The sequence below is a fragment of the Macaca nemestrina genome, chromosome 4, assembly GCF_043159975.1.
Source record: "Macaca nemestrina isolate mMacNem1 chromosome 4, mMacNem.hap1, whole genome shotgun sequence".
NCBI lineage: Eukaryota > Metazoa > Chordata > Mammalia > Primates > Cercopithecidae > Macaca > Macaca nemestrina.
Window position 1 is genome coordinate 110495980 of NC_092128.1, and position 1153433 is coordinate 111649412.

Consider the following 1153433-nt stretch of genomic DNA (forward strand, 5'->3'; position numbering starts at 1 on the left):
TCTTGTGGACTGGCTGGCTCTTTTAGAACTCTGTGCAAAAAGTGCATGGAATATAACTTGTAAAGCCCCCCACAACTGACAGTATCTGTGTGTGTGTGTTTAAACCCAACCTCAAAAGCTTACAATAGAGCTGTATAGTAGTTGTATTAAAGAATCACAGTTGTGGCCGGGCGCGGTGGCTCAAGCCTGTAATCCCAGCACTTTGGGAGGCCGAGACGGGTGGATCACGAAGTCAGGAGATCGAGACCATCCTGGCTAACACGGTGAAACCCCGTCTCTACTAAAAAATACAAAAAACTAGCTGGGCGAGGTGGCGGGCGCCTGTAGTCCCAGCTACTCGGGAGGCTGAGGCAGGAGAATGGCGGGAACCCGGGAGGCGGAGCTTGCAGTGAGCCGAGATCTGGTCACTGCGCTCCAGCCTGGGCGACAGAGCAAGACTCAAAAAAAAAAGAATCACAGTTTTAAACACGAGAATAACTGATGGATTCTAGTTTAGTTCTTTTGTAATTGCATAATTATATTTTTGCTGCTGTTACATTAGAATAATTTTTAAATGTTATCTTGAAATAGAAATATGTATTTTGGTTGGGCACTGTGGCTCATACCTGAAATCCTAGCACTTTGGGAGGCCAAGGCGGGCGGATTACCTGAGCTCAGGAGTTTGAGACTGCCCTGGGCAACATGGTGAAACCCTGTCTCTACCAAAAATACAAAAAATTAGTCCCAGCTACTCAGGAGGCTGAGGCATGAGAATTGCTTGAACCCGAAAAGTGGAGGTTGCAGTGAGCCTACATCGTGCCACTGCATTCCAGCCTGGGTGACAGAATGAGACTCTGTCTCAAAAAAAAAAAAAAAAAAAAAAAAAGGAAAGGAAGAGATGTGTATTTTAAGAGCTCATGCAAAAATAAATGAACACTATTAAAATGTGTATGTTGCTTATTTTCTCCATAAAAACTGTAAACACTAAACAAATTACCTATAATGGAATTAATGACTTATAAGCAAACTGGTTTGGCCAGAAAGTATACAGAATTTTTTTTGTTTGTTTTTTAGTTTCACTCTGTCTCCCAGGTTGGAGTGCAGTGGCACAATCTCGGCTCAATGCAACCTCCACCTCCCAGGTTCAAGTGATTCTCCTACCTCAGCCTCCACAGTAGCTGGGATCAGAGGTGCCCGGCACCATGCCCCGCTATTTTTTGTATTTTTTAGTAGAGATGGGTTTCACCATTTTGGCCAGGCTGGTCTCAAATTCCTGACCTCAGGTGATCTGCCTGCCTTGGCCTCCCAAAGTGCTGGGATTATAGGCGTGAGTCACCGTGCCCTGCACACAAACTTTTATATACTATGGAATGCTATTATACTTGTGAAATTCTCTTGTCTAACCTGAATTTACATTCCATGGTGATAACATGGTATATGTACTGTTATGAAAGTGACCATGTCCATAAATAGAAAGAAATCCCATAACTCCTGCTACATCACTTCTACCTTTTGCAACCATTTCCATTACACTAACTTCTGTCCTGCTGCTATGGAAAAGCTATCTGGACTCCTAAAAAATCCCTGCTTGCCAAACAAAGAACACACCAGCTCACCGCTCTCTCCTGCCTCATTTTTTCCCTCATATAAGGTTCATGAGGGCCATAGTTTTGTTTGTTTTGATTTTCTCTGCTTCTAGCATCAAGTACTGTGCCTGGCACACTATACAAGCTTAGTCTTTAATGAAAAAATACAAATTAAATCTGTATATGGGCTGAGTGTGGTGGTTCATGCCTGTAATTCCAGCACTTTGGGAGGCCAAGGCGGGCTTATCACTTGAGTTTGAGACCAGCCTGGCCAACGTGGTGAAATCCCAATGTGGTGAAATCCCATCTCAAAAACAGAAAAAAAACAGTCCGGGCACAGTGGCTCATGTTTGTAATCCCAGCACTTTGGGAGGCCAAGGTGAGAGGATCACCTGAGGTCAGGAGTTCAAGACCAGCCTGGCCAACATGGCGAAACACTGTCTCTACTAAAAATACAAAAAAAAAAAAAAAAAAAAAAATAGCCGGCACGGCGGTGGGTGCCTGTAATCCCAGCTACTCGGGAGGCTGAGGCATGAAAATCACTTGAACCTGGGAGGTGGAGGTTGCAATGAGCTGAGTTCGCACCACTGCATTCCAGTCTGGGTGATACAGCAAGACTCTGTCCCCTCCCCAAAAAAGAAAAATAGTTCACTTTGCTGCCAAGATCGCGAGTTTTTGCTATTTCTTTCAATTAGGGGATGTTATACGTGTATGATGTCAACCAGTGACCACTGTATGTTTTCATTTCTCTCCTTTCCTAAGGGAAGTTTCTTTCTTTGTCTTTTCTTTTTTTCCAATTGTGGTTACCATGGTTTTGTTTTTTGTTTTTTCAGTTTGAGATGGAGTCTCGTTCTGTTGCCCAGGCTGGAGTGCAGTGGCGCGATCTCAGCTCACTGAAACCTCTGCCTCCTGAGTTCAAGCAATTCTCCTGCCTTGGCCTTCCGAGTAGCTGGGACTACAGGAGCACACCACCACACCTGGCTAATTTTTGTATCTTTAGTAAAGACGGGGTTTCACCATGTTGGCCAAGCTGGTCTTGAACTCCTGACCTCGTGATCCTCCCACCTCAGCCTCCCAAAGTTCTGGGATTACAGGCGTGAGCCACTGTGCCCGGCCACTATGTTTTATTTTTACCATTGCATGTTGACTGAGCTGGAGTCAGTTAAGTGTAATTTGGCAATCATTTGCCATGAGAAGTTGTATTATATCTAGACCTGAAAAGAAATACAAATCATCCATGCATTTTTGACCCTCAATGGGAATGAATAATGAGACTTTCAGCTATCTCCCTGAGGAGGTGTGTTTTATCATGTAGGTTAGACAGTTACATTAGCTCGGGTGTGACTATTTTTAAGAAAGTATACAGATGCTAAATGCAGTGTGGAATCCTGGATTGGATCTTGGAACAGAAAAGGATAATTATTGGAAAAAGCAATGAAAGCCAGATGAAGTCTGTAATTTGTTTAGTATTCTTAGTTTTAACACATGTTCTATGATTATGTAAGATGTTAGCACCAGGGAAACTTGTGTGAAGGCTATATGAGAACTCTGTACTATCTTTGCAACTTTTCTATAAATTTAACAGTCAACATGTAATATAAAAACAAAACAAAACTACAAGGCTGGGCCTGGTGGCTCATGCCTGTAATCCCAGCACACTGGGAGGCCAAGGCAGGAGGATGGCTTGAAACCAGGAGTTCGAGACCAGTCTGAGCAACACAGTGAGATAGTGTCTCTACAAAAAATAATACAGCAAAAATTTAGTCAGGCATGGTGGTGCACGCCTATAGACCCAGCTACTCAGGAGGCTGAGATGGAAGGATCACTTGAGCCCAGGAGGTCAAGGCTGCAGTGAGCCATGATGGTGCCACTGCACTCCAGGCTGGGTGAGAGCAAGACCCTGTTTTCAAAATAAGAAGAAAAAAAGAAAACCATACAAACGAAAACCAAATAGTGTATGTATAGCAAAAGGTTTGTGTATGGAAACTGGGCTGTCAGGACACACAGAATGTCTTTTCTGGCCAGGTGTGGTGGCTCATGCCTGTAATCACAGCACTGTGGGAGGCCGAGGCGGGCGGATCATGAGGTCAAGAGATTGAGACCGTCCTGGCCAACATGGTGAAACCCAATCTCTACTAAAAATGCAAAAATTAGCTGGGCAAGGCGGCGTGCGCCTGTAGTCCCAGCTACAAGGGGGGCTGAGGCAGGAGAATTGCTTTAACCCGGGAGGCAGAGGTTGCAGTGAGCCGAGATCATGCCATTGCACTCCAGCCTGGCGACAGAGCAAGACTCTGTCTCAACAAAAAAAAAAAAAAAAAAAAAAGAAAGAATGTCTTGTCTTACTCAGTATTGACTTTTTTTTTCTCAACAACATTCTATTTTCTACTGGGAAACTGTGCATTCCCTTATTCTCAGTCTTTGTGATTTAGAGGGACACTAATTCCACCTCTGCTTCTATGGATAGCAACTGACCTAGACTTGACCTGCTGAGCAACATCACATCTTCCTGGTCACAGTTACAGATTCAGGGATGGACACGTGATTTAATCAGAGCAAATAAGGTGCAATTACAAGACTCTTGTGAAATTGTTAAGAAGCCTGCCAGGTTGAGGCTGCAGTGAGCTATGATTGCGCTACTGTACCCCAGCCTGAGCCACACAGTAAGACCCTGCTTGAAAAAAAAAAGCCAGAATCTCTCCCTTCCACTGGGGGGTTGATAAGAAGAGTTGTATTAATCTTATTGCCATCACAAGGTGAGAGGCTGCTGCAAAACGGGACCAAGACAGGAAAGAGTAGAACAAAAGAGCACAGCCAAGGACTGACAGCATTACTTACACTCCTTTACCCAGCCAGGCCCTGGACTTTTAAAATAAAGTATGTTTGTTCTATGAGGCCATTTAAGTCTGAATCTTACAACTTGACGGAATCCAGACTAAGACATAAATCGCTAACTATAGTGAGGGAATGCAAAACCGTGAATTAGTATGAAACCATCAAAAAAAAGTATTTGTTAGTGCATATAAAAATCTTTGGAGGCAGGGTGCAGTGGCTCACACCTGTAATCCTAGTACTTTGGGAGGCTGAGGCAGGCGAATTACTTCATGTCGGGAGTTTGAGACCAGCCTGGGCAACATGGGGAAACCCCCGTCTCTACTAAAAATACAAAAATTAGCTGGGTATGGTCGTGCACACTTGTAATCCCAACTATAAGGCGGGAGGATCGTTTGATCTGAGAGGCAGAGATTGCAGTGAGCCAAGATCCCACCACTGCACTCCAGCCTGGGCGACAGAGCAAGACTCCATCTCAAAAAAACAAACAACAACAACAACAACAACAACAACAAACTTTGGAAAGACTAATCAGTTAACTGGATTGGGATTACAAGAGATTTTCACATTCTGCTCTACACATTTCTGAATTATTTGAATTTTTTAATAGGAGCATATATTACTCCTGTTACCAGAAATAGCAAACATCAAGCTGAACTGCAGTTAAGGAAGTGTCTGTGATAAAGTGTCTGATTCTTAAACAAAAAAAATTGAAGCCCAAGTTCTTTTAATTAGCCTTGTTCAATTAGTTACTTAACTTTATGAACTCAATTCATACACTGAGACCCTAAAGTTGTTTTTGTTTAGAATAAATGCCATATAGCTGAAAGTCACAAACACTTTGCTCATGGCAGTATACAGAAATTATCAGGGAAGATTAAAAGGCATGAAAACAGCCGGGTGTGGTGGCTCACGCCTGTAATCCCAGCACTTTGGCAGACCAATGCGGGCGGATCACGTGAGGTCAGGAGTTCGAGACCAGAAGACCAACATAGCGAAACCCCATCTCTACTAAAACTACAAAAAGGCAGGTGTAGTGGCGGGTGCCTGTAATCCCAGCTACTCGGGAGGCTAAGATAATCGCTTAAACCTTGGAGGAGGAGGCTGCAGTGAGCCTAGATCGCGCCACTGCACTCCAGCCTGGGTGACAAGAGTGAGACTCTTTCTCAAAAATAAAAAATAAAAAAAAAGACATGAAAACATGACTCTTGATAGACAATTCCAGCAATATACAAACTGTTTTTACTTTGTTTCCCGAGAATCTTGAATTTGTTGTCCACCTCATTTTCTGGTTATGAATTTTAAATTACAGCATAGAACCAATGTCTGAGATGTAATCTGTTATTGGTTTAAATTCAGGATTCTTAATATAATATTATGACTCCACAGGAGTCTGCTCACATATTCCATGGGCTCATGTAGTGATCTTAATTATGTTTCAGAAAAAAAGCATCATGGTCACCCATTCCCAATAAACACAGTTGAATTACAAAACTAGTTTTAATATGTAGAATGCCAGTCAACAATTAGAATTCCTTTATATCTATACATTATGAGAATATTTAGGTAAGTTACTTAATAAATCCTGATCCCAACTTAAAAAGCAACTTTTGCTGAGGTAGATGGATCAATTGAGCTCAGGAGTTTGACACCAGCCTGGACAACATAGGGAAACCGTCTCTATGAAAAAAAAAAAAAAAAAAAAGCAAAAACCTAAAAACCACCACCAACTAAAACCTAGTCAGGCATGATGGTGCACGACTGTGGTCCCAGCTACTCTGGAAAGTGAGGTACGAGGATTTCTTGGACTGGGGAGGTCAAGGCTATAGTGAACTATGTGATTGTGCCACTGCACTCCAGCCTGGGTGACAGAGCAAGATCATCTCAAAAATATATATAGAATAACAACTTTGCCACTCTAGAAAGATCCCGGTTCAACGAGTTTATTAAAAAATAAAATGGCTGGGCACGGTGGCTCATGCCTGTAATCTCAGCACTTTGGGAGGCCAAGGCGGGTGGATCAGGAGATTGAGACCACCCTGGCCAACATGGTGAAACCTTGTCTCTACTAAAAATACAAAAAAAAAAATTAGCTGAGCGTGGTGGCTCGTGCCTGTAATCCCAGGTACTCGGGGGGCTGAGGCAGGAGAGTCACTTGAACCAGGGAGTCGGAGGTTGCAGTGAGCTGAGATCGTGTCACTGCACTCCAGCCTGGTGACAGAGTGAGACTCCATCTCAAAAAGGAAAAAAACCAAACAAAAAGCATTGGGCTGAGCACAGTGGCTTACACCTGTAATCCCAGCACTCTGGGGGCTGAGATGGGAGACTTGCTTGAGGCCAGGAGTTTGAGACCAATAACAAGATCCTGTCTCTATAAACACAATTTTTAAAAAATCAGCCAGGTGTGGGGACATGCACCTGTAGTTCCAGCTACTGTGGAGTCTGAGGAAGGAGGACTGCTTGAGCCCAGGAGTTTGAGGCTGCAGTGAGCTATGATGACACACACCACTCAACCGCTGCCTGGGTGACAGAATGAGATTGTCTCTAAAAAAAATAAAATAGGCTGGGTGCCATGGCTCACGCCTGTAATCCCAGCACTTTGGGAGGTCGAGGCTGGTTGGGCGGAACACCTGAGGTTGGGAGTTTGACACCAGCCTGACCAACATGGAGAAACCCCATCTCTACTAAAAATACAAAAAAATGAGCTGTGTGTGGTGGCGCATGCCTGTAATCCCAGCTACTCGAGAGGCTGAGGCAGGAGAACCGCTTGAACCCCAGGAAGCAGAGTTGCAGTGAGCAGATATCATGCCATTGCACTCCAGACTGCACAATAAGAGTGAAACTCCGTCTCAAGGAAAAAAAAAAAAAAAAGATAAAAACCAATGTGTGCACAATTCTGTTAATCATTTACAACAAACGTCATAAACTGGTGATCTGGGGTTGGGATTCAGCTGATATGTGGTTTTGACGTACATTGTTTAAACAGTAACAAAAAATTAGTTAAAAATTGGGAGATTTTGAGTAAAAAAGCCCAAATTTTGGGGTGTTTTGAAAAACTGAAAAATCTGGTGACATTACACTTCCACATTGGGTTTTAATTTTATTTTTGTGAGACAGAGTCTCACTCTGTCACCCAGGCGAGAGTACAGGGGCTTGATCATGGCTCACTGCAGCTTCGACCTACCAGGCTCAAACAATCTTCCTGCCTCAGCCTTCCGAGTAGCTGGGACCAACGCGTGCACCACTACACCTGGCTAATTTTTGTATTTTTTTGTAGAGATGAAGTCTCACTTTGTTACCCAGGTTGGTCTTGGGCTCCTGGGCTCAAGCGATCTGCCTGCCTCGACTTCCCAAAGTGCTGGAATTAACAGGTGTGAGCCACCATGCTTGGTCTACAAGCTCTGACTTGTTAAGTGGAAGCTAAATAATGGGTGCGGACATAAAGTGTGGAATAATAGACACTGGAGAGTAGGAAGGGTGGGAGGGTGCTGAGGAATAAGAAATTACTTAGTGGATATGATGTATGTTATTCAGGTGCTAAAAGCCTAGACTTCACCACTACGTAATATCCATGTAATAAAATTGCTCTTGTGGCCCTTAAATTTATACAAAAACAAAATTAAAAAAGTCATAGCCAAACCCAAGTTCACAAAGGTTTTTTCCTGCTGTCTTCTTTTATAGCTCTGTGTTTTACATTTAGGTCTATGATCCATTTGATGGTTTCTGTGAAAGATGTACGATCTGTGTCTTGATTCACTTTTTGCATATGGATGTCCAGTAGTTCCAGCACTATTTGTTGAAAAGACAATCCTTTCTCCGTTGAATTGCCTTTGCTCCTTGATCAAAAATCAATGGATCTTTGACTATGATCAATTTGTAATTGTGGGAGTCACACAATTGTATTTGTGTGGGTCTATTTCTGGTCTCTTTATTCTGTTCCATTGATCTAGTTGTCTTTTCTTTTGCCAATACCACATTGTCTTGGTTACTGTAGCTTTATAATAAATATTGAAGTCTGGTAGTGTCAGTCCCTCAACTCTGTACTCAATCAACACTGTGTTGCCTATTCTAAGTCCTTTACCTTTACAATTAAACTTTAGATCAATTTGTCTATACCCACAAAATAACTTGCTGGGATTTTGACTGGGAGTGAGCTGAGTCTACAAACCCAGTTGAGAAGAACTGACATCTTGACAATATTGAATCTTCCTACCCATGTGCATGGAATACATTAAATTTCTTAGATTTTCTTTCTTTCACCAGTTCTGTAGTTTTCCTTATATAAGTCTTACACATATTTTCTTAGATTTATACTTAAGCATTTCTTATTTTTTGGTGCTGAGGTAAATGGTATTAGGTTAATTTCAAATTCCAGTTGTTTATGATTGGTATGTAGGAAAGCAATTTACTTTTGTGTATTAGTCTTGTATCCTGCAACCTTGCTGTGATCACTAATTAGTTCCAGAAGTTTTTTCCGTTTCTGATTATCTGTGATTTTCTGCATAGACAATCATGTTATTATTGGGGAGTAGTTTTATTTCTTCCCTCCCAATTTCTATACTCTTTATTTCCTTGTCTTATTGCATTAGCGAGCATCTCAGTACAATATTGATAGGAGTGGTGAGAGGACATCTGACATTTTTCCTGATCTTAGTGGGAAGAATCTAATTTCTTACCAGTAAGAATGATGTTAGTTGTAGAATTTTGTAAATTAAAAAAAAAATCAAGTTGAAAAAGTTCCCTCCTGTTCCTAGCTTGCTGAGAGTTTTTGTCATGAATGGGTACTGAATTTTGTCAAGTGCTTTCTTGTGGCTGGGCACCGTGGCTCACACTTGTAACATCATCGCTTTGGGAAGTTGAGGTGGGTGGATCACTTGAGTCCAGGAGTTTGAGACAAGCCTGGGTGACATGGCCAAGTCCCATCTCTATAAAAAATACTAAAATTACTCAGGCGTGGTGACGTGCAACTATAGTCTCAGTTGATCTGGAGGCTGAGGTGGGAGGATTGCCGTGAGCTAAAACCATGTCACTGCACTCCAGCCTGGGCAACAGAGTGAGACTCTGTCTCAAATTTTTTTTTAAAAAAAGCTTTTTCGTCATCTATTCATACGATAATGAGATTTCTCTTTTTTAGTCTATTGATGTGATGGATTACTTTGATTTCTGGATGTTGACTAAGCCTTAAATATCTACAGTAAATACCACTTGGTCATGGTATATATTTTTATCTGACAGGGCCTTGCTCTGTCCCCAGGGTGGAGTGCAGTTGCGTGAACACTGCTCACTGCAGCCTTGACCTCCTGGGCTCAAGCTATCCTGCCTCAGCCTCGCATGTGGTCCTATCCAGCTGGGACCACAGGCGTGGACCACCATGCCTTGTTAATTTTTTGATTTTTTTTGGTAGAGACAAGGTCTCACTTTGTTGCCCAGGCTGGTCTCCATCTCCTGGGCTCAAGTGATTCTCCTACCTTAGCTTCCGAAAGTGCTGGGATTATAGCTGTGAGCCACCGTACCTGGCCAATACAATTCTATTTATTGTTAGATTCTATTTGGTAACACTTTATTGAGAACTTTTGCATCTATGGTCATGAGATATTGGTACGTATTTTTCCTTTCTTGTAATGTTTTTGTCTGACTTTGGTATTTGGGTGATGCTGGCATCACAGTATGAATTAGGAGGTCACAATAAATTTTTTATTGTAAAATATTTCAAAGAAGAGAAAATAAATACATGTGTATTCCATGGCAAGGTTTAATACATTTTAACATTTTCCCAATTTGGTTGACTTGAAATACATACCTACTCACACATCCAAGTCCATCTGAAGCTTGTATCTCCCCAAACCCACCCCAAAATAATTACTACCCCAAAATAATTACTGTATCTAAAGTATTTGTTACCTTCATTTGTATTTATAGTATGACCTTATATTTACCATCTATAGAGAGTACAGCATATTGTTTTGCAGACTTTTAAATTTTATGTAAAGAATGTAAGTTTTGCTTTGGCTTTTGTTTGTACACGATTTTAGATTTATTCATGTTGTATCAAATGGCTCTAATTTAATCAACTATCTTGTTTTTTTTTTTTTTTTGAGACGGAGTCTCACGCTGTTGCCCAGGCTGGAGTGCAGTGGCGCGATCTCGGCTCACTGCAAGCTCCGCCTCCTGGGTTCACGCCATTCTCCTGCCTCAGCCTCCTGAGTAGGGCTGAGTAGCCCGCCACCGCGCCCGGCTAATTTTTTGTATTTTTAGTAGAGACGGGGTTTCACTGTGGTCTCGATCTCCTGACCTTGTGATCCGCCCGCCTCGGCCTCCCAAAGTGCCGGGATTACAGGCTTGAGCCACCGCGCCCGGCCTAACTATCTTGTTATACTGTGCAAATATGCAACTTATTTATCCTTTCTCCTATTGATGGTCATTTAGATTGTTGCCAATCTTTTAATTGTAAAACTTTTTTTCTTTTTTGAGACAGGATCTCCCTGTGTTGCCCAGGTTGGAGTGCAGTGGTGAGATCTTGGCTCACTGCAAACTTCACTTCCTGGGCTCAAGCAGTTCTCCTGCCTCAGCCTCCCAAGTAGCTGGGATACAGGCATGTGCCACCATGCCTGTCTAATTTTTGTATTTTTAGTAGAGACGGGGTTTTACCACATTGGGCAGGCTGGTCTCAAACTCCTGACCTCATGATCTGCCCGCCTCAGCCTCCCAAAATGCTGGGATTACAGGTGTGAGCCACTGCGCCCAGCCTCAATTATCGTTTTTTTTTTTTTTTTTTGAGACGGAGTCTGGCTCTGTGGCCCAGGCTGGAGTGCAGTGGCCGGATCACAGCTCACTGCAAGCTCCGCCTCCTGGGTTCACGCCATTCTCCTGCCTCAGCCCCCCAAGTAGCTGGGACTACAGGCGCCTGCCATCTCGCCCGGCTAGTTTTTTGTATTTTTTTAGTAGAGACGGGGTTTCACCGAGTTAGCCAGGATGGTCTCGATCTCCTGACCTCGTGATCCGCCCGTCTTGGCCTCCCAAAGTGCTGGGATTACAGGCTTGAGCCACCGCGCCCGGCCTTCAATTATCGTTTTTAATGAATTTGAACAAATATAAATAGCTCAGAAGAGTTAACCCTAATTAAATAAAGCTGATTTTCAAATGTATTGTCCTACACTACTTTTTGGAGACATTTACTTCTCTATACCTATCTATATCTAAGTATATATTCTGCTTTTAAGAGTACTGTAGGCCAGGAACGGTGGCTCATGCCTGTAAACTCAGCACTTTGGGAGGTCAAGGTGGGCAGATCACAAGGTCAGGAGTTCGAGACCAGCCTTGCCAATATGGTGAAACCCCGTCTCTACCAAATACAAAAAATTATCTGGGCGCAGTGGTGCGCGCCTGTTGTCCCAGTTACCTGGGAGGCTGAGGCAGGAGAATCGTTTGAACCCGGGAAGTGGAGGTTGCAGTGAGATGAGATCGTACCACTGCACTGCAGCCTGGGTGACAGGGCAAGACTCTGTCTCAAAAAAACAAACAAATAAAAAACAGTATTGTATATGAGCTGGGTGTAGTGTCACACACATGTAATCCCAGCTACTTGGGAGGCTGAGGCAGGAGTTGGAGACCAGCCTGGGCAACATAGCAGGACCGGTCTCAAAAAAACCGTATTGTACGGTATTTTATCAAATTAAGACATATATTTAACATCTCTGAAATTAAGATGTATCTTATAATCAATGACATGTCACTGCTTAACTGTCAGTATTTTTACTAAGTGGCATATAAAATAATAGTGAATTTTAAGGCATCTTAAATTAGATGATAAATTATGGAAATTATGAGCAAAATAAAAGAGATAATTCAGGCTGGGTGTACTGGCTAACCTGTGTAAGCCCAGCACTTTGGGAGGCTGAGGCGGGCGGATCACCTGAGGTCAGGCGTTCAAAACCAGCCTGGCCAACATGGCGGAACTCCATCTCTACTAAAAATATAAAAATTAGCTAGGCGTGGTGGCTTGCACCTGTAATCCCATCTACTTGGGAGGCTAAGGCAGGAGAACTGCTTGAACCCAGGAGGTGGAGGTTGCAGTGAGCTGAGATCACACCACTGCACTCCAGCCTGGGCAACACAGCAAGACTCTGTCTCAAAAAACAAAAAACAACAAAAAAAAAAAAGGTCATTACGAAGTTCAGGGTTTATATAAGGTGTGCTGATGACTACTATGTATTTTTTTTTTTTTCAGACTAGTCAAGCGCAGCAGTGAGAAGTGGGGGGAATAGAACAAGGAGTTTGATCTGTGACTGTGAACAATCAATTGAGATAACTCACTACCTTCCGACCAGCCTATTATGTGTTTTATTTACAGTAAAAACTACAACATATTTCTGTTAACTTAAACCTAAGTATATGGTAGGAATGAATGAAACAGAGAAATGGTTGAGTGACAATAGCAGGAGACTTTGGCCTACGTAAAACAACTAATATGGATTTATAGAACCTAAGAAGAAATGTACTGGCAAGGGTTAATGTTTCTCTTAAGATTCTGAAAATGTTTCAGAAAATATACATTCATGAACTTACTTCTAAAATATGTTTTTAACTTGAAGATGTAATGTTAGTATGTCAGAAGTAAACATGAAACTTTTAACTTCCTCCTCCTTGAAATCATGCAAACTACGCTACTGAGACAGGAATTGAGATATCTTCATCAGGCTGTTTATCATTATCAAGAATGGTGGAGGGCCGGGCGCAGTGGCTCACGCCTGTAATCCCAGCACTTTGGGAGGCCGAGGCTGGGCAGATCATGAGGTCAGGAGGTCGAGACCATCCTGGCTAACACAGTGAAACCCCGTATCTACTAAAAATACAAAAAATTAGCCGGGTGTGGTGGCACACACCTGTAGTCCCAGCTACTTGGGAGGCTGAGGCAGGAGAATCGCTTGAACTTGGGAGTCAGAGGTTGCAGTGAGCTGAGATCGTGCCACTGTACGCCAGCCTGGGCGGCAGAACAAGACTCCATCTCAAAAAACAAACAAACAAACAAACAAAGAATGGTGGAAATACAGAGCTTGCTTCACAGGTGATTCACCAAAACTAACCATGTTTTTACACTAATCTTGAATATTTTAATTCTTAGATAGATGAGGCAAAGCGCCTTACCATTTGCCTTTTGTCTAAAAATAAGGTATCTTTTCCTTCATGTTAAACTCATGCTCTTTGCTTTCCTTTCATACAATGCACCCACAGAAGAAATGATTTTTTTAATAGTCCAGAAACAAAAAGGCAAGGTAACTGAACACTTTCATCATTATTTCCCAACTTGATAATACATCTGAATTCTGAACATCTCCACCTAGGCCAATATGACTTATTTTTTTTTTTTTTTGAGATGGAGTCTCACTGTCACCCAGGCTGGAGTGCAGTGGCACTATCTCGGCTCACTGCAACCTCCGCCTCATGAGTTCAAGTGATTTTCCTGCCTCAGCCTCCCTAGTAGCTGGGATTACAGGTGCGCGCCACCATGCCCAGCTTATTTTTGTATTTTTAGTACAGACGAGGCTTTACCATATTGGCCAAGCTGGTCTCGAACTCCTAACCTCAAGTGATCTGCCCACCTGGGCTCCCAAAGTGCTGGGATTGCAGGTGTGAGCCATGGTGCCTGGCCTGTAACTCATTTTTAACACCACACTTCACCCACAATGAAAATACATTAACTTCCAACATATTCTCTTAATTATGGCAGTCAGAAATCGGCTAAGGGGCTGGGCGTGGTGGCTCACACCTCTAATTCCAACACTTTGGGAGGCCGAGCCTGGAGGACCCCTTAAGCCTAAGAGTTAGAGACCTGCCTGGGTAATACAGGGAGGCCCCTATAGGGAGACCGCCTAACTCCTCCTAAGTCTGTTAATGTTCAAAGGGAAGGGACATAACTCCACATCTTGATAAGGGTAGTGCCAACATTCTAGAAGGGTATGAGACTTTAAATATTGTTGGGGTAGTTTTTGGAAAACACAACTTGCCACAGGCTTCTTTTGTAAAATGGGAGAACAGTGATTACCAAAAGGCAGAAGGGAAAAAGAACGGGCATGATCTCTTGATCATGGATATGTTTTTATGTAGGTCAATTTTCATAAAGAATTTACATGGGCACTGGGATCTGAACTTACATTCCCTTACAGCTATTTATGCCTGCATATCCCTTAGAAAGTTTAATATTCCCAAGAGTATGTGGACCCTTGTTTGAAGACTCTACTATAGACTACACTCCCATCCTTTAAGCATCTGAATGTTTAAAGATGTATACTTACTTGTAAGTTTTTCTAAAAAGTTATTCAGCATTTTTATGGAGGTAAAATGTGTATCCTAGAACAATAAAAAACAATCCCTTTCATTTTAAAGAATGATCAATTCCTTTTACTCAGCTAAATAAAAATAGCGTAACAGTAACAAACCAAATGACCAATGCCACAAGAATTTTGATAACTGAATACACTACTTATAGTGTATGCACCTTTCGTGAGGACAAAATTTTTTCTCTTAGAAAACTCAGGCCAGGTCTCTGGAAGTAGATGTTGGTAAGCTTTAGCAAGAAATTTTACCTTTGTTTTATGTTACACTTACAGTGAAAGAAAATGTACCTAGACCATTAGAAGAGTTACAGTTTGAAGGTCTTCCAAATATGATATAAATACGCTGGCACAAAATTCTTCCTAACTTCTGTTTTCGTCTTTACTAATAACCCAATGATCTAAGAGATGCTTCAGTACATTATTTCCAAATGTCATTTCCTAAAGACAACATTTCTTACCTATAAAGTTCAATAAAGTATTTTAATTTCCATTATACATCATGACCTCGACATATCTGGAAAGACATAATATTGGGAATAAGGACTTTTTCTTTAAAATACTGGGGAAAAATTACTAAGTTATCCCTTTATATAGAGAGTGTAGGTAGAACAATATAGTAGTTACAATCAGAATTTCTATATCCATTCATTACTAAAGTACCTACTATCTTGCAGACACTATTCTAAAAACTGAGGAAATGGGGGTAAATGAGAAAGAAAGTAACAGCTACCATTTATTGAGTGCTTACTATGTGCCAGGCTCTGGCTTAAGAGTTTCATACATAAATTCACTTAATCTTCCAACACAACACCTCTATGACACAGGCACTATTAATTTCCTCATCTTACATATGAGAAAAACGAGGCATAGAGAAGTGAACTCATCCAGCTAGTAACTTGTAGAAACAGAATTTCCAAAATCTTGGATTTCATGGAGCTTTTATTAATCTAAAAGCCTTCCATTCTTATTTTCTTGTCTCTGTGAAATATCTAATGAACAAATAGAAGTGGGTATGGGTCAAATAGGAGGTGTGACTGTTTTGTTTTTACATGTTTCTTTCTGGAATGTTGAAACAAAAGTTTTAATAGCTCTATCTTCCTATTTTGTAACTTCAAAATGTCTAGAGTCTGTATTACACATTAGAACACTTGATTTTGGCCGGGCACGGTGGCTCACGCCTGTAAACCTAGCACTTTGGGAGGCTGAGATGGGTGGATCACTTGAGGTCAGGAGTTCGAGACCAGCCTGGTCAACATGGTGAAACTAAAAACACTAAAAATACATGTTCTCGGCCGGGCGCGGGAGCTCATGCCTCAAATCCCAGCACTTTGGGAAGCCAAGGTGGGGGATCACTTGAGACCAGGAGTTTGATCGAGACCAGTCTGGCCAACATGGTGAAACTCCATCTCTACTAAAAACACAAAAATTAGCCGGGCACGCGCCTGTACTCCCATCTACTCAGGAAGTTGGGGCGGGAGAATTGCTTGAACCTGGGAGGCGGAGGCTGCAGTGAGACAATATCGCGCCACTGCACTCCAGCCTGGGTGACAGAGTGAGACCCTGTCTCAAAACAAAACAAACAAAATAAAACAAAACATGGTCTCTACTAAATATACAAAACTTAGCCAGGCATGGTGATGTGCGCCTGTAGTTCCAGCTACTCAAGAGCCAGAGGTTGCAGTGAGCCAAGATTGCACCACTGCACTCCAGCCTGGGCGACAGAGACACTGTCTCAAAAAACAAAAACTACTTGATTTTAAAAAAATAGTTGGGGTAACAATTCTTCCATATTTTTCTCTCCAGAACTATAGTTATATATACATAGTATCCCTTAATTTGGAATACCACTTCTCTACTCCAGGTAGGCCCAGTGGTGCTCAAGGTCACAGAACCCTGTGTCATTATGGTGATGTGTCCATGATTCAAGCTAATCAGATCTCACTGTGGCCTTGGCCACAGTTAATTGGTTCAATAATACAGAAACATGATCTAAGTATGGCAAATTTGTCTTCTCTTGGATTGATGGAGATGAGAGATGTTCTTTTTGCAATGGAAGTGAATTGAAACTGCTGGTAGCTATCTTCTTTGGCCTCAAGAGAAAATAACTCCATAAAGCTAAGAGGTATAGAGAAGTTCAGATAGAACACTTTGATTTAGCTATGCATGGTCTATTCTTGCCTTTTCCAGTTAAATGAGTATAAAGTTATGCTTAAGTGGGTTTCTGGGGCTTCAAGTTTTAATGCATTTTAACAGAAGCATTAGATAAAATGAGTATGAACAGAACTCTGTTATTCTCATCCTCGTTATTTATGAACAAATACAGAGCTGTCTACAGCTCAAAGGATGGTTTATCTATTTCATTTTCAAAAATAATTTGCAAAATATTTACCTACAAACGCTAAGTGATTACAAAGCATTACTGTAATAAGTCTACTTCTTTATCATACCACAAAACCACAATAGCTAGAAGACAAAATGTTTTATTTTAAAACATTGAAAAAACATTAAAAGACAAATGTCCATTATATAACCAGGAATGTTAAATATATGGAAACTGTAAATCTCTAAAATGTGGTAGGTACTTGCAGAGCTAAATGTTGCAAATTATCCTACTTTTTTTCTGTAATATCAACAATACCTGATACGATGAAAAATAACAAAAAGACCTTACTAATCATCCAATCAAAGTCATCATCTTTGGGTAAATTTATATCAACACAAGTTAAAGTTTTGTCCAAGATGTTCCTGACACATGAAGCTTCCAGTTGAATTTCAGAAATGTTAACAAAAGTATCTTCCTTTTTTGCCTGTGAATGTTTGAGTATTGCTGTATTGTTGGCTTATATCCACTACAGATACTGGTTCTAGGCCAGCCCAAGGATCTTCAAGCATTGAAGGCTTGAAATAATTTTCCAACTCATTAGACATTCTTTTTTCTCTAACACGCCCTGATCCAAATGGTGTAGATGTCCTTGGAGAACCCTTTAGAAAAAAAATCAGTTAAAAAAACACTTAGTAAAGATAATTGGTACTTCTTCCTTTAGCTCAAGGTTAGTGGGAATCACATTGCTGCTTAAAAGTTGTGACTTGAACCTAAACATGTTCGATTACAAAGTCCATGTTTCCTTTAATCAAGTGTTCCTTTTTTTTTTTTTTTTAAAAGTACTTAAAGCAACTTGTTATTCTCACTTATTTATAATTCCATGACCACTGTCACCTCAAATACTTTTGTGTCTAATGTAGTAGCTCTGCAGTAATACAAGCAGTGATGAAATAATTATATTCACTTTTCCCTCGAAATTTTCATTTTTTTCAGGATAAAACAATACTATAGTTTTAAAATTTCTACAACCTTTCTAGCTCATGAACATTTTCTTTACTCCTTAGCTCCATTCTCAAAGGGGTAGGGAGGGGGTTGGTGTAGAATACACCAAGTTGGAAAACCACGTAGTTGCAAGTTGTAAACCACAGAAATCCTAGACATGCTAGAGATACTTCTCTGTCTTTTGTATTTACTCTCACTAAAGGAATGGAAAACTTCCCCTACCACCGATTTTCTCTCCAGGGAAGCTGGAGCAGAAGCCAGTGTAGCTGGAAACAAAGATTAAAAAAAAAGAAAAAGAACGATTTCCTGAAACAAACTGGCAAGGCCCTTGGCAAACAAGAGGAAATGGAGAATTAGGGAAATCTGTGTATGGGTGGCAGTGTACTGGTTAAAAGCACGAGGGCTCGAAAACAGAACGTACGGCTCTGCCACTCTTTAGGGTAATCTTCCGAAAGTTACTCAACTTCTCTAAGCCTCAGTTCACTCATCTGCAAAATAGGGGTAACAATAGTACCTCAGAGAGGATTAGACAAAATAATCCACGTAAAGGGAATATTAGTACCATGCCTGCCATACAGTAAGAGCTCGGCAAACGCTGGCTATTATTACCTGGGGGTGGGTCTGCTGCTGCCCTGGGGAGTAGCCGAATTGCTGCTGGGACCCCGCGGGGGACCTGGAGTAGGAGCCAGGGTAGCCGCCAGGGGACGGAGACCCGAACCGGCCCCCCGGGAAGCTGCCGCCGTGTCGCGGAGAATGACTGCTCCCGTAAGGCCTAGACCGGGGCCCGTACGGCGGCGTGTGGTGCGGACTCCCGTAACCGTCTCGAGGGGAGGGCGGCCGTGGTCCGCCCCCGCCCGGGGTACCCCGGAAGCTGCTTCCGCTACCCCAACCTCCTCCACCCGAACCAGGGTAAGGAGGAGTCGGGGGCCGAAAATTTTGTCGCTGCATATCAGGAGCCAAAGCCGAAAACCTCGCAGCGGCGTTCTCCCACCGGAACTGTATCGACCGGCCCTCCACAGAGAACTGCTAGTCCTTTACCAAAACAGTCCTCCGACCGCAGCCACCTTACGGCACATCGGTTCCCGCGTCACAAAGGTTCCGCCAGGGGCGGCGGGATGACCTAAATTACTGACTCGGCGAGAGACTCAGTGGATTTAAGTGAAAGGAGGAAGAAAAGGACACAGGAAAGGATGGACACCCGAACCCAGCAAGAACCTTTCCAGTCTGGGTGACCTTGGTCTGACAGACGAGACGCTATCTCGGCGGGCGACTGGTACTGGGAGTGCTCCACCCCACCCGGCGGGGGCGGGGTCTGCGGCGTCCGTGGGCGCCCCCCAGTGGCAGCGGGTGGCGCCGCACGGAGTTCGCGGCTTGGACCGGGACCGATGCCATCTGAGACGCACGCGATGCTGGCGACGCTGGCGAGGGTGGCAGCTCTGCGCAGAACCTGCCTCTTCTCCGGCCGGGGCGGCGGGAGGGGGCTGTGGACTGGCCGCCCGCAGTCAGGTACCCTCCGAGATTCGGTCTGGGCGGCTAAAGGGACCCCTGCCCCAGCTTGCCCCCTGGGGCGCCCTGAGGAGAGCGATCGGGGTCTGAAGTCTCTGCTGACCCCGCAGCCCATCCGGTGGCTTTGCTCGCCTCCCTGCAACCCAGCTCTGTGGGCCTGCGGCCGGCCTGCCCCGCTCTGGCCGCCCAGGGTCGCCTCTGCCCCGCGCGTTGCTGTGACCGAGGGCTCGGTGTGCGGCGGGGTCCGGCTCCTGCGCGTCACGCGGCTCGCGTTTGAGGCCTCTTTACTCCTATCCTTTCGTCCGCCAAGTTTAAGTAACTTCGAAAATGCACACCCAGCCACATTTCAGAAAAGACTTTAGCCCGCTGTTTTGCATAACTTGACACTTCATGTACAATAAAAGACGCCTTTGTACAGTTACCTGTCGCAGAATTTTATTTAGAGGATGAAATTTAGCTTTACTACAGTGTTATAGAACTTTCTTTACTCCTTCTGAATTTGGGAATGGTAATCCACTATGAAGCTTTTTTTTTTTTCCTTTTCTTTTTTGAGACGGAGTCTCGCTCTGTCGCCCAGGCTGGAGGTTGCAGCTGCCACCTTTTTTGAGACGGAGTCTCTTAAAAAAAAAAAAAAAAAAAAGGAGTCTCGATCCGTCGCCCAGGCTGGAGTGCAGTGGCGCCATCTTGACTGACCACAGCCTCTCCTCCCGGGTTCAAGCGATTCTCCTGCCTCAGCTTCCCAGAGTAGCTGAGATTACAGGCATGCGCCGCATGCCCGGCTAATTTTTTTGTATTTTTAGTATAGACGGGTGTCACCTTTTTGGCCAGTCTGGTCTGGAATTCCTGGGCTCAAGTGATCCGCCCACCTCGGCCTCCCGAAGTGCTGGGCCTCCCGAAGTGCTGGGATTTCATGCGTGAGCCACCGCGCCCGGCCTAGGATACACAATCTTAAAGAGCTTTAGGACTCATTTAAATCATAGCCTAATGGGTAGCCTGGACCTGTGATTTCCATTCACCCTCTTGTAGCTGCTACTCCTCGCTGTCTCTGACATGTTCTGTGACATCCCGAGCTGACGAGTGTGGTATCTTCTCAGCTTCTATCCTCCTTGATGAATGGAGACACACACACAGAGTTTGTTTGTTTGTTCTGTGGAAATTCAATTCACTGCATTTCGTTTCTTCTGTAGATACAAGTCGCAGAGTTAATCAAGGTAGCATATTGCTATTAAGGCTTAGTGATAAAATTAAGGCCTGAGGATGCCAGCCTATCCACTTTATTATATACAGTAGTTCTGTCCTGGCCAAAAATTCACCTTTCTGGACATTATCTTTAGTTTTTAACTTAATGCTTGGAAATTGCTCATTTGAATATTTATTGAATAAAATGACCTAGGCGGGACGATTGCTTGAGCCCAGGAGTTGAAGACCAGTCTGGGCAACATGGTGAAGCCCTGTTTCTACCAAAAATACAAAAAACTTAGCCGGGCTTGGTGGCGTGCGTCTGTAGTCCCAGCTGCTTGGGAGGCTGAGGTGGGAGGATGGCTTGAGTCCCAGGAGGCTGAGGCTGCAGTGATCCGCTACTGTGCCACTGCACTCCAGCCTGGGTAACAAAGTGAGACCCTATCATACCCCCCCACCCCACTGAGAAAAAAAAAAGGTTCACATACATCACATAGGTAATTTTCACCTTTTAGATCGTCAGTCTACTCAGGGGAGGGGACAGAAAAGTGAGGGTGGTGGGGACCAAAATTAACTTTATTTTATATATATATATATATATTTTTTTTTTTTTTTTTTTTTTTTTTTGAGACAGAGTCTTGCTCTGTCGCCCAGGCTGGAGTGCAGTGGCGTGATCTTGGCTCACTGCAAGCTCCACCTCCCGGGCTCACGCCATTCTCCTGCCTCAGCCTCCGGAGTAGCTGGGACTATAGGCGCCCGCCACCACGCCTGGTTAATTTTTTGTAATTTTTAGTAGAGACGGGGTTTCACCGTGTTAACCAGGATGGTCTCGATCTCCTGACCTCGTGATCCACCCACCTCAGCCTCCCAAAGTGCTGGGATTACAGGGGTGAGCCACCGCGCCCGGCACTTTATTATTACTATTATGGAGATGGAGGGTCTCACTCTGTCACCGAGGCTGGAGTGCGGTGGTGAGATCACAGATCACTGCATCTTCGACCTCCTGGGCTCAAGTGATTTTCCCACGTCAGTCTCCCAAGTAGCTAAGACTACAGGCTCATGCTACCATGCCTGGCTAATTTTTATTTATTTATTTATTTTTTGTAGAGACAGGGTCTTGCTATGTTTCCCAGAACTCCCGACCTCAAGCATTCCCCTCTCCTGCCTTGGCCTCCCAAAACTCTGCGATTAAATGGTGTGGTGAGCCACCATGCCCAACCAACAAATTAATTTAATAGTAAACAGTTTAACTGATGGCCGCATAATGAGTATATAGATCTTTATTCCACCAATGCATTTATCTGTATAACTTCAATCTAACTAAATTTCACTAAAATTTATTAAAATTCAAAAGCCATGCTCTTTTTAAGCTTTCAGTAGTACATTTTGTAGCAAGATGATTAAACTGACAATAAAAAAGTTTGAGTTGTGTCTTTTTGTCTTATAGCAGTGTACTCTCTCTCTATATATATTTTGTATTTATTTAAGTATTGAGACATGTCTTGCTCTTTCATACAGGCTAGAGTGCAGTGGCACAATCCCAGTTCACTGCAACCTCCGCCTCCCTGGGCTCAAGCGATCCTTCCACCTCAGCCTCCCAAGTAGCTGAAACCAGAGGTGTGTGCCACCATGCCTGGCTAATTTTTGTATTTTTTGTAGATATGAGGTTTTGCCATGTTGCCCACGCTAGTCTTGAACTCCTGGGCTCACACAATCCAGCCACCTGGGCCTCTCAAAGTGCTGGGATTACAGGCATGAGCCCCCTGTGCCCCAGCCAGTTATGATTGTTTTTTGGCATCTATTCATGGGGGTACAAGTGCAGTTTTGCTACACTGATACATTGTATTGGGGTGAAGTCAGGGCCTTCAGGGCATCCATCACTGGCACAACACACATTGTACCCAGCAAGCAACCTCCTGTAGTCCATCCCCTTCCCTCTACATTCCCAACCCTCCAAGTCTCCATTGCCCATCACTCCACACTCTGCTTCCATATGTACACATTATTTAGCACCACCTTATAAGGGAGAATAGGCAATATTTGTTTTTCTGTGCTGAGTGGTTTCACTTAAGATAATGGCCTCCAGTTCCATCCATGTTGCTGCAAAAAGCAGTTTCATTCTTTTTTATGACTGAATAGTATTCCATTTTGTATATATGCCACATTTTGTTTATTTAGTGCTTCATTGATGGGCACTTAGGTTGATTTCATATCTTTGCCTTTATGAATAGTGCTGTGATAAACATGAGTGCAGGTGTCTTTTTGATATAATGATTTATTTTCCTTTGGGTAGATGCAAGGTAGTGGGATTGCTGGATCTTATGGCAGTTCTATTTTTAGTTCTGTGAGAAATCTCCATACTGTTTTCCATAGAAGTTGCACTGATTTACATTCCCACCAACAGTGTATAAGAGTTCCCTTTTCTCAGCTTCCTCACCAACATCCTGTGAGTTTTTTGTCTTTTTAATAGCCATTCTGATGCGTGTAAGATGATATCTCATTGTGGTTTTAATTTGTATTTCTCTGATGATTGGTGATGTTGAACATTTTTTAAAAATTTTACTCATGGCAGTACACAGAAATTTTCAGGGAAGATTAAAAGCATGAAAACATGACTCTTAATAGACAATTCTAGCAATATACAAACTCTTTTTACTTTGTTTCCCTAGAGTCTTGAATTTTGTGTTCAACTAATGTTCTGGTTATGAATTTAAAATGATTACAGCATACTGCCAATGTTTGAGAAGAAATCTGTTATTGGATTAAGTTTGGGAATCAGGCTGGGCATGGTGGCTCATGTCTGTAATCCTACCACTTTAGGAGGCTGAAGTGGGTGGATCACCTGAGGTCAGGAGTGAGCCGAGATCACGCCATTGCACTCCAGCCTTGGCAACAACAGCAAAACTCTGGCTCAAAAAATAAAATAAAATAAATAAAATAAAAAAGATTAAATAAATTCAGGATTCATAATACTGTTCATTAATTAATTTTTGAGACAGTCTTGTTCTGTCACCCAGGCTGGAGTTTGGTGACAAGATCTCAGCCCACTGCAACCTCCACCTCCCGGGTTCAAGGATTGTTCTGCATCAGCCTTCAGAGTAGTTGGGACTACAGGCGTGCGCCACCACACCTGGCTAATTTTTGTATTTTTAGTAGAGACGGGTTTCACCACGTTGGCCAGGCTTGTCTTGAACTCCTGACCTCAGCTGATCCACTCACCTCAGCCTCGGAAAGTGCTGGGATTACAGGCGTGAGCCACCGTGCCCGGCTGATGGTGAACGTTTTTGATATGCTTGTTTGTCTTTTGAAAAATGCCTACTCGTGTCCTTAGCCCGTTTGTTAATGGGATTATTTGTTTTTTGTGGTTGAGTTGTTTGAGTTGCTTGCAAATTCTGGATAGTAGTCCCCTGTTGGATGTGTAGTTTGCAGATATTTTCTTCCATTTCTCAGGTTATCTGTTCACTCTGTTGATTATTTCTTTTGCTATGCAGAAACTTTTTAGTTTAATTAAATTCCACTTGCCTTCTTTTGTTTTTGTTGCCTGTGCTTTTGAGGTCTCAGTCATGAATCTCTTCTAGATCAATGTCTAGAAGAGTTTCCCCTAGGTTTTCTTCAGTATTTTTATAGTTTCATCCTTACATTCAAGTCTTTAATCCATCTTGAGTTGATTTTTTTCTTTCTTTTTTTTTCCTGAGATGGAGTTTTGCTCTTGTTGCCCAGGCTGGAGTGCAATGGTGCGATCTCGGCTCACCGCAGCCTCTGCCTCCCGGGTTCAAGCAATTCTCCTACCTCATCCTCCCAGGTAGCTGGGATTACAGGTATGCGCCACCATACCCGGGGAATTTTTTGTTTGTTTAGTAGAGACGGAGTTTCTCCATGTTGGTCAGGCTGGTCTCAAACTCTCGACCTCAGGTGATCCGCCCGCCTAGGCCTCCCAAAGTGCTGGGATTATAGGTGTGAGCCACCGTGCCTGGCCAAATTGACTTTTTTATATGGTGAGATACAGGGATCCAGTTTCATTTTTCTGCATATGGCAATCCAATTTTCCCAGCACCTTTTACTGAAAAAGGGTATCCTTTCCCCAGTATATGTTGTCGACTTTGTCAAAAATCAGTTGGCTGTAAGTATGTGAGTTTATTTCTGGGTTCTCTATGCTGTTCTATGGATCTATGTGTCTATTTATTTTTTTATTGAGGTGGAGCCTTGCTCTTTTGCCCAGGCTGGAGTGCAGTGGCACGATCTTGGCTCACTGCAACTTCCACCCTCACAGTTTCAAGTGATTCTCCTGCCTCAGCCTCCTGAGTAGCTGGGATTACAGGCACACGCCACCACACTCGGCTAATTTTTGTATTTTTAGTAGAGATGGGGTTTCACCATGTTGCTCAAGCTGGTCTTGAACTCCTGACCTCATGATCTGCCTGCCTTGGCCTCTCAAAGTGCTGGGATTGCAGGCATGAACCACCGCACGTGGCTCTATGTGTCTGTTTTTATAGACACTATGAGTATAATGCTATTTGGGCTACTATAGCCTTGTAGTATATTTTGAGGTCAGAAAATGTGATATTACCAGCTTTGTTCTTTTTGCTTGGGATATTTTTGGTATTCGTGCTCATTTTTAGTATGAACTTTAGAATTGTTTTTCTAATTCTGTGAAAAAATAATGTTGATAGAAATTGCATTGAACCTGCAGATTGCTTTGGGCATTATGGTCATTTTAACCATATTAATTCTTTCAACCTACATGCATGCGGTGTTTTTCCATTTATTTGTTTCATCTATAGTTTCTTTCATCAGTGTTTTGTAGTTTTCTTTGTAGATTTCTTTCACCTTCTTGGTTAAATATATTCCTAGGTGTTTTATTTTTTTGTAGCTATCGTAAATGGGACTGCCTTCTTGGTTTCGTCTTCGGGTAGAACCTTATTGGTGAACAGAAATCCTAGGGATTTCTTTTCCTTTTTTTTTTTTCTTTTTGAGACAGTCTTCCTCTACTACCATGGCGCAATATAGGCTCATTGCAAAGGCCTCCCAAAGTGCTGGGATTACAGGCATGAGCCACTGTGCCCATATGATTTATAAATTTTTGACAGATTATGCATGAAAGTGTGCTTCTCAGGCCAGGTGCGGTGGCTCATGCCTGCAATCCCAGCACTTTGGGAGGCCAAGGCAGGTGGATCACGAGGTGAGGAGTTTGAGACCAGCCTGGCCAACATAGTGAAACCCCATCTGTACTAAAAATACAAAAAAATAGCCGGGCATGGTGGTGGGCGCCTGTAATACCAGCTACTTGGGAGGCTGAGGCAGGAGAATCGCTTGAACCCGGGAGTGGGAGGCTGCAGTGAGCTGAGATCATGCCATTGCACTCCAGCCCAGGCGACAGACAGTGCAAGACTCTGTCTCAAAAAAAAAAAAAAGTGTGCTTCTCATCACACTTACAGGTAATATATGAAGATTGAGGCAGAGGGAATTCTTTTTTTTTTTATTATTATACTTTAAGTTCTAGGGTACATGTGCACAACGTGCAGGTTTGTTACATATGTATACATGCGCCATGTTGGTGTGCTGCACCCATTAACTTGTCATTTACATTAGGTATATCTCCTAATGCTATCCCTCCCCCCTTCCCCACCCCACGACAGGCCCCGGTGTGTGATGTTCCCCTTCCTGTGTCCAGGTGTTCTCATTGTTCAGCGGAATTTTTTTTTTTTTTTGGAGACAGGGTTTGACTCCAGTAGCCCATGTTGTAAGTAAAGTTTTGGTGCAACAAAAGAAATAGCACTTGAATATAAAATTTTCTTTTTAATTCTCAGCAAGGCAATGTACTTCTATAGAAGAGTGTCCCCTTACAGATGGAGCAATGGTGAGCGCACACTTGGACAAGGGTGGGGAAGGGGTTCTCATCCTTGATGCATGTGGCCCCTGCTGCTGTGTCGTTCCCCTATATATATAGGGCGGGGTAGGTTTAGACCGCACAGGCTAAACTAATTCTGATTGGCTAATTTAAAGAGAGTGACGGGCCGGGCGCGGTGGCTCAAGCCTGTAATCCCAGCACTTTGGGAGGCCGAGATGGGTGGATCACAAGGTAAGGAGATCGAGACCATCCTGGCTAACATGGTGAAACCCCATCTCTACTAAAAAATACAAAAAACTAGCCGGGTGAGGTGACGGGCGCCTGTAGTCCCAGCTACTCGGGAGGCTGAGGCAGGAGAATGGCGTGAACCCGGGAGGCGGAGCTTGCAGTGAGCTGAGATCCGGCCACTGCACTCCAGCCTGGGCGACAGAGCAAGACTCCGTCTCAAAAAAAAAAAAAAAAAAAAAAAAAAAAAAAAAAAAAAAGAGAGTGAAGGGGTGAGTGGTTTGGCAGGAGAAATGGTTATGGCACAGCAGGAAATTGGAATGAGTCAGGGTGGAGAATGAGCAGCTAATCGGAATGAGTTAGAGTGGAATAGGTAACTGGAATGAGTCATGGTGGAGCATAATAGGAATGAATCAGGGTGAAGCAGGTAATCAGAATGAGTAAGGGTGGAGCAGGTAGTTGGAATGAGTCAGTGTGGAGCAGGTCATTGAAAAAGGTTGCTTTATGAGGAAGTTAAGTTTAAAAGTAGAAAGCAAAGAATTGAACATACTGACATACCGATTCTTTGAAGAGGAATTTAGAACTCATATCTAACATTCCCTCCTCTTGCATTTCCTTACAGCTCTTTCTCTTCAAACTTCTTTAATATGTCTTGGCTTACTTGTTTTGCTTAATTTTTCCAAAAGAAAAAGCTTCTCTGGATAAGGCAGAGGAATAGTTAAGGGAGGTTTTAGTAAGTGCTGTTTTTATGAACTTCTGCACCAACCCATGGATGCATGGTGTGACACAGCACCCGACAAGAATAAGTACACCCATTAGGGCTCGGGGGAAATAAGAATTGAGGCTATTCTTCTTTTCCATTTACTGAACCACTTTTCTAGCCATCGTGTAAAGGGGTCATTTACCTCTGAGTTGTTGGCTAACTCATTGGACACAGCAGTCAGACTTTGCAATGCTTTTGTTATACTTCCATCAGGGACAGTGTTGTTTTGGATGAAGGTACAACACTGAGTTTTAATCATGACGCAAACTCCTCCTCTTTCTGCTAATATCATGTCTAGGGCTATCCTATTTTCCCAAGCCATCTGGCTAGTAGCCCCAATTGCTCAGCTGTTCCTTTAACAGCATCTCTAGTGTAGTTAATAAATTGCTGTTGGTTGTAATAGATGCAGTTTATCTAATCTACATTTTTATTAATTGTCACCCACCAAAATATTGACTCAAATCCTGCAGCTATTTGATTTCAGGGTTTAAATTGATCTGGTATTCCCTGTGGGACTCCAGTTGCATTTAAATAGACATGAGAGTCGAAAGACCCATAAGAGGCTTCTCTTGCTTTATGATGTGTGGTTTTTCCTTCCTCTGGTAGATGAAAGGCCAGAGTAAAAGGGATAGTCAATTGGACTAGAGCATAAGTACTGCTCTAATTATTTGGCAGAGTGTCCAGTACAGGTCCTCCACAATCCCACCATACATCCGCTCAGGGATGAATAAGGGCAGACTGATGGGTCAGCTCTTGGAAGTGCAAGACTTCACTGAATCCTGTTAAGTCTCCAAGGAATGCCTAATATTTCCCCTTGTCGTTGGAGACACAAGGTAAAATTGGTTTTGGAAGATGGAGGCTGGATGGCCCTCGGGGGCTGACCTGCAGCATGACGGACTTTGGGATATAGCAGAGAGAGAGCGTGGCACAGCTTGTTACTCCAGGCTGTAGAATCCTGGAAAAGAGCTACCAGGGAGCCCATGCCCGGTTGACTGGACGACCACCCTAATGGAAAGGGGACGGTCTGGGGCTCTGGCTTGCCATGCGCACAAGCATAACAATTGCTTTTGTTTAACGTGCAGATGGAATACTTGATCCATTCTAACCAGGCGTTTGCATCTTGGTATCCTTTCTTAATTGCCAAAGTTTGTTTTAAATCTTTACCTTCTACGATAGCTATCTTGGTCTTATCGTTAGATGGAGGAGGGGCAATTGTTCAGTTGTGAGAGGTTTTGGAAGAAGGCTTAGAGGAAGGTATAGGCGGTGGGGGATCAAAGAAACGTATTTCAAAGAATCCCATAGGGTCTGTCCTGAAACCTCAGCCCCCATACCTTAAAACTGGCTTAAAGAAGGGAACCAGCTTAGAAAAGGGGAAGAACTTTGAGGGTTTGAGATAATAACCTGTATTGGATTGCAGTGGTTTAGCTGATCCCCAGTTGGGGGTTGGCTGTCCCTATAGTAAAATGAATGTATGGTTTTAGGAAATTACAAAAACCTGTTGGAGCAGTCCATCCTTGCTCTTTAGTGGTCCATAGAATGTTGGAGAAACTACAGTGCAAAAGCTCTATGTCGCGGGACAAGACTCCTGGTTGACACTGGGGTCTTTATCGAAATCTCCCCGGATTGAATGGTCCCAATTCACTAATGTCTAGTCTCAGGAGAGTCAGGAGGGACAGAGGTACTTTTCTGAAGTAGAGAGCTGTCTTTGACTTGGCAAGTCCCCACAGGGTATAACAAGGCGTGCATCAAATGCAGTAGTTTGAAGAGAAATTGACTTGGTTATATTAATAACTAGGTAGTCAGCAATAGAGTGAGGAAAGATGAAAGAGTAATAGAATAGATGAAAGAGAGTTAAATTTTTCTTTGCTTTAGTTTGGTAGGGTTTTCCCCCGGGACTATGACCCATGACTCTGGAGGGGGCGGTGCTTTTGGTGTGATGACTCCATCCCCTTTCCATTGTACAAATAGCAGTCTCAGTGGTTAGCAGCAGAAGGTAGGGTCCTTCCCAGACTGGCTGGAGTTTTCCTTTGATGAGAAGGTGATCCTTAGGCTGGTGCTAGTTTAACGGAAATTCTAGGCATGGTACCTGTGCTAGAAGACTTTTAGTTTTGAGGGAAAGGAAATTGGAAGGTAAACCAAGTATATAATTTCTAAGAAATTGATCTTTTGTTTTTTAATGTGGGGACATCAGCAGTGGACTTTATAGTCCTTGGTGTCTTCTTACTGAGAAATTTCCTTTAGCACCTATTTTTATTAGTTTTTAGACCAAAGAAAGCCAGACACTGTTTTTTATTTGACAATGCTTCCTGTATGATTTTTATACCAGATAAGCTAAATTTCACCTTTAAATTAGTGTGCTATTAATGATAAACTTAATTTTAATAAAACCTTGTAGTCACATTTATCCAATTTTTAATGTCTGACCATAAAGTAAGATTTTTATACTCTTTTTAACCTTGTATAATTTTTGTTAAAGAGCAGATTCGTGCTTTAAGAAAAACCTGTTGTGCTTTAATTTTAATGTCCAGTTCACAGAAAAACTGATGATACCCCTTTAACTTTAGCCAATATGTTTACACACAGAATTTCCTTTAAAATTAATGTTTCGAAACTTGCTTAAACCTTTTAAACAAAAAAAAATTTTTAACCTTTTAATGTAGGTAAAAATCCACATTGTTATGCCTCATTATAATCCTTTTATCAAGTATATTTACTTTCCTTACACACCTTGCACATAAACTGTTTCTTCAATAGTTTTACATTCAGGAGGCCTAATTACTTTTAAATTATACAACATTTCTTGCATAAATTTCCTTTTATAACTTTTTTTCACAACTTTCATACACAATTCTTAGATATGCCTCAGTTGCAAACTTTTAGCAAACTTTACTTTTGTTGAAAACCTTGTAAGTTTGGGCTTTCAATTATTCTTCCTTTAAACAACCAGTTAATTTATTTTAGGACAAGCATTTACCATATAGCATTCCTTTTTACATAAATTCTTCCCCCTACTTTTTTCTTTTTTTTTCTCAAAGATGATAACCATTCTTTTCCAAAGCAACTTCCTTCATGTCTGTGGACTAGACTGCCTAAGGCCAGAAGATTAGAAGTTAGGATACTACATGTGACACTGTTAACTTTCAGCAAACTTTAGTTTTGTTGAAAACCTTGTAAGTTTGGGATTTCAATTATTCTTTGCTATTAATAAGACCCAGTTCAGTCCATATTAACTTACAATTGGTATAGATGGTTCCTTCCTGATTCTATAAGTACTTTAAGGCTTGGCTGAGTGCAAACAGCTCGCATGTTTGAGCAGACCAATTATTAGACAATTTTCCTAACTCTGCTTCTACTAGAGTTTCCTTATCACTTACTGAATACCCATTGTGTCTTTTTCCCTCAATCACTGTGGGGAGGAACCATCTATCCTCCTGTCCTGAAGGGAGTTCCTCCTAGGTCTGGTCGGACCTTTGTATTCTAATTAAGATTTAGATTCCCTGTTAGGAAACCTGCTGGGTTAAGGGAATTTTCGGTGGTTGATGTTAAATCATCTTTTTCTAACAGAACAGCCTCATACTTTAAGGTTCTTGAGTCAGTAAGCTACCTTTTTTGCTTTTTTTTTTTTTTGGACTTAGTATATTTCTGACCTGATGAGGTGTGCTCACAATGAGGTTTCCTCTGAAAGTTATTTTTCTATTTTCTTCTGCTAGCAAAGCAGTTGCCGCTACAGATTGAATGCATTTGGGCCATCCGCATTTTACTGGGTTAAGGATTTTTGATTAGGAAGGCTAATCAGTGGCCTCAGGTTGTCAGTGGCCTTAGTGCTTTCAGGCTACGCCCTTATTTACACTGACAACTGCTGAGACCAGCTGGGTCTTGGAGACCCTAACCCAGTGGCACTAGAGGAAGTAAAGACACACACATAGAAATATAGAGTGTGGAGTGGGAAATCAAGGGTGTCACAGCCTTCAGCGCTGAGAGCCTTGAACAGAGATTTATCCACATATTTATTGACAGCAAGTCACTTATAAGATTTCCAAAAAGTATTCCTTATGGGAAACAAAGGGTGGCCAGGTGTTCCTTGCACTCATTGCGGTAAACCGACAACCTTCCAGCGTGGGCGTCAAGGCCATCATGAGCATGTCAGTGTTGCAGCGATTTTATTTATGGCTAGTTTTGCGGCCAGTTCATGGCCAGATTTTGGGGCCTGTTCCCAACAGACAACAAGGTGGTATTGGAGTGTTACAGGGTCACAGAGAAGACCTTCAATTATAGGTTTTAAATTTACCTTGGCTTTTAAAGGAATAAGGTACACTATTTTTACTACTTCTATCTCTCTCTTTCTTTCTTCCTCTCTTTGACTTTCTCTTTCTCTCTCTGTCTCTTCCTCTCTCTCTCTGTGACTATTTTTCTGTCTCTTCCTCTCTCTCTCTGCTTCTCTCTCTCTTTCCTCTTTCTCGCTCTCTCTCTCTCTTCCTGTTTCCTCTGCCAGCCATGCTGATGTTCTCCCCCTCTTCCCCTTCCACTAGGGGAGGGACCAGCAGGAGTGGAGCCACTCTTTCTTCCCCAGAGAAGAAAGGAGGGGGGGGTTCTGAATATTTTTGTTACTACTGGAGGTTTGTGTGAGGTTCAATCCCCCGCATGGGGATTTCTCACCTCTTTTTGAGGTTCAACCCCCCCATCGTGGGGATTTCTCATTTCCTTCTGAGGTTGAGCCACCACCTCAATGAGGATTTCTCACCTCTTTTTAACCTCCAAGACATCTCTACTAAGGAATACTAAACCACATCCCACGGCTTTCTTTCCCTAGTCCCAACTAAGGAATGCTTTACTGTCCCTGTGATTTCTCTCTCCTTGGTATGTCCTAACCAAGGAATGCTTTACCACCCTGCAGCTTTTTCCTTAGTTCCAACCACCAAGGAAATACTTTACCAGCTCCTGCGGCTTCTTCTTCCTTGGTCTTTACACAGAGACATCGCCACAGTATGTGAGGATCCTTTCAGCTAGGTTACTGGCCAGTTTCTGTCAGCGTTGCTGAGAAATTCGTCGCACCGGGTGGGTCCTGATTTCTCACCTTGAGGCCACCACAAGGGGGCAGGGTGGACCTCCTCATGAGGGAGAACCAGAGACCGCCCCCGGAGGGGAATGTAATCAAGGGAGAGCCCCCAAATTGTTATAAATAAAGTTTCGGTGCCGCAAAAGAAATAGCACTCAAATATAAAATTTTCTTTTTAATTCTCAGCAAGGCAATGTACTTCTATAGAATGGTGTGCCCTTTCAGATGGAGCAATGGTGAGCACACACTTGGACAAGGGAGGGGAAGGGGTTCTTATTCCTGATGCACATGGCCCCTGCTGCTGTGTCATTCCCCTATTGGCTAGGGTTAGACCACACAGGCTAAACTAACTCTGATTGGCTAATTTAAAGAGAGTGACAGCGTGAGTGGTTTGGTGGGAAAAATGATTATGAGAGAGCAGGAAATTGGAGTCAGGGTAGATTAGGTAATCAGGTAATCGGAATGAGTCAGGGTGGAGAAGATAATCGAAAAATGTTGCTTTATGAAGAAGTTAAGTTTAAAAGTAGAAGGCAAAGAATTGAACATACTTGTAAAGGTAAACTGAGGCTGGAGCCGAACCAGGAACGAAGACACAAGGCAAATGGCAGTGAGAATAGCTTTTATTGGGGCTTGCGGGTGAGGTTCCTCGGTCCAAAGGTGTGGGCTGAGGAAGTCGCGCTGAGGGAGGAGGGTAGGGGCTTCTTATAGCCTGGGAGGTAGGGAAGCTGGTTGTGCAAACAGGGCCTGGGGGGTCTTGAAACTACTAGGGTAGGAGTTGAGTAAGGGTCATGAGGATGGGGTCTTTGGAAACTCAGCCGAAACTGCTGTTTAGGAACTTGTGGAATGCAGGTGAGCTGCAGGTCATGGGGGAGTGTGACTGCCCAGCCAGAACTCTGACGCATATAAGTCTGCGGGTGTGTACAAGGGTGAAGGGAGTCTTTAACAAAAGGCCTGCTACTCCGGGTAAGCTGCCATGTTGGGTCTAGATTCCTGCCTAACATTCCGACCTCTTTCCAATAAGAAAATGGGGCGACGTGTTCATCTGGCTGCTTCCTGCTGGTATGGGTCGTCGTGGGGTTCTTTGGAGGTCGGAACTCGGGTATAGGGGTGGAGCAGCATCTGATTGAAAGTGACCTGGGAGACTTATTTCATGCGGTCCTGTATGAAGCAGAGGACACAGGGAGCTATGAGTAGCAAGAAGCCAGTGATTAGTAAGGGCCTTAGAAAGGGTAGGACTTAACCGGCCACAGACGACTGCCACCACCTAAGTGAGGGCCTTGATCTGAGGTTTTTCTGGTGGAGTCTTTCCTGAATCTTTTCTAGAGTGAGGAGATTGGTTTCTACTAGTCCTGACTTATTGATGTAGTGTTCGGCCAGGAAGGGGAAAGGAGGCGGTTAGGTTAGAGGAGTTAAAAGGTCTGGGTAAAGGTACCACAACCAGTGGGGGCTTATTCAAGGCTACACACAAGAAACAACGAGAGATGTTGTGTACCTCGGCCGTGTGTACCACTTGAGCCCCTTCCCTGACTAAGGTTAGCCAGGAGAAAGGTTGCTGCTGTCCTGGGGCTTGCTGCCTGGGTTAGAGCTGAGATGGCTTCCTCCTGTTGTCTGATGTCAGAGGCCAGGCTGAGAGGCTGCTTATGACCTTGATGTAGGCCTTAAAGATCCTGAATCGGGCCACGGGATAAGGCTCACTGTGCCCACCAGTCCTAGGAAGGACAAGATCTCTTCCGCATCCTGAGGAGGCTGGAGAGTTTCAATGAGGCTTATTCTATCTGCTGTGAGGCTTTTTGTAGTGAGTGTGAGGAGTATGCCTAGGTAGGTGACAGAAGGGGTGCAAAGTTGAGCCTTACCTGGGGTAACCTGGTAACCTTGGTCACCTAGAAAATTTAGAAGTGTAGCAGTGTCTGTAAGGGAGCACTCCCAGGAAGGACGACATAGTAATAGATCATCTACATATTGTAGAAGGGTGCTATGGGTTAGGGGGCAGAGGAGGATGTCCTGTGCCAGTGCCTGTCCGAAAAAATGGGGGCTATCTCAAAACCCTTGAGGCAAGACAGTCCAGGTCAACTGGGAAGAAACATGAGTGTCTGGGTCTTCCCATGTGAAGGCAAACAGAAAGTGGCAGTCTGGGTGTAGAGGGATGGTAAAGAAGGCATCCTTCAGGTCAAGGACAGTGAAATGGGTGGTGTCAGGGGGAACGCGCAAGAGGAGCGTATATGGATTAGGAACAACTGGAAAGGTAGGGACTACTGCCTCATTGATGAGGTGTAGGTCCTGCAAAAGACGATAGGCCCCAGAGCTTTTCCGTACAGGCAGGATAGGAGTTTTGCATGGTGAGTTGGCTGGAACTAGCATGTGCTGTTGGAGCAGGCGTGTAATGATAGGTTTTAATCCCTGTCGACGTTCAAGGGAGATAGGGAACTGGGATCTAGAATGGAACTTGGAAGGGTCTTTTAGCTGGATGCGGACCGGAGTGTGGTGCTGGGCAATGATCGGGGTGGAGGTGTCCCACACCTTAGGGTTAATGGGGACTGGAAACGGGAGTGGGAGGTCAGCTTGGTGGGGTTTGTCAGGTGAGAGAAGGGGGAAGAGGAACGCGAGGTGTGGGGAGGGGTTGGGTCGGAAGTGAACTGAGGCCCCTAGCTTGGAGAGGAGATCTCGTCCTAACAAGGGGACTGGGCACGAAAGAATGATAAGAAATGAGTGCGAGAAGAGGGAGACATCCAGGCGGCAAGACAGAGGAGGAGTCTGGCGGTAGGTGGAGGGAGTGCCGTCAATTCCCATGACTGTGACAGCAGAGGGGTGGCTGGGGCCACTGAAGGAAGGCAAAACAGAGTAGGTAGCCTCCGTGTCCATAAGGAAGGATATGGACTTACCCGCTACCTGGAGCATAACCCTGGGCTCGTGAGAGTGAGAGGGGTCCCTGAGTCTGGGCCTCTTCAATCTTCGTCAGTGTCGAGGAGCTGGAAGGCGCCTCCAACACCTGGAGGAGGGTCGTCACTTGGAGGCGCAGCGACCGTCCTTAGGTCGGGGCAGTCTGACTTCCAGTGGCCCATCTGCCGACAGTTCGGACAGGGGTGGGTTGGCTCCTTTGGGTTGGGGCACTGCTTGGCCCAGTGGCCGTCGTTGCCGCACTTGAAGCAGGCACCAGGTGGTGCTTGGGTAGTACCTCTTTTCTGGGAGCTCCTGGAGCCGGCCGGTCTCAGGGCTGCTACCAAGGCCTGGGTTTGGAGTTGTACCTTCTGTTTTAGCCTGGCCTGTTGTTGGGCCTCAGCTGCTTCCTCCCTGGAGTTGTAGACCTTGAAGGCCAGTTTGACTAGTCCTGGATGGGAGTTTGAGGGCCGTCCTCTGCCTTTTTAAACTTTTTTTGGATATTGGGGGCCGACTGAGAAATAAAGTATGAAGCTAAGATGGCTCCTCCTGCAGAGGAGGCAGGGTCAAGGCGGGTATACTGAATAAGTGCCTCTGTCAGTCGGTTAAGAAAACAGCCGGATTTTCATCGGCGCCTTGGACTACCTCCTTTAGTTTGTTAAAGTTGACTGATTTGTTAGAGGCTGCCTGCATGCCGGCAAGAAGGCACTGAACCATCATGTCTCAGCGACAGCGGCCTGCCTGCCCTACCTGGTAGTCCCAGTTGGGCTCAGCCGAGGGCACTGCCTCGGTGCCGACTGGCATGGCAGGGTCAGTTAAATGAACCTGGTTAGCATGCTGCCTGGCTGCTGCTAGGATGTGTTCCTGCTCCTCAGGAGACAGGGTTGAGGTCATAACGACATGAAGGTCGTGCCAGGTGAGATCATATGCCTGGCATAGATACCTAAACTCTTTGATATAACGAGTAGGATTGGCCGAAAAGGAGCCTTCACGCTCCTCAACCTTAGACAAGTCTGCCAATGAAAACGGCACATGGACCTGGACTACTCCTTCGGCGCCTGCCACCTCTCGTAAGGGACACAGGAGGTCGGTCCTGGACCGAGTATGGGCTGAGACAGGCGAGGAAGGGGAGGAGGTGGAGGTAGGGGAGACAGAATCTGTCGGGTTTGGTAAGGGCACAGGAGGGGGGGAAGGGTGGGGAGGCATTGACGAGGACGGGGATAACGGTGGGTCAGGTTAAGGAGGAGGTTGGGCAGGAGACCGGAGGGGTGGCCGGGATAGGGTGTCAGGAGGCTCAGAAAAAGAGGAGGAATCATCTCTCTCCTTGCTCAAGGGAAGAGACTTTGCGAGCAGAACTTGAGCTAATGAGCATTGGGCACAGAGATCTGGGCGAGAACGCAAGTCCCAAAAGGCCTGAACATAGGGTATCTCAGACCATTTGCCTAGTCTCTTGCAGAAGTTGGTCAGATCTGTGAGAATGTTAAAGTCTAGAGTGCCTTCTGCAGGCCACTGAGACTGATTATCCAAATTATATTGCGGCCATGCTATTGTGCAGAAGAAATGAGCCGCTTTCGTTTTATGTCTTGGCTGAGACTTAAAGTCTGGAGATTCACCAAGAGGCACCCCAGAGGAGATTTTTGGTTTGGTTTGGACTGGGTAGTTCCCATGGTCTCAAGGCGGGCAGTCTGGAGGCAATGGGAGCGTCCTCCCACTGCCACGCGGAGTGCGGGGTATGGTGGCTTCCGGGGAGGTTGGACGTCTCCTAGTCCCCGGTGCCGAGGTCACAGCTGACCAGAGAGAGCCCCTGACGCGGCCCCGCATTTTGGACAGGGACTCCTGGAGGGAGCCTTCAGGACGGGGGGAAACTTACCCAGCAGTGATCGAATTGAGTCAAATTTGGTGAGAGGGCTCCAGGCTTGAGGAGGGGATCCCGGCTCAGGGAGAGGAGAGCCTGCCCAACCCGGCAGGTGTCTGGAGAGGGGATCTCCTCCCAGGTTTTGGCACCAAATGTAAAGGTAAACTGAGGCTGCAGCCGAACTGGGAACAAAGACACAAGGCAAATGGCAGTGAGAATAGCTTTTATTAGGGCTTGCGGGCAAGGTTCCTCGGTCTAAAGGTGTGAGCTGAGGAAGTTGCGCTGAGGGAGGAGGGTAGGGGCTTCTTATAGCCCGAGAGGTAGGGAAGCTGGTTGTGCAAACAGGGCCTAGGGGGTCTTGAAACTACTAGGGCAGGAGTTGAGTAAGGGTCATGAGGATGGGGTCTTTGGAAACTGTCAACCGAAACTGCTGTTTAGGAACTTGTGGAATGCAGGTGAGCTGCAGGTCATGGGGGAGTGTGCCCAGCCAGAACTCTGACACATGTAAGTCTGCAGGTGTGTACGAGGGTGAAGGGAGTCTTTAACAAAAGGCCTGCTACTCCGGGTAAGCCGCCATGTTGGGTCTAGATTCCTGCCTAACAATACTGACATAGTAATTCTTTGAAAAGAAATTTAGAACTCCTATCTAACACAGGCAACTATGTTTCCCAAGAAATGTGAATTGACTATCAGCTGTGGAAAGGTAAGACCTGGCTGGGCACGGTGGCTCATGTTTGTAATCCCAGCACCTGGGGAGGCTGAGGTGGGTGGATGACCAGAGGTCGGGAGTTCAAGACCAGCCTGACCAACCCCATCTCTAGAGAAGCCCCATCTCTACTAAAAATACAAAATTAGCCGGGTGTGCTGGCACATGCCTGTAATCGCAGCTACTCAGGAGGCTGAGGCAGGAAAATCACTTGAACCCGGGAGGCCGAGATTGCTGTGAGCTGAGATGGCGCCATTGCACTACAGCCTAGGCAACAAGAGCAAAACTTCGCCTAAAAAAAAAAGAATGAAGACGCATCCCCATGATGAGGTTTAAGAGCTCCTACACCACACCATCTTGAGGTTACAGAAAGAATAGGGGATTGGATTCTGATGAAAGAGGTTATGGGAACGGTGAGAGAAGAGGAACTCTGTTGGGGGAAATAAAGGATTGCTAGGGAGAATGAATGGATGAGGAGAGCGATTAACTCGTTCTCTTTAGAATTAACTAGTTCTCTTTAGAATTTGAATGAGTCTGAGAGACAGGCTTTATCTTCTGAAAGGGGCTGTTCAGGTCTGATTACATTCTTGGTCTTCCAGGGAGGGGAAGAAAAACCAGTTGTTCTTTGGTGGGTGACCCTGGAGTTTAGGCAGATAAAAATATTAAACTTCTTTAGAAGCAATGGTAGGGGTGGGGAACCTTGGAGAGTCCTTGAGGTTTCTCCTTCAGTTCAGCATGTCAATATGCCGAATTTTGGGGTCTCAGTTTTTGAATCCCAACACAGTCCGTTCTTTGAAAAGTGCAACAGATTAATAAGCATGTAGCTTATTTTAGATTTAAAGATTTGGAGATATAACCTTAAATACTGGATTTTTATAAATGTAGCTAGGGTCTTCCTGAAACTGCCTTTGCAAAATTGTGACTGAGACAGTGAAAGAGATCTAACCTTACTGACTCCATCTTGCTTCTTGCCTCCAAGCTGTCCTTGTTCATTCCTGGGCGTAGGCTGAACTAACTTTAGGAGAAACTTAGTTTATAGCTTATAGTTTAAACAAAGACTGTAACAGCCCTTTCCCAAAGCAGACCTCCTTCTTGTCTGGGGACTAGATTGCCTTTGTAGGACTAGCATTAGCCACAAGATTAGAAATTATGGCTTAGGGCCGGGCGCAGTGGCTCATGCGCATAATCCCAGCACTTTGGGAGGCGAGTGGATCACTTGAGACCAGGATTTCAAGACCAGCCTGGCCAACATAATGAAACCCTGTCTCTACTAAAAATATAAAAATTGGCCAGACGTGGTAGCTCACGCCTGTAATCTTAGCATTTTGGGAGGCCGAGGCAGGTGGATCACCTGAGGTCAGGAGTTTGTGACCAACCCGGCCATCATGGTGAAACCCTATCTCTACTAAAAATACAAAAAATTAGCCAGGCATGGTGGCAGGCACCTGTAATCCTAGGTGCTCAGGAGGCTGAGGCAGGAGAATTGCTTGAACTCAGGAGTTGGAGGTTGCAGTGAGCTGAGATCGCGCCAGTGCACTCCAGCCTGGGCAACAAGAGAGAAACTCCATCTCAAAACAAACAAACAAACAAATACAAAAATTAGCAGGGTGTGCTGGTTCATGCCTGTACTCCCAGCTACTCGGGAGGTTGAGGTGGGAGAACGGCTTGAACCCAAGAGGTGGAGGTTGCAGTGAGCCAAGATCGTGCTGCTGCACTCCAACCTGGGCGACAGATTGAGACCCTGCCTCATAAAAATAATTATGGTTTAGGAGTCATGCGGCTGGAGGCTGCAAGATTCTGACACTCCCAGAACTGCTCCTAAGATCAGTGCTTAAGATATTTTGCAGACCCTACACTTGATGGATCAGGTGGCCTCACCCAGATTAATAAACTGGTTCATCTGATCTTATGGCCCCCATCCAGGAACTGACTGATCAAGAAGACAGCTCTGACTCCCTAGGACTTCATTCTGACCAATCAGCACTCCTGGCTCACTGGCTCCCCCGATCCTCATCAAGTTATCCTTAAAACCTCTGCTTGCTGGGCCAGGCAAGGTGGCTCCTGCCTGTAATCCCAGCACTTTGGGAGACTGAGGCAGGTGGATCACTTGAGGCCGGGAGTTTAAGACCAGCCTGGCCACCATAGTGAAACCACATCTCTACTAAAAATACAAAAACATTAGCTGGGCGAGGTGGTGGGCGCCTGTTATCCCAGCTACTCGGGAGGCCAAGGCAGGAGAATCGCTTGAACCCAGGTTGTGAACGTTGCATTGAGTCGCGATCAGCCATTGCACTCCAGCCTAGGGAACAAAAGCGAAACTACTCACACACACACACACACAAACAAACAAAAACAACGACAAAACTCTGCTCTCTGAATGCTGGGGAGACTGATTTGAGTAATAATAAAACTCTGGTCTTCATTCAGCTCTGCGTGAATTACTCTTTCTGGATTGCAATTCCCCTGTCTTGATGATTGGCTCTATCTAGGCAGTGGGCAAGGGGAACCCCTTGGGCAGTTACATTCCTAGGCCTTAGCCAGGGAATTACCATTTATATGATGATGAGTTCAGGGAAAAAGAGATGAAGAGACAGGGAGAAAGTTTTATCTTGGGCCGGGCACAGTGGTTTACGCCTGTAATTCCAGCACTTTGGGAGGCTGAGGTAGGCAGATTGCAAGGTCAGGAGATCGAGACCATCCTGGCCAACATGGTGAAACCCTGTCTCTACCAAATTACACACACACAAAAATAGCTGGGCGTTGTGGCGCACACCTGTAGTCCCAGCTACTCGGGAGGCTGAGGCAGAAGAATCACTTGAACCCGGGAGGCAGAGGTTGCAGTGAGCTGTTATCGCACCCCTGCACTCCAGCCAGGCGATAGAGTGAGACTCCGTCTCAAAAACCAAAGCAAAACAAAACAAAACAAAAAAAAGTTTTATCTTGGATTACCTAGAGGTAGAAAAGTTAAGAACTGGAGGTGGCTTCCAGTCATGTGACCTGAGCACATGAGGCCAGTGGAATGCTGGCGCTGAAAGCATCTATGTGGCAGCTGGACATGTCCTTTTCACTGGCTTCAGCTGCCTTTTTTAGATGAAGATTGTATTCACAGTGACTGTGAGCTCCTTAGGTGCAGAAACTGAATTAGTGTTAAACACTGTTGTGTATGCCTGGCATGGCATGAGGACAGTATAGGTATTTCCAAGATCTCTCTTCAAGGCCATCCTTGGATCCCAGAGCCTGAGACAGTGTTAGGGATCTTGGAAGCACTGCCAACATGTCTGACATTCAAGAAGCCACTAACAGCTCCTAATTGTAAACCTGCATGAGAACCAGAGGTCTGCACAAGTGACAGAAAGTGACCTCAGAGGTGAGTCTCAGCTTCCTCAAGTCACTATGTAACTGCCCAGTTATTCATTGTGCTCAGTGACCCAGATACCGTTTAATTCATGCATAGCCAGCTGTATAAGAGACTGGGGATTTATTACTCCAATCAGTCTCCCCGAAAATTTGGAGACTGAAGTTTCTAAGGATAACTTGGCAGGTTGGGGGCCAGAGGATAGGCAGTGCTGATTGGATGGGTCAGAGATGAAGTCACAGGGGTCAAAGTGGGTTTTTCTAGCTGTCTTTTGTTTCTGGGTGGGATCACAGAACAGATTGAGCCAGATTATTGGCCTGGGTGGCACCAGCTGGTGCATCAGAACACAGGGTCTAGGAAATATCTTCAGCACCAATGTTAGGTTTTACAATAGTGATGTTATCCCTAGGAGCAACTGGGAAGGTTCGGAATCTTGCACCCTGTGGGTGCGTGACTCCTAAACCATAATTTCTAATCTTGTGGTTAATTTGTTAGTTTTACAATGGCAGTCTTGTCCCCAGGAAAGTAAGGGATTTGATTTGGGAAAGGACTTTTACTGGCTTTGTTTCAAAGTTCCACTTTAAACTACGTTCTACCCAAAGATAGTTCATCCTATGCCCAGGAATAAACAAGGGCAGCCTGGAGGTTAGAACCAAGATGGAGTCAGTTAGGGCATATCCCTTTCACTGTTGTAACTTTCTCACTGTTTTAGTTTTTGTAAAGGTGATTTCAACTATTGGAGCCAGCTTTGACCAAGCAGCTGTGGATGGAAGTGAGAGACAAATTGGGGTCACCATACAATCAGCAGAGACCAATGCAAGATATATTTTGTCATTTCAGTGAAAATTTGGCTCAGGTTTATTGTCCGAGATCAGTTGATAACTTGTGGTTGTTCAGGAGTTTCAAGATTACTAGTTTAGAAAAACAAAGAAATTCTAAAGGATTTTGAAGACTTGGCTGGAAAACTCCCATGGTCAAACACTTTAATTATAAGGAAAATTAATGCTGATTTTTTTTTTTTTTGAGATGGAGTCTTGCTCTGTTGGCCAGGTTGGAGTGCAGTGGTGTGATCTTGGCTCGCTGTGCAACCTCCACCTCCCTGGTTCAAGTGATTCGCCTGCCTCAGCCTCCTGAGTAGCTGGGACTACAAGCACCCACCACCACACCCGGCTAATTTTTGTATTTGTATTTTTAGTAGAGATGGGGTTTCACCATATTGTCCAGGCTGGTCTCGAACTCCTGACCTTGTGATCTGCCCGTCTCAGTCTCCCAAACTGCTGGGATTACAGGTGTGAGCCATTGCGCCCAGCCAATTAATGTTGATTTTAAGGGAAAAAAGAAAAAAAAAAAAAGCTCAAAAAGATAATTCAGAATTCAAGTAAAAGTAAGGTTGATGATGGATAAGAAGTCCAAACAGATGAAAGAGATGTTAAAAAAAGAGTTCATTCACTACAATGTTTTAGATTCACACATCTTAGATTATTGTGAAAATCCAGCCATCAAAGGAGATAGCAACATTAGTAGGTGATGATTTGGCATCTTGCAAAGATGAGACTGATGAAAGCAAAAAAGAAGAAACAGCATCAAGTGTCAAGTTTAGAGTCATGTGCAACAGAGTAGGAGAGAAACCTTGCTTTCCCTCAAATGAGGCTGGAAGAGATTCTGGGGGTGATGTTTAAGGCTATTTTAAGTGGAAGGCCGACATGACCAACTTTGATGTTGCGATTCTTTTGACTATCCATGATATAATTGTGGGCATGGCATCGACTAAAGCGAGTCTCCATTGAAGACATATCACACATTTTGGACCTATGACTCTTTTGTACCTATCAGTATTTTGGACCTATGGGCACATTTTGGACCTATCAACTCTTGCCCCTGGGATATCCAGCCTCTGTGGTCTGCTACCTTATGTTATAATAGTCAATCCAATGTGTGGAACAGGGGCAATACCAATAGAGGGGACTACTGAATGTTTTCACATTATATTCTGGTGATAATAATCCCCTGGTTGTGAATAGAGCAGCAAGCAATGTCACATCTTTATTGATCAAGAGCCAAATTAAAGAAGGCTAACCATCCAGAAGCTTGCCCATAGATGCTGTTCAATGGGATATCTGCAATCTGCCATTGAGAACTGGCTCTGTGGATATTGTTGTAGCAGATTTGCCATTTGGAAAAAGGATGGTATCCAAGAAGAGAAACTGGAACCTTCATCCAGCTTGCCTACGGGAGATGAGTTGTGTCTGTGTACACCTACAACAGGCCAAGCTGTACGATGTACTCAGGATGCGAAATGCTTTACCAAAGCATTATCTGGCATGTGACGTGTATGGTGAAAAGTGGATACAGTTCGGGTGAACACTGGGGGTCCTTGTGCTGCAGTTTATATTTTGAAGTGTACACCTCAAGCTTTTGTTCATCCTTCAGAACAAGATGGAGAAACAGGAACTCTGGTAATGCAAAGATTGAAGATGACTAATAATACTCGTATTTCCCAACACTGGAAATGTCAGCATGAAGAACTTGCTTTAAGAGCAAAACAGTATTAACAAAAGTGCAGTCTGCACTCTTTAAACCTGTTCAAAGCTCTTCACCCTAGTTGGCAAAAGATGTGAATGTAATGTAATGAGATTGAAAGAGTCTTATGAGAAAGCAGAGCTTTTCCTTAGCACTGTTTTGTATTTTGGGCAATTAGTATTTTGCTTACAATGCTTTTAAAGATGCCTAGTGAAATGCCTAGTAAAACGCTGTGAGATTTGGGTGTAGAACATTTTATTTTCAGGCTTAAAACTTTTTTTTTTAAAAAAGTATAGTTTTTTGTAGAGATAGGGGTCTCACCATGTTGCCCAGGCTGGTCTTGAACTCCTGGACTCAAGCAATCCTCCCAAAGTTTTGGGATTACAGGTGTGAACCATGGCACCTGACCTATTTTCAGGCTTTACAAGCTGTTTTCTGTTGTGCCAAGTGCAAAGCTACTCTGGCCTAAAGGAAAGGCAGAGAACATAATTACATCTTAGGCCACATTTCATTGCCTACGTATCTGTGCTATTCAGTTGTTCAAATTCTTTAACTCTAGAAGTGAAGTATTGCATTTTGTGAACAATGTTTGCCCCATAAGATGAAATCTCACAAGTCCTATAGAAAAGTTTACCATCTGCCTTAAAAATTAAAATGCATATCTGTTATTCAGGTTAATATGCATCTGTTATTCAGAACTAAAATAGAGGATTAGGATTTATCAAAGGGATTGCAAAAATACTGTTGTTAGTAGTAGCATAGAGCATTACTATTTGTAAATAGCAGAGGCAGGGCGCGGTGGCTCATGCCTGTAATCCCATCAGTTTGGGAGGCCGAGGCGGGTGGATCACCTGAGGTCAGGAATTGGAGACCAGCCTGGTCAACATGGTGAAACCCTGTCTCTACTAAAAATAAAAAAATTAGCTGGGTGTAGTGGTGCACGCCTGTAATTCCGGCTACTTGGGAGGCTGAGACAGGGGAATTGCTTGAACCCAGGAGGTGGAGGTTGCAGTGAGCCAAGATTGCACCACTGCACTCCAGCCTGGGCAACAGGGCGAGACCCCGTCTCAAAAAAAAAAATTAAAAAAATAACAAAAAATAACAGACACGTTGGTATTTGAGGCCAACAAAGCAAATTAAAAGAAATTTTTTCTTCCAGTTTAAAAAAAAAAAAAAAAGGACAAATGAAGAACTGGGATGATGCATGTGAGCTTATAGTGGCTGTCCTGTGAGCTAAGGGGAAAGGACCCTGCTCGTTTTTGTGAGCAACGTAGGTATGGTTCCCACAAAAAGACCCTTGCAGCACTGTTGAGGGAAGCCCAACATTAGAAGACAAGATCCTAGATAAGGCAGTGCTTTTATGAAATATGCTTCCAGTGGCTAGGGGCTATCTTCAAGTGACATTGTATGCAGAAGACATCACCAGACCAAAAAAAAACATCAAGGAACATTTGAGCACCCAAGCCTCTTGGGGAGCCCCATAAATACTTGGTTATTATTGTTAATAACTGGTTATTAATAATGTGGTGGTGTGTGTTTGGAAGTTCTGCTTTAATGCAAGTAAGGGTAACAAGTCAAGGAAATTTAAGTCTAAATGTAAATGGGACCTTGTCTAGTTCTATAAGGCTGAGGAGTTTTACTTAGGATACCTAAGATTTTTTTCTTTCTTCTTTCTTTTTTTTTTTTTGTTTTGGCGATAGAGTCTCTCTCTGTAGCCCAGGCTGGAGTGCAGCATGTAATCCTGGCTCACAGCAACCTCTATCTCCTGGGTTCAAGCGATTCTCCTGCCTCAGCCTCTGAGTATCTGGGATTACAGGCGTGCGCCATCATGCCTGGCTAATTTTTGTGTTTTTTGTAGGGATGGGGTTTCACCATTTGGCCAGGCTGGTCTCGAACTCCTAACCTGAAGTGATCCACCTGCCTCAGCCTCCGAAAGTGTTGGGATTACAGGCGTGAACCACCGTGCCTGGCCTAGGATACCTAAGAGTTTTAGTGCCGACTGGGCGCGGTGGCTCATGCCTGTAATCCCAGCACTTTGGGAGGCCGAGGTGGGCAGATCACGAGGTCAGATCGAGACCATCCTGGCTAACACAGTGAAACCCCCTCTCTACTAAAAATACAAAAAATTATCCTGGTGTGGTGGCGGGCGCCTGTAGTCCCAGCTACTGGGGGGGCTGAGGCAGGAGAATGGCATGAACCCTGAAGGCAGAGCTTGCAGTGAGCCGAGATCGTGCCACTGCACTCCAGCCTGGGCAACAGTGAGACTCCGCCTCAAAATAAAAGAAGAATATTTTTAGTGCCTTGTCTTAAAAAAAAAAAAAAAAAACTACACTTGGGAGCCCAATATGTAAGAGCAAATGGGCTATATTCAAAGGAGGAATTGGAGTCCCAGAGACCTGCTCACTCTGTACTCCTATTTTAACTACCCCCCTACCCCCTCACCACCTCTGAGGTGGTGGCTTCTGGTGGCACCTCTGAGGAATTCCCAAGGCTCTGCAGAAAGGGTTTGAAAGCCACTATTTTTTCTTTGGTTACTTTTACTATGTATTATTAAGAAGTAAATATTGGACAGGCGTGGTTGTTCACTTGAGGACAGGAGTTCGATACCAGCTTGGACAACGTGGTGAAACTTCCATCTCTACTAAAAATACAAAAATTAGCCGTGCGTGTTGGCACACATCTGTAATCCCAGCTACTTGGAGGCTGAGGTACAAGAATCACTTCAACTCGGGAGGCAGAGGTTGCAGTGAGCCAAGATGGCACCACTGCACTTCAGCCTGGGTGACAGAGCAAGACTGTCTCAAAAAAAAAGGGTACATATTTTCATGTTTCTGCATGGTCAGGGCTTTCTGAGCGTAGAAAAGTAGAACCTGGGTTAAAAGACAAGCCTTGGGAGTTAAAAGATGACTTAAGGGATATAAAACCCAGAGCGCTGGAGGCATTCCCAAGATTATAAACCCAGTAACATTTATCTTACCTTCTCCTGGAGACATTTATTTATGTTCCAAAGGGTAAGATCCCGGGGAATCTTCCCCTTTTCTTCCCAAGGAGAATTTGCTTACTGTAGGTAGATTAGCTTTCTTTCACTTTCTTAGGCGAAGGCGGCAGCTGGGCAGTTATCCTGTACAAACTTACAGATTCAAAATTTTGGGATTCTTCTCCTGTAGTTCAACCCTTACCTATAAATGGGTTTTCATTGCATTGTCTATGGGGTATTAGGTATGGGAAAATTATGTATTTCTTGACTTAAGTAATAATAACTCTGATCTCTGCTCCAGAAACTTTGTGTTTACTTTCAGGTTACAAGAATGAATAAATATAGAGATTAAAAACTTAAATATTTTTATGTAAAACACTTCTTAGGAGAATATACTTAATAATGTATCTGTACAGAAATGATTGTATGTATACTTCAGGTTTAAGCTTTACCTTAGTATCCCTGAAACTTTTCAGATTATCTCAGTTTTCCTTATAGAGGTGCTTATTATTAGCTGTTTCATGTTAAAGACTACTAATAGTGGAAAAGTAAATGCTTCTATAGGATGTGATTAGCTCACTCATTGATAGGGTTAGACCTGCACTGAGCACAGTAGATTACTTAACTGTCACTTAAATAATGATCTCATTGATAAAGGGAGAATTAGAAGTGGCTTGTTTTCAAGGGTTTCTGAGAGCCGGATTCTACTGCTTCATTAAAATGTGATATTTTGGGGCCAGGCATAGTTGCTCACGCCTGTAATCCCAGCACTTTGGGAGGCCGAGGCAGGCAGATCATGAGGTCAAGAGTTCAAGACCAGCCTGGCCAACATGGTGGAACCCCGTCTCTACTAAAAATGCAAAAATTAGCCAGGTGTGGTTGTGCATGTCTGTAATCCCTGCTACTCGGGAGGTTGAGGCAGGAAAATCGCTTGAACCTGGGAGGTGGAGGTTGCAGTGAGCCGAGAGGGCACCACTGCACTCCAGCCTAGGTGACAGAGCAAGACTCCATATCAAAAAAAAAAAAAAAAAAAAAAAGTGGTATTTTCATTTCCAATTATGCAAGGTAGTCAAGCACAAGAGAAATGTTTTATACATATTTACTTCTTTGTAGACTAATATTCCTCACCCAAGTGTAACACAGGTATTAATGCATTAACTTATGCTTATAAACATTTTCACTGAAAATAATAACATTACTGACAGATTATTTCTATATGAAGAAAAACAGAGTATGAATATTGTTTTCCAGATACAAAGACTAAAAGTTTATTTAAAAATGAGTAAATATGGCTGAGTGTGGTGGCTCACGCCTGCAATCCCAGCACTTTGGGAGGCCAAGGCAGGCAGATCATCTGAGGTCAGAAGTTCGAGACCAGCCTGACCAATATGGTGAAACCCATCTCTACTAAAAATACAAAAATTAGCTGGGCGTGTTTGGCATGCGCCTGTAGGCCATACTACTCGGGAGGCTAAGACAGGAGAATTGCTCGACTGGAGGCTCAGAGGTTGCAGTGAGCTGAGATGGTGCCACTGCACTCCAGCCTGGGTGACAGAGTAAGATTCTGTCTCAAATAAATAAATAAATAAATAAATAAGTAAAATAAATAAATAAAATGCGTAAATAAATTTTTTATGTCCCTAGCATTTACATATTTGTATTTTTTTCAATTGTTAAAATGATGGATACATTTTGCAGAAAATGTGAAATATTTAGGAAAATAGAAAGCAAGGAAAAATACAGATCTCTTTTTAAATTTGTATTTCTTGAGACAGGGTCTGGCTCTATTGCCTATGATGAAGTGTAGTGGCATGATCACAGCTCATTGTAGCTTTGACCTCACTGGCCCAAGTGATCCTCCTACCTCAGCCTGCTTTTGTATTTTTTTTTTTTTTTTTTGCGATGGAGTCTCGCTCTGTCGCCCAGGCTGGAGTGCAGTGGCACGATCTGGGCTCACTGCAAGCTCCGCCTCCCGGGTTCAGGCCATTCTCCTGCCTCAGTCTCCCGAGTAGCTGGGACTACAGGCGCCCGCTACCACACCCGGCTAATTTTTTGTATTTTTAGTAGAGACGGGGTTTCACCATGTTAGCCAGGATGGTCTCGATCTCCTGACCTCGTGAACCGCCCGCCTCGGCCTCCCAAAGTGCTGGGATTACAGGCGTGAGCCACCGAGCCCGGCCTGTATTTTTTTAATAGAGACAGGATTTACTCATATTGCTCAGACTGGTTTCCAGTTCCTGGGCTCAAGTGATTTGCCTGCCTTGGCCTCCCAAAGTGCTGAGATTATAGGTGTGAGCCACCACGTCTGGTCAGATAATTTCTTTATGGCCGGTTTTTACACAGATATGGCAGAGAGACAATTGGAGTAGTATTTTTAAGTTTTGTGGCTGGCATTGGGGAAAAGAGGTCTGGTTTTTGTGACCCTTGTTGGGGAAGAAGTTGTTTTTTGTTGTTTTTTGTTGTTTTTTTCGTTGTTGTTTGTTTGTTTGTTTCTGAGACTGAGTCTCGCTCTGTTGCCAGGCTGGAGTGCAGTGGCGTGATCTCGGCTCACTGCACTCTGCCTCCTGGGTTCGAGCGATTGCCCTGCCTCAGCCTCCCGAGTACAGGTGCACACCACCACGCACAGCTAATTTGTTTGTATTTTAGTAGAGAGGAGGATTCACCATGTTGGCCAGGGTGGTCTCATTTCCTGACCTTGTTATCTGCCCACCTTGGCCTCCCAAAGTGCTGGAATTACAGGTGTGAGCCACCGCTCCTGGCTGAATTCTAGTTTTTATAGCTATCCTCAGAGGAGAATGGGATTGAGAGATAGGAAGGCAGGAGGTCAGAGAAAAACTTTGGCTTCTGAGGCTGCTGTGATGCCTACATTTTAGGGTATGGTTTCTATGCTTCAACAATGGTAAACACCTACCTTTCTTCTGGGAGGGAGTCTGGAATTGTGGTACATGGTATGCAGACAGTGCCTATGTAAATAGTGTTCATTGAAAACCGAGGTTCTGAGTCTCTAATAGATTTCCCTGGGCACAAACTTTGCATGTTTCTATATCTATTTTTTGTTGTTGCCGGAGAAAGAAGCATACCTGATGTGGCCTTCCATGAGAGCAAAAGAACATAAGCAGCCTTTGCATGGCATGAATTTTTTCCATCTCTACCTGTGTCTTTTCCTCTTGTTGGTCCTGTCATATGTCATTTTGCTGTAGTAAACCTTAGCTCTGTATACAACCAGATGATTAGGTCCTGTGGATCCTCCTAGCAAATCACTGAAAATATGGGTGGTCTTGGGAATCCCTGAAACAATACCAAAGGCAGAAACCATAAAATAATTTTCTTTTTTTTAAAGATGGAGACCCGCTCTGTCGCCCAGGATGGAGTGCAGTGGCGCAATCTCGGCTCACTGCAACCTCTTGCTCCCAGGTTCAAGCGATTCTTCTGCTTCAGCCTCCCAGATAGCTGGGATTACAGGCGTGTGCCCCCACACCTGGCTAGTTTTTGTATTTTTAGTAGAGATGGGGTTTCACCCTGTTGGCCAGGCTGGTCTCGAACTCCTGACCTCAGGTAATCCACCCTCCTTGGCTTCCCAGAGTGCTGGGATTACAGGTGTGAGCCACCATGCCCAGCTAATTTTTGTATTTTAGTAGAGACGGGGTTTCACTATGTTGGCCAGGATGGTCTTGAAGTCTCCTGGCCTCAGGTGATCTGTCCACCTCGGGCCCCACAAAGTCCTGGGATTACAGGTGTGAGCCACCATGCCTGACCCTTGAATTTTTTTTTTCTTTTTTTTTTTTTTAAAGACGGAGACTGCTCTGTCATGCAGACTGGAGTGCAGTGGCGCAATCTTGGCTTGCTCACTGCAACCTTCTCCTCCTGGGTTCAAGTGATTCTCCTGCCTCAGCCTCCCAAGTAGCAGGGACTACAGGCACCTGCCACCACGCCTGGCTAATTTTTTTGTATTTTTAGTAGAGACAAGGTTTCATCATATTGGCCAAACTGGTCTCGAACTACTGACCTTGTGATCCGCCTGCCTCGGCCTCCCAAAGTGCTGGGATTACAGACGTGAGCCACCGCGCCTGGTCTGAATTGTTTATGTAAAGAGAAAATATGGAAATTAATTGCAAAAGTTGAGGATTTGGCCAGGCACGGTGGCTCACTCCTGTAATCCCAGCACTTTGTGAGGCCAAGGCGGGCGGATCACGAGGTCAGGAAATCAAGACCACGGTGAAACCCCGTTTCTACTAAAAATACAAAAAATTAGCCGGGCGAGGTGGCGGGTGCCTGTAGTCCCAGCTAGTTGGGAGGTTGAGGCAGAAGAATGGCATGGACCCGGGAGGCAGAGCTTGCAGTGAGCCGAGATCGCGCCACTGCACTCCAACCTGGGGGACAGAGTGAGGCTCCATCTCAAAAAAAAAAAAAAAAAAAAAAAAAAGTTGAGGATTTTTTTTTTCTGTTTTTATTGTGTCTCTTTTATTTACTTTATTAATGTAACAGAGGCTTCAGAAAATTAATATTAATTAGTTGTATTGGAAGGTGAATTCCTATTTTATTTTTTATTATGCATAAACATTTGATGCTGAAAATTCATGTCCCCTCTGCCTCCAGAGATTTCAGAAAAAGAAATCTAATTAAAAATTATCATCTCGATGTGATTCTTTTGTGAGTGATTGTGTTAAAGAGGAATAAAGTGGATGATGATGAGACAATAATTAATCTGTAATTATGTCAATACATACTCATGAATTTCCATGATGAACAGAACTGAAGCCTCCTTGAGTCCATGAAGATCTTTTACTCTCCTTTTCCACGAACCTCGTTTCTTATTTCCCATGAACCTAGAAATTGAAAACAATTATTGCCTGGTGACTCCCAAATTATAATTTCCCTGGAATGTCTTCCAGTGGATACTAATTTTCCAGGTACCATCAACTCCTAAAATTTCCTGTCAAACTAGGTTGTTAGGAACAGAGCTTCTTCCATGACTTTGGACACATGCTGGAAAGGAAACATCATGCTGTTACAGATAAAGCTTCAGCAGATTAAGAGAGCATGCTTTGAAGCGAGGCCCATTTTCTGCCTCTTCGTGCATAAGGTCTGGTGGTTAAGTTCTCTGTGAATCATCAAATTAAAAAATTATTTTGGTGTATATCAAAGGTTTCTGTTTCATATTGCTGTTTGAGCAGTTTGTTTTGTGACTTGGCCTTTAAAAAAGTTTTTTAATCTCAGTAGTTGGCTAGTACGGGTGGGAAGAGATGCCATGATTCCTGTCACACAGATGAGCCACTTGTGTGGGCATCTGTCAATTATCCCTGCTCTGGTGTTGCTCAAGTTTATTTGTGTCGTCTAAACCCCAGGGCCAAGTACCAGGGGAGTCCTACCAAGCAGCTTTGGCAAGCATAGAATTGATGGCAGCTTCATTATAATTATACTTCTTTGCATGGTTGACCAGCTGTATCATCATAATAGCTTTCCATACTAGAGGCCAAAAAGACAGAGAGATATACAAGCTGCTCAATATATTTCAACAAATTACATTACAATTTATGCCTTTTCCAACTGTTTTATGCCTTGTAATCATCCCCTACTCCCACCCAGCCCATCAGTTCTTTCACAAATAGGCAAAATTTGACTGTAGATATCCTTTTTAAGTATAGTGCATTAAGAAATGATTTTTTTCTTGTTCCTTAGAATAATCATACTAAGATTATTGTTTTCAAACAAGAAGTTATTTGCTGTAATAGATCATGTGACTGTATAATACATATATAGTAATGATGATAGTAATAACAATTGCAGGCCAGGTGTGGTGGTTCATGCCTATAACCCCAGAGCTTTGGGAGGCTGAGGCTGGCGGATCACTTAAGATCAGGAATTCAAGACCAGCCTGGCCAACATGGGGAAACCCCGTCTCTACAAAAAATATTTTAAAATTTGCTGGATGTGGTAGCACGCACTTGTAATCCCAGCTACTCGGGAGGCTGAGGCAGGAGAATCACTTGAACCCAGGAGGTGGAGGTTGCAAGGAGCCGAGATTGTGCCTCTGCACTCCAGCCTGGGTGACAGAGCTAGACTCCGTCTTTAAAAAAATAAAAATAACAATTGCAACTTTTAGTAGCATTTACTTTATGCCAGGGAGTGTACTAAACACTTTATATACAACATTTCATTTAAAACTTGCAAACTCAATGAGACAGGTGCTTCAGATGAGGAAAGGGAAGCTTTGATAAGTGGAGTTACCTCATGCAATGTCACTGAGCTTGTATATAGTAGAGCAGGGAGTTGAATCCAGGCAGTCTGCTCTTAATGATTTAAAACTCACTCATTGATTTTGACTTAAATATGCTCTAGAAGTCCTTTCTGAGTGTCTTATCAGATAATAAAAGTAAAATTCCATTGCCTGATATTAAATGAATTCGGTTTAAAAGTTTTTGCTTCATTAAATGGCCAACTATTACATGAAACGATATTCAACATCATTAGTCATCAGTGAGATGCAAATTAAAACCACAACAAGAAACCTTTATATGCCCATTCGAACAGCTAACATTAAAAAATGAACAATTCCATGGCTGGGCGTGGTGGCTCACATCTGTAATCCCAGCATTTTGGGAGGCTGAGGCAGGTGGATCACCTGAGGTCAGGAGTTTGAGACCAGCCTCGCCAACATGATGAAACCCTGTCTCTACTAAAACTACAAAAATTAGTCAGGCATGGTGGTGGGTGCCTGTAATTCCAGCTACTTGGGAGGCTGAGGCAGGAGAATTGCTTGAACCCAGGAGGTGGAGGTTGCAGTGATCCAAGTTTACGCCACTGCACTCCAGCCTGGGTGACAGAGTGAGACTCTACCTCAAAAAAAAAAAAAAAAAAAGAACAATTCCTATATTTCAAAGATGTGGAACATATGTAACTCTTACACAATGTGGTACAAGCATTTTAGAAATCTGTTTAGGCTGTTTCTTAAAAAGCTGTACATGCACTTACCATATAACTCAGCCATTCCACTAAGTATTTACACAAGAGAAATGAAGACATGTTCTCACAAAGATCTGTACACAAATGTTCATAGCATCTTGATTCACTGTAGCCTAAAAACCAATTCAGTGTCCATCAACAGCTGAATGTATAAACAAATGTAGTATATCCGTACAGTAGAGTATACTCATAAAAATGCAACAACGTGATGAAACTCAGAATCATTATGCTTAAGGAGAGAAGCCAGACACAAAAGTACATACGTTTTTCATTTATATAAAATTCTAGATCATGAAAATTAAATTATAGTGACAGCAGACCAGTGGATGTCTGAAGCTGGAAATTGAGGAAGAGGTAGTTTGCAAAGGGCAAGTGGAAAGTTTTAGGTGCTGGAAAGTTCTCTTTCTTGATTGTGGAGGTGATTTTGTTACAGGCGGGTCTTTATTCTTAGAGCTCCCAAGATGGTGGCGGCCGTTCCCAAGATGGCAGCAAGCCTTTTGTTCTCTGACCTGGGGTTCATGGCCTCACTGATTCCAAGGAATGGAACCTTGGGCCATGCGGTGAGTGTTACAGCTCTATTAAAAGGCGTGGGTCACAGAAGAGAACCATGGAACCCAGTGACTAGTGTTCAGCTCGATTAGGACAAACCCGGGCACTTAGCAATGCAGGAATAATGGCAAAGCTTTAGCCTGATCAAGAGTGGCAGTGGGCACCTCACTGGATCAGAAACACAGCGGACACCCTGCGGGATCTGGAGGGGTGAAAGTCAGTGGTGGGTCTGTGAAGGCAGCAAACAGCGGTGATGGACAGTGAGTGAAAGCTCAGCTCGAGCTGTAAAAAACACAGACCAGAAAAAGAATGTGCAGTTGCAAGACTTAATAGAGTGAAAACAGAGCTTCCATACAATGGGAGGGGACCCAAAGGTGGTTGCCCACTCCCGGCTCAAATGCCTAGGGTTTATATCCCAATCATTGTCCCTTCCCCTGTGCTCTCAGGTGATATATGATTTGACTACTTCTTTACCTCCTGCTTTTAGCCTAATTTGTATTTTAGTGAGCCCTCTTTACTACCTGATTGGTTGGATGTGAGCTGAGTTAGAAGCCCCATGTTTAAAGGTGGGTGCGGTCACCTTCCAAGCTAGGCTTAGGAATTCTTAGTTGGCCTAGGAAATCCAGCTAGTCCTGTCTCTCAGTCCCACCTCTCAACAGGAAAACCCAAGTGCTATTGGGGAAGTTGGCTGACGACTGCTCTAACTGCTTCCTGCTGAATTGGGGCATAGTAGGGGTCATGCAGTTGAGATTTCTTCGGGAGGGGTGCCTTGGATGTCATTAACATCAGAGCATGGGCTAGCAGGCTGGTCCAGGGGTCCGTGGTAGATCTTAGTCATGGACTGCATCTGGGGCTCCATTTGAAGAACGATTTGTAGTTTAATAGCTTCAATTCTGGAAGACAACTTAACGAGGAGGTTAAAGATACAGGGATTGAAATGTATGGCCTGAAGTGCAGGGGATTCTTTCTTTGGCACACTTCACAGGCCCTGACTATCTGATTGATAGTTTTTAAAAGGCCTGGTCCAGTAAATGATTTGGCCATCTGATGCGTGCTATCAATGCCTAAGTGAAAGGTTTGGTGAAGGGTTTTAAGTAATTTCCATTGGTTAGCTGCAGGCAAAAGTATTTTTCCTTCTTCCATGGCTAGCCATCCTGGGGGGAGGAAACTATGTTCTTGTGAGGTTCCCCATTCTATTTCTTCTGCTGAGTACTGGGACTTGGTTTCCCAGAGGGGATTACCTCATACTAGGGGACCTTCTATAAGCATTTTTAATGGAGGGTCTCGCCTTGCGGCTCTTTTGGCTTCAATATCTGCTTGGCGGTTCCCTTCTATTTCCCTTTCCTTTCCTTTCTGATGACCCCAGCAGTGTAAGACTGATACCTCTTTAGGTTTCTGTACAGCCAATAATAATCTCCTAATGGCTTCCTGATGTTTGATAGGTGTTCCCTCAGAAGTTAGGAATTCCCTTTCTCTCCATACTGCTGCGTGGGCATGGAGGACTAGGTAAGCATACTTAGAGTCTGTATATATATTTACCCTTTTTCCTTCTCCTAATTATAGTGTACAATGGCCCCTGCTTTTGCTAGGATGTCTGTCCCTGACAAAGGAGTGGGGCTTTCAGGCATAATTAGAAAGGCACGTGAAAAGAGTAAAGTTCCCCAGTCACAACTTACTGGCTGGGAGAAGTATCTAGTGACTGCCTGCCTTAGGACCCCTAGGATAGTGACAGATCTGGAGGACAGTTGTCCGGCACAGGAGACTAAGACTGAGAAGGCCGCACAAGTGTCCAGGAGACAGTTAACTTCCTGGCCCTCAATGGTCAAGCATACCTGGGGCTCTGTGAGGGTGATGGCATAAGCTGGCACTTGCCCCGGGCACCCTCAGTCCTGCTGCTGGATCATCTGGTTAGTGGTTTCTGGGGCAGTGGGCCTTCCAGTGATTCCCTTGACATAAGGGGCATGGATGAGGAGGAAGCTTATTTCTATTCAGACAATCTTTTTTAAAGTGTCCTTGTAGACCGCACTGGAAGCAAGCCCTATTAGGCATTAGATTTGCCTAGCCTTTCCCTTTTCCAGAGCCTCCAAAGTCCGCTTGCCTGAGGGCCACAACTAAAGTGGTGGCCTTTTTTTTTAAAATCCCATTTGCCCTGTTCTGCCTGCTCCTCCCGTTCTCTATTATAAAAAACCGAGGCTGCCAAGTTCAATAGGGTTTCTAAGTTTTGCTCTGGGCCTAAGGTGGACTTTTGAAATTTTTTTCTAATGTCTGCAACTGACTGAGTAATAAACTTACCCTTTAAGATTAGTTGTCCTTCAATAGAGTCAGGTGACAGAGAGCTATGCTTCCTCAATGCCTCTCTTAGTTTCTCCAGAAAGGCAGTCTCTCTTCCTTTCCCTGTGTTGTGATGGACATCATTGAATAATTCATAGACTTCTTCCTAGTTTTCCTTAGTCCTTCTAGCATGCAAGTTAGCAAATGTCGTGGCAACAATCTCCATGTTCTGATTCTGTGTCCCAGTGAGGGTCTACACTGGGAACTGCCTGCTAACCTGTGGGGAATTGTTCTCTTTCCTCTGTTGTCATCCTATCATTGACCTGACTGAGATACCAGAGATCGCTAAACTCTCGGGCTGCAGTTATGGCAGCACTTCTCTCATTTGGGATTAGTGTCTGATCTAGCAATAACATTATATCTCTCCATGTCAGATCAAAGGATTGTCCTAACCCTTGTAAAACATCAATATAGCCATCAGGGTTATCTGAGAATTTACCTAGGTCTATTTTAATTTGCTTCAAGTCTGACAGGGAAAAAAGGTACATACACTGACTGGGCCGAATTCTCCAGAATACATCTTAGGGGCGTTTTTGCCTTAGGGGAACTTTTCCCATCTGAAAAAAGAACACAGTGATGCCAGCACCTCTAGTCATTTTCTGATGAGCATTAGTCCTAAGGTGTCCTCTGTGGTCCTAATGCTTATTCCTTTCCAGGGTGTGTAACCACCCATGAACCTCTGCTTATCGGATTAGTTAGGCTCACTGAGGTAGCAAACCTGCACCTGTTTTCCCGCCTTTCTTGACCACAAAGAAAGGGGTCTGGGTTGCTGGATTCTAGTGATCCTTTACCAGTGTGTTCAACATTGCCTTTGTGCTCAGAGGTGAGTTCGTTTCCAGGGTGCGTAGCCACCCATGGACCTCTGCTTATCGGATTAGTTATGCTCACTGATGTAGCAGTCTTGCACCTCTTTTCCTGCCTCTCTTGACCACAAAGAAAGGGGTTCGGGCTGCTGGATTCTAGTGATCCTTTACCAGCGTGCCCGACACTGCCTTTGCGCTCAGGGGTGAGTTCTAGAGCTGGGCTGGGTTCCTGAGTATTTCATAACTGTCTTAATTTAATACTTAATTTAATACTTAATTTAGGAGAGCTAAATAATTAAACATGAGGCCAAAGTACATAAGAAAGCGGCAGTCTTTTATTGCAAATATGCACACACTCTCGGGCGAGGTTTTCCAGTCCTCAGGTATGGGGCCAGGGAAGTCGCACCAGCGCTCTCGGGTGAGGTTCTCCGGTCCACAAATAGGAGGGGCCGAAGAAGTCACGCCGGCACCTGCCAGCAGCGGACTTTTATGCATTGGTACTGGAAGGGGGAGGGCAGTGGGCGGGATAAGGGCGTGATAGGGGCATCTCCATAGGTGTGGCTGGGTAAGTTTCGATCTCTTCGGATTGATGTCACCTGGCGCATGCTCGGTTGATCTGCATCTTCCTGGGCGCGGGCTGCATTTTCCCGTGCGTGGGAAAGTTGGTGAGGAAGAACCTGGAAGCAACATGGATTGTGCCTTCTTGTTCACCTTCCTCCATCTTGTCCTTTCTCCCTCACCCAAACAATAACATCCCAGCTGCCCCATCAAGATGCATTCCCATAAACAACAGTTCTTATGCAACTTCGTTTCAGAGAGGGTGTAGGTAACCTTTTGAGTCAGGATTGAGATAGAGTTTTTGCCCACTAGGGCCTTTGTCCTTCTTTCCTTTGTAGGAATATGCTTTAATTATCAACCTTAAACTTTTTGTTGCCCCAGATTAAGTCCTTTTGGGTACAAGATATGAGAGATGAATCCTGTTTATCCTCTGTGCCTTTTTCCTACGAGGAGGGCAAGGAGAAAAAGATGGGTTTGCTTTTTTGCGAGTACTTTAAGGCTTGGCTGAGTGCAAACAGCTCTGCATGTTTGAGCAGACCAATTATTAGGCAGTTTTCCTAACTCTGCTTTTACAAGTGTTTCCCTATCAATTACTGAATACCCATTGTGTTTTTTCCCTCAATCACCTTGGAGGAACCATCTATCGTCTTGTCCTAAAGGGAGTTCCTCCTAGTTCTGGTCAGACCTTTGTATGGTAATTAAGATTTAAATCCCCTGTTAGGAAATCTGCTGGGTTAAGGGAATTTTCAGTGGTTAGTGTTAAATCACCTTTTTCTAACAGAATAGCCCTATACTTTTAGATTTTTTTAGTTAGTAAGCTGCATTTTGCTTTTCTTGACTTAGGATAATTCTGAACTGGTGAGGTGTGCTCACAATGAGGTTTCCTCTAAACGTTTTACTTTTCTACTTTCTTCTGCTAGCAAAGCAGTTGCTGCTACCGATTGAAAGCATTTGGGCCATCCGTGGGTTACTGGGTTAAGGATTTTTGATAGGAAGGCTATGGGTTGTCAGTGGTCTCAGTGTTTTCAGGCTACGCCCTTGTTTACACTGACAACAAGGTAGTATTGGAGTATTATAAGGTCAGGAGAAGACCTTCAATTATCAGTTACAGGTTTTAAATGTACCCTGGCTTTTAAAGGAACAGGGTACACTATTTTTTATTTAACTGCTTGTATATCTTTCTCTTTATCTCTTTTCCTCTCTCTTTCCCCTCTCTCTCTCTTCCCTTTTCTCTTTCTCTTTCCCCTCTGTCTCTCGCGGTAGATGGATTTTGGGAACACAGTAGAAGGACGTTTGCTTGTTGCCCCCATTTGTCACTATAGGAATATGTGCCTCCCTTTAATTTACTCAATTCGCTTTCATCCTCATCTATTATGTTGTCGTAGACCCAGTTCCAGTTGTTAAAGTACTGGGTCATCAGTTATAAGGCCCTGACCAAGGAGCCGAGGCTTGGAGATTGTATTGCAGTGGGGGAAGCTGGGTAGAAATTGGGGGAGGAGAGCATCTCACACAATGGGAGAGGAATCCTAGCCATTTACAAACTTGGGATCCTGGCAAGGGTGGTGGGAAACAGGTCTCACATAACTGCCCAAGTCAAGAGCTGTATATTGGGAGGGGCATCAGGGACAAGACTCCCTGGGTTCATAGCCTAGATGCCTAAGGACACAGTGTAGAGCTTCCTTAGATCCCTTTGGAGATGCAACCTGCTCTAATACTTGGGAGGGGAAGTGAAAGTCTGAAGCATTAGTACATAGGAGGCAGGGGTGGGAGGAACTAGATGCAGAGGTAAGGAGAATTTTGAGGCTACACTTTAAAAAAGTCGTGGTTGGGACCCAGGAGGTATAGGTCAGAAGGAGAGGTAGGGGCACACGCATGGGCAACTGTTTGAGTAGAGACTTCTGGCTGCACCATGATTTTGACCGGCCAATGCCAGGAGTTTGGGATGACAGCTTTCTGTCTCTAGTTGGCCCTCGGCTTCCCCAGGAAAACTGTGAAAGTGGAAGCTGGTTCCAGGCAGACCACTGCTCCCAACCCGGAAGGGCTGGGGGTTTTAGAAAGCCTTTTCCCTTCTTAAGTCCGGCGGTCATGGTAATTTTTTTTAACTGGCCGACAGGTGCCTGGTATTTCCTCCTATTCTAAGGAAGGATAGGACAGAATAGCAAGTGAAAGTGGTCCAATATTACTCACTGCTTTGGAGAATCCCCAGACGAGGCCACCAAATGTTACTGGTGGGTCTTCGTTTTTAGAGCTCCCATGATGGTGGTGGGCCACTTACAAGATGGGGTGGGCCACTCCCAAGATGGCGGCAAGCCTTTTGTTCTCTGACCTGGGGTTCTTGGCCTCACGGATTCCAAGGAATGGAACCTTGGGCCATGCAGTGAGTGTTATAGCTCTATTAGAAGTCGTGGGTCATGGAAGAGAACCATGGAACCCAGGATTAATGTTCAGCTCGATTAGGACAAACCCAGGCACTTAGCCATGCAGGAACAATGGCGAGCCTTTAGCGTGATCGAGAGCAGCAATGGGCATGTCGCAGGATCAGGAACACCGTGGACACACTGCCAGATCCAGAGGGGTGGAAGTCAGTGGCAGGTCTGCGATGGTGGCAAACAGCAGTGGCGTACAGTGAGCAAAAGCTCAGCTTGAGGCATAACAAACATGGACCAGAAGAGTGTGCAGTTGCAAGATTTAATAGAGTGAAAACAGAGCTCCCATACGATGGGAGGGGACCCAAAGGGGGTTGCCCATTCCCAGCTGAAATGCCTAGGGTTTATATCCTATTGTCCCTTCCCCTGTGCTCTCAGGTGATATATGATTTGACTATTTCTTTACCTCCTGCTTTTAGCCTAATTTGTATTTTAGTGAGCCCTCTTTACTGCCTGATTTGTTGGATGTGAGCTGAGTTAGAAGCCCCATGTTTAAAGGTGGGTGTGGTCACCTTCCCAGCTAGGTTTAGGAATTCTTAGTCGGCCTGGGAAATCCAGCTAGTCCTGTCTCTCAATTTCACAGGTGTATACATCTGTCAAAATTTATTTAATTGTACAGTTTAATGTATTTATAGAAATAATATATAGCGTATCATAAATCATATATAATGTATTATATATAGTTATTTGCATAAGCTAATTTATTTATATAATGTATATACTGTGTGTGTGTGCATTTTTCTTAGAAACAGGGTCTTGCTCTGTTGCTTAAGCTAGAATGCAGTGGCGTGATCATGGCTCACTGTATTGTTTTTGTTTTTGTTTTGTTTTTTGAGATGGAGTCTCACTTTGTCCCCCAGGCTGGAGTGCAGTGGCGCGATCTTGGCTCACTGCAACCTCTGCCTCCTGAGTTGGAGCAATTCTCCTGCCTCAGCCTCCCGAGTAGCTGGGATTACAGGTGTGCGCCACCATGCCTGGCTAATTTTTGTATTTTTAATAGAAACGGGGTTTTGCCATGTTGGCCAGGCTGGGCTTGAACTCCCGACCTCAGGTGATCCACTCACCTCAGCCTCTCAGAGTGCTGGGACTACAGGAGTGAGCCACCACGCCTGGCCCATCATGGCTGTCTGTAACCTTGAACTCCTGGGCTCAAGTTATTTCCCCATCTCAGCTTCTCAAGTAGGTAGGGCCACAGGCATGCCACCACACCTGGCTAAGAATATTATAATTTATTATATATATAATTATTATATGTAAGTCATTCTTCAATAAAGTTAATTAGGTGCTGGATGCAGTGGTTCATGCCTATAGCCTCAGCTACTTAGCAGGCTCAGGTGAGAGGATTGCTTGAGCCCAGAAGGTCGAGTTTACAGTGAACTATGTATGTTTCTGCCACTGCACTCTAGCCTGGGCAACAAAACCCAGACCTTGTCTCTAAAAAAATCAATAAATGAATAAAGTTGATTATAAAACATCTAAAGTACAGCAGAAAATCAAAACAAATTTTCTGCCATGAATATTTTTATACCTATGTCTCAGCATATTTGTAGAAGATTTCTGTGAATTAAATTCTGCCAACAGGAAAACTTAATTAAAGCCTATTAAGATTTTAAAATACAGAAAGTGTCAATTGCTCTCCTAAAAGATTGTTTCTGATTGACATTACACAATGTATGAAAGTGTCTATTTCACCCCACCTTTGCGAGTATTGAATAATTATCTTTTAAATGTTTTCCAATCTGGTGAGAAAAAAATTTTTTTGTGATAATATTCATCTTTTTGATTGTAAGTGGAATGGCTATGAATATCTTTTGCTATGATACTGGAGATTTTTATTTATTTGTGAGTTGATTGTTCTTTTCCCACTTTTCCATCAGACTGTGTTTCTTTCTTACTGATATGTGAGAGTTCTTTATACCTAGAAACCTCTCTTCTTTATTTTTTAGCCTTTCAGGCTGTCATTTATCTTCTAATTGTAGTCATGCTATCTTTCACTCTACTGTGTTTAATTTTTTTTTTTTTTTCTGAGACAGAGTCTCAATCTGTCTCCGAGGCTGGAGTGTAGTGGTGCAATCTCGGCTCACTGCACCCTCTGCCTCCCGGGTTCAAGCAATTCTCCTGCCTCAGCCTCCCTAGTAGCTGGGATTACAGGTATGCACCAACATGCCCGGCAACTTTTTGTATTTTCAGTAGAGACAGGGTTTTGCCATGCTGGCCAGGCTGGTCTCTAACTCCTGACCTTAAGTGATCCACCTGCCTCCTCCTCCCAAAGTGCTGGGATTACAGGTGTGAATCACTGCACTTGACCTGTATTTCTTTTTAAAGACAACTTATTGATTCCATTAACACCCTGTTGATTCATTAACATTGAACTCTTGATCTACAGCACTATAACTCATGCCTGAATGAAGCTTACCTAACAACGTATTTTCTCTATAAGGCATATCACGGCCTTCTTATGCTATGCTTCTGGGCCATAAACTGCGAGATCACCAACATAAAGCACAGAAATGTTAAAAACGCAACATTAAATATACTGGAAGAGGACACTTGTTTATAATATGAGAAGTGAAACAAGTATCACGTTGTTCAACCTCAGCTGGGAACATGCACAATGACCTACTCAAATTTTTCTGCATTCTGTGCATGTCTGGGAATGACCGTGAAAGCTCCACATGTACTGATTCTGGGGTTACAAATAAATTTTAGTGAGTAGGCTGGGCGTGGTGGCTGGCTCATGCCTGTATTGCCAGCACTGTGGGAGGCTGAGGCAGATGGATCACCTGAGGTGAGGCGTTTGAGATCAGCCTGGCCAACATGGTAAAACCTCGTCTCTACTAAAAATACAAAAAATACCGGGACATGGTGGCACATGCCTGTAATCCCAGCTACTTGGGAGGCTGAGGCAGGAGAATCACTTGAACCTGGGAGGTGGAGGTTGCAGTGAGCTGAGATCATACTATTGCACTCCAGCCTGGGCGACAGAGCAAGACTCCATCTCAAAAAAAAAAAAAAAAAAAAAAAATTAGTGAGTAGTCAAATTCCCAAATACAGAATCTGAGTATTAACTGTAATCCCTCTGTGATGATGCTGCTATGTGTACAATGAGTCAGTAAAAGCTTCAGAGTAGAAATATTTATCAGGCTGGGCGTGGTGGCTCAAGCCTATAATCCCAGCACTTTGGGAGGCCAAGGTGGGTGGATCACGAGGTCAGGAGGTCGAGCCCATCCTGGCTAACATGGTGAAACCCCATCTCTACTAAAAATACAAAAAACTAGCCTGGCGTGGTGGCGGGCGCCTGTAGTCCCAGCTACTCGGGAGGCTGAGGCGGGAGAATGGCGTGAACCCGGGAGGCGGAGCTTGCAGTGAGCTGAGATTGCGCCACTGCTCTCCAGCCTGGGCGACACAGCAAGCTCCGTCTCAAAAAAAAAAAAAAAAAAAAAGAAAGAAATATTTATCAAAGCATTGCAGGGGGCTGTATAGCAGAAGATACACAGAATGATGCGTCACCCTGTTGTTCACGAATGTAATATAATTTATAATTTATTTTTTAATTTTTAAAATCAAAGTTTTAGGTATACTTGGTTTTAAAACTTCAGAAGTTCTACGGTGTTAATTGTGTAAAAGAGTAACCCCTTATGCCTTTCTGCCCCTTCCCTTTGCCCAGAGACAACAAATTTCAATTCTTTTTGCCTTTTTTTCTCCTGCCAAATTGCTAAATAACTTGATTATAATGTTATTGATTCTTTTGTTTTGTTTTTAGGCACTATCGATAGTGATAAAGACTAGCTTTCAGGCCAGGCACGGTGCCTCACACCTGTAATCCCAGCACTTTGGGAGGTCAAGACAGGTGGATCACCTGAGGTCAGAAGTTCGAGACCAGCCTGACCAACATAGTGAAACCCTGTCTCTACTAAAAATACAAAAATTACCTGGGCCTGGTGGCAGGTGCCTGTAATCCCAGCTACTTGGGAGGCTGAGGCAGGAGAATCACTTGAACCTGGGAAGCGGAGATTGCAGTGAGCCAAGATCGCAAACCTGGGAGACAGAATGAGACTCTGTCTCCAAAAAAAAAAAAAAACAAACAGAGGCTAGCTTTCTTTCACTACCATTTGAACAAATATTCATGCACTTTCCATCCTTTCAAATTATAAATTTTGTTAGATCACTATTCAGTATTTAGATTGTTATTATACTGTTTCATCAAACTAAAATCTGGCCTAAGAAAGCCTCCATACTCACATACTTGAGTTTTTACCTACAACCCACAACCTAATTTAGTAGGTAAGCAAACTGAAAACCTAACTTAGGGGTATGCTTCAATAACAGTTGCTGACTCTCAGCCAGTCCCAGGAGCTGGACCTCAAAGACTTATAGCCACCAGCTGTTCAGATTGTGTTCTAAGGCACTAGCTGTTTCTATACCTTGCTTCTGCTCCCTGCACATCACTTTCCTTTTTGTATGCATAAATTCTCTCCCACTATGCCCACTATACAGCAGCGCCGGAGACCCTCTAAATCTGCTGTGACTTGGGGGAGGGTGGGAAGGGGTTGTCCGATTTCACAAATCATTTTTTCCTTGCTAAATTAAACTGCTAAATTATGTTTGTTTAAAAAATTGTTTTAAACAGTACAATTATTATTCATACTCTGATTATACTGCTGCTCATGTATACCTTTTTATTTCTCTTTGTTAATATTTGTCCGGTTTCTTTATTTGCCTTCTCAATATCTAGCCTCCATTTATCCCATACTGCGATGCAAGTGCAAACCTCTCAGCTATTGTGTTGGTATCTTCCTTGTTGTCATCCTGAGCTTTCACTTCACCCCTCAGCTTTATTTTTATTCTTTTTGTATTTTATTTTATTTTTAATTTAATTTAATTTAATTTTATTTTATTTTTGAGATGGAGTCTCCCTGTGTTGCCCAGGCTGGAGTGCAGTGCTGTAATCTCGGCTCACTGCAACCTCTGCCTCCTGGGTTCAAGAGATTATCCTGTCTCAACCTCCTGAGTAGCTGGGACTACTGGCGCTCGTCGCCACACCTAGCTAAATTTTTGTATTTTTGTAGAGGTGGGGTTTCACCAAGTTGACCAGGCTGGTCTCGAATTCCTGACCTTAAGTGATCCGCCCGCCTTGGCCTCCCAAAGTGCTGGGATTACAGGCATGAGCCACCTTGCCTACCGTTATCTGATTTTTAATAGTTTGTTTGAATCAGGCTCTAAGTAAGGCGCATATGCTGTGGTTGGTTGACAATTAAGTCTCATTTAATTGGGGTATCCTTCTACATCTTGCATTTTTCTTGCCTTTTTATTTGTTAAAGAAATAAATATTTCCATTTCCTGCAGTGTTTTGGGCATTCTGGATTTTTCTGCCTGCTTCCGTATTGTGTCCTTGACATGGTCCTCTGTCTCCTATAGCTCCTGTCACTTGTAAGTTGGATCTAGAGTCTTCCTTATATTCAGGTGGGGAGGAATGATTTTCTTATAAAGTAATTTTCTAAATTTCTAGATTACTTTTGAAAGTAATTTTTCCAAGAAAGGATGCATGACAGGTAGTTTTTGAAAACCTGCGTGACTAAAAATATTTTTTTTCTATCCTCACACTTGACTTGTGTTTTAATTGGGTTTAGAATTTTAGGGAGAAAGAATTTCTCCCCTCAGAATTTTAAGGGTTTTTTTTTTGTTTTGCTCCAGTTTTTTGTTTTGTCTTGCAGCATTGTTGAGAAATTCAATGTCCTCCTGATAACCAATCCTTTATATCTGACCTGCTTTTTTCTCCCTAGAAATGTTTAAGATCTTTTGTCAGAGAAGTCAGTACTCCAGATTTTCACAGTGATGTCTTGATGTGCTTGCTGTGTGTCTTTTTAAAATCCATTATGCTGGGCCAGTAGAGGGACCTTCCAATCTGGAAATTTATGCCTTTCAGTTCCAGGCAATTTTTTCTGAATTATTTCTTTGGTAATACTCTCTTTTCTGTTTTTGCTGTTCACTCTTTAAGAAGCTCATATTATTGGGTTTCCTGGACTGATGTTTTATTTTTGTTACCTTTTCTCCATTTTCCACTTTTATTTTTTTGTTCTGCTCTGTAGGTGATTTTCTTATCTCGATCTTTCTGCCTTTCTATAATATTTTTCCTTCTATCATATTTTTAAGTGTCAAGGGCCAGAACAAGCAGGATTTTGTGAGCTGTGGAAAGAAGTTGGATTTCATTCTAAGTTTAGTAGGAAACCATAGAGGATTTTGAGCAGGGAAGGATGTTTTACGTATACAAGGATCATTCTCACTACCATAACAGGTTATCTCTGCTGTAAGCCATTGTATTAATCTATTGCCATATAACAAACCACTCCAAAACTTAGTGCCTTAAAACAAGGCTTTATTTTTTTCTCAGAGTTCTGTGGGTTGATTGGGCAATTCTTTCTTTCTTTCTTTTTTAAAGACAGAATTTGCTTTTGTTGCCCAGGCTTGAGTGGTGCCATCTCAGATTACTGCAACCTCTACCTCCTGGGTTCAAGCGATTCTCCAGCCTCAGACTCCAGAGTAGCTGGGATTACAGGCGTGTGCCACCATACCCGGCTAATTTTGCATTTTTAGTAGAGACGGGTTGGCCAGGCTGGTCTGGAACTCCTGACCTCAGGTGATCTGCCTGCCTCAGCCTCCCAAAGTGCTGGGATTACAAGCGTGAGCCACCGTGCCCAGCCAGTTGGGCAGTTCTTTTGCTGGATTCACCTGGGTTTATTCATGTGTCTGCAAATAGCTAGTGGCTTGGCTCGGCCTGGGTGTTCCAAGATGGCGTCATCCAGATGTCTGGGCCTCAGCAGGGACTGCTGCAATGACAGTCTCAGCTGAACTTCTCTCCATGTGTTCTTTCATCTTGTGCTTCTTCGCATGAAGATTGAAGTGGTCCAAAAAATCAAGCCCCAATGTATAAGCACTTATCCTGCCTCTGCTGGCATCAACTTTCCTAATATCCTATTGGTGAAAACAAGGCAGATGTCCAAGCCCAGTGCCAACGTGGGAGGAGAATGTATAAGGTTGGAGGTGTGATTTTTGGGGAAATAGCTGTAACAATTTACCACATTAAACATGGTTTTAGCTACTTTCCTTTTTCTGATGCTTTGCCTATCAGTTTACCTTCTGATTATAATTTGGTTTTCCATATAAGTATGCTGTCAAGAAAATAATGCACCAATCCATGCACTTCAAATATTTGCTATTGCTGTGATTGTGATAGTAATTTTTTTTCTTTTTCTTTTTCTTTTTTTTTTGAAGTGGTGTCTTGCTCTGTTGCTCAGGCTGGAGTGCAGTGGCTCCATCTTGGCCCACTACAGCCTCCGCCTCCTGGGTTCAAAGGATCCTCCTGCCTCAGCGAGTAGCTAGAATTACATGCACACACCACGGTGCCTGGCTATTTTTTGTATTTTTAGTACAGATGGGATTTCACCATGTTGGCCAGGCTGGTCTCGAATTCCTGATCTCAGGTGATCTGCCTGCCTCGGCCTCCAAAAGTGCTGGGATACAGGCATGAGTCCCCGTGCCTGGCTCAGCTTCCCATATTCTTTACTAGAGCCTTGTGGTCTGTGGACTCCCTTGCTAAGAATCACTGTAGTCCTTGTGATCTATCTCAAGTTTATAATGGTGTATGTGAAAATGTAAGAAAATTAATAATCAATTATCTTGAAATGTTTTCTCTGTTTTGCCAGATATGAACAATATAAAGCCATTGGAAGGGGTAAAAATTCTGGATCTAACAAGGTTTGTATTGGTTTATCTACATTTGGGTTTTTTTTTTGGGATTTGGTTTTTCCCTTTCCTCAAAAACATTTAATTTTTTGAATTAAAAGAAGATTCTTATATGCTTATGTTGAGATTTTAGAGAAGAAAATAAGAAAAGAAAAATTCCTGTAATATCATCATTCTATGAGACAATTAGTGTAGTATTTATGCCTTTTCCCAATGTGTATTTATATATAATCTTAAAAAACTAAAATTGGAACCATATTGAAATTACAGTTTTACCCACATTTTAAACACAATGTTATATTTTAGATATTTTCCTATGTTATTCAAAATTCAACAAAAAGTAAGAGAGTAATTAATATATCGATGTCACATAATTACTTAATCATCCTCTAATCTTTCACAATTATAAATTAGGCTTCCTTGTACACAAATATTTCCCTCAGTTTTGATTTCTTCCTCAGGATAAAATTCTAGATAAAGAATTATAGGGGCCGGGCGCAGTGGCTGACGCCTGTAATCCCAGCACTTTGGGAGGCCGTGGCGGGCGGATCACCAGATCAGGAGATCGAGACCATCCTGGCTAACACAGTGAAACCCCGTCTCTACTAAAAATACAAAAAAATTAGCCGGGCATGGTGGCAGGCACCTGTAGTCCCAGCTACTCAGGAGGCTGAGGCAGGAGAATGGCGTGAACCCGAGAGGTGGAGCTTGCAGTGAGCTGAGATGGTGCCACTGTACTCCAGTCTGGGTGACAGAGCGAGACTCTGTCTCAAAAAAATAGAAAAAGAAAAAGAAAGGGGGTATATATTTTTAAAGCTCTTATTACATATGGCCAAATTACAGTTTTAACTGTTTTGATTCTTACTAGCATTATATGAGCTTGTCTGTGTTGATGGGTCTTTAAGAAAATAATTAATATAAAAATTTTCCAGATGGTAATTAATTTATTTATCATTTTTAACATTGTAGAATCCTGGCGGGACCTTTTGCTACTATGAATTTAGGAGACCTTGGAGCAGAAGTTATAAAAGTGGAGAGACCAGGTAAAGCTATTAATCTCTTTAAAATATAGAAACAAGCTAATAAATATATTTAAATAATTCTCTAAATACCCATGTTTAGTGTACCTGTAAGTGGGATAAGGAGAGAATTAAAATGAAATGATTGTCTTTTTCTTCTCCATTTCTTGTTTTCCTGTGAACTAACACTAATGGTATCTTTTTACTCCTTATGTGTGCTCAGTGCTCAGGCTCAAGCCAGTTTCTTCTTTGCACCTGAAGGCTTTTGTTAGAAGCTGAGGCTGGCCACAGTGGTTGACGCCTGTAATCCCAGCACTTTGGGAAGCCGAGGAGGGCAGATCACTTGAGGTCAGGACTTCAAGACCAGCCTGGCCAACATGGTGAAACTTCATTTCTACAAAAAATACAAAAAAAAAAGTAGCCAGGCATGGACCTGTAATCCCAGCTACTTGGGAGGCTGAGGCAGGAGAATCACTTGAACCCGGGAGGTGGAGGTTGCTGTGAGCCTAGGTCATGCCACTGCACTCCAGCCTGGGCAACAGAGCAAGACTCTGCTTCAAAAAAAACAAAGAAGCTGAGATGCAGTGTATAACAATGATGATAAGGACACCTACAGTGCCGGGCAAAGTTCTCAATGCTTTGCCTGTGCTTATTTAATCTTTACAACAACCCTATGGGCTGATGTTATTATTCATAGTTTATAAAGGAGAAAATGGAGACACAGAGATGTTAAGCAACTTACTTAGGGGCACACAGGTAATAAGGAATATCCAGACCTTCAGCCATGATTCTGGCCTTCCTTAGCCCCAGCCTAGCTTTAGCGTTGAGACTGAGATTACAGTGGGCCTGGCCACCCTCCCTCACTGTGGAATAAAGGGAAGGCCAGGAGAAAGGAAGATAAAAGTGAAGAAATAGGGTAAAGAAGAAGGAGAGAAGGAAAAGGAATCAAAGTCCCTCAAAAAACAACCCAAGGCTGGGCATGGTGACTCACGCCTGCAATCCCAGTATTTTGGGAGGCTGAGGCAGGTGGATCACCTGAGGTTGGCAGTTCGAGACCAGCCTGGCCAACACGGTGAAATCCCGTCTCCACTAAAAATACAAAAATGAGCCATGCATAGTGGCAGACACCTGTGGTTCCAGCTACGTGGGAGGCTGAGGCGAAAGAATCTCTTGAACTTGGGAGGTGGAGGTTTCAGTGAGCCAAGATCGTGCCACTGCATTCCAGCCTGGGTGACAGAGTGAGACCCTGTCTCAAAAACAAACAGACAAACAAACAAACGGAAAACCTCAAATACTCCAACCTAAGTCATTCTTTTCTATTTCCTTTTTCTTTTTATTTTTTAGAGACGGCATTTCCCTCTGTCATCCAGGCTGGAGTGCAGTGGTGTGATCATAGCTCACTATAGCCTCCAACTGCTGGGCTTGAGCAATTCCCCTGCCTCAGCCTTCTGAATGGGTGGGACTACAGGCATGTGCCACCATGCCCAGCTATAATAATACAATTTTTTTTGTGTGTGTATGTAGAGACAGAGTCTTGTTATATTGCTTGTTCTGGTCTTGAGCTCCTGTCTCAGCCTTTCAGAATGTTGGGATTACAGGTGTGACCTACTACTCCTGGCCATTTTTTTCTATTCCCAATAAAAGAAACATTTCCCCATTTTATAATTTTAAAGGTTTTGAAGGAGGAAACACCTAAGCTTAGATCAGTTTTTTGCTTTTATGTTTTCATCTGACATCTTTCCTGTTCTTTCTTCCTCCTTTGTTCACCAAATAAATACATTCTGTGTACACATTTCTCACTTTTATTTGGTATCATCTTAGCAGTTTGGTGTTTAGTTCAAGCTGTTATTGATAAAGTTTCTTAGAAAAGCATCATTATTGGCCGGGCATAGTGGTTCACACCTGTAATCACATTTTGGGAGACTGAGGTGGGCGGATCACCTGAGGTCAGGCATTCAAGACCAACCTGGCCAATGTGGTGAAACCCCCTTCTCTACTAAAAGAACAAAAATTAGTGGTGCATGATGGCGGATGCCTGTAATCTCTACTTGGGAGACTGAGGCACGAGAATTGCTTGAACCTGGGAGATGGAGGCTGTAGTGAGCTGAGACCATGCCATTGCACCCCAGCCTAGGCAACAAAAGCCACACTCCATCTCAAAAAGGAACGTGTCATTGTTTTGTGCCCTTTCTCTCCAATAAGCACTTAAAGGGCACAGTCCATGTTTTTTAATGTCTGCTATATCATCATATAAACAGCTTGTTTTATTTTATTTTATTTTTGAGACAGATGTCACTCTGTCATCCAGGCTTGACTGCCATCGTGTAATCATGGCTTACTGTGGCCTCGACCTCCTGGGCTCAAGCAATCCTCCTACCTTAGCTGGAACCATAGTTGTGCGCGACCGTGCCTGGCTACTTTTTTTTTTTTGAGATGCAATCTCGCTCTATGAGCCACCGCACCCGGCCTTATTTAAAATATATAAATAATATATATATAGTTTTTGGTAAAAACAGGGTCTTCCTATATTGCCAAGACTGGTTTTGAACTCTGGGCTCAAACGATCCTTCGACCTCAGCCTCCCAAAGTGCTGACATTACAGGTGTGGGTGAGCCACCACACCTGGCCTATGCAGCTTGTTTTAGAAGTTTTCAAAAATTAGCATTATTATTTATGTTTCAAGATCTGATCCTATGGGTCTTAAACAGAATCCCCAAATCAGTGAGACTGGTCTAGTGGTGAATAATGTGTATGTATCTCTAAGACTCACAGGAGAATGATTTATAATTACGTCAACTTAGTAATTGACCGTAAGTGATAACCATATAAAGTAGAATATCTTTTTGTTTGTTTCCTTCTTTTTAAAAATTTTTTAAATTTTATTTTGTCTTTACAGACAGTAGAATACTTGATCTGGAAGATTCAATTTCTTGTTAAGTAGATATTCTTAAGAGGCCAAGGCAGTTAGCAGAAGATTCTCTGATGAGCATGAGGAATATCATGTATTAGTATATTTTATTACTCTTTATTATCCCTGCCAGTCTCAGGCGGTAGAAGTGCTCGGCAAGTCCTGCTCCCAGAGATGATGCTTTGTTTATTCATTCAATGATGTTCATCGCTTTTAGTCAGTGTTGGATACATGCGGAAGAATGTTTATTTTCTAGCTCAACATTTGTTTTTTTTCTTTAAAGCTTCTAATTTCCATATTGCTATCTGATTTCAACACCACAGCACTTACAACCATTGGTTTTCTTGCATTTTCCATTCCTATAACACATAGAACATTCAATGTGTTAATAATTTCTCTTGCTATTTCAGTTGGCCACCAGGGTAACATTTGTATTTCTATTAATTTTATAAATTGTTGTTCCCTATATAGTGAGGCCTATTTCTCCTTTGTACTTTTTAGTTTCCACCATGGAAACTAAACCACAACAGATCTTTCTTTGTCTAGGCCTTTATTATGTCTCATCGCCATACACTTGGTATCGGGCTTTGTTCCTAGCAGGTGTTTATTGTCCTTTTTTTTTTTTTTTTTTTTTTTTTTGTGACAGAGTTTTCACTCTTGTTGCCCAGGCTAGAGTGCAATGGCATGATTTCAGCTCACTGCAACCTCTACCTCCCAGGTTCAAATAATTCTCCTGCCTCAGCCTCCTGAGTAGCGGGGATTACAGGCATGTGCCATCACGCCCAGCTAATTTTTTTATTTTTAGTAGAGACAGGGTTTCACCATGTTGACCAGGCTGGTGTCAAACTCCTGACCTCAGGTGATCCACACACCTCGGCCTCCCAAAGTGCTGGGGTTACAGGGGTGAGCCACTGCATCTAGCCTATTGTCCTTTTTTTGACCGGTTACTATGACTACTTCTCTTCACCCTCCCAATTAATACATTTTAATATTCATATTATATATTTAATTGTTTTGGGTTTTTGAGATAGTTATTCAACACCGATATGAGAAAAAGTGATTTTCATTAAAAGCAGCTTTGTGGTATTTTCACATTTCAGTAGAAAACTAGTTTCATTTTATATCCACTCTACAGTTCCTCAATTAAATAAAATTTGGTTGTAGTTTTCAGTTCCCTTCCCTTCCCTTCCCTTCCCTTCCCTTCCCTTCCCTTCCCTTCCCTTCCCTTCCCTTCCCTCCCCTCCCCTCCCTCCCTCCCCTCTCTCCCCTCCCTTCCCTTCCCTTCCCTTTCTTTCTCTCTCTCTCTCTCTTTCTTTCTTTCGCCCTGCCCTGCCCTCCTTCTCTATTTCTTTTCTTTTCTCTTTTCTTTTTTTCCCTCCCTTCCCTTCTCCTCCCCTTTCCTCCTCTTCTCTTCTCTTCTTTTTCTTTTCTTTTCACAGGATCTTGCTCTGTCCCCCAGGCTGGAATACAGTGGCACACTCCTGGCTCAGTGCAGCATTGACCTCCTGAGCTCAAGCGATTGCCCCATCTCAGTGTCCTAAGTAGCTGGGAATACAGGCATGTGCTACCACACCTGGCTAATTTTTTCACTGTTTGTAGAGACATGGTTTCACCATGTTGCCTAGGCTGTTCTCAAACTCCTGGCCTCAAGTGATCCACCCGCCTTGGCCTCCCAAAGTGTTGGGATTACCAGCATGAGCCACCACATCTGGCCTGGTTGTAGTTTTCTGATTTAGTATTAGATTAGATTATTTTTATTTGTGTAACCAAAGAGCATATTACATTTATGTATACTCCTCTTTTTGTAGAGTTAGCCAGTCAGTGGATGTATCTGTGTGCCTGCAGGGCCAGGCAGGGAACCTAAGTGAGGAAAGTGAGCAGGGAAGTGAGCAAGGATGCAGCTGAAATTTCAGCATCGTCTCCACTAGGGCACACGAGGCCAGGGCTGTTGGTCTTTTGTTCACTGCTGTGTCTGCTCTGCACAGAGCAGTGTCTGTGACATAGTTGGTGCTCAATAAATATTTGTTGAATGAATGAATGTGTCAGAAGGTCATCTAAGAAAGGCAGTGTGAAGTTTTAAAGATTTCCAGATTTTGAAATCATGGCAGCTAGTTAAAAACTTTAAGAATTGTGTGGGTCAAATAAAACATGTCTCCCAAGCTGCAGGTTTTTCCAGATATGTCCTTTAACCCATTCATTTCCTGTCATGTGCCATGGACACAGAGCTTTCTGAAACCCCAGTTAAATGAGGAAAGCCTTGTAGGCCTCCAGTTTAGACTCCTGACATTATCTCCACCTGAGAAATGAGTGCAAATGTCTAAAATAAACTACTGGCCTGGTGCAGTGGGATCACTTTGGGAGGCCTAGGCGGCTGGGTCACTTGAGGTCAGGAGTTCAAGACTAGCCTGGCCAATATTGTGAAACTCTGTCTCTACTAAAAATAAAAAATTAGCCAGGCATGGTGGTGCACACCTGTGTAATCCCAGTTACTACGGAGGGTGATGCAGGAGATGTCATTGGTTTAGCTCCAGTTAGAACTAATGCTTCTTGGCTGGGTGTGGTGACTCACACCTGTAATCCCAGCACTTTGGGAGGCTGAGGCGGGCGGATCATCTGAAGTCAGGAGTTCGAGATGGGCTTGCCAATGTGGTGAAACCCTGTCTCTAGTAAAAATACAAAAATTAGCAGGGCATGCTGGCGGGTGCCTGTAATCCTAGCTGGTTTTAGCAATTGATAGTACAATTAAATTATAGTTCTAGAAATTGATAGTACTATTTTTATTTTTTTTTCACAGTCACTTAGAAACTACTTTAAATGACTGGGTATAGTGGCTCACGCCTGTAATCCCAGCACTTTGGGAAGCCGAAGTGGGTGGATCACCTGAGGCCAGGAGTTTGAGACCAGCCTGGCCAACGTGGTGAAACCCTGTCTCTACTAAAAACACAAAAATTAGCCAGGTATGGTGGTGCACATCTGTAATCCCAGCTACTCGGGTAGCTGAGGCAGGAGAATTACCTGAACCCAGGAGGTGGAAGTTGCAGTGAGCAGAGATTGTTCCTCTGTACTCCAGTCTGGGCAACAGAGTGAGACTCCATGACTCCATCTCCAAAAAAAAAAAAACAAAAAAAACAAAACCCAAAGATTAATAGCTCATGTTATTATTTTCAGGAGTTGGAGATGATACACGGACTTGGGGGCCACCTTTTGTTGGGACAGAAAGTACATATTATCTCAGTGTTAACCGAAATAAAAAAGTAAGAATATCATCCCTTTTTGGCTTTTTGTGTGTAATTCTCTTGTAATAGCAAAAATGTTGATATCATTGTGGCTTTTTTTTTTTGTTCCTTAAAGAAATTAAGATGTAATTAATATTTCAAATAAATTAAACTTCTGTTCATTTACCATTCACTAAGTAGAAACAATGGAGCTTTTTACTACTCTTTCTTACCTACTAAGTAACTTAGACCATTTCATAAGAATTTATAATGGAAATAATTTTATGAAATAGAAAAATCATTTGATTCCTTACATTTGTTATTATTAGGGAATAATTGCCTAACACTTGGTATTATACTTTAAAAACATCTCCTATCATCCTTGTTAGCATATTAATATATCCTCATGGTATATAGAATCAGTAAAGATGATTTAAATATTTCTTCATGCATAAAATAAATTTAAGAGGATGATCTATGATATGAATGGCTTTCTTGTTCAGCAATAAGAAGAACTTTCATAACTGGGCACAGTGGCTCACGCCTGTAATCCCAGCACTTTGGGAGGCCGAGGTGGGCGGATCATGAGGTCAGGAGATTGAGACCATCCTGGCCAATAAGGCAAAACCCCATCTCTACTAAAAATACAAAAATTAGCTGGGCATGGTGGCGTGTGCCTGTAGTCCCAGCTACTTGGGAGGCTGAGGCATGTGAATCGCTTGAACCCGGGACACAGAGGTTGCAGTGAGCCGAGATCGCACCACTGCACTCCAGACTGGGTGACAGAGCAAGACTGGTCTCAAAAAGTGAAAAAAGAAAAAAAGAAAAACTTTTATGATAGTATTTTAATATACATGCTTTTTTTTTTTTTTTTTTACTTTTTATTTTGGATTCAGGGGATACATCATTGCATGTTTGTTATGTGGGTATATTGCATAATGGTAGGGATTGGGGCTTGTATTTTGGTCATCGAAATAATATATATATATATTTTTAATTTTTAGAGTATTGCTGTTAATATCAAGGATCCAAAAGGGGTGAAAATCATCAAAGAGGTACAGTATGCTGTATAGAAGGCATCCTACCACCTAGATTATAATTAGGGATTGAAATATCAGAGCAAAAGTGTTTTAAAACTCAGTTTTATGGGTGATCTTTACATTTGCAACAAATACCTTTTAAGTATTTACCTTGATTTGTATACTTCTTTGTAAGTGTAATGTGCTTTAAATTTTTTGTATATTGTGTATCATTATGGTGCTAGCTACTATTGACTGACCACCAACTCTGTAGCAAATCCTGGGCTTGGGCACTTTGCTCACGTTATCTTCTCTAATCCTCAGATTTTACCTTGTAAATGAAGTATTGAAATCTCATTTACATAAAAGGGAATTGAATTTCCTGGTGCCTAAGTGATGCTCCAAGATTACCTAGCTAGTATGGGGAAAGCTGACATTTGGATCTGAGTCACATCACTGGAGAGTCCAAACTTTCTCTAACCCTTACTCAGATGATCAGTATATCCAGACCTGATCTCAGCATCTTTCTTAGAGGAGCTGGAAGGCACAGTGGTTAAATTAAGGATGGATACCTTTGCATGGGATTTGAATCCTGCCTTCTGTGCTTACTGGCTATATGACTTCAGACAGGTTATATAACTTCTTTGTGCCTCAGTTTCTTCATTAGTAAACTGGGTAATAATAGTACCTACTTTCTTTCTTTTTTTTGAAACAGAGTGTTGCTTTTTTGCCTAGGCTGGAGGGCAGTGGCATGATCTCGGCTCACTGCAACTTCCACCTCTTGCGTTCAAGCAATTCTCTTGCCACAGCCTCCAGAGTAGCTGGGATTACAGGTGTGCACCAGCACACCTGGCTAATTTTTGTAATTTTAGTAATGATGGGGTTTCACCATATTGGCCAGGCTGGTCTTGAACTCCTGACCTCAAGTGATCTGCCTACCTTGGCCTCCCAAAGAGCTGGGATTTACATGTGTGAACCACTGTGCCCAGCCCAATAGTACCTACTCTCTAGGGTTGTTGTTAGAATTGAGTTAGTCTGTGCAAAATGTGTAGATGAGTGCTTGCCACATAGTCAGCACTCATGAGTTATTAGCTGTTATTATTTCCTATGTTCCTGATGTTGGATTCATCATGTGGGATAAACCTTGTTTGCCATCTTTGCTAAGGTTTATAGGTGAATCTAATGGATGTACAGTATTCTTCTGTATTTGGGGGACTGATTCTACTAGAACCTCAACATATACCAAAATCTGTGAATACTTAAGTCCTGCAGTACAGGACTTGTGGAACCTGCTTATATAAAAAATTGGCTCTCAGTGTACATGGGTTTTGCATCCAGTGCATACTGTATTTTCCATCCACGTTTGGTTGAAAAGAATCCACCTAGGGGTGGACTTGCACAGTTCAAACCCCTGTTGTTCAAGGGCCAACTGTACTTAGGGCTATTTGGTTAGAGAACCAAGTCTTAAACTTATTTATTTATTTAGAGACAGAGTCTTGCTGTGTCACCCAGGCTGGAGTGCAGTGGCGCGATCTCGGCTCACTGCAACCTCCGCCTCCTGGTTTCAAGCAATTCTCTTGTCTCAGCCTGTGGAGTAGCTGGGTCCACAGGCACGTGCCTCCATGCCCGGCTAATTTTTATATTTTTAGTAGAGATGGGGTTTCACCATATTGGTCAGGCTAGTCTCAAACTCCTGACCCCAGGTGATCCACCTGCCTCGGCCTCTCAAAGTGCTGGGATTACAGGCATGAACCACTGCGCCTGGCCTCAAACTTTATTTTTTACCCAAACATGAACTTAGCTTCAATTGCTCTTCTGCTGCTTTATGTTCTCTATCTCGATCATTGAAAGATAATCTTTAATTATTAAGATCAGAATCAGGGACCATCCTTTTTGGTTCGCTGGATCAATGCAGCCAATTTAGAATTTTCATTAACTAGATGTATTTTGAACCCAAAGCTTGAAAATCATCCTGATCTTACCACCCTGCCTTCCCATATCTTTCCTGTAGCATAACTTAGGTTTGTTTGTTTTTGTTTTTCTTTTGAAACTTGTTTTGATTTTTCTAAATTGTTCTCCTGGCCTCAAGCAATCTGCATACCTCAGCCACCCAAAATGCTGGGATTACAGGTGTGAACCACCATGGCCAGTCAATTGCTTTTAAGTAGTTATACAATTCATAAGTTATGTATCTTACTTTCTAAAGGAAAAATTATTGTTTCTCTAGTCTTTCTTATTTCTGGTATAGATTTCTCTTCTGGCCTTAAGAGTAGCAAAAAAGGCCAGGCATGGTGGCTCACACCTGTAATCCCAGCACTTTGGGAGGCCAAGGTGGGGCGGATCGTGAGGTCAGGAGTTCGAGACCAGCCTGGCCAACATGGTGAAACCCTGTCTGTACTATAAATGCAAAAATTAGCCAGGCGTGGTGATGTGTGCCTGTAGTCCCAGCTACTTGGGAGGCTGAGTCAGGAGAATCACTTGAACCCGGGAGGTGGAGGTTGCAGTGAGCCAAGATCGCACCACTGCACTCCAGCCTGGGTGACAGAGTGAGACTCCATCTCAAAAAAAAAAAAAAAAAAAAAAAAAAAAAAAAAAAGGGATTGCTAATATAATGGGTCTAGTTTATAGAAACAGTTCCAAAGTATTATACAAGTCAATCAGCTGGATACATGAGAGCTTCAAAAAGTATGACTCCTTTGTCAACTAGGCTAACCAAAAACAGGTTGTGTAAAAACTGAAACTCTGCTTAGAAAACCTATATGGAACTTAGTATTATTGTGGCGATATGATTTGATAACTTTTGATCATGTGTTATCCAATATTTCAGACAATTTTCTATGTTAATTAGTTGACAGTCACAATATCATTATTACGGGTGTGTGTTATGGTCAGCATAGCAATGCATGAGTTTTATTTTCCTATGACATTTTGTTATGAAAAATTAAAACATTCAGAAAAGTTGAAAGAATAGTGAACTCTCATTTATCCTATGCCTAGATGAAACAATATTAGGCCGAGCGCGGTGGCTCAAGCCTGTAATCCCAGCACTTTGGGAGGCCGAGACGGGCGGATCACGAGGTCAGGAGATCGAGACCATCCTGGCTAACACGGTGAAACCCTGTCTCTACTAAAAAATACAAAAAACTAGCCGGGTGAGGTGGCGGGCGCCTGTAGTCCCAGCTACTCAGGAGGCTGAGGCAGGAGAATGGCGTGAACCCGGGAGGCGGAGCTTGCAGTGAGCAGAGATCCGGCCACAGCACTCCAGCCTGGGTGACAGAGCGAGACTCCGTCTCAAAAAAAAAAAAAAAAACAAAACAAACAAACAAAAAAAACAATATTAGAATTTTGCTATATAGCATGCAGTTTATTTTCTTTTTCTTCCTTTTTTGTTTTTTGAGGTGGAGTTTCGCTCTTGTTTCCCAGGCTGGAGTGCAATGGTGTGATCTCGGCTCATTCCACCCTCTGCCTTCCGTGTTCAAGCAATTCTCCTGTCTCAGCTTTCCAAGTAGCTGGGACTACAGGTGCCCACCACCACGCCTGGCTAATTTTTGTATTTTTTAGTAGAGACAGGGTTTCACCATGTTGGCCAGGCTGGTCCTGAACTCCTGACCTCATGTAATCTACCTGCCTTGGCCTCCCAAAGTGCTGGGATTGCAGGTGTGAGCTACTGCACCTGGCTAGCCTGCAGTTTATTTTCTTTAGTGCTTGTAGGAGTGCATGTTTTGTTTTTTTTTTTGAGACAGTCCCACTCTGTTGCCCAGGCTGGAGTTCAGTAGCAAGAACTTGCTCACTGCAGCCTCCACCTTCTGGGCTCAAGCAGTCCTCCTGCTTCATCCTTTTGTGTAGCTGGGACTACAGGCATGTGACACCATGCCTGGCTAATGTTTAAATTTTCTGTAGAGATGAGGCCTTGCTATGTTGCCCAGGCTTGTCTCAAACTCCTGACCTCAAGTGATCCACCCCCTCAGCCTCAAAAAGTGTTGGGATTACAGGCGTGAGCTATTGGGCCCAGCCAATTACTGTGATTTTTTTTTTTTTTTTGAGATGGAATCTTGCTTTGTTTCCCCAGCCTGGAGTGCAGTGGCACTATCTTGGCTCACTGCAACCTCCACCTCCTGGGTTCAAGTGATTCTTCTGCCTCAGCCTCCTGAGTAGCTGAGACTACAGGCGTGTACCACCATGCCCAGTTAATTTTTGTAGTTTTAGTAGAGACAGGGTTTCGCCATATTGGCCAGGCTGGTCTCGAACGCCTAACCTCAAGTGATCTGCTTACCTTGGCCCCCCAAAGTGCTGGGATTTACAGGTGTGAGTCACTGTGCCGAGCCAATAAAAAAAAATATATATAAAATATTATTTATATATATATATATATATATATTTTTTTTTTGAAACAGGGTCTCACTCTGTCACCCAGGCTGGAGTGCAGTGGTGCGATCTCAGCTCACTGTGACCTCTGTCTCCTGGGTTCAAGTGATTTCTTGTGCCTCAGCCTCCCGAGTAGCTGGGATTGCAGGCATGTGCCACCACACCTGGCTCATTTTTTTGTAATTTTAGTAGACAGGGTTTCACCATGTTGACCAGGCTGGTCTTGAACTTCTGACCTCAAATGGTCTGCCTTACTTGGCCTCCCAAAGTGCTGAGACTATAGGTGTGAGCCACTGCACCTGGCCCTTTACAAACATTTTTAAAAGTAGTCACAATTGAAATTTTGGGAAAAAAATTAAAATTAAGGTTTACAGTGCTGCATTGTCCTCTAATTCCTGTAACAGTGGTCTGGGCATCACAATCTGGAATTTGTTCCTGACAGTTCCTGGTTTACTGGGCTATAGTTTAGTGGCCTGAAGAAAAAAAACTTCGGTGGTTCATTAAATACATTTAAAACTCTTTGGGAAGAATGCATCTGAAAGGTGTGAAAACATTTCAGAATCCTGTTTACATGCGTTAAGTGCATGTTATAATGAGGAATATTATGTAACAATAGGGATGCTGAGTAGTAAAGACTTTGTATTTAGGTCTGTTTTTGGAGACAAGGTCTAATAGTCTCCCAGGCTGGAGTGCAGTGGCACCATTGCAGCTCACTGCAACCTCAACTTGCTGGCTCAAGAGATCCTCCCACCTGAGCCTCCTGAGTAGCTGGGACCATAGGTGTGCACCACCTTGTCTGGCTAATTTTTGTAGAGATGGGATTTTGCCATGTTGCCCAGGCTGGTCTTGAACTCCTGATCTTGAACTCCTGGGCTCAAGCAATCCACCTGCCTTGGCCTCCCAAAGTGCTGAGATTAGAGAAGTGAGCAACCAGACATGACCTATTTAGTTTTCTTGTAAATGTTTTAAAAGGTGTTTTTCATAGATTTAATGTACTTACATTCTAATTTTTCTACCTAATCTTTTGAGAATCTATTTGGACAGACCATGTAGTCTAGATATTTATTACATTTAAAGGATGCAGAATCCATTCAATACCATGTACTTACAAAAACTTTAAAAGCCATTATTTTACTGACAGTAATGCTTTAAGTAGTTGACCAGAACTTCTATGTTTATCTAATTTGCTTCATCGGTCCTGTGATTTTTCTGAGCTATTAGAAAGGGAGAATCAATTGTGTAGAATTTAAAATTCTATCATGTGAGGATTTGTTGAGGGGAAGTCTGACTCATGTTCACCTCTTCCATCAGCTCGCAGCTGTTTGTGATGTGTTTGTGGAAAACTATGTCCCTGGCAAACTGTCTGCAATGGGCCTGGGATATGAAGATATAGACAAGATTGCTCCTCACATCATCTATTGTTCCATCACAGGTATTTCAACCCCACATCCTTGTCAGTTAAAAGGTTTTCCAGTTTCTGCGTTTTCTTATTGCTGTAAGAAACTTCTTGCTGGCTTTTTTTTTTTTTTGGAAGTTATTCTGCTTTCTTTTTTCCCAGGCCATTTAGGTTGCTGAACATTAATTTTTTCTTTTTTGTTTTTTCTTTTTTTTGAGACAAAGTCTCGCTCTGTTGCCAGGCTGGAGTGTAGTGGCGCGATCTCGGCTCACTGCAACCTCCGACTCCCTGGTTCAAGCGATTCTCCTGCCTTAGCCTCCTGAGTAGCTGGAATTACCAGGCACGTGCCACCATGCCTAGCTAATTTTTGTATTTTTAGTAGAGATGGGGTTTCACCATGTTGGCCAGGATGATCTCGGTCTCCTGACCTCGTGATCCACTCTCCTCAGCCTCCCAAAGTGCTGGGATTACAGGTGTGAGCCACCGCATCCGGCCTTGGATGCTGAACATTATTAAGGAACATTAATCTAAATGAAAATTTTCATAAATTTATTGGCTATTCATATTTTTTCTTTGAATTATCTGCCTATAGTTTTGCTAATTTTTATGTTGATGTTTTACAAATGTTTACAAAGTACTGTTATTAACTCTTACAATTTTTTTTTTCTTTTTTGAGACAGAGTCTCACTCCGTCGCCCAGGCTGGAGTTCAGTGGCGTGATCTCGGCTCACTGCAACCTCTGCCTCCTAAGTTCAAAGGTTTCTCCTGCCTCAGCCTCCTGAGTAGCTGGGATTACAGGTGCATACCACCACGCCTGGCTGATTTTTGTATTTTTAGTAGAGATGGTTTCACCATATTGGTGAGGCTGGTCTCTAAATCCTAACCTCAAGTGATCCACTAACCTTGGCCTTCCAAAGTGCTAGCATTATAGGCATGAGCCATCACTCCCGGCCCAGAGTTGAAATGTTAATTGACTTTAAGGTAATAACATAGGAGCCCAAGGTATCCCTTCAATATATTCAGAAGCACTAAGCCAAGAGAAGGAAAAGAGTGGCATAAAGTCTTCCGATTATTCAGCCCTTGCCAGTGAACTGCTTATATATGCATGTATTTGTATGTTTAGGCTAAAGGGAAAAAGTCACAGTGTTACTTAGTTTTCTATATAAGTACTTAACTCTTAATTAGGGATGCAATAGAGAAAAGTGACTCATAACATAAAATGTTATATTAATAGTTTGCATCAGAAAAATTCCTAGTATTATAAGTTTTTACTCAGTCATCCACCAAATATTTACTGCAAACCTATGATCTTCCAGGCAGTAGACTCCGATTCTGGAATATAGGAGTGATAAAAATCCATCTGCGCTCTCTAGAGCATTTGTATTCTAGGTTAGGGTGATAGATAGTAAATAAATAAGCACTTTTATTTTTGTTTTTGATAATTGAGTCTGGTAGTTGGCAAGGGGGTGGGGTGAGGATAAGTTATTTCATACTGGTAGGTGAGAGAATGCTCTACCCATATGGTGACATTTGAGTAGAGACCTGCATCAGGTAAAGGAGTAATTTTTTTGTGTTTTTCATAGAGATGGGGTTTTGCCATGTTGGCCTGGCTGTTCTTGAACTCCTGGCCTTATGTGATTGGCCTACCTCAGCTTCCGAAAGTATTGAGATTATAGGCGTGAGCTACCATGCCTGGCCAGAAGTGTTTATTTTCATAGACAATTTATACTTAAAAACATAGATCATTTAAGCAGAAAGGCATATAGCATATGTAGGTTGGAATTACTTGCATTTCTTTTTTTTTTTTTTTTTTTTGATACTGAGTCTCACTTTGTCCCCCAGACTGGAGTGCAGTGGCACCATCTTGGCTCACTGCAATCTCTGCCTCCCCAATTCAAGCGATTCTCCTGCCACAGCCTCCTGAGTAGCTGTGATTACAGGTGCGCACCACCACGCCTGGCTAATTTTTGTATTTTTAGTAGAAATGCAGTTTCACCATGTTGGTCAGGCTGGTCTCGAACTCCTGACCTCATGATCCACCTGCCTTGGCCTCCCAAAGTGCTGGGATTATAGGCATGAGCCACCATGCCCGGCCTTTATTTTATTTTTTTGAGGCAGAGTCTTGCTCTGTCACCCAGGCTGGAGTGCACTGGGGCAATCTCAGCTCAGTGCAACCTCTGCCTCCCAGGTTCAAGCAATTCTTATGCCTCAGCCTCCAGAGTAGCTGGGGTTACAGGTGTGCACCACCTTGCCCGGCTAATTTTTGTATTTTGGGTAGAGAGGGGATTTCACCATATTGGCCAGCTGGTCTCTAACTCTTGACCTCAAGTGATTCACCTGGCTCGGCCTCCCAAAGTGCTGGGATTACTGGCATGAGCCACCGCACTTGACCTCTATGTCGTTTTTTACTTCCTCTTTACTTGCCAGTTTCCCTCACGCCATTGAAGGTTGTTATTCTATTCCCAGTTCCACATGTAATGCAGAGCACATGATAGGGGTTCTACAGCCAACAGCAATTTTTTTTTTTTGAGACAGAGTCTCACCCTTTTACTCAGGCTGGAGTGCAGTGGGGTGATCTCCACTCACTGCAACCTCTGCCTCCCGCGTTCAAGCGATTCTCCAGCCTCAGCCTCTTGAGTAGCTGGATTACAGGCGCCCGCCACCACGCCTGGCTAATTTTTTGTATTTTTAGTAGAGACGGGGTTTCACTATGTTGGCCAGGCTGGTCTTGAACTCCTGACCTCATGATCCATCCGCCTTGGCCTCCCAAAGTGCTGGGATTACAGACGTGAGCCACCACACCTGGCTAATTTTTTTTTGTTTTTTTTTGAGATGGAGTGTCACTCTGTTGCCCAGCTGGAGTGCAGTGGTGCAGTCTTGGCTCACTGCAACCTCCACCCCCTAGGTTCAAGCGATTCTTCTGCCTCAGCCTCCCGAGTAGCTGGGATTCTAGGCACCCACCACTATGCCCAGCTAATTTTTGCATTTTTAGTAGAGACAGGGTTTCTCCATGTTGGCCAGGCTGGTCAACAGCAGTTTTTGAACTAGTGAATGAGTAATCAGAACTTGACTAAAGAGTTTAATAGTTGCAATTTTTCCTGCATTCTACTTTTCAGAGATAGGGATAAGTACTAAATAGTATGCTTATATTTTCCAAAGAAACTTTCAAAGAATAGCCGGGGGTTAGTACATACTTAGCTTTATCTGTGATTTCTTCTATAGCTTATCCATGGCACTACATAATGATCATTGCTTTAAGATACCAAAAGAGCCTATACCATGAAGCAAATATTCTATTATTGTCATAGATCACTATGCCTTAGGTCTTTTCCTAAGCTAGGAAAAGGAACTGGTGCACTTAGAGATTTTAAAAAGGAACTAAGCAAAAGCTTTACTCCTTATTATTCAGTAAGTTTATCTTAAAATAGATATCTGAAAATATTTTTTTACTGTAGAAAGCTTCAAAATATTTTGGTTTTTTTTCTTTGAGATGAGGTCTTATTCTGTCACCCAGGCTGGAGTGCAGTGTCATGATCATAGCTCACTGCAGCTTCTAACTTGTGGACTCAAGCAGTTATTCTGCTTCTGCCTTCCAAGTAGCTGGGACTACAGGTGTGTACCCCCACGCCTGGCTAAATTTTTAATTAGAAAAGTTTTTTTTTGTAGAGATGGGGTTTTGCCATGTTGCTCAGTCTGGTCTAGAACTCCTGGGCTCAAGTGATCCTCCTGCCTCAGCCTCCCAAAGTGCTGGCATTATAGGTGTGAGCCACCATGCCCGACCTATTATCTGTTGTTTTAAAAAATATTCATAAAAAATAAAATACTGTAATTTCTATGGATTCAGGTTAGTGGAGTTATTATAATAATTTGCTTTTCACAGTGTAATTATCAATATGGTGATATTGTAATTGCCCAATGGATTCACCTTGCCTCGTGCCTCAACAGAGCTGATTTATCAAGACAGGGTACTTGCAATAGAGGAAGAGTTAATTCACGCAGAGCGAGCTGTGTGGGAGACTGGAATTTTATTATTACTCAGGTCAGTCTCCCGAGCATTCAGGGATCAGAGTTTTTAAGGATAATTTGGTGGGTAGGGGAAGGCCGGTGAGTCGAGAGTGCTGATTGGTTGGGTCAGAGATGAGATCATAGGGAGTTGACGCTGTCCTCTTGTAAGGAGTCAGATCTGGGTGGGGGCCATAGATCACATGAGCCAGTTTATCAATCTGGGTGGTGCCAGCTGATTCATCAAGTGCAGGGTCTGCAAAATATCTCAAGCACTGATCTTAGGAGCAGTTTAAGGAGGGTCAGAATCTTGTAGCCTCCAGCCGCATGACTCTTAAACCATAATTTCTAATTGTGTAGCTAATTTGTTAGTCCTATAAAGGCAGCCTAGTCCCCAGGCAAGAAGGAGGTTTGTTTTGGGAAAGGGCTATTACCGTCTTTGTTTTATTTTATTTTATTTTATTTTTGAGACGGAGTTTTGCTCTTGTTGCCAAGGCTAGAGTGCAACGGCGCAATCTCGGCTCATTGCAATCTCTGCCTCCCGGGTTCACGTGATTCTCTTGCCTCAGCTTCCTGAGTAGTTGGGATTACAGGCATGCACCCCCATGCCTGGCTAATTTTTTTGTATTTTTAGTAGCGACGGGGTTTCTCCATGTTGGTCAGGCTGGTCTGGAACTCCTGAACTCAGGTGGTCCACCCACCTCCGCCTCCCAAATTGTTGGGATTACAGGTGTGAGCCACCGTGCCCAGCCTTTGTTTTAAACTATAAACCATAAACTAAATTCCTCCCAAAGTTAGTTCAGCTTATGCCCAGGAATGTACAAGGGCAGCTTGGAGGTGTGTTAAGAAGCAAGATAGAGCTGGTTGGGTCAGATCTCTTTCACCATCTCAGTTACAGTTTTTCAATGGCGGTTTCAGTATCTTCATATAAAGTAAGCTGCAGGCTGGGCGCAGTGGCTCACGCCTGTAATCCCAACACTTTGGGAGGCCGAGGTGGGTGGATTACCTATGGTCAGGAGTTCGAGATCAGCCTGACCAATATGGTGAAACCCTGTCTCTACTAAAAATACAAAAATTAGCCTGGTTTGGTGGCATGTGCCTGTAGTGCCAGCTACTCAGGAGGCTGAGACGGGAGAATTGCTTCAGCCTGGGAGGCAGAGGTTGCAGTGAGCCAAGATGGCATCGCTGCACTCCAGCCTGGGCGACAGAGTGAGAGTCCGTCTCAAAAAAAAAAAAAAAAAAAAAATTAAAGAAGTAAAGTAAGCTGCAATGTTAGGCTGGTTGTCATTTTAGATGGGAAAAAGAGCTGTAGTGATTGATTGATTGATTGATTGATTGATTGGAGGCAGGGTCTCCCTGTGTTCCTCAGGTTGGAATGCTTTGGTACAATCTCCGCTCACTGCAATCTCCACCTCCTAGGTTCAGGTGAGTCTCCTGCCTCAGCCACCCGAGTAGATGGGATTACAGGCATGCACCACCATGCCTGGCTAATTTTTGTATTTTTAGTAGAGACAGGGTTTCACCATGTTGGCCAGTCCGGTCTGGAACTCCTGACCTCAAGTGATCCATCCACCTCGGCCTCCTAAAGTGTTGGGATTACACGTGTGAGCCACTGTGCCCAGCCCTGATGATTAACGTCTGTACTGAATGACAGATTCTATACATGGTAGATGATTCTTGGCCACTAGATCTCACTTTTTAAAATGTGCTGTTTAATAGATCCATAATCATATTTTTATTTTTCTGTCTAAACAATAATATTTATATGTGTGACAGAGTGAGGGAGATATTTTTTTCCATTAGAATCCTGTAATCTAATGGAAATGTTGAGGTTTAAAATGTTAATACAGGTAAATTATTTTCTGAATGATCATATTACCACAAAAGTGCTGCATAACCAACAAATGCAAAATGCTATATGACAATAAGCATTTATTTTTGTTTCCCATGTCTGTGGTTGGCTGGGATTCAGTTGATACAGACTGGTTAGGTTTGGCTCCAAGTGTGGGTTGGGGGACTGGTTTGCTCTGCATGTCTGTTATCCTCCTTGGACCAGTGGCCACCAAATGCATCTCCCCTTATAGGGAAAGGTGGAGTGCAAGAGAACAAGCCCATTTTCATCAGTGTGTTTAAAGCTTCTGCTCCCAGTGCATCTGCTAACAAATGGAATATTTGTCAAAGCAAGTCACATGGCCAAGTCCAATACCAATGGGTGGTGAAATACATTCTGTTTCAGAGGGAGGAACTACAAAGTCGCATGGCATAGGGCGTGGGTTTCGAGCAGGATGACAGTTGAGAATAATAATGCATTTTATCACATCATCGAGTCAAATAAAATTCTAGTCTACTTGGGAAGCCCACACTTCCTAATGATTCACATTCATAACCAACTGGTTAGGGTCAAAAGTTCTTCTGGGCCTTGACTTAATGATTGGATAGTGTCTAAGTTTTCTTACAGTTCTCAAATTCTGTATTAACGTTTTAGTATGGCTAATGGCATTGGAGATAGATTATATAATTCAGTAGTTCTCAGATAAGGAAGAATGGTTCTATCATGTGCTTTTTAGTGATATAATGGAGGAATGAGAGGGGGATAGGCAGATAGTCCGAAAACATACCTCTCATTATTCTATAATCTCCTCATTCTCACCTCCTGACAATTATTGGAATAACATCTATATACTCAGTTCTTCTTTATTTCCTGATAATGAAACAGATCCAGAACTAAGGTCACACAGCTATTTAATAGCAGATGGGTTTAAAACAGGTTTCTTGACTTAGTAGTAAGTGCCTTTATGCTTTTCAAGACATATCAATAAGTAATGACATAGATTTTGTAATTAGGCGACACTGAACAGCGCTACTTGAGAATAATATATTTTTGCCATTTTCCTTTTCTTTGTTTTTTGAGATGGAGTCTCGCTCTGTCGCCCAGGCTGGAGTGCAGTGGCGTGATCTTAGCTCACTGCAAGCTCTGCCTCTCGGGTTCACGCCATTCTCTTGCCTCAGCCTCCCGAGTAGCTGGACTACAGGCGCCTGCCACCACGCCTGGCTAATGTTTTGCATTTTTACTAGAGACGGGGTTTCACCGTGTTAGCCAGGATGGTCTTGATCTCCTGACCTTGTGATCCACCCGCCTGGGCCTCCCAAAGTGCTGGTATTACAGGCGTGAGCCACAGCGCCTGGCCTATTTTTACCATTTTCTTTCACTTGTTGCTAATTTTATTGGCAATGATGGAAGTCATGAACAAATTTATTAGTCAGGGAGTCTAAATTTCAACAGATTCTTCCGGAAGCCAAAGCCATTCGTGAGTCGTGAGTTTGTGTGCATAAACAGCAAGGTTCATCTCTTTTTTTAAAATCTGATTTTCTTGGCCGGGTGCGGTGACTCACGCCTGTAATCCCAGCACTTTGGGAGGCCAAGGCGGGCAGATCACAGAGGTAAGGAGTTCGAAACCAGCCTGACCAACATGATGAAACCCCGTCTCTACTAAAAATACAAAAATTAGCTGGGTATGGTGGTGGGTGACTATAATCCCAGCTACTTGGGAGGCTGAGGCAGGAGAATTGCATGAACCTGGAGGCGGAGGTTACAGTGAGCCGAAATCATGCCATTGCATTCCAGCCTGGGTGACAGAGTGAGACTTCATCTCAGAAAAAAAAAAAAGGTTTGATTTTCTTGGTAATCAGTGTGTCTGTCTGTGTGTGTGTGTGTGTGTGTTTTTTTATAAGACTGATTACGTCAGTCTAAAGTTGCACATGTTATGATTGAGATCCTAGACTTTCCTGATGTTTCCCAGTGGTATTGCTGTCTTGTCAGTGCTGTCCAAGCCCAAATAGTTTGTTCTCACTCAGATGTTGGCCTTACTGCTGATGACAGTAATCTTAGAATGGCTGGGAGATTGACTTTAATGCACTCTGACAGTTGTGTGGTTGAAATTGCCTCAGTCTGTGAAATCTGGTCTGCAGGACAAAAATGCTAGAGTGATCACAAGGGAGGAAGGACCTGATTATTTTTATTAGCACGGTCCTCTTATCATTTCAGAGGGAGCTGAGTATGCACATTAGGGGGCAGTGTTTAAACAGCTATTATTCACTAGGAGTTATTTTTGTAAAAGGGCAGTGTTTCCTGTGTACCTCTGGGTAGGAAGACTCTCTGAAGGACATATTTATATTTGTGAAGTGACCACTCTATATTTCTCTATACTTTTAGAAGTACAATGGTATTTCCCCTAACAATTTAAGTTGTACCTTCTTTCATTTGTATCTTCTGAACATGTTATTAATTATGAAAATTTAGCAGTAGGAATCCTCTCCACTACATTTTAAAATGTTATTTCTTCTCTTCTTGTTAACTTCATTACTCTTTCTTTCTGGAAGGATAAACATTTCATTATATTATTGACTAGACTGAGTTTGTAGTGGGAACACTGTATATGTCATTTAATGAAGTTTCCTTTTTTTTTTTTTTTTTTTAAAGGAAGAGGGTTTGAAAAGTGCCTTTTTGATTTTTGTGAATTCCTCAGGGACATTTCCTTAATCTCCATTTATATAGCATTACATAGAGGTAAAATCATACAAAATATGTGTGTTTAAAATATGAAGACATACAAGGTAATGAATAGTACAAAATTCAAGAGAATGATTAACTCTGGGGAATGGGGAGGGAGGATGTGGGACAGGGAAGAGAGACACAGAATTTCACTTATATTCGCAAAATAAGCTGACTGGCTGGTACATGAGTATTTGTCGTTCTGTATTTTATGATTAAGTAAGAATAAAAGATTCAGAAATGCCCACATAGCTCCCCTCCTTTTTTCTTTCCTTTCTTCCCTTCCCTACCCCAAAACAGCTATTTCTTGAGCTTCTATATACTCCTGGCTGTGTTGAGTGTTCGGGGCAAACAATGTAGACATTGTCCTTGCATTTTTAAGGAGCTGACAGCCTAGGTCAGAGACATTCTATAAACAAGTTAAAACATATAATAAATACAACATGTATTAGCAAACTATACTATTATGAAAGAATGAAATAGTACTGTGGTGGAGATTAATAGAGGAGGGGTGGCATGCTGTAAATGGGCTTGTCAGGGAAGACTTTTTTGGGGATGTAACATTTAAGAGACCCAAAGGATGACAAGGAGCCAGCCATGTAATGAGCAAGGGGAGAAGTGATTCAGGCAGAGAGAATACCATGTGCAAAGTCTCCGTGGCAGGAAAGATCTAGATGCCTTTAAGGGTCTAAGAGAAAGCCAATATGTTTGGAACACTATAAACTGGAGCAGTATGCTTGAGAAGATACTGCAGAGGTGTGCAGGGGCTGTGGCATGCTAGGAGGGATCTGAGCAGTGGAGGGGTAGGATCATAATCTTTAAAAGAGGTAGGATTTTTCAGTAGAATGCAGATTAAAAAAAAAGAGGTAGAATTCAATTCCTGGTTGACTGACTTCATTATAGGCACTGGAGATGGACATGGGGCTCATGTTTCACAGAGTAGCTATAAAGATAATTTTTTAAGGATTATTAAAGGCCCTCATAGTGTTTCAGAGGCAATAGCAGAGAATGGTGAGCCCAAATGGATGAGGCAAATTATTTAGCAACTGCATTCTACATTCATATCACAGCAACGAGAATACAAAACAAAACACTGCTGCAGTTGGATTCTTACGGCATGAGTTAGTCTGTGTGTGTGTGTTCTTATTTTCGGCATATTCACCACATAACCATAGCTTTAAAAAAAGATAGAATAATTAGAATAGGATCTGCAAATCCATACTGCAAATTCATAGCTGTTTTGAAGGTGAGAAAAGACATTAAGACTAGAGAGAGGGAAAAGAAGGAAGGAAGGAAGAGGGAATGAAGGAAAAAGGAATGAGGGAATGAAGAAAGGAAGAAGAGAAGGAAGAATAAAATAAGAGAGGCAGAGTGGAGTAAAATGGGATAACAATCAGCAAGATTTTAAAAAAATTTCTAAAGACAGTAGTCTAGATTAGTTCATCTGGTGATATTCACATGGCATGAAGCATCATTTGTAGTCTGAATAAATAATCAATATGGAGATGATAGTTCTTGACATTAAAGGAACTCTCATAGTCAAAACAATTGAAAACTACTGGTCTAAATTATGAGTGTCTCTGTTGCACTCTCTTACATCAGGAAATATTTTTTCAACAGAATTTCAGGATATCGTGGCCATATGTCCAACTTTATAGCCAGTGATCTTTAGTGAAAGTGTGGTTTGACATATTTACCATTTCATATTAAGCTCATTATTTAAAGAAATAATGACACCATCTCTGCAGGGGAAGAGAAACTTAGCATATAAATGTAGGGTTTCTTTCTTTTTTTTTTTTTGGAGACAGAGTCTCCCTCTGTCGCCCAGGCTGGAGTGCAGTGGCCGGATCTCAGTTCACTGCAAGCTCCGCCTCCTGGATTTACGCCATTCTCCTGCCTCAGCCTCCTGAGTAGCTGGGACTATAGGCGCCCGCCACCACGCCCGGCTAGTTTTTTGTATTTTTTTAGTAGAGACGGGGTTTCACTGTGTTAGCCAGGATGGTCTCGATCTCCTGACCTCGTGATCCACCCGTCTCGGTCTCCCAAAATGCTGGGATTATAGGCTTGAGCCACTGCGCCCAACCAATGTAGGGTTTCAAAACACAGCCCTTGGAGCTAAGAACTCAGGTTATATTTTGTCTGTAGACATGGACTGATTCCAAAAAATGACTTTATGCCTTCATTTTATTCCCCAACGGCATAACCTTTTATCTTTAAATACTTCTTTTTACCCATACACGTATAGCAGATGTGTTACACGATTGGACTTACTGGAGTACAAGCAGACGCTTTCTTCTCTCCCAGCCCACCTCTGCAAACCTGCGCTATCCACTTATTCTCTTTGCTCATAGATGAAATCCCAAGCAAGTCTTATAGATTTTTTCTCCCCAGTTATTTCTTTCTTTTTTTTTTCTTTTTTCTTTTCTTTTTTTTTTTTTTTGAGACGGTCTGGCTGTGTTGCCCAGTCTGTAGTGCAGTGGTGCAATCTTGGCTCACTGCAACCTCTGCCTCCTGGGCCCAAATCATCCTCGTCCTCAGCCTCCTGAGAAGCTGGGACTACAGGCACATGCCACCACGCCCGGATAGTTTTTGTATTTTTGGTAGACATGGGGTTTCGGCATATTGCCCAGGCTGGTTTTGAACTCCTGGGCTCAAGTGATCTTCCTGCATGGGAATCCCAAAGTGTTGGGATCATAGACATGAATCACCATGCCTGGCAGTTATTTCGTTTAAAGTATTAAAATGTTCAGTCCAATCTAATATCAAAACCTTAGGCTCTTGTCCAGTTTATGACGTCTCCTTTTCCCCCACTTCAGGCTACTTTCTTGGGAATGTGAAGAGTATGTGTGTGTGTTTGTATTACAGGTGCACATATGTTGCATGTGTGTGTGTTTGTATTATGTATGCACGTGCATGCATGTGTGTGCATGTCTATGTGTTTTGGAAGAGCCTAGTCAGTTTCTTCATTATCCATCTTTTCCTATTGCTAGCTGCTATTTGTGGTTTCTTCAGAATCAGGCCCTCCTAGGGAAGGGAAGCGAGTTAAAGGGTGCAAAAAGGCTATTACTTGACTGCTGTAGTTGTAACCTGCAGTGGAGCCTTCTGTGTGCCTGAAGCTCTGTAGGTGGCTCTCTTTTATGGGGAGCTTTGTAGTCTCCTCAGAGACCTCAGACTGTAGTTCTCCCACTTCAGTCCCTGTTTTTTTGTTGTTATCTATACACAGAGTCTATCTGTTATGATCACCTTGTCCTATAGGCAGCCCTCATGGGTAGAATTCCTTTTCACATAAACTCCTTCTGCTTTCCTCATGGTGAACTTGGCCCATGGGGAAAAACCCTCCTTCCTTCTTGTCACCATTGGCAGGTGTACAGTTTATTCCCAACTCTTAGCTCTGTTGCCTTTAACTGATGTAACCATAATTCCTTGCCTTTGGTATTCTTTTAGACACATGCCACAGGTGCTTAGGTAATTCAAAATTCGCAGAATTCCCAAATTCCCTTGGCATGTGCCAAGGTCTCTGATGCTGTTTTGGAAGTCTCTCTTGTGTGGCTTAAGTTAAGGTGAAAACAGCTTGCTCCTCTCTTATGACAGAATTAGATGCCTAGCATATAATAACAACTCTTTCCAAGGAAATTCGACTGAAGGTTTTATTTAATTTTCCACCTTTTCTCACATATCCTCAAATGGATGATAAGCTAATGGCAGCAAAACTAGTTTCATAATCTTTTAGTGTTATCTGTGCTAGTATTCTGGCACTTAGGACATTTCTTGGGGGTTTGAAGCCTCAGATGAAATAGAGAAGGAGTATCTTTGGCACATTCTTTAAAGCAAATTTTGCTGAAGAAATATGTTTTTCAGGTAGTAAGGAATAACGTTAAGTCGAGTGAACATGAGATAGCTGTCTTCAAAAGTTTTTAAGTATGGAAATAGAATATTTATTTAAGCCGGGTGCAGTGACTCATGCCTGTAATTCCAGCACTTTGGGAGGCTGAAGCGGGCAGATTGCTTGAGGTCAGGAGTTCGAGACCAGCCTGGCTAACAGGGTGAAACCCCATCTCTACTGAAAATACAAAAATTAGCCGCTTGTGGTGGTGCACGCCTGTATTCCCAGCTATTCGGGAGGCCGAGGCATGAGAATCGCTTGAACCTGGGAGGCGGAAGTTGCAGTGAGGTGAGATCACACCATTGCACTCCAGCCTGGGCATCAGAGTGAGACTCCATCTCAAAAAAAAAAAATAAAAAAATAAAAAAAAGAAGAAAAGAAAAAAAAGAATATCTATTTAATAAGATAAAAATATTTAGGCTAATGTTGTAGATATTTTCAACTATTTAAACTCAAGTGAAAAGGTTAACTTTTTCTGTATATATAATTTTAAAATATATTTTCTTGCTATGAAAAATCAATTTAAAGTTGATACTGAGTTGTTACTGGGTATAAGAAACATTATGACAGTTTTCCTCGGGAATTTTTTTTTTTTTTTTTTTTGAGACAAAGTCTCATTTTGTTACCCAGGCTGGAGTGCAGTGGCATGATCATAGCTCACTACAGCTTTGACTTCCCAGGCTCACGTGATCCTCCCACTTCAGTCTCCCGTGTAGCTGGGATCACAGTCATGCACCACCACACCTGGCTAATTTTTTGATTTTTTTGGCAGAGATGTGGTCTCACTATGTTGCCCAGGCTAGTCTCAAACTCCTGGCCTCAAGTGATCCTCCTGCCTTGGTCCCCTGAAGTACTGAGATTACAGGCGTGAGTCAGCCACTGTGCCCAGCCTACTTGGGAATTATTTATGAAACTGTGGGATTAAGAAAATCTTGGAGCCGGGTACGTTCACTCATGTGTGTAATCCTGGCACTTTGGGAGGCCAAGATGAGAGCATTGCATGAGGGTCAGGAGTTTGAGGCCAGCTGGGGTGACATAGTGAGACTTTGTCTCTACAAAAAATAAACAAACAAAAAAATTAGCCAGGCATGATGCTGCAAGTCTGTAGTTCCAGCTACTCAGGAGGTAGAGGTGGGAGGATCACTTAAGCCCAGGAGTTGGAGGCTGCAGTGAGCTCTGCACCACTGCACTCCAACTTGGGTGACAGAGTGAGAACTGATCTCTTAAAAATAAAAAGAGAAGGGCCCAGTGCAATGGCTCATGCCTGTATTCCCAGCACTTTGGGAGACTGAAGCAGGTGGATCACCTGAGGTCAGGCGTTCGAGACCAGCCTGGTCAACATAGTGAAACCTTGTCTCTACTAAAAATACACAAATTAGCCAGGCGTGGTGGCACATGCCTGTACTCCCAACTACTTGGGGAGGCTGAGGCAGGAGAATCGCTTGAACCCAGGAGGTGGAGGTTGCAGTGAGCCGAGATTGCGCCACTGCGCTCCAACCTGGGCGACAGAGCAAGACTCCATCTCAAAAAAACAACAAAACAAAAATAAAAAGAAAAAAGGAAAAAGAAAAATGTATTGGATTGGAACATGGATAAAGTGATTTCCCATTCTATTAAAAGTGACAAAATTGGCCGGGCACGGTGACTCACTCCTGTAAATCCAAGCACTTTGGAAGGCCGAGGCAGGCAGGTCATCTGAGGTCAGGAGTTTGAGACCAGCCTGGCCAACATGGTGAAACCCCATCTCTACTAAAAATACAAAACTAGCTGGGCGTAGTGGTGCATGCCTGTAATGCCAGCTACTCGGGAGGCTGAGGCAGGAGAATCACTTGAAACCCGGAGGCGGAGATTGCAGCGAGCCGAGATCGCGCCATTGTACTCCAGCCTGGGCGACAGAGCAAAACTCCATTTCAAAAAAAAAAAAAAAAAGTGACAAAATTGTTTATCTTAGAAGAGCTCTGCTGGGTGTAATTATGGATATGCAAGTACCTTCTCATGACACAACTTTGTACATAAATGTATGTGGTCTTCCTCAATTCCCAGATATTTCTATTTTTCTGATACTATTGATTTAAAAAAAAGAAACCCAAAACTTTAACAGGAGACTGAGCTGTTTTTCTACATACTTTAAAATTCCAGAAGCAAAGAGATCGCCTGGGCCTAGAAATATGGTATCAATTTAGTATAGATCATTACCCACCAGAATCAATTGATTTCATCTTTGGTCTCTAACTTCTGATATATGGTTAAAATAGTTTCCAATTTAAAGAATCTCTTGGAGACTAGGGACCAGCAAAAGGAAAAAGATGACAATACTAGTTAATGTCACAGCAGTAGTTATTTCAAAACTTTCACAAATTGAATGTTTTATGGATCGTGCCAGATAAACATGCCAGGACTTAGCCACCATCCAAAAACCCTGTCATCAAAACTGAATTGTTTCCCCTTATGGTAATAGGCCTGGGAAATAAATCCATAAATTTAAAGAAGCAATGTTAGATAAGAAAAAATTTTATACTTAAAAGGATAAAAACATACATGTTAGACAGTGTTTAGATAGCATTTATCTCACTAATTATTTTTTTCATTCTGTGGATGTTTCTTCAAGCCAGCATTAGTGCAATACCACAACTTTCAGCCTTTTATTTGAACCTCAGTGTATTTAATGACAATGGTTAAATATATGTGGAATAGGTAATAGTCATGAATCTGGAAACATCAGGGATTTTGATGGAATGCCATATTGTGGAATCAGTGAAATCCAATTTGTAAAGAACATATTATGCACAAAGGTTTTTCAAGCGAAAAATATCAAAGTTTAAGAAATTTGGCAAATGTACAGTTAAGTTTATGTGAGGGATTAGTTCCAGGACCGTCTGTGGATGTTCAGGTCTCTGTTATGATTGGCATAGTGTTTGCATATAACTTATGCACATCCTCCTGTATCCTTTAAATCATTTTTAGATTACTTGTAATATATAAAGTAAATGCTGTGTAAATAGTTGTTATACCTATTGTTTAGGAAATAATGACAAGAAAAGAAAATGTACATCTTCAGCACAGATGCAAGTTTTTTCCTAATATTTTCCATTTGTGGATTGGTTGAATCCATGGATGTGAAACCCATGGATACACAGGGCAGATTGTATTTGATTATAAGAAAGACTAGTCTGGTCAAGTGGGTGGCTCATGGCTGTAATCCCAGCACTTTTGGAGGCTGAGGCAGGAGGACTGCTTGAGCCTAGGGGATAGAGACCAGCCTGGGCAACATAGTGAGACTCTGACTCTACAAAAAATAAAAAAATTAGCCAAGTGTGGTGGTGTGCACCTGTGGTCCCATCTCCTTGGAAGGCTGACATAGGAGGATTGCTTGAACCTGGAAGGTTGAGACTGCAGTGAGCTATGTTGCACCACCGCACTCCAGCTTGGGTGACAGAGCAAAGATCAGTCTCAAAAAAGAAAAAAGAAAGACTAATCTAACAAGCCACCAATTAGGAAATGGGCAAAGGACTTGAATATACACTGCTTCAAATAAGATATACAGATGGCCAATAAGCATATGAAAAATACTCAACATCATTAGCCATTAGGGAGATGCACACCAAAACCACAATGAGATACCTACCATCTCACCCCCATTAAGATAGATACTATCGAAAAACTGGGAAACAACAAGTGTGGCTGAGGATGTGGAGAAATTGGTACCACTGTGCACTGTTGGTGGGAATGTAAAATGGTTCAGCCACTCTGGAAAACAGTATGGACATTCCTCAACAAAATTAAACACAGAAACTGGGTGTAGTGGCTCACACCTGTAATCCCAGAACTTTGGGAGGCTGAGGCGGGTGGATCACTAGAGGCCAGAAGTTCAAGACCAGCGTGGACAACATGGTGAAACCCTGTCTCTACCAAAAATACAAAAATTAGCCGAGCGTGTTAGCAGGCACCTGTAATCCCAGCTACCCCAGAGGCTGAGGCAGGAGAATCGCTTGAAACCCAGAGGCGGAGACTGCAGTGAGCTGAGATTGTGCCAGAGTGAGACTCTGTCTCAAAAAAAAAAAAAAAAATTTTGAACAGAATTAGCATATGATTCAGCAATTTTATTTCTAGGTATATAGCGAAAGAATTGAAAGCAGGACCTTGAAGAAGTATTTGTACACTCATTTTCATAGCAGCATTATTCACAGTAGCTAAAACATCAAAGCAACCCAAGTATCCATTGACAGGTGAATAAATAAGGAGTAATGATGGAATATTATTTAGCCTTAAAAAGATGGGGAATTCTTACACATGCTACAAGGATGAACCTTGAAGACATTTTGTCAAGTGAAATAAACTAGTCAGAAAAGGTCAAATACTGTTTGATTCTACTTATATGAGGTTCCTAGAGCAGTCAAATTCATAGAGACAGGAAGTAAAATGGTAGTTGCTAGAGGTTGGGAGGAAGGAAAGACTGGGGAGTTAGTGTTTAATGGGTATAGGGTTTCTGCTTTCCAAGATGAAGAAGTTCTGGAGATGCATGGTGGTGATAGTTATACAACTATGTGGATATATTTAATGCCACTGCACTGTACACTTAAAAATGGTTAAAACAGTAAATTTTTTGTTATGTATATTTTGCCACAATTTTAAAAAGTAGAAAAAAAAAAGGAAAGAACAGTCTAAACTGTAAGGTATTCTATGGAAGAAATTCAGATTACTATGTCACAACTAGTAGAAAATGTTTTAATATGTCTTGGATCATGGTCTACAAATACAAGTAAATATTTGACAATTAGGTATTGAATATGTAAAATATTCTCTTGTTCAAGAATAAATTGATTCTTTTTTTTTTTTTTCTTGCTCTGTCGCCCAGGCTGGAGTGCAGTGGCACGATCTTGGCTCACTGCAACCTCTGCCTCCCAAGTTCAGGTTCAAGCAATTCTCCTGCCTCAGCCTCCCGAGTACCTGGGACTACAGGCACACACCACCATTCCCAGCCAATTTTTTTGTATTTTAGTAGAGACGGGGTTTCACCGTGTTGTCCAGGCCGGCCTCGAACTCCTGAGCTCAGGCAATTCACCCGCCTCCGATTCCCAAAGTGCTAGGATTACAGGTGTGAGCCACCGTGTCTGGCCTACTTTTCTTTCTTTACCATACGTTGGTTTTTGCCTCCTACACACCCTCAGTTGTGTTTCAAACCCACATATTGATACAATGATTCCATTAAGCTGTTTGTACATATATATATTTTTTTGTTATATATAAAGTTTCGGTGCTGGAAAAGAAATAGCACTCGAATATAAAATTTTCTTTTTAATTCTCAGCACGGCAAGATACTTCTATATAGAAGGGTGCACCCTTACAGATGGAACAATGGTGAGCGCACACCTGGACAAGGAAGGGGAAGGGTTTCTTATCCCTGACGCATGTGGCCCCTGCTGCTGTGTCGTTCCCCTGTTGACTAGGGTTAGACCGCACAGGCTAAACTAATTCTGACTGGCTAATTTAAAGATAATGGTGGGGTGAGTGCTTTGGTGCGAGTCAGGGCAGAGCAGGTAGCAGATAATTGTAATGAGTTAGGGTGGAGCAGGTGATCAGAATGAGTCAGGGTGGTGTAGGTAATCCAAAAAGCTTGCTTTACGAGGAAGTTTAAAAGTAGAAGGTAAAGAATTGAACATACTAACATATTAATTCCTTGAAAAGAAATTTAGAACTCATATCTAACAGTCTGTCACCCAGGCTGGAGGGCAGTGGCATGATCTCGGCTCACTGCAACCTCTATCTCCCGGATTCAAGAGATTCTTGTGCCTGTCTTCCGAGTAGCTGGCATTACAGGCACCTACCACCAGCCCAGCTAATTTTTGTATTTTTAGTAGAGATGGGGTTTTGCCATATTGCCCAGGCTGATCTCAAACTCCTTTACTGATTGATTGATTGATTGATTGAGAGTGAGTCTTGTTCTGTCGCCCAGGCTGGAGTGCAATGGCATGATCTTGACTCACTGCGACCTCCACCTCCTGAGGTTCAAATGATTCTCCTGCGTTGGCCTCCTGAGTAGCTGGGATTACAGGTGCCCACCATCATGTCTGGTTAATTTTTGTATTTTTTAGTAGAGATGGCGTTTCCCCACGTTGGCTAGGCTAATCTCGAACTCTTGGCCTCAAGTGATCTCCCTGCCTCAGCCTCCAAAGTAGCGGGATTACAGGCATGAGCCACCTTGCCGGCCTTAGACTTGAATTATTTATAACATACACGAGGCATGGAGCTTATTGGATATAGGCTTTTGATCCATCATTATTACCACCTTGAGACCTGTAGTATCTAAGACAAAAGCTAATGTGGAAGGCATAGAACACTGGATGTGCGGCCCAGACACGTCTCAGGTGAAGATGGTGGAGAGAAAGAGGGACAACGCCCAGGTGGAATCTGGGCTTGTGAGTGACATGAGTGGAGCTTAATATGTTTTATTCTCATGCCCCACCTCTCACACCACCACATTCCCAGCATTTCTTTGGATTCTTTGCGGTTCCCAAATTTACTTATCTAGAGCAGGGACCTGGAAGAATTATTTCCATTCTTGGGAATGTGGGCACAAGACTCACATTCTTGGCCTTTACATCATAGTGCATTTTCTATCCTAAGTATCCTCAGGGCCTAGATTTTTGAAGCTCAAAAGGGAACAAATAATGTACCTTTTTTCTCTACATCCTGTGGTGTTATCCCTGCCTTTAAGCCATGAATACCAAATACTCTAGATCTGGGGCCTGCAGAGTTTTTCAGTAAAGTGCTAGAGAGTAATTCTGTTTTTTTTTTTTTTTTTTTTTTTTAAGACAGGGTCTCACTCTATTGCCCGGGCTGGAGTGCAGTGTCATGATCACAGCTCACTGCAGCCATGACCCTCTGGGCTCAAGTGATCCTTCTACCATGATCTCCCAAGTTTGTCAATTCTAAAGAACCTGGGCAACTAGTGAGACCCCGTCTCCAGAAAAAAAAAAAAAAGAAAAAAAAAAAGAAATTAGCTGGGAATAGTGGCACATGCCTTTAGTCTTAGTTATTTGGGAAGCTGAGGCAAGAGGATTGCTTGTGCAAGGAGTTTGAGGCTGCAGTGAGCTATGATCAAGCCACTGCACTCCAGCCTAGGTGACAGAGCAAGACCCTGTCTCAAAAACCAAAAATAAGATATATGCCCCAAATAGTATGGCCACATTATATATAAAACAAAAAATGATAAAACTATAAGGAGGAATATGTAAATTGATGATTATAGTTCAATATACATATATTTTTTGTTTGTTTGAGACAGAGTCTTACTCTGTTGGCCAGGCTGGAGTACAGTGGTGTGATCTCGGCTCACTGCAATCTCTGCCTTCCGGGTTAAAGCGATTCTTCTGCCTCAGCTTCCCAAGTAGCTGGGACTACAGGCGTGCAACACCACGTCCAGCTAATTTTTGTATTTTTACTGGAGACAGGGTTTCACCATGTTGGCTAGGATGGTCTAATCTCTTGACCTCGTGATTCACCCACCTTGGCCTTCCAAAGTGCTGGGATTACAGGCGTGAGCCACCATGCCCAGCCTACAGTTGAAGATTTTAATGCGTCTTTCTCAGTGATTGATAAGAGAACAAAAATAGTAACTGTGAGGTGATGGTACATTTTTTTTTTTTTTTTTGAGACGGAGTCTCGCTCTGTCGCCCAGGCTGGAGTGCAGTGGCGCGATCTCGGCTCACTGCAAGCTCCGCCTCCCGGGTTCACGCCATTCTCCTGCCTCAGCCTCCCGAGTAACTGGGACTACAGGCGCCCACAACCGCGCCCGGCTAATTTTTTGTATTTTTAGTAGAGACGGGGTTTCACCGTGGTCTCGATCTCCTGACCTTGTGATCCGCCCGCCTCGGCCTCCCAAAGTGCTGGGATTACAGGCGTGAGCCACCGTGCCCGGCCGATGGTACATTAATTAACTTGATGATGGTAATTATTTCACAATGTATATAAGAACATATCATATATCATAAATGTATACAATTTTTGTCAATTATACTTCAACAAAGCCAGAAAAAATTTAAAACTAAATAAAAATTTTGAAGGTTTTCTTTCTATAGGTCAAGATTATTAATTATACTATACAAGTCTTTCGTATCTTTAATTTTTTTGTGTGTTGTCTTACCAATTATCAATTATCTTATCAATTACTGAGAAAGATGCATTAAAATATTTACTATTCAAATTTGACCAACTTTTCCACTTAATATCCTTTTCTGTCCCAGGATCCAATCCAGCATGTGGTACTGCATTTAATGATTATACCTCCTTCGATTTCTCCAATATGTAACAGTTTCTTAGTCTTTCCTTGTTTTTTTGATCTTGACAGTTGTCAGAGACTTGTCAGATATTTTGTAGATGTCCTTCAAGTTGGGTTTGTCTGATGGTTTCTTGGGAACTGAGCTGATGGCTTTTGGGAAGACTATTACAGAGGTGAAGTGCCCTTCTCTTTGCATCATGTCAGGGACTATCTGATGTCACCATGACATCACTGATGACGTTAACTTCGATCTCTTCGTTAGGATGGTATCTGCCAGGTTTCTCCAGTATAAATTTACTACCCTTCCTTTTCCATATGATAGTCTTGGAACTCAAGTTCAGCCTCCTCTCTGCTGAAGGAGAATGAAGCTTCATCTCCTGAGAAAGGGGAGTATCTCTATTATTTGTAACTATTCTGAAAGCAACATTTGTTCTTTCCCAGTTGTTTATTCAGTGATTTGTTTATGTCAGTATTGACTTATGTATATTGGTTTTATTCTTCAAGTTGTAGTCCAATACTATTGTTTTTTTGTTTTGTTACTAAAATTTCTCAGCTTTGGCCAAGGGTTGCTGTTTCAGGTTGGCTTTTGTGTCTTTCTGACATGCCACTATCCTTTTAAGATTTTTTTTTCTTCTCTCTCCTCCTTCTCTCCTTCCTCCTCCTTGCATCAGCCCTACAACTCAGTGCTTGTTTTGACAAATTATCTCATGAAATCCTCAAGATAGCCTTGCAAGGTAGATAGATATTATTATCTCCATTTTTAGATTTTGAAACTGAAGTCACATAGTGCTTGGCATAGTCAGACCATGAACTTAGCGGTTTGAACCACACTATTATCAACTGCTAAGCTATGTACTCTCTCCTTTTTCTGACAAGTTCATATTCAAAGAGAGAGGTTAGTTGAGGAGGTTCTTACTGATAGAGTTTAAAATTTTCGTATAACCGTTGCCCTGCCTTCTAGACTCTTCTGTCGCTAAGAATTCAAAATGAACAAAACAAAAAAATTCCTGTCCTTAAGAAGTCCATGTTGTAGTTGGATAATGGTAACAATGACTGAATACTTATTAAATGTTAGTCACTGTTCATCACTTTACATGTATTACTTGACATAATATTTATAATATATTACATAATATTTACAGTAGCCCCATGGGGTAGCTTCAATTATCATTTTAAAGTGAGAGAACTGAGGCACAAAGAGGTTATGTCACTTGTCTAGGATTACTCTGCCACTAAACTAAGATAGGGTTGTGATTTGCACCTCTGTGTGTGTCAGAACTTAGGGACTGGGAGCAGAGAGTTGTAGTTGTGGTGATGTTCTTTATGAGCAGTATTGTGGGTCTAAACTGAAATTCAGTCAAAGTAGAAAGTATGGGCTGGGCACGGTGGCTCATGCCTGTAATCCCAGCACTTTGGGAGACCGAGGGCGGGGGGAGGCGGATCATGAGGTCAGGAGTTCGAGACCAGCCTGGACAATATGGTGAAACCCTGTCTCTACTAAAAATATGAAAATTATCTGGGTGTGGTGGCACATGCCTGTAGTCCCAGCTACTCTGGAGGCTGAGGCAGGAGAATCATTTGAACCCGGGAGGCAGAGGTTGCAGTGAGCCAAGATTGTACCACTACACTCCAGCCTGGGCAACACAGCGAGATTCTGTCAAGAAAGAAAGAAGAAAGAAAGAATGAAAGAGAGAGAGAGAGAGAGAGGGAGGGAGGAAGGAAGGAAGGAAGGAGAAAGAGTATGTGTATATGAATAGAGGAGAGAATATGTATGTCTACGTGAGATCAGTCACATAGGCATTCCCTCCATGGGGAATGAGAGAAATAACTAAGAAAGATCCCCAGAGTTTCTAGCATGGTAGATACATTAGGCTCTATCAAAATTAAAGGTGTCTCTGTTTTTCTGGGCCACATTATACTTTGAATACTTTTTTTTTTTTTTTTTTTTGAGGCAAAGTCTCATTCTGTTGCCCAGGATGGAGTGCAGTGGAGCGATTACGACTCACTGCAACCTTGAGCTCCTGGGTTCAAATGCTCCTTCCACCTCGGCCTCCCAAGTAGCTGGGACTACAGGCATGTGCCACCATGCCCAGAGAATATTTGTGTGTGTGTGTGTGTGTGTGTGTGTGTGTGTGTATATATATATATATATATATATATATATTTTTTTTTTTTTTTTGTAGAGACAGGATTTTGCCATGTTGCCTAGGCTCAAGCGGCCCGCCCGCCTTGGCCTCCCAAAGTACTGGGATTAATAGGTGTGAACCACCCACTCTCCTCTTAAACATTTTCATTATGGTAGTGCAGAACTTTGAGGATACTAGCAAACAATGGCTAGTCAGTGAGTTTCATGTATCATTTACTTCTTATCAAATACAATTAATGTTAAGAGAGAGATTAATATTAAGAGATGAGGCCGGCCGAGGTGGCTCACGCCTGTAATCCCAGAACTTTGGGAGGCCGAGGTGGGCGGATCATGAGGTCAGGAGATCAAGACCATCCTGGCTAACACGGTGAAACCCTGTCTCTACCAAAAATAAAAAAAATTAGCTGGGCGAGGTGGCGAGCACCTGTAGTCCCAGCCACTCGGGAGGCTGAGGCAGGAGAATGGCATGAACTTGGGAGGCGGAGCTTGCAGTGAGCCGAGATCATGCCACTGCACTCCACCCTGGGCTACGGAGCGAGACTCCGTCTCAAAAAAAAAAAGAAAAATTAAGAGATTAGGCTATTAAGCTCATTAGTATTAAGAGATTAAGGTTTGGAACTTCTATAGCATGAATGGTTTGGAATTTTGGAATTGATGTTTCTCTGTTGGTAAGTAGAGGTAGATGACTATATCCTGCAGCCCAGATGTTTTAGTAAATATCTGAGCTATTATTACCTTGTATAGAACAGAAATTATTGATATGAAATGCAATTTACTTACAGCTCTCATCCAAAGAGAAAGGCTTTTTTAAATATTTTATTATTATTATTATTATTATTATTACTTATTTTGGGAAATAAAAGGCGCTTTAAAAAAAGAATTTTCTTCATTTTGTCTTTTGGCAGTTTCACAAATAGCTTACAAGAAAGCAAGATGGGACTGGGTGTGGTGGCTCACACCTGTAATCCCAGCACTTTGGGAGGCTGAGGTGGGCCAATCACCTGAGGTCAGGAGTTCAAGACCAGCCTAGCCAACATGGTGAAAACCCATCTCTACAAAAATACAAAAATTAGCTGGCATAATGGTGGGTGCCTAGTAATCCTAGCTACTTGGGAGGCCGAGGTGGGAGAATCCCTTGAACCCAGGAGGAGGAGATTGTAGTGAGCCAAGATCGTGCCACTACATTCCGGCCTGGGCCAAGAGCAAGACTCCATCTCAAAAAACAAAAACAAAAACAAAAAACCAGAAAGCATAATAGGACATGGTTGCCTAAGTTTGCTTAAGAAGGGTGTTGGCCGGACGCGGCAGCTCACACATGTAATCTCAGCACTTTTGGAAGCCAAGGTGGGTGGATCACCTGAGGTCGGGAGTTCCAGATCAGCCTGGCCAACATGGTGAAACCCCACGTCTATTAAAAATACAAAAATTAACCAGGTGTGGTGGTGCACGCCTGTAATCCCAGCTACTCATTTTGGGGGCTGAGGCAGGAGAATCGCTTGAACCTGGGAGGGAGAGGTTGCAGTGAGCTGAGATTGCGCCATTGTACTCCAGCCTAGGTGACAGTACGAAACTCCATCTAAAAAAAAAAAAAAAAAAAGAAAAGTGTTGTAATTTATTAATAACCTCTCCATGTAAGAAAGAATAAAAATCATTACAGGCAGTCAGGACGTTCAGAGCATGTCTAAGGATTTTCTTTGTTGTATTCTTTTTACTCTATTCATTTGGATGCTGGCATTTGCCCCCTCTCAGTCTTAGATTGAATGGCAAATTGTTTACGGAGTCTGTATCTGAATTTAGCAAGAGTTTACTGCACTGAGGTTTATAGTCTCTTGTCTTAACTGCCTGATACTGTGATTAAACTAGGGCCACAGATACCATTTGATGTTTACCCTTCTCCCTTGCCCACCAACCTGTCTTGAATTGATTCCAGAATTATTATTTTTCTTTTTTTTAAGACAGGGTCTCACTCTGTCACCTGGGCTGGAGTGTCATGGCACCATCTCAGGCTGGCTGAGACCTCTGCCTCTGGGACTCAAGTGATCTTCCCACCTCAGCTTCCCAAGTGGCTCGGACTACAGGCTCATGCCACTACACCAGGCTAATTTTTGTAATTTTTTTATAGAGAAGGGGTTTTCCCTTGTTGCCCAGGCTGGTCTTGATCTCCTAACCTCAAGCAATCTGCCGGCCCTGGTCTCCCAAAGTGCTGGGATTACAGGCATGAGCCACCGCACCTGGCCAACTTCCAAAATTATTGTTGTCTCCACACCTGCTTACAGTGCTTTTCCTCAGGTATCAAAGCATCCCAGCATGTTGTGCCCTTCTCCCCATCCTCCTATACTTTCTCCTCTGTTGTATACTGGTAACTTGGAATCTCTGAATGGTTGTAGAAACAGAAAAGTGGATGGGACTGATGGAAGACCCAAATTTGGGTTTCAGAAAGCTATCTGTTGTTTCACATGCAGTTTAGAATTAATGACTATACCAGGATACCCTTGGAACATCTTGCATTTGTGGGCTGAAACATTTGGCTACTTGCCACGGGGTTATCCTGAAAAAAGATGGGCTTGAAAAACTGTCACTAGTGTCACTTGAATTGGTCATCCATGGTTGGGGAGTTCCATTCCAAGAAGATAATTTACACAACTTAAAATAAAAGGGGCCGGGGGTGGTGGCTCACTCCTGTAATCCTAGCACTTTGGGAGGCCGAGGAGGTGGATCCCCTGAGGTCAGGAGTTTGAGATCAGCCTGATCAACATGGTGAAACCCTGTCTCTACTAAAAATACAAAAATGATCTGGGCATGGTAGCATGCACCAGTAATCCCAGTTTTTGGGAGGCTAAGGCAGGAGAATCATTTGAACCCGGGAGGCGGAGGCTGCAGTGAGCTGACATTGTGTCACAGTGCTGCAGCCTGGGCGACAGAGCTAGACTCTGTCTTAAAAAAATAAAAAGTAAGTAGAATAAAGGGAGTGAAAAAGCAAGAGGTGCTCTTTAAAATTATTATTCGCTCTTTGGAGAAATACACACATGTACTACTTTGTAGTAGTAACATTTTTATTAAACAATAGAAGCCTGGCTCCCACTTCTCCAAATGAAGGGGTGGGGGCGAAAGCGTTGTAATTGGATGTCATGATCAGTCATCTCAGTTATAAAAGTTAGGTGACATTGTCTCTTTGGGACGTTGTGCCCAGGCCATGTGAATGGAGATTGTTGAAGGATAGGTCTCTCTCCACCAGGTATGTCAATCATGGTGGTAGGGGTGGTGACTTCTGTTTGGATGTTTAAAATGTACATTAAACAGACACAATAAAATACAAACTTAAAAAAACTAAAAAACTTATTACCAAAGGGCAGAAAAAACTTGTGCAGATAATACCTTAAATTAAAATTAAGAAATTAAAAGACAACTTGTTAATTAAAAATCTTTTTGATCCAACTTTCTTCCTTAGAATTCTAAATCTTTTGTTCACTCCCTTATAACAAGTGTCAATTAATTAATTAGAACCTGGTAAAAATAAGGAAGTTTACCCTAATTGCTGGCTGGTTTTTTTTTTAGTATAGGAGCATGTGAAGAAATAAAACTTTTTTCCCAACTCATTTGAAGGCAGTGTGTACTGTTTTGATTCAGAATAGGAGACACATGATTTATCATTTAAGAATGTGCTTCTTAATCCTTTGCACCAATGATGCTTTTTGTGGAAATTCTCTACTAAACATGGTAGGTGATGTTATCTTCCCTTTAAAGTGTTTTTTCCCAACTTTGGACAGTTTTGATGTTTATCATATCTCTCTATAAGTATTTTGATGAGATGTTGAGAGGCGTACTGGTATGGCTGTCTGCTGCCATGCTGACCCAGAAATAGGAACTACTTCTGATGCATTCCCTGATATTCCATCTGGCTGTAATGATATTCCCAGAGTGTTCTAGATATTTATATGCATCTGGTACAAAGTTATTATTAATTAAAAACATAAACCTGGCTTTGCAACTTGACTATATCAAGTGGAAAGTTGTTATTGTTCATGACTTTTTGATAAGTCTGTTACCAAGTATTTTTAAGCCATTAGGCCATCAAGCCAAGTGATAGTCCCTGAGTGACAATGGAGGAAGCACCACTTAATCTAAGTTGCATGTGGACATGACAAAATCTGAGAGCCTTTAATGATTTCATCCACCCCATTTAACTTAGGGCTACAAGGGAAAGTACTCTTTATGCAATAGTTTCTCATTTAATGTGTGAAATTTTCTCTTCTTGGCACAATTCCACAAATACATAGATATATTCATTTTCGAGAAAATAATGCCAGCCTCACCTTAAGTTTCTTATTTTAGCATTGCAAATTCTAAATTATTTTTGGAGTAGCCACAGAAAAATTTTGAACCTGAGCTGACTCACCCAACACAGAATGTTTTGACATTATCTTCCTTGTTTGGATTGTTGAAAGAGAATGTAAATTTATCTTACTATTAGCTTAGCTCAAACAATGAGGAAGTTAAGTTAATTGATATGAAGTCACCTTTTCTGTATTGAAGATGCATTCACAGGACAATTTTTGTTTTAGCTTTTTAGAGTCAGTGTCTTTATCACTGGAGATACAAAATATATGAATATGGTTAGATCCCCTCTTGATATTTGTCATGCACTTACCAAAAATAGCCCAAAAAACAAAAGGCAGTTTTCATTTATATTCATTTTGAAAATACACTTTTAAATTATTATTATCAGAAATCTAATTATAGCCTGTAATCCCAGCACTTTGGGAGGCCGGGGCAGGCAGATCACCTGAGGTTAGGAGTTTAAGACCAGCCTGGCTAACACACTGAAACCCCATCTCTACTAAAAATACAAAAATTAGCCGGGCATGGTGGTGCATGCCTGTAATCCTAGCTACTTGGGAGGGTGAGGTACAAGACTTGCTTGAACCTGGGAGGAGGAGGCTGCAGTGGGCCGAGGTCATGCCACTGCATTCCAGCTTGGGTGACACAGCAAGACCCTGTCTCAAAAAAAAAAAAAGCTAATTATAGAATAAATCATGTTTTCATTATCTATTTTTTAATTTAGAAAGCTATTGCTCTTTTTTTTTTTTTTTTTTTTTTTTTTTTTTTTTTTTTTTTTTTTTTTTTTTGGCAGTGTTTCGCTCTGTTGCCCAGGCTGGAGTGCAGTGGCGCAAACTTGGCTTACTGCAACCTCCGCCTCCCGGGTTCAAGTGATACTTGTGCCTCAACCTCCCGAGTAGCTGGGATTACAGGTGTGCACCACCATGCCTGGCTAATTTTTGTATGTTGGCCAGGCTGGTCTTGAACTCCTGACCTCAGGTAGTCTGCCCGCCTTGGCCTCCCAAAAAGCTGGGATTACAGGCCTGAGACACTGCATTTGACCCCATAATCATTTTTAATTAATAAATGTTAATTGAATGTTCATAGTTTCAGAAGGAACAGTTCTATAAAATTTATAATCTGATGGCAAAAGAAAGGGGCTTCACTGGGACCTCTGGAAGATTTTTGTTTCCTGAGCTTGGTGGATGAGTGGATTTATACATGATTCACGCCTGAGATATTTAGAGACTAAGAGGATGTCTGGAGGGCTGCGGTTTGGGATGCCACTGCACTTCTGCAAATATTTCCTGTGGAATGGGGTAAGAGAGAACATTGTGTGCTGGTTTTAGAGGCTGTGCAAGTGGGCAGAAGGAAGCTGGTGGTGTGCTGATGGTGCCTGGGGCTGAGGAGGGACTTAGAAGTGACCAGGTGGAAAACAGATAGATTCATCAATGTAAAAAATTCTGGCAGTGAGAGATCCCCAGTAATGGAGTGGAAGAGATCTTGGAAGAACCTATTACAATGCCCCATGTTACAATAAGTAGGCTTTAAATTCCTGTCAATCCCAGGGAGCGGCAATGCTGGGTCACCAGAGTGGTACAATTAAATAAGACCTTCACTACTGCCTGTACCTCTTCTCCGTGTTCTCCAGTCCTTCAACCTTATGTCCAGCCGTGGAGGCATTAGAGGCTAGGTTTTGCAAAATGAGGTGCTACATGGATTTGCGTCTGTCACTGTTGAACACCGATGGTTTTTCTTAAGTGCTTCTGATTTTTTTGGAAGTACTGTCTGCACATGGTAGCTACTCAGATATTTGTCAAATCAAAATTAGTAGAATGGACTGGGTGCAGTAGCTCACGCCTGTAATCCCAGCACTTTGGGAAGCTGAGATGGGCAGATAACCTGAGGTCAGGAGTTCGAGACCAGCCTGGCTAACATGACGAAACTCTATCTTTACTAAAAATACAAAAATTAGCTGGCTGTGGTGTGCGTGCCTGTAGTCCCTGCTACTTGAGAGGCTGAGGCAGGAGAATTGCTTGAACTCAGGAGGTGGAGGCTCCTCCATGCCCAGCTACTTTTTATATTTTTAGTAGAGATGGGGTTTCACCATGTTAGGCCAGGATGATCTCAATCTCTTGACCTCGTGATCCACCTGCCTTGGCCTCCCTAAGTGCTGGGATTACAGACGTGAGCCACCATGCCCGGCCAGCACTTTCTTAATTAAGTCCTTCCTTCCTTCCTTCCTTCCTTCCTTCCTTCCTTCCTTCCTTCCTTCCTTCCTTCCTTCCTTCCTTCCCTCCCTCCCTCCCTCCCTCCCTCCCTCCCTCCTTCCCTCCTTCCTTCCTTCCTTCCTTCCTTCCTTCCTTCCTTCCTTCCTTCCTTCCTTCCTTCCTTCCTTCCTTCCTTCCTTCCTTCCTTCCTTCCTTCCTTCCTTCCTCCTCTTTCTTTCTTTTTGAGGTAGTCTTTCTCTGTTGTGCAGGCTAGAGTGCAGTGGCATGATCTCGGCTCACTGCAACCACCACCTCCCAGGTTCAAGCGATTCTCCTGGCTTAGCCTCCCAAGTAGCAGGGGCTACAGGTATCCACCACTACACCTGGCTAATTTTTGTATTTTTAATAGAGACGGGGTTTCACCATATTGGTCAAATGGGTCTCGAATTCGTGACCTCAGGTGATCCACCCGCCTTGGCCTCCCAAAGTGCTGGGATTACAGGTGTAAGCCACCGCACCCAGCCTATTTTTATTTCTTGCCCCAGTTGTGGAATCAACCGTTTATCCAAGAAGCCCTGGTTCCATTGAGTGACAAAGGGTATTTAAAAACCAAGATCTGAGAACTAGATGTGCTTATAACTGCAAACTTTTTAAACTACCCATTAGTTATTCTATAAATGATCATTTTCACCAGGGCCATCACATGTTATACATGCCATTACATGCTCTTTCTCCTGATTTCACATTCTTTTCTGCCTGGGATTTGCAGTCACTGTGTATGTTTGCCTATTTAGGAAGCATTGCTTGCCCTGAAGTCTGCACTTTTGAAAAGACTTTAATTGCTCTCACTTTGGGCAGTTCAAAGGTTACTGGATTTTATTTACTATCTTACTTACTTTAGTTACTTTTATTCTGTTCTTTCATTTATCTCTATTAAATAAAGATGTAGACTGTACTTAATTGTGTTTTCCTCTTGGCGATGGAACAAGGCTGAAGGTGATTCTTGTTAATTTATTACTCATTTGGGTTATCCATTTATCTGGATTTGATTTGAGATGTTGTTTAGTCTTGGTTTGTAAAGAGATCTGTACTGAACATTTCTGTGTTCTTTGCCTAAAATGTCCTTTCACAGGCTGACGTAGTGCTGCTATTTGGAGTGTGGGAATCCAGCTATAGGGAATTGGTTTTATGTGAGAGTCTGGCTGAGTCTTTATTTTCTTTTCTAGTAAAAGATTATGTTTTATATTCCTGTCATTTGAAATTTGATTTTGCTCCTGACAATGAAAAATACCTAACAATGGTAATTCTCTTCATTCTTTAATGATTCTATGTTCCATCTGCCAGAATGTGAGCTGCATTCATTTTGTAAAAAATGTTTGATCTTTGGGACATAGATCTAATTGCTGATGTAGTTTCTTTAGATTCCATGAAAATATATTTAAATTCTTAATTTGAAGACAAATTTTGCAATTTATTTTCATTTAGTCTGTGTGGTTTATAATAGTTTTTTCCCCCTCCTTATCTGAATAAATGTTCTAGGATTTAGGATGATCTGTGCGTGTGTGTGTGTGCATGTGCATGTGTATAAGTGTGTGTATGTGATTGTGAATTTAGTTAAGGTCACTTTTAGCAAGATACATTGACATGGTCATCAGAGCCTTTGAAATTGTAGACTCCATTTGAATAATAGTTTTGAAGACTTTTTTTTTCCTTTAAAAACAGTGTATATTTTAGGCAAGATAGTATCTTGATACTTAGCTCCTGTCAATCTTCTGAAAACATTTATTTTGATAGTTTACGTGAAAAACATCACAGGCATGCATGGGATACTGTAAAAGGTGAAAATATGCACCAGTTAGGTGAAAAGTGTTTATTAAATTCCTGCTATACTACTGTTTCCTGTGTCCCAGTGTTCCCGCTATTCAGATCAGACCGGACCACTTTTCATCTGTATGGATGTTGATGTTTCAAGTAGGGAGGAATTGTGACTCTGCCTTTTGTGTTGGCCTGAATTTGGGGAATGCTCCTCCTGTGGGTTGCAATCATTCTCAATTGTTCTAGGAAGGCTGTCTATAGGTGCATCCACACTACATTCCTGTGGGAGAAGCCCCGCTGTGTCTACAGTGGGGTACCATGGGGGAACAAGACCTTTTGGTATCACAGAGGCTGCCTGCCTGTTGGGGTAGAAGGTGCTATCTAGTTGAGGAAAATGAAACATATGTGTGTGAAACAATTGCCAGACAAAACATACCTTTATATATTAGCATTCTCAAGTTGGATATAGTAAAACAAAGTGGGAATTCTGTAATAAAGACAAATATCAGTGTAAACTTTTTTCTTTTTTTGTTCAGTATGCTTTTGCTGCATCACAGGATACTGCTTAACTTACCAATTTATTTACCTTTGGTGACTAGGGACATATGCTGCTTGTTATTACATTTCAGAAGTTTTAGGTGCTGTGTAATTATCCAGTTTTGCTGCCTTTCTGTGGTAGAGATTGAGGGGTCCAATTTCAAAGGTGATTGAGGTAGTAAACCATATTAATCAGATTTTTGGTCTTTGAATAATGTATGAATTTTTTTTTTTTTTTTTTTTTTTTTGAGATGGGGAGTCCCATTCTGTCGCCCAGGCTGTAGTAAGTGGCTTGATCTTGGCTCACTGCAACCTCTGCCTGCCGGGTATAAGCAATTCTCCTGCCTCACCCTCCAAGTAGCTGGGATTACAGGCACGTGCCACCATGCCCAGCTAGTTTTTGTATTTTTAGTAGACATAGGGTTTCACTGTGTTGGCCAGGCTGGTCTTGAACTCCTGACCTCAATTAATCTGCCTGCCTCAGCCTCCCAAAGTGCTGGGATTACAGGTGTGAGCCACTGTGCCTGGCTAAGGTTGATGAATTGTTGATACTCATGGAAATATTTTGTAAAATATTACTCATAGTAATGAGTGTTTACAGTTCAATAATTATAGAATCAGAGAGAGTAGCTTTGTATCTTTGGGTAAGGCACTCAGTTTTTCAGAACCTCGTATTTTCTCAATAATAATTAAACTAGGGCAATAAAATTTACTTTGTATAGTTCTTGTGAGACTTAAATGAGATGACATATGAAGCACCAACACAGTCTATAGAATACAGAAGTGCTCTGTACATGTTGACTATTATTATTATAACCCTAAATTACTGCTATTAGTTGACTTTATGGAGTCTTTGGGTTATATGTTAATTTAGATTGGCTAGCAGGTATATTGGGAGGTCTCTTGCTGTATTGAAATTTACACAAATCTTATTGGTATCCTGCTGAGGTTGGTTTTGGAATCTTGCATGTAGAAAAGTGACTATCTGTAGGTTGGAGATGCTGTATCTGTACCCTGAGGGCAAAAGAGAAAAGGAAATAAAGCAAAATGAGGTACAACTGTGTGAATCTACATTATCATACACATGACAGAAGGATAAACTACTAAATTGACAGTATGGTTGTGGCAAAACTTCTTTCAAAGTGATGGGAAGGTTTTTCACCAGGTCAATAGAAAAAATGAAGTGAAATCCTGTAAGACTGTACAACTTTGGACCATTTGCTGACCACGTCTCATTTAGTTCTCACAAGGGAACTGTCTGCAAAACAAAAACACACAAAGACCAAAAACACTAGAGAACTGACTCTAGGTTTTGGTTCTGAATTAACTCCATAAAAGTAAAAAGTGGCTAAGGAGAATCTTCTGAATAGAAAACTAACTCTTTTTTTTTCAGGTGTAGGGTATCCAGTGTGGAAAACTGAAATGAGCATTAGTTCTAGTTTTGTTATTGCTTGGCTTCATGACTTTGGCCAAGTCACTTAACCTACCTGGTCTTCAAGTTTTTTTCATCTGTAAAATAAGAATTTTTGCCCCATACCCATTTAGCTCTAAAATTCCTTGGTCTACTTTTAGACATACAAAATGAAATTTGCATATCACTTAAAAATTTATTGGCCAGGAGCAGTGGCTTATGCTTGCAGTGAGCTGAGGTCCTGCCATTGCACTCCAGCCTGGGCAACAAAAGCAAAACTCTTGTCTCAAACAAACAAAAAATCTATTAAATAAAAAAGTTAATTATTAATAATTAAATAAAAAATAAATAATTTTTAAAACATCTTATTGTGGAAAAATTTAAAGTTACCTAAAGTAGAGAGAATAGTATAATAGGTCTTTTTTTTTTTGGTGACAGAGTCTCACTTGATCTCCCAGGCTGGAGTGCAATGGTGCTATATCGGCTCACTGCAACCTCCGCCTTCTGGGTTCAAGTGATTCTCCTGTCTCAGCCTCCCAAGTAGCTGGGACTACAGGCACCCACCACCACGCCTAGCTAATTTTTTTGTATTTTTAGTAGGGGTGGGATTTCACGATGTTGGCCAGGCTGGTCTGGAATTCCTGACCTCAAGTGATCCACCCCCCCCGCACCCCCCGCCAGCCTCCCAAAGTGCTGGGATTACAGATGTGAGTCACTAAGCTTGGCCAGTATAATAGATCTTAAGATCTTAAGATCCCAGCCCAGTAATGATAATTCATGGCCAGTCTTACTTTGGTGATGGGATCACAACTCACTGCAGCCTCCTTGACCTCCTGGGTTCAAGGGATCCCCTTACCTCAGCCTCCCCAGTAGCTAGGACTACATGTATGTGCTACCATATCTGGCTAATTTTAAAATTTTTTGTAGAGATGGGGTCCTGGGCTCGAGAGATCCTCTTGCCTTGGCTTCCCAATGCCAACATTATTTTATCAAAAAAATTTTAAATTGATATATAATAGTTGAATAATCCTTGATTATTTTAAAGCAAACCTCAGACTTCATCATTTCATTTTTAAATATTTCAGGATGTATCTAGTAGGAAAGGACTCTTCTTTTAACACATAAACATCCAGGCCAGGTGCTGTGGCTGACGTCTGTAATCCCAGCACTTTTGGAGGCCAATGCCATTATCACACATAAGTAAAAATAATCATAATTCCTTTATTTATTTTTTGAGATGGAGTTTCACTCTTGTTGCCCAGGCTGGAGTGCAATGGCACGATCTCGGCTCACTGCAATCTCTGCCTCCCGGGTTCAAGCTATTGTCCTGCCTCAGCCTCCCAAATAGCTGGGATTACAGGCATGTGCTACCATGCCTGGCTGATTTTGTATCTTTAGTAGAGATGGGGTTTCGCCATGTTGGTCAGGCTGTTTTGGAAGTCCTGACCTCAAGTGATCCATCCGGCCTCCACCTCCCAAGGTGCTGGATTACAGTTGTGAGCCACCGTACCTGGCCTTTTCTTTTCTTTTCTTTTCTTTTCTTTTCTTTTCTTTTCTTTTCTTTTCTTTTCTTTTCTTTTCTCCTTCCTTCCTTCCTTCCTTCCTTCCTTCCTTCCTTCCTTCCTTCCTTCCTTCCTTCCTTCCTTCCTTCCTTCCTTCCTTCCTTCCTTCCTTCCTTCCTTCCTTCCTTCCTTCCTTCCTTCCTTTCTTTCTTTCTTTCTTTCTTTCTTTCTTTCTTTCTTTCTTTCTTTCTTTCTTTCTTGTCATTATTCCTTAATGTCATTAAATATACAGTTGTCTTTCAGATTTTTCCCAATTCTCTCTCTCTCTTTTTTAGTTGGTAATTTGAATTGGGATCCAAATAAGGTAATTATGGCAGTTGAGTTATGTATTTCTTAAGACTTTACATTTATAGTTCCTTCTCAGTCTTTTTTCTTGAAATTTATTTGTTTAAAAAACCAGTTAATTTGTCCTGTTGTATTTTTTGATTTTGCTACATTCCTATGATGTTAATTTTTTTTTTGTTCTTTATAAATTGATTATAACTTGCTCAGATTTGTGGGTTTTTTTTTTTTTTTTTTTTTTTTTTTGGCCAAAAATACTTCACAGAAGGTGGTGTGCAGTTCTACTAAGAGGCATATAAATGGCTGGACATTACTTACTCTGTGATGTTGGCAGGCATTGATGATGATTTCCTAGGTCTGTGAATTTATTAGGAATTACAAAATGTGCTATTCTAGTTCTATCATTCCTTCCTCATATATTAGTTGGGAAACTTCAGTAAGGGGACTCTTTCTCTCATCAGCTTTTTGATTACCCTGAGGTATAGGCAGGAGGGATACACATTCCCTTTATTTACCAATTGTCATAATAATGAATTTTCCCCTAGGCTTTACCAGTAGTGGCTATTTTTTTTTTTTTGTAATATCATTATGAACCCACGGTATTGAGCATATTTGATGTGCTTCAAGTTTTTGCAATTATTATCCTTCTTGATGCTCACATTCTCAGGCCAGTAAAGGCCTTTCCGGGTTGACTTCTGCATCTTTATGACATGACCAATAATTTTTGATAGCTTCCTTGATTTCTGTTACAACAAGATATTCCAGGAACATTTTGTACATTTCCTGCCCCATCCTGGAATCAGCCATTTCTTCAAGGACTGTTAGTTCCTCTTAGTAGGAAGTTGTATTTACATACCACTGTCTGATAGTAGGAATCTCAGTGATACTGGGTTAGTCTTTGATTCTAGGCCTTTTTAGTGGATGGATAAGAAAATAAATATTAAAAAAAAAATATGCGCTGGGTGTGTTGGCTCTCGCCTGTAATCCCAGCAGTTTGAGAGGCCAAGGCGGGTGGACCACCTGAGGTCAGGAATCCAAGAGCAGTCTGGCCAACATGGTGAAACCCTGTCTGTACTAAAAATACAAAAATTAACCAGGCATGGTGGCATGCAGCTGTAGTCCCAGCTACTCGGGAGGCTGAGGCAGGAGGATGGCTTCAACCTGGGAAGTGGAGGTTGCAGTGAGCCAAGATTGCCTCACTGCACTGCAGCCTGGGCAGTAGAGTGAGACTCTATCTCAAAAAAAAAAAAAAAAAAAAAAAAAAAGTCCAGGTGCGGTGGCTCACGCCTGTAATCCCAGCACTTTGGGAGGCCGAGGCGGGTGGATCATGAGGTCAGGAGATATCAAGACCATCCTGGCCAACATAGTGAAACCTCGTCTCTACTAAAAATACAAAAATTAACTGGGCTTGGTGGTGCGTGCCTGTAGTCCCAGCTACTTGGGAGGCTGAGGCAGGAAAATCACTTGAACCTGGGAGGTGGAGGCTGCAGTGAGCTGAGATGATGCCACTGCACTCCAACCTAGTGACGTGACAGAGCAAGATTCTGTCTCAAAAAAAAAAAAAAAAAAAAGCATCAGGAGTTTATACCTCATCATTTTAATTCAGAAACATCCTACACTAGAAAATGAGTAGAGAAACAGAATCCAGATATATATATATACATTTTGAGGAATTACATTGCTTACTATGAAACATTTTATTGCATTTTGTTTTCCTTTCAGGTAAACAGTCTGTTGTTGGAGTTTCTGTAGTTGCTAGAATATTAATCTTAACCTTCTAGCTAATAATAATGGTATTACTTTTAAATATATACCTGTTTTTGAACTCATTACCAGGATAGGTCTTAGTCCTCTTTGAAACCTGCTTCTTTCTTGTCCCTAGTAACCTATCATTGACCAGGTCTATATCTTAAAGAGTGCTAGGTTTGAGCTGTCCTTGAACTGACAAATAATGGAGATGAGGATCACAAGTGAAATGTCATGTATAGAGGCTCAGAGGAGTTAAAGAGTTTGCATATCTGAAGAATGGCTATTCTAAGTATGCATGTCAAGGGGTGGCCAGAGATAAGATATAGGGAGTGAGTGGGGGCTAGGTCACAAACAATGCAGTATGTCTTGCTAAGGAACCGTTATTTTTATCCTACAGGTGATTTCCTAAGAATTTCAATAAGGAAATGTCTTGATTAGAATTACAAATTTGAGGCCGGGCACGGTGGCTCAAGCCTGTAATCCCAGCACTTTGGGAGGCCGAGATGGGCGGATCACAAGGTCAGGAGATCGAGACCATCCTGGTTAACATGGTGAAACCCCCGTCTCTACTAAAAAATACAAAAAACTAGCCAGGCGAGGTGGCGGACGCCTGTAATCCCAGCTACTCGGGAGGCTGAGGCAGGAGAATGGCGTGAACCCGGGAGACGGAGCTTGCAGTGAGCTGAGATCCGGCCACTGCACTCCAGCCTGGGTGACAGCGCGAGACTCCGTCTCAAAAAAAAAAAAAAAAAAAAAAGAATTACAAATTCGAAAGGCTTTTGTAGTCACATAAAGAATAAACTGAGACGGGGAAGCAGTAAGCAGGCTATCGCAGGACATGAGAGGCTGGGTGGATTTGGGAATTATTTGGCAGGTCAAAAAATTAGGAATTAGTGATCCATTGGATATAGGCAGTAAGTAAAAGAATAGAGTCCAGGATGGCCCTTAGGTTTCCTTCAGTTTGAATTAGTGAATGTAGAAGGAGCAGTCTGGGTTGGTGGCATATGAGTGTGACTTAAGTGGGATAACTTCTGCTTAGGGGTTGTCAGCTTGCATTACCTTGGACTTTCTGGTGGAGACGTCCATACATGCATAAATATATATAAACATCTTTTTATTTAAGGACCCAGATTTGGGTTCAAATCCAAGCTCTGTTACTTCCTATTTGCGTGACCTTGAGTAGATTAGTTAACCTTTCCATGTCTCAGTTGTAAAAAGGGGATAATTCATAGAGTTGTTTTGTGAATTAAACAATCTAATTGACAGAAGTCTAACAGAGTGTCTAATATACAATAACTTGATAAATGTTGTCATTGTTATTGTAGATATGGGGATTGCCAGTATCTTGTTTAGAGCCACAGAAGGGATGAGATTTATTAGAGAGATGAGAATGAGAAGAGAGGGGACCAAATATGGACTGCTGGGGAATCTCAACAGTTGAACTTCAGAACTCAGTTGCCGGGAGTCCTCTACCCTCAGTAGGTTATTTCAGACATCACTGGAGGAAGTAGAGGTTTATCTCTGTCCTATAGCCAGTTGTAACAAGTGTTGTTTTTATTCCCAGACTTATATATTCACAGTCACTCATTTATTCAACATGCTTTTGTATCCACTGGTGATAAGTACTTTAGAGAGAATGAAAATATCATAAAATGCTAGAGAATTCCTAGGAGTCTATGTTAGATTGTGTGGCAGAGAAAGCTTCTCTGAGGAGGATGTAGTAGCAAGCCATGTGAAGACTGGAGAGAAGTACATCCTAGGTAGTGCAAAGGCCCCACCATGGGAATAAACTGTGGAGAACACAAAAAAGAACATCAGGACCCAAGATAAGGCATTGGGAAAACAGATAAGCTGAGGCCAAAGAGTAGGTAACCAAGCCACATGGGGCCCTCTAAGCCAGGATAAAGAGTGGAAGTTTATTTTAAGTGACTTGGAAAGCCCTTAAAAAGCTTTAGGCAGGAAAGTAGTGCACTGATTTACCTTTTCAAAAGGTCACTGTATGGTTGAGCATGGTGGCTCATGCCTGTAATCCTCGTACTTTGGGAAGCTGAGATGGGAAGATTGCTTGAGCCCAGGAGTTCAAGACTAGCCTGGGCAACAAAGCAACACCACATCTCTACAAACAATTTTAAAAATTAGCCGGATGTGGTGGTGCATGCCTGTGCTCACAGTTACTTGGGACGCTGAGGTGGGTGGATTGCTTCAGCCCAGGAGATTGAGGCTTCAGTGAGCTAAGATCACACCACTGCACTCCAGCCTGGGTAATAGATCAAGACCCTGTCACAATCAATCAATTAGTCAATCACTGTGATCACAAGAGTCCAGAATGAGGTAGGGAGAGCAGAAACAGGTGGCTAATGAAATAGTATAGATGAGAGATACTTTATTTTGTTCTCTCTTTTCCTTTTATTAGAAAGTGAAAGCCTCATCCTGAGTCTCTTGGTTGCTTGGAAGTCTCAAAGCTGTCCTTGAACAGATCCCTGGTGGGAGAATTGTTTTGATAATTGAAGTGCTCCGGGCCTGGAGCAGTGATGACCTACTGAAGGTCCTTAGCCTGACTCTTAACCCAGGGCAACAGGGGTTAATGAATGGGGTTCTAAGAGTATGAGCATGTGTTCAATTACTTTCTTCTGAGGTGAATTCATAGCTTCTTACCAGTTTGTCAAAGGTACCTGTGACTTCCAAAAGGGTAACGGTTGACAGACAGTGTGTTGAGCACTGATGGGAGGTGTCACAGGAATTACAGAAAACAAGAGCACCAATGGTAGCTCCTGCTTTCTAAGGCAGAAGTTAAGGAGAGAGGGAAAATATAAAGTTAGACATAATTAAGAGGAAAAATGGGGTAGGCAGGCCAGATCATATGGCACTCAGGGAAAACATTAAGAGATAGTAAATCTTTTCCCCTTAGCATCCTCCCTGTACATTTTTACCTAGTGTAGAAATTCACATTTTGCTTTCAGTGTCCATAAATGCCACAAGATGGCGAGGTTGCTCCTTAAAATGAATGTGAATTACTAAGTGGAAGAGAGGGAGGGAGAAAGAGAAAGAAAATGTGTGTTGGGTGTTCCTCTCTGATTTTCCATAACTTCCCTGATTTTTCTTAGCTCTTTACTTGAATATAAAATAGAATTGACATGCCTACATTTTTGCTCTTTAATTTATATTTTAATTATAGTTGTTTTTGGAATTGTAAAGCTAAAAATAAAATTTAAAAGAACTATCTGGATCCCAGGCTTAACATTTTTTTCTACCTCTTCATTAAATTATTAATGAATAATTTCATTCTGCACAACACCAACAGAGTAATCTTAGTAAAATACCATTCTGATGTCCATTCTCTGCTTTAAAATTTTGTTTATTTATTCTCATAAATATTTGTTGATATACTGGTAGTCAGTATTTAAATAGTTATAAGTATAAGGTGAAAAAGTGGAATAATTTTTGACTCCTATTATGGAATATATATGTTTATTGTTATTATTATTATTATTGAGACGGAGTCTCGCCCTGTTGCCTAGGCTGGAGTGCAATGGCACAGTCTCAGCTCACTGCAACCTCTGCCTCCCAGTTTCAAGTGATTCTCCTGCCTCAGTGTCCCAAGTAGCTGGGATTACAGGCATGAGCCACCACGCCTGGCTAATTTTTTGTATCTTTAGTAGAGACAGGATTATACCATGTTGGCCAGGCTTATCTCGAACTCCTGACCTAGTGATCTACCCGCCTCGGCCTCCCAAACTGCTGGGATTACAGGCGTGAGCCACTGCACCCAGCCATGTTTATTATTATTGTCAGCTTCTTTGCTATTATGAACAAGTGCAAGGTTCCAAGTACAAAATATCTTAATTTTCATGGTTTATTAAATAACATAATGTCAATGCTTAGATGTCTCTTGTCATCATTTGACATACCTCAGGGTAGTTTTCTTTTTGTTATTCCCAACATTTTGTAGAAAAGGTAAGCTAATATATTAATATATTGATTAATGCATCTTTAGTAACTGTGTATATTTAGCTCTCAATGTAAAATTCATTTTGCTTGTGTTATCTAATTGAATTAAATCCTCATAAGAAATCTGTGAGATAAATGTGAATATTGCCGTTTTACAGATGAAGACATTGAGGCTTAGGAAGATTGAATGAATTGTCAAAGATTTAATAGTTGGCAGAGCTATAATTTGAATCCAGATTTTTTTTTAATCCAAAAACTCCCCTTTTCCCCTATACCTTACTGCTTCCAATGAGAGCAACTATTCCTTTTCTCTTTAATAGAAATACTTACAAGTTGTAATTTAAAGTAATTGGGGTATTTGTGTCTCTCCCTTGTTCTAAGCTGAACAAAAAGAGAATTTTTCCTGCAGGCCTTTATTTAGAAGAGTCCGTTTAGAGTTGCACTGATGGTGAGGGACCTGGGTTTGTCCCATTTGAAGGATTTGGGCTCCTGGCCAGAAGCACCTGATTTTCCGAACCTAGAGTTAACTGAAACTTAATTCCTTTTGTTGACTTCCTGCTGAGATAACAGGTGGTTCACGTGCACAGGCCTTCCTGCTGATGGTGGTAGCTTCTCTCTGTTTCTGGAGACTTGTTTTATGCTGAGGACTACCTGTGGTTTGAAAACCATTGCTTTGAAGGCTGGAATCCCGGGCCAGGGTGCCCTTTACAGCAGCACATGGCCTACCCTGGAACTTGTTCTGTAAAACTTGGCGTTAATTTATTTCTGCACAGAGAATGTTGACTTATAGTTTATTTCTCTTTATTTGCTTCATATCCCGTTTTTGTTTTTCTAAAGCCTGAGAAAGTAATAGTTAGGAATTTATAAGTTTTGTTATTGATATTGGGAGACAAAACTGTAATTTACCTGAATCAAGATGTTTGGGTTTTTTTCAGTATGGTTTTGTGTGGCAAGGCGTCGTAGTTCATGCCTGTAATCCCAGCGCTTTGGGAGACTGAGGCAGGTGGATTGCTTGAGCTCAGGAGTTCAAAACCAGCCTGGGCAACATAGTGAAATCCCATCCCTACCCAAAATGCAAAAATCAGCTGGGCATAGTGGTGTGTGCCTGTAGTTCCAGCTACTCGGGAGGCCGAGGTGGGAGAATTGCTGGAACACAGTCAGTCGAGGTTGCAGTGTGCCCCGACGGTGCCACTACACTATGGTCTGGGTGACAGAGTAAGACCCAGTGTCCAAAAAAAAAAGAAAAGGAGAATGGTTTTGTTTTTTTCTTCATGTCATAGTTCTGATTGAAAAATAGGCATAGTGGAAATAAGATTGACCATGAATAATTATTGAAGTTGACTCATGAGTTTATTATATATTCTATCTATTTTTATTTGATAATTTCCAGGATAAAGCATAAGCAGAGACATGTTTTAACACTGTTTTTAAATCATCAATAATTATAAGTATAATCTTGAATTATTTTAATTCCTTAATATTAAGTGATAATTTTGTCTGTGGAGTTTGTTTTACATACGCTTATTTGTGAGAAAGATCATTTCTGGTGGTGAATACATCTGGGTAGATTAATTGGTGATTATCACTTTTGTAGTTTTCTTTATTTACTTTTTATAGATTATTTGTTTTGGAAAAAAATTATTAATGTTGTTATTATTATTTTTATTCTTTGAGACAGACTCTCACTCTGTTGCCCAGGCTGGAGTGCAGTGGCACAAACTTGGCTAACTGCCACCTCCACCTCCTGGGTTCAAGCGATTCTCCTGTCTTAGCCTCCCAAGTAGCTGGGACTACGGGCGTGCACCACCACGCTTGGGTAATTTTTGTAATTTTAGTAGAGATGGGGTTTCACCATGTTGGCCAGGCTGTTCTCAAACTCCTGACCTCAAGTGATCTGCCTGCCGTGATCTCTCAAAGTGCTGGGACTATAGGCGTGAGCCACCACATCCGGCCAAAAAATTATTTTTATATAAAATATTTTTGCACTCATTCATTCCTTCAATAAATGTTATTGAACACTGTTCTAGAGGCTGGGGATATGCAGTGAATGAAACAGAAAAACATTCTGGAGTATACACTTTAGTAGGGAGGAGACAAAATAAATCTAACAAATAATGGTATTGTGTTTATTGTGATAAGCGCTGTGGCAACATATATAACAAGGGTGCTCTTTTACACAAGGTTGAGGGAGAGTCTTTCAGGTGGCTGGAGAAACAAGGCTTGCAGGCAACCCTGTCATGGCCTTCCTAAAGCAGCATATGCAGGGAATATCAGCAAGTAACTGATGTGTATGGAAAGCTCTATATTGGGCCACTCTGCTTGATAGGTAGGATTTGGAGACAGATTTATGTAGCTTCTGATACAGCCTGTATTTATTTTTATTTTTATTATTATATTTTGAGACAGAGTTTTGCTCTGTTGCCCAGGGTATGGTGTGGTGGTACAATCTCGGCTAACTGCAACCTCTGCCTCCCGGGTTTAAGCAATTCTCTTGCCTCAGCCTCCCCAGTAGCTGGGATTACAGGCACTCACCACCACATACAGCTAATTTCTGTGTTTTTAGTAGAGACTGGGTTTCATTGTGTTGGCCAGGCTGGTCTCGAACTCTTGACCTTAGGTGATCCTTCTGCCTCATCCTCCCTGAGTCCTGGGATTACAGGCGTGAGCCACCGTGCCTGGCCTGATAAAACCGTCATGATGTAGCAATGAGCACCAGGACTGAGGGGAGTAGGAGAAAATCTTTCCTGTGTTCTGTTAATTCTTGCTGGTGGCAAAAAAAAAAAGAAAAAAATGTGACACCTTTTCTACCTTCTCTTTGTAATCTTAAAAATTGATGTAAAAGTTGATGTAATTGTTTTATTTATGTCCAAATTTTAAAATTATTTAGGTTTTCTTTGCTTGCTTGAGAAAATACATAAATAGAACTCAGGGAGATACTGTTTTGCTTAACTTTGTATATTACTGTGTACAAAACAAGGGTAGCAAATACCTGTTGGAGTCAGGGAAGTAACTGAAACCTGGCTGAGGTGTATGGGAGTAGAGTGGTGGACCCTGTGACAAATCAGAGGTTTATGCCCTATGTAGAGGGGAGAGGCAGTACTGAACTCTAATTGATTATTGCATGTGAGAATGTGAGTCTGGTTTTGAATTATTTCCTTTTTTTTTCTTTCTTTCTTTTTTTTTTTTTTTTAAAGGGAGTCTCCCTCTGTTGCCCAGGCTGGAGTGCAGTGGTGCAGTCTCAGCTCAATGCAACCTCCACCTCCTGGTTCAGGCGATTCTTGTGCCTCAGCCTCCCCAGTAGCTGGGATTACAGGCGCATACCACCACACCCAGCTAATTTTTGTATTTTTAGTAGAGACGAGATTTCACCATGTTGACCAGGCTGGTCTTGAACTCCTGACCTCAAGTGATCCGCCCACCTCAGCCTCCCAAAGTGCTAGGATTACAGGCTTGAGCCACCGCATCCAGCCTCTGATTTTTTTAAAGAATAGCCAGGCACGGTGGCTCACGCCTGTAATCCTAGCATTTTGGGAGGCTGAGGCAGGTGTATCACTTCACGTCAGGAGTTTGAGACTAGCCTTGCCAACATGGTGAAACCTTGTCTTTACTAAAAATACAAAAATTAGCTGGATGTGGTGGCGCACACCTGTTATCCTAGCTACTTGGGAGGCTGAAGAAAGAGAATCACTTGAACCTGGGAGGTGGAGGTTGCAGTGAGCCGAGATCGAACCACTACACTCCACCCTGCTTGAAGGGAGTGAGACCCTGTCTCAAAACAAAACAAAACAAAACAAAAAAACAAAAAACAAAAAATAGAATAGCCAGGGCGAGCACTATAATGAATTCTTACTGCCTTCTTCAAGGAATAGTATAGATCTAATAGTCTCGAAATGCTGCAGGATTTCTGGATACAAATGTTTTTAACACACTATATTGTACAGTGGTTTTAGCACACCCTGTGTGGTGCTGAATATGTTTATTTTTGTTGTTTTAGGGTATGGTCAGACAGGTCCAATTTCTCAGCGAGCTGGTTATGATGCTGTTGCCTCAGCTGTTTCTGGTCTGATGCACATCACAGGGCCTGAGGTAGGTATCATTCCTTAGAATATTCATAATTTCATCCCTTACATATTCCAAAAGGATTTTACTCTGCACTAACCCATAGGATTAAACGAGTCATTAGGTTGGGGAAAAGGTAGTTGCTGTTTTTGCCATTGAAAGTAATAATTTTAGAAAGAAACCAGGGAAAGCGAATGCTTATGAATGTAAAATGGGAAGCGTTCATTGCAAATGTATTCAGGCTAAACATCAATTTGGCCACATGGAAAAGAGCAGTGTTTTTAGCAAGAAGCCATAGATCAGATGGTGAACACACTTTCCACATTTATTATGTTATTCAAGCTTAATATAGGCACCTTTATGTGATTTAGGAATATTTCTTCTTTGAAATAAAACAGTTGACTAGACTAGACTACAGATGTCCATTTCACTAGAGTGCCTTCATCTGCCATGTATACATAGCAGAGGGTCTCTTTTTCCTTCTGGAACATTATAGGTAGTTATGTATTTGAAAATTTGTTGCTTAAAGCCTCCCTCAGGTTTAAATGTATCTGATTTGTCATGTGCATGAGATTCTGACAGTGAAATAATTATTTATAATAATTCCTCTCCATTGATATTTGGTCGGGAAGCTCCTAACAAGTATTTAGATGGCCAAAATGTGGTTGGTTAGATTAAAAAAAGACTCTTGGGGAAAACAATATGAATGACGTTAAACAAAGTGAAAAAAAAGTGCTAAAACACACCCCATTTCAAAACAAATTAGATTGATGGCCTTAAAAAACTTGTTTCAGTGGGTATTCATTCCCCAAATCACTTCTTCTAGTTAATTCTTCAGGAAATTTTGCTTGCTGTAGTGTTGGAATAAACTGAGGCAGAGTGACCTCAAGTCTTTTGCAGTCTTCTTTTTATTTAGTTTTACTTATTAATTAATCATTTCTCTTTGCCTCTATTTCCTCATGATGAGATTTACTTTTTATTAATTTCAAAGCAACTGTTGGGGTTTTAATTTCTTGAAATATAAAGTTATTGTCACAACTTTCATTTTAGTTTCATTTTCACAAGTCTTAGGAAAAAAATGTGTGGCCTTTGCTTTTTTTTTTTTTTTCTCTCTTTAAAGACAGTCTTGCTCTGTCGCCCAGGCTAGAGTGTGCAATGGCACGATCTCAGCTCACTGCAGCCTCCACCTCCTAAGTTCAAAGGATTCTCCTGCCTCAGCCTCCCAAGTAGCTGGGATTACAGGTGCCAGCTACCGTGACCAATTAATTTTTGTATTTTTAGTAGAGACGGGGTTTCACCATCTTGACCAGGCTGGTCTCGAACTCCTTACCTTGTGATCCAGTCCCAGTGCTGGGATTATAGGCATGAACCTCCACACCCAGCCTGTTTTGTTTTCTTTGAGACAGGGTCTCACTCCAGGCTGGAGTGCAGCCTCCATGGCACACTGCAGCCTCCTGGGCTCAATAGATTCTCCAACCTCAGCCTCCCACATAGCTTGGACTACAGGTGTGTGGCACCAAACCTGACTAATTTTTAAATTTTTTGCAGAGATGGTGTCCCGTTATGTTGCCCAGGCTGGTCTTGAACTCCTGGACTCAAGCCATCTTGGCCTCCCAAAGTGATGGGATTACAGGTGTGAGCCACTGTACCCTGCTGGCCTTTCCTTAAAATATTCAAGAGCACCAGTTTTCTTTCCATCCATTGAGAGAATAGAGCATGGACATTTCTCTCATTGCTGAATTCCATAGACTCTCATATGGCCAAGACATTCTTTATTGTGAATGCCTTTATTTAAGGGTGTTGAACTCAATTAGGAATATGTGAAAAGATCTGGGATTTAAACATTTGTATATTCAAATGGTAAAATGAATTAAATGAAAAACTTGAGATGGGGTATTACTGTAGTTCCTTTAGTACATTGCACTGTAGTCTAACAGGGATAACTACACAGTATATGCTTAACCTTAATTTCTCAGTCAGTAACAGCTTTTATCTCTTGTGTTACCCTACTCAGATGATTTTTGTTCTAGGTGAGCAAATAACATTTATTAAGTGCTTGGTATGTGCCAAACATTGCTTTATATACTTTCCATGTATTACATTAAGTAAACTTAACTCTCATACTGTATTTCTTTCACATGGACACATCTTTCATTCCTTAATTAAATTACACATTAACCTAGTAAGTAGTTACTGCATCTGTTTCCTACCGTACTGTGGGAATGGTGGTAGGCGCTGGAGATTAAGCAGGCTACAGGACAATCACAGTCCTTATCTTCCTATAGCTGTTAAGTGGGGAAAACAAACAGCAGAAAATATTTATTACATGCAAATAAAAAGAACTCCGAAGAAGAGTACAGGGTACTGTGAACATATATAAATAACAGGTGCCTTGGGCCATTATTATGCTTCTAAAGATCTCTATAAAGTGTAGTTTGACAGCTAAAGATAAAAGCTGATTGAAATCAGAATCAGGCCAGCCGGGCACAGTGGCTCATGCCTGTAATCCCAGCGCTTTGGGAGGCTGAGGCGGGCGGATCACCCCAGGTTGGTAGTTCGAGACCAGCCTGACCAACATGCAGAAACCCCTTCTGTACTAAAAATACAAAATTAGCCGGATGTGTTGTTGCATTCCTGTAATCCCAGCTACTCAGGAGACTGAGGCAGGAGAATCGCTTGAACCTGGGAGGTGGAGGTTGCAGTAAGCTGAGATCGCGCCATTGCACTCCAGCCTGGGTGACAAGAGTGAAACTCCGTCTCCACAAAAAAAAAAAAAAAAAAAAAAAAAAAAGAATCAGAAGAATCAGGCCATGCTGGGAGTCCCCCTTAAGAGAGTTATTTTCTCTTATGTTATCAGCAATATATTAACAATTCCCTAAGCCTCTCAGCAGAGATTGTACAGGAAAGCACTTCTGAAAGCCTTGGCTAATATTTTTAACCAGCCGATGCACACACACTATTGGCAATTATATCCATTGTGTATGAACTTTTCTCTAACTGCATAGCCATGTATCTGTGCTGTAGCGTAACTCCATGTTGTCAGATGAGTGATTGGAACCCAGGCTTCTCTGACATCAGGAAGCTTCTCCACATCACCCTACACGGTGGAGCCCAAGTTTATCAGGGCTTTCGGTCAGGGAAGGCATCTCTGAGGGCCACATATTTAGGGTAGGATCCTGTTAAACATTAGCCGATTAGCATTAGAGAGTAGTGCATGGTATTGCATGTCTTGATGCTGGAGAGTCTGGTAGTTTTGAAGAGCCCAAAGAAGGGCAGTGTCACTGGATTATTGTGAACTAATAAAGAAGTCGGGCCAAATGTGGTTGGGGAGGTAAGGAACAGTGGCTGAACTTATTGCATGTGGATTTATTACATTACTTAATAGTTTAATGAGAAAATATACTATTATATACAAATATATTTTTAGTGATAGTCTCATATATTTCTATCTGGAAATCGAGTGATATTCCAAAGATATAGACTATAGTATTATAATAAAAAAACTCAAAATGTATGTTTTTTTCCTCTAATGTTATAATAATGTCATTTTTATCCAAAAGGGGGCATATCTAAATGTATAGTATATGGACTGGGCATGGTGGCTCATGCCTGTAATCCCGGCACTTTGGGAGGCTGAGGCGGGTGGATCACTTGAGGTCAGGAATTCAAGACCAGCTTGGCCAACATGGTGAAACCCTGTCTGTACTAAAAATACAAAAATTAGCTGGGCATCATGGCACATGCATGTAATCCCAGCCACCCGGGAGGCTGAGGCAAGAGAATTGGTTGAACCCGGGAGGCGGAGGTTACAGTGGCCCAAGATTGCACCACTGCACTCCAGCCTGGGTGTCAAAGAGAGACTCTGTCTCAAAAAAAAAAAAGTATACTGTAGGGAAAATTTTATGAAAGAAGTCTTTATGGCTGGGCGCAGTGGCTTACGCCTGTAATCCCAGCACTTTGGGAGGCCGAGGCAGGCAGATCACGAGGTCAAGAGATTGAGACCATCCTGGCCAACATGCTGAAACCCCGTCTCTACTAAAAATACAAAAATTAGCTGGGCGTGGTGGCATGCATCATCTGTAGTCCCAGCTACTCGGGAGGCTGAGGCAGGAAAATCACTTGAACCTAGGATGTGGAGGTTGCGGTGAGCTGAGATCACGCCACTGCACTCCAGCCTGGTGACAGAGTAAGACTCTGTATCAAAAAAAAAAAAAAAAAGCAGTCTTTATCATGTGATTTTGGGTAAACTAGTTACTGTTGACCTTTACTAAATCTAAAATCCAGCCTTCTACATATGCTGTGGTGTTGTCAGATTAGATTATATTTGATTATGGACAAAGAGAGAATCTATTTTGAATTCTTACACTATGCCAGACAGATGATAGACGTTTTACATATGTCTTTTGATTCTCACATTGATACTTCCAGGTATGTATTGATAAACTCTTTTTTTTCTTTTCTTTTCTTTCTTTTCTTTTTTTTTTTTTGAGATTGAGTCTCACTTTTGTCGCCCAGGCTGGAGTGCGGTGGCATGATCTCGGCTCACTGCAGCCTCCGCCTCCCAGGTTCAAGTTATTCTCCTGCCTTAGCCTCCCCAGTAGCTGGGATTATAGGCAGGTGCCACCACGCCTAGCTAATTCTTTTTTTGTATTTTTAGTAGAGTCGGGGTTTTGCCATGTTGAGTGGTCTCTAACTTCTGACCTCAAGCGATTCGCCACTTCGGCCTACCAAAGTGCTGGGATTACAGGCGTGAGCCACTGTGCCCGGCCTCATATTGGTAAATTTTATAACTGAAGCTTAGAGGCTTACATAACTTGATATGTAAAGGGCTAAAGCCAAACTTTGAACCCAGGTTTGCTTTATTTCTGTAGCCTTTATTTTTTCCACTCCCCATGATACCTGCAGAATGATCCTGATGTCTGTTGTATTTGCATCTTGCTTCTGCATGCTGCTTGATATATGTTACGATGTGGTAAATAGACCATTTGAAAGAGTGGGAAAGCACTCAAATAAAGAGTTTGGGGTTCTGGCTCTAATTCACTGCTGTCTGTTCACTAACTGCCTAAAATGGGCCTCAGTAAGATGTAAGCCTCATAGGAAAGACCGTGGTCCTTGATTTGGTCACTACTTTATGCATAGAACAGACCCTTAGTAAACAATTATGTTGAGTAAACAAGTAAATGAATATCTGGTATTGTGCTATGTGATTATCTATCTATCTATGTATCTATCTATCTATCTATCTATCTACCTACCTTCCTACCTACGTATCTATCTATATTTTTTTTAGACAAGATCTCACTCTGTTGCCCAGGCTGGAGTGCAGTAGTGTAATCATGGCTTACAGCAGCCTCAACATCCCTGGACTCAGGTGATCCTCCCCACTCAGCCTCCTGAGTAGCTGGGACCAAAGGCACATGCAACCATGCATATCTCTATCTATCTGTCTATCTGTCTATCTATCTATCTATCTATCTATCTATCTATCTATCTATCTATCAATCATCTATTTATCTCTCTATCATCTTTTTTAAATACATAAAGAATTGAGAGATTGGGAATGAAATCAATAAGTGTGAGAGATTCTGGAAAGTAAATGACTCAGACATATGTGATATGTGTTCTGACTAATAATTCATCCATAAATCTTGGCACACTTAAACATCAAGAAGAATTATACTGAGCACTCAAATGAACAAAGACATATTGACCATACGTGTAGTGTTGTATTAGGTACCATAATAGGTTACTCTATAAGGAATGATTTCCTTCCCTAGATTAGATGTATATGTATGGAAAAATTAGAAAATAAAAATAACAGAAAACTGAATAAAATTAAGTGGTATGTTTTGTTGCAGATAATACATCAGATTGGAAGATAAAGTATCCTTAATTTTTTCTTGAGGATTAACAACATTGGAACACTCATGATTTGGATGATCCTAGAGGCTTGGGACTTGGGAATGTGTGTTTGTCTGTGTGTGTTTGTGTGTGTATATGTCTATATATGTGATGCTGACAATGAAGGCAGTTCTTTGCAAGCAGCTGAGAGTGGCAGATATATGAGGGCAAGGTGATATGATGGCAGTTATTAGATGTTTCTTTGAGAACTTCCATGGTAGGGATAGCCTCTTATTCAACTCTGTGTCCTAGTTTCCAGTACAATAAATGCTCTTCATAATTTTAAAAAACTTAATTAATAACATCTTCAGAATCTATTTATGGCTTACACTGAATCTGTTGGAGAGAAATTTTTATTGCAACTTGATGATGTAATGTATAGGCTGAGTGCAGTGGCTCATGCCTGTAATTCCAGCAGAATCTTTGGGAGGCTGAGGCAGGTGGATCACTTTAGGTTAGGATTTCGAGACCATCCTAGCCAACATGGTGAAGCCCTGTGTCTACCAAAAATACAAAAATTAGCCAGGTGCGGTGGCAGGTTCCTGTAATCCCAGCTATTTGGGAGGCTGAGGCAAGAGAATCACTTGAACCTGGGAGGCGGAGGTTGCTGTGAGCCCAGATCGCGCCACTACACTCCAGCCTGGGCGACTGAGTGGGACTCTGTCTCAAAACAAAACAAAACAAAACAAAATTAAAATATGTAAAGTATAAATGTGGTTCAGGGTAGGAATTCAAGGAAGCAGTAGGACTTGAGTGGCATGGTGTCTGGAAAGGTAGATAGAATGTGGATGGATTAAGACATTACTAGACATTCCCAGGGGAGATCACACAGTGAGAAACAAATACAAAGAAGCAGGAAGGAATCAGGCAGACTTAGGGAAAATAATCAGCCAGTCACAGAGGCGCTGAGAGTTAAGGTTTCAGAACATAAGGGGAAGGTTGTTTTAGGCCTTACTTTGGCAAGTCTTCAAGGTCAAGTAAGGAAGTTGGGAGGTTGTTTGCTCAAAGTGAAGTTCAGAAAATGTTTCAGAAGGGGAGTGATATGATGAAAGCTGTGCTTCGTAAGATTAGTTTGGCCCAAGTGTGCAGGATGGATTAAATCAAGTTTACAAGCATTGCTCCTTAGATATTTATCTCCTCCTTTAAAAACTAAGAAAAAACAAAATTACACAAAGAGAAATTGCTCTTACATTGCTGTCAAAAGGCATCGTATTATGCTTACTTTATATTTTATTTATTTTTTGAAGAGGTAATACATTCACATAATACTAAATCCACAAGATATATAAGTAGGTGGGCCGTATAATTCATCATATAAACCAGGACACTTTTGAGAGAGAGAGAGCAGGAACGTCCTCTGTATGATTACATTGGGACATAAACTGGGTCTTTTTCCTTGAGTGTCTAACAGTCCACAATACAAATCTCCTTTCCTCTATGCCCATCCCACCTTATTCTCTTCCTCCGAAGAAATCCACATTACCAGTTCTTTTTTGTACCTTTCCAGAGATACTCTATTCAAAACCAAGCAAAATAGTCTTCCTCTTTAAACTTTTTTGTTGTTGTTATTGAGACAGAGTCTCACTCTTGTTGCCTAGGCTGGAGTGCAATCGTATGATCTTGTCTCACTACAACCTTCACCTCCCAGATTCAAGCAATTCTCCTGCCTCAGCCTCCCAAGTAGCTGGCATTACAGGCACCTGCCACCACGCCCGGCTAATTTTTTTTTGGTATTTTTAGTAGAGATGGGGTTTCACCATGTTGGCCAGGCTGGTTTCAAACTCCTGACCTCAAGTGATCTGCCTGCCTTGGCCTCCCAAAGTGCTAGGATTATAGGTGTGAGCCACCGCGCCTGGCCATGAACTTTTTTTTTTAATTTTAAATTTTTGTAGATACATAGTAACACACACACACACACACACACACACACACACATATATATATACATATTTTTTTTTCGAAACGGAGTCTCGCTCTGTCGCCTAGGCTGAAGTGCAGTGGCGCGATCTCGGCTCACTGCAAGCCCCGCCTCTCGGGTTCACACCATTCTCCTGTCTCAGTCTCCCGCATAGCTGGAACTACAGGCGTCCGCCCTCAGGCCCGGCTAATTTTTTGTATTTTTGGTAGAGATGGGGTTTCATTGTATTAGCCAGGATGGTCTCGATCTCCTGACCTCATGATCCGCCCGCCTGGGCCTCCCAGCGTCTGGCATAGTAGATATATATTTATGGGGTATGTAAGATCTTTTGATAGAGGCATACAGTATATAATATTCATATCAGGATAAATGGGGTATCCATCACCTTAAGCATTTATCATTTCTTTGCATTACAAACATTACAAGTCTTGCTCTGTCGCCCAGGCTGAAATGCAGTGGTGCGATCACGGCTCACTGCAGTCAGGGCTCAATCGATCCTCCCATGTCAGCCTCCTGAATAGCTGGAACTACAAGCACATGCCATCATGCTCAACTAATTTTTGTAGTTTTTGTAGAGGTGGGGTCTCTCCATGATGCCCAGACTTGGTTCGATGATTTTTTTTTTTAAAAAGATATACACCTGGATAGATGCTACTCAGTTTAAGATATAGTATATTTCCATCACTCCGGAAAGTTTCTTTTTTTATTCCCAAACAATACTACCTCCTCCAGAGATAACCACTATTTTTGACTGCTAATACTCTATGCTAGCTTAACTTCTCTAAGTAGGTTCTTTTTTTTTTCTCTTTGAGATGGAGTCTTGCTTTGTCATCCAGGCTGGAGTGTAGTAGCGCAACCTTGGCTCACTGCAACCTCCAGCTCCAGGGTTCAAGTGATTCTTGTGCCTCAACCTCCTGAGTAGCTGGGATTACAGGTGCTTGCCATGACACCTGGCTGATTTTTGTATTTTTGGTAGAGACCAGGTTTCACCATGTTGACTGGGGTGATCTTGAACTCCTGGGCTCAAGTGATCTGCCTGCCTTGGCCTCCCAAAGTGCTGGGATTACAGAAGTGAGCCACCTCACCTGGCCTAGTATGTTCTGATTTATGCCTGATTTCTTTTGCTTAATTGAAGACTTTCTTTTTTTTTTTTTTTTTTTTTTTTTTGAGATGGAGTCTTGCTCTGTTGCCTAGACTGGAGTGCAGTGGTGCGATCTCAGCTCACTGCAACCTCTGCCTCCAATGTTCAAGTGATTCTCATGCCTGAGCTTCCCGAGTAGCGGGGATGATTACAGGCACTCATCACCATGCCTGTCTATTTTTTTTGTATTTTTGGTAGAGACGGGGTTTTGCCATGTTGGCCAGGCTTGTCTTGAACTCCTGGTCTCTAGCAATCCGTGCACCTCAGCCTCCCAAATTGCTGGGATTATAGGTGTGAGCAAATTGCTGGGATTACAGGTGTGAGCCACCGTGCTTGTACTAATTGAAGGCTTGTAATGTTCATTCAATTTTGTGTGTATCAGTGGTGTGTTTTTACTGTGTGTATTGTATTACATTTTATGAATACACCACAGAGTATTCACATTGCTATTGATCAACACTTGAGTTGTTTTTAGTTTTTGCCTTTTGTGAATAAAACTGAACTTTCTTTTGAATGCCTTTTGTTTGACATGCATATTGATTTCTTTTGGTATATACCTACAAGTGAAAAACTAATGGGTCACAGGGTAGATGTATATTTAACTTTAGTAAGCTGCTGGTTTTTTAGAATGGTACCAGTTTATACTCTAGTAGCAATGTTTGAGAGTTTTAATTATCTGCACCAACTCTTCATAATGCAAACTTTTTTTTTTTTTTTGAGAGAGTCTTGCTCTGTTGCCCAGGCTGGAGTGCAGTGGCATGATCTGAGCTCACTGCAACCTCTGCCTCTTGGGTTCAAGCAATTCTCCTGCCTTAGCTTGCTGAGTAGCTGGGATCACAGGCACCCAACCACCGTGATGACCAGCTAATTTTTTTGTATTTTATTAGGGATCATGTTTCACCATGTTGGCCAGGCTGGTTTTGAACTCCGAACCTCAAGTGATCCACCTGCCTGGACCTCCCAAAGTCCTGGGGTTACAGGTAGGAGTCACTGTGCCTGGCCAGTCTTTTAAATTTTAGCCATTTTGGTGAGTATGTAGTAGAATCTCATTGTGATTTGAATTTGCAATTCCCTGATGAGTTAAGATGTGTTTTTTAATGCTTAGTGGTCGTTTAGGTATCTATGTGAACTATAGGTTCCGGCCTTTCCATTGTTTTTATTGGAGTGTTAGTCTTCTCCTCAGTGATTTAAAGGATTTCTTTGTATATTCTAGATACAAATATTTGTGAGATGTATACATTGCTGATATTTTCTCCCAGTCCGTGACTTGCCATTTTATTATCATAATGCTATCTTTTGATAAGTGTTTTTAAGTTTTATTTAAGTCAAATTAGTCAATTTATTTTCTTTATGGTTAGTGTCTTTTATGTCCTCTTTATGAAATCTTTGCATACCCTTAGTTTTGAAGATTTTCTTCTAGAAGATTTATAGTTTTGATTCTTGTGATTTTTTTTTTTTTTACTTTTTTTTGAGACTGAGTGTCACTCTTCTTGCCCAGGCTGGAATGCAGTAGCATGATCTCGGCTCACCGTAACCTCTGCCTCCTGGGTTCAAGCGATTCTCCTGCCTCAGCCTCCCAAGTAGCTGGGATTACAGGCATGCGCCACCATGCCTGGCTAATTTTGTATTTTTAGCAGAGACAGGGTTTCTCCATGTTGGTCAGGCTGGTCTCCCGACCTCAGGTGATCTGCCCATCTAAGCCTCCCAAAGTGATGGGATTACAGGCATGAGACACCACGCCCGGCCTATAGTTTTGATTCTTACTTTTAGGGTTACCTAAACTGAATGTTCTGCATTGTATTTTATTTTAAATCATATTTCATAGAGATTATCTTATTGTCAATGCACTTGCTTTTATTGTGTCTATACCTGTGGATGTACCATAGTTTATTTAACCTCCTCTTGCTGGGCAGTTAGTTTCTTTCCATTATTTTACTAATACTGTAACACTACAGGGAACATCCTTGCATGTATAATTTTCTACATGTGCAGTTATTATTATTATATTTTTTTGACATGGAGTCTCGCTCTGTTGCCCAGGCTAGAGTGCAGTGGTGAGATCTTGGCTTCAGGCATAAGCCATCGCATCTGGCCCCACATGTACAATTATATCTTTAGGAAAAATCCCTAGAAGGAGGCTGTGGTGTCAACAGTTTAGTTCATTTGTATTTTTGATAGGTATTTGTATTTTGTAAGATTGAACCAATTTATACTCCTATCAGCAAAGTTTGAGAATAAAAATGTGTTTTAAGTTAGAAATATCTATGCAAATAAACAAGTAGAGATGTGGCCCCTTCCAACACACACACACACACACACACACACACACACACACACATACTCTCTCTCTCTCTCTCTCTCTCTCACTCTCTCTGTCTCTCTCTGAAAAATTCAACTGTATTTGCTATGGGTTAAAATATATGTTCCCTGGACTGGACATGGTGGCTTATGCCTGTAATCCTAGCACTTTGGGTGGCCAAGGTGGGAGGATTGCTTGAGCCTAGGAGTTTGAGACCAGTCTGGACAACATAGGAAGACCCTGTCTCTAGTAAAAATTTTAAAAATTTGCCAGGTGTTGTGGCGTGAACCTGCAGTCCCAGCTACTCAGGCAGCTGAGGTGGGAGGATTACTTGAGCCCAGGAGATAGAGGCTGCAGTGAGCCGTGATCTTGCCACTGCACTCCAGCCTGGACAACTGAGACCTTGTCTAAAAAAAAAACCACCAAAAAACTATATATATACACAAAATATTATATACAAATATTACATATAATATAATAAAGTATATAATATATAAAAAATTATATAATATATTCTGCAAGAAAGGTGTCATGTATTTCTACATCTTCAGTGCCTAGGAAAGAACTTCACGCTTAATAAATATTATAGGAATAATGGGTTCTTACGCATATAAAATATATTTCTTATTTTATGACTTAGGATATTTCCTTGATTTTAATCTTAACCATTATAAGTATTAGTTCACTAACAAAAGAGGTTAGTCTAGGTTAAGTAATGAAGTTTTTCTTAATTCATGCACCTTTCTAACATGGCACTTCTTAAACATATCTGACCATTGATTACAGTCAGAATTAGGGTCAGTGTTAATGGTGGAATAACTTAACTGCTCAGTTTTATTTATACTTTATTTTAATTGACTTTCTGTGTGTGTGTGACAGAATCTCACTTTGTCACCCAGTCTGGAGTGCAGTGGTGCAATCTTGGCTCACAGCAACCTCTGCCTCCTGGGTTCATGAGATTCTCCTGCCTCAACCTCTTGAGTAGCTGGGACTACAGGCGTGCACTACCATGCCCAGATAATTTTTGTATTTTTAGTTGAGATGGGATTTCACTATGTTCGCTAGGTTGATCTCGAACTCCTGACCTCAGGTGATCAGCCTGCCTTGGCCTCCCGAAGTGCTGGGATTATAGGTGTGAGCCACTGCACCCGGCTTAATTGACTTTTAAAAGTAATTATTCTTGGGCCAGACACGGTGACTCATGCCTGTAATCCTGGCACTTTGGAAGGTTGATGCACGAGGATTGCTTGAGTTCAGGAGTTCAAGACCAGCCTGGGCAACGTGGCAAAACCCCATGACTACAAAAATTACAAAAAAATTAGCAGGACGTGGAGGTGCCTGCCTGTAGTCCCAACTACTCTGGAGGCTAAGGTGGGAGGATTTCTTGAGCCCAGGAGATAGAGGTTGCAGTGAACCAAGATAGTGCTACTGCCCTCCAGCCTGGGGAACAGAGCAAGATCTTGTCTTTTTTTTTTTTTTTAAGTAATTATTCTTATATATAATACGTATTTATTATAAAACTGAGACAATGTCAAAAATAATGGAGAAGAAAGTCGCAAATTATCCTCATCAGTCAGAAGTTCCCAGTGTTAATAGTTGGTAAGCATCAATCTCGACATATGTTTATGCTTATACGTTGGCATATTCATAGCATATGATGAACATAAATTATAAGGATGAGATCATAACATTCTTGCTAATTTAAAGTAAATAAGTATACAATTTAATTGAATTTAACAGAGGAACAATTAATTGAAGTGAAATAGAGGGTATTGCTCCAATTTGGCTAAAGTTTCTTCTTTACAAAAGTAATCATTACTAAAAGATCCTGTGGAGGTTGAGAGATTATGAAAACCCTTAAGACGATGGGCTCATTTCATGCTTCTTCTTCTTTTTTTCTTTTTTTTTTTTTTGAGGCGGGGTCTCACTCTGTTGCCCAGGCTGGAGTGCAGTGGTGTGATCTTGGCTCATTGCAACCTCTGTCCCCCAGGTTCAAGTGATACTCCTGTCTCAGCCTCCCGAGGCCCCTGCCACTGTGCCTAGCTATTTTTGGTTTTAGTGGAGACGGGGGTTTCACCATCTTGACCAGGCTGGTCTTGAACTCCTGACCTTGTGATCCATCTGCCCTGGCCTCCCAAAGTGCTGGGATTACAGGTGTGAGCCACCGTGTCTGGCCTCATTTCATTCTTCTTTAAGTATTGCCTGCATGTTCCATCATGTATTGATTTCATGCTCTGAGAAATGATTAGCATTCGAACATTCGTTCCTTCCATCTTCCCTCTCTTCACTTCCCAATTACTGCTGATTAACTACTTGTACTTAGTCAAAGTTTACTTCACCTTTATACTTAAATACTTTTACTTAGTAAGTGCTGTCAAGTACTTTTACTTACTTTGCATACCCTAACTCTAGTCAAGTTCCCTAACATTTAGATTCTATACTGCAACAATAAATCCACTAATTGGCAGTTGACTGAGGTAAGGCATAGAAGTGGGATGAAGTTGAAGAGAATGTACCATAGGAGGCCAAGCCTTGCGGGGCTGAGTGCTGTCCTTATAGGGTTCAGGGGTCAGCCCTCTTCCCAAGACCCCAGCCAATTCCCTATGCTAGGCATCCTCCACCCTGGCAAGGGTGTGTCCCACTCCCACATGAAGGTACGTGGCAAATCCTAGCAACACCTTTGGTCTTGGTTCTGGGCCTGAGACTTTCTCCTTTGAGGGTATTTTTGTTGACTTTTCCCAGTGTTAATTTATTATTTCATTGTATTTTCCCCCTCTTAGAGATTTTTAGTAGGATAATTTAGATTCAGTCTACTGGCCTTTCTTCCCTTCAGTATTGGCTTGGTAAGGAAGGAGCAATGAGGCACTCTCCACACAGGCAGCACTTCAATCTTTTGCTTGGCTTTATCCTTTCAAGTCCATAACATGAGTTTTTTCTCCTTTCTTTGATTGTTAATAGGACCAATTTGTATGACCTAGGAAACATAAAAAAAACAAAGAAAGAAATAAGTAGAGATGTTTTTGAGAAAAAATGTGTTGGTAGAATTCTGCCTTAATGTGTTTGTTCACCACCAGAAAACTGAAGAGATTTTCAGTATTACTTCTATATGAATGAAATGATGTACTTAACATATTATTTGTTAAAATTATACTTCTATAGATCATATAAAGATTTCAAGATAAAAAAATCTTAAGATAAACTATGAGTTGATAAACTATAGTGTTTTTTTTTTTTGAGACAGGATCTCATTCTGTTGCCCAGGTTGGAGTACAGTGGCACAGTCACTGCAGCGTTGACCTCCTGGGTTGAAGTGATCCTCCCACCTCAGCCTCCCAGGTAGCTGGGGTATAGGCACGCCCCATCATGCCTGGCTAATTTTTTGTTAGCTAGGAGTTTTTTGTTACCTAGGCTGCTCTCTAACTCCTGGGCTCAAGCGATCTGCCTGCCTCAGCCTTCCAAAGTGCTGGGATTACAGGCATGAGCCACTGTGCCTGGCCCAAAAAACTCTGGTTTTTATTGTGATAAATGTTTTGGTGTACCTTTCAAACAATGTAAGATATTTTGTGAAACAGAACAAATTTTACTAAGAATTTTCACATACAACTATTTCAGAAATGATAGTCATCCTGAAAGTACTACATTTCAAGAATTAATATTAATAACTTACAATTCTTTTTATTTTCTATCAACTCTCAGGAATATGGTATATAATAGGGATTTGGTTTATAAAAACTTGTTTTATTTTTTGAAACAGGGTCTTGCTGTGTCACCCAGGCTGGAGTGCAATAGTGCAGTCATGGCTCACTGTGGCCTCGAACTCCGGGGCTCAAAGGATCCTCCCACCTCAGCCTCCTAACTAGCTGGGACTATACACACTTGCCACCAGGCCTGGCTAATTTTTTTCAGTTTTTATAGAGATGGAGATCTACTATGTTGCCCAGAGTGGTCTTGAACCCCCGGGCTCAAATGTTCCTCCACCTCAGCCTCCCAAAGTGCTGGGATTACAGGTGCGAGCCACCATGAAAGGCTAAAATTTATTAAAGCTAATGAATAATATAACTGTGGAAATATAACTTTGGAAATAGTGAGGTCATTTTGATTTTTATCAGCGATTGTGTGATACAGTGCAAAGAACATGGGGTTTGGAGTTACATAGCATTTGAATGCAGGCTCTGCCATTTATTATCTGTGCAAATTTAGACAAGCTATTTAGACAAATTACTGTGAACCTCCCTTTTTTCATCTGTGAAATGGGGATAACATACCTATTTCTCATGGTTGTTGTGAAGATGATACCTATTAACATCTCTGAATAACAGTATGTGGTCAATAAATGGAATACTTGATTTAGTGTACTACTAATTGAGGTTCAGTCCTGAAAGGGTGACATCCCTTTTAGGTTGTCCGCCCATCCTCACAATGTTTCCAGTTACTCTCCAGCTCCTTATCTTCCTTTAGTTTTCTTCATAGCCGTCATCTTCATGTATGAAATTATATTTCATTCTTACTAGTTACTTTCTTTATCTACCTTTAAGATGTAAGCTTTATGAAGGCAGGGACTGGCTGTACCGTGCCCCCCAAATCTAGAACAATGCCTGGAACATAATTGGCACTCACATATTGTTTGATCGAATGTGTAAATATATTTACTTTTTTTTTTTTTTTTTTTTTTTTTTGAGGTGGAGTCTTGCTCCATCACCCAGGCTGGAGTGCATTGGCTCCATCTGGGCTCACTGCAACCTCCGCGTCCTGGTGGCTGTACAGAGCCACCACACACGGCTGATTTTTCTATTTTTGGTAGAGAGGGGGTTTCGCCGTTTTGGACAGGCTGGTCTGGAACTCCTGACCTCAGGTGATCTGCCCACCTCGGCCTCCAAAAGTGCTGGGATTACAGGCATGAGCCACCACACCCGGCCTACATGTTTTAAAATAACTAGATTCTTAGTTAGTTCAGGGAACCTGCAAATAAAGATAGAGAAAATAAACAAGCATGTTTTTCTACCTTTATGTAACTTATTTGTAGGTTGACTGAATTGACTGCTCAATTTAGTTTAGTTTAGTTCGTTCAGCTAGAATTGGATTTGTAGACTCAATCCCAGTGACTGACATTAACACTGTGGATATTTGTTATTGAAGCTCATATGATATTTCAGTTGTTATTTCATAAAAGTTATATCACTAGGTAGTTCTACTTTGTTTTTCTTATATTTGGCCCCTAAATGGAAGGAAAGCCAAGACAAGAGTTATCTGTGAAATTTACATTGGAAAGCAAAATCTTGAAATTCCTCTAAAACCTCTTTTCTAAAACAGATTGCTAGTGAAAGATTTCACACACACACACACATACACCCATACAATTAATCCTGTTTTTTCAAGAAATAATTTTTATATCTTTTGGGGAAAAGGGACTCCCTTATTTGAGATAAGTTTCTTTTTTTCATAGAAAGTATTTCATTTTAGAAGGATTATGTCTTATTCTGAAATATCTAATGCTTGTTAAAAGTTTATTTATTTATTTATTTACTTATTTATTTTTTTGTGGCAGAGTCTCGTTCTGTCATCTAGGCTGGAGTTCAGTAGTGCGATCTCGGCTCACAGCAACCTCTGCCACCTGAGTTCAAGTGATTCTTGTGCCTCATCCTCCTGAGTAGCTGGGATTACAGGTGCTCACCACCACGCCCAGCTAAGTTTTATATTTTTTAGTAGAGACGGGGTTTCACCATGTTGGCCAGGCTGGTCTCGAACTCCTGACCTCAGGTGATCCGCCTGCCTCAGCCTCCCAAAGTGCTGGAATTACAGGTATAAACCACCGCGCCTGGCCAAAAATTTATTTATTTTGTAAAAGGTCATGCAATCTTCTGTAAATGTCAGGTTTTACTTCTGTTGTATTTCTCTTTCTATAATCCAAATGCCTTTTAAGTAAAATGTACTTGTTCTTTTTTTATAGAAAAAAGTTATTTTTCAATAATTTAGCACATTTATGGTAATGATCATTTAGTTTTTAAATGACCCAAACAAAATATTTGCTTTAAAGTTTGAAAAAGAATAGTAATGAAAGGATATGTCTTCACTTTGAACTTGTCTACAAATTGCAAGAGAAGAGAATACTGTTAGAAGGATTAGGTAAGAGATGGTTTATTTTTGCCTGGCTCAACAAAAGCTTTGAAAATAACACGCTGAGCCTGGGCACAGTGGCTCATGTGTGTCATCCTAGCACCTAGGGAGGCCGGGGCCAGCAGATCACCTGAGTTCAGGAGTTCAGGACCTGCCTGGCCAACATGGATAAACCCCGTCTCTACAAAAATACAAAAATTAGCCGGGCATGATGGCGGGTGCCTGTAATCCCAGTTATTCGGGAGGCTGAGGTGGGAGAATCACTTGAATCCGGGAGGTGGAGGTTGTAGTGAGCTGAGATCACGTCACTGTACTCCAGCCTGGGTGACAGGGCAAGACTATGTCTCAAAAAAAAAAAAAAAAAAAAAAAAAAAGGAAATTTAAGTATACATAAACAATATAGAAATCTATAGTATAGATTGGGATAATGGTTTTAAGCTATTCTCAATTGGAAGATGCTCGTTCCTGGCTACTCCACTTTCTGCAAACACTGAACCAGGGATGGTGTCCCAGGCTTCTTGCTGTCTACCTTGACATCTAGTCATGGTTCCACAACCTATGCCAACATCCACTCTACTTCCAAAATCTAGGCACATACTCTCTTTCCCACCGTCATAGATAACAAACATCCTGGCCTTTTCTCTCCTCTGCCATGTTATCTGAGAACCTTGACTCTTACAGTTTTCTTCTTAAGTTCATGTCCTTTCATTAACTTTGAGCAGTTTTAGCATTTTCATTGAAGACCTATTTAACATCTTTATTGAACAGTCATAGGAATCAGAAAACCTGGGTTTGAATTTTCATTCCATCATTTGGTGTAACATTAGACAAATTCCCTAACTTCAGTTTTTCCATCTGTAAAATAGGGAAAATATGTTTTTGATTTTTTTTTTTTTTTGAGATGGAGTCTCACTCTGTCGCCCAGGGTAGAGTGCAATGGCACGATCTTGGCTCATTGCAACCTCCACCTCCTGGGTTCAAGCAATTATCCTGCCTCAGCCTCCTGAGTAGCTGGGGTTACAGGAGCATGCAACCACGCCCGGCTAATTTTTGTGTTTTTAGTACAGATGGAGTTTCACCTTGTTGGTCAGGCTGGTCTCGAACTCCTGACCTCGTGATCCACTCACCTCTGCCTCCCAAAGTGCTGGGATTACAGGCATTGAGCAACCATGCCTGGTCGGGAAAATATGTTTCTTAACTGGTAATTGTAAAGTTGTAAAGTGATGGCTGTTAGTGGCTGTGTAAATTAATGTGGCCATTATGGAAAGCAGTATGGAGGTTCTTCAAAAAATTAAAAGTAGAACAACTATATGATCCAGCAGCCCCACCACTGGGCATGTACACAAGCGAAATGAAATCAGTAATGTGGAAGAAATATATGCACTCCTATGTTCATTACAACGTCAACTTAAGTGTCCACAAATGAATGAATAAATGGATAAAGAAACATGGTATATGTACGCAATGGAATACTATTCAACCTTAGAAAAAACAAGGAATTCTTGTCACATGTTACAACGTAAGTGAACCTGAAGGACATTATTCTAAGCGAAATAAGCCAGGCACAGAAGATAAACACCACATGACCTCACTTATATATGGCATCTGAAAATGTCTAACTTATAGATGTAAAGAGTAGAATGGTGGTTACCAGAGTCCTGGGGAGGAGGGCAGGTTAAGGAGATGTTGGTCAAAGGATATAAAAATTTAACTAGGAGGAATAAGTTCAAGAGATCTATTGTACAATATAGTTACTATATTTAATGTACAGTTGACCCTTGAATAACATAAATTTGAACTGTGCGGGCCCACTTGCATGTGGAGTTTTTTCAGTCAAATGCAGATTGAGGGATACGTATATACTGAGGGTCAATTTTGTATTTATTTGTGTTCTGCAGGGCCAACTGTGGATATGCAGATTTCTGCATATACCACGGGATGGCTGTATTATAATCCTGAAAATCTCTAAGAGAGCAGATTTTTAAGTGTTATCATAATAAAATAAAAGTATATGAAGTAATGCATTTGTTAATTAGCTTGATGAGGCCATTTTACAATGTGCATATGTTTCAAACTATGTTGTACACAGTACATATATATAATAAAAGAACAAATACATGGTTGTAAAGTGATGGTGCAGCATCACATGAGGTATATGTGAAACCATGCTGTAATTTGTAGTCTTTTTTTTTTTTTACTTTTTCACCCCAAATTTTTAAAGGATATTTATTTTTTTATTTTTTATTTATTTATTTATTATTATTTTTTATTATACTTTAAGTTCTAGGGTACATGTGCATAACGTGCAGGTTTGTTACATATGTATACTTGTGCCATGTTGGTGTGCTGCACCCATCAACTCGTCAGCATCCATCAACTCGTCATTTACATCAGGTATAACTCCCAATGCAATCCCTCCCCCCTCCCCCCCCCGTGATAGGCCCCGGTGTGTGATATTCCCCTTCCCAAGTCCAAGTGATCTCATTGTTCAGTTCCCACCTATAAGTGAGAACATGCGGTGTTTGGTTTTCTGTTCTTGCGATAGTTTGCTGAGAATGATGGTTTCCAGCTGCATCCATGTCCCTACAAAGGACACAAACTCATCCTTTTTTTTATGGCTGCATAGTATTCCATGGTGTATATGTGCCACATTTTCTTAATCCAGTCTGTCACTGATGGACATTTGGGTTGATTCCAAGTCTTTGCTATTGTGAATAGTGCTGCAATAAACATACATGTGCATGTGTCTTTATAGCAGCATGATTTATAATCCTTTGGGTATATACCTAGTAATGGGATGGCTAGGTCATATGGTACTTCTAGTTCTAGATCCTTGAGGAATCGCCATACTGTTTTCCATAATGGTTGAAATAGTTTACAATCCCACCAACAGTGTAAAAGTTTTCCTATTTCTCCACATCCTCTCCAGCACCTGTTGTTTCCTGACTCTTTAATGATTGCCATTCTAACTGGTGTGAGATGGTATCTCATTGTGGTTTTGATTTGCATTTCTCTGATGGCGAGTGATGATGAGCATTTTTTCATGTGTCTGTTGGCTGTATGAATGTCCTCTTTTGAGAAATGTCTGTTCATATCCTTTGCCCACTTTTTGATGGGGTTGTTTGTTTTCTTCTTGTAAATTTGTTTGAGTTCTTTGTAGGTTCTGGATATTAGCCCTTTGTCTGATGAGTAGGTTGCAAAAATTTTCTCCCATTCTGTGGGTTGCCTGTTCACTCAGATGGTAGTTTCTTTTGCTGTGCAGAAGTTCTTTAGTTTAATGAGATCCCATTTGTCAATTTTGGCTTTTGTTGCCGTTGCTTTTGGTGTTTTAGACATGAAGTCCTTGCCCATGCCTATGTCCTGAATGGTATTACCTAGGTTTTCTTCTAGGGTTTTTATGGTATTAGGTCTAACATTTAAGTCTCTAATCCATCTTGAATTAATTTTCGTATAAGGAGTAAGGAAAGGATCCAGTTTCAGCTTTCTACTTACGGCTAGCCAATTTTCCCAGCACCATGTATTAAATAGGGAATCCTTTCCCCATTTCTTATTTTTGTCAGGTTTGTCAAAGATCAGATGGCTGTAGATGTGTGGTATTATTTCTGAGGGCTCTGTTCTGTTCCATTGGTCTACATCTCTGTTTTGGTACCAGTATCATGCTGTTGGTTACTGTAGCCCTGTAGTATAGTCAGGTAGCGTGATGCCTCCAGCTTTGTTCTTTTGACTTAGGATTGTCTTGGAGATGCGGGCTCTTTTTTGGTTCCATATGAACTTTAAAGCAGTTTTTTCCAATTCTGTGAAGAAACTCATTGGTAGCTTGATAGGGATGGCATTGAATCTATAAATTACCTTGGGCAATATGGCCATTTTCACGATATTGATTCTTCCTATCCATGAGCATGGTATGTTCTTCCATTTGTTTATGTCCTCTTTTATTTTACTGAACAGTGGTTTGTAGTTCTCCTTGAAGAGGTCCTTTACATCCCTTGTAAGTTGGATTCCTAGGTATTTTATTCTCTTTGAAGCAATTGTGAATGGAAGTTCATTCCTGATTTGGCTCTCTGTTTGTCTGTTACTGGTGTATAAGAATGCTTGTGATTTTTGCACATTAATTTTGTATCCTGAGACTTTGCTGAAGTTGCTTATCAGCTTAAGGAGATTTTGGGCTGAGACAATGGGGTTTTCTAAATATACAATCATGTCATCTGCAAACAGGGACAATTTGACTTCTTCTTTTCCTAACTGAATACCCTTGATTTCTTTCTCTTGCCTGATTGCCCTAGCCAGAACTTCCAACACTATGTTGAATAGAAGTGGTGAGAGAGGGCATCCCTGTCTTGTGCCAGTTTTCAAAGGGAATTTTTCCAGTTTTTGCCCATTCAGTATGATATTGGCTGTGGGTTTGTCATAAATAGCTCTTATGATTTTGAGATACGTTCCATCAATACCAAATTTATTGAGAGTTTTTAGCATGAAGGGCTGTTGAATTTTGTCAAAGGCCTTTTCTGCATCTATTGAGATAATCATGTGGTTTTTGTCTTTGGTTCTGTTTATATGCTGGATTACGTTTATTGATTTGCGTAGGTTGAACCAGCCTTGCATCCCAGGGATGAAGCCCACTTGATCATGGTGGATAAGCTTTTTGATGTGCTGCTGGATCCGGTTTGCCAGTATTTTATTGAGGATTTTTGCATCGATGTTCATCAGGGATATTGGTCTAAAATTCTCTTTTTTTGTTGTGTCTCTGCCAGGCTTTGGTATCAGGATGATGTTGGCCTCATAAAATGAGTTAGGGAGGATTCCCTCTTTTTCTATCGATTGGAATAGTTTCAGAAGGAATGGTACCAGCTCCTCCTTGTACCTCTGGTAGAATTCAGCTGTGAATCCATCTGGTCCTGGACTTCTTTTGGTTGGTAGGCTATCAATTATTGCCTCAATTTCAGAGCCTGCTATTGGTGTATTCAGGGATTCAGCTTCTTCCTGGTTTAGTCTTGGGAGAGTGTAAGTGTCCAGGAAATTATCCATTTCTTCTAGATTTTCTAGTTTATTTGCGTAGAAGTGTTTATAGTATTCTCTGATGGTAGTTTGTATTTCTGTGGGGTCGGTGGTGATATCCCCTTTGTCATTTTTTATTGCGTCTATTTGATTCTTCTCTCTTTTCTTCTTTATTAGTCTTGCTAGTGGTCTATCAATTTTGTTGATCTTTTCAAAAAACCAACTCCTGGATTCATTGGTTTTTTTTGGAGGGTTTTTTGTCTCTATCTCCTTCAGCTCTGCTCTGATCTTAGTTATTTCTTGCCTTCTGCTAGCTTTTGAATGTGTTTGCTCTTGCTTCTCTAGTTCTTTTAATTGTGATGTTAGAGTGTCAATTTTAGATCTTTCCTGCTTTCTCTTGTGGGCATTTAGTGCTATAAATTTCCCTCTACACACTGCTTTAAATGTGTCCCAGAGATTCTGGTATGTTGTATCTTTGTTCTCATTGGTTTCAAAGAACATCTTTATTTCTGCCTTCATTTCGTTGTGTACCCAGTAGTCATTCAGGAGCAGGTTATTCAGTTTCCATGTAGTTGAGTGGTTTTGTTTGAGTTTCTTAGTACTGAGTTCTAGTTTGATTGCACTGTGGTCTGAGAGACAGTTTGTTATAATTTCTGTTCTTGTACATTTGCTGAGGAGTGCTTTACTTCCAATTATGTGGTCTATTTTGGAATAAGTGTGATGTGGTGCTGAGAAGAATGTATATTCTGTTGATTTGGTGTGGAGAGTTCTGTAGATGTCTATTAGGTCTGCTTGCTGCAGAGATGAGTTCAATTCCTGGATATCCTTGTTAACTTTCTGTCTCGTTGATCTGTCTAATGTTGACCGTGGGGTGTTGAAGTCTCCCATTATTATCGTATGGGAGTCTAAGTCTCTTTGTAAGTCTCTAAGGACTTGCTTTATGAATCTGGGTGCTCCTGTATTGGGTGCATATATATTTAGGACAGTTAGCTCTTCCTGTTGAATTGATCCCTTTACCATTATGTAATGGCCTTCTTTGTCTCTTTTGATCTTTGATGGTTTAAAGTCTGTTTTATCAGAGACTAGTCTTGCAACCCCTGCTTTTTTTTGTTCTCCATTTGCTTGATAGATCTTCCTCCATCCCTTTATTTTGAGCCTATATATGTCTCTGCATGTGAGATGGGTCTCCTGAATACAGCAGACTGATGGGTCTTGACTCTTTATCCAGTTTGCCAGTCTGTGTCTTTTAATTGGAGCATTTAGTCCATTTACATTTAAGGTTAAGATTGTTATGTATGAACTTGATCCTGCCATTATGATATTAACTGGTTATTTTGCTCGTTAGTTGATGCAGTTTCTTCCTAGCCTCGATGGTCTTTACATTTTGGCATGTTTTTGCAATGGCTAGTACTGGTTGTTCCTTTCCATGTTTAGTGCTTCCTTCAGGGTCTCTTGTAAGGCAGGCCTGGTGGTGACAAAATCTCTAAGCATTTGCTTATCTGTAAAGGATTTTATTTCTCCTTCACTTATGATGAAACTTAGTTTGGCTGGATATGAAATTCTGCGTTAAAAATTATTTTCTTTAAGAATGTTGAATATTGGCCCCCACTCTCTTCTGGCTTGTAGAGTTTCTGCCGAGAGGTCTGCTGTTAGTCTGATGGGCTTCCCTTTGTGGGTAACCCAACCTTTCTCTCTGGCTGCCCTTAAGATTTTTTCCTTCATTTCAAGTTTGGTGAATCTGGCAATTATGTGTCTTGGAGTTGCTCTTCTCGAGGAGTATCTTTGTGGCGTTCTCTGTATTTCCTGAATTTGAATGTTGGCCTGCCCTACTAGGTTGGGGAAGTTCTCCTGGATGATATCCTGAAGAGTGTTTTCCAACTTGGTTCCATTTTCCCCCTCACTTTCAGGCACCCCAATCAGACGTAGATTTGGTCTTTTTACATAATCCCATACTTCTTGCAGGCTTTGTTCATTTCTTTTTCTTCTTTTTTCTTTTGGTTTCTCTTCTCGCTTCATTTCATTCATTTGATCCTCAATCGCAGATACTCTTTCTTCCAGTTGATCGAGTCGGTTACTGAAGCTTGTGCATTTGTCACGTATTTCTCGTGTCATGGTTTTCATCTCTGTCCGTTCATTCATGGCCTTCTCTGCATTAATTATTCTGGTTATCAATTCTTCTACCCTTTTTTCAAGATTTTTAGTTTCTTTGCGCTAGGTATGTAATTCCTCCTTTAGCTCTGAGAAGTTTGATGGACTGAAGCCTTCTTCTCTCATCTCATCAAAGTCATTCTCCGTCCAGCTTTGATCCGTTGCTGGCGATAAGCTGCGTTCCTTTGGAGGGGGAGATGCGCTCTTATTTTTTGAATTTCCAGCTTTTCTGCCCTGCTTTTTCCCCATCTTTGTGGTTTTATCTGCCTCTGGTCTTTGATGATGGGGTTTTGGTGTGGGTGTCCTTTCTGTTTGTTAGTTTTCCTTCTAACAGTCAGGACCCTCAGCTGTAGGTCTGTTGGAGATTGCTTGAGGTCCACTCCAGATCCTGTTTGCCTGGGTTTCAATACTGCTGAACAGCAAGTGTACCTGTCTGATTCTTGCTTTGGAAGCTTCCTCTCAGGGATGTACTCCACTGCGTGAGGTGTGGGGTGTTGGTCTGCCCCTAGTGGAGGATGTCTCCCAGTTAGGCTACTCAGGGGTCAGGGACCCACTTGAGCAGGCAGTCTGTCCGTTCTCAGATCTCAACCTCCGTGTTGGGAGCTCCACCGCTCTCTTCAAAGCTGTCAGACAGAGTCGCTTGCGTCTGCAGAGGTTTCTGCTGCTTTTTGTTGTTGTTGTTGTTGTTGTTGTTGAGCTGTGCCCTGTCCCCAGAGGTAGAGTCTACAGAGACTGGCAGGCCTCCTTGAGCTGCTGTGAGCTCCACCCAGTTCGATCTTCTCAGGTCTTTGTTTACCTACTTAAGCCTCAGCAATGGCGGGTGCCCCTCCCCCAGCCTGGCTGCTGCCTTGCGGTTAGATGGCAGACTGCTGTGCTAACAATGAGGAAGGCTCCGTGGGCGTGGGACCCTCCCGGCCAGGTGTGGGATATAATCTCCTGGTGTGCCCATTTGCTTAAAGCGCAGTATTGGGGTGGGTGTTACCCGATTTTCCAGGTGTTTCGTGTCTCAGTTCCCCTGGCTAGGAAAAGGGATTCCCTTCCCCCTTGCGCTTCCCAGGTGAGGGGATGCCTCGCCCTGCTTCAGCTCTGGCTGATCGGCTGCAACAGCTGACCAGCACCGATTGTCTGGCACTCCCCAGTGAGATGAACCCAGTACCTCAGTTGATAATGCAGAAATCACCTGTCTTCTGTGTCGCCCGCGCTAGGAGCTGGAGACTGGAGCTGTTCCTATTTGGCCATCTTGCTCCGCCTCTCTGTAGTCTTATTTAGATGCCAGTTGTATGGTTATGTTTACTTACCAACATTCATTTGCTCAACCCACTCATATATCCACATTTTGTATTTTGCGTTATTTGTGAAGATTCTATTTTTGGTTTTATTCTCTAATTGCATCTTTTATATCACAAATTTCTTGACCTTATTAGGTCTTTTGACATTTTAAACACTTTCACTCATTTATTTAGTCATTGAACTCCTAGCTTCACTTTCCCTGCTACTGTTCATAATTAAGAAGCAATAGGATAGTGGGTCTGGTCACTATGTCAGTTCTGAGCTTGAAGTATCCTAGGCTCTAGCAATGGTTTTCATTTGGAGATAGTAAAACTCTAGGGAAATTTTAAAATGATATGTGGGATATTTCATTTGTTATTGACACTAGTGCTTGGGTATGAATTAAACATCCTTAATGTATGGGACAGGCCCATGAATCTAAATTTTTCTTGCAAAATGCCAATAGTGCTTCTACTGAGAGCACTACTAGGTGTGCAGGATTTCTCTCCATCCTTTATGACATGGTTCTTAACTCTGTTAGATTTGTTTTACCCTTTTTTTCCTCTGTGCTTCTGTATGTTTGTACTTATGCTGCTAATATATATCTGTTTGTCTTCCTCTTTAGAATATTAGTGGCTGAATTGAGAGAAAGTCTTTGGGACATTCCTTTTGTATATCTAGAATATAACACAGACCCACCATGGAGTTGGTGCTTATTGATTATTTGCCATATATGAATTTGGAATCTTTAATTGTTCTAGGAAACATTCCGCTTCAGTTTGATTATAAGAAGCTGCTACATGGTAGCCATAGCTATGGCACTTGATTCCGTCTAGAGTTCTTTAAGCTACATGCTTAAAAGGAGAGCCTTTCTTTTTAGGTAAAACCTTGTACTCAGATAATGTGAACCGAGAATTTCTGGGTTGTGAATATTTGGAAAAAATATGGTACAGATGTTGGGAAAAAATATTCAGCTTTGAGGTAGGGATTAAAAAACTTTTTTGTTTTGTTTCATTTTGTTTTGTTTTAAGATGGTGTCTCACTCTGTTGCCCAGGCTGGAGTGCAATGGAGTGATCTCGGCTTACTGCAACCTCTGCCTTCTGGGTTCAATAAATTCTCGTGCCTCAGCCTCCCAAGTAGCTGGGACTACAGGTGCGTGCCACCACGCATGGCTTATTTTTGTATTTTCAGTTCGCCAGGCTGGTCTTGAATTCCTGACCTCAGGTGATCCACTCACCTTGGCCTCCCAAAGTGCTGGGATTACAGGTGTGAGCCACCATGTCTGACCTGTTTTTACTTTCTGAATTTTATTAAAGAAAGGAACCCCACCCCAACTTTATTTTTTGTCCTTCTATCTTTGTTACTTTTCAGAGTGTTGTGTTCATTTGAGTCATAATGCTTTGAAAAAGTTGTTATAATTGGAGAAGAAAAAAGTCCAAAATTATTTCAGGGATATAAAGTAGATTTTCTCCAGTGAAAGTCTATAGGGACTGGAGTTGTTTGCCTTGGATAAGGCAAATAGATGATTTGATGTCTGTTTTAATCTATTTTTATGGGGAAGATGTGGAGCAGTTATTGTTGTTATTCATAGAATGTTGAATAAGAGAATATTAGCTCATATCAGAGAAGAGGTTTTAGTTACCTAATGAAGAACTGTGACCACTAGGGTAATGAATCTTGCAATAGATAAATAAATAGGTTCAGGTCACGCAGTTTCTATTAGCATGATGGAGTAGCAAGATCTTGGGCCTTCAGACAGTCCTGGCTTGGAATCTTAGTCCCAGTTAACATCTCTCAGCCTCGTTATTTTTTTCACTTGTGAAAATGAGAATACTAACAAGTATTCTGAAACATGTACTAAGATTCAATGAGATAATGTGTAGACAAACACGGAGGAAACAATGTTAGCTCCTTTCACCCTTGTAGTGCTTGCCTGGCGTGTAACAGACACTCAGTAACCATTCTTGGTTCTCTGGAGATATTTAAAGAGAGAGATGAGCATCTCTCCTAGATGACTTAGAAATTTACCTACCTAAAGTCAGGGAGTTAGACCAAATATCTCTTTAAAAGTTTTTTACAGACTGAGTTCAGAGGATGCCTATTCAATGCAGGATTTTTTATACGCAGATCTTAGTGGATATAAATGTTGTTTTGTTTCAGAAGTTGGAGCCATTGACTTTTACATTTGTTCTTTCTACCCTCTGATCCATCAGTGCAGAAAGCTGTGGCACAGGAACTATAACTAAGAAACTTTTTCTTGAAGAGCAGCATGGAAAGATGTAAAACAATTTTTGAAATTATTTCTTAGTCTATTCCTTAAAATATCATAATTTTCCAACCTTACATTTCATTTTCTCCCAGTCTTACTCTATTTAAACTCATGAGGACAGCCAGACTAGATGATATTTTGGGCATCTCACTGTGGGAGCTTGGTAAAAATGATTGAGATGGTTTTCAGTCACTAGACAAGAATATAGTGTGATTGGAGTATTAAGGCATTTTTGGAAATTCGTGGGTTTGTGTATTTTTCAATGTAGGCTGCCAGTGAATTGACTCTTTCAATTATTTTTTGAAAAAAGTTTTGGTTCACATTATTCAGATGGTAAAAGCATCTATGGCCATACCTCCCTGAACGTGCCCATCCTGCCTGATCTCTGAGTGATAAAAGTATGTTTCTCTGTAGGTGCATTAGATTGTTTGCAGTTCACTTGAGTTGCAAAGAACAAGCCATACCACATTAGGGCCAATCATTTCTTGACTGCAGTTGTAGAAATGACAAATTAACTCACACATTTACAATTTTTCCTCTTTAGTGATTGTCTGAAAAGGAAAGATGAGGAATATTGATGTATAATAAAACAATATATGGAGAAAAGATGGTAGCAAAAAGAACAGAAGCTTTTGGATCAGAATTCCTGAGTTCTGCTTGTATCATTTACTCTCTGTGACTTTGGCAAGTTAATTTATTGTCTAAATATTTCTTTGTTTTGAGACAGAGTCTTGCTCTGTCATCCAGCCTGAAGTGCAGTGGTGCCATCTCAGCTCACTGCAAACTCCGCCTCCTGGTTTCAGGCAATTCTGCTGCCTCAGCCTCCCCAGTAGCTGAAATCACAGGTGCGTGCCACCATATCTGTCTAATTTTTGTATTTTTAGAAGAGATGGGGTTTCACCATGTTGGCTAGGCTTGTCCTGAACTCCTGACTTTAAGTGATGCGCCCACCTTGGCCTCCCAAAATGTTGGGATTCCAGGCATGAGCCACGGTGCCCAGCCTAAATATTTTTTTCATGAATTGTAAAATGGTGATAATACTGGTAGTTATAAAATTATCTTTTAGTGTTAAACGTGACATCATGTGTTAAAGCACTTTGAAAAACATGATGTTGGAAGCATATACGTTACAGATGTGAAAGAGATCCGAATACAGCTTCTTACTAGTTTACTAAATACAAAATATTTAATCCAAACCGATCATGAAGCCTTGAGGAAGGCATTTGAATCCAGCAATGTGGTATAGACAGCAGTTTTTGGATCAGTTGATCTGGGGTCTCATCTTGACTTTGCTACTTAACATCTCACAGTATTTACTTAAATTGACTCTTCCTTAGCTCCTCATCTGTAACAAGGATTGCTTGCTTGTAAGCCTTGTGTAGAGTAAATTAGATGCTGCTTTTAAAACTTGACTATATGATGTTATGATCTATAAGTTCAGTACCTCCAAGTTATACTTTTCATGTTTGGAATGGCAGAAAATTTTAGTATAGTATCACAAAGACATTAATAATATTAGGTAATCAGGCACTTACAAGGGATCCAGAGAATGACACAAATCGCTTTGTTACATTTTCCCTTGAGTTGCCTGGCTAATATGGTGAGTCCACCTGCGATGAAGATCAGAGAGAATTTTTGCTTTCTTTTTTTTTTTTTATTTTTTTTTTATTTTATTTTTTTGAGACGGAGTCTCGCTTTGTCGCCCAGGCTGGAGTGCAGTGGCCGGATCTCAGCTCACTGCAAGCTCCGCCTCCCGGGTTTACGCCATTCTCCTGCCTCAGCCTCCCTAGTAGCTGGGACTACAGGCACCCACCACCTCGCCCGGCTAGTTTTTTGTATTTTTAGTAGAGACGGGGTTTCACCATATTAGCCAGGATGGTCTCGATCTCCTGACCTCGTGATCCGCCCGTCTCGGCCTCCCAAAGTGCTGGGATTACAGGCTTGAGCCACCGCGCCCGGCCAAATTTTTGCTTTCTTCTTTCCCTTTCCTCTCAGTCTTTCTTTTTTCTTCCTTTCTTCTGGGGTCTCAATTTGTCATTTTTTTTTTCTTTCTGGCTTGTGGTTTGTTGAGGTTTAGCTGGAGGTGTATGGGTGAGGAGTGAGCTGGGAGCTTCAAGTCTTTCAGGGTGTAATGAAGAAAAATGATCTGCCTATTCTAGTCTGCAATGTAAAGACCTTTCTCTTGTTGGGATTATTCACCACTTATAGCCTAAATTTACTGCCTTGTAGTGTTAAGACTCTTTTCTCTGTCTTATTAGGGCTCTGTTGGTCAGTAATTAGTAGATGCTGATCTCTAAACAACTCGTGTAGTTTCCTGTTTGTTTACCTTTACTGATAAGAGGATTGAACTACAGGATCCTTTCAAGTTCTAAAATAGTGTGATTTAGACTGGAGGACTCCATAGTGTTACTGAGGTACATAAGTAACAGACTTTGTTATGCCTATTTATAGATGAGGCAGTGAAAGGAGTGGAGTTCAGTGTTTTGAGTTAGTAAATGGAATTTCCTTCAAGTAGGGGAATGTTAGTTTGTGGAAATTTGTATGTGAATGTCTGTAAGCGTATTTTTAGTATCAATTAGTGGTTCAAGTAGAGTGTGTGTTTAGAACAGAAGGTTCAGATGCTGTGTAGTTGCAGAGTCTGTGCCCATGAAGTGTGAATGCAGTGACTGTGAGGACTTGTGTTCTATGTGCACGGAAACCTTCATTTGATCTGAATATTCCGTTCTTTGTTCTCTATGCTTGCAATTCCACTAAAGACCGTTTTCCACTCGTTAGGGCTACAAGTCTTGAGAATGGTGGTTTTAACAATGAAAATACTACCTTCATATTAAGAAACTTAATTTCCTGTTGATTGTTTCCCCAAATTTATTTTATTTTTTACTCTTCCCAACTGATCAATAATCAAAGTCTCTGAATTCAAGTTTCTAAGTATCTCTTGAATCCATGACCTCCACTTGTCCTTGATTGAGATTCTCATCTCATCTCTCTGCCCTGCACTATTGCGAAGTCATTCTGACGGGTGTCCCGTCATCACACCAAGTATCTTATAAAAAGTCTCATTTGTGCAGCCTTTTACCTTCATAAAGTGCTTTTATACACCTTTTCTTACTTAATTCTCATACCAAATGCTGAAGTAGGTTTTGTCATTACTCATATTTGACAACTGAGAAAAAAACTAAGAAAGGCCAAGAACTTCTCCAAAGGTTATGTGGTTAGTAAATGGTAGAAAAATTTATATTTTGGAAAGTAGTTTATTAAAAAATTTGTGTGCCCCAGGACATAAAAAAAATTTCTGTAGATTACATTAGTATAATGAATGACTCAGTATGAAATAAAGATATGACATAGGGACACAGATACATTTAAGAATGATTTTTTATTTTAGAAATGAAGCCAACTACTTAAAAAAATTTTAACACTTTTGTTGTTTTATGAAGTAATTAGGTTCAGTAATGTAACAAGAGAAAAATGCTTGGCGACTTTTCAAATTCATGCTTCTTTATTGAACATATGCCCAAATTGATTTACAGCTTCGATGTACTTTTTAACAAAACAAGATTTTAGAAACTTAGAAAAACACATGATTTTTTTTCATGCTGTCCCTCCCTCCCCCTCCTTCTTTTCTTCCTTCTCTAATTTCTTTCCTTTTTCTTTCCCTATTTCATTTGACAAGCTCTGAATGTAGTGAGAAGAGCATAGAGAAATGAGTAAAAATGTTAAAAAATTCTTAAATTGTGTGTGAAAGTAATTTTTAAAAATACTTAATTTTGTGATTTAAGAGATCGGGATGTAAAGGAAACAACAACAAAAAAACCTTTGGCTGGGAGCAGTGACTCAGGCCTGTAATGCCACCACTTTGGGAAGTTGAGACGGGCCAAGCATGGTGGCTCACATCTGTTATCCCAATACTTTGGGAGGGCAAGGTGGCTGGATCACTTGAAGCCATGAGTTTGAGACCAGGCCAACATGATGAAACTCTGTCTCTACTAAAAATATAAAAATTAGCAGGGCATGGTGGCATGTACCTGTAATCCCAGATACTTGCGAGACTGAGGCCAGAGAGTCGCTTGAACCTAGGAGGTGGAGGCTGCAATGAGCTGAGATCATGCCCCTGCACTGCAGCTTGAGCAACAGAGCAAGACTCTGAAAACCCGCCAAAAAAAACAAAAAACAACACAAAACACAAAAAACAAAAACCTTCACAGGTAGTGGTGTGGTTTTCCCCCTTAAATCTCTAGATTGCATAATCAAAATAAATAAATAAATAAATAAATAAATAAATAAATAAATACCACTAAACCATTTCTGCCATTTCAAAATTATCATTTTTTAAAGAAAGAATTTCAGGTTTTACTTTTTGACTTTTTAATTTTGAAATAGTTTCTTTTTTTCTTTCTTTCTTTTTTTAAGGTGGAGTTTTGCTCTTGTTTCCCAGGCTGGAGTGCAATGGCACGACCTTGGCTCACTGCAACCTCCACCTCCCGGATTCAAGTGATTCTCCTGCTTCAGCCTCCTGAGTAGCTGGGATTACAGGCGCTCGCTACCATGCCCAGCTAATTTTGTACTTTTATTAGAGACGGAGTTTCTCTATGTTGGTCAAGCTGGTCTCGAGCTCCCAACCTCAGGTGATCCGCCCACCTCAGCCTCCCAAAGTGCTGGGATTACAGGCGTGAGCACTGCACCTGGCCTGAAATAGTTTTATACCTATCAAAAAAATTGCACAAATAATAGAGTGCCTATATTCTTCACCCCCTTTCCTTTAATGTTAATGTTTTCAAAACTGTAGAGCTATGATCAAAACTAAGAAATTATCACTGATACAATTCTTTTATCTAAACTGTGCCTTATTCGCATTTGACTGGTTTTTCCACTATTGGTCAACTTCTACTTTTAGTGAGTTTTTGAATACATGAATGAATGGGGGATGACAAAGTATAAGAAAATAACCCATTGGGGGCTGGGCATGATGACTCACGCCTGTAATCCCAGCACTTTGGGAGGCCAAGGCGGTCAGATCACGAGGTCAGGAGTTTGAGACCAGCCTGGCTGATATGGTGAAAGCCCACCTCTACTAAAAATACAAAAATTAGCCAAGCATGGTGGCATGCATCTGTAGTCCCAGCTACTCAGGAGGCTGATACAGACGAATTGCTTGAACCCAGGAGGTGGAGGTTGCAGGGAGCTGAGATCGTGTTACTGCACTCCAGTCTGGGAGACAGAGCAAGACTCCATCTAAAAAAAAAAAAGAAGAAGAAGAAAAGAAAATAACATTGGGAATAGTGAAAACAGAGAAATACATGAACACATATGGAAAGTGAATAATCAGAAGACTTTTAATATTTTTATTTAATACTTTGTCCTCCCACTATAATTGCATGTCTGAAGTGTTAACTAGATACTCTTCCCTTTCTTGTCTTTATTGATAACAGGCATATCTGTTACTTTTACACGAAAATTATCATAAATCTCTCTGACAAAAGGGTTACGTTAATTCATTAAAAAAGCTAAATACATGTAAAGCTGTTTCTAAGAGACCATGAACAAAATAAAAATTGTACTATCAATTTCTAAAGCTATAATTTAACAAAATAAAATATTACTTGATGTTTAAAAGTCTATATAGGAGTTTAAGTCCACTTCTAATAAATTATGGTGAGATTCTCAGGCATATTGCTTAACAAAGTTTGTTAATTACCCATTTTTTTCAATATATTTTTAATAAAGATGTTGAGTAACGAATCCCTTTACCCATGATAGAGAAAATACCACCCCATTCATCCCAGAGTTAAGGAAAAGGGAGACGTTGTTTTGTACTGTCGTAGCAGCAGGGCTCTGTGGAGTTCCAGATGTGGAATGGGGTTGTACCTTGTAGATTACACAGCTTCTTCTCTGATTTTGTCTTATTGCACCTGGGAATACTTAGGCACTTCACAGCCACAGTGTTGTTCTCTGTGGGGATTTCTACTCACTAAATGGTAATTTATTTTTACTTCCTTATTTCTCTGGCATTTTGACAACTTTTCAATGACAGGAATATATTTATAAGATATTTTCACAGTATGAGCATAGCCACCTCAGAATTGTACTAAGGAGTGAATGGTACCCCTTCTTTAGTTATTGTTACCCTTGAATGAAATAAAACTTCATTGAAATAAATAAGTGAAATAAAACAATAGCCTTGAATGAAAGAAAACTTATAGAATTTTTACTAAATACATGATTTTAAGCAGGACTTTAAAGAGTTTTTTTTAAACTTTATTTTTTCTGCTTCATTTAATTATCAGAATTATGGAGTTTAAAAATATAACAGCTTTATGGAGATATAATTCATATACTATACAACTCACCCATTTAAAGCATACAATTCAGTGGCTTTTTGTATACTTCAACAGGTTTTGCAACCTTACTACGGTCAATTTTAGAACATTTTCATCACCCCATAAAGAAACCTTTTATGTATTTGTGGTCATTCCCTATTCCTGCCTCCTCCCAGCCCCTGGCTAATCTACTTTCTATCTCTATGGATTTGTCTGTTCTAGATAGTTCACATAAATGGAATTATATAATATGCAGCCTTTCTCTCATTTAGCATAATATTTGTTAAAGTGCTTTTGTGTATTAGTATAATAGTTTATTTCTTTTTTGTTGCCTAAAATATCTCACCGTATGGCTAGTCCACACTTTATTTATCTGTTATAATTTGATGGACATTTGGGTTATTTCTATTCTTAGGCTATTGTGAATAATGCTGCTGTAAAAATTTGTGTCTTAGCTTTTTGTGAGGACACATGCTTTAATTTAAAAAAAAATTTTTTTTTCTTCCCCAAGTTGGAGTCTTGCTCTGTCCCCTAGGTTGGAGTGCAGTGGTGCAGTCTTGGCCCACTGCAACCTCTGTCTCCCAGGTTCGAGCTTCAGCCTCCTGAGTAGTTAGGATTACAGGTATGCACCACCACACCCGGCTAATTTTTGTAATTTTAGGGGGGATGGAGTTTCACCATGTTGGTCAGACTGGTCTCCAACTCCTGACCTCGTGATCCACCTGCCTCAGCCTCCCAAAGTGCTGGGATTACAGGCATGAGCCAATGCTTCCGGCCCATGCTTTCATTTTCTTGGGTACATACCTACTAGTGAAATTGCTGGGTCATATGCTAACTCTATATTTAACTTTTTGAGGAACTGCCAGACTGTTTATCACAGTGACTACCGCATTTCACGGTCCCACCAACAGTACATGATGGCTCTAGTTCTTCACATCCTTGTTGACACTTGTTATTATCTCTCTTTTTTTATGGTAGTCATATAGTCATCCTTGTGAGTGTGAAGTAGTGTTTCATTGTGGTTTTAATTTACATTTTTCTGACAACTAATGATGTTGAATATCTTTTCATGTGCCCATTCATCATTTTGTATCTATGTTCTTTGGAGAAATGTGTCCTTAAAACCTCTGCCCATTTAACTTCAATTTTTAATTTTTTTTTTTTTTTTTGAGACAGAGTCTTGCTCTGTTACCTAGGCTGGAGTGCAGTAGTGAAATCTCAGCTCACTGCAACATCCACCTCCCGGGTTCAAGCAATCCTTTTGCCTCAGTGTCCCTAGTAGCTGGGACCACAGGTGTGCACCACTATGTCTGGCTAATTTTTGTATTTATTGTAGAGACGCAGACTTGCTTTTTTTTTGCCTAGGCTGGTTTCAAACTCCTGAGCTCTAGGAATCTTCCAGCTTTGGCCTCCCAAAGTGCTGGGATTGCAGGTGTGCACCATTGCACCTGACCTACCCATTTAAAAAAAAATGGATTATTTGTCTTTTTATTGTTGAGTTGTAAACTCATTGTGTTTTCATTTGCATTTCTCTGGTGTCTAATGATGTTAAGCATCTTTACATGTGTTTAGTGACCATTTGTATATTTTCTTTGGAGAAATGTCTATTGAGATCTTTTGCCCATATTTAAAGTAGGTCACTTTTCTTGTTATTTTTGCATTGTAAGTGTTCTTTAAAAATTCCAGGCTGGGTGTGATCGCTCATGCCTTTAATCCCAGCACTTTAGGAGGCCCAGGCCAGTGGATCACTTGAGTCCAGGAGTTAAAGACCAGCTTGGGCAATGTGGCGAGACCTTGTCTCTACAAAAATTAACTGGTTGTGGTGGTGTGTGCCTGTGGTCCCGTTACATGGGAGGCTGAGATAGGAGAATTGCATGAGTGCAGGAGGTGGAAGTTGCAGTGAGCCGAGATTACACCATTGGATTTCGGCCTGGGTGAGGGAGCAAGACTCTCAAAAAAAAAAAAAAAAAAGGAAATTTTGTACAAATTTCTTATCAAGTACATAATTTGCTAAAGTTTCTCTTATTCTGTGGGTTGTCTTTTCACTTTCTTGGTAGTGTCCTTTGAAACACATGGTTTTAATTTCAATTATGTCCCATTTATCTATTTTTTCTTTTGTTGCTACTGTTTTTGATGTCATATCAAAGAAATTATTGCCAAATCCAAGATCGTAAAGATTTACGTGTATATTTTCTTCTGTTACATAGTTGTAGCTCTTATTGTTACAATTTTTGATCCATTTAGAGTCAATTTTTGTATGTACTACAAGGAGGGGATCCAACTTTATTATTTTCACCATTTTTTGTAAAGGATCTTACAACTGAATTGTGTTGGCATACTTGTCAAAAAGTAATTGGATGTAAATGTGAGAATTTTTATTGTTTATATGTCTGCCTTCCAACAGTACCATGCTGCCTTTACTACAGTAGCTTTGTAATAAGTTTTGAAATTAGAAGTTATGAGTCTTCTAACTTTGTCTTTTTCTATATTGGCTATTCTTTGTTTATGGTATTTCCATATGATTTTTAGGATCAGATTTTATTTCTGCAAAAAAGGCATCTAGGATTTTGGTAGGTAGAATTGCCTTGAACATGCAGAGGAGTTTGGGAAGCATTGCCATATTAACAATATTAAATCTTCTGCTCCATGACTTTTGGTTTATTTTTGTCTTAATTTCTTTCAACAATATTTTATTATTTTAAAAGTATAAATTTGTACTTCTTTTGTTAAATTTATTTCTAAGTGTTTTATTCTTTTTGATTCTATTATAAATTGAATTGTTTTATTTCATTTTTTGTTTGTTTATTGCTACTGTATAGAATACAGCTGATGTTTGTTTATTGGCTTTTATCTTGCAATCTTGCTTAACTCGATTACTAGTTCTAAGAGTGTTTTAGTGGATTCCTTAGGACTTTTGATACGTAAGACTGGGTCATCTGCAAATTGAGATAGTTTTACTTCTTTCTTTGCAATCTAAATTCATTTTATTTCTTTTTGTACCCTAACTGCACTGGCTAAAACCTCCAGTGTAATGTTGAATTGAAGCAGTTAGAGTGGACATCCTTGTCTTATTCCATTAAAAAAGTGATTAGTTAAAAAATTTTTTTCTTTTGTAAAATATATAGGTGGGGGTCTCACTATGTTGTGCAGTCTGGGCTTTAACTCCTGAGCTTAAGTGATCTTCCCTTCAGTCTCCCAAAGTGTGGGATTACAGGAATGAGCCATCGTGCCTGGCCTCTTACCTTGTTCTTGATTTTAGGGGAAAGCATTCAGTTCTTTACCTTCAAGTGTGATCTGGGTTATGATTTTTTAATAGATGCCCTTTATCAGGTTGAGAAGCTTCATTTTTTTTTTTAAGCTTTTTAAAAAATCGATACATAGTAGGTGTACATGTTTTCAGGGTTCATGTGATCATTCCATACATTAATATAATCAGATCAGGGCTGTTGATATACCCATCATCACCTTAAATATTTACCATTTCTCTATTCTAGGAACATTCAAATGATTCCCTGTGAACTGTTTTGAAATGTACAGCCTTTTGATGTTAGCTATAGTCACCCTACTGATCTACTGAATAACAATTCTTATTTCTTCCATCTAAGTGTATGTTTGTTCCCACTAATCAACCTCTCTTCATCTCTCCTCCCCCTACCCTTCCCAGTCTCTAGTAACCACTAGTCTGCTGTCTATCTTCATGAGATCTACTTTGTTAGCTTCCACATCCGAGTCAGAATATGTGATATTTGTCTTTCTGTGCTTGGCTTCTTTCACTTAACATAATGTCCTCCAGTTACATCCATATTGTTGCAAATGACAGGAATTTATTCTTTGCCCAGCTAATTTTTTATGGCTGAATAATATTTCTATCTATCTATCTATCTATCTATCTATCTATCTATCTATCTATCTATCTCATTGCAGTTGTTTTTGAAACAGGGTCTCAGTCTTTTGCCCAGACTGGAGTGCAGTGGCATGATCATAGCTCATTCCAGCCTGGAACTCCTGCACTCAAGTGATCTTTGCACCTCAGACTCCCAAGTAGCTGGTACGAGAAGTGTGTGTCACCATGCCCAACTAATTTTTGTGTTTTTTGGTAGAGACAGCATCTTACTCTGTCACCCAGGCTGATCTTGAACTCGTAGCCTCAAGTGATCCTCCTGCTTGGCCTCCAAAGTATTGGGATTTATAGGCATGAGCCACTGTACATGAACACATTTTCTTTATCCATTCATCCACTGATGGACATTTGGGTTGATTCCATATTTCCGCTGTTGTCAGTAGTGCTGCAATAAACATGGGAATGCACTTACCTGTTCGTTATTGATTTTCTTCTTTCTTGGATATCTACCCAGTTGTGGAATTGCTGGGTCATATGGTAGTATTATTATTATTATTTTTTGAGATGGAGTCTCGCTCTGTTACCTATGCTGGAGTGCAGTGGTGCGATCTCAGCTCACTGCAGCCTCCGCCTCCTGGGTTCAAGCAATTCTCCTGCCTCAGCCTCGTGAGTAGCTGGGATTACATGTATGTGCCACCACACCTGGCTAATTTTTGTATTTTCAGTAGAAATGGGGTTTCACCGTATTGGACAGGCTGTTCTCGAACTCCTGACCTCAGGCAATCCACCCGCCATGGCCTCCCAAAGTGATGAGATTACAGGTGTGAGCCACCGTGCCCAGCCTTTAGTGTAGCTTTTATTGAAAAAAAAAAAAAATCCATATATGAGTGGATCCAGGCAGTTCAGAACTTTGTTGTTCAAGGGTCTACGTAACTTTGAACTTGTCTCTCGCTTTTAAGACATTAAATAATTTTAAATTCTAATGACAAATTTAATTTTAAATATATTGATTTAAGGCATTACATTACAACTTTTGACAATAATGGTAATAGTAAACTGCCAGACATTTCCAAGTTTCATGGCAATATCGTCCTTGAAATTGTATTGAAAAGCAGGGAAAAAATAAGTTTAGCTACTCTACAGTCTCAGTTACTTGCTTTAAACATAATTTTGGAAAACAATACTTTTCAAAACAATTAACATGGTTTATGATGGGATACAGAAAAAGGACAAATTAACTTCTGAAAATGACTCAACGGAAGCTAGAATTAATTAATAAGGAGGTAATTGAATGACTGCATCAACCAGATGAAATGTGAAATGTGAGTTTTTTTAGGTATTCTGTGCCATTTAAGGCTTATCAGAATTAAAGGTAGTGACAAGTAGAAACTGTCTGATATATCAATGGTTAATAATAATGTTGATGATAATTTTGATAGGTGATTTTTATTTTATGTCAAGTACTGTTCTAACATGTTTACATATGGGCCAAGAATTGGATTATCAAATCAGACTGACGTGAAGTGGAGATGTTAATCAATGTTAAGCTTTCCTTATAATTTCAAGAATACAAGCAATCAAAAGGTTCAGGAAAAGCAGAGACAGGTCCAGGACATTGAGAGAGGCCCCCAGATCCTTTCTTACTGCAATAGACAAAACTCTGCGGCCCAGAGCAGTAGATGAAGTCCTTAATGAAATATATGAGTTATTAGCAGGCAGTGTTACAGGCTGTGAAACATCTCCATTTTATACCCAGATAGTTGCAAAGCTCATGTCCTGTGCCCCGTGCTCCATGTCCCATAAATCTGTAGATTCTCAGTTTATCATAGTAATCCTAATCCAGGGGCAGTCTGCTGAAAGCTTTTTATGGGTAAGTAGTCTTTTTTAAAATTATTATGCAAACACCGTTAGTATTTTTGCCAGCTATTGGCATGCTTATAAGGAGGTTTGATCAGATTTTTTACTTTCTTTTTTTTTTTTTTTTTTTTTTTGTGAGAGAGCCTCTCACCCAATAGGAGAAAAACACTGCTTTAACTCTTTCTCCCCAATAAATTAACCCATTTAAATTCAATTAATTTTTTTTAGTATAAACAAGATAAAATATATCAAGAAAGAATTTAAAACATTTGAAACATCAGATCGGTTTCTAAAAAATCTTTTATTTTTAGTTTGGGTTAGTTAGGTTAGTAGGCATGGCGGAGAGAAATACACTGAGAATTATATAGCAAATATAAATATTTTCCTATTACCAACAGATACTCACAATAGCAATTTATTTTATTAACTTTTTTGTGTGTGTCTGCACATTTCATAGACAATTCTTTTTTCTATTTCACATTAGAAGATTTGAGAAATCATATAGTTCTTTTAATGTTTAATTATTTCTTCTTTCTCAACCCAACCTTCAAATCAGGATGGAGGTCCAGTTCGCCCAGGAGTAGCCATGACTGATCTTGCCACTGGCCTGTATGCATATGGAGCTATTATGGCTGGATTGATACAAAAATACAAAACCGGAAAAGGACTGTTCATTGATTGTAACCTACTGTCATCCCAGGTAACAATCCAAATAATATTTCAGATAATGTTATAAAAACTGTGTCTGGGTTATACCTTTTCAGATCAAATTCTGTGGTCACATGTACAAAAACAATACAAAAACCAACACAACAACAACAAAAACTGTTTTGTTTTGATATACTTTCTCTCTCTCTCTCTCTCTCTCTCTCTCTCTCTCTCTCTCTGTGTCTTTCTTTCTTTCTTTTTGACGGAATTTCACTCTTATTGCCCAGGCTAGAGTGCAATGGCGCGATCTCGGCTCACTGCAACCTCCACCTCCTGGGTTCAAGCAATTCTCCTGCCTCAGCCTCCTGAGTACCTGGGGTTAAGGCATGTGCCACCACGCTCAGCTAATTTCATATTTTTAGTAGAGATGGGGTTTCTCCATGTTGGTCAGGCTGGTCTCGAATTCCTGACCTCATGTGATTCGCCCACCTTGGCCTCCCAAAGTGCTGGGATTACAGGCATGAGCCACTGCGCCCGGCTCATGTACTTGTTTTCATATTAAAATACACGGACCATGAAGATTTTGTTGTAATGTAGACATCATTGTTGAACTCAAATTTTCCAGGCTGTTTTTACTAGAATGTGTCTGTTGCTTCTTGTAAGACAAGAGATATAGTTGCTTCATATGTACCCTATAACTTCTTTTGACTTGTTTCTTCACCTTTTATGTGCCATGAACCCCTTTGGTAGTCTGGTGAAGTCTGGACTTTTCCTTGCAATTGTGTTTTTGAACACATAAAATGAGGTACTTAGGATTACAAAAGAAGCCAGTTATGTTGAAATATATTCAATGGAAAAATCAATTTTCTATTATTAAAAATATAATTTTTTCTAACACATTAAGTCACAATATCTAATAGTGGGTATAACACTATTACAATTTTGAAGTCGTGTTGAAGATAAATGGTATTTCATGGTATCTGTAGTAATTGTAATATGATACAATTGTAATATGATAATATTTATTCGTGATCAAGTCATAGGTACTCTTGTGGTTTGTCACCTACATTTATAATAGAAGAAAATGCTAAATTTTAGTTAGAGGTTGATGAAAATAAAGATATACTTTTTTTTTCACTCGAGTTGATGAACTCCCAGAAATCTGTTTATAGACCCCAGATAAAGAATTCCTGGTTTCCATACTTATCAGTTATGTTGTGCTAAATACTAAACTAGGGGAATAAAAGGGTTAACTCACTGTCAAAATGACATTTTGCCTTCTTTTCACTGGATCAGACCCAGATGCTGTACCATATGTGGAAGTTGATTCTGAATAGATAATTTTTCCGTGATAGAAAAAGAAAATATCTGATTTGTGCATGGAGACATTTTACTGTGGGAAAAACTACTTTCTAGACATAGAGACCCCAGTTGGGAATTTCAGATTTAAAAGGCATACATGGGAAAATAGTAAACTTGGAACACTGCTTTGGATATTTTTTCCTCTTAGGCAAAATTAAGGAGGTATATAGAAATAAAAAACATCAATATAGTTGAAAATGAAATACTACGTATGGGTTTTTACATAACAGTAGCTTCAAGTCACAGTCAGAATTTTAATGTTTCTATAAAAAGGTGAAAGAACTCTGTTCAAATGAATGGTTTCACTCCTTAATAAAGAACTACAGATGTTAGTTATGGGAGGGTGCAGAAAGTCTTTTCTTCCCCTAATTCTAAGCTGTAAGGAACCTGAGGTAGGGTAAGCAATGAATAAAAGTTGCACATCCAATAAGTTTGGAAGCCATGAAGGTTTCATGGGTGTGTAACCTGTGCAGTCATGGGTAGCCCTGGGCTTAGTTCAATGTTCTGCTGTCACTGTCTTGAATTTGTTAATAACTTCCACAGGAGGCCCTACAGTTTTTTTTTACATCAGGACTCACAGATCATGTAGCAGGTCATGGAGTTGGGACTCTACTTAAGTCTCCTAATTTTTACCTAGACTACTTTACTCTAATGTGTAAAGAGTATTGTATTGTTTAGATGAGTATCGTAGAGTTTAATTCGCTTCTAGCATGTAACTAGTGGTTCACCATGTGAAGGTGTGTATTTCCCTGGGAGTAAGGGTGGGGAAGGTGGAATCACCGCAGGGCCCCTTCAAAGTGAGGGCACAGTGAGGGCAAACTCATGCATATACATACAGGTATATAGTCAGTCATTTTTGGGGTGTGTGTATGTGTGTGCGTGTCTGTGTCTATTTTTATTGTCCATGTTTCTCCCTGAGACGGTAAATTCTATGATGGCTGGGACAATGTTTTTGCTTACAATGGTATCCTCAATGCCCAGCCCAGCCTTTGTCAAAAATTGGTTTTTCCAATTCTTTGAGATCAATGTGAGAACTACTGTTACCAATGGGAATGTCTCGTAACCCTTAGGTTTGCCAGAGAAGATGAGAAAAGATGGTAAACCATTAGAATTACGATAAGTACTCAATAAACAGCTAATGATGAGATTATTTGCTTTTGGCAAACACAGTAGCAGTGATTTGGCCTATTGTACTACAATTAACTCAGATTGCTAAAATTAGTGTATTTCAGTCACATTAACTATCTTTTTTTCTTTTTCTGTAAGCTAAGCTGGAGTGCAGTGACGTGATCTCAGCTCACTGCAACCTACGACTCCCAGGTTCAAGCGCTTCTTGTGCCTTAGCCTCCTGAGTAACGGGGACTACAGGCGTGTGTCAAAACTCCTGGCTAATTTTTTTTTTTTTTTTGTATTTTTTGGTAGAGACGGTGTTTCACCATGTTGGCCAGGCTGGTCTTGAACTCCTGACCTCATCACCTGCCTTGGCTTTCCAAAATGCTGGGATTATAGGTGTGAGCCACTGCACCCGGCCAGGGCCACTGTGCTGAGCAAGAGTTCTGTTTCTTTATCCATAAATTCTAATAGGTGAGATGGTCTTTTAAGGCAAAGAATATGTCTCTTCATAGACTTGCTACAGCTGCGCCATTCAGAATAGCTTCTGGACTGTGAGTAGTGGTTAGAGAACTTCAAAAGGCAGTTGTAACAGATAATTTATTCTATAGCTTACCTGAAGTGCAAGGCAATGCGTGGTAAGAACTTTTTCACTCTCTGGATTCACTGCATCCTGAGCTCTGTTTTTCTCTGTTTGCCTCTGCTTTATTCCTTGTCTCTGTCCTCCCTTTCTTCTCATGTGCCCTTCTCTAGTTTGGGCATCTCTTTTCTCTTCTTTGTCTCTCTCGTCTATCTTTACTTTCCTGTTTTCCTTTCTCCTCTATGCTGTCGACCTTCTTCCCTCTCCCTCCTTTTTATCCCTCCTTCCTTATGTGGAACTAAGGTTGTAGCCATTTTGGTTTCAGATCTTGCATTTTTTTTTTTTTTTTTAAGGAGATACGGTCTCGTGCTTTTGTCTAGGTTGGTATGCAGTGGTGCGATGATAGCTCACTGCAACCTCGAACTCCTGGACTCAAACAATCCTCCTTCCTCAGCCTCCGTAGTAGTTGGGACTACAGGTGTATGGCATTATGCCTGGCTAATTTATATATATATATATATATATTTAGAGATCAGGGGGTCTGACTGTGTTGTCCAGGCTAGTCTCGAACTCTTAGCCTTAAGGGATCTTCCTGCCTTGGCCTCCCAACATGCTGGTATTACAGGTGTGAGTCACTGCATCCAGCCAGATCTTACATTCTTACACCATATTATTCCGAAAAGTTTCAGAATCTTAGAGTAGTTCCTATGAGAGAAAAAGGAAGTTCCCTTTTCCTAGAAGTTCCAGAAAGCAAGAACATAATTTCACTGGTTTAAGTGACCATTCCTAAACTGATAAATGGGGCCTGAAAGATAGAACACACTGAGCGGCTTAAGCGATTCCTGGTACTAGAGATGGGGTTAACTCCACCCAAACCGTATGGCTGAGACTGGGGGACAGGTGATTCCTCCAAAGAATGGTATGGTTATTTTTTGGCCAGAAGAGAGGGAAATGGATGCTGGGGAAGCAATCCACAAATATTTACTCTCCTAATGTAGAGGGTTGTTTTTAGGATCTAATGCAATAAAGGATGTGAAAAATACTTTGTAAATCAGAAAATATGATGATGACAAGCATTAATTTTATTCGGTTATTGAAAAAATAATTCACTGTTAGTAATGTGTTGAGATTAAAAAGTTGACTAACAACATAATTATTTTATCATAATTATTATAACTTTTCATAATAGATAAACCTTGACTGACTTCAATTTGTCTTTCAATTTAAGATAACACTTATAAATTCTAGATCCAAAAACCAACCACAACATGGTTAAAATCTACTTTATGTAAATAAGGAGTGCTATTTCTAGGTACTTTTTAAAAAGCATAACAGGAAACTTCACCTTTTTTTAAATTTAAAAAAAAATTCTTTTTTTGGATATAAATGTTCACCTGCATTAAGCAGATAACATTTGAACTTAATTTCAGCTGCCTGGAAAATGAATACAATTTCATGCAGTAGTAAAAAACATACTTTTCTACTCATTTTGATTATATTATATGGAATGACGAATGATTATAACATTGAACATTAGTTGCTAAAAATTAAATTGTTATAATCCTCTTAAAAGTGATCTAGTGTAAAAAAGACAATTTACACCCGATTGGAATAGTAGCTGATTATTAACTCAGAAACGATTGCCTCAGCCACAACAAAACCATTTCAAGTAGTTCATTATAGAGACATGACAATTGCCAGGATGTGGTTTGTAGTGGGCACTACATTTTTTATAGTTTTAAGGCTATAACTTTTAACCCTTTTCAAAAATTCTTTTGATTTTTTTTTTTAGTCTGAATATGATTTAAATTTGTCCAGTCAAGACAACTAACATCAGCATCTAAACAGTGTTCTTTAGATGACATTGGTAAATAACAAGGAAGTGGGTTTGGATGTGGTTCTACTTATTCTGTTGCTCTGTTCTTCTGTTGTGGCTTACAGAAATATCTTTTGGAAGTTTTAATATCCTTCCTGTACTTAATTGCAACCAGGCTCCCTTAATTACTACTACAATGAGTTAGTTTTTTTAGCACCGTAATTATTTTCACATACAGAATGTTTTGTCACTTTTGATGTCACTATCCTTTACTCACATATGTACATTGATCATATTATATGAACATATTCAAGTAGATACAATTTTAATTCTTATCGTTTTGACTGATAAACTTTTGAATCTCAAACAAGTATAGTAATCTAAAATTCATTGTTTTGTGTCCTTAGATATACCTGTGTTTCTAGCTTTTTAAAACAACTCTATATCTTTTTTTAAATAATTTTATTGAGGTATATATTACATATCATAAATATTATAACTTAATGATTTTAGTAAGTTTAGTGAGTTACGTAACCATCACTATTAATCAGGTTTTGATAAGTACCCGTATTGTTACTTCTGGTGCAGGTCTTGCCTATGAGGCTAGAATGGACAAGTTTTGACTGGGGAGAGATCTGGGACTAGGCTGACTTAGAAGAAGGGGCCCATTATGACTTCTGTGGGCCCTGGGAACTTTTGCCTTTGTGGGTCCTTTCCTTCATAAAAATATTAAAAATTATATTCTATAACTGCATTGGTATAACGATGAAGGTAATTCATTATTCTACGTTTATTATTATTACACTTTTTTTTTCTGATTTTAAATGAAATGAAAATTGCAACATTTTGTGTATCCTTAAAGTATTTTGGGTCTTAAGCATTGTGCCTACTGTGCCTAATTGATAGATCAGCTCTAGAAGAATTTCCTTGAGAAAAGCCCGTGAATGTACAAATCTGTGAGGAAAGCAATTGTGTATTCAGGAAGGAAGTAGAGCTAAAAGCTGAGATTGTGTTGAAGCATGAGTATAGGAGGAAAAAGTAGAGAGGCAGCACAGTCTATGACTAAGGAAATTAAGAGAACTCTTCAAAGGGAGTTTTGTTTTTTCTTCCTTTGAGGGAGAAGGAAAAATAGAAGGTTATAGCAGAAAGTTGGGTATGATACTAACTGTGGGCTTGTAATATGTAGTTTTTATTTTGTTGAGGTACATTCCTTCTATACCTAATTTATTGTAAGTTTTTATCATGAGAAGATGTTGAATATTGCTAAATGCTTTTTCTGTATTCCCTGAGACAATCCTATAATTTTTATCCTTCATTCTGTTAATGAATCCAAAGCAGTCTCAAGTAAAAAACACAAAGCTGGAGGTGTCATACTTCTTGATTTCAAAATATAATACAAAGCTATTGTAATCAAAACGGCATGCTGTTGGCATAAAGACAGACGTGTAGACCAAAGGAACAGCACAGAAAGCTCAGAAATAAATACACACAGTTACAGTCAATTGATTTTTTGTTTGTTTGTTTTTGTTGTTTTTTGCAGACAGGGTCTCAATCTGTCACCTAGGCTGTCCAGTTTAGCAGCACAATCTCACTGCAACCTCTGCCTCCCAGGTTCAAATGACTCTGCTGCCTCAGCCTCCCAAGTAGCTGGGATTATAGGCACGAACCGCTATGCCCAGCTACTTTTCGTATTTTTAGTAGAGACAGGGTTTCACCATGCTGGCCAGGCTGTTCTTGAACTCCTGACCTCAAGAGTGCTGGGATTACAGGCACGAGCCACCCCACCCAGCCTGAATATCCAGTTTTACCAATACAATTTATTGGCGAGGCTGTACTTTCCCTATTGTATATTGTGGCACCTTTGTCAAAGATCAATTGACTGGCCAGGCGCACTGGCTCATGCATGTAATCCCAGCACTTTGGGAGGCTAAGGTGGGGGAATCATTTGAGGTCAGAAGTTTGAGAGCAGCCTGGCCAACCTAGTGAAACTCCATCTCTACTAAAAATAAAAAAATTAGCCGGGCGTGGTGGCATGTGCCTATAGTCCCAGCTACTTGGGAGACTGAGGCAGAAGAATCTCTTGAACCCAGGATGTGGAGGTTGCAGTGAGCCGAGGTTGTGCCAGTGCACTCCAGCCTGGGTGACAGAGCTAGACTCTCTCAAAAATACCAAAACAAACAAACAAAAAACCAAACAAACAAAAAAACAAACTGGATATTCAGATGCAGAAGAATGAGGTTGGACCGTTATCTTACACTATACGCAAAAATCAACTTAAAATGGATTAAAAGGGCCAGTGCAGTGGCCTGTAATCCCAGTATGCAGGAGTATCACTTGAGGCCAGGAGTTTGGGACCAGCCTGGCCAATAATAATGAGACCCTGTCTGTACAAAAAAAATATAAAAATTACCCGGGCATGGTTGTGAGCACCTGCAATCCCACCTACTTGGGAGGCTGAGGTAGGAGAATTGCTTGAGCCCAGGAATTAGAGGTTACATAGAATTATGAGCGTGCCACTGAACTCCAGCCTGGGTGACAAAGCGAGACCCTGTCTCTAAATGTAAATACATAGATAATATGGATTAGAGACTGAAACATAAGACCTAAACTGTTAGACTACGAGAATAAAACATAGGGAAATAGCTTCTTGACATTTTTTTTTGGTGAAGGTATTTGGATATGAGCCCAAAAAGCACAGGCAATGAAAGCAAAACTAGACAAATGAGATTGCATCAAACTAAACAGTTTCTGCACAGCAAAGAAAACAATCAACAGAGTGAAGAGACAACTTAAAGAATGGGAGAAAATTTTTGCAAAGCATATATCTGATAAGGGATTATTATCCAAAATATATAAGGAACCCAAACAGTTCAATAACAAGGAAAACAAATAACCCCATTAAAAATTGGGCAAACGACCTAAATAGACATTTCTTTCTTTCTTTTTTTTTTTGAGATGGAGTCTTGCTCTGTCACCCAGGCCGGTGTGCAGTGGTGCCATCTCAGCTCACTGCAACCTCCGCCTCCCGGGTTCAAGAAATTCTTCTGCCTCAGCCTCCAAAGTAGCTGGGATTAGAGCTGCGGGCCACCATGCCCAGTTAATTTTTGTATTTTTGGTAGAGATGGGGTTTCACCATGTTGACCAGGCTGGTTTTAAACTCCTGAGCTCAGGTGATCCACCCGCCTTGGCCTCCCAAAATGCTGGGATTGTAGGTGTGAGCCACCGCCCCTGGCCAGACATTTCTTGAAACAGGACATACAAGTGGCCAACAAGTATTTGAAAAAATGTCCAACACCATGAAACATCAGGGAAAATGCAAATTAAAACCACAACCTCAAACTTGTTAGAATTGCTATTATCAGCAAGACAGATAATAAGTGTTGGCGAGAGTGTGGAGAAAAAGGAACACTTACACACTATTAGTGGGAATGTAAATGAGTATAGCCATTATGGAAAGCAGTATGGGGGTTCCTTAAAAGAATTAAAAGTAGAACTACCATATGATCTAACAATCCCACTTCTGAGAATATATCAAAGGTGAGAAAATCAGTGTGTTGAATAAATATATGCATTCCCATGTTCACTGCAGCATTGGAATCAATCTAAACGTAAATCATCAGATGAATAGATAAAGAAATGTGTTATATATACACAATGTAATATGGTTTAGTCTTAAAAATGAAGAAAATCCTATCATTTGCAACAAGGCATATGAACCTGCAGCACTAAGTGATATAAGTTAGGCACAGAAAGAAAAATATCACATGGTCTTGTATATATGTGGAATCTGAAAAAGTTGAAGTCCTAGAGGCAGAGACTAGAATGGTGGTTGCCAGGGGCTGGGGGTTGGAGGTGGGGGCAGGGGGAGATGATGGTCAAAGAGGGCAAAGTTTCAGTTAGATGAGATAAATAAGTTCTGGAGATCTATTGTACAGCAAGGTGACTAGAGTTAATAATAATGTATGCTTTAAATTTCCTAAGAGATTAGATCTTAAATGTTCTTATCATAAAAACACAAATATATGAGGTGATGAAGGACAGACATGGTGGCTTATGCCTGTAATCCTAATGCTTTGGGAGGCTGAGGAGGATGGATCACTTGAGGTCAGGAGTTCGAGACCAGCCTGGCCAACATGGTGAAACCCCATCTCTACTAAAAATACAAAAATTAGCCAGTTGTGGTGGCGGGCACCTGTAATCCCACCTACTCTGGAGGCTGAGGCAGGAGAATTGCTTGAACCCGGGAGACAGCAGTTGCATTAGCCGAGATTGCACCACTGTACTCCAGCCTAGATAATAGAGCAAGACTCCATCTCCAAAAAAAAAAAAAAAAAAAAAAGAGATGTGTATGTTAACTAGCTTGATTTAATCATCTCGCAGTGTATTCATAGATCAAAACATTATATGTACTATCAATATTTATAATTTTATTTTCAATTAAATCAAAAATCATCAATTTAAAATATTGAAAAAAAGGATCTGTTATTAAGATGAGTAATTAGGAAGTTAAACCAAAAAAGGAAAAATCAGATTATTTACAAAGAAAGCTCTAAAGAATTTTTGATACTCTATCATTTTATGTTGCTGTAATGCTATTGGTTAGGTTAAATGCAAATTGACTTCAATACAAAATATGGTTTGTTGTCTTCTTGAGGAAAACTGAGTGAAATGTAAGTGAATTGGGAACATGCTCTGGTTTTGTATACTGAAGTCATTAGTTATATTCATGGGCATTGCATATTTTTATATGATATGAACTAAAAAGGAAAGTCAGGTCTTCAACTTGTAATAATTGATAATTACTAGTGGGAGGGTACCCCAAAGGAAAAAATAATACAATGGGGAGACATATTTTATGGTGATGTAGCTTAATTTTCTTATTAGATACTTAAAAACACTTTGGAGCTTTCAAATGTTGTAAAACAATAGAAAAATAGTTGAGTTCAAGATATAAAAGAAATAGGAATAGAAAGATCTATTGATGTTAACATGTATTTCCTGAATTTAGATTTTGTCCTTGCAGAACCTAGTAGAATCATGAATTTAATGGACTATTCCTAAAGCTGTGCTTAATGATATCAGAATCATCTTTGTTGTCTACTTTTAGAGTTAGAACAATTTGTTTTTGTTACTAATTAATTTCACCTTTATCTTTGCATTTTCTCAGGTCAGGGAATTTTTTATTTTATTTACTTATTTATTTATTTTCTTGTTTTTTTTTTTTTTTCTTTTTTTTGTAGGGGGCAGGAATTTTATTTAGAATGAAATGTTGCCATCATGTCCTTGTTTGTTGGCTAATCAATGGTGACTATTTACCCATCTTAATTTATGGACCATGTCTGTAAACTAGATCATGTCTCTTTGGTCCCAACTATTATGGCATCATTGTAGCTAAATGATAAATAAACCACCTGCATCAAGCGTCATGGTTTCATTAGGCCCACGTGGATAATCCAGGATAATCTCCCATCTCAAGATATTTAATTTAATCACATCTATGATGTTCCCCTTACCATATAAGGTGGCATATTCATAGGTTCTGGGGATAAGGACGTTGACATCTTTTGGAGACTATTTTCAGCCAACCACGGGTGGTAATATGGAAGGAGGAAAGAGTAGACATAGTAGTGGTTAAACATTGTAGAACATGTCAAGCTTTCTCCTGCTTCAGGCCGTTGCATTTATTGTTTGGTGTGACTGACTGAAAGCCTTCTCCTAGCAGTTGTGATTGGTACTAAATCTGGCCATTTCTTCATACTCCTGTGAAGAATAAACATCGGGTGTGACATTTCAAATAATAACCCTATGTCCTATATAGTTAGTAGGTCCATTCAAAGTAAAGAGTCAGTAACAGGCTGTTTTTTGTTTGCTTGTTTGTTTGGCTGGGAAAGAAGGACTTTCTTGGCAGGACATTGGGCCAAGCCTGTAGAGCAGGAGTTGACTACTAGTGCTGTTTTGGTGGAATGGTAGTAGAAGCAACACAAGACTGCAGACAGCTTTAATCTTTCTGTCACTTGGACCTGGACTGGAGGGTGGTATTGAGAAGGTTGACATGACTTCTGGAAAAGAGTGCTGTGATTATTATCCTTGTCTGCCAAGGTACAACACTCACTGGGAGGGTGCTATAAGTTTGCTGATCTTGGCATAGGTGCTGCATTACATAGGCTGTTTATATTCTCTAAAGTTGAATTATTGTGATCAGCATTGAGCAATAGAACTTAATGTGATGATCATATATTTAATTTTTTTTAATCTTACAACCTTGCTGGGCTCATTATTTAGTTCTAAGAGTATTTTAGTGGATTCCGTAGGATTTTTCCAGTGTGAGATTACATCATCTGCAAAATAAGATAGTTTTGCTTTTTTCCTTTCCAATCTGAGTGCACTGTATTTCTTTTTCTTGCCTAACTGCCCTGGACAGAATTCCAGTACAATGTTGAATGGAAGTGGCAAGAGCAGGCATCCTTTTCTTGTTCTTGATCTCAAGGCAAAACATTTCAGTCTTTCACCATTATGTATGATGTTAGCTGTGTTTTTTTCTGTGATACTCTTTTTTTTTTTTTTTTTTTTTTTAAGTCAAGGTCTCTCTCTGGCACCCAGGCTGGAATGCAGTGGCATGATCATGGCTCACTGCAGTCTTGAACTCCCAGGCTCAAGCATTCCCCCACCTCAGCCCGCTGAGTATCTGGGACTACAGGCATATGCCATCATGCTTAGCTAAATTTTTTTGAATTTTAGTAGAGATGAGCTCTCACTATGTTGCCCATGCTGGTCTCAAACTCCTGAGCTCAAGTGATCCTCCTATCTTGGCCTTCCAACGTGCTGGGATTACAGACATGAGCCATAGTGCCTGGCCTTCCTTGTTATGCTTTAACAGGTCAAGGAAGTACCCTCTGTTCCTAGTTTACTGACTGTTTTTATCATGAAAGAGTGTTGAATTTTGGCAAATGCTATTTCTGTGACTACTGACATGATGATTTGTTTTGTGTCACTTATCCCATTTATATGTTATTTGGTTATTGATTGATTAACAGTTGACATTGATTTTTGTATATTGAACCAATCTTTCAACCCTTGGAAAATTTTCAGTTGGTAAAGTTGTATGATCCTTTGTATGTATTGCTGTACTCAGTATGCTAGTATGTTGCTGAGGATTCTTAGGTTTATATTCATAAGGGATATTGGTTTTTATGGTCTGTAGTTTTCTGATGATGTTTTTGTTAGTTTTTGGTGCCTGAGTAACATTTGCTTCATAGAAAGAGTTGAAAAGTATTCCTTCCTCTCCTGGCTTTTGGAAGAGTTTGTGAAGAATTAGTACTAATTTTTCTTTTATTGTTTGGTAGAATTCATCAGTGAAGCTGGAAAAAAAAAAAAAAAAAAAAAAAGAAAAGAAAGCCTGGGTTTTCCCCCACTAAACTTTAAACTCATTCTGCTGTCTTTTGTGGTTGCCAGGCTGCTAGTATTTCGTTTCTGATGAGGCTGTTGGTTCTCAAGCCTGGTAGAAGTGGATGATAATATGGCAAGTTAAGATGTCACAAAGCTTGCTGGTCTTATTAAAATTCAGGTGTTTTTTTTTTTCCTTGGATAAAAACTCATCAGTTATTGCAAGGCTTTAGTTAATTTCCAGAGTTTTCAAAAATTTGATTTTGAGAATTTTTGCCAGTGTTCTTGTTGCTTTTATGGCAGAAGACTTTATTTCATCTTTTTTGAGTGTGCTTATTCCCCACATCTGTAATTTAAAATTCCCTATTAGCCCTGTTAAAAAAATAAAGAGTAACAGATGAGATTAATTTTGATTATATATTTTATTCAACCAAATATGTCCAAAATATTTTCCTTTCAAAATGTAAAATTTGTTTAAAATTAATCATTAGACATTTTACTTTTTTCTTATATGATGTCTTTCAAGTTTTATATGTAGTTGTACATTTACAGCACATCTTAATTTGGAATATTGCCATCAAAGTCTCAATAGCCACATGTGGGCAGTAGCTATTGTAATGGTTAGAATAGTCTTAGAACACAGAAGAATGGGCTGATGCTTTGAAATTTGGGTCTTTTCTTTCTTCCTTCCCCACTCATGTTGAAAGTGAAAAATAATGTTTAACCGCTACTATGTCTACTCTTTCCTCCTTCCGTATTACCACCTGTGGTGAACTGAAAGTAGTCTCCGAAGATGTCCACGTCCTTATCCCCAGAACCTATGAATATGTCACCTTACATGGTAAAGGGAACATCATAGATGTGATTAAATTAAAGATCTTGAGGTGGGAGATTATCCTGAATTATCCATGTGGGCCTAATGAAACTAAAAAAAAAAGGGTTCTTGTAAGAGAGAGGCGAGAGTATCAGAGTCATTACAATAGTCTCTCCTTACCTGTGGGGGATACATTTTAAGATCCCCAGTGGATGCGTGAAACCATGGTTAGTACCAAGCCCTATAAATACTGTGTTTTTTTCCTCTACATGCATAACTATGAATAAATTAGGCACCATAAGAGATGAACAATATGGCAAAATAGAGCAATCGTAATAATATACTGTAATAAAAGTTATGTGAATGTGGTCTGTCCCAATATATCATTACAATATGTACTGTACTCAACTATTTCTAGATTGCAGTTGAAAGTGGAAAGTGAAACCACAAAGTAGAGGGGACTACTATAGTTTGAGGTGTGATAATGGTAGCAAGAAGTTGAAGTGATTTGGTGAATGAGATCACACATCTAACAAATGCACTCAGACTCTAGAAGCTTAAAGAGGCAAGGAAACAGATTCTCACTTGAGAGCCTCCAGAAGGAACCAGCTTTGTCGACACCTTCACATTAGCCCATGTGGAGTGGTTTCAGACTTCTGACCTCCAGGATTATAAAATATTAAATTTGTCTTATTAGAAGCCACTAAGTTTAGGGGCAATTTGTTACAGCAACAATGGGAAACCAGTTCACCACCTTAGCAGGTGGAGGTGGCTACAGACAGTTTTGGTTTTATATACCATTGTGTTGTTACTATTAAAGAACATACATTCTGTACAAATGAAGGTCTGTATCAGTTCTGATTCAAGCTTTCATTGCTGATGGAGTGGTATTCATTTTTAATGTCAGCGATTTTATATTTTAGGTGGATTTTCATAGGGACAGGGGATTAACACATTGTTGAGACAATTGTAAGAAATTTCAGCCTAGCTCTATAGTCTGTATTTTTTAAATTTCCAGGAACACTGTCTTCTTGGTGGGATAGTTATTTTCAGTTCAATCAGTTCTTCCTGAAACTGAACCACACTTATAGGATAGACGATAATTCAGATGCATTTTGAGGTTTTCTTTAAAGTAAGCTGTAGACACTTAAAGCATGATTTGAAATCATGTAAGTCATTGAGTCCTTTATGAAATGATGATTTCCTTTCCACCAGACAGCTCTGCAATTCTTTTATATCTTTGATTCTGTTGAATTCAAGCCAGGTCACAATAGTAAAATGAGTACATTCTCCTTTTGCCTTCTGCTAAGTCTATAGGCCCAGTTTGATTTTGAAATTTGTACTTCATTAAGTAAAGACATGCTTTTAAAATTCTGTGACTGTAGTTTCTGGTGCAGTATAGTCAGATATGTTTTGTCAGGTTTAGTAATGCACTATCTTATCTTGTAAGCCCCTGAGGGAAAATCAGGGTGCATCCATCTTTCAGTCTTTTAACTACAGAAGCTCTTGACTTGAGATATCAGCTCAATGAATCTGAAATTTAGTTTATTCTGATACACATTCTACTTCTGTATTTTCTAACTGTCCTCAAGCTGTTGCAGATTGATATGTAACAGCATGAAAAAAAAGCATATTGGTCACTTCATCATATTATTTAATGAAACCGATTTAGAAGATAGGTTCAGAGCTGTATTTAGAGCATAAGTTTTCTTTCAATGGAGGCTGGAATTAATGAGTCACATTTTTGTTTGTTTAAAAGTGTTGAAAACTTTTTTTTTAATTGTATGTAGTCATATTTGGTAATGAGAATTTTTCTGTGTTTAAACCATACTTAAGATTTTTATGGCAGCTTGTTAGGTCTTGTTGTCACTGTGAAAAAGTGAGTATTAACCATTTTGTCGTTGTTGTTACTGCTAAAAGTCTCAAGTTGAGTGTGCTTTGACACTCAGGAGGACTCAATTTGGTATCTAAGCTGTACCTTGGTCCTTTACAACACCAGTGCTTAAAGTTGGCTGCCCACTGAAATCACCTGTGGAGTTTTCAGAACTTCTGCTGCCTCTTTCCCATCCCCAGAGATTCTAATTTAACTGGTATAGGGCATGGCCTGTGTACTGAGGTTTTAAAAATCTCTCCAGATGATTCTGATGTGCAGCAAAATTTGAAAACTGCTGTCCCACAGAATACTTAATGAACTTACGATATATAAAAGTACCAGTGAGCTTTTTGAAAAAACGATTCCTGGGCCTCACACGCAAGCATTGAAATCCACTCAGTCTGGGGCAGGATTCAGGAATCTGCATTTTGGAGCAGCACCCCAGATAACTCTGATGCAGTAGACCTGGGGGTTACAATTTAAAAAGAAAGTGTGTTTTAGGGTAAACCTGCAAGGTGTGTCTCTTATATAGAGAGGCTTCTTGGATGGTCCCACTAATATTATCATTTGATACTCCTAAAATTAAATGGCATCTTAGTTCCCCAAATAATTTTTAATCAAAACTGAAGTTGTAGCAACTTTCTTGACTGGTCTGGGGGATAGTTCTATACTTAATGTCTTTGCTCTACAGGCTACCTCAGGACAGGGGACTAAAAGAACATACAGTGATTTAGAAAGAACTTTTTTTGTTTTTTTGAGATGGAGTCTCACTCGGTCACTCAGACGGAAGTGCAATGGCGCAATCTTGGTTCACTGCAACCTCCGCCTCCCGGGTGCAAGCAATTCTCCTGCCTCAGCCTTTGTACCTGGGATTACAGGCACATACTATGGCACCTGGCTATTTTTTGTATTTTTAGTAAAGATGGGGTTTCACCATGCGGGCCAGGCTGGTCTTGCCTACTCCTGACCTCAGGTGATCCGCCTGCATCAGCCTCCCAAAGGGCTGGGATTACAGGCGTGAGCCACTGCATCCGCCCTGGACAGAACTTTAAGACTTGATGACTGTGTGGACACAATGACCACAACTGAGGCAACAAGGATATGGACTAAGTGCATGACAGCAGCTTTGCACTTTTGTAACTGGTAGTTACAAAATACCTTTGTAACTGGTAGTCTTTAGGAGTGTTTAGGAGCTCTTCATGTGAAGCACTTGTCCTGAAGGGAAGCAACAGCAGAGAGGGACATTCCAGTGGCCATAGACATGAACCTCAAGTTCGACTCCACTGGTCACAGTTTACATACCAGTCTTTTAAATCATATTCACTTCCCATAAATGCATAATTATGATGATGATGATGATGATTTGAGATGGAGTTTCGCTCTGTCACCCAGGCTGGAGTGCAGTGGTGTGATCTTGGCTCACCACAACCTCTGCTTCCCAGGTTCAAGCGATTCTCCTGCCTCTGCCTCCCAAGTAGCTGGGATCACAGGCACCCACCACCATGCCCGGCCAGTTTTTGTATTTTTAGTAGAGACAGGGTTTCACCATGTTGGTCAGGCTGGTCTCAGACTCCTGACCTCAGGTGATCCACACACCTCAGCCTCCCGAAGTACTAGGATTACAGGCGTGAGCCACCATGCCTGGCCCTGTTGATGCATTGTTAATCACGGCACTTTAAAAAATGAAAATTTAAAAGTTAACTTAGCTGTCAGTTGGAAAATATGCTGTGCAAAATGCTTAGATTCTGAAGTAGTTCTGTGGTGAAGGACATTTGTTAAATTAACCAGAAGCTGTGTTTTATTAGTGTATGTGCAAATCATTTACACAAATGATTGAAATGTGTAAGAGATATGTAGAAAATAGAGACAAAGTCTTATCTTTCAGTGTTTCTTCGTTATGACTGTAAAAGTATGGTGCATAGTACTTTTTTCACATCTTTAACAAAAGAAATTCATATTAGAAAAAAATGCCAAAATGATACAAATGTATGATTTAATAAGTAAATTGTTTTTTGCAATTCCACTCCTTAGTGATAACTACTATTAAAAGTTTAGGGGGCGTGCACCCAAGATGGCCGAATAGGAATAACTCCAGCCTCCAGCTCCCAGAGTGAACGACACAGAAGATGGGTGATTTCTGCATTTTCAACTGAGGTACTGGGTTCATCTCACTGGGGCATGTCGGACAGTTGGCGCTGGTCCATGGGTGCAGCCCGACCAGCGAGAGCTGAAGCAGGCTGGGGCATCGCCTCACCTGGGAAGTGCAAGGGGGAAGGGAATTCCTTTTCGTAGCCAAAGGAAATTGAGACACACAACACCTGGAAAATCGGGTAACTCCCACCCTAATACTGCGTTTTACCAAGGGTCTTAGCAAACAGCACACCAGGAGATTATATCCCACACTTGGCCCAGAGGGTCCCACACCCACGGAGCCTCCCTCATTGCTAGCACAGCAGTCTGAGATCTAACTGCAAGGCAGCAGTGAGGCTGGGGGAGGGGCACCCACCATTGCTGAGGCTTAAGTAGGTAAACAAAGCTGCCCGGAAGCTCAAATTGGGTGGAGCTCACCACAGCTCAAGGAGGCTGGTCTGCTTCTGTAGACTCCTCCTCTGGGGACAGGGCATAGCTAAACAAAAAGCAGCAGAAACCTCGGCAGAGGTAAATGCCCCTGTCTGACAGCTTGGAAGAGAGCAGTGGATCTGCCAGCATGGAGGTTGAGATGGGAGAATGGACAGATTGCCTGCTCAAGTGGGTCCCTGACCCCTGAGTAGCCTAACTGGGAGACATCCCCCCACTAGGTGCAGACTGACACCTCACACCTCACAGGGCGGGGTACACCCCTGAGACAAAGCTTCCAGAGCAAGAATCAGACAGCAACACTAGCTGTTCAGCAATATTCTATCTTCTGCAGCCTCCGTTGCTGATACCCAGGCAAACAGGGTCTGGACTGAACCTCAAGCAAACTCCAACAAACCTACAGCTGAGGGTCCTGACTGTTAGAAGGAAAACTAACAAACAGAAAGGACACCCACACCAAAACCCCATCAGTACATCACCATCATCAAAGACCAGAGGCAGATAAAACCACAAAGATGGGGAAAAGCAGTTCAGAAAAGCTGGAAATTCAAAAAATAAGAGCGCATCTCCCCCTCCAAAGGAACACAGCTCATCGCCAGCAATGGAACAAAGCTGGACGGAGAATGACTTTGACGAGTTGAGAGAAGAAGGCTTCAGTTGATCAAACTTCTCAGAGCTAAAGGAGGAACTATGTAATCAGTACAAAGAAACTAAAAACCTTAAAAAAAGAATGGATGAATGGATAACTAGAATAATCAATGCAGAGAAGACCTTAAAAGAACTGATAGAGATGAAAACCATAACACGAGAACTATGTGACAAATGCACAAGCTTCAGTAACTGACTCGATCATCTGGAAGAAAGAGTATCAGCGATTGAAGATCAAATGAATGAAATGAAGCGAGAAGAGAAGTGTAGAGAAAAAAGAGTAAAAAGAAATGAACAAAGCCTCCAAGAAATATGGGATTATGTGAAAAGACCAAATCTACGTCTGATTGGTGTGCCTGAAAGTGACGGAGAGAATGGAACCTAGTTGGAAAACACTCTGCAGGATATCATCCAGGAGAACTTCCCCAACCTAGTAAGGCAGGCCAACATTCAAATTCAGGAAATACAGAGAATGCCACAAAGATACTCCTCGAGAAGAGCAACTCCAAGACACGTAATTGTCAGATTCACCAAAGTTGAAATGAAGGAAAAAATGTTAAGGGCAGCCAGAGAGAAAGGTCGAGTTACACACAAAGGGAAGCCCATCAGACTAACAGCAGATTTCTTGACAGAAGCTCTCCAAGCCAGAAGAGAGTGGGGGCCAATATTCAACATTCTTAAAGAAAAGAATTTTCAACCCAGAATTTCATATCCAGCCAAACTAAGTTTCATAAGTGAAGGAGAAATAAAATCCTTTACAAATGCTTAGAGATTTTGTCACCACCAGGCCTGCCCTACAAGAGATCCTGAAGGAAGCACTAAACATGGAAAGGAACAACAGGTACCAGCCATTGCAAAAACATGTCAAAATGTAAAGTCCATCGATGATAGGAAGAAACTGCATCAACTAACGAGCAAAATAACCAGCTTATATCATAATGACAGGATCAAGTTCACACATAACAATATTAACCTTAAATGTAAATGGACTAAATGGTCCAATTAAATGACACAGACTGGCAAATTGGATAAAGAGTCAAGACCCATCAGTTTGCTGCATTTAGGAGACGCATCTCACATGCAGAGACGCACATAGGCTCAAAATAAAGGGATGGAGGAAGATCTACCAAGCAAATGGAAAACAAAAAAGCAGGGGTTGCAATCCTAGTCTCTGATAAAACAGACTTTAAACCATCAAAGATCAAAAGAGACACAGAAGGCCATTACATAATGGTAAAGGGATCAGTTCATCAGGAGGAGCTAATTATCCCAAATATACATGCACTCAATACAGGAGCACCCAGATTCATAAAGCAAGTCCTTAGAGACTTACAAAAAAACTTAGACAATAATAATGGGAGACTTTAACACCCCACTGTCAACATTAGACAGATCAAGGAGACAGGAGGTTAACAAGGATATCCAGGAATTGAACTCAACTCTGCACCAAGCGAACCTAATAGACATCTACAGAACTCTCCACCCCAAATCAAAAGAATATACATTCTTCTCAGCACCACATCACACTAATTCCAAAATTGACCACATAGTTGGAAGTAAAGCACTCTTCAGCAAATGTAAAAGAACAGAAATTATAAGAAACTGTCTCTCAGACCACAGTGCAATCAAACTAGAACTCAGTACTAAGAAACTAAATCAACTATATGGAAACTGAACAACATACTCCTGAATGACTACTGAGTACATAATGAAATGAAGGCAGAAATAAAGATGTTCTTTGAAATCAATGAGAACAAAGATACAACATACCAGAATCTCTGGGACACATTTAAAGCAGTGTGTAGAGGGAAATTTATAGCACTAAATGCCCACAAGAGAAAGCTGGAAAGATCTAAAATTGACACTCTAACATCACAATTAAAAGAACTAGAGAAGCAAGAGCAAACACATTCAAAAGCTAGCAGAAGGCAAGAAATAACTAAGATCAGAGCAGAACTGAAGGAGATAGAGACACAAAAAGCCCTCCAAAAAATCAGTGAATCCAGGAGCTGGTTTTTTGAAAAGATCAACAAAATTGATGAACTGCTAGCAAGTCTAATAAAGAAGAAAAGAGAGAAGAATCAAATAGATGCAATAAAAAATGATAAAGGGGATATCACCACCGACCCCACAGAAATACAAACTACCATCAGAGAATACTATAAACACCTCTATGCAAATAAACTAGAAAACCTAGAATAAATGGATAATTTCCTGGACACTTACACTCTCCCAGGACTAAACCAGGAAGAAGCTGAATCCCTGAATAGACCAATAGCAGGCTCTGAAATTGAGGCAATAATTGATAGCCTACCAACGAAAAAAAGTCCAGGACCAGATGGATTCACAGCTGAATTCTACCAGAGGTACAAGGAGGAGCTGGTACCATTCCTTCTGAAACTATTCCAATCGATAGAAAAAGAGGGAATCCTCCCTAACTCATTTTATGAGGCCAACATCATCCTGATACCAAAGCCTGGCAGAGACACAACAAAAAAAGAGAATTTTAGACCAATATCCCTGATGAACATCGATGCAAAAATCCTCAATAAAATACTGGCAAACCAGATCCAGCAGCACATCAAAAAGCTTATCCACCATGATCAAGTGGGCTTCATCCCTGGGATGCAAGGCTGGTTCAACCTACGCAAATCAATAAACGTAATCCAGCATATAAACAGAACCAAAGACAAAAACCACATGATTATCTCAATAGATGCAGAAAAGGCCTTTGACAAAATTCAACAGCCCTTCATGCTAAAAACTCTCAGTAAATTTGGTATTGATGGATCGTATCTCAAAATCATAAGAGCTATTTATGACAAACCCACAGCCAATATCATACTGAATGGGCAAAAACTGGAAAAATTCCCTTTGAAAACTGGCACAAGACAGGGATGCCCTCTCTCACCACTTCTATTCAACATAGTGTTGGAAGTTCTGGCTAGGGCAATCAGGCAAGAGAAAGAAATCAAGGGTATTCAGTTAGGAAAAGAAGAAGTCAAATTGTCCCTGTTTGCAGATGACATGACTGTATATTTAGAAAACCCCATCGCCTCAGCCCAAAATCTCCTTAAGCTGATAAGCAACTTCAGCAAAATCTCAGGATACAAAATCAATGTGCAAAAATCACAAGCATTCTTATACACCAGTAACAGACAAACAGAGAGCCAAATCATGAATCAACTCCCATTCACAATAGCTTCAAAGAGAATAAAATACCTAGGAATCTAACTTATAAGGGATGTAAAGGACCTCTTCAAGGAGAACTACAAACCACTGCTCAGTGAAATAAAAGAGGGCACAAACAAATGGAAGAACATACCATGCTCATGGATAGGAAGAATAAATATTGTGAAAATGGCCATACTGCCCAAGGTAATTTATAGATTCAATGCCATCCCCTTTAAGGTACCAATGACTTTCTTCACAGAATTGGAAAAAACTGCTTTAAAGTTTATATGGAACCAAAAAAGACCCCACATTGCCAAGACAATCCTAAGCCAAAAGAACAAAGCTGGAGGCATCATGCTACCTGACTTCAAACTATACTACAAAGCTATAGTAACCAAAACAGCATGGTACTGGTACCAAAACAGAGATATAGACCAATGGAACAGAACAGAGCCCTCAGAAATAATACCACACATCTACAGCCATCTGATCTTTGACAAACCTGACTAAAACTAGAAATGGGGAAAGGATTCCCTATTTAATATATGGTGCTGGGAAAATTGGCTAGCCATAAGTAGAAAGCTGAAACTGGATCCTTTCCTTACTCCTTATACAAAAATTAATTCAAGATGGATTAGAGACTTAAATGTTAGACCTAACACCATAAAAACCCTAGAAGAAAACCTAGGTAATACCTTTCAGGACATAGGCATGGGCAAGGACTTCATGTCTAAAACACCAAAAGCACCAGCAACAAAAGCCAAAATTAACAAATGGGATCTAATTAAACTAAAGGGCTTCTGCACAGCAAAAGAAACTACCATCAGAGTGAACAGGCAACCTACAGAATGGGAGAAAATTTTTGCAATCTACTTGTCTGACAAAGGGCTAATATCCAGAACCTATAAATAACTCAATCAAATTTACAAGAAGAAAACAAACAACCCCATCAACAAGTGGGCAAAGGATATGAACAGACACTTCTCAAAAGAAGACATTCATACAGCCGACAGACACATGAAAAAATGCTCATCATCACTGGCCATCAGAGAAATGCAAATCAAAACCACAATGAGATACCATCTCACACCAGTTAGAATGGCAATCATTAAAAAGTCAGGAAACAACAGGTGCTGGAGAGGATGTGGAGAAATAGGAACACTTTTACAATGTTGATGGGATTGTAAACTAGTTCAACCATTGTGGAAAATAGTGTGGCGATTCCTCAAGGATCTAGAACTAGAAATACCATTTGACCCAGCCATTCCATTACTGGGGATATACCCAAAGGATTATAAGTCACGCTGCTGTAAAGACACATGCACATGTATGTTTATTGCGGCACTATTCACAATAGCAAAGACTTGGAATCAACCCAAATGTCCATCAGTGACAGACTGGATTAAGAAAATGTGGCACATATACACCATGGAATACTATGCAGCCATAAAAAAGGATGAGTTTGTGTCCTTTATAGGGACATGGATGCAGCTGGAAACCATCATTCTCAGCAAACTGTTGCAAGAACAGAAAACCAAATACCACATGTTCTCACTCATAGGTAGGAATTGAACAATGAGATCACTTGGACACAGGAAGGGGAACATCACACACTGGGTCCTATTGTTGGGGGTGGGGAGGGATAGCATTAGGAAATATACCTAATGTGAATGACGGGTTGATGGGTGCAGTACACCAACATGGCACAAGTATACATATGTAACAAACCTGCACATTGTGCACATGTACCCTAGAACTTAAAGTACCATAATAATAAAAAAAAAAGTTTGGTAAGTGTTTTAGAAAAGAAATTATATTTAAGGAACTCATGGGCTGGGTGTGGTGGCTCATGCCTGTAATCCCAAGACTTTGGGAGGTCAGGGCGGGTGGATCACCTGAGGTCAGGAGTTCGAGACCAGCCTGGCCAGCATGGTGAAACCCTATCTCTACTAAAAATACAAAAAGTAGCTGAGCATGGTGGCACACGCCTGTAATCCCAGCTACTGGGGAAGCTGAGGCAGGCAAATCACTTGAACCGGGGAGATGGAGTTTGCAGTGAACTGAGATTGTGCCACTGCACTCCAGCCTGGGTGATAAAGCAAGACTCTGTCTCCAAAAATAAACAAATAAGTAAATTAAAGAAAAAAATTCACTAATGAATGTTTCTTAAATTTCTTCCAGGGACATAAATAAATATTTTCTCTTAGTGGTAAAATCAGCCATAACGTTGTGGCTTCGGATGAAAACTAAACTTTAGAATTTAGTTACATCATTATGTAAACCTTGTCTGTATGAGAGTTTTGTAAAAATAATTGCCTATTTAGGTGCATAGATAAATTTTACATTGTTTGATGCTTGCCCAGTTCCTCTCCGTATCTCTCCTTGTCTCTCCTTTACCATATGCTTAATTGCTGCATCCGTTTCTTTTTGGAGGTTCTGTAGTGTGGGTGCTGCTGAAGGCAGAACTAGCCATAATTTACTTTGCCATGTATAGGGCAGGTGCATTCAGCCTTAATCACTGACTGCTTTTGAACTCTGCAAAATACACTAACTGAAAAGTCATGTTAGGTAGGATCGAAGTACCCTATATGATGATAATATATCCTTGTTGGGTGACTGAGATGCTGTTAATAGTTTGAATGATTTCTTGAGGAAAATGAAGTACTCTATTAAATTATCCGCGACTCCTCTTAACTCTCAAGTTAATAGTTTGAGTTGGTCTTGTCTGAATTTATACACTTAATTAAGAAATAGTGGAGAATTTAAATGTAAGGTAATTTGGCACAAGTCATAGAAAAATAAAAGATACGTTATTACTTATGCTAGTTTCCATTTTTTATCTGAAAATTCTGAATTGCTTATTGAAAAGACTAAGGTTTAATATTCGATTCCCTTGCAGAAGAGGATACATGCGTGCTTCACCTACTTTATCGCTGGATGGCACTGTGTGTTCTTGGGCTGCCCTACGAATGGGATCTCTTTCGTGGTTAAAGTGTTATGTACTCATGTTTCTGGAGAAGGCTTTTTGTATTCTTTTCTAATGTTTGTAATAGCACGTGTTACTTGTTGCCAAGTACATATTACATTTTATGTTGTACTTATTAGTAGGAGAATATGTTAATTTCAATGCAATGCAAATTTTTTTTTTCCCCTTATAAGGGAAAATCTCAGAGAGGGGGAAGGGAGAGAGACAGAGTGACTCGTGTGTGTGTGTGTGTGTGTGTGTGTGTGTGTGTGTGTAATTAATTTTAAGCTTATTGTTGAATTAAATTCTCTCTCCATTTGGTAACCTTCCTGTATAGGCCTCTAGGGTAGTGGTTAGGAAACCCTCAGTCTCTCTCTCGTGTGTGTGTGTTTGTGTGTGTGTAGTTGATTTCAAGCTTATTGTTGAACCCACTTTCCATTTGGTAACCATCCTATATAGGCCTCTAGTGTAGTGGTTAGGAGCATGGACTCTGGAGCCAAACTACATTGATTTAAATCCTCAATATACTACTAAATAGCTGTTACCCTCAAGCCGGTCATGAAATGCTCTATGCTTTAGTTTCCTCATTCACTAAATGGGAATTAAAATAGTGTTTGCCTCCAAGGATTGCTGAGAATTAAAATGAATTAATTTTTGTTAAGTGCTTATGGCAGTGCCCATTACATAGTAAGCACTAAATAAGTGTTAGCTTTATGACTATATTATTATTACCAATACCTTAGTTTCTCCTTTTTGTTCTCTTTCCTTCAATCCCTCTTCTGTCCATTTTCAACTTATTACTACTTTCCTTAGCTATGCACGTCCTGCCCTAGGAGCCCATTGGTTGCAGCAAAGACTGATTTTTACCTAAAGCGTTTACTTTTTGATAGTCTTGCAATTATGATGTCTTCCATTATGAAGTAAGAGTCTTACTTTGCTACTGCTTTTTTTTTTTTTTTTAAATTTCAATTAGGGTAATGTGCATGTTAAAATACTTCAACCAAAATTAAATGAAACATGCTGATGGCATATTTCTTATTGTAAACATCCACGTGAAGCTTCTGGATTCTGGCTGGTTCTTAGACTAGGCAGAGAAGTGAGATAACTTGAACGTTCAGGAATGACCTCTCTGGTAGTCAGCTGTGATGCAAATCTGATCATTTTGAGGAAAAGTACTCCAGTGCACATTGACCTCTTTCACTAAAAGAGATCTTGAGGTAACTGAGGTCTAGACCTTTAGCATTAAATTGGTGAAAATCAGTACAGTGAAACAAAGCTCAATATGAATTAGTATAGCCAGCACATATTACTCACTACAGGTAAAACTGTTATTCTCTTTTTTTGTGTCTTGTTTTGTTTTTGGTTCTATCAACAAACTCCTCTTGACTCTAAACTGCATCATTTCCTGAACTTTCCAATGTACTCTCAAGCATGTCCTACATACATGAAGGATGTCAAAACTCAGAGACAAAATTTTTTTCAAGGTGATTCATAACAATGGCATTTGACTTTTGTCCCTGCACAAAATTTATATTAACAACAATGTAAGAAGACACATGACATTGTTTTCCTCCTTCTGTTTTTTAAACATATCCCTTTTTTTTTTTTTTTTTGCCTCATGTAACCTCAAAACATGTTCATGTTCTTCCTTTCCTTTCCCTTCCTTCCCTTACCATCCTCCCTCTCTTCCTTGCCTCCTTTGTGTTTCCTTAACTTTCTTTTTTTCTTGAAGTTAGCTGTAAGCCATGCATGGCTAAGTAATGTTGACCTTATAATTTGGGGACTAGGATAGAATTCCAGATACTTGTTATTTTTGAGTATCTTGATAAAAAAAAAAAGATCAGTCACCTTGCTAAAGCAGGCCTGAGGCTGAAAGTGAGGTTAGTGAGGGGAAAGGAAGGAAGATAGATTTTTTAAAGTAGTGCATTGGGATAGAGACTTCTCGTAGTTGCTCATATTGCATAGTTGTAATGGTGGAAGTGATTACTGTTAGGAGAGTGTCAAGAAATACAAAACCCATTGATGGGAACTGTTTTAGGAACTTCCATTGGTCTTTGTTCTTTCCTCAATTTTGTCCTCTGTATTTTTTCTTAGGACCTTGGAAGTGGTTTTTGAACAATGATTTTCTTTTAGTGGGTAGTTCATGCCCCAGGGGAAGAGACTGATACATGCAATCATTACTGTCGTGGGAAACACAGATCTATGTATTAGAACAGGATACACTGCAGTCATTTGTGTAGGAATCCACTTAATGTGACTTGAAAGGGAACTTTCCTGACCACTATCATGTCTGGCTTCATGTTCAGACATTCTTACTGAAATACTCATTTAATCAGAGGTTTCTCTTGTGAAGGAATTTTTTTTTGTCCAGGTTTTCAAGAGTTCCGTCAAATATCTGTGTAAGGTTTTTAAACAAATGAAGGAAGCCTGCTTTTGAGAAGCAATGATGGCTTTTTCACTAGAAATAAAAAATTCCAGGTTTTATAGTTTGTTTCTTAAAAATATATGGTTAAATAATTATCTTCTCTTTAAAAACTTTTTTTTTTTTTTGCTGACTTCTTACTTTGTGACTTGAAATGTATGTTACAGTCTTCTTTGGTGCTTAAATAACAATGGTTTGAAAAGGAACAAAAAGGAATCTAAAGATGATATTTCAATTTGTCCAACAGTGTTCAATTTAAGCCTTTTATTTTTTAAAATTTCAAATAAGCCCAGTGACTTGATTTTTTTTCCCCTATGTTATCGTCTAAGAGTGTGTTTTGAATGTGTGTTTTGACCGTAAACCAGGAGTTGCAAAGTCAAATGCTTAACTATGCTAGACGGGTAATTAAAATAAGTGAACTGAGTCAGACGAAAAACAATAGGAAATGGTGATGGATATGGACTAAAGAGCCCACATCCTGTCTGAGGAAGGAGTCACTACTCTCGCCAGCCTGTGCTACCATGTGACATTGTGATCCCAGTGCAGAGGTGTGCTGGTAAATGTTTAACAACTGGTTCATTAAAACAAGAACAACAACAACAAACTGTGACATGTTGCATTTGCCAATTCTCATGGCGTAAACACTCCCAGATAGCTAATTTCAAGCCTCTACTATGATTGTCACTGAACATGTTTAGAAGGAATACTAATAATTGGCTCAATGAGCAAGTACAAGCTAGCTCCAGCACACTGCTAGCCCCGGTGTAGCCAGGTTTGCAATTTTTGAAGAAAACTAATTTTCTTATATAAAATCTCTTGGGTTTTAAAATACTATGTAGGCCAAAAAAAAAAAAAAATTAATGAACTGAATCATGCTTATCAGTTGCCAATTTATAATCTCTGACAGTAAATGGATAATACTTTTGGAAATCTTATTAGAGGCTGAGGCCGGAGAATGGCGTGAACCCGGGAGGCGGAGCTTGCAGTGAGCTGAGATCCGGCCACTGCACTCCAGCCTGGGCTACAGAGCGAGACTCCGTCTCAAAAAAAAAAAAAAAAAAAAGAAATCAATTTTGCTATTTTATAGTCAAACTGCAGATGTCTAATCAATGGTTCCACTGGTATTTTTTTGAATCAACAATTTTTTTATTTTTATTTTTTTACACATGAAAATGTACAGCTATCAACGGTGTTCTAATGTATGTTTAATATTGGTATAAGGTAAAAATTAGCAATTCAGAAATTATTCTTTGATTAATTAGAACAGCCAGTATACTTGGAATTTCTAAAACTGACTAAACCTGGCTTGCCATCTGGGGGAGTTGTTTTTCCTAGATTCATTATTTGTATTAGTAAAAGATGGAAAATATCAGTCTAATTTATTGAAATTACAAAATTGTCATATAGCAAAACCCTAAGTAAGCTGTTTGTGTGTATTCCCTTGGGTGATGTTTTTTAAAATTATGTTTTGCAATTCTTCTTACTTTTGAGTATTTTTGAAGCACTTTTTACAATGTTACCCTGAAGTCATACAGACAAGCCTGTGAGGAGGTTAGTGCTATTTTGTAAACTTGACTCAGGGTACAGGACTTTGCTGTCCAAGGGAGTATAATGAGGGCTGAGCTGAGACTGGGTCTCAGGCCTGTTGAATCAGGGTCCAAATTCCTTTTCACTAGACTGCTGAGGATGTAAAAAAGATTAAAAAATTCTGCCCTCTTCAGAACTGTCTAGCCCTTCAATTGTGGTTAAAGGGTGAATGGAGGATATGGCTAAGATAACGATCGTTGTTGGATGAATATAAGAATTGACACAACAAAGCAGTGGCTCCTTAAAGGTTTTATCATATTACAGTCTTCTCACATATAAAACATAGTTGTGGGTATGTTAGAATGCAGATCATATGCAAATCTGCTGAATTAGGGACATATGAGTATATGGATATATGATATACTATGTCATCAAAGGCTGATTGTGTTAGTGTACCTTTGAGGTCTCTTAGGGGTGATGTTGAAAAGTCCAAACATGTCTACAGCTTGCAGCTTAGATCTTAAAAGCCATCCAGTTTGTGCCATGTGGTCTGTTGATGAGGAGTTCTGACTGTGATGTAAGTTAGTGAATTTCTGAAATCAGTTTCCTTGATTTTATTCTCTGGTGAGATGCATTAGTAAGAACAGAGGAACGATTATCCAGGTGTTAGTTGTGTGTCGTGGGATATTCTCAGTGTTCCTGTTCCTGTGAAATGATGGCCATAAAATGGCAGTTATATTTAACAAAAGCATTTTATATGAGTTTGGGGAGGGGGCAAGGAGGTGTGAAAATAACACAATTGTCATGCAAACTCATGTTTGAAGTAAGTCTTCTAGGCCTGTTTTCAATCAGACTGTGTCTCTCAACTCCTCATGTCACTGGGTATTATTATTATAATCTTAGCACATCATCCCTCTAAGTCACTGGGTTTTATAGTGTTTAGTGTGTGTCTTTTACACCAGACTGTTTTTCCACGAGGACAGAAAATTCATTTCTTTTCACCATTCTATCTCAGCACCTAGCATGGTGCCTGAATGAAGTAACAAGTATTTGCTGAATGAAACCAATGAAATGTGCATACGAGATTTTTAAAACTTTCAAATAAAACAGCATTAATATATGAGAATATAAAATGTGTTTTCTCTCACTTGCTATTCTTCAGGTTGTTTTTTAAATCACTGGGTTTGTTTAATTAATACAGCAATCCTTGGCATTATGTACCTGTATTCTTTGCATGAATTTTTGCTTGAAGTGTAAACACATAACATGTATTTTACCTGCTGGATCATTTGGTCAATGAGATCCTGCATTTCTTGTCCTATTCCGTGCTTGGCTTTGCACCTTTCCCTGGAACTCCCATGAGATAGATCACTTTAAGAAGAATCATCACTAAAGAACTTTGTCATGTGCTGTGTAGTCTAGTGAGTCTCCCCTGTTATTTTGGGAACCATTCCACAGAAGCTCAAGAGAGCAGTGCAGTACGACATGTCCAGAGAAGGACTGTGCCAGCTGTGCAGTGGATCATACAAGTAATTATCAGATTCACCATTACATTCTTGGATTTTGGTTAATCAGAATGATCAGATGTAGGGAGAGTGTCTAAGTTAATTTATTTTGTTTTCATGCTGGGGCTTGGTTCATGAGCTTGTCATATGTGGGGTAGCTCTGTTACTTAATAGTTCTAAGAAAATGCCTGAAATTCCACCAAGAGAGCTTCATTCCTTTAGCTGTAGGGAAAGCTTTTGAACCTTTATTAATTTTTTATTAAAGTCTGGGTAGCCCTGGAAAGGGTAACATCATGAATAACCTTTACTTGATTCCATTTTTGGTGATGTGGCTGTACATTCCCACTGTTGTTCTATTTCTTTCCTCTTTCAGTGCCAAACTTCATATGTTATTAGTATTTGAGGTTTCTGCTTCCTACCCACTAATTATTTTCTTAATGCTTTGCATTAGATTGTACTCCCATCCTGCTACTGATAATACCTTTGATATACATTCAACACTCTTCCTTCTAACACTCTCCTCCTTTGGCCTTTAGACACCACACCACCTGTTATTCTTCTCACCTGTTTTTTTGTCCCCTCCTTGGTTGACTCCAGTGGTCTGCCCTTGTCCTGTGCTTTCCCTCCAATTATCCAGGCTAGTCATCCACTTCAGTGGCTTCACCCTTGTGTTAGTTTTCTATTGCTGCATAACAGATTATCAGAAATGCAATATGAAAAGTGCCTTCTAACAACACAAAGTATGATTTTATAGTTTCTATGTGTCTGTTGTCTGATAATGGCTTAGATGGAGTCTCTGCTCAGGTCTTAAAAGGCTGCCATCCAGGTATCTGCTGGACTGAATTCCTCAGCAGGACCTCAGAGGTCTTTTCCAAGCTCATTTAGATTGTTGGCAGAATACAGTTCCTGTGGCTCTAGAGCTCATGGAGGTTGTGGTTTTCGAGGCCAGCAGGAGCATGACTCTCTGAGCTTCACCTTCTTTTAAAGGTTAGACCAGGCCCACTCAAGATAATCTCTTTTTTGATGAATTCATTATTAACTGATTACAGACCTAATTATGGGAGTGACATTGCATTGTACAGGATGTATATGCCAGAGGATGGGACTCTTAGTGGCCATCTTAGAATCCTGCCTCCCCCAAACCTCAGTGTAGATGGCCACTAAGTATTCATGACTATCTCTCATCATTATTCAGGGCTCCAGTGGCTGGATGGCAACTACTCATGGGCGTCTTCAGCTGGACATTCCATCGACACCTTTAAATAAATACCCCTTCCCTAAACAAACAATCCCACTCTAACCTAGCATATTTCTTCACCAAGAAAGCCATTTTTTTTCTTTTTCTTTTTTTTGAGATGGAGTCTTGCCCTGTCACCCAGGCTGGAGTACAGTGGTACAATCTCAGCTCACTGCAACCTCCGCCTCCTTGCAACCTCCACCGTATTCTCCTGCCTCAGCCTCCCGAGTAGCTGGGATTACAGGCGCCTGCCACCTTGCCCAACTAATTTTTGTGTTTTTAGTAGAGATGGGGTTTCACCATGTTGACCAGGCTGGTCTTGGACTCCTGACCTCAGGTGATCTGCCCGCCTCAGCCTCCCAAAGTGCTAGGATTGCAGGCGTGAGCCACCTTGCCTGCCCAAAAAAGCCATTTCTATAAAGTAAATTCACATTTCTTATAACTTCTGGGCTAAAAACATTGGAACCCTCTTTGTGACTTCTTGTTTATTCCCTGTAGTCTGTTCCCAGGACTTGTGATTCCATCCTTTAAATGTCTCTCAGATTTGCCATTTCTTCTTCTTCTTTTTTTTTTTTTTTTGAGACGGTGTCTTGCTCTGTTGCCCAGGCTGGAGTGCAGTGGCGCCATCTAAACTCACTGCAGCCTTCGCCTCCCAGGTTCAAGGGATCCTCCTGCCTCAGCCTCCTGAGTAGCTGGGATTACAGGTGTGAGCCACTGTGCCTGGCCCATTTCTTCTCTTTCATACTATCCGTACCTTACAAAGACCTGTGCAAGTTAGCTTACTACCTGTGAGAAGGGGCAACAGTCTAAGGAATGCCTACATGCACTATATTCCATACTTCCATAGTTTTGTGCCACCTTTCTCCCCGTTTTGAAGGGGAAAATACATTATTGAATGATATTACAGGCGGCTCATGCCTGTAATCTTAGCACTTTGGGAGGCTGACGCTGGTGGATCACTTGAGGTCAGGAGTTTGAACATGGGAGGTGGAGGTTGCAGTAAATTGAGATTGTGCCATTGCACTCCAGCCTTGGCAATGGAGTAGTACTGAAAAAAAAAAGAATGATGTTGAAGAAACAGTAACAAAAGAGCACCAGGACATAAAGGCAATGGTAGTCAGAACTGGAGGAAAATGTGACAAATAGAGAATTGGAGAAGGTACTAGAATAACTAAACAAAGCATGTGAAGCTCTTCCCAGAATGAATCACTCCTGTGGAAGAAACAGCCACTTGGGCTGCATGAAACAATGAAATAAATCTACTGAAGTTAGAGGGAAGTAGCCTTTATTCAACTTGTTTGCTTTTGACGTGCTTAGTGCTATCTCATGGAACCCATTGGTCACCCCAGTTACAACAGACTCACCCCACTCCCTATTCCTAGGCCAATTCTTTTTTTAAATTTAAATTTTAAATTTTTCATATTTAAATTTTTTATTTTTTTATTTCAATAGGTTTTGGGGGAACAGATGTGTTTGGTTATATGAATAAGTTCTTCAGTAGTGATTTCTGAGATTTTGGTGCACCCATCACCTGAGCACTGTACACTGTACCAACATGTAATATTTTATCCCTCACTACCCCCCATCCTTTCCTGCAAGTCCCCAAAGTCCGAAGTATCATTCTTATGTCTTTGCATCCTCATAGCTTAACTCCCACATATGAGTGAGAACATAGGATATTTGGTTTTCCATTCCTGAGTTACTTCACTTAGAATAATAATAATAATAACAATCATCATCATCATCATCATCATCATCCAGGTTGCTATTAATACCATTATTTCATTCTTTTTTATGGCTGAGTAGTACACCACATAAACAGAATTAAAAACAAAAATCACATGATTGCCTCAATAGGCACAGAAAAAGCATTTGACAAAATCCAGCATCCCTTTATAATTATGATTAAAACCCCAAGCCAATTCTGACGTCAGGGAAGGTTTGCTATTTCTTTTCTCTACCCATCCGTGGGTCTTTAGCATCACCATGCACTCAATTTTAGCCCCACAGGGTCTTGCTCCTTGAAGATTCCCTCATTGTTCCCTAAGCCACCTTTCCTCCTTTCTTCACCCTGAATATGGGGCCTCAGTGCCTGACATTGTTTCCTAACCCAACCTCTATGTTTATCCATCTGGTATGTGGGGAAGGAACAAGTGGACTTGGGCTTTGTCACTTCAGTGGGCAGAGCCACTAAACGAGGCAAATTTCAGCCTGACCTTCTCATTCTGTGGAGATGCTTTTCTACTATTGTAGCTTTCTGTGGGAATTGTACCTAACTTTCCTCCTTTTCTCTTAAAGCATTTCTTCTTTAAATTCTTCAAATGAGAGGAAAGGGATGTTATTCATTCATTTATTTTTGAGTTTAACTAATAGTTACTGATTGCCTACAGTGTGTTTTGGGAGTGTTCCTGTTGTGGAGAGAGAGCAGGAAACAAATCCTTTGCTTCCTGAAGCTTGCATTCTAGCAGACAGAGAGATTCAGAAGACAAAATGACCCATCTGAGTGAATGAGGGAAGAGTTGACTGAGAGATGACATTTCAAACCATAAACCCTCCTCTTCTACTTTTTTTCTCATTGTCTCCATCATGCTTAGAACTCCACATCTTCAATTATTCTTTTCTCTTGTATATATAGATGAACTCCAGTTATTTTTTTATTTTTATTTTTTTGAGACAGAGTCTTGCTCTGTGTCCTAGGCTGGAGTGCAGTGGCATGATCATAGTTCTTTGCAGCCTCAATATTCTGGCCTCAAACAGTCCTCCCTTCTCAATCTCCTAAGTAGCTGCTTCTCCAGGTGCACACCACCACGTCCAGTTAAATTTTTTCTTTTTTTCCTTAGCCGAGAAGAGGTCTTACTATATTGCCCTGACTGATCTTGAACTCCTGAGCTCAAACGGTCCTCCTGCCTTGGCCTCCCAAAATGATGGGATTATAGGCATGAGCCACTGTGCCTGGTCAGTTATTTTATTTTATTTTTTTACATCCTCAAAAATAAAACCTTTATTTTTTCTGCTCACCAACGTAAGCTATGGTCCAGTATCTCTCCTCTCCTTTTTACATGAGCCTCTGAGATACCCCTGTGGCTCTCATATTGTTTTCATTCATTCCTTTGCCCCTGTTAATCTGGATTTTGTCCTTGCTGCTTTGTTGACACTGCATTTTAAGAATCATCTATGATCTCCTGGTCATTAAATTTAATGGCTTGTCTCAGTTTTTATTCTCAATGCTTTTCCAAACATGTGACTGTGACCACGATATTTTCTTACTGGGAAGGCCCTTTCCCTTGTTTTTGCCTGACTAAATTCTCTTTATCAAAAAATGTTAGCTTGAATGCCACTTTTTATCCCTTCTTAATTTTTTAAAAACGTCTCTTGTAGCATTGATCATTTCTATTCTGAATTATAAATAACAAATTAACCTTTCTGAGAGATGAAATTGTTTTATTGATTTTGGGATCTCCCACTACACTTAACAGATTGCCTTGCATATAATAATTATTTATTAAATAACTGTTAAATGCATGAAGAAAGTAATAAACACAAGTAAGTTTCATGTCATTTTTAGAACTTTCAAAACTAGAGTTGTAGAATAATGTAATATTTTATATTTATATAATATATTTATATATTATATTTTATATCTGTTATCTAAAATGTAAAAGAGTATTTGAAGAAGACACTTGAAACTGAAGACTTGCTATCACAGGAATAAATAAGCACACCCTGTCATTAAATGTTGTTTTTCTACATTTCCACTTACTCATCACATTTTGTTTAGTTGTTCATAACTGCTCTTTGAGTCATGTGATTGACTGGGTCAGTGGTTCATGGTAAGAAATATGTTTGATGTATTATTCTCAACACGCTTTTGAAATTCTGTCTCTCTTTGCTGTCTGGTCTTACCTCTGGCATTTGATACCCAGTTTCCTCATATGTCTGATTTTGATTCATATGGATTGGGAAAATTATTCTCAGTATAATATGATCTGTTTTTCTTTTGAGTTCATAAGTAATATACATATCAATATGATTTGACTGTTGTTAATGACAATTCAGAGGAATGGGTAATAGTTATGTTCCTTTCATTAAGTTAAGAAATGACTATGAAGAGAGTAATTCCATTATGTGTTTTTTCTCTGGTAAGTAAATAAAAGTAGAGATTTTAAAATTATGTAACAACTCTACTGGTTTTCAATGTTTACAGGTAAAATATTTATGGTTTGAAGTTTATTTCTAATTACATTGCAGTAGAAGCCAAACCATATTTGCAGCAAAGCAGAAAACTTTGAATAAGTACTGCATCATGTATTATGTAATAATTAAGGTCAAATTTATCTGTAGAGGTTCACCTAATTGGAAAGGATGCTCAATCACTATTTTTTCTTTACCAAGTAGTAAATTCCAACTAAACTTTTCCAGGATCAGGGCCACTCAGAAATTTTGAGAAGTCTGATTCTGTATCTAATTTAGTATAGAATGCCAGAAACCAGGCTAGGTGAGTTCAGATCCTGGCTTGTCCACTTACTAGGCATATAACCTTGAGCAGATTATCAGACTACTCAGTGCTTCAGTTTTCTCATCTCTAAAATGGGGTTATCATAGTACCTCTCCCATAAAGTTATGAGGATTAAATGAGATAATTCATGTAAAATGCTTAGAACAGTGTACAGTAAGTGTTAGCTCTGATCAGTCATCAATACTAGAAACAATGATAAATGTGGCACCGATGGGTAGAATACTGATTCTCTTTTTAACATGGCATGGCCAATATACCTTGTGTACTCTGGGGTCTTTTTTCCTTCTCGACCCTAGTTATTCTGAACAAATTTGTTCACCTTAAGGTGTGAGGGACTAAGTGAAGCAAGTTAAATTGCAAAGGGAGTTTGACATGTAAAGTAACAGTATTAGGTTAAAAAGGGAGATGCCAGAAACTCGAAATCTCTTCCTCAGGCGAGGTCCAATTTTTCTTCTTGAAAGTTATGTTTTCTACGAATGCTAGCCCCTTCATTTCTCTTTTAGCAATTTTTTCCCCGTAAGACATTTTATAGTTAGTAGATGAGTGAGGTTGAGCAGAAGGATGTGAGAATTTATTGGTTTAGTTAACAGTGTGTTTTCTAAGTACAGGGGACAGTAGAGGACTTCCAGTCCATTCCATTGATATAGGGGGACTTGCCTGGAATATAAAATGTGAAGCCAAGGATACAACCAAAGATACAAAGGTAAAGCTACTCACTACCTGGGTGAAAGGGGCAGGGAGAAGAAAGGCTGAACAGAGAGGAGGTAGTGGCTTAGGGATGGTGTACAGAGTACAGTGACCTGGGTTTGGGTCAGGATTTTTCCGTTGTCAACTGTGAGACCTAGACAGCATATTTAATCTCCTTGGTCTTTAGTTTTTTCTTACAAAATGGGAGTTGTAATGTGACTTAATTTGCTTTCATTCATTGCCTGTGCATACGCCATAGTGACCAGGTGATTTAATTATAGAAATCAATGCCTTCCTATTACACTTGGAATAATATCTGAGATCCTTACCCAGGCCTGCAAGGACCCATATGATATGGCCCTTGTATACTTTCCTGACCCCTTCTTGTACTACTGTCTCTTTTACTTAGTGAGTTCCAACTACAATGGCCCTCTTTCTGTTCTTCACTGTATGTAAGCTTTTTAGCATATTAAAGTCTTCTACCTAGTTGATCTCACTGCCTAGAAAGATTTTTTCTAGGCCAGGCACAGTGGCTCATGCATGTAATGCCAGCATTTGGGAGGCCCAAGCAGGCAGATCATTTGAGGTCAGGAGTTCGAGACCAGCCTGGCCAACCTGGTGAAACCGTGTCTCTACTAAAAATGCAAAAATTAGCTGGGCATGGTGTTGTGCACCTGTAATCCCAGCTACTTGGGAGGTTGAGTCAGAAGAATTGCTTGAACTTCGTAGGTGGAGGTCAATGAGCTGAGATTGTGCCACTGTACTCCAGCCTGGCCAACAGAGTGAGACTCTGTCTCAAACCAAAGGAAAAATTTCTCCCAGGTTTTAGCATGCCTTCTCCAGGCCTTAAATTAAATATAACATCTTCAAAGAGGCCTCTACTAAACCCATTAGTTTAAAAGAGCACTCTCTGTGATTCTGTTGCATTTTTTTCATAGCATGAATCATTTCTTGGTATTTTTCTGTATGTTTATGTCTGAATGTAGCTTACCCTAGAATGTAAGCTTCATGAGAGTAGGACTATGTCTTTCTCCTTCTCTGCTGTATCCCAGTATCTAGAGCAATTCCTGGCACATAGTAGGTGTGATGTCAGTGTTTTTTTTTTTTGAGACGGAGTCTCACTCTGTTGCTCAGAGTGTAGTGCAATGGCTCTATCTCGGCTCACTGCAACCTCCGCCTCAAGTGATTCTCCTACCTCAGCCTCCCATGTAGCTGGGATTATAGGCACCCACCGCCACACCCAGCTAATTTTTGTATTTTTAGTAGAGATGGGGTTTCATCATGTTGGCCAGGCTATTCTTGAACTCCTGACCTCAAGTGATCCACCTGCCTTGGCCTCCCAAAGTGCTGGGATTACAGGCATGAGCCACTGCACCTGGCTTATGTCAGCGTTTTTTCAATAAAGTATGGAATGAATAAGGTGCTGATTGACACTGAAATAAATATTTGCTCTTTACCCTAAAACTCCTATTCTCTTTATGCTTTCCTATAAGACTGGGAAAGGAAATAGGAAGGTGAGCCCAGAGCATCTTATATTGTCACAAAGTAAGGGAGTACTAAAAACAAAGTGCTAAAACGACGTGTGGTATGTGAAAGGGACACAGGTACCCATGGAGAGAGGTCCCAGTGGCCAAAACTGGAATAATTTGATCAAAAACAAAAAAGTGGTATTGAATTATAACCAAAAAAGTATTTTTTTAAAAAAAACCGCATGACCATGCTGATTTAAATAAATGATTGAATAAATAAATAAAGGGAGACAAATGTGTGCCAAATTCTAAATAATTATGTAGATACTCCACCCTCCAGAAGCAGGACCATCACTTTCTATTTCTTAAGTATAGGCTGCATGTAGTGACATTCTTCCAAAGAATACAGTATGGAAAGGGGGAGGAAAAAAGAATAATCTTACAGCAGAGAAAACTAATAAACACTACCTCAGCCAGGTGATCAAGATTGATTGTTGACACTGTATATCTTTGATATGATATGTTGAAAATGGTGCTTTTCTTTTATGGTCTTTCTTTTAAAACCTCATAACTCCAGTATAATTATGAGTAAAACATCACAAAAATCCCAGTCGAGAAAAATTCTACAAAATACCTGATCAGTTTCATCAAAACTTTCAGTGCATAAAAAATAAGGAATGTATGAGGAACTGTCAGAGCGAAGAGAAGCCAGGATGACTAAATACGGACATAGAATGACTAAATACAATATGGTATCCTGGGTAGGATCTTGGAATAGGAAAAGTATATGAAGTGAAAAGTCAGGAAATCCGAGTGTATGGGTTTTAGTTAATAATAAGTGTCAATATTGGCTCTGTAATTGTTAAGAAGGCACTCCACTAATGTAGGATGGTAATAACAGGGATACTGGATATGGAATAGATGGGAATTCTCTGTACTATCTTGGTTTTTCTATAAATTGAACACTGTTCTGAACTAAAAAGTTTGTTTCAGATAAAATTCAAACAAAATGTTATGAATATTTTTTCACATGATGCTATATTGTTTTGTTGTGTCATTTAAGTGCCTATTCATCTTCTATTGTTATATACAGATGTCATAGCTTATTTAAAACACCCATTCTTGGGCATTTAAATTGGTTCTAGTAGTTTGTACCTACATCTTTGATCATCCCTTTGGTGATAGAGGAAGGACTGTTTTTGCATGGAAACTTTATCTTCTCTTGTTTGGGATTATTTCCGATTTCTTCTCTTATTTTATCTCTGTTTCCCCCTGGGTTAGAACTTTAAATACTTTCTATATGCTAATGAGTCCTGCCTAATTGATTATATCACAGGCATCTCAAATTCAACACATTCAGAGATGGGCTTTTATTTTCTTTCCCCTTCAATTAACTTCTCTCTCTGATTTCCCTTTTTCTGTTAATGCTGTCATAGTTTACCCAGATATTCAGCAGGACTGTGGGAGTTAAGTTTGGTTTCTCCTCTCTGTCACCATTCTATCTGCATCCTCTGCCCATACAGTCTTTCACATGCTCTGCCTGTTAAATGTATCTTAAACCCAGGATTTCCCATGTCCACTGCTACCAACCTTCTCTGAGCTATCTATCATCAAATTATGCCTGGACCTTTATAATATCCTTAACAATCCCCTTTCTGTCTTGCCTCTTTTTAGTTCACTCTTTGAATATAATTACAAATGTCGGGGGATCCCTATGGGTTTTAAATAGAAGAATGACGATACAATTTGTGATTGTTCTGAAATGATCATTCTGCAAGATGTGCAAAGAATGGTTCCTTGCCATTACTACAATGACTGACCTCTGTCTGCCTTTCTCTTTCATTTCATTTCAGTCTCTTTCTCACCATGGTTTAGTTATATTGGTCTTCTTTCAGTTTTGTTCTTTCAACCCGTTTCCTGCCTTTGAGCTTTCACACATGTTACTCTTTGTTTTCCAGTTTTGTCTTCCATCCTCTTTCCCCATGGCAGGTCCTATAATTCTTTATTTAGTTATTTTCTCCACTATTTCAAAGAAGGCAAAACTATATCTTTTTCATTTCCTTATGTATACTCAGTACCTAGCATAAAGCCTTACACATAGCAACACTCAGGAGTTGCTGAATAATTAAACAAGTAGTAATTACCATTTTCATTCATTTGTTAAAAATAGTGTTCAGGATCTGTGTTAAGTGCTATGGAAACATACAAAGGGTTTAAAATAAATAAGTCTTACCTTGAAAGAGCTCCTAATTTAAAAGGAGGGATAGGAGAATATATAAATAATATTGTAGCATGGAGGAAGGCAGTGTTGTTGGAGTAAAGTTCTGTTACTAACCAGCTGTATGTCCTCACATAAGTTTGTTTTTTGTTTTTTTTTTTTTTTTTGAGACAGACTTTTGGTCTTGTTGCCCAGGCTGGAGTGCAATAGCATGATCCATCTCGGCTCACTGCAACCTCCACCTCCTGGGTTCAAGTGATTCTCCTGCCTCAGCCTCCCGAGTAGCTGGAATTACAGGCATGCCCCACCACGCCCGGCTAATTTTTTATATTTTTAGTAGAGACGGAGTTTCTCCATGTTGGGTAGGTTGGTCTCAAACTCCCGACCTCAGGTGATCCACCTGCCTCGGCCTCCCAAAGTGTTGGGATTACAGGCATGAGCCACCGTACCTGGCCAAGTTATTTTTCTTCTATGTTCCTTTATGTGTCCGTTTGGATATTAAGGAGTTTGACTAGACTCTTGTAAGGCTTTGCTTCTCAACTCTGGTGTGCCATTAATACTACACTGGTGAAATTATTTTTTTTCAGGTTTCCATCCCTGAAAAACCTGATTCATTTGTTATGGGGTGGGTTCTAGGAATCCCATAGGTGATTGGGATGCGTGGGTAGGTTAAGGAAGTAGTGACCTAACTCCTTCCAGTTTTGACATCTTATATTCTAGTTGTAGTACAAGGAAGACTGTGAAAGTGCAGCAGAAATCAGATAAATTAAGTGTTGTATTCATTCAGGGACAGGGAATATAATCTCTTGCTTGCTGGCTGGGATTGGGGCTTAATGGAAAAGATGATGTTGAAATGGACTTTGAGGAATAGGTGGAAATGTGGGCAGGTGGATGATTGCATTGTTGGTGTTGAGTTCAACTTAGCTGTAGGCCAGAAGACACACAAGGGAAGCGGGGGGAAATGACCTGTTTTGATGCAATGGACCATGGTTCTAGTCTTGTTTTTCTCATTTTACCTGTCACACTTGGTTGTCCTTTTGAATTTGAAAGATTGTATTATTGCAGCTTGATCCTCATTCGGTGGAAGTGGAGCATGTGGTGACAGACACCATGGGACTGCTTTGGGAAATATTTGGGCATATTCTTCCTCAAGCCTTTTGGGGCTGTGCTCTTTGAGATCCATTTTGACCCCCCGATTGGTTTTCTGGTTAGAAACAAAGAATATCAGGACCCACTCTGTTATCTAAAATAATAGTTTGCTGTCAGAATGATTATTATTAAACCAAAGTTGGCTTTTTTGTTTAGATGAAACCATAAAAAGGCAACATTCTGAGTAAATTACATAGCGTCCACTTGATGAAATAATAAGCCTAAGTTTAGGGAATGAAAGTAATGATCTAATGCAGTATTTAGAATGGGTATACAGTATATAGTTATTAACCAAAAAGTCACATCCTGCATTCTTTTAATTTGTGCAAAATTTGTCATTAATTGCCCAGGAAACCTCTGATTTTTTTCATACATAATCACATCATAGCTATTGACTTTCTCTCCCTTCTCCTGCCTTAAAATACATCCCTGTAAATAGTAGATTACTTTCAGATTGGTAATACCGCCTTTAAACATTGAGTTGCTAAGTTTAGCCATGTTGCTCTCTTTCTTAAAATATAGAATTCTTTTTTCCCCAACTTTGCCTTTGAGTTGTTGCTGACAAATCACATTTTGTGTTTTTTTGTTTGTTTTTTGGTTTTGTTTTTTTTTTGAGACTCTGTTGCTGAGGCTGGAGTGCAGTGGTGTGATCACCGCTCACTGCAGCCTTGACCTCCCCAGGCTCAGGTGATCCTCCCACCTTTTTTTTGTTTGTTTGTTTTGTATTTTTAGTAGAGACAGGATTTTGCTATGTTGCCCAGGCAGGTCTCAAACTCCTGGGCTCAAGCGATCCACCTGCCTCAGCCTCCCAAAGTGCTAGGATTGCAGGCATGAGCCACCACGCCTGGCCCACAGTTTGTTTTTTCATGGCAATTGGCTTAAAATTTTATTTAATCCTTCTGCCCAACGTGAGCTGCTAATTCTGAAATGCTTTTTGTTTTCATTAACTACCACTGTATGGAGGAGGCAATGTATATAGTATTCTACTTGCAAACAGTTTGAGAGATGGGTTTTGATTCTTCATTCAAACTCATTCTAAATGGGGCAGGGTCAGAAACACAGAAGTCAAAAATTGAAAAGAAAGAATAAGATAGTGGGTAAGGAATGGGGCAGCCAAGCTGATATCCAGCTAGGAATCCGGTCCTTCCCTATCCCTGGCAACTATCTTAGATCAATTTAGGATTTATAAGTTGGCCTGTGATCATCCAGCCACCTCACCACCTCGTGCAGCCCTTGATGATGTTGATCTATTGACTTTGAAATTAGAGAAGTAGAAATAACAAGCCTTTTGTGATTGACTACTTGCACAGAATAACCTTTACTAATTTAAATTCTTGGCCTTTGGTAGCAACAGAGCCCCTTAGAGAGTGACATTCACCATGATTTATTTGAATGAAAAAATAAATAAAAAGAATAATAACATAGCTAGATCTGAAAAGAGACCTCAAAATTCAGAAAATGTCTCCAATTTCAGGAAGGGGTGTCATGGGAAAATAACTGCTATTGCATCCCTTGTGTCTTTTTTTTTTTTAAGACAGAGTTTTGCTCTTGTTGCCCAGGCTGGAGTGCAATGGTGTGATCTCAGCTCACTGCAACCTCTGCCTCCTGGGTTCAAGCAATTCTCCTGTCTCAGCCTCCCAAGTAGCTGGGATTACAGACATGTGCCACCATGCCTGGCTAATTTTGTATTTTTAGTAGAGATGGAGTTTCTCCATGTTGGTCAGGCTGGTCTCGAACTCCCAATCTCAGGTGATCCACCTGCCTCGGCCTCCCAAAGTGCTGGGATTACAGGTGTGAGCCACTGCTCCCGGCCCCTCGTGTCTTTTTATCTGCCAGATTGTTAAGAGGAATGATAGAGCCCGAAGTGTACACCAAATTTGCCTTGTAAGCACATTGAAGATTACTTACTATTTTGCAAATTGTGTTTTGTGTTCATGCTGCTTGGGTGGTGGTGCAGGACTGCTTCTGCTTCATCCAGAGCACTTGAAATATTATCTGTTTACATATTTATATATTAGGATTTCATGTATTATTTAGTTGAATACAAGAGTTCTGCTTTTAAAAAAATTTGAAAACCTTTGGTTTAGCTGAAATGCCCAAGACTTTATAGAGAATGTATCAGAAGATCAAAGAAGTAAATTATATACCCACAGTCATGGAACTATTTAGAGGTCGACAGAGAGAAACCATCCAGGTTTCAACTGTCCATGTCTGGACTTCCTATCCAGGGCATTTTTGCTACAAAATGTTGATTTGATTTTCCATTTTGAAAGACACAGAAGTGATCTGTGAAATGGTGATTAGCACTAGGCGGCCCCAGGCAGCCCTGGAATGCTCCATGGTTCAAATGCCCAAGACCAGATGGAAGTCCAGAAGTGGATGACTCAAAGTTTATTAGTTTTGCCACCTGGGCTGTACAGCCAAACCAGCTGCCACAAGGCAGTTCTAATTTTGACAGAGCAGTAAATGAACATAAAAGTGAGTTTAAGTCCCAAGAATAAAGTAAAGGAGAATGGCTGCAGCAGTAAGGAGATTCATCCAGGCTGAGTCGTATTGATATTTCTTGTAGGAAGCACAGCTGCTGTGCTAGGTAGGGGGCAAGAAAAGGCCTGAAAAATCATGCCTTGAGTTGTTCCAGGAGCCAATCTCAATTTGGGGTATGTTTTAATGACTGGCTTGCTAGGTTTTCCAGTTGCATCTGACGATCTAGAAAGGGAAAAGCAAGCTGATGCATGATGATGATGTTGTGTGGCCAGAACCACTTTTTATTCTTTTCTGGAATCCATGGAAAATCGTTTGATCACCTCCTTTCCATAGTTCTGTGGTGGTGGAGCCATACGTATTCATTGGAACATAAGATCCTTGTGGCAGATCACCAGGAATCAATTCATTATCCTCATATTATCGTCATATTGAGTTGAACTATTGTAGATTTGTCAAGATCTGTCCATGAAATACCACAGTAGTCAGAAATTGACTGTAAGATTTTTGATGACCCCTTTAATCTGCAGTTCTCAAAAACTGAATTGAGTATGACAATGAGCACGCGGGACTAGGAACAGATTGGGAGAGGTATAGTCATGTTTCTTTAAATGAGGATGATCCACTAATTAATTTTAAAAAGTCAAATAATCTTGATCTTTTGTGTCAGAATGCTTTGGGCAGAAAGTAACAGAAAACCTGGCTAAACTGACTTAAATATAATGGAGGTTTATTATTACTGCTTTTTTAGGCCATCGGAAATGTAGAGGAATGTGGCTCCTGGCTTTGGTTCATCTACTCAGTGATGACACAGGTTCTTTTTGTGTTATCTTGGTGCAAAATAAAAGGAGACACATGCAGAGGGGAAAAAAAATGTACGAGTTGCTGATGTATATTGCTGTGGGTTTGGTGATAAAGGCTGGACCACAGTTTCATCTGCTTGGTCAACCTCTGCTTTTAGATAATCTTTTTAGGGGTTGAACGTTTATGTATTTGTATTTCTCAGTTGACTGTTATTTAGTCTCATGCAATAATGTAATACCGTTCTTCATTTGTGTGATAAAAGTACAAATGCCTGTATATTTTCTAACTTGATGGACAGTTTTTTTTTTCTTCTACAATGAGATGAAGTGAAATTACTTTCATAATACAACATTCTCTTTATGAGTATAGATAAACTAGCTGTTCTATTTTATTTATTTACTTTTTTTCCTGGTAGGTGGCGTGTTTGTCCCACATAGCTGCAAATTATCTTATTGTTCGAAAGGAAGCAAAACGTTGGGGTACAGCTCATGGCAGTATTGTTCCTTACCAGGTAAGACTACAGCAGTCTAGGGTTGGGCTATTGCAATTTGCAGTTTCATATGATGTGTTTTTGGAAAATGATTTCTTTCTATACACAAATCCTTAAGGTTTTTTTTTTTTTTTGTAATGTATCTGTGTCTGGCTATAACAAGGTTCTGTCGTTCACATTAAGTTCTGTTGTGCATATTTCTTCATCAAAAAGAGATTAGTAACAGGACCCCTAAACAGATCAAAGGAACTCATTGAAAATAAGTGACTTTTGGGCTCAGATGATGGTTTTCTTTTTTTTTTTTTCCCCACCTAAAAGAGGCACTGACTATAGCCATTTTATAAAGCATGATTTGTTAACCATGTCAGTTATAAAACAAATGTTACCTACCCCATCTGACAATAATATTCTCTCAGGATTGAAGTAAAATGAAAATTTGCGTGTGATGGTTCTTCATTTTTGGAACAAAGCAGATGGCTCAGGAGCTGCTGTTCTTTATTAAGTGTCTAAACTTGTCCTTAGGAATTCTTGACTTTGGCTAGTGTAAATGAATATGTGAAGTAACTGTGGTCTTTCAAAAATAAAATTTAAAACAAAACCTAGCTCTTCTTCCAATCCCTAACCTTTGCTTGGTCCAGTTGCACCGTATGTTGTTCTATTTATTAATGTATCTGCATATCTTCTGTACTCTATTGCAAGCTCTTAAGAGTAGAGGTGACTTTTTCTTCATTGTATGTCTTCTCACAATCAATGGAAGCACATGTTAGGTACTGTATACATATCTGTGGAGTGAATGAGTGAATTTTACTGGAGTCATTTCAATGCTAGTGCTCTTGGGAGAAAACAAAAACGTCAGCATTTTTCATTTGCCAGGAAATTAATCAACCCTGCTAATCATCCTTTTAGCTTTAAGACATTATTTCCTTAGGCAAAACTAGTTTTCTTTCAATTTTTTAAAATCAGAATTTGAGGAAAGCAGTGACCCAATATGAACCTAGGATTATTTCCTCTCTGTTTATATTCATGGCCCCTTACTTGAGGCGTTACTATGATTTCACTGTAGAATTGCTTTTCAACACATTGAGTTGATGTTTAGGTGTAATTACAATTGTGGAGGTGTTTTCTCCACTTCTTCCCCTTTGTCTCCACCATTGGTTTTATGACCACCATTAATGACATTTTGCTTCCCCACTTCCTAGCCCTTTGTGACTGACCCTATACTTCTAACCAGACTTGCTTCATTTCACAGAAGTTATTACATTTTTGAATTGGTTAGAGATCACCAGATTTAGTCTTCGTGTTTTTCAGATAAGAAATCTGATACCTAGATTGGGCAGATGGACTCCAACTGTGGTCCCCTGCCTCCTTGTTGAATATTCTTTCAGATACTGCTACCTTTGACGAGAAAAGGTGATTTCAATTCCCTTCATCAACTCTACCCCTATCAAGGGTCTCCATCAAACTTGCTTCTAGGTCAAGGGTCTGATCAGCTAAATTTATACTCATCATTGATAATGGAGGTCTTTCTCAAGGGTATTTTAACAGAGAACAATGTTGGAATCTATGTGAAATCATCTCAAATAATGGAAATCTGGCCTTCAGTCATTTATTTATTTAGAGATGGAATCTTTCTCTGTTGCCTAGGTGGGAGTGCAGTGGCACGATCTCAGCTCACTGCAACCTCCACCTCCCAGGTTCAAGTGATTCTTCTCTCTCAGCCTCCTGAGTAACTGAGACTACCAGCGTGTGCCACCACGCCTGGCTAATTTTTGTATTTTTAGTAGAGACAGGATTTCACCATGTTGGCTAGGCTGGCCTCGAACTCCTGACCTCAAGTGATCCACCTGCCTTGTCCTCCCAAAGTTCTGGGATTACAGGCATGAGCCACCATGCCTGGCCTGGCCTTCAGCCTGTGATGTATGTGAAGAAAGCATTCCTGAGTTGAAAGGTTCTCTAGTGTAATTCCAAATCCTATCACATAGGTAGGTGTTCACTACATTCAAGCATAAAGTTTATAGTTTATTTTTTGCTCATTTAAAAGATGGAGTGTCATTTTAAAAAGCTTTATATAGACCTCAGCTGTCCCTTCTGGGCATGTGCACCTAGAGTTCTGGCACCCCGGGTATGCCCTCAATTATTTCACTATGTGGTGAAAAGAAATTCAGAATCTTGGCTTTTATTTTGGAAAGTAAAAGACACAGGATTTTTTTTTTTTCTCTCTCTCTCTGTGTGTCTGTGTCTGTGTTTGTCTGTTCTTCAATGATAGAAATGTACTTTTCCTGTTGAATTGTGCCATTCACATAAAATGGATAGTATGCTTATTTGATTTTAGTTGATTGCAGCTTTATTATCTGTAAGAAATAAGAAATCTACCAAGGTATTTCCTCAAGAGCCCAGAATTAATTTGTTTCCTCTTCCCAAAAACTAGTTCAGCACTGTGATTAAGGAATAAATGCAAATTTAGCTGAAATGAAACTAGCATACCAAGATGGGTCCTAGATATGCTTAGAGACTCCGGTCTGTTTTCAATTTTAAAAATAGATTGGGGGAATATTTTTGTGGGTGAATGCCAGGATAATTATAATTCAGTTTTCTGTAATAATTACAGCTTTGCATCTAAGTTGAGTTGTCTGACTTTTGGGTTGCCTCTCTATAATGGAAAACTCTGATGGTCACAGGAGTTACTTAAGGTGCCTAGCTCACTCTCTTCCATTCTTGTTGAACCCTATCTGAAAGATTATATACCTCCAATGCATGGAATGTAAATTTCAGAAAAGTAGTGATCCTTGTTTGTGTGTTATTTTATAAGCATGCAGTTCTTAACTTCTCAGATTGATTATCCACTCACGCCCTTTTCTTCCCTATTCTTTGGCTGCCAGCTTTTTTAAGATTAAGTAAGTTATACAAACATAGACAGAGCTGAGATAATCATTTTGCTACTTGTTGAACATATTGGTGGATGCTTTTCTGATAATTCAGTTATTTGTTTATTTAAGAAACTGGTTCTCACTTTGTCGTCCAGGCTGGAGTGCAGTGGTGTGATCATAGCTTACTGCAGCTTTAACCCGCTGGGCTCAGGTGTTCCTAGTAGCTGGGATCCTGAGTAGCGGAGACTACAGACACGAACCTCAGTGTCTGGCAGGTTTCAGATTTTTAAAAAGAAGTATTAGATTTCACTGCTTCTTTTGTTCCCATTTCTAGTGGACCCTGCCACAGAGAAGCACTTAGCTTAAGGGATTAATAGTTACATAATATTTGTTAATTATTTATTTATTTTTTTGAGGTAGAGTCTTGTTCTGTCACCCAGGCTGGAGTGCAGTGGCACGATCTTGGCTTACTGCAACCTCCGCCTCCTAGGTTCAAGCCATTCTCCTGCCTCAGTCTCCTGAGTAGCTGGGATTATAGGCATAAGCCAACAGGCACCGCTAGTTTTTGTATTTTTAGTAGAGATGGGGTTTCTCCATGTTGGCCAGGATAGTCTCCAATGCCTGACCTCAAGTGATACGGCTGCCTCGGCCTCCCAAAGTGCTGGGATTACAGGTATGAGCCTGTAATATTTTTAATGCATAGGTATGTTTCCCAGTCCTTAAACAATTATACTTAAAGACAGTAGGCTTCTAGAGATGGGAGAGGAGGGTGCAGAGAAAGCAGATAGCTGGTCTTCAAAAAGAATATATTTTATTATGTAACATAGTTGTCAGTTGGGCCACTGTCCTTTAGATACCTGCCTAACACAGTAATTCTCTTAATTTCATCGCCTGCATCTATCTAAAACTCTTGCCCAAATTTCTTCAACCTTCTAGGAAACTTCATTTGCATGTCCTCCTTTGCTTGTGACCCACACTGACCTCTACCTGTCTCCAATATCATGGAAGATCCATTCATGAATACACTCACAAGGACGGGCAATACTGAATATAGTGGAAAAAAAAATGGAGTTTTTATTTACCTCTTTTAAAATTAGATTTTAGAGCATACAAGTGCAAGTTTGTTACATGGAAATATTATGTAGTGGTGAAGCCTGGGCTTTTAGTGCAGTCATCACCTAAATAGTGTATGTCATATCTAATAAGTACTTTCTCCTCTCTTACTCCCCTCCCACCTCCCACGTTTTCGAGTCTCCAGTGTCTATTATTCCACTCTCTATGTCCATGGGTACATGTTATTTAGCTGCCACTTATAAGTGAGAACATGTGGTATTTCACTTGCTGTTTCTTTTTTCTTTCTTTTTTTTTTTTTTTGAGGTGGAGTCTCACTCTGTCGCCCAGGCTGGAGTGCAGTGGTGCGATCTCGGCTCACTGCAACCTCTGCCTCCCTGGTTCAAGTGATTCCCCACCTCGGCCTCCTGAGTAGCTGGAATTACAGGCAAACACCACCATGCCTGGCTAATTTTTTTGTATTTTTAGTAGAGACAGGGTTTCGCCATGTTGACCAGGCTGGTCTCGGACTCCTAACCTCAAGTGATCCACCCACTTTGGCCTCCCAAAGTGCTGGGATTATGGGCATGAGCCATCGTGCCCAGCCATTTTTTTTTTGACAGAGTCTTGCTCTATTGCCCAGGCTGGAGTGCAGTGGTGCTATCTCAGCTCACTGCAACCTCTGCCTACTGAGTTCAAGTGATTGTCCTGCCTCAGCCTCCTGAGTAGCTGGGACTATAGACCTGTGCCACCATGCCTGGATAATTTTTGTATTTTTAGTAGAGATGGGGTTTTGCCATGTTAGCCAGGCTGGTGTCGAACGCCTGACCTCAGGTGATCCATCCACCTCAGCCTCCCAAAGTGCTGGGATTCCAGGTGAGAGCCACCACGCCCAGCCTGACTTGTTGTTTCTGAGTTATTTCACGTAAGATCGTGGCCTCCAATTCCATCCATGTTGCTGCAGACAATATGATTTTACTCTTGTTTTATGTCTGAGTAGTATTCCATGGTATAGATATACCACATTTTCTTTATCCAGTCCATTGTTGACAGGCACTTAGGTTTATTCCATCATTTTGTTATTGTGAGTAGTGCTGTGGTAAACATATGAATGCAAGTGTCTTTTTGATATCATAATTTTTTTTCCCTTTGGGCAGGTATCCAGTGGTGGGATTGCTGGATTGAATGGTTGTTCTATTTTTTAGTTCTTTGAGAAATCTCTATACTGTTTTCCATAGAAGTCGTACTAATTTACATTCACACCAGCAGGGTATAAGCACTCTCTTTTCTCCATGTCCTCACCATCTGTTCTTACATTTTAAGAGCAGTATTTTTTTTATAGATGAAATGTACCCAGTCTTACAACAGGAGACCTCACCTTTCTAACGACATCCTTTGATTGTTACCAGGGAGTTTCACTGTCCTGAATAGCATAAGAATCTCCCCATCTTCTGTCTCTCTCTCTCTCTCTCTCTCTCCCCCTTCTCCTTTCTGCCTTCAGAGGTCCCTTGTCTCTCTCTTCTTCTTTTCAAGAGCAATGAATTTCTCTAGTCTTCTATGAGTTTTTATGCTCTCTAGTGCAGGCACAGTCTTTGTGCCCACAGAGCTTTGGGTAGCTACCACTATACTAAGTGCTTAATTATTTAGTTTTGATATACAGTGAATCCCTTCCCAAGGGGCAAGCTGATGTGAGGATCTAATAGAAGCCCACCAGACTGTGTTTCTGACGAGAAACACAGTCCGCCAGCTCATTCCTTCTGCAGCAGGAATTGAAGGAGCTCACAGTTTATTCTGCTCCTGGTAAAACCACAGCTCCTTCAGCTATAGTGTTGCCCTCATGACAGGGTGAATTGCCTGAGAGGCCAGTCTTGAGAATAAGACTATAACCTTTCCTTAAAAAGACTACCAGAGCCAGTCGTGGTGGCTCACACCTGTAATCCCAGCACTACTTATGCATGAGGATTGTTTGAACTCAGGAGTTTGAGACCAGTCTGGGCAACATAGTGAGACCCTGTCTTTCAAATTAAAAAGAAGAAGAAACCAGGTGTGATGGCACAAGTCTGTGGTTCCAGCTACTCTGGAGGCTGAGGTGGGAGGATTGCTTGAGCCTCCCACCTGACTTGGGAAGTTGAGGCTACAGTGAGCTGTGATGGCACCACTGTACTCTAGTCTGAATGACAGAGTGAGACCCTGTCTCAAATAAAATAAAATAAAATAAAATAAAATAAAATAAAATAAAATAAATAAAATAGAGTACTACCAGAATGAGTCCCATCACTCCTTATACCCATTTGCCTCAATTATGACCAGGACTCCAAGCCTTTTGGCCATCTGTTATCAATTTTCCCATATGGCTCTGTTAATCTCTCTTCTTTTGACCCAGTCATTTCTCCTGTCACCAGTCTTGGTGTCTGTAAAATCCATATAGAGGACCCTTGCAACAGTCCACCCTCTCCTTTCTTTAACCTCTCCTCTCTTGTAATGATCCTTTTCTGTTCTCACTTGGCTCCCACTCCCATTCAGTTGGTATTTCTCAAAGTTTAAAGTGCATGTGAATCATTTGGATGTCTTGTTAAGATACAGATTCTGTTTCATGGTGATGTTGATGCTGTTAGTAGGGGCACTCAGTTTCCAGATCTAGAATGTATTATTATCATTATTTTTTTAGAGACAGAGTTTCTCTCTGTTGTCCAGGCTGGAGTAGTGGTGTGATCATAGCTCACTGCAGCCTCAAACTCAAGTGAACCTCCCATCTCAGCCTCCCGAGTAATAGCTGGGACCACAGGCACACACCACCATGCCTAGCTATTTTTAAATTTTTTTTAGAGACAGGGTCTCATAATCTTGCCCAGGCTGGTCTTGAACTCCTGGACTCAAGTGATTCTCCCACCTTGACCTCCCAAAGTGCTGAGATTACAGCTGTGAGCCATTGCTTCCGGTCTTAGACTATTATTATCAATGACTACACCTTTATCTTTATGCTTAACTGGCAAAATCCCAGTGCAGATAGACTTAATAGTTTATCTATTCCTGGCCTGCAGTCAAGTGGTGGATATGGCCAGAAGAAAATATACTACTATGCTGATGATCTCCCTCCCAATGGCCATCTCTCTCAAGTGGCCTCTCAGGCTTACCCAGAAATCCTGCCACCTTCACCTAGGTAATTTATTTTCTCCCCCTCTGAGATAACTACCTCATGTCTTGTCTTCTCTAAGATCTTTCCATCTCTCCTCATCCTTAAAGACTTTGTTTCTTATTCCACTTAAAAGTAATGCAACCAGAAGAGAACTACCTTATCTTTTCTCTACTGTACCTCCCAAACTCTTGCATTTGAACCTATGTATAGATCACTACATTCCTTCCTGTCACAAGAGAGAAAGTGTCCCTTTCCATATTTTGCCTAAGGGCATTGCATCTGCATTTTATGTCCTCTATCACCTGTATTATACTTCATAGGATAAGCAGACGATTTTATATATATATGTGTAAGACATATACATATTTTGTTTTTGAGACAGAGTCTTGCTCTGTTGCCCATGCTGGAGTGCAGTGGCGTGATCTTGGCTCACTTCAACCTCCATCTCCCAGGTTCAAGCAATTCTTGTGCCTCAGCCTCCCAAGTAGCTGGGATTACAGATGTACGCCACCACGTTCGGCTAATTTTTGTATTTTTAATAGAGATGGCGTTTCACCATGTTGGCCGGGCTGGTCTTGAACTCCTGACCTCAGGTGATCCACCTGCCTCAGCCTCCCAAAGTGCTGGGATTACAGGCATGAGCCACCGCACCCAGCCAGATCATAGTTTTTACCTTAAAAAGCCCACCAACCTTTCTTTGATTCCCAAGCAATGTCTTTTTCAAATACTATCCTATTTCTGTATGTGCTACTATACAGGACTCTTCCAAAAAAATTTGGGTGATGTTTGCTGGATGGAAGCCCTCTGCTGTCTATTCTATGATGTGGTCTGTGCTTTGCAGACCAATGGGAGACCCCAGGAGTTCAGGTGGTATGCAATAGCTCGGGGTAGTTGACTTTCTGAGTAGTTCATTAATGAGAATTCTTTTTTTATGCTCTTTCATGAGCCTTTCAATGGGAATTTTCCTTTAAATGGCCTGATAATTCACATGATAATTTCTTCTAAACTTTTCTTCTGAAGTAGCTTCTAACTCAAGAGGTTGAAGGAAACAATTATTTATATGATTAAATAAAATAACATCTTCCTTGTTCCAGTTTGGGCTTATTCAACCAAGGAGTAGAGCAGGAAGCTGTGCTATGTTATTTCTGGTAGGGACATTATACTGTATATTTAATTTGGCAGAAGCAGAGACTCAGACAGGCAGTAAATTCCAAGTTTGAAGATATGCAGTACTTTGCTATCATTCCTTAGAAAAATGTCAAAGTGCTGTTAAATCATGGCATATTAGGTAACATTGGGAATCTTTTTCTTTTTTTTTCCTTAAACCCATGTCAAGGATTTTTTTTAAAAAAGTCAAAATGTAAATGATATATATCTGTCTCTTCTTGTGTGACTTTGTATTTATTTATTTTACCATAGTCACACTAAAGCACTAAAATGTGAAGGTGTAAACAGGCATATGATTCTATCACATGCTTAATATAATTGTTGTATTAGTAATAACAGTAATAATAATCATGCTGGACACGTACTATGTAACTGGGAGATATATGTATACATACATGTATATATGTATTTATAAAATTTTTGCTTATTCTTCTTTTAGTTTGATGAAAAGGAAGCCTAGAGACATTAAGCAGTTATGTTCTAGAATAAATAGGAACCATGGATTTAAGGTTTTAAAACTTGTTTCTGTTTGTGACCAGCCTGGCCAACCTGGTGAAACCCCATCTCTACTAAAAAATACAAAAATTAACTGGGCGTGGTGGTGCGTGCCTGTATTCCCAGCTACTGGGGGGGGCTGAGGCAGGAGAATCGCTTGAAACTGGGAGGTGGTGGTTGGAGTGAGCCAGGATTGCACATTGCACTCCAGCCTGGGCAACAAGAGCAAAACTCTGTCTCAAAACAAAACAAAACAAAACAAACAACAACAAAAAACTGAAACAAACATTTCTTTTCTGACTGTATCCAAACTAAGCTGGATACGTCGTGGATGTGTGTCTTTTTTTTTTTTTTTTTTTTTTGGCAGATTCTAGAATTCTTCTAATCTGTTTCCATTATCTCTTTAACAAATGTCAAGTTTGCTATTATTCTGGTGGGTACCAAACCTAATAGCTGGCCTTGCTTCAGAAGTATTTTTGAATTATGAGCTGTAGGGCAAGTGTAGGTTTCCCCCTACCATGGTTTCAGTCCATTGCTTTCAAATGAATCTTGACAAACCAATTAAAAAATAATTAATTGAGTCCCCTGTGGGGTAGGCAGTGTTTTAGTCCTGAAAGCCTCCAGATGAGGAAGAACTGGCCCTTGATTTCAAGGGACTCAAAGGCAATATAGCAGGCAAATTTGGGAGAACTTGAGCTTTGGGGTCAGACAGACCTGGAGAATTAAAAGAGATCATTGTACTAAGTGTTTCGTGCAGTATCTGACTCTAGTAAGCCCTCAATAAAAGGTGGCTCCTGTTATTATTGGTGTGTTGAACAAATAGTTATAGCTTTTGTGAATAATAGTTTCTATGAAAATATGAAATAGTCTCTATGAAAACTACCCATAGAAGCTTAGGGGCAGAGTAAATAAATAAACAGAGCTGAATTTCTTTCTTAAACTTTATGGGATTTTTAGCTTAATTTCTTTCCATTTTTTAGAGAGGAAAAGAGGGCAACATGCTGTGGTAATTTTGTTTTAAAAAAACTCTTCTTAGAACTTTTTCGGAAATTGTAGCCTTCAGCTCATTATCTAAATATAGCATTATTAAAATTAATAGAGTTTGAGGAGAATCTTGTATGGCAACATCACTCAGTTGTTAAAGGGAGTATAAGGCTTCTAGTTTATTGAATGGTTTAATTAATTGAGATTGGGTATAGATTCATATTTAACAAAAGGAACAATGACAAAAATGATTTTCAGGAGTAATCTCTGAGAAGCCCACAAAATGGGAGCCTACCTTTATAAAAATATGTATACTCACCCTTGTAAGAGCAAAAAATTGTGGAGATTTCTCTTTTGGTTTTAAAAAGTAAAGGAAATAGAATATTTTAAATGCTTGTTTTTATAACCTTAAAATTGCAAAGAATGTTGATAATGCTTACCCATTAAAAAATGCTTGGAGATTTATTGGGAACGAAAGAGTAGGTGATAGCAAATACATTAGATTACATTTCAGAGGCTTCTACAAACTTTTGATTAATTAGCACTGACAAGCTAGAATATTGAAAAGTTGGTATTCTGGTAAATTAAGGCATGGATTGTATGAACCCCCAGCCCCTTTAGTTCTAAAGTTTTTGGCTAGGTAGCTTTTGAATATTTGCCTTAATGCTTGTGTATGCCTTGATCCTTACGGATTTGGGGTTCTTGTTAAAGCAAAACAAAATTTTTGTTTGAAGATCCTGGTTACTTTGGAACCAGTTGGCCAGGAGGTTGCCACAGTCTGAAGAATATAGGTCACTGGGCAGTCCAAGAGCAGATAAAATTAAGGCAGATGTGCCAGCTACTGGCGTAATAGCTGCCATCCTCTGGGCCACTTCTTAGAAAAGATTTGGCAGTCTTTGATTTAAAACAAAATTTCTAAAGTTAACATAAATAAGGTAACATAATGTCCAAGGGTAACTATTGCACAAAGAATAAAAGCACTTAGAACTGTTCAAAGACTATTAATGATTTTTTAAACTCAGAATTCCCTCTAATTGACATATAGTGTTTTAAATGTATTTCGCTAAGAGGTAAAATAGAAGGTGGTGCAAAGAAAGTAAAAGTAATAAATCTCTAGTTCCTTTAGGATCTTTTCAGCTTTTCTTGTATTCTTAATATATGTGCAGAACTAATGTGTTTTTATATTTTCTATGCCTATCATATTTGGCTAAAATTGTCTAAAAGAATCAAAGGCCATTTTGAATATTCAGTCATTAGTCCTAGTAATACTATCTTAATCATTATAATAATTATCAGATGTAACATTTATGAATGATTACTATGTTTTTAAATACCTTACATATATTAAATATTTACAACAGCCCTTACAATAGTTATTGCTATTATCTCCACTTTCAGGTGTGGAAACTGAGGCATAGAGGTTTAGAGAACTGTGCAAGGTCACAAGTCTGTGGTGTAAGTGGGATTCTAACAGAGGCAGGGGGACTCGAGCCCATTGTACTGTATAGGCAGATGATACAATGCTGCATGTTTAGTTTCATTTTCTATCTTCATCCTACTTTTGAGAAATAATTATGTGACCTTTTCTTCTACATAATTTCCCCTTTAGGACTTCCAAGAGCAACTGAAGAGGTATAAACAATTCTGTTGTTTACTTATCATAGGGATCCTTAATTATGCTTAAAAGCAAATTTCCTTCAGGAAATCAGATTGTACATCTTTCGAATAAATCCTTTGGTCGCATATGCTAAAATTGCATTAGGATCATAAGTAAGTGATGGTATAGTGAAGCAACTCTACTTATTAATAGTTCCATCTATTTAATGAGAACAGTACTGTCCTTGAGCAATATAGGAGTTGGGGATCGTTTTAGCTGTTGTGAGACTCATCGTTTCTGGTTTCAAAACTGTATTTCTGTGAGGTTGGTAGGGTGGGGACAGAGCTGGGGTGGGAAGGAATATTTGGGACATGAGGAGGAGTATTCCAGGGCCTAGGTGGAGGATAGCCTGGGTAGAAACCAGTTATACAGTTTTCTAAGTATTCCCACCCCATTTCAACCAGAACAATTCCACCTTCTGGTAGTTTTTTGAAACAGAGGTTCCACTGCTTAAAACTTGTTACTGGTCCTAGATCGATCATCTTGTATTGAAGGACTTTATTGAACTAGAAAGTGGGTTTTGTATGTGTGTGTGTGTGCGTGTGTGTGTGTATGTGTATGTGTTTTGGAGAAAAGAGACTGATTTCCTTCAGTGCTGGAAATCATTGTTGTAGTTCCTAGAACCGTGGACATAAAACCAAAGAACGGGTTCAAATTGACCCAAGATGGAGGCCTTGGTTGGAGGAGTTTGGGTGAGGCCTGGCATAGCTCCTCTTTGAAGGGGCACAGACATTACCTCACAGCTAAGAGTCTAGCCTGGTGGCTCTGTGTGGAGGTCAGGGCTCTTCAGCTCAAATAAATCACACAGGACTAGATTCTGGAAACAGTTGGATTCGGATGTAGTTACATGTCCTGGTTTGTTCCTAGTGGGGTCCAGTGCAAATCTTGTTGAAATTCTGAGTAGCTGTGCTTAGCACCAAAACAGTACCCTGATAGATCTCAGTTCAGGTGCAGACTGCCTCGGGGGAAAGTAACTGAGTTCTGATATGGTACCAGTTACTATTATAATATAATTTAGTATTAGGCAAATAATATAACAATGGGAGAAAGCCTGTAAGATGTTAAGTACTGAAGTGAATCTGTACTGGAGACTTGAACAAATCATATTCATGTATAAGTATGGCTGTGAAGTAGGCTGTTTCCTTCTTAAGTTTGCTTCTGGCATTTAGGAAAAGGACTACTGCTTCAGGGACCCTGCCCAGACAGGAGATAGTACATGTGCATGCTGAGTGGGGCTAGTGAAATAGGAACATTATACAAAATTATATTAATAATCCATTTGGCCTATTTTTCAACTAGAAATTATTCTCAAGTGCCCCTTCCTCCTTCTCTCCTGAGGGTTAAAGCAGGTGCAAAATGCTCTAAGTCCTAGTGACTCTGAGTGGTCTATGGAGTGGCAGCATTGGCATCACCTGGACGTTGGAAGTAATAAATTCATTCTAATGAACCAGAATCTGCATTTTAACAAGATGTGTGTGCAGGTGATTTGTTTTCGTTAGACCCTTGTTGTCATTCTAATATGAGTCCACTAGATGTCACTCTTGGAACCTGGTAATGGGACAGGATTTTTCAATGGGGATTTGCAAGAATCCCTGAATGTGATCATATTATTATTAGATGATTTCCTCCCCATCCTTAGAGTTACTGATATACACATTGATTATTTAAGGTAAAACTATCTTTCTCTGTGGTTCAAAGTCCTGGAGAGAGATTCCTGGGAATAATTTCCATTTTGTTGGATTGGCACTCCTGCCTACTGTCTTCCCTGTTGCATGGATTAGTCTGTCATTATATAACCTCAGCAGAGAATATGCTGCAGATGCTGTGACAGGCTCACTGAGAGAACAGCATCCTGGGCTTCTGAGCACAGCAACACAGAATAAACATACAGATTTGATCTCTGTAGAAATTACTGAGAACAGAAAGGAAGCAAGGCTGTATCCTGAAATTAGCATCAGCCTCTAAGATGTGATTGTTGGAGGAAGTGCTGATCTTTCTGAGTGTTTAAGGTGTCTCAAGGGTAGTTTTATAAAGAAGATTGAGTCTGCTTACAAAATAATGTCCCAAATGTAATCTTGTGGGGAGTTAGTTTCAGCCATGAAGATGAATATGGGGACATTTACAGGTAAAGTAATATCCTGAGGGAGAAGATATACATTTAGAGATGTATGAGGTTACTAGGAAAGGTCCTGTTAACAACTGGTTAGGTCTGCATTTTAGGAAAGAAGGGTGAAGAGGGTAAGGACTATGCTTGAGAAGATTCGATTTTTATTTTTATTTATTTGCCGGATGCTTAGCTTGAGAAAAGTTAGTTCTTGAAAGAAATTACCTACTTGCAAAACGCTCCTCCCACTAAGTCCGATGTGGTTTTTCTGCTGTTTCAGTTAACAAGGGTAGCAAACAAGTCATAAAGTAGCAGGTGTTTGTGTGTGCTTGAGTGTATTTTGTGAGTGTGTGTATTTCCTCTTCTGGATGGGGGGGGGGCATTTACTTTATGTCACTAAATGTATGGCATATACTTGGTTTGGGTAATTTCAGCCAAGGAAATGCTTTTATTGATGTAAAAACAATACACTTTTAGCTTATATATAATTTTCTTTTGTTCAAATAATTAAGGTCACCATAGTAATTACTTCTAAGCTTTAGGGTCCTTTTTCTAATGTCATTTATTCTGATGTGTTTCCTTATGACCAGAAACAGAATTAATTTTGAAGCGTTTTAGTGAAAATCATTTTTATTTTTCTAAAGCATTATCTAAAATTTAGATAATTTTTTGACTTCCCTGCACCACATTGAATGAAGAAGAATTGTCTTGGGCCACACATAAAATACAGCAACACCAATGATAGCTGATGAGCTAAACAAGAAAATCAGAAAAAAATCTCATAATATTGTAAGAAAATTCATGAATTTATATTGGGCATTCAAAGTGTCCTGGGCCGCATGCGGCTTGGGGGCTACGGGTTGGACAAGCTTGATCTAAATCATGGGAAACAAGCCTAAAATGCCCATTCCTATTCTTTTTTTTTTTTTTTTTTTTTTTTTGAGACGGAGTCTCGCTCTGTCGCCCAGACTGGAGTGCAGTGGCCGGATCTCAGCTCACTGCAAGCTCCGCCTCCCGGGTTTACGCTATTCTCCTGCCTCAGCCTCCCGAGTAGCTGGGAATACAGGCGCCAGCCACCTCGCCCGGCTAGTTTTTTGTATTTTTTAGTAGAGACGGGGTTTCACAGTGTTAGCCAGGATGGTCTCGATCTCCTGACCTCGTGATCCGCCCGTCTCGGCCTCCCAAAGTGCTGGGATTACAGGCTTGAGCCACCGCGCCCGGCCGCCCATTCCTATTCTTAGGCACAATCTAAACATCTACTTCTTCAGTGATAGTATTTTACACACGCATCTCCTTTATGATGAATTTTTTTTCCCTTTTTCTTTTCATTTATTGCTGCCCTGCCGAGACTCAAGTTGCTAGAGATTGCAGCACATTTAGGTGTAGTGTTTAAAAGCATGTCTGAGCTTTAGAGTCAGACAGACCTTGGCACATTGCTTCATTTCACTGATCTTTAATTTCTTCATGTATAAAATAGGTATAATGCTACCTGGTGACAAGTCACAAGACAGTGCATTTAAAATATGTGGCATAGAGTCTGGCACATAACTTATGTTCAGTAGCCGGTAGCTGTGACTGCCAGTGGTACACGAGCTCAGAGACCGCAGACCTGCTGCTGTTCTCTTTATTTCCCAGCTGATAACCCAGTTCATCAACTGCCAGGAGTCCTTGTTTCTACAGGTTTTGTCCACCAGAGGAGAGCTCCAGGTCATGGAGAAGTCTTCCTTCTCCTCTGCCTGGCCAATGTATTCATGACAAGGGCGTGGGTGAGTGACTGGTAGTCTGATAGAGGGGCAGGGAAACATGTGGATCCTAGAACAGGAACTGGGAGAGAAGTTCCACACTGAGATTCTCAATGAAAATTTCCCTCAGTGTTATAAATGGTGATCAAACTCAACAGAATTGTTAGCACCATTAGTATTGTTAGTATAGCCATCTTACAGGCTGGGCCATTTAAACTGTAAATGGCATAGTCACCGATTTAAGCTTTATTTCTAAAGAGAAACAAACTGAGAAGCAAACTGCCAAATTCTAATTGAATGTTTGCCACATAAATTCCAGATTGTCTGCTATTTATTATCTTTATTGCTTTGGAATGACCATTTTTGGTTCAGAGAGGACCTCTAGGCTTTGAATAGCTATGACTCATACCTTGGGGTCATCAGAACATTACTTGGTTAGCAACAGCCTTAGAAAATTACTTCAAGGAAGTCTGAAGAGATCTCTCATCCTGAAAACATGCTAGTAAGAATCTTTGCACTTCCATCGTAAACAGCCCCATGGTTTCATTTGATAATATCCCATTGATGAAGAATGATCTAGATTCTGATGTGACATCACCTGTATTAGTGTGCTGTCTCAAATAGAAGAATACAATATTAAAGAATTAAGAGCATTATGTGTCTTAAAAATAAACTCATCTTTCTTGTTAGACTTTTGGAATCCAGCATTGGATTATTTTTTGTTTTGTTTTTTTACATAGTTAAATTTAAGATCTATTTTTGGTCATTGTTTAAAATGCATCTCAAAAACTTTAGAAGGGGTGTGGATTGTTCTTTTTTCCCTACCATGTCATTCCTGTTTCCATTGTAGGAATCAAATCAGTAAGTTCAGTCCTAGTTCAAAGAAGCTGGGGGGTGTGGAATAAAACTTATAATGGTGTTACTGTGTAGACTGCAAAAGAATCTGAGGTTTGTTCAGCAAACATAATGGTGCATTGAGGTGTTGCGTTAATGTGGGGGGCCAGAAAATGAGCTCTGTGTGTAGTGAATCTGTTAAGTGGCAGTTTAGGGTTTAACCTAAAAACTGGGAGAAAGTTGATAAGTACAGAGGAAGCATGAGACCCAATTTGACACAGACCTTGGTAGGGTTATGGTGGCAGGCAGTGGAGGGAGTAGTGACAGGAGAAGAGGATTTAATGGTGTACTGGATGAAGATGGTGTGTTGGGCATGGCCAAATCATCCATTCCTCTAGAGTGAAATTAACAGTTTTGCAGAAAAGTGTTATAAATATAAATATTTATATGCATATTAGATATATAAATGCTAAAAGCATAAAAACAGAATGGATAGAATGATTGGTGGCAAGTAAGTATCCTGATTCCATTTTCCTTTCATAGTCTTGGTAGAAGGAGTAAATTAGTAGAAACTAATGGAAACTGCTACTGTTGGATTAGGAAATCTTTAGGAGCATCAGGGATGGATGAAATGGTGGGATTATAACATTTTATATACAGAATGATGAAAACAGATTAAGTATAATGAAAACAGTAAACAAAATGTATAAATTGATACTGGACAAGTATATTCTCTGTGAATGAGGTAACACATGGTCAGTATGTAATAATATATTTAGTGGCCGGGTGTGGTGGCTCACACCTGTCATTCCAGCACTTTGGGAGGCCGAGGCAGGTGGATCACTTGAGGTCAGGAGTTCGAGACCAGCCTGGCCAACATGACGAAGCCACATCTCTACTAAAATTAAGAAAATTAGCCCAGTGTGGTGGCATGGATCTGTAACCCCAGTTACTTGGGAGGGTGAGGCAGGAGAATCGCTTGATCCTGGGAGGTGGAGGTTGCAGTGAGCCAAGATCACGCCACTGCACTCCAGCCTTGGTGACAGGGTGAGACTCACCACAAAAAAAAAAGAAAAGACATATATATGTATATTTTCATAGTCTTTTCATAGTCTTCATCAGTTCCTCAAAAGAAGTACAGGCAACAAGAAAGTTTAAGAGACACTGATCGATGCTGTCACTAAATTGTATATATACACACACACACACACCCGTGTGTGTGTCACAATTTAGTGACAGCATCGATCAGTGGCTCTTAAACTTTCTTGTTGCCTGTAATTCTTTTGAGGAACTGATGAAGACTATGAAAGCCTTTCTTAGAGAAGTACACATACTTAGAGATATACATGCATGTACATCTTTTACAGATATACATGCATGATTTTGCCTATACATGCATGATTTTTCCTGTGATATCAGGAGCTTCTCAGACTTCCTAGAACTCATTCCTGGACCCTAGGTTAAGATTATCTTCCAGAGACCAACTGAATAGGGTAAGGATAGTGAAATTACATTAAGAACACTGGAAAATTAGACTAAATAGTAGTAAGTAGTATGAGAGAAATCACACTATGCGACTGAAAGAAGATCGCACACAAGTATCTGCCACATAGGGCAAGAAGTGTTAGAATTACATAAGGAATAGAATTATACTGGACTTGGGCTTAGGACTGTACAGGGATTGGTACAGGAAATAATCTGTGACTATCGTAATAATGCTTACAACTCAATTACATTTAACCTTCTAAAGGGAAATAAAGGCCAAAACAAAACAAAAACCCCATCACATTATTACTCAATTTTAGAGAATGGAACTATGATCAAATCAACGTGTGCATTAAGTTAAAAAATGAAAGTAATATTTTTAAAAGTGTGTAACTTGTAAGAAATCTGGAAATGCTTTAAATACATTAATAGAAGGGCAGGGAAATATGTCATATCAAAGATTAGGAGCTCATATAAAGACTTTTGCATCCATTTCATAAAGTAAGAGAAGCAAAAGTAAGGGGGAAAAGTAGGCAAAAGATTGTTCAAGTGAGAACAGGGAAGACCTCAAAGTGTGACAGGTCAGGTGTAAATAAGGAGCCAGTCAGGCTATAAAGGAATTCAAGACACAGCACAAAAAGGACTGCAATTCAGAAATAAAAGTGTTTTTATACATGAAAGGCAGAAGGTCGACTGGAGAATCAATGAGACTGCTTGATGATCAGGGCGCTCACGGGAAAGAAAGGAGATCTGGAAACTCAATGAATTCTTTGCTTTGGTCTTTGTTGAAATGTAGAACTTTCCACTGTCATCATGTCTTTTGAAGCAAGGAGGTGAGATATGTAGTATTAGATCAAATAGTGAGAAGGGAACAGGATGTTCTGCCTGATTGGCCTGATGGATATAAGTACATTGCTGAAACTTTATGACATCCATTATGAGGGTCTGAAGAAACTCAAGGGAATAAATGGATCTAAATGTGAAATAAGTTATTGCACTCACTCTTCAGTATTAGTGAATTCTTGTTTACATTCTAATGAAACCTACTGAGGAGACCCTACAATCTGTTGACTGTTGAATCTCATTCGTATTAGTAAACTCCAGAAATTGTAGGATCATTGACCACTTTGTATAATGAATGGAGAAAAGCACCCTGGTTTTTATAATATGCTTGAGCTATTTGAAAGGGTAAACAAACACCAGGAAAAAGGCAAGAAACAATTTATTTACACTTTCAAGGAGTCAGAAAGTTTCACAGTGCTATTCCAAATTGTGTTACCATGGTATTAGGGGGAAACTTTCACCACAGGTAGGTATTAATAGAGAAAAAAAATGTAGCATGTATGAGCCTGCTGTTGATGGAGATGTGTAAACAATGAGGTCCCTCTAGGGATTTCTGCTGGGCCTGTTTATTAAACATGTTTATAGATAATCTGAAAGGGCAGGCACACAATGAAATTTCTAAAGGTATGGGACTTAAGCTCTTTTGGCCAGTAAAATTATAAATCAACTGGAATAAGCTTTTGAAAGATGGCATAAGTGGACAAGAAAGTGGCAGGGAGAATCCAGTATTGTGAGAAGTGCTACCTATTTAGAGAAAAAGAAACCAGACTAAACTTGTAAAGTTGTGGGCTGTGAATTAGTTAGAAACCTGGTTTCATTTAGGAACTAGGAAAGGAGTTCAGGGGCATTGTAGATGCATCCTTCTGAGTAGGCCAGCAGAATACTGGAAGGTTCTGAAAACAAAAGTACAGTTGAAGCAAAACCATTGTGCCTGTGCATTCTTTTGATTTTGATGGGCAAAAAAAAAGAATGGGGTATGAGAAGGACCTGGTTTCAGATCCTGACTCAGTCCTCAAAGTGATATTCTGAGGACCAAATTAATGCACATGAATGTGCCTGCACATGTGGTGCAGTGGTACACAGCAAGTCTTGAATGCAGCATCTCAGAATGGCCATGATGAAGTTATCCTCCTCGTTGGAGGAAATTAATCAATCTCTTACCTGGCACTGGAAGCCCCCGAGAAAGTCTATGGCAGATGCTGATCCATCTTCTCTCCAACTCAGCTACAAGGAGTTCACCTCTAAAAAAGGGAGACAACTTGATTTTTGAACCTCTCTAATTGTCATTAGTGACTTAGTAGAAAGCTAACTTTTTGTAATTCATAGAACAACAGAATACAGGGACGAAAGGGGACTTGAGAGATTACTCAGAAACCTTGTTCTTATGGATGAGTATGATCAATATATAGGTAAAATCAAAGCTCAGAAAAGCAAATGAGAGACAAATTACTGATTTGTGAACTCTGATCTTTCAACAAAGTAATCAACCATAATGTTTCCTCCAGACAAAGCTACACACCCCTGTTTAGTTCATATTATTAAATATTGGTTAATTCAGAGTAGGGGACTCTGTGGAAAGTACATAGAATACTTGGTATTTCATTTTTGAGTCTTTAAGGAAATACCTGTTATCAATATTGACATTTTCCATTTCCAGCATATTAGAAGTTAATTGAATCTCCAATATCCTAAAATTACTGTGTCAAATTTCTAAATGTGTACTTTTTTTTTGAGACAGAGTCATGCTCTGTTGCCTAGGCTGGAATGCAGCAATTGCATAATCTTGGCTTACTGCAACCTCTGTCTCCCAGGTTCAAGAGACTGTCCTGTCTCAGCCTCCCAAGTAGCTGGGATTACAGGCACCTGCCACCACACCTGGCTAATTTTTGTATTTTCAGTAGAGGCGGAGTTTCGCGGAGTTGGCCAGGCATGTCTTGAACTCATGACCTCAAGTGATCTGCTTGCCTTGGTCTCCCAAAGTGCTGGGATTACAGGCATGGGCTGCTGCGTCTGGCTTGTCTCCAATATCTTAGAAGTTGGTCTTCCTCAGCCTGAAATAAATCTGGTCTGGAATATTTTTCTGTTTTTAGGCACATGGCATATGAGAAGGTTTCTATGTGAAGTAATGACTGTTGGCAAACTTTGCGTGACGTTTAAAAAAAAAAAATTAATCTGAACGCTATGCTATGGAGGAAGTTCCATAGTCATACTCTAATACACACGTCTCTATCAGCCTTCCACCCTCAGCTTTATCTTAAAATGTCATCCTAATTTATCTGTTTATTCCTGGGGTTATTATTGTTAGAGTTATTAGAAATTATTAACTCATTAACTCAAAACTATTATAATTACTTATATGATGTAAATCAAATGCCATCCTAATAGTTTCTGATATTTATTTGTAAATAATTACCAGCATACCACCTCATAGCATATACTGGCCAAGTTTATAGAGCAAATTAATCAGACTTGGAACTTGCACCCAGGTCTTTTTAAGGCTCAGGAGATAGAAATCCCATTGAAACTGTATCTGGTGTTTCAGTTATGGACTGTTTTAGTAAAAAATAAGAAAAAGGAACTCTAGATATCTCGATAGATGTTATTTCCTCAAAACTCCACCAAGAACAGAATCCCTTTGGCCGATCTCCAAACTTGAAAACAATTATTTTTTCATTCTCACCCCTGTACCCCTTCTCTTCCTTTGAACATTTTTATTAGTTGAAACTCTTTTTTTAAATTTTTATTTCATTTTATTTTTGAGATGGAGTCTTGCTCTGTTGCCCAGGCTGGAGTGCTGTGGCGTGATCTCGGCTCACTGCAAGCTCTGCCTCCCCGGCTTCACGCCATTCTCCTGCCTCAGCCTCCCGAGTAGCTGGGACTACAGGCACCCGCCACCACGCCCGGCTAATTTTTTGAAATTTTAGTAGAGGCAGAGTTTCACCTTGTTAGCCAGAATGGTCTCGATCTCCTGACCTCGTGATCTGCCTACCTTGGCCCAAAGTGCTGGGATTACAGACGTGAGCCACTGTATTAGTTGAAACTCTTACCTCCTTTTCCTCACTGCCTTCCATGCAAACCTTAGGCCTGTTTCCAAGAGGTAGAGTATTGGACATTCAACATACTTTAGTATCCCCTAGGTAACTGTGTTGGCTCCAGATGGTGAGGTACATTCTGGGTTCCGTGGTGCCATTTTATTCTATTTCTTCCTCCCTCAAACTTGTGAAATTATGGATTTAAACTGTTAGCTCAGGATGTGTTTCCAACCACATGAGTTCATAGAATGATGCCTTATTAATATTTTTGTTTGCATTATTTATTAGTATGTTTATTTTATCTTGGTATTTTTAAGTCTCTTAACATCCAGACCCATCTTGACCTTGCATTGTGTAGCATTCATTTGAGCTTTTAGTACCAATCCTGTCCTTGGGCTTATTTATTTCATTTTCGATATTGCAGAGGAGGGCAAACTAGAGCCCATGGATCTGTGATGATTTTATGTGACCCATGAGCTAAGAATAGTTTTCCCACTTTTAAATGGCTGAAAAAAATGAAATGAAGAATAAAAGTTTTTGACATGTGAAATTCAAATTTAAAAGTCCATAAATAAAGTTTTATTTAACCACAGCCATGCTCATTTGATTATATATTGTCTAGCTGCTTTTGTGCTAAAATAACGGAGTTGAGCAGTTGCAACAGAGATTGTATGACCTGCAAAGCTGAACGTATTTATCATGAACTGTTTACAGAAAACGTTTGCTGACCCATGCTTTAGAGTATCTTCAAAGACCCAAAAAACATCACTCTATATCCCTTCTTGGGCTTTTTCCTCCTCAGAGGTTTTGCTTGAATTCTACTTCTTTTATGATTTTGAGAAATTTCCCTTTCCTCTTTATCTAACACATACTAGCATTCGATTGATTGTATAGTTCTCTAATAGTTTTATGTATATTAAATTTTGTGATTAAAAAAATGTAATATTTTTGAAAGCAGGAACCATATAAAGTGTTTAGCAACCCAGCACTCAGCCAAGGATTAGGCACATAGTATTTGATTCTCACTAGGTACTTGCTGAATTTAATGGAATTCCTTTATGTGGGGTTTCCCAGAGTTCATTTAAGGAGCCACAATCAAGAACAGAATATTACCATATACAAATAATTAGCTGCCTTAATTGTGGTTTGTACAGAGAACTCTGGGAGCCCAGATGAGCATAGGAAGTGAAATTTGATCTAAATCTTGAAGGGAGAATAAAAGTTTGAGAGAAAAAAGGGGAGAAGGGAAAGAGGGTTTGAGCATTCCAGTCAAAGCGGGTTTGAGTGTACAAGGTATGGAGGGAATAATGTATCTGGGTGACCTCTTAGTCACTTTCCTCCCCTGTGGAGGGATAAACACTGTCCTAAATCTGGTGTTGTCAATATCACAAATACTTTTATTCTTATATTACATATGTGTGTATCTTTAAACAATACATGATATCATTTTATATGTTTTTAAACTTGACTTACATAGTACCATACTGAAACATCAGTCTGAAAAATGCCTTTATTTCTTTCAATCTCATTTTTATGAGTTTTATGTATATTTATATATATAGTTCTAATACATTCTTTGTTATGTCTCACATTATTCCATTCATTCAGTATTGCACCATTTGTTTGCCATTCACCTGTTGAACAATTTTTAGGTTGTTTCCCAATTTTTATTTCTGTAAGGTTGCTATGCACATTTTTGTATGTGTTTTTTTAATTCATTTGTCTTAAATGATCAGAAATCTATATCTGAGAGTAGAATTGCTGCATCATAGGTATGTATATATTCAATTTTGCCTGATATTGATAGAAAGTAAATTATATCACTAGATCTTCTAATATTACATTGTTCTTCCATTCCAAGGATTATGTATTGTTCCAAGTTATAATGTATTGTTTTTACATGTTTGTAGATTCATTTTTTCCTATTATTTTATATAGGACTTTTACATCTACTTTCAAAAAGAAACTGGCTCAGATCTTTCTTTTCCTATATTGTTCCTGTGTTTTTTTTTTAATTAATTAATTTTTTGTACATGTAAAGTTCTTTAGTGTTGATTTCTGAGAGTTTGGTGCACCCGAAGACTTAAACTCTGCTTTTCATGTTAGTTTAGTTTTATAAAATGAGATGGAGAATAACCATCCCTTTTCTATTCTCTAGAAGATTGAAATTATCTGTATATCAAAAGCTTGATAGAGATAATCTGTTAAACCATATAGGCATGGTGGGTTTTGAATGGATAGGTTTTAAATTATAGGTCTATTTATTTTCAAGTTTAAAAATTATACAGGCTTTCCATTTCTAAGTCAATTTTATTGATTGTTGTTCTAGAAATTTGCCCACTTAATCTATGAACGTATTTATGTATTTAAATTTATCATAAAGTAGTTTTTTTCTTTTTCATAAAGTTAAGTATCCTTCCATAACTAAAAAAAACTCTGTTATATTCATTATTGTTTTCGTTTCATTCCTAACAGAGAGAAAATTACAGCAGGATAGGGAATATAGGTACAGACTCTGTAGCCACGTTATCTGGGTTTGAATCTAGCCTTCACAGTTTTCTGGTTGTGTGATCTTGAGAAAGTTACATAACTTTTCTGTGCCTTAGGTCCTCAATTGTTAAAATGACAATAAAATAACATCTACCTTATTGGCTGAACTTAGAATTTTATAAACATAAATATATGTATAAAGACATACACACACACTGTTGTTACGGACTATATGTGTCCCCCAAAATTCACATACTGTAGCCTGTATTTGGAGATGGGTTTCTAAGGAAGTAATTATGGTTAAATGATACCATAAGGGTGGAGCCCTAATCTGATAGGATTAGTGTTCTTTCAAGAAGAGACACTCAGAGAGTTCTATCTTTCTCCTTGTACATTTACTGAGGAAAGACCATGTGGGGACAGTGAGATGGCAGCCATCTGCAAACCTGGAAAAGTGCCCTCACCATTTGCCAATCAACTGGAACCTGATTCTTGGACTTCTAACCTTCAGAACTATGAGAAATAAATTTCTGTTTTGAAAAGCACCCAGCCTATGGTATTTTGTTACAGCAGCCCAAGTACACTAACACAGATTATGATACTGAGAAGCAGAGTGTTGCTGTAACAAATACCTAAGCATCTAGAAGTGGCTTTGGAACTGGTTGATGGGTAGAGGCTGGAAGAGTTTGAGGTGCATGAAAGAAAAAGCCAAGATTGCCATGAAACAATTGTTGGTAGAAGTATGGATATTAAAGACACTTCTGCTGAAGGCTCAGAAAGAATGAGGAGAGCTGGAGATTATGCCTTCATTTTCTTAGAGAATACATACATAATCCTGAACTGAATGTTGGTGGAATGTAAAATCCATTGTGATGAGGCCTCACAAGTAAATGAGGAACAGGTTGTTGGCAATTGGAGAAAAGGCAACCCTTCTTGTAAAGTGGCAGAGAACTTGGCTGGGTTGTCTTCTAGTGTTTTTGTTTGTTTGTTTGTTTTTAAGACAGAACTTGCAAGACATGAAACTGGTTATTTAGCTGGAGAGATGTCAAAACAAAATGTTCAAAGTGTGGCCCATGTCCTCCTGAATGCTTATAGTAAAATGGGAGACAAGAGAGATGAATTGAAGAAAAATTGTTAAGCACAAAGATAACTAGAGTTAGAGATTTGAAAAATTCTCAGTCTGTCCCTATTCCAAAAAATGAGAAAGCACGTTCAGAAGAGGCTAGCGTTATTGTGACTTATTTCCAACCTCTAGTTTATCTGCCATCTTTCCGTTAATCAACATAGTTGAGTTATAGCTGTTGATCCCACTGTGAATCCATTTGCTAACTTTATTAATCAACTTACACACCCTATATATTGCACTGCAGGATATTGCAATAGACATATACAAACACCTCTTGAAAATCTGTTCAGATCATTTATGATACTTCCTTGTTCTAGTTACTCATGTTGTTACTTGCATTCCATAAATTAGTATGTAATTTACTAGAGTGAATGTAAAAATTATGTCTGCCTAGCATTCTTTTCTAGGGAGGTACTTTTCCCTCCTCCATTTTATAACCATATCACTTGGTACATGTGTTTCAAGGGATGGGAATGACCCTACCCATTGTAAGGTTTTGAGGGGAAGGGAAGGGTAAAAGAAAGAGAGAGTTGGTGGCTCAACAGCAACACAGGTTTATTGAACAAAGACCTGCAGTGGCGTAGCGGGGAGATACCAGCTAGCGCTGGAGCCCAACCCCACTTACAGACTGGGGTAATTATAGGTCCAGGCGGGAGAGGTCTGGGCTTTTTGGGAACTGGGTTGTGTGGTGTGGTTAGCTGCTGATAAAGGAGGAATTTCTTGCAGTCAGGTGGTTAGGCCTGGCACTTGTCTGGCAGGATATTTCTCATGGCCGGAGCTCTAGTGGAATTTTCTGCTCTGACCAGGGTCTGTGAAATGGTAAGGTTTACAAAATGGCACAGGTTGGGCTAACACCGCTGACTTTCTATGCCAAGCAGGTCTTGTGAATGAGTCTCATTAGAATCCAGTCCTTCCTAGGGTCAGATGATTGGTGTGGGCATAGGCATATGATCTCAGCTGATTGTCTGGATCCATCCGTGACGGGAGCTGGAATACCTTTGAACTCATCAAGTCTGTGAGCCAGTGCACTTGACTCACAAGTGTATTGTAAGCCTCTCCACTTCCCCACCTTTTTTGTTTGGGTTAGTTTGAGTTAGGCATCTTTATTTTAGGTCTCTGTCTGTCCTTTCATCCTTTCATATTTATTATGCCTCATCAATTTTATTTTTGCTCCTTTTCTTCTTCTTCATTCTGGAAGAAGTTTTCAGATTTGTCCTGTATATAACTTACCCCATTTTCTTTAATGCTGAATTTTTCTCTTTTACCCTTGAAATCCATAGTATTCTTATCTATCTCTATTGTAATTTCTTTTGACTTCTCAGTTAGTGCTGTTGTTTCATAATCTCATGTTTGATTTCATATTTAAGGAAGACTATATTTCCCTGAGTTGTTTTGAGTGGATAAGCAGACACTTTTTAAAATTGGCTTCTTTCCCTACATAGATGGTTTTGAAATTCTTGTTTTTTTGCTGCACCTGGAGAACTCTGTTCTCTTTCTTTTATATTGTGAGATATTTCTATAGGTCTTTTCCATCCCACTTCTGTATATCCTCACTGAATGAATTCTCACGTATATTGGCTGGTGTTTGCTGGCAAACAACGGTAGGTAATAATAGCTTTGCTTCTCTTTAATACTCATCACTATTTGGTTGCGTTCAAAGTGCTTCTCTTAAATCTTAATGTGAAATACTCATTGACACAAATTTAGATTCAGAAAGGTTTACAGGAGTGTGCAGGCTCATCAGGGGAACTATGTCTCTTGATGTTTCCTTCCCTTTTGATACATTTGATTTGGCCATTGCTTCAGTGACTAACTTACTTTCTTTTTTTTTTTCTTCTCTTTTGTTGTGACAGAGTCTTGACTCTGTTGCCCAGGCTGGAGTGCAGTGGCACAATCTCAGCTCAACTTCAGTGACTAAATTTCTATACTTGACACTATAATAGTCCTTATTTCCTAGTACAAACTTGTCTTCTGTCTGAAATAGTTGAGTCTCGTCTTTGTCATTCTGTTTCCTACTTGGTGTTGTCAGTGCACAAATTCTGGGGCTCTCTCTAAGATCCCTGTGTTCAACTACTCATTCTCAGTTACAAAATAGAGGCTTTGCTGCTTGCTCCTCACCTGGTGTACCATCACTCATTCCTCTAAGAAGTTCTTCTTATATGGTTTTTTTTGGAGGCAGAGTTTCACTCTGTTGCCCAGGCTGTAGTGCAGTGGCACGATCTTGGCTCACAGCAATCTCTATCTCTCGGGCTTAAGCGATCCTTTTACTTCCGCCTCCTGAGTAGCCAGGACTAAAGGCATGCCACCACACCCAGGTGATTTGTTTTTATTTATATTTTTAGTAGAGATGAGGGTGCTCTATTAATGCTACATGTTCAGTCTGGTCTTGAACTTCTGAGTTCAAACAATCCTCCTGCCTTGGCTTCCCAAAGTGCTGGGATTTACAGGCGTGAGCCACTGCACCTGGCCTTTCCTATGTTTTTGTCAACATAGATTTTTTACTTGTGTGAGTTATCAGTGGACCTCTGGTGATTTCATTTATTTTGGTTCAGTTAGAATATATCTAGCAGAAAATCTTCAGCATTTCTAATATCCTTTATTCTAATATTGTTCTTTTTGAAGTAATTTCATATATATAATTTATATGTCAATTTTAATGGAGATCTATGAAGAATAACAGATAATACTTTTTATGTCATCTGTGTACTTATTACAAATTGATTTTTAAAACTTTTCCTGTTTTGTAAGTGAATCATACTCATTACTATGTCTTATTTATTTATTTATTTATTTATTTATTTATTTATTTATAAGAGAGTCTGTGTTGCCCAGGCAGCAGTGCGGTGGCATGATCTCAGTTCATTGCAGCCTCTGCCTCCTGGGTTCAAGCGATTTTTCTGCCTCAGCCTCCCAAGTAGCTGGAACTACAGGTGCCTACTGCCATACCTGGCTATTTTTTTTTTTTTTTTAGTAGAGTCAGGGTTTCACCATGTTGACCAGGCTGGTCTCGAACTCTTGACTTTAAGTGATCCACCCACCTTGGCCCCACAAAATGCTGGGATTACAGGCATGAGCCACTGTGCCTGGCCTATTATATTTAGATTTTTTTAAAATTATACTTTAAGTTCTGAGGTACATGTGCAGAATGTGCAGGTTTGTTACATAGGTATACAGGTACCATGGCGGTTTGCTGCACCCATCAACCCATCATCTACATTATTTCTCCTAATGTTATCGCTCCTCCACAACCCCCCTGACAGGCCCTGGTATGTGATGTTCCCCTCCCTGTGTTCATGTGTTCTCATTGTTCAACTCTAATGTATGAGTGAGAATGTGTGGTGTTTGTTTTTCTGTTCTTGTGATAGTTTGCTGAGAATGATGGGTTCCAGCTTCATCCATGTCCCAGCAAAGGACATGAACTCATCCTTTTTTATGGCTGCATAGTATTCCATGGTGTATATGTGCCATATTTTCTTTATCCAGTCTATCTTTGATGGGCATTTGGGTTGGTTCTTAATGGTTTTGAATGTTTGTTCTAATTTCTTAAATATTTGTATATAGTGAGTTGTATATATGTTCTTTATGGCTGTGTGAGCCATCTTAAGAGTTCTTTGTAGATTGATAACATTATGCCCAACTTATATTTGTTTTGACTAGTCTTTCTCTGTGTTTTAATTTTGTTTTTACTGTGTCAAATATTATGTTTAAGTATCAAAATTAATAATTTTTCTTTCATGACCTCTTTTGTTGTGTTTCTGCTTTAAAAGTATTTGCCATCCTAAAATCTAAAAATGGATCTCTTTTGGATGAATTTTTATGATTTCACATTAAATTATTTTATATTTTTATTTCTCCTCTTTTTAATAAAACAAATTATGTTCCTAATTCCTTGAGTGGATTATTTATTTAGGAATTTAGCAAAATATACTTATAAGAGTGTGATTGTATTGTTTTCACTACTCTTTTAAGATTTTCAAAGCCTTTATAAGCATTATCCCATTAATTCACATAATAACTTTTTGGGTTAGGTAATAATTGTGATCAGGGTTCCACATAATGTTTTTAGAAAATCTCTAGAATGAATAAAGCTTAATTTTGTCAATAAAACATTTATAAGCACTCTTTAATGACTAGCTGACATCACATTTAGAGTTTGGTTAAAAACAGTTGTATTTAATGGCAACTTTGCCAACTTATCTATGGTTTTTTTTTTTTTTTTTTTTTGAGACTGAGTCTGGCTCTGTCGCCCAGGCTGGAGTGCAGTGGCCGGATCTCAGCTCACTGCAAGCTCCGCCTCCCGGGTTTACGCCATTCTCCTGCCTCAGCCTCCAGAGTAGCTGGGACCACAGGCGCCCGCCACCTCGCCCGGCTAGTTTTTTGTATTTTTTAGTAGAGACGGGGTTTCACCGTGTTAGCCAGGATGGTCTCGATCTCCTGACCTTGTGATCCGCCCGTCTCAGCCTCCCAAAGTGCTGGGATTACAGGCTTGAGCCACCGTGCCCGGCTTTATCTATGGTTTTGTCTTCATTTTTTAATCTGTGGAAAATTTGCTACTTTTCTATGGCTTTCTCAATGATATGGGTGGATTATTATTGGAGAAACAGAGAAGAGTTTAAATTTTAGATTAGTGGTTCTCAACCCTAGCTGCACATTAGAATTACCTGAGAAGCTTTTAATGCAAAGTTAATGTTCAAGTTTCACCTCCAGAAATTAATATTTAACTGTTCTTTGGTGTCGCTGGGCATTAAGAGTTTTGAAAAAGCTTCATTATGCACCTGTGGTAGAAAGCTATTATTTTGCATCAATGGTTTTCGAAGTGTGATCCCCAGATTTGCTGCATCACATGAGAACTTGAGATGTAATGAAATGTAAATTATCAGACAACGTCTCAATCTGTCTGCTTTTTTTCATAAGAATTTTTTGTTCAGAGATAATTGTGGATTCACATGCAATTGGAAGAAATAATACAGAGATCCATTTTCACCAGTTTTGCATGCACTTGTGTGTTTGTGTGTATATTTACTTATATACAGTCTTTTTCTTTTTTTTAGTATATGTGCTGCCAAAGTGAGCACTACAATCTTTTTTTTTTTTTTAATGTTTTATTTTAGATTCAGCAGTACATGTGCAGGTTTGTTATATAGGTAAGTTGTGTGTCACTGGGGTTTGGAGTACAGAGTATTTCGCCACCCAGGTACCCAATAGGTATTTTTTCAGTCCTCTCCCTCCTCCTTCCCTCTACTCTCAAGTGTGCCCTGGTGTCTTTTGTTCCCTTTCTTGTATCCATATGTACTCAATGTTTAGCTCCCACATATAAGTGAGAACATGGCGGTGTTTGGTTTTCTGTTTCTGTGTTAGTTTGCTTCGGATGATGGTCTGTAGTTCCGTAAGTACATGATTCATTCTTTTTTATGGCTGTGAAATATTCCATGCTTTATCCAGTCTATCATTGATGGGCATTTAGGTTGATTCCATGTCTTTGTTATTGTGAGTAATGTGATGAACATATACGTGCATGTGTCTTTATGGTAGAATGACATATGTATTCCTTTGGGTGTATACCTAATAGTGTGATCGGTGGGTTGAATGGTATTTCTGTTTTGTGTTCTTTGAGAAATTGCCAAACTGCTTTCCACACTGGCTGAACTAACTTGCATTCTCATAAACAGTGTATAAGTGTTCCCTTTTCTCTACAACTTTGTCAGCATCTGTTAGTTTTTGACTTTTTAATAATAGCCATTCTGACTGGTGTGAGATGGTAACTCATTGTGGTTTTGATTTGCATTTCTCTAATGATTAGTGTTGTTTAGCACTTTTTCATATGCTTATTGGCCACACATATGTCTTCTTTTGAAAAGTGTCTGTGTCCTTTGCCCACTTTTTAATGGAGTTGTTTTCAGATGTCTACTATCACTAAAGTCAAGATACGGGATACAACAACAATCTGTGTTTCACCAAGTTTTCAGGTGACTGGTATGGCTAAGGTTTGAGAACTATTTAAAAAATAAGACTAGAAGAGCAGGAACAGACTTTTTTCCCCCAAAAGGGTTAGTCTAAATACGCAAAGGGTACTCATAGACTAGCAGCATAGATCTCATCCAGGAGCTTCATATTACCATAGAAACTTAGGTCCCATCTTGGACCTAATGAATGAGAATTCACATTTTAACAGTATCCTCAGATAATGTGTGTGCATATTGAAGTTGAAGGGTACCTGACTAAGGGTTAAAAAAAAAGCAAGCAAACAAAAACAACTAAATCAGTTTTCCAAAATTGGGTTCAAATATTTATTCTCACAGTAAATACCTTTCATAGTGAAGATAATTTGTCTTTTAATAAAGATAATTTTAGTGTTTAAGCAAAACTAATATCATTTTCTGTGGTTTACATCTCATTTTAGGGTCATTATGCTGTGATTTTTTGCTGATGGAGTTGGATTCTTAAAGAAACCATATAGATATGCAAGTTGATATTTTCTATCAATTAGTATTAATATTACACCATCTTAAGTACCGAAAATATGACAAGTATCATCAGTTTCATCAACATCAAACTTAAATGTGTCTGAATTTTTTCCTCAACTTTTTTTTCCACTTGTCACTTACTTCTGATGAAATTGGATATACTGGGTTTCAGGTTGCTGTTGTAGTTCATTTGGTAACTATCATTATTTTCTGCTTTCATTTTTACGGCATTTGGTTTGAGAGTCTGAGAAAGAATTTTAAAGAAAAAGTGCAACATTGAGAAAAACAGACAAGAGACAAGGAAGTAGCCTTTTTAATAGATAGATGTATTAGTTTCGGCTATTTTCCAATTCTGTTTTGCCTCCCCCAGGCCAACGAGTAATAAATGAACACATTTATAATTCTTTATCTTCTTCCCTCCCTTCTTTTCACACTGAGTAAGGTCAATGGAGTTTCTGGTTTACCCAGGGGAAGAGTATTGTTAAATAAGGCTTCAAAGAGGTGCAGAAGGCTAAATAAGAATTTGTGAGGTGGATTTATTGGTTGCAGGGCAGTAGAATACAGAATTCAGTGCCGATAGTTCAAATTGAGGTTATTACGTACAACAGTGTGGGCAGAGGGCAAAGAAGGGATGGATGGAAAGGTGGGAAAAGCAGGGATCTATTACGTTGCCATAGAGCCAAAGGGACAAGAAGGAAATGTACTTCCTGGAGCCCAGTAAGGGAACTGTGGAGGAGAGGCCACCTGGTTAAAGCTATAGTCATGGAGGAACCTACCTGACTGCTTCTTGAGATACCGTGCCTACATGAGAGGGAGCCACAAATAAATTCTTCTATCTCTTTTTCTTCCCAGAGGTGAAATCTAATGAAAAGTTGGCTGAGTGTTGCAGTTTGTGCGGTCACTGTCAAGAGCACTGAACAGACTAGAGAAGGCTGAAGATGGATGGAGTTTGGGGGTATAAAATGAAATAACCAGGAGATCAGAGTGGAATGCAATTCTGAAGAGAATGAATATTATGTGTATGCACAGAAATGCCAAAGAGTGGTAGCTGTGGGAATAATGAGGAATATAGGAAGGGGAAATGTGAAAGCAAAGTAGTAGCAGGAGATGAGGCTGGATACATGATAATAATAATAGTTAATGCTTTGGTGCCAAGCACTTGGCTAAATAGTTTACATAATTTCAGTCTACACATTATTATGAGGTTGGCCCTATCATGTAGCAATTATGACTTTTGTCCACAAATGCATATGCAATTTTTTTTTCTTACATTGACTCTCATGTCATTCTGAGCCTTTACCTCATATTGGGAAATTGTACCTCAGTCATTGGTTTGGCTCCTGCCGTCTCCATAGAGTTCTGTAAAACTCCAGATTTGCAGGGTGACCAGATAAACAGGGAAGGACTCTAATCCCTAGGCCACCAGATTCTGCCTACCTCTTCTTCGTTACTGATTGGTCACTTGAAATTCCTGGATTCTTGAGCCATGGGAAGGACATTGGAGTATTTTCGAAGGCTGTGAGCCCCAGTGGGTTAGGTGTCCACTCCCTTTGTACGTTTTGGTTTATCATTCCTAATGTCATAAACTTGTCAGAATCTTTTCATAATTTACTTAGGAAGTTTATAATATCTCATTAATCTTTCAGACATTTATGTCAATCACAACCTATGACAATTTCTTACTATTATGTTTTGTAACCTATTCTACTTTTGGGCAATATTAACCATGTGTGCTCCTTAGAGATTGTGAGATGTTCCCTTTTACAATCAACCCTTTTGAGCAGGAGTTGGCAAACTTTTTTGGTAAGCAGCCATATAGTCAAGAATTTAGGCTTTGCAGGCCAAGAGGCAAAACTGAAGATATTATGCAAATATTTAAGCAATAAGGGAGGAAAACATCTCACAAAATTTTAAGTGATTAAATTAAAAAATATAAAAATAATAAAACAGATTTACTAATGAGAAGAATGGAATTCTTTTTTGGGGAGGATTATATTTCACTTCATTCAGGTGTAAAATTAGTGTTCCCTGTAATTAGAATTGATTTCAAATGTTTATCTCTTAATGCTGATCTGTAATAAGAATTTACATATTTCATCTTTGAAAATGTCTTTTCACACAGAAAGGTGCTGCCAAGTAGTGATATCAATCCACAGCATATGATTTAAATTAAGCATATTCATTGCCTGGAAGGCATTTCTAGAATTTATTAGACTTTTCTCTTGATATTTTCCTTTTACATGTCATTACATTGCAGATTAATCACTTCCAATTGAAAATTAGGTGGAAATTCCTCAATTGCTCCATTAAATGGATTTTGAAATATGGAAATTTCCTTTGCGCTTGCATCAAGGTCTGAAGAACACTGTTGTAGCTTGAGCTCAGAAAATATATCCGCTCCAGATTCATGTGGGAATGGAAATCTCACTTTTTGTTTTATCTTCTGACAGCACAGGAAGTATATAAAACAGCTTGGCATAACTTGTGATTGAAACAACATTAGTTGTCATCAAAATGACTTTACCGTCATAAAAGTTTTGCATGTAAATGCTGTTTTGCCTTGAAATTTTAGATTGAATTCATTAAACATATTGTCAAATCCACAGGAAAATCTAATTTCCAAAGCTATTTAGTGCTCAGTGATAGTGGTTGAGGATGGATTTTTTTACTCAGAAAAATTTCATTCTTGATCCTGAGCTCAAACACCACACCTAAGTTTATCCCTATTACAGGCATGAAAGTGCTGTGTGGTGGAGTGAGTCAGAATATTAAACTTCTATTTCTGAGAAAACTTCTGGGACTAACTAGCTAAGCCTATCAGAGCAAAAAATATTTTCTGAAAAGTACCTGCTGATGAATAATACGATGAATAACGATAGGCTTTGAACACCTTCCTCTGTAAATTTGTCCAAGTCACTCTCTGCTCCACACATAACTTTTTGCCACTCTAAATTGTAACACATTTTAGTAGATTCCACTTAAGTTGTTTTGAATTAGTGTTTCCTTAGTTTCTTTGAAAATACTTGTTTGTAGTTGTTCTGTGCAGTCTATTCATAGAAACTAATTCTTCAGCCTCTTCAAAGTCGGTACCGACTCCTTGAAAGAACAACTGAGCAGTACCCATCACATCTGTTAGCTTATCAAAAGCCGAGGAAAACCACACAAAATCATTTGCCTTAGTTTCAAATTGACTATTGATATTGCTCCCAATGTCTTCAACTCTTTGAACAACTGTTTTTACCGAAAGATTAATACTTCTAAACAAATTTATTTTCTCTGGACACATTTCTTTAGCTGCTGTCATCAGACACAATTTAAAATAACTCATCACTGGTAAATGGTTTTGTTTGCTTGGCTCAGAAATGAGGCACTCAGAAACTCACTTTCGTTGCAGTCTCGTTTTTATTTTTTAATTTTTGTGATTAAATTCTGCTGTTTTAAGATACTCTATTTTAAATTTTATAATTTTTCTGACTATTGCTTTCCTATGAGTTGGGAATATTTTTATCAGTACCCAATTTGGCAGTTACTGTCTCCCTTTAGCACAGCTATAATGTCATTACATAATAACCAAAATGGTTTGTCATCTAATTTAATCTAAAAAAATTCATTTTCCAACATATGCCAAAATCTGGCATGATGGAGTCCATTTGTCTTCCCTTTTCTTCTTTTGACATGATTGGTATATATTGGGAAGATTAAAAAAATGTGACCCGACAACATGGGTGACACTGTCGATTTTGTTGAGTTATGATTGTGTCACTGTGATTTGTGGTACACCAAAAAGATGCGCAAAGCAATGAGCATGAGAATGCGACATGTGGTCTCGGTCACAACTACTCACTTCTGCTGATGTGTAGGGCAAAAGTAGCCATAGATGTAAACAGATGAATGTGGCTGTGTTTCAATAAAACTTTATTTATGGACACTGACATTTCAATTGCATGTAATTTTCGTGTATCATGAGATATTTTTCTTTTGATTTTTAAAAATTTTTCTTTTTCCATTTTTCCTTTTTCTTCTTTGTCTTTTTAAAATCTTTTTTTTAAATCTTCTTTTGATTTTTTTAATCATTTAAACATGTAAAGAACATTCTTAGCTTATGGGTCATCCAAAAATGGGCAGCAGGCTGAATTTGGCCAACAGGGCATTGTTTGCTGACCCCTACTGTTGAGAATCATTGATCTATGATCAGCAGAATGTCAAAGACACCCAAAAATAGGTCCTGCTTTAAGACTTGGCACATAAGAATAGGAGACTTGGCTATCTTGTTTCCCATTAAATCCTTAGCACATAGATGCCCAATAAGTAGTTTTGAATAAGGCCAGTTATAGAAAAGTTCTGGCACATAATAAAACTAAAAGATCTGTTCTGTGAATGAAATGAATGAATGATTTGCTGTCTGTCCTACACAATACATGAGAGCTTAAAGATGATGGGTTAAAAATAAATTGTTTAATCTGAGAGAGTTCAAAAATAGGGAGAGGTTATCCCTGGAAAGCATGAAGTGTTTAGTAGCTGGGAATCATTATGGCCAGGTTATTAAATAATAATAGCTGGAGAGCACATTATTTTGGGTAATTAAGATGTGAGAGGAGTATAGAGACAAACACAACCCTCTGTAGGCTATTTCTATGAGGCTCTTTGTAACTAAATTACTTTGAAAAGTTATTCAGAGGGCCGGGTGCAGTGGCTCACACCTGTAATGCCAACACTTTGGGAGGCCGAGGTGGGTGGATCACCTGAGGTCAGGAGTTCAAGACTAGCCTGGCCAACATGGTGAAACGCCGTCTCTACTAAAAATACAAAAAATTAGTCGGGTGTGGTGGCACACGCCTGTAATCCCAGCTACTTGGGAGGTTGAGGCAGGAGAATTGCTTGAACCTGAGAGGCGGAGGTTGCAGTGAGCCAAGATTGTGCCACTGCACTCCAACCTGGGCAACAATAGTAAAATTCCATCTCCAAACAAACAAATAAGAAAAACACACACCAAAAACAAACAAACAAAAAAACAAAAAAAAAACCCAAAAAACCAAAACCCAACAAGGCTATTCATAGAAAATGACAGGGTTTTCAACAAAGAAATAACTTAAAGCCAAAGAAGCTAGTAGCCAATTGCATTTTCCAGGAGGGTGAACTCCATGTTAGGGTATTTTAACTATTTAACAGGCTAGACTGTTTATACAACATCCCCCAAGTTATGTATACTTCCAGGCATGTGTTATATCTCTCAGGTATAGGTAACTGTGGGAAATATGATTGTTAGCCAAAGATACATTTTACACTATGTTTATAAACTCACTTAGATTGCATACAAATAAAGAATTTGGCAAGCTTTTAGTCATCACTTTTGGCATGGGGCTGTTCCCTGGATATGCACTGTTTTATCAACTCAGAGGCATTTCTTATTCCAGCAGCCTTAATTTCCTGTTCTGTCATTTATGTATGTATGTATGTATGTATGTGTGTATGTTTTTGAGACAGAGTTTTATTCTTGTTGCCCAGGCTGGAGTGCAATGGTGCTATCTCACCTCACTACAACCTCTGTCTCCTGGGTTCAAGCCATTCTCCTGTCTAAGCCCCCGAGTAGCTGGGTTTACAGACAGGTGCTGCCACGCCTGGCTAATTTTTATATTTTTAGTACAGATGGGGTTTCATCATGTTGGTCAGGCTGGTCTCAAACTCCTGACCTCAGGTGATCTGTCCACCTCGGCCTCCCAAAGTGCTGGGATTACAGGCGTAAGCCACCGCGCCCAGCCTGTTCTGTCATTTAGTAGAGTAAGGTTGGACCTGACATGGCAATATCAGTACAAGTCTCATGATAACTCTTGTTTTCCCCCAGGATGTAAGAGTAGAGGTACACCCACCCAAAGGAAGGGTATAAAGAGAATGATTGTCAAACTGCCTTTCTCATGTCCTAACTGTGTTGTTGTAGGCAAGGTGTTTACCCTTCTGAACCTTCATTTCTTCCCCTGAAAAGTTGTAATATGATTTACTTTAGAGCTAGATTGTGGAGATTAAATGAGACAACATGTGTCAACTGCTTAGTACAGTGTTGGAGAATGGAAATGGTAGCTATTATTTACATTAAAATGACATATTTTATACTTTAATATTTAAAAATTTAAAATGATGAGATGACTGTTGTCTCTGCATAATACAATTTCATTATGGGCAGTTTTATTGGTAACTACTTACAAATGTTAGAGAGATGACCTGCAGCCTTTTATGACCCACTGCATAGCCCATGAGTCTGCTGTGCATGTGTGTGCAAGATTTTTTTTTTTTTTTTTGAGACAGTCTCTGTCGTCCAGGCTGGAGTGCGGTGGCACGATCTCAGCTCACTGCAACCTCTGCCTGCCAGGTTCAAGTGATTCTCCTGCCTCAGTCTGCCAAGTAGCTGGGATTACAGGCACCCACCACCATACCTGGCTAATTTTTGTATTTTCAGTAGAGACAGGGTTTCGCCATGTTGCCCAGGCTGGTCTAGAACTCCTGATTTCATGTGAACCGCCCTCCTTGGCCTCCTAGAGTGTTGGGATAACAGGCATGAGCCACTGCACCAGGCCTAAGTTTTTTTTGAAAGTACCATTTTTCTTCTATTCTGCCTTTGTTTGAAGAGGGTTAATGCAAATTTCGTTGAGATTTGTGAGAAGGAATACAATTCATTCATTGATTTATTGATTCATGATTTCAACAAATGCTGAGCACCAACAGTGTGCCAAGCGGTGGGTCCACAGTGAAGAACAAGAAATTGCCTCTGTCCCTAAGCAGCTCATGTGCACCTAGGGAGAAAGTGAAGGTGGTGATGGATGCAGTAACAGAGTAAGTGCACTGTGATATGGCCATGCATGGAAGGCACTCCTAACCCCGTTTTGGGAGACTTGAGATTTCTTAGAAGTAAAATCTCCTTTGAAAGCAGGTGAGGCAGAGATGAAGGGATTGGACTAGCATGAGAGGGAGCAGTGAATGTAACTGGAGAGGTTTCTAAGGGCTTTGTAAACCATGTTATGAAATGCAAACACTATCCTAAGGGCAGGAGAGAGCCTCTGAAATGTTTTAGGTACTCAAAGACATTTGTGTTTAGAAATATTAATAAAAATTTGACAATAGTGTGGAACAAGCAAAGATTGTGGGCCAGGAGACCAGTTAAGGGGCTGTTACAGTACTCCAGGTGCAAGGAAATGGTGGTTATGGGGATGAAGAGACAGCAAACAGGTTCAAGATCTGTTAAGGAGTTAGAATTGATATTGCTTGGTCAATAATTATTAGTGTGAATGTTGAAGGAGTAGACGATGATTCTCAGGTGTTTTACCTCAGCCGCTGGGGGAGATGTTATTAGGAAAGACTAGAGGAGGAGTAGGTTGTGTCTGGAGAAATGAGGGAATGATGACTTGACTTGTAGACTTTGATTTTTCTAGTGCTATGGGCGCTTCAAATGGAGATCCTCTTAAATGTCTGCAGTTTAGGAAAGGTGTTCTTGTATGAGTTCAGTTTCCCAGTCAGCAGTCTGCCCTTTAGGATACCAACAAAACACAGGCAGCTCAGTCCTCAAAAAGAGAGAAAATTCGGCCGGGTGCGGTGGCTCACCCCGGTAATCTCAGCGCTTTGGGAGGCCAAGGTGGGTAGATCATGAGATCAGGAGATTGAGACCATCCTGGCTAACACTGTGAAACCCCGTCTCTACTAAAAATATAAAAAATTAGCTGGGCGTGGTGGCGGGCACCTGTAGTCCCAGCTACTCGGGAGGCTGAGGCAGGAGAATAGAGTGAACCCAGGAGGCGGAACTTGCAGTGAGCAGAGATTGTGCGGCTGCACTCCAGCCCGGGTGACAGAGCGAGACTCCGTCTCAAAAAAAAAAAAAAAGAAAAAGAAAAAGAAAAATCAAACACTCTAGGAAGAAGTGATTCAAATTTCAACAAAATTTTCGTGTTGTTTTAATTTAAAAAGTAACATTTTGTGGTTTACTGTATTGTTTTGGTATTTGGATTTTTGAATGATAAAGGCAGTGGTAACTGGAGATATAGACTTGGGAGTCACTGGCATAAAGATAACAATTGAAGTGATTGAGTGAGATCTCAGGCAGGGATCAAAGAGCAGTCATGTTTTTTTCTTTTTCTTTTTCTTTTTCTTTTTTCCTGACGGCACACTGGAATCACATGGGGATCTTATGAAATATCCTGATACCTGAGCCCCGTCCCCAGAGATTCTGATTTAATTGCTTTAGGGTAGCCTGGGGCAAAGTTTGAGAAGCACTGGCTTAGAGCGAGAAGAAATTACAGGAAAGAATGTGGGGGGATCACAATATTTAAGTGTCAATCCAGAGAGGAATGTAATACAGGTAGGCTGCCAAGGAGTTCGAGGAAAGAAAACTCTTTAGAACATCAGGTGTAGCTGCATGTTCTTGATTCAGATAATTAAGAAGTTCAACCATGCCTGGCGCAGTGGCTATTGTCTGTAATCCCAGCACTTTGAGAGGCCGAGGTGGGCGGATGACCTGAGGTCAGGAGTTTGAGACCAGTCTGACCAACGTGACAAAACCCTGTTTCTACTAAAAATACAAAAATTAGCTAGGTGTGGTGGCACATGCCTGTAGTCTTAGCTACTCAGGAGGCTGAGATAGGAGAATCACTTGAACCCAGGAGGCAGAAGTTGCAGTGAGCCGAGATGGTGCCCCTGCACTCCAACCTGGGTGACAGAGCGAGACTCCATCCCCGCTCAAAAAAAAAAAAAAAAAAAAGGTAGTTCAACCAGCCAACCAACCAATCAATATAATCCTTCAGTGTCTCCAGCACCATCAGCTTGCTGTGATTAAAGGTTCTGGTGTAAGTCTGCATGCTAGAGAAGGAGGTTTGGGTAAAGATATAGGTATACATAGTTATTTTTCTCTTTGACAGTACTATATAGCTGTAAATATTAATAATGATTATATCCAACATAGAAGGAAAGTTGAAATTGGAAGTGTAAGTTTGGAAACAATAATATAATTTTAAAAATTGAAATAAAATGATACAATTTATATATTATAAAAATTAGTCCTTTGAAATGTACAACTCAGTGGTTTTTTGTAAATTCACAAGTTTGTACCGCTATCTCTACTATCTAATTTTGGAAAAAAATGTAGTCTTGATCTATATGGTATTATTAGAATGTGGCTTTTAGCCGTTTTATTTGTAAAGTGCAATTTTGTCTCACAGTATATGACATGATCTAATTTTAAAAATCAGAAGGAAAAATGCTAACAGAAAAATCCCTCAATACCAAAACCCCAAATAACAACCCATTTTTAAAATGGCTGGCACTGAGATATTCACTAAAAGTATATGAACTTACTAAACAACACCCTGTCCCCCTCAAAAAACACTTATTTTTTTTTCTAAAAAAAGAAATGTTATTTTACTTCTTAAAATAATTTTACTACTTAGAGGAAAACCAGCACCACTTGCCATAAATAGTAGGTAAGAGCAAAAAGAAATATAATAGAAATTAATGCGATATTTAACTAAGGCAAACACATCTGTCCTCATCTCTCTTTTTCTTTTTTTTTTTTTTTTTTGTGAGACGGAGTCTCCCTCTGTAACCCAGGCTGGAGTGCGGTGGCCGGATCTCTGCTCACTGCAAGCTCCGCCTCCCGGGTTTACGCCATTCTCCTGCCTCAGCCTCCCGAGTAGCTGGGACTACAGGCGCTCGCCACCTCGCCCAGCTGGTTTTTTGTATTTTTTTAGTAGAGACGGGGTTTCACCGTGTTAGCCAGGATGGTCTCGATCTCCTGACCTCGTGATCCGCCCGTCTCGGCCTCCCAAAGTGCTGGGATTATAGGCTTGAGCCACCGCGCCCGGCCTCATCTCTCAAATCTCTCTTTTTATTTCCTCTTTTTTCCATCTCTGCTGCCCGACCACGTTCTGTTATCTAGAGAATACTGCAGACTCTCATTCTTTCTCTCTGCTTCCACTCTTGCCTCTCAAGCGTCATGTCACCCAAATGATTCAAGAATGAAGACCCAGTCCTTAACCTGGCCTTCCTGGCCCTTGCCATCTGTCCTCACAGCCTCTCCATCCCTGCCTCCCACCATTCTCCTCCTCCTTCATGGCACTCCAGGCAAACCACCTGCTTTCATTTCCTAAATGAGTCACTCCTCTTCTAGCCCCTAAGCCTTTGCTCCTGCCACATTTCCATCTCCCTAGAGCACTTCCAGCACCCCTTCACCTAGGCAACACCTACTTATCCTCCAGATTTTGTCTCTATTGTCACCTCCGAAAATCTTCCTTGACCTCATACTTCCTGCTTTTCCCTCCTAAGTCAGATCTCACATTATAACCTTTTAGTCTATACTTATTTTTTTGTGTTTGATTGTTTATTGTTCTTTTTCTTTCTTTCTTTTTTTTTTTTTTTGAGATAGAATCTTGCACTATTGCCTGGGCTGGAGCACAGTAGCCAGTCTTGGCTCACTGCAACCTCTGCCTCCCAGGTTCACATGATTCTCCTTCTTCAGCCTCCCTAGTAGCTAGGATTACAGGTGCATACAACCACACCCGGCTAATTTTTTGTATCTTTTGTAGATACATGGTTTCACTATGTTGGCCAGACTGGTCTCGAAGTTTTGACCTTGTGATTCCTCCGCCTTGCCCTCCCAAAGTGCTAGGATTACAGGCATGAGCCACTGCACCCCGACTATTGTTCATTATTAATATCTGAAAGTTCTTCTCTTACACAGAGGCTGATATGATCACTGCATAGACTTGGAATCTTTTGTCTGCGGTTGCCTCAAGCTCAGATTTCAAGTACAAAGCATCTTCATTGAACGTATACCTAGGTTTGAAACTAGTTTTGACTCTAAGTCACCACTACTCTGAACTAGGAGTGAAACCTCATGAAATGAAAGGAAGTCCATGTTCCTAGGATGTACTGATTTTCAAATTTGGCTGATTTTCAGAGTCATCTGGAGGCCCTTTCAACATGCAAATTCCTAGGCTTTAGGCTTATTCAATTACAACTTTTGGCCAGGGGTGGTGGATGACACCTGTAATTCCAGCACTTTGGGAGGCCGAGCAGGGTGAATCACCTGAGGTCAGGAGTTCGAGACCAGCCTGGCCAACATGGCAAAACCGCATCTCTACTAAAAATAAAAAAAATAGCTGGGCATGGTGGCGGGTGCCTGTAATCCCAGCTACTCGGGAGGCTGACGCAGAAGAATCGCTTGAACACAGGAGACGGAGGTTGCAGTGAGCTGAGATCACACCATTGCACTCCAGCCTGGGTAACAGAGCGAGACTCTTATCTTCCTCCACCCTCAAAAAATTATAACTTTTGAGTGGGGATCGAGTGTATTTTTAATTAGTTTTCCAGGTGGTTCACATGTAGTGAGATTAGTACTAAATAGATGGCAGAGAGGCATTTGGGAACGAATACTTCAACAAATTTGGCAAAATTCTTGTAACTGTCTTCCCTCTGCTTTGGAAGTGGAGTGGAAGTTGGCAATGAAGTAGACTATTATTATAGATTTTTCTGGCTTTTCTGGGAAGAAGATGGCTTCTAAATTGAGTTTTTCTTGAAGAAACGGACTCCTAGTTATGTCTACCATTGTTTTTCTATCATTTTTTCCTTTTCACACATCAAATATTCTATTCTACTTCTGACTTCCCACACCCATGACTGCAGGAGCTTGATGTATAACAGCTTAAAACATATACATTTATGTCTGGCCCCTTATGGAATATTATAATGGGCTGTTGCAAGAAGGAAGGAAGTTGAGTACAACAGTGATTCTGCCCCAGCTCTGGTTCCTAAGAAGGGGGAGGGTGCAGGCATCAGTCCCAATTATACCACTTAAGAGGCATATAAAGGTTAAATCCAATTGGGATTAAGATTAATATCAGAGATTCCAGTTGACATGGGCAGGAAATGGCAGTAGAATTATTGGATGGAAGCCACAGAGAATAAAGTGGGCCTGTGGATTAGGAGTCCAAGCAAAGTTTATTCAGTTGCAATAGATCCTAGGCCCCTACTGAATGTGTGAGTGAGTATTTTGATAGGTCATGGAAAGGAGAAAAGAAACTGGTAGCATCTAGCAGCATTTCGGGGCTCTGGCAAGATTAGTGAGGTTTATGGTCAGGCTGTAGTGCTGGTGGGGAATGGGAGTATGATGCTGGAGAGAAGACTTCCAGTTCGAGGTCTCATGGTTCATGCCATAGATGGTATTGCAGTTACTTTGTATTAGAGAAAAATGAGACACTCTGGGTATGTTGGATCCTTGGTTTAGGGCAGTATGTAAATATCCAAGTTTACCCACTAGTGGGAATGTGCATTTTGATCTACTGCCAGGGTCAGTTCTCACTGTCAATCCATGACCGAAGCATAACTTTCTACTAAAGTTGTCTCATCATATCTGTGTTCCTTTTCTCTCAGTTTAATTAGTAAAGAACTCCTAGAAAAGGGAGGCAAAAAAGAAGGAAGAAAATAAAAAGTTTTGCTAAAGCCAGGGAAGGATCAGTTTTGAGGGAGAATGAGTCTTCACGGGAGATCTGTGGGGCCCTGCGCTGTAGCTGCTCCTCTCTACACTTGTATTTTCTTAACTGCCGAACCTGGAGGATCAGGAGTGATTTCCCCCAAAAGGTGTAATTGCTGATCCCCTCATATGAAGTTGGTTGCTTTGTGTGTAACTGAGGCTATAGAAGGAAAAACATACCTAGAGATCCTCACTTGCAGAGGTTCTTTTCACAATGTTTAGGATGGGTTTGGAGGGCAAAGGAGAGAGAGAGAGTGGGGAAGAGAGAGAATGGGGAACAGAGAGAGAGAGATGGAGGCAGAGAGACATTTAAATGTTAAATCTGGTATCTCTTGGTTTTAAGATTTGGAAGGATTTCCTCTTTTTTTTTTGCTTTACAGGGTTTTCTAAATATTTCTATATTTTTTATGTATTACTTCTTAGTAAGAGAAAAGTATTTTTATAAAGCACTTTAACTGCTATTTGCATTTGTGGAAAAATATGAGTGCTATGTGCTTTAAACTAATAACAATAGGTTTAGTGTTCATTTATTGAGTACCTATGGTGTCTCAAGCCCTTCATCTTAGTTAACTCTCAGTACTGTTGTGCAGGATATATAGCTGGAGGAACTAATGCTCAGGGATATTACATGACCTGGCTAGACTCATGTAACTAATGGCCCAGAGCTAGATAGTCCCAATTCCAAAGACCATAAGTGTTTCTTTCATGCTAAATGTTTTTACTCATATGAACATTCAGAAAAAAATGCCAGAAAGGAAGAGTCCATTTTGACCAGTTCTCATCTGTTTCTAAACCACTTTTCTTTCACTTTCTCTCTTTTTTCTTAGTTATTGAAAAGAGTTTTTTTTGGCCGTATAAATGCTCAGATTGGTTGCTTTCCGTGACTACAAAAGTTACATAGAGTACAGGATGAGCCAGAAACAATAATAATAATAATAATAAAAGCTTTGTGTTTGTGTTTTGTTTGTTTGATTTCTCATTTTTATTACTCCTATAGCTGGTGAACACATGGTAATTGGTGGTGTCAGGTGAGGGAAGAGTTGGAAAGATTGACTGTGCAATAGAAAATTGGTTACTAACCACTGGGAAATGCAGCTGTGAAGTCCGGTTAAGGCAACACATTCTTTTTTGTACACGTCAAGTTCCTAAAAATATTTTTAAATAACAGAGAAAACAAATTCATTACATTGTGGTTTTTATACTGCTACTAACTGAACAGATTTGGGAGCTTTCAAAAATATATATTGTGTAAAAATATTACAAAGAAATCTTAGCTTTGCACCAGAGATTCATTAAATTTAGCATTTTTAGAAGATATTTTCAGTCATTAAAGACTTTTGGTATTATTTCGTTATTGTCTTAATTGTCACTGTTCAATTACAGTTAACATCAATATTGTTCTGATCTTCGAAAAGATTACAGAGAAACTTTCACTTCATTTCCTGATATAGGAAGGAGAGAATCTTCTGATTTTCTCCTGTCTAATTTAAAAATTATGTTCACAGGAAATTCTTCCTAATCCTTTTAAGTAAACAAAAGGTATAATTATTGCTTTGGATGTATGTATATACATCTTGAGTACACACACACGTGTAAAAATAGTCTAGACTGGGGAGGACAGTGTGTTTTCTAAAAAATCAGGATTACGAAACACATACTCCAAATGAGAGCCAGGGTTGTCTGTGTGTTTTTGACATGTTTTGTCATTGTTTGAGACTTGTTTGAAGTTTATTTATTTTTTATTTTATTATTATTTTTTTGAGATGGAGTCTCGCTCTGTCCCCCAGACTGGAGTGCAGTGGCGCCATCTCGGCTCACTGCAAGCTCCACCTCCCAGGTTCATGCCATTCTCCTGCTTCAGCCTCCCAAGTAGCTGGGACTACAGGCGCCCGCCACCTCGCCTGGCTAGTTTTTTGTATTTTCCCTAGAGACGGGGTTTCACCGTGTTAGCCAGGATGGTCTCCATCTTCTGACCTCGTGATCTGCCCGCCTCGGCCTCCGAAAGTGCTGGGATTACAGGCGTGAGCCACCGCTCCCGGCCAAGGTTTATTTTTTTTAAGGTTTGTTTTTGTATTATATATTTTTTGACGCTCTTCCTCTTTTCTTCCAAGTCCAGTAATGGAATAAGAGTTGAAAAGCTGAAAATTTCATATGGAGATGACCTCTGTGACTTCATCTGTCAGGTGTCTGTGTCTTTATTAGTCATCTAGAATTCTGAAGACTGATTGAGGCCATTACAAAATGTACTGCAGCTCTTAGACCCTACAGCTTTAATTAACTACTGTTAGCAAAGCACTTTGCAATCGATGAGTGAAACTAGTTGTAAAAATGTACTGAATGGTTTGCTCTCTTTTATTTTTCTATTTTCACACCAAATACCTTAATTTGATTTTTAAAAATTGTGCTGTGGATACCCCTAAGCACTTTTTTCTTTTGAGCTGTTTGTTATTTACATATAGTTGACAGAGAAATATCTTCTGTAGTTTTGCCTCTGATTTTACTGGGAAATATATACTCCTGTAGGCTATAAATTAATTTCTCAACTGAAAAACACCATCCCAACGTTGTGTTAGTTATTAATAGGATTAATCTTTTATGTCAGTGGAAAAATGTCTAAAATTTTGCAGGCAAATAAATCATACATTGATAGAAACTTTGAAAAGAGGAACGTAAAGATCACAGAGAATGTTCTCTAAGAGAATGGACTATTCCAAGATAATGCTTTCTAACAAGCAAAGGTAAATTTTATCTAAAACAAATATGACTGAGGAGTAGGTGCATTCTTGCTCAAATAATGGAAAAAATTCAATGCAAATAACCACACATTTTGTCCTCTAATAATTTACAATTCAAATCCATATTGATTTGTCATAAAAAAGAAATTGTAAGACAAATATATACAGACAGAAGATTATTAGGTTTCAAGAGCCAACTCTAAGTATTAAGATTTGTGCTATATGTAAAAATTATATAATATGGCTTGTGTATCATAGTAGTAATTATTACTAAACAATTTTTGGGAATTCATAGGTGAATATTGTTGCTAGTGAAGTCACAGGAAGTAACACTATCATACTAAAATTCCTAGAATATGTGATTTAAAGTTCAAGTTAGAAAGTTAAATTTCTCTTCTTTTACTATGAAGAAGTTAAGTGGTTCTAGAAATAATGCCTATTTAATTCTCTGGGTTTTCCACTTAGCTATAATAATATATAGAATTTAGAATCTATAGATTCTAGAATATTTAGAATCTATAATTAATGTATAGAATTTAGATCAGTGAAAAGTATCCTAAAACTTTATAAATTTTATTTTTGAACAGCATTATAAGATTTAGAAAAGTGAATTCCAAAGTAATAGTGCCCTCATAATTTGAGGGTACTCATTTTGACATGTGAGTATGTTCAATCTGAGACTATATACTCCTGAAGAAGAAATACAGTTCAAAGAAGTCCTCAAATTCATATTAGGACAATGCTACGTGTCTGTGGACTTCATTCGGTTCCCAAGTGCATATTTTTGATTGTCCTTGATATTACTGGAAGTCACATGCAAGTTTATTTTGGTAAGAAACAACAAGATGAACAGGTGACTTATGTATGATTGACTCATTATGTTTGTGCCAAATTTATTTTGCACCGTACTTTCAGGAGTTTTGACAAGATAACTGTTTTAATATAAATGAATCAATAACAGGAGTGATAGAAATCTGTAAGAATGTTTCAAATGCTTTATAGTAAAAAAATGCAAGTTGAATTTATTATCATAAAGAGTTACATAATGCCTATATTAATTTTCTTTTGTCCCCAGTTTACTTTGGCGTCAGTTACTAGAACCCCTATCATATCTGGTTAAGTGGAAAAATACTCTGGTTAATTTTTGTTGTTGTTGTTGTTTTGTTTGGCTGTGAAACAAGACTTGAAGTTTTCAGTGAATCTACTGAGTTACATGGCACCTTATTTAAAGTTGCACAATACTAACTATATGAACCCATAAGGCAAAATATTAACATGTTTCAGCAACTTTGCTGGGCACATGCATATATAGGGTTGAGGAAGGAGGAATATTAATATAACCTTGAGCAATAGCTATTTCTGGAATGAAGATTTAAAAAATCCACAATTGCAGTTTGAATTAATATTTGTATGTTGGTTTTTGCACATGCTTTCTGTTTTGATCTTCAAAATGACCCTATGAGATAAGTGGCATCATCCTCATTTTACAGATGAGGAAGCTGAGGTTCAGAAATATTAATTCCCTTAAGTCATAAGTAAATAAGTGGATTTAACCTGAGCGTTCAAGCTCCACTTCCATGTTTTCCCTTTCCATCAAGTGGAGACACAGGCAAGATATTAATCCAAATTAAGGGTATCAGCACAAATTTTCTGGGAGGAATCGTTCTTGCAAGACAGAGGAAAGGTAAAATCTAGACATATATGGAACTAGGGCTGTCTCAAACTGAACGGTTCATGGACTGAATTCATCCTGCCTATGAGTTAGGTATAACTAGCTCTGCGTTTCCAAAGGGTATGAATTTGAGTGCCTTAGGTCTAAAAAGATTTTCCTTTTTTTCTCAGTGTTCACCACTCTGCTGTTCTCAGCTGACTCATTTATATCATCTTCTTGTGTTCTGATGTTGTATGAACATGTAATCCTGGGCTGACTGAATCACTCAAACAAGAACGTGGTGAGACATATGTGGGTGTTAGTGCAGAGAGCAATTTTTTTTTCACATAATTTTTTTTTATTATACTTTATGTTCTACGGTACACGTGGACAACGTGCAGGTTTGTTACATATGTATACATGTGCCATGTTGGTGTGCTGCATCCATTAACTCATCATTTGCATTAGGTGTATCTCCTAATGCTATCCCTCCCCCCTCCCCCCACCCCACTACAGGCCCCGGTGTGTGATGTTCCCCTTCCTGTGTCCTAGCGTTCTCATTTTCAGTTCCCACTGGTGAGTGAGAACTTGCAATGTTTGGTTTTCTTTTCTTGTGATATTTTGCTGAGAATGATGGTTTCCAACTGCATCCATGTCCCTACCAAGGACATGAACTCATCCTTTTTTATGGCTGCATAGCATTCCATGGTGTATATGTGCCATATTTTCTTAATCCAGTCTGTCATTGATGGACATTTGGGTTGGTTCCAAGTCTTTGCTATTGTGAATAGTGCCACAATAAACATATGTGTGCATGTGTCTTTATAGCAGCATGATTTATAATCCTTTGGGTATATACCCAGTAATGGGATGGCTGGGTCAAATGGTATTTTTAGTTCTGATCCTTGAGGAATCGTCACACTGTCTTCCACAATGGTTGAACTAGTTTACAGTTCCACCAACAATATAAAAGTGTTCCTATTTCTGCACATCCTCTCCAGCATCTGCTGTTTCCTGACTTTGTAATGATCGCCATTCTAACTGGTGTGAGATGGTATCTCATTGTGGTTTTGATTTTCATTTCTCTGATGGTGAGTGATGATGAGCATTTTTTCATGTATCTGTTGGCTGCATAAATGTTTTCTTTTGAGAAGTGTCTGTTCATATCCTTTGCCCACTTTTTGATGGGGTTGTTTGTTTTTTCCTTGTAAATTTGTTTGAGTTCTTTGTAGGTTCTGGATATTAGCTCTTTGTCAGATGAGTAGATTGTAAAAATTTCCTCTCATTCTGTAGGTTGCCTCTTCACTCTGATGGTAGTTTCTTTTGCTGTGCAGAAGCTCTTTAGTTTAATGAGATCCCATTTGTCAATTTTGGCTTTTGTTGCCGTTGCCTTAGGTGTTTTAGACATGAAGTCCTTGCCCATGCCTATGTCCTGAATAGTATTGCCTAGGTTTTCTTTTAGGGTTTTTATGGTTTTAGGTCTAACATTTAAGTCAGAGAGCATTTTTATCTGGCCTGAGCCGAGGTTTTCATGAAGGGGACTCTGGTGGAAAGTTGTTAGAGACCAGATTATGGATGCTATCTGGCCCTCTTTGTTCCCCAACTCCACTACTTCTTTCATGAACTCCGTATTAGTTGAATTTGCCAACGTACAAGTGAATAGGAATAAAGGTTGTCATGTGTGGGCTAGTCTTCAGAAAGGAGGTCCTGAAACTTTGACCATAAATGATATATGTCCAATTCTGTGGGAAACCATTAGTACAGACAGTGTCACAAAGCTACATGTTCTGAGCTGGGAGAAGGAATCATCGTGCAGTTGCGGTTAAGTGAGGAAACGTACTGAGTATTGCTGTGAATACTGGCTAATATTAGTAGTACACTTTTGAGGGTCAGTGGAAGAATGATGTTTTATCAATAACAAAATTTTAAGGGTCAGGCAAGTTTAGAAAGATACAATCAAGTTTCTTTGTGTATGTAGAAGATTCTTTTGTGAGACATCTAATTAAGGCAAGTCCCTTTGTTTGGAAACTTTGAGTGGGAGGACTTGTCTAAGTCCAGTGGACCTTTGAGTCTTTGGATGATTTGGAGGAGAAATAAGGTTATAAAAAATTATCATATCAAGATTTGAAATTATGGGTTTCTCTCCTACTCCCCATCTCATGGCCTTGGCACATGCTTTATTTCCTTCATGGAATGTTCTTCCCCAACTGTCAGTGGAGCTGATTCTTTCTTACCTTTTAGACTCTTTACCTATTAGCACAACTATCCCTCCTTTGAGAGATTGTCCCAGACAACCCTATCTAAAAAGAAGTTCCTTCTACCTGTATTCTGTTCTTTAGTCCTGTATTAATTTTTACCACAATATTTATCAATATATAATTATTTTGTCTTAAATAGATAAATTATGGACATATAAATAGATATATAAATTATGTTTTTTCTTCTTTTTTTATTATTATTGTTATACTTTAAGTTCTAGGGTACATGTGCATAACGTGCAGGTTTGTTACATATGTATACTTGTGCCATGTTGCTGTGCTGCACCCATCAACTCGTCAGCACCCATCAACTCATCATTTACATCAGATATAACTCCCAGTGCCATCCATCCCCCCTCCCCCTCCCTGTGATAGGCCCCGGTGTGTGATATTCCCCTTCCCGAGTCCAAGTGATCTCATTGTTCAGTTCCTACCTATGAGTGAGAACATGCGGTGTTTGGTTTTCTGTTCTTGTGATAGTTTGCTAAAAATGATGGTTTCCAGCTGCATCCATGTCCCTACAAAGGACACAAACTCATCCTTTTTTATGGCTGCATAGTATTCCATGGTGTATATGTGCCACATTTTCTTAATCCAGTCTGTCACTGATGGACATTTGGGTTGATTCCAAGTCTTTGCTATTGTGAATAGTGCCCCAATAAACATACGTGTGCATGTGGCTTTATAGCAGCATGATTTATAATCCCTTGGGTATATACCCAGTAATGGGATGGCTGGGTCATATGGTACATCTAGTTCTAGATCCTTGAGGAATCGCCATACTGTTTTCCATAATGGTTGAACTAGTTTACAATCCCACCAACAGTGTAAAAGTGTTCCTATTTCTCCACATCCTCTCCAGCACCTGTTGTTTCCTGACTTTTTAATGATCACCATTCTAACTGGTGTGAGATGGTATCTCATTGTGGTTTTGATTTGCATTTCTCTGATGGCCAGTGATGATGAGCATTTTTTTCATGTGTCTGTTGGCTGTATGAATGTCTTCTTTTGAGAAATGTCTGTTCATATCCTTTGCCCACTTTTTGATGGGGTTGTTTGTTTTTTTCTTGTAAATTTGTTTGTGTTCTTTGTAGGTTCTGGATATTAGCCCTTTGTCAGATGAGTAGATTGCAAAAATTTTCTCCCATTCTGTAGGTTGCCTGTTCACTCTGATGGTAGTTTCTTTTGCTGTGCAGAAGCTCTTTAGTTTAATTAGATCCTATTTGTCAATTTTGGCTTTTGCTGCTGTTGCTTTTGGTGTTTTAGACGTGAAGTCTTTGCCCATGCCTATGTCCTGAATGGTACTACCTAGGTTTTCCTCTAGGATTTTTATGGTATTAGGTCTAACATTTAAGTCTCTAATCCATCTTGAATTAATTTTCGTATAAGGAGTAAGGAAAGGATCCAGTTTCAGCTTTCTACTTATGGCTAACCAATTTTCCCAGCACCATGTATTAAATAGGGAATCCTTTCCCCATTTCTTGTTTCTCTTAGGTTTGTCAAAGATCAGATGGCTGCAGATGTGTGGTATTATTTCTGAGGACTCCGTTCTGTTCCATTGGTCTATATCTCTGTTTTGGTACCAGTACCATGCTGTTTTGGTTACTGTAGCCTTGTAGTAGAGTTTGAAGTCAGGTAGCGTGATGCCTCCAGCTTTGTTCTTTTGACTTAGGATTGTCTTGGCAATGCGGGCTCTTTTTTGGTTCCATATGAACTTTAAAGCAGTTTTTTCCAATTCTGTGAAGAAACTCATTGGTAGCTTGATGGGGATGGCATTGAATCTATAAATAACCTTGGGTAGTATGGCCATTTTCACGATATTGATTCTTCCTATCCATGAGCATGGTATGTTCTTCCATTTGTTGGTGTCCTCTTTTATTTCACTGAGCAGTGGTTTGTAGTTCTCCTTGAAGAGGTCCTTTACATCCCTTGTAAGTTGGATTCCTAGGTATTTTATTCTCTTTGAAGCAATTGTGAATGGAAGTTCATTCATGATTTGGCTCTCTGTTTGTCTGTTACGTATACGAATGCTTGTGATTTTTGCACATTAATTTTGTATCCTGAGACTTTGCTGAAGTTGCTTATCAGCTTAAGGAGATTTTGGGCTGAGACAATGGGATTTTCTAAATATACAATCATGTCATCTGAAAACAGGGACAATTTGACTTCTTCTTTTCCTAACTGAATACCCTTGATTTCTTTCTCTTGCCTGATTGCCCTAGCCAGAATTTCCAACACTATGTTGAATAGGAGTGGTGAGAGAGGGCATCCCTGTCTTGTGCCAGTTTTCAAAGGGAAGTTTTCCAGTTTTTGCCCATTCAGTATGATATTGGCTGTGGGTTTGTCATAAATAGCTCTTATGATTTTGAGGTACGTTCCATCAATACCGAATTTATTGAGCGTTTTTAGCATGAAGGGCTGTTGAATTTTGTCAAAAGCCTTTTCTGCATCTATTGAGATAATCATGTGGTTCTTGTCTTTGGTTCTGTTTATATGCTGGATTATGTTTATTGATTTGCGAATGTTGGACCAGCCTTGCATCCCAGGGATGAAGCCCACTTGATCATGGTGGATAAGCTTTTTGATGTGCTGCTGAATCCGGTTTGCCAGTATTTTATTGAGGATTTTTGCATTGATGTTCATCAGGGATATTGGTCTAAAATTCTCTTTTTTTGTTGTGTCTCTACCAGGCTTTGGTATCAGGATGATGTTGGCCTCATAAAATGAGTTAGGGAGGATTCCCTCTTTTTCTATTGATTGGAATAGTTTCAGAAGGAATGGTACCAGCTCCTCCTTGTACCTCTGGTAGAATTCAGCTGTGAATCCATCTGGTCCTGGACTTTTTTTCGTTGGTAGGCTATTAATTATTGCCTCAATTTCAGAGCCTGCTATTGGTCTATTCAGGGATTCAACTTCTTCCTGGTTTAGTCTTGGAAGAGTGTAAGTGTCCAGGAAATTATCCATTTCTTCTAGATTTTCTAGTTTGTTTGCGTAGAAGTGTTTATAGTATTCTCTGATGGTAGTTTGTATTTCTGTGGGGTCGGTCGTGATATCCCCTTTATCATTTTTTATTGCGTCTATTTGATTCTTCTCTCTTTTCTTCTTTATTAGTATTGCTAGCGGTCTGTCAATTTTGTTGATCTTTTCAAAAAACCAACTCCTGGATTCATTGATTTTTTGGAGGGTTTTTTGTGTCTCTATCTCCTTCAGTTCTGCTCTGATCTTAGTTATTTCTTGCCTTCTGCTAGCTTTTGAATGTGTTTGCTCTTGCTTCTCTAGTTCTTTTAATTGTGATGTTAGAGTGTCAATTTTAGATCTTTCCAGCTTTCTCTTGTGGGCATTTAGTGCTATAAATTTCCCTCTACACACTGCTTTAAATGTGTCCCAGAGATTCTGGTATGTTGTATCTTTGTTCTCATTGGTTTCAAAGAACATCTTTATTTCTGCCTTCATTTCGTTATGTACCCAGTAGTCATTCAGGAGCAGGTTGTTCAGTTTCCATGTAGTTGAGCGGTTTTGATTGAGTTTCTTAGTACTGAGTTCTAGTTTGATTGCACTGTGGTCTGAGAGACAGTTTGTTATAATTTCTGTTCTTGTACATTTTCTGAGGAGTGCTTTACTTCCAATTATGTGGTCAATTTTGGAATAAGTGCTATGTGGTGCTGAGAAGAATGTATATTCTGTTGATTTGGGGTGGAGAGTTCTATAGATGTCTATTAGGTCTGCTTGCTGCAGAGATGAGTTCAATTCCTGGATATCCTTGTTAACTTTCTGTCTCGTTGATCTGTCTAATGTTGACAGTGGAGTGTTGAAGTCTCCCATTATTATTGTATGGGAGTCTAAGTCTCTTTGTAAGTCTCTAAGGACTTGCTTTATGAATCTGGGTGCTCCTGTATTGGGTGCATATATATTTAGGATAGTTAGCTCTTCCTGTTGAATTGATCCTTTTACCATTATGTAATGGCCTTCTTTGTCTCTTTTGATCTTTGATGGTTTAAAGTCTGTTTTATCAGAGACTAGTCTTGCAACCCTTGCTTTCTTTTGTTCTCCATTTGCTTGGTAAATCTTCCTCCATCCCTTTATTTTGAGCCTATGTATGTCTCTGCGTGTGAGATGGGTCTCCTGAATACAGCAGACTGATGGGTCTTGACTCTTTATCCAGTTTGCCAGTCTGTGTCTTTTAATTGGAGCATTTAGTCCATTTACATTTAAGGTTATTATTGTTATGTGTGAACTTGATCCTGCCATTATGATATTAACTGGTTATTTTGCTCGTTAGTTGATGCAGTTTCTTCCTAGCCTAAATGGTCTTTACATTTGGCATGTTTTTGCAATGGCTGGTACCGGTTGTTCCTTTCCATGTTTAGTGCTTCCTTCAGGGTCTCTTGTAAGGCAGGCCTAGTGGTGACAAAATCTCTAAGCATTTGCTTATCTGTAAAGGATTTTATTTCTCCTTCACTGATGAAACTTAGTTTGGCTGGATATGAAATTCTGGGTTGAAATTCTTTTCTTTAAGAATGTTGAATATTGGCCCCCACTCTCTTCTGGCTTGTAGAGTTTCTGCTGAGAGATCTACTGTTAGTGTGATGGGCTTCCCTTTGTGGGTAACCCAACCTTTCTCTCTGGCTGCCCTTAAGATTTTTTCCTTCATTTCAACTTTGGTGAATCTGGCAATTCTGCGTCTTGGAGTTGCTCTTCTCGAGGAGTATCTTTGTGACGTTCTCTGTATTTCCTCGATTTGAATGTTGGCCTGCCCTAGTAGGTTGGGGAAGTTCTCCTGGATGATATCCTGAAGAGTGTTTTCCAACTTGGTTCCATTTTCCCCCTCACTTTCAGGCACCCCAATCAGACGTAGATTTGGTCTTTTTACATAATCCCATACTTCTTGCAGGCTTTGTTCATTTCTTTTTCTTCTTTTTTCTTTTGGTTTCTCTTCTCGCATCATTTCATTCATTTGATCCTCAGTCGCTGATACTCTTTCTTCCAGTTGATCGAGTCGGTTACTGAAGCTTGTGCATTTGTCATGTATTTCTCGTGTCATGGTTTTCATCTCTTTCATTTCATTTATGACCTTCTCTGCATTAATTACTCTAGCCATCAATTCTTCCACTTTTTTTTTCAAGATTTTTAGTTTCTTTGCGCTGGGTACCTAAGTCCTCCTTGACCTCTGAGAAGTTTGATGGACTGAAGCCTTCTTCTCTCATCTCGTCAAAGTCATTCTCCATCCAGCTTTGATCTGTTGCTGGCGATGAGCTGCGCTCCTTTGCCGGGGGAGATGCGCTCTTATTTTTTGAATTTCCAGCTTTTCTGCCCTGCTTTTTCCCCATCTTTGTGGTTTTATCTGCCTCTGGTCTTTGATGATGATGGTGACGTACTGATGGGGTTTTGTTGTAGGTGTCCTTCCTGTTTGATAGTTTTCCTTCTAACAGTAAGGACCCTCAGCTGTAGGGCTGTTAGAGATTGCTTGAGGTCCACTCCAGACCCTGTTTGCCTGGGTGTCAGCAGCAGAGACTGCAGAAGATAGAATATTGCTGAACAGCGAGTGTACCTGTCTGATTCTTGCTTTGGAAGCTTCCTCTCAGGGGTATACTCCACCCTGTGAGGTGTGGGTTGTCAGACTGCCCTAGTGGGGGATGTCTCCCAGTTAGGCTACTCAGGGGTCAGGGACCCACTTGAGCAGGCAGTCTGTCCCTTCTCACATCTCAACCTCCGTGTTGGGAGATCCACTGCACTCTTCAAAGCTGTCAGACAGAGTCGTTTGCGTCTGCAGAGGTTTCTGCTGCTTTTGTTGTTTACTGCGCCTTGTCCCCAGAGGTGGAGTCTACAGAGACAGGCAGGTTTCCTTGAGCTGCTGTGAGCTCCTCCCAGTTCAAGCTTCCCAGAGGCTTTGTTTACCTACTTAAGCCTCAGCAATGGCGGGCGTCCCTCCCCCAGCCTTGCTGCTGCCTTGCTGCGAGATCGCAGACTGCTGTGCTAGCAATGAGGGAGGCTCCGTGGGCGTGGGACCCTCCCAGCCAGGTGTGGGATATAATCTCCTGGTGTGCCCGTTTGCTTAAAGCGCAGTATTGGGGTGGGAGTTACCCGATTTTCCAGGTGTTGTGTGTCTCAGTTCCCCTGGTTAGGAAAAGGGATTCCCTTCCACCTTGCGCTTCCCAGGTAAGGCGATGCCTCGCCCTGCTTCCGCTCTGTCTGGTCGGGCTGCAGCAGCTGACCAGCACCGATTGTCTGGCACTCCCTAGTGAGATGAACCCAGTACCTCAGTTGAAAATCCAGAAATCACGGGTCTTCTGTGTCGCTCGCGCTGGGATTTGGAGACTGGAGCTCTTCCTATTCGTCCATCTTGCTCCGCCCCCCTAAATTATGTTTACAGTAACATACCCTCATAATAATGTGCCCCATAGTACCCTCAGGGAATGTACATTTCATAGGGCAGGGAGTTTGAATTCAGAGTCTTGTTTCATGCCAGAATGGATGCTCTGTGTTTGTGAATGAATGGAGGAATGGTTAGAATATAGCTGAAAAGAAAAATACCGTGGGTATTCATGAGAAAGTGTACCATAGATACTTGTTTCAGATGGAGGATGTAGCATATGCTTTTCTAATGTGTGTTATAACAGTAATTCAGTATGTAATAGCAACAGGGGACCTTATATGTATAGGTATGAAAATTTCATAATGCTAAATTAGAACATTGATTCATTCTTTTAAAAAGTTATAGGATTGGTATATTCTGGATGTAAAAGTTTAAATGACAGAAAAAGCTATGAAGGGAAGGTAAAATTTGTCCTTTTTTCAATTCCTTTCACTAATCACTATTAATACTGTCTTACATGTCTTTTTGCAAATTTTATGTATATATGTATATAGCATTAATTTATTTATCTTTCTGTAATTAAATAGTTATCTACTTATTATTTAAACCATTGTGATCACAAAATTAATATAGTTTCGCTATTTGCAACTTTCATCTAATGTATCTTTTTTTTTTGAGATAGACTCTTGCTCTGTCACCCAGGCTGGAGTGCAGTGGCATATGATCTCCACTCACTGCAACCTCTGCCTTCCGGTTTTAAGCGATTCTCCTGCCTCAGCCTCCTTAGTAGCTGGGACTACAGTTGCGTGCCACCACGCCCGGTTAATTTTTCTATATGCAGTAGAGACAGGGTTTCACCATGTTGGCCAGGCTGGTCTGAAACTCCTGACCTCAGGTTATCCACCTTCCTGGGCCTCCCAAAGTGCTGGGATTACAGATATGAGCTACTGTGCCTGGCCTATCTAATATATCTTGAATGTCTTCTGTCAACACATAAAGATATAATCACTGTTTTTTTATTTTGTTTATTTTTGTTTGTTTGTTTTAACAGTTGCATACTACCCTGTTGAAGTTTCCTTCTGTTATCATTTTCCTTCTGTATGAAAACTTCCATTCTTTTAGAACAGGTTCGCTGCTACAAATTCCTTAGTTTTCATTCATCTGAAAATGTCATTATTTTATTTGCATTTCTGAAGGGTATTTTCACTGCATATAGAACTCCAGTTTATAGTTTTTTTTCCCCCCAGCATGTTAACTTGGGAAGGAAATTTTCAGCCATTCTTTCTTTTTCTTTTTCTTTTTTTTTTTGAGATATAGTCTCACTCTGTTGCCCAGGCTGGAGTGCAGTAGTGGCGTGATCTCGGCTCACTGCAACCTCCACCTCCCGGGTTCAAGTGATTCTTGTGCCTCAGCCTCCTGAGTAGCTGGGATTACAGGCATGAGCCACCACACTCAGCTAATTTTTGTATTTTTAATAGAGATGGGGTTTCACCATGCTGGTCAGGCTGGTCTCAATCTCCTCACCTCAGGTGATCCACCTGCCTTGGCCTCCCAAAGTGCTGGAATTACAGATGTGAGCTACCACGCCCGGCCTTCAGCCTTTCTTTGAAAAGTTTTTTCATCAGTGATCCTTTTCCTTTTAATTCTGAAACTCTTGACAATACAAATGTTAGACCTTTTGTTACTGTCCAACATGTTCCTGTTAATTTTTTCTTCAATGTTTTTCTGTCTTTTGTTCAGATGGATAATTTCTATTGATCTATATTCAAATTCACTGACTCCTTCCTCTGTCATCTACATTCTGCTATGGAGTCCATCAGTGAATTATTTTGGTTATTACATTTTTCAGCCCTAAAATTTCTATTTTATTCTTTTTTATACGTTTTAAAAAATACTTTTCTTCTTTCTATTTCAATATTGTTTCGAGAGTGTTTATTATTATTTAAGTATTTTTATAATAGCTGCTTTATAGACTGTCAGATAATTCTGACTTGTTTTATTTCATACTTGGTGTATGTTGACCATCTTCCTGATGTTTTCATAGCTCTTCAGGTACTGAGAAATTTTGGATTATATCCTTGATGTCTTGAATATAATGTTATGAGACTTTGTATCTTATTTATATCAAATGGAGAATGTTGATGTTTTCACTTTAGCAGACACTTCAGCCCGTTAGGGTCAGCCTTTAAGTTCACACTGCCTTCTGTTGGCTTTTGTTCTAATGTCACTTCAATTTCAAAGTCTTGGCCATGCTACTCAAATCTATCCTGGGCTGAGGTCCCTGTTAGGTCAGTTTTCAAAATCTTTGATATACTAAAGAATGTCAGATCCTCACAGGTGTAGGTAGACGGTGAGCCCAGGAGTTCATAAACAATTTTATGGAGGCACTTTGCAGACTTCTTTCCTCTTACTTACCTTCCCAGTTCTTTCTGGTTCCTGGGCTCCTCTTTATGGTCTTCAGGCCATAAACTTCTCACTTCTCTAGTTGCACTGCCTCTGGGGCCAAGTGGTGGGAAGCCAAGCAAACCAAATAGAGAGAAAGGGTCCCCTTCTGTATAGTTTTGGCTTCTACTTTCATGTTGCTGTTTGCCTTCACTCCAACCCTCTCCTCTGCTCCTTCGTAGATTGTCTCATGACTAGGGTATGAACAACTCCACCCACCCAATCCCGCCAAATAAGAAGAGAAAGGATACCTAGGGAAATTTTTCTTACTCTCTGAGCTTTTAGGATTTCTCTTTTCTGCTCCTTGAGTCAGAAGTAGAGGTTTACTCCTGGATCTCTATTTGTCCGCACCACAGCATTTACTTTTAGGTTTTAGGCTGTATTGGGTTCAGACCAGATGGTATTAGAGGAAAACACAATTGCAAACTCATAGTCAGTTTTGTGTACCTTACATTCTAGTTTTCTTTGAGGAACCACCTGGTTCTATTTACTTTTCAGTCAAATAGCTTCACCATGGATAGCATTCACAGGGAGAGAAAATTGGCTTGTGTTTATTTCATCTTAACTGGAGCTGTAACTCCATCCTGTTCTTCATTGATAGTATCTATTAACTATGTACTTTTTACTCTCAATTTATTGCTTAGTCCTTCTTTTCTCCCTTATCATTTTGTTTAGCTTTCTTATTCTATCTCTGATCTTGTTTTAAAGGTTTTACTTCTCTTTACTTTGTTCAAGAAAGTATAGGAAAATTTCTTATGGTACATCTTCTTCCAGAATGGATTCTTCGTCTTTCTTTACCTACCATGTTCTTTTCTAACTTGCTTTTTTTTAAGCACCATTTTTATATCAGTGCCATATAATTTTTAAAATTTTATATAATTTTAACATGAGATATTAGTTATCAGCTATTTTCTCAAATATAGTGTGAATAAATTCCCATCAACTTCTTTTTTTCACTTTACATGGGCCCTGATAGTGTCTTTTTGTCATTGTTAATGTTTAAGGATGAAATATTAATTACTTATCTTCTATTTGTTCTTCTTTTTCCTGTGGGCTGAGTAGAGAGGGGAGAAAGTGATATAACAGAAAGGGTAATAACTAGGCCGGGTGCGGTGGCTCATGCCTGTAATCCCAGCACTTTGGGAGGCCGAGGCAGGCAGATCACCTGAGGTCCAGAGTTTGAGACCAGCCTGACCAACATGGTGAAACCCTGTCTCTACTAAACACACAAAACTTCGCTGGGCATATTGCCAGGCACCTGTAATCTCAGCTACTCAAGAGGCTGAGGCAGGAGAATCGTTTGAACCTGGGAGGCGGAGGTTGCAGCGAGCCAAGATCGTGCCATTGCACTCCAGCCTGGGCGACAGAGTGAGACTCTGTCTCAAAAAAAAAAAAAAAAAAAAGAGTAATGACTTTGGAGGTGTGAATTGGCACAGCTGATGAATTTAGTGTCTGCTGTTTTGTTTTTTTCTTTTTGCTAAATTCCCTGGATGTCTATGGAGCCTATGGAATTCCTAAGGTATTTAATAGGATAATTTATTGAGGGCACCTTCAAGATTTTTTATTCCCCTGCCCCTTTATTTTGTATAGAGAAAATCAGCTGTACATTTTTATTTCCTAAAATCCCCTATTTTACCTAACAGCTGTTTCTAGACCTTTCCATCTCAGGGGAGAAAAGATGTTTCCTAAACATATAACTTTTGTTAAGTATATATTTTCTTGTGTATCAGTTTAATCCCTTATTTGTTTCATGGTGGTTGCTCTGGGGATTATAATTAATATTTTAATGTTCGACAATCTAATTCAAGTTAATATCAACTTAATTTCAATGTTATACAAAAACTTTGTTTCTGCAACTTCATTTCACTCCCTTTGTGCTGTGGTTATCATACAAATCATATTTGTATATGTGAATGTCCATTCATGTAGTCTTAAAATCATTGCTTTATGCAGTTATTTTTAAAATGAGATTGGAGGACAAAAGAGTTACAAACCAAAATACATTTTGGTTGTCTTTTATATTTACCTATGCAGTTATCCTACAAGTATTCTTTATTTATTTATGTGGATTTGAGTTACTATATAGTGCCCTTTCATTTCAGTCTTAGGGATTCTCTTTAATGTCACTTGTAGTGCAGGTTTGCTTGCAATTAATTATTTTATAATTTTAATTTGTCCTTTATTTATGAAGAATAGTTTTGTCAATGTAGAATTCTTGGCATATGTTTTTGTTTGTGTTTTCTGTTTCAGCACTTTAGATATAATATGCCATTCCACTGTCTTCTGGCCTCCATGGTTTCTAATCAGAAATCAGTGGTTAATCTTATTGATGGTCTGTTGTATGTAATGAATTGCTTTTCTCCTGCTGCTTTCAGGATTCTCTCTTTGTCTTTTGATTGTTTGGTTTAGGTGTTTGTGTAGGTTTTGATTGTTTGTCTCAGTATGGATCCACCTTGGAGTTAATTGAGCTTCTTTGATGTGTAGGATTTTTTTTTTCCAACAAAGATGAGACATTTGTCTGTTACCTTAAATATTCTTTCTGCCCCCACTTCTCAATCACCTGTCCTCCTCTTCTCCTCTTTCTCTCTTCTCCTCTTTTTTTTGGGACTCCTGTTGTGCACATGTTAGTACTTTTGATTATGTCCCACAACTCTCTGAGGATCTGTCAGTTTTTCTCTATCCTTTTTTCTTTCTACTATTCAGACTGGATAATCCCAGTTGACCTACCTTCAAAGTTACTGATTCTTCTGCCACTGCAAATCTGCTGTTGAGCCTTTCTCGTGATTTTAACATTTCTGTTATTGTACTTTTCAACTCCAGATATTCTTTTTACTGAGGCATCTTTCTCGTACCTTTTTTTTTCTTTTAAGATGGAGTCTTGCTTTGTCACCTAGGCAGGAGTGCTGTGGCACTGTCTCAGCTCACTACAACTCCTACCTCCCAGGTTCAAGCGATCCTCCCACCTCAGCCTCCAGAGTAGCTGGGACTACAGGCATGTGCCACCATGCCCAGCTAATTTTTCTATTTTTAGTAGAGATGGGGTTTTGCCACATTGGCCAGGCTGTTCTGGAACTCCTGACCTCAGGTGATCTGCCTGCCTCAGCCTCCCAAAATGCTGGGATTACAGATATGAACCACCATGCCTGACCTTTCTCATACTTTTCTTTAGTTCTTTAGGACATGCTTTTCTTTAATTATCTGAACATATTTTACATAGCTGATTGAAAGTGTGTATTGGGCTGAAGGTTGGCCCCTAAGATATGTCCATGTCCTTATCATTGGAGCCTGGCTTATATGAGAAAAGCGTAACTATTATCACATATGTAAAGATGTGATTAAGTTAAGGATATTGAGAGGTGGACGTTATCCTGGATTATCTTGGTGGGCCCTGAATGTAATTACATACGTTCTTACCAGAGAGAGGCAGAGGATGTCTTGAGACATACAGAAAAGGAGAAGGCATTGTGCAGAAAGATTAGAGTAATGAAGCCTTGAGGCAAGGAATGCTGGAAGCTACCAGAAGGTAGAAAGAGCAAGGAACTGAATCTGTCCTATAGCTTTTAGAGGGATGCATGCTGCTGCGCACACCTTGTGTTTAAACTTCTGATCTCCAAAACTGTGAGAGGATAAATTCCTGTTATTGTAAGCCACCTAGTTAGTCTGTGATTATTTGTTATGGCAACCTTACAAAACGAATGCAGTCTAGTCTAGTCTTTGTCTAATAAGTCTAACATCTGGCCCGCCTCAGGGACAATTTCTATTGACTGCTTACTTTTTCGAGTCCTATAAGTTTTTAATATTTTTGCATGCCTTGTATTTTTGTTGTTGCTGAATATTAAACATTTTAAATAAAATTAGTGACAATTCTGGAAATCATATGCTGGCTCTTTTTCAGGATTTGTTGTTTTCCTAGTCAGTTTTCTGAACTAAACGTAAAATTTATATTCTTTGTTGTGTGTGACTACTGAGTGTCTACTCAGTTAGCTTAGTAGTCAGCTAATGATTTGGCAGAGATTTCCTGTCTTCAAATATTTGCCGAAGGGCTCTGTCTTTGCTGAGTCTTGCCCTTCGTGCTCAGCCAGGCCATTGACAATTCAGCCTCAGTCTTTACCTCTTTATTGCACAGAGCCTCAAGGTTAGTAAGAAGTGAAAATGTAGGCCCTTTTCAGGTTATTCCTGAGCTGTGCACAGCCCTGGGCATGCAAATGTTTCATGTGTTCATGGGTCTTGTAGGTTACCAGGAATATGGTGGGAGCTTCTCAAAGCTCCTTATGAATATTCTTTCCTCAGATGTTCCTTGATACATTTTTTGCTTAGTCTATTGTTTACCCCAACTATTATCCACTGTCTCAGGCAGCTGAGATGTTAGACAATTGGCAAATGCCCATAAGGAGATGGTTGTTAACAGTGGGTGAGCCCTGAGTCAGGTCAAATGAAGGGAAGCCTTGAAAATGAGGTATTTTTCCATAGGTCAAATAATGACAATTCTGTGTTAATGGTGATTCCAAGGAGTTCCAACCCAGTTCAGTGTCTTCTAGTGGCTGTTAGCTGCTGGTTTTCACTGTGATTGCAACTTACTATTTTTCAAGGCTAGTGTGTGGCTGGGGATAGGGAGATGGAAATAGGACAAGCTAAAATGCCATAAATTCAACTGTTTTTACCATGATTCAGCTGTTTTTTAAACACATGCTCCTTGGATTGCTACAAGCCATTACTTAATTCTCATAGTTCTGAAAAAGTTTTTATTAACTATTTTTGCTCATCTTTTCATTGTTTTGTGGAGGAGAGGATTTTCAGAGGTCTTTTTTTTTTTTTTTTTTTTTTTTGAGAGGGAGTCTCCCTCTGTCCCCCAGGCTGGAGTGCAGTGGCGCGATCTCAGCTCACTGCAAGCTCCGCCTCCCGGATTCCCACCATTCTCCTGCCTCAGCCTCCCGAGTAGCTGGGACTACAGGCGCCCACAACCGCGCCCGGCTAATTTTTTGTATTTTTGGTAGAGACGGGGTTTCACTGTGGTCTCGATCTCCTGACCTTGTGATCCGCCCGCCTCGGCCTCCCAAAGTGCTGGGATTACAGGCGTGAGCCACCGCGCCCGGCGGAGGTCTGTATCCTGACATTCATGCTGATGTCACTCCAGCATATGGCTTTTGAACTCTGTGCAGCTTGCGTCCTCTGAGTTGCTGTTTACTGTATTTATGGCTTATTCTGCTTTGAAGCAGCATTCTTTGCTTTTCTTTTGGGTTGCATCGCATCCCCTAGATTCTACTTCCATCCGAATTGGGGGATTTCACCAAGAATTATCAGAATTTTCTGGATTCAGTTTCTTTCATCTCTGTAATACGTATTGATAGTCATGAGAGGAACTGAAAGTTGATGTTGGAAATTCTTACTCTCTTGTCTCTGAATGGCATTTGTCAAAATGTGTGGTATAGTTTGCTAACTTTCTTAATTTGATTGCTGCCTGTGTATTTTCCTTTCTGTATTTATTTTGTTAGGTTTTGGGGGTTAGAGCCTGCATAATTATGTATTTTCTGTTTGTTGTCTTTTTTTGAAATCATATAGGATTATTCACTGTGAAATCAAATGAAAACTTTGATTTGAAAAATGAAATGTGTAGCTTTTTCTTTGTGGCTATAATTAGTAAGGCTAGTTTCTGTCTGTGACCATATCTAGTTTGTAATACTGAAATAATACCATCATTTGTCGTATTATTAATATCTATTTTCAATAGGTGGAGAGCAGTAAAAAGTGTTGAGAAGAATGAGAGAATCCATTTTGTTTTCTCTCTTTAAATTCCTCAGTAGTGATTTGATTCTTTAAGACTCAACTTGATTCTCATAGTAGTGTTATGGTACAGATAAGTATTACCCTGAATATGGCTGACGACATAATATATAAGTAATAGAAAAATTAGTAGTAGTAGTAATAGCAGGAGTGATAAGAGCAGTAACAATAATACATTTTTAATAATAAGAAAATTATATTTTTAGCTCACTTTTACAGGACTATTACAAGACACTGGTATTTTTTAAATTTTCTTTACCCACATCTCACAGTACTTTGTTCTTTTGTTTGAAGAACAAAAGTATTTCAAAGAAAAAAAGTATTTTGTAAATAGTAAAAAGTATTATGAAACTGTTTTGTAAATAGTAAAAAGTATTATGAAACTTCTATAATTTTATGTTCTTTAAAACTCCAATCTTAAAACTGTCTTCAGAGCATTACTGTTTTTGTTTCGTAACAACAGCAAAAAACCCTAAATCTGTTGACTTGTGGTTCCAGAAAAAACTGTAAAATTCAGTAACCTCCTCATCATAGTGAAAAGAGTTTTTCCTTGTCTCAGGAGACAACCTAGATTCAATCATGTTGTAGTAGTGTGGATGTAATGAAACTCACTACATTACTAAGGAATATGTTGGCAGTTCATATCATATCATTTCCCAACTCCTCCTTATCTCTCTCATTGTACCAGAAACCTAGGCATTAAAAAAATCACAAACACACACCTACAAACCTGTGAAACCAAATAACTATATACCATTTGGCAAAGTGTTAGTTTGGGATACATGAGCAAATGATTAGTATTTTTTTATTTTAATCATTTTCTGTTTATTTCATATATGTTTTTTCTACTGGACAATTACTTCAAATGGAGTTGATACATTTCACTTCATTCAGTGCACCATGCCAGTGCTGATGACACAGATCTGGAGTAAATGTGATTCCTACCATCAAAGGACGTGTGTGTGTGTGTAACTCTAGGAATTTCTTGAGTGTGGTATATGGACTTTTACTAAACAGAGCTGTTTTTGTTTTTCAAAAAACACCTATATTTAAAAATATAGTCATTGCTCTTTAGTACATTCATTTTCATGTGTCCCTGTGTAGCCTCTTTTAAGAGTTTTATGGACATGTGGCTTTTCTGATAGACTAATAGGTTTTTCAAAATCTTGCATAATCTAGTGACTGTCACAATTATGTTGTCAGGAGTACAATTTTATTGCTTGTAGGTTTACTTTTCACACATTTATACCTGTGACTAAATAAGGGGAAAGCTATTTTAAATTGGAAGTGAGCTTAGCTCATCTTATGTAGTCCCTTGAGAGCACATGAGTCTCAGGATTTGGCACTTCCACTCCACTTTATTGGATAGGAAGAGGTCATGGGTCACTAGTCTTATTTAGTATCTCCTTTTTATGAAAGCAAATACTCCCCAAGGGTACAGAAAGGAGGACGTGAAAGAAGATTGAAGTCTTTCGCTTTGTGGTGTAAGCTCTTACCTTTAACTCATAATTACAGTGCTAACTATAATGTCTTATGTTTAGGAAGGAGTTGGTGATGAATAAAATGGAACAGCTTATTAAAGCAAATATATTTGTGTTAAATAGCAAGGAACTGACCTAAAACAAAAAAGAAAACTTAATTTGTATTGCACACTTATAAATAAGTCTATTTGAGATAATATTCATTGAATATATACATTTTGGTGAAATGACAATTTAGATGCTTTGAAAACTTCGTAAACTCTTTGAAGTTGTGAGATGATGTACTCATATCCATTATCTTTAGAAAGTATTTAGTGTGGAAACGTGATAATATTACATAGAGAACTAATAAAAATGTGTCTGCTTTGCAAGATTTCATATTTAAGACAGATTACATTCATTAATTCATTTTTATTGAATGTATGATAAGAAGCTTCTATAGACATAAATTAAATTGTCAGAAATAAATAGAAATTATAAGTATGACACACCCTGCAAAGTGGAGATTTATGGCGCTATAAGAGCATTACATGAAGGGATTTGATGTAGTCACGGCCCTCTGGGAAAGTTCTCTGTGGAAGTGATGAAGAGTTGAGTTCTGAAGATAGACTAAGAGTTACTGAGCAAGGGGTATGGGGACTTGTGTTTCCTCTGTTTGAAATTATATACATATATTATGCTATACACTACATCTATGTATTAGTAATGGCCTGAGAGATTTGCTCTAATTCATGTTCCTTTTCAGATGAAGAAACTAGAATCCATTAATTTTAAGTAACTTGCCTGTTTCATAGCTAGCCTGTGATAAAAATTGAAGTAGCACTGTGTTTTATGATTCATCCCATTTCTATTAGGATGGGTTCAAGATGTAGGAACATCTGAACAGAAAGGGACTTAACTCTTTATTCAGTCATTTATTTATTAGTCTTAAATTTCAAAGTACTTACTATATAGAAAGGACTATGCTACTTGATGTGAAAGATGAGGAAGTAAATGATATGCGGCGTTTGCTTTCAGAGAACTTCCCGTCTATTGGGAAATATAAAGCATAATCTGAATTTAGAGAGTAACATGATAGATGTCAATAGAAAAATATTAGATAAAATGTGGGAATTCTGATAAGGAAGATATTATGTCCATTGGGACTAAGTTTGGGGTGGCTTCCTGGAGGAAATGATAATTGAGCTGGGTTTAAGCATGAAAATGAAAGGCATTTGGTACAGAGTGGACTGTATGATCAAAGCAAGAAGTTTGTCAGGGCATCAGCAGGTAGCTCTTTTAGATGGCACTAAAATGTGTGAAGGCAGAGATAGTGGGAAATAGATTTGAAATGTATATTTACACATGATTGTGGGTAAATACTTTAGATAAGGGGTAGCCCTTAATTTTCTTTTAAAAAGGAGAACAAAGTACTGCAGTTGTTGTTCAATGGTAAGAGCATTGGGTGGCGGATAAAGAAAGGTTGAATGTGAAGTTGCTCTATGGGGTGTTGGGGATGCGAAGTTGAATATGTGTAAGTATGATGCTCAAAACATGATGAAAATCTGGTGTGAGACAAATCATGCCCAGCGTGTAAGAAAGTGAAGCAATTAGTTCTCCTGTGAAGAGTTTTGAGAGCCTTCATGGATACGTGGGCCTTTAGTTACTTTTAATGTCTTCATGTTTTGTCTTCTTAGATCACAGGTTCCCTATGGTTTGTTATCATCCAGTAGTTGACAAGGAGGTCTTGCTGCTAGGTGCCAACACATACCCTGACTCCCTTAGTCAATATATATATATATATATTTTGAGACAGTCTTGCTCTGTTTCCCATGCTGGAGTGCAGTGGCATGATCTTGGCTCACTGCAACCTCTGCCTTCAAGTGATTCTCCTGCCTTAGCCTCCCAAGTAGCTGGGATTACAGGTGATTGCTACTACACCTGGCTAATTTTTTTGTATTTTTGGTAGAGACGGGGTTTCAGCATGTTGGCCAGGCTGGTTTTGAATGCCTGACCTTAAGTGATCCACCCACCTTGGCCTCCCAAAGTGCTAAGATTACAGGTGTGAGCCACCGTGCCTGGCTCCCTCAGTCATTCATTCAATAAAGGCGTATTGAGAGCCTACTATGTGTCAGTCACTGTGCTAGGTTCTGAGTCTTGTGGTAAACAAATATAGGCTCTTTTCTTGTCCTCAAGGGCCTTGTAGTCTGGGAGGCAAGGCACATTAAGTAATTAAAATAAAATGTTATTAGTATTAATGATAGAGTAGTATGGAAGATAAAGGCAGAACGATTGTCAATGATCATAACATTCTAGGAAATTGAAAATAGTCTTATTCGTTCATATTTTAATTTGGCACTGTCAGAATCGATGATGGCCACTAGGAAAGATTCATATTCTAAAATTAATGAAATCATACCACGTGAGGGGTGAAGAGAAAAGGAGGATTCATGGGTTAGGATCACGGGCTTTGGAGTTCATGGTTGGAGTCAGGGACAGTTCTAGCTGAAATTCTGTCAGTACGTGTTGGCTAGGTGATCTTGTACAAGCAAGTTAATGTCACTGCTCTCGGCTTCTTCCACTGTAAAATGGGGAAAATTATATTTACCTATCAGGGTTATAGTAAGATTTAAGTGAGATGAGTGCTTTAAGTATAGTGCCTGGTATATAGTAAGTATCCAGTGAGTACTATTTTCTAAAAAAGGTATAATTGTTCGTAAGAGAATGGATTTAGTGTCCTAGTCTTTATGTAGGATTTTGACGTGATCTTCACTGATCCCTGTCCTCAGGCAAGAAATCTGAATTCCTTGTGTTGCTTCCCCCATATGCAAAAGGACAATGTTTCTCCTTTTTTCTTTTTAGAAAAGAAGTATAAAGATTAATTACATCACAGAATGGTCTTTTCATTTTTAGGGAAAGGTGGTACATAGATGTGTTTCATTCCTTTCCTCAAATCTATTTTTGTGCTAAAGTTGAAAATGCTTCAAGTCTCTTTCTATTTTTTAAATGCATATTGCTGTTTAGTTAGCTTTTAAGGTGATGTGTGGACATTTCTTATAAAACCAATAATTTGTGTCACTTTATATAGCATTGCAAAAGTCCTTTCTTGCCAATTTTGTTGTGACATGTAACAATTGTTAGGGGGAATGGATGCATATCCAGATGCTTAAGCAGATTTTATTGATTATAAATAAAATAGCTTAAAAATAAAGCTTTAAAAATATAATTACTGCTGCCATTTTTACACACAAAGAAGTAAGAGTAAAGAAATACGTGGTGTTGTCTTGGGGACAGAAGGATGGCCTGGTTTTGTCTTCATTGTACTAGGACACAGATGCAATCCGGAAAGCCATCTCAGAACTGTTACTGTAGAAAAGGCTGGTGCATCCCCAGGAGTGCACAGAAGATAGAACAAGAGCTTTGCATATTTTCAGAAAGCCCCGACACTCAGCTGTTAATCTGAAATATCTAGAAAGCACATCTTCTCAATAAGCCTTGTTGTGCAAGAAATGTCTCTACATGTATTTCTTTTAAATCAACTAAATCCAACACTGAACCCTCATTCCACCATCTTGATGGGAATCTCAGTTATAATGGGGCTCCCTCACTCACAAAGTTATGGGGCTGAGGTCCTGTGATGGTGCATAGAACAAAGTATTCAGGTGAGACCCTTGAGTTTTTAGTTCAAATTAGTTTGTTAATTTCCTAATTGGTTAGCTAATTAGTTTCTCTCAACAGAGGCGTACTGGAGTTTTGGGATAGTTCTTGTGGTGTGGGCATTGCAGGATGTTTTTAGCATCCATGGCTTTGATTCATTGTGACAACTGAGAAAAAGCCTTTTCTACCTTTCCAAAGCTCCTTACTTGAGTACCATAATATACCTACTTTTATCCCCCTAGCCGATCCCTTGGACTGTGATGGGGTTGGGACTGTTGTGTCACCCAGCGGGTGAGAAAGTAGTGGGCCCAGGTGCTCTGAATGGAGCCTTGTGTGGCCACTTTACTTTTTTTCCCATGGGGATCCAACCTCTTTCCTGGAGCTCTGCAGGAGGAAGCTTTTGGATGCATTTACTTGTAGGTGCCACAGACCAGCCCTTCCTCAAGCTTGGGGTAATCTTTTTCTTTCTCTTGCTGCTTGTGCCAGACCTGTCCCCCGCATCATCCCTCACTCTCACACCAATGCAGTGGCTTCTTTTTGTGTCCATAGTACTGAGCTTTTGGAAAACAACAGCCAGTAAAGTAAATTCTCTTAGGCCACTTCTGTGGTAGCTGGGCTACCCTGTGGTGAGGAAGCGTACAAGACCTGGCTCTTTTCTCAGGAGATAGGGTGAGGTATCAAAAGGCAAAATAGGGAATGCAGATTACTAAATGTGATTTCAATCTTTTGGGTTATTCCATGGCAACAAAACTACGAAGCTCATTAATATCTTAGTAACTTACCTTGCACCCAAACGTAGGTATTATTCATCTTCCCTTCAAAAATGAGTGATCTTGCCCTATCTCTACGGTCTGATTTCTTTACCATGGGGAACTAGAGCTCTGTAACTTGGGCAGATCCGGTATGTGGCCCACATGTAAGGCTGACGCAAAGGCAGGTAATCTATGGACAGGGTTCAGTGCTGTACTTACTTTCTATTTGGGTTTTTGAACTGAACAACAGAACACAGGAAACTATCTGAGTCACTATTTTTCTCATTTCTCTTGTGGATGCTACCTTCTAGTTTAATAGGAAAGAAGTTAGATTGTTACATGGAATGGTTATCTCAGGGCATTCGGGTTTATTTTTCTTGCTGAACCCTTTGGAGTGATTAGTGCTAATCCTTGTTTTTCTGGTCCTGTTATCCTGTGAAATAATCAGAAGTGTGGTGTACAAATGAGTTCTCCTCTGTTAAAGGAGGATGATAATAGTACCTACCATGTAGGTACTATCAAAGGGATTACTAATGTCTGTAAAGTGCTTAGTACGCTGCCTGGCCCTCAGTGAGTGCTATGTAAGGGAATAATGTTAATGGGTCCAGCCACTATGCTTAAGTACTTTACATCTTGGTGTTTTCTCATTTCATGCTCCTCTAACTGTTCCTGAGATAAATACTATTATTCCCATTTCACAGCTGAGGAATAGGAGGCTTAGAGAGTTTGTTACTTGCCTGAGGAAACACAGCCTGTAAGCAGATGAGTTAGAATCGGATGCAAGTTTGGAAGGAAGTATCCTCTCCCCAATGTGGGGCAGAGAGATGCTTGGGCTCACCTAATTGTTAAAGCCTCAGTCAGTGTTATGCTGAATTTGTCCCTTACATGTCTGCACACTACTTTTAATTGAAAGTAGAAAAATGAAATAAAGATCTAATAAACATTACCACAATGTTAAGACTGAAAATGAATCTTTGTCTAAATCTGTTGAGTACAGAGCCTACACCTGGAACATATTTCTTTGATCCCCTTCATAAACTGCTAAAAAAATATGCTGTAATTACAGGCATTTAATGAAGCAAGCTACTGGGCACTTTTGTAATAGGTTGCATTTTCTTTTCCTTAAGATAATGAACAGACTTATAACATAATGAGGAAATTTCGACTTCCTCACCTTAACTTAGTTTTAATACAAGTCATTGAAAGCAACTGATATCAGAGCATTTTATTTATTTATTTATTTTTAGAGACAGAGTCTCGCTTTGTAACCTAGGCTGGAGTGCAGTGGTGCGATCTTGGCTCACTGCAACCTCCACCACCCAAATTCAAGTGATTCTACTGCCTCAGCCTCCCAAGTAGCTGAGATTACAGGCGTGTGCCAACATGCCTGATTCATTTTTGCATTTTTAGTAGAGATGGGTTTCACCATGTTGCTCAGGCTGGTCTTGAACTCCTGACTTAAAGTGATCTGCCTGCCGTGGCTTCCCAAAGTGCCAAGACTACAGGCATGAGCCACTACGCCCGGGCAGAACATTTAACATTTAAAATATTAGCAGATGTTCTTGTGAACTTAATGTTTTATATTTTCACATGATCATGCTCTGAAGTAAAATAAAAGCACAATCTCCTATTATTTTGGATTTGGGTAATTCATAATAATTTAGATAAAAGGGATCTTGTTTTTTTCTCAGAAAGAGTCATCCATGGTTCATAGTATTCATGTTTTACCACTTAAGAACTTAAAAAAAGTTTGAGATATTCATTTATTGTGAGAAAACTTTCTGCTCTTCTTTCCATTGGCAAGTCATTGTCAAAATTTGCTTGTTATTGTTTTAATATGTATCAAGATTATTTCTGTTTGTAAGAAAGAGGTATTTGTTTGTAAGCACTAAAAAGACTAACTCAGATAAACTATAAGAATGTTTTGCAAAGATTTCTTTGCCAAAGTAAGACATTTAAAGAATTACTGAGGCCGGATGGGGTGGCTGATGCCTGTAATTCTAGCATTTTGGGAGGCCAAGGCAGGTGGATTGCTTAAGCTTAGGAGTTTGAGACCAGCCTGGGCAATCTGGAGAAACCCCATCTTTACAAGAATACAAAAATGAGCTGGGCATGGTGGCACACACCTGTAGTCCCAGCTACTCGGAAGACTGAGGTGGGAGAATCAATTGAGCCCAGGAGGCAGAGGTTGCAATGAGCTGTGACTGCACCACTATACTCCAGCCTGGGTGCCCCTGTCTCAAAAAAAAAAAAAAAGAAGAAGAAAGAAGAAAGAAGAAAGAAAGAAGGAGAAGGAAAATAAGGAAGAAGGAAGAAGGAAGAAGGAAGAAGGAGAAGAAGAAGAAGAAGAAGAAGAGGAAGAGGAAGAGGAAGAGGAAGAAGAAGAAGAAGAAGAAGAAGAAAGAAGAAGAAGAAGAAGAAGAAGAAGAAGAAGAAGAAGAAGAAGAAGAAGAAGAAGAAGAAGAAGAAGAAGAAGAAGAAGAAGAAGAAGGAGTTACCAAACATATACATTACTGTTTTGTGTTCTGACTTCAAAGTCAGCAACAAACATAAATAACAACTACAATTCTAACGTATTGGGTTCTTACCCAGTGTCAGTTTATATCCTAAGCACTTTATCTCATTGTCAATGACAAAGCAATAAGGTGAATATTATTTCTATTTCGCATATAAAGGAACTAAGGAATTAGAGAAGTTACGATTTTCCCAATTAAGAGAGTTGATAAATAGTGGCAAAGGAATTTCAATCCAGTTCTCTGTGATTATGCACTGCTCCTAACTACTGCACTCTGATATGGATAATATGGAAATGCACAGGCTATTATGGACATAGAGAGGTGGACAGGTAGCCAAGCCTGGGAGTCATGAGTCTTAAAGTATATGGATTAGCCAAAGATATAGAGGCAGGTAGAGGGAATGGATGGGGAGAAGAAATGAATTCCAGGTAGAGGGTTCGGAAAGTAGCACATCTTATTATTGTTACTTGTTACTATGAATATCAAGTGAGGTTTGCATGATGCAGCAAAGGTGAGGTCCAAATTTTTGAGTATCTGTGTTAAAAAGCTTGGGCATAATCTTGTATGATACAGAGATACTGATAGGTTTCATGCATATCAATGACATTGTAATATTTGTGTTTTAGATAAATTAGTCTTGAATGGATGAGGAGATGGTTTTAGGAGAGACAAAACTGGAGGCAGGGAAGCCAGATTTAATCTTCCATGTGAAAAATGAGTAAGACTTTGGGTTAAGTCAGTGGTAACAAGGGATCTATTTGAGATGTAAGTTTGAAAAATAAATTTGCAGGACCTAATGATGCTTAGCTTTGAGTGGTGAAGCAGAGAGGGGTTAAAAAAAAAGTGCCAGGCTTAAGCCTGTAAAACTGGGTGGATTGTAGAGTCACCAATTAAGACAGTGAAATGCAGGAAGAGGGTCAGGCAGAAGATATAGTGAGTTTGGTTTGGGGCACATTGTGTTTGGTATAGTCAAATGGTGATAGTCAACAGAAATTGACCATATGAGTCTGACCTTGTGGGCAGAGATTTGGGGTGGAAACAGTTGAGGAATTGTTATTATCTGTGGTAGGTGCCATTATTATAGTAACTGAGTCATGGTGCATGTGGGAATAGTGGGTTGTAGATGGATTACTGGGGTACCTAGGTTCATTGAAGAATGGAAAACCTGCAGAAGACACAGAACAGGAATAATCAGATGTATGATGAGAACCAGCGGTATGTGGTATCAGAGAAACAGACACAATTTCAGGAAAATGTTCAACAGTGTGCAGTGCTATGTAGAGGTCTTATGAGATAAGGGTTGAAAAATGTCCACTAAATTAGGCAATGGAGACAACTGGTGACTTTTGCAAGAAGAGATTTGATAGAATGATCTTGACAGAAGTCATGACATATTGGGTTTAGAAGTAAATGTTGGATTGGGACTTGAGGCAGCAAGTAGGGAATCCTCTTTCACATATTGTGGATGATAAAGGGAGAAGATTAAGAGGTAGATACAGGTGGAGTTTTTTTGGGGGGTTGAGATGGTAGAATTTAGCAGGTTTCTAGGTTGTGGGAAAGAAGGCTATTGAGAGGGAGGTGCAGAAGATAGAAGAGGGAGTATGACCAATGCATAGGTCCCCAGTGAGTCCAAAGTCTGGAATAAAGAGCTAAGTAGAGGGTGGGCTTTGCACGGGTCTACAGAACCATTTCTTTCCTGAAGGAAAGGAATGAAGATGGTTGTACTTTTAGAGCATGTGTGGATCATATGTTTAGACAGTCCAGTGATTACACAGCTGGTTTCAGCCATCTGGAGGAAGAAGGAAGCAGTGACAACTCTTGAAAATGAATGTGGTGAGACACAAAAGAGAGTAGTGAAAAATTATACTGGTTTGAGTTGCTAGAATTAAAAACAACAACAACAAAAGCAACCAAAGAATTGTTCTAGGGATTGTGTCTTAGCCTGTAGTGACAAAAATGTAGAGGTTGTGCAGAAATAATCTATGAATAGTTGAAGACCTGAACTTTATTCTTTGACTTTGGTGACTTTGTCTATAGTTGCTGAGACATGGGTAGGATGAGAATATTTCCTTTAGACCAGTGGTTTTGAAACTTGACTTCTCACAGGTGTTATTTGTTGAACTTTTTAAAAAAATGATGCCAAAGTCACTCCCAGAAATTCTGCATCATCAATATTTTTAAAATCTCCCCAGGTGATTTGACTATGTAACCATGAGTAAGTACCACTGCTGTAGACCAGTGGTTAGCAAATGGTTTTTATTTTTTTGTAGAAGACCAGATAGTAAATATTTTAGGCTTTGTGGTCTATACAGTCCCTGTTGCAACTACTTAACTCACACTGCAAAAGGAACAGAGATAATAAATAAATATGCCCGTCTTCCAGTAAAATTTTCTTTGACATTTTATTATGACTTATTTAATTGACAAATATAAATTATATAGATTTATGCTATGCAACATGTTATGAAATATGTTTACATTGTAGAATGGCCAAGTCAGTTAACCTATGCATTACCTCACATGCAATGTTAACTGTAGTCACCATGTTCTACAATAGATCTCTTGATCTTATTCCTTCTAACTAAAATTTTGTATCTTTTGACCAACATTTTCCCAGTGCTTCCTCCGCTTCCTCCACCAGCTCCTGGTAACCACCATTCTATCTTCTGCTTCTATGAGTTTGACTTTTTCACATTTATATATAAGTGAGGTGATGCAGTTATTTCTATTTTATTTTTTATGCCTGGCTTATTTTACTTAACACACCGTCCTCCAGATTCATCCCTGCTGTTGCACATAACAGGATTTCCTTCTTTTTAAGGCTGAATAATATTCCGTTGTTTATACATATAACACATTTTCTTTATGGACACTTAAGTTGATTCTATATCTTGGCTATTTCAAATAATGCAAGAAAGCTTTTATTTATGGACATAAATTTGAATTCCTTATAATTTTTAAATGTTGTGAAATATTATTATTCTTTTAATTTTACTCCCAACCATTAGAAAATGCAAAAACCATTTTTATCTCATAGGCCAAGTAGACCTAGGGTGCAGTTTGCTCTGAATCCTTGGCTGCTACTCAGCGTGGTCCTGAACTCACAGGATAGGCATGACCTGGGAGCTAATTAAAAATTCAATTTTGAGGTCAGGTGAGGTGACTCATACCTGTAATCCCAGCACTTTGGGAGGCCGAGGCAGGTGGATCGCCTGAGGTCAGGAGTTTGAGACTAGCCTGGCCAACATGGTGAAACACCGTCTCTACTAAAAATACAAAAATTAGCTGGGTATGGTGTCTGGTGCCTGTAATCCCAGCTACTTGGGAGGCTGAGGCACGAGAATTGCTTGAACCCAGGAGGCGGAGGTTGCAATGAGCCGAGATCTTGCCATTGCACTCCAGCTTGGGGTACAAAAGTGAAACTCTGTCTCAAAAAAAAAAAAAAAAATTCAATGTTGAGCCTCACCCCTGCTGTACTGAGTCAGAATCTACATTTTAACAAGATTAACGTGATTTATATGCAGATTCAAGTGTGAGAATTACTTATCTGCTCTAAGGCATATTCCCCCATTCCCACTCAGCTCAGAAAATATGGGAGCCTCATCATTTCTTCTGTTGTCTCACGGACCTTTTAATGGAGGCATGAGAGCTTTGAAGGAAAACTGTGGCAACAGGCTGTCATCCAGGTGTTCTGAGTTGCTTAACCATTTGGATAGTCTTGCTTTTGGTTCTAGAAATCCAAGTGGAAAGTTATCGTTCTCCTAAAAAAATGAAGAGTTTAATTTATATTCTGGCAACTATAGACTGTTCCTTTTACAGAATGGGCATACTAAGATTCTTACAGGGAGAACCAAACTTTCCTTTAAGAGACACCTTGAATTTATTCAAAAGCCTCTATAAGGACTTTTTTTGAGACTCCTGAGAACTAAAGCCAAGAGAATGTAAGAGGTAGTTTTAGCTTTGCTCTCTGATAGGATACCATAGAAGAATATTAAATATATAACAACTAGCATGGATACTCAGAGTGAGACTTAGTGAAATAAGTGTCCCCATTTTTTGCATTTTTGAGATTCAAAAAGTGAATTATTTAGGAAATAAGGTAACTTATTTTAGATAAATTGGAAGAAAGTGGTATTTAAAATGCCTTAATACAACTCTGACATGGGGAAGTCAAACTTTTTTTGAACCTTAGTTTTATCATCTGTAAAATGCAGATAATGTTTTTGGACTAATTTTTTTGAGAATTATGAATATTAAATATATGATAATTTGCTCTGAAAAGTACTCATGTATGTTCAGAAGTAGAATAAGCCATGCTTCTGTGTGTTTAAAAGAGTTTGACTAAGACTGTGCATTTGTGGGCTGACAAAACAACCTTTAGGATTGTCTAAAACAGTCCTCAGGTTGAACTGAAGTACTCGTCCTGTAAGAAAGAAACAATTTCCTTCTAGCTTCAGTTATTACATTTTTGCCGATTTACTTCCCATTTGACTCTGGTAAGAGTAAGATTAATAATGGGACTGCAGCAAGAGTAAAATGTTAATCCCCCAGGATGTGTAGAGAAACCACATGCATACAAATGTGTTTAACATTGATTTCCCACGTTATTTATTTTGGCTAATTTCCTTTAAATTCGCATATATATGTGGATTCAGGCACCTGTTGAAGAGTGTATTAAGCATTGACTTATTTTGTTTATTCATCTTTTTTTAATTACCTCATTCTCCCTCTTTTGTAAAATACAAACCATCACTTCTTTCTTTAAGCGGTCACTGGACAAAGCAAGACAAAAGATCATGGGCTCTTAAACTTTTACTCTATCTTTATATGACCAAGAGGGAATGACCCCCTTTTGAATTCCTACATTCCATTTTAACAAGTTTGATCTTGTAGAAAATTTAAAATATGAATACTATACTGGTCTTTAGAAATAATATATATTGGATAGACCTTACCACCAGAGGCATTAATGTCATGCCACTTTTAAGAGTTGAAAACTCTGATGATAGATTACTGAAATGGTTAAAAATGCAGGCAGAGTGGTCCTTTCCAGCGATACCTCCCAGGATACTTCTGTGATGTGTACATTATGCTCCAGCCAAAGCAGACTGTATCTCAAAGGAGCATGCATTTTTCTGTGGTTGGAACTTTGCTTATAATATTCTCTATATTTAGAAAGCCCTCTAGCCACCTTTTACTGACAAAATTCCATCCATCCTTCAAAGCTCAGCTCTCAAGCCTCTTCATTCACATATCCTTCCTGATCCTGCCAACTGGATGTGATATTTATCTCCTTTGAGCCCTCAAAGCACTTTGTATTTACCTCCCTTATGGCACTTAGCTTATTTTGCCTTATGTTTTAGTTATTTGTGACTTCGACTTCTGGACAGCAGGGACTTTATTCTTGAAACTCTTGAAAGTTAATGCTCCTATTTCCTCACGAAGATCACTGTGGAGGAGAGTAAAGACAGACTGGTTAGAGAAGGGACATTGTATCCAGTCTAAGTTGCTTTTGTCTTTTGGATAGTATTCATCAAAGGAGAATCTATTATATTTAATAAGGGGATTGTACCTATGTTCAAGTATGTAATACAATATGTTAAGTAGGTGAATGAAAATGTATATAGAGACTGCAGAGAAATCCATGAGGTAATGTGGAGGCGAAAGAGCTTGCTGGTATTCTTGTGTTCATGAAGATGAGGTGACTTGCAAGCTGTTTTGGGCAGTGTAACTGATGCTGTTGATGGTCCATTCCATATCCTTTCCGTCCCCTCTGAGTTTTCCTTCTTTCCTTCTGAGATAGCCCTGTACTCACTGATGACTGCCCACTTCAAATATCTGTCTCTCCTCAATCTCTGACTGAGGTCTTGCTTTCATATCACAGGTTCTAGCTTACCTAACACAGGGAAGTTCTGAAATGCCAGAGTTTTTATGTCTCCATGGGCAACCATCAACCAGTGAGGTGTGGGGGTCAGAGGGTTGAATATTCCACGTTATCTATTTCTTTCTTTCTTTCTTTCTTTCTTTCTTTCTTTCTTTCTTTCTTTCTTTCTTTCTTTCTTTCTTTCTTTCTTTCTTTCTTTCTTTTTCCTTCCTTCCTTTCTTTCTTTCTTTCTTTCTTTCTTTCTTTCTTTCTTTCTTTCTTTCTTTCTTTCTTTCTTTCTTTCTTTCTTTCTTTCTTTCTTCTTTTTTTTTTTGAGACAGGGTCTGGCTCTGTCATCAAGCTGGAGTGCAGTGGCATGATCTCGGCTCACTGCAACCTCCACCTCCTGGATTCAAGCAATTCTTCTGCCTCAGCCTCCTGAGTAGCTGGGATTACAGGCACATGCCACCATGACCAGCTAATTTTTGTATTTTTAGTAGAGACGGGGTTTTGCCATGTTGGCCAGGCTGGTCTTGAACTCCTGACCTCAAGTGATCCACCTGCCTGGACCTTCCAAAGTGCTGGGATTACAGGTGTGAACCACCATGCCTGGCCCCACATTCTCTATTTCTTAATAAGACAATTCCGAGCTATATCATACATCATTCATCAGAAAGCCCCGGTAGGATTGCATCTCAGTTGGCCAGATCAGTAACCTCATCAGTAACACTTTATTGGCTTTTCTTTTTTTCTAATTTTCTTGTTATATTTCTCTAAATTATGCTTGCAAGGATCATGTATCAAATAGGGTCTTGTTTTGGATCAGCTCATTCTAGTACATTCTAATCAAGTGTAGCTGAAGACTTGGCAAAAAATAAATTAGTCCTGTTATAAGGCCCATTCTTTTGTTAGTGATGTCATAATCACAACAGCTAGAGGTAAAAGAACCACAGAGTAATGAGAGTGAGAAAAATATAATTTATTTAGCATGATTTTGGAGAAGAATTTTTGGAGGGGTCTGGAAGGGATTTGTGCGGTGAACAAAGGATGGAATTATACGAAGGATGACCTTGGGAAGTAGATAAAAGTGATTGCATTGAGCTGCCATGCTTGAAAATCAAATGTGTACTACATACTTCTCATATCTCCTGTTGACTTTGTCCATTATCAGTATAAATAAAATCAACATGTTTTATAACTTCACTCCACACATCTGACATGTCTGATTGCTGTTTCACTGCCACTGCAATGTGGAAAGTGAATCTAGAAGTAGTATAATAGATGAATATACATTATCACCCTCCTGCACTAGTGAAGAGATTTACAAAAGACTGATTTTGATTCATCAATCAGGAAATTTTTTTTAAAAAACAAAATTTAATGTGTGGCAGGATGGTATTTACACTAATTTCTTATTAGAAAGCAAAGGAAAAAAATGTCAGAAGGAAAGAAATTTAAAAGTCTAACCCCTGAGAGGATTAAGATATTAAAAATATGAGGAAGAAATTAAGACTCTTAGGTGATAAGGGACAAAAAATCTAACCCAAATTGGCTTCAGCCAAAAAGAGAATTTATTATTTTATGTAACTAGAAGGTCCAGGCATAGAACTACTCTCAGACCAGCTTGATTCATGGTTCAGTGTCACTAGGATCATTTTTAGACCCAGCTTCTAATAGAGCAGGGTGGTCACCAGGAGATTGAGAGTTTCCTCACCACAATAAAAGATACAACAGGAAAGAGAGTTTGTACCAAAATTTAGGAATTGTTTCTCCTTGGGTCTTATTAGCCTGATTTGGCTCATGTGTCTGTCTCCAAACAAAGGGCTGGATAATGAAATGAGCATATTAGCTTATTTTACTTTTTGCTTTCCAATCTGTATGTCATTAATTTCTTTTTCTGGCTTCATTGCACTGGCTAGTACCCCTAGTACAATACTGAACAGAAAGGGTAAGAGCACATCACTATATTACTCTTGATATTAGAGAAAAATGGTTTAGTGTTTCACCATTATAGTGGTAGTTGTAGGGTTTTTTTTTTTTTTTTTTTTTTTTAAAGATTTTTCTACAAAAATTAGCTGGGTGTGGTGGTGTGGGGCTGTAATCCCAGCTACTTGGGAGGCTGAGGCATGAGAATTGCTTGAACCCAGGGGGCAGAGGTTGCAGTGAGCCAAGATTGTGCCACTGCACTCCAGCCTGGCGACACAGCAAAACTCCATCTCAAAAAATAATCATAATAAAAATAAAAATAAATAGATTTTATCTATCAGACTGAGAAAGTCTTCTATTTCCAGTTCGCTAAGTTTTTTTTCTTAATTCATAAATTGGGTTGAATTTTGTTAAATGCTTTTTCTCATCAATTGAGATGATAATATGGATTTTCTTCTTTATTCCTGTTAGTATGGTGAATTTATTAGTCTGTTTGCATTGCTATAAAGGAATAAGTGAGGCTAGGAATTATATAAAGAAGATAGGTTTGTTTGGATTATGATTCTCCAAGCTGTACAAGAAGCATGACAACAGCATCTGCTTCTAGTGAGGGAAGCTTACAGTCCTGACTGAAGGCAAAGGAGGAGCAGGCAGGTCACATGGTGAGAACATGCAAGTGCATGTATCTTTTTAATATAATGATTTCTTTCCCTTGGGGTAGATACTCATTAATGGCTTTGCTGGATTGAGTGATAGTTCTATTTTTAGTTAAGAGGATACATACTCTTCATGAAGAGTATATCTTCATGAGAGCCAACTTCTGTCTCCATCTCAGCATCATTTATTAATGTGTCTCCTGTGACGAGAACTTCTGTGACAGGAGCAGTGCATAAACTGCTCTTCTAACTGGCATTTGGTGAGGATCTAACCACCTACCAGAGTATTTCTATTGACTTTTTGCTGATGTGTTGGATTTCTGTGCTTACGCATTTTGCTTACTTTGTATCTTAAGTAATGAGACTCCACTTTCAGGGTCCTTCAATAGTTATAGCTCATCTCAGGCCAGTCGCCAGAGATAAAGAATATGAGCCTGTACCCTAAAGGAGTGATGGAGATGTGGGTGGAGAAAAGCTTTTGCACCCTTACTTGAATGTTTTTGAACAGGGCCAGATGGAACTTTCCAATACATGTAATCATCAAGAAGGCATCCCAATACAACCCTTGGAAGTTGCTAAAATGCTTTTGTTTTATATCCTTCTTTCATCTTCATGTTATTCTTTAGTTGTAATTTACTCCTTTTTTGTCAATCATGAATTGTTCTTAACTTCTGAGATTAAGGAAGGATAACTGGTTTGATTCTTTTTTTTCTTGTGGAATAGCCTGTATCTCATAAAGCCTCAGATATATTTATAAAAATTACAGTGTCTGGTCTTAAGAAGGAACATTTTCTGTCATTACAAGCTGACCAAAAATTTCCTTGGACTCTTATTACACCAAACCTGAGAAATAATTGTATTTTTTCAAGTTACAGTAGTACCTTGTACAATTACCTTAGACTTTAAGAGGTCTGCTATGCACCAGGTCCAATAGGGCTAGACCTTGAAATGATTCAGAGAAGGGTTCTGCCCTCTGTGTGCTCTACAACTCTGTTAAGTAGAAGTGTCAGGCTCTGTGGACTAGACAAGGAAACATGGAAGTGGAATAGCAGGTTAAGAAGCTACTAATTTATTTACATAGGCAAGACACTGGAGGGCCCAAGCAGAGAATACTCCATTAAATGTAAGCATTCAGGAAAGGTAGGTTAAGGACTCTGTATTCTCTGAGGTTTGCACTTCCAACTTTGCAGTCTGGGAACTGACCATTCATTTAATCTGAAGAGTGATTAAGCCCTAGGGAAAATGCACTCACAATGACCAAATTCTGGTTTTAGTTAGAAACTAGTTTAATAATCTAAAATAGGAAATACGTCTTCCTACAAGGGAAGTTTACATAAGACCAGAAATAACAAGAGCTATAAATCAAGACAAGAAGGCAACTTGGTGAATATTTAGTATTTGAACAAAGAAGGATCCCCAAGGAAAAGCCTTTTCCAATTTTTGGATAGTCTTATTTAGATAGGGGTCCTCTCCTCTTAACCATGATTCTGTTTCTTGCTTTCTGATAGCCTTTCAAAATGCTCCCGATTTCTTCTTTAATATTTTGGGTTTCAACAACTTTTTTTTTTTTTTTGCACCAAACATTCCAGATTGTTTCATTAAAACACATTTATTAAACACTCGTAACAATAATAGCCAATATTTCTTGAGCATTTATGTGCCAGGTACTATTCTAAATGCCTTTACCTCTTACATGCACTCTGTAAAATAGGTATTTTTATCCTCTTTTTTTCAAATGAATGAGACACATGGAAACTAGATATCTTACCCAAGGTTACACAATTAGGAAAGATCATTCTAGAACATGTGCTATTAAGCATTCTGTAATTCTGTCCCCGTCTTTCTTTTGAGTTGCTGGAGACATTAAAGGTGATTTGATATAATCTATTTTCATTGTCAAGATGAGCGAACAGGGAAAGTTATCCAAACTTAGTTTATGGCTGACATAAAAATCAAGCTGTCTTCTGTTACTGTGCTATCTGACATCCTATGGCCTGGAAAACAACTGCCTCAATTAAGAAAGTCAACTTATGTTATAAGAGGAAAAGATTTTCTTTTTCTTTTCATAAACTTCTATGGGGGAAAATTTATGATTAGTAAGAAAAATAAATCTCCTTAACAATATGCAATACAAAGTCAGTGAAATTTCCAGATACTGTTTATTTGTACCTGTTTTTTTTTTTTTTTTTCTGTTCTTTCTTAAAAATCTACTTTTAAAAATACATCTAGGTTTTCTCTTTTTGGCTTAAATGTGTTGGAATGGGAATCCATATATGCATTTTAATAAGAGCTATATTAAATGGTTCTGGAAATAAAATGTCTTTCTCTCTCTCAGCTTTTAGAAAGTCCACTCTCATTGCTTCATCCTGATCGGGCAGGATTCATCCTTTTTAGGGTGAGAGGAAGTTCAGTCTCCAAAAAGCTTAAGTTTCTGGACTCTCCAGAGCAAGCACTGCCAACTTTCTGATTTATGTGTGGTTTTAGTGATGAGGACTACTGTCTTCCATGGATTTAGGTGAGAACACAAGAGACTTTTTACGGAAACCTCACGTTGAACTTCACTTAATTTCCAATAGGTTAGAGGCAGCCCACGGCATGATTATGTGCACGGGGGCATTGTCTGGTCTCAATATCTGTGTTACTTATTATATTTTAGACTGTACCCTTATTCCTCATGTCCTATCTTTATTCTTATTCTTATTTATTTTTCCATTTTCCTTGTTTTGCCTTTGGGGAGTAGATGACTGTAAACTGTATGTTAAACACAGTTTTGCTGTTATTTTCCATGATTTTATTAGGTTTTGTACAAAATTGCAAGTGCTTTTGTTGCTTACCTGGCACAAAAATAAGGAAGTAGGTAAGCTTAGCAACATTACAATCTGTCAGTAAATAGAGAGTTCCAGGCAAGCTTTATTCACAGATACATAACATAAGACTTGTCATGAGGAATGAAAGCTGAGTAGTATTTTATCCAAAACACATTTGACTAGGGTACAATTTCTTTATCTCACTGTATTAAAAACAGTGGTAACACTTGCAGGGACACTGAATTTGCTAGAGAGAGTGTAAGCCTAAAGGGGCAGGGGAGCAACATTTGTAAAGCGGGAATAACGAGAATAAGAACTATCTTTTTAACTGTCAGTATGTTGGGTAAAAAGAGAAAAGTTACAACAGACATAAAATAGGACGGGCTATTTGAAAATTCAGGAGAATGTTCACATAACCCAAACCTGTCAAATGGCAAGCACGTTTTCGTGTTTTCTTTGTCTATATGGCAAACAGGTTGAGTTTACAGTGCAAACGTGCCCTTTTAATCTCTTTGAGGATTAGTTTTGGAAGCAGCATCTGCTCCTGGGATTCTTTTTGACTGGCTTGGTGGCTGATGCAATGTAATCAATCTAGATGAAATTGTGCATTACATTCTTGGGCACTTGTATTCTTTGTTTGATTTCCTTTTCCACGTTGTAGTCACATAGGAAAAGATATAAGGAAGGGATCAGGAAAAGGAACACACTGGCTACACCAAGGCACTGAATGCAAAATGACTGATACAGGTCACTTAGGAATGGAAGGAGCTGGACGAGCACTGCGATGTGCAGGAAAAGGGCCTCTGCCAGGATCTCAGGAAACTCCACTTCTGGGTGACCTTGAGCAAGTTGCCCAGTTTTCCTGGGCTTGAGTTTACTCATCAGAGAGAAAAAAAATTAGAGCCGACGAAGTTTCTTACAGTTACCATTGCACAATTCTAAGCAAAAGATGGAAGATTATATTGGTTTTACTCATTAGGCAAGGCTCCTGCTATCTTGTAGGTGTTGGTACCAAGACAATGACATCTCTAGTCTTTCTTTATTTGTCTTCCTTGGTCTGAGAAAAACATACTTTCAGAGAAGGATCCACTTGATTTTTTTTTTTTTTTTTTTTTGAGGTGGAGTCTCACTCTCTCTCCCAGGCTGGAGTGCAGTGGTGCAATCTCGGTTCACTGCAATCTCTGCCTCCTGGGCTCAAGTGATTCTCCTGCCTCAGCCTCCCTAGTAGCTGGGATTACAGGCACGTGCCACCACGCCCAGCTGATTTTTGTATTTTTAGTAGAGACGGGGTTTTACCATGTTGACCAGGCTGATCTTGAACCCCTGACCTCAAGTGATCCGCCCACCTTGGCCTCCCAAAGTGCTGGGTTTACAGGCATGAGCCATCATGCCCAGACTCCACTTGAATTTGTTGCTATCTCTTTGCCCCTAGAGGAGATTTTCATCCACGTTTTGATAGCATAACTTCTTGTAGAGAAAAATGCTTCTCAGGTCAACAAAGGCTGTTCAGTATGATTCCATCCTCTGACAGGTTCTTAATGTTTACAGAGAGATGTGCCCTAGCAGTGCTGGAAATAGTGGTTTCTATTCCTAATTCTGGTATCTTTATAGAATTAGCTGGGCTTTATGTTGAAACACAATACCAAAGCTCTCTGGTATGCTGAGCCAGGGAATGTTTTCCAATTTCTAGGCCTCTTTATTACCTGAAACCCAAACCTAAACCTTATCACTGTTCTGTAAGCTGCATGGCAAATCAAAGAGATGAGAGCCTCACCTGGCAGATCCCCCTCAACAGCAGAAGTGTTTAAATAGCCAGGCCTTCTCCTGAGCTGTTTTGGCAAGGCTAAGGTGTCAGTTTAGTGATGGCTGGAAGAAGTAAGAGAGACCAAATCACATGTATACAGTGACCTTAGCCATAGGAAATTCAGTGTTTTATGCTCTTTCAAAATGATGTAAGGTATGTATTATAGGATATGTTATATAAATATCTACCACAGTTTCTCCATTTGTATAATGGGGATAATGTCTTTTCTATTTTTCTTTTTCTTTACTGCTAAGATAATATTTCCTTCTTTAAAATTAGCATTTGAACATGTTTTAATTATTGCAAAGAACATTTACTTTGCTTCTTATAATATCAGCTACTTACTATAGAAAATATTTTACAAAACTAATGTTTTTAACAGTGAGGAGCTGGGCGTGGTGGCTTATGCCTGTTATCGCAGCACTTTGGGAGGCCAAGGCAGGTGGATCACTTGAGGCCAGGAGTTCAAGACCAGCCTGGCCAACATGGCAAAACCCTGTCTCTACTAAAAATGCAAAAATTGGGGGGCGGAGCAAGATGGCCGAATAGAAACAGCTCCAGTCTCCAACTCCCAGCGCGAGCGACACAGAAGACCGGTGATTTCTGCATTTTCAACTGAGGTACTGGGTTCATCTCACTGGGGAGTGCCGGACGATCGGTGCTGGTCAGCTGCTGCAGCCCGACCAGTGAGAGCTGAAGCAGGGCGAGGCATCGCCTCACCTGGGAAGCGCAAGGGGGAAGGGAATCCCTTTTCCTAACCAGGGGAACTGAGACACACAACACCTGGAAAATCGGGTAACTCCCACCCCAATACTGCGCTTTAAGCAAACAGGCACACCAGGAGATCATATCCCACACCTGGCCGGGAGGGTCCCACACCCACGGAGCCTCCCTCATTGCTAGCACAGCAGTCTGTGATCTACCGGCAAGGCAGCAGCGAGGCTGGGGGAGGGGCGCCCGCCATTGCTGAGGCTTAAGTAGGTAAACAAAGCTGCTGGGAAGCTCGAACTGGGTGGAGCTCACAGCAGCTCAAGGAAACCTGCCTGTCTCTGTAGACTCCACCTCTGGGGACAGGGCAATAACAAACGCAGCAGAAACCTCTGCAGATGCAAACGACTCTGTCTGACAGCTTTGAAGAGAGCAGTGGATCTCCCAACACGGAGGTTGAGATGTGAGAAGGGACAGACTCCCTGCTCAAGTGGGTCCCTGACCCCTGAGTAGCCTAACTGGGAGACATCCCCCACTAGGGGCAGTCTGACACCCCACACCTCACAGGGTGGAGTACACCCCTGAGAGGAAGCTTCCAAAGCAAGAATCAGACAGGTACGCTCGCTGTTCAGAAATATTCTATCTTCTGCAGCCTCTGCTGCTAATACCCAGGCAAACAGGGTCTGGAGTGGACCTCAAGCAATCTCCAACAGACCTACAGCTGAGGGTCCTGACTGTTAGAAGGAAAACTATCAAACAGGAAGGACACCTACACCAAAACCCCATCAGTACATCACCATCATCAAAGACCAGAGGCAGATAAAACCACAAAGATGGGGAAAAAGCAGGGCAGAAAAGCTGGAAATTCAAAAAATAAGAGCGCATCTCCCCCGGCAAAGGAGCGCAGCTCATCGCCAGCAACGGATCAAAGCTGGACGGAGAATGACTTTGACGAGATGAGAGAAGAAGGCTTCAGTCCATCAAATTTCTCAGAGCTAAAGGAGGAATTACGTACCCAGTGCAAAGAAACTAAAAATCTTGAAAAAAAAGTGGAAGAATTGATGGCTAGAGTAATTAATGCAGAGAAGGTCATAAACGAAATGAAAGAGATGAAAACCATGACACGAGAAATACGTGACAAATGCACAAGCTTCAGTAACCGACTCGATCAACTGGAAGAAAGAGTATCTGCGATTGAGGATCAAATGAATGAAATGAAGCGAGAAGAGAAACCAAAAGAAAAAAGAAGAAAAAGAAATGAACAAAGCCTGCAAGAAGTATGGGATTATGTAAAAAGACCAAATCTACATCTGATTGGGGTGCCTGAAAGTGAGGGGGAAAATGGAACCAAGTCGGAAAACACTCTTCAGGATATCATCCAGGAGAACTTCCCCAACCTACTAGGGCAGGCCAACATTCAAATCCAGGAAATACAGAGAACGCCACAAAGATACTCCTCGAGAAGGGCAACTCCAAGACACATAATTGCCAGATTCACCAAAGTTGAAATGAAGGAAAAAATCTTAAGGGCAGCCAGAGAGAAAGGTCGGGTTACCCACAAAGGGAAGCCCATCACACTAACAGCAGATCTCTCGGCAGAAACTCTCCAAGCCAGAAGAGAGTGGGGGCCAATATTCAACATTCTTAAAGAAAAGAATTTTAAACCCAGAATTTCATATCCAGCCAAACTAAGTTTCATCAGTGAAGGAGAAATAAAATCCTTTACAGATAAGCAAATGCTTAGAGATTTTGTCACCACTAGGCCTGCCTTACAGGAGACCCTGAAGGAAGCACTCAACATGGAAAGGAACAACCGGTACCAGCCACTGCAAAAACATGCCAAAATGTAAAGACCATCGAGGCTAGGAAGAAACTGCATCAACTAACGAGCAAAATAACCAGTTAATATCATAATGGCAGGATCAAGTTCACACATAACAATCTTAACCTTAAATGTAAATGGACTAAATGCTCCAATTAAAAGGCACAGACTGGCAAACTGGATAAAGAGTCAAGACCCATCAGTCTGCTGTATTCAGGAGACCCATCTCACACGCAGAGACATACATAGGCTCAAAATAAAGGGATGGAGGAAGATTTACCAAGCAAATGGAGAACAAAAAAAAAGCGGGGGTTGCAAGACTAGTCTCTGATAAAACAGACTTTAAACCATCAAAGATCAAAAGAGACAAAGAAGGCCATTACATAATGGTAAAGGGATCAATTCAACAGGAAGAGCTAACTATCCTAAATATATATGCACCCAATACAGGAGCACCCAGATTCATAAAGCAAGTCCTTAGAGACTTACAAAGAGACTTAGACTCCCATACAATAATAATGGGAGACTTCAACACTCCACTGTCAACATTAGACAGATCAACGAGACAGAAAGTTAACAAGGATATCCAGGAATTGAACTCATCTCTGCAGCAAGCAGACCTAATAGACATCTATAGAACTCTCCACCCCAAATCAAAAGAATATACATTCTTCTCAGCACCACATGGTACTTACTCCAAAATCGACCACGTAATTGGAAGTAAAGCACTCCTCAGCAAATGTACAAGAACAGAAATTATAACAAACTGTCTCTCAGACCACAGTGCAATCAAACTACAACTCAGTACTAAGAAACTCAATCAAAACCGCTCAACTACATGGAAACTGAACAACCTGCTCCTGAATGACTACTGGGTACATAACGAAATGAAGGCAGAAATAAAGATGTTCTTTGAAACCAATGAGAACAAAGATACAACATACCAGAATCTCTGGGACACATTTAAAGCAGTGTGTAGAGGGAAATTTATAGCACTAAATGCCCACAAGAGAAAGCAGGAAAGATCTAAAACTGACACTCTAACATCGCAATTAAAAGAACTAGAGAAGCAAGAGCAAACACATTCGAAAGCTAGCAGAAGGCAAGAAATAACTAAGATCAGAGCAGAACTGAAGGAGATAGAGACACAAAAAACTCTCCAAAAAATCAATGAATCCAGGAGTTGGTTTTTTGAAAAGATCAACCAAATTGACAGACCACTAGCAAGACTAATAAAGAAGAAAAGAGAGAGGAATCAAATCGACGCAATAAAAAATGATAAAGGGGATATCACCACCGACCCCACAGAAATACAAACTACCATCAGAGAATACTATAAACACCTCTACGCAAATAAACTGGAAAATCTAGAAGAAATGGATAATTTCCTGGACACTTACACTCTTCCAAGACTAAACGAGGAAGAAGTTGAATCCCTGAATAGACCAATAGCAGGCTCTGAAATCGAGGCAATAATTAATAGCCTACCAACGAAAAAAAGTCCAGGACCAGATGGATTCACAGCTGAATTCTACCAGAGGTACAAGGAGGAGTTGGTACCATTCCTTCTGAAACTATTCCAATCAATAGAAAAAGAGGGAATCCTCCCTAACTCATTTTATGAGGCCAACATCATCCTGATACCAAAGCCTGGCAGAGACACAACAAAAAAAGAGAATTTTAGACCAATATCCCTGATGAACATCGATGCAAAAATCCTCAATAAAATACTGGCAAACCGGATTCAGCAACACATCAAAAAGCTTATCCACCATGATCAAGTGGGCTTCATCCCTGGGATGCAAGGCTGGTCCAATATTCGCAAATCAATACACATAATCCAGCATATAAACAGAACCAAAGACAAGAACCACATGATTATCTCAATAGATGCAGAAAAGGCTTTTGACAAAATTCAACAGCCCTTCATGCTAAAAATGCTCAATAAATTCGGTATTGATGGAACGTACCTCAAAATCATAAGAGCTATTTATGACAAACCCACAGCCAATATCATACTGAATGGGCAAAAACTGGAAAAATTCCCTTTGAAAACTGGCATAAGACAGGGATGCCCTCTCTCACCACTCCTATTCAACATAGTGTTGGAAGTTCTGGCTAGGGCAATCAGGCAAGAGAAAGAAATCAAGGGTATTCAGTTAGGAAAAGAAGAAGTCAAATTGTCCCTGTTTGCAGATGACATGATTGTATATTTAGAAAACCCCATTGTCTCAGCCCAAATTCTCCTTAAGCTGATAAGCAACTTCAGCAAAGTCTCAGGATACAAAATTAATGTGCAAAAATCACAAGCATTCGTATACACCAGTAACAGACAAACAGAGAGCCAAATCATGAATGAACTTCCATTCACAATTGCTTCAAAGAGAATAAAATACCTAGGAATCCAACTTACAAGGGATGTAAAGGACCTCTTCAAGGAGAACTACAAACCACTGCTCAGTGAAATAAAAGAGGACACAAACAAATGGAAGAATATACCATGCTCATGGATAGGAAGAATCAATATCGTGAACATGGCCATACTGCCCAAGGTAATTTATAGATTCAATGCCATCCCCATCAAGCTACCAATGAGTTTCTTCACAGAATTGGAAAAAACTGCTTTAAAGTTCATATGGAACCAAAAAAGAGCCCGCATCTCCAAGACAATCCTAAGTCAAAAGAGCAAAGCTGGAGGCATCATGCTACCTGACTTCAAACTCTACTACAAGGCTACAGTAACCAAAACAGCATGGTACTGGTACCAAAACAGAGATATAGACCAACGGAACAGAACGGAGTCCTCAGAAATAATACCACACATCTACAGCCATCTGAACTTTGACAAACCTGACAAAAACAAGAAATGGGGAAAGGATTCCCTATTTAATAAATGGTGCTGGGAAAATTGGCTAGCCATAAGTAGAAAGCTGAAACTGGATCCTTTCCTTACTCCTTATACGAAAATTAATTCAAGATGGATTAGAGATTTAAATGTTAGACCTAATACCATAAAAATCCTAGAGGAAAACCTAGGTAGTACCATTCAGGACATAGGCATGGGCAAAGACTTCATGTCTAAAACACCAAAAGCAACGGCAGCAAAAGCCAAAATTGACAAATGGGATCTCATTAAACTAAAGAGCTTCTGCACAGCAAAAGAAACTACCATCAGAGTGAACAGGCAACCTACAGAATGGGAGAGAATTTTTGCAATCTACTCATCTGACAAAGGGCTAATATCCAGAACCTACAAAGAACTCAAACAAATTTACAAGAAAAAAACAAACAACCCCATCAAAAAGTGGACAAAGAATATGGACAGACATTTCTCAAAAGAAGACATTCATACAGCCAACAGACACATGAAAAAATGCTCATCATCACTGGCCATTAGAGAAATGCAAATCAAAACCACAATGAGATACCATCTCACACCATTTAGAATGGCGATCATTAAAAAGTCAGGAAACAACAGGTGCTGGAGAGGATGTGGAGAAATAGGAACACTTTTACACTGTTGGTGGGATTGTAAACTAGTTCAACCATTATGGAAAACAGTATGGCGATTCCTCAAGGATCTAGAACTAGATGTACCATATGACCCAGCCATCCCATTACTGGGTATATACCCAAAGGATTATAAATTATGCTGCTATAAAGACACATGCACACGTATGTTTATTGCAGTACTATTCACAATAGCAAAGACTTGGAATCAACCCAAATGTCCATCAGTGACAGATTGGATTAAGAAAATGTGGCACATATACACCATGGAATACTATGCAGCCATCAAAAAGGATGAGTTTGTGTCCTTTGTAGGGACATGGATGCAGCTGGAAACCATCATTCTTAGCAAACTATCACAAGAACAGAAAACCAAACACTGCATGTTCTCACTCATAGGTGGGAACTGAACAATGAGATCACTTGGACTCAGGAAGGGGAACATCACACACCGGGGCCTATCATGGGGAGGGGGGAGGGGGGAGGGATTGCATTGGGAGTTATACCTGATGTAAATGACGAGTTGATGGGTGCAGCACACCAACATGGCACAAGTATACATATGTAACAAACCTGCACGTTATGCACATGTACCCTACAACTTAAAGTATAATAATAATAAATAAATTAAAAAATAAAAAATAAAAAAAAATAAAAATGCAAAAATTAGCCTGGCATGATGACAGGTGCCTGTAGTCCCAGCTACCGAGGCAGGAGAATCACTTGAACCTGGGAGGGAGAGGTTGCAGTGAGTGGAGATCGTGCCACTGTACTCCAACTTGGGTGACAGAGCGAGACTCTGTCTAAGAAAAAAAGAAAAGAAAGAAAAACCAATGAGGAAATGTTATATTCAATTTATGAAATCGTATAATGCAGATTTTCATGGTGATGCCATTGGTGTGACCACACAGTGCATTCTTCTTGTTTGCTGCCCAGATAGTGCCAATTTATCAACGTGGGAATTTCAATAGAGTTTAATATTCATAGAGCTGGCTAAATGGAAGACAGGATTTTTATCATTCCTTAAACCAGCCTCCCTGAAAATTTGGAGCATAGGGTTTTTCAAAAGTAGTTTGATAGGCAGGAGGCTAGGGAATGGGGGATGCTGATTGGTGGGGTGGAGGATAAAATCATAGGGAGCTGAAGCTGTCTTCCTGCTGAGTCAGTTCTTACAGACCAGATGATCCAGTGTACTGGTCTGGATGGCACCAGCTGGTTCATCAGAATGCAGGGTCTGAGAAATACCTCCAATACCAATCTTAGGTTTGACAATGGTAATATATATAGGAGCAATTGGGGAGATTAGGAATCTTGTGGCCTTTGGCTGTGTGACTTGTGAGCCATAATTTCTAATCTTGTGGCTGATTTGTTAGTTTCACAAAGACAGTCTGGTCCCCAAGCAAGGATGGGTTCATTTTGGGGAGTGACAGTTATCATCTTTGTTTCAAAGTTAAACTAAGTAAATTCCTCTCAAGTTTGGCCTACATAGAGGAATGAATGAGGGCAACTTGGAGGTTAGAAGTGATATGAAGACAGGTCAGATTTCTTTCACTTTCAGAGTTTTCTCACTGTCATAATTTTTTCAAAGGTCTTTTCATTAGGCAAGGAAATTGATTTATTTAGGTTAACTAGAGAGTTAACCTGATTAGGGTTTGTTCAATTGTGAGTTAATGTACACTATTCTCTTTATTCAAAAAGTTGTAATTTAATCATAAGAATGTATCTCAGGGATAAGTATTCCAAAAATCTGTCCTAGACTTTTGAGAAATTTTTAAAAGAGTAAATAATATTGCAAAGTATACTGGTTTTTTAGGTGCTCATTCATATTCAATGACAGCTAAGAGAATTCTGAATTTTTACAATGATCATTTGGTGTGGGACTAGAATCAAAGGATCCCTCAGCTGTTTTTGCTGAGCTTTAAATTATACATATGGACAGAAAACTGGGAAATATGATGATAGTCTAAGTTGTTGGTTGAAAACAAGTTTCGAAATAAAGTCTACCTTACAAAAATAAAAACTTAAATACATTTTTTTTGTTGTAAAAGATAAAACAAAGAACAAAGAGCTTGAAGACCTTTGAAGACTGCAACAAAGAAAACAAAATATGAATGAATATAAGAATTCAAATGCACATACTTACACAAAAATGCTTGCAGTTCACCTTATTGTTATCAGATAAATTTTGCCGTTGACATATCTTTGTTGAGTCAAGACAAATTTTACGCTGATTTACTTGGCTCTATGAGTAGAAATATAATAAATGTAGCCGTGTGATATTCCAAAAGCTGGATGAAATGGCTTTTAGTATTTAAGCATAATTCCATATATTTTGTCTTAATAAAACAATGAAAGTTAGCATTTGTCAGGATATTATCTGAAATTAATGTAAATATTCAATTATTTATATATCTTTAAAGTTGATGAAAATATAAAATATTATGTATATTAAAACTGGCAAAAATTAAAAAAAGAAGTATGTCATCATTTATGGTCCTCTTTAAGTCTTAAGAAGATAGAAATAGTGAGCTTCAGTACTAAGAAGAAGATCATGCCAAAAAAAAGAATATTGTTCTGTTCAGTGTGTAAGTATTGAAAAACAAACAGCATTGACAATAACTTTGCTTTTGATCTTCCCTCATTCTATTTTGGCAGTCCTCTGCAAAAGGATTTGGCAGATCTGAGCTTTTAGAAAGCTTTTCTTAGGAATGAATTAAGAATACCCCCCTCCCCCAATTTACGAATTGGCAACATAGACTAGAAGAAAATCTTCATTGATATTTCCTCTAAACAAGACTGCCTTAGCGTAAAACAGGGCACATTCTCTGAAATAAGAGCCATCCAGTTCATTCCCTAGTGATGCTGGAATAGTTTTCGATTACCATAAACTATCTTACCTCTGAGTTCAGATGTTTTATTTAGTTCTGTTTTACCTATTTTCCTTGAAAGGATATTAATGGTTTATTGATTTTGATGCCACCAAGCTTCTCCAAGTCATTCAGATTAAATGTACTTTTCTGTAGTCTTTTGGTAGTCAGTATGTAAAAAAATTTAGAAGGCAAATTGAAGATGATACCTTTTTTATTTAAAAGAGTATTGCTACAGCATTTCTTAAACTTGAAAGCAACATTAATTACAGTTACCTCCTTTTTTTTAAATGACAGATGCTCTTGGTTAATGTATAATGTATATACTTGCATATTCTATTTATCATATATATTGGAGCTACTATTGAGAAAATATTCTTTAGTTACTTTTCTAGAGATACTCATCTATATTACTAGTAATTTAGGAAACCTAGTCCTTATCATTTGAACACTTTTATTTCTGAAACCGTTAAAAACTGACTTCTGTAAACTGAAGGATTTACTCGATTATTTTTATCCCACCCTAGAATGCCTCCCGCTTCCTACTTACTTAGACAGTGACCTCGTGGAACTCCTCATGAAGTCTTAATTTTCCAAGTCAATATCCAACTAAGAATATTTTTCAGGCATTTTCTTTTTCATAGTTTACCTGGGTTATAGTTTATTACCAAATCAATTTTTTCCCACAGTTGCATCATTGTGAAGGAAATCTCAGATTTATAGAATTTTTAAAAACATTTTTTCTTTTCTAATTACAACTTGAATTGAACCCATACTATTAAAATAACATTTATGAGCTTTTTCTCATTATGAAATGGAAGCATTCTCATTGTTGAAAATTCGGAGAGCTCAGGAAAATACCAAAATGACAGGGAAACACAAAACAAACAGAAGGAAAATGAAGCCATTTGCCTAAAGATAAGTAGTTTATATTTTTGTGTAGCCCCTTCAAATAGTTATTCCATTAACCTTTAACCATGTATATTAATAATACCTCAGTGATTTGTACTTATTTTATGACCAGATACACAAAGGCCCACATGGTTCTAGCCTTTATATTCTGTTCTGTCTCTCTCTCTGCTTTTTGTTTCTTTTGTTTGTTTTGTTGAGACAGCATCTTGCTCTGTCACCTAGGCTAGAAGCTGTGGTGCAGTCATGGCTCACTTTCAGACTCTACCTCTGAGGCTCAAGTGATCCTCCCACCCCAGCCTCCTGAGTAGCTGAGACTATAGGCACAAGCCACTGCACCTGGCCAAGTTTTGTATTTTTTGTTTATCTGGGGTTTTACCATGATGCCCAGACTGGTCTTAAGTTTATGAACTCAAGCCATCTGACCACCTTGGCCTCTCCAAAGTGCTGGGATTACAGGTATGAGCCACCATGCTGAGCTGTCTCTCTTTTTTATTTTTTAGACAGGGTCTTGCTCTGTTGCCCAGGCTGTATTGCAGTGGTGCAATCATGGCTCACAGCAGCCTCGACTTCCTGGGCCCAAGTGATCCTCCTACCTCAGCCTCCAAGTGGGGACTACAGGTATGCACCACCACACTTGGCTAAATTTTTTATTTTTTGTAGAGTTGGGGTCTCACTCTGCTGTCCAGTCTGGTCCTGAGTTCCTGAGCTCAAGCAACCCTCCTGCCTTGGCCTTCCAAAGTGCTGGAATTACAGGTGTGAGCCACCATATCTGGCCCCTGTTGTCTCTTACTATCTCAGTTCAATTCTATTGTCATTGTTTTGGCTTTGTAGCAAGTTTAGACATCTATTTTCATAAATCCTATAGTATTCTTCATTTGCAGTATTTTTTTGCTCATTGTTTTCTGCGTATTATTTTGGAGAATTTTTCTTTTCTTTTGAGACAGAGTTTTGCTCTTGTTGCCCAGGGTGGAGTTCAGGGGCGGGATCTCAGCTCACTGCAACCTTTGGAGAAAATTTTGAGAGAAAATGTCAAGTTAACAACAGTTAACTTATCAGATTTTGATTGGCATTGATTTAAATATAAAAATTAAATTGATTAGAGCTGATCTGTTCATCACAATTGAGTCTTCCCTTCCAAGAGCATAGCACTAGTCAACTCTCATAATAGCAAGTTTTGTAGATTTCTTCTTATACATTGTATACCTGTCTTGGTAAGCATGGTAGTTGCTTGTATTAGATATGCAATTACCATGCTTATATTGTATTGCCATGCTTATATTACCATGCTTATATTATATATGTCTCGTAACTGGCCACATCACCAAAATCATTTATTACTTCTGGGTAGTTTGAATTCACATGTCTTGAGCTGCTGTGTTATATAATCTTCTTTAATTTTATTTAGAGTTTTCAATTATTACTTTAAATCCAGTTAATATTTTTTGTCTTGAATACTACAATATTTGTTTATTTGATATTACTTTAGTTCTTTGTACAAGTTTGACCATAAATGAAGGCAACAGGGAGACACTATTTGTTCCTTCTACTTTTTTCTTCCTTCAGCTTCCAGATTTGTTTATATATTTGATTTTTTTTTATCTCAGTTACTACCTCAGCCATTATTATTTTTAACTCATATATCTTTTCTTTCAATAATTATTATACCATTTTATTTTATTTTATATATTATGGCTATTTTGGATATAATTCTGAGATTGAGTAGTAGCAATATTTATTCCCATTTCTTTCATGGCACTTGCATATTTATGAGTTTTTTATCTTACCTAACTTTTTTATGGTAGGAATATGCCTCCAACCTTTTATTATTTCTCCAGCAGGCATAGGTGGCATATTTTGTAAGTCCTTACATATCTGAAGATATCATTCTGTTGTGTTTACAAGTGAATGAAAATTTGTCTGGATATAAAATTCTTGGTAAGCATCTTTCCCCATAGAAAAGCTATAATTTTATTCCATACACAATATTGTGAAGTGATCTAGGCCAATCTGACTTTTAAGTCTTTTTTAAGGACTATGTCTTTATCTTCAAAAAATATTCATCAGGATTGTCTAGGTTTAATGAATTGCACCTTATGTAAGGTGAATCTTTTTGGTCAGCACAAAAAAGGTTAGATTTGGTTAGATTTTTATTCAGCTCGGCTATTTTGTTACAGAAAAAGTCTAATTAAGCCAAAAAGTATAGAGTGGGAAAAATGACTTTTCTCACTTTTCTCTAACACACTGTTATAAGCCAATGAATTGGCTGGGTGCGGTGGCTCATGCCTGTAATCCCAGAACTTTAGGAGGCTGAGGCGGGTGGATCACTTGAGGTCAGGAGTTCTAGACCAACCTGGCCAACATGGTGAAACCCCATCCCTACTAAAAATCCAAAAATTAGCTGGGCATGGTGGCACACACCTGTAATCCCAGCTACTCAGGAGGCTGAGACAAGCGCATCACTTGAGCCTGGGCAGCGGAGTTTGCAGTGAGCTGAGATCGTGCCACTATACTCCAGCCTGGGCAATAGAGCAAGACTCTGTCTCAAAACAAACAAACAAAAGGCGAATGAATTATGCATTTGAGGAAAGAACAAATTAAAAAGTCCTGTTATTTGCTGCAGCATAGGTGGAACTGGAGGTCATTATGCTAAATGAAATAAGCCAAATAGAGAAAGACAAGTAGTGGATGTCCTCATTGACATGCGACAGTTAAAAAATTGCATCTTAGGAAGAAAAAAGTAGATTGGTGGTTGCCAGAGGCCAGAAAGGGTAGTGGGGATAGGGGGGAATAAACAAAGATTTATTAATGGGTACAAATATACAGTTAGAGAGAAGTTAAGGCCTGATTTCCAACAGATCTGTTGGGTGATTATAGTTAACAATAATCTATTGTACATTTCAAAATAGCTAGACAGGATTAATTAGAATGATCCTACCATACAATAGGTACATATTTAAGGTGATGGATATCCCAGTTACCCTGATTTGATCTTTATACATTGCATGAATGTATCAGATTTACACATGCAGCCCCAAATACATACATCTATTATGACTCAATAGAAAAAAGTAAATTTTTCAAAAAAGGAAAAGAACATAATTTTTTGATGGTGGCAGACAAAATCGAGGCAGGGCATTTTTTCCTGCCTCCTTTAGACCCACCCCATCCACTTTTCCCACCCCCCTTTAAGCGCTCAAATGTTCTTTCTCCGGCTGGGCATTCTTGATGGCAAATATGATGTAAATGACTTCTTGTTCAAAGGTGGAAGTCAGAGGTTGCCAGGGTGGTTTTCTATTCAATCACGCCTTGTGTAGTGTTCCCAATCCACAAAATCTTGTCCATTAGACCAGAGACTGTGCTGCTTGTCCACGTCCTCACACTGGTCACTTCAGATGCCTCTCACTGTTCATGCACTTCTTTTCTCATAACTCTCACTCACAAATAGACTGCTTGTTTCTTACTGGTGCATCTCCTTAACTTGTTAGGAAAACAAACTTTAACTAGGAACTAACATTTTTTGGTGGCCAAAATGTGCTGTCCAATACAAATTCCTCTTATTGCTTGGAGGAATTACGGTTTGCAAAATTAGCTGATGCTTTTTCTCCTTTCTTTATCTTTTCAAGATAAGATAAACAACTACTACAAGGTACAGCTTTAAGGAAAGTTTCTTATGCAATATTTTATGTTTTGTCGAATTTGTTTAGATGTCTTCTTTATTAAAATACATTATTTATATGTTGAATCTCCATTTTATGTCTCCCATAATTCTTATCAGTTTTGGGGGCCATTTTAATATATTCATCCCATTTTTCATCAATCTTGCCTGTATTGATTTTCTGCAATGTTGATTCTGATCTTTATAAGTTTTATTGCAATTTTAGACTGTGTTAAGGCATTCTTCTCTCCTTACTTTAATGATTCTGCTAAGTTTCTTTTTGTTTAAGTGTTTTTTCTTAGCTCATCTTTACTTTCTTTGTTTGGAGGGTCCAGAGAGTTTTCTTTAATATATGAGAGGATAAATAAATGCTTTCTAAAATTTACCTGTTTTCTGCCATATTTATGTTAAAAGTATGCTCTTTACGTCTTAAATTTTATAGTTATTTCCTTTTGTAGGGCATAATATCTTCATGGATATTATTGTATCTTCTTGTCTTTTTCATTCTTAAATGAAAAAGATTTATTCTGATCTTGTATTTGCCCAAAAATAGCATGGATTTTTTTTTTTCTGTATCTCTTCAATATTCTCTTGTACAGTAGTATTCTCCCTTCACATCTAACATTGAATGGCTGATTAGTGTAAATTTACATTAGTGACCAAGCAATCTGGAGAAGGTGGACACACAGGACATCTAAGCAGGGAGATTTCCTCTCTGGTTGGTTTACTGTCTGTATATGGGGAAACTGCTGTTCCATGGGCCAGCTTTCCACAGCTAGTTTCTTTTCCTCCTGGCATCTCCTCAAGAATACTGCTTGGCTGTGTCTGGCCTCCTTCCTGGAGCTCCTGCCTGCTGTTTCAGGCAAGAACCCTACTTCAATGGGGAAAGTCAGATTCCTAAGTCACTTCATCCACCAAAATAAACTCCAGATGGATGAAAGATTTAAATGTTAAAAAAATAAAACTTTGCATGTACTTTAAGAAAACAGGGGAAAACATTTATATACTCTTTGGGCAGGAATGTACATTTTAAATCCAATACAAGGGAAGATTAAATTACTGATAGGTTTAACTATTTCTCACAACATCTGTATGTGAGAAAGCTCACTCCACATACAGTATTATACAGTAAATAGAAATATTTATAATGTAATTTGTTGGTCAAAGATTGAGTCTTTATGTACAATGGATTTTTACAAATTAATGAGGGAAACATGAAAATCCTAATTGTAAAACAAGCAACATTGACATAATCCATAAAGAGAATGCACAAATGGCTAATAACATAAAAAAACTTTCAATCTCATTAGTAATCAAATAAATGTAAATAAAAGTAATGAATTACAGTTTTCTTTATTACATTGATAAATGGGAAGAAAAGATAATAATGCTAATTCAGGACTTGGGAAAGTGTCTTTCCAAGACTGCATTCTTTTTTTTTATAGCTGCATACTATTTCATGGGTTGGATGTAACTTGGTTAATTTCCCTATTGGTGGACAATATATTGTTTCTCTGTTATTTACTATTACTATAAATACTGCACTAAACATTATTTTATATGTGAATAACATATGGCTTTTAAATCTACAAAATAGATTATCAGGAATGAGATTGCTATCACTAAGGAAATAAAGAACTACAGTAGTCCCCACTTATCTGCAGTTTTGCTTTCCATGGTTTTACATACGCATCATCAACTGTGGTCTGAATATACTAAATGGAAAATTCATTAGATTTAAATTGCATGTTTTTGTGAGTAGCAAATCTTGTGATATTCTCCTTCTTCCCACCCAGGATGTGAATTATTCCTTTCTCCAACATATCCACACTGTATATGCTACCCAATTGCAATAGCCGTCTAGGTTTTCAGGTCAAATAAACATAGTATATATAGGGCTCAGTGCTATTTGCGGTTTCAGGCATTCACTGGGGGTCTTGGAACATGTCCTAAGCAAATGAAGGGGACTACTCTGATTACTAGATTTATTTCCAAAAAGATAGCAGTCATTCACATTTTTAACAACAATGTATGAAAGTGCCCCTGCCCTACCTCTAATTTTTTATAATAATGGATATTGTCACATTAAAAAAAAAATTGGCCATGTTGGCTGGGCATGGTGGTTCATGCCTGTAATCTCAGCACTTTGGGAGGCCAGGGCGGGTGGATCGCTTGAGATCAGGAGTTCGAGACCAGCCTGGTCAACATGGTGAAACCTTGTCTCTACCAAAAAGTATAAAAATGGGCTGGGCGTGGTGGCTCATGCCTGTAATTCGAGCACTTTGGGAAGCTGAGGCGGGTGGATCACCTGAGGTCAAGAGTTGGAGACCAGCCTGGCCAACATGGTGAAACCCCGTCTCTACTACAAATACAAAAAAAATAGCCAGTAGTGGTGGCAGTCGCCTGTAATCCCGGCTACTCGGGAGGCTGAGGTAGGAGAATTGCTAGAACCCTGGGGGCAGAGTTTGCACTGAGCCGAGGTCACGCCACTGCACTCCAACCTGGGCGACAGAGCTACACTCTGTCTCCAAAAAAAAAAAAAAAGTGTATATATTTATATATATATATATATGTATATGTATATAAAATTAGCCGGGCATGGTGGCAGCCCCTGTAATCCCAGCTACTCGGGAGGCTGAGGCAGGAGAATCGCTTGAGCTCAGGAGGCAGAGGTTGCAGTGAGCCACAATGGTGCTACTGCACTCCAGCCTGGGTGACAGAATGACGCTCCATCTCAAAAAAAAAAAAAAAAAAAAAGAAATAAAAGTTTGGCCACATAATGTGTAAAAAAACATGCGTAGCAATGCTATTTTAGTATTGTCTCCTCTGATTCAGATTGAGTTTGACTCTCTTTATGTTTATTGGACATTTGCATTTCCTATTCTTTTTTGGTTGCTTATACTTTTTTTTTTTTTTACTAATATGTGGAAACTTTTATGTTAATATTTTTCCCAATCCTTTATTCATCTTTGACTCTATTTTTTTAAATTTTTTATCTAATCAAATACTTCTAATTTTTCTTCTAGAATTTTTGGGTTTTCTACCTTCGGTTATAAAAACCTTGAGTAAAAAGTCTCCCCCAAAATTTATTCTCCTAAATTTTATTCTATTTTTACTTATTTTCACATTTGTGTCTTTACTCTACTCATATGAAATATGATGTGAAATAATGACTTAATTTACTTACAGATAGATAGCTAGTTTTGACAGCGTTTTGAATAAATACTTTTTTTCTTACTAAAATAGAATTCTACATGGAATATATTAATTGTATATATTGGGACCTACTACTGGATGCTATTCCAATCACTCAATTATTTGCTTATTTCTTATTTGTTTAAGATGCTGTTATAGTAAGTTTTAATAGATGGGAGTCTTTGACTTACTATTGTTTTTATGTTTTTTAGTCTTCTTAGCTATTTATACTTCCATATGAACATTCACATTTTAACTGATTTCAAAATGGTTGTGATTCTAACTAGATTGCTTAAAAGTATACTTAGAAGCATATACTTTTTGGGGGATTTTTGTTTATAATATTTTGGCATGAAGTCTTCTTTTCCAAGGACATTGGTTGCCTATCTACTTGTTCAAATCTTATTTTGTATTTAACAATAAAATTTTACAACAACATGAAGGGTTTTTTTGTTTGTTTGTTTAACCATTGTGAATAGCAGTTGTTTTCTGTTTTAATTTCTTGTTTTTGTTAGATATAAAATATTGGTTTTGCATATAGTGTACGTAGTCACCTTATGCAGTTCCCTTATGAATTTTAGTAACTTTATTACTATTAAGCCAATTATTTTATTTTCTTATCCTTGTTTACCAGAACCTCAGAGCCCAATTTTGAATAATAATGGTAATAAAGGGTCATTCTGATTTTAATGATGTTTTTCTTTATATATAAATACTATATTTATTTTATTCCATTCTGACTTGGAATTCTTATTAGAAAATATGGCTGCATTTTATCAAATTACTTTTAGTACCATTTATGAAATCATAGATATATAGAGCTATATAGAGATGTTTCTTTAAGGTTTCAATGTAATGAATTTGTCATTATGTTTATTGGTCATCTTTGGCTTTCTGAAATAAACCATACCTGATGACAATGCATTACTCTTTGGAAATCTTGCAAATATTTATTTAATTTGATAGTATTTTATTGACATCATCTGCACATATATTTATCAGTGAAACTGGACTGTAATTTTCTGTTTTTGAACGTTATTACATCTGGCTAGTTTAAAATTTAAAAATCAAATTAGGAGGCTTTCTATTTTTAAATATAATCCGGAATAATTTAAATTTCATTGAAATTATGCATTTTTCAAAAGTTGGATAATTCATCTGTAAGTCTCTCTGGAACTAGTGCCTTTAAAAAACAAGGCTTTAATTGCCTTGATAATCTACATTATTAGTGGTTTGTATATTCATTTTCTCTATTTTTATCAGTTTTGGTAATTTGTATTTTTCTAGAGAATTATCCACTAATGCTAGGCTTTCAAATATGTCATCACAGAGTTGCAGATAATATTTTCATAAAATTTTCTAACTCTCTATCTGGTATATCTGTTTTTATTTTCTGCTTGCCTTTCTTATTCTTTCTCTTTTCTCCTTATCAGACTTGTGATAATTTTTGCTTTTTATTCATCCTCGCAGAGTGAATTTTTGAATTCGTAGATCATACATTTCAGCTTTTTTCTTTGTTAATTTCTACATTCTGTTTTCTTTTGGTTTAATTTGTAGCTTATCTTTAAAATTTTAAAAATGTTTACTTGGTTCCATTCAGTTTTTCTTTTTTAATAATGATTTTTCAGGGTATACACTTTTCTATAAGCAAGACTTTATCCTAATGGTTGGGGTATGAAGTAGTCTCTTTTTTATTGTCTTGTAGATCCTTAGTAATAGCAGTTTTCTTTTATTTTCAGACCTAAGGATTATTTAGGAAAATATTTAGCAATTCCCAAATAGTTAGCTTTATGTTTGTGAACATTTTATTGTGCTTCTAAAATTTATTGGTTTATCAGAAGATGTGATCCATATGATTTTCCATGTGTTGAATTTAAGCATATTTTTTGTTCAAGTGCATGATTTAATTAAAAAATGTTCTATGGACCTGAATAAAATATTTGCTCTCATTTCATAATAGGTGTAATTATATTTATGTATCTATATAAAATCTTGTTTCTGACTGTATTATTCATGTTTTCTATTAATTATATTATTAAATTTTTTCATGTGCTTACATATTTTTAATGTTCTAGCTATATGGTATTTTTTGAAACATGGGTATGAATCTCTTTGTCAATGATTGTTTTGTTAATTTCTCATTACATTTTTATTAGTTTTTGCTGTATTTATTACACTTACATTTAATTTCTGTTATTTTGCTTTAACATTATTTAACTTTTATATTATATGTTATGCAGCATAGAAAAACAATACATGTGATAAATATATCCTTCACATGAGTGGAAGCTTCATGTGATGTCAACTGTCTTCAGACAGATGTGTATGATTTTTTGAATACAGCCCTAACTTTTTACACATCTTTTGATATTCAAACAGGATAAGTTCTTTTTTTGTTAGGTTTTTGAATTTTACATCTCTGTGAAATAGTTTCTTTTTATTAGCTTTAAAAGAGCTGCGCTAATTGTTCAATAGACACTACGTCAGCAGTTATTGTGTTTCTGATTGTTTGATTGCAAGGAGCAAGAGTCCCTCAGTAAAAGGAGGTTTACTGTAAGGATTCAGATGGGAAATCTCAGGAACGATGTCTTTTCTAGGAAAGGGTCTCCCTGCCATCTGCTTCTCCTTGGTTGGGCGATGTAATCTGCGTTTAGCAGCTACTCAGTGAAGTTTTTGTCCCTTCATTATTTTGGGTTGCATGGATTGTTGGCTTGCCATGTTCCTGATTCACCCTCACTGCACATTTTTATTACCAGCTTTACATTAAATGGCTGAGTCTTTCCTTTTCCCAACACCAACTATTTGGGAGAATAATGAATTTGTACCAGCTCAAATATTAGTCAGGCACAGGCTAACTGGCTGGCCTGCAGATGAGCAGACATTGATCAGGTCCCTCTGTCTTAGCTCCTACCAACTGCAACAAGAGGGAGTCATGTGATAGAGGAGTAAGGCACTTGGGCTGCAAGGGTTCTCAGCAGGCCCATTACAAGTGGGGTGTGGCCTGGACAGCCAGTGACAGCTTCTCCCCTGTAATCCACTGGTTACTAAGAAGGTCTTTAAATGAAGAGAATCACCTTTTCAGGTTTTCTCATTTGCAAAACAGAGGAAATGACATTTTTCCTCTGCCCTGTCAGTGTTGGGCAGCTTAATTCTAGGATAGAGAAAATAAGTAAAAATGCCATATTAAACACCATAATTCATAAACCATAACGTGTTTGTAACCAGCATTTCAGTATTCATCAAGGTTTTGAAATGATGCGTTCTTCTTTTCTTTACTCTCTGCCTACAGTAGAGTGCTGTACATGTATTTGGAAATTGTGATGGCATTAAATATAGCTTTAAAGAAGAAATTTGCTATAAAGTATGTTACATGAGTTTTTTGTTGTAATGAGATGCAGCAGAATCATAAAAATATGTGCTCATTTATGAGGCAGTGAATTCCTGTTGCATGGAACAAAAGGCAAAGTTCATGTTTACATATTGTAAATGGATCTTGTAAATGGATAGTTCTTCATGGGTTTCATTGATTGAATTTCTTCGGCTGATGACAGAGTTACCAAAAACCAGTGCAATGAGAGATCTGATACTAGGAATTCAATTATTTTCTTGTTCTTAATTAACCACATCCACTTCTATATATTACTGGCCAACTCTAAGCCTAGACAAAATCCCCAGTATACTCATGAATCACTTGATTCATTACTGAAAAGGGGAAAAATAATTTTGGTTTGAATTAGAAGGAAATGAAGGAGAGTTCTAATTATTACTCAGTAAAAAGCTACTTTCCTCATTTATTTATTTCTTTATTTTTTTCTGGCTACAAAGCTATACAAAGTTCAGTCTGCAGTTTGGGTAGCTCCCTCTCCATATTTTCTTCTTCTTTGGTATCTGTGGGAGGAAAGAATGAATTCATTCAAGAGTGTGCTCATCTCTGTGAAGCTGTAGCTTAGGTCCACTGTTGAGGTCCACTGCTAAGAGGCATTGTTTGGAGGGAAGAGGGAATAAGATCCTGGAGATGGTGGGGGAAAGCCTGGTTCTATTCATTGACTTGGAGTGTATCTCTGACACATAGCCTAACTGCTTCTTTGTTTTGTCTGCAACATCACAATAATGGTTAATCAAAAGAAAAAACTTTATTGTTCAGCGCTTCTGTCATGTGAAGCACTGTGCTAAGCAGCTTGCATGTATTGTCTCCTATGCATTTTGCAGAAGTGCTGTGAGGTACCATGGATGATATGCAGCTGGCAAGTTACAGAAACAGGAACCTGGGCTCCAAACCATGTGCTTTTTCTCCCTGTGACTGGTTATAGTTTCAGGAGGGAAAACAGAAAATCTGAATCAGCACTTACTGTATGGTAAGTGTTGGAGCTGAGATACTGCAGGCTGCTGTGTGAGTACACGGGTGAGAGAGAAGAGGAGAACATTAGGAATACCAGCAGCTGGGTGATTTTTGAAGTGTGAGAATGAGTTGATAAAGGAAAAAATTGTCAAAGGCACGTTGGAGTATGTTGCTGTTACTAGTTGCAGTGAAAGTGTCTTGAGAGTGGCAATGGGAAAGGAAGGTATGCGAAATAGATCATATTATGCAAGTTGCTTTTAAGGAAGAGTATGTAGTTGTCTTTTTTGTTTTTTTGAGACAGAATCTTACTCTGTTTCCCAGGCTAGATAGAGTGCATTGGTGTGATTTGGGCTCACTGCAACCTCTGTCTCCTGGGTTCAAGCGATCCTCCTGCTTCATCCTCCCGAGTAGCTGGGATTACAGGTGCCCACCACCATGCCCGGCTAAGTTTTGTATTTTTAGTAGAGACGAGATTTCACCATGTTGGCCAGTCAGGCCTCAAACTCCTGACCTCAAGTGATTCACCTGCCTCGGCCTCCCAAAATGCTGGGATTACAGGCGTGAGCCACCGTGCCTGGCCAGGAAGAGTGTGTGTTTTAAGGAAGACTAAGTGCTATGGGAGATTGTCTTGCTGGCTCTTTGTGCTGCTGTGGTTTATATCTCCATTTCCATGGACACATGATCCTACCTTATTTTCACTTGTCTGGACTACTATACAAGCTGCACCCCAGGATACCACACACACACACACACACACACATACACACACACATACACACTCTTGAAGCTGGAAGTAGGGCATTGATAAGGTCTCTTCTCTGCTCACCAAGTTTGTAGAGCCTTTCTATCATTTATTGATTAAAGCCCACCTTCTTTATCATGGATGCTATTAAGGTTCCACCCCACTTTTCCAACTGTGTTTCCAATATTTCCCTTGACCTACCCTGTATTTTTATCCAATCCACTTGTTCCTGTTCCCACCCTGTGCCTTTATTTATGTAGTTCTCTCATGGAATTCCTGGGGTTCTTTACCTTGCCACATATTTGGATCTGCAAAATCTGCCTTGTCAGGCCTGGTGAGAACTGTGACGGCTGCTTCTTAACCTACTACTGAGACCACTGGCCCCCTTCAGAGGTCTTGAACTACTGCTTTTTCAGTTCTGGGGACTTTCCTAGCCTCTACCTTCTACTTCCACTTTTACTCATCTAGTTTTCCAAGTCTCCATGTTGTTGTCAAGTTCCTGGAAATCTGTTACTGGGGTTTGCATTGTTTTCTCCTCAATACCCCACCTCTTGCCTCATTAGCATTTGCACTGAGAGGCCTCAGGACCAGTGGCTCCTGACTTCTGCGTCCTGGACAGCCTCCTGGATACTTTATTATAATCCAAGCTCAGCACCCCTTTTGACTTCCAATTTGCAAGGATGATTGGTCTGAATTCCATGAGCTTCTTGATTTATTTTGCCATTTATCCCTTCAACAAATGTTTATTAATTACCTACTTTGTGTCAGACTCTGGAGGCACAGTGGTGAGTCATACAGTGGGCCTGGCCCCTGCTGTTTGTTAAACATGCTGTCTACGGAAAGAGACCAATTTGCAACCAATCTAAGTAAGTGTAAGACTGGTAGAGAGTGTGAGGCCATGACTGCTTACCAGTGGGAGATGGAACCTAACTAAGGTGGTAAAAAAATGCTTCCTTGAGAAGTCTCCAGTGCTGATACTTGTAATCACTCTTAGGACTGTGCACTCACTGATACTTATCACCTGGTAAGACTGTGCATTAGCTCTGAGCTGTGGTTCATCCACAGCAGGTCCTTCTGAACAGTTCTCAGCGATCTGTGACCTTCTAGCTTTGGGCCATTTACCTTGCCCCAACTCTTTCCCTTAGGTGTTAAGACATTAGTGATGTTTTGGTGATTCGGTGTCTAACATTTTCCCTCTGATATCTACTCCTTAATGTCATTTGTCCCCAGATCAAGTCCAGGCCTACGTGTTTCAAGGGACTGTTTGTACCTTTTTTTTTTTTTTTTATCTCCAAAATCTTGTGGAACACAATTAAGATGGATTTAAAGGCTTCTAAATCAGTCTTAAATTTATAATGTAGCCGGGCGCGGTGGCTCACGCCTGTAATCCCAGCACTTTGGGAGGCCGAGGCGGGCGGATCACAAGGTCAGGAGATCGAGACCACGGTGAAACCCCGTCTCTACTAAAAATACAAAAAATTAGCCGGGCGCGGTTGTGGGCGCCTGTAGTCCCAGCTACTCGGGAGGCTGAGGCAGGAGAATGGCGTGAACCTGGGAGGCGGAGCTTGCAGTGAGCCGAGATCGCGCCACTGCACTCCAGCCTGGGCGACAGAGCGAGACTCCGTCTCAAAAAAAAAAAAAAAAAAAAAAATTTATAATGTAAGCTAAGTGCAATGTGGTGGGGGTGGGGTGGGGTTGAATTCTGTTGTGTGGTCCTGTGTTTATATGTTGGCAGTATTTTGTCAGTATTTAGAATAGGGTGTAATTAAATTTTTAACAAAGCAATTATTTATTGACTAGCATTTTTGAGTTGTTGGTAGTGAGGCAATCACTACTAAAAGTTACCATTCATATTATTTCATTTAATCCTATGGAAAATCTCAATGTATCTTCCATGGAATCTTGTATAAAAATTTTCTTGGTCGTTTTACAATTTGGCCAATGCCTTCTCATCCAGCCTCATTTCCCACTATCTTTCAATCCTTTTGTCTGGCATTGTATATGCCACATTTGCAAATGTTTTTTTCCTTTACTTAGAATGCATTCTTTTATCTTCACATCAGAATCCTAAACTTGTAGTTTTTACCCTTTCCAGGACATTTCAGGCAGTCTGTATACAATGTAGCCTTTGTATAAATAAAGTAGGCCCTCAATGAATATTTGTTGAATTAAACATCAGGTGTGTTGGGTAGATTTGCTAATTTATCACATTTAAACTAAGCAGATGTTTTGTAATAGCCACATAATTACTGTGATTTGATTTGCTACTCTTTATCCTTGCCATTTTAGAGAATTAACCAGTTGTCCAAAAACAAAAAACAAAAAACAAAAACATATAGTCACTAAGAATCTCTACTACTTCATTTTGAGAAATGTTTCATGATATAATAATACTTATCTTTAAATAAAGCAAGTTTCAGAAAAACTAATTTAAGTGCTACTTGCTCATAGATGCTGAGTGTTATGAATGAATGGATCCTATGAGATAGGTTCTATATAATTTTATTATCAGTTTCAAAATGAGATGCCTGAGGCACAGAGAAGTTAAATAGCTTGCCTGGGTGACGGAAGCTATCAGTTGGCAGAACTGACACCTTGACCTATGTGGCTTCAACTTCTGGCCTATATTCCCATCTCTGCTAACAGTTATCAGAGGTATAATTTTAAATGGAGTCTCATTTCATATTTAATTTCATTATTAATTTTAGGACCCCACCCTTTTAGGAATAGCTGGACTCCCAAATACTGTGTTTAGTGTCTGTTACTGCTGATGCGTGTCGTATTCACTAAGAAAGTACATGTCAAACTGTCTGAAATCATAGACTATTTTATAGGAAGAGATGTGACTAAATTTATTTGGCAGCAAATCCCAAAACATATTTATCAATTTAAGTAACCAAAAGCTATTATATAACTTTGCTTTACAGTACCTGTTCCTCAAAATAATTTTTAAAAATCTTCTTCCAAATGGTCAGCCATTGCTTTCCATTTCTTTTCACTTAAAAAAAAAATGTTACTAAGAACACATTTGCCAGATTTCACTTAATTGCATTTTTATGGTCCAGTCATTAACCTACTGAAAAAAAAAAAAAGCAGCTTAAATGGAAACATTGACATAAACCTCATTACACTGGCTCCAATGTGTTGCTATCATAAACTATCCATCTTCTATATGTGTATGTTTTCATAGGATACTATTGAAAAGGTAATGGAAAATTAATGTTGCAATGGAGAATTTGATTCTGTGTATAAATTTTTTAACACACCAACACAGTGTATGTTTACAGCATCAAGGGGTTTATTTGGAATTAAGGTTTATCGTAAACTTTATGATATTTAAAACACGTTACAACTGGCCATATATTATTTCTGGTCCCCATTTTCAAGTTTTTCTCATTTTTTGACAAACTATTTGTTATGTGTCTCTCTTTGGACTGATAACAGACAACTGATAATCATTTTCAATAAGAAAAAAAGAGTTTTAGGATCTCAAAGTGGTCAATCTATCATACTTTCCCCTGTAAATTATTTTTTTGGCATTTACATTTTAAGGCATGCTCTGCCATGGTTGGATAGTTCCTCAAATGTTAGAAACAGTTGAGTCCAAGATAATCATTTAAAATCATTTAAATAAGCCCTATTCTTATTATTAGATTCACTGTTTTCAGCACAGATACTTACTTATGTAGTTTTCATAAAGCAAGGGTATAGGGAAGTGAAGAATTGAGATGGTGACAGAAGTATTGGAATATGTCAGTGCCTAGAAGGCCATTTCTTTTTGCACACACTTGATATATGTGTAGGTGTGTGGAAAGCAGAAGAATTTCATGATTTATTTGAAATTCTATAAGCACTGCCTGAATAATCTAAGAATCCTAGATATCTATTTGTGAAACATGAGAATAAATGATTACTTTTCTTCTGGATCTTGAGCTTCTACCTGATTTTAGGTGATTTGGAGGTAGGGGTTTGTGAGCATTGATCTTTTTAAGCTGTGTAACTCTAGGCAAGTCACTTAACTTCTATGTGTTTCAGTTTCCATACCTATAAAATAATTCCTAGCCGATGAAGTTGCCACGAGGCTCGAATGGGTTATCAGGTAATAATGATTTAATAAATTTCACTATTATTATTATTTAAATAGTGAGTAGATTTACTTTAAGTTGTTTTGGAGGCAAAATGGCAGAGCAGAGTTTGACAGACTTAGGTTCTCATCCTGGTTTCTTATTTAACAGTTGTTTAGGTAAGCTACCATTCTCTCTGAAGATTGGTTTTTTTATGAGGAAAGTGTGATAATTATACATATTTTGCAGACTTGTTGAAGAATAAGATTATGTATGTAAATTGCCAAGCATAGAGTCAGATCCAATGATAGGTACTCAATGAATGGGAGCTATTGTAATTATTTACAAAAAAACACAGTAATAGAGTGGGTACCTAAGGACCCCATGTCTTTATAAAATAGCATTACTTTACCCAATAACATAAAGAAAAAAGTCAGTGTTTTCAGAAACTCATGTAGTTGAACATTTCTCTCAGCCAAAAGAAATATATTACAGTGTAAGTGGTTGTAAATGCTGTGTTCTATTTATACATGATGAAGGTGTTGTGAACTGTGGAGCCACATTTTAAATATCATGTGTGTGTGAGGGCCTTCTTGTTTCTTACCTTATAAAATGTCCTCATTTTAAATGTCTCTAAGAGCATGTAAACATGGCCCCAAACACTCATAATAAAATAAGCAAGATCTTCTATTCCAGACCATTTTCTTTCTTTTTTTACTGTTTTATTACAATCCTCCTATCAGGATCTCATGTTTGATCTTGAAATCCCAGAATTTTATAGCTGGAAGGGACTTGTCTAACACCTTAAATTTATGGATTAAAAAAACTGCCACCTAACCAATTTAAGTGATTTGTTCAAGGCCGTATAGTAAGTTAATGTCGGAATCCTGATTTCTTGTCTTCAAGTTCATAACATTTTGGGAAGAGAAATGAAAACCTGTTTCAGACACAATTAAGCTTTTTTGTTTTTTTTTTTAAAACTAATTGGAGGTGGTGCTGGGGTCCTACAAAGTGACTCTCAGCATTCTGCTGAAAGGAAAGATTGGTGGGGAACCTTAGTTGTGGGGATCCTTACCTGGTAACAGAGACTGCCCTTGTGGAATTACCTAGATGGAGCCATACACCATTGATAATGCATATTGTGATCTCAGGTATGTTCAGATAACAATTATCCAAGGATATCAGGTTAAACCAGAAAGACAGCATCTGGTGGGGTTCCAAGTAGTGGGAAAGCAGATTCAAAGTCAGATAAGCAATAGCACCTTCGTTCCAGGGAAGCCTTGTTAATGAATGAATGCTTGGGGAAGTTGCTTATCTTTCAGCGCTTCTGTTTCCTCAACAGTACATTTATAATAATACATATATTTTATGGTTGTGCTGATGATCATGCAAAGTAATTGATAAAATGAATTTGTTATGGTGTCTGGCACATATTTTAGTCACTTAATAACTTAAAGCTACCGCTATAATTCCAGGTGATCAGTCTCTTCACAGTAAGAGACTTGTTACGGGAGATAAGCTCTATTCCTTGAGAAAGGACTGAGAGAAGTTACTCGGTATTCAGAGTCCGAGCTCAGTCATCCACAATTTAGGATAACATTTTAGTCCAAACAACTCTTGGGGGTACTTACTGGTGAAACTGAGGCAGAAACCTCTCCCATGAAGGAGCCAACAAGGTGGATAATTGGTTTGATTGTAGCACAGAGACTATTATGATTTATGGTGTGTGCATGTCGGCTGGATATATCTCAGACTTACCAGGCTCCAAGACAAATTTCAGTGACCCTATCCTGATTAGATTCAACATTCACCAGTGGCCTTTCATTCTGGAATCTTTTAGAGAGATGACTTATTCTCTATGTTCTCAAGTAATTAAAAACTACTTCCAGGAAGAGAAGCTAGATAGAGGCTGATTTTAATTTAAAATAAAGCACCTCTTCAGATGAGCAGAAATATCTGTTTAAGAACTTGGTTACTTTGGATGATATTGACTTTTACATTACTGAAAGTGTTTCCATAGATGGAGGACAGCCATACTGTGGGGATTCTGGAATTGGATCTCAGGCCCTTAAGGTTTTATAACACTATAGAATCTCTGGGTTTATGATAAGTGAAAGTTAATGGAAATAGTTGGGGATAAAGTATGAGTAGAAGGTATAGAAGTAGAAAAGAATATATATATTTTAGGAATGGCACATTTAATTTATTATCTTTTAATTTTTATTTATTTTTTTTAAGAGACAGGGTCTTGCTCTGTCACCCAAGCCGTAGTGCAGTGTTGCAATCATAAGTTACTGTAACCTCAAAGTGCTGGACTCTAGCAATCATCCTGCCTCATCCTTCTGACTTGTTAACTTGTTAGAATTACAAGCATGCAGCTAATTTTTAAACATTTTTTTTAAGAGACAAAGTCTCTACCCTATTGCCCAGGCTGGTCTTGAACTACTGACCTCAATTGATCCTCCTTCCTCAGCCTCCTAAAGCATTGAGATTACAGACATGAGCCATACAACCCAGCCAAGAATAGCACATTTTTAATTTTGATTGAGACATATATGTCTAGGCATTTTAAGCAGTGAGATTGGACAGGCTAATCAGGATTAAACTGTGGGGAGTTCCAAATGTCTGGTTAAGGGATTTGGGTTTATTTTATGAAAACAAGTGATAATAATTATGATCCTCTATGGATAATTATCACAAAGTTCTATAAGATGGTCACTATTTATATATTATGGAAGACATAACTAAAGTTCCGTGACTCGTCTAGGGTCACACTGCTAAGTAAGTGGCAATACTGTGATTCAGACTCAGCTCTGTCCGATTTCAAAGTCAATGTCATTTCTCCCTTAACATAGTGTGGACATTGTATATTCTGTTTATTTTTCAGTGATTACTTTAAAAAACTTTAACTGTTAAATAGTTAAGTCTTTATGTTCCTTTCAAACATTATGAGCAATGTGAACACTCATTCCTCGGTTTGCATATTGTTGTTTTTCAGTATTTAATTCCACCTTGGTTTTTATTTTAACCTCATAACTAGTCATTGTAGTGGTTTGGGTTCTCCGAGAAGCAGAAGACGCCAAGGCTGAATTACCCGTGCCGGGGGCTCACTGGGAGGAATTTCTGTGGAGCAGGAATAGGCAGAGAGGCCTTCCAATTGTAATGCAGGATATGACATCTGGGAAGGGAGAGACAAAGAAGGAAGATGGAGAGTGATATGGTTTGGATATTTTGTTTCGTGACCTAACATAATCTGGAGAATATTCCAGTGGTGCTTGAGAAGAATGCGTATTCTGATGCAGGGTAGGAGGCTCTCTCTATATATGCCTGTGAGGTACATTTATTCCATAGTATTCTTCAAGTCTTGTTTCCTCTTATCTGTCTGAATGTTCTATTCGAGATTGAAAACAGGTTATTGAAATCTGGTATTATTGTGGTGTCCTCTTTATCTTCCTTTTACTCCATCAGTGCTTGTTTCATATATTTTCATAATTGCTATATCTTCCTGATAAATTGACCCTTTGTCTCTTGTGACAGTTTCTGACTTAACATCTATTTTGCTGATGTAAGTATGGCTACCTCTGCCCTCTTTTAGTTGACATTTGCGTGAAATTCCTTTTTTCATCCATTTGCGTGAAATTCCTTTTTTCATCCATTCACTTCCAGCCTATGTGTGTCCTTAAATTTAAAATGAGTCTGTTGTAGATGGCATATAGCTGGATTTTTGAAAACTGGAATTCAGGCACTTTTATGTCTTTTGATTGAGGAGTTCAATTCATTGACGTTTAAAGTCATTACTGATAGGGAAGGACTTACTATTATCACTTTTAAATTGTTTTCTGCCTGGCTTGTAGCTTATCCCCATGTTTTCCGGTCTTGTTATATTCCTTTGTGTTTAATTGATTTCTGTAGTGACATGTTCAGTTTCTCTCTCTCTCTCTTTCTCTCTGCTCTGTGTGTGTGTGTGTGTGTGTGTGTGTGTGTGTGTGTGTGTGTGTGTGTGTATCTTCTATGGGCCTTATGTAAAACATAATACATTTTAAGCTGATAACAACTTTAACTGCATACTGAAACTATATTGTCTCCACCCATTTATGTGATTGATGTCACACGTTACACCTATTTTATATTGTGTATCCATTAACCTATTTTTATAGTCATAGTTGTTTTTTATGCTTATAGCTTTTTACTTCTTTACCAGCATTAAAAGGTTTACATACCAATGTTATAGTATTACAGTATTCTTTGTCTATATGTTTGTCAGTGAGCTTTATACTTTCACACTGTTTCATATTACTATCTAATGTCCTTTCCTTTTACCTTGGTGGACTCCATTTAAGGCAGATTTTAAAGTGGTACCTCTTGTAAGGCAGGTCTAGTAGTAAAGAATTCCCTCAGCTTTTATCTGGGACAGTTCTTATTTCTCCTCCTTTTTTTCTTTTTAAAATAAAAATTTTAATTGTGTATATTTAAGGTATGCAGCATGATGTTATGGGATACATATAGAGAATAAAATGGTTACTATAGTGAAGCAAGTTAACATATCCATCATCTCACATAATTACCGATTTTTTTGTTATTGTGGCAAGAGCTGCTAAAATCTACACATTTAGCATGAATCTCATATACAGTACAATTTTATTATCTATAGTATTTATGTTATACATTAGATCTCTAAACTTGTTAATCCTATATATCTGCGACTTTATATCCTCTGAATTGCATCTCTGTATTGCTTTCCCTTCTTCCCATGCTTGGTGTATTAGTCAGGGTTCTCTAGAGGGACAGAACTAATAGGATAGATGTATATATAAAGGGGAGTTTATTAATGAGTATTGACTCACATGATCACAAGGTGAAGTCCCACTATAGGCTGTCTGTAAGCTGAGGAGCCAGGAAGCCAGTTCAAGTCCCAAAACCTCAAAAGTAGGGAAGCTGACAGTGCAGCCTTCAGTCTGTGATCAAAAAGTTCAAGAGTACAAAAGCTGAAGAACTTGGAGTCCAGTGTTCAAAGACAGGCAGCATCCATCACGGGAGAAAGATGGAGGCCAGGAGACTCAGCCAGTCTAGTCCTTCCATATTCCTCTGCCTGCTTTTATCCTAGCCGCACTGGCAGCTGATTAGATGGTGCACACCATTGAGGGTGGGTCTGCCTCTCCTAGCCCACTGACTCAAATGTTAATCTCCTTTGGCAATACCCGCGCAGACACACCCAGGAACAATATTTTGCATCATTCAATCTAATCAAGTTGACACTCAATATTTACCTTCACACATAGTACCCTCTCTTTTGTTCTATATCTCTGTATATAATTGGATTTTTAAAAATTTAGATCCCATGTATTGAGATGATGCAATATTTTTCTTTCTGTGTCTGACTTATTTCACTTAGCATGATATCCTCCAGGCTCATCTAAGTTGTGGCATTTGGCAAGTTCTTGTTCTTTTTTAAAAGCTGAACAATATAATATTTTGTGTAGGTACTACCATTTCTTTATCTATTTGCTTATCAATGAACATTAGATTGTTTCCATATTTGGCTATTGTGACTAATGCTGCAATGAACATGGGAGTGTAGATATCATTACAAGATGGTGATTTCATTTCCTTTGGGTATATGCTCAGAAGAGGGATTACTGGGTCATATGCTAGTTCTATTTTTAATTTTTGAAGAAATGTCCATACTGCTTTTCATAACAGCTGTACCAATCTATATTTTCACCAGTGGTATACAAGAGTTCTCCTTCGTCCATACTCTTACCAACATTTGTTTTCTTTTGACATTTTGATAGTAGCTATCTCAGTGGGTGTAAGGCAGTATCTCATAGTGGTTTCAATTTGCATTTTCCTGATGATTAATGATTTTGAACACCTTTTAATGTACATGTTGGCTATTTTTATGTCTTTGGAGAAATATCTGTTCAAGCCTTTTGTCTTCTAAAAATCAGGTTGTTTTCCATTATTCAGTTGTGTGAGCTCTTTATAAATTTTAGATCTTAACTCCTTATCAGATATATGGTTTGCATAGATTGTTTTCTCAATCTGTAAGTTGCTGGTCTGTTTTGTTTACTGTTTCCTTTGCTATGCAGAATCTTTTAAGTTTGATGTAGTCTAATTTATTTATTTTTGCTTTTGGGGCCTTAGTTTTTGGTGTGATATCAAACAAATTACTGCCTATGTTCTCTTCTAGGAGTTTTAGAGTTTCTGGTCTTATATTTAGGTCTTATACCGATTTTCAGTTTATTTTTTTGAGGGATAAGATAATGGCCTGTGGGCCGGGCACTGTGGCTAATGCCTGTAATCCCAGCACTTTGGAAGGCTGAGGTGGGCGGATCACTGGAGGTCAGAAGTTTGAGACCAGCCTGTCCAACATAGTGAAACCCTATAAAATAAATACAAAAATTAGCCGGGTGTGGTGGCACATGCCCATAAATCCCAGCTACTTAGGAGACTGAGGCATGAGAATCTCTTGAACCCAGGAGACGTAGGTTACAGTGAGCCAAGATCACGGCACTACATTCCAGCCTGAGCAACAGGGTGAGACTTTGTCTCAAAAAAGATAATGGCCCGTGGATACTGAATTACCTGACACTATTTATTGAAGAGACTATCCTTTCCCCATTTTGTCTTCTCTGTGCCCTTGGGAAAAATTAGTTGAAAGCATATGTTTGGTATTATTCAGTATTTCTGAGCTGTCTATATTTTCCACTGGTCTGTGTGTCTGTTTTTAAGGAAGTATCCTAGTGTTTTGATTACTATAGATTAGTAATATAATTTTAAATCAGGAAGCGTGATGCTTCCAACTTTGTTTTCCTTCTCAGAATTGTTTTGGCTATTTGGGGTCTTTTATGGTTCCATATGAATTTTAGTATTTTTTTTTTTTTTCTATTTCTGTGAAGAATGTCATTGGGATTTTGATAGGAATTTAATTGAATCTATAGATTGCTTTGGGCAGCATGTACATTTTAACAATATTCATTATTCTATCCATGAGCATAGGCTATATTTTCTTTTATTCTGTTTTCAATTTCTTTAAGCAGCATTTTACAATTTTCAGTGTAGCGTTCTTTCACTGCCTTTGTTAAATTGATTCCTAAATATTTTGTTGTTTTTCGTGCTATTGTAAATTTGTAAATTATTGTAAATTGTAAACTCTTTAAAGGTCAGTTTGTATTTTATTGGCATTCTCAGCATTGGTGCTATTTAGATATTTTATTTTTTATGCTGTCATAAATGGGATTTTTTAAAATTTCTTTTTAATTTGTTATTTGTGTATAAAATGCTGATAGTTTTTGTTTGTTGATTTTATATCCTACAGTTTTACTGAATTTGTGTATTAGTTGTAATAGTTTCTTTTTTTATTTTTATTTTATTTTATTTTTCTTATTATTATACTTTAAGTTCTAGGGTACATGTGCATAACGTGCAGGTTTGTTACATATGTATACTTGTGCCATGTTGCTGTGCTGCACCCATCAACTCGTCAGCACCCAACAACTCGTCATTTACATCAGGTATAACTCCCAATGCAATCCCTCCCCCCTCCCCCCTCCCCATGATAGGCCCCGGTGTGTGATGTCCCCCTTCCCGAGTCCAAGTGATCTCATTGTTCAGTTCCCACCTATGAGTGAGAACATGCGGTGTTTGGTTTTCTGTTCTTGTGATAGTTTGCTAAGAATGATGGTTTCCAGCTGCATCCATGTCCCTACAAAGGACACAAACTCATCCTTTTTGATGGCTGCATAGTATTCCATGGTGTATATGTGCCACATTTTCTTAATCCAATCTGTCACTGATGGACATTTGGGTTGATTCCAAGTCTTTGCTATTGTGAATAGTGCCGCAATGAACATACGTGTGCATGTGGCTTTATAGCAGCATGATTTATAATCCTTTGGGGATATACCCAGTAATGGGATGGCTGGGTCATATGGTACATCTAGCTCTAGATCCTTGAGGAATCGCCATACTGTTTTCCATAATGGTTGAACTAGTTTACAATCCCACCAACAGTGTAAAAGTGTTCCTATTTCTCCACATCCTCTCCAGCACCTGTTGTTTCCTGACTTTTTAATGATTGCCATTCTAACTGGTGTGAGATGGTATCTCATTGTGGTTTTGATTTGCATTTCTCTGATGGCCAGTGATGATGAGCATTTTTTCATGTGTCTGTTGGCTGTATGAATGTCTTCTTTTGAGAAATGTCTGTTCATATCCTTTGCCCACTTTTTGATGGGGCTGTTTGTTTTTTTCTTGTAAATTTGTTTGAGTTCTTTGTAGGTTCTGGATATTAGCCCTTTGTCAGATGAGTAGATTGCAAAAATTTTCTCCCATTCTGTAGGTTGCCTGTTCACTCTGATGGTGGTTTCTTTTGCTGTGCAGAAGCTCTTTAGTTTAATGAGATCCCATTTGTCAATTTTGGCTTCTGTTGCCATTGCTTTTGGTGTTTTAGACATGAAGTCTTTGCCCATGCCTATGTCCTGAATGGTATTACCTAGGTTTTCCTCTAGGGTTTTTATGATATTAGGTCTAACATTTAAGTCTCTAATCCATCTTGAATTAATTTTCGTATAAGGAGTAAGGAAAGGATCCAGTTTCAGCTTTCTACTTATGGCTAGCCAATTTTCCCAGCACCATTTATTAAATAGGGAATCCTTTCCCCATTTCTTGTTTTTGTCAGGTTTGTCAAAGTTCAGATGGCTGTAGATGTGTGGTATTATTTCTGAGGACTCTGTTCTGTTCCATTGGTCTATATCTCTGTTTTGGTACCAGTACCATGCTGTTTTGGTTACTGTAGCCTTGTAGTAGAGTTTGAAGTCAGGTAGCGTGATGCCTCCAGCTTTGTTCTTTTGACTTAGGATTGTCTTGGAGATGCGGGCTCTTTTTTGGTTCCATATGAACTTTAAAGCAGTTTTTTCCAATTCTGTGAAGAAACTCATTGGTAGCTTGATGGGGATGGCATTGAATCTATAAATAACCTTGGGCAGTATGGCCATTTTCACGATATTGATTCTTCCTATCCATAAGCATGGTATGTTCTTCCATTTGTTGGTGTCCTCTTTTATTTCACTGAGCAGTGGTTTGTAGTTCTCCTTGAAGAGGTCCTTTACATCCCTTGTAAGTTGGATTCCTAGGTATTTTATTCTCTTTGAAGCAATTGTGAATGGAAGTTCATTCATGATTTGGCTCTCTGTTTGTCTGTTACTGGTGTATAAGAATGCTTGTGATTTTTGCACATTAATTTTGTATCCTGAGACTTTGCTGAAGTTGCTTATCAGCTTAAGGAGAATTTGGGCTGAGACAATGGGGTTTTCTAAATATACAATCATGTCATCTGCAAACAGGGACAATTTGACTTCTTCTTTTCCTAACTGAATACCCTTGATTTCTTTCTCTTGCCTGATTGCCCTAGCCAGAACTTCCAACACTATGTTGAATAGAAGTGGTGAGAGAGGGCATCCCTGTCTTGTGCCAGTTTTCAAAGGGAATTTTTCCAGTTTTTGCCCATTCAGTATGATATTGGCTGTGGGTTTGTCATAAATAGCTCTTATGATTTTGAGGTACGTTCCATCAATACCCAATTTATTGAGCGTTTTTAGCATGAAGGGCTGTTGAATTTTGTCAAAAGCCTTTTCTGCATCTATTGAGATAATCATGTGGTTCTTGTCTTTGGTTCTGTTTATATGCTGGATTATGTTTATTGATTTACGAATGTTGAACCAGCCTTGCATCCCAGGGATGAAGCCCACTTGATCATGGTGGATAAGCTTTTTGATGTGTTGCTGAATCCGGTTTGCCAGTATTTTATTGAGGATTTTTGCATCGATGTTCATCAGGGATATTGGTCTAAAATTCTCTTTTTTTGTTGTGTCTCTGCCAGGCTTTGGTATCAGGATGATGTTGGCCTCATAAAATGAGTTAGGGAGGATTCCCTCTTTTTCTATTGATTGGAATAGTTTCAGAAGGAATGGTACCAGCTCCTCCTTGTACCTCTGGTAGAATTCAGCTGTGAATCCATCTGGCCCTGGACTTTTTTTGGTTGGTAGGCTATTAATTATTGCCTCAATTTCAGAGCCTGCTATTGGTCTATTCAGGGATTCAACTTCTTCCTCGTTTAGTCTTGGAAGAGTGTAAGTGTCCAGGAAATTATCCATTTCTTCTAGATTTTCTAGTTTATTTGCATAGAGGTGTTTATAGTATTCTCTGATGGTAGTTTGTATTTCTGTGGGGTCGGTGGTGATATCCCCTTTATCATTTTTTATTGCGTCGATTTGATTCTTCTCTCTTTTCTTCTTTATTAGTTTTGCTAGCGGTCTGTCAATTTTGTTGATCTTTTCAAAAAACCAACTCCTGGATTCATTGATTTTTTGGAGGGTGTTTCGTGTCTCTATCTCCTTCAGTTCTGCTCTGATCTTAGTTATTTCTTGCCTTCTGCTAGCTTTTGAATGTGTTTGCTCTTGCTTCTCTAGTTCTTTTAATTGTGATGTTAGAGTGTCAGTTTTAGATCTTTCCTGCTTTCTCTTGTGGGCATTTAGTGCTATAAATTTCCCTCTACACACTGCTTTAAATGTGTCCCAGAGATTCTGGTATGTTGTATCTTTGTTCTCATTGGTTTCAAAGAACATCTTTATTTCTGCCTTCCTTTCGTTATGTATCCAGTAGTCATTCAGGAGCAGGTTGTTCAGTTTCCATGTAGTTGAGCAGTTTTGATTGAGTTTCTTAGTACTAAGTTCTAGTTTGATTGCACTGTGGTCTGAGAGTCAGTTTGTTATAATTTCTGTTCTTGTATATTTTCTGAGGAGTGCTTTACTTCCAATTATGTGGTCAATTTTGGAATAAGTGCGATGTGGTGCTGAGAAGAATGTATATTCTGTTGATTTGGGGTGGAGAGTTCTATAGATGTCTGTTAGGTCTGCTTGCTGCAGAGATGAGTTCAATTCCTGGATATCCTTGTTAACTTTCTGTCTCGTTGATCTGTCTAATGTTGACAGTGGAGTGTTGAAGTCTCCCATTATTATTGTATGGGAGTCTAAGTCTCTTTGTAAGTCTCTAAGGACTTGCTTTATGAATCTGGGTGCTCCTGTATTGGGTGCATATATATTTAGAATAGTTAGCTCTTCCTGTTGAATAGATCCTTTTACCATTATGTAATGGCCTTCTTTGTCTCTTTTGATCTTTGATGGTTTAAAGTCTGTTTTATCAGAGACTAGTCTTGCAACCCCTGCTTTCTTTTGTTCTCCATTTGCTTGGTAAATCTTCCTCCATCCCTTTATTTTGAGCCTATGTATGTCTCTGCGTGTGAGATGGGTCTCCTGAATACAGCAGACTGATGGGTCTTGACTCTTTATCCAGTTTGCCAGTCTGTGTCTTTTAATTGGAGCATTTAGTCCATTTACATTTAAGGTTAAGATTGTTATGTGTGAACTTGATCCTGCCATTATGATATTAACTGGTTATTTTGCTCGTTAGTTGATGCAGTTTCTTCCTAGCCTCGATGGTCTTTACATTTTGGCATGTTTTTGCAGTGGCTGGTACCGGTTGTTCCTTTCCATGTTGAGTGCTTCCTTCAGGGTCTCTTGTAAGGCAGGCCTAGTGGTGACAAAATCTCTAAGCATTTGCTTATCTGTAAAGGATTTTATTTCTCCTTCACTTATGAAACTTAGTTTGGCTGGATATGAAATTCTGGGTTTAAAATTCTTTTCTTTAAGAATGTTGAATATTGGCCCCCACTCTCTTCTGGCTTGGAGAGTTTCTGCCGAGAGATCTGCTGTTAGTGTGATGGGCTTCCCTTTGTGGGTAACCCGACCTTTCTCTCTGGCTGCCCTTAAGATTTTTTCCTTCATTTCATCTTTGGTGAATCTGGCAATTATGTGTCTTGGAGTTGCCCTTCTCGAGGAGTATCTTTGTGGCGTTCTCTGTATTTCCTGGATTTGAATGTTGGCCTGCCCTAGTAGGTTGGGGAAGTTCTCCTGGATGATATCCTGCAGAGTGTTTTCCGACTTGGTTCCATTTTCCCCCTCACTTTCAGGCACCCCAATCAGACGTAGATTTGGTCTTTTTACATAATCCCATACTTCTTGCAGGCTTTGTTCATTTCTTTTTCTTCTTTTTTCTTTTGGTTTCTCTTCTCGCTTCATTTCGTTCATTCGATCCTCAATCGCTGAAACTCTTTCTTCCAGTTGATCGAGTCGGTTACTGAAGCTTGTGCATTTGTCACGTATTTCTCGTGTCATGGTTTTCATCTCTTTCATTCCATTTATGACCTTCTCTGCGTTAATTACTCTAGCCATCAAATCTTCCACTTTTTTTTCAAGATTTTTAGTTTCTTTGCGCTGGGTACGTAATTCCTCCTTTAGCTCTGAGAAGTTTGATGGACTGAAGCCTTCTTCTCTCATCTCGTCAAAGTAATTCTCCGTCAAGCTTTGATCTGTTGCTGGCAATGAGCTGCGCTCCTTTGCCGGGGGAGATGCGCTTTTATTTTTTGAATTTCCAGCTTTTCTGCCCTGCTTTTTCCCCATCTTTGTGGTTTTATCTGCCTCTGGTCTTTGATGATGGTGACGTACTGATGGGGTTTTGGTGTAGGTGTCCTTCCTGTTTGATAGTTTTCCTTCTAACAGTCAGGACCCTCAGCTATAGGTCTGTTGGAGATTGCTTGAGGTCCACTCCAGACCCTGTTTTCCTGGGTGTCAGCAGCAGAGCCTGCAGAAGATAGAATATTGCTGAACAGCGAGTGTCCCTGTCTGATTCTTGCTTTGGAGGCTTCCTCTCAGGGGTGTACTCCACCCTGTGAGGTGTGGGGTGTCAGACTGCCCCTAGTGGGGGATGTCTCCCAGTTAGGCTACTCAGGGTCAGGGACCCACTTGAGCAGGCAGTCTGTCCCTTCTCAGATCTCAACCTCCGTGTTGGGAGATCCACTGCTCTCTTCAAAGCTGTCAGACAGAGTCGCTTGCGTCTGCAGAGGTTTCTGCTGGTTTTGTTGTTATCTGTGCCCTGTCCCCAGAGGTGGAGTCTACAGAGACAGGCAGGTTTCCTTGAGCTGCTGTGAGCTCCACCCAGTTCGAGCTTCCCAGCAGCTTTGTTTACCTACTTAAGCCTCAGCAATGGCGGGCGCCCCTCCCCCAGCCTCGCTGCTGCCTTGCGGTTAGATCGCAGACTGCTGTGCTAGCAATGAGGGAGGCTCCGCCAGGTGTGGGATATAATCTCCTGCTGTGCCTGTTTGCTTAATGCGCAGTATTGGGGTGGGAGTTACCCGATTTTCCAGGTGTTGTGTGTCTCAGTTCCCCTGGCTAGGAAAAGGGATTCCCTTTCCCCTTGTGCTTCCCAGGTGAGGCGATGCCTCGCCCTGCTTCAGCTCTCGCTGGTCGGGCTGCAGCAGCTGACCAGCACCCATTGTCCGGCACTCCCTAGTGTGATGAACCCAGTACCTCAGTTGAAAATGCAGAAATCACCAGTCTTCTGTGTCGCTTGCGCTGGGAGTTGGAGACTGGAGCTGTTCCTATTCGGCCATCTTGCTCCGCCCCTCAGTTGTAATAGTTTCTTTTAAGTGGAATCATTGTTGTTTTTTCTTCTCCCATATAGGATTATGTTATCTGCAGATAGAGCTATTTTTACTTCCTCTGTTGTGATGTGGATGTCTTTTATTTCTTTTTCTTGTCTGTTTTTTCTAGTGCTTTCAGTACTATGTTGAATAGAAGTGATGAGATTGGGCATCCTTGCCTTGTTTTTGATCTTAGTGGAAAACATCCAGTTTTTCCCAATTGATTATAATTTTACCTATGAGTTTTTCAAAAGGGAAGTGACTTTTATTATGTTGAGGAACTTTCCTTCTGTAGATTTCCTCATTTTTGAAGGACATTTTTGCTGACATAGTATTCTTGGTTAGAATTTTTCTTTCAGCACTTTCAATACATTATCCTATTCCCTTGTGATCTGTGAGGTTCCTGCTGAACAAACCCACTGATAGTCTTATAGAGACTCTGTTGTACATAATGAGTCAATTTTATCCTGCTGCTTTCAAAATTCTCCTTGGCCGGGTGCAGTGGCTTTCACCTGTAATCCCAGGACTTTGGGAGGCCGAGGTGGGCAGATCACGAGGTCAGGAGTTCAAGACCAGGATGACCAACATGGTGAAACCTTGTCTCTACTAAAAACACAAAAATTAGCTGGGTGTGGTGGTGGACACCTGTAATCCCAGCTACTCGGGAGACCAAGGCAGGAGAATTGCTAGAACCCGGGAGATGGATGTTGCAGTGAGCCGAGATCGTGCCACTGCACTCCAGCCTGGGTGACAGAGTGAGACTCCCTCTCAGAAAAATCAAAATTCTCCTTTTGTCTTGTCCTTTCTCCTCTTGTGTTGTCTTGTCTCCTTTTGTACAATTTGATTTCAATGTATTCCAGTGTAGATTGCTTTGTGTTTATTTTAGTTCATGAGTTTTGGGCTTCTTGAATCTGGATGTCTATTTCCTTCCCTGAATTTGGGAAGTTTTTAACCATTATTTCTTCAAATAAGTACTTTATCCTTTCTCTCTCTCTCTCTCCTTCTTCTTTGTGAACTTCTATAATGTGCATATGGATCCACTTGATGGTATTCTATAAGTCCCTAGGCTTTATTCTCTTTTTCCATTCTTTTTTCTTTTTGCTCCCTCGATGGAATAATTTACAATGACCCATCTTTGAGTTTGCTGAATCTTTCTTATGCTTGATCAAGTCTGCTATTGACTCTCTGTAGTCAATTTTCCAATTCAGGGATTGTTTTCTTCAGGTCCAAAATGTCTGGTTCTTCATTATGTGTTCTGTTTCCTTGTGGAGCTTCTCACTTTGTTTATGTATCATTTTCCTGAGGCCATTGAACATCCTTATGATGATTATTTTGAATTATTTGTCAGGTAATTGATATGCCTCTGTTTCTTTAGGGTGGTTTGTTGAAATTTATTCTGGTCCTTTGATTGGGTCATGTTTTCTTGTTTTTTTTTTTTTTTTTTGTCTTACAACTTCTTGTTGATATCCACATTTCGAAAAGTATGTGACATACAATTGAGATTCACAAGAGGTAAGATGCCATTAGGAATGAGGCAGTTCCTTAGTCCATATCTCTATTTCTATTTTGTAGTCTGGTCTGAGTTTTAGTCTTTGTTAGTCTTTTAGACTTTACTTATTAAGTTGAATATGGCCATCTCATCTCCACCTTCCTGTTTCCTTTTAAATCTTCAAGCTGATGCAGTTGATTTGTGCCAAGTAAACCTACTGGCTGGCATGGAAATGATGCTCACACTATTCTATTCAACCAGGGAAGAGGAATGCTCAGTTGCATGATGTATAGAGCTGCTTCTTTAAGATGTTTGGGGTGGAATAGAAATTAAACATATCTAATGTAATTGGGATGAAGAATTATAGTATTTGGGGAGGCATGCAAAGATAAATTATTTTCAGCACATTCTGTTATTGTGCATAAAAATATTTACATATTTTCCACCTTTATTTATAGAATAGGAATCCCAGAGAAACTGAAATATAACAATTACTCACACAGACAAATGAACTCTAAAATAAAACAGAATTTCTTGGCTACCTTGATCTTTTAACTGTTATAACCTGTTATAATAACTTTGGGGTGGGCATATGCATACCACATATGTAATCATAAGTGGTTTTAGAGATCTGGAAATAATTATTGCTTTCTTCACCTTGTGACCTACTAGGATGACTTACTAAATTTTTTTTCGTGTTGTTTTGGAGGAATGTTCCCATTTGTTCTGCTGTTAACTTACTTTGGAAGGGATAACTTCCTAATTGGTCTAAATTTTGTTGCAAACCTTACATAACACTCTCATGACCTTAGTCATGGTAGATGTGCCCATGTGAGTCCAATTCTTTTGAGTAACTAATGATTGAAAGGTATGTACAGAATACTATTCAGATAGTATCTTGTTTTTTCTTGTGTTTCATAGAGTTAAGTGGTTGAGGTACATTTGGAGACCTTAATCTTCTCACAATTTATCATGGTTCCTTCTGTTGAATAAGCCTGGCCCTATTTTTTTCTCCTCTTACAGTCACACACAGAATGGTCTAATGTTTTTTTCACTGGCAGATTTAGGCTGAACTTCATATCCAGATTCATGGGGACTTGAGAAGGAAGAACTTAAACCATGCTTGTGTCTGTGATCTTTTACCTTCTAATTATTAGTTTCTCAAGAAGAGAATTAGTCATATAGTCTTTAAGTATTGTGGCTTATAATATAGTTCTTTCTAATCACATAGTAGTAATTTATCCTTGTGGTATCTATCTTAATCTCATATGCATTTTAGATGCCTTGAGTTAGGCTTCCAGGTCTGATCATCCAGTACAAGAAGTGAGTCCTATAAAGAACAAGTCCAGACCCTGGAATATGGCAGTCTCATCAAGGTCCTGCCTGGTGCTTGTTGCCTGCTACCTTTTCCGTTACATTTTTCAGTTATAAATGTCTGTACATTTATCAGATAGAGCCTTCCCCTGTGCTTTTTCTGACCCTGGAGTTGACTTGTTTTAATACTTGGTTACTCCATGAGAATTTCACCTGCTGCTCTGGGTCAGCAGGACCCTCCCATAAGGACTCATTTTCTGCTGAATGAGCCGAGTAGCCATTCACACTTCCCATAGTTTGCCAAGCCAAAAGATGTTTTGAGAGTCTGTATACTTTAGATTCCAACCCTCTCTACAGGAACCCAAATTTGGATGGCAGATAGATTTTATTATCAGTGTATATCCCATTACTTGGTAGTAGCTATGTGAAAAGGGTACAAAGGCTGACCCTGTATACTTCAAGGCCAACTTTTGGGCGTGGTAAGAAGAATGAGAGGTACCTAATAAGAAGGACTGAGGTCCTTGTTGTTCCTGCTATAGGACATACCTATAAATCCTGATAGAAGTATATTCAGCATCTCACTTTAACTAATATTCACCCTTAAACTTGGGTGATCGTCTGTGAGGAAGAGGAAGGAAGTTTGTTTGGGGAATCTATTCTTAGCATGCTTGCCTTTTTCAGTTGGTCCTTATCTTTGATTCCCTGAAACTCTCCTCTATTTTATGCTTACAGTTTTGCCACCAAGCCTTATAATGTCTCGTATTTCCTGAATTGCCTAGATTGCTGTGACACATTGACATTGATTTAAAAAATTTATTGGGTTCTAATATCCCAGACACTGTCTTAGACGCTTAACTAACTAGCACCTTGAACTAGCATTTAAGTTGCTCTTATCAGACATTCAGCCACCTGCCCTCCCCAGAGATCACTCTCCATGCTTGCCCTGCCTTTGTTCAATGGCTTGGGCTTCTGCTTTTGCCTATATTCTCTGAGTTTCTCATTGCATTAACTGTCTGGTTCCTGTCCCTCCACCCTTTGCCTTGCTATCACAATTCCTTATATGAGAATTTGGTGCTGAGTTTCTGAGCCTCATCCTCATAGCTGGGATCCTGCAGCCTGTGACTCTCTATATGTCTTTTGGGCCATTTAACTACTGTGAGTTTCAAGATTTTGCTATCAAAATTTTTCATCTCCCATACGCCATACTTTGTCTTGCTGACTGCATTCCTTCCTTCCTTCCTTCCTTCCTTCCTTCCTTCCTTCCTTCCTTCCTTCCTTCCTTCCTTCCTTCCTTCCTTCCTTTCTTTTTTTGTTTTTTTTTGTTTTTTTTTGAAATGGAGTCTTGCTCTGTTACCCAGTCTGGAGTGCAGTGGTACAATCTCAGCTCACTGGAAACTTTGCCTCCTGGGTTCAAGCAATTCTCCTGCCTCAGCCTCCCGAGTAGCTGGACTACAGGTTCATGCCACCACACCCAGCTAATTTTTGTATTTTTAGTAGAGACAGGGTTTTGTCATGCTGGCCAGGCTGGTCTCAAACTCCTGAGCTCAGGTGTTCCTCCCACCTCTACCTCCCAAAGTGCTGGGATTACAGGCTTGAGACACCATACTCAGCCATGACTGCTTCCTAGTACCACACTTGTTCAAATTTTACATACTCTGGGATGAAACTCTGCTGTCACCTGGGCCTGTACTCTAATGCCACTTCAGGTCTAGTGGGCAGGCCTACTTTCAGGGCCTTCCCCAATCTCTGTCTCACTATGTATGCCCTGTGTTTTGTCATTGATAAATCCAGAGATATGATGAACAGATATGCTTGGGAAACATTATTGGCAATACACTATATAAGCTGATTTAGAATATTTTTGTTGTAACTATAGTTACTATTTTTTTCTAGCTTGATTCTTTGCTTGTAGGTAGTGAAATGTGGTGACAGCTTGACTAAAGCTCTGTTCTATAAATGCCTTTAGTCTGAGGTAAATGTAGGCTTTGTCAGAAATGATATTTTCATATATGGTACATAGATGGTACAGAATTGTGATTGTTGTAACATGTTTGAGATACAACAAAGAGTACTTAAAAATATTTCATATGCTCAAGGAATTTTTACCTTGGGTTGTTCCTGAAAAATCAATATGGTCCCTTGTCTAGCATTTTTTTGTGTAGTTTCTGTAAAGCAGTAGCTGCTTTTGGTAAGCTATTCAAAATAATCTGGCTTAGCACTTTTTGGAATTTTTACCTTTGGGTGTTCCTGAAAAATCAATATGGTCTCTTGTCTAGCATTTTTTGCATAGTTTCTATGCAGCAGTAGCTGCTTTTGGTAGGCTATTCAAAATAATCTGGTTTAGCATTCTTTTTAATACAGTTAGTTCAGTGTTCTTAAAATCAGTTTTTGGCCTATATTCCTCCGGAAGAAAAACTCTATGTGTCATTTTACCTTGTGCCCAAGATACATGATAACTGCCTTCTTGAATAACAGCAGGCTTTCTTCATAAAAAGTTTTCTTTATAAGAAAAATAATATCCGTTGACAACATGTAAACAATAGAAAGTATTTGAGGCAGTTGCCCATTTCCCTCCTTGTCATTACCTCCACACCTAGTATCAGAAATGGAGTGATTGAAAATCCTAGATATGTTGGGTTGGAAGTAAAATTTAATTTGTTTGAGGAACCTCAAGGATATATGTGAGCATTCCAACTTCCTATTATGGAATTAGCAAAACCTAGCCTGGATCTGGGGCAGGAAATCATCAGTATTTAATGTTGCTTTCAAGGCTACTCTAGAATTACGTAATTCAAAGCAAGGGCTTATATTTAGCAATAAGCTCTCAACATGGTTTGTTCCATGTAAAAATTGTCCTGCCAATGCCAAATTGGTAGTAGGTGAAGTTGGAGACTCCAGAGCTCATCTACCATTTGTGGCATTGTTCCATCCATAGATGACACTGTTCTTGATTTGTAAGCAGTCTGTGCCTCGTTGCCATCTGGCTCAGCCCAGTTCCAGTGCCATAAGGTGAACTGAACTGTCAGCGGTAGGAAATACTGCTCTATGTTTGTCATGATGTACTAGCACAGACCCAGAAGTCAATAACTGCTTGGCATTCCAGAAAACATTCTCATGGCAGTGAGTTAAACTTCATGGAATGTCTTTTTCCAGTGGATGATGAAGTCATTTAGCAATGGTTACCTTTTGTGGAAGAAAATCTTGTTAAAAAGTAAGTAGCCTTAGGAAGGCTTGAAGTTTATGCTCTTGTTTTGAAGTAGACATACTACTAATTTTTTGTATTTTATTTAGGACAGGGAAAATACTAGATGCACTGATAAAATAACTTAAGAAGATAACACAGGAACTTCTAGTTGTACATTTTTTCTTTTCCCACTTGATTATATGATATATTGTGTTGACATGGGCTTCTGAAACCCCTATGTTTTCATCTTTAGTCAGCTTTATAATTAGGATGTCATCAAATGAGGCTAACATGCCTGAAAGCCTGGAAAGCAAAGTCCCTGGGAAGGAGTAGAAACTTCCAGGAGCAGCAGCAGAAATTCTCAGCTGACCTTCTCAATTCGCCGCCTTCACATCTGCTCCACAGTCTGCACTTCTGTATCTTATGTCTCAGGGGTGGTCACATCTTCTGTGTGGAGCTGCTCTAAATAGAGAAACTACACACCGAACCTCCATTCGCTTCTCCTTTTGTATCTCCTAGTTTGATCATGAAGTTCTTTAGTTTTGTTGTGTCATCAAATTCCTTGACCCATCATTATTTTCTCAGTCTTGAAAAAGATCTCCCTCTCCAGGACAGGAGGTTTACCATGATGAGCATATGATGAAATTGTGCATTTGTGTTTGGTTTCCCTATCAGTGAATCTTGTTGTGCCTGAATGTACACAGCTCCTAGTGAGAAGGATGTCTTTCTTCAGGAGTAATACAATCTGGTCTCCTGTGAGGCAAGGCTTGGTTTTGGCCTTGTCCTTTAAAAATTCTAGACACTTGCCCTTGCTGCTGTCTCCCCACATCATTTTGTTCAGAAGCAATTGTTTCTTTCCTTCTGAGGCTTGAATTTCTTACAGGAGACATACTTCAGTCCTGACTGTTCACAGCCCAATTTGCTGCTTATGGTTTGAGCTCTCCCTGTGATAAAAAATCTGCTAGTGGTGTGTGTGCACCACATGTTATCACTTGGTTTTCTTTCTTTTAGGCAACCAACAGAATGAAGAGAAGAGAAGGAGGAGTGATTTGCAGGGTCAGTGAGGGCCTGGGAGTCAGGACCTAAGGGCTTAGAATTCACTGAAGAGTTCCTTTCTTGTGGGACCAAGTATAGTAGTAACTATATCATAATTATAATATACTATAATATACTACTGTATATACATAGAAAGTATATATATAGAAATTGTGTATACACACACACACACACACACACACATATATATATAGCGAGAGAGAGAGAGAGAGAGAGAGAGAGAGTGTTGCTGCTGTCTCATAGTAGCAACTATTTTATGTACTTCACACTGGATCTCTAGGCATAACCTGCACCCGCCTCACTTCTGTAATCACTGATTGAAGCATTTTACATTCTAACCATCCATCGTCTCTTGTTCTTTCACCTTACTTATTCAATTACTCCCGTCTTGACTACTCCTAGACCTCATCAGGACTTCTGACTCACTGACACACCTCCCCATGCCTAGTCATAATCTCCTCCTATCTTTACCACTTTCTCCCTTATACAGCTAGTCCGTGGCTCATTGCTCAGTAATATTCTGGCTAACTTTCCTACACATATATCTTTTTGTCATATCCATCTGGCAACACCCTAAAGCTAGTGAATGTAAATATACTTTAGTCTATGTCTGGATAACTGAGAGATGATGGAGAAAGTCACTCGGTTGGGCTCTCAGAATGTCAGTATCCCAGTTGTGTTCACTGGTCCCGGTGCTCTGCCACTGTCTTCAGTGATACGTCAGAACTTCTCTACTCTTTTTTAGTCTTTCATTCTCCTATCTCCCCAATCTTCTCTCAGTTAAAAAGAAGGTAGAAGCATCCAGTGGGAACTTCCTGAGTCCTCCTCGACATGGGACCTCCATCTGCAGCCATGCTCACGCTGTGCTTTCAGTCCGTGCTTATCCCTGTGCTTCACAGCCAGACTGCTCAGACACATGTCTGCATGTGCTCGCTCCCTTTCCTTAACAGTTATGGAGTCCGTGATTCACTCCAAACTGCATTCTGTTCTCATGATGACACCAGACACCTCTTGCTGATGTAATGGAAGTCTACTTTGTAGGCATTCTTCAGTCCTCATCTTACTCTCTGAGTACTTCTCTTCGGCCTGGATTTCAAATGGGAGAGGCCTTCAGACTCCTCACTTAACTCCCTTTTTTTCCTACTCGGCAGTGTGAACTTTCTTCCTAAATGATTTGGTCCATGTGATGACTTCAATTATAGATAATAAGCAAATGAGTCAAGTTTTTTGTTGTTGTTGTTTTTTGTTTTTTTTAAGACAGATTCTTGCTCTGTTGCCCAGGCTGGAGTATAGTGACCTGATCTCAGTTTACTGCAACCTCTGCCTCCTGGGTTGAAGCAATTCTTCTGCCTCAGCCTCCCGAGTAGCTGGGACTACAGGCATGCACCACTACGCCCGGCTAATTTTTGGATTTTTAGTAGAGATGGGGTTTCGCTAATGTTGGCCAGGCTGGTCTCAAACTCCTGGACTTAAGTGATCCACCTGCCTTGGCCTCCCAAAGTGCCAGGATTACAGGAATGAGCAATTGCACCCAGCCAAGTTTTTATCCACAGTTCAGACTTTCACCTGGTACCCAAGTCTTACTCATGTGAACTTGTCACTGGACTATCCCAAAAGTTCCTTAGAAACTTAAGCATCATCCGTGACACCTTTTTCTCCCTTAGATTTCAACACTCAACCATGATATTCAAGCCATTACCAAGTCAGCAAATTTTACCATCTCAATCTTTTTCTAGGGACTTTTCTAGGATCACTTTTCTAGGGACTCTTTCCTGGCTTCACAGCTCCCAACCAAGACAACATTAGGTCCACCTACCCTAAGATCTCATTGTTTGGGGGCCTGAGATTGGAGGATTGCTTGAAGCCAGGATTTTGAGATCAGCCTGTGCAACACAACGAGACTCCATTTGAGTAGTCCTAGCTACTCAGGAGGCTGTGTGAGGAGGATCTGTTAAGCCCAGCAGTTTGAGACTGCAGTGAGCTAGGATTATACCAGTTAGTGACAGAGAGAGACCCTGTCTCTTAAAAAAACAAAGAAACAAACAAAAATACCTCATTGGGTTTTGTACTTTTCTTTTCCAGTGCCTGTCACTGTTTATAATTACTTATGTGAACGTTTGAGTAGTGTCTGGTACTTTATTAGAATGTATGTCTCACTTGTCTTGTCATTTTCTACCCATTCTACCCAGAGCCTAGCACATATTAAGTTATAACAACAAATATTTGCCAAATACATGAATCAATGTACTTTATGAACTTAGTCAAAATAATTTTAAAGGTAATTACTGATCATTCCTATTTTAGAGATGTCAAAACTGAGACTCTTAAATTATGTAAGTTGTCTAATATCACACAGGTTAATTATTAATAAATGTCTTGGGTGGGATTCATTTTTCTATTTTATCTTCCAGGCCTTACTGGGGTAAGGTTGGCTTTTTAAGGATCTTAGTTGGACCAGACATTTTCTTCAGAGTTTCAATATGAAATAGGGCTTGATTTGAATACAAAACAAACTAAAAAAAAAAAACAAAAAAAAACCCTCCAGTTTAAATGAACTTAGAATGTTGAAGCAAATTTTGAAAGTGATATTTTGTGTCATTAAAAACAATGCTATTTAAAAATGCTTGTGATAGGATATTAAATGAAAAAAAATGCAGTCTAGAAATTAATGTATAGTAACATATTCATGTAATTGCCTGACCAGTTCTTCTTGCCCATTGCAGAGATGGAGCCAATTTGCTGAAACAAGTGTTACAGTAGAGACAGAGTTCAATAATCACAGGGCCAGAAAGTATGGGAAGTATGGGAGTATGGGAGTTTGGAAGTATGGGAGACATTTCTCAAGTCGGCCTCCCAAACAGCTTGGAGTTTAGTGATTTAAAGAGTAATTTGGCAGGCTAAGGGAGAGGGATTGGGTGCTACTGATTGGTTGGGGATGAAATCTTAGCAGTGTCCAAATTATCTTAGTACTCTGAGTGAGTTTCTGGGTGGGGGTCTCAGGACTGGTTGTATTAGATCCTTCCTATGACTCACGGGTCTGGGTAGAGTTAAGTCATTCACCAGAATGCCAAAGTCTGAAAAATATCTCAATTACCAATCTTAGGAGGTTTTGACGATAGTGATGTTATCTGTAGGAGCAATTAGGAAGTCACACACCTTTTGACTTCTGAAATAGTAAATCCTTATAGAAAGGTAAGCAAGGGAACAATGCTGGTTATCATTTAACTAAGCCATGTCTTAGCAGAATTCAAGTCCCTCCTATAATGCTAATGTTGTATCCTTTCATTAGTCTTAAAAGGCAGTTTTGATCCCTGAGCAAGGAGGGCTTCTGGAAGAGACTGCAAAGTTAAAGAAGTCAGTTAGCTTGTGAAATTAGAAACAAGATGGACTCAGTTAGGTTAGATTTCACTCACTGATAATTTTTCTGTCATATTTCTCTCAAAGGTAGTTTCCTTAATAAGGTAAAAGTACATACAAAGAAACTAGAAAGAAGAATACTACTTAATAGTTGCTTCTTCTGCGTGATGATATCATGCAGTTTTTTTCCCATCTTATATTTTTCTGTACTTCCCCAATTTTCTATAGTGATAACATATTATTTTTTATTTTTTTTGTCTTTATATAGGACCATTTAGTGCCTTCTTTACTAGAAAAGTTGTTGATGGTAATCTAGCTCATAGACTTTACCTGGGAGTTGAGACTTGCAAAATGGCTTAATTTGGTAGTTTCCAAACCTTGTTAAAAAGCTTAAAAAGTCCCAAATTCTTATAAGAAGCTCATTTTTTAAAAAATTATACTTTAAATTCTAGGGCACATGTTCACAATGTGCAGGTTTGTTACATATGTATACATGTGCCATGTTGGTGTACTGCACCCATTAACTGTCATTTACATTAGGTATATCTCCTAATGCTATCCCTCCCCCTTCCCCCCATCCCATGACAGGCCTTGGTGTATGATGTTCCCCACCCTGTGTCCAAGTGTTCTCATTGTTCAATTTCCACCTATGAGTGAGAACATGCGGTGTTTGGTTTTCTGTCCTTGCAATACTTTGCTCAGAATGATGGTTTCCAGCTTCACCCATGTCCCTACAAAGGACATGAACTCATCCTTTTTTTATGGCTGCATAGTATTCTATGGTGTATATGTGTGGCATTTTCTTAATCCAGTCTATCATTGATGGACATTTGGGTTGGTTCCAAGTCTTTGCTATTGTGAATAGTGCCACAATAAACATATGTGTGCATGTGTCTTTATAGTAGCATGGTTTATAATCCTTTGGGTATATACCTGGTAATGGAATGGCTGGGTCAAATTGTTTTTCTAGTTCTAGATCCTTGAGGAATCACCACACTGTCTTCCACAATGATTGAACTAGCTTACAGTCCCACCAACAGTGTAAAAGTGTTCCTATTTCTCCACATCCTCTCCAGCACCTGTTGTTTCCTGACTTTGTAATGATTGCCATTCTAACCTGTGTGAGATGGTATCTCATTGTAGTTTTGATTTGCATTTCTCTGATGGCCAGTGATGATAAGCATTTATTCATGTGTCTGTTGGCTGCATAAATGTCTTCTTTTGAGAAGTGTCTGTTCATATCCTTCTTCCACTTTTTGATGGGGTCGTTTGATTTTTTCTTGTAAATTTGTTTAAGTTCTTTGTAGATTCTGGATATTCGCCCTTTGTCAGATGAGTAGATTGTAAAAATTTTCTCCCATTCTGTAGGTTGCCTGTTCACTCTGATGGTAGTTTCTTTTGCTGTACAGAAGCTCTTTAGTTTAATTAGATCCCATTTGTCAATTTTGGCTTCTGTTGCCATTGCTTTTGGTGTTTTAGACATGAAGTCCTTGCCCATGCCCATGTCCTGAATGGTATTGCTTAGTTTTTCTTCCAGGGTTTTCATGATTTCAGGTCTAACATTGAAGTCTTTAATCCATCTTGAATTAATTTTTGTATAAGATGTAAGGAAGGGATCCTGTTTCAGCTTTCTACATATGGCTAGGCAGTTTTCTCAGCACCATTTATTAAATAGGGAATCCTTTCCCCATTTCTTGTTTTTATCAGGTTTGTCAAAGATCAGATGGTTGTAGATGTGTGGTATTATTTCTGAGGGTTCTGTTCTGTTCCATTGGTCTATATCTCTGTTTTGGTTCCAGTACCTTGCTGTTTTGGTTACTATAGCCTTGTAATATAGTTTGAAGTCAGGTAGCATGATGCCTCCAGCTTTGTTCTTTTGGGTTAGGAATGTCTTGTCAATGCAGGTTCTTTTGTGGTTCCATATGAACTTTAAAGTAGTTTTTCCAATTCTGTGAAGAAAGTCATTGGTAGCTTGATGGGGATGGCATTGAATCTATAAATTACCTTGGGTAGTATGGCCATTTTCATGATATTGATTCTTCCTCTCCATGAGCACAGATTGTTCTTCCATTTGTTTGTGTCCTCTTTTATTTTGTTGAGCAGTGGTTTGTAGTTCTCCCTGAAGAGGTCCTTCACATCCCTTGTAAGTTGGATTCCTAGTTATTTGATTCTCTTTGAAGCAATTGTGAATGGGAGTTCACTCATGATTTGACCCTCTTTTTGTCTGTTATTGGTGTATAGGAATACTTGTGATTTTTGCACATTGATTTTGTATCCTGAGACTTTGCTGAAGTTGCTTATCAGCTTAAGGAGATTTTGGGCTGAGACAATGGGGTTTTCTAAATATACAGTCCTGTCATCTGGAAACAGGTACGATTTGACTTTGTTTTCCTGATTGAATACCCTTTATCTCTTTCTCTTGCCTGATTGCCCTGGCCAGAACTTCCAACACTATGTTGAATAGGAGTAGTGAGAGAGGGCACCCCTGTCTTGTGCCAGTTTTCAAAGGGAATGCTTCCAGTTTTTGTCCTTTCAGTATGATATTGGCTGTGGGTTTGTCATAAATAGCTCTTATTATTTTGAGATACGTCCCGTCAATACCGAATTTATTGAGAGTTTTTAGCATGAAGGGCTGTTGAATTTTGTCGAAGGCCTTTTCTGCATCTATTGAGATAATCATGTGGTTTTTGTCTTTGGTTCTGTTTATATGATGGATTACGTTTATTGATTTGTGTCTGTTGAACCAGCCTTGCATCCCAGGGATGAAGCCCTCTTGATCATGGTGGATAAGCTTTCTGATATGCTGCTGGATTTGGTGCAGAAGGCAAGAAATAACTAAGATCAGAGCAGAACTGAAGGAGATAGAGACACAAAAACCCTTCAAAAAATCAATGAATTCAGGAGCTGGTTTTTTGAAAAGATCAACAAAATTGATAGACCGCTAGCAAGACTAATAAAGAAGAAAAGAGAGAAGAATCAAATAGGTGCAATAAAAAATGATAAAGGGGATATCATCACCAATCCCACAGAAATACAAACTACCAACAGAGAATACTATAAACACTCTATGCAAATAAACTAGAAAGTCTAGAAGAAATGGATAAATTCCTGGACACTTACACCCTCCCAAGACTAAACGAGGAAGAAGTTGAATCCCTGAATAGACCAATAACAGGCTCTGAAATTGAGGCAATAATTAATAGCCCACCAAAAAAGTCCAGGACCAGATGGATTCACAGCCGAATTCTACCAGAGGTACAAAGAGGAGCTGGTACCATTCCTTCTGATGCTATTCCAATCAATTGAAAAAGAGGGAATCCTCCCTAACTCGTTTTATGAGGTCACCATCATCCTGATACCAAAGCCTGGCAGAGACACAACAAAAAAAGAGAATTTTTGACCAATATCCCTGATGAACATTGATGCAGAAGTCCTCAATAACATATTATTTTTTAAAGTTCTTATTTAAAATATGTTTATTAAATAAATACTGTAGCAGTAACAAGGAATAGATAATTATCAAAAAGAACTCCTAATCTTACCTGAATCTTTATAAAATCTATTTGATGATCTTTAGGCTGGCTGATTGTATTCTGAGACTCAGCTGCCATGAGTTCTTCACTTTTCAATGATCATTGACTAGTTACCTTTGCTTAAAACTATTGTGCTTGCTGGTTTATTATAAAGGATATTAACAAGTGTCCACATGAAGACATGTGTAGGGTAAGATATAGGGAGGGGTATGCACCTTCCATTCCCTCCCAGGGCATGCCATCCTTTAGGAACCTCTGCATGTTCAGCTATCTAGAAGCTTCTTAAACATTTTAAACTTTTATATTGATAAAATATATATTTAAATATATTTTGGAGGCTGCAGGGAAACATTTGCATTTCTTTACTTATGAAAAGGAAATGAACACCCCAGAAAATATAAACTTACTGGACATGTCACTGATCCAAAATTTGTAAAGCCTTTCTTCACGTTATACGTTCCAACACAGATTGTTACTTCACATTTACTTATTCACCCCCCACCTCACCCTTCTCCACAAAAAAGGAAGCAAACAACCTGTATAACTTCACAGTTGTCAATGGTTCCTTGCAATACTTCAGCTCTAAATCCTTTGTACCTCACCCACAGCTTTGTTGCAGATTTTCTTTCTGTAGTCTGAGAAACACTAATGCATTGTCTATGACACTAACTTTACTTTTGCCCTCATGGACAAGAGAGAATGTTTAAAAGAGTTTATGTGATATCTCCTTAATAGCATTCCTTACCAAACCAAGCAACAATGTAAATAGAATAAAACCTTGTTATAATGTATTACTTGACATCTATTTTAGCTACCATTGTGCTATCTGGAAGCAATCATTTGGTTGATTCATTAGCATTTACCTACTATTTATTAATTGCCTGACATTCTTCAGATATCATGTTAGGATGATGAAGACTGAAATGAAGACATGACCAATACAATCTCTCAGTTCCACTCAATCAGCACTGTATAAAAGAACTTTGTGATGATGGAAATACTCTCTGTCTGTGCTGGCTAATACAATAGCCACTATCCACATGTGGCTATTGAATGCTTGACATTTAGCTAGTGTGACTAGGGATCTGAATTGTTAATTGTTAATAACAGCTTTATTGGAATGTACTTCACATACCATATAATTCACCCATTTATAGTGCACAATCCAGTGATTTTTAGTGTATTCAGAGTTGTGCAAGCATCAGTCAATTTTAGAACATTTTCATTGCCCTGAAAAGAAACCCAGTATTCATTAACAATCACTCCCCATCTTCCCCCAGCTTCCACTGCTTTATGCAGCCACTAGTGTTTTTTTCTGTCTTGATGGGTTTGCCTATTTTAGTCATTTCATATAAATAGAATCACAATATTTGACCTTTAGTGACTGGCTAATTTAATTTCAATTTATTTAAATTTAATGATCACATGTGGCTAGTGGCTACTATAATAAGCAAGTGAAGTGAAAGATCAAAGACAGATGCTTAAGAAATGCTGAAGGCTCAGGAGAAGAAAATCCTGCAGAATACTACAAGATATAGTATTTTATTTTGTACATTATAATGAATTTTCTTTTTTTTTTTGAATCACTCTTTTTTATTTTTTTTGACAAATGTTGTAACAGCGGAAGAGCTAGGAAATGCTTAGAACGATCTAAATGAAACCAACTATCCATATATAAAAGAAAAAGGGCCAGGCACGGTGGCTAATGCCTGTAATCCCAGCACTTTGGGAAGCCGACGTGGGCAGATCTTGAGCCCAGGAGTTTAAGACCAGCCTGGGCAACATATTGAGACCCCATCTCTACAAAAAGGACAAAATTAGCTGGGCATGGTGCCATGCACCTGTAGTCCCAGATACCCAGGAGGCTGAAGCAGGAGGATTGCTTAAACCTGGGAGGTGGAACAGTAAGCTGAGATCATGCCATTGTACTCCATCCTGGGAGCCTGGGTGACAGAGCCAGACCCTTTCATCAAATATATATATATATGCACACACACATACACACACACACAGACACACACACACACATATACATACATACGTGTGTACATATATGTGTGTGTTTGTATATAGATACATATATATTGAGAGAGAGTGAGATCTATTCTGTGATGATGGAAATATTCTGTCTGTGCTGGCTAATACAATAGCCACTAGTCACATGTGGCTATTGAATGTTTGACATTTAGCCAGTGTGTATATATGTAGTATATCTTTTGCGGAAGATATACTATATATATACATATATGAAAAAGATACAAATTAATTGTTATTGAATTAATAACATTGCTTTAGAACAAGCTTTCTATATAGATATTTTAGAAATTAAAGTAAACTTTTGTGGTCTTGTCAACATATAAATAATATTTCCCATGTATTTATTTCTTTTAGGCTTTTAAAACCAAGGATGGCTATATCGTAGTTGGAGCAGGAAATAACCAGCAGTTTGCCACTGTGTGCAAGGTAATCTATAATTATTGGGATTGGTCTATGATCTTGTACAAAGCCAGGGAAAATTTAGTTTTGCCCAGGTCATAACCAACTTAGGCCCCCTGTGTTAGCACCTAAAAGTATAGGATTTTTATGCTTATAAAGGATAAGGCAGAGTCCAAATTAGCATTCTGTGTTTTTTTGTGGTATCTGACTGCATTTTAAAATGAAGAATCGTAGTAGCTTAAATTGTCCTAAAACTTGACCTGCCTACCAGTCCAAACAAAATGGGTGAAAAAAAATCATTTTTAAAGGGACTTTTAACACTGGTATTTTTTTCTTTTTTCCCCTCCCTCCTTCCCTTCCTGCCTTCCTTTCTTCCTTTCGTTCTCTACCTTCTTCTTTTACTATATCAGGTTAATTGGACCCATATATAGTTAAGCTACTCCCATATTTATTTTATTTACTACTGGAAATTTTGAAACTGTTTTTCAACTTAACTTTTATTTAATGAGTACCTTTCTGAAGAATTTATGTTTCAAGGTTTTAGGAATTAAGATTATATTAAAATTGTTCCTTCTCAACAAGGCCTTAAAATAAAGGCCTTGGAATCATTTTAAATAATTTATTCTTAGGGATATTCTAAACTTGTAGCATTTATTAGACTTAGCGATCTCGGAACACTGCAACCTCCACCTCCTTGCTTCAAGCGATTCTCCTGCCTCAGCCTCCAGAGGAGCTGGGATTACAGGTGCACGTCACCATGCCTGGCTATTTTTGTGTTTTTAGTAGAGATGAGGTTTCACCATGCTGGCCAGGCTGGTCTCAAACTCCTGACCTCAATCGATCTGCCCACCTCAGCCTCCCAAAGTTCTAGGATTACATGTGGAACCACTGCACCTGGCCTACTAGACTTTTTTTTTTTTTTTTTTTTTTTACTTGATGTTTATATGAGTTACCAAGACTTTGGTGTTTTAATTTTAGAACTTAGGTATCTGTTCATTTTTTCTAGTTTTAATCCAGGGAATGTTTATTTTTATTTTTCTTAAATATATCCAAAGGCCTTGCCTGTTAAGGATTTTTTTCTTTCTTTTCTTTTTATTTTTTGAGAGACAATCAGTTTTTATACTAAATTTTACCATGAGCTTTTGGTGTTATTAAAGATGACTATGAGGGCCGGGTGCGGTGGCTCACGCCTGCAATCCCAGCACTTTGACAGACCGAGAGGTGGGCAGATTGCCTGAGCTCAGGAGTTCGTGACCAGCCTGAGCAACATGGTGAAACCCAGTCTCTACTAAAATACAAACAGCCGGGCATTGTGGCCATGCGCCTGTAGTCCCAGCTACTCAGGAAGCTGAGGTAGGAGAATTGCTTGAATCCAGGAGTCAGAGGTTGCAGTGAGCTGAGATTGCACCATGGCACTGGAACCTAGGGACAGAGGGAGACTCTGTCTCAAAAAAAAAACAAAAAAACAACAAAAAAAAGATGCCTATGAAATCCTGAATCTCATTTACTGTAGTTAACTTATTATGTACAAAAATTATTTATTACTGTGCCTCTTTTGTATGAGAAGTTAGGGAGCAGAGCTAAAAACCACAGCAAAGGGGTGGGAAGGACCATGGAGAAGGTGACAAATGGAGACAGTTCTGATTGCAGGAAGGGCTGAAACATCTGAGGTGGGAAAGAGGGGAGCCTTTTAAATGGTGACTCTGAGTAAATGTAGGGAAAATCGATTCAAACATTTGATCTGGGATCAAAGAATCTTTATTATAAACGGTCAATGTTAAAAATATGAAACATACGGAAGCTGTTGCCTGTGAAGTCATTTGCGTACTCTAACTGCAGAGATGTAAAAGCCAGTTCATTCCTAAAAACGAGTACAGATTTTCTTCCTGGGCCATATGTTTTGGAGTTTTCTTTCTCCAGAAAGTGGTGGGGTTGGGGGTGGGAGGACCTGGCAGCGAAAATTACTGCTTGACATACTCTTTAGTTTTCAAAATAACTGTACTGAATTCTTTGTATTTTTGATTCATTACTGCTGATCAAGTTAACACTTTTGAACTTCCTCATAAATATCCATAAGAACAGTTTTCAACAAAGGTTCTTATTTCAAAGCAGACTGTCAGAAGTTTTAGTATTGGAATATGACTTATTGTTATGGTGTGTTATAAAACATTGCTTATAAAGGAGACTATTGGAGGGCCTTAGGAATGGCACACTTGACCTTGATTTTCCCATATGAGAGTTAGGAATGATAATCCCTGATATGAGCCATTAATCCAATGTCTATAAAACTCTTTGAGATTCTCAGAAGATTTATGTGTACAGGATTCTTGAGTTATTTACATTATTAGCTAGGCATCCTGTGTGAATGTTGCAATCTGATTGACTTTTTCAAATCTTTGTAATTACACCCTTACATGTAAACTTGTCCTAAACACCTTCTTACCTAAGAAAAATCATCTGTTCCTTCATTCTGATGCAAAGTTTTCTTCCTTCCCAGTTATGTGTAGTGTGTGGATTTCTTCTAAGCTGTTTTTTTAACTCATATTTATTTATTACTGAGGGCCTTGTTATTCAAACCGGGCTTATAGAAGATGGGGTTCCCAGTTCTTCACAGTGAGCCCCTCAAAACTGTTTTTTTGTCAAGTATACTCCATCAGGAAAGATGGGACAGCTTTACTTCCTGGGGAGAAATGTGGCAGTACTGTCTGTGACAAATGAATGGAATTGACTTATGCTTAGTCTCTTTCCAAAATAGAATTCATATAGTGATTGATTGATAATTCTTGGGGAGGAGCTGTATTAGCGAGCTTTCATTGTAAGGAGTTGGATGAGAGTAAGAATGTTGGGTTCCAGTGTGAGGTTCCAGAAAATCTTGTGTATAAAGTGAATCTTGTTCATAACAAGTCCTACTTAATGTTCCTTACCATGATATGGCAAAGTAAGAAAGTGAGCATATGTAAGCTATTTTAAGCCGATGGATGCCACCCCTAATGGGTATTCCTATATGAAATATTGAATATTGATATCCTTTTGAAAGTAATGTAGATCAAAGGCTTCTTTTGTTGGAGAGACTATACATTGGTTCTCAATGTAGTATGCATAGGAATGTTATTTAACACTATTCCCAAAGATTTTACTTTAGTATGTCTGGGGTGAGATAGAGGAAACTTCAGTTTTAAGAAGGACTGTAGGTGATTTTGAAGCAGGTTTTTAAACCGCCTGCTCCAAAATATAATATATCCAAGGTATAATGTTTAAGGCCTACTATAAGTCTTGTTAGTAGGTAGGTGAACGCCGTCAAGGTCCTTCATCTTTTCTAAGCATCTGTTCTCCTATGTATAAAATGAAGATTATAATATGTAATTATACTTATATACAACTTAGGGGTTTGGAAAATGTTAGAGAAGTGAAGCACTTAGAATAGGCCTTGCTCATATGTACTTAATAAATGACATCTATGAAAATTAGATGTGAAGATTCTGGTTCTGAGGAGGATAGAGTAAATACACTTTTCCCACTTACCCTGAGCACGGTGATCATACCTGGACAGAATTACATGAGTCCATGAAGCATGTATTAAAAGACTTTGAAAAGTAAATAGTAAGAGATTTAGGGGAGAACACCCAAATTTGAAGTACCTCTAACCGGCAGTCAACTTAACCAGCTTTTCCCTCCAGTTATTCCTTCACTCGAGTATAGTTGAACCTGAAACCTGGAAGTGAGCACCAGGCAACGCAGCAGATATCCAGGAAATGCTCTTTATTCCTGGGGCAAAGAACATGAAAAAGTGAGCTGTAATGTCAGAGAGAGTATGGATATAGTTTGTTTTCCCTTCCTTTCCATTTTCTTATGCCCCAGACCCCAAGTAATCCTGTATTGGAAACAGCAGATGAGCAGGAGCCAACTTTGCGAAAGAAGAACTTTCTTCATTGATCCCAAAGAAAGGAGTGATTCCTTGTTGCTTTTTTCCCCTTCATCCTCCCATTGCATGGCCTCTGCCCTGAAACCATGCTGGGGAGTGGGATAACTAAAGCAGGAGCCCCAGGCAACTGGAAAATGCTAGAGAGATTGCCAAGAGAAGATCTTGACGCTATCCTTTATGTTGTTTATGAACTCTTGGGATCACCCCTTACTTGCATATGCACTAATTTGATCCTAATCAGCATACCAAAGATGATAGGAACTGTATTGATAAATAGACAACTGCCCAGGTTGTCGTATGACCATTAGGTTTGGCATATACTAGTCAGATTCAAATAACACTGCAAAGGCTTTGAAAACTTAATCAACATGAGAATCAGAGCACACAGAAGTTGGGTTAGAACTGGCAGCTTGGATGTAACCAGGTCAATTGTCTGCTAAATCAGCAAGAGTGAAAATTCTCCTTATAATTTAAACAAGACTCAGTGGCTCATAATATAATGTTCAAAATGTCCAGGATACAATCTATTATTACTCAGCATATGAAGAACCAGAACTTGCATGAGAAAAGGCCATCAATGCCAATGCAAAGATGATGCAGATGTTGGAATTAACTTACAAAGATGTTCACATAGTTATTATAACAATGTTCTAAAAAGCATCACAAATACCATTTAAATAAATGGGATATAGAAATATTCAGCAAAGAAATACAAGATATGAAGAAGAACCAAAGGGAAAATTAAAAACTTAAAAGTATAATAACCAAGAAAAAAATTACACCTCACCGGTTGAGCTCAATAGTGCAATGAAGATGACAAGGAACTTAAAGATAGATCAATAGAAATTATTCAATGTGAACAATAGAGAGAACAAAAGATAGCTCCTTCCTACTCAAAACAAGAAATAACAGATCCTCAGGAACCTGTGCAACAATAACAAAAAGCCCAATATTTATGTCATTGTAGTCCCAGAATGAGGGGAGAAAGTGTACATGCTGGAAAATATTTGAAGAAATAACAATTGTATATATACCAAATTTGGTAACAGTTAAATGCCCATAGATTTAATAATTTTGGCAAACCATAAATGGGATAAACTGAAACAAATCTATGCATGAAAACATAATGTGTCCCTTAACAACAGGTATATGTCCTGAGAAATGTGTCAGTTGGTGGTGGCGTGTGAATATCGGAGTGTACTTACACAAACCTAGATGGTATAGCCTGCTACACACTTAGGCTATATGGGATAGCCTGTTCCTCCTAGGCTATAAATCTGTACAGCATGTACATGTTACTGTACTCAATACTATAGGCAGTTGTAACACAATGGATACACAAAAATCATCCAGAAAAACACTCAGAGGACAAAAAGAATGTATTATCTATGAGGGATCAGTGACTCAATTAACTGCATATTTTTTTTGTCAGAAATTAATGCTAGGGAAGAAGTGGCACAACATGTTTAAAAGGCTGAATGGAAAGAAATGCCAACCTAGATTTCAATATCCAGTAGAAATATCCTTAAGAAATGAAGGTTAAATAAAGACATTCTGTATAAAGGAAAACCAAGCTGACTTGCTCTAAAATAATTTTTCAAGGAATTTTTTCATTTACAGAAGATAAATGTTGTCAGAAGGGAACTGGAAACATGAGAAATGAAGGAAAAGCAACATAAATAGTAAATATCTGGGTGAATACAATGGTCTGTTCTTTTCCTAGTGAATTCTTTGAAATATTTGATGGGTGAAAGCAAACATTAAGATACTGTCTGATGGGATTTTCGGTGTATGTAGATCTAACGTACAGATAAATACAACATAAAATGGGGAGAGTAAAGGGACTATATTGCAGTAAGTTTGCTATATTCCACTTGAAGTGGTAAAATTTTGATTCTAACTACACTGTGAAAAGTATATGCATTATGATCCCCTAAGCAATAAACATCTATCATTAAACATCTATGCAGAAATATAGCCAAAATCAAAATAGGTAAATGTAATAGTAACAACTCTAAAGAATACCAGAAAGCAAAACACGAATAAACGGAAAAAAGAATAAACTGATAGATCTAATTCATTCAAAAATATGAATAACATTAAATGTGAATGATCTTAATATTATGAATTAAAACAAGTTGTCAGAAAAAAATGACCCAACTCTATGCAGTCCAATGCATATTTGAAATTCACATCAAATATAATGATACTGTCAAGTTAAAGTAAGAGGATGGAAAAATATACAAACACAAACAAAAGGTGCAAACGCTAATGAAAAGAAAGCTGGAGTGGGGCTATATTAATTATGGACCAATTTTTGTCATCTCAGAAAACTTGTTTGCAACAAATTCTTGTGCAAATACTTATTTAACATTTATACCGGCAGAGGGAAGATCAGATGATCTGAATTTGTTGAGAAATTGTGAAACCTCACATTTCACGAGAGAGATGTTGCCTTTTCCTTTATCTAAAAACTAGATTCCAGTAGTTCTTATGCTGCAAGTGATTCTCTGTTTCTGCACCTTCCTGCATATGCAAAGATCTTTTATTTCAGTACTGAGTTATATTTTCTATTATACTGGATGCCATTTTAAATGGCAATTAAACTTAACATGTGTTGTATCAGTAATGCACATAAAGTGATGGCGGTGTATATGAACATTATGACTTACAGTCAATGACAACTCTTCATAATTTTCTCCTGACAAACAACTCTTTCAAGAGACCATATAGCTTTTAAGAAGCACCTATATATTTTATTTATTTATTTTTATTTATGAGATGGAGTCTCACACTGTTGCCCAGGCTGGAGTGCAGTGGTGTGATCTTGGCTCACAGCAACCTCCGCCTCCTGGGTTCAAATGATTCTTGTGCCTCAGCCCCCTGAGTAGCTGGGATTACAGGCACCCACTGTCATGCCCGGCTAATTGTTGTATTTGTAGTAGAGATGCAGTTTCACCATGTTGGCCAGGTTGGTCTCCAACTCCTGACCTCAGGTGATCCACCCGCTTCGGCCTCCCAAAAGTGCTGGGATTATAGGCATGAGCCACCGTGCCTGGCTGCAGCTAAAAAGTGATTTTAGACACAATGGAATAAGGTATATGCAAAAAATAATGTCTGAAATATCATACACCTGGAAGTGTTCACATTGTTTATCTGTGAGCTTGTCAGTTGAAGAATGTGTTGTCAGCATTTGGGCTATACCAGTGAACAAAACATTTAAAATATTTTGACTTTGTGAAGCTTACATTTTAGCAGGGCAGACAGATATGGAGTAATAAACATGATAAATATGTTAGGTGATAAATATTATGGGAAAAAATGGGCAAGGGAAGAGGGAATCAGGGGAGTCAGTGTTGAGTGGGGTGGGGTGGCCTGTGGTGGGGGTAGGGTAATCAGGGTAGTTGCATTAAGAAGTTGAATTTGAGTCAACTCAACAAAGGAAAGGAGGAGCTAGTCGACTAGATGTCTGGTGGAAGATGTTCCAAGCAAAGGAATAGCTATTTTAAAACTCCTGAGGCTGAAGTGGAATAGACATGTTCCTAGTCCAGCAAGAAGATGAAATGGCTGCAGCAATGAGCAAGGGAGGAGAGCATGGTAAGAGGTGATGTTAGAGAGGTAATAGCACCATATCGTGTAGAACTTTTCAGACTATCTTAAGGATTTTGGTTTTTGCTATAAGGGGGGCTTTAGATGACAGGCATGTTAAAACACTTGCAGTTTTTATTATCATGGGTCTTCATTATTTTTTCTCTCTTTTCCCCTTTTTAGAAAATGTTTGTCACTCAGTTTATGGTGTTTTGTTATTTTCTTTCTTTTTGTTTTTGCCAATGTCTCTTCATTTTTTTTTTTTGCGGAACCCTCCCTCCTTTCTTGTTTGAACCAATATATGCTTTTTAAAAATTTCTGGCCAGACTCTGTGGTTCATGCCTGTAATCCTAGCATTTTGGGATGCTGAAGTGGGTGGGTTGTTTGATGTCAGGAGTTCAAGACAAGCCTGACCAACATGGTGAAAACCTGTCTCTACTAAAAATCCAAAAAATTAGTCGGGCATGATGGCATGCATGCCTGTAATCCCAGCTACTCAGGAGACTGAGGCAGGAGAATCCGTTGAATCTGGGAGGCGGAGGTTGCAGTGAGCTGAGATCGTGCCACTGCACTCCAGCCTGGGCAACAGTGTGAGACTCTGTCTCAAAAAAAAAAAATTCTTTTGGGGGAAACAGTACCTAGTTGGAATACTTCACATTTATTTACTGCTTAATATGTCAAGCATTTTCATGTACATTGTTTTGTTTTATTCCAGGCAGCACTCTTTTTAAATTTAAGCTCCAAAATAATAGTTATGATCACAGTCCTTGAAGCTGTCTCTCTAGAAACATTTTGAATGTTAGCTGGCATAGTTGAAGATGGAAGGATTATTACTTTGGCCAACAATTTCACACCATCTTTGAAACAGAAAAGAGTCCCATTAAGTCAAATACAGTGGACACATGGGCATTCCAGTTACCCTTAAGTGTGGTCACTGTGTAATTTTTTGTTGCTGATGGTGCTTTTTGGGTAAGGCCAAGTTTGTAAATTTAACCTGTGACTTAGTGAAGACACTTGCTTTTTTTTTTGGAATGACTTATTCACTCTTAGGGAGGGAGGGTGTCTAACTGCTAGACAAGGCTTGAGGCCAATTCTTGGATCAGGTGTTGTGACAGGGAGATTTCTAGAAAGGGTGCTGTATGTGGTGTTGGTTTTTAAAATCTGGGAGATTAATGCTGTCTTTATTATTCCTAAAGGAAATAACTGAAACATGTGAAAGAAATTACACCACTGAGATGGTCTCTTTACTCAGGGGAATCTTCTTCACTTCTCTCTCCTTTGCAAATACATTAATAAAGACAATGAAGCTTTCTGTAGGCCGCATGGCCTGCCCCCAGGCTGTAAATGCTCCTTGTAACTTTCCAACACAACTGCCAAGCACTGCCTCTACACAGTCTTTGTAAAACTTTTCCATTCCAAATCCACTTGGTACTTTCATTATAGTCTTGTTAACATTGAACGTTGTCCAAAGGGACTTGCAAGATAGATTTTCCCCTTATTGAGGAGGAGCAAAAGGAAATCTATAAAAGCATTTCTAATTGGTATTACTTCAGGGAGATATATTAATAAAAAATAGTGATACTTCTATAAGAAGAAGATCTTTTAATTTGCTATTGTTTAAATGGTGAGAATTTGGGCAAACGTATTTGCTTTTACTTTATTTTAGCAGCTTTTAGAACATTTTGCTTAGGACAACCTGGGAAGATCACAGTATTTTATTTACATGTGGAATAAATAAGTGAATATATCTACAAGGTGCATGTTGACTGTATACAAGATACATGTAGGTATGCACTTATGATATTGGTTTTTAAAATTTGGTCTGTTTTACCCAGTTTAGCATCTCTCTCCCTATTTCCTCTAAACAAGATTTTTTTTCTATGGTAATCTGATAACATGTTTCCTATATTCTCATATTTGGCATAAGACTTATGGGGATCTTTTGCTGTTCTCCTATATGGAAGAATATTTGCTTAAATGTAGTAAAAGCCTCTTATGAATGACAAACCCTTTCACCAGCATGATCCATCCTAACTGTGTGCTTGTTCCCTCCATATGTCCTTGTTGAGGGGCATAAAGACCAGCAAGGAATGTTCTTGAGAAGGGAGAGACAAGACCTGAACACTGGCACCCAGAGGCAGGTACAAGAACAATCTACTTCTTATACTTGAAAATTATTTTTCCCTTTTAGATCTTGGATTTGCCTGAGTTGATTGATGACTCCAAGTATAAAACTAACCACCTTCGGGTACAGAATAGAAAAGAGCTTATTAAAATATTATCTGAACGGTAAGTTTGGATCTTGTATTCATCCATTTAAGAATTAATATATGATAAGCATTTATCTGGTGTTTTGTGGGTTTTTTTCTTGGCTTATTTGAGATCAATTTGTAATTCTCTTCCATTTTACAAAACTGGCTAGTGGAGAGATTTTAAAGCTGCGGGTTTTTTTTGTTTGTTTGTTTAGAAGCACTTGAACACATTTTATATGCTTTGTTAAGTACTGAGTCATAACAATGATATAAATAAGAAAGTCACCATGACTTGAATTAGGTTGTTTCTCTGTGTCCTGTAGCTGTTTGGGTTTAGTTTTTCATAAATACAACAACAACAATAATAATTTAACATTATTTCATACTTTCACTGTGTTAAATGCTTTAGATACATTATCTCATTTAATTCTCATAATCATCCTGTGAGGTAAGTTCTGTTATTTCCATTTTACATGTAAGGAAAACAAGGCAAAGAGAGGTGAAACCAAGAGTTGGTTTGCATTTCTGAGCCACTCCTGTGAATCATGATGTTATTTCTGGATCTTTGCAAATGCCAAATTTTTCCATTAATGTCAGGTTATTTATTTGTAATACCTGTACCAATTTTTCAAGTTTGTCTGAAAAAAAGTAATTATTCTTACTGTTCCATGTCAGTTTCACTTTTTGTTTGCCTTTACATGTCTTCTGAATCTGTACAAATAGGCTTTGTGGCTTTTGTGGATCGAAATGCCCACATAAATTTTTCTTCTATTGAAAATTTGCTCTCATCATGCCAATAGATTAGGTAATTTTGTTTAAATACCATATCCAGTCTTTTGAAAAGGCTCATGTGTTTCTATGTAGTATACATCAAAGTTATAAGAACTAAAATTCTGCTGTTGTTTTTATTTTTGTTGTCTTTGTATTTGGGGATGTCTGTAGGAATATCTGAATCAACATTCATCTATCTATTTTCTATTTCCTGGATTTGAAATACTTTTGTAACTTTAAACACTTTTGTGATTTTAAACACTGCGTGTATCTTTTCCATGTGCCAAATGCTGTTCACATCAATAGAGGGACTGTGTGTTGTGGGACTGATAGACACAGAATGGGGGAAGGAGAACTGGGTGTCCCTAGTTAAATATAACTCCGATTCTACCGCGAAGCCCCAGAGCCCTCAATGACTAACTTTTCTCCACAAGAGAATTGCCCATTTATTTCTTCTTTTTGCCTCTATGCCTCTCAATCATTTGTAATTAATATAGTTAATTGATAAAACTTTTTCCTTTCACACTATGGTTACCAAGTTTCAATAATAACCACTTGTGAAAACCTTATCAGAAGCTCTTTGATAATCTGAATAAATCATGACCATGCTGCAAGAAGAGTAGATCCCAAGGAAAATATGATACCTAGATTGGTTTCCTATGTTTTAAAACTTTTATTCCTTGTTAAATTCTGTAATGGAGTTCAACTGTGGAATGACTTTTAGTAGCATCTGTAACATACTCATTTCCATTTTCCCTCTTTGGTGTGAGTTAAATAATCTGCAACCTTCTTCTTTCTGTTCTTTTATATACAGAAGTAGAAGTTTCAGCATTTTGGTATTCATAAGATTGTTATATTTTTGTTCAGACTTAACAATAAGTAAGGAATCAATGTGCAAGGAAGAGACTGGATTGGGGGAGGGGGTAGTCCTAGGAGAGGAAATTTCATAAGGAGGTCACATCATCATTTGTACTGCTGTTAAAACACAGACCACAGATAGAGCCCTTGGCTGCTTGGAGGCTAGCTTTTGTGCTCTCTTCTGCTAGTGCGCTGACATTTTTTGGTACTTTCTTATGGGTTGCAATTCTCCAAGTCTTTTCTAGCATGTCTCTTCTCCTCCAAGGTAGTTCAAATAGTGATGATCTGGGAAGATTAGAATTAGAATATTGATTCATTCCAGTTTATAAGCTTATCATTTATTTTTCCAAACAAATAGCACTGGGATCATTAGTATTGTTTAGTGCTTGGCTTTGAGAAGTCTCTACAGGTTCTTTAAAATTTGTCATTTTCATTATATGATTCTGTTTTTCCAGTATTCAAAAATATTAGTGGTGCTTCATAAATTACATGATTAGACATAGCCTCCAGCCTGGCATGCAGGGTCTTCCATAATCTGACATCACCTTTCCTGTCCACTCTTCTTCTAACATGTTTCCAAAGGACATCCCTGCTATAGTCACCCTCCCTATTGGTTTAGTTTCCTCTCTGAAATGCTTCTCAGGATTACTACTATTCTGAAACTTAGTCATGTTTCAAGGCCAGTTCTAGAAGCCTCTGTTCCCAGTCAGATGATGGCACCTTTAGAAAAGAAGGTTGTCCTTTTTGTGCTTTGTCCCTTGTCAAACGGAAGTACAATCAATGTTGGTTGTCATTATGAATGATACTGCTCCAGGGCCTTCTCAACATTCTTGTCTTGCTCAGCACACACATTGCACAGTCACCTCAGAACTTGCAGGCATTTTATTTCCTAACAAAAGTGTTACATTAGCTCACAGCCACAAAAAAGGAGCCAGGGAGAAAGGAAGGGGTGGAACCAGTCTTTGGTGGCTGCCAAGTACATGCCAAATAAGTGTTACTATTCCCACTTGATATGAAAATTCTGACATTTAGGGAGGTGGTCTCCAGGTCAGGCACATAGTGAATAGTTAGAAATGGGATTCAAAATGTAACACCTTTTTCATCTCTCATATTGCCTCCCTGAAGTGGCACATAAAATATGACTGTGTCCTTGTTTGTTTATGCACTCAAGAAATATTTATTGAGCACTAACTGTGTAGTAGGCACTGTTGCAAGCGTTGGGGATAGAGAAGTGAATGAAACAGACCAAGTGTATCCATGAAAAATAATGCAGGCCAGGACAAGGAAGAATGCCAGAAGTTAAGTGTGAAGCTGGGTTTTTCATTTAGCCTGGTCACAGAGGGCTTTTCAGTGAAAGTGACATTTGAGCAGAATCCTGCAAGAAATGAGAGAAAATGTCTGAAGGAGGCTGGCAGGCATCTGGGAGAAGCATTCCAGGCAGAGTTTATGGAGTAACTCAGAGGACAGTGTGCTTGGATCTGGGGGAGCAAGAGAAGAGGGGTGTTAGGTTGGTTCAGAGAGAGTGGGAGCCCATGGCAGGCAGATCGTGTCATGAAATAATGAAAGCCTTTATGACAAAGTAGTTTATTAAACTTGTGAAATAAAGGATTTTTTTTGTGGGGGGGTGCATAAAATGGATTTGCTTATTAGCAACTTTTTTCTCTTTAACTTGAAGAGAGAGCATCAAGGGAGGGAGTGCTCTACCTAGTAGAGGAGAGGTCAAAGCATTTCAGCAACATGGAGTCAGGAAGACCCTGTTTCTTACCTGGAGAGACCAGAGGGCTAGGTTGAAATGGTCTATGCTTCTCCTCCATTTATTCAGTCTCTCACGTATTCAACAAGCATTTATCGAACACCTACTGTGTGCCATGAACTGTTCTGAGCACTAGTAATATAGCAGTAAAATACAGTAAAGAATCCTTGCCCTCCTGAATTTTCATTTGGTAACCATTGCAGACTTTCTAGAAGACATTGTAGTGGTTATTTTTGAACTATTCCTTAACACATTTGTTTCAGTGAGCCTAAGAAGTTAGTTTTCCATATTTTTCATAATAACCACTTTTTAAAAATTTCTATTTTGCAAAAGTATTGCAGTTACAGACTGTGCCTGTTACTCATTTATTGTATTTTTTCAACATGTTGATATACATGCTCCAATTTTTTAAATGCGGTTTGCCAGTCATTTCCATAGTAAAAACATAGTTTTAGTAACTGTAGCCACTCACAGATAATCGACTTTACCATGTGAGTCTATCGTGTTTTTGCCTGTTGTCTTCTATTAAACCTTACATCACAAGCACTTTCCTTTAATACTTATAGATACTTTCCTTGCCTGATATTTTTATTTTAGAAAATCTTTAAAACATGTAAAAATATGGAGGGATTCATGAGAGTGAATTTGCACAGCAGATAAGTTTAAAAACAAACTCTAGGAATGATGAACTCACTGTATTTGTTTTAAAAAGGTTTCTCCTCCTTTGTACCCAATTTGAAGACAGTGAAAACAGAAGCATTCATGGATTTTTACAAAGTTGGCGCTTGTAAATATACACGTGAATTTCCTATTGTGTCTCAAAATCTTCCTTCCAAAGTATTTTCCCTGAGCAATTTTTGAGTACTCCCCTCCCTGTCCCTTGCAAGCCTTCATTTATGTTTTTTAGAATCAGGTGATTCTCCTATGAAAAGTGCAGGCTTTTTTGGAAGTACCTACCAGAGTTGTCAGTCACTTACCTCACTTGTCTGTTATTCTTGCTAAGTACAGTTTGAAGCTACTCTCTGAGGGCGGTCAGCCTCGCTCAGGACGGCAGCTGCCTGTTTTGGTCATCAGCTGCGTTTTCCACAGCCAGCACACACAATTCCCCTCAAATGTTCTCAGGTGTTACTATTCCCCAGCCAGGGCTGTGAGCAAGTCTTTTTTATTAATCTAAAGGTAGAAGACTTTCCCCTGGAGTTTGCCATTTTATCCAGGGTGTTGCAGAAAGTATGTTTACCCAGCTGCTAACATTGAAAACTAGGTAAAACTCAATCATGTTAAAAATCCCTAGCTAAAACAGAAGAGGAGATATAATGGAGACTAATCCAGCGCCAGATAAAACAATCCTCTTCTTTGCAATGCTAAGGAGCAACAAACTGTGAAACCTGTGCTACTCACACACCAGATCAGCATTTTTGCAATAGTTAGGACCCCAAGAGAGATATTGCAAGTTGTGAATTGAAACTAGGAAGAGAAGGATAAAGATGATGTATTAGTGTTTGGAGAGAAGTAATAGGAAGACATGACATGAGGATGAAGGAGAAGAGAATTGATGGAGAAAATAGACATAAAATTTATTTTATTCCCTCTCTCTTCCTCTCTTCACCAACATTTATTGGCCACTGACTGTGTACCCTTGTCCTGCAGATGCAGAGCTGAAAGATGAAGCCTGGGCTTTTAAGGAGTTCATAGTCTAATTAGGAAAATAAACTATTTCCAGAATGCATTGATTTAAGTAGAGTGTGGAAATTACCCAGGTAATCATATGCACAGTGGATTGGGGAGCCCAGAAACGGAGCAACTCCTTTAATCTGGGAAATCAGGGAAGGCTTCCTGAAGATGGTGCCATCTAAGATAAATCTTGAAGGATAAACAGAATTAGGCAGGTGAAGGAAAATTTGAAAGAAGGAAATATTGATGTGAGTGTACTTTTGTAGCATGAAAATAAAATCATGGGAGAAGAAAAGAAGAACAGATGGTCCCCAGCTTACAATTCTATTTGACTTACAATTTTTTTAATTTGCCATGTGGTGAAGTGATACACATTCATTAGAAACTGTACTGTGAGCCTGGACAACACAGCAAGACCCTATGTCGCTACAAAAATTAAAATAAAAAATTTAACTGGCCCTGGTGGCATGTGCCTATAGTCCCAGCTACTTTGGGAAAGAAACCATGCTGTGAATTTGGATATTTTTCCAGGGTAGCCATATATGCAGCAAAATACTCTGTTGTGATGCTGTGTGGCGGCAGTGAGCTGCAGCTCTCAGTTTGGTAGGTTAGGTGTATTAAATGCATTTTTGACTTATGATATTTACAATTTAATGATAGTTTTATTGGGACATAACACCTTCATAAGTTAAGGACTATCTGTAGTTTGGAGAGATGCAGATGACAATTTTTAAACTGCTTTTGGAAAAATGTTACACATGTAAAGCAAGTATATGTCAATTTAGTCCTAGTGAAGACATTTGTAAAAAGTTGTTTACATTATGTCATCATAAATAAAACTAACAGCATTAAATAAGTTCACCTTTTAAAATACCATGGCCGGCCGGGCGCGGTGGCTCAAGCCTGTAATCCCAGCACTTTGGGAGGCCGAGGCGGGTGGATCACGAGGTCAGGAGATCGAGACTATCCTGGCTAACATGGTGAAACCCCGTCTCTACTAAAAATACAAAAAAAAAAAAACTAGCCGGGCGTGGTAGCGGGCGCCTGTAGTCCCAGCTACTCGGGAGGCTGAGGCGGGAGAATGGCGTGAACCCGGGGGGCGGAGCTTGCAGTGAGCCGAGATCGCGCCACTGCACTCCAGCCTGGGAGACACAGCGAGACTCCATCTCAAAAAAAATAAAAAAAATAAATAAATAAATAAATAAAATACCATGGCAATTCCTTTAGTAAAATAAATATTTTTGGTTTTGAATGATTCAGTTTTTTTCTTAAATTAAGTTTTTGATTGTTAATTGTCTGTTTACTTATTTTCAGTTTACTGCATTGTGGAGTTAAATGCCCTATATCAGCCAAACAAGTATTTGTTGAATTGAATCAAGCGTTTAGGCTGGGTGCAGTGGCTGGTTGGGCACAGTGGTTCACACCTGTAATCCTAGCACTCTGGGAGGCTGAGGCAGGCAGATCACTTGAGGTCAGGAGTTCGAGACCAGGCTGGCCAACATGGTGAAACCCTATCTCTACTAAAAATACAAAAATTAGCTGGGTGTGGTGGCAGGTGCCTGTAGCTACTTAAGAGGCTGAGGAAGGAGAATCGCTTCAACCCAGGAGGTGGAGGTTGCAGTGAGCCAAGATCACGCCACCACACTCCAGCCTGGGTGACAGAGCAAGACTCTGTCTCACAAAAAAAAAAAAAAAAAAAAAAAAAAAGTTTTTTAGTTACTTTTCTCTAATTTGATCATTTTCAAAATTTGGTATCAAATTATTTTGAATAGATTTATACAAAATATTGGAGAATTGGACCTGGAACATTTCTTGGCTCTTGATGGAGCAATTGTAACTTCAAAGGTCCCTATACTGAATGTCAATGTAAAAAAACTGACATCTTGGCACTCTTAAGCCAATATGACCATTTCACTGCCCTGGCTAGGTCCTTCTGGGGCTCTCTACACCTTTCAAAAATATTACTTTTTTTTGAGACAAGGTCTCACTCTGTCACCCAGACTAGAGTGCAGTAGTGTGATCGTAGTTCACTTTAGCCTTTTCCTAGGCTCAAGTAATCCTCCTGCTTCAGTCTCCCACGTAGCTAAGATTACAGGTGCAAGCCACCATGCCTGCCTAATTTAAAATATAAATTTTTTAGAAAGATGGTTGGTGGGGTGGGGGAGTGGGGTTTCCCTATGTTGCTTTGGCTGTTCTTGAACTCCTGGCTTCAGATAATCCTCCAGCTCTGGCCTCCCGAAGTGCTGGGATTACAGGGCTGAGTCACCATGCCTTGTTTCTATAGCTTGAAAGATAAAGTTCAAACCATTTTACCTGAACACATGCACCTCCCACCGTGTCAGCCTTGCCTGGGTCACACAGAGCCCAGTGCTACTACTTTTAATGTGGTCTGGTCTTTCAGTCCTCCATGTTTCCCCACATGCTCATTATTTGGCACTCAAATGATGGAACTTCTTTGTCTCACTACCCGCTATCAGTCCTTTAAAATAAGCACAAGTTTTAGGAGCTTTTCCGGTCTCACTAGTCTATTTCGAGCAGCCCCTCCTGTGTCGCTGCATCACAGCATTTACCCCACCTGGCTGTCATCAGTCATTTACTTCTCTTCCTCCTTGACAAGACAGTGAATTTCTTATGGCAGAGAATATATCTTTTGGATTTTTATTTCTAGCACCTATTGGCACTCAATAAGTGTTCTCTCAGTTAGTGAACATGTGAAGCAATGATGGGCAAGTGAACATGTGAAGCAATGATGGGCAAGTTATCCAAGTATGGCAGAACTGGCCAAAGGGAGAAAACAAGAATCCATGATGACAGGTTCTACAAAACAGAAAAGAGCAGTGGTAGCTGAGGACTTTGAATGAACTAGAGAACCTGTCTCATGGTCAGAGAATATCAGAAGATCTGAATTTGAGATCCTAGTCTTTCAGTGATCAGCCTTGAGCTTCAGGTTCTCATATATTATACACGTAAAAATACCTACATCACAAAGAGGATTAAAAAACAGAACAGACGGGCCGGGCACGGTGGCTCATGCCTGTAATCCCAGCACTTTGGGAGGCCGAGGCAGGTGGATCACAAGGTCAGGAGATCAATACCATCCTGCCTAACACGGTGAAACCCCATCTCTACTAAAATACAAAAAAATAGTGCACATCTGTAGTCCCAGCAACTTGGGAGGCCGAGGTAGGGGAGTCGCTTGAACCTGGGAGGCGGAGGTTGCAGTGAGCCAAGATCGTGCCACTGCACTCCAGCCTGGAGACAGAGTGAGACGCTAAGAAAAACAAACAAACAAACAACAACAACAAACACAGAACAGGCATGAAAACAGCCAGCACAGTTTGACCGTGCAGCAGTACTCAGCCTATTTGAGGAAAATCTTTTTTTAAAAAAGTTTTAATTTTAGGAGTACATAGTGTACATCTATAAATTTATGGGTAGCATGAGATATTTTGATACAGGCATGCAATGTGTAATAATCATATCATGGTAGATAGGGGTATCCATCAGCCCACACATTTATCCTTTGTGTCTCAACAATCTAGTTATACTCTTTTAGTTATTTAGAAGTGTACAATGAAATTATATTTTACTGTAGCTACTCTGTTGTGCTAGCAAATACTAGGTCTTATTCATTCTTTCCATTTTTGGGATCCATCTAAGGAAGATCTTAATCCTGGAAAATCATAAACTTTAGTTCCCCAATTGTTTGCTTTAGCAAGTTATGTATTAGTTTTAAATTCATGAACCTTATTTCTAAGATTTTTTTTCTGCCAAACTGTAATTATTATAAGACTCAACTTTCACAATTTGTGTTTAGGAAAGTTATTTTTAACTGCCAATCAGACATCCTAATAAGGATGATATGACTAGTATTATAGTAGCAATTTACTTCTACCAAAAGCAAAGCATGACATTTTCATTAGCCTGCGTGGCCTTGTTGTAGGTGGATAAATAATTTATTCAACTTTTTGAAAAAATAGAAATAGCTCATAGGACTTAGGGATACATTTTATTTTGTACTAATTTCCTAATTAAGACTATTAATAGTGCTCATTTTCTTTCTTCTTTTTTTTTTTTAACTGAAAGAGTACCTTAATAGCCCCTATTCTATTCCCTTTCAAGAGATACTTTTTTGCATTGCGGGTAATGAATTTAGAATTTGTGAACACTCCACTTGAGTTATTCCTTGCATTTGTGTCTATACTTTCATAACTAATGAAACACTTTTTGTGTGTTCCTTAATTGCTATCCTGTCTTAATAGTCTCCATGAAAAGCTTCAGCCTGTATCTTTAAGTACTTTAGTCAAATACACCCATGACTTCCCTGTGCCATTTTTATGTGTACGTTTTTCACTGTTTTATTTGGTATCTCTAGCCTTCCTGAAAACTGTTGACTTTTAAGTTAAGTACTATCTGTAATTTCCTCATTTTTTATTTTCTCGTGTTTAATTTCTAACATCTGTGTCATCTTCCTTGGCCTTTCCCCCTTTCCTAAATCCTCAATTTTATTCCTCCCTCCTTCCTTTTCTGGTCTACCCCATCTTTCTGCCTCTACTCTGCTTTTCACACTTTGAACTGTTTTAAAATTAAACAATAAATGGGTATGATGTATTACAGTCCTAGTTGGATTTCACTTACTTGCATGAAGGCTTTATTGAGCACAAGGTTTCTTAGAGAACAGGGAGGATTTTTATCAGTGGTTACCTATATAATACAATTTAGAAGGCATGGAAGGAACTTTATTCCATGGAATTTAATTCTTCCTTACACATAGTTTGCTGATTTCAAAGGTTTTACAGTTAAAGATTTTGTGTGGGAGTGGGGGTGGGTTAAAAGTCTTTATACTCTTAAGTTTCAAACAGCACAGGGAGGGTTAAAGCTTGAACTCTGATTCCTTCGTGTAAATATATTTTCCCAGATCTTTGCCTCAGTTTAGATTTCAATGTGGAGAAAACAGAGAAATCATCCAAATACTGGCTGCTTAAGGTGAGTGAAGAGGGACGAAATGAGAAGCTGAGAGCAGTCAGGAGTCCCAGAGATGAAGATCCCCTTCCTGACACATTTGCCCAGGGCTGGGAGGTTATGGAAGTGTCTTTTAAATCCGATGAATTCCACGTTTCTCTCCACCTGGCAACCCTCCACTCTCCCATATCTACACGTTTTTAATATACATAGAGAAACTTATTGTTTTCGCCCTCTGAAACTTTTTGTGTTGGTCTAATATTCTTTTTTCCATACGATCACATTTTAAAATCTCTTCTGCCAACTTTTTTTTTCTGACTTCTATTAACATCTTATGAGGCTGCATTTCATAAGCTTTATATGTATCCTCAACTTACATATTTAGTTTATTGTAACCTCCTCCCAACCCCTCATAATTCTTTGAATCATATCATGGCATTCACTGCAGAGGGGCTAATTTGGATAAATGGATCTGACGTTTGGTGAGGGTCACATTTGTTTTCTTATGCATTCCTTGGCAGTGCTGCCATTATCAGCTAATAGATGGTCCCTTGTAAAATGTCTATATTTTATGTGGTACATTTTCTGAATGTTGGTTATTTGGAGATAGATTTAAGTGGCTGTGTTTTGTTACTATAAAATCAGCCTGGAGGGTAAAAGAAAGAAAGAAACACAACTCTGGAAAGCATCCCTTTGGCTTAGAGAATGCAAAGGGAACCACTGCAACTCCAGGCAATCTCCTCGTGACCAAGGCTTTTTCCACCCTGTTAGGAGAATTCTTTGTGACTGAGAATCAAATGATGTCTTTAAGTGAGTCAGGATGGAATGGAATGTCATCTCAGTTTTTTTTTTGTTTTTGTTTTTTGGTTTTTTTTTTCCAAGAGGGCTATAAACCATTCCACACTACCTTTTAGGAGGAAGAATTAGGTGGTGGTTGTGGGATATTTATATGTTTGTATATGGAGGGGATGATGGTGGTGGGAGGGAGTCCAGTAAACTCTGTTTCCCTGGATAAAACATTTAATACCCTCGTTTCTCCATTGGAACTTAATGTGTATTTTTAGATTTATAGAATGTTAGAGTCCTAAACACTTGGGGAGCTGGATAGAAGTTTGGATATCATCAAATTTAACCCCTTCCTAAGTGTAAGAACTTAGAATTAATAGAATCATAGGCCAAAGATCCCTTGAAAAGTGGTGGAAGACTCCACAAGTCAATGCTAAAGGCCTTCTTTTTTGGGAGGGGGAAGGTACAGTTCTCCAGACTTTTCTGGCTGACCTTGTTTCGCTCTTGACTTTGGAATTGGATGGAGAATCTGGAGTTTGACTCAGTCAAATCTGGTTTGCTCCTCGGACTCCCTGACTCATTCCTGTCCTGCCCAATTTCCTGCTTGCCTTTGGGTCAGACTGAGTTCTGCTCTGTACTTTGCCCACTTGGGTTCTATTCTTATCTCCTCTTAGCTTTGGCTCTCCAGCATGGACCTTCCTTGAGTCTTTGATTTTGCATCAACTGATGTTTCTAGTAAGGGCTGACTCCACCTCTCTCCCAGTGCTGACAGCTGACATCCCTGCTGAGTCCTGATTTCCACCAGCTGTTTAGCATTCTGGATCATTCCTTGTTGACCAGCTGCTTCTGGCCATCCTCACCTGGACAATCCGCAGTAGTTTTGGCATGTTGCTCACTGCTTCCATCGCCTGACGGTACCTACCTTAGTTCTAGTTTAACATGTTTTCCCCAGTTCACATAGCTCATTGATGAGGCTCAGATTGGAATCTTCTGATTATCAATGTCTTTTCCATAGCTCTCACAGAATAATTGCTTATTCTCCTTTTCTCTAACTTCACATTTTATGTTTACAATATTCCTGGCTAGGAAAAGAAACTAAGTGAACAGTCTCTGTCTCTGTCTCTGTCTCTGTCTCTGTCTCTCTCTCTCTCTCTCTCTCTCTCTCTCTCTCTCTCTTTCTCTCTCTCTTTCTGTCTTTCTCTCTCTGTCACACACAGAATCATATGTACACAACTTAAATCTCTAAATTTATAAATTTACATTTTCCTTTTTAAATGATTTTTCTTTCCTCTATTGTGAATTGTTTTTCTTTTCTCATTTGCTAACTTTGGAAAGAGAAAAAATCCAGACATTGGAATGTCTGAGTTTATTTAAGTCTCAGTACTCTGTTCAATTTAATGAACGGAAACAAAAAAGGAAAATCAAAATGCTGGCCTGGATCTTCGTGGCTCCAGGATTGGCCCTTTTTGGTGGCCGTTGATAGATAATGTATTTGAAAAATAGGAGTAATTGTTGGTTTCAACTTACTTTTTAAACACATCAAAGTATACAAACATGCTCTAAAACACAGAAATTTGGAATTATGAGAAAGTGAGAGAGAAATTGTGAAAAACATAATTGTATATAATTTAACATTCTGTTATCTAAAATAGAGGATAAAATGGGTCTCTGAATGCACACTAACAAGTACACGTTGTTTACTTAAATGGTTATATTTCTTAGACTAAAAAAAGTACTAAAATACTAAATATAATATTAAAATAATAATATTTAAAATAAAATTTTAAACTCTATACAAGTTATAGAGTTAAGCATCTGACCAAATATGAAATCAGTGTACTTGCCTATATAATTGAAAATATAATGGAGAAGAGATTCTATGCATAGTTAACAGCAGCATGAAATATAATGTGTCTAGGGATAACAGTAACAAGATGTGTATGGGGCTTACATACACAAAACCTATACAACTTTCTTGGCTAGGAAGACTCAATATCATAGTGAAGATGTACAATTTTCTCATATTAACTTTCACAGAATTCAGAACACCATTTCAACAGGATTATCTTCAGAATTTAACAAATTCTAAAGTTTATCTTCAAGTATACATGAAATTGTTTTTTAAGTACTGGAGACAACAATCCCTGCTATATAGTAGAACAACTCTAATGTTAAAGCAACATAAATAAATTGAAAATATAAGGTGGGGAATATATTTCCAAGAATAACTACTGGTAATAGTAGTTATTTTACAAAGAGACTATTAAAATAGGTCAGTAAAAAATTATAACAACTTCAATGTATTAACTTGAAATACTTCACAAAAGCTGAAAACATAAGGTCAAATTCATGTATGAAAAATATTGTCTTACTAGAAATTGAATATAACCAAATAAAATGGCTGAAACATGTTTTTCTCTTTTTAATCACTCAAATACTTATAAAAATGAATAATAATTAGTGTTGCCTAAGGCATAGTAAGACATACAGGTTCATTCCCTGCTGTGCAAAAAGCAATTGCTCAATAGGCATATAGAGCCTTAAAGTGTCATTCTTAGTGACTCGATAATTCTATTTTGAAATATTCATTCTTGGAGTCCTGGGTAAATGTCTTTAGAGGAATCAAGATAAAGACAATGATAAGTACACAATTGCAGAGTTGTTCACAATCATGAAATAGCACAAAGCACATACACATCTGGCATTAGAGAAACAAGTAAAAACTTATTTTGGAATATTCTGTATTCACTAAAAATTAAATTTGCCACATATTTTTCATTGTGTGGGGAATGCTTATTATATCATACTAATTTAAAGGCACAGTTATAAACTATTCTAGCAATCACATAAAGGAATAGCACCAAAGAAGGAAGTAAAGCTAATATTAACCATGGTTGTCTCTCCATAGAATTATAGGTAATTGTTTCACACCTTTATGTTTCTAACTGTTTTTCACGTTTTTAATGTGAACATCTCAGTAATCAATAAATTGATGAAGCTAACAAATATCTTTGGAATATACATCCATTTTTAAGAGAGCAAACCACATATTGCCTATAATAATAATAATAATAATAAACTCAGGGATCTGACATAGCTGATGAGCACTATCAGCAATTTTAATAATAATAATAAACTCAGGGATCTGACATAACTGATGAGCACTATCAGCAATTTTATTTGTAGCCTTTAGTCATTGAGAGCCCATAATGGCACAGAATATAGAGGTCAAAATATAAGTAAGAAATAAATACTATTTATGGAAATGACTTCTGTTACTAATTCATGTTCTTGACTTTCACTTGTGTGAATATCAGTGTCACATGTGTCTGAGTATTTTCTAGCTTTTATGTTACTCAGGAGAAATGGCTAAATTCTTATAATAATGTGTTATACAATTGACTTATTTTCAGTTGTAGTTTTCTTCCTTACAAATGCACTGAAAAATTTGTATATTTTTCTTTCTTTGATTTTTCTATGGGAAGGAAAGTATAAACTCAGTAAGAGGGAAAAGAACCATGTTTCTTGTTTGTATATTACAAAATGTTTCATTTTTCAGTGGGAGAGTGAATGTTCTGATGAGACACAGTCCACCAATGACTTCTGCCATAAGTAGCCGAATCCACTAACAATTTATGCATGCTTTTTGTGGTTGTTTACTGTATTGTTCAATAAATCTTACATACTTATTTTAACAGTAACCATATGAAGCATCTTAAAGCAACATGCACATGCAAAAGCTGTACATTTGAGAAATGTCAATCATTTTATGATAGCTGATTACATTATTTTTACTAAATATATCACTTTATCCCAATAGCAATAGTAGTTGAATGTAATATTTGATTGAAATATTATTTTTCAGTGCCTTAAAGTTAAAAGTTAAGATTGCATTTAGTATACTCTCTTAAGTAGCGTTTATTTTTCCCACTCCATGTTTCTAAGCCTAAGGTGTGTCTGAGTCTGAAATGTTCCTTCTATAGGTAAGTAGCACCCCTGCATGACTGAGTTACTGATAGTAGTTTTGACCCCCTCCCAAAAGTCCTCTTAAAGTTAGAAGAGTGTGACTGTGATCCACAAATGCAGTAAGAGGATTTTGAAAAAAATGGTGGCATGATTTAACCAAGGATGAGTAATTGTTTTCTAATTTGCCAGCTCAGTTTGAGTTACATGTTTGAATGCAAGTAACCCCCTTGGGGCATATCCAAAAAGAAATTAATTTAGGAACTCACTCAGAATTTATTGCAAATGGTCTAGTTTTATAATTTGGTGCCTGGAGTCCAAGGGTGGCTGATCGGGTGGGTAAGAGTCCTTGGGTGGCTGACAGGGTAGGTAAAAACCTAACTTTTACTTGAGTAAAAGTTTACTCCTGTGTTTCAGAGTTTTTTCATCTGTAAATTGGGGATAATGGGCATATAATAGTAATTCCTATCTTTAAAATTGTCGAGAGAATTAAATGTGTGAATACAGTAGAGTGCCTGGCACATAGCAAGCACTTGATAAGTACTACATGTTGTAGGGGTCTGCCAGGGCAGCAGCACAGTGTGATGTTAGTTAACTTGTCTTGAGTAACAGTTCCCTTAATGAAGTTTTAAGTTTTCACTCTTTTTGGAAGCTGTGTGCCACGTTGATTTGCATTAGGTGCCCACCACTAAATCACCTTTTAAAGAAAACCCTGACAGTTCCTGAACCTCATTTCTCCTGTGCCTTCATTATAAAGTAAATTTTTTATTCACTCTGTTTAAAATAAAATCATCTTTGTTTAAACCAACATGATTGTGGTCTCCGCTAGCTTCTTGTTTTTCACAAATCTGACCAACATGACATCATCCAAGTCCTTGTTTGGGTTCAGCAATAGACACCATTCTCACTACCTGAGATTGAAACTGAAATCTCTGGTTGTATTATTTGACTGCCTTCAAATTCACACATTTGTGTCATTATGCAAACTACATTTCTCCATCTTATTCACAAAGATATTTTGAATAACCTTGTTAGTACCTTTGGTGAAATCCAGGAATACTTTGTCCATAGTGTATCCCTCATATACCTGTTTAAAACCAAGCAAAAAAGAAAATGAGATTGGCTTGGCATTATTTGCTTTAAGGAAACCATATTGGTGACTAATTCTTACTATTTCCTTTTCTAAATTTCAAAAGAGTACTTTACAATCTTTCTTTCAACGAGTATATATTGAGCTTGAACTCTGCGAGGCATCATTTCGAATCCCAGGATTTTTCCAGGAATTAACATCAAATTTACAAAATCCAGTTTCCACATCTTCAAAACAAGGCAATATGAGGCATATTACAGGATTGTTACTATGATTCAGTAAGAAATATGTGAAAGCACCTAGCAGAGTGTCAGAGCAGAGAGGTGCTCACTACTAAGTCAGTTTCCTTTCTCAGTTTCAGAGAGAGTGAACCCAAATAATTGATCTATAAATCAGTCTATCAAAATATCTATCAATCCATCAATTGGTTGTTTCATTCATCCATCCATCCATCCTAAAATTCATCCACCCTTTATTGCTCACCTCCTCTTTTATTGAGGTGGTATAGCAGGGTGGGTTGGGGTGGTAAGAGCATGGATTCTGGGGCTCATACTGTCTCAGTTTTAATCCTGGCTCTTGCTGACTCTGTCATGTTGGTAAATCATTTAAACGCCTCTGTGCTTCAGGCCCCTTGTATATAAAATGGGGATGATAATAGTACTTATGTTATAGGGATTAAATGTCTATGTGTATGTCTGTGTCTATGTCTGTCTATGTGTTTGTCTATGTCTATGTCTGTCTATGTCTATGACTATGTCTATGTAAAGTACTTAAAACAGTGCCTGACACATAGTATATGCCATAAAAATATCAGCTGTCAAATGTCAGGCTCTGTTCTGGTGCAAGGCTATGTGGAACAGGGAACAACTGAGGCTGTTTCCTGCCCCACAGTGCTTACAGTTAGTGGAATGCCGCATACTCTCTATCAAGCCATGAGACTGCTTTAATCATCTGCCATTTTTTTAAAGGATTTGGAAACTGTTGAGGAAAAAAATATATGATGATGAGGTAAAAAATTTCTTTACAAATTGTTTTTGGAGTATGTATATGCATAGTTAGATATAATCATATGCACATACAATTGTGAATTCTGTTTTTGCATTTGCTTAACATTCTTTGTGTATATGGTATCAAGTATTTTGTGTACATTGGCTATATTTTTTACTTTAATTGGCTCATATACTATCCGGTTGTATAAATATTTCATAGTATACTAAGGGATTTTGGTTTTTCTTTTTTGGCATTTAGGGCATTAAAAATTTTTATTATTAGAATGTTATTGTCATGAGAATATTATTATATTGAATATTACTGTGCAAATGGAATGATTCAATCAAACTGAATTAAAAGATTTATAGTTCTAATTCTTTTTTTTTTTTTTTTTTTTTGAGAGAGTCTCGCTCTGTTGGCAGGGCTGGAGTGCAGTGGCACAATCTTGCCTCACTCCAACCTCCACCTCCCAGGTTCAAGAGATTCTCCTGCCTCGGCCTCCTGAGTAGTCCCTGTACTTGGAGTCCTCCTGGGACTACAAGCACATGATACCACGCCCAGATAATTTTTGTATTTTTAGTAGAGATGGGGTTCCTCCATGTTGGCCAGGCTGGTCTCAAACTCCTGGCCTCAAGTGATCTGCCCTCCTCGCCCTCCCAAAGTGCTGGGATTATAGGTGTGAGCCACCGCGTCCAGCCAAATGTCGATTTTTAATATCGCAAACAACATTCAAACTAATTTTTGCAAATGAGAGCAATCATCTTAGCCTTAATGTGTTTATTCTTCAATTAATATAGGGAAACAGTATTTGAGATAAATTACTTCCACATTTCTCATAATAATGCTATATGTATAGGAAAGATAACATCCTCAAGTCCAATTTTATTGGATTTTATTATCATATTGTATTATAGATTAATATTTATAACATATTTGAATTGAGTGATAGTTTTGTAAATAGAGATATCATCTTTAGGAGTTATTTAAAGAAAATGAGTAATTTAACTGAAACAACACTAGTCTGGGTGGGGTTAGGGAGGATGGACAGAGAGCAGCAAGCCTGGGGAGCTGGAGTCTTATTTAGAGATTTCCAAAAGTGACTTCCTTCTGAACATAGTAGTATTTCCTGGAAGAGCACTTCCTGTGCTGTATACATGCAGAAGAGGGTTGCATTACCTCTCTTCTGGGTTCCTCGGGTGGAATGACATTGTCGGTAAAATTTATTCTACCTTTGGAATCTTTTGGAATAAAAAATAACGTTTACTATCTTATGCCTCTCTTCTGTATTATGTACAGTTAGAAAATAATGTTTCCATTCGTAAGACTAATTTATGCATGGAAGGCAGCAAATGAGAAAATGGGTAAATGTAAAGCAGTAAATTTTTATGCTTCATTTGAAAATTTCTTTATTTTAATAAGTTTAAATTAAATTCAGTGGGGACATATTAAAAATAGGGTTTCAAAACAGAAAAATCAAAGAGAAGTAGGCTTGTATATTCTGGCATGTTGCTTTCCATTACCATATACTTGAATTTAGATTATGTTTGATAATATTGCTTAGAGTCTGAATGTGCAGTTGAAGTGACTTTAGCTTCATTATTAATCTTTCCAGTATGTCAATAGAGAACAAATAGATTTTAGGGCAAGAAATCTGACAATGGCATCCCCAACAAATTATTTTTGGGCTTTTTTTTTCCCCCTTTAGGAGAGAGGTTCCTGCTGTGTTGCCCAGGTTGGTGGGCAGAGGTTGCAATCATAGCTCAATACAGCTTCAAACTCTTGGGCTCAAGGGATCTTCCTGCCCAAGCCTACTGAGTAATTGGGACTACAGGCATTACAGGTATATGCCACCATGCCTGGCTGATTTTTTACAATTTTTTTTTCTGAAGACAGGGTCTTGCTTTGTTGCCTAGCCTTGTCTCGAACTCCTGGCCTCAAGTGATCCTCCCTCCTCAGCCCCCCAAAGCACTGGAATTATGGGCATGAGCCACCATGTCTGGCCTCCTAATTTCTATCTAGTACTTACTACCATGTGCCAGGCACAAAAATAAGACTTTAATTTACATCACATCTATTTTACTTAACCTTCATGAAACTTGTGCGAGATAGGAATCATCATTATGTGCTTTTTATTGATGATGAAACTAAGGCTTAAAGACTTAAAATACTGTGTGATCATGATGGAGACAAATGCTGGCTCACCTATTTAAAGATGCATTGCTGGTTTTTTTTAAAGATGTATTTAACAAATATTGTATATACTTAAGGTGTGCAGTGTGATGATTTGATGTACATATGCATTTTGAAGTAATCACCACAATCAAGCTAATTTACACATTTTTCACTGCAGCTGGTTAGCACTGTTTTTGTGTGTGTAGTAACTGAAGATCTAAGCTTTTGGCAAATTTCAAGTACAGAATAAAGTATCGTTAACTGCAGTCACATTGTTTACTACATCTCCAGAACGTATTTGTCCTATAACGGAAACTTTGTACCCCTTGACCAACATATCCCCCTCCCATAATCAAATCTAATATTAATCTAATCCATGTTAATATACTATATAATGTCAAAATCTATTCGATATATATGGAGTTCCACATATATATGAGGTCATATAGTATTTGTCTTTCTGTGTCTAGCTTATTTAACTTTATATATTGTCCTCTGGGTTCATCTGTGTTTCAGCAAATGTCAGAATTTCTTTATTTTTTATGACTGAATGATAGTCCACTGTGTGTGTGTATGTGTACATATATACTCACACACACTTGTATGAATGTCCACCTTATTTTCTTTATCTGTTTATCCACTGATGGACAGTTGCTTAGGTTGTTTTCATATCTTGGATTTTGTTAAGCATGCTGAAATGAACATGGGAGTGAAGATATCTCTCTGAGCTACTGGTTCATATATTTTGGGTATATAGTCATGTACCACATAACAACGTTTCAATCAATGACAGTCTGAATGTAGCATAGCGGTCTCATAAGAGTATAAGAATGAATTTTTATTGTTTCTTTTCTTTGTTTAGATATGTTTAGACATACAGTATTCATACAATAACATGCTGTACCGGTTTGTAGCCTAGCAGCAATAGACTATAGCTTATAACCTAGGTGTGTGGTAGGCTGTTCCATCTAGGTTTGCGTAAGTACACTCTATGTACTTGTTCTTATATGATGAATTACTTAGCAGTGCATTTCTGTGTTAAGTGATGTATGACTGTATACCTAGAATTGAGGTGGCTGAATGACAAAGTAGTTCTATTTCTAATTTTTGAGCAGCTTCCCTGTTTGTCAAAATGGCTGTGCCAATTTACATTTCCACCAACAGTGAGAAGAATTCCCTTTTCTCTATGTCCCTACCACACTTGTTATTTTTTTCTGATAGCAGTCATTATAAGAGATTTGAGGTGATAGCTCCCTGTGAGTATGATTAATATTTCCCTGGTAATAGCGAAGTTGAACACCTTTTTATATATCTGTTGGTCATTTGTATGTCTTCTTTTATGAAATGCTAATTCAAGTCATTTGCTTATTTTCACATTGGGTTATTTATTTATATTTGCTATGGAGATGTATTAGTTCCTTATATATTTTGGAAGACTATCCCTTAAATATATGGTTTGTAAATATTTTCTCTCATTCTGTACATCATCTCTTCACTCAATTGATCATTTTCTTTGTTGTACAGAGACTTTTTAGTTTGATATAATCTCATTTGTCTATTTTTGCTTTTGTTGTCAGGCTTTTATGGCCATAATCTAAAAAATTGTTTCCCAGGCCAATATTAAGAAATTTCCCCCCATTTTTTTTCTATTAGTTATACGGTTTTATGTGTTATGTTTTAATCTTTAATCCATTGTGAGTTGATTTTTGTATACAGTGTCAGATACAGGTCAAATTTCTTTCTTCTGCTTGTGGATATATAGTTTTCTCACCACCATTTATTGAAGAGATTGTCTCTTCCCTATTCTATGTTCATGGCATCCCTGTGATGATCATTTCACTGTAGATGCATGGATTTATTTCTGGACTCTCTATTCTGTTCCATTGATTTGTTCTGATTATTGTAGTTTTGTGATCTATTTTGAAATTGGGAAGTGAGATGCCTCCAGTTTTGCTTTTCCTGCTCAAGTTTGCTTTGGCTATAGTCTTTCATAGTTCCATATAAGCACAGTAAAGAATGCTGTTGACATTTTGATAGGGTTTATATCGCAGATTACTTTGGATAAAATACACATTTTAGTGATATTAGTTCTTCTAATCCATGAACATAGGGTGTATTTCTGTGTCTTCTTTAATATTCTACATTAATGTTTTCTAATTTTTAGTGTACAAGTCTTTTAATTTCCTGGTTGATTTTTTTCCCCAATTGTTTAATTTTATTTTTTGTTACTACTGTTCATATAACCGAGTAATCTATTGGAGAATAAGCTTCAGACCACAAAAGTGCCTGAAGAGATAGCGATCTATAGATTGGTGGTGTGTTTACTTGATACGCACATACATATACCCAGAGACACACACTCAAGAATGGCTAAATAAGAGTCAAAGAGTAAGAACAGAATATGCAGTGAGCACATGCTTTATGTAGACACATAGATATAATATGACCATTAAATATGAGGGCAACATAATCAACATTTTTTAAAAAATCAAGTCTGGTGCTGTGGCCCATGCCTGTAATCCCAGCACTTTGGAAGGTTGGGGTGGGAGGATTGCTTGAAGCCAGGAAGGAGTTTGAGACTAGCCTAGGCAACATGACAAAACCCTGTCTTTACAAAAAATAGAAAAATTAACTAGGCATGATGGCGTGCACCTGTAGTCCCACCTGTTTGAGAGGCTGAGCTCTGAGGGTCACTTGACCCCAGGTGTTTCAGGCTGCAGTGAGCTATGATTGCACAATTGCACTGCAGCCTAGGTGACAGAGTGAGACCCTGCCTCAAGAAAAAAAATATATAATGTTTTCTATATGTGGTAGGATAAAGATATTTATTATGTAATTATTATGTATATGATGTAGAATAAAGCAAATGAGAAATTGTGAGATACTCTAATTTTATCGTTACCTGTGTCCTTGAGAGCCAGAAGTATTCTAGAAGTTCTGCACATTAAAAACCACCATCAATAAAAACTTAAGGTAAATACAAAGTTGTTCTAACATACTTAATATAAAAATCATCTACACATTTGTAAGAAAAAATAATAACCCAATAGAAAATTGTCAAAAAGATATAACCAGGCATTTTGTAAAATAAGATGTGTAAATAACCGTAAGCATTAGTAATCAGTGAGATGCCCCCTTTTTCCCTATCACACTGGAAAGAAAATCAGATCAATGATAAAAATGAAAATACCAAATTTTGTTGAGAGAAACTGCATATATAATGTATTTGACACTTACTCTTCTCATTGAGACCTTCTTAAGTTACCCTGTTAAAAAGTGCAACTCTTCCCAAAGGGCTTTATTTTTCTCCTTGATTTTCTCCATTGCAATGCTACAAATAATACAGATTTTATTCATTTATCTCTCCTTTTGGCCATCTTGGAGATGAGGATTTTTGTCTATTTTGTTCACTGCTGTAACCCTACACGATGCCTTGCGTTTAGTAGGAACTCAATAAAACTTATTCAATGAATAAATAAAATGTTTTAAAATTATACACATTTAAAAGATTTCCCTTTCCGAGAATGGATCGTAGTGAAATAAGATCATGTATAGAGCTTTATATGCAGTGATGTTTATTGAAGAAGTACTCAGAAATTTTAGGAAAATAAAACATAAATATCACAGGTTAGCTCAAGTAACTTACGATAGACCCTTATAATTAATATTCTTCAGCCATAGTAGGTAACTATTTCTAGACCAGAACATATGACTGCTAAGTTTAAAATGGTTACAAAACATAATGATCACTTCTTAATTTTATAAATATACATTTGTTACAGAATCATGGTATGGAGAAAAGAATAAAAAGTAAACATTCACATTTATAGAAAAAAGCTAAAATTATGCATAAACCAAAATTATTTCTATGTGGTAAGGTTATAGTTGATTTTATTTCTTCTTTTGTCTCTGTTGATATTTACATTTTTTTTCTTTAATCATTTGGTATTACTTTACCAGTAGTTCTTCACAAAGAGATCCTAATTGAAAAGACCTATTTTTTAGTATAAGCAGTCTCTGGTGTGAGGTGTGACCAGACCTCGGTAATATGGGTAACTTTCCTATATCACGTTTCCATTGACATAGCTTAGGTTGTGTGGACGGTCATAGTAATTCTCGTCAGGCCAAACCATTGTAAAATATGATCCACATTTTATTCAAAATCTGTACAAAAAACAGTTTACGTCTGAACTGTGAATGATAATTAGTATCGACAAGAATTGTTAATGTGTTCGTAATAACTGTGAATCTTAATACATTAACCTATATAACTGTTGTCTTTACGAGCAAGTTGTATGTAATGTACTGAGCCATCTTGAGATTGAAAGCTGTGCTTAGATTCCTTGTTGGACTCTTACTCCATCTTTTGTGTGGCCTGCAAATTGACATGCAGACAATGGAGAGCTCATAAATGCTAGGGGGAGAAAAGATAACTTTAACCATAATTTATCAGTAATATGTAGAGATAATTCCTAAGAGGAAATAAGATCTGAGGAAATTACAGGAAATATTAAATCTGTGATTCTGTTTACGGTAGAAATGCCGACCAACAAATTCCAGCTGTTTCTCTGTGGGTTACAGAAGTGTCACAGGCCTGTTTATAGTTACTGAACTGTAGACTTGAGACTGGATCTTATGGAGCCTTGTTGGTTTGATTTGGATTTACTCAGATTTGTCCAAAGGGACATTTCCTATAGGTAATGCATGTATGGAATGCACCCTGTACCAAGATTTTGTTTCTAAAAACTTCTCTAGTGTCTTCCCCTTTCCTGCCAACAGTGTGCCTCCCCACAAATGTTAGTGTAGTTTTGTTTATTTAACACTTATATAGCACTTACTCGTACCGTGCACTGTTCTGAGCACTTTCAAAGTGTTAATTCATGTAACTTATCGTAATAAGTTTATGAGGCAGGTACTATTTTTTAAACCAACACAAAAGTAAAAACCTTGAAGGACAAGAATAATAATTTGTGGAATTAAAATAGCTTCTATATGAAAAAGGTAATTAAAAGAGAATCTATAGTCGAGGAGAAGAAATTTGAAATTTGTGTAACTGATAAAGGATTTGTTTCTAGACTAGTACAAAATTTCCTGTTTCACCGAAAAAAAAAAAAAAAAAAAAAAACCAAGACAACCCTCAACATCTGATGACCTTTAGTCCCATGAAAAGATACTTAATATCTCCAATTGTGGGAACTATAAATAACCATGAGCTATACTATTCTCCCTCTATCAGACAATAACAAAAGTTGGTGAGAATATGGAGCACGGTATAAGTAGTGAATGGCATCAATTATTTTAAAGTGCAATTGGGCAAAATCTAATATAGCTGAAAATGTGTCTTGTTTCTGACTGAGAGGCTCCGCTTCTTTCTCTGTCTACTCTTAGGAAATCACTGATAAGTAAATGATATTTACTGTTACTATGCACTGTGCTAAGCAATTTACAACCATTATAATTTCCTTAGAACAAATGAGAAAATTGGAGCTCAGAGAAGTTAAGCAACTTGCCCCATGGTCACAAAACTAGATTATGGTTAAATGTCAGGCTTATGTTCTCAATGAATTTTATTTATTGATTTACTGATTATCTTCCATACAAAGCAGCAGTGTGTAGTGAGATGGGCTATGGGCCTGGAATGTAAAGACCTGAATGTGAGTATCTTAGTCCTTCAATTTTTCATATTCCAAATAGGAAGCATTTGTCTTTTCTCATAGCATTCTTGAAAGAATCAGTTCATAAAATCGTTGCCAATATTATGAGGCATTTTGGAACTATTGGGTGGATCAGTGGTTAGTCGGGAAGAAGTCAGGAATGGGTAGAGCCTAGGCAATACTTCCAGTGCTCCCAAGTGGCCTTGGGGGCAGACAGTAGCTCAATTGCCAGTGGCCTAAGGGTGTTCCTATATGTTAGAGTTTGTTTGCATTTTTGTTAATATCTAGTGAGTCTACCCTACTGAATAAACCTAGAGAAATACCAGTTCAAGATCTCATCCTCAGCTAAGAGATTTGAGCCTTCAGGTCCAGACATTGCCTTATCTACCTCTCTAAGCCTCAGTTTCATCAATCATGAAGATCATAAAACTCATGTCATAGGAGGACTAGAAATAGTATTTCTTGTGGTGCCTGGTACATAAAAGGCTTCAGTTAATGTAGCACTAAGATGCTGTATTTTATATACCTACTCCCTTTTTAAGCCCTCTATGGGACTGGTCTTTAGCAGCACATCACTCACAGAGCTTTGTGTGGTCTACTCTCATGAACTTCACCACCAGAAGTCAAGCAGTAGAAAGTGGTGATTAACACATGAGCATTGGACCCAAGATAGAATTTCTGCTTGGTGCATAATGTTTACATGAATTTAAAAGGTTACTTATACTTTCTAAACCTTGATTTGCTTATCTTTAAAGTGAATGTAATGATGGTATTCATACTTACCCCATAGGATGTTGGAAGAATTAAATGAAATAATGTGTACTAGTAAAATGTGCTTAGCACAGAACCTTGCACCTACTAAATGCTTAATAAATGGTTCATTTGAAAAAATGTTAATCTTAATTAGTGAAGATTTTTATGAAGATCCTATTGATAATCGAGCTTGTTACTTTAACCCAAATCTATTCAAAGCTCATGTGTATTGTAGCACACTTCCTATGTTTGTTTGAAGACTTCCGGTAACCTGACTGCCTGTGAGTTTCCTATTACTAGTAATATTTTAAATATGCATTAGACAATTACTTTGAAGGAATGTAGAAAACAATGGAATTTTATATTTTTTTTTTCAAATATATGTCTCTGTCTATATATCTAGATATATAGGTATATATATCTATATACATTTTTATTTTTATTAATTTTTTTTTTCCTGAAACACGGTCTTGTTCTTTCACCCAGGCTGGAATGCAGTGGCATGATCATGGCTCATTGCAGCCTCAACCTCCGAGGCTCAAGTGATGCTCTCACTTCAGCCTCCCATGTAGCTGGACCAGCAGGCATTCACCACCATGCCTACCTAATTTTTTTGCCGGGCTAGCCTCAAACTCCTAAGCTCAAGGGATCCTCCTGCCTTGGCCTCCCAAAGTGCCAGAATTACAGGCATGAGCCACTGTGCCTGGTCTCATGTATACCTAATTTGTGGAGGGTTTTTTAAATCATGAAGGGATTTTGAGTTTTGTCAAATTTTGTCAAATGCTTTTTCTGCATCAAGTGAAATGATTATTCTGTTAGTGTGATATATCAGGTTTATTGACATACATAGGTTGAACCATCTTTGTATCCCTGGGATGTTCGTTTTAGTATACTGTTGAACTCCATTTGCTAGTATTTTGTTGAGGACTTTTGCATCTATGGTCATCAGGGATATTGGCCTGTAATTTTCTTTTACTGTTGTGTTTTTGTCTGGTTTTGGTATCAGAGTAATGCTGACCTTGTAAAATGAGTTTGAAAATATTCTTTCCTCTTCAGTTTTTGGAAGAGTTTGAGAATAATTAGTGTTTGCTCTTTAACTGTTTCATAGAATTCAGCTGTAAAACCATCAGGTCCTGGGCTCTTCTTTGATGGGAAACTTTTTTTACTGATATTGTTTCATTATAATTCAATTGTGGTTGGTTGAGTATATTTAGGAATGTATCTGTTTCTTCTAGGTTATCCAATATGCTGGCACATGATTGTTCACAATAATCTCTCACGATCATTTGTATTTTGTGATATCAGTTGTAATGTCTTTTTAAATGTTTTTGGATTATATTTATTTGAGTCTTCTTCTTTAAAAAACTTCTACCCCTCAATGATTTGTTGAGTTTATCTTTTCAAAAATCAATTCTTTGTTTTGTTCCTTTAAAAATTTTTTTTTGTAGTTCCTATTCATTTATTTCTGCTCTGCTCTGATTTTTAATATTTCCATTGATTTATAATTTTGGGGTAGTCCGTTTTTGCTTTCTTAGTTCCATGAGGTGTATTATTAGATTGTTTATTGTTAATCTTTTTACTTTTTGATGTAGACACTTACTGCTATAAAGTTCCCTCTTAATACTGCTTTTGCTGTGTTTCATAGGTTTTGGTATGTTGTGTATCCATTTATATTCATGTCAAGAATTTTTTTTTTTTTTTTTGAGACGGAGTCTCGCTCTGTCGCCCAGGCTGGAGTGCAGTGGCTGGATCTCAGCTCACTGCAAGCTCCGCCTCCTGGGTTCACGCCATTCTCCCGCCTCAGCCTCCCGAGTAGCTGGGACCACAGGCGCCCGCCACCTCGCCCAGCTAATTTTTTGTATTTTTTTTTAGTAGAGACGGGGTTTCACCGTGTTAGCCAGCATGGTCTCGATCTCCTGACCTCGTGATCCGCCCATCTCGGCCTCCCAAAGTGCTGGGATTACAGGCTTGAGCCACCGCGCCCGGCCTTTTTATAATTTTTCTTTTATTTTCTTCCTTCCTTTTTTTTTTTTTTTTTTTGTTTCAGTAGAGATGAGGTCTTGCACTGTTGCCCAGGCTAGAATGCAGTGGTATAATCATAGCTTACTATAACCTCAAACTCCTGGGCTAAAGCTATCCTCTTGCCCCAGCCTCCTTGTACTATAAGCAAATTCTACAAATTCTACCACACCTGTCTAACTTTTTTTTTTTTTCCTGTAGAAATAGGGTCTCACTATGTTTCCCAGACTGGTCTTAACTCTTGCCCTCAAGTGGTTCTTCTACCTTGGCCTCGCAAAGTGCTGCTTTTAAAGAGTGAGCCACTATACCCAGCCCTAAAATTTTTCTTTTACTTTCTTCATTACCTGATTTATTGTTCAGGAGCATGTTATTTTATTTCCATTTGTGAATTTTCTGAAGTTCCTGCTATTACTGATATCTATTTTTATACTATTTTGATCAGAAAAGATAGTTCATATGATTTCAATATATATATATGTTTTGACACAGAGTTTCACTGCTGTTGCCCAGGCTGTAGTGCAATGTCATGATCTCAGCTCTCTGCAATCTCCACCACCCGGGTTCAAGTGATTCTTCTACCTCAGCCTTCCAGGTAGCTGGGATTACAGGCATATGCCACCATACCCAGCTATTTTTTTAAATTTATTTTCTTTTTTAGTAGAGAAGGGGTTTCACCATGTTGGCCAGGCTGGTCTTGAACTCCTGACCGCATGTGATCCACCTGCCTCAGCCTCCCAAAGTGCTGGGATTACAGGTGTGAGCCACCATGCCTGGCTCAATCTTAAATTTTTTGAGACTTGTTTTGTAGGCTAATGTAGGATCCGTCCTAGAGAATATTTTACTTGTAGTAGAGAAGAATGTGTTGGATGGAATGTTCTACATATATATATATATTTCCATTTGGCCTAGATCATTATTAAGTCTAATGTTTCCTTTTTGATTTTCTGTCTAGATGATATGTTTATTTTTTTTAATGGCATATTAAAGTCTTTTACTACTATCGTATTGCCGTTAATCTCTCCTTTTAGAACTATTCATATTTACTTTATATATTTAGGTGTTCTGATTTGGGTACATATGTATTTATGATTGTCATGTCCTCTTGCTGAAGTGACTCCATTATTATTATATAATGTCTTTCTCTAGTGTCTTTACAATTTTTGCATTAAAGCCTTTTTTTTTCTGAGCCTAGAAGCTCTTGCTTTCTTTTGGTTTTCAGTTGAGTGCAATATATTTTTCCATTCCTTCACTTTCAGTCTATGGGTATCCTTAAAGATGAAGGGAGTCTCTTGTAGTCAGCATACTACAAGAGAAAGAAAAGCAAAGCAACTGGTTTTTCTTTTTTAAAATTTTTATTTATTTATTTATTTTTCATTCATTCAACTACTCTGCTCTTTTTTATTTTGGAAGAATTTAATCCAACAAATTCAGTGTACTATATATAGGTAGGGAGTTAATACTGCCATTTCATTCATTGTTTTGTAGTTGTTTTGGAAATACTTTTTCTTTTCTTTCTCTCTTGCTGTCTGCCTTTGTGGTTAATTGATTTTCTTTTCTAGTAGGATGTTTTAATTTCTTGTTTTCTACTTTATGTGTATTTTTTGTTTGTGAGTACCATGAAGTTTACAAGAACTTATGATTTTTGTAATAGCTGTAGCACATAACAATAGTTATAGCACATTATTTTAATTAATAACAATTTTTGATTGCAACAACAAAAAACTCTACATTTTCACTTCACTCCCTCTTCTCCACATGTTGAATTTTTGATGTCACAACATTCATCACATTACATTGCATATTTTTTAACAAATTATTATAGTTGTTATTGTTTTTAATAGTTTTATCTTTTAACCTTCATTCTAAAGATATAAGTAATTTACACACCATCATTACCATATGAGTATATTCTGAATTTGATTGTGTACTTACTTTTATCAGTGAGTTTTATACTTTCAGATTTTTTGTATTGCTCACTCATGTCCTTTTTGTTCAGCTCAAAGAACGGTCTTTAGCATTTCTGGTAAGGCAGGATGGATTTCCTTAGCTTTTACGTGTCTAGAAAAGTCTTTATTTCTCCTTTATTTCTGAAGGATAACATGCTGAGTACAGTATTCCTGGTTGACAGTTATTTTCCTTCAATGTGTTAAATATATCATCTCACTCTCTTCTGACCTATAAATGTTTCGTTGAGAAATCTTCTGCCAGATGTATTGAAACTTGCTTATATGTTAATTGCTTCTTTTCTCTTGTTGCTTTCAGTATCCTCTTTATGGTTTTGATATTTGGCAGTTTGATTATAATATATATCTGGTTAGCCTGATTTTGATGAAATCTGTTTGGAGGTCTTTGATTTTTCTATACACAAATATTTATATCTTTCTCCAGGCTTGGGAGGTTTCTTGCTGTTATTTCTTTAAATGTGGTTGTACCCCTTTACCTTTCTCCACTCTCTTGAATGCCAATAACTGCTCTTTTAATGTGGTCTCATACATCCATTAAGCATTCTTCATTTTTTTTTCTTTTTTATCCACTGCCCATATATTTTCAAATAATTTGACTTTGAATTCACAGATGTTTCTTCTACTTGATTAATTCTGCTTTTAATGTTCTCTATTGCAGTTTTTTTTGGGGGGAGTGTTCACATCATTTTCAGCTCCAGGATTTGGGGTTTTTAAAAAATATTTTAATTTCTCTGTTATGTTTCTCTGATATTTGTTTCTGTGTATTTTCTTTAAGTTCACTGAGCTTCCTTAAAACTGCTATTTTGGGCCAGACGTGGTGACTCATGCCTGTAATCCCAGCACTTTGGGAGGCTGAGGCAGGAGGATCACCTGAGGTCAAGAAATAGAGACCATCCTGGCCAATATGGTGAAATCCCGTCTATACTAAAAATACAAAAATTACCTGCGTGTGGTGATGCACTCCTGTAGTCCCAGCTACTCAGGAGGCTGAGGCAAGAAAATCACTTGAAACCAGGAGGTCGAGGCTGCAGTGAGCCAAGATCACAGCACTACACTCCAGCCTGGTGAGAGAGCGAGACTCCGTCTCAAAAAAAACCAAACAAAAAAACCAAACAAAAAACAAACAAACAAACAAAACACACACACACACACACACACACACACACACACACACACACACACAAACTGCTATTTTGAATACTTTGTCATTTCTATCTCTTCTAGATCAGTCCCCAACACATTATTTTGTCCATTTGGTAATGCCATGTTTCCTTGATTGTTTTTGATCCTTGTGGTTGTGTTGTGATGCCTGTGAATTGAAGGAGATATTTGTTACAGTCCTCACCATCTGGTTATGTCTAGTAATGTTACTCAACAGTAAGCCTGTCCAGAAATCCTGAGCAGACCCTCTGTAGTGGTCCCAAAGCCTATAATCACTATAGCTATTGCAGCACTAGAAGGAGCTCTAAGCCCAGGACAACCATGGCCAGTGCTAACCAGGCTTGAGTTCCTTGACTTATACCGTTGGTACAGAAGCTGTCTGGAATCAATATGGGGAAGACTCAATGAGAGCAACAGCTTTGTTTGGAAGCTGGTCATGGGTTCAAGCCTGGGAGACCTGTGGTCTGTGTTTCCTGCAGCATAATGTTGTTGGCTAGTTTCTCTTGTGTGGTACCTTCATTGGCCAGAATGTAGAGCAACCACCAAGGTTTGTATATTTGTTGCTATAAGCCCCAACCCTGTGCTTTGTTTCTCACTGAGCCTAGGTGGTCTAGCCCTACTGGTACTCCCAAAATTTTTCATGAGTTTTTGGAATGGTGGGGAACCTGAATGTCTGCTTTGAGCTCCACTTTTCCCACTGCAGAAATTGTGAATGTAGGGCAGTTTGCTCTCTGTGGTACTGTTTGGCTGGGGAGAGAAGTGACATGGTCAGAGAATTGTTCTTCTTACCATTTTATTATAGTTTTTCTCAGTTTTGTGGTGCAATGGGGTGTCTCAGCCTCCCAAGTCCTTGAATATTCAGACTGGTCCTTTTGCCTGATGATAGTTACTGGTTGGATTTCTTTGTGGAGGAGTTAAGCTATAGAATGCCTATTCCTTCATCTTGCTGCTGTCAGTCTAAAAGAATGGGTTTTTAAGGTCATTTGAATTCCTGAGATCTTATGACTCTGGAAAGTATAGGAAGTCCCTAAATTGAAACATGATGTTTGAAGCATTTATATGTTAGTCAGTTTTGAAATGTGATTTTTTTTTCCCTAAGACATACTGCAAGATTTTCTGCAAGACATACAGAATTTAGGGACTAGTCTTAAAGAAAATTTAAGAGGAGATGCTGTGCTATTCCATTTTAATCTAAGGGTCTCAAATTGTCTTCCTTCTCTCAATGTCTGGGTCTGATTAAACATAGTCTTTACAAGGTTTTAGGAGACAATTATGTACCACATTAATTCAAACTAATGTGACTGAGAGTCTCTTATTCTTTCCAAATCATCATATATTCAGTCATTCAGCAAATATTGAGTACCAATTATCTTCTACTTACTGTGTAAATAGCAGTCAAGAAACAGTCTGTTTTAGTGTGAGAGAAGATAGTGGTACTGGGGAAGGAGACAGTCAAACAGACTTGAGATACACCTAACATCGGTGACTTTTTGGAAGGAGGAATATTGGAGGCAGTATGTTTTTAACCAGGTATTGCTATAGTCTGGGTGTGCGAAATCAAGGGCCAGGACTGTGATAGTTACAGTGTGAATGGAGGAGTAGTTGATTCTATAAGGCAATTGTATCTAAGTTATAAGAAATGAATGAAAAGGAAGGCGTTCCAGGTTTAGCCAAGGGTGTGAGTTCTGGCAAGTGAGGAATCCTAAGTTTATGAAGGAAATGGAAATCATAAAATCTTCCATGGTCATGATATCATGGGGATGCTAATGCATCTGAGTGGAATTATCCTATGGTATATAGAAAAAGGGAACTAGGGAAAGAAAGGTCTGGGCTGGTAATATGGATTTAGGTGTCATCTGCATAGAGATGACAAGATGGCTTAGGTGAGTAAAAGGGAACGAAGAATATTGCACAAATGTCCAATAGAATAAAGCACAAATGTCCAAAGAATAAAAGCACAAATGTCCAAAGATGTTTTAGAGAACCAAGGGAGGGCCGGGTGTGGTAGCTCATGCCTGTAATCCCAGCACTTTCGGAGGCCGAGGCAGGACGATCACTTGAGGTCAGGAGTTTGAGACCAGCCTGGCAAACATGGTGAAACCCAATCTCTACTAAAAATACAAAAATTAGCCAGGTGTGGTGGCAGGCACCTGTAATCCCAGCTATTTGGGAGGCTGAGGCTGGAGAATCGCTTGAACCTGGGAGGCCGAGGTTGCAGTGATTTGAGATTGCATCACTGAACTCCAGCCTGGGTGATAGAGCAAAACTCTGTCTAAAAAAAAAAAAAAAAAAAAAATCTAGGAAACCAAGGGAGAATGGTGTCACAAGACCTCCAGGTAGAATAGTTAACATCATCAAATACTGCATAGGGATGTAGTATGACAACCATGAAAAGAATATTGGATTTTACAAATGATAGCTGGAGACCTTTAGAGACTGGGTAAGAAAAGGCATTCATGACCAAACCAGATTTCAGAGGCTCGGGATTGATGGTGAATTGAAAACAGATAAATAAGAGTAATTAAAAGGATTGGAAATTTCTAGAAAACAATCTTTTTTTTTCAGATGGGAACTTGTTTGTTATTGATAATAATATGGAAGATACTACTGATCGGCAGATTTGGGATGCATCAGAGGCAAAGCGTATGTTGCCTCCTGTCAAGTTTCTCATCTACATCAGCCGTACATCTCTAGTCTCATCTACATCAGTCCATTGTCTGCATTAGTGCTGAGTAGGTCAGTCCTCTGCCTAAAGACCTCTCTGAGTTCCTTGTTGCAAGAAGAAATCCAATATTCTTAGCATAGCAGACAAGTTTCTTTGCATTTTGGTTCTAAACTCTCTGTCACATTTCATCTTCTGCCACTTGGGGCACAGGAGATTTCAGATTGTTTCCAAGTTAGATCTTTGTACATATTGCTCTCTCTACCTGGAAGAGCCTTTCTCCCATCTTTCACATGTCTGATTCTAACTTGTCTTTCAATACTCGGCTCAAATATCGCCTTGTTTTTGAACCCTTTCCTGCATCCATGGTTCCAGTGCAAGTCTCCCTCTTTGTTGAATAAACAACCATAAGTTGTTTCTTCGTATCTTCGTTTCAGCATCCTGCATTGTAATTCCTCTCTTTTCATAGCTGTGTTCTCCATTAGACTATATGAACTCTTAACACAGGGACTCTCTTTTTTATTGCAATCTCCATGGCAGAGGCAAAACAAACTCTTGCTAAAAGCATCGGGAATGAATGTGTATTAATGTAATAATATATACTGAGGTATATAAGATAGAAGTGAAGAAGCATATTATTAGTACAAAAAATGAACAGTTTCACCTCTGCTCCTTCAGTTTTTAGCTGTGACCATATATAATGAATAAAATATGTGAAGCTATGCATTCCGAATGTATTCTGCTACAGTCATTATGTGTTAGAACGTGGTTTTGGAATTAAGCAATCTCAGCTTTAAACATGACATCTGACTCTAAGACTCTAAAACCTGTATGAATTTGAGCAAGTCAATTTCTCTGAACCTGAGTTTCCTATTGGTCAAATGAGAATAATACCGTATAGCGTGGCTGTGAAGATAAAATTGACAAAATATAGATTAAACTCTTTAATAACCAGCATTTAGATGTCACTAATGTCACAATTATTTCCAACTCTCACCTTCATGGCTGAGATCTCTTATTAGTTTCTTTCTGGTCTTGTATTTGTCTCATTTACAACTTTAATTCATTTTATAAAGAGAAGAATGTTTCATTTCTTAAGTGGAATTTTGATGTTAGGAAATTTAACATCAGCTGTGCTTCACCTATCTAAATGATGCCATTTGATTCATAATACTCATTCCCAACATTAAGTGAATTTACAAAAATCTAGAATGAAATATATGTGTTGATTTAGTAAGTTGCCAATTACATTTGAATTGTTCATGAGTCTCCAAATAATTTTCCAGTGAAGGCCCTAACTTCACTTGCTAAGCTGGATCTGAGGACACCCTTTTTGTCTTATCTTCTGGAATCTATTGCCCTCAGTGATTTATATCAGCTTTTAAAATTTTTTTAGCAGAATTTTTGTGGTTAATAAAAACATGTGCTTACAGCTTTTTGCATAAAGGATTCCACATCCGATTTAGATCAAGAGATAGATTTTTAGAAAAAAATGATGGATATGTCCTCTGAGAGCAGTGGAATGCAACGATGTTCTGTCTCTCTCTGATTGAGTTCATGGCATTTCAGAACCCTTCCACACCCACACCCACGCAAAGACACAAACAGTGGTCACAACTGCAGCTCCCGCAGTCTCATTTCCAGAGTGCATCCGTTGTTTTCCATAGCATGAAATAAATCCCTCTTTTTTGCCCAGTGGTGAAAAGCTTATATAAATACTAAAACTTCAACTATTCCCCTGAGTTTTCTGTTGGCTAACCTGCAGCCATGGGTTGTTTGGATATTGACATGCATTTGCTGTGTAGATCTTTCAGGCCACTTTGGTGAGTCCAGTGGTGATAAATTCTGTTGTTTTGAAAATTTATCAGGCTAACTGTTTTAATGCTCCATCTATGAAAACTTAAGTAATTGACTCCCTCATCGAAAAGGCTCCAGGTTCAAAGTATCTCTTGTTCTTTCAGCATATATCATTCTGATGATATACATCTATATATATTTCAGGAAGCCTTGGCCAGGAGTTGACTGTAACAGTCATTGAAAAGAAAGTAAGAATGTGATGAATTGATGAACCAAACATTTAACCTTGCATTGTTATTCCTATGAAAGATTTTTTAAAACTATATTCAGAAGTGAAGTATTTTATTGTGTACTAAATAGGGGTAGTTAACATTACTGGACTGAAATTAAAATGTATAATAAAAAATCCTTATCCATAGAATTGGAGAGAAAATGGAAGGCATATATTTAAAAACAAAATCAATACTTGGTGTATAGTGGGTAATCAGTAAATGAATGTGTGGATAGGATTGATTAGCTTCCTAGTGAAATGTAATACTACCTTTATAAAAAATATTTATTATATCCTTAAATAAAAACTTACATGATTGAACATCATTGTTTATATAGTAGCCTTATTTTGGAACATATATTTATTCCATTTTTTCTTTTTATTTCTTGTTTTTCATTTCTTCTCTTACGTAGCAATCAATTAAGTGTCCTTCAGTATTGAAACTATTCTTTTTTTTTTTTTTTTTTTTTTTTTTGAGATGGAGTTTCGCTCTTGTTGCCCAGTCCTGGAGTGCGATTGGTGCGACCTCGCTCACTGCAATGTCTGCCTCCCGGGTTCAAGGGATTCTCCTGTTTCAGCGTCCCAAGTAGCTGGGATTACAGGCACCGGCCACCATGCCTGGCTAAATTTTTGTATTTTTAGTAGAGACAGGGTTTTACCATTTTGGTCAGGCTGGTCTGGATCTCCTGACCTCAGGTGGTCCACCCGCCTTTGCCTCCCAAAGTGCTGAGATTACAGGCGTGAGCCACCGCGCCTGGCTGAAGCTATTCCTATATATATGTATTTTTTTTTTAATGGTGAAAGAAGTAAATTTATCTAATACAGTTTCCTCCGGAGTCTGCAGATTTGAAGTTAATTTTAGCTATGTACAGGAGAACCGAAGGGAAGTCCATGAATATTCTACTATTGTTTCACTAACCCTTCCATATTAGTAAAACATTTTAGTCTACGTTGGCTAATATTTTAAAAATGTCTCTTTGGTTGCCTAGATTATTAATTAGAACAGGTTTGACATTTTAATAATCAATAATTCTGAAAGTCTTCATTCATTAGAAACTAATTGTGTTGGGGTGTCCCTATAGATCCAAGATTTTATTTCTGTGTTCACTGTTTTTACAGAGAAGAAATATCAAACAATAAATCTCATAAATGTGTTAGCTTCCCTTCCTTAAGACCTATTAGGGAAAATAAAGAAAATCCATATGCTTTTCTGTCTGTGAAGTCCAATTTTAAATTATAGTAGAAATAAAACAGACAAAGGATTTGGATAAATTTGAGTTTTGTTGGCTGAACTGAAATATCACTCTTTGCATGTCTTCAGTTGTGCTGGTTAGTAAATCACAGTGTAAAGGTTGTTTGTAGGCCAATGGTTGTGACCATTAATTTTTGCATACTTTTCCCAAAGCTTTCTTAAAACAGTTATGTTAGTTTTTTTTTTTTGTTTTGAAGAATAATATATCAGTGCCTATCCTAACCTGATTTCCACTACCTGAGACCTAAAAGACATATTGCCCAATGACTTCACGCTCAAAGTACAATGATATTATTATTATTAAATTCACAAATTGCTCAGAGAATTCATAGCAATAGAAATAGGAAGAATTACATCTGTAAATGATGGATTTTTAAACACTAGCACCTGGGTGGCTGCTCTTATCCGTACAGGGCCACTCAAGTCATTTCATACAGACAGCCTTCTCTCAAATGAGGTGTAAAGAAAGACTAGGAAACATATTTTTGTCACTATTGCTTGCTTTGAAGGAGGGCCACGTGATAGAAGAGGCTGTGTTATGTTCCTTCCTATGTAAAAAAATTTATCCTTGTTTGTCTTAGGTTTGAAGAAGAACTGACCAGCAAGTGGTTACATCTTTTTGAAGGCAGTGGAGTCCCATATGGCCCAATCAACAACATGAAGAATGTATTTGCAGAACCTCAGGTTTGTTTTTGAAGTTTAACAACACAAGCATTTGCCTCTCTTTTCTGTCCAGATTGACTTATATCAAGGTACCTTTGCCATTGATTTCAAGCTTAAGTCACACAATGTGATTTTTCACCATTATATTAAAATTGTTTGTGGGTCTGAGATAAAAAGACCCAGAACTTAGAAGTGGCTGTCCATAAGCATACTTATGTCTGTGTTAGATTTAATATACTGTATTTCTTCATTAGCCACTACATGAAGTTTCTGTGGCCAGGGTATTTAATTTTCCTGAAAAACAGAAATATACACAATTGAGATATCGGGGTCGGGTACTCAGAGACTATTCTTTGTAGGAAGAAATATGAGAACTTTCATAGTTACAGTCTACCTCTGATCATATGATTATCTTAAAATGTACAGAGCAAGTCATATTTAATTCTGCAAATGAGAGGACTTTGTTTGCTTTGATGAATATGTGTTATTTGTGAGGCATAAATTTTACACAGATAGATATTTATGCTCTACATTGCTTATCAGGCTCCTTTTTGGGGTCCAGGAACAGGGTCACCTGAAAATATATTTACTTTATAACGTTGTTTAAGTGATTATTTTTAGATGATGTGAAAATAATGTTTTGATTTTATTACTTCAATCAGTATAACTACACGCAGTTTACCGTTTCTCAGATTCATCCGTTAATCCCCAAAAGTAGAGGAACTCCATTTTAAAGCTTTCATTGTGATTATTCAACTGTCTTGTCAGTTTCCAACATTCAAAACTATGGGGTATATTTTCCTGGGTTCTTTATATTTACATAGTGGCAGGTTTTTCTTAGAAATAAATTACTGAACATAGAATACACCTTTTGAGGGAGACCTTTGTTGGAAAACCTTTGGTGCCTTTTATCTTACATGAGTATCTGCTTAAAAGAAAATTGAAATATTTTAAATTTAATGGTTACTACATTTACTGGAGAAAAAAAGTGAACAAATTCAGGGATTCTGCTTGTGCTATTTTTCTGCCAAGATTGTGAGTATGGCAATGCTTTGTTCATGTTAAAACATTGGTCAATAATGGTCAATAAGTATCTGAGATAAAGGGGCCCATTTGGTGTGTACTATGTGAATTCATCTGAAGGGGACCCCACACCATCAGTGGGTGAATGCCTGGTGATTCTTTACAAGGAGGTAGCATTGTGCACACTCTGAATGTAGTAGACCAGGGGACTGATTTTCTCACTTCATAACTTTAAGTGAGGCCAAGCCATCATTTGAAGCTGTCATGTATTGAGGTGTGTGTAGAACTTCATGTTTACCTCAGTTTGAGGGTACATTCCTCTGGAGATATTTCCTAAGAGTTTCTCCATCATCATTTCTATTGCTCCATCTGTGTTTTATCAGAGATGAAGACACCAAAGCAAAGAATTATTTTAAATAATTACATTATTTAAAAATATATTAAGTATATTCTAACACTACCTATTTTTTAGGCTTTGATAAACAAAGATTTATAATCCCACCCACTATCTTAAAATAATTCACTTTATTGGCTAGTTCAAAGTGAATATAGGATAATTAGAATTTTTATACCTAATTTTCTCTTGTGGTTCAATGTAAGTACTTTAATCTTTGCATGTCAATTCTTTTGGAACTACAAAAATTTGTTATTGGTCTATGGCATATTTTCAGTCATTAGCCTACTTTCCAAAATGGAGAACATTTATATTACCTAAGTCAACATACTAGCTTTTCGTACTATTACAAATGTCTCTACTGCCCTTTGTGTACATTTGTGTAAAACAGATTATTTTTGAAAACCCTCAAAATGACATCTAACTGTGATGACTTAGTTCATTCATTTATTCAACACACTTATGATATATCCAGTGCTTGTGACTTAGCAGAAATTCAGTACACAATGTGTACCTGCTATTTAAGTCCATTTTGAATGTATTTATCAGAAAGGTACTAGTTAATGAGTTGGTTAACTCTGGAATGTGCAAGTTTTCCAAATAATCAAGTTGCTCCTCTGCAGTCCCCCCTCCCCTTTTTAAAATCCTCCCCACCATAACTATCATCTTGTGTACTCCTGAGTGAGGCTGACAAGCTGTATCTTCAGGGCTGGTTGGAAAACCCTTGGTGATCTGAGGGAACTCAGTGTAACGTAATGGTTAAGACCATGGAGTCAAAATTGGTGGGCAGTTTATTATAAACTTCTAGACTTTAGTTTTCTTAAGTGTAAAATGGTGAAATGGCATCTGAGATACTGTTTATGAAGGGAACAGCACAGGGATTGTGAGATGGTAAACAGCCAATGTCTAGTAGTAGCTGTGGTTATGATGGTGCCCTTTAAGGTTATATTCTTGTTTAACTTCTTTTACTTGTCTTTGTATAGTGGATAGAGGAAAATCCAGTGTAGCCTTGGGGATGGGGATCATTAAGTTAAGCTTGCACTCTGCTATCCTTTTATAAAAATATATCTGCAAACCCTATGCCAAGAAGAGAACTTCCCTTCCTCATTTCTGATGATTGAAAATCCTTTTATTTTTCATTTTCCGTAAAAGTTTTTTCTAAGTATGATTTCCGTTTAAGGTATCCTCCCTTGTTTTGCCTCTGATGAGCTGTAGAGTTTCTTGGCCCTGGGTGCATGGAAACGGCCACTTCTGTTCAGATGTGGGAACACACCGCTGGCGCATGTGGCCCACTCTCCGTGTGCGCTGTGCCAGCACAGCTGCTAGTTCAACTGAAAATTGCTTTGGGTGAAGTACAAGGCCTGGAACATGGCGTAGGAATGGAGACTTTGATAAAGTGAAAAGGGGTATGTCTAACAACCACAACAAAAGCCAGGATTGGGAGACTCAAGTAACGGCAGAAAAATTTGAGTGCCTACTTCTTAAGTAGACCATTAACAGCATTTCATCTGTGGTTTGAACTTGGAGACAACAAAAATGTACTTGATGGTAGAAACTATTTCTAGCCTAACAATTTCATCATAGTCTCATGGATTGAGGTAACTTGATTTTTCGATTCAACCAAAACAGCAGATGATTTTTTTTTCTGGGATAAATGAGAGATTGTCTACCTTTTATCCTCCGATTATATGTGACAGACCTTTGCACAGTTAAAGTGATCCTACAGGCATCCACTGTTAAGTCAATCAAGAATACTGCAGGCTGGGTGTAGGGGGATTGGTCTGCATTTACTGAAAGTTCTGAGGAGTTTTTATTCAGAACCCTTAGAGTGGGAGTTTTATTGTCTTTCTCTCTCAATGACAAATTATCTGTGGAAAGTTCTGTGCATTATAGATGTATAATATAGATTATCTGCATATAGATTTTAATAGGCAGTCATTTTTCCAAGTGCTTTCTTAAAATATCTTCTTTTAATCAAGCCAAGATTGTGCAGTACATTAAAGGAATTCTTAAAAAGTTTCAAAAACTTACTAGATGACCTCAGTATGGTCCTATTTAACATACCCTCGGGAACATGTGCATGAAATACATTGTGGTTTGAGGGTTTCCAACCCAAACAAACTTAAAAGAAAATGCAGCTTTTAATAGAAACTATTCAAATTCCTGCAAACATAGGTATATATCTTACCACTGAGAGGGATTAAAAGCATCACTGTCTACACTGAGAATCAAAAGGGAATGTGCCATTCTGCTTTTAGGCTTTGCTTAAGACTATATTTGGTGATTCTAGCATATCACCATCTTTGATTAAACTGCTCAATTAAAAACTATGAGTGATTGAAGCCTCTGATTAGTGTTTTTCTTTGTCATTGATGCCATGACCTGAGGGTAGGGAAGAGAGGGCAAAGAGTGTCACAAAACTGGTGTTATTTAATAGAGTCTTCACATTTGTACCACACAAGTTGAATGTATCAGGTGTAAGACATCACCCTGAAGCATCACTTCTGAGAACTATTGGGAGGAAAATATCAGAACTATTGAAATATCACAGCTGGCCCTGATTTTAACTAGTGCCAAACACCTGCAGGCTCTAAAAGGATACCAAAACAAAACCCCACCCCGTGGCAGCAAGCCATTCCTTAACAACCCTTTCTTAACTTTGCATCACCATCAAAATTAATTTAACATTTTTCTCCAGAAACCTTATTCTTCCTGTCCCAGAAGGCCATTACAACCCCTTTAGCAAATCTTTCGTATGGGATGAATATGTCATAGAAACAGAGTGAAGTCTTGAAATATTTGATGGCTGAAAATTATCTGTTTTCATTTCATTATTTGTATAAGCTTTTGCAATTGGAGGGTTTATTAATCTCTAGACTAGCTCATATTATCTGAGTGACTTTGTTTTAGCACATTTTGGCAAAATATCTGAGCATCTTATTTTTTAAAAAAGGCCAATAGTCATATAGTAAACATCAGAAGCACCCCCAAAATACAGAGTTAGTTTTCAAGACCTTTCTACCACACAGACGTGCATGTGCGCGCACGCACACACACACATCCACACTCACTTCTGATGCATTTTAAAGATCACCTTTCAAATGACATTAGTTAATATTTCTTTAAATGCAGTTTCATAGCCCTCAGAGGGTTGTACAAGTCAAGCAAAATTATATTCTTGTTTCTAATACTGATGGGAAATACATATATACAGTGGTCTTTGCAACTGGAAAACTGTTGATAAAGATCTGATGTAAAATAGTAGGTCTGGAAATAATTCCTAGCAGGCAAGGAGATAAAAACATAAATTTTATGTGTGTCTGCGAATATACATAACACATTTAACTGATGTACAAATTTAGATACACCATACTTGTGTGTTTGTTTTATCATCCCTGTAATATTTTAAATATTTGAAGAAATAATATATTTCTGATGTAGGTGATTAAATGAAATAAAAATGGAGAGTTTAAGCTCCCAGTTTTATATTAATATATAAAGTATAAGGCAATTGTGTACAGTTTTATCTTGTTGATTTGAGAAAATTATCCTATTGCAAAAAACTTCCAGTGTTATTATTTAAGAGGAAATGTTAAAATGTCGAGTAAGAATCAAAGACTTAGTACAACATTACTGGCATTTTATGTTCTTTTTCTTCTACATACCTATGAAATTTGGACACTTTTTTATGGACATAATGTCTTTAAGCTATAACACACAGAGGCAAAAGAGATCATAATCATTTTTTCATTCACTCATCCCTTCCTTCATTCAGTAAATCATCGTTGACATCTGCTATGTGTATGGTCTTGTGTTTGGTATTTGGCAAGGAGTGGTATGATGGTAGAAAGTGAATCAAGAGGACAAAGCTGTCAAAATTTCAAGGACTTTGCAGTTTAGGTTAAAGTAGAAAGTGTTCAGTGTCACAGAAGAGTTACACATAAATGCTCTGAGCATTTCTAATAGCAAGAAATAACAGGCATAAAACTTGGGGTTTTCTTGTTTAATGATGTAACAAAGGTTTAAAATCTGACAAAAATTTTTAAAACGTCTTAAGCATATTTGCCCCAGAACTCTTTATCCTTTCAAATGCCTTTTGTAATTAGTTTATTCTATTATTAATAAATTTCTCCTCAATGACTAAGAAGAAGATAATGGAGGGTTTCAACTTTTGCTATTGAGTAATTTTGAAATTATTTGTGACCTTGATACATAAAATATATTTTGATGTCTTATAACGTTATTCTTTCTCTGCTCGCTCTCTTTCTCTCGCATGTCCTATAGTTTATTCATCAAGCTCCACATATGTACTTCATATTTTCTGAACACTTTTATAATATTTCAGAGTGGAAACATATAGTACAATAATTGACTTTTACTAAACTTTGAACTTGCAAGCCAAAGACATAATTGTTTTAATGTGTAAAAAATTAAAATCAAGAAAACTGAATTAACACTATTTGGGGGCATTTTGCAACCCAGAATAAAGAGTAATTAGTACCAGCTAATTTCTGAAAACAGTTTAGCACAGTGCTGTACAATAAAAATATAATGCAAACCATATTTATAATTTAAATTGTGTAGTGGGCAAATTTTTAAAATAAAATAGCAAAATTAATTTAATATTAATAGCAAAATGTATAATTTTAATTATATATTTTATTTAACTTAAAATATTCAAAATATTAATGCAATTAAAATTAAAGGACAACATTAATGAAACATTTTAAATATTGTGCTAAGTCTTTGAAATCTGTTGTGCATTTTATGCTTATAGCACTTATTGCAGACTAGCCTAATTTCAAGTACTCAGTAGCCACATGTGGCTAGTGGCTGCAGTGTTGGCAGGATCAAACTAGCCAATTATAAAAATATGTGGGAGTTTGTTCTTCACTTTATTCTCCAGCTTTGCTCACTTTTTAGTTATTTTAATTTTCATTTGTTAGCCTCCAACTAAACTTAACATATAATTTTAGACTTAATATCATCATAGTATTTGCTTTGAAGGCATAATAATTTCATCTTTTAAAAGTCCTATATGGAGTACGTAATTAGCATGCATTCTACTACCCATTTCTTTTTGGCAACCTCCTGCATTTGTGTTGGAAGGAAAAGCTTTTACTCAAACAAATGATTCCTATAGTAACAAAATGAAAACATGTAATAAGTTAGCAACTATCTTTTCTCATACATATAATGTCAGATTTTAAGGCTTTCAGGCTTGGTTTTTTTGAGGGAGTTGAAAAGAAAAATCCAAGGCCTAGATACAGAAAACTGTTAATATTAACCTTGATTGAGAGACATAAAAAGTTTGAATATATGTGGAGACATAGTCATTCATGGCTGCAAACACCGAATATTATTAAGGTATCAGTTATCCCCAGATTACTTATTGCTTTAATATAATTGCAAGCAAAGTCCTGTTAGAATATTTTTCTGAATTTTTTTAGCAAGTGGTTTTTCAAGTCTACCTGAAAAAAACATGTGGACAAGAATAGCAAATATTTTGTATGTTTAAACATAAGTAATGAGAAGGAAGCAAGCATTATCATACATAATTAAATATATTCCAAAACCACAATAATGGGGCTAGCAGAAAATAAAGAAATAGATCAATGAAACGTAAAGAAAAACTTTAAAACATGCATAGAGATTTGGTATATGATAAAAATAGCATGACAAATAAGAGGAGATAGGGAGACATTTTCTGTTTGAAGTAAAGGAAATTAACTGTTACTTTTCTCTTAAAATTATATCTATGCTTTCTGCCCAGATAACAGAGGTTTCAGAGTTTACTGTAGACTAATTTTAATTGAAAGAAAGTATTCATGAAAATCAGTTAGATTTTAAGAAAAGGAAAGGTTTTCTAAGCATCAATGCGCAGTAGAAGATGTCAGAAAGAAAAGAAATTGATAAATTTGGTTAGTAAAAGTGAAAACCTGTAAAGCACATATCGTTATGATAAAAATACAGAGTTTAGTTACAGAGCAATATAAAGTTATTGCAATGAATATGACCAAATGCTGTTATAACCTAAATATCTTAAGAGCTCTTAGAAACAATAGAAAACACTAAAATTTCCAAGAGAATAATGGGCAAAAGACATAAGATACCACTTTGTACAAACTCAGAAAATCCAAAGAGTCAATAAACATATAAAATGAAGGTCAACTTTGCTAACCATAAATAGAAAGATACGTTGGTCAAAGAGTACAAACTTTCAAAGATAAAACCTTTCATTTATAAAGGTACTTATAACATGAGTAAGTTCTGGAGACTTAAAGTACAGTATAGTGACTGTAGTTAAAGGAAAATGTATTTTCTACTTCAAATTTGTTGGGAGAATAGATCTTCTTTTTTTCAAACAACAACAACAACAAGGTTTTGCTGTGTCTCCCAGGCTGTAGTGCATGGATAATTTTGTTTATTTTTTATTTTTTGTAGAAATGAGATCTCACTATGGTGCCCAGGCTAGTTTCAGCCTCTGGCCTCTGCCTGTACTCCTGCCTCAGCCTTCCAAAGTGCTGGGCTTATGTACCTGGCCAAGAATAGATTTTTTTTTTTCTTTGAACAGTGCCCTGGTTTGTTGTCCTGGCTGGAGTGCACTGACAGTCTCGGCTCACTGCAACCTCTGCCTCCCATGCTCAGGCAACTCTCATGCCTCAGCCTCCCCAGTAGCTGGGATTAGAAAGGCACACCACCACACCCGCTAATTTTTGTATTTTTAGCAGAGATGGGTTTTCGCCATGTTGGCCAGGCTGGTCTCGAACTCCTGGCCTCAAGTGATCCATGCACCTTAGCCTCCCAGAGTGCTGGGGTAACAGGCATGAGCCACCGTGCCCGGCCTAGATCCAGTTGTCTCAGTACCATTGTTGAAAAGACTTTTTTTCTAGTGAATTTTCATGTCAATTAACCTTGCTCAAAAGTAATTCACCATTAATATAAACAGATTATTTTTTCTTGATTATTTAGGAATGTCTTGTTTAGTATCCACTCTTTTGTATTTCCGAAACTTTCTAATGCTAATTTCTAATATCACTTGTTGTGTTTGAAAACATACTTTGTGTGATTTCAGCTCTTTTATATTCATTGAGTCCTGTTATGTCCTAGCATATAATCCATTTTGTAGAATATTTCATGCATTTTTGGAAGAATGTGTATTCTGTTGGAATATTTTATAGATGTCTATTAGGTCCCTTTGTCTGTCTTATCAGTATGAAGGTCTCTCTAATTCTAGTAACATTTTTGTTTTAATATCTATTTTCTGATATTAGTGTAGCCATTCTATTCTCTTTCATGGTGATTGATTATATTATACATCCTTTTATTTTCAGCCTGTTTGTGGCTTTGATTCTAAAGTATGTCTCATGCAGATGGTAGATAGATGGATCCTGTTTTTTTCTTTAATTCAATGTGAAAATATCTACCTTTTGATTAGGTTATGAAAGTATTCATAATGTTTTGATTGATAGGATGGATTTACATCTGCCATTTTGCTTTCTGTTTTCTATGTGTCTTATGTCTTTTTTACCCCTCTGCTCCCACTTTATTGCCTTCTTTTGTACTAAGCAGGTATTTTCTAGCATACCATTTTAATCCCCTTAAGAATTTTTAAAGTATATTTTTGAGTTATTTTCTTATTGCTTTATCTAAGCCTTGTAATATGCATCTCAGTTTATCAAAATTGACTTCAGTTTTGTACTGATTTAATTATAACATGCTATATACTAAACAAGTGCTACACACTTCCTTTTTGTACGTGTGTGCGTATATACATATAAAACACATCTATGTATATTAAAAACTCAACAATGTACTCATAGTATTAGATGTATTTAATGTTATATCTTATGTAATGCTGTATCTTTTTTGGAAGCTGGTGAAAGAAATAAGAGCAAGTCTATATTGATATTTGTTATAGTAATCTTTTTGTTAACCCTATCTTATTCTTACTTTCTTGCTATTGATTTGAGTTATTAAATGGTATCTTTCTCTTAATTGCTCCCCAGAAAGACCTGTATTTCTTTTAACAATATATTTCAGTATAGCTTTTTGCTCTTACTCACAGTGATTGTGTAATTGTTGTCAAATATATTACATTTATATATGTTAAAAGCCTAACAGTACACTTATGTACATATTGTTTATTGAAATTGCTTTTGAAATCAATCAAGAGAAGAAATATTCAACTGTATTGTTTTGTGAAATTGCATACATGATTACTTTTACTGGTGCTCTCTCTTTTTTTATGTGTGTGTGGATTCAATGTGTTGATGATATTAGTTACTTTCACCCTAAAAGATTTTTTTTTTGGTGTTCACTTTAACGTAAGTCTACTAACAGCAAGAATTTTTTTTTTCACGTTTTTGTTGATCTGAGATTGTCTTTAGTTTGCCATCTTTTTTGAAAAATATTTTGCTGGATATGATTCTTATTTGACAGTTTCTTCCTTTGAGCACTTCGAATATGTCATTCCACTGCCTTCTGACTTCCATTGTGTTTGATAATAAGTAATGTGTTAATCTGACTAGATTCGCTTGAGTGTAATGTATCGTTTTTATTTTGCTCCTTTGTTCAAGGACAAAAGATTCCCTCTGTCTTCGGACATTTTTAGTATGATATGTCTGGATGTTTGTGGTTCTATTAACAGTTAATCTACTTTGAGTTCATTCAGCTTCTTGGATGTATTGATTATACAATTGATGTATTTGAGTTCGTTGAGGTTCTTGGATGTTTTTCATAAAATCTGAATAGTTTTCAGCCATTTTTTTCTTTGATTTTTAAAAATTCTTTTTTCTTCTAGTACTTCCATTATACATATATTCTTCTATTTTTTTATGTTTCATATTTCTCTAAGGCTCTGTTTATTTTTCTCCAATCTTTTTTGTCTGTGTTCTGCAGATTGCTTATCTCTATTAATCTATCTTTAAGTTTGCTGATTCTTCCTCCTGCCAGTTCAAATTTATGGTTGAACTCCTGAAGCACATTTTTCATTTCAGTTATTGTACTTTTGGACTCCAGAATTTCTATTTGGTTCCTTTTAAAAACTTGAATAATTTCTACCTCTTTATTGATATTATCTCCTTTAGGAGACAGTGTCAACATACTTTCCTTTACTTCTTTAAGCATGGTTTTTTTTTGTTCTTTAAGCATATTTATAACAGCTGATTTGAAGTTTTTTTTTTCTCCTAAGTCTACCATCAGGATCTCTTCAAAGGAAGTTTCTGTTGCCAGCTTTCTTCTTTCTGTATATTGGTCACACTTTACTGTGCTTTGCATGTCTCATAATTTTTTGTTGATAACTGAACACTTTAGATCTCCCCTCCCCCACCTCTAAGGTTATTTTGTTTATTGCTTGCTAGGTCAAATGACATTAACTTTGCTCAATCAATTCTGTGAAATGTTCTTCCCCACCCACATTTTCTGCAGTGCATAGCTTTTGATGTCCCAGCTCTGACTCTTTCTGATTGTTTTAATCTTCCACCTTGGGGTAGGAGATTTTAATCTTGACCCAGGGGTCACTCTTCATATGTTATAAGCTACTAATTGATCAAAGGTTGTTCTTAGCCAGTTATATTTTTTATCCTTGGATGTGTGTGCTTGACTTAGAGACTGCTATCACAGTTAAGGTAGTTTACTCACACCCTTACCCCTGCTACCCATCCACATGCAGCCAGGGACTGGTAATGTGAAGATTCCTTCTGCAATTGCTTCTGAGAGGACCCAGCCTTTGAATATGCACATAGTTGCCCAGACTTCAATGGATGAGTGTGATTTTGAAGCCTAGCTTTCTAGGCATTGCCCCTGGGTTAGAACAGCTTACTGTTCACTCAGTGTTCGGTTAGAGTTTAAGTACCTCATGCCAGTGAGGCTACTGCCTTTTGGATGGGTCAGGAAGCAACTTGATGAATACTTTCAGGTCTGGCCCCAAATCCTGCTTTGATTACCCCTTCTTGGTACAGCTGAACATATGTGTACATCCTTTCTTGCATACAGAGTTGCCTGTGATCTCAGAAGGGCTCATTTTGACTGTCTCTTTTCTTGATTCTATTAAACTGGCTTGTCTGCTGTTTTGCTAGTATCGTGAAGCTGACATCTTTCTCTTAATTGCTCCCCAGAAAGACCTGTATTTCTTTTAACAATGCCCTTAGACTTAGAATTCTCCACTCTCTCTTCCACATAAGGATAGCCTCCTCAGGCAGAGCTGGAGAACTCTTCATCCTTATGACCTACCTTTCTGCCAGACCAAAACCTTGTTGCCACTGTACCAGACTTCTGGGGTAAGTTCCACTTTTCCTGAGTAACATTCCTGCTCTAAGAGTGAGAACTAGAAGTGGTGGTGGTGAGTGCCCTTGGTCTTTTTGACTTGGTCCTTCTGCAGTGGATCATTTTACCTACAATTAAGCTGTAACAGGGGCAACAAGAACCCCCTTTCCTTGGCCTTCTATGCCTAAGGTAGAGCTTCCACCCTATGTGTGGGGATGGGATGGGGGAAGGCAGACCATGTCATTTTTGCTATGTCTGCCTAGAATGTATCTTCTGCAGAACGGGCTATGAGAAGTGAAAAACACAGCCACCTGCTCCTCATGGGTTAAAGCCATAGTCCTAGAGCAGAAGGTGGGTAGAGAGGAAGCCCTCCTTATCTTGGCTGCACCTGCCTGGAGTAGAGTGCCTTGGTTAAAGCTTTTGTAATGCAGAGGTGTAGAGCTTGATGGTGATGGTGGAGGTTAATGGAATAAGCCATGGCTCAAATGCCATGGACCCTCACCATTCTTACTAAGATTGAGTTGATTTTCTTGAATGAATGTTTTTTTCATTTGCTGTATGACCTTACAATAATTTCCAGAGAATTTCAATTTTTAAAAAAAAATAATTTTCACCAGGAATATTGCTGTTTTGCTAAGAAGACTGTTCATTTCAAAAGTGCTGTCCTGCACGCTTTACCCTGCCTCTTTCCAAGATAACCCAAATGTATCTTTACCCTATCAGAATAAATGTGCTAAATTTATTTTACTTTGGGGTTGGTGCTTATTCTCTTTCTAGTTCTTTCCTACACCCTCAAGAATGTCTGACTGTGCCCTGCCGTGGTGTTCAGCCTCCTTGTCCTGACCTTGCTAGCTGTGATCTCCCATCTCACTTTTTTTTTTTCTTTAAAGACAAATGTGAACGTTTTACATTAGTGTGTTTGGAGTAATCTCCCAAAGAACACCTGGGCCAGAATCATCTTGGAGCTTTGTTAAAATTTATATTTCTGGACCTAACAAAGTCCAGTGATTTCTAGTATCTTTCATAGGGTTTAGGAATTGGCATAAGTAGGTTGCCAGGAATTATTCTGGTATAAACTATGTGATTCTTAAGCAACTTTATATAGTCATATTCTCAAGTTTTTCTCTCATGATCTCCCTGGTTATTTCCAGTTTTTTGGGGGCACCTTTTTTGATCCTTTGGCCAAAATACTATGACTTTTGTTACCCTAATCTACTGTGCACTTGCGCAACCACACTGTCTTTGGGGCTAGGTGGCAGGAGATCACAAAGGGAAAAAGACCAATGATATTTGGCTATACCTTTTGGAAACTGTCATTTCTTTAAACCTAGAGGAATGTTTCCTTTCTTAGGGTTTTGTCTTCTGTTCACTCCCTTTCCCTCTTTTGTCACTGCTGCTGTTACCACCGTCAGCAGAGGATTGCCTGAAGTCCAGTGGGTAGGCAAATGAACAAAATAATTTTTTTTTTTTAAATGAGGGTTTTTTTTACATTCTCTCTGAGTGTTTTGCATTCCTTTTCCCATAAGCCAGAACTGAAAGGCTTCTCCTGGGCTTTTTCTTTCCATCTGCTTTTCAGGGCTCACCTCTTTGTTTGTTGTGTGTTGAGTTCAGATCAGACCAGGGGATACAGGTTGTAAAAAAGTTAGTCATGTTACCACTTGTCTGCTGGTATTTGAATTCTGTTCTTCTTCCTCAGTCCATCTGCTGCTATTTACTTTTGAATCCTCAAATAGCTGCTCCTTGTAGTCTGTCCAGGATTTAGAGCTGTGTTCAGTGGGAGAGATGGTGTAGAGTTATTGCTCCATTGTACCCGCAACCTGAATGTTCCAACTTTAAAGCAACATTTTCTTACTGTTTTTGAAAAAAGTGTTTTGATCATTTGCTTGAAAAGAATCCTGACATAGTTGTTAAGTTGAAGTACTCTAAAAGTTTAGATATTTTGTAAGTACTTATTCATGGGAATTAGAATTTTCATAATATATATAACTCAAGGCTATAGAAATATATTATATGAAATAATAAATAACTGGAATTATTATAAAACATTATTATATTGATTATAAGGTAAGCAAATGTTATAATTTTGGACATGTATGTAGATATATTTATAATAATACTGTATTGCTTTTTAATTACTTATATGTATTAGAATTCTGTTTTTTTATTAAAATAAAATGATTTTGTTGAAAAGACAGAGAGAAAATCTGATATAGAGGAATGAATGGTTAGCTTGTTCTTAAACTCCTTTCCTTAAATATCATTTTCCTATGTAAGGCATTTGATAGTTACCTAGCACTTATTCAGTGTTCTCTGGTAAACACAGTATTTTGGAGTGTGAGGGAAACCAGATTTTTCAGAAAGAGAGATAAAGTATCAGAGTCTGCAGTAGTTGGGGTGAGTGAGGAAAAAGAAATCTTGTTTTTTGGTATCTGAGTAGTACTAAATAATCTGTCCCATACTTTACCTCAAATATAATATAATGCTGGAACATCTTGTGGTTCTATTAAGTAAGGAAGTTTTCACAAAATGATAGGAACATGGCAGAAATACAAAGAGGCAACGTTAAGAGTTTTCAACAACCACTTTGGGACAATTTTTGTTACAAAATTATATGAATGGATTATACTTTTCAGAATAAAATAAGTATTCATGAGGTCATACAAAAATAAGTCATTGGTTGAATAAATAAATAAATAAATGTGAAATGTAGAATTTTGATTAATAAACTTAGAAGACAGAAGAGAAATAGAAAATTACCCTTAGGTAAACACCCCAGTAATAATTGTTGTGGGAAAAAGGACCATTGGTGGATGCCTCAGAGTCACCTGGGAAACTTTTCCAATATACAGATCCCAGAGCTCCAGGAAGAGCAAACACAGGTTTAGGATGGAGTTAGGGATATCTGAATTTTTAAAAGATTCTGCAAGGATTTCATTCTAGAACTGCAGAATATTTTAGATACAGTGCTGTTGCTGCATACATAGTTTTCACAGTTAGACATAGTATATTTCCATCATCATCATTAAAAAGGAAAAAGTAATAACCTTACCGTGGAGGAATCTTATAGACATCAGCTTAACCAAGTCATCACACATCCCAAGAGCAAACTTCCACATCATGTACCCCTTGGTATCATGTATAACCTTAATTTCTTGCCCGAAATGCATGACTTCAATATAATTGTGGGAAAACGTCTGGCCAACTCAAACATAGGGACCATTGTCCCTAAGCTAACCAGTATTCTTCAGAAGCATCAAGGTTATGGAAGACAAAGCCTGAGGAACAGTTTCAGGTTGGAGAAGGCTAAATGACATGACACTTGAATGCCGTGTGGAATCCTAGATTGCCTCCTAATCCAGAGAAACGAACATTATTTAGGCCACTTGCCAAAATTCAAACAAAGTCTGTAGATTAGTTAAGAGCCCTGTATCCATTTTAATTCTTTGATTTTGATAATTTTACCATGATTAGGTAAGATGTTAATAGTAGAAGTTGAGATGGGAGTGTGTGAAAACTTCATTTTGCAACTTTTTTGCGAGTCTAAATTTATTTTAAATAAAAAGCAAAAATAACACAAAACAAATTTCATTTCAAATATCTCGCATTACATAAATGCAAAGACAAAGAGCCTTGAATTTTTTGAAAATGTTAAAGCATATAGTGGCAAAGGGGGAGCCCTATATATGCCATGGTTTTCATTTTTGTCTCATTTCACACTTATTGATTACAATAATCCTCCTTTTGTTGTTCCAAAAACATGAAAGAGTGAGTAGTATAAAGCCTGAAATATTATTAATATTTCTTCATCATACTTGAGATTTTATTTTTGATGCCTGAGGACCACTAAGACAGCTACACACTCAATCAAATGTTCAAATCAAATCTATTCTCCACACAATTGTAGTTGATCCCTTGTCAAGAATTTAAATGAAAGATAATTTAAATTCATTTTTCTTTACAAAACAGATTTTTGCTAATTTACAAAATGTAATTAAATGTTACCAGAATGCAGTTACTCCTGGAAGTACTTCTCTACAGATTCTCAGTTTTGCAAAATAGACATGTCTCATTTAACTTTTTTGAAAAATGGTATATCACCAAAATTGGTTTCAGATGCTATCCAATTCCTAGTGGTACACTGAAGTGTCAATAGTTGTTCTAAGACCTTCTATATCATGAGGTGGTGGTTCTCAGATACATTGTGCCTCAGAGTCACCTGGGGAACTTTCCCAATACACAGATCACAGAGCTCCAGCAAGAGGAAACACAAGTTTAAGATGGAGTTACGGATATCTGAATTTTTAAAAGATTCTGCAAGGATTCCATTCTAGAACCATAGAATATTTTACATAGAGTGCTGTGGCTGTGTACATGTTTTTCACAGTTAGACAGACCTGGCTTTTTCTTTGGGCTCTGTCACTTACTCAGTGGGTGACTTTGGGCATTACTCAACTTCTATATGCCTCAGTTTTCTGTAAATATTTATTTAGTTCAATGATTTATGCTTCATTTATTTAATATACCAGTTAGATAGTACAGGCATAAAGAACTTTAAAATGAAGGAATTTTTTTTTTTTTTAAGATGGTAAGATGTTTGCTGGAAAATGTGGTGAAGGGGTAGGTACTTCAGGCAGAAGTAATAACTGGCATATAAATGGTAAGTGTGAAACTGCTGCGGAAATATGAGAAACTCAGGTAGTGTGCATGGCCAGAGCATAAAGTGCACATGAGAGATGGTGAGATGAAAATGGGGAATATAAGAGTCAGTTTGGGAATGCCTGTATGCCATGTTGGGGAGTTTGATCTATATTCAAATTGTAGCACCATATACTATGATGCCAGCTACTGGAAGTGGAGCAGATGGACTTATACCAGCAGGAGAGGATTCTGCTGATCCTGAGTACCAATATTCTTCTGGGCAATGGAGCCCAACATGATCCAGGATGTAGATACGCCTGTGTACATCTACAGTTGACAAATGTAGGGGAGATCAGTCCCATGGTAGAGCTTTAGTTTAGAAGAAGTCTTCGGGTCCAAGCCACATTTAACACAACCTACTAAAAATCATACATCGTGTGATTTTTGGGGATCTTGCCCACCATAACTGATCAACCTTTGTTTTATACCCTGTTAGTCAGAACTCTGGGCCTCAGCTTCAGATAAACTCAAATTCTGATAATAATCAAGGTATGGATGACCAATGAATGAGCACTGTAAAAGCTATACTGTGCTTCAGGTTGCCAGAAATCAGCTACTTCAGTATATGGATGTGTGTGGGCATTTTGGGGAACTATATTGAACTACAACTGGGCTAAGGTAACCTGCTCTAAGCTCTGTTTTTGGCCATTTGGGATCATAAAATTTGTTTTAAAGAGCTTTTCTGGGATAAGATTCAGTTCCTATTTCCCGAGAGCTCCATTTCACTTATTCTCAAATTGTCATTAAAGTAGGGAGAAGCCAGGACCTAACCTCAGGGATACTCTTGTACAGGAGCAAACACAGTAAGATAAGATGCTTTTTTATACTCTACCATCCCCTTACACAGGCACTCAGTGATGGCATGGCTTTGAAAAAGTGACCTTCCTCCTGAAAATATTTATGAGTTATAATTAGGACTTATTTAAATTAGGGGATTCTCCTAGAGATAGTGCTGACTGTGTGATCTTTAAGCTCAGGGAAGTTTTTTTTTTTTTTGAGACAGAGCTCGCTCTGTTGCCCAGGCTGAAGTGCAGTGGCGCGATCTCGGCTCACTGCAAGCTCTGTCTCCCGGGTTTACACCATTCTTCTGCCTCAGCCTCCCGAGTAGCTGGGGCTACAGGAACCTGCCACCACGTCCAGGTAATTTTTTTGTATTTTTAGTAGAGGCGGGGTTTCACCGTGTTAGCCAGGATGGTTTCCATCTCCTGACCTCGTGATCCGCCTGCCTTGGCCTCCCAAAGTGCTAGGATTATAGGTGTGAGCCACCGCACCCGGCATCAGGGAAGTATTTTTATACAAACTTTAGTACAAGTACAATTAAATATCGACTTTTTTTTTTCAGCGACTCAGAAACTTATGCATAGAAAAGAAGATGCCTTAAATTGACATTGATGTTTCCTTTAGGCTGAGCTTCACAGGCCTGATGTAGAGTCACCACAGCTCAGTTTGTTTTCTGAGACCTGAAGATTCAGACTTCATTTATTATCAAATATTTCGTGAGTGCCAGCTATGCAAGGCAATATGCTAAGCACCAGGGATAAAGAATCACAATTTAACTTATTCTTTTACAGAAAAATGCAAGATTTGTTAACAAAAACGCCAAGCTAAGGCCAGGCACAGGAGCTCATGCCTATAATCCCAGCACTTTGTGCGGCCAAGGAGGGTGGATCACCTGAGGTCAGGAGTTCGAGACCAACCTGACCAACATGGTGAAATCCCATCTCTATTAAAAATACAAAAAATTAGGCATGTGTGGTGGCACATGCCTATAGTCTTGGCTACTTTGGAGGCTGAGGCAGGAGAATGGCTTGAACCCGCGAGGTGGAGGTTGCAGTGAGCCAAGATTGCGCCATTGTACTGCGGCCTGGGCAACGAGAGTGAAACTCTGTCTCAAAAAAAAAAAAAAAAAAAAGGCAAGGTATGTTTTTGCAATGAGAGATTTGCTTCAAAGCCAGCGACACGTGATATCTATTTGCCAGGGCATACTTTTCAGGTATTAAGGAACTCATGGGGAGCCAAATTAATAATCAGGATATTGATGATAAAGATGAGATTTAAAGACCATGGAAGTTATTTTTAAAAACGTGTTTTTATTTTTAAATATGAAATAATTTGATTCACAGAATATCCTGAAGGTGGTTAGAGAGGTCTCGTGGACTCCTCACTTGGTTTCCCTCAGTAATTACATGTTATATAATTATAGTATAACAGCAAAACAGGAATCTGACATAGTTGCAATGTGTGTATATATAGAGTTGTATGTCATTTTAATACATGTGTAGATTTTTGTAACCATGACCACCATCAAAACACGGAGCTGTTCCATCAGCTCAAAGATCTCCTTCATGCTACCCCTTGAGAGTCACACCCACACCCGCCCTCATTCCTGATCCATGGCCATCATTAATTTGTCTTCCAGCTTTATAATTTTATCAATTCAAGGATGTTGTATGAATGGAATCATACACTATGTGACCTTTTTACAAAAACAGCTTTATTGGGATATTCACATACTGTAAAATTACCTTTTTATTAAAGTATATAATCCACGGATTTTAGCACATTCACAAAATTGTGTAACCATCACCACCATCTAATTTCAGGACATTTTCATAACTGTTAAAAGAACACCATTGACAGTCACACCCTTCTTCCCTCCCCTTTTCCCTAGTAACCTAATCGACTTTTTGTTTTTATGAATCTGCCTCTTCTGAACATTTTATATAAACAGTTATTGAAAACGTGTACTTTTATGAGTGTCTTCTTTGACTTAGAACAATGTTTTCAGTGTTCTTCCATGTTGTAGTATGTATCAGTACTTCATTCCTTTATATGGCTGAATAATATTCTGTTGTGTGGTTATACCACATTTTACTCAGCCATTTATCTGTTATAGGCATTTGTATTGTATCCAAATTTGGGCTACTATGAATAGTATGTCTATGTAAATTCATGTAGTCTTTTATATGGGCATATGGTTTTCCAGTCTTCTGAGTATGTACCTAAGAGTGGAATTGCAGGGTCATATGATAACTCTATGTTGAACATTTTAAACAATGGCTGAAATATTTTCCAATGTGGCGGCGCCATTTTCCAAACCCACCAGCAATGTGTGAGGCTATGAATTTCTCCGTATCTTTACCAACACTTCTTTATTTTTTTCATCCCTCTCTCCCTTCCTTCCTTCCTTCCTTCCTTCCTTCCTTCCTTCCTTCCTTCCTTCCTTCCTTCCTTCCTTCCTTCCTTCCTTCCTTCCTTCCTTCCTATACTGGTGTACATGAAGTTGTATCTCATTGTAGTTTTTATTTGCATTACACTAATGACAATAATGTTGAAAATCTTTTAAGGTATTATTGGCTCTTTGTCTGCTTTGAAAAAAAGTATATTCAAATCTTTTGTCCTTTTAAAAATTTGGTTATTTGTCTATTATTATTGAGTTATAAAAGTTCTTGAGAGCATCTGGAAAAGTTCCTAATCAAATATATGTCTTGAAAATATTCTCTTCCATTCTGTAGGTTTTCTTTTCATTTTCTTGATTGTATTCTTTGACATACAAAAGTTTTTAGTTTTGATGAAGCACTAATTACCCATTTTTAAAAACATTATTACTTGTGCTTTTGGTATCATATCCCAGAAACTATTACCTAATTTGAAGACATGAAGATTTAGGAATATGTTTTATTCTAATAATTTAATGGTTTTACCATTTACATTCAAGTTTCTAGTCCATTTTGAGTCATTTTTTGTATAGGGTATGAGGTAAGAGTCTAATTTCATTCTTTTGCATGTGAGTAACCGGTTGGCACAGCACCAGTTATTACAAAGACTGCTCTTTCCCCATTGAATTGTTCTGGACCCTTGTTGAAAATCAGTTCATTATAAATGTGAGGGTGTATTTTGTTTCATTAATTTATATATCTATCCTTTTGCCCATACCACTCTGTCTTGATTACTGTAGCTCTGTTGTTAAATTTTGAAATGAAGAAGTATCATTTCAAATTTTTGTTCTTCTTTTTCAAGATTGTTTTGTTTTTTCTAGGCCCCTTCCATTTCCACATGAATTTTAGGAATACCTTGGAAATTTCTTGTAAGAATCCAGTTGGGATTTTGTTAGGAATTGTATTGAATCTGCAATTTTAGTTCATACTGATGTCTTGTCAATATTAATTAAGTCTTCTGATTGATGAAGGTGATATAATTTTCCATTTATTTATGTCTTCTTTAATTGCTTCCAAAAATGTTTTGCAATTTTTAGTAAGTCTTTCACTTCTTTAGTTAAATTTATACCTGAGTAATTTTTTTTCTTTTTGATACTATTGTAAATGAAATTTATTTCTTAATTTCACTTTTGAATTTTTTATTTTAATTGCTGTTACATATAAATTAAATTAATTTTGTATGTTAATCTCGTATCTTTCTATCATGCTAAACTCACTTATTAGTTCCTGTAGCATTTTTTTTTTTTTGATGTGAATTCCTTCGGATTTTTAAAACGCAAGATCACGTTATCTTCCTATCCAATCTGGATGCCTTTCTTTTCTTGTCTTTTTTTCTTTTCTTTTCTTTCCCTTTTCTTTCATTGTATTTTTCTTTCTCGATCTCCCTGGATAGGACCTCTAGTAGAATGTTAAATAGCAGTGGTGAAAGCAAATATCCTTGTCTTGTTTCTGATTTAAGAAACAAAGCATTCAATCTTTCACCATTAAGAATAAAGTTTACTGTGTTCTTTTCATGGGTACCTTTTATCAGGATTAGAAGGTTCCTCTGTATTTTGAGTTGTTGAGTGTTTTTATCATAAAAGGATATTGGTTTCCTTTAGTTGTCTGAACATATTTATAATGACTGTTTTGAAGATTTTATCTGTTAAGTTTGACATTTGGGCCTAGTATCGATGTTCTTATTGAAATTTAGCAGATTTTACTTCTCTAAGTATTTCTTTCTTTGCTGTATGCTCTGAGGATGATTTATAGAAGTGTTCCATGTTGTTTTTAATAATGATTTTCACCACCTATGGTTGATTTGCTGTAGAGTAGTTGGTCCATGAAAGTCCTCATGCTGTTGTCTGGAAGTTGCCACCCCTTCTACCTATCCTGGTAGATCTTAAATCTATATTGCTGTATGAAAGAAGCCAGCCACAAACAGATGCATATTATATAATTCCATTAGTACACCATTATCTGAAAGGAAAAACTATAGAGTCAGAAAACAGAATAGTGGTTGCTGATGCTTGAGAATGGAGGTAGGCGGTGATTACAGAAGGGTAGCACAAGAGAATTTGGCAGGAGATTGAACTCTTCTATATGGTACTGTGGTGGTGCACGCAGAACTTTATGCATTTATCAAAATTCATTCAAGCCTACAGTATAAATAGTATATGTATATGAAGAAAAAATCAACCGGGATATCAAGAGAACCCAAGATGGAATCCAGAATGTGACAAATGAATGACCCCACTGAAATGGGTAGGGAAGAAAAGAGCTGATTGAAGTAGCCTTGAAACCAGTTATTTTGAGGAGAGCCTTTAAGGCCAAGCACAATGATGACTACATCTAAACAATGTCTTCCAACTGGTAAATTTGTTTTTCAAATGGGCATGGGCTAACAATTATGAAACTGTTTTATCTGTATACTAGGTTTGAACACATAAGCAAATATATTTTAGATAATGAAAGCCAGATTACTTATGTTGTAGAAAGATGTCGTTAATAAACCAAGTGGGAGTAATAGAATGAACCAATGTCAACTCAGGTGTTGTTTTTAAAATGCAAACAGATACTTAGATGCAGAAATGAATATAGTTATGTATGCATGCATTAATTAGTATTCATATATATGATGTTCTAGAAGCAGTTGTATCCCAGATGTCAGGAACTTATTTAGCTCCCAGATCTTGCTTTCCAAACATCTTTTCCTATTTAAAAGTATCAGAGCTTCTTGGAGTAGTGGTTGATTCCAGGGCGGGTACAGGAAACCATCTAAAATATGTCTGAAAGTCTAGTGGTGCCAGAAAAGTAAAAAAGATATAGGATCTAACCAAAAAGAACTCCCAATGGCCAAAGTTAGAACAAACTTCACAAAAGATAATCCAAATAACAATAAATAGACCAGAATTCTTTGAGTGACAACTCAAAGAATAAAATAAATAGTCATGATACAATAAATGCTTAAATAAATAAATTAGGGAATAAGGGAATATAATATGTTTTCTTTATAAAAGTTTTCCAGTTAACAAATGCACCTTAACTCTTTGTGCTTGGTAACTTAGACACCAATATCATGTACTCCTGGATATAATTTGCAGAAGAAGGGCACACCACTTTTGCAATAGTATCTCCAAAAGTCCATAACCTCAATCTAATAGTGAGAGAACATCGCACAAACACAAATTGAAGTGCATTCCATGAAATATCTGGTCACAAATGCCATCTCCATGAATGACAAGGAAAGCCTGAGTAACTGTCCTAGAATGAAGAAGACAAGGCAACTAAATTCTAAGTGTGACCCTGAGTTAGATCCTGGTACAGGATAAGGACATTAGTGAAACAAGGTAGACTCTGAATAAAGTCTTTAGTTTAGTTAATAGAATTTTGCCAATATGAGATTCTTGGTTTCGGCAGTTGTGCCATGGTTATGTGAGATGCTTGCGTTAGGGGAAGCTAGCTAGAGTACATAGGAACCCTTTGTAGTATTTTTTCAACTCTTCTGTATGTCTGCAATTATTTCTAAATAAGTAATTTTAATAAATAAAATATTCAGTGAAACAACACTGCATAAGAGATGGCACAAAATGCTGTATGTTCGGTAGACACAGAAAATTCTTAGAGCCAAGAAGAGAAAGGATTGAGAAAATTTTGACATTATATGTCTGAATTAAATCTCTGAAATAAATTGCCAGGAGAATAGAAAGTATAATAAATATTTTTAATGGGCCAATTTATAAAAGATACGACAAGCTGTTGATACATTAGCTCATAGTTACAAACAAAGAAATCTTATATTAAGTTAGAAATTAATAAAAATTACTTTTCCTTCCAGTAGGAGAAACCTATATTGCAAAGACAGATTCAGTGTGAAACTCTGATGGAGAATTAGGATAATTCAGATAGGTAATAAATAGATAATTTAGAAAGGTGTCCAACAGACTCCAAATTTGTTGAAGCACTCATTTCAACTGCTCATTTATTCCAGATACTGAGTAAATGATAGAGTTACCAATAGTATGTGGTTCTGTTATACCATATTATGCTTTGGAATTTGGACTATTTTAAAAAGAAGGTGGATAGCTTCTAAATTCAAAGTTTGAAAGACTATGGAAATAGACAATGGGGAACTGGCTTTACTTATTACAGACAGAAAGAAAACTCTGACTTAAGAGTTGACAGTCAATTCATATTTAGGATATACTAATACCAAGTTTCTTAAGACATATGGAATAAAAACAAAACACTAAAAGGACACATGGTATCCTTACAGTACTAGAATTTTGATAGTTTTTCAACAAGTAGCATTGAATATAATTAGAAAAGCTAAAGATGGGACAGGTTAAATAAATTCTAGTGTCTATTAAACTTTGGAGGGGTTTTTTTGGTTTCTAAGAGTTTCGGTCAGAAAATCTGGCTTTTAGTACTGTAATCTAGAGAAAGTCTGCCCCTGTGAAGCTCAGCTTCATGGTTTATGAAGTGGTGCAAACATCTGTCTCCCAAGGCTATCTTAACATCTAGTGAAATAATGGATATAAAAGAACTTTGTTAATGTATTAGTTATTATATTTTAAGGGAAACTTCTACCTTCAGAGGAGCCCACAGAATGCTACAACGGTGCTGTTCTCATGATAGTGAGTGAGTTCTCAGAAGATGTGTTTTTTGTTTTATTTTTTTTGTTTGTTTTATTTTTTAAGCGTGTAGTACAGTACTTTCCCTGCCTATCTTTCTTGCTCCTGCTCCAGCCATGTGAAGTGCTGGCTCTGCCTTCACCTTCCGACATGATTGTAATTTTCCTTTCCTAATGGAAAATTGGGCTACACAAGGGAGGTAGGGCATTCTCTTGGAAGTCTCTTGGTACTTCCATTTAGATAGTAGTAAGAATTCAGACATTTCAAGAAAGAAGGCATAGGTTACTGACCAGTGAAGTCTTGGCTGATGTTAGGAGAAACAGGGAATAGTGAAAGAAGGAAGTTATAAACAGTAGTGACAGCCTCATGAACAGTTGCATAAATAAAGACTGTAGCAGCTGTGCATATTTTATTCTTTTATATCTCTTCTTTTTTTTTCTTATTTTAGTTTTTTTAGAGATTAATTTTTCATGTAGTGCTAGGTAAGAAAATTCAAATGAGACTGTGTCTGAAATTGGGGAATAATGTAGTATAGGAATGAATACTATGATTGTTGGCATTTCGTGTCTACTCGCTTTGAAGAGAGAGTGTCTGCATTTGCACTAATAATAGTTGCATCTTTGTTAAGTGGAAACAGAGATTGGTGGTGTTGTTATTGTATGAAAGAATATATTTAGATGTTAAGTTCACCAAAGCTATATCAACTACTAAGTTGTTTCTCAGCAGGATATTTACCTTTCTATATTCTGTTTTGTGATGTTGGACCTGGAATTCTATAAACCACATTTCTGCTTTGCAACCTGACTTCCTGTTTGAATTTTACACAGAAGAGACATTAGAGGGAATTGACAAGGTAGGAAGAGGATGAAAAGACTTTCCCTTTTCTGTTTTTCTGCTTTCTGCTCATGGACTTCATTTTGTCTATGGTTCTAATAGTCATCACCCTAGTAACACTTGTTTACTTTGGCAGCAGCAGTTCTTTCATGTACCAGCAGCTAATTCAAACTTGTAGTTTCTCTAACACTTGCAAATTAATTTCAAAATGTACTGTCTCAGAGAAACCAACTCTAACTGGGCAGCCTGTCCTCCTTAGAGAGGTCTGAGTTTTAACTTCAAAAGCCCTTTCTCTAAGTTTCTAAGTTATTAATTTTAATGTTTTCCATTGTTTAATAACCTGCCACAGGGGTGATAACTACTTAAACTAGTTGCTACCATTGTTATATCTTAGAGTTCTCTTTTTATCCTTACAGTTACCTAGTTAACAACTTAATGTTTTTACTAAATTAATCTTTCTATCACACTATCCCTGAAAGGAGAAATGGTGTGATTTCTGTCTCCTCCCTCAACCCATCCTGATACTGAATGTGCAAGAAAAAAATGTTAATTTGGAGAAAAACTTCTGTAGGAAATATGTAATGTACAACAAAGGAAAACATCTCATAAATATTTTAGATTTTCCATCCAGGCAGTAACTAGACTGAGTTCTTCTTTTTCCTCTTAGTTTTAACAGTTGAGTAGACCTGTTTGCAGTTGCTATACGAATAAACCAAAAATTGCAGATGTAATACAAAATGTTTGTCCCATGTGCATATTAACAAGTCATTGTTGACCTCTCTTGTTGAAGTTTTCACACTGCTATTATAGGCGAAGCTCTTAAGAAAATTCAACTGACAAACATTTTGCTAACTTTCTAAAAATTTTAGAATTCAGTCTGTTACAAAAATGCATTTTATGCATAAAAGCTTAATAATATGTAATTAATGTTTGCCAGATTATTGAATGAAGCTGACAAAATATAGTAAGTGATTATCCCTTTTGATTCCTATTTTATTAGCAAATAATTTTACAATAGTGTCAATGGAATTAAGAAAGCCATGAAGAAAGTCCTTATAGCAAAGACTGAGATATTTAGGGAAAGAGGTAAGTCCCTTTCAACCAATAATATTGGTGGATATTATTCTTTCTTATATGATATTATTGGATATTAGTGGGTATTATTATTTCTTATATCAAAATCCCCCAAATAAATTTTATCTAACATGCAGGCATTTATGATATCTAAAGATTTATGAAGTCAGACTATCAGCAGATATAATGAAATTATGTTTAATTCAAATAATTAGAAAGTCTTATGGCTTGACATTTAATACCTATCTTAAGAATTTTGATATACAAATGTACCTGTTTTCTCCATGGAGGAGACTGTGATGTCAAAAGCAGAGGATATCTTAGTATTTTTATAACCTGATGAGTGTGTGATTGTATTAGTTTTCTATGATTGCTAGAAAAAACTTCCACATAGTGCCTTAAACTAACACAAATTTATTCTAGTTCTGGATATCTCAAGTCTAAAATAGGTCTCACTGGGCTAAAATCATGGTGTTGACAATGTTAAGGTCCCATTGAAGGTTCTAGGGGAGGATCTACTTCTTTGCCTTTTCCAGCTTCTAAAAACTGCCCACATTCCTTGGCTTATGGCCTAGTTGAAAAGGAGCTCTGAGAATCCTAGTAAAGGAGAAAATCATTATCAAGATAAATCCCATGTATGCATGGATTGTTTGCTGGACTTTTTAATCTGTTTACTGCCTAGTCTATATATTCCTGGATTAATTTCCTGCTAGTTTTTTTTTTTTTTTTTAATTTAAAAAAAAATTTTTTTTTTGAGACGGAGTCTTGCTCTGTCGCCCAGGCTGGAGTGCAGTGGCCGGATCTCAGCTCACTGCAGGCTCCGCCTCCTGGGTTTACGCCATTCTCCTGCCTCAGCCTCCCGAGTAGCTGGGAGTACAGGCGCCCACCACCGCGCCCGGCTAATTTTTTGTATTTTTTTAGTAGAGACGGGGTTTCACCGTGTTAGCCAGGATGGTCTCGATCTCCTGACCTCGTGATCCGCCCGTCTCGGCCTCCCAAAGTGCTGGAATTACAGGCTTGAGCCACTGCGCCCGGCCTTCTTGCTAGTTTTTAACTACTGTGGCTACATAGTACAGTAGTAGGCCAAATTTTCTCTCAATTTTTTTTCTTTTAAAACAAATGTTCTTGCTGATTTCATGGATCTATTGTATGTAGATTTTAGAATTAAATGAGAGGATTTCATCTAATTCATAGACTAATTTGGGGGCAAATTTATAGTTTCATAATATTGAATCTTTCAATAGTAGCATGGTATTTCTCTAGGATTTAAGTCTTCTTATGTCCATGGTTAGGTTGGCAGTTAAAAAATATGTTTTGCACATTTACTTTACCCTTGTTCTTAGTTTATGAGTATTATTTGTTTTCCAAATGAGATCTTTAAGAGTTTCATTTTCTAATTTGTGATTGCTAGCTACTGATTTTATATGTTGACATTGTTTCCAACTGGCTTAGTAAACTCATATTTATTTTAATAATTTTCCAGATTTTTGCTGGACATCAGATTGTTGGCAAAGAATGCCTGTTTTTTAAATATGCTATATTTCTGATGTCTTTTTGCTAGGACATGTTGTGTTTGCTAGGACCTACTTTAGTCCTAAGTGATTTCTTATGATCTTCCAAATCATTAATTGAATCTTTATTCATATCCATCTTGCTAATTTGCTCATGTATTTATTTTTAAAAACATTTGACCACAATGCTTTTAATTTACAGAAATGCTAATTATTTCTCTCCCTCCAGTTCTTTCTGTTCTTCCTCCTCTTATTCTTCTTTGCTTTTTTCTGAACATTGTTTTTAAGGGAATGCTGTATTTCTTCAGTTTTATTGATTATAATAATAATAATTCTCTTAAAATTTCTTTGTTTCTTTCAGAAATTCTATGGGATTAGTTCTATTTGTAGGATGTTGTCACATTATTGGCTTCCGTAGTTTTTTAATAGTTATATTTGAAGGATTCAATTGGGAAGCTTTGGTAGTTGGAGGGTTGTTTCATAAATACAAAGAGGAATTCCTATTCTTTCAGCAATGATTTGTGGCTGTGTCCCAGGAAGGGTGACCAAGGTGATGATGTGGTAGAGAGTGGAGGGGCATGTCTACTTCACCCCTACAATGTGAGCCTCTGGGGCAGAAGCCTTTTTCCTTCATAAATATGTTTATGTTTGGCTTCTGGAATAGCACTAGCTCAGTATTTAATTCAAATGCTTCTATATAGGTTAAGCAAAGACCTTTGTTAAACTGTTAAACTTTCATTATTTTGTCCTAACAGTTGTAAATTCAATATAACAGAATAATGAAATTAGAGGCACTGATCTATAATTAAATCCTGGAGAGTAAGCAAGCTTTAATTTATTCTCTGCTTTAATGCCTATTCTCACGTTGGCATTTTGCATCAATCACTGTTTGTCCAAAGATTTGGAGAAGGATGAAGAAGAGTTACTGGAACGAACATTCGTGACATGTTTTTAAGATAGTGAATATAGAACTGTGATTGGAGTGTAGGGTTCACATAAGGAAAGAGCCAGAGATAAAGTTGTAGCCAAGCTGTGAAGATGTTTATATTTATGTCTTAGGAGTTTGGACCCTGTCAGTAATGAAGTATTGATGGGTTTTGTGCAAGAAAGCATTGTGGGGAAAGTGTCTGTATTTGACAGTGGTGTCATGAGAAGTATAAAGGAAAAGGATTAAGAGATTGTTCAGTGATCTAGGATGAGATGGTGAGGGCCTGAGATAGTGTGAAGGAAGTTGGAATGGAAAGAAAGTGACATTTAGAAGAATCTGAACATAATAACTTTAGGATCTGGTAATTTCTTGGATGAGAGAGAGAGAAAATACGAATACTTAACAAGCATAAAGGTTTTAAGCCAGGATTACTGAAAAAAAGGTGATAGAGTTATAGAACTAAATAAAGGGATCAAAAAGAAGTGCTTGATACTGATTTTCTGGTTTAGCTGTCATTTAAATACTTAGACACAATCATGTTTTATATCTTGAACTCCTTTATGCTTTCTGTGCACTGACATCAAGAATATCCGTTAATTACATAAGGGAGCAGAGGCGCAGAAGACGGTGTTTGCGTTATGTGCTGGTCAGACTTGGGGACAATCTGGCTGCACTATCTGCCATCCGTCTTGTCTCCGAGGCTATTAAGTGCCTCTGCCTCACTGGACTCAGTCCAGCTCCCAAGAATGGAACTAATTCAGAAGTTGACTCATGAATATACTAGACTGTTACCTGTCAGTCTTTCAGGAGAAGTTTTATGAAGATTTTTACTGTTAAAAGTTGCTTTGAGGGTATGCAAAAATCCTCTTTTGAGGCCTCCTAGGGTTTTTGCCTCTGTTGCTGTTGATAGATGTGCATTCAGGAAACTCACTCTTTTCATAATAACATTGTTTTTTCTTTGTTATTTCTTTTCATTGTGCCCTGTCAAACTAATGAGTTGCATTGACTTGGTACATATAGGGTTGCCATAAGGATTAAGTAGGAGAATATAAGTAATATGCCATGAAGAATGCTTTGCTTAGTTAGCCCTCAATAGCTGTTAACTGTTTTCACCATCAGGATTCACAGTTTCTCTACTTGTTATTGATCGTGTTGTGACATTTAAGGCAATGTACTTCATACTTTAGTATGCATTAAAATAATCTTTAGGGTTTATTAAAACAGATTATTGGGCCTCACTCTCAGAGTTTCTTACCCAGTTGGTCTTGGTTGGGGCCTGAGAATGTATATCTCTAAAAGTTCCCCAATGACACTGATGCTGCTGTTTAGGGATCAAACGTTGAGAACCAGTGGTTTGGGAGAGATTGGATGGGGGAAAATTTTTGTTTATAATGGAGTCAATCACTTTACAGTTAAGAATCTGCTCTTCTGTCTGTATATTCTGAACCTAGTCTGCTGTGCTCTTTGTTTTTGGAAGCAGCAGAAACCAGTCAGCAGGTGACAAATTTCATTACTCTACTTACTTTGAATTTTCCCAGAGTACTAAGTATACCACTGTTAGTGCTGGCACTTTTCTGTTATTTTAAGGATTTGTTGGTTTTTCCAAGGTGGTTTTCCCTTGATGCCAGAAGATGTGAATAAAAACATTATGATGATGTTCGGGTCTATCTTGCTATTTGATATACGGTAGAATTTTTCACTTAATATTAATTTTTTAAGCGTAGTTTTCTTTCTTACTTTTTTTTTCAGTTCTCATTTAATTAGAGTTACAAATGGCATTGCTTATAAACATACTTATTGTAAGCACAGCAATGTGGCTTTCAGTATCTTTGTAATGAAAGTTTAAACTACTTGGAACTCTAGCTTACATTCCTTTAAGTCTTTATGATCTAAATATTCTTTTCCATGATGCCAAAAGGGTTCTGTGTGATCATCTAAAGTTTGAAATTCTTTTTCAAATCAAAGGCACTGCCAAACTCAGAAGCAACTGTGTGAAGAAAATGTGTGGAAACACCACTCATTACAGGTTGGTTTATAAAAAGAGTTGCAGATTGATAGGTCTTTGAAAAATGTTTGGTGACACAAAACTCTTTCAATCAGTTCCAAATCTGGCAACCCTCTTGTTGCATTAGATTTTTTTCCCCTCACTTTTCTTCTCTTTCTAACAGAGACGACACATCCCTTTTCCTGTGTCCCATTTTAGATGACTGATGGAAAAGTAAACACCAAATATGAGCATGTGGGGATGGTTTATTTCTTTTTACATTGACTAGAAGGCAGTGTTGAAAGGGAGACACTGCTGTCATTTCACAATGTAGGAAATTTAGAAAAGGTGTTAGAGCTGTTTTAAATAATTTCTATTTTTGGATTATGCCATTCATGAGGGTATGTAGTCTTTCCTTTATAGAAGAAATTTGTTTAAAGTATATCTGAGATCTCTTGGTGACAAATAAACAGTGTGTTCAAAAGAAACCCTGTAATTTTTTCATTAGATGATTCATGCTTAAAAATGTCAAATGATCAGAAATGAAAGACCCAATGATCCGGTCATTAGAAACATATGGTTCTGGGAATTATTACGCATGCCAACTCTAAATATGGAATCTCAGTCCGTTCTTTTGTCCTTACAAAGATAGCAGGGGCTTTTGTGCCTAGTTTTTTTCTTTTTACATTTTAAACTCAGTGCCCTTGGATTTCCTTTACCTATGAGCTAGTACAGCATAGTGGATAGATATAAGTACAACAGGATGAGTTTGCCTGGGTTCAAATTCTGAATGTACTAATGCGTGGAGTGATGTTGAGAAAGCAGCTTAGCCTTTCTGTGCCTTCATTTCCTATACTTACCTTGAAAGACTGCAGTGAAGATTGAATGAAATCATACCTCCAATGCCCTTAGAACAATTCTTGGTACATAATAGGTGCTCAATCAGTGGTGGCTTTTATTATTTACTTTGACTAGAGACTTCTTAGTTTGACTTGTTATTCCCCCTAGAGAGGAAAGATTACAACAACCTCAATGTAAATTGCTGTTTAGGATGCCTTTGGGAATAGATCTGACTTGAAATGGCTTAAATATTATACTTTTAGACCATCATCTTTTTGAACATTGAATATGTGATATTTTGGTCATGGGTTTAAAGAGATACACTTCTACTATTAGAAACCATTCTTTATTATAATAATTTCTCCACACATTAAGAATGGAAAATTCTGTTTTAGATCAGTAGATTTAGGGAGAAAGACTCTATGATCTTTATTTCTGTCTTATTTTCTCAACAGCAATGGAAAGGTTGTGCCAAAAAAGGATAATTTGTTAATGATATTGAAACTCTTAAGAATGACCTAAGTAAAATATACTTTTATGAAAATCTTTTCTTCTGAACTGTATGTTTGGATTTGATATGGATATTTCAAGATATACATTTTAGAAATACTAAAATAATGTGTCTAGATTCCTGGTAATGCCAAGTTCCTACTTGTTCCTTGATTCCCCCAACTCATTAAATCAATAGCATTCATTGCTTCTTGCACAGGATCGACCCAGATGAGAATAAACAATAGAGTCATCATTTGGCTTTGATCTTTCAAACATGTATAGCAAGATGGTAGTCTCCAAGCAAGCACCTTTTGTTTGCAAAAACCATGCTTTTTTGAGGTAGAAAAAAGGAGGAGATGTATATTATGGTATTCTTACAAGTTAGAACTCGATGTGGGGATCTTGGAGTAGAATAAAATAGAGAGGAACAAAGGACAGAACACATGGGAAATTCCCACAACATAGGAATGAGCAAATCTCCCCTGTACTGGGGAAGATCACTGAAGGGGAAGAATATCAAGAAATTTGGCAGAACACTTTTCCTTCTCCATCCGGTCACCATTAGGTGAGATCTTGAAACTAGGAGTGTACAAGTAAAAGTTTAATTGATTGTTCCAAATTCCAGAACCTGGGGCAGGTTGTAGACCCTCTTTATAGTGAAATGTCCAATATGACATTGGGGTGGCTAATGGGAGAGGCTAAGGTTACCTTGAACGAGTCTTGCACACCACAGAGTCAACAGTGGAGGGCTTCCTCTCCACCTCCTCTCCAGTGTTCAGATTCTGTGAGGACCAGTGGACCAAGGAGCTGAGTAGTGGAGGATGCAGAATGCAGAGAACTCACCACCAGGTACAATGGCAATTCCATGATCATCAAGTGTGGGTACCGTTAATAAACCAGGGCAGACAAATCACTGTTACCAGGAGAGGATTGCCAGCAGACTGGGCAAATCGCAGGACATTTCAGCAAAAGTCCCGAGAACTCAGAGGACAGAGGAACTAGATGTTCCTTTTCATTCAGGAACACCCTCTTGGGAAGAAGGAGGAGAATGAAGAAAATGTTCCTTTTAATTGTAAAGTTAAAGGATATTTTTTTTCCGTCTGTAAGAAGACCTGTATGGAAAACCATATCAGTGATAAAAAGTAAAGTTATAAGTTTGGTGCAAAAGTAATTGCGGTTTTTGCCTTAGGAAGTAATGATTAAAAACTGCAATTACCATGCACCAACCTAATAAATGAATTGTAGAATATAAACTTTACACCCACCAGCTAAGCTATTCATTCTGTGCTCGAAAGTACAAGGAAAGTTGACTTTTTTGAGGGCCGGAAATGTAGCAGTATAAACAGCTTATTTAGCCCAGTGTGGACCATAGCTCTAGAGTGTGAGTACCTGAAGATTTTTTACGTAATTGCCCACCTCTTTCCAATTTTTTTGCCTTTAAATTCTATCATGCATTTTGCTGCTCATGTAGTCATCTGCTTGAAGTCTGCCTCTCTGTGTCACGCAATTCCCTAACTCAAGTACCTCAGTAATGCATTTCTTTATACCAGGAAGAGCTGTAATTCACTCTTAGGATTTGTTTCTTGTTTTATTGCTATTTTCTGTTCCTTTTGAACAATTTTAATTATAACTTATAGCAAGTTGAGTATAGTTTGTTCTATAATTTTTAGCTACAGAAAATGACTATTTAGAATCATTTTTTCCATGCCTTCACTGTTATTCTAAACATAATATATAGCTTAGACTACGACAATATAATTGTTTTAATAAAAATTCATACTGACCAACAGCAGGAAGTATATATAAGCCTTCAAATACTACTGCTAACCAATTGAGTTCAGTGACCACATTGAAACTTGAGAAAAGCATGCTTACAATTTAGCTTTGTGGTATATTGGAGTCTTGTGTGTCAGTATGCATGTTTCGTGGGATTTGTAAGCTGAAAGACCTTGATGCTAACCTAATACAAACAAGACAAAATATTCTTAACAGAGTGTGCTGACCATATGTGAGAATCATTTGATGATGTTTTTCATTTTCTTTATAAAACACATCTCAGGACCACTAGCCATTATTGTTCTGAAACTTAAATGACACAAATGAAGTCATATCATTGTGATCAGTGAAACCATCTCTAATGGTTTAAATTTTAGATTCAGCTAATCTAAACTAAATCCCCTCTGTATCACAGACAATAAGCCCACTGCTTTGTGTATGTCATGCATTCATTTAAGCATTGATTTTTTTTTTGTTTTTTCGATCATGGGTTAGGCATGCGCTAAGTGCACATGAGACGGAAGAGATGGAAGGCATAGTTTAGGGTCTCAAAGAACATATAGTGTCAAGGAGTTGGAATAATAAACAAGTAAATACAAGAGTAAAATTTGTATAAGTTTATCTTGGAGCCTAGAGAATAGACTGATCTTCTCATGTGGTCATGGAAGATTTCCTTAAGTCTTGATGAATTGGTCCCTATTACCCAAGTAAATAGAGGAAGAACGTGTTGAAAGCCAAGGGCATGAATGAAGCTGATACCATTTGAGAACGTCGAGGCGTTTGATTTGAACAGAACATAAGATGCACATGGAGAAAGTGCCTAGATATAAAGGCTGAAAAGTACAATTTAGGGGAGATCATGCATTATCTAAACCTCACAAGAACTCTGCAAAGTAGCTAGTGTTATGCTTATTTTACACATGAGGAAACAGCCTTGGGGCACTTAAACAACTAGCTGATAGAGGAGTTATTGGATTTTTTTGTCTCTTCATGGTGCTTTTTATTTCTACCTGTAGTATCTGTCATTAATGGGAAGAAAATTTTGAGTTGGAATTGCCTTATGGTAGAGAACAATGCTACTCCAAAATTCATTAATAATAATAAATCATAGCTCTTACTCTTAAGATTATAAGAAGTAAGAAGTTCCTATCTATCTTCACAGCCGTGTGTTTAAAGTTTGTATTGAATATGAGACAAATATATTTTAAAATATATTTTTTTATTCATTTAAAAAATATGTTTCTGCCACATGTATAGGCAGGCCTTTCATTTTGTCCTTCTGAGTAACCATTTGTTCAGAAGCCTGGGAAGGAAACTAGCCTAAGGGATGAGGCCGACTGCAAGGTTGGTCTTATACCGATGTTCATCTGGGGTTGGCTAAAATTGTTTTGAGATTTCTTCTTCAGAAATAAGGATCCAATGCTAATGAATGGTTTGATGTCTTCGAGTGACTCAAAGCATCAGAAATATTTTAAGTATTTAGTTTGGAACCATTAAAATGAAAGAAATGAAAATTTAGACATGGCTTATGCTCCTTGAGGGACCATCAGGAAGAAAATAATCATTCTTCTCCTCCTCAGCCTCCCAAGTAGCTGGAATTACAGGCACGTGCTGCCGTGCCCAGTAGCTGGGTTTATAGGCATGTGCTGCTGTGCCCAGCTGATTTTTGTATTTTTAGTTGAGACGGGGTTTCAGCACGTTGGCCAGGCTGGTCTTGAACTCCTGACCTTAGGTGATCCACCCACCTTGGCCTCCCAAAGTGCTGGGATTACAGGTGTGAGCCACTACGCCTGGCCTAAAATTTCTTTATCTTTCATTCTGGTTTCCAGTAATTTCCAAATAACCTTTAGTAAAATTTGAAAAATTACTTATGCCATTATAATGGTAAACATGCTTTCAAGAAATAAAATGTTTTCAACTATAAGTTTTGCCTACTCTATTTGTCTTAACATATATTTATAGCTTATTAGTGACAGGTGATCACAAAGAGATTTTCCCCAAAACTGAAATGATTTCAAATATATTTATTTATATGATTTTTTAATGTTTTTAATGTTTGGTGAGTGACTCTTCTCTATAGATTAACATTTTCATGGCAGAACAAATTTGCATTTAATTAAATATAATCTCTTTATTATCATTTATCTAAATATAAAGATGCAATAAAACATAGTCCATCTCAAAATTTTTATAATTTGGAGATAAATTTTTATATATAATATCACTTTTAAAAAATTTTTCTTCCTCCAACTTTTAGATTCCATGGGTATATGTGCTGGTTTGTTACCCAGGCATACTGTGTGATACTGAGGTTTGGGTTACAAATGATTCCATCAGTCAGGTGCTGAGCATGGTACTCAATAGTTAGTTTGTCAACCCTTTTTCCTCTTTCTCTACCCGCTGGTAGACCCCAGTTTCTATTGCTGCTGTCTTTATGTCCATGTATAGATATTATTACCTCCCACTTATAAGGAGAACATGCAGTATTTGGTTTTCTGTTCCTTCATTAATTGACATAGAATATGGGAAAGTAAATTGGTTCAGCCACTGTGAAAAGGAGTTGAGAGATTTCTGAAAGAACATAGAACTGCCATTCAGCCCAGCAATCCTATTAGTGAGTATATATCCAAGAAGACACATGCAACTACATGTTCATTGCAGCCCTTTTCCCAATAGCAAAGACACTGAATCAATCTATGTGCCAATCAGGGTTGGACTAAAAGTGTGGTACATATATACTATGGAATACTATGCAGCCATAAGAAAGAATGAAATCATGTTCTTTGAAGCAACATGAATACAATAGGAGTCCATATCCTGGTCAGGCTGGCCTCAAACTCCTGACCTCAGGTGATCCACCCGCCTTGACCTCCCAAAGTTCTGGGATTACAGATATCAGCCACTGTGTCTGGCCTTTTGACTTTTTATTAATAGCAGTTGACTAGTGTGAGATGGTATCTCATTGTGGTTTTGATTTGGCATTTCTCTGATGATTAATGATGTGGAGAATATTTTGCATATGTTTGTTGGCCACTTATATTTTCTTTGGGGAAGTGTCTCTTCATAACTTTTGCGCATTTTTTGATGAGGTTGTTTTTTGCTTGTTATTAAAATTTCATATAGATTCTGGATATTAGACCTTTGTCGAATGCATGGTTTGCAAATATTTTCTTCCATTATATAGGTTCTGGTTACTCTGTTGTTAGTTTTAGTTTGGTGGACAGAGGCTTTTTGGTTTAATTAGACCCCACACATCAATTTCTGGTTTTGTCGGAATTGCTTTTGAGGGAGGAAGACATTTCATTTTTTTAGAGAAAGAAGGAAGATAACAAATGGAATAAGATCTTGAACTTGGTGTAAATGGGAAAGTATACATTCTGAACGTTGGAGAGAGGGATACCTTATGCTCTGAGACTGACAGGGAGAAGGGGTCGGGGGTTGCTGGTGTCTGAAGATACAGGGACAGGAAATAGAATGAATTCATGCCTTGTTTATTTTGTCAATTAAGTAGGAGGCAAAATCATTTGTGAATCATAAAAAAGGAAGGCAAGGTAATTTGTTTCAAGGGGTTTGAGAATGGGAAGTTTTGGGCCGGGCGCGGTGGCTCAAGCCTGTAATCCCAGCACTTTGGGAGGCCGAGACGGGCGGATCACGAGGTCAGGAGATCGAGACCATCCTGGCTAACACGGTGAAACCCCGTCTCTACTAAAAAATACAAAAAACTAGCCGGGCGAGGTGGCGGGCGCCTGTAGTCCCAGCTACTCGGGAGGCTGAGGCAGGAGAATGGTCTAAACCCGGGAGGCAGAGCTTGCAGTGAGCTGAGATCCGGCCACTGCACCCCAGCCTGGGCGACAGAGCAAGACTCTGTCTCAAAAAAAAAAAAAAAAAAAAAAAAAAAAAAAAAAAAAAAAAAAAAAAAGAGAATGGGAAGTTTTGGAAGGGCTGTTTACAATTGGATGTGAGATAGCCAAGTAGGGCCAGGCAAGTAGTTAGCTGTGTGGTGTTGAGTCCCAATAATTTAACAAGCATTCCTGAATTCTTGCTACACGTCAAGTACTTGGCTAGGCTCTGGAAATACAGAGATGAAAGATCTGGTCCTGGTCCTTGGGAGTTTACAGACATGTCAATCACTAGTTACCCTGTGGGTGCTGCTATGGCAGCTGAGAAGGGGAAAGTCTTTCTCAGCTTAGGTAGGGGACAGAAATGGATACATTTTCCTTGAAGGAGAGCTTCTTAAGCTCTCTTATGTGCTACAAGATCATTTTATTTTCAAGCAAGTTAACAACAAAATATTCTTAAGGTCTAAGTTATGCACTGAATGGCATCTGACAGTACAGTAGGAAATTAAACAACACCACCTAAAAATAATGAACACCGAAATATTAGGCAGTCTTTCAGTTGTTAGTGACGAAGATCCAAAGTAAATTAAAGAGGGAAAAAAATTTGAAATTGTTGATTCACACCATTGCAACAATCTGGAAATCGCTTTTGGTTTCAGAAATGGCTATATTTAGTGGTTTAAATAATATCAGTGTGTCTTGATCTTTCTATAACTTTGAGAAAGGAGCCTCCTCTATACTCAGCAGTTTCATATTGTACACCTATGAGCCTGTTCATTCCCCTTTGAGAAGGAAAACTTTCCCTTTTGCTATAGCTGTGTGGCAGAACTGTGAGTTCCAGGTTCAGGAAAGCTGTGTTTGCTGTCCAATCTGCCCACCGAATCTGATGAGAACATTTTGCCTTACCATTATAGTTTTAAAAAATGCTATTTTTTATATATTTAAAAATTGTAGGGTAAAATTATCAAGTCTACGATTGAAACTTCATCTTTATTAACAAAATAGCCACTAATTACTTGAACATAATTCTGAATACGTACCATGCTCAATTCTAGTGTTGATAGTTAATAATTTAAACAGAAGAATAAAAAAAAGTGCATTAGAATCTTAAATGCAGATGTAGGCAAAGTCACATGTGCTTGTTTGAGAACATTTTTCTGTTGTATAACTTGGAATAGATAAAGCATTATAAAACCTTCAGTGCAGGGTCCTCCTTAACATTCAGATGTGCTGGCCTGTTAACAGAGATCGTAAAGATTTTTAATGAAATGTAATCCAAATAACTATTAAATACATTTTCTAGTTTTGTTTAATATTTTCAGGAAACTATCTGATCATGAAAATGTAATGTTCCTGAAGCAATTTTTTTAATAAGTCCAAACATAGTCACATGAGGCTAATCTTAGACGATTTAACTACATTATGAGCAAGAGAATTGATGTTTCAGGAAGTTGAGAAAATAAATGTATATATGTTTTATATAATCACTAAGAATCATTTCAGTGTACCCTATTGCATATATCTAATTTCTGTATTCCTTTTTTTTTTTTGTTGTTAGAATAATGAACACGATAGCTATAAAACACTGTTTCCTTTACCTGGTTTATTTAGACTCTGTTATGTCCTCATTTGCATTTATCTGTAGGTGAGCAATTAATATTATTATTTGTGTTGCTCTTAAGTCATAAATATTATACCATAAACTGTGCTTTAGGTAGTCCAGTTTTATTACTATGATTAATAACTGTGATAATTATTATTATTTTTACATCATTTAACATTTTGTCATAGGAAATCATCGCTACAATAAAGGTAATGAAGCATTACCTTTAATAATGTTTAATGCTTGGATTTTGAAATTATGTTAGAGAGCAGTTTGAAGGATAAAAACATCAAGATTGTCACACGAATAGGAAATAAATGTCCTGGTATGGAAGAAACGAAATAATATAAAAAGTTTAAAGTAGCTGCACAACCCAGAGTTAAAAATGAAGGCTTATGACTCAGTCTTTGCAGTCAAAATACCTCCTTTCCTCCTTCCTAAAGTGGTCTCAATTACATAAGGTTACCATTGTGGTCACCACATTTTTTGTAAGAGCGGGGCATTCTGCCCTCTTAAGTTTCTGGTCAGAGGTTGAAGCAATGTAAAACAAAATAAGCACCATTGTTACGTAAGTACTGCATGTAGATAAGGTATATTCAGCTTTGTAGGTAGTTCGGAATACTAAAGATTAGAATATGAAGGCTAAGAGTCTGGGGAAATTTTTTTCAAGAACTGTTTCTGAACAAAAACCACAGCAAAGATTAAGGATTGGTGCTTACAATACAAAGAATGATAAGCAACATGCATTAAAATTTTACTGAAGACATTTTCTTAGTAACGACTGTACATGGAAGACCCCAAGGCTCTCTAAAGTGGTATGCAGGTGAAGAAAGACTGTCTAGGATGCCTTGGTTGTTCAGGGCAGAAGGAAGACATGGAGACAAAAGATTGCTGACCTATGAATGACTCTAAATGGAAGTCCAAAACTTACTTTTCCCTGACTCGTCATTGAGATTGTGCTTTTTATTCATAGTTTAACCTTCTTTACTCAAGATGATAAAAGAGCAATAGGAAAATCTGGGGAAAGGAAAAAATGGGTAGGAAAAAAAAAATGTATCTATGAATGAGATGAGGACATAGAATTCATGCTGTGTCATCCAGCACATTCAGAAGTGACCTCAAATTTGGTTCTGAGATTTCTAGCAGCAAGCAAAAAGAAAGAAGGCAAATCAGTTACAAGTGTCATGCATTTCATAAGATCAAAAATAAACAGTCATTCTAGAGAAGCAAAACTCTTCACTGGCACTAAAGGGAGACATTTCTTCTCTCAGTTGTTTTGTAGTTAAGGAAATGGTGGCTCCTCTTCCTTGGACTCCACTGTTAGCGAGAATCTTCTGATTCCTAGAATATTGAATAAAAGGTAAAAATCTCTTAATGATATTGTAAAAGGTAAAAAAATTTTGACAACATCATTTTATCCCTAGAAAAATGCTTTTGACATTTGGAATTATGTTAAGAATATGTTATTTTTTCCAATACTAACTAAATACCAGTAGTAACCAAGGTGCTATCAAACTATGGATATCAGTGATATTTAACACGTTTCATGCTATTTTGCAGGTCTTGAAGTGCATTCACATTTATAATCACATCGAATTTTTATAGTATCTCTGGGCAATAGATAACATTATCCCTATATACAGTGGTTTTCCTACTGGTTTGAGGTCAAGAGACTTGCTTACACTCACACAGAAATAAGTGGTATAGTTGAGACTAAAACATAGAACCAAATTTTTAAAATGTTTTTCTCACTACAGAAACTACAGTTCAATTTTGCAAGGAAAATCTTTCACTTACTCATTTATCATAGGTATAGGCATGTCTTTTCAATACTGATTTTATATATTAGCAGCATCCTTTTATTTATTGCTGTAATCTTGATAATATGGAATAGGTTGGAGAATAACGGGCATAATAAAATAACTACCTTTTATCAAGTACTATATCTTTTCATTTAGTTATTACAATAGCTCTGTAAGGTAAGTACCATTGTACACATTTTGCAGATGAGGAAACTGATGTGAAGAGAAACAAAATAGTAACATAGCTGGTATGTTGCAGAGCCCAAATTCTAAACAGGTCTGCCCAAGTCCAAAACCCTTATTTCTAATTAGCATGCTGTGTGACTTGACAGCTTTTATGATATATGTCAAGGAAGTTTCCATGATGGTAGAGTTAATTAGGTGTAAGACCATTGTTGCTTTGTCCTTACCAGGAAAGTTACAGAAAATATAGCTTCCTGTACTGGCTGCTGGGTAAATGCCTACTTACTCTCTCGGGTATATTAATGTTGGCAAACAGGGCAGTTTTCTTACACCAGGCTGTGTATCTGTATTGAAGAGCAGAGCTTTGGAAGTTGGCAAGGCAAAACTGCCAGCCTGACTTCCATTTGGTCCATAAACATGAACAGTAAAGTGAGTGTCCCTGCATATGGGACCAAGGAGACTGATTGTGTATGTCGCAGTAGAACTTTAGAATTCTGTGCATTAACACCTTCTTCCTTTCCTTCTTTATGGCATTTGAGATATTAAATGGATGCTGCTATTTTCAGTTCAGCTGGCTAAGGGAAGTCATGGGTTAGCAAGAAAAGAGTAGTAAGAGCAACATGTAACTATTCTCATCCACTTATACTTCCATTCCTTTCATTTATTTTTGTGTTCATGTTTTATTTGTTGTTTCAGGTGCCATGGTAGGTGTTACAGTGAGTGCAAAAATGAGGGGAAAAATACCCTGTACCTTAAAGGAATTTATAATTTGGCAGTGGGTGAAGAGGAAAGATAAGCATTTTAATTTAAAAATGCCCTCCAGGCTCTATAAGCTGAATGACCAAGAAAAATAGACCTATTAGTAAGGAGAGAGATACAAATGAAAGCAATAATAAGATGTCACTAAAGTGACAATAAATAAAGTGGGAAGAGTTAGAAAAGCAGAGAGAGCCAAGTAATGGCAGAAATGTAGAGATGTGGGGGCAAACACGGACTGCTATTTATATTGCATAATTTCACAGACATTCTAAAGAACGGTTTGTCATTACTTAGGCAATAAGGTCACCTATTCCTATGACCCTTCAATTCTTCTCTTTGACATATAGATTAAGAAAATTCTCAAACAGGTCAGTAGTGGTCAGATATGAACATATTCATTTCTGGTGAGCAGTAGTTGATTGTCAAAAGTGTGGGCAGTAAGCATTATGCAATAATTAGAAGTTCTTGTGGAATCTTGGAAGGGTTGTAAAAACCAGCATGGTACAAGCAAGAAAGGAGCATGAGCTCTATCACAGAATCCAGTTACATAAATGAGAATGAATGTATAAAACAGTACATATTCTGCAAAAGTTATGTGAAATATTTTAGAATAGTTTCCTATGGGAAGAAGAGTCTAGAGATTAGATTGGGATTACAAAAGAATGTAAATATAATGGAGGGACTATTCATAAACCAATAATTATAATGTTCCATTAAATAAGAAGTATGCTAAATTCAAACCTCTAAACTAGAAAAAACAAAAACCTGGAGATTCAATGGGATAAGAGGTCACAACTTGAAGAATTCAGGATATATTTCATGGAGGAAGTGGCATTTGAGGTGTATCTTGAAGAATGAGTAAAATTTTAAACAGATATTGGGGAGGACAGGGAGCTGTCACAGGTAGGAGATAGTGGAATAATGAAGAAAGCCTTCCACCAGGGAGGAGGGTCAGGGCCAGCGAGTGCTTGGCAGTACAGTGGCAAGGGGCAAGGATTCATTTAAAAGAGAGGAGTTCACTTTGGTTGGAGCAGAGGGTATATATGAAGCAAAGTAAAGATAGTGATCATTTATGTGTCAGGCATTGACCTCAATACTTTATGCATCATATCTAATTAATCCTCACAAAGGCCATATGACATAGAAAATATAATCGTAACCATCGTCATCATCATCATCATCATCATCATCATCATCCACCTCACAGATGAGTAAACCATGTCTCAAAGAGGTAAATAACTTTTTGGCCACACGTCCTGCAAATCCTAGAGTCATGAGGAACAGCCAGGTATAGCTCTTCCTCTACTATGACTCCCTTTCTCCAGGGATACCTCACACTTTTGAAAAACAGGGCTGTTCTCTGTATCTCTGTCAATGTAGATGCAGAGGGGCTTGGCAGTGAAGTGGTTAAAGTAGTGAAAACTCAGCCTTACACTAGGTATGGGTTTAATTATCCCATAGTACTGATTAGTTTGATAGCAAAAAAAAGGATATTTGAGAAGGAAGCTGCCCATGTTATAAAGGCCTGCCTATATAGTAAAGGCCTTTTTGCTCATATGTGTCTCATTGAAATGATGGAGGGGCTCTGCCAACATCAAGCTAAATAAGGAGAAAACATTTATAAGCACCCTTTTAACTCTGTTAGAGCTATGTATTCTGAGATCCCTTCAAGTAACAAATGGGTAAGAACAAAAGGGGCAGAATTGGCCTTTCAAGTACAAAGACTGAGGCTCAAGCTTTAGGGAACCCTGTTTATGATACTAATTGGATATAGTTAAACTCCAAGTTTCTATGCAGTTAAACATGGGGGAAATGGCCATATCTATAAGGTAGGATTATGAGTCTCAAGCATTCTGAAAAGGAATGTCAGACTTGTCATTCTGGTCAATGAAGGAATAGAATTTGCTTCATCAGCTAGGTGAACATTTAGGCCAATTGCTATGGCTGTGTCTTAGAAAGTGACATTTGTGACACGAGAAACAGCTAAGTATAGAAGCCCACCAGTGAACAGCAAAAGCCAAAATGTCCATGTGAACTAATGTTTCGACACGTCTGTTTTTAATTTATGCCTTCCTCTTTCTGGCATCTCTACCCATTTCTCAAATTTTTCCCTTGCTATTTACACTTCAAAACATCTGGGATTGGGCTTCCAGCACCTGCTATAGGAAGCAGAGATCATCCTGTTGAAAATATGATTTTACATGTTAAAATTTAAATTAACATTCCTTATTTAGTTCAAAAACAATATGTTTTAAAATCTAGTTCTTCTAAAATATATGCAGTTCAAAAAATGATAACCACCACAAAATTTTCACAAATGAAATGTGCAAACCTGAAGATCTTGATAAAATAATTAAAGAAATGAAGGCTACAACACATAGACTGAAAACAGGCTCTTCATAGTTTAGGGTTGGAAGACTCTGCTGTACATCTGTTTAACATCTTGCAGTTTGAAGAACCCTGCCTTGCAAAACCTTCTGTACCAATGACACACAAGATGAAAGGTTATATTATGACTTTCAGATGGAAACCTGCAAAAGTTTATCTGGTGGACTGGACCATTAACTCATGCTACTTTTGATTCTAACTGTTAAAAGGATTTTTCATGTGCAAATTATAATGAACTTTTAGGTTTATGTCAGAAAACACCAGAAAGAATTCTTACTTGGAGAGAGTGAACATGCTGTGGAATGAATAGAATGTTTTAGTTGTGATGTTCAAATGGAACTAAAATTCCCCCAGTAGGGAATTTGTAGAGTGTATTTTAATAATGAGTATATATGCCTATGTATTTAGTTGGGAACAAAAGCACCACATTTGAAATATGAAAATATTCCAAACTTCCATCACTGCCAACATTTATTGAGAGTTTAGCTGAGAGAACAAAAGCCTGTTTTCAGGTATGGCTTCACAAAAATGCCCATATATTGATGTGGCAAAAATCATACTTGGTAAGGAGGCACGCTAGTTTGGAATAATGTAATATAAAAATTAGAAATCCCTTTTGAGGTCAGTTGGCTACCAGAATTGCATTGTCTTTGCTTACAACTTACTTGGCTTGGGTGAAGGTGGGAGGTTTTTTTTTTTTAAGGGCTGTTTCTAAACACACCCGGTCTCCTGTGTTAAGCTGTCATGTGGATGTGGATTTTCTTAATTTGTAAAAAGGAGATACTTCCTTTTTCCTCCACAACTCAGGGGGCTTCACTGCCAGCCTCTGGCCCCTGTGTCTCCAGCGTCCAGGCCACAGATCCCATATATGCGTGGAAAGCTCACTGTGCCGCAAGTGGGTGTGTGAGCAAAGGAGAGGTAGCATTTCCTTTAGAGACATCCACACCCTCTGACCCAGACGAAGGAAGAATCTGCTCTGCAGCGGGCTTACTGCAAGGGACTTTCCATGTGCATTTTATCATGCCGAAGCTGATGGTGGTGACAAGTTCCACATTAAATAGCTATCTGTCTTTTCTGAAATTTCACATTCTCTTCTTTTTGTAGGGAAAGTGTTGTAATACTCTTTCGTTTGTGTAAACAGTATCATTTAATTAGAGGGTGTCAATTTTCCCTTGTGTACCATGAAAGCTGCCTGGCCCCCACTCTGGGGTTGTTGTAGACTTTGGTTATGCAGTGATTTCCTAAGCTTTGGGGGGCAGTGGGGTGTACATACTGACATTGGTAGTAGCCAGCAGTTTTCACTAGGGAAATCAATTTAGTATACTGTTATTAATTTGGTTTAGAAAATAACTGCAGAGTGCACAGATGAATAAGACATAGCAGAACATATGGTGTTCGTTATTCAATAACTATTCTTCTGCAAAGGAAGCATGGTCTATTTCCCATTTGAGAAGGAGCTTACAAAAACTAGTAAATATGGAAAGAGGGCGTGTACTATAATTTTATAGAATAGTTCTCCTCATGCACTTATACAGCCCTCTCGTCTCCCCCACACCCTCCAATCACATTCCCACAACATGTCCACATAGAATGTATTCGCAGCTGGTATTAGCATAATCATTACCACATTATAAACAAGCTGGTGGAAAAATAGCCTGAAAGACTTAGATCGTTTGTTTTATAAATGAAGGTGGGGGTGGAAAACCAGATATTTTTGGAACAAATTCCTCTCTCTTTAGAAATGATAGCTCAACTCTCATAAACCTCAATTGATAGCATGGACTGAAGAGGTGGAGTTGAAGAAAGTCATGACATATTGGGTATTCTTCGGTGAAGGTCAATGAAAGGTCTTCTATGGAGCCTCCCTGCTGGAAGAAGTCCTCATGATAGAAATGTTGAGCCTTCCTTTCTTTTTTCTTACTGGAGCACACATGGAATACCTTTTTTTTTTTTTTTTCCTGGTTTAATATAGTTCCTGTTGGTCAAGGTCTCTGGCTGTTTCTCCTTTCTCTATGGTATTTTTCCTGGAATTGACGAGATGAGAAATCCTGACTTAATGGCTAATTCCAAGTTTACTGCCAAGAACAGAAATCAAATATGATGTAAAATATGACCTTACCTGAAAGCTTCCGGACATTAAATGCTGTTAGATCCAGTTTTCATTGTAAAAAAGAACCCAAGACAAAGGAAGGAAAAGAATGTTATGAAAGTAAGAGTTGGTTTGTGTGTCCAGGTTCTAAGAGATAGACAACAGACTGAAAAGAGATTTAGTGTGCCATCTTTTTTTCTTCCTTTCTTTTTCTGTTTGATTCTTGCAGTTATACAGAGAATAACTAAGTGTGCTTGCCACAGAAGAATCATGGGTATGTTCTTTTAAACATCTGACTTTGGAAATACCCAGAGAACTGTGTGATGGGGATGAAGATGGCATTAATGAATGTGATTCAGACAATGCACTCTCTGTGGGCTTATTGCATCTGTGACCTGCTGATTTGTTTGTAAGATTACCTTAATTTGATCAGATAGGCTCAGTCATGTGTATCTATAAAATCAGAATCGTATATCATGTGGATCACATGAAGTTCAATATCCAGGAAGTTAATCTTCAAGCCCAGTACTCAAATGTCTTTCACCTTTGACATGGGATTTCTATTTGGAATAAATTTAGCAAGACTCTTTCCTCCTGCCCTAGCTCAGACTTAGACCTAGGGCATCATTACATGTAGCAGACCAATGGGAGTAGAATTCACACATATCACACTGGCATGGCTGTTTGGAATACTGGAACCTCACTTTAACCCCTGGACACTGTCCTCAAATTACATCAAGTGCTGTGGTTATTTAATGTTTCATTATCAATAAATCATTTGATATGAAATAATTATACTCATAAATTGGCTTTTTTCCTTAAGAAAGGTAATTAGATTAAGACAGACCTATTTCAAAGTAATGTGCCCATTTTTCCATTATATGTTTGCAAAGTTAATAAAGTAATTGATATTGTAAAGCATTTGCCAAAAGTCAGGGCAGTTCCAGGCCTTAAAATTAAAGCCTGATGTCCAAAAGAGCTTGCTTAATGTATTATTTATTGAGCACTGATGGAATATTCAGTGTAAGACAACAAAATTAAGCCAGTGTATTCACAGTTTGAATAAAAGCCTCTAAATATTTTTTCCTGTTGACAGCAGAATCTTAGACTCATAGAATGGAAAAGGACCCCGGAAGATTTATGATCTATCATATTCACATTATAGATGAAGAATCAAAGGCTTAGGCGAGGGCAGTGACTTACCCCAGGGCATAGTAACCCAGCTGAAGTTAGAACTCAGTCCTATTGATTTCCTGAGACTGACAATCTGCCCTTTTTCACGGATTCCACCCCAGGCCATCCACTCATCCTTTTTGCTCACTTTCTGCAGTCTCTTTCTGGCTCGATATTTAGCCTCTGGCCTTCCCCAACTCCACTCTGCATGCCATTATAAGATTAACCTTCTTCAAGCATAATTTTAATCATTAATCTTTTATGTATTAGAGTTCTCCAGGGACACAGAAGCAATAGGAGATTTAATGTAATAAGAGATATATCTCCTATTGCTTTTGTTTCTCTGGAGAACCCTGACAACTACAGAAGAGACTAGTCATATGTATATGACTTATGAGTAATTGAATCATGTGATCAGTCCCAAGATCTACAGTTGACAAGCAGGAGAGCCAGGAAAGCTGGTGATGTGGTTCCACTTTGAGGACCGGAGAAGACCAATGTCCCAATTCAAACAGCCAGGCAGGCAAAGTTCCCTCGTAGCCTTTATGTCCACATTAATGTCTTCGGTTGATTGGTTGAGAGCTACTGTACTTAGTTTGCTGATTCACAAGTTAATCTCGTCCAACAACAGACTCACAGGCATACTTGGAATAATGTTTGACCAAATATCTGGGCACCCTGTGGCCCTGTCAAGTTTATGCATAAAATTAACCATCATACCTTCCTTAAAAACTTATAATGGCTATGTCTTTTTTGTTATTATTACTTTAAGTGGAACGTTTTATTTATTTCAAAACTTTTTTATGGACTTAGTCTTATACCAAATTTTGGATTCAGAGAGAAAAGGAGGGAATGCCAACATTGAGTTCCAGATTGTTCTCAGATACTAAGATTATCTTTCAGCTCTTATTTTAATTATGAAAAATAAATACATACTATAAAAATGCAGATAATAGAGATAAAAGAAGGAAATAAATGTTTTCTTTAATTCAAGGATTAGAGGTTACTTCTCTTTATAGCTTTTTAAAATTTTGTGTATGTGTAGTTTTATAAAATACTAGAAATAATATTCTGATATATTATCTTTTTTATTCACATACATATACCTATGAAAGGATTATTTTTAATCATTTTGGTGTATTTGCTTTATGGATATTTTATAATTTATTTAACTAATCCAGTGTGGAATATCAAGATTGTTTGTAATTTATGCTGAGATATAGCTTCATACATAGAGCTTTGCACATGTCTAATTACTCTTTTAAAACAAATTCTGACAAGTGGAATTTTTATTTTCCTTATCATGTCAACTCTTAACTACTTTGTCTCCTTTTAGCCTTATAATCTTAGATATATTTTCTACAACATTTTAACACAAGTCTTTCATTTAGTGACCTGAGTTTTATACTGTTTTTCAAGCTATAAACTTTTTTTTTTTTTAAGTGATTAGGTCTCGTTTTATTGCCCAAGCTGGAGTGTCGGAGTGTAGCGGTGCAATCATAGCTCAATGCAGCTTCAAACTCATGGGCTCAAATGGTCCTCCCGCCTAAACTCCCTGAATAGCTGGAACTACAGGCACACCCCATGGTGCCCTGCTCATTTTAAAAAATTTTTAACATTTTTGTAAGACAGGTCTTGCCTGGTTGCTTAGGTGGGTCTTGACGTCCTGGCTTCAAGCAATCCTCCTGCCTCAGCCTTTTTAATTGCTGGGATTTCATGCATGAACTATGGCGCCCAACTTTTTCTTTTTTTAGTAGACTATTTTTTAGAGAAGTTTTAGGTTCACAGAAAAATTGAGCAGCAGGTACAGAATTTCTCATATATACCCTGTACCCATGTATCCATAGTGTCCCCATCATCAACATTCCCCCACCCCCAGAGTAGTGCATTTGCAATAATCCGTGAACCTACATTGACCCATTCTTATCATCCCAAACTCCATTGTTTACATTAGAACTCACTCTTTGTGTTGAACATGCTATGGAATTAAAACACTGTATAATGACATGTTTCATATCCATCAGTGTATTATCATATAAAATAGTTTGATTCCCCTAAAAACCCGCTGACTCTTCCTATTCATCCTTTCCTATCTTCGGACACCCAATCCATGTCTTTTTATCTGTTTATTGAAGGGAAGTATCATATTTTATATTTTTGTGTTGAATTTTTAAGTAAACATGCAATAATTGACTTGAGTGTACTGCCTAATAACCACCTTGTTACTCAGAGGCCCTCACTGAGCTCTTTTCTTGGGCCCTCTATATTCAGGTGGGCATACTCTTTGCCCACAGTTTCTCCTCGGATCTTCTCCTGATGGCCCTCTTGGAACACTTGTGATTGTATGGATTACAACCTTCTTGTTCTCCTATTTCCCACCCTATTCTTTGGTTAAATCCTTAGTGAGGGTTTTAGCCTTTGCATTGAAAAGCTGATTTCTGGTATAAGAGGCTTAACTATGTTTCTGCTGAATATAAAATTCTGTCTCTTTCAAGGGAGACTTTTATGTGTCATTAGGTCTGATAATACACTTTTTGTAGACTTAGCTAATGAATTATGAATAGAAAATATTAAAAATAAAACTGTTTTGTAATGACTAGGAATAAACAATTAGTCCTGGAATAATGACTAAATTTAGTTGAATGTCAAATTAGAGGTAGTCTTAAAGAAATGCAAGCATTTGGCTGAAACTGTCTAGGAGGAAAACAGAGATGGAAAAGACAGTGTACCTCTGCCTTAGGAGTTTATTATCTAGTGTGAAATTTGGAAAAACATAACTCTGTAATATGTCAATTTTCAATGGTGATGCACTCGGGCATTAGCATAATGTGGTTGGAATGTAAGGGCAAGAACAGTTATTGTGACTAATTGGTCCAAGGAAAGATTCATTGAGAAAAAGACAGTTGAGCAGGGCTTTGAATGATAAATATGATTTAGGTGTGTGAGTTGTGGAAAGTAGGTTATAAATGTGGAAATATTATGAGGAGGTAGTATAGACATTTGAATATACATAATTGTTTCTGAGTTGTTGAAGAGTCTTGTGTAGCAGAAGAAAAAGATGAGTGCAGTGGAACGTGGAAGATAAAACTGGCAGAGTAGCTCGGGGTCAGATTCTGAGGAATATTCAGTGCTGTCCTAGAACAATTGAGAATTCATTTCATAGGCAGTGGAATGCAACTAGGAGAGGATTGTAAGGAGGAGATAGCATGTTTGGGTTTATCTCAAGATAATTACTCTGATCTTGTCACAAAAGATAGATTGCAAGGGCTAGACACTGGAAGCTGAGAGAAGGGTTGGGAGACTTTACAATCAGTGGTTCAGGATATCAACAATCATCAGTTGCTATCTATGCTGGTGGCTCTACCACCTGATTCAGAAATTTCATCAAATTTAAATCCTCTTGGGTCTTATCTGTGACTTTGGTCCTTTTCCTTTTATGGGATATGAATGCCTTCTCTTCTGCTATTGGTTGTATCTCTTCGCATGGGGAAGGATTATTTGTATTGTGTTCAGTGTTGCTAGTGGTACTAAGTATTCCTGCTAGCTAACAATGCAGAATTGTTCTTCCCCAGAATTGTTCTTCCCTGGAAAAGTCTTTCATGAAGTTGCATTTGCTTTCTGACACCAATTCTGCTCTATCTTACCTTTTCTCTTCTTGTACAAGAAAGCAGGAGTAGAGGCAGATTCCATCAAGGACTGTTTATGCCTGCTTGGGTAGAGGAGAGCAACCACACATTGAAGCATTTGTTATACATACAATATCCTTTCAGGGCTCTTATCTTGAGACTTATAACCAAAAGCATTTATTTCAGAACCATGTAATCATATGCAATGACCAAAGCATTAACTGAATGTACTAAATAATTATTTAAACATTTGAAACAAATATGGATATACTTCCCTTTGTCCGCCAGTTTCAATTCACTTAGCAAGTTCTTCTGAGCCAGAATAGCCATTGTTCTGTTCCTTTTCCATTTTACTATCATTGTCCCTTTTGAGGTGTTGCAAGGGGCTCTAGATGTTTTTCAGAGTTCATATACATTTCACCTTTGTTCTTCAGGATCCATTTACTGTAGTACTAGAGTTCTCCTCTTCTGGCTACAAAATCTTACTGCAGCACTTTCCTTTATTCTTGCCTTCTGTTTTACTCATTTTACCTGTTTCCTTTTCTTTTCTTTTGTCTTGTCAGGCGCCTGTGGCAGCCTTCTCCCTGCCTGCCCTCAGGCAGCAGTGTGGCATATGTCTGCAATGCCTTGTTGCTTGGAGGCCCTCATTGAGCTCTTTTCTCAGGCCCTCTGTGTTCAAGTGGGCATGCTCTTTGCCCAGCAAGTTCTCCTAGGATGTCTCCTCTTGGAACACTTGTGATTTTATGGATTACAAACTTCTTGTTCTCCTATGTCCCACTGCACCCTTTGGTGAAATCCTTAGTGACGGTTTTGGCCTTTGCTTTGAAAACTTGATTTCTGGTATAAGAGGTTTAACTACATTTCTGCTGAATATAATGTTCTATTTATTTTCCTTAGGGATATTCTGTGTCTTCTGAGGGAGAGAATTGACTTCCAGGCTGAATGCTACCAGGAATACAATCCTCTGTAAACATACTCAACCTATACTCACATATAACTTTAAAACATCTTTAAGCTGTCTTTGAAAGTTTGTAAACAGAGAAATGGCTTAGTTAAATCACAGGGAAGTATACAATGTAAAATAGACAGAAAGAGAAATAAATATATATGTTGTGCTCAGTCATAATAAACATTGACAGTTCAGGCTGAAGTATATCCATCATTCACTCCACATACACCCATGGGCACCATAAGTGATCACTTCTATGCATGGAAGGCAGTAGAAGGCATACATCTTGTCCACAAGAAGGGACCGTTCAGTTGGAGAGACAAACATAAACATGATGACTGATTACAATGTGGTAGGATAAGTGTCACAATACAGCCATGTAAAAATAATTTTGAAGACATAGATAAGAAAGTGAATTATTCTGACTAGCACAGGAAGCTGGTCTGAGGCAGGGGTGCTGAGTCAGCCAGCCTGAGGAAGACAGTCAGAGTGAAATAAAGGAGCCTTCACAGGTCAGCACTGTACTTGACTTGCAAACTGTGAGAGGCTCCCTTCAGCTCAATTACAGAGCCTATCAGACTCATCAAACTTGAGCTACACCATATTGGAATGCTTTATCAAACTTTAAGGATCCCGATTTTCTAGAGAACAAAAGCATCTATGAGGTGCTAGAGAATTGTCTTGAGAGTTCATAGGTCACATTCCTCACATCACAGGACACTTTCCCTCAACATTGTGAGGAAGGCAGCAATATCTGTTTCCATGTGACTACACTGTGATACAATGAAAGGGACAGACGGGGGTTTAGTGCAGCCTGCGACTTGTGAGGAATTTCATATGGAGAGAATTCTACTCTGTGGTTCTGAAATTAGGAAAAAGAGGAAGTTGCTTTTATTACTGTGGCATGAGAGGCCCCTCTGCCCTCCATACCTCTTTTTCTAATTTGTAACCATTTCCTGACTGCCGTTCCTGTTGCATGCTTTTTTTCATAAGTTACTCCATGGCTTACATCAGTTAATGGCTGGGGCTGCACTCTCTGAGCCTGGAGCGGAGTCCCTGCACCTGGGCTCACCCTACTAATAGATCACCTAGGGCCTGGTGATGGCCTGTGAGGACAGCTGGAATGGCTCAACTCCCACACTCATCTGTCATGATTACCACGCGTTGGGGGTTTGCCTGGCTTTTTCCACTCATTTCCTTTGTCAGCATGACTGAGATCAAAGTGCAAGCAGGATACATAAATGATAACCTAGAACTTTGCCCAACACATAGGCTGCGATCTGGATGACATCTTCCATCACACTTTCCCCACAGGCACGGAAGGAAAAGGGCAAATTATGTTTAAGTATAGCCTTTTTGCCCAGCCACTTCCAGCCCCCCATCCCCACCCCCACTGCCCTGACTGTTTCCTGAACCCATGGTAGTTGTATTAATCAATTGGTTCAGGGATTTGAGATTTCCTGACATAATCACAGGATTGGGGAAATCCTGATTTCTGTTTATATGAAACTGTGGCTGTGATTGCAGACCTTGTACCTAGCTGAGCTTGCATCTTTCATTCCCCATTCAGAGTTTGAGATGGTTCTGGCCATTTTCCTAAAGAATGGGAGTGAATGATCTTTGCATGTCTGTCGAGCAGAAGATAATTTACTTGCAGAATGTATTTTGTTTAAAATAATACTGACAAAAAGTGTTCAAAATGGTAACAATAGTTTATGTAAATATTTGGGCAGGTAATAATTACTTTTGGATTTGTGTTGCCGATTCAAAAACAAAATACCTTGCAGTGTTTGTTTCTGAGTTTACTTTTGTCATGCTGTATACGTTCTCTCTTCAAAATGAATACTGATGCGTTAAAGAAAGAATGAGATGAATTTGAGGTATGGGTGCAAGTTAGGGAACTACTAGGAATTAACTAAGGGTTATTCTTTCAGAAAATAACATTCAGATAACGCAAAGGGTTTTTAATTAGGAAAATGTACATGATCTCTGGATTGATGTTGTCTTTGAGAGTTGCATCATACAGAACAGACATGGAAAGTTGACCTTGAATGATGTAGCCCTTGGTCAATGCCATTGCACTTGCATGTTTTCTCCATCGAGATAATTTTTTTTTATTTTTTATAATAATATATGAGAATTTCTCCATGGATTTACAGAAATCACAGCTAATCCATGAGATTTCTTTCTAAATATAGACATCTATGTATTTATCTATATCTATATATGTCCACCCTCTACACACAGACTGGTAATCATTAATTGATAGTAAAAAGCTAAAAATGTAGACATTTTCCACACCATCTACCTCCTTTACTAAGCTGCCACATTATGTGTGTATGTGTGTGTGTGTGTGTGCATGTGCACGAGCTGGGCTATGTTTCAAATGTTCTGTTTCCTTTCTCAGAAACCATTGGTGTGTTTTGGAAATATTGAGGATGCCCCCAGTGTGAGTATCCCCCATATCAGATAGTGGGCAACCCTGCCCTGAGAACTTAGATGACTCAGATCAGATCTTCCCAGTGGGCTAACCTGGCACCTAACTTCTTCATGTTTCATGTTCCTCACCTGTAAAATGATGATAAAAATGACTATCTCAAACAATGACTGTTAGGAGGATTAAATTAAAAGAGCTAATGTGTGAAGAAAAGTTGCTTAGTGCATTGAACTCTGGCTCTGGGGTCTGCAGACCTGGATTTGAATCCTGGCTTTTCTATTTAAAAGCTGTGTAACCTTGGTGATGTATTTAATTCTTTGTGCTCAGCAATAAATGTTGTAAGGCATGTAAGTGGCATAGTGCCCGACACATTATGAGCACTCAATAAATACTTGATATTAATGTTAAATTGTAAATCTGTGCAGAAGATAACTTTTTTTGATGAGCTGATAATAAGACAATGCCTAACTCTGATGGTGGATGGTTTCCCTAAATGTAACAACAGATCTGGAGAGTTTAGTGGCATGTAGATTATCATTCTGTTCATTCATAATCTGCCAACTTGTTAGGGAATGAGTGTTTTTGTAGGTTTAAGCTAAAAGTGTGATTGCATGCATTTGTCTTAAAGACACCTGGAATCATTTAGCTCGTCCATGTTTTAGAAAACTTCTATGGTAAATGTGAGAGTTAAACAGCATTGTATAGTTGTAGCTTCTCTGTACTATGTTTTATTGTGTGGATAATTTTAATGACCAATGTCTTGAGGGTAAGAATGACTTTGGTGGTTCAGCTAAAAAGCTGACTTTTACAGAAGAGGTGTATTGTATTTATTGATGTCTACAGTCTGCATAAAAATGTTCCCTTGACTTCCCGTAGACATATGTTTGTCATATACATAATTTATGTCATATATGTCAGAGTTTCTCATATATTTTCCTCCTATCAACAGTTGTACTTCTGAGCCTAACAGATTTTTCCTCTTCCAGCGTCTCTCCTTTCTAATCCATTTTACAAAACTTGACAATCATTTACCTAAAACATGATTTCTGTTTATTTCACTCCTCTGCCTAATGGTTCCTCATCCTGACCTTAATGCCTGTCTCCACTATCATATGTTCATTTTACCATTCTGTGTATCCTGGCCCATGAAACTGCTATTTCTTCATAAACTATACTATATGACTCAGCAGTTTTTTCTGTAGGAAATATCTGGTGTTCTATATAGTATTTGACATATGATCTCAAAGTAGTGCAGCCTGCCCTCATCCTCTTTTGACCAGTCATTTTCTGAGGCAATGTGGGTATTTATGAGCCCCCAGAACTGGACCAGTTCTCAAAGAAAATGGAAGATCAAGAACTCCGAGAACTTCCAGGAAATGGATGGGAGGATGGCCAGCTTGCGATGGTCCAGGATGCACTCTCTGATCAATGAAACCCTTCCTCTTTGTCATTTTTTTTTTCTCACTGATTAGTCCTCATGGAATTCTGAGCCTCAAGCTTGTTGTTCACAAAAGGCTGCTCTTTGGATGACTGTCCCTTCATCTAGCCTGAACTCACTTTTCAGTCCTGGGTGGTTTTCATTCCAGACCAGGAGTGTGTGAGTGTGATGCTGGGCAGGCAGCATGGTCCCAGGTGGCCTGGTGTCTAGCACTTGGTTGAGCTTTCACGGGCCCATGATCTTGGGTGTGATAGAACAGTATCTCTCCAACTTAAGCAGGCATCAGAGTCTCCTGCAGGGACTCTGCTGGACATAGTCTGCTGGACCCCACTTCTGAGTGTCTGATTCAGTAGGTCTGGTGTGGGGCCTGACAGTGTTTATTTCTAGTACTTTTTGGAGAACTCATGACAAATTCCAATATTCCAGCAGTATTGTAAGGAAGTGCAATATTGCTGGGTGGTATGATTATGAAAGTGCTCGATACCTTCATATCTCGGTGTGGCTGCTCATGTTTGAATGGTCTTGTAGGCTTTCCCCAAGTCTTTCCATATACAACACCTAGATCAAATGCTACATCTTTAATGATGTTTTTTGTGACTCCTTTAACCAGGGGATAAAACATTTGCTGTTACTCTTCTAACTTCTTAGCAATGTGTTTGCCCCTCTTATAATATTTATCACCATGTACCCTACATAAAGTATGCCTGTCTTTCTACCAACACATAATCTCTTTGAAGGTGAGTGTGTTGGTCTCATTCATCTTGCTGCTTCTAATGCTTGGTACAAGTGCCTTAGATGCAATACATATTATTGGCCCTGTGCCCAGATACCTTTGAGTCCACTTTTTTACCTCTGTTAAGTCTATCTTCCACCTTTAGCACACTTTGTTCCTAACAACTTGAACTTGTAACATTTTCTGGAGGACTGATCTTGAATTACTGGAGGCATTTCACTCAGACATATGGTAAGCTGGGATTGTCTAGAAGTTTATCTCCACAGCAGTGTTATGCTGCAGAGTGGTGCAGCAGTATGAAGGCCCTGCTTCTTGCCTTGAGGTGGACACACTACAGCTCTCTGCAGGATCAGGCTGAGGCAGCCCCTTCAAACCCTTGTTTGGATTCTTCCCCTTCTCTGTCCTGCTTTCCTTATTCCTTTGACTGATTTCTCCTGGGAGCACTTCCCTAATGAATCATTTGCACACAAACTCTTGTCTCATGGCCTGCTTCAGGAGAACTAGCAGGTGTTGTGTGAATATTTTAGAATGAATGAATGCTTGAAAACGAGTGTAGCATAATAGGAGTGTGGACTCTGTAGCCAGACTGCCCGGGTTTGAATCCCAGTTCTACCACTTAGCAGCCATGTGACTGAACAAAAAACCTTTTTGTGTTTCAGCTTTTTTATTCATATACTGAAGCTAAAACAGTACTTTATACGGGGTTGTTATGAGAATTAAGTAAATTAATACTTTTAAAGCACGTGGAACAGTTTCTGGCACATAATAAGTGGTAGTTAAGTGTTTATAAGAATAAATTTTAAAAATTGCATTGAATAACATTAAAATACACACAAGTAAATGGAAAGACACCTTGTGATTATGAACTGAAAGACTATATTATTCAGATAATTATACTACTCAAAGTGATCTCCAGATTTAATTCACCTTCTATCAAAATCCCACTAGCGTTTTTTACAGAAATAGAAAACCTGTCTTAAAGTGACCTCAAATAACCAAAACAATCTTGTAAAAGAACAAAGGTGGAAGACTCACACTTCCAAATTGAAAAATTTATTTCAAAGCTATAGGAATCAAGACAGTATGATCTGCATACGGACAGGTATATATAGACTAATGTAATAGAATTGAGAGCCTGGAAATAAACCCACCACACATGTGGGGTAAGGTGAATTTTAAGCTAGGTGCCAAGACTATTCAATGAGGAAAGGAAACTCTTTTCAACAAAAGTACCAGGAAAACTGGATCTCCACGCATGAAATGGTATCCTTACCTTAAGATATAAAGCTATAAAACTCTTAGAAGAAAATATAGGGGAAAATCTTCATGACATTGGATTTGGCAATGATTTCCTGGATATGACACCAAAAGCACAGGCAACAAAAGAAAAAAATAGATGGCCGGGTGTGGTGGCTCAAGCCTGTAATCCCAGCACTTTGGGAGGCTGAGACGGGCAGATCATGAGGTCAGGAGATGGAGACCATCCTGGCTAACACGGTGAAACCCTGTCTCTACTAAAAAATACAAAAAACTAGCCGGGTGAGGTGGTGGGCGCCTGTAGTCCCAGCTACTCGGGAGGCTGAGGCAGGAGAATGGCGTGAACACGGGAGGCGGAGCTTGCAGTGAGCTGAGACCCGGCCACTGCACTCCAGCCTGGGCGACCTAGAGAGACTCTGTCTCAAAAAAAAAAAAAAAATAGACAAAATGTGCTTCATCAAAATTAAAAAGTTTTGTACATCAAAAGACACTATCAAGGCTAGGTGTGGTGGCTCACGCCTATAATCCCAGCATTTTGGGATGCCACGGTGGGCGGATCACCTGAAGTCAGGAGTTCGAGACCACCCTGGCCAACATAGTGAAACCTCATTTCTACTAAAAATACAAAAATTAGCTGGGTGTGGTGGCGCATGCCTGTAGTCCCAGCTACTCAGGAGTCTGAGGCAAGAGAATCACTTGAACCCAGGAAGCAGAGGTTGCAGTGAGCCGAGATCACGCCACTGCACTCCAGTCTCGGTGACAAAGTGAGACTCCATCTCAAAAAAAAGAAAAAAAGACAGTATCTTGCAAAAGGACAACCCACAGAATGGGAGAAAATATTTGTAAGTTATACATCTGATAAGGGATTAAGAACCAGAATATTTAAAGAACCTCTATCGTCAAACAACAAACAACCCAGTTAAAAATTGGTGAAAGGTCCTGGAGAGACATTTTTACAAAGAAGATAAACAGATGAAAACAGATCAATAAGCAGATGAAAAGATGCTCAACATCATTAGTCATTAGGGAAATGCAAGTCAAAACACAATGAAATATTACTTCACACTCATTGGGATGGCTATTGAAAACAAAAAAGCAAACCAGAAAATAAATTTTGATGCAGGTATAGAGAAATTGGAACCCTTGTGCAGTGTAGGAATGTAAAATGGTGCAACCTCTGTGAAAAACAGCTTAGTAGTTTCTCCAGAAGTTAAACATAAAGTTATTGTGAGATCTATTAATTCCACTCCTGGGAATTACTTCCAGAAGAATTGAAAGCTAAGAATTGAAAGCTGGGACTGAGATACTTGCATACCAGTGAGCATAGCAATGTTAGTCACAATAGCCCAAAGGTGAAAACAACTTAAGTGTCTGTCAATGGATGATCGGATAAACAAAATGTAGTATACAATAGAATATTAGTTATAAAAAAGGAATGGAATTCTGATATATTTTACAGTGTATGGATGAACTTTGAAACATTATACTAAGTAAAATAAGTAGGGACGAAGGACGGATATCATTAGGATTCCACATATGTGAGGTTCATAGAATCGGCAAATTCATAGAGATTGGAAATAAACTAGATGTTACCAGGCTTCGGATGGTGGGGTGGGGAGCAGAGCAAGGAGTTATTGTTTAATAGTAAAGAGTTTCTGATAGGGATGAGTAAAAGTTCAGGAAATAGTGGTGATAATTGCACAACATTGAGAATGTACTTAGTGCAATTGAATTGCATACTTTACATGTTAAAATGGCAGGTTTTATGTTATGTATACTTTATCACAGTTTTATAAAAACATTAATTCTAGTCTTGCATTTTGTTATTCTTGCTCTGCCTCTGGGTTGTGGATATATGCATCACTAATACTGCTTTTCTCTCTCATGAGGGAAATTCCTGTGAATTGTCTATGAGCATTTAAATAGTGAGCTTGGATAGCTGTGAATTTTTAAACATCTAATTAAGAACAGAGAAAAAAAAATCACTATATGTAAACATGAATAAATAAAGGAGTAATTAGATTATTTGAAAATTCTTTAGGTTTACTCAGAATTTGCCACAATCTTGTGAATGCAGTGAGTCCAGTTTAATTATTTATACCATAAAGCAGTCTGAACCTAGAGTTTTCTTCAGCTTTATTGCTTATGATTTTGTAAAAGCTCTCCACATGGGTCCACTTGGTTTGGGCTTATAGGCAAATTGGTCTCCGGCCAGATGCTCCATCTCCTTATGTGTCACACCTCTCCACAGGGCTGAAATGTTTCCCTGAAGAGAAACTTTTTAAAAGCCCACAAACTCCAATTTAGCTTTGGCAATCACTGCGCTGTGGTGTTTAAGTGTTTTAGACTTAGCAATAAATAATGTTTTAAAACTTCCAATGTCTTATTTGTCATGCTGTTTATATCTATAGGTGACAGCCCTGGATACACAGTATATGAAATGTGATAAAGTCATTCAGTGGTTACAATTGTCCTACTTGCCCCATAGCCTCACATTTTTCTCATTTTTATCATAAATGGTGAAATGAAATGAAGAAAAAAGGGGGTGAGAATGTGTATTTGTTTATGAGATTGTGTACCTCAAGGAATTAGTTGATAAGTTTGACTAATATCTATAACATTTACTCTGACACACTTTTGCATCTTTGTTTTTTATACTTATACATTACTATGTTAAAAACTTTTTGGTTTTCATCTGGGGAGCCCAGTACTGTGGATACATGGGATGGAGAACTGACCTTTTTAAGTATATGTCATTTATATGAAATTTCATCAAAGAGAATGCAATAGCAACAAAAGGCCAAATTCGTTTAACAAGAACTTTTGAAACTTTCGCCACTGTCACACTTATTTCAAACAAAACCACTCTAAATCTGTTCTGGAATAAGACAGTGCCTAAAGAGATAATACAGTATGTTAAACTAATGCAAAAGTTTTGGTATCTGGATATGTAATGATATGTTTTAACCTTTTCTATTTTGGATTCAGATCAGGTCTTCTGTTGTGGATCAATGGTTCTTAGGCAAAAGGGTAGTTTGCTATGAATTATCCTATTAAAAATATCTTGTTACTAGTCATTCTGTTCTTGAAGAGTGTAAATACATCTCCCCACCTCCTGTGCTTGGAGTTAACTGTGACAAGAAATGAGTGGCCCTAAGCATATAACTAGCTTTATCACATGAGTATTTAGTCAATGCCCACTGGTTGAAAATCTGATCATTTGGAAAGTGACACACACACATGTGCATGCATGCATGCACATATATATACATGCACACATCATCTACACATGCATACATGTTTTCCCTTTACTTTTTGGGTGGAGGGCCTTGCAGAAAATAAAATGTCCAATAGACAGAGAGACAGAAGAAAGAATGCCCGTGGAACAAAAGGCAGCGCGGAGATATAAAACTAGTTTCTCACTGTTACTTGCTTTTTCCACGCAAGACAGAATCATTCTTGCCTAAACACAGAACTCCTGGAACATCTTTTAGGAATGATGTATTTTAAGGTGAAATCCGATACTCCAAGGGTCTTAGAGTCCTGAGTAGAGATTATACTGATAGAGACAAATTGGTTATTTCCACCCAACCCTCCAAACTTCACTGTTTGGCTTTGTATTGAAAATTGAAAGTTTGTCTTTATTTATTTACTTTCAGTGTAAAACTTGCATGGTAAAAGTTTGTTGATATGCAGTGTATCCCTAGTTGGAAATTACTAGAACTAAGAAGACTAGGAATATTTGTTTTCAAATAGATTTTTAAATTGACCTTGATAGTTTTCAATGTTTCTTAATTAGTGTTTGCAAATCTGCTGATTTTACGAAAAATCTGTTTCTTGCAGTATTAGAGTATAGCATCACAACAAAATTAGCATTCCATATGTTGTTTTGTTAAACATCCTTAGTGACTTTCTTTAAAATCCTTTGGGAAATGTTTTGAAATTTGTTGAAACAAATATGCAACACTTGAAAATAAATGGCGATTATCACCACATTGTTCTTTCTTAAAAGTATTGCCTGTGTTTGGACTTGGTAGAAATGCTATCACTGAACACATATCCTTCAGAAATTCCTAACGAGTGGGTAAGGCCTAATAGAAGCCTTTTTACACAGACTAGGAAAAGCAACTTGCTACAGAATTCTAGCAATGCCATGATGCTATGTGAGGTAGATAGATTTTACCAAAGGCTGGAGTGGGGAGACCCATGTATAAAACCCTTTACTGGATTTTTTCCCTCTCTAATTGGAATGAGCAAATTCAACTTCCTTTTCCTAAAATCTTGTTCAGTTCTCATAAGTAGGAACAGAGGAATATATTTCATCCGAAATTGGAGAACTGGGTTGCATCTCATGGTAGTACCACTCATTTTTAACCACTTACTGAAATTGAGAGTCCTATCTGTGTCTTCATTTTAGATTTAAGATTTAGTCAACAGATATACTGAACATCTATTATGTGCCAGGCATTGTGCTTGAGGCTAAAGTTACCAACAGGAATAAGACAAACACAGTGGATTCAATAACCCTACATTGAGGGCATCATAACTCAACAGGGGAGATAACTTGAAGCACAACAGAGCTGTGGGGAGGGGTTCACGGATGATTCACCAGAGGTGGAGATGCTTAAGCTGAGTCTTTTTTTTTTATTATTATTATTTTTGGGACAGAGTCTCACTCTGTCGCCCAGGATGGAGTATAGTGGCGTGATCCAGGCTCACTGCAACCTCTGCCTCCTGGGTTCAAGCGATTCTCCTGCCTCAGCCGCTCGAGTAGCTGGGATTACAGGTGCATGCCACCACGCCTGGTTAATTTTTGTATTTTTAGTACAGACGGGGTTTCACCATGTTAATCAGGCTGGTCTTGAACTCCTGACCTCGTGATCGGCCGACCTCGGCCTCCCAAAGTGCTGGGATTACAGGCATGAGCCACCGCACCCGGCCTAAACTGAGTCTTAAAAGCTGAATGCCAGGCCGGGAGCAGTGACTCAAGCCTGTAATCCCAGCACTCTGGGAGGCCGAGATGGGTGGATCACGAGGTCAGGAGATCGAGACCATCCTGGCTAACACGGTGAAACCCTGTCTCTACTAAAAATACAAAAAATTACCCGGGCATGATGGCGGGTGCCTGTAGTCCCAGCCACTCGGGAGGCTGAGGCAGGAGAATGGCGGGAACCCGGGAGGCGGAGCTTGCAGTGAGTTGAGATCCTGCGACTGCATTCCAGCCTGGGCAGCCGAGCGAGACTCTGTCTCAGAAAAAAAAAAAAGGTGAATGCCAGTTTATCTGGTAGAAAATGCAGGATGGGTCATTCCATGCTGAGTGACTGAGGTGTAGAGACTGAGGCGCTAAGGTGTAAAATGGTGTAGGATGCTGGTGTGATGGCAATTTCTTCAGTGGGGTTCAGGATGGGCCATAATGTGTAGATCTAATGTATTTGTAAAGGTATACGGGGTGTTTTCTGCTGCGCGAGGAGATTGAACTTCAATTTGTAGGACTGAGAGACTGAAGAATTTTGATAAGGGACAGAAATTGATCAATGTGGGAAAGGTGGAGAGACTGAAGACAAAGGTATTAATTAGGAAACTGTTATACTAGCTTGGGAGATGATGGTAAGGGCCTGACCTAAATCATAACAGTGGGATTTAAAAGGTTCTCCTGTTTAGGTCTGAGAGATACGAAGAAGGACCAATTTCATGCTAAGGAAAGCAGGGTCAGACAGAAGGAATGATGATGAACTCCAAGGTTTGTGCTATGCAAATTGGGTGCATGGCCACAGCATCCATTGTTAAGAGCAACAGTAGAGATTTTAAGAGGAAGAAAATGAGTTCTGTTTTGGACATTTTTAATTTGAGGTTACAGTGAAACAGATGGGAAGTATGGATCTTGTTCTTGGCTCTGATAGTTGAAACATTTTATTTCTCTCTCTCAGTGGCTTAAGACTTCTACTTCATATGAGGGAGGGGTCCAAGGGGTCCAAGGAAGGGAGCGGGGTTGAACTCCTGCCCCTCTTCCTGTGTAACAGTGGATCATCACGCACATGCACATGCCCCTGAAGTGCTCTCTCCATGTCCCGTCCTTCTCCCGTGCTTTCTCATTAACAGGGAGTGGTTGCCCAAAGAGAGGAGCTTGTTGGAGACTCCCCTTTTATCTGTGACTCCAGTTATTCTGTCATGTTGTTCCATCCTCATACTTTAAAATTTGTAAAAATTTTAGCTATTTTCTTCTTGCCTGCTTTTATGGTAGCTGCCTCTTCTTCCCATGTTCTACCAAAGGTGAAATAGTTCATTCACATACTGTCTGTTCTTAGAAGGGTTTGACAGTTCTTCGGTATTTGGTTTACATAGTTGCCTTCTAGGAAATGCTAAGGAAAAGTCATTATTTGGGCTGGGTGTGGTGGCTCATGCCTGTAATCCCAGCACTTTGGGAGGTTGAGGCAGGAGGATTGCTTGAGCCCATGAGTTTGAGACCAGCCTGGACAACATAGTGAGACCTTGTCTTTACAAAAATAAAAAGAAAAAAGAAAAAAAATAACCAGGCACGGTGGTGTGCCCCTATATTCCCAACTACTTGGAAGGCTGAGGTGGGAGGATCACTTGAGCCTGGGAGATCAAGGCTGCAATGAACCATGATTGTGCCACTACATTCCAGTCTGAGTGACAGAGCAATACTGTCTCAAATAATAATGATAATGATAATAATAATAATAATGATGAAAAGGGGGCGAGAGCCTATTATGGCTTTCTGCAATCCAAGTGAAAGCAATATTCTGTGAATGAATTTTTATAATTAAACACTAGCAATTATTTTAGAATATGATCTGAAAGGCCTACTTGTGTATAGCTGCTGACAAGTAGAGCATACAAAAAGTAATCCCCCAGAGATGCCAAGGAGACAAACACAGATATCGGTCCTTAAAAGTCCACAGCACAATGAGTGGGATATGTATATAGAGAAAAAAAAATCTAGAAGTAAATGTACCAAAATGTTTCTTATCTTTGGGTTGTTGAATTGTAGGTGACTTATTTGATAAAAATATGCAACATCTTGGCCAGGCGTGGTGGCTCATGCCTGTAATCCCAGCACTTTGGGAGGCCGAAGCAGGCAGATCATGAGGTCAGGAGATCGAACCGTCCTGGCTAACACAGTGAAACCCCGCCTCTACTAAAAGAAAAATACAAAAAAAATTAGCCGGGCGTGGTAGCAGACATCTGTAGTCTCAGCTACTTGGGAGGCTGAGGCAGGAGAATGGCGTGAACCCGGGAGGCACAGTTTGCTGTGAGCCAAGATCGCGCCACTGCACTCCAGCCTGGGCAACAGAGCAAGTCTCCATCTCAAAAAAAAAAAAAAAAAAAAAAAAATGCAACATCTCAAACAATAAACCTATCAACTTTTATAATCCAACCACAGTCATTTCATAATAAAATAATAATTATATGTGTAGGGTAGAGGAAAGGAATGTACTTGAAATTGCTCTTTGTAAGAGTTAATTTCAATTTATTCTGCTTACTTGCCCTGTCATAAGTCAGAATCTCTATTTCTTTTCCTACTGGAGATATGTGTGTCCTTTAGATCACCATTGGATACCTTGACAATGAAGAAAATTGTATAACCTAGAAAGGGCTGAATATTACGGAGCCATGGGACCCAGGTCAATGATAGTCGTAATGTGACTGTCTTTTAGGAGGGGCTTGGCCTAACTTCTTGTACCCGCTGATAGAAGGAATCAGACCTCCCTAATGGCAACTTTCCCTTTCTGCTAGTGAACTGGGTACTCTAAGAGATGTATTTATTACTTCAGAGCAGGCTTTTGTATACTGAGAACGAAGACAATTTTTTTCTGTCTACAAAATGCCCAATATTATCCTGGTCTAGGTAAAAAGCACTTGCTAAACATGTTCTCATGTAAGTAGCTCCAGATCCAATTTCCTGTACCCCAGGAAGAATGGTAATCCAGGACTGATAACCACATCCTTCAACTAGAGAAACTGGATTCCGAAGAAGTACTGTAGATACTAAAAATATGTTGTGGATGTGGGCAGTTGTTATTACCAGGATTGGATTTAAGGGACAGTTGAAAAATAGGCAGAATTCAGCATTATTTTCTTCTCATTTTAGTAGCATTCTCTCAATTTTTTACCATTACCCATGCCTTCTTGAGAATCAGATGGAAAACTTACCCCCTAGGTCTCTTTTTGTCCAGACACTTAAGAAACCCCCTTTCTGTTGATAGTTAAATTGGCCAGATCTGTTAGTCAACTAATTTATGGAACACACTGATGACTTGAAGTGGCTAAATTATTATACTGGTCGGGTATGTTCTGCAAAGTAAAGGGAATATGGCTTTGATTAATGGAATAAAGGTCTAATGGTAGATAAGTTTCTGCTCGGGCATAGGCTATCACCATCATTTCTTATATTAATTCATCTTTTCTTTCATTCAACAAATCTTTATTGCACATCATTTATGTACAGGTACTGTTTTCAGCATTGTGCTTTACTTTAGATGGAAACTCTATTCATTGGACTACCCTAGTCATTGAACACCATGATCACCATGACCCTATTCTGCTCAAATCCTCTGATGTCTTTCCATCACGATCAGCATGAATTCTAGGGCTGGAATGATCTGGTCCCATTTACCTCTATTGTCTTATTTCCTATCTCTATCCAACCTTCTTTTTCTGCTTCAGCCCCACTGACCCCTTTGATGTTCTCTAGCACACTAAGCAAGCTCACACTTTGGCATTCTAGTATTTCCTGTTATATCTGTATGGAATATTCTTTTTACAGACATCCTTGGGGCTTACTGCCTCATTTTATGTAGGACTCTGCTCAAACGTCACCTCAACAGAGAGGTTTCTCTTGATCACTCTCTTTCCTTGCTTAATTTTCTTCTTAGTGATCAACACCTGGCATATCACACACACATACACACACACACACACGAATATAAACTTCATAAAGTCAGGTGTTCCTGGCCATAATATACACTCAGTGAATGTGTGTGTTTGTTGAATGACTCTGCTTCTCATGGAGCATCTACAATGTTGTCTTCTTAATCTTGAGTTCTTATGTTCTCCCCAGCATATAACCGAGTAAATAGAGACAAAATATCATTACCACACCAAAAATAATAATTAAAGAGATTCAATCATATGTTCCAAGTGCTTAACACAGATACAATTAATATTATATCTACACATTCCTTCCCTAGGATGGGCCCTGTTTTCAGGACATTTGGCCGTCGTGACTCTGGTATGGCTCTGCTGTTATTTTTACATGGTGTTAATGTGTTCCTGACATATTTCAGAGACCAGGCCTGTCATTTACTTTGAGGGGTCCCATGAATTTCTCTCTTACACTTTTCAAATGAAATTTCAGAATTGAGTCAAATTTATTGTTTCAATCAAAATGGATTTGAATTACAGATGTCTGATCCCTTAAAAACAGAGCTAAAAAAAGAAAGCTTCCATCAACTTCAGTTCTTCTTTGCTTGTCTGCTACAAACCAGAACCAAGGACTTTCTATGAGACTTTAAAAATCTTTATTATGTTAAAAACATCATGCATATTAAGCTAAATGCATTCTATTTGCTTATATTTTAAGGTTTGCTTCATCGAGGAAGTGGCATAACCCATGAGCAGATTGTGGATGCTTTCTCAAAATGTGATTATTGCTCATAAAAGCTGTTTTAATTGAAAATTTTATTCCATGGAAAGCCTATAGCAATCTTAGATGCACATACCTATATTTATATCTATAATTTATTTTTAAAGATTCCCTATACAACACTATTTTGAAATTACTAAAGGGGTTTTCCTTCCTTTTTGTTATTCATCTGGGTAACTTAAAAAAATATTGCTGTTATGTTCAACTGTTGGCACTGTTGCAGGCAACTAAAAGCTTAAGAAAATTATTCCCTCACTTGTCCCCCACAAAGCCACATCTAAAAAGGTCACGAAAGGAAACACACAATTCAAATAATCTCCATGCTGTATCTGAGATTAACTTGGACACAGATGTTTTAACTTACAGTTTGATCTGGCGTAATATATACATTTAACAAAATCCTGTTTTGTATTGCTTCTATAAACACTGACGTTTGATAAAAGTGTATTGATTTTTCTGCTATTTAAGAGCTTTTGAACCAGTGCTTAAAGCAGGTTTTCTCCAAGGCCTAAATTAACTCTTTCAGCCTTTGACTATGGTTTCCATGTAGGGATTTGTGTGTGCATTAAAAGTATGTGTTTGTTTATACTGGAAATGCATTCGAATGGCAAACCATTTTGTGGTCTGCAGTATTTTACTCAGTAGGGATAATCATTAGACTTTGTTCTTGATTTTTTTCTTAGGAGTTTAAATGATTCAACACTATTCATTACCACTCATTTTGGGCACACTGTAATCATTATAGGCCTAGATATTATCTGAAAAGTTACTGAATAGGGGATTTCTCCTAGCACTCTGGGCATTTCAATGTGGACATCATCCTTCCTCCTCTCTGTCCTCTGGTCTTTTCTCCAACTTTAATGTGAGGGCTCTTGAGAAAGTGGGAACATCCATCCAGTTTAAGTCTGTCTTGCTTTCAGAGTTGTTCTCACACTCTCTTCTTTGTTGGCCAACATTCTAACATGTCACAAGTTTCTTTTCTTACTTTGTGTGGGAGCACAGAGCCACACAATTGCAAGTAGACTTCTCTAAGTAAACCGTGTCTTCAGACTAGGTAACTCCTGGGGAAAAATGTCCAAATTTAAAATAGCAAAAGAAATTTCAAATTCAGCAACACCACAACCTTTGAAGCTACAGAAGGTTGCTGTTATGTAGAATCTCTTATGATGGCATACAAAGAAAGACTATAAGTTATGTAAGACACTAGCTTATATGAGGGCTTATTAGACTTCGTCATTTTCAAAAGTCTTCAAATGAATGATTCCATTTGAGTCTCAGTATAACTTGGGTATTTTATTAGGTATTTCCATTTTGCAAATGATGACCTCATATGTGAGAAAGGATAAGTGGTAGAGGCAAGAACCTAAATTCTGCATTTCTTTTCTTTTACCAGCCAGAAAGATCATGTCTCTCTGGATATAATGGAGAAGTAAAAAATTTGATTCAGTGGAAAGTTAGTCAAACGGCTATTTTGTGATGCTGTACCACATTTCTTAATTTTTAAATTCATCATTCAGGTACATAGTAAGCATAACCTATAACATTGATAAGAATATTTCTTTATCAGTGATAAACACACACACTCCCCTCAAGAACAGGGGACAAAAACAGATGGAAAACTCCAAACTAGAAACCTATAAGGTTTTATACAAAGGACTGTTACCTTAAAGATCTTTCTCAAACAAAACTTTAGAAAATGAAAACTGTTTGAGTGATTGCAATAAAAAACAACTTTCAGAGGAGTTTGCTCCTCAGCTCCCAGATTTTTCCTCTTTCCTGAGACAGAGCTTCCAAATATAAATGGGCACCATTGTCGTCATTGGTGGTGACATGGCCTGTGCAGAGCATGGACATGAAGCATGGCTTGTCCAGACATCTTGCTGGAAAATGACATTGTAATGATGCTATGGCTCTTGGGAAACCCAGGACATAGCTCAAGTAAAGTTAATATTTATTATTAGAAAGAATGATGGAGATGCTTTACGTATTTTTGTAGAGATTTTATTTAATTTACATTTTATAAAAGAAAAATATCTTCCTTTCGCCGAAAGCAGTTAATAAGTTCCTTCGTGAGAATTAGGAGCAACAATGAAGCTAAGAGAGCAGCCTCCCTCTAAAGGATTTGGATTTGAATCCTGGCTCTGCTATTTCCTAGCTGTGTGACCTTGGGGAAGTTCATTGTCCTTTTTGAGCTTTGGTTTTCTCATCTGCAAATCATAAATAATAACACCTACCTTTAAGGATTGTTTCAAAGGTTGTAGATAATACATGCATTGGCCCAAGGTAACTTTTTAAAAATCAGGTACTCAGTTCATGTGAGGAATGGGACTTTGGATCATTAAGAGCCTCATTGCACATATATTCTGCCAAGGACTTGTAAGTCCATTGCTTGAAATACGAATTAAGGGGGATGAGATAGAGGGGGCAGGGATTTTAGATCTTAAGAAGATGAATCTAAATGTAGGATGTAGGTGATCCCAGGGACACACTTAAGTCTCTCCTTTCCCTCCAGTGGTTACCGAACCCTTGGCCAAGGCACTGCTTCCCTGATCGGTAATGTGTGAAATGTCATCCTTTCACTCAATATCTCTTCCCGTGTGTCTTTGAGTTATATCTACTCATTTTACCCACCAAACTTGCTTTTACTATCTTCATCTTTGTAGAGCCAGCACATCTCTGCAGGAACTAGCTGAATCTGATTCTGCTTCTCACATCCCTGACAAAACTGTCAGCTTCATTTCCATCACAAAATCTTGGTAGCTCTTAAGGGTGTCAGAACTCAATGTTTCCCATTCCAGGTTGAATTGGCACAGCTGGGGCAAAGAGGCACTTCCTTAAGACTTGAGAAGTGAGCAACTTGGACTGACAGATCATTGAGAAATACAAATGTGGGTTTAAATTTCTACTGTAAAATAGGAATTGTCTCAATGTGGAAGGATTATAAAAAAAATAAACTTTGACTTAACTCATTGATTGTTGAGAGTCACAGTATAAAAAGCAATTAGACTGACTGTTCCCTTTGACCTGTGGTCTATTCTGATGATAATCATTGCATTAAAAACCTTTTAATTTTGTTAAGCCTTCGATTCTGACCTAAATGATAAAGTTGATTTTTTTAACTTAACTGATTGGAAAAATTGTTAGGCAAAAATTTATGTGATTATTCTTTCACCAATCATGAAGTATGGCATCCAAAGTTGATGATATGTAGCTTGCTACCATAAAAATGAAGGCTGCATTGGCCACATTGTTATAAAATCTTGCCTTCAAATAAAAGAAAATGAGAGTTTCAAGAGAAATTACTATGTTAGGGAAGTAGCTCAGTGGTGATTGCATTATATTTTCAAAAATAAGAACTTTTTTAGTTACCTGAAGTTGCTACTCTTATTTTTTCTTAAGACAGACTTATTTTAAACATTTTTGGTGGACATATTATAAGCCTTTTTCTCTTTGCTTGTTAGTGAGAACATACTAAAGATTACTTTTCCTGAAGGACACAGGGTTAACGTATTTTTTCATTTATTTATTCAACTAATATTTGCTGAGTGCCCATACCCTAATAGTTACAGTATAAAGGGAGTCTTAAAGAAAGAAGGCCCAGCCATGTCAAGAATGGGGAGAATGGAGTTCCCAGCAGGGAGAACAGCATGAGCTGTCCCTGTGGTGGGAAAGCACTTGGCAAGTTTTGTGGAACTGAAGAACAGTGTGGTTAGAGCTTAGTGTGAGAGAAGGAGAATGGAACAAGAAGAGACTGGAATGCAGTTAAACGTGGAGGGACTGTTAACATGCATGGAGCGATTGCCCTTAAGTTTAACATCACCAGGCTGCTGCACATTTTCTGATACACGTGGTGTATTTATTTTGTGATGCTTCTGATGTCTTTTCCTTCATTGTTGTTGATTCTTTGACTTTGCAGCAATTGTAAAATCTGAGTTTAGTGGTGTTTCCTTTTTTTCTTTCTAAAAGTCTTCTGTTGGGCTGGAGAATCGGATAACTAGCCTTATTAGGATTATGTCTAAACTAAGAGTAAAACAGCAATGAGTTTGCAACAGATACACTCTCCTCTGGGCAAAAGCTTAAGGCTTTTTTTTTCTTTTTTTTTTGAGATGGAGCTTCGCTCTATCGCCCAGGCTGCAGTGCAGTGGCACGATCTTGGCTTACTGCAACCTCTGCCTCCCTGATTCAAGCGATTCTCCTGCCTCAGCCTCCCGAGTAGCTGGGATTACAGGCGCCTGCCACAATGCCAGGCTAAAAAGCTATAGGCTTTTATAAATGTACCACTTTCTTTCTGGGCCTCAGTTTCCTTATCTGTAAAAGCAGGCTACTGATCAAAATACCACATAAAGGCCCTTTCAATTTGTAATTTGACTTACAATAAAAGATCTTTAAAATATATTACATTTTATTATGCTTTGCATAGCTAAGCTTGCCCTTGCCACATTTTAATTATCTGCAAGGATTAACTGCTTTTTAAAATAACAGCATCCCCAAGGAATTAATATTGACCAAAATAAAGTAAAAAATTAAAGTGTTGAGAATTACTGTATAAATGAAATTAATAGTTAATTATAGATCACTTATTCTGTTACATTTTTTTCTTTATTTGACTGTGAAATTTATTGTGAGAAAATGTGAACTCAAGTGCAAATTAGTTTTAAGTTCCATGTCTAATCATTTCTAAATTTGGTAAATGCATGTCATTATTTTCCTATTTCAAAATTTCAAATTCTATAGTTTCTGTACACAGGAGTGTTACAATTGTTCATGCACACACAAATATCTCTTAAGGGAGAAGCTGTTGCTTCTGTTTTCATGTCAACTACAGCATTTGACATAGTATTTTGAGCAAAATAAATGCTCAATAAAATGTTTTTTGAATGAACACATCAATGAAAAATATTCATTGGCTTGAATCTGTCTTAAATATTTGCTAAATGGATCAAGCACCACCACCAAGCTACTTTTCTGTCTTCAGAAAAGCTTTTATCAGGCACCAGTTACTTAAAAATAAAGTGTGAATCTGTGGTATTTTTAAATTCTTTGGGATTATGTAGGAATGTGTAAAATGATGTTCAAGTGTCTCTGGAGAAAAGGGTTAGTAAGCAACACTTACACAGAAATTAAATTGTTTCAGACAGTGGTCAACTTCAGCAAAGTATTTGCAAAATAGCAATCAAGTGACTGCTGTCATTTGCTTTGGGGGTCAGAAGCTGTCCACTTACCTCCAAACCTCATTCCTCACTAATTGTAGGGATGAACGAGTGGAAGGCAGGGCGTTGAATGAGTGCTGACAGCTGTCCCGAATGTGGCATCTTGTTTCCTGCGGGCCCAGGTCTGCTTAGCATTACACAGTGCTTAGCTTCGTTCAGGATGTGGTCAGTGTTTGCTGGGAGGTGTATGAGACACTGGCTTTCCAGGAGGAAAGCTCCTGGAAATTTACACCAGCCATGCAAATTTCAGTGTAGAAAATTGACTGTAAAAATTCAGGGGGGAGAAAGAAAATTTATTGGTGTGGCAGCAAGGAAAATATTTCTTTTGCCTCCCCAAGAAAAAGAAATTCCGCAGGGCTTAGAGTTTGTATTTGAAAAGAGATAAATTCATTCCTAGAAATATTTTGGTATCACTGGCTCTCAGGTGGCTCAAGTTCCATTCATTGGTGGTCAGAGCTTTCTGGGATCTAAGGAAGGAGAGGTGAGGAGTTGGAGGGGAGGACCTTACATGTAAGGAGAGCACGTGCCGTGTGATATAACAATCCCTGAGCCCCCCAGCAAGTAGTGGAAATTATGTATTAGATTAATCTGTGTCTAACTTTAATGAGGATTGTCTTCAGTTTAAAAAGCAAAGGTGGAAAAAAGCATCTGGGGAAAATCCTTCATGCCTCTGGAATAAATTTATGATGTTAATCTCATATTATCCTAATGTTTAAAGTATTACACTTTTTCTTAGGAATAAGCAGCTAAATTGATGGTGCCTCGGGTCGCTGCTGGCTTTCAATTTCAGGGATGCTGTGATGAACGAAGACTGAAGGGTGTGTCTGAGAAACACTTGGGCTTATCTGCTTATTTCCAAATCAAACGGTGTCATTGGTAGCATCCACTGTGGCATCAAACTTCTGCGAAAGAAGACAATATATATGCGCGGAGGCACGTGATTCATCTTGACGTCGTCTGTCCTTTGCGTTATTTGGAGAGTGGACTGAGAAACCCTGGGACTGAAGACGTAGGGTAGAGTAACAAAAATGCACCCTATCACAATGTCTAAACACAAATGTTCACTTTTTGTTTCAGCTTGAGCTGTGACCCCTCAAAACTGCTTGCTCAGCCTTTCTTAATACCAGAGCAACTTAAAAACAAATCCCATCTCCTACCAAAACTGCTTTAGGAAGCAGCTCCTCTGGGCCCCTGGCTTTGACAGGATTCATTCTGAAATGGTCCTGTATCATCCAACCAATACAGCAAATCTGTTACTTTTATAACAGAAGAATCTGACAGGATTTTCCAGAGGCCAGCTGTGGATCTTTAGATTGTCGTCATGTTACTCAGAACAGAACAACTGTTTGAATCAAAGCCAAAGATGTCCTTGAATCATTTGGTATCAGGGCACTAATGAGCTCTGCAGACATTTCAAATTCCTTTTCCTTCCCATCCCTCCCTCCCCGTCCACGTTACCCAGGTGTGACTTAATCCAGTCTATTTTTTCCCCTAGTAATAAGCTGTAACACACATACACTCATGCACACACACACACATCCATACATACAAATAGACATAAAATTTATAGGTGTATAATCTGTTTTGTGTGGTGAAGTAAGGTTTCAAAACAGTGATTTTTCAAAAGAAGCAGCAGATTCTTTACTGATCTCTTTTAATTAATAGATATGTAGAAGTAGAGCTTTGATTTTCATTGTGTCCTATGGTTTTTAGAAATAGCAGATGCTTTAATGATCTGCTAAGCCAACTCTGAGTTTTTGGAGATGAGAAAACTGAGGCTCAGAGTTTGAGGAGATTTGTCCAAGATCCCCCAGGTAGCATCTGGTAGAGCTGGACTTGAGCAGGTTGTTGACCTCCTGGCTCTCTTTCCTCTGTAGCACACAATTTGAGAGCTTTATTCATGTTTCTTATTTTCTTCTGATTAAAACTGCCTGTTATAAATGGGCAAGTTTTATTCACCTATGATGTTTCTTTTACTTGTTTTTCATGGCAAATTGATGAAATTGTGTTATTCTGAAGTCATATGTTATATAAGCACATATAATTTCAGTCTGGTATGCTCACTGTTCCCTGCCCCCTACCCCACTACATCTGTGTGACGAATTCCACTTATAACCAGGGCTCAAGTCCTCTGTGAGTCTCTGTGCAAAGCAAAACCTCCCCTGGATACTCACCTCCCCTCACCCTTGGCAGCTGCTCCTCTCTCTACTCCAGCAAGCCTTTGTATATGGAAACATGAGCACTCCTACATTCTATTGTATTTATTTATTCATTCATTTATCTTTTTTTATCCCCAGTTCTCCAATATAGCAAATGAAATTCTTTATAGAACAAACCCCTACATAACTTAAGACTGTTTTAACCTTTATTTCCAATTTCATTTGTGAAGATATATGATGTCATCCTGAATGTGGGCCTGTTAGTTTTGTTGTTGTTGTTGTTGTTTGTTTTGTTGTTGTTGTTGTTGTTTTGAGCCAGAGTCTTGCTCTTTTGCCCAGGCTGGAGTGCAGTGGTGTGATCTCGGCTCACTGCAAACTGCGCCTCCCCAGGTCAAGAGATTTCTTGCCTCAGCCTCCCGAGTAGCTGGGATTACAGGTGCATGCCACCACACCCTGCTAATTTTTGTATTTTTAGTAGAGACAGGGTTTCATCATATTAGCCAGGCTGGTCTCGAACTCCTGACCTCAGGCAATCTGCGTGCCTTGACCTCCCAAAGTGTTGGGATTACAGACGTGAGCCACCATGCCTGGTTGTGCCTGTTAATTTAATCTTCCAAAAGATTATGAATCAGCTTCCTACTTTTTAACCGATATTTACTGAGCATCAAGTACTGTGTTACAAATAACCATAAGACTTGCTTCTGTGGACCTTATGCCATGAAATCTTCACAACAATCCTGGAGAGTTAAGTTGGCTTCACTGATACATAGATACAGAAACAGAGCAGAAAGAGGGCACATCTTTTCTAAAGTCTACTGAGCGGCTAAATCTGAGATTCAAACTTGACCATTTGAACCAGTGTTTAAGATCTCCACCCCTCCATCCTGCTGCCTCTGCATCCCTCCTTAACTCATTAATCAGATTTTTTCAATATGCCTATACTTCAGCAAGAGAGAAGCAGGATGGTGGGCGGGGAGGCAGGAGGGGTGGGGTTGGGAGAAGTTTTGGAGTACATTCTTTGGATTGTCTGCCTCAAACATACCCCTCCAAAAGTCATCACTACCAATATGGAAGTTTAAACTGTTATACTTTTTAAAGAAGAGGACTTAGGCCCCCTCAGCTCTCTGTTATTGTTGCCTTATTTTCTGTTTATCACTTATCTGATTTAATTTCTTACCGTTACTTAAAAAAAAAAAAAAAAAAACTAACCACTGAAAGGTAGTTCCTAATTATCCCAGGATAGTGAAGAAGAGGGGGATGGCATATTCACATTACTAGTTGATTCAAAATGTGGAAGAAGTTGATGCCTAGTAGCTTCCTCCTACCAAATTGTCAGAACTTCTATATAATAGCAAACATACATTGCATCTGCTTCCCCCCACCCCACATCTTTTAATCTCAGAAGTCCAATTGATTCATTAAGTGGCAATATTTAAATGGTAAAAAAAAAAAAAAAAAAAAAAAAGCTAAAAATGTCTTAGGTTTCCATCACTTGTACCTGAAGAGTTAAGAGTTTTATGAGGCTGGGTGTGGTGGCTCATGCCTGTAATCCCAGCACTTTGGGAGGCTGAGGCAGGTGAATCACCTGATGTCAGGAGTTTGAGACCAGCCTGGCCAACATAGTGAAACCCTGTCTCTACTAAAAATACAAAAATTAGCCAGGCATGGTGGTGCCCTCAGCAGGCTGAGGCAGGAGAATTGCTTGAACCAGGAGGGAGAGGTTGCAGTGAGCCGAGATTGTGCCACTACACTCTAGCCTGGGTGACAGAGTGAGACTCTCTCTCAAAAAAAAAAAAAAAAAAAAAAAAGAAAGAGTTATATGTAACTGTGTAATGCTTCTCCCATGTTGTGAAAACTAGACAGTGTCACTGAGTTGTGACAATCAGTCCTTTATAATTCACTGTTGCTCATGTTTTGCCTCTATCAGTACTGAAAAGTAAAAGGCAGGCCCTTTCATTTACATAAAATAAAAAAGACCCAGGAAACTTTTTAGCTTTTTGAATAACTCAGCTCTAGAGGCAGAGCAGGAATGTGTTTAAAAGAATTAAAAGTGATGAGAAGTGTTTATCTGTTGATAGAACAGCAGCAGCCTGAAGGTTGATCCTGCCTGAAGCTTTGAACTGTTTGATGACTATTTGTCTTCTCCCTTGCAGTTGTCAAACAAGGGAAGCAGGTTTTGAAGGGGCAACAGTGAAAGAAGAAAGGGAAAAAGGTCTGCCCTCACCAGAGGAAAATGTTCATAATGTAGCTACTGATCCGTGTAGTCCAGCTGGAAACCCTACCAGAGGCAAGGATTGTCTTTGATTTGTATAGGCCACAGCTTGGCTGAGTTTTGTTAGAGCCATTGTTTTCAAATATTTTTCTTACTATCTGAACTCTTTTATCAAATAAAATATCAATATATGAAACAGATAGTAGCAGAGTTGCTCTGGTTGCAGTAGGGGAGAAGGCCTGGTCCCTGCTTCCTAGGCTTCACCTTCCCTCTAATAGCAGATGCTCAAATGTCAGATTTCCCCCAGGAAATAATTCAGAAAACAAACAAGGAAAAGTGATTGGTGAGATCCCTTACCATCCTATTGTCCTGGGGCCAAGGGGAGTGATGCTTATACCAGTGGTTCTCAAAGGGTAGCCCAGACTGGAAGCATCAGGATTACCTGGGAACTTGTTAGACATACAAATTCAGAATCCAGATCTCTCACCTGGAGCCCAGCAACTGTGTTTTAATAAGACCTGTGTGTCAAGACCACCAAAGTTTGAGAACCATTACTAGAGCAGTAGTTCATATTTTAAGCTTTCCCATATCAGTTGTGTAACTGGATCCTCAGAGAGGCAGGTACCACTTGCAAGAATGTTAATAGAGGAAACACCTGTGAGAGAAAGTGAGGCCAGGAGCTGGAAAAGACTGAGAGAGCTGCTGAAACTCACACATGTCTACTCTGAGTGGAGGAGAGAGGGAAGGAAGATTGGGTGGAAGCATCCCAAGACGTTAGTACTAATATCTGGGTATCTTGTAATTGGTCTCCATTATTTGTCATTTCTCTTGCAAATCTCATATTTTCCTGGATATTTTGTGTGTGTGTGTGGGGGGGCATGTTGGGAGCAGTTGAGTAAATTTAGTAAATGTTTTCTAGTCATGAATGATCTCTTGTGGAGACTCTGTATTTTGATATACTCCCCTGAAGAGTGCTGTTTTTAAAAAATAGTCACTTGATTTTGCTGGACCCAAACTGTAAACTCTTTCACCTCAAATCTTGGGTTAGTTCTTGTTAGCTTTAGCTGTCAGTGCTATATGCACATCACAGGGGTCAGCCACAGTTGGAACAAAGTTTATAGACTCTGCATTTTGGACTCTCTCCTTTCTGGAATTTTCCCTTTGCTTTCCAGTACACTTGGTTTTTTTTAAACTGTAAGTGGTTTTCTTTTAGCATCATATTATCAAGGTACTCTATTCTAAGGAGTTTCACAGCAGTTTGAGCCTTATGCTGATTTTCTTTTGCTTTTGATTGTTTAAAAACTCTAAACATTTGTTTTATTGCTTGAGCAAAATATGCCTTTCTACTGGCTTATACATTCATAAAATCAAAGACTTTAATATTCATCCCACTGTTTAGACATTATCAACATATATTTCCTGATGAGTGAATTGATTTATTCATTAATTCTTCAAACCATTGCCCCCTTCTCTGTCTATACTGTAGACATAGATTTCTCCATTACTCTGCCATATTGGTTCTCAAACCTTAGTCTACATCAAAATCATGTAGAGGGGCTGTTATGACACAGATTGTGGGGCCTCACCCCAGCGTTTCTGATGCCATAGGACCATTCTTTGAGAATGACTTGTCTAGTCTTGGTGACAAATTATCCTTGTTTGCCAGAGACAGCTCCAGTGTTTGCACTGAAATTTTCATGTTCCTGAAAATTCCTTAGTCCTGGGAAAACCAGGACTAGATCTGGTCACTTGATAGTACATTGAAAACTCCTGAGTACTTTTCGAAACTACTGCTGCTTCCCACTCCTCACTCCTCTTGGCCCCACCTCCACCCCTTGCCTTCTATTTAACGGGTTTGGGGTGTGGTGTGGGCATTTGGATGTTTAAAAGCTGTCTAGATGATTACAATTAGAGGTTTGTCAACCACAGCTCTAATCGCAAGCCTCACCCCTCATTGGAAGAGTTTTGGAAGAGTTTGGTACTAGCTATTCCTTCGCCTGGAACATTTTTCCTCTTCAGTGGTTCTCAGTCCTGATTATTAGCATCAGCTGGGGAACATTTAGAAAATACCAATATGCAGGCCCCCACCTCCCAAACCCAGTGAAAAGAATCTCTGAGAATGTAGCCAAGGCCTTGATAGTCCTCAACTCCTCAGGCGATCCTCTTAGGCACTCAAGAATGGGAAGTCTTGTGATCTTCTCATAGCTAGCTCCAGTCATGCAATGAAAAAGGCCTGTCCTTCCTATCCATGCCATTTAAATTCACCGCCACCTGCTTTCCCTGATACTTGTCAGTTTCTGATATTTTCTTTTTCATTTAATTCTATTTATTTTTTCCTTTCCCAAATAGAATGTGAGCTCCATGAAAGCAAGAGCTTTGTCTTATTTATCACAGTATTACCAGTTCTCAGAAGTGTCTAGAACATGTAAGCACCCAATAAATGTTAATTCATGCCTGCAATGTGTTGAGTACCGTGCTTGGCTCCAGGAACAGTACAATAATGAACAACAACAATAATGACAACAACAGACAAAATAGTAGTCCTTTCTGACCTCATAGAGCTCACCATCTAGTGGATTACTTCTTTTTTTTAAAATAACTTTTTGTGATCTGCCATTAGAACCTCAGAAAAGTAAATGGTGAAATCAGTCGAGGGGACACATTTCACCACTTGAAGACCGTCACTGGCATCTCACCTTTTCTTGGCAGTTACCAGCATCACATTTCCATGGTTAAATGAACTTAGTGATCTGTAGAAACTGAAGTAACATTTCACCCCTGCCTTATGACAACCTGAGCCCTGGTTTCTGGGCTTTGTGAATTTCTTCTGTTTTCACTGGCAACTTGGGGGCCGTTGAGAAGCTGGGAGACAATGCAGCTTTCACCCCCACACATCAGGCCCACACTGGGATCCCCCTGGTGGTCCAAGGATAGAGCCGAGTCTTCCTGTTGTGGTTGGGTTGCAGGAAATACTCTGCAGTCCTTCACTTTAGCCAGACAGACACATGAAAGGACACAGAGAAAACATGTAAACAAGTGGACATCTATTTTTATGGAAACAGACATAAATGGTGTGGGGGTGCTGTAGCACGTGGGTGTTTAGATTCCAGAGGGTTTTAGTCAGGAGACAGTGTAATGCTCAACAGCAGATATTTAAATGAAGCGGGAACTTTGTTGGAGAGGTCAGGACTAGAGCATTGCAGTCCACGTGAATGACACTGCAGAGTCTTGAGGACCTTAGCTGACACACCCAATGTGAGGTCAAAGCACAGTCCCTGTACTGTTCTTAAGGAGCCCTACCTGGAGCAGAGTAGGATGGTTTAGGGATTAGGCAGAGTCAGCATTTCTTCCTCCTGCCTTTCCTTCTGAAATAGTTCACCTATCAGGTCAGGTTTATTCTAAGATTAAAGAGATAATTGTAAAGTAACTTATCCAATGATATGAAACAATCTGCATAGCCAAATAGACACTGTGAGGAAAGAAACCTCAACTTTTGCCTAGATTATCTAGTTTTATTATGTCTCTAATGATTAAGTCACTGGAAATGTTTCATCTAGAGCTTTGTTTTTGCAATGCACAATTATAAAGAGAAATCCATTAGTTGAGCGAAACATGAGCGTGAACAAGGTATATTTTTCAATATGCAATACATAGAATATGTACATAGTATGTAATATTGTGTATATATAGTACATAAATATCGTACATATATACATTTATCTATCTCTTGATCAATTAGTCTGTCTCTTTCATATGAAATGATAGTTTGCTGAAAGGTAGAGACCATTCTATAATACTTAGAAAATATATTTAAAATATGTCCTATTAGCATTTAAACTATTTGTGTTATTAGTGAAGGAAGTTTAAGAACAGTGCTAGAAGACTTGTAGCTTGCTTAGGTGTATCTACCTAGCTGTATTGTCTTTTGAATTGCTTTCATTTTATCACACATATTTAACATCGCATCTCCCAAAACCCAGGCCATGCCGTGAAAGGTCAAACCAGAACTTCAGAATATCCCAGGTGGTATATTTGGCCTTACCTTGCATTTTGTTTGGAGCCTCAGTAAGAAATTTGACCATCATGACTTCACAAAGCAGAGACATTGTGGTGGATTAAGAGAAAGGCACAGGACATTTCTTGATTAGGGCAGTCATGTGCCATGTATGATGTTTTGGTCAATGACAGACCACATGGACAGTGGTTCCATGAGATTACAACTAAATTTTTACTGTACTTTTTTATGTTTAGATACACAAATACCATTTTGTTACAATCGCCTACAGTATTCAGCACAGTGATATGTATAGGTTTGTAGCCTAAGAACAGGCTGTACCATATAGCCTAGGTGTATAGTAGGCTATGTCATCTATTAATAGATTTGTGTAAGTACAGTCTATAATGTTTGCAAAATGATGAAATGCCTAATAACACATTTTTCAGAAAGAATTCCTGTTGTTAAGCAACACATGACTGTAATTTTAGATTAGTGTGAAGATGTACTAGCGAGACATTATGACACTGTATTTTACTTCATTAAGCAGTAAAAATCCCTGTTGTCTGCTTCACTATTTATTTAATCATTAATTCAATACATATTTATTGAGTGTGTATTATGTGCCAGGTACTGTGATAGGCACTGGGTATAATGGTTAAAATAAAATTTAAGAAAAACAGTTTACAATTAACTTGTGGAGGTAGGAAATTAAAAATTCTATAATTGCAGGTATGGTCATACAAGAATGAAAATGGTGCTATGAGAGACTGATGTGAGGAACATAATTTAGATGAGGAAATGTAGCACCTAAGTGAAATTTAAGCCAGGAGGTAGTTAGCCAGCTAAGGAGTACGTTCCATTTCAGGATTTCCAGAAAATCTGCAAACTTGACATACCTTGATTTACTTTTAAAACTAAAGGCAGAAGAGGTAAAGTAACTTGTTTTTCTAGTTTTTATTGTTTTCCTGGGGAAAGATATGGAAATTAATTTTTCCCTAAAATATATTCATCATGAAGGAAGCCACATGGATTAATTGTGGAGGGTTACTTTATTTTTCTTTCAAGATCATGATTTTATCATGCATATTTAACACTCTATCTTCCAAATGATGTGTGTGTGTGTGTATATTTTTCCCCTGATATCTATCAAAGACCATTTGCAGAGGAAGTAAGAAATAGGAACACCCATAGGCTAGAATATTTAAATAATTTCTGCAAGATGTAGTACAAATAGTGCCTAATTTATGGAGGCTCTGCTCATTTTGCCATTTACAGCCGGGAAAGAAAAGTCCACCTGGAAAGTGACCAGAGAGAATCTCAAGGAGTCCAAGTCACTTCTTTATTTGTAATAACTGGCCTAAGAAATTAAATAGAAGAGACCATTGGGCACAGAAATAAATGTCCCTGCTCCTGCATGACTAATTTGAGGAAATAAAACAGAGAAAGGAAACATAAAATAAAACAAGGAAGGAAATGCAATCTTTCTTCTTTCCACTTTGGTACTGAAAGTATTGAACAGGGACATGCACAGTCTCACCCAGAACTTACTGTAAATTACAGTTCTGGACAAACAGACATCGCTCTCTATAACAAAAATAAAGAAAAGTCACCATGAGAGATTGCTTTCAGAAACAATAAACAAACACAAAACCATTCCATTTTCTGTAAGGTCATCACAGATTACAAGCTAAAATAGAGTCTGAATGTGGAGTCCATCCCCTTCAAAATGGTGTTACTTGCAGTATTGTGAAGTACATACTTTGTTGGTATAATCTGTACGTGATTTCCTGAGGCCATATTAATAAATTGCGTACTGGTTTTAGTGTCTCTCAACAATGAGATATTTGAATGCCATTATTATTTCACAGGCAGAACTGAAATTAGTCAATATTTTGCCACTAAACTATTATAATTGAGGCACAGGGTCTTGAGTTGAATGTTTTTCATAAATAAAAGTGCCATAAACGTAATTCATAATTTGGGTATTTGATAATCCTCTATTTATAGACACTATTTTTACCTGTTCTGAAGGCAAGCCTGTGGCCTAAACTTGAAAATGGAGTTCCTTTCTTCATATGCTAGAGCAGAAGTCCTGCTCATCCTCTGTTAATTGCAGCTGCAAACACCCTCATCGTTAGGTTGCTGGTGCAGAGTAAGTGCTCTGGAGTAGATAACTTCAGCTTTCTCTAATGACTTTGCTTCAACTTCCTCATCTATACGTTGAGGAAACTCATTGTAGCTTCCTTAATGGGTGGACCCTTAACTCCATGGCTGTCACAGGGCACATACTCAGGATACATTAGTTCTGTATCCAAAAAGTTTAGAAAAGTGGTTTAATAATGTCAATACAGGGCATTTTCTGTAATAGTAATGCTGATATTATTAGTATATCCTAAATATTGTCATTTATTTTCATAAGGAATTTTGGATCAGCTGTATTTTATATATAAGTAAACATTTCTTAAAAACTAAATCAACGTAATAACAAAAAAACTGACTGTGAAAATACAGAACACAAAAACTAGCAGCTCAATAATTTGCCTTGCAGCATAGTACCCTTAAATAACAACTAGCTGGTATTGGAAGCTTTTGAAATCAACAAATGAATTGAATGGGGTGGTACATCCATAAAGGAAAATATACTTTAAAGTATTTAAACTCAAGTAAAGAGCAAAGGTGAGAAAACAGCCTTTGAAATCCTGTCATAAGGCAATATAAAAGTCAGAATCTTCATTGTTAATTTCAAGTAATTGAAAGTTTTTTCTTGAGTATACAGGGAGATAAATTTCCCAATTTTTTTTTTTTTTTCAATTTTAGAAACTCTTCTTTCCTATATGGGTTGATCTTTCCTTGGCTTTTCTAATGAATACTTTTTAGTATTATACCTTTATCATAAAGTGATCATTGAAAATCACATACCCTTGCCGTTGGTAGTTTAAATATGTCTTCCCTGGAATTGTCTGATGATATTTAGTGTCATCAAGTCAATTATTTTACCTTCACTTCCAGATAGTTACATTTAAAATGAATTCTTAAACATTCAGAAGTGAAAAGAATGCCTCCACATTAAACCAATGGCTCTTTTGGTATCTACTACATGCGTTAATTTTTACCACATATGCATAAATTGGCAAAGTATCTTGTGGATTATAATAATCCTGATGGCTTGGAATTAATGTATTGCCTTCATAGAGAAGTCCTGAGCCCATCTACTCTGAATCTTTGGATAAAGACAAAACTCCATCCTGCCATGCACCTGGTCAGTTGTGCAATGCTGACCAATACACAGCTGCTAACAATAAGGTTATTGTGCTTATGTAACGCAGTTCAGGATCTGATGGTGAGTCTCTCGATACATGCTGAAACATGAGGGAATTTTTACTTGCCAGGATGCCTGCTTCATGGAAAATATTGTGTCTGTGTTGAAGCATACACTTACATTTCTCTATATAAGTTGGTGGGCTTGAATTCTACCAGATTACCTTAGCTTTAAGGCAGTTTTGATGGGGTTAAGGCTCTCTCAGTCAAGAAGAGGTCATACAGTGTGGCATCGAATGTAATTTTAGGAATTGTTTTTTGAGCACTTGTTTTACCAAGTTAACAAAAGTCTGTGTTATGTTTCTTCTCATTGATGTGGGTGTGTCCTTGTGTGTGTATTATTCGAGAGAGGCTTCCATTTGTTGAGTGATCTTCATGCAAACATCTTGGAGTGCTTTACAAAAGAATTTAAAAAATCAAACCAAACAGGATATTAAACTGTGCTGCCAAACAAGTAAGTCTTTAGGCATGATTTTAATTTAGTTAATGACATAAAGAGCTAAATCTGTGAAAGGAAGCAAGTTCCTTGGATCAGAAAAAAAGCAGAAAACAGATACTCATATTTTGTCTAAGTCTTCATTTGAGTAGCTCCAAAAATGTTCTTTTAGAAGTGAAGTTGGAAAATCCCAGGCTAAGTGAACTCCAAGGAGCAGTGTTTTAGGCGAAAAGACCAGATAATAGTTCCCATGTGCATAGTGATCTACAGATTGCAAAGTGTTTTCCCAGCCATTATTTCATTTGACCATCACAACACTCCATCAAAGTAATTAAGGACAGTGTTACCCCAGTTTACAGATGAATAAACTGATGACAGGAGAAATTAAGGAATTAAATGAGGGTCACCCAGCTAGACGGTGATAGAACTGGGATTGGCATATGGATATTGCCCTAAATCCCATGTTGTGTATATAGTAACGTAAGGCTCCACTGTGGCAAACTATTTACACTGGATACTTTTCTCCTGCCATTATAGCTGCCTTGGGAGTGATAGTAATGACTCTGACTTCCCAGGGTATCTTAACATTCTGCTTCCTCTCAGGAGGATCTCGTGACATTCTTGTGTAAATGGAAAAGTAGAAAACCAGGATCTTCTAAGGCAAGTGCATTGTAAATGATAATTTCATGCCTTAATCTTTTCAAAACATTTAAACTGGCTTTGATGATTCACCTTTAAACTTACCCTTCAGTGGTTCTCAGAATCCTCCTTGAGAAGATGAAACTGGAATAATCCCATCAGCTCTGGCAGTTGTAGGTGGCTTCTCATGGTAAGGGACTGTAGTGGGGAAAATGGGGAATTCTTAATGAGCTCTCTTTCCATTGCTAAATTGAACCAAATGTAGTTACCCTTGAACATTTGAGGATTCTATAAGCATTGTGGTTTCAGACAGTGAGTCATGACCTTGTGCCAGAGGGGTGGGTGATGTAGTGTATGGATTGATTCATGAGACATATAGTGACTTTTTAAGGTATATTCTGAAATGAGTCTTCCAGCAGTCAAATTTAACTGTTGTTGTCTTTGCTTTGCCTTCTTCTCTGAAAACACAATGATTTTCTCATTCAAGGTTTGGACTTTAAAAGCTTACCTTTTCCTTGAGACACCTTTAGCTTGAGACAAATCTAGGCAGAACATTGTGTTGTGATTCCGTAGATCTTTTGACAAAGTGGATCCTCCTGCTTTACCCTCCCTGCCAATTACTTTTTCGTAGAGGCAAGATCTTGGTATGTTTCCCAGGCTGGTGATGAACTCCTAGGCTCAACCCATCTTACCCCAATTGGCCTCCCAAAGTGTTGGGATTTTAGGTGTGAGCCACCACACATGCCTCTAAACTTTTTTGTTTTGTTTCTTGAGACAGGATCTCACTGTGGCACCCAGGCTGGAGTGTTTTGGTGCAATTGTGTCTCACTGTGGCCTCGACCTCCCAGGTTCTGGTGATCCTCTCACCTCAGCCTTTCAAGTACCCGGGGTTACAGGTGTGCACCACCACACCTGGCTAATTTTTGTATTTTTTATAGAGATGAGGGTTTTGTCATGTTGCCTAGGCTGGTCTCGAACTCCTGGGTTCAAGCAATCCATCCGTCTTGGCCTCCAATGTACTAGGGTTACAGGTAAGAGCCACTGTGCTTGGCCAACTTCTAAATTTTAATGACTTTTTTTTTTCTTTCACCTGCCAGACCTTGGTAATCATTTCTTCTTTTAAATTTATTTTATATAATTGTCCAGGTGGTTCAAGTTCCCCTGAAAGATGCTGTATCATTGCTTAAGGTAAAATGTCTTGCACAGAATAGGAGCTCAGTCAATGTCTGCTGATTATTAGTTTTTTCCGTTCTATATAGAATTATATAGTTTTAAGTGTTAGGCAGTGTTTTTAACTTAGAACTTAAAATGGGAATCGCTGTGATGATTAAAATATTCAACATCCTCATTGCCCAATATGGCAGCCACTAGCCATTTTGCTGTTGAGCACTTGAAATGTGGCTCTTGTGACTGAGGAACTGGATTTAAATTTTATTTAACTAAATAAAATTTAAGTGTTTAAAGCCACATGTGAGTAGTGGCTACCAGACTGGATGATGCCTGCTATAAGAATGTGCAGAATGGCAATCTCAATGTGAACTGTGAGTTAGAGAAGTCCTCCTGGAGCAAGAGGAACTTGGGTCTTGCAGGAGGCAAGCAGAGAGAAGGGGTGGGCTGTTTTAAGTGACGAATATAGCAAAAGCTCTAAGGTGATAGATAGTGTTAAATTTGGGATTAGTTTCAAGACTGGAAGTAGAGCAGAGTTTGAGCACTAGGGACAGTAGTAATAATAACAGCAGACACTTATCAATTTACAGGCCACATACTAGTTTAATCTTCACAACAATACTGTAACTCCAAGAATATAAGTAATTTGCTCAAAGGTACAAGTTGACATTGGACCTGAGATTGGAACTCATATCTGTCTAGCCCAAAAACCTAAGCTTTTAACCACAATACTATGCTGCCTTATGATCTGCCATGTTAAGAAAGACTTACAAGTAGGAAATAACCTCAGTGCCTTTCAACTGCTAAATGAGTAAACAAATAATGGAATACATCCAATCAATGGAATGCCACTTAGCAATATGAAAAGTAACAGAACTACAGATATATGTAACAACATGGATGAATCACAGATGCATTATGCTAAGTGAAAGAAGCCGAGGTGAAGGGCTATATACTGTATATTCCATTTGTATAACATTCTAGAAAAGGCAAAATTTATAGAGACAGAAAACAGGCTCAGGAGTTGCCAGGAGCTGGCAGTGAAAGGCAGGGATTAACTATAAAGAGACACAACAGATTTTTTTGCGGGGGATGATGAAAATAGTGTATATCTTGATGGTAATAGTGGTTACATGACTATTCATTTGTCAAAACTCACAAATCTGTGAACAAAAAGGGGTGAATTTTACTGTATATAAATTGTACATCAATAAAGTTGAATGATAAACAAAGACAGACTTACAAGTAGATCCAAGTTTATTTTCTCAATATATTTAGTTATTGTAACCAGGCTATTTTGAAAAATAAATAATTCTAAAATTTGTGTGTCTAAACATGTCTTCATATTTATGATATATATATATACACAATACATATAATAGAAAAATGATGTAGAAATTAAAAATTCATGAAAGTGATACGTGTGTGTATGTGTACCTAAAGCAGTTAAATTTGTATTTAACATGAGTTGACACATTAAATGTTTATTCAATTTAGTGTTTATTTGTCATTGCCATAGCAAAGCAGTTGGAGGTGAAAGAGGAAGAGATGTTTTAATTAAACATGATTGGTAAGATGTCATATGACTTATCCCATTTTCCTTTTATTGTGTTTAAACAAAAATAGCTACCATATGAAATCATCAATCCTTTTAAAGCTTGCTTTAAAATTTTTCAATACATAATGAAATTTTCCTTTTCACTCATATTTCACTTATATAAACCACTTGTATGAGACAACAGTATAATGGATATCTTTTAAACATAGATATATTTATATCCTTCCTTCCCTCCCTCCCTCTCTCTCTCTTTTCTTTCTTTCCCTTCCTTCCTTCCTTCCTTCCTTCCTTCCTTCCTTCCTTCCTTCCTTCCTTCCTTCCTTCCTTCCTTCCTTCTCTCTCTCTCTCTCTCTCTTTCTTTCTTTCTTTCTTTCTTTCTTTCTTTCTTTCTTTCTTTCTTTCTTTCTTTCTTTCTTTCTTTCTTTCTTTCTTTCTTCTTTCTTTCTTTCTTTCTTTCTTTCTTTCTTTCTTTCTTTCTTTCTTTCTTTCTTTCTTTCTTTCTCTTTCTCTTTCTCTCTTTCTCTCTTTCTTTCTTTCCTCTCTCTCTCTCTCTCTCTCTCCCCTCCCCTCCCCTCCCACCCCCTCCCCTCCCCTCCCCCTCCTGTCCTCTTTTCTTTCTTCACAGTCTCGCTCTGCCACCCAGACTGGAGTGCAATGGTGCAATCTCGGCTCACGGCAACCTCCTGCCTCCTGCCTCAGGCTTCCGAGTTGCTGGGATTACAGGTGTGTGCCACCACACCTGGCTAATTTTTGTATTTTTAGTAGAGACAGAGTTTCACCATACTGGCCAGGCTGGTCTCGAACTCCTGACCACAAATGATCTGTCCGCCTTGGCCTCCCAAAGTGCTGAGATTACAGGCATGAGCCACCGCGCCTGGCCCTCCTTTTATATTTCTAAAAGAATTCTCATGCGAAATAAACTTCCTGAAGGTCTTACATCACTTTGTGGTCACTAGTTTTGTAATGTATTCATAAAACTATAGATTAATATAATTTTTAGGCAGAGAGGACCTCAAAGTGTTAACTCTCCTTGTCCATTATCTACAGCAGGTAAGGGGTTATCCCGGTTTTTAATTGAAGAGGTGACATACAGAATTCCAACTTTCCCATGGTCATATTTCTAATGATTAGAGTTTTAGGTTTAAAGAGTGATTAATCTTAATAAAGAACTATAAACAATATTAATTAATGGTTATGATTTAAGCATTTCATTTGATTCTTTGCTTTAAGCATTTCTCTAGGTCCAAGGTTTAATACCATCATATGTAATAATACTGCAATCATCCTGGTTAATCTTAAAATAGTTTCATGAGGGAATGTGTAATTTATAGGCTATATTTTTCTTTGAATGAATCTCATCTACTCTTGTGGAATTTGAGGTAATGAATCTGAAAACAGTTTGAAGGCTATAAAGCACTTAACAAATGTTATATTTTTCTTCTTTGTTTTCATCTTTCTGTCATTTCCTTGCCATTTTCCTTAGAATCTGGAGTAATATTCATGCATACATTTGCAGAGAAAACTCATATCTGATATTTTTGCTTGCTAGGAAATAGTTCTGTTTTGTACAAATAAATATATAATTAAACATGCATCAACATGTAGCATATTTTCAAAGTATGATCTAATTAAAATAATCTAAATAAAAATTTTTTTTTCTGAACTGATACAAAACCAGTGATTCATATCATAGCAACTTGTCACTGTTTAGTAATCTTGTAGCATTGTTTAAATATGTACATATATGTGTGTGTATATGTGTGCTTGTGTGTGTATCCTTAAGACTGTGAGCCAAGACAATATTTTCTTATGTACCTCCTTTTTCTTCTTATAATTTCACTTTAAAATATTATCTTAATCCATTTTCCGATACTATAACAATACATGAGGCTGGGTAATTTTTAAAGAACAGAAATTTATTCTCTCGCAGTCTGGAGGCTGAGAAGTCAAAGATTAAGGCACCAGCATCTGAGGGCCAGTTTCTCTGCTTCCAAGATGCTGCCTTGATCAGCCTTCCAAGATGCTCCCTGCCATTCTAGAGGGTAGGAATGCCATGTCCTCACATGATAAAGGACCAGAAGAGAGCAAATGCATTCCAAAAGCCCTTTTTATAGTGACATTAACCCATTAATTAGGGCAGAGCCCTCAATATGTAAATACATCCCATTAGGCCCCACCTCCCAATGCTGTTGCATTGGTGATTAAATTAAATCTCCATCACATTAATTTTGGGGAACACATTCAGGCCATAACAGATATATAGAGAGAGCAAAAGTAGACATAAGTAAGGCCAGATAATTTACTAACTCTTAATTGTGTTATGGTAATGTTAATATCTCCATAAATATATTTAAGTTAGTGAAAACTTAAACCAAATAACAAAATGGTAAATTTGTTAATGTTACGTGCATTTTAGATCCTCTAATGTATTTCAGGCATTTTGGATATATTATTTTGACCTTTGCTCATTTCTAACTATAAGACGTGTCTCATTTCATTGTACTTCACTTAATTACAGTGTGCAGATACTGCTTTTTTAACACATTGAAGTTTTGTGGCAGCCCTGTGTTGAGCAAATCTACTGCTGCCAATTTTTGAACATATGCTCACTTTGTGTCTCTGTGTCACATTTTGGTAATTATCCCGATATTTCAAACTTTTTCATCATTAGTATATCTGTTATGGTGATTCATGTTTAGTGATGTTTGATGTTACTGTAGTAATTGTTCTGAGGTGCCATGAACTGCGCTCCTAGAAGATGCTGAACTTAATAAATCTGTGTTCTGACAGCTCTAGTGATCAGCTGTTCCCCATCACTCTCCCTCTCATTGGGCCTTCCTCTTTCCTGAAAGACAATAATATTAACATTTGGTTAATTAATAACCCTACATTGACCTTGAAGTATTCATGTGAAAGGAAGAGCCATACATTTTTCACTTTAAATCAAAAGTGAGAAATGATTGAGCTTGGGGAACAAAGCATGTAGAAAGCCAGTATGGGCTCAAACCGAGGCCTCTTATGCCAAACAGCCAAACTGTGAATGTAAAGGAAGGAAGTAAAGGAAAGAAGCCATCTTCATAACATAAAAGTGCAAAATGAAGTAGCAAGTGCTGATGTAGAAGCTGCAGCAAGTTATCCAGAAGATCTAGCTAAGATAATTTATGAAGGTAGCTACACTAAACAACAGATTGTTAATGTATTCAAAGTAGCCTTCTATTGGAAGAAGATACCATCTGGATTGTCAAAGCTGGAGAGAAGTCAGTTCTGGGCTTCAAAGCTCAAAGGACAGGCTGACTCCCTTGTAAGGGGCTAATGTAGCTGGTTACTGTAAGGTGGAGCCAATGCTCCTTGACCATTCTGAAAATCTTAGGGCCCTTAGGAATTATGTCAAATCTACTCTGCGTGTACTCCATACAGGGAAAAACAAAGCCTGGATGACACTGCATCTGTTTATAGCATGGTTTACTGAATATTTTAAGACCACTGTTGAGACCTAGTGCTCAGAAAAAAAAAAATTCTTTAAAAATATGATTTCTCCTTGACAATGCACCCCATTACCCAAGAGCACTGATGGAGATGTGTAGGGAAATTAATATTGCTTTCATCCCGGCTGACACAGCATCCATTGTGCAGCCCATGGATCAAGGAGCAATTTTTATACATTTCTTTTTTGTTGTTGTTACACTTTAAGTTCTAGGGTACATGTGCACAACGTGCAGGTTTGTTACATATGTATATATGTGCCATGTTGGTGTGCTGCACCCATTAACTCGACATTTACATTAGGTATATCTCCTAATGCTATCCCTCCCCCCGCCCCTCCCCACAATAGGAACTGGTGTGTGATGATCCCCTTCCTGTGTCCAAGTGATCTCATTGTTCAGTTCCCTCCTATGAGTGAGAACATGCGGTATTTGGTTTTTTGTTCTTGCAATAGTTTGCAGAGAATGATGTTTTCCAGCTGCATCCATGTCCCTACAAAGGACACGAACTCATCATTTTTATGGCTGCGTAGTATTCCATGGTGTATATGTGCCACATTTTCTTAATCCAGTCTGTCACTGATGGACATTTGGGTTAATTCCAAGTCTTTGCTATTGTGAATAGTGCCGCAATAAACATACGTGTGCATGTGTCTTTATAGCAGCATGACTTATAATCCTTTGGGTATATCCCCAGTAATGGGATGGCTGGGTCAAATGGTATTTCTAGTTCTAGATCCTTGAGGAATCGCCATACTGTTTTCCACAATGGTTGAACTAGTTTACAATCCCACCAACAGTGTAAAAGTGTTCCTATTTCTCCACATCCTCTCCAGCACCTGTTGTTTCCTGATTTTTTAATGATTGCCATTCTAACTGATGTGAGATGGTATCTCATTGTGGTTTTGATTTGCATTTCTCTGATGGCGAGTGATGATGAGCATTTTTTCATGTGTCTGTTGGTTGTATGAATGTCTTCTTTTGAGAAGTGTCTGTTCATATCCTTTGCCCACTTTTTGATGGGGTTGTTTGTTTTTTTCTTGTAAATTTGATTGAGTTCTTTATAGGTTCTGGATATTAGCCCTTTGTCAGATGAATAGATTGCAAAAATTTTCTCCCATTCTGTGGGTTGCCTGTTCACTCTGATGGTAGTTTCTTTTGCTGTGCAGAAGCTCTTTAGTTTAATTAGATCCCATTTGTCAATTTTGGCTTTTGTTGCCGTTGCTTTTGGTGTTTTAGACATGAAGTCCTTGCCCATGCCTATGTCCTGAATGGTATTACCTAGGCTTTCTTCTAGGGTTTTTATGGTTTTAGGTCTAACTTTAAGTCTCTAATCCATCTTGAATTAATTTTTGTATAAGGAGTAAGGAAAGGATCCAGTTTCAGCTTTCTACTTACGGCTGGCCAATTTTCCCAGCACCATTTATTAAATAGGGAATCCTTTCCCCATTTCTTGTTTTTGTCAGGTTTGTCAAAGATCGGATGGCTGTAGATGTGTGGTATTATTTCTGATGGCTCTGTTCTGTTCCATTGGTCTATATCTCTGTTTTGGTACCAGTAACATGCTGTTTTGGTTACCGTCGCCTTGTAGTATAGTTTGAAGTCAGGTAGCATGATGCCTCCAGCTTTATTCTTTTATTCTTTTATTCTTAGGATTGTCTTGGCAAGGCGGGGTCTTTTTTGGTTCCACATGAACTTTAAAGCAGTTTTTTCCAATTCTGTGAAGAAAGTCATTGGTAGCTTAATGGGGATGGCATTGAATCTGTAAATTACCTTGGGCAATATGGCCATTTTCACAATATTGATTCTTCCCATCCATGAGCATGGTATGTTCTTCCATTTGTTTGTGTCCTCTTTTATTTCACTGAGCAGTGATTTGTGGTTCTCCTTGAAGAGGTCCTTTACATCCCTTGTAAGTTGGATTCCTAGGTATTTTATTCTCTTTGAAGCTATTGTGAATGGGAGTTCATTCCTGATTTGGCTCTCTGTTTGTCTGTTACTGGTGTATAAGAATGCTTGTGATTTATGCACACTGATTTTGTATCCTGAGATTTTGCTGAAGTTGCTTATCAGCGTAAGGAGATTTTGGGCTGAGACAATGGGGTGTTCTAAATATACAATCATGTCATCTGCAAACAAGGACAATTTGACTTCTTCTTTTCCTAACTGAATACCCTGGATTTCTTTCTCTTGCCTGATTGCCCTTGCCAGAACTTCCAACACTATGTTGAATAGGAGTGGTGAGAGAGGGCATCCCTGTCTTGTGCCAGTTTTCAAAGGGAATGCTTCCAGTTTTTGCCCATTCACTATGATATTGGCTGTGGGTTTGTTATAAATAGCTCTTATGATTTTGAGATACGTTCCATCAATACCAAATTTATTGAGAGTTTTTAGCATGAAGAGCTGTTGAATTTTGTCAAAGGCCTTTTCTGCATCTATTGAGATAATCATGTGGTTTTTGTCTTTGGTTCTGTTTATATGCTGGATTATGTTTATTGATTTGCATATGTTGAACCAGCCTTGCATCCCAGGGATGAAGCCCACTTGATTATGGTGGATAAGCTTTTTGATGTGCTGCTGGATTCGGTTTACCAGTATTTTACTGAGGATTTTTGCATCGATGTTCATCAGGGATATTGGTCTAAAATTCTCTTTTTTTGTTGTATCTCTGTCAGGCTTTGGTATCAGGATGATGTTGGCTTCGTAAAATGAGTTAGGGAGGATTCCCTCTTTTTCTATTGATTGGAATAGTTTAAGAAGGAATGGTACCAGCTCCTCCTTGTACCTCTGGTAGAATTTGGCTGTGAATCCGTCTGGTCCTGGACTTTTTTTGGTTGGTAGGCTATTAATTAGTGCCTCAATTTCAGAGCCTGCTATTGGTCTATTCACGGATTCAGCTTCTTCCTGGTTTAGTCTTGGGAGAGTGTAAGTGTCCAGGAAATTATCCATTTCTTCTAGGTTTTCTAGTTTATTTGCGTAGAGGTGTTTACAGTATTCTCTGATAGTAGTTTGTATTTCTGTGGGATCGGTGGTGATATCCCCTTTATCATTTTTTACTGCGTCTATTTGATTCTTCTCTCTTTTCTTCTTTATTAGTCTTGCTAGGAGTCTATCAATTTTGTTGATCTTTTCAAAAAACCAACTCCTGGATTCATTTATTTTTTGGAGGGTGTTTTGTGTCTCTATCTCCTTTAGTTCTGCTCTGATTTTAGTTATTTCTTGCCTTCTGCTAGCTTTTGAATGTGTTTGCTCTTGCTTCTCTAGTTCTTTTAATTGTGATGTTAGGGTGTCATTTTTAGATCTTTCCTGCTTTCTCTTGTGGGTATTTAGTGCTATAAATTTCTCTCTACACACCGCTTTAAATGTGTCCCAGAGATTCTGGTATGTTGTATCTTTGTTCTCATTGGTTTCAAAGAACATCTTTATTTCTGACTTCATTTTGTTATGTACCCAGTCATCATTCAGGAGCATGTTGTTCAGTTTCCATGTAGTTGAGCGGTTTCGATTGAGTTTCTTAGTCCTGAGTTCTAGTTTGATTGCACTGTGGTCTGAGAGACAGTTTGTTATAATTTCTGTTCTTGTACATTTTCTGAGGAGTGCTTTACTTCCAACTATGTGGTCAATTTTGGAATAAGTGTGATGTGGTGCTGAGAAGAATGTATATTCTTTTGATTTGGGGTGGAAAGTTCTGTAGATGTCTATTAGGTCCGCTTGGTGCAGAGTTGAGTTCAATTCCTGGATATCCTTCTTAAGTTTCTGTCTCGCTGATCTGTCTAATGTTGACAGTGGGATGTTAAAGTCTCCCATTATTATTGTATGGGAGTCTAAGTCTCTTTGTATGTCTCTAAGGACTTGCTTTATGAATCTGGGTGCTCCTGTATTGGGTGCACATATATTTGGGATAGTTAGTTCTTCCTGATGAATTGATCCCTTTACCATTATGTAATGGCCTTCTTTGTCTCTTTTGATCTTTGATGGTTTAAAGTCTGCTTTATCAGAGACCAGGATTGCAACCCCTGCTTTTTTTTGTTTTCCATTTGCATGGTAGATCTTCCTCCATCCCTTTATTTTGAGCCTATGTGTGTCTCTGCATGTGAGACTGGTCTCCTGAATACAGCACACTGATGGGTCTTGACTCTTTATCCAATTTGCCAGTCTGTGTCATTTAACTGGACCATTTAGTCTATTTACATTTAAGGTTAATATTGTTATGTGTGAAATTGATCCTGTCATTATGATATTAGCTGGTTATTTTGCTCACTAGTTGATGCAGTTTCTTCCTAGCATTGATGGACTTTACATTTTGACATGTTTTTGCAATGGCTGGTACCTTTTGTTCCTTTTCATGTTTAGTGCTTCCTTCAAGATCTCTTGTAGGGCAGGCCTGGTGGTGACAAAATCTCTAAGCATTTGCTTGTCTGTAAAGGATTTTATTTCTCCTTCACTTATGAAACTTAGTTTGGCTGGATATGAAATTCTGGGTTGAAAATTCTTTTCTTTAAGAATGTTGAATATTGGCCCCCACTCTCTTCTGGCTTGGAGAGTTTCTGCCGAGAGGTCTGCTGTTAGTCTCATGGGCTTCCCTTTGTGTGTAACCCGACCCTTCTCTCTGGCTGCCCTTAATATTTTTTCCTTCATTTCAACTTTGTTGAATCTGACAATTATGTGTCTTGGATTTGCTCTGCTCGAGGAGTATCTTTGTGGCGTTCTCTGTATTTCCTGAATTTGAATGTTGGCCTGCCTTACTAGGTTGGGGAAGTTCTCCTGGATGATATCCTCCAGAGTGTTTTCCAACTTGGTTCTATTTTCCCCGTCACTTTCAGGCACACCAATCAGACGTAGATTTGGTCTTTTCACATAATCCCATATTTCTTGGAGGCTTTCTTTATTTCTTTTTACTCTTTTTTCTCTACAGTTCTCTTCTTACTTTATTTCATTCATTTGATCTTCAATTGCTGATACTCTTTCTTCCAGTTGATCGAGTCGGTTACTGAAGCTTTTGCAATTTTCTCGTAGTTCTGGTGTTATGGTTTTCATCTCTATCCATTCTTTTAAGGTCTTCTCTGCATTGATTATTCTAGTTATCCATTCATCCATTCCTTTTTCAAGGTTTTTAGTTTCTTTTCGCTGGTTTTGTAGTTCCTCCTTTAGCTCTGAGAAGTTTGATCAACTGAAGCCATCTTCTCTCAACTCGTCAAAGTCATTCTCCATCCAGCTTTGCTCCGTTGCTGGCGATGAGCTGTGCTCCTTTGGAGGGGGAGATGTGCTCTGATTTTTTGAATTTCTAGCTTTTCTGCACTGCTTTTTCCCCATCTTTGTGGTTTTATCTGCCTTTGGTCTTTGATGATGGTGATGTACTGATTGGGTTTTGGTATGTGTGTCCTTTCTGTTTGTTAGTTTTCCTTCTAACAGTCAGGACCCTCAGCTGTAGGTCTGTTGGAGTTTGCTTGAGGTCCACTCCAGAGCCTGTTTGCCTGGATATCAGCAGCGGAGGCTGCAGAAGATAGAATATTGCTGAACAGCAAGTGTTGCTGTTTGATTCTTGCTCTGGAAGCTTCATCTCAGGAGTGTACCCTGCCATGTGAGGTGTGAGGTGTCGGTCTGCAACTAGTGGGGGGATATCTCCCAGTTAGTCTACTCAGGGGTCAGGGACCCACTTGAGCAGGCAGTCTGTCAGTTCTCAGATCTCAACCTCCATGCTGAGAGATCCACTGCTCTCTTCAAAGCTGTGAGACAGGGGTAATTATCTCTGCCAAGGTTCCTGCTGCTTTTTGTTTAGCTATGCCCTGTCCCCAGAGGAGGAGTCTACAGAGGCAGGCTGTCCTCCTTGAGCTGTGGTGGGCTCCACCCAATTCGAGCTTCCCAGCATCTTTGTTTACCTACTTAAGCCTCAGTAATGGTGGGCGCCTCTCCCCCATCCTCGCTGCCACCTTGCAGTTAGATCTCAGACTGCTGTGCTAGCTATGAGGGAGGCTCCGTAGGCATGGGACCCTCCGGGCCAGGTGTGGGATATAATCTCCTAGTGTGCCTATTGCTAAGACCCTTGGTAAAGCGTAGTATTAGGGTGGGAGTTACCCGATTTTCCAGGTGTTGTGTGTTTCAATTTCCTTTGGCTAGGAAAAGGAATTCCCTTCCCCCTTGTGCTTCCCAGGTGTGGCGATGCCTCACCCTGCTTCAGTTCTCGCTGGCAGGGCTGCACCTGCAGACCAGTGCCAACTGTCCAACATGCCCCAGTGAGATGAACCTGGTACCTCAGTTGAAAATGCAGAAATCACCCGTCTTCTGTGTCACTCACGCTGGGAGTTGGAGGTTGGAGCTGTTCCTATTCAGCCATCTTGGGCGCGCCCCCCGACAATTCTTTTTATACATTTCATAAGGATGTACCTCCCATAGATAGTGATTCTTCTGATGGATCTAGGAAAAAGTAATTAAATACTCTCTGGAGAGGATTCACCATTCTACATGCCATTAAGGACATTCGTGATTCACAGGAGGAGGCTGAAATACCAACATTAATCAGGGTTTGGAATAATTTGATTCCAGCATTCACAGATGACTTTGAGGGGGCTCAAGACCTCAGCAGAGGAAGTAACTGCAGATGTGGTGGAAATAACAGAGGATTAAAATCAGAAGTGGAGCCTAAAGATGTCACTGAATTTCTGCAATCTTATGATCAAACGTGAATGGATGAAAAGTTGCTTCTTATAGATGAACCAAAAAAGTAATTTATTGAGATGGAATCTACTCCTGGTGAAGATCTTGTGAACATTGTTGAATTGACAACAAAGGATTTAAAATATTTCATATATTTAGTTAATAGAGAAGTGTCAAAATTTGAGGGAATTCACTCCAGTTTTGAAAATTCTACTGTGGGTAAAAAGCTATCAAAGAGCATTGCATGCTACAGAGAAATTTTTGTGAAAGGAAGAGTTAATCAATGCAGGAAAGTTCATTGTTCTCTTATTTGATGAAATTGCCACAGCCACTCCAATTTTCAGCAGCCACCACTTTGATCAATCAGCAGCCATCAACATCAAGGCAAGACCCTCCACCAGTAAAACGGTTATGATGTACTGAAGGAACAGATGATTGTTAGCGTTTTTTAGCAATAAAATATTTTTAAATTAAGATGTATTTTTTAGACGTAATGCTGTTGCACACTTAATAACTTTCAGTATAGTATAAACATAACTTATATGCGCTGGAAACCACAAAATTCATATGACTTGTTTTATTTTGATATTCACTTTATTACAATACTTGTTTATTGTGATATTTGCTTTTTTGCAGTGGTCTGAGCCAAGTTTGTAATATCTCTAAGGTATGCCTGTATTTCTTTGCACAAAATATAGCGAAACTTTGCAAAAAGACAGAAGTTTTTACTGTAGAAAGTATCAAATTTACATTAGAAGACAAATCTTTGGTAATATTAAACAACAGGTTTAAATATTAGTTGAAATGTTGGTTTAGATTTTCTTTAAGATCACTTTCACCCTTGTGAATTGCTAATCACCATAATTATGGGCTGTCCAATTTAGCTATTGCTAACTGAGGGCCCATAGGATAGGGATCAGGTCCCGTTGTCTTTGTGGCAGAGATTCAAATAAAATAATGGTGACTGCTGCTCCTGGATTTGCAGACCACAAGATGAGGCATCCTAAGAGCACTGGTTGGTTGTCTGGAAGAGACGTACATCCTCTCTGGTTGACTGTCTGGATCTGCACACCTTGAGCAGAGGGATTGTGGGTAGAGAGCATGCAGGGAAGAGCTAGAGGAATGATGAAGGTGAATAAAGGAGGTTGGAAACTTCATATCCTATAAATTGCAAGATTGCTAATCTAGGGACATGCATATGGAATGGAGGACTGTGTGATATTTGGAGAATGTGTAGTAAACTTAGAAGTAAAGTAGTGCCAGGGGCTTTCTGATTTGTTTTTAGATTCCGTATTTGGGTTTTGCTGAGGAGGTGCTTACCCTGAGCCAGGCAATATTTTGAATATGGTTTTGACTGAGATATTTTGTTGTGTATCAAAACAAAAAAAGGGGTAGTAGCAATTCTATGTTTTGTTTTGTTTCCCTGTGATCAAGGACGTAAAGAGAGATCTTCATCCCATTGCTGTTTCTCATCTCTAGGTCTTGGGTATGGTCCCTGGAGGTCAGGGATATCAGTTGTATGCAGTTATCAGTGATAAATAGTGATTTTTACATTTTGACACTTTTCATCAAAAGGCTCTCTAAAGAACTAAGTGAAATATCCTGCTTAGGATTAAGGGCACAAGTAAGTGCCAGGTGATCCAACCAGACTAGGGCCTAGGAGAAAAGCATAGCTTTGGGTCAGATTCTGAGCAGCTGGTAGGACACAAAGGGGAAGAAGTCAACGATTATGAAGGATATGGCCAGGTAAGAAGGTGGAGGCCAGTAGAACTTAAGAGTTCAGAGTCACAGAAGCTGACTTGGCCTTGGAATCCAGAGCAGGGGAGGAGCTGAACACCCAGCTCTGTCCTTGGCCTAGAGTCCATGGGATTCTAGTGGGAACCCCTCTCCCTTTTCTACTGGATTAATAATTTCTCTCCATTGCCTCCCCAAACCCACACCTTCCCACATGCCCAGCAACCAATGCCAGAGAGGTAGGCATGGTCAGACTGTATTATCCTTGGTTGGTGGTTTTAGGGGAAGTAAATGGATATTGTTGGCAATTAGAAAATGGGCATTGGCAAAGGACAATGCACAATTGTTGCCTTCAAGAGTGGCCTGAGTGTTTCATATATAAGAAAGTTTGAGAACACTCTAATAAAACAGTAATAAACAGTGTCAAAAAAAGATTTTTGAGTTGAAATATCTCAGTATGGGCCAGGCATGGTGGCTCACGCCTGTAACCCAAAACTTTGGGAGGCTGAGGAGGGTGGATCACTTGAGGTCAGGAATTTGAGAATAGCCTGGTCAACATGGCGAAATCCGTCTCTACTAAAAATACAAAAATTAGCCGGTGCGGTGGTACACTCCTGTAATCCCAGCTACTTGGGAGGCTGAGGCAGGAGAATTGCTTGAGCCTGGGAGGTGGAGGTTGCAGTGAGCTGAGATTGTGTCACTGCACTCCAGCCTGGGTGACAGACTAAGTGAGACTCTGTCCCACAAACAACAACAACAACCTCTCACTATGATTTTCCAGATAAAATATGATGTACCATCCCAATATATTATCCGTTGTACCCAAGTCACCTCTACCATAATTATGAAATGTGATCACCCTTCCTTTTTGTACCCAATTATTATGACAGGAACCTCCACTTACCAAGTTGCTAGGAATTTGCCCATGTCAACATGCTCTTAAATGATTTAATTAGCTCACTTAGGCAAGTTAATTAACCTCCCCATGCCTCAGTTTTCTCCTCTATAAAATGGAGAGTCTGACTCAAACTATGGCCCCAGATTTACCTGGGAATCTCTTGTTGTGAACTTCTTCCAGGATTATTCACAGTTAGAACAACTGGGGATACCCCTCCTCTCTTCACAGGATTTTAGTCAGGTCCTGTGTGGCACCAACAAGACAGTAAAAAAGCAGGACATCATTGGTGAATTTCCCAAATCCCACATGTATGCATGGTCAATGTAAAACAGAACACAGTGCGACTGCTTTGGTTAAAGTAGGGAGAGAAACTCAAAGCCCCATCCGCTCGGCTTCCCTGCTCACCTTAACAGCCCTTCAAGCCACTCTGCTAAGCTTAGAATGAAGATGGGATCCTCAAAGCATCATTTCTTTAATAGTTTAGGAGTAGTTTATTGGCAAGGTCTCATTTTTTCTGTCATCAATGAATCATTTTACTTTAGGGTAGCCATTGGCCCTGAATATGAAAAAAGAGGTTGCCTAAGACATCAGAAAAGAAATAATTCTCTGTATATTTAATATTCTAAGTAAGAAACCAAAAAATTTAAAGCTTACCATGTGCTGGGTGCTTCAAAATATATTATCTTTATACTATCTGCCACAACTCTGTGACAAACTATTGTCCTCCATGTTATAGTTGATGAAAATGCCCCCAACTCCGTCGGCAAAAGTGAAGTAATTTGACCGAGGTCATAATGCTCTTAAGTGATGGATTTGTATGACACTGAAGGCCACATTCTTTCCATCCCCTCCTTCTCATTTGTGGAGCCTTCAGGAAATGTATTGTGCTTCTTTAATTTTTGTTGTAATTTATCATGATTCAGTATTGTCATGAGCAGAGAAGAGAGTCGAGTTGAGTCAGTGAACATTGAAAAGCATTGCGTACAAAGTTGGGAGCATTTAATTGACATGTTGTCACTGATAAAACTGGCATCACCTTAGAGGCAGAGGACAAATCCTCACATTGTTTCTGGGACAAGGGCGTGGAAGAAGAGAAGCTTTCACTAACTCCCTTTATGTTGTGTATCTCAATGGCTACTAAATACACCTCTCTCCTTTCTTTTTTCTTTTCTTTTTCATGCCTCCCCAAAAAAAGAGTATGGTAAATTTTTAGGAACTAGTTACAGTTATAACTAGTTACACCACTCCCATCTTCAAAATCATTTAGCTGTCCCAACTCATTAAAGGTCAAATGTGGTAACCAGAATATGGAGATGATCTTTGCTAATAAGGTTCAAACCTAACATGGACTCTTTACACTGTGAGCTGGGGTGGATTTAGATTTCGTATCAGTGGTTGATAGCCTATGATCTTAAGTTTAGTAGCTTAAGCAATTTATATTCACCAAAGTTACTTGTACCTTTTCCCTCTGCAGCTGATGGAAAACACGTCCTATTTAATTGGAAGGAAAAGCATCTTAAAATAACACTGAATCTTGGACATGTTGAAGAACAAATAGTTTCATTTCCATGTAGTGCGAAATCCTCATTTTATTTGGGACATGGCTGACATGTTTATAAGCTAAGTTTCTTTTCAAACTAGAGAATCCCACAGATGTCTCATCTGGGAGGACTTATGAGCTGTGTGACTTACTTTATTGTTATTGTTAATAATAAAACAAACTGTTCAATTTAGAAATCATTTCTTATCCTTTTCATTGCTTTTTGCACATTTCCTTTGTAGTTATAAAAGGATTCTTTGTGTTTTAATGGTTTATTCACTCATTCCAATGAAAATAGCTAAAAAATAAAATTACAATAGGCACTGGGAGTACATCATGTCCTTGGAAATCATATTGGTACTACTGATATTAAAAGGACCAGACAGTCACAGATAAAATTCTACCACTGCTTTTCTAAATGTATAGAGATCACTTTGGTAACATTGAATATTGCTGCTGCAATGTAAATTTTCATTTAGGAAATGGGATTCTTTAAACATGCACAAATTGTTTCAAGTTGAATACCTAGGAAGTCAAAGGAGAGCTTAAGGCCCTATCAGCTATCCAAGAAAATATGACTTCCCCTCCATGAATGGGCCACACACTATTTGACAGGTTTGGCTTTATATATCTTTGGAAACTTGGACATGTGTTTCATTGAACACTGGGGTTCTGGTAGATGCAGATGGATGGAGATCTTCTTTCAGATCTTCTTTCAGCTAATATATGAGGTGTTAAAGTTTACATTTGCCTCTTGTATTCATTGCCTTCCTGTCACTTGTCTTCCCTATTACCTCCTTTTAAGGACTCATACTGGTGCATTGAACAGATTAGTGACAGTCTTGGTAATTTTTATACTATGGACATTTATTCCTGTATTAACACATTCTATTATTTAGAATCAAATGGTTTTTATAACTAGTAGCAAGCAGATTAGAAGATCCGTGAGATCAAGTATCGTGCATCTTCCCCCTTAATCGCTGTATTACCAATGCAACCTAGTGGCTGCATCCAGTGGATGCAGAATGACTGTTTGATAATTGAATGAAATAATGTTGTCTATTTCTGGATAGAAATATTGAAGCACAGGGATTCAAAGTTATACAGTGAGTAGGTAAGAAGATAGGAACTAGATCTTATATATTTTTGTTATTCTAATGAATCTCTGTTTTCCATCAGATGCTGTTTCTCCAAAAGAAAATCCTTGACCTATAAAAATCAGATTGTTAATAAGTAGGTTAATTTTTCCCAAATTATTTATCAAACAAGGAATTGTTCTGGCCTAGCTTCCTTAGCAAAACATCTTGGAGATAGAACTGTGCAATTGTTGTACAACTTCAGGTTCAGATAAGTTGTTTTTTTCCTAGAATCTTTCAGACTGGACATGAAAACATCTATGAGCAATATGCATCTGATTCATTTAAACTAAGTTAACAGGAAAACCTGTTTCAGTAAAATATAATTCAATTTATTGTAACAAGTGTGATCTACTTTACAAGCTTGAGGTACAAATAAGGTCATGTGGTAGTCATCAGTGCTGTTTACCAAATATTTCCAGCTTTCTGACTTTTGGCAATGTGGCAGGATTCACTTTCTGGCTTTCTTATAGTAGGGTGGAATGAAGACTAGGTCTGGCCATGGTGCCACAAACAGAGGGTTGTATGTCATTTCCAGGCCAGAGCATTCCGTATCCTGCCTGAGACCCGGAAGAGCTCTCAATCTCCTTGGCATGGTGGACTGGTAAATGCTTGATACAGTGACTTCTTTGTCAGCTTGGGTTCCTCAATGATTAAAAGGAACAGAGTCCACTATTGACCCACAGTTGAAATATAGCATGGAAGAGAAATGAACCTTTGTTGTTTTAAGCCACTGAGATTTGGGGTTGCTGTTCCTGTAACATAATTCAGCCTATTCTGACAAATATAGGTACTATTTTTTATTTTTCCAGCTAATCTTTGAGCCCTTCAGATATCATCTGCCTCCTCTATTAGTTTCTCCAAAAAAAAAAAAAAATCCAATGTATTATTTTACCCAAAAAGGTCCGGAAAAGACTGAAAAGTCTTATTAGCATGCTACTGCCTTTTCTTCATCTCCGTCAAATAGTGTACCCATGGTTTCTCACAGACAAGTGGATTCTCATCTGCTGGAGTGATAATATCCTTGCAAGTCCAGATTTCTGCATAGGTAGTGCCACATGCCAAGATATCAGCTGTTTAAATTCACACCCTTAGCTGTTGCTTAAAGCGCAACAGTGCAAAAGGGTAACTGGACCACAGCACTCAATATACTGGAACCATGCCTTTCTCTTGAGTTCTGGACCATGGTAGGCCCCTCTTTGCCAGTAGACTATAGTTAGAGTGATGATTCAGCCAAGAGATTCTAATTATCTTCACTACCAAAAGGACGAAATCAACGTCTTGAACCTTGTTCAGGGAGCTGGACACATAAACAATTAATTCATGTATGTCAGCATGCCAGGTCATTACTATAGAGGCAGATGCTCTTTAGAAAGGTGAGTGGAGGGAGGATTCATAGAGGTGATAATTGTTTTGGGCATTCATGTATATGAATTTCTTTTTCCTAGCAGAGAACTAGAGAAAGTCACTACAAGAAGAGGTACTGTTCACGTAGACATGAAATCCAGAGTGGGAACGAGCATGCAGGGGTCAAACATCTGTTTGATGGGACATCAACATCTGTTAATGGGACAAACATCCGTTTGGATGCATGGGATGTGAGCCACACCTGTAGGATATTATTTCAGAAAACCAGGTGGTCAAGAAGGTGACAGAAGATGCTACCTTTGACCAGGGGATGACAGCTACCATCCCAAACACAGGATCTGTGTAGATAGTGTGCAAATTTTCAAACCACACATGTGTGATACATGACTCTCAGAATGGAGAGGGTTGACATTTGAGAGAGAGAGAATATTAGACCTTCAAAATACTGACAAGGGGATAATGATTCTTAATAAGAGCATTTCTCTCATCTCCAAGACCATCTTCTTTTCTGTCCACGATTCTAAACTTAATGGTGACTGGAGAGTTGGAATTGTAAGGGGAACCTAAACGGGGCCTACCTTTCTCTCCACTTCCTTCTAAATGAAATACTGTCTCTTATTGCTACTGCCAACTTCCGATGCCACAGGAAGCAGGTCTGTTTTGTGGTCAGATGAGAGAGGGAGGTTGAAACCGACACTTTTTTAAGGGAAGCCTCAGAAGCTGGTGCTCGAGATTTGCTTGCTAACCAATATTACCCTTGCCACAGGATACCATAGGGTTGGGAGAGGGTTTCTCAGAAGTTTGTGGGTAGCGCATGTATTCTCATTAATTAGGAAATTAGATTGTTGGCTGTAAATTGAAGGGTAAGGAATGTTTTTATTTAAAATTGAGGAAATGAAGTGTGGGAGGGTAGATGATAGCCATGCTTTTTACACCAAATTGCAGTGGTTTACTTGCTTTTGCTTTGAGGGTCATATTAACTTCAGCACCAAAGCTGGTCCCTTGGAATGCCTTTCAGTCCTCTGAAGAATGGATTCATTTTATAAGATTTCCCGTATGAGCATGATTCTGGGTAATATAAGTCACCTTAGTGATTATAAGTTTTCATTCTCTTCCACCAAATTGCCCATCTGAATTTCTTTAATATTCTCTCTTACTCCTTCTAGAAACAAACTTAAAACCCAATTGCTTTTGATTTCCAAGCTAAGTTTCCCCAGGCTTACCAGCTTGTGGATAATACATAATAAACCGTAATATCGCTTTCTGTTCACTGGTGTAACTCCAGGCCTCTAGCTATACTTTCAAGCAGTCCTTTCTTATTTTCTCACTCTAGCTCCCATTACTGGAGTCCAAATCCCAGGAAGTCAGGTAGGGGTAGTGCCTGAGTGGGAGTGCTATATGGATACTGGTGTCAGCGTCCAAAGACCCGACACCGTGCACTCTGGAAGCTCTTCCAAAGTGCCCATAGGGTGCCGGGATCCCTGCGTTTCTCACTGTGAGGAGGCTGCACCAGGTCACATGTGAGGAGATTGCTTCTCTTCCTCTTTGCAGTTATATTTTGTCTGTTGGGCTCTGAAGCAACATTTCTTGTGCCTGTCAGCAGTTCTTTCTATGAGACTGGAACACAGAAAGAACATACAACCCATTCCTGAAGCTGAAAGCAGTCTGTTCTGCCAGTCACAGCCTCTTCCTGGATGTGTCTGCAAAACCATTTCATTATTCTTTTTTCAGGAACCTTCCACCAAACAAACAAATAATAGCAAAAATTTCCAACAACATAAGAATAAAAGCCAGAGTTCCTGTTCACTCATTTCTTATGTGTGTGTGAATCCCAGTGTAGACTCAAGCTGGATTTCTGTGCATCTAAGAAAGTTACTTCATGCAAGTCTCCCATTAGCCCAACCAACAAAGTTGTGCTGAAAACACTTTCACCCAAATCCTAGGCATCATTGTGGCTAGATGAATGGGTTACCAGGGCTGACTGATAACACATGGTTTGCAGAATGTCATCTAAGCTATTCATTTTGTTAATGTTGCAAGGTTTATTAGAGAACCTCTGTGCATCTGGGTAATCTCCAGGGCTTTCAAATCAGTTTGGGGGATACAATTGTAACAAGTTCTGTTCATTTTTCTTTGATGAGAGACATGGAGACTTGGTACTTAACTTCCTAATTGATTTGAAAATTCAAGCCTCAAATACCTTTGGGAAGTAGAAATCATGAAAACCAGAGCAAACCACTTTTCTTTTTTTCTTGGTCAAGGGGACATACAAATTCAGAATTTCTGAAGAATCAAGGTAGAAGGGTTTTTCTTTTTCTTTTCTTTTCTTTTTTTAAAATAAGCCTTGTGGATTGGATTCAAATGAATAAGCATTCATTTCATATAAAGGGAGTAGATATGTCTGTGGCATGAGGATGATGCTCAGAATTGTCTAGTTAGAGACAGTTTTGTTTTGTTTTTAAGCTCTCTTTACTTTGATATGGGGGGCAGTTAAGTACTTTTTAAGGTACTCATACTCAACACTATGTTCCAATATTTTGTAGTCAAAACATGAAATGTACCACTGTCATTCTAATATAGCAACATAAATGGAATACTATAAATCTGAAGCCAGTTCTAGAAAGAAAGAGGAGAAGGGAATATTTTTTAAGTCCTGTATTTATATGAAATTCAAAACTGCTTATGGTAGTAGACAAATAGAATTTCTTCAGTTTATCTATGTACCCTTTGAATGGCCAGATGTATTAGTAGCAAATAGTTTAGTATTTGCTATTTGGATGTCTTAGGAAATAGCTTCCAAGGTAGGAATTGCATAAGGTGGGAATCTGTAGAGTTTGACATCAGGGTGTACAATCTAAAAACTTCTTGTTATTCTAGTTTACCTTTTGTTTTGTGTTGACCTGAAGCTCTTAGCTCATTTGATTGGCAAAGGGAGAGATCTGGGATCTGCAGACACCAGGTTTCCCTGTGGACTGTAACCATCAAGAACATATGTCCTAGCCACAAATCTTTGAGGTACTCATGTAATGGATTTCTGAGTGATAAAATAATACTGCTTAGAAACATTTTCTGAAGGTTTTCAGTCTGATGTGGAAATACTTACATGAACCACAAAGTACCCTGGCTTTATGCTGTGGTTCATTACCATGAAATTCCATGATGTGGAGTATCACAGGAACCTTATGCTTCGTCTTCTAGTATTTGACAACAGCAGTTCTGCAGGAGAAAGCCTAAGCCTCTAAGACAAGCTTGTCCAACCTGTGGCCTGCAGACTGTATGCAGCCTAGATGGCTCTGAATGTGGCCCAACACAAATTTGTAAACTTTATTAAAAAGTGAGGGTTTTTTTGTTTATTTGTTTGTTTGTTTTTGCTCATCAGCTATCGTTAGTGTTAGTATATTTTATGTCTGGCCCAAGATACTTCTTCAAATGTGGCCCAGGGAAGCCAAAAGATTGGACACCATTTTTCTAAGATCTAACCCTTCAAATAAGATCTAACCCTTCAAATGGCCAAATTCAAAGTATATCTAACAATCCAGGATTGCCCTTTGCCTGAAAGTTCTCATTTCAAAGCACTCAACATTTTCATTTAGAAATAGTTTCTTTGGCCTTTTATAGACATACTCTTTCAATTTTTACCATGGAGACCTCTTCATATAACAATACTTAGAATTTTAAACATGGTTTCACTTTAAGTAACTTCAGCCCAACTCTGCTGAGTGAAATAGATTTCTTTCCTCTCTCAATTGTGTCTGCTGTAATGTAGGATCAGATTATAGGTCAGCCCTCAAACCATGGTTATATACTTAAGCCATGGGAAAAACCAACCAACCAACCAACCAACCCCCAAATCTGTGTTACTGAGGCAGTTGGATGCTGCATTTTGCCACAGTTACCATGGGACTGAACGATGGGGTAGGAAAGCAGAAATGAAAACTTAAAACAAAAGAAACTGTTTCAAAGAATGGATCTGGGGGGAAGAAGAGGGTTCCCTGCTTCTAGTGAGCAAAGGCAGCAACCCTGAGCCTCTACAGCCCTTCCTATTTATTGGGTAGAAAGAGCAGGGAGGAGGAGTTAACGACTGGTCAGCTGCTTGATTGATCACAGGTTCACGTTATTGCTAACAGGCTTCAGATGTGTCTAATCACAAGAAACACTTGTGCCTGGGTTGTGACTGCCCTCAGCATTCCTTCTGGATGGTAGACTCAGTTTGTCAGTTTGCCAACATCCTGCTTTCATGAGAACAGTTTGCTGTTTACTCATATAGCCTCCAGTGGTATATGGAGTTGATCACGACTCTCACTCTTTTGGCTTGCAACAGTAGGAAGTCATAGTGTCCTCATGAAAACCTACTAGAACTGTTTCCTTCCCTTTTGGGATCTTCTGTTCTTTTTGTCATCCATTGTAATCATTTCTAGGTATACTATCTCTCCCTTCCATGGGATTAGCAATCCCATCCTAGACATTATTCATGGTAGTGGCAGCATTCTCCAACAGGATGACACTCTTAGGATATTCCCACTTGCTTCTAGAAATGGTAGAAATTTCCCAAACAGTCTCGGGTGGCTGCTTTTCAGAACTGCAATACTGATGGGATGTTGGAGCAATGAACTGGTGTGGTAATTTTGAGCATAAATACGACTGAAGGGAGCAGAACTCTCATGTGAACTTCTAGGGAACTTAAATTCTAGGATGAATTAAATATATTCTTCATCCTATTATTTTTTATGGTTATTCTCTAGTTGGTGCTGATGTGTTTTTAAGAATATCTAACCTCTATTTTTGAAGGAAATGCAACCTAAGAGTATAGAAAATACGTTGATTTAAATTTGATTTTCCTAAGTTCAGACTCTATATTTATGCTTGCATAACTGGACATTAGAGACTAAAAAGGTTTAGATATATAGGAATATTTATTACAAATGCATAATGATAACGAAAGTGCTTTCATTGGTATTCTTGTGTGCCCAAGGTTACCTATAAACCAAATAAAAAACAAGTGATTTCCTCTACTTGATTTGAAGTAGTCTCTGAATTTCTAAAGACAAAGATTACATTTTATTGATCTCAGAGTTCCCAAAAGAGTCTAGTACAATGGATTAAATATAGTAGCTGTTCCATAAGTTTTTTTGTGTAATTAAGTTCCTGTATAATGAATAATACTTTTATGATTGGAAAGTAAGATAGTAGTGATAAAATCTCAAATCACTTGAGATTTTATTCTGGATTTAGATGGTTCTTGGCCTTGTGGTCTGCATGAATAGTAGCCCTTAGCATTGTTCAAGGCATGAGGCCCTGGGTTTAGGGTATAAGTCAAGTGGACTAGAAATGAGAAAAATTCTCCTTCTTATTTGGTATGTCCTGCTTTTCAAAAATAAGTTAATGATCTTGCCATGCCCTATCATAATTAGTAAGCATGAAATTTAATTTGACATTTCATGTTTGATATGCATAAGCTTGCCCCACTATTTTCTATTTCTAGAATGATCTACCCAACATGCAAATCTGCTCATGTCATTCCCCTGTTTAAAATTCCTCAGTGGCTTCTCGTGAGTTTGATATAGATCATACCCTTAGCGCTATTTACAGTGAGTTACACCAACCTTCATCTTTCATTAACCCCAGTCCCCATTTTGTCCTTTAGCCCATCCTGAGGTGGCCACTATTTTTCAGTAACCATGTTCCCTCCTGCTTCTAGACCTTTGCATAGGAGTGGGGGAGGTTCCTTAATGTGGGGGTAAAATTCCGGGCAGGCTTCTCATTTCTGTGCTTGAGGCATATTTTGAAGGAGGAAAAAAGTATTTTGTGACATCTTTCTGAGTGTTCGCCCGAGGCCCTTGCTATCTCCTCCCTTTTAACAGGTTTAATGATTAACAGAGCAGACAAGCAATCTCCCTGCAAGGCCTATGATGTTCCCTTGTTTTTCCCAGAAAAAGCGTGGGAACTTAAAGGTTTCCTTGAATGTTACATGACTCTGCTTCGTTTATTTTATATGTTTAATTTTTTCTTTCTAGATCACTGGCCCTTCTTACATTGATCAACAGAAGCATCTGTTTTTAGAATGTGAGAGGATGTCATGTTTTCTCTCCTCTTCTACAAGCTCATTAAGTATTAGTAATGTACTTAGGTGAAGGACTTTATGCCATTGAGCCTTTTAATAGAGTAGTGATCTTAGCATTACACTTCTGATGCCTAAAATATCTAAACCAAATTAGTAAGAATAGAAAGTCATTTTCATTCAGTTTGGGGACAGGGGCCTATTGAAAACCCCTACCTTGATCGTCCTATATTCACTTACAGAAGGAAAGAATTAGAATGTAGGCTACAGCCAGTTTAGGGTGCTTTCTGTCGCTGTAAGGCCAAGTAGGAGTGAGTTAAAGCTTCCTTTTCCAAGAAATCATCACACTCCTGAGTGAAGAGCCTCACCTTTGCCCTCTCCCTATTTGCTCCCAAACTGATTTGCCTGAGAGCTGGAGGTTCACTAACACCTCATTGTGAGGGGAAAAACAGAACAGAATGCCAAGGAGCAGGCAAGGACAGGAGGTCAGCACGCTGACCCGGATTCAAAGGCTTGGGTTTGTTGAACAACCTCACCCAGTCCCGCCAGCCCGCTTTGTTGGCCGGCGTTGCACGGTATTGGGGGCTGTGCGCCCTCTGCTGGGCAGAGCAGCACACGTGTCCGCCTCTCAGCGCCTGGCCTAATGAATTTCAAGCTTTTGCTAACACGGGGGCAGATTTTCCTCTCAGGGGTGATGCTCTACCAGCATAAGACAATGGCCATGGAAATACAGCCTTGAGTTATTTTGGGAAATTTTAAGCCAAAGAAACAAATGATAACTTACTTTACGTTCTACTCCAGTCAACTTCAGAACCACCAATTTCCTTTCATTGTGGAATGGGGCTTTAAATTTGCTCTGATGACATTCAATTCAGTGGCACAATACACCAAAGTGAACATCTTTATGTTCACAGACACAAATGGACCCACACAAAGAATTACCTAATAACTCTTTCCACTCAAGATATTCCGTGTTTTTTTTGGAGAATACAAGATTTGACATATTTTTGTGGCTTTCCTTATGTTTAACATAGCAGTTTCTAAAATCAAAGCCTTAAAATCTATTTGGATTTCATTCATTCATTTATTTTTCAGTCACTGAACAGACATGAATGGGCACCCACTATGTATCTGCCATTGTGTAGGGCTGTATAGAGCAGAAATGGAGGAGAAAAGAGAATATCTACAATCTTGAGAAACTCCGTCCTGAGGAGAACTTAAAGAGCATACTAATAAAGGAAGATATTAATTGTGAGGGAAACACAGAGATGGTAATAACAACACTATGAAGGGGCAGGAATTAGGATCTGCTTTGCAGGCTGGCGAGAGGTAAGTATTAAAAGATATTTGTATGCTTGAAAGATATTTGTATGTTTGCCAGTAAGACAAGGTCGGGCGTGGCAGATACTAGATGGTAGAAGAAATGGTGTGTGTGTGTCTCACAGGGCCTTTTGAGAGGCTGGAGTCCAAGGAGTGGAGCCTGGTGAGAGGTGAGCTAGAGTGGTAGGTTACAACTACTTTGTGCAGTGCCTTGTCTAGCATGCTGAGCAGATTGCATCGTATTCAGTCGGAGAAGGCAAGTCGTTGAAGGACTGTCACTAGGAGAGTGTGAGGACTGCTTTTCATTTTAGAAACATCTCTCAGTAAGGTAGTGGATGGATAGAGGGTAGAGGAATGTCAAAAACAGCAACAGGAAGCTGTCTACCTTCTGTTGGATCAGAAAAGACAAAAGAAGAAAGGCAAAGAGAGTGGGGCTCCTGGAGAAAGGATTAACTGGAAAGCTTTCTGAGAGGCAGAAAGTTGATTGAAGGTGGAGGATGAGGGTGAAGGAAGCATTGAGGAAGACTGAAAGTGTGGATGATGCTGATACCAGGATGGGCCGAAAAAGGTTTTGTGCTGCAGTTGTGAGTTTCACTTTGGGCATATGGAAACTGAAGCGACCATGTGTGAGGATACCCACTACACAGATGGAAACAGGGTCTTCAGCTCAGAGAGAGAACATGCCAAAGGGTGAGAGCATCCAGGAAGCATCTTTGTGTGGAAGATACGGGGATAGAGGCAAATGGAGGCTTTCCTTGTTTCCTGCTTCCCTTTTACTTAGGAGATTAAAGTGACAGTTTCATTAACTGCTTTTACCACATTAAACATTGTTGAGGATTTGGATTTGGGTAACATTTTGTCTTAATAAGAAACCTACTGAAAAGTAAGTTTTTCAAAAAATGTTTTACTCTTACATGATCAAGTCTTTATCATGGAACCTGTCAGCGTTAACATCTAGGATTTAATGTCAACCAACGTAAGCTTTTAAAAAGGCATATTAAATCAGAAGTGACTTAAAAATAAACTCTAGATGAACTTGATCTATTTAAGTTAAAGGATTAAGTTATATACACGATGGAGCATCAGAGATTGAGTTCTTTTTGGGTGGGCCTTGGAAAGGGAAAATGCAGAAAGATCTAATTGGTTTTGCTTTCGAAGAAGAATCATCATTTTTATGTATATATGTATTCATAAGCATAATTTGATCGGAAAAATGCTTGATATTCTAACCTTTTAATTAGGAGGGAGGAATTTAGGGATCATGTTGTAAAATTGTTTTCCAGGTGAGGAATCTGTGCAATAAATTTGGGAAACACTGAAGTCTTTATTGTATGCTTTTTCTGGAGATTTTTTTTTTTTTTTTTTTTGAGCCAGAATGTTTTTTTTTTTTTTGTCAGCCAGACTGGAGTGCAGTGATGCAATTATAGCTCACTACAGCCTCATCCTCTGGGCTCAAGTTATCCTCTCACCTCAGCTCTCCAAGTAGGTGGAACTACAGGAATGCACCACCACACTCAGCTAATTTTTAAATTTTTTGTAGAGACAGAGTCTCAACTGTATTGCCCAGGCTGGTCTCAAACTCCTGGGCTTAAGTGCTTCTGTCACCTAGGCCTCCCAAGTGCTGGGATCATCACAACTGGCTGAGATTTATAATTCACATTGTGACATTGAAGACTCTGAGAAGTTCTGCAGGAACCTCGCATTTCCCAGTCTTATTTGATGGCCAACCCAGCATTTCCCAGAGTTTGGATGATGTTACTTTAAAAGTTTCCTTTATAATTAAGTAGAGCAATGTAAGTGTTCAAGCTTTTAGCCACAGAGCTCAGTTCAATTAGTAAACATGCATTGAGCTCTTTTATGATAGTTACCAGGTTAAGTCCCCAAATCACAAAGATTATTCATAAAACAATAATAATGACAATAATAATAGTAGCTAAGACTTGTTGAGTGCATACTAGGTGCCAGGAAATTTACTAAATATTTTGCATACACCACCTCATTTAATCCTCACAACTTTGGGAGAAAAGTATCCATTTTAGAAATGAGGAAATTAAGACCCAGAGAGGGGAAGTGCTTTTCCTAAGGCCATAGACCTAGTGAATTACAGAACTGGGTTTTAGATGTGTTTCTACCTGATACTGCTGTTCACATTCTTAACTACCATAGCCCTGTCTATGGAGAATTTATGGCCTCAATAATATCCATGAATATTTCCAAGATGGGCTTCAGGTATTTTGACTTGAGGATCTTCAACCTGTGAGTTCTATTATTAGTTTCTGATATTCTGCATTACACTGAAACGTCTTCCTAATTTAGAACCAAGGCAGCTCGCTTTCTCTCTGAATCTGAAGCTCTTTGTATCAAACAGCCTTTTGCTGGGATGTAGTATCTCGTTTCTTCCACATTACGTAATGCAACATACATGAAGTAGATCAGGATGTAGCTAATTTACAACTTTCCTGCATGGTTCCTGAATGTTCCTTTTTCATTTTTTTAAGTGGGAAAAATGAACACTATATTTTAAATCTTCCTTATACACTCTAGGCAATACTTAAACATTTAACTCTTAGCGATTTGTGTTTTTAGTGGAATAGAGTAACTATTTGGGTCATTTTCATAGAGTAACTTTGGTTGTCCAAACATACTCTGAAATACGTTGGGGATTATGGCTTCAACACATGTAAGCCTAAGGCCAAAGTATGAGTAACACATGATATTTTGTTACATTTCATGAACAAACCACTGTTTTGTGGTATAATACAAAACATAGCTAAGTAGTTTAGATTACTATCAGGCATTACAAGGTTAGGTTTTCAATTTATGGGATTACTCAAAGCTCATTAGAAGTATATTCTCTAGCTCTAGGGAATGCAGCCTAGAAAATAGTGGTTTCCCTTGTGAAAGTGGTATGTTTTTAGTCCATTTATTATATTTTTTAGTTTATCTCAATTATGTCCTTTGGTACTTTAGTACAATAGTTGATTTCACAAATAAGCTTACAAAGTCTGTTTTACCAATGAGCCAAAAATGGTAAAAAGAGGGAAAACACATTGTTGTTATTTATTAACTTAAACTCTGTCTTCAGAATGTCACAGACACTCTGTCAATGACACTTTTCAGAGCAAACCAGCTGTGATTGGTAGAAAAGCTCTGAGTTGTAGTTTTGTCTCTAGCATACACTGCAATGGCAGTTTGTCTTTCTGATATTTTTTTGGTTTCCTCATTTAGAAAAATGGGCCTAGTATCCTGTATTCTGCTATGTGAATGTTCTTTCGAGGTATGCTAGGAATAATACGAGCTTTGCAATTACATATAAATGGGCTCCTATTCTCTTGCTGTATGTATCTGTGATCTCGAGCACATTATTTAACCTCTTTGAGCCCTAGTGTCCTTATCTGTAAAACAATGATAATGGTAGAGTGTACATGATCGTATTATTGTGAAGATTAACTTAGGTACATGTAAGTACCAGAGACCAGGATGGATGCAGGGTAGCTTCTCACTGCATGGGAAGTTCTTTTCATTCTTCCTTACAATAGAAATATGATTATCCCAGCCCTTTGGGAGGCCGAGGCAGGCGGATCACGAGGTCAGGAGATCGAGACCATCCTGGCTAACATGGCGAAACCCCATCTCTACTAAAAATACAAAAAATTAGCAGGCGTGGTGGCGGGCGCCTATAGTCCCAGCTATTTGGGAGGCTGAGGCAGGAGAATGGCCTGAACCTGGGAGGCGGAGCTTGCAGTAAGCAGATCGCGCCACTGCACTCCAGCCTGGGCGACAGAGCAAGACTCCATCTCAAAAAAAAAAAAGACAAAATAAAGAAAAAAATATGATTATCATTTTATTCTTTCACACACTGTTTCTTAACTTTTGTTTATATATCGGTACTTCAAAATTGCACTGAAAACTCTTAAAAAAATAACAGCAAAACAACAAATGGATTGTGGCTATATATCTGATACCTGAAGAATTGGCCGAATCTGATCCAGCATATGTTTACTGACCTTTTGCTTTGCATAATGCATTAGAGTGACAAAGGAGAGCTGATCTCTTTCTGAGTTCTTGGTAAGTCCACATTTCAAAATGCTGTTTTTGTTTTTTGATTTTTTTTAAGCCAAATCAGAATGCATTATAGGCCATTACTTTAAAAGTTTCCTTTGTAATTAAGTAGAGCAATGTAAGTGTTCAAACTATTAGCCACAAAGCTCAATTTAATTAGTTAACATTTATTGAGCTCTTGGTATTAGAGGTACCATGTTAGTTTCCCAAATTACAAAGTTTATTCATAAAATAATAATAATAACAATTATTTCTTTTGGTATAAAAGGGAAACATGACCCTATTTTAAAAACGGAAGTATTGTCTCGTCTGCAGGACACCCCTTCCTTCTGGAGTGGCTTGGGGCCTAAGGGAAAGGGCAGCAGCCATTGCTCTGGAAGGGATGTGTGAAGGAAAACCTTCATGCAGCATCCACATGTGAGTCTTAAATAGACCCACATTAACTGAAATATTTATACATGTAATTTTTGAATAATCATTTACATCTGGGTCTCTATCTGCAATCATTTTAACTTAATTCTTGCAAACCTTTTCTCTTCTTGCTTTGACTACCAGGAAGCTTAAAACAGAATCTGTGACCCAATTATATTAACTTTGTGATAATTTTTTAGTTTGGGTCATGTTTTTCTTGGTCCTGATTTTTGTGATGTGTCTTTTATTTTGTTGTCTATTAGTGAGTGATAAAATTTGTCGAGTAGGGAAGAGCATTAATATAATACGTAAATCAGGAAAAAAATTCTAGGAAAAAATTTTGCTAGAAGAAAGCTAGTTCTCAAATGATTCAGAGATTCTACTTGTAATGGGTAATGATTCAACTTACACCTCATCTGCTTCCCCTTGGAAACTGCATTTGTTTTGGCAAAGCCAAAATTAAGTGTTTAGAAATGGAGTGTTCTGAGAAGAAACCAGCAAATCCTAGTGATTCTGGACTGCCCTTGGGATCCCAGTGCTGGTTTGAACAATAATCCTGATTTTTAACAGCTTATTATGTGTGGCTCCACTTTGGGCCAAGGGGATTTAGGTGTGTTTAAGACTTTGAATTCCATCATGAACTTTGGGCTTGCCTCATATCAGTTTAAGATTAATTATGGTAATTCTCAAAGCAACTGAGTATGTGTCAGAATTTCTATCTGGATCAGCACTCCTCCTCTGATCCAGAACCCACGTCTGGGGAGGCTGGGTAAGTAAGTGGAATTAGGAGAAAGGCATGCATTTTAGACATCTCCCCTGAGTGTGCTTGGTTCTGACACCAGGACTTGCCTGCCTGCTGTTGACGGTACCTTCTTGTACATTCGCTGTACATTTCCTGGCTCACTCATACAGTTTTTTAGTCTGGGTGCATCAAATTTAGTAATATGTCTCCAGAATAACCATATACTTTGAGGTATATTTCATTTTCCAATACTGAAAATGAAAGAGCCATTAGGCTATGAATCGGTAAACAATCAGTCATTCCCTGTGTAAAGTAAAATGAATTAGCATAATTTATTAGCAAATTCAATTTTCTTTAAAGTGTTCTTTGTATTTCTAGGCTGTATCATACTGGTTAGTAATGCCTCATTTAAAACAATAACCTAGGAAGTCTTCCATTTTGGATTCTTAATGGTGGGACATGATTGAAAGAGGAAGAAAACATACTGAATGTCCTTTCACAAACTTCAGGAAATAGGGTTACTGGATCTTCATGTGGAGTGTTGCTTTTTTTTTAAATCAGATGTGATCTCTACACCATGTGCCCATTTCTTCTCTTGGGGCAATAATTCTCTAACAAAATAGACTGAGTCAGGTAGTAAAATTGCATAGTAGTAGTAGTAGTAGTAGTAACAATAGTACTCCTAATAATAGCTAACTCTTTTTGGGTATCTGCCAAGCTTTCTTCAAAGTACATTACATATATTAGCTCACTTAAAACTCTTTATCCTGTAAGTCAAATGTTCTTATTATCTCCATTTTATAATCCTTTTAAGGCAGGCATTTTTATTATCCTTATTTTATAGGTAAAGAAACTGAGATACAGACAGGTTAAAGAAGTTACCCAGGGTCACACAGCCATGGAGTAATATAGCTGGTATGATCTGTGTAGCCTGTGTGCAGAGCTGCTGCTGTAACCACAATCGCAGAACTGCCTTCTAGTCATTTTTTATTGTTAATATTTTATAAACTTATGTCTCATTAAAGCACTGTTAAAAACTTTGATTTCCCCCCCTTTTTTTTTTTTACAACACATCACTGATTAGTAACAACATTCTTAGATTACAATAATGATCCTCATAATGTGTTGTGCAGTTTATGTGTATGTTCATGTCTCTTGTGGCTAGCATTTATGGATAGGCCAGTGTTCAAAATTCCTTATATGTATTAAAACCTTTAATCTTACTATTATTTAGGTAATATTAGATAACAGTGTCTTCTTCATAGGTGTTTTTGAGAATTAAATATGTTATCTGTGTAAAGTGCTGTGGAATGTGTGGCTCATAATAAGTGCCCTGGAATGCTGATCATTATGATCCATATGTTACAGCTGGTGAGGCTGAGACTTTAGTGAGGTTGAATACCTGCTCGCAGGCCCTTACTCGCTTAGAGAAAGAGCAAAGCTTTGAACTCGGACACTTGCCCTTTAGAGCCCACACTCAGCCACCACACAAACAAGAAATATCAGGACCTTGTCTTTGTTTATTTTGGTAAACCAAAGCTTTTGTTTAGCTTACAAGAAGCAGCATGGTATCAAGATTAAGAGAACAGGGTCTGGAGTCAGCCTTCCTAGATTGGAATAGCATCACCCTCCTCCCTTGATAGCTGGGAAATTTACCTCAACTCTCTGTGCCTTGTTTTTCTCATCTGTATAATGGGAATAATTACAGCTTGTATCTCACAGGGTAGCTATGATGATTAAATGAGAAAAACCTGCAAAACTTAGTACAGTGTCTGGCATATGATAGCATTCAAATAAGATTAGCTAACATGATTACTAGAATTGTATTTGCATTTCTTAAATGTATTTTGAATTTTAAAGTCACCGCTTAAATCCTTGGAGCCACCAAATGTGGTGGCTCATGCCTGTAATCCCAGCACTTTGGGAGGCCAAGGCTGGTGGATCACTTGAGGTTAGGAGTTCGAGAACAGCCTGGACAACACGGTGAAACCCCGTCTCTACTAAAAATACAAAAATTAACTGGGCATGGTGGGGGATGCCTGTAATCCCAGTTACTAGGGAGGCTGAGGCAGGAGAATCACTTGAACCCGGGAGGCGGAGGTTGCAGTGAGCCGACATCGTGCTACTGCACTCCAGCCTGGGCAATGAGCAAGACTCTATCTAAAAAAAAGAAAAAATCCTTGGAGCCAAATTCAACGATACTCTTATATGCCAGACTCCCCCTGAGAGTCTGTATGTGTGAAGCCTCTTACTTGGAAAGACTGCGGGGGCTGTCATAGTAGGGTTTTGGCGGGGGCAGTCACCATGAGGCTGCTTTCACAGCTGGAGTCACTGAAAGGGGCACTAAATGAAGATACCCTAATGATCTGCATGGCCACATTTGTTTTGGGCACTCAGAAACTGTGTTTAGACTGTTTATTCTCTGATTATGTGTGGAGTTAGACTTCACTTAGCTCCATCATGACTTTATTTTCCCCAGCTGGGATAGATGGAGGAGAGAGAGAAAGAGCATAGGCAGTGGCTTCTTGATATTATGTTTTCCTCATTAGGATTCTTTTATTCTGGAAAGATGAGCTCAATGGTGTAGTCTTCTTGCAACAACTGACACACACATTTGCTTTTCCTTCCCAGTCTTATCCTACACCCAATTTTTTTTTTTTTGAGCTGGAGTCTTGCTCTGTCACCCAGGCTAGAGTGCAATGGCGCGATCTCAGTTCACCGAAACCTCCGCCTCCTGGGTTCAAGCAATTCTCCTGCCCCAGCTTCCCAAGTAGCTGGGATTACAGGCGCCTGCCGCCATGCCTGGCTAATTTTGTATTTTTAGTAGACACGGTGTTTCTCCATGTTGGTCAGGCTGGTCTCCATGTTGGTCTGGTTGATCCGCCTGCCTTGGCCTCCCAAAGTGCTGTGATTACAGGCATGAGCCACCGAGCCCGGCCTGCACCCAATATTTCTAACTATATAGTGGTGCATGCTATGGGTTACAGTTTGGATTTTATTTTCAAGTTATTTCTGTCATGTTTTGAATGTCATATCTGTGCTAATTCATATGTCTATGGTTTTTAGTCTCCACTCTCTGAAAGCCTACCATTTAATTCAGGGAATTACCCTGAGGTCGGGGTAAAAGATAAGCCAAAAATCATAAACAACCCCAAGGCTGTTTTTTTTTTTTTTTTAACTACTTCATTTTCTAATTTACTTTGAAGAATGTTTCTTCATTTTTCTTGCTTTCCCTAAATTTTGTTGAGTTCTGCATTTGAGAAGAGGACACATTCTTGTGTGTCTATAGCCAATTTCCCCAGTCTGTTCTATATAAGGCAAGTCAAAAGATGTTAATATGCTCTGCTAAATACATGTACTGCTTTATGTTAGTTTGGGAACCACTAGCACATACAATATAAGCAGGCTTCTTTTCTGCTGTACTTTGAGAATCCTTTACTAATCCAGTGTAGGTGTCTGTCTCCAAGAGGAGACAATCATATGCTGACATCTTTATTTCTTGCAGCATCTCACAAAGTCAGTGTCAGAGGACCATGCTTTGGGAAATGTTAGTTTATGCGGCAGTCATTGCTATAGATGGAAATAGGGAAAGGTGCGCCAGCTTAATGGTAGTTGTGCTGTTATTTTTTTTAAAGATTAAATGAGGCCATACCACAGTTTATTAAAAACAAACACAAAATTATTGAAATCAGAATTTAGTAAAGTGTTTTTTTCGTATATTGAAAATAAAGAGGAAAATGATAAAGGCCATGCACCATGGCTCAAGCCTGTAATCTCAGCACTTTGGGAGGCCAGTGTGAGCAAATCACCTGAGGTCAGGAGTTTGAGACCAGCCTGGCTAACATGGTGAAACCCCATCTCTACTAAAAATACAAAAAATAGCCAGGCGTGGTAGCGGGTGCCTTTAATCCCAGCTACTTGGGGGGCTGAGGTGAGAGAATCGCTTGAACTTGGGAGGCAGAGGTTGCAGTAAGCCAGGATCACACCATTGCACTCCAGCCTGAGCAACAAAACCAAAACTCTATCTCAAAAGAAAAATAAAAAAGAAAGAAAAAAAGAAAATGATAAAAATTTAAAAATAATATTTACAAACACACTGCTAATTCTATATGGAATGCTGAATCTACCACAAATTTAATCTAATAACACACAGATTCCATCTATAGTCGGATTGATGAAAGAAAACTACAAGCTCCTCAGTATTCAAAGATTTTTTTTTCTTTAAACAAATGTCACAATACAATAAACATAGATTAACAGGCAACTTTTTTTTTTTTTTAAACACAGATTTAAAAAATGTTTTCTGGACATTCCCACCTACCCAGAAAACCATTTTTCCAGAATCTCTTGGTCCCAGTAAATAAAATTATTTATTGTGGTGGTATGTTAACTCATGCCCTTTAATTCTCAAGTGAGAAAAAAATTTATTTTTTGCTATCAAGATAGGAACCTAGAAGGATCCTGAGCAGAAAGTCAGAAGGCCTTGGTGACCTTGTTAAATACAGATCCCAGTGGGCACCATGCCTCTTACAGAATGGGTACCCAACACATTGCTGTAGAATGGACTTTTTCTGCCTGAGCTCATCTGCTGTTCAGTGGAGAAGTTGGGCAGAATACATGACCTCCTAGGTTCTTTCAGGCATGGAAAGGTGGATTCCATGGTATATTGTGGTTATTCAATTGGTTAGCGAACATGCAAGGATCATTCAGGAGCAAATAAAATTTTCATCTTTCTATGTAAGTCCAGGGATAAGCTTTAATTTTAAGAAATGGGGCTTCCCACCTTCTTCAGCTTCATACTCCTTGTTGTGTGTGCCATGCGTTCTTATGTGTCCCCTTCACTGCATGGAAAGTAAAGCAAGTGATCAAGAAGAGTTTGCTCTCCATTTTGAATGACACCCATACCATTTAATATGTTTAATAATATTAGGGTTTAATTAATGCACTTACCTCTTGGAAGTATCACCTGTTTCTTTTCCCTCAGTGGTCTCTATATTTTTTATTTCAGGATCACACCTAATGTGAAAAACAGTATAAATATATGACTGGAAAATGTGGTTAATAATTATTGAATGACTATTATGTGCCAGATGCTGCACAATATATTTACATGTGTTTTCTTCCATATTCTTTTAAGAAACCAGGGAACTAGGTATGTTAAAGTAGTGGGGTTTTTTTCTTTTTTCTTTTTTTGTCTTTTTGAGATGGGGTCTTACTCTGCGGCCCAGGCCAGAGTTTAGTGGCACGATCTTGGCTCACTGTAACCTCTACCTCCTGGGCTCCAGCCATTCTCGTGCCTGAGCCTCCCAAGTAGCTGGGATTACGGTTGTGAACCACCACGCCCAGCTAATTTTTGTGTTTTTAGTAGAGAAGGGGTTTTGCCATGTTGGCCAGGCTGACCTCAAGCAATCCACCCACCTCAGCCTCCCAAAGTGCTAGGATTACAGGCATGAGCCACGACACCAGACATTAAATTAGTTTTATACATGAGAAAATCAAAGCGAAATAAAGCTAAAGTGATTTGCCCAGGATCCATATGCTAGTAAGTGATACAATAGGAATGCAAACCTAGTTATCCTCAGAGACAAAGAAAACTATTTTGGGGAGTAAGTAGTCCACTTGAAGTGTATGGTGGATTGTGGACCGTAGAATGAGTGAAACAGGGAAAGACTCTGAAGGTGGCCATAAGGACTGTTGTCCCTCGCTCAGGGAGAAGTCCTGCTGGGGAACAGTCTTCAATAGAACTGGGGTTCAGTTCCCTTCCCACCTTGCCCTCCAAGGGGAGCGGAAGCCTCGAGTAGCATTTCAGTCTGAATGGTGGGGTCCTAGAGACAACATATTTAACAGCATCTTTCTATTTGATTAACATTGGTTGTCCTGAAAAAGTCTGTATTTTCCCATTTGCATGTAAAAGAAACCAGATATCCAAAAAAAATGTTCCATTTCAAATTTGAAAAAGCTGTTTTTAGTGGATTAAAGGTCAGGCATAATTACGACTTTTTTCATACTATGCCACAAGGCAATAAACCTACACTTTATTTATTAATCTTTTTCTTCTTGTTTAATATTTGGAAAAAAAATCCAAAGACTTTTGCCGCTATTTCCCACTATTTTGGAGAAATGAATTCTAAAGACTGGAATTATGTCTTTGAAAAATGGACGAACACTATTTTAATGTCTAGCTGAAAACCTTTGTCATAAGGGGGCTTAATGAATACTTTTAGATGATCAAGGTTAGATGAAAGCTTTGAGGGGTCATCCAGTCCTAGGCTTTGAATAATATCTCCTCCAAAGTTTCTGTCAAGCTTGAAGCTTTATACTTTCATGCTATCTGAAGTGTACCCATGAAATGTCTCCTTTTGACATATTTTTGAAGAAGAACTTTGACTCACAGTACAAGAGCTCAGATGTCCAGTAAAATTCTGATTCAACTGGTTAGATTTATGTGTGTGTGTGTGTGTGTGTGTGTGTGTGTGTGTGTTTTCTTACTCGTTGACCTGCTCTTCTAGGAGAAAAGAAATTTAGCTACTTGAAAAAAAAGGCACTTGACTTTTATGAATGCCATTATAGAAATAACTTACTGAATTAAAAAGGGAAATTCTAAAATCTGAGAAGACTTAGAATGTCTTCGAAATTCTATAACTTTTAGATTTTGTCTATAAATTGATTCTAAATACTGAAAACCAATAACTACATACTTTTTTTTTTCCAATGGAGAACTGTGACTATAATTTTTTCTCAAAGCTTTCAGTGACATAACTCTTGTGCTACTCATAAAAAGCTGAAGAGATTGTTTTTTCTTACATTGTACTGATTGTTCAACATCATGTCTTCCTTCAGTTTTTTCATATTAATGTCATCAACTCTGAAGTACTATTTTTCTTCTTGTTTTAATTGCCTTCTACATAATTGAGAGAAAAAAGTATTTTTACTTCACTATAATCCTGTTGCTTAGTCATTCTGTATATCCATTTCATTCTTTCTCTAGAAGACATTCTTGGAGCCTTTTTGAATTTTGAGTGATTGTTTTCTAGGCCTGTTACATGGCTAATGTTCTGAGAATTATTTTCAAAGAATTCTTTAGTTGGTTTTGACATTCTTTATTACTGCTATCTTTCTTTTATGATCCTGAGTATTACTTGATATCTCTACATGGATGTCCCGTAAACATCTCAAATTTTTCTGCTAGTCTTGCTGTACCCACTGTCTTCTTCATCTTTATTTATGGCAATTCCATCTTTCCCATTGCTCAGGACACAAATCTTGAAACTACAGTCGACTCTCTCACAGTCCGCATCTCACTCAACAGGAACTGCTATAGCTTTACTGCCAAAATAAATCCAAACCTAACCAGACTTCTACTGAAGCCATGAGCAGCATCAAAGTGGTACTCATACTACTGTCCTAGAGTTGCACATGACCAAGTAACTTTGTTATCATGACAAAACTGGGACTCTAGAGGAGATATTCATGCTAGTAGCATGTCTTCATATATTCTATGTTGAATATGAAATTTTCCCTCTTCAAAGATCCTTGATGACATTTGGTAGCTATTTTCAAATAATTTAGGGACTGTCAGAAGTAATTTTTGGAGTTGACATGATTTGTTATTTATTTGTATAGAAACTTAGTTCATAAAGCACTATACATGATTGTCTCATTTGACTTTTATAATGTTTGTAGGTATCTATTTTATCACTGTTTTGCAGGTGAAGAAACTGAGGCTCAGATACTACATCATTTGAGCTGATCTTGTTAATGGTGATGTCTTCAGAATTTAAATCTGATTTTTCTGTTTCTAAATTTTATTTTCTTTCTGTCATTTCTGCCCTCTAGGAGACATAATTAGGAAACAATTATACGTTTGAACTTATAGAGGATCCTGTTGAACAAAGATGGACATTCCTTTATTAGAGTGATCCGATGTTAAGACATGGTGAAAACCCACCATCTTTGAGGCACATTCTAACATTCAACACCCCCTACCTGTACCTCCTATTACACTCTGGCCAGGAATACTATGGGAGTTCCCCTTTGGCTAGCTGATATAATCCATATTTTCTTTCAGAGATGAGATTCTGTTATTTACAAAGGCCCATGGGCATGTCTGCTTCTGTAAGAACCACTACATCAGAAATATAACCAGGCTTCTTGCAATCCCATTTTAATAGAACTATTTTTAATTAAATAATTGGAACATCTACATTACTAGTCATGAGTACTTCTGCCATGTTTGTTAATTCTTTAATATTTGTATTATTGTCTTCCATCCTATAGTAGGCCAGGATATTTAAAATGAAAGCTAAAGAAATTTTCTGATAAATAATTGGAAAATATGTTGTTTATTTTACATTGCCAAATGGTATACATCTATTGATTTTGTTTTTTTCCTTCATCTAGAATACTCACAATTTTTATATTAAAATCTAAATGAAGCAAATAATTTCTGCCCATTTTATGATTGACTGTTTTTGTTTGACAGTTTTTATATATTAATAATGCATGACCTTTCCATCAGCTTTACGATTTTTGTTTGGGATTTTTTAATATGTGGGAGAATGTATTTTCATTATATAGCTTTTAAAATCTGATACAGGAATAAAATTCACTTTAGTTTTATGAATATACATAAAATAATTCCTATCTTTTATCTCAAAGTTTTTTCAACCCAGCAAAGCCATTTAAAACTTTTTTCCCCTCAGATTCATTTGTGATGTCATTTGTTATATCAGCCCCATGTTAAAAGAGGGCTGACCGTTTCCATTAGTAGGCTTATCATACTTTGTATAATGTTTCCTTGCCATATTACTTTCAATTCAGTTTTCAAAGTTATCTACAAAGAGTTTTCATTTTGACTCTGACTTCGCATAGCAACAGGATAACTTAGTGGCTTTCTTCTATATTTTACCTTTACAATGAGTGAAAATAGCTGATAGTTAGAAATTGTTTGATACTGCCAGGAAGAAAACATATCCAGTATCCAATTTCCTTACTCACACTTACATTCTCAAGAATGTGGCAGTGAAGGAATATTCTCCTTTTAGAATTAAGCTGGTCTGTATTCAAGCCATGATGTGCATGATGTCAGGGATGTACCTTACCTGACAATTGTGATCATGCACACATGCACTCCATGCTCAGTGACATCACCTTGGTATGTAGAAATACCCCCTTGTTGTGGGTATTTACACCTTGGAGCCAACAAATACTAAGGACCAGGACTCTCCTATCACCTCAAAGAGCCATTTGTTAAACATTTACCAGCACAACACTTGTTCAAGCACATTGAATTTATGTGACTTTGCTCAAGATATTTAACCTCAAGATGTTTAGCCTTATTTTATATCTCTATAAAATAGAGAGAAGCTAGTACTCTACCTACATCACTCATTTTTCAATTTGGATAACTTGCTTTTTTTTTTTGAGAAAAAGTCTCACTCTGTTGCCTAGGCTGGAATACAACAGTGATCTCTGCTCACTGCAATCTCAGCCTCCTGGGTTCAAGCAATTCTCCTTGCCTCAGCCTCCTGAGTAGCTGGAATTACAGGCGCCCGCCACCGTCCCCAGCTAATGTTCATATTTTTAGTAGAGACAGGGTTTCACTATGTTAGCCAGGCTGGTCTCGAGCTCCTGACCTCAGGTGATCCGTCCACCTCGTCCTCCCAAAGTGCTGGGATTACAAGGGTAAGCCACCGTGTCTGGCCGATAACTCTTAATATAGTATGGTATTTAGGATTTGGTGAATGACTATAATAATAATGAGACTGATAAAAATTATCATTTCAAACACAAATAGATTGTTAATGTTTTTTAATTTATAGGACTGCTTTCCTCACTGTTAGCTAAATAGCAAGAGGAACAAGTTTGCAAAACACTAGGGGAAACTTCATCTATCTTTAGGTGGAAATAGTCTTGGTGAGTTTTAACTTATTTTGGTTTAATTCAGCATCCATTTTTCATATTTATCATAAGGCAAACCACCATGATAAATGGAGGAGTATGTTTTGCATGTAGCCTGTCTTGTTTTGTTTCTTCTCAAACAGTAAAACAGTTCTAGAAGTAAGCATCAATGATTTTTTAGCCTGTATTTTTATTCCTTCTATCATCAAAGGCTTATTTACTTGTATACAGAATATAAATATTTATATATACATATATGTATTATAAGTATTGTATTTATTATTGTGGCAGGTTGAGGAATAAATGGGAAGTGAGAAATTGAAGATACACAAGGAAGTCAGCAATTCTAGCCCAACGAACACGGCAGCAAGAACACTGTTTCCCTGAACACTGGGGAGCTTTTTTATGTGTGTTATTTTGATTTCTCCTGTCTTTCTCCTTGTAATGATCAGTGATGGAAATGAGCCAGTGTGGATATTCTTAGAGCTGAGATGCTGAGCTGCTTTTCATTCCCTGGCTTGAGGCTTGAACGCACAAAGTCTCCGGGGAAGAGTGGGTGGGAGTAGCTACCTAAGGAGAAGGAATAGGTTAAATCTCTGGGGCCTTTGGCTATAAAGCAAAGGAGAACAGAGTAGACTGGTGTCAGTCGGCATATCAGCCCTGGTGCTGATCAGAAGGGGCTCTGGTGAGGTTTTCTGACATATGGAGCAGTTGGAGAAATCCGGTGATAAAGGAAGAAGGGTGTTTCAATAACTTGAGGAGAAGGTAACAGGCAAGAGAAAATCAAGGATGCAGGATGTGAAATCAAATGATGGAACTTTCTGGCTTAATGTAGACCATCTGGCTATCTTATCTTTAAACCAGTGATTTCTCAGACATTTTTCATCTTATATCTACAATGACCATATGTCCCGGAGTTTTTAGGATAGGCCAGATTTCAAATATTTCTGCCATTGTTAGGCTCTTGGTCCCAAATTGAGATTGGAAAATATGATCATTAGTCTTACATCCCCTCCCCCAACTTCTGTTACCTTTATCACAGGCATTTGAGGAAACCCTGTGGAAGCCTCCAACTAGTTAACAGCATCATTAGGCAGCTGTCCACAGCAGTAGGTCGCAAACCTGACCATGTATCAGAATCATCTGGTGACATTAGTTAAAATACTGCTTTCTGTAGCACCTGCCTCATCCCTGTAGCCCCAGAAATTTGGATTCATTTGGATGTGAGAAATCTTCAGATTATTTGTATTTTTAGCAGGTGTCCCATGTGCTCATGAGACATCTGTCCTTTGTGGTAGGTTTTTGGAAGTCAATGTGCCAATCAATGCCTTTCACATCTTTATCTGAGCATTCAAAGCTTCTTACAACAGGGCTTCTCATACTTGGGCTTTGACTTACGGTGATCTTTGAACTTCTGAAACTTGATGATAAATTTGTGAGTATGGGTTCATAAGCAGTTCCTGGGAGAGGACCTCAGTTTTCATCAAGCTCTCACTGGTGGTAATGCCCCAAACAGTTACAAACCCGAGGCTGCACGGTCAGCAATACGAAGATCATCCAAAATGTGGAAGGTACTTTTTTCATTGAGCTCAGACTTAACTGTCCTCATGTTTGTTGTTGTGGTTGTTTTGTTTTTTATTCATTTTCTGAGAACAATTTCTGGCTAAAATTCACACACACATATGTACACCGCTATACCCACCCACTAGTGACTTATTCTGAAAATAATGACTTCTTTCAGACCAGTATTTTCAATTTTATCAGCCAGTAACATTTAATAGGATGTGTGTGTGTGTGTGTGTGTGTGTGTGCATGTGTGTGTGTCTTTGAAGGGTTGCTGACTGTCAGGGTGGGAAGATCTAATTAGGCCTCCCTATTTTCTCAACCATCCTCTCTTCCCTCTCTCCCTGGCTTTCCCCATGCATCCCCCAAAACAGGTTCTGGGTCTGTGATCCCATGAAACCTCATCTGGTTTAAACCTTAGGGTAATATTCTGCAGCTGTGTTGCCTCAGCTGTAGGGAGACTTTTTCCTTGACAAGCATTGTGGTTTAGGGAGCCAAACAATTGATTGGAAACTTCAGGGCTATGAGTTCTAACTCTTGGTGTGCTCTGACACAGTGTGTGACCTTGGGCGATTCATTTGATCTCTGTCCAAACTCTCTGATGCTTGATAACAGGATTTTCTAGAAATCTCCCTGCCAATAAAGACACATGGAAACACTCCTTGGTTCCACAAGGGAAGGCTACACTTCATTATCTCTCAGGCTTTTAACTCTCTTTCTCCATTTGCCCATCTCTCCATGCCAGGGACTCCATAGTTTTTCTAAGTCTTAGAAACACGTTCCTACTTTTCCTTCCCAAAATACATCAGCAATGCTACTCTATTTCAGTCGTCCCCAGGATTTTAGACTTTGTCCGTAAATATTTATCCCACAATACTAAATTACCCAGACTGCTTTGGAACAGTGAATTGTGCAGAACCGGACTCTGCCCTAAATTTCACATGGCTACTGTAAATAGGAGAGCTAAATTTCTCTCTCATTTTTCTGCATTCTGCAAGTACAATTTATTGTTTTATGAGCCTCCACAAATCATTTTATACTCCCTCTTCTTTTTAACATCTCCTTTTATAGAAAATTATTAAGTTAATAAATTTTAGTAAAAGCAATACAATTCCAAGAATTTTTTTGTAGAAAATATGTACTATTTTAGCTTTTGGACTTTGTTAGAAGATTATTTACTCAGATAATAATGTTAAACTTGCCTTTTAAGTTTTAGGAATGATCACACACGTGCACGCACATGTGCTCATACACACACACACATCTCAGTGTGTAATCGAGAATTTTTTGGGATGGCATAGGAGAAAATTATATTTTATAAGGGGCTTTTATCATGACTGGTTCCTCATTTTAGAACAAGGCTGAAGAAATAGAGTTGTAAATATTTCTTTCTTACTAATATTTTCTTCTACTTTCTGTCTCAAGGTTCTGTGTCTCTCTGGGATACTGGATTTTGATATTTTAATCACTTTATTTCTGTTAATGTTAATTAAGCGTTCTTGGGCCAAAATACCAAGAAGGGTCAGTGTGTGTTTCATAATAAATCAATCAAATGGACATGCATTAAACAGGTCATGGACTAATTTCTGTTACATGTCATATATCAGTCAGTCTCTGGCTTGGAGTGATTTACTGGTTACTCTTTCTGGAAGGAGAACGTTCCTTCCCTGGCACTTCCCTCCATCTCCTCCCATTCCACATGGGGCTGGCACAGAGCACCCACCTCAGGCCTCTTCCCCCAGTATCTTCCTCTTGCTCTAGGTTATCCTCACCTCTCTCGCCACCAGGACCTTTTTTAGGTAATTGCCAAACTGGAAATGGTTTGATAAACTTATATCTGTATGTTATTATTTCTGTGCAAAGGAAGAGGAATATTAAAGTAACAGTAATAGTTAACACTTATTTTTAACTCTGTGCTAGTCCTTTTTACAGTGCTTAGCATGTAATTTTACATTTAATCATCACAATAACCATGTGAAGATGTGCATGCTTATATACCTACTATATGTTAATAGATGAATAATAAAAAAGCATTAAGGCAGTTTTCCTAGAATCACAGGATGAGTGAAGGCAATCTGATTTGAGACCTTGTGTGCTTAATTAACTAATGTGCTGATAAGCTGCCTTTTTGAGAAATAGCCAAATGCACCTCTATATGTGGTGGTTTTAAACTGCGATGGTTAGACTCCTATCACAAGTAGAACTGCTCTTTGGGTAAGAGGAAAGTTGGGAGTGAGGAAATCAAGTAGATAGGGCCCTGACTTCCCTCCTCTGTCTCTGTAAAACGTTTCTGTGCAAACACACACAGACACACACACACACACACACACACCCCACAAACACGCTAAGCTGAGCAGACCTTATCTGTTTTCACACTGGACTTCTAAGTAATGTTTCATTTGAAGAGTTTCTCCATAAAAAACAAACACACTTTGAAAATGACTGCCTGCCACAACCCCACTTATCATAGTGCATTCTTATCTTTCCCCCCATTGGAAATGCTAATGTAACTCAGATGTTAGCTGAGGTCATCCTTGTCTCTGAGGTCACCCTGGCCTTTGAGATTGAAATAAAATTGCCTCAATCCCCCATTTCATATCTCCTAAAAGGTTCCAATGCCATCCCCCAGATTTCTACACATTCTTGGACCTATTCTCATGGGTAGTTCTTCCTGGCGAACTCTTGACCTGACTGCATATTACCTTCTCTGGCTGCATTTTTCTCTGTGCTCCATACTGACCTAGATGTGGAACTCAATCCTTTTTCCCTAACATACAACCCCCTTCATCCCCACTTCACTCCCACAGAGAACTGTTCATGAAGATTTGCAGGACAATAGGTGAGGGTTTATATCCCAGCAAAGCATTTAAATAGGATATCAGGATCCATGTTCTTAAATATTCTGAAGCCACTCTGTCACTGGAAGGCTCTTCTTGACTGCATTCTTGTGCCTCACCAGGTTGGGCCCCCCTTACTCCCTCACCTGCTCTTCCTCCTGTTCTTTCTCCTCTCCTTTCTCTTTCTTCTTGTCATCCATCAGTTCAAAATTCCTCTTCATTTCTTCAGTGAGGTGTTGATTGCTGCTTCCTTCTTACCAATGCCTCCTTGAGCCTCACCTCTTTTACCTCAGGCAACTCATTAGGGTATTTTTCTAAACGAAGACAGTTTTCTCTCCAGGAGAAACTCTGGTGCAAACTATTAAAATAAATTTATTAAGATGAATTCCCCTCAGCCCCTGCAACATTAACACAGTATAGCGGATTGGCAGGGTTTAAGCAGGCTGATTAGCAAGCCCCATCAGAAGCTAACTTAAACCCTCACTGTAGAATGGTCAGGGTCCATGTGCAGGACAAGTGGATGATTGCTTTTTCCATGAACAATTTATTAAGAGTGATTTAAAAAAATTACTAAGCAATTGCTCAGCGTCAAGCATGGTCCAAGGCACTTCGCATTCTTTAATTGAAATTCACACCCTGTGAAGTACATATTTGTATTTTCTTTTAACTAATGATAAAAATTAAGCAATTTACCCAAAAGTCACAGCATTAGAAAGTAGTACAGCCTTTGATGGGCCCTGCACTGACCCTCCTTGTTCTTAACTACCATACCATGCTATTCAACCACCTTGTGGCCAAAAGGACCACATTTTCTAAATGTTCCATTCTGCCTTCCAGCACTCCTTGGTCTCCTGAGGAAGCTTCCCCAAGACACTGTGTTATCTTCCTGTCTTTAAAGAGACTTTCTTTTTTTTTTTTTTTTTTTTGAAATGGAGTCTCACTCTGTCGCCCAGGCTGGAGTGCAGTTGCATGATCTCAGCTCACTGCAACCTCCGCCTCCTGGGTTCAAGCGATTCTCCTGCCTCAGCCTCCCAAGCAGCTGGGACTAAAGACCCGTGCCACCACGCCCAGCTAATTTTTTTCTGTATTTTTAGTAGAGTTGGGGTTTCACTGTGTTAGCCAGGATGGTCTCAATCTCCTGACCTCATGATCCACCCACCTCGGCCTCTCAAGGTGCTGGGATTATAGATGTGAACCACCACGCCCGGCCCATAGAATTTTAGGAGTATAGCTATTTTCAACTTTCTTCTGGGAATGTGTGCTTTCTGCAGGATTCAGGAAAGAATGAAATGTGCTAAGTAAACATTTTTATAAACAATAATGAGAAAACTTATGGGGAATGGGTTCTTGGAGTTAGACAAACACGGGTCCAAATCCTAGTTCTGTGTCTTACTCTGTGTCCTATGCTAAGTTGCTTATCTTTCCTGAGCTTCCATTTCTGTATAACATGCACAATCATACCTGCTTCTCTAGCTCCGTTCTTGGCACATGGAAAATGCTCAATAAATACTAGTGTCTTTCTCTGTTCATGTCTAGTTGAAGTTTTTCGTATCAGCATATTTACTGAGTATTTTTTCAAAACATCAAGTGGTTTCAACACTGGAAGTTGAAGGAAGGCAATATGATGAAAATGTTCTATTTTTCCAGTTTTCCTTATATTTTTATGTGCATTGCAAAAGTATTGCAAAGTGCCAACAAGGGGAGGCCTGTTATCCCACTCCTACTTTTGGTGAAGGTTGAAAGGCATGTAGACAAAGAAGAGGATGTGGAGTCAAGACCCATTGTTACTGCTGGAAGGTGTCCAGATTCTTGTTGTTTTGAACAAAGAATTAGACAAAACGTACAAATAAAGCAAGGAAAGAATGAAGCAACAAAGCAGAGATGTATTGAAAATGAAAGTTTGCTCCACAGTGTGGGAGTGGTCCTGAGCAGTCATTCAAGGGCCACGGATACAGAATCTTCTTGGGTCCAAATACCTGCTAGAGGTTTCCCATTGGCCATTTGGTGTTCATCCCATGTAAAGTGGTGGCCCACAATCAGTCTGATTGGTTGTGGAAAGCAATCAATCAGAGGCTGAAGTGAAGTTACAAAGGTCACACTCCTATGCAAACATCTGATTGGTTGTGGAAAGCAAAGGCTAAAATGGTTAGCCAATCAGAGGCTAAAATGAAGTTACAAAGTTGCACTTCTATGCAAACAAAGACTTGATCCGTGATCAGTCTGAATGGTTGAAGACAGCAGGCTGAAGTGAAGTTTCAAAGTTACATTCCTCTGCAAATATCTGATTGGTTGCAAAAAGCAACCAATCAGAAGTACTTTCAATTTCCCATCTGCCTTTCAGAAAAGGTAGGGGTTTGCAAAGGGAGTAGCCTCTGGTCCTTTTGTTACTTAGGCATGGAAAATTAGGGTTTTTCTTTCAGTTTAGTTCTGGGAAGTCAGTATGAAATGGCCTTAGGTTCCCTGCCTCCAGACACTATTCCCCACCTCACCCGTGACATGAAACTCCTCTCTAGGGCTAGATGGCAGGAGGGCTCTCTAAATGTGTCTGACAGGAATTGAGTATGGCATTGACATCCTCAAATTGAAACATGTGACCTGTATTTATTTATTTGAATATAACAGTATATTGCCTTTTGGAGTTTGGGTTTCATGTTATCAATGCTTACTATATTGAGTGATTTTATATCCAAATTTATTGTGCAGTAGGGTCCCCCCTTTTCTGTGGTTTTGCTTTCTGTAATTTTGGTTGCTGAAGTCAAGTCTAACTGGAAAATATTACATACAATAAGATATTTTGAGAGAGAGAGAGACCATATCCACATAACTTTCATTATAGTGTATTGTTATAATTGTTCTATTTTTATAAATTAAACTTTCCACTGGAGTTTTGGGACATATCCCCCTGGATAAAGGGGACTACTGTAAATGTGTTGTTGTTTAAATAGGCTTATTGAAATGCAAGGTGCTCACCACAGGTATGCTAGGTGGTTGGATCATTTAGCACCAATCTAGTGATTTGTCACATCTTTCCCTCAATAACCATACTCACAAAACATCTACACTATTCTTGTTTAGGACCACTGGTTTTGTAGCTGTGATTCAGTAATCAGAGTATGCTGTTTAAATTGGGGGTTCCTGTCAGGTGGGACATCTAGATCAGGCCCTCTGGCCAGGTGAGAGCACACTCAGGAACGCCTGCCATCTTGAATGGAAAGATCTCACCTGACATTGAATCCTGCTCTTTTCTTCTTAACACCAACAACTGCAAGTTTAAATGAAGTGTGTGTACAAGATAAAATAATCTTCCTCCTTTCAGATTTTTAATTATCTCTGAAAGTGGATAGCATTCAACACTTTAGAATTTACTCAGTTTTGGGGTGTGTGTGTTTTGGTTTTTTTTGTGTGTGTTTCTTTGTTTGTTTGTTTGTTTTTTGAGATGGAGTCTCACTCTGTCACCCAGGCTGGGGTGCAGTGGCACATTCTCGGCTCACTGCAACCTCCGCCTCCTGGGTTCAAGCGATTCTGCTGCCTAGGTCTCCCTAGTAGCTGGGATTATAGGCATGCACCACCACACCCAGCTAATTTGTTGTATTTTTAGTAGAGATGGGGTTTCACTATGTTGGCCAGCCTGGTCTCAAACTCCTGACCTCAGGTGATAGGATTTACTCTGTTTCAACATCCTCATTGTACAGCATTGTTTCCCAAACCTTGCTGTCCATCATGCCTGCCAGACTCTTAGGTCTCTCCTCATAGGTTCTGACTGAGTTAACTTGGGATGGAATGCAGGAACCCTGGCCTTTCTAAAGCTCCTTCTTGAGTATTTCAGCACAGTTCATGCATATCTTTCAAATAGTTACACACAGCCTGACACTTACTAAGCATAATTTATGTGGTTAGAAACAATGAATGATGTATTTATCCAGAAAGAGAAAAACCCATGTACCACTCTTCAGGGCATGTCAGATCTAAATAATTTAGCCAGTCATTTGACATGAAAGAATCTGTCACACAGAGTAAGTAATAAACCAAAAGTGAGGGTAGATGCTCTCCCTGAGGGTTGTCAGAGGGTCAGGGAGAGACTCTCAGATGAAGAGCTTTGAGGAAAGCCTTGAGAGTAGACTCTGAGTTTGCCACACAGACAAGAGGCAGAGGACTTTTAGGATATAGCAATGAAAATAATGTGTGTGGATCTCAAATAATCCTATGTGGCAGGAATAGGGAGTTGGATAACGGCAGGAGGAGGTGGTCAATTTTGAAGGCCATTGTACAGGAAGAATATGTTACTCAAGGTCATATCATCTGTCAGTAACTGAGATGGGAATAAAGTTAATTTATTTGAGAAGGGGCCAGGGAAAGTTATTGTTCAGAATTAGTGATGAGAGTTAATGACTGCCTCCTCTGTCAGATTTATGTATTAAGAAATACTAGTTTTTAAATCTATATGTTCGATCCATATGTAAATTACATGTAAGTTTTTGCATATGGATAAATTTTTTGTCACATGTAAAATTACCCTGGAAGGATAATGTTCATGACCTTTGACAAGATCCGTTGATCCACAAGAGGAGCTCATTTTGTGACCTGCAGAGCTGGAGTGAGAAGCTACAGGGTTTGAGAAGAGACATTCTAAATTTTTGAGGCCAATTTCATTGGAGAAATAAAAGCATAGCACTTCAGGAGAGAACGGTTTTGGGGATAACCTGCCTGTATTGCCCGTGACTCCTGACTTCTTGCTTCATGATTTTAAATGTATACTAAGGCGTGGAACACACCTCACTTCCTCCTCAACCAGCCAGAGCGGTCCCATGCTTTGCGCCTGCCATCACTTCCTCCGCCCTGTTCCTTTATGCTACAGGGAAACCTGTCTCCTGTGAGCTGCTTTCTCATTTCATCTACTATTTCTCCTTCAGTGCTGTTCCTTAGCACAAATCCAAAGTCCTCTAATACCAGCTACATATGAAGTCACAACACAGAGGGAAGCCCCTGCCCTGCTCCCTGTTGACCCTCTGGAAGTGGGGAACTGGGTCCTTTTCTTCTTCATCCATGGCTTGTTTAGTTGACATTATAAAATACCTGCTATCTGTTCACAGCTGCCTGACCCAATGGAGAACGGAGATGCTATTTTAAAAGAAAGAGTGACCAACAAAAAGGATAAGTGAAAACTAAAAAATAGTAGGACCTCTTTTTGTAATATTGTTTTTGGTTAAAAAAAAAAAGATTTTGCTTGTGCACGATAGAATATTGGAACATGGGTGCTATCCTATCTCAGTAAATGGAGAAGAGGACTCTTAGAATGTGAGTATAGTGAATGTTAAAAAAACAAAAACACAAAGTAACTTCTTCTGACTAACTGTATGCCAATAACTTTCTGAATCCTCATGACAGAGGGATAATATGATACATCTTCTGTCCCCCAAAGGGCTCTCAGTCTAATAGAGAAGGTAAATTTATAGAAAATACTTTAAAAGTTGTATAATAAAGTACACACAAGATTCTGAGCTAGCAGAGTGGGGATTTATAAACTGGTCTTTGTGTCTCCGTGTCTTTGTGTTTGTGTGTGTAGATGTGTATGAGACCCACATGCAGGGTCGGGGCGGGGGCGGGGGTGGGAGACTCATTAATTTCATACAAAAATCTTATGATATGGGTATCAGTATCTCTGTTTATAGATTAGAAAATTGAGGCTCAGAGTGGCTGTGTGATTTGACCACATCATCTAGGACGTGGTTACTTGACATTCTTACCCAAATCTTTCTGACTGTAAAGTCCAAAGTTCTTTTATTTTGCCCCACTGCTTCCTGTCTCCCTAACCCTGTGTTCTAGAATGATAGGAAAGAACAAACATATGAAAACAGGAGAGAGTATTTGTTTTCATGAGCACTCTATTGTGGCATAAATATATTGCACAGCTTTACTTTCAGTGATTCTGTGTTGTTGTTTTTTTTGTTGTTGTTGTTGTTTTTCAGTATTATTTCCATGTAACAAGAAATCATTTAGCTTTCAACATAGACTCCTGATTTGATTTATGCTTAATAACACCCTTTCTTCCTCAGCTTGGCTGTGTATAGATGATTATGGGTTTTGGATGTAAAATGCATCCTGAACAGGAGTAAAGATTACCACGTGACATTTGTTTTTCCTGCCACGAGCTGTTTAGATTTGGTTTTACAATTCAACAAATTCAACATTTGATGGTTTTTACTCATCAAAGAACTAAATCAGCAGTTTCCCTACAAATTGGCAAAAGCTAGTCCTTTCATGATCTGAAATCCTGTGCCTGGATTGGATCTGGATAAACATAGAGGGGAAGAAGTGATCCATGTTTAGACCTTGCTGTTTGAAATCAATAAGGTAATGCCACAGGTTTCTTAGATCAGATTCTGCCTGCAGATGTCCATCTCTCCTGAGACATAAGAGCAGTTCCATCTCAAAAGCCTGGGTAGGGTTTGACAGAGGTAGCTAGAAGACCACTGAGTTAAGATTCCCTTGATCATATACAGGCTCCTGTCTTCTCCTAGGACATAGCTAGAAGGCTAGAAGACCACTGAGTTGATATTTCTCTGATCATGGACAGGCTCCTATCTTTTCTTCTAGGAAAATACAGATTTACCTCATTGTTACATGGATTTGAACTTTTACTTTTGAGAATCCGGGGTCATCCCCAACTTGAGTTTTGAAGTTACTGAGGTCTTTCTTTGGACTCTGACCTTAATCCCTGCAGATGTTCCCAAGCCAGAGCCCACTGTAACTCTTCTCCTGGAATGCTAGCTCCCCAGGAGCAGGACCTCATTTTCCGCAGGATCTCCAGGACCTGGAAATGGTGCTTTGTACATACTATGTCCACCATAAATATGTGTGGGATGCATTGGCACAGGTGGACACTCAGGATGAACCATTCTTGTTTGACATTGTCTCCCTCATGGGATGGAAGTCCTTATTCATTCCTGCCCTGTGTCAGCATCATTCTGAAGCCTTGATAAGCTCCTGTGCTGGCCTTTTGCTGGAAAGTAAGAATTATGGTTTTAGACAGTGGGCCTGGCATGTAGTGTATAACTAGTAAATGCCAAACCTGCTTCTCTGAATCTTATGCCTCTGAGTCTCCTTAGATGGTCTGTGACTGCCATGGGTGGTGGTGTTCAGGCATCTGTTCCTCTGTACTTTATTTATTTGTTTTGTTTTTCTTTTTTTAGTCCATTTTCATCATCTGTACTTTATTTTCCATTTCCTAGTCACTCAGCATGAAGACATACTAGATAGACACGAAAAAGGAATTTGGAGTTACCCCACCAGTTTCTTTCTTCTGACTGTCTTTCTTGCTGTTCTATGACTGAGCAAGAAGAAAAACAATGTTATGTATCTGTTTCCATACAGATAGTGTAAAACCATATTCATTCATTCATTCAAAAAAGATTTGAATGTCAAGTATATGTCAGTCACACAAGTAGTTGAAAATATGATTTATTTTTCACTGCATCTTCAAAATAGAGATTTAAAGTCTTCCATTTAGAACTTTTAAGCAAAAGAGACTAGTATGCAAGTTCACTTGAAATTGAAGTGCATGAGTATTCTTAAATGTCACTAAGGTTGCCTAAATGTAGTGATCTGTACATTTCGTGAGTCTGGATACAGACCGTATTATAAAGAGGTTTCTCTTTAGCTAATTAAAAATAAAAGTAGGCCGGGCGTGGTGGCTCACGCCTGTAATCCCAGCACTTTGGGAGGCCGAGGTGGGCGGATCACAAGGTCAGGAGATCGAGACCATGGTGAAACCCCGTCTCTACTAAAAATAGAAAAAATTAGCCGGGCGCAGGGGCGGGCGCCTGTAGTCCCAGCTACTCGGGAGGCTGAGGCAGGAGAATGGCGTGAACCCGGGAGGCGGAGCTTGCAGTGAGCCGAGATTGCGCCACTGCACTCCAGCCTGGGTGACAGAGCGAGACTCCGTCTCAAAAAAATAAAAAAAAATAAATAAATAAAAATAAAAGTCAAGCCATGTTGGTTCATCTTGAGTTTCTAGTGGTGCCACATTCATTATACACATATTTATGGGAACACAATATGTACAAGGCACTATCCCTAGGAGGATAGCTTCAAAAACTATGGCAGAGAGAGAGAAGAGAATCGACTGATTTATAAGAGATTCATCTCATAGCATAAGATAAGTATATTATAAAATTGGCTAGAGGAGGAATTGTGTATATCTTACTCATCCTTTTTATCACCTGGTGAAGACGCTCAGGAATTTTGCCTCTGAGTTCCTGTGCAGACACTTTTAAATAATATCGAAACCGAAAGTGTCTCTGTCATTTTCTCTTTTAAATCTATTGAATACTTAGTATTGAGGATCAAAAGAACATTTCTCGTTCTTTTTTTAAGTAAAATAAACATTCAATGATATATCCCATATGCCAAAACAAATTTCTTTGCAGAAAGATGGGCCTACACTGAAATTGGCTGACTTGGCTCAGGATTTTGAACATATTAAAGTTTGTTCACGATAACTGACATGTAAACAAGTATTTATATGAAGTCTCTTGTCAGTCAGTGCATATGTCAAATCACCTGCACTTTTAGCCAGGAAAGTGATACTTTTAGCAGGTGCTTGGTACAAAATCAAACAATCAGGACTTGTCTTTGAAAATTATAACCAAAGAGCCAGTCCTCACCTGGCCAGAAAGTTGTTTATGCTATGAATCTCAAGCAAAACCCACCAATTCCAAAGATTTAAAGGCCCCTAAAGGTATAGTTTAGGGAGATCTGTGAAAGGTTCATGTCCTATGTGAGGAATACAATGTGTGTGATTTTCTACATATCTTCTGGTTTTGCATAAATATACATGCATATATATTTAAAAGTAAGGACTGAATCAAATATTTATCAGACCTTTGCATTACCTATAATACTTGCATCATAATATTATTTTTAGTTCTTTATTAGAGCAAATATATCATTTTATGCAATGATAGACTTGTTTTACTTTCTTCTGTCCGTCATGATAAATATGAAATTTTATCTGTGAAAATATAGGGATCTTCATGCTAACTCGAGGAAACATAAAGAGTTACTTTTATTCTGATTCTTGCCTCTATGGTCAAAATGGCAGAGTGACTACACATGGGGTACAAGGCAGGGAGTGCCTCTCCATCTACTTGGAACACAGAGAGTTGGGGCCCCCCCAAAACAACAACAACAACAACAAAAAAAAAACGAAAAAAAATAGAGTTTCACTTATAAAGCAGAATTTAACATGAAAATTTCTGCCAAACAAAAACACAGTGAAAAAAAGAAATGGTGAGCTGGCGCTGAAGTGCCCGGAGCACTGACTGAGACTAGAAAGAGGGAGCTAATCTAACCCCTGTCATCCAAACCCCATGAAACACTAAATGCAACCTACCGCAGTGCGTCTCAAGGGCTGCTGCTCTGTATGATGTCAAGGGCTGTGGTAGAAACGACGTGGCCCAGAGAGGAATCCGTTTCTTGCTCATTCCAGTGGATTTTCCAATGGTGCCTCCATGTGATCCCACAGGAACTGGAACTATGATTTCCTACTGGCAAGATCCCAGACTTCTAGTATGAGACCTGGTTCTGTGCTGTAGACTGTGGTGTCAGGGCTGAGGCAATTATGAAATTACCCACTATGAGTTTAGAAAGAGATAAAAACAATGAAGCAAAACAAAATTTACTAGGCAAGAAGAGCTTACAAGCCCAAATTTTAAAACACAAGGGAATTTAAGGCAGATAGCCAGTGCACCCAACAAATGGGAAGCGTTAACACCTAAGGAACTAGACATTATCATGCATTGCTCAAGTTATTTAAAAATTATTTTATACATCTTTGAAAAGATAAAAAAGGAACTGGTATCCAAATTAAATAGTAAAAAGAGATTGTCAAGAAAAATCAAATTTTTTGAAACATATGAATGAATACAGCCAATAACTCATTACAAATCTTGTAAATAAAATTTTCATACAATTTAAATGTTCAAAAAAGACTCTAATTAGGAGAATAAATAATAGGTCAAACACAGTTGAAGTGACAGTTAATGAAAATGGGACTGAGGCTGAGTGCGGTGACTCACCCCAGCAATCCCAGCACTTTGGGAGGCCAAGGTGGGTGGATCACTTAAGGCCAGGAGTTCAAGATCAGCCTGGCCAACATGGTAAAACCCTGTCCCTACTAAAAATTCAAAAATTAGCTGGGCATGGTGGCCAGTGCCTGTAGTCCCAGCTACTTGGGAGGCTAAGTCATGAGACTCACTTCAACCCAGGAGGCAGAGGTTGCAGTGAGCCAAAATTGCACTACTACACTCCAGCCTGGGTGACAGAGCAAGACTCTGTCTCCAAAAAAAAAAAAAAAAAAAACACACACACACGTAGGGATTGAGTCAACTATATAAAATATTGCAGAAAGAAAGACTTGGATATACTATGAAGGAGAAGAGCCTCAGGGGATGAACTGAGACATGAAATACAGGAATTTCAGAAGAGTGAAGAAAAGACAATATACAACAGATGACAACAGCTAAGAATTTTCTAGAACTAAAGAAAGCCATTAGTTATCAGCCAGAAAAAACATTGAGTGCTCATCAAATTAAATTAACATAAAATAGCAATAAGAATCTCTATATAAACATATTGTATAGAAGCTCCAAATAAGGAAATATTTTGAAACATTTATTTCTTTCAGTCCTGTTGTTGCCAGAACAGAATCTGTCTGTATTATTGTCTCTTTTTCTGCCACTGAAATCTCCTATTAATCTGTTTTTATTGCCAGTATTTACTAAATGAAGGGGCAAGTTATCAAAATAGCTAAAAGCTTAATTTTGTTTTCTCCCAATGCATGAATGTTAATCACTATTGTGCAGATACTCAGGTATCACTAGATGATTCAAGGCTGTTGATTCCTTCCTACCTTAACTTTGGATTTAAGTTACTGTGGACTTAATTGACTTAAATATTCCACAGCCATATTGTCTCCAGGATTCCCTGGAGTTGGCTTGTGAATTTTTGGCTTGGTGTATTCTATGGGATACGTGGAACACAGATATTCAACTGATACATACGTATTGATGTACTGGCCAGCATTCACCATGACTGGTTGGTATTCCATATCTCACCTGCTGCATAACAAACTACCCCCACATTTTGTGACACGAATTATAACATTTATTTTGCTTATGAATCTGACATTTGGGTAGGGCTGGATGAGGTCAGCTTGTCTCTGTTTCACATGGCATTGGCTGAGGTGGCTCTAAACCTGGGGACTAGAATTAACTAAAGGCTCCCTCACATGACTAGTGGTTGATGCTGGCTGTTGACTGGGTCTTCAGCTGAGGCTGTGGCCAGAACCCCCTTGACCTCTACATGTGGTTGCTTGGATTTCTTGGAGTATGGAGGCTGGCTTCCCGGGAGAGGTGGGGAGCAAGTCAAGTGGAAGCTGTATTGCCTCTGTCTGAGCCTCCAATTTACCCAGTGCCGCTTCTACCTCATTCTGTTCATTAGGGGTGTATCACTAAGGTAGGCCCACGGTCAAGCGAAGGGAAATTCTTTGATGTACAGGAGTGACAAAGAGTCTTCAGACATTAAAAATACTGTAGTCGTTATACAAGGGGCCTAGGCAAATTCTTAAAGACACAGTAAACTAGAGGCTGCCAGGGACTAGGGCAGGGTGAACAGGGAGCTCGTGTTTTATGGGTACAGAGTTTCTATTTGGGATGATGAAAAAATTCTGGCAATGAAGAGTGGTGATGGTTATACAACATTGTGAATGTATTTTGTATGCTTAAAATGCTTAAAAGGATACATTTTATGTTATATATAGTTTACCACAATTTAAAAAGCCACATTATCTGCATCCATTCTAATTAATCATGCCTGACTATTTTGGTCTTAAAATTTTTCAGATGGTCCTTTTGGATACATGTATGTCCCCAAAATATTCAGAAAGGTATCCCCAACCCCTCCTTTCCTGGCAAGAATTTCACAAAGGCAGAAGGAAATATTACTAGTGAAAGGAGTGGTGACTTTTGCTGTGTGCTCCTGGGGCTAAAAGATCTAGAAAAGTTTGGCAATAAGCTATTACCAATTTTATTTCGTGAGCAACCCAAAAGGGGAGCTACTTTTAATATGAGGGGATGACTGATGAAGCTCATGTTTCCCATTTATGTTTGATGAACTCATAATTTTGTTTCCCTCCAGGGAAAACCCACTAAAATATCTAAAAGGGAAATCATAATGGAGATTTTCAACGTCTCAGTTCAGCTTCATCTTTCTGTTTGCTGGGAATGGGAAAAGCCAGATATCCTCATGGCTCACAGAGTTACACTGGGACTTGGTGAGAATGTGCTAAAACTGACCACCTAGTGAATAGAAGGTCCTTTGGTGTCTTGCCACACAAGGCAGCCTCCCCTGAAACACTGAAATCTAATATGTTGCATCAAGGAGAGTGTGGCTGAGGCAAAGGAACCAGGATCTCTGAAGGAAGAAAGAAGTGTTTGATAGGAAACAAGGAGGATCTCTTGACCCCAGGATCATTTTGTATAGTGCCAGACGCCAGGGTAGTTCATTGAGTTAAAACATCTTTTTGTTATTTGTTAATTCTTTAACATCAGACCCTAGTCAGCAAACTACCAGAACACATGGCTCTCTAGACTGAGAAAACTGGCTGTCCCCACTTCAGTGTGATGGTCCTCCAGTAGGAACACCAGAGCTTAGTCTCTCCATGTTTTGCTTCTAACTGAGAACCTGGACAGATGCTGTCATGTAGTTACCTCTCTTGTTTCTTAGTTTTATAAAAGTGATCATACTCACACATTAACTAATTGATTTTTGTAGTAACAGCATGAAATGTACTTCTTTGAGACTGTAATATGGTGGTTGGAAGATTTTTTAAAACGAAAGGTTTAGAAGGCATAACATTTCTATACAATTAGCCAATGTGGAAGGAAAGCTTTGGCCTCAGTAACACAGTGTTTCTTCTAATGACTTGTACAGAGTATTTGTAAGTACTTGATTGCATTATTATCTGTCCTGATACTGCTTGAAATTTTTAGAAGAGGCTATAGGGTACATATTTGAGCATATGTGGTGCATTTTATCAGAACTGCTTATGACCTCAGCTAATTTGCCACAAAAGAGCTCCTGTCAGTCCCTATTTCTGTAGCTTACCTCTGTTAAACAGTAAGTTGCCTTTAGAGTGCAGGGTTACTAGCCACTGCCTTCAAATATCCGGCACTTGTTTTGGTGGCAGGTTTGTAATCACAGTGCCTTGGCTGTGAGGTGTGTTGTAAAACATAGGCAATTAATTACTACTAGTTAAGTGAATTTGAGTGGTTTATTTTTTTAAAAAATAAAACAGATTCAGATTTTTGCTTTAATAATATTACTCTCATTTGCATTATGAAATAATTCCTTGATGAAAGACAGTAGCTGAAGCTCTGGCTGGATCACTTTCATGAGAGTGTATTCTGCAGGCAGAGGTCATCTACCCTATGCATATTAAAGAATTCTGGTTAATCTCAGCATTTTGTGTTCATCTTGGCACGTGACTTGTATCTGCTTTTGAAAAATCTGAAGACAGAAATGACCAAACACATGTTCCAAGGTGATAAAGCTTGATTAGAATGCTGCCAGAAACATTCTGACTTTTCTGCTTAGTATGAGGAGAAGACCGAGTACCCAAGAATAATATGAATTGGTCCTTTCTGCCATTGGGGAGTTGCTCAGTCCTTGTGTGCAAAGTGCTATAGGGGCCAGTAAGGGAGGAAGGGAGCAGGGTGTACATTAGGAAAATGATGTAGTAGGGATGTGATGCCTGTGGTGTCAGATTGCCTTCAGGAGGTGTGATGGGGATAAACAGGTCATGACTGGTTGAAGGAGAGGGAGTAATAGGCAACTTCAGACATGATGTAGGTGGGACATGTGCTGCAAGACAAGGGCACTAGAAAGGCTTGAAATCCAAGGAAAGCAATTTAAGAAGAACCCATCCAGGACCTCTCATCTAATTATTCTACCTGGCCCTGCTGAAATCACAGAAACCAAAGAAAACTGACTGGATAACATTTTATTTAAATAGAAATATCACACTATTGAGATTGAATTGAGTGAACAGTGGGATGACTTGAAGTTTAGGGGATGAAGGTGATTTCTCAGCAAGTAGTTTTCTGTGGCATCTTTTGCAGAATGCAGAATTTATACCATTTGGCCAGGTTCCCCTCTTGTCCCCTTGTATGCTATACTGTTTGTTTATAACCCAAATTTTACCTGTTGCTACTCCTTGTAGGTTTGTCTCCCGGGCTAGATTGTAAACTGTGATGGCAGGACCACATCTGCCTAATTTACCGCTACATTACCAGTATAACGCCCAGCAAAAAAATCAGTGCTAACTAAATACTGGCAAAAGAGGAAGTGTAAGACAGAAGAAAGACCACAATATCTCAAAGCAGATGAACTTGGGTTTAAATTCCAGTTTTATTACCAGATAAGAATTGACTATATCTAACTTGAGACAGTCACATCAATTACTGTGATTTTCAATTTCTTTGCTTATAAAAGGAAGGTAATAATATATGCTTTTTCATAATTTTTTTTTTTTTTTTTTTGAGAAGAAGTCACACTCTTTTCACCCAGGCTGGAATACAGTGGCACGATCTTGGCTCACTGCAACCTCCACCTCACGGGTTCAAGCAATTCTCCTGCCTCACCCTCCTGAGTAGCTGGGATTACAGGATTACCATGCCTGGCTAATTTTTAAATTTTCTTTCTGTAGAGACGGGGTTTTGCCACATTGGCCAGTCTGGTCTCGAACTCCTGACCTCAGATGATCCGCCCACCTTGGCCTCCCAAAGTGCTGGGATTACAGGCATCAGCCACTGCGCTCGGCCTGCTATTTCATGATGTTGTAAGAATTAAACTCACTGTCTGTAAAGGATGTCATTCAGTTTCCGGTTCTTAGCTGATACTCAATACATGATTTTTATTATTGACAGTAATAATTTTTAAGTCATCTTTCTCTGTCTCTTGATTGATTGGTTAGAGAAGACTAATGCAATTAGAAAGTTGTGAAGATTCAGCATCACGGTGTTTGAATAGTAGGCAAGAAAGTGTAAACTATCCTTAAGGCACTTGCTAGAACTCATTTCAGAAAGATATAAAACAATGATTGTACCTTCTTAATGAATCCTTCCCTCAAACTTCTGGTGGCTGCCTTTTTCTATTAAACCCAGCAAGTCAGAAAAATCAAACAATGAAACCAAAAAAGTTAAATCTAACCATGGGAAGTGAAATAAATATTTACACATGGCTTCCATAAGCATGATATATGTTTATACCTTTAGTATGTTTTGATTTGTGTATCTTACCACCTCAAGATGTAAGCATCTAGCAGCTGGGAACCTTATCCTGGATATATTTTGTATTGTACTTTATTGTATCTAATGACTGTCAGAGTCTACCAATAAATATACTAGACTTAGCGTAGATACATGCATGGCTAATTCAGCAAGCATTCTTATCTAACATTTAGTGTTTTTACTTGGCTGCTGTATTGGTAGACTTGAAGACTCAGCCACAGCTGTCCTGAGAGGCTATCTATAAAAGTGCAGGTGTTCAGCATTAGCAAATATTTCTTATTATATGGATTGACTTTTGGCAGCTAGTAACGATGTTTCCTGAGATTGAAAAATGATTTTCTACCTTAAACAGTGGTTTCACATTACTGGAATGCTGAATTAAAAAACACATACACACACACACCCCCCATAAGATTCTTCTCATCAAGTAGTACCGAAACTGTTTTTGTTAGTTGTATACATTTCATGATTTGTGTATTTTATAGTAGAATGCAAGCCTTTCTTTTTAACTGTTGTGGTTAGGTTTAGGCCCTTTGCCAAATGAAGCAGACTATGAAGAATTAGGAAGCGTAATGCATCCTGGGGTTTTGTTCCTGGTAAAGGGGACCTGGACCTAGCTAGAAGCCAAGGAAGGACCTGGGGCTGGAGATATTTTCAAGACTTTAAAACTATCAGGACATTTTGTTGTTCTGCTATTGGTGACTTGTTTGCATCCTCAGATATTAACAAATAGCCTTTTATCCCTGTTTACAATTCAAATACCCTTTGTGATATCTCTCTTCCCCTTCTTAACCTTAAAGTCACAAGTGGGCAGAGTCTGAGGACCTTGTTTTAAATGATTTATGGGAAGTTGAGAAATCCATCCTTCTGCAGTCCCTCCATTTCCTATACACACACCAAATAATAAAACCAAAGGATAAGATATTTGGCTTGGTATCTGTTAATTTCTACATTAAATCTAGAAATTATAGTTTTTCTATATTCTATAAAGCAAAAGACTAAAAATTGAAAGTAGAGGGCAGAGACATTTTCCTTTTGGAATGTTATCGAAAAAAATATGAAGATCATTTGCAGTGGGTTAATGAAGCTTGCATTGAATACCCGAGCTCTTCACTGCTTGCCTGAGAGTTTGCCAAACCAACGGAGAAATTAGTTTGGCTAAATAAATAAATGACAAGAGGGCGCTCTTGGGTGCGGTGGGGTTGGATAATTGAATCCAACTTAAGTACAGCTGATTCTGTTACACTAATAATTTTCCTGACTTTGGCAACACATTGCTGATGTTTTGGAATCTTTACAAGGCAGGTAAGCCTTGATACCGAGGAAAACCAAACAAACCAATGTCAATTATTTGAGCTAAGCTCTACTTTCACACACTTGAGTTATGGCCCATGGCAGGAAAATTCAAAAATGTTCCATGCGTAAAGGTTTCCCCTTTATCATCTTACCTTCTCTGTCCTTCAGGTCTTCGCAGGAGAGTGCATTTCAGGTTTTTGTTCAACTTATGAAAGGCTCAATTTCAAAGGCTTGGGTTTTCACATCCATGTCAATATCACAGATTGAAATGTGACACGGGTACCTGGCTGCATACTTTCTTTAAACCTGAGCCAGTTATACCACAAAACATTAGGGGAGGCACTCTTTCATCTCACACTTTAAAGTGAGGTTTGTTGATGTAACCCAATTTCCAGTCTGTGGAGGTCACTCTGTAATGTAGTGCGATGATGATAAACCCATCAATCCTGTTTGATGTTTGAATTTCCCTTCCCGTGGTTTTTACCTCCACTTTGTTTTGTAAAGTAAGTTTGGTAATAGTGATATTCTGGCTTGCCAGTGTGTGGTGATATGAATTCCCCTGACACTCACTGGCTTTTTAAAGCATGCACATGCTTTTGCAGAGATTATGCCGTGGATATAATTATGAAGGGGATAATAGAAATAAATATTTTTATATACTTTTGATGATGTTCTTAGGAAGAATGAGTGATCAAATGCAGAGATATTAACCCTGATTCCTGGCCCTCCTGTGACATCTGAAAGTAGTGACAGTTCTTCTATATTCTGTAAAGTGTTTGGCAGGTGGTTTGAAATTAGTTGGTGGTCTCAGCAGTCTCTGTATGATTGTGGGTGTGTGGGCATGAACTGAGGGTAAGGAGAAGGAAGGAAATGGATAAAAACCAGTATTACCAGGAGGAAGGGCATGACATAACTCCTGTGACATGCTCAGGAGTCCTTGGTTGAACACAGAGAACCTTAAGTAGAAGACTGCACTATATTTTTTGGCGCCTGTCCCTAGTTAAGAGGTAGAATCAGGAATGATCAAGGAACTAAAGCCTGTTATTTGGAATATTGGAAGGTCAAAGTCCGTTGAGAACCAGGCCAGTGAAATACAGGTTGAAACATACAAAAGTGCCAGTATTTGGCCATTTATGATTTATAAAACATGTGATTCAGTGTTTTCATTTCATTTGATTTCATGTGATTCAGCCTAATTCTGCATGCAATAGCCAAATTGTTTTTTTTCTGTTTGTTTAGAAACACCACCCTCATCACCTCCTTGCTCATGGAAAACCAGGGTTATAGTGAGGGCAATATGGTCGAATTCACAGCTGCCCATTGTGACAAACGTTAGTTGTTTTTGTTGACTGGTCCCTTCTGGCAAGGGGCAGCAAAAAAACAAAAACAAAACCAGAAAAAGACACCTTGTCCAAATTATTGTGTTGGAGGTGATGGGAAGCTCCATTAGCTCATCACTTTTCCTCCTGTTAAACTATCTGGATTATAATTACTTGCCACTTTGCAAAGATCGGTATTACTGGCAATGGCACAACTCTTTCTAGTGATATTTTTCAGTGTGAACTTCCTGGCTAGGTACAGCCTCCTCTAAGACCTATGGGCATTAGCAGGTGAGGTATATTGCAAGATAAGAAGAAATTAGACTAGTATTAATAATGTAAATCCCTTTAAAGTGAGTTGGAGCTCTCTGTGTTGATTTTAAGACCTTGTCAAGATGAGCCAAACCATGATGGATCCTAGTAGCATACCTCCGCCATTGATTCAGCTGTGCAATTTGGGCAGTCACGTAAATTCTCTGCTTAACATTTTTCCAGTGCAGTAGAACCATTTCAGAGGTCTGGAAACTATAGTGTGAAGTGCCAGGTTCCTCTGAGTTGCTTTTGGGTGGTGCTGGGGAAGGGAGGGGAGTCCTCTTGGTTAAGCCTGGGCTTCCACATCTCTTAACGTTTTTGTCCCATTCAACAAGAACAGCTCTGTCTTTATATTTGAAGAGAGAGTTCAATGCTAAAAGGAAAACATTTGAAAACAAGTGGATCAAAAAAAAAAAATCTCTAGGCCTTCTACTAGCTCATTTGAATTTTTCTTCTCTAAATATCAGAATGTACAATCTGACGATATATGCCAGTACAATGGAAGGAGGCTAATTTTCTTCCTTTCCAGGCATCCCTACTGAGGCCCGTAAAATGGAAACATCTGTCCTTCTGGAAATACTAGGAAGGGAGGAAGCTTTCACCCTTCCTGCCAGCCCCCTCCTAAAGGAAAGGGGGGACTTATCTGATTGCCTAACTGGGGAAAGTAGCTGACTTTCTGTGGCTCAGCCCCCTGGGGCTTTCTTTCTGTCAGCCCAGTTTGCCTGTGGGCAGGACATATTCTTCTTTCCTCCTTGTGCTAATCTTACTGGGCAAGCTGTGTGTCTGCCTTGGGAAAACCTGTCGTTTGGGATGGGTGTGGGAAGGTAGGAAGTCTGATTGTGACCTGAGATACTAGCCACATTCTCTGGTCCAGCTTTACTAGTAATAAAGATGATAGATTGATCCCTAACTAACTCCTACATCAGCTTCTCTGTAAGTTCTGAAACTATAGGAGTGAGGAAAGATGGCGGAAGTTTCTTGAGAGAAACTCCGACAAATAAATTCTTATTCCTTGGCAGTTCATTATTGATTTCCCCCATAGACTGAACAGCCTGTCTCCTGATCTTGATCTGTCTTAAAGTGCCTTCCATGTCCAGATTAAGATCCTATCCCCTTGAATGTTCTTTCTCCTTACTGCCTGTCTGGTTCTGGTCTGTGCCCACAGCTACCCCTCAATCACTGCTTTCTGGATTATGGAGCCACTCCCTACTGATTATGCTTTTGCTTTTCCTCATATTGGCTCTGCATTTCAGCTTTGATTCACAACCCTGTGGGCCACCATAGGTGGATCTATGTTTCACAAGAAAGGTGTCAATTTTTTAAACTTCCTACAGCTGTGTTTGTTGATCCCAGGACACCATGCAGGGTGTTCAGCCCAGGTTAATGAGCAGTCGGCTCACCCACAAGCACTCTCTGCTCAGGGATGCTAAGCCCTTTCATCTCTGGATTTCATCACTCTTAGAACTGTCAGGCGGTTGCCAGCTATTAGGGAGCCATGCTATTAAGGAGTTTGGCAGCTCCTGGAATTCCATGTGCAGGAGGAAGCTCCTTTCATTCCTTGTCTCCTCATTTCCTTTGTGGGCAGACTCTGTGTGACGCTTGCCGTCACCAAAACTTGCCCTCCTCAGACTGGCTCATGGGGTCTACCCAAGTTGCTTTGTGAGCCCATCCTCCTCTCCACACCTGGGTCCACGGGCAAGGCGGATCTTGCACCTTCCCTCAACCGCACTGTGGCTATGTTTCTGCATCAGCTGTTCTCCAGGGCTTAGAGTGTGATACATGTCAACATGCTTCCCCTGCTGGTCCCTTCTTTCTGCCCACTGCAGGCCTTTTAATCCTGTGAATCAACCTCACTCTGCAGAGCAGGTGCTGCTGTTCTGTACCCCTATCTGCTATGTCCTGCTCCTTTTCCTCTGTTAGTCAGCACCTACCTTGTGGGGAGAGACACTGCACTGCTGGTGGCTGTTACATGGGCTGCATCTCAACTCCACGCCTTCCATCCTTTTGGCTACTCTGCCTAAAATGTCCTCATCACTCTTAGGGAGTTGGACAAGGAGATCAGAGCCCCATTGTTCTAGAGAGCAAGTGAGAGGACAGTCCTAGAAGAACACCAGAGCCTGGTGCTGTGGGCTGTGGCTCTCTCCTGCCTCCCGGACTGGAGTGTGGTGTGGGAGGGCCCACCATGTACAAAGGACCGGGGACTAAGTGGACATGAAATAAATGTATAAGGGCTTGCCTCTCTTGTATACTCAGTTCACACCACATGAGCAATATCTATTCAATTGCCTGCAAAGAATGCCATCTATCCCAAGATTTTTCCTACCCCACTTCCCTGAGGCACTGTGGATTCATCTCCTCAGAAAGACACTGCCTTTCTGCTAATATTTAAATACGTGCTCACAGTAGAGCACAGTCACCTGGTCCAGTATAGACTGGATTCAGATTGGAGGAGGCACACCTTTGGTATAGAAGCCTGGCAGGGAATCTCTAGGTCATATCAGTCTTGTTATCAAACACCTGGGGTCCAGTGGGATCCGAGGGTAGATCTGGGTCTACTACACAGTGAAGAGGAACAGGTGGGAGGTCAGCCTCTCTGCCAATCAAGCTGGGGTTCAGGCCCAGGCTCTATTCACAGTGGGAACTGTCACAAGGTCTCACAAGGCAGTCCCAATTACAACTTCCACATTTTCATCCTGAGCTTAGACCGCATGTCTCAGTTCCAGACATGGATATCTAACTGCCTCTTTTCATCTCCACTAGGATACTGGATGCGCAGGTATTTCAGTTACCACATTTTCAAGAATGAACTGTAGTCCCCCTTTTCATCTTCACCACTACCAGACACCCCCAATAAGATTTTCTCAAGTCTATCCTTATCTCAATGAATGACCCCACCAGAATGGTGCTTGAGCACCATTCTTGCTCAAGCGAGAATCCTAGCAATGGCCCTTAGTTCCTTCTTCTTCCCCACACATAATATAACTCTATTATGGCTTTCCCAACATGAAGCTCAAATGCCTCCAATTCTCTGTGGCCACACTAGTTCAAGGCCCCGTTATGCTTCACTTGGAACTCCTTATAGCCTCCTTATTAGTCTTTCTATTTCTACCCTTTTCTATTTTCTATTTTTCAGAAAGCAGCCACTTTCATAAAAATGCAATTTAAATAGCTGTTTTTTTTTTCTCTTTGCTTAAAACCCATTGATGCCCTCTCAGTGAAATTAAAACAGAATCAAAATGCACTTCTTCCTGTGTCCTACAAGACCAAGTGCTGCAAGGTCTGGTCTGTGTTTAGCTAACTCATATCTTTCCTCCCTTCTCTGCACCACTCACTGGCTTCATTTCTATCATTTTTACTGGTCTAGTGCTTTCCTGTTCAGGACCTTCATACCTGTAGAATGTATTTCCTTTCCAGGGCCACTCTTCCCCACTCTTTGCATGGCAGGTTACTTTCATCCTTGAAGTTTTTAATTTATTGTCACCTCCACAAACAGGCCTTCCCTGACTACCCAATCTAACCAGGTCACCTCTTCCTCTTGTTCTCTTTGTACCATATCATTTTTCTTCTTGGTGTTTATCACAATGTATCATTCTGTATTTGTTTAGTACTTTAATTCACTAAACTCGAGGAGGCAGGTGCAATTTTGTTCAGCATCTAGTAAGTACAGGGCCTCCCACTCAATGAATAGCTGTCGCATGAATGAATCAGGGTGAGCAGGATGCTGCTGCTGATTCAGAAAGTGGGCACACCTGCCAGCGGAATTAGTGTGGTGGGCAAATCCCAGACCACTCTGCTCTGAACACACTGGCTAGAGTTCAACGAAGCTGGGCTGGGTACGCCTGAGTGTCACAGTCCTTCAGTACATGCAGCTTGACAGGGCAAAGCAGGAACAGATAATATCAGGGCCCTCAGCACCTGTGGCCATTTTTTACTGGGAGCTGGACAAGTAACTGAAAGTCTCTAACTTTAAATCATTATTAGATCAAGGCACTTGAAGGATATCAAAGAATATCAGGAAATATATGAAACTTACCTGTGTATTTGGTAGGGGAGAGATGAACACAAATATCTAAGGGTCACTTTCAGACTACTATGCCTTGTTTGTCATTGAAGTCATCATACCGCATTTCAGGAGAATGTACTCAATCAGAATATATTAGGTTGGTGCAAAAGTACTACTGATACTATCAGATACTCCATATGAAATTACTGGTCAAATTATAGGTGAAAAGCAGTTGACTTATTATTCTTATTAAATATATGAGCAAAACCTTGTCTAAAATGATGTTCTGAGAAAAGCCCTATCATATATTCAGCTTACATGTTAGGACACTGAGACACATAGAAGTTAGGCCCCTCAGCCAGGTACAGTGGCTCACGCCTGTACTCCCAGCACTTTGGGAGGCCAAGGTGGGCGGATCAACCAAGGTCAGGAGTTTGAGACTAGCCTGGCTGAGACCAGATGGTGAAACCCCATCTCTACTAAAACTACAAAAATCAGCCAGGCATTGGGGCGGGCACCTGTAATCCCAGCCACTCGGGAGGCTGAGGCAGGAGAATCGCTTGAGCCCAGGAGGCGGAGGTTGCAGTGAGCAGAGATCGAGCCACTGCACTCCAGCCTATACAAAAAAGTAAAAAAAGTTAGGCCGCTTGCCCAAGTTCACATAGCCACCAAGTAGGAGATCCTGACTGGAAATCCAGGTCATTGGAGTGTAATCTTCATTATTACATTATGAATAAACCCACAGCTATCCTACATCACATACATTCCTTGAACATTGATTCAATCCCTTCAAAAAGCACAGATGCATATTCACAACTATCAGAAGATGGGTGTAAAAAATATACTTTTACTGCTGTAATGCAAAGACTACGAAAGTCTAGAAAAGCATTTTAACTGTAATAAAATAGTTAAAGTATATAACATTATGAAGATGAAACTAAAAATCACCTCTTGTCCTACCAACAATGTCAATGATGATTAATATTTCAGTGTACTTTCCCTAAGATTTTTCTGTATATATACGTACATAATTAGCAGTAATTGTATCTTTTTGCATATTTAAGCATCTTTATATTTTAATATTTTTGGTTTACACCATATCACTGATATTTTTATGTATTGGTCTTCCACAAAGTTTTAGTAGATTTTAAATATTCGATTATATAGATGCAATGCTAATTTGTCTGTTTCCTAGTTGTCACATATTTAAATTGCTTCCATTTGTTTTCAGTTGTATACCTTTTGAACACAGTATGTCGTTGTGGGTTGAACTGTGTGTTCCCCAAAAGATACATTGAAGTCCTAACCCCTGGGACCTGTATCTGGTACCTGTGATTGTGAGCTCACTTGGAAATAGAGTGTTTGCAGATGTAATTGAGTTTACATGAGGTCATACTTGATTAGGGTTGGTCCCAAATCCAATGACTGGTGTCCTCACAAGAAGAGCATTTTTGTCCTTACAAGGAAACATAGCCACACACTGTGTGGAAGATGGCCCTATGAAGGTGAAGGCAGGAATCAGAGTGTTATTGCTACTTTCTTTCATTTCAGCTACAAGTATGCCAAGGATGGCCACAACTACCAGGGGCTAGAAAGAGACCAGGCAGGATTTTTCTTCAGAGCCTTCAGAGGGAGCACAGGTCTCCTAGCACCTTGATTTTGTACTTCTAGAACTGTGGGAGAATTCATTTTTGTTGTTTTAAGTCAACTAGTTTGTGGCAATTTGTTACAGCAGCTCTAGGAAACTAATATAATGATAATATTTTGTTCTTTGAACAAATTTATGAAACTTTTTTCTTAAAAACTTAAGAGAGCTATTCTTATTTGTTATTATTGCTAATATAATTGATCTAAAACTTCTTTCACTAATTTGTTGTTTTTTATATGGTTACTTATGTTTCCTTTTTTGAGCTTTTTATTTGCTTATATTTTCTCTGGTGTTTTGAAATCTGTGTATTTTATTATCTTTCCATTTTTCAAAATAATTTTTTTACCTATGTTTTTCAGAATTAAGATTCAAACAGCAGTATTTGAGATGCCTGTGCTTGAGATCAGAAGTCAAGCAAATTTAATTTTTTCCTCCTTTGTCAGTTTTTACCTCTTACAGTGTAATAATAGTATGTCACATTTACTGAGCAGGTACCATGCCCCCATGATAGTCTTCACATGTGACAACTCTGCTTTACAGATGCAGGGGGAGGCATTGAGAGATGATGTAATTTGCCCAAAGTTACTAGATAGCCTTTGCATAGCCACTGCTACTGTGATCTCTAGCACTATGCTGTCAGGACTTCCCAGTAAATTCTGGGGTGGTAGACCTAATTATTTAGGACATTTTCTACATTAATTATAGCCTCTATTTTCAGATTTCTTTTGGACATTTTATTTTGGTATTAAAGATAGATTGATGTTGGTTTAATTGGTTGAATAGCTGATTTCTAAATCTGTGTAGTATATAGAGACATAATGGTATTAGTACGTATATGAGACTCTTGCTCAAACTGAAGGTGTCTTCCTTCCCAAGACCAAGAGTAATTATCAGTTATTCAAAAATTGTCCATATGGTAGAAATTTCAGAATGCTAAGAGACGGAGAGATCAAAGAGTCACTTGCTATTTTCTTACTCTTAACTTTATTCATTATTAACCTGTAATATATTGATTGTTTATTGCTGCATAACAAATTATCCCAAAATGTAATGGCTTAAAACAAACATTTATTATCTCCTAGTTTTTGTGTCAGGAACCTGAGCATGGCTTAGTTGGATGCCTCTGCCTAAGGCCTTTCAGAAGACTGCAGTTGACATGCTGGCCTAGGCTGCTTTCCCATGTGAAGGTTCAACTGGGGGGAATTTGCAATCAGGGTTCATTTCCTCATAAGATGTTGAACTGAGGGCCTCAGTTCTGCACAGGCTGTTGGATGGAGGTCTCTCTCAGTTCCTTGCCATATGGGTATCTCAGTTTTGCAGGTGACAGCATGACAGCAGGAGTCCCCTGCAAGGAAGAGAAAGAGAGGGCTGAGAGAGAAGCCAATCTTCATCTTGGAAGTGACATTCTGCTACCTCTACCACATTCTATTCATTAGAAGGGGATAACTAAATTCAATCCGTACTCAAGGAGAGGGATTACACAGTAGTGTGTACCAGGACATGTGGACTATTGGAGGCCGTCTTAGAGGCCGCCTATCACGTGTTGGTTTCAGCTCTCTGCTCATGAGATAACGTTTTAAAATGTAGCTTCTAAGCAGGTTTGAATACTCTGAGATGGTTTAGAGGAATCCAACGCTAAAGGTTAGGTCCGCTCCCTATGTATATGTTTTGTAGGGTGCATTTTACCTCCTCTTATAATCTCTTAGGCAGAAATAATTGGCAGTGATCACATGAACATGTTTTAGCCAACTTTCAGCAATAAATCGATACTCCTCCATTTTCCTTTGGTATTTAATGTTGCAAAGGATATTGCCAAGAATAATCAAAATTTATTGCTTCATATTGCAGAATTTGATGACATTTTCACTCAACTTTGTACTTTTTAATTTTTATTTTTATTTTAAGTTCTAGGGTACATGTGCAGGATGTGCAAGTTTGTTACATAGGTAAATGTGTGCCATGATGATTTGCTGCATCTATCAACCCATCACCTAGGTATTAAGTCAGCATGCATTAGCTATTTTTCCTAATGCTCTCCCTCCCCCTCCCCTAACCCTCAATAGGCGTCAGTGTGTGTTGTTCCCCTCCCTGTGTCCATGTGTTCTCATTGCTCAGCTTCCCTGTGTCCATGTGTTCTCATTGCTCAGCTTCCACTTATAAGCAAGAACATATGGTTTTTGGTTTTCTCTTCCTGCATTAGTTTGCTGAGGATGATGGCTTCCAGCTCCACCCATGTCCCTGCAAAGGACATGATCTCATTCCTTTTTATGGCTGCATAGTATTCCGTGGTGTATATGTACCACATTTTCTTTATCCAGTCTGTCATTGATGGGCATTTGGGTTGGTTTCATGTCTTTGCTATTGTGTGTGCATGTATGTTTGTTCTCATTCCTACCAATAGTGTAAAAGCATTCCTATCTCTCTACACCTCACCAGCATCTGTTGTTTCTTGACTTTTAATAATTGCCATTCCAACTGGTGTAAAATTGTATCTCATTGTGGTTTTGATTTGCATTTCTCTAATGATCAGTGATGTTGAGTTTTTTTTCCTGTTTGTTGGGCACATGAATGTCTTCTTTTGAGATGTGTCTGTTCATGTCCTTTGCCCACTTTTTAATGGTTTTTTTCTTGTGAATTTGTTTAAATTCCTTGTAGATTTTGGATATTAAACCTTTGTCAGATGGATAGATTGCAAAACCTTTGTACTCTTTAAATGTTATAATCATGTGCCAAGGCATGCATTTTTTTCACTAGTTTTCCTGTGAACCACTAAGCTGTGAACCATTGAAACTGCTTACACATGACTTTCTTCATCTCATAGACCTTTTTTTATCTTTTATCTTTGATTGTTGCTACTTTCTTTAATTTCATTCTTCAGGAGCATCATTCAACCTCAACTTGGCTTTATGGGATTTATTGTCTGTAGCTCTCATTTCCTTCTTCCTGCTTAGTTTTTTCCTTTGCGTTCTAAGGAAACTTCTACGCTTACCACCACATTTTCATTTGAGTTTATGCATCAGTGATTCTGCCCTTCCTTCAATGCATATTTTAATTCTAATAATGTGGTTTTAATGCCATTGCAATTATTTTTTCATTTTGTCATCACCCATTTTATTTCATCCTTGTATCTTTTTAACTCCACCTGTTCTTTCCTTAAGATTATTTGATCCCATTCTAGATCCTTGACTTTTTGTCCTCATTGAAGAAACCAGATGTTTTCATGAAAGTTCTACTCAGTCCTGAAATAAATGAATGTTATGAAGTGTTTTATTCTTCTCTATTTTCTGGATGCATTTCTTGTTCCTTTTTATGCAAATCATTTTTTCCATGTTGGCTTTCTTTTTACTTGTCTTCAAACAAGTGTCCAGTTTCAGTATTTTTCAGTAAATAAGGAAGCTAAACTGTTCTTATACCCTGAAGTTGAATCACTTTCTTAGTTGTGCATGTGGAGGGCAGATTCATTTATTCACCCATTTTCTAACAGGCATAAATTTTAGTACACCTCTATTCCATCAACAGAACAACTTGCTCCTGCCCTGCCTCCTTATTTCTCTGGTTTGATGAACTGATTGAATACATGAAAAAACACATTTGTGATATCAAGGTTATGTCTATCTCCATCTTCAAAGCTGTACTATTCTACCTCTAGGATCTCCCCCCACCTTCATTTTTGCTACTCAGTAGAAAGTAGGCTTTCTGGTTTTTGGTCTGTGTCTGCAAATAGAATGGTACAGAGACAGATGCATCTCAGCCTAGCTCCAATTATCTAATAGCTATTGCACATTTTCCTAAATTCAGACATAGTCTGTTGATATTAGTTTTAGGTTTATTTTAGTATTTTTGTGTCTTCATGGATATTTGAACAAGAAGTTGGGGGAATTGCACTGGTGGCTTCCACCCAACATTATTTTGAAAGAAAAATCTGTATTGCTATAATAATACTTTCCCTCTCTGATCTGTTAGCTACAGTGCTGCCTAAAGATCTTTGAAAAGGACATAGATTGTGTCCCCTCCATCTTAAAGCACCTTAATGTCCTTCTTATCCAAACTCCCTTCTTGTGGAATATTTGATCTTCAGAACCTCATGTCTGTTTCATTCTGGAGATCTGCCTCTTTCCTCACACTCTGTTCTAACTCTCAGGCTTTGACCACTGGCTTTTTCCTTACCTATGATATCCTTTCCTCCCAGTTTGTCTTGAAAATGCCTGCTCACTTTTTAGGACTCAGCTTCAGCTTCATCTCTACCATGAAGAGGAGACTTAATGATTTCATCTTTGTGTCTCTGTTGGGCACCATGGGTAAGTAGTCTCAGCACCTCTATCTCCTTATTACTTTTACTTGACCATGGCTGGACAAAGGAAGTTTCTAGTGATTCCCCAGATCCTGGTCTAGCGCCTGGCACATATTAAGTGCATTTTAAAATGATGGACTATTCAAAGAACACTTGGTTGTGTAACTACATTTCTTCTTTCTTCTAGTAAAATGAAAAAGGGTTGAATGTGGGATTAGTTCTTCTCTTTAGTTCTTCTTGTCTCTTAAGGATTTAATACCCAATTCTTGAGCTTTTTTTTTTTTTCCAAAATAAAAACTTCTTTCCGTTGAAAATTTATAACATGCATTATGACTTTATTGTCCATTACCTCTAGTCTGTGACAGTTGTATACATCAACCCACCTATCAAGAAAAATGGCTTAGTAAGCTAGCTGACTCTTGAATGGACATTCCCAGGTGTATTTAAAAAGCTGAATTCATTGTCCGCATCTCCTTTTCCCTCCCTTTCAGTTTCTTCTCTCCTCTCTTCTGGAATTGTTCTGATTGCCTGGGAGCTGCCTGGTCAGCTGCAGGAGGTCCTAATCCTCACCCAGATAGGCTGCGAATCTCTGAGGGAACCACTTGCACCTTTGGGTGTCTTACTTTTAACCCCTGAAAAACATATTGACTTTATTCATTGTATTTTTTCACATGAAATCCATCTATTAAGCAGCAGAAAAGTAGTATTGTTTTTCTCTTCTTGAAAGCTAAATTTAGTTTCTGTGGAAATGATTTTGTTGCCGCTAACAGTATTGCGGACTCCTGTGTGACACAGTAGCAAGTACATATCAGCTGTTAAGAAACAAAGATCTTGCTTTCCTACTGGAGACATATGGTTAAAACCACAACAACAACAATTTAAAAAAAAGGATACCAAAAGGATATTTTGCATACATAGAAAGAAGTCAAGAGAATTAGTTTTAAGTAATATAGCACTTACTTTCCCATAAGGTATCAATATCTCACAAACACTGAATAGCATTGATCCAATTTTTAAAATTTTGATGTTAAATTAAGATGCTAGTTACTTTAGCAACAGGGAGATGGATAGAGTACATTAGAGAGTGAGAACTAGTCTTTTGCTGTTGACACTTATGAGAATGAAAAGGATAAGAAGAGCTCAGGCAAAAAAAAAAAAAAAAATTCATTTCTAATTGCAGTGCAACCCACAAGCTTGCACATCCTATAACGAGAAAGCTCCTTGTTAGCTGCCAAAATCTGCCATCCAATCTGTCTAGTAGTTGATTTCGTTATTACATTTTGATGTGCCCTTGACAAGCTTTAGCACACAAAAACTCAACACCTCCTCCTAAGCAACTCCGGTACCAGAAAGATCATGAAGGGATGACAAAGGCCTGTGCTTGGCTTTTTATTATTCACATAGCTAGAATGTTTATAAACAGAACAGAGTGTAACGAGAGCAAATGCTCAACCACATCAAGTGGTTCCTGTGTCTTGCATGTCATTTAAATATCGATTTAATCTCGTCCTGCACTATGTGCTTCACACACACAAAGACCCAAACCAAGTGCCTGAAAACTGTCCTTAGGGGCTTTCAAAATGTGGACAAACAACTCTCTTCTCTTTGGATAATTGTGATGCCTTGTTCCACCACTTTGGTTCTACAGCATCTGGTGTTTCTGAAATCATCTTTAGATGTCACTGTGATCTCTTTGGTCAGCACTGGTCCACTATCTGTCCCCTAACTCATCCTTACAGATGTACTTCTGCACACAGATTCAAGTGGGGGAAAATAGACAATAAAATTAGAGGGAATTCAATTAAATTATTAATTTCTTGAAATATATTATAAGCCTTAGAACAACTTAGGCAAAAGGCAGTTAAAACAACCAATGCCTTGATGCCTTAACAAATGTAATTATAGGCTAGGTGGCTATAATTATAGGCAACATCACTTTTGGAGGCTGAGACAGGAGCATCATTTGAGCTCTGAAGTTCAAGACCAGCCTGGACAGCATAGCAAGACCTCGTTTCTACAAAAAATCAAAAAATTAGCTGAGTGTGGTGGCATGTGCCTTTAGTCCCAGCTCCTCAGGAGGCTGAGGCGGGAGAATCACTTGAACCCATGAGGTCATACCTGCAGCGAGCCATAATTGTGCCAATGTACTCTAGTTTGGATTATAGAGGGAGACCCTGTCTCAAAAAAAAAATTAAAAATTAAAAAAATTTGTATAATTATATCCTCTTGCCCTCTCTCTCTTTTCCATTCACTAGTGTTAATGTGCTATAAATGTTCTGGCTGGGTTTCACGGAAAAGGTTATAACCTGCTCCTTGGGAGTAAAATATTGCTTTCAGCATTATTCTTAGCTACACTAAACTTCATAGGAAAGCAGAATTCTCTCCCCTGAGAGAATACTTTTAAATCCATATATATGCTTAATTTCTTGTATTCTGTGCCATACTACTGATGTTTTAGGTTGTAGGCTATATCAAGCTTCCTGTCTCATTATATTTGCCAAAAATATATTGCCTTTGGAAAAATAAGTTGTTAAATAATAGAGGGAAGGAGCCGGGAGGGGCAAGAGAATTAACAATTATTGACTACCTTCTGTAGCCAGATAGTCCCATAATTGTTTGTTGTTTTACATATGCTATACAATTTAATATCATAATCATAATATAGATCTCTTTAAGATAAGAATGATCCGTATTTCCAAGATAAGGAAAAGATAAAGCAAGATTAAGTCACACAGCTAGTATTTTAAAATCTTGGTCAGTCTTAAGCCAAAATCATGCTTATTCTCATAGCATCTTTTTTTTTTTTTTTAATAGTCAAGATGTCTGAACACCTAGATTTGACCCTAACACACTAATACTCCCAGGAAAAATGTGTACCTCAAAGGGACATTCCAAAGTTTGCCCTACTTAAGCAACAACTGATTGAAACTATTTGTGGATATAGTACTAATAATTCTGGTAGAAATATTATGAGAAGCAAATAGATCTACTAGCTAGAGGTAGCCAGTTTGCATTTGAGATTAGCTGGCATTCGTAGGTTGTTCTTTCTTGTTTAAAAAAGTGTAATTAAACCAACTGTCCTAAGAAAACTCTTCCTCTGTTCCACATGTAACCAATTCCAGATGTGAAACTGATTCCCTACAATAATTGGTTAGTGTTTTACTTTCTTAAAACCTACTCCTTGACCTTTCTTAAAACCTACTCCTCTCTCAAACTCATTTAGATGCTAGTTTCCAGACTGAAATCAAATTTGGGCCCTAAGATGAGGAATGTCTGCAAACTGAGAATTCCAATTTAATTTGCACTATTCTCGAAACATTAGAAGTTGAAGGGAAGGAAAGAATGATGATCTCCCAAGGGCCAGAGATCCAACCCCACTCTTTGGTGTGTTCCTGTGGCTTAGCCCCTCTTCCAGGCAAGACCCTCAGCTTTCTTGGCTTGGAGTCATTTTGCTGCAGTTAACATTTAGTTCACACATCATTAGGTGAAGCCCTGGTTACAGAGATACACTGCTCTTGTCATAGCAGAAGTATGCTGCATGCACCTGCAGTTTGAAGTTTTTGTTGAGGGAATAGACTGAAATGAATGAAAAGATTGAAACCGTTTACTCTTTTGTGACTCCACCTGCTGTGGTATATTTTTGTTGGACAGAATAACTGGAGGTGTGTTTATAGCTTCAGGGAAAGGATACATTAGGGGTTACATGATTTTAAGGTGATTTTTTTTCTTTAAAGCTATAAATCAAATTTCCATGAAAACAGTTATATATATATAACTGCTATAGAATTTGTGGATAGATATATATATCTATTATGCTTTTTTCCCCCCTTGGTGAGTAAGAAAGGATAATTTCCTTTGTTGTTGTCATCCCAGAAATAATTTTTCCATGGTAGTGGTATGTCAGTACCATATCTGTGCTGTATTTGAGATTGACAATAATGTCAATCAATGCTAGCCTATCATATCTACAAACTTATAATTATTAGCTTCTGTTTTACGTGTCTTTCAGAACCCACATTCTGTATCAAATGCTCAGTCAGGACCCGTAACATTTAATTAGTAATCTCATGAGATAGATGATTTTTTTCTTTTTTTTTTGAGACGGAGTCCTACTCTGTCGCCCAGGCTGGAGTGCAATGGTGCAATCTCTATCACCCGGGCTGGGGTGCAATGGCACAATCTCGGCTCACTGCAGCCTCCGCCTCTCTGGTTCAAGTGATTCTCCTGTCTCAGCCTCCCAAGTAGCTGGGAATACAGGCACCCGCCACTAGGCCCAGCTAATTTTTTTGTATTTTTAGTAGAGACGGGGTTTCACCATGTTGGCCAGGCTGTTCTTGATCTCCTGACCTCATGATGCGCCCGCCTCAGCCTCCCAAAGTGCTGGAATTACAGGCCTAAGCCACCGCACCCGGCCGTGAGGTAGATTTTATAATCCCCATTTTCTAGATGAAAGACCTAACGTCAAAGAAGATAAATGTCTGGGTGAAGCTTTTGCAGCTCTTCAGTGATGGAGTTGGGATGAGAACCTCAGTGAGACACCAAATCCGGTGATCCATGGCACAACAGTACCAAGGAAAACTCTAAAGCCTCTAACGACAGTGAAACACATTGTTTCTTTATTAGAATGTATCATGTCTTCAATTAAGCCGTTTTTGTCCATGAATTCTAGGCCTCCCATCTATTGGCATTTGTATTGTTAATCTCTGAATATTTACAAGTCAGCATGAATATATGATGTATAACCTCTTTATTGAGGAGTCTCAGCTCTTTGAGATAGAGGCATGAAATGGTCTTGGATTTTTCCAATTACTGTTTCAATTCTGTTATGTTGAACCCCTCCCCGCTTTCCCGTCTCTTAATTTCCTATTGAGATGACTCCATAAGTTTCCAGTTATTTTAATATGAGACCTAATATTATTATAATCCCAAACTCAACTTAAAGTCCTCTCTTTTTCCCATTTAAGGGGCAGATCTGTCCTGGCTCTGATTTCCCTTCTCCCCATCCTCACCAAGACTTATATCCTTATCTGCGGGTCAGGGAACTAGCAAAGGCAGATATTCTCTTGTGTTACTCTGGTTACAGGTAGTAGGAGAAGTGTCCCTGGCTGTACTCTGATTTGGTCTAGTTCTGTCTGATGCTATGGACACTTCATTTAAGGTGAATGTGTTTCGAGTGATGAATTGTCTTGGGATAGGCTTACAATTATTTGAATCCCCTTTGTTGTGAGTGCTTTCTCACAGAGAGGCTGTTTAGTTTTCCTTTGGCATTTCCAGCCATAAAATCCCACACCCCTCACTGGGTGGGGTAGCCTCATGCTTGGCCTGGTGGCTTCTTGTGTAACCCCATGGCTTTTGCCTGGCTCTTCTTCTCCATGCGTCATTACATAAGCCAAGAAAGCTACAGAAAATTTCTTCTGTTCTTTGAGGGCCCTGGGAAACTGGAGTGGTGTGAAGTTTGACTCATCTCATTCCTAGGAACACTACTCCATTTGTCCCTACAAGACCTATTGGCATGGCTGCTCCAGTGAGGCTCTCATATCTGGAAGTTTCTAGTCTGGGAGCAGTCACTAGTCTCTGCTTATGAATGCACTCACACTTCTGGGAATGGATTAGGAAGCTTTCTCTTATTATACAGCGATCTAATATGCAGGACAGATCAACTCCCAAAATTATGCTTAACCCAACAATGATACTTTATTATCCCATAGTTTCTCTGGGTCAGAAATTCTAAAGAAACTTGACTGGGCAGTTCTATCTCAGGGTGTCTCGTGAGGTCACAGTTAGATGTCATGTGGAGTTGCAGTCATCTGAAGGCTTTATTGGTGCCGGAGGATCTACTTCCAAGGTAGCTCACTTCCGTGGCTGGCATCCTGGGGCTCACTATGGGCAGAAAGTCTCAGCTCCTCTCCATGCGTGCCTATTGAGTGTCCTCATGACATGATGCTGGCTTCCTCTCAGAATATGTGAGCCAAGAGACCAAGGCAAAAGCTGCATGATTTTGTGACCTCAGCTCATAAGTCATATACTGTCACTTCTGTACTGTTCTAGTATTCACATAGTGTAGTCCTAATTCGGTGTGAAAATGGACTACACAGACATATGAATACCAACAGGATTCTTATGGGTCATATTGCAGGCTGGTTACCACAGTGGACCTTCAGATTTCTGAAACTTAACTAAATGAAAAACAAAACAGCAGGAAAGAGAAGCCAATCCACCCTCCTTGCATGCAATCCCAATTTCTAACCAGTGACTCACTGAGAGCCCTCCAATTTACTTGGCTTGGGGTGGCAGACACCATCACTTTCTCCTCCTTAGATATACTCTACTACTCTACTATACCACAGTATACAGTGTACTACAGTACACTGTGAGTGACAGCCAATAACTCATTTCTCTTCTCTTCTTCTTCCTCTCCTTATTAAACTAGAGAGGAAATGTGGGGTTATGGTTGGTGTGTGAGGCCTCTACATCTAAGTAATTTTTGTGAAGAGGTCTCCAGCTTCCATTATAAGACACGTGATGGATGTAATATTGATTACAGTGATAGCTGCTGTAACAAATTAACACCAAAATTTGAATGGCATATTCATCTTCAGTTTATATGTTTCTCATGTAAAGTTTTCTAACTGGGAGGAATGCTCTATATAGTCATTGAGGCTGAGAGAGGCTCTCCCATATTCAATATGAGATCTGCAATGTCTCCTTGACCTTGACATACAGCCAGTTAAATGGGGTAAGACAGAGAGTATGGGAAGTTTGTTGTTGTTTGAGATGGAGTCTTGCTCTGTCACCCAGACTGGAGTGCAATGGCACGATCTTGGCTCACTGCAACCTCTGCCTCCCAGATTGAAACGATTCTCCTGCCTCAGCCTCCCAAGTAACTGGGATTACAGGCACCCGCCACTACATCTCGCTAATTTTTGTATTTTTAGTAGGGATGGGGTTTCACCATGTTGGTCAGGCTGGTCTTGAACTCTTGATCTCGTGATCTCCCCGCCTTGGCCTCCCAAATTGCTGGGATTACAGGCATGAGCCACCGTGCCCAGCCAGGAAGTTTTTGTAATAAGCTTGGCCTGAACTTGCACTCATCAGTTCTCAGACCTCTTTGACTTTGATGATCTGTCTTCCTCTCTGCTACTACCTGTTGGAAACTCATTCAGGTGGGCATACCTTAGATGTTGTAATCACTGACAACATCACAAGAGAGTTGTGCCATCTCAGAAAACTTTGATTAAAAACAACCCAGTCTCTGACTTCCTCTGTTGACCTCCCTTACTCTGGTTCTGCCTTTCCAAGAACTCTCCCACTAATCTACAAGTGTACGTGTTTTCAGTTCCTCCTCATTCTCCTTGTGCCCTCACCTCTCTGTCTACTGGCCTGGATTCCTGTCCCAGCATTATAACTTTCCGGCCACCCCGGTCCTTTCATGGTACATGACTGGGAACCTCCTGAGGCTGGTTAAAACCAACTGTCTACTTGCGCCACACCTTTATTTGTGCTCTCGAACATTGTCAGTGAAAAAACATGCAACTTTACTCACTGGACTCACTCCACATTTACAACCACAACTATGAAATGGGTGCTCCACACTGCCTATATGGACTAGAGGACTCACTTTCTTATTGTCTAAGATGTTCATTTCACACCTTCTCCATTCTCTTCTCCTTCAAATATTTTTAGCTAATGACCTCAATCTATAATTTGTAGAGATAATTGATGAAATCAGTAAATAACTAACTACTTTAACTTCCCATTGCTCATCATGTTACAGTGGAAAGTGATTCCTGCCCCTAAAACCAACCCCTTCAGTGTTTTTCTTAGATCCTGTCTTTTGTACCTTCTGAAAGATTTAGTTACCATTTTCCCCTTTCTGTCTTACTTTGTCAACTTTTTCCTCTCTGCCAGATCATCCCCACTGGCTAACAAACATACTGTAATATCATTCGTCTTAAAATGAAAACCAAATCCCTTTAATTTGGTCCTTCTTTCAAGTGCCACCCCATTTCTTGGCTATTTTTCACAGAAAAACTCCTTGAAAACATTCTTCAAATTCACTGTCCCTAAGTTTTCCCCTCATTGCTTTTTCAGTCTACTGAAATTGGAATTTGACTCCTACAACTCTACTAAAATCGCTTTCAACAAGATCCCCAGTGATGTATGTCTTGTCAGTGCCAATAGTCAAGCCCCTCCTATGCTCAGCCTCTCAGCAGCCACCCTGGTTACATGTTTCTTCTTAAACACCATCTTTTCTGGCTTTCTTGGACTTCCTTCTTCTTGGTCTTCTTTGCTGGCTTCTTTTTCTCTACCATGTTTTACATGTTAGTGCTTCAGCCATACCCTCTCGCTTGATGACCTCCTCCAGTTTGAGGTTTTTAAATCACTGATACACAGATATCTCTAAATTGTTCTCTCCAGCTCAGTCTGCAGCTAAGGTCCAGACTTTTAAATCTAACTGCCAAATTGGTATCTCTACTAGAACTCGTAACTCTAAACTGACATGCAAAACAGAGCTGTTTCTTTTTGTCAAACATATCTCCCTCTTGCCCCAAAGCAAGCTTTTCTCTTTTCAGCAAATGGTGCCATCAAAGGCCTGGTTTCTTAAGCTAATATCCTAGGAATGTCTTTGAGGTTTGTGAGTTTTTAATTTTTTTGTCCATTGACAAGTCCCTGTTGGTTCAACCTCCAAAATATAGTCCTAATTCAACTCTTTCCCACCAGCTCTGTTGCTGAAACCGAGCCTGCACTGCGTCACGAGTTTGGTCTACTTCAAGAACCACCTCACTCGTCTCCTCACATCCTCTGTTCTCCTCATATAGCCCATCCTCCCCACATAGAATTCAGACTGCTATTTTAAAGGGAAGATCTTGTGATTTCTCTGCTTAGAATCATCCAATCGCTTTTATTATCATAGGCTTCAAGGCCTACCTGACCAAACCCTGCCTAGTCCTCTAACCCCAGGCCCCTCCTCTCTCCCTCCTTGTTCACTGTGCTTCTGCCACATTGGCCTTCCTTTCGGGACCTTGGACCTGCCAAGCTCATCCCCATCACAGAAACATTGCACATACTATTTTTTTTGATCTGGAATGTTCTTTCTCCAGGGACTTGTGTGGCATTCTCCTGCTCTTTCAGGTCTCATTTCATATACTGCCTCCTCAAGAAATCTTCCATGACCATAGAAGCTAAAGAACTTCCACGTTGCATCACAGCACTCTATTTAATTTTCTTTCTAGCCGTACTGGGACCTGAAATTATCTCACCATATTTTATATTTTCATGTTACCTTTTTAAAAAATTTTCATGTTACCTTTTTAATACTTGTAATCATACTCTAATACTTAAGCTCCTTGAAGACAAATCCTTTTTCATTTGCTTCTTGTGATATATCTAGTGCCAAGAATGGAGCTTCCCTCAGAGTCGCTGCTAATAAATATTTGCTGAATGAATGACTAACTCTCATAATTTCAGACATTTCAATTATAACTCAGAATTCAATGTGATAGTCATTATTATAGCAGCAATCTTGTCTTCTATATGTAGAAAACAGGCAGGTTTAGTACTTTAAATGACATTATTGAAAACATTAGCACACTGTCCAGCTAATGGCAACACATTAGTAAACTATTTTATCTTCATACTGCAATGAAGAATTATTGCCCTTTTTCATGAAGATATATAAGGAACTGATCAGTCATGGATTTTGTTTAATTTTTAATTAAGGATAATTCTTTTTAAATAACTATTTTAACTTTTTCTTGCTTATTAATGTAATACATGTATATTTCAAAAAAATTTGGGAAGTCTGGGAAAAATAGTTATGTGAATATATTATACACTCTTTTTTTTTTTTTTTTTTTCTGAGATGGAGTCTCGCTCTGTCACCCAGGCTGGCATGCAGTGGCGCAGTCTCGGCTCACTGCAAGCTCCGCCTCCTGGGTTCACGCCATTCTCCTGCCTCAGCCTCCTGAGTAGCTGGGACTGCAGGTGCCCACCACCACACCCGGCTAATTTTTGTATTTTTAGTAGAGATGGAGTTTCACCATGTTAGCCAGGATGGTCTCGATCTCCTGACCTTGCAGTATTTTGTTATAGCAGTCCTGGCAAACCAATGTAACACTGCAAAGCTATGAATTGAAATCTGTAGTTTAAGAAAATCTCCAGGTGATTTTTATGCATGTTAAGGTTTGGAAACATGGAGCTAGAATGCTTTACAGAGCAAGTCAGGGAAACCTAACTCAAATAGTCATTAACAATAAACAGAATTTATTGTACTGGCTCAATCTCGATGCATGCTAGGGTCACCTGGGGAGCTTTTAAAAATCATAATGCCAGGAGCATAACCCAGATCACTTAAGAAAGAACCTCTGGAAATGGGTCCTAGGTATCAGTGAGCTTCCCTGAAGAACTGAGCAAACAGAGATGAGAACTACTGATTTATTGATGTATGTAACTGAAAAAAAGTCCTCCACTGAAGAACTGGAAACAAGCATCTTCTCTTATTTAACAGTAGATTATGCTAAATGTGCAATGATGCTTATAATCTTTTAAATTTAATTAAAATATTTTTCTGGGGCCGGCGCAGTGGCTCACGCCTGTAATCCCAGCACTTTGGGAGGCCCAGGCGGGCGGATCACGAGGTCAGGAGATCGAGACCATCCTGGCTAACACGGTGAAACCCTGTCTCTACTAAAAATACAAAAAATTAGCTGGGCATGATGGCGGGCACCTGTAGTCCCAGTGCTCCAGAGGCTGAGGCAGGAGAATGACATGAACCCGGGAGACAGAGCTTGCAGTGAGCCGAGATTGCACCACTGCACTGCAGCCTGGGTGACAGTGAGAGACTCTATCTCAAAAAAGAAAAAAAACACAACTTTTTGTGTCATTTTTATGGCGATCTAATTTTTTCTTATATGTCCACTGTAATTATTTTACTGATACTGTATTATTGAACACCCTGGGGAATATAGATACATAAGGCTGGGCCAAGAAAGTGAACTTTACAAAGCAAATTTAAAAGTACTGGCCAGGCTGGGCACCCGGTGGCTCAGGCCTGTAATCCCAGCATTCTGGGAGGCTGAGGCAGGCGGATCACCTGAGGTCAGTAGTTTGAGACCACCCTGGCTAACATGGCGAAACCCCGTCGCTACTAAAAATACAGAAAGAATTAGCCAGGCATTGTGGCGTGTGCCTGCAATCCCAGCTACTCGGGAGACTGAGGCAGGAGAATTGCTTGAACCCAGGAGGCGGAGGTTGCAGTGAGACAAGATTCTAGCCTGGGTGACAAGAGTGAAACTCTGTCTCAATGAATGAATGAATGAATGAATGAATGAATAAATAAATAAATAAAGTACTGGTCCAAGAGAGAAGAGAAAAACCAGGAAAATCCAGCATGAGTGAAGCCAAGTGAAAACACTGTTTTAAGAAGGCGGCAGTTTTCAAGGGTGGTGAGAGCTAAAGAGAGGTGAAGTAAGGGAAGGGAATAAAAGTTTCCACTAGTTTGAGCATTCCAAAAGTCACTGTAGGGAAAGAATTACTCTCTATAGAGTGGGGACCAAAACCATTTTGCAGCAGGTTGAGGAGTGGGGATTGGGGAACGGGGAGGCAGCGAGTGAAGACAAGTCTTTTAAGAGTCTAGGTAGGATAGAGAGAAGATAAGGTAGGAGCACAGGATGTGACAGCAAGGTTCTTATTGATTTTGAAATTTAAGTATTTTATTTTTTAATAGGTATGCCAATAAGTATAAATGCTGAGATTGATAATTCAGATAATGAGAAGAAATAACTGGTGGATATAAGCCTCTGTATAGGGTAAAGAGAATAGGATTTGATCCACAATTTGAGGAAAAGAGCCTTGAATGGGAGAAATGCCTCTTGTGGCTGGAAGGAAAGAAGAAAGAAGGGAGGGCCACGTGCGGTGGCTCACGCCTGTAATCCCAGCACTTTGGGAGGCTGAGGTGGGTGAATCAAGGGCCAGGAGATCGAGACCATCCAGGCCAACATGGTGAAACCCTGTCTCTACTAAAAATACAAAAATTAGCTGGGTGTGGTGGCACATGCCTGTGGCACAGCTACTCGGGAGGCTGAGGCAAGAGTATCGCCTTTACCTGGGAGACAGAGGTTGCAGTGAGCCAAGATCATGCCTTGTACTCCAGCCTGGTGACAGAGCAAGACTCTGTCTCAAAAAGACAAAAAAAAAAAAAAAAAAAAAAAAGAAAGAAAAAAAAGAATGGGTAGGGATATAGGTTAGGTTTTTTTGGTGGGTGGACAGGATATTTAGGGATTTTCTGCTTCATGTTTTCCATTTTTCCCAAGGACTGGTAAACAAGAATGTTTTCCAAGAATGAAGAAGGAAGTAGTGGGCGAATAGTGGGAAGACCAATGATTTGAAGAAGCTACTGTGTGGAATAGAAAAAAAGAAAGCCAGCCAGGGAAACCAAGAGTGTGTTCTGCTAAGTGCTGAAGATCTAGTGACTTCAGATATAATACATTTATGTTCTGTGTGTTTGTATGATTTCCCCCAACACTGCATAGGAAAAGACAAGTCTGATAATTAGATTAGTTCAAAGTCATAGGTTTACTTGACGGGTACAACATAAGTAAAGAAGTGTATACAGCAGATTAATGTCAAGAAAGATGTTAAAGTGATGGATCATGGACTTGCAACTCGAAAGATAAAAAAGTGCTGATGGGGACGCTTTGGTAGGCTGAGTATGAGGATTGCTTGAGCCCAGAAGTTTGAGACCAGCCTTGGCAACATAGTGAGACCTCATCTCTACTAAAATTAGACGTGGTGGTGCACGCCTGTGACTACTTGGGAGGCTGAGGTACGGGGATCATTTAAGCCTGGGAGGTCAAGGCTGTATGGTTGTGCCACAGCACTCCAGTCTAGATGACACAGCTAGATCCTATCTCAAAAAAAGAAAAAAAAAAAATGCTCATTGGGACACCAAAATGGATGGAGGGACTGATGATTTTTAATGAGATAGAAAACATTTTGTGTGTCGGCCGGGCGCGGTGGCTCAAGCCTGTAATCCCAGCACTTTGGGAGGCCGAGACGGGCGGATCACGAGGTCAGGAGATCGAGACCATCCTGGCTAACACGGTGAAACCCCGTCTCTACTAAAAAAAATACAAAAAACTAGCTGGGCGAGGTGGTGGGCGCCTGTAGTCCCAGCTACTCGGGAGGCTGAGGCAGGAGAATGGCGTAAACCCAGGTGGCGGAGCTTGCAATGAGCTGAGATCCGGCCACTGCACTCCAGCCTGGGCGACAGAGCGAGACTCCGTCTCAAAAAAAAAAAAAAAAAAAAAAAAAGAAAACATTTTGTGTGTCTATTTAGTTGATTGTATGGTTTTTGTTTTCAATTCTGTTAATGTAATTAATTAAATTTACTGATTTGCATATGTTAAGCCAATCTTGCATCCTAGGAATAAAGCCTACCTGATCATGGTGTATTAACTTTTTGATGTACCGGATTTGGTTTGCCAATATTTTGCTGAGGATCTTTGTGCCTGTGTTCATCAGGGGTGTTGGCCTGTAGTTTTCTTTGTCTGTTGTGTTTTTGCCAGTGTTTGGTATCAAGATGATACTGGCTTCATAGAGAGAGTTAGGGAGGAGTCTCTCAGTTTTTTTGAATAGTTTCAGTAGAATTAGTGCTATCTCTTCTTTGTATGTCTGGGAGAATTTGATTATGAATCTACATCTGGCCCAGGGCTTTCTTTTTCTTTCTTTCTTTTTTTTTTTTTTTGGTAGGTTTTTAATTACAAATTTAATTTCAGAACTTATATTGGTCTGTTTAGGGTTTCACTTTCTTCCTGGTTCAATCTGGGGAGATTGCGTATTTCCGGGAATTTATTCATTTCCTCTAGATTTTTTAGTTTGTATTCATAGAGATGTTCATAATAGCCACTGAGGATCTTTTGTATTTCTGCGGGATCAGTTGTAATGTCACCTTTGTTGTTTCTGATTGTGTCTATTTGGATGTTTTCTTTGTAATCTAGCCAGTGGTCTACTGATCTTGTTTATCCTTTCAAAGAACCATTATTTTTTGTTTAGTCAACCCTTTGTACAGATTTGTGGGTCTCAATTTTTTTCAGAAAGCAGCTGAGAAAAAATTATAAGGATATTATGTTTGATACCAAGAAACCTGATATTCATAAAATTAGAACATTATATAATCATAATTAAAGCAATTATTTAATCACGGTTCCAGTGCTCATTGTTAATCTTCTTAAAACTGAGATTTCATACTTGAGTTAATTTGCATTTGTCAGAATATAAATGATACACCTTTAAATTATTTTACAGTATGATATATTGGTGAATGGTATTGGCTGAGTCCTTTCACATCTTAGAATGTTTTTGTGCTGTCTTCACATATGAAGTGTTGTTTGTCTGAGTTCAGAATTTTAAAATTATTTCTATTTTCAAACAACTCCGAGGTATTTAATGGTTTTCTGCCATTCATTGCTTCATTCATCTTTATTTTTATTTTATTCCTTTGTAGATAATCTTCTAATTTATATATGAATAGTTGTAGATTCATTATATGTAACTGAAGTATTTACCAAAATATTTTTATCTTGGGGATCTTTTCATTGATTCATTCTCTAAAACAGAAAATTTTCTTTAAAAAAAAAAAGTCAACTTTGGAGACTTCTGCTTCCAGAAAAGCAGAATAAATGTTTGTACTTTTCTCTATTCCTTCTGCTAAGTAAAACTGAAAACCCTAGATATTATATATTAAACAAACATAAGAAGACTCTAAAAAGCAAAGAGAAAAAGGCAGACTGGTTAGGCATCTCAAGACCCAAGAAACAATATGATGGTCAGTTCTTTTGTACTTATACATTCCAGAGTTAGAGCTAAAGAAAGTGGCAACCTAGAAACATGAATAGGCCATGGACAGTGAAAACTCCAAGAACAGCCAAAAGACAAGGAAGGGGGCAGCCCCACAAGACAAAAATCTTTTAGACAATAACTGCTTTACTCTAGCCAAACACCACTGAAAAATTGTGACCTCACCCCCAATCACTCTAAAGCCAAGGTGGGAGCCTAGACTTCTACCCTTGTCAGAGTGTAATGAGACACTCCAACCCCCGTGACAGGGTGTTCAGAGAAGGCCAAATAAAGAACCAGGACTTTCATCTCTGCCAGGCTGAGACCACACAGGGAGGCTGAAATTTCACCTCTACTCAGTAGTAGCAAGGCCCCCTTCTGTGATGTCGGTGCCACATGAGGAATAGGACAAAGATTTTTTGCCCCTTCCATTCAGGGCAGTTTTAAGTGGAGACCTACTGGGGAGCCAGAACTCCCGCTCCTACCTAGTAATGAGTGGTTTCTTCCTCTCCAGAAGGTCTAACATAGGCCAAATGGGGAACCTAGACTTCTACTCTAACTTGGCAGTACAGAGGTGACTGTATTGAAGCAGAATTAGATGAAGCCAGCTAAAACAGAAGGTTTAAATAAGGTCCAGAGTCACATAACATAATACCCAAATTGTGTAAGTTTCAAAAAAAAAAAAAAAATCACTCATCCAACCAAGAACTAGGAATATCTCAAATTCAATGAAAACAGACACTCAATAGATGCCAACAGAGATGCTAGAATTATATGACAAATATTTTAAAGCAGCCATAATTAAAATACTTCAAGCAATTATAAATATGCCTGAAAGAAATGAAAATATAGAAAATCTCGGCAAAGAAATAGAAAGTCTCAGCAAAGAAATAGAAGATCTAAAAAAGAATCAAATGGACATTTTAGAACTGAAAAATACAATAACCAAAAAAAAACACTCCAAAACAAAAAAACCCACAACTCAGTGGTGGATTTAACAGCAGAATGAAAGGAACCAAGAAAAGAATCAGTGAACTTGAAGATAAAACAAAAGAAATCACCCTTAATGGACAACAGATAGAAACTAGACTAGAAAAAAAGAAATAAGCCAGGCTTCGGGGACCTGTGGGATCTAACAGCCCTGTTACCGGAGGCCAGGAAGGATAGAAGAAAAAGAGTAGCGTGGAAAAAGTACTAGAAAAAATTTGACGAAAAGCTCACCAAATTTGTTGAGAGACATAGTTGTAGAGATTCAAGAAGCGGAGCACACCCTAAACAACAACCTAAAGAAATTCATCCCAAAATGCATCATAATAATGAAAACTAAAAACTAAAGACATAGAAAAAAATATTGAAGACAACTAAAGAAAAATAACACCTTCCCTACAGAGGAAATACAATTTGAATGCCTGTAGCTTTCTCATCAGACATCATGGAAGCTACGAGGAAACTGCACTCCAGCCTGGGTGACACAGTAAACTCCATCTCAAAAAAAAAAAAAAAAAAGAGAAGAAGAAAAGTCTTATATCAATAATCTAAGCTCTTTCTTACCTCAAGAACCTAGAAAAGCACAGCAACATAAAACAGAAAGAGAAGGAAGGTATTAATAAAGGTAAAAGCAGAAATCAATGAAATTCAAAGCAGAAAGCCAAGAAAGAAAATCAATGAAATGAAGGGCTGGTTTTATGAAAAGACTGATAAAATTGACAAACCTTTTCAAAGACTGCCAAAGTTAAAAAGGAGGAAGACAGAATGTACTAATATAGGAAATTAAACAGGATATTACTACAAACCTTGCAGATAACAAAAGGATAATAAAGATATACTATGAACAACGGTACACACATAAATCTGATGACTTATTTTTACATTAAAAAATTTTTTTTAGAGATATTGTCCTGCCATGTTGGTCAAGCTGTTCTCAAACTCCTGAGCTTGACCAGTCCTTTTGCCTCAGCCTCTTTAGTAGCTGTGCCTGGCTTAAATTTGACAACTTATATGGAATTGGCCTTCTTTCAAAAATACAAAATACTGTAATTCACTCAATATTAAACACATAATATAAATAGCCTTTCAATTATTAATAAAATTGAGGTCAAAATTTTAAAACTCCCCCAAAAGAAACCTTCAAGCCCAGATGATGGCAAGGGAAAATTCTACCAATGTTAAAAAGAAAAAATTAACACCAATTTTACACAAACTTCTAGGAATTAAAAGAGGACAGAGCACTTCCAGTTCATTTTATGAACAGACAAGGAAGTACTCAAAAGAAAGCCACAGACCATTATCCATCATGAATATAGAAGCAAAACTACTTAAAATATTAGCAGATGGAATTTGGCCATATATAAAAATAATGATATACCATGACTAAATGGGGTTTATTCCAGGGTACAAGTTACAATTCTTGAAAACAAAATGTTGTCTGTGTCTTGCTCAGATTTTGATAGGAATTGTGTGAAACCTGTAAATCAATTTGGAGAGAATTAACATTTTTCCTCTGTTGAGTCTTCCAATCTGTGGGACACCATGGATCCATCATATTAATAGGCTAAAGATGAACAACCACATAATCATGTCAGTCAATGAAGAAAAAGCATTTGACAAAAATGAAACACTCATTCATTATAAGACTCTCAGAAAAGTATAAACAAAGGAAAACTTTATCAGCGTGATAAAGAGCATCTACAAAGTTCTGGAAGTTCTAGCCACCACAACAAGGCAGGGAAAGGAAATAAAAGATACATGAATTGGAAAGGTAGAAAATAAATGGTCTTTATTTACAAATGACATAATTTACTATGCTGAATACTTCTAGAACTAATAATTGAGTTCAGCAAGTTAGGGGGTGCATATTAAACACATCAAAATCAATTGTATGTCTATATACTAGCAGTGTACATGTGGACACCAAAATTAAATATACAGTACCATTTACATTCTCTCAAGGATAAAAATGAAATAGATGTAAACCTAACAAAACATATATAGCACTTGTATGTTACAAACTACAAATGAATGAAATCAAATATACTTTTCAAGTGGAGATATACTTGAAGACAACATAGGAAAGATGTCATGTCTCCAAGTTGATATATAAGTTTCATGGAATTCCTATAAAAATCCAAGCAAAACATAAACAAGCTTATTCTAAATTTTTTATTTAGAGGCAAAGGATCTAGTCTAGCTTAAACAATTTTGAAAATGAAGATTAGGAAAGTAAGAATTAGTCTACTTGGTTTCAAGACTTATTTTATAGCTACAGTAAACAAGATGGTGTACAGAGAACAGATAGACACGTAGATCAGTGAACAGAAGAGAGAACCCAGAAATAGATCCCCACAAATATACCCAATTGATTTTTGACAAAGGTGCAAAAGCAATTCAGTAGGGAGAGAGAGCCTTTTTAACAAATGATGTTGGAGAAACTGGACATCCATTGGCAATACAAAACACAAAACAAAAAACCTAACCTAAGTTTCACATCCTATACAAAAATTTACTCAAAATGCATCACATATTTTAAGGAGAAATATCTTTAGGATCTGGGTTAGGCAGAGAGATCTTAGAGCTGACATCAGAACACCGTCCATAAAAGGAAAAAATGGTGAATTGAATTTCATCAAAATTAAGAGCTTTCCTCTGTGAGATACTTTATTAAGAGATGAAAAGACAAGTTACAGAATGTAATAAGAAGAAACAAACTATTGATACGTGCAGTGACTTGTATGGATCACCAGGGAATCATGCCCAGAGATAAAGACAATCCCAGTAAGTTACATATGGTAAGATTCCTTTTATATGTACATTCTTGAAATAACAAAATTATAGAAATGGAAACTAGATGAGTGGTTGCTAGGATTTAAGGAGAAGGTGGGGCCAGAAAGGAAGTGGATGTGGGTGTCAAAGGGCAACGTAAAGGATCCCTGTGGTTATGAGACTGTGGTGATGGAATATATCTTTACTCTATCAATGTCAACATCCTCACTGTGAGATTGAACAATAGTTTTACAAGATGTTACTGTTGAAGGAAACTGCGTAAAGGTTATGTGGGAGCTCTGTATTATTTCTTACAACTGCATATGAATCTATAATCATCTCAAAATAAAAATTTCAATAATATTAATTTCATGTAGGTGTAGTTTACATACAATAAAATGTCTCCTTTCTGTGTGTACAATTTGATAAGTTTTGATAAATGTATAAATGATAAATGTGGTGGTGTATATCCACCACCACAATCCCCCAAACAGGCTCCCTCATATCCTTTTGTAGGTGATCTTCCCCCATCCCAGACCTTGGCAACCTGTAATATGCCACTATAAATTAGTTTGTGTTTTCCAGAATTTCAGTATTTACTTTTAAACCACAATATTTAGATCTCTATCAATATCAGTAACATTTTCTTCAATAAATTGTAACTAGTTTTGTTCCATTTGTTTCTTATTTGGAAAATTCTATTTTGTTTAGATTAAAACTTGGAATCTCCATCCTCCACGTCTGTTACCTTCTTTCTCATGTTGTTTTCATTTCTTTGTTTCTTTCTTCCTGTATCAGGAGAACATCTCGTCTTTGCCCCTTAATCACTGATTGGATTTTCTGTAGAGTGATGTGTCTGTTACTTTCACCAACATGGATTCTAATGCTGCTCTGTGCTAAGTATTTCTTATAAACCACCTGTGGGCTCTGCTCCTCTCTTTGCTGCTCTGACTCTAACTTCCCATGGCCTTTCATCATTTAGTTTCTTCTTCTGTGGATGCTATTTCATCTCTTTGCCAAAACTCCCTCTGAACCACTGAGTCACTTCCTTTATTTAAATCTTGCCTTAAAGCCTTCTTTTCCTTTTTTATTTATTTATGAATGAAACTCTCTGTGAGGAGTTTTGTGGTTCTATTTAAGGGAGCTATGTAAAGCTGAAGAGTATTATATAACCATCCATAAAATGTCTCTGACTGAAGTACAACATACAAATGGAGGCTGTACAATTCATAAACTTCTTTTATAGTCACCTATCACTTAATAAATATGAGGGGACTAACTGCATTACATTTTTTTCGTGAACAAAAACCAATCTTTGAAACAAAATTGCCTATGCTTTGGAGCCGATTCTATCTTTCATGGTCTAAAATTTATGCATTGTGACATTATACTGTTGGAGATAATAATTCTTCCCTCAATTATACAAAGGGTTTTGCCACTTTAAAAGATATTCCAGATATCTAGAAACCTTTTCTACGACCCAAACTCATTTCCTGTCAAAGCCATTTAAAACAATAACAAAGAGCCACTACAACAATAACAACAATGAAAACTAGCCACAGATTTTACACTTTTAAATGTTCTATTAAAATGAGGGTTGATCCGATTAAAGATTAAGCATATTATGAAAGAAAAAAAATGTAAAAGGCTTCAACTAGGAGACCATTCTTTGTTTTTTTGAAAGAACAGGTTTGTTATTGTTAAAGTACCAAATACTATTTCTTCCTGGAAAGAATAAATTTTATAAAAGGAGTGGCTACATAAAATGGAGACTTTTACTATAGGATATATAGTCTGTGGAAAGTTTCATTACCTTGTAGTGCAAACTCCCTGTTGCAGTTTATTGCCAAATCTGATGCTTCACTTCAGAGAAATAGAGTTGGTTAGTGCCACTTATGGTGGAAGAATAAGTCCTTTAAGGATGGGCAGGGATTTCAATTCAAAATGGCATCATATTCACATTTTATGAAATGTCCTTCCCTGGCTCTCTACTGAAATACTAATGAAGACATTTAAAAAGGCAGAACAGTTACAAAAACCAAAGACAGTTGTGAACCGTTTGACAGCTACAGAGGAATTCTCACCAACCACAGCAGGAAAGAACCTGGGTGGGGACCAAAAATTGTGGCCCCAGCATGCATGCCTCCACTTCCAAAGAATAGCCTCATCCAAGAAAAATAAAACAGTAAAATAAATAAAAATAAATTGGGAAATGTATAAAAATGGCTCTAGTTAACAAATAGAAATGAAGAAATCCAGACAGACTGGTTTTGTTGTTGTTGTTGTTGTTGTTGTTGTTTTAGGGGAAAGGTTGATATAGAAATAGTTTTCTGTTGAAGTACATAGCAATATTAGAATGTATATCAAAAATGATAGTAAAGAACTATAGAAAATCAAGTCAGTGATTTAGGAGACAAAGATGAGAAGTTCTGCTGTCCATAAAGCAGAAGGTGGAGGTGGGTGCTGTATATTAGGAAAGTAGTTTTTGATTGAACCTAGTGTACTTAGAAGGTGGAGTAAGGTCATAAGAATATAAATTAGAGTATGACTCTAGAGTTGAAAAGAGAATCTCTCCTCCTGTTAGATAATTATATGTAATATTATGTATGTATTTCTAAAATCTTTTTTTTTTTGAGACAGAGTTTCACTCTGCTGCCCGGAGTGGAGTGTTGTGGTGTGATCCCGGCTCACTGCAACCTCTGCCTCTTGGGTTCAAGCAATTCTTCTGCCTCAGCTCCCCGAGTAGCTGGGATTACAGGCACGTGCCACCATGCCCAGCCTATTTTTGTATTTTTAGTAGAGACGGGGTTTCCGTGTTGGCCAATCTGGTCTCAAACTCCTGACCTCAGGTGATCTGCCCGCCTCGGCCTCCCGAAGTGCAGGGGTTACAGGCGTGAGCCACCGCACCTGGCCAGTTTCTCAAATCTTCTAATGTGTAATCACATACGTATAAAATATACATTGCCTATATGCATATATATTTGTATGTGTAGAAAATGTGGTGTGTTTTAGAAGGAGAATGAGTAGTTAACTGTGCAAGTTTAGTTACGCTAGGCTCAGAGAGAGAAAAAGGCACAACAGTGAGGCCTGGATTAATAGAAGCACATGGTGCTAAAAGAAACATCTAGTGAGGCCACTTAACCTACAGTTGGGGGTCAGAAGTGATGTCTAAGATGAAGGAGGTTTGGGAGTTGGGCAAAAAGAGTCAGGGAAATTGCTCCATGCAGAGGCGCTTTCGGCTGCAGACACCTGGAGCTGGAAAAGTATAAGGAACTGGGAGACATCCAATATGGACCAAACACAGAATAAGCAGTAAGAGTTCGGAGAGAGGTGTCAGAATGGAGAGGACTGCTGGGAGATGAGGCTGGAAAGCAAGGAAGGGGTAAGTGATACAATTCAGAAGTGTCCTGTCAAGGAGTTTTGACCTAATTCTTTGAACAACGGTGGAGAAATATGAACAAGTATAGACAAGAAAGATGTCTGTGGCTGCAGTCAGATTGGAGAGGACTCAGGGAGACCAGTGAGGTGGCTGAGGCTAGTCACATCTGGAAAGCCGACAAAAGCGAGTAATATCAAATATATAATTAACAGTAGCTGGTAATTGATTTAGATTTGGATGGGGTTGGGGAGATGTGGGAGCCGGAAACAGGAGGCATTGAGACATAATGATATGAGCAAAAGCTCTGAACTCAACAGTGCTGGGCTTACTTTGTAAGCATCATCAGTCTTCTCATCTGGCAAAGGGACTGATAAAAAAAACTTACTTCATGGAGTTATTGTTAAATATAGATAAAATAGCATATAGAGTATGCTTAGAAACAGTATAGAATTGAAATATGGCTACTATTACTTTTCTAACAATTATTACTTTATCATCAGGGCAACAAGTGAAATATGTTTTATGAGATCTTGTGTCTAGATCTTTTGCCAATGTAGATTTTCAATTCATGGGCTAAATAGGAGAAGTATATACCAGATCCTGCGTAATGCTTACTTGGGTGTTACTCATCAAAGCAGAGAAACACCAAGAAGAAAAATCCCTTGTGGTTTTTTTTGTGCGTGTGTGATGGAGCCTCACTCTGCCCCCCGGGCTGGAGTGCAGTGGCTCAATCTTGGCTCACTGCAACCTTTACCTCCCAGGTTCAAGCGATTCTCCTGCCTCAGCCTCCTGAGTAACTGGGATTACAGCGTGCACTACCATGCCGGGCTAATTTTTGTATTTTTAGTAGAGATGCAGTTTCACCATGTTGGCCAGACTGGTCTCGAACTCCTGACCTCAGGGGATCCTCCCACCTCAGCCTCCCAAAGTGCTGGGGTTTCAGGCATCAGCCACCATGCCCGGCTTATTCCCTTGTGTTTTGAAGTTACCTATTTTGTTTCTTCACACAAAAATTGTTATAAAAACCAAACATACAAACCCAAAGCTTTCAGAATGACTGTGTGTGTGTGTGTGTGTGTGTGTGTGTGTGTATGTGGTGTATAAAGGGTCATACTCTTTAACATGCCATGCTGTGAAGTGCTCACAGAAGTCATTCACCTCCCATGTGAGTTTTCCAAATGTTCCAAAATGTATGATGTATGTATGGAAAAATAAGCTTGCCCAACCAGTGTTTTTACATTTACCTCTAACGCTAGAGCTTTTATCATTGTGCAGCCTGCATGCAACAGGCAACAGTTACAACCAATGTGTCACCACTGCATAGTAAAGGTGATCCTGTTTCCAAACAGAAAGGGTTGGAACCTAACAGCCAGATGTCCTATCTCTTTCATTCGGCCAACTCTGCATTTGAGGACCTGTTCTCTAAAGCACCCCTTCTTGGTTCAAAAAAGGAGGAGTTCTGTGAGCCGCAAGTGATAGAATACTTAGCTAATAGTGGTATAAAAACAGGGTTTATTTTAATCACTCACCAAGGTGGTAGGAAGTTGCCAACATTCATTTATTTACCCAACAGTGTTATAAGGGACCTGAGCTGTGTACTTGTTTTCACTCCACAATCCTCTGCTGTCAGCTTTTTACCCTCATGCATGTTACATCCCTGCTATAAGATAGCTACGTCAGCCCCAGACATCATGTGCGTAGCAGAAACTGGGAGGAAGGTGCTGTGTGATGAACTCTCCTTCTACCTGCTCCTTTTATAAGACAGCTTCTTCAGTCAACTCCTGTTTATGTCTTATTGGTCAGAATGAGTTCCATGCCCACTTCTGGCTACAAGGGGGGCTAATAAGAACGTTCATATCTTGCTTTTAAAAAATCTCCATAGCAGGAGTCAGTCAAAAGAGAATAGGGTTGGAAATCATGTTGAGTTAGTAGCTGTATCTATTGCTACATAATATGCCCCCAAATGTAGTGGCTTTAACCAAAATAAGTGTTTCTTATTTTTCAGTTACTGTGGGTCTGAAATTCAGAAGCAATCTTGGTTGATCTTGACTGTCACATGTTGGCCTGGGCTGCACTCATCTGAAGGTTTGACTGGGGTTGCAGGTGCTGCTTCCAAAGTGGCCCACTGACCTGGCTGGCCAGCTCGACCTGGCTATTAGTGGTCAGCTTCAGTTTCTCCCCAGTAAACCTCTCCACAGGGCACAGTCTTTGGCTTCCTCCAGAGCAAATGATTCAAGATATCAAAGCAGAAGCTGCAATACCTTTTATGACCTGTTCTCAGAGGTCAGACATCCTTACTTCTGCAGTATTTGATTGAACACAGAGGTCATCCCTGTTCAGTATGGGGGACACCAAACAAAGGCGTGGCTAGTAGGAAGCAAGGATCATTGGTTGCCATCGTGGAGACTGGCTACCATAGCAGCAAAATCTAAGGTGCTGCCCCTATTTTATCTCTTCTCTCACTCGGCATTGGTTTTTTGCACTCATAGTAACATTTTTACAGCTTTTCATGCTTCCTGTCCATAAGCAGCAATGAGTGAATATGTGATGAAGGAAAAAGAGACTTGATCTAAAACTATTTCTAGTTGTCAAAAAACAATTTCCCATACTTCCCTATTTCACCAGAAGAATCCCTCTGAACTACCAGCCACCAAAAGAAAGAAAACAGTACACAGTGGGGTGTGAATGGCAATTCCTACTTTCCCTTCCTGGGCAAATTTGCTGGAACCAAAAAAATAAAAAAGAAAAAAAAGCCCGCCATCACTGAGTGATTTTTAACAAAATTCCACTATAATAACATCGAGTGAATGGTGTGAATTGTTTTTCCAGTAGTGAACTGTTCATATAGTATATCTAGATGAGACATAAGGACAAGGAACTGTAACATTTTGAATACAGTTTTGTGCTTTAGGGCAGATATTTTTTCCTACATGAAGAAAACATAGGTAATTCGATTCAGTGAATCTCACACTGTAACCAATTTGGTTTGTTTGTCCTGGGTTTTTAGAACAGTCCTTTCACTACTATTGCAAAGTGTTATTAAAAGCAAACAACAAATAAACCCGTGACAAATAAATAAATAAATAAATAAATAAATAAATAAATAAATAAATAGAAAACGTAACCACTTCAGCTCATAATTTTGAAGTTCCTTCTGGTTGACTTTGGTAGCCACCTAGATAGTGATGACCAAGAATTATTCAAATCAGAGACTAGACATAAGAGGACTTCGGAGAGCCCAGGCCACCCTTCTAAAGGGTTCAGGCCGTTGGGCTTCCCATATTCTTATGTTTCATTCTCATTTATGTGAAGGTATAAACGTCTCTGTAGTATGTCTACCCAGTTCATGTATCTTGATATTACATTCACTGAGAAAGGAGCATTTCTAATATCCATTATGCTAAAGAACAAAGCCCCTGGTGTTTATCAATCTTGAAGATAGTTGAAACCTATCTTGTGAAAACTGTATCTGGTGTTCGCCTTTTGTTTAAGATTTTTTCCATGCTAGCCCACCATTCCTGGAGTGTGTATGCCTGATAAGAACAGATGACCAGCTCAAAGGTGTACCTTAAAATGAACACTTGCAGATACATTACTGATCTATGCTAGAGTATGTTAAAGAAGGCTAACAGCTTCTCTCTGACTAGACAAGCTTGCATTCTACCACAAACAACTGCCCTCATTTATGCCAGTCTCTTGAATGAAGTCAAGAGCCTCTATTTACAATGAATAGTACTCTAGACAACCTTTCCCAGTTTGCTGCTGTTCTGCTGGCTGGATGCAGAGAACACCTTTTCTGGCATGGACAATAGAAGAGAGCTAGTTGACAAAATAGTGATAATCCATTAACTTTGGAAAATTTATGATTAAAAAAGCCCACATGTAGAAGGCAGAATCCTGAGTCCAAGGCCAAATTGCTCAGGAACTAAAATTTAGTTTGTCTTCGTTAAAATCCTCCTCCCTTTTCCCAATCTCATTTGTTGTCCTGTGATTGATCCTCTTATTCACATCAGTATTCTGTCATGATGAGAATTTCACATCCAGTCTACACAATACTTAACTGAAAGCTACTTACATACTGCAGCATTTTGTGTTATGATACAGAAAGATATGCTATTTGATTTTTTTAAGGCATTGTTGCTAATGCGTGGCCCTCCATCCTAAATTAAATGGTTAGATGAAAGAAAATGTAATGTCATATTTTGGACCCTTCAGCTTTTTAAGGAACAAGTCCACATTAGGTCATATCTTAATCTTCACAGAAAGTTTATTTTGCAGAGAAATGCAATCCTTTTTCTCAGGCAGAATAGAGAGGAAGGATTTACTATCAGAATCACCTAAATAAATAGAGCTTGTTTTTAAGTTTTTGGTTTGGTAATAGATGGATTTGTTTCTTTTAAAAAATCAAAGTCAATTGTTTAACATCTGCAAAGGATTCAGGATATATTATGTTCAATAAGTGTTAACTTTTTAAAAGGGGCAAAAATTCAGCAAACAGAAACAAAAAAAATCTCAATAAAATAAATGTTAGCATCTGAGAATCTCTCTTTGACTTATTCATGAGTGTTACTTAGAAGTCTGTCTGAGGCTCATTAGGCCATTTAAAATCACAGGTCTATCCATATGTAGACCAAATGTTTAAGAAAGGATTACACACCCACAAAAGAAGTAAAAGAAAAATAAAAGGCCTGAAGACTGTGCCTTGAAAGTCCCAGGGTGTGTTCTCTTCTCAAGAGGTAATTATACTCTACTCCCCTCCCCACCCAAGGATGTAACTACTTGTTCCATTAAGTTTTACAGGAGGAAAAAAATCTCATATTTTACATTGGTACAATCCCAGTCTGGAGGGAATTTTGAAATTTCTAACTTGGAATCACATATCCCCTATTCTGCATTTTCTGTGCTCCCTTCGATTTTGGTGACCATCGTTACCATATACAAATCAGGCATGTGTGGCCAGTGTAGTCATGATCATTCAACGTGGGGTTGGCAATCTTCTAAAGTAGTAGTACAGTAGGTGAGGCGCTAGGGGCAGTCATAAGTAATGAGATGAAGCACCATGTCCACATTTAAAATTAGGAAAATTCATGCACTTTGAACTTGAGCAAAATTGTAAGTGCGAGCATGTTTTCACTAGCAATGGACAACTGAAGACTTGCTCTGGGATATTAACTTCAAAACATCCGGATCCTCATTTATAATACACATCAGATACTGGGAACCATGGGGTTTGTGATATCGTGAAATATATAGGACATTTAGTCTTTCTCTAAAGAAAGCACCTAAAAGCCTTGGAATCTCCAGAGTGATTAGTGTGTCTTTTGTATGCTAATGAGACAGCGTGACTCATTAGATAGTAGTGATTGGCAGCCCCTATACAATTTAGAATGAGTTTGGTTACCAGAAAAACCAAAGCCTAATTAGAGGGTTGGAATTTTCAGCCCCACCTCCCCAAGCTCTAGGGAGGGTAGAGGCGCTGAAGGTTGAGCTAATCACCAGTGCCCAATGATTTAATCAATTATGTTCATGTAATGAAGCCTCCATAAAAACCCAAAACAAGGTTCAGATGAGTTTTCAGATAGCTTAATGGGTAGAGGTTCCAGAAGAGTGGCACACTTTGTAATAGAACCCAACTGGGGCTCACTTTCTCAGTACAGTAAGACCAGATAACACACCAAGGTTTTGCAGGAGTAGAAAGGAAGGCATTTATTGGCACAGTGCTAAGCAAGGCAAATCAGGCAGCCGATGCTTCTTTCTCACTTGAACTCCTCAATGGCTTGCAGGTAAGGGTTTTTTAAGGCACGCATAAATTTCAGGAAAGCAGAAGTTACCGGCAAAGTCATAAATCAAAACATGGACCATACACATTGGTTTGACCTCAAAAGGCAGGACCTCTTGAAGTAGGGGACCCACAGGTCAGAGGTGGATTCAAAGCTTTTCTCATTTGTGGCTGGTTCAGGACATGAAGCTTTGTTTAAAATTAGGGATCAGCAAAAAAGAATATTAGCTCTAGCTCACGGACATGACTTCCTCCAGGCCCTCAGGAAGAAATTTGGAATAGAGAACAGTGGTCAGAGTTCAGCCCTCAGTTTTTCGTGCAGGCAGATCTGTTTGGTGGGGGTCTGGGTTTCTGAAAAACAAGTCAGGGGTGCATGTGAAGATATCTTGAGTTTCTATAGAGAACCAAACATTCTTGTGACTAACTTCCTTAGCAATTGTTTTAGGCTACTATTACCTTGTTGCTTATCAAATTGCTTATTTACTTCTCAAGGTTAGCTAGGTGCCTGGAATTTCCCTTGAAGGAACTCAGGATTTTCCTTTATTTCCATGCTTCAGGGTCCCCCGCAGGCCCCTAAAAGAGGGATCCCTGCTCCATCTCAGCCTGGAAAGGGCATGGAAGCTCTGTGTCCCTTCTCCCATTCCCCACCCTGTGCATCTCTTTCATCTGGCTGCTCATTTGTATCCTTTGTAGCATCCTTTGTAATAAAAAGTAAATGCAAGCAGCATTTACCAGACTTCTCTGAGCTGCTCAAGCAAATTAATCAAACCCAAGAAGGGGGACCAGAAACCTTTTATAGCCCGCCAGTTAGAAGCACAGGTCATAACCTAGGGCTTGTGACTGGCATCTGAAGTGGGAGGCAGTTTTGTGGGACTGAGCTTTAATCTGTGTGATCTCTTGTTGTCTCCAGGTAGATAATATCAGCACTGAGTAGAATTACAGAGCACTCAGTTGATGTCCACTGGAGAACTCATTGCTTGGTGTATGGGAAGAAATCCCCACACATCTGGAGTCAGAAGTATTGTATTTACTGATGTGTGAGAATAAGAAAAACGCTTTATTTTTTTCTATGTCTATTAAGGTTTCATAGAAAACTGACTCCCTCCCATGCCCTCCCCACTCCCCCCCAAAAATTCACCTACTTTCTGTGGGAAGAAGAAGAGTTAATTTTTTGTTTGATTTACATAGCTTGAACAGAATCATTATTCTTTTTCTGTTTTGTGAATGTGGACCTAAGTTATATTTATCTCATTTCTTCTACATTTTTGGTGTCTCCCAAAGGAAAAGATCTGTTTGAAATGAAATGTCAGTGTGTATTGTTAAAATGGAAAAGGTTACTTCCATTTTTGTTATTGTTCTTCTTTCAACAGTTTTTGGAACTTGTGCCCTGTCAGTAGTGAAATAGGATTCCTTTGCATTTTTTAAATTTGTCAATTTACTTTACTCACTTTATATCAGTAAATTATCCTTTTAAAATTTACTTTAGATGACTTTTCTGCTTAAAAAAAAAGTAACCCTTGACTTTTTCTGAAAATAGAAATTTTAATAAAGACAATTTCTCAGTCATTCTTTATTAATTCCAAGAGGCTTTTATGTTCTAGTTAAGAAAGTGATCAGGGCGATTTTCCTGATTTGCTGGTTGTCAGGTTGAAGTGAAGGACAACATCTTTTGTTAAAGCCTATATAGCCCTGAAACTTCTACAAATGTCGCTTCTCAGAGGGCTGTGAGAAAAGGTTAGTTTTTCCACCTGTGCTCAAGACCACCCCCTTCCTTTCTTCAGGGCAGACTTCTGAAGTCTGAGCTTGTGCTTTTTTATCTTGGGTGCTTATAAATGTTTAATTTCCATCATAAACACATCCCACTGGCTTGGATGCATTTGAGAAATGGCTCTAGTGGAAGAATGCGGAAGAAATTTGGTTGTTAGAAGTTCCCTTTCCCACTGTGGGAACCTTCAGACATCTTGGCTGTGCTAAAAACTACTGATCAGCCTGTGGTGGGGAGATGGATACTCCATTGCTTGACTCTCAGTTGACCCTTGTCAATTACGTTGAGAAGATGAGACAATCTCTGTAGTGAATTTTAAGTTCATGTGTTTATTGAGCATATCAAGTGTCAACATTCACTCTCAGACATTGTCACTTAAGTAGGTAACTGCGTGAAATGGCTTGGGATTTGGCAGTCTGTATTAGTTTTCTGTTATTGCCATCACAAAGTTCCAGAAGTGTCGTGGCTTTAAACAAAACAAATGTATTATCTAACAGTTTTGTAGGTCAGAAGTCTCACATAGGTCTCACCAGGCTAAAATCAAGATGCTGGCAGATGTATTCCTTTTTGGAGGCTTTGGGGGGGAAAAGCCATTTCCTTGATCATGTGTGTTATTGGCAGATTTCAAATCCTTGTGGTTGTATGACCAAGGTCCCTGTTTTCTTTGCTGATTGTCAATAGAAGGTTGTCTCTGGCTTCTAAAGCCTGTTGCATTCCTTGGCTCATGGCGCCTTCCTTCATCTTCAAGGAGCAGCAAGGGTGAGTTGAGCCCTTCTCTTATTGCATCTCACTTCCTGCAGCCAGGAAAGGATAATCCAGGATAATTTCTCCATATCAAGGTTTGAGACCTTAATTACATCCATCCTTGTTCATTTACATCCCAGGTTTCAGGTATTAGGACATAGCATCTTTAGGGAGCCATTATTCTCTCTGCCATAGTCATGGTGTTGTTTAATGGACAGAGATGCAAAGAGGCATTCCATTTTACTTAGATTCCATTTCGGAGACTCTACCCCACTCTTTAAAAAGCCTTTCTTGTAATTTTTAAAAACATTTTTATCAAAGTAATTCATACCTATGGTTTGAAGAAACAAGTAGTATGGATAGATTTATAATGAAAAACAGCATAACCTTGTGCCACCTCTCCTCTTCAGATTCTTGTCTCTGGAAAACTCTGGAAGTTATTTATTCTGCTAATTATATCTATATTTCTAAATAATAAAATTAATACTATTTCCTAATATTTTTTGAATTTTAGACATTTATTCTGTTCCATGGACAGTAAGGATTTAGCTCTTTTGTTCCATTTTCTACACAACTCACAACCTGCTTCTCTCTCTCCCTTCCCAGTATAATCTTATATCACTATTTTGGTTAAATAAGTAGCTAACTAATATTTACATTACTATGAGTATATAAATGTTTCTCATAGTTGAGACACGTAGTGTTTTATGAGTTTTCATGGTTGTTGTTGTTGTTGAGACAGAATCCTGCTCTGTTGCCCAGGCTGGAGTGTAGTGGTGTGATCTTGGCTCACTGCAACCTCCGCCTCCTGAGTTCAAGCAGTTCTCCCCCGTCAGCCTCCCAAGTAGCTGGGACTACAGGCATGTGCCATTGTGCCTGGCTAATTTTTGTGTGTGTAATTTTTTTTTTTTTTTTTTTTTTTAGTAGAGATGGGGTTTTACCATGTTGGCCAGGCTGGTCTCAAACTCCTGACCTTAAGTGGTCCACCTGCCTCTGCCTTCCAAAGTGCTGGGATTACAGGTGTGAGCCAACATACCCAGCCTTTATGAGTATTTTCCTGAATTTAACAATTTGACCTCATTCATATACTGCTTAATTTTCTGTTTGTTCTAGTAATTCAGACCTAAATTCTCTACTAGAGATGTAAAACTACGTGATACAATTTTTAAAAATCAAGAAATTTACAAATTATAATTTACCTAAAGACATCTCTCTTGAAGCCCTCTATCCTGTCACTCTAATGTGGATTAATTCTCTATAGACATTGCTGTTCGACTGTCTTCCTGAATTGTCCTCTCACCATCAACTTAGGACCATTTTCTAGAACCCTGTTTTCCTACTGGAAAAAGATACATATGATATAATTTTGTGGAGATTTGCATGCATCTTTATCCCATCTTTACCTTTGATTGGTAATCGGCCAGATGCCAGTCCTCTTCTACCTTCAGAGTTGCTGTTGCATGCCTCATCCCATTCTAATTCTTCATCTTTTGATTGTGGATTTTTTTCCCTTCTAGAAACTTTAAAAATAATCTTTTAATATCTGGTGACTATTTCTCAGTAATATATTTTAGTGTAGATCTTTTGTCAAACCTTGTGCTAGTTGGGTATTCTTTGACTCATTTACTCATAAGTTTTAGGCCTCACGCATGGCTCATGCCTGTAATCTCAGCACTTTGTGCGACCAAGGTTGGAGGATCCCTTGAGGTCAGAAGTTTGAGACCAGCCTGGCCAATGTAGCAAGACCTCATCTCTACTGAAAAAAATTCAAGCAATTTGGAAGTTTTCTTATATTAATTCTTTGAGAATTTCACACCACAGCTCAATCTGTTGTTACTTTCTAGATAGATCATTCTAGTTTTCTATCTCTTTTAGTTCTGTAATTCTATTTTATAGCTCATCTATCCAATTGTCTGCATTCATACTCTCGTTCTCTGAATGAAAGAGCATCCTGTTTTTATTTTTTTATGATTATAATGTTTTACCTGAGTAACTGTGGTATAGTTGGTTATACTTTTCTTCTGGTTCCTGGTTTCCTGTTCCATTGTTTCCCTTTTTTGCTTCATTTTGTCTCTGTTGTCATGTTTGAGGCAGTAAGATGTACAGGTTAGAAGCATGAGCTCTAGATAAAAACTGAAAGACTGTGAAACTAGCCATACTACTTAGTAGCTTGTGACCTTGAGCAAGTTACTTTTATGTACTTTACTTTCCTGACTGAAAAATGAGAATAGTAATGGTACTTACTTCTAAAACTGGTATAAAGTAGTAATTAAGTTTATATGTATATATGAAAAACATTAATATATATACATAAAGAAATTAATTTGCATAAAAATTAAAACGTGCTTAGAATGGTGCTTGATACACAGAAAGGCAACATGACTATTGATATTTCAGAGTGTGGCACTGATAAGCTGACTGGGAGCTTTGTATGTGTGAGCAGGATTTGACGACTAGCAGCTTCTTGAGTGGAAGCAGATAAGATGGAAAGCTGGCTTTTTCATTGAAGGACCCCAAATAAGAGGATCTACACATCCATTCTCTTGGTCTGTTCAGTTCTCTAGAGGGAAATTCTACACATCTCTGCCTGTGGGATTTAAACCTAATTGTCTTTGTTCTAGGAGCCCAGTCGGGGAAGGAGGATAGGGAATGTCATATTTGGCATGTGAATTTTCAGTTAGTTGTCTTGGTTTTCTGCATGGAAAATCATTTTTGTTAACAGCTGTGGATGGTGTTACAAAACCTATAGCTTCTATGTTCAAAACCGCTAGAAAGCAGGGGGGAGGGGCAATCACCTATTTACAAACTTTGAGCCAATGCTCCTGTTTTCAGTGTTACCCTGCACACCCACCTTCCTCAGGTTACTCCGGTCCTAGGATTCACATGTTTGAACTGGCTTCTTTCTCACTGCCCCCACCCCCAACCCACAGTTTCATTTTTTCCCATCTTCTAAGTTGATTACCGCTTATCCACTGCATTTTCAACCTATAAAATGTTGTTACCATCTATCATCATCTGTTATTTCTACTCCTCTTCTCTTTGCCCTTCTAGGTTTGTTCTTGACAAAAAAAATCTCTACTGTCATTTTGGTGGAGAATTATGACGGAAGAATAATAAACACTGTGTTCAACCTACCACGTCTAATGGTCGCTCTTCAAGCAAGGGCTAGCTCCATTGGCAGAAGGGGACATGGAGAAAGCAGACATTTAAGCAGAAATTCTTGTTTTGAGTTTTGTCTCCTTTTCTCTGACACTGGTGGACTCTCTTGATGTAGTAGTTGTAATTTCTTGAGAAGACTTTCAGTTTTACTCCAGCTCCCTCCCAGGGAGTGGCAGATTAATTATTTTTTAGCTGCATCAATAGTTGATGGTCTAGTCCCTTCTACCTTTTCTGGTGGCTATTTGGTGGCCCCACAGCACCCATATCCCCTCTAACCTCTGTGTTCCTTTATAAGGAGCTGAGGAACCGCTGAGTTCTTTCCACCCTCAAAGTTTCGTAGAGAACTGGAATGGGTATACCCACAATTTTGCTTCCCACAAACACCATACTGTTATAGCCCCTTTGTGTCCTATTGGCATGAGCTGATCCAACAGATCTCAGTTCCTCAGTCATCTCTAGATGAGAAGCAAGCACTAGCCTCTATTTTTAATTTGTGCCACCTACACCCATACATACTTCAGAAGACTTATGGCAAGCTTCTTAGGAACTCCTTCCCCAGGCTTCTCTAAAGGCTTTCAGGTTCTATGAGTGAGCAAGCTTGAAGCAGAGAGGCGGTGGCTATACTTGGAAATGGTGGAGATAATTTATTTTTGTTCATTTCTTTTGTGTGTATTTGGAATTACAGGGTCCCCCAATTTTTTTAGCCACCAGTTTATTTGCCATCAAATTACCAAGCAGTTTGGTAATTTGGAACTATTCATTCTTCTGCAGTTTTTATTGAACATTCAAGATGTTAAGACTTAATTTGGATACTCTTATAAAAATCTATAATCTCAATAGTATTCTTAATGCAATGGTCAGTAATTATTAGTCCTTTGATAAGCAAAGACCTTGGGACTCCTGTGGCACAATCAGTCTTGGCCCAACAGGTTCAACTTTCTTCCACGTGTCAACGTTGCAATCGATGCCGTTAGAGACCCAGTCTTTCTCTGTTACACAGATTCCTGGATCAGTAGGGTCAGAAAAGGGTCTCTCTGTTACCAGAGATTTATAGTGATATGTTTCATGATAGGAATTTTGCTTCTGAGTTCACATTTGCCCTAAGAAATTACAATCCAAGTCTTGTACCCAGTCACTGGAATAGTTGCCCTGGGACTTCCATTTGTCTTGAAATTATATTTGTCCCTAAGATATCATGTAATAGTAAAAATTTAAAAACAATTCCCAAAGCCTCTAAGCAGTTGTATCTGAATTACAGATTGTCATCAGACTGCTAAAAAATATATATATAATATTTAAAAGAAAATAAGTTACAAAATTTCTAGCACATGTTGGTCACTATATTAAAGACAATATGAAAAATAAAAAATTTCAAAGGAAATACACTCAAGTCTTAACACTAATGGTGTTTGGGAATGAGATTGTGATATAAAAGTTAGGGCTAACTTTCCCCTTTTAAAAAACGTATCTCTGCATGTTACAAATTTCCTATGTTGAAATTGTATCTTTTTGAGTTAGAAAAAATAATTTACACAAGCACATGATAGAAATTACCAAATTAAATTAAAAGTAGCATATTTGTAGGGAAAATTAGTATTTAAATTCTCTGTTTATATTTTTAAAAAATTTTTGGAGAGAGTAAAGATTCTAAATCTTTACCCCATCACGCTACTGAATTCTGAAAAGAAATGGATTTATGTAAAGGCTAACTTAAAGGACTATGGAGTGTAGCAAATGTGGTAGTTTTTACATTGACTATTGCTGGTTCAGTTTATCAAGGAAGGAAGGAAAGGGAGAGACTTATTTTTCTGAGGCAAAGATCCAACTTAAAGTTTCTTTAAAAACTTCTTGTAGGTTAAGACATGTTCAGAAAGCTGCAAACCAATACAGGTTCCAATTCACATTGCCCTTCATTTTTGCCTGTGTGTTTACTAATTTTTAGCCTGTCAAGTAATAGAAAAGGTAGCCTTGGGTGGAGCAGATATCTCGTTGTTCTAGAGAAGGCTTACATGTCCAGTGGATAGCAAACAATGAGCCCCCAAGTTCTGGGGAAAATAAAAATATCACGAAGGCAATCTTTTTTACCTCTTCTATGTCTAAATTTTTTAAGAAAATCATAGATTTCTAAGCAAAGCAGAAAGACCATAGTTTGTTTAGAATGTCACTTTCAGAAGAAAGAGGATTATCATGAGTAATTTTCCAATGACAATATTTAGCAGCTTTAATGGAACATAATCCTCTCAGATTTCAGACAGAGGCTTTCTACTCCTGCTGATCTTCCGTAAGGACAAAATTCTTTCCTGACTTCTACTTCCTTCACACTGTATGAAGGGCATCACATAGCCAACGCAGAGAATCTTCTAGTGGAATCCTGGTGCAAATGAGATGAAACCATGGCAAAAGGCCCACTTCTTATAAACAGACTACATCTGCTCCAACTCATATTCTTGTAGCAGCCAAACTGGCTGGGCAGTTTCACTTAATTGAGTGGGAGGGGTGGGGTGGCTGGATTGAAGGATGGGGGGATTGGGGGGAAGGATACTGAGTGAGTCATAAGGATTAGCTGTGCATATTATTTTACTCAGGGTACTCTCTTCCTTAATTCCTATGACTTACCCCTATGGATTTTCCACATTTAAGCAATAAGTAGCCACTGTAAATTACCACTTAATAGGATCAGTTCCCCATGTCAGAAACCTAAAGTACTTCCACAGAGTGGGAAATGAGTATTTGTCTTTTGCTTTCTGAGAATCCGTGCATATGGTCACCATACTACAAAGAATTTCAAATTCATATTTAGATAAATGGATTTGTTCTCTTTGCATTTGTAATAGTAACATAAAGGAGGCTTCATAGTTGAGCCCTTATTGTTGAGTCCAAAAAGGATGCTGAAAACATGTGGAGCTTGGGATATGGGCCAAGATGGTAAACATAATGGTTACAATTTGGTTGTCTGGGACTGTTGCCTTAAAGTTGTTGTATTCACAATATCATTATATGTATGAACAAGAATATTTTTGTGACATGAGTAGACTTCTGCTAAAAAAACAGTTTATAAAACGTTTTAGAACCTTAAGTAGACTTTCTAGCTACCTTTAGATGTACTCTATAAATCGAATATTACCTTTTTTAAGCACTTAACTTCTTCCCCATGCCTAATTATGTTAATTATTGCCCAATACATTAATTATATTAATAGGTATATTATGCTTACTATGTTAATTATTTAAAAACTACTTTCTCGTTATTCTTGCTGTAAGTCATATTAATTGAATAGCAACATATAGAGAGATTAATTCATCCCTATAATTTTTTATTTTGAGACAAGGTGAAACTCTGTTGCTCAGGCTGGAGTGCAGTGGCTTGATCTCAGCGCACTGCAACCTCTGACCTCCTCGGCTTAGGTGATCTTCCCACCTCAGCCTCCTGAGTAGCTGGGACTACAGGCACGTGCCAAGATGCCTAACTGCCTAACTAATTTTTGTATTTTTTTATAGAAATGGGGTTTCACCGTGTTGTCCAGGCTGATCTTGAATTCCTGGGCTCAAGCAATCCACCCTCCTCAGCCTCCCAAAGTGCTGAGATTATAGGCAGCAGCCAGCACACCTGGCCATCCGTATAAACATTTGAGCTGAAATCTTAGGAAGACCTAAAAATTGTAACTAGAAGTCACTGACAGGCACCCTCAAGGTCTGGTTCTTTTCCAGAGGAAAAGGCAAGAGCCCATCTGGACCAAATATACTTGGGTCTTTTGCACTTGGCTGTCTGATTTTCCTCTGGAATAGAAAAGGAAGACTCAGGAAAAACTGATATTGGGGCTTCCTACTGTTGGAGAACTAAGAATCTCAAAGAATGAAGACGGATTCTATAGAAACAGGAAACAAATGGAGCTACATGAAATCCTGGAATGACCCGGCCCTCTACTTGAAGATGCAAGAATGGTTTTTGGGCTCAAGGTCAATCAATATTTTCTCTTATGAACCTACAGTGTGTATAAGACTGTGGTAGACTCCTGAAAACTACTTGATTAATTTATGTGAGAAACTTTTTTTTTTTCTTGCCTTTAGTACTGATATAAGACAGAACTTTTTCTCCTCACCACTGGATCACACCCAGAAGCCATGTTTCTTACTGATCACGAGCTATCATAGCCATTGGGGTTTAGAAAGAATTGAAATCAGCATGATCAATAATTCTTCCCAGAAGTCAGACCCAGTTTTCTGGTGAGTGTGGAATCAGATATAAACTTTTGATATATGTTAGATATACACTAGATATATCAAAAGTTTAATGGAGCCCCAAACCGAGACAGCCTACTATATCCACTCAGTGATGGCAGCCAGAAATTATTAAAGTCTTGGCTTAAGAATCCTATCTTTATCTTCACACTAGAACCTTTCTTGACATTAGATTTATAGTATTCAAGTCGAGTGGATAGCTTTCTTTCTTAGAGTCTGTTTGGATGAACTCTCCTAAAATTTGTCATTAGAATTCTCTTTTATCTAAACTTTTAACAACCACCTTCCTCTTTTCTAGGGAGAGGAAATGGCATGGAGTTTGGGGAAGGAGGAATATAAAGAGAAGAAAATGTGGGCAGATTTCAAGAGACACAAAAATTTGTTAAGTGCTCACCATGTAGCAAAAATATTTACAACCCTTTCTCATTGAATTCTTTTAATGAAATGATCTATTTCATAGATAAACAGAGGTTTGTAGAGGTCTTGCCATATGAGGTGATAAAGCCAGAATTTGAACGTAGATGTCTCTAATACCAAATATTAGGCTCTTTAATCGCTGTATCACCTCTGCCTCACCTATCCTAGTCACTCGTTAATAATGTCTCAGTAAACCCTATTCAGTGTCTGTTATGTCTCAAGACTATGCTAGCTGCTGAGCAGAGAAAGGGCTTGATACATTGCCTTAAGTGGCATGGTAGTGGTACTTAGAGGGGATCACGAACAACTGAGGGGTGCAGACAAGGTAACAATTCTGTTTTGCAGGGAACACAGATATTCAGTTCTATGAAAACTACAGTGAAGGTGGGACATTTAAGTCTTCCCCTGAGAGTAAGGGTATGACTTTAGGCATTGGGGGATAGAATAGGGAAATGAAGAAGCTGCTTCAGGTTCAGGAAGTAAGAACAACAGAAGCAACATTTGAAAGCTTGCCAGTCCTGATTTTTTGGACTTCCATGGTACAGCCAGTGAAGATGCAAAGGGTCTCGTACTGTGTATTAAGAGAATGGGAGCCTTTCTGGAGGTGAAACTGGATGAGAAAATTAGAGCTGTAGAATTTAATGATGGAGTAGAATATACTACTGCAGCACACACTTTGGCTAACCCAAGAACAGTTCATAGAGCCTGGCTTCCTGGAACACAGGGATGGTTGTACTGGAGAGAGGATTCCAGAAGCAAAATAGTTACAGAAAGGGCTCAGGCACCAACTCTAAACTTCATTTAAAAACTCAGAAGAACCTGCTAGGCCTCCTTTCCTTCACCTAGAAGCCAGCTGAAATGGGCTCATGGTCTCATTCTACCAGTGAGACACACAGTTGTGATGAGAGAGACACATTCTTGAGAATTGGTTGAGTAAGGGGAAGAAGAATTGCTTGAGATATTCCTGCTTTGTGCTAAGTGTCAGGAAAGTGACCTGTTTAAGGGAAGTTTAGTTTGACTGAGCTAGTAGGGGTCATCTTTGAAATCATATTACTTCATCTCTACTATATGGACTTTGGAGAGAGGAAAGAAGTTGTGAATGTCTCCTGGAGGGTCATCAGAAGCTACTTCTTAAACGAAGAATGTTCCTTATTTCCGCCCTAGTAGCCATTGTTTCCTGCAGTACAATAGACCAACTCTTCACAGTCATTTCCTCAAATACATTATTTTGTGAGTGATTATGAGCTTGGGCTTTAACTCATGATAGAAGTTTTTCAAGTACTGGTTCCACCACTTATGAGCTGTGTGAACTTGGACAAGTTAATTGACCTAGCAAAGCCTCCCTTTCCTTATTCGTGAGATGAGAATGATGGATGGTACTTAACTCACAGGGCCTTTGTGCAGATGAGATGAGACCTAGAATTGAGAGCACACTTTCAGGCGCTTTTCCAAATGCTTTACATGCATTCATGCATTGAATTTTTGAAACTGTAACCATATAAGGTAGTGCCATCATTATCCCCACTTAACAGATGAAGAAACTGAGGGCCAGAGAGGTTAAGTAAGTTTCCTAAAGTCACATGACTAGTTTCAGAGCTGAGATTTGAACCCAGGCTTTTGGGCTTCAGAGATAACAGTATTTGGCTACTGTGCTATACTGCCTCTGAAGAAGCATGAATCACCTGGACACATTTGCTATCAGATATAATCATGAAATAAATATCAGCCGGTCAAGAAAGCCTGACTTTTTATTTCAACCTGATGTTCAGTGTATTCCTTAGTATTAGAATTTTGGAAGCTCACCTTTACCTCATTGGTGCATTAGCTGATATTTATTTCTTCCCTAATCCAGTTACATGAACACCATTAAAATGTTTGCTATTTTCATGACCTGGGAAAGTTCTAAGGAAAGACACTTCTTTCAATCACTAATTTAAAACAATTTCATTTCAACCTCACAAAACAGTGTCCTGCGCTCACAAAAAAACATTGTCCTGTTGTGTTCTCACCTTTCTTTTTGAAAACATTCCCACAGCTCAAACAAATTAAAGATGTCAGGATCCACTGCATAGCCAATGTGTATCTAGATATTTCTTGTAGTGCATTTTCACTTAAGTTCAAGTTTATTTCTGGTTTTATCAGCTATTGTCCTTAAAAGGGATATCCAGATGTTGTAAAACTTGAGATCTTGATTTTGACTGGCTTCTATTTTCGTTTTCCATTTTGAAAGTTTCTGTCAAAGGCCTCAAGTGTGAATGAGGAAGATTGCCTTTAGTCCTAAACCTACCAACTTGTTTCCATCCTGCGAAAAGCTGATGTGGAGAAAGTTCAGCAAGGATGTCAGGTCTGCCCTAACATATCTGTGATGGTTTGCAACGCATGTGAGCAGGCTCCTGGCAAAACCCTGAGGAGAGGAACTTCTCCAGCTGTGGCTCTGGGCTGCCATCCCTTTCTTGAACTTGGCACTTAATGAATTGGCCCTTTGCTTGTTTGCATCTCAGAATCAGCTTGGAATAAGCTTCATTCTCAATGTCAGGCTTTTCAATTTTGTCTCTAGTATTTCCTTTGCAGTAGAAATTTTTATTAACTTTCATAAATAACGTTTTCCACATACTGTCATCTATCTCTCTTCCACCTAACTTATCCCAGATTTTCTGGGGATTGTCTGAAAGTGATTCACGTTGTTAGTGAACAATTTCTACATTGTTCTTGCTGGTTGCTAAATAGAGCCTTGCCCTTGGTGAAGTCAATGAGAAAGATACAGATTTGTCCTCTTTCCAACAGTTTGTTTCCTGTTAAGCAAACTGAAGAAGATATAAAACAATTCTTGCCATCAGTAGTCAGATCCCTCTTTTAAAAAGACATCATGGCTAGGAAATGGCTCTGAACTTTCTGAGATGAAATGGCTACCTTTGTTCTAGAAGTACTGAAAGAATTTGCACCAAGTGGCTAGAGATGTTTTGGGGGATTGGATAGACCAGTATCACTTGGTCACGGGCTCAGTTATAGTCACTTTGGCTTGAAGAGCAGACACATTTGTGCTGACTATCCCCTTTGTTTTATGATGTAAATCTTGTTTTCAGGATGAATGCTTATGGGGCATTGTTGAGGGGTATTACAATTGCCATCTGCACCAAAATAGCCCAGATACTGAATTGCCTTAAGATGCCTTAGACTTTCGCCATTTTAATCATTTATTTCATTTATGTTATCTACCTAAACCCTTATTTTTATTTTTATTTATTTTTTTGAGATAGGGTCTCACTCTGTCACTCATGCCGGAGTGCTGTGGTGCGATCATAGCTCACTGCAGCTTTAACTCCCTGGGCTCAAGCAATCCCCGCACCTCAGCCTCCTGCATAGCTGGGACCACAGGCACATGCCACCTGCCTGGCTAATTTTTTTATTTTTTGTAGAGATGAGGTTTTGCCATGTTGCCCAGGCTGGTCTTGAACTTATGGGCTCAAGTGATCTGCCTGCCTCGGCCCCCTAAAGTGTTGGGATTACAGACATGAGTCTGTGCCCAGCCCAAACCCTTATTAAAATACAAACATGTTTCTTGGAGAATTTAATATTCAATCCTTAGAAGTATATTGTAATTTTAATGTGAGTTCTTTTTCAGGATGCGATAATGTAATGGCAACGATCATAACTAAAATAGCAAATATTATTGAGAGCTACAAAGGCTTTTTTTTCAGACGGGTACAATTATTAGTATTCCATTAAGACATAATTTTTTAGCCTTTGATATTTTGGGTTAAGAATAGTTGTTATGGGGGCTGTCTTGTGCACTATAGCATGTTTATCAGTATCCCTGTCCTCTACCCACTAGATGCCAGTAGGAACCCCTTCACTCCAGTTTGTGACAATCAGAATGTCTCCAGTCTTATCAAATGTCCCTGGAGGAGGGAACTGCATGCAGTTAAGGACTATTGTGTTAAGGAGATGATGAAACTGAGGTCTGGAGAGGTTGAGTAGGTCCTAAGGTCCTAAATGGCAGAGTTTGTTCTACAAGGCTTTTCTGACTAGAAAATGCTTGTCTACTTACTACTGTATGCCACCAACCCATCCAACAATTCTTTTCCTGTTTCTGTCTAATAGCATATGTCTAGTGGGTATTTGCCATGTATACTGTGTGTACATACCTGTATGCACTCATGTCCAGCACTATCTGTTAATATTTCAAAGCACTCTTAAACTGATTTTACATTAATCCTCAGTCACCCATTTTCACGAATTGTAGAAGAGGAAACTGATACCTGTGCCATTATCCTAGCCATTTCTGAGCCAAGAGATGCATTTGAATGGAGATCTGAGGTCAGAGACTTGGCATAAAAGTTCAGATTAGGAAACCCCACTGCAAGCAAACTTTCATTTCCTAATGGAGCTGTGCAGCCTGCAACTCCAGTCATCACTACCCTGGCCCTATCTTATGTTTGGGGTGAGTAGATTATGCCAGTCTCCAAGGGGTAAATAAATAATATGAAAAAGCTCCAAAATGCTTCTCACCCCTGTGCTGTCAAGAAATGGAAATGACACCCAAAGCCAAAACTAGCCAAGTTTCTATCTTTGTTTTCCTGCCCATCCTGTAGTCATTATCAAAACCTCCAAACTCCAAGTTTCAGCCTCTTCCATCCAAAGCAGTTGAGCCACTAGGAATGTGCGAGAATGTGAGTAGATTTTAACTCTGTGTCTTTCTCTCCTGACTGTTAACATTAACCCTTTCATGCTCAGCGACATTTTCTTCATTACTTCATAAATACACAAGTATTTATTACCATGGGGGAAAGCACACTACAGTTTACAATGACTGCAGCTGGAGAAAGTAATAATTAACACGAGAGATTTCCAGGACTCAGGAGAGTAAGCAGCCTACGGAAGGCAAACTAGGGTCTGTGGAATATGAAAACAACCGTCACCCAGAAACAACCAAAATGGTAAAGACCTGCCAAAGGACATTGTGTTGGCAGAAAATAACCAAGATAAATTTTAGATTATACTGTGTAATTAGTGTGTAATTAGCATTTGCATAAATATTAGCACTGCGGTACTTTGTATGGCAGTAGCAGATACTACCACTACACACACACTCATATGCACACACACACATAACACACACACAGCCAAAAGGCTCAAAAAAGTGTGTATTCATTTACTTATTCAAAATCTTACTTGAAACTCAACTCCCTATTTAAATCTTCCCCATCTTGCCTACAAAAAGTACTTGGCATTTTATTCCGACCTCTATGACTCTTTTCTATTTATAAGTCTGTTATTTCTTTAGATGCTAGACTCTTGGCTTACCTGGTTTATTGCTTTCACAGTACCCAGTGAAATGCAGGTATGTAATAAATGCTCAGTAATTGATGGCTGGGTCAGATGCAGTGGCTCACCCTATAATCCCGGCACTTTGGGAGGCTGAAGCGGGTGGATCACTTGAAGTCAGGAGTTCGAGACCAGCCTGGCCAACATGGTGAAACCCTGTCTCTACTAAAAAATATTACAAAAATTAGCTGAGTGTCGTGGCAGGAGCCTGTAATTCCAGCTACTCAAGAGGCTGAGGCAGGAGACTCACTTGAACCCGGGAGGCAGAGGTTGCAGTGAGCCGAGATCACGCCACTGCACTCCAGCCTGGGTGACAGAAGGAGACTGCATCTCAAAAAAATCGATGGCTGAATGAATAAAGATGGTCAAGATGAGAATTGTATGGTTCAGTTTCATTTAACTACCTGGTAACATGCCCCAAGCAGGCAGTGTGTTAGCTACTGGAGAACAGGGACATCTCAAGGATTTGTGGCCTTTCCTTCACCGTGGTCTGAGATGATGGCTCATACTGCATCTTATTGCTCAATCATTCAGCTAGTCAGACAGCCAACAAGCCTTTTCCCTCAGTGCTCACAATGTGCCAGCCATGTGCAGGGCCTCTGAGAATACCCAGCAGAGAAGTTAACAGACATTCCAATTTGATGTCATACATGCTGTGCTTGATATGTGCTCAAGAGTTTTTGAAAACAGACAGGAAGATATTCTGACTGGTAGAGACAGTCAAGACTTTCCAGGTTAATGAGCTGAATCTTGAAGGATGAGTGGGATGCTCAGATGGGCACTGAAGGTGAAGTACAGCATGAGCAAGTCCTGAAGATGGAGGAGAGATGGTAAGATGGCAGCCTGCGAGTGGCTGGCATGGCCGGATGACAACAATGTGAAGGCCTTTGGAGAGGTAAAGGTAGTATCTATGTAATCTGCAAAATTCAGGTGAATGTCTCAGGTGGCCTCAGTCCAGGCTCTTAGAGGGGTTAGGGAGGGTGAGGCCAGAAGAGGTAGGCAGGGCCAGACTTAGTGGCCCAAAGTGTAATTCAAAAAGATGGGGGCTGGTAGGGACAGGGGGCTCACCCTGACTTGCAGGACTCTTCAAGGGTGGAATGCAGAGTCCTCACCCTGTGTAACTGGAATGCAAGCTCAGGGCAGAGAGCAAGTTCAGGATGCTGTCTCCATTAGGGTTGGACCTCCTCTTGTGGTCAGCATCCAAGAGGAAGAAGCGACCACACCCTGTCATTTGCTGTGGAGACTACACAGATGCTTCAAGTTGCACATATCAGGCTATCAACACAGTCTGTTGAAATAGCTTACTTTTTTTCTTTTGGTCATTTACTTTGATTTCAAAGTCAACCTTGTCTAATTGGTTGCTAAGATTGGGCTTTGTATCCAGTTAGGGTTGAAGCATTACATTTTACTATCCACATAATTCGTGAGTTAAAAATGCTTCCAACAGTTTATGACTCATACTTTTCAACTCATAGATGAGAAGTGAGGTGGGTGACTGTGGATGCCTGTGATTTTGGTATAGGCTCAAGGGCCAATGGGTTCTAAATGTGATTTCTGGTCTGCTGAAAAGGCCCTGACATTCCCAAATCATTCCAAGACTTTCAGGCTATGCCAGAAATTAGAGCCACATCCATTTAGATTCAAGTTTATTACCTACTGTGATGAGTAACATTTTAAGTTTCTATCAATCACACAGCCTTTTGTGTGTTTGAAAGATCTGGGAGTAGGTTTTGATAGGTGGGAGTCAGGGTTGAGAACAAGAGGTTACAGGGTGGGGGAGGCACAGAATTCACCTGGTTTGCAATTTCATATGAGATTAATGCAGTTTGGTTCAATGTGCCAAATTTTTATGGAGCACATACTGCATTCAAGACAGGGCAACATGTCCTCAGGCTATCAAAGATGGGGCTCCTGTGCTCCTTGCCCTCAGTGAGGTTTCTAGCCTTTGGGGACACTGAGAAATATATCAATAACTGGGATGCAGCTCACAGTATGATGAAACAAGCTGCTAAGGGGCACAGAGGTGGAGAGCGAGGAAGTTTGTGTGTGCAGATGGGAAGAGGTCGGGCATGAGAAGAAAAGGAGCTCAGGCTGCATGGCAGTGGATACTGAGTGAGAAGGCTGCCAGGTTATACAGACCCACCCTAGAGTTGGCTTGCTCATTTGTAAACTAGGGGTGACAAGTCTCCCCGTGTCCTGCAGAGGTATGTTGTAAAGGTCAAATGAATTGCATAATGTGAATGAATTGCATAATGTTAATGAATTTGAACTATATAAAGGGCGTTTAAATGCTGTTAAGGCCCCTCACAGTGGTTTACGCCTGTAATCCCAGCACTTTGGGAGGCTGAGGTGGGCAGATTGCTTGAGGTCAAGAGTTCAAGACCAGCCTGGTCAACATGGTGAAACCTCATCTCTACTAAAAACACAAAAATGGGCCACGCCTGGTGGTGCACATCTGTAATCCCAGCTACTTGGGAGGCTGAGGCATGAGGATTGCTCAAACCCGGGAGGTGGAGGCTGCAGTGAGCCAAGATCATGCCACTGCACTCCAGCCTGGGTGACAGAGCGAGACTCCATCTCAAAATAATAATAATAATAATAATAATAAGTTTTAAAAAATGCCATTAATTATTTCATTGTTGGCAGCATCAGAATCAGAACCCAGGCTATTTGGTTTAACTTAATCTCTGTGAGCCTTTCTGAAACTTTTTTCCCCTTTTAAGTGGAATTTGCTTTATTGGAGAAATCTTTTGGTTGCTGTAGGCAGCTGCATGTGTCTCTTGATTTATAGAGGAGGGTGGAACAAGGACAAGGAGGAAGATGACATTGATAAGTGTGGGTGGAGAATTCTAAATTTCATGAGTCAAATACAATTTCTGGGACTCTTAAGATGCTTGGAACCTCTTTGAAAAACTGCCTTACACCCTGTGTTTTAAATTGTGCAGGGGAGCATACATTAGCTGAGTGGGTCTGCCCTTACATCTCCAGTCCCATCTTAGGACTGGAGATTCCTCAAGCATTCAAGAGAACTTAGCTTCTCCCTAAGACATGGGTCTGTCCAGGCCTTGCTTGCATGAAATCTTACATTGTAAGATTTAATTGATCATGAAATGAGAAATCTAAGCATTGAATTTACTCATGGACTCTATAGTGGGAAACCTCCCCAATACACTCTTGTTTGAGTAACTTGGAAAGCAGAAAGAAATAAAGCGACAATGCTGTCTGAGTATTTTGAACAACATTTCATTTGCTCTGCTTTCAAATCAATTATTTGTATTTTTGTTGTGACTGAAAATTGACAAATGTCAGAGGAGATGCTCCATGACTTTCCCCTGTCCTGGAAAATGAAGAAACATATTTATTGACCATGTAGGTGGTTTTATATCTAAGTATCAGCTGCTGTTCAAATCTGTTCTTTTCCTAATTTCTAACAGCACGAGTTCAGATGGCAAGGGATACTTTCTGAGCAGGTAGTGTATTTTGTTAGAGGCCACTAGGCGGTGTGCGGTGCAAAAAGCAGCCACTGATTCTTGTTTGACTTCTTAAATGTATCTATTGTGGGAGTATGAGGAGACTAGATACAAATGACTAGATATGACCCACAGTCACTCACTGAGGAGAAAAGAGCCACTGCAGAAACAAAACCAAACCTCACCTCTCTTGTAAGTAGCTTCCCGTAGCCAATCCATTCTGAAAATTACAAGCAGGGGTTGGGGTTGAGAGGGGATCTTCTTCCTTCTACTCTTTATTTAGGTTGGTAGTGGTCCTGCTGAAACCCTGACTCCTTTTATCATTCTTTCCTTTTATAGTTTCTTCAGGAAAGCCCCAGGCCTCTGATGCTGGCTTCCTCCCCCTCCAGTGATTTTAAATGTGAAGACAGGAAACGTTTGTTGGGCTTCGTCATTTTATGACACCGATGCCCACTCCCCCTCCCACACACTCTCATTCGATGCCTCCTAAAAAGTTCTGCCAACATTAAGCAACCATCTTTTAATGTGGCTTTGGCTGAACTTGTCCTCTAGGAAGTGTGTGTGGCAGGGCACTCCTATCTCAGCCACGGCAGCCACTTCAGAGAGCTGAGCTCATCCGCCATTCCAGTGTTCAGAGGCCCTGTGGGCGTCAGCCTTGCTCATACAGCACTGGGAGGCCTGAGGACCAAAGCTACCTCTGCAGGGCCATCTGGCTGCTTCCAGCACCAGCCCTGTCCTTTCAGAGGTAGCTGCTAGGTGTCCCAACAAATGATGATACGCTGGGTATATGCATAGTATTTTCCAGGCAATCCCTTGGGAAATGGCAGAGTTTGTGTGGGAACTAGAGAAATACATAGTAGTTAAAGGAATTGTTCATCCACAGCCATTTGGGCACTGATAGAAGGTGAATTTCCAATTCTCCTTTCTACCAAATTTTGTTTAATTAGCTAGTGTATTTTCACTGTTGAATCTCTAGAGCAGTTCTAAAATTGTAACATGCTCTGCCATCCCCATTTGCTAAACTTCACTGGAAAGCTCTGTGAAGTAGGTATGTGGGGGCTTCCTCCTACTTTCAGCTAAGGAAACTGAGTTGGGGAAGAAGTTCTTATGTGGCCTGGAGCCAGACAGTGAGTGAAGGAGAGATAGGCTCTAAAAACTTAGCCTCAGGTTAGGAGACCCTGGTTTGCCCCAAGGCCATGGTTCTGTCCCTTTGCTGTCACGCATATGCCAAAGGAAAGCTGTAGAAAGGCATAAGAAATTCACAGATTACTGCGCAATCCACCTGGGTTACATCAACACAGGATTCAACTCTCACTTTGTCGTTAGCCTTTTCTGTAAGCCCCGCCAAAGATTAGCTTCCTAAAATAACCCTCAAAGCCACCAAAAACCTGAGCTCTGCCTGAGGCAGGGTGTTTGAAGGCAGCCAGACCTTCCTCAGATTATCTAAGTGATAATAGAGAGATAGTTACCAATGATCAGACTTCTTCTACATCTCACAATTTGTACTGGATAGGCAGGCCAGCTGCTAGAACAAGTTTAGAAGAAATTTAAAATCTAGTTTCTAACCTCTCACTGTGTCAAGGTATTTCTCCTAATGTGGAAGAAACTTGGCACTATTCCAGATGAGGGAAATAATAGAGTGAAAAATACACATTTTCATGTGACTTTTTCTGTAAAAAATATCAAAGTCAAGAAAACCAAGTTAAATCATTATTCATTACCTCTAAGAGCCACAAATTACCTTCTCAGCTTATTGGACTATGGGCATCTGTCTGCCTTTTCCTCCCTCGTGTGCTCAGCAATGATGTTTTGAGCATATGGTATTGGTACATTAGATTTATGTGTATTTTAAAGGCATTGAGTCCACTTCACTTTAAGCTTCTCTGCTTTAGAGGTCAGCCTACTGTAAAGCTACTTTCAGTTTCATAGTGATCCATCAGTATGAGTCTGCTCCATGTTTTTGGGGGTTGAGAGAACTATGTAACAAGGTGTTCTTTTAATGTCCTGCAAGCATCAGTATGGGATTTCCAGCTCAATGAAAGATCACTGAAATGCATTTCCTGGGCTAGTTTCTTATCCCATGGGCCCCTCACCTATAACCAGAACTACAGCCTAAAACTATGGAACTCTCAGATCAGCCCACAAAGTGTGCGAGAATATTTTGGTTCTGTTTTTATGTGTGACAGAGCTGTTATACCAGTCCTACCTCACCTCTGTTGTTCCAAGGAAAAGCATCTAAATGCTATCTACATGGACTGTTATAACAGGAGAAATTTGCATTCTGTGTCTATATGTGTTTCAGCCTATCCTCTTGTTTTGAGATGGAGTTTTGCTCTTGTTGCCCAGGCTGGAGTGCCATGGCACGATCTCGGAACACCACAACTTCCGGCTCCCATGTTTAAGTGATTCTCCTGCCTCAGCCTCCCAAGTAGCTGGGATCACAGGCATGCACCACCATGCCCAGCTAATTTTGTATTTTTAGTAGAGATGGGGTTTCTCCATGTTGGTCAGTCTGGTCTCGACAGCCTGTCCTCTTTATAGGTGGTGGTCAGTGGTCCTTGCCAGGGTCCAGTTGACCATGGTTTTTTTGAACAGAGTTTTCCTGGAGATCTCAGCACAGGTGAAGCTCTGCATTAACCCACAGCGTCCCCACAGAATGTGATTCTTGAGTCCTTTGAGAAGGTCACTTCCTCTGACCTCTCTCTATATATACATACTCAAAGTTCTTTGGAGACTGGAAGGATTGGAGGTACTATCTTTTAGAGTAGTTTTGTTGAAAAGTGATAAACTCCTTTCACAGTATGGGAAAAGAGATCCAGTAAAGCTTAATCACTTGCCCAAGTTCACAGTGAATAGTGATTTTTAAGAGCTAACAACAAGAGCTAGCAATAAATCAAATACATTTCCTGATATTGATACTCAAGTTTCTATACTTATAATTCCAGATGGTCAAAGATGGGCATATATACAAGACCTTTTCAAACAGAAATATGGGCAGTCTCTGCCTTCTTCATGCAGTGTTTCAAGTTTGGGAGCCAAGGATTCACTGTTACAGACCACTATGTTAATTGTTATGAGTGAATACCAAATAATGGCAACTTGTGGTCCCCGTGTTCTATGAGCCTCCAGTCTATTTGAGGAGAAAGAACTCTAAAGCCACTAAAGGTCTGACAAAAGCAATGTGTTCTCATGCCTAGCGTGGTCTAACTATAGGAGCAGCTGACCTGCCCAGAGGAGACTTGTACGGTGGGTCCTCCTTTCTGGGACGCTGACGAGAGTCAAGAGTAGAAAAGTAAAACCTGTCCTGACAACAAGGTGTCCAAAAGCTCCCTCTGGAGCCCTAGATATTCTTTTTGGGAGTCTCTTAGTTTAGATGATGCCCATAATGTGGGAGTTTCTCATCACTCTGGAAACTTCCAGCCTTGGCTTTTAATTCAGAAAAACTGGCTTTGAGAATAGGAACTACTTCTTGCTGGCTGTGTGATCTTGGGAAAGTCACTGACTTTACTGAGTTCGCTTCTCTTCATCTGTAAGTGGAGATACCTACCCACAAGGATTTTGTGAGGATTATCAGCAGTGATCTGTGGGAGTATGCAGATACAACACCAGATGCTGTCACAAGGGGGCTCTTACAAGCATGCCATTACCTAACCAAGTGGACAATAAGACCCATATTAGAAGGGAGGTGGGGGTGAGTAGTCAGGGAGGTAGGGGTATTGGAAAGAGCAAGGAGTTCCAGCTAACAGGTGACCACAAGGGTAGAGGTCACATAACATAACATGGATAATCAGCTGTCAGGGTAAATGGCCAGGCCTGACCCAGCATGAGGGTGTCATTATGTTACAGCTTGGTGAAGGGTAATCTGTCCAAGGATGAGTTTTCCCCAGCCAGTTTCCGCGTACCTGAGCCTGATGTTAGGGAAGGTTTGTCGTTTTTGTATTGAATTGTAATAAGAATAACAACGATGACAACAACTAACCCAACTAACACTGTTTTCCAGATACTTTTCTAAGGACTTGACATTACATCATATTAACTTATTTACCCACAGAACAATTTATTGAAGAAGGTACTGCTGTCCTCGTTTCACAGATGGTAAAGCTGAAACTAGGTGAGGAAACTTTCTCAAAGGCATGTAGCTATCAAGTAGTGGAGTCAGGATTTTTGGTCAAGCTGTCTGTTCACACTTTCAACAGCTATGTAAATGACATATTAAGACTTCTGACTCCTCATTTGTCAGATATGCTGAAAAATCTTAATATTTGCCTTTTAATTTTATATTTTTGTACATTCAGAAATTTTCAATTTTTATAGTTAAGTTTATCAATTCTTTTTTTAAAAAAGGATTCTTCCTCCCCCACACCACGTTCAGCTAGTTTTTACTTCATTCTGTTTCTTTTATGCTTTTATTTAAAATTTATTTTGAGTTTTTATTTTTGAGATAGTTATAGGCTTGCAGGAAGTTGCAAAAATTATATGGAGAGGTCCTGTGTACCCTTCCTCCCCTTCCCCCAATGGTAATGTCTTACATAATTATAGTGCAATATCAAAATCCAGAAATTGACATTGATATAATGTATATGTATTGTTTCATGCCATTTCATCCCAGGTAGATTTAGATAATGAACACCACAATCGAGAGGTAAAACTGTTCCATTACCACAAAGATCTTTATGCTTTCATTTTTATTCACAATGTTTTGGTTCATCTGAAATTTATTTTGGTGTTATTGAGAAGTAGTGAATCTGTTTTCTAATTTCCAATTTTCTCAGCACCATTTGTTTTACAAATCTCCATTTTGACACTGACTAGAAATTTCACTCTTTTATCCCAGCATAACACTATTACAAATCCTGTATCTTTCAGACCCCAGAGCCATTGCTCCTTCTGATCCACTACATTTCATCCTAAAATTTGGGTCATACCAGAAGTAATATTTAATTTTTATGCCATCAGAAGCAATAGAGCTTGAAGCAAGGCCTCAGACCACTTAACTGCTGCTGGTGCCAAATTGTTGCCTTTTTCCTTGACATTTATCCCTGGATTTTACTGGGACAACAGGGCAAATAGCACCATCTTTTGCACCCTGGTGGCTCCTTTCCATGATGGCATATCTCAGAAACTCAGAGGGGACTGGTGTGCTACAAAGGGCACGAGTTCAGAGCTATAAAACCAGGTTTCCTCACTTTTCTTAATTTCCTTAATTTTTCTTTGGCCTTAGTGTCCATCATCTATAAAATGAGAAAAATTGTATCTACTTCAGAGGCATGTGATTTTTATGAAGATAACATGATATCATACCTTTAAATGTATGGCCTAGGAAGGGCTCAATATTGTCTAGTATTTATATGATCATTAATATTTCTAATAATACAGCATTTCCTTTATTCTATGGTAAATATATTTTACTTTAGATTTGAAGACACATTTATATCAGTATGTGTCTTCAATCATGATGGGGATTCTTATCCTTCTGGAAAAGTCATTATGGAGTGGCTGGGCGCTGTGGCTCATGCCTGTAATCCCAGCACTTTGGGAGGCTGAGGCAGGCAGATCACTTGAGGCCAGGAGTTTGAGACCAGCCTGGCCAACATGGCTAAACCCTGTCTCTACTAAAAATACAAAAATTAGCCGAGAGTTGTGGTGCACACCTGTAGTCTCATCTACTTGGGAGGCTAGGCAGGAGAATCGCTTGAACCTGGGAGGCAGAGGTTGCAGTGAGCCAAGATTGTGCCACTGCACTCCAGCCTGGGTGACAGAGCGAGACTCTGTCTCAAAAAAAAAGAAGAGAAAAGTCAGCATGATAAGAGTCTTTGAATTTAGGAAATGTGGTCATTGTGAGGTTAGAGCACGGACTTGATTATAATAAGTGGAAACATTCTCCTTCCTCTCTGAGTGATATTTCTCATGGCAGTGGCTTCTTTGGTTGGCAGTAACATCCATTCAGCAACTTTCTAGAGGCTGCTCTGGCATGGGGACAGCCAGCCTTGTTCCCAGCACCACTTCCAGCGAGTAGCTATCTCTAGAGACCTTGCTGAGTCTGGATCCAGAAGAAACCACAGCATTGCCAAAAAATTTTGAGATAGCTTTGTGTGCTGGCTTTGCATTTAGGAGGCTAGGTTATATAGCATAGCTGCCTCTTTTTTTCTTTTCTTCTGAGCACAGTCCCCAGACTCTCACTTTGCTCAGGATGAGCAGTCCTGCTCCTTGAAAGAGTCTTCACAAAGATTGCAGTCATGACGCAGTTCACCTAAGTAGAGAACTACCCACCCTCATCGTCCACCCTCACTCTTGGAACAAGAGCATCTCTGCGTTAGCATGTCCCAGCAGCTGCCTCAGATACCTGGATATCCTATAATTTTCAAGGTAGAACTGTTTGGACTGAACTTGAATAGTGACTCAGATTACATGAATTTCCTAACACTAAAAGAAGAACCTGCCTTTAAATGAGGGGTATAGATATGAATTTTCAGTATAAGCTAAGAAAATGCTGCAAAATCTACCTTTAAAAAAAAAAAAAAGGCAGAACTGTTTGGGCAAAGAGAACGTTTTCTTCATCTCCTTTCTTTGCTTCATTCTCATTTGTTTTGGAAGGTGTTTTGAATGAATGTATATGCATGTTTTTCTTCTAAGTTGTCGTCATATAACACAAGAATGATGCTGTGATTATCATTTCCTAAAGAGGCACTCCTACAGGAAATTGGGCTGCAAGAGAGGAAAAGTGTGTGTTTCCCTGAAGGAAGTGCTTGTAGAAAGCTAAATCTGGGAAACAAATCATGGAGAATGTATAAATAGACTTCTGGCCCTTTGCATTTGAATGGTGAGGTAGTACCTTTGGTCCCATGGAACGCAAATGTTTTTTGGATATAATCCTTAAGGCATGTGAAAGATTCAGGTTTAATTTTAAAACCAGCACCTACAATCTTCCAATAGCCCACTTTCCCTAAACCACTTGACCACAGGCGTATATACCACAACCGTCAACATCAGGAAACTTACAAATGGGAAAATTGAATTTCATTTAGGAAAGGAATCTCCATGGATTTAAGCCTTAAATATTGTTTCTAAGTAGGTCTGGTGGATTTTTATTTCTTACCAAAGAATTGACTTCTTTTGTTAAAACTTGCTTGTAATATAAATCATAATTGAAGTATTTTTTCTGTGCATTTAGAAAATACATAAAATTTTAGCAATGAATAGGAGCTTTTATTGGGAGAAAAAATGAATTACAGATTTTTAGCTGTTAGCATAAATGATATAAAATATTTCTTTGTGGTATTATTTGATAATATTTATATACTTTGAATAAAATGAAATAGAGATAAGTTATTCCCTACTTTTCAGCTTCAGAGAATAGAATGTGATCTCAAGGATACTTCCCAACTCTCCACAGCACCATTTAAAGTGACAGGAAGCAGAGAGATATATTAGTACTATTGAATTATTGCAGTACTAATGTCAACATTGGGTACAAGGACTGAAACACTTCCTGGGTATTCTGTGCTTCAATAGTGTCCTGTACGTACCTCAGTCTGGATGTCTGAGACTTGATGCCCTCATAAACCCCTCTTTCCCATTCCAGGTTGTGATAAAGCAAAAAGGAAAGGAGAATTGCATTGAGTATGTAGAATGTGTGCATCCTGCAGGGCCTGTCAGAGCTCTTAGTGAATGAAGGAAGTATAGGAATAGGTCAATAAACTTTTCTGGAAGCCGTTAGTGTTTGTTTCATTCTCACCTAGCCTGCTGCTCTATCCTTTTATCTGTGGTCCCTGATTCTCTTGCCCTATCTACGTTAGCTCAATCATGCCACCACCTGCTCAGAGCCCTTGGAGGCCTTCCGATCACACCATGTTCTTCCTGTGAATATGGGACCTACAAGCCCCTGTGTGATCAGGGGCCTGGCTACGTCCTGAACTCATCTCCTGCCACTGACTCCCTTGCTAAGCAAGCAAGCCCCTGCCTCAGGTCTTACACTTGCTGTTGCTTCCACCTGAGCACTCTAGATATCCTCATAGCTTTTCTTACTGCAGTCACTGCTTGCTCAAATATCACCCCTTCAATGCACTCTCCAACCCCCACCCCCAGTTATCACACTGTATCGCCTTCTGCTTCTTTCTTTTGGTCCATAGGATTTCTCACCTCTCTATATCAGATTACATGTATTCATCTGTTTATTGCCAGTCTCTCTGATCAAGATGGAAGCTCCTTGAGGGTAGAGGCTTTGCCTGTAGAGTTTACCATAGAGGTCCCAGTGCCTAGAACATAGAGGAGCAGTAAACATTTGTTCAATGAATTATTTTGTTAGTAAATATGAGTACTTGCCCTTCTTGGAACTTCCTGTCACAAAATTGTACCATAAGTATCTCTTATTCACTGTCAGGAATTATGATGACATAAATTTTAGAAAAGTCAATAGAGATCATGTGATCCACCAGTTTTCAACCTTTATTTTTGCAGTGCCAGAGTACACAATGTTGTATGATGCATTTTTGATGACTCCTATGGGTATTCCCTCATTTGTTAACTCTTCCCCACCAAACGATAACTAGTCCCATCCATTATCACCCTAAGAAAAGTTTCGTAAGTAATTACACAACAATTAGTCATATCTTAGTCTATTTCCCTAGAAGCAGACTTGAGAAGTGGATTCATGTGCACAGGATTTAATGAGGAAGCAGTCTTCAGGGAAATCCTGTAAGAGAGTGAGGAGAGCAAGATAGAGAAGGAGGAGGATCTACAAGGATATGGTCTTAGGCAAAGTCTAGCCTTGGCCTGGTTCCCAGGCTCACAGGGCTGTATTGCCCTGCAGAGAGTTCAGGCTTAAGTACCTTATGTCATTGCCAACCCAGGGTTGTGGGTAGTTGGCTTCCCAGGCATCTCTCCTTGTTCTGCCAACCATGGAGAAGTAACAGGAGAAGGACACAGGTGTAAACCCTCAGCTGTATTCCTCCAAGCAGCCAGAGTACAAGTGCATTGGCTGGTCAGGAAGATCTGAATCGGTGGTACCAATAGCCTCTACTACAGATGGTTTCTCTGTAATGGTTACTCACTATAGGTGATAGCTGCAGTTCTCAAACTTCAGTGTGCATGAGAATCACTTGGAGGGTGACTTAAACTACATATATATTGTGGGGCTTCACTGCCAGAATTTCTAACAGATCTGGGGTGAAGCTCAAAGATTAATTTCAACAAATTCCCAGGTGCTGCTGCTGCTAGTCAGGGGTTAGGAACCAACTTCGAGAACCACTGGTTATAGCATTCTGAAGATTGCCTTGAAGAGATTCTCAGACAAAAGAAACACAAATTTTACCCTAAACAGCATTGGAAGCAACATAGGTCTTTATTGAAATTTTCTTGAGGAAAGGACAGGGCTGTACATAAACTAGGGACAGCACCCAGCTAACTTCCTAAAGAAGAATTCCTAGATATTACTCCTCGCTTCAAAGTTCCCACTCTTCACTGTACTGACCGCATCTCTCTCTGGGTTATGAAACATTCTCTGCATGTTAACTATATGGCGGACCACCTCTTTCTTTCTCATTCCAGAAAATGCTGTAGAATGGAAGACAGAGGAGATACATTTTTACAGACATAACCTTGAAGTTGCTTTTACTTACTGAGAAACAAGCCATTTGTAAATTTTTATTCTACAGGTATTAGGAACAAATTATTTGTGATCCATTTCAGTTTATGGAAATAATATAGATATAACCCCAGCCTCTGTTTTATAGATGGTGAGTCAGGGGCACTGAGGGACGTAAAGCTGTTAATATTTTACCCCAGAGAACTTATCTTTGGAATTCCTCATCCACTTCCTCCTCCTTCATTCTCACTCCTCTAGATCTTCATAAAAAGGGTAGTTTTATTTTCATTATTTTGTTGTTGTTGTTGAGATGGAGTCTTGCTCTGTTGCCCAGGCTGGAGTGCAGTGGCGTGATCTCAGCTCACTGCAAGTCCCGCCGCCCGGGTTCACGCCATTCTCCTGCCTCAGCCTCCCGAGTAGGCCACCACGCCTGGCTAATTTTGTTTAGTATTTTTAGTCGAGACGGGGTTTCACCATGTTAGCCAGGATGGTCTCGATCTCTTGACCTCGTGATCCGCCCGCCTCCACCTCCCAAAGTGCTGGGATTACAGATGTGAGCCAAGGCACTGGCTAAAAAGGGTAGTTTTAAAGATGTGTGTGTCTGTATGTGTGCAATCAAGTGTGAGAGAGATTTCTAAAATCATACCTAAAGAAAAACAAATGAGAAAAACTTTATAATCACATTATTAACTAGTCTAGGAAAAAAAAGAGATGCTGCAACTAGATAATTTTATTTGAGTGGAGAGCCCAGCAAATAATTATCCACTTATTGAAAGATCAACCCCAGGGCTCATCAGAGGTTTTATTATTGGTTAATTTATTTTTTCCCATGAGATCTTAATTTAAGAAAATTACCTTGGGGAGTTTTTATTTGAAAAGATGCCATCTAAAATAAACTCAAGGTTTGCCTGTAGTTTCTCTGCGTTTAGAGTGTGAAATGCAGGCGTTAAGGTGTTACAGGATAAGTTGCTGCCAGTGGACTGGGGTAAAGGAAGGAATCAGGAGTACAGTGTGGTTGCCTGAGTAGGTTGATGTTCACTTAAGTCTGGAGCACTGTTTACCAAGGTTAGTGAAACTTCTAAATCAGAGACGAGCAATCCCACATGCCTACCAGGGCTGGGCAGGGAAGAGCAGAAAGTGAAGGCCAACAGGTGTGAGAAACTCAAGAGAAGCGACCACTGCGCTGCCCTAGAGAGGACAACTTTTCTTCAGACAGCAACTCTGACCCAGCCCCTGGGGTTAAAGGAAAAGCTGAAGGCCAGACGCGGTGGCTCACACCTGTAATCCCCAGCACTTTGGGAGGCCAAGGCGGGTGGATCACAAGGTCAAGAGTTTGAGATCAACCTGGCCAATGTGGTGAAACCCCCGTCTCTACTAAAAATACAAAAATTAGCTGGGCATGGTGGCGCGCACCTGTAGTCCCAGCTGCTTGGGGGGCTGAGGCAGGAGAATCGTTTGAACCCGGGAGGCGGAGGTTGCAGTGAGCCGAGATGGCACCACTGTGCTCCAGCCTGGCAACAGAGCAACACTCCATCTCTAAAAAAAGAAGAAAAGAAAGAAAAGAAAAGCTGGAAATCAGGATTTTGTTGTGAAATTTGATAATGGAGCTGTTAGTTTGCAACCTCTGTATTAAAAACTGCCATACCCGTTTCTCTTTCCTATCCAATCCTCCCCATAGACCTCTATTCCTCCATCCTTTTGAAACTTCAGCACTGCTGCCCACGGAGTTCGCTGCCCTCTGTGGAACCTTATCACTAACTATTGGAATCACTCATTGAATTTATACTGTTTTGTGAATTCTGTTTATATTTGAACCTTGAAATCATTGTTAAAATGTTTCTGTGTATCCTCAACTAGATTTTAGGTTTGTAAACTCTGAGCACAGTATCCAGTCTCATGGGTCTTTGGGTTCCCTGGATGGCTCATGCCTTGACATGTACAGAACAGGATGGCTGGCCCGCACTTAGGTAGTACTTACAGCGTGGCAGAGGCATTCACATCCTCACTCTCACTCAGTTCTTCCCATGGCTCTGGAAGTGAGGTCCACATCAAAGATGAGGAAACTGCGGCTCTGGAAGCCTAGTTGACTTAGAAGGCGGCCCAACCATAACAGCTGGCACTTGAAACTGACTTTGACTTTGTTGCTCTCTGTGGTATGTAGACTACAGCTTCTTTGCTTAGTAAATAGGGGTTTTGAATGATGGATCCATGTTTGAATATTCAAATTGTTTGTATGGATTACTAAACATTCATCTTGTAAATTTTAGGAATGGTATTTGTTAAAGGAGCAATGCTAACAGTGAAGTCGATAGGTGAGATCTGATAGAAAAATATAACCTACCTCCTCTTAACCACAAGTAATTTTATAGGAACAGATTCAGCTGTATTTTCTAGCCAAATAAAGCATATTGTGTTGCATCAGGCAGAGCTGGAAAGCAGCATATATCTCACATTATATGTTTCACATGAAAGTTGATTTTTCACCATAATTTGTTATAGGATGTTGTGCAAACCTCCTGGAGCATAATGCAATATGGAAGGAAAACTACCAATTGCCTCTGTAGAGAAAAAGAGTTTAGGATTATATAAAATCTGTCTTGAGTATGCAGCTTTTACTTGAAATGCTGGCCAAAAAAAAAAAAAAAAAAAAGGAAATGTATTTGTTTCTTTTGAAGTATTTATTAGAACTACCAGTTAATTGCTGTCTTTCCAGAAAGGGATGTCGAATCCAACATTTCAACATTCAGCCTCTGAATATACCTCAGAGGAGGATGGAGTCTCTTACTTGAGGCCACAGGGGGCCCTTGCCATATGCAGGCCTCACATCTCCATAGAGTTAAACTTAAGGAGCAGAATTCAGAGTGCGCTGCCATTATTTTATTCTTTTGAAACCTTTAGATTTTCCTGCCTCTCGATGTTGGGCCCATCCCAGAACTTTTTCAGTGACTTGATAGTAGAACGTCTTCCACATCCCTTTCGGTCACAAGACTTGTCTAAAATGTAATTCTTACGTTAATATGGTGGAATAGCAAAATCTCTGAACTACTTTAGAATGAAAGCTTCTATTTTTTTCCATCAGTGGCCCACTTCAATTCAGAAGTCCGTAGTGGAGGGAGGAGGAGGGGATGCGGTTGGCTTCTGTTCCATTTCCTCACTTGTCACTTGTCCTGCACCCCTGGTCCCAATTACCTGTCAGGAGAGGGACACAGCAGAGTAGATGCAAGGACAGGAGAAGCCTCCCCTGACTGGAGCTATGTAGTCTGGTGCAGGCCTTCTCTGGGGTGGAGACTGCTGCAGGCCGACCCTCTCCTAGATAGGGCAGTTTTGTTCTTCTTCCACTCAGAAAGTCCTCCTGCAGGGCTCTGGGCTCAGACAGCGCCTCTCCTGTGCCTGGCCTCCTAGCATTTCCTCAGCCCCCTCTAAGTCCTGTAGATACGATAACCCTCCCATCTTTTCTTGATTATCTTCTGCAGGCCTCTTTGATTAAACTTGAGGGCAGGAAGAAAGCAGTTCCTTTGTACATCCCTGGTCAGGGGTGTTATCACAAGAAATGCCACTGTATTCCAATAACTTTTTACCCATGAGGTAGGTGTTGGGTTAAGGGTTACAAAACCAGTTTTCACCACTGCCTTGCAAGTCCTACCAAGGCATTCTAGAATCACAGACACCTGTTAATTTGTGTTTAACCTTTGGACCTTAACCACAACAGAGGTGGATGTAATGTCATCTTAATATTCTGTAGCATGTGCTAATCCTGCTCGGCACTTAGACATCTAGCTGTGGTCAATTTGAGTGTTTGTCTGGGAATTACCAGTTGTGTAGAAAATTGTTTGGATGATTCCTTCTGTTTCTCTCCAGTCCCTACCCTCTCCTGTCCCTCCCACAATGCTCCCCACCAGATCATGCATTAAACTTTGCTTCATATTCTCTTACCCCTTTTGGAAAAGAGGCATTTTTACCACATTAGGGGATATCATTTGGTATCTAACTTCCATTTGCCATGTAGAAAACAATCTGAAGTTATTAAATTAAGAAACATTTTAAACTTTATGTCAGTTTCCATGAGAACATTAGCTAATATTAATCATTGAAAACAAGGCTGGGTGCAGTAGCTCATGCCTGTAATCCCAGCACTTTGGGAGGCCAAGGCAGGAGGATCACTTGAGGTCAGGAGCTTGAGACCAGCCTTCCCAACATGGTGAAACCCCCTCTCTACTAAAAATACAAAAATTAACCAGGTATGTTGGTGAGCGCCTGTAATCTCAGCTACTTGGGAGGCTGAGGCAGGAGAATTGCTTGAACCCAGGAGGTGGGTTGCATTGAGCAGAGATTGTGCCTCTGCATTCCAGCCTGGGGAACGGAACAGAGCCAGACTTTGTCTCAAAAAACAAACAAAAAAAGAAAACAAAACAAAAAAATAGAAACAAAAGGAACATAACTACTCACCCCCTACCCAAATTAAAAAGATTCTCTGAGATTTGTCATATACTTATTTAAGCGTCCCTAAAAACAGAGAGCTATGGTTCTGCTCGTTTCTGTTTAAATCTCCTAGTTTTGCCTTAAGCCATGAAGTTAACCTCAGAGCAGAGCGTCTCTCCAGCCCCTGCTCCCCAAATGAAAACCATGTGCTTGTGTGGGTTTTCTTTGTTTTTCTTTTTAAAGATCTTCTCCATTATTTAAGGAAATTATTACATAATACATAGGTCTTCAATAATAGAGTTCACACTGGCTTTTATCAATTAAGTCACAAATAGTTGTTCTCAGAAGCAAATTTAACTCTAGACATTTTTAAAGCTGATTGTAACACCCTGGAAAAACTAGAAACTTCTTGCGTGTTAGCCAAGTCAAACTGTACAAGACAATACGTGGAAATATGTGGATGAAACACTTAATAATACTTGCACAGTTCTTAGCCATACTTTTCTCCTTCCGTGAAGGCAATTAATCAGTCTGAACTCCCACGCTGGGTAGTGCCACTTCTGACCCTGGTGTAAATGTAGAAATATGTAATTCATACTGAAGTTCTATCATGTTCCTAAAACTCAGCTGCAAATCACAGGTCAGTACACAGAGTGAATGTGGTTTCTCTGCCCTCCACTTGCCAGGAGTTAAGGTTGTATACGGGAAAAAAAAAAAAAATTGTAAGGGTGTGACTTGGATTATAAAAATCACACTTTTAATTCTACTGAAACATTATTTAAAAAAATAAACTCTCTCCTTTGCTCTTAAAATAGACCAAATTTGTACAGATAGGGCATTATTGAACGATCTATTCATTTCAGTTACACAACAGGGAATGAGCAGTTATGGTCAGTGCAGCAAACACAGTAAAGGTATTGATGCGGGGTGGGATGGGAAGTTTTGCTTCTGTGACCTCATCTGTACAATTGCAGAAGAACATCTAGCCTGCCTCTGCTACCTTCTTAAAGTCCCCTCTCCTGTTCCCTGGCATCCCATCTCCCTTCCTTGAGGAACACAGTGTCTTCCACTACAGGACGGAAGGAATGTCACCCAAAGTATGCTCCATCCATCAGTTGCCCTCGTTTTCCATAAAACAAACGTACAAACAAAAGAGCTCAATGTGTCTAAAACTGAGTTTACCTTTGCCCCTCCTCCTGTGGTTTCTATCTCAGTAGATGGGCACAAGCATCTACCAAGCATAAAAGCTACAAAAAGAAGAATCATCCCAGACTTCTCCCTGTCTTTACCTGCATATTCAGTCAGTTGCTGAGTCCTAATTCCACCTCCTCTTCCTATCTTCTGACTCCTTTTCTGTTTTCCCAGACTTGTCTTTTGACATCCTCCCTCACATCTCCTGCCATATGCTTGTTAAGCTGTTCCCAGTCCCTGTACCCCCAACTCTGTATCAGCCAAGTGATTGTTCACGTACCACTTTCCTGTGGTTTTTCGCCCCCCGCCCCGTTTCCTCTTGGACCATAGTTTTCTTTGTTCTCCTATTGCACCCTCCCCTCCATCAGGAAAGTAAGGATTGGATTTTGTAGCACTGGTTATTGACTTATCTTTCTTCCTCACTAGCTGGCGTTCTGAAGTCAGAGACATCTTCCTATTTCTCTGCCTGTCTTTAGTGCTGAGCACAGACAAGCTGCTTATTAAGTGGTAGGTGAGTGCATTGCTGGACCTGGGCATTATAAAAGAGGAACTTGTGAAGTCAGTTGATGAGCTGGGTGGGGAACATGTTCCTGACTTTAACATATTGCTTGACCCTGGTGGGCTGCCAGTAAATTCCTGTGGAATTCTGTTGAATACTGGAGCAGGAAGGCTTTCCCGCCCTGCACAGTCCTCCTTCCTCCCTGATTCCATCAGGTCAGAAGAGTGGTCATCATTAGTGAAGATATACTAGGTTTCAGTTTGTTGGGTCCTGTTACATATAACGTGACTGAGCAGTAATAAGTCAGGGAGCCCAAATGGCTGGTTGACGTTTAACCTGTTCAACTGTCATCTCTGCAGAAGGTCCAAACAGTTACTTCAAAACTTTAACTCATTCCAAAGTCTACTTCTGTTTAACAAATTCAATTACTGAATCTATGGTTATCTATTAAATGCTTGTTGTGTTTAAAGGGATTAGTAATATTTAAACAGAATAAGCTTTAAATATGTGACACAAAATAACTATTCAATAAATATCACTAGGGTAATTGGCTAATCATTTGTGAAAAGAGTAATTTTTGAGTATTTCAATGTAATACATAACAAGGAGAAAACTAAGGTAAGTGTTTATCACAGAAAATCAGAGAAATCATGGACATGAAGCCAATGAAGAAAGTAGCTCACTAGGTAAATACTAAAACTTCTCTGTATCTACTAAACACAACCACTGTATATAAATGCAGATAATATATTTTGTAGATTTCAGATATTGATTCAATGATACAACATTATAAGTATCAATGATAAAGAAAAAAATGCCACTAGTCTAACTATGGTATACCATAAATTGTAATATATAACTAGATTTTAAAGATGTTAAAATGTGAAAGAAAAATGTGCCTCTTGGAATCAACAAAGTATAGTAGCAAACTAGAAGAAAAAATATGATAGAAAAATTTCATCTGCTCACCTGTACTGGGAATGTACTTTTGTACAATATTTTAGCAGTTATATACCAAAAAGTTTAAAATATGCACCCTTTTGACACAAAATTTTATTTCTTGAATTTATGCTGAGGAAATAATCAAGAATGCATAGAAGATTAAGCTACATATTTGTTCACTGCCATAATATTGTTGCTGAACTTTCTCCTTAGTTCAGCTAAAAGCAGGCTCTTGTTACACACGACCAGGAAAGATTAGGCTCGCGGACAGATAGAAGGGTGAGGAAAATGGAATTTATTGGGCGAAGAGGAAAAAGGAAAATGAACTCTTAGCAAAGCAAGAAAGGGTCCTGCTAGCAGGTTTTCTGCCTCACAGATTGAATCCCAGGTCACCATACAGCTGAATAGAGCAAGCTCCTCCCCTGCATAAGGTATGAACTCCCCATGGCCCCACCCATTTCCCCCAGGGCACATGTCGGGCTCCAGTACACTGTGGGCATGCCCAGACAAGCCCTGGGCAGGTTCCCTCGTTTGCACGAAAGCTTCTGATGTAAACTCTTGTGGGGGCAGGTTGCAGATTCTCTGGGGACCCCTTTTTATCTGTATAGGCATTTAACTGTCTCAATATTTATAAAACTGAAATATTGGGAACAAAATATTAACAGAAATCAGTGATTAGTTGAATAAATTATAGCATATCTATGTCAGGGCACTATCCTTGATATTTAAAAATAATGCTGTAGATGAAGAGTAATTGGCATGGGAAGATCTTCACTGCATGTTTTGGTTCCAGGATTTTTTCTAAGAAAATATCCATAGACATAGTTATATAGATATGAATACATAGAAAAAAATATTGGAACTAAATTTATATTAGAGGTAGTTACTGAGAATGGTACATAATGAGAAGTATATTCTCTTCTTTTTCTTTATTCACATATTTTAGTTTTTAAAAATTATCGCCTATAATAGCACAATAATGAAAAATTATTTTCTATTTAAATGAAAGATGTGTCTTTAATAAACTGATAAGATTGACACGGTAAAGGGAGAATACAAATGAAAATGTTTTTGGAATAACAATAGAAACTGTTCTCTTGATTTTGGTCATTTGTATAAAATCATATTTCATGCAAAGCAGTATCTCCCATTTTATTGCTGTGTTGATTAGTAACAAATCAATTTTCTATTTGTGTCTCATATGTGTATTAAGACTGTAACCTCTGCAAGCAAATCCAACAAAATCTTGTGAAAAATTTCAGAAACAATGTTTGAGAAGAAACCCGGAACTTAAAAATGAACAAGTATGCAGTGTAAGCTGACCTTGAGTGTCACATTTTAACATCTGTTTTTCATGTTGTGATACTTATTTGAGATTTGGTATTATTAAGTAACGAGGAAAATATCTTACTGTTTCCATAGGTAACAGGGCAGTAACTTGAGGCTGATGGATTGGCATGCTTTGTCTGTATAATGTAATTCAAATAAAGTCATAACATTTTGGCTATGGCTCATGTGTCAAGCATTTATACATTTTTTTTTTTTTTTTGTCTGATAAATGAACTGCTAGGCTTTCTGACTGGTTAATAATAGTCCAATAAAAAGGGAGAAAAATAGCTTTTGACCTTCCATTTAATATTACTACCAGCAGTTTGGAGATTTAGGTGTATATGTAAACATTTAAAAATGATTTTGCATTGACTTTTTTTCAGAAAAAGAACTTTTAATATTTTAAATAATACTTATTGAAATGGATTTCACATACTTGTGTCTGAGCCAGTGTCCACACTATTGCCACAAACTCTGGGAACAAATTCTTATATATCAGATACTATACAAATATTTATTTATAATCTTTTCCCACAGACTATATGATATAAAAATTTAAAAGCCAATATTAAAGTAGACCACTTAAAAAAGGTAACTGAATATAGTCCCCTAAGGAATTAAGGCCAATTTGGAAATTTCATATGTGACATTCCTAAAATACAAATTTCATCATGTTATTCTACGTCTAAACTTTTTAGTATCTCTTCATTGTCCTTAAGATAAAGCCCGATGCCCTGACATAGCTTATGAAGCCATATGTGATCTAGCACCTGCCATTCTCCCTGGGCTCATCTTTTCTATGAAACCCCTTTGATCCTTCGGGGCATTGACTGTGTCCTGCTTTCTGGTATATAGAACTTTGCACATGCTGTTCTTTCTGAAACTGTCTGGCCATTCTTTTCCTTTCCCTGTTCCTCAGTCCGCTATATTCCAATCTTTTTCACATTCTGTTCCAGTCTCTAATCATCTCTAATTTATTGCGATTATTCTTTAAGTTTCCTGCTTTCCTAGCTGCTGGTGTGTGCATCACATCAGCTTTCCACCCCTGACCATCGTCTCCCTCAGGGACTTTCAGTTGAGCTTGTTGTTCCCACATTGGATTCTTTGGCATTATACCCAGCTGGAGCCAGCCCCGGAGAGCCACATGCCAGGGGGCCTTAAAACCTGTGGGACTTCTACAAGCCACCAACTCAAGAAGAGCAAAACTGAAAACCAGGAAAAAGATTTTCAAAACTGAAAACCAGGCAAAAGCCCACAACAGAAAAATTGAAAGCAGAATGAGGTTGAGAAGTGGGTCCACACAGAGAGAGAACTGGGATGAAGATGAGAATCTGATGGGCAAGATGAGGTGAGAGGCAACGAAGCTGCTGAAATAAAGGTGCATAAGGGAAAAGACAGGATTACGGAGAGCTCAGGTGAGACGTCACTTAGTAGTAGGCAGAACACATGCAGTTCTGTTTTGTTTTGTTTTTGAGACAGAGTCTCACTTTGTCACCAGGCTGGTGTGCAGTGGCACGATCTCAGTTCACTGCAACCTCCGCCTCCTGGGTTCAAGCGATTTTCCTGTCTCAGCCTCCTGAGTCGCTGGGATTACAGGTGTCTGCCACTATGCCCAACTAGTTTTTGTATTTTTAGTAGAGATCATGTTGGCCAGGCTGGTCTCGATCTCCTCACCTCAAGTGATCCACCTGCCTCGGCCTCCCAAAGTGCTGGGATTACAGGAGTGAGCCAGCACACCAGGCTGGGAGCACATGCAATTCGGTACAACAGTCAGAAACCTAGATTCTAGTCCCCCCACTGCCAGACCTTGGGTAAGTCACTTAATCTCATGTGATTTTAGAGTCACATGACCTTAAGTCACAAACTCCTTGGTTCTGAGTAATCTTATCTATTAACCGAGGAATTTGTGTTAGATCTGTATTTGTCAGAAGGCACATACATGTTAAGAGGTACAAGGGGAAATGGAGGGGTTCACAAAGTTATGGCATAAAAATGCCGCATCTTGGATTACTTTTATATAATGGAACAATTTTAAACACTTTAATCCACAGAATAATGGAGATGCTATGTATCAAATGCAAAATTTGAACAGTTTTAGGAAGAAGCATGAGAATACAAAGAAATTTTATTCATGGTGAGGCCTTTGTAGACTTTTCTGCAAAATGTGTATAGAATCTTCGTTTGCTCCTTTCTACTATTTGGGGCCCTTCAGTGGACATGTATGAGAAAGAATGTCTACAGTATTAGACTCTTTCCAGCTTAAACAAGAAATTTAAAAAAATAAGTTTAGCATAATATGTTAAATATGAAGTTTACTAATAACAGTGTTCTGTCTCTTTGAAATAAGTAAAATGATAACCTTTAGATGGCCAGATGCCACTCTGTGTCATGTTTTGCTCCTTGAGTGTATGTATTTTGTAATAAAATGCATCGCTTACTTATCATCTTTGAATGAGACTAAAAGATGCATGGTGTTTTGACAACATGAAGAAAGCTTTACAGCATGTTACGTAGAAGATTTTAAAACACTGAGCTGTGTTTTCTCTGTGTATTTCTAGGTTCTATCTGGATTTGTAAGATTCAGGTTATTTTTCCTGGTCTTTAAGAAACTTATCTTCCAAAAGCACATAAGGTTAATTTTTTGAAATACTCAAACATTGAGGAAACAAGATTCTGGTCACGGCAATTGGAACTTTTGATGTGCCCACTCCAGTGACCTGTTCATGCAAGAGCCTTAAGTAAGCAGGTTCTGGAGCCAGTCTGTAGCAGCTCTTTTCACTTTGAGAATGTGTTGATGGATTAAAGCAGAACCTGAAGAGTCCACTATCTGCCTGTTGCTGTGTAAATGAGAACCTCCTTGATTTTTTTTCCTTATTTTTGAAGGAGGGGAGGATGTAAATCTCAATGCTGGGAGGTAACCAGATTAGCATGAAACAGAGCTCCCATTTTATACTATGCCTCATTCAAGCGACAGTCATTTGAGTTGCATTGTTTTTTTTCATCTCCTGAGAGTTATTATGAACTTTCTTTACTGAGTGTTATATTTAAGCCCTTTGAATAGTTTGCTGTCTGCAACAGTGGCGGCAGATAAGCAATGCTCTCAGAGGATCTCACTGTGAGACATAATGGTGAAATGCTGCAATGCATGGAATTTTATTTGAGACTACAATTTAATAAATGATGGACTATCTCTAGGTCAAATCTCGTCCAGATCAGTCACTACCATCTGTCACCAAGCTACAGCCAACTGGCAGCTGGTTGGTGGCCATTATGAAATCCATTAGAAATTTCAGTTCATTTCTTAATTAATGGACATACTTATGCACAGAACATTCCATAATTGACCATTTTCTTAAGTGGCTTCATTCTGTTCCTGTTTTAGGATGAGCATTCTTTGCCTCTGAGGAATATGTCTTCTAGTTTGCAGTTGCTACAGTGGAGATGAAGTTTCTTCTATCTCTGTTTATGCATATGTGTACAATCTGTGAAGGGATGGTAGCTTTGCAACTTCATTTTTCATAGCTTGAAGTTGAAAATATGATTCCCAATGAGACTTTTAGAGTTGGACACATTTCAAGAATGTCCTTTCATGGGAGATTTTAGTATTGCATCCATATCTTCTGGTCCCAGATGAAAGAAGGTCTTATAGAAACCTTCAACCAAAGGAAGAAAACCTATCCATTTAAATATGAGGAAAGCTGGCCTGTGTTTGGACCATTCTCCCAGTAAGTTTTTTTTCTTTTAACAGTTTTGAATGATTTCATCCACCACAAATTGACAGGGTAGAGGACTTCCTCTTTTGGAGTTGCCAACAAGCACATTTTGCTACCAGTCAATTCTCCTAAATAATAAGTATGATGAATAACAACCAATTGGGGAAAAATTTTCAGCATGAAAAAAGGCTGACAGCTGTGAAAACAAAGCAAGCATGCAGCTCTGCAATTTAAAGAAATCCTTGCTCACGCTTATACTATAACGTAGGGGAGTCTCTTGGCAGAGTCATATTTTGCTCTATTTTTACATAATAAATACACATATAATCAAGTGAAAATAGACCTTGGTGCAGTGCTCAGCCATTCTCATGCTGTGGCGATATAGTTCATTTAACCGCTCCTTGGGAATGTTGGCTCATTCAATGAGAAAACAGTCAGTTTTAGACCAAATATAGTCAACTCCAAAAAGCAGTTAAGCCAGTTGCATGAAAATGGACTTTTTTGCTTTTCCACTGGCTGTTTTCAAATCACATTAGCTCAGACAAAAAATGGAGTGAGCCTTCTAAAACTTCATGGTTTGTCCACTATAGCTTTATTTTATTTTACTATTTTTTACTGATATATAATAGTTATACATATTTTGGGAAATACATTTTAATATAATGTTCAATACTTATCTGTTTCTTCTCTAAGCTGAATTACCATATTGCTACTTCTGTTGTCTTATCATATCCTTTCAAACTGCCCCTTTGAGGTGAAGTATTTTTTTTTTTTCTTGGTCAATAAAATGTCTGTGTGACACATTGAAGCGATATACTTCAATCTGATAACATTATTTATAAACCCTATAAATCATAAACAACATCTGTACTCTCAAGTTATGTTTGCCATCTGAAATGAATCTACCAATAGTGCTGTGTAAGTGATTTGCTTCCGAGATCAGCTAGCTTGGAGTCCAAATACAGAAAGCAAACTGGCAGAGTTTTCATGAACTTTTTTTACAGGACTATTGAAACTTCTACTTAACTAAAATGACAAAGTGCTTCCAAAGCTTTGTGCTTTGTAAAACTGGAGGTCATACTGCTTCATAAGCACACCAGATGCCTTTATATGAGGCTGGACCTTAGGCACTCAGCTGGCTCTGTATACACAATCTCTAATTTTAGCGGGAGATAAATGTGAACTAGAATCTTGGTCCCACCATTTCTTTGTGACCTTTGAAAGTGACTTGACTTCTCCGATCTGAGTTTCCTCAGCAGTTGACACAAGTTTGAAAGGAGAGGATGGCTGTGGGAGTGGCTGCTTCTGTACCCACTCTAGTGGTGTTTAGCAGTGTTCTTCTCTTTCTCCATATCTTTCCCCTTTCCAGCGGGTGTAGCGGCTGTGGCTTTTTCTTTCCTTTTTGCATCTATTTGCAGAAATATACAAAATGCACGAATTCCTCCACAAATAATGGAGCAGATGACTGCTTAGCCTCTGGAATATTCTGTCTCTTTGAAGTCCCAGTTCTCTAAAGAAGAATGAGGTTGACTTTGACTTAACTGGAACAGCTTCTGCTACTAATTTCTTCTAATGGACTTCTACTTGTGATTCTGACTTTGAATTAAATCACGAAACCACAGGAAATTTCTAATTTGTTTTTAAGACTAACTTTTTGGTGAAAAAAACAAAAGTATGACTTTCCAGAAAACACTAGAGTTACTTATTTTTCATACTACATCCCATTAATTCAGACACATATTGAAGATATTCAGCCCTTAACCACTGTACACCACAATTGTCTGCTTACTGTCTGCATCTTCATAATATGGGATCTTGTTCACCTCTATCACCACTTCCTACCACCTAACAGGCCCTTGGAAACTGCTGGTTGAATCAACAAATGGATCAATATTTATGTATTTCCTGTCTATTTCTCAAAAGGATTCAAGGCAGTTTATAAGAAACACATGTGAAACAGAACAATACAATTAAGATCAGAAAAAATGAGACTAGACACCATGTGAAGAAAATGAAAAGATATTTATGCTAAGGACCAAGGTCTGGTATGAGATCATTTGAGAACTGGACTTAACTCTAAATTAAGGCAAAAAAAAAAAAAAAATGAACACATGATTGCCTATACTGTTCCCTTAATCGGAGAAAATAAGACATACAAGGGGAATTTCTTCACATGGGGGAGCTATCAAGTAGGAGGACATTGCAAATGACCATTGCCACATCTGACCCTATTTGTGCCTATGTGGCATTTCCATCTCTTATCAAGAAGGTCTGGGGGTCTGGGGTGAAATGTAATGTCCTAGAACCTGAGATCTAAGCACAGTTAGTGGTTTACTATTCTCTCTTCTGAATTTAGTACAGTGCAATTTGGATATGTATTATATGTAAGTGTTTATATATAATATATATTTTAAATATATATATACACACATATAAGTTACATATGTATATTTATGTCATGTATGAAAACTAAATTTCTATGGGAACCAACTCTATATCCTTTATTTTTTAAAAAGTCAAATTAGAAACAGATAAAACTTTGACAAACATTGCTATTTAAGGTTTGAGGAAACAAAAAGGAAATTCCTTTTAAACATCTATTCTGCCACTGTAGAAGGGGCCTTTGATGCATTTGCCAGTAGCCCATTTTTATGGCCATGTAAAAACTCTAGGAGTACTCAAAACAGTTGAGAGTTAGAAATGCTGGACAAGAGGAGTGCTTGCTGAGACAGGAGCTGTCGTGGAGCTCCTTTCAGATCCTGTTCCCCACTCCTCATTGAGGCCTGGCCTTGCTTTCTCTTCCCAGGACTTACACATATGGTAGTGTTCTCAAGTGGTTATAGAATGTAGAATTTTGCTACTCAAAATGAGTTCTGGAAGCATCAGCATCACCTGTAGTCTGAGGAATGCAGAACTCCTAAGCCAATTCTCTAGAGGATTTTTATACATTGCTAGTGTGCCAAGCAGTAATATAGAGGACTCTTCATTTTGAATGAATAAATGAAAAATGCTTGACCTTCTTTCTTTAGAGTATACTTTTATGGTATGCATTATCTGAAACTATCTTCTTTGAATCCTAATATCCAAATGACACAATGCATTTTCCATGAACCTTTGCCCACTTTTAATCTTTTGAGTTTCTGTGTGTTCATATTTCCTTTTAAGTTTCTCCTTCTAGATGAAATTCTACCTATTACATAGGTGGCCAACATAACACATTGAGAGTCATAATAGACATTGAGCAGTAGTGACCTCTATTTTCCTTTTTTTTTTTTTCTTTTTACTCTCTTTTCACTATTCAAACTCACCAGTACGTTTGTCTCCTATGAGGAAGCTCATATGCTTCCTCCTAATGGTAATATCTTGAAACCCTGTAATTAATTGTTTGTACCTACCTTAAAATCCCATTTCTCAGCAGAGTTAATACAAATCTGTAGTTCCCAGAATCACTGTGTTCTTGATGAAAATCCTAGACTCTTTTCATGGAGAAATCGGATTTTGCCTATTTATCTTGCCTCAAACCCTTTTATAGCCTTGATTTTTAAGGATATCTATTTTTTAGACAGACACACCAGAAAGAGTAAGAGAGTAAAGAACTTTGTAGAGAGTGACAAGAAGGAGCTCCTAGGGAAGTATTAGAGAATCTTGCAATCAGGAAGGCAGTCATTAGAAGATAATATAAAATGAGCATCAAGAGTTTTGGCCCTGGCACCAGGCAGCCCCAAGTCAGGAAATGATCCATATAAAATCTTGGCACATAATAAATACTCACTTAATATTAGCAATTACAGTTAACTCTTGAACAATGTGGGGATTAGGTTCCTATGCGGGAATGGTGTCAGGACACCCACATTGTATTACTTGAACTCCCCAAATATTACTAGCCTACTGTTGACTGGAAGCCTTACCAATAAGAAACAATCACTAACATATATTTTATGTATTATATACTGTATTCTTATTATTAATATAAAGTAAGCTAGAGGAAAAAATGTTATTAAGAAAATCCCAAGGGAGATAAAATATATTTACTATTCCTTAAGTGGAAGTGGATTATCATAAAGGTCTTCATTTTCAGCATCTTCACATTGAATAGGCTGAGGGAGAGGAGAAAGAAGGGGTTGGTCTTGCTGTCTCGGAGTGGCAGAGGCGGGAGAACCCATGCATAAGTGGACCCGTGCAGCTCAAACCTGTGTTGTCCAAGGGTCAACTCTATTACCTAATATGCACTAACCTGCATACTTTAGACACTTACCAGTTTCTTAGGTGTTCATAAAGGCCAATATCTTATATTTCAGTATAATCACACATGAAGAGATACTACATTCGGAGTGGGGTGAAGGAAAAGCTGAGGCTCCACAACCGAATTGCCAGGTCTGTTTTGGGAGGGCATCGACAATGGGTTGGCTTACCGCCACTGTAAGGACACACGCTGTACCTGACTGCAGAGGTGCTGCTTGGAATAAGAATTTTCACGGGAGGAACAGTGGGATCATCAGGGAAGGGGTTAGGACCCACAGCCAAAGGACTATGCACTAAGACCGCAAAGAATGATATATAAACAAGGCATAACACTTGCATGGCAGGAGAAAGATGAATGAGGTACTTAAGCAAAGCTCTCGAGACAGAGTAGTGTGTGACTGAAAAGGCTAAAATGACTACGTATATTGTGTTTGGAGAAACAGGTGAGGCCCTATGGGCTGTCAAATAATGAATAATATATTAGTAGTCACGGTATCGTGTTATTATTAGTGACTCCTTTGCTCACTGTTAGCTAAGGCAGTTACTTTTTCTCTATACAAGGATTTCTTGACCTGTGAGATTTCCTTTTTTTTGCCTTTCACAGTACACTTTTCAATGCTATATACAAAGGTGTCATGATTTGTTTGGCAGGAAATCTATTATTATAGTCCCCTGGAAGTTATTTTTCAGCTTATCCAAGGTATACAAATTAACTTTTGCATTTCTAAGTCACAGTTGTTGATTCCCTAGTCTCGGTTGATATAAAGCTGTAGCATTTTGGAAACTGTTTGCCAAGCATCTTTCTTCATTTTCACCTGTGGAATCTAGCCCATTGGACCATTCTCCTCTCTTGTAAGCAATTTTTATTTAGTCAAGTTCCAAGGCCCTTATAGTTTTTTTATGATACACCTTTATTGACAAATGAAGACTATTCCACCTAAAACTTAGTTGTGTACTTCATGTCTGATATCTGTGCTGAGGCTCAGCAAGAAATAACTATATCTCACTATATAGCCATCCAGTTCAGATTAGAACCGAGTTTTTCAAACTTTGATCATTGATAAACAATGTACCTGTCGATTTAATGTAACCTTTGTCTAATTCTGAATGCATACGTCATAAAGTTGAAATGTTTAGTTACTATGTGCAGAAAGAGAATTTTGCAAACCTAGGAATATGCTGTAGTTCTAGTGCCTATTAAGAAAGAAGTGTTAATTTCCTTTCAGTTTTTCCCTCTTAACATTGGGGATTAGTTTATTAACACAAAATTACATTATGCATTTTTGCTTAGTAACTTTCTCATGTTGTTAAACAATTTTGTGAACATAATTTTACTATTTCCTCAATGTTCTAGCATATATCTGTGTTATTATTATTCTAGTTTTAGACAGGTTCTTACCAATTAGATAATACTACAAGTATTCTGAGATGAGCATTTTTACACATAAGGTTTTTTTCTTTGTTAAAATTATCTCCTTAAAAAAGATGAAGAATATTAGGATTGTTTAGTCAAAGAGTATTTATAAATTTTTTTGTATATATATTGACTAAACCCATTATATAAATTTACACCTTTACCTTCAAGGTAAAAATTATATGTCTTCTTTCACCATTGAAAGTTATGTCCTTATTAAAGATATATGTATTTAGGCCAGATACAGTGGCTCATGCCTGTAATTCTATCACTTTGGGAGGCTGAGGCGGGTGGATCAACTGAGGTCAGGAGTTCGAGACTAGCCTGGCCAACATGGTGAAACACCGTCTCTACTGAAAATACAAAAATTAGCCGGGCGTGGTGGTGGGTGCCTATAATTCCAGCTACTTGGGAGGCTGAGGCAGGAGAATCACTTGAACTGGGAAAGCAGAGGTTGCAGTGAGCCGAGATCGCACCTTTCACTCCAGCCTGGGCGACAGAGAGAGACTGTCTCAAGAAAAGAAATGAAAAAAAACAAAGAATATACATATTTATATGTTATAGATAGATGGTATTTTATTGTGGTTTTAGAATAGCTTTTCTTCAATTACATATATTTATATAGGACGAAATTGGAACTGAACAAAAGGAGGAGTTTCTTCAAATACCTATCTATGAGAAATGAAGGCTTTATGACTTGTCTGAATATATATAAATATTTTACCATATGTAAGTGATACAGAAGACCTCTGAATATAGCTTTCTCACTACAGTGCTGTTCTATGGGTCCAGTCTGTGGAGTGGCTACATAAGGGAGAGTTCTTGATGAAGAAGGCTTTATATAACAAAACAATAACCATAATGATAATTGCAATAACAATAATATCAGCTAAATTTGTTTAATGCTGTGTGCCAAATGCTCCTCAGTATTTTGTAAGTCATATAATCATCTCAATATCCTTGGAAGCAGGTTAAAATTCCTATTTACAGATAATTAAAGCATTTTGACAAGTAGCTGGGCTAGAATTGTAATCAGTACAGTCTGACTCTAGAGCCTACAGTCAGACGCTACACTATGATGCTATTACTTTCTCTTTTGATTGGATCCAAAATGAAATTCATTAATATTTAATTCTAGTCTGTGATACCTAATATTATTTACTCCAAGTCAAACCAAATTTATTAGTACTTGCTGCGTGCTAAGTAGTGGATAAGTACTCCATTTTTGTTTGTTTTAGCCATCAGTTATTAACACCTGTATATATCAGGTACTGTGCTAGAGGCTAGGGATATAAAGGTCAGTGAGCATGGCCCCTTTTCTCAGGGACTATGTGTCCACAGATTATTGGAAACCAACATCATAAATTCTGTAATATGTGTAGCATTAGAAGAGGAAGCACAGAAGTTGTTCTGAGCTGACCAAATAAAGCTTTGCTAAAGTAGTGCCATTTAAGTAGAGTCTTGCAAGACACATGTTTGCAAAGAAGATAACATTGGAGGTGTGGTGGAGGTGGTGGCAAGTGGAAGCATATTAAAACTCAATGAGATTTTTTGAAAGAGTATGTTGTTCAGGAATCTACAGGTGTTTGATGTTGCATTTGGATGAGATGAGAAAAGTAGTCCAGGGTAGGAATCTGAGGGCCTTTGGTCCATGCTAAATTTTGGACTTTATCTCGTAGACCAAAAGTTACAGTTCAGATACCATCAGATGCTAGGCAAATGAAATCAGTGAGTGAATCATACGGGGTAACCAGCAGTGAGAGTGGTGGGTACTGTGGAAAGCAGGAAAACACATGCCACTGCTAAAGAGAAGAGCTGCCTCTCAGCTCATGTAGGTTATATCTAAGGGTCTGGTTGCATCCAGACCCTTTTATTTTTCATGGAAATTCATAAATCCGGGTTTGTATGTGAAATCTCCAAATTTTCAATCTTGGCAATTAAGATGGAAAATGATTATGAAACATTGTGCAAGCCAAGGAAAATATAAAATGGTGCCCTTGGGCTGCTTGGCTGGGTCCTGCTAATACAGAGGGTCCAGGGAAGAACATGAAGCAGGGGAATGACATGGTTGGATTTGAACGCTGGAGAGTTCATTCAGATGGTATTGTTTTCTTGTTTTGTTTTATTTTTGTTTTTGAGACAGAGTCTTGCTCTGTTGCCCAGGCTGGAGTGCAGTCGCATGATCTTGGCTCATTGCAAGCTCCACCTCTCAGGTTCAAGTGATCCTCCTGCCTCAGCCTCCTGAGTAGCTGAGATTACAGGTGTGCACCACAGGCCCAGCTAATTTTTGTACTTTTAGTAGAGACAGGGTTTCATCATGTTGACCAGACTGGTCTCAAACTCCTGACCTCAAGTGATCCACCTGCCTCAGCTTCCCAAAGTGCTGGGATTATAGGTGTGAGCCACCACGCCCAGTCTATTTTTATTTTTTAATGACAAATAATAATTATATATGTTTCTCACATATGCTCTGATATTTTAAAATATGCATAAATTGTGTAATGACTCAGTTGAGCTAATTAATATCTACATTACCTCACATACTTATTTTTTGGGGGGTGAGAACACTTAAAATCTACTCTCCAGTGTGTTTCAAAATGCAATACATTGTTATTAACTATAATCACCATGTTGTACAATAGATCTCTTGAATTTATTCCTCCTAACTGAAATTTTGTGTCCTTTCACCAATATCTCTCCACCACCCTCTCCCTCTGCTCCTGGCAACCACCATTCCACTCTATATTTCTGTGAGTTTGACTTTTTTAGATCTCACACATGAGTGTAATCATGTGATACTTGTCTTTCTATGCCTGGCTTATTTTACTTAGCATAATGTCCTCCAGATTCATCCATGTTGTTGCAAATGACAGAATCACCTTCTCTTTTAAGACTGAATATTATTCGATTGTATACACACCTATCAATTTTTTTAAAAGCCATGCATCCACCAATGGACACCTAATATTTATTTCATATCTTGGTATTGTGAATAATGCTTCAATGAATGGACAAGTAATAGACTTGGTAAGGAATTTAACTTGACTGAAGGACAAAAGTGGCAAGTTGTTAGAAAGGACAAAGTCAAGGAGATTTCCCAGGTGTGAGACATGGGAAACTGAGTGAATGGGAGTGCTAGTGGTCAGTAGGGAATTTGGTAGGAGCAGGTGTGAGGAAGGGTGACAATGAGTTTTGGGTGGCCCTATTGACCTTGACAGTTTCTCAAGGGTGTTTAGGTGAAAGTATTTCAATTCATCTAATTATCTTAACAAGGCTACATGGTCAATCATAATAGTGCAGTTTTTAAAAATGCAGAGACAGAAGTCCAGAGAAGTTACAAGAATTTTACTCAACCCCTCTCATCTGATTAGTGCCAGAACCAAAATTGGTAGGTGTTCCCTCTACTAGTCCACAATTATTTTAGATAAGATCAGGATTCTTTGAAATACCTGTTCCTAATCTCCTTATTTTGGTTTTGGAATATTCTTATTTATAGGAAAAAATAACGTTATCAATTATCCTTTATACTTGAAAGAAAAACTTGAGAAAGTCAATTTCAGGAATCCTCAGAAAATAATTATGTCTTAGAAATGAATCAAAAGAGTGAGGATAGCATGAATCTGCATTTACATGGTGCACACCACCCCCACCCCTACTCGCCCCACCCTAGGAATCACCAACCTGTGCCTGAGTTCAGGTCATTTGCATAAACACATCGCTAAAGTGGAAGAAATGTAAATTTGGTGTGAAAACAGTATTTGGTTTTAGGTTTTTCCAAGTTATTGAGAGTGACAAAGTTAGTACCAAAAGGGTGAAACATAGGATAAAAACAATAATATTTCTTTATGAAAATAGTTGCAATAGAATACCATCTAGTTGACTTCATCGTGATTATGTGCTGCTCGAAATATTCCTTTCTGCATTATGTAGCAAGTCAGTCTCTTTTGGACTGATTCGGGTCTTTGTTTGTTTTTTAAATGGAGGGGTTATTTGTTTAGATAGGGGTACATGAATTAAACAGAATTCTAGCTCCTGATAATCTATGTGGGTATATCTCGGGAGCTAGGATACAGTTTGTTTTAGGGCTGCTGTAACAAGTTACTACAAACCAGACGGCTTAAAGGGACAGATATTTATTCTCTCACAGTTCTGGAGGCCAAAAATTCAAAATGAAGGTGTTGGCAGCATTGCACTCTCTGAAGGCTTTAGGGGAGAATCTTTACTTTCTCTTCCAGCTTCTGAGGCTATAGGCGTCCCTTGGCTTGTGGCAGCATCACTCCATTCCCTATCTGGCTGGTCATGTTGCTGCTTCCCCTTCTGTGTAGCTGCGACATCTCCCCTTGCCTCTCTTATGAGAACACTTGGTGATGGCATTTGGGGCTCACTCCCATAATCCAGGGTAATTGCACCATTTTAAAATCCTTCACTTAATCCCATCTGAAAAGACTCTTTTTCTAAATGAGGTAACATAATCTAGGAGTGGGACTTGAGATCTTTGGATGACCATTATTCAACCTGTTATGGGCAGTGTAAGGTTGGATTCAAGGACTAGGCAAAGTGAGGTGGGCATTGGACATAGGTTCAACCTCAAGGAAAGTCTTTATTGTGAGCAAAAGCAAAATGTCCAAACCAGAGTGGCAGTGTCAAGTGTCAGGCCCAAAAGATAAAGCCTAGATCTGAATAAGAAGACACACCACACAGCTGGAACTCTGAAGGCAGCACTCTCCCTGATACTCAAGCAGGGCAGAGGCAGGAACCACTTTTCTGGTTGGGTGTTGAGATGTGATAGTGTGATATCCATGCTGAAACAGTGTGTCTGTAAGGCAGGTTGATGACACTTGATTGAAATTGTGAGCCAGCACGCCTGTAACCCCAGCACTTTGGGAGGCCAAGGTGGGTGGATCACTTGAGGTCAGGAGTTTGAGACCAGCCTGGCCAGCATGGTGCAACCCCCACTCTACTAAAAATACAAAATTATCCAGGGATAGTGGCGCGTGTCTGTAATCCCAGCTATTTGGGAGGCTGAGGCAGGAGAATCACTTGAGCCCAGGAGGCAGAGGTGAGCTGAAATTGCGCTGCTGCACTCCAGCCTGGGCAACAGAGCAAGACTTCATCTCATAAAAACAAACAAAAAAGAAATTGTGAGCCAAGTCAGCTGGGAACACAAATGTGTCTGAGAGAAGTTCAGGCTTGACTCCTGACTGGACTCATGTCCCTTCGTTTTAGTTTCTATGTATTTCCATCTCTACCCCTCTGCCCCACACTCCAACTAGTGTAAGCCAGAATTACATATACATGACTCAACCCTTTCTCCCTGATAACATCTCTTGGCACATCCAAAGGGTCACTTGCCCACAAAGTTATCAGTGACTGAGCTCTGACTTATCAATATTATCTCCCCCAGGCCTGGTCACATAGGCTCCTTCCTAAAATAGTTCTCCTTATCGCCTGGCCTAGAGCAAACATGCATCTATCTGCCTGCAACAAGCAAAGTATTTCCCCATCCACACAAATTCCCAGGAAAAGCAAACCAAAATGTAAAATGAAAACACTGAGTTTATTGAATTTTAGGACCATCACCTTAGTGTTTTTAAGTCTTAGAAACGTGTTAATTATCATAATGGTTCTGGCCTTTTTGAGCCTGAGCAAATTTTTGGCATAATGAATCAGGCACCAGGAGGATGCCATGTGCAGTGTCCGTGTCTTTCTGTAGCCACAGGACTGTCACTTGATTGCCCCCTGTGGTGTTATGGTTCTCTAGAATGGCTGACATAAAGCAAACAAATGATATTGCTTCCTCATGGCAGAGGACTGAGTAATCTGCACATTTATCAACCGCTGCTCGGCCTTGTGGCTGTTCAGATATTGTATGTGCCACGACATCGTTTCCTTTGTGGCTTCCTGATGCTGAAAACCTTTCCTGGTTAAACTTCTATCATACTGTATCAAGAGTGATAATGAGTCGTAAACATATTTGGCATGTATGAGTTTATTAAGAAAATTTGTTAAGGAAGCAGATGTTAGTGTTTTGTTACATCCTTCATATTCCTGTGAACTTACTAAGGGAAAGCTTTGCTACATCAAATAAGGAGATGCCTTGTTTCAATTCGATCCCAAAGGAGATTTAATTTCAGTAGAGTTTACAATACACTACCCTCAAGGAGACAGAGAGGAAGGTCTCCATAAAAGATTACTTACATCTTACTATACCTGATTTTCTCAGGCAGCACTTGGACCAGCAGAAGAAATGACAAATTGCTAATGGCAATCATTTGGAATATTCTGTGTCTCCAGTGACTCTTTCTTCTTATGTCCGTGTTGCACCCAGATCAGCAATACTAGAATCTTATTATAGTGGAAAGTTGTACTGGACACTTTTGAGACAGACACAAGTGTGGTAGAAAGATCATAGGCTCTGCTGTCAGATGGACACATTTTACTTTAACTTACATTATTACATTTTACCTCCTCAAATGTATGTCTTCATATATAAAATAGAGCTAATAATGAAAAATCTATTTCACTGTGTCTTGGTGCATGCAAATTGCCACCTCGGTATTAGGCAAGCGTCAAGTATGGTCCTCTCACACTCACTCTGTCCTTGCTTTACATTCGTGCTGGTTGGACTGTCCAACCCTGACAAGTCACACAGAAAACTCTGCCCATTCAGAGAATCCATGTGCATTTTTTGTTTTGTTTTGTTATGCCATATTTTTGTCCAACTGACTTTTTTTCCTCCTTACTCTCTTTTGTTACTTTGGTCCCTGCAAAAAAAATAGAATGGTTGGCAGACATTTAAGTGATGAGTTTTTGATCAACCAATGTAAAATAGTAAGAAAAATGTTTGCCTTAATGACTTCTGAAGAGGATGAAGCATCATTTCATTAATAAAATAGATAGCTTCTGCCTCTTAGACTGGACTCCCAAATTCTTGCCTAGAATCTTCAGTCTCTGGGGAAGAGAGAACTGAATCCAGTCAGAAATATAATATGTATACAACCTCCTGACCTGTTCTTAGGACTAATCAAAACTCACAGGTTTTCCAATGGGCAACTAGAAAATTCCTAAGAATGAAGGAGTTATTTGGTTCTTGCTAAGTGAAGACAGCGCACACAAAATTACCCTGCTGACCACCACTTGGAATGGTTCCCTTCACAGGGCTTTGCAGACTCCTGTGCTGGAGGGGAAAGAATGCTTTCTTAACTTGTAGTTTGGTTCTGGGATAACTTAATTAAAGACCCCACTGCCAAGAAGGATAGAATTAAAGATGTAAGTCTGGACTTCGAATATCTTGACTTTACAGTTCATAAATCACCTTTGTATTTCACTGGATTCTATTGTATTTCCTCTTTTATTTAATAGTTGTTATTTTTCTTATTTTCTGGGCTACTTAGCCTTGGGAAAGGTTGGAACACCAAATTAAGACTTCAAATGTAGCTTAAAGAGGATGCAGTGACATCTGGAGGACCTCTGTTTCTGACAATATGGGGGACTATATGACCAGAGAAATCCTGGCAGTAGAAAAATGATTAGAAAACATGCATGCAGAGAAGCAGGCACTAGAACCCTCATTTGCTAATACTCTTTGACTTAGACCTGAACTTTATGGGCCATAAGAAATGAGGATATAACAAGAATCCTGAAGTCCACACTAGATGGGAGATAGAATAGAAACTTCAAAATAAAGATTGGACATCTAAAAGTCAGCAATGTCAGTGGATGAACTAGGTAAAAAACAAAACAAAAAAGAAAGCAAAAAAATTTTAAGACCTGCCACTGAAGACTGAAGAAGGAAATAGTAGATATTCTAACCTGTTTGACTATGGCTCTTGAAGGAAATACATAAAAAGAAAATCTCTCATTTTTCTGGGGCGAGGAGGTGAGCTAGCTACAAATCTATTGTTCTGTATATAGGAGAGTAATTAATTTTACTTGGTGGCCCAAAACCACCAAACAGAAAGTTAAGTTTAATTTGGTTCTATTTCAGAGGTGCCCTTAAGCACTTAGAAAAATAAAATGCAAATCATCTCTGGATTAAGAACAACTGCACAGCAATGGTAGATTTGATAGAAGATTGAATTCATGATGGGATACGTAGATCTGAATAAATTAATTACAACTCAACCCAGAGAGACACACACACACAGAGGAAAAACAAGAGAGGCAGAGACTAATATAGAGTGATCACATCTAATATATAGCTAAAATTTTCATTAATTTTATATATGTAATTTATTATAATATATATTCTAATGTTTATATAATATATTATATCTTATATATATACATCTATAATGCAGTTCCAGGGGAAGCTAGAGAGAGTAGGCAGAGGCAATACTTTACCATGCTTAAGAATTTTCCAAAACTTTCGAAGACATAATTTTTCAGACTTAGAAAGTCCTAAAGACTACATGGATTAAGTAAAAATTAAATAGATTAAATAAAAAGGTATTCAGGTTTAGACTGATGGTGGTTAAACTGTAGAAAACAGAAGACATAGAGAAGATCTTTAAATCACCCAGAGAAAAAAATACAGATTACCTACAAAGCAATGACAATTAGAATCATGGCCGACTTCTTGAAAACAATAGTGAAACTCGGAAGACAATGGAATAATATCATCAGTATGCCAACAGAAGATAACTGTCAGCTTAGAAATGTACAACCAATACAACTCTTTTAGATTGAAAGCAAAGTAACTTCTGGGAAAATAAAACCAACTTACTATGGAACTTACTCTGAACAGATGAGTAAGGAGACTCTAAAGAACATTCTACAGGAAGAGAGAATATGGCCGCTAAAGGAAAGTCTAAAATAAAAAATTAAAAAAAAATGAGGATCAAATATTAGGATAAACATACAGTAAGCTAAAATCATTGATTTTGAAAAACAGTATTGATAATAATGATTTCCAGATTTAAAAAACAGAAAAATCAAAATGCTGAACCCAATTGCAGGTGGCTGTGGTTCTCAAACTATGTACTGAGGCACTCATGACATCCTAGTGAATGCACAGGGGCACTGCAGGATGTTTATAATTTCTAGAGAAACAGGGCAATGTATGTTGGACACAGCACGGAGTGTGTTCAAGTTCACAGCTTCGATATTGAATCACTCTACATTCCTTTGATAAACATATTTGATCAAACTCGGTTTTTGGATGGATGTAGCTATGAAAAAAATGCAAGTACCAAGAGAAAATCAATATAAAACAAGAAATATGGATGGAGATATCTGATTCAATTCCAAGATTGAAGTTTTGCTGTGCCTAACAGGTGTATATATACTATTAGAAAGTAATAGTGGCTAAGAATCAAATAAAGATTTTTTTTTATTACAATTTATGTCTATTATTTTTCCAAATGACTACTCAGTTATTAGGATATGAATACATACTGTTTTTAATTACTTAATAAACAAAACAATACTACTTAATACACAAAACAGTATTCCTTTTTGCCTAAGGACATTATGAAAAATGTACAGAGACAAAAAATATGGGGAACCAAGACAATTTGAAAACATCTGGCATATAAATTGGTAGGGAGATAATTGGATCCTGGCATATAATTGGTATGGGGATAACTGGTATTGATTAAATTTTTATTTTGTTAAGTTAAATATCCATGTTAAGACTTCTGAAGGAAAAAAAGTTTCATCTTGATACAAAAATTAGCCAGGGGTGGTGGCGGGCACCTGTAATCCCAGCTACTTGGGAGGCTGAGTCAGGAGAATCACTATAACCCGGGAGGTGGAGGTTGCAGTGAGCCAAGATCGTGCCACTGCACTCCAGCCTGGGCAACAAGAGCAAAACTCCATCTCCAAAAAAAAAAAAAAAAAAAAAAAAAAAGGGCCAGGCGCAGTTGCTCATGCCTATAATCACACAGATCACGAGGTCAGGAGATCAAGACCATCCTGGCCAACATGGTGAAACCCTATCTCTACTAAAAATACAAAAATTAGCCAGGTGTGGTGGCACGCACCTGTAATCCCAGCTACTCAGGAGGCTGAGGCAGGAGAATTGCTTGAACTCTGGAAGCAGAGGTTGCAGTGAGCTGAGATGGCAGCACGGCACTCCAGCCTGGGCAACAGAGCAAGACTCCATCTTAAAAAAAAAAAAAAAAAAAAAAAAGAATATCCTTTTGATAAAGTATATATCTTCAAACTAGTAAATGTGAGGAAACAATCTCAATCAATCTCAAACAAGGCAAAATGGGAATTTTTCTTATAGGAGGCCAAAAATAGGCACTAAGTAAGGTTCTAAAATGAATTCCCGTCTCAAAAAAAAAAAAAAATGAATTCAAACATATCAAAAATGTCAATTCAAGTAAATGCAGTAAACTTTTCAGTTAAAAAGCAAAGATAGAATAAATCCTGCTGTTTTTTTTTTTTTTTTTTGAGACGGAGTCTTGCTCAGTCTCCCAGGCTGGAGTGCAGTGGCGGGATCTCAGCTCACTGCAAGCTCCGCCTCCCAGATTTACGCTATTCTCCTGCCTCAGCCTCCCGAGCAACTGGGACTACAGGCACCTGCCACCTCGTCCGGCTAGTTTTTTTTTTTTTGTATTTTTTAGTAGAGCCAGGGTTTCATCGTGTTAGCCAGGATGGTCTCGATCTCCCGACCTCGTGATCCTCCCGTCTCAGCCTAATCCTGCTATTTTCTATTTTCAAGAGATACACCTAAAACTAAAAACTTAGAAAGGTTGCATATTATAGGTTAAAAAATGATGTATGAAGAACATACAAACCAAAATGAAGCCAGTGTAGCTTTAGTAATGTTAGATGCTACTGACTTTAAAACAAAATGCATTACTGTTCAAGTCACCTCATGTCAATAAAAATTTGAATTCACCTGAAAGAGGTAATTATTCTAAAATTGTACAAGTTTAAGACAATAAATTTGATCACTTACTGCAGTTGTAAGTGATCAGATTAATGGAGAAAAATTATATGATCCTCCCAGTAGATGGATTAAAAGCCATTTGCTCTAAGTAAACATCTATAATAAAATTTCTCATCAAACTAGGAATAGATTCTATAACTTGATAAAGTATGCCCATTATCCCTTGTCACAAACATACTCAGTGATGAGGCATTAAGTACATTTCCTTTAAAATTAGGAACAAGATAAAAATGTTTTCTACTAAAACTCTATTCATCAATATATTTCTAGCTGAGAAAATAAAATTGAGTCCCCTCTTACATTATCCCCCAGGAGACCATAATTTTAAAAAAGCTTTTTATTTTGAGATAATTATAGATTGACATGCACTTACAAGAAATAATACAGAGAGATCCCATGTAGCCCTGTTCCCCAATGGTAACTTCTTGCAAAACTATACTACAGTATCACATTGAGGGCATTGACATTGATATAGTCAAGATAGAGAAGAGTTCCATCACCATGAAAATCTCTCCTGCTGCCCTTTTATAGCCACATGCACCTCCCTTCCCTCCATTCCCATCTCTCTTCTAGCTTCTGGAGACCACCAATCTGTTCTCTATTTCTAGAATGTTGTCATTTCAAGAATGCTATGTTCAATGAAATCATATACTATGTAATCTTTTGGATTCGCGTTTTTCACTCAGCACAATTCCTTTAGGATTGATGCAGGTTGTTGTGTGAATCAATAGTTTGTTCCTTTTCATTGCTAAGGAGTATTTCATAATATGGATGTACCATGGTTTTTCCTATTTTATTATTTAAATATTTATATAAATATTTTCCTGTTTATTTTCCTAAATTTTATAGTTATCCATTTTCCATTTAAGTCTATGATCCATCTTGAATTAATTTTTTACAGTGTGAGCTTTATGTTGAGATTCTTTTTCCCCCCAGTTCCAATACACATGTTTCAGTGCTATTTGTCGAAAAGGCTGTATTACTTCCTCTATTGCATTTGTACCTTTGTCAAAAATTATTTGGATGTATTTGTGTGGATCTATTTTTGAGTTCTCTGTTGTTCTATTCATTTATGTGTCTGTCTCTCTGCCAATGTGATATTCTCCTAGTACCTACTTAGTGTTTAGCAGTTATATAGTATATCTTAATATCAGATAGAGTAATTATCTCTTACTTTATTATTTTTATGATTGTCTAAGCCATTCTGAGGCTGTTATCTTTCCATATACATTTTAAAATAAACTTTTTAAAAAGTTTACAAAAAAACTTTCCTAGGACTTTGGTAATAATTGCTCCTTGCCCACCACTCACCTCCTGCTGTTCGGGTCGCTTCCTAACAGGCCATGGAGCAATACTGGTTTGTGGACCCCTGATACCATGGACCATGGTACCGGTTTGCAGACCCCTGATCTAAGTAAAGTTAGGGATTTTCATGTCAATTTGTTTTCATGAATTTATGTTGTTTTTACATTTTTTGAGGGCACAGTTTTCAGAAGTAGTTGAATTAGCTTTTTAATATATTCATGGTAAGTTTTGCCTTCAGTTGTATAACCTTTCAACTATTATTCCAAGGTTGTTTTCCTATTATGCTAAAGGAATGACTAAATTGCTAAAATGGGAAATAAAGAATATTACTCCAGTGTTTTTTGCTTAGTAAAATATTGTGTGTTTTAGAAATGGTTTTCTGAGTATTCCTAATGAAGAATTCTGTAATTGTTTTCTTCAAGTTGAGCAGATTAATTTCATTCACATGTATAAATGTGCATGCCCATGTTTCTTGGCTTTCCTTTACTGATAATGACCATTGTCCATGCAGAGCTTCTCAGCATGGCTTCTGGAGTGTCTTAAAATATACAGTGTATATGGCAGATTCAAGATCAGCTGGAAGCTGCTTTAGAAAACTGCAGAAATTTCAAGGCAACACTGGAACTTGATATCTAGGTTCCTAAAAATGACTGTATTTTGGAAATTCAGTAAAACAGTTTTGTGTCTAGAGAACTCTAGGCATTCATTAAAAGCTTAAAACAAGAGCACTCCTCCTTACTTCTGTAAAATAAAGAAACCAAAAGGAACTACCTGCAACTTACTCAGTTAATTCAATTCAATTTTAAAAAATTCAGTAAATGTTTATTGAGCATCTACCAGATAGTGCCAGATAACATTCATGGCACTGGGCATATAGCAGGGGACGAAACAGATAATATTATGTAACAATAACAGACCAGTGGTTTCTGCTTAATTAGAAAGTTTCCCTTAAAAGGCAGTAAGCTTCTTGAGGGCATGACCTTGAGTTTTCTGTGACCCAGTTTTTCCTCAGCACTTAACAATGCCTAGCACATTAATATGTATTTAATGCTTATTGTTAATTATCATTCATTACTGTTAGTACATTTAATATGTGTTCAATGAATGTACCCAAAGCCACACATCTTGAACTTGATGGAGCCAGAGTTTGAACCCCTCTATTGGTAACAGGAAAAACAGTTGCCACTTCTTGTGAGCACACTCTGCACCAGGGCCTATGCTCAGGGCTTTATACTCATCATCTCACTTCTTCCCTTAGAAAGAGATATTATTATCCTCTTTTTACTGATATTCTTTTTTTTCTTTAATTTTCTATTTTTTTAATTTTTAAAATTTTTTTTTTGAAATGGAGTCTTTCTCTGTCACCCAGGCTGGAGTGTAGTAGCACAATCTTGACTCACTGCAACCTCAGTCACCTGGGTTCAAGCAATTCTCCTGTCTCAGCCTCCTGAGTACCTGAGATTACAGGTGCACACCACCATGCACACACTACTGTGCCTGGCTAATTTTTTTTTTTTTTTTTTTTTTTTAGTAGACGTGGGGTTTTGCCATATTGGCCAGGCTGGTCTTGAACTCCTGAACTCAGGCAATCCACCTGCCTCGGCTCCCAAAGTGCTGGGATTAAAGGTGTGAGCCACCACGCCTGGCCACCGATGAGGGTTTTGAGCCTTAGAGTACCTAAGTGCCTTGCCCAATATCACCCTCTGGGTCCATTCCCTTCAAATCCTTCCAATTTTCACAGCCAGAGTATCCTTGGCTACTTGCAATGGTGCAGGTCAGTTTATTAACTAATAGGACCACATGGTGACATGTAATCTGTTTGACTGATTTTCTTTCCCCACTGAAGTGACTAATTTGTTTTACAGAATTGACCACATCAACTAGTTATTTTAATGGTAAATCAAATAATGCTTTTCCATTTTTTTTTTCCCTCCAACTGCCAGGAACCTGGCTAAATTAGACACACCTAAATTATAATCCAAGATCAGCCACTTAATAATCACGAAATCTTGGACAAATAGCTCCTCTAAGTTTCTAACACCTCATCAGTAGAGATGAAGATAATACTTCCTACCTAGTCTGGTTAATGAGAGGATTAAACAAACAAAGCTTTAGCTCCTAACACAATGCCTGACCCTTAAGGAGTTTTGTAGAGCAGCATCTGCTGTTATTACGTTTATCATTGTTGTTTTTAACCTTAACATCTAATTTCAATATTACCTTTGTTCTCTGGTATTTACTAACCTCCCTGACCTAAGTCATATTATCTTAATCTAACAAATCATCAACTTCTTTCAAGATAAGCAGAGTTACTTACTTGCTCCTCATTGGATTTGTTCCTTTGTTATGGAGCTTAAACTGTGTTATAACAATTTATATGACTGTGCTATAAAAAAGCTCTCTTATTCTGTACCCTCTCTTCTAATTACATACATTTTTAATGCAGGTTCATTCATCTTTTTACTGCCAGCTTCTTCATTTTGCCTAGCATATGAGTGCTATGGTGTTTGTTGAATTGAATGAATAGGTCATATCATTATTCACTGTGAATAGATAGGTCAGTTCTCTTTTGTGCATTATTGCTAATACCATTGATGGTATTACTTTGATTTTGATATGTGTAAGGACAGTGTAGTGTTTACAAATATCATTTGTGTATGTAATTTCATGTCTTTTCGTTTGAATATTCCTCTCTCATTTTCCATAAATAGTTTCACTGTCTATAGAAAGGGTATCGATGTTTATTTTTTGCATTTTTTGTCTTGCTAGTGCTATATTACAAATTTTTTTCTTCTGCCATTTCTGCCATAGGACTTTATAAAAAGACTTTCTTACTTTCACTTAAACTTTTATTTCCCACGTTACTTTAAGGTATACATTTTACTCTTTCCCCCCATCATTAATACATTACCATTTGACTCTGTCATTAGGCTGTCAATCTGTAAAATGCTTGAGAAAGAAAGAGAGACCTTATTTAAATAGGCCTGATACTTTGCTAAAGAGGTTGGCGCACTGTCTACAATTCTATTCTTGTCAAGAATAGGCTTTTGAAATTTCAAGGAGAAGAAATGGAATTTAGAAGAGCTACTAAACCATGAAAGACCTAGGAAGGATAAAATAAGTAAAATGAAGGAGAAAACAGTAAAATCCAAAGACATTGCCAAATGGACAAAATTCACTACAAAATTCTAGAGAAATTCCCTGCCTTATAGTGAAACAACTCAATGTGCAACAAAGAATGCCCCGAATGGCCAGACCTAGCACCAAGGCATGAAACTCTCTTCAAGCCTTGAACATCTTAAGGGAAATTGTAGCAGTTAATTGTTACTGGTCAGAAAACGAAGCGTTTTTAAATTGAATTTCTAGGTTAAGGTGGTAGAGGTCCGGGTGTTGGGGCCAGATGAGAAAAGAACAAGGAAACGTTTAGTAACCATTCTCCAAAAAATGTTACGCAAATAGTGGTAACAGGTAGTTCCTTCATTTCCAGTAAAGTTTAGAGGAGACAAATTTAATCATGTAGCAAAGTTAAGTGTCAAACATGAAAGGGAGTTGAAGGGTAAAACGTGAAAGGGTAATGAAGCAGGAGAGATTTATGTTAGAATTCAGACAGACTTCCTGGGTTCTGAAATCCTCTAGTATGTTACTAAGCAGAGCAGGATTCGCCCCACAAACAAGGCTGGAGAGTTTTCCAAGATTCCAAGTCATTAGGCAGGGTTTCCAGGGACAGCACTGCCACAGACCGCATTGTTCTGTGGGATATTCTGACCTGATTCGCGAAGAAAGCCTATGGAATCGTATGGACTTCACACTTTATATAAAAAGGTGGGTGGCAACCAAGCAGGGGAATACATCCGTTCCTTCTGAACATGGGGCTCACACCAGCCTGTTTGCCTCATAATTGCATGCATGCTACAGCAAATAAGAAACTGCAGTTAGCTTCCTCTGCCGAACGTAAGAAGAATTTAAATTTTTGCTTAAAACGGAATGGTTTTCAATGCAAAGGCATTGATAAGGTTAAAGTTTCATACTGAAAATATCCTATATAGACAGCAATCGGCGTAGGGGTGGAGAAAGTACACTCTTTAAACTGCTTCCGTGGAAAATTTCAATCAACTGCTAGCTTTTGCTTCACAAAACTTTGACATATGTCCCTTGACCTTTACCAACTACCCTTTCACGTTTGACACTTAACGTTTGCTACATGATTAAAATTCAGCGTTAATTAATTTCAACACTATCAGTTAAGTTATATTTAGCTAAGAACACTCACTTTTGTCTTTCGTGAGTAGCACTGCAGTGTTATTACAAAGAGGTAGTCAGGAGGGCAACAGAGATACGAGGAGAGAAGAATGATTCAGTGTGCAGATAATTGTTTTGAGTGAAATTTAGCTCGGTATTTTTGTTCCTGTCCTCAGTAGAACTGAGATTTAGCACCTCCCGTTGGCATTTAGCCCCCACCCCCACATAGGAGGAAGCTGTGCTGGGCGGGTGCTGAGAACGAGCCACACCAGAATTAAATTATAGCACAATTCTAACACTGGCGAGAATTTTATCTGGCCAGCTCTTGAGTACAAACCTGGTGATCCCAAAAGAAAGAATCTCTGTGTGATGTGTTATCATCCTCAATGAGGGAGGTTGACATCGTTGTCTAAAGAGCATCACCCAAAAAGTGGTAACCATTTCCAAAGGAACCAGGCGCAGCCAGAATATTTAGCCATAGCAAAACTGTATTTCTACACTTAAAAAGTCACCCATGAAGTTGTCTTATTGATGATTTATTTTATGATGTGACCAAAAACTCACTAGAAATGAATAAAACCCAAGAAATTTAAGCTCTTTCTCTGAGCTTAGCAAAGTGAGAAAACATTTTATTAGTTTCTTTATTCCATGCTCTTTTACTCTGCGAACAGATTATGGTAAGAAGGTAGATAGGCAAATCTTACTTTTACCTGAAGCTCAAAATGCTGTAGAACCATTATAACAGCCACTCTTTGGGATGCTGGCATGAAATTGTGGTCTGTAAGATTACTGTGCCACTGAAATACTTCTGTCCTTTAGATGCACGTACAGGACAGGAAGAGAGAGGCTCTCTGATTGGTAGATAGTGCAGGTGAAACACAATTTATAGGTAAGATATCCATAAATGTCTTACTGAGGTTCCAGTAATAGATGTTGGATTCTTTGAGACGGTATAACCAGGTAGCCTCCAATTGTTTTTTTTTGTTGTTGTTGTTTTAAAAAAAGAAAAAAAAAGTAGCATTTCTATTTGTGTATCACGGAACATTATGCCTCTAATAATTCAACACTTATGTTCCAGAATTTGGTTCCATGCCCTCAGCTCATCCACCACTTATAGTTGGAGGGCACTGCAGATTTTGTCTTTTTGCCTACCCCCGGGAAACATTCCAGCCTTCATTTGCCAGGGATTTAAGTTGCTTCATTTCAGCAGTCAAGTGATTCAGCATCAAGTATATTTCTCTTGTCAGGCACTGGCAGAATGTCCCTGCACTAGTAACTGGCCTTAGATCTTAATCCCAAGCCAAGGCTACCTTATGTTCTTGATGGGACACTAGATACCTATCTCGGTCCCATTGTTGTGCGATTAGGAGGATTAGAGAGAGATTCTGGGGTATATAAAGGAGGGTATTTTTTATTATTGAATGTGTTTAGATTTAGTAGATTTAGTGTTTAAAGATTGGGTTTAGAATAAAGATAGCATTTGATTTTTACATATATTTTATAAAAGGGGGTGGGTTAGTTTGAAGTAAGTTTATAGTGTGTGAAAGTAGGGATATAGAGGCAGGATAAAGATAGTTAATTAAATTAAAATAGGTTTATAATTTAGGATTGTATATGATTGTTGTTAAGTAATTTAGATGTTTATTATTTAGGTTTTGTTTTAAAGAGTTTTGTATTGGTTTATTTTATAATTTTTATTATGGTGTTTAGATAGTTGTAGTTTTAGGTTTGTTTAGGTTTTTTATGATTTTATTGTATTTTTTAGGTAAAATAGAATATTTGAAGTTATTATAGAGAATAAAAATTTATAAAAATATACTTATTGTTGTCTTTGAAATAAATTAATTTAATATGGAAAAAATTATTTTATTTTATTATTATTTTTTAAATTTCCTGCCTCACCATTGCATGAGAACCTAATCAGCCCTCTGGGATGAAGTCTCTGGCTTTTTTACTTCAGTATCCTGGAATCCTGTTTCTGAACTCTAGTCTTTTGCTTAAGGTCTTGACCACCATTGAAAACGTTCCTGGTTCAGCTTCCCTGTGCACGCCTCTGACCTGGGTCTCCTCTGGATTTGCTGTCTGCTGCTCATTTGCTTGTCACAGCAGCCCTGAATCTTTCCACCTCCAGCAGTCACCGAGCCTTCTGGATACTCTGATTTATTCTTCAAATGGACTGACTCCCCATACCTTCTGCTGCACAGTTTTCCAGGAGCATGTGTACCACCCCAGTGTGCTGCTCTGTTCGAGGTCCTATTTCTTGTCCTTGGCCGAGTCCTGCCATAAGGTTATGCAGGAAAGGGCTGAGCTTTAATATTAGGGGAGCATCCATAGATGAAAGAGAGGAAATCATCTGCTATATTTAGGGGCAAATAAAAATTTTAAGAGTGGGAAGGTCTTATTGAAATGTTTTCTAGTCCATGAATCCTCTAGTCTTTTTTGGCTTCATTTGGTGTATTATAAGATGAAACATTATTTTTATGTCAAGTATTTACTTTCAAATTAAAATTTTAAACATCTCTGTGTTTTGCCATATCTTTCTTTGATGTTGACTGAATAGATGACTGTCCATGCCTTGTAATTGAAGATGGTTTTATTTTGTAAGTTATTTTTCTCTCTGTTTTTGCCTTTTCAGGTATTACACAACAGCCTTATTATGGAGATGGAGCATCCAACTGTGGGGAAGATTTCCGTCCCAGGTCTGAAAAGTTTTGGTATTTTCTCTAACACCTTTCTTTATTAATTGTCCCATATGCTGTTTACTACAGGTAGCTTATGAGCTCCCAAACAACTTTCCAAGACATTATACAAATTTATAACTTTGGGTAAAAGGGGAATCCTAGGACTGCACTCACAGAAATGTATGATGAGACTACGGCATTGTGTCTTAGTTCTAAGGAGTGTCAGATTGCCACAATGACAAAAAAATGCTTGCATTTCTTAATTTCATTTTGTGTAATCACATGCTCACGAAAATGCATCATGTAATTATCAACAGGTTGATAGTAATAGGTATGGCCAATAACAAGAAATAGAGTGTGGTTCATATGAGAATTGGAAAAAAAGCCAGGCAAGATATAATTGGAGTCCAAGGAAGGCTACTGACTGCCCAGGCTCGGCCTTTTTCTTTCATAACTGTGGTTTAAGGTATGGATCTTGGCTTTACAGATCAAGAAACTAAATGTTTTCAGTACACCCAGAATAGATTGAATTTTTGTAAGTTGACTCATACTAAACCAACTCATCAGAGACCGCTGCCTAAGCCGAAATGCCAGCTTCTTCACTTGCAGAGGGAGCTCTCATTTCAGCAGCCAGTAGCCTCATGCCGACTCTCAAAGCATCCTCTTAGGTGGTGCATTTAAACAATAGTGAGAGCTTGTGACCAATACATTTCCCTCCCACAGCCTTCATTTCTCTGATAATCGTAATATTACCTTTATCAGATATTGTGTTTCTCTATTCCAGGCATTGCTAGAAAAATCCACATTCCAACAATGGAGTTCCACATTATTTGTTCATTGTGTCCATATTTTCTAGGCTATCTACAAACCAAGCACTTATTTTTTTTTTCTTTTCTTCTGACGGAGGTCAATTAAATTAGCTAGGATATACTTTTTGTTATTGTTTTTTCCTAAAATCATTTCCTGGTCATCTTACTTGAAATTTAGGTATTTGCCAAACTCCTCCGTCACCTCAGTCGGGTGCATAGAGTATTTACTTCTATAGGTATCTGGTCTTATTTATTGAAGGACTATTCTTGTTAATTTTATCCTAAATAGAATCTAATTCTAAGATTTGGGATCAGCTTTATAATAATCTCCCACAACCTACCAGATAGTGACCACTCGCACATGAAAAGAGTAAGAAGAGGGAAGTATGATGAATAAGAAAGTTGAAGAGAAAATTCTAATGTTCAAGAACATAAGGAACATTATGCATGGTTTAAGGAAGGTAACTAAGAGAGCAGGTATAAGCAAATGAAAGACTGAGATCACGTTCTAGGGAAATGTTATATGATATAGAAAAGTGGTAGAAAAAAATGTTGACAAAAGCTAAGAAGTTCATTAGTTCATGCACTCATCTATATTATTGCATATATACTATGTGCCAGGTACTGCTTTGGGTCCTAAAAATACAAAAATAAACCAGACAACTTCAGCCCAGTCCACCTGGAGCTGATACTTAATAGGAAGTTGAATAATATAACAACCAACAAATGTTTCCATAACTGTAAGTCATAAGTGCAAAGAAAGAAAGAAGAATGTGCTGTCATAGAGAATGATAGGGGTCAGGTGGGGCCTTCTGTAGTTTAGGTGATTGAAGAAAGTCTCTGAGAGGCCGACTTGTAACATGACACTGAAGGCAAAAAGAATAGAGGACAAGCATTTCCAGCAGAGGGAACAGCATGGGAGAAAACCCCAAGGTGATGAAGAGTGGGGCGTGTTCTAAGCCAGGATGAAAGGTGGGGAAGTGGGGCAGGAAATGAGACTGGAGCAATAGGGAGAGCCTGGGGGCCCCGTTAAAGTTGGGTTTTCTCTCATTTTAAGTAGGGGAATAAAATGACACAATTTACAGCTTAAAGCAGAGTGTCAGGTTAGGAAGTGATACAGGAGTTTAGGTGATAGTGTCTTAAATTAGGGTCATGGGAATAGAAATAAAGAGAAGGGAGTGGTCAAAATAAAAACGTAATCATAGGGCTTTGAGTATTAGAAGACTTTAGAAAACATCTGGTCTAGTAGTTTTTGATATTTAAATAGTAAAACTGATTTTCCACATGAAGAATTCATAGCTAACACAGATGGAAGCAGAGTTATGCTGATTGATAGGTTAGTACTCCTATTGTTTAGCTTTCCTCCTCTGCCCACCATGCTGTGGTCTTCCATACATCTCTCCTTGGAAGTCTGCGACCTGAAGAACCAGTGATCACTTAACCCCACAAGTTTACAGATGAGGTCATACAGGGGTTGGTATCCCCAACACATTAGAGAAAGGGTAAGCATTTGAAAGTCAATATGATTGTCAGCATGATAATGAGGAAAAAAGTAAGTCAGTGGCCAACCTAGAATGAACTCATTGGAGGTAACACTCTTTCAATCAGGCATGAATTTGCTGACTTTCATTGTAAATAAATGAAAGCTAAATCTCAGGAGGAAGGAAATATTCTTTACAGATTACTAGAAGGGAAGAATATTTCTTTTGCCCACTTTAATTTATAAATGTATCAGGTAGCCATTGTAACAAGAATGCTGTGTAAGAAATAACTTCAAGCTCTTAATGGGTTTCAAACATAAGCATTTGTTTATCCCATGCATGTGGATTAACTTGGAAGTTTCATATAGCTTGGACTCAGCTGGGTAGCTTTGCTTCTAGTTCCAGGTCTGGCCAGGTTTAGCTTCTGCCGGTGCTTGGAGTCATTTCCAATCTATGTGTCTCTCCTGCTCTTCTGATTGTCACGGCTGCAGAACACTGGGGCAAGCAGAAACTACAGTGCTACATAAGATGTTGGTATACAGCTGGCAAATGCTTCTGCCTGCATCTCATTAGTCCAAGCAAGTTTTATTTTTTTAATTAATTTGTTTTGAGACAGTCTCACTCTGTCACCCAGGCTGGAGTGAAGTGGCACAATATCAGCTCACTGCAACCTCCACCTACCAGGTTCTAGCGATTCCGCTGCCTCAGCCTCCGGAGTAGCTGGGATTACAGGGATGTACCACCACGCCAAGCTAATTTCTGTATTTTTAGTAGAGACAGGATTTCACCATGTTGGTCAGGCTGGTCTCAAACTCCTGACCTCAGGTGATCCACCTGCCTCAGCCTCCCAAAGTGCTGGGATTACAGATGTCAGGCACTGTGCCCGGCCAAAACAAGTTTTAGGCTGTATCCTAAAGGGTGGGGAAATACATGTGACTCTTTCTGAGAGAAATTTCAGTGTTATATGGTGAGGAGCATGGGCACAGGGAGAAGTAAATAATTGGAGTAAAAAATTCACTTGACTACAATAGAGTTCTCAGATCCACAGCAATTTCTTTCTCCTTTTTTTGTTTTAACCTCCCTTTGGAAAATTCTATTTTTGTTTAATGTTTATAGGGCTTAGTCATCTTTTTGGTATGTCTATCCTGTTATCTTGTATTCTTTCTATAGAATTATCAATACAGGAATTCCCAGATTTGAGATGAAATGCATGAGTCTAGTTTATGTTTGGAATTAGAATCTGAGTGTCTTTTGAGTGCAGCACATATGAATTCCTCATGAGAGGGGAATGACAATTCTGCTTATAGATGTCAGATAAAAAGAGGCTATTGTATCTCGTAATTCATTGTATCCCAATAAGAGGCCACACAGACAGGACAAGAGTTATTAAATGCAAAGGGAATTTATCAGTAATTAAATTTACAGTTTGTCTGTGGATTCCACCTGTCCTTGATTTTATTTACCTATGATAGTTCTGCCTTTCTTTGTTGGGGATGTCCCCATTGGAGAACTCATAAATGCTATAGACATAACTCAGATTTCCTCAGAATGTCTCCATGTGATATGTCTGCCAAAACAAGAAACACAGGCTACAGTTAGAGGTGACTTTGCTACACTGTTTTCTGGTTAACTAGTGGAGACACATTTTGAATTTGTTAAACATAGTTCTATAGATTTACACATACATATCCACATCTTCACGTTTACAGTAACAATCCTTATTAGGATTGTTATTAGCATTATTAGCATTACCATCTTATTACCATTCTAAATTATTCTAGTTATTTATATTTCCTGCCTTATTAATGAACTTCTTGCAACCAGTACTGAATTTTCTGTATGTCGCACTAATTTACCTGAAGCACTTTCTATCTTAGTCATTACCAGAAACTTGTCGCTTAAAAACAGCAGTAAATCATGTGATATTTATAGAGCCGCCTTTAGAGTTGTATAAATCCACATAACATTCCTTCAGATGAGAGTTTATTGATTAATATGTTAAAGGCACTGGTCAGCCCAGGTTTAATATACTTTGGACAAGGATGGGAAATTATTTACCTCTTAAAAATCCCTCTTGGCTACTTGAAGAAAATAATTATTTCAGCCATTTAGTACATTGTTTCAATCTTTGTAATCATTCCCATTATTAAAATACAATAAGTAGTATCATCTAAACGATTTCCTTTATTATATCTATTGCAAACACTCCCTTTCGTATAATTCTCTATCATCTTCAAACTCTAATAAAGAATTAGGAAAGAAATGTAATTTGTGTTTTCAGATGATCTAGTTAAAGCATGCAAACTAGTTAAGCCCATGAATTATCTCTAAGTGTGAGTTTTAGTTATGCTAATGCTATTGTTCTTTATTTAGTATATTATTCATTCAAGTACGCTCTCATCTAAGCTTTAAAGCCTATTATACAGTTAAAAGTGAAGAGAGACAAAGAAAAATGAACTATCAATGGGCGTATAAGTGAGAACAGGTATCATGTGTCTCTTTGCCAGCCTCCAACATTCTGGTGTTCTAAGAGCCCTCAGTGAGGGAAGTGGTTGTTAGTTTGAGGTCACCATTAGCTTAGTGATAGAAGTGTCAGCATGGTAGGCACAATGTACTAATTTGCTCCTAATTAATATAACCTATATTGGGTGATAAAACCTCAAACGTTACCTCCCCTTTCCCCCACAACTAACCTAACTAAACTTACTGTGTCCGGTACACTACGTAAGCTCTGGGGAGAAAGCTGGATAGGAGCAGTCCCTCATGGAGCTTATGCTTTGCCAGGGGAAACAGGCGTGAACAATGAACATGGAAAAGTAGGTTGAATGTTTCCTTGGAGAATCAAGGGCAACAGCTCAAGGCTCTGGGTGCCCATACCAGGGAGACCTCACCTAGTGTGTGGGCTGAGGAAAGGTTTCTCTGAAAAGTGAAATGTATGCTTCACCTTCAGTGTGTAACCAAGTACAAAAACAGTATCAATGTTGAATCTGTGAGTGGTTTTCCATTTACTGTGATGTGCTACTGTAAATATACCTCTTTAATTACTTCAGGTCTCTTTGATGACCTATTTACATTTGTATACATTATTGTACATAGAATAAAATGTTTTCATGTTCTTATGAGAAAATTTGAACAAATAGCTTTTTAATAGACGTAATGATCCTATGATGCATCAACGATGCCAAGGATTCTTCAATTAAATTATATAATGTAAAAAAAATGCAAACAGATACATGAACAATGTGAGTGCATGGCACCCTGGAGGAGCAGAGAAAGCACTCCGGTGGAGAAATAGGGAGGGGGCAGGCTCACAGGGACCCTGAAGAGGGAGCCAGAGGCCAGATGAATAAGTTCTAAAATAGAGCTAATAATCACATTCAATACGCATCCAAAAAATTCAAAGGTATCTATGCCGGGGTCCCTGAGATTCCTACTGTCTGAGGAATGAAGGTAGGATTTGGAAGTGGAGCTTGGATAGAAACCACTGGTTTAGCAGATGTTCTCATGGATTGATTTTAGGGGTAATTTCTATCTCTGTTGAAGACTTTTGTAAAACTTACAGTGTCCTAAATTTTACACTGTGAAATTGATAGAAATTTCTATTTGTTAATTACAGAAATTAAAAAAGCACATTCAAGTTTACACCACAGCATTTCTACAACAGGAGATGGGCCATTACATAAATTTCACCTTATTTGTGACTTTAGTGGGAAGATCTTGCATAAGTTATCACATTCCAAAGGTTGGCCAATTTCCTGTAAGCCATTCACCATTCGCATCTTCTTGCAATCACACCAGCCTTTGGCCTTTGAGCCAGAGTGGAGCATGCTGTCCTTGCATGTACTGTGGAGGTGCCAAGTTAGCATTGGTGCTGAGCACCAAACTTCAAAGGATGTCATTGGAATAGAGTTTGATGTGTAGCTCTGCAGTTTCTCACCATAACCTTTTTCAGATACTTCCTGTGAATGTGCATTGCAGTCATTTGATTCTAGTTGCACTTCTGGGAAGTGTGTCAGTGGTGAGTGTGTCTGAGCTGTGAAGGGGAAGCAGTCTTCTATACATGCAAAAGGATTCAAAATTGAGTTACTTCTGCCTGCTGATCCCCTGATCTGTGTTTTTCAGAAAGCAGCTCCAAGTTCTTCAATATATTTTCTCCATAGTATTTTAATACTCACATTTGGAACTTGCAGCAATTTTTAACTAGTGGGTGTTGGATTCAGAGACAGTAGTCACCACCATGCATGAGTGTAGTTTCAATCAAATTGTTAGAATATTGATATTTGGATTTTAAGGTGAATTTTTATAAAGTTGAATGTACTCCTCTGTTGTATGATTGGACACATTGTATTTCTGAATGTTTTGCAAGATGTTTTGTAAATAATTATCTAAAACACTTCTCTGGGTTTGAGACAGTATACCTTCATAAGCTCCTGGAGGGCAAAAATGTCATGATTTGAAGTCTAACCAGCACCCTCTATGCCAACTAGGAACTTAAGAACATTTTCTGGATGATGATTACAATGAAAAACTACTAATCCAAAACATGGTTTATGATCCATTTATTCAGTAGGCATTTTTTATTAATGGACTGGCTACCCGCAGATGCTCTCTGATAACAGTTTATTTTACTTATTTAGTTAGTTTTCAGTTTGAAGCCCATACATTAAATGGAGTAACTGCCTTGTATTTTCCATGCATTACAACTCTGCCTTTTCTATGCTACACAAGACTTTGCCTTCCCCTGTTACTTTTAGCTTTTTTTCTTCCCTTTAGGTAGAAAATTAGATCATGTTTCTGAAATCACATGTCCTCAAAGTGCAGTTAAATTTCTATAATGGATAACAGCAATGGGGAAAGCTGTCACAAATCTCACTGGGGAAAAAGAAAAATTAAGAGGAACCAAAGTTTCATCATATATCTCTCCATAAAGTTTAAGTATGTTGGTGCTCACAAGGAATTCTGTGTAAAACCAATGTGAGAATGAAAGGTGAGATAAGTTATTTCTTCCAGGTAGAAAGGCCCTTCAGATGACAACAGGAAAAGTGTGTAAAGTTTTCATGTTGTGCGTAGTGCATAATCTATCTTCTAGAAAGAGCATACTCCTTTAGGGACCAGGTTAAGCTGCAAAAAGAGGAAAGAGATGAAAGGAAGTTTCTATAGTCTGTCAACAAAATGAGAGAAAGCTGGCAGGAAAGTGAATTTTCAAATAGACTAGCTAGGGTACTTCCCAAAGTCCTCAATTATTTTTTACCATTATTAAATCCTTAACCCATGGCAGGATACTGAGAGTGAAATCAATCAGTGTATTCTCAGGTGACTTGCCATTGAGTGCCTGGAGTCTTCTCTGGAAGTCCCTATAACAATAAGGTGGGATAGTAGACATTGTTACTGTTCTGTGAGAAATGAATGGCACAGTAATTTTCCTTCCTAGGAGAGCAGGGAGGAAACAAAGGAGGCGTGAATTACGTCCCCAGGTATGTCTTTCCATCAGGCACCAGAGAAGCTCTGAGAGCCAAGTTACTGTCGCTGATACAACTCAGGGATCTCCATCAACTATGCTTATCTGTGGCATGAGGAAGAAATATTTTGTGAGACCTGGGCTTTCATGCTCTGGGAATTCTTGTTTCTGTTAGTTGGGACTTGGAAAGCTGCCAAGAACTCAGTTGTTCCTTTGCAACATATCCTCATCAACCTAGACCCTAGTGGGTTGGTTTCCTGATAAGTGAATATGTCTAACAGACAAGAAACTCTTATTGCAAATCAACCCTAAGTTATCAATGAATTCCTGGGGTGTAGAGTAAGTTTTCACTACTAGGAAGTGATAGTTATGCTCAAGAATTTTCCTGGGGGAATATTTAATTGGACTTATACATTCTTTGGTATTTTTTCCAGTATTTCTATGCAGAATGAGCCTTGAGATTAGAGGTATGTTTTAAATAATCCAAGTGGACCATTGAATGTTAACCTGAATATAGAAATCAAAAGAAAAATAAAAAGCCACAGGAAGAGTGAAAGGCTAAATGATGGTATACCATTTTTGTTATTGTGTCAGAAGATGTATCAGAAATTTTCATCGGTTCTTGATTGCGTTCCTGGTGTATTAGCTGCAGCAAACCTTCACTGAGTACACAAAGAAGTCTTTCTGGATCAACTTTAAGTACTGACTTTATGATAAGCCTTTAGGGAATAAATTAAATTAATCAAATTTAATTAGACATGTAATCTGATTAGAGAAGTAAAACCAAATACCTTACGATCGCTAAATACAAAAGTTTTAAAATGATCTTCCAGTTTGGACTTCAGTGTCATGGCGTTAACTTGAAGAATCAAGAAGTGCCATTATCTTTGCCTCCAAGTGTCTTCAGCTAGGAGTGAGTTGCTTGGCTTTATTGCTCAGTTTATTCCTGGTTGGACAGGGAGTCATTTTATTCCTTTCTCAAAGAGGAGTGGCTTTGTTTTCCTTCAGCATTACCAAGAAGGGACTCCTTGGTGCATGAAGAGCTAAATGGGGCTGAATTTCATGGATTTTTTTTTTTTTTTTTAAATATCAGTCTTTAAGATGTCAAGAAGTATTCTGATTAAGAAGACTTAGATAAAATATTTATCTGACTAAGCCAGATGGAGCAAGCCATCTTTTTATGTAAAAGGATCGTAGTTTAATTTTGACTAAGCACATAATGTTATGTTAATATTAATAAGATGTTGGTGGAGATAAAGAAATTGTAGTAAAGGGGTTAAAGAAGAACCTCCAGATACCTTACTATAATCAATAGGAAATGTATCATATCTCATTTTTCATATCATCCCCAAACCTTCAGGATTTGGGGTACTGAGCTAGGTCTGTGGACCTTATTGCTTCTCTCTTCAGCTAGACCGAATCTTATTTGTCCTGTATGTATCAGCTTTTATGAAACCATATCTTCTTGGCATATCTTTATCTGGGTATGGCATTAACAGTCAGCGTGTCTCTGAGTTCTTCCTTTGAGTAAGATGTTCTAACACCACATAGGAAGGGGGACCTGAGGGACCTTGAAATGCTTCCCTAATTTGCCCTTTATCTGAACATTGTATAAGTCAGAATGGGTTGTGTGCCTATTGGAGTGGGTTGCCAAATAGTCTAACCTACTTACAACCCTTATGTCTGTTTGAAATGTTCCTAAGAGCTCTAAATCCCAGGTTATTTCAAGAAGCCATAAGCTTTTCAAGCAGTTAAGCAAAAACCAAATTTTAATCAAATTAAAAATGAAAAAAGTTAATAACAGGACATTTTGGGCATTTGAGGCGGGGATATGGTCAAATAAAAGTACCAAGAAGATGCTGCAGCCACAAAAAGCCAGAGAAGCACTAACTACCCTCCGCAGGATTAAAGAATATCTGCAACAAAGACTAATTCTGCTTTCTCTTTGTTGCTGGGCCTTCAAGTTCATGTGTGACCTTAAATAACTGACTTCAGCTTCTAGTGCCCTGTTTTCTTGTTCTAATGGGATTAGTCTTTTCATCCTTTTAATTTACCAGAAAAATGCAATTCACTATGCTGCACATAACTATATTTTGTGAATAGGTTTTAATGGCATAATTGCTGTGGAGCATTCAAATTTGAGAGGAGGGAATGTAAGTAAATAAACATCTGCTTAATACTTATCTATATATGGTATATATACGAATACTTTTTATATACCATTTGTTTCTTCGCCAGGACAATTCAGTAAGCCATATTACTATGTCCACTTTACAGATAAGAAAATAGAGATTTGTTGAATGTTGCTACAGCAACCAATGTTAGTGTTGCAATTCAAACCCAGCTCTGGGTGTATCTTTAATCTATCCTCTTTTCTCTATTTACTATTATCTCCTAAAATTGAGCCAAAAAAGGAAGTTGAACCAACTATTGCAGTTTTTTTTTTAACCTATCTTACATCAGTCTCTAATTTAAAGGCTGCTGGATATATTTTAAATTTGAAGCTCAGTTGACATTTATTTAAATAATATTTACATTTTAAGAATTAAAAGTTAGATTCAGCCTATCTATTTTAGGATTACCTATCTCTTTTGGGATTACCTATTTTGGGATTACATGGATTTTTGTGGTTGTTGTTTTTGTTTTTTACAAAGCCTGTAATTGTGTTTCTATTAAAAAAAAAAAAAGCAGCAGCCATCGGAAAATGTATTGTTAGGCTATTTTGATATTCTCAAGAGCATATAAGTGTAAATGCACCAAAACATGTGGACTACATTTCCCCCTAGTTGTACTGTTTTCACACATTAACAGAGATGCTGTTTGGAAGGGGAATAAAGGAGACATGTTTGGGATACATATGCAGATTTCAATAATCAAAAGAGCCAAGATATTAAGCTGCCTCCTGGAATCACCCAGAATTTTTGTCTTTCCAGTCATCTCTGTGGCCATGGTGCTGTGTGGGCAAATTTCCTCTTGCTGACCTGGGGCTGGTATTATTTCAAAGTTAGAGCCCGATTCCTTAGAGCAGCATTAATGAAACTGCAAACAATGTTGTGTTGGTATAATAGAGTTAAGATGATTTTTCTTCCCCAAGCATGTGGTTGATACTATAGCCAGAAAAGTTTAAAAATAAATTAGTGACAAATACTGTGTGATTCCATATAAGGTTCCTAGAGTAGTCAAGGTCATAGACACAGAAAATAGAATAGTGGTTGTCAGGGGCTAGAGGGAGAGGGGTATGGCAAGTTAGTGTTTACAGAATACAGAGTTTCACTTTGGGAAGATGACAAAGTTCTGGAGATGGATGGCATAACAGTTGCACAACAATGTGAATGTACTTAGAGCCGCTAAATTGTACACTTAAAAATGGTCAAAATGGTAAATTTCATGCTATATACATTTTCAGCTACAATAAAAATATGATTCATAAAAATATTAATTAACTTCTTTGATGTTTTCATGTGTACATGTAGGATGTATGTGTGGTGTGCATACAAAATAGGCTAGAATGGAGAGCATGTAGGCTTAGTCACCGAGACCTGAGCTCAAAGCCTGGTTTTGCAATTTATGCTTGGAGATCATTGACAGCCTGTCTCACGTATTTCAGTGGAAGCTTCCTTATCTGTGACAGGAAGACCAAATACTCACTGCAACTTATAATAATTAAATAATAATAAATCTCCAGTGCTCATCACATAGAAGGATTAAGTGGGAACACAGCATAGATAATTAGTAAACTCGTACCTTCATCTACAGTAACAAGTAGTCTTGGGGAAAAATAAAACTAGCTACATGATTAATTTTTCAACCATTAAACCTTGAAACAATCACTCATGTTTCTCTAAGAAATACACTAAAACAAATCATTCTTTTGTTTAACAAATGTTTATCTAGTGTTTACTCTGTGCCAAGTCCTGGCTGTCAAGAAGCACTGTGTAATGGGACATATGACAGTGACCAATCAAATAAGACACAGTGAGGACTAGGAGATCCTGGGACTGTAACTGCCAGATGTGTGCAAGGCCAAACTGGCCCTTTTGTCTGTTTTCCAAGTAGGAGCTCTTGGATAAATATTTTGTGTATAAAGTCAGTGGAGACCATGCAGTGTGAAAGCCTCCTCCAAAACCATCATTCTCAGACAGTTCATGCAGGTGAAAATAATGCAGCGGTCATAGCTAACACTGTAACAGCTTGTTTAGGAGAAATTAGAGAGGGACCCATGATAGAGCACAGCATTTCCTAAATGTTCCCTGCCTGAAGGACCCTAGTTTTCTAAAATAGTCATAGTTGTGCTACCACAAAATGACCCCTTTGTCAAATAACTTTGGGAAACCTGCATTAAGCAAAGGTCAGTGAATTTTCTTTACTTTGACATTTCTCGGAAGCATTGATAGTCTAAAATGTGTTTGCCTCTCTAAGAGGGAGATATTGAAGACCATCTTTCCCAAAGTTCTTTGGTAGCAGAGCCCTTTTTCCCCCAGAGCGCTTATTAAGATCCTGTGGAAAAGTGATTTTTGGGTCACCCCACTAGGAACATGTGTCCCTTGGAGCCACATGAGACAAGTTGTAATGGTCATTTAATGGAGAAATTGGCTGGATTATGCTAACAAAGGGAGAGGAAACCAAATAAGAAAACCGACCATCCTCCGAGGGTCAGGATTTTCTTTTGTTTTTTAGCTCAAGGGTCCAATGTTCCTAAGGAGTGTCAAAGTGGGTTCTTTCTGCTATGAGAGCTGAATATCCATGAACACTGCCCAGGAGAGGGTTGGCTGGGAGCACGCCCCGGGGAGCCTGTGTGGTAAGAGACCTCCAGAGGGGGGCAGTGATTTCACTCCTAGTGGGCTCAGCCCCCACCAGAGAGCTTCATTTGACAAGGAAAGGCATTAATAATGGAAATGGATTGAAGGTAACACTGGCGTGCAGATCAGGAATAGCTCACACGGTGATGCTCTTGCACTAGAAGCAGAAACTATCCTGGGATCTAAAGAAATCACTTAAGAAGAAAACATTTGCTCTTCATTGAGCCTCAGTAAAGCTGCATGAGGAGAATTCTGCACAATTGTTCGTACTCTAGCTTAGAAAATGGAGTTGATTAAGTGGAAGGAAACTTTAAAAATGTGACAAAGATGATGAGGTGATTAAGGGGTAGGTTTTAAGTAGCAAGATGTGGGGAATTGAAGATGTATGACTAGTAGCGGTGACAGTGAGGTTTATGATAGCTGCCTATAAATACCCAATTAATTGCCTAATGTGGCAAATGAGAAGAAACAGGCTTTTACCACCAAAAGGGAAACTTGAAGTGTATTAGGGAAACAGTATTTAACAGTAGGGGTGATTTGGCTGCCATGATATGGAGAAATCAGTTGTGTTATTTAGATAAAGACTCAGAAAGGTACTTTTCTTCCTGATAAAATCCTGATGTCAACAGATTGTTTTTCTTTAAAAAGGATGCATATGTTTTCCTATTTCTTAGGAGCAGAGATTGAAAAATAGAGAAAACTATTTAATTTGCTATAATTCAGGTTGCCTCAAGCCTCCAAACATGTATTCCCTCAAGCTGAATTATAGTAATACCTTTGATGGTAAGAAGCATAAAACAACTCTTTTTTTTTTTTTTTTTTTTTTTTTTTTTGAGACGGAGTCTCACTCTGTTGCCCAGGCTAGAGTGCATTGCAGTGGCGTGATCTCAACTCACTGCAACTTCTCCCTCACAGGTTCAAGTGATTCTTCCACCTCAGCCTCCTGAGTAGCTGAGATTACAGGTGCCCACCATCATGCCCAGCTAATTTTTGTATATATTTTTTTTTTTTTTGGTAGAGATGGGGTTTCACCATGTTGGCCAGGCTGGTCTTGAACTCCTGAACTCAGGTGATCCTCCCACCTCTGCCTCCTAAAGTGCTGGGATTACAGGCATGAGCCACCCCTCCCGGCCAGCATAAAACAATTTTATGCATTGTATTATACTGTATGTGGAGCTACACCTGATAGTGTAAGCCACAATAAGGCTAGTTGTAGGGCACACCTGATAACACTCACTAACACTTAGTGAGCCTGAATATGAATTATGTGCTTTATACAGGAGTATGTAATCAGCACATAGACTCTCTGGGTGTGGCATTAGAATCCCCATTTCACAGGTGAGCAAACTGAGCTTCAGATAAATAGCCTGAGGAAGGTTACATAAGTAGAAAGTCACAGAGGTAGAATTTGCATTCACTTCTGAGTTACTCAGAAATCCATGCCCTTTTATTGCGATGCTCTACTGCCTCCTGAAGGCATTTTTTGCTTATCACTTTTATAAACTTTAGGCTTAGTTTATATGAAGCACTCCTGAGAGTGAAATGGTTTGCTCCTGTTTGAGAGTGGGTGGTCACCAAGGGTGTTACTCACGCTTGACACAGATAATCCTGTGGCATGACTTCAGCAAACAGCTTGCCCAAGGTTGCACAGAGAATGAGATAGGCCAGGCTAGAAGGAAGGGCAGTTGGCTGCAGCTCACCGGGCATTCATATGGTATATGGAGGAGCACTGGCAGATCTCAGAAACAGCATCCAGATTTGATTATAAGTTCTCTTTGTGGTCTTTGAAGCTTTGTGTTACTTCTTCCCTTCACTCGTAGAGTTCGGATCTATTTTCACATAAACAGAAATGATTCCTCCTTTCTGAGCACTTCATTGTTGGTGGCATTGTGGAATGTCCCAGGAAGGGGGGAATGGGGCCAATTAGAAAGGAGAAATTCTTCTTCTTCTCGCATGTTTATATGAAAATGCCAAAGCCACCAGCTGTTGCAACAGCAGGCCTAGGGTAAAGTCCTTCTCCAACTGTCCTGCAGCATATATACCGCAGAGGGAGGTCTTTTCAATAGGCTCAGTTCGAAAGTGGAAAAGAAAAGCACCCTCCACCAAAAAAAAGTGTGGTCCTGTGTTCACGAGTTGTACAGCAAACTTTGTAAATAAGCACTTAAGTATACTTTTTATTTCTGCAAGAAGTTCCCAAATATGAGCATAGAAATGACAACTCAAATTCCAACCATTCCCTATTAAATGCCTTACCTCAGCTCACCACTGAGGAGTTTGTTCCTTGAGTAGAGAGAATGTAGATTGAAAAAAATTAATTTCACATTTCTATTTATGGGACATTTGAGACAAACAGCCCATCAGTGTTACTGTTACCTCATTCGCCTTTTTTAGCCATCAGGACTGACTGCTTATGTCTTTTACATTCATGGGACACATTTCAAATATGAGGAATTCAGTTCCATAGCAGGACTTTAGCAGAGATGATATATATCATCTTATTTGGCTATCTTTATAAGGCTTTCTTCTTTTCTTCAAAAAATAAAAATAAAATAAAATAAATGGTATATTAGTACTGATGGAAAAAACAGACCTGACAGGAAGGTTTAAAAAAAGTGACTTAAACAATTAAACTGGAATCAATTCAAGAGAGTAGGGTGGAGTAGAGTCTGAAACCAAACAATATAATCCCAAAGATTATGTTTGTTAAATGAAGCTTAATTGGGGCTGTTTTACTGCATTGAACTAGCTAAGGTGTTTTCCCTGTCAACCTTCCTGATAGAGGTAGTTCCAATCCTATTTCATCCGTCTGCTCCCTTGTGTACAAGGTGAGCTGTCAATTTGTTGGAGAGGAGTAAGATCACAGCTGGGACTTACACACAGTTCTTCAAAGCATGCCACAGGTTGGGGCTGCAGTGTTCTTTCTGTGGTGTGGAGGCTCCTCTTTCTCTAGTGTTCCAATCCTAGAGGTTCTTTGTGCTTATGGTATCTCAAGTTATAATCAGAATGATATAGTGGGGTTTCATAATCTCCTTTGCCAGCTTATAGCAATAGAGTCCCTACATTCTCAGAATGTGTAAGTGACAGCTTATTTCGTATTTAGCATTTTAGATTCAGTGAGATTTAACAACAGTTTTTATTAGTTAATTTCTCTTCATTTTTAATGAATTACAGATAATTTTCTTTCTGATCCTTTTTTTCTAAATCTTTAGTTGTGAAATTTTCCCATAAGACAAATACAAACAGCTGTCATGTAAATATATTTGGTCTTAAATCACATTGGAACTGTGGACTCTCCAAACCAGAGGTTCTCATTCCAGTTGAAATACCAAGATATTTTCTATGGAAATGGATTCTCTTCATTTCAAAAAACTAAACTATATAAACCAAAAAAATGGTTTGAAAATGCTTATTCATACTCCTTCCTGGAATCTAAAGAGCCTGATACAAATGCTTTCAGGGACATGCCATTAAATAAAAAACAAAAACAAAACAAACAAACAAAATCCCAAAACCATGTTTTTCTCCTGAAATAAAAAATAACCAACTATTATAAAGTCATCTATTTGACTTTAACGATTTGGGTATTCATGGAGCTGAAAGAAAAATTAGCTGCTTAGAGTAAGAGGTTTCTAAACCAATAGAAATTGCCAATTATGTTCTTCTTTATCTTTTAAGTTTCCTTTGCCCTTATGTAAAGGGTTTAGGAGGTAATAATAAAGAAGACTGAGAGAAGGCCCATACAGGGGGAAGAAACTGGAATTCATGAGTTAAAAAACAGTAGAGGAGATACTCATATTTGAGCAGTTTCTGAAGTAGTCTAAATCTTTCACCCAGTCAACCAGGGCGCCTTCTCTCGGATGCAGGGAAACCCTCTGACCACATGGCTGCTTCCTGTTCTTTTCTTGAATATCAAGCATCACCCGCTAAGTTTTCAGCCATGTATTTTCTTTGGACTACTCTTTTTTACCTTTATGAAATGCTTCACATATATGAAAGGAAATGTCAACATTCCACCTTTTGTGTGAGGTGGGAAAAGGCAAAAGTTTATTTCGGTGCTCTCCTATTTAAATACAGCGGAACTCTGTTGTAATATAATTTTTTATTCTTGAATTCCAATATAATGTAGCTGAAACCATGAAACCCTCACAAGTGTAGAAAAAGTGATATATATAATCTACATATAAATCCTGTTGTCAGTCCTGGTATAACTAAATTCAACCTTTAATCTTTATTTATTTATTTATTTATTTAGAGACAGGGTCTCATACTGTTGTCCAAGCTGGAGTGCAGTGGCGTGATCTCTGCTCACTGGAACCTCTGCCTCCCGGGTTCAAGCAATTATCCTGCCTCAGCCTCCCGAGTAGCTGGGATTACAGGCACATGCCACCACACCCAGCTAATTTTGTATTTTTAGTAGAGACGAGGTACACCATGTTGACCATGCTGGTCGCGAACTCCTGACCTCAGGTGATCCACCTGCCTCAGCCTCCCAAAGTGCTGGGAAAATCTTTATTTAATAGATGGATATTCCTGTTGTTTTTTTCTTTGTTCCTGCAAATCTAAATTCCTGCAAATCCTGTCAATTTAGTTTTTTTCCTAATAGAAATTGTAAACTTCAATATGTTACTAAGAATTAAGCTTTGAAGCAAATATTCTTTTCCTGCCATACTCTTTTAGGGTATGTATAGAGAACTGCTGGAGTATTTGAAAATTAACCAGTTGCCAGTTTTAGATTTTAGCAAATAACACATATTTTTTGTATAAGCAATCCAATCCTATCCTCCTGGCCTGTATATGCAATTTGAGGTGGATATGTGTTCATGTGACATATTTTGAAATTCCAAGTCAAATAATTTAAGTGTTATACAAATGTAAGTTACTGGCATTATTATTGTGTTTCTGACATTTAATTTGCACCATGGGGAATTTAACAATATTGGATGAAGGTGATAGCTTGGATATAGTAGTATAGGCATGAAAACTGGTGCCCACACTTAAGGAGGCCTTACATTGATGATGATGACTACGTAACAGCAATATCTCTACATTTAACATAAGAAATGTTTAGATTTGTACTGTCTGGATTATTTATTTATTACATGCTTTTGAAAATGTTCCAGTAACTTAAAGACTTTTAAATCTATCTTTTGCAAAGAAAGAGAAAAGTCTACTTAAACCACAAAACTAAAAACAAGTTGCCTTATAGGAATTGACCCCCTGCATTGAAGAAAAACAAAAACAAAAACAAAAAAAAATAGGTGATGTCTTCACAGAATTTTTCTCAAAAGGGTGTAATATTAATTCCTATAACTTAAAAAAGCCATCCATATAAAGTTTTGTACCCAAAATATATGCCCATGGAATATAAATCATGTGATATAAAAGAAAACTATATGGTATTCCTAAGCCTTAACTTTCCCAAACCTGTCTGAATGGGGCATTTTTCAAAATGCTATTGGTCCAAAGGGTCTCTCATGGGACCCAGATCTGATATGAAACCATGGAGGAGAGTGTCAGTGTTAGTTGCCCAGGTAGGATGGAGCAGCTCATGGATGTGAGAACTTGGAATTGGGCAGGCCGAGTGGTGTGGGTCAGAGTGGCGGCAGAGGATGGCCTACCTGCGGGCAATGGAAAGAATGCTGACCCATCAGATGGGGCACGGTAACTGGTAAATATGGTGTCAGAAGATTTAGCAAGAGATGAAAAGGTGCCCTGAGAGGCAGTGGACAAAACACACAGAGATCGTAGGTTCAAGAAACATCACAGAATCCTAGCAAATAGGTAAGACAGAGACTTCAGGTAAATCCTTCTGGATAGCAAGGCCTGAGCCACAGGGCCAGTATTCAAAAGCAGAATTCAATTCCTGACATTTAAGAAAGAAAAAGCCAAGAACAAGATGGAATCATTGATTTTCCCATATGCTGGAAGGACGCAGTTACCAGAATGGTTTTAAGGGTGGAACTAAGACCAAGGGAAGAAGGGAGACTTTTCAAAACTTGAACAAAAGGTAGGAATTCATTTCAGGACACATTTGAGCACCACGACTGCATCTGAAGACATAGTGAGGACTGGCCATGGGTCATCTGAGCTTGGACCAAGAGCGTCCCATACTCCCTCAGGGTCCCAGGCTCTGTAGAAATTGGGGAGGAGAATTAAAGGGCAGAAAACCAAGCGGAATATTATCCAGATAAGATTTTCAGCTCAGTCTTGGACTCCTTCTTCTCCATTCAGCAGGTAAGATTCCACAGTCAGGGGCCTCACACTGCTTCACTACCTATTTCTTAGAACTCTGCACAGCTTTAGTGGAAGAGGCAGTGGCTGCTCAAGGAGAGTTCACAGCAGCAATCTGCAGGAAGCTTCGGCTGCTTCCTGTGTCCCTGGAAAAGTTCTCAGGAGTTTCCCAGAGTCCTCAGTGGCACCATGGACTCTTGTTTTCCGAAGGATATTAAGAATGATGTTTCATCTCGCCTAGGCCAGTTTGTGGGAGGCACCTTTTGACCAGGAGGCAAGGTCACCCAGGAATCTGTTCAGTATGTTTAATGCCAACAAGCCCTAAATGTTTTAAATAGCACTGAGACCCACTCTATCTTTCTATGACCATTTCTACGTAGAAGTATGTTCAACATGAACAGTACCAAACGTTGCTTCATAAAAGAATACTTGCTATGGAGAACAGGCTGGATGCTTAAAAACTGGGTCCTATAGGCAGTTCATTTTCTTTCAAATAATGTCATGTTTGCCATATTGCAACCCAAATGTCTTCGTATTATGGTTGATACTGTTGGTGTCACATTTATGAAACACTTAATTTGTTTATGCCATTACTTTTTCTTGCAAATACCTAATCAGACCTCCAAACATCAGCACCTTGTATTGGAAGGTAGGTGCCCACTGAAGTTTGATGGGGAGGCACATGTGAGTGCCACATTGTTCTTTAGGGAGAGTGCAGCTTGCAGGGCGAGGCAGCTTGAAATCGTGTCCTGTGATGAGTGTGCCTGTTAGGAGAAGTCTTGACTACAGTGGTTAATGTAGAGTGATATTCCTTGAGAGGGCAGAACTAGGACTAATAATTAGATGTTAGAGGGAAAGGATTTGAGCTCAAGGCATAGACAAGTTTTCTTACGTGGGGAGCAGTAAAGAAAAACAAGGGGGAGAGTACTGACCTTCCTGGCAAGGTAGCAAACATAGCAGTAATAGTAGAGTTAAAAGAAGAGAGTGAATGAGCACTTAGCAGGAATTTTATATTTACGTGTAGAGTATAGAATTAACTTAAGTGGCTTTTAACGTCAGTGACTGAGTTAGAAGCAAAAGTCGAATTTCTCATTTCCTTATCTGGGATTTTTACCCAATTCCTTGAATTGGTGGCTGAACAATGCCCTCTAAATATGTCATGTCTTAATCCCTGGAACTTGTGAATGCTATCATATATGACAAAAGGGACTTTGCATATGTGATTAATTCAAGGATGTTGACTTAATTATCCAGGAAGGCCTCATGTAATCACCATCCTTTTATAAGCGGGACCCAGAAGTAGTCAGAATCAGAGGAGAATACAATGCAATGATGGAAGCAGAGAGAGGAGTGATAAGCTTTGAAGATGGAGGAAGGGGCCACAAGCCAATAAATGCAGGCCATCACTAGAAACTGAAAAAGGCAAGGAAATGGATTGTCCCCTAGAGCTTCCAAAAGGACTGTAGTTCTGCCAGTGCTTTAGCTTTAGCCCAATGAAAAGCATTTCAAACTTCTGACCTTCAGAGCTCCACAGAAACAAATGCATGTTGTTTTAAGCCACCAACTTTGTGATGATTTGTTACAATGGCAACAGGAAATGAATACACCTGCCTTTCTCTCAACTCTATCTTAAATTTTATTTGAGCCCTAAACAAGGTGGCCAAGGCCCCAAATATACACACCAACGCAGGAAGCATAGCTGTCTGACTTCCTCCCTTCAACACTTAGTTGTTGATTCTTGGATTGAGCCTGTATATTAAGTCACTCATTTCTTATAACATTATTTCTCCTTTATTTAAATATGCATTTTGACTTTTATGTGTTTCTAATTAAATCTTATTTTATTTGCATGACCTGCAGCTTGCTACTTTTCCATCTACCTCCTCCCTGAACCCCTGTCATACTGAACTTGTTAAGTTTCTTGAAAACACCATGCAGTTTTGTCTCTGTTATTTTGCATACATTGTTTCCTCTGTGGTGACTGGCTTTTATATTATGTTTTGCCTAGATAACTTCTATTCTGCTGCATCAGGATTATGTTTAGCTTTAACAGAGACTCCCAAATAGCACAGATTGAAGATAGGTTAATCCTCTCTCCCATGATAGTCTGGAGGCGGGCAGTTCAGCACTGGTATGACATCTCTGCCCTGGGATGTCCTCAGGAAATCAGGCTCCTTTTAGCTCATTGCTCCACCTTCCCTGGAGTGTGGTCCTTGTCTTTATAGTACAAGACGGCATTTCAAGCTCGGGTCATCACATCTATGTTCCAGACAAGGGTTAGAGGAAAGCACTAAGAGGAAAAGGAACAAAGAGTATACCCCAGCTATTTTGGGAGAAGGTTCTTGGAAGCTGTCAAATTATACCTCTACTCACGTATATTAACAAGTACCTAGTCACCTGCACAGAGGCTGGGAAGTGTAGTTTTTATCCTGGGGATGAAGAGTGGCATTTGCCCTACTGGAAAACAGATGCCCTATTTCTATGGAAGAAGAGAAGGGATATTAATGGACAACAAACCATATCTGTCACATCTTCATGTAACTCAGCTTATATAATTCCTGCTCTGGGAAGTCTTTTTCCTAATCCCCAATGCATTGGTGTCCCTCCTGTGTGCTCCCCACATCCTGTGAATACCTTCACTTACTGTGTCAAATGCCTTGATAACCTTAGAGACAAATTGCTCACTGGATTATGAGCAATTTGAGGCAAGAGCTCTGTGATCACGTTATCGCCCAGCACAGTAGCTATTAAAATGTATTTATAGTGAATGAATAAACTAATTAACCCTGAAAAGTTTCCAGATGCCAATGTCTCTAAAATATTGAAATATGAGCAGATATTTTAATTTCACGTATACTATATTTTGTGCTCTTAAAAGTTTTTTAGAAATTCCCAGGAAGTTAAGATTGTATATCCAAAAGCATAACAAATATGTGTGTATGTTTTATGTTTCAAAAGTTATAATTCTACACATAGAAAAACATACTTAGGTTTCCCCCCCTCAACACTCACCCATATCTTTCTCTGTAAATATAGTTTAGAAAGGTGTAATCAAGGGAAGGTTATGTTAGTTTAATCTATTAAAATACAGCAGATTGTGTGTGGATCACACTCTGTATCAATGTAACAAAATTATATCAGTAACTGTAACACTATAGTTTTCAAGTAGACTGATAGTCAAATTGAATCATAAAATCTATCAAGTAACACGATACACAATTTATTTTCTAGCAATTTTTTTTCTAATGTGCCCCTTTCCTGTAATGTATCTTAACAGCGCCATGAGGTTGTCAATGCTAGAAAGGTAAATACTGTGGTTCAGAGCAATCCAGGATCTTATAGCACTCTCTAAGTTCAAGTGACTAATTTTATTCTCATAAGATTAATTCAAGGTTTGATGGGGGAATAAAAGTGTAATTATTATTCATATTATTTTCAATTTGTAGGTCTTCCATTTTTCTTACAGGTACTATTTTGATTGTTAACAGATATTTATCATCTACTGAAGAAGTGAAATAAATGAGACTTGAAAGGAAATGTAATTTTAAAAGACATTCTGGCTCTTGAAAATGTGTAATCTAATAGGAAAGAGAGATTGTATTGGAAATTGTAATGTATTACAGTAGCTATTCACTGAGACTAACTGAATGAATGATTGAGCACATAAATTGGGGAAGCTATTTCTTCAGGGTATTCTATGGAATCTTTTTGTGAATTACTCCTTTATATTTTCCCACTGTCCTCTACCTCAAGAATTGTTAGAGGATAGTTAATTATCATAGTATTTTTCATCTTGCTCCTTAAAACTAGGGTGACCATATGTTCCATTTGCCTAGAACCGTCTTGGTGTATGCCTGTTGTCCAAGCATAATTATTAATAGTGCCCCCTCAGACTCCCTGAAGGAGTAAGCCGGCTTGCAGCCTGCTCCTCCATCCTCAGCAGGATGAACTTTCCCCTCCCCTTCCCTCTTCTTGACTTTTCACACCAAAAGTCTGTAGGAGTAGGGGAGAGAGTAACAATCTCATTGAAAGCTCAGTTTCTGGCTTTGGTTCCCATATTCCTGTTACCACCTGCTGAATATCAGCCCATACATAAGTCTTGCAATTGTTTCAAGTTCCTGTGGTTACAGACAAAAGCCTTTATTCTTTGGAGGAAAACATGCTTCTGGTTAAAAAAAAAATAAAAATACATAGTTCCATATTTGAGCTCACAAGCAATTATTTAAATAACTATGGGATTATCCAGCATTCATCATGATAGATGCTAGATCTCCAGAGCGTATCCTTATGTGCCAATCCTTTTGAAATATCTGTCATCTGTCTCTGTCTGTCTATCTATCTATCTATCTATCTATCTATCTATCTATCTATCTATCATTTACTTTTGAGACAGGGTCTCACTCTATTGCCCAGGCTGGAGTGCAGCAGTGCAATCATGGCTAACTGCAGCCTCGACCTCCCTGGGCTCAAGTGATCCTCCCACCTCAGCCCCCTTAGTAGCTGGGACTACCGGTGTACACCACCACACCCAGCTGATTTTTTTGGTAGAGGCAGAGTTTCCCCATGTAGCCCAGGCGGGTCTCAAACTCCCGGGCTCAAGCAATCTGCCTGCCTCAGCCTCCCACAGTGCTAAGATTACAGGTGTAAGCCACTGCATCAGCCTGAAATATTTTGTATTCCATTTAATTCTTTATAAAATTACTTTATAAAACAACTTCCTCACTTTCTTAACTAATGTGAATTGAATAAAATGAAAACTTTTGTTTTTATAATCATTATTAATATTAATTTTTATAGTAAGTGATTCCTTATGGACTACAGAGGCACTTGGAGTCATTTGACCTTTTTATTAATAGTTTTTGAATTAGTATCTTTCTTTTTTTGAGATGGAGTTTTGCTCTTTTCGCCCGGGCTGCGTGATCTCGGCTCACTGCAACCTCTACCTCCTGGGTTCAAGCGATTTTCCTGCCTCAGCCTCCCAAGTAGCTGGGATTACAGGCACCTGCCACCACGCCCATCTAATTTTTGTATACTTAGTAGAAATGGGGTTTCACCATGTTGGCCAGGCTGGTCTCAAACTCTTGACCTTAGGTGACCAGCCCACCTTGGCCTCCCAAAATGCTGTGATTACAGGCTTGAGCCACTGTGCCCAGCTGTATCTTTTTATATCATATTATTTTGAGTGTATTGCCTCTATTAGTCTCTCTTTCTCACATACGATTTGTTTCCTCTTATCTGCTCTAGGCTCAAAAACATCATCTTAGTGATGGGAATTGTGAATAAAATCAATGTACATTTGCTTCAAATAATGAGCAGCTCTCCGATGGGGAAAATCTATGCGATTTGATGACATCACTTTGCCTGCAGAGATACTTTTTTTGCTTGCTTTTTGTCTGAGTTCCAAGTAGCTGAGTTTGACCTCAAGATAAGTAAAGTGTTTTTGTCATTCCATTTGAAAATTAGTGTGGAAAATTAAGGTGTGCACCCCCATGGAGATAGTTGAGGTCAAGCAATTCATTCCCGAAGCTGTGCAGTCATAAAGATTCACATGCCGAGCTCAGAACTAGTATTAACCAATCAAATTGCTCCCAGAGGGGTGCTCACTTCCTAGGTCAACTCTTAAAACACTCCACATAGCCATTTTAGGCTTCTAAATACTTGTTGGTGAATGGACAGAGAAACAGGAAATCAGAGTGAAAATGGATGCTATAAATCTATTTTCTACAGAAATGTGTTATGAGGGCAAATATACTACATCAAATTTTAGAATCTCACAATACTTCCAAATTCAACCCAAATCTTTCCTTTGTTACATTTCGTTCTTTCCCTAATTTAAGATTCACCAAGATTGTGTAAAGCTTATGATTATTTCCAAGTTTTGGAAATCAGCCTTCTTTCCCTTTTAAAAGATACCGAATAGCCTTCCCTCTGAAAGTCACAGGGAAGATAGGAAATCTATAAAGTAGATTTAAGGTATCTCATGAAAGCCCAGAAGTTATTCTTGCCAAAAGAATGTCTTCAGAAGTAGCAGGCAAAATGAAAACTAAAATATTTGCTGTAATTTACGTAAGTGCTCTCTTTTATGTAATTACAGCAAATAAGTATAATGAAATATATGTGTCTGTTGCTTTCTCTTTAGAATAGATGTTATTAATTAATCTTGAAAAGTTCCCAATGTCCCATGAAATTGATCTGTAATGTTCTCATTACTCATTGTGGAGATGGGGAGATTGCTGATTGTGTTAATTTTTGCTACATTTTGATTTTTAGATGGTCAAGTAGAATCTGTAGGCCAAAGACACTGTGTCTTGGCGGAATGCAGTTATAATTTCATATAACAGAGTTATATATATATATATATATATATATATATCATATATATTTATATATATTCATGTAACAGAGTTATATAATTTCAAATAACAGAGTTATTTCTGTTGTTGATACTTGTCTGCAGATTATAAAGCCTTACAAAGACTTACAGATTTTGATTATATGTTGGCTTTTTCCATAAGTTTCATATTTTCAATTTACCCCAAATACTGTAACTGTGAAATATAATGACTAAGGCATTTTGGCAAATAAAAAAAAAAAAAACCCACAAATTTGGTCTGAACATCAAGAAATAATGGGTCTTGAGTTTTCATGGCCATGTGTACTGTCCCATTAGTAACATTTAGTTGGTAATAAAAAGAGAAAAAAGTTAAGTAAAATGATTCACATCTTTTTAATTGTGAAACAGCAATGACCAAAAAAACCTCTAAATGAGACTGCAATTCTTGTTATTGGAAAATGTATTTATTTCATAGTAGCAATTTATACTTATTTTTGGAACTGCTTACCATACCATGGAATTTCAACTGTGGTGTTATTGGGTTTCTGCACAGAAGAGATGCCAAATAACAAATGCAAATACTTTTATTTGAGAGCCATTCAGAGTTACTTGAACATCTCTGAAGGTTTTGAAAGATAAATCTGCTTTGCCATCTGTAAACATATAATGTGGCTTGCACCAGAAGGAGGTGGCCTGAAGGGCCCATGCACACTAATGAGCTGTGCTCAAAATGAGTGCGATATCCTTTTTCCAATTACGTACCCTGACTTACAAGCAAATGTATTTTACTTCTGCTCTCAACCACTGGCTTATACATACATGAGGTCTTTGGCAGGACATAGAGTCCCAGTTTCTCTACTGGAAAGGCAAATAGCTACAAGCATTCTCAGTTAACAATGCTAAGAGGTGTATCTGCAAACTAATAGTTAATATGCATTGAGTGCTAACTCTGTCAGATAAGATGCCTAACATACACTGTTTTAGAAACATTCTTTCATCTTGGCAGGTAGATACTATTTTCTCTGGTTTACAGATTAGAAAATTAAGGTACAGGTCAATTAAAGACATGGTTATGGCCACACAGCTGGTGAGAGTCATGGCCACACTGGGCCACTCTTTAGCTTTACTTCTCCATGGGAGAAAATTTGGCCTGGTTTTAGATGGATATACCTTATGCCTTTTAGAGCACAAACCCAAGATACTAAACTGTCTCTGGATTTAAGTGTAAGGTGAGTGGATTATTTCTGCACCTTATCTCCTTCCGTGGAAGTATAAGTAAGTCAATGTAGGTGCAATCTTCGAAATTCCTATTAAGCAGCAGCCACATGGGTGTGAGATGGAGGAGCTCCATGTAGGTTTTGAACACAGATAAGGCTTTCAGAATGGTTCTGCCTCTGGAATTGTTACTTTAGTTCTTTTCCTTTTTCCAAAGTTTGTGTTCTAAAGAAGCTAGTCTGTTAAGGTATGTTGTCCTTCAATGTCAGATGACCTCCTAGCCACTCACCTGAGCCCTTCTCCATCGTGCCTGCCACTTTTATACACCTTGGCCAAGTTCCTGCTGAGCCATATTGCAGTTTGCAGTGAGGTGCCCAGCGGTTGTCCCCATCCTGCCACTGTGAAAGTCAGCCAGGGAATCCACATGTCTGAGAACTAAAACAAGTCAACTCCAAATCAACTCTTATTTCTAAACCCAGAATCTGCTGTTGATTCACACTGGGGCCTTTGAATTAGTTTTCTCTTTCCCAAGCTGCCTCAGTTTCTCAATTATCAAAATAGGAAAAGGAACACAAAAGCACATGTGTTCAGAAGGGAGATTCCAGCCTTATTTAGATTGAAAGCTTTTTTAAGTTTTGTGGGGTTTTGTTGGTGTCTTTTTTTGTTTGTATTTTAGGACATAAGCCCAAACTGATTACATCACTATTTGTATTCATTTTAATGGTTGTTTCTGTTTGATTGACATCATATGGTCCTTTTGCATCATGAGAAAAACCCTACTTCTTGGATTTGAGTTTTCATATTCTTCTGGAAGTTCCATAGTTATTAATTAGTTGCTCTTACTTTTTCTGAACCTAGAGGCTATAAGTTTCATCAATGTTACTTTCTGTATATGATTTCAGTTTTAAATGTCAACACCTCTGTCTCAAAGAGGTATCTGAAGCTGAATCTCTTTGTGCTCTAGGCTCCCAAATGCAGTCCTCTAAATCAAACACTCGCTTGCACATTAAAGGTGTAAACTAAAGCTGGCTGGTACCTAGCATTCTGGCTCTTTTCCCTCCCACACCTGTGACCAACATTGCTCATCAATCCCAGGCTCTTTTCCACCAAGTCTAGAGTGCAGTTGGCTTTGGAGAACCCTTACTGGGACAGGGCTCTAACCGCATTTGGAGTTAGCAAGTAGGATGAAATCCATTTGCCATCTATAGAACAATGCCCCATGCAGTAAATACCAAGCCAAAGGTTGATTTTTCTCCTCAGGGAGCTGTTTGAAACGTTAATGCAGTAGAGTGGTGAAGCATGAGAAGGTGTTGACAATCTTAGAAGCCCTATTATGGTGTAACGGGGATCTCATCTATGAAGTTTTGAACTCAAAATCCTACTACCAGGGGTAGAGATTAGACAGAATTTTCTTCTCTTCTCTAAATAGCCTCTTATCTATCTTCATACATAGTGGTTGTTCAGATTCATGTTGACCAAACACTAATGAAATGCATATTCTTCTTCCTAGACCCAGATATTAGTCTCTAGGTTTTGATTGTACTTGGTTTTTTTCTGCTTAACTTGAACAGAAAGCCATGTGATGGAGGTATGCATCAGACTGGGTCCTCTTACCTTTTCCATGGGCATCAGGATCAACTAATGGAGAAGTCATGGGTTTCTATTGTAGTAGGGTAAAAAGACATCAGAGCCACATTCTGATGTGAATGGCCACATCCCTATTTATGTTCCCATGCTGGCGTTTTTTTTTTTTTTTTAATCAGTTCACTTTTTTGGGTCATCTTTTAATCTGAATGTTATTAGTATTAAATTTCAGTGATACTTCATATTGATTTTGGAGGAAGAATGACCAAATTGCTTGAAGTACTCTCATGAACCGGGAGCTACACTAGGAGCCACCCTCTTCTGGGAGTCCTGGCATTGCTGTGGGTCTGGGGAAAGCTGAGTCTTCCTGGTACTGGGGAGAGCCATGGTTGGACTACCCCAGAAGATCTTTAATCGTTTCCTTTGGGGGCCTTCTTTTCTTCTCAAGGCATTCTTGGTTACCAGAAACAGACATGTACTTAAGTTGCCTCCTGTGAAGGAGGATTGATTGAAAGTTTGTGCCTGGGAGAAGCCAAACGACCAGCTGCAGCAAGGGCAGGGGCTGCACTGTGCCACCCTCACATCCTTGTTTGAATCACAGTTCCTCTGCCTGACTCTTCCCTTTTTTTCCCAGCTGGCTTCCTCTGTGTATTCATAGTCACTCCCCTCCTCAGCATATGCTTAGCCTAGCCCACAGTGGCCACCCCAGCAACGCCTCCCACCACCTTTCCACTCCAGTGGCCCCTGCTGTCTAGCTCAGCGACTTAGCTTGCCAGTTCTCAATTCCACAGAGAGGACTGGGACACAGCGTCTCTGATAATAGTGTCACATAGACTGAAATCCAGTGGTTAACCACTTTTGAGTCAAGACCCTATTGCTTTACTCAGCTCTGGCCAGAGGTTGTAGAATCGTACTTTACAAATCACAGCTGCCTTCTACAGACTCTTTAGTATACTTTTAGCACCCTTGGGGTGTGAGAATGTAATGATGATGCCTAGATTAGAATCGTGACAATCTACTTGATTTACCTGGGGAATATCGTAATAGTACAGGAGCCATTTCCAAAGCTAGCTCCAGAGAGCTCACAATAGGATTAAAGTTATGTTTAGAAATTAAATATGATATTTAGCTCATTTAAAATTTACATTTGTCTACCCATTTATTTTTTTCTGGCAGAAGTAAAATTATTTCAGAAGCACTCATTTTTTTCTGTAATTATTGCCATTGGATTATTTCATAATTTAATGATCTAAGAACCCTCCACGTCACCCAGTGGTGAGGTGAGGCTACAAAGAAAGGACCCTTGGCATCCTGCCCTGCACCCATAAGTGATCAGAAAATAATCAAAGTGGATCACAGGCCTGGAGGCCAAGGAAGCTGGTTTGATATGAGTGACCTGCTTGGAGTAAAACTTATACCTTTCTTACCCCAACCTCCCCACTTAATGAAATGTGATCTTACTAGTAACTTGGGATTCGACTTGAGAGCCTTTTGTAGAAACATATTTCTGTGGTAGGTGAGATGAAGCTGAGAGTCTTTTGGATAAGGAGATTTTCCACTCCATTATTTTCTGTATGGCTTTTACCAAGTACAAATCAAACCAATATTAGAGTCCATTTCTCCAGCCCTTTCGGCTCCCTTTCAGCCACCTCAGGAACGTTAGCATGGACATTGACCAAAACACCCTAGCCTTTTGCAGAGGATGCAGGTAGTGTTCTGAGCAGAGACCCTGGGGAAACAGATCAGGCAGAATGGCTCAGGAGTCTGGGGTCTGAGATTCTGCACTGGGTGGTGCTGGTTCTGTCTCCGTTGATGTCTTTGCCCTAGAGAAATTCACCCAGCTTCTTTTCAGGTCTCAGTTTCCTCATCTGCAAAATGGGAATCAATTCCCCTCAATGACCTCTAAGGACCATTAAGGAGTTTGCTTATTAATGATGCTAAGAATGCTTGGGACTTTCCTAAGCAGAGCTGATATCTTTCCTCTTGCTATAAGATTGGAGGAGGTATGCAGCATCTCTTCTGTTCATCTGTAATGTAGTCAGCTTGTGTACATACTGCATTGCATTAAACGCTGAACTCTGATCCTAGTGTTTAAACATATTAAATACAAAATATGAGTAGTATAAATTGTATGAAACACTTTTGTCTCCTACTTGGAGGCTTAACAAGATTTTGATGCAAGGTCAGCACAAACATTATACAGACACTGCTAAGAGTAAGTGGAAGTCTTGTAGACAGTGGTTGGAAAATAGTCTTACAGCAAAAGTAGTAGAAGCCCATCACTGGGGGATTTATAAGTAGGCCAAGGGAAATTGAGGGTGGGCGAGGATTTGAGGTATTTGTTTATTTTATTTGACCATTAACTTTTGTAATACTGTTTCTCTAAAGAGCACAAGAAAGCTTCACAGATAACAGACTTCAAGTTTTAAACTCTTCATTCCCACAACAGCTTTGCTGGGGTTTGCTGCCATAATTAATCAAAAGGAACATCACCTATGTCTCCCTTTAGAAAAATTAAGCTTCAGGACAAGGCAGTTTTCTATTAGTGGCTTGGGGATAGAGGACACCACCACATGTCTTTTATTTCTGAGATCTGGCTTCTGGGTGTTCATTAATAAACATACAAAGGGTTTTACCTGATGGCTCTGTAAGGTACAGTGTTGCCAACAAACTGCGTGGAAGCCATTGATGATCATCATACTCTCCTGTTGTTTCATTGAAACTCTAATGGTTTTATTTACCTAAGGATTCTTTAAATTATGGAGTTTTCTTTCTTCCTCTTTCTAGAAGTGGTCATCTGTTACCCTCCTTTGCTTTTGTCTTTGGCTGGTGATTTGTAGCCTCTACATCCGTACAAGTGTAGTTCTCTAAAGCCACCCTGGATGGGAATCCGGTGCTGGGTAAAGGTTTATGTCCTAAAAGAAATGTGGAGATCTTTAACTATTTCCTTTTCATAATCATGCTGTTTTCTGTTTTTGCCCTGACTTGCGTTTTTAAATTTTACTATAATACCCTGAGGTCTTTAATATTTTCCTCTGGGACAAAGTCTGAGAAGAAAAGAAACTCTCTAAAGAGTGATAGAAACTATTGACAAGAAAAGTTTGCAAATAACCATGTTTTATTTCAGTTTTGAAAAACTATAAGCAGACACACAAAATCCCAGCAGTTAACCACATCTGCTGATCCCTCTGTCCTCTAAGAAGAAGGAAGAGATTTATGGAATCCACAGGGGCTAGGGCCACATAACCCAGTTTGAGCTTAGAAGGCACTAGCTCCTTAATGCCAAGTAAATTTTGGAAATGATTCTCCTTTGCTGACAGTACCCTCATTACTGATTGTGTAGAGTAATTTATCAGGCATTTCTTAAAATAAACCGTTCATTTATACTAATAGGACTTGGCAGGAAGAAAAAATTGGCAGGACTTGGAGTTCCTAGTGTGGGTTTTTTTTTTCTTTTTCTTTCTTCTTCTTCTTCTTCTTTTTTTTTTATTTTGTTGCCTTTAAAATTTAAAAACACCAGCATTGAAAAGTTTTAAATATTTTGAGGAAACAGTTTTCAGAGGCCAGCATGAAGTTCATTAAGGCATAAAGAATGGCTTTATAAATCTGCAAAATGGAAGAAAGGAAATATTTCCAATGACAAAGTTTACCAAAAGAAAAATTAAGTACAATGTATCCGATTTTATCTTTCTGCATTCTTCAGGCATTGGGTTCCTCATGTGGATAACTTTGTTACCTCTTTTTGGTGTCACATGGGCTTTTGAAGAATGCTCATTTCCCTTTTTCTTCTCCATGTACAGTTACAATCTCCTTCTCCTTGGAGTCTGTATCAGCTAGCTGCTTCTCCTTAGTTATGCATGTAATGTATCAGTGTTGTTTATATATACCCAAGATAGTTATTCTGAAGGCTTTCTTATTATCTCTGTATTCTTAGCCTTGGGCCTCTGACAATAAATTTCCATCTTACATTCCCTTGGAATTAAAAGGACATCACCAGGATTGATAACCTTTTCTCCTGAATAAAATGATAGCGATGGAAATCTTAATAAAAGATAGGTAACAATCGAATCTGCAGTCTCAGGAAAACTGCATTAGCCCTCTGCCAGCACTGGGAATGAGGCTGGCCTCAGAGCCAAACTCAGATAAAATGCTGCAGTACAGGGAAGATACACACACACACACACACACACACACACACACACACACACACAGACACACACACACACTTGTAACCACACACCGCTTTATATTAGATATATTTTTTAAATAATGAAGCTATATAAGTTACAGCCTGTGTTGAGATTCAGATTTGCTAGTAGGTTGTGTGAATTCAGACCAAAACAGAAAGAATAAATGTTTTCTGAGAATGAATAGAGTTTTTAAAAAGTTCAGGGGTCTACGGATGGTTGAGTCACACTAAAAAGGGATAACATGGGCTAAGTGAACTTACAGGAAAAAATTGGCAAGTGTTTTCATATCACTGAATTAGCAGACTCTACCAGTTTCTTAGGCAACTTCTTTAACTGATTTTTTAACATCAAATGGTTAGCCCTGTTTTCATCTTCTTTCCTATCTGCACCTTAGAGCTTGTTATTTGTCTAAAATTCAACTCTTAGATTGTTTTGTAATATTCAAGCTTTTGCATAATTGATAGTATGAGGTGTATGCCTCCCCCACCAAAAAAATGCCTAGAAGGAAACTTATCAAAATGTTAAAGACAATGTTATGATATTAATAATAATTCTTCCTGGGTGATAACATTTTGGGTAATTTTTATCTTCTTTATCTTTCTTCAGTATTTTTAAATAATATACTCTAATATTTAGAAAAATATTAACAGAAAAATGGGAAAAAGGCATAAACCTTATTTTTTAGAAGTATAGTGTTATTAATAGAATATTGTTTTTTCTAGAAAGTTAGTATTGTGTCCATTATTTCTTTCTCCATGTGCATTGAGAATTAAGGCTCTACACAGTCATATTCTGTTTATCCTTATTTTTATTACATATCTATGATTTTTAAATCTGCCTGACCAATTCATCAGTAACTTTTAGTTCTCTAGTTTTCTTATACTTTTCTTGCCATTATAAGTAGTTTTCCTTTGTTTTCTTTCTTTTCATTTTTCAGGCTGTCTATTAATACAAGCATATGCCAGTTCATTTCTATTAATATCTGTGGTCTACAATATAAGGAAGTTAGGTAGTAAACACTTGGGCTTTGTAAGTTTCTTCTGCTCCTAACCAAAGATTTCTAGCAAAATCATTAGCAGAAGTGTTCTTGCAGCCACCACATTTAGGTCATTGCTTTTAATTTCAAACCAAAAGATTGTCTAGAAAAGTTTGAGGGCAGTGTGTATTTAGATTGGCATATGCGTCCTTTGAGCCTAAATATAATAAGAGAATCCAGAGAAATATTATCATTCCTGTCAAGGAAAAAAGTGGTATAAAGGGGCCTCATTCCTTACTCCTTTTCAGATTGAATTCATCTCATGAAATTGTTATGTTCTTGGTTAGCAAAAACAACAGGAGCATAGAGGAACATGGTTATTTCATAATAAAGATCCTTTTTATCACAGTATCTTGGGATGTCCAGTAGATTCTAGTCTTTTCACTATGGTCCTTTCACCCTTCTAACCACTGGTTGTCTTTTCCTGTGTTACTATGATTTTCTGCAAAGGGGACTCAGTTAACAGGAATGAGTGAGAGAAAAACTTTCATGTGACTCTGTGTCTGTGGGCACTTTGGTTATGATGTGGTGGGAAGATATTGGAGTCCAGTTGATTCTGTGCTGAGGAAGGCTGACTTTGAGCATAAGCTTCTTCCTGGCATCAATGACTAGTGAGACACCCAGCCAGAAATGGCAATGAAATCTGTCTTTTGTGACAAACTCTGGTGGTCACAACATCCAAAAGCTTGCCCTGTGGAGACCAACTGATGCTAGCCAGAGGACACTGGGCTACCTTTTCCTCTTGCTAGGAATTATTTTAATCCTGGAACTGAGAGGGTGGCCACCTCTTTTTCAGGGAATCCCATATAGAATGAGATAGAACTTTCAGGCCCTACAGGCAAATTAGCTTTGATAGGTTCAGAAAGCTTTTCTTAATTAGTTTGCCTATGTGTGTAGCATTCTTATTTCCCCTTTGTTCTCCTTTAATATTTAGTAAAAGAAACTTTTCTGAACATTTCAACCAATTTCAGTGAAAACTAATAAGTAAAACTAATTTTGTTCCTGTTTATTTTAGAGCACTAACGGAGGGGTGGTAAGAGACCCATAGGAGAAGGCATAAGAATCAGAGAGAAGGTGAACAGGTAGGCGAAGCCCAGGTGGAGAGCCTGGGGGTTGGTTCAGACACCCCTTTCCAGCCATTGATTTGCTGTCCAATGCTAAATTCTGAAGTTCCCTATGTTTTATTAAAGGAAATAGTGCCATTGATGAATTACTGAGAAAATGTACCAATGTTGATGTGCTTACAACTTCATGCAGGTTTATTTAGGCTGGGATCCTAGATTTGCTCTCACCTCTAAACTTTAGAAATTTCTCAGTTATTTGACCTGAATTGCTATGATTTACTCTTCCATTAGGTTGCAGGCCCTGATGAAATTGGTTTTTCCCCTTTAAACTCACTCATGAAACTAATTTGCACCAAAAAGCCAGTTGAATTCTGAGCTCCTAAAGGGCAATGGTGTCTATCGTTTTAGATTCTTCAGTGCTAAACATGAGTGTATGACTCACTCAATCACTTGCTGAATGAGTACGTATTAAATTTTTTGTGGGAAAAGCCTTTTACAGTTTCTGGATCTTTCTATTTCTGAGTATGATACCTTCTTCTTCTCAATAAGAACCTAATGTGGCACATTGATATTCACAAGATGGTTTGAGCATGGCTTCCGGGCAAAAAGAAGCAGGTAGTTTGGAGCCATTTTGTGTGTGTTGGAGGTGAGGGGGGGTGGTGAGTTTCACAGCTTTATCAAAAATTGGTTCTGCTCCACTCACCAACATGCCTTTATCATCATCTGAAACTTAAGCTCCTGTGATGGTGTCTCCCTTGGACAGGGCTAAGAGCATTCTTTTCATTCTCATTTTCAGTGTTTCAAGTGGGCCACTCAGAACTGCTTAGGTCATCCTCTTCTCATAGAGATTTCTAACACTTTTATGTCATTAAAATTCTACATTACTGGGGATTACATTCAGAGGATGAGATTCGCTTGCTTCTGGGAGGAACTCTTGTAGACTAATCCCTTATTCATACACGTGAATTCTTGACCTCTTGGGCCAGAGAATGTCCCCTTTGATCTCTTTCCAGTTCATCTTTTCTGTAGCAGGGACTGGGGAAGAAATAACTTTAAAACAGTTATAAGTACAATGCTAAAATTACTCTAACATGCCTTGAGGATGTTAAACAATGTTATCTGATGTGATTATAGTAGATGCAGGTACTACCTGGACTGTGGAGAACTGGAAAGAGTAAATACTGAACAAAGAGTTAGAATCTGGCTTTCGTCCTTATATGTTTTGTTACCTGTAGCAAGTCACTTAATCACGCTGAGTCTCTGTGTCTTCACTTTAAAATAAATAACTTTACCTACTGTCTGAAATTAATAATATTAACATATACATCTATAGGAGCCCATAAATGCAAGGTAATATTGCATGTGATAGATGGATAGCAAAAAAATTTTTGAAGAAACTTACCTTCTAAGCAGGCTCAATAATTAGTTTTAGCTGGTCAAAACCATCACAGCCTCTGCCACCATCATTTCCCCCTACACCCCTCCAACATTTATACATTTCACATTTTTTACATAAATTTTATCAATGGAAAACAGCCTCTCAAAGTGAACTAGAATATATACAAAATTGATATCAACCATTTCTTCTATTAGGGAGAATAAGCTGCTGGATTGTCCACTCCTGGAGAAGATGGCTATTCTCAGATTAACTTGGTTTGCCTACCTGTATTTTTACTCATTCTTTAGGGATAAGAACCATGACTAAATTAGCTCAGTGAAGTGAATTTGACAGTTTGGCAGTCTTCAGTCTTCAGTAACCCAATCCTTACAGTATCTTCAAAGATAAGTATGTCTCATAAATCCTAGTAAAGAAAGCTTAGTCCCAGTTAGAGAATGTACATTTGATATTGAGATTTCTTTGGACCAAATTAGTAACCAGGAACTTAAGGTAAATCCAGGAAAAGCCTCCAAGGCTTGGTCACAATCACTGGGAAATATGAATACATCTATAAGCACTGTTTCTTTTTCTTTTTCTGGGGGCAGCAAGAGACGGTGGCTCACAGCTGGCATTCTTGCCCCTCCCTTTTCTTTTATTTGCAGCACACGGTTCCATTTTCAATGTAGCATATAAAGAAAAAAAGTTAATGTATTAAAAATGCATGTAATGTCTTCTAAATTGGTGGATTTCAGAGTGAAGAATTGTAGTTGTATTACAGTTAGGCAAAATCATTAATTAGGCTTCTGTTTGTAATTTGGTTTAAAGAAAAATAATTTTAGGGCCAGGCATGGTGGCTCATGACAGTAATCCAAGCATTTTGGAAGGCCAAAGTGGGAGGATCACTTGAGCCCAGGAGTTCAAGACCAGCCTGGGCAACGTAGTGAGACCCTGTCACCAAAAAAAATAAAAAATTAAAAAATTAAAAAATTTAATTAGCTAATGGTGGTAGTGCATATCTGTAGTCCTAGCTACTCAGGAAATTGAGGCAAGAGGATTGCTTGAACCCAGGGATATGAGGCTGCAGTGAGCTATGATTGCCCTACTGCACTTTAGCCTGGGCAACCGAAGGAGACACTGTCTCCAAAGAAGAAGAAAAAAGAAAGAAAAAACCTTAGCTTGCATAATGCCTTGAATTTTCCTATGGAAGATCAGTAAGTGAAATATTGATTAAGGCTTGTGAAATTTGAGCATATGATTTCAGACATGTGTATTGACAATAATACACTGATACCACAGTTCAAGAAGAAAATGATTCGGGGGTAAAGGAAGAATAAAGATGGCCACTATTAACTAATTTGCTAATGATTATTTTCCATAAGATATGTGCTATAGGATGTTCTTAGTTTCACATATTCAATGTAACACTTTTGATTAGCAAGAATTACTTATTATCTCAGCTGTGAGGTTGGTCTTACCATAAGTTATTTGGCTTAAACTGGCAATTATATCTGATTTCAATTACATTAATGAAAAGTAAAGATATTCGTAGACTAGAAATTAAGAGTATACTAGCAGAAACAATTCCAAATATTTTTGCTAATTATATTGTTGCATATTATTCAAATAAATAAAGAGTCATATTAAGCAATTATCTGTGGAAATAACCAAAAGAAAAATATAATTAATTTCTATAATAAATGAAAAATAAACAAGCTGAGATAAGTATACAGGAGTGGTGTTCAAAATACCTTAACAATAGTTAATCATACCCCCTCACTAAAAATAATAGTGTGTTGGCCAGGGCATTGGAATGGTGTCACTGAGGTTGCATCCTGAGCTGGGTGTTTGCCTTAATGTTTTGGATCATTAAGAATTCCACTGAGATCCCAGGTTGGGCACAGGTGATGCATGACAGGAGTTACTTACTAATTAATATGAAATAGATCGGTATTCTAGTAACCAGTATGAATGTACCAGTGCACACAAACTTAATATCAGCCCTGGTGAAAACCTAATAATTCGTTAGTAACCATTTGATTCATTTTTTATTAAACTTTACAAATGCAGTCTGTCTTGACTCTCAGGCCTCCGCTGTCAGAATTGAATTATAAGTCCTGAGCAGATACGAAGGAAGAGAATACTCGTTGTGATATTGTATACAAATCCTAAGGAGGTATCTGAGAGTTTCATTTCTGATAAAGAAGACCAGTTTGTAGCACAACAGTAAGAACAGTAACCCTTCCAGCAAGAGCAGTAAGAAAAACTGGATAAGTTTTCAAAAATCTATTCAAAATCACCGGGGAACTACCAAGAGAGTTAGGGCTTCAGGGCCGATATCCCAAAGAGAAAGGAAACACGCCGGAGTAAGCCCTATGTACTCTTTCCCTTTCCCCACTTAGAGCATTACCATTTCTTCATGCATGGCAGAAAGACCTACTAGAAATGGTGGCTTAAAGCTTGCACCAGTTTTGCTGGGTATGGGTTTAGGGACACTAAAGTAGTCAACACGTTTGGGGCCAAGATCTCAGAGAAAAGTAGATATTGGAGATAAATGTAAGACTGAAAAGCAGAGAGAAGAGGCAAACCAGCTAGCAATCTTGGGATCTAAGGATCAACATGACAATAAGATTCTGGGATTTCTTTTTGCTTCATATATCTCAGACTGGGTGTTGGAGAAACTGGTAACCAAAGAAATTTTGACCAAAAAAAGCAAAACAAAACTCAAGAAATGCCTGCTCTCTCTAGCCGAAGAACCAGGAAAGGGGCAGGCTAGCATGACAGAAAACATTTAGACAGTAACCTCCCTACTTCAGCCAAACACCACAGGAAAAAATGGCAGCCCCACTTCCACCTCTGTCAGCAAAGGCAGAGGCAGAGTGAGAAGCCTAGACTTTCATTCCTACCTGGCAGTAATGATGCCCATGCCCGCATCAAAAGTGGAGACCCATGGGGAGAAAGCACTTCCTCCCCCACCTAGTAGTAACAGTCATGCCTGCCCATCTCTGCTGGTGAGGTGTTAGAGACCAAGGGGAAAAGCCTGGACTGTTATCTTCCAGCAGTACAAACCACCCACTCCACCACCTGCTGTATCCATGAAAGCCACATGGGTAGGAGCAAGAAGGTCTCTGATATCACCAGAGACCCAGGGGGACCCTGAAGCTCCACCCCTGCCCAGTAGTATTGAGGAATCATTCCCCCCGCAGCAGGGTGTCAGTGGAGACCAAATGGGGGCCTGGGCTTCTACCTGCAGCTTGCTATAATGAGGCAGGACCCCTTCCCCAGCCAGCATGCAGTCAGAGGAGGCTTCCTAAGACAGAAGACTGAAATGAGATCCAGTCTCCTAATACCCAAAATGTCCAGTAATACAATTGAAAATCAGTCTTCGTATCAAGAAAATCCACCCAAATCTCATTTTGAATTAATTGTAGTTCCCATAATCCCCATGTGTCTTGGGAGGGACCCAGTGGGAGGTAATCGAATCATGGGGGCGGTTACCCCCATGCTGCTGTTCTCATGCTAATGAGTGAGTTCTCATGAGATATGAATTTTTTATAAGGGGATTTTCCCCATTTTGCTTGGCACTTGCTGCTCCATGTGAAGAAGGACATGTTTGCCTCCCCTTCCGCCATGATTATAAGTTTCCTGAGGCCTCCCGAGCCCTGTGGAACTGTGAGTCACTTAAACCTTTTTCCTTATTAAATTACCCAGTCTCGGGTATTTCTTCATAGCAGTGTGAGAATGGACTGATACAGCTTTTAGTGTATTCTAAATACTTAGTGAGCCATGATACAGAGGAGAGTTTTCTTAAAATGTCTTTTCTCTGAAGGCCTAACTCAGATCAAAGAAATAATTTCAACAGGTAATAGAATAAATAATAATATGGACTACAGAAATTATTTGCAGACAAATAACATTAATTTAAATACAATCTTCAAATAATTCAAATATATTAAGGCATCACGTTTACTTACATGCACATGATAATTTAAATTCTGATAACTTTATCTTGAGAAAATAAACATTTGAGATATTACCAATGATTTTTTAGAAACTCTTTAACTTATAAAGTGATGAATAAATATTTGAGTGTTATCTGTTTTAGTATTGTACTCTGTCTTTAGACACTGACTGGTGTGCATTGTTGTCATCTGTAAGCAATGAACTAAATTACTTTTTTGATGCAGTCCTTTTATTTTCTAGTCAAAGAATATTGCAAATGATTGAAAGGATTTATAAAATGAGGTGGCTGAGATTTGTTCTTATTTGCTTGCAGCTGAAAGCATAATACACTTAATACTTCCAGGATATGGAGGAGCTAACAGATGTCAAAAGAGCAGAGAGAGCTATTTTGCAAAGATTGTTCAAAAAGCAAACAAAAATCCTCTATTGTACAAAATTCATAAACTTTCTCTATCAGACATTAATTATCTTTGACAGAAAATGCATTTGCTGTTTATATAGAATGTATCTTTTCCCTTTTCAATTAAAAAAATTAAAGTTGTTATGATAAAGGTAAGACCACTGGATTAAAATTAGTACAACATAAATTTGTCTTCATCAAAAGAACCATTACCATAAGCTCTATCTTTGTAACACTTTACTGTCAATGCAATATAGACAAATAATTTTGCTCAAAAATAGCAACAAAATAATTTAAAATCAAAGAATGTTTTCAGTTGCCATTTTGCCTAAACAGCTTTCTAACTGATTTGCATTTCTGGGAACTGCCATTTAATACTAGAGATTTTATTCAGCAAATTCGGAGGCTATGGATGTATTCTAGTGATCAGAGGTCTGTAGGGCTACCTAGGTAGGTCAGCTTGATATGATTGAAATAATAATAATAATGTTGCACATTAGAATTTTAGGAGAAAAATGATAGTTTGAGGAATAAATTGCTTAATGCTGTTTCCATAGGTCCCATGTAAACAAATAGTAGAATGCTGGCAAGTTTTCACAATCAAGGCCAATGTTTAATAAAGACAGGAAGGAATAAAAAATGGAAATATTTCTGGATTTACTTATTTTAAGTAAATAAGTAAATAAGATAAAAATAATTTTATCTTATTTCAGTCCAAATTTCTAATGCTAAAACAATCCAAAAATATACTGAAGCTCTCACCTGGGCTGCAACCGTGCTCTTATAAACATGTTACTTAAATGAATTGGTTTGTTTGTGACACAAGCTCCCTTTGGAATTAATCAGGAATACTACAAATATAGTAACTATTTGGCCTTACACATCTTATTTCCCTCTTTTGTTGGTCTAGCCCCTCTTTCTTCTGGTGTAACTTCTCCCACACACATGGAGATCATGAGCAAAGATTTTAATCCTGTCCTCTGACCACACGTGATTTGTCAAGGGTTGGCCTAAGATGAGTAAACACGAAGCATTGCCGGAGAAAATTTGCAGTTATAATGGAAGAAACGATTTTTTACGCTCTGATGGGCAAAACTGCATTGATTTAATAAAAACAAAGTCACATTAAATCTATATATTTGTCTTAAGATATATCTGGACTTTAGAAATATGAACACGCACCTGTGTCATAGAACAGGAAGGAAGAGTGTATATTTTTAAAGTATTACTCTAAAGCAGGGTACAGCAGTTAATTAAGGAGTTTTATGAGAGCAGTGCACATCCCAATCTTGTTCACATACTCAGAGTTCCATTATCAGGAGGATACTAAGGTAGATTACATTGTTCACAGGGTTATTGTCAAAAGCCCTACATATTCTGGTCTTGTGTTAAAAACAATTCCTTTGATGAGAAGGATATTTCAAGGGATCTTCAATTTGTCTCATTCCCTTGTTCTGATTCCGTATTGACCAGCAACCTATTAATTGCCACGAAGAAAATATGCTGATGCAATATGCTGGACTTGTAGCTGTCTGGTCCATGTGACAATGGTTTCTGATGCAAACAAAGTCTCTTCTTGAAATAATGCTTCCATGTAGTTGACTGTAGGTGGAGAATGGGCCAATCATGGGAACATGAATAGCAGTGCTTCATATGACAGCTATATACATTAAGGAGTGGCAATTTGGTGCCCATATGAGTTTTAAAGACAGTTTGATTTTGAGTATGTCAGCTTTCATGGGACTGAGAACTAATAAGAATCAGGTACTGGGCCTTTGGAGCACAAGGCTAGATCTAGCTGGAATTCCCTTAGACAAGTGGTTCCCAAATTTTTCCATGTATCAGAATTGCTTAGGGAGGCTTTTAAAAGTACAGATTCCTGTGCTGGAGATTCTATTCAGTAGATCAGGCACAGTCCAGCTATTTGTATTATTTAAGAACACTCCTTAGATAGTTCTAATGCATATTTAGGACGCACTGTCTTAGACTATCTTCATACAATCTTCGTATGTGCCTTCTTTTAGCTGATTTTTAAAGCCATAATTAGATTTCATGAGTTACTGGATTTGCCTGCATTATACTTATAAATTTGACTCTAGATGGAATTTCTGGTTGATTATCTAAGGTACACATCTCTGGGTTTGCAGAAGAGGTGGAATGGAGGGTTGGCAACAAAAATTGGAATTTGCATCTTTGATGTGGTAAACAGGCAGCCTAGCTCACTACTCCTGTCCCTAGAGACTGCACTTCAGAAATGATTAGTGATTACCCTTAATTTTAATGACATTCTTTCTCTAGTTGATCATTTCATTGGTCAGCTTCTGATACTTTTTACTTTGTTTTCATAATTATAGGATATTATACAAAACTATTTGCATTGAGTAGTAACGTCTGTGCTTCTGGCTTCATTCCTGCTGTTGAGAAGTCAGCTTTCTATCTAAGTGTTGTTACTTCATAGGTGATCTTTTCTCTTTCTCCTTCGACTTTTAAATTTAAATTTTTGTCTTGGACTTTATTTTTTGTTGTTGTTGTTTGCTTGTTAGTTTTGTTTTTGCAGTTTTACTAAAAATGTAAGATGTATCTATGTATGAATTTATATTTGTATTATCTTGTTTATAATTTGTTTGACTTTTTGAATCTGAGAAGTCTTGTCTGTCAACAGTTCTGAAAGATTCTTCAATGTTGATAGTCTCTTTTCTCTTTCTAGAACTCCAATTAGCTGCGTGTTAACCCTGATTACTTTACCTTTCATGTCTTTTAACTTTCGTGTTTTTTAAGTCTGATTATTATCTTCAGTTCTGTTTCACAGTTCGCTAAATGTCTCTTCAGCTGTATCTAATCTGCTGTTTGCAATTTGCTAAATGTCTCTTCTTCTATATCTATACTGATGTTTAACCTTTCCATTGAGTTTTTAATGATTTACTTTTTACTTCTAAAAGTTATGTTTTCACGTATTATTCTTATAGACTGATTTTTTTCTTATAACTTTGATTCTTCCATTGTAAAACGTTTATATGTTGGATCTGATAATCTAATAGCTGAACTCTTTAAGGATCTGTTTCTTTCATTTATTTGTTTTGCTTTCTGCAGTTTTTGGTAATTTATTTCCAGGTATGTTTAATATGTTATGTTACTTGGAACTTTACCTGTCAGAATTCTTTGAGGTCCAGATCGAGAGCATATTCCTTTGTGTTTGTTTCTGATAGACACCCATGATACTTCAAATTAACAACTTTTTAAGCTACATTTCACCTTATAGTGTTTGTTACTCTCAGAGTGGTGTGAATTCAGGCTGTAAACCTGTATGAGGTCTGACTTATGGTTAAATTCTCAAGGAAATTATTTTATCACCCTCCATGCAGCGTCAGCATTCTTGCCATTGTTCCATGAGATGTATTTATTTATAGTTCACCATTTCACTGAGGTTATAACATTTTGGGAAGCCCAGCTTTATGGAGGGATCACAAATATGACTCCTCATCTTGTACAACCCTTAAGCTATGTTTTCTGTTCTTCCTGTGGTCATTTATACCACAGCTATAAGTCAGAAAGTATTGACAGATGCTCCTGGGGAAGCTGCTAGCTTCAGAACTCACTTAATATTTTGCCAAATGCTGTGTGTACTGGATCCTCCCTACCCTCCTCCTGCCTTCTGGGAAGATTTTTTTGTTTTTTATTTTATCAATGTAGCCATACGTTTAAAATATTTTAAATCTGTATCCTAACATTTTTTTAATGTCCTGGGTCAAGAAGATTTTTTCAGGATAGTTAATCCACCATATTTCCATAAATAGAAGTTTCACGTTCTTTTTAAAACTTAAGAAAAATAACTTCATTCTTCAATTTTTATTTCATTCCACAGACATTTTGAGCAGTCAAATAATGCAAGAATTTATGGGAATTTTAATAAACATCTCTTCCAATATGCTAATATATTTGTGGTGAGTAAACATACACCTAGAATAGCACTTCCCAAAGTAAATGTTCCATAGAACACTAATTGTAGTTACATGGTAAAATAAGCTTGAGAAACACTGGGTTAAGCAAACTTACAGATTTCCTTCTGGAAGAAATTGCGTGATGTATAATACACCAGTAGGCTCAAGCATCTTTGAGAGTAGAATAACTTATACCCCTGTCTTCCCAGAGGTGCACTGGAAGAAAGCTGGCTTAGACATAAAAATGACTTCCCCAAAGCCATAGAGGTAGTTAGCAGAGAGCCAAGACTAGAACCCAGTTCTCCTCATACTCCCTTTCTCTTTATTACCACAGTGAAACATTTTGTAAATAGCTACTTGCAAAACTATTTCCAGTAGGACCCCATCCTCAAATTGAAATGTGTTTAAAGCCCATCTTCTTTCACTAAATAAATTAAAGTTGGCTTCTCTCCTAAGAGCAGTTAAATAGGAATGTTCCAGAAGTTCTTCAAGAGAAATAAAATCTTAAGTAGAAAAGCAGGGGTTCCACATCTTGAACTGAAGTCAAAAATTGATGCTTTCGTGGGGCTTCAACCCACATCGACACAGAGTTATAATAATCCTGTCTGATTGTTAAGAGGGTCTGTATTCTCTTGAAAATCATAGTTTTTAGTTGGCAAGGAGCAAACTCCCAAGAACAAGTTGTGACAGAAAACTTTAAAAAAAAACTACATTTGGATTTCAACCAGCAGAATGTGCATAGTTTCTGACTGTTAGTGTATTCTTCCCCCTATTACGGAAAATGGACTATGGGAAGTTGGGAAGGTGAAGTGCAATGTTATTTACATTTTTGTGCCAAAACATTATGAAGTGAAATGGTCAAACATGCTGAGTGAATGCAGCGTATGAAAATTAATAGGAACATTTTGAATATGTGATCTTGTACTTGAAATAATATAAATGAAAAGGGTTCTGTGGAGGTACTTTCTTGACCTCTTTTAAATGTTTCTTTTTCTTTCTTTCTTTTTAAACGCTCTCAGTTGTTTATAATAACCCATTTGGATCCTAGACTTCAAAGTTCTTTCCTTTCAGAATTTCCTTTTCTCTGTTTGTCTGTGTACAACAAATACCTTTCAGGAAAACAAAACAAAGCAAAACAAAAAAAAGCAATGTGTTGCGCCCACTAAATAGTCAGTAAAAGATGTCTAATAGCATCTAGAAGTAGGAAAGGAGATGAGTATTGGATTGTGGATCTGAGTGTTGTTGTCCCGTTTAGTCATCAATCTGTGAAAACAAGTGATTATATGCAAAAGTATTCAAAAGGGATGAGAACACTGATATGGTAAGGAGAGAACTTCCGACTGTAAGCTAGAGAGTGACCTGGACATTTCTGAGAAGGTGCTTTGAAGGATGGCAACTTGGTAGACTTCGTACTAACAAGAAGCATATTAGAGAATTAACAATGATGAGGAAAAGGAGAAGGAAGAGAAGTAGGAGAAATATTGAGCTTTTATTCTCTGTTACATACCAGGTTAAGCACTGACCATATCCGATTGTATTATCACATCGGTACCTTGAAAGCTAGGAGGCAGCTTCCATCATCATTCCTGTTTTATAAGTGAGACTTAGAGAGCTAAAGTAACTTGTTTGAGATTTTATATCATACATAGCAGACCAGAGATTTGAACCTAATTTTTTCTGATACCACACCCTGGTCTTCATCAGTAAGCTGTATTGCCTTCTATATTAAGTGTGGCTACAGGTTGCATCTTTTTTTTGTCTTAGATATTGTGGAGAAAAGATTTGACTTTATGCTATGAATCTAGACCAATGAAATTTCGGAGCCAACTGATAGCACCAGAAGTTTGGCCCTGAGGCAGTGCCCAAAAGAGAGGATGACAATGAGTGAAGGTCAGCCTGAGATAAGACAAGGCAGCTCCCTGAGGAGAAGCCAGGCACAACCTGAAAGATGAATGTCCAAAGAGCAAGGCAGGGTAAGGCCAGGGTTGACTGGGATACGAACAAAGTATGAAGTGGGTCAGGGCAATTCTGACAAAGGATTTTCTAGTGGTCATGACCAAGTTTCCTCAGTCTACAGCATGCATTGCATACTGAGGGGCTCAGTAAGTCTTGGGATAAATTCGTATTTGTTCAATAGGATAGAGAAAAGATGAGATAATGCAAAGTTTCATTCCATGAATATTAAACTGACCTTCAATATCAGTATTTAACTTAAAGTACACAGCGTTTCATAGTTATAGCAATAGCTCCAAGTTGAAATACCTGCCTTATTTTCTCACAAAAACTGCATATTGGGATGTCCTTATAAAACAGTGTTTTTTATTTGGAAAACATGATCACTCTCTTTATAAGTCATTTCAATTTCTTAACTTATGGCTTCTGAAACTACACTGTTTTTCTATTCTCTGAAGTCCGTTCCTCCTGTTGTATTCACCGTCTGGATTATTGGTCCCATTAGTCACGGTAGTTGGAAACGACAATCATCCTAGGCTGCTTCTGCTCTTATTCCCCACATCCATCTAGTCAACAGAACTCTCAGTTCCATGTCATGTATCTCTCTTAGATTTATCCCTTCCTCTCCGTTCCTACATTTTCCATCCCGTGTACCTTACAGGCCAATGGGCTTTCTCATGTCCAACCTTTGGGCCAGCCACTGATTCTCAGCCCACTTTATTGTTATCAAACTTACAGGGTCACATGATGAAAAGCATGGACCCCCAAATAAATGGTGGGCTACTTTGCTTAGAAGAGGTGATGCAAGTTGTAGGTACTTTTAGGATTTAGGGCTTCACAGTATTAGGTACATACTCTGCATGCCCTTTGCTTATAGGTCAGAATTCATATTCTATAGCCTGGAATACAAGGACTTCTTTACCAGGACCCCATACACCTTCCCCGCCTGTCTTGCCCTATGGCCAAACTCATGCTGTATTGATTAGTCACTCAGATATATTGGCACCTTTATACAGTTGCATGACCTATGTTATTTCCTGTGCTTGAAACATGCATCTCCTTATATAATGCCCACCAGGAGATCTCCAATCCCTCCTTTAGAATTTCAGCAACTCTGATTGAATCCTCAACCACACACAGATTCCCCAACCTGCCTTTGTGCATTTCTCCAATGCATATGTGCATTTCCTAGCATTTATCAAACTGTATTGCAGTAATAATTTGATATTATGTCTTTTCCCTCCCCAGTGATCTTCTTGACTATAGACTCATATTTATCTTTTATCCTCAGCCCTTTGCAAAAACTTGGTTCAATAAATGCACTTGTTGAATAAATGATTGTGCTAAGATTGATTGATTATGACAAAAGAATAACTCCAGCTCCTTTGATACAAATTCTGTTGGTTCTATGGTGCACTCCTTTTCGTGAGATTCTTTGAGAACTGTACAGATGAATAATTTTTAAGAGGGAAAATATGTGTTTTGAATTGCTGAGGTAGAACATCAATATATTGAGAAATTTTTGTAGGAATTTTTTTTGTTGACAGTGTGAAAGAAAAAGTCAGAAGCTTTAGTCAAAATAAGTGAATTTTAACTCATTTTAGCAAATAATACATCCTGGTGCTAGTGAGTAATATTTCAAAGCACATCGGTGTCTTGGGTTTAAATAAATCTTGTTTTCTTTATTGCCATAAGATTCAAATACCACCACTTATTTTGTCTGTTTCCTTTTTGCTTTGTGCATGCTACTTAACTTTTTGAGCATTATAATCCCTACTGTAAGTGCAGAAAATGATATCTACCTCTCAGAACTATCATAAGAATCCAAGGAGGCAAAATACCTAAGTTACTGAAATAGTAGCTGACTTAGCACTTAATAGTACATTTTTTTCTTTCTTTTTTATATTTTTAAAAATCATTTTTGTTAGATGGACTGTACCCCAAAGTGTTAGGTTCACAAATGCATTATAACTTGTCATTTCTCATTACAAGCTAAACTACCCCAGCGCCACTGCAAATCCCTGCAGATTTTTGCTTTAGGAAGATTGCTGTAGACTTAATGGGTGAATCACTGTTCTGCTGGATGGTAGCCCACAGCCACCTTGAACAAAGGAACTCTTAGGAGACAGGATGGACTCTGGGCCCAAACACATTTCCAATCAGATCAAGAATGACCTGAAAGGCCACCAGAGCTACCTCTTCCATGAAGAGATCCTGGAGCTGATGCCTCCTTTTTGTGCACCAGGAGGCTCTTCAGTTCCCTAGAATTGGTGCTTTTATTTATCCAAACACTCAAACCAGACTTTCTTTTTCTTTTTCTTTTTTAACTAATATCAAGGTTATTGGAAAATTTTGATAGCTTTTATGTAGTATATTTTGCTTGGGAATAGCATACTCCTTTTGAAACCTTCTAAAGAGAGCATATAAAAATATCCTGTGCATTTTGTGTGAAAGACTGACAAAAGTATGTTTTCCTAAAGAAAGTTACCCAAACAACCAGAAGAAAAGCGAGGCAGAGTAAAAGGATAGACAAGGGTTGGTTGATGGTTGACATGTGAAACGCTTTACCATTCATAAAATATTTAGGTTATTTGAGCTAAGGAGGAAATTGCTAAGGATTAGGTTTATAGCACTTGACCATGTCTCAGAAGTGCTACTCTGTAGAACTTGTCAAAGAGGAAAAAAGAAAAAGAAAAGAAAGCAATCCCATTAGGCAACCTGGACTTTGCATCCTGTCATTTATTAAATTTGTCAGTTGAGGCAGTTAGGATTATGGCAGTAGATTTATTAATTTTTCCGAAAACCTGGCATAGAAAAGCCTTATCCTTGGCACTAGCCTGGAAAACGCAGAGAAGAAAGTTTGTGAAACAAGCAGAATGCTGAATACCTGCAGTGAAAAAGTCATTACTATAGCAAACCTGTCCCAGATGAAGCCAGGTAACAGATTTTGGAAGGGCTAGATTCCTGAAAAACAGCGAGATTTTATTCAGAATCTTTCTGTAGAAAGGAAAATCCTTTCTTAGCACAAGTGCTATGGTGGCTCCACTCACTGTGGGCCTGGAAAATGACATTGTGCTCCAAGCAGACATTTGTTTTCATTTCTGACATTCAAAAGTCATTGTCATCAGTGTCTAAAGATTTATTCTTGCGTATCCAGCCAAAAAGCAGGACTTACTCCTTTCCCTTTACATAACATCGGGGGCTGCAGCACTCTGAGGTCATCTTGCCTTGGATGATGGGTGTGGCCTTGTTTGAGAGTGGCTGTAGTCTGAGGCAGGGGTGGGGGGCAGGGTGGGGATGTTGTATTCATGACTCTTTTTTTTTTGAGACAAAGTTTCACTCTTGTCACCCAGGCTAGAGTGCAATGGCGCAATCTCAACTCACTGCAACCTCTGCCTCCTTGGTTCAAGTGATTCTCCTGCCTCAGCCTCTCGAGTAGCTGGGATTACAGGCACCCATCATCACACCTGGCTATTTTTTTTTGTATTTTTTGGTAGAGACAGGGTTTCACCATGTTGACCAGGCTGGTCTCAAACTCCTGACCTCAGGTCATCCACCTGCCTCGGCCTCCCAAAGTGCTGGGATTACAGGCGTGAGCCACTGCGCCCGGCCCTCATGGCCTTTTAAGGTCTTTGTTATTCATTCTGGATACCACGGAAAGAAAGTTCCCATTATTTTCTGCTACTGCTTACTGTAGACTCAAGTTGCTTTGTTTGTTTGTTTTCTACCCAGGAAGGTGTACAGGGCATACAGAAGGTTCTATATTGTATACAGAAGTTGAAGCTATAGTCTTCTTGATTTAATAATAATAATCATAAAGTGTTTACTATGCTTCAGGCATTATTTTAAACACTTTTTACACATATTAATTAACTTAATCACACAATTTGTATCCTAGCCCTATGAGGTAGTTGCTATTATTACTGCCATTTCAGAGATATATAAATTGAGACAGACACAGTTAAGTGTCTTGGCTGAGGTCACAGAGCCAGGAAGTGCCACTGCCAGGGTTTGTGTTCCCAGGTACATCCTGACACTGATCTCAAGCAATCATGCCATGGTGGCAGACAATGTGTTTAATGTGAACCAGATCAACTTATTCACACAGAGCAATAGTTCCATTGTGAGTACTAATAGGTAGAAAGATGAGATTCCTGCCAACAAGTGGGTCGATAGTGAAAGTGTGTGAACACTCTCCAGGATAGAGTGAAAGGGATGAAGACCTTCGTTACTTCTACTTCAGCATACACATGAGTCATCCGGGGCATTTAACTTTTCCCCCACCTGCAGAAATCTCTGATTCAGCAAGTCTTAGTGGGATTTGGAAGCTACATTTACGTAAGCAATCTCAAACAATTTAGAACATCTTGTGGGGGTGGTCTGAGATGTATTTTGTTAGAGATGTGTGCCTTATTCTCACAGGCTTGGGTTATTTCAAAGAGGAGAGAGAGAAAATTTTATCCTAACATCTTCCCAACCAGGATCTTGTGGGTGTGTCTTGGTAAGAAACTTTGCAGTACTCAAAGTACTTCATCTTCAGGGGTCGATTTCACCTGGACAATGAATAAGAGGTTTGGAGAAACTGGCAATAGTGAGCCAGTCTACAATCTTAACCATAAAAATGAAGACTGAGTTTTTTCACAGGAGGATGCCCTTTCTTCTGGGAGATACAGCAGATGGCAGTGTGTATTTTCTAGAAATAAGTTCAGGATTGAAATCTTGTGGGACATTTCAAATTGATTTGAACTCATGTTTATATACCTTGGACATAGGAATGGGGGAAAAATAACAACCCTAAAGATGTTATGTAATATATGGTTTATCACATTTGCTCAGGCCCTCTGGGTCGGGATGTATACATCTAAAAATGCCCTTATAAGTGCATTGGATGAGGATCTGACCCCATAGACCAGCTTATATATCTGTTGTGAACAAGCAAAAATCTGCATTTAGTCTTACATCTCTTCTAGCAAATGTTAAGCGTGGCCACCGAGAAACCCAATCATTAACAATGAAAGAAAACAAAAACTATTTCCTATGACGTGAATTTAAAGAACAGACTCTTTTTTTTTCTTGAATGGAAACAGTGACTTGAAATGGAGTAAAATTAAGCTAAATAAGAGGAAACAGTGAAATTTTGTAGACTATGGAATAGTCTCACTGGGAATATTATGGAAGCCTCATCACTTAGTCATTACAAACTAGACCAGACAAATGACTTGAAGATATGCTGCAAGAAACAGGGTCATAGGGAATGGATGAATGATTTTTTTTCTATCCCCCATGGACATTTCCCCAGTGGTGTCAGTACTCAGAGATACACATACACACACGCACACACACACACACCACACGCACACCACACACACACACACAGAGTCACCTTCAAGTTGTCTTCTTTCTGACTTTGCAATGTGATCATCACCAAAATAGCATTTAAAAACCCCCAAAGCCTCTTTCTATTGCTGGGTCTATATTTACTGTGTATTCAGGTCCCCTGTCTCATTCATTATGGATAAGGTTTTCTGTTAAGATTATAAAAGCCTGACTTCCACTTCGTCATCTTTAAAGCCTTGTAAACACCTTCCCCAGCAAAGCCTAGTGATTGCAAGTAGTGAGCAGTAGAACTGAAACCCGATGGAGATTGAAGAGGACAATCCAATTCTGTTCAAATGGTGGTTTACAGAAGCTGTTCACTTCAGCAAGCTCATTTAACATACACAACCTAAAGACCACTGAGCCTTCCTTCCATCCCTTGAGTCACACTTGCTTTCTATAGATAGCTGGTAGAAATCACAATATTGAAAAGCCAGTTACTTGCATATTTGGAGCTAAACGTGGGGATCTGAAGTGTGACCATCCCCAGTGTTTCTTATTCTATAGAGTGTAGCCTGCACCAGAAAATATATAAATGACCAGATTTTATTCACTGTTTGTTCCATTTTCTATAACTAGCTACAATAAGAAATTTGAATGAAATTTAAAGATTGCCATGGCTATCCATTTAAACACACTATTTCTGATTCCCAGATTATAGGAAATTAGCAATTGGTTGCATGTTTCTTTAAAAAAACTCTTTACCTATTCCAGGTAGTTGATGATAATGGAAAATAATAACACCAATTTTTATCAACTATAATTTTATTTGGAAGACAAGTCTTTTCTATCATACTTCATTCCTTTTCTTCTTCTTGCTCATGGGCAAGATAAAACTGAATTTTCTGCTCATCATCACTGGCCATCAGAGAAATGCAAATCAAAACCACAATGAGATACCATCTCACACCATTTAGAATGGCGATTATTAAAAAGTCAGGAAACAACAGGTGCTGGAGAGGATGTGGAGAAATAGGAACACTTTTACACTGTTGGTGGGATTGTAAACTAGTTCAACCATTATGGAAAACAGTATGGCGATTCCTCAAGGATCTAGAACTAGAAGTACCATATGACCCAGCTATCCCATTACTGGGTATATACCTAAAGGATTATAAATCATGCTGCTATAAAGACACATGCACACGTATGTTTATTGCGGCACTATTCACAATAGCAAAGACTTGGAATCAACCCAAATGTCCATCAGTGACAGACTGGATTAAGAAAATGTGGCACATATACACCATGGAATACTATGCAGCCATAAAAAAGGATGAGTTTGTGTCCTTTGTAGGGACATGGATGCAGCTGGAAACCATCATTCTCAGCAAACTATTGCAAGAGCAGAAAACCAAACACTGCATGTTCTCACTCATAGGTGGGAACTGAACAATGAGATCACTTGGACTCGGGAAGGGGAACATCATACACCGGGGCCTATCATGGGGAGGGGGGAGGGGGCAGGGATTGCATTGGGAGTTATACCTGATGTAAATGACGAGTTGATGGGTGCTGACAAGTTCATGGGTGCAGCACGCCAACATGGCACAAGTATATATATGTAACAAACCTGCACGTTATGCACATGTACCCTAGAACTTAAAGTATAATAATAATAAAAAAAAACTAAACTAAATTTTCCCTCTTGTCTTATGCAATGTAATAATAAAATAAAATACTAATAATAGTGATAATGAAAAGTAGCAACCTTTTATAGAGTCCTCACAGGTATGTCAGGCCTTGCACCAAGTTCTTCATGAATATTGTTCCATTTTATGTTCACAACAGCTAAGTAAAATATTCTTATCTTACTGATGGGCAGCTTGATCTTTGAGGGGTTCAACTGTGCCTAAAATCATGTGAGTATGTGGCAGAGCCAGATTCAAGCCTATTTTTTCTGACTCCAAAGCCTGTGCCTTTAATTACCATGAGCCTCAAATTCCTTAAGTCTTAAGAAAATTATTGTATTTCCTATGCCCTCCCTTCCCTCTTATTACATCTTCTTATTCCATCCTCATGAAAGAAACAAGAGTTCACCACCCAAAATATTATTTTTGAGCCATTAAAAATAATAGACACAACTACTAATAATTTTACCAGTGATTAAAATGATCACAAAAGTAATATGATCATGCAACTAGACACAAATTCTCTGAGCAACCTAAAGAAATCAAAATTTAAATTTAAATTTCTTTAGGGTTCCTAAAGAAAATCAGATAATTCAAAACCATTTCCAGCACATTTGTGCTGTTGCATTTGTTTTTTCAAATGCTAGTTTTATTGAAGACTGTTAAACATATTGTTACAATCTACAGTGGGAAGGACAGTGTGTTGATTACATTACTTTTGGAAGAAGAGGAAAAGATTTATATTACTTTTCTACCTGGTCATCTGGAAAGATCAGCTTCAAAACCCGAGAAAATTCACTTTCCACATGAAAAGCAGTCCATGGTAGTATGTTGACTAAATGGAGCATGGGGTTTTGAGATGATAGTATTTTATTATTTTTTGTTGCAAAGGGGCTAATCATAATCATCTAGGAATTGATTATCGCCCTACAAAGAAAAGTGTGTGTAAACTTCTTCCTGCCTTCTGAAAGCTTACAGGTTTTGGCAACATTGTACATACTGTGCATAAATATAACATTGAGCATAAAACTAAGAGAAGAAATGCTTACAAAAGATTTAAATCAATGCTTACTTGAGCAATACAGCATTGGTCTAGTTCTTTATTTTTCCCTCTTGAAGTATAATAGAATGCAAGTTTTATGAGGGCAGATACTTGGAACTTGTTAACTAACTGCAGTCTCTCTAACACTTAGAAAAGTACCTGACACATAAAAGATGCTTAATAAACATCTCTTAGATAATATGAGCTTTAAGAGGAGGAATCATGGGATGCCACACCTCATCCTGCATCTATTTATTTCTATAAGTTGAAGTAGTGAGGTCCTCTACCTTCGTCTTTGTAAGAATATCACTGTCCAGGCCATTACCCTTCTCAGAAAAAAAAAAAAAAATTATTTCAGTGCAATCGGCATTTGTGGATGATTCGAAGATGGAATATCTTAAGTGAAAGCATCTGCTGGAAAACATGGTAAGGTACTCAGAGACAAAGTCGTTGTCATTTATATGTTCTGAATAATGCCTAGCTTCCCATGGGTAAACACTGAGACCTAAATTGCCATAATAAAAGATCAGTGCCATTGCCATTAAAATGCACTGTATTTCTACTATCTTGAGTGCAGAAAAAGAAAAAATGTTGGCACAATAGGACTGATTCTGCACCCATGTGGAATAATTTAATTCTGTTAATAATGCTAGAAATGTTAAGAAAACATTTGGGGGAGGGAAAGGCAGAATATGGGGACGTGCAAAACCAGCCCTGTTTCATCTGAACTCCAGGATCCATTTGTTTTCCATTGTTTACTGTACTTATTCTGGATCTGTTTTCACTTTTATTTGTGGTCAGCTTCGAAATGTCTACACGAAAGCACACTTCAGAAGTAAGATGACTCCGTCTTTTTACAGTATGACTTTAGACAGTTGGACAGTTTTAGGATGCACTGGTTCCTGGATCAGTTTTCGGGCTGCTTAAGGCATGCTAGTTAATATACTGCAAAGAGAAAAGGCATTGTCTCTAAAGGCACATGAATCCAACCTCTGAGCTGGGTTCTGGGTGTATGCCATGCCCTTTGAGCCTCATGCATAGCACCCCAGCCAAATTCTGCCCACCCTCAGAAGCTGAGCTTTATGCATACCACCCCAGCCAAATTCTGCCCCCCAGAAGTTCTCATGCAATTTTCATTGACTATAGTAGGACTCATCTGGGTGTGTCCAAGGGCAGAATCTGGCTGTCTACATGTAACATACTGTTTGGGTTGGGGCATGAAGCCAAAAAAGCATTGTTTACTATTTATATGGGTCTTCACCAATTTCTGGACTCTAAAAGAGATGAACTCACTGCTTCTGAATAATTCATTCATCAAAGCAGACATGAAAAATTTTGTTCCTTGAGTTTAGTTAGAAAGCAAAGCATTTGCTGTTTCACTGTCTGGAAGCCAAAATATGTTTGGGGCTCTCTACTTCAACCCAAGCTGACATTCCCAAGCTGACAGCATCTTAAAGCAAGATGACTTGCTTTCTTGCAAAGAGGCATATATGCAAGCAATAGTGGCCATGACGGTATGACAAAGACATTGAGATTGCCTTGAACCTCCCTCAAGGTTTCCTACAAATTTCACGTTCCTGTAAAACACTTGGGGAAGAATCACTTTGGTATCATTTAGACATAAATCCAGTCTAGGGAACTGTTAATGTTTCTACTGTCAGGAATCAATATTTCTTCTGCATAGTTGACTTAATAGCAGTTGTCATTTGTTCTATGTTTTTGTGAAAGGAGCACATATTCCTTTGGGGGTCCTTTTTAATATAAAGATTTTAGTGCTTTGCTTTTGAACATATTAAATGGTTTCATGTGTATTAACAAACTATCATGGTAGCATAGAATAGGGTGTTGCTCTGACTTGGACTAAAATCATTTGTTTGTGTGTATGTGGAGTGCCATCTATGGCGCCTTAGAGATGAATACCAGAAATATGAAACAGTGAGGAGGAAAGGTTCCTGGAAATAGTGCATGCATCTTGGAAATCCACCTGGGGAATCTGCTGAGAAGGGATGGCTAGATATACTTCCAAATCCTCAAATATCAAGCATCCAAGTAAAAACCATTAAGTTTAATGAGTTACTCTGTTTGCAAAAGAAAACTAAAAGCTTATAGAAATTTCAAATTTACAAGTACCTAGGGCTAGATATTCTGTAATAAGTTCCTGCTTTTAAAAAGGGGCAATGTCCAAACTCTGTAGTGTTGGTAGAGTTTTGTTCTCAAAGGTTCCCAGGTGGTCCTGAATGGCCCATTTCAGGGTTTTATCAAACCCTGACATGGGCAAGACTTACAGATGTTCAGTCCTAAACCCACCCTGCTTTAAATTTCTTTTATCTTGTCCATATTTCTATGAATGTTGAGAGTAAAATCCTCATTAGGAATTTTTTGAACATTGAGATTCAAGACAGCCTTAGCCTTCCCTTCTCAACCATTATCATTGTAACCTTCCCTGTCAACCTGATTTTCCTCTCTTTGCTTATCTTTCTCACTTTTTTCCCGACATTTTATAACATTAGAGGAATTATGGTGGTTCTGAATGATCTTGTTGTCTTATAGCCATCCTTGGTTTTCCTTTCTTCCCCCTTTTATTTGTTTTGTTAGGAAAAACATCATCATGAATATTGATTCTGAAATCAGGTTCTAATTTCCACATATTTGTATTCAGAGTGACTCTACCACTCAACCAAGTTTCTTTAACTGGTCCTTCGCAATATATTCAAGGTGATAGAATATATTAAAATTAAGAATGTTGGCACAAATGCTGGGATTGGAAGCCGGGAATGAACAAATGGGACCAGTTCAGGTAGAGGCTGGGGGTTTCACCCAGGCTCTACCCAGCTGCCCTGAAGATGAGGGAATCTGTATCGCAGAGGATGCAGCATGGTCTCCATGCAGCTCCATGTGCACAGCACTTGGCAGTCTCTGGCTTCAACTCCTTATATATCAGTTTCCATAGCTATAAAATTAAAATAAGGAGGATATTCACTACCCATCTTCTAAAGTTGTAAGATTGAGTTAGTTCATACGTGTAAAGCACTTTAGCACAATGTCCATCACTCAAAAGATGGTAATTGGTAATGATAGTAGTAGCAGTAGCAGTTGCAGTAGCTTTATTTCTTTACAGTCTCACAAGTTAGAATAATTGACAAGTTATAGTCCAATGTTATTTACATTTTCAGAGAACATTTATGTTATTTTTTTAAAATTTTATTTTGAGTTCCGGGGTGCACGTGCAGGATGTGCAGGTTTATTACATAGGTAAACAGGTGCCATGGTGGTTTGTTACACCTATCAAACTATCATGCTTAATGTTCTAGAACAAGAAATTTTGACGTGAGGTCTCACAGGATGAAACTGCAATAAACTAAGACAAGTGAGAAGGGGAATGGGTAGAGAAGAGGTTTCCACAGCAGGTAGAGTCTGGAGGCAATTACTGAGTTTCTCAGCAGAAACAGGTGAAGTGTCCAAGGGGGCTACACAAATAAAACAGTCCAAAAGCTGAGATTTAGGAAAGGATGATGGCCCTTGACAAAGCATCTACAAGAAGAAGCTGGACAACCAGATAGAGGCTCAGAACCATAATGAGGCTAACTTGGGGATTTGAATTATGATGGAAGAGCTATCTGACTACACTAGACATGTCCCATGGTGTATTAGTTAGGGTTCTCTAGAGGCACAGAACTAAAAGGATAGATGTATATATAAAGGGGAGTTTATTAAGGAGTATTGACTCACACGGTCACAAGGTGAGGTCCCACAATAGGCCATCTGCAAACTGAGGGGCAAGGAAGCCAGTCCAATAAACCTGGAGTCCAATGTTTGAGAGCAAGAAGCACAGAAGAAAGATGTAGGCCAGAAGACTAAACCAGTCTAGCCTTTTTATGTTCTTCTGCCTGCTTTTATTCTGACCTCACTTCTGTGTCTACCCAGATTGAGGGTGGGTGGGTCTGCCTTTCCCAATCTGCTGACTCAAATATTAATCTCCTTTGGCAACACCCACATTGACACACCCAGGAACAATACTTTGCATCATTCAATCCAATCAAGTTGACAATATTAACTATCACACATGGCTACTCCACCCTTACCCTGTTCATCAATAAGGAAAGCACAAGAGCAGGTGAGGGCAGCCAAGAGACTTGGCAGTAGATTCCAGGCCTGAGAAAGCTGCTTAATTTCAAGGTTAACCTGAAGGACTCTGCCTTTGAGACTGGCCCCTGGCCTCACCTGAAGACAGAGGCCATCAGACATCCCAGCAGCAGAAGCCTGTGCAGTCTGAATAAATGGGAATAGTCTTCTGGAAAATGAAGAAGGCTTGGATTTGCAAGAACTGTATTCAGCCAAGGCTGGATTATCTGCAAAGAGGTATCCATATGCTTGGGCACTGTCTCCTCCCTCACTGCCCAACTGGTCTACTTCCAGCCATGCTCCCTGGGGACATTGCCTCCATTCCCCAAGACTTACTCTTCTGCAGTTTCACAAAGCCCAGTTGGTTTAAATTCTTTGTCCTTCCATTGTCCAAACCTAATAAGGAAGTCAGTCAGCTGTGGGTTGGGATAAGGAGCTGGTTGGTGGTAAGGAAGAACATTCCTCCAAGGGCCTTTTGATCTTTAAGAGGCAATAAGTTGCCCCATTCCCGCTTTTATACAAAAATATCTCTTGTGTGTGTCATTCAAACAGATTGTTTTCCTTCCCATGAATGTAATTGTTGTCTCTTGGAGGTTTTATGAGAAACAGAATTCAGACCATTCCAAAGTTAGGCAGAAGAGGAAAGCATATGACTTTATCTTGCTCACTTCCCAGACTTGTCTCTTTTACTTGTTGATATTTGTCTCCAGGAGTCATATATTTCAATGACAAGGCAAAATGCCCCCAGACAATTCATGCCTGTTCCTGATTCTGTACCTAACCAACTGTGGACCTTGTTCAAGACATTTTATACCGTTGGGCCTCGGTTTTCTCATCTGGAAACCTGGGAAGTTGGACTGGACAAGATAAATTTGGAAGGCAGTGTGTTATTGCTATCAAAAACATGGATTTTGCAAATTAACCTACCTGATTTTCAAACCTAGTTCTGTTGTTTGCAAAGATGACTCAAGTGCAGCAGAGCCTCAGTTTTCTCTTATAAACAAGGTTGTTATGAGGATTACATAAAATAATTCTTGTGAAGTGCTTAATACTACCAGAATATTGTAAGTGCTAAGTCAACTTTAGCTTGTATTTAGTGTTTCCGTCTATGATTTTTCCTTCTGAAGTGAACTTTACAGTACCTGTTATTCTTTACCATATATGCCAATGATATTTTCTATTAGTGTGGGCAAATCAAAATGGGCAATGGTAACACTATATTTTATTCTATATATACAAGTGTGTGTGTGTGTGTTCTCTCTCTCTCTCTTTCACACACACGCATACACACACCCAAAAAAGTAACTTATTTTTCTACCATCAGCAGAATCTAGAATTAACTTAAAGAGGTTATGTTAACCTAGTATGGTTAAAGAAGTACCATACTAGGTTTTGGTTCCTCAAACGCTTTCACAAATCCTTCCTTTTGAGTCAATGGCTTGTGAAGATAGGAGGTCAATGTTTTTTTCAACTTGTATTTTAGATTCAGGGGGTATTGTGCAGGTTTGTTATCTGGGTATATTGTGTGATGCTGCGGTTTGGGATATGAATGATCCCATCACCCAGGTACTGAGCATAGTACTCAACAGTTAGTTTTTCAGCCCTTGTCAACCTCCCTACCCTCTCTAGTACCCCCAGTTTCTATTGTTGCTATATGTTCCCGAGTACCCAATGTTGGGCTTCCACTTATTTATATATGAGAACATGCAGTATTTGGTTTTTGTCCTGACATTAATTTGCCTAGCATAATAGCCTCCAGCTGCATCCATGTTGCTGCAAAGTACATGATTTCATTCTTTTTTATGTCTATGTAGATTTCATGGTGTATATATACCACATTTTCTTGATCTAGTCCATCTTTGATGGGTGCCTAGGTTGATTCCATGACTTTGCTATTCTGAATAGTTCTGTGATGAACATATGAGCGCATCTGTCTTTTCAGTAGAATGACTTCTTTTCTTTTTTTCTTTGAGACAGGGTCTGGTTTGGTTACCCAGGCTGCAGTGCAATGGCACAGTCATGGCTCACTGTAACCTCAACCTCCCAGGCCAAAGCAATCCTCCCACCTCAGCCTCCCAAGTAGATTTATTTTCTTTTAGATATATACCTAGTAATGGGATTGCTAGGTCAAATGGAAGCTCTGGTTTTAGGTCTTTGAGAAATCTCCAAACTACTTTCCACAGTGGCTGAACTCTAATTTACATTCCCACCAACAATGTATGAATGTTCCTTCTTCTCTGCAGCCTCACCAGCATCTGTTGTTTTTTGACTCTAATAATAGCCATTCTGACTGGTGTGAGATGGTATCTTATTGTGGTTTTGATTTGCCTTTCACTGATGATTAGTGATGTGGAGCATTTTTTCATATGTTTGCTGGCCACTTGTATGTCTTCAACAGATGTGTCTGTTGCTGTCTTTTTCCCATTTTTTAATGGGGTCATTTGTTTTTTACTTGGTCAAATGTTTATGTTCCTTATGGATTCTAGGTATTAGACCTTTGCTGGATGTGTAGTATGTGAATATATTCTCCCATTCCATAGGTCATCTGTTTATTCTGTTGATATTTCTTTTGCTGTGCAGAAGCTCTTATTTTAATTAGGTCCCACTTTTCAATTTTTGTTTGTGTTGCAATTGCTTTTGAACGACTTAATTATAAATTATTTCCCAAATGCAATGTCTAGAATGGCATTTCCTGTTTTCTTCTAGGATTCTTATAGTATGAGGTCTTACACTTAAATCTTTAATCCATCTTGAGTTAATTTTTGTATATCGTGAAAGGTAGGGTTCCAGTTTCATTCTTCTGCATATGGTGAGTCAACTGTCCCAGTTCCAGGTATTGAATAGGGAATCCTTTCCCCATTGCTTATTTTAGTTAACTTTGAGGAAGATCAGATGGCTATAGGTATGCAACTTTATTTCTGGGTTGTGTATTCTGTTCCATTGTTCTATATTTCTGTTTTTATACCAATACCATGCTGTTTTTGTTAGTTACTATAGCCTTATAATATAGTTTGAAGTCAGGTAATGTGATGCCTCCAGCTTTGTTCTTTTGGCTTGGCTTGCTTTGGCTCTTTGGGCTCTTTTTTGGTTCCATATGAACTTTATAATAGTTTTATCTTCTCTTCTGTGAAAAATGATGTTGATAGTTTGATAGGAATGGCACTGAATATGTAGATTGCTTTGGGATCTATGGGCATTTAAACGATACTGATTCTTACAATCCATGACAATGGAATATTTTTTCATTTGTTTGTTTAATGTATGATTTCTTTTAGCACGGTTTTATAGTTCTCCTTGTAGAGCTCTTTTTTGTCCTTGGTTAGATATAGTCTTAGGTATTTTGTTTGTGTGTGGTGGTTTTTGTAAAAGGGATTATGTTCTTGATTTGGCTCTCATCTTGAACATTATTGGTGTATAGAAATGCTGCTGATTTTTGTACATGGATTTTGTGTCCTGAAACTTTAGTGAACTTGTTTGTCAGTTTCAGGAGCCTGTGATGGAGTTTTTTGGGTTTTCTAGGTGTAGAATCATATTGTCCTTAAAAAGAGATTGTTTGACTTCTTTTCTTATTTGGATATATTTTATTTCTTTGTTTAGCCTGATTGCTCTGGCTAGCATTTCTAGTACTGTATTGAATAGGAATGGTGAGAGTGGACATCCCTGTCTTGTTCCAGTTCTCAAGGGGAATGCTTTCAGTGTTTGCTTGTTCAGTATGATGTTGGCTGTAGGTTTGTCATAGACGGCTATGACTATTTTGAGGTATGTTCATTCAATGACAAGTTTCTTGAGGGTTTTTGTCATGAAGCACTGTTGGATTTTATTGAAAGCTTTTTACATGTCTATGGAGATGATATGGTTTTTGGTTTTGATTTTATGTTTATGTGGTGAAGCACATTTATTGATTTGTGTATGTTGAGTCAATCTTGCATCCTAGCAATGATCTTGGATCTTTCTCCAAGTCTTTACTTGGAGCCTATGGGTGTGTAAGATAGCCTTATGTGTAAGATAGGTCTCTTGATGACAACAGATGAATGGGTATTATTTATCCAACTTGCCACCCTTTGCCTTTTAAGTGAAGCATTTAGACCATTTACGTTCTAGGTTAATATTGATAGATGAGGTTTTGATCCTATCAAGAAGTTGTTAGTTGGTTGTTTTGTAGTTTCTATTGTGAGGCTGCTTGATAGGGTCTGTGGGCTTTGTACTTAAGTGTGTTTTGTGGTAGCAGTTATCATTCTTTCATTTCTGTGTTTAGAATTCTCTTAAGGATCTGTTGTAAGGCTCATCTAGTGGTAATGAATTCCTTTAGCATTTGCTTGCCTGGAAAAGATTTTCCCTTCATTTATGAAGCTTAGTTTGGTGGGATATGAAATTCTTGGTTGGAACTTTTTTTCCTTAGGAATGCTGAAAATAGGCCCCCAATCTCTCCTGGCTTATAAGGTTTATGCTGAGAGTCCACTGTTAGCCTGATGGTGCTCCCTTTGTATGTGAGCTGCTTTTAAGATTTTTTTTCTTTAGTGTTCACCTTGGACAGTCTAGTGACTGTATGCCTTGATGATAGTCATTTTGTGTAGTATCTGGCAGGCGTTCTCTGGATTTCTTGTATCTGGATGTGTACCCCTCTAGCAAGATAAGGGAAATTTTCTTGAATGATTTCCTCAAAATTTTTTTCCAGGTAACTTACTCTTTCTCCTTCTCTCTCAGGAATGCCAATCATTTATAGGTTTGGTCACTTTACATAATATAATATTTCTTGACAACTTCATTCATTTTTTAAAATTCTTTTTTCTTTATTTTTGTCTAACTTGGTTAGTTTAAAAGACCAGTCTTCAGGCTCCAAAATTCTCTCTTCTGCTTGGTCCAGTCTGTTGATAAATCTGTCAATTAAATTTTGAAATTCCTTAAGTGAGGTTTTCAATTCCAGAAGCCCTGTTTGATTTCTTTTTTTTTTTTTTTTTTTTTTAAGATGTTTACCTCTTCCTTCATTTCCTTGATTGCTTTAGAAATTTCTTTGTGTTGGTGCTCAAACTTGTCTTGGAGGTTGAGCTTCCTTGCAATCCATGCTTTCAAATCTGTCATTTTTGAGTTTCCATTTTTGTTAGGAGCCATTGCTGGAGAGCTAGTGTGATCCTTTGATGGTGTCACCACATTCAAATCCCTCATGGTGCGAGCATTCTTGCAGTGGTTCCTTCTCATCTAGAGATGCTGGCACTTCTAATTTTTATGATTATTTCAGTGTGAGTAGGATTTTTCTTTTTCTTTCTTGCCTATAATATTATTTTTTCTTTACTTTTCCCTCCCTTCCTAGGTGATATGACCGTAGAGAATGCTGGGTAGGGTCTTTTGGCTTTGTTTCTATAGCCCCATGCACTCTGATGGCAGGTTTTATATTGGGCTCTGCAGTTTGACCTGCAAACTTGTACATGGCACTTATAGGTAAGAGCCAGCTGCAGTCAACATGGTTGGGTATATACTTGATCCTTGCTTACTAGGAAAAGCTCTCTATTTCCTCAGGTAATGGGCTAAGCTGTGGAGTGCACAGTGGTCTGAGCTCCCTCCTCAGCCCTGTGGGGTTGGGGGCCAAGATGGGCAGGGCTAGACCAGGCAGGTCCTCCTCCAGGGGCCCCGATGGCAGGTGTGAGCACCAGTGCTGAGGGTGGGTACAGTGAGCAGCCACTGAGCACCCAGAGGTGTGCTTAGGCATGGTGCTGGGAAACCTCCTTGGCCTAAGTTCTCTGTGTGGGAGTGAGGGGTGGCTTAAACTCCTAGGAGAGTAGGTACTCCAGATGCCGGGAGGTCTGCCTGGGTATGGGGTAGAGAGGGCCCCCTGCACCCAGGATCTCTGCACAGGAAGACTGGGGCAGTTTAGGCCACTGTTCCAGATGAGTGGGTGCTATGAATGCCTGGAGATTTGCCTGAGTGTGGAGCACAGAAGGTCTCCCTGTACTAAGTTTTCTGCTCAGGAGGGGCAGGATGACTAAGGCTAATGAACTAGGCAAGTGTCCTGGAGATTTGCCTGGGCATGGAGCAGAAAGGGCCTCTCTGCATCTGAATCTCTGCATAGGAAGGGTGGGGTAGGTCAGGCTGCTGAACTAAATGAGTGGGTACTCTAAATGCCTGGAGATTTGCCTGCATGTGAAGCAGAGGGCCTCCCTGTACCAGGATCTCTGCACAGGAATGATGGGGCATGTCAAGATGCTGATACAGGTGAGTGTGTGCTCTGAATGCCTGGATGTCTTCCTGTAAATGGAGCAGCAAGAGCTCTGCTGTACCACAATCTATGCCCAGGAAGGGTGAGGTGACTCAGGCTGCCAAACTATACAAGTGGGTGCTCCAAATGCCTGGATTTCTGCCTGAGGGTGAAATGGAGAGTGCCCTGCTGTATCACAATCTCAGAGGAGCAAACTGGGACACCCAGCAATGGTACATGCAGACCAGTTCCACGTTGCCAAGCTGGCAAGTCTCACTGCCCAAGAGAAACTACAGCTGTAGCAGCTCTCCTCCTGCCCCAGGCTTGCAGTGTGGGGAGCACAATTCTAGCACCTACTGCTGAGGTGCCTTCTACAGTTCTGGCTGTGGAAGCTCCTACCCCACTCCAGAGCAAGTCTTGCTCCAGCCTCTGATCCAAGACTAAAATACCAACACAGTCATGCTGCCGTGTCACCAAAGAATTCCTGACTTTATATGGTCCTTGGTTAAAAATGGCACCCTGCCCTTGGTCCTAGGCTAGGCTAGGCTGGGAAAATGTATTGAGGTTTTCATGGTGTCTTTCTCTTACAACATCTTCAATCCTTTCCCCAAGTTAGCACTAGGGCTTGGAAGAAACAAAGTGCTCTCCCTTGGCCTGGGTTGCTTGGATCTCCATTGGAAAGGTGAGCTTCAGAGGGAGGCTCTCTGCCTCTCTCATGTACTGGGGTTTTACTCATTTTTATCAGCCAGACACCATCACAGGGGCTGTTTGTGGCATTTTTCTCCCTGGATTCTCGTTTGTTCTTCAAGATTCCAGTAGATTCCTATTTTCCTTCTTGAGTTAAAGTTCACAGAGTTGATCTTTATGCATTGTCTTGCTATCTCCAAGTGGCTGAGGCAAACTAAAAGCCTCTCATCTGCCATCTGGGATGGAGTGGGGGAGTTGGTCAATTTTAAGGTGAAACAGGTTACTAAGGCTATTCTTTAGCAAGCCCATTGTATGCAAAGTAAAGGCCTCTGTACATATGGACTGAACAGAATCTTAATAGGCGAAGTTATCACAACTTTGCAATATTAGCTATAGCCATTAACTCCAGAACCGGGGCTTGGTTTTATAGGAGTATACAAGTGAGAAGTCAAATAAGAGTTGCATTAAGGTATTGTAAAGAAAGAGTATAAGAAGGGGATGAGAATAGAGTAAGTTAAAACTGTTTGTCTGTAGTGTCATTGGGGAGGAGAAGTTTGGAGATTACAAACCAATACTTCTATTGTCCAATATCACATTTCCCATTCTTAGTTGAGTTGGTGGTGATGTAATTTGAAGGCTGGAGCTTCTTCATTTTTGTGTATGACACAGGCAATTCTGACTTTTTACTTATTTATCCACTTATTTATTATCCACTAAAAAACAGTAGTAAGTACCTATAGTTGGCCAGCATTATGTTAGATTTTAAAACTGGTCCTCTATCCATGGGCAACTTACATTTTTGCGGGAGACAGATGAGAAAGTCAACATTCAGTACAATAGGTGGTTCTTTGAAAGAGGTCTTCTAGGAGGAACACCCGAGTCACCGGGGAGTCAGGGGAAAATCCCTGAATAAGCAGTGATAGAGGGCGGGAGTGGTGAAGACATACTGGAGAGAAGTTAAATCATGGAGTAAGTGAGAATAGTGACTGGACTTAGAATCAGGTTACTCACTGGGGGGATTTAGGATAATAATTATATCAACTATTGATGGAAGGAGTACAAGACAAAGAGCTATTTTGTACCAAATAATGATAATTTAGGTCTTAACCATGTGGAATTTTGAGGATCTTGTGGTACATCCAAAAGAAGATAAGGTATCCAGCAAACAACTGTCATTAGGATTCAAATGGAGGTTGAAGCCATGAATATATATATATATAGTTCTTCAGACAGAGTATATAGACTGAACAAAAGTAGGCAATGGGATGCCTGAGGAAGATCCATTTTTAAGGGTTGAAATGAGTAAATAGAGATGGCAGGAGGAAGAGAAGAAATAGCCTCATTAGTAGGACGAATATCTGGAAGAGTTGTATCACATACGCCGAGAGAGAGAACTTCTAGAAGGAGGTAGTGATCTGCAGAATCAAATATTACACATGTAATATAATGGTTGCTAGGTGGGGTTTTTGCTAGCCAAGAAATGTTCATTCAGGTTTTCTTGATAAAGAAATCAAGAAATCAATTTGCTTAATTATAACTATACACTCAGAAAGTGAAGTAGACAGAAACTCTACTCATGCAACCAGGTTTTGAGAGAATAGGAACCAAGAAATGCCAGATCTCATAGAGAATGGACTGCAGTTCAGAAACTATGAGTTCAGGATATAACATAACTCTTGCAATCAGGATATTTTGTTACCTCCTCAGTAGGAGGTGCACCCTGGTCTGTCTACAGGTAGTCTGCCATCAACCTAATTCTTTGTTACTCTATGGAGGTCTGCACGCCTTGGATGCACTTCCATATTACCATCTTTAGACCAGCTCTTTCAAGAGAGAATCTGATTGGTCTAGTTTATCCCCATGTTTCTAATTAGGGAGGGACCTCATAGTCCATAGATGGTAGTTATTGAATCACTTGTGTTGCCTCACGCCCCTGGGGCCCAGTCAGCTGTAGCCAGGGAAACAAAATAATATGGTACCCAGAACATGACTACTTCTTCATAAAGAACTGGTAAGGACCTCTTTCTTCAAAAAGGAGCAGTGGCTCTGGAAGATGCTTCCTGTTTTAAAGCCTGTATCATTGACATTAATAATGTGGAAGTGTATGTATACCTGTGAGAGTATCTTCAACACTGGAGATAAACACTGCATTTGAGATCTTAATGGATTGAAGAGTAAATGGGAAGTGAGCCAGTGGAGGCAGGGAATATAGATGAATCTTTGCAGGAAGGAAGGTAAGAGATACAGCACCATAGCAAATAGGAAATATGTTTCCAAGGTAACATTGTCTGTGTGTATGTGTGTGTGTGTGTGTGTGTGTGTATGTGTGTATTTTTTTAAGTTCTAGGGTACATGTGCACAACGTGGAGGTTTGTTACATGTTTATACATGTGCCATGTTGGTGTGCTGCACCTATTAACTCCTCATTTACATTAGGGATATCTCCTAATGTTATCCTTCTCCCCCCCGCCCCACCCCATGACAGGCCCTGGTGTGTGATGTTCCCTATCCTGTGTCCAAGTGTCCTTATTGTTCAGTTCTCACCTATGAGTGAGAACATGCAGTGTTTGGTTTTCTGTCCTTGCGATAGTTTACTGAGAATGATGGTTTCCAGCTTCATCCATGTCCCTACAAAGGACACGAACTTATCCTTTTTATGGCTTCATAGTATTCCATGGTGTATATGTGCCACATTTTCTTAATCCAGTCTATCATTGATGGACATTTGGGTTGATTCCAAGTCTTTGCTATTGTGAATAGTGCTGCAGTAAACATATGTGTGCATGTGTCTTTATAGCAGCATGATACAGACCTTTGGATATATACCCAGTAATGGGATGGCTGGGTCAAATGGTATTTCTAGTTCTAGATCCTTGAGGAATCGCCACACTGTCTTCCACAATGGTTGAACTAGCTTGCAGTCCTACCAATAGTGTAAAAGTATGCCTATTTCTTCACATCCTCTCCAGCACCTGTTGTTTCCTGACTTTTTAATGATCACCATTCTAACTGGTGTGAGATGGTATCTCATTGTGGTTTTGATTTGCATTTCTCTGATAGCCAGTGATGATGAGCATTTTTTTTCATGTGTCTGTTGTCTGCATAAATGTCTTCTTTTGAGAAGTGTCTGTTCATATCCTTTGCCCACTTTTTGATGGGGTTGTTTGATTTTTTCTTGTAAATTTGTTTAAGTTATTTGTAGAATCTGAATATTAGCCCTTTGTCAGATGGGTAGATTGTAAAAATTTTCTCCCATTCTGTAGGTTGCCTGTTCACTCTGATGGTAGTTTCTTTTGCTGTGCAGAAGCTCTTTAGTTTAATTAGATCTCATTTGTCCATTTTGACTTTCGTTGCCATTGCTTTTGGTATTTTAGTCATGAAGTCCTTGCCCATACCTATGTCCTGAATAGTATAGCTTAGGTTTTCTCCTAGGGTTTTTATGTTTTGGATCTAACATTTAAGTCTTTAATCCATCTTGAATTAATTTTTGTTTAAGGTGTAAGGAAGGGATCCAGTTTCAGCTTTCTACATATGGCTAGCTGGTTTTCCCAGCACCATTTATTAAATAGGGAATCCTTTCCCCATTTCTTGTTTTTGTCAGGTTTGTCAAAGATCAGATGGTTGTAGATGTGTGGTATTATTTCTGAGGCCTCTATTCTGTTCCATTGGCCTATATCTTTGTTTTGGTTACTGTAGCCTTGTAGTATAGTTTGAAGTCAGGTAGCATGATGCCTCCAGCTTTGTTCTTTTGGCTTAGGATTGTCTTGGCAATGCGGGCTCTTTTTTGGTTCCACATGAACTGTAAAGTAGTTTTTTCCAATTCTGTGAAGAAAGTCATTGGTAGCTTCATGGGGATGGCATTGAATATATAAATTACGTTGGGCAGTATGGCCATTTTCACAATATTGATTCTTCCTATCCATGAGCATGGAATGTTCTTCCTTTTGTTAGTGTGCTCTTTTATTTCATTGAGCAGTGGTTTGTAGTTCTCCTTGAAGAGGTCCTTCACATCCCTTGTAAGTTGGATTCCTAGGTATTTTATTCTCTTTGAAGCAATTGTGAATGGGAGTTCACTCATGATTTGGCTCTCTGTTTGTCTGTTATTGGTGTATAGGAATGCTTGTGATTTTTACACATTGATTTTGTATCCTGAGACTTTGCTGAAGTTGCTTATCAGCTTAAGGAGTTTTCGGGCTGAGATGATGGGGTTTTCTAAATATACAATCATGTCATCTGCAAACAGGGACAATCTGACTTCCTGTTTTCCTTATCGAATACCCTTTCTTTCTTTCTCCTGCCTGATTGCCCTGGCCAGAACTTCCAACACTATGTTGAATAGGAGTGTTGAGAGAGGGCATCCCTGTCTTGTACCAGTTTTCAAAGGGAATGCTTCCAGTTTTTGCCCATTCAGTATGATATTGACTGTGGGTTTGTCATAAATAGCTCTTACTATTTTGAGATATGTCCCATCAATACCTAGTTTATTGAGAGTTTTTAGCATGAAGTGCTGTTGAATTTTGTCGAAGCCTTTTTCTGCATCTATTGAGATAATCATGTGGTTTTTTTGTTTGGTTCTATTTATATGATGGATTGCATTTATTGATTTGCTTATGTAGAACCAGCCTTGCATCCCAGAGATGAAGCCAACTTGATGATGGTTGATAAGCTTTTTGATGTGCTGCTGGATTCGGTTTGCTAGTATTTTATTGAGGATTTTTGCATCGATGTTCATCAGAGATATTGGTCTAAAATTCTCTTTTTTTTGTTGTGTCTCTGCCAGGCTTTGGTACCAGGATGATGCTGCCCTCATATAATGAGTTAGGGAGGATTCCTTCTTTTTCTATTGATTGGAATAGTTTCAGAAGGGATGGTACCAGCTCCTCTTTGTACCTCTAGTAGAATTCGGCTGTGAATCCGTCTGGTCCTGAACTTTTTTTGGTTGGTAGGTTATTAATTATTGCCTCAATTTCAGAGCCGGTTATTGGTCTATTCAGGGATTCAACTTCTTCCTGGTTTAGTCTTGGGAGGGTGTAAGTGTCCAGAAATTTATGCATTTCTTGTAGATTTTCTAGTTTATTTGCATAGAGGTGTTTATAGTATTCTCTGATGGTAGTTTGTATTTCTGTGGGATCGGTGTGGTGATATCCCCTTTATCATTTTTTATTGCATCTATTTGATTCTTCTCTCTTCTTTTCTTCTTTATTAGTCTTGCTAGCGGTCTATCAATTTTATTGATCTTTTTAAAAAACCAGCTCCTGGATTCACTGATTTATTTTGAAGGGTTTTTTGTGTCTCTATCTCCTTCAGTTCTGCTCTGATCTTAGTTATTTCTTGCCTTCTGCTAGCTTTTGAATGTGTTTGCTCTTGCTTCTCTAATTCTTTTAATTGTGATGTTAGGGTGTCAATTTTAGATCTTTCCTGCTTTCTCTTGTGGGCATTTAGTACTATAAATTTCCCTATACACACAGCTTTAAATGTGTCCCAGAGATTCTGGTATGTTGTGTGTTTGTTCTCATTGGTTTCAAATAACATCTTTATTTCTGCCTTTATTTCGTTATGTACCCAGTAGTCATTTAGGTGCATGTTGTTCAGTTTCCATGTAGTTGTGTGGTTTTGAGTGAGTTTCTTAATCCTGAGTTCTAGTTTGATTGCACTGTGGTCTGAGAGACAGTTTGTTATAATTTCTGTTCTTGTACATTTGCTGAGGACTGCTTTACTTCCAACTATGTGGTCAATTTTGGAGTAAGTACGATGTGGTGCTGAGAAGAATGTATATTCTGTTGATTTGGGGTGGAGAGTTCTGTAGATGTCTATTAGGTCCACTTGGTGCAGAACTGAGTTCAATTCCTGGATATCCTTGTTAACTTTCTGTCTCATTGATCTGTCTAATGTTGACAGTGGGGTGTTAAAGTCTCCCATTATTATTGCGTGGGAGTCTAAGTCTCTTTATAGGTCTCTAAGGACTTGCTTTATGAATCTGGGTGCTTCTGTGTTGAGTGCATATACATTTAGGATTGTTAGCTCTTCTTGTTGAATTGATCCCTTTACCATTATATAGTGGCCTTCTTTGTTTCTTTTGATTTTTGTTGGTTTAAAGTCTGGGTAACATTGTCTTTTAAGATAGAAGATACTTCACCCTAGTTGCATTGTAATAGGAAAGAGAAAGAGTGCAAAGAGTGCATATGTAGGGGAGAAAATGTTTGATAGACTGAGGTCCCTGAGGAACTGCAAGGGACCCTTGTAGAGCACTGTTTTTTACCTTATTCATACGCGCAATCATCAGTGGACTCTCCTATCTGAGATAATGTCATTTTGTTGAATGTGGGAAAATCCTGAAAGAGATATGGGGAAGGAATAAATTGAAAATGAGAGTGTTAAAGAAATGGGGAAATACTATGGGAGTGGGCAGCTAGAAACACAAATTAGAAAAGGAAAGAGTGGGGAATTCAGAGAAAGTGAAGAACCACTAAGCAAGAGTTTGACCAAATATTCCAAAGGGACAGTTTATAAGTCCTCCTGGATGTTCGGATCACTCCAAGTGCTGCTTATTTCTTTTGTTGCAAGGAAAAAGCCAAAAGCAAGCCTTGGTTGTGATGTCTCTCATAACTCACTACCACAGCAGGCAAACTCTCAGGTATTCTATACGAACTTTTTGTTTTGCATCAGTAAATATTTGCTGCCATTGTTTCATCGTAGTAATGATTTACCATACATCCTATTTGAATTTCATGGAGCAACCCCATTAAATAATTTTTAATACCAGAGATAATCCCAGTGGCTAAGTCAATTAGATCTTAAAAATAGAACCTTTGTTAAAAGGTCACTCCAATTTCTCTTCTGGTGTTGGGTTCTGACACTGATAAATTGTCCCCAGCCTCCTCTCTTAACATCTTAGGTTAAGACTGTCTCTAGTACATACATACACCAGAAGCACTGAGATTTTTTTTTCATTTAAAAATAGATCCAAAGGCAAACATATTTAAAGTGGATTTCCTACTATGGCGATTTCAAAACCTAACACTGGAGAATGAAGGTGGTAACTGTCGTTTCACATGTGTACTCAGCAAATGCAATTTCTACTCCCATAGTTTTCCTTTTCCTCCACCTAACTCTACTACACTGCTTTACTATAAATATTAGTTGAAAGGGGTAGATTTTATAAGCATTTGGGACCTTGATTTTCATCCTTGAGAAGAAAATGGACCTCTTAAAATTTTCCTTTACTTTTCTTTCCTTCCTTCTTCCTTCTCCTTAGCCTCCTCTTGCTCCTTCTCCTCCTTCTTTTTTTGAGAAGGAAAAAAGAAAAAAATTATTTGAAGAGAAATTGAGAGGTGGTATGTATACTTAAATTTTTATTTCCCTTAAGTTTCAGATCTGGGATTCAAATAGCTATGGACTAAGAGAAGGGCCTGGCATCTCTCCTAGTCCCATGAAATTGTCCTAATGCCTCTTAACAGAGTTAAGGCCATTTGTCTCCTGGTTTTGATCTTATTGCTAAATAATAGCTAACTTTTAATGATTACCTAGTAGTTTCCAAATATCAGGGATAAAAAATGAATAAGCACTGGTCCTTTTCCTAAAAGAGCTCACACTATAGTGGTGATGATTGGGGAGTGGCTAGATTAATGCAACAATTTAGGGAAAGTGGAAGTCAGAAGGAGAGAAAATGACAGTGAGCAGTGGATGAAAAGTTTCTCCCTTTCTCTCATTCAGGTTCATGACAAGTAGCTAGCTAAATCCTCAAATTAATTCACTCTATGACTGGAGAGGGCAAACCATATTCCTTGCTCAAAAAAAAAAAAAATCATTAAGGAAAGAAATCTGTCTATAGCAATAAAGCTGATGGATGTTCTTAAAGTCCAAAGAATCTTTCCTGTTAGGCCCGCTTGCCATTTCAAAGCTGAAAAAGGAGTATATAAAGGTAAAGGGGGATGTGTGTGTGTTGGGGAGGCAAGAACAGAGGGAGGAGGGGAAAAACATCAGGCAGAAAGAGCACTTTGTGCAGATAAAGTTGTTTTCTTAACTGTTGTCTTAAAATGATGGCTATGGTTGAGGTAGGAAATAAGCAACACAGAGAACGTACATGATATAATATAGTATGCATTAGTTGGGGTCCATGACGCAAGCTACTACAATAACCGCTAAATCTCAAATAATGATTTATTGCTTCTTCCTGTGTCTTAGTCTGTTTTGTGCTGCTATAACAGAACACCAAAGAATGGGTAATATATAATAAAAACAGAGTTTTATTGGCTTATTGCTTAGTGGCTGGGAAGTCCAAGATCAAGGTGCCAGTATCTTATGAGGGACGTCTTGTTCTATCATCCCATAGTGGAAAGCAGAAGGGCTAACAAGAGTGAGAGCAAGAAAAAGAGAGTGGAAGTGAGTGAGCCTACTCCTGATAACTGGTATTAGTCCACTTATGAGGGCAGAGCTCTCTTAAGGCCCCACCTTCCAATACCATCACAATGGCAATTAAATATCAACATGAGTTTTAGAGGGGACAAACCTTCAAACCATTGCAGCCTGTCGCAGACCAAGATAGTCATGGAAAAGAGGGGACTGCTTCACGCAGTCTTGCAGGAACCCAAGCTCTTCCTGTCTTGCAATGCCACCATCTTCACTCTGTGGTCCCGGGGTTACTGTAAAGGGGGAAGAGAGATGTTAAAGGTTGTGCAGGAGGTGGGAGGATTTGGGCAGACCTGGAAGTAGTATACACAACTTTCACTTGCATTTCTTTGGATAGAATTCAGACTCAGAGCCCAAAATTAATTACAAAAGAAACTGGGAAATGTAGTCTTTCTGTATGCCCAGAGGGAAAATAAATTGGGTTTTTTTGTTTTTGTTTTTGGTGAACATATGGCATTGTCTCTGACACATGATAGTACTTTCATCAAGCTAGAACTGACAGTGATAAGAGTCCTAAATAATAAACAAGTGAGGTCTTGCCCTTGTTGGAACACTCGCTGCCTTGTTTTTAGCATTACTTAGGAGAGTTTGAATATTTGTGTCTCTCTATGGCTTAAATGAAGAACCTTTTTAGGGTTTCAGATTTTCTGTGGAAGCTTCGTTTGAAGTACATGGCATAGGTTCAATATTTCTTTCTGTTTTTTAGCATATTCCATGAAATAAAGAAAAAGACAAACCTGGCTTCTTTAAAGTCCTAACCCCTCCACATGAGTCAGGGAAAAATGGAGGGGGTACCTGATGTGTGCTCACTCTGAAGAAGGTGCTTTCTTCCAGCCCTGACTGTTAGAGTGGACTCAGCTCATTAAGTAGTCTAGGCAGGTGACCCATTCTCCCCAGCTGTTTGACGGTCCAAACGGGCAATCTCCCCAGTTAGAGGAGCCCTCTTTTTGGATTAAGGTTACATAGATGCTTACATTCCCAGTTAGAACTTCTAAAAAGCCTCCATGGCATAGAAACTTGTCTTTCAATGTAAGTATTGCTGTAGAAATAACTACATGCCCGTATTTATAAAGGAAAACTAAATCACCAAAAAGTTCCAACATTTTATGTATAATATGCATGTTATATATATAGTAAAGCTATTTTATTTTTCCTTAAAAATCCATTTTATTAAGTGCCTACAGACAATATATTAAGAAGGAGACTTGAGCTCAAAATATAAAACCCACGATAAACAATCCAAGTACTGAATTTTTAAATCCTCATATTGCACAGCTAGTTGTCTCTAAGTTTTAAATGGTAGTTACTAAAGCATAACATCAAGGATGACTTTTAGCAAAAATAACAGCTGGCTTTGAAATTAATTTGAAAATGAATATAATCTGTAACAGGTACATATACATGAGGTGAAGTAATTCCTGGCATCCTTCAACTGATACACTGTCTTCAAGTTCAGGGCAAAGCATTTAGTACTCAGGAAAATTACACGTAAGATTATATTTTATGATTTTTTTTTCCCTGGGAGCGTATGAACAAGCATTGCAAACATGCTATACACCTGTAAGACCAAGCATTATGGTAGGTAACTAGGGAATATCCACAACACTAGAAAGAAATCTGCACAATGAATCAGGCAGAGAACAGCTGGTGAAGAAATCAGATGGAGAATGGGAGTAATCTGTGGAAGGTATTTGAGTTTGCTATAAACATTTTGCAAGCATTGGGTGAAGAAGCTAAGCCTCTGGGCCTCACAGCCAAAGCCCAGGCTTGCCTCAGGCTAGAGAAACAGTTTTCAGAAAGTACCCAGCTCTGGACAAAAAGTGACCATTTAAACGCTATGTGGAGAATGTTGTTAATTCTGACTCTAGGGTTGTTTTTCAATCACCCACAAGGCATCAGTCTTTGTAAGTATTGGCCCCAGGTTTCTAGAGAGTTTGACCTCTTGGGTGCCCTGTATTTCCACTGTTACAAACAAGTGCATTGCTAGAGAAAGAAAGGGTATTTCTTTTAAGTATTAAGTAAGTGCTGAGCAGGAAAGAGCTTTTTGCCTATCCCTTGAGGCACAAAATAAGAGTACTGTGGTGAGTAACTGAGAACTGGGCCAAGAATATAAATCTGTTTAAGGTTTCGAAAACTGGGTGCAAGTTTGCTTTCTTTCACCTCCAAATCCACTAGATTTTTCTATCGTCATTTTTTTTTTGGTGCTTTGTGCTTCAATTTTTTTGTGGTATGCATAGTTAAGATCCTGACGAATGAAAAGGAATCCTCTGTCATACAAACAAAGGAAGAAGCTCAGTGTACTTAGGCCACAGCATAAAGGAGGGGCGGGGAGGGAAAGAGAAGCATAGGAAAGAAAAACACGAAAACACAAATACTGGAGCAAACTCAGACCACTGGGTCAAATGAAAACCCACAGTGCAAATGGCAAAGGATCAAAGGTGACAGGGTGTGTTGCTGGGGAAGGTGCTGCCCCTGCTGTAATGCATTCCGCAGTGGAGAGAGTCCACTGGAATCGGGCACCTGCTGCTTTAAGAGCAGAGCCTCAGAGAAGAGGAGAGAAGCCTTCTGTGGAGCAGGGAGGAGAGAGGGAGCAAAGAGGCTGCTGGGGTCAAAAGCAAGGGACAAACAGAGCTGCTGCATTTAGAGGCTGAAGTGTCGTTTCCCTGCTCACCAGCTCCAATCTGCTTCTGATTTGGGACTCCCTGTCTGTTCTCAAGTCAACTGAAATGTGAAAAGCTCTTAATTCCAGCGAAAGATTAGACAAAGGAAGCTTGGCTCTGTTACTAACCACGAGGATCATTTCTCCTCCGGGGCGTGTCCAGGCCTGGAGCTTCAGGCCTGATCCTCTCCTTGTCTTCGTGGCCAGGATACTTGATCTGCAACTCGTTTGCCCATTCTCGAGGGAGTCTTTACCATCCAGCTCTCCTTTGGTCTTAAGCAAGGCTGGCAAAGGGGAAAAGCCACAAGAACTTAAACTTCACAAGAGCAACAACAACAAAACTCCCCCACACCATGGAAACCATCCAGCCACAGAGAGGCCGGCATGTCTCTTGGTGGGGTTGCTTTGATATTGCCAGCACAGAAGTTGCCCGTCTGTCACAGATGGGTATCAGAGTATTGAAAACCAATCCTGTCCTCTAGCCTAAGTTCTACAATGACAGTGGTCAAGCTGCTACTTCAAAATCCATGCCTGGATTCTTGTGTGGAATGTGCCCTCTGTCTACCCGCATTTCTTTAGAGCTTAAATCCAAACATTGCCTGTTCAGTGAAGGCTCTGAAATAAAAATAAAACAGGTAATTGGAACATGAGAGGACAGAACAGTAACAGTAACCAGCAAGTATAGCTCCTATGTTCAGTTTTACTTTGCTTGCAGAAGTGAATATGCTCATCAGTTCATGAGTCAAGTGAGGCTGCCCCGGGGTCAGAACCTCTGTCTGCAACCCATGGGAGGGCTCCTGTTGGGGAAGGGAAGCAAGCATGTTCCAGTTAAGGGCTATAGGGCCACATGGTCTTTCTTGTCCTGAGGGGCTGTGAAGCTAGCATTTAATATTGTCACAAAATTGAATGATCCTCTCCTTTCTCTCCAATAGCTTTGCAGTTAAGGAATGAAAAAGAGGGAGGGATGGAGAAAAGGCGTCTGGAGAGCTGTCATATTGGAACCAAAGCACCTTCACATTGCACTCTCTGCAAAGATTTTGTTTCCTCCTCCTATTACTCTTATATTCTAAACTGTGTCTGACTTGCTACCAAAAAAAAAAAAAAAAAAAAAAATCTGAAGAACACAGTGTTGAATTAAAAAAAGATACAAAAGAATACAAAAATTTACCCTTTATATTAATTTTAAAAACATACAGAATTGTACTGTGCATTGTTATGGAGTTGACTTTATGCAGTAAGAGCTAGAAAATGCATGGGAAAGACCTCAATATCATCATAATGGTAAAGACCACCTCCAGCAGCGCCACAGTTCTTGACCTTCACCGAGAACTTCCCACACACCAGGCACTGTTATCATTGCTCACTAAAGCCTCCTGGAAGAAGAAGAAGCGGTTTGGACAGAGGGGGCATGACTTCAGTTGTCTTTGAAATGAATATAGTGAGATGGGAGACCAGCAGGACTTATATTCCGAGCACCGATCATGACCCTACTAATCAAAGCAGGATGCAGCAAAGACACCAGCTGAAACCAGCGGATAGCAACAAAAGTGACCCTACTTGCCCTCACTGCTAATAAGCATAAAGACAGCCTCACCAGTGCCATGACAGTTTACAAACGCCATGGCAACAATCCAAAAGTTTCCTTATATGGTTCCAGGAACTCCCCCACCCCCTTTCTAGAAAATTCTGAATAACCTGCTCCTTAAATAGCATATAATGAAGAGTGTGTATAAATATAGCTAGCCAGCAGTCCATAAGGAGTGCTACTGCTGCTGCTGCTGCCCTGGGCAGCTCTGCCTATGAGAGAGCCCTGCTCTAGGGAGCAGCCACTTTGCCATACACTGTTGCTCTAATAAACTTGCCTTCTTTCATTGCCAGCTCCTTCTTCAGTTCTTCCCTGAGCAAAGTCAAGAACCCTTCCGGGCTGAGCCCGTTTTGGGATTCGCCTGCCATCAATTGCAAAGTGGCAAAATGTTCACAAGTTAGAAATTTGGGTGGAGTGTCAGTTATTTTATTTTCAGTATTCAGCATGTTTTGAAATATCTCATAATTGTTTTAATAAGAAAAAGAAAAACAAAAGCAATAACCAAAAAAAGGAACACAAAGAATTTTTGTAAGAAAGGGCCTCTTTTGTCTTGTCACTTTTCATGCATGGAGTGGCATCTCCTTCCTCAGACCTCTAAAATGCTGCGCAGTGTCATGATGGGTTCTCCTCCCTCTCCTCCATTCCTGCTCCACAGATGACCATGTCCGGCCCTGTGCTTTTTCACTGTATCACTCTGTGGAGACCTCCGCATTGTCTCTCTCTAGGCCTGCACCCTTCCCTAGCTCCAGGGCTTTACTATACCACACACACACATTGAGTCAGAACACATCTGTGTCCCCAGCTGCCACCACCCCAGGCCCAGGGCCTCATCTCATGTCTGCTCTGCTGACTACAGTCACCTCCCAGTGCTTGTCTGCCTTCACCCTTGGGCCACAAGTTTCTTCTGCATGTGGCTTTTCACAACATAAACTCCTTCACTCAAGACTACCTTCCAAGGGCTTGAGTACCTAGAAGTTAGGAGAAAGTCCTTCCAGCAGCGTACAGAGCACATATCAACAGACCGTTGGTCCTGCCCTCCCCTGTCCCTGCCTTGTGCCCATACTTTTTGCTCTCTGCACTAGTCACGAAGACCCCTGAGGACCTCCTTGCAATGTCTCAATCAGGCCCTAGCAGGCCCTGACAGCCTGGCCTTTACTCTGATTATTCCCTCTTCTTGGATGCCTCTTTCTGGATATTTCTATGGCTCACTCCCACTCCTCATTCAGGCCTCTGCTCAAATCTCATCTATTCAGGGAAACTTCCCTGACCACTCCATCTAACAGAACAGGCCTGCCTTGATTATTTCCCCTTGGCTGGATTCACGTTTCTAAGATAGTGCCAGGTCTATAGTAGGCACTCAACACACATTTGTCAAAACAGTGGATGATAATTATTGACCAGCTAGTTGCAGCCATTGACACACATGTTAATTCCTTGCCACCAACAAAAGCCCTCAGAGGACAGCACGGAAGACAGTAACTCGGAGAGTGTGCTCAGCCCCTCCATGGGGTTGATTCTGAGAGTGGAATTCCAATCCACTTATTTTTACTCTAACCTTTCCCCTGTACCACCTTGCATCTCTCAAAGGAGGAAAGTAAGATAAAGCAACATTCAACTGTCTGGTAAATGCTGCTGAAGTTTGTAATAATCACATTTACACAATTACTCTGATCTTCACAAACACCCTGAGAAGTAATGTCATCTCAATTTTAGAGATGAGAAAGCTGAACCTTCTAAGAGGTTAAGTATTTAGCTTAAGATCATTTTTAATAAGAAACAGAATGTACCCCAGGCCTGCCTCATGCCATGGCCTGTGCTTTCTTAATGACATTCATCCATCCTGCTTAAAAGTTGCATTTTAGATTCCCATAAAAAGCCTGTGTCCTATCAACAGCGTAGGCTCACCCAATGTTTGCTGTCTGGTGATGATTCCAACTCTGTCTTCTTCCCTCTCCTGCCCCCCTCCCTCTACTGCTGGGACTGTTCCCCAGCACTTTCACCTTCTCCCCATTGCTTATGCCTGCTGTGGCCTCAGAGGAGCAATAGCCTTCATGGGCCACCCAGAAGTTGGACATAAGAAAACAGGTTAGGTTGGAGAGAGTGAGAGGGAGAACAGCCAGTGCTGGAAGACAGACAGTGCCCAACTTTCAAATAGGTTTTTTTGCTAGAATTTCTTTGGAGGGCTGTCATACAAAACTTCAAACACATTTCCCCATAGAAACAATATTATCAATGATGGATAGGGTCTTGCGGTCATCCGTGAAGCCCTACATAATGCAGATGTTTAACCAAGATACTACTAAATACTCCCAGAATTATTGAATCTCATTAGCAAGTCAGCATCAGTCACATGGATTCTGTGGGAAAATATAACCTTGAGTTCCAACTGTGGACACTAAGAACACTTCTGTTTACATGTTACACCTCTAGATCCTATCTCTGTGTGATACTCTTCTTACTATTCACCCCCACCCCAGCCTGAATTCATCAGGGCTGGCTGTAGGCCTGTAGGGTGATGAAGGCTACCAGGCACGTTAAGGAGGAAGCGAGTACAGGCTTTCACACTAGCAGGAGAGCCTGGAGGGGCCTCCAAGGACTCCCAGAGGAGTCGTCTTCTGGCAGGACAATAGGACAATAGCCTGTGTTTAGAACACTTATATAGTAGTAACTCCAGTTTCAGGGCAACAGCACATGTTGGGGGGTCTTGGGTGTTATGGTACAGTAACCTAAGTGTGCAGGGGAATGAAAGAAAGTGAGCAGTAGGGAGCCCGTCTCCATTCATAAGGGTCCATGAATGCAGATATGTGGCTGTCCCTGTGTGCATCCGGGTATCTCTGGAGAGCACTCATGAGATAGGTGGTGACACAGAGTCCTGAAAAGTAATCCAGAGTGGGAGTCCAACAGCTCTGGTTCTTGCTCTGCTTCCTTATTTGGGGGATTCTAGGCAACGTTAAACCTCTCAGGGCCTTATTTTCCTTTAATGTTAAGTAGGAACAAATAATTATCCTCCACCCCACAGGGTCACTGTGAGTATCATCTAATGTGATATGGTTGTGAAAACACTGTGTCCCATTTACTGTTGTGGTAGTATTAATATTATACCAAGAATTACATAATAGGACACGTGTTCTCCAAAACTTTATATTTTTTAGTATTCTGCACCAAACGGTTAAGAGAAGGATAGCTATAACGGTCCATACATCCACTCTGGGTTTTTTGTTTGTTTGTTTTGGAGGTGAGCACTCCTAGCCACAGAGAATTAGCTAAAGAGGAAGATTTCAGGCCAAACATACCTATTGCTTCAGGCCTTCTTTGTTTCTTCCACTCCTACTTCTTTTTTGTTGTTGTTCTTGTTGTTTTTGAGACAGAGTCTCACTCTGTTGCCCAGGCTGGAGTGCAGTGGCCGGATCTTGGTTCACTGCAAGCTCTGCCTCCCGAGTTCATGCCATTCTCCTGCCTCAGCCTCCCGAATAGCTGGGACTACAGGCACCCGCCACCACGCCTGGCTAATTTTTTGTATTTTTAGTAGAGATGGGGTGTCACCGTGTTAACCAGGATGGTCTCGATCTCTTGACCTTGTGACCTGCCCGCCTCGGCCTTCCAAAGTGCTGAGATTACAGGTGTGAGCCACCGCACCCGGCCTCTTCCACTCCTACTTCTATTCTGCATGCTGCCATCCCCTCAGTCCATAGCCCTCTGCTAGGGCCATCATCCCTTGACAGGCCTGCATATTTTACCTCTAGATATTTTTTTTCGGCAGTCCATTTTTTCTTGGTTGTCCCACTGTAAAGAAATCTAATCAGTACCGTTTTTAAACATTACAATAATAATCAAATAGATCCCATTGTAGTTGACGATTACTGGAAGAAAAAAAAAATCATCCAAACTCCACATGTAGGAATGTTGATCTGAGATGGGTTGTTTTCCAAGACCCATCTTAACATAACAAGAAACATTAACATCCCAAGGAAGTTTCCCTGTTTGGAAAGCTTTTTTTAATACCTGCTGAATTATTTCTCCCATTTGTGATGTAAAGTTCCCTACATGGAGAGTAAACATTGACTTAACTGACTCCTGTTAAATGACTCTTTTCTGTAGGAGAAGCCAGCCTATTTAGTGCCTTGCCATTTCAACATGTGTTCATACACTTATTAGTTAATTTGCCAGATTCCCTGTTTTAAAGTCCCAGGCTGCATTGTATCTTTTGAAAATTGAAGTCATGTACACAAACCATTTTCAAGTTAGGAGAGATGTTAAAAATAATTAGATCCTGCAGTATTTCTCTAGAACCGTTCCTTTCAGGATCTTGGCACATGCTACATCATTAATGCATAGCCACCTGCTTTGGGATCAGGTGCCGCAAATTTTCCTCTATTTGTTTCTAGACTGAATGAGTCAGTGAGAGACTTAGTTCTAAAACATCCCAGCTGGACAGTGGTGAAAGCAGCATTTAGAACAGAGAGTTCTCCTCTCCCACAGCCAGTTCAAAGAGTTTTGTACAAGAAGTGCATTTGGTGACAGACTGTGGTAAATACCGAACTCATTAGGATTCAATTAAGTAGGACCCTACCCTTTATTATTGTTTGAAAATCAATAGAACCATTAGAAATTGTTTTCAGCATTGTTTTAACATGAAATGCTAGAGTTGCCCACTGTGGGGTGCCAATACTTCAAGTGCATCGTCCCTTCTCCAGGGTTGGTGAGTTCTCTTCTGTGCTGTAAAAGCCTCCGTAGTCATCTTAAACAAAAAATCTCAGTGTCTGCTTTTTTTGACTTTCTGGGAAAGGTGAAGCATATTGCAGGAGATACAATAAAAGCTGGGTTACTAGGTATGTCTTTGTGGGTAAAATGGAGAAGCATGGACTGGACAGTTAAATAGTTGAACTGACTTGTGAATGGTTAGATCCAAACTGTGATGATTCTTAGGCTGGGAGGTGGGTGGAGGTTAGAGTTTCCCAAAGACATATGCTGGGTCCCCATTATTAACATTTTTAACAGTTACATGGAGAAAGATGTTGGAGGCCACACTTTTGCAACTGATATAAAATCAACAGGGTTAATGATTTTTCCACCAGAAGTATTCAAAAGTAGACTGGTTATAAATAGGACACACAACGTTTCAATTAGATGGAGCAATGGGCCACATTAACCAGATTGCAGGGTTTTACTTAACTAAAAACTAATTGCAAAGAAATTTATTGGTGGGGTTACTAAAAGTCACCTTGTGATTTTAGTCTGTAAAAGTGGATGCATAATATCTAGAATAAGGAAAAACATAAACCTCCTATACTCTGTGCACCTGGAACATGGCACTTAATTTTGGCACAAGTTATTTGACTGGAGATATAGATAAATTGGAACCCAGATTGGAAATCAGCAGTAAGCAGCCAGAATGATGAAAGACTTAAAGCTATAGAACAGTTTCAAAGGAGAGAAACGTTTCTTTTAACCTGCAAAAGAATGAAGGAAATAAAAATTATTTGCCATGGCTGTTCAGACATTGATAACCAGAAAGATTCAAGCCTGTGACAAGTGTTTTGACAGGATTGCATTCAGGGTCTTCTCCACCCTGCTCTTCTAGGAGGCCATGGATATGAATCCGTCAATGTGTCATTTGCAAAATGGTGTCCTTTTTAAATTAAAAAAAAAAAGTTTTGTGACGTTTCAATGTTTTCATTAGTTATATAGATTGGAGCTGTCCAATGCTTTATTGAGATTATAGAAATGTCTTTCTTTACTGTCCAATATGATAGCCACTAGCAACATGTGGCTGCCAAGCCTTGGACATGTGCTAGTCCAACTGAGAAACTGAATTTTAGTTTGATTTAAGTTTAATTCAAACACCCACATGGGGCTGCTGGCTCTGGACCGGCACAGTGCAGTTCAAGATACTGCCTTCCTCTTCCATTTCACCTTGCAGACAGCTTGGAATTTGGTCTTTTGTCTCTTCCAGATTCACCCGAAAACTTAAAAGCATAAGAACGGCAGAATTAAAATCTAATTTCCAAATAACTAGATGTGGACTGTTTTTTGTTTGTTTTAGATGCCTTCTAGGTATATCCTAAATTGTATGCCCAAGTTCTTCAAATTTCTTCTTATCAAATGATGGCTGCTACAAGCACTTTCCCCTATTTCTTACATGATGAAATATTGACTACAGAAATTAAGTTCTGCTAGTGCTCTCCTTCTGGCAATACCTACATTCCATTCTATTGCCAAATCTCCAGAAACAGTGTTTTCTGTAAAGGATCTACATAAAACCTGATTTGTATGACACAGTAGGCAATCTCCCAAGGCTTACAAACAGTTTGGAAGAACATATTTGATGGCTTTATTGTATATTCTTACTTGGTTTCATAACTTTTAAAAGCATAAACATATTTCTGGATTGGAAGTGAAGTTTAGTCTTGGTTTAATGTTAAGCTTCATGAACCTATTATTAAGTCCTCTGGTTCAGGTAAATCACTTAACTTTTCTATCCCCCAATTGCCAGATCCATCCAATTGGTTAGGAAAATATTTAGTACTTTCCATTTGGAGGAAATCATTAGTATCTTCCATTTTCTTTTTCTTTTTTCTTATTTATTTATTTATTTATTTATTTTTGTGAGACAGGGTCTCACTCTGTCACCCAGCCTGGAGTGCAGTGGAGTGATCATGGCTCACTGCAGCCCTGATTTCCCAAGCTCAAGCAATCCTCCCATCTCAGCCTCCTGAGTAGCTGGGACTACAGGCCTATGTCACCATGCCTACTAATTTTTAATTTTTTTTTTTTTTTTTTTTTAAGTAGAGATGAGGTCTCACTGTGTTATCCAGTCTGGTCTCAAACTCCTGAGCTCAAACAATCCTCTCACCTCAGCTTCCCAAAACTCTGGGATTACAGATGTGAGCCCTGTGCTCAGGCATATTTTTCATTTTCTTGAAATGGGATGTTAGATACAAAATGATTTTTAATACAAAATGAAAAGCATTAATCAGATGTAAGGTTTTGCTTTTGTTGTTGTTGTCTTTTCATAGCTTTTAAAACCTTTTTATTTTGAGATAATTGTAGATTTACATGGAGTTGTAAGAAATTATCTGTTCACTTGATTTGCTTCAGTGGTAACACCTTGCATAACTATAATACAATATCAGCCAGGAAATTGACACTGATACAGTTGACTGACCATATGCAGATTTTACCAGTTTTATGTGACTCATTGTGTGGTGAGCGTGTGTGTTTAGTACTGTGGAATTTTATCACACATGTAGATACTTGTGAGTATACCCATGATCAATGTATAGAACAATTCCATCACAAGGATCCCTCATTCTGCCCTTTTAGAGGGACCACCACTTCCCTCTCTCCCTCCTTCTATAATTCCTGTCAACCACTAATTGTTCTTCATCTCTACAATTTTCTTATTTCAAGGATGTTATATAAATGGATTCATACTGTATGTAACTTTTTTATTTTGGCTTTTTTTCACTTAGCAGAATTTCCTGAGATACATCCAAGTTGTTGCTTGTGTCAATAGTTCATTCCTTTCATTGCTGAATAGTATTCTATGGTATAGAATACAGCACCTTTGTTTAACTGTTCACCTACTGAAAGATATTTGTTTCCAGAGTTTGTTGTTACATATAAATCTGCTATGAACATTCATGAGCAGATTTCTGAGTAAATACAAGTTTTTATTTCTTGGGGATAAATGTTTAGGCGTACAATTGCTGTATCATATAGTCAATGCATGTATAGTTTTGAAAGGAACTGTCATACTGTTTTCCAGAGCGATGAGAAAAATTTTATATCCCCAACAGCAATGTATGAGTGATCCAATTTCTCTGCATCATCATCAGCATATGGTGCTATCCCTATTCCTTATTTTAGTCATTCTGTAGATGCGTTTCAATAGCTAATTGTGACTTTTATTATAATTCCTGAATGGCTAATGTTGAACGTCTTTACATACGCATTTAGCTACCACCATTTTATCTCAGTGAAATGTCTGTTCATGTCTTTTGCTCATTTTCAAACTGGATTTTTAAAATTTTTACTTGAGTTTTGTTAGTTTTTTTAAATATATAAATTCTAGGTACTAGTTCTTTGTTAGCTATGTGGTCTGCAAATATTTTCTTCAAATTTGTGACTTGTCTCTTCATTTGCTTAACATGATCTTTCACAGAACAAATATTTTACATTTTGATGAGGTTCAGTTTATCAATTTTCATTTTAGATTTTGCTTTTGGTATCAAGTCTAAGAATTCTTCACTTAGATAAAGATTTTTCTCCTATGTTTTTATTCTAAGCATTTTACACATTTAATTCTGTGATCCATTTTAAGTTATTTTATTATTATTATCATTATTATTATTATTATTTGAGACAGAGTTTTTGCCCTTTCACCCAGGCTAGAGTGCAATGGCGCAATCTCGGCTCACTGCAACCTCTGCCTCCTGAGTTCAAGTGATTTTCATGCTTCAGCCTCCTGAGAAGCTGAAATTACAGTCACCCACCACCATGCCCAGCTAATTTTTGTATCTTTAGTAGAGATAGGGTTTCACCATGTTGGCCAGGCTGGTCCCAAACTCCTGACCTCAGGAGATCCACCCGCCTTGGCCTCCCAAAGTGCTGGGATTACAAGCGTGAGCCACCACGCCAGCCTATTTTGAGTTAATTTTTTATGGGGTATAAAAGTTAGGTTGAGGTCAGGTTGCCTATGGATGGTCAGTTGCTCTCGCACCATTTGCTGAAAAAGCTATCTTTTCTCTATTTAATTGCTTTTGCACCTCTGCTAAACATCAACTGGGTATGTTTTGTGAGTCTATTTCCAGACTCTCTATTTCTGTTCCATTGACTGAGATTTCTGTCCCTCCACTGGTACCACATGGTCTTGATTATTGTAACTGTATAATAATAGCTAAAATACAATAGAGTGAATCTTCCTACTTTATCCTTTTTTTCAAAATTATTTTAGCTATTACAGATCCTGTGTCTTTTCAGATAAAATTTAAAATAGGCTTATCTGTGTTTACAGGAGAAAACAACAATTCTTTCAGGGATTTTGATAGAAATTACGTCCAACATGTGTATCAATTTGAGGAAAATTGACATCTTTAATATGTTGCATTTTCCAATTTATGAACACAGTATGTCTCTCCATTTACTTAGGTCTTCTATGATTTCTTTCATCAGCATTTTGTAACATTCAGCATGCTTATTCAGTAAAAACTTTGTTAATGTTATACCTGTTTCATTTTATTTGGAGTAATTGGAAATAGTATCGTGTTTTTGATTTCAGTTTCCACGTTTTCCTTATTACTACATAGAAATGTGATTGCTTTTTGTGTCTTTATCTTGTATCCTAAGGCCTTCATTACATCTAGGGTTTTGTTTGTTTGTTTGTTTGTTTTATAGATTACTCAAGATTTCCTACATAGACAACCATGTCGTCTGCAAAGAGGGACAATTTTATTTCTTCCTTTCCAACCTATATGTTCTTTATTTCTTTTTGTTGCCTTATTACTGGGCTAGAACTTACAGTACTTTGTTGAATAAGAGCAGTGAAAGGGGACATCCTTGCCTTGTTTCTAATCTTAAAGGAAAGTATATAGTCTTTTATCATTAAGTATGAAGGTAGCTACTGGATTTTGTAAATGCTTTTTAGTTTTTTATGAAGTTGAAGAAGTGCCCTCTATTCTTCCTTTGGTGAGAGTTTTGTTTTTGTTTTTGTGTTTGTTTTTTTTTTAACAAGTAGGTGTTTATTACGTCTAATACATTTTCCACATCTTGATATGATCATATGATTTTTCTCCTTTAGCCTGTTCCTATGGTGAATTGCATTGATTGATTTTTCAAATATTAAACCAACTTGGCATTACTGGAATAAATTCTACTTGTTCTTGGTGCATACCTCTTTTTTATACATTACTGGATTTTATTTGCCATATTGAGATTTTTAGACATAAGTTTATGAGATACGCTGACCCCTAGTTTTCTTTTACTGTCTGTCTAGTTTTGAGACCATATTTTTATGTTTTAGAGACAGGATCTTGCTCTGTTGCTCAGGCTGGAGTGCGTTGGCACAATCATAGCTCACTGCAGCTTCAAACTCGTGGGTTCAAGCAGTCTTCCCACCTCAACCTCCCAGGTAGCTGACACTGTAAGCATGTACCACCATGCCCAGCTAATTTTTATTGGTTTTGAGATCATAAAATGAATTGGGAAGTATTCCTCCCTCTTCTGTATTCTGGAAGTGATTGTGTAAATTCTTTTTTAAATGTTTGGTATAATTCTACAGTGAAACCATAGGAACCTAGAAATTTCTTTTTTAGACAATTTTAAAATATGAATTCAATATCATTAATGATTATAGAACTGTTCAACTTACCTATTTTAATATTTTTTGACTTTTGCCAGTCAGTGGTTACTGAGTAATATGTCCATTTTCTGAGTTAAAATTTTAAGAGTAAACTTTTAATGACTACAAGATCTGGAGTGATGTCCCTTGTTTCATTCTTGATATTTGTAATTTGTGTTTTCTCTATTTTTATTTTGTCAGACTTAGCAGGAGTTTATCAATATTATTAACTTTTTTTTAAGAACCAACTTTTGCTTCATTGATTCTATTCTCCTATTTTCAATTTATTGATGTTTGATCATACATTTATCAATACCTTCCTTTTACTTGCTTGGATTTATTTATTTATTTATTTATTTATTTATTTATCTATTTATTTATTTATTTATTTTTCCCTAGTTTCTTGAGGTAGAAACTTAGATGATTGATTTGAGACGTTTTGTCTCCTCTGATGTAAGCATTTAGTGCTATAAATTTTCCTCACAGCACTACTTTAACTGTGTCCTACAAATTTTGACATGTTATCTTTTCATTTTCATTTAGTTAATTGTTTTTCTTTTCTTTTCTTTTTTTTTTTTTTGAGTCTTTCTCGACCTATGCATCGTTTAGAAGTATGTTGTTTAATTTCCAAGTGTTTGGAGGTTATCCTGTTGTCTTGCTGTTATTTATTTCTTGTCTGAGAACATATTCTATTATTTTGTGGTGGTCACCCTGCAGGACTGACCTCCACCCAAAACTTCATTTGGATGTTGAGACTTAGGATTATAAACACATACCAAGAGGGTATGAAAGGATTATTATTCACATAATGAGACTTTCTGAGGAGTGCAGGATGACTCCCACGGAGTTCACAAAGTGGCTCAAATTTAGATAATGAGCCCTACTCACCAAGATTCTGATTTAGTATGTGTAAGGCCAGGCTCAGCAATATGCATTTTTGACTTGGCAAGCTAGAAAACTGAAGTGGAAAGCCCATTATTCACACTTTGACAAATACCTAAGGCATTGAGTCATCTGTTTTTTCTTTGATAAGCTGGCTCTCACCCATAAAGGAAGCAGAAAATGAGCAAATCTGTTTTTTTTCTTTTTGAAAACAGAGATTTGGGGTGCTCTCCTCTTCTAAGTTTTGCCCAAGAGGCTTCCAGCATTTTCTGTAGCACACTCGGTGGGCATTATTGCACATTCACTGGCACACCACTGTGATGGGCAGTCAAACTTACTGTAGAATAGTCCCTTGAATGTTTATTGAATGTTCTGTTTCATAGGAAACAAAATTGTGGTTATCTTTAAAACATAGACATGTATTTGGGTGTTTTTTTAATGTTACAACAACTATTTTTAGAGACTGCCAACTACCTAATCCTTTTATAGTATATGAAAATAGTCACTTTCCTCACATAAACTATTTTATAATTTCAAACTACAAAAACTTTTAAACCAGTGTAATCCAAGGAGGACTCTTAAATTTAGAACTCATCATTGTTATAATACTTAGACTTTTTTTTTTTCTTTTATGGAATTCAGAATATCATGTGGGAACCTTCTCATTAGAGTACTTCCTTTTTACTTATTTATTTTTCCTAATAAACAAAATAAAATTTTGCTGACACAGACAATAAAATGTATTAACACAGATGACAAATTATTCTTTTATTCATTAATCAATAACTTTTTACAGACAATAATCTACAAATCATTATCTGAGACTGAGTCTTCCTGTTTTACAGACCTTTAGACTTAGAGACCTAAGAGTATTTATATTTCAAATTTGGTTCTCATTAATTTTGGATATATGATCATGTATTATAGATGATGACAACTAAATTGATGTTTATCTTTGTGCTATCTTGTTAAAGAAATTCCTAAACAAATTGTTGGTTTAATTATGATTACACAGGAAATGTTTCAGATACTCCTAAAAATAAGCATGCTCAAACACAGAACAAGTACCCGTTGTAGACAAAGAATTGATTTACTAGTTATAATTCACTTGTGTATTTTACTAGAGTAAGTTTTCTTATGGGTTTGTAAGACATCTCTGACATAATTTCATATATTTATAAGAAATAATATGTTTCATATTTTTCATTACCTATGCTGGATTGTGAATTGGGCAAAATTAATGAAGCTTCGATGTGGAAAGAAATGTCTTCCCATTCAGCATGGGCTGAGGATATCCTAAACATTTCATAGACAATGGCCATCTCTACCCTTAGTGTGAGTAGAGAACAAATTTTATTTCTTGGAAACTGTGCAGATGGCCCTTTGGGGAGAGAGAATATTACTCGTGTATTTAATTAGTACATAAAAAATAAATGACCATACTCAGATTCACAATGAAACTGTGAAAATAAAAACATTTCAGATTTTCAGTACTAATTAGCCCTTTTCACTTTGTGTGTTAAATACTTTTAAATAATTCAAAAGATACTGGGAAAGAATAACCACAGAATTAATATTAGGAGCATTGGTAGGGCGTTTTGTAAGCATCAATCTAAATAGTTAATAAGGAGAATATGGAGAAGGGGAAGAAACAGTAAATAGGAAAATGTTTGTGTACCACAACAGACACATATCATTATTGTTCTTATTATATGAAATTTGCAACATCCACTACCAAAGAAACATGGGAAACAAAATAAGGTTATTGTACAATTGTAAAAATTGCAGTCTCATAGAAATAAGAAACAAGACTTATGTTTTCCAAGTAGAAAAACAGATAGTCATTCAAAAAAATTGAAAAAAAAACTTACGTTCTTCCAGGAAGAAATAATAAGCATTTTTAAAAGTCTGACGGTGTTTTCCTGACCCATTTTACATGGTTCATGGAGTCTTACCTATTATTGTCATAATAAAAGCTTAACATCTAAACAAATTAAATTAAGGTAAATGTGGTATCACACCAACACCCAGATGATAAAACCTTTAAGTGAGAAGTAAAATTACCTTTTGCATTCTTGTTCATTTCTGAAAATGTAGAGACTCTTTCCCTTCATTCATTTGTTCATTTAACAAATATTTATTGAGCATGTTAATTTACTAGACTCTGGGCATACAATGCAAAGAAAACAGATAAGATTCCTGCCCTCACAGAACTTAAAATTGTTCTTGAACACCTGTTTTTATCCAACTTATAAAGTGGATCTTTATACTCAAAGATTTCGCACAGCTGTTGGAATGTTTCATTTTTGGAATATTGCAAGGCCTCTTTCTTGTGGGTAACATACATGCAAGTTGCACAATTCTGTAAGTCAAGTGCAGTGAGAATAGACACATTGCGTTTAACATTTTCTTGTCTACATGAGACTGTTTTGGTTCATGTTCAGTGAAAATGCCTCACCTTGCTTTTAGATCTGTTTGACAGAGTTTGTTTTTTGAGGTTGTGAGCACTTTGAGTTTCCTTGTTTTAGAAACCCGAAGACTGAATTCAAAGCTTGGGTGAACTCAATCAGTCCCTCGTTCACTCTCTCTTGAGGAAATACAAATATCTCTACCATTATAAAATGTACATTCTAGCAGTGAAAGACAGATAAAGAATGGTAGGTGTACATGAAAAGTACTCCGGAAGAAAGGAGGTAAACTGGGCTAAGGGGTGATGGGAAGTAGCAGTCAGGGTGGCAGGATGAAAAAAAGTGAAAGTGAAGCTGGGCGTAGTGGCTCACGCCTGTAATCTCAGCTCTTTGGGAGGCCAAGGCGGGCAGATCACGAGGTCGGGAGATGGAGACCATCCTGGCCAACATGGTGAAACCCCGTCTCTACTAAAAATACAAAAATTAGCTGGGCATGGTGGCGCATGTGTAATCCCAGCTACTCGGAAGGCTGAAGCAGGAGAATCGCTTGAACTAGGGATTCAGAGGTTGCAATGAGCTGAGATCATGCAACTGCACTCCAGCCTGGTGACAGAGAGAGACTCTCTCAAAAAAAAAAAAAAAAAAAAAGTTGACGTGAGTCAGTGTAGACCTCACTGAGCAGAAATGTGAAGGACTTGAGAGAATGATGTGAGTAGATTTTAGGAGGAAGAATGTTCCCAGCAGAGAACAATGGCTGGAGGAAAGGTCCCAAGGAGGAACATGCCTGGTGAACAACAAGGAGGCCAGTGTGGCTAGGGCAGACTGAGCCAAAGGGAGCACCACAAGAGAGGAAGGCACAGGATGGCTTGGTGGGAAGGGGAGTGGATTATGTAGAACCCCATAGCCTATTGTGAAGAGCAAGGGAAAGCTTCACAGTGTTTTGAGCAGAGGAATGACATGACTGGACTTGTTTTTAAAGGGTGACTCCAGCTGCTTTGTTGAGAATACACTGAAGGAAAGCCTGCAGGCAGGCAGAGCTGGTAGTGATATTTCCCTTGACCTCTTTGCAACACTTGTGAAGGGGTGGCTCAGCCCGCAGCTCTAAACCCATCACGGGAAGGGGAGTACTCAAGTGAGTGGGTACAGAAGCCAGGGCAAATGAACACTGGAACAAGCCAGTTGCTCCTCTCTGGTGGGAACAGACTTTGTACAGGACCCGCGGCAGCATCCAAGTGTGTTACAATGCTCTTTTAACTCTGCTGTCTGGGAAGGGGTGTCTGCAACTCCCAGAGCCCCAGAAGGCATGTAATACAATCAGTGCTCTTTTAGCATTTTCCATCTGCAGATGGCTGAGTGTAAACCAGCTCAGTGGAGGGTCAGGGTGACAACCTTTTACACCCTGCCCTCTTGGTATCCAAGTTTTTGTCCAGTGTCCAGGAAGAATCAGGTTACCCACATGAATTGAAGGCTGGTGTATGCAGAGGATTTTATTGAGAGGTGGAAGTGGCCCTCAGTGGGACGGGGAGCTGGAAGGGGATAGAGTGGGAAGATAATTTTCTCCTGAATGACCAAACTCTTCTTGGAAGTCCCACCATCAAGCCACCCCTCTGAAGTCAGCCTACTTTTCCCTGACATGTGGCTTCTGCTTCTCTTCTCCTCATCTCTGCCTCTCCACTCTGCTCTCCTGACAGTGGAGCTTGGGGTTTTTATGGATACAGGGTGGGGGGCAGGGTGGGCCAGGATGGTTTTGGAAAAGGCAACATTCGGGTGGAAAAACAGGGATGTTAAAGTTCTCATTTTTGGCTGCAGGTCCAGGCTTGAGGGTGGGGTCCTCACCAGGGACCACCCTCTTCTACCCAGTATTTCCCTGCCTCCTGTCAGTATCAGTAGGAGGCTCTCACAGAAATCCAGCAAGAGATGATGGTAACTACCATTAGGCTGGTTGCAAAAAGTGGTTGGATTTTGTATGTGTTTAGAAGATAGAATCAATAGAATTTGCTGATGGATTGGATATGGCATGTAAGAGAAAGAGAAGACAGTCAAGATGACTTCGCTTAGAAATGTAGTGCAAAATAATACTGATCTGTATGCCTTGACCTCCCTTTAGTTCTATATTTCACATATTTCTAGTGGTCTTGTTTTCTAATCTAGGAATCTAGTGGGTTTTGGTTTTTGGTGTTGTTTTTTTTTTTTTTTTTTGTCTAACATTTTCAGCAGTTACTGATGGAATACTCATATGGTAGATGCTGTGGAGGATACACAATGAACAAAACATTAATTTTGTTGTCAGAAAAGATCGCAAGAGATAATGCAATTAGAAAGTGAGGTACAACATTGAGGAGAAGAAGATCAAATGTTATAGGGAGTCAAAGAAGAGAGATGTTTCTTTGGACTATGGGAAAAGGGGAAGGTTCAACATTAAGTTAGCCTAAATAGAGCTTTGAGAATATTGTAGACTTGAGGATTGCCAAACTGAGATGCATTCCATTTTGGCACATAGACCCACACAGCCTCAGGTCCAGAGGAGAGTAAGTGCAGTTTGGCTGGAGGAAACAGCAGTGAAAAAAGACTGAACAAGTTGTCCTCATATTGCACAGTACTTTGAACCAAGAGGATAACAGAAAAGATCAGAAGTGTGGGTGTATGTGAAAGACATTTTCAGAGATAGGACTGTGGGGCTAGCAAGGTGTAAGTAAGGCCAGGGATTAGAGTGCTGTTATTAAGAGGATGGTCATGCCAAAACTCAAATAGGGGCATAGAGAGAGAAAGGACTTTCTCCTAAAACATTTCCATCTGGACTGCACAGGCAAGGTGAAAGGGGAAAACTAAGATCAATTCTTTGACAAATAATTAACACATTCCCTTTTTGTTAGCAGCAGTTTTGGGGTCCTAATTTTCTTGATTCTCTCTTTGCTTGAAATATAACCGTGATTTGTGTGATCTTAAGGACTCTGGGGAAAGAATAGAAGATGGTTGATATAAGACTAATTCTTTTACTATAGTGACTAAGACATTCAGAAAAAAATTATTTAATTACAAAAGACTAGTATCATCAGGTTTACAGAAAAACTTTTCAAAGCTCATTTGGGGTAAGAGCCATAAATAACCACCTACTCTAGCTCTGTTTAGTTCCTCCTTTTAAAATTGAATCAAAATGTGATCTGGCTTCTCTGACTGGAAACTTCCGGTATTTTCCTTAATGGAGCACAGAGGCAGAGGAGGTGAGGAGAAGGTCACTACTTTGAAGGACTATGAAGCTTAAAATGTTCTGGCTATAGACTTCAGCTGAACCAATTTTGTTTTCCATGGTGAAATCTAACCAAAGTCTTGGGAATGCGCCCAAAGAGCTTGTATTGAATATTTGAATTCTAGAAGGCAAAGAAGTGGAACAATTGATTATTTTGGCAAAGAGCACATTGTCGGCAAGGTGTTTCTTCACCCTTTCGAGTGTTCACGAGTGTCTAAAATAATAAGAAGCAAACAGTAGTGTTGGGAAAAAAAAAAACATTCAGGAGAGAGCTTCTTCCAGTCCCACATTTTTCAGAGACCTCAGAGGAAGGTTTGGGTAGCACACTTTGAGGGGAGACAGCATGTTTACTAATGAATATGAATAGTATTTCCTTATGGGCCATATATTTTTCCAGTAGGAAATGGATAATCTACTATGACATTTCAGTGGGTTGGAACAAGATAGATAAATCAAATACAGGTTGCCCTGTTACTTTTTCAAATGAAAGATAAATGCCTTAATGGATTAGCAATCATGAAATATATAAGTATTTATAACACAGTACTGCTTTATAACACCATCTGCTAAAGAATTGTATTTATCCAGCCACTGATATGAGAACAGATTTTCTTCCACATTATGCAGGGAGGAAGTACATCCCAGTGTTAACGAGCACGCACTTTGTATTTAACCAGCCTAAGTTCTAATGAAAGTCTTCAGTTGACAAGCTGTGTAATTTTGATACAGTTACTTAACCCCACTTTCTTCATTGAGAAAATGATCCTAGGTATCATAATGATCCTTCCTTTTAAATTCATTTAGTGTATCAAAGAAGGTAATATATAGAAAGCATACCACCAAGTGCTTAACACATGTAAGTACTCAATAAATAATAGTTAGTATCATCATTCCACTGGCCAAAATTGGCTACACGCATAATGAGCCATTTCAAAGTATTTGGAACGTCTGGAGTGAATGCTTTTTAAAGGAGTGCTGAGGAACTAGATTAATGAGTTTCTCCTCTAGTCCAGGCAAGTGGGTCTCTACACTGAAACTGAGGCATGTGATCAATCTTAATAGGCTAATTTGTGGTAAGGTAACAAACAATTCCCAAATAACAGTGTCTTAAAACAACACAAATGTATTTCTTGCTCACATTACCTGTCCATCATGGGCTGACAGGTACCCAGGCTGGTGAAGCAGTCACCATTCTCACACACTGCCAGAGACAGGGAGAATGACAGTGTCTTCAATCAGCAATTGAGGGTTCTGTCCTGGAGATGACATATACATTTCTTTTCTTTGTTTGTTTTTGTTTGTTTGTTTGTTTTGTGTTGTTTTTTTAAGAAGGAGTCTCACTTTGTCACCCATGTTGGAGTGCAGTGGTGTGATCTCAGCTCACTCCAACCTCCACCTTCCGGGTTCAAGCGATTCTCCTGCCTCAGCCTCCTGAGTAGCTAGCATTATAGGCGTGCATCACCATGCCTGGCTAATTTTTGTTTTTTTGGTAGAGAAGGGTTTAACTACATTGGCCAGGCTTGTCTCAAACTCCCGACCTCATGATCTGCCCACCTCAGCCTCCCAAAGTGCTAGGATGACAGACATGAGCCACCGCATCTGGCCCACTTTTTTTTTTTTTTAATTTTAAGTTGTAGGGTACATGTGCACAACGTGCAGGTTTGTTACATATGCATACATGTGCCATGTTGGTGTGCTGCACCCATTAACTCGTCATTTACATTAGGCATATCTCCTAATGCTATCCCTCTCCCCTCCCCGCTCCCCACCCACAACAGGCCTGGGTGTGTGATGTTCCCCTTCCTGTGTCCAGGTGTTCTCATTGTTCAATTCCCACCTATGAGTGAGAACATGCAGTGTTTGGTTTTCTGTTCTTGCGATACTTTGCTGAGAATGATGGTTTTCAGCTTCATCCATGTCCCGACAAAGGACATGAACTCATCCTTTTCTATGGCTGCATGGTATTCCATGGTGTATATGTGCCACATTTTCTTAATCCAGTCTGTCATTGATGCACATTTGGGTTGGTTCCAAGTCTTTGCTATTGTGAATAGTGCTGCAATAGACATAAGTGTGCATGTGTCTTTATAGCAGCATGATTTATAATCCTTTGAATATATACCCAGTAATGGGATGACTGGGTCAAATGGTATTTCTAGTTCTAGATCCTTGAGGAATCACCACTGTCTTCCACAATAGTTGAACTAGTTTACAGTCCCACCAACAGTGTAAAAGTGTTCCTATTTCTCCACAACCTCTCCAGCACCTGTTGTTTCCTGACTTTTTAATGATCGCCATTCTAACTGGTGTGAGATGGTATCTCATTGTGGTTTTGATCTGTATTTCTCTGATGATGAGCATTTTTTCATATGTCTGTTGGCTACATAAATGTCTTCTTTTGAGAAATGTCTGTTCATATCCTTTGCCCACTTTTTGATGGGGTTGTTTTTTTCTTGTAAATTTGTTTGAGTTCTTTGTAGATTCTGGATATTAGCCCTTTGTCAGATGAGTCGATTGCAAAAATTTTCTCCCATTCTGTAGGTTACCTGTTCACTCTGATGGTAGTTTCTTTTGCTGTGAAGAAGCTCTTTAGTTTAATTAGATCTCATTTGTCCATTTTGACTTTCGTTGCCATTGCTTTTGGTATTTTAGACATGAAGTCCTTGCCCATGCCTATGTCCTGAATGGTATTTCCTAGGTTTTCTTCTAGGGTTATTATGTTTTAGGTCTAACATTTAAGTCTTTAATCCATCTTAAATTAATTTTTGTATAAGGTGTAAGGAAGGGATCCAGTTTCAGCTTTCTACATATGGCTAGCCAATTTTTCGAGCACCGTTTATTAAATAGGGAATCCTTTCCCCATTTCTTGTTTTTGTCAGGTTTGTCAAAGATCAGATGGCTGTAGATGTATGGTATTATTTCTGAGGGCTCTGTTCTGTTCCATTGGTCTATATCTCTGTTTTGGTACCAGTATCATGCTGTTTTGGTTATTGTAGCCTTATAGTATAGTTTGAAGTCAGGTAGCATGATGCCTCCAGCTTTGTTCTTTTGGTTTAAGATTGTCTTGGCAATACAGTCTCTTTTGGTTCCATATGAACTTTGAAGTAGTTTTTTCCAATTCTGTGAAGAAAGTCATTGGTAGCTTCATGGGGATGGCATTGAATCTATAAGTTTCCTTGGGCAGTTTGGCCATTTCATGATATTGATTCTTCCTACCCATGAGCATGGAATGTTCTTCCATTTGTTTGTGTCCTCTTTTATTTTGTTGAGCAATGGTTTGTAGTTCTCCTTGAAGAGGTCCTTCACATCCCTTGTAAGTTGGATTCCTAGGTATTTTATTCTCTTTGAAGCAGTTGTGAATGGGAATTCATTCATGATTTGGCTCTCTGTTTGTCTTTTATTGGTGTATAAGAATGCTTGTGATTTTTGCACATTGATTTTGTATCCTGAGACTTTGCTGAAGTTGCTTATCAGCTTAAGTAAACAAAGCCTCCAAGAAATATGGGACAATGTGAAAAGACCAAATCTACATCTGATTGGTGTACCTGAAAGTGACTGGGAGAATGGAACCGAGTTGTAAAACACTCTGCAGGATATTATCCAGGAGAACTTCCCCAACCTAGCAAGGCAGGCCAACATTCAAATTCAGGAAATACAGAGAACTCCACAAAGATACTCCTCAAGAAGAGCAACTCCAAGACCCATAACTGTCAGATTCACCAAAGTTGAAATGATGGAAAAAATGTTAAGGGCAGCCAGAGAGAAATGTCAGGGTACCCACAAAGGGAAGCCCATCAGACTAACAGCAGATCTCTCAGCAGAAACTCTGTAAGCCAGAAGAGAGTAGGGGCCAATATTAAACATTCTTAAAGAAAAGTATTTTCAACCCAGAATTTCATATCCAGCCAAACTAAGTTTCATAAGTAAAGGAGAAATAAAATCCTTTACAGACAAGCAAATGCTGAGAGATTTTGTCACCACTAGGCCTGCCCTACAAGAGCTCCTGAAGGAAGCACAAAGCATGGAAAGGAACAACCGGTACCAGCAACTGCAAAAACATGCCAAATTGTAAAGTTCACTGATGCTAGGAAGAAACTGCATCAACTAATGAGCAAAATAACCAGCTAACATCATAATGACAGGATCAAATTCACACATAACAATATTAACCTTAAATGTAAATGGGCTAAATGCCCCAATTAAAAGACACAGACTGGCAAATTGAATAACGAGTCGAGACCCATCAGTGTGCTGTATTCAGGAGACCCATCTCACGTGCAGAGACACACATAGGCTCAAAATAAAGGGATGGAGGAAGATCTACCAGGCAAATGGAAAACAAAAAAAGGCAAGAGTTGCCATCCTAGTCTCTGATAAAACAGACTTTAAACCAACAAAGATCAAAAGAGACAAAGAAGGCCATTACATAATGATAAAGGGATCAATTCAACAAGAAGAGCTAACTATCCTGAATATATATGCACCCAATACAGGAGCACCCAGTTTCATAAAGCAAGTCCTTGGAGATCTACAAAGAGACTTAGACTCCCATACAATAATAATGGGAGACTTTAACACCCCACTATCAACATTAGACAGATCAACGAGACAGAACTTTGACAAGGATATCCAGGAATTGAACTCAGCTCTGTACCAAGCAGACCTAATAGACATCTACAGAACTCTCCACCCCAAATCAACAGAACATACATTCTTCTCAGCACCACATCGCACTTATTCCAAAATTGACCACATAGTTGGAAGTAAAGCACTCCTCAGCAAATATAAAAGAACAGAAATTATAACAAATTGTCTCTCAGACCACAGTGCAATCAAACTAGAACTCAGGATTAAGAAACTCACTCAAAACCGCTCAAGCTTACGGAAACTGAACAACCTGCCCCTGAATGACTACTGCGTTCATAATGAAATGAAGGCAGAAATAAAGATGTTCTTTGAAACCAATGAGGGCAAAGACACAACATACCAGAATCTCTGGGACACATTTAAAGCAATGTGTAGAGGGAAATTTATGGCACTAAATGTCCACAAGAGAAAGCAGGAAAGATCTAAAATTGACACCCTAACATCACAATTAAAAGAATTAGAGAAGCAAGAGCAAACACATTCAAAGCTAGCAGAAGGCAACTAAGATCAGAGCAGAACTGAAGGAGATAGAGACACAAAAAACCCTTCAAAAAAATCAATGAATCCAGGAGTTGGTTTTTTGAAAAAAATCAACAAAATTGATAGACCACTAGCAAGACTAATAAAGAAGAAAAGAGAGAAGAATCAAATAGACACAATAAAAAATGATAAAGGAGATATCACCACCAATCCCACAGAAATACAAACTACCATCAGAGAATATTATAAACACCTCTACGCAAATAAACTAGAAAACCTACAAGAAATGGATAAATTCCTGGACACATACACCCTCCTAAGACTAAACCAGGAAGAAGTTGAATCCCTGAATAGACCAATAACCAGCTCTGAAATTGAGGCAATAATTAATAGCCTACCAACCAAAAAAAGTCCAGGACCAGACGGATTCACAGCCGAATTCTACCAGAGTTTCAAGGAGGAGCTGATACCATTCCTTATGAAACTATTCCATTCAATAGAAAAAGAGGGAATCCTCCCGACCTTATTTTATGAGGCCAGCATCATCTTGATACCAAAGCCTGGCAGAGACACAACAGAAAAAGAGAATTTTAGACCAATATCCCTGATGAACATTGATGCAAATATCCTCAATAAAATACAGGCCTTCATGCTAAAAACTCTCAATAAATTAGATATTGATGAGACGTATCTCAAAATAATAAGAGCTATTTATGACAAACCCACAGCCAATATCATACTGAATGGGCAAAAACTAGAAGCATTCCCTTTGAAAACTGGCACAAGACAGGGATGCCCTCTCTGACCACTCCTATTCAACATAGTGTTGGAAGTTCTGGCCAGGGCAATCAGGCAGGATAAAGAAATAAAGGGTATTCAATTAGGAAAAGAGGAAGTCAAATTATCCGTTTGCAGATGACATGATTGTATATTTAGAAAACCCCATCGTCTCACCCCAAAATCTCCTTAAGCTGATAACCACAATTCTTTCATTCACAATTCATTGGGCTCACACAGTTTTACCCAACCCCAAAGGGACCAAGGTGTGTAATACTGTCATATTCCTGGAAACTAGTGTAAAGGAAAGTAAAAAAATCTCAGGTCCCCCAAACTTCTTTGCAAAAGGGAAAGTTAAGACTGGAGGCTGAGTCATGCAGTGCCCTTTTCCAAATGAAGCTGTTACTGGCATTATACATCAGCCAGATTCCTACAAGGTGAAAGGCCTTGAGCATCTATGAAGGACTGCTCCCACAGATCAATCATGGGTAAATCTTTTGCTGGCCTCCCAGAAGCAAGGGTGTGCCAATTATAACTTTAGGTCTGCAATCTAAGTCTAGCTCCTAAATTTAAAGTCTGTTGGATTCCACAGTGATGGTGTAGATTGGAAGCTTATCTTTCCAGGTGCAGAACAAAGATAAGAGGAGACCAATTATTTCCACCTACCCAGAGACACTTGCATAATTTACACTTCCGTTACTTCTTTTTCTCTTCAAACATTCACCTTATTACATGTAAAATGTAGATTTACCTGGCACTAACTAAGGTCTCACAGGAATGTAACCATCTACTTTACCTTGTACCTGGCCCTCTTCCTACATGTTTTCTCTCCCCTTTAAGGACATGTATATATACTGGACAGCCTGAAAGCTCTTGGGAAAACAGCTACAGATGTGTCTATGGCTCGTGGTTTTCCTGGATGTACCCTAAAACTGGCTTAATAAACCTCCATGATTGAGACTTTTTCCTCAGTGCCTGATTTCAGTTGTCAGCAGAAACTGGAAATTTGGTGGATAACACTGATGACTATCAAAGGGTCATTGATGTGGTTAAAAATAGACAACCTATAGATACTGGCACTTGAGGCCCTCCTTATTGAGTTAAAAAACAATGAGCCAACAATTGATTCAAGCAGTAGTGATCTATGGCGTTTTTGAACTCTGAGTGAGTCTAGAGACCTATCTACGTTGGTGGTACATACCACAAGATGCCTTGAGTTTCTGGGATGCCTGGTCCCGTAAGCAGTGCCACGGATTGAGTTCTTCTGTTAAAAATATCCAAAGTCATATTTATTCTCTATGGCCTTATCCCACCATTCCATGCTAGTTAAATAGCTTTTTCGGTTTTTATCTCACATCTAATGGGTTTAATGTGTTCTAAGTGTATGACTCCATTTGGTGCATTGGATGCTATGGCTGAGAGGTGCCATATAAAAATATTGTTATTGTTATGATGATGAGTTCAAGCACTGGAGGGGAAATTGTGCAATAACTTAGTACTGGAGCTATCATTATTTTCAACAAAATGAAGTTTGGCTTCTTACTACACTACTAAGCCTTGAAGATTAAATGGTATCTACAGCATGTATCTTAGCAATGAGCCAAAGAAGTCCAAAGAAAAAACGTTTGTTATAACAAACATTTCATATATTATAAAACAGATGTTCACTTTTAAGTATTCTTGATACTTTAAGAAGTTGATGATACCCACGTCAGAAATTAAGAAAAAAAAATCAAATTAAAAAAATCCACACATTTAGGGTATTTTTCCATTTATTAAATTTTATTCATTCTTATTTCCAGTGTGATCAGATTGGCCAGCTATGTTAATTAATTTAACCCTTAGTGCTGATCAGTTGCCAGTTAGCTGTGAGGTTGAGCAATAGTTTGTTTCATTGCTGTAGAAATGCATCATTAGGATGGAAGGTGCATGGAGTTCTGGAAAAAGGGACTGTTTAGGTCTCTTCCCTCATGATGATGTGATATTATGTTCCCATTACTTGAATATTCATTATGGTTTCCCACATGTTTTTGGCTACCTCTGTTTCCTGCAACTGTTTACATTATTAAGTTGGTTTGGCTTATAGAAATGTAGCTTGAACCTGTGTATCGTTAGAGTAGCTTGGGGTGTTTGCATAGATTGGGTAGATTTCCCTTTCACCCTAAAATAATCATGGGTGGTTTCTAAAAGGAGGTGAGACAAAACAACTGGGGCCGTGTTACGGAGGGGCCTCAAACCACAGATGGAAAACACCACAGAGCTAGCCTGAGGGGTTCTCAGGGGGCACCAGGCACTAGGCCCTCCTTGTGCTTTGACTCAGGTAACTTTCCACAGAGGGCACAGTGAAGGCTTCATTCCTTTCAGGACGGGTGGAGAGGAAGGCATTGCAGAGCATCCCCTGATTCAGAGGCATGGGAAATTGGCATGTATCGACAGTGCTGTGAGTCCAGGACTTCCTGCAAGGGGATAGGTGGCATATGACAAATTCATTTGAAAACATGAAGTAATAACAAGTATTTATTGCACAAAGAATCTGGTGGACTCTGATCTAGAAAGATGGAGAGGACATACTGGTCAGAAGATGAGGCCTCAAGTGGCTCTTGGCATGTTCTACTTCCAGACCCCTGAGTTCAGTTTCAAGCTGAGATCATTCTCTCCTTCCTTTGCTCTCTTTCTTTCACCAGAAAGCAGTGTGATCCAGTGGCAAAGAGCTGGGATTCTGGCACAGGAATATCTGAGTGTAAATCATAGCCCTGCTCCTCACCAGCTCTGTGACGCTGAGCAAGTGACTTCCCTTCTGTCTCTCAGTCTCCCCCATTTGTAAAGTGGGGATGATAATAGTGCCTTCTGGGGTTATCATAAGGACTGAGCAAAATAAATGAGTGAAGCACATATAATAGTGTCTGTAGTAAGTGCTTGTTAAATGAGTGAAAGAAGTCCCATGTTTTCATAGTTCCTTACACTTAACTAGTTAAAAGGTAAAAGGGTGTAAAATGAATTTCTGGTATACGTCCTGATGCTGTTAGAGACACTAAGTATGTACTTACAAAAGTGTGGCTTGGGTAATCATCCAACCTCCTGTGCCTCTTTTTTATTCTCTGTAGGAAGGGGAAGCATACCTGTTCCAAAGGGTTGTAATGAGGAATAAGCAAAATAAATCTTTGAAAAGTGCTTTTTATGTAACACGTGCTTGAGAAATGGTTGATTCCTTCCTCCCTTTTCCCTTCACTTTAAAAAACCTTGTCCCTGACTGTTAAAGATTTCTACAAGTTAAAACTTTTATTTTTAGTCTTCTCTCACAAATCTAAAATGCAGCTAACTTGCTAATGTTCTGGGAAGTCTAGGTCTGAAATTAGCAGGTGATCAAAGCTCTATGAGAGTAAGTGATCAAAGCTCTAATTTGCTAAGGTCATCACTGTAGCAGAGAAGAAAGGATAACATATATTGAGTATTTACTGTGCCTGGTTCTGTTCTCAGGGATTCATAAGAATCAAAGTTTTTCATTCTCACAGCTTGATATGAAACTTTATATCAGTGTCATGCCCATTTTATGTGTAAAGATACTGAGGTACAGGTTCAGTAAGTAAATTTCCCAAGGAGATGGAGTCAGTACATGGCAGAGCCAGGATGTGAACCTAGACACTCCAGCTCTAGAACCCACAGTCTTAACCACCTTGCTGAATCACTTCTCAAAAACAACAGCTATGAAGTCAACAGATCTGTATTTGCATCTGTCGTGTGCTCTTGTACACATTTCTTAACCCCTCTGAGCTCCATGTTCCTCCTTTGTGATTTAGGCATAAAATGCATTTGTAAATGAAAAAAAATGTTTAATGTTGTGAGGATCAAATTAGATAACAAACACATAGCACCTCACGTCAGGTGAGGTATGCAGTAAGCATTCATTAAATAGTAGTTTTAGATGTTATCACATATAATTTAGAAACTGTGACAGGATCCTTCCACACCTACCTCTGCATTTTGTCTACTGCCAGCTCGGTAATTCTGGCTTCTATGAAGTTGATCAGTTCAGCCTCACAGGCATGGGCATATGAAGCAGTTGAAGCAAAAAGCCTTTGTCATTGTCTTAGATCCCTCTAGAACCATCCCTTAGAGGACCACAGGCAGTTCACACACAACGCTTGCTTAGAGGTAGGCATAACCTGTAAGCATGGTTAAAGTAAAAGTAAAAGTACCTTAATTTATACCCTGAAGTCCGTAGAGATTTGTCTGTTGAAGGACAAGAATATGGACTTTCTTTTAAAGAAATGCACTTATCTCCAAAATTATGAGCTTTAGAGGTTAATCACTTATTTATTTTATTTGCCTCCTGTGGACATAAAATATTTTTGATGCGACAGGTTTTAGCAAAGACCTTAAACAGTAGAGAAAAGGGTGCATAAACAACTTGTTTTTAAAACCTCAGCATCAGAGATGTTGGAATAAATACAATTGCTGTGGAAATATGTCATTTTGGAATGAGGACATTTAGATGCTAAATAACTTCTAATTTTATATATGCTGGCCAAAACTCTTCCTTTAATTTCAGACTTGCATAGCTAAAGACCCAATGACATCTCTCCTTGGATATCTCATAGGCATCTCAAACCTGGCATGTCCAAAAAAATAATCCTTGGCTTGTGCCAAACTTGTCCATGCAATCCATTCAATCTTCCCTATCTGGTAAGTGAACCCAGAAACTCAGGATTCTTCTTTGATCCTTTTCTTTTTCTCCTGAACTACATTGGCCCATGTATTAATCAGTGTGTCCTTTCATTCTATCACCAGGATACCTCTCAAACACATCCACTTTTCTCAAACTCTAATGTACCTTTCCAGTTAAGGCTACCATCATCTACCTACAACAGCCTCCAAACTCATGACATTCTCTGCCTAGCACAAAAGTATTCCTTATTGTAAGTCCTGCCACTGCTTTGCTTAAAGCTCCAGCAGCTTCCCACTGAACCTAGAATAAGATCCACTGTCACTGCTGTAGTCTCTACCCTGTGCATACCATCCCCTGCCACTCCCTGCAAGTTCATCTAGTACCTCTCTTCTGTTAAATTACATGCTAGCCACAGTGGATCATTTTTTTTTTCAGTCCCTTGAACATCAGACTTTTTTATGCTTTCTGGAATCTTCTTTCCCCCACTGTTCGTATTAATAGCTCAGCTTCCGACTCAGCCTAAGGATCACCTAATCAGCTTGGCCGCCTCTGCACATCCCATTTAGAAATACTCTTTCTCCCACTTCAGCCCCTCCCCACTGTGGTTGCAATATTGTTCCATTTTCAACTTGGTTTTTAATAATTTTATAATTTTTAGCAGATTTTAGCAATGTATTTGCTTTTGTTTGTTCATAGTCTGCCTCCCCCATCAGAAAGTAAATTCCAGAAGAGTAGGGTCCAGGTGTGTTTTGTTTGCTAATATATATCTAGATAATACAGCCCAGATCTTGGCACCAGAATAGATACTCCAAAATTATATGTAGAATAAATTAGTAGATGCATACATTAATTAATATGATATGTATTACTATGTGTAGTAATATCACAGTGTTTATTAAACTTTCTTTTATTGTTAGCAATTATTTGTTCAAAAAATTTGTATTGATTGACAGAGCATGAGCCATGATGTCTAACAGATAGAAGTTATTTTTGTTTTTGAGACAGAGTCTTGCTCTGTCACCCAGAGTGGAGTGCAGTGGTGCAATCTTGGCTCACTGCAACCTCCGCCTCCCAGGCTCAAGAAATTCTCCTGCCTCAGCCTCCCGAGTAGCTGGAACTACCAGTGCACTCTGCCACACCCGGCTAATTTTTTGTATTTTAGTAGAGACGGGGTTTCACCGTGTTGCCCAGGCTGGTCTCGAACTCCTGAGCTCAGGCAATCCGCCTTCCTTGGCCTCCCAAAGTGCTGGGATTTCAGGCGTGAGCCAACACCAGCCCGATATAAGCTCTATCACTTAGCTGGATAACCTTAGACAAATTAATTAACCCTTCAAAGAGCCTCAGTTTTCTGATCTGTAAAATGAGAGATATAATAGTCTCTACCTAATATAAATCGAAAAGTGCAATGAAATAACGAAACAAAAAGGCATAGTCCACAGTCATAGTGAATATCTAAGAAGGAATGCTTGCCATTGATATTTTCCATTTTTTAGGGACCATCAAAAGCATTGAAGGCCCATTAGCAAACACAATTGACATTGTTCCTGCCCCCATAGGGGATACAGGCATCTAAATGGACAATTTAATGCTAAGAGCTGCTGAAGAGAATGCACAAGGTTATATGTGCTACTTAAATGAATGTTCTTGGCATTAAGCTCAAATGAATTTTCTTTGCATATATTCCATCAGTTACTTAAAATCTTGCCATATTTTTGATTTGCTTCATATTTGGATCTTGATTTTTCCATGCACATTTTTTTGTAGAGTATCTATTATTTTTTCTTGCATGATGTAACTTTTTCTCATTATTATATTTTTCCAACTTTTCAGTTTTAGCAGTTATACAATTAAGGCTCTTTTTTTGCCTTCTTAGATATCCCTTTTGAAGGCCTCTGTCCTCCTTCTCCATCTCTGCTTTTATTGGCTCTTCTGGTCTGAGCTGTCATCCTGGGACATTCTTTCCTTATGCTCCTTGGTAGGTCCTCATTGAGTATCAAAATTTTCTTTCTCTCTTTCTTTCTTTCTTTCTTTCTTTCTTTCTTTCTTTCTTTCTTTCTTTCTTTCTTTCTTTCTTTCTTTCTTTCTTTCTTTCTTTCTTTCTTTCTTTTCTTTCTTTCTTTCTTTTCTTTCTTTCTTTCTTTCTTTCTTTCCTTTCTTTCTTTCTTTCTTTCTTTCTTTCTTTCTTTCTTTCTTTCTTTCTTTCTTTCTTTCTTTCTTTCTTTCTTTCTTTCTTTCTTTCTTTCTTTCTTTCTTTCTTTCTTTCTTTCTTTCTTTCTTTCTTTCTTTCTTTCTTTCTTTCCCATTGGCTTCTATATTTTACTGGAATCATACTCAAGAAACTTATTTCAGTGCACTTACTTACTCTTTGAGAGTTTGCAAATATCTTCATATTTGATTAATCATTTGACTGGCCATACCATTCTAACCATTCTAGGTTTAATAATATTTCCCTTAAGAAAGTTGAAAGGTGGACATGGATGTTCCTGTATCTTAGCTACTTGGGAGGCTGAGGGAGGAGGATGAGGCCAGGAGTTTGAGACCAGCCTGAGCAGCATAGCCAGTCCCTATCTCTGAATTTTTTTTTAATTAGCCTGCTGTGGTGGTACCCTCCTGAAGTCCTACCTACATCTGAAGCTAAAGTGGGAAGATCCCGTGAGCCCAGGAGCTCGAGGCCACAGTGAGCTATGATAGTGCCGTTGCGCTCCAGCCTGGCAGACAGCACGAGACTCTGTGTCTTCAAAAAAAACAAAAAGTTGAAAACAAGCTCTACTTGTAGTTTTTAGTAGACACTAGTGAGGAGTTTGGTGCAGTCTAATTTTATTCTTAAAAAAAAAAAAAACTAGTTTCCACCCTCCCGTCCCACTGTTTAGATCTTGAATTGTTCCCCCCTCCTCCACTTCCAGGAAGTTTCTCAGATATTTTTAACGCTGATATTCTGAAATTTTACATGATGTAAAGAGGTAAATCTTTTCTTCATCTATACTGTCGTATTCTCAGTTGACTCTTTTAATCTGCAAAAATGCTCTCTTCTCTATTCCTCATATTCTTTATTGAAAAATTTCTCCTCGGAAAAAAAAGAAAAATTTATCCTCTTCTACTCTTTTTGCCTCTTTTTTCCTGGGGTTCTTGTCTGTTTTATGAGAACTCTTAGCTTCTTTCTCACATTTTTTAGACAAGCTGTATTTTTGTCCCTATATCCTTGGGAGCATCTTTCACTTTATTTTCTAAATTCCTAATTTTGACAATAATATTGGAAAATCTAAGTGCTAAGTATTGTTTCAATTGTGTGTATTTTTTTTTCTTTGCATAGCATTCTGTTCTTGCTCTGTTCTGAGTTATCTTCATTGTTTCCACTTTTAAAATCTTTTATTTGGTTCTCATATTTCTAGTGATCTCTGGTTGATCAATCTTTTATAGAAAAAAGATCTGGATGTCTGGCATTGATTTTTCTCTGTTGTTGAGGATGTTTTCCACTTTTACTGGATCTACTCCAAATGAGAATGCTTGGAAGTGTGGGTCAAGGTCATTTCACTGACAGTCTTTACGACATGGATTCAGAGCCATAGACAGGCTATGGGCCCCTCAAATGTACAAGTATGGAGGGCTTTGCATGGGGGCACAAAAATCCATATTAAAAATTTTTAACTTTCCCTTTATAGGTTTCTTGAGCTTCTTTTTAAAAGAAGAGGTTGATGCTGGCTAAATGCTAGCTGCTTGTACTCTACTTTTACAAAGCTTTTTTAAATGTTATTGCAGATCCAAACTGGACTACTTGTTCTCTATTGAGACATTCAATCCTTCTTCTTAGTCCTATTTCTAGTCCCTGTTCTGTGTCTCTCATAATCACTGACTTTAAGATCAAAGGCTCTTGGGAGGCAAAACAGATCAACTGGTATCCACTTGCTCTTATTCTCCTTCTAGAATATTTTAGGCTTCAGCTTCCTCTGTCTCTTTTATCCATCAACATGATCTCATCCATGTGGCCTGTAAATTCATTGGAAATATCCCATTCATTAGTGATGCTCCCTTCCATTCTTTTCATTCAGATGAAGTTTTTTTTGTTTAATTTTTATACTTTTATTTCAGTGGGGTTTCAAGAGAGTGTGAAGGCAGTATATGTACTCAAAGACAAAAGTTAAATTATAACTTGAAATTACTGTACAATTTCCCTATAATTTATTTAACCAGTGCCCAACTTTTGGATAAATCTTTCTAATATTTTTCCACATTATAACTATTTAACATTTTTATCTGGAAAAGAGAGGTTGAAGATAGGCCTGCAGGGCAGTACATGAAATAATGAGAAGCTGAACACCTAGTCCTAACAGAGGTAACCTTTGGAAGCAATGAGCAGACAGAAAATTCAAGTTAAACCAAAGTTAGGGATCCCATGCAAAGAATTTTTATGGGCTGTATGTTACAATGCCATGTAGGAAGTCGAGAGCTCTTAAGAGTAGCAGATTAAAAAATCTATATGGATCTTTGCCTATGAAAATTGTGAACATTCCTAAATATGTCAATAGGAAAAAATTTTTTAAATGGGATTTCTCCATCCAAGTATGCAGACACTTAAAAGTCTTGATATTTAGTTGACAAATTTTTCCTCCAGAAGGATTGCACCAATTTACACTCCTATCAGCCACCAACCTCTTAAAATCAAACAAAAATTCCCACATTATTTGCTAATTTTATAAGCAAAAATTTACCTTGTTATTTTTACATACATTTCTTAGACTATTACTGATATTGAATGATATCTATATAATATTACTCAGTGCCCAAACCAACCTTCAGTAGGTATTGCTGACTTTGTTTTGGAAATGTGTAGACTGAGGCTCTGAGACCTTAAGAGTTCTGAAGTTCACACAGCTTGTACGTATTTAAAAACAGATGAAAACATAGATATTAGTTTGCCAAAAAATTTAAGAACATGTGACTTACCTTGCTCATAACTTTTTAGATGAAAGATCAGATCAGTCATTTTCTTTGAACCTTAGATATAAATAATTATGTCAAATATTTTCTACTTTTTGAAACAAATGTGTTTTGTGAGCCCTTTGTTTTCTTCATGCAAACCTTATTCAGAGAGGGATGTCTCTGCTATTATTATTATTGCACAGGGTTGCAAGAACAGATTTCAAATGACTCATGGGAATTTAGCTTTCTCTGAGATCTTGACATCACTTTGTCCCGTTGCAGTCTATGTCTTTATCCTAGCAAGTGTGAAAAAGTTGCCAAGTAATACCATTTTACCAACCTAAATTCTTGAAGATGTTTGATGTAAAAGGTTAAATACTCTTCGTTCTCAACTGGTAGCATACTCTTCACTGTAGATCTGGAAGCTACCAGAAAACTATGGCATACAGTGGGAGTAACACAAGTTGAACTGCCCTTTAGTTTGGCTGGACCTGAAGAATTCCCTCATTTGATCACTGTGTGGAGGTTAAAAGTCTAGGTTTTTAGTACTGATATGCATAATATGGATGAATCTCAAAAATATTATGCTAAGTGAAAGAAGCCAGACACAAAAAGTCACAAATTATATATGATCCTACTTATAAGGAGTGAGCCAGAATAGATAAATCCATAGGGACAGAAAGTAGATTAATGGTTGCCTGGATTTGGGAGGAATGAGGAGAAGCTGCTTGTTCACTTTAAAATGGTTAATTTTATGTTATGTAAGTTTTACCTCAATAAATTATTATTATTTTTTAATCCAAGTTATTGAACCCAACAGACATGAAATTGGAATCTAACTCTATCATTTTCTAGCTGTGTGAATTTGGGCAAGTTATTTTAATTTCCTAACCTTAATTCTAACTTTAACATTTAAACCTCCATTCCCTTTAATGTCCTGATCTGGAAATAAAGATGACTGACAGTCTACCTACCAGACAGGACTGTTGTGAGAACTGTATGCAATGATGTATTAATACATAAAGCCTTTGGTGCAATGGTTGACACATCACAAGTTCTTAAGAAATGGTAGCTGGGCCAGCCTGATCAACATGGAGAAACCTCCAACTCTACTAAAAATACAAAATTAGCTGGGCGGGTGGCACATGCCTGTAATCCCAGCTACTGGGTAGGCTGAGGCAGGAGAATTGCCTGAACCTGGAAGGTGGAGGTTGCGGTGAGCCAAGATCATGCCATTGCACTCCAGCCTGGGCAACGAGAGCGAAACTCCATCACAAAAAAAAAAAAAAAAAAAAAAAGAAAAGAAAAAGAAAAAGAAAAGAAAAGAAACGGTAGCTGGACTATGATCACTATTACTGCTACTGACTGACTTGCTACTACTACTGCAGCAGTAGCTGCAGGAGCTGTATTCCAACCCAGATTCTTGGTATATTCAAATGACTATTTTCCATTCTGGAGTCTTGCTTCAGGAAATTCAAGTGGGGTAAAGTCACATGACATTGACTTCAGGAGGCATATATTGCCTCAGTGGAGTTCTTCTTTTGATAGACGGGTTTTAGATTAAAACTGTTTTTAATTACTATCAAAGTGGAACAGAGTTGGAGAGAGCAATGAGTAAGGGTCAGATCCCTAAACCATCACATTATTGGCATTCTTGGGAGAGCTGTGGACCCTGCCTCCAAGTGTGTGCTATAGTTGATTTCTCTCTTACTGAAAAGGGACAAACCCTTGAAAAGGTAGTCATGCACTGAGGCATTGAAAAGAAAATGTGAGAAGAAAACAACGAATGTCACTAAGCTTCAGAGAAGGAAAAACTTTAGGCATCAGTTGAAAGTTGTCCCTCTGTAGTGGATCGGATGTGTTACACAAAGGCACAGCTTGACGGTGTTAGGAGACCCAAGTCCTCCATCTCTATCAACAGTGGCATGTGCAAAGGTACTTTTATTAATGGAATTCTCCAAAGAGCTCAAAGCTCATTTGCTGCCTTACTGATGGACATTCTTTTACTCACTCATGCTTTGGTTTTATTTGTTCTTTCTATGGGCTCCTCAAATCAAGAGAAAGCCAGAAAAAAAAAATTGAGATAGGAATATCCTGTTTTATCAAGTCTTCTTGTGACTACCATCTCATTTGTTCTCCTGAAGCCTAATCAAATGAGACATAAAGGACAGCCAACATAAATACCACTTACTGAATGTGATAACAAAGGTAAAATTAGTTTCAACAACATGTTCCCCAGTGTCCAGTTTCTCCATGGAAGAGTGAGAAGTCAGAAGTGGCCGCTGATGTTATGGAAAGTTCATGGCCTTTAATGTAAGACAGTTCCAGTGGACACAGATTTTCATCCAGGCCCTACGATTAGCTATGTGGCCTTGAGCAAAACTTTAGGTTTTAGGGACTTTTGTGTCCTCATGGGAAGAATGGAGATAGTAAAATCTATTTCCAACAGTTCTTAAAAGCATTGCTCAACTCTTTTTAGAGGAACTTAGTGCCCAGCACCCCTTTTCTCCTCACACTATAAGCTTCAAGAGAGATGTTGTAGCAGCTTTTGTAATCATAGTAACCAACAAGTTTTGTGCATTAGCATGGGTGAGGGAATGCTTACGTAGTGCTTTCTGTCTATTATCTCAATTAAATCCTGACCTCAAGTCTGTATGGTAAACAGTTTACCGTGTGAATTTCAGTCATTCATCCAAGATGGCTCTGCTAGAGAGCATAAGAGCTGAGAGCAAAGCCTAAGTCTCTCTGACAGTGAAGCCTGCACATACAACCTCTTCTACCACCAAAAGCCTTGAACCAGGGTCTAGCTGAGGTTTCAGTGATCTGCAGTCAGTTGAACTAAACCATGGACCCATACAGTAGACATTGAGTAGTCAACTTCTGGGATGCTTTCACCTGGGATCAAATTTCCAGCTTCAGAGAGACACTATGTTTCTGTGGTCACTGTTCTTTCCTACCCAGAGTTCACTCAGTTGAGTGCCTTACCTCTGAGTCTTCATGACGGGAACACCAGCTTCCAAAAGAGGCCCGGCACATGTTAGCTTCATCCATGCAGCCCCACTGCATGGCGATGAGCGAGTCAGATGAACACTGCACATTTGGATGAACCTGAGTCAAGAAAAGCCACAAGTGAAAACACGTTTATTTCCAAAACGATGGTGCGTCTGCAAGGGTGTAACTGGTACTCATTGATATTTTTGGCATTCATGGAAAACACCCCAGGCTGCTTAGGTAATTAATTTCCTCGGGTTAGTCATTAACAGGCTTCCTGCTTTCCTTCTCCTTTGGCAGGCCCAGCTGTGAGATACAGTAAGTTCAAGATGTCAGAGGCCAGGCCGCCTCCCCTGCTCGGGCAGCACACGATGCACATCCTGAAGGAGGTCCTGAGATACGATGACGGGGCCATCAGGGAGCTGCTCAGCGCTGGAGTGGTGGCCCAACATGAAACCCACTGACAAAGGAAAAGGGTTCTTCCTCATAACCTCAATCCGAATACCCTGGCAAAAGCAACACTTTGCTTGGACCCTTCTCCCCTGTTCTGATACCACTAAAAAGAAGATTTAGAGCAACTCCCGATTTCCTGCATGGCGTCTCCAGAATGGCTCTGGTATTAATGAATCTAGTGCCTTTTAAATGTACCCCACGTTTTGTTCCCTACTATTTTTTTTTCAGATGATGATTTAATTATGGATTTGTGGGATTTTTAAAAATAAAGATTTAAATTTTTTCCTGGAAAAATGCACTCCTCATTCTAATTACATTAATGTCCTAAACATTTGCTCCTTACCCGCCATGCCCTCACCCCCGCCCAGTCCATACAGGCCTGAAAAAGAACAGATCTTTTGATACTTTCTACTTGTACATAAAATCTGCATTTAACTTTGCGTTAGGGAGTCAAAGCAATAAGCAGAATGACAGTCTCTGTGATTGATTTTAAACAGAATAACTTAATTCTGAGCTCTTGAACCCTTTGTTAGTCTGTAATTTAAACCATGGACTTTGCTGATGTCCATTATAAAACTGAGCTCCATTCTCCCCTGCGGGGGTAAATATTTACTTTATGTTGTATTTCTCTGGTGATTTGATGCTATGTGGCAGAAAATCGATTTTCCCCAATGCATTTAGAGATGTAGGTATCTGTCTGCACAGGTAGGTGAGAAGTGGTTCTGCACTTGGTACCTTATTTTGAGCCAAGTGAAAATGCAACAGGGTTTTTAAATGAATTAAACAGATTCTTAAATGACTATCCAGGTATTAAATAATTTATACATAATGACAAATAAAAGAATGACAGGAAGACATTGCTTTGTAGTCTGAGCATCCGCTGTTGAAGACTAGATCATGCCTTAGCATTGAGTATTTCAATGATTATAAAGTATAAAAAACACCTGTGTCCAGTAGGTGAGAAATGACTAGGATGTATGTTGCAGGATAAATTGTTGCTCAAGACTGCTAGGCCCAGGTGTAGTCTGGGGAATCAGATGAGCCCACAATCACTATTCTGAGATGACCTCAACTCCTGGCTGTTAGGCACATCTATGTTAAAGTAATGTTATTATATACCAAATGGTAATTGAAAGCTAAATTACAGATGTTCATCCTTCAAACTGTGACTTAAAACTCATTTTCTTTTCCTCTTCTTCTTTATTAAAATGATTTGAGTCATTAATCTATGCTGTAAGGCCTAAGATGTTTCTAGAATGAAGGATTCCAAACAAATAGGAAGCTTGTCTTCTCACAAGGTCTCATGACACTTTTCCAAAGAATGTTTACTAATTTTTGAAACAGTTATTGTCTTCTCTGCTTTGCTTTTTGTGGACATCTTATTCTGAAGAACTCCTGCTGTTATTCTACTGGTCAGAATCACATCATACAAGGGTAATTGGATGCCTTATGCAGTACTTTTCCCCACTTGGCTAATTCACAAATGCATACTCAGAGACATTTACTTCAGGCCAGGTATTGAAACATTTCTTTATGCTTGTACATTTAATATGAAGAATGGTAAAAGATTAGATGGCAGAGAATTGGCAAAACCACATATCTTGAAATACAGGCCCAACCATTTCTTCTGCTGATCTGGGTAGATATCTTGAAATGTTAGTTTACTCAGTTACTGAGCAGATCCTAAATATCTGGGCAAACATATGTAGGATGATATTGATCATGTATAGGGGACAGAAAATTCCTCTAAAATTTTCAAAATTCCCCTAAAATTTTCAAATCCATGTAGAGTGCAGTCTTCAGACATGACACAGTCACAATTAAAACAAAAAGACCATTGCTAGTGAAATTATGTATGTAAGTATCTAGGACTCCACCTACACAAGTCAAAATGAGCCAGAACTTTGAACCTACTGGTCAACCAACAGAAAGCATTCACTGTGCTCTACTGATTTAGTGAAATAAATAATATGGAACATATTTCAAGTTCAGATGAATAATTAGTCCTGAAAGAAACATCATGCTTGCTAAAATTTCTAACAATATGCCCCAGATCAAGTTATGCTTATAAACAAATGTGCTGTTTTAATTATCGGGGCCTATTATCTTACACATTCCTGAAACAGAGCACACTACTAATATACCATATGCTCAAGTTCAGTTTGTGTCAAGGCCTGCCTTCTGGCAGGTTTGGGTCTAAGGTTGGCTTAGAAAATTTTCTGAAACTCCATGGGCTACTCGTTACAGAATTGGAAGTGTGTCCATAAGCAAATGAGCTGCTTTTTCTTGTGTGTGTGTGTGTGTTTTTTTTTTTTCCTGAAACTTTTTACTGCCATGATTTTCTGATTAATCAAGCATGATATTTTCCAGGCAGCAGTCTGATATGCTGAATGCTTCTCTAGCAGAAGAGAAATGAACATTGATCAACTTTGTGTGACTACCTAATTACTTGGTGTGAGCATGTGTTTGATCCATCTCCTAGGGGTTAGAAGTACAGTCATGATTTAAGGAAACAAAGAGGGGGCCGGGCACAGTGGCTCATGCATGTAATCCCAGCACTTTGGGAGGCTGAGGCACCTGGATCACTTGAAGTCAGCAATTTGAGACCAGCCTGGCCAACATGGTGAAACCCCATCTCTACTAAAAATACAAAAATTAGCCGGGCGTGGTGGCAGGCACCTGTAATCCCAACTAGTTGGGTATCTGAGGCAGAAGAATCACTTGAACCTGGGAGGCGGAGGTTGCAGTGAGCCGAGATAGCGCCACTGCACTCTAGCCTGGGTGACAGAGCGAGACTCCATCTCAAAACAAAGATGGTTTTATACAGGCTAGTTCATACCAGGACATTAGGCTGGATAGCACCACAAGGCAGGGCTTTGGTATGAAGACTTCACAACTCCTGCCCTTGGGAAGGCTGCACCTTCTCATATCTCACCTGAGTTTGCTATTTCACCACTGACTCTTTTGTGCTATGGGATTGGCATGTTGTATTTTAAAGGCTTTATAGATATGAAACTTGTAGGTCCCACAAATGCTGCATTCGTGCATATGATTCATACTCCAGATAATGGAACTAAAGAATCTGAGAATGAAGGCCGGATCCAGGCTGGACAGACTGTGCAGATCTTCAGCCTCTTCTCATAACTGCTCACCATTGGCTCTCAATTGGCAAAGGAGATGAGTGGGAAAAATGCACATTCTTGCCCTCCATACCCTAACCCTGGGCTATTCATTTTCAAACTCGTTCCCCAAGATTATGATAGTCTCCTTGCATTTGCCTCTGTTCATGGGAGACTCCCTGATGTAGTGAGCCTTCTAATTGATGGAATTCTTGAGGTATAAATGGGCCTGAAAGAAGCAGTTGCTTGACTTGATTATAGTATGAGTGATCTTTAGGAGGTTAGGATGTCAATCTCACTCCTCTCCCTTCTTCATCTAGTGGTACCAGTACTGGTGCATGTGTTTGATAAGGAAGATGAAGAGATGCCTCAAAGGTGTATATTTCCATTTCAAACAGCAGCTAGGGAAAATAAAAAACCCATCACAGAGGTTTTTTATATTGCCGTCTAAAAGTTTTCTTAGGCATAAGGGTATAATTGAATTTCTTCTTACTATCCCAGTATAGCAATACTAGGGTTAAATGTTTCATGAATTACTGCTTTCATAAGATGCTTAAATAGTTTCTCCATACAGACACACCATGCCATTTTCTGAGCATGAATGGCCCTGAATGTTTTTGTAACATCTCAGTTGCCTGGGTTCTGTTTTCCAGACTGGAGTGCAGTGGTGCAATATCAGCTTACTGCAACCTCTGCCTCCCAGGTTCAAGCAATTCTTATTTCTCAACCTCCCAAGTAGCTGGGACAACAGGCATGCACCACCACTGCCTGGCTATTTTTGTGTTTTTAGTAGACACGGAGTTTTGCCATGTTGGCCAGGCTGGTCTCGAACTCCTGACCTCAATTGATCTGCCTACCTCGGCCTCCCAAAGTGCTGGGATTACAGACATGAGCCACTGTGCCCAAAATGGCCTTGAACTTTTAAACAAGATTGGCAATATGTAGGACAGGCTTCTGTGGTGGGATTAGTGGAGCAGAAGCAACTCCACCTGATATGTTTCCCCCAACACCCATTTAAAAATACGTCTTCCGGTGTCACTTTAGGAGATTAAAGTATTATAGGCAAATGAATGCAAATACTTTGCACTAATACATTTATTCCACACACTCAGGAAAACAAGCACAAAAAGAGAGATTTGGAGGAATGGGAACTGGAATAGGCAAATTCGATTGGGGGAAAGGGAAAGAGAGCACACCCAGGAGCAGCAGATCCAAGGACACATTTCCTTGGAAGACTCTGGAAGCCACAGGCAGGAGGAACTCACCCTGACACGTCGGTGCTGAGAGGGAGGGGCAGGCACTAGAAAGAGCTCGAACACTACCCAGATAACAGAATTTACTCACCTTGAGTTTTCATGAGAAGCAGCTCTTTTTTCTCATTCATTAAGACCTTAGGGTTAAAAGTACAGGAAAAGAAAGTCCTTTGCAACATAAACAATTGCTGCCTCCCCGCTCTTCCATTTTCGCCTCTTTCTCTCTTTGTCCTGATTACTCCCATTCTTACTTGTCTTTTTTTTCATCCTTTGAACCTCTTCCCCTCTCTCTCCTTCTCTGGAGTAAAAATCGTTTTCCTCCCATCCTTTTATCTTCCAATCCCTCCTCTTCCTCTTTCTTCTCTCCTTTCTTCATCTCCTCATCCTTTCTCTCTCTCTTTCTCTCTCTCTCTCTCTCTCTCTTTCTCTCTCCACACACTGACACACGCACAGAGTTATAGATCCATGTTATACAACCGTGGATACCAAAACCTGTGTCCGACCTTCCTAATGACCTTTCTCAGCCATTAGGAAGATAACTAGTGGTAATTCTCACCATGACTTCACCCCCACAAGCAGTCTTGAATTAATCTCTGGGTGGGGTGGCTCTTTAATAACTAGCTGCCACTTCTTGTCCCTTGAAATGCAGGGAAAGAAATGAAAGGGTGCTCCAAATGCTACTCTGGGCTGTGGCAGAGTTTTCAGGCTCTCTGGCTCTATGTCGCATGCACCCAGTTCTAAGGGAGAAAACCTAAAGTAAATAAAATAGAATGCAGAGCAGAGTCTAGACTCTTCCTTCCAGGCCCAGGCACTGTGTTCCGACCCCAGATGCTGGAGCCGAACAGTGTGGGTCTTGCTGTTGTGGTTGCAGAGGAAGTTCCATTAGGGCAGGAGCAGGGAGAGCATGATGGCGTGATGGGGGACTGTTCCGCTCCAGCATCAGGCTGGGTCTTGGACTTTGCCTCTTACTCTTAGCGAAGGAAAATTTACTCAGCCTCAGGTGGTGATGAATAGTTTGTCCCTGGCCATTTTAGTCCAATGGCCTCCAGAAGGACGGTGCCCTCACCTCTACCTTGTTAAATAGGGTGATTCCATTCTCATGTTCCCTTTGCTTTCTTCTCCCAACAGGCTGAAAACACTTCACTACATCCCTCCCTGTGCCTCCTCCCTTTCTCTTTCTTTGCAGACTAACCATGTGACAGTCCATTCAACTCCAGTTAGTTTCTTTGGCTCCTGACCACATAGATTGGGGGAACAGTGTTTTCCTGCTTCGCATCCCATCACCCACACCCCTTCCTCTCGCCTAGAACTTTGCATGAGTGCTCACCATAAAACAGGAGACTCAGCTTCAGAAGACGCAACTGGGATATTGAAAGAAAAGAAATTAATGTCAAACTACCACAGGAAAATACCTTTCTTTCCACCCCTCTTACCTCTTTGTGAACCCACAAGAATTTGGATCTCCATAGCATCTCTTGGTATGGGATGTGGCAACATGCGTAACACACATTCACCCTGACGGTCCTGGATTTATGTTTTTAGATTTTACAAAAAACTTCCAGCTGTTCCTGATAGAAGCTTTGAAATGTACTCCTGATGAACACTGTTGTGTTCTTTCCTTGGAAAGGGTCAGGAAAATTATAGCTTCCATTTTGGGAGGCCAGTTAAAGAAACACTATCTCTAGAGGTAGAAAAATGAACTCTCTTTTCCTATCTAGGACTGCCTCTTCATACAGCTGAACATGCTTGCAATGGCTTTGACACCGGCCACAGGGAAGGACAGAAATGCAGTAACTCCACCAGTGCGACGGGAGAGGTCTGAGGCTACAGAAGACTGAAGCCCCCGTTCTCAGAAACACGACAGAGCCGAAGTAGCCAGTGACTTGGGCTCCCACCTCCAAGTCCACGTTTCCCATATGCTGAGTTCCAAATGTTTTGTATCATTCTCTAGCTTTACTTTCTGGAGTCTGGGAAAACTCCAGGGCAAGGATGTAAGCCCAGCATGCAGGCCAGAGGTGGTGCTGAAGACTTGCTAAGTGAATCATTAGCTGAACTCACTGACAAACCACGGAGAGGTGACAACGATCCAAACTCAATGTTTTATGCAACTCCTCTCATACAACCTGGGTGACATGAGGTGAAATGAGTAGCTTGGTGGGTCTCTGTGTGGGTGCATTTCTGGGGGAAGGTTTATTAGCTCGGCCAAAAAAAGCTCTCAGATCTAGAATAGGCCCAGATGGGGGGAGACAGAGGACTCTGACAGTTGTCAGAGTTATTACCTTTAATTTCCTGAACAAAGTGGAAGTAGATTTACAAGACGCATCCATGTAAAATAAGAACTCTTTATATATATAAAATAAGATTAATATATATAAAATAAGATTAATATATATAAAATAAGAACTCTCCCCAGATATATATTTATGTCTCTATATCACATGCTCCCATATATATGTCTCTATATCTCTCTCTGCATATATAATACATGATATATATATCATAAGCTTACAAGAACATTTCTTATAAGCTTATAAAACATTTTCAAATATTGGAGCATATATATATACACACACATATATATGCTCTCCCTATATATAAGGAGAAAGCAAGAGAGAGAGAGAGAGAGAGCATCTCTTATAAGCTTATAAATGATGGCTTACCAAAAATTCTGAAAACTGTTAGAACATGAGTGAAACCTATTTCCAATTAAATTTCAGATTCTTGGACAAATAAAATCTAGAATTGTATATGTAACTCCAGTAGGAGTTTTAAAAATTGTATTAGTAGGAAAACATGCATTTATATAAAAACCTACTCTATGAGCAAATTAAACAAAAAAATATAGTCCCACAAAATGAGAAGACACAGCAGTGAATTGAACAGATAACTTCTTTTAGTTTTGGTTTGTTGGAACATTTTCAAATATTGGAGCAGAAGCAAGAAAGAAGTACATCTTCATGTTTGTTTATTAAGCTATGAATGAAGCTCTTTCTAATTGGCACAATTAGAAGTGCTCGCTGCATGTTTTTTGCTGTCTTAGTCCCCTATGCTTATCTGACCAAAATAGCTGTCACACACTGAGCTATCATTATCTGGTTACTGGTGGTTCTCTTCTATTAAACTATAATATAATTGTGGGTATCATGGTCACTATTGCATCTCCAGTTGTTATCATGGCGCCTACTCTATAGAAGATACATCACAAATATCTGCTGAATAGACATCCTCTCACCCACCAGATTATAAGTTCTATGAGACAGAAACTGGTCATATTTTTATTTTATTACGCATAGTGTCTGTAATAGCCTTCAAGGATAGTCACCATCTGTTCCTCCCTATATGTGCATGTGCCTCTTTCTTGCAAGAAATGCACTTTATTTCTCCTCCCTTTGACACTGAGCTAGTCTTTTTTCTTTATTTCTTCTAAAAAAACAAAACAAACAAAACAAAAGGGATACATGTGCAGAACATGCAGGTTTGTTACATAGGTATACACGTGCCATGTTGGTTTGCTGCACCTAGCAACCTGTCCTCTAAGTTACCTCCCCTCACCCCTCACCCCCTAATAGGCCCTGGTGTGTGATGTTCCCCTCCCTGTGTCCATGTGTTCTTATTGTTCAGCTCTCACTTATGAGTGAGAACATGTGGTGTTTGGTTTTCTGTTCCTGTGTTAGTTTGCTGAGGATGATGGCTTCCAGCTTCATCCATGTCCCTGCAAAGGACATGATCTCATTCCTTTTTATGGCTGCATAGTATTCCATGACACCGAGATAGCCTTGTGACTTGCTTTGTTTTTGTTTAAGAGGTGAGCCCTTGGTCCGTCATCCAGGCTGGAGTGCAGTGGCACAATAATAGTGCATTGTAGTCTCAAACTCCTGGGCTCAAGCGATCTGCCACCTCAGCTTGCTGAGTAGTTGGGACTACAGGCATGCACCACCATGCACAGCTAATTTTTAATTTTTTTGTAGAGTTGGGGGTCTCACTATGTTGGCCAGGCCAGTCTCAAACTCCTGTCCTCAAGTGATTCTCTCACCTCAGCCACTCAAAGTGCTGGGATTACAGGTGTGAGCCACTGAGCCTGGCCATGACTTGCTTTTTAAAAAACTTCTTACTTTAAGTAATTTTAGATTTACAAAAAATGCCAAAAATAGTACATAGAATTCCCATGTACATTCATCCAGTTTCTGCTAATGTTAATGTTTTATATAACCAATGTATCATTATGTAAGTTGGAAAATTAACATTGATATAATCCTATTAGCTAATTTATAAACATTATTCAAATTTTACCAATTGTCTCACTTGGGTAGGCAGAATTCTAAGATGGTCCCCAAGATTCCCAGCCACACACACTGTCTCTCAGTTATCCAATCAAACACTAAGTAAGTGCTGCTAGGGAAGGAATCTGTAGATATAATGAAGGTCCAAAATCAGTTGATCTTAGTATAGAGAGACTCTCCAGGTGGGACTGAGCTAATCACATGAGTCTTTTAAACCTGGGTCTAGAGGTCAAACTCATTAGGCCTCAGATTTGAAGCACAAAGAGGATTTGACATGTGGAAAACCCCCATGGCTGGAAGTAGTTACATGGCAAGGAATGCAGGTGGCCTCTAGGAAGTGAGAGAAGACCCAATGGACAGCCAGCAAGAAAACAGAGACCTCAGTCCTACAACCACAAGGAGCTGAATTCTGCCAACAACCTGAATGAGTTTGGAAGTGGATCCATTTCCAGAGCTTCAGACAAGAACTCAGTCATGCCAGCTTGATTTCAGTCTTGTGATACCCTGAGTAGTGATACACCGTGCTGGAATTCTGACCTACGGAACTGAAAGCTTATAAACGACTGTTGTTTTAAGCCTCTAAGCTAGGAGTAATTTGCTATGCAGTGATAGTAAATGAATATACCCATGAATGTCATTTTTTTTCTCATCCAGGATCAATTACAGGATTCCACATCACTTTTAGTTGTCATTTTTTCTTAGTCTTCTCCAATCTGGGTCAGTCTGCAATCTTTCTTTGTTTAATTACCTTCAGCGTATTGTGCAGTTATTTTGTAGAATGTCCATTAATTTGGTTTTGTGTGAAATACTTCATTATTAGATCAGGATTATGTATTTTTGGCAAGAAATTTCAGAGGTGATTTTGGATCTTTGCAGTATATCGTAACAGGAGGTACATGGTGTTAAGATATTGTATTACTGGTCTTTTTAACTTTGGTCCTTTAGTTAAGGCGGCATCTTACAAGTTCCCTTTAAAAGTCCTGGGTTTGTTTTTGTTTGTTTGTTTGGTTGGTTGGTTGGTTGTTTGTTTCTGTAATTAGTAAGCATATTACGGGTAAATATTTTGAGACTCTATTAGTTCACTTTGGCCGCTGTAACAAATTACCACACTCGTGGTCATGTAAAACAATAGAACTTAATTCTCTTAAAATTCTGGAGGCCGGAAGTCTTTGGATTTCATTCTGATCACTATCATTGAACTGAAAGAAGAGTGTTACAGGGCTGTGCTCTCTGTGGAGGCTCTAGAAATGAATTCCCTTCCTCACATAGTCTAGCATCTCAAGCTGCATTCCTTTCATTCCTTGGCCCATGGCCATTTCTTCACCTTCACAGGCAGTGGTGTAACATCGTCTCTCTTTCACTCTGCTTTCTTCCTCCTCCTTTACATGATCTTCTGTGTGCCATCAAATCTCCTTCTGCCTGTCTCTTGTAAGGAAATTTGTGGCTGTATTCAGGGCCCACCCACACAATCCAGAATAACCCCTCCATCTCAAGATCTTTCACTTAATCACATCCATAAAGTCTTTCCCATGTAATATAACATTTATAGATTTCAGGGATTAGATAGAATGTGTTATCTTTTGAGGAGGCTTTTTCTAGGATACCATAGAAAATATGCAAATATTCTGTTTTTCATTATAGTTTCGCCCACTAATTTTAGCATCTGTCCGTGATTCTTGCCTTAAACAATTATTTGGTATTCTACTTCTATTTTTCCTGTTTTTAGATTTATTAACTGTAATTCTATTGTAAGAGTTGCCCATTCTCCATTTGTTTATTTATTCAATTATTTATTTATATCAATATGGACCAGTTGACATTTATTTTATTTTGTGGGTTATCGTTTACTGTACTCATTATTTTATTGCTTAAATTGTCACAGATCTGGCCACTGGGAGCTTCTTCAGCATGAATTGAATGTCCTTTCAACACACTCCTACCTTTTTATGAACACTTTCTTACTTTCTGTCAATACAAGATGTTCAGGATCATGTTGTATTTTTCCTACAGTAGCCCTGGAATTAATCAGTTCTCCAAAAAATGCTTGTTCCTTTTACTAGAAAATGGTATTTGGAAAGCAAGGTCTGAATACTAGACATGCTAATTGTTACTGGAATATCATTATGACTAAGTCCTCTTTACAAATGAGGGAGGAAATACATGCATACACACACACCCAGCCACACATTGATATTTGTTTCTATATGTATCTTTCACATATTTTTAAAACCACATGCCATTTCTAAGCTAAGTCTTTAAGAGGTATGGCATCTTCCTTTTTTGCTCTTGGAAATCAACCAGCATGCTAGATGTGCGAAAATCATCCTCTGAAGAGGCCCAAGCTGACTATGTGGAGAGAGAGGGGGGCCATTTGGAGGAGCACCAGTATACCAGACATGTGACTGAAGCTCTCTTGGATATCCAGCTTATCTCAGCAACCAAGGGAATACACCTGAATGAATGACCCCAGCCAGTGCCACATGGAGCAGAAGAACCTGCCCATCTGAACCTTCACCAAATTTCTGACCCACATACATTGACATTGTTTTAATCCATTAAATTTTAGATAGTTTGTTATATAGCAATACATAATTAATTGTAAATTCAGAGAGGAGTTTAACTTCCTGAGTGCTTTCTGCAGTCAGGTCATCTTTATAGTCCCCCAAAACCCCACCTCCGCCAGTGAGCCTTACCCTCTGGTTTTCACATCTTTCAGTGATCTCCACTCTTTGTCAACCCTTGTCTGGAGGAGGCATTTTGAAAGGGCAGTGTTGTTTGCTGTATGTTAACCTCTTTGGGGGAGCTCAGGATAGAAATTACAGCAGTAATGGTAGAGTAGGTAGTAAAGGGTATGGAACACAAATATTAATGAGAAACTTCTGCAAGGACTTCCCAAACTAACCTCCACGTTCTAGACCAGTGGTTCTCTGGGAGGAGGGTGGCAATTTTTTCCCTCATGGGAAATTTGGTAATGTCTGGAGACATTTTTGGTTCTCATAACTGGGGGCAGCATGGAGGAGGGTGTGGGGGAAGAAGGATTGCTACTGGCATCCAGGGTGTAGAAGCTGGGGATAGTGGGTACTGATAAACATTCAGCAATGCACAGCACAGCCCCACAGCAAAAACTCAACCTAAAATGTCAGTAATGCTGCTGCGGAGAAACACTATTCTAGAGGAAGCTAATCCTTGAGGTGGGAGAGCAGGTGCCTGACCGTCCTATTTATCTTTTTTTTTTTTTTTTAACATTATATAAGTTTAAGGGAGGATAGAGGTGGGCTGATTGCAGTATAATTGATCCACAGATAAAACTTACCATAGTGGTTTTTTGATGAAAAATTCTTGTTCTGACTTCTCGTGAAATTCTTATTTTGGATTCTTGCAATGAGTATGTTTCTAACGTGGAGGAAGCACAACATTCTATCTAAAGAAGGGTCCTCATTAATTGTTCTTTAAATTTGCAGTTACATTAGGGACATAAGTCAAATTACAGGGAAGATCTTAGTTCTTAATATAATTAAAGAACTATAAGTTGTCTAAGTGACACTGACCAGGCCGCATCCCCCTCTGGGCTACGGTTTATTCTGATGAGTCAGGGGCTCTGAGGACATAATTTCTAAGATCCGTATTTTGAGTTCTGCCATTCTTATTTCTTTCATACTGTGGATACACAGAGAATGGAATAAGTATAGAGAAAATAGATGGACAGTTTTGAACAGTGAAGTTTAAAGGAGAAAGAAACTTTAAATGAGGAATTGACTGTACCTCTTTTGGGTATCTGGTAACCCAGATCTGTAGGGAAGTAGAGTGTTTACAAAGTTAAGAAATATCAAGTGAGAGAATTCATACCTTCCTTGGCACACCTTCCTAACTCTTTGATGTACACACTCTTCAGATGTCTGCTCTGGAGAAGAACTGAGGTGGATTAAAGCTAAAGTGTTGAGCATGAGAGGGGTCTGAAGTCAGGGCTTGCTGACTGGGTCACAGCTGTGCAGCCTCAGCCAAACCTGGCTGATCCCTTGATCAGAACATAACAGTAACGTACCCTACCCCACTGAAAACCTGCAGATCTAGAAGTCATAGGATCTTCTCTACAATATGGAGCTTCCGAGAGGGACTTGAGGACATGAAAAAGAGGATAAATACATGTGCAAAATGTTAATCAACATTTGCAATTCTGTCCAATTGTTCTAACAAGGTTAAAATGAGGACCAAAAAACTTACCAACAAGCTTCCCATTGGAAAAAAACTACTTTGCCAAAGGAAATGGTATTTTAAAGAAATGAATTGAAAAAAATATTTAAAGGTCATAAGATAGAATTTGAGCCTACAGGATGACTTTTTCTTGGCCCTAATTGTTGACTCTGTAGACCTCAGCAAGTTACACCTAGAAGATATGCAATGGGAAGGGCATCTGGCAACCAGACTTCTGCACTGGTTTGTTGATTTTATTGCATTATCAGAATGTGGCCAGGCTGCCAGGCCCACCCATTCCATGTCCACATTCTTTTCCATGTCCACAGCCACCATTTTAACCTACGCCCTTCTTGCTTCCTCCTTCTCACACTTCAGTCATTCCTGCCCTTTCTTCCAAATCCAATTTTAAAAGTCAGTGGTCTAGTAAACCTTTGAAAAATTAATTCCAGTTTATTCTGGTTATAACTGATTACTCCTTTACTCAGCTCAGTACTTATGCCTAACTTTATATTGCCATCAAAAGCATTGATGAAGATTTTGTGTTTGTTAAGTTTTGGCTATACAGAGAGGATTAGGACAGGTACTCAACATCAAGGAACTTAAAACCAAGGTTGGGAGGCAAGACATATAAAATTGATGCATAATAACTCATCCTATTACCTAAGAAATGCCAGTGTTGTTGAAGTTCAGAGATGGGAATGACTCTGTAAACTGCTGTGCTTAGGAAAATAATTTTGTAGGAAATGAGCCTTTATTTTCAAAGAAAAACAAGACTCATATAAGTAGAGGCATGAAGAGTGTTACATGCAGAGGTGAGCAGGCCGTGGAGGCAGGAACACCATTGGCATATTTGGAAATAGAAATCTTAAGTAAACAAATTTAGTTAAAGGAGCCTTGTGGGTAGTGAAAGAGGGCAATTACATGGCAATAGATTGGAAGACTGGGAAGAAGCAGATTTCAGATGATAGTTGGAGACCTTGAAAGTCAAGAGGGTAATTTTTCTGTAGGCACTGTGATGGCGTTGTAGGTTTTCCACCAAGGAAATGACTCATCCAAAGCTATACATTGTGAAGACGGCCCTGACAGTTGTGTATAGAGTGGACCAAAATTGAGCCAAAAGAACCAACTGTCATAATCTGCCTTTGAGATAGTAGAGACCTAGATGAGACATAGTAGTCTTGTATGTTCGTTTATACATTTTGTTCTATATATCTCTGTTATATTAAATTAACCAGATTATAAATATCTTGTAAGCCAGAGACATTTTCTTTTCAGTTTTATATCATGATTCTTCTCGCCTATACAGTGCTCTGGATTAAGTGACTGTTAGTGAGTAACTGTTGCTGTTATTATCACTCCGTAAATTTTTATCAGGCTTAGCTGCTCCAAATTAGTTATAGACATGTAGCACTGATATGAGCATGTAAGAATTTGTGATATACAATATATTCTCTGTATAACATATTCTCTAGGGCCAAGAGTGCAGAGCCACTTTGATAGATCAATGCTGTTCAACTGGGAATCCTAAGAGTTGTATTGCAAGAAGGTGCAGGAGCCTAAGAAGCCACTACCATACTTAGAGATCTATAAACGTACCTCCTCATCAGGCTTCAAGATCTATCCTTTACTGGAAGAATATATATTTATACAAGGTCACAGTAGTGGGTATGATTAATACGTGGGAGAAACTGAAGCTAAGTCTGAAAATCTCAGGCCATCTGTCTGCCTGCTCCATGGAAAGTATCAGTCCCTGTTACAGATTTAGGCAGAGCCCATATGCCACTCTGCCAAACGGCACTGCACTTAATTATGGGATTCTCCCTGGTCAAGTTAGTCATGGCCAATTAAAATGGCGGTAGCAATTTCCTTGCACTCTGAGTTCTAGATGGTCTTTTCTACTATTAACCCTTTACTGCTCACATGTTTTCTTCTGAGATAGATTGGAAATTTCTTAAGGGTAGAGTTTGTCTTACATGTCTTTTGTATTCTGCTTAGCACTTGGCACAACACAGGAAATAAGTTAGTGTTCAGGAAATAGTTGTTGAATTGGACCGTTGAGAAAACTCACTGTCTCAGAAATCTTTCTCTCAGAAATTTATTTTTCCATGGGGAGGATGTGCTTCTGGTTTTAGTCAAAAAAGCTTGAGGACATGTTAGTGTAGTTCCATATTGTCTAAAGTTTAAAAGGTGGCAGAACGAAAGAGTGTAAAATGAAACAGCACCCAGTTGTTCAGTCCTACCCATGGCATTGATGAGGCCATGTCTTCCATTCCAGGCTAATTCCTACAACTAATCATTTTTCCTTCTCCTACTCAACACAGTTGGAACCCCTGAATCCTTCTTAAGTATCGCTTTAGACAGCCACTAGAAATCAACCTGAAGCGACAAAACAAATAAAATGTGTTTGTCATTTCAAGACCTTTGAGGCAATAACCAGTTGCATATTTAGAAAAACTTCCTGTAAGTCTATAAGTGTGTAGACCAGAATGCTAATAAAAGCTAACCTTTACAGAATCTATACGTAATCTTCCCCTTCATCCATCTCTCCTGCAAAGATGAGTCTGTGCCAAGCTTGGTGGTCCTAGTCTCCCTGCAGTGATTATTTTAGAATGAGCATGGGACCTAATTCTGGTCCAAGGGATGAGGGAAACCTCCTGGAAAGATTCTGGGAAAGTTTGTCTCACCTTTTCTAACTGAACATGAACAAGAAATAATGCCACAGGTCGTCTTAATGTTGTCCATGGGCTGCCATTATGTGACCAAGACAGAGAGCAGCTTTGGGATGAAATCAATGCCAAGAATACCATAGAAGAGGGGAAAAGAACCTGGGTTTTGGACAACCCATTGAATTGTCAGTTATTTTGTGCTGAAGCTTGCTTTTCTAGATTCCAACTTATATGAAACATACATTTACTTATTGTTTTGGCCATTCTGAGTTGCTGGTTTTTTTGTTTTTTTGGGTTTTTTTTCCCTTTTTTAATTGCAACCATAATACCTCTGGACAGGTCAATATTCCAACTTTGTCGAGATTATCTCAATCCTCATAATAACTCTGTAAGATTGACACTGTCTTCATCTCTATTTCTCAGGTGGGCAAATTGAAAATTAGATTGCTTGAGTAACTTTCGTAAGGTCATAAAACCATGCATGCCAGAGCTTTCATGTGCACATAGGAAGTCAGACTCCAGAACACACACTCTTAAAACATTACTCTTAAACCCACACTCTTACAGCTGTCTGTCAGTTTATTCCATGGAAAGAACAGTAGGACCGTACTAGAAAATATACATGCTTAGCATATTGAAGTTTCTAGAAAGTTATTTAAATACTTTAAAGGAAAGGGGATCCTGTGTGTATACCAAGTTGAAGATATAACTTAGGTGCAAATGCCACCCATGGCTTAGAAGTCTGTGTATGAGTAGTGTTTCATTCGGCTTCTTTCCTTCTAGCAGGCTGGAAAGGAAGGAAAGCTTCACCACCATAAATCAGAGGCTCTCCAAATTCCTCCTAGGTTGTTTCAGGCCCATGGAAGGTGGAGTCGGTGTGTGGGGCTGGTGAAGGCCTTTGGGGCAGTTTGGCGAATAACCATGCTGAATGTATTTGTATTTGTGCATCCATCCCAGGGCTGCTGCCTAGAGCCACGGGTTCCCGCTGTGAACATACACTGGTTGTGCAGCCGCGACTCGTGGAGGGGGCTGTGCAGCCTGGAGCCATTCCAGGACTCCACAGCATCCGCGGTCTAATTTCCCCTGAGATCAGTCTTTTTTTTTTTTTTTTTTTTTTTTTTTTTGACAGTACCCTTTCTTAGAATTCATAAAAGCCTTTCTCTTCTTTAATATACAAATGGATTTTTTTCACTTAGAGCCTAGACAAAGTTCAAAATCATTTAAAGTTAATATCTACTCAACTTTGTTTGCAAGGAATCTCTTCCTTTAACCTCTTGAAGCTTCCTTCAGCCAAAGCATGTGCCCAAACGAACAATTTCTTTTGAAACATGGCTTGTAATCGACACGTTAGTCTTTAGATAAAATGTAATAAACAATTTAGCAAGTGCTTTCTAAGAATACCTTTCATGTTACACCCAAATGTGTGTCTGTGTGTGTTTACCAGAAATGACATGTGATTTCAAGGTTCATTATTGGATATTTCCCCCAAAATCATTAGCCATGGGTTCTATAAATTTTTTAGATTTAACCAGTGTAAAAGTAATTTTGACATATTCTTTAGTTTTTTGATAATGTACTGCAGTGAATTAATATGTACTCAATGAGTGGGGAGTATGTGTGTGAATGGAGTTTTTCTCAACACACAAACATTTTCTTTTTATAAAAATTTCAAGCATAGCTCTCATCTGAAAACCACTTAGTTCCAGCTTTCAAAATCAAAATGATGGGAACTTCTCTAACTGATTTACATCCCTGTGAGAGATTCTTAGATTTGTCTTTAATCTTAACCTGTATACACCAAGAGCTGACCATGAATGTAGGGACTGGACTTTGAAATTCTCAGTTCTAGAAATAAAAGCCTGGCTGAGTTATTACATACTTGAGGATTTACTCCATATACTGCTGAATCTTCTTTGGTTTTACATTTCTAGATTATGCTCATCACATTAAATTGCTTCTGCACATGTGCATGTCACATATTCTGAAACGACATGGTGACAAAACCAGACATGATGAAAACACCAAAGATCTAAACAAAGCTCTAGAATTCCACTGTTCTGTCAGATAAATGGCAGATTTCTAGTACTCTTCTCTTCTATTCTACTCTTCTCTTATCTGCTTCAGTTACTTCCCACTTCTAGGTGCCCCAAAAGTTTCCTTCACTTTCCCTGTGATGGAAAGTATCAGATTTCTCTTTCCTTTTTGAGGGTGTTCCATTATATCTTCTTTTGTTGCTTCTTCTTCTTTTTTTAAAACCAGGGCAGGGTAGGAGTTAGGATTGAATTTTAATTTCCAGCAGTCCTTTCTACTACCTCTTGTTTTTCCATTTTCATGGAATTCTGCTCTTGTTTTATGAGCATTGCCTTGTTTCAGTATCTCTGAGAATGCTAATTTAAAGATTTTCTTTTTTAAAAAATATTATCCTGTTTCCTAGTTATTTCTGTTTTCTCTGGTGTCACTTTTCCTGTGTTTATCTCTGTTGAACTGCAGACCTTCCCCAATTGTATAGCGATTCTTCATAGTCCATTCACATCTAAGAATAAGGCAATATTGGCCTGTTTGGCATTCCTCTGTGGACAGGGCTGATTGGCTGGTAGGCTTCACTTTAGGGTGAAAACAGGAGGAGCTGGCTATTGGGCTGAAAAGGCCTAGATGCTACATTTTGGAGTGCTTTGCTCTTGGGCACCAGTACCCACATTAGCTGCTCTAGTTTTCCTTAGACAGGTTTTGCCTTGTTTAAAGGAAAAGGAAGTCTGTTATTTTTCACTTGAAAGGAAAATACTTTACCAGATATCATTCTGTATGCAGATGTCTGGATGGGTGAATGTGGTAAAGTTGTCGGCTTTATACTGAGCTCTCCAGGGCAGATCAATACCCTCCGCCAGGAAAACCCCTGCTACCCTCCACCACACATGCACATACTTGAGAATGAAGCTTTCTCAAGCTTACTTTCTTTTTTTTTTTTTTTTTTTGAGATGGAGCCTCGCTCTGTCGCCAGGCTGGAGTGTAGTGGCACAATCTTGGCTCACTGCAACGTCTGCCTCCCAGGTTCAAATGATTCCCCTGCCTCAGCCTCCCGAGTAGCTGGGACTACAGGCATGCGCCACCACGCCCAGCTAATTTTTGAGTTTTTAATAGAAACGGGGTTTCACCATGTTGGCCAGGATGGTCTCGAGCTCTTGACCTTGCGATCCGCCTGCTTTGACCTCCCAAAGTGCTGGGATTACAGGCATGAATCACCGCGCCCGGCCCCTCAACCTTACTTTCTAAGTTCCCACTCATCTAAACACTTTACGTATTTAAGGAATTTCATAATTTTGTCTACTGATGACTTCCTTCATGTCCTGTCTGTCATTTTTTGAAATACCTTTTAATTTATTCACTATGATTTAAAACCTATTTACTAGGCAAAATTTTAAAACATGTATAAAGTTAGAGATAATAGTGTAATTAACCTCCTTGTATTCATTATCCAGCTTCAACAATTATCAATGTTTTGTGAACAGCTTATTCATTTCTTACTTTGTTTTCTAGAAGTATTCATAGCAAATCCAGACATCATGTCATTTGTGTCTTGAATATCTCAGTATATATCTCTAATTCAGAAATACATGCATACATGAACTTCTCATACCTAACACAATCAACAATCCCTTAACATTCTGTCATACACAAAGATTGTTAATATTGCTTCTGTTTTCCCCAAAGTGAGATTTTATAGTTTGAAATGAGGCCTAATCATGGTTCACGAAATATCTTCAATGGTTACATTTCTCCAGCTTCTTTTATTCTATAATAATTCATTTTGCATATTTTTTTCCATATTACATTTACCTGTTTTGTTGTGGTAACAAATGACCCCCAAATCTCAACAGCTATGACATAAAAGATTAAATTTTTTAATTTCTGGACCACAGTGCACACTGTCTGCAGTTGGGCAGTCCTTTGGCCTCTCTCCATGTGTCTTGTTTTTCTGGGACCCAGGCTATTTGTGTCAGGACGTTCTTGTGGCAGAAATAAAGGGGCAAGAAAGCTGGTGATGGCATAGCTGACATGGCTTTGCTTGGACATGGCATAATCTCTGCTGCTTACTTGCCATTGGTCAAAGCAAGTCATGGGGCCCAGTCAACACCAATAGGACAGGAACATACTCTGTTCCTTGAGAGAATGGTCAGCCAAAGAGCAATAGGCCTGAAAGTATAATCTTCTCACAGGAAAAGGGAGTGAATAATTGGGCAATAATCCAGCTCACTGTACATTCTTTTGATCATTTGGAGAAACTAGGATATTAGTTCTGTAGACTGTCCTACATTCTGAATTTGGCTGCTTGCTTCCTCATGGTATTGTTTGATTTATGCTTTTATGACCCATAGCTCCTGGAAACTGATGTGATTAGATTTCCTGGAAACTAGAGGAAAGATTTTTGAGTTTATTTCGTTATTTATTTATTCGGGCAAGAGTACTTCATAAGTCATGCTCTATACTCCCTGCTGCAACTGCTCTGAAGGCACAACATAGCTGATTAACCCACTTTTACTAATAATAGGTGTGATCACTGGGCTCTGTGGATGTCAGCCTGATCTTGTATTGTGAAGCTCCCCATCAATCTTTCATCTTATGATTTCAGCACCCATTCATGGTTCCTGCCTAAATCCATGGCTTCATTAGGGACTGCAAAACAATGATTTTTTTTTTCTAATTCTACTATCTATATTTATTTACTGGGTACAAGTAATAAAAAGTTATGATCAAAATGCCATGTTGAATCATAGCTACTATGTTTATTTTATATTTTGAGATTTGAGTAAAATTTCATTGGAAAAAATCTTTTTATGAAAAACAGTTTAAAAAATCACTGGGCCAGAGAATCTCTTGGCTACCTTCCAACTCTAATGGTTTATGATTCAGTGACCTGTGCTCAACCGAAGTTTCATGACAGGAAAAAGGAGTAGAGCTGATAAAGAGAAGTTCTGTTGTAAGTGTGCAAAGGTAGCCAGGTAGATTTTCCATCTGGCCTAGAAGAGATTGGATATTGATGGAACCATGAAGGATCCTCTGGTCAACAGCTTATTGTGAGGTGGAGAGAGAATAACCCTCAAGCCTTTGGTCCTTGAAAGCTATGCAGAATGATAATAAGGCCAAGTTGTACAAGCATATGTGTCTCACACCAATGTAGACTATAAAACTGGGATTAGAAAACATAACAGAACATAACTTCTACCTTATCCCTTCACCATCTCATCCTCCACTATGAGATTTTCAGTTTCTTGTAAATAGCTTGCCTCTGTCCTCATGTTTTCGTGGGTAACATGTTCTCCCATGTTCTCAGAAACCTAGAGGCACCCATCATTAACTTCTTCTCATGAATCATCAGCCAAAGCCTTGGCTACTTTGAAACCATAACCTGTCACTGCTATATAGAACACGACTCTTCTATGTTTTCTACATTCCCCGGTATGCTAAAGCTGCTCCCATTCCCTTTAAAGTGGGAAGAATTATTCTTCTTCATATTTGTGTTCCATTCATTACATGAATAGAAAAGGAATTCTTCTGGGGACTCAATGATTTACAGAGATTTTAGTGAAACCTCTCTTGTCAAGTTGAGCCTCCTGCCTTCTCCCTTAAGACTCAGGTACATGTTTATGGAACTTGGGAGGATGGGTCATCTGAGCAACAGCCACTTTATTGCATATCAAATGCTCCTTTTATTGTTTTGGCTGGGAGATGGGGGTGGCCCATATCCTGATATAAAAGAGGACATTGTTAGGCCCTTTCTTAACATAATAGTTGCATGCCAAGTAAAGCAGCAGGCTGGGAAATAACCCCCATCTCTTTTGCAGATCTCAGGCACAGTGGCATCCTTCACCATGTGGAAGTTGACACTGGCTTCTACCACATAGTGTGGTTCTGGAGAGAGTCAAGATGAAGTCCTGTTGATAGAAGAACTGTGTTTACTCTGAAGCCCTTGCTCCCATCCCAGGGAAAGCCTAAGGAGGAGCTCAACAAGCTAAAGGGTAAGCCCTGGAAAAAGGCATAATCTAAAGTAACATTAAGGACTAGGGTAGTAAAAATTCACATGTGAAAACCATCACAAAAAGGATCATTTGGTTTGCTAAGGAAATCAACATTGGCTCTAATATTTGTCTGAATCCCTGAGAAAGGTCCCTTTTCTCACACCTTTGTTTCCTTCCTAGTTTCCTCTTAGACAAAGTATTGGAAGTTATGAAATGTCCTTGTTGTAGATGAGAGCCACTGACTAGATCTGCCACACACAGGAATGTCTCCCATTGCCCTCCAGGCATCAGAAGATGATCCATTGGGCTCCAATTATGGAGGGATAACCCATTAATTTATGAGGGTTTTGAAATATCCAACACTAAAGTTGAAGTTCTTGAAGTCTGGCCAGTATAAACAATTTTACATAAAGCTCTGTTTACTTCTATTCAGAAGCAGTCAAAATGACCCAGTTGTTCTGTGGAGCATGGAGCTCTGGTGTCTATCATCCACTGGTTCGATTTATTTATGGTCAGGTTATAAAGAGGATCATCTTAGCTACTTCCTGCTATAAAATTTTATCCTCTCTTCTCCTATGGAAGGCAATACTCAATGGTCCCTGTAGAACGTATCTTATTGGTAGCACACATCAAGGCTGTGTGTGTCTGTGCGTGTGCTCTCAAGATCCCCCCTGTCATTAACAGAAGAGGACTATAGATATGCTTCCTGTTAGAACACACAATAAAGCTCTTTGATTAAGGCTCACACTAACTGCATGTGAAGTCTGCTACCCATTGAATTCAGGTTAAAGTTAAAAATAATAAAGATGTTACAGGTGAACATTGGCCTTCCTGAAATTGTGTAAATGTAATTGATGAGAAAAACAATGAAACAAATTAATGAATATGTTATTAATTTTCTGGTTTAAGTTTGAAGTCAAAAAGAGATAAAAGTGGTCATCAGAATTGGTGTTTTATCAGGTAAAACTGGATTCGTTTTTTTTTTTTTTTTTTTTTAATTCTAGGAGCAACACTTCATCCTTGGTTATTTCTTAGAACGATTCCATGTTGTTTGGAAGCTCAAAAACTTGAGCCCATCTCCATCTGTTCCTTCGTTTAGCTTTGAAAACCTTTCTATGCTTCTAGTATATGTGGATCAGCCTGCTTTCTCCTCCTTCTTCCTAGGACTCTTTTGCTGTCTTAGTCCTTGGCTCCGACAACCTTTTGGTTTAGTTGTCCTGCCTAACTGAAAGCATGAGATTAAACCAAGGCAATGAGAACTTGGTGTTCCCGACTTAAGTTTGTGTGGTCAGTTCATCAGAACTCACCATGCTTTCTTCTTAACAGTACAGGCTTCTTAATTAGATATCTGTCCAGCTCATGAACTGCAAGAGGTGAAGACCTTTCCCTTGTATATTTGAGGGAAAAAAAACAGCTTGCCTCTGGTGGTTTGGGACTTTGGCCCCAGTAACTCAGCTGTTCTTTATTCCTATAGTCTACCTTCATGTACGACTTTGAGAATCTCAAGAGTTAGAGAATGGGGAACAACAATTAAATTGGGACTCTTCGAGTTTCTTTTATTTGATCCTTAGTTTGCATTATATAGAAGTTAATAGCATAGGCATTGTAGTTTAACACCCTAAGGTCGGATGTTTATGCTGACCCATATTCTGTATGAACTTAGAAAAGTTTCTGATCCTCTCTGTGTCAGTTTTACCTATAGGCATAATATAGCTATTTATCTCATAGAATTGTCAAGATGATTGAGTGACACGATACATGCAAAATGCTTGCTACAGAACAAGGCCTTGTTAAGTGTTGGCTGCTATAATTGTTGTAAATAGTGTTAAATTGGCCTTCTAGAAGTTAAGGGTGGGACTTTCCAGGATGTACTTTATACCTGTTTTAATGTATGAATTTTGTAATGTGAAACATGCTTTACTTCCCATGTATTTTACTATAAGTATAAGCAGTGGATTGATTTCTCCCTATCTCAGTCCCAAAACGTCAGTCAATGCTTGTCTACCAACTTCAGGGCATATCCCACTGAACTGGCTCCCAACTGTGGGAGCAGGATATGCAACTACAGACAGAGTCTCCAGTAAATTCAGTTTCCATAAGCTTAAATCACAGAAACACTCTGCAATGCCAAGTTTCTTCCAGAAAGAGAAATACTATGATCATAGCTCACAAAATCAGGCTGAACTTTCACATTCTCTCTTGTATCACTAGTGAAAAAAAAATAATAATCTTACTGTCAGGGAATCTCCACCCTAGGCAAGATTTATGTTCCACTTTCCTGATATTTGTTGCTTTTCCTGGGATCAGACTCATTCCAATATATTTATGCTTGAAGAGTCCACTGGAAAACTTTCTAAGCCAGCAATAGGAAACTGCTACCTGGGTGATTCTCTCCTCAGCTGCTGGCATAACAGAGAAAAGACTTCAGGAACCTTCAGCAGACTGTCTCCCTGTCCAGATTTGTATCAACATTAATGCTTTGCTCATGATTGAAAAGCATGTTCAGGCTTCCAGACTCAAATATGTTTCTTTTGCTCATAACCTTCTGGTGAGGGAATAACTGGTTTTGGATCCCTGGAGAGATGGGATGTCCCTTTATGACTGAGTTCCCCTGAACTCAGTGGGGTGCTGTGGGCTCTCTGGATGCCATTATGATGAGACTGGAGATGCTCCTTGCTTGGCCAAATCCTCACATGTTAATATTTGGCCTACCTGTTCTGCAGTGATTGATATTGAGGGATGAGAGTTTTTTCCTGAATTTTTTTCCTGCATTTTTCAAGCAGAGGTCACAATGACCTGCTGAGAAGGCAAGAATGGCTATAGCAATTTAGAAGAAACATGAAAATCACATCTTGCATGGTAGAAATAGGCAAGGGAGTGATAGCCCCAAAGGAGAAGGAGAGAGACTGGTTATTCTAAAGAGTGCAATGGAGTCACAAAGTATGAGTGAGCAGGAGAGGAGTAGTTGGGGATGAGAGATGTGGAGTAGGCTTTATCCTTACTTTATGGTTTGTGGTTTGTTAATCTGAACTCTTCTTCTCTGCCCCAAAGGGAATCTTTCATCTGTCATAGTGGTTAAGAGCAGAGCCTTGGTGTCAGATGCACTTGGGTAAGAGCTCTGCCATTTAGAAGTATGCCTTGGTCAGCTTGTCTGGCCTTTCTAAACCTTGGTTTCCTCTAATAATTCCTGTTATATACATTAATGAAAAGTAAACATTTGGTCACCTATAATGGTACCTGCCAAATAATTCAATGACACTAAAGAGTGGCTAGTGATAGTAGCGGTAGTTGGAAGAGTGGCCAAGGTTATGGTATTGATGTTGAGGATGGTGGTAATGGCAGTAGAAGCAGAAAGGGCAGTAATACTTGGAGGCTCCAGCATTTTCACCGTATGATTCAACAGTACTCCAAGGGCACCACAGCAGATGTACTGGCTTGGAGAGAAACCAGAGTTTGTTGGCCTCACCACTCTACTGCCTCCTCAAAAGTACACTTTTTCCACCACTTCTTCCTTCTTTTAATGGAACCAGATTTACAAATGGAAAAAACAAAACGGGCCCGTATTTCTGACACCTGCCTCACCTGTGCTCCTCAGAGACTTGGCAGCGAAGATTTCCCAAGGGCCATGGCAGAAACTAGTCCATACATCTTCCTCTTTGGGGACCCTTGTTCCCTTTCCTGGATCCCCAGCCAGACAGACCAGGTGGTTTTTCATGCCATCAGACTAAGGTTAAATTCAACTTCAGTTCTTAAAGGAAAAGGTACCATTTCCTTTCACCAGTCCCTGGAGTCCACCTCCATCCTATGATTGGCCTTCTCCCAGAATGACTCATCAACACAGAGTTTGTCCTTGTGCTGACCCCTGACGTCTTCCTGAGATGGGGTGAGACCTGCTGGGAGGAAAGGCAATCATTATATCATCCCAAGCTGAGGCCACATAAACACTTCCCTTCTCTAATGAATGGGCTCCAAAGGGCAGTCTGACTTGTCTTGGTGTGACCCTCCTAGGCCAAGGGTGGGGAAGAGAATCTAAGCTAATGTTGGTGTTGGAAACATTTAGATATCAATTTCCCAACTTTTTCTCATTATAACAAATAGTTGATACTGTTGTGGATGGACCTTTCTTTACCTTCCCGCCACTTTTAAGAGACTTTACAGAAGCAGAATAGGAAACCACTCTATTAACAGTGTGTGACCTGGAAAGTGTCAGTGTTTCATATGCTGTGGAGGCCTAGTATATATGAAGATGAGCCTCAAGGAATGTGGAGAGTCATGCTTTGAAATGAGGCAAAATAGTGCAATGGCTAAAATAATGCATGATAGAGTAGAACAGATTGGGTTTGAATTATGAATGTGGACATGCCACTTCGTTTTCTAGGCTTAATTTTCCTCATGGGTAGTATACTGGGGCTCTTGATGGTACCTATCTCATAGGTACTATGTTAGATAAGGCTTATGAAATGCATAGCATGGTGCCTGGTCTACCATGGTAGGATGTGGCAGGGGCCACTAGTGGGAGATAAGCACCATCACTTGGAGCTCCAAGAAGATAACACTAAGCTACTGTTGGGATGAACACTTAGATTCAGAGTATTCATGAGTTGACATTCAGACTAGGACTTGAAGGAGAGTGTGGCTTCCACAGTGGCTAAATAAGTATCACAGGTAGAGAATGAAAACAGAACTGTGAAAGGTAAATTCATCAAGCAATGAATTGTGTGTGGGTAGCAAGATGCATGTGTGTGGGTAGAATAGTGAATGAAGAAATAAGCTGGGCCAAAATGTTGGATGGCCTGACTAATACACTAAGAAATTCTTCCAGAATGTGATGCCTCCATAGTGGTCATTCTCCTAGGCTTGCTAATTAGCCAACTCCAAGAACTGTTAACCCCAACAGGCAAGATAATTTGGAGATACCCATGTTGGTATGCAGTGAGCATCCCAGCATATGCTTTAGGATTGTTTCTACCCCTGTAATTCAGACCTACTGACAGGTCTGAACTATTGGAAGGACATGGTCAGAAAAGTCTGTTTATATGAGAAATCAGGGTACTGCCAGGGAAAATAACCACTTTGGAACTGGACTCTTGGTCAAAGATGTAGCTTGAGAGAGTAGGAGCAATTATAAATCCATGGGATCTCTTACTTCTGTCTCCCTTGGACCTGTACCTGAGTCCTGTATTAGATAAAGGTCCTGTAAACCAGAAATGGCAGGGAGTCCTAAGCCCGTGGAACAGAACCTTTGAGGACCTCAAGGTGGAAAAGAGGACCAGTATAACCAGTGGCTGGGAGAGTGGCATGTAGTGAAGTTGAAGATTGAGGCAGAGGCCAGATGATAAAGAATATTCTAAGTCCCGAAGGATAGTCTGAATTTACTAATATTTCTAAATAAAATGGGAAGTTACCCAGGAGAATTTAAGCAGCTGAGTGATACGACATACTTATGGTTAGAAAGACCACACATATTTGGAGACTGTGTTGGGTAGGAAAAGGTCTGGAACCTGGAAACCAGTTAGGAAACTACTGTAGTAGTAAGAGCAAGAGGTTGTGATGACCTTCATTGCTACAAGGGTAGTGGAAGGAGTTACAGAGACAAGTATAGATTCAAAATGTCTTTTTAACATAGAACCACAGAGTTCAATAATGGATTAGAAGAATAGCGAAGACAGAGAGGTTGGAGTCAAGAAAGTCTCCTGTTTCTGGATTCAGCAGCCAGGCCAACAGTGGTGCTATTGACTGAGACAGAATACACAGGGTTGAGGAGGTGCTTTGGCTGGAAGACACAAGAATTCTGATTTTCAGAAGTTCAAATAGGTCCTCAAGTAGGCATATGTTTATCCAAGACCTTTCTGTGCCCTGGGAGTGGTCTGGACTAGAGAGACAAAGGTGGGAGGGCTGACATTCCTGGAAGAGAGGAAAAAGACAGGACTCTGGAAATAACCTCCAAGCAACTCCAAAATTTTGTGTTTGGAAGGAGAAGGCAGAGCCAGTAAGAATACTGAAAAAGTGACCAATAAAGTTGGATGAAAAGCAGAGGAATGTGGTACTGGAAAGTGGGGACTGGAGAGTGCTTTCAAACAAGGGAGGGCTCAGCAGGGTCAGGTGCCACTAAAGGGCTCACTATGGCAAGTGTGACACTAAGCGTTCTATATGCAGCATCTTATTTTATCTCTGAAGTGGCAGAGTTGGGGTCGAAAACAAGATATGTCTGACTCCAAAGCCAATGCCTTTTCTACTACCCTATGCTCCATAGGCATCCACGCCCTCATTTTGCAGATAAAATATTGAGTGTCAGAGAATAAAGTGGCTACACAGACAAATAGGAACTCATGTTGGAATGAAACCTGGGGCATCTCACTCCTAAATCTATGTCACTTCTTCTACAGTAGGCTTCCTCTCTTACTCTGCCTCCAACATAGACTTGGAAAACTCTGGGAATATATGCAAATGGTTCTCTATGAAGTAGATAGAAAGGTACTTTTTCTACCTCTACCACTTTTTCTACTCTCTACCACAAAAGGTAGAGATAGGGAGGCTGAGGCAGGAGAATCACTTGAACCCGGGAGGTGGAGGTTGTAGTGAGCTGAGATCATGCCACTGCACTCCAGCCTGGCAACAGAGCAACGCTCCATCCAAAAAAAAAAAAAAAAAAAAAAAAAGAAAAGAAAGGAAGGTAGAGATATACCCAAGATCAGGTTTTTTAGCAGTGTTTTTGAAAAGTTAAAATAAGCTTGATTTGCATAAGAGGCAAAAATTGATGACATTCTAAGCCTTGTGATTTAAGGCACATTCATAGGTTTAAAAAAAAAAAAAAACCATGTCACATAATAAGGCAAGGTGCACTTTGGGTGTGGTAGACTGGAACACCCAAGCAGAGATTACGGGCATGGGTTGGGTGCACCTGCACTTGGGAGGATTTATGGCAGACCACAGACAAGTACTGCTCACTGCATCAGTCTAGGCCATGGGATTACAGGTGGAAGGGAGGTGTCAAGGAGGAAGTCTGAGAAGAGCCCAGGTCACCTACTCCCAAGTATGCATTGGAAGGGGACTCAGATGCACCTGGGTATGGCGGTGTCCACTTCTGTTTCTGGAACCAGAGCCATGGCTGCTGTTCAGCCAGGCTGGATTTGCTGCTCTCCTCCCTTAGCTGTCAGAGTCAGTTAGACTGAGACAAAAAGCCTGTGGCCTGATACTGCTGCATGGATTGTGTTTTATTTGACTGATTTTCTTTTGGCACAAAAGTGGCAAGAAAATGCAAATGCACTGGAGCTTGACTGTGATGAATGGGGCGGGAGGGTGGTGGGAAGAGGGCTGGTCCAGAAGTTAAGCTGTGCCTTGAAGTACATCAATGGGCTGGTCAGGCAGTGGTGGATCACAGCTGGTAAGAGCATGGACCCTGGTGGATAGGCCAGCCAGCTGGCTGCCATGGCTCTCAAGGGACATCTGGAAAATATGGGGGATCAGTCTGTGACTTTTAGCTGGACTTGATGGTCTTGAAACACATGGTCTGAAGTGTTCCCTGGGAGGACTGCTAGTTGCAATCCTTGAGGTTTATATGTTCTGTGGATCCACCTTACTGGGAGGAGAGGGTGTCTCAGAGTACTGTTAACTTTGGCATGGGCTTTAAGACAGGATCTTGGAAAGGTTATGCATTATCCCAAGCACCCAAATGCCATCAAGAGTAGTTCCCAGGGGCCTTTTTAAGGACTTGATCATGAGCCCTAGCTGTCTCCAGAATCAGAAACAGAGCACATACTCAGGCCCTCATAATTCACTACCCTGAGGGCTTGAGAGTAGATTCTTATCCCCCAGATGGAGATCTCTTTCTGTGGAATCCCACGTGGACACATAACAAATTGTCTCATCACCAATATCTTGCCTAACAAACTTCCTTTGACTTATTAATATAGGTCAAGTAGGTTATCATCTACTGACCACAGTTCTCACGGTTCTATTCTTCTGGACCTTTTCCAAGCAAAATTCAAGGAAAAGACTATCCCTGTTATCACTTCCCTGAGTTCAAAGTCTAAGTTCAAAGTCTAAGTTCAAAGACTAAGTCTCATGCACTATACAAAATAGCCCCGCAACTCAGGTTCTACCCTTTAACCCCCTTGTTTTCTGCATAATACCTAACAACCATGTTATTTGGGTATTTGTGTTTATTTCCCCCTTTGTCCTGTAGAATGCAAGCTCCATGAGGTCAGTCATACTGCATCTTTCACTTAGCAGTGACAGAATATCTGACATATAATAGTTGTTCAATGAGCACTGATTCAATCATTGAATGAATACAAGATCTGTGTGGTTGCTGTATGGGGCATGATGAGGAGACAAGTGAGCAACAGGAGACGTAAGCCTAAGAGTATGTAAGCTGCTGAGTGTTGTGTTAATATATTTGGGCTTTCACCCTTGTGGACCTAGGCTGTAGGTATGCTGTGCCATGTCCAGGCCACTTCCCTGTCCCATGCTCTTGGCTCACCCCCATGAACCCAGGCTCATCTGAGGACTCAGTCGTCACGCTCATCCCAGTGGACCCTAACACCAGGCCAGCACCTTTGGGCTCAAGCTCCAGGCCTGCCCACCTGCTGACTCAGGTATCAGGTCATCCTGCCTGAAGAGTCCAGTAGCAAGCCTGCCCACAAGCCCCACCAGTTAGCCTACCCAGAATCTCTGCATGGGCTGACTGGTAAAAGGCTTTCCCTGGTGAAGATGGTCTGTAAAGACTGGAGGAGGTACTTACTTCTTCAGATGCCACAAGAAACATGAATAATCCGAAAAACCCAACACCAAGAAAGGAACAAAATGAAGTAATCTAAAGAAATGGAGATCTATGAACCCCTTGACAAAGGATTCAAACTAATTGTCTTAAAGAAGTTCAATGAGATACCAGTGAATACTGATAGAAAGCTAAACAAAACTAGGAAAACAATACCGAACATAATTAGAAATTTGACAAAGAGAGACAACCCATAAAAAAGAACTAAAAATTTCTAGAATTTAAGAGCATAATGTTTAAACTGAAAATTTTCATAAAGAACTCAACAACAGACTCAATCAAGCAAAAGGGAGAATTAGCAAGCTCAAATAGGTCATTTGGAATTTCCCAAGTAGAGGAATAAAAGAAAAAAGAATCAAGAAAGTCTATGGAACTTAAGAGACACAATCAAGGGAACTCAATGTAAGCATTATGAGAGTTCTAATGGAGCAGAGAAAGAGAAAGGAACAGAAAGCATATTTTAAAACATAATGACAGAAAACTTATCATACCTGGAATGGGAAATAAATATCCAGATCTACTAAGTCCAAAGAACTCCAAATAGGTTGAACATAAGGAGATCTTCACTGAGACACATTATAATTAAATTCCCAAAAGTCAAAGTCAAAGAGAAAATTATCAAAGCAGCACAAGAGAAGCAACTTATGACATAAAATGGAATCCTCTTCAGACTATCTACATATTTCTCAGCAGAAACCTTGCAATCCAGGAGAAAGTGAGATGATATATAGAGTACTGAAAGAAAAAAAGAATGAAAACTGCCAACCAGGAATATTATACCCAGCAAAACCATTCTTGAAAAATTAAGGGGAGACAAAGACTTTCCCAGACAAACAAAAGCTGAGGGAGTTCATTACCACTAGACCTACTTTACAAGAAATACTAAAGAGAGTTCAAGTTGAAAAAAATGATGCTAACTAACAACCTGAAAACATATGAAAATATAAAATTCATCCAGGTGCAGTGGCTCGTACCTCTAATCCCAGCACTTTGGGAGGTCAAGGCGGGTGGATCACGAGGTCAGGAGATTGAGACCATCCTGCCTAACATGGTGAAACCCTGTCTCTACTAAAAATAAAAAAAATCAGCTGAGTGTGGTGGCACGCACCTGTAATCCCAGCTACTTTGGAGGCTGAGGCAGGAGAATTGCTTGAACCCAGGAAGTGGAGATTGCAGTGAGCTGAGATCATGCCACTGCACTCCAGCCTGGTGACAGATCAAGACTCCGTCTCAAAAAAAAAGAAACAGATTATATAAAATTCACTCTAAGGATAAAAATATGATCAGACTCAGAATAATACTGTAAAAGTGGTGGAATAATACTATAAAAGTGGTGAATAAGTCACTTTTAACTCCAGTATAAAGTTAAAAGATAAATGTATTAATAATAACTATAGCTACAATAATTTGTTAATGGATACATAATATATAAAAGGTGCAAATTTTGACATCAATAGTAAAATGTGGAGGGAGGAGAAGTTAAAGTGTAGAGTTTTTATATGTGGTCATAATTAAGTTATTATCAGCCCAGAATTGACTTTTATAACTATAAGATGTTTAATGTAAGCCTCATGATAACCACAAAATAAAACAAATACCTATAGTACATACACAAAAGATAAAGAGAGAGAAATCAAATCATACTACTATAAAAATTTATCAAATCACAAAAGAAGACAGCAAGAGGGAAAAAAATGAATAAAGGAATATAATACTATCAGAAAACAATAAACGAAATGTCAACATTAAGTTCTTACCTCTCAGAAATTACTTCTTTTTTAATTAAAATTAAAGATTTTTTAGAGAGAGGATCTCGCTTTGTCACCCAGGTTGTAGTGCAATGCTGTGATCATAACTCACTGCAGCCTCAAACTCCTGGGTTCAAGCAATCCTCTCTCCTTAGCCTCTCAAGTAGCTAAGATTGCAGGTGTGCACCACCACACTTGGCTAATTAAAAAATTTTTCTTTTGTGAAACTAGGGTCTTGCCGTGTTGCCCAGGCTGCTCTCAAACTCCCGGCCTCATGATCCTCTCATTGTGACCTCCCAGAGTGCTGGGATTACAGCCATGAACCACTGTGCCCAGACCTGGTAATTACTTTTAAATGTAAATTGACAGAGTGACTGAATAGATTTTAAAAAACAAGATCTAATTATATGATGCCTAAAAGAGACTCGTTTTTGCTTTAAGGAGGCACACAGGTGGAAAAAGAAGGAGTAGAAAAAGATATTTTGTGCAAACAGTAACCAAAAGGGAGCAAGAGTGGCTATGTTAATATACATTTATATTTGGCAAAATAGACTTCAAGTCAAAACATGAAGTCTATTTTGCCAAATATAAATATATATAAACATATATATATTTATATAAATATATAACAAAGAAGAGACAAAGAAGGTCATTATTTAATGATAAAAAGGTCAATTCATCAAGAAGACATAACAATTATAAGTATATATGCACCCAACATCAGGGTCCCTAAATATATAACACTGATAGTAACAGAAAAAGAAATAAATAGACATGTATACAATAACAGTAAGGGACTTCAATACCCCACTCTCAACAATGAATAGATTATTTGGAGAGAAAACTAGTAAGGAAACAGTGGATTTGAACCATACTGTTCAAATGTTATAGATCAAATAAATCAAACAGATATAAAAAGAATATTCCATCCATCAGGAGCAGAATACACATTCTTTTCAATGCACATGGAACATTCTTCTGGATAAATCAAAGGTTAGGTAGGCCATGAAACAAGTCTTAACAAATTCAAGGAGACTAAAACAGCATACTAGTAAACAACCAATGGGTCAAAGAATAAATCAATAAAGAAAATTTTTTTTTAATTCACAGAATTAGAAAAAAAAACTGTTCTAAAATTCATATGGAACCAAGCAAGAGCCTGAATAGCCAAGGCAATCCTAAGCAAAAAGAACAAAGCTGGCCACATTAATTTACTTGGCTTTGAACTACACTACAAGGGGCTGGGCATGGTGGCTCACATCTGTAATCCCAGCACTTTGGGAGGCCAAGATGGGCAGATCACCTGAGGTCAGGAGATCAAAACTGACCTGGCAAACATGGCAAAACCCTGTCTCTATTAAAAATACAAAAATTAGCCGGGCATTGTGGCAGGCACCTGTAATTGCAGCCACTCAGGAAGCTGAGGCAGGAGAATCACTTAAACCTGTGAGGCAGAGTGAGCCGAGATCATGCCACTGCACTCCAACCTGGGCAACAGAGTGAGACTCTGTCTCAAGAAAAAAACAAAACAAAACAAAACAAAAAACACATATACTACAAGGTTAAGATTACAGTAACCAAAATAACATGGTACTGATACAAAAACAGGCACATGGACCAGTGGAACATAATAGAGTCCAGAAATAATCCTGCATACCTACAGCCATCCAATCTTCAGCAGAGCTGACAAAAATAAGCATTGGAGAAAAGGATCCCTATTCAAAAAAAAATGGTGCTGTCATAACAGGCTAGCCATATTCAGAAGATTGAAACTGGATCCCTTCCTTACACCATATACAAAATTCAACTCAAGATGAACTAAAGATGTAAATGCAAAACTTAGAACTATAAAAATCCTGAAAGAAAACCTAGGAAATACCATTCTGGACATACGACCTGGCAAACATTTCATGATGAAGATGCCAAAAGCAATTGCAACAAAAACAAAAATTGACAGATGGGACCTAATTAAACTGAAGATCTTCTGCACAGAAAAAGAAATTATCAACAGAGTAAACAGACAGCTTATAGAATGGGAGAAAATATATGCAAACTATGCATCTAACAAAGGTCTAATATCCAGAATCTATATAAAGGATCTTAAATCAACAAGCAAAAAACAACCTCATTAAAAAGTAGACAAAGGACACAAACAGACAGTTTTCAAAAGAAGATATACATGTGACCAACAAGCATCTGAAAAAAATACTTAACATCACTATTCATTAGAGAAATGAAAATCAAAACTACATTGAGACACCATCTCACACCAGTCAGAATGGCTATTATTAAAAAATCAGAAAATAACAGATGCTGGTGACGTTTCAGAGAAGAGGGAACACTTATACACTGCTGATGGGAATATAAATTAGTTCAGCCATGTGAAAAGCAGTGTGGCAACTCCTCAAAGAACTTAAAACAGAACTACTATTTGACCCAGCCATCCCATTATTGAGTATATAACCAAAAGAATATAAATCATTTTACCATAAATACACATGAATGTGTATGTTCATTGCAGCACTCTTCACAATAGCAAAGACATGAAATCAATCTAGATGCCCACCAGCAGTAGAGTGGATAAAGAAAATGTACATATTCATCATGGAATATTACGTAGCCATAAAAAAGAATGAAATCATGCATGACCTTTGCAGCAACATAGATGGAGCTGGAGGCCATTATCCTAAGAAAAGGACAAAACTGGAGGCATCACATAATCTGATTTCAAGATACAGTAAAAAGCTATCAAAGCTATTGTAATCAACACAGTATGGTGCTGTGGGCCTCAAAATAATAAAAACCACATATGATAATCTAACAGCTAATATCATTTTCAATGGCGAAAAACTGAAAACCTTTCCCCTAGGATCAGAATTAAGATATGGCTCTCTATTCTTGTCTCTTGTATTCAACATAGTACTAGAAGCCCTAGCCAGAGGAATTAAATTTTTAAAAAATTACAGGGATCCAAATTTGGAAGAAAGAAGTAAAATTGTCCCTGTTTGCAAAGGACATGATTTATATATAGAAAAATTCTAAAGATTCCACAAAAATATCTGATTTAAACAACTAAACAAATTTAGTAAATTTTCAGGTTACAGATTCAATATGCAAAAATCAGTTGTACTTCTATACACTAACAATTACCTGTTTGAAAAAATAAATAAGAAAACAATCCCATTTACGAAAGCATTAAAAATTTTTAAAAACTTAAGAATAAATTTAACCAAGGAAGTGAAAGGTCTATACACTGAAAGTACAAAACATTGAAAGAAATTGATGCAAAGATATCCAATGTTTATGGATTGAAAGAATTAATATTGGTAAAATATTCATACTACCTGATATGGTTTGGCTGTGTCCCCACCCAAATCTCATCTTGAATTGCAGTTCCCATAATCCCCATGCGTTGTGGGAGGCAACAAGTGGGAGATAATTGACTCATGTGGGCAGTTACCCCCATGCTGCTGTTCTCATGATAGTGAGTGAGTTCTTATGAGATCTGATGGTTTTATAAAGGGCTTTTCCCCTTTTGCTCAGCACTTCTCCTTGTTGCCACTACGTGAAGAAGGATATATCTGCTTCCCCTTCCACCACGATTGTAAGTTTCCTGAGGCCTCCCCAGCCATGTGGAACTGTGAGTTAATTAAACCTCTTTCCTTTATAAATTACCCAGTCTCAGGTATGTCTTTATTAGCAGTGTGAAAATGGACTAAAACATTACCTAAAGCAATCTATAGATTTAATGCAATCCCAATGAAAATTCCAATGTCATTTTCTGCAGAAATAGAAAAAGCAATCCTACAATCTATTGAAACCACAAAAGTCCTCAAATAGTCAAAGCAATCTTGAACAAAAAGAACAAAGATGGAGGTATCACATAACCTGATTTCAAAATACACTACAAAGCTACTGTAGTCAAAACAGTATAATACTGTGTAAAAACAGACATATAAACCAGTGGAACAAACTAGAGAGACGAGAATAAATCCACACCTTTATGGTCATTTGATTTTTGGCAAAGGTGCCAAGAACACACAATAGGGAAAAGATAGTCTCTTCAATAAATGGTTTTGGAAAACCTGGATATCCACATGTAGAATAATGAAACTGAACCCTTATCCCACACCACATACAAAAACCAACTCAAAATGAATTAAAGATTTAAATGTAAGTCTTGGAACTGTAAAACTACTAGAATAAAATATAGGGGAAAAGCTTCTTGACATTGTTTTGGCAAAGACTTGTTTGGATATGACCCCAAAAGCATAGGAAACAAAAATAGAAATAAACTGAGATTTCATTAAAAAATCATGTTGTACACTTTAAGTATATAGAATTTTTGTCAGTTATACCTCAATAAAGCTGGACACACACACACACACACACAAACACACACACGCACATATATTTTGTATATTTGGGGTTTTCTTCCAGCACATGAGGAAGCCACAGAAGGGCTTTAACCGTTCAGGGATAGGATCCAAGTTGTGTTGTAGAGTGACACTCTGGTGGCTGGGAAGAGTGAATTGTGTTACACCCAGAAGCAGAGAGATCCCATTGTACGGCCATTGCAGTGGGCCCCCAAGAGCCTTCAGTGGGGCTGGTGACTCCACCTGAGCTTGAAGGATTTCCAAGGGCAGAAAGGGGGTGGGGGTGGCAGAGGATAGTACTCAGTGAGGCTTTAGGGGGCCATTATATGGTTCATGTGATCAGTGTGAACAGTTCCTAGATCAGGGACGGTCAAAACTTCCTAGGTAAATGAAGAAGCTGTTCCTCAAACAAAATCTCACTTGGAACTGCCACATTTAAGTAGAGGAAAGGGCAGTGGCTCTCCTTGGGGCTGGGGAAGGGGTCTACAGCCACATCTGGCTCTTAGGCATTGTTATTCCTTCTGCTCTTCCCCAACTGTGGCCTCCAAACCACTCTTGTAGAACTCCCAGGGCTCTGAGGGTCCCAGTGGGAGAACCTCTGATGGGAGGGAAGGAGTGTGAGAGTGCCCTGCTGTGCCCTTCCTCTCGCCTTGCTCCCTTAACTTGTGCTGTGCACAGCTCTTGACCTTTCTGAGAACAGACTGGCGTCTCTGGCTGCCCTCCCTCCCTCCCTCCCCACCAACCCTGACCAGCAGAGGTTCTCTGCATAGCTGACTCAGTGAGCCACCTTCCTTAAGGCAAGGTCCTTTATTTACCCCTCTGCCTCCCATTTTGGCACCTCGGTGGCTATAAATACGCCCTGTGAATGCAATTACGTGATGGAACACAGACTATGCCAAAGCCTCCTTGCTCCAGGCTATGGTATCAGCCATCTACCTCTGTGAAGCATATAAAAAGACACGCGACTCAGGAGGCAACCGCACGAGACAGAAAGCAAGAGCACAACGAAAAATATAACAACAAACAAACTCATAAGACGGCATTATGAGTATTCCCAGGAGAATAAAAAGGCTCCAAAAAGGTAACTCCCGTCTCTTGAGCATACAATATGGTTTTTATAAAATTCCAGGACTCTTTCCTCCTTTTTTTTTGTTGTTTTTACCATTTCACCCCCACAACACAGTTTTTTCTTAAGGAAATTAAACACAAAACACCTACTGTATATTTAATTTAAAGAGGAAAAAAAAAAACAAACTCCTCAAACCTTTCAATGTTGAAATATCATTAAGGAGGGTGACGCAAAGCTGGAGAGGCCAGGAAATTGAGTCTTTAACCTGCCACTCCTTCCCGAGCGTATGGCCGTGTATGTCATTACACAGCACTCCGCTCCGGAGTATAAATTAAGCTTCATTATAAAGATAAAGAAGGCAGCCCAGGCCTGGAGCTTCGGCTCGATCTGGCTCTGGCTGCGGTGGGCTGAGGGGGAGTGGGTGGGTCTTGGCCCCTCTCTCTTCTAAAGGTCACAGTAGTAGCACAAGGACCCCCACCTCCTTCATCTTGGGGGGGCTGCTGCGAGGCCTTCTCAGTGAAGCATTGGCCAGACTCTGGGAAGAGCCTGCGATGGACAGGCTGTGCTTTCCAGATTTGGAAACTTGGCTCATACTTTTCCTTAAGCAGCCTCCCCCTTCTCTGCCTGTCTCAAATCTTCCTGTCATTCAATGCCCAGAGCAAACGCCATGGTCTTGCTGAAGCCACATCTCTAACCGCCCAGCTATTTCTTTCCCTCTGGCTCGTCCTGCATAACCAAGATTTTGAATTGTGAAGTTGATTGCCTGAGTTCCCGGCCAACGTTCCTTCATGTTGGACAGGTGACTAAGCCTCTTTATGCCTTTGTTTCCTTGTCTACAGGATGAACTAGTTGCGCAGATTAAGTGAGATTGTGCCCATAAAACACTTAGTCATTCAACAACTCTTACTTAAACTATCTTGGGAGCATAGCAGATGTGAAAGAAAACTATCTTTAGTCCCCTTTGAAAGTTCATTCCACAGATCTGGCTGGCCCAAACAACAGTACTTGTTTGTCAAAGGCATGGTCTGTGCCCCCAAGCCTGGGCTGGGGAGTGTCAATAGCTAATGAGAGAAGGGCCGAGGAACTCTGAAGGTCCTTGCCAATGAAGAGCACGTCATACTTCAAGGATGCTGTCTGTGCTCTGCAGAAACCACGAGGCAGCCTAGAAGCTGCATTTCCACAAGGAAGCTGAAGGAACGCAGGACAGAGTAAGGACTGCTGGGCTGCGGTGAAAGGGAAAACCTTGCAGGAAAAATGGCACATCATTTATTTTTCATTTACAAAGCGATTAACCTATGCATTATTTTCCCCCAAAGGATTTTAGGTGGTTTTCAAAAGCACGTGCAATTCAAAATATAAGATAAATGAGGGAAAATATATATAATTGTCAGTCCAGGGATTATATTTGACACTTGGAGCTTAAAAGAAAGAAATGTTTGGATGGATGTGTATGTGTGTGCATGTTGTAGGGGGTGGGGAGTGAGGGAGGGTTTCCCAACCGTAAGCTGATTGTTTTAGGTTTTCATCTTGTGATTCATACTATATTTGGCTTTGAGAAGCTTAAGTCCACTATAGAGAAGATACTTCAGGTGACTTACAGCTCTTACATGGACTCTCAGCAGAACTTGGTTACAAAGGATTGGGAAAGTGTCCCAGGGATCTTGGTGACCAATATCTGGGGACATAACTAATGAGGAAGTGACCCAGGCTTGCAGCGAAGAAAACAATGACTCTCTTGGCTGGTCCTAAATCTCCTGTTTACTCATGAAGATCCTTTGATCACCTCCTTGGCCAGGCAAACCTGTCCTTACTGTTTGTTTCAACTTACGGGGAATTTCCCGGGAGCCTGGCCCTATCTCTCCATCTCACAAGAATAACCTTTAATCTTACGAATCTTCACAACACACGCTGTATAGCAACCATCACCTTAGGATACTAGACAGTGGAGTTGGTGTGCATCCAATAAGGAGGTCATCCCCAAGGCGTTCTGGAAGCTCAGGCCTCACGGAATGATGTTCCCAAACTGCCTTGATTTCTGGCGATTTCAAACAGAGGATCACAGAGCACTCTTCAGGTTCATGTTAGTGGCTTCCTTGGCACGTAGATCCCAAAGCAAAGGATGCCAGGCAATAAATCAGAAATAGAATTGAGAAATAAGCACAAAGAGGATGAAGGGAAGTGCAGAATACATTTGGTTTCTCGTGGGGGATAAGTTGGATTACGGTCTTAAAAAGGTTTAAAATAGTGCAGAAATGCTAAACATGAAAAGAGGTGTTGGATATTTTTTAAAATTCCAGAAAATCAGAACCAGAGTCATGACGACATAAGAGGGATTCACTGGTCATTTTGTTCAGTAGTGTCAGAAATAAGGAGCCTGGCGGCGCACATCCAGCCAAATCCAGGCAAGTGGGAATGGAGAGGCAAAGAGGGCTTGAGTTAAAACACAGTATCGTTTTCATGCCCCACCAGAACTTGCTGACATCCTCACATGGGCTCAGAATTTAAGCACATGAGCTCACCTTCAACTTTAACAGCCTACATTCACCTTCCCCGAGTGGTTCTGCAAAGAAATAAGAACCTGTGTTTTCCTTCCAAGTAACAGAGACCGTGAGATGAGTGTTTAGGCTGGTTTTCCTGCAAATTCAGGCATCACAGAAAAATTTGTGACTACACACACACATGCAAAAACATACATTCTGTGGCCAGAATATGTTTATGTTTAATATACTTTTCAATTAAAAAAATAAAAACTGGCTGGGCATGGTGTCTCATGCCTGTAATCCCAGCACTTTTGGAGGCCAAGGTGGGCCAGTCACAAGGTCAGATCAAGATCATCCTGGCTAATAAGGTGAAACCCCATCTCTACTAAAAATACAAAAAATTAGCCAGGCTTGGTGGCATGCGCCTGTAGTCCCAGCTACTCAGGAGACTGAGGCAGGAGAATTGCTTGAACCTGGGAGGCAGAGGTTGCAGTGAGCTGAGATCACGCTACTGCACTCCAGCCTGGGCGACAGACCGAGACTCCATCTCAGAAAAAAAAAAAAAAAAAAAAGAAAAAAAGAAAAGAAAAAATATCAAAACCACAAAGAATTAATGAGAGCAGGCTATCTATAAAGCCATCTCCTTGTATTTCTTTTAGAATCATTTAATAATGTTAAAATCTTAATGTAAATGAAATCATATTTTCAACATGATTTTCAGGATTTGTATGCCTCTCTCTCTCTGTAAGTCTAAGTCAGGACCTTGACTGAAGAAAAGTATCCCTGCATCCAGTTCTGCTCTGGCCTCATCTTTCTGAAAGCGTAGAGAAACAGAGGCTCCAAGAGATATCCTGTAGCTGAAAAAATCAAAATTGTTAAAACTAGAAAACACCATAGGCAATGGATTTAATTCTTTCCTGTTACAGAGGAGGGTTCAAGCTTTGAAAGAGAAATTATTTCCCCAAGTTCAGATCTCCTGACTCCAAATCAAATTACTTTTTTTTTTTTTTTCAGACAGAGTCTTGCTCTGTCGCCAGGCTGAAGTGCAGTGGCACGATCTCGGCTCACTGCAACCTTCTCCTCCCGGGTTCAAGTGATTCTCCTGCCTCAGCCTCCCGAGTAGCTGGGACTATAGGCACGAGCCACTGCACCCAGCTAATCAAATTACTTTCTATTGTCCTGGGGCCTGGACTGCTGGTGAAGTCAAGTGGGGCAGCCACTTATCTAGCCAAGTCATCCACCTCTGAAGGGCTGTGCAGCTGGACGGCGGGGAGAGGGAGCTCTAAATGGGCTCCAGGCAGAACAGGTGTCACTTGAGGGACAGCTCTCAGTGCAGGGAGTCCTGCTTCCACATCAATGCCCGGACAGAGAATTATGGAAAGTAAATGGGGACGGAGTTCAGAAAGGGGGAGAAGAGGGCCAGGGGAGAAGAAGAGAAGGGCAGTGGCTCAGTAAGACCATAACCTTTGCTAGGACACCAGTCTGTTGAGCCAGAAGTCCAATATGAGAACTTCTTTGGCTGTCGTTGGAAGCCCCCATACAGGTCTACTGGTGCCAAGTCACTTCTGGCTCTGAAAGGCCTGCCTTTTGGTTATATTCTCCCAGTACCTCAGAATGAACAACAACAACAAAAGCGTCTTTTTACTTAGATAAACCCTCCTCTAGCAAACCCTGCAGAAAGAAGAGTTCTTTCATCACACACAAGGTAAGGGGTGGCACCCTGGACTTTCAATGGGACCTGTTTGCAGCAGGAAACAGTCATTCTTTCCAGCCTTCGTTTCCAAATGTTACCTTACATCCTCCTACCAAAAAGAAAGATTGCTATTGTTCAAAGGACCTGAGGGGCTCGAAGGCTGCCTCTGTATCCCCAGTAGGGCTGAGACTGACAACTGACCTGTGTCTTCTGCTTGGTAGCCATTTACCCAACAGCAGTTGATATACTTGGGAATTGAGGACCACAAGAAAGATGAACCTCTCGGAAGGCAGTACCGGATGGCCACTGCCCAAGCCTGGCGCAGCTTACATCACGCATACCATCCTTCCTAGCCGGCCAACCACCCTCAGCCTCTCTGGCAGGGTTCTCGCCAGCAATCATTACGACTTTATTATAGCCCCTTTCAGCAACTCATGAGTTTTTACAGCCAAATTACAAGTCTGTTTACAGTTAAGTAGCAGCAAGTACTTTTAAAACAAGTACTGTAGATATTTTTACGACTGAGTTTGCACCATCAGAAACATACCGAGTATATGGCAGGGACCAGAACGCCAGGGAGGCTGTTTAGGGTTCATCTAAATAGGGCAAATAAAGGGGCTTTGTGTTTGCCTCATGGAGGCAGGTCCCCACCAGGCCAAGGCTTGGATTTTACACCATGAGGTCTTTGTATGTATACCAATGTGGGGTTCATCTGATAGTTTAAGGGACATAATTTGCTTCATTAGCTGTATTAAATCTTAGAATAATTAGGTTATAATTTTAAAAATTATTATGATCACGTAATAGAATAGTCAAATTCATAGCAACAGAAAGTAGAATGGCTGTTGCCAGGGGTTGTGGGGTGGAAGGAATGGGGAGTTGGTGTTTAACGGGGACAGAGTTTCATTGTGAGAATATGAAAATCTTCTGGAGATGGATGGTGATGATTTTGCACAGCAATGTGAATGAACTTGATGCCACTGAACTGTCCACTTGAAATGGTTAAGATGATACATTTTACGCATATTTTATAGCAATAAAAATTATTTAGAAGCTGAAGACATATATTATTGCCTTCAGGTAGAGGATGGAGATTTAGGATTAGGGAAGTAAGTATACACATATATATGTATATGTGTGTGTGTGTGTGTGTGTGTGTGTAAAACAATCCCTTTTCAAAACACATAGTTAACTTATTCTTTCACTTTCTCCTTTGATAACACCAATATCCAGATTTAGTACAAGATGCCTAAAACATTCCAATTTTATCATATGAGCCAAGTTTGTCTGAAAACAAGTGGTGGATGGTATTTTTAGTGTGGTAAATAGTTTTATTATTTTCAAGTAAAATCTCTGTAACATGGTTAACTCATGGAGTGAGATGTTCAATTCTGAAGAAACCTCTAATAGGATAACAACTTTCAAGTATTTTCTGTGATGGAATCACTCACAGTTGTTTGAGAACTTTGATATGTTTGTCCAACAAATACATAAACTATTCGTATTGAGTAAATCTTTTTACTTGAATCGTTTGGGTCATAAAGATGACTTACCCACCATTTCCAAGCAGCAAGAAACCCTTGGTTGTGAGAAGACAATTCTGAACAATATGTATATCTGAAGAGTAATTTTCTCATTGACTTAAAACATTCTCTTTTGATTATAACCTGAAGAATTCATGTTTTCTCACAAAAAAGCAGAACAAGTAAATATTAATGAAAAGAGATGATAAAAGGAAATAGAGCAAGCGTAACTAATATTGATTATGATATTTATAGGTTTTTTTTTGTTTTAAAACAACAGAAATGTATTTCCTCCCAGTTCAAGTTCTTTATCACTACACTGCACTGTCTCATTCATATAACGCCATTTATTTTTTGCATTTCCCTCTGAATGGTAAATTTCACAATGGCCAAATAATCTGTCTCTCTCATTCACTACTGTGTACTCAGGGTCTAGAACAATTCCTGGCATCTAATAGGTGCCTTGAAAAAAAATTATTGTGGTAGAATATACATGACAAAACATTTACCATTTTAACTTTTTTTTTTTTTTTTTTCTCCAGAGACAGGATCTCACTTTGTTACTCAGGCTGGAGGAGTGCAGTGGTGCGATCATAGTTCAGTGTTCAGTGCAGCCTCAAATTCCTGGGCTCAAGTGATCTTCCTTTCTCAGCCTCCCAAGTAGTTGGGACTCCAGGCACACGCCACCACACTGGCTAATTTTTAAATTTTTTGTAGAGATGGGGTCTCACTATGTTGCCCACGCTGGTCTCAAACTCTTGGCCTCAAGTGATCTTTCCACCTTGGCCTCCCAAAGTGCTGGGATTACAGGCATTAGCCACTACGCCCTGCCATCATTTTAACCGTTTTTAAGTGTACAATTCAGCAGCATTGACTGCATTCATACTGTTGTGCAACCGTCATCACCATCCATTTCCAGAGCTGTTTTTTTTTTTTTTTTTTTTGGCAACAAACTTCTCAACAGTAAAGCAAAGACCATAGTGGAGAACATTTTTGATAAACTCAAGGATTTGATCCAAGGAGTTTATGAACCAAGGCTATCCCTCAACAGATTTGAGCATGCAAAACTCAGGCAATCCTATGCTCTGAAACTTTCTTTCCACAGGACTATTCAAGGAGAAAAGCTTCATCCAAATCAGAGAGAACTGGGGAAACATTGGCCAAATTACTAATAGTGGGTCTTCAATATATTTAATTATAGATCCCAAACTAAAAGAAATGTAGGAACAATTAATTTTTTATTGTCCTGACGAATATGTCGGCCCTCCATATCTGTGGGTTCCACATCTTCAGATTAAAACAACTACAGATAGAAAATATTTTTTAAATGCAATAGTGAAAAATACAAATAAAAACAATAGAGTATAATGACTGTTTACACAGCATTTACACTGTATTAGGTACTATAAGTAGTCTAGAGTTGATTTAAAGTATACAAGAGGATGTGCATAGGTTATATGCAAATACTAAGCCATTTTATATAAGGGACTCGAACATCCATGGAATTTGATAGGGGAGGTGTTGTCCTGGAACTGATATCCCATGGATACCGACTATATAATAATACAACTTTAAAAACTGGGAGAAAGGAGAGAGGAGAAGTAGAATAAGCACATTGATTGCTGCATAAGAAATAGATGGGAATTACAATTTTTAAGAATGCTCTATAACTTAAGAGTTGACAAACCAAATAACAAATCTTCCCAGAGAGGGAGCATTCCTCCAAGCATTACTGGCCTCCTAGAGACTCAAGGTAGTTCTTTGCTCACCATGGAGGTGCTGTTGTCAAGAGCCATGAGCTTAGCTGGTGCTTCTTTGTCTCCATAATAGGATGGGGCTTCAGTTCAGGGTAGGAAGATGGAAGTAGGATATACTTGTTAGGATAAATATTTGTTCTAATTGTGTGTGTGTGTGTGTGAGAGAGAGAGAGAGAGACAGAGAGAGAGAGAGAGAGAGAGAGAGAGAGAGAATTAAGTGGGGACTTGGGTTTCTGCTTCAGAATCATGAACTTCACTGGCTTCTAAACTCTTTCTTAGCTCAGAAATGCAGTATCAATGTCCTGACTGGGCTCACCCACTACTGTGTTATGTGTCATATTCCCAGACAGAAATCAACATCCCTGAAACATAATTCTATAAGGGTGGTGCTTAATCTAGTTTTTACCTTCCTGGGCTTTGAATTCCTGATTCTAATTGCAAAACAAGGCCCATAAATAACAGGTATAATAATGCTCATTTAATGTAGCCAACACTTATTGAGTTATCATTCTGTCAGGCACTAGGCTTGTAAAGCAGTGCCTAAATGTAGTTAACATTTAACTGTTACTGGTTTTATGTGCATTGCCTCATCTAACGCTCACAAAAGACCCTATGAAGTAGGTGTTATTACTCTTCCCATTTCACAGCTGAAAAAACTGAAACTGAGATTAAGTATATTGCCTAATATCACATGGTTAGCAGGTTACAGAAAGGACTTGAATCAGATTTGTTTGACATCACAGCCCCTTAGCTTAACCACTCTGTTAATTCTGGAGGGATCTTTAACTCAGAATTGCATAAAGATGCAGCGAGGCTGTTAGCAATGCCCAAGACACACTGCATTTTGCAGCTGTAATCTAAGATAAGTTTGACATCATCCTCACCAAAATTGAGATATTGTAACAAGAAAAGTTTGTTAATTTATTTATCTTATGAGGGGAGTCAATACTCAGCTTTTAATTCTAAACACTAGTAAATAAGGATCCAGTTTCATCACTTACAATGTTTAAAAGTAATTATCTAGTTTTTTTTTTTTTGTAAGATGTACATGCAAATTGGTAAGAAAAAGACTCACATCCAACCTCAATTTAACAGAAAAATTGGAAAGGCATCACCAGGACAGCCATTTAAAAATATGGACCGGCCACGCGTGGTGGCTTATGCCTGTAATCTCAGCACTTTGGGAGGCTGAGGCAGGCAGATCACAAGGTCAGGAGATCGAGACCATCCTGGCTAACATGGTGAAACCACGTCTCTACTAAAAAAAAGTACAAAATATTAGTCGGGCGTGGTGGCGGGTGCCTGTAGTCCCAGCTACTCGGGAAGCTGAGGCAGGAGAATGGTGTGAACCCGGGAGGCAGAGCTTGCAGTGAGCAGAGATCGCCACTGCATTCCAGCCTGGGGGACAGAGGGAGACTGTCTCAAAAAAAAAAAAAAAAAAAAAATGGACCACAAGTAAATGAAGTTTACTAGAAATCAAAGAAATACAAATTAAAACTTAATAATATACCACTTTATTCTATCAAATGGAAATATTTTAAAATTAATAACACACAGTGTTTAAAAAGGTATGAGGAAAGGAAGGAATCATTAGAAATAATTCAAAGAGCAATTTGGCCAAATATATCATAAGCTTTAAAATCTGCATACTTTTTGATACAGCAGTTCTTTTCCTTCACCTAGGACTTTGTAATACCATATAATGCAAAAAATATAAAAACAATGAACAGCAGCATATATAGCTACCAGATTTTTCATAGTAATATCGAATCAGGGAATCGGTTAAATAAACTTTGGAAGATTCTTGCAATTTAATACCATGTGGCTATTAAACCCAGTGGAATATCTGTAGCTGTAGAAAAGCACAATGACTTAGTAAAGAAAATAGAACTGACAAAGTAATATGGATTTTATTGCGTTCTGCATGTGTACGTGCACTTTTCTCTATGTAAGTTATATTTAAAGTTTTTAAATGACCATGGATGGTATGGCTTCATTTTTGTAAAGTATGCATAGATACATCATATGCAGAAGAAAATCTTCAAAGTGGAATACCCTAAAATACCCACAAGACTATCTCTGGGTGGTCGTTTATGGTTTTTTCCCACTTTATTGTGATGTGCTTTTTCTACAATGCATGTATACTGCAAGCACAATCATAAAATTTTATTAAGTAAAAGAGAGTGGAGACCCAATCTGTTGTGGCAGAAATACAGTCTCAGCCATTTCCAAAATCAACAGTTCCTTCTCGGGTCACCTGGACCGAAACTCTGCCAAGGACAGGCTGAGGTCTGGAAAACAGTAGACCACTTGGTGATCCTGGAGGAACCTGGGAGCCACGCCGCTGGACACTCGATGTTTGGTTTCTGAGTGCGACTGGTCCAAACAGTGCGTGCCTCCACCTGTCTCTCTGACTTATTGCTCTGAAGCACGGCTACATGTCACCCCGGAGTTCGCTAGGCTCCTGCTCATGGGCTGTGGGCCAATGCTTAGTTACTGAAGGTGTTGTATTTTCTGACAGTCAGAATTGGTTGCTAGATGCAGTGAAACATGACGACAACTGAGGTGTGGGCTGCAGACCTTCCTTTGATGTCACAGGGAGGAGAGAACTACAGGGGAGGCTATTCTTAAACATTGGAGCTCTCTTTCACTAACGACGGCCTTTGCTTGGCTTTTCATTCTGTGTAACTTCATCTGGAATTCTGTTTTCTCATTATTACCTGTTTCCAGATATTTCATGAAAGATTTCAACTAGTCCACTTGTCTGATTATTCTGGCCCCTTCCAGACAGACCGGCTCCAAGGTTATGAGGTAGTTTGGACTCATCTCGTGGCTTTATCAGGAAGGTTTGCAGAAGAGTGAATTCGTCTGTACGAAATTCCTTACCAAGTGGCGGCTTTTAGAGCCAACGTGTCTGAGTCTAAAAACAGCAACTTGGTTAGACAGGGCCTCACCCAAGGGCATCTTCCAGGAAAGTGCTCACATTACCTGCTGACTTCTTGAGTTGGGGTTCAACAGGCTAATTCACTTTTAATTTTCCTTGTTGGAAGCTGGTGGCAACAGGGAGAACATTCGGAGTTGGAAAAGTGCAATCCAATCCAGCTGCTCTTGCCTTGACCTAGATGTAGGATTTGGTTTCTTTCCTTTTTTTTCCCTCCTTGGTTTTCAACATGGAAAGTGCTTTCCTATGGCCTACCAGCACACAAAGAAGGATTCTCTGAAGGATCCATGGAATAGAGGAAGAGTTGGAGACAGGAAGCAATCGCAGGCTTAACCAGAAATGCACATCGAGCTGGAGACGGAAGACTCAGACCAGGGAAGACAGATGTTAGGTCAAAATAGAAGAAAGATGGCAAAATGCCCAGTCTGGGAAGATTAACTTTTAATGGAGGCTAGCAAGAATTATAAACTTAGGTTGGTACTTGCTATCTACAGGAAATAGTTAACTTATCATGTGCTGGGTTTAAGAGATATTGCAAGGCCTGCCTTCAAAAATATGGAACATTTTTATAATGACATAAGCTTGAAAGTTGATCCATGCTTGCAAAGTATACTGCAATGCAAACGGAGAGGGGATATAATGGCAGTTAGAAGGGAAGTGATGAGAAGTAAGAATGCCTGCCTGTGTGTCTAGTACTGATCAAGGATTCTAGTGACCTCTCTGACACTGTTATTTTGGTGACTTTGGAAGATCCAGTCAGCCTTTGCTCTATTTGGTTCCTCTGTATTTGCATCCATTGATCAGTGCTAATAATAATGGTCGCCCCATGTTCCCCTTTATGCAAAGCAGGAAGCATACTTCCTGTACCTCTCTATGACCAGTACCCAGCATAGCCCATGGCACACAACAAATCCAAAATGTATACACTAATTTGGCATTTATTTAATGATTGCCTTTTACATATAGAAATGATGGTAGGCCCCAGGAAAAGTCAAAATGGCTTTACAAAGAAATTTTTGATTGGTTTGTTTGTTAATAGTAAAGACCATCCTGGCACTGGATTGTGTTTTCAGGAAAGAAATATAACTCAGAGAAGGAGGAGGTTCTGATAATAGGTGCTAAAAATAAATCTGGGCTTTATTAATTTAAACCTTTGTGCCCCCTCCTATCTTCATTTCCCTTCCCTTCACCATGGCTGACAGGCATAACTTTCCATTCTTTCTGAATACTTACCCCAAAGCAGCCATGGGTGACTTTCCTGATATTACTTCGGGGGTGGGATAAGTTCAGAAGAACTAAGAAGATAAACAACAAACAAAGCAAAACATTACAAAATAAGCAAATAAACAGTACAACCCACCAAAAATTGTGTCAGAATTCTAGATTATTAAGACATTGTACTTGCTGTTTTGAAAATACTCTTCTGAAGTTTGAGTACAGTTCAAAGTCAATGACATTATTTTAAAATCTTCTATGTGAGAGCTGCTACAAGAACAATTGTACAGTGATTAAAATTAAAAAAAATATTTAGTTGGTTGTGGTGGCACACACCTGTAGTCCCAGTTATTGGGGAGGCTGAAGTAGGAGGATCAACTGAGCCCGGGAGGTCAAGGCTACAGTGAGCCGTGATTGCGCCACTGCACTCCAACCTGGGTGACAGAGTAAGACCCTGTTTCAAAAAAAAAAAAAAAAAAAAAGTCTCTCAACTTTGGTACTTTGGCGCCAGATAATTCTTTGTTGTGGGAGCTGTCCTGTGCATTGCAGGATGTTTAGCAGCTTCACTGGCCTATATACACTAGATGCCAGTAGCATCCCCCCAATTAGTGACAGCCAAAAATGTCTCCAAACATTGCCAAATGTCATGCAAATCATGCTTAGTTAAGAACCATTGGTATAAAGGAACCATGAAAAGCAGTTTTCTTGGTCTTGTTTCATACATCCTATGTTCACATACTGAAGGAATTGTAGTAACTATGAACTCATGCAGGAGGGAGGGCGTGGTGTGTGTGTAGAGGGACGAGTGTGTGTGCACAGGTGTCAGCTAATTATATATGAAGATTGGTGGAAATGGTGAAAATTTAAATTTAAGATCTGTTGGTATTTTGTCCTAAACACTCTTTCCCAAGGTCTGGCATTTCAAGAAACTATTGGCTTTTATATGACAAATTTACTGCACTGAAATTTATTGAGGAATAAAGGATGCTTCACTTCAACTTACTGTGACAGCTGGCTTTTTTTTTCTTGAAGAACTAGGCCTTACACATTATCCTACAAAAGTTTTAATTCAATGTTTACAATACCTATCTTTCTATTAATTTAGATTGGCCAGATTTATGATACATTAGGCCTGTATTTTATGTGTTATTTTTAAATTCTTGCCCATTTTATGGTACTGGGGTCAAAATTTTACTAATTCAGATGATTTTAGAGGTTTATGGTTGTTGTATCTTGCTTGTGTGACATTTTGTTAGTTATATCTATGATTTATCTGTTGCTGAGTCCTTGGTCAGGAACACAACTCCCAATTATCCAACCAATTATAACATTGTTCCATGGGAAAACTTTAGCAGCTGAAACTGTTGACTCAGTGTAATAAAAAAGAGCAGCTTAATATCAGATAAACTAAAATAAAATTTTGTTTTGGTTGACAATTGCCAACATTCACAAGGCAAGTCCTGAGAAACTCCATCTATCATTAACTTATACTGTGCAATTTCCTGTCCTAGATGGGCCTGTGCTGATACCATTTTTGTAGTCAAGATGTGTCTATCTTTGTAAGAATTGTTCTTAGTTTCCAAATTAAAAACAGTTGCTTCATTACTACATGACACAGTAGTCTGTGTTCTGAAGGACTACATGTTCAGGCAACTAAACATTTCCAAAAAAAAAAAAAAAAAAAAGCTGACTTCACCATAATGCAACGTGGAGTTCACTATTTAGTTTTCACAATAGAATGCTACTTTGCTGTCAGTCAACTTGTACTCCATCAGTATTTAATGATGCTCTTTAGATACTTGATGCATTTGATTGAGAATACACCCCTGATCTGACTGCTCCAGTCCTGCCATCTCCTGCTATCCTTCACCATCCTTCCTGACTACTGAATTGCTGGATCCAACTTTTTTTTTTCTGAGACGTAATCTTGCTCTGTCGCTCAGGCTGGAGTGCAGTGGTGCCATCTCGGCTCACTGCAACCTCTGCCTCCCGTGTTCTCCTGCCTCAGCCTCCGAAGTGACTGGGACTACAGGGGTGTGCCACCACGCCCAGCTAGTTTTTTGTATTTTTAGTAGAGATGGGGTTTCACCATGTTAGCTGGGATGGATCCGACCTTTGATGGACACACCATAAGCAGTGGGGCTCAGGACATGGAGAAATGCCATCATATGTCACTACGCCACATACACATTGATTTTATAACACATCCTGGTTTTAAAAATGTTAAAATGGAAAAAAATTGTACATCTTAAAACTAAGAACATCACATTATCCCCCAAATTTCCATTAGTCCACCCAAAGTAAATATACAATTTAAATAAAAACTGTACCCTTGCTATGAAAATTCAATTTCAAGATAATTTTCATTGTCCCATATTCCCAGTTGCATTTTTGCTTTTAGAAAGAAATTCCAGAGCATGTACTACAAGAACGTGTTAATGAGATTTTGCCAAAATAATGCTGCCTACCAAATAATCTCAAAGCTTGGTAGCTGACAACACAAGCATTTGCTCTCCCATTCACTATTTTGCATGCTGACTTGCAGTTCAGCTGGTCTAGAATGGACTCATCTTGTTGTCTTTGCTTCAGGCTGTGGGCTGGCTGGATTCAGATCTGCTATGTGTGTTTTTATTCTGGGGCCCAGGTTAAAGGGGCAGCTCTATCTGCAGTATGCTCCTCTCATAGCGAATACCAAAGCACAAGAGGCAAACTGAAATGCACAAGCTCATGGAAGACCTCTTCATGTCATGGCCACTATCATTCCATTCACTATAGAAAATCATATGGCCAGGTCTGGCATCAATGAAGTCAGGAAAACAAATTTCACCCACACAAGAAAGGGAAATAAATAATTATTTGCTGCACAATAATCCTATCACAAAATTATGGCATCTGACAATGAGACTAAAAATGCTGTTAAGTCAAGATTTTTTTTTTTTTTGGTTTTTTTTTTAAAGCTTACTCTTGAGTTAACTCGGACAACACCACTTCTTCTTTTTTTTTTATTTTTTTTTTATTTTTTTGAGACGGAGTCTCGCTCTGTCGCCCAGGCTGGAGTGCAGTGGCCGGATCTCAGCTCACTGCAAGCTCCGCCTCCCGGGTTCACGCCATTCTCCTGCCTCAGCCTCCCGAGTAGCTGGGACTACAGGCGCCCACCACCGCGCCCGGCTAGTTTTTTGTATTTTTTAGTAGAGACGGGGTTTCACCGTGTTAGCCAGGATGTACTTTTGTCTAGGGATTTTCCCCTTCCTCTCTTTCAGTCCCTAATGTCTGGATAGGGTACCATGCTTGTCCTAAGTGGCACACATCACTCAAAGTCAGATTACATTTCTTTTGTCACAGTGCTCAATGCATCTTAGGACAAGCCTTATAGGACTTTCTTTTCAGCCCTCTACAAAGCCAGATCTCCTGGGCTTTTCAGTTTTGTCACCCAATTAATGGCTATGCTTGATATCTCATATTTAGAAACTTTACCATGGATAAGATCTTTACACAGAAATAGAGTATAGTAGAGTATAGTAAGTATTAGATCTTAAAATATGAAAATGCTAGGCTGAGGAAGTAGAGTGGAAGGCACTGAGAACCTCTATTCACAGCTTAGAAGTTGGTGATCCATGTTGTTTGGTAGTGTAGCCATATCTTACACTGCTCTATCTCAGACCTCAAACCATAGGCCTATAGAGGCTGCTGCATTATGGAATTTGGAGGAGAAATTCAGGATATTGAAACACATGCCTGCCTTTTGTGGCCTTTTAAAAGGCACCATAAAGGTTCCACCAGAATTAGACAAGCCTGTGTTGAACCTTCTATATCTGAAATTCAGAGGAAGGAAAGCACAATTTGGCTAAGAGATGCCTTTCTGCATGAGCCCTGTAAAATAAGGAAGATGAGAATTGGGTGATCTGGAATTTTGCAGGGCTGGAAAAGTTTATTCTTACCGTAATCATAAATTAGTGCAAACCCAATCAGGAAGGTAGGGATCGTATCGGAAAATACCTTTAGAATGTGGGGCTAACTTCTTTTCCGATCACTGCTGAGCACATCTTGTTCCCTACGTGACAAAGAGGATAATGACCCACATTCTTAAGGTGCGGCTGGTTGGTGCTTGAGTGCCAGATGAATTTTCTTACCTCAACTATTGTTTCAAATTGCTCTGGGCAGTAAGTCAAAGGTCACTAAGGGAAAGACTTCAGGGATGGACAGAGCACTGCTCTTATCACTGAGAAACAGAAATTCTCAGGCTGGAATCCAATTTTAAGGATCATGACTCAACAAGATATCTGGAGACTGACTTATGGAGTTCAGTATTTGAAACTGGGTAAGCCCTCAAATGTTCCTAAAGGAGGAGCCAGACAATTTGTAGGAGGAATTGTCTATGAATGTTTAGTCTCTAAGAAAACCCTGAGGTCTAAGAAATGTCAGTGACAACAGCAATAACAACAACAAAAACAGGCTAATAATGGGGACAGTTTTGGCAATGCCATGTTAAGATATGGTCACAGAAAACAAAAAATCAAGAAGAGGATTCTACCAAAAGCAGAAAAGGTGGCCAGAAAGGCAGAGGACAGGAGCCATTCTCTTAGAGGGAAGAGCAGGAAGAACTTGGCAAACTGGGCAAAGGAACTATTCTGCTGGGACAGGCAGCCCTTCCTATTCCTGTCCAGCTGTGTGTGCATTCATTAATTCAGCAAATACTATTGTACCTACTGTGTTGCAGACAATGTAGAAATACATAAGTAAATAAAATAGAATTTGATATATGCAGTGAAACAATGATTACTAATGTTTCCCATCACACCCTGTTTTTTTTTGTTCTCTCTCCACCGTTGTATATTGGGCATGTTGTGTACCTTGTGAGGACTGCACATCACTCATTAATCTTAAACTTGAAGTGGGGTTTAACCATCAAATGATATTTTTCTTTTTCTTTCTGGAGACTGAGTGAGTATATTATATATGTCATATATGGATGTGGGACATGCGCTCGCTCTCTCTCTCTACACACACACACACACACACAAGCACTAGAATTGTATGTGAATGGTAGGCAGCCAAGAGGTTAACTGCAGTGGGTGGTTGCTATTTGTTTCTCCATCATCTGTTTCTTCTTCTTGCAATACCAGACCTAATATTTTGTTTGGGATCTACTTCTTCTCAGTCCACTTACAGCTCTAGATATGGGTCCACTTACAGCTCTAGAAATGAAGTGCATGATGTAGGCCTAAGTCTTTCTGATTGCAGTGGTTGATTGAAGGATGGGTATGAATGGAACAAGTCCAGTTAAAGTGAATCCAAGGAGTTGAACCATGTTAGGAAAGTCTCTCGCTAGTTACTACTGGATTTTAACCTGGCGTTAGGTAGCTCATGAGCTTCTGACATCTTGTGAGGATGAAGGAGGAGTCTTTTTGAGAATGAAGCCAATACAGATGAAAATAGATAAACTGAATCCTGATAACATCATGTGGATCATGGCATCCTACCATAACTGAATCTAGGTCTACCCTCGAATAGTTCTGTTTCTGAATCAGTAAGCTGCCATTTTAATTACATTCTATTATTTGGTGTTTGATTTTTCAATTACTTAAAAAAACAACTTTATGTGTGTGCATGTGTTTGTGTGTATGTGTACAGAAAAGACAAAGACATGCTACTGGCACTTTTTGAGTGTCAGACTATGTAGGCTTTAACATTTATTCATTTGTTTAACATTTATTCATTTATTATTCATTTGTTTCTTTATATACACAGATATTATACTTTAAAAATGTCCATACATGAAGCTATCGACAAAGCCATATGGAGTCTGGAGTAGTTACAGAATTACAAACATGTGATTGATAGACCGTAACTAAGAGTGCAGAATGTCAGAGTCTATTGATTCAAGTAAATAAGGAATCATAAAAAACGCTGTAGATAAAAGAGGGCCCCAGGGACTGAATTTGTTAAGTAATCTTCTTGTCTGACAAAGTAGCCTAGGAATATTCAACACAAAAATAAGCTATTATTCAGCAGACCCAGTGAGGGACATCAAAAGTTCCTCAGTCATACAGTGTAGACTTCTTTTCCTCGGGATTGAGAAGCCTCAGCTCCTCATGGGGGAAGACTTTGGACAAAAATTCATGGCTGTCAACTCTAGTAAACTTTTTTTGTATCTTTGACTCTGCTAATCATTATAAAGTGACCTTACAATGTTTTCTATAATTTAAAAATACTATGTAATTCCCTTTAGAAGAAGGAGCAGTTCTTGGTTTTATTACCCATCTTACCCACAGTTTCTACCATACATAAGTTAGGGTAGTAGGTTACTCTTATAAAAATATTTCCCCAAATTTAGAGGCTCAAAGAACAAGAAGTTAATTTTTCTCTAGAAGTTCAAGATAAGAGGTCAAGGTCGCTGGGATGTACGCAGCCACGCAGATTCCTTTCCTTTTGTGACCACATCATCCTTTAGGGCCTCACCATCATCTGCTTAGTAGAGGCTCAGTTACAGCCATGCCCAGGCTCTAGCCTCCAGGAGGATAGAAGAAGCCGGTTGTCTCAGTTTAAGCTGCTATAACAACAACGACAACAACAACAACAACAACAACAACAACAAACTTGGTTCTTATAAACAACAAACCTGTGTTTCTGACAGTATTGGAGACTGAGACATCCAAGAACAAGGCAATGGCAGATTTGGCCTTTGGCGAGGGCCCTCTTCATGGTTTGCAGATGGCCACCTTCTTGCTTTGGGTCCTCAGATGGTAGAGAGAAGAAACTCTGGCATCCCTTTCTCCTCTCATAAGGGCACTAGTCTTATAATGAGGGCTCTGCTCTCATGACCTCATCTAATCCTAATTATCTCTCAGAGGCTCCATCTCTTAATACCATCACACTGGGGGTTAGGACTTCTCTATATATATTTGGGCTGGATACAATCATTCAGTTCATAATACCCATCCACATCTGAAGGCCTAGATATAGGAGGGGCAGGCACTTTCCATTGGAGAAAACCCAGTTAGAGGATCACTACATAGGGAGGTGGGAAATGTGTCCTAGCCATGAGCCTAGAGGCAGGAGAATAAAATTGGGTGGAAAATAAGTCTCTTCATCTCCTCATACCCCGCTGAATAGGGTCTTTGGTAAAAAGGGGAAAATAGGCCAGTCACGGTGGCTCACGCCTGTAATCCCAGCACTTTGGGAGGCCAAGGCAGGTGGATTGCGAGGTCAGGAGTTTGAGACCAGCCTGACCAATATGGTGAAACCTCATCTCTACTAAAAATACAAACATTAGCTGGGCATGGTGAGATGTGCCTGTAATCCTAGCTACTCAGGAGGCTGAGGTAGGAGAATCGCTTGAACCTGGGAGGCAGAGGTTGCAGTGAGCAGAGATCGTGCCACTGCACTCGGGTCTGGGTGACACAGCAAGACTCTGTCTCAAAAAAAAAAAAAAAAAAAAGGATGGGGGGATATAGAAGCTATGTTAGTCTATTACAGCCCCAAAGCTATGATGATAAGAGGAAAGTCAAGTTAGCATGGGAATAATCTACTTGTTTTAGAGACATTACCTTCTGTCAGATGTTGTAACCATTCTCCAGGTTGAAATGCAATGGAACCCGCTGAGTGAGCCCAGAATTCTGGAAGACGATCGAAATAAAAGGATGGAACAAGGAGGGAGGGGAGAGAGAATGTATTCCTTGGTGCCCATCCTGGCTTCAGAAATCTTTGTTTATGCCTGAAATTCCATTCTTAGTGGTTCATTTCTTTGGTATTCAAATAACCAAACAACTAGAGTCCCTTAGAGTTTAAATTCCACAAGACAGGGTAATACTTTTAATCTCTTATATCATTGTTTTATACAAATATGCTTATGTCATTGTCCGAAGGATCTGGTATCTGTGGGACTCTGAATAGATGAAAAAGTTTCCTCACAAGTGGTGGTGAGAGAAAAGTTACCTGACACACTCTGGTTTATTTCACAAGCATGGAGAGCCATCCACTTAGCTGTTGGGGTTTTCCTGAGTTTTATCTTTCCTCTCTCCTCATTCTAAGTGTTCTTTCTGGATGAGCTCACTGAATCACATGCCTTTAACCACCTGCTAGCTACAGATAACTCACACATTTATTTCTGTACCCCTGACCTCTCCTCAGGCTTCTACTCAGTTGCTCAGTGCCTACCAGATATCTCTACCTGCATGTCCCATGGGCACTTCAAACTCACCCTGTCTAACACTCTACTCATCTTTCCCTAAAAGTAAGCTTCCTCCTGGATTGTCTGTTATTTGTTGGTGCCAGCACCCACCCAATTATTTCAATCAGTCACTGGGAAGTTACCCTTGAATCAACCATCTCCACCATTTTCCATTTAATCATTCAGAAAGTCCTATTCATTTTACCTCCTAAATAACCCCAAACTGGGGGGTTCTTAATTTATCATTTATAATCCTGTATACAGAAGTGTTATAACAACTGATTGACAGGTCTCCTTGTCCTAGCTTTGCTCCCTCCTCATTGCCACCACTCCAATACATTTCGGATTGTTGCTAATAAGATATGCAGAACCCCAACCCAAGGTTTCTTAATTTATCTTTTATGATACCATACACAGAAATGTTACAATAACTGATTGACAGGTCTCCTTGTTCTAGTTTGCTCCTTCCCCACTGCCCCCACCCCAATACATTTTCAGATTGTTGCTAGAAGGACCTGCCTGACCATCTTACTTGTGTAATACCTTTCCACAACTCCCAATTACCTAACAAAGTCCTACACGTTCAGAACGCATCCAGGCCTTTCACAGCCTAGCTCCTCCTGATTCTTCACACCCATCTCCCAGAGCTCCTTTAACATCCCTTCTGCACCTTCCCTTCTAGCATCAGCTCCAATTGCCTGAACACATCTTGCTGATCCAGTGTGTGGCTCATGCTTCTTTCTTCCTCCATAGTTTTTATCATGGTGTTGCCTCCTTTTCCTTTATAACTCAGCCTGAGAGCGCCTTTTTGGAGCTTTCTTTCTTGACTATCTTCTTCCACCTCCTCTACTTGGTTAAAGGCCCCTCTGTGTGCTTCCACAGTCCCCTATACATTCCAGAATTCCTCCACTATGACCTTGTGTCGAAGTCATTTATATTTCTAGCTCACCGGCTAGATTGTCATTTCTCAGTGAAGGAACCTTGTCTTGATCTCTTTGGTTTCCTAAGTGCCTAGATATGGCATATATGATGCCCATGATAAATATTTCTCCCTTTGAATTGGCTTCTTCTCTGAGGAAAGTATGCCCTGTGCAGGACAACTGACAATTGCATGTGAGATTAACAAGAATATCACCAGAAGCCCTGGAAAGTTCGATATCTGCTATCGCCCGACCTGTACCTGCTGATATTGCCAAAAAGAAAGGGCTAAAGGAAAGGGTGGGACTTCTCCAGGAATGACTGAAAAATGCACCCCCAACTCAGCCCATTTGGAAGTGAGGTGGTTCAGCTACTTCCTGTTGGCATGTGGTCATGTCAGAGCCTCAGACATGAATTGGGCTTCAGTTTTATTGTTGTTTGCTGGTTGGTTGGTTTTATTTCTTCTTTCTCTTCCATCATTCTTGGTCTAAGCAGGAAAATCATCCTCCCAAATTGTTGATTGGCGGATCTTCTATTTGCCAATGTGTCTCTAGATCTCCAAATGAAAGAGAAAGGATGGACTACCTTTAGATATTATCAGAGAGCGAAGGAGAAACAGCATGAGAGAATGTAGCCAAGAGAGAAATAAAAATAAAATGAAAGATAAGCAAGTTTAAGGTTTCAATACTTAATACCTTGTTTTCTAAAAGCCTCAGAAGGAAAAGAAAAGAACAAAATGCCGAGCATGTTCATTTGGATGGTAATGACATTGCAGTCCCATTGCTGTGATTAGTATTCCTGTGCTGTGCTCACTTGAAGGAAGTGGACAGGTTTGTGTTGGCCCTGAGGGTAATGTTAGCTCCACCCTCTGTGCCCATATCTCCCATCGCGGGTTGGATGTTATTGGCACCTTCCTGCATTTGCCAGTGCTCTAGGGATATAGATGGAAATGTGTTAATATAAATTGAAAATATTCATGTTGTAACAATCACTTTAGTAGGTGCTTGCAAGGTGAAAATTCTGTTTTTAAATTAAATTTTTTTATTATTTTCTTTTTTACAAAAGAATATATTATTTGGAAGAACAGTGAATAAATTTGTATGTGGACTATAGGGGCCTTCTAAAAGCAAAGAAGCACAGGTCCCTGAACCTTTTGTTTTCAAAATGCACAGTTGCTGCACTCTGCCAGGGTGGAAAGGTCCTAGTGAGAGGGAATAGCAAGGTTTCTGAAATAAAACCTCCATGGGGGTGGAGAGAGGCTGGGGCCCAGGTGCATCCTCGTACTGAGACAGGTCATCAAGGTGCTCAGATCTCACCTAGGTGACAGCAGGCGGCACTGGGAGACCAGGCTTGGTGTAGGCTGGAATACTCTTCACCTTGAAGAACTGCTGAAGCTAGGTCAGGACTCTAAACTTTCTCCAGTGGCAAAGAAGAGCCCAGTAAGCAAGAACAGCACAATCAGACGCCTCGGCTTTTCTCAGCTGTCATCTGCTGCAGAGGCCTTTGTCTGCTTCTAAAGCTACCAACCCCTGGGGGTGGTGACTGTAACCTCCTGCTTTTCGTGGGCCTCAGCTCGAAAGTGAGGCTGCCCACTGCACTTTGAGAGGTTTGTGTGGGTGTGTGCGTGTATGAGCATGCAAGGAAAGACTCTAGACTGGAGATGAGGACAATCTCACAATAGGGAGGTGGCAGTTCCAGCCATGTATTTAGAACATTAAAATTAATTGCCATCTTTTTCACTCTACCCTGGAGAAGTTGCATATATCCATAACATGAATATAAATCGTAGTGAGGTCAGTTAAGTTGCAGATTCAAAAGAGACATCAGTGTTCCTATATTAACTCAAATGTGTTAGAAAGGAAAAAAATGTGTCTTCCCGTATTTGTCACCCCCTGAATTGTTTCCATGGTTATCCAATGCTATGAGGGGAGACACTTGGTTTTTACTCCAGGGTTTAGAGGAATGAGGAGTTCCTTAATGATTAAGCTTAGCATTCTTCCAAATCGGACTATGTCTTCTAGCGACCCCTTTTGGGCTTAGTAAAGTATCTGTCACCTATCCCAGAGTGTCTATAAAATTGATCAGGAAAGAGGTGACGCTGTTTCACCCGGCCTCCCTGGTGGTAGGATCACCAGCACTCCAAGTCCTAATTTCAGGAAACTCTGGCTCTTTGCCTGTGCTTTTTAAGACCTGGGTGCTTCTGAAGAAAACACCTTCTTCATTAGGTGGCTCTTGCAGTCTGCCTCAGATTCACGCCTCAGGAGTCAGAGAGCCTGACTCATGGGGCAGGGTTCTTAGTCCTTGCCAAGGAGACAGAGACAGCAGCCTCAGGCAAAACTGACATCACATGCACACTTTAAAAGGAAGCAAAAAACACAAGGTTTCTTTACTGAGAGTGTAGAAATCGACAATGACTGTAGCTTCTCTTGATATAATCCACTGGTATATTTCACTTCATCCAAAATAGAGCGAGATTCAAGGGGAGACCTCATGCGCTTTGGGTTAATAAATTGAACGCTGCCCTTGACAGTGCCTTGAGTTGGAGTTAGCAACTTTCTCATAATGATGAGTGGAGTTTACCTTGTAGTAAGTGCCACACATAGCTGACTTGCCTTCAGACATATTTCCTTACGGGCCTCTCTCTTTCCTCTCTATGCCCCAGTGGTATTTCCTGCCCTTTGGCTGTTTTACACAGGCATGGGCAATACCAAGTAATTACTAATAGGAGATTTGCCCTCTGAGCTGTCTTGAAAGTGCCCAGCTCTTAGTTACTGGACAGACCCTTTGGTACAAGGCCATTTTGTGTGTGCTTCTGGGAAGATTAGAAAGCTGAGATGGGTGGAGAGGTAGACATGAAGGCCAACACTTTCAAGATTCAGTTGGAGCCTCGTTAAAATAGAAATTGAGGGAGACTCCTTAGCCTGTAAATGTGAAGAAAGAGGAGAAAGAGATAAGCAGTGTTTTGTCCTGGGTGTGCACCCTGTGGATCTTTTGTATAGGAACTTAGGCTCCTTTGTTCCCTGCCTGGTTTTAAAATCATTGCAGTTGCTTGGCAAGTTACCATCAGAGAACATCATAGAATTGTCTGCTATTTATGTTGAAGCTACTACATGCAGGAGACATTTATTCTGAAAAAATGCCTTTTGAGAATCAGAAAAAACAAGAGCATTTAGCAGTTTTAATGAGAATTCTAACTCACATAGTGGTTTTTGGCTTGGTCATTGGTAATCATTAACCATGGTTTTGCATCATTTACCCATTCAGAGCACAAAGCTCTTAGGTAGAGAGTTATCAGTCAACAATCAATGCTGAAAATGAAACATGTTGTCCACATGCATATTGTCTTCTCAGAGATAACTATTGGTAGAAACCTTGGCATTCTTTCAACTTTTTGTGATATTAGCTCTATTTAATTTTAAGTGATATTATTCCCTATTCTGCAGAGCCTCTCAGATAGAGCTCAATAGGTGTTCTCTTCATCACAGAACAACTCTTTTGGGCTAGGTGGTTTACATGAGTCTGGAGAAACCCCAGTTGAGGGCAAGGAGGAGAGAGTAGCTGAACCGAACACCAAGATAAGAAAACTGGACCAGCTTCCAATCCCATCCAAAATGGTGTATTCACAATGCAACTCCATGCTTGATGCACAGAATTTATGGAAACTCATTAGAGTCACAAATCATACTCAAGCCAAAAGCATTGGTTAAGGTGTCATTTGAAATTTCTTGCCAGTCATGGTGGCTCATGCCTGTAATCCCAACACTTTGGGAGGCTGAGGTGGGAGGGTTGCTTGAGTCCAGGAATTTGAGACCAGCCTGGGCAACATGGTGAAACTCCATCTCTAAAAAAAATCCAAGAATTATCTGGGCATGGTGGCACGTGCCTGTAATCCTAGCTACTTGGGAGGCCAACGTGGGAGGATTGCTTGAGCCAGGAGTTTGAGGCTGTAGTGAACCATGATCCCATGATCACACCACTGCACTCCAGCCTAGGAGCAAGTTCCTGTTTCAAAAAAAAAAAAAAAAAAAAAAAAAAATGCCCACTCCACTGCTCATTCTGCTAATCGAGAACTAACTACTGATGCTAAATAAATATTAATACAGCTTGATTCTTCCCAACAGGACCATCCATGTTACTTAATATTTCAGTAGTAGTAATCAGGCCTTATTCTTCTTAACTTATAATGGAAATCATAGAAACTAACTCTTGAGAACTGGGTAAGATTGTCTTTGTATTTGACTCTTTGTTTGGTGTTATTCAGCCAAATATCCACAAAATTTCTTCCTTAATGGAGAAATGCTACTAGATTCATAGATACTAGATCAGAGGATTTCCTAAAATTGCTGCTGGAAAACAGAAGATTGTTAAAGAGCAAAGGTAAAAACTTAGAATAAAGTAATGAGAGTTTCTAGATTAAAGCAGTTTGCTTTGTGTAATGGACCAAATATTTCTATCACCCCAAAATTTATATGTTGAAGCCCTAATCTCCAATGTAATGGTATTTGGAGATGGGGTCATGAAGGTCAGTCACTCATGATGAGATTAGTGTCTTTATAATAAGAGACACCAGAAAACTTTCAAGTTTTGTCTCTACCATGTGAAGAAACAGAAGACAGCCAGCCTCAGCCAGGAAGGGAACCCTGACCAGGAACTGAATCAGCTGGCACCTTGATCTTGGATTTCCCAGCCTCCAGAACTGTGAGAAATAAATTTCCATTCTTTAAGTCACCCAGTCTGTGGTAATTTGTTATGGCAGCCCAACCAGACAAATACACTTTGGTTTGTTTTTCAGTCTTTCCATCAAGGTCAAATATTAGTTTGAGGTAAATTCCAAGTTGTGAAGACTGATTCATTTAATAGAGCTGCCAGGGCTCTTGTAAACCTGAATGCTCCTGCCATCTCTGACAGTATAACTGTTTAGACATTGCCCATGAGGAGATCATGTTCAAAATCTCAATGTGGGAAACATATTTTGTGACTGGAAAATAGTGTCTCAAAGACTATAAAAAGTATTATTTAAAAACTTGTATATGTAGCATGGCAAATTAACCAATCGTACACGTCTAAATGGGCAAAGGAAAATGTAACTACTTAGCATTCCCTAAGGTATCTAATCTCATTTGTGAGTGCTACCCACTCAACCATGGGAAAATAAAGATAAAATACATTGATTTAAATTATTATTTTGAGATGTGTTAATCTTTTGGTGAAAGCATAGTCATATAGATTTCCTTTCTCTTGTCTTGCCTTGCTTCTGTGTTGTATATGAATATAGGTAGCACTGAATGCTGGGAAAAGGGGAGTTAGAACTATACAGTATCCTCTGCATGCTTGCTGAGGTCTCTCCTGTAGAGGACCTGATTCTTGTATTGATGGCTGCTTTGGTAACCAACCAGCCAGAAACAGGCTTATCTTAGCATTAAAAACTTTGCATACCAGGAAATACCTCAGACCTGGGAAAACTTAGTTGGTCACCTAAATTGACTGTTGAGGGACATGTAGTTTTATCTAACCTTTTGGGACAACATGAAAGACCACTGAATTAAGTCCTGGCTACTTGCTTCTAATCATGATGTCCCTGCATACGTGAGCCTCTTGGTCCTGAGCTCAGGCGTCTTTCAGTCCAGTGACCCTTTTGGACACTCCAGGTAACACCACTCAAATGGGATGTGGAAATGTCTGTGTTTCCTGCGTATCATTCAAAATTTGTGAGGTTAGAATCATTCCCTGAACTCATATGTTTGTAGTAAATTTATTTAGTCTTTATATGTCTTTATACACCTTTATTTGTCCTTACTCATACATGAGCATTTAGGTATAAAATTCTAGGTTGATGATTATTTTTCCTTAACACTTAAAAAGATATAATTTCATTTTTTTCTGGAATCTATTGTTGCTAATGAATCTCTGGTGGTAGTCAAATTGTTCCCTGGAAAGTAATCTCTCTTTTCTTTGTATTATTTATTTTTTCCTGAAATTTCCCAAAGATATGCCTGGTTGTTGGTTTAATTAAATTAATTATTTTTATTTTTTTCCCCACCCTTTTCCCCCTAATTTTATTTAATTTGCTCAGTACTCAGAGTACATTTTCCCTACAGAAAACTATGGATTTCTTCAATCATGAAAAATATTCAAATACTTCTTTTTCAACATCCACTCCATTTCTTTTACAAGAACTTCTGTTAGACATATGTTGGAACCTCTCTATTTAGTTATCTCTTCACTACTTTCAGTTTTTTAAAACATCTTTTCCTTTTTTTGCTTTACTTTTTGGCAAATTCCTGAATATTATCTTTCACTTAATTAATTTTCATTTTTATACCATCATATCTGGAGGTGGTTTTTCTATTAAGTTTCTTTTTATTTCAATAAATGTATTTTTCCATTTATAATATTTTTAAATTCTTCTATATTTGTAATTGTTTTGTCCTTTCGGTTTTTGTTTCACATCTTTAATGTAAGGTATCCCAGCATTTGTTTGTTTGAGGATAGTAAAACTGTACTTTTTTTTTTTTTTTTTTTTTTTTCAGATGGAGTCTTTCTCCGTGGCCCAGGCTGGAGTGCAGTGGTGTGATTTTGGCTCACTGCAACCTCTGCCACCCAGGTTCAAGCAATTCTCCTGCCTCAGCCACCTGAGTAGCTGGGACTACAGGCACACGCCACCACAACCAGCTAATTTTTGTATTTTCAATAGAGACTGGGGTTTCACCACATTGGCCAGGATGGTCTTGATCTCTTGACCTTGTGCTCCACCCACCTTGGCCTCCCAAAGTGCTGGGATTACAGGCGTGAGCCACCGCGCCCGGCAAAACTCTATTTTTTTCCTTTGTCTTTTTCTTTCTTTCTTTTTTATTATACTTTAAGTTCTAGGGTACATGTGCACAATGTGCAGGTTTGTTACATAGGTATACATGTGCCATGTTGGTTTTCTGCACCCATCAACTTGTCATTTACATTAGGTATTTCTCCTAATGCTATCCCTCCCACAGACCCCCACCCCCTAACAGGCCCCAGTATGTGATGTTCCCCACCCTGTTCTCATTGTTCAGTTCCCACCTATGAGTGAGAATATGCGGTGTTTGGTTTTCTGTCCTTGGGATAGTTTGCTCAGAATGATGGTTTCCAGCTTTATCCATGTCCCTTCAAAGGACATGAACTCATTCTTTTTTATGGCTCCATAGTATTCCATGGTGTATATGTGCCACATTTTCTTAATCCAGTCTATCACTGATGGACATTTGGGTTGGTTCCAATTCTTTCCTATTGTGAATAGTGCCACAATAAATATACGTGTGCATGTGTCTTTATAGTAGCATGATTTTTAATCCTGTGGGTATATACCCAGTAATGAGATTGCTGGGTCAAATGGTATTTCTAGTTCTAGATCCTTGCAGAATCGCCACACTGTCTTCCACAATGGTGGAACTAATTTACACTCCCACCAACAGTGTAAAAGGTTCCCTGTTTCTCCACACCCCCTCCAGCATCTATTGTTTCCTGACTTTTTAATGATTGCCATTCTAACTGGTGTGAGATAGTATCTCATTGTGTTCTGATTTGCATTTCTCTCATGACCAGTGATGATGAACATTTTTTCATGTATCTATTGGCTGCATAAATGTCTTCTTCTGAGAAGTGTCTGTTCATATTCTTTGCCCATTTTTTGATGAGGTTGTTTGTTTTTTTTCTTGTAAATTTGTTTAAGTTCTTTGCAGATTCTGGATATTAGCCCTTTTTCAGATGGGTAGATTGCAAAAATTTTCTCCCATTCTGTAGGTTGCCTGTTCACTCTGATGGTAGTTTCTTTTGCCATGCAGAAGCTCTTTAGTTTAATTAGATCCCATTTGCCTATTTTGGCTTTTGTTGGCATTGCTTTTGGTATTTTAGTCATGAAGTCCTTGCCCATGCTTATGTCCTGAATGGTATTGCCTAGGTTTTCTTCTAGGATTTTTATGGTTTTAGGTCTAACATTTAAGTCTTTAATCCATTTTAAATTAATTTTTGTATAAGGTGTAAGGAAGGGATCCAGTTTCAGCTTTCTACATAGGGCTAGCCAGTTTTCCCAGCACCATTTATTAAATAGGAAATCCTTTCCCCATTTCTTATTGTTGTAAGGTTTGTCAAAGAACAGATGGTTGTAGATAAGTGGTGTTATTTCTAAGGCCTCTGTTCTGTTCCATTGGTCTATATATCTGTTTTGATACCAGTACCATGATGTTTTGGTTACTGTAGCCTTATAGTATAGTTTGAAGTCAGGTGGCATGATGCCTCCAGCTTTGTTCTTTTGGCTTAGGATTATCTTGGCTATGTGAGCTCTTTTTGGTTCCATATGAACTTTAAAGTAGTTTTTTCCAATTCTGTGAAGTCATTGGTCACTTGATGGGGATGGCATTGAATCTATAAATTACCTTGGGCAGTATGTCGATTTTCATGATATTGATTTTTCCTATCCATGAGCATGGAATGTTCTTCCATTTATTTGTGTCCTCTTTTATTTCATTGAGAAGTTGTTTGTAGTTCTCCTTGAAGAGGTTCTTCACATCCCTTGTAAGTTGGATTCCTAGGTATTTTATTCTCTTTGAAGCAATTGTGAATGGGAGTTCACTCATGATTTGGCTCTCTGTTTGTCTGTTTTTGGTGTATAGGAATGCTTGTGATTTCTGCACATTGATTTTGTATCCTGAGACTTTACTGCAGTTGCTTATCAGCTTAAGGAGATTTCGGGCTGAAATGATGGGGTTTTCTAAATATACAATCATGTCATCTGCAAACGGGCAATTTGACTTCCTCTTTTCCTAATTGAATACCCTTTATTTCTTTCTCCTGCCTGATTGCCCTAGCCAGAACTTCCAACACTGTGTTGAATAGGAGTGTTGAAAGAGGGCATCCCTGTCTTGTGCCAGGTTTCAAAGGGAATGCTTCCACATTTTGCCCATTCAGTATGATGTTGGTTGTGGGTCTGTCATAAATAGCTCTTATTATTTTGAGATACATCCCATGAATACCTAGTTTATTGAGAGTTTTTAGCATGAAGGGCAGTTGAATTTTGTTGAAGGCCTTTCTGCATCTATTGAGATAATCATGTGGTTTCCATCATTGGTTCTGTTTATGTGATGAATTACGTTTATTGATTTGCATATGTTGAACCATCCTTGCATCCCAGGGATAAAACCAATTTGATTGTGGTGGATAAGCTTTTTGATGTGCTGCTCGATTCAGTTTCCCTGTATTTTATTGAGGATTTTCACATCAATGTTCATCAGCGGTATTGGTCTAAAATTCTCTTTTTTTGTTGTGTCTCTGCCTGGCTTTGGTATCAGGATGATGCTGGCCTCATAAAATGAGTTCGGGAGGTTTCCCTCTTTTTCTACTGATTGGAGTAGTTTCAGAAGGAATGGTACCATCTCCTCTTTGTACCTTTGGTAGAATTTTGCTGTGAATCTGTCTGGTCCTGGACTTTTTTTGGTTGGTAGGTTATTAATTATTGTCTTAATTTCAGAGCCTGTTATTGGTCTATTCAGAGATTCAACTTCTTCCTGGTTTAGTCTTGGGAGGGTGTAAGTGTCCAGAAATTTATCCATTTCTTGTAGATTTTCTAGTTTATTTGCATAGAGGTGTTTATAGTATTCTCTGATGGTAGTTTGTATTTCTGTGGGATCAGTAGTGATACCCGCTTTATCATTTTTTGTTGCATCTATTTGATTCTTCTCTTTTTTTCCTTATTAGTCTTGCTAGCAGTTTATCAATTTTGTTGATCTTTTTAAAAAACCAGCTCCTCGATTCATTGATTTTTTTGAAGGGTTTTTTGTGTCTCTATCTCCTTCAGTTCTGCTCTGATCTTAGTTATTTCTTGCCTTCTGCTTGCTTTTGAATTTGTTTGCTCTTGCTTCTCTAGTTCTTTTAATTGTGATGTTAGGGTGTCGAGTTTAGATCTTTCCTGCTTTCTCTTGTGGGTATTTAGTGCTATAAATTTCCCTCTACACACTGCTTTAAATGTGTCTCAGAGATTCTGGTACATTGTGTCTTTGTTCTCATTGGTTTCAAAGAACGTCTTTATTTCTGCCTTCATTTCATTATGAATCCAGTAGTCATTTAGGAGCATGTTGTTCAGTTTCCATGTAGTTGTGTGGTTTTGAGTGAGTTTCTTAATCCTGAGCTCTAATTTCATTGCACTGTGGTCTGAGAGACAGTTTGTGGTGATTTCTGTTTTTTTACATTTGCTGAAGAGTGCTTTACTTCCAGTTATGTGGTCAATTTTAGAATAAGTGTGATGTGGTGCTGAGAAGAATGTATATTCTGTTGATTTTGGGTGGAGAGTTCTATAGTTGTCTATTAGGTCTGCTTGGTGCAGAGGTGAGTTCAAGTCCTGGATATCTTTGTTAAGCTTCTGTCTCATTGATCTGTCTTTTATTGACAGTGGGGTGTTAAAGTCTCCCATTATTATTGTGTGGGAGTCTCTAAGGACTTGCTTTATGAATCTGGGTGTTCCTGTATTGGGTGCATATGTATTTAGGATAGGTAGCTCTTCTTGTTGCATTGATCCCTTTACCATAATGTAATAGCCTTCTTTGTCTCTTTTGATCTTTGTTGGTTACAAGTCTGCTTTATCAGAGACTAGGATTGCAACCTCTGCTTTTTTTTTTTTTCTTTCCATTTGCTTGGCAGATCTTCCTCCATCCCTTTATTTTTATTTTTATTTTTTTTATTTTTTGAGATGGAGTCTCGCTCTGCCGCCCAGGCTGGAGTGCAGTGGCCGGATCTCAGCTCACTGCAGGCTCCACCTCCCGGGTTCACGCAATTCTCCTGCCTCAGCCTCCCCAGTAGCTGGGACTACAGGTGCCCGCCACCTCGCCCGGCTAGTTTTTTTTGTATTTTTTAGTAGAGACGGGGTTTTACCGTGTCAGCCAGGATGGTCTCGATCTCCTGACCTCGTGATCCGCCCGCCTCGGCCTCCCAAAGTGCTGGGATTACAGGCTTGAGCCACTGCACCCGGCCCATCCCTTTATTTTGAGCCTATGTGTGTCTCTACACATGAGATGGGTCTCCTGAATACAGCACATTGATGGATCTTGATTCCTGATCCAATTTTCCAGGCTGTGTCTTTTAATTGGGGCATTTGGCACATTTACATTTAAGGTTAATATTGTTATGTGTGAATTTGATCCTGTCACTATGATGTTAGCTGGTTAGTTTGCCTGTTAATGGATGCAGTTTCTTCCTGGCATCTATGGTCTTTACAATTTGGCATGTTTTTGCAGTGGCTGGTACTGGTTGTTCCTTTCCATGTTTAGTGCTTCCTTCAGCAGCTCTTGTAAGGCAGGCCTGGTGGTGACAAAATTTCTCAGCATTTGCTTGTCTGTAAAGGATTTTATTTCTGCTTCACTTAGGAAGCCTAGTTTGGCTCGATATGAATTTCTGGGTTGAAAATTTTTTTAAGAATGTTGAATATTGGCCCCCATTCTCTTCTGGCTTGTAGGGTTTCTGCTGAGAGATCCGCTGTTAGTCTTATTGGCTTCCCTTTGTGGGTAACTCGACCTTTCTCTCTGGCTGCCCTTAACATTTTTTCCTTCATTTCAACCTTGGTGAATCTGACAATTATGTGTCTTGGGTTGATCTTCTCAAGGAATATCTTTGCGGTATTCTCTGTATTTCCTGAATTTGAATGTTGGCCTGCCTTGCTAGGTTGGGGAAGTTCTCCTGGATAATATCCTGCAGAGTGTTTTCCAACTTGGTCCCATTCTCCTTGTCACTTTCAGGTACACCAATCAAATGTAGATTTGGTCTTTTAACATAGTCTCATATTTCTTGGAGGCTTTGTTCATTTCTTTTTACTCTTGTTTGTCTAAACTTATCTTCTTGCTTTATTTCATTAATTTGATCTTCAATCATTGATATCCTTTCTTCCACTTGACCAAATCTGCTACTGAAGCTTGTGCATATATCATGAAGTTCTCGTGCCATGGTTTTCAGCTCCATCAGGTCATTTAAGGTCTTCTCTACACTGTTTATTCTAGTTAGCCATTCATCTAACATTTTTTCAAGGTGTTTGGTTTCCTTGTGATGGGTTAGAACATGTTCCTTTAGCTTGGAGCAGTTTGTTATTACCAACCTTCTGAAGCCTACTTCTCTCAACTCATCAAAGTCATTCTCTTTCCAGCTTTGTTTCATTGCTGGTGAGGAGCTGTGATCCTTTGGAGGAGAAGAGGTGCTCTGGTTTTTAGAATTTTCAGGTTTTCTGCTCTGGTTTCTCCCCATCTTTGTGGTTTTATCTACCTTTGGTCTTTGGTGTTGGTGACCTACAGATGAGGTTTTTGTGTGGATGTCCTTTTTGTTGATATTGATGATATTCCTTTCCATTTGTTAGTTTTTCTTCTAATAGTCAGGTCCCTCAGCTGCAGATCTGTTGAAGCTTGCTGGAGGTCCACTCCAGACCCTATTTCCCTGGGTATCACCAGCGGAGGCTGCAGAACAGCAAATATGATTGCCTGATCCTTCCTCTGGAAGCTTCATCCCAGAGGGGCACCTGCCTGTATGAGGTGTCTTTCGGCCCCTACTGGGAGGTGTCTCCCAGTCAGGCTACACGGGAGTCAGGTACCCACTTAAGGAGGCAGTGTGTCCTTTCTCAGAGCTCAAACGCCATGCTTGGAGAATCACTGCTCTCTTCAGTGCTGTCAGACAGGGATGTTTAATCTGCAGAAGTTTCTGCTGCCTTTTGTTCAGCTATGCCCTGCCCACAGAGGTGCGGTCTATGGAGGCAGTAGGCCTTGATGAACTGTGGTGGGCTCCACCCATTTTGAGCTTCCTGGCCACTTTGTTTACCTACTCAAGCCTCAGCAATGGTGGACGCCCCTCCCTCCTGCCAAGCTGCAGTCTCATAGGTTGATCTCAGACTGTTGTGCTAGCAGTAAGCAAGGCTCCGTGGGCGTGGGACCCACTGAGCCAGGCATGGGAGAGAATCTCCTGATCTGCCGGTTGCTAAAGCTGTGGGAAAAGTGCAGTATTTGGGCAGAGGTGTCCTGTTTTTCCAGGTATAGTCTGTCACAGCTTCCCTTGGAAAGGGAAATCCCCTGACCCCTTGTGCTTCCCAAAGCTCTGCTTTGGCTCGCCCTCTGTGGGCTGCACCCACTGTCCAACCAGTCCCAATGAGATGAACCAGGTACCTCAGTTGGAAATGCAGAAATCATCCATCTTCTGCATTGATCATGCTGGGAACTGCAGACCAGAGCAGTTCCTATTTGGCCATCTTGGAATGGACCCAAAACTCTAATTTTAAAGTCTTTCTCTGACTGATAAGTGAATAGAAGAGAATATAGAAAACATGGCTAATTTCATCTGGAATAGATTTATGCTCAAATTATCTATTTGTTGATTCTTCTCACTAGCTTCAGGTATTTTCATGTGTTCATAATTTTGGCAGTCTGTCTAATTTTTAAAATTGAGGTTTTATTCATATACCATAAAAATCACCCTTTGATAGTATACAATTTGTGGTTTTTAGTATGTTTACAAAGTTGTGCAACCATCACTTCCATTGAATTTGAGAACATTTTCATCATCCACCAAAGATACTCCATATCATTAGTTGTCACTTTGTCACTCCAATTCCTTCCTTACCTCAGCCCTGGCAACCACTAATCTAATTTTTATGTTTATGGTTTTGCCTATTCTGGCTATTTCATATAAATAGAATTATATAATATGTGGCCTTTGTATCTGGCTTCTTTTACTTAGCATAATGCTTTCAAGGTTCAATAATATTGAAGTATGTAAACATACTTTATTTATTTTTATGGCTGAATAATATTCCATTGAATGGATGTGCCACTTTTTGTTGATCACTTGACAAAATGTTGTCAGTTCCAATAATTAACTATTATGAATAATACTGCTATTTGCAGCCATGTAACAAGTTTTTGCATGAACATTGTTTTCAGTAACTTTGGGATATAGCTAAGAGTTGAATTACTAGGCCATATGGTAACTCTATATTTAACTTTGTGAGTAATAATGAAGCTATTTTCCAGACAGGCTGTATGATTTTATAATCTCACCAGCAGTTTATATGGGTTCCAACTTTTCTAGATCTTTACCAACATTTGTTTTTGCCTTCTTTGAGATAGCCTGTCTATTAAACTAGTCAAGTAATATTTTCTGTGATTTTGATGTTCATTTCACTGATGATTAAAAAATGTGTTGGACAGTTTTCACGTGCTTATTAATTATTTGATGGAAAAATTTCTATTCAAATCCTTTGCCCATTTTTAAGTTGCATTATTTGCCTTTTATTTTTGAGTTGTAAGATTTATTTATATATTCTGGATTTTTTCCCAAGAATTGTGATGTATTTTGCATTAATTATTTAAATGTTTGTAAAATTCACCACTGAAGCCATTTGGGCTTGGGTTTTTCCTTGTGAGAATTTATTATTATTATTATTATTATTATTTTATTACTAATTTAACCTCCTTACTTTTTATAGGTCTTTTCAGATTTTTCATTTCTCCTTCACTCAGTTTTGGTAGTTTGTGTCTTTCTAGAAATTTGTTTATTCAGATAGGTAATCTAAAATCTTGTTATATAATTGTTCACAATAGTCCCTTAAAATTCTTATTTTAATTTTTTGTTGTTAATAATAATGTTCCCTTTTTCACTCATGATTTTAGTAATTTGAGTCTTCTCTCTTTTATTCTTGGTCAGTCTGGCTAAAGGCTTATTAAATTTGTTGATATTTTCAAAGAATCAACACTTGGTTTTGTTGGCTTTCTTGATTATTAATATTTTCTATTCTCTATTTCATTTATTTAGGTTCTAATCTGTATTATTTTCTTACTCCTTGTTTTGTGTTTAGTTAACTTTTTTTTTCTAGTTTCTTATAATGGAAAGGTAGGTTATTGATGTGAGATTGTCTTGTTTTTCCGTATAAGCTTTTAGAACCATAAATTTCTCTCTCAGTACTTTTTTAGCTACAGCTTATATATTTTGATATGTTGCACCTTAAAATTTTCATTCATCTCAAGCTGTTTTTAAATTCTTCTTATGATTTCTTTTTTGATCCATTGGTTGTTTAAAGATGTGTTGTTTTATTTCCACATATATAAACTTTTCACAAATTTCCTTCTATTATTGATTTCTAATTTCATTTCCTTATGTGTCATATCAATGCTTTGTGATTTCAATTCTTTTAAATTTTTGAGACTTCTATTATGGCCTACCATGTTCTTTCCTGGAGAATTTCTGTATGCACATGAGAATAATATGTATTCTGCTGTTGTTTGGTGGACCAAATAGATGTCTGTTAGGTGTAGTTTATAGTGCTATTCAGGTCAACTATTTCTGTGTTATTTTTCAGTTTAGGTGTTCTTCCTCCCACCCTTCCACCCCCTCCCAAGAGATGCGGTCTTGTTCTGTAACCCAGGCTGGAGTGCAGTGACTCAATCTCGGCTCACTGCAACCTCCACCTTCCAAGTTCAAGCGATTCTCCTCCCTCAGACTCCTGAGTAGCTGGGATTACAGGTGCCTCCCACCATGCCCAGCGATTTTTTTTGTATTTTTAGTAGAGATGGGGTTTCACCCTGTTGACTAGGCCGGTCTCAAACTCCTGACCCCAGGTGATCCACCTGCCTTGGCCTCCCAAAGTGCTGGGATTACAGGCGTGAGCCACCACACTCCGCCTCAGTTAGTTGTTCTAGTCATTATTGGAAGTGCTGTTTTAAAGTCTCCAGCCATTATTGCTGAACTGTTTATTTTTCCCTTCAATTCTGTCACTTTTTGTTTCATTCTGGGGCTCTGATGTTAGCTGCATATGTGTTTATAATTGTTCTATATTCTTGATAAATTGACCCTTATATCATTATAAAATTTTGCTCTTTGTCTCTAGCAACAAATTTTTTGTCTGAAAGTCTATTTTGTCTGATATTAGTATGTCCATTCTAGCTCTCTTGTGGTCACTGTGTGGATAGTATATATTTTTTCCATCCTGTTACTTTTAGCCTATTTTTGTCTTGAATCTAAATTGTGTTTTATAGACTAACGGTCCCATCCTTTTTGGCACCAGGGACTAATCTTGTGGAAGACAATTTTTCCACAGGCAGGAGCCAGAGGGGATGATTTTGGGATAAAACAGTTCTACCTCAGACATCAGGCATTAGATTCTCATAAGGAGCACACAACCTAGATCCCTCACAAGTGCAGTTCACAATAGGGTTTGTGCTCCTTTGAAAATCTATTGCCACTGTTGATCTGACAGGAGGCAGAGTGTACGTGGTAATGTTCAGTCGTTCACTGCTCACCTCCTGCTGTGCAGCCGGGTTCCTAATAGTCCACAGACTGCTACCAGACTGCAGCCCGGGGATGGGGACTCCTGTTGTAGACAACATATTGTTGGATTTTTTTCTTTAACTCTTTGCTGTTTGATTGGCATGATTACTTTATTTACATTTATTGTAGTTGCTAGGATACAATAAATTTATGATTTTGCTTTTTCTTTTTTATGTCATATATCTTTTGGGTTCATCTATTCCTTTGTTACTGCCTTCTTTTGTGTTAAATATTTTCTAGTGTATCATTTTAATTCCCTTGATTTATTTTTTTTTGAGTCATTGTCTCAGTGGTTGTCCTGAAGATTACAAATAACACAGTAATTTATAACAACCTAATTTGGATTATTACCAACTTAATTAATTAACTATTTTTTAAAATATACATTTTCTATTTCTATAGTTTTTGAGGTACAAGTGGTTTTTGGTTACGTGAATCAGTTGTTTAATGGTGAAGTCTGAGATTTTAGTGCACCCATCACCCAAGTAGTGTACGTTGTACCCAATATCTATTATTGTATTAGTATTAGATATTAGAGTAATTAGGTATTAATACTAATACTGTATGAGTCCATTTTCACGCTGCTGATAATACCCCTTCCCACTCTACCCACCAAGTCTCCAATGTCCATTATACCACTCTGCATGTATATAGTATTGGGTTTTTTATTCCTAAGTTACTTCACTTAGAATAATGACCTCCAATTCCATCCAAGTTGCTGCAAAAGACATTATTTCATTCTTTTTTATGGCTGAGTAGTATCCCATGATATCTATATACCATATTTTCTTCATCCACTCATAGGATGATGGGCACTTAGCTTGGATCCACATCTTTGCAATTGTGAATTGTGCTGCAATAAACATATTCATGTGGCTGTCTTTTTAACATAATAACTTCTTTTCCTTTGAATACATACTGTATTAGTCCGTTTCCATGCTGCTGATAAAGACATACCTGAGACCGGGCAATTTACAAAAGAAAGACGTTTAATTGGAATTCAGTTCCATTTGGGTGGGGAAGCCTCACAATCATAGGGGAAGGCAAGGAGGAGCAAGTCCCATCTTACATGGATGGCAGCAGGCAAAGAAAGAATGAGGAAGATGCAAAAGTGGAAACCCCTAATAAAACCATCAGATCTTGCGAGACTCATTCACTACTACACAAACAGTATGGGGGAATCCACCCCCATGATTCAATTATCTCTTTCCAGGTTTCTCCCACAACACATGGGAATTATGGGTATACAATTCAAGATGAGATTTGGGTGGAGACACAGCCAAACCATATCACATACCTAGTAGTGGTATTGTGGGATTAAATGGTAGATCCTACTTTTAGTTCTTTGAGAACCCTTTATACTGTTTTCCATAAAGAGTGTTCTGATTTATATTCCCACCAGCAGTGTTCCCTTTTCACCACACCCATGCCAACATTTGTTGTTTTTTAATTTTTTAATAATGGCCATTCTGGCTGAGGTAAGGTGGTATCTCATTGTGGTTTTAATTTGCATATCCCTGATGATTAGTGATATTGAGCACATTTTCATGTTTGTTGGCTCTTTGTATATCTTCTGTTGAGAAGTGTCTATTCATGTAGATTGCCCACTTTTTGATGGGATTTCATTTTTCTTACTGATTTGAGTTCCTTGCAGATTCTGGATATTAGTCCTTTTTCGGATGCATAGTTTGCAAATATTTTCTCCTATTCTGTTAGTTGTCTGTTTACACTAATGATTATCTCGTTTGCTGTGGAGAAGCTTTTTAGTTTAATTAGGTTTTATGTATTTATTTTTTTTCTTGTTGCATTTGCTTTTGGGTTCTTAGTTATAAATTCATTGACTAATCAATGTCCAGAAGAGTTTTCCCTAGGTTTTCTCCAAGAGTTTTTATGGTTTCAGGTCTAGATTTAAGACTTTAATCCAACTTGAGTTGATTTTTGTATGTGGCAAGAGATAGGGATCCAATTTCATTCTTCTACATGTGGCTACCCAGTTTTCCCAGCACCATTTATTGAATAGGATGTCCTTTCCTCAATTTATGTTTTTGTATGCTTTGTTGAAGATTAGTTGGTTGTAAATATTTGGCTTTATTTCTGAGCTCTCTATGCTGTTCCATTAGTCTGTGCATCTACTTTTATAACAGGACCATGCTGTTTTGGTTACCACAGCCTTTTGTAGTATTATTTGAAGTTGAGTAATGTGACACCTCCAGATTTGTTCTTTTTTGCTTAGGGTTGCTTTGACTATTTGGGCTCTTTTTTTTGGTTCCATATGAATTTTAGAATTGCTTTTTCTAATTCTGTGAAAAATGATGTTGCTATTTTGATAGGAATTGTATGGAATCTGTAAATTGCTTTGGTCAGTATGGTTATTTTCATGATATTGATTCTTCCATACCATGAACATGGGATGTATTTCCATTTGTTTTTGTCATCTATGATTTCTCTCAGCAGTGTTTTATATTTCTCCTCATAGAGATCTTTTACCTTCTTGGTTAAGTATATTTTGAGATATTTAACATTTTTGCAGCTATTGTAAAAAAGGATTGAGTCCTTGATTTCATTCTCAGATTGGTCATTGTTGGTGTATAGCCATGCTACTGGTTTGTATACATTGATTTTGTAACCTGAGACTTTATTGAATTCATTTATCAAATCTAGGGTCTTTTGGAGGAATCTTTAGGGTTTTCTAGGCAATCTTTAGAGTTGTCTAGACAGTTAGATATCCTCTTTCCCTATTTGGATGCCTTTTATTTCTTTCCCTTGCCTGATTGCTCTAACTAGCATCCGGTTCTACGTTGAATAGACATGGTGAAAGTGGGTTTTTTTTTTTTCTTATTCCAGTTCTTAGGGGAAATGTCTTCAACTTTTCCCTAGTTAGTATGATGTTGGCTGTGGGTTAGTCATACATTGCTTTTAATATTTTTGGGTATGTTCTTTCTATGCTTATTTTGTTGAGGGTTTTTATCTTAAAGGGATGCTGGATCTTACTGAATGCTTTCTCTGCATTTATTGAGATGATCATATGGTTTTTGCTTTTAATTTTATGTGGTGAATTAAATTAAAGGTCACATTTGTGACCTTTCAGACTTTTTGAATTAGGCATTTCATTCTATAAACATTCCTTTTAACACACTTTGCTGTATCCCAGAGGTTTTTATAACTTATGTTGCTATTTTTCATTTTGAAGAATTTTGAATTACCATCTTGATTTCATTGTTAACCCCAAAATCACTCAGGGGCAAATTATTTAATTTCTATGTAGTTGTATAGTTTTGAGGGTCCTTTTTGGAGTTGATTTCTAATTTTATTCCACTGTGGTCTGAGAAGATATAATTTTGATTTTTAAAAAATTTACAGAGACTTGTTTTGTGGGCTGTCATATAATCTATCTTGGAAAATGTTTAATGTTCTGATTAGAAGAATGTATATTCTGCAGTTCTTGGGTAGAATTTCTGCAAATATCTGTTAGGTCTATTTGGGCTAGAGTGCAATTTAGTCCAGTGTTTCTCTTTGTTGACTTTCTGCCTTGAGGATCTGTCTGTGCTGTCAGTGGAGCGTTGAAGTTCTTCATTATAATTGTGCTGCTGCCTATCACTTTGCTTAGGTCTAGTAATAATTGTTTTATAAATCTGAGAGTTCCAGAGTTAGGTGAGTATATATTTAGGATTGTAATATCTTGTTGTTAAATCAATCCTCTTATTGTTATATAATGACCTTTTTCTTATTTTTACGGTTGTTGCCTTAAAATCTGTTTTATCTGATGTTATAATAGCAACTCCTGCTCATTTTTTATTTCCATTTTCATGTAACATATTTCCCACCCTTTGCCTTGAATCTATAAGAGTCTTTATGTGTTAATGAGTCTCTTGAAGACAGAAGACATTTCATCTGTGAGTTTTATCCATTCTGCCAATCTGTATCTTTTAAATGCAGCATTTAGACCACATTTAACATTAATATTGAAATATAAAGTACTATTTCAGTCATCCTGTTGATTGCTACCCAGATACTTTGATTTCTTCACTATGTTATTGTTTCATAGGACTGTGAGTTTTATGCTTTCAAGAGGTTCTATTCTAGTGCATATTTATCTTTTGTTTCAAGATTTAGAATTCCTTTTAGCAGTTCTTTATAGGACTAGTCTGGTAGTGACAAATTCCCCCAGCATTTGCTTGTCTGACAGATACTTTATTTTTGCATCATTTATGAAACCTAGTTTTACTGGATACAAAATTATTGGCTGATAGTTATTCCATTTGAGGAGGCTGAAGATAGGACCCCAGTCTATTCTGGCTTGTATGGTTTTTGCTGATAATTCTGCTGCTAGTTTGATAGGTTTTCCTTTGTAGGTATTACATGATACTTTTTTTCAATACTCATAATTCTTTCCTTTACAATGAGTTTAGATAATCTGATGACTATATAGCGAGGTGATATTCTTTTTGCAATGAATCTCCTAGGAGTTCTTTGGGCTCTTGTATTTTGATGTCTAAATCTCCAGCAAGGCCCAGGAGGTTTTCCTCCATTATTCCCTCAAATAAGTTTTCCACACTTTTTGTTTTTTCTTCTCCCTCAGGAACACTAATGATTCTTCGGTTTGGCTGATATACATAATGCCATATTTCTTGGAGACATTGTTTCTTTTCATTCTCTCTCTTTTTAAATTTTTGTCTGATTGGGTTAATTTGAAAGCTTTGTCTTCAAGCTCTGAAATTCTTTCTTCTACTTGATCTAGTCTATTATTAAAACTTCCCAGTGCATTCTGTAATTCCCTAAATGTGTCTTTTATTTCCAGAAGTTCTGATTAGTTTTTTAAAAATATCTATCTCTTTAGAAAATGTTTCATTCATATTCTGAATTTTTTTTACATTTCTTTATGTTGGTTTTCACCTTTCTCTTGTATCTCCTTGAGTAACTTAATAATCAACTTTTTGAATTTTTTTATCTGATATTTTGAAGATGTCATCTTGGTCTGTATGCATTGTTAGAGAGCTAGTGTGATCTTTTCGGGGTGTTACAGAACCCTGTTTTGTCATATGGCCAGAATTATTTTTCTGGTTCTCTCTAATTTGGGTTGATAATTTCTTCTAATTATTTTTAATTTATTTTTTGGCTGTTTATCTTTTAATTTCTTTTCCCCCCTTGAAGATGTGACTTTAATGATTATAGTTTATCGAAACTCAATTCAGCTCTTGGTGCTTTCAAGGGTGAAGACTCTGTAAGAGTTCGTTCATTATAAAGAGTCTTTGTAAAATGGCTTTCTCAGATGCTGGTTGTAGTAGCAATGTGCTCAGTGTGTGAGCAGGTTCACTATCTTCTGTGGGGTTGGAATGGTAGAGGTCTCTTGAGGCTTATGTCATTCTCTAGTGGTGTACACTTATTTCTTTATTGATTTTTCCCCAGTGTTTTATTTACTGGGTTAAATAGTTCAGACTTCAGGCAGTAGAGGAGGTATCTATGGGTAAAAACCAACTGTGGCTAAAACCGGTGGGTAAATGCAATACCCAGTGGTGGGCAGGGGTCCAAGTTTTGACAGAGGCAGTTGGGAGAGTGCCCAGTGAAACACACTGAGGTCTTTCTAGGGGGAAAGGAAGAGCTACCTCAACTCCACTGCCAGGCCAGCAGGAAAGTGGTCTACCTACCAGTCGCATTTGATCCGGTATTCTAGCTATTCAGATTAAACAGGCATCTCTTTTTGTCTGCAGGAATGCTGAATGCTGACGTTTCATGTAGAGAAGGATTGTAACTCTACCCCTCATGCAAGCCTGAACCTGGAGGGCACTCCTCCTGTGAGGATGCAGTCACCCTGAAGTGTTCTAGAAAGGCTGTCTACAGATGCGCCCACACCAAGCTCCTGCAGGAGAAGCACTGCTATGTCTGCAGTAGTGGGTGAGGGGAAGAAGAAGTCTTTTCACCAAACCTTTCACAAGCACAAGGGCTGCTTGACTATTGGGGTAGAGTGTAGGCTTTCCACCACTGAGCCCAGCCCTGCACCTATGGCTCTGCTGAATGAAAATTTCCACAAGCAAAAGTTCTGAGACTCAAGGTCTACCATGTGGATTATTTGGTCCCATGGGGTGCTCCCTTGATGTGAGGGACTTCCCTTGCCCCAGGAATAGGAGTCCCTCCCTGAGGGCCAAACTAATGTGAATGCTGCTGCTCCTCTGAGTCTAGCCACCCAGTGGGGCTGCCACTCTGTACTTCAGGCTGGTGCTGAGCAATATCTGCAAGGGTCAGAGTAATGTGACCTGTCATCTAGTCTCCCAGGAACAGGTACCAGCACCAACTCTGATGGGGGTGGCAGAGGAGTGATATAGAATCTGTGAGACACCTTGTTTAGAAATAGCCTTAGAGTGTTGGCTTTTTCAAATGCCAGCTGTAGTAGTAATTCATGAATAGACTCAGAACCTCCTGGTTAGCCACGATGATGCAGGCAATGGTGATATCTGAGGTCACATACAAGTTTTTGGTTTTTTTGTTTGTTTTGTTTTGTTTTTGTTTTTCATGGCACTCTGTTCTTCTGCCTACAGATGCTGCAAAAGACTGTGTTGGTTGGCCTCTAGCTAGGAGGTAGTGATGGGATTTATGCTTGCTTTATGCTACCCAGGGGAACTACTCTGGTGTCTCAGGCAATGGGTAGGACCACAGACCTCTCAAAAGTTTCGTCTTTTGTATTAAGTGACCATAGTGGGTAGAGGGGCAAAGTCAGGTGGGGGCTGAGACAGGGAAGTCCACACTCTGGCTCTGCAAATGTGGATACAAGCTGTGGTTCCAGTGGGGATTGGAGGGCAGTTCTCTGGCCACTGGGGTAATGTTCCAAGAAGGAGTGCAACTGCCTCTGCTGCAGAGAAGAGTCAGCAAACAGAGTAGGGAGTAGCAAGCAGCAATAGGCTCATTCAGCTCCTATGTGCTTATCTGCTAGTGGTCTTTATTTGTTCATGTGGATTTAAGTTACTCTTTTATTTCATTCTAAAGGTCTTTTTAAAGTATATCTTTTAGGGCAGGTTTGCTAGTGACACATTCTCTTGGTTTTGGTTTATCTGGGAATGTCTTTATTTCTTTTCAAATTTTATTTTGAAGAACAATTTTGCTGGATATAAAATTTTTGGTTGGCAATTGTTTTCTTTCAGTACTTTGATTGTGTCATTCTACTGATTTCTGGTATCCATGTTTTTTTAAATGAGAAATCAGCGATTAATACTATTGATTATCTTTTGTATGTGATGATCTTTGTATTTCATGACTTGCTTCTGTCTTGCTACTTTTACATTTCTCTCTTTGGTTTAGCCTTTGACAGCTTGATTGTAATGTCTTGATCTGAATCTCACTGAGTTTATCCTACTTAGAATTTGTTGAACTTTTTGGATGTGTAGATTAATATTTTTCTTCAAGTTGGGAAATTTTTCGCGCATTGTATCTTCTAATATTTTTCTGCCTTTTTCTCTTCTCTACTTCTGAGAAATGTTATACATATGTTAGTTATACATATGTTGTTATACATATGTTGTTATGCTTGATGGTGTCCCACAGGTCTCTGAGACTCTATTTATTTTTCTTTCTGTTTTTCAGACTAGATAATCTCAATTAACTTATCTTCAAGTTCGCTAATTATCCCCTCTGCCAGCTCAAATCTGCTGTTGCACCATTCCAGTAAATTTTCCATTTCAGTTGTACTTTTCAACTCCATAATTTCTACTTGATTCTTTTAAAAAATAATTTCTATTTCTATTGATATTCTCCAATTGATGAGGCATTATTTCCTTTATTTCTTTAGAAATAGTTTTCTTTACTTGTTTGTACATGTTTAAATGATCTGATTTAAAGTCTTTTTATAGTAAGTCTAGTGTCTAGGCTTGCTCTTGCACAAGTTCTATTGACTGCTTTTGTTTTGTGTATGGGGCCATACTTTGTCTTTTGTTTGTTTGTTTGTTTTTGCATGTCTAAGAATTTTTTTGTTGAAAACCAGACATTTAGAATAATACAGTATAGCAACTCTGTATATCTCATTTGACTTCCTCCCCAGAATCTGTGATGGTGCCGTGTTTTATTATTGTTGCTGGTGGTTGTTTGTTTAGTGACTTTCCTGAACTAATTAAATAAAGTCTATATTCTTTGTCATGTTTAAGCACTGACGTTTGTTCAGTTAGCTTGGCAGTCCACTAATCATCGGAAAGACATTTCCTTAAATGCTTGTTTCCCAGCCATTGCCAAGAGTCTCTTCATATGTGCTAAGTGATATCTTCAATGCTCAAGCGGGCAGTTTACAACTTTTTCTTAACCTTCACTTATTGTTTGTGCAGAACCCCAAGTTCATTCATCAGTCTTTTAGTGAGATTATAAGAATAGCAGCAAGAATGACTTTTATCCTATCCAGTATGCAGCAGAACAGCCTCTTCTCCCTTAGCCGATGAAACCTCTCTTGCCAATTTGATTATGGAGAAGAAGTAACTAATGCTCTTATACTCTGTGTTTGGCAAAACTCAAGTCTTTTAGATTGTTTGTTTTACAAAGAAATCCGTTGGATATCTTGGAGTTTCTCTTCATGTCCTGTAATATTGCACAAGCAACTAAATGTCAAACAGAATATAGTTTTTACAGTTTAGTTCTTTATTTGTTAGAGCCATGCCATTCCTTCTCTGCATGAAAATACAAGCATGGCTGTTTGTTTAAAGAAATTGCAACCCGTGATCATGTTCCAAGGCAGTTGCAAGATAGATCACTAAAGCAACTTTTAATAAGTAACTTCATCCATCATTCCATGATTCATGCCACTTAGACTGAAATGTAACCCACAAACAGATTTAGTGTCAACTCTGGCAGTAATCTGCTCCCTGAGAAACCTTATTATAATTATTATTATGCTTAAGTTCTGGAATACAAGTGCAGAATGTGCAGATTTGTTATATAGGTATACACATGCCATGGTGGTTTCCTGCACCCATCAATCCATCATCTACGTTAGGTATTTCTCCTAATGCTATCCCTCCCCTTTCCCCTACCCCCTGACAGGCTCCAGTGTGTGATATTTCCCTCTCTGTGCCCATATGTTCTCATTCTTCAACTCCCACTTATTAGTGAGAACATGCCGTGTTTGGTTTTCAGTTCCTGTGTTAGTTTGCTGAGAATAATGGCTTCCAGCTTCATCCTTGTTGCTGAAAAGGACATGAACTCATTCTTTTTATGGCTGCATAGTATTCCATGGTGTATATGTGGCACATTTTCTTTATCCTGTCCATCCTTGATAGACATTTTGGTTGGTTCCAAGTCTTTGCTATTGTGAATAGTGCTGCAATAAGCATATGTGTGCGTGTATCCTTATAGTAGAATTATTTATAATCGTTTGGGTATACACCCAGTAGTAGGATCACCCGGCCAAATGCTATTTCTAGTTCTAGATCCTTAAGGATTCGCCACACTGTCTTCCACAATGACTGAAATAATTTAAACTCCCACCAACAGTGTAAAAGTGTTCCTATTTCTGCACAGCCTCTCCAGCATCTGTTGTTTCCTGACTTTTTAATGATCACCATTCTAACTGGCATGACATGGTATCTCATTGTGGTTTTGATTTGCATTTCTCTTATGACCAGTGATGATGAGGTTTTTTTCATGTTTGTTTGTTGGCCACATAAATGTCTTCTTTTGAAAAGTGTCTGTTCATATCCTTCGTCCACTTTTTGATGGGTTTGTTTGGTTTTTTTTCTTATAAATTTAAGTTTTTTGTAGATTCTGGATATTAGCCCTTTGTCAGATGGGCTGACAAATATAGATTGCAAAATGTTCTCCCATTCTGTAGGTTGCCTGTTCACTCTGATGATAGTTTCTTTTGCTGTGCAAAAGCTCTTTAGTTTAATTAGATCCCATTTGTCTATTTTGGCCTTTGCTGCCATTGATTTTGGTGTTTGAGTCTTGAAATATTTGCCCATGCCTATGTCCTGAATGATATTGCCTAGGTTTTCTTCTAGGGTTTTTATGGTTTTAGGTCTTATGTTTAAATATTTAATCCATCTTGAATTAATTTTTGTATAAGATGTAAGGAAGGGATCTAATTTCAGTTTTCTGCATATGGCTAGCAAGTTTTTCCAACATCATTTATTAATTACGGAATCCTTTCCCCGTTGCTTGTTTTTGTCAGGTTTGTCAAACAACAGATGATTGTAGATGTGTGACATTATTTCTGAGGTCTCTGTTCTGTTCCATTGGCCCATGTATCTGTTTTGGTACCAGTACCAAGTTGTTTTTGTTACTGTAGCCTTGTAGTATGGTTTGAAGTCAGGTGGCATGATGCCTCCAGCTTTGTTCTTTTTGCTTAGGATTGTCTTGAATATACTGGCTCTTTTGTGGTTCTGTACACAACTTAAAGTAGTTTTTTTCTAATTCTGTGAAGAAAATCAATAGTACCTTGATGGGAAAATCATTGCAACTATAAATTACTTTAAGCCATATGACCTTTTTCACAATATTGATTCTTCCTATGCATGAGCATGGAATGTTTTTCCATTTGTTTGTGTCTGATTTCCTTGAGCAGTGGTTTGTAGTTCTCCTTGAAGAGGTCCTTCACATCCCTCGTAAATTTGATTCCTAGGTATTTTATTCTCTTTGTAGTAATTGTGAATGGTAGTTCACTCATGACTTGGCTCTCTGTTTGTCTGTTGTTGGTGTATAGGAATGCTTGCGATTTTTGCACATTGATTTAGTATCGTGAGACTTTGCTGAAGTTGCTTATCAACTTTAGGAAATTTTGGGCAGAGACGATGGGGTTTTCTAAATATACAATCATGTCATCTGCAAACAGATAATCTGACTTCCTCTCTTCCTATTTGAATCCCCTTTATTTCTTTCTCTTGCCTGATTTCCCTGGCTGGAATTTCCAGTACTATGTTGAATAGGAATGGCGAGAGAGGGCATCCTTGTCTTATGCTGGTTTTCAAAGGGAATGCTTCCAGTTTTTCCCATTCAGTATGATATTGGCTGTGGGTTTGTCATAAATAGCTCTTATTATTTTGAGATACATTCCATTAATACCTAATTTATTGAGAGTTTTTAGCAAAAGGGGTGTTGAATTTTATCAAAGGCTTTTTCTGCATCTATTGAGATAATTATGTGATTTTTGTCATTGATTCTGTTTACGTGATGGAGTATGTTTATTGATTTGTGTATGTTGACCAGCCTTGCATTACAGGGATGAAGCCAAGTTGATCACAGTGGATAAGCTTTTTAATGTGCTGCTGCATTTGGTTTGCCAATATTTTATTGAGAATTTTTGCATCAATGTTCATCAGGGATATTGGCCTGAAATTTTCTTTTTTTGTTGTGTCTCTGCCAGGTTTTGGTATCAGGATGATGCTGGCCTCATAAAAAGAGTTAGGGAGGAGTTCCTCTTTTTCTATTGTTTGGAATAGTTTTAGAAGAAATGGTACCCGCTCCTCTCTGTACCTCTGGTAGAATTCAGTTGGGAATCTGTCTGGTCCTGATTTTTGTTTTTTGTTTTTTTTTTTTTGGTTGCTAGGCTGTTATTTACTGCCTCAATTTCAGAAGTTGTTATTGGTTTATTCAGGGATTTGACTTCTTCCTGGTTTAGTCTTGGAAGGGTGTATGTGTCTAGGAATTTATCCATTTCTTCTAGATTTTCTAGTTTATTCAGGTAGAGGGGTTTATAGTATTCTCTGACAGTAGTTTGTGTTTCTGTGGGATCAGTGGTCACATCCCCTTTATCATTTTCATTGTTTCTATTTGATTCTTCTTTTTTGTCCTCTTTATTCGTCTGGCTAGCAGTCTATTTTGTTAAGCTTTGCAAAAAAACAGCTCCTGGATTCATTTATTTATATTTTTTCTGAAGGGTTTTTCGTGTCTCTATCTCCTTCAGTTCTGCTCTGATCTTAGTATTTCTTGTCTTCTAGCTTTTGAATTTGTTTGCTCTTGCTTCTCTAGTTCTTTTAATTGTGATGTTAGGGGGTCGATTTTAGATCTTTCCTGCTTTCTACTGTGGGCATTTAGTGCTACAAATTTCCCTCTCAACACTGCTTTAGCTGTGTCCCAGGAATTCTGGTACATTGTGTCTTTGTTCTCATTGATTTCAAAGAACTTATTTATTTCTGCCTTAATTTTGTTATGTACCCAGTAGTCATTCAGGAGCCGGATGTTCAGTTTCCATGTAGTTGTGCGGTTTTGAGTGAGTTTCTTAATCCTGAGTGCTAATTTGATTGCACTATGGTCTGAGAGACAGTCTGTTATGATTTCTGTTCTTTCGCATTTGTTAAGGAGTGTTTTACTTCCAATTATGTGGTTAATTTTAGAATAAGTTCTATGTGGTGCTGAGAAGAATGTATATTCTGTTGATTTGGGGTGGAGAGTTCTGTAGATGTCTATTAGGTCCACTTGGTCCAGAGCTGAGTTCAAGTCCTGAATATTCTTGTTAATTTTCTGTTTCATTGATTGGTCTAATATTGACAGTGGGGTATAAAAGTCTCTCACTGTTATTGTGTGGGAGCTGAAGTCTTTTTGTACGTCTCTCAGAACTTGCTTTATGAATATGGGTGCTCCTGTACAGGGTGCATATATATTTAGTATAGTTAGTTCTTCTCGTTGCATTGATCCCTTTACTATTATGTAATGGCCTTCTTTGTCTTTTTTGATCTTTGTTGGTTTAAAGTCTGTTTTAGCAGAGAGTAGGATTGCAACCCCTGTTTTTTTTGTTTGTTTGTTTTGTTTTGTTTTGTTGTTTGTTTGTTTTGTTTTTGCTTTCTATTTGTTTGGTAAACCTTCCTCCATCCCTTTATTTTGAGCCTATGTGTGTCTTTGCATGTGAAATGGCTTTTCTGAATACAGCACTCTGATGGGTCTTGACTCTTTATCCAATTTGCCAGTCTGTGTCTTTTAATTGGAGTATTTAGTGATTTACATTTAAGGTTAATATTGTTATGTGTGAATTTGATCCTGTCATTATGATACTAGCTGGTTATTTTGCCTGTTAGTTGATGCAGTTTCTTCATAGTGTTGATGGTCTTTACATTTTTGTATGTTTTTGCAGTGGCTGGTACTGGTTTTTCCTTTCCGTATTTAGTGCTTCCTTCAGGAGCTCTTGTAAGGCAGGCCTGGTGGCCACAAAATCCCTCAGCATTTTTTTATCTGTAAAGGATTTTATTTCTCCTTCACTTATGAAGCTTAGTTTGGCTGGATATGAAGTTCTGGGTTGAAAATTCTTTTCTTTAAGAATGTTGCATTTTGGCCCCTACTCTTCTGGCTTGTAGGGTTTCTGCAGAGAAATCATCTGTTAGTCTAATTGGCTTCCCTTTGTGGGTAGCTCGATCTTTCTGTCTGGCTGCCCTTAACATTTTTTTCTTCATTTCAACCTTGGTGAATCTGATGATTATGTGTCTTGGGGTTGCTCTTCTCAAAGAGTATCTTTGTGGTGTTCTCTGTATTTGCTGAATTTGAATGTTGACCTGTCTTGCTAGGTTGGGAAAGTTCTCCTGGATGATATCCTGAAGCGTGTTTTCCAGCTTTGTTCCATTCTCCCCGTCACTTTCAGGTACACCAATCAAACGTAGGTTTTGTCTCCTCACATAGTCCTGTATTTTTTGGAGGCTTTGTTCATTCCTTTTCATTCTTTTTTACTCTAATCTTGTCTTCATGCTTTATTTCATAAAGGGGATTTTCAACGTCTGATATCCTTTCTTCTGCTTGATCCGTTCAGCTATTAATACTTGTGTATGCTTCAGGAAATTCTCGTGCTGTGTTTTTCAGCTCCATCAGGTCATTTATGTTCTTCTCTAAAGTGCTTATTCTAGTTAACAGTTCCCGTAACCTTTTATCAAGGTTCTGAGCTTCCTTGCATTGGTTTAAAACATACTCCTTTAGGTTGAAGGAGTTTGCTATTACCCACCTTGTGAAGCCTGTCTGTCAATTCATCAAACTCATTCTCTGTCCAGTTTTGTTCCCTTGCTGGCAAGGAGTTGTGATCCTTTGGAGGAGAGGAAGCGTTCTGGTTTCTGGAATTTTCAGCCTTTTTGCGCTGGTTTTTCCTCATCTTCATGGATTTGTCTACCTTTGGTCTTTGATGTTGGTGACCTTTGGATGGAGTTTTTGAGTGGTCATCCTTTTTGTTGATGTTGATGCTATTGCTTCCTGTTTGTTAGTTTTCCTTCTAACAGTCAGGCCCCTCTGCTGCAGGTCTGTTGGAGTTTGCTGGAGGTCCACTCTAGACCCTGTTTGCCTGGGTATCACCAGAGGAAGCTGCAGAACAGCAAAGATTGCTGCCTGTTCCTTTCTCTGGAAGCTTCATCCCAGAGGGGCACCCACCAGATGCCAGCCAGAGCTCTCCTGTATGAGGTGTCTGTCAACCCCTGCTGTGGGGTGTCTCCTAGTCAGGAGATACAGGGATTAGGGACCCACTTGAGGAGGCAGTCTGTCCCTTATCAGAGCTTGAGTGCTGTGCTGGCAGGTCCGCTGCTCTCTTCAGAGCCAGCAGGCCAGAACATCTAAGTCTGCTGAAGCTGTGCCTACAGGTGTACCTTCCCCCAAGTACTCTGTCCCAGGGAGATGGGGGTTTTATCTAAAAGCCCCTGACTGGGGCTGCTGCCTTTCTTTTGGAGATGCCCTGCCCAGAGGAGAGGAATCTAGAGAGGCAGTTTGGCTACTGCAGCTTTGCCAAGCTGTGGTGGGCTCTGCCCAGTTTGAACTTCCAGCCAGCTTTGTTTACACTGTGAGGGGAAAACCACCTACTCAGTAATGGTGGACGCCCCTTCCACCACCAAACTGGAGCATCCCAAGTCAACTTCAGACTGTTGTGCTGGCAGCAAGAAATTCAAGCCAGTGGATCTTAGCTTGCTGGGCTCCATGGGTGGGATCTGCTGAGCAAGACCACTTGGATCCCGGGCTTCAACCCCCTTTCCAGGGCAGTGAGCTGCTCTGTCTTGCTGGTGTTCCAGGTGCCACTGGGGTATGAAAAAAAACTCTTACAGCTAGCTCAGTGTCTGCCCAAAAGGCTGCCCAGCTTTGTGCTTGAAACCCAGGGCACTGGTGAGGTAGGCACCCGAGGGAATCTCCTGGTCTGTGGGTTGCAAAGACAGTCAGAAAAGCATAGTATCTGGGCTGGAGTGCACCATTTCTCAAGGCACAGACCCTCATGGCTTCCCTTGGCTAGGGGAGGGAGTTCCCCGACCCCTTGTGCTCTCTGGGTGAGGCAACTCTCTACCCTGCTTCTGCCCACCCTCTGTGGGCTGCACCCACTGTCTAACCAGTCCCATTGAGATGTGCCGGGTACCTGGGTTGGAAATACAGAAGTCATCCGCCTTCTGCTTTGGTCTCGCTGGGAGCTGCAGACTGGAGCCATTCCCATTTGGCCATCTTGCCTGGAAACCCTCAGAAACCTTTGATGCCACATTGCCCAATTGCTTATGATGATCAGTAGATTTTGGGCCCTTTGTGAAGTGAGTAAACAACTACCCACAAAAGGTCATAGCACCTCATTTGCACACTCTGCTTCAAAAGCTGTTTCTCATAGTGAAAAAATGAGAGTTGTTTCTCTGCAGTTTCTTTGGAAGTTGTGACTTCCAATATGTAGATCTGTGCTCATGCCAATGTTTTCTTTCCCCACAAGTTTATTCTTAAATCAGTCATGGTACATAAATGACATCAGTATTCGTGAGAAGAGTCCCATTAGTGCTATTAGAAGTATTCTCCATTTTGCTTCCAGGTCCAAACAATATGTTTGAAACCAGACAAAATCCTGGACAATACATAAGCATTTCAGATACCATAAATACTTTCAAATGCCCCATAGATCTAAAAGATGTTGGAGATTCAGAGACCATGCACTTTAGTAGCCCTAGAAAGATATTTTTCAAGAGAAACATTATAAGTATATATTACATCATCTTGGAGACATTTGGGTAACTTTTTCTATTTGTTGTTTTTCCAAAGTTTCTTATGGTTATCTCACAGAAAATGAGAAATAGTTTATATAAATTTCCTCCATTTTCATATGGTCTTCAGCATTATATCTCATTTATGTTTCTTTTAATGTATCTTACCATACCAGCACATTGCTTCTCTCCCAAAAACTTAATGCATTAGTCCACAAACATGTATACGTGTACTAGTGCATGTTTGACAGCAATCACACACTTATATCACTGGTCATGTGATCATTTACTTGAGCAGGAAAGTCTGAAAAGCCTTTACTTACCACAAGGATTTTTGAAGTTGAATGTTTATTCTTAAAAGATTGGAAGACTCTCTTATGAAGGGAACAAAATACTGTGCACATACACATGATATTGGAAAACAACACTATCATGGTCTACTGTAACTGATATGATTTCTCCTCCACCCTCCGCCCCCCCACCCCCCACACTCCTGATAAAAGTTACTTTAAATCACATAGTGGATTCAAAATATTTAAAAATACTTCAAACTGGATTAACATTTACCAAATGCAATTTAACTGTCCTTTAAAGGCTGGACTGCTCATCCATATGTAGGCCCTTTCTAAGGGAATGCTCTGGAGACAGATGGGATCACACACAGTGCCACACCTGCCTTCCTAGGAAGGAGAGAGAGTGTGACCAAAGCCTCCCTCATTAAGTCAGCAAGGGAGTGTGAACAAAGACTCCAGATGACAGACCTTTATTCTGTTTCTTATTCTTCTCTTTTGTGATCAGTCACCTCTGTGGCTGAAGTGGGAGAGGAGGACTCAGAAAATCCCAGCTCTTCTTCATTTGCTTCAAAGCAATCAAAGCCTAAGATTGAAGCGTGTCCAGAATTGGTTCCATCTGGTGGGTTCTTGGTCTCGCTGACTTCAAGAATGAAGCCACGGACCCTCGCGTTGAGTGTTACAGTTCTTAAAGACGGTGTGTCCAGAGTTTGTTCCTTCAGATGTTCAGATGTGTCTGGAGTTTCTTCCTTCCCGTGAGTTCGTGGTCTTGCTGACTTCGGGAGTGAAGCTGCAGACCTTCACAGTGAGTGTTACAGCTCTTAAAGGTGGCACATCCAGTGTTGTTTGTTCCTCCCAGTGGGTTCCTGGTCTCGCTGGCTTCAGGAGTGAAGCTGCAGGCCTTCTGTTACAGCTCACAAAGGTAGTGTGAGCTGCTGGCTCAGGTGGCCTGCTTTTATTCACTTATTTTATTCCCTTACTTGGCCCCACCCACATCCTGCTGATTGGTCCATTTTACAGAGAGCTGATTGGTCCATTATACAGATAGCTGATTGGTCCATTTTATAGAGTGCTGATTGGTCCATTTTTACAGAGTGCTGATTGATGCATTTACAAACCTTTAACTAAACACAGAGTGCTGATAGGTGCGTTTTTACAGAATGCTGATTGGTGCATTTACAATCCTTTAGCTAGACAGAAAAGCTCTCCAAGTTCCCTACCTGATTAGCTAGACACAGAGCACTGATCAGTGCATTCACAATCCTTTAGCTAGACAGAATAGTTCTCCAAGACCCCACCTGACCCAGAAGCCCAGCTAGCTTCACCTCTCAGAAGGAAGGTAGTGTACAAATACGAAGTCAGCCTCTCAGAAGGAAGGTAGTGAAGGAATATGAATTCCTTCAAAGACAAATCACACACACACACACATCAGAAAAATGGAGAGTTTTGCTCAAGACAGCATACTTGCATTACTAGTGAGAAGTTCTGTTCTAGGTTAAAAAATCCATTCATGTCATGAAAATAGTATGCAATTCAATGGGAAAAGGGTGGGTGAGTTGGCTTTTCCTGGGCTGATCACACAATGGCTCCAGGTTGACGTTTGATAAGGAACACAGCTGAGTTCAATGTTCTTGTTAGATAGAAGTCTAATGGATCAGCTCCTGGAAACTTTTCTACCCTAATCTGCCCAGCTTGTTTATTTTCAAACCTATGTACCACTCTTTTAGGCAGGTTTCCAGGAAGATCATCTGGAGATGAGTTTATTTCCAGCTTCCTCCCCTTATAATAACGTCCAAAAAGAAACTGACCAAACCAAAGAGGTTGTATTTTAAGCATCAACTACACCTTTTTCTGGGAATTGCATATAAACAAAGAAACATTATTATGTTGCCCCAGCCCTGTGCTTTCACATGTTGTCTTTTCCAAGTTATATCATTTCAAAATTTAACTAGTTCTTATTTGAATTATTCCCACATGTATGTATTATGCTTATTCTTTTCAAGAATGTTGGGTTTTTTGTACCCAGAAGTGAGAGATACTTCTGGTGAATGTAAAGGTATTGTGGGCTGCCCAAGGGGAGACTGTCACTAAGTTCCTTGGCCCACTGAACAAAAACATGTCCTATCCCAATTCAGCTTCCTAATGAGACGGAGATAGATTTCTTCATTGATTTTTACTATTCCCAATTTTTACTCTTTCCAATATAGCAAATGCATTATCTACTTGGGTATTAAACTACAACTGGATACTTTTTAAACATCTGCTCATTCTCTGCTTTTATGAATGAAAATAATTGACTCTGTAACCTGAACAGCAGGATATGCTTTTATGCCTTACCTGGAGCCAATTTGTACTGGGAAGAATGTTTTTGTGTTTCTCTTAGGAAAGCTGTGTTAAATTAGATGGAACACTCCTTTCCAAATGAATTTGCATACAAAATTTAATAATGGCAAATGGTATTCTGTGGCATAAATATGGGGAAATATTGCTTACATATATCAATATCCTAGTATGATTTATTCTGCTTGTATACAGTCATCAGTGTGTACTCATTCTCTTCATTGTTTCTGGCAGAAGATGTGCCTCTATATCTAGAAGTAGTTGCAAATCATCAAGATAGAAGTTAAAAATAAGAGAGGTCAAACCGCCATATTTCATGCTGTTCAGTATTTTGATCCTTTGAAGAGATGTCAGATACAGGTTTAGACCCATTTATGTGAGGCTGACTTACTCACCCATCTTAACTAAGACCATCATCAGAAGAGATATCCTGGACTTGTCAAAGCAATTGTTTTTCCTTCACATTAACCCTTGTACTGATGCCTGCCAGCCCAGTGAATGTTAAATTGAACATTGGTATTTAGGAGTATCAGAAAGACTTTCACATTCTACATAGTATTTCTTGATGTCATGAAGATACCAAAATGTCCTATTAATCGTTGCTCAAGAAGGACTTCTCTATTCATTTTGTATCAATGAATCATTTATACATTGAGACAGATTTGTCTTGCTATGCTTGAATAAACTTGGATCTTGCCTATGTGGCTCTTGATTGGGAAGGTCTTTCTGGGTAGAGAGAAAGCCCCACTTAGATCAAAGAGAGAGTATATCAGGGGAAACAGAAAGGAACTTGCTAAAATTTAAACTTAATTTTGAACATCTGATTTGCATCATAAAATCAGAAATACACTCCATCTTTGTGGGGATGTTAGATTGACTGTATTGATCAGCAAGAGACAAGTCTCTGAGACCCAGATTCTGGAAAGCACAGTCCAGGCAAGTGCCTCAAATGTTATAGGCACTTGGATCCGTCTGGGTGGGTCTCAGTAACATCACTTTGCAAAGCTCACACAGTGAAAAGTAGCCAATGGTGTGCACCACTGAGTGAGGATGCTTTGCCACATGTTCCAGTCTTAGTCATGTGACTTCACGGGAATGATCCTAGCTAAATGGGCCCCAAGTAAATATTCTGTTTGCAGAAGGTGAATACTTAATTCTTTATTGATATACTGGGAATACACTTCTATTAGAAGAGTTGTCTGCATTCACACTCAGATCCTAACTCTGTGGGGTGTTGGTAGGAGAGTAACAACTGCTCACCTGTTAAATTGTTTTTGGCAGATCCATATGCTGTGGTTGAGATATCTGGTTCAGGACAACATATCAGCCTTCAACTACCTCATCACAACACTGGCCTTCCTTATCTCCACTGAAAAGGCAATATTAAGTCTATTGTCCAGCCTTCACAAAAGAGTTGTCTAAAGGTTAAGCACTCTGTTAATGCTTCTACCCAAGTTAAACGGATAGAAGCTTCATACTTGGGTTTACAAATTGCCTAAACTGGATTGCATTTTAAGGTTGTGCCTTGGTTTCTAGGGAGGAGACGCTAGCCTTGCTTGTAGGACTCCAGTTAAGTTTAGTGTGTATGACATCACTCAGCATTTTCCATGTGAGGCCCCACCAGCCTGATTTCCTTGAGAAATTAGTACAAGAAAAATACATTCGCTTCCCCTGAGGAAATAGTATGTTTCTTCTCATCTAATAATAAGAACTATGCAACTGACCATATCTCCCCTCTTTTGCTTTGACTGCCCGGGGCGAAGAGCCAAATTTAACTATGTTTGCAACAATGTAAGCCTATATGGGCCTGTGTATTTGCATCCTTGTATCACCTGCTTCTTTTCTTTCTTTCTTTTTTCCTTTCCTCATTAATACATTTGTTTAGTTTTACCTTCATCAATTACTCTGAAAAAAATAGGCAGAGTTATATATTAATAATAACTTAAAAAGTAGAAAATGTTTGGTAATTTTCAAAATAAAGATGGTTTCACTTTAGAATGATTATTGGCCTATTTCTAATGTCAACGTTACGAATTCATATTAATAGGGTTGTATATGATGTTTCTTTTAAAGTACTATATATTCGTACTAACACAGATGAAACAAAATAAAACATACAAACATACTTTTGTCTTTGAGTTGATTTAAGTTTCAGAGATTTGGCAATTCTACCTCTGACAGACAAAAGAGACTATTTGGAAAACAAAACCAAAACTGATGTAGAACATACAATCTATGCATCTACTATCAGAGAATGACCTCTTTGTTTTAAAATGGACAATGAAAAATGAGAGTTATTTACATTAGCTGCACTTTGTTAATATGCTGATACCATGAATGAAAGAAGACTGTTGGTTGAAAATCTAAAAAATGGTAAAAATTCAGTCATTGTAATGGCCTAGTTTCAAATATCACAAGGCAGGTTTCGGGGCATTTCCCCCACATTGTCACTCTCTTCTTTTTTGCCCCACCACTGTTTTACACAGAAACCTTTTTTTTAAAAAAAATAAGTACCTCTATTTGCATGGTACTGCATAGGCCATCAGAATCATGCAATAAAAAGTAGGCACTATTCGTAAGACGAGGGTTGAACATGTTTGAGTTTTAAAGAACCTAAAACTACTTTCAAAACAAACAGGACCCTGTGGATTTCGCAGAACCTTTACAGATGGTAAAACTAAATGGAACAATAGATTGAGAGCCAGGATTCTGGGAGAAGGTAAGCAGGACCCAGAGATTGTGAAGGGAGAGCGGAGGAGAGGGCTCCTGAGAAAGATTTTGCATTGATGGAAAAATAGAAAACAAAGCTGTTGGGTAACATCCTCTGGACATGCATGAGTGATCATATAATAGCAATGTTTTCTTTCTGGTAATGGACTGTCCTCTTTTGTATTTAAGAAGTTAAAGACTCTCTTAAGGAGACTCTCTTGTTGTTATGCTGGGAATAAATTCCTATGAGAAAAGTTGTCTGCGTTCATGCTCAGAGCCTAACTCTGAGGCGGTGGGAGGAGAGTAACAGCTGCTCACCTGTTAAATCGGTTTTGGCAGGGTCCCTATGCTGTGGTTGAGATATCTGGTTCAGGACAACATATCTGCCTTCAACTACCTCATAACACTACTGGTCTTCCATGTCCCCACTGAAAAGGCAATATTAAGCCATCTAATGTCCAGCCTCCACAAAAGAGTTGTCTAAAGGTTAAGCATTCCGTTAATGCTTCTATTCAAGCTAGACCGATAAAAACTTCATTCTTGTGTTTACAAATTGCCTAAAGTGACTTAAACATAGAGGAAGACCGCCACATTGGAAAATGACTCATGGTTTGGTTGAAAGAGCTGAAAGAAATGGAGAAAAGGAAATATGTGAAACTGTTCTGTAGGTTATTTCAATGAACCTAGAGATGTGTATTTTAGCTTCTTGTGCACCATCCAGAAAGCTGTGCTTGTGGATGCATCAGACCTCATTTTTCTTTTCTTACATCTTTTGAAAAATTTGATGCTTACTATGATGGAACCCTGGGCATTTCCAAGCTCATCCTTCTCTGAGTTCGAGTTTGTAAAGCACAACTTAGGTGTTTCTCAGGTTCTTTGTTTTGTTACCCAAATGGGTGAGAAAGGACTCACCCTGTGCTCTCTCTTCCATCGCCACAGTCTCGTGCTATCCAGTAGCCTCCTCTTCTGCACAGGCCAGAGTGCAATCTCACCAGTATGGAAAAGGTGCTGCCAGGCTCCCAGAGGCTGGGATGTTATCCTTGTCATAGCTGGAAAAGAGCAAGTTGAGATTGGAACCATGAAGTGTTATTACAAGTCACCAAGTTCATGTGTAAGTAATGAGAAAATCACAGAATCTCCATTTAATAAGACAAGTACCAAATCCCTCAGAATAGAGTGCATTTCATAGGAAACTGATAACCAGATCCTCCCACACCCAAGCAATTAAAATAAAATAACCTCCTTCCTGCTTCCCAATCTCACACACCCTCACCCTCAATCAAACTGAAGTTGAAAAAGTACTTGTATAAATTCTGGCTACATAGCAATGAATATCCTCTCTCAAATTATGGGAACTTCTGGAAATAAAACGCAATGAATTCTTGTATAGAAATATATACAATAACCACAAGAACCCACTCCCACTATTCTTCCCTAATATAGGGTCTAAGACTGGAATCAATGGATATAGAAAAACTGAACGTAATGCTTATTTCTAACCTGTGGATCATAATTTTAATAACAGATGCTATTTAATACCTTTCTATGTACCCCCCCCATTTTTTCTTTTCTTCTTTCATGAACCTAAGAAAATTTCCAATGAAAAACACACTCATTGTATGAGCAGTGGACCTGATGAGGTTTGGAACCAGTTCCTCTTCTTGTCCACAGCTTTAAGTCTTATTTGCATATTTCTGTAAAACTAGAAAAGAATAAAATAGGATGAGGCAATCTGGATATATTTGAAATGTTTATAAAACAAATCTTCTTACAACAAATAATTTACAACACCCATGGATCAGGTCACACACCGAACCCCTTCTTCATCTGCCCATAACCTGAAACCGAACAATGGAACCGCATCTGCCGAGTCCGCTGTGAAGAGGGCTGCTTCCAGCACAGCCTCATTTTATTGTCAGGGCTTAACTCTAACTGGCGTGGACACAGCAAACCATGATCAGTTGAGGATGCTGCCTCCCTATATATAATTCGGTGGATGGGTCCAGCCCTGGAGAGCCGAGAAACTAACGCAGTGCAATGACTGGACATTATTAGTGCCCAACCTGTGATCATCCACCTCCAAGGTGAGGCTCAGCTCCTGAAGCCTCTAGAAGAGACATCAAAAAACAAAATGAAATTCTCCACAGTTTACAGGAAAATAAGTGCTGCTGATCTCAGGACCAAAAGGATGGCTGGGTAAAGGTAGTGAAAGGATACGGGGCTTAATGTTCACCAAGACAAGAGGTGTAACCCAGGCTGGGGCACAGAAACGATCTCTGAAGCAAACGCTCCAGTAAGTGACAAGGCCCATCCGTGGAGGGCTGTGACTGGGCTGCTGCAGTACGTGGGCCAACTCTTCCTCCACGTGGCACCCAGACCCCACAGACCTGAGGTGGAAGTCCCCTCCTCACAAGCCCCTGTGGCGTGAGCGTCCAGAAGGCCTACCTGTAGCCAAGTGGATCATGAGCAGCTCCCAGAGACCCTAGTCCTACCCAGAAGTCCCTGAGGCTCTACTCTTATTCCAGCTCCTGCTCCAGCCGGTCCCATGAGGCCAACTCAGGGCACTGTGAGTGTCAGGAAAAGAAAGAACCTGTAATGGCAAAGATGTTTGTCCTGATCCTGTCTTAAGAGAGAGTTCTTTAAACTCCACTGCTTCCGATCGCTCCAGAGGCTTTCTTGGCAAAAATCATCATGTTACAAATGGCTTATCAGTCCTCATGTTACATGGTCTGTCTTGACCTTTCAAACCCTTTCTGGAAACACTGTGTTATACTCTGCTTACGATAAGGGATCACAGGATCACACTGATGAAATAAAGATTATTTCAGATTTACATGTGGTCTGTATTTTAGAGGCCTATTCCAACTGATGCATTTTATGTATGTGTGTATTTATTTATTTAGAGACGGAGTGTTGCTCTATTGCCCAGCCTGGAGTGCAATGGCACAATCACAGCTCACTGCAGCCTCGACCTCCCAGACTCAAGGGATCCTCTTGCCTTTGCCTCATGAGTAACTAGGACTATACCATGCCTGGCTATTTTTTTTTTTTTTTAATTTTTGTACAGATGGAGGTCCCACCATGTTGTCCAGCCCGATCTTGAACTCCTGGCCTCAAACCATTCTTCCACCCCAGCTTCCCAAAGTGCTGGAATTACCGGCATGGGCAGGGGCACCCAGCCTTCAACGGTTGTATTTTAAATAGAACTTAGAAACTTGATTTCCAGTTTCAGGCCCACATCCTATTGGGTCAGTTTTTATGTCTGGTCACGGCTTTTGTTTGTTTTCTACATCTGCTTTGGTTCATTCGAGTTGACATTTATTTCTGTCCTTGAATGTTTTTTGAATAAATTACAGAAAAGGTTTAAAGTATCTCTTAGTATGCTTAGTTCCACAGGATAATCTGATAAAGCATATTATCCTGTTATGGTGTTAGTTTTTCCTGTTGGCTTTTGTCCCAGTGATGCTAACATTTCCAGGGTGGCAGGAGGGGGAGACTGCCCTATGTCCAACAGAAACAAAAACGTCTAAAGCAACATTCTTTGCAGGTAAAAATCACATAATTTATTTCTTTCTGGGCAGCAAAATATTGATGGCAATACATTGAGAGTCCATCGCGAGGAGGCTTTTTAATTGGGAACTTCTCAGAATTAAGAAGGTTTGTTGAGTGTGTTTGTACTTGGGCTCTATGGTTTTGTTTTCCTTTTTTTTTTTTTTGAGACAGAGTCTCGCTCTGTGGCCCAGGCTGGAATGCAGTGACACGATGTCAGCTCACTGCAATCTCTGCCTCCTGGGTTCAAGTGATTCTCCTGCCTCAGCCTTCCGAGTAGGTGGGATTACAGGCACCCGCCACTATGCCCAGCTAATTTTTATATTTTTAGTAGAGACAAGGTTTTGCCATGTTAGCCAGGCTGGTCTTGAACTTCTGACCTCAAGTGATCCATCTGTCTTGGCCTCTCAAAATGCTGGGACTACAGGCGTGAGCCGCTGCACCTGCCAGACTCTGTGGTTTTAACTATATATTTTTTCATTCAGGTATAGATTTTCTTTTGGGTGCCAAGTATAGGACTAGATGTTGATAATGTAAATATAAATAAGATGTGGCTCCTGACCTCATGTGTTCACAATCAAATAGGAAAGTTCTGAGAAATACAAAAGCAAAGGGTGGTAAGTGTTTTTGGTGAACTTGAATATGATACAATTGAGACTCCAAAGAAGGAATTCAACTTGGGGAGACTGTTATGAAACCCTTCCTGGAGGATCTGAATCTTGACAGGAGCATTTGCCTGGCAGGGTAGGAGTGGGGACATTCCATAAAGGAGATGCAAGAAATCAAAAGAAATGAGTCTGGGGAGAAGGACAAGGGGGACAACAAGAAAGTTTAGTGAGGCCAGCAGGTGGACCTTATGTGCTGGGACACCTTGTAGGTATTTGGGAGATACTGAAGCATTTTAAGCAAAGAAGCAACACTCTGACTTGTGTTTTTTTAAAAAAATCAGGTGGCAGGGTTAAAGGAGTGTGTGTTGGATTTTTCTTGTGTTGCTATAAAGGAATACCTGAGACTGGGTAATTTATTTTTTTAAAAAAGAGGTTTAATTGGCTCATAGCTCTGCAGGCTGTATAAGCATAGCACCAATATCTGCTTGGCTTCTGGGGATGCCTCAGGGAGCTTTCACTCATGGCAGAAGGTGAAGTGGAAGCGGGCATGTCACATCGCGAGAACAGGAGCAAGAAAGAGCGATGTGCACAACCAGGTTTCATGTGAACCCACTCAGCATGAAGAGGACGGTGCTAAGCCATTCATCTGTCCCCATGATCCAGTCACCTCCCACCAGGCACCTCCTCCAACACTGACATTTCCACATGAGATCTGGAGGGGACTTCCAAACTATATCAGCATGTGAAGTGGAGACAGACCAGCTCAAAGAATATTCTAATATCCAGGAAAATGATGATGAGAACCTAGATTCAAGCCAGAACAGGGAAATGCACTGGAAGGAATAAGCACAAGAGATTTAAAAGGGGTTTATGCAGAGGTGAGTCAGTGATTGAGGGCTGAGTCTCAGGCTTCCTGGGTGACTTGTGGCACTGGATAACTCACAGACACTGAGTGACAGTGTTTATTCATTAAAACACCAGACATAATTTGCACCTCAGATTCTAAAAGTTAGGTTCTGAGACTGATCTTCCGTTGTTCTGAGAGGATCGCGTCTAAGATGGGTATTTCCATTATTTCTTCTCTTTCATGTTCTTTGGGTTGTCGTCGGTGCCACAGGCAGAGCTGTGTCCCATCAGGAGCCTCACTTCTGTCTGCAGCTCCCTCTGTATTTGCAGAGCAGTTCTTCACAGTTTGTTTCAAGTACAAGGATTTTGTCATATGCTCTTTTTCTAGCAGTTCTTTGTCAATTAATATAATTAATTTTTACATAAGTAATTCATGTTTACCTCGAGAAATAAGAGACCTTATAGATGAAAAAGTAAACAAAACTCATTTATGAGTCCACCACCTAGAGAAAGCTCTGGTTAACTTTTTTTTTTTTTTTTTGGTATAGGACCATACAGAAATTGTATATATATATATACCTGTGAAATGTTTATGTGTTTATATAAAAGTGGTATATCTATATGTTTCTTTTTTAGCTGGGTTTTCACTCAAAAATATGTTGTTATTTTATTTCCATGTCAATAAATATACATCCTGAAGCCATTCTAAATGTCTGTGCCATACCTTGTGTATCTATGTACCACAATTAATTTAGCCAATTTCTCCTTAGATGACAGTTAATGTCCTTGTTTTTACAAAACAATCAACATAGCTGTCAGGTCTGGGATTTGATTTTACCATCCTTGCCAGCTAAAAAGTAAACCTGCTACTGTTTCATGGGTGTTGGTAGAAGACACAAGATGCTGAGTCAGAGACAAAGGGCTTTATTACTACAGTACTACAGATAGCATGAATATCAGAATGTACATCGGTTCCCTTTGCTTCCAGACCCCACAGTCGTGATTCAATGGGCCTAGAGAGACGCTTTGCACACAGTGGGTCTGCATTGCAACTGAGGAATACTGAGCTTAGGGAATATACTTCTGCTTTGTAAATGGTAAGCAAGCTTGCTCTTTGTCTCAGTAGGAGACATTACCTCATCCTCCAAGGTTGCTTGCTATAAGTACCAGCCTGGGAAATGGCCTTGGTAAAGTGGTAAACGATGGTACATTCTTGCCATATCCAGCAAGGTGTGTTGTAACACAAGAGATTTATCTAGGGCTACCTCCCAACAATAAGCATTCTTGCCTACGTATCCTTAGGATAATTTCAAAGGAGTGAAATTACTGGACCAAAGGGTTTGCACTGCCATAGACTTTCTGTAATACTTTCTAATTGTAATGTAATTACCAAATTACCATCTAGAAACTTGCTCCTGCAGGTTTGCTTTCTCACTTGTGTTCTGTAAAATAACTCTAGCTTTTCACTTACTAACCCAGGAATGGCCTCTCTCATCTGAGCGCTCAGATCCATGTTGGCATTCTCTGCTTTTCCGGAGATATGTCTCATTTGTATTAACAGGGAGGGTATTTTAGCAGAGCCATTTCCTGATTGGTGTCAAGCTGAAAATAGATTGCTTGCCCCAGGTTGGTGGAAACAGGAATGCTTAGAAATAACATTGCCTCTCCTCCTCTGCAGCAGGTCAAGTCTCTTCCTACTCATGAGGCCTAAGCCCCTGTTTTCTCATTTGATCTAACACTCTAGACAGGTGGTATGTTCTGCATATGTGCTGATAGGTGAATTTTAATGACATTTTCAAGGCATTCTGAAAAAAATAAAATAAAATTATTTGACATAAGTCTCATTGAAAACAGATGTGGAAATATGCAATTCTTACTTTTTTATTATCCTTCCCTGGGGATTTTTGGCTTATGTCAATCTGAATTTTGATGTCGAAAGTTTTAGTGTCTCTCTTTTCCAGCTGTATTGTCTTTAACATATAGGAAAATCTAGGGGAAGGGACTCTGAGCAGTAGCTAACACTGTTGAAAGCACGTCTGAGCTATCAGAGAGCTAATTAAGTAGGAAAGGTTTGTTCTTGGACCAAAGCCTCCCATGGATAGGACTGTGGTGCATGAATCCTGGCAGTGGCTAAAGCCAGTGGGTTTGGGCATGGGAAACTCTGTTTTCATCACAGAACTTTCCTATAATTTTGGCATATTCATTTCTTTTTTATTTCTTCTTCAGTTAAATGAAACTGCAAATATCTGACCTTTACTTCAATCACAAAATCATTTCTAATAGCCCCTGTATTTTATTTATATATGTGACACCAAAGCATATGACCCAAGACAGTATTTTGTTTTCCTTCTAGAGCTCCTCTCTCTTTCATCCCCCAGTAGTGGCTCTCCATGATCTTGCCCATGTGTTTCCTGGCATTGGAGGCAGATAAATTGAAATCAATTCTGTATTGACTAATACTGGTTGTTCATAGTTAGCTGCTAATGGATTACCTATGGTATTTGCTTGAAGTCAGTGAGTCCAGTATTTGCAGAGAAAGAATTCTGGCTACTGCATGCTCAAGATGGTTTATTTTTGTCCCCATACCAGGGATGTTGGAAGGAAAAGTCCATAGTGCCTAAAGAGCCACCTTCAAAGAAAAGTGACTCTAGTTTTCTTTCTGATCTTGTGGTGTTGTTCACATAGAGTGCCCTCTGAGTGACATCTACCCTACTACCAAAGCAGGAAGAATCAGCCATTATTATAGACTGAATGTTTATGTTGCCCCAAATTCAAATGTTGAAGTCATAACCCTCCAACGTGACTGTATTGGAAATTGGACCTATGAGGAGGCGATAAAGGTTAAATAAGGTTAAAAGTGTGAGGGTGTAATCTGATAGGGCTGATGCCCTTATAGAAAGAGAAAAAGATGCCAGAGCTTGCTCTGTCCATCATATGAAGACACAAAAAGAAGGTGACCATCCACAAGTCAAGAAAAGAGCTCTCGGCAGAAACCATCCCTGCCAAATCTTGATCTAGGACTTCCAGTATTAAGAACTGTGATAAAATACATTTCTGTTGTTTAAGCCACACAGTCTGTTGTATTTTGTTATGGCAGCCTGAGATGACCAATACAGTCACATGAACACGCCAGAAACAGCTACCTAGGACTGGGCAGGTGGAAGTCCAATCACCTTTGAGATGACATGTTACATGTAACCAAGAGTAGCATTTCACCCTCACTGATTGGTACCAAATGAATTCTCTGAAATCTCTTCCTGGGAAAGCACAAAAGCTAAGTGAATTAAGGAAAGTAGATTATGTGTGCCAAGTTTTCATTCTTATCTATAATGAATATTTTTTTCATTTCTCTGTAAAATGTAGACATATCCCAACTATCCAGATATTCATCCAACTTTATAGGAAGTACTTATTGAAAGTCTGCTTCAAGATCTATCTCTCTGAGAGTAAATAAATCTTAATTACCAGAATATTCATGCACCTGGCGCAGTAGGTGGTCAATAAACCTTTGTTATAGGCTAAGTGAATGAATAAATGAATGAAAGAATGAATCAGTAACAAATAGAATCTGAGGTGACTCTAGTGTTTGATCAGTTTTATAAATATTCCACATATCTTCTGTCTTTCCAAAAACCTTCATTACCCATGGTTTTCTATACATTTCCCTTCAAGAAACCTAAAGAAGCTTAACCAAGATTTCTTCATCCTGTTCTACACTATAAAGGAGGGAGGATTTGGAAGTGGAAATCTCAAGGATCATCCTCCTCATATGTACAGAGTGCTCCTTCAGATCTCTATATGTGGATGACTTCCTTGGGTCCCATATCACAGCTGAAATGTTCAAATAATTTAAGTCTGTTTCATGATGTTCAAGAGGTGTGCAAGATTCTATTTATTCTGAGTACAAGAAGCCTCCTCTTCTGTTTGCAAATATCAGAATACCCAATTCACAGGAGCTTAAACCAATAGTTGTACTTTCTTTTCTGTATATTATACAAATACTAGAGGTAGGCTGTCCCAGGCTGATCCTTTGATTCCATGATCCTTCAGTTCTGTGGCCTTTAAAAAATGTTTTCCAGATGGTGGCTACTTTTCCAGGCATAACATCTGCTTTCTAGTTAGTTGGAAATGGGAAGAGTACGTCTTTGCTCAATTCTTTTGAAGCCCATCTTCCATCCCACAGAGTTCTACCTATATTTTCTTGGCCAGAGTTACAGTGCATTGCCATCCTTAGATGCAAGGGAGAGAGGAAGGCAAGCAAGGAAGAACTGGGTTTAGAATATGTGTTGAATGAACACACATATGCAAGTATCTTCTACACTTTCTTCGCTAAGAAGAGGAAGTTTCTGAGAATGCCAAACAAGACTTGGAAGTAAGAGTAGCTCCTGAGAGTTCAGCAAAAAGCGTTATGACCAATTCTTTCATAGCCCTGCCTTAACTAAGCTCCATGACTGAGTCTGTGTCATCCAGTTCCAATCTAAATGGCCAAACCAGGATCAGATATCCCTCCCATCATTTGTGGATCAGTCATGGCTAGGGGTCCTGCAAGCTGAGGGCCAGGGTTGGATGGTTCAAACATGGGTTTTAGGGGCACTCGATTTACTAATAGCAATTTTCACAGAAGAGGAGTCATTGTGAACAAGGGAGCCTTGAGGTGGGTCTATTTACTCTTGGAGGAGGTGAGCGGGTTGCAGGCAGATTTTTCCGATATCACTTCCTGCTGCCCTCAATTGCTTCTAAATGTGGTTTTAGAGACCTTGGAGAACAGAGCTCTTGTCTGAGCATCCAAAAACATGGGAGGTATCCCAGTTCTAACTATGACTTTGGGCAAACTATTCATTAAATATCCATTGCCTCATCTGTGCAGTAAGAATAAAAACATCCATGGATTAAGTGAGAAATTGAAATAAGCACATTCTGACATGACTGCAGCCTTAGATAAATAGAAGATGTTGCTATGATTTGTATCTTAGAACAGTGCCAAGCTATGGCTACCTTTCCTAAGCATTGATAGGTTTCACATCTCTGAATGTGATCTCATGAACATGGGCCATCAATGTTTACAAGAATAATTATTTTTCCTACAACCCCTCCTTCATTTTTTTCCAGGCTTTTTGTCACCTCTCACCCAGCATGTTCTCTTCCAATGAGTGGCTGAGAGCGGAGGATGGAATATGTCTTCTGGAATCAGGAGCTGTGTCTCATGATCCCATTTGCAGTGCATGTGACTAGAGAAGGCCAAACCTGAAATCCCCTCTTCTCACCAGAAGTCATGCAGAGCCCAAAGGGTTAAAGCAACAGTCAAATGAGCTGCACACTACCTCTCTAACAGGCTGTTCAATGAGATAGTTATTTGACCACACTACTTTCAATGAGGTAATGGTCCCACATGCACCCTCTTTCCTTGGTAGAAGGTGCATAAAATATAAATAAATGATCAAGTTACAGAATGAACTCTGAATGACCAATTCTGGTTCAAGTAAAGGCCTTCCCCTACCCTGCAGTTCCCTGATAATAAATCTTTCAGCAACAGGCTGATCCCTTTCAGAAAACAGGCTGACTAGCAATGTTTTCACCTTCTGCACTTGTCAGGATGGAGTGAGTGTGAGATGGAGACCTGAACACACACACAACCACAGACAAATGGCCTTGAATGGATTTCCTCATTCAGGGCCATTTGGCCGATCCTCTGGCGGCTGCTGGGAGGGAGAGAAAAGGGAACAGGTTGCAATGTCAATAATAATAGCAAATGCAATAGACCATCTGTAAAAGGGAGCTGTTGATCTGACTTTCAGAGCATGCTGGCGACAAGGTTGAAGGGACAGGACAGAGCTCCTACTACTAAAATGAATGGCGATGTCATTTTCCATTTCTTCATTCTCTTAGTTTTCCTTTGGGGGTAGATTATTTAAAGTCTGTCATGAGTCTTTGCGAATTTGCAAAGCAACTTGTATGTGCTATCTCATGTTACCCAGGCCTATGTGTATGCCATAGGAAAAAGAATATGAAGGAATTAGGGCTTCAGTATTTTTCAAGGTATTTTTTGGTGACAAGTTGCACAGGGCTTCTAGGGGAGGGGGTACGAACAAGCTTACAAAGTGACTGCTCCGACCAGAAATGGAAACCACTCCCTCTCACAAGGAAGTTATTGTTGATAAACACATTTCAGAGGTAGTCAGAGGATATAGAAATCAATCGGATAAGGTTATTTTCCTTTGTTTTGTTTCTCTGGTTCCCCTGGTGTTTGCTTTTCCCTCTAAATTAATTAGAGCCAAAAGGCATTAAAGTGACTAGCAAATCCCTACCTGGGCAGATCTTATCTGAATGCCACCACTTCCTGCTCTTGCTCCTGCCAGGAGATTCTCGTCTTGGTTCTGGCTGATGTCTTTCTGTGATCCAAAGCCTGCCTCTGTAGCCTGATGGACCTGCCACTTGACCCTTAAACCTCAGCCATCTTGGGGCTGCGATTCAGTTTTTTCCGGTTCGCCATTGGCTCTCTGGTCTGTAACCCCCTTGAGTTACTGACAGGGTCTTGGATAGCCCCTGCTGTGTCTTTGTGTGAATTTCCAAAAGCTTTCAGCTCTTGGCAGTCTAACCAAAAAAGCATCTCCCCATGGATTGAGGTGGCTGGCACCTGGCCAGCTCTTGGAGTACAGGCTGGTCCTCAGCCCTCGCTTGCAGCCCTCTGCCCAGCATACAGACACATGCTGTGGGCTGGAGAATGGCAACACCTCTGTCATTTCTCTTTGCCTCTGGCCAGAGTGTCAAAGGGAAGTCAGCTCTGACGGCAAGTCAGGCAGGAGTTGCTCTCCAGGCTCCTTTGACTGCTGTGTCAGGCGACCACAAATGTCCTGGCAAGGACGGCTTAATTCTTGCCAAGGGGACTTTCACTTATTCATTCAAACACCGACTGAACACCTTCCAAGTGCCAGGCATGTGTAAGATGCTGGGGATATCGAGGGGCTACCAAGACAGATGTGGTCCCTGTGCTCATGGGCCTCACAGTTGAAATGCGGGACAGGCAAAAACATGTGAGCGGGCATAGTAATTTCATGATGTACAAGGACTGAGGAAGTTAAGACCAGACTGCTGAGAAAGAAAATAATAGAAAGGCAAGGGATGGATTTCGAATGGGGCAATTGTGGCGAGACCATAATGATAAGGATAAGCCAAAGCCAAGAGCATGAGTGGTCCATCTGAAAAACAAAAGCAGCATGGGTCAAGGCCACGAGGCAGAAAAAGACTGACATGTTCCAGTAACCAAGAGGGCACTGGAGTGGATGGGATGAAGCTCGAGAAGGGAGGCACAAGTAAGGTCTTTGAAATGTGCAGGACACAGGTTATGCAGGACTCACTAAGGCTTTCCAACTGCATTCTTCATTCAATGAAAGTCATTTGAAAGGCTTTAAGCAGGATAATGACATGATTGGGTTTGGATTTACGAAGATCACCTTGGCTGACAGCTCTAGTTGCTGTAATTTGCTTTATCTGCCTTGCTCAGCCTCATAATGTACCTTCCTGATTGGGAGTTGGTGCAAGGTTGATGCACCCCTACATTCACAGTCCCTGGCTCCCCATGCCTTTTCCATTATGCCCTATGCTTGTGCCTCCACAAAATACTGAGCCCCACATCTGTGAGGAGAACTTCCTTGACTTGGTTTCCCCCTTAGCATTTCCCACTTTCCAAGCTTCAAGACATCCACAAGCAAACATCCCTGGGACACTTTTCCTACTCATATGAAAGAAGCAGAGTTCCTGTTACTCTACTCTTTCCCAAGACTCAAACGTGGGCCCAAACTACCTGTGAACCTGACATAGTGTACGTGTTAATCTAAAGACCAGAAATGCTGTTGCAAAATGTTTTACCTTTATGTAGATACTAAAGACACATTTGCATTTTTCTCCAAGAGCTCTGGTTCTTACCAGACCACAGAAGGCCAGCAGCACGGTGGTCTGATGAGTGGATTGGAGTGTGAGTCATCAACGGGTCTTCCTGGAGACACTGCAGCTCAGCAGCCCCTGCGGAGGCTTGACTGCATCTGGTGAAACTTCATTTTGACACAGGTGTTGGTGACATGGTCAAGTCATGTAGAAATGAGAGAGTCAGTTGCTCTTTTCCTTTGTGGCCTGTCTACACAGCTTCATGAGGGGAAGGGTGGGGAAATTTCTGTCCCACTACTCAGAGACATTTTAAGAAGAAGAATAAATCCAAGCACTGGAACCTGAAATCAAGTCACTTTTTTTCTATCCATTGGTATAAGGGAAATTTTGGAGACAAAAATATACCCTAAGAGGGATACCAAGCCTTCTTTTTTGGAAGTCTTTGTGGGGAAAAGGGACTATTAAAACTGTAGTGTAGTTGGTCAAGTGAAAAATCCTCAAGTAAGGCTTCCAAATTCAAATCTCAATCCTACCACTTCCTAGGTGAGTGGGTTCATCTGCTCAGGCTGTCATAATGAAATACCCTGAACTAGGTGACATAAACAACAACAGTTTGTTTTCTCACAGTTCTGGAGGCTAGGAAGTCCAAGATCAAGGTACTGGCCAGTTTTGTTCCCCAGTGAGGGCTCTCTTCTGGCTTGCAGATGGCTTGCCAAATTGCTGTGTCCTTACATGGAAGAGAGAGAGAGAGAAAGAGAAAGCAAGAGAGAGAGAGAGAGAGACAGAGACAGAGAAGAAGCTCTCTGGTGTTTCATCCTTTAAGGGCACTAATCCCATCATGAAAGCCCCACCCTTATTACCTTATCTACCCCTAATTAACTCTCAAAGACCCTGTCTCCTAACACCTTCAAATTACAGGTCAAGACTTTGGTACATAAATGTTGGGGGGACACAAATATTCAATCTACAGTATTGCATCCCTTTTGCCCCCTCAAATTCATGCCCTTACTGCGTATAAAATATATTAATCCCACCCCAATAGCCACAAGTCTTAACTGATTTGCAATATTATCTCTAAAGTCCAAAGTCTCACCTCAGTATAATGTAAATCAGATATGGATGAGACTCAATATACAGTTCATCCTGAGGAAAACCTTCTCTCCACTTGTGAAACTATGAAACCAAACAAGTTGTTTGTTTCCAAAATACAATGGTGGGACAGGCATAGGATTGACATTCCTATTGTAAAAGAGAAATATTAGAAGGAAGAAAGAGGTGAGTGGTCCTAAGCAAGTGTAAAACCTAGGAAGGCAAATACCATTAAATCTTTTTTTTAGATGGAGTCTCACTGTCATCCAGCCTGGAGTGCAGTGGCGTGATCTCAGCTCACTACAGCTTCTGCCTGTTGAGCTCAGGTAAACTTCTCGACTCAGCCTCCCAAGTAGCTGGGACCACAGGCACACACCACCAAGCCGGGCTAAGTTTTTGTATACTTGGTAGAGACAGAATCTTGCCATGTTGCTCAGGCTAGTCTCAAACTCTTGAGCTCAAGCAATCCACCTGCCTTGGCCTCTCAAAGTGCTGGGATTACAGGTGTGAGTCACTGAGCCTGGCCCCATTAGACTTTAAGGTTCGAGAATAATCCTCTTTGGTTTGTTCCTCCACCCTCCAGGCCCAGTGTGATGGCAGCATCTCCCCGACAGGTCAGCAGGGCAGCCTCATTTCTTTGGCTCTGTGTGGTAGCTCTCCCCACACATGTTTCTGCAGAGTTGTGGTCCAGTCATCTGAAACTTACGTGGAGGCAGCTTTGCATCCCTGGCCTGTGCACTCTGGACCAGTGATAGGATTGGCAGCCCTGATGAAGTCTGAATTGTGGCTCTGGGGTCCTTTTTACCTTTTATTAAAAGACAGCACATGTTTGCAACCAGATAGTTCCATGATTCCATCAGGTAAAAGAAGTCTGACAGACTTGCTGCATTTTGTTGTGTCTTTTTTGTCCCCTTTAGTTCATTAACACTGGCAGTGTCTTTGCTGGTATAATCTCATCTCTATTCCTGGCTCCTGTTAAGATGGCTGATTAAATGGAGAAACTGCATACATGATTTTTTATTAAATGGTTGATCATCCATACTCTTAGTGTTCTTTTCAGAACAAGTTTTCTTTTATTTCTTTCTTTTTGCAATATGGAGAGGCAGAGAAATTTTCAAATATTTAAATTCTGGTTCCATCTTGCTGAACAATTTCTTCTTAAATTTATCTCTTTCTTCACATTTTACTATAAACAGTCAAGAGGAACCAAGTCACTCCTTCAACACTTGGATTGGAAACCTCCTGAGCTAAATATCCAATTTCATGACTCACAAGTTCCACCTTCCACAAAACATTAGAACATGAACAGAAGCCAACAAGGTTCTTTGCCATTTTATGACAAATATTGCCTTTCCTCCAGCTTCCAATAACATGTTCTTCATTTCCTTTAAACATAAATCTATTAAACATAGGTTCAAGACCTCACCAGAATCTATGTTTAATGTCCATATTTCTAGCATACATCTCAAAATTCTTTCGGACTGTATTCATTACCCAGCTCCAAAATTACTCCACATGTTTAGATATTTGTTACAGAAGCACCACACTTGTGTTTAACCAAATGTCTGGGCATCTTGTGACCCAGTCAAGTTGACACATAAAATTAATCATTATACCATCATGTCATATCCAAGATTCTTATCTTCTTTATTAGTTCCTTCATCTATAAAGCCCAGATAATAATAAAATCAACCTCACAGAATTGCTTTGAAGAGTCACCTTTTTGATGCATACAAAGCACTTAGCAGGGCCTGGCCCACAATGAAGACTCAATACATAATGACTATTATTATTGCCCCTAGGTTGTACACATCACCAAAAAACAAGACTACAGTGAACATTAGAATGTTCATAAATGAGTTCACTTCACCACTGATTATTCATAAGCTGTAATGCCAGGTGTCTTAGTCTTGAACATACTATCCTGGAACAATGTGACCTGGCATTGTATCTGTTGAAACTAAAAACCCTTACTGGACTTTTAGGGTTAGGGTTAGCATTACTCACTACTTTGTGTAAAGTACTATACACAAAGTAAAGTAGTGTACACAAAGTAGTGAGTAATGCTAACTGCATTAGAATCACCTTCTAACTTGTTAAAAATATAGACTCTTAGGTTCCAGATAAAAGTTACTATACCAGTACCTCTTTTTAAATTTTTATTTTTTATTTTTTAGATAGAATCTGTGTCACTCAGACTGGAGTGCAGTGGCATGATCTCAGCTTACTGCAGCCTTCGTCTCCCAGACATTGATCCTCCTATTTCAGCCTCCTGAGTAGCTGGGACTACAGGCATGTGCCATTATGCCCAGCTAATTTTTTGTATTTTTAATAGAGACAATGTTTTTCCCTGTTGCCCAGGCTGGTCTCAAACTCCAAGGCTCAAGTAACCTGCCCATCTCAGCCTCCCAACGTGCTGGGATTACAGGCATGAGCTGCCATGTCTGGCCTTGTAGCACCAGTTGACCAAGAAGCCCAGGGCTCTGCACTTTTAGCAAGAACCCTAGGACATTCTTAGGTACGTTATATGTCGAGAACCACTGTCTTAGTGGAACTTGGGACAGCTTGCTGATTCATTATTTTCATCCCTTTGCTTTAGTAATGCACAGAGTCAACTGTATTTTAACATTACTGCCCCATTTGAGTTTTTGTTAGTGTTTTATCCCTCTTGTGTTCCTCAAGTTGTAGATCATGTTCCTTCAGGATGGGGTTCAGGGCAGTTTTCTACGACGGTTGGTCTTGTGGTCCGAGGCCTTCTCACCCCATGCTTGTTTACTGCTACTGAACACATCATTCCCTTGCTACCCTCAACCGTAACAGACAGTCCTGCTGACTCCCTCCTGATTTATCCTGTATTGTATTACTTTCTTTCCCTCCCCTTCTTGGTGATTTAAGAAGCTGTTTTTATTGTTCCCAGAGCCAACACATCTGTCATATATTTTCCTCCAACTTGAAAACATTGGAAAATCACTGGCTGCTTAGCACAAAGTCCTGCCGGCACTGGATGATTGTTCCTTTTGTAGTTGGTGCTCACTTAGTGAGACTGCACATTCTAGGCTTCTGTTCGCCCACTCCTTTGCTGCCATTTAGCCCAGGTCCTTCAAACTCAGAGGAGACAGAGAGGCCTCTCAGTCTAGGTTTGTGAATATAATTGCTTCATTTTGTGAGTTAAAGTAAACAGTGTGGTTTATCCACAGTTTTCTCGTTTTAAAGATCTATGCTCTGTCTATGAACATAGAAAATTGAGCCATGGTTTTAACTGATAAAGTGATATAGCACGAAGTATGTTAGCAATGGAGAAACAAGGACTAGATTGGAAATGACTGGTCTGCCTTTATTCGAATTATATTTATAGTGAGTGTCTTGCTAGTCAGAAGTCACAGAAATCAATTTTGCCTATCCTAAGCAAAAAAAAAAAAAAAAGAATTTGTTGGAGGATATTGGAGAGCTCCCAGAAACATCAGGCTTGAATTGCATGTAGGAACCAAGGGGGCCTCTGTAGCTGGATCCTCTGGCAGAATGCAGGTAGGTGAGGGGTAGGGCCATGTCACTTCCAGGTTCGGAGCCCCAGTGGAAGCTCAGATTGAATGGGTTCCACCAGGTGACCACTCTCTCACTGACAGAACCCTCCCCTTCTGGCCTCCGTAATGAAAGGTGGACCTTCCTCCTCTCCATCAGAGTTCCTCCCAAATACGAAGATTTGGTTGTTTTGTAGCCCCAGAGGACAAAAGTCCACTCCAAAATGATTCACATTCCCTGTATTTCCACTGCAATAATAATAATATCTATCAATTATTGAGGACTCATACTTTTTCAGGCATTGTACTAGATGTTCCTAACTTAGAACCTTTAATCCTAACTGAAACCCTCCAAAAAAGATAGCAATGGATTTTTTTATAGGCAAAAAAAAAAAAAAAAAATGAGCCTCAAAGAGGTTAAGTGACTTTCCTATAGCCATACAGGTGATAAAGCCAGACTGATCTGCCTCCTGGAACTGATGGCTTGTCTACTCTATTATGCTGCCACTTTATGTAGTATCTTTCCCTCAATTTTTTCCTATAATCTAATAAGTCGAGTAGATGGGACTTGTCTCTTAGCTATTACATCCACATCTCAGTAATGAAAGGTATTAACAGCAATTCCCCTAAGACTCCTTCCATCTGTGATGTTCTAGGTTGCTATAACTATATTCCAACGGCTACCATTTTACAATGGCATTGAGTGTATAATTACAGAGCAGATTTGGACAGTGTCCGTGGAAACATTATCACTATCAAGTGTGATGCTGTTTTGTTGTTGTTGTTGTTGCTGTTTTGTATTGTTCAGCCTTCCTCCTCTGTAAGATTGTACTTCTCCCACCAAGTTAGGTCCCTGAAATCTGTTAGGAAATGAAATGCAGGCCTGTATCCCTCTAGAAGTGGCTGCCAAACATACAGTTTCTGCTGTCTGGTTGGTGACATGCTGATCAACCTTTGTCCTTCTAAATGAATACATCTCAGCAGAGACTCAAGGGAACATTTTCAAAAAACAAAGTGTATATGTTCACCATTTTTATGTGGACAGGGTGTCTATTCAAGTAATAACTCTTGATGTTCTCTTGGGTGTATGTGGTTTTAACTAGAAGCTAAAACCTACTTGGATGCTTTTGCAGAACCGTAACACTGGCTTCAGTCTGGAACTTGATACAATTGCAAATTGAAATTGCAAATTGTATCAGGGCTTTAATAGGCATGAGCTCTGAGCTTGCTCCTTTCTAGTGAGGAGCAGTTGTGATTCATTTATTCAATGGCACTGTAAATGGGCATTTATGGAGCACCTGGTTGGGGCTTGGGATTGTATCAGCGTTGAGCTTTCATTACAAAAAAGACAAGTCCTCAGCATGGTGTGGGAGTTAGACATCAAAACGAACGATGGAAATGCTGGTGATGGAAACGACACAGCTTGAGTGCCTGGAGAATACACTAAATGATCAGGAAGAAGGGAACCACTAGGTATTGGGGAGAGAATGTGAGGGGAAAATCTCAGAAGAAATTATATTTGAGTGCAGTGTTGATGACAGCAACTTTACCTGGAAGATAAGGAGAAGTGTGTTTGAAGGCTGAAGGATAAAAGCCTGCAAGTTTTGGGACATATGAAGTTCAGGACAATTGTGAATTACACAGAAGGGCAATTTTAAAAGGGCCCAAAAATAGGCCATAATATGAAGAGTGCTGTACATCATCCAAAAGTATTTGGATTATGTTAACAGGGAACTGTTGAAGGTTTTCACTAGAAAGTGATACAATCAGATCTGTATTTTAGAAAGATCACTCTGTGGACAGAAGGATTAGGGCAAATAGGGAAAAGCAGCCCTTCTGGATAGTAAAATTAGGGTTTTGGTAGAAATTCATACAAGAGTGTGAAGACCTATGGTTTTTCAGTCTCTTTAAACAAAAAATGAAAGCCATGAGGCTTAGATACGAAAATGTGTGGAAATCTCATTACAAAATAATTACAGTGTTTATTTTCTTTTACTAGCTTGAAATGTTTTTCTAAAAAGACAGTAGGCCAGTACTATATACTTTGACTTTTTGTAGCATGAATTTTATACAACATGAGCCGAATTTTGTCCTCTAGCCCATAAAATGATTACCAACAGAATCCTCAGTTATGGTGAGTTAATAAGTTATTAAGAATACTATTTCTTATTTGAAAGTTTTCACACTGTTTCTCTTGCTGCGAAAATGCTTACATAATGTTCAGTGATTTATTTAAGAACCGCCTTTCAAACTTGTATCATGTGTCATTGAGCTAAATCAGAAGATGTGAATGCGGACTTCTTTAAGACATGTCAAAATGAATAAGAGTTTTAGTGAGCTGTTCTATTTCTTGTACAAGCCAGTGAACTAACAATGAGCAAGTCTTCAGTGTTGAGATGGGGAAATACAAAAACCATCCCAGCTTACTCCACTCATCACCATGGTTTCATCATCTATTACACAGTAAAACAAACAGAGCCACTGACTATAACCCTTAATGAGCATATGTGACTCCGATAATATTTATCGGGTTTATTTGTTTGAGGCCAACTGAAATGAAAAGAAAACAGTGCGGCATTGGGTCATTACTCTCTTCTGACGTGTGCTGTAATTCTAAGGAAAACATTAGTAGCCTATTTTTAGCAAGTACCTTCATCCACTGAAGAGATAATGGCCCAAGGAGTAATCTCTGAGATGGAAAGCAGAAATTCCCAGAATTAAACTGTCTTGCTCATCTGTTCTATGGTCATAGGAAATCTATCAGCACTGTCATTTCTCATCAACAACGAGGAATGTTTTACATCAGACCATTATGCAATTCTCCCCAACTGTGCTGCCTTTCACCTTCATCTCTGCTAAGTCAGGATATCCCAGCCAAAAGAAATAAAAAAACCTCACCTCCTCCAGAAAGTCTCCCCACATCAACCCCTTTATCCACAAATGCTATCACTTACACGTTATATTATTTGCACTTTCATAACCTGTATAGTCTGTGTTTTTCCTTGATTCAAAAAAAAACTATTGAAAAACTCATACAGAAATGATAAGGCAAGACATTGTTCTAGTTCCCATAATGCTGGTGTCTGGGGGAGGTGGAGCTAGATGGAGAAAGGTACCATGTCTTCCCTAAAGGAGTACATACATAACCCAGTAGGACGGATAAGGACCACGAACAGGGTCAAAAAGTGGTCCTGAATATTGTTTTGCCTCAGGGTCTGAGGGGGATGCCACCTCCTGCCACCAGTCCCAGGGACTCATCAGAGATGGACAAAGGTATGTGGACATGATGAAGGGACCGCAGTCCAGGCTGGTGGGGTGGAGGAGAGGAGGATGTAGAAAGTGGTTTAAAAATGATGAAGAGACACTGGTAGTTTAAAGCAGGGTTTTTGGAAGAAAGATATGGATTACAGTGTGGTACCTTCCACTATCTGCGTGACTCTTGATAATTTATGTATTTTTTAGAACTTAATAAGATTTATGTTACATATACTCCCACCCTTTCTTCCGGTGGAGAATCATTGTATTAAATTGTAAAATATCTCCCATGAAAAATAGTATATATGCCAGAGGTTCAGAAGAAAAGGAATTCTATGACTTTGGAGGAAGGGATCAGAGACAGCTTTGTGAAAAAGATGCCATTACATCTGGGTTTTAAGGTTAGTTATGATTTGAGGAAGCAATGATGAAGGAGACAGAAACCATCCAACCATGAGCCAAATGATAAATGGAGTAAACAGAGAGTATTTGCATATTCCTTTCTTGGTATTTCAACATGAATTCTAGGCATTTGTTGATATTCCCACCAGAAACTGTAAGCTTCTTAGAGCAGGAACCATTATTTTTCATTCTATTTATTATCTATCTGCACAGAGAGGCCAATGGAAATAAATACCTTGTTGATGATCTGGGCCCATGTGAAATCATTCTTAAAACATAGAGGTTGATCGATACACTGTGAAACTTGTTCTCTTTCTCTCTCTGTGTGTGTGTCTCCCTCTCAAAGGGAAAGGGAGGCTTGGAGAATGGAGAGGTGGATCCAGGGAGTGGGATGAAGCCTTCTCATTTCTAGAAGGTTTCACGTGTGTGAGATCCCATCGATTCTCCTCCAAAGCGCATGGAGCCTACGTAATAGGCTCTCCAAAGTCAAGTAGTTAGGGTTTATTCATCTTTTTGTAATTGGTAAAGTCTTTAATTTTAATTTTAATTTAATATTAAAATTTTGCAACATGTTTTCAACTAAGCAAAGAGGCAACTAGATGAAGAAGCTTAGTTTAAATGTGTTTAGAAGTATTAAAGGCCAAGAGGACCCACAGGAATTGGTGGGTGGAGATAAGACCTTAGGGTACAGGCAACTCCAGGGAAAGGAAGTTGGGCTCCTTGACTTATCCCTCCTCTCCAGAAGCAGATTCTCCTTCTAATGCTACCAGGTTCTGGGGTCCATTTTTTTTTTTTAAGGTACATGTACTTCTCCTTGAAGGAATCTTTTATAGATTGGCATAAACTACTGAGATCATGCTACAAGGAGGTGTTCAAAAAAACTGACTTTACAGAGTGCTATACAGCTGTGTAGGTCCTAAAATGTAGATACTGATATTGCTATAGAAAAAAAGTGTGTTTTTAAAAACACATAATAATGCTGTAGAAAAAAAGTGTGTGTTAAAAAAAAGTGCTTTAAATATGTGCTCTACATGTAATTTATGATTATTATAGAGAAAAAAATCAAAAGATTGAGAAAAAGCATTAAGGGTAAACTAAGGAGCTCCCATAAACTTATTATTTTAGCACCCTTATATACTCAATATTATAGATTGACAGATTCTTGGGAAAAAAGACGTAAGAAAATGCTGAAATTCCTATTTTGTGACTAGATTTTTTCCAGTTAATATATGACTTTGCCAATAAATATATTTCTAGCACATTCTTAATTTTTGTAGTTTTTGTTTGCTTGTTTGTTTTCTCCTCAGTATATAGGCAGGTTTGATTCCAGAACAACAATAAAGCAAATATCGCAATAAAGCAAGTCACATGCATTTTTTGTTTTTTCAGTGCAAATAAAAGTAATGTTTACACTATACTGTAGTATATTAATTGTACAATAGCATTATGTATATAAAACAATGTACAGCCCCTAATCGAACATGCTTTGTTGCTAAAAGAAATACTCAAGATCATTTGAGCCTTCGGCACATTGTAACCTGTTTGCAGGATCTAAATATGACAACAATGAATTTTGCTGCATCTATTGACTTTTCCTGTCACAAAAGATTTCTCTGTAACATGTGATACTGTTTCACAGCATTTTACTTCTTTCAAAATTGGAGTCAGTCCTCTCAAATTCTACCACTGCTTTATCAACTTAGTTTATGTACTATTCTAAATCATTTTTGTCATTTCAATTTATGTAATATTCTAAATTTGTCTTTGTAATTTCAACAATGTTCATAGCATCTTGACCAGCAGTAGACTCCATCTCAGAAACCATTTTCTTTGCTCATCCATAAGAAGCAACTCCTTAGCTGGCATGGTGACTCACACCTGTAATCCCAGAACTTTGGGAGGCCAATGTGAGCTGATCACCTGAGGTCAGAAGTTCGAGACCAGCCTGGCCAACATGGTGAAACCCCATCTCTACTAAGACAAAACAAAACAAAAATTAGCTGGGCATGGTGGTATGGGCCTGTAATCCCAGCTACTTTGGAGGCCGAGGCAGGAGAATCACTGGAACCTTGGAGGCAGAGGTTGCAGTGAGCCAGGATTATGCCACTGCACTCCAGCCTGGGAGACAGAGTAAGACTCTGTCTCAAAAACAAAACAAAAAAGGAACAGAACAAAAAACAAAGAAGCAACTCCTCATTTGTTCAAGTTTTATTATGAGATTGCAGAAATTTAGTCACTTCTTCAGGCTATATTTCCAATTCTAGTTATCTTGCTATTTCTACTACTTCCATGGTTACTTTCTCTGCTGAAGTCTTGAACCCCTCAAAGTCATTCATGAAAGTTGGAATCAACTTCTTCCTAACTCCTTTTAATGTTGATATTTTGACTTTATCCCATGAATAACAAATGTTCTTAATGACATCAAGAATGGTGACTACTTTCCAGAAGGTTTTTAATGTACTTTGCCTAAATTCATCAGTGGAACCAAGCCCTTTGGCAGCTACAGTCTTACAAAATCATCTTCTTAAATAATAAGACTCAAAAGTTGAAATGACTTCCTGATCCATGAGCTGTAGAATGCATATTGTGTTAGCAGGCACAAAAACAACATTAATCTCCTCACACATTTCCGTCAGAGCTCTTGGTTGAGCAGGTGCATTGTTATGAGCAGTAATATTTTTTAGTTTGGTGCTAAAGTTATTGCAGTTCTGCAAATACTTTTGCAGCAAACTAATAAAAGGAATCTTTTTCTTTTTTCCTGAATAGTCGATCTCAACAGTGGTCTTAAAATATTCAATAAACTATGCTGTAAACGAATGTGCTGTCATCCAGGCTTTGTTGTTGCATTGAGAGTAAAGGCAGAGTATCTTTCGCATAAGTTTTAAGGACTCTAGTATTTTTAGAATGGTAAATGAGCATTGGTTTCAACTTAAAGTCACCAGCTGCATTAGCTAGTAACAAGAGAGTTAACCTGTCATTTGAAGCTTTAAAGCTAGGCATTAACTTCTCTCTAGCTATAAAAGCTATAAAAGTCCTAGAGGGCATCTTCTTCCAATAGAAGGATATTTAATCCACATAGTTTAGTGTAGCTACCTTCATCAATTTTCTTAACTAGATCTTCTAGATAACTTGTTGTGGCTACTCCATCAGTTCTTGCTGCTTCGCCTTTCACTTTTATGTTGAGAGAGCTTCTTTTCTCAAACTTCATTATCCAACCTGTGCTAGTTTCAAATTTTTCTTCTACAGCTTCCTCATCTCTCAGCTTTCACAGAAGTAAAGAGAGTTGGGGCCTTGCTCTGGATTAGGCTTAAATTAAGGGAATGTTATGGCTGACTTGATCTTCTATCCAGGCCACTCATACTTTCTCCATATCAGCAATAAGGCTGTTTTGCTTTCTCATTCCTTTCCTTTTGCATTCACAACTTGACTAAACACTTGGTACAAGAGGCCTAGCTTTTGGCCTGTTTCAGCTTTTGACGTGTCTTCCTCACTAAGGTTAATCATTTCCAGCATTTGATTTAAAGAAAGAGATGTGCAACTCTTCCTTTCACTTGAACACTTAGATGCCATTGTAGGGTTATTAATTAGCCTAATTTCAATATTGTGGTGTCTCAAAGGAATAGGGAGGCCTGAGGAGATGGAGAGAGATGGGGAATGCTGGTTGGTGGAGGAGTCAGAGCAATTCCAACATTTATTAATTAGATTTGCCATCTTCACTGTTCCTCGCACCTCAAAATAATTACAATAGTAACATCAAAGATCACTGATCACAGATCACCATAAAAGATATAATAATAATTTGAAAATTGGAAATATTTTGAGAATTTCCAAAATGTGACAAAGAGACATGAAGTGAGTGCAGACTGTTGGAAAAATGGCACCAATAGACTTGTTGGACACAGAGTTGACACAAGTCTTCAATTTGTAAAAAATGCAATATCTGTGAAATGCAATAAAATGAAGCAGACAAAAATGAAGTATACCTCTACATTCTCACTTCATCTATTGTATTCTGATTTGTTTAGGGTGAAGCAGGCAGGAGAGAATTTACTTCCTCCCGTTTGGCCATGTGACTGGTGAGAAGACCCACCTGCAGCTCCAGGAATGCCCCCAAATTGGTTTAAGTGTTTCAGTGTTTTCACCTTCAGCCCCTGTGATTGGGAAAGAGTGGGCACGAAACAATTTGGGCCAATAAATGATAATACATCCAGGACGAGCACATATCAGAAGAGCCTTTCCCTCTTCTGCGTGGTGTTTGAAGATGGAAGCTGAGTTTTCTCAGCTATTCTGTGGCAAGAACAGTGGTGAGGGGAACATCTGAACTGCCAGAGAATGTATTTCCAGAAAACGGTCCCAATTCGGACCCCAAGAGAGGGAATTTTCTTGGTGCAAGAAAGAATTCAGGATCAGTCCACAGAGTAAAGTGAAAGCAAGTTTATTAAGCAAGTAAAGGAATAAAGAATGGCTACTCCATAGGCAGAGCCCCAAGGGCTACTGGTTGGCTATGCTATGGTTGTTTCTTGATCATATGCTAAACAAGGGATGGCTTATTCATGAGTTTTCTGGAAAAAGGGTGGGTAATTTCCAGAACTGAGGCTTCCTCCACTTTTTAGACCATATAGGGTAACTTCCAGATACTGCCATGGCATTTGTAAACTGTCATGACACTGGTGGGAGTGTCTTTTAGCAAGTTAATGCATTATAATTAGCATATAATCAGCAGTCAGGACAACCAGAGGTCACTTTCATGGCCATCTTGGTTTTGGTGGGTTTTGACTTCTTTACCACAACCTGTTTTATCAGCAAGGTCTTTATGATCTGTATTTTGTGCTGACCTCTTATCCCATTTTGTGACTAAGAATGCCTTAACCTCTTGGAAACACAGCCCAGTGTAGATCTTGGCCTTATTTTACCCAGTCCCTATTCAAGATGGAGTTGCTGTGGTTCAAACACCTCTGACAAAAGTATCCCTCTTGTGGGTCTATAGGATCTGTGAAAACGGCTTCCCCATATTCTGCAGAGGATTTTTCTGGGAAAAATGGGCCATAGGAGCTTGGTATGGAGTAGTTCTGGTTATAATAGGAAGAGATTTGGCTTTGCAGTGGGCCAAGCCTAGCTTCACATTCCAGGCACAGCCACACCTAGCAGTAATTCTACCCTAGGTGAGTTATTCTCTCTTTGTACCTCAGTTTCAGTACCTGTAACGTGGTGACAACAAAACATATCTATGAGCTGTAGTGAGAATTTAAGTCATATATTCAAGAGCAAGAGTGTTGTGAGGTTTGAGCATTGTGAGAGAGGCAGGTGGACACAGACACAGTTATTGGGGGAGGGGATAGGTAAGAGAATAAAGGAGGAATTAGGGCACAGATCTCCTCGTATGCAGGCTCTAGAGAAATCGGTTCCCTGATATAGGTTTCTCAACCTTGGATATGTGCATAAATCACCTGGGGATCTTACTAAAATGCAGATTCTGATTCAGGAGTTCTTGCATGAGGCCTGAGTTTCTGTTTCTAACTAGCCCCTGCCTCCTGGTCATACGGATCTTCTGGTTTGTGGACCACTTGGGTCAAAATGCTCTAGATCACACATGAGGGCGGACCTCATCACCCTTATTTTTATTCCCGAGAAGTCTTTCTACTACCCACTAACTGGTGAGCTCTTCCAAGGCAATCCTAGATGTGTTTAGTGTTCTGTGCACTGTGTTTGCTTACTCTGTGGAGGAAGAGAGCTCAATTATGGGAGGTAAAGGAGATGCCCGGATGCCATCTGCTTATCCTGCAGAGCTGAATGGGAGAGGCTTACAAATGGAGCTGAGCTCAAAAGTCAGGAAGCATTGGTAGAATCCTGGCCAAGGCCTGGGTGGAGAGCTTGTCAGAGGGAAGATGGAAAATGAAAGGCTGTCTGTGTCACTGGTTCCCTTCATTGTTGAGTGTTCACATCTCACAGCACAGGAAGCAGCTTCATCTGCAGTTTCCTTCATGAGTCTAGGGAGCGCAAATTACTCCTTGATAGCCGGTAGGTAAGACGGTGACTTGTTTCCCATTGGCAAGCATTTTACACATGGCCAGAATCCAATCACAGGGTTGTGCGTCTTTGAGATGTAATCGAAGAGCAATAGATTTGAAGTCGGAAGAACTGGATGCTGCTCAGAGCTGGAAAATGATCTGTTCAGTTACTTGCACAAATTATCTAACCTCCCTGAGACTCAACCTTTTAACCTGTAAAATGGTGATTATCAAATAGCACAAGTTTTCTAGCAACCCTATTGTCAGGAACAAGTGAAAAAATGTATGCAAGAACTTTGAAAAACAAGCAAATAAAACACTATTCAACTGTAAAGGATTGTAGGGACAAGAGTTTTAGGGCAGCTTAGTTATCCAATTGCCTGACTGTGAAATTATATCTAAGACACTAGAACCCAAAAGGTGGGCCTTAAGTATATCTGATGAAGGGGCAATGCAGAGAGAAAGGTGACAACGGCTCAGGAAATCTCTCATGCCCTGTGCCTCATGATGTCTCACATGGTGTGGCCACCTGTGTCCCCAAGGATGCAATGCAGATCAGGACATGACAGCCAGAGCATGACCCCAAATGGTAGGCCCCATGGTCCCTTGAAGGTGTGCAGTTGCCATTCAGTTTGAAGGCAAAGAGATCTCCCTAATCTAATAAAGCACATCTGAGCAAAAGGATGGAGTTCAGTTTCTTCCATATCGTTACAACTAGATTGAGAATACCCACAAAATCTAATGTATGGATGGAAAAGAACAAAGAAGATATTTACATCCCGCTTCTCTCAAAGAGTTACCCCCCATGTGGAAGCCTGTCAGCATCCTAATATTGTTCTTTTCTAACTCCTTGACCTGAATAAAAAAGTCCCATGCCCCAAGTGTAAAGAGATTGGGGCACATGCTATGGATCGGTTTCTTGACATTTTAAAGAAACAGGAAAAGCTCAGAAACCACCTGGCATCCACACCAGGAAATGCAGGGCCTGGCCAGAGAAGGTACAGAAGGATAAATTCTCCTTGTGAGTTAGTCCATGCGGTCTGCTTGAGTTTGGATATTTGTCCCTTCCAAATCTCATGTTGAGAAGTGAGATTCCCAGTGTTGGAGGTGGGGCCTGGTGGGAGGTGACTGGATTAGGGGAGTGATCTCTTATGAATGGCTTACCATCATCCCCTTGGTGATGAGTGAGTTCTTCCTCTGAGTTCACGCCAGATCTGGTTGTTTAAAAGAGCACGCACCTCCTGCCCTCTCCCTTTTCTCTTGCTCTCCCATGTAATATACAGGTTTCTTCCACCATGATAGTAAGCTCCTTGAGGCCCTCACCAGAAGCAGATGCTGGCACCATGCTTTTTGTTTAGCCTGCGGAACTGCAAGCCAATTAAACCTCTTGTCTTTATAAATCACCCAGTCTTAGGCATTCCCTTATAGCGACACAAATGTTCTAACATGCAATCCAAAAACCACATGTTTAAAACCCCTAAGCATCACATACTGTACGATTCTGACAGATAAGGCAATGAAGGATGCTGAAAAGGAAGGGAACACCAGTTAATCCCTAGGGACTGGGAATAGAGATGACAGGGAAGTCAAAGAGTCAACCATTTGCCCAGAGAATGACTCTTTCATTTAGCCAGTGGATTCTGTCTAAATGCTATCTTCTTGGTGTCTCTTTCTCCGACACTCATTAAGCAAATTAGTACCCACCCCCTAGACACATACACACATTTTATCCCAATTACCTCCTCCTCTTCTCAGCACTTGGTATCCTATATAGCTGGTATTATTATTATTATTATAGTTTACTCTCTTTCATCACCATAACAAAAGTTCCATGAGATCATTGATTGCTTTGTTTACTATTATATCCTCAGCACTTAGCATGGCCCGAAAATGATAGGTGCTCAATAAATATTTCAGAACGAATAATGCCCTGGATTGTGTTCAATTTAGTCCTTGAATATTTCCCTCACTTAGTAGTTTTAGGTTCTTCAGCTTTTTTTCCTCATTCTTCTTAACTCCTTAAGTATTTTTTTCTCAGCCTATTTTCCTATCATCATCGTCATCACTATAATCATCACTTAAAATGGCTAGCATTTCTGTATGTGGAGAATTTAAAACCTTACAGCCCTTCATGGCAATAGCTCCCTGGCAATCCACCTACAGGCACAGAAAGGGCTGGCAGTTGCACCTCAAGCTGAACAGTCTCCAACATCCTTCAGGCAGATTGCTTCATTTGTGAAATTCATTTCTCAGGGTATATTTCTCTCCAGGTCATTTATGAAAAGCGACTAAGTTAGTTGGATAAAAGGAAAGTCATAAAATCACTTTTCTGGTGATATCATACACCAGGGGCAAATGGCATGCTGGTGTTCTAGCCCCCTGAATTGCAAAGTGACGTCTGACTGGCAGGAAACATGCTGATCCAGTGTGAGCAATTTTGTCACAGATGGAGAAATATCTTTGGAAAAAAATATCTGACATATAATCAGTGCTCAACATTTTTGGAATGAATGCATGGACCAAATCTCCCTGGCTGCTCCCTTTCTCCTTCCTATGTTGGTGGCTTGAATTTTGGGGATTTGTGGTAGAGTTAACTACATGTCCATACTTTTTTTCTCTGAAGCCCAGCTGTCACTGGGTAGCCTCTGCCTTCCTGTACATAAAACATTCCCTGTGCATCTGGAGGCTCAGAGAAGGGACCCCGCCAGTCTGCACATGAAATTTGCGCCTCAGCTTCTGCACCTGTGGGCTGAGCGATCTGGAATATATTTTCATTTCCCGGTCACAGTTGGAGCAGTGAGATTTGACCTTCAGAAGGCAGTGGTTTGTTGAGAGCCTGTTCTTAGTTCTTTTTAAATCATGTACACACTGCAAGAGCTGAACACCTCTGCCTACCGAAGGCTGAAGGAATGTGCCTTGAAGCCAAGTCTAGACAGGATTCCAAAGCAGGGAATTGGTGGGGACCAGGGAAATTGCCACACGGTCCACGCCAGCTTTCTGTCCTACAATTTTACCATTTTTGTGTTTCTGGATGTTAGCCAAAATGAGACGCCTTTTGTGCCAAGAATGACCATAACAAGCAGGTTGAGGTTTCCACTGGAGGTTAATTTAAATGTTCCACCTTCCTTCAGCTCCCAATTTAGAGTGCATTATGTTTCCCGAGGCAACTCCAAGATTTTCCAGGCCTCTGGTTTACTGAGGGGAGAAGCAAGGAGAAGCCAAACTATTCTCTATCATTTCTCAATTTATAGTCACCTGTAATCAATCATCAGATGAATGAGGATTTACAAAAACAATTGAATTAGGAAAGTACTAATCCCAACTGTCAATGCGATGAGTCAAACCCCAGATGGAAGCGAAGGAGACAGGCATGATCTTTCTGGCTCACTTTCTGCTGATGTCCCAGCTCTACAACCTGAAGCTGAGCCGACCCCAAGCCACACAGCTGGCACACCATGAAAACCTGGCACCCCAAGTCCTCATGTGGTTTGTGACCTTTTGTTTTACACTGCCTGCTCCACCCATTTCAAACTCCATGTCCCGAGGAAAACATTCTCTGAGCATCTAATAGTTTCTTATTCAGAATCTACTCTCTGTCTCCCTCATCTCACACATCCATCAGCCACAAAGTCCCACCGATTTTACTTCCTGTCCCATTCATATGCACACCCACTGCCACTGCACTGGTGCAGGTCCTGCCATCCCTCACCTTGCTGGGACCATCTGCCCACCCTCAACACGTTCTCTACACCAGCCCCTCTCTCAACTCCATTCTCCCCATGGCAGCCAGCACCACAAGTCAGCCATAAGAATCTGACCTTCCTCTTTCCTGCCTAACATTCTAAGCTTTGATCACCAGATAGCTCATGGTCCACCTACCACCACCCTCCACACACACACCTGCTGGATCATGACTTTGCCCTTCCTTTAGCCACTCCCCAGGCATTCCCAGGCTTCACTTGGATAATATTCACTTCTCAAGATGTGGATAAGGTTGCATCTCTTGGAAACCTTCTCAAACGCATCACCCTGGTTCAAACATGTCTTCTCACTCTGCTCATAGTTTCCCGTGCAATTTGGAAATTATTCGATGACATCTTCCTAAGCTCTCAGATCCTAGACAATGGGATTGCCCCTACCTGACCCCCTACATGGAACACAATAAGTATTCAAGAAATCTGTGTTGAATGGAAGTGATAAGCCTCACTTTTCCCTAAAATCCATTTTCTTGGTATTGATCTCTTGACTTGCTTCATTTCCTGTCTTGACAATGGTGTAGACTGTTTCCTCTAAGGGTGCTTGCCTTGGCGTGTTGGTGAGCAACCTGTCCAATGCTCACGAGTGACTCCTAGGAAATCTCTCAGTGGTCCTGGAGTCCATCCCTGGGGTCTCTCGGTGGCCTCTCTGTAGTTTTAAGAAGAATTTTCAATGAGAACTTAATTCCGGAATGATTTTGAAAGTGGGTGTGGGCAGTGGCTCACACCTGTAATCCCAGCACTTTGGGAGGCTAAGGTGGGTGGATCACCTGAGGCCAGGAGGTTGAGGCCAACCAGGTCAACATGGTGAAACCCTCGTTTGTACTAAAAATACAAAAATAAATTAGCCTGGTGTGGTGGCACATGCCTGTGGTCCCAGCTACTCAGGAGGCTGAGGCTGGAGGATCACTTGAACCTGGGAGATGGAGGTTGCAGTGAGCCAAAATTGCACCACTGCACTCCCGTTTGGGCGACAGAGTAAGACTCTGGAAAAAAAAAGGCGGGGGGGAGGGACTAGGTGTGTTGAACCGATTATGTAATCACTACTACATTAAAAAATTGCTCCAGAATAAAGCCAGAGGAACAAGAGTGGCGTGAAAAATGTTGCAGTTCTATGGCACTTTGTAGGTACAAAGGTTGGTTTTATTTGGGAAAATTTAGTAGCTCTTGTGCCCAGCTGTCACTAAATTAGTATGTTTTCTGAGTACTGGCTTATTATTACATCACGTAGGGAAGTTTTAGAAAAGCTGATGCCCAGGTACAATCTCAAAGGTTCTGATTTAATCAGCCTCGGTAAAGCCTAGAGTATTAGTGTCTTCTAGAAGGCCCCTCAGGGATATTTTGAACATCCAGAATTAGGACAGGTTGCTCTACAATGAGCTTCTCCTCCTTGGTGGTGACACCCCCGACTCTGTCTTCCCAGCCAAAGCAAGTTCTTTTTCACTGCGCCCCTAATGACTATGGACATTACCAAAGCTTAGGTGACCTCTCTTGAGCACAGCTTCCAGTGATTCTTCAACTTGGGATTTCACTATGCGGAAAATGTGTTGAAAAGAGAAAAAGAAAACACTGCAAAGGGATCACATTTATGATTCTGTAACAGGTAATTTAAGCAGTGGTACACATACACATGTAAATATGTACCCAATGCAAATATAACATGTTATGCCCCTGCCTCTGTGGAATGCAGTGCGGCACAACAGAGACCGCTGTGCTGTGAGCAGCTGAAGGGACACACTTTGAACTTTATCTCTGACTTGGGAGAGCCTGGAGATCGATCTTCATAAATTTAGGTGACAGGACATCTGTAGATTGAGGGAGCTGCCTGGAGGACAGACTCTTCCATTATGCACAGCTTTCTTTTTTTTTTCTCTCTCTCTTTTTAAAGTATTCTTCTTGTCTCCCTGAAGCAAGACCAACCATCACTGAGGAGATGAAAACACCTGACAAACATCAGCCTTGGTACTAAAACTTAAAAAAAAAATTAGTCTTTCAATTCTTTCATGCCTGCTACATCGACGGACAAATTCACAATGTCTATGCTTGAATTTCTGTTGATCCTAAAATAACATCCACCTTGAGAAAGACGCCAACAGAGAGTGAGCCAGGGTGTTAGAGACATACTTCCTATTCATTAGGAGACTGCAGATTGTATGACTGTGTTTGCAAAGCAACTAGAATAGTGCCTCGCATGCACTTCTAACACTACACAAGTGTTAAACAAACACAGGATAAATGTAGTAGAATGCTGCTACTTTTGCTTTCTTATATCATTTCTTCTGGATAACAGCCCACTCCCCAATCAATGAGATTCCAGTGGGGCCAGACATTCTAAAGTCCCCTACCCCAGACTTTCCTGCAGAGAGCAGGCCTCCAGTAGCAGGATCACGGTAGGACTTCTACCTTTCCAGAACGTCTGCTTCCTTCATCCTTCCTCCATTAAAACATTTAACAATTACATTTGACAACTGCTTTGGCATAAAGATAAATAAAAATACAAGCTGAATTTCTTATTGTATGTTTGTTACTATATCACTGTTTTCTGTTGATTTTAAAGGAAACTTAAATTAAAACATTTTCATCGGTCCCTAAAAGAACTGTGGGCCCCAGGCACAGTTCTTCATGGGTAAGTTGACCCTGTCCAACAGTCCGATTGAAGAGGCCTTGACTTTGCCAGTTCTTTTCCTTTCCAGAACAAGATGGCAGTGTTTTATTTTGTTTTGTTTTGTTTTTGAGATTTGGGAGAAGGCAGATTTCATGAGCAATTGTAAATAAAATTCAAAGCACTCAACAAGTTCTTATTAAGCATCATTATGTTTGTGTGTGTGCATGCATTACTCGTTACACTTACACACATGCACACACATGCACGGACATGCACATGCATGAACACATGAGCAAACAGGCATGCACACGTGCACACACACGTGCACGGACATGCACACACGCACACACACACTCTTAAATTGGTCTTGGATGGTAGGAGTTTGCAATCTGGTTGATATGTCCATAATTTATCCATATCCCAAATGTTTTCCTACGAAGAGCCAGACATTAAATGAATTCTAGTCCGAGGCTATGTAATTACAGTTCTTCAATTGTAAGCAACTAAGTTAGACTCTGCCTAACTTAGTTTTTTTTTTTTTTTTAAAGGAATTTGGTGGAAAGATACTAGAGAACTCTCAAAATGAAGAAAAAGCATCATTATCATTTTTCTTAAAGATGCTATGTTGTGTTTTGCAAGCCAGAGTGAGAAATTTGGATTTAATTACAATGTGAAAGGAAGCCATTGGATGGATTTAAAGGAGGCTAGTGGTGTGATCTGATTTATATTTGCAAATAATGTTTCCAGCTGCTGTATGGAGAATAGCTTGTAGATGTGTGGGATGAAATCAGGATGATAAGTGAGGAGACATTTCATGGACCCGGCAGAAACGATGGGGCCCTGCTAGTGGGAAAATGTGCATATGGAGAGGAATAGACAGAGGCACAACATATTGTTAAGGTTAAGGAAGTCATCAAAGGATAACTCTTAGGTTTTTAGCTCCTTGGCCTTGCATTTGACCAACTAGGTATATAGTCATGCTACTTACTAAGAAAAAATTTAAAAACTGGAAAAGAAACATGTTTGAGAGTGGCATCAAAATTCTTGCTGTGGCAGTTTGAGGTATCAGCTGTATATCCATGTGGAGATGACAGACAAATCAGGAGTGGTCTCTGAGTTTGGAGTTTCAGGGAGGGATCAGGGCTGGGGATATCTACTTTCAATGTTTACATAAAAATGATATTTAACATGATAAGTCTGATAACAGTACTCAGTTAAAGATGCTGATAGAGGAAAAGAGGGTTGGCTGAAGCTCTGAGGTGGCACTTCAACATTTAAGGTCAATTAGTGGAGGGTTGATGAGTGGGGAGTGCGGTGTCACAGAAACTCAGGGAAGAAGGAGTGTCACACAAAAATGCATAACATCCTGCTGAGATATAAAGTGAGGAGAGAGGACACCATGGATTTGGTGGCATAAGTGTTCTTGATGACTAGAGATATGGGGGGAATAGAAGTCTTACCGGAATGAGTTGTGGGAAGAATGACAAATAGTCTACTAAGAAAAATGGGGACTGAGAATGGGATGTTAACTGGAGGGAATGTCTGAATTCAGGCTGCTAGAATAAGGTACCATAGATGGTGGCTTATAAACAGTAGAAACTGATTTATCATAGTTTTGGAGCCTGAAAGTCCGGCATCAGTGTGCTGGTATGGTCCAGTTCTGGTGAGGGCCCTGCAGACTGTGGACTTCTTTTGTATCTTCACCTGCTGTTACTAGGGTGAGAGAGAACTCTGGGGTCTTTTTTTTTTTTTATATATAAGGACACTAATCCGATGCATAAGGGCTCCACCCTCATGACAATTGCTTCCTAACAACTCCATCTTCTAATACCATCACATTGGTGGTGAGGCTTTCAATGTATACATTTTGGGAGGACACATTTAGCACCCAACAGGGATGTAGCTTCCAGGCAAGAATCATTTAAAGTTGCATGTTTGTCTGTTGACAGCAGGAATACAGTAGAGAGAAAGAATTTGGTGATTTAGCCAAGGCAGGAACCAAGTCTTTGAAAAGACAAGACTGCATGAGAGCTGGGTGCAAAATTGGAATGGTCACCTTCTCATGAGAACTGTGAATTTTTTTGTTTGTTTATTTTGAGAGTCTTGCTCTGTTGCCCAGGCTGGAGTGCAGTGGTATGATCTCAGCTCACTACAACCTCTGCCTCTTGGGTGCAAGTGATTCTCCTGCCTCAGCCTCCTGAGTAGCTGGGACTACAGGCACACACCATTACGCTTGGCTAGTTTTTGTATTATTAGTACAGATGGGGTTTCGCTATGTTGTTCAGGCTGTTCTCAAACTCCCAACCTCAAGTGATCCACCTGCCTTGGCCTCCCAAAGCGCTGGGATTACAGGCATGAGACACTGTGCCTTGTGGAGAATGGGAACTTTATCCCTTATCAAAAGACAGAGGACAGAGAACAAGCAGGTCAGTAAATATGGTGGAGAAGTGAAAAAGCTCCTAGCTGATTGCTTACTTTCTCAGCAATGAGGCATGGCCATCAGTTGAGGGTGAGGGTTGCAAGGATGTATAAGATAGGACAGAAGGGTGAGAAATCGTTGTTTGGGAGAGCCTAAACATGAAGATGAAAAGGAAACCCAAGGAGGGCTGCCTGGCATGATTGAGTGTCTATTTTAGATTTAACAATATGAAATCTAGAAGACCAGTCAGCATAGTTGGGTTTTTGTCCAGCAATGTTTAGCTGCACTGGGGCAAAAGTCTTGGCTGCTATTTGGCATATATTTAACGCTTATTAGGTGTCAGACACTTTCTGAAGTACTTTAGAAGTCTTATTTGTTTCTCACAACTGCTTTATGACGTATGTGCTATTATTATAGGTGAGGAAAATGAAATAGGGATAGCTTGAAAGGGCTGGGGCCTGTTACAGATCCTGGCAATTAGACTCAAAAGACCACATAATTCACGCCTCATGGGTTGTTACTAGGACAGATGAGTCAATGGTATATAAAGCATCTAGCACAGTGCCCTGCCCATAGGATGCATTCAATGAATGCTAGCTATGAATAGCAGTATTTAGGAAATGATATTATCTACCACATAGAGTTTTATAAAGTTTAAGAAAGATGAAATGTGTGAAATTCTGAGCCTAGCACCTGGAACTTAATAAATGTCGGTGCGTTTCTTTTCTGTACTTCCCCCACCAACCTACATAATATTCTGACATCAAAGTCCTTAGTCATTTGATTGCTGAGAACTGTGTTGCCATGGGAGACCACTAGGTGGCGCCACCAAAGAGCAAGCCTGTTCCATTTACCTTCAGATTTAACTCAGATACAGGTGGGTGAGCAGAAGCTGGACCTTGACAACCAAAAGAAGAATTGTCATAAATAAATAAACAGATGGATAGAGAGAGGGATAGGGTTGCATTTAAAGCATATATTTGGGTAAGCAAATAAAACAAAGAGCATGTATATCCAAAGAGACTCTGTTAATTAGATAGGCAGGCGACAAGGGCCAATGCAAATTTCCTGTGCTTGCAAGCTAAATAAAACAGAAATCTTGCCTACTTTCTCAAAACCAAGCTATACTCCCAAACTGTTAAATCCAAATCCATGCATCAGACAAAATTTCTAACGGTGGCATGGGCATATGTCTCTCTATTTCCTTTTCCTGCCTCCAGCACAGGTAATGGAGACTTCAGCCCAGCCCAACTTATAATTTGATAGCCATCTCTCTAGCTGCCAACCCCATCCAAGATCAACAAATGAAAACACCTAGTGTTCCAAGCAATGCTGCCTCATACGGAGACAATCCCAGGTATCCTTTGTGCAACACTTACATTCCAGGAGGTTCTCTCTGAATGACAAAGGTCAGAAACAGATTAGCCCAGGCATGCTTTTCTTATCTGTCTTTTCCTAGGAGCAGTGATGTAATGTGATTGAAATCTCTTGCCTGTTTAATTGTGTCATCATCCATAGCTGTATGGCTCTACCGTATTCTGGAAAAGGTATAGATACAATTAAAATAAAAATCCATCCCACCACATTATCATGGCCTTGGGGTACATTTTCCAACTTCCACCCTCCCCATCCCTGGGCATCTTTCTATTGCTTCCTGGATCGCCCCACTAAGGACATATGTATCTGCTTGTAGCCAGTGCAACTGAGCTCCCCAAACACAGATTCCCATGAAAACTGAACAAAAGAGGAGGGAGAGGCAGAGCATGTTAAATGTCTCATTAGGCCTTCTGTCTGATTCTCATTAGATTCGCTGACTGCTTCTCATTAGGCCCATTGCCTCAACTTCTTTCAGGCCCTGAATATGTAGGCCAGTGCTTATTGTCATGGTCGGTCGAGAAGATCCATTTCATTTATTCATAAATTGAATGTGGCTTCTGAACAGTCCCAGGCAATTTCTTTTGGCAAAGTGAAGGCAGGCGTATTGTTGTTATTTGCTATTTTTTGAGCAATCCTAAGCAGGGTGGGCAGAAGAAATGATTTAAAAGACCCAGCACAAAAACTTCAAACACTGCTGCAGAACTGGAGCACTGGGAGACACACTGTTGCAGCCAAGAGGCCAGCATCATGTGCAGACATCTGCAATGGGACATCATGGGCACAATCACAAATACCACCAGGTTCAGAGAGGAACTGCTATGGCTCTAACAAGATGCCCACTGGGCAGGCTACGGAAGAGAATAGCTATCAGGGACATCAGTCAGTTGCAACTCCTGTCCTCCCTGCCATTTGAAAACATGTACCCAGTGTTTTGAAATAAGAGTCAAATAATCACATAGAAAAGTTATTGTACCGTCAAATATTCTACAAATTATGGGTATAATACATTACCTTTGTGGGAAAAAAATAACTGACGTCTCAATATTCTTCTCATTGAAACAAGCAACTGATCCCTTCCCCTGGGAAGAAAGCTCCCAAGATATGGCAGGACGCTAATGGAACTTAGAGACAATATGTTTATTGTGACATCAGTGGACTTGGCCCTGAAGAATTACACAAAATACATATCTGCAATGGAAAAAGTAAACGTTAATGAGCATTTGCCCCCAAAATGGTAAACAACTGCATACTTCCTGTGCTGTCTCTTTGCCATTGTTTGCTGTCTTGGTGCTTGAGTTTCTCTCCTGGGTGCATGTGATGTGCGTCTAACATGACTTTCAGAGTCATCCGGTGCCTAGAATCAGAGAGGTGATTTTCATAAGGAATTATTTTAAAAATTTTCCCGGACAGTGAAGTTTGAGGGAGGAGATTTAGTACCCTTTAGAAAGCCAGTGTTTCCCCCTCAGCTGAAGGTATGCTCTGTGTTTGATATAGACCTATGAAAGCAAGTCAGGCTGCCCAAGAAACACTTTTCTGAAATTGAATGTTAATATCAGATTGGAAACTTTCTCCCTGCCCCATCCCCCCACCGATGAGGGAGAAAAGAGGTGTCTCCATATAAAGTCTTCTCCATCAGGAAGCAATGCGGGTATTCCCCACGGAAGGAGAAGGGCCATGACTCACTGAGGAGGTCCAGGGTGTGGTTTCTTTTAGACAAGCTCCAGCTGTTCCATAAGCTGGAAAGACATGGCAACTTCTCCTTTGTGGGTTTTGTTCAAGTTTGTAATGTCCCATTTTGAGGTAGCATTGGAATCCTCTTTTTACCCTGTGATGTGGGAAGAATTTCCATCTGGGTACGTGACTGTTATCAATGAGGTTACCTGTGTTTAGGTTTGTTGCCTTTGTATCAGGCTATGTGGTCAGCCTTATAAGGACCTACGTGAAGATCAGGGCATAGAACTTGCTGTTAGGAAAGGGCATGGTCATTCCAAAGATGCTTCTATGCTGATTTTCCTCACCCCCAATACTGACATCTAAGTCCGTTTCCCCATCCTTGGTGAGTGGCCCTCAACCTTGCATAAGTACTCCCACTTCGGGGAACTTGACCTCCGAGCATTCCAGGAAATGTGTATCCCAGACTGCAACGTTCATTCACAACATTCCCAAACAAAACTTGTTTTTCTCCCAGTTGGCTTGAGGAATACACTGTTTTGTGAAGACCTTCTAAGATGGCAGGTTTCCGTGCATTAATAAATATCTGAAAGAGACATGCTTATTGATGCCTGGGAGACATGACTGTGGAGATGACATAAAAATTTTGGCTCCAAAACTTTTCAGTAAAAAGCCCAGTTCAGAGACAGGCTAGAACAATGGGCTGAAAATGATCTTGGCCTTTCAAGTGCTTTATCCTATCCAAAGTTTCAGCGCGAGAACCTGATCTCCCAGAAAGTATTTCTTTTATTGCCAGCCGTAGAGAATCACTGACAAAACTAATTAAAGAATTTGAACCTCATTTCCTCTTTCATTAGCTGACCCTCAACCAGGGGCTGGACTCCAAACAAAGGCGCTCTGAGCCAACAAGATATAGAATGTGAGGCTCTCACCAGGGTAAAGAGGGCTGCATGCTCTCATTCTCCTCTTTGAAAGAGCTACTTGAGTGCAAAATACCTTGCCCTTTTTTTTTTTTTTTATAATGGAAAAAGCTTTGGGTTGCCATCAGAAATAATGAAGTTTGAAGTTCCTGAAAGTTATTCATTTATTGGACTTGACTTTCCACCCTTCCCTTGAATTCCAGGAGCCAGGTCAAGACAGTAAGTTCTCATGGAAAATTAAGCACTTTTGCAAAGGTGCTTAAAGAAATATGCTTGTTTCAGGTTTCAGACTCTCAAGGGGATGGTGTTCATTGATTTCCAGGCTTAAGACAACGATAAAGACTTCCAGATATGAATGAGCTTATATGGAATCCAGCCAGTCTACCTGAAAGGCCTGTTGTAAAATACTTGGTTCTGTCTTGGATATTCACCCTTCTCCTTCTTGACTTTTTTTCTTCCGCATTTTAAGATTCATAATTTGGCAGTCATTGCAATGATTACATAGAATGGCATTTATTGATTGAATACCTTGGCCGATTGAAGAATAACTATTTGAAGATTGTGAAATGATTTCTGTAAGTTACATGATTATCCACTGAAGTGATGGGCTCTATTACAGCATATATCTTTGTTAGTTGGTTATGAAGCTGACATAAATTTAAAGAAGAGGGGCCTCAGGTTTCTGGAAAAAATTTTGATTTTATTAATATGGAAAAATCTTAAGCTTAGAGATTCAGGTTTTTTTTTTTTTAAATTAAGGAGTGGAAACAAATCCTATTTTATTTTTAAAATATATTTTATTTCCATTTTAACTTTGATGATAATAAAACAAAGATTGTGGTATAAGAGTCATCATTCAAAAATAAAGGATGGGTCTCCTTTCTCAAATGGCACCCTGACCTACTTAATATTACACTACTGGTTGGTCTGCATGATCCTGTTTGATCAAGTGAGATGACCCTCACTGAACAGGCTTTTCCAAAAGCATTTTACAACAAGTCGAGGCCTCCTTAATCCAGAGTAAAGCTAGGGATATACAAGAGTGGCAAAATGTAAACAAGGGGAGACCCAAGAATACACTCAGCACGGGAGCTCATGACTTCCTCTCTGATTCTGGCCAAGAGTATTGTTCCTGCTGTGTGCACGCCTTAGAATATCACCCAGGGAACCGGATGCAATGCTTTGGCACTTCATTTAATTCCTCTGCTCTGGAGACCCAGTCACCAATGCCAGATAGATTCCCTTGCAAGTGATCAAATACTTAGCTTTGAACTTTTGGTGAAAGATTTAATGTGGGATAATCAATGAGTGAAACTACATTATGCAATCCCACAAATATGCAAAAAATAAGAAAAAGAAAGGGGAAATTAACATTCTTGGATTATTTGACCATGAGAACATGGAACTTGCTTTAAGTGAAAGCTTCTATGACAATGGAATCTTGAAGGAATTACAATTGAAATCCAAAAAAAAAAAAAAAAAAAAAAGAATTAAATGGTCTTATGTATTTTTTTTTTAAATCGTTGTGTTCAATTGTGCTATGTAGAATCTACAGTTTTCTCTTCCCTTAACAAAATCTTGGGTGTATTCCATAACTTCCTGGTCACATTTGGTAATTAAAACTTAGTGTGGCTTAATTTAAACCCTTAATTGCATATCCAATTTAAAGCTAGAGCTGTGACTCTGGCTGCTTAGAAAGAGGGTGGGGGGCAAAATCTGGCTGTGGAGCAATGCTATCCTCCCCCTCCTCTAGACCCAGCTTTTCTGGGGAGCCTGAAGCAGGGCTGGGGGATGCACAGAAATCGTTTCTTAAATGGCCACTTGCCTGTGGGAGGGAGGCGCCCCTGGGCACTGTTCTGATTTTTCCTGGTTCCATTTCCCTCTAGGAGTTTCCATGCAAGTGCTGTATGTGTTTTTAAGCTTTCCCCTACCCCACCCTCCCAAACACAGGCTTGTCTGCCATCAGCCCTTGGAGGGCATCTCAGGCCTCCACTCAGTGGACCCTGGAGGAACCTCCTGACTCCAGCACCTCCTCTCACATCCGGGTTTCTTCTAGTGGGGACAACGAAAGGTCACAGTCTGATTTCATGTCCTCTGAGCACAGAAGAAAACTAGGTGGGTTGGGGATCACCCTCCCTTTCCCCAGGAATTGCTACCACAGTCCCTCCAAGTCGGCACCCATGCCTTGGCAAATTCCTAGTCTGAAAGCAGGCCACAGCTTGCATGTTCCTCTCTGCCTGTATCGCACCTCAAGGCTCCACATCTTCCATGGAGACATCTTGAGTCTGCCAGCTCTGGAAGCTTGGGAGGTCTCCCAGTGGGGAATGAGATGCCATTTTCCCTGAATTGCAAGTTCCCCCAGTCACTATGAATGATGCTGCTGGAGGGCACATGCGCCCTCCCCTGGGCCTGTCTCATGCACACATCTCCTGCCATCTTCTCTTGACTGGGGAGGACCTGGCAGGATGCAGCGGTGCTTGTTGGCAGTGGGACCTTCCTGCTGCCTCGTGGTCACCCGAAGGGATGGTGTCTGGTCCCAATGCATGGTGGCTTCTTGATGGGTCTTGTGAGAATATGACGGTATCTCTGTTTCCAGTAGTATTGAATATCCTGTCATATGAGCAAAAAAGGCACATGGCTTAAAAGTGACTTATTTGGGGGAAAATATAGTTCTATAAAATGCAATTTAGCCGGTTATGGTGGATCATGCGTTAATCCCAGAGCGTTGGAAAGCTGAGGTGAGAGAATGGCTTCAGCTCAGAAGTTCAAGGTTACAATGAGCTATGAAAGTGCCACTGCACTCCAGCCTGGGTGACAATGTCTCTCTAAAGGAAAAAAAAAAAAAAAAAGCAACTTATATGTTAAATGATGGGCAATGGAATGAAAGATTCGACTTCACAGTCTACGAATCTATGTTAATTGTTAATTCTCAAAATGATTTTTATACTTAGGGCTCAATAAATAAAATGTTTCTTCATAAAAATTAGAGGAAGGAGACTGAACTGAGCTTAGATTCCCAAATCATAGGCCCAGTGCCACAGGACAGGTAAAGCCATGGAGATATACAGTATATCATATGCCCACTTGCTTAGAATCTTCATGTGAATTTGGTTGCTAACTTAGAGCACTGAGTCACTGGGTCCATCTACATATCCATCCACCATCCATCCTTCCTTCCATCCACCATCCCTCCTTCCTTCCATCTACCATCCATCCCTCCTTCCATCCACTATCCATCCTTCCTTCCATCCACCCACCCATTCATCCATCTCAGCTTCCTGATTCTTGTCCCTTGAAAGCTATAATACAATGTTTTCATTATGTGGATTGACTTTTAACAAGTACCCTAGATGTGTCTGATTTAAGTTTGAGAAACTCTGGGCTGTACTGAAGACTGCAGAAAAGTACCGTCTCATCAATGAAATCAGTGATCGGTCTCTTCGGTGATATTTTCCCAGGCATGACTGGCCTCACAAAGAACCTTCCCTTGAGATATGTGCTGTATTCACATGCAAACTTTGATGTGCGCATCTCAACCAAGTTAGCCTACATGTGTATGTGCCCGATGTGGACTATTTTGTAAAATGAATTCAGAGAGATGGAGAGTTCAGATAAAGAGGAAGCTTGCTCCCTGCCCTCTAACCTCACACCACCCAGCAGAACTTTTTCACCATCTGAAATTTTTGTTTGTTCATTTATTGCTCATTATCCACCTTCCCAAACCTGAATGTAAACTATGATATTAAGTACATTCATTGCTTGTTCACAGTGGAGCCCCAGCACCTGGCTTAGATACCAACACATAGGAACCACTGCTACTGTTACTGTTAATGACTCAGTGAGCCACGTAGATAGACATGAGTAAAACACAAGCTTTGCCCACATAATTGCAGACATTGAGGTGAAGTAGGGATCATAGTGGAGTAAAAAACTGGATAGGATTAGTTTGGGAAACATTTCTAGGAGTGAAGTCTGAGAAGCCTTCTGAAAGACATAGAGAATGATAGGTAGGAACTTGTTCCTTCTCTGTAGACCAGTTCAGGCAGAGGCCTTGAAGCGGAAATTGAGAAACTGGTTCTGAAAAACAAGAAGCACAGCCTGGCTGGAGCAGAGGGACCTTGGAGAGGAGAAGTCACAAATGAGAGTGGCCATAGGGTGGTGTTGGGTGAAGGAGAGTTTGAGGGAAATGGTCAGAAGTTTATATTTGGTCCAGATGGTAATAGCAAGCCACCGGAGGGCCATGTTTACACATTTTCAAAATCCAATTAGGATACCACATGTTTTTGTGCTCTAATCACCCATTTTGGACCCATTAAATAAATTAGTTGAAAGAGAAAAACAAAGAAAAAAATAAAACGATGTGTCATTTGATAGCATTAGGAAATCATGGGATAAATGTATTAAATTGGAATGTTTGACCTGGAATGAAATTAATCCAAATATGGTCTTGATGACTGAGTGTCAAACTGAGCCAGGCCCACAGCTGATGTTTGAAAATATGAATGGTTAAGAAACAAACAAACAAAAAGAAATGATGGTGGTTTGGGTGAGGAAAATAGGCACGTCTTTCCCTTTGAAGGGTTTGGACATTCATTTACTGAGGGCAGAAGCCTAGACCTGCTGATTTCTCATGCTTGATTCCAAGCTCTAGATTATGACAGTTCTATAAGAACCCTGGTTGACACGCATGAGGAGGAAGCAGCTGTTTCAGTGGAATTCCCTCTGGAGAGGAAGGAAGTCCAGCCATCCAGATGGGATGAGGCAGAGGGAGGCGGATAGAAGAGCAAGCAGGCGCTGGGAAGAGGGGAGCTCTACAAACCTGGGGTTTGGTGTGTACCCACTGTACATCCTTTCCTCAGCCTTAGCCACACATTAGGACATGCAGAAAAGATAGTAGAAGACAAAAGGGAAGTGAGAGGATGGACACAGATGCTGCTTTATTGGGAGAAAGTAATAATCTTCGTCTCTTCTGCTAGTATGATTTATTTCTTAGAGCCCCCCACTATTCAGTGTGATACACCAACTGGGGTATCCCCCAACCTCTAGGGGAGCTTGTTAGAAATGCAGAAACTCAGACCATACCCCATACTTACTAAATAAGAATCTGATTTAACAATATTTCCCAAGTGTTTCATAAGTGACTGAAGTTTGAGAAGCACTGTGTTAGAGTTTGGAGCAAACTACATAAAATAAAACTCAAGGTGAGAAAAAGTTGGAGAATTATAATCCCACAGGACAGAAAACAGTGTAAATCATCCCACTTCCCTCCCAATGGAACTGGATAGGTTATAGAAATTACTACAGACCTACCCACATGTATTCAACCATAGAAACTCTTGATTCACAGGTGTACACTTTCGTATACAGATAGATGCCACTGGGAATGCACTGGTGGGAAAATTCCTGCTGTTCCAACCCCAAATCAGCTTGTTTTTTTCTTTACCCTGTGGCTTTGGAGCTACCGTCTTTTCTATCAATCACACCCAGTTCCCTTCATCGGTGGTGTTTTATGTTCTTTCTCTGTTTCACTTCATATTCCATACTTGCATCTTTCTCGAGTGCAGCCCCAGCTAAACCAATAACTGGGGAAGCCAAATGGAGACAGTTTGAACTGGAATCATTTGCCATTCAGCTGGAAAAATAATGATTCCCCAGTTTCTCAAGTGTGGAAATTTCCCGGAACCAGCCTTTTCCCAGGGCCTATGGACCCTCCCTCATTAGTTCCGGTGAACTATCCCTCCCTCTGTGTCTTTGCTCATACTCCTCACGAGGCTCCAGGCTTGATTAGCTCACGCTCCCCTGTGCTTCTTTTCCATCACAGCTCAAGCTCACTGCCTTTCTTTGCAGCATTTAACCTCTGTGAAGAGCCGTGAACTATAATGGCTAAACGCAGTGGTTCAGTGTCTGGTGGGTCTGAGTTTCAACCCAGCTCTACTGCTCTGTGATCCTGGTCAAGCTACTCAGTCTCCAGGAACTGAAGTTTCTTAACCTGTAAAATAGGAACAATAATAGCAGCTGCATGGAAATTTGTCATGATCAAAGAGACTCTGTTACCTAAAGCAGTCAGCACCATACTTGCACATAGCAAGTGCCCCAGAAATGATCAATGGTAGCTATCTGAGGCCTCCATGGTAAATTCATTAGGTAATCTTGGCTTACAAAAAACCTGAGTAGATCCAAGTGCCTCATTTATATTGTGATTACTTCAGTTCTCTCTAGACAGCGCTGCCCTAAGATTCATGGACGTTTTAGGTGAAGAGACTGCCACCCACACATTTAATTACACTAATGTTTTATCCAGAGAAACTAAAAAAAAAAAAAATAATAAAATTAAAAAGAAGCAGAAGAATGCAAAAATCAGAAAATTATGGTGATAATGCTATGAGTATATTTTTTGAATCTCAGAATCCATCATGAAAATTCTACATGAAAAGCAAAATATTTTGACCTTGTTTAAATAGTTCCACATTCAGAACTCTTGTAAATGTCTGTGTAAGTGAATTACATGGTTGCCAGCACAACACCATCTGCAAGTCCCCTTTAATAATCCAAGTAAGGGAACTCTGATTTAAATATATAGACATATTATATATCATTAATTACATATGCATATATAATTTTTAAAATAAGAAGTCCACTTATGTGTTTGCAGAAAGTTTTGTCCCACACACTCTGCTGTGCTGCTTCAGAACAATGATAAATACAAATGGCATTTCACTTCAAACTGCGGAAATAATCCATGATTTCTGTTCCTTTGGCTGACCAGTCATTTATCACAGGTCATTTACATAGATCTGGATGGCTTGGTAAACTAATCACTGAGCTCTTTCATGTGGTACCGTGTTCTTCTTAGTACATCATGTAAAATTAGTTTGATGATTTCAGTTCCTTCTCTTGGGATCCATAACCCCATTCACAGATGAACAAAAAACAATTTGGCTGAACTCACCAGCCCGGGTCCAAAGAAAGGGACAGTTGTGTCTTGATGTTGGATTCATTGACAGCCAGTGAGTCAGTTCTGAGAAGGAGCATTGGCCGAGGACATAGACGAACATATAGTAACAAAAAAAGTGGTGTCCACGTGTTCATTTGAATGTGCATAAGTGTGCAGGTGTCTGTGTGTGTGCATCTAAGTGTGTATTATCTATGGCTGTATATGCATTTTGTGGGTGTGTGCATGTGGCTGTAGTGAATGGGTTGATTTAGGAGGGCAAATATTGTGACACATTCCAAGTGGCTACCTCCTAAAGTTTTGATCAGGACACATTTTAGTTGTTGTTGTTGTTGTTGTTGTTGTTGTTTTTGGAAAAGAAACACTGAGTTTTGATTTTTTTTCACCAATTTATTTCTCTTCCTAATCTCTCATGACAATATTTCAGGTCCCACATGCAGATAACTGGAGCATATTATTATATGAAATTAGTTTGATTGTGTCAATTTTCAATTTGGGGAACCATAACCCGATTCCAAGATAAACCAAAACAATTAGACTGAACCCACAAACCTGGGTTCACACACAGGGACAATTTTGACTCAATTCGGTGACAGTGAGAGTCCATTATGGCTTCTGAGAAGGAGGCTTGTGCTGGAGAAACAGATAATAAGATTCTTAAAATAGTGTGTCATACAAAGTACCAATGCTCATTTTCTTGTTTTGATACTGCACTATAGTTACGGAAGATGAAACCACTGAGGTGGAGTGGGGGAGGGTATGTGACCTCTCTGTTCTATCTTTGCAACTTCATGTGAATCTATTTCAAAATGGTTTTACATGAGAATGTTGTATATATGCGTATATGCATGGCTGTGTGTGTCTGTGGTGAATGGACTAGATTCAGTATGACAATTATTCCCATGAAACTTTCAGTGACTACTTCATAAAAGTTTGATCATGACAGGTATTAGTTACTTAAAAAAAGAAACCTCGAAGTTAGATATTTTTATTAATTTATTCACCACCTCCTCCTTCTTCAATTTCACATTGGATTTAAAAAGTGAGAAGGGGCCTATTATAATCAAATAGCACAATTTTCTTACTGGAAAGAACATGATAAATATTGAGCAAGATCTAAGAAGGGTAAAAGACTCGCGGGCCCTTGTGGTGAGTCCCAACTGAGGACTTGGAGATGTGAGGGTCAGCCTGGAGCTGCAGATCACCAATGCTCCTTCTCAGAAGAGGCATCAAATTTACCATTGAGCCAAGTCGTCAGTCTCAATTACTAAGGGGATGGTTTTTAAACACGGAAAAGAAAACTTGGGAGCACAATGAAGCAACATGGGATCCCTAAGAAAAAAATTACTAAATTTCCCAAATTTCTCCCTTTCTGTTTGTTGTTATTAGATTTATTTTACCAATATATTGAGGAATACGGCAAACATAATTCATGAGGGACCTGACAAAGCATTTACAGCATCTAGATGAATAGGCTGGGGAAATTGAGAATGATCAAATAGAAAGCATGCAGCATATGGATGACACATGGATGGCATACCCTGGAAAACATTCATGTTCCAATACATTACCTGAGAATTATTATCTTTTTAAAACAAAAAGAAAAGTATGATTGCAGGCAGAACTTTTGAATTAGAGATGAGATATAAGCAGGAGATAATGGTGTGAATCACTGACAAAGAGGTAACTTTCCCTCTCCATAGTCCAGTGGTCGTAGGAAGAGTCAGAACTGAAAAGAGGAATGGTGGAACAGAAGCAGAGATCAAAGAAGAGGCTTCGTTTCAGGAAATAGATGGAGTAATTCACAGTAGAGTGAATGGGGACACTTGGTATTTACTTTGCATTGGTTAGTTGACGATGGTGATGATGATGATAATGTATACATGCGTGTTATTTGTACACATGTTAATTTTAAGCAATTAATTGGGTGAAATAAATTAGAATAGGCTGTTTCTTTAAGTGGTCATGAGCAGAGGTTTTCAAACTTGGCAGATCATTACCTACCCTCATATTTTAAAAATATAGATTCCCAGGCCCTACTCCAGACCCTGTACACCAGAATCTTTGAAAGTATGGCCCTAAATTCTAATATTTGAAAGTATAGCCCTACACTCTGTATTTTTAATGGCTTGCAAGATGATTCTTCAAATTACCTTGGCTTGTAGAATGAGGTAGAAATGAATGAATGTTTCAGTTCTCTACCCTTCAAATGATAACCGGCATCAGGCTATTTGTAGTCAACTGCATTGAGGTAATGCAACTTTCTATAGGAGGTTCTGGTAGAGCCTTTCAGACAATGAGCAGACCCAGTGTGGGCTCTTCCCACAGTGTGGGAAAGCACATCTGAGTGATTTTATTTCTAGATTTGTCTGTTTTAACTCAACAGACCATTAACATATATCCCCCAAATATTTTTCTTACTTTCTTCCTTTAATGCCAAGCATTCACCACACAAAATGCCTGAATTGGGTGTTGCATGTATGTGTGTGTGGAAGTAGGAGTGAGGGGTGTTCTAGGAAGGACAAGCTTGGGAAAAACTCTATCTGCATGGTTACTGCATTCAGCGAGAACAGTGAACCACAAATGATTATGAAGGGCTGATGTTTCAGGGAGGTCCAGCAGCCTGGAAGGACATGTGTCTTTTCATAGGACAAAATGTTCCTGTGTTCTAACCATCAGAAAGGTGTACCTTGGGAAAGGTGGCTTGCTATCCAAAGACTTTGTTAAGGGGGCATTTTTCATATTAAAGTCACTTACAATTTAATTTTTGCAGCTTTCTTAGCTCTTTATGGGAATACACTTTTGAAATGTATTATTTATTTTTATTTTTACGTTTGGCAAGTGCCTTCAAGGTGGATGTTTACTGGCTAATCTTAGAGACAGATGCATGAATAAAACAATGCATGCATAAATAAAATAAATAAAATAGAAATGCATTATTTTGTATCGAAAAACGGAACGGCCCATAAGATAGCACATTACATCCAGAAGGGACTTGCCAAGTCAGAACCCATGGATTCCTGTTTCCCTGACTCTCTTGATTTTAATTCATACTTTTTTCTCTTATTTTTCTTTAAACTCAAATTTGCTCCCCCACCCCCCACTAATTACAACAACAAGGTGGAAAATCTAAGCAACATATATTAGTAAAAAGAAAAAAACATGAAGAAGAAAATAATGATCTTTTGCAATCCCAGCACCCAGCAATAACTGTGGTTAACATCATCCAGATATTTTAATATGTATCCTTATATGTATAAGCCAGATGTCAACTGGGTCTCTCTGCTCCTCATTGTCTAGATAAGATGCCTTGATCCTTCATTTCATTGTTCTCCTCCAGATTTTGGCAACTTCCCTGGATCTCCCATTCTAATGCTCACCTGTGACTCTGGCTTCCTGCGTCTAGTGAATTCCATTCTCCACTCCTCAGCCTACAGCTGTTCCTTAATTTCTCTTTGGCCATAGACCCAAAAGTGGAAATCAGGTTCTTTCCTTGATTCAATAGTAACAACAAATCAACCATACAAGGAGTTTTTGGATTCACAGCTGACTTAACTGAACGTTTCAGGATGTGAAGATCATTACGCTTGAATGTTTGACATCCTTTTCCTTAGAATCCTTTGGTCTTTGAGCCACATTACTCAGCCATGCCCTTGCTCTGCTCTTACCATTCTCTTTTTGCTTTCTTCCTCTCATAAGCAGAAATCATGTTCTTCAACCTTTTTTGTGTTGTATTTGTATTGCAAAGCAATACAGATGTTGAAAGACCTTGCCTACAAACTTCAGAAATTCCCTTTCTATATACAAAGTCTCCCCTAAAACTTTGACATTCTTATTATCAAATGGGCCTGAGTTCTTGGAAAAGCCCATTCACATCTCCATAAGAGCATGAAGTTTCTACCGAGCCATAAAGATGCGATACATGGCAAAGGCAAAGGGGGTTGAAAACAAGGCCACCTGGGAGGCCCTTCCAGTGAGATATTTAAAAATCAGTTTCACATTTGTCAGTCCCGTTCTTCACATCAAGGATATCAAAGAAACAAGACTGGAGATTAGGAAAGGTTTTAGAAAGATTTCACTAGAGGCCTGGTGCGGTGGCTTACTCCAGTAATCCCAGCACTTCGGGAGGCTGAGGCAGGCAGATCACGACCATCCTGGCTAACACAGTGAAACCCCATCTCTACTGAAAATACAAAAAATTAGCCGGGTGTGGTGGTAGGCACCTGTAGTCCCAGCTACTGGAGAGGCTGAGGCAGGAGAATGGCATGAACCCGGGGGGCAGAATTTGCAGCGAGCCAAGATATGGCACCACTGTTCTCCAGCCTGGGCAACAGAGTGAGACTCCATCTCAAAAAGAAAAAAAAAAGGAAAGAAAGAAAGATTTCACTGAACAGCCTGTAAGGATCCCCATTCCAACCAGAAAGAGATGGGAGTAGGATGCTTTCCATTTCACATCAACTCAGTAGAGAGAAGCCTGAGGGCCACTCAGAATTGCATTAATTTGATGGAATTGTGTTCTCAGTTGGGGAGTTGCAGGAGACTGATGCATGACTTCTGCTTGGGAAAACTTAAAAGCCACAATGGGCTAGATGGGGCAGTGTACTCTGCCTGTCCTCAGGTCAAAGGAGGGCAGCCCTAAGGAACAGCTGTGGCCCCTGGGCAAGGATGGCTGACCAGCTCATCTTCCTTCCAGCTCAAGAGGACTTTCTGGAGGAGCCTGGGGACAGACAGACACAGTCTCTGCCTATGGACCGCTGCAAGGGGAATGGATAATTGGAGAGAATGCATGACCAAGTCACAGGAAATGCAATCAATTGAGTCCCGTGCAGGGGAGGAGGCTCCAGAAAGGCCACCAAAGGTGGCGAGCTTTAATCTCCAGCCAGCCTGAGATCATGGTGCCTCCCACTGCAGACTGGTCAAGTGACTTTTCTGCTTCTCGCTTCTCTCTTTCCTCACTGGAAGCCAGACTTAGCAAAATGGAGGGAAAGGCGAGGAAGCATGGCAGGGAATGAGAAACAGATAGCCACCAGCTCTTTTGAACTTCACCTGCAGAAGATTCAAGTCAGATAAAGAGATTTATCCTAAAACCAAGTCCTTTATTTTGACAATTACATAGCACTGGATATTTTACTGAGTTGGGACTGCGTTTGTCTTACAGAGATTGATAGTATTTAATTGCCTAAGAATGATTTAAAAAAACAAAACAAAACATGGGCCTCCCCAAGTTTCCATCAAGGTATTTGCTCTCTCCCTACCTAAAACTGTCTGAAGAAACTATGGAGGATAGAAATGCAGATGCTGACTAATTGATTGCTCTGTACTGCATTAACTATTCTGCAATATTATTTTTCAATTATTGACAATTGCAAATAATTGTTAACAATGATCAATAATTCTTTATCCAATATAATTGCACTTGGCTTACTTTTTATTTTCCCCTCTGAACAACATTTATATGATTACTAATATGTTCTTTTTTTTTTTTTTTTTTTTTGAGATGGAGTCTCACTCTGTCTCCCAGGCTAGAGTGCAGTGGCGCGATCTTGGCTCACTGCAACCTCTGTCTCCCAGGTTCAAGTGATTCTCCTGCCTCAACCTCCCGAGTAGCTGGGATTACAGGTGCCTGCTACCATGCCCAGCTAATTTTTGTATTTTTAGTAGAGACGAGGTTTCACCATGTTAGCCAGGCTGGTCTTGAACTCCTGACCTCAGGTGATCCACCTGCCTCGGCCTCCCAAAGTGCTGGGATTACAGCCAGCATACCCAGCCACTAATACATTGTTAAGTATTTCTTTAGGACAACTGTGAAGTTGTTGGATCCAGGTGTATATTAATAATTAAAATGTTAGCTATGAATTGCCAGATACACATGGATTTACATGTCATCCACATAAGTACTTGTCATAGATATGTTAAGACTTTCAGTTCTCCTTCATTCGAGTGACTTGGCTCTCCTGACCCTGATCCTTGTGGATTGATTTAAAATGTAACTCTTAAAGAACAACATTATTTTCCAGTTCTTGAGGTAGTGATCACATTCATAAACACACATGCATTTTGGAAAACCAACCTGTTCATATATTAGCAGCTGCCTTCATGTTGTTTTTATGGTCTTTATTATTACAAGATTGGTCTGAAAATTCACCATTATTTGTATACTTTGGATAAATTACCATACTTGGGTTGGGAAAACAAATTTATTGAATCAAATTTTCCAACTCCATGTTCTCCTTCTCAGAAAGATGCAGTTGCTTTCTGACCTCACAACCCCAGCTAAGGCTGTAATTTGGGTTGACTCAGTAAATACATCTTCTGCCTGACGGGGGTGTTATCTGTGAAATCTCTGGTCTTGAAAGGTGGAAGAAACAGAACTTCTAGAATTTTCTTGGGCTTTCGTGATAGGAAAAACACAAATTTTTAAAGAAATATTTCAAAACAGGATTTTAATAAGCAGTAATCCCCTCTGTCTATATTTGGATATGAGGTACCTCCCCATGAAATGTAATTCCTAGCTAGCTGTCACTTGTCATTTTTCCTGTGTTCAATATTCACCAACATAAAGGTCCTATTTTGCCAACTCCCAGCACTTAATTTTCCTTCTCATTCATTTTATCATTTTTCCTAAAGTGAAAATAACACTCGATTGTCAAGGGGATTGAATGCATTGTAAATAACAAATGCTATCTTACTTTCTGGAACTTATCTTATGCTATGTTATGGTTTTACCAGGTCCCACAAAATATCAAATATATGAGCCTTAAAGGGGAAAAGTCTCCATACTAGTATATGAAAAAATTCCTAAATTCCAGAAGGGTGAATGAACAGATGGATACTTTTGGGACATGTGTGTGTGTCATTTTTGTTTTACATTTCCTTGGCTCTGCAAGAGAACGCATTTTCTACAAAGTATGGTAGCTAAAGTGAGGGATCATATTAAACTAAACCTGGAAACAAGAAATGAGAAGTAAATAGTTTAGCAAAAATGCAGTTCCATATGTTAATTTTGAAAAGTTTCATTATTAAAACCACAGATTTAAAATAACAGGGCCATGGTCTAAGACACAAAAGATAAATAGTGATGACTGATGTAATAGAGAATATTTTTCTTACTTGGAGGTATAGATGCCATTCTAACTCATTCATATATGTATTTTCAGATTTTCTTATTTAAGGAAATTCAATGTTTTAATAAACTGCCATAAAAGTAATTATATATTGGTGCTCACCCACACCCTGGGTAGTAATGTCTTCTATAGGAAGTAAAGCACTGAGCAGTGCTAGCAACATGGAGGACTGGACTATAGTAGACCCATCTCTTGTCACAAATATACTAATTCTGGATAAGTCATAAGACCATAATAGTTTATAAGACATATCGCAGGGGAAAAATGAATGAAAGGAATCCCCAGTTGCCAGAAATGGGGGGCCAGAGCAGAGCTAATGTAGCAGCAGCCTGATATGGTTGTGGGATAATTCACATTTAGATAGATGTCCTGCAATTTAGAGGCTGAAGTATGAATGCTCACATATGGACAGGAGATGTGGCCTGTGGCCTCCATGAGGCACAGTGCTTGAACTGAGGCTGGCATTGAATTACCCACTCCGTGAAGAGACCCTCACAGAAAAGCTGCCTTGACCAACATGGCAAAGTACAAGAAGCTTGCACTACCCCAAACATAGGGAAGAGTAGAAAAAGTCACAAATAATCTCTTGAGAAACAGAAACTCTGGCCTGCCACAAGCAGAGGAGTGACAAGCAAAGTTATGGACTAGTTAGCACAGAATTTCAACTCAGAAATCCACATGGAATCTGGTCTCAGATGAAATCCTTGGTACTTTGAAAAAACAAAACCACTAGGGATTCAGAGCTAAAAAGACTCACAGAGAAAACCGACATTTTCCTTATTTATTTTTTCCTCATATATGTTTTTTAAAGTGCCCTGTTGTTATTCTTTATCCAGCTGTTTTGTATGTTTGTAGTAGGAGGTGAATCTGTAATAGTTCAGTTCACATGATGCTAGAATCAGATAACGACTTACTTTCTATGCAAGTAATTATCATTCAGAAAAACTTTCAGTCTGAAAAATGGCAAGATGAGCTAGCAAGAAAAACATGGGAAAAAACAAGTAATTATTCATCATAATAGAGAGTCAACGATGGGAATGTTAATGCCCCCCAAGAACTAGAGGTAATAGAATAATCTGAAAGAAACTACAAAACAAGAATATCTAAAATTATTAGATATTTTATTTTAAAAGAACAGAGAACATGATGAAAGGCATGACACTCTGTATAAAGAACAATTTAATTAACCAAAAAGTAGCCACCAAAATAAATAGAGTGTCTTTCCACAGAAAAAGTAATTAAAAACTTAAAGGATAAACTCAATGATGCATTAAACATAATAGGAGAGAGACTCAATAAACACAGATATAAAATCTGGGAAATAACCTAGAATGCAGCATGGAGTGATACAGAAATTGAAATATGAAAGAGAAGTAAAGGAATATGCAGAATAGTCTTAGGCAGCCTAAAATATATCAAATTAAAATTCCAGAAAGAAAATAATAGAGTGAAAAGAAAGAGCAAATATTCAAAAAGATAATGGCAGAGAATTTTTTGGAATTGGTTAAAGTCATCAGTTCTGAGATGTAGAAAGCTCAATGAATCCTAAGCAGAATGGATTAAAACAAAATACTCACCTAGATCGCTTGTATGTGAACTATGGACTGCTAAAGACAGGCAGAAGGTCTTAAGAGCAGCTAGAACAAAACAGGGTATTCTAAATAGAAAATAAAACAATAATCTTGTCATTACCAAAATAGAGACCTGAAGACAATAGGATATTATCTTCAAAGTGCTTACTAAATTTATATTGAAAACAACTGTCAGTCTAGGATTCTAGGGTAGCTAAACTTCTACTCAGGAGAGAAGGCAAAGGAAAAACATTTTCAGATAAACAACGAATGGGAGTTTCTTCTTTCAAGGTGCTTATTGAAGAAACAACTTAAGAGTGTAATTAAATTAGATGAGAATTAACTCTGGAATAAGGAATAGAATGCAAAAATTGATGGTGGGTAGAGGATTGTTAAAATGTTGGATACATTTCAAAAGCATTGACTTAAAAATATTAAGACCAAGTATTTGAGAAGAGACTTAAAATCCAGGTAGAACTAAAATGCTAGAAAATAGCACAATGGAAGATGAGAAATACTCCATAGAACTAATATATTTTGAATTCCTTAAACTGTTTAGGACAAGAGTATAAATATTGATTTGCTGTGCTAAATATACATTACAATTTTAAGATAAGCATGTAAAAATAGGAATAGAATACTTTTCCCAATAGCTGAAAGAAAGTGTAAAAAAAAAAAATTAAGAGCAAGATAAAGAGAAAACACAAATTAGTTAATATCTGTATTTGTCGTAAATATAAACTTATCAATTAATATAGCTTCTCAGATTGAATATTATCCAAACATCTGTCATGACAGTTTTTCATGCTGATCAGTAAATTTTCCATATCTTCATCCTGGACTCATTATTTGGATGTCACTTGCCTACCCCAGGAGTGAAGTGTGACTGTATAACTTGTTGTATGGTGTGAGGTGAAGTGGTGTGTGCCAGTTTGGGGTAGAAATGCTAACAGTTCACAGTATGTCAAATTTTCTCTTTCTGCTACAATCACCAGCAATGGTGCAAACAATGGCTTCTTGGGACCCCAGGGTAATGATGAAGTGGAACAGAACCCCCATGGAACTTTGAGGGACCTACAGTCCTTTGTTTTGCTGAATTGTTGATATGTTGGAGCCATTTATTACCACAGCAGAGCATACCCCAACCTTACCGATGTGTACAAGAAAAAGATGCAAACATAAAGAAATATACTTTTAAAATAAGGGATGAGAAAAGAGATACAGGAAAGCATTCATCAAAAGAAAAAACATAACATTAATGTTAATGTTAGACAAAATAACCTTCAGGACAATAAAAATTAATAAAAATATAGAAATAAGGAAAAAATAAAAATATATTATTACATAAGAATAAAAGGAACAATTTGTCAGCAAGATAATAATCTTGAATCTTTGTACATCCAACATCTGAGCCCTAAAATAGATGCAGTGAAAATAGACAGAATTATAAGGAGCGATGGACAAATTGACAATAATATAACAGTTCCTACAATCCAATTTCTTTATTCAGGCAGTTGATGAATGGCTGCCCGTGTCACCCACTGCTGGGTGTGTAAGGAGCAATCCCCAGCAGGGATTCTGGGAAAGGATTTTTTTTTTCTGATCAAAGTAAGATGTCCTTCATGCCTGCACTTCTCTTTTTGTCTTTGAAAATGTTTTCATTAGGAAGTGATGGTTGAAAAAGCATAGCCATTTTCCTTCATTATTCTTGTTATATGGCATTTTACAAAAGCCCATTTTTATGTCAGTGTGAATTGCAGCCCAAAGCATCCTAACAAATACAAAGGTGAACTTCTCATGTTAGGCATCAGTAATTATGATCAAGCTCTGGTAATGAAAATGGCATAATATGGATAAATATGAATAAATGGCACAAATGGATAAATAGACCAATGCAAGACACCATGCATGTATATGAACTTGATAGATGGCTGGAGTGGCATTGCAAGGATGAGGAGACAAAATATACTATTCAATGATTCTGTGGAAACTTCCATTCAGAAAAACACCAAGTTAGAACCCTACCTTACACTATACAGAAAATTACATTCCAGAGGATTAGAGGCATTAAATGTCGGAGCAAAACCTAAAAATACTTAGAAGTGTATCTTGGAGAATATCTTTACAAGCTTGGATGGAGAAGGATTCACTAACCAAGACACACAAACCACAGACTGAAAACAAAGAATGATTAACTACATTAAAATTAAAATCCTCTGTATAACAAATGGCAATCCAAACTTAGTGAAAAAGCAAGCCACAGACTAGGAGAAGAAACCTGTTACACTCTTAACCAACAAAGAATCCATATCTAGAACTTGTAAAGCACTTTCTCATAAAAGTATACCCAGTTTTTAAAAAAATGACAAAGGATATAAATAAATGCATAGCAGAAGAGAAAACCCTGATGGCCAATAAACATATGGAAAAACACGTAATCTCATTAGTGATAGGGAAATGAAGATTAAATCAGCAATATCAGCAATGAAATGTCCCTTCACACCCAACAATTTGGCAAAAAAAAAAAAAAAAAAAAAAGAATGCCTCGTTATAATAAGTAAGAGAGAGGAAGTGTACTTGGGAAACTCTCAAATATCGATTGTGGGAGTGCAAATGGGTACAGCCCCCTGAATGGATATTGTCAAACTGCCCCCAACTGAAGCTGTTCAGACCCTACAACCTGGGTACATAATCTTGAGAAATATATGCACAAGAACCACATACTCTAATAGTCACTGCACATTGTTCATTAAAAAATAGCAAAAAATCAGAAAGAAGCCTAAGACATGGGCATGTATAAGTTATCCTATATGCATAGGAGCTTACTAAATAGCAGTTACAATGAATATCCTAAATCTACATATATCAACATATATACTCTGTAAGTGTTTAAGGGATAAACAGCAAGTTACAAATGCATTATATAATTTTGGTAAATTAAAAAGGAAGACACAATGCTATCTAGTTACTTATGCATCAAAATATAAAACAATTGATAGGAAAGTTATAAAACCTTCAAGATTTTGGTTAATTCTGTGATAAAAAGGAAGGGAGAGTATGGGGACATTTCCAATATATCTGCAATAATTTCTTTCTTAAAACAAATAAACAGATGTCAAAGAAATAGGGTAATACGCCAACATTTATTAAATCTAGGGTTGGATATATCTGGATGTCTGCATATTATTTTCAGTATGTTTGAAGTATAATTATTTTCCATGTTTGAAACAGAATCAATATATGATTTTCTTTTCTTTTTCTTTTTCTTTTTTTTTTTTTTTTTTTTTTGAGACAGAGTTTTTCTGTGTCACCCAGGCTGGAGTGCAGTGGTGTGATCCCAGCTCACTGCAACCACCGCCTCCTGGGTTCAAGTGATTCTCCTGCCTCAGCCTCCCAAGTAGCTGGAACTACAGGCACCCACCACCACACCCGGCTAATTTTTGTATTTTTAGTAGGGACGGAGTTTCACCATATTGGCCAGGCTGGTCTCGAACTCCTGACCTTGTGATCTGCCTGCCTTGGCATCCCAAAGTGCTGGGATTACAGATGTGAGCCACCGTGTCCAGCCAATATATGAATATTTTAAAATAAAACAAGAATGAATTATGTTAAATAAAATAATTGAAAAGTTAAATAAAATGAGTTATGAATACAGGTGAAAAAATATTAAATTCTGTAGTTGGAAGACATCCATTTCTTTTTAGAATGGAAAGAAGGGAAAAGAAAGTGTATTAGGTCTCTGCCCTGACTTCAGCTATGCACCCATAGCTTTTTGGAAAGCCCCTTGCTTGCCAAGTTATCAAAGACCCGTGCTGCTGATCTCAAGCACTCTGCATGTGTTAACATTTGTAAGTCCCGGAGCAGTCTAAATGGGTGGAGGGGTGGACTCTAGGAGAGGCCTTGGAGGCCAGCACACTTTTTACAGCATTCACACTGGGATTTCTCTGAGTTGAACGGTCTCAATGGGTGTGCAAACGCAGGTCTATGTGTGCTCTGGAGCTGTACCTGCTGCCACCATGACCTTGATCTGACCTTGCCTCCTGGCCAGGGCTAGCTTCATGGGACTGCAGCCTGAGTAGGTCTTCCTGACAAAGAACCCTGTGTTTTCATTTTGCAGTGGGACTCCCATATTATGTAGCCAGTCCCGCTCCTGGCAACTACAGAGTGGTGATGGTTCCCTGCTAAAGGGGGTATGTTTTCTCATCTTTACCTGGTCAACACTGTCCCCAGCACTTGAATTGAACCATCCATTCATACAACTTGCTTGACTCCTTGCTTGACTCCTCCTAGTTTGTGGCCTGTATTTTACAGTTTGGACCTGGCTGTACTAAGGAGTTCCTGGAGAAAAATGCTCTCCTGCCATCAAGCTCTGTGAAACCTTGGGAGTCCAAGGCAGAAGGCTGCATTCATCTTGACAATGATGCCTTGATACTAATTCTATTTATAGAATTAGTGAAACTATTTATAGAATCAGTGAAACTAATGCAACAGCTTAGTGTAAAATGACAATGAAACTAAAGTTATGGTATCTCAGAAATGATTATTTAGGTAAACACAATGTGATTGTCTTTAGATTGTATTAACATGCCCATCTACATGACAAGTCTTGTACAGTCTTTATCCAAATCAAAGGCACCAGCCTAATTCAGACTTTCATAGAAGATGGCTGTCTCATCCTTAACTTTTATACTTAAGCCCTGCACGGTGGCTCATGCCTGTAATCCCAGCACTTTGGGAGGCTGAGGTAGGTGGATCAGGAATTCAAGACCAGCCTAGCCAACATGGTGAAACCCCATCTCTACTAAAAATACAAAAATTAACCAAGACTGGTGGCATGTGCCTGTAATCCCAGCTACTCAGGAGGCTGAGGCAGGAGAATTGCTTGGACCTAGGAGGCAGAGGCTGCAATGAGCCAAGATCATGCCATTGCACTCCAGCCTGGGCGACAGAGCAAGACTCCATCTCAAAAAAACAAACAAACAAAAAAAAAAACAAAAAAAAAACTTTTATACTTAAGAAAAAGTTTAAACAAAAAAAAATCCTTCTAGATGTTTCTAGATATCAGAGAGAAATGGTTAATTCATACATTCTCTTTTAGAAGCAGAAGCAATCTGGAAAAAGAAGTCCAGTGTTTTAGCCTAGGGCCTTAATGGCTGGTGCTCTAAAACCTCCCAGCCTCACCCTGCATCCATGCCTTCCAAGACGTCTTGGGAAATTTCAGGGCAAGAGTCCCAAGGAAGGGATTGCTCTAGGTACCATTAGTGAAGGGCATCAGTCTTGAAAAAAAGACCTTGGCCAGGGCAGGGCTGAGGATGAGTCAAGGGATGTGGCTATTCCTCTCCTTGGTGACGCTGTGGTGACCATGAGCAGAAAAATGGTAAATCCCTCAATGACACTGACTAGGTTTGAAGCTTACATTGTATTAGCAGGAGGGGGACTTTCCCTTTCAAAAGACTCCTCAATTCCTGGATATGCATAATGTTCTGCGGTGTAAGAAGCATGCCAGGAATGGAAGGGACAAATATGCAGGAAGTTTGTCCATCCACTTTATATGTACTACAATTTGTGGTTATGAGAGCATCAAAGGTATTCAGGGCAATGACATTCTCATTCATGGCATTCCACTTGGCTCCTGGGGAATATAAACCAGTCGTCTTATGTAAAAAAGTCTCACGCTCCCTTTAGGGAAACATTAGGAGAAAATAGACATAACAGGGACATATTTAATTTTTTAACGATCGTCTAAAGACCACAGAGAGTCTGTGATATGAAAGACTTTAAATTCCTCTTTGATCTACGTTAGCTGAGTAATCACCACATTATCGCAACATGCTGGGGCTCCAAGCATCCGAAACAGTACAGATGTCATCTCAACAGATGCCATACCTTTTGCCTCTGTGCAAGTTGATGAACCCATCCAGACTGGCTTTCCTCATCTGTTAAATGGGTGGATACTGGGATTTTCTTCATAGGTTTTGAGGATTACATTGTCATGCAAGAAACAGGCTTAGCACAGGGTCTAGCACTTAGGAAGTCCCTGGTGAGTGCTAAGGATGATTTCTAACTCGGGCAGGCAGGTATTGAGGCAGTGCCTCCGGTGTCTGGTCCCTACATCCTATCCATGAAATCAATGCAGAGGGGACATGCATTACAGCAACAGACCTAGAAGCCAAGAAAAAGGAGGAATGTTTTAGTTCTTCTGAAGCTGAGACCCTGGACATGTTGAGAAAACTAGCATGGAATAAGAGCGGTCAAAGAAAGGCTTTAAGAAATAAAGTCATTAGAATGTATCGTTTCTGTCGAAAACTAAATAATCCCTGAGAGGACTAACAGCATCACTGGCCATCCCAAGTGATCAATTTGGAAAGCAACATACAGTCATGAGTTGCTTTAACAACTGGGGATCCGTTCTGAGAAATGCATAGTTAGGCAAAGTCATCGTTGTGGGAACATCATAGAGTGCACTCACACAAACCTAGGAGGCAGAGCCCACTACACACCTAGGCTTTATGGTATAACCTATCGCTCCCAGGCTACCAACTTGTACAGCACGTTTCTGTGCTGAGTACTGTAGGCAATTGTAACATAATGATAAGCATTTGTGTATATAAACATAGAAGGGGTGCAGTAAAAATAAGGTATTATGATCTTATGGGACCACCTTCCTATGTACAGTCCATTGTTGATTAAAATGTTGTCATGCAGTTCATGATAGAACCTAAATGATTCAGCTCTCCAGTTCTGGGGAAAGACAATGCCAGCATTCTCTGTGCATGCTACTTCACCTCTGTAAGCCTGGGTCTTCACATCTGTAAAACTGGGATATCAATTGCGCCTCCCTCATGGGCTTGTTGAAGTGTTAAGTGTTCAGCTCTCAGTAGTGTTAATTGGTATTCTCTCTAATATACCCCCAGAGAAGAGCTTTAGGGAATAAGATGGCACCAAAATCATATTTTTGGCATGTCTTTCAGACAACAGATAAAAGGATGATCAGTTCTGGATGCTCAAAGCGTGGCTTAGTCAGCCTCTCCTCGTGCCCTCCTCCCCTGATGTCCTCAGTGATGTGGGAGCCCTCGTGAGGACTCCCCAGCAAGCCAGCCTACATGCAGTGCAATGACCTGAAAACTCAGTCATCTGCAGACTCCATGACGTGAGCATGAGTCACTGAACTCTCTAAATGTTACACTCTACAAGGTGAGTGCTGCTTGTTTGTAAAGACAATGGGGCCTTGGCTATATCCGATCATGTCTCCTTGAAAATTCTTAGTCACATATTAGTCAGACCACCCCCAAGTCAGAAGGGAGAGCCTACCCCCAGATTCTGCATGTAACTTCTGGAACCTCCTGAGTCAGCAGTTGTCACACCCCCTCCACCTCTGTGGCTGGGGTCAGGCACATGACTGGATGATTGGATGTCCATGAAACAGCCTCCTACACCCTGTAAAACCCCTTGCCTGCTAGGCCCACTGCTAGCAAATGAAACTCCCTTGCCTTCCTTCTAGGAAAAATCCATGCCAGAGACTTTTTTTTTTCCCCAGTAGACTTTAATTTTTGGGTAGTTTTAGGTTTTCAGAAAAATTGTTCAGAAGAAAAGGTACAGAGAGTTCCCATACACCTTCCCCCTCCTCTCCCCAGTTTTCCCTGTTGTTAACATGTATTATTTTGGTACATTTGGTATAACTAATGAACCAATATTATTATACTATTCTTAACCAGAGGCAATAGTTTACATTAGGGCTCACTCTTTGTGCTGTATATTCTATGGCTTTTGGCAAATACATAATGTCATGTATCCATCATTGCAGTATCAAAAGTAATCGTTTAACTGCCCTAAAAATCTCATGGCTTCACTGGTTCATCCCTAGTCTCTCCCTTCCCCAACTCCTGCAGAACACTGATCCTTTTATTATCTCTATACCTTTTGTCCTTTCCAGAATGTTATAGAGTTGGACTCATACAGAATGCAGCCTGTGCAGAACAGCATCTTTTACTTCACAGTATGCATTAAGGCTTCTCCCTGTCTTTTCATGGCCCGATAACTCACTTGTTTTATTGTTGATTAACACACCATTGTATAGATGTTCCACAGTTTTGCTGTTTGCCTATTGAAAGACATCTTGGCTACCACTTTTTGTCAGTTATGAATAAAGCTGCCATGTGCAGGTTTTTATGTGGACATAAATTTTCCAGAGGCTGTTTTTTTTTTTGTTTTTTGTTTTTCGTTTTTTTTAATTATTAAGATCTTCAGTGATTCACTGTCTTCTGCTTTTTTGGATTTTCTTAGAGAGTAGGCAAAATGGAGTTTCATTTGGAAGCCTTACTCTTCTGAAAAATAGTTGGTGAAATGCAAAGCCAAGCTTTCATCCTTTAGGAGTTCATTTAACCCTTCTGAACTTCGACTCATCCATTAAGGCAGTGATAACATACAGCCTGGAAAATACATATAAAGAGGATGGTTATAAAATAATAAGTGAATACACATTCATTTTACATGTTTTCTTGCACTCTTTACTTCCTCCTCTTGTCCCTCCCTTTACATTTTCCTGCTGAGAAATTTTAAAAATTAGATTTCCAAATTATCTGCTGCTTGAATTTTTCACACATTTTAATTTAGTATCTAAGGATTTCTCACACCACCCCAATTTCCATCCTGGATTAATCATACATTATAAATTCTGAATGTATGCTGACATTTCTGTTTTGTCTTCACAGTTATGATAAAAAGTTAATTCCAAGGTGAGTCTTCATTGGCTGGAAGAGAGCCCGTTGCCTCTGAGTTATGGGAGTAGCCCAGGGTGGTGAGTGAGGAGAAAGGGAGGAAACAGGTCAGCCAACCCCTGGGGGAGGAGGATACAGAGGGGAGTGCTGTAATGATTATTCATAGATGGAGGACATATTAGTGCATCATAGATAATGTAGTAGGAACCAAGTGCCACAGAATTGATTATTTATTTATTTTGAGGTAAGAGTCTCACTCTGCTGCCCAGGTTGGTGTGCAGTGACACGATCTCAGCACATAGCAACTTCCATCTCCCGGACTCAAGTGATCCTCCCACTTCAGCTTCCCAAGTAGCTGGGACCACAAGTGCATGCCACCACGCTGGCCTAATTTTTAAATTTTGTGTAGAGATGGGGCCTCATTATGTTACCCAGGCTGACCCATAGGATTATTTAAATCAAGAATTCTCTGTCTTCTATGATAAGAGCTTATGCCAAGTCTTGACAGGGCGGTTCATTGAAACCTGAAATGATGGCCCGAAATGTCACAGGTTGGTGAGGATGCTAGCAATATGGTCTGGTCTCTCTGATTTATGAATTTTGGAAGCTGTGTCTGCATGGCACTGCTAAAAAGGACTGAGAAAGAAAATTATCTGTTTTCTACCCAGTTGCTTTGCCAAGTAAGAACAAAGTCATTTGGAATGAAATTGTCTAAACTGATTGATCCACAGTGGTAAAAATAGTCTTTTCTAGACAGGTCAAGGTTACAACATGACTGTCTGTGGCCATCTGTGACTTCCACTTCAAGCCCGTCATTGGCTCCCTGTGCTTTCTGGACAAGGGCATCACGATCTGACTGTTGCCTACCTCCTGTTGGCTTTTCCTTGTTTCAAAGGCTATATTTCAGCTATTCTGAACTTTCAAAATTTCCATAAGGCCAACATTCTTCCTCCAAATTCTTTAGATCATACTGACCATTTCTCCTAGAAAGACCCACCCACTCATCTCCATTACCTTCTTCTCTTACTCTTCTCTGAACACCCTCCGTAACTCCTAATGAGTTGCATGCCTGGCATATTGTGTGCCCCATTGCATCATTTACTTCCCTTGTCGTGGCACTCTTCTGTCCACCTCATACTTACCTGATCACACATCCCCCTCTCTCTACTAGAATACAAGCTCATGAGTGTAGGAGCCAGCTTCACTCCATCATGCTCATGGAGTGGAGTCCTGTGCCCAATATCTACTAGGGTCTCAACGAATGAATGAATGAATGAATGAACCTAAAATTAGACTGAAGATGCTTGAAGCACATGTTAAAAGCTGGGGGATTATATGAACAAGAAAGGAACTTCATATTATTGCTTTTCACACCACAGCCATAAGGGTTGTGGAACTAAACCAACAAGCAAATAAACACAACAAAAGAATTATCTTCCCCAATTAGGCCAAGTGCACATCCCCAGACTTGGGGTACACACTGTTGATTACCTACCTAGTACCCATGTGCATCTTTTTCCTTGCTAATAGAATCCCAGTTTTGTTCAAGGAGACAATGTCCTATATTTTAAAAATAAAAGCTACATTTCTCATGTTTTTTTTCTTTGCAGTGGAGTTCACCATCTCAGACAATTCTCACCAGTGAGAAACAGAAGATTGTTGGGGATTCAGAGAAAGTTTCGTTTTCCTGATATGAAGGGCACCTTTCCTTCTTGTTGCCTGTCTTTTCCTCTTTTTTGCCTGGAATGTAAAGGAAAGGCAAGAGTAGACTCACCGTAAGTATATGACTACATTCTAAAAAAGCCAGACCAGAAAGACGGAAAGACCCTTGAACCTAAAAATATGGTGGATCCTACCTTCAGATGTGTTGTCAGAGAAAAATAAACTGGCTAAACCACAGTAGACTAATTTGTGTTCTATGCAGAATGCCACCTCTGAATGACACAGAGCTTTATCTCTAGGCTCCTGAAGTGAGTGCATTTGAGTGGGGAAAAACCAAAAAACCCTAGTTTTTGTTTGTTTGTTTGTTTTGAGACAGAGTCTCACTCTGTCACCAGGCTAAAGTACAGTGGTGACATCTTGGCTCATTGCAACCTCTACCTCCCGGGTTCAAGCGATTCTCCTGCCTCAGCCTCCCGAGTAACTGGGACTACAGGCATGTGCCATCATGCCCAACTAATTTTGTATTTTTAGTAGAGACAGGGTTTCACCATGTTGGCTAGGATGGTCTCAATCTCCTGACCTTGTGATCTGCCCGCCTTGGCCTCCCAAAGTGCTGGGATTACAGGCATGAGCCACTGCGTGGGGCCAAAATACCCCTGTTTAAACCCCTGTTTTGTATGGCCTAATGTGTAGAGGACAAAGGAAACTAGCCAGGCCCAAACATTTGGTCATTCAACAATCAAACTGCAGGAACAACAATCAAATGGCTCAGGAACCATTAGCCCTCTCAGTGAGGGAACATCTGAATACTACATCTTCAGAAGTTGCAGTAAGTCAGGTCAACAACTGCAAACTTCTTTTCCCTTCATCCCTCCTTTCTCACTTTCCTTTCTGCCCTCACTTCCACTACCTGCTCTCTTAGCACCCTAGTTCTCCTTTTTTTGTCCTTTGTAAGATGCAGTACGGCCATTTAAATTTCTCTACTTCTCTGTTGGCTTTTGCAGAGGTAGCTGTCAAAAACTACACCTGAGAAGCTTGCATATAGTAGGAACTCCGGGACCCAAACATGTTTATACATCCCCAGCTGAGACCAACTCTTAGAGTGGTGTCTTGAAATTTCCAAATCTTTATGGTTTACAAACTTCTGTTATGGTTCTAGGAGGTCAAATAACTTATCTTAGAGGTTTTACAGTCTGCGGGGAGGGGATGGGAGGTATGCATGCAAATGTGCACATGCAGGAATTTCCAGGAAACTTATTTAAAGTGCTTCTTTCTATTTCCCACTCCTAGAAATTGTGATTCAGTTAATTGAGCTCAGGAACTTGAATTAACAAGCACCCAAGTATTTTGGCTCAGGTGGTTCCTGAGTCAGACTTGAAGAACTATTGACCTATGATGGGTGTGAAGTGGCCCCGTGTGCTGAGCTGGTCCCCATCTGAGAGCAAGGTCTTGAAGAAAGTGAAACTGGAATTGGGTCTTGGGGGGCCAAGTAGGTGAGGAGTATGGAAAAGCTAATCGACACAAAGGAAGGGAAATAATGCTAAAAAAGAAGGAAGAGATGGTCAAAATGCAAAGTTTCCATCTCCACAGAGGTTTAAACCTATCAATGTTGTTCGTGTACATTATAGTGACAGGGGGTTAGTATCAAACTGTTTTGCTTAGGGTAACCATGGCATGAGGAGTATAATAGATCATGAAACCAATACAATGCAATAGGTGTGAGCAACTTAATTATACTTCTCATTGTGTTGAGAGCATTTAAATTATGATATGCTGGCATGGTCCAACCTAGATCATTTGAATTCAGCAGTGTGTGCGTGTGTGTGTGCGCACATGAGTGTGTGCAACGGAGATGGGGGCATAGTACATCTTGATTCATGTAGTATCTGTGTGGTCAAAGAGAATTCTCGTTTTCCATGAAAGTAAAACAGATGGAGAAGGAACAGTTCATTACCTCTGGGCCAGACTGTTTTCTCTTTGGGTCAAACTATCATGTGTTTGGAGCCGAGTCTGAGCCTTGCGAAAACAAGGCTGACCGTGGAGCATTTGGACCCGTGAACACAATCTTGCTGGGGCTGGAGGGGTCAGAGCTGCTCACATCTAGCCCCACTGAAGTGTGCTGATGAGACTAATTGCGCCTTCCTGTGCACCGGGCTGAAGGTAATTGGGTCCCTAGACATGCTGACCTTTTCGTTTATTCACCGTTTAACATGAACTCTTAGCTACTGTGTTTGGAGCTTAAGCTGGTACATTTAAAGCGGCAGCCGCATTCTTCTTCTGCATGTCCATTCATCCTTTTTAGCTTCTTTTCTTTCTTCCCTCCTTCAGTCCGCCCTTCTTTCTGGTCTTTTGAGGAAGACGGAGTGGCCTCTGAGTGGAGGTGTTCTGCCAACAGAAGGCAAACCTTACTTCTTGTCTAGGCCTCTTTCTAGGGGTGATGTGAGCATTGCTTAATGAGGCCCCCAGCCTCAAAAATGGAGTTGAGAATTTGAATAGCATGGCTCCACTCCAGCTGCCCCTTCCAGACCCTCTCAGCATAGGCTGGCTGGATTCCCTATTCTCTGCACCCCAGGTTGGCCAATGGGCTGAGAAGCACTTGGGCACTGGGACACTGACCTGACCTTTGCCCCCAGCGGTGTTCTTTGCCACCAGCTGCCTGCTAATTCAGTCTATTCCTGTAGCCAGTAGAGGGGCAAAGTACCCAGTGCACACAGGCCAAGGCCAGTGGCATTGCCTGGATCTCTTATAGCTACAGTATTCATATTGCTGAGAAGAGAAGGTTCTTGAAATTTTGTCTTGGCTATTGAGTGCAACCAGGTGGTCTCCAGGAATCCAAATAAGATGAACAGCAGGTGGGTGCACATTTGTGCTGTAACACAATCACTTACAAAAGGGCCCTCCTACTCCTAGGGAAGGGTGACTGCACCTCTCATCTAGGAACCCCTGGGCCCTTCCATCCTGAAATAGCATGCAGAATATCACTTGGGAGTGCATTTACACACATGGTGTAAAGAGGGGCTGCATTGTTTCCATCATGCTCTCAAAGGGTTGCTGGGCCTCCCAAATGTAAGACCCATCCCTCTATATTCTCACCTTTACCCTCTGGCCTGAGGTGTTCACATTTTGTTATGCTAGATCAGGTTGTTTACAAGATACACAGTTAAATATCTTTTTTGAAATGTTAATGTCTTAGGAAAAATAAATAGTACATCAAAGGAGCGATTTTGTGGATTTTAAAGTTTGAAGCTAAACTATCTTAAAATAGTTGATTTAAGTAAAAACATCAAATAATTATGCAGGTGGTGTGCTGATATGTCAAATGTCAGGAGGTGGGCAGTGTGTTGACCTTTGGGAGCTCACTTTAGCCATGTGGCTCCCTCGTGGCTCCACACAGCCCGCACTGCCCACACCTCACCTCACAGGACTGCCCAGGCTTGCATTTTCTCCCATCTGCCTCACATGACGCAGCTCATAGGACCAGGATCACGCCTTGTCTTTGAAGCTTCTCTGACTCCTCAAGAGGAGCAGCCCCATGCCCTTGGAACTCTGCATGGTTTTCTCTCGCATCCTGTTCAACAGACACGTGAGCGTCTTTGTTCAGGTGACAGATTCCTCTGAGGCTGCAAGATCCTTCAGGGAGGACTTCAGTTCCCCTCGCTGTGGGAAGCCTTGCTTACTTGACTGGTGCCAGGCTTATTATAGAGGCTCAAAAAAAGTTTGAGGAATGCATGAGTGAATCAATGGGTACACGAATAAGTGGATGAGAGAGTGCATGGGGGAATGAATGAGTGAGTGAATGGACAAACAGCTCCTATGTCTGGCCTCACCAGGAAAGTATTTCAATTAAGGCACCTATCTAGACAATTCTCATAGCTGTCAGACTTTTTGTAACAATTTATGTTAGAAACGTTTCTACATCAGAAAAGCATAATATTTAAGAGCATGATATTACAAGACAAACAGACCTGGGTTCTAAATCTGGTCTGACACCAACCAATTGGTGACTTTAATGACTACTTTCATTCTGTATGAGCTCTTGGCAGCATTTATGGCATGTCTTGACCCTGTTCATTCCTTAAGATTCTCCTGTCTTCTGATTTCTGTGTTTCCTCCACTCCCTTGACTGTCTCAGCCCCTCTCTCTCTTTTCTCTGTTCACCCCTTGATTCCCGCCATAACCCAGGACTCTACTGGGTTGGTGCAAAAGTAATTGCCATTACTTTTAATGGCAAAAACAACAATTAGTTTTGTAACAGCCTAATAGCTGCCACTGCTGCTTTTCTAACCAAATCCCCACCCAGGCCAAACTTCTTCAGGCTCACACATACCTCAGCTGCCACCAATCTGTCCAGTCCTCTCATATCTGTCTCCAAACTCCCTTTTAATCCAAGACCTTTATTCCCAGCTAATCTTCTCCTACATGTACCTTAAGCTTGGCCATTTTAAGAACAGAACTCCATACCTTCCCTCTTGACCAAAGCCAGTCTGCTCCAATCAGGCACAAACTTTGAGTCTAATTCACAGACTCTAACTCAGATAGTAAGTTAGCAGCTTGAGTCCAAACTGTGGTTTACTTTTTTAGTAACCTTGGGCAAGTAACTTCAACTCTCATTATCTCAATCATAATTACCTCACTTATAAAATGGATAGACAAATCACTGAAACTCACCTGTGCATGTGTGGATGAAACATGATTAAGTGTGTGAAATCTGTAGCACAAAGAAAGCCCTTCCTTTGGGGTTGCCTTTTTTACCTTGCCAACCAAGGGCATTTGTCTCCATTATTTTTTAGTTTTTTCTGCCCCTCTGAAGCCAAATCATTTCCCACCAACATAGACACTCTCGCCCTTCAAATATGGATGACATATGTCCGTGGGTCTCACTTGCATGCCTGTCTTTCCCTCTAAATTGTGAACTCCTGTGTCCTTACTGAATCTCAATCCTCACACCAGGCATTTCACACACGTTAGGTGAGTTGTGTTAAGCTGAATGAAACTTTAAAAAACAAGATATATTACATAATTCTCAAGAAGATTCTAGAAAGAAGACAATAAAGTCCATGTGCTCAGCCTTTTGTTGTTGTTGTCGTTTCAGATCACTGAGTTTCAAGCTATTGAATTTACTGACAGAACAGTGAAAATTTCTTAACTAACCCGGAAAAGTTCACTAATTGAAAAGGTCATTTCAGTTGCAATTCCGGAGGCCTTCTGGAATCAGCTTTGGTGTCCTTGGCAAATGTCTAGATAGATCCTCCCTCCAACACGAAGACCGTGGAAATGCCTCAGTTATCAGTTCACCGCCATGTGTGCACTTTTTTTTTCTTTTTTTTTTTTTGGAAAGGTAGGTTTGAGTGTCCCTCCAGCTTTTCTTGAGAAAAGCTGAAAATATGGAAACTTCTTGAGTAATTGATTTAGCTTCCTTAAAGCTCTTAGTTCTTGGCAGGTCCGATGTCGGAAACTGCAATAAGATTCCTTTTTCTGTTGTGTTTTCGACATTTGGTTCTTAATCCATATAAAAGTGCAGTTGCTATGAGGGAATGTTGTTGGGTCACTCAGAACACAGGAAAGGAAAAAAATTATCTAATAATACATACACACCCTGCAAGCGGGGGAAGAGTGCTTCTGATCTTTCTTATATTTTTCTTTCCAAGAAAGTCTTGAAATGGAGGGGGACAAAGGAAGGATTGTGAGAAGGCTTGGAGAAGTGGGCAGCCCGGGGCACCTGCCTGCCCGGAGCTGGGACAGGTGGAAAGTGAGGCATCCGTCTGCCCTCCTCTTTGCCCTCCTCTGTTGGACCTGGTGTAAGTAGAAGGTTGCTACAGGGCTGTGTGGGGCACTTGCTGGAAGCTTCTGACCTAGGCCCTTGCAGCTAATGTCTGCTGTGTATTGACTTTTCTCTGATTCTTCCTTCTGCTGTTCTGCAGGCAGCAAACAGAGGCCTTGAGAAAACTCTCGAAAATGGCACCTTGGCTGAAAGCCCAAGGGAGGCTCTGATCTCTGTCCATTCAGGGAATATTCCGCAGGCCTATTTTTACGTGGGATGTGGCTGCTACTCTGAACAGACAAGTAGTCATATTTCACTCACTCTTAATATACCCAGTACCCCCAGTACCCCTCTGCCAACTCTTCTGTGACCGGTGCCAGTTTCAGACAGGAAAGAAAGGTGAGTTGCCTCCTCATCAACAGTGGAGGATCACCCTGCTGTGGGACAGCTTTAGAAACCCAATTTGAACTCCCCATAAGCTGGCTCTGTTCACAGAAGGAGAACACATTAATCAATGAAAGCCAAATCTCTGCCTCCCATACCATGCCTCATAGTTTCCATAAAAGAGAGCACATTGGGCTCCGTCTCTCTTCACTTCAGTTTCATCATCAGCAAGCTGAGGATAGTGATACTGACCTCGAAATGGGGCTGTCAGGATTGATTGACATGGGGCATGCAACGCGGGGAAAGGGGAGCGCGGCAAAGAGAAAGTGCTCCAAAAATAGCAACTATTGTTTTCTTTCTCTTACATATACTTTATTATTTTATTTAATTTACCTTTGTCATTTCACTAACTTCTCTGTGGGCAGCTTTTTCTCTACCGGAAACCCCTTTTCTTTATTTACTTTTCATTTTTTGAGACAGGGTCTCACTCTGTTCCCAGGCTGGAGAGCCCCGGTACAATCACAGCTCATCACAGCCTCAAACTCCCAGACTCAAGGATCCTCCCACCTCAGCCTCTTGAGTAGCTGGGATCACTGGCACATGCCACCATGCTAATTTTAAAAAGTTTATTTTGTACAGACAGGGTCTCACTATGTTGTCCAGGCTAGTCCAGAGGCCCCCTCCTAATTCAAAGCCCCTATAACTCTGTTCTGTCAATGTGAAGGCATTGAACACTTTAACATATGTTTGCCATTGAAAGTCAATCTCTCAGCATTCCCTGTGTGAGGGACCCCAGACACACCAGGGAGCTGACCCTTGTGAGCCCAGTATTAAGGTGGAAAAAAAGAGTCCAGTGTGGGCTGTCTGTGTGTGTGTGTGTGTGTGTGTGTCTGTGTGTGAGAGTGTGTATATGTGTGTGCATGCATATCTAGAATGTGTTTGGGGTTGGAGTGGGATGAATCAGGGGCTTGGATTCTTGGAAGGGCTTAAAGATTTCCTGGAAGGAGAGACCACAGTGGTGATGACCAGGGAGTACTTGAGAAGGCAAGAGCTCCAGGGAGTGGGAAGAGTAATGGAGAGGGGTAATGAAGAGGAAGAGGCCCTTCTCCATCCGCAGGCCCCACTGTTGCCTCAGGCTATTTTAGCAACCCCGCTGAGCCTTGGGACAAGCCTTGGGGTGAGCAACGAGGCCCTGAGAAAATCTCCGCAGCCTCTGGCCACAGCACCACCTGGCTTCCTTCATTCCCAAGGCTTGTCTTCTTGCCTTCTTGCTCATGTTTCCTCAGCTTTGGCATGACGACTGATCCCAGGCTCCCATGGACCTCCTGCCTTCGTCTTCCAATGTGCTAACAGTATTGTTTCTTCTCATATTTCTTGTTGATTGTGTGTCTCTGCAAGAGAGAAGAAAAGGTTTCCACAACCACTCACATATCCAGCCACACAGAGTGCCTTGGATTGAAAGAGGTATTTCCCACAGAATTTGGTATTTGTTCTGCCAGGCTTTGACCTTCTGCCACTAAACTGAAAACTAGAAAGGGAGCTCCATCTCCTGAACAGTCACAACCCCTGTGGGACTTCCATAAATCTCATTCTGTTTACTACTGATCTTCTTTGCTCTGCTGCTCTTAGATTGCTGATTCTGAGGGTGTGAATACAACACAACTTTCCATGTAGAGCAACTCATTTAACCAAGGGACTCAGCTGGGACCCTCAGTGGCTAGGAGAGTAGGGGGAAGACTGGGGACAGTGCAGGGTTAATTCTAAAATCGACAGACCTACCTGATGAAGGAGGGAACAACAGTCTCAGATTCTTATAAAGAGTGATCCTCTTAAACTGGAAGCCTGTTCTGGCACCTTTGCTGTGTTCATAGGCAAGTCAAACAGTTTTTGTGTGTTTGAGAACTCTATTTCATTCTTGGACTTGAAAAGCTTCTCCTTTATTTTTTTCCTTTTCAAAATAGATCTTTTGATAGCTAAAGCAACGTTGAAAAAAGAACAAAATTAAAGATCCCTCACTTTCCAATGTCTAACTTTATTAAAAGTTGTAATAATCAAAACAGAGTGGCATAAAGATAGACACACAGCTCAATGGAATAGAACAGATAGCCCAAATATAAACCCTTGCATATGTGGTCAAATGATTTATGACAAGGGTACCAGAACTATTCATGGGGAAAGGATGGTCTGGTTCGGACTTGTCTTGTCTTGTCTTCTCTCCTCTCCTCTTCTCTCAATCTCTCTCTCTCTCTTCTTTTTTTTTTCAAACAGTGTCTTACTCTGTTGCCCAGGCTAGAGTACAGTGGTATGATCATGGCTCACTGCAGCCTTGACCTCCTAGGCTCACGTGATCCTCCTACCTCAGCCTCCTGAGTAGCTGAGACCATGGGAATATACCACCACGCCGGGCTAATTTCTGCTTTTTCTTTTGAGATGAAGTCTCACTCTGTCGGCCAGGCTGAAGTACAGTGGCACAGTCTCGGCTCACTGCAAGCTCTGCCTCCCAGGTTCAAGAAATTCTCCTGCCTCAGCCTCCCTCAGCTGGCACTATAGGTGTGTGCCACCACACCTGGCTAATTTTTGTATTTTTAGTAGAGATGGGGTTTCACCATGTTGGCCTGGCTGGTCTCAAACTGCTGACCTTGTGATCCACCTGCCTCAGCCTTGAAAAGTGCTGGGATTACAGGCATGAGCCACCACACCCAGCCTGCTAATTTTTAATTTCTTGTAAAGACAGGGTCTTGCTATGTTGCCTAGGCTGGTCTCAAACTCCTGGGCTAAAACAATCCTCCTGCCTTGGCTTCCCAAAATGCTGAGGTTACAGGAGCGAGCCACCATGCCCAGCCAGGTCAGTCTTTTCAACAAATAGTATTCAGAAAACTGGTTACCCATATGGAAAAAAATAAAGTTGAACCCTTACCTTGCAGAATATACAAAAGTAACTCAAAATAGATCAAAGACCTAAACATAAGAGCTAAAACTATAAAGCTCTTCCAAAAAAAAAATAGAGAAAAAGCTTCATGACATTGAATATGGCAACGATTTTTTTTGGACATGACATCAAAAGCCCAGAAAACAAAAGAAAAAATAAATTGGACCGCATCAAAATTTTTAAAATTTCTATGCATCAAAGGACACAATCAACAAAGTGAAAAGGCAACCTATGGAATGGGAGAAAATAACTGCAAGTTATATATCTCATAAAGATTAATATTCAAAATATTCAAATAACTACAACTAAACAATAAGAAAACAAATCACCTGATTTTAAAATGGGCAAATGGCTTGAATAGATGTTTCCTTAAAGAAGATATACAAATGGCTAATAAGCATGTGGAAAGATGCCCAACATCACTAATCTTAAGGGAAATGCAAATCAAAACCACACTCCTCACATCCACTAAGATGGCTACTGGAAAAAAAAAAAAAAAAAAAAAAAAAAAAAAACAGAAAATAACAAATGTCATTAAGGATGTAGAGAAATTGGAATCTTTGCAGGCACTGTTGGTGAGAATGTAAAATGGCGAAACCACTATGGAAGACACTATGATACCTCCTCAAAAAATTAAAAATAAAATGTTCGTGTGATCCAGAAATTCCACTTCTGGGTATACATCCAGAAGAATTGAGAGTAGAGTCTCAGAGAGATATTTATACATTCATGTTCATTGCAGTATTATTCATGATACTTACAATGTGGGAAAAACTCTAGTGTGGGTCCAATAGGTGAATGGATAAAAAAAAAAAAAAAATGTGCCGTATACATACAGTTTAAAAAGGAGCCTTAAAAAGGAGGGAAATTCTGACATATGTTACAGTATGGATGAACCTTAAGGACATTATGCCAAGTGAAATAAACCAGTCAGAAAAAGACAAATTTTCTATAATTCCACTTATATGAGGTATCTAGAGTAGTCAAATTAACAGAAACAGAAAGTAAGATAATGATTGCCAGGGGCAAAGGGAAAATGGAGAGTTATTGTTCAGTAGGTATAGAGTTTGCATTTTTTAAGATGAAAAATCTCTGGAGATTGGTTGCTCAACAATATGAATATACCTAACTACTGAACTATACACTTACAAATGGTTACGATGGTTAATTATTTTATGCGTAGTTTACCGTAATTTTAAAACTAAAAAAAAGCCAAACGGATCTTTTGGTGACAGCAATGGTTGGATGTTGCTTCAAACAGGCCCAGGTTGTAATCCTGGTCGTGTCATTAACATTAAGCAAGTGGCTGCACCTTGGTTAAGCCCACATCTCTTCATCTGTTAATGCAACATGTGCATTTCCTCACAGGGTTGCTGTGAAGATTAAATGAGGTATTATTTGTAAAGTACCTAGCACAAGATCTAGTATATAGAAAAGCACTCAATAAGTGTTGGTTCCTTTACTTACACATTCATGAGCGCACATCGTTGGGGGCCAGTTGGATAGCAAAGGAAGTAAGGTTTATGGGGAAGATCTCTTGCAAAGAAGCAGCCACATGTGCCTTATAGTCTCTCCCTTTTTGTTTAAGGCGACAGTATGAAGTTCACACCAGATTCCACAGGTCAGCAATGTTTTGAAGCTGTTCCTGGTTGCTTACATGGGACCCTCCTAACTAATGTGGCTCCTGACCTGTACTGAGAGGGAGGCATCTATTCTTCCACATAGAGTTTTCTCAGAAGGTAGTTTTATGCTTATTTTCCACTAGAGATGGGGACTAAGGGAGGCAGGATTATTTACATGTATGGCCAGCATACTGCTATTTCTTTCCATATCTGCTACTTTCCAATTAATCTCAGAAGTTTTCCTTGTGCTGTGTCTTTTGTTGGAAAACTGGTGGTTTCCCAGAAGAGCTAAGTTTGTTTTCTAAAGCTCTACTCAGAAACCTCGGGATATTTGAGAGGGAGATGTGGATTAGGGTTTTCTGTCTTTCAACCTTAATATTAAGACATTTGAGAAGAAACCTTGAAGTTTAGAGAATGTATCTGACCTATTCACAGGGCTTCTTCATCTATGCTCAGTTGGGTGTCAATTAAGCAATGCTTTGCCTATTGTAGAAGTGTCAGCCAAAGCTGTCCTTGAGTGCCCAGTGTAGCCCTGTCCGTGATAATGGAGTTGGGAGGGTGGAGGAGAGAAGAGGAAGAACAGATGAAAAAGGAACTTGAATTCTATAATATTCGTGGGCCAAATGAAGTCAGTAGCCTTTTTGACATGTAGAAAAATGACTACATTTTATTAGCCAGGAAATTCTCAAAGTTCCATTATCACTGCACTAACAGGAAAGGTATGGTTTCAAAAGCATTCCTAACTCTTTCTTTCTCTAAATCTTTTTTCATTTCAGGACCTAAAGTGCCTGAAATAAATTCTACCATTTTATTTTGTTCTCGTTTATGTTAATTAGTAGGTAGCAAATTGGGTTATCTAAAACATTTTCCTGGATGAGTTTATCAACTCTATCTCTGAGTCCAGAGTTGTTTAGAGGCCCCTGAGTGGGTATGTTAAGTGATGCAGCAGAGAAAAGCAGTAGAGCCCAAGGCAGGGTCTCCACAGAGTGGCCCATTAACCAGCAGCATCACTTGTGGCTGCAATGTTCACGTCCTCCCACACCTACAGAATCAGAATCTCTGGAGGTGGACCCAGAAATCTGTGTTTTAAGAAGCCCTCTCAGTGATTCTGATGCACCACCAATGTCAGAAACATGCTTTTACTATCCATAATCCACAATTCATGTATACTGAGCACTTACTCTCTATCTGGCTAGACTCATATATTTTGTCTACTAATTACAACAATCCTTTGAGGCTGATATTTCTTGACAATTTGCAACTGAGAAAAATAAAGATCAAAGCAATTAAGTAATATTTTTCCAATGCACCCATTATATTTCGTTTCTTGGGAACAAGAAGCCTGGCCGTATACCCTTCCTACCAAGAGGTGGAAGGACAGCCTGGCACTGAGCCAGTGGTTTGAGCTTTTCTCCCAGGACCAAATAGACACAATGAATGAGGTCCTATTAGCTATGACTCTCAAGATCTCTGTTTCCTAAAAATGTCACTTATTTTTCTTAAGGTCTCAACGTATAAGAATATGAGCACACTGTCTGCTGGACCCTTATGCTGACTGACAGAACATGATTAAGAGAGGATTCAGTTAACTAATGCCCAGGCTGCACTCAGCATAGTGCATACATATTCTGGACACATTAAATTTTTCCATGTAATTCCCTCTCCTCCTAATTTTTATTTGTCTGCATTTTCAGGCTATTTTTTTATTTCTAAAATGTCATACCAATTCCCACATGTATAAGTTATGACCCACTTTTTTTTCAAGTCTAGTTCTACATCCTTTATATCTTTCTTAAATGCTCACTTTGGACAGTTCATCCTTCCCTCTGCAATACCCATGGCCCTTTATCTTCACAATTCAATAACCCTCACAATACCCTCAGAGAGGGCACATTGCCCATCACAGGCAATCCAAATTGCTTGTTGAACATAGGAACAAATACAACATTGAAAAAAATTATACGCATTCTAGAAATATCAGTTTCTCTTATTACTGTTACCATATGTGATATAACTGCTATGTAGACATTCTATTTCATATTTTTTCCAGGTACATCCAAAGACTCTAATAGAGAAAATATTCTCCTCTCTAATATTTTACAGGTTTTTATTTATTTTACTCTTCATGGTCAAGATCCTCATAAGAATAGTCTACAAATGCAAATGGTAAGTAGGTTCCATTTTGTGTGCCAGCTTATACTCCAATAGGGTGGGCTATGAGTCCTTTGCCATTTAACTCAATTGGAAAGCCTTCCGTGGTGCGCAGTGATGTCTGCCATGGATGAGTGAGCCACAAGCAGCCATTCACAATCCTGTGTTCACCGATCCTCCCGCTCAGTTGCCTTCACTTTTTTTTTTTTAATTACTGTATTTATCTTTCTTTTAACTACTCATCATTATTAATGTACTCATACCTCTCTCAGTGGGCTTTTGCTAGGTTCCTGCTGTGTGCCAGAGTTTTCTTCACGCTGGCTTAGGGAAATCGAGGAAGACAAAGCCCCATGAGTAAGGGCAAGAGGTGAAATGGCTCAAAGAGCTTTCATTGCCTGTTGTGCCTTTGCCAGTTCCATGCCTGGAAATACCTGCTCCTCCAGCCTCAAAAGCCTTCCTGCTGCCTGCAGGTGGCACTGACCACCTGCCTGATGCCACTCACATGCTTTCCAAGCCCCAGATCTGGTGCCACAGGATTGCCTTTGTTTACTCCCTGGTCGCTCTCCCACCCCAGGCAGCCATCAGCTCCAGAATGGCATCTGTCCCCTGGGTCTCACTGTGCTGGAGATTGGGCACTTAGGCATTTTTAAAAAGATGGATGGCCTGATGGATAAATGAGTGAGTACATAAATATAATAAACTTCGACCCAATGAAGGACAATGCATCAAGTTATACAATTCTAACTTTATCTACCAGTTCACTTGAAAATAATGGATCTGAAAAATGGTGAGGTGAGGGAAATGAGTGATTCCTATTTACTCCTATTTATTGGGGATTTACTAATCTTCTCATTTCAACAACCAATATTCAGAGATCATTACAGGAAAGTGGGAGGCTGGGAAACCTGTTTCTGTCAACTTTTTATTCCATATAAGGATGGCCCATTACATACACATATCCTCAGGACATGGGCTTCCTCTAAGAGGCGGAGGGCAATGGGTGCTCTTGGTGCAGGACTTGACTTCAAGTAGCAGCTGAACCTCAGTGATGGTCCCTGGCCTTCTGTGCTGGGAGAGGGAGTTTTAACATATTACGAGAGAGCAATGGGCCTGGGGAGTGAGTCATTTCCTCCTTCTAGCTCTCTGTGGGGTTGGCTTGTGAGGCTCTGATTTGGAATGAATTTGGAGTGACCCCGATGTGTTCTCGCCCCCCACCAAGTAGCCTTAAAAAATATATTTGTGCCTAACCGGATGTGAGTTAAACTAAAAAATGACTCTGCTAGCCAATAACGTAGGTCATCAAGCTCAGGGGCGGGTGTGCAGCTGGTGAATGATGTTTGTGTTGCCTCACTTACCAAAAGTGCCTCTTGGGGAGGGGAGAAATGTCAAGGAGGACATCTCAGGAAGAGGGACAAGTGTAGCCCTGGGCCAAAGTTTCTTAGAACAGCTACTGAATGAGGTTGCGTCACTCTAATTACTGCAATAGTGGATCTCATGGGAAACTGGAAACCTTACAGGGGAGCTGAACACTCACACACACTCACACGCATGAACACCCCACGATGGGTGCATTTTGTATCGGGATTCCTTCTGTGTCAGCACCTGACAAGTGCTGAACTTGAAGATTAGCAGGGTCACCATGGCTGCAAAGGTGTGGGGGGGGGTAGATGAAAAAACCACCTGCCCTCAAACACATTTCCATAGTGACAACAGGCTTCGGTGACAATGCGCAGGCTTCATAATCAGCTGAGCATGTCTCTGGGATAGGCACTGGGAGTATACTGGGGAGAAAAAGCCAGAGGAAGAGAGAGAGCCAGCTCCATTTTGCTAAAAGACAGATTAAATTTCAACCCCTGGAGGAAAACAAAATGTGAAATTGAAAAATGAAAAAATGCTAAATGCAGGGCTTATTTTCCACGCTTTTTGTTATTGTTTAAAATGCATACCTGTCTTTTGAACAGTTGCAGAATGACAGATGCACGCGCTTTGACCCCATTCCTCCTGGATGCTGCCTGGCGCAGCTGGGCATCTCTCTGACCTTTCTTTCTGGACAGCGTGGTGAAGGGGAGAGGGAAGCTTCACCCTCCACAATCTGTCTGATCCAGCACAGCTGCATTTTCTCATTCTTGAGAACCGGACGAGTTTCCTGAGCCCTGGGTTGATATACTGTACCATCTTTGGTGCAGCTGTAATTTTAACAAGGGGAACCGACTTGAACCTCTCTAATCCTTACTCCAGACACCTCGCACTCCTGAGACTAATGTGTATGCGTGCATGTGTTTTTAAGGATTTTTCAGCTGTGCTTCTGAGAAAGTGGCTCAGTCCAAAGTTTAAAAAACAAAAGAAAAAAGTGGGGAGGGGTTTAGTGGCACATCTGTCTGATTCTGACCACAAGACATTTCAGTAGCTTTTGTATTTACAATAGCAAAAATAATGTTATTATTCTGTGCTTACCTACTGATGTCTTTCCATTTCTATCATCTCTTCTGGGGTAAAATGATGGACACTATGTCTCCTTCTCTGCTTTGAGCCGTGGAAGAATAATCAAGAATTAAAAGTATGAGAGGCATCAGGGAAAAGGCTTGGAAATCAATTGCAACTAGTCTCAGAATTGCACAGCCAACTTCAGATTTTTCTTTTTTCTCAAAACTTATATTTTGGGAGGGAGCTGTTTTATGAATGAATGTAGGCCTGACACATGAAGCGCGTGGGATTTGTTTGAGGGCCTCATCTGGGTCCACTGTGACATCTGGCTCTGATGAATCTGGCATATTGTGACTCACAAATACACAAATAATAATCCTTGATAGTGACCACTTGTGACTGCCAACAAACAATGTCAAATGTCAGGGAACTGCTGCGGCTGCCGGGCTGAGCTGCTCTGGCCCCTGCTGCCCTGATGTTGTAGAAGGCTCTGAGCTGCCGTCAGGGAAGAGTCACGGAGCTCAGAACCTCCTCATCCCACTAGGACCCCAAAAAGCCTGGCCCTGAGGAATTTATACTCATGGGTGCTCCCTGAGTGCTCCTCTTAGGAAAACCCGGTTGAGAGCATATGGCTGTGATGGCCGCTGGTCTGGGTTTGAACCCTGGCTCAGCCACACCCTCGGCTGAGAATGTGGCAAGTTGTTTAACTTCTCTGTTTCCTCATTGGCTAAAACAAAAAAAAGATGAAACAGTGATTAAAATAGCTGAAGTTTATTGAAACTTCCTATGGGTCAGGCATTGTTCTAAGCAAGGTGCTAGAATTATTTCAACTAAGATTTTAAAAATATGATGTGCTTGGTATTTTGCCAATGAAGAAACTAACACATAGCCACATTGGTAGTAGGTGTTGGAGCCAAAATTCCTTGAGCCTTTCTGAGACTCTAGGGCAGTAGTTTCCAATCAGGGGCAGTTTTGCACCCCAGGGGACATTTGGTATTTGGTAATGTCTGGAGACACTTTCAGTTACCACTACTAGGGGCAGGAGAAGAGTAATACTGGTATTTATGGGGCTGAGGGCAGGGATGTTGCTGAACACCCTACAGCGTACAGGACGGCCCCTACAGCCAATGATTATCCAACCCCAAATGCCAACATAACATGTGTTAACTCATTTAATTCTCAAAATAGCCAGAGAAGAGAAGTGCTATTTTTATTCCTATTTTAGATATGGGGAAACTGAGGCGCAGAGTTGCTAAGCAACTTGCTGCCAGCAGAAAGATAGCAGGTGGCATAGCTAGGAAGCAAGCCCAGGCAGTGCAGAGCCAGACGCCACACTCTCCACCACCGTAACGAGCTGCCTCTACCTAGAAGGGGCTGGAGGTCATTTAGGCAAGGTGAGCAAAGATTTCCAAGTGCAGCAAGTCAAAATCAAGAGACAGCATAAATAACAGAAACACACACTCAAGTCACCTATATTGTTTATAAGCTTTTTTATATTCCTCACTGAGGGCAGAAATTGATAAGTGAGTGGGCACACATAATCATGGATTAGGGAACTCTCCTGTATGTGGTTTCAGACACGAGGGGAACAAGCCAGAGGCCATCACCCTGACCAGGGTATGGAGAGGGCATTTGGGCTTACAGAGGTCTGAAGTGTTGGTCAATATCCATGAATAGCATCTAACGCTAGCCAGGTATTCCCAAATACACACCTTCCATGATGTGTTTTCTTAGTGTCTGCTGCGGGCCCCAAGGAGGGTATCGAGGCAGAGGCAACACAACTGCTAAAGAAAGAACGTACCCACCACATATCCCTTCAATCCGAAGGGGAGTCTGTTCAGAGAGACGTCATCCAAGACAGCATTGTTCTAGAATTCTGCCGTGTGTTAGAACTGTTTCATCTACATTTTTAAGGATTCAAGAATTGGACACACTCTTGGGGCTGAGCTTGGTAGAGAAACTGAGAGTTGAACCAATATCCCTGATAAACCCTTTGCACACAGATGAGGCCTGGAGTTCTGGCCACCTCTGACCATCACTTCCAGTTGAATTTCTAATGCCTACTAAATATTAAAGAAGAGCTGTTCAGCCATTCGATGGCATCGTCTGTCACCTGAGGAGGCTGGTGTCAGTCAACTACCAACTTCCTACCCAATGATCAGGGAAGTTGGTGAGGGCAATTTATAAATGCATCAATTTTGTTAGGACCACCATGATGATACATTCATTAATGTGTATTAATCCTTCCTTTGCATGTTGAAATAAATTAATATATTAATGTGTATTAATCCTTCCTTTGCATGGAATCTGAGTCCTTTCATGTTTTGGGGGCACACACATCAGCTCCTGTGCATTGTGTTTGGGAGGAGAATGAAACCAGAGGCTAGAGTGATGCTCTGTACCCTGTGCATTTCCTAGGAATGCATGTGGATTTGCCATGACACCACCTCCAATGCTTTTCTGATCCCCTTTGTAACCTGTGCCATTGCAGAACAAATACTAGGATTACTGTGGTGATCTGTGTGACTGCACCCGCTGCCACTCCTGCATGACAGTCCTCCACCCACACCCAAAGTCTCCGCTACTCTCTTCCTCCCCAACCACATCACTGTGACTTTCTGGGAAAGGCCACCTTTTGCTCAATCCAGTGGACAAGTCCCAATCCTTATCTTCCTTGACACCTAAACTACCTGACGTGGCTTCCCACTCACACCTACAGCCCCGTCTGTCCTTGGCACACATGGCTTTGCCTGCCTTTCTGACAATTCACTGTCCCATTCAGTAGTGACCTCTCCTCTCTACTCCAGACTTTTCTATATCTGCAACTGCTGCCTGGATATAGATCCTTAGAATTCGCAGAATCAAATCACACTTAATTTGTCCCAATCTTAATTCATTATTTTTCTGCCCCATGCCTGCTCCTCTCAGTGAATTCTGTATCTTAGTGGACATTAGTGCCATCTTCCTAGTCACCTGGTTGGATACCAGGGAGTGAACCAAGGCCACAAACTTCCTATTTCCCCAAATCCAGGAAGCCAGCAAATCTTGCAAACTGACTTTTGAATACGTCTTAACTTGACTGTCTTCCCACAATCATTGTCTTGATCAGGCCATTATCATCACACTCTTGCACGATGGCAGTAGTGTCTTTTGCGGCAATTCTTGTCCCCTGTCCTCCTCTCTTTTAAAACCATCCTCACTGTGGTTCTGATGTGTAGTCATATCAGGGCTACATGTGGTGTTTAGGTCAAAAGACGTTTTGGTCAAGATCCTAAAAAATGTTAGATAATTCACGACAAAGCATGGCCACAACATAGAATCCGGATACCGGCGTATTTTTGTGAGTGTGGGTGGGTGAGTGTGCATATAGGCACACATTACTGCACATATGCCCCACCTCAACTACACAGGATTTACAGTGTTGGTTTGCAAGTTTTTTAGAAGCATGTGTTATTTTTTTCTGGGAGGAGAGGGTACTCTATAGTAGAAAGGGAGGAAATCAGACAGGCAGTTACATGGAAATTAAATTAAAATTAAATTACATTAAATTAAAACATAAGCTCCTTTAAGACAGCTGGTCATGATCTCTTGTTATGCCTCACAACACTTAGCAAAATACCTTGTTTAATGTGATCGGATTCAGACCCAGGAAAGAGGCAACTTGCATTAATCAAAAGCAGATGAGGACAGTTGAGCCTCTGCAGGTTAAAATATGCCACTCTTTGACAAGAAAATGGAGTGGATTTCAGAAGCAAAATATTTGTGTGTGATGAGTTGGAGTTTGGGAGGTTTTTATTTTTGGGTTTTTATTTTTTTTAATGGAAAAAAAGAAGCCTAAAGAAGCCAAAAAGATGCTAATGGATGAAATGCTTTGCACATATGGGATGGAAAATTGTGCTCGGCTAAGTCAAAAAGCAGCTCCTGAAGAACGTAATGTGGCTGCGGCTTCACAGGTGCCTGACCCGCCGCCCCGCGACGGTGCTGCTCTGTGTGTTTGGCCCTGCTCCTCCACTCCAGCCGGCAAAGGGGGAAGAACGGATTCAGTCAGGCAGAAACTTCTAGAACCGCTTGGAATCACTGCTTGTGCCAAAGAAGATCTCCTCCTTCTCACCCTTTTATCCACACACAGGAGCATTAAAGAACTAAACAGCTCTCATCTCAACTTCCTCCCAACCTCACTCTTGGCTCATCCTCCTCTGAGGAGCAGCTGTTTTTCAGCTGATGTTTAAGCTCACACACTCTAAGTTAAATTACTCCATCTCTTAAAAAAAAAAAAAAAAGGAGCTCCTTTTTCCCAGTTTGCTTTAATTCCCCCTAAATATCATTCCTACAGGGGTGCCTCACTTTACACATTTTTAACTCTCCTCCAGAACATATGGTTTATACACAGCAGTATAAATCCAATATTTGCAAATTGAATCAGGATTGAAATTCACCAAGAAAGGATACCATTTAAAGAAACCATGTGGGGAATTTTTTTTTCTTTGACATTTCTTTTCTTTCTTTTTTTCCCTTGAAGCCAAGAATCCTTTGATAATGCAAGTGATTGATTCTTTTCACTTTCTTTGAAACATTGGATGTACATTGGAATTTCTCAACATAAGACAAGCACTGGTTTCCAGGCAAGCAGTTACTCATAGGCAGTGGAACTAGCTTTGTGCGTCTCTCCTCATTTTCCCAGCTTGTTCTTACTCTTCAAAGAATGGTGACTATGCAGGAATGTAATATTTAATACAAGTAGTAGAGTTCATGTATCCAAAAGAATGCCATCCCCTCCAAGTTAGCATGTTGGGACCACCTAGAAGTCTGGCACTGTGCTTTTGGCATTGTTTTTTGTTCCAGCTTGGGAAGGACCCTAGGAGGACAGTGTAATGAGCCTGTAGACACAGCATGCCAGTTCCAAGGAGAGCTGTGGTCCTATTGTGTGCTCAGAGCCTGGTCATCAGAAAAGTTGGTCTTCAGCATCTCCAGCCTCCTCTTCATTGGCCCTGAACTTCTCCATGGAAATCTGCTTTCTTCAGCCCCTTGTCTCTACCTTTCCTCCTTCCTCGTAGGATCAGTAGCTAACTTTAAACCACACCACGTGTAAGCCAGGCACAGTTCTCACCACTTTACATATATCAACTCATCTCATCTGCACAATTACTGCTTGCAGTAGGTGCATGGTCATCATCTCCATTCAGGCACAGAGAGGGGCAGGCCACATAATGGCAGGGCTTGGATTACAAGGTTTAACCATGCCCTCACAGGGTTTCTGGCCTGGGCTCAGGAAGGAGCCATATCTGACTTCACACCTGATGGTGAGCCACGTCAGCATGCCAGTGGCTTCCGCATTCTTCTGCAATAGCGACAGCTCGTGTTTATTTCACAAGTAGTAGATATGAGGCCTTTTGCTAACTGCTTTGCTGTCTTACTTTATCCTTATAGTACTCATTACATCCTCTCAATTATCCCCACTTATAAGTTAAGAAGCTGGGTTATATAACTCACGCAAGGCAACAGAACTATCTAGTTGGTGGCAAGGGGGTTCACCTACAAACATTCTCTACCACCATAGGTATAGTTAAGCTGAACATAAAGAGTAAATTGGGGGCCACGCATGGTGGCTCACACCTGTAATCCCAACACTTTGGGAGGGCAAGGCAGGCAGATCACTTGAGGTCCGGAGTTCAAGACCAGCCTGGCCAACGTGGTGAAACTCTGTCTCTACTAAAAATACAAAAATTAGCCGGGTGGGATGGTGCATGCCTGTAATCCTAACTACTCGGAAGGTTGAGACAGGAGAATCACTTCAACTCAGGAGGCAGAGGTTGCAGTGAGCCAAGATTGTGCCATTGCACTCCAGCCTGGGTGACAGAGTGAGACACCAGTGAGACTCCATCTAAAAAAAAAAGAAAGAAAGAATAAATTGGACTTCCATTAAAGAAATTTCAGAATAGTGGAATGGATAAAAGGTTTTTAGGGACAGGGTTAGAAGTCGCTAATATTTTATCATGCAAATCTGACCCTTCTTACTAGATCCACTCTCACTCCCTACAACTCATACACACATATGAGCACACATGTATGCCCATCCTTGCACAGGTACACACATGCATGCGCCCATGTACACACTCCCATGCCCATGCACACACACACCTAAGAAGCTGGTTCATAAAACAGAAGTTCTCACCACAAAGAAATGATAAATGCATGAGGTGATAAATAAGCTAAATATACTGATTGGGTCATTATAAACATATGGGTGTATCAAACATCAAATTGTACCCCTTAAATACGTACAATTACCATGAGTCAATGAGAAAAGATGCAGCACTCTTTAGTGAGTTAGAATAAGCTGAATAAAATCCCATGCCTGTTAAAACCTTTTTCCTCCAGGAGGGGGGGTGTCCTGCTGACTTCCTTGTCAGGAGGCTACTTCAGTTGAGCCTCCAAACAGCCTGGTCTTAGTATTATTTTTGGTATGGATTTGTTTGGGTTATTTCCTTCCTGAGAAACTTACCAAGGCTTCCCATTCTTTATAAGAACACATCCTAACTTCTTAGTTTATCACTGGGGTCGTTTTCAATCTGTTCCAAACCTAACTTCCCTTCTTGCTCTATCATCCTCCTGCCACCATGCACCCTACACTTCTGTTTCCCTGGATGACTTAATTAACGTCGAATGTGCCAAAAACCTGTATTCCTTCATCACTTGGTCCTGGCTGTTCCTTTGCCTTACATATCTTCTCAGACTATGGGGCTCCTGTTCATTGATCGAGATTTGGCTGACGTGTTTCCTCTGTGAAGCCGCCTAGTGGTTTGTCCAGATATTATTTCATGGAAATTCTTCAAGGTAGTGAGGCAGCACACCAGCAACACCTGTATTTCACTTATGTGTTCAGGGCCTGCTGTCAACACTTCATACCGATTAGCTCTTTCAGTCCTCTCCTCAACCCTGTAGCCTCATTTTATCCTTGAGGAAGCTGAAGCACAGACAGGTCATGGAACTTCCTCAAGACCATGCACATGGCAAGTAGCAGAGCCAAGAGCTGAAGCCAGGCAGACTGAGTTTTCCCCACCCTCTTTTTTTTAAGTGCTCACCCCAGCTTGAAGTCTGGGGAGGGCAGGAAATGTTCTGTGTGGAGCTTTGCATCTGCTAGCCCCTCATATCAGGGCTTCAGTGCACGCCTGTGACTGAAGGAAGATGTGCTGATGTTTCCATAAAAGCTTGTTCGATAATGGAAGTAAGTTTTTGAGATAAGGCAGATCATTCCAGTTTCTACTGCTTCAGGATGGTAGAGAAAAAACAGAGGGAGACATGCTCTCCACAATGACTTGTGTCTGACATTTACCTTAAATCAACGAATGCTGATGGAAGGAATTAAGAGGACTCTCTATCAAAACCTATCTAAGAGTCAGCCTGACCTTAAATGGAGTGTCTCCAAGCCTCATTGCTCAATTTCAGTGTGGACTTCACTCTCAAAGCCTAGCAGGAATTAAGTTTGTTGTCAGCTTTCCCCGCACACATGAGGCTCACTTTGGCATTTCCAGGTGGCCTGGGTCAAAGCATAGCCTCCAAGCTTCACCTACCTGGGGCTTCTTGGAGGGTTTTAACCTGGGCTGTGCTGTATAGGTGTGCATTGTGTGAGGCTGAGGTGATGGTGGGTGTGGAAGAGAGCTCATCAGTCTTCATTTCATGGCATAGAAATAATCAAGCCTGAATATTAATTTTGTGGTAATTGCTCCCCCCCTTCGTGTTTACAGAGAGAGAGAAACAGCTGGGGCGGTTGACATCTGAAACAGGAGCCGCTGATCATTACTTGCGCAGCAGATGGGCTTGAGTTATGAATAAGCAGCAAATGTGAAAAAGAGATTCGCAGGGGTGAGCCAGGCTTGCTTCGTGCAAAACCGGTTAACCCTTCCTTGCTGTTTGCCATGGTTGCTGCGGGTTCAAGGTTTGGATTGCTGGGCTGCTTCTTTTTATGGTTAGACACTTGGTACCACCAGATGTGACAGGGAATAAAGTAAAACTGGACTAAAAAAATGCGTGAGAAAAGCCCATGCATGTTTGATAAGTAAGCGTGAGATCAAAACACAACACAGACCCTGCTATGAATGAATGGCAATGCAGCCCCTCTGCCTGGATTTACTCTCCTAGCGGACGCATAAATCAACACCTCCAAAGTGGGTCGGCCTCAGGAGGAATAGGGAGTCCATCTGATGAGGATCCTGGACAGGATGTGATTTGAGAGGTGTCAGAAAGTTCCCATTTTCCACCAATACCTCCTCGACTAACTTCTCACCAATGTCTGCAATTTTATATTTAGGAGAGCGTTCCTTCATGTTACGTAACTGAACAAAGCTCATTAAAATGCAATGTCCTTGAGAGGGGTGACATGGTGAGACTCATGAGTTTGTCAGATCCTTTCCAAACTTCATCTTTCCAAGCTCTCAGAGAGCAGCTCCCTGTGGAGTTGGACAAATGATGGGGGAGAGGTTAAGCTGAAGAGGGGCCCTGAGCATAGTGAATGCCTTGAGCATCTGGTTTAACCTGGCTCTGCCACTTACTAGCCATGTAACCTTGGGCCAAGGGCCAAGCCTTGACCTTGAGGCACATAACCTAAGCTTTGGGATCCTCATTTTTAAAAAGTCAAAATAACAACAGGTACTGTGACTAGGTCATAGGAGATAGTGCATATCAGACATGGCAAAGATTACAGGAACACATTAACAGCTATGAAGCAATATACAAGTATAAAGTAGTAGTGGTGGGATGATGGTGCTTGGAGGGGTGGTGTAGGTCACAGCAGTTCTTGCAATAGGAGGCTTGGTACTTTTCAGAAACTACAAAATATATGGGGTTGAGGGGATGCAGAAGCACTTGGAGCTTCTTTGCAGCTCTAGCAACCAAAGCCTTCATCATCGGAGGCATAATATGGCTAACCAGGAGTCACTCCTGAGTTGAAGTTATCGAGGGGACTCCTACCAGCATTGCATGGAACAGGGCATGGAATTTATATTTCTGCTTAATATTGAGGGATATTCTGACCTAACCCAAGAGGCAGAATTAGGTCTTTCCATAACCACAGCAGGCAGAGAATAGAAATCAGCAATATCAAAGGTAACCTGGAACCCAACAAAAAGAGGAAGAACTCAGGGGGAAATGGGAGAGAATGCCCAGGGAACCAGGCAGAATAGCAATCAGTATCTCCAGATGGGACTGGCGGGAAGCACAGCCTCATTAGCAATTCCTGATAAAGACGGATCTTAAAATTAACTTTGAGCCACTTTATCAGCAGGAGAGATGGGGGAAAGCCCTGCTATAAGAAAATGAGGTCATGGAGTATACCTACTGGTGTTCAGAACACCAGTAGAGCTGGAGGAATATGAGCTTAACTTGACGGATAGCACGACACTAGCCCACTCCCAGTCTATGAGTTCCCAACAACCCCTAAACGTGGAAGAACTGCAAATTTATATTAAAGACACTTTAAAAAAATTGCTGATTTGTGGTATGTATTAATTTGTATTGACTTGTATCTTAAAATATCATTCTCTATCCATTTTTAACAAATTCTCCTTTTACCTTCCTAAGGTCTCCTGTTAAGGAACACTTACAAGGTATGTTTACAGGTAGACATATTCACCTGGTGGGTTGAATGAACTATTATAACCAAGATGTTGATATGTAGTGTGGTCAGAAACTCATATAATAGATTATTGTTTCAGCTGGGCTGGCAACTTGGTTTGCTCCACAAGATAAAGCTTACAACCTGAATTTTCTACCCATTTCAGCTCCAAAGTTCATCATTTTCATCTCAAACCATCATTTGATGGCATTTTCCTTAAAATGTCACTGATATGGTTTAGTTATGTACCCACCCAAATCTCATTTGGATTGTAGTTCCCATAATCCCCACATGTTGGGGGAGGAACCCAGTGAGAGGTAATTGAATCATGGGGGCAGTTACCCCCATACTTATTTTCTGATGATAGTGAGTGAGTTCTCACAAGATCTGATGGTTTTATAAGGGGCTTCTCCCAACTACTTCGCCCTGCACTTCTCCTTCATGCTGCCATGTGAAGAAGGACCTGTTTGCTTTCTCTTCTGCTGTGATTGTAAGTTTCCTGAGGCCTCCCTAGCCCTGTGGAACTGTCATTAATTAAACCTCTTTCCTTTATAAATTACCCAGTCTCAAGTGTGTCTTCATAGCAGCGTGAGAACAAACTAAAACAGTCACTTTTGTTGACTCCTGGTGTGGTATATATGTATGTATATGTGTGTGTATATATGTATATGTGTGTGTATATATGTGTGTGTGTATATATGTATATGTATATATATGTACGTATATATATTGCTCTTGGGTTGGGCTTTATTTTGAATATCTTTCTAAAATCCTGAGTGAAAGGAATCTCAGAATTGGCTGCTGATTTCTCCACATTACAAAACTGAAGTTCTCCCTCAATTTACTTTTCTTTCTCTATTCCTTTCCTGATGATTTTTTCTTGTTCTTATCCTTATCATAGCACATGCGTTAGTAGTTTTTCTTGTGCCTGTCAGTTTAGGGTTCCAGCCCTTTCTCAAAGGCCCCACATTTAGGTTTTAGTGTCATCAGGGGGTTTCCAAGTGATCTCACAGTCATTTCTCTTTAAGCTTCAACCACCCAGTATCCTTCCTCTCTTGCTTGGTCTGTCAGTGTCACCTCTGTCACCACCTCTCACACTTCACAGGATCCACATTCACTCTTGAGGTGCCGGCACCCAGGCGTACTCGAGTTTAGCTCTTCGGTGAATCCTCCATGTACCACAGCTGCTCCGGGTCCTTTGCAGGAATTAGAAACATTGTCCTCATGGTGCTTTTGAGTAATGCTAAGATAGAGGGGGAACAAAGCTAAACTTTTGGTACCACAAATTATTTAGAGAATTTAGCAGATCCCACTTCTATCCCTGCCTCTCCAGAACTGGGCAAAACAAGATACTCTGAGTGCTGCTACATCCACCGTCCCCATCTGAGGCCATGCGCCATGGCAGTCCCTCAGGTACACATCAAAATGGGTCACACCATGGGATCTCGCGAGCTGGTATCACCTGTGGACCAAGGATGGGATTTGGGGCCAAAGACAGTCTTCTGGATAGAGGTCAGCCAGTGGGCAGATTGGGGGAAAGCTCTTATCAACAGGACACTGATAGGGACTTAACCAGGAAACCCTTCCTTGTGGAGTTTGAACCCAAAATACACAGTCACTAGATTACTTGGTCATAGAGACAGGGAGGAGGCACAGCACCAATATGGCAGGGCCCCGGGGAAGAGAAAATCACAGAGTCTTGACGTGGGGAAAATCAAGCGTTTCAATCAGTAAGGTCTGGGTTTTGCTGTAGATGATATTTAAGTCCAAGTAAAGAATGATGCCTTCATTTTGTCTCCTTTTAAGCAGCAGCCCTCAAATAAGGTGGCCAGCCTATATCTATTCCTTGTGACCTGAAAGATTCTAATGATTTGGCTCTAGCCTCCTCCCCTACTCTCCTGCTGGAGCAAGGAGGGATTACTGTGTTGCCAACTGGGCTGCTCCTGGAAAAGAGAGCTGCTTTTTCCTCTTAATCCTTTTGATACCAGCAATTAGAGTTCAGAGGAAAATAACAGCCTCAAACATAACTAATGCAGCGCTAGTCCCAGCCAAGATGCCATCCCTACCCTCTCTATGTGACAAAACTCCCCACTGGAGGAACCAAGGAACCAGGAACTTTGGGCTTAGGGAATGACTGCAGAATTGGGCCCAAGCTGAGTCAGCCACAGCCCTTGGCATATCCCCAAGTGAAAGAAACAGCAGGTTGAGGGTTACTTAAGATATGAACCCTTTAAACCCTCTCCCGTTGGGAATGCTGACAAACCAGCCAAAGTGCCTCCCTTCCTTTGTCCCTCCTCATCTCAGCAAACGACAAAGTGCAGGTTGTTGCCTCCAGGTGAGCAGGCTCTGAGGAAACAAGGAAAGCAAACAAATCCTGCTGTGTGGCTGAGTGGTTCCCAGGCTCCATTTCAAAGGCAGTCCCTTATGGCTTTGTTTGCTCCTGTTTTTCCCAGCATAGGTGTTTGATATCACACAGACCCATTCTGAAATTTCCAAGAAGAGGAGTATTTAGTTTACAGTGGGTAGCTGAGAGTATCCTAGTTTGAAAAAGGGAATAAGTTACCTGTCCACCAGGTGTATTTAAAAGCCCCTGATTATGCTGGTATCAAGGTGCTGATGGGACATGAGAAAGTTCAAATCGGGTATCTGAGAAAAGCACCTATGGCAATGGCTTTTCTGAGACAACGCCCTGGCATTATTCACCCTGGTTGAAGGTCAGCATTCTCACTGGCACCTCACTCCCAGTTCCCAGCTTCAGGTGTGGCAGGAGAAGTTTGGGACATCAGATGATTGCTTACACAGGTAGACTTGGAAAAGACTCAATATACTTCAGAGAAAATAGTAAGTATGAGATTCCTGTAACACCCCCTGTATCATCAGCGATGTCTTGAAACTCTCACAACTATTCCCCACTTTTCCTCTGACACAGACACGACTAAATTCGCAGGAGAATTTCTATTCTGCTTCCCTTTACTCTAGCGTAGAGAGATACCAAAATGAGCAAGCCTCAGCCATCATCAAGGAACTGAGAAAATGTGTCTTCAACCATGAGGAGGAAAATTCAAAGGAGTTCCGAACACATACAAATACATGTTAGGGGACAGAGATGAAAGGAATGGAGCAATCGGAGAGGGAGTACAGGGGGAGAGGAAGCCGCACCCTGTGTCCAAGCCCCAACTGAGCAGCCTGGGCCAGCCCGCAGGATGAGGGCAAGGTTCTCAGCGCCCTTCCTCACCTCCCTCCTCAATGGTGTTCTTCATCCTCACCATCCCATCACCTCCAGAGACCAGCGTGTTCGTGGCACCCTTCTTCCCAGTCAAGCCTGCTCTCAGAAATCATCCTTGGGAAGGTAAGAACAATAGATGGGGCATAGTATATCTTTCAACAGTGCCTTAAGTATTTGCACTTTCACAGAGGAAGTATTGAAGATGGTACCTCAGTTTGAGGTTTTCAAAAAGGACTTATAGGTTAATAAATCACAGACAATGGCACCTGCCTAAAGATTCGTGTAATATAAGTGCTTTGTCCCTGGAACACAAGGCGATATTGTTAGCAAAAACTTTTATTGAAAAATATGTAATCAATTAGAAAACATGATAAAGCCTTCCTCTGTCCACCCATGGTCCCTACTTCCAATTCCATGCCACATGCAGGAAACGGCTCAGGCAGTATGCCCGCAGGCTAGGGTCAGCCATGTGCTAGCAGCTGGACTCAGCACATCTAACATGTAGATTATACTAAACTTCAGGGCATTTTGAGGCATGACTGTCAATGGCAACAGGGGTGTGGATTGTCTTCACATGCACTGGGCTTTTGTTTGAGTGCCAGGCTGTAGCTGTGTGTCAAGCGTGGGAATTCCTTACCTACTCTTGCTATCAATAAATGATTCATACGGCTCACGGAGGAATCCATTTCTAATCACATGGTCAGCCATCAGAGCAGCTTGAACGGCTGCTTCTGCCCTGGGCATGTCCAGGTCAGATTCTTCTAAAGTAAAACACAGCCAGGGCAGGGAGAGGAGACCACCTGAGAAGTGGGACCAGCCACAGAGCTGGCACAACACTCCTCCTGCATCCGTGGCCTGTGTGTGGCTCTGCGGTGCCAGGGACACTGAGGGGAGTCTATAGAGCACATGTCCACAGTGTGACTGGATGCCAGGCATCCTTTTGGGGGCTTCACGTGGATAGTTTTCATAATCCCCATTCACAGAGGATGAAACCAAAGCATAGAAAGGCTGAAGTATTTGCTTGTCTGTGCATCCGCAGGTACTGACTGACCCCCAAACAGGGTTCTTCTCTTGGTACCAGGTATTGTGAGAGGCTTGAAAGTACAACAATGGCTCCTGATTTTACCGTTAAATATTTTTAATATTTTTCCCTTACATGTTTTCTTTCCTTCTTTTTCTTCCCTCCCTCCCTCCCTCCCTCCCTCCCTCCCTCCCTCCCTCCCTCCCTCCCTCCCTCCCTTCCTTCCTTCCTTCCTTCCTTCCTTCCTTCCTTCTCTCTCTCTCTCTTTTTTTTTTTGACAGAGTGTCACTCTGTTTTCTGGGCTGAAGTGCAGGGGTACAATCTCGGCTCACTACAACCCCCATCTCCCGGGTTCAAGCGATTCTCCTGCCTTACTTAGCCTCCCGAGTAGCTGAGATTACAGGCGTGCGCCATTGCACCCAGCTAATTTTTTTTTTTCTTTTTTGAAGTGGAGCTTCCTTCTGTCACCCAGGCTGGAGTGCAATGGCGAGATCTCAGCTCATTGCAAGCTCCGCCTCACGAGTTCACGCCATTCTCCTGCCTTAGCCATCCGAGTAGCTGGGACTACAGGTGTCCGCCACCATGCCCGGCTAATTTTTCTGTAATTTTAGTAGAGATGGGGTTTCACCGTGTTAGCCAGGATGGTCTCGATCTCCTGACCTCGTGGCCTGCCCGCCTCGGCCTCCCAAAGTGCTGGAATTACAGGCGTGAGCCAATGCGCCTGGCTGCACCCGGCTAATTTTCGTATTTTTCATAGAGAGGGGGTTTCACATGTTGGCCTGGATAGTCTCGAACTTGTGACCTCAGGTGACCTGCCCACCTTGGCCTCCCAAAGAGCTGGGATTAGAGATGTGAGCCACCAGGCCCGGCCCCCTTAGGTGTTTTCTCAGCATGGTAACCAAGAGATCCACAGAAGAAGAAGATTTTCCCCCGACCCCTTCATGTAGTTAAGGTGACAAGATTGATCCACATAAACAGTACATGCACAACTGAACTTGGTGGAGCTATTTGAAAACGTGCCTCTGAAAAATCCTTTGTATAAAATGTGAGGGTTAACTTTAAATAGAATATAAAAAATTAAAACTACAGCTATTCATACGCTTAACAAATTGCATTTATTGAAAGGAAAATTCATGCAATTTTTAAAAAATCACATACTTATATATATTCAACTTATACTTCGATTAAGAAAAGTAAAAATTTTGGCAGTTTTCAGTTGTATTAATAGGAGACCATCTAAAATGACTAACTACAAACTTGCCTTTCAGTTTTCTTTCTGATGTTTCTTTAAAAAGGCAAACTAAAATAAACTAAAATGAAAATAACCTATAATTACATTACCCATATTTCATAAATAATATTCTTTTTCATGCTCTAAAATTTATAATTTTTTAAATGTGTTAGAAAATATCTCTGTGATTTTGTAAATTAAATGAATGTATTATAATTTATTATTTATTCAGTTGGGTCAATTTTTGCTATTTTACGTAAGACTGCTCTGAACAATCTTGCCCTTACTGGCTGTTTATCTCTGATTGTATCCTCAGGAGACATCCTAAAACAGAATCACTGGGTCAAAAAGTATGAAATGTTTAAGTTTCTTGATGCTTGTGACCTAATTGCCTTCCAGAAACGTTTAAACAATTTTCTTTCCCATTAACAGATTGCAACAGTGCCTGTTTCCTGTATTAACCATTGCAATTTTTTCCTTGCCCTGTGAATTGCCAAACCATGTCCTTTCATAGGATTTTGTTAGTAAACAATTATTTTTCTTATCGAATTGGAAAAAAGGTTTGCATATTAAGAATATTAATCTTCTGGCCGGGCGCGGTGGCTCACGCCTGTAATCCCAGCACTTTGGGAGGCCGAGGCGGGCGGATCCCAAGGTCAGGAGATCGAGACCACGGTGAAACCCCGTCTCTACTAAAAATACAAAAAATTAGCCGGGCGCAGTTGTGGGCGCCTGTAGTCCCAGCTACTCGGGAGGCTGAGGCAGGAGAATGGCGTGAACCCGGGAGGCGGAGCTTGCAGTGAGCCGAGATCGCGCCACTGCACTCCAGCCTGGGCGACAGAGCGAGACTCCGTCTCAAAAAAAAAAAAAAAAAAAAAAAAAGAATATTAATCTTCTGACATTTGTTGTAATTCTTTCTTGCAGTTTGATGTTTATTTTTCTGTTTTCCTAAGACACCTAATGTATAACTGAAGTAACCTGCCAATAATTTCTTGTGTAATATCTTCCTCTATTTTCTCTTCTTTTTGCTTTTTCTACTGCTTTTTAGAAAGTTTGTATCACAATATCAGTTCATATTAAATATTTAATAAATAAAAAGTAACTTATTTCCTGCCAAACCATCAATTTAGTAAACCACTTATCGAACAGCTCCATTGATGCGTTGGTCAGTTTTTATTCCTGTGATATACTACTTGTATTATGATTGCACTAAAACATATTTTAATATCTTTTAGAGTATGCCTTAGCTATTCAGCATTTTCTTCCACAAACTTCAGAACCACTTGCTAAAGTTCCAAGAACAAAAGAAGAAAAATAGCTATGTCAGGAACTTGTGCAAGTATCAAATCTATAAATTGCTGATCTATCTACCTACCTATCTAGTTTTTTGGCTATTTTTAATTAGAAGGCCTCTAGTGTTTTATTACCAAGGGTGACATTTAGATTAGATGTTTCTGATCATGATAAGGACATAGCTATCTATTTCTACTTAAGTCTTTTGTTTCTTTTAAAAAAATCACATATGGTGTTGGAGTCTGTCCAATGCATTTTCAACATCTATTGGGATGATCATATGGTTTTCTCATTACTCTCTTATACGGACTCTCACTCTAGTTAAATTAATCTGTCTGCTCATTTAAAAATTTTATGATTTTGTATAAGTCACTTTTTTTTTTACTTGATGCTCTTCTGTACTACTCAGGATTTCTAGGTGCAAGTGACAGAAAACTAAAGTGCAACGAGCTTAAACAGACAAGGAAAGGTCAGTGATTACTTAACTGAAAAGCCCAGCCACAGGGCAGATCCAGGAACCCAAAGGATGCCATCAGGACTCAGTTTTGCCCTGTGTAGTTCCTGACACTTCACACTTTCATCCTCACAGATGCAAGTCCAGGGGAAACCAACCTTTTTCCCCTCTTTTTTATTTTTTGCCGATAGCTCTGACATAAGTCTTTGACAAAGAATTGATCGTCTGCTTAATCTTGTACCAATCACTGTGGCCAGCAGCCAGGCAAGCTGATTGACTGACAATGACTGACAACTAGGATACTTGTCCACACTGAGCCTGAGAGAAGACTACACTGAGGATGGGGAAGGGCATTTCCACAGGAAAAATTCAGGTGGTTTTACCAAAAGGGCAAGGATGGATTCCACATAGACAGACAAATTAGGCATCCACCACACACCCTTAATAGCTCAAAACCTCCCAGGATTGAAGAGCTAAAGTAATTGGCTTTCTTATTACCATGTTGCTTCTTCACACTCTCTGATCTTGGGCTTTCACCCCCTTCTACTGTGGTAGTAATTCTCCACCATTGCTGTGAAATGAAGGTTCCTAAAATCCGTCAGCTCATTCTGTTTTTAGCCTGAGTTGCTTCCTGGTTCAGTGCTGGCTTGGCATTTCTCTCCCAGAAGACCTCCACTGCGACTGAATCATGAGATCCTTGGTGTTCTGTTGTTCACCACACAGGCTGTGTAGCACGGCATGGTCTCTCTGTCTTCCTCACTGTGTGTTGCTTCCATGGACAAGAACCTATGTTTTCCTCAGGATGAGGATCCAATTACTGATCTCAATACAGGCACAACGGGCCTGGGAAAAGAAAGAAGTTACCCTGCTTCCCAAGCTTTATGAAATCTTTTCCACTGTGGGTCCTGATTCATGATCCTGACTTTCTTGTTGAGATAGTAAGTTGCATCTCTCCCTTTGGTAATCCCCCAAAGGGAACTAGAACTGAAAAAAATGTCTCACAGCTCAAAATGCTAAGCGCTTTTACATTAGTAAGAGCCTCTCTCCAAGGACATTCACCTCAAAAGGCCTCTGCCTCACTCAATCATTTCCTGTTTAGGGTATTTCAGAGGATAAAAAGGGAGACCTACCCAAGGCTGAATGGAAACCACTTTCGACCACCTGTAAGACATGAAAACGTCAATTAGATGTAAATATGTTGCATCTTCCTACCTCATAGAAGTGTTGCAAAATTTAGAAATTAAGATTTATAAACCTAATAGCCTTTTTTGATAGAGAGATAGATAGATAGATAGATAGATAGATAGATAGATAGATAGATAGATAATGTCTGACAAACCTAGGAGCATATTAACAGTTAAAACTGCCCTTTGAAAGAAATGGGATTGTAATTGACAGCTATGTTGATTCATGAAGGGTTCACCAGTGTAATGGCAGTAAGGAGAATGCTGCTTTGTGTGGCTTTAGGGAGAGTCCAGGCCAGCTGCTCAGAAGCAGTTTAATGCCTTCAGGCTGTGGGTGGGGAAGGTGGGAGGAAAGGGTTGGTGGAGCAACCCAGGTAAATTTGCCAAGGTTCCCAGCAGGGTTTGCCTGCTCAGGCTGAGACTGCCTCAATCCGGTGCTTTCAAACCAATGCTAAGCAGCACGATTCCTTCCTTGTTTGTCTTGCACTGAAACCAGAAGAGGGATTTGGTGGCTCTCACCAGCTAGGAAACTAGTATAAACATTCTTTACTTACTTGGTTTCTCCTCTTTCTTTCATCTTTTGTCTCTGCTTTCTTTTTCCTGAAGGCTTGTTATACCTCAACAAATCACCACACCCACCAGGATGAATTTAGGGTTGTAGGCAAAACACAGCTACCAGATTGGGTCCCGCGAAGGTTCATTACTGGTGTCTTCTATTGTAAAAGGCACCGTGGTGGAAAATGAGCATCACCTGATACCAAGCTCCACCTGCAGAAAAGAACAACCTGAGTTGATGCCACACTGTTGTGAACTTGCTTGTCTTGCTGTGTCTTGCAACTAGAGTATGTACATTTCTCTGCTGTTGATGGGAAAATGCAATGTCATTCTTTTCCATAAGTCAAAAATCTTTGGACATTTGGCCTAGGACGTTAAGTACTTTAAAAGATAGTTAGAGCTAATTTTATTACCCAGTTGCCCAATCCGATTATTATTTATGTTTTTAATCACACTTTCAAACCAATAGACATCATAAGTATTATTGTACTCTCTGAGGTAAGGAATGCTAAGGGAATATGGCCTAAAGATGATGTTAGCCCAAGCCATCTTAACTCTGCAACTGTTGGGCTTTTGTCCATCATCATTCCTCTGTCTATCATCACTAAAAATTGTGATTTCAGTGTGTGTGGATCCCTGGATCCCATCTGACATAATACCCTGTACTACTCTGTCCCATCTCACTTTCTATAATACAAAAATATCAAGATAACAACCATTCCAAGGCTTCTCTAATACCTGAAATGTATTTGGCTACTAGATGCCCTCAGATGCTTTGAGGTATTCGGTGCCATTGGCACAAGAAATTTGAACTGATATGGAAATGGGCCATGGATTTCCTGTTCTTTACTTATGAAAATTCCTAAACACAGATGTTATGATACAGAGTATTAAAATCATCTCCTGCCCTGAATGGCAGTGTTTGATTAAAAGGACATTGAAGTTGATCATCTTGAATCTATAACATTTAGGAAATCAATCAATCAGTCAGTAAGGGGCAGGAGCCAAATATCATTCTCATTGATAACCCTGCCCTTGCCTCATTTCAAGAAGTGAACACAGCAGTGATTCTTTACCTGTAAGGGGTGGTCCCCTAGGAAATCATAAAATAATCTCAAAGATGTGGTTTGGACAAAAACATATTCAGTAATACAATATCATTTTATATTGGAAAAGTATCATTTGAGCAACACAAATTTAAGAAAGTAAAATTGGTCAAAGTTATCTCACCTAGTAGTGGTATCCAGAACGTACAGGGATTCTCAGCCTGTGGCCTGGTAGAGTCCCAGTGAAGGGGATGTTTATATGAGAGATGAACTGAGCCAGGAAGACAAAGTGAGAGACAGGGAGAGAAAAGTCTTATGGACTTTAAAAGATGCTAAAAAGGTAGAAATTTCTGTTTTCTTCTTTGAGTTGTTAACCTTTCTGGAAGTGACAATGAGAAAGTCCATATGTTGAGATATGTCTCTGGGAAAGGACATGTACCTACTGCTTGTGTATCAGTATGTGTTCCCTACAGGTGTAAGTGGCTTATTTTACCATGACAGTGTTGCAGGGCAAACTACTGTTCTAGAATTATTTATACACAGTGGTTTGAACCTGATGGTTTCTTTTTCTTGTTTGGGTGATGGACCCTTGGATATCAAATTTCCTCTGTCTGTACTGCTGTCCCATGAAACTACTTTATTCTAGTGAACAGGAACACAGAGCTTGGCAGTTCTTGATGAAGCATATTTATAAGTTGAGTCCAAATGAATCCAAAACATATGGATTAAATTTCCCTTGAAATATCTATATTAAAGGTGGAAAGCGCTGTGAAGAATGCACTGGGGACCTGCTTGCTGCTCCTCAGGCCAGTTTTAAAGTTTGAGCTCTTTTCTCCCACTCAAAAGAGCCTCAGGTTTGCCCATGCTGTCCAGTACTTGAAGATCTCCACCCTGGCTCTTTCATGGCAACTGCTATTCCAGGGCACACAGACCTTGATATCCCAACAGTGACCCCACTGAAGTCCAGAGGGTCATGCCTCGGGATGAAAAGGCAATGTTTTATTGAGTGATGCAGCTTAATGTCTCTTCTGGGTCCCTGCCTCATCCAAACCTTAAACACAATTAATCGCAAATGTACAGGAAGAAAAGAAGCCAGGAAGCCCTCCAAAAAGCATTTAGAGGCACAACAAGACTGACATGGACTCTTTCTCCCACAAGCCAAAGTCACAGTGAACGTAGCTCAGTACTCTAAAAAAAAAAAAAAAAAAAAGGTGGGGGGAATAAATAAAACAAAACAAAAGCTATCCAGTCATTGCAGTTCCTTCATTTAAAGATAAACTAAATTATTGTAACTTCCCAAATAATTATACAATACTGAACTTTGACTTTTTTTTTTTTTGCATTTGCCATCCTGAATTGTAATAGTTATAACTTCAAATAAAGGTGCCTTAAATATCTAATAAAATTTTATCCTCTCTCTCTCTGCTTTATACATACAAGGTGTATTTCATCCAATGGTTTGATCTCAAACCATTATTAATATGATTATGGTTGCTTTTTTAATTGCCACAACTTTTCCACATAATCTATTGGACTGCCTAGGCTTGACAACAAATTCTTCTTGTATATTTTCTTATAATTACACTAATTCGACTAGTTTATCTTTTTTCCCTTACAAGATTGCAATAATTTTCCCTCTGGTCTTTTGCCTCCACCAGAATATTCCAGTGAAGTTCAGATCTGTCTACAAATGAGTTGAATGTAAAAAATTGATATCGGTAATTTGCTCTATAGATGACCAAACAAAGAGATTGATTATATTTTCACTGGAAAGAGTCTAATTTTCCTTAGATTAATGCCTTCTTTATTGAGGCCAGTGGGACTTCAGAATTCAATGTTCTCAAAATTTGACCACGTGCACATTTGTCGTAATTTCAGGTTGCAGAGGTGTCTTTGGATTCAAGTACAACTATTAATAAAAACTTTTCTTGGGCACCAAAAATGCTCTCTCTTGTTAATTCTTTGCCCATTGGATTGCAACTGGCCAGAGGAAAGTGACTATAATTTTAACAGACCTGAAGGAAAATGGATTTCTCTCACTTCCCTAGGGAAATGAGATGAAAATGCTTGCACTTAGTGACATTTTTAAATCCATTACAAAAGACATTACATTTTATTCCTTTATTATTTGTACTCATCACAAAGAAATGTCCTCACCAAAATAAACCTGTACCAAGAAAGTTCCAGTTTTTAGACACTATAAAGTTGTCACTGTTTTACTGTTTTTCAAAATATTAACTCTAATCTTGACCCTCAAAATCTTTGTGGATCTACATACATGAATTTGGAGAAGTGAATTTTTAATAAACTGACATTGTAGAGAAAATAAATTTAGAAAATTTAGATCTAACAGCATGTTTTGTGGCCAGAACTATCTGATATCATTTGTATCCAACAAATGAGCAAGGTAATAGCTCACTGTTCCCTTTTTTATGTAATCATTACCTTTCCGTCTAGATTTTATCCTGGCCAACCTTGCATAGGGGAAAAATTATGAAAACATTGGAACAGATGACGCCCTTGTGATGTATTCTCAATGACCCTCAAATAACAGTTCAAACTTTGGTTTAGAACAAAGCAATACCTCTCCTGAGTCTATGAACTTCCCCAGAGAGACTGAGTGTTTTAATAAGAAGAGGTCGTCCCAAATAGAGACGTGAAATGTCTGATGACTGTTTTAGGGTGTATCTGCTCTGTGCAGATATTTCCTCCATCCTGTCATCATCCTCTGGACTCTCTGGGCCAGACCTCCCTGTGCCTTGATCCCCTGGCTCTCTCACAGGCTTTAAATCTGGCTCTCCAACTGGAAGGAGTAGTGGGAATCTCCATTAAGTATTAAAGGTTCGACATCTGGCTTTTCTTCCATGCTTTTTGAATTTGGTGATTCGAAGCCAACTTTTAGTGGCAACCTATTCTCAGAGAGAGAACTGATATTTCACTGTTTCTCCTTGTCACACACTGAGTCTTATTCTTTTAGAAAGAGGAGGCAAGATAAAAGTCAATTATCATTATTATTATTATTTTTAGACAGAGTTTCGCTCTTTGTTACCCAGGCTGGAGTGCGGTGGTGCCATATTGGCTCACTGTAACATTTGCCTCCCGGGTTCAAGCTATTCTCCTGCCTCAGCCTCCTATGTAGCTGGGATTACAGGCACCTGCCACCATGCCCAGCTAATTTTTGTATTTTTAGTAGAAATGGGGTTTCGCCATGTTGGTCAGGCTGGCTCGAACTCCTGACCTTAGGTGATCCTCCTGCCTTGGCCTCCCAAAGTGCTGGGATTACAAAAAGTCAATTTTCTTAAAACAACAAAAGGACTACTTTCCTGTTCATTTGTACATGTAAAAGTGATTCTGAAGACCAGTGAAGGCTGCATTTATACATTCTGCCTTTGTTCCAGGTGCATAGCATGCATACATATATTATTTTTTTTCACACTGATACTACAAAACGTCCTTATTTTGATCACATTTTGAATTATTCATTTTGTTTAAAGCAATAAATTTCATGAACAAAATCAACTCTATCAAAATGAAGAGCAGTAATATGTAGTAACACAACAGACTAAAGGGTTTTTTATTTTGTTTCTTTCAATTTTTACACCTTCTTCTTAAGACTGTACTATGACCCAAATAGCCATATGTGATTCACGTGTGGACTTTCATGACATCAAACACATAGCAGAACAAGTATGCACAGTTCAAACATTGACAGAAGATTCCTGTCTTTGTAAAGATTCAGCGAGTTTCTTAAAACAGACGGATAAAGTCAATTGCCCAAGTTCTGTGCCATTAAAGTTAACTACTGTTGAGCTGTTTTTAGTCTCTCATATCCTTCAGACAAAACCTAATGAACAAATCCAATCAAATACAGTGGCCTTAAGTCTGAATTACCGTGGCCACATAGACAAGTACTAAGTAATTCATTATTGAGAGTAATTGCAGTAAACAAGGATGGAGGGTTCTTGATTCTTCTGAGAAGCATTATAGAATAATAAGAAGAGTTCAGAGAGATGTGGCTTAAAAGTCTGCCTGTATGCCTTACTAGCTTTGTTAAAACTGCCTTTGCAAAAATTATAACAGTGAGAAAATTATGACAGTGAAAGAGATCTGACCTAACCTATCTTGCCTTTAATCTCCAAACTGCGTTGGTCATTCCAAGGTCATTCCAGGTCTTAAGGGTAGGCCAGACTAACTTTGGGAGAAATTTAGTTCATAGTTTAAATGATAATGGCCCTTCCCTTCCCCAAACTAAATCACCTTTGTAAAACTAATGGAAGGCCATCAGGTTAGGAGGAGGAGGGGGCCTCAATTCAGCTAAGATGATAGGAATAGTTAAATGATTACCAGCCACTATTCCAGAGGTGACAAGATTTGTAATTTCCCCAATTACTCCAGTAAATAACCTAAGATTGGCCTTTTGAGATGTCCTTTTAGGCCTTTGCATTTCTGATGACTGGATGGCCACACCGGGACCAGCTACTCCTCTGTGGCCCCCCAACCCAGAAATGGACTCAGCACCCAAGGACCATTTTCTACACCCCTATGACTGCATCCCCCAGCCTACTGGCAGCACTCATTCTTTAGCCCCCTGCCAGCCAAACTATCCTCAAAAAACCCTAGCCTCTGAATTTTCAGGGAGGCTGATTTGAGTAATAATAAAACTCTAGTCTCCTGTGTAGCCAGCTCTTAAACTCTTCTTAACTGCAATTTTTCTATATTGAAAAATCGGCTCTATCTGAGCAGTGATCAAGAAGAAAACCCACTGGACAGTTACACTGTGATCTGCAGTAAGTTCTACTACTTCTCTAAGCCTCTGTTTCCATACTTCTCAAATGGGGATCAGGATACCTCCTTTCAAAGTTGTCATGATGATCAAATGAGACAAGATGTATAAAGAGATTGACCCAAAGGAGGCCCCAATACATGTTGATTAAACTTCTCAGCATTGGTGGACTAGTTTCAAATGTTTCTACCAATATGAGGTACAGAGCTCAGGGAAAGATACAAAATGCTGTTGTCACAGAACATGTTTGATCTCTCAATTTCACCAGGTACCCAGGATTATTTAGGGCCATGTTTGTAGGTCTTGTCTGCTTTGATAGAGCCAGGAACTAACATCTCTAGGTTTTCAGCTCTTCACAGAACTCAAAAACTTGCTAAAGAGAACTGGAATGGGAAGAATTTGCTGCAAATGTTTAAATATATCTTGTAAATACATAATTGTACTCTTAACAGACAAATATGTTTGACCTAAATATGTGTACTTCAAGATAGAGTAGTTGGTACCAATTGGTAGCTTTTCCTAATGTCTAAAATGCAATCCCTAAAATAATATACAGTCAATGAGCTATTGTTTTCCCCACAGAATAATTCCAATTCAAGCTGAATTTCACAGTCCCTTGAAAGGCTTTTGTGAACTTAAAGTAGTCAGAATGCATTTAACCTGAAGTCTGTTTCCTTCTTCAACTTAAATCAACCCTATTTGGAGTTAATGAAGAATGGTAAGAAAAACAGTCACCCAATTCTATATTACACACCCAGTAACATTATAAATATCATATCTTCATTTTTCTTTGACCTGTATCATCCAAAAAGAGGGGGGGTCGGGCTGCAGGAGATTTCAGAAAATGTGGTAGAGAGAAAAAGTATTACATAGTATGTATTTCCTAAAATCAAACAAACTCAAAGTAAGTATACATCATCAAAGATGCACACACAAAAATCTTGCAGAAAGAAAGGCACAACTTTAAGGTCATAAGCTAAAAAGTAATGAATGAGGGAAGGGAAAGAAAGAGAATTAATTTTGAGAATTGGTGTGACTCTTCAATCTGACCTTCAGAATCAATGTTGGGAAAAAAGTGGAAAAATCTAGAATAAAACTCCATTAATACCCCCTAACTGAGGGACACTTAGACAGAGGAAGCATGTATAGGTTCTTGGGTAGGAAATGGGGAGGAAAAGAAAATCTCTGAAAATTGGAAGCCCCTCTTCAATACTGCAAAGCCTCACCTGAGGTCAAACAAATGAAAAACTGGGCAAGACTTCCACCCGGAAAATTGGAGCCACCTTAGTTTCTCCACCAATAAATAGGTAATCTCCACCAATAAACGCAGGCACTTAGCTGAATGGAAGACAGGAGAAAATAAACCAAAACTCGGGAGTGTGTTCTGAGGCCCTCGTAGAAAAGACACAGAGCAGCCCAGTTAAACAAAGAGTTGCATCGGCTACTTCTAAATGAGAAGCTGGGGCCCATGGCTATGGGATTTACGGATCTTTGCCCTACACTTGCTAGGAGGGGACTAGGACAGATGCTTGAGAGCTGAGGGTGAAGCAGGCAAGGGAATAATTGGGAGCTAATGATGAGGTTCTGAGGATCCTTCCTGAATGGTCATGGGTGGAAGGAACTTCTGTCTCTGAAGATAACCCAAACCAGACGAAGAGGTGCCCAGGAGAAGTAAACTCCAGCACACACCCCCTTAACCAAGTTGTTGGAGGCAGAGCCAAGATCAGGCCCTCCAAGCACAACTGCTTATTGAGGTACAAAAGTGCTCCCTGCTCTCACTCTCTCCAAGCTCTTAAAGAAAATTAGAAAAATAAAAGAAAACACACATTATTCCAACTCCATACTGAAGTTCTAGGGAGGAAGACAAGAAAAGGTGACACAAGTGTCCAGGAGAATTCATTAGAACAAAGATCTAATAGACTCTTTAGATTTTGTTAAAAAATATTACAGTAACTAGTTGCATAATGTCTATATCTACGTTATGATAAGAAGTAAGGTGCAGGTAAGTATTTAATAAAAAGCCCTTGGAGGGAAAACAAAAAAAGCATTTGTAGCATTTGCTAATTTCCGTGGTGTAAATAGCCCCACCATAGCCAATTAGGAAGTTACAAAGAGGTGCAAACATTTGACTCTATGAACCGGCTCCAGCACACCAACTCATGGTAACTCACAAAAATTGCACTGTGATAATGATGGAGAAGAGAAGAGCATGCCTAAGACAGATCATGCTTAAATTTCATAAGGCAATATAAGCCAGGAAATCCCCTGCAGTGGGCGTTTTTCTTTCTATAACTTAAACAGATTTTTTTTTTTTTAAAGAAGGGCATCAAGAACAAAACTTTAAAACAAAAAAGAATGAATTTCAAAACTAAGGAAATAAATTCTGGATCAAAATAAAATAATTACAGAATAACTAAATTAGGCTGGGCACAGTGGCTTATGCTTATAATCCTAGCACTTTGATAGGCCAAGGCAGGAGGATTGCTTGAGGACAGGAGCTGGAGACCAACCTGGGAAACACAGCAAAACCCCATCTCTACAAAAAAAATAAAAAATAAATAAAGAAGAAGAAGAAAAGAATAACTAAATTAGAAATATTAAAAACCAAATTGACAACATCAGAAATCAACAGCCATAAAAAAGGCTTTATGTCAATGAAAGAATGCAGAAAAAAATAGATTAAAAGAATTTTAGAAATAAATGATTATCTCATATAAAGATAACTGATACATCTGATTTGAAAACCCACCAAATGGCAAAGAAAATACACTCTATGGATCAATTTTCTTTATAAATATCAATTTAAAGATCTTAAAAACAATGTCAAATAAAATTCAGCAGCATCTTAAAAGAAAAATACAAAATAATCTAATAGGTTTTCCTCAGAAACCCAAAGATGATTTGTTATTAACAAATCATATAATTCATCATATAAATGGGTTAAACAATTAAAAACATATTCATTTCAAATATATCAAAACATAAATTAATAAAGTTCAACAACCGTTGCTAATTTGTTTTTTTAAAAAAGCTGATATAGAATTCAATAGATATTTCTGTGGCATTTTGTGTGCATGTGTGTATATATGTGTATATTTGTATATGTGCAAAACAGGAAATAAAATGTTATTACAGTGATGAAACACACAGAAACATTTTTGCTAAAGATTAAGCAAAAGATGCCTTTTATAACTACTATAGTTAACATTGTTCTGCAAATACTAGGCAATGTAATTAAGGAACACCTCTAAATAAGGTATAATAACTGAAATGCATATGCAAAAAGTTATCATTATTTGCATAACCTATTTTTGAAAACCTAGAAAACTAAATAGAACTAACTAAAAAGTTATTAGAAAGAATGATCTGTAATCAGCAGCTAGTTACAAAATTAAAATAAAAAAAAAACCTTTCTATGTATAAACAATATCCAGTTAAAAAATAGACCAGGAAAACATGTTTCCTCTACAATAGAAAAATAGGAATGACACACTTTTAAATGAAAACTACTTATATATTAATATAAAGGACGTGAAAGAAAACTCAAATGTTAAACCAGATTATATCTTGGATAGGATTGCTTGATTTTGAAGATTCCTTCATTTATTCATTCAGTCACTCAGAAAATATTTATTGAGGGCCTGTTACATAACAAACACCATTCTGGGTCTTGGGGAGTAGCAAACAAAATAGACAAAAGTCCCTGGCCTCATGGAGGGGGACCTACTGAGGGGAGACGGACAGTCTACAAACTAAACAATATATCATATGTTATGGTGTTTAGTGCTATGGGGAGACGTAAAGCAAGAAGGCAGATTGATAGGGCTGAAGATTTGGATAAAAGTGTTTTGTTGTTTTGTTTTGTTTTATTTTTTAAACAGTATTGCCAGGGGCTGGTAAGGGAAGACCTCAGTGACAGGTGATATTTAAAGTTCTGACCAAAGGAAGTGAGGATGCAAGCCAGGTGGATGCCAGGGGGAAAAGCATTCCAGGCAGAGGAAACAGAAGATGCAAAATCCATAAAGTGGGAGAGGACAGAAGAGTTCAGAAAAAGCAGGCAGGGCAGGACTACTCATTTTAATAACCTTAACACCCCAAATATACAATTTTATTTATCTAAATTGCTCACAGTTTAACATGGCTTTTTTCTGCTAGGAAAATTAAGAAAGTAATAGTAAACTTCATCTGGAAAAATCCAGTGCTCAAAATTATGCAGAATAAGAGCAACAAGGTAGTGTCCGTCAAATCGGACATTGACCATATCATGAAGTTATCATAATCATACATTTTGATACTCGATTATGTAAAAATGTGCATTTTAATACTTAATCCTGGTATTTTAAATCAGTATTGAAAAGATAAAATGGTCAATAAATAATATCAACCGGTTAGACATTTGAAACATAAATGAAATTTGTGAATACCTGTGAGGTCTTACCCCATCATAAATTTCTGTTCTTTAAAACTATGTACACCTAAAAATAAATTTACAAAAGACCTATAAGACAAGGAAATATTTGTGACAATATGTGTGTGTATAGGAGTGCAAAAAATCTTTTTAAGCAGCTATCCAAATCACAACCCTATCAAGGAAATGATTGAACAATAAAATTAAAATTAACATATAGTAAAAATATGAAAAATAAAGTTAAAAGACAAAATCTTGAAAAATATTAAAGCACTTATTGTTGACTAGAGGTTAATTTACTTGAAACAGAAGGAACATTTAAAACATATATATGAAAAAATACAACCCGATAGAAATTGCGAAACAAATAGCAAAAGAATATGCAAAAACTTCTTCAAATCTACTTTAAATTAAAATATTCAAATGAAAAAATAAAGACATGACTTTCCATCTAGTAGATTTGCAAAACTTATTTAAAATCATTAATGATATTCAGAGCTGAGAGGAGAGTATGGGGAAATGAGAGTTGTATATTGATGCTGCATTTCTGTAATACACGTTTCTGTAAAACTATAAAAATTGAAATATGTTCACCATTTGGTGAATTTGATAGATTTGATGGAAATAGTGTACAATAATAACAATATATATAATTGAAACAGAATAAAGATTTAAAACATCAATTCAGAGAGGAAAAATGCTTTATTTAATAAATAATATTTGCCTAATTGGCCATCAATCTACAAGAAAACAAGGCTGGGATCTCCACCTTACGGTGTATCAAAAATAATTCGAAATAGATTAAAATTTTAAATGCTAAAAATAAAAAAGTAATTCAAAAAACATATTATTTGACCATGCAATCGCACTGCCAGAAATTTATCACTGAGATACATTAAGAAAAAATTTTCAAGCATTTTCTATGATTAAAAAAACAGGAAATAAATGTCCAAATGTCAGCCAATAGCAATCTACCTGAATTTTATTTATTTATTTATTTTTTTCTTTTTTGAGACAGAATCTCACTCTGTCGCCCAGGCTGGAGTGCAGTTGTGCAATCTCAGCTCACTACAAGCTCCGCCTCCCGGGTTCATGCCGTTCTCCTGCCTCAGCCTTCCGAGTAGCTGGGACTATAGGCACCCGTCACCACGCCTGGCTAACTTTTTTTTTTTTTAGTAGAGCCAGGGTTTCACCGTGTTAGCCAGGATGGTCTCCATCTCCTGACCTCGTGATCCGCCCGTCTCGGCCTCCCAACGTGTTGGGATTACAGGCATGAGCCACCGCGGCTGGACTCTAGCTGAATTTTTAAAACATACATATATACAATAATTTTAAATACATAAAGCTATTTAAAAAAGAACGAGGCAGATCTGTGTTTACATGAGAAAAATCTCATAGCAGTTTTATTTGATGGGAAAAAGTGTAAGTTAAAAACAGCATGTTTAATTTGTGTTTGTATAAGTTGTAAAATGCAGTTATACATAAATAATTATTTGAATCATAAAATAATAATACTCAGCATTTACTTGTTACTATGTGCCAGGTACTATTTTAAACACTTTACATGCATTGACTCTTAACAATTCTGAGATAGGTATTATCAACAGGCTCTGTGACCCAGAAAGTCAGAGTAATTTGCCCAGAATCCTAGTAAGTGGTGTAGCAAGGATTCAAAACCAAGCAGTCTGACTCCACATCCTGCACTGTTAACCATTACTATGCTGTAGGCATGCACGCTGAACACTACACACACTTGATTATTTTCTGGACACAAAAAAAATGATTGGTTTTCGTTACCTGCAGTTGAAGAATAAAAGTTGGGTTCTGGAATATGGGGCACTTATAGTTATTTAATAGCTAACTCTCTGTGCTTAATTTTCTTAAAAAATCATATACAGGTTTTTACTTTTTTTTATTATTAAAACTTTTAAAAAAGAGAGAGAGAAAGGGGGAAAAAATAGGAAGGGATGTCAAGCGTCCTTAGGAGCTCCAGGGAAAAATGACTCCAGCTGGCATCAACACCTCTCCATGGCACAGAGAGATGAAACTGGACTTTGCTGAACCTGAGAGCAGCGGGCTCTTTGCCTCTGCGCTCCCTTTCCTGAGCTGGTGTATGGAACTGACTTGCTGGAGCAGAACCTGGGCGCCACTGTGTTGCATTTCCTATCAGCAAAGAGATCAGAGAAGGATGCTGTCCTCTTTATCATGTCTCTCCTATCGATCGATCAGGTTCTCTCCTTTTCTGTGTGCCTGACACCATGATACCCAGGAACTCAGACTGCCGCTAGACTCAGGACAAACAACAAAGCTGGGGATGCTCACTTATCATCCCCTGGGAAGGGAGGCCTGAGAGCTGGTCCTGGTTGGCCAAGTTCCTGGCAGAGGGCCTTGGTTTCTCTGTCAGGGAAGAAGTCACCATATGTCAAAAGGCACTGGCTAGCTTGCCGCCTCCAAAGGAGTTAACTGTGTTCTTCACTAGGAGACTCAGGTGTCAAGCATGCTGGCAAGGTACTGGCTGCCACCTGAAACCTCCAGAACGCTACATTGTTCTTTTCCAGGTTCTGAAAGAGAGGGTAAGAGAGGAACCTGGCCAATATTGTTGGGCCCCAGAGAAATAAAATCAGCCCCTCTGAAAATCCAATGTCAGTGTGAACTGATAAAGTACTTGGTGGAGCTTCAAAGCTGTATTCCCTCATGCATTGTTGGGTAGTGGTTTCCCTGAATCATGCCTTCATTTTTGCAGATGATACAAAGAGTGGGTACAAATCAAGTCCTAACATTGAGGCTTGACTCACAGAGTTCAGTGGTTGGAAGAGTTGCAAGTGGGAAATACCCAATAATGTTGAGAAGGGGGTGTGTGTGCGCGTGCGTGTGCTAATACAAAGAAATTACCATACTACCTTCCGACAGTGAGGTATCAGAGAGGAAAAGTACTTATTTACACGATTGGGGTAGGAAAGAAAAGGCAAAGCCAGGTTACATGGACTCATGAAGAAGTGTTTCAGAAAAAAACATAAGAGCAACATATCCATATAGTATATTTATTCTGGCTGCTTCATGAATTATATTTCTTTTAAAACTCAAAGTTTATCAGACTCATAGTAGATTTTTGGCTTCTTCTTTCACAAGAGATTATTGACATGGGTGTAGATCAGTGGTTCTCAAACTTTTTGGTCTCAGGATTACCTTGCACTCTTAAAACTTGTTCAGCCTGTAATCCCAGCACGTTGGGAGGCCGAGGCGGGCGGATCACGAGCTCAGGAGATCAAGACCATCCTGGCAAACACGGTGAAACTCCGTCTCTATTAAAAATACAAAAAAAAAAAACTAGCCGGGCGTGGTGGCGGGCGCCTGTAGTCCCAGAGGCTGAGGCAGGAGAATGGTGTGAACCCGGGAGGCGGAGCTTGCAGTGAGCCGAGATTGCACCACTGCACTCTGGCCTGGGAGACAGAGGGAGACTTCGTCTCAAAAAAAAAAACAAAAAAAAAAGTTGTTCATAACTAAAGCCAAAGAACTTTTGTTCATAGGAATTATATCTGTCTATATTTACTATGCTTTACATTAGAGTTTAGAATTATTTTAAAATTCTTAATATTTGTTAAAACCCATCACATCTTAACATAAAGAATATATTTTAGTGAATATAACTGTATTTTCTAAAATAATAATAAAATTAATAGTGCCATTGTTTTATGTTTCTTCCAGTCTCTTTAACATGTACCTTTAGGGAAGATAGTTGGATTCTTACATATGCTTCTGTTTTCAATCTACTGTGTTGTTACAGCCTCTGGGAAGATTCTCTGTACACTCTTAAGAGAATGAGAGGAAAAAAGACAAATAATGTCTTATTATTTTTTTATGACAATAGCTTTGACTGCAAAGATCCTGTAAAAGAGTTTCAGGGACTCATCAGAATCCCCAGGCCACACTTTGAGAACCACCATTGTCATTAATAAGCAGACAATTAAGTAATTGAGGTGACGTATGGGAAAATCACTGGGGTTATTAGATTGAATCAATTGTTACCAGCATTATTATTTCCACTACTAAAAAGCTACTCATTGGAAGATGAGAGCTCTGGATTTGAGAAGGTCAATTGTGATTTTGAAAATCAAGCCATGTGAGGTTGTTGTTTTGGGGAAAGTATGCAAGTAAAACACACCTTTGGTTAACAACAGTGATAACTAGCTAGCCTCATGCCCAAGCCCACGGTTAATGTCTGGGCAATTTGGGGACTTCTGGTGAATTCAATAGCTGTGAGTTTTGAGCTTTTAGAAATTAAAAATCTAGTGGCTTTTTTTTTTTCTAAAAATAATTTGTGTACTTGGAGCATGGTGCCAAGGTTATTTTGCATAAGTGGCACCCCAGTTGTAATTCAGGCACAGGTTAAGGGGTTGACAGGTTAAGGACTGATTTTTGTTTGTTTGTTTTTATCTCTCAAGGATTTGTGGGAAGATGATGAGAAAAATAAATGGAAAAGTCCACTCTGAGAAGTTAGTGCAATAAAGCATAAGATTTATTTGTTGCTCTGTTTGATTTTTGGAAGGGTCTATGTGGGAGAGCTGCCATGTTAATGTTCAAAATCTGACCTTCAGGGAATATATGCACCACACAGATAGTTGGAAATGGGACTAAGCAGTAAGAAAGTTAATACAGTTAAGTTCAGTAATAATAATTTCTTACAAGGTTACGAATCCTGAAGAATGCCAGATGCACCCAAATAAACTTTCTGAAATATTGAATTATTTATGAACGTAATTTCTTTCCCCTAGTAACTAGAGAGACTACTATATATGAAGAGAGCAGTGGGTTTGCAGCATAATAATCCCAAATAATAAGGACACACACATGCACACACATAAAATCCAGGGTATAGGCTTCGCAGTTGTGTGGGCTTGCCCAACTCCAGCCTTGCCGTAGCTTCTAGATTCAAAATACTGGGTTAGCACCATAAAAACTTCCGATCAATAAAATAGAATATGAAGAGGGCCTAGCTCATGGCCTGGTCCTTAGGAAATATAGTACTCAGGAAATCCACTCCTTCTCCCACCCATTCCCACCTAGTTCAAAAAGTAAAAAAATAAAAAATAAAAAAACAAATAGAGAAATTCACGGTTCTAAAGGCCTCTAAACTTTCTATTTTATTCCAAAGATTCTGCCTCCCATGGAAAATGCCTTAACACAAAGAGGTGGCATTACAATTAATTCCTTGATATGTGAAATTTGGCTTAGAAGTTAGAGAAGATACTGCCTTTGGGTTTCAAATGAAAGGTGTTGCTAAAGAAATAACTTGTCAGGAGAAATATGAAACTGTCATGTAGTTGAAGGATGGGAGGAATGCTGGAATTGTAAATAAGCATTTGTAATTGGTGTGAAATGTAAGGTTAATTGTGTGAAAGTAAACCAGACTAAATTTGTTATTTTTTTCTGTTTTATTCCAAGTGTAGACTTTAAGATAATGATTTACAATGTGTGTGCCAAGCAATGCTAAAAAAAGAAACACACACACAATTATTTGATGTCAGTATAGGAAGGGACTTTAAAAATGATCTAGGTTGTTTTTCAACCACAGGGGTCCTGGCCCCAGGCAGTTTGGAACTGTGTGGGAACTGTTTTGTAGTTGTGATAACCATGAAGGAGGGCTGCCACTCTGGCACCACCTGTGCACCCCAGAGGGCCAGGGACACAAACCATCTTGCAGCATAGCCTAGGATGCTTAGAGGCCTTATCTCACTCCAAATGCAGAAAGCATTCTTTCCAGGAACACTGACTTTTCAGAGGCGTGGGGAGCTCACCTGATTTTCTATGTCCAGAGAACCAGCTGGTGGAATTAGGACTAGGATCTTTAGTTGCTGTGCCTCAGTGCTTACACTAATAAATATTGACAAAGATATGTTTGACCTGGGTGCGGTGGCTCACGTCTGTAATCCTAGCACTTGGGGAAGCTGAGGCGGGTGGATCACCTGAGGTCAGGAGTTTGAGACCAGCCTGGTCAACATGGTGAAACCCCGTCTCTACTAAAAATACAAAAATTAGCCTGGTGTGGTGGCGGGCACCTGTAATCCTAGCTACTCGGCAGGCTGAGGCATGAGAATCGCTTGAACTTGGGAGGCGGAGGTTGCAGTGAGCTGAGATCGCATCACTGCACTCCAACCTGGGAGACAGTGAGACTTCATCTCAAAAAAAAAAAAAAAAAAAAAAAAAGATATGTTTGGTATTTGGTGAATAAGAATAATTTTTACTTTGAGAACCATGTAGTATTTTACGGTTTTAAAACTATGGTGAACTGTTAATCACTGTCAAGATAAATAAGAATTCATTATGCTTATTTAAATAACTTAAACCAGTCTCTTGTTTTTGAGTTATTAATTATGCACTTACCTGAACATTCCAGTTCAAGGTTTACTTCAATTTTCCACGTTGTGCAACAGAGATCTGTTAGCTTAAACCGTGAAGATAAAAGACTTGAGCCAAAGAAATGTTTTTGTGCAGCACATAGACTATCTCTTGTTTTACATGCCGTGTAGTCAAAAATAATGTGTTACCGATAGTTTTAATTAATCTACGACATACAAAGAGAAAAATTAATGGTATCATGTTCATATCAGCATTTCCTTAATTATAATAGCTGTTGAAATGATTCAGCGTATTCAGTTCAGCAAAAATCTGCTTGTATGGGTCTTATAACCTGTAAAGTTTAGAAAATGAAAGAACACGAATGAATCAGGTGAATAACATCTCTGGATTACACAAGTTCATGGATAAAAACTCTGGCTCCAGTTATACCAACTCCAGAAAGATGGAATTACCAGGGCCATGAGGCCCTCTATGGCAGGGTACAGACCCCACAATCTCCTCTGCCTGCAATGTCTCCCATGGCTCCGCGTGGTGCCTGGGAATGACAACGTACAATTTCCAGCTCTTTAGGAGGCCAGAATTAGAGATGCTACTGGTGACAAAGGAAAATATATGCATATGATTTGTTAGTAGATTCTTCTCTTTGTGTGCTATAGATTAAACTATAGGCAATATTTATTCTTCAGTAGTTAGAGTAGGGATGCATATTTTCATTTCATTTTATCTTTCTTTTCTGGGAAGTTAGCTGAGATTTCTTTCCCATGAAGAAAAGACAGGCTACCATTTAGGTCGCATTGCTCACTCTTTTGTCTGTTTAGTATTGGATGAGGAACCTGTGGCTGGGAAGCCAGACGTGACCTTCAGACTTATTTTTTCTCATATGGTCAACTCTGCTTCAGTACAGATAAGCACCACTGTCCCAGGGGCAGCTGTTCTTATATGCTTATGTCAGCCAGAGCAGAGTCTTGAGTTAAGGAGTAGAGCAGTCCAGCAACCACACCTACTAATGCATATTAATAGGCTCTGTACACAGCCAAGGACGCCAGATGATGATATTGTGACATTCAGGTTCAGAAGAGCATGGAATTGGGGCCTCTCGCACTTATCTTCGATTCCTGAAGCCTCTCCTTTATTTCAGTCTCATCTTTCTCATGGTCTAGTTCCTTTTTCCCGCTAGTGTATCTCTCTTTCTATTACTATCCAGCTTTTTCCATGTTATTATCCTTCTTTTTTCCTCTTTTGTTCTCTCTTCACCTTATCTTCTTTATTTTCTCTATTGATGGATCTTAGTATGAGATAACTATTTAAAAGAGCTAGTTATCTATCTCAATAGGGTATGCCCTCAATCTGCCTTTATGCCCATCTGTTTCAATACAGCCCTGTATAGTCTATGTGCTTCCCAAATAGCAGGGTTTTTATTTTTTGAACACTAAGTAAATATTCACACATTTGAAAATTTTGCTGGCAGTGTCCTTTTTGACAACTCTGCCTGCAGGCTCAGTCAGGTGTCACCTCCTACACGAAGCTCTCTGGCCTCCCTTAGGTACCTTCCTCTAAGGTGGACTGCATTCCTTCTTTGGTTGAGTTAATCTACTCCCATGACATTATTCACTACTTTGATGCGAATAGAACTCCAATCTACAATTCTAGAGCTATCTTTGATTCTAACCTGCAGGCAATCATGTCAATCAACTAGTTATTCAATATCTCCTCCTGGGTGACCAGTTTATCCAGGAGGACAACATAGTCTCAATAATATATATTAATCACTCTGAAATACACACACACGCGTGCACATGCACACCACTCCCACACACCAGGATGTCGACGGATGCATTTTTCCACCCCATTTGTAAAAGCAGTTTGGATAAGCTGATGCATCAATTATTTTTTAAAATTCATACGTTACAGGTCCAAATTGCTATTTTCTGAGCTTTTCTTCATTCACTGTTTTGTGCATCCACCTACTAAGGCACATGTGATCAATGATGCCCTAGTGCATCAGATCCCTGAGGTCTCCCTTCCCCAGCCCTGAGCAACCTCCCCTGGCCATCCACAAGAGCCTGGAGCCGTACATCTATTAAAGGAGCTGGGCCTTGGTGGGGCACAAGAGTGAAGTGTGAGATACCCTGGGATTCTTCTGATACGCTAATATTCTGTCTAAAAAGAGGCCTGCAGTCCCCTTAGAAAAGGTTCTTAATAAGCTGAACCATCAGGAGTACTGCAGCCACAACACAGATGGGAGTTTGTTCCAAGTTCAACTATGTAGGGGCTAGAGAAAGAGGTCAGACTGACACACATTCCTAACACCTTACAGATGCAACGGAGAAAATGGGTCTCTGCTTACTGGAAATTGCAACGTTAGTTTCTACAAATAGTGGTTTGTGTAGTCATATGTTTGCCTGTCTGTGTGTATGGCTACTTGTATTTTAAGGGGACTTGCCAGACAGAAGGAAAGTGAGGCCCTCTATTGTGTCCTTCTCTTTTGTCAAACAGATTAAAACAAACTATAAATGGATTGCTTACTGATCATTAAAAAAAAAGGCATTTAAATTGTTTAAACCTGAAGCACTAATAGAAGATCTAAATTTTCCATCTTTTGTCCATGATCTGTAAACTTAAAACTAACTATGAGTGGGTGAATTTTATTCAATTATATTAAAAATCAAACAAACAAATACATCCTGGATGCGGAGACAGAAAAAAAAAGCAACTGTTTATACATTTATTAATTTGATTAGTTGTTTTCAAACTTATAATGCAATAATTTATTCAGAGGGAAGAAAAAAGTTTTTTAAAACCCTTGACTGATTTATTAATATATAATTAAAATATGTGGGGGGAAACAGCATCAGGATGTTTCGGGTGAGAAGTTTGCTTCACCAGCTCATGTCAGTGTTCCTCACTCTACCTCCAAGACTTTCTGAATCTCTGAAAGACTCAGCTCTTTCATAGGCTTCCTACATAAAATGAACCCTAACTGAGACACAATAGATATAAAGGACTAGTTATTGTTTTCAAGGAAAAGGTTAAATCCACCAGTTTATGTGAAAATTTATAGCTGCATAATAAAATAATGGTTTTATTCTCCGTTTCCTTCCCTCAACACAGTAGAGAAGCCAATTTTCTGAATAATTCCCAGCAATGCCCAAGTTAAAATCTTCTGGTGTGTTGGAAGTTAAAACCACGGATGAATCATCATATTGATGAATGGCCACACAAATTCAGACCACACAAGACTTCACACTGGGCCTAGCATAGGTCAAAGATTTGTCAAGAATTTTGATTTTCTTGTGAAAAAATTGATGAATTAATATTTTAAACTTACAGTCTGGAAGAAGTGACATGACAATGTTTCTTCATAGACTTTTTCCATTCTTTGACTTCATTAATGGTTGGATTCAGTTGAATGATAATAGTTACTACAGAGTTGTTTTAAAAGTAAATTGTGTTTAAATGAATTAAATGTTTTCCTTTCCTCAGAAAGTTTGCTTAGTAATACACTGAAATATATATAATGTTGTAACATATTTGAAGGCTTTTTAAAATGAGAGACCAAACTATTGAGATTCCGAATAGTCATTTCTAGAGAGATGTCAGGATTATTATTATTGCTATTACCAACAACAGTTTGCATCATACTACTTACTAACTGGAAAACGCTATTTATAAGTTGTATTCTAAAACAATTGACTATAACTCTTATTTTAATTAAGGGTTTATGAATCAGACTACTGACTTCAATAAATCGTACCATTTGCCTCTCTATGTCATTTACAGTTGTACAAGGTCCAGTCACAACCTGATCACTGCTATTAGTTATTGTTTTTTCCATATCTCCTTTCTCCAGTGAGCTACATTCCAAACCTCACAACAGGGCACATGGGCACTGCACAGGCTGCAAAAAGTAAGCCCCATTTATCCTGACAAGTTAAATAATACAAAACTATTTTGTTACAATAAATTTTATTTTTTAGAAGTTTTAAGTTTGCAGAAAAATTGAGCAGATTTCCTATATACCTCCTGTCTTCACATAGACATAGCCTTCCCCACTATCCCCCACTAACAAATTCCCAATCCAGAGTGGTACACTTGTGACAATCTATGAACCATGTCAACGCACCATTATCATCCAAAGTCCATGCTTTACATTAGGGTTGACTCTTGGGGTTGTACAGTCTTATGGCTTTTAACATATGTATAATGACATGTATCCACCATTATAGTGTCCTGTAAATCAGTTCTACTGCACTAAGTGTCCTCTGTGCTCTTCCTAGTCATCGCTTCCTCCTCTTTAATCCATGGCAACTACTGATCCTTTTACTGCACTCATTGTTTTCCTTTTCCAGAATGTCACATAGTTGGAATTACAAAGCATGTGTAGTCTTTTCAGATTGGCTTCTTCCATTTAGCAATATGAATTTAAGGTTCCTCTATGTATTTTCCTGGATTGATAGTTCAGTTATTTTTAGTGTTGAATGATATTCTGGTGTCTAGAATTATTACAGTTTGTCTATGTGTTCACCTGTGAAGGACATCTTGGTTGCTTCTAAGTTTTGGCAATTATGAATAAAGCTGCAGTGCATATATGTGTGTAGGTTTTTGCATGGACGTAAGTTTACAACTTATTTGAATAAATACCAAGGACAGCAATTGCTGAATCTTATGGTAAGAGTATGTTTAATATTGTGGGAAATTTGCCCAACTTTCTTCCAAAGCGGCTGTAACATTGTGCATTCCCACCAGTGTGAGTGAGATTTCCTGTTGCTCTACAGCTTTGCCAGCTTTTGATGTCATCAGAGTTTTGAATTTTGGCCATCTAATGGGTGTGTTGTGGTATCTTTGTTAAATTTGCAGTTCTCTATTGACATATGTTGTTTTTCATATGCTTATTTGCCATTTGTATATCTGCTTTGGTGAGATGTCTGTTCAGATATTTTACCCACTTTAATTGGGTTGTTTATTTTTATATTGTTGAGTTTTAAGACTTCTTCGTATATTTTGATTAATAGATTTATTAATTGATTTACTAGATATGTATTTTGCAAATATTTTCTTCCAGTCTGTGGCTTACCTTCTCATTCTCTTGACAGTGTATTTCGCAAAGTAGGTTTTTAATTTTAATGAAGTCTAGCTTATAAATCTTGTGGGATTTTTGGTGATCATGCCTCTGATGAGGTCATATACATTTTCTCCTATGTTATCTTCCAAAAGTTTTACATTTTTGCATTTTACATTTAGGTCTATGATACATTTTGAGTTAATTTTGTGAAAGGTTTAAAGTCTGTGTCTAGATTCATTTGTTTTTTACATGTGGATGTTTAGCTGTTCAGAACAATTTGATGAAAATGATATTATTTTCCCATTGCATTGCCTTTGCTGCTTTGTCAAAGATTAGTTGACTATATTTATGTTAGTCTATTTTTGGAGTCCCTATTCTATTCCATTGATTAGTTTTTTTCTATTATTTGCCCATACTACACTCTTTCAATTACTATAGCTTTATAGTAAGTCTTGAAATCAGGTAATATCTGTCCTATAACTTTTTTTCATTAATATCATGTTGCTAATTGTGGGTTTTGGCCTTTCCATAATAAATTTTAGAATAAATTTGTCTACATCTACAAAAATAACTTGAGATTTTGATTAGGGCTGCATTGAATCTACAGATCAAGTTGGCAAGAACTGATTTCTTTTTTTTTTGAGACAGTTTCACTCTGTAGCCCAGACTGGAGCACAGTGGCACAATCTCGGCTCACTGTAACCTCTGCTTCCCAGGTTCAAGTGATTCTCATTCCTCAGCCTCCCAAGTAGCTGGGATTACAGGTGTGTGCCGCAACCCCTGGCTAATTTTTGTATTTTAGTAGAGATGGGGTTTCACCATGTTGGCCAGGCTGGTCTTGAATTCCTGACTTCAAGTGATCTGCCTGCCTCGGCCTCCCAAAGTATTGGGATTACAGGTGTGAGCCACCACACCCAGTCAAGAACTGATATTTTGACAATATTGAAATTTCCTATCCATGAATATGTTCCATATCTTTTTAAAATTTAGTTTCTTTCATAAGAGTTTTATAGTTTTCCTTATATAGATCAAGTACATATTTTGTTAGATTTATACCTAAGTACTTCGATTTTGAGAGTGCTAATGGAAATGATGTTTTTTACTTCAAATTCCAGTAGTTCTTTGCTTGTATATAGAAAAGTATTTGACTTTTCTATATTAACCTTGCATCCTGAAACCTTACTATAATTGCTGATTAGTCCCAGGAGCTTTTTATCCATTCTTTTGAATTTTCACATAAACAAACACATCATCTGAGTACAAAGAGTTTTATTTCTTCCTTCCCAATCTGTATACCCTTTTATTGTCTTTTCTTTTTTTATTCCCTTTTCCTGTTTTATTGCATCAGCTATAACTTCCAGTACAAATTTGAAAAGGGGTAAGACAGAGCATGCTTGCTTTGTTCTTGATATTAGAAGGAAATCTTCTAGTTTCTCACCATCAAGTAGGGCATTCCCTTTATTTCTACTTTGCCAAGAGTTTCTCTTATGAATGGGTGTTAGATTTTTGTCAAATGCTTTTTCTGTATCTATTGATATGATCATAGGGTTTTTCTTTAGCCTGTTGATGTGATGAATTGCATTAATTGATTTTCAAATGTTGAACCAGGCTTTCAAATGTTGAACATTTTCAAATGTTGAACCAGGCTAGAATAATAAAAGATTATTCTAACATTTATACATAGGATAAATTCCACTAAGTTTTATGGTATAATTCTTTTTATGTATGGCTGCATTTGATTTGCTAATATTTTGCTAAGAATTTTTGCTTATATGTTTATGAGAGATATGGGTCTGTAGGTGTCTTTTCTTGCAATATCTTTTTCTGGCTTTGGTTGTAGGGCAGTATAGGCCTCATACAATGAGGAAATAGTCCCCCTACATCTATCTTCTGGAAGAGATTGTAGAGATTTGGTCTAATTTCTTCATTAAATGTTTGGTAGAATTCACCAGTGAACCCATCTTGGCCTGCTGTTTTCTATTTTAGAAGGTAATTAATTCTTAATTCAATTTTTTAAATAGGCATAGATCTATTCATATTGTCTATTTTTTTATGTTAGTTTCGGCAGATTGGTCTTTTAAGAAATTGTCCATTTTAATATGGTTTGGATGTCCTGCCCAAATCTAAAATTGAATTGTAATCTCCAGTATTGGAGGTGGGGCCTGATGGGAGGTGTTTGGATCATGGCAGTGGATCCCTCATGGCTTGGCGTTAAGACTTAGATTACAATAGAGGCGTGTTGAGACTTTAGATTACAATAGTGGACTAATCTGTTTCTTCTTGAAGTTCTATCAAGTTTTGTCTCACATATTTTGAAGCTCTGTTGTTAGACATGTGCACATCAAGGATTTAGGTCCCCTCAGAAAACTAGCTGCTTTATTATTATGTAATGCCACTCTTTTATCCATGATAACTTTCCTTGCTCTGAAGACTGCTCTGCCTGAAATTAATATACTTACACTTTCTACTGATAAGTAGTAGCACCTTTCTCCATTCCTTTAATTTTAAATTGTATGTATTTTTATATTTAAAGTGAGTTTCTTGTAGATAACCTGTACATAGGTCTTATTTTTTAACATACCGTGACAATCTTTGTCTTTCAATTTGTATATTTAGACCATTGGCATTTAAAGTGATCATTGATATACTTGGATTAATATGTTACTGTTTTCTACTTGTGCTTGTTCTTTCTATTGTTGTCTTTGACTCTTTTCTTCCTTTTGTTGTTTTAATTAAGCATTTCATATGGCTTACATTTTATATGATTTCTATGATTACATTTTCTCTCCTTTCTTAGCATATTGATTATACTTCTTTTTTCACTCTTTTAATCCTATTTCCCTAGAATTTGCAAAACACATTTACAACAAATCCGAGTCCACTTTCAAATAACTCTATACAGTTCCACAGGTAGTGCAAGCACCTTACAGTAATAAAATATTCCTAATTCTTTCCTTCTATCCCTTGACACATTGCTGTCCTTCATTTCGCTTATACATAAGCATATGTATATTCATAAACATGCACAATTGAATACTTTGTTGCTGTTATTATTTTGGGCAAACTGTTATCTGTTAGATCAATCCAAGATAAAATAAATAAAAGATTTTTTTCTGGCTTTCACTTGTCTCTTCTTTAATGCTCTCCATTTCTTTATGTAGATGTGACTCTCTGACGTTTCTGTTATTTTTCTTTCTGAAAAATTTCTTGTAACATTTCTTGCCTAACAGTCTGCTGGCAACAAATTCCCTCAATTTTTTTTCAGGAAAGTCTTTACTTCTCCTTCACTTTTGAAGAATAATTTTACAGGGTGCAAAATTATAGGATTTCTTTTTCTTCTCAAACTTTAAATAGTTTTTTCCACTCACTTTTTGCTTGCATGGTTTTGAGGAGAAGTTATATGTAGTTCTTATCTTTGCTCCTCTATATGTAAAGTGTTTTTTTCCTCTGGCTTCTTTTGGTATTTTTTTAATCTTTAATTTATTATGGTTTAGTTATGTTATAGGTACATGTCATTTTTAGGCATTTATCCTGCTTGATGTTCTCTCAGCTTCTTAGATGTGTGATTTTGTGTCTGACATTAATTTGGGATAAATTCACAGTCATTATTGCTTCATATATTTTTTGTGTCTTTCTCTCCTACTAATATTCACATTACATTCATGTTACATCTTTTGTCCCATAGTTGTAGTTGTCTCACAGATCTTGGATAATCCGTTTTATTTTTAAAGTCTTTTTTTCTCTTTAATTTTTCATTTGGAAGTTTCTATTGACATAGCTTCAAGCTCAGGGATATTTTTCCTTAACTATATCCAATCTACTAATGAACTCATCAAAGGCAGTCTTCATTTCTATTATTGTTTTTGATCTTTAGTATTTCTTTTTTATTTTTTCTTAGAATTTCCATTACTCTGATTGCATTATCTACCTATTTTTGCATGTTGTCTACTTTTTTCATTATATCCCTTAGCATCTTAATCATAATTTTTAAGATTTTCTTTCTGATTATTCTAACATTCCTGCCAGATCAGTCTGTTTCTGATGTTTGCTTAGTCTCTTCGAATTGTGTTTCTTTCTTTCAGTGTGCCTTGTAATTTTTTCTTGCTACCCAGACATAATGTGCTAAAAGAAACTGTGTAAAAGAAGCTGTGATAAATAGGCCTTTTGCAATGCAGTGGTAAGCTGTAGGGGAAGAAGAAGCACTCTATAGTTCTATGATTATGTCTCAGTCTTTTAGTGAGTTTGTGACCCAGTCTAAGAACTTCACAAGTCATTCTGAGTTTTCCCTTCCCACCCCGCACTTGGGGCAGGAAAGCTAGAGTGGGCTGGATTTGGGTATTTCCCTTTCCCAATGTGGAAGGTTAGAGGGAGTTGGACTAAGGTATTTCCCTCCCCAAGGTCAGTTGGGCTCTATATCCCCAATAGGTTAGACTCTGATAATGTGGTTTCTCTTGATGGCAGGCCTTGCCAAGAAGAACAAAATACTCTGGCACATTTTAAAATGATTATTTATCCCCTCCCCATGCCTAATGGCCATGGGGATTTTTCTCTGCTCTTCACTGTGCAAACCTGGTAGAGCTCCTGGAGGTAAAACTCACAGAAGTGTTGGGGTCTCCCATGACTTGTCGCCCTGGTGTTTTTATTGCTCAGATTTTTCTCCACTGAACCACCAGCAAGTAATCAGTTATCTTTAGTTCAGGTTTTCCTGCCCAGCACTGGTTCTTACGGAAGTTTCTGCTCATAGGTTTATTCCCTGGTAAGTTGTGATTCTTAGTATCTATCCTCTGTCTGTCTATACAATTTTGCAGGCAGCACTTTTGCACTGTGACCTCACTTCTCTGATGTATCTAAGAACTGTTGATTGTTCAGTTTGTTCAGCTGTTACTTGCAGTTAGAATAAAATGTCAACTTCTAAGCTCTTCACATGCTGGACTAGAAACGGGAAGCCTCACACATAATTTTTGAAACTAAAACTCAGATGAGGAGGGAGGAGGGAATGAGGAGATGCTAGTCAAAGGGTACATAATTACGGTTGGATAGGGGAAATACATTTCCAGAGATCAAGGATCTCTGTACAACAAGTTGATGATACTTAAGGATTATATACTCTTGAAAAATGTAGAGAGTGAATGTTAAGTGCTCTCACTACAAATGATATCTATGTGAGGTAATTCATTTGTTAATTAGCTAGATTTAACCATTCCACAATGTATATGTACTTCAAACATCATATTGTATATGATAAAAACATACAATGTTATTTGTCAATGTTTTTAAAAACGAAAAAATATAACCTTAAAAATTAAATCTCAGAAAGGGCAGACATCGGCTTTAAACTCCAACGGCAAAAACAAATTTGATTGCAATAATTATAAGATCTAGAAATTAAACTAATTAGTTTATAAATTAGGCTTCCAGACTAGTAATGCTGATTATTCTCCATTTATTCCCTCTGCTCCTTTCAAGATTAATTTTTCACCCTTCTCTGCCCTTCCTTATTCCTGGGGATCCCATTGTGCTCTTCATCACTCCTTTGGCCTCCTGTTGGGTTTGGTCAATGGAAGATTCCAGCTGGGAAACGGAAGATTAAAGGAGAATCAGTGTGGCCTAGCCCTTCCCGACTTTCTCTCTGCTTTGATGCTTCAATTCTATAGTGGTCTGTGGCTTCGAATGAGTGGCCCCAAGTCCAGAGCTCCAGCTCTCAGTATTTCTTCCATTTGCCCCCTCATCTTAGGAATGCTACCGGCTTCCCTTTGATGATGGTCATGGGGACCTCAACATTCCATACCCTCCTCACATCTAAAAATTTTTTTCATTAAGATCCCCACAGTTAACTCTTGTTTCCTACAGGGACCCTGACTAAGGCACTGTAATTCTATAAAATTAGCAGAAATGTCTATCACTTGTGCATATAAAACCAGGTATTTAACACTGTTAAACAAACAACTTCTAACTAGTAATAAGACCAAAAATGTAGACACAAATGCAAAAAGTATGAATGTGTGCAAAGAAGACTCTGGTCTTCTTTAGGGTCATGGAATATGCTTTGTGGCATGTTTTGCTATGCTTTTACTTAAACTCGTTTAGTTGTGTATATTGATTTAATCATCACTATTATTATTTACCTATAGTTTTATATCTTACAGATTTTTTAAATATACTTATATGTAACATTATATACAGACATAAAAGTATGTCTAGTTACCTCCTGGGTCCCCTCTTCTTGAGCTATGGCCTGGAAACCCTCCACAAGTAGCAAGCTATGGCTATCATATATGTCATTTGTATCCTTTCTGTTAGGGACCATTGTCCTGTGATGTTATATATCTAATATATAAAAATAATTGTCTATACAGCTAGCTTGTTTTTTGTTTTTTTTTTTAGTATGTTTCTGGTGGGAAACAATGTTACTCTATCTTGGACAGATAGACTCACTTTACTTTTAAAGTAAAATTATTTTTATGACCTCAAAGAATAGTTCATATAAGGAAAATGATATGATAATGATTTTAAATTATCAGTGTAAAAATTTACAAGACTAATATATAGATCTTCTAAAACTTTGTGGTATTTATTCTAAAGAGTGAAATAGAAATACATGTATTGATTCATTCATTCATTTAGGTATTTATATATTCTTGCAACAAATACTTATTGGGTACCTGTCTATGTGCCAGGTAGAACATCTGATGCTGTGGACACAGGAGTAAACTAGACAGCTGAGGTGTTTAGATTCTAGTTTGTGAGGTAGATACTAAAATAAATAAATGAATTACAAATTTAATAAGTGTTAAGAGGGCAATCATAGAACATTCTCTGAGGAGGTAATATTTTTGTTAAGACCTGAAATATGAAAATACCCCATTCATAGGAAGAACTATGGAAAGAGTTTTTCAGGCAAGACAGGATCGGAAGTTTAAAGGCCCCGAAGTATTAAAAAGCTCGTTGTGTTGCAAGAATGGAAAAAAGGTCAATAGCTTGAAATGACTGTGAGGGACAGTGGTAGAAAATGAGAGCAGAAAGCCAAATCCAGGTTGGCCCTTATGAGTCATGATAGAGAATTTAGATTTCATTCTGAGGATAATGAACAGCTATGGAAGTATCACAACAGAGTGATGATGTGATCTGATTTCAATTAAAAAAATAGTTGCTCAGTTGCTATGTGGAGAATGAATCTTTGAAGGTAAGAAGAGAAGTCAAGGGTGAATTAAGAGGCTATTGCAGAAATATAGGTGAGAAGTTATAGGGGTTTGTACTCGGGTGGCAATAGAAGTAGAGAAAATTTGGATAGTTTTGTGATATGTTTTGAAGGTAAAACTTATGTGATGTCCTGATGGATTGAATGTAGAGGCAGAGAAAACAGAAGAACCAGTGAAGTCTCCTCAAATTTTGGCTAGACCTACTGGGTGTTCGATAGTACATTTAATAAAAGATTAAAAATTCAGCCTGAAGCAGGCTGGGGAGAGGATAGAGGGACATAAAGGGGTCTATTTACACATATGAAGTTTGAAATACTTATTAGTCATACAAGTGAAGAAGAAAAATAATTAAACATACACATTCAGATATCAATGTGAGAGACATCAGCATATAGATGGTACTTAAAGTTATGAGATAAGATGAAACCATCAAGGGAGAAAATGTGGATAGATAACAGGCGCCAGACCCAAGCCCTAAGGACTCTCTCACTCAAATCAGGTAGAGAGGAAGGAACCCGCAAGAGATAAACAAAGTTGTGGGGAGGTGGGAGGGCAACTAGGTTAAGTGTGGTGCTGAAGAAGCCAGGACCAGTGTTCCACTGTGCGCAACGCTGCTAAGAGGTTAGAGAAGGACGAAGACAGAAAGTGTCAGAACTTTACTGAATCAAAAAAAGAGATGTTACTTTGATGCAAATTAGGGCCACCTGTGAAGCATGAATAAATTACTGAAAAAATGGTCATAATAAAATATGCAAGGGAAGGAGACATACGGATTTTGATGAACCTTCTAAAAATGGCATCCTACATAGACACTCTTTTGAATTTTGTTCTCTGGAAGAATGATGCCTGGAGTTAGTAGGTACATTTAAGGAGGGATCTTTGCATTTGCAAACGAATATATAGGGCACGCTGTTGCCTTTGGAGAAGGTTAATTTTCTGTCGACTTGTTCTAAATATAGAGAGAAAGGTGATTGCTAGGAGGAATAAGGGCATTTTAAAATGGTTTTTTTCTCTGAATATTTTTGCCCAATAAAGATTATTTGTAGTAAAGTGATGAAAGGAAAGAATTAGATCCCTACAGATGAGAAGATCAGTGATAAAATTCAGGATGATGTGAAAAGAGAAATGGAAACATATCCTGATAACTGGCTGATGAAATTCCATGTGAAGAAATATCAAATAATGAAGAGAGGGTCAAAGTTCCAGCAAAAGGAACTATATAAAGCCTAGCAGCATGAGGAGGGAGAGAGTTCTGTGGGACTGGGAAAAATAAATTCCCAAGTCTCTGGCACAGATTGAGAGTGAACAGTGTAAAGAAAAGAGTGGGAATCAGAAAGAGTCTGAATGAATCTAAGTGGAAGGAAATGACCGCACGCCCCTAAAACGGATTAATGAGGCTACATATAAATTGTGGTTAGCGTTTCTTGTCACACTATGATAAAAAGTGTGTGGGGGAAAGCGAGGGATGATGAAGGGGGTCTGTGAAGTATTTGGTCAGGTCATGGAAAGTACAGCATCCTCCTGATGGGGTTGGATCAGGGTGGCCTGTAAGTGGAGTGAGCAAGACAAATTACATCATCCACAGTGGATCATTCCTGTGGTCTTCTGGAAATTTCTAGGCAAGGAGAGGGGCAAAGGACCATATAATTATAAAGCCTGAGTGGAGGGCAGGGGTGGTTGGTTTGGATAATGATGGCCTGACCCTTTTAGAACTTCTGTGGCACTTTTTACCTTCCTCCCTATCACCCCACTACACCTGGGAGTTTGACAGGTAAAATGTCGTCTTTGTTCCTGTGTTCATCCATGCTATTGTTGCTCAATTCCATGGCTAAGTTCCTTCAAGACTGGAAAGTCTGCCTCCGTCGTGTTAATGTCCATGCGGTAACGGTTTAGAATCTTTCGTGTCGGAGAAAATCAGCAGAATTTGTAGGTTCACCCTCCGCCAAAATACGAGTGGCTTTTCCCCGGCGAAGTTTTTCAACCGCCTGGAAGAAGCCATTTGAGGTTTTGGCTGTGCTGAATATACATTTTTTGGGCACTAAAAAAGCACAAGGTCAGTCTATTTTAGTCACTACTCAAGATGTAGTCATTATTATGAGACATGTGTTTAAAAACATTTTCTAACGTTCCTTTTTGAATATGCACTTCAGAGGTGTGTGTCATTGTGGCTAACCAGCATTAGCATGACTGATGATTACTGTTATTCTGTGTATGGGTGTCCTTATATGACTGTGGAAAGGAGTCCACAGGCTGCCTAATTAATGCATTTTAAAAGTGATTCCTCCAAAGACAAGAGAAAACTTGTTCGTAATTATAAAGAAATGATCTCCTAATACACACACCAGCATTCCTTTTTTTAAGCTCACTTTAAAAAAAAAATGCATCTGTATGATTGTGCCCCACAGAGTAACCATTTATTATACTTTCCAAGTGCCAGTTACCAGAGTTTCTGTTCTGTTCATTATCTCATTTAATATTCAAAAGAATCTCAACTTGTGTTTCTCAATCAATAGACAAAGATACCGGGGCTCAGAGAGGTTAAGTTCCTCAGGGTAATATTATGAGTTAAGCAAAGAGCTGACATCCAAATCCAGGTTTTCTGATCCCAAACCACACACTCTTTTTATTAAATTGTACTAATTGTCCTCGTAGTAAGGATTGTGTACTCATTGAATTCAGTTCAACAATCTAAATATAATTCAGAATGTGAAAACCATGACTAAAATACAGCCAAAATGAATCCAAAATGCAAGCTTGCTTTGTCTCTCCTTATTCCTTTAAAGTGTGTGCAGGGATAAGGGATTGTTTTCCCACCGCCAGAACCTTTTCAATCAAACTTAGGCCACAAACAGCCCTAAAATCACTTGAAATTACAAACCAGTGCCTTGTGAAACCAGCACATTCAGATTAAGATAACATCACTTCAATCTTTATTCTAGGGTTATACTCCCTCAGCCCTTCCTCCTGTTAGGGCCTATACTGAGCAGCCACTCACCATCTGTAAAGGGGTGTGTTTAGCTCTTTCTCTTGGCTCTTCACGTTTTTATTTGGCCAGTGACTGCTACTGCAGCACTCTGGCTCCTCCACACCCCGATGCTGGCTCTCAGATGATCCTTGCCATACCCAGTGGCTTCTGAGAATCCCCTTCCTTCCAAGCATCCTCTCGAGTTTAGACATAAATGGCTCTAGACCTTCTTTTCTTTGTGAATCATGGGAAAAATTCACATACTCCTTGCCCTGCCATGAATTAGAGATTAATTACTTTCCAAATACAATCATCTGTTCTCTCTGCCCTGCCACAGACCACTTTAAACCTTCTCGGGCAAGAATAAGCCTCCAATTCAAGATGGGCCCACATTTCCAGGAACATGCTTCAAGCGCTCCATCTGCTCTATGCTTGAGGCAGAGTAGCTAGCAACAGCCCACTCCCACTCCCAGACGCACCCCCCAACAGATCCCCTTAAGTTGAAAGTGACTCACCCACATAGCAGAGAATAGAAATTCTCTTGAAACCTCACAACTCCTTCCCTGCATACTCCGATCTTCCATTTATGGCCTTGATTTGAAGAAGGCTTTGTGGGGTTGGTTCTTCACCATTTTCTCTGTGAATTCTGCATTTTGATGCAGCCCTTCATTTTGAAATTTAAAATTGTGTTTTGGCACTTAAGTCGAAGTTTTAGTTTTAGCATCTTTTTCTACAAAGGATGTTTATATTTTATTCTAGAATGAGCTACATTAGTAAGAAAAGGCTGCTGACTTGTTGACATTAAAGTAGAATTTAATTTAAAGAAACTGCTAATTGTCTTCATAGGATTATTGGCTCTAAGATTTGAAAGATAAATCTTCGTGGCAACTGAATTGAAAAGGGCTTTGAAATTACATTTCGTTTGGTCGGTTATTCGAGTCTATAGAATAACTTGTTGAGTCATGTCCAGAATTCACAGATACAACAGGGGTAATTTAATTGAATTGATAAGCTACACTACTGTGCTTTTAGAAGCTGTAGGCAACTTCTAAAGATAAAATTCCTATGCTTCTATAGTTTTCAAAGAGATTTCATATATTGGCATGGCATGGTAGGATTGCAGAAGGGGACAAAACACAATTTCTGGAATAAGATGCAGAATTTTCTTCCTTACTTAAAAAGCAAGTTACAAGTACATTTCTATGAGTCTAAAACTGGAAAACAAGTACACTAGTGTCTTATTGCCTTACATAAATTCTAAGGACATTGAAAGCTTGAATATTTCTTTGGTAAAAAAGTATTCTGTGCTGAAACAAGGTGTTTTCTCTTTTATCACTGAGGAATAAAGCAAATCTCAATCTCCACAAATAATGAGATGTTCTGTTCTTAGGTTTTTGAACAACCATAGAAATGGGCCTTCCTTGTCTTAAAACTTGAAACTTACATTTGTCCCATCTGAGTTCCTTGTTGAGGACTGAAACCCACTAGATCCCCACATCCAGAGGATGAGATGTCAAACTCTTCATTTATCATGATTGCTTCCTTGCCCCTCCCTAATTCCTGTTTCCCCACCTTCCACACTATATAAACCCCTAATGTTAGTTTGCTGGAGAGACGGATTTGAGACATATCTCCTGTTCTCCCAGTTGACATTACCCAAATATAAAATCTTCTGCCCTGGTAATACTCTTTGTCTCAGTGATTAGCTTTCTGCATGGTGAGCAAGAAGACCTGGACCCAATCTCCGGCATTTTGGTAACATTCTTATTTTAAAAATAACTTATTCAGTTGTAAGCACATGGGACTAATTTGAAAGAAAACTGGAATCAAGATTTTCTTGTTCATCGCATAGACCCTGAGGTTTGATATTTATGTTGATGTCAATGGAGACCCATCAACTTAGATTTGGGAGGTTTGAATGGTGCCATTCATCAGCAATCCAACCAGCTTAAGGACATTAAGCCCAAATCATCATAAGTTTGTCGCTAATATATCTGGAGAAAGGGGACAAAGTTAATTTTAGAGAACAGTAGCATTTGTAACATGCTCTCTGAAATGTGGACACACATAATATTTACTATGATGATTTATTTCAAACTATATTTCCCAGAACACTAGTGTTCTCCACAGGTTACAAGGAAGTTTCATAGAGGCCCCTAGCCAGCTCCAAGCAAAATATTTCTAATCTTACCCATTTTCTATATTTAGATTTCAAATAAGATTTTTTTTTAAAAAAAAGTTATATCAAAAGCCACTTCTCTATTTGCTGCGCATGGTTTTTGCTGCACAGGGCACGCAGGGTTTTGCTGTATGTATACTTGGAAATGAAACTTATAGTCTAATGGGGAGAATCTCAGTATGAGTGTTATATAGTTTCTCCTTCTGGGGAGGATGAGTGGGGCTCATCCTGGGTACCAACTTTGCAGGTAATAAATCTTATGAAGTTCTGTGACTCCCTTCCCACCTGATGTGCTGTAGAGTTTCATAGTTGAGGCTATTTCACTTGGGGAGAGACCCATCTGACCCTACTGAGAGGTCATTTTCTGCTTCAGGTACTAGAAAAAGAGGTTAAACATAACAACACCTTTTGGCTTGAGGATTATTATTTGACTTGAGGAGCTCCCTTAGTTGGCAATTTCCTACCAAGAAGGATCTCCACATACCTCTGGAACTCTTTTGAGATAGGACTATACTTCTCTGTTAGGCTTTTTATGTCATCAGTATTTCTCTTGCTCTATGATTCAATGGAAAGATGATAAGAAAGGAATCTCCTGGATTTTCATATATGGGTAAGCAGCATGGAAATTCTGGAAGTCTCTTGATGCCGCTTTCAAGCTCCTGACATATTCAGGCAAGCGAGACCTGGCATGCATCAAGGCAGCAAGGAGGGCACAGACTGCATTTACAGAACTACATTTTGTTTGGCAATACAGTACAGGAGACATTAGCAAAACACAAAGACAAAACAAAGGTCACTTACATAGTATCAGGATGAATGATGGTCAGCACTGACTAGTGTGATATCAGAATTAGAACTGAGTATAGAAGCCAACTTCAGAAACTGTGAAAGGAGAGGGGAGCAGGATGACCTAGCTTAATTTGAAGAGACGGTAACTTGCTGGCATCTGGCTACTGAAAAGAACAAAACACTTGACCTCCTAGTAGTGCCAGGGGCTATCTTAAAAGCAACAATGATCAACAGGTCATTAAAATAAAGAGACAAAAAAGCAGGACATTATGAAGTTAAAATGGCAAGATGTCGTGATTTGTTGCTTTAGAAATGGTGAGGGGCAGAATGAATGAAAACGGATGCAAATATTTCTGACCCAGCTAACCTAAGTGTTGATAGAGTGATTAATATGAGTGGGCAATTACAGAATCTTGGCTACTTTAGGGAAAGAAATGTAGTTTTGGACATGATAAATGAAAGGAAGTAAATAAATGAAAATTAAATCCTAGAAATCAAAAGAAAAGGTAAATCTGAGAGTCCAGGTGTAAAGGTGAGAACTGAAGCCATTGCTTTGGGTCACCAATAGAATATACATTAAGAAACCAGAGGAAAGGGACTGGAATTGGGTAGAGGAAGGAAAGCAAGAGAAGTACAGTATAGTAAATGCATAAACAGTAATGCAGTTATTTGTTATCATTATCAAGTATTATATACTGTACATTATTATAAATGCTATACTTTTTATGATTAGCAGTGTAGTAGGTTTGTGTGCACCAGCACCACACCAAACATGTGAGTGATGCATTGTGCTATGACTTTATGATAATTATAATGTCACAAGGAGATAGCAATTTTTCAGCTCCATTATAATCTTACGGACCCCTGTTGACTGAAATATTGTTATGCAGCACATGGCTATGTATATGAATATACAGAAAACAAATAGCCCTTAGAAATTAAAATCTTATAGATAGCAGGCTGGGCACGGTGACTCATGCCTGTAATCCCAGAACTTGGGGAGGCCAAGGCAGGTAGATCACCTGAGGTCAGGAGTTTGAGACCAGCCTGGCCAACATGGTGAAACACTGTCTTTACTAAAAATACAAAAATTAGCCAGGTGTGGTGGCACACACCTGTAATCCCAGCTACTCGGGAGGCTGAGGCAGGAGAATCACTTGAATCCAGGAGGTGGAGGTTGCAGTGAGCCAGGATTGCACCACTGCACTGCAGCCTGAGTGACAGAGAGTCTGTCTCAAACAATAGAAAAAAAGATATAAAATAAAATCTTATAGATAGCAGAGATTGAGAACTCAACAGTAGGTTAGAAAATAAAGTTAAGGAACTATTCCAGGAAAATGAAAAAAGATGGAAACCAGGTTTATAAAAGTAAAGGACAAGACCCAGAAGGCTCAACATCTGAATAACTTATCTCTCCAGAAAAAGATAGCATACAAATAGATTGAAAACGATCATCATTCAAGATTTTTTTTTTTTTTAATGAGGTAAATTTCCAGATTCAAAGTCTTACAGGGTGTCCAATACCTGATGAAAATAGATCCACACCAATGATCATCATTGTAAAGTTTCAGAATGCTGGAGACAATGAAACAAAAATCCTCCAGAGAGAAAAAAGAAAGTCCATACAGAGGATCAAGAATCAGAATGGAATCTGACTTTTCTGGATTATACTAGAAGCAAAAAAAGAGATAGAACAATGCCTTTAAAACTTTGAAGGGAAAAAGAATTCCCTGCTATAATTCTATACCTAGCCAAGCTATTAATCAATTATAAGGGTAAAAATGAAGACATTTTCAAACATGCAATGTCTCAAATACTTTGCCTTCCTTCTACTCCTTTTCAAAAAGGCATTAACAAATATTTTCCAGCAGAAGAGGTAGTAATCTAGAAAGAGGAAGAGACAGAATGCAGAAAGCAAGAGAGTCAAGTCAAACTAGAGACAACAATGAGGAAGGGAGATTCCAGGATGACAATAGTGCCCAAGGGGCTGAGGAAAATCAGTCCATATTAGAACATCATGACTCAGAAGGCAGGCATGTTGAGGGCTGTTATCTCCATGATTTCTATTCTAGTACTATATTTTTAATCTGACAGAATAGCTAAAGGAATTGCTTCTTCAAAACAAAGAAGTATGTCATTAAAGAAGAAGTCATGACATGCAGGAGCTAGAGAACCCAAACAAGGAGAAAAGCAAGGGAATTCTAAGGATGATGGACAAAGGGAAGTCCTAGGATGACAGCTATGAAAAAGCCTAGAGATGTTTCAAAACAAAACAAAATTAAGCTAATAAGTTGTTGAAGGATTACTGATGTAATTTATCTCATGAAAAATTAACCTGACAAACTTTGGAAAGATGTTGAAATAATTAACAATACATATAAAGAAAACTAAGTCAACAAAAAGACAAGGCATGTATTAACTTCGGGAAAAGCAAAAGTGAAAAAGGAAGCAGAATCATAGTACACCGTGATGCTCTGTTGTAAAGAATATTTTCATATGTATAATAATGCTAACACTGACTATTGGCTCAACCTCAAAATACAGTATTATTATGAGTATGGGAGAGAATGCACAGAAGGAATGGTGGTATTAGAGAGCCAAATCCTAATCTATCAATACAGGAAATCAGCAGATGATGTCTAAAGTTGATGAATCAAAAGACAGAAGTATCATATTGTTTAAGAAATATAAAGATGTATAAATACCTGAAGTAATTGCTGAGTCAAAAGTAGTTGCCTTGAGGAGGACCTTAGAAAATGAAGAGGAATAGGGCGAGAAACTTCTATATTCTATATTCTATATTTTTAATAAGTCTCTTAGCAGAATTTACCCTTATGCCTTATACATTATTATGGACTTGAAAATATAACAGCAATTCACACTTCTTTGAACAAAGAAACTATTTAACATTGACTCTTGATACCAGTTATCATGGAGGCCCCGGTTAGTGTGATTATCTGGTCCAGCAATTTTGACCAAATGGATTGCTTACTCTCCAGGTACTGCAGTTGTGCCAGCAGAAAGAATATAACATAGGAAGCTTTCTGGAGCTGGAGCGCAGCTACCCAGACCTCCCAGTCTTTTGGCTAAGAATACCCTTCATTTAACAAAGAATTATGGCCAGGATTGGATTGCAATACGTTAACCTTTCATTTAATTTAGTTCATAATGTTGAATTGGTACTAAAATCTATTTATGGCCTTTTCCCTTTTCTACTTTCTTCCAGGAACATTATCTGGCATTCTAAACTGGGGGAAAGTCTGTATAAGGAACCTCTAAATCTTGGCAGAAAGTGTAAATTGTTAGAGATCTCATGAGTAAGACCAAGCTGTGGGATGTCTCAGGATTGACCTTCTAGATCATCTTTTCCAACCCCCTCATTTTACATGTTACAGAAAAATGCAGCCAAAAAAGGACTCAGTGATTTATCCAAGGCCGTACAGCTTACTAATGGCACGGAAAGGATGAAAATTCAGATTTCCTGACTTCAGCTCAATGGCTCCTTCTTTACTGCATTACGCTAGTAATATAATGATACTGCAGCAAACTAAACTACACTATACTACACTGTACAACCTTGTATACCTCACACTGCATTATACCATATCACTCTCTATATACGACAAAGCAACAAACTATGGCACCTCACCACGCCACTGTACATCTCTGTACCACACTACTTTGCACTGTGCTATGCTATGCTACAGTATACTACACTACACCATACCACTCCACACTAAACTACACTAGACAATACTACATTACTGAGGAAATAACCTGGAATGACTGTTAATCTTTAACCTTCTGGAAGCAATCCACAGAAGTCCTCTAATATCCCTACATGCAAATTTAGTCTAGCCCTACTTCTTTTTCTTAAGGATTTTAAAGGATTTATTAAATAAAGGGAATTGAGGGTTCAAATTGGAAGTGGGCATCAGGGTCAAGGTTATCTGCCAATGTGTAACAAACTATACCAAAACTTAGCTAGAAACAATTTACTGTTTTTTTAAAATCAACTTTTATTGTAGATATAGTGGGTACACGTGTAGGTTTGTTAGATGGGTATATCGCACCCAGGTAGTGAGCAGAGTACCCAGTACGTAGTTTACGTCTGATGCCTCGCTTCCACCTCTAGTAGTCCCCAGTGTCTGTTGTTCCCATGTTTATCTCCATATGTGCTCAGTGTTTAGCTCCCACTTATAAGTGAGAACATGCAGTATTTGGTTTCCTGTTCCTCTGTTAATTCACTCAGGATTATGGCCTCCAGCTCCAACTGTGTTGTCCAAAGGTCATGATTTCATTATTTTTTATGGCTGTGCAGTATTCCATTTTATTTATCCAAATGTCCATGGATGGGCATTTAGGTTGATTCCATGTCTTTGCTATTGCGAATAGTATGACAATACATGTACAAGTGCATGTGTCTTTTTGATAGAATGATCTATTTTCCTTTGGATGTATGCCCAGTAATGGGATTGCTGGGTCAAATGATAGCTCTGTCTTAAGTTCTTTGAGAAATCTCCAAACTGCTTTCCACAGTGGCTTTTTTACATTCCCAAAGACAGTGTATAAGACTTAAAAAAAAAGATTCAGCTTTTATTTTAGATTCGGGGGGTACATGTGTAGGTTTGTTACATTGGTATATTGCATGATACTGAGGCTTGGGGTATGATTGATTCTGTCACCAAGGTAGTGAACATTGTACCCAATAGTTAGTTTTTCAACCCTCTCTCCCACCACCCCTTCTCCAGTGTCTATTGTTGCCCTCTTTATGTCCATGTGTACCCAATGTTTAACTCCCATTAATAGGTGAGAACATGCAGCATTTGGCTTTCTGTCTGTGTGTTAACTTGTAGTCTCATTTTTTTTTTTTTTTTTTTTTTTGAGATGGAGTCTTGCTCTGTCACCCAGGCTGGAGTGCAGTGGCACAATCTTGGTTCACTGCAACATCTGCCTCCCAGGTTCAAGCGATTCTCCTGCCTCAGCCTCCTGAGTAGCTGAGATTACAGGCACATGCCACCACACCCAGCTAATTTTTGTATTTTTAGTAGAGATGGGGTTTCACCCTGTTGGCCAGGCTGGTCATGAACTCCTAACCTCAAGTGATCTGCCTGCCTCGGCCTCCCAAAGTGCTGGGATTACAGGTGTGAACCACTGCGCCCAGCCATAGCTCCATTTCTTGAGCTAACACTGACTGTCTTTGTTCCACGCGTCCTATCCTAACCCTCTTGCAGTCCTGCAGTGGTCTTTGGGACACAGTCACCTTCCGTGTAGCAGACTGCCATACTCTTTGCTGATTTTCTGGATTGTGCTGGATGCTAATCCAGGGTCATGTCCTTGCGCTGATCCCTTCACTTCTTCGTTGTTTTTTGCCCACTTGCATGGTGCCTCACTTTGAAGCCAGAGTTCTATGGATGCCTTTCTGTTCTCGAGTCCCTTCTGTGTGATTTTGGCATCCTTTCTAACAAACTGAGGAGTTTCTCAGCTCTGACTTTGGACTAGGAAGACCACAGCCTTGCTGTCACCTTGCCCTCTCCCCTACTCCAAGCGTTGGTGCTATCCATCAAGAACTTGGGCTGAGAATGTCATTCCTACCCTTACCAGCAGTAGGAGTATCCTACTATCAGAGAAGAGTTGGATTTGGTGAGAGCATTTGGCTAAAACTTTGGCCCTTGAAGCCAGATCTGGATTTATCACTTCCCAGGTGGTGACCTGAATATCAGCTTCCTCACTTCGGAAATGGAGATAATAATAAGGCCTCTCCCATAGGATTGTTGTGAGGATTAAATGTAATCATGCCTAGCAGACTTTTTGCACAATCCCTGACATATAGTAGGTGCTGAATAAATGTTGGGTATTTTATTTCCTTGTATCCTTTGAAAAAGACTTGGTAACATTACCTGAAACCAAGGTTCAGGAAGGTTGAGTAACTTGTCCACAATCACTGTTACAAGGGATGGAAATGAGACCAGAAGCCCATGTTCCAACCCCTTCCATATCCTGCCTCTTTGAAAATCAAGCCCCTGGCCAGTCTGAATTTCTGAGCAATGCTCTGCCCACCTGTTGGGCAGCTCCAGCTTGGATCCCCCCTGGTGCCAGGCGTCTGTCTGAATCGTGACGAGAACATGTTGATCCCTGTTGGACCTGTGCCTAGCCCACCCAGCAGAAACTTCCCCGCCAGCCTCTGCAGCAAGGACAGCTCTCTCAGCTCCCGTTCCAACCTACAGAGCAGAGCCGGTGCCAATGCCACTCTCTGCCCCAGGCCTGTCTGACTGCAGGTAGGCTGCTCTGACTCACCGGAGAATCCTGAGCTCTGACTCATTTTTTGTCTAATGTCTTTTGCAGGGTCAACATGATAGCCACATATGGAAGGGGCGTGGAGAAGAAAGGATAGGGGAAAAAGAAGAAAGGTTGTTTTTACCATCAGCCCTGTGTTGAAGTCAACAGGAAATGGCCCAGTGTGAATCAACCACTATACTGTCCCGAGTAAAAGGGAATGAAGATCTCTTCTGAGTGACTTAAGAGTTAATCAGGACCAGGTCAAGAGTTTATCACCCAGAGTTCCATGTTTGAATTTTGGAGAATTCCCTTTGTTTCATTTCAGCACATTCACTTCAATGCCCGTGTCTATTTTAATAGCCTGGAATGCAATTCCCTTTGCCCATTATTCTCTTTCACTATGGGTTTTTCCGACCCTCGGGGTAGATTTATGCTTCTAGTTGAATGATTACTCAGTGAGTCTTTGCCAAGGGATGTTCTGTTCCAAGAATGACACATCTCTTTGGGGATGACTCTCTACCTAACCAGGGTGGGTGGGAGGTCAGGGGAAGCCCCTACCCAGAAGAAAATAGTTTCTTTGTGTGCCTGAAGAAAAACACTCAGATGATGAACAGCCTGATTTGGGGGCTGTGTGTGGGTGAGCCACTCCAGTGAAGTCGTCCTCAACGCTCCCTCAGAAGGAGAGATTATGAATTTAATGAGCAGAAGAATTCTGACAAGCCTTAAAGCCAAAGGCAATTAGCAAAGGATGAATAACTTGAATTCTTTGCAGTTATGAAATCACTTCATCCTAATGAAATTATACATTGCATATATCTTTATAATATGTTTTATCTATATATCTACATGGCACAAAAGACTATAATACAATCTTCTATGTGCATATACACGCATTTCTTACTGTGCATTCAGTGACACACTAGTACTAGGAGATGGGACATGAAAATAGAGTGTCATGGTCAAATCTAATTGGAAATGCTACATGCTAGGGCTCCAACATGTATGCACAAAGGCCACTGGATAAAGGGGACATCCCCGTTGGGATATAAATATTCTGAGAAATCTTACAATGAAGATCTTGTTTATTGACTCTCACATTTCAAATATATTTGAATATACAATCATCTCCCTGCCCTAATACCTACCAATGTCCCCAAAGAATCAATGCTCTACAATGCATTTTGAGGAATGCTGTAATACTGTAATATGACACTTTTTGCAGGGCAGACCAAAATGTTCTCTTCTTTGATGATGCCAATGCTGAAAATATTTTTGCCATTCGTGTTTTGCCATTGCTTTAAAATACTATGTGAGGCTCTTTAGAATGTAGTAAATGGTGGTCAAACTTTGTTCTCTGAGGTGATTTTTAGAAACTGCCTTTACTCAAATGTATGTCTATTGAAATTAGACAAGTGACTGATTAAGCCAAGCCATACAAGCCAACAGCAAAATATGTCTGTATGACTGAAAAAAAATAAGCTTTGGGGTCTTTCTCACTTCATAACTGGATAATTATACCAACTTTTGGTCTGGATTCCCAATCTCTGCCCTTTCCCTGCCTTATGCTATGTTAACACTGGACTAACCTTTCTAAATTAAATGATACCTTGTCACTTTCCTTAATCAGAGCCTTGGGGGTCCCTGGGATGAGACTCTCCTGCATTGCCCCATTTTAAAGATTTCCAAGAATCCCCATGCATGCAAACTTATTTTCTTCTACTCTCCTAATCCATGACATTTCCAAACTAGTGTTCTTAGTGTCTTGAAATTTCCTGGGAACTCCTTGTCATGTGCCAGTTGCCTGAGATATTCAACTTTCTTCTTTCGACCAATGTATAATTACTTAAGACCCAATTTATTCATTATCTTTTCTTATAGCTTGATTAAATATGCACATATTCATCAGTATAATTGTTCTTTAGATGTCTTTAAGATTTCCAGGCTATATTTCAGTCTGAAGAAAGGGAAACTATTGAAAAATTACATAAAATATAAGAAATCATTTTAATTCTGGAATATATGATATCCTCTGGAATATCTGACATGGTCTCAGATATGTATCACATTTTCTCATGTAACATAATTTAGCAAAGAATTATTTAGTCCCATAATATAGGACAATTACTTCATGTTCCTGACTCTCAACAGCATTTTAAGTTATTTGATGCCAAAGAGTCACGTCTTTCAGTTTTTCTGACTACTTCTTGCACGTGACACATGTGAAGTCTTCTCAAATCTTTTCTAGTATGAGGAAGAGTAAAAAATAAATTTTAACTACTTTATGAAAATGTATTGATTATTTTATATGTCAGAGTTTCAGTGGAAACAAGAAAGCTAGGCAGTTTCTGCTTAGGTTAATGTTTTGTCAATTTTTCAATTCCTCCATTCTATTCTACAATCAAACCGTTCCTTCATGTCTAGGTGCCATTCATTTGGGAGAGACAAAGAGTGTCTTGTGTAATTCAGGAATCCACTAACAGGGTACTTTCCGAAAAAAAATGATAAATCAGGATGACCTAAAGAAGTAAGAATGCATGGCCCCAATCCCTGTCTGTTTCCACACCTGGCCATAGCCCTTCTATATATTCACCATATTGCTCTGAGGGTGTGAGCCATGACTCCTCTCTGGAAAACTCAGCATTATGTAATGTGTGGTTAAGCCCCTGAGAAACACTGTAGATGTAGTATTAGACCAATAATGTGAGGAAGATGAAGTATGAGTGCTTTACCATAAACTGCAACACTGAGGATCATTAAATGATATTTCTGACCCCTACTCTGTCTACATTTCATTGTTACCTTGGTAGCAAAATGGCTTTAATTTTTATTACAAAATTCTGGTAGACTGGCATATCATCATAATGGCAAACCCTAGGTTCTGCCCAATTGCCTTACCATTTAAAAACATTTCAAACTTGCATTACACTGGTCTGATAATTTATTTCCATGGATACCACATTTCCTATTGAAGAGCGGAAGGTATAGAATTTGAGGAACTTCACTTGGACAAAAGAAACTCTGGAGCCCATGGCACACCAACACCTGCAGGTGTGCTAATGCTAGAAATGAGCAAAACATTTATGAACAAATTCAGCACTTTGGTCCTACTGTATATGGCTTGACACTGACTAATACTTATTATTAGGATGTTTACATGATCTTAGTATGCTGCAGTGACCTATAAGATCTTTATTGTGGAAAATGTTTTCCCCAGATGATCGTCCAGGTTTCAGAGGCATGGACACAGAGCTGGAAGTGAGGGGCAGAGGTCATCTCCTGGGCGAGTTACCGATCTGTATAGTGACGATTGGCAGAGTCACTATTAGAGTGCAAAGGCAGAGTGATAGCATACCCTACTGAAAAGTACACATCACAGCCATTCTTTCAGACTTGTAGAAATTTGGAGACGTCTATGTGACTTAAAATGTCAGCTGATTTTAACCCTTTCATCATTAGATCCATTGATGTAAAAAATGTAACACGAGAAAAATTAAATCCTGTGTATTTTTTCCTGGACAGAGGATTGTTACACTAAGGATTTCTACATAATTTACCTTCCAAATCAGGCCAATTAAAAAAAAATCGCACATCATAATTGTGTGTACTTACGGGGTACACAGTGATGTTTTGATACATATAATGTATAGATCAGATTATCATCTCAAACATTTATTATTTTTTTGTTTTGGGAACATTCAATATCTTCCTTCTAACTCTTTGAAATGACATAATATACTGTTGTTAACTATTCATCTTACAGTGTCATAGAATGCTAGAACTCATTCCTCCTATCTAGCTATAATTTTCTATTCTTCAACAAATCTTTTCCTATGACCTCCTTCCCCCTCTATTTCACAGCCTGTAGTATCTTCGGTTCTACTTTTTCCTTTTATAAGATCCAGTTTTAAGAGAGAAAGGGACCACAGCTAATACTTAATGCTGGAACAACAGATATAAATCTGGGATACTAAATTATACTATACAGTACTAAATTCGGGTTTAGAATGTATCCTGACCAGTTAAAATGCAGACGGTGCTTAAAAGAAAGCAAGGGATATAATAAAAGATGCAAAAATTAAATGACAAATAGATCACTAAAAAGTGCTTATCAGTCCCAGATATTTAAAATTACTCCCTTCCCTGAACTCGATAGTCAAACACTCAAAAACACTTCTTGTTGAAAAATGATCTTGAGAAGGGCAGTCCCAAGAGAAGTATTTGGTGTGCAAGAATTCTAAGCTCCACTGTTTCTGACGAATGGGGTAGAGGAAGACCCTGGCTTTGACTCCCACAGGACCTTCTTTCCTCCCCATTGGCGATTAGTCACTCCATGTTTAAAACTGAAACGTTCATTTTAAATACTACAAAAATGTGGCACAGAGCGCAGGCAAGGCATCTGTTCCAGCAAAATGTTATGTTTTGATCATTTTCAAAAATGATTTTTCTGTTTTTAAAGAAAGTGTGTGGACATGGGGATGAGTCAGTCAATCTGAGGGGTACTGTATGCTGGGTTATTTTGAAAGCTGCAAAATTTAAAAATACATGGAAAGAAAATAATTTTCCTTAAATATTATTTCAATTTTATTCTTTGACTTAGTATTTTTTTTTCTTTTTTAATCTTTCCATAGCATCAGATTCCTTGCCAGAGGAAAAAAAATGCCATCCTTGAAGGCAGCTATAGAATCATCATCATATGGAATTCTAGATACAGGCCTACAAAAATGTTTATACTTGTATTCAAAGATCTAGGTAATCTTTATTGGAAAAAGTGGCATATCTTATGTGAAGGTGATGTACTTAGATATATAACTGCACTTTAAAAAAAAAACAGTTCCAGATTACTTAAATATTATCAAAAATCAATCTATTCCCTGTATAGAACTTCTACCACTTAATATTAGATCTACTACTCAGGTGTGATTGTACAAAAATTGTATCATAACCTCAATATTTTCAATCCTAATACACACGCCCTTTCATTTTCTGAAATGAAATGCATTTAGTTTACTAACAGTGGTTCATAGCCCCGGCCCTGCCCAAATGTAGGCTATTCTCCAAAACTAGAATATTTGGAAGTCTTAATGTAGACACAATAAAACAAAATTTCAGTAAGATTTCTCCTACTTTTTTTTTTCTCTGTAGTCTTGCAGTATTCCTTTTCCATAGACCCTCAAAAGTAAGCTAAGCCACTCTGTTTCTGGGCATACTCATGTAGTTTGGTCTCACTTTGCTAGCTCAAATCCCCACTGAGGAAGAAACCCTCAAGTTCTAGTAGAGAACAAACACCAACATGTTGTGTTTCCCATAGCAGATCACCTTATATGTGTCCATTTCTTTATCTGGAGAAACAGGGAGACATGACAGTTATCCACTTCCAATCATAGACTGCTGAATTCTGAGATGTTAGAAATTATTTGCGTTTGTAAAGCATGCACCAGTTAGAGTTTAAAATTCCACCATATTGGTTGAACCAGATCAGAACAGCCACCTAAACAACTATTTTTATCTTGATCTGTTCATTTTGGCCATCTAAAGCAGCACAATCAATTGGACCAACCATTCTGAGATACAAATTGGCTGGTAAGAAAGCCAAAACACCAGATTGGCTGCTTTTTTTAATTGGTGTTTTTCACGATATGAAAATATTGGGTGAAAATGGAAAAACTGAGTCAAAGATCCAGATGTTTGATCTTCCCGTTGCCAAATAACCACACATTTTGTAGCATTCATATTTGCAACTGAATTTCTCAGCTTTCACCAGAAAGCCTGTCATCATATAGATATAGCCTTAGAAGATCTGTAAACACAAAACTGATATGGTCCCAAGAAAAAAGAATCTCTTTTACCCAAGATAACAGTTGCTTGTGTATCTGCTGTTTTTTCCTTACTAGGCAGCTTCCTGAAAAGGAAGGGACAAGGGCCATTGTTCAAAATCCTGCAGTGTTCTCATCTTTATCTAGGCCTAAGTCTGCCTAGAAAGGAGCATACCTCCCTAAGCTGATTAACAGCCACAACAAGAAGAGCTTCTCTCCTGAATTGGTTCAATTAGTCATTCAGATGTAGATATAAAAGCATCACTGCATCATTGCCAGGGGCATGACCCAGGCCCAGGTCTTTTGAATTGACCTGTTAAACACTGACCAGGACTTCTGTTAGGCATTGGAATGGGTGCATCAAGCTGTTCTACATATTCTAAATCCAGTCTGCTAACAACGCTTACGTAGTTCAAATGAGCTTAGCAAAAATGAATACTATTACCCTTAAGCATGTGTGGTGGGGGCAGGGGGGATAAAGTTACGAGTTAAATGTATTGTCATTTTGCCTATTTCTGATGGCTGACATTTGTTTGCATTGCTTCTTCTGCACCCAGGCACATATTAATTCAAAGCCACAACCACAGTATGTATTATCTGTAATTTTTCTTTTCTCCTCCTTGGATTCACTCCTCTTGAAATATCACATTTTAATTATGTGCATAGCAATGACTTCATTGCTTCTTAACTCAGCAGCAGCCAACTCATTTTCCCCCGATGGTATGATGACCTGTCCTGTGGGAGAAATCCATCTGTTTATATTCTTTAAGCTGTATCTACACAAGGAACAGGTTTTGTATGTTTTGAAACCATCTTTCCTCATTTCACTACTTATTGCTTGCCTAGAAAGGAGAAAGCAAGGAACCAAGAGGAAATCATCACATTCAGTAAGCATTTCTAGCAACACTAATAAAGTGAGCACACTTGCATAAAGAACATGGCCTAAAAATTATCAAAGGCCGTGGATTCCACCCAAGGTAAGTATTTTATCTCAGTGTCAAATACATGTATAAACCCATTAGCATGGGACTTTGTATACAGAGCAACAAATAATAGCTATATTTTTCATTAGGATAACATATGAAAGGACCAAAAGATGAAATATTTGACCCTTGGTACTGTGTGAATGTTAATGAAAACTCTTTCTGCAGACCCGATTGTCTATCTGATGCTAATAATAGGTTTATAAAGGAAAGTGATTTTACCTGTCTGGCATGAATTCCTGGCTTGACAGTAAACATTGTTTGAAATGTACTTAATAGAGTGCCTTCAAAAGAAATTTTGTACTGTCAACTTACTTTTACAAGTAATTGGAGAAGATTGTTATCACCTGTCACAGGAAATCTTCACATGAGAAGGGTTTATTCCAGGAAGAATTCAGTGTTCATCTGTAGAACGTTTTGCTCATCCATATAGTTTCTGGATTCCACCATGGATAGAAGGGTCTTCACTGATGATGGCCCCTGTTAATTGTGGAAATTCTATACAATGAGATAATGTCTCAGATTTGGATCCAGAGAAAACTCTAAGAGCAGTCCTGGGACAGAGCTGGTAAAAGATTGGAAAAGCGCCCTTCTCAGTCTGTAGGGAAGGCACATCTTCACAGGGAAGAATGAATATAATTCTTCTTCACACTCACTCATCAAAGAACTAGGTAAAGACCCATGAGGATACAAAGCATTATTTAATCTAAGCAATGTCACATTTAGCCAATCCCCGGCAGCCCATAATGATAGCCAAGCACAGCCTCATTCAGACATAAACAGGCTCAATTTTAGAACTAATACAAATTTAGATTAGCAGGATATTCTTAGGTTCTTCACAAACAGTTAGAAATGGAAGATAGTTTATTACTGTCCTATCCGTGAGCTCCAAGAGCTTGGAGGTGGACAGGGGGCTGGGTACCCATGAGAGTGTGCTACTTCAGCTTTACTTCCTAATCCCACTGAGATGCAGACTGTATGGCTGGCCCTTCTGCTCAGCCATCATTTTTTCCTTACTGATTCCTTCACATAACTGAATTAGGGATCTGAAAATTTCCCTAATTCTAAGAGATCCGCGCTCATCTATGAACCCTAGGCATATTACATAACATGTCACCACTATTTGGAAAAAAAGAAAGAAAAGCATAGTAAATATACGAAGAGCTAAGAAGACAGAAGCATCATTTTGGGCTGGAACATTCAGAAAAATGCTCCCAGAGGGCAAATAATATGTGTTGGGTTTTGAAGGATAAATAAAAGCTGATGATAAAGACATTCTAAGAAAGCAAATGATGGAAGAGAAGAGAAATCTGACACGCAGGGAAGAACCAGGAAGTGAATACTAGTGCTCAGGAAGTTGATTTTGTTTCATCTCTACTTCCTCAGTGAGGAGCAACACTTAGACACTCTTACTATTGTCTCCAGCCACCTTATGAGACCAATTTTTATTTATTTATTTATTTATTTATTTATTTATTTATTTATTTATTTTACCAGAAGAGAGGACATTATGTTCACAATTGCTTCTTTTCAGGTAATGGTTTCAGACTTATGTCAATTACATTCTCCAAATCCAGGTGAAGCATGTTTCATCATCCTTAAACATTGTGCCAATTATCAAGCTGTTGTCTTTCAGCTTCAAACTCACCCTTCTACTATCAGCTTTGGGAAAGTGAACCTGGGATTCTGAAAACCACTTTTCTGCCTGGTCGGAGGGTGCCATATTAGACTCTGCCAGTGCAGAGACTGGGGGAGACTGCAGAGCTGGAGCAGGGAGAAGGACTTGCTCATTCCTGTCTGATTCTTGCTTCAGTGCTTCTTCACTCTAGCAGTGAGGTTGCCTTCCTGGAGCAGCAGCTGAATCTAGCTAGCAATTTTTCCAGCTCAGAATCAGGCTTATGAAATTCTTCTCAGAGACACCAGCAATACACTGCGCCTTCTTGTAGGCCTGGATTCCCACACCACAGAGCTACCTCTCCAAGCTTCTAAGGGTTGAAAGTTCCAGCTTCTTCCCTTAGTTCCCCAGCCCTATGGGTGGTGGCTCTTTCTTGCGGTTGTGCCCTCCATGATACTTTAGAATCCTTCTTTCACTCTTTCAGTTCTTCTACATGTAATTAACAGTTCTTTATATGGAATTCTCTCCATTAAAATAACCTGAGTGGTTTCAGTTTCCTAACCGGACCCTGACTGAATCACACATGAAGAACCTAAAACTTAAATAGATTATTTAGTTAATTAACTTTTTTAAGTTCCCACAAGTAACTTGTAATGCTGGTGGTCTAGATTTGAACTGCAGCTCTTCTGACTAATGTCTTACTCTTTTAGCCCTCACTATAATTAGCCTCCAGCTAGACACCTGCAGAGACACAGCATTTTTTTTTTTCCAACTATTGCAACCCACTTGAATTAGTCAAGACTTTTATGGTTTTAGGTGGTAGAAATCCAAACAGAGCTAGATTAGCACAAAGGAAGAATTTCTTGACTCACATAACTATACGTTGCGAAAGGAAAGGGTAGGAGGGGGATTCTGCTGAATGTATGGCCAGGCCCTAGCCCTGTGCCTGGGACAGAGGAGTCTCTCTTCACCACCCTCAGCCTCCACTACACATGCCCACACCTCTCCTTCCTGTTTCATTTTTTCAGATTGCAGGAAACCCATCTGCTGGGTTATAAGTTCCAATTTCACCATCAGAGAGACCAAAGACTTGTTTTTTCTCCCTCTGATCCCAAGTTCAAAAATCCCAGGAAAGGGATCTGCTGGTACCTTTTGGATCGGGAGTTCATACCTGTTCCAATCACTGATGATTGGTTGTAGGGAAAGGCTAGAGGGTGACACCAATGCCTTTCCAGTTTGGAATAGGTACGTTTTCCCATTGACCATAAATAGTAGTCAAGGGGGAAGGATTTATAAACCAAGAGAAGCTCCCACGTAAACCCCAGAGTTAAAATAGAGGAAGGATTTCCCAGCAGAAGCCTGTATGCTAGTCTAGGCAAGCAAAACAATAGATGTCTAATATCTTACTCTTGCTATAAACTTTGCATTCATACTCTGCCTGTCTACAGTACAATAATAAATCACATCTATGTTTTGTAGAAACAAGCTATAGATCATTATTAATTAAATGCATGGGTTGTTTTGTTAAGTGACTAGTCCTACAAATACTGGATTTGAAATGTCTTCCTTTTCTTTTTATAATGTTGCTATAAAATCTTTCATAATAGTTTAAATGTGTTAATGAATCAATATATAGTCATAAGCCTCAAACACTAAAGATCTTTCTGTCAGTATTACTGGGGCCAACTCTGACATTCATAGGATGAAAAGAATTTATTTTAAAATAAATTAACGCACTTTGGAAGGCCAAGGCGGGTGGATCACGAGGTCAGGAGTTCGAGACCAGTCTGGCCAACATAGTGAAACCCCATCTCTACCAAAAATACAAAAAATTAGCTGGGTGTGGTGGTGTGCACCTGTAATCCCAGCTACTCCAGAGGCTGAGGCAGGATAACCCCAGAGGCAGAGGTTGCAGTGAGCCGAGATCCCACCATTACACTCCAGCCCAGGAGACAATGTGACTCCATCTCAAAAAAATAAACAAATGATAAATAAATTAATTAACATATACTAAGCACCGTGTCTTAGGTGCTGGTTTTGGAGTTTTACATTTTATTTAGCATCACAATGACCCTGTGAAGTGAGCATGATCATTCCCTCTTTTCAGAAGAGGAAATTAAGGCTTGGTGAGAGTAAATCACTTACCCAAATGGATGAAATTAGTAGGCAGTCAATGCAGGACTATAATGTAGATCTAAAGGATTTAAAGCCACATTTTATTTGCACTACATCAGGTTTTCCCCACTGAGCTCTGTGAGTGCAGTTTTTAGCAGAGACACCTCAGGGGCCACTACCAGCTCCAGTCAGCTGGACTTGTACATCTGACTCCACCTTGCCCCCATCTCTGCAGGAAGCAGCTCTGCCTTCATACTGTGTTCATTCAGGGTTTCTTTTGAGGCTCTCTTTAAAATAAATTAAACCATGGTAACTTTATACTAGCAGCATCCCTGCCCTCCACTCACTACATGCCAGCAGCACTCCCTTCTCTAGTGGCAGCAATAAAAAATGTCTCCTTGGCTGAGCGCAGTAGCTCATGCCTGTAATCCCAGCGATTTGGGAGGCTGGGACTAGAAGTTTAAGCCTACCCTGGGCAACGTAGCCAGACCCCTATCTCTCCAAAAAGAAAGTTTCCAGATATGAGATTGGTAAATGTCCTCTGGATGGTAAGGTAAAATCGTGCCCCAGTTGAGAACTATTGTTTTAAAACAACCCACCTCTTTTATGTTTGTTTGTTTGTTTTTGTTTATAGAAGGAAAAGGTTTAATCGACTCACTGTTCAGCATGGCTGGGGAGGCCCCAGGAAACTTACAATTATGGCAAAAGGTGAAGCAAACATCCTTCTTCACACGGTGGCAGAAAGGAGAAGAATGAGCAAAAGGGGGAAAAGCACCTTATAAAATCATCAGATCTCGTGAGAACTCACTTACTATCACGAGAACAACATGGAGGTAACCACCCCTGTGATTCAATGACCTCCCACCGGGTCCCTCCCATGACATGTAGGAATTACGGGAACTACAATTCAAGGTGAGATTTGGGTGGGGACACAGCCAAACCATATCACTATGTTTTATGATATTTTATATGCATCTTAGTGTATTGCCTACGTTCACAATTATTTATTTATTTATTTATTTTTAATTTTTAAAATTTTTTTATTTGTCCATAAGTTATTGGAGTACAAGTGGTATTTGGTTACATGCATAAGTTCTTTAGAGGTGATTTGTGAGATTTTGGTGCACCCATCACCCGAGCAGTATACACTGCACCATATTTGTAGTCTTTTATCTCTCATCCCCTCCCACTCTTCCCCCGAAGTCCCCAAAGTCCACTGCGTCATTCTTGTGCCTTTGTGTCCTCATAGCGCAGCTCCCATATGTCAGTGAGAATATACAATGTTTGGTTTTCCATTCCTGAATTACTTCAGTTAGAATATTAGTCTCTAATCTCATCCAGGTCACTAAAAATGTTGTTAATGTGTTCCTTTTCATGGCTATGTAGTAGTATTCCATTGTATATGTATACTAAAGTGTCTTTATTCACTTGTTGATTGATGGGCATTTTGGTTGGTTCCACGATTTTGCAATTGTGAATTGTGGTAAACATGCATGTACAAGTATCTTTTTTGAATAATAACTTCTTTTCCTCTGGGTAGATACCCAGTGGTGGGATTGTTGGACCAAATGGTAGTTCTACTTTTAGTTCTTTAAGGAGTCTCCACCCTGTTTTCCATAGTGGCTGTACTAGTTTACATTCCCACCAGCAGTGTAGAAGTGTTCCCTGTTCCCCACATCCACACCAACATCTACTTTTTTTCTTTTGATATTTTGATTATGGCCAATCTTGCAGGAGTAAGGTGGTATTGCATTGTGGTTTTGATTTGCGTTTCCCTGATCATTAGCAATGTTGAGCATTTTTTCATATGCTTGTCGTCCATTTGCATATCTTCTTTAGAGAATTGTCTATTCATGTCCTTAGCCCACTTTTGAATGGGATTTTTTTTTTTTTTTTACTGATTTGTTTGAGTTCATCGTAGATTCTGGATATTAGTACTTTGTCAGACATATAGATTGTGAAGATTTTCTCCCACTCTGTGGGTTGTCTGTTTACTCTGCTGACTGTTCCTTTTGCCATGCAAAAGCTCTTTAGTTTAATTAGGTCCCAACTATTTATCCTTGTTTTTATTGCATTTGCTTTTGGGTTCCTGGTCATGAAATCCTTGACTAAGCCAATGTCTAGAAGGATTTTTCCAATGTTAATTTCTAGAATTTTTATAGTTTCACGTCTTAGGTTTAAGTCCTTAATCTGCCTTGAGTTGAAGTTTGTATAAGGAAAGAGATGAGGACCCAGTTTCATTCTCCTACATGTGGCTAGCCAGTTACATTTTTTTTTCTTTTGAGGTGGAGTCTGAAGTGTAGTGGTGCGATCTCGGCCCACTGCAACCTTTGCATCCTGGGTTCCAGCAATTCTCCCGTCTCAGCCTCCCGAGTAGCCAGGATTACAGCCACATGTCACCATGCCCAGCTAATTGTTTGTATTGTTTTGTAGAGATGGAGTTTCACCATGTTGGCCAGGCTGGTCTCGAACTCCTGACCTTCAAGTGATCTGCCTGCCTCGGCCTCCCAAAGTGCTGGGATTACAGGTGTGAACCACCATGCCCATTTCTCTTCTCATACAAAGATACTGTTAATGGGTTTTAAAGGTTTTTTAAAAATGGGTTTTTTAAAAAAATGGAACCAGGGCATCATAATGTGTTATATTTATAAACACCTGAGTTCAAAATGATATTGAACTGTTGTTTTTACTGAAATCTTTACACGGGTCATCACATTTTGAAAGCTTTAAAATGCTAGAGCCAAACATTGAGCAATTATCTTAAGTGTTAAGAAATTTGCTTCTAATTTGTGGCTTTTGATGTTGTTCTTCATTAATACTCAGGCTTGTTGAGAGAAGCAGAGCATCTTAGCACTGGAAGGAATGTCAAGAGGTTATTGGCTGCACCACTATGCCTACTTGCAAATCAACATCTGGACCATTCCTAGATCAATGTTTAATTAAGAGCAGGGAATCATGGGCACTGGCTGTATCTAATTATTGCCAGATAATATTACTTAAAATGAAAGTTCCTTAATGTTTACCTGACACATCATTGGCATCTCATTCAGCAAGCTACTTCATTTATTTAGCTTGGCATAATTCTCCAGCACACACAAGAATTATCCCCTGATCAAAGCTAGGCATCATATGGGCTTTAATGAGGCTGTTTTATGGTTAAGCTGGGAAAGCCTTTCCCTCACCTGTAAAATTTGTAAGACAAATTATTTTGATCATAGAAATTGAAGAAAATTGGACCTCAATGGCTCATTTTTATGTTTTAGAGAGCTTTCAAAAATTATTTTATAAGAATAATTTTTATTCTGCCTATAAGTTCTCTTTGTCTTACTTTCCAGTTAGGGTATGATGATCTTTTATTTAGTTATGTGTCATTGATAGGTGACTCAGTTTTTCTTTGGGAGGTGCCATTCTCAGCCATCTCCTCCATAACTAGCTACAGGATGGCGTATTAAGAGATTTGCTTCTGATTCCACTGGAAACACAAACTATCAATGTATTAGCAAAGCAATATATAGAAAGGATTTCCTAAGGATACTTAGTCTATTTCCCTAGAGATCTTTAAACTGTGAGGCCCAAGGGTTTTAAAAGGGTTATGAACCCCCCAAAATTAAAAATTATGTAAAAATGTGTGTTAAATTTAGGGAGGTAAGGAAGCTGGAGAGATTTTCAGACATCTTAGTCCAAAAATATTGCCCTTTTAAACCAAGTTACGGGAACTGAGAATTATATAATCTGTAGCAGCCTCCTCTGTGGAATTGGTTTGACTGATTGTGCTTTGTTGATATGCCATAAATCCTGAAGGCACTCCTTATGATACTAACAGCTGTTTCTCCTATAGAGATGTTTGTGGAGAGTGTTTTCTGTTGCATTATACAGTTTATTCTTTATGAGTAAACCTTGGGGAAAAAATTCTCTTTTAGTGTAAGTGTGAAGAATAGCTATGCATCCACTGACCAATTATTTGGTGTTTATATTATGGGCAAAAGGAGTTGTGAGACTGCCCACATTTCTCTCCTTATCTTGGCTGTGGGAAAGCCTAATGCTCAATTTGTGGCCCACCTTTTAGCAACTGTACAGGACTCCTTGGTATGCTTGATTGGATCAGACACATTCTTGGTTCCATTTTCTGTCCCTGGGGCTGTTTTTCTTTCTTTTCTTCCTCAAAATCCTAATATTTATATTACTGTGCTGTTTTATAACTGTTTATGAGGTTCAAACCTGTTTTGAAACATGGTAGATTGTAAATACACTTTTTAAATAGTAACAAACAACTAAAATGAAAAAGAACAAAGCCAAATGATTAATGGTATTCTGTGGCTGGGGAAGATGCTGATGACAAAAAGGACCTTCACATATGAATAGGAATTCTTCCAATAGAGAAAGTAGAAGAAGCGTTGTTGCAGGAGGATTGTAGCAACAATGGCATTAGATAAGCTTGAGGAGTTTGAAAGGAGCAGCAGCCCTTGTTTGCATGGATTGAGACTGGAGAGAGTAGGAGGAACATCATGGTTTGCAAGCTAAGTTAGACTCAGGTTGTGAAATGCCCGGTTTACTGTGCTATGGGTATGGCTTTATCTTACAGACAATGGAAAATGACTAAATAATTTAAGTCACAAAAGTGGTGTGATCAGAATGTACTCTAGGAAGATAACTCTAGTGACCCTGAGGAGGAAGTGGAACTAATGGAGAGAATGAAGGCATGAAGACCTGTTCAAGTCATTTACAGCCTGTTTGTTTGTTTGTTTTCCCCATCTCAGAGCCAACTCTCAGAGCCAAATAAAAAACAGACCAGGTTATACAGGAATAGCCTCTTTGCCTCCAGAAAACAAGGTCTGAAAGAAAAAAAAATCTTGGCCTCCTGATCCGGAGTCCTGGACTGCTGGGAACCTAAAAGTCCAGTTGCTCTGCTTACCTTCATCCCATATGACCCATTTTTTCCAGGAGTCTCTGCTCAGGTTCTAGGTGTCCATCCATTCAATCTCTTCATTCCAGTCCTTGGTACCCATGTCATTGCTTCAGCCCATTGACTAAGAACCACAGCTCTCTTCTTCACTCCTGTCAGTTTCCTTTGATGTGTGCATAGACCTTGAACCAGTAATCTCACATCTTAACTTGAATCACCTTCCCTGGTTTACAGAATCACCAAGTGCTGAGAATAGCTGCTGCCTGGAAATCTGGTTGCCACGCCCAACTTTTCCTATGTCCATTATCCACAGATTATTGATTTTGCTAAGGGTGTCCTAAGTTTGGTATACCTCTTTGGACTTGCTAGGGCTGGAAGAGTACCCCTGCTATTTTTATCAGCTTCTTTTCTGCCCTTACCTCTCTTAATCTTGTGATCATAGCCTATGTCCTTCTCCTGCAGGGAACTCCAAAAATGTAGTGAACCAGAGGTCAGCCTGTTTACTGATGATAAGGAAGCTGTTGGTATATAGTCGTGTCCCATTTAATGAAGTTTTGGTCAATGGACCACATATACAATGGTTGTCCCATAAGATTATAACGGAGTTGAAAATTTTCTTTCACCTCATGATGTCACAACCCACTGTAACACTGTAGCACAACACGTTATTAATGTGATGATGCTGGTATAAACAAACCCACTGCACTGTCAATTGTATAAAAATCTAGTTCATTCAATTATGTACAGCACATAATACTTGAGGACAATAATAAATGACAGTGTTACTGGTTTATGTGTTTACTATACTTTTGACCATTATTTTGGAGTGTACTCCTACTTATTAAAAAAAGTTAACTATAAAACAGTCTCAGGCAGATCCTTTGGGTGGGTTAGAGTTAGGGTTAGGGCATTTTTTGTTACAGGAGATGACAGCTCCATGTGTGTTAGCAACCCTGAAGACCTCCCAGTGGGGCAAGATGTGAAGGTTAAAGACAGTGATATTGGTGATCCTGACCCTGTGTGGATCTAAGCTACTGTGTGTGCTTGTGTCTTAGTTTTCAACAAAAAAGTTAAGAAATATAAAATAAAAAATTTAAAAATAGAAAAAAGCTTATAGAAAAAGGATATGCAGAAAGAAAATATTTTGTACAGCTGTACAACGTGCTTGTGTTTGAAACTACTATAAAAGAGTCAAAAAATAAAAAATTAAAAGTTCATAAAGTTAAAAAGTTGCAGTACCTAAGGTTAACTTATTATTGAAGACAGTTTTCAATATATTTAGTGTAGCTTAAATGCAGTGTTTATAGTCTGCAGTAATGTACAATAATGCCCTAGACCTTCACATTTACTCTCCACTCAGTCACTGACTCCCCAGAGCAGCTTCCAGTCCTGCATGCTCTAGTCATGGTAAGTGCCCTATACAGTGTACTATTTTTAAAAATGTTTTATACCATAGTTTTACTGTTCTTTGTAATATTTAGATACAAAAATACTTTCCATTGTGTTGCAATTGCCTACAGAATTCATATAGGAACGTGCTGTACAGGTTTGCAGCCTACGAACAGTAGGCTGTACTATACAGCCTAAGTGTGTAGTAGGCTATACGGTCAGGTTTGTGGTAAGTACATTCTGTGATGTTCGCATAATGAAATTGTCTAATGATGCATTTCTCAGAATATATCCACATCTCATTAAGCAACACAGGACTGTACTAGTAATAAATTAAAAGACTGAACTGTGACAATAGAAATAAGGAGTGGGATTGAGAAGTCTTTCAATTGTGAGATTCAATTGTGAGAATTTTATGATTGGATGGTAAGGTTGAGTGATGAAGAATCAAAGAAACATCTTTGTTTTGAAGCTTGGCTGAGTATTGATGATGACACTGACTCATTTCTACTTCAGTCCTCTCTCGCTCCTCTGTCTGTCATTGTCAAGCTTCTCGGCTACCCATGCTGTAGTGACCCCTTAACGTCCTCCCATTCAGTCTTCATTCCTTCTGGTCTATGTCTCTCTCCATTCTGTATTCTTCCTCCACCTCTTCACTGAGCCTTTTCTTTCTCAAGATAGTCAGAAAACTCCATGATGCCAAATCCCATCTCAGGAGCTCTCTCAACAGCACTGGGCACCAATGTTTATCATTCTTCTCTTGTTGAAACATTCCCTTCTCTTGGCTTTTGTAACACAATCCTCTCTTGGGTTTCTTTCTTCTTTTATGACCTACCCATCTTATTCACCATTGACTCAGCAAACATTCATTGAATTCACACACTGTGTTGGGTACAGTTCCAAGAGCTGGGATATGGTAGTAAACCACACTAACAAAATCTCCAACCCCATAGAACTGGCATTCCCGTATGGGGAGACAAACAGTAAAATAAATACCTAAAATGGATGGTATGTGAGATAATGAGAAACGTTAAGGAGAAAAATAAAACTGTGAGGTATGAAGAGCAAGGCCAGTGGATGAGGTCTGGGCAGTGAGAAGGGAAACTGGGGGCCTACTAGGGTTTATTAGGACTTTGACTGTGTATTCCAAGTGAGATAGGAATCATATGAACAATTTTAAGCTGGTAAGTGACAAGATCCAACACATCTCACAGAATCATTTTGGCTTTTGAATTGGGAAGAGATTGCCTGGGGACAAGGATAGAAACAGGGAGGTGGCTATGGTTGTCTGGTCATTGAATCAGGGTACTTGTGGTGTATGTGGTAAAATAAAAACAAAATGAATTCTGGAGATACATGGAGGTACAGATGATGGTATTTGTTGATGGGTTAGATGTGGGTGTGAAAAAAAGAAGAGAAAAAGAAGTAAAGAATGACTCTAAGCTTTCTGACATGAATTTTTTTAAAAAAGAATGGAGCTGTATTAATTTAAATGGGAAAGATGACAAAACAGGTTTGGGAAGGCTGATCAGTTTTGGTTGTAGAGATGATATACTTGTGTAATGAAATATTTGAGTTTGGGTAGAGTTTCAATAAAGAGAGACACACTCCTCAAAAGAAGACATTTATGCAGCCAACAGACACATGAAGAAATGCTCATCATTACTGGCTATCAGAGAAATGCAAATCAAAACCATAATGAGATACCATCTCACACCAGTTAGAATGACGATCATTAAAAAGTCAGGAAACAACAGGTGCTGGAGGGGATGTGGAGAAATAGGAACCATTTTACACTGTTGGTGGGATTGTAAACTAGTTCAACCATTGTGGAAGACAGTGTGGCGATTCCTCAAGGATCTAGAACTAGAAATACCATTTGACCCAACCATCCCATTACTGGGTGTATACCCAAAGGATTATAAATCATGCTGCTATAAAGACACATGCACATGTATGCTTATTGTGGCACTATTCACAATAGCAAAGACTTGGAACCAACACAAATGTCCATCAATGATAGACTGGATTAAGAAAATGTGGCACATATACACCATGGAATACTATACAGCCATAAAAAAGGATGAGTTCATGTCCTTTGTAGGGACATGGATGATACTGGAAACCATCATTCTCAGCAAACTATCACAAGGACAGAAAACCAAAAACTGCATGTTCTCACTCATAGGTGGGAATTGAACAATGAGAACACTTGGACACAGGAAGGGGAAAATCACACACCAGGGCCTGTCATGGGGTGGAGGGAGGGGGGAGGGATAGCATTAAGAGATATACCTAATGTAAATGATGAGTTGATGGGTGCAGCACACTAACATGACACATGTATACACATGTAACAAACCTACACATTGTGCACATGTACCCTAGAACTTAAAGTATAATAATAATAATAATAAAAAGCAAGAGACACATTTGAGAAAAACCAGCATATGGATGGATTTGCAAGTCATCATACTGGATGAGGTCACCAAGAAATTGGGTTTTGAAACTAAGAAAATGTCTGAGCCCTGGGGCACTCCAAAGTGTAGTTGTCTGGCTGATGAGAAGAACATCATGGAAGACTTCAAACAACTGACATTGAACAAGGAAGAAAACTAGATGTGGTGCCTTGAAAGTCAAATGAGATAAATTCTTTAAAGAGCAGGGGATAAAAACTTGTGTCTCCTGATGCTGATAGAGAGACTACAGTTCTTAGTTTGCCCAGGACAAGCTTCAATCTGTTGTCTCCGCATAATTATTAATAGCTCCTCCTTTCATTCTCATAAGTGAAGCAGTCAGCCAATTGATGGGTCCAGTAGGATCAATTGAGAATTAACTATTATATTTAGAAATGTGAAAGTCATTCATGACTTTGATATGAGTAGTTGTGTTGAGGGCCTAGGCAGAGGGGCTCAGGATAGAATTTGAGTACAAGGAATTGAGGAACATGAGTAAGGACAACTGAATCAAGAGGTTTTGCTGAAAAGGGGAAGCAGAAATGTAGGTGGTAGCTGGAAGGTACACTGTTGTCAGTCAAGAGTGGTAGGTCTTGCTGGGCGCGATGGCTCACTCCTGTCATCCCAGCACTTTGGGAGGCCAAGGAGGGTGGATCACGAGGTCAGGAGATCGAGACCATCCTGGCTAATATGATGAAACCCCATCTCTCCTAAAAATACAAAAATTAGTTGGGCGTGGTAGCACATGCCTGTAGTCCCAGCTACTTGGGAGGCTGAGGCAGGAGAATTGCTTGAACCCGGGAGGCGGAGGTTGCAGTGAGCCAAGATTGTGCCATTGCACTCCAGCCAGGGCAACAGGGCAAGACTGACTCTGTCTCAAAAAAAAAAAAAAAAAAAAAAAGACTGATAGGTTTTATTTGTGTGTTTATTTGTGTTGGTAAGATGGGCTTCCACATTTCCTCAATTCCACCTCATTTGTCTGCCCTCTAAGTGTTGGACTTCATCAGGGAAAAGTCTTAAGCCTTTTTATTCTAAATTCTCTTCCTTGATTTACTCACCAATTCTCATGATTATAAATACAACCTAATTTTGACAACTTCCAAACAAAAAGGGTTGACTTCTTCTGTTCTGAACTCAAGATCTGCAATTTAATTGCCAGATTCAAATAGCTTCTTGAATTCACAGCTAATGAACATCTCACGCTTAACATCTCCCAAACTGAATTTCTATCCTTCTTCTTGCCAAATCTCCTTCAGCCTCATGCCTTCCCTGTCCTGTCCATGCCACCCCATTCTGTACAGAGGTGCTCAAGTCAGAAGCCTTGTGATCATTCTTGAAATTTCTTCCTTGCTTATCTTCCCATATCTCACTCATCACTAAGTCATGTCAAATCTCCCTTAAAATACAGACAGTATATTACACCAGCCCTGGATACTCAGATCTGTTCTTCATCTTTTCTCTTCTCTGTTCTATAATACAGGGGGTTTAGCCCTGGAAGCTGTGCTCCCAGGTGCCCATGTCAGCTGGTTTCTGATTGTGTTCCATTCCATCCATAGGAGGCATTGACAGGATAATGGAGCAGGAGGAAAGGAGATAACACGGCCCTTCTTTCTCCACTCATTTTAGGTGGTGTCTTCTTAACTCCAGCTTTCGATCAGGAGACTTTTGGCCAGAAACTCCAGGAATGCCATCTTCTCACCTGGTTCCTCCAGCCAAGAAGCCTGGAGGATGGATGAAGGTCCCTCCAGCCTTCATCATGCTCTGCCAGTGGGGCCAGGTGAGAAGGTGTTGTTTAATCTCCAGGTTACCTAATTTTCCCCTGTGGGCTTCTCAGAAATTCCATCACCTAACTAGTAACTTCACAGATTCAATTTCCTCCACTTTCTTCTATTTTAAACAGAGTGCTTTCTAGTTGCTGTTTTGTTGGCTCCTCAGAAATGGTCATATTCACCTGCTCTTTTCCTCTTCATGAATGGCTGTATTCTAAGGTATTATCATCTCTTCCCTGCGCTGCTTCCCTCTAGCTGGTTTCTCCACCTCTCATCTTTCCTTCCTCTTATTCATTCACACAGTTGCCAGAGTGAACGTAAAAAAACAAAACAAAACAAAAAAACCAAAAAACAAAATCATGCTGTTCAGTGGCTTTCAGTTCAATATAGAATAACAGACTCCCCTCTTAACCTGCCTACAAGACCATGTATACTTTGGCCTCTGACAGTTTCTGCAACAACATCTCACTCATTCTATGCCACATCCTTCTCCCCTGCCTCCTACAGACCTTATCCTTTTCATGAAACTCCTCCTCACATATCATACAAACTTGGTTCCTTCCCTCTACCCTGTTATTTTCTATTTTGGTTTTCTGGTCTTCTCCTTTGTTTGACGCACCATGATTTCTACTCAAGTGTTTACTTGTATGTTTACGTTTTTCCTTTTTCAACAAAACCTTCAAGAGGTCAGGGAATGAGATTGTAGTGTTTCTTATAATTTAACCAGTGCCAGTTTGACTCGTAGAGTGTCTTTCTAGAGGACACCAGATAATGTTTGAATAAATGAATGAATACACTTTACTTAATCACACTAACATTTTCTTCACCGTTAGGTTCCAGTGGTTCTCTTCTCAGAGGCGTAACCAATAACCAAAATGGTTGTGAATTACAGCTGGAGTTGCCAAATGGACCAGGCCCTGCTCTAATAGATAGTTAGGGGCTTTATGCTGGAAGGAAAGCTGAGGCATCTTTGGTTTGGGGAATCGGGATTCAAACAGTCACCGATCCTTTCCCAACCTCTTTCTCTTTCTCTTTCTCTTCCTCTCTGTTAATCTTATTACTTCCTCTTATCAACTCCTTCAAATGTGCTCTACTTTCCAAAGGAAAACCCAAAGTTCTTGGCATGACATGTAAGGTTCCTGTAATCCCACGCCAGCCTCTTTCCATATCCAGGAGTAAATGACCACCTTCCATCCCCATAGCCTGTTTTCAGTCAGTATGGCTGTCTTAGAAGTACCACTGTGACACACATGAGCGGGCTCTTCCACCCCTACTCCATACCACTGTCCTTGAAGCTCCCTTTACCAGCAATACCTTCTCTTTCTTGCCACCTAAGAAACTCTAGTCAGATTCCTTATCCCACACAGCACCTCCTCATATGCTGAGCTTCTCCTCAGTTCCACCCTCTGTGTCAGTCCCCCTGCTGTGTCCCCTAGCACCCAGTGTTTCTCTATTTCACTGTTTATCACATTATATTTTATTGTTTTTAAAAGGTCTCGCTGCTTAAGACTACGAGCAGGGACCATATCTTGTTCCTATTTGCATTCCAACACATGGTGCAGGATCTGAAAGGCACTTAACAAGCTTGTGTTGAACCAATGGTTGGATACATTGCAATTTGGTTTTTGCACACCTTCATCAGCTCAAGAAATAATTTTGCCTCAGAAACTTCTATTTGTTTCCTCCCTCCTCTTAGTTCCCAAATTGCACTTCATAACGAGTTGTTCCCTTCATATTGTAGCTTTGAGCTCAGCCACCACCTACCCATCTGCTCCCCCTGCCCCCTGGCCTATTGACTCTGCCTGCTGTTCCCACTTTGCCTTCCTTCCTCCTCAGTGGCAAATCTGGCTCCAGAGCCTCTACTTTCCATGGGGACGGGAAGAAGCCGTATCGGGACTGTGATCTTGCTGCGGGGGGTGGGAAGGCACAGAGTGGCCCTGCCACCCACTGCCCACCCTCACCCTGTGTTCCTCAGCACTGAAAGCACTCCCAGGGCCCGATGAGCTAATCCATTCTGCCTCAGCCACGAGGGTGCAGTGGGAGGAGACATTCTGCAAATCAAAGAAATAATCAGGGACTCATTTGCATGCACTATTGATTTTGGTTCCAGGAAATGTTAATAGCAGCAGAGAGTGAGACCCTCATACCTCTTTATGCGGAAAAGCAACCCTTCTACTTTTTCCACTGCAGCCCAGAATGAACTAGAGTGTGATTCTGGCATTTAATTAGTGAGGATATGCAAGGTTGAATTCCTCTTTGTGGAGGAACAGTGATGAACTCTAACCTTTCTTGACATGACAGCCTGTTAGCTTCTCCAAAACCATTTCTTTTAAAAAGACACGCAGAAAGCAATGATCACTTTTGTATGTGCATTGCTCTGTTTCTATGACTGGTACCACGAATGATCTGGTTTTTCTTTCCGCAATATTCTTCCTTGGATGAAAGGACTAGGAGAAAGCCCTGCAACCCCACGAGTCCGCGCGTTTGTTGAAATCAGTTCAAGATCATCCAGGTCTGCAAAACTCGGCTGAAGCAGCTTGTTGCATAATTTACCAGAGAAAAGAGGGCCATCTGGAGAGCCAATCTGGAGAACTCGAGCAAAGGCAGAGTCTTTTTTTTTCCCCTCTTAAGTTATCCTGATTGACTCCCTGCCTATATTGGGCCTCCGCAGTGCTTGGCCCGCATCCTGAAAGATGGCAGTCCAGGTCAAAGGCCTTGGCCTCCTGGCTTTGAACCCTGGCAAAGCACTGCCTGGCCCACAACTGCTAGTAGCCCCACCTACCATAGCTGTGCAAGGTTCTCAGTCACCTCCCACCTGTCTTACCCCATGACACTGTGGGGGCCTGTGTCATTCCCAAGGACAGCTGGTTCACGCATATGCAGAGGAGGCAGCTACCCACAAAGGGATGTGGGAAAGCTCTACCAAATTTTAAAACAATAAAAATAAAAAATAAAAAGAAAGAAAGAAATCTGCCTTAACCTCTAGTCAAGGAGAAAGTCATTTCTTCCACAAAGATTAAATCCTTTGTGTTAAAGCAATCTATTTCTTTTCAATCCAGAGCCTGTGAGTGCTTCTATAGGGTAGTGAACACAATAAACTACTAACAGAGAATAGTATTTTTGTCAGTGATTTAGGTGATATTTTAAGAGGTATATAGAGTTTCTATAGAATTTTCCTTCCATAGAGCCTGGGGAAGAGGCTAAGGGGCTGGGGAGGAGGGCAGCTCCTATCAACCACCTCTACCTGCCCCCTCTCCAGTCCCATCCTGTGCCCTGAATCTGGCTGCCCTGGACTCCAGGTACCACCTATGTGCTGGCTATAGCTGATTTGTAGTGATTTCCTGAAATGTTCCACGGAGCAGCTTTCTGGACTGGGAAATAAATAGCACAGACTTCAGATTTATGAGGTCTGTCACAAGCATGGGATGAGAGGAAGTTCAAGGAATTTTCCAACCCTGTGCTAGCCACCTTTCTTAGTCTACAATGCTTTGATATGATCATAGATAAAGGTAGTCAATGTTCGTCCTAGGATTCAGCCAATTAAAAATAAAATAATTGAGAGTCTGACATTGGATAAATTATATAACTTTCCAGGTTTAATTTCTCATCTATATCATAGAAATAACAGTATTTATCTGATTAGATTTTTAAAACTCCAATACATGCATAAGTCTTGCCACGTAACTATATGTCCGATTAAAAAGTGTTTTCCTTTTCTTTCTTATATGGTTTAAAATGCACAAGCTTTTACACAATCCAATTTTACTGGTTTCGCAGTATAGAATTTCCTCTGTGTGTACCTCAAGGGTACTGAAGTTCAGGCTCTAGGGGTCTGTTTCTTGAATGGCAGGGCACCTTCGGCTTCCTTTCTTGCCAAAACCTTGAACTCAGGCGTGTGGGGCAGGGGGAGGATTTGTGCAGTCTTGCATGGACGTCTACAGTGCCTCGGCTGAACAATGTGTTAATTATGGCCTTTCCGTCTCAACTGCACCTGCCCATTTCACTATCAGAAAGAAAAATCTCTCCTTTCTTCCTTGCTTCACTGTTATACTTTAGAACCATGATTGTTTTGCCGAAATAGATATTGACTAGAGAAGGACAAACCTCAAAGGTTTTGGATTAAGTTCTCTTTCTGATAAACATGATGGAGTTTGAACGCTCTGGGGAGTCTTATTTAAGCTATCTTCACCTTTGGGGCCCATGAAAACTGGAAGAAAAATTTCTTTCTTACCACTTTCTTTGGTTTGCTACCATTAGAAGAGACCATGCTGAAAGCACAGGTCACTCCAAGGCTGTAGCTGCAATTGTTTTGTGATTTGTTTTGAAATCCTAGGGAAACAATACTTGTATACATGCAAAATAGGAATAATAAGCTCATCTTTGGCATACCAGGGGTTCTTAATCCCTTTTACTCTTTGGCCTGTCAATGTGAAAGTCTGGTGAGTTCCAGGAACCCCTTTCCTAAGTAATGTTTTTTCAGTGCCTGTACTAAAAACATGTAGGATTTAAAGAAACCCAGTTATACTGAAATACAGTTTTCTCTGTGAGCCAATCAGTTTCTGTCGAAATGCAAAAAGATCTTTAAAAATTACATTTACTGCCTTTTTATTATTTTAAAAAACCCCTGCTTATTACTCAGTAAAGGTGTAAAATTTGAAAATTATAATAAAAGTATAAGAAAAATTTAAAAATCACCTACAGCTTCAATTTCAAAAGAATCTTTGAATATTAATTCACCTCTGATAGCTGGTCAGGATACAAAGGAGAATTTTTTGGGTTTTTGTCTTTTTTTTTTTCAGTTCTCAGAGCCCAGTCAAGGTGCAAATGAAAGGTGAGCACAACCTTTGAGAACTTTTCAATCAACACCTTGTCCTGGAGATGAATGGGGCACAAGAGTTTAGCTAATTCAGTACTACTGAATCTAGTGTGAGCATCAGATGCATCTGGGGAGACTGATTTTTTTTAATTTAGATTTTCAGGTTCTATTCCGGGCCTTCTGACCAAGAATCTCCAGAGACAAGTTCGAAGAATCTGAATTTTTAAAGGCCGCTTAGGAACATCTGATTATCAGCAAGTCTTGGGAACCACTGATAATACAATCCACCCACCTCAGTGCAGAATGCTTCCCAACAAGGTCTCTATATGCTTCTTCCAAAGCATGTTTGGGTTTGGAGATTCAGCTCAAATGCTCTGACACAGACTGTCCTAAACTGGTATCATCCCAGCCTGTGACAGAAATTGAAAAACAAGTAATACTTCATGCTCTAAAATCTTGATTTCTGCTTAGTTGTGTCCTCATCAAATAGCTGCTTTCTATTTCCCATGGCCAAGTGCACAGAAGAAGGGGGTGGGGGCGGGGGGCGGCTGGCTGGCTCTAGCATTTGGCTGGACAGAGTGAGAGCTATGTTGGAGGGGGGGCCGGGGTGGGGGACTGATTCTTGGAGTGACTCTCTGGATCTGGATCGTGGGCTTTTTCATCCTCGTGAAGTCTACGTGCTGCGTTTTATTCATTAGCACCTACAAGGGACTAATTGCCATCAGGCATGTAGGTGGAATTCCTGGCAGGGAGCAAGAAATGGAATAGGTTTGATGACAACCAATGATCTGCCAAAGCCCTGTCAGAAGGAGAACAGAGTCTTGCTGTCACTCATCCACCCCTTTAAATTCAAATGAAGATGCTTCTGAGTGGGGAGGGGGAGGGGGTTGGCACCCGTCCAACTTTGCATTGAAGATACTGTACATTTTTACTGTATATGCGAAAGTCCCTGCTCCTGGTGGTGCTGTTTCTTAAATGAGGAAAAGAGAAAGAAAAATAGAAAAAGAAAAAGAAAATCTGAGGCCTTGCGTTAGGCCTGCTGTACTTACTACTTTCTCTAATGTCGGTGGCCAGAGGTGACTCGGGCATTCACTGACAGGCATCAAGGGGACTCCACACTTCCTGTAAGTGTGTGCACAACCTCATGTGAATTATGTACATATTTCCATGGTGCTTCTCTTTTTCTCAAGGAGACTGTACTCCACAAAAGATGAGGAACCATTGCAGTAGAGTGTCAGTGCTGTCATGGGACATTTGAAGGTCACAGTCACACAAATGGAACCAAGATCCCTGGCAGGAAGCAATTCAAGCTACCGGTAAAGCTCCACTGATCCAAATAGCAATTTTGCAAGTAACAGTAATTTCATGAAGTTACACATACAAGGCATGGGTGTGTAACCACTTCCCCCAATGACAGTGGGTAGTAGTAGCTGTGGGTAGCAGTGCTCATGTATTTAAATCAGATCTAGTTATCTCTGACAAATGCCAAGCATGCTTTTAACTCTCTCAAGTAATAAACTTCCCCGGCTCAAGTAAAAGTCAGCCTTTTCTGCAGGGAACAGCCACACCTTTCCTTCTCATTCTTGTAGCCCATTCTCCTCCTCCCTGCTATTTTCTGCAGCAGGGAGGGAGTAGACCAGTTCCAACCTCTGTGGTGCAGATCAACTGTTACTCGGTAAAGTGAAGGCATGACTCAGCGACATCATGCTGATTTATTGAAGAAAACTACAAAATCTCTGGTCTCAAAGACATTTAGCAGAATGACAGGAAATTATCTATCTTGGGTAGTTCTATGGTTGAAGAGGAGTTCGATTAGATGACCCCGTAAAAGTTTTTTAATATTATTAAGTTAGTAATCAATTAAAATTGTTATCACCACATCCTATGTAAAATTTTGAGGTTTTTTCTTTCTTTTTTTTTTCCCCCCAGCAAAAGTGTTTTTGAAAAGTTTATCTTACTGAATTACTTGGCTGTTTATTTCACAAGTACTTTATTTTGTTTTTCTACATTTTCTTAAGATGACTACAAATGTTATGCCAGTGACATTTGTAGGTGGAATCAAAACAGCGTTAATTAGTTGTATTGAAGAGTTCCATGACTTTAGCCTGTTTGTCAGTAACAAAGACACAGTATATTTTCCTTAGCTCTCATGAGTAACTAGTCCTTCAAGGATCAACATGTTACCTTAAAACACCTCTGCTTTAAACCAAAGGAATACATCAGTTACAGAGATACTGTGTGGGAACATTTTTCCTGAGAGAATTGGTAGTTAATGAGCATGTTTATCCTTTTTCTGTTGGAAAATGTTTTTATCCAGTCCCAAAATGGTGCCCATAAGCTTTATATTTATTAATTTTTATTCATCAGTTGACGTTTATGCATTTTCAAGAAGGTGCATTTAAATATCAAATGTTGGCCTGCTGCAGTGGCTCACGCGTGTAATCCCAGTGTCACAGAATCCTTAGGGTGTCGCTTTGCCAGCCGGAAACCTCTGTGGCCAGCAGCGCCTTCTGCCTGAGTATTGCTCATGCCTGCTGGACTTGTTCAGCCCACTCCGCCTGGTAGGCTGTGCTCAGCTTGCGTTACTGACCCAGATCCCACATCTGCCAAGGGTCAGCCAGGTGCAGGGTGGTGAGGGGTGTGTGGGCAAGTGAGCACAGGGTCCAGCCACTGCACACAGCCAGGCACATCAACTGCTGTTGTGGAGCAGGCAACTCCAGGCCCCAGCACGGGTGCTGGCTCCATGCAAGGCTGCAACTGGACCAGATGTACTGCACACGGCTTCTGCTGCAGGCACCCGTGTCTGGATGAGGGGAATGCATTGGCACCCAAAAGGCTGGAGACACCAAGAACTTCAAAGACGGAGTGACAACCCTGGCTGAGGGATGCCCTAGGTCTGGGTTCCCCAAAAGGCCTCAGTTCTTCTCTCCTCCTAGTCACCCGTAAAGTAGCAAGTTGAGAGGAAGTTGCTGTGTCTCCGCCCTGTTTGTCTTAAAGCTCTTCTCCCCTTCTCCTTGTCGCTTGCAAGTAACAAAGAGCAGGGAGGGGAGCATGTCTCAGCCCTGTTGGTGTTACAGCTCTTTCTGTCCTGCCATTCGGCAGGTCCTGAGTTCTTGTCCTGTGTCCAGGAAGAATTAGATACTTGAACAACTGGAGGGTGAGTGAGGCAGAGAGGAGCTTCACTGAGCAGCAGAACAGTTCTTGGGAGAGGAGACCTGCGGTGGGTATCTCCTTCCCATAAGCAGGTCATCCCAATGATTGGAGGACACTCAAAGAAGAAAGCTCCTTCCCACAACTGGCAGTCCCAATGTCTGTGTGAATCTGGCTGAATCCAGGGTTTTTATGGACTCAGATGGAGGAAGTGTGTGCTAAGTGGTCTATGGGCTACGGTGGGCAGGCCCAGAAAAAGCACCATAAGTTCTCACTCCTGGCTGTGGACTCCACCACCCAGAACCTACAGCCTGGCCCCCAGGCTTCAGCTGTCCCTGGCTTGAAGGTGAGGCTTCACCAGAGACCTGCCCTTTCCACGCAGGAGCCGGTCTTCCACCATCATGCTGTCCTCCATGCCCTGGCTGCTTGGGCACACGGGTGCCTGAAGGCCCTTAGCGAGCTGTCCTCAGCTCCCTGGTGGCCTGCTTTCCTGAACTCATTGGTGCCCAAACTTCAGAGGGGGGCAGAGGCGGTGAGGGTGCTGATGTGTCAGTGCTGCTCTGAGCGCACACACACTTGGCCAGGTTTCGGCAGCACCTGAGCTTAGCTTCAACCTTGCTCCAATTGGAGCTGGTGCCAGGAGCAGAAGAGGCCAGGCAGTGGGAATAGGCACTTCCAAGCCTGTGTGGGGATGGGGTTTCCTGGCCCTGAGAACACAGGGATGCCTGGATCCACAGCCACGGCTGGGCTGCTGTGCTGTGCTGTGCTGTGCTTGGGACCACCAGGCATCCTGTCAACTCGGAAGGGGGTGGGGCTCCTGTTGGCTCCACAGAGTGTGCAGCCCTGACCACACCAACCCCCCTGCAGCTGGCATCCCTGAAGCAGCTGCTCCAGACAGGCTGCCACTGTCATCACCAGCACTTTGGGAGGCTACGGCCGGCAGATCGCTTGAGCCAAGGAATTTGAGAGCAGCCTGGGCAACGTGGCAAAACCCCATCTCTTTAAAAAAAAAAATTGAAAAAATTAGCTGGGCGTGGTGGTGCCGGACTGTAGTTCCAGCTACTAGGGAGACTGAGGCGGGAGGATCATCTGAGCCCGGGTGGCTGAGGTTGCAGTGAGCTGTGATCATGCCACTGCACTCCAGCCTGGCTGACAGAGTGAGACCCTGTCTCTAAATAAATAAATAAGTATCAAATGTTAGTAACTTCCTATTAAAATCACCAGTGTTGATGGAGATGAGTGAAATATTAATTTAGGATGGTAGGTGGAGTTAGGAAAGGGGACTTGTTTCTCTACCATTTTGTGCCCTGATATTTGGAAGGAAACAGAGCTTCATCTTGCTGTGTCATCTGTGGATACATAGACACAACCAATAATGTTGTGAAGCAGGAGGGAGACGGAGGGAGAAAAGAGAATGCAAAAGAAAGCAAAGACAGGAGTGGTGCAGACATAGAATTACGCCAAATGGGCTGCAGTTGGAACTCATGTGTGAAACTGTAGAGAAAAAGGGCAGGGATATGTAGGAATTCTTCAAACACCCCCTTTGAACTCTTTCTGAAATCCATGCCTACTAGGGGGTGGATGAACGATTCCTCTTTTCAACATAAGGAATGGTGAATTGGGGTCCAAGCAGAGCCCCCTAATCTCACAATGGGTTGTATAAACTGAAAAGATCCTTAGCAAAATGTTATTTTTCCAATATCTGTCTGCAGTTGCTTTTCTTGTAATTCTTCCAGGTACTCATTGTAGTTCAGGGCTCACCTTTTTCCACCCATCATCACAGGATAATATCCCATCAGAATTCAGGCAATGCCTCATTTCCAATTACCCTCCAACTAACTTTTCTCTCAAAATTCACCTGTTCTCCTTATGCCATTAAGCTCCTACTTTCTGCTTGACTGAGAGTAGACGTTGTTATTATGCCTTTAAGTTTGAGAAAACAATCTGATCAAATGTCAAGTTGCTCTTAAGCCAGATTTTACTAATCAGGCAGAAAGTGGTCATTTCTAGAAATCACCGAGAAAGAAAATACAACATTATACAGAATTATACAACATTATATAGAGCATTATACAATTATACAACATTATATAGAATACAATTATCCTAAATAAATAAATAAGTATCAAATGTTAGTGAACTTTGTATTAAAACCACCAGTGTTAATGGAGATGAATGAAAGATTAATTTAGGATGATAGGTGGAGTTAGGAAAGGGGATTTGTGGAGATTCAGAGCTTGGGGTTGTATTCTGGGGTGAGTCTCTAATAGCTCAAAAACATGAACAGACTCCTCGTTTCTCCTGAGGTTGGTGAAAGCTGCTCCCAGGGAATTCTGTTCCCCAGACCTATTGATGCTTCCAGGGGGATCTGTTTCTCTAGCCAGCCCACTGTGTCTGGTTTAGAATCTTTAGTTAGGATATTTGGTTGCAGATCTTTAGCTTCAGATTTGTCACTGTTTTGCCTCCCATTGTGGACAGGATGTTTCATTTACTTTATCCTTGGTCCCAGCTGCCCAGTCATCCAGTTAACCAGCCAACTTTTTCTCCTGACCCCAGATCCTAGGACTCCAAAGCAGTGATTACACAGCTAGGCATTTTTTACCCTTCGAATTATGTCAAGTAGAGAAGGGCCAATAGATATGGAGAAGAAAACAATACTGACTGCCTACTAGGTGCTACGTATTTTGCAGGGATCATTTCAGAATCCTTACAACCACACCATGAGGCAGTTATTATATCCTCATTTTGAACAGGAGAAAACTAAGACTCAGATAAATAACTTATCAAATTTACACAAATAGGAACTAGCAGAGCTGGGACTCAAACCCAGATCTATCTGATTTCAAAATATTTGCCATCTGTAATACACTAACCATAGTCTCACAGAAGGCACCAGCCTACCTACTTGACTGGATCCAACTGTGAGGACCAATGGCTATGTAATTGTTATTTGATTAATGAAATCCACTCCTCATTCAAGAAACACCTGATACACGCTTTAGGCATATAATGTATAAAAGATACAAAGAACAAAATAATGGTTGTCCCTTCTCTTAAAATTCTCTCAGTCTACAGGAGAGGAAGTTAAATAAGTAATCATAATATGGAGTAATATTGTAAATAAGTAATCATAATATGGAGTAATATTGTGAGGGTTGTTGATAAAAAATGCTAAGGGGCTGGGACATAGCTAAGGAAGGATTTATTCTGGGAGTTAGGATGAGATATGTTCAAGGAACTTTTTTTTTTCTTTTTTTTAAAGCAGGAAACTTTTGATCCAGACCCAATGTTTAAGTAAGGATCTTCCAGGAAAATATGATGGGCCAAGGGTTCCAGTTGGAAGAAACTTACAAGCAAAGATGCAGAGATAAGCAAGTTTCTGGAATTTTCTGGAACCTGTGAATTATCTGACGTAGTTAGTAAAGTGCTTCTCGGGTGTCTGGCTTCAAATACCCATATGAGTAGAGTAGAAAGGTTTTATGTAACATTTGCGGTGAGGATGGAAATTACCTTACCAAAGCAGAATTTCAAGTTTTTTCCTTTTTTTTTAAAAAAAAAAAAAAATTGGTTTCTGGCATTCTATTCCAAGCTATACATGTATTTGTTTAAAAACAATATTTTTCAATTTACTTACTATATGAATTATTTACTTTTTCTTGAGGAATATCTGAAACCCCAGGATGATGTTCCAAGTTCATCCAGGGGCTTTGTGTATGCCCTGGTGACTTTACAAACTATCTCAGAGTTCATGCCATTCTGTCTCATTTGAGAAGCATGGAGCTCAAATACATGTGTATGGTTAAGTCATACCTAGAAATGAGGCTGAAAATAGAAGCTGGGTTCAGTTTAGGAAGTGTTCAGATCAATCAGATAATGGGATCATGGACACGTTTTTAAGAATGTATCAAAAAATCTTTTCGTGTAATATGTGTTCTGAGACACAATCTAATTGTTCACAGCAGTTGGTTATATCAATAAAAAAGCAAGTTATTTGATAAACATTTTCCCAGTGAAGAGCAGACTGTCTTTTATCCTCTAGTCATTAATTTCCCCCCGCCCCACACTTATCTCTTTGTGGCTTGTACACGTGCAGCCACATTCAATTCAGGGATGTAAAATCACTCCTTGACCCACACCCTTAATGTGCAGCCTAATGATGGGCAGCTATAAAAGATGATCAAGTTCACTTTGAAAACACAGAAGTGCTGGATGGTTTGTAACAGGAAAGAGATAAATGTAAATCTGACTTTCAGCCTGCCAATTTTAGTACAGAAAATTCTATGAAAAAAATTAATGCTACCAAACTCATTCATATTTGGTGGGTTTGGTTCAGATTTTCTTTCCCCTCACCTTGGACTACTTGAGCTCCTGTTATCAAGGCTGGCCTCACCCCTGGGTCACTGGGAAGGCCCTCTTCCCCCTCTCCCACCTTCAGTTATGCCTGAAATACTTTAAGTAGGAGACCAGTCAATCAATTTTGCCTCCACAATATGAGTAACACCTAGCACTAAATTCATACAAAGAGATGAAAACTGAAATCAGACATTTCCTAAGGCAGCGAGTATGGGTCGATAGGAAGGAGGAGAACACACAGGGGTGTTCGAGGCCAGAAGGGATACCAGCTGGACCCTGTCTCAGAGAAAGCAAAAAAAATGGTGAACAGTCGGTTTTACCCAAGGCTTGCGTTAATGAACCTTCACTACCTACTTGGTGACCCCATGATGGAAAACATGCTTCTTCTGCCGGCAGCTTGTGCTGTGAAAGGCTAAAGATATTAAAATTATAATTAAATATAAATTTATAAAAATTCTAAGACAAAGGTTTTATTCTGACTCCCTGCAATTCAATTCAGACCATCACCAAAAAATCAGTTATAAATACTTACAAACATCCTTAAGCTTGGTCCACAACAATGAAAAGACCCATCAACAAGAAACATAAAGTAATGAAACTGAAATAAAAATCATTTTTCAGAATGCAAGTGGATATGCTGACACTACATGCCACATGTCCCACAATTCAAATAATCTTAGGTGTTCTCTAAGACCATTAAAAATCACTGTGAAGAAAGGACATGTGATTATCATGCTGGTACAAGTAAGGGTAAAGGGTTAGTATGATGATTCTTGTACAGCAGTAATTTGGATGTGGGATGATATTAGTAACTATAAATAAAATCAGTAAGAAATCTAAAGTGCTTAGTAAAGGTATTTTCATATCTTCTAGGAAAGACAATTTTAAGTTGTATAAAGCAAAGTGACATTACTCTGTCCACTGATGTTCGTCTGTATTCTAAAAGCCATAACTATATTCTAAAGACACTAGGAAAGAAAACGCTACCAAGATGTAGTAAGGATACTTGTGAGAAGCAAAATCAATTACAAAACAAATGGCCTATCTGAATGCATCACTAACGTGCATGATCTTGCCCTTTACTTGTTGGAGTGCTATTTGCTACACTGTACATTACTAGAGGAAATAATCAATAGTCATATTAGTTTATGACAGGCCCAACAATTACATATCTAGAGTTTTCCTGAGTCTTACAAAATTGGGCATCCTAGATCCCATGTACATGATTGAGCCATCATTTCTGAATTCTGATTTCAATTGGCAAGTGACCTCACATTGTCACCATTTCTTTCACATCTTTCTTTCTAGTATATTCCAGGAAGGACAGCCTTCCTTGGTGCCCACGCTTTGAGCTGTCTCTGCATTGATGCTGTGTGTTTTCAATTTTTTTTCTGTTCTGTGAAGCAAGGGTGGACTTAGAGAAAGAATAAAGCACGACACAGAGCCTCTAGACTATGTATTAGTTACAAAATGAAGAAGGCAGTAGAGGAGGAGGAGAGTCATCTTCTGTCTTCTTTTTTGGGACACTGAAAATAGGTGAAATTCTAGATAAACCGAGGAGTCTTTCTAAAATAAATCCACAAACGCATAGACTAAAACTCAGCTTATCCTGTTAAAATATTTTATATGATACAGCTCTTAGTCCTGCACTTTCTGACTTTAAAAAGTGGTAGAACATACTAGGAAACACTTGGATGAATATGTTTCGTGGTGGCCAGGTTAGAACCATAGGCACAAAATAGTTACAGAGAATGAACTGTTGAATGTAAGCAAATCTTTCACTTACAGTGGATTTGCCACTTTAAACCAGTGCTGCCCCCAATATTTTTAATGGAAACTTCCTAAAATGTGTTAAAATTATGCTAGTCATAATTAAACCTTTTTTATTGATACATAATAGTTGTACATATTTATGAATATATATGATATTTTGCTACATGCATATAATGTGTAATGATCAAATCAGGGTAATTGTGATATTTTCAATGACACAGAAGGCATACGTGCTCAGTAGTCTGTAGAATATCCTTTGGTGTTATTGAGTTATAATGGTTACTTACCCTTAAACTCAATGACCCCATGCTTTTTTGTGAGATGCTGTATATATTCTTTCTTTTTCCTGCATGATCAAGCCCAATCAGGTGATGAGCTGACAACACTTATGTCTTCTGGCCCTACCCTCCTGAAATACATGAATTCTAATCTGCATCGGTTGAGAAACCAGGTTCTCCAACTAGTGAAATTGAATGTTTTTTCTTTTTTCTTTTTTGTAGAGATGAGGTCTTGCTCTGTGACCGAGGCTCGTCTCCAACTCCTAGGCTTAAGTGATCCTCACGCTTCAGCCTCCCAAAATGCAGCAATTACAGGCATGAGCCACTGTGCCCAGCCTGGGATTGGATTTAAAGTAGGAGTAGAGTGGTGCTAAGTTGAGACATGAAAAAAACGCATGGACTTTGGGGTTGTAATTGGCTACTTCAGGGTTAATTTCAGATCGGTGTTCATATTCCTGAGATCTGAGCTGTGAAATAAGTGATCCTTGGATAAGTGAGCTAATAAAATGGTGAGGTTTTTTCCATAGCTTAGATAAAGCATTCCTATTTTGCAAAAATATGTTTCAGGTGTAAAAGATACCCTGTTTTGTTTTATAACAATGATCTGCTGAGAATGATTACCAAACACAGAAATCTCATGAGTTTACAAGACTTGTTTTCCTACAGAGGCCAAACCTGTCTAGGAATATAATAGTTCTTTTAGTCTTTCAGATGCCTGGAGCAATTGAAGGAAAACACTATGTTTGAATTTGCTAATGCTGTTTATTTCCCTGATGTTGTCATTTCATCATGGTTACTGGAAGGGGTCACCAACACATTTTTAAAAATGGAAAAGTAGTGTTTAGTTTTAGTGAAAGAAGATGACCAAACGTCTGATAGCATCTCTGAGGTTAACAAGATGGGATGATGCCCAGTTTCAGACCACAAAACAAGACAGAGGAATGAATATTATATGTCATTTCTAATGGGATAAGACTCTGAGAACAGTCCACTTTTCCAGTTTGGTGTTCATTATAAACAGGGATTTCAATTTGCTAGACTTACACACATCTTGTACACACAAGCCCAAAGACACAGACTATGTAACACTACCAAAACATCTGCATTTAAATTTGTGTAATTGGTTTAAAAGCCATTGCTGGGAAAAAAATGTTTGTATTGCCAGATAATAGTTCAGAGCTACTGTAGATTCTAACTTTTAAAATATCCATGCAAACACAAGGAAATAGAATGAAACTGTATTTTAGGAGAACAGTAATATTTATTAGGTAACTAAAATGTACAATATTTTAATCTCTGCAAAACAACTCTGGGTCCTAGAGAGAGGGCAGTCTGACCACCTTGATGACATACTTGATCAAGGCTTCTATACCGTTGGCTTCCTGAGACTTCCTTTTATTTCACACTCATACAGCAATTACTATGTACACCACAGATTAAGCCCTCTACAAGTATTAATTCATTTTATTCTATTAACAATCCTAGGGAATATGCAATAGTAGTACCCCGATATACTAGGGAGGTCAACTGAAGCACCGAGAAATAACTTGCTTTTTACAGGTTTTGAAGCCAGCAATCTGGCTGCAGACTCTGCCTTTAATTACTAATGTATGTTACCTTATTAATTTGCATTCACGTGGGAGGTGGGGCTAAGCCACTGTTGCCAAACACCCACTATGCCAGCCCAGCTGGGTCACCGGAGGTGTCAGGGTCAATTGCATGCTGTACTCAGGCCAACTCTCCACACGACAGACAAGGTAGGCTCTGGCTCTGGGTCCAGTCTTCAGTCCATACTCCTTCCCTTTCATCACAAAAGCCTCTTTTGACATTCTTTTAGGTTGGGAGACGATGAAGCACATGAATAAGCACTCATTTCCTTTCTTGCCAATGAATTGTATATGGATCCCTCTAAATCCATCATAAAATATCGAATAATGTGGAAACTCAAAATAGTAGTGGCGATCTCAATTCATTTGCTCCTAAAGGTCCCTTTGTTGCTATGCAAACCTTTTCCCAGCAACCAGTGTTGTATAAAAGGGGTATTAAGAAGGACATTATTTCTCTAGCTATAAAATCTGTGGTGTTATAGCTTTCCCTAAAGCAATGCATAACAACTTGCCTGTCATTTTTCTTTTTTTTTAGTTTAGAAAGGTTATTCAAGTGATGCTTCTATCTTAGATGGAGCATTTAACTAGCCAATTATATGTCAGTTTCAATTGATCAATCAACCAATTATACAAATTTAAAATCTGCTTAACCAGATAACTCTTGCCACCCCAAAATATGAAAAATTCAACAGGAGAATATTCTAGTTAATCTCAGAATTCTTTTCAATTCCCACAGCCATTCATTCCTGAGCCATTAGAGAGCAAATTCACTCTGTTTAAGTCACTGTTAAGTTATATCAATCTCCTCTTATCAACATGGCTATCATTTACTAATCCTTAGAGGATTGTTTTAGGAGGATAAAATAACAAAAATAACAAATTTTATTTGGGACATTTTGATTTTGAAGAGTTTGTAAGACATCCATGAGGAACAGCTCGAAGGCATTTGGAAATGTTGGTCTTAAACTCACAAAATGAGGTAGCTTAGGGACATACTTTAGAGTTTTGAATCATTTTCTTATTTAAGTTGAAAAGTTCATTGGAAAAAAGGTAATTTGTCTCTAGATTGTGAAGGGTCTTAGGTATCAACTGCAAGAAACTTGTAATTTATAAGCAAGGGACATGAGGCATTCTCTTGCCCTCAAAGTCTGACTGCATGCATACTTTAGAAAAGACATCTTGTGGTGTTCAAAGGATGTAAACATGAGGCTATAGGAAAGTCTGAAAAGAGGTGATGAAGTCTAGAACCAGAACCACAGAAATGAAGATCCATACACAGGAGAGTTGAGAACAAAGAGAAATGAAATGTCATTTATAATAAAATGGAAATAATCTTTTGTTTTTTATAAGAGAAAGATTCGCTGGTTTAGTTTACTCTGGAGAGGAAAAGGAAGACATCTGGGCAACACAGCAGAATGCTGGACTGAATTTGAAGAAACAGGGATTTTTATGAGCATGGGTATGTCTAATGTTTACTTTTAAGTGGTTTCTGTTGCCGTGATATTAATGTGGTAAATTTCAGGTTTGTGGTTGTTTATTTTGTTTGTTTGTTTTTGTGGCAATATTGAAAACAGTCTGGGTTTGACATAGAAAGGTCTACATGATATATCAATAACAACCTATAAATCAAATAGAATTGGCAAAATCAAAGCTCTGTCTGCACATGGTTTAGGGTTTGAGCCAGTTTCATCCTGCATCTCAAAAGATAGGTTTCCATGGAGTACCTGGGTCACTTCAGTTCTGGAGCAGCAGAACTATATGTGCTCTTGGCTTGGGTAATAAGGAGGAGAAATACGTATTCTCCCACAGCCTCATGGAGTTGTACAGCTAAGCTTGCCAAGCTCAGTACATAAACACCAGCTAGAGAAATGTAAACCTGACACTAACCCTTAACCCTCTGACAAAACACAAATTTAAACATCCAAACACTGGCTGCTCTCGGTTCCATAAGAAACCATTGTTTTCTTCCACCAGTCCTCAGGCAGCAGAACAGCAAATGCTAAGGTACCAGATGATCCCAGCCAGATGTAGTATTTACCCAGGAGGGATACAGAGGCAAATAACACATAGTCCCAATCCCTGTGAAGCACATTGTCTACTAACAAAGGCAGCTATTTCCCCAGCGAATTAAACAGCAGTACAATGGTAAAGATATGAGCTGAATCACACAGAACACCTTAGAGGAAGAAATAACTGACTCTTTGGAGGGTCACTACGTTTTCCTTTACACCATTCCCCACTCCCAAAGACTTCCTCTTTCACCTAGTGCGTTCAAGAGATGAAGGTTTTGACTCCTGAAATTTCAGACATCAGACCTCTGTAAAGGGGGATATTTTTCCAGAAGATTCACATATATTAAGGCCAGTATTGCCGTGGAGTAAAAAGGGAATGCAGCATTCTGCTAGCTGCTTTAGATGCATTACCTTATGTAATCCTTCTATCACCTGTATGAAGCTGGTATTATCATTGCCAGCTCAAAAATCAGGAAAGAATAGTCAGAATTCAAACCCTTATCTACCTGATTCCAAAGCTCTCACTTTTCCCACTAAGCCTAACTTAATCCCCCAAGGTAGGGTTCTGACACATTTCCTCATTGTATAAGACATTATGTGCATTGTAACACCTGCCCTAAAATAAACATACGTGCATATGCACACAGGTATACACATACATAAGGCATCATTAGGTGCTAGGCAAATTCTAATTGAAGCCACAATCAGATACCACTACACACATAGAATGGTAAAGAAAACAAAACAAACACAAAAACAGAAAACCTGTTAATACCAACTGCTGGTGAAGATTTGGAATAACTGAAATGCTCATACCTTGCAGGCGGGAATGCAACAATGGCTCAGCCACACTGGAAAAGCTTGGCAGTTTACTATGATATTAAACATATAAGTATATAATCCACAAACTCTACTCCTAGGCATTTTACATAAGGTAAATGAAAACACTTGTCCGTGCAAAAACCCATATATGAATGTTTAGAGTAGCTTTCTTTATAACCCCAAACTAGAAATAACCAAAAAAACTATCTGCTGAGGAGTGAACAAACAACTGTGGCACATCCATACAATGGGATGATACCTGAAAGTAAAAAGGGAAGAAACTACTGACACATGTACCAACACTGGGGAATCTCAAAAGCATCATGTTAAATGAAAGAAGCCAGACACAAAAGGGGCTAAATACTGTACAAATCACTTACATGACTTTCTAGAAAAGTCACAACTAGGGGACAGAAATCAGATCAGTGCTTGGTGGGAGTTTGGGTGAGAAAAGGGAACTGGTTACACAGGGACACAGAAAACTTTTTGAAGTGATAGACAGATCTTGGTGGCAGCTATATGACTGCTCATGTTGCTAAAAACTTATACTCGTGCTATAAATAAAAATGATAGATTTTAGTTTATGTAAGATATGCATTTTTTTTAAAAAAAAAGAACTGTACACCTAAAGGAGTGGATTTCTCCACATGTAAGTTTACCTCAATAAACACACAAACACAAATGTCTTTCTAGAAAAATGTACTTTAATACTAAACTGAACGTTTATGTTTATTCTCTTTGAGCTATTCCTGCTATGGCCTGTTTACAAATCCCACCCACAAGGTACCACCTTTTGTGGAAGGCTTTGTATTGTGAATAAGGATACCAGAAAACAGTAAGTTAGTAATTTGTTCCATTTACCATCACTCTGCTACACATTCAGACAAAGCACGAGTGTGAAAGGATTTGAGCCTATTACCAAGATTAATGGAAACCCAGATGGGGGACTCCTGAAGAACTAACAGCTTCATCTGAAATCCAGTGGAAAACAATTGTCTCAGAGTCACGTGAAGTGCTACAAAAGCCAAAACTTATAACTAAGTCCGACTGCCTTCCAGGCATGGTTTGACAGCCTTGTGGGGTCTGAGAGCAGAGGCCTGAGAACAGAGATTTATGCCACAAATTAAGCTCCTAAAACTCCAGTGGAATATTTTGTGAGCCCCTTGGCCATATGAAACTGCACTGCTAACTGTCACTACAAGAGAACATTCTAAAAATGATGTGGAATGGGGTGCAGGACAGGGAGTATTTAATTGAAAAAAAAAAAAACCTTTTGTAAAAATAAAAATAAAAATTTAAGAGCTATTTTGCAATTCTAAAACTTGCCTCATGTTCCAATGATGTCTGAACATGCTTGGGGCCATAATTTAAATAATTTTTTTCTCAACCAGTGGGGTGTAATTTTTAAATTACTGAAGATGTCCAAAGATAGTCACGTTTCTCATCTGTGAAAAACAAGACATTTTCTGAGAATTTCTACTTGCCCTACCTATTACTCATTTTTTAGACAGTTAAGACCTTTGAGGGTTAAGAGGCATAAATAACATAAAGAATGATACTGAGAAAACATAAAATGAAGAACAGGGCAAAACTAGAAATTCTGTCCCAAGTGGGTCTTAACTGAACCATATGCAGTATTACATATTATTGAACAGTCATGAGTTTCCAATTCACTATAATGTTTTCCTCTGTGCTCACAAGTTGCTTGGCGAGGTCAAGCAAGCTAGCAAAAGGAAGCACTTATTCAGAGCCCATCTGAAAGAGGAAGAACCATGAACAGTGAATAAACAGGTGGAGGCAGGTATATTACAAAACTCTATGCATTTTCAAGGTTTGTATCAATACGAACAGGGCTTTCTCTCTAATCCCGGGGGCAGGATTTCAAAACACAGGCTTGGCTGGAATATTTATCTAATTTCTCATCACCTGACTAAAGCCAAATCCTAACCACAATAATTGGTCTATTAAAAGATGTAGTTCTAGCAACTCTGGCAGATGAATCATTCAGAAACATGCACCCACATTTATGCTCCTCTTGGCTACACATAAGCAAACAAAACAAAACAAATAAACCACAGAGAAGGCAGAATGGGTATAAGAAATTCCCACTCTAGCTGGTCCCTAACTCTCTATCTTTAATACATACTAAAGGCTAAATTTATACATATAAATGGCTGTAAAAGAGACAAACATCCCGGGAACATATCCTGCAGAAAGACCTGTATTTCCTTTGGGATGTAAATGAAGAGTTTCAGAGGAAATTGGGAGAAGTACTTTCCTTTGGGCAATTCGTTTCTTGGACTGGCACTCCCGTCCTCCTGTTTATTTTTGCCTATCAGCCTCCTTAAGCTCCAAGCACAACCTTTCCTTTTCCATCGTTTTCATTTCTTTGTCACCTTTTTATTGATACTTCTCATTCTCATTAATGTAGATTATGAATTATGATCAAGCAGTATCAGGCCCTTTTCAAGATTCAACAATACTGAAGGGTTCTCGAAGAGGGTTAATATACACATTGAGTGGTGGGGCCAGGGCCGATGTCTCACCACCACTGGGCCCGTTTTTTCCTCACTATTGCTTGGGGGACACAGTCCCACAAGAGCCGCGGGACATCGTCCAAGATGAGAATCTGCTGTTAGCGAAGGTCTTCCAGAAGAGGCCAGAAATACTGAAAATGATTCTTCCACAGCCCCACGGACCAGAGCAGGATCAGGACCCGCTTCAGCGTTCCACCCCGCAGTCACCTTCATCAGGGACTCAGAGACCCGGCAGCAGCGTGGTTCGCACCACGGTCCCCAACCCGGTCTGGGCCCTGGGAAGAAGTCCTCTTCACAAGGCCAATGCACTTGGCCTGTGTGCGAGGCCTCTCCTCACAGTCAGGGCGAAGCCCTGGCTGCTCCAGGCCCCCTGGTGCCACCTGAGGCGGAGGAGGCCCAGGTCCCACCTGCGCAATCGCCCAGCCCCTCCTGTGTCGTTAGGCCCCGCCCCTCTGCCACTCCTGCGGGGCCTACAGGGTAGGGCTCCGGTATCCGCCCTCCACCCTCGCTCCTGTGGGCGTGGCCTCCTCTGCACTTGGAACCCATTGGTCTGCAAGGGATACTTTAGAAATGGAGACCAGGAATCATGCAAAATGGATATTGGTTTTTTCTGCCCTGTGGTGTCACCTGATTCTTCTACTTGGCCTCCTCCCATGGTTTCTGTAGTTTTTTCTTGGGTCCTAGATTACTCCACCATCCTCCTGAGATTCAGCTGCAGCTGAGAATCCTGGCTTTTACAGTGCCAGGGAGGGTAACGGGATGTTTCAGGGTGACACAGCTAGTGAAATCAGGACAAAGAATAGACTTTGATTCTTTTCCACCACCATAGACAAGAGAAGCAAGCCTCCTTGTCCAGGATTGAATACAGAGCCAGTGCTGTATTTCCAACTTCACTGGCATTATCCATACTCAAGAAAACAGCCAGGATTGATAAGTGGAGAATGGGGCAATAATATATTTTATTCACAATTGTTACCTTAAATATTACTTATGAATTGTTCTTTACTTGAAAATGAATACAAAGCAAGACTGAAAATTCCTGCTTAACCGTGTCAGCCTGTGTGAAATTACCATGCTGTCAATAAAACTCCTAATAAGATATTGTTGTAACTTTTACGTCAATAATTATTAATTTGTAACATAATATAGCTCTACTTGGGTCAAAACAACTAAAAATGTAAAGATTTTCTCTCTAATTTTTCTCCCATAATAAAGACATTTGTTTCTCTAGAAATGGAAATCATGTAATTTATAAGACGTTATGTCATAATTTTGAAAGGGATTACAAATGTCGGGTGGTAGAATTTCCTACACAGTGCAGGTTCCTTTTATATATTTTCTGATATGTAGTTTCCTTTTTTCTGCCTGAATACCAAATATTGCTTGGAAGGGAGTGGTGACAGGGTTCATGGGTCAAACTTGTCGAGAAGAGTCAAAATTGTAGCTAAGAAAAAAAAAATCTACATCAATATAAAGAGCAAGGCAAGGACTGAACCTTAGAGAGTTGAGAAGAGCAAAGGTAATAAGGAAAGGTAACTGGGAATCAGACCGTCTTTTTTTAGTGTAGCACCTGGCATCTTTTGGAGACGTGTAACAGCTTTCAAGGAGTGATGCTGAATTGAACACTAAAGTGAAAATGCATGCTAAATATCTCAAGGGATCAGACTGTATTGGGTAGATTTGACACCTGTGTTGTTGATGAATAAATCTCTAATCTCCTCCATTAAAATATCAATCCATTTTTTTCAGTTCACCTTCTGATATACCACAGAACAAATCTATTCTCTGAATAAGCGAATATTTAAAAAAATCAAGATCAGCTAGCATCTCTCTTTTTAGTATACTTCAATAAAAATTGCACCAGGTCCATCATATATTTCCATTACAAAATAATCTCTAGAACTTTTACCATTCTGATCTTTTTCAGTTTCTGAAAGACTCCTTAAAAGCATAGTCCAAAATTGTATAAAGTACTTTAGATGAGATTTGAAAACTCTGAGTTCCAGAAGTTCTATTATCAGGACCATAAATTTATATTAATATTTAAAATATCTGCTATTATGTTCACTTTCTTAGCAACTGTACCATATTATTAGCTCACATCAACTTGAGGGAAAAAAATGTATGTGGCAGGAGATTTCCCAAACTGATCAAGCAGGTCTTAAATTGGAAATTTGTGGAGGAAGGTGAATTACAACCTGAGATGCAGAATGGGGCATTATAGCACAATTCACAGAAGTGTCATAGAGAGAGAGATCCTGAACAGTATCTGTGACTTCAGCTAAGCTCTTCAGAATTCATACAAATTCTCAATCATTCTGGAGTAAGGGTACTTTAAAACCAGGCAGAACTGAGGGGAATATTAGGGTGGCTGCCTCAGAAAGTACCTGAATTGTCTAAAGATCTTGATCCCCTTATTTCTCTGACCAAGTTTGACTGCTGTATTCCTGATTTCCTTCTGAGTGTATAGCTCTCCTGTCTCCTCAGCTTGTGATAACCCTTCGCCCCCCGCCGCCCCACCCCGCTTCTTCTCTTCAGCGTGACTGACCTAGCTGCTTGGTCTTATGTTCAACTTCAAACACGCATCCTTTATTTTTTTAATCTATTCTTCCCCGTTCATTTTAGTATCTTGCTCCATGCTACTGATTCCATCTTTTCTTGAATACATTTCTGCCTTTATCACTATGTGGTATTCGTCATAGGCACTTGTATATCCTACAGAATCTAAATTATCTTTTTGGGTTGTAACATGAACAACTCGGCAACGGGCATTTGGTTAATATAGCCAATTTTATATAAGTAAAATCCATATCACGGCTGTCACTATGGCTTGGCAGGATGAGTCTTAAAAATATAGGACAACACTGGAAAAGATGAGATCTGTCTTAAAGGAAAGAGATTTAATGTACAAAGTGAATTTTGCATTAAAAGTAGATTGATTTGTTAAACAGTATTAAAAAGGATATTGGCAAGCAGGGAAAAAAATGGTGTTTCTGAGAGATACCACAGACTGCTCAAAGAAAGAGAGAGAAGATACAACTGATACTTTCTTAATATAGATTATAACTCTAGTATTCAGGCTATTAGTGTCAGAAACCTTACCTCTCTCATCTTTGAATTCCCTTTAGATTTTAGCAAAATGCTTTTTGAATTGAAATTAGTCTTCTGTTGGTAGTGTCTTAATGCAGAACAGTTGATATATTCTTGATGTAACCAGAAGAATCTTTTATGACTCAAAAGCTAGAAAAATCCCCAGGAAAATGGTTTACGTTGGCCTTGATCTAGACAACAAAATAGGATAGAAGAGCTAACACTCACCAAACTCTTTCAGGCATTCTGCAGTCCTCATCTCATTGAGTCTTCATAAAATCCAACTGAAGTACAATTTTTAGACCTATTTTTTAGATGAGGAGTCAATACTCAGATTAATAACTGTCTTATAGGCAGTAACTATTAATGAGGGAGTTAGAATGAAAACTTTAGCTTCAGAGTCTGTGATCCATCGGATCCACCATGCAATTCTTCAGTGACTGGTGAGAAGCAAGTGAGAAGAGCCTTGGAAAATAAATGTTTATGTCATCCTAGTGAGAAGAAAGCAGAAAGAGCACTTAGGGCATGTAGCTTCTGGGAAAAGTTTTCTCAGATTTCAAAAAAGGGAAAGAAAAAAGATGTATTTAACCAAAGAGGAAGCCTAATGAGTGCCATGTAGCCCTGAGGATGGTACCAGGGAAAGCTCAGAATAAACTCATGTTTATATAACTGCTAAACACAAGCAAATAAATAGATAAATAATATTTTTGCACATATGCTTGGAATAAAAAAGTTGGCAAAGGATGTATAGCCCTACCGTTTGGAGAAGGTTGCATGATATTACACAGTTTAAAGAAAAGATAACATGGAGTAGCCCCTATTTATTTTTATCTTTTCCACTGAGGTAAACAGCCTTCCAAATTAAAATTACATTGAAAGTATTGTTAAGAGGCTACTGTTATCCAGGGTAAAAAAAAAAAAAAAAAAAGTAGAATAAAACAGTACTAAAAAACAGCATCAAGAAAAGTCTTGATAAGTTTTGCAACAATCAGTGTGAACAGAGCTTGTCAATGTGATTAGGGAGTCATTCTGAGCATGCATGGAGATAGCATGGGGAATGAGAGGGATACCATAGGCCAGACAGCGAAAAACATTGTATTTCAGAAACTCCAACTGTACTTAAGAGAGGGAGGTGGGACCAGAGAGTTGGAACTGGGTCTTTTTTTTGTAATTCCTGTAACACTGGGCATCCCACCTGTGGATCGTGGCATTTAATGAACGCTTTTTTTTCATCCTGAATGGAGATAATTTTTCAATTCAAATACATGTGAAACAAGTATAGCACCACATAGTTGGCAGAGTTTATAGAGCACTTTCAGTTTCTTAGAGAAATGGAATTATAAAGCTAAGAAATCAATGTAAACTCTAAATGTTATTATTATTATCACAATTAATAATATGTTTTCAGTGCAGCCAATATTTCCCTTGGTTACCATTTTCCAGTTGCTGTGTAAGGCACTGGGGATGTAGAGATAAATGAGGAAGGCTTTGTACTCAAGTTTCCCACTATCTTGAGCTAATAACAACCAGGCGGTGACTTCACAGAGAACTTCGTCTTCAGGAAACGTGTGTCTGTGAACAGGCAGGGTGTCCTAGGCAATAGCCAATCACACATGAAAGTATGGATTATTATGATTTATAAAGAGAGAGGTAAATGAGGATTTCAACTGTAAATCCTTTAAAATATCAGGACCCCGGTTCTTAGAACTGCACATATTGAATGCTACAAGGCAGGGCACAGCAAAGGAAGATAGTGGTGTTCATTCTATGCCATGCATTGTTCTAAGAGTTTATCTGTACTACCTCATTTAATGCTCGCAACAACCCTGTGAGGTAGCAACATTATTCTACAAAGGAGAAAACTAAAGCATAGAAAAATGAAACACTTTGCCCAAATCACAAATATAGTAAGTAGTAGAACCTAGATTTTAACCTGACCAATTTGACTACAGACTCCATCACTTTTTTTTTTTTTAGTTCAGGACTCCTGATTTTTATTGTTTGTTTATGTACTCACTAATTTGCAAAATTCTATAATCCACAATGGGTTTCTCCTATCATTTGTGCTAATTAGTGGAATTCTATGGTACTAATAAATCAACATTATCCAAACACGGTTTTTGGTGATATGGTTGTAATATATTCTTGCACAGGAATTTTTAAAAATTAAATAATGGCTCACCACTGCAATTCTGATTTTTACTGATAGGATTTTGATGTAGATCCTTCTACAGCTGGATTTTTAAAACTTTTTATTCTGTTTTAAGTTTTGAGATACATGTGCAGGACGTGCAGGTTTTTACATAGGTAAATGTGTGCCATGGTGGTTTGCTGCACCTATCAACCCATCACCTATGTATTAAACCCTGCATGAATTAGCTGTTTATCCTAATGCTCTCCCTGCCCTCGCTGCCACCCAACAGGCCCCAGTGTGTTCCCGTCCCTGTGTCCATGTGTTCTTATTGTTCAGCTCCCACTTATGAGTGAGAACATGTGGTGCTTGGTTTTCTGTTCCTGTGTTTGTTTGCTAAGATGATGGCTTCCAGCTTCTTCCATGTCCCCCTGCAAAGGACATGATCTCATTCCTTTTTATGGCTGCATAATATTCCGTGGTGTATATGTACCACATTTGCTTTATCTAGTCTATCATTGATGGGCATTGGGGTTGATTCTGTGTCTTTGTTATTGTGAATAGTCCTGCAATAAACATACGTGTGCATGTTTCCTTATAATAGGATGATTTATATTCCTTTGGGTATATATCCAGTAATGGAATTTCTGGATCAAATGGTGTTTCTGGTTCTAGATCCTGGAGGAATCGTCACATTGTCTTCCACAATGGTTGAACTAATTTATATTCCCACCAGCAGTTTGCACTAAACCAAAATATAGTTATGCTCTAAATAAGGAAAGACAAAGGAGAAAAAAATGGAAAATTGATCTTGCTTTGGACTCTGCCTCTCTTTTCTGTCCTCATCAATCCTCTCATCTTGGTACCCAGTACCCTGCTGAGAGCTCTCTTTCCAAAGGAACATTGTCTAATAATCTTATTCATACTAAAGTATTAAAGGCCCCATGAGGGATCATTTCCAGATGTTTGCATTTTAAAAAAGATAATCTCAAGAAGAGGGGACTGTATAACACACCCCCAAAAAATGACTAATAAGAAAAATCTAAGAATATGAATGAGGGTTTTCTAGATTATAGAGGGTGTGGTTCACGCTCTTAGGAATAATATCAACTTTCCTACCTGAGAGTGGTCAATAGAGCACAAAATATATTTGGGGAAAATTTCGAGGAACCATCTTAAAAGATGAACTTTGAACATGGTCAAGGCAGAAGCAATAGGTTCAGAATCTCAGGTCACGAAGAACGGGGCCTCTCGGGGCGGCAGGAAGGGCAAGAGCAAAGGCTACGGAAAGGAGAGTTTCCGAAACACAGACCTATCTCTCATGAACCTAAACAGCCCTGCAGTCAGGGAGTCCATCCCAAAATATATTTTCTGAAGGTAAAACAAGTTAATAATTAGTTCTTGCCATTATCTTACTTTTACAAAATTGTCTGCTATATGTAAAACAAATTGAGGTTAACACCAAGGTTATTCTTTTGTGTGTGTGTGTGCATTTTGCCCTGGAAATTTAATATTCTATCTTTTGCTTTTGAAACATAATGTTTTATGTGGAAAGCCTATACTGGACTGTATCCAAGAGGACTTTATCATTAAAATCCCAAAATCTCCGTCAGATAGTTTCATTTATAAGACAAAAACTGTTTTACATTAAAACAAGGATAGTAGAATTTTAATACTCTTTATTTCTTTCTAGAAGAATTTTATAGTCTCACAAAATAATTACGGTGTATGCTTAATTTGAGAAATAGAATGCTACATGATAACCATACATATGTACATAAGCTACAATGAGTTTACAAGTCTTTTATCCGGTCTCCCACTTAGTCAGATGATAAGACCCTCTTGTGACTCATTCTTTTTCTCTATTTTTCAATTCTTTAACTTCCTGGAAGCTCCTCTGTTCTGGTGGTTGGGTGGGAGGGAAGCATTCACCCAGAAAATGAGCTCAAAAGATTCTCCCATGAGTTCTTGGTTCACTGTTTTGTTTTGTTTTGTTTTTCCCACGTATTTTGCCTGGAAAGAAAGGCCAGAGTTAATGAGTCAAGCAACAGATAGATGAAACTAATTTTGCTATATTGTTTGTCCAGAACATTGTGGGTAAGAATATTAGTAAATAGGGGGAGTTTTTTGCCTTTACAAAAATTATAGAATTATTTCTAAATATATATCTTCATATCATTCTAAATGTGTGTGGTAGGCTTGGAAAAGAAATTAAGAATGCCTTTCTGCTTTATCAAAAATCAATACGAATATATCAATGTTTACCCCCAATGAAGTAAAAACTTGATTGAAACACTAACAAAGGAATGTTCACTCTAATATTCAAATGAATAAATTCATATTTACTGTCAGTTTTTATAGGTGAAATCTATATGACTATTAGGAATTCCATGTATTCCAACTCATAGATTGATTGGTTAATTCCTTCTAACATTCAAGGGATGGATACAGGTGGCCATACCTTTTATTCTGAAAAGAAAGTGTAACAATTTCTTAAATAATTACATTTCATAAAAATAATATGAGAAAATAGAGAGGGAATTCACTTATAAAAGTAGACAAGGAACCCTTACATGAAATATAAAGGGTTAAGCATTCTCACTACACACACAAAAAGGCAACTATGTGAAGAGATGGACATGTTAATTAGCTTGACTGTAGTAATCATTTTACTGTGATTATGTATATCAAAACATAATATTGTGCAACTTAAATATATACAATTTTTATTTAAAAGTCAAAATAAAAATTATGTAATACAATAAAAGAATAATCTCCCATAACCAAGTAAAATATATCCAGTAATATAAATGTTTAAATATGAGACTGTCAGCATAATATAAGCAGCATGAAGTTATCACAGATTCTTTGAAAATTACATATACATTTCTAAGAAACATTGATTTCAGGAAGTTTAAAAAGTACCTTGGCACTTTGCTTTTAATAAAAGAAACACTACCTTTGTAAATTAATAGCCAAAATTATTCATAGTGGAGAAATAATAAAGATTTTCAACATGGAGGGAAATATACCTATTAGAAATACCTGGGAATAATTTAGTCCCTGGCAAAATAGTGAATGAACATAATCCTCTAATTCCCTTCCCAATGCAACACTGTAAATGCTGTATATACTGATGCCATAGAAACAACAATCTATTGCTACATCCTGGGAAAGCCCTGGAAAGAGAACGTGGGGTTGACTGAGGAGTGATGCACTAGCCAGAGAGAAGAAAGTCCAGAGACCAAGGGCAGGGCAAGACCTTTCCTTTGTGTGTGTAGGCATGTGTTTTTGCAGATTCCTCTCACACACACATCAAGGAGTGAACCATTGCCTTCTCCCATGCCACTTTGAGACAGGAAACAGGCCAACCTGCCAAGAACAGGCCAGAGGTTGTTCCCTATACTGTCTGGAGTTAGTGAGTGTATTACAACGGGCACAGATGGTCCAGTCAGCTCCTCAGTATTTTCTCCTCCAGTAACCCTCTATGCACCCCAGGATTTGACTGATTACAAGAAAGAAACATCGCGTTTGGAAAGAATCGGTGCCTGCATGGGGGTACTGGGATAATTTCTGTGGGGCAGTGTCATTTGTCAAAGCTTTGGTCAATAAGGAATGATGGAACTTAGCTTGTCGTGAGATAGGTTTTTTTTCAGTGAGCCCTGACCCACTCGAAACTTATCAGGACGGACACATGTTAGGGTCTAGACTTTCACTCCTCCTATGGGTGCATATTACCAGTTAAGGAAATGTGAGATCCTAAAGAATAATAATGAAACTTCTGAGGAATATTACTCCTTTAAGAGAGAGACAAAATAAAACCCAAAAAACAAAAACTGAACAACCTATTCATCATAAAATGAATCGTCTAGAGAGAATAACTTTTTAAGGTCAGCATAGTAAGTTTATCAAAGAGGTAAGAAATAATTTGATAAAAAGAAACAGGGATAAATATTTATGAAGAACAAATTGAGAAGATTAAGTATGAAACTACATAGAGGATTAAAAACTAAATAAAAAGGTATTGAAAGGTGGAATGGATACAGCAAAAGAATAAATAAGTTTCTGTCAAATTGGATTAATAAATTATGCGTCAATAAGAAGAGAGAAAGAAGGAAGACTTTAAATAAAATTTAAGACATATGAAGGATAAAAGTAGAAATGTCAGCATTCATATAATAGGAATCTCAAAAGGAAGAGAAAAATATACATGGGAGGAAGAAAATAATTTTCAAACTAATTATAGAACATTTTCCATAACTTAAGTAACATGAAAGACCTCAGGCTGAAAGGACTTAGAGTATGAAACAGTATTCCTAAGGAAAGGGAAAAAGTCAACATCCAGTTGTATTAAAATGAAACTTAGAAACATCAAAATTAGAAAAAAGTTAGCAAAATTATAGAATAGAGCAATGACATACTATGTTTTAACTGATAGATGTATAGGGAAATTTATATCCAAAAAATGGAGGTTCCAAATTATTTTTGAGCACATATGTAATCCTTCTTCCACATACATAAACTATGTACCAGATTACAAAGAATCAGTAATATACAGACTGTTTTCTCACTTTAAGGCAACAAAATTAGAAATCAATAATGAAATGATAGATTAAAAACTAAAAAATATATTATTTAATAACATTTATGTTGAAACCACAGAAAAATTACAAAATTCTTAGAATGGAATGGAAAAGAAAACACCATCAAAACTTCCAAAACACAGCTAAAGAAGCACCTAAAGACAAATTGAAAGCATTCAGTAAGTACACTTATCAAAAAATAAGGAATAGAAAAAAAAATGAACAAAACTTTCAACTCAATATGAGGACGAGTTTCAAAATAAACTCAAAGATATAAGAAAAAATATTAAATATTAGAGAATAAATTAAAGACAAATGAAAACAATAAGGGAGATCAGTTAAAGCAAAGTCTTTTTAAAGAAGATAAATAAATTGGAAAAATTTGGCCCTGAGGAAGAAAAGATAGAAGTTAGACATGTAAAAATAGGAAAAAAAATATAGACAACTATACAGTAATTTAAAAATAACAAAAATCCTATGAACAATTACATGTCAATACATTTAAAAGTCTTGTTAAAATATATTTTTGTCTATCATAAAATTGCCAACATGACACAAGAGAAATAGAAAAGCCATTAAATAAAGAGAAATAAAAGCTCAGATGGCATATTATGGATGTTCTTTTAAACTTTCAAGGATAGAATAATCTTTGTTTTATACAAGAGGATTAAAAAATATATAAACAGGGAAAGTTTCTCAACCTATTTTACATGGCTTATGTAACTCTGATACCAAGATTAGATAAAGTTACTATAAAGAAACTAAATGTGGGGCCCATTTCACTTATTAAAATACATGCAAAGTGCTACATAAATTTAGAGAAAACTTTTGATAAAAGTCAAGGCATATATAATATTAAAACAATAGTTAAAATTCTTCTTTAAGTTATTCTTTTATCAATAACTTGGATCAAATATTTTACTTAATAAGAAAGTTTGGATGAATCTACTTTATAATTACAGACAGACGAAAATGCCCACCATTCATTGTTATCATTAGTGATGTTTTCAAAAGTCCTAGACGATGCAATAAGATAAGAAAAGGGAACAAGTGGTAAAGATCTAAATGGATGATGCAAATTCTAATTATTTATAGGTTATGTGATCAATTACCAAAGAAAACCACTGAAAACAGCAAAAAATCTTTAGAAAAAGCAAAGAGGTCAGTAAAATAGTCACATATACAAGATTAATTTAGAAATATTGTGTTCCCTTTTCCAGCAAGAACATAAGAGAATAGAAAATATATCATAATATCATTATAACATATCTGTAAAACAAGTAAGAAATAAACTTTAAAGTACATTACACAATAGAAAAAATATCTGAATAAATGGAGACAGATACCATGTTCATGGTTGGAATGAATTTTGATTCATCTGTACATTAATGTCAACTGTAAAAAAACTATGATAGAATTGTTAAGAACTCTACAAACTTACTGTAAACTTAATATGGATGAATACAGATTCACAAATAGCTAAATCTACCTTCAAAAGGGAGAATAAAGAAAGATGACTTGCATTACCAGTGTTTCAGGCAAAGCACTAAACCACATTAATAAAGAGTGTAATGTTGGTACAGGAACACATGGCTCAATGAAATGGATCTGTATATATGTTGAAACTTATATAAAGTAGATAGCACAAAACTTAGTAGAGAAAAAATGGGTTCTTTAGTAGTGTTAGAAAAACTCATAGGGAAAAATAAATTAGAATTCTTCCATTAAAAAAAGAAAATACACAGGAGGATTAAATACTTAAATATGATAGGAATAAATATAAATATATTAGGAAAATGTGAGTCAATGGATTGTGATCTTGGTATGGAGAAGGACTTTTTAACACCTATGTGCTCTCGAAAGGACAGATAATAAAGAAATAAAGGAATGTATTTGACATAATATTCAGAATTTCTGTCTAATAAAATCATTATAGGCAAAGATAACAGAAACCACATACTGGAAATGGTATTTGAAACATCTAGAGCTAACAAATTTATGTGGACAAAGAAATGTGGAAAATCAAGAGAAAATACACAATCCAGCAGAATAAATGTTTATGTATAATGATAACTGATTCCTAATAGGGGCATCTTGAATGACTCAGAAGTTCATGAGGGAGTACTCAGTCTCATTTTTAATAAGCAGCAAGTCTAGGGGGCAATCTGACAATTCTAGGTGAACCTAACAAGAAGTTTCCATGACCCAGCAAGCTCTCCCCTCAGCAAATTGTCCAGAAAAATACTTGTTTATGGCTGTTACTGGTAGTAACCTAGATATCACCCCAGGAGAATAGATAAATGGATACATGAGATGCCTTGGAAGCTGGTCTTCTAGAAGGCTTTCCCATCTCAGAAGATCTGCCAAGAGATTAGCAATAGAGCAGATGTCCCAGGGAGCAAGTTCATATATCATGGTTCCCACTGATGCCTCTTTCATTCAAACTTGTCCCCAAGCAGCAATCAGGGCATGGTAAGCAATATTCTAAAAAATGTGAATTAGAATCACCTATGGTCTTGTTAAAATACAGAGTGAAGTACCCATTGCAGACCTACTAAGTCAGAATTGTTATTGGTTTACCCATGGAATTCTTAATGTCTTTAGGAGGGACTAGCTATTGCTAGAGAAAATAACTAGTTTGTATTTAATGGCTGGCATTCAGTGTAATGGGAAGACCAAATGGATATTTAAAATCAATTTAAATAGTGTGTGTGTGTGTGTGTGTGTGTGTGTGTGTGTGTGTGTGTGTGTTTAGGTTGGTAGTTACCCTCAAAACCAGAAATGCAATCTTAGCATCTAACCATAGAGAAAACGGGAGTTTCTGTGTGTGCATTGGGAGTGGCAGTGGATGTTTTGCCGATGTTTTGCAGATAAAGCATGGGATGGAGATTGTTGCATATGTTGTTGTTGTTGCTATGGGACTGTTAGTTTAGTTTGCAGATGAGTTTTCTTATTTGCTTGTGTGTGGTGAGAGATTCTCCTGGAGAAATGTATGAAGCAGATGAAAGGGTACAGAGGAGAAAAAATGAAGGCTCCCTCATGAAAGAATTTGTGAAACTTTGAGCCTAAGTTCTGTTATTTTGAGGACTACGTGACAAAGTGTGATTCAGGAAAAGGAGTAGAAGCAAGTCTTCCCAACTTCTCATCCAGCTGAGCTCCATGGAGAGTGTCTACTTTAGAAGGATCAGGAGATAGTTCCCTGGACACTCATCCAGAAGGATCCTTCAAGAAGTGCAAGCAATACAAGGTTGGGAAAAGCAAGGTGGGCCTCAGGGGAAGCCAAGAAACATGGGGCTGAATGTGTCAGTGAGGGCACATTGAAGTGACTAGGCAGGTAGCCTAGATGGGACAAGAAGCATTACTGGCAGCGGCCATTAGAAAAATGGGTAACAGGAGAACTTAGTGAAAGCAAAAAGATAATTGAAAAAACTAGAGATAAAGGGTTGTGTGATCTACAATCAGCTCATGTTCAGAGAAGACAAGAATATTTGAGATCTCAAAGATATTAGGTCAAGATCCAGGATATGACTGTGCTCATTAGAGGGTGATGGTTACTGGAGTTGAAGGTCAAAGTGGAGGAGGGTGAACAGCAATGAGTCAGAATATCAGCTGTAATGTTTAAGTCACTAATGATGATAGAAGAGAAGGGGCAGAAAGCAGAATGGTGAATCAGGCACAGAAATGGTTGTGGAAGGTAATGAGTGGTGAAGGATGACAAATGGTGCTGAGGGGGCTGATAGAAGTAGACGCTATGGGCTCCCAATGTAAAGAAGTGAAACGATGAGAGATGATCAGTGTTTAAAAAGCAGCCCTGGGGGCCACGGGCCAGACCTTTAGTGCATTAAGCAGAGTAAGGAATAAAAATGTCCATAAGAGAATTGAAGAGGTTCCTAGGTCATCAGGATAAAAGCCAGGCTTCACTGTCCAACTGATACTTTGAAGGAAAACAGTGAAAAAACATTTACATATTTTAAAAAATTACCCTTAAATTAACAAGACTTTTAAGGAACTAAATAAAAGGTTCTAGAAGTAGAGCTGAAAAGAGAAGCAGAAAGGTAGACAGTGGGGATATATGCAGTTGAATTAGGTTGGAATGAGAATGAAAGAAAATAGGTGTTTGGCTGTTGTTTTGGGAGCTGGGAGGTGGTAAGGCAGGAGCCAGAAGTGTGGCTGTGAGAATGAGATTTAGAAAGCTAAAGTTTTGAGGAGCAGAGAGTTAAGCACTTGGAAAGGCCTAGTAGAGGTAATGGTGTGTGTCTTCTTCCAAATTGTAAAAGCTGAAAGTATACATATACACCAAAAGGGGGTTTTAAAAAATAAGTTAACTCTAAATACCATGGGGCTTCAGCTTCTAATTACCAATTAGATTTCTTCTTGTGTAATGTGGCATATTTATTTACAAACTGGACATTTTAGCTTTCCTAATTTAAAAAAATCATATTTAAATGAAAGAATGTCAAAGTTACCAGAAATCTAAATAATAAGTTGTTAGATTTTTATAGAGAGAATCTCTGTGACAAAGTTTGACAGGATGATGACATTTCGTAATTTGTTCTCATTTAAAACAAAAACAGTTAAAGACCAGGGACTCATCCATCCATTCTTTCTTCCATTTGTTCTTTGTGGATTGATTTATTAAGCAGATCTCTACTGAGTACCTATTGTGTACCAAGTACCATGCTATTGTTTGCATGAACACTGGTGAATGAAATAGAATGAAACTTCTAATCAGCCAGGCAAAGACTTTGAATGAGAGAACAAAAACTTTTTTAAGAGGGTAGAGGGTGGAGATATATATATATTTATTTATTTATTTACAAGTTATGGAAAGTGCAGTGAAAGAACTGAACATGGTGCTGTGACAGAGAATTCCTGGGGAGGAGGAACTTCTATGAAAGAGCAAGCAGAGAAGGTATCATTGAGATGGTGGCATCCATGTAGATAGCTGCACTGAACAAAGAAGAGACAAACAGTTAGATAAGGAGTGTTCCAGGATGTGCAAAGCCCGCTGGAAGGGAAAGAGCTGACAAAGTTAAGGAATGCATGGAAGACAAGGCTGGCTTCAGCAGAGAGGAAGAAGGAAAGATGTGGAGAGCCAGACTGTGCAGAGCCTTGTTGGTATGTAATTCCAAATTGGGTCATTGAGCAAAAACTAGTATGTGAAAGGTGAAATATATATATGCCAATGAAAAATGGCTGTTTAACTACAAGCTAATTCTTACTTTTTCCTACTAACCTTGGATTATTAACGTAACAAAAATCTGTTTTTTTTTTAATCTGGTTGTGTTGTGTTTTCCTCTCTACACTTAAAGCATAGAGCTCTAAGTGACTTACTATCTTTAATAAAAACTCCTGTAGGCTGGGGGATATAATGTTGTTCCGGTTAGATTTTCTGTGGTTTAACACAGATGGGGAAAGTATTTTAAGAAGCTTAGCTATTTTGTTAAATGTTTATGACTTGTAAATTCCCAGCCTTTTAGGATTATCCAAATGTGTTGACATTGATGGTGAATTTGAAGGGAAATTAGCCAAATATGTTTTTGTCTAATTAACCAGTCGGGCCTAATAATAGCAGTCAGGGTTGGCGGGTAAAGCAGGGGCTACTTATTTATTACATGGAGATATGTTCATATTATTTTCATTTGAAGTTTAGATTTTCAAATTCTTTCCCACCACTTTCTGGAGTCATTGAATGAGCTGTCAGAGCAAAAATCCTCAACCTCTTTTCTTTCTAAAAACAATTTTAAAAGAAGAAGAAAATTAGCCTACTAGTTTCATTTCACCAGAAATCTGAAGTTTGACTCTTCCAAACTTCTATTTCTGTGCTTCTCATAAGATACAGAAGGAGAATCAATCACCTCCACTTTTGGCTCAGTGGTCTTGAGAAATAAGAAAAAGTTTGAGTTTCTTGTGATAGGTTTTAATCTCTTGGGTTAGTGGTTTTATAATTCAGCAATTATATATCATCCTTGTTTAAGTAATTGTAGCAGTTAGGTATGCAAAATTTTAAGAGTTCTGTCAGACCAAAATAGTAATATTTAGCAAATTACCACAAGACCTCCTGTAGGGAGAGACAGACATGAGAAAGAAGACTGTCACAGATTGACTATTATTTCAAAAACTCTACCAATACTTTACATTCAATTTCACTTATCTTCAAGACAGTACTATGCTATCTTTCATTATTAATTTGTTTGACGCATGAGCTCAATAGGTTCACAAGTCCATTGGCTATGCTGGGAAGCATTCGTTTAGACCAAAGTATTTCAGACTCTGAAGTCTGTGCCCTTTTCCTGTTTTCCTCAACATTAACTTGTTATTCCTGTCACCCAAAGGAAAATATCATCTTGGTCACCTGTGTGTATCAGGCATACAAGTTTGTAGCAAAGTGTATTTTATCTTTAAAAAAATCGAGGATGATGTTGATGATGATGATGACTGTTCATATATCTCCACCTTCCACTGGATGGGTCAAATAGCAGAATAATGCCACATGAGTGGTGTTTCCTATATATGGGACTGTAGGGGGAAATATTGATGTATTGGTTGTCTTAGCCTACAAGTAATATAAATGGCAGATATAACATAAGTGTGAGCTATTTTTTAATATCAAACATCTTTTTTTTGAAGTCCCCCAAAAGCCACTAGAAATCAACTCATTTTAATGTAACTCATTCACCACTACAGGCAGCCTAAAGGACTATCTTTTAAGGGTTCCTGTGCTGATTCTACCACTAATGAACTTGAATTGCTGTTCTAGACTTTATTTCTTTTCTATAAAATAAGTGGATTTAAAAATTCTTTTTTACCTATAAAATTCTGAGAGTTGATCTGTGTATATCATTCTCTAGATTGATCAAAGTGGGGCAAGACATTAAGTATTTTTATTTAAAATATAATGGTGAATTGGTTGTCTTATTTTTACATAATGCGTAAGTATTTTTATGTGTGGAATCCATGGAGAAGTGGTGCGTCTACATTTCTCTTTTATGAAGTTTTTTTTTTTCCCCTGCTTCAACATTTCAGTCATTTAGTAAATTTCACTTAAGAAAAATGCTGAATAATAAGCACATGGGAGACATTTTCTTTATTTCAATTTTGGTAAATATATTTTAAAATCTTAGATAAGTTTGTTTTGTGTGTTTTTGGCTTTGTTTTTCAGTATTGCTAAAAATGTTACATCAACTTGGCCCCAGGATAGTAATTAACAACCCAGTCAGAGGTTGCTAGTAATTTCCCATTTGTTTAGGAAGAAGATTTTATTAAATAAGCTGGAGTTGTGAGTATTAGCTAGAGAAGACTTTTGAAATTTGCTTTCAACAGAGTAGTATATAAAAAAAGAAATGATCAAAAATGCAATTAAAATGTAAATCTAGAAGTTAAGAAAATAAGTTTTCAAAACAAGACAATCTATAGAAGACAAGATCGTGAAAGCTTTCGCTTTTGTTGCCTATTCATTCACTTTAATATACATAGAAGAAAGTTAAATGTTACCTAAAACTAGTAGTAGAGTTGTAGAAATAAATGTTGCTCTTAGAACATAATTTTAATTTAGATGTACATTGTGCTTATCATAGACCTCCTGATATGTGTGAGAATGTGTTTCAAGTGTTTGGTTAGAAAAATAATATTAAATATAAACTTCCCCAATAATGGTTGAAAAGGAGTGGAATGTCCTTATTTTAAAGATTTGAATGCATAAGAATCACATTTTGACATTTAACTGTGTTCTGCATCTTGACTCTGTAATAAATGAAACGGGAAGAGAAGTGTAACATATGGGTGGACACAATAGTAATAATAATCAGTAAATCACCCAAGCCTGAAGTATGGAGGTGTCTGGGAAATGTGAAGCCCTGCTGAGATCGGGGCTCCATCCCAATAACGTGTTGTCACCTAGAATCTTGAGTGGTATGGGAGGACAAAATGGAGGTGAGTTACTGAGTGATGGCAGCTGATGTTTTGGGAAATCCTCACAGTGATCTGTTAGTTTGTCTGTAAAGAAGCTTTTGCTTTTGTTGCTTATCCATCAGCTTTAATCTGCATAGAAGGAAGCTAAATGTTAATAAAATTAGGGGTGGAACTGTAGAAATAAGCATTGTTCTCAGAATATAACTGCAATTTTGATACAAATAGAATCCTAGTTCTTTTAAAGAAAATGACATGGATTATTTTAAAACTAAAAGTTTTCTTGACCTATGGTGTCGAAATAAAATTTAGTAGAAATGTACTTGAAAGTCTTTCAAAATGTTTTATATAGATTGAAGGGCAGTACTATATACACTGAACATTTATATCACCTTAAAGTTCATATGTTGGAACCTCATCCCCAATGCATTTGGAAGGGCCTTTGAGAGGGGATAGGGTCATGGGATTAGTGCCCTTATAAAGAGAGGCTTCTGTGAGCTCCTTCGCCCTTTCCATCTTGGGAGTACACAGAAAGGAGACAGCAGCCTATGAACTAAGAAAAGAGCTCTCATCAGATAGTGAATCTGCTGACACCTTGATTTTGGACTTCCCAGCCTCCAGAACTGTGAGAAATAAATGTCTATTGTTTATGAAACATGCAGTATATAATTTTCTGTGATAGAAACTAAAATGGATGAAGACAGTAAAAAAGCTGAGAGACCACTGTATTTGCCTTCATATCTTCACACACTAACTATTCATGCTGTGGAGATTTTACCTCAGGAAATGGTCACTATGATTTCTGTGTTTTATGTACTGAATTGCATGGTATGAGGAAACATAAAGAACCAAAGCATGTTATACTAATGTCCTACTCCAAAAATGTTAGTGCTAAAAACCTTTGACTCATAAAATACTGGAAGTAGAAGAGACCTTAGCAATCATTTAAATGAGGATAGACAAACTACCTCCTGGGGCCAAATCCAGCCTGATGCCTGTTTATTTATGGCCTAAGAACTAAGAATAGTTTTTACATTTGTCGATGGTTGAGAAAAATCAAAAGAAGGGTTTTGATTACATGGGGAAATTATATAAAGTTCGAATGTCAGTGTCCATAACTAAAGTTTTATTAGAACACAGCCACAGCCATTAATTTCAGTATTGCCTGTGACAGGTCCAATGGCAGAATGTGTGGGTATGACAGAGATCTTATGGCCTACAATGCTCAACATTTGCACTATTTGGACCTATACAGATAAAGTTAGTTAACACCTAATCTAGATAGCAAATAAGCTCCTTTGCCAGGATTGATCCTTAGTTAGGGGTTGTCAGGAACCTTTTTGAGGATTCTGCTTTTGGGCTGGGTAGAAAAGTACACAGTGATTGACAGGCAATGTCTACCTCAGACAAGGGAGGGGGATGGTGGCACACGCTCAGTCTTTTCCAGTCAAAGTTCTGTAACTGTATGTAATCCACTGTTTCTGAGTTTGTATTAAAGCTTGTAGAACACAAGTTCATTAAGCTGAGCAAGCCTCTTTTCCATTACACCCAGTACCAAATCAACCCTCCAAGACCATCAGAATGCATATTAAGAATCAGGGAGATAATTTTCTAAAAATGCAGTCCCACCCCACCCCAATACATAGCCAGCATTCTGATTTTATATATTAGGGTGAAGCATAGGAACTTCTGTTTTCAAAAAAGATTGAAATTTAAAAGAGGTTTTTTTCTAGGACTGTGCTGTCCATTACACTAACCACTAGGCACACGAGGTTGTCTAAATTTAAATTAAGTAAAATTTAAAATTAAGTTTCTCAGGTGCACTAACCACATTTTAAGTGCTCAATGACAATACAAGCCTAGCAGGTTCCAAATTGAACAGCTCAGAATAATATTTCCACCAACATAGAAGGTTCTATTGGACAAAACAGATTTAAGAGATTCCAGGATTCTAGTTAATCTCAGAAGTTAACTAATCAACTTTATAAAAACAGGATTAGTTCATCTTTACTGTCAGAAACCTGCAAAAGAAAGAAAACAAAAGAAACAATGAGAAAAACAAATTTGGTATAACGATAGCAATCTTCATCCACTATGTAACTCTCCCATTTATTTATCACTAAGATGACCAAAAGGATTTATAATTTGAGAACAACGCCATATAGTACTAAAGGGAAGGGAAGGATAATATTTTATGTCAGATTCTTGGAGGGACTTTATTAGCCATAATGTAGGAGAGGTAGGTTTCAGATCCGACTGACCAATGTATGAGTCAACAGACTTAATAGAAAAGTTTGCCTGAGGAAAAAGAATTTGAGATGACAGGAAAACCCCACCGGCTTCAGGAAGTTTACAATGGGTGCTGGAGGCAAAGGTGAGCCATGACAAGTCAATGGGCAGTACCGACATCCTGAGAAAGTGCAATGATGCTGGTCCACAGAGGCATGAGGTTCAGTGTCCTTTTCCAGGAAATGTGTGGTGCTGACATCACGCTTTGTAACATGCTGCTTCAAGTGTCTAATGGATACAGTCACATCACTTAGAGAAAAAGTCTCCATCAAGAGTCACAGTGAATAAGTCCTTTGCAACAATGTCAATGGGCAATGTTACCCTGGCTGGACTTCCCTTAGTGAGCGCTCCCCTCAGTTCTGCTACAGTGAAGACAAAGTCCCAAACAACAAAATAAATAGACAAGAAACCTAAACTTTTCTTTCTCACTAATTTGGTGTGAGACTAGCACAATGCATTTAACATTTATCATCTTCTTCTCTTAGTACTGAAAGACAAAACAAAATGGAAATATGTCCATAACTATCAAGATGAACAAACGGATAAAAGTGCCCAGATACATGAAACAGCAAGTAGTTCAAAAGAAGAAAACCTGCGGAGGAATAAATGTTCCCACAAATCTATGGAAGAGATCTACCACAAGGGAAATTAGAGAAAATCTTTCAAAATTTCTCTGATTTGTGGAGTTATTGTGTCTCTGAACAAGGTACTCATCCTAAAGAATACCATTCAGATGAAATGAATAATTAACAAAGACTTGTAATGGCATGAAGGCAGAAAACATTTATTGAATATTACAGATCAAATCAGAAAATTATACCAGGTTGAAAAATTATCCTGGAATTTAGAAGAAAAAAATGAGACATATGTGCCAATCAAAAATATAAGTTGCATTGATGACAAATCCAAGAAGTCAAAGATACATACAGGAGAAAACAGAGCAATTACAGGAAAAGCAATTCCCAACAAAATAACAGAAGGTTGTTTTCTTGGGGGTTGGTGGCGGTGGGGGGCGTATGGGGCTTAAACCAAAGGTAAAACAGCCTATCTAAAAATATGACGATGTAAGTCCTGAATTGAGAAAAAAATAAGCAACAAGATGACGGGGAAAAATGTTTGTTTATAAAAACAAAAAACTCAAGTTGACATCAGACTCTCTACAATTTGAAAAATACGTAAGAGAAAGGAACTCAAGACTCTTGAGAGAAATATATTGAAACCCAAGAATGTTATAGCCAGACAGGCTATCATTCACATTTGAGAGCAATAGAGAGATAATAATAGACATGAAAGGACTCCAAATGTTTTTACCCACATTCTTTTTCTGCAAAAAAATAAAGATTTTTTAAAAAACTTGAAAAAGTATTCCAGCTGACTGAAGAATGACTCAAACCGACAAACTAAATTATAGGGATTATGTGTAATAAAAGAAAGTATGATGCGTAATTAAAATCAATTGGGATTAGACTAGACTGCGCTGTAAAAAAAAAGAGTAGTAATGAAAACCAATCAGAGTCAATATTTAAATCATTATTTTTAATATAGTAAGAAGTTTAAATCAATAGAAAAAAATTTAAGTAATTTTTCCAAAAGAAACTTAAAGTGTTTAAAAAAATGATAATATTCTGGATATGAAGTCCCAAATTATACCAGCAAAATCTTAGAGTAGGAGTGTGAATAATTGCTTGCAGAATCTTTCGTTTTATGCGTGTGGGGGGAATTCTCAAATTCATATACTTTATTTTTGAAGTGATAAATATATATATAGATAGAATTAAATAGAGATATATAAAGGTATTTTAAATGTAAATTAACCATTAGTTGGAAAAATGGGATGCATAATTTTCAAATTATGAGAAGTAAGAGAAACAAAGAAAACTTGGAAACATAGGAAGGAAATCTGAAAAGATACAAATAACATAGCAAGAAAGCAAAAAATTTAATTTACCTCATTTATTTTGAGACAGAGTCTTTCTCTGTCGCCCAGGCTGAAGTGCAGTGGCACTATCATAGTTCATTGAAGCTTCAAACTCCTGGGCTCAAGTTATCTTCCCACCTCACCTCCTGAGTAGCTGAGGTTACCGGCACACATCACCATGCCTGTCATGCCAAGTTTTTTTCTTTGTAGAGAAGGGATCTAGCTATGTTGTCCAGGCTGGCCATGAAGTCCTGGGCTCAATCCTCCTACTGCATTGGCATCCCAAGATGTTGGGATTACAGATGTCAGTACCATGCCCAGCTGCAAAGTTTTTAAAAATGAAATCATTAAAATAAAACTGAAAATCATGGCCACGCACGGTGGTTCACACCTGTAAGCCCAGCACTATGGGAGGCCAAGACAGGTGGATCACTTGAGGTCAGGAGTTCAAAACCAACCTGGCCAATGGGGCAAAACCCTGTCTCTACTAAAAATCCAAAAATTATCTGAGCATGGTGGTACACGCCTGTGGTCCCAGCTATTCCAGAGGCTGAGGCAGGAGAATCGCTTGAACCCAGGAGACGGAAGTTGCAGTGACGCAAGATCATGCCATTGTACTCCAGACTCAGTGACAGAGTGAGACTTTGTCTCAAAAAATATATATATATTTATATATATAAAATATATATGTAAATAATAATGGCTAAAATTTGATAGATGCTTTTTACCCTTTTAATTTCTTAGTGACCATTTTCTTTATTTCAGATTTGATACACTTTATATTTACTTTGTTTTGGAAAGCTTCTTGAAGGAAACAGAAATACACCCTTATTCCACAGTTGTTCCTAATTCTAGTTTCAATACCCTCAGAAATACAAGCAATGGTCAAAAAGCCATAGAGATTTTAGGATAAATTTTTTCTTTCATTTCTTTTTGATTTTGAAGTTTGCGATTTCTTAGTTGGTGTCCCAACCTCACCTTGTAAACTTCTAATTGTCCTGCGTTCCCAAAGTGTAAAGGGATGCCAAATATGTGTGTGTTTAGATGTATCAGCTTTTCATCTGGCAAAATTTTGCCTGGGATTGGGGATGAAATCCAGCTTTCAAGGAATTTAGAGACTGTCCAAGGTAATGTGCCAAATTATTTAAGCCTCTGAGGTAGTTTGGATGTTTATCCCCTCCAAATCTCAGGCTGAAATTTGATACCAATGTTGAAGGTGGAGCCTCATGGAAGATGTTTGGATCACGGGAGTGGGCAGACCCCTCATGAATGGCTTGGTGCCCTTCTCCCTGTAATGACTGAATTCTTGCTCTGTTACTTCATGCAAGAAGTGACTGTTGAAGAGCCTGGCAACTCCTTTTTTCTCTCTTCCTTTCTCACCATGGGACATGTTGGTTCCCCTTTCCCTTCTGCCATAAGTGGAAGCTTCCTGAAGCCCTTACCAAAAGCAGATGGCATATCCATGCTTCCTGTGCAGCCTGCAGAGCTGTGAGTCACATGAACCTCTGTTCTTTACAAATTACTCAGCCTCAGTTATTCTCTTACGGCAATGCAAAACAGACCAAGACAGCCCCTGAGGCACTTGTGCTAGCTCACCCACTCCAAATGGGTGCCTTGTACCTGTGTATTTACCAATGTCAAACCTTGTCTCCAGTCCTCTTAAACTCTTCGGCTTTCCCTGTTTGATAGTCTATTTGTTCTACTTGGCGCATCTCTTTACTTAACTCGTGGTGGTCACTGTTTTTTGGGTTTTTTTCCCCACAATTATAAAAATAGATAAATTGTCACTTCCTTGGAGACATCTCCTATGACTGACCTTGAAGAGCAGCAGCCCCTTAAACCACCATTCTTGAGATTCTGCTTCCAGCGTCACCACTATGAATGCTGTTTAACTGTTCCTTAATTTTTGCTTCCTTCTCTCTAAGTATGAAGTCTCTAGAATGAGTTTTTGATTGGGGAGCCTTGGTTACTTGCTCTCAGCTTACCTGGTAAGGCACAGAGCGGGGCTCTCTGTCAGATTTAACCTTTTGGTTGGCTTCCTATTAAATAGGGTTTGGATGCTGAAAAGCAGCAACTGTTTTCTACAATGCAAAAACATGTCTTCATGATAATATTTAAATGTATATGTTTGGAGCATATGTGTATGGATATTGAATATTATAAATACATTTATTGCTATTTAAACTCTCTCAAGTCTGTCTCTTTAGGACTAAAATAAGTGTTTCAATTAGTTTGTGCATTTCATATCATGCTCTACAGATTCCAAGGTTTCCCAATGAAGTGGCTGGAAAATGACCCAAAACCTTCCAGGGAATATTGAAGGACAGCTAGGTCTCTGCCTCCCCACCCATCCCCCAAAAACTTTAGTGTGTGAAGGTGGGCTTTCAGTTGTTCTATCAGATTTTATGTTTAAAAAGTGTTTAATGCCAAATCTTTGAATATCACTGTAATAGATTCTTGCTTCTCAAGGACTTACAGTGTCAGTGTCTCCTGGGAACTTGCTAGAACTGCAATCTTGTCCCACCCTTCCAAATCAGACTCTGCATTTCATCAAGATTGCTAGATGACTGATCACAAATTAAACCTTAAAAATGTCTGGGCACGGTGGCTTACATCTGTAATTCTGGCACTTTGGGAGACAGAGGTGGGCAGGTCACCTGAAGTCTGGCCAATATGGTAAAACCCTGTCTCTACTAAAAATTTGCCAGGTGTGGTGGTGCATGCCTGTAGTCCCATCTATTCAGGAGGCTGAGGCAGGAGAATCGTGAACCTGAGAGGTTGAGGTTGCAGTGAGCCGAGATTGTGCCACTGCACTCCAGCATGGGCCACAGAGCGAGAATTTTTTTTTCCAAAACAAAACAAAGCAAAACAAAAACCAAAAAAATAATTGAAATAAAGAGCATCGTACTAGATGATCCCTAAAGTCACTTTCAGCTATGGTGATATTATATATACGTATGTACAATACATATTTTCCCTCCCCTTATTTTATATTCTTCCCCCAGCACACTTGGTTCAGAGAAAAAGAAATTTGCCAAAGTTATAGAGCATAAAGAAATTTTTGATAGAATATAGATAAGGATATTTGAATTGAATTAGGTTCCAACTTTTTTTTTTTTTTTAGTGATAATAACTAAGGCAGATGAAGGTTATCTTGCCTTGCTTAGCTACAGATTTACAGGTTAAACTTCGACTGCTCCTCTGAGAAAAGCATATGTGTCCAAATACTCTACAATTAATGGGGGGAAAAAAGAAAAAAAAATCTTCCAAAGATAGTTCAAAGGAGACTGCGAGAGTGAAAAAGAAGAATGTTAAACAGCAATGATGATAAAATCAAGGGACAATGATGACTCTTAGATTTGTAGACTATTCTAACATTTAGCAAGCATTTGAATATTCAACAACTCATTGAAGTCATTATAACAGTTCAGAGAGGAAGACACATAGATATTTTCCACAGATTTAAATAGGGCCTGAACCAGTAGTCTATCGTAACCAAGACTGGCATATTGAGCTGACCTGAAGTTAATGATTTTTATTTCATGTTAAAGTCATATTGGTCTTATTTCATGTTAAAGCCATAAAGTCGCCAGGCATGGTGGCTCACACCTGTAATCCTGGCACTTTGGGAGGCTGAGGTGGGAGCATCTCTTGAGATCAGAAGTTTGAGACCAACCTGGGCAACATAGTGAGACCTTACCTTTACAAAAAGTCAAAAAATTAGCCAGGTTCAGCGGCGCACATCTGTAGTCCCAGCCAGTTGACAGGCTGAGGCAGGAGGATCACTTGAGCCTGGAGGTCTAGGCTGCAGTGAGCTGTGATCCCAATACTGCACTCCAGCCTGGGTGACGATGCGAGACCTTGTCTCAAGGAAAAACAAAACAAAACCCCCCAAAACCCATATTAATCTAAACGCAAGTAGGCAACAGAGAAGGATGCTTTTCCTGTGTTCACCATGTCTGAGATTGACATTTTTCCAGTGGCAGCAATGTCTCTTTTTGGTTTCCATTTTTCTTATGCTTGTCTATAGTGTTTTTCTAACCATTTTATTTTCTCCTTCCACTTTTCCTCACCAGCTTTTTCCTCCCTCTCTTGAGGCCAGGCTCTGCTCATTTGCAATCATGGTTCTGGGCTGCAGCTTCTTCCTCATCCTCCCCTGCCTCACTTCCTATGGTCACCTGCCTCCGTGTCATCCTGGCTGGGACGCTGCGCAGTTCAGCTGTCTGTTCTACCTCCTCCTCTCCACCTGGCCCCACCACTGCTCCGCCAGGCCTCCCTCGTGTGTGCAATGTCGTTATGGCAACCGACAGTCAGTGGGCCTGGGAGACACCACACTGAGCCAGAACTGGCAGAAGAGACACAGAGCAGCATCTGCGGGGGTTGATAAGGCCAAAGTGTTGGGTTGGCCCCTCCTGGAAAGAAAGAGAGAAGGGAACAGTGAGATCACATTGGCGGTGATAGACACCAGGCAGGACCTGCTAGAATGACTGGAAGACTGCGTACAGGCCCTCATTGAGTTCCATGTGACTTTCTGCTTTGCTTGTCCAAATCCAGCTTTTTGAACCAACACCTCTGTCTCCAATCCCTATCCCACAACCATTAGAAGAGAGAGCAAAATAAAAATGATTCTAGGCTCTGTGTAGAAAAGTGCAGAAAATAATAGTTTGCCCTATTAAGTACAACATATGACTATTACTCTTAGCTTTATCCAGAATATTAGCTCTGATTATTTTTGAGAGGAGTAAATGACAATTATACATTTAAAAATGCACATGCTAGGATCTAAGAAGAATGCTCTTCTTTGCAGCAAACCAAAACAACAGTTAAAGTTGATTGCCTCATATTTCCAAAATATCTCCAAGCCCCGAACATGATGAAGGTATTAAGAACATGTCTCTGGCGATCACTCAGGATCTGTTGAGTGGAATTAGAAATAGGAATGTGAGAACTCTCCTTCTCAGGCTGCGGTTTCACTGTACCCACAATGCTTACGGGATATTCAATACTTTAGAATACTGAAATGCTAAAGCTAGAGCAGAGACGTATTACTAGTTTGTCTCTCAGTCTACAAATGAGAAGGGTAAGGCCCAGAAAATGGAAGGGTCTAGCTCTGGGCCTCACAGTTTGTGAGCTGCAGAGCCAGACCCATGTGTTGCTGGTAAAACTTTGTCATCTTTCCATTAAACCCAAATGCAGCTAAGAAAGATAAAACCAACTAAAAGAAGAGTCTTTTGGACCTCAATGTTTGGGGAAATTGTGTGCCTTCCCTGGAGGGCTGCATTCTCTTCTCACGGTCCCATTACCTCATATGGCTCTGCAGCAAATAACTAATACCCAGTCATAATATGACAAATGTGGTTTCACTGGGCTTGAGTTCTTAGACTCAGTTTATAGACTGGTCAAGGAAGACTTAGTAACATTTCTCAAACAAAGCTGAATTAAAAGTTATGAAATTTAACATCGACAAAATAATAAAATAAAGACAAAGTTCGGGAAAGAAGGAGATCCTTGGAAATATGCTAAATTCTTCATTTTAATTAAAGAAAATCAGCACTTTGTCAAGTAACGGAACAAGTAATACATGTTTAGATGTATTATTTACAATTTATAATGTTAGCCATCAGGAAAAAAAATCAAACCATGGAAAAAGCTTGAAATTGATTAGCTTTTGGAGGAGGAGAAGGAGGGCTTAACTTTCTGTTTTAGACAATTTTGTACGGTTTGAATTTTTAAATATGTGTATGTACTCCTCTGAGACTAAAACTGACACTGTCATCAGTAGAAACTTGGTTAAATAAATTATGGCACAATCATAAAATGGAACATTCGACCCCCATTGGGAAGAATAGAGTTGATGTGCTTATTCTGACACAGAAGTATGCTTAAGATGGAAGGATAAGGGGAGAAATGAAGAAATTAAGTTATGGAATCACATATAGAACATTATGAAAATACACACCCCATCTGTGTGTGTGTGTGTGTGTGTACACATGCTTAGGTATATTTCTATATTATAAAAAGAGGTGTGGAAAGATGCACACCAAACTCAGAGTTGACGTGCTAGGAACTAAGGTATAGAAACATTTTAAAGAGACTCTTGTACTATTTGAATGTTTAAATAATAAGCATGTTAGTTTTTAAATTCAGCACTTTATTTTAAAATATTATAGAACCAAAATTATAGAACTAAATGTGAGTCAGAAAAAAATGTAGATTCTCTTGATGAAATGCTTCACAAACATTATGTTTCTTTAAATTTAGCACAAACTCCTTTAAGTATAATACTACAACATGATAAAAAGCTTCCTAAATTATTTATTTGAATGTATTTCTGGCTTTTGGGGATGGGGGGTAATAAGTATATTAAGAAAAAATATAGAGCAGTAGAATTCCACTTGAAAATAAACAGTATAATGAAGATACCTTTTGGAGACTAATAGGTTTAGAAATGTAATTATTTTGAATTGAAGTTTTGCTTCAGAGAGGTATAATTCCTCTAACCTAAACACTAAGCTAGATAATTATAAGATGTTCTTCTTTTCCTTTCCCTAATAATCCATTTTACTATTTTTAAAAGTGTAGTCAATGAAAAGAAAGTCATCATGAAATCTGTTCTGATGACTACTGCCTTCCATATTTATTAGTAGTTGGGCTAAATCCCAACTTGTTGTGCTCCCTCTTTCTTTTCCCAAACCAGCTTTGAATGTCAAACTCTTCATTTAATTAGCTCAGTGGAGAAACAAAGACAAATAAACAATGAGCTGAAATTTCAGTTCTAAAGTTTCACTTATTTTCCCCCCGATTTTGGCTCAAAGTATGACAGAAAAAGCAACCTCAAGTGCCTGAAAGATCTTTAGCTGAAGACTGGTAATTTTACAGCAAATGAATAGACCATTTTATTAATAAAAATCAGATAGTCCGGACTGTACCCCTAATATTTTGCAATGTTGACTTCCTATTTTTTTTAATTTGAAAGCAGTTAAGACATACAAAGTTTTCTAATTGATAATGTATGATATAGGTGGTGATTCCTCTGAGAGCTATGGGACTTCTGACATGCAGGATGTGCTCGTTAGCAAATGTTTGCCTCGTTAGATTTATTATTAACTTCTATTTGTATTTAAATATGTTTCTGTTTATCTTTTGGATGCTGAAATGTCATGGAAAATAAAAAGAAAATCACAGTGTTCTGTATATGAGAGCAGGATATAATAAAATGTAATTTGCTCTATTTCCCATGTCTAAATGTATTAATTCCTGTTTCAAAAAGAAAATAAAGGAGCAATTTATAATCAAATTGTACAAAATGAATTATGAAACAAATTCTCATTGAAGATGAAAAAGAAATTTCAGTTTTACTGCCAGTGTTTTCTTGAAACATCTCTTTTCCAAAATGAATTCTCAGAATGGAATAAAGATTTTAATTTATTTACTGAGGGTTATGAAAAGATTCAAAATTTATTTTGAATTATTCAAAATGGATTCAAAATTTATTTTCTTCTTTACTGCTTTGTATAGACACAGTAAAGTTAAGGTCCATGCCTGATATCTCCTAAAATACTTAGTTGTTTGCATTTTATCTTTTTCTTCTGAGTATGGTCTTAGTCTTTCCTAGTAGATAAATCGGCTCATTCTTTGCTTTTATAGCTCTGGGCTGCGAATAGTTCCACACAAATTATCAAGTCACTGCAGGTTTCTGTAAGTGTCTGGAATAATGTCTAACCTTGATGGTTTGGTGGCTCCACCAGAAGACATTAGCACTTCCTTCCTTTGACAATAGCAACAATGTTTCCTAATTCGGTTATTCCCTTACCTTGTGTCCCCTGACCTACCCAAACAGAGACCCACCACAGCAATCCAAGTGAAATGCATACACCTCCTGAACAGTGCGTTCCTTAGGCTGGAAGCAGAGCGCACACTGCTCCACTTTGGAAACTATTAGAAGATGATACAATTCTTTATCTGCATCTGTGCTTCACAGTGTCTTCCCAAAGGCTGTTAAAAAAAAAGGCAGGCGGTGGAGAGGGAGGTGGGGAAGAAGAAGGCAGTGTGGGTCCTAAATTTCAGTTTTAAGAGTCTATTTACATGACCTCTTCTTCCCATCCCAGAGTCACACTTGGCTTCTTCTCTGTGATGAGCCTTTGGCTAGACCAATTTTGTTTCCTTTCTCACAGGATTTCCTCTCATTTGGATTGACTTCTCTTTAATACAGGAATATTTTTGAAAACCTTTTTGCCACTTGTAAATCAGGAAGTGTAAAATACGTTGATATACGTGAACTGAAAACTCCTGAGTTTCTAAAGATTTTCCTCAACTTTGATCCAAAGTTTTTGGAGTAGACAGGTTTATTTGGAGTACAGTTGTCTCTGGGTGTCCATGGGGAATTTGTTCCAGGACACCCCACCTGCATGACCCACAGATACCAAAATCAATGAATTCTCAAGTTCTTGATATAAGATGACATAGCATTTGCATGTAACCTATGAACATTCTCCCATATACTTCAAATCATCTCTAAATTACTTAAAATAGCTAATACTATGTAAATGCTATGTAAACAGGTGTTAGGTTCTATTGTTTTTATTTGTATTATTTTTTATCATTGTATTGTTATATATTTTTTTCAAATATTTTTGATTGGTAGAAGCCTTGGATATAGAACCTGTGAATACTGAGTGTCAACTGTATTAGGAGCACAGTGCATTTTTGGTTTCTCCTCTGTCTTACTCAAGCAATTTTTTTCTAATATGAAATTAATACATGACCAATGTGCACAGTCTGAAAATAGAGATGTATTTTGAAATGAAATGAAATCAGCAGTTGCTCTTTATCCCTCCTAGAGGAGAGAATGCCTGTCAACATTTACTCATATTTTCATCGTCTCTTATCTGTACGTTATTTACATCAAGTTTCTTAGTTATATATTATTTAGTTGAAATCATGCTATATGACAACTTTACAATGTATCATTTTAATCTTTGACATTTCAAATTGTTAAAAACTTGAGGCTATTCATTTATTTAAAGATATAAATAAAGAAAAATGCCTTTGATAGAAACGTGAAGATATTTTTAAAGAAAAAATATTATGTGTAATACTATCTTCCCAAGGCAACTGTTATCTTATTAGTATATTCTATTTCACTTTTTAATATATTTTCCTTTTACGTAGGTAATACAATATCTTTATATGTATATCCTTTATTTTTGCTTTACATTATAGAATATTTTCATATCATTAAAGTTTTCCATTAAAAATATCTTCAAGGCCAGGCACGGTGGCTGATGCCTGTAATCCCAGCACTTTGGGAGCCCGAGGGGGCATGGATCATCTGACGTCAGGAGTTTGAGACCAGCCTGGCCAACATGGCGAAACCCCATCTCTACTAAAAATACAAAAATTAGCCGGGCGTGATCGCACTTGCTTGTAATCCCAGCTACTTGGGAGGCTGAGGCAGGAGAATCGCTTGAACCCGGGAGGCGGGGGTTACAGTGAGCTGAGGTCGTGCCACTGCACTCCAGCCTGGGTGACAGAGAGAGACTCTACCTCAAAAAAAAAAAAAAAAAAAAAAAGTCTTCGAAACCATTTTTAATGGCTGCATCATAGTACACCATAAATGATTAAAGTTTTTGGAACTTAGTTTTTCAATAGTTGGTGGTGTTTGCTTGCAGGTAAATTTGCAGAGGATTTACTTCATTTGCCTGTTTAAAATAGGAATGGTTTAAGAGAGAAATGAATAAAGGGTACGCCAGGTACCTAAGAATGCAAGCGAAGCTCAGAGCCAGGGCCAGGTAGCCATGTGTGAAGGGAGGACAGCTGGAGCTAGTGCGGGGGGCAACTTTCAAGTTCATCCAGCACGGTGAACGGCTGCAGGACTCCAATCTGTCTTCCAAGAGTTCCTGTGCCAACAGGCCACAGAGAGCTGAGTGAGCATCCTCAGTATCTCTGCATCCATTTGTAAATGCTGTTTTGTAATCTACAAGATTCCATGGGAAAGCTGGAGGGACTGACTTGGTCCGCAACACCTTCGCAAGTTGTCATGCTATGAGAACTCTTAGATGAAAGCTAGTCCATGTTTTCCAGAAAGATTTCCACATAAGATTACTCCAAGGTCAGGACTGACTTTGGTGTATTATAAACCCAGAGGGTGAAGTTGGTGGATTTAAGATTTCATCTTAAATGGTGAAATTAGACATGCAATAGTACATTTCTTTTTACTGTAACTGTCCCTTCAAAATGTTTTAACATCGGCCAGGCATGGTGGCTTACACCTGTAATCTCAGCACTTTGGGAAGCCGAAGCAGGCAGATTGTCTGAGGTCAGGAGTTCGAGACCAGCCTGGCCAACATGGCAAAACCCCATCTCTACTAAAAATACAAAAAAGTAGCTGGGCATGGTGACAGGCACCTGTAGTCCCAGCTACTTAGGAGGCTAAGGCAGGAGAATCACTTGAACCCAGGAAGTGGAGTTGCAGTGAGCTGAGATCCTGCCATTGCACTCCAGCCTGGGCAACAGAGCAAGACTCCATCTCAAAAAAAAAAAAAAAAGAATTAATATCACATATGAGGTGTACACCACTGTTTTATGGCTATCAAACTACTCTCAGTTAGAAGAAGTTAATCATTGTAAATTTGCCACTTTGGTGTTTTGATAACTTTGTTGTCTGAGTACTTTTTCCTCCATCCCTTCCTTCCTTCTTTCCTTCCCTCTTTTCTTTCTTTTTTTCTTTAGATTCATGGTATAAAATTCTTCTATTTAAAGATAATAAAACTAGAATATTAAAACCAAGACAGAAATGTAGACTTCCAGTTCAAAATAATAATTTGATGGCAGACATTTAATGTCTTCTTTAATGTCTCCCTTGAAATTAAGAAAGAAATAGAAGAAAAATAAAGAAAGATCTGAATAAGCACACAAAAGCACCTAGGAAGGATACTCACTATTCACTAAAGAAAAATTTGGAGACAATTCAGGAATGCGGAACCCAGGGGAGACCTAACCCAGATGAAAATCAACCAGCCTGATATTCCCTTTTTTTTTGGCAAAAGAAGTTCATGTTGGACCTAAAAGGACAGAAGCCCACAGATACTCCTAGGATAAGAAAAAGGCAGGATCTGGAGGTAATTGTAGGCTAGGAGAGCCCAGAAGGGGAACTTCTCACTGTACGATTGCAATACTTACAACCCTGGGCCCCAAACCTCATCCTGCCCTAAACTTTGTCCAGATGGTGTCCTAACTAAACAAGGACAGTGAGCTCCACTTGCAAGTAGTTGTTTATAATCAGAGGTAGGGAGTTAGCTCGCTTTGAGCTACTGCAAACAATGTGCTTATCAAAATTTAGGGTAATCTTTCCTTTAGCCAGAACTTTGAGTCAGTCCCTTCCTTCCTTCCTTGCTTCCTTGCTTCCTTCCTTCCTTCCTTCCTTCCTTCCTTCCTTCCTTCCTTTTCTTCTTTCTTTCTCTTTCTTTCTTTCTTTCTCCTTCCTTCCTTCCTCCCTCCCCTCCATCCCTCCTGCCCTCCCTCCCTCCTCCCCTCCCCTCCTCTCCCTCTTTCTTTCTTCCTTTCTTTTCTTTCTTTCTTTCTTTCTTTCTTTCTTTCTTTCTTTCTTTCTTTCTTTCTTCTCTTTCTTTTTTCCTTCCTTCCTCTTCCTCCCTCCTCTCCCCTACCCCCTCCCTCCTGTCCCCTCCCCTCCCCTCTCCTCCCTTTCTTTCTTCTTTCTTTCTCTCTTTCTTTCTTTCTCTTTCTTTCTTTCTTTCTTTCTTTCTTTCTTTCTTTCTTTCTTTCTTTCTTTCTCTTTTCTTTCTACTTCCTTCCATCCTTCCTTCCTCCCCTCGCCACATTTCTTTCTTCTTTCTTTCTCCTTTCTTTCTCTTTCTTTCTTTCCTTCCTTCCTTCTTTCCTCCCTCCCTCCCTCCTCTCCCCCTCTTTCTTTCTTTCTTTCTTTCTTTCTTTCTTTCTTTCTTTCTTTCTTTCTTTCTTTCTTTCTTTCTCTCTTTCTCTCTTTCTCTCTTTCTCTCTTTCTCTCTTTCTCTCTTTCTCTTTCTTTCCTCCTTTGAGTCTTGCTCACTGCAGCCTCAACCTCCTGAGCTCAAGTGATCTTCCTGCCTCAGCCCCCAGCATAACTGGGACCACAGATGTGCACCACCACACCCAGCTATTCATTTTGTGTTTTTAGACAGAGTCTCACTATGTTGCCCAGGCTGCTCTTAAACTCCTGGCTTTGAGTGATCCTCCCACCTCAGTCTCCCAAAGTGCTGGGATTACAGGTGTGAGCCCCCGCACCTGGCCAGCTCTGCCTTTCATTTGATGAGGAAGGTCTGTTGAGTGAAGTAGGAACTTGCTACATGAACTGCTCACTGAGGCCGTCACACTGATTAGCAAGCTGGGTGGTGCCCAGTTACCTCTGGGCTCCTAGTATAACAATGGCAGTGGCCCCTTCTAGTTATGGTTATCTCAATACTAACCACAAATGAAAAATGAATTGAGGATAATCTAGAACTATTAAAAGCAAACCCCCCTCTGCTTTTATTTGGGACTATACAGGGACAATTTCTAGTACAACTTATTTTAACTGACAGAACTACGCAAGCATTGGCCTATTAAGGATGAGTAAACTTCAAGGACAAAAACATCATTGTTATGAAAACATTTATTAGTTCTGCTCACAGGCACCAATCTAAGGAGTTTAGAGTAAATACCCTCCCAGCAAATAAACTTACTGAAATAGTAACAGGAAAATGGTTTTAAAATATATACCAAATCATTTTCTTAATTGATGCCTAACTGTATCAATTAAATAAAATAAAACTTGCTTTTAGATTTTTTAACTCCCCAAATTAAAATGCCACGAGGCAGTGAAGAGTAGAATTGATACTTCAGGAAAATAAATTAATGAAATGCAAGTCCAGCTGTCAAAAATTTTCTGTAACTTCGAGGAAAAGTATAAGTATGGCCTAGAAAATATAAGAGACAGGAGAAAATACCTGTGAGAAAAATATATTTGTAATAGATATTCATATTATGCACAGTGCACTTGAAAAAGAAGCAAAAATTATTAAATCATTGATACAAATTTTCTTAGTTGAAAACTTGATTTTGGGGATATACCAGAAGAAAAACAATAATTAAGAGAATTGGACATAAACACATTTGGGTGAAACATTTTAATTTATGATAATGTAAAAAAGTCTATTAAGTATACAACAAACAGAAAAGCTGCTCAACAAAAGGAAGAAAACTTGAGGTTAGAATTAGACATCTCAGCTACAGTAAATGCCATTAGATAGTAAGAGTCATGCTTGCAATTTTCTGTGAAAAGAAATATTCTGAACCTAGAATTCTGCACCTGCAACTCTCATGCATGCATGATAGTAACAGAAACACAGCCTCAGTCATGACTTTACAAAGTAATGCATTTCTGCTAAGTGATTACAAGCCAAATGCTCCAAAAGTAGTAATTAGCTTTCTTATACACCAGCAATAGCCAGTTGAAAATTATACTACAAAAAAAAGAGATATTTTTATTAGGCAATCAAAGTATAAAACAAAATATCTTGGAGTATAATGAGAAGTATACACAATATGGTAATGTCCTCTCTTCAGTAAATACTTAATAGTCACCAAGTTTCCAACGTTGGGAATATAAAACTGAGTGACACAGAAGAAAATCTGAGTAAGCGGACACAGTGCTCCTAAATGGAAAAATTAACACTGAAAAATATCAATTCTCCCTCAAATCTATCAGCCTGTTTATCTATCTGTCTCTATCTATCTATCTATCTGGCATCTATCTATCTATCTATCTATCTATCTATCTATCTATTAGTTAAACTCAAACAGTGATTATTTTAGAGTTGAGGAAGAGATTTGGAGAGATATTTATGTATAAGAATAAATGAGAATGTAACGGGGAAATATTTCAAAAAAAATTAAGACTAATTTTGGAGGGAGAGCACAGAATAATTTTTTAAATGACAGAATATTTATAATTAAAATATTCTAGTGTTGGTATGGGCCCAGGACAAAAGAACCATAGTATATAATAAAGTTCGGAAAAAGTGTGTGTGTGTGTGTGTGTGTGTGTGTGTGCATGTGTGCGTGTGTTGGTATTATTTCAGTATTTGATTCAAGTGTCCTTTCAAATTACTGAGGACAAATATATTATTTATATTAATGATGTTAAAGTTTGACTACGTGGTTTAGAAAAATTATATCAAAATGGCCAAAAAATATTGGTGAATATTTCTTTAATCCCCGAGAAGAGAATTTTTTAACAAAACCATAAAGTTGAAAATCATAAACGAAAAGACTGATGGTTTAAACATCCACGATGGTGACATCTAAGTGTCCAACTACTGCCAACCTCCTCCTTCAACAGGATAATGTTATTGCTGGGAAACAGTTGTCCAACCAGCTACCTTTTTAAAATCTTGCATCTACATGAGGCCACATGAGTATTGCCAGGGCCACGGTGATTATGAAGTGTCTGCCAACTAGATGATACACTTCAGGTCCTGGTGATGCCACAGCATGAAAAGACCTAGACCATAATTCACAGCATGTGAGAAAGCTGCCCACTGACCAGGAAATTGTGACATAACCACACAATGGAATTCAATTAATCAACAGAATAGCATGAATATTTACTGTGTGGTTATTTGTATCGCTAGGTCATTATAAATATGCATCAGTGCAAAAAACAAATTGGTATATATCTATAGCCAAACAATAATGAGAGTTTTATATAGAAACTTCTAGGCTAGAAGGAAAGATTAAGACAGAACCCAAAGTACTGCCCACAGCTATTCACTGCAAATGATTTTATTCCAAAACACACTCTTACTGTCTTACAAGCAAAGGCCAATTGGTTAGACCCTGACAAGGGGGCCAAAGTGAAGGTCTGTATTCCCTTTGTGACCCAGTTAGCTTTGATCTCATTTGCACGTCTGGCAAATGGAGATGCTAAACCTGTAGGGTTGATGTGAGGACCAGAAATAATGTTTATGAAATAACTGACACATAATAGACAATATATAAAGACAGATAAAATTATTGTCATTATTATTAGCAGTGGTGTTATGACAACACTTTCTTGCTAGTGGCTTTAAAAATACCCTTTTGATAGAGAGGGTGTATGCACTAGTCATCCTTTCTCAGGACATGAGGCTTAAGTTGGGTATGGAGAAAGAAAGAATACTAATAAAATGGGTTACAGTGACTTTTGGCTGAGCTTTATTTATTTTCTTAGATCTGTTTGAACAGGCAGTTGTCTTGTGGTTTGCTCTGCTTTATGATAGGGGAAGAAGCAGCTATCTTCTTTCAAACGTGCTGCTATGTTTCAGAGTGGTTTGACTCACACCTACAGCTCAGAAAAGAAGGAAAAGATTGTAGTGAGTGGGATTGGAAATGGATGCTAATAGCCAAAGGACTAAAGTCAGGGTCAAAGTCACTTCTTGCTATAAAATTATCTCAGCGTTATTCTCTTTAACAAATGTTTTTATTTTCACTCCCCTCAAACAGCTATGATCATTATTCTGGCAACACTCAGTTCCATTTCAACATAAGTGGACATATCAGGTTGTAGCCATCTTTGGAATAACTCTGCACACACCAACTCCTCTTTTATTATTCTTTGTCTTTGTGACTACACTAGCCATTCACCTAGTCCTCACACCAGAAAATATGGGAGTCAACCTTGCTGCGTTTATTTCAAAACACACACACACATACACACACACACACACACACAGAGTAAATCACCGAGGTTCATCACCCCAGTCTCTCCACGCCCACTGCAAACCTCCAACTCTAGGCCACTCTCATCTCTGTCCTTGATAACTCTTCTTCCTCCCAGGCTGTCCTCACTCAAGTCCATCCTCCAGAGTATTCTTTTGAAAGTACAGCTCTGATCATATTTCTCTGTCTAAACTATGAACTGGTTTTCCATGTCCAGCGTTGAAAAATCTCACCATACTCAAAATCTTGCTGGCTTTCCTCTCTGACACGCCCTTCACCTTCCTCCCTTACACTGGGCCCCACCCTTATTTAAGTATTTCCTGTCACTTGACGATGTTGGCTCCCCTTCGCCTCTGGGCCTTTCCACATGCTATTACCTCTACCTGGAACACACTATTGTGACAGCCACAGGTTGGCACTTGGGTCACAGACCTCAATACAGATGTGTTTTAGGTTATTTTAGCTGTAACGCCAAGAAACACACATTTAGGCTTAACCCGGATAAATATGCTCATTTTCTTTTTCTTTTCTTTTTCTTTTTTTTTTTTTTTTTTTTTTGACGGAGTCTCGCTCTGTCGCCCAGGCTGGAATGCAGTGACGCGATCTCGGCTCACTGCAAGCTCCGCCTCCTGGGTTCATGCCATTCTCCTGCCTCAGCCTCCCAAGTAGCTTGGACTACAGGCCGCCCGCCACCACGCCCGGCTAATTTTCTGTATTTTCCGTAGAGACGGGGTTTCACTGTGTTAGCCAGGATGGTCTTGATCTCCTGACCTCATGATTCGCTCGCCTCGGCCTTCCAAAGTGCTGGGATTACAGGTGTAAGCTACCGCGCCGGCCAATATGCTTATTTTCTTGACAGCTTCCTCACCCTGTAAGGAGGCATTCGCTGGAGTCAGAAGGTGTGGCCGGAAGAAGAAACTCTGCGCTTCCCTTCCTGCCTTCAGCGGGCATAGCTGTCATTGCTACTGGTCCCCACCAAGGTGTGCCCAGCTGGCTCCCCTGTCTCATTCAGCCTCATCCATTAATCATACGCATCCAAAATTCAAACCAACCCTTACAGTATTACACCAAACACTTATTTTTTTAGTTCCATAAATTTGTGCTATTTCAGCCAATCATCCCACAACCATCTAAAAGGAGTCTTAGTACGTGGTTAATAAGAGTTAAGGAAGCCAGGTTCCAGAAGGAATTCCTCAGGATTCCCTCTGATTCAGCATTCTTCATTCCTGCATTCTTGACCTGACTATGCCTTACACACCCCTGGGCTCTTAGTTTTAAAGCTCTTTTCTGTTGCAAGATCCCCCTGACTCCCCACTGCGGTCGGGTTAGGTTCCGCCACCAAGAGTTGCTAAATCCCTTTGGTTTCCCTGTAATGTTCTCTGCTAATACTGTTTCTTGACCGTGCTCTGAGCTTCCAAAAGTCCAAGAGTATATTTGTCAAGGTCCCCACTGTATCTGCAGAGCCTGGCATGGCATGTGGTGACTGCACAATAAATATTGCTGAACAAATAAATAAAATAAATCATGGCAAGAATAGAGATTGCATTAAAAGTTTATCTCCCCTTTTCCCCTTTATCCCCAGGAGACCCCATCCTCCAGAATTCAAAGAAGAAAGTTGAACCCTTCTCACATTAAGCCTATCTGAAAAGCTGCTTTTAGAAACTCCAGTGCACACTCACACACCATTATATGTTATTTCAGGCTGGTGTAATAATAAAACTGTCAATCCTATGAATAAGAACTGTTTCTTTACTTGGATTCTTGCTCATGTTCGTGTATATTTATGTATTACTAGAAAAGCAGCATTCTTAAGATTTCTTAGATTGTTTTGATAAGATATGACTCTACTTTTCCCAGCCTTTCTTATTATAAGAATCTTTAACAAGCTCTTTAAGCAGTTCACACATGCTACCTTACATTTTTATGTGATGTAACGTATAGTGAAAATTTTTAAAAAAGATTTTAATATAATGTCTAAATAATACAATTATTTCTTGTCTAATGATATTTGTGCAAGTAGACTAGCTTTTTATGCACAGAAAACACACCATTTCTTTAGTTTTGTTGAGGAATAATTACCAATCATTATTATTTAGAAGACAAGGTTGTTCTTTTTTTAAAAAAAATCTTTAATTTAAAATACTTCTGTACTTAAGAGTGTTAACTACAAGAGTCTTTTCTATTGTTGTTGTTAGAAAAAAAAAGTTCTGATGTTTGCTAGTCTAACAATTTATTTAATGCCTAAATTCAAGTGACCTTAAAAAAAAGTTTAAAACATTAAGTGAAGATATGTGGCTCTATGGAGGGCAAAAGTCTTTCTATAAGACCACAGGGAGCAGCCAGCTCCCACAGTGACCATCTCTATCAGCCTTGGGACTACCTCTCTTTATTGACCTTAGCTAGAAAACAGGCAAAAGAGAGCAGTTTCTAGTGACCATTGCAGGCTGCTTACAAACAGGGTGATTCTAGGGGAAAACAGAACTGAGTGCTTTCCATCTCCATTGAAAAATGAAAAAAAAAAAAAAAAAAAAACATAGAAAAAAATGGAGAAAATGAAGAAAGAATATAGAGAATTCCAAACAACTGGCTTAGTCTTGGCCCTTCTGTCCCTGCCCACCCCACACCACCGTCTTTTCCATGCCCTTCTCACTCTGCCCTGTTGTCATCCTTGAACTTCTGTCTTGGAAGCTAAGTCCAAGGGGACAATGGAGCATGTAGGCAAGTTCCGTATCACTCCATTTGCCTAGAGCATTTGGTTGCCCCAAGAGCACAGAATTCCAGTGGACCCACAATGTGTGGGAGTTCAGTGAGGCTCATGGCAAGTACAAGGGAAATGTGTCATGTTTATGACTAAGTGGCCATGCTTTCTGTTCAAACAAGAAAGAAGGCAATAGCATTCTAAGAAACACAAACAACCAAGGGATCTTAAAGTATCCTGTCTCACTCCTGTCACTTCCTTGTAATAACCAACCAATTACATGGAAAACGATGACATTGAAGGAAAGGGAAAAATAGTGAAACCTACAGATCTTTTTTCTTTTTGTTTTTAGAAAGCACATCAATAAGCCAAACGTAGAAAGTGTTGGTAAAAAGTGCAAATATAGAGAAATAAAAAAGAGTTGAGTTAGTGTTGTGTGACGTTCACACTGTTCTGGTGAGAATGAAATACATATGCATGTGCAAGGTACAGAACAGGAATTTATGAATTGTGTAATTTTGGTGATTCGGCAGAAGAGTTACATGTTCTTATATTTTCTTCTAAAACTTGCATTGAACAAAGGTACAATTCATGCTCATAATTAAAACTTTTAATTTTTCTTTACTTGAGAACTATGTTAAATAGCAAATAACAACATGATAAGTCAAGAGAGATCATGGAAGAAAGGAAAAGGCTTCATATTTAGTGCCTTTAGTGGTACATTTTCTTTTTTTTTTTTTTTCTTTTTTGAGCAAGAGTCCTGCATTTTCATTTTGCACTGAGTCCTGCAATCATGTAGCTGCCCCTGCTTGCAAGAAAGAGCAAGGAAGAGCCAGAGCTTCATTATGGCAGGCCCAGAAGTGGGGTCCAGCTCTCTGGCTTTGCTATGGCTTCAGCTTTTCTGATGTGACTTCCCTTTCCTGTCCCCTTCCCTTGTGACTGTTACTTCTCAGCAGCTCCTGAGCTCCCTGCCTCTTGTCTTGGAGGCACCACACTTACACTGATGCTAGAGCACACCCCTTATTCTTAGGTCCAGTTGTTGACCTAGCAACTTCAAAGGGACACAGAGATCTCTGGACATTTTCTGTTTATTTATTTATTTATTCATTCACTAAGCGTATATTGAGAACTTGTAATATGCCTGGCACTGTCCTATGCCAACTGCTATGAATTGAATTGTGTCCCTTCAAAATTCATATATTGAAGCCCTAACCCCAGTACAATGGTATTTGGAGTTGGGGCCTTTGGTAAGTTATTAGGTTTAAGTGACATCATGAGAGCAGGGTCTTCAGGGTAGAATTAGTACTGTTCTAGGTACTGGGGGTAGGACACCACATTGTCATTCCAAAAGAGGTCCCTACCTTCTGAAACTAGATTATCCAAATCTTGGGAACTACAATACTGATTTCCATGAAAAACAAGGATTAGGTTTCCAGAGAGCTCTTGACAGGTGAGCCAAAAGGAAGAAAGCAGAGAGAACTGTGGGCAGTTCTTTTATATGACAGGGCTGTTCTGAAATCATTTCTGATTTCATTTTTAAAAAATGCTTAAAAGTACATAATAATTTGTGTAGTGGAAGGTTTGTTATTCCCAGGGCAGTGAAGACCAAGAGCTAACTCTGTGTTATACTTTAAAATATATTGCTTTGGAATGTTTTCTGTGGATGCCTGGAATATTTTTATCCCTCTTGCCAGACTGGCAAACTCTTCCTTCTTTTAGAGTAAACTTGTGTCTCATTTATTCAATTCAGTCTTTCTCAATTCTCCTAGATAGAGCAACTTTTACTTAATCATATCAAATTAACTACCTCTCCTTTATAGAACTTATCACATTGTATTTTGTAGAATAATAAAACACTTGAGACCTATATATCCTGTGCCTCATACCAAGGATGTATTGGTAAATTAAGAGTAGAAAAGTAAGTTTAATGAAAGAGTTCACTCTGTGTTAAGATATGTACTGTATGGTTTCAAGTAAATTGTGAATACTGGAACATACACAATCAACAAGTTGTCCCCGAGCTTACTGCACCTCTACTCAATGGGCACATCTAGTATTTCAGCATGAAAAACATCAGTGGAAACAACAGGGATCATATAGAGGTCTGAAAATATAATTTTAAATGTATGAAAGTTAAGTTGGAAATACTGAAGTAAGACAATGTGAAAAGGAACTAGCATACTGGGTTTTATAAACAAAGCTTAAAATACCTAGCAATAAAAATCTAGGTTGCAAGCAATATATTATTGAATCATTTAAGCAAGGTTTGCAAATGAAAGCCTTAGACCAAAGTCAGCCTGCAGGAGTTTAATTTTTCTCATTAAAAAAATTTCATTTGAACCTCCTTAAGTAGGACCTGCACTCTCCTGTTTAGCCACCAACTCTACCAGTCCCTATTGCTTTGAACTCTGCCAGCCATGTTGCTGTCTGGTCCCTAAAAGCATTTGTATTGGGATCTTGTGCCTTAAAGTTCCTTTCTGTCATAGGGCAAAAGTCTCATTTTAGAGACCTCAGCGTAAACCTGAAAATGCTGACATAAAGTTGTAGCTAATAAAGTTAGAAAAGTTCTGCAGCTTAGTTTAGCTCAAGATTTGGAAAGACAGAATATACACACAAATTCTTTCCCTGTAATAAAACATAAGAAAGAAAAAAATCTGGATGTTAAAAGCTATAATTCTTGGAACTCTTAATATATTAATAAGACTATGAGGCTTCGTGATCAAAATTTCATCTATAATACTCACTATTGCTAAAAGAAATTTGTCTCTGAAATCAGAACTTTGCAGTGGTGTCTAGCTTTGCTAGCTAAAGAGACTGTGTGAAATAGGGGGAGTGAGAGGCCACATATACCTGAGGTGAACTGTGGGAATTTTTCTGCTCTGGACACTTCCTAAGAGAAGCATCTAGTGATTGGCAGAGCCACACTTACCAGAGCAGGGGATGTGTGTTCCGAAAGGCGCCCCCATGGCTGCACACTGTCCACACCACACAGTGCCAAAACGCACAGGTCATCACTTGCAGCTAGCCCACTGCACCTATAGCTTTCTATTTTTACACATGTAGACATTCATAGCATCAAACCAAATTGACTTGAATGGAACAGATAGAACTTATTCACTGATTGAGACCAACTAGTGAGTCTTCTGTCCCCAGAGGCAGCACAAAAGGCAGTGCTTTTATGTGGTGTAGGAGAAATTCAGATGGGACAATGAATACAAATAATAGAGTGGTCAAGACTCTACCACATAATTATCCTTCTTTTTTGTTTTGTTTTGTTTTTTTTGCTGAAGAAGTCTTGCTCTTGCTCTGTCGCCCAGGCTGGAGTGCAGTGGCGTGATCTCGACCCACTGTAACCTCCCCATTCCTGGTTCAAGCGATTCTCCTGCCTCAGCCTCCTGAGTAGCTGGGACTACAGGCACCCACCACCATGCCAACTGACTTTTGTATTTTTAGTAGAGATGGAGTTTCACCATGTTGGCCAGGCTGGTCTTGAACTCCTGACATCAAGTGATCCGCCCTCTTAAGCCTCCCAGAGTGTTGGGATTACAGGCGGTGAGCCACTGCGCCTGGCCTAATTTTCTTTATTTAAGCAGGACACTGGGTATTATGCCAAAGGCCTAGAATGAATTGAAAAAGAGTGACTCAGGAGATCCTAAATTCAACACCATGCATGAAAAACTGGATGTAATAATAATAGCAGTCCCTGTTTTTTTATAGAGCACCCACAAAGGTTAGGAACTATACTTGACATTTTTTCATACATTATTTTTTTTCAAACTTCACAACAATGCTATGAGATGGAGATTACTATCACCATTTTTATGGAAGAGGAAACGTCCACTAAGCAGCTGAGCAGAGATTTACACCCAAGTCTCTCTGGCATCACAGCCCACATACCATCAGCTTCACCAGGCTGCCCCAATTATATGCCATTTGAAAACTGTGGCACTGCAAGTCAGGGAAGCAAACCATCCATCTGATTGTGACCCAAACACCAGAAAAGCAAGAGAGATAAAAATAAAGAGAAAGAAGGAAGGTAGAATAGAGGGCAAGATAGGCATCTGGGAACAGCTTTCACAAAAATAGAAGTGCAATTAAATTGATGTCTTCCAAAATGGTCTGAACTCACACACCTACAGCCCTGGCTGCTCTGTTTTATCTCATTAAATGCCTGGTTATGGATGGGCAGGCCTGCCATCTGTTTAAATAATAGTTTTCTGTTCTCTGTGAACTGAGCTGCAGTGTTGAGGACAATTAAAGCGTCATTTCCACGGCCATCTCCCTCTCGGCGGGAACTCTGATATTGCAGGACCATCAGCCTCCACCACACTGGCATCTGCTCTCAGCTACAGTTTCACTGCTTTTCCACCTAACCCGCCCACCAGAGGTAAACCTGCCTGGCCAAGACATGGGGTATATAGGTATGAATGCCCACTCAGAAAAGAACAGAAGACAGATTAGGAATAGTTCCAGCACCCTCCTTGCCAATGCCAGAGTGAGTGATGGATATGACTTTCTGTGAATCTAATGGTAAGCTATTTTCAAAATTCAGGTTTAAATTCGTGGACAACAAATGGGGTTTGTTTCAAAAGTGACATGCTTAGAACCGGAACTGGTAGAAAAGCCAGGTGGCTACACTTCTAACAAAGGAAAGCCATTGCAGGTTTACACCAAGAGACTAAAGTTAGAGTTTAGTTGACCTGTCTGATGGGTGGATAAAATGGATTTTAACTCTAACAGTGTGTCTTCAGATTCTATATCTCTTGGGTAACCCATAATTTATTATCCAGACCAGGATATTTTCACAGGTAAAATGGGGTGGTGTTGAAAATTATGTCAGAGCAACAGGCATGGGCAAACTACAAACACTGCTTTCCCAGTCAGTTGAATCAGTCAGGGTTCTCCAGAGAAACAGAACCAATAGTATACACAGAGATGTATAAGAGGGGATTTATTATGCAAATTGGCTGATGACATCGTGGAAGCTGAGAAAGTTCCAGGATGGGCCCTCTGTACACTGGAAAACCAGGAAGGCTGACGGGATAATTCAGTCCAAGTCTGAAGGCCTGAGGGACTAGGGAAGTGAATTAATGGTGAAATTATCAGTCCAAGGCCAAAAGCCTGAGAAACTGGGCTGCAATCCTGAAGTCCAAAGGCTGGAGAACCTGGAGCTCTGATGTCTGTGGGCATCAGAGAAAATGGATGTCAGCTGCAGATGAGAAGGAGGGAAGATGCCCTTTCTCCAGCTTTTGTTTTATTTGAGACCTGAAAGGATTGGATGATTCCTACCCATGTTGGTGAGGGTGATCTTCTCTACTCAGTCTACTTACAGAAATGCTCATCTGTTCCAGAAACACTCTCACAAACACACCCAGAAATAATGTTTCTCCAGCTATCTGGGCATCCCTTAACCCAGTTGAGTTGATATATAAAATTAACTCTCACAGTATATATGGCAGTATCTCCCAACACTTCATGTTTACTGTTTCCTGGTGGATTGCAATAGTCTCAATTACTTTTTAAATAATTCTTCACAATGATTTGACCCCTAATATTGATTGCTTCAGCCCGGAACCTTTCCCAAGAAATATATCTAGTTCTATTCAATTCAAGAATCAAGGAAAGAAGCACTGGAAATGAAAAGAATCGTCTTTGAACCTGTTTGCATGAAAATTGGCACCCACATCCCATAGATCAGTGTGTGTGATGTGTATATGTATAGGTGTGCATATATGTATGATGTGTATATAGGTATGATAAATACATACATACAATTTCATACATATACATATATATTTTGTAAGGTGTCCTTTTTACCAAGTTTGCCATGTTGATATTTCTAATTTCCAGGACATTTCCAACATATTTAGGTTGTTCAGCAATTCTTCAACAAATTATACAATTGTGTTTTTTGTTACTTGTTTAGGATTAAAGTTGCACTTGGATTTAGTGTGGATTTCTTTACTTCTGCCCTGGCTGTGTACCTAATATATTCTACAAAAGATCTCTATGATCTATAAAAGAAAGCCCAGTGTCCCACAGTAAGCATCCACTATCTCACACTCCAGGAAACTCACTGTGAATAAGAGCCAATGAAAAATGGAATTGAAGGAGAAGAGATGACAATATCATAAGCACAAACATTACAAACAGGCATACCCTGACAGCATCTAGTTCCTACTGCTAAGTGTTAATTGGGTCCTGCGATTCTCTGGGTGTCTCTTGGGTGCAAGTTCTTCCCAGAGAAGACACTGTATTTCTCAGCTAGAGTTGTGCCACAACCAGGGAGAGCTAAGGAGAGGAATCAGGAGAAGAACTGGAGGAGGAAGAGCAATTGCCCCAGGTGAGGACTTTGTAGGGTCTCCAGGCAAGAGAAAGCTGTTGTTCTCTACTAAAGTAGAAAGCCGGTTTCTGCTGGCATAGAGGGTACAGGCAAACCTGGAAGTTCTATTTATTTTTCAGGCTCATCCAACCAAGTGTCCCCATCTTAGGTCTTGGGGATCCACTCTTTTCCTGCAAACCCTGATTTTGGCACAGGCAACGTATGCAGGAGGTATATTCAGTCCCCTTTTTGTTCTGCTCCCCTTATACTCAAATTCTCAGCCTGATTTCCAGCAGAAATTAAGATCTCTTAAAATGCTGCCATATATGCCTTCTGATATGACACCGTGCTTTGGGTTGATTGTCGCTTATTTTTAACCACTTTATTTACATATTTTTAATGTTTTCAAAGCAATTAGCAGGGGCCAGCCAGCTCAACAATCCTTGTTGATGATCTCTGCTCCAGTATCATTCAAATACCGTAGGCCAGGGCTTTATTCCTTAACTGTATTTTTCCCCTTTCCCCCACTGGAGAGTTAGAAATTGTGTAGCTACTGTGGACCAGGAGTGTCACCACTAGACCTACACTGGAAAATGAGGCCTGTATCACCACCTCACTCGGAAGAGATCCCAACCTAGAATCCCATTCTGAGTGCCTGCTTTGTGAGGACACTCTCAAAAACAACTATCTTAGGAAGGATTTTTAAGAAGGCAGAGTTGGAGCCAGGGAATTGTGTACAGATAGTTTATTTTAGAAGTGATCTCAGCAAACAGGAGAGGAAGCTAGGGAGAGTGAGATGCAGATGTGGTTCAAGACCATGCAAAGGTTGGTCACCCTGAGAGTAACTGGGGCTCCCCTCCATCAGAATCCTCAAGGAGCCTTGCAGAATGTGCCTCAGAATTGCCCAACTGAGCCGTGGAAGAGGACAACATTTATCCACCCCACTTACCCACTGGTTAAGAGCATTGACTGTCTTACATACCCACGCTACTAATGCATGAGTGTCTGGGTAGTTTTCCACAAGCATCTCGTGAAGTGATCAAAAAAGTTCCAGAAAAAAACTGAGAGATTTTTGATGTAGTGGGGACCAGGTGCTGTCAAGTTACACCTGTTTGAAGCTGGTTGCCGTAGCAATAGTTGCTGAAGGGGTGGGCTGTAAGAATGTAAAGTGGGGCACAACAGGTGTCCAGTGCAGATGGTGACCCCACTTTTAAAAGCTATGTAAGAATCTCTGGGCCAGGGACAAAGGAGAGAAAAAAATGAGAAGAAATTTCTACAGATATTTTATAGAGTAGGTTTTCATTTTACATATAAACCTATTAGCCATTACTAAAACTATTTTGCTGTGTTGTGCTAAAGTGAAACTCATATTATTCTTCAATAAGTGTTTCACATAGAAACGATGGAACCAGAATTTAACAATAATGAAATATTACTGATCTCCTGCAAACTGAGCCTATCTGCAATCAAATTAAAAGACAACTGTACTTTTTCATGGCATTAAATTGGAAAAAGATGAGAGAAATCCTAGGTTTACTTTGTTTGGAATGTGTTTGAGTCATTGAAACAGTATCAGTCTTTCTATTATAAGAAATAATACTGATTTTTCTCCCTAGTCAGGGTCCATTTTCTCCTTTCTAGGCCTGAGGGTGGCCATCTGCTTCATCCATGCTGCTGTCTAGCATTTCACACAACCTAGCATAAATTCTCTGGATTTCAGAACCGTGAAGGTGATAACTTTGCACAACGCTAAAGGGAATTACATATTTGTAAATGCAGAATTAATTTTTTATGGTGAAGTTTCTTGGGATTATTACATCATGTTATTAAATGAATTAATGCACACAAAGTATTTAGAGCACATAATAGGAGTTCAATGAATGTTAGCTTTGTCATGATTGTCATCATCATCGTCATCATCATCACATGGAGGCAGCAGTTTAGGGGTCAGAGGACCTGGCTTTTAGTCTTGCCTTTATCATTTATTAGTCTTGCATCTTTGGTAAAACCATTTAACCTCTCTGAGACTCAGTGTTCTTAGCTTTAGCAAGCGGTAATACATTCGGTTTCACAGCATTGTTATGAGGGTGAAATAACAAAAGCGATTTGTGGATTTCAAAGCGCTATACCAAGATAGGCATCTCCAACACATTATTCGGTCTAACCAGCTCTCTCTCTGCTATGGGTACTGCCTGCTAAGGGTCAGGGGCTGGATTCTGCAAAACCCCAAATAGCTCTATTGTATGAAATGATGTTTTATTCATGTTACCCTCTTAACTCTTGGTTTTCATCTGTAATATATACTTCTTAGAATTACATCTGCTTATATGGCTCTCCTTCCAAACAATGTAAGTATCCTTGTCTTTATTTCCAGAATTCTTTCTTCCTTTCCTGTTGAATCAAATAATAATAATTATTATTATCATTTAAAATTAATTTAAAATAACCCAATAAATTAAAACAATGACAACCAGTTTCTTTTCCTACATCTTTATTCTTTTCTTGCACTTTCCTGACTTTCTGGAATGGGAATGTAATAATTTATAATCAGGAAAACATAATAAAAAGAAATTTTAAAGGCCTGTAGGTATTTCACGCATGTATATGATTTTCTGACCAGAAATTTAGAGAATGATTATTGTAAATCTTTGCAAATGAGACAAACAGAGTATCATTTTTGAATGGCCTGTGTCTACAGAACATCCAACAGGAATATATTTTATACAGACTTCTATTTCTACGAAGACAAGAAATGACTTTTGCAGTGAAATTACAAAAGACATTTGGTTTTTTTCTCTATATATCCATCATGCTGCTTACCACCCCTTTGGTAGTCTTTTCCCCCAAGTTTTGCTCAGATTTTTAGATTGAATTATTCAGGAAGAACTGTTATTATAAATTACTGAAATGAATGAACAGTCGATATGACTTTGTAAAGACTGACCCTTTTGGATTTCAGCTGTCAGCAGGAAATATTACAAGATGGTAAATATTACAAGATGGTAAATAACAAGGGATGAGAAGGCTCCAGGCCCCATTCTGAGAAGTAGTGTGCTTGTTATTCTCTATTGTGTGACCTTCATATGAGACAACAAAGTACTGACTGTTCAACTGAAATCATATTAAGCAGAGATCTGGGCTCAAAATGAGAAGAGTGAAGACAAGATGGAATCCTGGAAAACCTGACAAGGTCTGTTATCCTTCCGAGACACAGCAATAATTAATACCATATTCAGCATGTGACTGGAGGGACTATTTCCATTCAAATCTTGTAGGATGAGCATTGCGACAAAACTATGAAATGTTATTCTTCACATATTCAAAGGGTATTCTTTATGATCTACTGATCATAGATTCTAGGGACACACTTTGGACAAGTAACAGCCTCAGTTTCCTTCTCTATAAAATAAAGATAGTAAAAGTACCTTTTGGCATTTTAGTGAATATTGTATTAAATAAAGTAATGGCAAACGATTAAAATGTTTAGTTATTGTTATTACTTACTATTTACTTGGTCAACAGTGTGTGTTCATTGACCATTTCCAAGCACTGTGATAGAAGCTAGAGGTAAAAAGCCAAATAAGGGCCAATTCCTGTCTTTAAAAGGTTAGCTGCCTAGTACACTAAAACATGGAATTAAGATATAGACATACTCGCTGTAGTTCTGAGTTATTGCTGCACAACAGCCATGTATGTGGCTATGTATGTGCGTGCATTTCGGGGATACTATAGGTTGAAGTGTAGAAACTGGACTCCTTTAGAAAAATTAGTTCCTCCCAACTTTCTTATCATTTGCTACTTGAGAACTGGACCTTTCCAGTGGAGCAACACTTTCATATTTCAGAACTTCTTTGCCACTAGGTCAGAGATTACAAACTCCCTCCTGGGTTTCTTACCAGCTCATCCTCTGCCCTGTAAACAATGACCTTTTCTGCACGTTGTCTCACATAGGATTCCTTTGGAAGAATTAAATCTAACCCTGACAAAGCAAGATTATTTCAGTATCCTAGGATAAAGTGTTTACTGAACACCTCCTCCTGGATTGAAGTGGGCTTGACCTTAAGCAACCTGAAAATTTGCTGGAAGAAAATAAGTACATTCCAGTAAGGATCTGTGAAATAGCAATTACTGTGAATACTAATCAAGGTGCTACTATACTGATTCTAGTAGATAGTGTCAAATGACTAAGACAGATCGTATGCAAGGGTGTGTAGGTAGGTGGAGGGCGGGTGCGAAGAATTAATTGGGAAGTTAGCAAATGGCAGTTACAGGAGAAGAAAAGAGCGATACTATGCTTGAGTTAATTCTGCAACCTTCAGGTATCCCTGGTATTTTCTCCTGAGGATAATTTGAGAGGAGAACCAAATCAAGAACCACTTCAAAGGATCAAATACCACACTGTGTTAAAGCCTATAAGAAGGATTGTTACTGTGTAAATTAAATGCAAGTAGAAAAAAATATACCTGTAACTATTTTTAGGGACTTCATGATTTCACTTATTTCAGGAACCATTATTCAGTGTAATCTTGCAAGGAAAGTGAACATGGCCTCCCAGTAAGAAATTGAGCTCGGTTGTAACTGTCTCTGACTTGTAATTAAAAAATCAGGTACACACTCTCTTATGGTTGAATAAAATGGATGAATTATTGCATTAAAATTAAAGAGTTAAGTATCTAGCTATGCAGGCAAATAAAGCTGCTATAAGAATTTTCCCATATAAATGCAGAAGTATATAGCTCATTTCAGTGCCATGTTCTATTCTTAGAGTTAAAGCTGTTACAGAGTTGGAAATTAAGGGAAGGAGGGAAGAGGTGCTCAGAAAAAGTTTCAAGTATCTCTTTAAAAAATGTCAATCAATGTAACAGCTATATGACTAAATTGTGATGTGGAGTTTATAAGGGTCAAATCACAGAAAAGAAGGTTTCTCAGTGATTTCTTCTAATATCGTCCTCATTTTACAGAAAGGAAGATACTGAGGTACACAGATTAATGACTTGCTGAAAGTCACACAGCAAGAGAAAACCAGCTTGAGAGACAGCTCCTGAGCCCTCTGGCTCATTTCCACAGAAGGAAATGTCATATACCCATATCACCTTGCGCCTAGTACAATGCCACTCACAATCCACACTGTTTGCTGACTGGTTCCAAATGTCCAATCGATCTCACTCCAGGGTTCTTGGTATATTCCTGGTCCCAAAGCCACACACAGATTTTTCAATCTGATGTATGTCAGGGTATCAATCATGTTATTTTTATTAGTGAATTTCACTTTCCTAATTCTAAGACACCCTGTTTCAAAAGAGAAATAATTATATTCCCATCCAATGCTAGTTTCCAAAGATTTACTAGTAATAATTAACCAGAGTCCTTGAATCCTTTTTGTGCAAAAAAGCAATTAACCTTGACTCATACCTATATCTGAGGAGCTACTTCCAGGTGATGCTTGTACTTTAATCCACTACAGCTATCCTCTGCTTTAGTCAAACGTGCAGGAAGAATAATGTGCTATCCATGTATATTAAGCAAAAGCCATAAAGGAAGCCCAGATGAGGGGGAAGATTCCTGAGATAGTGACACCTTGGCCAAGATGGACAGCCAGCCATGGTGTCTTTGATCCTTGGTCCATCTTAACTCTGGTAATTTTGGTGGGTGGTGACTTCCCAGAGCTATGCTGAGAATGATTCTGAGAAACTGAAAAAACTTTTGATCAATTAGAGATGGAAGAGTGGCCATGTATCCACGAAGTGTGGCCCCCTCGGAGGCAGGCAAAGACAGGTCACTGTAGCCAGAGACAGGAGAAATGTCCTGGGAGAAAGAGCTCTAGGATTCAAACGACCACACTCCCTTTTCTCTAGAAGTGAGCAGGGGGCTAGAGAGTCTAGATAAGAAAACTAAGCCGGGCGCGGTGGCTCACGCCTGTAATCCCAGCACTTTGGGAGGCCGAGGCGGGCGGATCAAAAGGTCAGGAGATCGAGACCACGGTGAAACCCCGTCTCTACTAAAAATACAAAAAATTAGCCGGGAGCAGTTGTGGGCGCCTGTAGTCCCAGCTACTCGGGAGGCTGAGGCAGGAGAATGGCGTGAACCCGGGAGGCGGAGCTTGCAGTGAGCCGAGATCGCGCCACTGCACTCCAGCCTGGGCGACAGAGCGAGACTCCGTCTCACAAAAAAAAAAAAAAAAAAAAAAAAAAAAAAAGAAAACTAGGGGCTGGTGACCTTAAGTAGACAACAAGTGACAGTTCTGCCCTGAATAATTCCATATGTAATTTTCTCCTTTTCTTCCTTCTTCCCTCCTCACTCTTTTCTTCCCTCCTTTCTTTCTATCTATATTTTTTAATTATAAGAATGTATTTCTACAACCACCTTGTTCTCAAAGGCTACGAGGCAGCTTACAAAGGTAACATAAACATTAGGTAACTGAAAACATTGGGAAGTGGGGACAGGCGGGAGGAGGAGAAGGAGGCAGATATGCAGAAGCAATAAAAATATAATAAAAATAAAGGTAATGATGTGACTAGCTTGTCCTAAATGTTTACTATGTTGCAGGCAGAAAGTAATGTATAAGTATTAATTCCTTCAACCCTCACAATAACCCTGTAAGAAAGGTACTCTTACTACTCCATTTTCTAGATGTGGGAATTGAGGCACAGAGAAGTCTCATCGCAAACAAGTGACTGAGCTGAGATTCATGCCAGCCACACTCCAGATCCTGTGTCCCAGCAGCCTTTGCTGTCTGTTTTGAAATAGGGGCAGTTTGTCATCACAATATGTGATGTATAAGTTCTATACGCTTTTGCACAGGTAAGCCTCAAATACTCTCATCCATTAAGGCAAAGAGAGGCAGAGCCTTGAATAATACCAGCAGAAGATCCCCAGTGCTGTGTCTACATAAGGGGCAAGGCTGCCTGGACATCCGGCCAGATGCGGACTTCTTGGGCTGAGCAGGCACTCAGAAACCCAGGCACTCCTGCTGGGGAGCCGGGCCCTTCCATTCCCACCCCTGCTGGGTCACACCAGCCCACTGCCTTGAGTGAGGACGTGAGTCAGAACCTCTCAGGTGCCTTTTCCTCCATCCCACTAAAAGATCTGCATGGATCCGTGCTGAGTGTAGGCTGTTGAAAAAGTTATGTATGATTCAAGTGGATGACAAAGAATATAAATGACATAATTTATCCTTTTATCTTTTGAGTTGACTTTATGACAAAATCCAAACTATATGTTAACAGCCTTCATTTGTAACTATTTAAACAATTATAAGGGGTAGTCAGATGAGAACATTTAAAAACTTTGTATGCTTTGTATGAATTTAGAATAGTGTGGGATTTTTTTAAAAGACACATGTGGATACAAAAAAGGTTATGGTCTAAAAGAGAAAGACAGGAAAACCATACATTATAAATAAATTTAAAAATGAGAAATAGAGACCTTAAATATACATAGATCCTGCACATTTGAACACTTTAGATCAGAGGGAGAAATGGACCAATAAGGTGATCTGGACAACACAGGTGTGCAGCTTGAACTTAGAGTTTAAAAGACAATTCAGAGTTGGGAACTCTGAATAACCTCCTTTCTGGCCCCCAGTAGGCCTAAAACCTTAGCACTTCCACTCACATTGTCTTGTGATTTTCATGAATTTGTTCAACGTTCTGAGGAATCTGCAATGCTCCCATGAGAATGCTGAATCCTGTAGATGCATTCCACTACAGCTCCTTCTGGAGTGAGCAGGACAGATGAAGAGACTGGAGCCAGGGAAGAACCTTCTCTCCAGCTCCATGAAAGCACCAGGTATATGGTAATGATGGGGGTGCTATGGAGTCAGCCAGAAGGAGGTTTAACTTCCAAGTCAGCCACTCACCACTCACTGGAAGAGTGACTGGGGACAATTTATTGAAGCCCCAGGAGCTCTCATCTCTAAGAGAGACCTACTCATGGGACTATTATGAGGATTAAATGAGTTGATTTATGTACATGCTTTACATAGACAATGACGCCATAAATAGGAGCTGTTGCTATTTTTATTTCTCATATACATGGGGCTGTCGAATAGATAGTTGTATTCTTCACATTGTTCTTTTGAATATTTGCATTGATATTAATAACCCCTGATTGTACTACAATGGGCCATGTCTCACAAATTAGTAGAGGATTAAGAAAATCAAAGAACATATTGCAGATGGTCAAGGTTAGAAAATAAATTTTAAAAATATACTTGATATACTGAGATGATTGGAGAATAAATACAATTTACATAACAAATGTGAATGAACCAAATTAACTTACTTAAAGAACAAATATTCTCAGACTATATTAAAATATATAATCTAATAGTATATAGTTTATGAGATACATTAAAAGCAACCAAAAAATGTAAAAAAAAAAAAAAAAGTGGCAATATTAAAATCAGAAGAAATAGAATTCAAGGATAAATTTAAAGTAGATAAAACTCTTTTTGCCAGAATATGAAACTCAATGCTTTTCTGCATGCCATAAAATTCATATTATTAATACTGGGAAACTTTTTAATAAACTTACTTTTATTTTTCACTTGCCAAACAGAAGAAAAACATATACAGCTATATCTAATATGAGTGATATAATTAGTAGTTTGTTTATTCAGAGGTCAGCAACCTTTTTCTGTAAAGAGCCAGAGAGAAAATATTTTAGGCTTTGTGGGTCACATATGATCTCTGTTGCACATTCTTCTCTGTGAGTGTATGGTTTTTAAACAATCCTTTAAAAATATGAAAACTGCAAGTAGCCCAAGGGCTATATATAAACAGACCCTGGGCTGGCAGGCCAGTTTGCTGACCCCTGACTTTTATGTATAATCTATGAAACTATTCATATATTTCACATTATATTTAAACAATTGATATTACACTTATATTAATTACATTAGAGGTATAATTTCCCACAAATGCCTTGTTTTCTTCCTTAAAGAGCACAGGAAACATTTACAAAAATTGACTAAATCGTAGACCAAAAAGAAATCTTAAAATTTCCTAGATCAGGGGTTCTCAACATGTGGTCTGGGGATTTCTGGGGGTTTCCAAGATCCTTTCAGGTGATCCTCAAAGATCAAATCTATTTTCATAACAATATGTGATGTTACTTGGCTGTTTCACTTTCAATCTCTCATGTAGATACAGTGGAGTTTTACAAAAGCTTCCTGACACATTACATCTCAACAGATGGAATGCAGAAGCAGACATGAGAATCCAGCTGTCTTCCATCGATCCAGACAGTAAAGAGATTTGCAAAACGTAAAACGATGCTACTTTTCTTCTACGTTTTTTCTTCGTTTTGAAAAACAATAATTTCCCATCAAAATGTGTTACATATGTTAAGATGTAATGGGTATATTATTGCTATTTTAAATGAATTAATAAATATATAGATTTAAATTTCTCAGTTTGTAGTATGGCAAATACTAATAGATACAAAAAACATGAACATATTCCTTGGGTGCCCTTTATAGTTTTTAAGAATGGAAAGAGGTTTTGAGAATAAAAACTTTGAGAACTACATTTCTAGAAAATACATGCCCAGTCCACAGTCTTTTATTATAATACATTCATACATTAATTAGGTATATTTACTATTTTGATAGTGGACTGGCCCAGCCCTGAAACTTCCTAGAAACCAGCCCTCCCTTCTCACCACGGGATTATCTGCCATTCACCTAAGAAAGAAATTCAAACAATTTCAGGGCAAAAGGTACCTCTCAGTATCTTTTCTAAAGAATTTCTGACATATGCAGTAGGGTTAGAAATCACAGGATAGGACAGGGTCTAAACTTCAACTAAAGAGAAATGTCTAAACTGGGCTGCAGAAACAGAATTGGGAGAATAGGAAATAATTAATAAGGGCTAACCCATGGCAGTTACATGAATTCAAGATGGGAGAGCGAAAGCAAATGAAAAATTCTAATTGCATTTTTAATTGGATTAAGTGATTTCTCAACAACTGTGCAAATAATGTTAATTTTCCCTTCCAAAGCTCAAGAAAGAGACATTTGTTTTAAGAACTAAGGCAGCTTTTAAAATAACGAATCAAAGAAAAGGGAGACAAAAGCAAGTCTACATGTCTCCAACCTAATGACTTGGGAAAATGGCAGAAAAATATAAAAATAAATGCGTTATTGATTGAAGTATAAAATATATTCAGAAAAATATTTATATTATGCAACTTGTGAATTTTCACAAACTGAACATAGCTGAGTAAGCACCACCCACAGCAAGAAATAGAATGCAAACTCTGCAGTCACTATACCCTCTCCTCCCCCAAATAACCATTATCTTCAGTGCTAACACTATACATTAGTTCTTCTTCTTTCACAAATGTATATAAATGGAATCATTCATTATGTATTTACATTGTGAATTTTAACACTTTATATTTTCCTGCAGCTTCAACATCCCCCCAGATAGGCTGCGACGCCCCTGTCAGGTGACCGAGTGCACCAGTGTGTAAGGCTGGTCTGGGGCACAAATTCCCCTTCTTTCCCGCCTCTGCGGTGACCTAATGACATTCATTGTACCACTGAATTCCCCTTGTACCATTTGCTTGTGAACGCTACCTTGACCCCCAATAAAGGCACTTGCCCACAGGTCCTCACTGGCTCTCAGCTCGCCACCTGCTTGGTTGAGCTCACTTCTCCCCTGATGTGGTCCCCTAGTAGCATGCGGTGACCCCCGTTCTAGGACCTGTGCGTATAATACACTGTTTTTCCTGTGCCACTCATCTGTCCCCTCTTGTGGCGGCACCTGACTGACCAGCTTATGAAATAATACAAAACCTTATTCATCTGTATTTGACATTCCTGCTCAATATTTTGCATGTGAAATTCATCCATACTGTTAGGTGTAGTGGTTATTTGTCGGCTTTCATTGATGTCAAGCATTTCATTGTATGAACATTCCCCAATGTATCCATTCTGCTTGTTCATGGACAGTAAGATGTTTCCATTTTCTTCTCCCTAGCTTTTGGCTGTTACATGTAGATCTGCCAAGATCTCTCTTGTGCATTTTTCTGAGTGGGGGTATGGGGGATGGGGGGACGGGGCAAGGTGGGCTTGTTTAAGGCATTTCTGTTGGGTTTATATCTAAGGATGCAATTACTGGGTCATATGCACATGTAGCATTAGTAGATAATTTCAATTTCCCAAGTAGGAAATTGCAACAATTTGCAATCCAAACAGCAATTTATGAGAATTCTAGTTGCTCCATCCTTCCTTTTTAATGTTAGCATTTTCATGGGGATATAGTAGCATCTTATTTTGGTTTTATTTCCCATTTTCCTTATGTTTGAGGTGGAGCGTTTTTTCAGATATTCATTGGCAAATTAGACATCTTGTTTTGCGAAGAGGATATTCCTGTTCCTCCTTAGTGCTATTTTAAAAATTTGTGCTATTCATTCCTTAGTGTATTTTTAAAATTGAATTGTGTTTTTCTTATTGATTTATAGTTCTTCATATAAGATACGAGTCTTTTATTGGAAATACATATTGCAGATATGTTCTACCCATCTGTAGCTTGCCTTTTCATTCTCTTAAGTGTATCTTTTGATAAACAGAAGTTCTTTTTTTATACAGTCCAACTTCTCAATCTTTTCCTTTATGTTACTACTTTTTATGTTCTATTTAAGAAATCTTTGCTTTCCTGAAATTATAAAATAAATCTCCTATGTTGTTTTTTAGAAGTTGGATTGTTTTACCTTTTACATTAAACAGTATATTTGGAATTAATTTTTTTCTTTATGGTATGAAGTAGGGGTCAATAATCATTTTTTCCATTTAGAAATTCAACTGACCAAATACCACTTATTTAAATGACTGTTCTTTCATTCTGAAGTGTTGTAAATCTGGTGTCCATATATGGGTAGATTTTCAGGATTTGTCATTCGGTTCCATTAGTCTATTTGCCTTGTACTAGTACCATATTTTCTTAATTCTTGTTATTTTAAATTCATTTTTCATACGTGTTAGTGTGAGCCCTTTACCTTTATCCTTCTTCAAGAATAACTGGGCTAATCTCAGTCTACTAGTTGCTGCTATACTGCATTTCCATATAAATGTTAGAATTACATTGTCAATTTTCATTGAAATAAAAAGGCTGCTGAGATTTTTGTTGGGATTGCATTGAATCCATAGATCAATTTGGGGACAGTTGGCATCTTTAAAATAATAGTGTTTCTAATTTATAAAGAATGCATTTATTCTGTGTATTTAGGTATTTTTCTTTTCTGTCTCTCGATAATGTTTCATGATTTGCTATATAGAGGTTTTTCACAGAAGGTTAAATGTATTCCTAGAATTTGATGTGTGGTGATGTCATGTAAATGTTAGCTGTGTCTTTGAATTACATTTTCAAATTGTTTGTTTAGAACTGGTTTATTAAAACTATTTATTTTTGTATATTGTATCTAGCAAGCTTGCAGTATTCACTTGCTAAATACAATAATTCATAGATTTTCTATATTCACATCAAGTTATCTACAAATAATAGTCTTACTTCTTTTTTCTAATTCTTATACCTTTCACTTCTTAGTTTTACCTTCTTACACTAATAGGATATTAGAAAATGTGTTGAATAGGTGATAGGAGTATTTTCTTTTCTATTCTTGATTCCAGGGGGAAAAACTGAATATTTGAGTATTAAATTTAATATTTGCTGTAGGATTTTGTAGAGTTTAAAAAAATCAATTATAGAAATTTCCTTCTGTTTTTAGTTTGCTATTTTTTGCCTAAATTATGAATACATATTAAATTTGATCCACTTATGAAGATGATTAAATGATTTTTTCTTCTTTACATTCCGAATGTGATAAGTTCATCAATTGATTTTTTGTATGTTAAATGAAACTCGTATTGCTGGAATAAAATTTCTGAGTCATGGTGTATTTCCCTTTTTATATAGCAAGGTGCACTTTGCAAATACTTTCAGTAGGATTTTATTCATGAGAGACATCAGCCTGCATTTTCCTCTTGTAAATGTCATTTCAGGTTTTGTATCAAGGTTATGTTGGCCTTATACAATTGATTGAAAAATGTTCTTTTTTTTATTTTCTGCTTTTTTTTTTTGGTAAAATTTGGATAAATTCACTGGTGATGCCATCTAGGCCTTAAATTTTCTTTGTAGGGAGGTTTTAAACTACAGATTCAATTTATTTAATAGATACAGATCTACACAGGTTTTCTATTCCTTTTCTGTGACAATTTCACAAAGTTCTATTTTTCTAGGAATTTGACTATTTTTTAACTTTTCTAATTTATTGGCAAAAAAGTAATAATCTCTTTATTTCCACAATGTTTGTAGGATCTAGAAATGTCCTCTTCTATCTCTGAAACTGGTAATATGTGTTTTTTTCTTTATCAATCTTGACAAAGTTTTACAAATATTATTAATTCACTAGTTTGTTGGTATTCCTCTGTATTGAATGTTTCTTGTCTAGTTTATTAAGTTTTACTTCTTTCTCCCTTCTATTTTTTCCTTCTTCTCTTTTGCTTTTCTTGTTTATTGACTTCAGTTGTTTTATTCACTAGCATATGCCAGTAAGTAGAGACATGCATTTTCCTTTAAGCACAACTTCAACTACAAGTTGAAGGCCAGGTTTGCATTATCATCCATTTTAAAATATTACTTAACATCCACTTGGATTTTTTTGTTGAATCATAGATTACTTACAATATTCTTGTTTAATTTCCAAACATTTGGGAATTTTCTAATTCTCTTTTGTTATTGACATCTTGTTTAATTCTACTTACTCAGTGACCCTTTTATAGATGAGTTCAATACTTTGAAAGTTTTTGACCGCTGCTATAGCCATGCAACTGATCAATTTTGGTGAGTGTTTCAAGTGAACATGAAATAAATAGTTTTAGTGCAAGCGTTGATTGCATTAAACTGTAAATGGCAATTTGATTTAAGTTTGCTCATTGTGTTCTACAAATTTTCTATTAAAAGTCTGTATTTTATTTCAGTTACTGAGACATATACATTGTGAATTTGTCTGTCAATCTCTATAGTTTTTCAAATTTTACTTTATATAATAGGAAAGTTATGTGATAATACACCTATAAATTTAGAGTGATTCTTCCTGGTGACTCGATCCTTTCATCCTGATGAAGTGTATCTCTTTGTCTCTAGTAACTCTTCTTGTCTGAAATGCTACTTTCTTTTACAGAAATACAGTAGTGTCAGCCTTCTGGTGACTGTTTACATGATTTTATGTATACCTTTACCTTCAAATGTTCCATATTCCTTTATGTGTGTCTTTTCAAAGTGACATATCATTGAGTTCTTTCTCCAGTCTGAAAATCTTCATATTTTATTTTATGTGTTTTAGTCAATTTCCATTTAATGTAATGACGGATATATTTATGTTTCAAGCTCCTCTCTTATTATTTCCTTTCTATTTGTCCACTTGTCTTTTAATCTCTCCTCTTTACTTATTTTGGGTTAAGTATTTTATAGTTTACTTTTTCCTCTTTATTTACTTATTTGTTAAGTATTCTTTTTCTTTTCTTTTGGTGCTTGAAGTGGGTTGAATAGTGTTCCCCCAAAATTCGTATTAATTCAGTACCTAACAATGTGACTTTATTTGGAAACAAAGTCTTTGTAGTTGTAATTAGTTAAGGTGAAGTCATACTCAATCTGGGAGGACCCTAAATCCAATGATTGGTGTCCTTATAAGAAGAAGAAAAGACACCCTGAGAGACACAAGGGAAGGAAGCCTGTGGTGATGGAGGCAGAAATTGGAGAGATGAAGCCACCAGCAAACGATCATTAAGGATTGCCAGAACCACCAGAAGATGAAGGAGTCAAGGAAGTACTCTTCCCTAGAGCCTTCAAAGGGAGCATGCCCTTTCCAGCACCTTGATTTTAGTTTTGTAATTTCTCCAACTGTGATGAAAAAAATTTCTGCTGTTTTAAGACCCCCAGCTTGTGGTAATTTGTTATGGCAGCCCTAGGAAATTAGTAATATTTACCTTGGATTTTATGAAATACAACTTTGACTTAGTTCAATATAAATTGGTGTTGCTACCAAGTATATGCAAGGACCTTAGGACATTTTAATTCTACTCACCCCAATTTTGCTTTTTATACCATTGTTTCATGCATTTTAATTCCGTATATATTGTTTTCACAGTCAATAATAATTTAGACTTATGCAAATATTGGCCTTTTTTATTATGCCTCTTTCCTTCCTGATTTTCCCATGCTTCCAACTTGGATCATTTTACTTCTGTCAATTTCCTTTACTAATTCATTTAATGAAATCTATTGGTCATACTTTTTTGTGTGTGCATGTCTGAAAATAATCTCATTCCACTTTCATGTTTCAACATTTTATTATTACATTTTTCAAACATCCAGCAAAGTTGAAAGCATTTTATGGCACAAACCTATACCACATAGATTTGTATTTTACTGCACTTCCTTGATTAATATCACCTATCTCTTCATCTACTCATCCCTCTAGCTAGCACTATATTTTGATTCCTTTGATTCATGTTAAATTGCACACATCCATATACTTTCTCCTAAATGCTTCAGCATGTATATCACTAAATAGATGTTTGCAATTAATTATCTTTTCTTTTGACTATATATATATACACACACACATATATATAGTGAAATGCACAAATACTATGTCTAAAGTTACTGAGTTTTGACTAATCCTTATTCCTGTGTAATATAAAGAAAGTTCCCTCATGCCCCTTCCCAGTCAATTCCTTTCCCTTCCCACCCAGAGTCAACGACTGTTCTGCTTTTTCCATTATGCATAAGTTTTGTCTGTTCTAGAATTGTATACCCTCTTGTGTAAGGCTTCTTTAAATCAGTATAATGTTTTGGGGACATGTCCATGTTTGTGTGTGTGTCAGTACTTCTTACCTTTTTATTGTTCAGTAATATTCCATTGTGTGAAAATACCACAGGCTGTCTTTTATTCTTCCCTCATTGATGGAAACCTGAGTTTCTAGTTTTTGGTTACTATAAATATAGCTGCGATGAGCATTCTTGTATAAGTGTTTTTTATAATCAGATTTTCATTTTTCTTGGGCAAAATACTTAGGTGTAGAACTGCAAATGTTTACTTTTATACAAATCTGCCAGAATATTTTCAAAGTTGTTGTATCATTTTTTATCCCTACCAACAATATTTAAGTGTTCAGTCACTGTACAACCACACCAACAGTTGGTGTTGTCATCCTTTTACTTTTCATCATTCTGGTGGATATGTTATAGTATCTTGTGGTTTTAATTTGCTTTTCCCCGATGATCAGTGATATTTAGTATTTTTTTCTTTATTGGACATTGATATTCTTCTTTGTTAAATAGATATTTAAATAATTGGCCCATTTATTATTGATTACCAGAATTCTTTACATATTCTGGATACCTGTCTTCTGTCTGCTATACATATTGCAAATATTCTTTCCAGTATGTGGCTTGCATATTCATTTTTTCAGGGGTATCTTTTGATAGGCAGAACATTTTAATTTTGATGAAGGCTAATTTATCCCTTTTTTGCAGATATTGTTTTCTGTGATCTACTTAAGAAATGTTTGCCTTCATCTAAGGGAGCAACATATTTTCTTGTTTTCCTTTAAAGACATATGATTTTAGCTTTTGTGTGTAGGTTTTGGATCCATCTTAAATTATTTTTGTGTCTGGTGTGAGGTAGAGATTGAGGTTCAATTTTTCCATATGAATATCTATTTACTCTCACACCGTTTGTTGAAAAGGCATTCCTTTCCTCACTGAATTGTTTTGGTGCCATTATCAAAAATTAAGTGACCATTTAAGTGTGGCTATATTTCTGGGCTCTTGATTCTGTTCTGTTAATGAATTTGTCGATCATATGTCAGTGCCACTCAGTCTCTATTACTGTAGCTTTATAATACAAGTTGAAAGTATGTACTATCAATCCTCCACCTTTGTTCATCTTTTCAAGATGTCTTTGACTATCCTTGGTCCTTTTCTCTGTTTCTTATCTTTATTATTCTTCTTTCTTCTACTTTCTTTGGCTTTATTTTGCTCTTCTTTTTCTAAATTCTTAAAGTGCAACCTTAAGTCATTGATTTTAGACTTTTCCTTTTTTCTAAGATAAATATTCAAACACAGTAAAAAAGAGGGGCTGGGTGTGGTGGCTTACACCTGTAATCCCAGCATTCTGGGAGGCCAAGGCAGGCGGATCATGAGTTCAGGAGATTCAGACCATCCTGGCCAACATGGCGAAACCCTGTCTCTACTAAAAATGCAAAAAAGTAGCCAGGCATGGTGGTGGGCTCCTGTAGTCCCAGCTACTCAGGAGGCTGAGTCAGGAGAATTGCATGAACCCGCAAAGCGGAGGCTGCAGTGAGCCAAGATCACACCACTGAGAGACTCTATCTCAAAATAAATAAATAAATAAATATGAAAAAAATCTCCCTCTTAGCAAGGCTTAATTTGTATCCCACAGATCTGAGTATTCTGTATTTTCTTTGTCATTCAGTTTAGAATATTTTCTAATTTACCCTATTAGAATTAGTTAATTATTAATTTTTCCATGGATTATTTTAAACTGTGTTGTTTATTTTTTCAATTACTGAAACTTTCTTAGACATTTTATAGCTATAAATTTCTAATTGTGGACAAAGAATACACTCTGTATGATATTGATTCTTTCAAACCCACTGAGGCTTGCCAAGCACATGGTCAAGCCTAGTGAATGTATCACATGCACTTTTTTTAAAGTTGTTCCTTAGTACTAAGATGTCCAAAATGAAAACCTGGGAAAGAGCTCTGATTTTAACTTTCCATTCTGCTGAGCCTCCTGAAAGCTGTCATTGTACATCTCTACCTCCTAGCCTGTCATTTGAGAATCAGCAAATGCCCCAAGTGGGAAAGTCACCCTTACTACTGGGCTTACTTCCCTGTGTTTCCGTTCTCTCTAGAGTCTTGCTCCTTCAAGTCTTCTTGCCTTGGGAGCCCTAGGATGCTTCAAAGGCATGTATTTAAATATTCTATCCAGCCTTTCTAGCTCTTTTCAGAAGGAGGCTGGTGTCTGATCCAAATCGGGAGTGTCAGGCTATGTCTTTCATAGCCAGGAGTGGAATTCTGAACTCTGGATTTTGAAAAGCCAAAAATATTAGAGTCCAAATACTTCAGTTTTCAGTTTTAAACTTTTGCATAAAGTTAGGCAAGAATTCATTTTGCTTATTATTTATTCATTGACATTTTAAGGGCTATTGTTTGTAACTCTTAATAAAATATTCCATCATTTTAAGTGAATTCTTAAAGGGTACTGAAGACTAGTATTACATAACAAATAATTATATTTTGTCTCGTTAATTTTTTTCCTTAACAAATAGGAAATTGTTAATGATTATCTGCATGGAGTATAATAATATGTAAAATAAATGACTAATTGTTATTACATATATACATTTTCTTCAATAATATAATCACGATCTGGATTCTATTGTCAAAATTGACAATTAAGTTTGAGAAATACTTTTTTCGAAATATTATCCATTGTTTTTGTAACATTTGAGGCTTCCACCATTATTCCAGGTCCTCCCAAAGCAGAGGAAATCAAAGCCAGCAGTTCTTGGTTGACCCTGTATCATCAACTTGATGATTCTAGTAAATTGGAAGCCAAAGAATAAATGTGTATGTCTTCTGTCATGCTCTATTCATCCACTCTTGAGAAACTTTTGTGTTTTGTGGTGATGCATAAGGAAATCTGCAAATGAACACTTAGCATAAATTATTTCCATAAACTGAGCACCTGTGCTTCTTAAACTATTAATCCTTTCAAAGTGGACTTACCAGAGAAAATAAATCTGAGGAAATCAACTGGTGTTCTCTCTGAGGTTATAGTTAATATTTTATCATCCTCAAAATCCCTTTCAGCTTTGTGATTCTGACTCTAAAACTCTGTTTGTGATGTAAGTCCATTTTCCTTAAAGGTTAAATATGAATCTATATGATGAACTACAGAAACAAAGAGTTACACTCTTTAGGTGGTACCATGCCATCCGTTTCTCATAGCGCCAATTATTAATTCAAATTATTTATTCTATGTTTTCTGAAATTATAAATGCATTGCCAAATGCCTGTGAACTACAGATAACAATGACCCTAGGGTAACATTAGATACAGCATTCTTATCCAATTAGATGTGTTTCCACCTCCCCACCAAAGTCTTTTAAATGAAAATTAGATATAAAACAAGCTATGAGTCTAATTTTGGAATTCATATCCATTTAAATTTTCAAACATGCATTTCTATATAAAATGAAAGTGCAATTGATGTAGTCTTCATATCATGATTATCCTGTTATTTGTCTGCTCCTTGAATAATCTCTTTTCTTTCATTGCCTTCTTCACGCTTTTTCCTCTTTTGACCTCCCCATGGCATGAACCCATCCACAGCTTTTTCTCAGCCTGGCTGGTGTCCTAATAGAAAGAGATAATTCCTGCCATTGACTCTTAGACAGTCAAGTTGTTTGTCTAGAGGCCCCCTCAGTTCTGCCTTCATGCTTCTGCAATTTTGGCTAAAGTGGAAAGCGTAGCTATACAAAAATGTCTTGGATCTCTGAGTGGAGTTGATCAGACATTTCATTCCTTCACAGGATAGAGTATAGAACTACCTTTGAAGGGCAGCAACAGATCTTTCTACAATAAGGTCCTGGTACACAGATATTTGGAGGTCATGTGGAGCTAAAGACTTTCCCTTAGCTAACTCTTTTCAAGATACAGTATAATTTCTGCCTTCATGAATAGATAATTTTATTTGAAAAGATGCCTATTATTCGCTTCTTGACCCATTATTTTATCTAATGGAAAGAGAAGGTTTGGCAATTTGGTGAAGGATCTTACCTTTCAGTAAACTCAGCTGAATCATCCTTCCAAGTTTTTTGAGATTTCTTCTTTTGTGATGACAAAGAAGGGTGTGAAATGTGTCATCCTGAAAAATCCATAAGGCTTTTACAATACAGTCAGCATGGGAGTGGGGATGGAATTTTAGCATGACCCCTGGATTTCCTGGCTGGGTGATTTTAAATTGACTCTAGAGGTTAATTTTCACAAGAGGACCCCACACTTTCTTGAACTAATTTCCCAGATGTTTTAAAAGTTTGATTCTTAGCCTTTTTCTGATTTTAGATTTAACATAGAGAATTGTTTACATCTCTGTATAGCTTTGTCCATCTTGTCTACAACCCAGGGTTATAAGGAATTGATGTCAAGTTAGACGTTTCCTTAAAATACTTTCTTTTGTGATGTATATCCACAAATCAACTACATAGAAATGTTTTTGTTCATCTATTGGCAAACCTATTCACAATAGAACCTCACATAAAAATACCCCTGTAATTTGAACAGCATTGCCTTCATCTTTCATTTCTCTGTCTTCAAATTTTCCCTCTTCACATTTTGTTCTTGAGCATGTATGTTTTATTCAATCCATAGTTCAAGGGTCAATAACATTTTTATTATACATATTGCAAGTTACAGTCTCCTTACCTTTTTTCCCAAAAGGAATTCCATTGCCCAAGGCTAACAATCACCAACTAAGCCAGACTGTATAGGAACACAATCTGTCAGTACTGTCGAAGTTTTCTCTTGTGGTTACCTCACTATTTATGTTTCAGAAGCGTGGGCACCAATGAATTATTTGTGCCCAGGCTGGCTTAATTCCACCGTGTCAGGAAACCTGTAACCAATGAACCATTCATTCTCACAATTTGCTGATTACAGGAAAGAGACAGCACCTCAGTACCTTGCAACTTGGCAAAACAAACTATTGCTTGAGTTTGACTTATCTGGCCACTGGACTGACTTAGGCACCACTGGAACTGTACATGAGACTGACCAAAAAAAAAAAAAAATTTTATATGAAAAAAGTCTTCGTATTTTAAAATTGTTCAGAGAGGCCTGGGATATGGGAAAGGTGGGAAGGCTCATTGGCTAAAGCCCTCCTAACAGGTCACTTCTTTGTTGTGACATTGATTTTAGATGTGAAGTTTGAGTATCTTACTACAAAAAGGAAGAGAGGGGTACATGTTAAACAATAATGGGCCATCAATATGTGATGATGACACATTGCATTTAAAATAACACCATGAGGAAGCAAATGAGAAAGCCAGTTAAAGTCTAACTACAAGAGAAAAGTATGCATTGAGTCCAGAAGTCATGCATTGTATGCAATGAATTAGCTTCTCCCCTGTGATGGAAATGTACTGGTGTATGCCATCTTTGGTAGAACCTGAGAAATCTGTCATTCAACTCATTTTCTGTATTCTGTCTTTCAGATGAGGAATTCTGTTTGAGAAAGATGGTCTAAGCTATTACCCATTTATCAAACTTTTCAAATTCTAATGTATTTGAAAATCTTGAAAAATGAAAAGTTCAAGATTTAATGCTAAATGACAAGCTCTCTATTAACTGTTTTTTCACGTCTTTAGAAAGTTAAAATCAAAGGCATATTAGATTTTCAGACTTTTTCCTTTTTTATTTTATGGCATTTCATTACATTAGTGCCTCACTGTTTTAAATTATTTTGAAAGAAATTGCTGTGGTGTTTCATAAAACTCCAGACCAGTGTACTCGGAAAGGATTGCTCTTTTGGAGCTAAAGAAGGAAGAGTAGATTCCCGAGAATTTTGAAAACAGTTGAAAGAGTCTTAGATCTGATTTTAAGTCCCTCTTCGGGAAAGACAAGATACTTATATTCAGTAATTGTTCTTTTTCTATTGAAAACCATGGCCGTGATTTCCATTAAAATGAAGTAAATGAAATAATCTTAGTTTTTTTTCTTCAAAGTTTCTTTCACGTTACCAGAATGTTAGAATACCTGGTAAAAAATCCAACTCCCTTGGATTGAGAAACCTAAGTTTACATTTCTCTCCTAATCCCTAGAGAGCAACAGGCCTGGTGGGCAAATGGTGGTGGTGTCTTTATTAAATCACCAGTTCTCCCCTTCCACTGTTTCACTCAGACAGGAAGTCCGGAAGCAACCTTGAGAAGTGCAGGCTACTGTCATGACTCACCCTCAAATGCGTTCACACATCTTAATTTGCTTGGAGAAGTTAAAATGAATATGAAATATTAAAAAGATATTTAATCCTCTTGATGGTTCTAGTAATGTCCTGTAAGTCTGAAAATAATGTGGCCTCAAATTTACTTCTTTTGAATCTCAAGCCAAATTGTGACATGCTTGGATTGGTGACTGGAATCTCCCATTTGCTACCTTCACCAGCCTGTTGCTAAAATATAGACAACTTAGTGCAAACCATGAAAGACCCCTTGGGTGGTCTAACATTGGCCTGGTGAGGTGGACAGCTCTAATTCGGATTAGTGCCCTATCATAAACCCAAAGAAAGTGACTCTAATGTTAACAATTGCACCCCTCCCCCAAAGAAAATGCGATCAATTTATGAAAAGTTCCATAAACGCATGCACATATACAAAACTTGGGATTCTTAAGAAAATAAGCAACCCAATTTCACTGAGTTGGACAGTCAGCAAGTTAGTGATTTTGTGGTTTGACCCTCATATGGTACATCAATCATGGCAAATTTCTTTCTTTCTCCATTCCAAGTAAAACCACGACTTCCCAGGCAACATGTCATTACCATCACAATAGGATCTGCTCCGTAATAGAGTTTGGATTGGGTCCTTAACTTTAAAGCCCTATTTGAAATCACAGCTTCCTTCCTGTTGCAACTTAGCTTTAAAACAGACTCCTAGTGATCTTGGCAAAACACTCTTTTCCCTTTAGTTTGTGGTTCTATTACCCTACAAGCCAGTTTGAATTTTCTCTTTTCCCACAAGAGACCAGATATTCCTAAAGTACACCATTATTTTTCTATTTCTTCCTTTCTTAAGATGATAAAAGGAGTACAGGAAGAATGGAAATAAAGTGTCCATAGTTTCATGGGACAGGAATTTAAAAGCTCTACCAAGCAGAAGTATAATTTGTACTTAGTGAGGTCGAGGACAGCCTTATCCCCAGTTAAAGTAGTAAATCATACAAATAAGCATCAAACCATCAGAAACATTTTGAAATAATGTTTACTATCAAATTGAAAATATAAATATTAATATGCTAATATTAGAGGTGAAAAATATTTTATATTTAATTTGACTTTTCAGACATCTGATTTTGAATTTGTAGTCAAATGAACTTGAATATAAAAATAGCCCAGCACAGTTACTCTCAAGGGTACCAAATATTTTCATATACATCAACGAACTTCCTCATAATGTTTGACAGGTAAGCAGGGGGCAAGTACAATTGATCCAATTTTATGCAGGGAGAAATTTCATGACGCCAGTGATACTTCCTGGCAGGGTCCCAATGACTAAAAATACCTTCTCCCCTAACTTCTTTTTTCACCTGACTTAATTTTATTCCTGAAATTCCATTAATTAGATATTTATTCTGGTTAAAAATAAACCTTTTAAATCAAACACGTCCATATTTTATAGCTATAGAGGAGGCTCTTTAGAAATTTACACATTTAGATAATTTGGTTCAAGCAACTCCTTTTTTCTCAATACAAAATTAGATAATGACACTAACAACATTAAATTTTGCGTTACAGCCGTTTCCAGCCTGCAATTCACTTTTACATCAAATTTTTCCATTTTCACCCTAATCCTGTGATGTTGAAATTGTTCACAATACTGTTTTCTGTGTATAAACAGAATCATAGCATGGAAATTCTAAATTGAGGGTGAAGATACATTTAATACTTGAACCTGAATCTCCTGATTTTAAATCCCATATGCTTTCAGCTCTAGTTCAATGTTCTCATGGACTGTCACCTCTGTTTCTTGTTGGGAAGAAAGGGGTTTTACACAGGAGTAGAGAGAGGTGCTGCCTAACTCTGCTGTAATAGTGGGGAAGAGCAGACTTGGGTGGAACTGTTTGGGGCTATTTCTATGGACTATGGAGAGTGATCCTGGAAGCTGAGATGATTCCAAGTTTTTTATATTTCAAGAGAATTGCATCTGGAAAACAAAAGGTAATTTGCTTATTTTATTTTCTTGTTTCTCCTCATCTTCCCCAGGACTTCTTATTCCATAAACTCAACTTCAGTTTCATAGTCAAATAGATTAGTTGCTGTTAAAGGAGCTCTTTGCTAACTAGCCTGGAAACCTAACCACCATTACTATGTAAAAAAATTCCCTTGGAAGATGAGTCTTAAAATCTAAATAATTGACTTACATAAGAATTTTTTCGTGTTTTCTTTTATTGATATATAATAGTTGCAAGGAATTTTTTCAGGACAGGATGAAGCTTCCTGTATATTGGTTACTTCCACTTTTTACTTATAAATATCTCAGGAAGGATTAGGGAAAACCAAACTTTCTGAGTAACTTGTCACTGAAATATTTGCTCTTCTCCTTTTTTTTCCTACTTGCTGGCTGACCTAGGCTGTTCCCATGGCACCTGCTCCCATCTGCTCTGTGCTAAACTCTTTCAAATGCAGGTATAAATTACTTTTTCAACACACTTCTGCTACTCATTGTATTAAGTGACCCAACCAAATATAAGTTTCTATTGGCCTAAAAATAGATCTCCTGCCATCTGGAGCCCCAAGTTTCTGCATTTTCTCTTTCACCTCGGAGCAACTCCAGCAGTCATAAAAGAACTTCACCTGATGTAATTGTATCTGCTTCCAACTGCTCCAAACGCATTCTGGAGCTTTCGTTCTGAGTGAATAATTCTCCCTTGTATCACCAGGCTTCCTGAAGGGATCAGATGCTCATTCATTTGGACATTTTCAAATCATCAAGACAAACTTAACAAATCCCAGAGTTTGATTTTAGCCTTAGTCTTAGCATTTGATTAAGTTTCTTGTACTATACATGCGTAGACCATATCTAAAACTTTCAAATTAATCATAACCCACATCTTCCCACAAGTCTCTAAAAGCAAAGTAGGTAAAAGAGGCCAGGTAATTTTTTTAAGTTTCACTTTCCATTGAAATAGATGGAAGTCAAAATACACAATAAGTCCGTACTTGAATTTGCATGGATTCTTAAATGGAATGTATTATAGCAAGTCCATAAACAGAACAACATGTTAGTATTCAACAGAATAAGGGGCAAGAAGTACATTGATGCCAGATTTTAGGAAAATTCCCTAATTTTTATGGATAGCAAGCACAGAAAAATTTGTTTTGTCTCAAAATACTAAGTGCCAATACATTTTATCAACATTTGGAAAGTTCCAGGCTCTGCAACCGTCGTTGGATTCTTCCTTGTAAATTTCAGGTAGTTCTCAGCTTTCCTTCTTAGTTGTTTTCTCTGCTTGATCCCAATATTTCCCTGGAAATTCTCACCGTCTCTTGACTTCTCTTCTTTCTGACATGCATATTCCTTAAACCTCTCCTTCCAACTTTTCTGAAATCTAAATACAAATTTCCAAGTAACTCCTTGGCCCCTGTCCTTGGGGTGGCTGCAGCACATTAAAGCCAATCCTAAGGCATTCGCAGTCTCTCCCCCTTGCCATGAACCCACCCTAGTCCAGCGGTGCAGCTCCTGGGGTTGCTAACTCAGTGAATGGCCACACCACCAGACAAGCCACCAATGCTAAGGCACAAAAACTACTTTCTTTCTTCCATTTTCAAAAGTCAAAAGATCACAGGTCCCTGTCAATGGTGTGTCCTTTATGGCTGTCTCATCATCTTTTTATTACTAGGGAAACTTCGTTTCAATGACTTCCAGCTTCTTCCAACTCCAACCTGTTATAAAATTGATTCAACCCAGCTTTTCCCCATGAACTAAAACAAACCAAAAATCTCTGAGCACAGATGTTCAGTATCTTTATAATTGACTACAACATTTTTTCTTACCTGGTCTTCCAAAACTCTTTAGACAATATCAACTTTTTTCTAGTCCAGTGGCAGTCCACCCAGAACAACCATAATTGCACCTGAGAGCTTGTTAGAAATGCACATTCTCAGGCCCCACCCTACACCAACTTAGCCAGCTCTGTGATTCATAAGCCTGCCCTCTGATACTCCAGCACACTGACGTTCTAGAACTACTGCTCTAGGCATAACGCTTTATTTATTTTCTTACAAATGTATCACATCCTTTTATGTCATGCCTTAATTCTAGAAATTTCCTATATCTGGAATGCCCTTCCTCTTAATCATTTTTTAAATGTCTTTCCTTCATTTAGGAATCTTTTTAAAAGTAGCCACTTCTTAAGGCTTCTCCAATATCCCCAGGCAGGATTAACAGCTATGTTTTCTTCCTTCCAAAGTACTTCACTTATTTATACCTTTCTGTACTATCATCTGACTTATAGTTAGTTAAAAATGATGTGTTTCTCTTGAGAACTCCAAATTGATTTTCCTTAGTAAATGCTAGCAGAGAAGGAGCTGTACCTTCCTCAGAAATAATAAGTACTCAATAAAAGAGAACTCAGGCCAGGTGTGGTGGCTCACGCCTGTAATCCCAGCACTTAGGGAGGCTAAGGAGGTTGGATCACCTGAGGTCAGGAGTTCGAGACCAGCCAGGCCAACATGACAAAACCTCGTCTCTACTAAAAATACAAAAATTAGCCAAGTGTGGTGGCACACGCCTGTAATCCCAGCTACTCGGGAGGCTGAGGCAGGAGAATCACTTGAACCCGGGAGGCAGAGGTTGCAGTGAGACGAGATTGCACCATTGCACTCTAACCTGGGCAATAAGAATGAAACTCCATCTCAGAAAAAAAAAAAAAATACATTTTTATTCTTTTAAAAAATAAAAGGGCATTTCCTAATCCAATCCCTTTTATATAAAATTCTAGATTTAAAAGTTTTTTTCATAGAATATTTTAATGGAAAGAAATGAAAAACATATGAAAAAGATTGTCAACAATATGCACAAGCAACTGACTCATAAAAAAGTCAAATAGAATCAGTTATAAAATTTCTGAACTAAGATTCACGGCCCATTAAATCTAAACTGCAAATAACTAAAACAATGTTTCAATGACTCTCAAGATAACCACATCATAAAATAGATTTGCATTGGTAAACATAACATTTATCTCTTCCAGTTTCAATTTTAATCAACTTAAGTTTTATTTTCTTAAAATTGCAGAAAACTGAGTTCTGTCTTATAAAATATAAAATCTTTTTTACAATCATTTATTAAAGAAAAATAACCATTAATGATTCACACATGGAGCTGTTTCTATTATGATTTGTAGAGCACAGCTTTCCAGATTATTATTAAACATTCTAGAAAAAAGAATTGGATAATTCATTATTGAATCATTCTGTGGTTCAATTTTGCAACTACCTGGCTACATGGGCTCAAAATGAAAAACTTTAAAAATGATGGTGTCATCACAAATCATGATATTATGAAAAAAATCTCATCTCCTTCAAAGGCAAACATAGCAATGTCATATTTTACCTCATGTGTATAAAGCAATTGTGTTACTCACAAAACACTTTCAAAATGTTTTAACTCATATAACGATCACAAGGTCCTTTTACTTATCAGAAAGGAGTATTTTCCTGGCTGGTGTGAAAGCCACACAGCTAGTAAGTTCATTTGTTCACTTGTTTATCCATTGCCTTCAAAATGTCTGTGGGATGCTTACCATGAAGACAGCATCGTTGTAGGTACAGAACATTTACCTTTCCCCACAGAACTTAGGCCCTGGTGAGGAAATAGTACAGGTCACACAGTGATGAGTGAGTACTTCACAGAGGGATGCAATTTCCTAAGCATAGGAAGTGCTAACAGAAGAGGCATGTGACTCACAGGTGTACGACTGAGGGATTGAATAAAGTTTCTCAGAACTGGGAGTTCCAGTTGTGTAGGTGAAGGGAGGGGAATGAGGAAGAAGAGGTTCCCAGCGGAAGCAGTAGCATGTGTGGACTTGAGCTGTGTGGGCCAGAAGATGAGTATCCTTGGAGCAAACAGTGGCACAGGGAAACTGAGATGGACAGATTTAGGCCTGAAATATTAACTTGGAGCAATCAGCATAAGAATGGTAATTGGAATTATGGAGAGATTAAATTACCCAGCCAAAGTGTGTTGAGCCCACCTACAGTGGGGAGAGAAACCGTTCAGCCACAGAACCTGGAAATCACCGTCCCTGGAGGAGCTGAGAGAACACAGTTAGCCGGTGGGGAGGGCAGGGAGGGGCAGGAGTGGCAGGCAGAACACCCACCGGGAGGACACTCTAAAGGAAGGGATCATTACTGTCCAGGGCTGTAGATGCAGACCATGTTGATAGCGAGAAGGATGGACATCCCTCCACAGGAGAGTATGCAGGCATAAAGAGAAGGAAGCTAATGAACTTCCCGGCAGAAAGTGTCTACTTTTCAGCAAAGCAGGGGTACAGCCTTCTGCGGGACATGAAGCCCCACACATGGAGTGAGAAGATGGACACAGCCACAGTCAGGAGTGGCAGCATGAGTTCACCACTGCACCCAGAAGCAGGACACTCACTTCTGGGTGGAAATCTTTAACTTTCAGTGAATCCAGTACATGCACTTGTAATATCTGATCTATCTCCAGCAGGAGACAGAGGAGCAGAGCTCATGCACAGTTGGCTTGATTTTGTATGAGACTGACAATGCAGCTGAAACAGGATGGTGGCCAGGATGCAGTGAGGCAGGTAGAAAGCCTGTGGGTGCAAAATATAAGGAGGTGCTCACCTTCAGGTGATACAAGTGACTCAGATAAATGTCGTGAAGATGAAGGGGGAAGACAGAGGGAAAGACAAATGACCAAAAGGAAAGCGGTGTAAGGCAATGACCTGGAGTCTAACCTGCCTAGAGGAGGTCGATGTGCATTAAAGGTGAAAATGTTTGAGGTGAAGAGACTGAGTCTGTTGCCCTGGCAGATCCTAAAGTCACTTGAGTTGATGGCAGGAACTAGGAAAAGGAAGACTGTGAGCTTGGTCCTGACATCCTCAGTGAATGAGGACAGGCTCTAGGAAGTCTGTCCAGGGAAAGGTAGAGGCTTCTACTGGACAACCTGATCTCAAGTGACCAGAGACTGAGCATGATGGGGGAGAGGTGGGTGCAGCAGTGGAGAGGAAGCTCTCAGGAGCTCTGGGGAGCTGGCCAGTGCTTCTCCTAACCGAGAGACACATGGTTTTTGGGAATTGAGCTCCTTTGAGTGATGTGGTGTCCCCAAAGGAGAGTCAACTCAAATAAACATGAAATAAAAATTAAAGGAGGCCATTCTTGTGGGCTAAGCTCCTGCATTAGCCCCCAATAGACCAGACTAAAAACCAAAATGGAGCCATTAATTCTGAGGTTACTTGTTACCAAACCAAAACTGAGTTATCTGGTCTTCCGAGAAATCAGGAGAGAGAGATCAAATTCAAATTTCCCAATTTGGAGTTTATTGCTCCGAGTTCATATTTCAGCATTTCAATGGCATGTTAATGAAGTTTTCCATTGCCTTCAGTCCTTATGAAAAAAGAGTAACCTAATGTTAACAAATCAGTTATTTCTCTATTGTTCTGTTTTACTGTTCCCACATTAAAGGAAAGTAACTTTGAAATGACCAATTCACATTTTGCTTCCAGTTTCTGCTTTCTTCAGCCTCTCTCCGAATGTAAAACTAACCTCCTCTGCTACGCTCATTGGAACATTTATTATGGAACAAAGTGTTGCCTGATTCTGGAATTTCAAATAAGGTCAATTCAGATCTTTAAACTAAATTGTTGAAATTTTGTCTTTAGACAGTAAGGGATTAGATGGGATGTGCAGCACAGAGGTTACCACGTGAAGGAGAACTGTGCCCTGGGGTTCCAAAGGGAGTGAAAAGATGGATGGATTAGGGAAGACGAAGGGCAAAGCAAAACAGATGAGATGATGGGAGAGGGTTCATGACAAGATCCTTATCTGAAAATGTCTTTATTTCAGTCATACTTAAAAATTCACTTTTTCTGAATACATGATTCTAGTCTGACAAGTGTTTTCCCTCAATACATTGAACAGTGGAAGATACTCCTCGATTTTTGATAGGGTTACATGATAATGGGGGTAAGATAAACAGAAAATATCCTAGTTGAAAGCACAGTTTTGACTTAGGATATTTTCAACTTATGATGGTTTGTGCAGACATAATCTCATCATAAGTCAAGGAACATACTGAATGCACGTTGGTATGTCACCATTATAAAGCAGAATAATTGTAAGTCAAGTCACCATAATTTGGGAACTGTCTAAATTTGTCAATCTAAATGTCATTTCACACTGATGATCTTCTTTTTTTATTTTTGTTTTCCCTCACAGGCTGCTTTAAATATATTCTCTTTGTATTGTTGTACTTTAATTTTACAAAAATGTGTGTATTAATAAATTGATTCCTTTTTTTTTTTTTTTTTTGCCTTGGGACATCAATTTCTGTAGATACGAATTTGTCTTTCATCAACTTTTGGTAAAATAATCTTAAATATTGATACCCCTTCATTTACTCCTTTTGGAACCCCAATCAAAAATGTACTAAAACCTTGTTCTCTCTTTAATGAAGCCACCTTTGCAAAATTATAAAAGTAAGAGAATTCTGACACAGTTGACTCCATCTTGCTTCTAACTTCTAAGATGTCCTTGGTTATTCCTGGGTGCAGGTCAAGCTATCTTTGGGAGAAATTTAGTTTATAGTTTAACTTTAAAAATGAGAATGATAATAGCCCTTCCCAAGAGGAAACTGCCTTTGTAAAACTAATGAAAGGCCTCAAGGTTAGGATTGTGGGAGGGCCCGAATTCTGCTTAAATTAATGTAGCTTCCTTTTTTTTTTTTCTTTCCTTTTTTTTTTTTTTTTTTTTTCTTTGAGATGGAGTCTAGCTCTGTAGCCCAGGCTGGAGTGCATTAGCGTGATCTCGGCTCACTGCAACCTCCGCTTCCCAGGTCCTGGTTCAAGCAATTCTCCTGCCTTAGCCTCCTGAGTAGCTGGGATTACAGGCACGTGCCACCATGCCCAGCTAATTTTTGTATTTTTATTAGAGACAGGGTTTCACCATGTTGGCCAGGGTGGTCTTCAACTCTTGACCTCATGATCCACCCTCCTCGGCCTCCCAAAGTGCTGGGATTACAGGCATGAGCCACCATGCCCGGCAAAATGAGTGTAGTTTGTATAATCCTTTATCCCTCAGGAGTCATGTGGCCAGAGGTCACCTAATCTGTGACTTCCCCAGTTGCTTCTATAGATAACACCACTAGTATAGAAGCTAAGATCGGTCTTAAAATTTTTTTTTAATTTTTTTATTTCAATAGGCTTTTAGGGAACAGGTGGTGTTTGGTTACTTGAGTAAGTTCTTTAGTAGTGATTTCTGAGATTTTGGTGCACTCATCACCCAAGTAGTGTACCCTGTACCCAATGTGTTGTCTTTTATCTCTCAACACCCCCTACCCTTTCCCCTGAGTCCCCAAAGTCCAATGTATCATTCTTACATCTTTGCATCTTCATAGCTTAGCTCCCACATGTGAGTGAGAACATATGATGTTTTGTTTTCTGTTCCTGAGTTACTTAATTTAGAAAAATAGTCTTCAATTACACCCAAGTTGCTGTGAATACCATTATTTCATTCCTTTTTGTGGCTGAGTAGTATTCCATGGTGTGTGTGTGTGTGTGTGTGTGTGTGTGTGTGTGTGTGTGTATATATATATGATGGCCATTTGGGCTGGTTCCATATTTTTACAACTGCAAATTGTGTGCTATAAACATGCTTGTGCAAGTATCTTTTTCATATAATGATTTCTTTTCCTCTGGATAGATACCTTGTAGTGGGATTGCTGGATCAAACAGTAGATCTACCTTTAGTTCTTTAAGGAAGCTCCACACTGTTTTCCATAGTGGTTACACTAGTTTACATCCCCACCAACAGTGTAAAAGTGTTCCTTTTCACCGCATTTATGGCAACATCTATTATTTTTTTATTATGGCCATTCTTGTAGGAGGGAGGTAGTATTGGATTGTGGTTTTGATTTGTATTTCCCTGATAATTAGTGATGTTGAGCATTTTTCCATATGCTTGTCAGCCATTTGTATATATATATATATTTTTTTTTTTTTGAGAATTGTCTATTCATGTCCTTAGCCCACTTTTTGATGGGATTGTTTGGGATTTTGTTGTTGTTGTTGTTGTTAATTCGTTTGAGTTCTTTGTAGACTCTGGATATTAGTCCTTTGCCAAATGTATAAATTGTGAACATTTTCTCTCCCATTCTGGGGGTTGTCTGTTAACTCTGCTGGTTATTTCTTTTGCTTTACATAAATTTTTTAGTTTAATTGAGTCCCATCTGTTTATCTTTGTTTTTATTGCATTTGCTTTTGGGTTCTTGGTCATAAATTCTTTGCCGAAGCCAACATCTAGAGGGTTTTTCCCAAGTTATCTTCTAGAATCTTTATGGTTTGAGGTCTTAGATTTAGGTCTTTGATTCATCTTGAGTTGATTTTTGTATAAGAAGAGAGATGAGGATCTAGTTTCATTCTCCTACATGTGGCTAGCCAATTATTCCAGCACCATTTGTTGTCCTTTCCCCACTTTATGTTTTTGTTTGCTTTGTCGAACATCAGTTGCCTGTAAGTATTTGGCTTTACTTCTGGGCTCTCTATTCTGTTCTATTGGTCTATGGGCTTATTTTTATACCAGTACCATATTGTTTTGGTGACTGTGGCCTTACAGTATAGTTTGAAGTTGGGTAATGTGATGCCTCTAGATTTGCTCTTTTTACTTCATCTTGCTTTGGCTATGTGGGCTCTTTTTTGGTTCTATATGAATTTTAGGATTGTTTTTTCAAGTTCTGTGAAGAATGATGGTGGTATTTTGCTGGAAATTGCATTGAATTTGTAGATTGCTTTTGGCAGTATGGTCAGTTTAACAATATTGTTACTACCTATTCATGAGCATCGGATGTGTTTCCATTTGTTTGTGTCATCTATGATTTCTTTCAACAGTGTTTGGTGGTTTTCCCTGTAGTGGTCTTTCCCGTCCTTGATTAGGTATATTCCTAAGTATTTTATTTTATTTTTTGCAGCTATTGTGAAAGGGATTGAGTTCTTGATTTGATTCTCAGCTTCATCACTGTTGGTGTATAGCAGAACTATTGATTTGTGTACATGAATTTTGTATCCTGAAACTTTGCTGAATTCATTTAGTAGTTCTAGGACCTTTTTGGATGAGTCTTTAGGGTTCTCTGGGTATACAATCTTATCATCAGCAAACAGTGACAGTTTGACTTCCTCTTTATTGATGTGGATGCCCTTTATTTCTTTCACTTGTCTGATTGCTCTGGCTAGGACTTCCTGTACTACACTAAATAGAAGTGGTGAAAGTGGGCATCCTTGTCTTGTTTCAGTTCTCAGGGGGAATGCTTTTGACTTTTCCCCATTCAGTATAATGCTGGCTGTGGGTTTGTCATAGATGGCCTTTATTACCTTAAAGTGTGTCCCTTCTATGCCGATTTTGCTGAGGCTTTTAATCATAAAGGGACACTGGATTTTGTTAAATGATTTTTCTGCATCTATTGAGATGATCGTGCAATTTTTGTTTTTAATTCTGTTTATGTGGTATATCACATTTATTGACCTAAGTATGTTAAACCATCCCTGCATCCCTGGTATGGAACTCACTTAATCATGGTGGATTATCTGTTTGATATGCTGTTGGACTCATTTTGCTAATATTTTATTGGGGATTTTTGCATCTATGTTCATCAGGAATATTGGTCTGTAGTTTTCTTTTTTTTTTTTGTTACATCCTTCCCTGGTTTTGGTACTAGGATGATACTGCCCTCATATAATGATTTAGGGAGGATTCCCTCTTTCTCTATCTTTCGGAATCGTGTCTATAGGATCAGTACCAATTGTTCTTTCAATGTCTGATAGAATTCAGCTGTGCATCCATCTGATCCTGGACTTTCTTTTGTTGGCAATCATTTTATTACCATTTCAATCTCACTGCTTGTTTTTAGTCTGTTCAGAGATTCTGTATCTTCCTGGGTTAATCTAGGAGGGTTGTATATTTCCAGGAATTTGTCCATCTCCTCTAGGTTTTCTAGTTTATTCATGTAAAGATGTTATAGTTAGCCTTGAATAATGTTTTGTATTTCTGTGGTATCAGTTGTAATATTTCCTATTTCTTTTCTAATTGAGCTTATTTGGATCTTCTCTCTTCTTTTCTTGGTTAATCTCACTAATGGTCCATCAGTTTTGTTTATCTTTTCAAAGAACCAGCTGTTTGTTTCATTTTTCTTTTGTATTTTTTTGGTTTGTTTCAACTTCATTTATTTCTGCTCTGATCTTCATGATTTATTTTCTTCTGCTGGGCTTGTGTTTGGATTATCCTTGTTTTCCAGTTCTGTGAGGTATGACCTTAGATTGTCTATTTGTGCTCTTTCAGACTTTTTGATGTAGGTATCTAATGCTATCAACTTTCCTCTTAGCACTGCTTTTGCTGTATCCCAAAGATTTTGATAGGTTGTGTCACCATTATCATTCAGTTCAAAGAATTTTTTAATTTCCATCTTGATTTCATTGTTGACCCAACGACCATTCAGGAGCAGGTTATTTAATTTCCATGGATTTCCATGGTTTTGAGGGTTCCTTTTGGAACTGATTTCCAATTTTATTCCACTGTGGTCTGAGAGAGTACTTGCTATAATTTCAATTTTCTTAAATTTACTGAGACTTGCTTTGTGGCCTATCATATGGTCTATCTTGGAGAATGTTCTGTGTGCTGATGAATAGAATGTACATTCTGCTGTTATTGTAGAAGGTACAACATTCTGCTGTAGAATGTTCTGTAAATATCTGTTAAGTCCATTTGTTGTAGAGTATAGTTTAAGTCCATTGTTTCTTTGTTGACTTTCTGGCTTGATGATCTGTCTAGTGCTGTCAGTGGAGTATGAAAGTCCCCCACTATTATCGTGTTGCCATCTGTCTCATTTTTGGGGTCTAGTAGTGATTGTTTTATCAATTTGAGATGTCCAATGTTAAGTGCATACATATTTAGAATTGTGGTATTTTCCTGGTGGACTGGTTCTTGTATCCTTATATAATGGTCCCCTTTGTTTTTTTTTTTACCTGCTGTTGCTTAAAGTTTGTTTTGTCTGATGTAAGAATAGCTGCTTCTGCTCACTTTTGGTGTCCATTTACATGGAATATCTTTTTCCACTCCTTTACCTTTAAGTGTGTGTGAGTACTTATGTGTTAGGTGAGTCTCTTAAAGACAGCAGAAACCTGGTTGATTAATTTTTATTAATTCTACCATTCTGTATCTTTCAAGTGGTGCATTTAGGCCACTTACATTCAATGTTACTATTGATACATGAAGCACTGTTCTATTCATCATGGTATTTGTTGCCTGAATACCTTTTTTTTTTCTTTTTTTCATTGTGTTATTGTTATACAGGTCCTATGAGATTTATGCTTTAAGGAGATTTTATTTTGGTGTATTTTGGGGATTTATTTCAAGATTTAGAGCTCCTTTTAGCAGTTCTTGTAGTGCTGGCTTTGTAGTAGCAAATTCTCTCAGCATTTGTTTGTCTAAAAAAGACTATATTTTTCCTTCATTTATGAAGCTTAGTTTTGCTGGATAAAAAATTCTTGGCTGATAATTGTTTTGTTTAAGGGGGTAAATATAGGACCCCAATCTCTTCCAGTTTGTAGGGTTTCTACAGAGAAATCTGTTAATAATCTGATAAATTTTCATTTATAGGTTACCTGGGGCCTTTGCCTTGCAGCTCTTAAGATTGTTTCCTTCATCTTGACTTTAGATGTTCTGATGAGTATGTGCCTAGGCCATGACCTTTTTGCGATGAATTTCCCAGGTGTTCTTTGAGCTTCTTGTATTTGCATGTCTAGATCTCTAGTATGGCCAGGGACGTTTTCCTCAATTATTCCCTCAAATGTGCTTTCCAAACTTTTGTATTTATCTTCTACCTCAGAATACCGATCAGTCTTAGGTTTGAATGTTTAATACAGTCCCTAATTTCTTGGAGGCTTTGTTCATTTTTTCTGAATTCTTTTTTCTTTGTCTTTGATGGATTGGGTTAATTCTAAAGCCCTGTCTTCAAGCTCTGAAGTTCTTTCTTCTGCTTATTTGATTCTGTTGCTGAGACTTTCCTGGGCATTCTGCATTTTCATTGTCTTTGATTTCCAGAAGTTGCAATTTTTTTAAATTTATGCTGTCTATTTCACTGAAGAATTTTCCTTTCATATCCTGTATCATGTTTTCGATTTCTTTAAGTTGGACTTCACCTTTCTCTGGTGCCTCCTTGATTAGCTTAATAATTGACCTTCTGAATTCTTTTTCTCACAATTCAGAAATTTCATCTTGGTTTGGATCCATTGCTGGTGAGCTGGTGTGATCTTTTGTGGGTGTTAAAGAACCTTGTTTTATCATATTACTAGAATTGTTTTTCTGGTTCCTTCTCATTTGCATAGACTATGTCAGAGGGAAGATCTGGGATTCAAGCAGTTCAGATTCTTTTGTTTCTTCCTCGGGTGCTCCCTTGGTGTGGTGTTCTCTCCCTTCCCCTAGGAATGGAGCTTCCCAAGAGCCAAACTGTAGTAATTGTGTTTGCTCTTCTGGATCTAGCCACCCAGCGGTGCTTCCGGGCTTCAGGCTGGTACTGGGAAGTGTCTGCAAAGAGTCCTGTGATGTGATCTGTCTTCAGGTCTTGCAGCCATTGATACCAGCACTTGCTGCAGTGGAGGTAGCAGGGGAGTAAAGTGGACTCTGTGAGGATCCTTGGTTATATTTTTGTTTAGTGCACTGGTTTTGCGTTGGTTGGCCTCCAGCCGGGAATGGCACTTTCCTTTTCTTTCTTTCTTTTTTTTTTTATGGAGTCTTGCTCTGTCACCAGGCTAGAGTGCAGTGGTGCGATCTTGACTCATGGTTCACTGCAATCTCCGACTCCCTGGCTCAAGTGATTCTCCTGCCTAAGCCTCCTGGGTAGCTGGGGTTACAGGGACGCACGACCACATCCAGCTAATTTTTGTATTTTTGGTAGAGATGGGGTTTCACCATGTTGGCCAGGATGGTCTTGATCTCCTGACCTCATGATCGGCCTGCTTCAGCCTCCCAAAGTGCTGGGATTATAGGTGTGAGCCACTGCACCCAGCCAATGACACTTTCAAGAGCACATCAGCAGCGGTCTTATAGGGAAGATGTAAACTTTCCTAGAGACACCTGGTTAAGTATTCAGGTTTATCGGGCAGTGGGCAGGGCCGTAGAGCTTCCAAGAGATTATGACCTTTGTCTTCAGCTACTAGGGCAAGTAGAGAAAGACCACCAGTTTGGGGCAGGGATTGGCATGTCTAGCTCAGCCTCTTCTTAGGCAGGGCTTGCTGTGGCTGCTGTGGAGCTTGGGGGTGTGGTTCCCAGTCCAATGGAGTTATATTCCCAGGGGGATTATGGCTACCTCCACTGAGTCATACATGTTGCCACGGAAGTGGGGGAAAGCCAGCAGTCACCAGTCTCACTCTGCTCCCACAGAGCCAACAGTCCTAAAGGCCAGTCTCACTCCCACTGTGCCCCCACAGCAGCACTGACTCTATTTCCTAGCAGCCAGTAACTAGGGCTGAGAACTTGCCCCAGACCACGAGACTCCCCATTGAGAAGGCAAGCAGACTCACAATTTTTTGGCATCTCAGGAGTCTGCAGCAGTGATCCAGCTTTCCTGATATGTTCCTGCAATAGTTCTTGGAGCAGAAGTTTACTATGTAATTCTCCACATGCTGCTCTGCCAGAGCGGGAGCTCTAAGCTAGTCCTGCTGCCTATTTGCCATCTTAATCCAAAATTTTTCAAGATTGGTCTTTTAAGATGTTGTTCAGACTGACTCTACCAAGACTCATGACTCATGACTCAACTGATCCTGTGGTCCCCACACAGAGGCAGACTCAGTGCATGCGGATCATTTTTCACACCTCTGTGATCGCATTCCCCAACCAATCAATGGTACCCATTCCCTGGTTTCCTGCCCACCAAACTAACTTTAAAAACCCTTAACTTCTAATCCTGTGGGGAGACCGATTTGAGTGATAACTCTAGTTCTCCCATGTGGCCAGCCACATGTCAATTAAACTCTTTCTTTACTTCAATCCCACAGTTCCAGTGAATTGGTTTTGTCTGTGCAGCAGGCAGGGAGTACCCCTCCTGTGATTACATTAATGCCTGTTAATATCTTTCATGGAGTTCATCTCCTTACCTCTCTTTGCTGCATTCTGGATAATCTTTTAAAATGTATTTGACCATTCTCTAATTCACTCTTCAGCTTTGTGTAATCTTTTTAACTCACTAGTTGTGCTTTTGACTTCAAATTATGTTTAGTTTTAAAATTTCTTTATGGTTCTTTTTTCCAAATCTGTAAGGACATGTTTTTATAATATCATCCTCCATGCTCATTCATTAAATTCATTGAGAATGGAGGGGGCGGGGTGGGGCGGGGCAGGGTCTGCTGGCCTTGTGGGTCGCTGGTGAAATACCACTAATGTGATCGTTTTTTCACTGACCCAGTGAGGCGAGGTGGGGTGGGGGTAAACCCCGAGGGGCTCTAGCTTCTGGCACCAAGCACCCGGATGCACAACCCTAGAAGAAAACCTAGGAAATACCATTCAGGACATAGGCATGGGCAAGGACTTCATGTCTAAAACACCAAAAGAAATGGCAACAAAAGTCAAAATTGAGAAATGGGATCTAATTAAACTAAAGAGCTTCTGCACAGCAAAAGAAACTACCATCAGAGTGAACAGGCAACCTACAGAATGGGAAAAACGTTTTGCAATCTACTTATCTGACAAAGGGCTAATATCCAGAATCTACAAAGAACTCAGACAAACTTACAAGAAAAAAACAACCCCATCAAAAAGTGCGTGAAGGATATGAACAGACACTTCTCAAAAGAAGACATTTATGTAGCAAAGAGACATATGAAAAAATGCTCATCATCACTGGCCATCAGAGAAATGCACATCAAAATTACAATGAGATACCATCTCACACCAGTTAGAATGGCAATCATTAAAAAATCAGGAAACAACAGGTGCTGGAGAGGATGTGGAGAAATAGGAACACTTTTACACTGTTTGTGGGATTGTAAACTAGTTCAACCATTGTGGAAGACAGTGTGGTGGTTCCTCAAGGATCTAGAACTAGAAATACCATTTGACCCAGCCATCTCATTACTGGGTATATCCCCAAAGTATTATAAATCATACTGCTATAAAGACACATGCACACATGTGTTTATTGCAGCACTATTCACAATAGCAAAGACTTGGAACCAACTCAAATGTCCATCAATGATAGACTGGATTAAGAAAATGTGGCACATATACACCATGGAATACAATGCAGCCATAAAAAAGGATGAGTTCACGTCCTTTGTAGGGACATGGATGAAGCTGGAAATCATCATTCTCAGCAAACTATCACAAGGATAAAAAACCAAACACCACATGTTCTCATTCATCGGTGGGAATTGAACAATGCGAACACTTGGACACAGGGAGGGGAACATCACACACCGGGGCCTGTCGTGGGGTAGGGGGAGAGGGGAGGGATAGCATTAGGATATACACCTAATGTAAATGACGAGCTAATGGGTGCAGCACACCAACATGGCACTTGTATACATATGTAACAAACCAGTACGTTGTGCACATGTACCCTAGAACTTAAAGTATAATTAAAAAAAAAAAAGAAAAGACAAGACCTTGGGCCCAAAGAAAAAAAAAGACTTCATAATTTTAGTATGATGTATCATAATTTCGTATTTTGCATCTGATAATTCAGAAGATTTTTGGAGACTTTGAGCAATTGTTTGTGGTTTCTGCTGACCTCCATCACAGTGTCTTGTTTCATTGTGTTCGTTAAATAGAATTGAATCTGTGGGAATCTTGAGGCCTAAATTGTGGATACTTTCCTCCAGACATGATTTGTGTTTGCTTCTGCCAGAAGGCAGGCAAAGCTAAGTTGTAGCTCCCTTAGATGGTCTCTATTAGAAGGAAATATTCAGATTTAGCTTTTCTACCTTGAGGTCAGCTTGAAGGCTTAGTCTTGAAATCACATGTCTGATGAAGAGAAGCACCTTCAGCACAATCCTCCCCTTCCTTGTTGCTCACTGCTCTCAGCTGTCTCCTCTGGTTTCAGCCATTTGTTCTTTTTTGTTTGTGTTTTTGTCTATAGGAGGTTTACTCTATTTCCTAGTGAAACCAGAAATACATTTTGAATTATATATGCAGTAATTTATACAGAACAATTTGGAGAGGAGGTATATAAAAATTTCCTGGGTGTGTGTCACCTATGGGAGCTGTTCTCAATTCTCATGCCTCTGAGAATCATTCTCTCAAGGACTATAATGCCCACTAATCTGTATTATAGCCTATCTTTGAAATATGCTGGGTAAAAAAATGAAAAAGTAGAAAATGAGAGAGATCCTTAAACGCTATTAGCTTCAAGAGCCTTCACTGTCACTGACATTTTCCCTTACACATAATTTAAAAATATGGTCAACATTTAGTCATTTGTATGGAGGGGTGAAGAGTCAGGACAGGGGAGGATTCTTTACTTTTTATTTTTATTTATTTAATTTTGTTATTGTATTTTAATCTGGATATGCTACAAGTATGTGTGTATGACCTCGGTAAAACTACACTTAGGCTTCACCTGTGGTTGCCTGTCAGTTTAGTGGAGCTCCTAACCATCTAAAATGTCAGAGTTTATTGTTATTTTTTATTTAAACATTTTTTGAAATTATTTATTTATTTATTTGTATTTCAGTAGCTTTAGATGGCCAGTATGATGAAACCCCGTTTCTACTAAAAATACAAAATTAGCCGAGTGTGGTGGCACACACCTGTAGTCCCAGCTATTCGGGAGGCTGAGACAGGAGAATTACTTGAACCCGGAAGGCAGAGGCTGCAGTGAGCTGAGATCACGCCACTGCAGAGACTCCGTCAAAAAAAAAAAAAAAAAAGAATATGCATACAAGTTTGTTGTTTCTGCCCTCTAACATATTTTTCTTTCACACAGAGGACTCCAGAAAAAAAACTCTATTGTATGACCTGGAGAATGACATTATTTCCAAAGAAGCAGTACACCTTACACCAATTACTTTAACATTACAAATTTAGTTCATGCTAACAGTTCTTTTGTTCACTAACCAAACGTTATTGAACTTAAGTAATGAACACTGTAAAATATTACTTGACTTCAAGCTACGTTAACTTCACTAATTTTAAGGCATTCAACTAAAATCTTCATAATGAAACAAAATAAAACGTTATAACATCTTTAAATTAGGCAACTGATACAAATGTTCTCATATCCATTCTCTAAATTTAACTTGAAGAGATGGTGTAACTTGATTTGCAGAATTGGAATTCTTCCAGGTTATTGGATGAGTGAAAATTGGGAGAAAGGTCCAGAAGTTTGAGCTAGTTACAAAATTGTACTTCCAGTTTTGTGAATTAATAAATATAGATAAAATTTGTTATTTATTTATTATTAGAGAGGAAGCCCACTCCTCATGACACAGCCCATGTTTCCCCCAAAGTAATAACACTAAAAAGTGATAGAAAATTTCCCAGTGTAATACTGGCCTAAATACAAAAGGCCCTGCCTAAAGAATTAGGTGCTCATTATATGCCCTCAGTAGATTCAGTTATTGTCACGACATGTCCATGTTGTTCAGGCAGTGTGGGCAAAGAAAGTGTTTAAATAACTAAGGAGAGTGTAAGTGAGTGCAGTTAGTATTGGACATCACTAAGGTACTGAGGTTCTGGATTCATAAGCAGAAATGCTAAGACTCGGTTTCTATTATCTTTCTAATAACCATTTATCACTAAGTAAAGATCAAAACTTTAGACCAACATATTGGAAACAATGACATCTAACTCTCCAGGTAGAGACTAGAATGGGAGTCTGATTAAACAGCTTTTCATTCATTCTTAAGCAAATCTGTTTGTTTGTACTCCAGAAATCTAAAAGAGAAAGTCTCATGTTATAATGCTCTGTAACATGGGTTTATAGACATCAAGAGAGTACATACGTGGCTGTTATTTTTATTGAGAATATATTACCACATGCCGTTGGAGCAGAATTGGAAGTACTTCATTGGATCCAACCAAATGAGATGATCTACGCTTGTTTGCCATTCTATTGTGTGCAAAGCTTACACTGTGTAAGGTTACAAGCCCCAGAAAGAGCAGGCTCAAGTTTCAGTCTTCAGCCTACATCTCTTTGTCATTTCAGTAGCTCCTGCATTTTTCATGCATCGGTTTTTCCTACCTGGTTTTTGGAGATAATAAAGATAAGCATATGCTTATGAAAAAATAAGGATAAGTAACTCCTTACTTTGTCTTCTCACTATACTTTATAGCATCGCTGTTAAGGCTATTTAATCAAAAATCTTGCTGTGTTTTCCCAAGTGCAGCCTTGGGAGCACCTGCGTCAGAATCTACCTGGGGTGTGTATTTAAAGCACAGAATCCTGACCCTGTTTTCTAGGTCGCAATATCTAATCTCTGCAGGTAGTGGGGGTGGGGGTAGGGGTGGGGCATGGGTATAAATCTGATTTATTAACAACATCTTTAGAAAACTGTAGTTCAAGCACTAATGTTTTGTGGTCTCTACATTTTATTGCTCACCTTTGCATCAGTTTGTAAACAACAAGAATGTAAGAAGGGAAAGAAGAAAGCAGCTATCCACAAAAGGCATAATTAGCCCTTAGATAATTTATAATTATCTATATACATTTTTCCGAGCAGTCTCTTAAAAAATTCAAGCCCATTACACATCAGTAAAAATCAAAGAATTTGTAATGATTTTTAATGGTTCAAATTCATTATAAATTAGTAAAAAATCAAAGGATATGACTCCTGGGAAAATTCTAGCATTATATGCAAGTATGCATAGAAACAGATTCGTAATAATTAGGGCTGTTGGGTAAATACTCTCGATGTCCTAATAATGCAGTGAACTTTGAAATACCTTCAGCAAATCTTGGTTGGTACTTTATTTTCCCATCACATAGTCTATTCAATTAACTCTATTGATATTATCACAATCTTTGTTTATTTATTCTTCCAGTGAGTTTATCTTCCTGGGTTCCCAGGACTCCTGAGACACAATGAAATGGGCTCTAGTGCACATCATTAATGTTTATTTGCTGCCTCACATATGGATTGCCTCACATTATGAAATGGGGTTGAAAATATGGCCTCCCATAGTGACTAGAGGAAACACCAGGATTCCCATTGACCAGATTGGCAACGATTCAAGATCATTTGTTCTCATTCTCTCATCTTCTTCCCTGTACACCCAAATTATGTAGTAATCATGCCCTTAGTGTTTAAGAACATCCAAGGGGACTAGCCCTGTTGTTTCTTGCCACTCAGGTGAATCTGGAAGTCGTTCACGCTTTCTCCCACTTGAAGCAGCATTCTTCAACCACTATTAGTTATAGCCATTGACAATGGACATTTCTGAGTTCAAGGGTTTGGGCTGAGCTCCTGGTGCCTGTTGCTGCCACAGTCGCAGAGTTGTCCCCTCTTGAGGACACAGTGGTCTTGCAGGTGTGAGGGCCGTCAGGGAGCCTTTCTCCCAGCTCAGCGTGCTCCACAGCGAACTAGCCCAGGCCCCTCATGACAGCTCTTTAGACTCTCTCCCATGGCCTCTTCCTCAGGGACAAACCAGCCCCCAGGAGTCCCCAGGTCATGTTCAGTTTCAGAATCCACTCTCAAAACATGAAGTTACCCTGCCTCAAGGTCACAAGACTCAGGCAGAGGTCAGATTTGTTTAGGCCTCTATACCTTTCGTGATTTTATTTCAGAATCTTTATTTTTCTTTCTGACAATTTCTAATGACTTAGAATCAGAAGGGCAGAGATTAAGAATCTTATTCTTTCCCTAACTAGAAAATCCAGGGCCTTCTCTGATTCCTCATTCTCAGCAGCCTTTCAATTCTTCATAGCAATGTAAATTTTTCATATTAAAAGAAAATCCAACCTATTAACATAGCTTACTACATATATATATATATTATCATATGATCAAAAATATAACACTGCAAAAATTTTCTTAGTAACACCAAACAAATGACACGATTATAAGTATTCCTGCATTCTAAATACTCTATCAGAACAAGAAAAGAAATACATTAAGGGAATTCTCTGCTTAAGACTCTGTGCTAGGCGTGGTCCAATATACTGTAAATGTAGTTAAACTGTTCTTAGGTGAGTTGATTCTTTTTCATAGTTTCGAGCTTCCCAGTAAATGATATAAATGTCCCCCTAGATTGCAGGTAAAAGATTCTGCATTTAGGAGAGTCAGAGTAACATTAGGCTTCAGCCAGTTCTAGATGTTTACCCAAGAAATTATAGAGCTATGAGATCACTTATTATAGAGCTATGAGATCACTTAACAATTTCTTCACACAGGTGTGATATTTTGTCCAGACATCTAGAATGGCCCTCTGTTGCTTACCATAGTAAGACTAAATTCGTTCATTTGACTTTCAATGGCCTTTACCATTTGGACTCTGCCAGATTCCAATGTGATTGCATAAAGCACTTTTAATTCAAACCTCACCGTATTGAATGGTCTCCACCCACTCAACCTTCTCATAGGACCTATTTCCTCTTCCATGCCTTTTCCTAGGATGCTGTCCCTTTCCCTCCTGGCCAGTTCAAATCTCACTATCGCTTGTAAGGCTGTATTAGTGCATCCTCCAGGGATGCTTCCCAGAGAATATAAACCAGCCCCCCTCCAATACTGGATGTAACCTATTCAGCACAATTTAGGCCTAAATGCAATTGCATTTGCGACAGTTATTTAACAACCTCTAAAGCATAGTGCTGATTTTATTGAGAATATAACACACCCTTGGGATTCAAAGGTTCAGCATTTTAAAGTTTATGGTATCAGGAGTGGCTGTCAAGCCCTCATCATCCTGCAAGGATTTATGCATTGCTAAGGCTGGGACTGAGGTGGCCTGTGCCCAGGGAGCTGAGGGGTGAGGCTTTCTCCAATCTAGTGAGTGGGCAGAACAGGACAGGGCAACCTCCGCTCCTGCTTGGCCAACCTCTGTCATGGCTCATACAGTGACTTCGAAGATAGGGTCTACACTGTTTTTGCTCTTTTTTGAAAAATATTGTTAATAGCTTTAATTTCATATTTATAGAATCACTAAGATTCCAAAGGTATTCACTCAATTGTTTGTTTATTCTCTACAAAATTTTATGGGGGAAGCTACATGACATTTTCTGCAAAAAAGCTACACATGTGAAGTCTTAGCTGTGATTATTACATGCCATGGATATTTCATTAATTGATATGTGTGTGTTTAGGTATATAATTTTCTTCTAGGCAGAGGCTTTAAAAATATTATTCTTGTGTTATAGAAGTAGCAAATCAGATTTTCTTTTAAGAAATTATGAGGTATACTGGTAGCCAGAGAAGAAACAGAGAAACAAGAGTAAGGAAATACAGAGAGGACTTGGAGGGGAATCCTAACAGCAGAGTTCTAGAAAAATTATCGCCAAATTCCTGCCACAGAAGACAGAAGGAGCTAACCTGGTCTTTGAATCATCTGGTCCCAGTTCCCTGTAATCACCTTTTCCCCGTAAATCTAGACGCTTGGCTTTCCCAAGTCTGGGTTCCACATGGGTGAGTTTCCTGATATCCTGTTTCCCTGCACAGCCACATGAGAAACACCTTGTTTCTGAGGCAATTTTAGTGAGTCTGTCTCTCTCTCTCTCTCTCTCTCTTTTTTTTTTTTTTGCAATCAAAGAAGTCCAACATGAGTCATTTCTGTGACCATCTCTCATAGAAGATGATTTTAGGATGATAAGCATTTTTGATTAGATTTATTTTGAAATAGTTAACTGACCCACATGGTGAGAGGTTCATGAGTGATGAGCCTTTTGAAAAGCATGTTTGTGCTTAAAGAGATTTACAAGAGGACATCTTCTCGTTAATGTGTCACTTCCCTTTGACTCAAAGGAATTTGGTGGAGGATAGTGAGTTCCAAAATAAGCTGACACCTCAATAACTACAATAAATCCTCCCCACTGATCTAACAGAGGAATCCATCTGAATATTCCAAGTTCTTTTCAGTAGGTAAAACATCTTAAGTCTTTTGGAATGAGACCCTTTGATTACTTATGACATTTGTGAGTTTCACGTAAGCCCCGGGGTGTGGGAAGGGATGCCTTGTTGTGTTCTCTGTTCTTTGAGGATTGTAGAAAATATCCAAATGTTATGCTTGTGCTATTCCAACCTGGCCATCATTTAATACGAACACACACAGACATTCTCTTTTTCCACTTTTTCGTTCTTCCTTCCCTCCCTTTCTCCTTCCCTTTCTTTCCCTTTATTTTGTTTCTTTTCTTCTCCTTACCATCCCTCCTTCAAAAAGTGTGTATAAAACGTGTGCAGTTTTAACTTCCTGCTGAACGATAATTCCCCCAGGTGAATTATGATTATATTTTGTAGTGAGATCAATGTTCACAAGCCATGGCAGTAATATGTGTTGCTTGGCCAAATTTGAGCTGGCGTTTATCTCTGACATTTCCTCATTTCAGAAAAAGGTTTTGAGGCTCTTTACTGAAGCAATATCAGAAGGTAAGTCTGGCCAGTTCTCATATAGAACCTCAAGACACCAGTGAGAACTTTTTTTGATGGCACCTAGGTCCAGCTTCAAGTTTACCTTTGAGCCTAGCTGTAGTTCAATCTTTCTGGCTTATTCCTTAGGACATGTCAAGAGGTTATGTTAGAACTTCAACATGACTTATGTGGTAGCAAAAATTAAACTATTATACTGGTCTAAAACTTGAGCTCTACAATGATGCACCAAACCTGCTGCTACTATCCACGCTCAGCAGGACAGGGGATGTTTGCAAGGAGTAAGTACAGATGGTCACTGTGCCCAGGCCACAGCCTTCGGCCTGGTCCATGGGAGCCTTCATCATCTGCTCCCAGTTCACTTGCTCAGTCTCATCTTCTACCACTCTTTCTCTTCCTGTGCTGGTTTCCAGCCACAATAAATGACTTGCAGCTCATTTACAGTTCCCTCAGTGGCCTTGTTCACTTCCATGCCCAAGCCTTTGCCCATGATTGATCCACTGCATGGAGCACCCCACCTGGGCTCTCAATCTTGGTTTCCTGCAGACGCAGAATCTGATGCCTTCTCTGGCCTTCAATGTAGGGGAGTGCTCCTTGCATGAGTCCTCTACTATCCTGACCATGACATAGTACTTGTTGCACTGGATATAATTGCCTGTCTATTTTGTCAGTCTTTCCTACTAAGTTTCCTACAGACAGGGTCTTCTGTAACTTTTTCATCAGCGTATCCCTAGCTTTCACCCAGTCTCTAATGAATGCTCACTGAATAAAAGCACGAGGCGTAGATGATTGTGTAAAGAATGTCTCTCGTGCCTTCTACACACCAAGCCCTTGCCCCTTTTCTGACTGCTTCCCAGATCCCCCATCAGCTGTTTACTGGCTTCCTGTATCTGCCTTCCTAAGGACAGACAGTAATGAGACCAAATCCTGGAAGGGAAGATGCTAGGTCTCTTTGAAGGTGATGAAAACCTTTCCTCCTTTTGACAGATACCAGGCCTGGGGAAATTGGAGAGAGAAGACTTTACCTAGCTTCAGGTGTCCAGTTTCTCCCACTTTCTCTCCTAGTCTGTCATCTTGGGCCCTCAACACATAATTTAGATCTGTTCTTTAAAGCTTTACTAACTGCATTTTATTTTTACGCTTCCGTGAACTAATCCATTCCTCTAACTAACATTATCTCCATTTCTTCATAGACTTGCTCTCAGTTTTCATCATAACAATGAAAAAGAATAATGATGGTAACAATCATTCACACACATTATAACCTTTAGGTTAGGCATGTTCCAAGCACTTTATTTTATAATTTATTTTATTATCACAAGATAAGTACGATCATTATTATTACTATTAATTTTTTTTGAGACAGAGTTTTGCTCTTGTTGCCCAGGCTGCAGTGCAATGGCATCATCTCAGCTCACTGCAACCTCTGCCTCCCAGGTTCAAGCGATTCTCCTGTCTCAGCCTCCATAATAATTGGGATTACAGGCGTGTGCCACCACACCTGCCTAAGTTTTGTATTTTTAGTAGAGACAGGGTTTTACCATGTTGGCCAGACTGGTCCTACTCCTGACCTCAAGTGATCCACCTGCCTCAACCATGTTGGCCAGGCCGGTCTCAAACTCCTGACCTCAGGTGATCCTCCCGTCTCAGCTTCCCAAATGCTGGGATTACAGGCGTGAGCCACTGCACCCAGCCGATAAGTGCAATTATTTTTACCCTTAATTTATTAGTGAAAAGAACAGAAGCTTAGGGATACAAAATAGACTACCCAAGGCCATACAGCAAGGGCTACATTTTTCCTGCGGCCCTACCTCCTCGCCAGCTAAACCAGGGTATTTCCAGAGACAGAGCCTAAATATGAAGGAAGTTCTGGGAAGCATTGTAGGATCTAAGACTATGGCTGACTTACGAGGAAAATATGTAGTTGGGAAGAGGACAGGGCAGTGGGCGCTGCTGAAAATGACCTCTAATTTTACCATGTGGGTGCACATCCTGTCTTTGTACAAACAGTGGCAAGGTACTAGCATAGCAAGGGTAAGCAGCAGCCAGAGGCACTGCCTGGCTCAGTGCTCTCTCCCTCACAGTGGCACTAGCGCTGGTAAAGCCTCTGTCTCCACAGTCCTTCGTGGACCAGCACCCAAGAACATGGGTTCCCTGTGTTGTAAGTCGAAGTCAGATAGATTTGAGTTTGAATCTTAATTCCTCCTTTCATTCCTGCGTGATCTTGGACAATTTAATCACCTCTCTGAGAGACAATTTCTTTATCTACGAAATAGTGATGCTAATATTTATCTTTGTTGTTGTCAAGATTAAAGACATTTACTGTACGCAGCATGATGCAAGAAAGTATTAAAAAAAAAAGTTCATTTGCTTTTCTTCTCACAGTCTCTCCATCTCTCCCTCTCTAAACAAGTCAATGAGCATTTCACAATTCATTCATCAGATTAGAAGGCAGAGAAAGATAGGAGATAAGGGGGTCAGTTTAAAAGACCCATTTCTAGCAAATGGGTCTTTTTACTCAAACAGATACTACTAGACTAAACCAAGACTGGACTAAGGCATGGTTCTGCCTGAAGGATGGAAAGACAAGTCAGTAAAGCAACATGGAACATCCTGGGATGAACGCATATACAGACGTAAAATAGGATGAAGGTGCTTCAAAGCAGCGGGAAAATATTCAAAGTCAATGGCGCTATCTGTTTGGGAAATAGTAAAATAAGAGCATTACGATAAAACTGAATGAAAGAGTTAAATACAGGACATAGAACTGTAAGATAACTGAGAGATGACTTAGAAACCTACATGTGTTATCTTGGATGCAACTAGGACTTGTTTTAGAAAAAAATAAAATTAGAAAACTTCTTTAAAAGAAAAACAATTGATGGATTTAGTTACCTAAATATGATTTTTTTTTTTTTTTTTTTTGAGACAGAGTTTCGTTCTGTTGCCCAGGCTAGAGTGCAGTGACACGATCTCAGCTCACTGTGACCTACGTCTCCTGGGTTCAAGCAATTCTCATGCCTCAGCCTCCTGAGTAGTTGGGATTACAGGTGTGTGCCACCGTGCCCGACTAATTTTTGTATTTTTAGTAGAGACTGGGGTTTTGCCATGTTGGCCAGACTGGCCTCCTCCTCCTGACCTCAAGTGATCCACCTGCCTCAGCCTTCCAAAGTGCTGGGATTACAGGCATGAGCCACCACCTGACTTCCTAAATATAATTTTTGCATACCAAATAGCACCATCAAAATCCAAAAGACAATCATTAATATATTTGCAGCATAATAACAAGCTTTTAATCAACATGAAAAGGCGATCAGCACGATAGAAAACTATTCAAGGATATAACCAGGTAATTGACAATAAAAGAAACACAAGCAGTTATATATATATTTAAGTGACCTCATTAATGATCAAAGAAATGTAAGTTAAAATAATAAGTGAATATTTTAAATGCGATCATCTAAAGTTTGGGCAAAGGTGTGAGGAAATAGGCACCTTTGTCTGCACCTAGTATAAATGTTTGTTGGTATATCCAATCTAGAGATTTATTTGACAATATTCTCATTTTTATTGCCTTCAGGACACCTAGAACCACCTGATGTCATTTTTGTTGGTGTGTTTCCTTGCTGATAATGGCCATCATTTGATTGATGAGTCAGCCCCACCAGAGCGGGGCCCAGGCTGTCTTATGCCCCTGTTCCTTCTATGTACTTTTGGGGTTTATTTGCCTATTCTTCAGCCTAAAATATTGTTTGTATAAACCATCAAGGTTTACTTGATTTATGCATTTAGAATTTAGATATTTAAATTTTATGTGTCTATTTAGAATTAGGTATTGAGAATGTATATGTTTAGATTTATGTATTTATAATTTGTGTATTTTTATGTATTTAGAATATATTTACATATTATTTATGTATGTGTCTAGAAATACAATTCTCAAAATGGGCCAATACTGTACCCTCACAAGAAATTTAACACCTGGAAAGTTGGTTTTAGTGGAATGATCTGACATGTGTGCAAAGATTCTTAACTTAGCATAATGCATAATAGTAAAATTTGAAAAGAAATCTAATTATTTAGCAAAAACCAATTGGATAAATAAATGTCTACAATTCCATAAAATCACTAAGACAATATAGGTCAATATTTAATTACATAGAGTAAATTATTATATTAAATTATTAGGTGATAAAGTAGAGTTCCGTATGCAGCGTGATCCTAATTCTGTAAAACAGCAATGGCAAAACAAAACAAAACAAAACAAAACACCTATGTTCCATAATGCATGCATGTCTATTAACTATATAATAAGAAATAGAACTCAAGATTTTTTTAAATAAAACAACACAGCTCTCATGAAAGCATCATCCACTCTCTAGTTTTTGAATGTGGCCTTCACACATCTGCCACGCTACCTACTGGGGTCCAGTGGTGGAAGAAACCTGACCATTTGTACCTTCCCATTTTCCATTTCCATCTCCTTCCTGACTCTTCCAACTGGCCATTGTGCTCCTTGTCATTATTATTCGTGATGACTACCCCAACCAAGCTTCCAAATAGAGTCCATGTAATGAGCAGGTCACAGCAGCCAACAAAGAAGCTCTCCTGGAGAAAGCAGCTCAGAGGAGTCTGGCTGAACGGAGAGTAGCTAAAAGCATTCCTGCATAATTCGCCGTCTCAAGAGTTTTTCAGCCAGATACTTGAAATGGGCATTTAAATTTTTTTTTAATCAAATAGGCTTTATTCTTATAATATGTCAATCTCTTTACAGTTTCTCCAAGTGGTTCTGTTGCTATTTCAACATCCCATAGAAAATCATTTTCCAAATAAATTGAGAAGTCTCAACTTCCATGCATAACGTTTTCCTGTTGCTACTAGGGGAGCTAGGTAATTGCTTTACAGTAATTTCCATCAGTCTTTTATGCATTTAGTATGTGTTTATTTCAACAACAATTTCCATTAAATACTATCTAGAGAAGTGTGTGACTGCATAGTAATTTATCCTTTAGGAGCAGCAGTTTCATGTGTGCATAGCTGTAGACATGTCAAGATGCTTAGAGTTACTGGGTGACACTCAAAGATGGAATACTCCAATTGTGGGGGCAGGATAACACCTACTGGAGTATTTGGTGTGTCCATAAAGAATCTCAACAAAAGGGTTGTTCCAGAGATATCTCCAAGAGTTAGAGTAAGAGAAACATGGAAATGAATGTTGTGAATGTGAAAGGAAAATTTCTCATAAGATCAGATAAATAATAATTATATGAGAAAGAATATTAAGGTGAATATGAACCTCCAAATGTTTTACCACAGCCTCCATGACCCTTATGACCTGACCCTATCTCTAATTAATCTTCTCTTTCACCCACATTGCCCCAGGCACTCTTGCCCTACTCTGGTGCCCTCAACTCTACACCTCAGAGCCTTTCTTTTTTTCCTATAAATCTCCTCTCCCAAATAGCTCTGGGATTGCATGTTCTCTGCTTATCATTCTGTTCCAAAGACACTAACTCCCCAGACCTTCCTGGTGACCCGATCTACAGTAGCCCCCACCTCTTCACCTCCCCACATCCACCATTAACTACAGCTGCCCTTTATATCATTGCCTTTGCATTCTCCTTGGCACACTCATCACCATTGTCTATTGGTATGTTTCCTTATTGATTATGTCCTTTCAGTAAATTCTAAGTTCCAGTCATAGCAGGGACCTAGCTGTTTTGCTCCCTCATTCTGTCCCCAGTGCTTGCAATGGTGCCTGGGACAGTGTGGACCTTTCTATCTGGAATAAATAAATCAATAAACTCTATCTCATACCCAATACTATTGAAGCATGAAGTGATGCAATATTTATACCACGCATCAAAAAATAACTTTAGAAATTTCTATATTGTAATTTTCAAACAGTTCTTTATCACAGACTTTGTCATCTTCTGTCATTAATATGTATTTCCTAACAATTTCTTTTCTTTACCTTCTTTCTAGTTCTCTTTTTCCTTCCAACAAACGTTTATTGAATGCTGGTCTCATATTAAGCCTGAAGATGCAGAGATAAACATGAAATAATTTCTACCTTCTGGTGTTAATAACTCAGTGGATGACTGATTTTAAAATTCAATAGATAAATTAAAAATAAATAAGTAACTACAATAGGAGCAGAGTGATAGAACAAATGGGTCCTAGAATAGCACACACACACACAGACACACACATACACTCACCTGTCACTTGTACAGAAATTGTTCAACTAGGCTGCAAGGGCTCTGCCTTTTACCTTATTTTTGCCAGGTCAGTATGGAGTAACTTCAGCAGTCTAGTAGTTGGAGTTCAAGTCGTTCTCCTGGTCTTAAGTGATGCTGAGCATTCTGTAGATACAAAAACAACTTCAGAATCTCTAGGCAGACTGTATTTCTTGAAGCAAAGTCCACAGAGTAGATGAAAAAGGCTGCTCAGGACAGTGGGTGGCTCAAGGGTAGATGCATTCTTTGAGAAAAGTCCATGGAAGACAGATTTTATTAATACTTTTGACTTAATTAACACGTTCTACCACTGCTTTGTCATTACGTAGAATTAAGAAATCAGCTTGGCCAGCTCTGCCCTTTTGTTAGCCTTGAATAGTTGCCCTATATCTGAAATTCTATTTGGGAGTAGCAAAAGAAGAGAACAAATTGAGTCACCGTGAACTCCATATTTCTACAACAATCCCCCACTCTGTTGAATAGATGTTTCCAGAAAGCACCGAAGAGAGGAAAAATGGAATGTTATAGGAATTTCTTTCCTGCAAGATTTTCAATTATCTTCCTCAACTTTGTGGAATAAAGTAGAGTACAAAAATATATAAGCGTATGGCAAGGAATGTCAGCAGGTCATTTTGGCACAATATAAGTGAATATACAGGTGATGTAACTGCAAAACCACAAGGATTTTATTAGCAATGTGATTTGGGAAAATGCAGAAGTTGTTTAATGATCAGTTTCCCCATCTATAAAGTAAGAATAACAAATAACTGCCTGAAGGGGTAGGCAAGAATTAAATGAGAAAATGGTTGTAAAAAGTACCATTTTGTTGTTGCTATTGTTGTTGTTTAGAGAAGATCAAATAAAATTTGGAAAATGTAGTCCCAAGGGAACTTTGTCTCCACCCCTCATATTTTACTTGAGTGGTTCAATCATAGGGGATGTCATTCTCTTCTCTACAAGTGGTGCTTATAGCTTTAAAAAGCATAAGTAAAATTTAGCAAAATTGCATCGGTTCATTGTTCTCTTTCATTTATATGTAACTATTGACATGCAAACTGTACTTAAAAAATTTTTTTTAAATTGACCCATAATTTTGGAGAAAATTGTTTACGAATTTTACATTTTAAATGGTTTTGAGAGTATAAAAGCCATTTGAAGACAGAGACTTTAATGATGAAATGACATATTTTTTCTTGAAATACCTGAAGTTGACCTCCAACCTCTCTCACTAGAGAATAGACCCAGTGGCGTTGTTCTTGAGAGATGGGTTTTACTCAGTATCAGCAAACCCTTTGACATCATCTCTCGGATGCACTAATTATCATAGGATTGTGACTCTCTTTTGTTAACTTTGGGTTTTTTATTTTACCAGAAGTGTAATAAAAATTAACTACCTTTTCTCCCTCCTAAATCAATCACTTGGTCTTTACAGACATTAACCTGTGTTCTTCACAGAAACTGATTTGTTTTGTGTTCACTTCAGTGTCTCCCACTCAGTGGTGTTGACAAATGTGTATGTTTTGTTTTGTTTAAGGATGTGAATTACTCATTCTAGACACAGGACACTGTTTTATCGTGTGTTTTTCTAAAACATACTTTTAGACAATGAAGCCCTTGTATATGCCTCACCACGCACACACGCACATACACACAACTAGTATCTATGCATCTCTGTAACTTTATCCTTATAAATACGACTCACTGGCTTGCTGAAGCAGAGAAGATAAGTTTAAATCAGGTAAATCCTGACAATCTAAGAATGATGAAGGGAAGATAAATTAATTGTTTGCTCAAGGAACTGACTGTTAAACTTTTTGCTTTCAAATTTGCATAGAGTGGAGCCTAGAAGCTTCCTGAATGTCTTCCTGCTGCACTTTTCACCTCCATTTCTATCCCTGCTAGCAAAAGAAGAGCCTAATGGTGACATCCCATATCTAGGGGAGCTTTTGAGGTCACAGGTAATTATGGGGGGGATTATTAGTGAATCTGTCTTATAGGAAATATTAAAATTAAATTTAAAAAAATTATATCCTAATGAAATAAGTTGGCAACTTGCTGTCTAGAAAAGTCGGTGGCAGTGGAAAGACAATAGCCATGTGAGAAAGTAAGACAGGTATCCTGGGGAGGAGCATGCCCAAGGGAGTAAGGTCAATGTCATCTATTTAACTGTGACCAGTGGACAAATTCATTGAAGCTGAGTCTGCTTGTGGTATTTACCATTATACAGCCCAGAAAATTGACCTAAACCACCCATCTTGGAGCATCACAGTGGTCTGAGCACATAAACTACTTAGTTTCTCTGCTTGCCATTTGTGTTAAGAGTTTTAAATATTAAGGCACATGCCGACAGAAACATTAATGTACAATGTTTTCAACAGAGAAAAGCAGTGACAGAGAAACCTACCTATTTTCCACTATGATGATTCTTATGTGAATTAAGTATTTCAATGGTAATTTTTATCATTGTCTGGGTGAGGGGTAATTATTTGGCAGGGACTGTATTTCTAGATTCTTGTGTCTTCTGATAGCTCATTGTGAGCCATTTTCACTGGGCAATAGGTGTGTGTGGAGAAATAGTGAGAAAAAGTATTTCCATAAAGATTAAAGATGGAGCCGGGCATGGTGGCTCATGCCTGTAATCCCAACACTTTGGGAGGCTGAGGCGGGTGGATCACCTGAGGTCAGGAGTTCAAGACCAGTCTGGCTAACACGGCAAAACCCCATCTCTACTAAAAATACATAAATTGGCTGGGCCTGGTGGCACACACCTGTAATCTCAGCTACTTGGGAGGCTGAGGCAGGAGAATCGCTTGAACCTGGGAGGCAGAGGTTGCAGTGACTTGAGATCTGCCACTGTACTCTAGCCTGAGTGACGAGTGAAATTACATCTCAAAAAAAAAAAAAAAGAAAAGAAAAAAAAAGATTAAAGATGAAGAAAATTAAGATTCTTTCTGTGGTGATTGTTGACAGTAATCTATGTTATGAAATATCTTTAGGGCCATTTCCAAAAACCTATGTGATGCTTTTAAAGGAGAAGATATTATTTTCTTCCCAATATAGCTTTACTTCAATTCTTGAACTCTTCTTGTCATTTATGGATGATTGGCAATGTATCTAATTCAAAGCAAGTTTGAGGAAAGGAGACAGGTATTACAATTAGGTAGTGGTGGAGATCAAGTAGAGGGGAATTAGGAAAATGAGGATTAGTTAATTTTTTTTTAGGAATGTGACTGAAGAGTTATGATTTTATAGAAAATGTATGACTCTGTGAATTGCCATAAGATGGTCAGGGGCTAAGACAGTAAGTGTTTTATTTCAGATATTACTGCCTCATATCTTACCCTTTCAATAAAGTCAGAATACATAGGCTGACAATAATGTGGTATCATATAATAATAATTGAAATGTATTATCTTACCAGAATTGTTGTTTTTATTTTTTATTTTATTTATTTATTTATTTATTTGTTTGTTTGTTTGTTTGTTTGAGACGGAATCTCACTCTGTCACCCAGGCTGGAGTGCAGTGGCACAATCTCAGCTCACTGCAACCTATTCCCTTGGAATTGAGCGATTCTCTTGCCTCAGTCTCCTGAGTAGCTGGGGTTACAGATGCCTGCTACCACACCCAGCTAATTTTTGTGTTTTCAGTAGAGACGGGGTTTTGCCATGTTGGCCAGGCTAGTCTCGAACTCCCGACCTCAGGTGATCTGCCCACCCTGGCCTCCCAAAGTGCTGAGATTACAGGCGTGAGCCACTATGTGCAGCCTTGAATTGTTATTTTTAGTTATGTTTTGGATTCTTTATCTTTTATTGAACTTTATATTTTACCAAGTATTTTTTTCAATTTCTATATTTCCTTACCCCTAAAATGTTTTTTCTTCACATTTTTTACTTCTCTAAAATTGGAGTATCCCTTGCAAAGACTGTAGAAAGAAACTTCCTAGCCCCCAGAGGAAGGAGAGGGTTGGAACACAGTAGCACTGCGAGGTCATGTTCAAAATTGTCTGGGTAGACACATGTTCTCATCACCTGGTTGTAATCTTGGTTGAGTTAGTTGTGCTAGTAGAATATGTTAACTTCTAATACATACTTTTATTACTCATCATCATTTGAAATATTGTCCAAGACTCTGTATTGTGATGAAAAGCAAGGCGATGTACCTTCAGGTCATACACTGACTCTGTGACTAGACTGCTTGGGTTCACCCCTCACTAGGCCCATGGCAGGGACCATCTATTTACTCTCTTGAAAATGAGCAGAGGGGACACCTACTTCACTGGGTTACTGTAAAGATGATGATGAGCTCATCTCTGTAAAGCTTTCTTTACATTGCCTGGCACTCCCTTCACTCATGTGTTCAACATGTATCTGTGGAGTCCCAACTGTGAGCCAGGGATGGGTCTGCCAGCTAGAGATACAGAGATGGATTAGGTAGCTGAGATATGTTTGGAGCTCACATTTTAGTGTTTACAAAAACCCTTTTGCCTGATGATGATAAGTGCTGTGAAAACAACAAGGAGCAGTTCCAGGTACCTGGAGGGAAGCTGCTCTCATTGGGGGATCAGAGAAGAATGCTTAGAGGAGGTGACATTGAGCTGAGACTTCAGTTGCGTGAAGTAGCCATTCATCAACACTTGCGGGGAGAGGGGCTTTACAGGCAGCAGCAGGACCCACGGAGCCCTAAGGATCACAATAGAAAGTGAGGTCAGAGTCTGAGCAGAGCCCAAGCACTAGACCAGGTTATGCGGTTGAGATTTTGTTCTGAGTTCAGAGTGAATTTATCAAAGGGATTTCAGCAGGACAGTGATTTTACCATTTTGAATAATGTGTGGGGAGCAGAGAAGGCACAGGGAGGGAGGTCATTAAGGAGACTAGTAAGGTAAATACAAAGAGAAATGATGGTGACTTGGACCAGGGCGGTAGCATTGGAGATGGAAAGAAGCAGATGGCAATAGAAACCAGTGCATGTTTGAGTAACTAAAGGATGTTCAGCATGGTTGGGCCCATGGAAGGATGTCTCGGTCTGTTGGGGCTGTTATAACAAAATCCCATAAACTAAAGAGCTTCTAAATAACAGAAGTTCATTTTTCATGGTTCTGAAGGCTGGAAAGTCCAAGGTCAAGGCACAAGCAGATTCAGTACCCAGTGAGGTCTCCTTTCCTGGTTCATAGAGCAACTTCTCTGTGTCCTCACATAGTAGAAGGATTGAAAGATCTTGCTGGGACTCTTTTATACAGCACTAAACCCATTCATGAGAGCTCCTCCCTCATGACTTAATCAACCCCCAAACTCCCCTTATCTAAATACCCTCACAATAGGGATTAGGTATCAACATATGAATTTGGAGGGACACAAATGCTCAGATCATAGCAAAGAGGTAACCTATAGATGGGAATAACCACATTGTTGGAGACCCATGAGCTATGTCTTATTTACACCCAAGTCTTGCATGGCAGACATTTTGCTATGCTGTTCAAAGAACCAAATCATATCATCAGGCACTTGCTCAAAGCCAATAAGGCACACGGAAAATATTTGTTCATTTGTGTGTATTAGAAGAGGAAATTTAATGTGGGGAATTAGTTTCCTAGGAGGTGGGAGAGGATGAGAAGCCAGTAGCAGCAGGAAGCCACCTAAAAGGGAAAAAGCAGAGTGACTAGAGGTCAAGGCCAGAGTCCTTGGAAGGAGCCTGGAGCCTACATGGGTCCGTCCTGTAGGAGCTAAAGAAGAGGCATCTTCTGCCAGACCTGGCTTCCAAAGCAGGAACAGAAGGAGACAGCCCTCAGCTTCTCCCTGCCTCGTTGTCTCTCAACTCCCAGCAAATCCTCCCTGGCCAAATCCAGTGGGAAGCTCTCCGGGAAACCGCAGTTGTTGGGGGACATGGGGCCAGAAATCTGCTGCGTTATGGAGCTCAGCACGAGGATCTGAAGGCAAGCAGCAACATGCCTGCAGAGCATGGGTGGGTGGACGGGGGACTGGTGGAGTTTGGAGGACTGGGGAATTATGACAATGTAGAGAGAGACCCAGAAATGGGAGGTGGTCAGAGATTAGCTTGGAAAGACAAATAGAGACTACCAATGTAAGACCTTAGGGGCATTTATGCAGTCTGGAATATAGCATCAGATTAATTAAGAATCCCTGAAAGATTCCGAGTGAATGACTGATTAGGTGTATGATTTAGAAAAATTACAAAAATTTCAGTTAGACAGGAGGAATAAGCTCAGGAGATCACCCATGGAACATCATGGTGACAAGGGTTAATAAACAATATATTGTACATTTGAAAATTGCTAAGAA

The 1153433-nt window shown here is 39.1% G+C and overlaps 3 protein-coding genes, 5 long non-coding RNA genes and 1 pseudogene across 50 annotated transcripts; 2 read left to right on the forward strand and 7 right to left on the reverse strand.

The window, feature by feature from the left end:
- Nucleotides 1–17192: 17192 nt before the first annotated feature.
- MPLKI (M-phase specific PLK1 interacting protein) lies at nucleotides 17193–19001 on the reverse strand. The gene is made up of 2 exons (XM_011769070.3): nucleotides 18663–19001; nucleotides 17193–17710 (listed from the first exon to the last, which is right to left on the reverse strand). Exons 1-2 carry the CDS (start codon nucleotides 18999–19001, stop codon nucleotides 17510–17512), a joined length of 540 nt encoding a protein of 179 aa, XP_011767372.1. The 3' UTR covers nucleotides 17193–17509.
- Nucleotides 19002–19397: 396 nt separating this feature from the next.
- Nucleotides 19398–768965, forward strand: LOC105497746 (succinyl-CoA:glutarate-CoA transferase). Of its 14 annotated transcripts, none has more exons than XM_011769072.2 (14): nucleotides 19398–19559; nucleotides 68251–68302; nucleotides 69260–69333; nucleotides 75386–75471; nucleotides 76437–76487; nucleotides 82128–82248; nucleotides 126899–126990; nucleotides 167590–167733; nucleotides 212414–212509; nucleotides 354766–354837; nucleotides 364512–364609; nucleotides 401703–401805; nucleotides 655277–655340; nucleotides 768508–768964. In XM_011769072.2, exons 1-14 carry the CDS (start codon nucleotides 19439–19441, stop codon nucleotides 768669–768671), a joined length of 1338 nt encoding a protein of 445 aa, XP_011767374.2. In that variant the 5' UTR covers nucleotides 19398–19438; the 3' UTR covers nucleotides 768672–768964. The 14 variants fall into 14 exon arrangements, 13 of the variants coding, with proteins under 13 accessions (XP_011767374.2, XP_070951171.1, XP_070951175.1 ...); XM_071095070.1 differs by lacking the exons at nucleotides 655277–655340; nucleotides 768508–768964 and adding exons at nucleotides 490700–490797; nucleotides 500847–504279; XM_071095074.1 differs by lacking the exons at nucleotides 19398–19559; nucleotides 655277–655340; nucleotides 768508–768964 and adding exons at nucleotides 46883–46951; nucleotides 490700–490797; nucleotides 500847–504279.
- LOC105497744 (tRNA (guanine(6)-N(2))-methyltransferase THUMP3-like) lies at nucleotides 40553–45900 on the forward strand (annotated as a pseudogene).
- LOC105497745 (uncharacterized) lies at nucleotides 178171–192826 on the reverse strand. Its single transcript, XR_011622305.1, has 3 exons — nucleotides 192722–192826; nucleotides 182944–183084; nucleotides 178171–178309 (listed from the first exon to the last, which is right to left on the reverse strand). It is a non-coding gene; the product is annotated as an uncharacterized lncRNA (long non-coding RNA).
- Nucleotides 481811–503602, reverse strand: LOC105497749 (uncharacterized). 9 transcript variants are annotated; one of them, XR_011622325.1, is made up of 7 exons: nucleotides 503497–503602; nucleotides 503248–503398; nucleotides 502992–503085; nucleotides 499808–499970; nucleotides 487455–487547; nucleotides 482260–482357; nucleotides 481811–481946 (listed from the first exon to the last, which is right to left on the reverse strand). It is a non-coding gene; the product is annotated as an uncharacterized lncRNA (long non-coding RNA). The 9 variants fall into 9 exon arrangements; XR_011622328.1 differs by lacking the exon at nucleotides 499808–499970; XR_011622329.1 differs by lacking the exon at nucleotides 482260–482357 and having other exon boundaries at nucleotides 481818–481946.
- LOC139362849 (uncharacterized) lies at nucleotides 524216–528567 on the reverse strand. Its single transcript, XR_011622332.1, has 3 exons — nucleotides 528483–528567; nucleotides 524430–524495; nucleotides 524216–524320 (listed from the first exon to the last, which is right to left on the reverse strand). It is a non-coding gene; the product is annotated as an uncharacterized lncRNA (long non-coding RNA).
- On the reverse strand, nucleotides 728469–826638 carry LOC105497742 (putative uncharacterized protein encoded by LINC01549). 22 transcript variants are annotated; one of them, XR_011622309.1, is made up of 11 exons: nucleotides 826502–826638; nucleotides 825315–825383; nucleotides 824387–824502; nucleotides 818104–818221; nucleotides 817786–817847; nucleotides 793769–794079; nucleotides 768202–768324; nucleotides 765241–765291; nucleotides 759606–759796; nucleotides 758681–758752; nucleotides 758141–758352 (listed from the first exon to the last, which is right to left on the reverse strand). XR_011622309.1 is itself a non-coding variant. In XM_071095078.1 (8 exons), the coding sequence occupies exons 3-7, from the start codon at nucleotides 824417–824419 to the stop codon at nucleotides 731442–731444; spliced, it is 447 nt and encodes a 148-aa protein (XP_070951179.1). In that variant the 5' UTR covers nucleotides 824420–824502; nucleotides 825315–825383; nucleotides 826502–826638; the 3' UTR covers nucleotides 728663–728842; nucleotides 731398–731441. The 22 variants fall into 22 exon arrangements, 6 of the variants coding, with proteins under 6 accessions (XP_070951179.1, XP_070951180.1, XP_070951183.1 ...); XR_011622312.1 differs by lacking the exon at nucleotides 793769–794079 and having other exon boundaries at nucleotides 758131–758352; XR_011622308.1 differs by lacking the exon at nucleotides 765241–765291.
- Nucleotides 826639–977354: 150716 nt separating this feature from the next.
- LOC139362546 (uncharacterized) lies at nucleotides 977355–980944 on the reverse strand. Its single transcript, XR_011621683.1, has 3 exons — nucleotides 980773–980944; nucleotides 978113–978200; nucleotides 977355–977693 (listed from the first exon to the last, which is right to left on the reverse strand). It is a non-coding gene; the product is annotated as an uncharacterized lncRNA (long non-coding RNA).
- Nucleotides 980945–991246: 10302 nt separating this feature from the next.
- Nucleotides 991247–994871, reverse strand: LOC139362547 (uncharacterized). Its single transcript, XR_011621684.1, has 3 exons — nucleotides 994766–994871; nucleotides 992473–992564; nucleotides 991247–991381 (listed from the first exon to the last, which is right to left on the reverse strand). It is a non-coding gene; the product is annotated as an uncharacterized lncRNA (long non-coding RNA).
- Between the last annotated feature and the right edge of the window lie 158562 nt (nucleotides 994872–1153433).

What these genes read in the sequence shown, in the direction of transcription:
- MPLKI (XM_011769070.3), bottom strand. Translation starts at nt 19,001, where the DNA reads ATGCAGCGACAAAATTTTCGGCCCCCGACTCCTCCTTACCCTGGTTCG. An exon ending in AGCAGCAGACCCACCCCCAG is followed by an intron (nt 17,711 to 18,662) that starts GTAATAATAGCC and finishes TTTTTTCTAAAG; the next exon opens with GGTTCTCCAAGGACATCTAC.
- LOC105497746 (XM_071095068.1), top strand. Translation starts at nt 57,865, where the DNA reads ATGAGGCCAAAGTACATAAGAAAGCGGCAGTCTTTTATTGCAAATATG. An exon ending in GCAGTATTGTTCCTTACCAG is followed by an intron (nt 212,510 to 354,765) that starts GTAAGACTACAG and finishes TATTTCTTTTAG; the next exon opens with GCTTTTAAAACCAAGGATGG. An exon ending in ATTAAAATATTATCTGAACG is followed by an intron (nt 364,610 to 401,702) that starts GTAAGTTTGGAT and finishes TGTTTGTCTTAG; the next exon opens with GTTTGAAGAAGAACTGACCA.
- LOC105497742 (XM_071095078.1), bottom strand. Translation starts at nt 824,419, where the DNA reads ATGTCTCAGTCTCCAATACTGTCAGAAACACAG. An exon ending in TCACCCATGGCTGCTTTGGG is followed by an intron (nt 768,325 to 817,785) that starts GTAAGTATTCAG and finishes TTCTTGACTCAG; the next exon opens with GTTCATCCAAATGTGCAGTG. An exon ending in CCCGTCATGAAGACTCAGAG is followed by an intron (nt 731,553 to 768,201) that starts GTAAGGCACTCA and finishes CCCCTTTGCCAG; the next exon opens with CCTTGCTTAAGACCAAAGGA.